This window comes from Grampus griseus (assembly GCF_964374135.1).
Source record: "Grampus griseus genome assembly, chromosome: 21".
Classification (NCBI taxonomy): Eukaryota; Metazoa; Chordata; class Mammalia; order Artiodactyla; family Delphinidae; genus Grampus; species Grampus griseus.
In genome coordinates this window covers 15384177-16537609 of record NC_139015.1, presented here as the reverse complement: position 1 = coordinate 16537609, position 1153433 = coordinate 15384177, and the positions used below count along the sequence as shown (strand labels likewise).

General features: G+C 36.5%; 1 protein-coding gene, 2 long non-coding RNA genes and 1 pseudogene across 4 annotated transcripts; 2 read left to right on the top strand and 2 right to left on the bottom strand.

Moving 5' to 3' along the window:
- Nucleotides 1-10741: 10741 nt before the first annotated feature.
- LOC309838868 (SNRPN upstream reading frame protein-like) lies at nt 10742-10950 on the bottom strand (annotated as a pseudogene). Its single transcript has one exon. The product of its transcript is annotated as an SNRPN upstream reading frame protein-like (transcript).
- A 495991-nt stretch (nt 10951-506941) lies between these two features.
- On the top strand, nt 506942-1037584 carry LOC309838843. The gene is made up of 3 exons (XR_014298402.1): nt 506942-506991; nt 612720-612771; nt 1037424-1037584. It is a non-coding gene; the product is annotated as an uncharacterized lncRNA (long non-coding RNA).
- LOC309838842 lies at nt 787793-913136 on the top strand. The gene is made up of 4 exons (XR_014298401.1): nt 787793-787853; nt 877700-877876; nt 912390-912611; nt 912731-913136. It is a non-coding gene; the product is annotated as an uncharacterized lncRNA (long non-coding RNA).
- A 97010-nt stretch (nt 1037585-1134594) lies between the features above and the next one.
- TRIML1 (tripartite motif family like 1) lies at nt 1134595-1140300 on the bottom strand (the record flags this gene model as incomplete). The annotated part of the gene is made up of 6 exons (XM_082680565.1): nt 1134595-1135145; nt 1136474-1136571; nt 1136743-1136765; nt 1137798-1138028; nt 1139557-1139652; nt 1139893-1140300. The coding sequence occupies 6 exons, from the start codon at nt 1140298-1140300 to the stop codon at nt 1134595-1134597; spliced, it is 1407 nt and encodes a 468-aa protein (XP_082536691.1).
- Nucleotides 1140301-1153433: the final 13133 nt, after the last annotated feature.

Below are 1153433 nucleotides of genomic sequence, written 5' to 3'. Positions count from 1 at the left end.
ATTTTGTTCAAAGATATGAACTGAGAGGTGTTTGAACTCAGACATTGGAGAATAAAGGACATACATTTGTAAATAAGAAATATCCCCACTTTCATCCCTTATATACCATAACACACCCAGCCCCATCCACCTATGATCCTTACATAACAATGTCATTCCTGACAAAGCAGGCCTGGCCAACCTTTGCATCTCAGGAAAAATGAGGGGATTCCCAAGATTCATGGCAAAGGCTGCTACTGCTTTTGTAGTGGTATGTGGGTGAAGTTTTCTCTGTGCATATAGATGCCGTGTTGAAGCTAATGGATTTTTCAAGAATCGGTTTAAAGTCAAATGATTCAAATACTTATCCCTGATCTCCAGGCCTTTCAGGGCTTTGGTTATTTCTTTGTGTTAGGGGATGTTAGAAGCAGTGTTTCAAGTCAGAGCAAGTGATGCTTAGACAGGAGCAAAAGTAAAAGAAAAGGAGAAACTGAGAAAGGCCCCAAATGGAAAAGCACTTAGGTCTGACGTTATGCAAGATGGATCAAAAGGTCTTCTTGGGCCCCATTTTCTAGATCTTACCAGTCCTCTGTGATTTTCCACCACTTCTTATCCCTTTGGGTCTGAATGAAGAGAGGAAAGCAATAAGTAGATAAGAGAAATGAGGAGCAAAGAGCAGGGAGGTAGAAATGGTAGTAGTGGAAGATGGAAACCTTGAAGTATGAAATAGAATAGTTTGAACTGCAGCTATTACTACTGTAGTTCTTCTCCTCAAACTTGCTCTATTTTTATTAAAATGTACATTGAATGCTTCTTGTGTAAATGATATTTTGATAAGATTTAATAGACTTTTGAGGATGTGAATCATCAGAAGGAAGGATTAAAGGACTGATTATTTTAATGGTCTGGATCTTTTACCAGTAGGAAACACACAACAATGCTTGTGCTCTATGCTGAGTTTACTCCCTACTCCCATCACTCACCAGAATGGTACATTTATTTTTTTTTTACCAAGGATGAACCTACATGGACACATCCTAATCACCCAAAGTCCATAGTTTACCTTAGGGTTCACTCTTAGTGTTGTACATTTTATGGGTTTGGACAAAAGTATAATGATGAATATCCATTATTATAATATCACACAGAGTATTTTCACTGCCCTAAAAATCCTCTGTCCTCTGCCTATTCATTCCCTCCACCTCCCTCTCTCCCCACAAACCACTGTTTTTTAAATTGTCTTCATAGTTTTGCCTTTTTCAGAATGTCATAAAGTGGGAATTACACAGTATGTAGTCTTTTTTAGATTGGCTTCTTTCACTTAGTAATATACATTTAAGTTTCCTCCATTTCTTTTCTTGACTTGATAGCTCATTTCCTTTTTTGAACTGAATAATATTCCATCGTAGGGACACCTGTTTATCCATTTACCTAGTGAAGAGCATTTTGGTTGCTTCCAAACTTCGGCAATTGTAAATAAAACTGCTATAAACATCCATGTGCAGATTTTTGTGTGGACATAAGTTTTCAAAGCCTTGGCTAAATACCAAGGATCACAATTGCTGGATCGCATGGTAAGAGTATATTTAGTTTTGTAAGAAACCACCATACTGTCTTCCAAAGTGGCTGTGCCATTTTGCATTCCCGCCAGCAGTGAGTGAGAGTTCCTGTTGCTCCACATCCTTGTCAGCATTTGGTTTTGTCAGTGTTCTGGGTTTTGGCCATTCTAATAGTGTATAGTGGTATCTCTCACTTGTTTTAAAGTGCATGTCCCTGATGACTCATGTTGTGGAACATCTTTTCATATGTTTATTTGCCATATGAATATCTTCTTTGGTGAGGAGTCTGTTAAGGTCTTTGGTGCATTTTTTAATTGGGTTGTTTGTTTTCTTATTGTTGAGTCTTAAGAGTTCTTTGTATATATCCTCATGTTTTAGATGGGCTCTTTTATTGTCTTTTTTTCTTGTTGTTGTTGCGGTATGCGGGCCTCTCATTGTTGTGGCCTCTCCCATTGCGGAGCACAGGCTCCGGACGCGCAGGCTCAGCGGCCATGGCTCACGGGCCCAGCCGCTCCGCGGCATGTGAGATCTTCCCGGCCTGGGGCACGAACCTGGTGTCCCCTGCATCGGCAGGCGGACTCTCAACCACTGTGCCACCAGGGAAGCCCTAGGTGGGCTCTTTTAAACTGCACAGGTGGATTAAGTTTTTGTGTCTAGTTTCATTATTTGTGTTTAAGTGACTGGTTTAAGCCATTTAGATTTATGGTGATTACTGACATTCAGATTTATTATACTGTCTTATTTAGGTGGTTTTTTTTTTTTTTTGCCTCAATTATTTATGTTTCTTTCCTGACTCCTATTGAATTGATGGAGTTTTAAAAATTCTTGACCCCCTTCTACTTCTACATAAGGAAATAAGCTAATATGGGCCAGAATCAGCAGAATCAACACATAATTTATGTGTTTTGCAGTTTTGATTTGTGGGTGCTTGTTCAGCTATTCTTAACTGGTGGGAAGTTTGTGGGCCCCAGTTGTGAGTATGTCACTCAAGGAAGTTTTATGTTTGTTTCAGCCTCGGGTTCCAAAACATTCCCTACCTGGGATTTCTTCACATTTGTTTCTTGGCTTAGGTTTTCTCAGACCCTGCTGAAGTGTATAAACTCAAAATCCTAACCTGTTTCAGGGTAGGACTGTGGTTTTTCATTCTCAAGGGGGAATTTTTTTCCTTTCCCAGGACTCAGACCAGATGGATAAGTCCCTTTTTCACTTCTTTACTTTTCTTAGAAGCTTTTATTTCCTGATTCATGAGTTCTGAATTTATGCAAGGATCTCACTTCCAACTCTTTACCTTGCGGAGGCCCAAAGCCTTGTCTTCTGTCCCTTGCACAGCTTTGAAATCGAAGTTTCTAGATTCTTGGGATCAGCAAACGTTCCCAGAGCAGTCATAGTTTTTGTTCCCTTTGACCATTCAGGTTTTCTGCTTTGTGGTATTGTTTCTTTCCCCTCCCCGCGCCACCCCTCCCCCCCCAAGAGATTTCTCTCACTCTCTTGAAAACACAACTTAAATGGATGTAATTTAAATGGATGTATTTAAATGGATGTTTGCTGTATTTTATCTACTATTCTGTATATGTTTTACAGTAAGGGCTTTTCAGAATATCCAGTTCAACTTATTGCTGGAAGAGGTTTGTTTTAACTACCTTAGAAACACCCAATTCCATGGAGATAATATCTTATATAAAAGCCATTCTTGCCTCTTAACACATGAGGCTCTCAAGTATTTCTGTTGAGCCACATGGTGATCTACTGCCATGCCCTCTTAATACAACTGTACTTCTTTGAATGAGTTTTATAATTTTGATTGTTCCTTATGGATAGAATACTGGCTTCTATTACCAGCAGTACACATTGGTGTCACTCTTGCTGTCAATTATGGGACATTGAAATCAGCCTTTATTCATGCTGGTCTAGCACAGGGTATAAAGAAAGATTACTGAGACCTTAATGACCTTAATGAGATCATGTGTCTAGTGTTCTGAAGCAATTCTCTATCCTGTAAGCAACTTCTGCATGGCCTGAAGTGTCCAAAATGCTCGGTAGAGCAAAATAAGCTACGTTTCCGACGAGTAGTTTATTTGACTTATTCCTTCTCTCTCTCTATAGTTCAGTACTTTCTTCTTTCTTTTGCAGGAACTACTTCTCTTGCCTAATTTCAATCACAAATCTCTGCCCCTAACTTTAAGAGTAGGCACATAACCCAAGCTGGGCCAGTGACAGAAACCACACCGTGGCTACAGGATTGGCCAGAGAGTAGGCAGGTGATTCAGTTGGACCAATCACAGAAGGAAGTAAACAAAGAGAAACTTTTTATCTCAGCTTAGAAAGATGCTAGCAGAGAGCCACTGGATTTATGTTTCCTACTGTGGAGAAGAAGTGGGCCTCAGGTTGGAGGGGAAAAAGCTAACACACTAAGAAAGTGGCAATGAAAGACCTAGGGATAGGGAGTCTTGGCGCCTTTTTGTGTCCTGGTCCCAGCTTGAGGCCCAGCTTTGCCCATGATCTTCCCGAAGTTTGGTTAGGGCAGCTGCCAGTTCCTTTTCTGAGATAGCTGGTTTGAGAGGGGTATCTGTCTCTTCCAATCGAGAGTTCTGATTCCTTAGCATCCTCTTTAAAAAAAGTATTTGTTAAGTACTTTTAGTATTCATTGACATGGTTTTGGTGCTGAGCAAAGTGATTTATACAGAAATAGTCTCTGTATTTTAGGGTTTACATTCTAAGAACTGTACTTCTGGCACTCTTTCTTTAGAACTGCAAAGCTCAATGAATCTTTAATGTCCACTCTTTGAGTATATAGTTAAAAATTAATTTAATAGCTGACGGTCATCCATCTTTCCAAGAGGTTCCTTACCTACTTCAATTGAGTGCTAAGTTACCTTTAGGCATTGGTGTGTGCAGAGCTCTTGGTGTCAAGGTTAAACTGTTCCCTTCTCTAACATGTAAGAAAATTGATGCGTAAAATCTTTCAGTGTAATAGCTATCCTTCTAGGCCCCTGGGCATTGGAGATTTGGTTATCTTTTCACTCAATTGATCCATTGTTTGCACTAGATAATTTGACTTTGTTCAAGTACACTGCTGTTTGTGTTTTTAATTCCAAATCTTACCTCATTATGAACAATTTTCTACCCTTTGCTCTGGGGAAATGCTAATGCTGCTTGTTTATATAGAAAGTAAAGTTAAGAAGTCAGTGTTAACATTTTGGCTTGCTTTCACAGGCAAAAAAAGAGTAGTACTGTATTCATATGTTGAAATTTCTTTCACTTTTCCCCTCTTTATGTTGGATGTGCCTTTAGCCATAAGCTAGTACTTCATCCAGGTTGCTTCATGCATTGACTATTAACCACTGACAGTAATGTCTCCAATGAGTGTTTTGTTTCCTTTGATTAATTTGTCTCTACTTTCCTTGTTCTAAAGCCCATAGTGAGCAACCATATTTTATGTGGATATTTGGAATAACAGTGAAGTTCACCACTGTGTTTCCTTGGCTTAAATCAAGATTTATCTGATGTGCTGAGGAACTGGGGCAGACTGGTGGGACTTGGAGGGCCTCCTTCAGTGATTGGAGGAGTTAAGTAGATCCACACTGTCATCTGACCAAGTGTGTACCTGACACTGTCAAAAACACTACCATTGGGCCACCGGGAGCAACCATAGTCAACTGTTGTTTTGTTTTGGAATAAGTCATTTTATGTGTTTTCAGTGAGCTGCAACATTTTCTTTCCCCCATAGAATTTTTTCCATTGAGTTGTGCTGTTGACTTATGTTGTAGAATTTTATAAAAACAGTCCGGTGATATTTATCCTTGCATCTCTTATAAAGTGGTTGAGGGTGTTATTTTTATGTTTCACAATGACTTCTTGATGAGAAACCAAGGAAAAATTGCTTTCTGGACTCCCTATCCACAAAATCTGTGCTTTGTTGAAACAACTTGTTTTATTTACACTAAGTGGACAACATGGATTTTGTTACCTTCTTTGGATTGACTACAAAGCATGAAAGCAAATCTGTTACTCATCTAGAGGACTGGTTGGCATTGTGATGAGTCTTTCCCCTGGCTCTCTTTTCTTTCCCTTTGCCTTACATTTCACCTCATTTTTTCTTTACTTTAAATTATTTTATCTTATGATTTTATATGCATTTTAATACAATTCTTTTTATAAAAAATCAAGGAATAAAAAAATGGGGTAGCCTAATTTTGCTCAAACTTTTACAGTGTCACACTCTTCTAATAGAGGTAGCCCAAAGCAATAAGCAACAAAGCTCTCTACCCAGCCAGAGTAGATGTCTCTAAGTACCTGCATTAAAATCCCATGCCCATGGCTTCAAGTGATTCCCTTAGCCCTTATTTCAAAGCCTAATCTTACATTACATTTTATTTAAAGAAACTTCAACATGATTCCTCAGCTCATAGTAGATGGAAAATGAGAAAATTAGGAATAGGGAGAAAAAGTGCTATACGGGGTCACTGATAATAATGGCAGGGAGAAAAAAACAAGAAATAGGTGAAAAAGCTAAGCTATGCAAATAAATCCACATATTTTAATAGGCCTTTTTATATCTATTATGCATATGTATATATAATGTCTATTATGGATCCATATAATAGATTACATATTAGATTATATAGAATAAATTATATATTAGATTATATACAATATTTTATATGATAGATTCTATATATCTATTGTATTATATAGGTATATAATATCTATATATGTTATATAGATATGATCTAATATTCATAATGATGACTGACTCAATTATCTAGAATTTTTGGCTGTCCAGAATCCTCATATTCTAAATACTAGGTTATTAAGTTTTATATTATTAAATTATTATACTACATTTAAACTTCTAATTCACGTGAATTATGAAAAAAATTGAAGAGCCACACATGGAAATATTTAACCTCTGAACCTCTCATGGCAACATTGATAAAATAGATTAGAAAATACATTGATAGAGGCTTAATACCTTCTAGTTTCACTAGAAAAGTGTCATTTAATAGTATGCAAATGATTGAATAGATCTGTCTCTGGGGCCTCCATAGAACAGCTTCTGTGTCTATGTTAGCATGCAGAAATGCTCCATTGAAAATTTAAGCTGAAACTGTGTGCATTGTATTACCTATAATTACATTTCCACTTGGGTAAATGTGAGATTTTTTTCTATTTATAAAAAGTGTATGCCCTTGTAGATTCAATTCATGTAGGTTATGTACGTGTAAATATTTATTGACAGGAAAGAATAAACCCGTGTCTTTTTTTTTTTTTTTTTTTTTTTTTTGCGGTACGCGGACCTCTCCCTGTTGTGGCCTCCCGCTATTGTGGCCTCTCGCGTTGCGGAGCACAGGCTCCGGACGCGCAGGCTCAGCGGCCATGGCCCACGGGCCCACGGGCCCAGCCGCTCCGCGGCATGTGGGATCTTCCCAGACCGGGGCACGAACCCGTGTCCCCTGCATCGGCAGGCGGACTCTCAATCACTGCACCACCAGGGAAGCCCCAACCCGTGTCTTTTATAACTGATAAACTCCTGAATTTATTCTTGGAAACATCTAGTTAGCCTCTGTGGGGAGCACAGGGCTCTCCCTTAACCGCTTGTCTCTGAGTGTTGATCAAGGTCAATAAAATCCATTTCCCCCAAACAAGGAATAGTGCTCCAGTTCCATGATATGGATTGATTTACATTTTCTAGAAGTGGGACCTTGAAGGAGTGAAAATCAGAATATGTGTGGTTTCTCTTCTCATTCTAACCATAAGATACTGAGGGACATTTATCTCCCTTCCAACGTTTCTACGAGGCAGAGGAAAGAGGGTTTCAGGCACCAATCTGATTGTGTGGCAGCCTAGCCCTCAGCTACAGCTCTGACTGGAGAAGGCCTAGGTTGCCCCTGGGCTTTGGAGAAAATGTTCCTATTCTCTCTCTGCTTTCTCTTTCTCTGACCCTGGGTGTATGTAACTCCGAGATTCCAATTTGCTTTCAAGAGGATGGAGTCCATTTATGTCTCCACACAAGGCTGAAAGAGTTCTCCAGGGGGTTCATCTGTGGAGTTTGGGGCCAAAACCTCACTCACCTAGTAATATATGTTGCATTTTATTTTACTTTTTTGCATTTGTTTTCGGTAGGCATATTTTTCTGGAGGGTTTCACAAAAAGGAGTGGTGACTGGGCCAGGGAGAATGAATTGTCTCACCTATATCATCTTAAGTTTTCATTTAAAAAATCGATTTGTTTTGAGTGGGAAATTAGTGCACGTGGTTAAATATATTAAAAAAGTATACATTGAAAAGTCTTCCTCCTGATCTCACACTTGTCTCCATCCAGTTCCCATGGCCCACATCATTAGAATACTATTATTATTAGTTCCTTGCACATCCTTTCAGCGTTTCTATTTGTATATGCAAACAAAACCAAATATATACCTTAGTTTCTCACTTTTTACAAAAATGATGGTATATTAAACACACTGTTCTAAGCTTTGCTTTTTTTGTAAACAATATTCCATTTCAGTCAGTATGTAGAGTTTATGCAATTTTTAAATCCCATTGAATATACTATAATTTACTTGACCAGTCCCCTATTGAAAAATGGTAAGGTAATTTTCCAATCCTTTGTTGATAATGCTTCAATGAATACAGTTATACATACATTATTATGCACATATTCAAGTACTTATATCTGTTGTATAAACCCCAAAGTAGAATTGCTCTGTCAAAAATTATATGTATTTGTAACTTTGATAGATCCTATTTGCCTTGCATAGGGATAGTAAAATTTTACACTCCACAGCTCCATAAAACTTTGAGTTTTTGCCAATCTGAAAGGTTAAAAATGGTATTTCAGGGTAATGTAATTTGCCTTTCTCATTTTATAGCTGAGGTTGACATCTGTCAAAGAGTCATTTGAATTTTTCTGAGAATTATCTGTTTATACCTTTGGATCCTTTTGTTTACTGTTGCTAATCCTTCCCTTATTGATTTCTAAAACTTCCTATATATTAGAAAGACTAACCATTTATCTGTGATATGGTTATAGATGTTTCCCCATCAATCTGTCATATACCCTTTTTTTATGAATGGACCATCATTTATTCATTACAAATGATAGTTGGGAGGACTATGTAATAAAATGAAGGAACATTAATTATATACATATAAGTGGAATAGTTTAAAAGCATGATTACAATTAACTACATTTTCAAAAGAAAAGCAAATGGGCAGAATGAAAGAAAATTCAACCTCGTGCTGCCGCGGTTGAAACATGGGTATTTAAAGTCTGTGGTTTACCTTCCCATTTTTCTTGGCTATCACTGACATGATTTAGATTTTTATAATGAAAAAGAAAACATATCAGTTGTTAAAATGTCTTTACCCATTTACATGTATAGCAGACTTTAGCACGAGTCTTAGACCTGACCCTTATCCCAGAAATTCATCTGGTTCTCTACCCTGGAATATTTACTTCATATACTCTCCTTCTACAGCCCCTTTCCTTTCACCACATTGTATAGTATCACCACTCCCCTATTGCCTCCACCTTAGTGTCTTCATCTTTGAAAGTGGTTCTCTAAGAGAGAGGTTACCCAACTTTTTCTTTTAAAGGGAAAGGTAATAAATATTGTAGACTTTGCCTGCCATTCAACCTATCACAAATACTCCCATCTGCCACTGTACTGCCCATAACAGCCATAGGCCATACTTAAATAAATAAGACATGGCTGTGTGCCAATAAAATTTTATTTACAGAAACAGGCAATAAATGGGCCAGATACTTTACCAACTCCTGCTCTAGAACAATCCTAGTAACTAGTACTGTTTAGATGAAACCAGCACTTGAAACTCAGCAAATTGGATGGCCCTACTTATAGATCATAATGTATAATTTAAATAATACTTTACTCAGGAACTTACAAGAGTATGTAAACTGCACTGAGGACCCAAAAAATTCTTGGTTAAAAAAAGTCATATGAGCACTTATTTAAAAAATGCCTTTACTCTGGGGAACAGCTGAGGACAATGATCAGATTCTGTTGTTTGCAATCAAATCCACGCAATTACTGGAGAATGTTGGGTAAAGGATTCAGCTGGGGAGGGTTTTCCCTTTGCTTTAAAATTCGAAATGATGGCCATAAACAGGCCTAATTAATTTGAGTTGAGGGGTTATATTTCAAAACAGAAATAAAGAAAATCTAGAAGAAAACTCATCTTTAAACCCCTTTCCTCTCTTAGTTTCTAAAAAGTATATTTTAAGCCCTTTGGATTGAGATCTTAAAATTTTAAAAAGTCAGAAAGGAAAAATAAAGTATTAAATCAAAACTAATAGCATTTTCCTAAAAATCTAAGCAACCAACACAAGAAGACACACTGTAAATAAATCTACATAACATTGAAAAATCATAGGTTAATAGCTTTATTACATTGTCAGCTGATTCAAACACATTGGTAAAAACAAGGTAAGAAAAAGGTAAAACAAAAAAATAATTAGTAAATAAGCATGGGAAACACTTAGCTTCTCATTTGCTAATGGATGTGATGTGTATTTATAATTCAATAGAAACAAATTGTATGTAATTAACATAACCAGTGCAGATGAAAGTGTAACTGGCACTATATTTTTTCACAACAATACAGACTAATATAATTCATAATACAATTCAGAAAATGTACCTTAATTTCAAATTCCTTGACTCTATTTATTTTTACCTCTGCATATCCAAGGAAATGATCCTATCTAAAGTTTTATGCAAAGCAATTCACTGAAGCTTTATTTCAAATTACCAGCAGAAAAAATGAAGTTTCTCACAAAAAGGAATTATAAAACATATTAGCAGGATATTCATCAGCTATTTATAATGAAATATTTTTCATATGATAAGTTGAAAATCAGTACAAGTTAAATATGAATAAAACTACCTAAAAAGCAAGGACTATACAATGTCTGGAAAGTAACACATGACAAAAGTGTCAGGGTAAAAGCATTAAGATCCTGCTTTTACTTTTTTAAACTTTCTGCTATGTGTTTATTTGTATGAAGCCTTTAAGAAAAAAGAATTTTTTTGAACATATCCCAAATAATTAAATGACCTCCAAACACGCTACCCTTTAATTAGTTCTTTATTCTTGATCATGACTGCATCAACTCTAACCTGTTTTGTTTTGTTTTGTTTTCTCTCTTGGAATCAGCTACCTGGGTGTTCCAACACTGCTTTAATCACCTCTTGGTGTCTCAGCTAAGAATGCCTGTCTCAGTTCCACCTGGAAATCCACCACAGGTACTGCTGAGATCGTCTTGGGTACAGGTGACACTCCTGGTTGCTCAGTGAGGCTCTTCTTCTCCGTTTGGCTTGGACTTCTACCTGTGGTACGTGCTGTTCTGTGGTCCGTCTCCGGTGTAAACGGTCCCTGGCCCGCTCCATTTTGACGCTGGCCGCTCCTCAGAACACAAAGTTAGGCATCTCTGGCAGCCGCTCCACTCTGCGCTGTCATATACCCTTTAATTTTGCTTATTATTTCTGGCCAAATGGAAATTTTTTTCTTTACGTAGTAAGTTGTTAGTATTTTAAGGATTCTGGGTTTTCAGAAATAGTTAGGCTGTATTCACTTTCGGTTTTAAAGGAATTCTTCCATATTATTTTATGTTACTTTAATGGTTTTATTTATATTTAAATTTTTGTTTTATTTAGAGCTTTTTCTGGTATGTAAAATGAGAAATGGATTCAATTTCATTTTTTTATATGTCTATCTGGTTCGAACACCGTTTACTGAAATATTCCATCTTTGCCTCAAGATTTGACTAATCCTCTTCACTAGGAGGGCCGGTGACTGAGGTGAGAGATGCTGGCAACCTGCCTCTCCTGGGGTGAAATCTTAGCCTTTTGACTGGGAGTGGTGTTAAAGGAGCTCGCATCTTGTTGGCCTCAAGAAATAGAGTAGACATTCTGTATTATGAAGTTGCGGAAGGAATGGGAGCAGGTTCTGGCTGAAATGTCACCGATTCCCACTGTTCTTATCGACGTCTAGGAGTTTTTCTTGAATAAATGCTTACTGATTTGAGGTATGCCCTTAGGTCAATTTCCAGAGGTTTTAAACATTTGTGTTTTATAATATTTACCAGTTAAATGGTTGTTTTGCTGAGGAGAGGTGTATATGCCAAGTTTCCTGGAAGTCTGATCAAATTCTTTTTTCTGTCTTTCAGCAATGTTTTAATGATTTGTTTGTATTTGTGTAACATTTGTTTATATATATCACATGTGATATGTATTATATTTACACTGATATAATCATGATTGTCTTTTCATCTGCCTTATGTCAGATTTTATGTGTTTGTAAATTTTCAGAAGTTTTTCACCATGTAGTCTAATTTATTTGTTTGTGAAAAGTTTTTCTGGTAGCTAGGTTTGGATAATTGCTCAGTGGTTACCTTTCAAATGATAGCTTTATATAGTGTTTTTCGTCATCCATTAATTTACATGGTATTTGTTGCTTCTCTATTTGCTTGGTGTTAAAATTAGTTGTTTCCACTTTCTGCTTCTTCCTCCCTTCCTCTTACCACTGGAATTTAATCAATAGCATTATCAACGTTTATTTAGTATTTGCTATTTTACTGTTAAATATGCTTATATTTCTAAAATTTGATTTTTATCGCCTTAAATGATACACTTTGGCTCCCAGCTAATATTACCAAGAAGGTGAATGAGGTAAATCTTCTCAGGACTGCTACCTATTTTGTGCACATTGTGGCTACACAACTCCAGGGGTTGCTGTTCATGTCTAAGTGAATGATACCCCTCAGAACTGTGAATTGTAAAGAAAAAGTAAAAAATGGTAGGTGTCATAAGGAGGAGAAGATTCATTCTGGAGGATATCAGGAAAGGTTCCCCAGAAGAGGTATTATTTGAAGGTTGCATAATGTGTGCTGATTTCAAGGGAATAAGTGAGTTTTTCGTAAGAAAGTTTAAAGAGAGAACAGGGTCCTTCAACAATATGCAGGACAGATAAAATGCCGTCAATTTTCCTATGGAAAATCACCTTCCATACAGTGTGAAGATGTTATTAAGTCATAGTCAAACTCTCATTTTCCTGTTTAATAGAAAATTATCAGTGTAGTATTTTCACTAGTTTTCAGCATCATGAAGGAAATATTCATGGGTAGTGCACCTTTTTAAAAACTGCAATCAAAGAATGCTCTCAATTATTACGTTAAAATTGATTTAATGATCACCATTCAACTGGAATGCTAATGTCAGGAAAAAGCTAGAAATGTAACAAGAGTTTACATTACCGACAAAAAGGCTTCAGGGTCAAACCTGGTCATACTTTTTATTTTTTATTTTTTTAAGGTTTAAAAGATTGTATTTAATTTATTTATTTATTTGCGGGTACGCGGGCCTCTCACTGTTGTGGCCTCTCCTGTTGCGGAGCACAGGCCCGGACGCGCAGGCTCAGTGGCCATGGCTCACGGGCCCAGCCTCTCCGCGGCATGTGGGATCTTCCCGGCCCGGGGCATGAACCCGTGTCCCCTGCATCAGCAGGCAGACTCTCAACCACTGCGCCACCAGGGAAGCCCTAAAAGATTTTATTTTAATGTTGTGATACCATATCACAAAGGAGGATTGTTTTAAGAACAGGAGGAATATATATATATATATTTTTTAATTTTATTTTATTTATTTTTTTATACAGCAGGTTCTTATTAGTTATCCATTTTATACATATTAGTGTATATATGTCAATCCCAATCTCCCAGATGAACTGGTCATACTTTTAAATAACAGACACACATATGCAAAGGAACATTCAAATAAAAGACATTTGTTAATGCTCCTTTATTTAGAGTAAATGAAATGAGTCTTTATTAATGATTTGCGTGGTGATCACTCCATTTGTGTTGGGAGCCAATTAGGAGGATTCTATTGGCATTTTCCTTGTACCAATCAGCATTGCACAATATAGGAAGCACAAGGTCACATCTTTATATTCTGAAAGCTTGAGTGATTACAAATTGCAGAGGTCCCATGCAGAAAGATCATTACCTGCTATGTCCCTTGTTTTCAAAAGTAATAATCAGGTTATCAGCTATAAGAATGCTTTTCCCTTTGGTTACCAAACAGTGAGGCTTTTATAATAGCAGGTCAGCCGAGAACAGCATAAGCCAACATTAATAAGTTAAAAGTACCACTGGGACAAGACAAGAATTGGCAGCACTGTTGATCTTGTTTATTCTGTGTGTTACTTTTTTTTCGTTCGTCTAGGTTCATTTCCAGACAGTCTCTTTTCATTGCTTGTGTGTTCATCTATGCAGAGTTAAAATGCCTTAGTGGTGGCAGAGAGTAATTAGCATATAGAGCCTGGAAACTCAACTTCTAAATTTTATTAATGAGCTCAGTTCCCCTTTATCTTTTAACTGACCCCCAAGAGCATTAATGAAAAGTATCTAAATATGAATACAGGTGTAGTAATAAAGGAGAATTATCAGTCACCCTTAATTAAGTTGGTGTCACCTTAGCTTTTAGTAGGGTAATAGGGTAGTATTGCCACCTGCAATCACTCAAGATTATTTTGCTCACTAATTAACTCACTTAAAAAAATTAAATGGGCTTCCTCGCTGTGCCCTGGGGCATGTTTGGGTGATGCAGAAGGGTAACCAGCAAGGTGATTCTGGCAGCAGAGCAGGAGGTGAATTGAAAGGACAGGCTGTGAGTCAAGAATGCCGCCACAACCCAGGAGATTGGTTCAAGATGGCAGAGTAGAAGGATGTGCTCTCATGCCCTCTTGCAAGAACACCAGAATCACAACTAACTGCTGAACAATCATTGACAGGAAGACACTGGAATTCACCAAAAAAGATACCCCACATCCAAAGACAAAGAAGCCACAATGAGACAGTAGGAGGGGCGTAATCACAATAAAATCAAATCCCATAACTGCTGGGTGGGTGACTCACAAACTGGAGGACACTTATACCACAGAAGCCCACCCACTGGAGTGAAGGTTCTGAGCCCCACGTCAGGCTTCCCAACCTGGGGGTCAAGCAACGGGAGGAGGAATTCCTAGAGAATCAGACTTTGAAGGCTAGCAGGATTTGATTGCAGGACTTCGACAGAACTGGGAGAAAAAAAGACTCCACTCTTGGAGGGCACACACAAAGTAGTGTGCTCATTGGGGCCCAGGGGAAGGAGCAGTGACCCCAGGGGAGACAGAACCAGACCTACCTGCTAGTGTTGGAGGGTCTCCTGCAGAGGCGGGGGTGGCTGTGGCTCACCGTGGGGACAAGGACACTGGCAGCAGGAGTTCTGGGAAGAACTCCTTGGCGTGAGCCCTCGCAGAGTCTGTCATTAGCCCCACCAAAGAGCCCAGGTAGACTCCACTGTTGGGTCACCTCAGGACAAACAACCAACAGGGAGGGAGCCCAGCCCCACCTATCAGCAGTCAAGCAGATTAAAGTTTTACTGAGCTCTGCCCACCGAAGCAACAGCCAGCTCTACCCACCACCAGTCCCTCCCATCAGGAAACTTGCACAAGCCTCTTAGATAGCCTCATCCACCAGAAGGCAGACAGTGGAAGCAAAAAGAACTACAGTCCTGCAGCCTGTGGAACAAAAACCACATTCACAGAAAGATAGACAAGATGAAAAGGCAGAGGGCTATGTACCAGATGAAGGAACAAGGTAAAACCCCAGGAAAACAACTAAATGAAGTGAAGATAGGCAACCTTTCAGAAAGAGAATTCAGAATAATGATAGTGAAGATGATCCAGGACCTCGGAAAAAGAATGGAGGCAAAGATCGAGAAGATACAAGAAATGTTAATAAAGATCTAGAAGAATTAAAAACAAAGAAACACAGATGAACAACACAATAACTGAAATGAAAAATACACTAGAAGGAATCAATAGCAGAATAACTGAGGCAGAAGAATGGATAAGTGACCTGGAAGACAGAATGGTGGAATTCATTGATGTGGAACAGAATAAAGAAAAAAGAAGGAAAAGAAATGAAGGCAGCCTAAGAGACCTCTGTGACAACATTAAACACAACAACATTGCATTATAGGGGTCCCAGAAGGAGAATAAAGAGAGAAAGGACCCAAGAAAATACTTGAAGAGATTATAGTTGAAAACGTCCCTAACATGGGAAAGGAAATAGCCACCCAAGTCCAGGAAGTGCAGAGAGTCCCATACAGGATAAACTGAAAGAGAAACACTCTGAGACACATAGTAATCAAATTGCCAAAAAATAAAGACAAAGAAAAATTATTGAAAGCTGCAAGTGAAAAATGATTAACACAAAAGGTTAACAGCTGATTTCTCAGCAGAAACTCTACAAGCCAGAAGGGAGTGGCATGATATACTTAAAATGATGAGAGGAAAGAACCTGCAACTAAGATTACACTACCCGGCAAGGATCTCATTCAGATTCGATAGAGAAATCAAAAGCTATACAGACAAGTAAAAGCTAAGAGAATTCAGCACCGCCAAACCAGCTCTACACCAAATGCTAAAGGAACTTCTCTGAGTGGGAAACCCAAGAGAAGAAAAGGACCTACAAAAACGAACCCAAAACAATTAAGAAAATGGTCATAGGAACGTACATATCGATAATTACCTTAAACGTGAATGGATTAAATGCTCCAACCAAAAGACACAGGCTTGCTGAATGGATTCAAAAAGAGGACCCATATATATGCTGTCTACAAGAGACCCACTTCAGACCTAGGGACACATTCAAACCGAAAGTGAGGGGATGGAAGAAGATATTCCATGCAAATGGAAATCGAAAGATGGAGTAGCAATACTCATATCAGATAAAATAGATTTTAAAATAAACAATGTTACAAGAGACAAGGAAGGACATGACATAATGATCAAAGGATCAATCCAAGAAGAAGATATAACAATTATAAATATATATGCACCCAACATAGGAGCACCTCAATACATAAGGCAACTGCTAGCAACTATAAAAGAGGAAATCGACAGTAGCACAGTAATTGTGGGGGACTTTAACACCTCATTTACACCAATAGACAGATCATCCAAACAGAAAATTATCAAGGAAACACAAGCTTTAAGTGACACAAGAGACCAGATATATAACTGATATTTATAGGACATTCCAACCAAAAACAGCAGATTACACTTTCTTCTCAAGTGAGCATGGAACATTCTCCGGGACAGATCACAACTCGGGTCACAATCAAGCCTCAGTAAATTCAAGAAAATTGAAATCATATCAAGCATCTTTTCTGACCACAGCTCTATGAGATTAAAAATCAGTTAACAGGGAAAAAAACGTAAAAAACACAAACACATGGAGGCAAAACAATATGTTACTAATTAACCAATTGATCAGTGAAGAAATCAAAGAGGAAATCAAAAAATACCTAGAGACAAATGACAATGAAAACACGACGATCCAAAACCTATGGGATGCAGCAAAAGCAGTTCTAAGAGGGAAGTTTATAGCTATACAAGCCTACCTCAAGAAACAAGAAAAATCTCAAATAAACAGTCTAACCTTACACCTAAAGGAACTAGAGAAAGAAGAACAAACAAAACCCAAAGTTAGCAGAAGGAAAGAAATCATAAAGATCAGAGCAGAATGAATGAAATAGAAACAAAGAAAACAATAGCAAGGATCAATAAAACTAAAAGCTGGTTCTTTGAGAAGATAAACAAAATTGATAAACCATTATTAGCCAGACTCATCAAGTAAAAGAGGAAGAGGATTCAAATCAATAAAATTAGAAATGAAAAAGGAGAAGTTACAACAGACACCACAGAAATACAAAACATCCTAAGAGACTACTACAAGCAACTCTATGCCAATAAAATGGACAACCTGGAAGAAATGGACAAATTCTCAGAAACGTATAACCTTCCAAGACTGAACCAGGAAGAAATAGAAAATATGAACAGACCAGTCACAAGTAATGAAATTGAAACTGTGATTAAAAATCTTCCAACAAACAAAAGTCCAGGACCAGATGGCTCACAAGTGAATTCTATCAAACATTTAAAGATCAGCTAACACCCATCCTTCTCAAACTCTTCCAAGAAATTGCAGAGGAAGGAACACTCCCAAACTCATTCTATGAGGCCACCATCACGCTGATACCAAAAGGAAACAAAGATACTACAAAAAAAGAAAATTACAGACAAATATCACTGATGACTATAGATGAAAAAATCCTGAACAAAATACTAGCAAACAGAATCCAACAACATACTAAAAGGATTATACACCATGATTAAGTGGGATTTATCCCAGGGATGCAACGACTCTTCAATACACGCAAATCAATCAATGTGATACACCATAATAACAAATTGAAGAAGAAAAACCATGTGACCATCTCAATAGATGCAGAAAAAGCTTTTGACAAAATTCAACACCCATGTATGATAAAAACTCTCCAGAAAGTGGGCATAGAGGGAACCTACCTCAACATAATAAATGCCATATATGACAAACCCACAATAAACATCATTCTCAATGGTGAAAAACTGAAAGCATTTCCTCTAAGATCAGGAATGAGACAAGGATGTCCACTCTCACCACTATTATTCAACATAGTTTTGGAAGTCCTAGCCATGGCAATCAGAGAAGAAAAAGAAATAAAAGGAATACAAATTGGAAAAGAAGAAGTAAAACTGTCACTGTTTGTAGATGACATGATACTCTGCATAGAGATTCCTAAAGATGCCACCAGAAAACTAGTAGAGCTAATCAATGCATTTGGTAAAGTTGCAGGATACAAAATTAATGTACAGAAATCCCTTGCATTCTTATATGCTAAATATGAAAAATCTGAAAGAGAAATTAAGGAAACACTCTCATTTACCATTGCAACAAAAAGAATAAAATGCCTATGGATAAACCTACCTAGGGAGACAAAAGACCTGTATGCAGAAAACTATAAGACACGGATGAAAGAAATTAATGATGATACCAACAGATGGAGAGATATACCATGTTCTTGGATTGGAAGAATCAATATTGTGAAAATGACTATACTACCCAAAGCAATCTATAGATTCAGTGCAATCCCTATCAAATCACCAATGACATTCTTTACAGAACTAGAACAAAAAATCTTAAAATTTGTATGGAGTCACAAAAGACCCCGAATAGCCAAAGCAGTCTTGAGGGAAAAAAACAGCGCTGGAGCAATCAGACTCCCTGACTTCAGACTATACTACAAAGCTACAGTAATCAAGACAATATGGTACTGGCACAAAAACAGAAATATAGATCAATGGAACAGGATAGAAAGCCCAGAAATAAACCCATGCACCTATGGTCAACTAATCTATGACAAAGGAGGCAAGGATATACAATGGAGAAAAAACAGCCTCTTCAATAAGTGGTGCTAGGAAAACTGGACAGCTACATATAAAAGAATGAAATTAGAACTCTCCCTAACACCATACAGAAAAATAAACTCAAAATGGATTAGAGACCTAAATGTAAGACCAGACACTATAAAACTCTTAGAGGAAAACTTAGGAAGAACACTCTTTGACATAAATCACAAGATCTTTTTTGATCCACCTCCTACTTCTAGAGTAATGGAAATAAAAACAATAATAAAAAAATCTGACCTAATGAACCTTACAAGCTTTTGCAAAGCAAAGGAAACTACAAACAAGACCAAAAGATAACCCTCAGAATGGAAAAAAATATTTGCAAACGAATCAACGGACGAAGTGTTAATCTCCAAGATATATAAACAGTTCATGCAGCTCAATACTAAAAAAACAAACAACCCAATCCAAAAATGGGCAGAAGACCTAAATAGACCTTTCTCCAAAGAGGACATACAGATGGCCAAGAAGCACATGAAAAGCTGCTCAATATCACTAATTATTAGAGAAATGCAAATCAAAACTCCAATGAGGTATCACCTCACACCAGTTAGAATGGTCATCCTCAGAAAATCTGCAAACAACAAATTCTGGAGAGGGTGTGGAGAAAAGGGAACCCTCTTGCACTGTTGGTGGGAATGTAAATTGATACTGCCACTATGGAGATCAGTATGGATGTTCCTTCAAAAACTAAAAACAGAATTTCCGTATGACCCAGCAATCCCACTACTGGGCATATACCCTGAGAACACCATAATTCAAAAAGACACATGCACCCCAATGTTCATTGCAGCACTATTTATAATAGCCAGGTCATGGAAGCAACCTAAATGCCCATCGCCAGGTGAATGGATGAAGATGATGTGGTACATATATACAATGGAATATTACTCAGCCATAAAAAGGAACGTAATTTGGTCATTTGTAGAGATGTGGATGAATCTAGAGAGTGTCATACAGAATGAATTAAGTCAGAAAGAAAAAAACAAACATCTCATATTAACGCATGTATATGGAACCTAGAAAAATGGTACAGATGAACCGGTTTGCAGGGCAGAAAGTGAGACACAGATGTAGAGAACAAACGTGTGGACACCAAAGGGGAAAAGCAGAGGCGTGTGGGGATGGTGGTGTGATCAATTGGGTGATTGGGATTGACATGTATACACTGATGTGTATAAAGTGAATGACTAATAAGAACCTGCTGTATAAAAAAATAAATAAAATAAAATTCAAAAAGAAATTAACAGCAACAAAAAAATTAAATGACCTTTCAAAAATGAGTAAAATAAGATCTCTTAAGGACCATTAAAAGGTATATTTGTGAAATAGCATTGGTAGAGTATTTAATCATAGAATTTCAGAGTTTTGAGGGACCTTAGTGGTTAATTTTATACAACCTCTACCCATGAATCTCTTGAAACACTCTCTTGGTGCAGACTTTCTAAGACTCTAGTAACTGGAGGTAATTTCACTGTGTCTGATACTCCAAGGTCTTTTATCTAATTTCATTAATTCTTAGATTCTTTATATGCAAAACACCCTGTAGAGATAGTATAATGACTGGGAAGGATATTTCACTCTTTTGGATAAAGGTGCAATTTATTCAAGTAACATTTGTTGCATGTGCATATGAACTCTATTATGACTACTTTTGGCACGTAGAGAAACACAAAACATTGTTGTGCTGCCTCTGAAGAGTTTGTAATCTGGGATCTAGGAAGAGATGTACAAAGAACAACTTCATAAAAAAATTGAGTATGACATCATCTGAATTAAACACATTTGCTAAGAATTATCAGTAACCATGCACAGTGAATAAAAAGAGACATAACTGCAAGTCAAGCCAGTGGGCATCTCTTGTTCCTTAGGAGAATTTTCCACATTAAAGAAAAATGACATTTTTACATAGGAAACACACAGGTCATTTTTATTTAGGAGACATTCAAAGCAGTTTACTGCCTTTGTTGTATATGTTAGTTGAAATGCTTTAACAATGCTTGTGATTTTGCTAGTTATCTGCTGTATCAGAAATGGATCCAAGCTAGCATTGTTGGCTTTTCACTTTAATGAGCATGAAGCAAAATTTACTAGCGTTCAGTGACTCTACCAGGTGCTAATCCAAAGCATGTTTTCCCATAATGGAAGTGTCTCCTTCCCTCTCACAGATAGTACATTCCACATCAGGAGAGAGCATGTTTAAGGGCCCATGATAATGAGTTAATAATGGGCACAAGTGATTTTTCTTGGAACGGTTTGACTTCTGAGCATTTTTCTAACATATACTTGAGATTTCAGTAACCATTTCAGCAACCATTTCAGTAGATTTGATAGTATACCTTGTAACTGATAGTTTCACCATTGGACCCAACCACTTACTAGCTCACATCCTCCTATTTCTCTATATAACTGTGTACTGTAACAACTCATAATAATCAGTATAATTGCGTATGTTTGTTTAACTCATTATTTGCTAGGACAACGTGCCAAGAACTTCATATTCATTTATCCGTATTTCATCTTTGCCACAACACTATAAGAATTCTTACTCCCACTGTACAAAACAGACACTAAATCAAAGAGGGGTAAATTTCCTGATACAAGGCAGAGAGGGCCAGTCCAGACTCAGATCTGTTGGACTCCACACCCAAAACTGGCAGTGGAATTTGCTCACCTGGAACGTATTTCCAGGAACAATTTCTTGGAACATAGCTAGTAATTTTCCATTTCCATACGTTTGCTTTATGTTGATTCCTCCGTGATGAATGCTCTGTACTGCCCATTTAACTTTGTATCTTCAAATGCTTATTTGTGTGCCTCTCCTACTTTGGTGAGCACAATAAGAGCTATTCCAGAATTACAAAAATGGAACTGTGCTGTGAAGTGTTAATAAGTGTAAAAGTCCAGATTCCGCTTTCTCATTTTTAGCATAGTCTCAAAACTTGAAGTTTTCTATTGAAAGAGTAAAGGATTATGCCAGAAATATATTTTTAAAGAATCTCTGAAATAGGCCTCCATGTTTCTCTGACAGCTGTAAGAGAATCTACAACCTACAAATGCTCTTTCCTTTCTGTTTTATAAGCTTCTTTCCATCCAGATAGCACTTTGGGACACCGCATATGAAAGGAACAATAGTATCAAAAGTTACATGGATTGGGATTTGGAGTGTACATATTTAAGTTGTTATGGAAAATAATCCATGGACATTGGTTAGGGAATAGGAACACTTTTTTCCTACATTGGATAGTTTTTTAAGGTATAACTTGCTTCTATAGAATTGATGGAAAAGGTACACTGAAATCTGTTTTTCTTTAACCTAGAGTATTTTTGGTCTAACATTTATTGAGTGTATATATTAAATTATATCTGATATGAGAACAATCTTTCATATGCCACTTAGTATCAGAGATACAGGTGCTTTTAAGAAAGTCCTGCAATTATTCTGTTTGTATTGATGTAGACTGTATTCAAGGATGGAGACCATGTCTCCCATGTGACATTGTAGGGCACATCTGCCAGCAAATCCCTGATTGATTAATTAATTGACTTTATTGAAGTATTGAGTTGGACTGGAGGTCAGTAGACCTGCTTAAGCTGTTTCTCTGTTATCCACTAGCTAAAGACCTTGGGGGAGGCTACAGCAGACTTACTTTCCTCACCTGTAAAAACAGTGAGCTGTACATGATGGTCTTTAAGCCATCTTCCAGCAATTAAATTCTAGAATTGCACGAGATCTCTTGTTCTTCTACCTGCCAGATTCTTTCTCTGTATAAGATGGTTCTGGATGGCCTTTCCCATTTCCTATTGAATTGAAGGGGATCAGAATATGCCACCTTCTAATATGCCATTTTGGCATGTGGATTATTTTGAGCTGAAGGCAATTGAGAATCAACAGATTCAGAAAGAAGCCTTCTCAGAGCTTCCCTTATGTGACTAAATGCAGGAACTTCTGAGAAATGAGAACTGCCATGAATCTCCTCTCTGGGGGAATTTTATGGTCATGAAGAAGATGGGAAGTTGGCACCAACAGCGTGCACAAACAAACCTTATTAAAATAGCCCTTGTCTTCCATTAGCTTTCACACATATTTTTCTTTCCACAATTTGCTCTTCCTAGAAGCCCACACCCCCCCTTTCCTTTGTCTAGGCACTTCATAATTTATCATCCTTTGTTAAAATGGTATATAAACTTCTGAGTCTAATCATTTCTTTGAGTTTTTACTTCTTTTCCATGTAGTCCCTATGAATGTAAAAACATCAATTAAATTTGTATTCTTTTTTCTTCTGTTTATCTGTTTTGTGTCAGTTTAATTCACAGGCCCCAGATACAGAATAGAAGAAGGTAGAGAAAAAAGTTATTTTCTTACCATACATAATGCTGAGGATGAAAATATTTCTATTTGGTTTACAGTAATGATGGATTTGATTCTTTTCTTGCTCTCTGCTTCTCTCCTACGATTTGAGGGTCCTGTAGTTTAAAGAGCTCCCAAGCTTATTAGCACCTTGACACAGGTAACCCTGGATGGCAGCCAGCTCTTTAGGATTTGAATACTTACAAGCTGCTCATACTGTCATAAAGTAGGTAAGGTAGAATTATATTGTCTCCTAGTTTGGGTATACATAGCATGACATGGCTTGTTGCCAGCTTCACATCACATCTGTTTCCTGGTTTAATATTTTATACATAGGGTCACACAGTCAATTCTAGACTCATTAAAAAGCAGCTTGTTTCTGTATTACTAAATGGTTCATAAGGAGCCAAATTCTTCTAAGTCACTGTGGGACAATATCGTAAGCTTCCTGAAGACACAAAATTACCACTCTTACACTGGAAAAACATTTGCCTGGGAACCACAAAACCTACATTTTAACTCAAGCTCTGGTACTAATTTGCGGTGTGACCTTAGGCGGACCATTTAATGTTGCTGAGCCACAATGTCCTGAGCTCCAAAACCACAGCTTTGAACTAGATGGCTTCTTAGGCCTCTCCTGAATATAAAATTTGCTCTGTGCTCTAAGGCCATGATTGAGTTTATTACTCCAGTAATAACATAATTTCAAGCGGTAACTTGGAATAAAATTCAGTTTTTATAAAATCTCCAGATAATTGGAGGAGAGAATTTTATTTCAGTATTGTTGTCCCACAGATTGCAATATGTCCCAGGTCACATCCTAATTTTTGAAACACTATAAAATATAATAAAAGCCTAAAGTGATATGATTAGCCAATAACAAAGACAGTGGTTCTGTCTCAGAATAGACTAGATATCAATTTTTCGAACCAAGCGGAGATTTTCAAGCATTCCTGCATATGAGCCAAGATACCTGTGAAGGTAGAAATATAGTTTATGTAAAAAACTACGCACTTTCATCTGCCTACAAAAGTAGAAACATCTGAATGCTCAATTTCAGCCCATTCTTTAGTATGCAAAGTGTTCTGGGTTTACTTGTCCCTCCCTCTTGATTTAGAAAGAAGACCAGCCTTATTTTTACTCAGTAGGAAAGAGGCTCAGAAAAGTCACATCTCATGGATCAGATTCCTGAGAGCTTTGTAATGCAAATCATACTGCTCCTTTCTTCTTACCAACAACTTAATTTGGGACAGGATTGATTAACCAGAATGTTTGCTAATCAGTTTGAAACAAGACTAGGCTGGGGGCCAGTGGAAGTTTGCCAGATCCAAAGACAAGGTTGACAGCCGGTCTCATTTTGGAAATGCTTTTGCCCATTATCTTATCATTTGGTCCATTTTATATGGTCCACGTCTCAAGTTACAATAGTAATTTTGAAGGCACTCCAGAGAAAAGGAAAAAAATAGGACATCACACAAAATTTAGAGATACTGATTTAACAATACTTTGAAAATTAGGCTACCTTGCTGTAAATTAAATCACCTGCCCTGCCCCCAATTTTTTTTTAAGAGTTGCTAGGTATACTGACAGTTATAAATTACTGCTGAGCTCTAGGCTTTGGATGTAGCTAATGTGACAACATTTGCAGATGAAGTAGGGAAAACAACTTTCTGGCGTCAGAACATATGGATTATTTGTCTCACTCTCCAAAATTTTGAAATAGAACTAGATAATTGTGCTCAAACCAAGATGTTATGAAGTCACTGAGGTTGTAGAATCATAGGATACATTCATTGCAGAGGCAGAAATTTCAAACCTTGTAGGGACTAGGAGGGTGATGTGAATGTGTGAATCAGACAAGATGTAGGATAACAGGAAATGTTGGAGTCTATATGCTTCTAAAGATTTTTAAGTTTGAAGGAAAAATACCATGCTCATAAAACAACAATAACAAGAGCCCTGGCATAAATTATCAGCTTTGAATAAAATAGAGTTAGAAGGACTATATTAATTCTTGTTTCAGAGGTGTACATGCAATGCACTGTCTTCCTCAAGATAGGCAATAAGAGCTTGGAGGAGAGAGGACTAAAATTTATTGGGTGTCATAAACATCAGGCATCCTATTGGACATTTGAACATACTTGATTGCATAAATTCTCGCAATGACCATTTATGGTAGGCAGTATTATCCCCATTTCATAGATGACAAATTTCAATTTCAGAGAGTTTAGGTAACTTACAAAAGGTGAGTGGAAAGTAAGGTTTTAATTACAAAGCCCATGTTCTTTCTTCTATTCTAACTGTATGAATTTGATCAAGCTATTCAATCTCCCTGTGCCAGTTGTTTAAACTGGGCATAGTAATACTTTCTTCACAAAAATATTTTAAGAATTTTAAAAGTTAATAGTTGTGAAGATGTCTCACAGTTACATTTTCTTAACGTATGTTGAATATGAGAGTATGACAATGACTCTATTAAGCGACCATCAGCGTAGCAGATGTTTGAATTGTTTCTGCGGGGCATGGGGGTGGGAGGTGGGATGTGATGGACAAGGCACATGAGTTCTTTCACCTGGTTTGTATTGTGAGTTATATCCAAGTAAGCTGGCTAGAATTTGGGGTGCAGCTGTGGCTGTGCAGTGGCTGAGGGATGCTGACACATTATGGCTACTACAATGAGAATAATAACTGTGAACTGAGGAATAACAGTATATTAGAGTTCTCCAGAGAAACAGAACAAACAGGGTGTGCGTGTGTGTGTGTGTGTGTGTGTGTGTGTGTGTGTGTGTGTGTTTATTATAAGGAATTGGCTCATGCAATCATGCAAGCTGACAAGTCCTGAGACCTGCAGTCAGCAAGTTGGAGACCCAAGAGAACCAATGATGTAGTTTCGGTCTGCGTCTGAGGGCCTGAGACAGGAGAGCCGATGGGGTAAGTTCCTGTCTAAAGTTGGCAGGTTTGAGACCCAAGAAGAGTGCATGTTTTAGTTTAAGTTCTAAGTCAGGAAAAGACTGATGTTCTAGCTCAAGTAGTCAGGCAGGGGGAGTTCTCTCTCACAGGATGGTCAGCCTTTTTGTTCTATTCAGGCCTTCAGATGATGGGATAAGGCCCACCCACATTAGGAAGTGCTTTACTCAGTCTACTGATTTGAATGTTAATCTTATCCAAAAACACCCTCACAGAAACACCTGGAATAATTTTTGAGCAAATATCTGGGCACCTCGTGGCCCAGTCAAGTTGACAAATAAAATTAATTATCACAAATAGTAATTAGGATAACTATTACCGACTCAGGAAATGATCAAATGTTAACAGAGTAATAAAGAAAGCAAACATGTTGAAGGAATATGTGACATTTTAAACAAGTAAACTGCACACAGTGAAGAATTTTGTTAGCTGAAAAGTTTCAATATACTTGCTCATCTAAGGTAACTTTCCCGCAGAAAACCGTGGGAGCTACTCAGGTGTTGCACCCTCTGAGAGCAGTCCACTGACTGGTAGAAGGACTGAGTGTAACCAGCATTAGTTGATAAAATTTCAGGTACTTCTAGCATAAGAACTAGTGAGCTAACTCAGACAGTATTGGATCCATGCAAAGAGACTCTGAGAATAGTCATTCTGTGAGGTCTTACATGACACTTACAAAAGGCAGGAAAAAATATCATTAAATGCACTAAAATAGAAAAGCTTTTTCATTTTGAAAATATTTTATAACTTATAAACCACAGTACGTGGTAGGTGATACATGATTAATAACATATATTTTAAAAGTATAAAAATGTATTATGTGGCTTGCAATATCCTGAACTGTCAACATACTTCTTATCTACTATCAGAAGTAAACAATAAGCCATCTTTGGTTGCACATAGGTCAGATATAAGGGAAGAAGCAGAGCAACCAATAATTTCTAGAAAAGATTCCTAAAGCTATTGACCGTTTATCACTGTCTCAGTGTCATTTGTGGTAGGCATCTTCTGACGTGACCCCAATGATCCTTGCTTCCTTGCACTCATCCCTTGTATGATGAGTATATTACATTTCTGATTAATTATTTTGATGATAAATTTTAGTACTTCTAGAGCTGATGATTCTTGCAGGACAAGTTTTCTAAAAAGATTTAACTCTTCATAAAATCATTTTCAAGCAAGTCTGAATTTAATTTTGGATGTAAATTTATACAATGGCTTTTTAATATTTCCTCTGATATTTCCTGTAACTTGTGGAGGTTGTACCAGTAAGTGAAAGTGGTGTCATGATTTGTATGTATTTCAAAATGCTTATTTATGCATTCTTTTGCTATATTTTCGATTACAAGAAGAAATTGGCCTCTTTATTAATAATCGGTTCATCTGAAGCTTCATATGATAATAGTATTCCTTTCTGCTGAATGTGATGATTTTTAATTAAATTTCTATTTCTAAGCCTGTGGCTATTTTCTTTGCAGTGTTGCAGCAGATTTTGAAACTGGAGATTCTAAACTTTTTAAAGAATTCTACTAACTCCCTGATGTGCTTTACTGTGATATCCACGTACTTGCTTTTATTTGATAACAGTTTACTGGCAAAATTTGCTGCCTGAGAGATAACAGTTCCTGTCCTAGTGCTCAGACCAGAGAGTTAATACTTGTACGGACGCTGGAGGGGCAGGCTCTGGGGACGGGGCAAGTGACTTCCCATAGCAGTTCCAGGAGCTGCCCCCATGCGGAGCCCTCCTTTCTCCTGGAACCCCTGCCACTTTTGCTGCTGCCTCTGTGGTTGCAACTGCCAATCTGGGCTGTCTGCCTAGGACTGTGGCGCCCAGGACTGCCCTAAGGCCAGCTGTGAGTGTGCTACCTCGTCTGCTCCCAGCCTTGATCCTGTGCATGTGGACAGGCTGCCGCTGGACCACAGCCACCTGCGTTGCCTGCTGCCTGATGTATCTTCTCTGCCCACACACGTGCTCCCTTGTTCCACTGGACTTCATTTAGAGAACACAGTTTCAAAGATAAAATTTTAAAGAATTTCAGATAGAGATAGCAATACATTAAACCAATCGTTGGACCCTTCTGAGTACAGGGCCCTGGGTGACTGTACAGGTCATATATCAGGGAAGCTGTCACTAACGCCTAGTGGGCTCCTAGTGTGCCCTGACATCCTGCTACCTTCCCTCACTCATTCAAGGAGAATTATTCTCCTTCCTTGGAAGCCTCCAACATTTCCTCTCCCATTCTCACTCTTATTTGATGACCTTGGGCCATATTTCATTGAAAAAATACCCCCAGAATAGAAGTAATAAGATGAGAGCGTCTATAAACTGACTCCCCATCAACCCACTTGTCTATATCTACATCCAAATACTCTGCCTTCTCCCCTGTTTCTCTCTGTGTTACCCTTGAACACCAACCCCAACATCTCTCTCCGACTCCAGCACCTCTCCCCTCAGCCTCCTGCAATATCCTTTTTACCTTTACCACAGCGTTCCTAACAACACGCGCAGTGGAATGTCTCCCATCTAACCATAATCTTTCCTGATCTTGTATTTCCCTCCAGCTACTACCTCATTTATGTTTTCTTTGGAGTGAAATTCTTTGAAAGAGTTTTCATATTTACTGTCTCCAAATTCTCTTTTCACCTTCCCTCTCAGACCCTCTTCAATCAGATTTTTGCTTCAGTCCCTTCAAAGAAACGGCTCATTTCAAGGGTGCTAATAACTTCCATGTTGTTATATCCAGTGGTCAGTTCTCAGTCCATTGATAGCATTTTTGCTCCTGGTCGTTTCCTCCTCTTTACTTGGTTTACCATGCCAGCCGCACTCCTTTCTTACCGGCCACTCGTGCTCGCTCTGCTTTGCTTGTTTCTTCTCGTCCTGACCTCTACACACTGCGGCGCCTTAGAGCTCACTCCTCTGTCAACTTCTTTTCCTTCACTTAACCCCTTAGGGCTCTCACACAGTCTTATATCTTTTTGTTAAAATTAATTAATTTATTTGTTTGGCTGTGTCGGGCCTTAGTTGCCGCACGCAGGATCTTCGTTGAGGCATGAGGGATCTTTTGTTGTGTGAGGGCTTTTCGTCGCGGCGCGCGGGCTTCTCTCTAGTTGTGGCGTGCACGATCCAGAGCACGTGAACTCTGTAGTTTGAGGCCTGCGGGCTGTCTAGTTGAGGCCGTAGTTGTGACGCGTGGGCTTAGTTGCCTGGCAGCATGTGAGATCTTAGTTCCCCCACCAGGGATCGAACCCCTGTCTCCTGCATTGGAGGGTGGATTCTTTACCACTGGACCACCGGGGAACTCCTAACACGGTCTTAAATCATTAAGCACCATTCATACACAGATGACTCCCATATCCAAATTTTTAGTCCAGATCCCATCCCTGAACTCCAAACCTATACAGTTTCCCTCCCGCTATCCAAAAGTAGAGTGTTCCTATGAAACCTTTCATAAGCCAAAATGGTGTAAAGCAAAGAAGCAGTTACCTTAGGACACATCTTGCTAAGGAATATACAAAATAAGTCTAGGTAAAGCACAGATGCTCACAGACACAGTTCAAAGCTATGGGGCTTGATGCTGAGTGTAGTTCTTGGGGAAGGAGCTTGGTGGTGCCACTCGCGCGGCTGGGGGTGCACACTGCCTCTGTAACGGCTCGCTGCAAAACAAACACTCAATGCCATTTTCACTTTTTGCCTTTTTCTGTAAAAGCAAATATCCTCTTCAGGTTTCTTTCCATTAGTGAAAACAGGTGCTAATATAGGTCTTTCGTAAAAGCAAAGTGTAAAGCAAACTTTTGAAAAGGGAGTACCTGTGTATCTAACGAGGTTGGAGACCATCCTTGTCCTCCTTTCTTTCCACGTGCACTGCATTCAATCTGTCAGCAAGTTCTGGGGCGCCATCTTCCAAACTGACCCATATTCTGACCACTTCTCATTACCTACCCTGCTATACCCTGGTCCAAGTCGCCATGATCTTGCACTTGGATTATTGCGGTAGTCTTTTAACTGGTCTCCCTCTTCTGTTTGTACTTCTTGGCAGTCTATTCTCTATATAGGGGTCCTATTAAAAGTCAGGTCTGGTAAGATCAGTCCTTTGTACAAAACCCCCAATGGCTTCCCACCTCACTCAGTAAAAACCAAATGCCCTGCAACAGCATTTAAGACCCTCACCATCTGCTGCCCCCACTGCCCTTCTTCCTGCTTGCCTTCTGGTATTTGTCCCTTGTTCACCTGCTCTATACTCCTTGCTACTCTTCAAACTTGTTACGTGATGCTCCTTCCTCTGGGCCTCTGCTTGGAACATTATTTCTCAGATATCCTTGTGGATTGCTTCTCACTACGTTTTGTTCAAATGGCTTCCTCTAAGTGAGGCCTTCCCTGACCACCATATTTAAAATGTCAAATTGGCACTCCCTGTCTCTGGACCACTTTTTTTTTCTTCATGAGGTCAGGCATTTTTGTTTGTTTTATTTACTGCTTTATGCTTACAGCCTAGAAGTGCTTGGCACATACTAGGCATTCGGTATAGGTTTGTTAATTGAGTGAGTAAATAGCACTTGTGAATCAAAACAGGATGGAACAGATATCTCCAGGACTTTATGAGGAATAAATCCTGTTAAAAACATCAGAATTTTGGGGTTGTTGGTAACTTATTAAGATATTTCCAAGGAGATTTTTTTTTTTTTTTTTTTTTTTCCAAGGAGATTTTATAATGTAAAAGGTATCAGGTCCACCTGACAAGGCGCTGACCTAATGGTCTTGCATTAATTAGCATGTTGTGATATAACCAAAAGGTACAAAAGAATCAAGACTGCTGTCATTGTTACTCCACTAGTCAGTGTCCGTATTGGATGTGATTGCATGAGCCAACAGGCCCTGGAGTGTATGAAATGAACAGTGGGCATAAGCAGAATTTCTGCAGGAAGCTGGATCAGCTCTTTTAGATCACTGAGATTCTATCTGTGGTAAAGAAGTAGCAAATATGCTGCATGCATTGCTTGAAAGAGCACCAAGGGCTTTAGGGTAGAAAGACATCCCACTTCCTTTCAGCAGAGCATGAAATCACCCTATTACCTTTTATCAGGTTACTTACATAAAGAGATTGTACCTATTAAAAAAACGTCATGCATCCTTGTTTCTCCAAGGAAAATGATGACAAAATGGTGTCATTTCCCCTGCCTACTTCTTTGGGGTCACTTTTTGCTGTACTGCACTATGATCAGCATGGGTTGGCCATGAGGTTAGATTGTTTGTCTGGATGACTGTGAAGTGGGTTTCCTTATACTAAGGATTTCTATTACAGAATCTTTGTTTTCTGGTTAATCCATGTCTAATCGGGAGAGAAAGTAGTGCAAATACGGTCATATACATCACATTTATCACACGTTCACGTTGCTGAGCGTTGCCATACATAGTTTCCTTCCCTTTCCTGGGATAGATTTGTTTTATAATTGATGCCTTATTTTTCAGTTAGGTTGTGCTTGTCTTCTGGCTGAGTCACACCCACTCAGTGTTTTTATTCTAATTTTTCTGCCCTTCTGCTCAGTTGGTGAAAGCTTTTCCACACTTGTTTTATTATCAGCCAAACTGAATGTCCCTTTAGTGTCTGACATTCCATTTTTAAACTGAGAATTATGTCCAGAACTTTTACAACACTTCTCATGTAGACATTAATTGCAATAAAAAAATAGCTGCCTGTTAGGAAGGTTGATTTGACATAATAATCCAAAATGGACTAATGGATATACAAAACATCCTGAGAATACCATGAGAGTTTAAAAATGAGAACAACATCCCATAAAGAATGGTGTTACCTAAACATTTGGGCCAAAATCTATATTTTTGATGTTCCTGTGTAGTGTAACATAGACAACCTCAATATATTTGTGTCCCAATTAAAATACATTTTAGGGATTCAAATTTCAGTTAAATAAATATTATTTTAGTTTCTAACTTGGGATATAAGATGTTCATCACCGTTATTTCTAACAGGGAATGATAAACTTACATATTTAACAAAAGAAATAGTACAGTACAGCATGTTCATACAATGGAATATTATACAGCATTTACAACATTTAAAAGTGTTTTTTAAATGATATGTCAAGTACTTATTCCAAAATAGTATGGGAAAATAACAGGGTTATTGTTATATTCCATATATGATCACAACTATGTAATAATAAGCATTAGAAAAAACTGCTGGCACAAAATACATCACAATACATCAAAAAATAAAAAAAATTTTGTTTTTAAAATTTTAAGATTTTAAATTTAAATGTATTAAAATTTATTTGCTTTTAAATTTTATTTGTTAAAATTATTTTATTAAACATTTTAAAAATTCTAAGCCTAAAAAAAATTTTATTGGGAAAAGAAGAATTGTTTTACACTTTTGCAAATCTCCTTAGCATGTGACTTACTAGACATCTGAATTCTCCAGTTTCTGCATTTAATATGTTGTGATACTCCCCATCATGAAGCCTCTGGAAAACTCCACTGTATTTACGAGAAAACAAGAGTAAAATGGCAAATGACATCTTAGTATTATCGCAAAAGTAGTTTTGACCTCATGTAACCACTGGCAGGCTTTCAGGGCCTCCCAGGTGTCCCTGGCCTGCCCTTTGAGAATCCATGGTCTAGGTCCTCTCTGAGCTAATTCTATAAGCTCTCCCAGTGAGCAACATGGGATTGTGCACCTGCCCCTCCTGAACCCTGATCTCTTCCAGTCACCTGCCCCAAACAATTCATTCTTCTAAGCTAAGGCATTATTTTCTATCAAAGTGCAAATACCAGTGGGAGAGAGAACATACTAAGCTGTTAACAGCTATCAGTTCCTTAGTGTAAACAAATCTAATTCATTTCAACTTGTGAGTCCAGGAGAACAGAAAGGAGGTGACAGAGAGAGAAGAAGGGCCAGAAATAGGGTATGGAGAGACCCACCTCCCCAGCTGAGCATTAACATTTTCAGCAGGGCATGGGAGCAACCTGGTTTCGGGATACTTAGCCCACAGCTATGAAAAGAAGCCATTTCCTAATCTGTTTTAATTGCTTATCCTCAAGGGTTACCTGAGTTGCAGTACCCCTGTGGCTTCTAATATCCAATTTTGGATTCACTGATCCAGGAAATAGAAAGAGTTACAACCACTAATAAAAAGCCAACCAAAGGGCTTTGCTGGTGGCGCAGTGGTTGAGAGTCCGCCTGCCGATGCAGGGGACACAGGTTCGTGCCCAGGTCTAGGAAGATCCCACGTACCGCGGAGCAGCTGGGCCCGTGAGCCATGGCCGCTGACCCTGTGCGTCCAGAGCCTGTGCTCCGGAACGGGAAAGGCCACAACAGTGACAGGCCCGCGTACCGCAAAAAAAAAAAAAAAAAAAAAAAAGCCAACCAAAATAAAACCCACTAATTTCTATGAAAAAGTATTTTTATTGATAACCATGCAGGAAGCTCTTTATTAATCTGTCTTCATCCTATTTTGTCTTTCAACTTCCTTTAAACCTAGAGATAGATGCCTTATGCTGCCTTAGTTCCTTATATTTTTCTTAAATAATTTTTTCTTCTAATTATGACTTATCCTTAGACATGAGTTGCTATTTCTTCATTCCTATGAAAGTAGCAGTTTCATTTGAGCATCTGCGCTGAGACCTTGGAAATTAAATTCTAGTCTTTGTTAACAGGGCAAAATGGAAATAGTGACAGGTAATACATGACAATTCAGTATACTGGTAGTTTCTGCCAATGGAATTACTACAAACACACTTAATTGGGGGGAAAGCCCAATAAACTTTAGCTACTGACTCTGCAGGTCTTTGCATTATTAAGTGTTGATTTCTTCCCAAACTGGCTGCAGCAAGCACCTTCAGAGAGTAGAGCTGACTTCTTTGTGGGATGCATCTGATGGGATTGCTGGCCCAGTTACCTGGTGCTGGGTCCCTGAATGGTGAGTGATCTGCTGAGATTAGGTCATGTGTTCAGGCTGAGATTGGGTCACTCTGGGGCTGAGCTCAAATTATAGTTTTGGTGAAATGCTTGAGTTTAGTTGGGAGAAGTAAGTCACGCCAGGAGGGGAAGTGCAAGAGGTCAAGGTTAGGTGCAGGGAAGGTGGAGGCAAAATTACTTAGGACACACGTTGAGTAAAGGTGAGAATGATAATAGCGTGCTGCCTAGGGTGGCCTTCTAGTGGTAAAGAACTGGCCTGAGAGGGAAGAAGTTGTTTTGCAAACAAACTGGGCAGTCTTGTGCTGAGGGAGAATCAGCCGTGTGGGCTGTGAATAAGTGTTCTGAGTCAACTGTACAAAATATTTTCTAAGTTACCATGTTCAAACAGTTGTCTATTTGCTGATGACATATCAGCAACATCACTAGAATATTCATCATTTTTATTTTCCAGTTACGAAGCAAAATTTTTGGAAAAATGCCTCTTAATAAAGAACATAAGCCGAGGATACGTGGCATGTCAGGAAAAATAATACTGATGAAGTTATTTGACTGGGGTTTAGCTATGATTTTCAAGAAAAATCTTCCAGTTCTTTGCTAATTACTATATTTATCTTTTGGTTAGTCAATTGGCTGTATAGTTCCCACCCCACCCCCCACAAGTATTGTAGGCAAGGAGTTTCCTCTCAGCCTCATTTACAGGAAACTGGCTTTACCAGCCTCCTGCTTTCACGTGCTGCTGCTTCAGAGGAGCCCCTGATCCACCAGTGGTCAGAGAAGCTGCTGCTGACAGAGTCCGTGGTCTGGTCAGCCCAGTGCTAAGGACATATTAGGACGAGTGGAGACTTTCTCTCTTATATAATCAGTTGAACAATCTTTTTTTAAAAACAGATTTTGAGAGGAAGGTGGACAGCTGCTCCAGGCATTTTGGGAGTAGAGCAAGCAATCATGGATTTTCTCTTTGCAGAAATCTCTATAGATGGCTTCCTGTTAATGGGAAGAGTGTGCTTTTCTCTGATGCAGTGCTGCCTCTTCACGCTTACATATTTCCCTCTCCATCTTTGCCCTCCAGCCACACTGGTCCTCTTACAGCTCTGCTCACGACATGTCATCTCCTGCCGGAGGAGATGCTGGGAATTTCTACCCATTTACTCATTCTTGATCTCTCACTCACAAATCCTTTTCTTTAGAATCCTACCCGGATTCTCCAAACTGTCCTGTACTCTTAAAGTTCTCTGTTCCTTTGTGACATAGCACACACCTCATGGGCTATGCAATGTGTTTTAGCTTATGTGATTATTGGCGTGATGTTTTCTTCCCAGCAGATTGAGAGCAGGGTCTTCTGTCTGTTTTTGTTCACTGCTTCATCCCCAGTGCTTGCCACAGTGCCTGAAATATACTGGGAGCTCAATAAGTGCTAATGTATGAATGATGGAACAAGCAAACAAGCATTTATTGAGTACCTACTGTATTCCAGATACTGCTAAGTGATGGGAAAACACCAATAAAATGTGTCCTGTCTTCAAGGAACTTGAGCTCCCATGAGAGACAGTCATGTTAGGAGATAAACTGCCACACAGCATGGTAAGAACTGCTATAGAGATGTGAAAACCAAAAATGAAGAAACCAATAGACACCACCACCAAAAAAAGAGAAACTGTGGGAACATAGAGTATGGAGCAACTAATTTTGCCAGTGGGTGTTGGGGAATGTGGGCAGAGATAGGGTGGAAAGAACCAGGCTTTGGGTCAGGCAGATCAGAGCTTGAATTCTAGTTCTGGTACTTAATTATCAGCCTCTCTGATTCTGTTCCTCTTCTGTAAAATGGGAGTAATAACACTTACTGATACTTACTCGGCAGGGAATTGTGAGACTTACCTAAAAATAATGCTGCTGCTAGCTGTGGGTCATTGCCCTTAAAATTTGGCTAAGATTTTTGTATATCTCTATTCTCTGCCAGTGCAAAGCCCAAAGTCCTTCTCCAATTGTCTGCACAATTTCATGGGGTTTATGTCTCATGGACATCCCCAACTTTGCTTTCCTCCTTTACTGAATTCTTGCTATCTGCTTGTTCTTTGTAGTTGTTTAAACTGAGAAAGTTTATGCCATCGAATTTCTGGAAGCTTTCTGAAATTTCGATTGGACATAAAATGACTTCAGAATTTTACATTTTTTGCAGTTCCTCATTAGCTACCATTACTCTCCAAACTCAACTAAAATTTACCTTGTCTTAAATGACAAGCTATGGTCTAACTGAAGAGTAATTTTAATTTGATAGTTGAAAAAACACTGTATTCCTCATGAGTACTCACATGCAGTTTTAACATGATTTTTTTGGGGGGTGGGGTGAGAGCAGAATTGAGAATGAGAAGTGTTCTTATCAGAGTATCCTGGATACTAGTACATTTTGTATATAATTTTCCACAGAAGTATTGATTTTAATCAACTTTCAAGATGTAGCACCACATTTGTCAAAGCAGAACAATCAAACGTGCAGTGTTTTTCTTAGTGGAAGACTGGCTGTCATGAATGTGCTAACATATATTAGTTATCTATTAACCTCAACATGTAAGAAAGCACCAGATCATTAGCTTGTGTCTTGAAAAAACAGCAGCTAGCGGCAGCCTGACCCACGACGGTAGTGAGCTGAATCAGCAGAATGAGTGGCCTGTGAAGATGGCAGTGCGGCAGCCTGACCCACGACGGTAGTGAGCTGAATCAGCAGAATGAGTGGCCTGTGAAGATGGCAGTGCGGCAGCCTGACCCACGACGGTAGTGAGCTGAATCAGCAGAATGAGTGGCCTGTGAAGATGGCAGTGCGGCAGCCTGACCCACGACGGTAGTGAGCTGAATCAGCAGAATGAGTGGCCTGTGAAGATGGCAGTTTGTGAGAAATGCCTGGCTGGGTGTGAAGCAGGGATCTTATTAAATGAATGCATATGATGCATAGTGTAATTATACCACTTATGGCAGGAAAATATCACCATTTTATCAAACAGTGTGCTGTATACATCACAATTCATGGGATCGTCTATCTCTGGGATACTCTGTGAGTTTTGCAATTCTGGAAGGGTTTCAAGATAAGTTTTGATTAAGTTTTGGTGGTTATCTGGTTATTGAAGTGTAGCTTGATTGTGTGTATTTTTCCCCTTTTCTTTTAAGCTCTGACAGTCTTGATTATTATTTCCCCTTGAGGAGTGGGAACAAAACAGCAAAGTAACTGTCACAACTTATTTCAGATGAATGGTTTTAAGTAGTTTGAACATGTTATCCCAGAGTTACCTCTCTGTAAGATTAGTGGAAGGCAGCAACACTATGAAGATCATGGTACCTGCTAGTGTTGATGTTTCTTTTTCTTTTCTTTTTTTTTTTTTTTTTGCGGCCTCTCACTGTTGTGGCCTCTCCCGTTGCGGAGCACAGGCTCCGGACGCGCAGGCTCAGCGGCCATGGCTCACGGGCCCAGCCGCTCCGCGGCATGCGGTATCCTCCTGGACCGGGGCACGAACCCACGTCCCCTGATTCGGCAGGCAGACTCCCAACCACTGCGCTACCAGGGAAGCCCTGATGTTTCTTTTAATTGATTGCAACATTTTCTTCCTAAGGCTCAGATGCAGGATTTATTTCTTTTTCTCTCACAGTGCTTCTCATCTCATAATAAAACAACCATCATACTATCGATGTGGCTGGCCTCAGTGTTCAGTATTTAAGTGGCATGGGTGAAGGATCCATTTTGTGTTGCTGACCCACATTTTTACTGTGAGAAACATAAACCAAGGTCTGGAGTAGATAAGGCTTTGTGCTAAGCAAGAATGAAAAAGAATGCTGCTTATGGCTTATACCCACGTTGTAGACTATGATGAATAGTTTCACTCGCAATTACCAAAGAGTAGTCTATTATACATGTTTTTTTTGTTTTTGTTTTTTTTTTTTGCGGTACGCGGGCCTCTCACTGTTGTGGCTTCTCCCGTTGCGGAGCACAGGCTCTGGACGCGCAGGCTCCGCGGCCATGGCTCACGGGCCCAGACGCTCCGCGGCACGTGGGATCCTCCCGGATCGGGGCACGAACCCGTGTCCCCTGCATTGGCAGGTGGACTCTCAACCACTGCGCCACCAGGGAAGCCCCTATACATAGTTTTTGAATGTGCGATTTACCTACAAATATTTTGCAAATTACCTTCAACTTGTATATTTACATTTGTGATCTTCCTAACTATGACGCACAATCTGGATCTAGCCCTTATGGGATGTTTTAATGGGTAAGCAGTTGATTTATTTCACAGTTTTCAGGATTAATTTAAAAAGCATTTGTTGAGCACCAATTAAGTCTTGGGACCAATGCCGCACACTGGACTCAAGGAAACATAAGGAAACAAGGAAACATAAGACTCTCTCAAGGGTCTCACAGTTTAGTGCTGTAGAAATATATGAAAATATGGGACCCAGAGCAGGGAACCAACAATGTGTAGGACCCAGGAATGACATTGTATGAAAGGCTGATATCTGACAGCCTGCTTACTTGTATTTATATATGAAAATTCTTAACGGAAGCATAAAATCTTCAGGATTGAAAGACATTTTAATTTTATCTAACTGGCCATTTCTTTTCTTTGCGCTCATAAACATGATTGACTGTGGAATGTTAGTGACAAGAAAAAAAAGCAACACAGGACAGACACATTGCTTTATTATGTCAAAAATAACCAACTAACCCATAGGAAAGACACATTGTGAAGTTTAGTTTTTAGATTGTATTAGAAAAATTAAGGAGAGTAAGATGTATAAAACCAAGAGCTAGAAGGATATTTTCCAGGAGACTAATTTTTAACTTTAGTCAGAGAGGAAGTCCGTGAAGCAGTGAAGTTAAATTACATTGCATTGCACTAATGTGTGTTACTCTGTGTTACACACACACAAATAAACACATATGTATATATGTTCACATGTATATACATGAACACACGCACATAGTTTCCTATGGTGGCAGTAACAAATTGCCAAACACTTGCTGGCTTAAAACGAAAGAAATTTGTTCTCTCACAGCTCTGGGAGCTAACATTTTAAAATCAAGGTGTTGGTGGGGCCCTACTTTTACTGAAGGCTCTAGGGGAGAACACTTCCTTGTCTTTTCCAGCTTCCAGTGCCTCTCAACACTGTGGTTTGTGGCCACATGACTCCGGTTTCTGCCTCCATCTTCACATGGCCTTCTCTGTGTGCTTCATCCTCCCCCTGCCTTTCTCTTATAAGGACCCTTGTCATTGGGTTTAGTGCCCACATGGATTATTCAGGATGATCTTATCTTGAGATCCTTAACTTAGTTATATCTGCAAAGATATATATATATATATATATATATATTTTTTTCCCAAATAAGGTCACATTCACAGGTTCTGGGTAGACATATCATTTGGGAGGGGCAATATTTAACCTATATGCACACACACACGTGTGTATATATAATATATATTACTAATATTAGTAATATGTATAATATATATTCGTGATATAAAATTGTTAATAGAAAAACACTGACCTTTCTATAGAAAAATTGGCCAAGTAGAAGACTAGATATTTCACTAAAAAGAAACACAAAATGGTTAATAGAAAATGAAAACTAGATTCAAAAGCATGAATAATGAGGTATATAAATTCACAAGATACAAATATTTTACCCTATTGGGTTGATAGATATTTAAAAAATCAGTGTTATTGAGGGTGCAAGACAGGCATTTAAAAATATCAACGATGAAAATTATAGAATGCTGTATATCTTAATAAAATTGGAAGAAAAGAAAGAAAACAAAATGGGAATAGCCAAGAAAATGTAAAAAAATAAATTTTTCTCCCTCCCTCCCTCCCCCATTCCTCCCTTCCTTCCTTCCTTCCTTCTTTCCTTCTTTCTCATCACAGGGATCAGATCTGCATTGTGGTTTGGCAGCTCTCCCAGCCTCCTCCAGCCCCCCTCCCCATTTTCCCTCGTGGACATTTTTCCCAGTATATCTCTTGCATGTCTAATACCACTTTGGTGTCTGCTGCTCTGAGGACACAGACTTACAGTGTTCCAGGCAGAGGTTACACAGTGTAAAGGTCCTGAGGAGGTTGGCATTTTTGAGGATCATCAAGGAGGTTAGTGTGGCTTTCTTGAAGTAAAGAGGGGGAAGAGTAGTAGGAGATGAGGTCTAAGGTGCATCTGAAGTCCTTGCAGAAGAAAAATAATTGGCTTGGTTAATATAAAATCCTTTTTAAAGAGAGGGATCAAAAATGCTAAACAATGACATGTGTGTTAATTACAGAATTTAAGGGAAGGGCATTACAAACCCAGTACCTGACAGTCTTCTCATTAGCGGCATTCAACATCTGTCTAGGTAGTAATGTAAGTGGCCAAGTTCTGGGCCATTAAAATTTTGATGTAATCCATTAAGGCGACTTATGGACCGTAGTTCAAAGGGTGTTGCCATTGTACCTGTGAGAGTGGCAGCAGTAGAGTGTATTTTATGCAAATCTAATAGATTGGTAATGAATGATCCTGCTTAATAAGCTAGTTAAACCATTTGAGCCTTTACTCGAGAGTGATCATAAATGTCTTTTTCTAAAACTATTTTACAGTGCTAATCATTTAAGTGTAATAGCACTTAAAATAATGCCAAGCACACAGCAAGCATTAAGTTTATTTTGTTATTGATGGTAAGGATGAAGATGGTGATTCTTACAAGGTGTTAGTCACTCAAAGGAGCCGCCAGATGCTACTGAATGATCCCGAAGTAAAGAGACTAGAAACTTTCTTTCTGGAGGTTTGTGACTTAAATCCCTGTTTCACTGCAGACTGTAAACTTGACCTAGCCTGGACTGGATGGCACTTTCCACAGGGCCCTTAAATATTTTTACCTCCTCTCTTTTACCTCCATAACCCATAACAGGTGCTCTGCTTAACTCCTCAGAAGCAAAAGATTGGAAAATCCTTCTAAACTTTAGAGACAGAGCAACGCTCAGTCAAGTGATAAAAGCTTCGGAAATTAGTCTTGAACATTATCAGTGTATCAATTGAAGTCATCCAAAGTTCTTTTTCATACTAATTAGATACTCTTCAAAGGTGTAATTACCATTTAAAAATTACTTTGGAGTACAGGATAGACAATAGGTTTTTAATGTCTTTCTGTGTTTCTTGTATTTCATTGGCATTTTCTTATTTCACCAGTGAATCACAGGAGTTTCAAGGACTTCCACCCCCCCCACCCCTATAAGTTAAAATTCTAAACAGAGACTCAGCTCACATGAAGAACTAGATGTAATTACCAGGGAAAGTGTATAATAATTAAAAATGAGATGGCGTGGATTGTCAATCTGCCCCATGCTTCTCCTTCTACCACTACTTTGAGCAGAGAACTATTTCTGGCCCCAGAGGGGAGCTGCCTTGCAAGGAAGAGGAGGTAAAATACGAAGCTTGGCAATGTGCTCATTGTCACCATCTGTGGCACAGCTGAGACTATGTCTGAGAAGCCCAGCCTCTCTGCTCTGCTCCACGTCATGTTTCTTGCTATCTTGTACCATCTCAGAAGGATGAGAATGGCATGGAAAAGAGTTCAAGTTTGTGAGCATGGCGTGGGGACATTTTAGGGAAGAGTGTAAGTTTTGTGACCAAAGTAAAAAAACCTGTCTGCTCTTCCAGGGTTATAATGAGCTGCCCAGAAGGCAATGAACTTCTTTTCTGGATGGGCAATTGACACAGGCCTAACGACATGGAGGGTAGCCCCTGGCTCACAACCCTTCAGTGTCTTGCCGTTTCTCTTTGGATAAAGTACAATTCCTTAAAATGGCCTCTAGACCCATTAAGATCTGCCCCTGCCTATTTAATCCAGTCTTGCCTTTCACAAGCTCCTCTGTTCCATTTACTTCCTTCATCCCTTATATTCTCTTTGCTTCTTCCCAGTGTAAGGGCTTTGCATGTTCTAGACCCTCTGCCTGGAACACTATTCCATTCTCTCTTTGTCTCAACAACTCCAATTCCTTCTTTAGATCATATCTGCATCACTGCTTCCCAAGAAAACCCTCCCTGCCCTCTGCCTGGCCCAGGGCCTCCCAGGGGCCTCTTCCTTGCTGTGTGTATCCATCTGTCCATGTGAATATTTGATTAAAGTCTCCCCCTGCCCCCACCTCCCACTAGAGCATGCACCCCTCAGGACAGGCATTGGGTCTGGTTTTACTAACCAGTGGATCTCCAGAACATAGCACAGAGAAGGCAAAAAGTGCTCAATGAACATTTGTTGACCCAATGCCTGAGCAACTGTTTTAGAAGGATTGCTCTGTCCCTCACTGCGCAGGAGGCCAGGCTTGGGTGCACTCTGTTGTTCTAAATGATTCAGTGAGTGGCACGTGGTGCTTTGGAGAGCATCCTGTCCAGAGAGTCAGGTACCTGCAATCCTTTCTCAGTTCTACTATTAATGAGCTTTCAGATTTTGGGCAGGTTGTTTAATGTCTTTATGTCTCCTCATATGTAAAATAAGATTGTCAGTATATGCTTTATTTACCTTACCAAGTTATCCTTTTATACCAAGAATATTAAAGGTCTAGATAATATTTGTGTGATCCAGACATTATCAGGTAAAAAGGAATTGGTTATAGGCAGTTGCTTGCTCCCATAGACAGAGATTCCTAAAAATGTATTTGAAAGTTGGAAAACAGTTATAAGGGTTACATTTCCAGAGAACTAAAATGCTTTAAAATTCTGAATAATGGGTTGTTATGTGCTGCCTCTCTCAGATTCAGATATTCTATGAGGTGGGTAAGACCTTTGCACGTGTCCAGTACAGAAGGTCACCAGCTATCCCTGGGGATGGGAAGGGTGATCCAAGTATCTCCCCTTCTCTTGGGCTGACTGTGTCTCCTGCCCTTTGCCATAGCAGCCAAAGCATTTACTCATCTTTAGGTAGTTGGAGACAGGTGTAGGAAAAGGGGTTCTATCTCTGTCACCCATGGTAGTTGCAAAAATGACCTTAATGTTTATATTTACAGCCTTTTCTGTGTAATATTATAGAGCCCTCCCAGTCTGATTTTAAGCTTAGTCGTGTACATTAGTGTCAAGGTTCTCCAGAGAAACAGAACCAATAGGCTCTATCTGTCTGTCTGTCTATCTGTGTATCTATCTGTCTATCTCTCCAGGTTGGAATCATCATTGTTATCTTCATGGACTCTGGACTAGTCTTACCTGCCAGAGTGCTTTAGATAGCTAGCTGTGCATTGTCAATCTCTCACATTACACCAACTTATATATACCTGTCTTGTGTTAACAACCAGTAGGGACCATAAAGGGGAAGGATGTCAAACTCGTATCGGACTCATATCCATCTCTATGTCTGTGAAGGAGGCTGATCTTGAGTATTTCAGCAGTGTTCCATAGCAAAGTGAGAAGTGGCCCATGGGAGGGCAGGGGGTATGGAATGGGAGGAGAGGCCTGAAGTTTTAATTCAAAAGCATTTGAACACTCAGCCCCTGGTTCAAGTCATCCTAGTCAGGTTAGGCTAGGTTTTGGTTAGAATAAATAACCATATATCTTGATGCCCTAACCGCAAAGCTGTTTCTTGGTCACGCTACATATCTGACATTGGTCCAGATAGGTCTGTTCCACATGGTCACTCAGGAATACAGGCTGACAGAGGCACCATCTCAATACATGCTTTCATGACCACTGTGGTCGGGGAAGAGAATGTGCTGATTCCTGCACTGGCCCTTTGCCTGGAAGTGACACATGTCACTTCTACTCATGGTTCATGCCTAACTTGCTGCATGGATAAACTGTCTTCACAGGAGTGGGGTGTTCTAACCAACTTTTATGATTCTCTAATTGATAATTTGGCATTCATTAATCATAGGTCCAAACCAATGACCAAAGTTGTTTACATCTATCCATCTTTTGAGGGAGTGCAGGAATTGAATGACAAACTCTCCAATCACGAACGCCAACATCTGTGTTTCAGTTTTTGCACAGTAGGGGACAGCCCCACTTAACAACTTCTAACCACTGCGGTAGCAAAGGCCTTTGCCTGCAGTCCTCTCATTCCTCCTGCCTCCTGACTGGCCCTGGTGCTTACCCATGTGGCCCTACATGGTGTGGCATGCCTCCTTTTCTTGGGAACTGTAAGTAATAAATTCTTCTTTCAAAGACAGTTGTCTCTGTGTCTGTCACCTTATCATATCTTATTAAAACAAATCCTCGGTACCAATCTTGAAACATGGGAAATGCAATCCTATTACATGACTGGAAAGAGAAATGGAATATTTGTGGATGATCCTAACGGCTAACACATTGGGTTACTGCTGTGTTCCAGGTATAAACGTGATCTTGCCTGACACTCGCCTCAGTTCATAACCTTTGCCACCTGGCATGCTAAAGCTTATGTTTATGTTGGAAGCAATGGCTCCTTTAACCACTCTGCTATCTTGCCTTTTACTTGTAAACTGAAAACACTATGATATTTACTAGCTTTTGGTGTTTTGTGAAATGGGTAGGGGGGATGATATTATTTCTCATCCTTTGAAAAGGCAAAAACTGAGGCACAGAGATGACCTTGTTCTAATATCCCGTGGTTATCCAATGCTAGGTCAATCTGAAGACCCAGGTCTCATACTGGCATCTTCACAAAACCATGGTCCCAGGAAGTTGTTTCATTTTAATCCAAACAGAAGACACATTTAGACTCCCAATAGCTAATGGCCTGAAGTCCAAGGTTTTTTCTAAATTGGTCGAGATAGCACTGATAAATACTGAAAAATTTTTGAAACAAAAATTCATGATGCAAGAGCAAAACATTTCTCTTAAGCTTTCAGCCAGACTGAAAAATCTGCACACTTGATTTTGAGTCTGGGGGAAATTGAGACAAAAAACTTCACAGGCTTAATCCAGAGCCCCCATCTCAGTAGAGACCTCAAAACCCTTCAGGACACAACATTCCAAAGACAGCATGTTGCCAGTAACAGAAAAAGCAGAACAATGAGCAAACCAGCTGTCTGTCCACAGAAGAGAACACTCTCAAATGCTTGGCAATACTCCCTGTCTGTGCAGCTCCCTCTTTCAGCCCGGATGGTTTTCTCTGTTGCACGGTGTGCATGCTTCTTGACATTAAAGACATCACTAGGGGAGGGTTGGGTTGTGCAACTCTTCCTCTTTCCAACTCCTGAAGCTTGGCTTATGCAGCTCAAGAGTCCCCCACAGCCCTGGCATCTGGTTTCCTTCTGGGAGGCATCTGCCTGTTGAAAGAACAGGAGGCTGGAAGAAGAGTAGATAGAATAGGATCTGCAGGGCTCAGATTCTTAGGGGAAAAGCACATGACCTTGGCCCTGTGGTTCTGTTCATGAGAGGCTTTAAGTAGAGATCCTGTTGATTCCTATAAGAAGTTTGGACAAACTGTAATGATGCTGTTGGAAGAAAAGCTTCTGAACACTGGGAAAATCCATATCATAAACGAAAGAAGCCTTTTGTATGCGCCCTAAAAAGTATACTCAACAAATAACTGCATGCTGTTCTGCCCTCTGAAAAGTGAAATGACTAGAATTTTTTTTAATACCATTTCTGAGATTTCCTGAGAGAGTTGATATACATGTTCTACTAAATTCAAAGCACCATCTTCCTCTAATTGTTTTCAATATTTCTTCATATTGTTAGCATATTTCAGAAAAGCACTGGCAGATTGCTTTCCTAGAGGGAATAGAAGAGAAAAAAATTCCATGATTTAATCTTTTAAAAGATGAGAAAAAAAAATCAAAACATCTAAATTCAGTGGTGGCTTCTTCTAGTTCATACATTAACATCTAAATAACATCCAGAAGTATGCTGTCTTAATGTTTACAAAACTAGATCACAAATTTAAAAAAATTGTTTTTGTTATTAATGTTCTAAGAAATACTTGATGTGAAATTTCTGATCTTCTTTAGAGCAGGGTTCCCAAATTATTAGAGAAATAAGTTCCTAAAATAAGGCTACTAAGTTCTGGTAAAGTCAGAATATTCAGAGGAAGGATATAGCATGACTGATGAAGAATATACAAAGGTTTGGTGCGTCAGAAACATTTTCTATATTGAATGCCTTTAGATTGGATCCTGTTATTGACTGAATGTTTGGATCCCTCCCAAAATTCATATGTTGAAGCCCTAACCCCCATTGTGATGGTATTTGGATTGTGGGGCCTGTGGGAGGTAACTAGATTTTTTTTTACATTTTTTTTTTTTATAGATCGTTACTGGAGTATAATTGCTTCACAATACTGTGTTAGTTTCTATTGTACACCAAAGTGAATCAGCCATATGCATACACATGTCCCCATCTTCCCTCCCTCTTGCGTCTCCCTCCCATCCTCCCTATCCCACCCCTCTAGGTGGTCACAAAGCACCGAGCTGATCTCCCTGTGCTATGTGGCTGCTTCCCACTTGCTATCGGTTTTACATTTGGTAGTGTATATATGTCCATGCCACTCTCTCACTTCTTCCCAACTTACCCTTCCCCCTCCCCATGTCCTCAAGTCCATTCTCTACATCTGCGTCTTTGTTCCCGTCCTGCCCCTAGGTTCTTCATGACCTTTTTTTTGTTTTAAGATTCCATATATATGTATTAGTGTACGGTATTTGTTTTTCTCTTTCTGACTTACTTCACTCTGGATGACAGACTCTAGGTCCATCCACCTCACTACAAATAACTCAATTTCATTTATTTTTATAGCTGAGTAATATTCCATTGTATATATGTGACACATCTTCTTTATCCATTCATCTGTCAGTGGACACTTAGGTTGCTTCCATGTCCTGGCTATTGTAAATAGAGCTGCAATGAACATTGTGGTACATGACACTTTTTGAATTATGGTTTTCTCAGGGTGTATGCCCAGTAGTGGGATTGCTGGGTCATATGGTAGTTATATTTTTAGTTTTTAAAGGAACCTCCGTACTGTTCTCCATAGTGGCTGTATCAATTTACATTCCCACCAACAGTGCCGGAGGCTTCCGTTTTCACCACACCCTTTCCAGCATTTATGGTTTGTAGATTTTTTGATAATGGCCATTCTGACCAGCATGAGGTGATACCTCATTATAGTTTTGATTTGCATTTCTCTAATAATTAGTGATGTTGAGCAGCTTTTCTTGTGCCTCTTGGCCATCTGTATGTCTTTCTTGGTGAATTGTCTATTTAGGTCTTCTGCTCATTTTTTAATTGGATTATTTGCTTTTTTGATATTGAGCTCCATGAGCTGTTTGTATATTTTGGAGATTAATCCTTTGTCCATTGATTTGTTTGCAAATATTTTCTCCCATTCTGAGGGTTGTCTTTTTGTGTTGTTTATGGTTTCCTTTGCTGTGCAAAAGCTTTTGAGGTTAATTAAGGCCTATTTGTTTATTTTTGTTTTTATTTCCGTTACTCAAGGAGGTGGGTCAAAAAAGATCTTGCTGTGGTTTATGTCAAAGAGTGTTTTTCCTATATTTTCCTCTAAGAGTTTTATAGTGTCTGGTCTTACATTTACGTCTTTAATCCATTTGGAGTTTATTTTTGTGTGTGGTCTTAGGGAGTGTTCTAATTTCATTCTTTTACATGTAGCTTTCCAGTTTTCCCAGCACCACTTATTGAAGAGGCTGTCCTTTCTCCATTGTATGTTCTTGCTTCCCATGTCATAAATTAGGTGCCCATATGTGTGGGGGTTTATCTCTGGGCATTCTATCCTGTACCATTGATCTATATTTCTGTTTTTGTGCCAGTACCATACTGTCTTGATTACTGTAGCTTTGTAGTGTAGTTTGAAGTTGGGGAGCCTGATTCCTCCAACTCTGTTTTTCTTTCTCAAGCTTGCTTTGGCTATTCGGGCTCTTTTGTGTTTCCATACGAATTATAAAATATTTTGTTCTAATTCTGTGAAGAATGCCATTGGTAGTTTGATAGGGATTGCATTGAATCTGTAGATTGCTTTGGGTAGTATTGTCATATTCACAATATTGATTCTTCCAATACAAGAACATGGTATGTTTCTCCATCTGTTTATGTCATCTTTGGTTTCTTCCATCAGTGTTTTATAGTTTTCTGAGTATAAGCCTTTCACCTCCTTAGGCAGGTTTATTCCTAGGTATTTTATTCTTTTTGTTGTGAAGGTAAATGGGATTGTTTCCTTAATTTCTCTTTATGATTTTTTGTTGTTGGTGTACAGCAATGCCAGAGATTTCTGTGCATTAATTTTGTGTCCTGCAACCTTACCAAATTCATTGATTAGTTCTAGTAGTTTTCTGGTGGCAGCTTTAGGATTTTCTATGTATAGTACATGTCATCCGCAAACAGTGACAGTTTTACTTCTTCTTTTCCAATTTGTATTCCTTTTATTTCTTTTTCTTCTCTGATTGCCGTGGCTAGGCCTTGCAAAACTATGTTGAATAAGAGTGGCCAGAGTGGACATCCTTGTCTTATTCCTGATCTTACTGGAAATGCTTTCAGTTTTTCACCATTGAGTATGATGCTTGCTATGGGTTTGTCATATATGGCCTTTATTATGTTGAGGTAGGTTCCCTCTGTGCCCACTTTCTGGAGAGCTTTTATCATAAATGGGTGTTGAATTTTGTCAAAAGCTTTTTCTGCATCTGTTGAGATGATCATATGGTTTTTATTCCTTAATTTGTTAATGTGTTGTATCACATTGATTAATTTGCATATATTGAAGAATCCTTGCATCCCTGGGATAAATCCTACTTGATCATGGTGAATGATCCTTTTAATGTGTTGTTGGATTCTGTTTGCTAGTATTTTGTTCAGGATTTTTGCATCTATATTCATAAGTGACATTGGTCTATAATTTTCTTTTTTTGTGATGTCTTTTTCTGGTTTTGGTATCAGCGTGATGGTGGCTTCATAGAATGAATTTGGGAGTGTTTCTCCCTCTGCAATTTTTTGGAAGAGTTTGAGAAAGATTGGTATTAGCTCTTCTCTAAATGTTTGATAGAACTCACCTGTGAAGCCACCTGGTCCTGGACTTTGGTTTATTGCAAGATTTTTAATTATGGTTTCAATTTCATTGCTTGTGATAGATCTGTTTATATTTTCTAATTCTTCCTTGTTCAGTCTTGGAAAATTGTATCTTTCCAAGCATTTGTCCATTTCTTTGTATAGTTGTTTGTAGTAGTCTCTTATAATCCTTTATATTTCTGTGGTGTCCGTTGTGATTTCTCCTTTTTTATTTCTATTTTTATTGATTTGCATCCTTTCCCTTTTTTTCTTGATGAGTCTGGCTAAGGGTTTATCAATTTTGTTTATCTTCTCAAAGAACCAGCTTTTAGTTTTATTGACCTTTGCTATTATTTTCTTCATTTCTATTTCATTTGTTTCTGCTCTGATTTTTATGATTTCCTTCCTTTTACTGACTTTGGGTTTTCTTTGTTCTTCTTTCTCTAGTTGTTTTAAGTGTAGGGTTAGATTGTTTATTTGAGATTTTTCTTGTTTCTGAGGTGAGATTGAATTGCTATAAACTTCCCTCTTAGAAATTCTTTTGCTGCATCCCATATGTTTTGGGTCGTCGTGTCTTCATTGTCATTTGTTTCTATGCATTTTCTAATTTCTTCTCTGATTTCTTCAGTCATCTCTTGGTTATTTAGTAGTGGACTGTTTAGCTTCCTTGTATTTGTGTTTTTTACAGTTTTTTTTTCCTGTAATTGATTTCAAATCTCATAGCATTGTGGTCAGAAAGGATTCTTGATATGATTTCAATTTTCTTAAATTTTCCAAGGCTTGATTTGTGACCCAAGATATGATCTATCCTGGAGAATGTTCCATGTGTACTGGAGAACAAAGTGTATTCTGCCACTTTTAGGTGGAATGTTCTATAAATAGCAATTAAATCTGTCTGGTCTATTGTGTCATTTAAAGTTGTGTTTCTTTAATTATTTTCTGTCTAGATGATCTGTCCACTGGCGTAAGTGATGTGTTAAAGTCCCCTACTATTATTGTGTCATTGTCAATTTCTCCTTTTATGGTTGTTAACATTTGCCTTATGCATTGAGGTGCTCCTATGTTGGGTGCACAAACATTTATAATTGTTATATCTTCTTCTTGGATTGATCCTTTGATCATTATGTAGTGTTCTTCTTTGACTCTTTAATAGTCTTTAAATAAGTCTATTTTATTGGATATGAGTATTGCCACCCAAGCTTTCTTTTGATTTCCATTTGCATGGAATATCTTTTTCCATCCCTTCACCTTCAGTCTGTATGTGTCCCTAGGTCTGAAGTGGGTCTCTTCTAGGCAGCATATATATGGGTCTTGTTTTTGTATCCATTCAGCCAGTCTGTGTCTTTTGGTTGGGACATTTAATCCATTTACATTCAAGGTTATTATTGGTATATATGTTACTATTTCCATTTTCGTAATTGTTTTGGGTTTGTTTTTGTGGGTCTTTTTCTTTTCTTGTGTTTCTCACCTAGAGAAGTTTCTTTAGCATTTGTTGTAAAGCTGGTTTGGTGGTGCTGAATTCTCTTAGCTTTTGCTTGTCTAAAAAACTTTTGACTTCTCCATCAAATCTGAATGAGATCCTTGCTGGGTAGAGTATTCTTTGTTGTCAGTTTTTCTCTTTCATCACTTTAAGTATGTCCTTCCACTCCCTTCTGGCTTGCAGAGTTTCTGCTGAAAAATCTGCTGATAACCTTATGGGGATTCCTTCATATGTTATTTTTTGTTTTTCCCTTGTAGCCTTTTTTTTTTTGCGATACGCGGGCCACTCACTGTTGTGGCCTCTCCTGTTGTGGAGCACAGGCTCTGGATGCGCAGGCTCAGTGGCCATGGCTCACGGGCCCAGCTGCTCCACGGCATGTGGGATCCTCCTGGACCGGGGCACGAACCCGTGTCCCCTGCATTGGCAGGTGGACTCTCAACCACTGCGCCACCAGGGAAGCCCTCCCTTGTAGCTTTTAATATTTTTTTTCTTTGGATTTAATTTTTGTTAGTTTGATTAATGTGTGTCTTGGTGTGTTTTTCTTAGGGTTTATCCTGTATGGGACTCTCTATGCTTCCTGGACTTGGGTGACTATTTCCTTTCCCATGTTAGGGAATTTTTCGACTATCATCTTTTCAAATATTGTCTCAGACCCTTTCTTTTTCTCTTTTTCTTCTGGGAGCCCTGTAAGTTGAATGTTGGTGTGTTTAGTGTTATCCCCGATTTCTCTGAGATTGTCTTCAATTCTTTTCATTCTTTTTTCTTTATTCTGCTCTTTGGCAGTTATTTCCACCATTTCGTCTTCCAGCTCACTTATTCTTTCTTCTGCCTCAGTTATTCTGTTATTGATTCCTTCTAGTATATTTTTCATTTCAGTTATTGTGTTGTTCATCTCTCTTTGTTTGTTCTTAATTCTTCTAGATATTTGTCAAGCATTTCTTTTATTTTCTCAATGCGTGTCCATTCTATTTCTGAGATTCTGGATCACCTTTACTATTATTACTCTGAATTCTTTTTCAGGTAGAGTGCTTATTTCCTCTTCATTTACTTGGTCTTGTAGGTTTTTACCTTGCTCCTTCATCTGTGACATATTTTTTTTGCTGTCTCATTTTTTTTTTTTTTTTAATGAGTGTGATTTTTTCCTGTCTTACTGGTTGTTTGTCCTGAGGCTTCCAGCACTGGAGTTTGTAGGCTGTTGGGTAGAGCTGGGTCTTGTTGCTGAGATGAGGACCTCTGTGAGACCTCACTCTGATAAATATTCCCTGGGGTCTGAGGTTCTCTGTTAATCAAGTGGTTCCCACACGGAACTCCCACCGCAGGAGCTTTGGCCCAACCCCCGACTCATGAGCCAAGATCCCGCAAGCCACGTGGGGTGGCAAAAAGAAAAAAAAAAGAGAGAGAACAATAACAAGGTAAAAAATAAAATTAGACTAGGACACTAACAGATATGTTAGAAATAATATAAAAATAAAAATATAGGTGAATCAACAACCAGAAGGTACAACAGTACCATAATAGTAAAAAAGAGGAGGATGGAAAAGAGAAAAAAAAAAAAAAGAAAAGGAAAAAAAAGCAGGGAAAAGGAGTTGGCTGTGGAGGGCAGGGCCTAAGCAAGGTTTGGGTGGTGGGTGGGGCCTATGCTCAGGACCCACAGGGCTGGAAAAGGCCCTGGGGGCTGTGGGGGATGGGGTTTAGGCTCAAGGAACAGAAGGGGCCCAGGTGTGGCCCCACCCCACGTCTTAGAGGGCCTCACCTGGGAGTCCAGCAGGCTTCCTGGGCTTGAGTGGGCAGGGCAAATGTCCTCCACTCCTCTCCTGCTCCTCCTGTCCTGGAGGGCCCCTCCCACCTGCCTCTCCTGTTCTCCCCTCTGCCTCCTTCCTATGCCCCCAGGACCAATGCGGCTGGGGGTGGGGGGGCCCTGGAGACCAGGGGACTGGCCTGGGAGCTCAGCAGCCTCCCCAGCCTGAGTGGGTGGGGCAGTCACCCTCCAGCTCCTCTCTCGCTCCTCCTGGAGGGCCCCTCCCTCCTGCCTCTCTTGATCTCCCCGGCCTCAGGGGCTCCGATCCTGTCTGGTCTCCACTTCTCCTCCCGCCGCTGTCCCCCCACGTCCTACCGGTTCACTTTGCGGTTCTTCCCGTCTCCTTGGGCATCAGGGTCGCCCACCAGTGGCTGCCAGGCACCCTAGTAGTTGTGGGGAGATGCTAACTTGGTGTCTTCCCACACCACCATCTTCGGTAATTAGATTTAAATGAGGTTATGAGGATGGTGCCCTCATGATGGGATTAATGCCTTTATAAGAAGAGGTGGAGACTTGGGAGCTTTCTCTTGCCCCACAGCACACAAAAAAGAGGTCATGAGAGGATACAGGGATATGGCTCTGTCCTCAAGCCAGGAAGAGGTACGTCACCAAGAACCAAATCTGCTGGCATCTTGGTCTTGGACTTTCCAGCCTCCAGAACTGTGAGAAGTAAAAGTCTGTTGTTTAAGCCATGTGGTCTACAGTATTTTGTTATAGTAGTCTGAGCTAAGACAGACTCTAACCTGGATTATGCAAATGAGGGGTGAGATTAGCCTCATCCCTACAGAAAAAACGTAGTGGCATTTGAAAACCTGGGACATCTCTCTCAAAGTACTAAACATTCCAGAAGAGGTCATCTGTTCTCATGGCCCTTATTGGATCTTTGTTCTTTCTAGCACAGATTAAAAATGCTTTTATAGATCACTCTTGATTTCATGATTTTAAAAGATGATTGAGAGGAACAAAATAAAAGGAAATTTTCTTTAGATTGATGCTTTTCTCTGATGCCTCAAAAATATCAAGATAATTAGATAATCGCTTGATCTGCTTTTGTTACAGGTATTCTCAGGTTTGAAAGTAAGTTGGTTTCAAGAAAGACCTCATTTAACTCTAATTATAAGAACTGAAGGTATACATGGCACCTGAAAAGGCTGAGGGGAACCCCTAATTAAAGTGGTCATATCAGAGGTAGTGTAGGACTCAGCCCTCAGTACTCAGCTGTGCTGTTAGTCACATTTTCTTCTGAGTCTGTATGAAAACTGTTCCCCTTCACAAGTAATGTCAGCCTTCTTGAGTTAGGTTCAAACAGGCACTTGCCAAGTCTCGTGGTTTGTTGCTGTCACTGAGTAGCTGGGGTCCTCCCATTTGTTTTTGCCATCACTCACAGCTTTCTTCATTTCCAGCTTCCTTCTAATCAGCCTACTCACTTCCAGGGTAGCTTCTCTTCAGTTGGTTCTTTTTTTTTTTTTTTTTTTAAAGATTTTTTGATGTGGACCATTTTTTAAAGTGTTTACTGAATTTGTTACAATATTGCTTCTGTTCTATGTTTTGGGTTTTTGGCTGTGAGGCATGTAGGATCTTAGCTCCCCAACCAGAGATTGAACCCACACCCCTTGCTTTGGAAGGTGAAGTCTTAACCACTGGACCACCAGGGAAGTCCCTCAGTTGGTTCTTAAGCGGTTGTTGCTGTTAGGTCTTTCTTGCTTCATCAGGGGATTCTGGCAGTCTCTTGATGCCTCCTGAATCAAGACCCCAGTTCTGGTTTGTTGTAAAGCTCTTCCCTTGACCTTGACACATAGCCTTGCTTCCTTTCATACTCCTCATCCTCAAATCATGCCTTGTTCTGATGGTGTAACATGCATTGGTGTGAGAGTTAGGACAACTGGTTTCTAGTCTCAGCTCGGAAAACACCAGACTGTATAGCTTTGGGAAAGTGACTTAGAGCTTCAGGCTAGTGGCTATTTCTAGCAATTATCATGAGATTTCAGATGAGTCAACAAAAACTGTTGGTTCTGAGCATAAACGCTAAGTGAGAACTTATATCATAGAACCTCAAATCTTATCTCCTCCAGGGAACTTTTAATGCTCCCTAGGAAGGAGGTATTGTAGTCTGGTCTGGCTGTTGGTGACAGTGGTTGTGGTGGTGTTTGCCAAATGAATTCTCTACGTGTAATCCAGATATCACCTGGGATTTCCCTGCTCCTATGATCTAGATAAGAGAAGCCTAACAAGCATGCCTCTTCCTATAGCTGCTTAGTTTATGGTTTGTATCACTTTCTTATGTGTGATAACCCTGTCCCACATGGCATCCATTCAGCTATAAAATTGCACCTCTTCTTTGATTTCCATATAAAACCACACTCATCCAAGGCAAGATGCATGGAGATTTGAAGGAGATGTAAATACAAAGGACTTCTAGGTGAATATTAGATTACATTAGTCTTAAATATTCCCCCCAACCCTGCCCTCCCCAGTCCATATGCTCTATATCCCTGAGATGGAACTTGATAAAAGGGGCTATTTTTCTCCATAAATGTAGCTCATAAAAGGGATTTTGAGAGCTTTTAAAATATGATCTAAGAACTATTTATTTTAGAAAACTCATTTTTAGGCCATTTTAGAAAATTCATTCACTCATTCATTCTAGGTTTCAGAAGGAATTATGAAAACCATTCAGTATTGCCACCCTCTCTGCCCCCTACTCCCCACCACCAACACACAAATGAAGGAATTCTCCAAATAATGGAAGCCAAATGTTTTTGCGTGTGAATCATGTAGTTTTCAGTCAGGCGTTTGACCATCTGTGTCTGTTTGGACGTCTCTTCTTTGTGCGTCGTGTACCACTAATACTAGTGTGATCCTTCTAGAGAGGGCAAGTAGCTGATCGATGAAGATGAAGAGCCAAAGCACACAAAACAAATCCTACAGCTTACGAAAATATTCCCAAGCTCTGCAAGATTGGCTTTCATTTTTCCAGTAGACATCACTGAAACTTACAAACAGAAGAAATGAGCACAGGAAGGAGCCTCCAGAACCTGGGGAGGAGGCTGCTTTCTGCCATTGAAACATTTCTGAGTAGGATATCAGCACCTCGAATATTGCTTGCAAATGTATGGCTTAGGTGAATTTTTAGGACAGCCTAGACCAGTTAGTGACTGGGATATAAACTAGGATTGGCGCACAAAAAACTTACTGCTTTTATCTGTTTACTTGTTTGTTTATTTAATAAACGAACCCTTTACAACTCTGGTCACCAATTTTGATGTGTGGGTTATTTTCCCCACACTTCCAAGCAGTGATCAGACACCAGCTGGGTGTCCTACAATTTGACTCAATTCTGACCCTCTCTACCCAAAGATAGCATCAGATCCTACAGGTTTAGGGCTCAGTCCCACAAGACTGCCCCTACTTTCGAAGCCAACTGAGGATCAAGGTTGTTACCTGTGCTTCAGTCTGAATGGCTATAAATTAAAGGTTTCCATGACCCCTTCCTTGGGTTTGATTAATTTGCTTAGAGCAGATCATAGAATTTAGGAAACCAGTTTACCCACTAAATTACTGGTTTATTTCAAAGGATAGCCAGGTTCCAGGATTAGGAATAACCAGATGAAAAAGATGCATAGGGCAAGGTATGGGGAAAGAACATAGAGCTTCCATGCTCGCTGGATGTGCCACTCTCCTTGCATTTCCATGAGTTCTCCAACCTAGAGACTCTTGAAATCTCCTCCTTCTGCATTTTTGTGGAGGCTTCATTACATAGGTATGGCTGATTAAATCATTGGTCTTTAGTGATTTATTCAACCTCTATTCCCTTTCCCCTCCTGCGGTCAGTGGGAGTGGGACTGAAACTTCTAACACTCCAATCACCTGGTTGGTTCCCCTGGCAACCAGCCCCCATCCTTAGGGGAGGTCCAAAAGTCCCATTATTAACGTAACAAGAGACACCTTTGTAGCGCTCATTACTTAAGAAATTCCAAGGGTTTTGGGAGCTCTGTGCCAGAAACGGGGATGAAGACCAAATATATATTTCTTACTATAAATCATGATATACACCCCTAACAAATAACCCTTAATAACATCCTACAGAATTTGTGGAACACTTGCTATATGCCAGGCACTGGTGCTGATTACAAAAAGTTGACTTTGTCACTATTCCCTTAAAACTTACGATTTACTCTGATCTTGATCCCTGCTGTTGAAGTCTAGCTGACATTTTGATAAATATTTATCTCTATTGATTCACCGTGTAGATAGTTATGTAGAGAGGCCTGAATATAATGATTGTGAAGACCCTGCTTGCAGTTGGTTTTAAATGTGAGGGATGCTTTTCTCTATGAACCTGTCCACTTCAGGTCAATTTGAATAGGACATTTATCTTCCAATTTATTATTAGGAAGAATCTGACATTGGTGAGTGGAGAGAAAGAAACAAGTGTTGGGGGATGGAATGCCATTTTTACCTACCCCGCCACCACCTTTGGAGCCAAATTCCTGTTCTCTGCTTAGCATTTTATCTTGTACTGTCCTTCTGACATTCACTGATCTTCCAGGTCTGTGAAGAGTCCAAACTCTCTTCTGTTTCCTGGCTGTTTTGTCCATGCTGTTTCCTTAGCTTCAACTTGCCCCCTCCTGGAATTTCAATGAACTCCTTACTCCTTAGCACTGTGTTTTTGAGGGGCCTTTCCTGGTCCTCCTATGATTCTCTGTCAATCCTCTCTTTGTTTTCTACATAGCGATTTTGTGGGGGTTTTTTTGCTAACTTTTATTTATTATTGGTCTATTCAGTGCTTACTTTGTCTTTTTGCTTTGTTTTTCCCATTAGAAAATAAGCAGTGAGAGGTCAGGGCTGGGTCTGGCATATTCACTATTTTATCTCCAACAGCCTGGTAGACAGTAAATATGAATTAAAAATTAAATATTATGTATTATAATATATTTAGTTCTTCCTTCATGTAGTTTTTGTCACAGAATCAGCATGAGTTTGTGTGTGTGTGTGTGTGTGTGTGTGTGTGTGTGTGTGTATTTACATGGAGAGAGATCTTTTAAGGAATTGAGGAATTGGCTCATGAATTATGGAGGCTGGCAAGTTGAAAATCTCTAGGGTAGCCTAGGAGGCTAGAGACCCAGGAAAGAGCTGATATTGCAGTTCAAGTCCAAAGGCTGTTTGCTGGCCAAATTCCTTCTTGCTTGGGGGAGATCAGTCTTTGTTCTATTCAGGCCTTCAGCTGATTGGATGAGGCCCATCCATATTACAGAGGGCAGTTTGCTTTGCTCCATCTATTGATTTAAATGTTAATCTAGTTCAAAAACACCCTCAGAGAAACATTCAGAATAATGTTGGATCACAGATCTGGGCACCATGGATCAGCTAAGTTGACATAGAAAATTAAACATCACAGTTGATCTGAAATTTTAATGTTGACAGAATTGTCCTAGAGTCAGGACACATACTTGGTGGGGTGAGATTAGATGCTTGTCCTGTTTCTGCAGGATCTGTGACTTGGAGCAATTCCCAAATCTCTGAGATTCAGATTTTTTACATACAAAATGGGCCGATTGGTCTAAATCAGAAGTTGGCAAACTCTGGCCTGTGAGCCAAATCCAGCCACTACCTATTTGTGTGGTGGCACAACCTTAGAATGGTTTTTACAGATGAACATTTGAGATTGATTTGATTATAGGTGTTGAAATAATTTTCTAGGCCCAAGATGGAGCCACTCCTGCCCAGGGTACCATGTCAGCAAATGGAAACTCAGATAATTTTCACATCCCTGTATATGTTCCACTTGACTAGAAAAGCAGTATATCCAGTGAGCTAATCCCCAAATGCCAAGCCAACTCTGGGCTTTATACCTATTTCCTTGTTTTTTCTTACCCCTAACAGTGTTGACTACGTGGCCCCAGCCAATCAGCTATTTTCTTTTTCTCTTCCTTGTTCTTTATTCTTTATCCTATAAAAGCTTCCTGCCTTCTACACCATTTTGCAGTTCTCCGAATGGAGAATGTCCACTTAATGAAGTGTTAAATAAAGTTTATATGTATCACCTAAATTGTCTTCTATAATCATTTTTAACATAGAGGACTAACTTTGAACCTCAGTTAAGCTAAATGTTATCTCCCACCCAAAGAATTCCACTTATCTCATTTGTAGTCCTGTATTATAAAAAATTATGCTAAATAATTATGCTGTATTTTGAATTTTGTTAATAAAAGCTTGGTGGAAATTTCTTTTATCTCTTCCTATATTAGTATCTATGTAATATCTTTGATTTTTTCCTCTTGACTCAGAAAGCTTAAAATATTTACAGTGTGGTCTTTGATAGAAAAGTTTGGTGATCCCTGATCCAAATGCCTTAAGTGTCCTTGAGTCATGACGTTCTGTGTTAAGTTCCCTTGGGAACGTAACACATTGTAGAGACTGTCCGTCGCTACACTGACACTGCTAAGCAGTGTCATAGATTACATGAGTTTCGAGGGATTCTAGTAGGTAAAGTGACAGGGGAGTGAGGACAGGCTGGGTGTGATGCTGCAGACAAATGTTCACCATATGTCTGCCCCGATCCCATATCTTTGTGCCCTTTGAAAAATGAAGGCAAGTGGAAGAAGTGACGGCGATGTCCTCAGCCACTGCTCAGGACCCTCTTCATTTTGTTTCCAACCTGCCCTGGTTGTGCTCCTGTTTCTATTGGTGCTCAGTCTTGAAGTCACCTGCCATTTGCCAGCAACATCCCTGCGTTTGGACTTGGTGCTGATCTTCCGTTTATTTCTTTGACTTTGATGCCACCTAACCTAACCTGACATGGCTTGGATGCAGCTGCTCTGTTTTTGTCTGCTCCAGACCACCACGAACAATACTCCTTGCCCCGGTTGCAGCTCTTGTCTGGGCCTGCTCAGCATCCTCCAGTATCCAGCCTGTGATGGCTTCTTTTTGGGTATGTGCCAGGGCATGTGTAGCTACCAAATACTTTACAAAGAGGAAGCCGAAAGGAAGGCTGAGTGAGCGTCTCATTTGAATATATGTTTTTGTTAGGGCAAGCTGTTTGGTACTTACAGTGGAGAGGAGGGAAGTGCCAGGCACTGTGTCAAGTGCTTTATATAGAACAGTTAAGTTTCTTTCACTCTTCTGAAATTAATGGTTGATTTTCATTTCTACAAAGCCATTTCACAGTTTAATACTAAACACCCATCGAGATGGTATTTGGAGTCAGTGAAAAGAGAATTTTTGCAAATGTCTTAGGAGATAAATTAGCTACAGAGTAAGATATCCATTTGCATTGTACTTCACTTTTCCACTGTAGGCTTTCACTAACTTGATCCCATTACAGTGTTGAATTAGGAAATAAGCCAGAGGCACAAGTAGCTATGAAAAAATTTTGTTTTGCTGAGTGTTTCTGAACGTAGAGGCTTAACAAGAGTTTACAAAATTATGTGAAATTTCCCCCTTTTTTTCCCCACATTTCACTTACCTTGCTTTCTTTTTCGTTTTTGTTTCATTTGGTTTTATTTTCAACCCTGGACAGATCAGACCGCCCAGCTCTGTTGTCAACTGGAATTTCCAGAAACCAATGATGCCAGATAGAGGTTTGTCTCTCTTGCCCTGAGGATGCTGCTGTGTCCTAGAGAACCCCACTTTTCATAATGAGGCTCCCTTCATGCCCACAACTCCCCCCAGCCTCCTCCCAGCCCTGGACATGTTAGGAATAAAGGGAATAAAGCAGACAGCCAGAGAAAGTGCAGACCTGGGCCTACACAAATTGGAAAACCTCCAAGGAAGGTGGGTGGCATTAGGAGATGATGGAAAAGGAGGAATCTGAAAGAGTCTCCTGGGGTTCGACAAAGCTCTACAAAAACTGGAACATGGACTAAGCTATGCACATTTGAGCTAATTATGTAAACAGAAATGTTTTGCTGGAGGAAAGGCTTGAGGACTAGTTTGGTTTTCTGTTACTCAAGTAGATTTCAACCATGGCTGTTCCTTTCAATTGTAATTCATTTGTTCTTTGAGTGCTGATACTCACTTAGATTTTAAATTCTTGTGTGTATTTAGAAAAAAGGGGATAAATAAATCCCTATACTAAACATGTTACCTGTAATTAACTTAAATCTAGATTAGAGTAATTCAAGATTCTGAAAGGGATTGTAGTGTTTACTTCACGTTATGTTTTAACTCTTTCTATGTGAATTGATTCTAAATTGCTTTTAAGTGACAGTGACTTCTTGAACTGTCTCTTGTTTTCTGGAAGACACTTGGTTTCTTGCCTTCAATTCAGATTGATTTGCTCCAAATTTAACTCCTGGTCCTCCCATTAAATGAGCTGTCACTCAACTACCTTACTTCTTTTGGTGACACTATTATTCTCTCAGTTACCTAGATTCAAAAACATAAGCTACTTTCGATTCCTTTCTTCTCTACATCTGCCATGTCTTTGTGTTTACAAATCTTGTTAATTTATCCTTTGTGCCCTGCCTGTGGTTTCCATTTCCACAGCGCTGCTCCATTTCCACAGCGCTGCTCCATTTCCACAACGCATTTTTTTTTTTTTTGCGGTACGCGGAGCACAGGCTCCAGATGTGCAGGCTCAGCGGCCATGGCTCACGGGCCTAGCCGCTCCACGGCATGTGGGGTCCTCCGGGACTGGGGCACGAACCCACATCCCCTGCATCGGCAGGCGGACTCTCAACCACTGCACCATCAAGGAAGCCCGATACCGCGGTTTTGATCGACTGCTGCTCCACCATAACTGCACATGTTTTGATGTTGCTTTACTCTTCTCTCACATATTTTAGAAATTTATCCACACAGCTTTCTGATACAATAAGCAATATTTTCCTCATTTGACAGATGAATAAAATGAGAAGCAAAGGATTTAATGGACTTGCCCGAATTCATACAGATGGTTAAGTATTAGAACCAGGTCTAGTACCCAGTGCTAAAAGATAAACTGAAGCATATGAACAATTTAAGAGTTTATTTGAGCAAAAATCTATTCAAATCAGGCAGCATCCCATCTAGCAGATAGAAGGAAATACTGAGGAGCTGTACAAAATGAAAGACTTTTATAGGCAGAAGGGAGTGGGAAAAAGAAAGTTTGACTAGGCAAAACGTGGGTTGGTTATTGTAAAGTTACTTTCCTTTAGGGAATGGCTGGGGGTCTATCAGGCAGATGACCTGACTAGTGCTGATCAGGTGACTCCTGAGTGTCTGGTTGAAGATTCCATTTCTGGGAGAGCTGAAACTATAATTAAGTCTCAGTTTGGTGATGTGGGACTTAGCATAGACGACACTATTTTCAGCCTGTGTCCTTTTTAAATTTTGCGGTACGCGGGCCTCTCACTGTTGTGGCCTCTCCCGTTGCGGAGCACAGGCTCCAGACGCGCAGGCTCAGCGGCCATGGCTCACGGGCCCAGCCGCTCCGCGGCATGTGGGCTCTTCCCGGACCGGGGCACGAACCCGTGTCCCCTGCATCGGCAGGCGGACCCTCAACCACTGCGCCACCAGGGAAGCCCAGCCTGTGTCTTTTAATACCAGTTCTTGTTGAAAGTGGCCTACTGGTTGCCCTGTTGTAGTAGTTTCTTCTCTGCAATCAGCCATGCATACCCTTCACACTCTGCACTGTTCATAGCCAGGAGCTACATACAGAGATTCTTATAACCTAAAGGGAAAAGTCAAAGTTCCTTAGTTGGCATTAAATATCCTCTTCAATCTTTCTAATCTACTTATTTGATCTTCTCTTACTCTTTTCAGTTACTCGAAAACTGCTCCAGCCAGACCAGTCCAATAATCCTTTTTTCTTAAGCACCCTCTGCATACTTCTCCTGTAAGCTCTTGATCTGTTTCCCTCTGCCTGAAATGCCTCTCTTCCTCATGTTCAATACCACATTTTTCAGGCAACCTTCCCTGTCTGCTCATTTGGATCATATGCTGCTTTGTAACATGTACGGCAGAGACTACGTAGCTCTCTCTAATTTGTTTCTTCTTGGAATCCTACAAAGACTACATTTCTTAGCCTCTCATGGTTGTGTTAGGAGACTGTGTTCTGGCCAATGCTGTGTAGGTAGAATTGACATATGCCACTTCCAGCATTGACCATAAAATACCACTCTCTTTTCCTTATGTGGTTACCAAGGGAGACGTGTGTTCCAGTAGTGTGTAACATGAAAGCAGATCAGATCTCTGAGTCACACCTTGGAAGAGAGCCATGAATTTGCATGAATAAGATATGAAATTTTATTGTGTTAAGTCACTGAGATTTTGGGGTTGTTTGTTATAGCAGCTAGTGAGCATTGCCCTGGCTAGTTCATCATGCCTGTTTTGATTCACACACACACACACACACACACACACACACACACACACACACACACACATATATATATATATATCTTAATATTCCCATCCAGATTTTAGAGTTGAGGGTAGGGCCACTTACTTCTTCCCTTTTCTCCACTCTTCCTTCCTTTCCTCCTTATCTTTCCTTCCCTCCCTACTTTTCCTCATTCCCCATTTAATCTTAGTTGAGATTCCATCAGGGGATAGATTCTGGTGATTACAGAGATTTAATAAAATCTTATCCAGGTTTTCAGGAAAGTAACTGTTTAGTAAGTAACTATATAGTCTACCAGTTGTGTACAATTTAAGCTTTTTATTTCTCCATAACATTTAACTCAATTGTTTAGGCATAACAGATGCTCAGGGACCAGTCATTGAATGCGTGTTGGGACTTCATGGGTTCTCAAGACTTCACTGGTCTTGAATGATGTAGAAATGATGAGTCAGGGCCAAAATTACTTTATGCTCAAACAGCCCCAAGTGGTCGTTGGTTGGGTAATATGGTTAAACTGCTACAGCCCTACATGCTGCAACATGGGGAAATGACAGAGCATCCTGATTTAGAAAGTGAACTTGGATGAGTATTGTATATTACTTGCATAGCAAAGGACCATTCTGGGGCTCCTGACTTTGTGCTCTGTGAACTCCTAATTCTCTGGCTCTCAGATGATATATATCATCCTGTTTTCATCAATTGCCGGTTGTATTCTTCCAAAGCACCACGTGATTCTGCGTTTGCCTATTATTTTAGTTTGCATACATTTGCCCTGGCCTGATTTTTTTTATCATTATGATGTCAGCCTCCATTTTTATGCTGATGATACACTTATATCTGTCTTTGATTTCTGACATCTTTTCTCTTTCTCTGTCTGGCAGGCATTAAATCATTAATGTTTCAAAATCACATACAGCTGAAACTTTGTAAAACAGAATTTCTAGTGATGAGCTCCTTAAAATCAGAGATAATACAGTTCTCTCTCTTTATTTGGCCTTTGCTGACCTCCAATTCACTTCAAACAGGTATCCAGGGGGTTATCTTTGATTGATAATTGTTTTTCCTGATCTCATATGAATGGAAACCTGTTTTTTATCATGGAAACCTTGCTAAAATGTAGGTGTTTCTCTTCATTACTGATGCAGGAAGCTTTTCAGTCATGACTTATATCTTTCAGATTAAATTGCTGGGAAACATGGCCCTTCCTGAAGGCTGGCTATCTCCACAGCAAAAATAGTCCTGACTTTTCTACTTCATTTTTTAACACTCACAATACATCATTGCACTGCTGGCTTGCTAATTAGCAGCTGCTTCCCTGGTCTTGCTTTTTCACTATGGGGATTTTTGCACAACTTTCTTTCAAGTCAAGCTTCCATCTTACCTTACCAAGCATCCTCACTGCTAAAAACAGTTTATCTTTCACTGGGGAGTCACTGCTTAAAATCCCAGAAGAATATCAGAGTGGCTCTTTTACTGCACAATTTAGGAGATTGCATCCAAAAAAAAAAAAAAATGAAATAGAAAAGAAGTTAACCATTATGAAACTCATATATACTAGGTAAGAACCATAATGTTGTCCTTCAATTATCTTATTTAATTCTTATTACAACTGCATGAGCTAAAATCAGATGAGAAAAGTTAAGAAGTTAAGAGACTAAATAACTTGCTTTAGTCCACATAGTGGACTATATCCAAAGCAGCAGATCTGGATATAGACACAGGAATGTCTGACTCTGAAACTCTGGCTTTGGTCACTATAAGAGAATTCCAGTGGGAATACTAACACCAATTCTAATACTAACACAAATATTCATTGAAATATTGGAAGGAACATCGAAAACAATGTAAACAAGTAAAATGTAAATAAGTAAGCAAGTAAAATGCAGAGGTAACTTATGATGTGTTATCACAGATTTGGAACGCTATAATATCTTATCTACCCTGAGTATAAGATTTGTATAAATATAAGCATATTTTTACAGTATTTATTGTTGTACAGAGCATAATGCAGCATTTCGTGGGGTTGGCTGTAATCAATCTCTGAGGCTGTGCCAATCCTGTGATTGGTGGTGGGTCGTCAAGAGTCTGAATGCTTTGCTGTAAAGGGAAAGAGAGAGAGAGAAAGAAAGAGAGACACTGCTTGTTTTGCCTTCCTGCCCTACTAGTCCTTTGGGGCCAGGGAGAATAGGAGAGTGGAAATGTTTTAAGAGAACAACACATGAAAACACACAACCCCCACTGATGGTGGGTCTAAAAGTATCACAGTCCTGCCTGGGATGTAGCACTTTGTTATGAGGGTGGCTCCTCTTTTATGGATATTTGCATCCTTTTTCTATTCAAGATCATAAATATAGCTTATTAATAACTTTCCTTTAATATTACTTATCATTTTAACATATTTCTTGTGTCAAAATACATATCACTTCCCTTCCTAATATCTACCCTCCCCAGCCCCCCCCCACCAATTGCCAGTTGGGAGCCCTTGTTAATTTAAAGTCATTGTGTTTATGCCTTTCTTCTATATTATAGATATATAACATAAAATATGATATATATAAGGTAATTACACTCACACACATAGAGTATTAAATAAAAGAAGCACCTTTACTCCTATAAATGAAAACACTTTACTAGAATACAAAAGTTTCTCAGTTATAGAGTTTGAGTGCCTGTAACATGTATGGGTAACCTATTTTTCTAATTGCATCTTAACTCTAAGTACTGATGCTTTTTTTTCAACTACTGGCATTTAAAAACTATAGTATACACTTTTCTGCTTTGGCAAACAGAGAATAATCCAAACTTTTCTTGATGCTTCGGGTCCACCATTATCAGTATTTTCCTGTACAGTACAGTACTGTACTGTACAGTACAGTACAGTATTTTCCTGTACAGTATTTTCCTGTACTTCAGATATAGATTTTTGGCTGCATCTGCTGTAACATATTCTCTTAAATAACTTCTGGCTTAATTTCTTTTCATTTATCTCTTTTCCATAAAAGTAGAATTTAGAATGAGCAGATGCATGGGCATTTTAATAGGACTTTTAAAGACAACCAACATAACTATGGACTCAAAGGGTGAAGTAGTCTTCTAAATTGTCTCCTTGTACTTAATTATATTATGTTCTTATCTTTATTAGCATCCATTGTATTTGGACAGCCTTTACAACCTCCTCTAATTTCAGTGTTATTATTTTCACAGTATTGTGTTACTCACCTTATTTCCCTCTTTTACTTTTCCCTTGGCTAATTTTTCTTCTCTTTGTATTATTTAAGTACATTTTTGTTCTACCTCTTTTATCCTATTCTCTTTCTTTCTCTGTGTTTATATTCATAAATCTAGTTGATAGGAAATTCTTCCTAAAATTGGTCCTCAGGACTTCTCTCTTGAGCCCATGTTGTCTTTTTTATTTTTGTGCTTTTGAGTATGCACATTTTGGATACAGAATTTCCTCTGGAGTCTTAATATCATTGTCTTATGCAGTGTAATCTTGTTCTTCATTTTTGGATGAACTGCTAACCTACTGTAATTTCTTTCAGAGCACAGTTTTCCTACAGGATCCACAGCCAACTTCAAACATGGGAGTCAAAGGGTCTTTCTGGTCTTCCCATTATCTCATTATCGTTACAGAACAGAGAGGAAGTTTTCTTGGTCCAAGAGTCTGAGACGAGTATTCTGTTTTATTACCTCCAATCCTTTTACTCTTTCTCCAGTTTCAGTTTGGCTAGAACCCTCTTTCCTAATTGATATGAATTGATATAGGCTGTGTTTGTGGCTATCTGAGCATGTGGTCTTAGAAATTTCTGTTCTAGGAGTTTATGAAACAGCCATTTTTCAGAGGCAAAGACAAAGGTGTATCCAAAATACAGACCATTTGCTATTAGGGGAGATTTGCAGCTTAATTCTTAGAATGCTGTGGTCCATTGGGGAGTAGTTAATTTAACCACTGCTGGAGGCATATCATCTCACACTACAGCTTATATATTACATCTTGTAGAATCAGGACTAGACTCTGAAGCTTTCAACAACTCCGTTGTGTCACTTGTTTTGATGCTCAAAAACATTTTTGAGGCTGTGATATCTTTTGTGTTGTATAATCTACTCACACTCCTCCTGTGATTTCCCTTGAGTAAACCTTTCTGTGACTTTGTTCCCAGAAATGCTGAGCCACAGAGTGTACCTTTTTTGTAGAGTAATTGATCACAATAGTCACTGCCAGCCCTTCTGAGAGCCTGGAGAGAAATCTGTCTCTTACCCTGATTTTTCATACTGATATTTGCAAAAGAAGCAAGTAGAGTTTCCCATCCCATTTTTGAACTGCAAAAAGAAGAGCCAGATGACAGAATGGACCATCAAACCCTGGTATCATTCCCTTTCATTCTTGTTCTTTACTAAATGTTTCTGTGCCCAGAGATTGAAGGGCTTTGAGACAGATTAATGCAGGAAGAAGCTCACTATGCTCCCTGGAGACTCTCATTGTTTCCTGGTGTTCTCTTTGGCTGTGGGAAGCATCTTCTTTTAGATTCACCCATGATGATGGAGTCTCACATTTGAAAGGTAGCAGTGCTGTGTCTGCCTCCACCATCTGGCTTTCTCTGGAGTAACACGTATTGTTAGTGTTGAGATGACCTATTTCAACCTTCATTTTTATTTTCTGCCTCCTTTTATTGTCAAGTAATTAAAAGTGTTTGTGTATGTGTTGGAGGCTGGGGGGTAGGGTAGGGTGTGGGGGAGGATGGGAGCAGAAGGGAGTTAAGACACCAAAGACACATAGCTGGCTTTGAATTTAGGACTCAGAATGTTTTGGGTAAAAAGTTCTTTTTTTGCCAAAGCAAATATTTGATTGTTTCCAGTTCTTGTAAAATACCCTATTTTATTCTTGTTTAAGCATCTAGTAAATTTTTGGCAGCTCTGTTCAGCAAAAGAACATGAATACAATCAGCATGGCTTACAGTTATAGCTGTTGCTTGGAAGATCAGATAAGGTATGAAAGAAGTTAACTGTAGCGTGCTTCTAATTTATCAGTAATGTTTAATCAAATTAAATATTTGATTAACAATTTAACCATGTTGAAGATATTTTGATGTCACAAGAGTGACTGTGGCCTATAGTATAGGTGATGTCTTGTATGTGCCAATCAGCTCCTTATGTTATTGGTCAGTCAGAGAATGGGTTTTCATTGGTTATGTAGCTTTATGGAACTGAAACCATTCCTCTGAGGTATGAAGGCATGATAAAGAGAACATTCTTATGAAGTACTGGGCCTAATCTTTTGGTTTGTCCGTTAATGATATTTTCAAAACTTTAGATTTGTAAGGCCAGTCAGTGAAGCTGATTATTTCCTTTAATTTCCTTTGTCTGTAGTTTGACTAAGTTGCCATGGGTAAGCAGTGGGTCTTTGGTTCTTTTTTGATTTATATACTAAGGCGTATCCTTTTAAGGTCTAAGTTTTCATCTTTTTACCAATAGAAACACAGATATCCTCACTTTTAAAATTAAAAATGAAAGTGTAATTCCTTATTAAATGATACAAACATGATAACCTCAATCAGTAATTGAAATCCTTCAAATTTGGAAATTTTAGAACTGAAAAAGAACTTGTAGATCTTGCCCAAGTTCTCATTTTAAAGGTGAAAATAATATAATGCATATAGCACTAGATATTCTGCTGTCAGTGTTTTATGTATATTAACTCATTTATTTCTTTTAACTTGATAAAGTAGTTATTATTATCCCCATTTTACAGTTAGAAACTTAGACCTGGAGAGAGTTATATATCTTCCATGGTCAAAGAACTAGAGGGCAGCAGAACCTGAATGCAAACTCAGACAGTCTGGCCCTGGAGGTTCACGTTCTTAACTAGCACTGTTCTCTGCTGCCTTGGAGGAAATCAGAACACAGGGAAATGAAAGGACTTGCCAAGGTCACACAACTAGTCAGTGGTAGCAATTGCATCATATATTAAAAATATATAAAGAGCAAATGTAAACAAATAAACACACAGGTTCATACTGGTTCTTTTTCTCTTAGGTAAAATTCTTAACATATTTGATCTTACTCTAACACTAATCTTGTGCACACACTTCATTGGAAAATATCCTTATATATAAACCAGATTCTTCAAACTTACATTACAAATCTTTCATATTTCTGCTGTTAGTAAAAACTCTCACCAGGTTGTTCTGCCAGTCTTTCTGGCTTTTGCTAGCAACACTCTTACTTCTGTTTTGTAAAGGGCGGGATGGGAAGAATGAAGAGGTCAAATTAATGTGGGCTTTTTGAAGTCAGAAGGGGGCTTCCTTTTACTGGATTTCCTAAATCAGAGAGAAAGTGGTCCCATTCTTAACAGGAGCTGCCCTTGACATGACCTATAAGCAAATTACATAACATGACCTCTTTAATAACCAGTTATTTTGCAACTTCTGTTACAAACTATTTTTTTTTCAGAGATGTAGTATTCCTTTGGAACTGTTAGTTTAAAGAAGACCTTCACCTTTATTTGAATTATTAAATTAATACATGCTTAATTGTAAAAGAGTTGGAAAATATAAAACACAAAGGAAAAACTGTATTACTGTCTTTAACATTTTGGTCTATTTCCTCTACAGTGTTTTATTTGCATATTTTCAAACAGAATGAGAATCACAATATAGATACACTTGCATTTTCTACCTTAACATGGTATTGTGAAAAGTTCCATGTTATAAATATTCCTCAAAACTAACATTTTAAATTGCCACATAGTCATTCACCACTAGGTGGGCCATAATTGATATACTCATTTTCTATTTTTAGACATTTAGGTTGTTTTCAAACTTTGCTATTACAAAAAATGTTGAGACACCATTTACGTAAGTCTTGGTCTGAGTTTATTTAGACTAGATTTCTAAAAGGAAGAATACTGAGTCCAAAGTTATACAGATTTTCAGTCTTGAAATTTATTACCAAGGTTTCTCATGAAATGGTTTTACCAAGATACACTGCTACCAGAGAATGTGTATTTTACTACACTGTGATCAATATTCACCACTATCATTGAAAGATATATAAACCACTCAATACTTTGATAAACTCAAATGTGCTTTAATCTGAATTTCTTTAATGGGTTATGAAATTAATTCTTTTTTATCTGAGAGATTTTAGTTCAGCCCCTTTGTTAATTTTTCTCGTGTCTCAAGTGTTTTTTTTTTTAAACAGCTTATGTATGAACAATATTCACACTTTGACAGTCACATTCTACTTCAATTTGCACTCTTTCAAAATGCTCCTCTCGTATTTTCCATTCCTTGATTAGTGATAGAGACGTCACTTGAATCCTACTTCCACTCTGCTTTCTTTTCTAACATCTTGCGCTTTAGGAAGCGTGGCGTGGGGCGGGGGGGGGGGGGGCGGTCGGCGTGGGAACATCCCCAGGACCATCTGACAGCATCCTGGGAATCCTGGATCAGTAGAATGATGGGCCAAGCAGGTGGGAGGTGGGAAATTGTTTAAATACTGTCATGCAGCTGCCAATTGTTCCAAGTTTGGTTTCCTTGTTCCCTCCTGGTTTTTGTTTTTGTTTTTTGTTTTTTTTACGGTACGCTGGTCTCTCACTGCTGTGGCCTCTCCCGTTGCGGAGCACAGGCTCCGGACGCGCAGGCTCAGCGGCCATGGCTCACGGGCCCAGCCGCTCCGTGGCATGTGGGATCCTCCCAGACCGGGGCACGAACCCGTGTCCCCTGCATCGGCAGGCAGACTCTCAACCACTGCGCCACCAGGGAAGCCCTCCTTGTTCCCTCCTTTTATTCCTTATGCTGTTATTAACCATCTTCTATGAAAAATGTACTTGATGTACAAAAGAAGTATTAGGACATGAAGTATATGACCTAGCAGGAGAGAAAAGATTATATACCTGTTATATGTGACTATATACTCTTGTATATATTCTTGTATACAAAGAATATAATATTGTATACAATATCTTGAGTGTGTAATACCTTGAATATATACATTTTGAATATGTATTCTTGTATATTTGTATGTATCTATACAATGGTATATATCTATTATACACATATATAACTATATAAAAATATAAATATATATCTATCATATAAATATACTCATCAATCTCAATATATTAATATTTAATTATAATGATATTGTATATTATATAACATGCATTATGTATTATATTAATTATAAACAATGTGTGATGAAATTATATAAAATATTAATAAATTTAACAATGTATTAATACACCATAATAATTGTAAGTATACACATATAAAATATACCTGTAAATACATATATAGTATATATAATATAATATGTATTTAATAATCTCCACATTCCTGCATATGTTGTTATACATATGCATGCGTGCATACACACACACACACACAGATGACAGGCCATGACATACATTATGTTCCAAAGGAATGGGGCACACAAGTGCCACATTACTGAGGAGACAGAACAGTGAGGACAGTGGAGGCTGGACAGGCTTGACCAAGTATGTAGGGCTTAAACCTGACATTGAGGGATGAGACATCCTCAGTAGTGAAAAGAGTCCAGGAGGACGAGAAGTTCAGCCAAGTTGTATCTGAGTAGTATATATATATTTTTTCTATGCAGAAATCTCCTCCCAAAGGGTCATGTGGAGAAATGAACACAGCATGTACTAGAGAGAATAATAGGCTATTTGGGCATAGAGTGTTAGTTTAGGTGAATAGTGGCACAATTTTGGGGATAGTGGGTTGTATTTTGAAGTGTTGTAAGTTTTGACCTTTGGCAGTAGGGAGCCATTGGAGGTTTGATCCAAGGTTTATGGGCATTTGACCAGAGCCCATTTCACCATGGGATGGTATGTGTCTACTGTAAATGATTGGGCTTCTAATTTGATCACCAGTTCTCTAACTTATGCATAACACTGGTAAAATTTGTGAAGGACTAGCAGTATTCTCTCATCTGACTGTGGCACAGACCAGCCTCTCTAGGCTTCTGTGTGCCCACCGATCTTTGTTAGTATTAGAATAGTTATAAAACTGTAGTTCTATAGTATTAGTATAGCTACAGAACATGCTACTATTTATATGCTTTTATACTAAACTCTGTATGTTTGAGCTTCTTTCAGGTGGGAACTGAATCACACTTACATTTTTATCTTCCACGTTTAGTAAAGTCTATACCTTAAAAAGTGTGTGCTAAATGAAAGAGCAAATGCACCAATTTTGTAATTTCTAAAAGAGAACTGATCATTTATATTACAAGGGATTAAAATCATCGAAATGATTCAAAAGGCTTTAGAACATAGAGACCAAGTCTCCATGACCATGGCAAAACAAAAGTTTAAGATGTTTTTTCAGATAATTTAAGCAAAATATCTGTTTCCATCTGAACCACTGCAATTTCGCACTTTGCCTGGTTGAGAAAACTCATTTTAAAGAGAGACAATGCTCATTAGGGACAATATTAAAAAAAGAAAATTAGGGAAGGTCATGGGACATTTTGTTGTACTTTACAAAACAGTTTGTAATTTGAGGGCAAATCTCTTGGATCTATGGATAGTCTTGAAACTGTCTCTAGCATAACTATTTTAATACTTATGTTTATGTAATAAGTATTTTAATACTTATGTCTATGTATTTTCTATAATACCCAGAAAATAATATTCATCAGAGTTATTGGCCAATGGATTTTACTCTGTGATAATATAACAGTTCCATTTCATTTGATTTGGCGTAATTTATAGAGTTCCTCTAATGTACTATGTGTGTTTATTACAAGACCAAGTTCCTACCCTGTCCATTTAGTAGTTTGGGTAAAATGCAGCATAAACACTTACTGTGTCATTTCACATCCCCTCCCTTTATTTTCAGGTAACATGTGATTTTAAATTTTGCCAGAAGTGTATCAAGTATTGTTTTCAGATTTTTTAAACTCAAGAGCCTTCATTTAGATGATTTATTTGCTTACCTGTGCTTTGTTTGATTATGGTTCCTAAATATTAAGAACTTGAATGGATTTTCAGGAATTTGTTTTGGGATTTATTCCTCAAGCCCCTGATAATTAATTACCCTTGGTGTATTTCCCCCTCTCTTCCTTAAATTTAGATGAAATCTCCCCTTAGTGTTGGTTTATTTTGTATTCAATCACCTGATAGAGAAAACACTCAGAGTTTTTCAAGTTAAGTGTTCTATTTTTTTCATTGGTATGATGCTTTGATTGCACTGCTTAAATTGAGGGTTGAAATTCTGTAAAGAAATTGTAAATTATTCCAGTTCAACAGGAAGGAGGATGGTTTTCAACTACACATATGAGGCTACAGTTGAGAGACCATGGGAAACATTTGAGGCATTAAGAATTAGACAACTGTAATGTTTTATCACTTACGATATTTCATTTGGTATTTACAAGATATACCCAAAGGGACTCTCATCTGTTTTGCCATATGGAAAGTTTATAAATGTTAGAGTACAGAGTAAGAACAAAATGGGAACAAGAAAGAATTTTAAGGTGGTTTAGGTACTCAAGAGCAGCGGCCTTTTGTTGAGAGAAACAGCTGTTGCTTTAGCGGAAGGTAAGCACAAATTATTTTCCTCCTTGTTCCTTTGGGGTCCGGTAAAATATCAGAGAATAAACATCCCCACCATCTATTTTATTTTCTGTCATTTTCTAAAGGTGACTTTATTCCATGAAAAAAGAGTTAACTGACGGACTCAGTCATGTCAAATCATTTAAGTGGAGGATTTTTATTTATTTCTTAGTTAAAATAAAGGAAGAAGAAACTCAGGTATTTAAAGCCAATTTCCGAATTACATTTCCTGTCTGTACATTGAAGCTGGCATCATCTAGAAAAATATTTTAAAAGAAAAGAAATTGAAGGTGGGACTAAATTTCTGAACATAAAACAAAAAAACTATCTAAAAACTAAGAAAACTGAGTATCCAACACAAGCCTATCCAAAAAGAACCAAAATATCAGTTTAAATGCGGGAAAAATGTTTCATTTACAATTTAGAGGTGTTGAGATCAAATCAATAAACAGAAACACTAATACATGTTTCATAAAAAGGGCAAATGCCAAAACATGATATAATATGTTTCACAGGAAAATACTTGCCTCTATTAAGAGATGTGACTTCCAAAACTTCTGAGAATTTGTAAAACTTCGAAGTCATATAAAGTGTTGACGATTGCTGAAGTAAAGTGAAAAATTCTACCTAGGATTTAGAAGGATTGGCTTTTTTTTCTATCAGCAGCAATTCTAGTTTCTTTTAATAGTTTTGTTTTCAAACAATTCCACCAGTTTTCATGTATTTATAATTTCAGAGACTGACCTGAGACATTTTTCATTTCTGTTCTGTTGAATATTCATTCAACACATATATTTTTTTACTTTCTTTACTTAAAAAAATTTTTTTAGACATCTTTATTGGAGTATAATTACTTTACAATGTTGTGTTAGTTTCTGTTGTATAACAACATGAACGAGCTATACGTATACATATGTCCTCATATCCCCTCCCTCTTGCGTCTCCCTCCCATCCTCCCTATCCTATCCCTCTAGGTGATCACAAAGCACCAAGCTGATCTCCCTGTCCTGTGCTATGCTGCTTCTTCCCACTAGCTAACTATTTTACATTTAGTAGTGTATATATGTCAACCACTCTCTCACTTCATCCCAGCTTACCCTTCCCCCTCCCCGTGTCCTCAAGTCCATTCTCTATGTCTGCGTCTTTATTCCTGTCCTGCCCCTAGGTTCTTCAGAACCATTATTTTTTTAGATTCCATATATATGTGGAGTTAAGTGTTTTTCCGCTACAGGATCTTCCTGTTATCTTTATGTGAATAGCACCCCCCACCCCTCCAACACACACATGCATGTGCACGTTTCTGCAATTGACTTGGAGTCAGATCAAATTTTTATTGTTATTCTTTTGGCTATGGCTCTATTGCTTAGTATATTACTTCAGCATATCTATATCTATGTTAATAGATAATGCAACCGACTGCCTTTGATATTTTGTACAAATTAATACAGTATTATTTTTTCTCAGTACATGCTGGTAGAATGTTCAGAAGGTAATTGGTATATGAGAGACTGTCTTTAAGAACCTATCTACCATCTAAGTCTTGTCAGCGTTTTTCTTTACTCATGTGGGGGGGAAATCCCTCAGAAGGGGCACAGCAAACATAAAAGGTTTTATTACAAAGCTGCCAGCATTTGACCTTAAGAGCAGGTCCAATTGACAAAGGAGCTGCAGGATATGAAACATTCTCATTACGATGTCATGGCAACATTACTGAAATTATTAACTATCCAAGTGGTATGATGGATGTTATAAGGTGGCAATGTCCTTTGCAGAACATATTGCTTAATTATCCTCTTTTAGTACCAGCACACACTCACGTTCCTATGATCAAGTACTATTACAAACAAATATGGAACGAATTCATAAGGAGAGAATATTTAAAGATCTTACCCAATAAAAGAGCAGATTAAATGTCAGATCTTCATTAAAGTTTCTTTAATCAAAGTTCTTTCTGTGGTTTTATGACAAATTCTTCCATTTTGACACTTGAACCAAACACCCCTACATCTGAAAGGAACTGTTCTGTCACTTGAGCTAAAGGGTAATTTAATGATTTTTAAAAGTGGAATTTACAGTCTGGCAGGTAGGACTCATGAGTAGAATCTGGAAAGCCTTTAATTTTAATGCTGGAATTAACGTCTCCTATCTCTGATCTTTTATACAGCTATGAATCCCTGTGTCTTAGTTTCCCCATATGTTAAAATCAGAATACAATAAAATCGTCTGAATACTTATAACGTTATATATAGTAACATTTGTCAAGTACCGTCAAGATTCTTAACAGTCTGTGGTTGACTTACGTAATTCGGAAAAAATACTGTGCGTTTAAACAAGTTACTTAATGTAATTGTCTATTTTAATTAGCGACTCAGCTAGTTAATATTAGTTGAGTAATGTTTAAAATGGAATGGCCAGTGGGATATGATTTTATTCAGACTGCAACAAAACAGAATTCAGTAGAATTGTGTTTTTTAAACGAGAAATATGTTACATAGTAAGGAAAGCCCCAACAACAGGGAGCTTCAAGAATACGCACCCTAGGGAGCCTCCACGTAGTCTTGAGGTATCAGATCCAAATATAGCACAGCTTTACCAAAGAGTGAGCTCATTAGTGGAAGAATGCTTTTGTGACACTGAAATTGGAAATAATTTATTATCTATTTGCCTTTGTGCAGCTGGTTGTAGGAATGTAGAAATAAACCTGGGAAGTCAAATAAGTTGGTTGTCTGAAGCCAAATCTACGTGTCAGTCAGTTCCATACCTTGGGAAATTGTATGCTTTCAAAGCTAAAGTTAAGTATTTGACTTAACTGAAAAGTTTTGTGAGAGAGATTACAACATAAAAACCACTATTTTGGGTTTAAATATGGGAGAAGTAGTCTTATTGAAAACTCTCTTTTGTCTATTAACTTGTATTGTTAAAAAATGATTAAAGAAGACAATTTAGGTGATTAATACAAACTTTATTTAATACCACATGAAGTGGAGAACTGCAAACTGGAGTGGGAGGTAAGAAGCTTTTATAGGATAAAGAATAAAGAACCAGGAAGAGAAAAATAGAAAATATCTGATTGGCTGGGGCCAGAGTCAACCTTGGTTGGGGTGAGAAGACCCAGAGTTGGCTTGGCATTTGGGGATTGGCTGACTGGATATAATTCATTTCTGGTCAAGCAATGTTGCTATTAATTATGGCTTAGGACAAAACAATATTCAGGCAATTATTTTAGGCAAAGTAATCAAATTCTAAATCATCGAGGCTAATGATTTATTCTCAATTGAGTATGTTACTTAAATTTTAGTTTTTCTGAAACCAGGAATCTATATCTGATAAATATTTATTAAATAATATATTTTGATTAATGAAAACATCCCAGTCCTAGATTCTTGGTACACAGGTTTTGGTGCTTTTGAAGATCAAATGAAATCAAATAGATGTTAATTTTGAAGAGATTATAAAATATAAAAGTTTTATAAAACAATATTATATAAGGACCTAAAATAGAAAATAGTGAGCAGCTAGAACCCATTTGAGTTTGCGTTGTCATTAAATCAAAACATTTTTTTAATGGTATACTGCTCCCATAGATCAAATATGGAAAATATGGCATCTGAGAAAGTCTCATATGCTTTCCTTGTGAACTAATTGTAGAAATATGGGCTGGCATATTATACATTTACAGAGGTTTCATCCCATTTGAACAGCTGTATTCAGGATGTGTTCATGAATCAATATTAGTTTTAGGGGAGTGTCCAGTTCTTTGATCATGTTCCATTCAATGTGTATTTTTTTTAGTATACTTTGATTATTGAAGGTACTCAATTAATATGTGTTCAATCAACAGCAGATGATTTATATAAAGTATAGAAGGTATGCTTATTAGATGATGAGAGTCAAAGAAGTAGATAATAGAATTCAGAATGCTATTTTCAGGTTGGAATAAGAGAGTGAGATGAACCAGGTAAAATTTTATAGGGATAGAAACAAAGATGTGACTATAGTTTAAAAAAAATAATGTAAATATCAGGTAGTAACTTGACAGCAGTTCCTTTGAATAAGACCCAGAAGATGGAGGCAGTTTGTGACTCAGCTGCTAAAATTGTTAACTTACAGGGTCCAAGACTTAATTGTATTTTAATCATTAGAAACTAGACCAGTGCCTAGGACATAAAGGACACTCATCAAAGGATTGCTGAGTGCAGCAGACTGAAGTTTCCGAAGGTGATCACAACAATATCTTCTATCCCACCTGCTCTTCTGTAGTGTGACCCCATCAAGAAATAAAGACCCACCCCTTTCTCCACCCACTTCAGTGTGGACAGGTGTGGTTACTGCTTTGACCAGTAAAATAAACATGGTCAAAATGACATTGTACCAGCTCTGGACATAGCCCTTAAATGCTCTCACAACTCTGCTTCTTGCTTCTTAGAGGTCAGGTGCCATGTTAGAAGTACAACTACCTTGGGACCATCAAGCAATGAAGAGTTCATGCCAAATGATAATTCCCTTAGAGACAGAGAAGGCAGGTGGGGAGAGGGAGAGAGAGGGGGCAAAGATCAGTGAGGTGAGCAAAGAAGCCACATTGAACATACATCCCACTTGAGCCTTCAGATGATTACAGCCCCAGCTGCATTCTGACTTGCAACAACTTGGCAGACCTTAATCAAGAACTGCAGATAAGGCTGGTCAAATTACAGAACTGTAAAATGAGATAACATATGGTTGTTTTAACTTACTAATGTTTGGGCTTGGTTTTTATGTAGAAGTAGATAACTGGAACACTGAATGATTGAAACAATGTATAATTAGATTCTAGATGGGCATTGATGCTGATGGCATCCATCTTCAATCTCTTTTTTCTAGGGAAAGAGAAGAAAAATGGGAAAGACAGTATGCTAATTGTATTAAATTGTAAAGGGCCCTTAGTGAGAGACTGGGTGGATTTGGTTGGCTTTACTCCATAGGGCAGAACTGAGAGCATGAATAAAATATGCTGGGAGGCATCTGCCCTTAAGAAGAAGATGGAGCGTTGTGATGACTAGACTTATTGCTAATGAAACCAGCTGCTTTGCCAGTCTGTGAGTTACTTGTCAGGAGATTTTTATCTACCTAAGACTTAAAGGGTCACCAACCTTTAAGATGCAGAAGAAGGGAGTGCTTTATAGGGTGGAGAGTTGACAGGTGGGGGTGTGGGGAGGGTGAGCCAAGGCATAAAGCCATGATAATGCTAATTAATTCTAGAAAAGGTGTGTTCACATTTAAGTTGCAAAGTACATTGTTGATCTCACCTCAGAATGTTGAAGATTTCCCATTTAGACATAATCTATTACATATATAGTTCATCTGTAAAGAAATGATAACTTACAGAAACCATACTTCCTGTCTGTTAATTTGTTTATGTGAAGCCCAAATATTATATTACTTTGTGAAATAAAAAATTAAGGCAATTATCTTAAAAACTTAGACTTAAGTACACTTTCATTTTTCTATGGAAAATGTAGTATAGCTCAATTGTTTTCAAACTTTGGTGCACATGGAATTAGTAGAGGAGATTTTTAAAAAGATCCCAATCCCAGGTAGTACCCACACTAATTAAATCAGAACCTCTCAAAATATATACAGTTGATCCTTGAATAACGTGGGAGTTAGGGGTGCCGAGCCTCCAAGCAGTCGGAAATCGGAGTATAATCTATAGTCAGTCCTCTGTGTTTATGCAGTTTCTCCATACCCCAGGTTCCACATCCATGGATTCAACCAACTGTGGATCATGTATTGAAAAAAAATGCATATATGTGGACCCATACAGTCTAACCCATGTTGTTCAAAGGTCAATTGTAGTAAGAAAGAAAGAAATAGTATTGTTAAAAATAATATCCACAAAGCTTGTAAAGAAGGTCTTCAAGGAGACAATTATGACCACATTGGAGGAATGCACTCCTGAAAACAAAGACCCACAACCATTTAAATTTTTTGGAAATTTCTCTCTTCTAAGAGATTCCTTTGTAGCAAGAAACAAGCTGAAGCCCAGGGCTGCAATGAAAAGCATTAGACAAAATGCTTGGGTTTTTATTCATTTTACCTCTGTCTTCTATTTTTCATATCTGCAAATGTAGATTATTGGTGTTACCACTTGGGATACGATGAAAGTCAGTGTTTTAACGTTTTTGAGATTCTTCGAACCACCTTATTATGAGGAACATGTAGGAACACACACGCCCCATTAAGCAAGGTGGTGGACTCAGCCCACTAAATTTTTTTTAAGAGTTGATGTTCATGGTATTTTAAAACATAATGACTTCTAATAATTTTAGCATGAACTATGTTGTTCAATGCTTTATGTTTTTCCCCTAACACTAAATGGCCTTCAAAGACTGCTTTATTTTGCATTTAAGAGCTCGCCTGTGTAAGTTGTTAACCAAACATTTCTGTAAGTGAATATTGTATTTTTGTTGAAATAATCATTCCCACACATGCATAAACTGTGGCTTTTTTAGCTGATAGCAATTCCTTTAACTCGTGCATTACTTTAAGAACTACACATATTTTCTTAGTTATGTATTAACATGCTAGAAGAGTTATTTATTTGAGACAAGTTTAAAAGCTAAAGATTGAAAAACAGGCAGTGTTTGTTTTAAGTGTAATTTTGCCTTGGCATCAACTCTCTTTTCAATATTTTGAAGATTAAAATAAGATAATTTATGTTGCAAAGAAAAACTAAACCAAATTTACATGACAATGTAATTTAAAAATGACTTATTTCAGTAATAAGACAAGTTTAATTTAGACTCTGTCTCCTATAATCTAGTCTTATCTGAGAACTCATCTTTCCTGCTTTACTAATGCTGACTAGATGGGCTGCTGATGAAGGAATTGGGAAATGTGTTTTGAAATCTACTAGTAATTTTTTTTTTTTTTAGTTTTATGTCAAGGGTCAGCTTCCATTCCCTCCCAACAACTATAGTATACTTCACAGGTCAGAACTACCTAGATCCTTTTGTGAAAGGAGGAACTATCCCAAGATTGGCATTTGACTTTGATGTGTAAATGCTTTTTAATTCCAATGAATGCCATTGTTAACTTAAACAGTATTTGTTGGAGCCATGGATAGACTCAAATAGCTCTAATATCAATAGTACATAGGAAGTAATAATAGGTATTAGCCAAAATAGCTTCAGAAGAATGAATCATTTGCCTAGAGGTGAAAGATTAAGAAGTCTGCAGTGCTTCTTTAATGGACTCAGTGTACTATCAATGTTTTCCCAAAATTTGATTTGAAAACTAGATCTTTAGTAGGTTGTCATGTTAATACACAAAGAATAGTTGGTGTTGTATCAGCATCCACTTTATTGGTATAACCTGACTCATGATTTCTTCAGTGTTTTTAACAGACATAGAACTAACATTAAACATAATTCCTAAAAATATTATTAAAATCGAATGGTTAACATTTTGTAAACTTTAAAATTTTTAGAAGAGGGTAGATTTCACTGAAATGGACTCAGAACTCTTCATGTAGTGCCAAATACTTAACACATACTCCTATTCTTTGATTTTCTTTAGATGTCTTGTTGCATTTAACTTCTAGCATATGGTGTCCCTATCACCTAGAATAGTGCTTGTCTATCTACCATGTAGATAGATAAGAGTTGTTTGTGGAATGAATGAGAAAAATAATTCACTGGCTATGCAATCCTATTAACAGATCTAACATACATTTGAATTGAAGCAAGTTCAGAAACTACACGGCCAAACTTTAGAATGACAAATAGAAAACTAGTGAATTTTTTTTATACAAACTCCCAGTCATCACAAACACTCTGCTTTATAAAGGTGAAAAAGAAAAAAAAAACACACAATGGTAAGAAGATGGCAAACTAACTTTCAGGAGTAAGAAAGTCTCCTGTGATATAGTTCGAACACCATATTTTGTTGACACTTTTCTGAGTGATATTAGAAGCACAGATATAGAGCATTTCTGGCCAAACAACCATGACATACACTGTAGATTTGGAATGAATGCTCTTAAGATAACATGTTTCTCTCTCTCAAGGGGCAGCTGACCATGTGTATCACCTCTTTTACTTTATCATCAAGAATGACTGGGAGTGTTGGGGCCAACAATTTTGATGGGCATTGATCTGTTTCAGAAATGAATTAACTCAGAGTTTTAAGGACTGAGAAATGACTTTAGGCTTTCCCTTTCAAAATGATGAAATCTCATTTTCTGAGTTCAGAGATGAGAAAAGAGAAGTGGACATTGAGAGAAGCAAGGTTAAAACTCACTTTGAATTAAGTCTGAAGGAGAATTTTTGTTTCCTCCTATATTGTATTTACCAGCTGATAATCCTACAGTGGAAGTTCACGTTTTTCACCTAGTGAGAGTTAGGACAGGAATATGGATTGTTAATTTGAAAATTATCCCGTCATAATATTTTTTTCATTTTGCTCCCTTCCCCCTCAATATAACCAAAAAATATATAGCTTTCATAAAATACTATAGTGAACATAACCCTGGAATTCTAGTCTTATAACTACTTTCAGATGGAGTTATAAAAATGATATTTCAAAATGTTAAAAATAATCAGTGTGAGTAAAAATTAGACATTGAATATTTGACTGCAGTGTTATTACTTCCTCTTGGTGGTGTGTTTCCAATTTTAGGGGCTGTGGGGGAAAGACGAACTGCACGTGAACGTGATCTCCCAATATTGGCTCCAATCCTTCAGAAGAGCTAATGGTTTTATTTTCAGGCTTAATGCCCTTGAGATTCCTTAATAATTTCACATTCCATCAGAAATGCCCTTACCTTCAAAACCATGTATAATGGATTCATTTCTTTTGATTTGTAGAGTGGCAGAGGATATAAAATTAATACTTATCACAAACATTGCAAAACACCTTCATTAAGCCAATTACTAAGAATGGCTTTAATGGATAGTGTTTGGGCACCCATGGTCTCCATCTGTTTCTCCTACTCTCGCTGTTGGAACTAGAGTGTGGCTCACTGAACAAAAGGATTAGTATGTTCAAACTTTCTAGCTGACCTATTCAAGGAGAATGGGCTGTGAGACGAGGGAAGACGATGAATGATCAAAGTAGATTATAAAGGGAATGTTTAAACCTTAAAAATATGGCACAATTATTACAAACACTGAAAGCTACTAAAAGTGATATATAATAAAAATGTTCTGGAGACATAGAAAAGCACATTTTAGAGGCAAATGAAGAGAACCAAAATAGAGAGCAAAATAACAAAACTTAAAATTTAGGTGTGTCTGTATGTCAATAAATCTCCTCTCCAGTTTGAAAACCAACTAAGTGTCTATGTGTATTACATTATATTATGTTAAAAAGTTTTTAGAGTTCAGGGACTCTTTTTTCAAGTCATATACACTTCCTTGCCTAATATTTTATCATTTACTTACTTTGTAAATCTATTGTATTGATTATACTGTGTTAAGCACTTGAATCTCACACACATTATCATAATTCTGATTGAACTCTCCTATAAAATATTGCTGAAATACAAATGTTGCCTTTGTACCTTTTGAATTTTATTCAGGAATAAAATTTCAACAAGCCTGCTGAATAGATCAGTTTTTTAGAAGACTGAGGCTTTCCTTGAAACAGAAAGTTGCAGAGTTTTCCTTTTAAAAGTTTCTTGCATGTATACATCACTGGGTGTTTCCTTTCCTTCATTATCAGAGATAGCTGTGACTCTAGCCTAATGTCAGAGGCATCTGTTTGAACTAGGCACTCTTTATCAAAGTCAGGAGAGTGGAATAAGGCTGATTTTCACCGAGTGTATTTGTTAGGTTCTTGAATATTAAATCACAAGCTGAATCATTGTCTAATTTCTTTCTTTCTTTCCTTCCTTTTTTTTGGCAAGTCAGGAAATGGCTCTGCAGAGATAAATTCTGAATTATCCATTAATGGGTCACAATTTGTACTGAAACCTGTCTCTTTTCACCTTTCAAAAGGAAGCTCATCTCATTAATGTGATTTTTCTATGAGGTACATGAAATCATCAAAATGCTACAAGAAGATGCATGCCTTGGGTGACCCGTGAAGCATCATCAGTATGTAGCAGCATTACCTCAAACACGGAATATAATAGCTACATTGTAACACCAGGGAAAGAGAACATCTAATTTGTGCACTCCTGGGCTGTTAGGAGACTTTTGTTCCATATACCACGTTGTTGAAATAGACAGTAAACATATATTCGGTTTTCCACAGACACTTCGGCAACTCTTTTCCCAGGTACGGTTGAAAAGGTTAGGCCCTGTTTTGCTGTCACTGCACTCTAAACTTTATACCCTTCCTTTAGCATACTGACTATCCATCTGGATGTTGGCCGACTGATTTCTCAATAAATTTCCTGTTCAAACTGTGGGTTGCCAAATTGAATGCACTGTATGGGGTGTGCAGTATTATCTGCAGGAATCCAACATTGACACTTAGAAGTGTCATCTGAGCAGGGCGAAGGTAACATATTGGCATTTGCTCTCCTTAGAAATATCTTAGGAAAGAAGTTGTTAGTGTTTTTGAAATATTGTTTGCATCTTAGTACATGCCTTTTAACATATCCCTCTCACCAAATAATGATAATAGTAATAACAACAATAATATAAAACTTTAAAAAAAAGAGATCTAGAGCTTCCATCGTGAAACTACAATTAATTGCAGTTAACAATTTGTTCCTATAATGAGAAACAATTGAGTGATAGTAGTGGTCACAGTTCACACACTGCGGTGAGCTGGGGATAAAAGTTGAAGGTACTTCGAGCAAGGCAGTACTCTTCTTGAGTACTATTTTGAGCAGGGTATTTTTCTTAATTATATTTTGTTCTAAGTGGGTATGGGAGAAGTAAGGCTGCATACTTCCTTCTGAGCTGCAGTGTCTTGAGGGGACAGATCCTCACTCTTTTCGAGTCCCTGTTGGTGCTGGCTGTTCGTTCTCAATATCATTCCCCAGAAGCCCTAACCCCGTTCCCCAGGAGCCATTTATAAAGTCTTGGTAACTCAATTTTTCCCAAAGACAGAATCAATTGTCGCTTCCCAGAGCAAACAAACTTGCTTCCCAAATATCCCCAGAAATAAACAGTATTTATCTGAATCCTGGAACACACTGGGATGATGCTGAGAGTTGGGAACTGCAGAGGCAAGCCTAGGAGTTTATTATGTGCTCAGTTGCAGATCCAATCAGTGAGATCCCCACAGTTGTCCTTGGTGTACGTGCAGGGACTTACATCATTTGAATTTCCTTCGAGTCCAGAGTCTAAAGGAGGCTGGGTTCCTCAGAGGCAGGTAATAAACATCAAAAAGCAATTTTTTTGAGCTAGTCATTAAACACTCTCACAGAAATACTGAACTTCTGGAGTGAGGGAGGAGAATGGATGAATGAAATCACACACATGGTTAACTCTGATCACTGAAGATGGGTGTTCTAAAGTATAAGAACGACCCTCTGACAAGGAAAGATCAGCATCTTTCAGAGAGGGAGGAGGTGAGATGTCCCAATCTAGCAAAGCCCATTTCTTGTGTCCTTAGCTTTAATTCTCTGAGTCTTCATTTTGTTCAGTCCCAGCACTGGCCTAAGTCATCAGCTTCCCATTGAATGACTTCCTTTTTTAATAGGTTATGCTGGGGAACAGCAGTAACCTCCCAGGTCTCAACAGCTTCACTCATTCTTTCCCACCACCTTTTCATTCCTTAGCCTGGAAGTTCACTCATAATTTGGCCTTAAACTCCAGGTAGGAGTGGCTCACCTAGAGTCCATGGACCACTGATGGGTTCATAGTTAAAACTGTACTTTCAGGTAATTGGTTCTCATCTTGGTCCGATGTATTTTATTTTACACATTTATAAACATTGTTCTAGGAAAGGTTATACTCACTTCACCAGACTACCAAAAGATGCTCATGGCCCCCCTAAAGTTGTATCTCCCTCTCCTCACTGTGAGACTGCTTTAGTAACTGGTATCCTTCCATCTTACAATCAGCCTTCATTCCTCAGAGTCTTTTTTTAAAATTGAGGTATTTACAATATTATATTAGTTTCAGGTGTACAACATAATGATTCAATGTTTTTATAGATTATATTACATTTAAAGTTATTAAGAAAAAATGGCTATCTTTCCCTCTGCTATACCATATATCCTTGTAGCTTACTTATTTTATACATAGTAATTTGTACCTATTAATCCTCTACCCTCTCCCTGCTGGTAACCACTAGTTTGTTCTCTACCTCTGTGAGTCTGTTTCTGTTTTGTTACATCCATTTGTTTTATTTTTTAGATTCCACATATAAGTGATATCATACAGTAATTGTTTTTCTCTAACTTATTTCACTAAGCATATACCCTCTAGGTCCATCCATGTTGTTGCAAATGGCAAAATTTCATTCTTTTTTATGGCTGAGTTGTAGTCCATTGCATATATAAGTATGTGTGTGTGTGTGTGTGTGTGTGTGTGCGTGTGTGTGTATAAACACACACACACACCACGTCTTTATCCATTCATCTGTTGGTGGACACTTAGATTGCTTCCATATCTTGTCTATTGTAAATACTGCTGCTGTGAACATTGGGTGCATGTATCTTTTTCTTTTAAGGATATTTTAATTAATTTATTTACTTTGGCTGCAACACATGTCACGTGGGATCTTAGTTCCTCAGCTGGGGACTGAACCCGTGCCCCCTGCATTGGAAGCTTGGAGTCTTAACCACTGGACTGCCAGGGAAGTCCCGGGTGCATGTATCTTTTTGAATTAGTGTTTTCATTTTTTCAGATATATATACCCAGGAGTGGAATTGCTGGATTATATGGTAGTTCTACTTTTAGCTTTTTGAGGAACTTCCATACTGTTTTCCATAGTGGCTGCACCGATTTATATTCAGAGTCTTTATTAACAGAGGTCTGTGGCCTAAAAGATATCCTTCCATCCTCCAAGGTAGAGCTCAAATGCCACCAAAACTTACCTGTTGCTTGATTTTGTCTTTATCTCATTTTTACGAGTTGTTTTTATATTCCTCTTTTCAGCAATAGTATAAAGTTTTATGTCTGGGGTCACATCTAATTCATCTTCATTTTCTGGTCATTGCTTGGTACAAACTAAGAGCTCAATCAAAATTTGATGAATATTTTAATGATAAATCATCTTGTAGTAATGTAAGAACCTGATTTTCCTTTCCTCCTAGTGGACGATTATCAGTCCTGTAGCTGCCAGCTCCAACTTGAGCCAAGCTGTGCTTCTGGATCCTCCTGAGCGTTCCTGGAGAGCCTAAGCTGGATAAACAAGATAGAGTAGGGAAATGGCATAGGAGAAGAAAAAGACAATGACAAGATAGAGAAATAGGAAACAGAGAAAAAAAGAAAGAAATTGTGGAGTAGAGGAATACCCTGCTCTCTGTCTCAGGGACAGAATTAAGTTTCTTCTACCAGTTCACACACAGACGTTTCTGATTTCAGAGACCTTTCCCCATCGTTCATAATTATGTTTCATGTATTCTTTAAGAAACTTAAAAAAAACCCTGTGGACCTCTAACAATCTGTACAGAATGCCAGATAAAAAGATGAGATTTACTTTCCTGTATTTAAAAAGCCTCCAACGTAAATGTTGTCAGCAGTGTGGTGTGGTTCATACATCCTTTGCCTCTCTTCAAGGCCCCTACATGCCACTGTGGAGGGAATGTGAAATCTGTTGTCAGTTTTATCTGAGACTGGTCTTACCTAGAGGCTGGATGACTATTTTGGCATAATCTGGACATTGACAGAAAGCTGGTTTTCCCCCCTAAATATCTGTAGTTTTCACTCCAGTCTGAAATTGTGTCCATCATGGTATACTATGATTGATGCTTCCTACAGATCTCCCAGTCACCTGCTAATACATAAATACACTTGCAAGAACTAACATAATAGCCTCCATGGCTCCTTTCTAACACCCGGGGCCACTCAGGCATGTCCATGGAATCCTTGTCTTTTGTTAGAGGCCTTGGGACAGGAGAGTGAGAGCAGAGGAGTGACACTGGTGAGGACAGCTCGATGCCTTACTTTAAGAAAGTCTAGAAAACCAGATGATACTATATGTTATCCCAAGTAATAAGGGATAAGACACTGTAGAAGGTGGGAAAGCACTGGAGAAACATTAACTTCAATTTTATCCTGATTTTCTGCACAAAGTTTGGGTAATGTTGAGATCTAAGACTTTGAAAACCATACCTGTCTTTTTTTTAAGTTAAAAAAGAGAAGTGGGATGATAAATTAAAAGAGAAAATAAGACATTTCTTCTCTTTCCTTTATGTGGCAGGTAGGGGTAGTAGAGAGTTAAACATGTATAATTCAAAAGGCCTCTGAATTTTAAAAGGAAATGGTTGCAATTGTTAATCTGGGCAAGTTCTTTCTGTAATTTCTGGACATGTAAAACAGTTGAGGTTTGAATTTCAGCTTCAGCCCCGTGTTTCCATGTTAGAGTTGTATGCCTGTTAGTGTGGGTGTTAAAGAAGGAGGTGGTATTTTCACAATACATTCTCTCAACATTCCAGTTTGCTCAAGTCCCATTATAACTAGGAATACTTCTCCACATGCTCAGTCAGGTCTTCCTGCCCCTTCATTCTCATCAGAAGATAGTGAGTTGTCCCTAAAGACTGTTCTATTTTATCAATTTATCAGTTTCCCAAACCTGAGTTAGTATTTTCCTTCTATTTCTCTATCCTAGGGTTTCTCAACCTTGGCATTATTGACATTTTGGACTGGATAATTGTTGGTTGTGGGGAACTTTCCTGTGTATTTTAAGATGTTTTAGGAATATCCCTGGCCTCTACCCACTAGATGCCTATAGCATCCTCCCCAATTGTGACAACCAAATTGTTTCCAGATCTTAACACATATTCCATGGCAGAAGGGCAGAATCATTATCAGGTGAGAACCACTGCTCTGTTCCTTTCACAACAAATTAATTTAGGAAAGTCTTCCCTCTGCTGTGTTTACTGATAAGGTACTTGCTAGCTATTCATTTATACATTTAAAATATACTTATTGTGTAGCTACCTATGCAGGTAAAAAAAATACTAGTCTGTGTGCTAGACTCTACAAGTACTCCACTATCTATTCCTCTTCAGTTTTATTGGGCAAGTTCCTAGGTAATGAAATTCTGATATAGTTCATGTTCCTTAGTTGCTCTGGAATTTGATTGGTTAAAATAGCCATTCAAATAAGTGCATTTTTGATTAGGACTGGGCTGACAAAGGGCCTGGAGTTATGAAAGGTTGGAGAAAGCATACTCAAAACCCAGTGCAGAGTCAATGAGGCTTAATCCCTCATTGAGTCTATGTGTCCAACACGACGAGAGACTGTAAAGAAGATTTGAACACTACAGGATATCTGCCATGACACTCCCTCTGAGTTACTTAGAGATCAGCTAAATAATATTGCTTTCTGCTGGGACCTCAGATGCTGACACACTCTGATCCCATATGTGGAATGATTATAAATTTTTGTAATGGGCTAAGCCAGCTGAGACTTGGTGGGTAGACTGTTTGGAAGTGTGGTCGGATCCATTATCAGAGCGTTTCAATAGACTAAGCCCTAGGATATGACACTTAAAATCAGCAGGCCCAGCAAGCACACCACACCTGTTTAAACTGAAGCCTGCAGTGTGTAAATAAAAAATGGGAATGGATTAGTCTTTTGGGGCCGAATCTCCAAGTTGAAATTCAATAGAAATTACAGCAAGTAGCAGCTTTCTAGATTATTCTTTTATGTATCATGCTGTTCTTTAGTCTGTATTTTTAGTGCTTCCACTTACTGACTTCATCCTCTTTCCTGCTATTTCTAATACATCTCCAATGACGTATTTTCAACAAGAATTCAATTATCTGGAGAGACAGATTGCTAAATGGCAATTTGAGGACTATTTTTTTTTTTAATTTCAAAGCTGACTCATGATTCTAGCTCTGGTGCTGTCAGAAGAGAATCACTGTCAACAAACTGTTAAAAATGAAACTTAATAATCAGGGAGAAAAATGAAACATCAAGTAAATCTCCTTGTTCTTACTGATTGCCTCATTTAATTGTCATCATTTTATTGAATTTTTAATAGAATAAAATGAGATTTTAATGTAATCTCATTGAGTTTAGACCTAATTCAATATATTAATTTATTATGAATCTTTCCTCATTAATTTATTTTGTATGAAGCTGTGCAATAAAAAGTTTCCCAAATTGTCAGTTTTTTGTCAACTTTTATAATTTTCTCCTAAGGAGTTATTTGTAAAAAAAACAAAGTGAAATCATTCAATTGTATTTTGTTTATTCTTGTCCTAGTTAAGGTACTATGAGTGGTTAAGATGGTACATGCTTATATTTGCTAAGTTTTCATAAGCTTGGAGATTGAAATTCAATTATATTAACCCTTTAAACATATAGAACAATGGCAATAACTACATAATCCTCTGATGTACCTGACAATGGAAAAGTGAGTGATAGGTTCCATTTAATGGTGTGATCTGAAGTGAGTCTTATTGAAAATCGTATACTTAATTTGAGTCACACCATATAACTCTTTTTTTAGGGGAAGTTTTTGATTTCTCTGAAAAAATGCTGAGCATGCTTTTGTCTATTGACTATTTTCTGATTATTTTATTCCAATGTGTTTACCAAATTGGCATCAGACTTCTCAACCAGAGCACTTAATGAACTGCAAATGTGTGGAGTCCCCACTATTTTAATAAGGAGATGATAAAACCAGAAAGATATTTCGAGTTGCCCAGAGGAAAAGTTACAGAAAAATCAACTAATTTATTGGCATCTATGAATAGAAGAGCTTTTGGTAAAATTCACAGTCGTTCATGTGTCTGTATTTTTCTATGGCGTTTATCTTTAAATAATTTTAAAATTATATAAGTAATATATTTTTATTATTAAAATGTTTTATGCATAAAGATATAAATAAAAACCACTTATAATTTTAAACCCAGAACATCACTGTTGGTACTTTAGGTAACCATATAGACATTTCTATCAGTGTGTTTCAAAGAAGATGAGGAAAAAACTGTTCATAATATTTTGTAATGATTTTCCACTCAATAATATATTACTTGTCAGCAAATGTATCACTAGGAACATCATTTTTTAGTGACTACATAGAATCTTCTTGTGTGGTTCTGCTAAAATGTATTTAATCAATCCTCAGTGTTGCTTATTTAGTATATTTTACATATCTTTGCTATATAAATAAAGCTGTGACAAACACTTTGCACATAAAGTGCTGTATACTTCTTTACTCTGACCTTTGGATAAATTCCTAGCATGAAAGTGAATTCATATCGCTGAAAAATGACTTTGAGAGAACTTCAGAATCTCACGACAACCTATTTCAATTCTTCCTACTTTGATTTAATCAATGAGATACTATTTCAATAGCTATTTAAAAGAACAGGTTATTTTTTGCGGGGGTGGATGGACATAAAGGAAAAAAGAAGAGAATGAATTATTCTTCTACTCCTGCATCCAGAGCAGAAGACATTTCCCATAACATGGATATTACTTATGGAGGATCTGGTGTCAGTTGTTGTCTTGATCCTTGGCTAAGCTACATTGTCTTCATTATCCCTGTTCACGGAAGAGAAAGAAAAATACTATTGGGTCTTAGCGCATCACCTTGGCACTGTGACTTTCACTCTCAGATTATTTATAGAGCTTACCCTACTGTGTTAGTTTCTTGTGGTGGCGCTTAAAACAAGAGCAATTTATTCTCTCATAGTTCTGGAGGCCAGAGGTCTGAAATCAAGGTGTTGGCAGGGCTGCACTCCCTCTAAAGGCTCTAGAGGTTAATTCTTATTTGCCTCTTCCAGCTTCTGGTGACTCCAGACATTCCTTGGCTTCCTGGCTTTGTGGCTGCATCACTCTAATCTCTACCTGTAATCATGTTGCCTCCTCTTTTCTGTGCATCTCTTATAAGCATATTGTCACTGGATTTAGGGCCACTTGGATAGTTCAGGGTGCTCTCATCTCAAGGTCCTTACTTAGTTACATCTGCAAAGACTCTTTTTTCCAAATAAGGTAAGTCATGGGCTTTGGGGATTAGGGCATGGACATTCCTTTTGGGGGACGTCATGCTATACTCAACATCAGAGAAAGGTTAGGTTCTCATTAGTCCCTCTCTTCTAAATCTGTTACAGCAGAAAGGAAGAATGGGACCTATTCCAAAAGTCACATTTTCTCTTGAGATCAAGGCTGAAAGAGGAAGTTCTAACTATAATTGACATAACAACTTCATTATGCTCATGGAGATATATTTAATAAAACAGCATATCTTTTCCGGATGGATTTTATTGACTGGTCCTAAATTATCTTGATTCATTTTCTACTTTGAACCTCCAAATATCCACTGTCTGAATATTGACTGTCTGGGGTTTAAAATTTGAAATTCTAAATAAGGTTCCTTAGCTTTCCTTTATAACCTAACAATTTTTTTTCCCAAGATACTTAGGGATGGACTTAGACAAGTCTGTAGCTTTTTCAAAAGGACTCTTTGCTTTATTTTCTCCCTCTTCTAGTTATAGGAAGAAGAAAAAGGAGCTAGAAAGAGAGGGTAAGAACACAGCATCTCTTTGCTCTCTCTTGGCTCCCTTTCTGTTGACAAAAGTCTGGATCCTCTAAGACACAGCACAGGTGCAAGAGCTTTGCAGGCTGGCTGTACAGATGAGCATGAAGTGCTCCCTCCAGAATTCTGAGGTGGAAGAGGTCCATGAAGCTGCCCCACTTTAGGGTGTCTTTTTGAAGTGGGGGTGATAATAATGCATGATAAAATGACTGGAGCTCAAGCTAGTGGACCCAATCTTGTGTCATCTCCCAGGTGAGGCATCCTATGCTCTCCATTTGTTGGTGGGACTCTCCCTGAAATATTTCCTAAAGTATGATTCCCCTTTATTGACAGATAAGTCTTAATTATACTGAATTGTTCTCTCAGGCTCCAGCTTATCCTGGTATTATAATTATGTAACTCAGCTTTGGAGACAGGTCCATAATTGTCTCAGGGGAGTTATAAGAAGTTCAAGCATTCTTACAGATTTAAGTTCTTTACTTTTGTATCAAATATATATGAATATTAAAAAGCTAGTTCTCCCAGAGATTTACATTAAAATGGCTTTTGTCTAATTGCTTTTTCATCTTGACACCCAATGTCAAGAAAACAACAGTTCTTTCAAACTCTAGGTTTGAAAATTCAAATAAATAGCAATATTGACAAATATTGAGAACTTTATATATCTGTAATATTTCTTTCAGGGAACACTTATGTGCAATTCAAAAATACTATTGAAGCTTTTTTCCAATCAGTGATTACTCTATTAGTAAGTATAATAAGTTTGGCTTTTTTCCTTTCAGTTATATTGAGATATAGTTCACATACAGCTCTTTATAATTTTAAGGTATACAGCCTAATGAGTTGACTTACACATATTGTGAAATGATTACCACATAAATTTAGTTAATATCCATCATCTCATGTAGATTAAAAAAAAGAAAAACATGCTTTTTTCCCTTGTGATGAGAACTTTTAGGATTTACTTGCTCAGCAACTTTCAAATATATCATACAGCAGTGTTAACTATAGTCATCATATTGTACATTATATCCCCGGTACTTATCTATCTTACAGCTGGAAGTTTGCACCTTTCCACCCCCTCCTCCAATTCCCCCACCCCACCCCTTGCCTCTGGTAACCACAAATCCGATCTCGTTTTCTATGAGTTTTTTTTTTTTTTTTTTAAAACTAGATTTCACATATAAGTGAGTATTTCTCCTTTTCTGTCTGACTTCACTTAGCATAATGCCTTCAAGGTCCCTACGTGTTGTCTCAAAGTTTGATTTCTTTTGAGAATATTTTAAAATAACAATGGATTAAATAAGTAGCTCTTTCTCTCTTGTATAAATCTGAGTTGGTGCGGCAGCGCTGCCTCACAAGGTCGTGAGGGGCTCAGGCACCTTCTTTCTTGCTGCCCCGCTGTCCCCAGGTGTGGCAGGCACTCTTACCTGGGGAAGGCAAAACCTTCCCTTCTGTGTAAGGCCTGCTGGTTACGTACTGCAGCAGTAAGAAATGTGCACGCGTACACTCACATGACATGTGTGTCTGTGTATATTTATGTGATGTGGGCGCTTTAGGCAGTCCGTGCTGCTCTGTAGAAAGATTGCCTTGCACTTTGACTAGATCAGCTGACCAACTATCGCTGGATACCACACTGTTGGTCATCCTGTGTCATCAGTAGCACGTTGCTAGTGAGCTACTTCTTTAGCCCAAGAAGTAAGAGACCACAGTGGAGCAGAAATTAGAGCACACTAGACTATGTTACTCCAGTTGGGAAGGGCTGCACCTGGTGAGGTACTGATAAATATTGAACAATTAGCTCTCTGAAGAAAGACCCTCATTTGTAGCGTTTGTCAGTTTTCTTCATGTAAATACTCCCATCACGGACCATTTCAAGTTACCAGCATCATGTCCCTAAAAATGGAGACAGGAAGGTACATGCACGATTGGCTCTCATGAGCTGGTACAAGCCAGCTCCTGTATACCACTGCTGCACCTCGACACAGTGAACAGATCCGGTTTTTCTTGAGGACGTGGCTAGGACAAGATTTCTCCATCTCAGCATTGTTGACATTTTGCGCTGACAAATTCTCTGTTATGGGGGCTGTTCTGTGCATTGTAGGATATTCAGCAGATCCCTGGCCCCCACCCACTAGATGCCCGTAGTATTTCCCTTGCTGTGACACCTAAAATATCTTCCGACATTACTAAATGTCCCCTGTGGGAAAAACTGCCTCCAGCTGAGAGCCACTGGCATGGAGGACAGGAGAGTTGGCTCAGTGTGAAAGCTGTGCAATTGTTTTGATGGTCTTGCTTGCATTTGAGGCCAGAGAAAAGGCCTGATGTTTATTGTGAGTTGGATAAATGGCTGTCAAATAATGGTCTATGCAAAGCCAGTGCTTTCACATGTTTCTGAACGTGGATTTGTGCCTCTTCTCTGGCTGACGTGTGAAAGGTGGAGTGCCTGCATTCTGTTTACTATACAAGGTTGTATTTTAAATGGTAGTTGAGACATTTTATTTTTTAACATCTTTATTGGAGTATAATTGCTTTACAATGGTGTGTTAGTTTCTGCGTTATAACAAAGTGAATCAGCTATACATATACATACATCCCCATATCTCCTCCCTCTTGCGTCTCCCTCCCACCCTCCTTATCCCACCCCTCTAGGTGGTCACAAAGCACTGAGCTGATCTCCCCGTGCTATGTGGCTGCTTCCCACTAGCTATCTATTTTACATTTGGTAGTGTATATATGTCCATGCCATTCTCTCACTTTGTCACAGCTTACCCTTCCCCCTCCCCATATCCTCAAGTCCATTCTCTAGTAGGTCTGCATCTTTATTCCCATCTTACCCCTAGGATCTTCATGACCTTTTTTTTTTTTTTTTTTTAGATTCCATAGATATGTGTTAACATAGGATATTTGTTTTCCTCTTTCTGACTTACTTCACTCTGTATGACAGTCTCTAGGTCCATCCACCCCACTACAAATAACTCAGTTTCATTCCTTTTTATGGCTGAGTAATATTCCATTATATATATATGTGCCACTTCTTCTTTATCCATTCATCTGTTGATGGACACTTAGGTTGCTTCCATGTCCTGGCTATTGTAAATAGAACTGCAATGAACATTTTGGTACATGACTCTTTTTGAATTATGGTTTTCTAAGGGTATATGCCCAGTAGTGGGATTGCTGGGTTGTATGGCAGTTCTATTTTTTGTTTTTTAAGGAACCTCCATACAGTTCTGCATAGTGGCTGTATCAATTTACATTCCCACCAACAGTGCAAGAGGATTCTCTTTTCTCCACACCCTCTCCAGCATTTACTGTTTGTAGATTTTTTTTTTAAAAGCATTGACTAATTTAATCCTCACATCCATGGTGGCATTGGTACTTTTGTTTTTAATTAATTTATTTTTTTTGCTGTGTTGGGTCTTCGTTTCTGTGCGAGGGTTTTCTCTAGTTGTGGCAAGCGGGGGCCACTCTTTATTGCAGTGCGTGGGCGTCTCACTGTCGTGGCCTCTCTTGTTGCGGGACACAGGCTCCAGACACACAGGCTCAGTAGTTGTGGCTCACGGGCCACAACTAGTTGCTCCGTGGCATGTGGGATCCTCCCAGACCAGGGCTCGAACCCGTGTTCCCTGCATTACCAGGCAGATTCTCAACCACTGCGCCACCAGGGAAGCTCCTGTTTGTAGATTTTATTTTTTTTTTTGCGGTACATGGGCCTCTCACTGTTGTGGCCTCTCCCGTTGTGGAGCAAAGGCTCCGGATGTGCAAGCTCAGTGGCCATGGCTCGCGGGCCTAGCCGCTCTGCGGCATGTGGGATCTTCCTGGACCGGGGCACGAACCCGTGTCCCCTGCATCGGCAGGTGGACTCTCAACCACTGAGCCACCAGGGAAGCCCCTGTAGATTTTTTGATATTATCCATTCTGACTGGTGTGAGATGATATCTCATTGTAGTTTTGATTTGCATTTCTCTAATGATTAATGACGTTGAACATTCTTTCATGTGTCTGTTGGCAATCTGTATATCTTCTATGGAGAAATGTCTATTTAGATCTTCTGCCCATTTTTGGATTGGGTTGTTTGTTTTTTTAATATTGAGCTGCATGAGCCGCTTGTAAATTTTTGAGATTAATCCTTTGTCAGTTGCTTCATTTGCAAATATTTTCTCCCATTCTGAGGGTTGTCTTTTCGTCTTGTTTATGGTTTCTTTTGCTGTGCAAAAGCTTTTAAGTTTCATTAGGTCTCATTTGTTTATTTTTGTTTTTATTTCCATTTCTCTAGGAGGTGGGTCAAAAAGGATCTTGCTGTGATTTATGTCATAGAGTGTTCTGCCTATGTTTTCCTCCAAGAGTTTGATGGTGTCTGACTTTACATTTAGGTCTTTAATCCATTTTGAGTTTATTTTTGTGTATGGTGTTAGGGAGTGTTCTAATTTCATTCTTTTACATGTAGCTGTTCAGCTTTCCCAGCACCACTTATTGAAGAGGCTGTCTTTTCTCCACTGTATATTCTTGCCTCCTTTATCAAAGATAAGGTGACCATATGTGCATGGGTTAATCTCTGGGCTTTCTATCCTGTTCCATTGATCTATCTTTCTGTTTCTGTGCCAGTACCATACTCTCTTGATGACTGTAGCTTTGTAGTATAGTCTGAAGTCAGGGAGCCTGATATCTCCAGCTCCGTTTTTCTTTCTCAAGTTTGCTTTGGCTATTCGGGGTCTTTTGTGTTTCCATACAAATTGTGAAATTTTTTGTTCTAGTTCTGTGAAAAATGCCAGTGGTAGTTTGATAGGGATTGCATTGAATCTGTAGATTGCTTTGGGTAGTATAGTCATTTTCACAGTGTTGATTCTTCCAATCCAAGAATATGGTATATCTCTCCATCTATTTGTATCATCTTTAATTTCTTTCAACAGTGTCTTATAATTTTCTGCATACAGGTCTTTTGTCTCCTTAGGTAGGTTTATTCCTAGATATTTTATTCTTTTTGTTGCAGTGGTAAATGGAAGTGTTTTCTTAATTTCACTTTCAGATTTTTCATCATTAGTGTATAGGAATGCAAGAGATTTCTGTGCATGAATTTTGTATCCTGCTACTTTACCAAATTCATTGTTTAGCTCTAGTAGTTTTCTGGTAGCATCTTTAGGATTCTCTATGTATAGTATCCTGTCACCTGCAAACAGTGAGAGCTTTACTTCTTTTCTGATGTGGATTCATTTTATTTCTTTTTCTTCTCTGATTGCCATGGCTAGGACTTCCAAAACTATGTTGAATAACAGTGGTGAGAGTGGGCAACCTTGTCCTGTTCCTGATATTAGTGGAAATGGTTTCAGTTTTTCACCATTGAGGACGATGTTGGCTGTGGGTTTGTCATATATAGCCATTAGTATGTTGAGGAAGGTTCCCTCTATGCCTACTTTCTGGAGGGTTTTTATGACAAATGGGTGTTGAATTTTGTCAAAAGCTTTCTCTGCATCTATTGAGATGATCATATGGTTTTTCTTCTTCAATTTGTTAATATGGTGTATCACGTTGATTGATTTGCGTGTATTGAAGAAGCCTTGCATTCCTGGTATAAATCCCACTTGATCATAGTGTATGATCCTTTTAATGTGCTGTTGGATTCTGTTTGCTAGTATTTTGTTGAGGATTTTTGCATCTGTGTTCATCAGTGATATTGGCCTGTAGTTTTCTTTCTTTGTGACATCTTTTTCTGGTTTTGGTATCAGGGTGATGGGGCCTCATAGGAGGAATTTGGGAGTGTTCCTCCCTCTTCTAAATTTTGGAAGAGTTTGAGAAGGATAGGTGTTAGCTCTTCTCTAAATGTTTGGTAGAATTCGCCTGTGAAGCCATCTGGTCTTCGGGTTTTGTTTGTTGGAAGATTTTTAATCACAGTCTCAATTTCAGTGCTTGTGTTTGGTCTGTTCATATTTTCTATTTCTTCCTGGTTCAGTCTCGGAAGTTTGTGCATTTTTTAAGTATTTGTCAGTTTCTTCCAGGTTGTCCATTTTATTGACATAGAGTTGCTTGTAGTAATCTCTCATGATCCTTTGTATTTCTGCAGTGTCAGTTGTTACTTCTTTTTCATTTCTACTTCTATTGATTTGAGTCTTCTCCCTTTTTTCTTGATAAGTCTGGCTAATGGTTTATCAATTTTGTTTACCTTCTCAAAGAACCAGCTTTTAGTTTTATTCATCTTTGCTATCATTTCCTTAATTTCTTTTTCATTTATTTCTGATCTGATCTTTATGATTTCTTTCCTTCTGCTAACTTTTGGGTTTTTTGTTCTTCTTTCTCTAATTGCTTTAGGTGTAAGGTTAGGTTGTTTATTTGAGATGTTTCTTGTTTCTTAAGGTAGGATTGTATTCCTATAAACTTCCCTTAGAACTGTTTTTGCTGCATCCCATAGGTTTTGGGTCATCGTGTTTTCATTATCATTTGCTTCTAGGTAGTTTTTGATTTCCTCTTTGATTTCTTCAGTGATCTCATGGTTTTTACGTATTGTGTTGTTTAGCCTCCATGTGTTTGTATTTCTTACAGAGTTTTTCCTGTAATTGATGTCTAGCCTCATAGCGTTGTGGTCAGAAAAGATACTTGATACAATTTCAATTTTCTTAAATTTACCAAGGCTTGATTTGTGACCCAAGATAATGATCTATCCTGGAGAATGTTCCATGAACACTTGAGAAGAAAGTGTATTCTGTTGTTTTTGGATGGAATGTCCTATAAATATAAATTAAGTCCATCTTGTTAAATGTATCACTTAAAGCTTGCGTTTCCTTATTTATTTTCATTTTGGATGATCTGTCCATTGGTGAAAGTGGGGTGTTAAAGTCCCCTACTATGATAATGTTACTGTTGATTTCCCCTTTTATGGCTGTTAGCAGTTGCCTTATGTATTGAGGTGCTCCAATGTTGGGTGCATAAATATTTACAATTGTTATATCTTCTTCTTGGATTGATCCCTTGATCATTATGTAGTGTCCTTCTTTGTCTCTTGTAATAGTCTTTGTTTTAAAGTCTATTTTGTCTGATACGAGAATTGCTACTTCAGCTTTCTTTTGGTTTCCATTTGCATGGAATATCTTTTTCCATCGCCTCACTTTCAGTCTGTATGTGTCCCTAGGTCTGAAGTGGATCTCTTGTAGACAGCATATATACGGGTCTTGTTTTTGTATCCATTCAGCCAATCTGTGTCTTTTGATTGGAGCATTTAATCCATTTACATTTAAGGTAATTATTGATATGTATGTTTCTATTACCATTTTCTTAATTGTTTTGGATTTATTATTGTAGGTCTTTTTCTTCTCTTGTGTTTCCTGCCTAGAGAAGTTCCTTTAGCATTTGTTGTAAAGCTGGTTTGGTTGTTCTGAATTCTCTTACCTTTTGCTTGTCTGTAAAGGTCTTAATTTCTCTGTCAAATCTGAATGAGATCCTTGCTGGGTAGAGTAATCTTGGTTTTAGGTTTTTCCCTTTCATCACTTATTTAAATATGTCCTTCCACTCCCTTCTGGCTTGCAGAGTTTCTGCTGAAAGATCAGCTGTTAACCTTATGGGGATTCCCTTGTATGTTATTTGTTGCTTTTCTCTTGCTGCTTTTAATATTTTTTCTTTGTATTTAATGTTTGATAGTTTGATTAATATGTGTCTTGGCATCTTTCTCCTTGGATTTATCCTGTATGGGACTCTCTACGCTTCCTGGACTTGACTGACTATTTCCTTTCCCATATTAGGGAAGTTTTCAACTATGATCTCTTCAAAAATTTTCTCAGTCCGTTTCTTTCTCTTCTGGGACCCCTATAATTCGAATGTTGGTGCATTTAATGTTGTACCAGGTGACTCTGAGACTGTCCTCAATTCTTTTCATTCTGTTTTCTTTATTCTGCTCTGCAGTAGTTATTTCCACTATTTTATCTTCCAGGTCACTTATCCATTCTTCTGCCTCAGTTATTCTGCTGTTGATTCCTTCTAGAGAATTTTAAATTTCATTTATTGTGTTGTTCATCACTGTTTCTTTGCTCTTTAGTTCTTCTAGGTCCTTGTTAATCGTTTCTTGTATTTTCTCCATTCTATTTCCAAGATTTTGGATCATCTTTACTATCATTATTCTGAATTCTTTTTCAGGTAGACTGCCTATTTCCTCTTCATTTGTTAGGTCTGGTGGGTTTTTATCTTGCTCCTTCATCTGCTGTGTGTTTTTCTGTCTTCTCATTTTGCTTATCTTACTGTGTTTGGGGTCTCCTTTTTGCAGGCTGCAGGTTCGTAGTTCCCGTTGTTTTTGGTGTCTGCCCCCAGTGGCTAAGGTTGGTTCAGTGGTTGTATAGGCTTCCTGGTGGAGGAGACTAGTGCCTGTGTTATGGTGGATGAGGCTGGATCTTGTCTTTCTGGTGGGAAGGTCCACGTCTGGTGGTGTGTTTTGGGGTGTCTGTGGCCTTATTATGATTTTAGGCAGCCTCTGTGCTAATGGATGGGGTTGTGTTTCTGTCTTGCTAGTTGTTTGGCATAGGATGTCCAGCACTGTAGCTTGCTGGTCGTTGAGTGAAGTTGGGTCTTGGCATTGAGATGGAGATCTCTGGGAGATTTTCGCCATTTGATATTACGTGGAGCTGGAGGTCTCTTGTGGACCAGTGTCCTCAAGTTGGCTCTCCCACCTCAGAGGCACAGCACTGATGCCTGGCTGGAGCACCAAGAGCCTCTCCTCCACATGGCTCAGAATAAAAGGGAGAAAAAGTAGAAAGAAAGAAAGAGAGAGAGAGAGAGAGAGAGAGAGAGAGAGAGAGAGAGAGAGAGGGAGGGAGGGAGGGAGGAAGAAAGAAAGAAAGAAAGAAAGAAAGAAAGAAAGAAAGAAAGAAAGAAAGAAAGAAAGAAAGAATGGGGATAAAAGAAAATAAAATAAAGTAAGATAAAATAAAATAATTAAAATAAATAATAATAATTAAGAAAAAAATTTTTTAAGTAATAATAAAAAAAAAAATAACGGACAGACAGAACCCTAGGACAAATGGTAAAAGCAAAGCTATATGGACAAAAATCACACACAGAAGGATACACATACGCACTCACAGAAGGAGAAAAAGGGGGGAAATATATATATATATATATATCATTGCTCCCAAAGTCCACCTCCTCAATTTGGGATGATTCGTTGTTGTCTATTCAGGTATTCCACAGATGCAGGGTACATCAAGTTGATTGTGGAGATTTAATCCACTGCTTCTAAGGCTTCTGGGAGAGAGTTTCCTTTCTCTTCTTTGTTCGCACAGCTCCCGGGGGTTCAGCTTTGGATTTGGCCCTGCCTCTGTGTATAGGTCGCCTGAGGGCATCTGTTCTTTGCTCAGACAGGACGGGGTTAAAGGAGCAGCTGATTCGGGGGCTCTGGCTCACTCAGCCTGGGGGGAGGGAAGGGCACGGAGTGCGGGGGGGGCCTGTGGCGGCAGAGGCCGCCTTGATGTTGCACCAGCCTGAGGCACGCAGTGCGTTCTCCCGGGGAAGTTGTCCCTGGATCACGGGACCCTGGCAGTGGCGGGCTGCACAGGCTCCCAGGAGGGCAGGTGTGGAGAGTGACCTGTGCTTGCACACGGGCTTCTTGGTGGTGGTAGCAGCAGCCTTAGCGTCTCATGCCCGTCTCTGAGGCACACTAGCCCCTTTAGGCTGTGTTGACACCGCCAACCCCAGTCCTCTCCCTGGGATCCGACCTCAGAAGCCCAAGCTTCAGCTCCCAGCCCCGGCGGGTGAGCAGACAAGCCTCTCGGGCTGGTGAGTGCCGGTCGGCACCGATCCTCTGTGCGGGAATCTCTCTGCTTTGTCCTCCGCACCCCTGTGATTGCGCTCTCCTCCGTGGCTCCGAAGCTTCCCCCCTCCGCCACCCACAGTCTCCGCCCGCGAAGGGCCTTCCTAGTGTGTGGAAACCTTTCCTCCTTCATGGCTCCCTCCCACTGGGGCGGGTCCCGTCCCTATTCTTTTGTCTCTATTTTTTCTTTTTACTTTTGCCCTACCCAGGTACGTGGGGAGTTGCTTGCCTTTTCGGAGGTCTGAGGTCTTCTGCCAGCGTTCAGTAGGTGTTCTATAGGAGTTGTTCCACATGTAGATGTATTTCTGATGTATTTGTGGGGAGGAAGGTGATCTCCGCGTCTTACTCTTCCGCCATCTTGAAGCTCCTCCCACCATTGACTCTGTTTACCATAGCCTTTCCAACTTCCTTTTCCTCTCTATCATGGCATTCTCTTCCCCGTGCCACGTGGGGAATTGTGCATGGCTCACCATGGTTGCAGACCCTGAATTGCAATTCTCTGCTGATCCTGAATAAACCCATCTCTACTGCAGGAATATCTGGCAGTATCTTTGTTTCAGCTCAACACCATGGAGACATCAGAATAAGTGTTAGGTTGATTAATGGCCAATTGCCACATTTAACTTTTTCTTAATATCATTTCAGACTTTTTGAATACATAGGGAATGATAACATTTTTGATTAGTTCTATTTCAGTGGTTTCCTTTTCTGTTAATTTAATATAAATATTTATAATTTTGATCTCCAAATACAGGTCTGATTGGCAGTTTTAGGAACTAATTGTTGAGAGGTGGAAGATTATTAAAAATAAAACCAGAAATTTGTGTTCTTCTGAATGATGGTGTTTTTAGATATTCATTTAAACTATGAAATATGTTTCTGCAATCTTGTTTCACCTATGACACAACAGATTCCTCGAACTACTTTTTTTTTAGTTTGGCATCTTACTTATTTTACTTCAAACTCTTCATTTCTCAAGGGTATCTTCACTTAATTGTCACCAAAAGCAGAACTTTGTTCCCACATTGTCGCTTTTGCCAACGTTTTTTGTGGTTACTGGTAGTGACATATAATGCAAACTTTTGCAATTTTTATCTTATTTCACTACTTTGTCACTTATGTGCAGTTTCTCATCAAGTTCTGTTGTTTCTTCCTTCTTAGTTTCAGATATATTTCTTTTACCAATTCCCTATCCAAGTGTGCTGGAAATGGGGCAATTACTAGATTTCTGGCTCCTCTCACCCAGTCTATCCTTCACAAAGCAGCGAGGATCATCTGCTTTACTTCTTCCCTTTGCTTTTCTCCATCACAGAACATTAATTCCCATTTGGATCAAATTGTCCTTGACTTTCGAACTTCAGAGCCCACTATGATTACCTCTTATCTCTAGACAACACTATCTAAACCAAGTATTTATGAAGGAGTAAACAAAAACATCAAAAACTTGAAACTATCTTTTTGTTAGAATTACTATTTTGATTTATATTCTGCTAGTTATATTCATGCAGATATCTTCCAATGAGGTTGGTTTTCTTGGGTGCAATCACAGATTGCTCATTTATGGAATGACTAGGCTGTGTGTGTGTGTGTCTGTGTGTGTGTGTGTGTGTGTGTGTGTTCTCTGCAGCTGTGCAATGGGCCCTGAGAGAGTGTTGATAATCTGACCTCACAAACATGTGAGGTCTGACCAGCCATCCATGGCAAGTGGCTGACTCTGAGCCCTGAGCCAGGTGGAGGATCTGGGGACTGAGGTCAAGTGCAGGGGTAGAGTGGGGTGACCAACATCTTGAGGGCAGAAATGAAGGATAGACAACAAGATGTGGTTAAAAGTGGACAAGTCAGGAATCAAAGAAAAAGATAAAATCAAGCCTCATATCTCAAGAGGCTGGGTGCTGAAGAGAAAACCAGTTTGAAGCAGTGAGACTGTAAGTACTGAGTAGGGAGAGCGGGGTTGCCAGAGAAATAGAAACTGAAAACTGGAGATTTCCTGTTAGGTTAGAGCAGATGCTAGGGGTCTTTTGACAATTAACTGGGGCCTTGACAATGGACAGGGAGAGAAAGGGCACCAAACTGGTTTAGACAACTGACTACTAGAAATTTTAGTTCAGGTTTTGTGGTAATATTTGTAGCTGACTTTTAATGAATATATATGTGCCAGGCACTTGGCAGATATTTCTTTAAAGGCCTTACTGATGCTAGGAAATATAAGTAAGAAACATGTAAATGTAATGGTTTTTAGTGGTAATTATAATAATAAAAATATCAATATTTATTTAGTTCTTATTTTGTGCTAGCACATTCAGACTCTCATCCACTGTGGTAGACTGAAAAATATGGCCACACGATTTTACAGCCTTATCAAGAGATGTAATCTACTTCCCCATCCCTTGACTCTGGGCTGACCCTATGACTTGCTTTGACTAACAGAACGTGGTAGAAGAATCTAAACCTTACGACACCTTGTAGCTTTTGCCCTCTCTTTCTTGGAATATTGCTGCCACCATGTGAGGACGCCTATTTATCCTCCTTGGGGATGAAAGACTACATGGAGAGGGGGGCTGAGCTGTTCCAGCTGAGTCCAGCCCCAGCCAACCCTCCAGCTCCATCACAACACAACATGAGCCCATGAAAGACCAACAAAAGAACCACTCAGCCAACCCAGAGACTTGTGACTTGTGAGAAATGTAGATCAGTAAGATTTGGGGTGCTTTGTAAGGTAGTATTAGATAACTGAGAGTTGTGCAGTTGTGATAAGCCTGCCCTTTGACATATGTACTCACCCCAGCGTACTGATACAAATGATTAACGATGTGAAGTCCAGGACAGAATCAAGTGACATGTCACTAAACACCTGTCTCTAGGTCACTTAAGAGTTTTTCAATAATATAACTAGACAAAAATAGTGCTATTGCAAAATAAATATTGACTACCACTTCTTATTTTTCAAAGAAAATGTAACATCCTGTAAATAGATAGTTTTTACCCAGAGATTAGGTCTCACATTCAAGATGCAGTTGCTTTAGAAAGAATTAGGACAGTGTTTCTCCAATTCTTGTGCCCTGATAATCTGCATCAAAAGCAACTGGAGTTCATGTTTAAAATGCCACTTTCTAGACTCACCATTAAAAAAATGTAATTATTATTTTTAATTTTTAGGGTATATTTTCTTGACAATATTCTTTCTAAATGTAATGTATACGGTACCCACTAGAATAGTTGAAATGGAAAATACACTCTATTAAGTGTTGGCAAGAATGGAGTACAGTTAGGACTCTCATACACAGCTACTGACAGTGTACATTGCTAAAACTCTCTGTCAGTATTTACTAAAGCTTAACATATCTATGACCCAGGAATTCTAATTTTAGACATATTCCCAATAGAAATATATTTATGTGTTCACTAAAAGACATTATTAAAATGTTCATAACAGCCCTATTTGTGATATTCCCAAACTAGAAACTACTCAATGCCCATCAGCAGTAGAAAGGATGAAAAAGTTGGACTACGGTACATCAATAAGAGTAAACTAACTATAACTATAAGCTACAACATGAATGAGTCTTGCAAACATACTGCTAAACACAAGAAGCAAGTGTAAGGATAAATACAGTATGATGTATGCATTTTTAAGTTAAGAAAAAAGCAAAACTAATCTATGGTGTTTGAGATTCAGGATAGTAATTACCGTTAGTTGGAATAATGACTGGGACGTGACCAAGGGAGGCTTCTGGGGTTCTCTGTTTTTTGATCAGGGTGCTGGTTAGATGGATGCATTTGCTTTGTGCAAATTCATTAAGCTGTAGTACTTACAATTTGTACATTTCTCTAGATGAATATTCTACTCAATAAGAAGTTTACATTTACTAAACAGATGCCGGGGCATAAAGGATAAGTTGCTGTAAACTTTCTTTGTATCTTTTAATAAGCTCTACCTATATTACTCTTTAAGTGCTTCAACTTGAATGTTTGAAGATCAAAGACAGATACATACTTTTAATGAAAAATATATGTGCCGGAATAGCCAACACAATATTGAAGGAGAACAAAGTTGGACGACTAACACTACCCAACTTCAGGACTTACTGTGAGGTTTCAGTAATCAAGACAGTGCACTATTAGTGAAAGAATAGATAGATAGATCAATGGAAAAGAGTAGAGCGCCTAGAAATAGACCCACATAAATATAGTCAACTCATCTTTGACAAAGGAGAAAAGGCAATGTAATGGAGCAGAGATAGTCTTTTAAATACGTGGTGCTGGTACAACTGGACATCCACATGCAAAAAAAAAAAAAAAGAGTCTAGATACTGACTTTACACCTCTCACAAAAATTAACTTAAAATGGATCACAGACCTAAATGTAAAATGCAAAAAATAAAACTCCTAGAGGATAATGCAGGAGAAAACCTAGATGGTGTTGGGTATGGGCTTTTAGATATAACACCAAAGGCATGATCCATTAAAAAGGTAATTGATAAGCTGGATTTTATTAAAATTGAAAACTTCTGCTCTGTGAAAGATAAGAATCTTAAGAGAATGAGAAGACAAGCCACAGACTGGAAGAAAATATTTGCAAAAGACATATCTGATAAAGCACTGTTCTCCAATATAGACAAAGAAGTCTTAAAACTCAACAATAAAAAAACCAAATAGCCCAATTAAAAAAATAGGCTAATAACGACCTTAACAGACACTTTACCAGAGGAGATGTTCAGATGGTAAATCAATATACGAAAAGATTCTTCATATCATGTCATCAGGGAAATGCAAATTAAAACAACAATGGAATACCACTACACACCTGTTGGAATGGCCAAAATCCAAAATACTGACAATGCCCAGTGCTGGGAGGATGTGGAGCAACAGAAACTCTTACACATTGCTGATGGGAATGCAAATTGGTAAAGCATTTTGGAAGAGAGTTTGGCAATTTCTTACAAAACTAAGCATATTCTTACAATGTGAACCAGGAATCATGCTCCTTGGTATTTACCCAAAGGCACTGAAAACATATGTTCACACAAAAATCTGCACACGGATGTTTATAGCAGCTTTATTCATAATTGCCCAAACTTGGAAGCAACCAAGATATTTTTCAGTAGGTGAATGGATAATTAAACTGTAGTATGTTCAGACAATGGAACATTATTCAGTTCTAAAAAGAAATAAGCTATCAAGCCATGAAAAGACATGGAGGAACCATAGATGCATATTACTAAGTAAAAGAAGTCAATCTAAGATGGCTACATACTGATTCCAACTATAAGACATTCTGGAAAAGGCAACACTATGAAGAGAGTAAAAAGATCAATATTTGCCAGGGGTTGTAGGGAGGGAGGGATGAAAAAACAGAGCACAGAGGATTTTTAGGGAAGTGAAAATATTCTGATATCATACTGATAGATACATACCATTACAGAATTGTCCAAATCCACAGACTGCACAACACTAAGAGTAAACTCTAATGTAAACTATGGAATTTGAGTTATAAGGATGTGTCAGGGTAGGTTCATCAGTTGTAACAAATGTATCACTCTGGTACAGGGTGTTAATAATAAGGGAGGCTATACGTGCATGGGGGTGGAGCTGTATGAGAAATGTTTGCACCTTCCTTTAGATTTTGCTGTGGACCTATAACGGGTCAAAAAACATGATCTTTAATAAAAAGTATATGCAAATGCATTTGCACATATATATTCCTTTTATACCTCTCCACCCCACCATCTACAAAGCAGCTCACAATTATTTTTGTAAACAAGGGAGAAATAATGTGAAATCCAGAACATATTATTTGTGAGAATTACAATGATGAATTGATTGTTTTTCTATGGAGTCTTTTGACTCCCTGATACTGGCAGACCTTAGCCTTTACAGACTCAGGCCCTGGGTAAATGGCACTGCCAACTGGCCTGCCCCTTCTCCATCATTCGAAGAAGATCTATTGCTGGTCCAGGGATTCCTTCTGTGGCCTTAGAGGTTGTCTTTCTGTATTAGTTTTAAATTTTATCACATTTCTCTTATAAGGGAGGTTGAAAAAATCTTTCCATCTCCATATGTTTTCAGACTATTTTTATATATCTTTGAAAATTATCTTTTCTTGTCTTTTGCCCATTTTCTATAGAATTTCTGGTCATTTTCTCTTAATTTTAAAAGTTCTTTGTATATTAGGAGGATTAACACTTTATCTGTGATTATGTTAACATATTTTATCCTCATTTATTTATCTTTTGATTTTGTCATGCAAATTTTTTATTGTTAAGTAATTGAAAGTATTTCATTGCATCTGGATTTCAGTAAGAGTTAGAAATCTTTCCCTAGTCCCAGGTAATGGGTCCAGAGTTTCTGTGGAAGGTAATGAAAACGTTCTGGAAATATATTGTGGTGATGGTTGCACAACATTATGAATGTACTTAATGCCACTGAATTGTGCACTTAATGATTAATTTTATGTTATGTGTATTTACCACAATAAGAAAAACGTTAAAAAAGAAATTTAACTGTGTTTTTTAGTACTTATATAATTTCATTTGTTACATTTAGATCTCTGATACATTTGGATTTTATTCTTATATATAGTATGAGGAATTGATCTAATTATATCATTTTCTAAATGACTATTCAGTTGCCCCAACACCATTTAGTAAAAAGACCGTCTTTGCTCCAGTGATTTGAGTACCACCATTATAGTGTATTAGATTTCCATAATAGTTGGGTCTATTTCTTGCCTCTCTATTTATCCCATGGAGCTTTTCATACGCCAGTTCCACACTATTTTAATTTTAGATGCTTTACAGTATATTTTAATATTTGATAGATCAGTTTTTCATCCTGATGCCTCCTTTTCTTCTATTTTTTATACTGAATTTAATCAACAAAACTATATACAAAATCTATTCCTTTTTTAGCCCTTTTCTGGTTTTGGTTTTGTATTGAAACTGTTTTTTCTTATTCTAAAATACTTGTTTGAGGGTATTTAATTCACTTCAGAGTCTTGTATTAGTTCTATTTAGTTTTGTGTATGTGTGTTTTTAATGGGAGGGCAGTTATCAGTGGAGATGGTTTGACTTACCTTTTCTATTTTTTTTACAGTAGTTTTAAATGGATGTGGTTTGTTTTTTCTAATCCTACTTATTTTGCTTATAGGATTTATAGTTCAATACGCTCTTTTCTGTCAGTTTTGCCCTCTTCTGTGCAGTTTTAATGGACAATTGTGGAGGAATAGGTGAGGGTTAGGTGTTTCTTCTCTCTGTTTTGTTTCTTCAAGGTACTCAATTTTCCTTTATTTTCTTCTTTCCTTCACTGCCTCATTTCCGAAGGGGTGCCACCCCTTCCTTGTATCTAATTATCCCCCTAGATGCAAAGCTAGACTGCCACCTTTGGTCCTGCAAATTTTTAATCTCCTTCCTTGTCTCCAGTGCTGTGAAGTATCTGTATTTTGACACTTGATGCTGGACTTTCTCCTTCTGAGGGTGACATCGTCTGTGCTTTGTCTAAGTTCATCACTTTACTCGATTCTTTTTTCATGAAGGATTGCGGCATTGGGTGAGATTCTGATGGAATTATAGGTAATTTAAAGATCAAAGTGATTAGCTTAGTTATGTCAAAGGCATGGGTTATGTATGGTTGTATTTTCTGTCTTTGTGGATTTAATGATTTTCTTAATTGGGGGTGGAGAGAGGAAGGTTGTGTAGGAGATTGGTAATCGGTAAGCTGCCATTAAAAAAAATAAATCCAGAAGTTCAATTTCCATTTTTTTTTTAATCTTGAGGTGACTTTATAATAATGACAAGGCATTGTTGAATGGGTACTGAAGGAGGAGGAAGGGATATTTGTGGACTATTACTGGGAAAATAATTCTTTTATAACGTTTTCTTCCTTCAGCCTATGAATCTCTACTCTCCTAGGTTTGTTTGAATCCAGTACTAACTTCCAAGCACAGGTATTTTAGCACTCACAATCCACTGAATCTATTTACATAGCACTGCAAGAAGATCTCATTCTCCTGAATGTGCTTTCTAAGTTCTTTTCAAGAAAGAAAGATGGTAAAGATGGTAACATATTGATATCTTTCTGTATCTTTACAACGCTGTAGCAAATCAGTCAAGTCTCATGGGAAGGTCTATTGCATATGCACATATTCAAAGCAGTGTTTTAAAGTCGTGAGTCTTTTTAATCAGTTATTTCCATAGGAGCTTTTCTCCAGTATGCTTCCTAAGTGTCATACTGTCTGAGTTTTTGTTGCTACCGTTTTCCATATCTCTTACTTCAAGGTTTTAGTCTTGTATTCTCCTTGGTATTTGCATTTTCTTGGTCACCATGTGCATATTCTATTCAGTGGTGATTGGATTGACATCTTAAATCCTGTTTGGCAGGAAGATGGTTTCATGTTTAGATCCAAGATGAAAAGGGATCTATCGAGCAGCATGACATTTTCCGTGTTAAACAACACCCAGAATTCACTTCCTGGTTAAGATTTTGGGGGCCATATAGGCAGTACATGAAAACACACATACAACAAAAAAAGGAAAAGATGACAGATTTTAATGACTGACTCTGGAGCTAGACTAATTGGCCTCCAGTTACAGCTTTACCAGTAACTTTCCCTGTGACTTTGGGCAAGTTATTTATAACCTCTCTGTGTCTCTGTAGCTTCATCTGTAAAGGTAATAATTTCAATGATCTGATCAAGTTGTTAGAAGGAATTAGGTGAATTAGTATTGGTAAAGTGCTTGAAACAGTTCCTGGCACATGCTAAGCCCTGTGTAAGTGCTAAAGATAAACATATAATAAAATGCAATGAAGTGAAATGAAATAAAATTAAAGATGATGTATAACTAAATAGGTGAATGGTAATAGAGAGAGTGAAGGCAAAGATGGGTGACCAGAGCTCTCTTCCCTCTGGAAAGCTATTCAGTGATAGGACATGGTGGAATTTGGAGCAACTCACAATTATCTAAAATTCTTACACTTGAGGAAAAGATATAAAATAAATCTGTTCCTACTCAAATTTTGCATAAAGTGAACCAGGATGAGAAGGATTTACTGTATCTTGGTATGCTCATGTAATCATCATATTTTTATAATGGTTTTCAAAAATGTGGGCAGTAGATGATTCTTTAATGTTCTGCTTGTGTAGAGACATTATGAAAACATAAATTAAACCTTTACTGATAAACACCTGAATAAATATGGAATTTACTGATAAGACAACTGGCATCCAGAGGTGGACAGTGAGTCTAGAATATTTGCATTTGAAAATGGTGCTGAACTTTTCATCATTGGGATACCAGAGGGATCTTAATCAGGGTCACAGATGATTTCTGGGGTCATAGAACATAGGAAGTGTTTGTGTACAAGTGCTTTTGTGCATTTATACATTTTTCTTGGGTCATTCAGATGACCTTTGTCCCAGCAAAGGTTAGGAATCACTGGTGCAGAAACTGTGATCATCTGATTCTCTGGTTATGATTCTCTGGTTATGATTATGTGAAAGTATTTCTTTTAAAAGAGGTAATCTATTCACCATTTTAGGATGAGTTATCTAAAAATTACCTATTTTATATGACAAAGGAAAAGAATGAAGAAAATGAAATGCATACTAGTTATCCCTAAAGTGCTTTTTATTTTTTACTTGCTTTTATTTCTTTTCTATATTACTATTATGGCATTATATTAATTTTTTAAGTTTGGAAAGCACCTACGTTTACTACCATACTACCAATGCTTGACTTTTTAAATTTTTAATATATTTAAAAGAAAATAAATTTAAAGATTTTTAATAAATTAGGTGTCAGGTAGATTATATTATCAAAGAATTTCATTTCAGGGTAATAAGTAGGGTATTACGTTTTTTAAAGGGGGCCTTGGCCTAATAGGATTGGGAACCGTTATGCTATGCTGTATGCAAATAATTGGGTAAAATCTAATACTTCACAAGCTGTCCCCAGAGACCTTACTGATTTAAAGGGCAGGGAAAAAATGATTCTAGATAAGCTCTGTGTTTGAGGGGAGAGGTTATAACTCAGTTTAAAGAAAAAAATACATAGTTCTATACCAAAGGAAGAAAAATGTAGACTCTAGATCTCTCTCAGTCTCTGTCTCTGTCTCATCTTTCTTTCTATCTATGTCTCTATGTGTGTGTTCTGTTCTATCATACCTTATCTTTCTCTATATCTTATACAGAGCAAAACTTACACAGAGCAGGCATATAATATATTTGTTAATTGATTCATATTCTGCACAATCACCAACTCTCTTGTCCTTATCCTCCCACAACAGGGTTCCATAGTACTAACAGTGGAAAGGATAATAAATGAATCTAAATTTAATCCCCTTTTGTTTAAACTAATCTCCCTCTAATTAATGGCTGCTTATTCCATTATTGCTAATGAATCAGGAGACTGCTCTCTACTTCCTCGCAGGAAGCACTCTATTAAATCATCAGTTTGAAAATCAAACGGGAGACCATAGTCCAGGTTCCCATTGTTCGCTTGGTGACTTTTCGTCTAATGAAAAGGGTGTCTGAAAAACAGAGCCTTCTCCCTCTAATGCATGCCTCTTAATTCTGGGTTGCGTCCTAGCTTTTTTCACACATTTTAAAATCCAAATGTTGTAAGGGTTACTACCCTAGAAGAGTCAGTGGATTACACAGAGGGACGGAAGGGGTAGGGCAGGGTAAAGGAGGGGGTGGGGAGGGTGAAGTAACAGGAAAGCTTTAAAAAATTATCTATGACCCAGCCCTCCCTGAGCATCCATCCCCACCACCCCCAGCATCCATCCCCATCCCCGTCCCCTCCACACACCTGAGATCTGGTTCAGGAAGACTGAGACTGGGTCTGAGTGTGTGCACTTTAGAAGCCCCCTCTGGGTGACTTCTGTGCCACAGACGACCTCAGCCCCCAACACACATACACAACGTGAGAACCTCTGTAAGAGGCCCCTGCCACAGCCATACAAGGATGCTCTCTTGATGGGACATTGCTTTAAAAAAAGAGGTGAACTTTTACTCTTTTAATTGTTTGGAACTTCACTCTTTCAAACTACTTTAAGTAAGCTGACAGCTGTGGAGTCATAATACAAAATATTAAGTTTTAATAGCTTCATGTGTTGAAAATCTCCTATGTACTGGGAGCTGTGCAGGGTGATGGAGTGTACAGAGGTAAGGGACATGGGACTGCCTTGCAGAGACTCCCAGGCCAGGTACTCAGAGACACTTGTATGTAGCAAACTTCAACAACTGTCAAATTAAAGAGAAGTCTTAACGTATATTTGTCATGTGTTGCTTAATTGAGATTTCCAAATGGCATTTTTAGTTACCTCCAGAAGAATCGTTAAGAGGTACAAACTACTATATATAAAATAAATAATATACAGGGATATATTGTACAGCACAGGGAATATAGCCAATATTTTATGATAACTATAAATGGAGTATAACCTGTAAAAACATTGAATCACTATGTTGAACACCTGAAACTAATATATTAATAATACTGTAAATCAAATACACTTTAATAAAAAACCCCAGAAGAATCTAATTATGTATACTTCATGAAAACACTATTGGTTGGGACTTCCCTGGCGGTCCAGTGGTTAAGACTTCGCCTTCCAATGCAGGGGGTGTGGGTTCGATCCCTGGTTGGGGAGCTAAGATCCCACATGCTTCATGGCCAAAAAAAACAAAACATAAAACAGAAGCAATATTGTAATAAATTCACTAAAGACTAAAATGGTCCACATCAAAAAAAATCTTAAAAAAGAACACTGTTGGTCAAGTCATACACCCTAAAACATAGCATCAGTGCAGAGGGTAACAAGCTGACATATGAGGCTAAGCTATTGAGATGTTAGCTCTGTCCTTAGAAAAGTACCAGGACATAGGAGTCACTTCATAAATATTTTTTGAATGAACAAATAAATGAACCTAATTGACATTTTTCTTACTAACCTCTTTGAAATTTTTTACATATTTCAAATTATAGTATTATTATTTTCTTTTTCTCCACTTTCAGGAAAACCTCAGCAGCTAATATGCACAATTTAGAATGCTTTGTGCAAGGATAATAAACATGCCCCATCTCTATCTATGGGTGTTCTCTTGGTTTAGACTGAAAAGATACAGCCAAGAAGATAACAAGGAAGAGTGAAAAGAAAAGTCCATGTGTACTTAATATTTACCAGTGTAGTAAATTTTTCCAATATAGAACGAAGACAAAAAGTTGGTTTAATTGGTTCCAGTCTCTTTGCATTCTCTTTCCCTGTTTTTCCCTGAAGAAAAGACAGTGGGAGCAGGGACCTAGCCAAATAATGATTTAAATTTCTTGGGATGCCAAGTCAAGAGGTTGCTGAAGTTTATTTCTCTTTCTTTCACGGAGGTGAATCTCCAGCTCAGGCACATGAACTGGACTGGAAGAGCAATCAGTTATAAAGAAAAGAATACATGGGTGTCTGCCTCTGTTAGCTGGAGAAATAATCGAAAGCATGAGTGTTGTGGGGTTTCTCTAAAACTTCAAAAGTGTACATAATCACAGAAAGGAGGATGCCATCTGTTTGTTGTTAAGGTCATGTTTTATTTTCCTGCTTATTCTCTCAATATATTCGGTGAACTTAGGTTTTTATAAAGAAAATTAATTATTATTTATGCTAGGTTTAGATCAGCAAGGAATTTACTCATTTCCCCCTTTCCATTAGTAGTAGAGTGGTGTTAGATAATAGATTAGAACCATTTGTCAATTAATCACCGTCACCCACTCTTAGAAATTACTCATTGGCCAAAATAATCAGAAGAAACACTACTCAGAAAAGAAAGAATCCATCTTTTGTATACCTAATAACATGTTGGCAGCTTTGCAAAGTTTGGTAACAATACATTTTGTTCTGCCACGTGTAAGGGGTGCATTGTCAAATAGAATTTATAGATCATTTGCTCTCGGCACCCATCCGTCTGAGCATCTGTGGAATCTCTAATGTTCCGCATTAAAGGCATAGAATGGACAATACTGAACTTCAGAACTTGAACCCTAGATGCAGGCAAGTGCAGAGATCTGCCCACAGTAATCCAGTTACGGAGCGGCAGAATTGGGCCTGGAATGCATCTCTCCTGATTCCTGGCCCAGTGACTGTTTGGCTGCACGGTGAGTATTCTGTGTAGTCAGTATCAGTCTTTGCTAGAATAGATGCAGTTCATATTATTCCATGAGTGGCTTCACGTGCAAATTTCACAAGTATGTATTTAGGACAGATTACGTTCTAGGCTACTTCAGTTAACTATCCCATAGTTTCCTCATAGTGTTTATTCCATAGGTTAGTTGATTAGTTGCTTTACTATTTTGAAGTAACAGCAAGCTCAGCCTACTAATTCCTCATTATTTGTGAACTTAGTTCAAGATACTGTGTATTAATTGTTTGCCATATGAGAATCAATTATTAGGTACCAGGATTACAAAAGAAGTATAGGCCCTTGCCTTTAAAGAACCTGCAGGTGTGTTATACAGAAAGAACAGGCAGAATGATACTGATTAGAAAACACCTTTTCTCCTCTCAGATGCTGCATTTAAAAAAAATTTTCCTCCCATTTCTTAGGCTATCTTTTTTAATATGCTTCTTCTCTTCCCTCTACTGGAAGCGCCTCTTAAGTGTTGGGGTTCCTTAGGGCTCTGCCTTAAATTATGGGCTCTATTCTCTTCCTGGATTGTCTCATCCAATCCTGCAGCTTCTATTATCAAACATCATAGCACTTATTAGGGTCCATGCATAGACTTCAGGGGCCTGGGACTCCCCTAAAATCAATGTGTATGTCCACAGCTTTCATCAGGTTCACAAAAGTGACCGAGACTTCAAAGCTCTCTGATGTGCATAATTCCCAGGTCTGTATCTTTCCTGAGCCTTAGATGGCAAGTCCAGTTGCACCCATGACACCATCATCACATGGGGAGCTCACAGCTGCTTGAAGCCTAAAAGGCACAATGCTTTTCACAGTTTCTCATACCCTCCCAACACCTCCCTCCAACCCTCCCACCCAGCTTTTGTTCCTCCTTTTATGTTCCCTGTCATAGTAAATGACATAATCACCCACCAGGTTGTCCCAGCCAGAGTCCAGGGACTTTCTGGGATCCTTCCCTCTCCCTCACTCCACACATACAACCTTGTGGCTTCTTTCTAAATACCTCTCAAATCCTGCTCCCCCCACCCATTTCCAATGCCACTTCCTCTCCCAGATGTCATCATCCTTTGTTTGATGCAGCAGGCTCCTGGCTGGTCTGCCTCCTGTCTTTCTTCAATCCTTTCTATGTACCGAGGTTAGAGTGTATTTTCTTTCTTTTTAAAAAAAAATATTTATTAATTTATTTATATATATTTTGGCTGAGTTGGGTCTTCGTGTTGCTGCACGCGGGCTTTCTCTAGTTGCGGTCAGCAGGGGCTACTCTTTGTTGCGGTGCACGGGCTTCTCATTGCGGTGGCTTCTCTTGCTGTGGAGCACGGGCTCTAGGCGCGCGGGCTTCAGCAGTTATGGCTCGCGGGCTCTAGAGTGCAGGCTCAGTAGTTGTGGCGCATGGCTTATTTGCTCCGCGGCATGTGGGATCTTCCCGGACCAGGGCTCGAACCCGTGTCCCCTGCTTTGGCAGGCGGGTTCTTAACCACTGCATCACCAGGGAAGTCCCTAGAGTGCATTTTTTAAAATAAAACACGCCCACACCACTGCCTGGCTTAGATCTATTAGTGCATTTCCATGAACTCCAGAGTTCAGCACCACAGCGAGTATGGACCTTGCAGAAATTGTTTCACTCTCTTCAGTATCATTACATGCTGTATAACCTCTTACCCTCTTTGCCATGTCCTTTCTACAGCTCCTCCCCTGCTCTCTCCCATCTCCTGTCCTTGAAATTTGCTTTCACCTCTTCTGCCATTCTCCCCTCAACCCCTCTCACGCCCTTTACCTCAACCCCCTGTCCTTTCCTCCACTCTTCTCATTTACCAGGCTGACTGCTGTTCATCCTTCAGTTCTCACTTCCTTGAGGAGCCTGATCTAGTTTTCTCACGTAGGTAAGACCTCCTGGCTATAGGCTTCCACTCCCCCCACACCCCCTTTCAGGATACCCAGCTTTTAATCACTGTGGTGCTTTGTTTGTCCCTCCTCCTCCAATGACTATAAGCCTAGTGAGGGCAGGGGTCACATCTGTCTTGTGTACTATTGGATTCCTAGCATCTAGGATAAGGTTCATACTCAGTAGGTGCTTTGTAAATATCTAGTGAATGAATCAAAAGCCAGTTTGGGGCTTCCCTGGTGGCGCAGTGGTTGAGAGTCCACCTGCCGATGCAGGGGACGCGGGTTCGTGCTCCAGTCCGGGAGGATCCCACATGCCACGGAGCGGCTGGGCCCATGAGCCATGGCCGCTGAGCCTACGCATCCAGAGCCTGTGCTCCGCAACGGGAGAGGCCACAGCAGTGAGAGGCCCACATACCAAAAAAAAAAAAAAGCCAGTTTGTATTGAAGAGACAGTGAAGTGCAATTAGAAGTCTGTGAGGAAGTCACACCATTGGTTACATTGTCACCCAGCAAGTAGGAAATGGATAGGATGTGGCATAGGCAAGACACGAAAGAGCAGAACACAAGAGATGGGAAAAATAGTATTAAATTCTGGGAAAAGTGTTTGAGTTGACTCAGAGATGAAAAGGCAAAGATGTGATCAGTGGCTTAGAAGGGAGACCAGAGAGCCTGGCTCATGGGTGGTTTATGTCCAGTGCAGGCAGTGGTTGGCTAAAATTGTAGACATCGGGTGGGAACAGATTGCAAACGGCCTTGAATACTGGAGTGAAGAGGAAACCCACTGAAGGAGTTAGAGCAGGGTATTGACATCATGCAGGTGATATGACATTAGACAGCAGCAGTATTTCTAAAACTGTAGCCATTAGTGAATACCTTTGGGATTTTTTTTTCTACATTTGAGTACCACTTTTACTATATATTACTTCATCTTTTTCCTTAAATGATTTTTCTACTTAAATGGTCTATTTTAAAAGGAAATTACATCACTACTATACTTGAAAAATAAATAGCACTTGTCATTAGTTGAAATAAACATAATAAAATAAATCCAAGAAAAAATGTTGAATTCTAGGTCAGTACTGTTTTCTTCCCAAGTTTCTAAGTCTGAAGTCTGTTCTCTTTTGGTTATAAAGATAAATAAGTATTAAAAAGGTAATAAAGATCTATAAAAAAACAAATATTCTCCTTCATGTAACCGTAATAGAAAGAAAATTTAAAAGGGAATACATGTCTCACTATATGATTAGATATTATTTGGTTCCATATACGGGTGCCACATAAAATCATCTCCACTTCCATCAGTGTTACTTGCCCTCACTTTGGGCAGCAGTGGTGTAGAGCCGGAGCCTGCAGCCTTTTTCTGTAACTATTTTAGGCTGCGCAGGCCATGCAGCCTCAGTTGCAAATAGTAACTCTGCTGTTATAGCATGAGAGCAGCCACAGATAAAACACAATCAAATACGTGCAGCTGTGTCCCCATACAACTTTATTTCTAAAAACAGGCAGGACGTTTGGCTTGTGGGATGTCCAGTCGGGGCTCTGTATCTGCAGGTTCTGCATCCATGGGTTCAACCAACTGAGGATCAAAACTATTTGATAAAAAATTCCAAAACGCAAATACATGGTATTTGCATTGTATTAAGTTTTATAAATAATCTAGAGGTGATTTCAAGTATACAGGAGGACGTGTCATAGTTTATGTACAAATATTATGACATTTTATATAACGGACTTGAGCATCCACAGATTTTGGTGTCTGGGGGGGTCCTGGAACCGATCCCCTGTGAATACTGAGGGATGACTATAATGTCCCGATTATATAAATGGTTTACAAATCTATGCTGTGGTAAGGATTACTTATGTTATGTGTTGAATTGCGTCCCCCCCGCAAAAGAAAGATATCTCCAGTACTTCAGAATGTGACCTTATTTGGAAATAGGTTCTTTACAGAAGTAATCATGTTAAAACGAGGCCATTAGAGTGGGCCTTAGTTCACTGTGACTGATGTCCTTATAAGAAAAGGAAATCTGGACACAGAGACAGACACACATAGAGGGAAGATGATGGGAAGACACAGGGAGAAGATGATCATCTCAAGCAAGGAATGCCTGAGGCTTCCAGAAGCCGCGAGAGAGATTTGGAACAGATCTCTCCCTAGTGCCCCTAGAGGGAGCATGGCTCTGGCAACAGACTTCCAGCCTCCAGAACCGTGAAACAATAACACATTACTGTTGTTCTAAGCCACCCAGTTTGTGATACTTCATTACCACAGCCCTGGGAAACTAATACAACCTGTTTTTTTTTTAAATAAAAAATTTGGTGCCCCGCCAAAGACCTACTAGATTAGAATATTTATGTGTAGGGACCAGGCATATGCTTTAAAATAAAAAATAAAGCACCATAGGCACCAGAGTTGATTCTAAGCCTGCAGTTGGTTTGCAGCCTCTGGTCTTCATGGTAGAGCAGAGGAGGAAGAGACGGAACTCAGGCTACCTAAGGGGAAGCGACTATAATAGTCCACATGTGTGGCGATAGGGGGCTGGATTAAGATTTGGGCAGTTGGAATAGAAAGGAAAATGCTTTGATCGGTCTGACAAGAGGCACACAGTAAATGTTTGGGGAATAGCAACTATAGGTTAAACAGATGCACTTGTCCATCCCAGAGGAAATTTACTACAGACAATGAAATATAGGCATGAGGTCTGTGTTAGAGACTGATGTTTTAAGATCATCCCCATATTTAACATGAAAACCAGTGAGTGCTCACAGGGAAAGAGGAGTAGAGAGATGGCGCACAACTGTGACTCCATGCCTTAGTTAGATGGTGAAGGGAGGAGAGAGAGCCAGCGGAGGAGACTGAGCAGGGATGGCCTTACAGGCAGGATGAGAAATAGTTATTAGAGCAAAGGTTTTTAAGAATAAAGGAGTAATTAGAGTCAAATTTTATAGAGAGATCAAAGGAAGGGAGCATAAGGAAGCACTAGATTTGGGATTCATGATGCCTTGCCAGCTTTGACAAACCATTTTCAGCAGAGTGTAAACTCAGATTTGCAAACATTAAAAGTTTTGTTGTAAAAGAAACAGGCAAATGTAAGGAAGAAAGATTGTCAAATACACATTTTTTCCCCCCAACATGGGAGATCTGTGCCTGTTTGAAGGCACAGAGGAAGAAACAAGTGAAGACACACCGAAAAATACTAAGTGCCTTCAGACGGAGCATGGCCCTGCCAGCACCTTGATCAGGAGTGGGTTCCTGTTCCCACTGGAAATGGAACAGGGAGGGATTCTATGGTTGTCAGTGTTGCCCCTCTGTTCCCAGTTTCTGTTTCTCAGAGAGATTAACAGTGCTCCTTTCTGCCCTCCCTCCCTCTTTCCTTCCCTCCCACCCTCCCTTCCTTCCTTCCTTTTTTCCTTCTTTCCTTTCTCTCAGTAAGATCTGTTTATCAAATACTGTTCTAGCAGCTTGGAGTCTGCCATTTCTTTAAAAATTTTCCTAATCCTTGCTTTTATAGTCTAGGCAATATTAAGACAGGGTTGTCTGGAAACATCTTCTAAAGGCTCTGAAATATTTATGCATTATAATTTAGTGAAAATGTTATTCATATTAGTTGATATATGTCTCTATCAGTTTATCTTTCTATTTATCTAATACATATTCCATCTATTTCTAAGGAATGATTTGAGGTGGCTGTTATATAATGATTACAAATTATAAATGGATAGTTATGAATAATTATATATTACTCAGAACAGTCTAAAAATGAAAGCTAGAAAATGACAAATTAATCACTTTAGTCATGAAAATGCACAGCAAGAGATTCCAGGATAAAACCCACCTTTGACAAGGGAGAGAATGACTCAAACAGGCTTTGCTCCTGGCTGACTGGATGGGAGCATCTAATTTTACCAGCTGACAATAAGACAGAGCCAGCTGAAGCTTAGGCCAGAAGAGATGAGGTACACCATGTAAGCCCATGTGCTTGATTATGACATCAGTGACTTGCTCCAGATTTCAAATACATGGCTATGGAACAAAAGGGTTTGAGCTCATTTTCTCAGCATCTATTCCAGTATTGACATGAAGCAAAAAGCAAAAAAAAAAAAAAAATTGTTTTTTGAAGTCTAAAATATTATTACAAAATAGATAGCATCAAAGAGGACAGAGGATGCAAAGCGTTTGCACACTAAGCACTCACCAGCGGCCTGCCAGGGAGCATGTGGATTTTAAAATGCCACTTCAGAGCAATAAAAATGAAATGTCCCACCATCTTAAAGGTTTGGGACTTCTAATAGAATAAGCATTTGATTAATGAAAGAACATGTACTGTAAAGAACAAGGGATCATAAAAAGCTGGGTTTTAACAGCCTGAGTACCTTTTGCAGCTTTAAGTTCTTTATCACCTTGTAAATCACCCCTGGAGAGAAATAACCAAAGTGAGACAAGGCAGACTTCCATTACCAGCCTGTCCACCTTGGGACTTTGGCTCTAGTTTCTCAACCATATTCTCTTTGCTAACACTCTGTGGTACCTTGCCTTTATTATGAGGAAAGGAGGGCTGTGTCATTGTGGTGGCTCTTCTTTTGGTAAATGTCTCAGAACAAGTATGCCCCCTCAGGATGTACCTTTCTCCCCATCAATGTCTCTGTTCTGCAGGCAAGCATGCCTCCACAGATAGAAATGAACAACCACGGGTATTAACTAGCCCGGACCCCCAAATCTTGTAACTTACAACAGCAAAGATTAATTTCTGCCAGGTTGGTCTGTGGGTTGGCTGCAGTGGAATTCAGGTCTGATCCACGTGCGTTTCATTTCCAGGGCCCAGGTGGAAGAGCATCGGCACAGGGCCACGCTTTTTTCCTGGTGCAGGAAGGAGCACAAGAAGGTGAGTGAAACCTCACGAGCTCATCTGGAGCCTCTGCGTGGGCGTGGTATACTTTAAATCAGCTCACGTCCCATTGGCCAAAGCAAGTCACGTGGCTAAGCTCAAAGTCAGTGGAGGGAAGAAGTATATTTTACCCACAGCAAATCCTGGCCAGGATGAGGAGGTAAGGATCAATTAGGACCAACTCATCTCATTGAATATACTGTGGATTATGCAGGTAGGTTGGTCATGTGGGTACCTAATTAGAGAGCCTGGATCTTCATTGATGATCTCTGACAGCAAAGTGGGTGTTCTAGAGAGAAGATAGATGCTTTGCATGTGGTATATCTTATTAAAAGGTCAGGAAAGAGCCCTGACTTTCAGAACTTTGACTTGCTTAGTTTGCAGACTTGGCCTCAAGCAAATTCTTGGCAAATTAGCTACTGATACTAGGAGCTGTGCTAAGTGGGTTATACACGTGATTTCATTCAGTTCTCACAATAATCATCTGAGGTGTCTGCAATTATCCCCATTTTTCGTGTGAAGGAACTGAAGTTTAGAAGCCAAGTTGCACAAAAGGTCAGCATGCTAGGAAGTCCAGAGCTGGCGTTTGAATCCATGTCTGTCTGACTGCAAATGACTGTGCCATGTTGGAAGAATGTTTCAGGCTTAAATTTAGTGAGAAACTGACACCCAAAATATACTTGTAAAGTTTTGTCTCATGTTCATATCCTTTGAATCTCAGCAATTCCACTTCAAGGGATTTAACTTAAGGATGATATATTAGATATAAAAAAAGCTATTTCAAGAATGAACATTGATATAAAACTATGGACTTTGAGTGATAGTGATGGATCAGTGTAGGTTCATGGATTGTTAACAAATAAACCACTGCGGTATGGAATGTTGACAGTAGGCGATGCTGTGCATATGTGGGGACAGGGGCTAAATGGGAACTCTCTGTACTTTCCACTCAATTTTGCTGTGAGCCCAAAAGTGCTGTAAAACATAAAGTTTATTAATAATAAAAAAAAAAGTAGGAGAATGCCATTGTCCACAAAGTGGAAAAAAAAGATACTTGTGTAAGGATGCTCATGGCAGTGCTATTTATAATGGAGAAAAATTGGAAATAATCTTAAAGGATTAGACATAAGGGATTTGTTAAGTAATTTGATACATCTGTAGGTGGCTATAAAATTACTATTTAGAAGAATATTTAATGGAATTGAAAGTGTGCATGGTGAGAAGACCTTAACAATATGCACAGTGCAACCACCGATTTGTAGAAAGAATACTCAGATATGAGCTGTGAATAATTCTGGGTAATATATATGCCTTTAGGTGACCCACCTCCACACTTCCACCAATTTTGTCACATGAACATACTTTGGCTTTGTAGCTAGAGGCTGTACTCTCTCAGCAACACACACTCTCCCCAAATGGCCTTGTAGCCAGACTCAAGCTGGGAAAATCTTACTTTCATCCATGCCCTGTGAGTACCTTAGAGACCTTCCAGGATAATGCCCTCTCTAGGCCCCAATTTGGGGTCCAGGGGTAATCGGTATACGAGGGGCAGATGGTCTTGTGGGAATTGTACTTGCCCTCAAATGGTGATTATTACTTGTTCTTTCTTCGTAGATTAGACATACTTTATTATTATTATCATTTTTATTGCAATAAAACACACATAAAACTTATTATCTTAACAATTTTTAAGTGTACAATTCAGAGGTATGGTATTTAGTACATTCATATTGTACAACCATCAGCAGACATACTTTATTTTAAAGCTCATTGTTTATACTGCTTATAGAAGTAATACATCTTCCTTGCAGCAAATGTTTAATGTTAAAAATAATCTATATTCCCATCTCTCAGACATATAATTTTTAAAAATTGAAGTCATATCTTGTGTGTATGAGTATGTACACATACATAGATACACACACATATAGCTATATACACACACGATGTTTTGCATAGATTAATAACAGTAAATGCATAGTTTTATGGAGGCTTCTACTTCCTTTGCCTCCTGTTTTGGATGACAACTTAGATGAGACAACAGGAACGTAATTCCACATGAGGATACTATGGTACTTAGTGTTAACACTTAAAATTGGTTTGGGTTTTAAATAGGAAGAGGGTCTTTTAAAGACAGACACCAATGGCTCTAAATAAAACACTGGTTTGGGGACTAAGTAGCTAGTGTGTTTATCAAAAAATAACAAAAAATTAAAAAAACAAACTAAAACAACCACCAGAACCACAAAATCCAGAACACTACACCTCATTTATGTTTGTGAGGAAGGGGAATATCTTTCTCACTAGTAAATTCTTCTCAAGGCAGAACAGACAAGAAGTAAGAACTATGATTATTGACTATTTGTCAGTGGTAAAACCTTCTGCAGAAGGAAGGTGCCTCAGGCTCTGTAATAATAACTGTACTGCTGAGAGCTGACACTTACTGAGTGTGTGCTCTGTACACCGAGCATTTTCCTACCCGAAGCATGCTTTGGGGCATTTTTGCAACAACTGCCTTCTGCGTTTTGTTGATTTAATTTATTCATTAAGTTGCTTGAAAACATTGAATTGTTCTAGATCAGGTGTTTCTTTTTCTAATGAAGGAGTATTTTATAGCTTAATTTAATCTACTGGGCTCTTGTTTAAAAAATTTAGCCCATGACCTATTGGGTGCTCCTAGAGTCATCTAGTCTTTATTATAACTTTTTCTTATATAAGATGGTAATATCAAGTTTATTTTTACCTCAGGATTCAAATTGCTTTTAATGAGCAATTTAGGGTACCATTAGAGTGAAACAAGTATCTAACTCAGGGTGAGTAGATAATAACTGATCTCTAGAATGCTTCCAAACAGCTATTAACTTTTTAATACAATGTTAAAAGCTTTGCCAAACTAATACAAAGTCACTGCATTTATATAAATATTCTAGAGGCTGACCCATTCACAGTTCTTGAGGATATGAAACTGTCATCTCATTTAAACCTCTGAAGTTTTGCAAAAATGTTGTCCTATTGTCCAAATACTATAGATCTATACTTGTAAAGTACAGACAAAAGAAGACCAAATGAATTTGACAAAGATTTTGAAATGAGGGTTCTGACAGTCACATTTTATTTTAATCAAAATAAGAGCTATCAAATCCAAACAAATAATGCAATTTTGTTGCTCTTTGCAACAAAGTTGAACAAAGTTCAGCAAATTGTTAGGCAAGGAATCATACAATTTGAGAATAAGAATTGTCCTCAAGCTACAGATGAGGCACCAGAGGCCCAGAGAGATGAAGTGCTTTGTTGAAAGTCACACAATAGGTGTTGTTCCATTGACTTGTGACTCTTAGCACATTGCCTTCTGGTATTCACTAGAAAGTCATTTGAAGGAGATATTTTGAACTTTTTTGGAAAGATCACTGCTCTCTAATATTCACCCTTATTGAAAATGCCTTATTTGGAAAATCTACATTAAGTTTCATAGAAATGAAACTGGGAGTCTTCAAAGTTAATGTCCCATACAGAAGTTAACTACAGCCTGTGCTCACCTCGCACAGGTAAATCCTCTACAAGTAAACGAAGGTGTGGGAGGAGAAAAGTATTAAGAAAGAACAAGCATTATTCTGCAGGAAAAGTGAGAGTATCTGTTGCTCTTGTGTAAAGTAAAATAGATTTTCTTAGTAACTATATTCACAGAATGAGGAATAGCATAAAAAAAGAGCTTCGTTTGCTGATGGATAATGGCCCTTCACTAATCCATATGGTCCCAATTCTAACTGATTGTGTACCATATAATCAATGTACAATATCACTAGCCACCTCACTTTTTAAACTTAGAAAAAGTGAAAGTCATGACTTCAGCCCTCATCACTTTTCTCCTCATTTTTCTTGTCTTTGATAAAGTGCACAACTTCAAAAAAAAGAAAAAGTCCAAAGTGAGTCGCTGAAATCACTGAGTATTTTTCAGCTATCTGGTTTCATCCTCTCAGTAGAGAACACAATAGTGATATGGATGCGAATCGTGTAATGCCCTCTTTTCTCCTGTTATGTAAACATTCCAAAAAGGGAAACAACATTAAAAATTGAACCCTGGAAAGACGCATCGCTATAAATTATGATTTAGCAGCAAAGTCACTGCAGGAGAAAGAGAACCTGTCTTTCTTACCCTGATGGTATTTGCAATAAAATACAGGAGGATGTGGCACTGCTCTCCTTGATAAATTGAGCACTAGAAAAGCCATGAATGTGAAATTATCTAGCACATGATAAATCTTCGGTAATAAGTAAAAATCCAGTAGTCAGAAGAAGTAGGAACTGCATGAACGGAACTTTGCTTCCAACTCTGTCTCTAACTTTGGGCAGGATTCCTGGCTCTCTGAGGACTGTATAATTAGGTTCTTTAGTTCATGATTAGTACCATAAAAACCCTCGCTGGGAACAAAAAGTCATGGAGTGTGCAAGTTTCACCTTTAAAAATATGCCCAAAGGATTTGTCAAGATAAATGCGGAGTTAGTTGAAAATTTGTTCCTTCCAAATTAACAACGTGGCACAGTCTTCCAGTTGACATTCTGAGAGGTGGTTATGTGTAGGCACAAGGTGAATCTTTAAAGCATGCTTTCAATTTGCCTCTGCAAAACCTGCTTTGGCCTCCAGGCAACAGTGAAGATCATATTTTAAGATAATTTGCAAAATTCTAGAAAGCATCATCAGAAAACTCCAGTTCTCCCCTTCATAAATAAACTTACCAACAAAGATATATTAAACACCCCCAAGACTAGCAGGTCATTAATGTTTCTGTGACAACAAAAGGAGAATTTAAATTCAGTTCAATTTTTTATAATACTTTTTGAACAAACTCAAAGATTTAGAATTTTGTTCATAATATTTTCTTATTGTTGAAAGTGTAACTCTCTTGTGATTGAGATGAGTACGAGTTAAATTAAGCGATATTCTATTTTGTTATAAGAGGATTTCCAATGCCCAAGTAGGTTGCTAAATGGACAGATCAATAGCAAGTGCTTCACCTTTGGCCTCCTGAAGTTTGAGTCAGTAACAGTGGCTGGGTCTGCAGGTAAGGCACACCGGATATGAGAAAAGGGTTGTAAAAGTTCAGCGAATAAGTGGGAGAAATAAAGCACTGGTATGATATTAAAGATAAACTGTTTATATTTGCTTAAAATCTTATTCTGCATCATGTTATTCAGTATAGCTACAGAAAAAAGAAAGTGCTATTTTTCATAGCTTGATGAATTCCAAATGCCCCTCCTATGGGTCTCTTTTACTCCCTCATTTTCCATTGACTTCAATCTTTGGTGATAAACAGCAGCAGAAATGAACACACTTAGCCATTTATTTCCATACGTTTTCCTCCTCACCCTTGCTGATTCTGAGCCTATGGACTGTGCTCCTTGCCTCAGCTGCAGGATATGACAGGGTGAAAAAATGTAAGGAAGTTGGTCTCCTTCAATTTAGTTTCTAAATATCTGTGATGTTAGGGAAACAGGGAGGACTCCAGTAAGCAAAGAGAAGAAAGGGATTACTTTTCTTTTATCCCCAAGACTAGAAGTTCCTCTGGATGGGGTAGAGTGGGCTGCTGTTAGAATGGTAGCTCTAGAGAGAGAGAGAGCTTTACTTTCTATATCCCAGGGATAGCTCTGCAAATCCTCAGGAAGCTTTGTGAAATCTAAGAGCAGAGAGGACATCCACGTGGAGAGAGCTATGAAGCGGTGATGGAGAGGAGATGGCTGCAGAGTGAGTCTGGGCAGACAGTGTCATAGGCAGAGTCATGAAGTTTCCCATGATATTGGTGGCACAGAAAAATACGATCAGATCCTGTGTCTCCATCTATGGCACAGAGGTAGCCAAGAGATCCACAAACCAGGTGAAACATGGACAGAAAAGTGTGACCAGTGGTGACAAGCATATATGGATGGGGATGAAGTTCCCCTACGTGATGACAAACATCTCATCTGTTGCTGGACTGGATAAATGATATCTAGGACCATCTGCATCCCCTGTACCATGGTTTCCCGGAACCTGGATATAATTTTAGAAAAGAGGGGGAAGCAAATTGACTGCTACTAATTTTCCTCAATTCCAATGAAATTAGAAACTCAAAAAAGAATTTTTAAATAAAAATAACTCTTCTCCACATTAGTTTGCAGAGTGAGGTTTCTGTCCTCTGTGTTTTCTGACTTTCAATAAACAGCTTAATTCCTTAGGGAATACACATATCTGATTGTTTATGTGGGAGGCTTCATGGGACCTTGGAAAGGGGTTAGATAAGGGAAGCAGAAAAGGATATCTAGTCTGTTCTGTTCCTTCTCCTCTCTTGGCCTCAGTTTTCCCACATGCAAAATGAGGGACCTGGACAGAAGGATCCCTGAGAACCCTTCCAGCTCTGACGATGTGGCTCCGTGAGTCTATACTCTATCTTACTGGACAAATTGTTGGTTAGTGCTTCTGGAGTCAATGTTGCCCCTAAAACACTTACTAGGGGCTTGGCACTCAGGCGGTCAACGAATATTAATTTCTGTCACCCTCCCCCTCAGTAGCATTATCTGATGACTGCTTTCCTAAGATCTAATTCACATGAAGGGCCATTATCTTCTCCTTTCTCTAAGTTTCAAGGGCAGGTCTTATCCTGGAGAAGCCATGCAATGGGCCGATTTGTATTTGTCCGAAGGATCCTCTTCTGCAGTTCTTTCATCTGTGATTGAAAGGCTTCTCTCTGTGCTCTGAACAGGAGTGGTGGTTAAAGGGCTTGGATAGTGGCTAGGAAGGTCTGCTGTCTCACTGGTGACACATGAAGAGAAAATTAATCGGGGACTCAGAGTGGCCCTTTGTTGACCTGAGTCCGTGACCAGGATGAGACAGGGCTTCCTGTAATCCCGTAGAGGTCAGCCAGCCTGCTCTTCATGGTGCTCCTTACTGGGCACTCAGGCCACTGGCCCAGTGTACCATTCCAACAGGGACTACGAAATAGTTGAAACTGTCCTGTGTGAGCTCACAGAGGTACAGGGAAATGCCAGATCATCCGGAGACTGAAGAGCTCTCTAAATCCATGTTTGTAAGTGCTCTTGCATGAATGGTGCATCCACAAGGGATGTGGGGTTTTCACTTCTGCTTTGAGTCCCGCTATTTTACTTCAGAGCTGCCTCTGTCTGTATGTCTGAGCCTTTCCTTGTTAGAAGGCTTCAGTCAACTATTCCTCAGGGAGACCCCATTTTTAAGAGGGTGTTCCTGGGACTTCCCTGGTGGTCCAGTGGTTAAGACTCCGCACTTCCAATGCAGGGGGTGTGGGTTTGATCCCTGGTCGGGAAACTAAGATCCCACATACTGTGCGGCGTAGCCAAAAATTTTTTTAAAAAATAGGGTGTTCTTTATATGGATCTGGCTGGGGGGGCACTATTTTTTTATGGCTGTCCCAATATCCAATCTCCTCTTGTCTCACCATTCTACTTACCCCTGGATTTTCCACCTGGTTCTAAAGGCAAAGGCTTTCTCATTGGCCTTTTCAACACCGTATTCTTAGCCCACTTTGTTTAACCCACTGGTCTTTTACCGATGTACAGGGTCTTGCCCATGTGCCTAGGCTGGGGTAGATATGGACTCACAAAGATGGTGTTTTGGTTTGACTCTTTACTTCTTTGACTCAAAATTCCCCAACTAGGAGCCTCAGTTGGTTTTCTCAAAGTGTGTTCTGCAGATCACCTGCATCATAATAAATATAAGGTGTTTATTAAATACAAATTTGGAGGATCCCGCTTCATGATTCAGAATCTCTGAATTGTGCAGTCCCTAGGATCTGCACTTTAAACAGACACTCTGATGCTTCTTTTTCATATTAAAGTTTAAGAGACACCACTTACTGATCCTCTTCTACTTTTAAATTTCACTGCTAAAAGCTGCCTTAGCTTATTCATACCTCTCTTTCTAGGAGAGCCCTGTATTTTTCATTGCTAGGGGGCAGCTAGGGTCGGTTTACAGAGTAGCTCACATGCCTCACTCACTCCAGTAGGCCCATGCCAGTTAGTAAGCGGGCTAACCGCACACTTGTACCTTTCTGAGAGGGTGGGCTGTTCCGCAGTGCACGTAGGTCTGGCTGCCCAAGTATTTCTTAGTGATGACCTGAGTTGCTCCATCTTATTCTGTTCTCTCTTGGCATTTCCTAGTCACACCTCATGACCTGAAGTTGCACTCAGTGAATTCCGATGAGATTATTGTTTGAAGTTGCCACGTCAACTCCCTGTGTGGCAGCTACTTCAGTCTCCTGCTATTGCTTGTCCTTGGTACATGTCCCAGCCAGTGAGGCATCTCTGGTTCTGAGCTGGCAGATTTAGAATTCTACAATGTTATTGGGATTAGCCCTTAGCACTGTCAAGCTCAGGGGACCCTGTTGGTAGTCTGGTAAAGCCCTGTCTCAGAAAAACATTTTAAAAAGCATAAGCTGGGCTTCCCTGGTGGTGCAGTCGTTAAGAATCCGCCTGCCAATGCAGGGGACAAGGGTTCGAGCCCTGGTCTGGGAAGATCCCACATGCCATGGAGCAACTAAGCCTGTGCACCACAACTACTGAAGTCTGTGTGCCACAACTACTGAGGCCCACGTGCCTAGAGCCCACGCTCCACAATAAGAGAAGCCACTGTAATGAGAAGCCTGTGCACCGCAACGAAGAGTAGCCGCCGTTCACCGCATCTAGAGAAAGCCCGAGTGCAGCAACGAAGATCCAACACAGGCATAAATAAATAAATAAATTTATATAAAAAACATAAGCTAACATGCATATGATTATAAAATAATGAATTATGTTCAATATGCTTATCAAAACATTTTTAAGAATGTTGTAACACAATATTATATGTGCCTCTTTACTAATGTATTACATAATAAGAAATAGCTGTGAGTTTGATGATTACTATAAATTTGAAGAGCTGGTGATGATAAATATTTTGAGATATCTTTAAAAACTGTACTGTAATGTGAAAATATCCATAATTTATATTGGAACCAAATCACAAGTATTGCTAATACTACTGTGATAGACTGCTTATATTCATAATTCGAGGAAGTACTATAAATTTCAGTTAGATTAAAAAAAAAAGATGCATTTTCCCATTTGTGCTTGTGGTCCCCTTAAGTGAATTTTCAGAAACCCCTATCTAATTTGATTTCCCAATTTTAACAGGAAACAAAGGGCCTGACACGTAAAACAAATTACCAAGATCACAATTCATAGTTGGCCAAATGGGATTCAATCTTGATCCCCTTAATCCATTTCTCTTTTTTCTATGCTCCACTGCTTCTTTTTCCAGAATTGCAGGATGGACTTTATTTGTGATTCTGCTTTATGATTCTCCCACAGTTCTGTTTTCTTTGTGTTACATTTGATTTTAGCAATTCCATACAATTCTCCTTCTCAGAAGTGCTTTAATTTTATTGAATATTAGTGCATTTGGATTTCTCCCAGTTACTTTATTGTTTTTGAAACATTTTCTAGACTGGAGTCCAGTTCATATTGTATTAATCTTTAGATTTTGTTTTACTTAATTTTTTGTACATATAATTTTAACTCTGTAACTAGGCTACATGCTTTTTGAGCTTAAGGAACTGATACTATGTATTTTATTTTTTTGCATCTTTCACAGCCCTTAAAAAGGTGTTTGGCTGCAACTATATGTATACAGTATAGTGGACATCACATCAGTTTTCCACCCAGACAGACCAGAGTATGAATATAGCTTCACTTTTATTTTGGCCCAGTATTAACCCAGCCATACCTTCGTTTCCTTACCTAGTAATATCTACCTACACAGACAGTTGTTTCGTGGGAGACACTGTGCAGCAGGTGGTAGGACAGCATCTGGCACACAGTAGAGGTTTGAAAAGACACATTATTATTATTATTTCTCAGTAACTCTTTGTTTGATTTGGTGCTTCTTACCTGCTAGTATTCAGGGTGTCTCTCTTGTACTTTTTCTTATGGTAGTCGTAGAAAATTGGAGCTAAATAAGGTGAAACTTGTGGAGTAGAGCAGCATTGTGCTCACCCATACATTTTAGTAACTTTATTGCGGATGTGTCATGTCTGTTTGTCTTCTTACTCCTTCAAAAATTGATCCCATCAAACACAGGTCATGTTTTCTCCTCAGTTTTTACAGCCCTGTTTACTAGTCAGTGAAATTGTTTATAATGCTTTCAAAGGGTCAAGAAGAGGAACCATTGCAAAAGGGGGAGAATTATGCTGGTATTTTAGAAGGCTAATATACAGCACTCATTTTTTTTCCCTTCTGGAGTTCAGAATATATTGAGACAATATATTGAGAATGGAGACGAAAATTTTAAAATATGTTATATATTTAAAAAATTCTAATCATGCTGGGAAACGACTTTAGCTCTGCTAATACTTCCCCTAATCTGAACTTTGCTTCCCCAAGCAAAACAAAAAAAAAATACAAAGCTGGAATGTATCCTCCTGCACGTGCAAACAGAACCTGCCCTGATATATCATCTCTCTCTTGGCTCCGCGTCGGAAAAAAAGGAGAGGAAGTTTCTTTGCTGAGCACACTGTTTCTTCTCCCAAACTCAGTAGTGAGACCAGCCACTCCTTGTCACAGAGAAAGGACTAAATGAAAGAGGCAGAGAAAGGCTATGCATTCCTCTAGGTGAGTTGTCCTCAAAATGTGGACCATGGGCCACAAGCATTAGCATCTCCTGGGCATAGTGACAGTGCAGATTCTGGTGCCACATCCCAGACCTTCTGCAGTGTTGGCTTAGCAATCTGTGTTTTAACAAACCCTCCGGGTAACTCTGATGCAGGCTTTAGTTTGAGGACTACTGTCCTAACTACGTGGTCCTCAACCCTGGTTACATATTAGCATCTCTTGAGAAGATTTAAAAATTATGCATGTTTGGGCCCCACAGGCAGAAAAAGTTTATAAATCAGGATCCCTTAGGGCAGGGCAGTGAGGACTGGTATGTTTTGAAAGCTCCTCAGATGATTCTGACATGCGGTCAGGGCCCAGGGCTACTGCACAGTCTAGCTCATGCCTGTACACATGGAAACAGGAGTCCTGGGAAGGGCACAAGGAACAAACGCTGGTTGTGACTTTGAACTCTCAGTCCTGCCACTTGGGAGTTTTTTCTTTCCATCTCATAATTGGCATTGTGAACATTAGGAGGTCACCTACCATGTAGCTCTTGACCACCTTGTGGGGTCTGGTGACGAAGAGCCTTGTGGGGTGGTGGGTTCCTGAGGCACAGGATACTCAGTGAGTCACAGTGGTACCTGTCCAAATACCACTGACACCTCTAAACTTGTCACTTAAAATGTAGATGACTTTGTTTCACGATTTAGCAAAATCCCAAGTTGGCAGAAACTAGCTAATGTGTTTTAAAATGAATGTTTCTTACATCTTTGAAAGGAATCCCAACTCAAGACTTTTTTGACACCGAGATTATGCTTCAGAAGGCCAGTAAAAAACTAGAAGAGAAACCAAAAACTCTAAGTTTGTAGGATGACTGTATATTTGGAAGAACAAAAGTTCTCGTTGGAGATGGTTTCTGTTGACAGTGCACGGAGAGGTCTCCTGAGATCTTTTTAAATGCGTTGTTATATGCACGTTAAATTCCGAGACAGTTTTTTTTGCCCACAAAAACGTTTTGCAAATCCATTCAGTACTTTGCTTCACATAGAATGGTTAGGGAGTGAGGTCACGTGAGCTAAATAAACATCTCTGTACCTCCCACCATTGCTCTGGAGAACCCTCAGGCAGCTTGTCTGTGCCTTCTGCATGGGGTCGCCTCTAGAAGAGCCCTTTCCAATAGAAATATGTGAGCTACAAATGTGAAACTCTATGTAATTTAAGATTTTTCCAGTAGCTACATTAAAACAAGTGAAAAGAACATGTGCAATTAATTTTAATAATATATTTTATTTAACCTAATGCATTGAAAATATTTTTTATTTGAACATGCAGGAGTAATAATTTTATGCTGAAATCTGTATAAAAATATTCTTTTTTTGTACCAAATCTTTGAAACCCACTGTGTATTTTATACCGAAAGCACATGTTAATTTGAACTGGCCATAGTTCAAGAATTCCAGAGCCTCAGTAGATTACTGGTTGTTATATTGGGTAAAGAGTTCTAGAATCTGGTTCAGTCATCAAGTTTGCCTCACATCTTTCTTACAATTTGCTCTCTAGCAATTAACTTAATTCTGAGAAGTAGCTTAGTGTTTCCCCTTGATATTCTTTATATATAATTAAGAGAATATCACCAATAGTTGTTTTCATTAGAGTTAAGGAAATCTTTAAAAAATCCTAGTTCCCTTTTGTGCTTCTCATTTATTTTGAAAAATAGCATTTCTGTCGTAGTAACTTTGGCAGTGCCTTTTTTCAAAAGGCCTTTGAGCCTGTAGCCAGACAAGGTTGAGATTGCCTGGAAATGCTAACTTTAGAGGAATGTGGGCTGATATTTAAATATACCTAAAACATCAGTAAGCAGTAGTCCAGCAATTCTACAAACAGGGGCTGGAATGACGTCTAATTGTGCAAATAGAGATGAATTGTGAGTGGACAATTTTTACTGTATTTCTTAGGCTACGGTTCCTTCTCTTTGGTCCATTGGACTTAAAATACTGACCAACCGACCACTGCTTGTATGAAAGATAGCCTAGTATCAACCGGGATGGCTGCAGAAAGGAGTGCAACTGCTAACATATTATGTAATGTATTACAGCAACAAAGATTCAATAATTGTTGATTAATAGGATATTGACTTTTAAAAAAATTTAGACTTGCACCCCATTTAATGTGTTTGCAGTTAGTATCTGCTGACCAGAATTACAAACTTCCTTTCACTAATGGTTTTCCATTATTTTGGAAAATAAGTGGTCAGAATCTTATTTTATTAAATTTGTAGCACACAATTACATATGAAAACAGGTATTTTTAACTTGATGTAAGAACTAGTGGATTATGTGATCCAAGCTGAAAATATCATAAAAGAATAGTGTAGTATGTCTAGATGACTTTAAACTTTTTAATTATATAAATTTCAGGTGTACAGCATTCTAATTTGACATCTGTATACACTACAAAGTGACCTCCACCATAAGTCTAGTTACCATCAGTAACCATACAGTTGACTCCCCTTCACCCATTTGCCCACCCCTCAACCCCCTTCCCCTCTGGTAACCACTAATCTGTCCTCTGTATCTGTGAGTTTGTATTTGCTTTATTTTGTTTGTTTGTTTTGGTTTATTGGACTCCACATATGAGTGAAATCATATGGTACTTGTCTTTCTCCATCTGACTTATTTCACTTAGCATAATACTTTCAAGGTCCATCCACGTTGTCACAAATTGCAGAATTCCATTCTTTTTTATGGCTGAGTAGTATTCCATTGTGTATATATACCACATCTTTTTTATCCATTTACCTATCCACGGACACTTTGGTTGTTTCCATATCTTGGCTATTGTAAATAATAGTGCAATGATGGAGGTATATATCTTTTTGAATTAGTGTTTTTGTGTTCTTTGGATAGATAGCCAGAATGAGGCTGACTCTTAAGAAGAAATAAGCAAATGCATTGATATCATGAAGAGCTAACTACAAAACCAGGTGTGCCCTCCTGGTATGCTTTGTTTAAATCTTCACATCCATTTGGGCAGTTGATAACGGTGTTACCTTGGACTTCTTCAGTTTCAGTGTACTGAATGGAGTCGGGGAATAAACTAACTGTATTTCATGCATTCTAAGCTACACATTTTTTCCCCCTTACATCTTAGTTATTTTGAAATTAGGATGTATCTTACAATTGATTATAGCTCAATATTAATTGCAGCTAATATTTCTTTGAATTGCATAAAATAATGATGAATCTTACTATTTTTGGTGTACTAGATTAGATGAAATACAATTACATAGAACACATTGTGTGGTGTACTTTGTACTAGACTCTATGCTAAGAATATTCTAGAACTCTTATTTTATCTTCACTATAAGTCTCTTAAACAGATTGGAAAATGGAAGTGGAGAAAACTGACATAACTCACCTATTTTCATACATTTAAAAAATTGTGGAATCCAGATCTCTGATGGCAGATGCTTCATGTTGAGTGTCTTCAGATATCTGTGCTCTCCTGCCTCCCTGTGTTTGAACCAAATTCTCTTTATGCTTGAAACATCTTTTCATCCTCCTTCTCCACCTCCTAATTCCCCTTGAAATTTGGATAGATTGCACCTTCTTCAGGAAGCCATCACTACATATCTGAATTAGAAGCCATGTTTCCACCACACCCTGTTCTTATCTCTAAATCAGCGGTCCCTAATATTTTTGCCACCAGGGACTGTTTTCGTGGAAGACAATTTTTCCATGGACCGGAGAGGGGGGGTGGCGAATGGTTTCGGGATGATTCAAGGACATTACATTTATTGTGCACTTTATTTCTATTATTATTACATTGTAACATATAATGAAATAATTATACAACTCACCATAATGCTGACAGGAGGCGGAGCTCAGGCAGTAATACGAGCGATGGGAAGCAGCTGTAAATACAGATGAAGCTTCGCTTTCTCACGCGCCACTCACCTCCTGCTGTGCAGCCCGGTTGCTAACAGGCTGCGGACTCCTACACAATCCTGTATGCTTTAACACCTGGCAGAGGGTTTGGTATGGAGTAGACCTTAGGTATGTATTTGTTGACTGATTTAAGGTTATTACAGCAGTAGCTGGCTGTTATGGTTCCTCCATGCTCTTTTTTTTTTTTTCAGTTTCTGCCCTTTTTCTTGAATTTCTAAGTATTTCACTCCCTGTTCCTATTAGGCCACTCTTTGAAGTTCTTGAAATCCTCATCAAACATCATGGTCCGAATTGAATTGTGCTCCTCTGTCCTCTGGCAATTTCCATGTAAGAAATACATAGAAACATACATAACCTTGGATATTTCCATACTTCCACAGAACACACTTTTATGGCTAAATAATACACAACTTCATTTTCAAAGTCTTTATTGGAAATTTTTACATGATCAAAGACTACTTGATATGATCAAGTTGTATTTAACTACTTGGCTTCATATTTGATTTTCTTCTTTTGTATTTATTACCAGCTTCTCACAAGAAAAGCAAAACATTCTTTTAGGCTATTACCAAAACATAGATAATTTAAAAGTGAACTTCAGGTTTGTGAGTCCTAATATAAGGCTTGTTGGCTCAGGGCAAAAATCAGGGAAAAACTGCTTAATTCTTGAGATGTGTAAAAGTTTTCATTTGTTCCAATTTTTAAAAGAGTAGGACTATAAAACATAATTCAACAAATAGACTTGAATTTTTTATTATATAAAGCATGGTGAAAAGAATGGAGGAAAGGAAAAGAGAAGAGAAAATGGCAAAGGAAATGGAGAAAAAGAGAAAAGAAGAGAAGAAAAAGAAAGAAGAGGAATAAGTGAGGACAGATGAATAGAGAGACAAAAAGTCAGAGAAAGATGCAGGAAAATAAAGTGCAAGATGATTGATTGGTCAGTATATCAAGTGTGAGGAAATGGCCTCTGGTGTTGACTTGGCCCCTGGCCTTCAGTCTATTACATATATTCCCACTATGCTTTGAAATGATTAACTCTTTGGCCCATATTCACCGATAATTCACTGCTTTAACTTTCAGAGATGCTGCACTAAATGGGATGTCATAATAATCCCACAGAGTATAAATTAGTCCTAAGCAGCAGTGTCAGTGATGAGAGAAACATTAATTTAAGGTCCAAATGAAATCAAAGAAAGGGTTAGGTCTACCTATGTACATAAGGTTTCCTATTCTGACTCAAAGACTCCTAGGGTTGGAGTACATTGATCATTTGGAAAAGAAGCCATCTATAAATTCAATACATATCTGAAAAGCATAAATGAAATGACATTTCTACAGATCAATGCCAGTAAAATGCTGAATGAACAATGAGAGAATTAATGTGCCTTCAAAAGTGAGAAGTGCAACCTTCACTGTCTTTAGGATCAGAACTAAATAGGGGTTATTTCAGCTGTGTGACTGCTGGTTGTGTTTCTTGAGTTACAGTTCACTGTTAAGTCACTGTCCCTGCAAACTATTATGGCAGCATACTGTGGAGTGACAGGCTGAATCTATCATGCTACTGGGCCCAATTTTCCTTTTTGATTTTCTTGACAGACTTTGGGTTCCCTTAAGGAAACTGTGTGGTACTTGCTATTCTTGAGAGATTATTAGAGGTGGGTAATCAATCCAGTTACCCCTGAGATATCGGAGAGTATGCCATTTATGTGTTTGAAATTTTTTATTTCCTTCATTTGGTAGAGTAAGATCAAAGTAACAAGAGTTAGGAGATGCATAGTGATGACTTTTAGTGTTGCTATTTATTTTATGAACATTAGACAGATATATTATAAACACATACTTAAATATATTCTAAACATATATATTTACATATATTCTAAATATATATACTTCTCATATATATATTTTCATATACATTTGAATGCCTTATTGTATACTGTGCTTCCAGTAACTACAGGGACAGGTAATTTGACCAGCCTATGGGTTGCCTAGACATTTGGCTACACATTATTCTGGGTGTACCTGTAAGGGTTTCTGTATGAGATTAACACGAGTCTGAATAAAGCAGATTGCCACAGATTGTGGGCGGGCCTCATTCAATCATTTGAGGGCCTGAATAGAACAAAAAGGCTAACCCTCCCTTGAGTAAGAGAGAATTCTTAACCACCTGTCTTTGAATCGGAACATCAGCTCTTCCTGTGTTTTGAGCCTGCCAGCCTTCGGACTGGAACTCTGCTCTTGCCTCTTCTGGTTCTCAGGCCTTTGGACTTACACTGGAACTACACCATGGGCTCTCCTGGGTCTCTAGCTTGCTGACTACAGATCTTGTGACTTGTCAGCCTCCATAATCACATCCGCCAATTCCTTATAATAAATCTACATATGTATGTATGCACGTATGTATGTAGGTATGTATTTATCTCCCATTGGTTCTGTTTCTCTGGAGAACCCTGACTAATATGGGTTAGTTCTCTCTCTGTTATTCTCTCTCTTCCAGCCCTTTAGACACCATGGTTTCCCCACACTCTCAGCTCTGTTGTCTCAACTCAGGGAATCTGTTGAGCTCCACCTGAGTTCAAGCTCCCTTCATCACACCCTGGAAATTCTCTCACATCAGTAAACTGGGCAAGTATAGGCCTTACCTCATCTGTTTCTTATCTCTCAGGGATTACTATACGTTTTTAGCTAATTCAGTGCCCCCCAAATTATCGTTTCATATATTTTTTCTGTTCTGATTATTTCAGGTGGAAATCTATTTCATCTTATCTAGAAGTAGAAATATTTGATCAATGATCTAAATTATATTTAGGGATCATCAGGAAAAATCTAAAGTACTTTCTATCAAATAAAATGTAAAGATAGAACTACGTAGTGCGATTTACAAAAGATTTTCATCCTGTTCAAAATAAAACTCAAAGTATTAGCACATAAAATGGTAAAACCTCAAATGTCTGGAAGGATTTTGTCTATAGAATGATGTACTCTGAAAAAGTTTTGGAGGCTGACTGTCAAAACCCACAATTTCCAATTATTTTATTTGTAGGCACAAAAATTAATATGTAGGTGTATTTTGAAGAAATGTTTCCTGCTGAACAAACAGAATTCAGTGGGATGGCTGAGAGCAAGGAAGTATGGCCAGAAAATGCATTACGTGGATGAGCCTAGCCTTTGTGAATATGTGTATACTGTCCTTCAACTCTTAACTCCTAGGGCAAAAAATTCCTGTGAGACCCATTAATAGGCATTGATGTTTTGAAGCACATACATAGCCACCACATAGCTCAATATGTTTTAATTTTTTAATCTTTGAAAATGAAGCTTTTAATTTTTGAAAATGAAGCTTCAAGAATAACTGCTGCTGACCTGCACTCTGTGGCCTCCACAGATTCCAAACAGGTTTCATCTGTGCTTTTTCTTCCAAAATTTATTAGCACATGTGCATTTGAAACTGGTTCTTTCTTTCCTTTTTTTTTTTTTTTTTAACATCTTTATTGGAGTATAATTGCTTTACAATGGTGTGTTAGTTTCTGCTGTATAACAAAGTGAATCAGCTATACATATACATATGTCCCCATATCTCTTCCCTCTTGCATCTCCCTCCCTCCCACCCTCCCTATCCCACCCCTCTAGGTGGCCACAAAGCACTGAGCTGATCTCCCTGTGCTATGCAGCTGCTTCCCACTAGCTAGCTATTTTACATTTGGTAGTGTATGTATGTCCATGCCACTTTCTGACTTCATCTCAGCTTACCGTTCCCCATTCCCGTGTCCTCAAGTCATTCTCTACGTCTGTGTCTGTGTCTTTATTCCTGTCCTGCCCCTATGTTCTTCAGAACCATTTTTTTTTAGATTCCACATATATATGTTAGCATACGGTATTTGTAAACTGGTTATTTCTTGAATCCAGTTAACAGAGAAACCAGTATCCATGATCAATGGAAGAAGAGAAAATTATTTATCTCATCAGCAGTTATCTTTGAGTGTTGTTGAAGAATACTTTCATGACGTATTTTGGGCATTGTGGGCCACTGTAGCTGTCTACCTGACTGCCTCACCATCAGCTAAATAGTGAACAATTCTGTTGTTTTTCATGATGTATATTACCTGATATTACTTGAGTTTTAGACGTGCTCCCAATCTCCTTGTATCTAGAATAATAGGTGCAATGTTTCTGTTAGTTTATAAATAAATTCATATGAAATTGTGACTATATATTCATGAAGACTATTCATGGGGAATAGTTACTGCATGCTATCTAACAGAGAGATAATTAGTTCCTCCATTGGATTTGGAATGCTGTGAGGACAGGGACTGAATCTTTCTTCCTTTCTGTAGTCCAGTTATTGATAATAACTATATTACAGTGAACACAGACATTCATGGATTGTGGGCACACCAAAGCAAGATATTAATGCTGGTAATGTTTGTGGAAAGAAATATTAAATGTCACACCTAAATATTATTAAGGAGCAGGACGAGGTACGTAATTCACGAGGCCCAATGACAAATGAAAAAGTGAAGCAGCTTGTTAAAAAAATATTAAGAATTTCAAGACAGTGACAGTGAAGCATTAAGCCAAGTGTTGGGCTCTGTGTGACTGTACATGTCACACACACGTGAAGCCAGCCCTGTTAAGGACTATAGGAAATAAAATCCAATTTCAAGTGCAAAGAACAAAAAGCAAAACAAAACAAACAGTACCACTCAGGTTTTTCAGTTGTCCAGGATTAGAGAAACTAGTATTTCTTCCAAAGAATAATACGTTTGTTTGAAAAGAGCGATTACTATATGTTATATACCATTGGTCTAATTAGATTTGATATACTTAATTCTATCAATTATGAAAAGTTAGTGGTTGAAGTCTTAGACTTTAAAAAAGAAGTGGGTATTGTAATGACAAGTATTGAGCTTTGTATTTGGAGAAATGTTGAAGTAATATTTCACTGCTGATTGAATATGCTCTGGCTTTTTGAGCATCTTGAATTGGTTGCATTACTTTTATACTTCTGTTTTTGTATACTACCAAAGTGAATACAAAAACTTAAAACCTTAAGCTTAAATTAAATACTGTAGCTAAGACAATTAACTTGAACATATAAAACTAAGCTTCTTGAAATATCTCAGATGAAAAATATTTGCTTTGGGGGAGCTGAATAATTTTCTGGGAACACATCTTTTCTTTGTTTGATTTTAAAAAGAGATTCATATATGGATTAATATGCCATAAAATTTTGATTTAAAATCTCTAAAAGCCAGGGTAAGACTGTCTACAAAACTGTCAAGATGCATTTTGGGCTGTCTGCGTCCTTCCATTTTTTTTTCTTTTCTTTCAAAGAATTTAAATGCAATTAGGATTATAAAAATCACATTAAGATTGAAAGACTGTAGGATGAGTTTCACCTGGGGTGCTTGTTAAAAAATTCAATTTCTGGGGTTTCATTCCAGATCTGCTCAATGAGATTCTGCAGGCGGATGCCTAGAATCTGCATTTTTTATGCTTTCCAGATGTTTCTTATGCACACTAAAGTTTGAAAAACACTGCCCTCGAGTTTTAACTGCCATTAAAAAGAACTTTTAATGGATACAGCCATAATTTCATATTATTGATTAATAGAATCTGCTTTTAATATATAGTCACTAAAATACATAGCTGTATGCACTGAAATATACAGATGTGTTGCCTTGCTGAAGAGAAGGGAGGTCAACCTCTGACTGCATCATGTTTGAAGTTCAGCTGTGAAATTTGATGACTTTTGGGTAAATCTAAAAGCCAGGCGAAATGTGTGTCTGTATTGCCCATCCCTACTTTCCGACACTATTTCACTGTCTTGAGGTTAATCTTTATGCAGGAATGGTTTATCCCTGCTCCCTGAATTTCTATAGAAAGACATGGGTTACAAAGTCAAGAGGTGCAGACTTTTCTAGGCTTCTCATCCAAACAGTCAGTGACATAGAGCTGGATCCGGCGGAGCTCACCACTGATTTAATTTGATCTTTGCAGGGAGGATTAAAAGTATTGTTCTCACCCCAGTTAGAATGCTGCTGCTAAGTTTCAGTATGTCAGAAGCTTTTTCATTTTCCCAGCGCCAGTGCTGGCTAGGATGATAAGTGACAATGCTGCAGTATTTGCATTATCTTCCTTAGCTTGCACATTTTTCAACATGTCAGAGAAGAAGAGGTGATATGAGGGAAAACCCATAGAGAACATGAGAAGGGCTCCTGGCCCATGCTCTGAAGGATTGGGAACAGAGCTGAACCTGCCTGCAGGAATGAGTAAAGCCTTTTATTGTATACTACCTGCACCTCACCTCCATGTGATTTTTATATACTACCAGTGATGCCACCGGTCTGCCTTGGAATTGGAGGCCTCAGTTATGAATTTTATAATAGTATCCAGAAAAAATGGGGCTTCACTTAGTGTGTGCCTAAATTAAAGATAATTAATATTGAACATGTCAGGTTTGTAAAAACACTATACTCGTCAAAGTGTTTGCAGACACATCTTTTCCTTTAATTCTTGCCAAAATCCTGTTAGGTTTGCAAATCAGCTACTATTATCCGTCTCATGGAAGAGGAGATAGAGGCTTAGAAGCTAATAATTAGTGGAGTCAGCATTGGGCCCCCAAATTTTGAACTTTAAGATAAAAATAAATCATATCTCTGGAAAGAAAATAGTTGTACATTGTACATCTGGTTTCTTAAAAAAAAGTGTGGTCTTTTATTGTTTCCTTAGATCACACTATCAGTGTGCTGTTCTGAGGATTAAGACAGTGTCACTTCTTCCCACTCTAGGGGCTATGAGTGATACTCTTCCAGAATTTAAAATGTGTTTTGGTTATGAGTGTGTCCTGAGGGTGCAACACTCATTGTTCTCCTTTGTGACAGAATACATGTTCAGAATTTTAATAGCCATTATGCTCCACGATGCAAAATGATATGCTCTTTGATTTTTAAAAGTCCTATCTGCTGATCTGATTGGCTAGTATTCCAATCCTCGTCTGTTTATAGCTCGGTAACCAGTGGCATTTTCCAACAGACCTGAGTACTTTTCCTGTCCGGAGCATAAAATAATGACAATGTAGGATGCTGTTGTCAGAACTTATTAGGCATTAAAATTTGAATACCTCATGCTTGTGACAAAGATGATAATAGGAGTTGAAAATGCCACAATATGAATCTATTCTCACGACAAAGATTGTAATGAGAATGGGAAACGCTGCAGAGTGAACCCATTCTCATTATGTTCTGAAACCAAATTTCCTGCCTTCAGCATGAATTGTAAGGTCAGGGCTCCTTAGTCAATAATGTTCCATTTGAGGGATTATCGCATCTAGCAAAAATGTAAATTCTACTTCTGAGCACCTATCCTGTAGGAGGATCTGTTTCCTTATTCAATTAACCAAATTGGAATTAAAAAACCCTGATTTTAGAAGCCTCATTATAGAAGATAAATGTGTGTCTGTGTGTTTGTGTCTGTATTGTGATTGTCACTAATTAAAAATTAACTGATTTAGTACATTTGAAGCAAAGAAGTGTTCACATTGCCTTCCTTTTATTGCAGTATTTACAAAAGACCTGGACTATATGCTCTCTGACCAAATTATTTTACTGTATGATCATAATGCTTCCAGCTGTGATTAGAGGGAAAGAGTTTATAAGTATTAAAACAAAAAATATTTTGTTAGCTTTGTTGTTATTGTTAAGACTGCCTCAGGTATTTTATATTTTTCTTTTCCTTCTTGAAAAGGATTTACTACTATTAATAATGGCTTACATTGCTCCAAGCAATAGTAAGGCATATTACCTTATTTATTTTACTTTCATTGTGATTTGAGAAGTAGACCAACCAAATGTGCTACTAAGTTATTTGGTGTCCTTTTGAAGCTACCAGTATGGCTATGTTTTCCAATTACAAATGTGATAAAATTTAAAAAAGCAACCAATGACACCCAACAGGCAATGCCAAACCAAAGACAATTCTGTCTGTACCACAACTTCAGAAGCTGGCACCTTGCCACACCTTCTGGGAAGATAATGCAATTCAGAGCAGAGCCCTCTTTGAAGTTCCTTGGACATGATAACAATGAAGGGCTGCAAGGTGAGATCACTGGTATCTCAGATACTGCACATCCTGATGTTATGAGAGGAATATTTAATCCAAGCATGGCTAAGAAAGCTACATCTTAATTGGCAGTTTTAGAAATCTCATCTCATGCATGATGCCTTTTCTGACATGTTTTTCCAAACTGGAATATCTCTACTGACCAATTTCCATGGCTTCCTCTTTTCAGACTACTCTTAAATGAATGCACACTCCCAGTGTATCCTTACTAAAAGTCAGTTAATGTATGTATGTATTAATAGTACATGCAGCTGTCTGTGTAACTTCTGTGTAAGTATTTATTGAGGATAAAAGTCATGGGGGGCAGATAATTGGAGCATGGGAGAGATAACTGGTGCTGGTTTGTTAAGTTAGAGAGTGTGAGGAAGAGGAATAGGGCTTTGAGCACAGGATGAGTAAGACAGCACACGTGTGCTGAAGAGAGAAGTGTGGACCGGGTGGGAAGAGAGGGTTGGTTTAGGGTGCTGACATTTACATAAATTGCACAGACATGGGGAAGGTGATGACAGAAGGTGGGAGGACTGTGATATTTGGGTGGAAAATAACACTTAGAAGTTGGCTCATCTCCTAGCTATAGAGGAAGGTACTCCCTTTGCCACATTATTAGGAAGTCACGGGGTACATGGATCTTGAGCAACCCTGTTCAAATGGTGTGATTTTGTGGTTTTTCCTGAGTGTTGATCTCCAGAGTTCTAAAAGCCAAGAGAGACAGAGGTCACAGTGGAATCAATATTTCTATTACAGATAAGAAAATCTCATAAGGAGGGCCTACATAGATTAATTTGTGTACAACCAAACCTAGACTTGAGAATCTTTTGAAGATAATACTAGGATTATGTCCCCAATTTAATTTTAAGCTTCTTTCTTTATTTCATTTTTGCTTTATATTTGCTCTCTCCTATTTTATCCCTCCTTGAAATAAAATTAGACAATAGTATGTTATAAATGTAGAATCAGGGGATATTAAGAAATCGTCTTTTCAACTGCTATCATTTAGAGTGAAATTAAATGATTAGATAGTTACTTTGTTAGTTACTGGCAAAATTGTTTTAGAACCCTCAAATCATGATGATTAATCCATAGAATGTTGAATCCTATAAATAGCTTGATTTTATTCAATGGGAGGAAGACAAAGAGAAAAAAAAGTGCTAGGCAGAAAATTGTCTCCTACATTGATAAATTTATATTCAATTCATACTGATTGATATTCAGTTAACATAAAAGCAATAACTTGATCAACTTATCTTGGTAGTATTAAAAAATCTTGTTATTCTATTCATTCAATTTCCAGTCCTAGTTTGAAGGTAGACAAAGAGCATTTTCTTCCTTTTTAATAAATATTTGGGTATAATAACTTTCAAGGTCCTAAGTTTATTGGCATAATTTAGTGGAAATATTTATGCTCCAAAGCATTCATTTTTCTTCCTAAACTTTGTGGTTTCCAGTTTCTCAGCTACTGGGTGGCTTTTAGTTTACATGGCAGAACAGAATCTTCTCAACTTTTAAATTCTCTTAATAAACTATTCAGTGGAGAACTGAGCCAAAGCCAAAGTTTGAGTAAACCAAGGACATAATCTCATCCTTATTCATGTCTTTGTGGGTGTTGAAATGTAGTTACTCCTATGTGTATTTATCTAAGTAGTATGGTCAAGCATAACTTTTCTTCTTTTTTTTTGACTAATTTGTTTCAAAAGTGCAAATAACAGTTAAAACAATAGCTTCCTGTACACAATACTAATACCACTGGAATATCTCAAGATTGTATTACATGCTCCTTCCCCCTCCTCCTCCTATCCCTCCACCCCCGACCCACTGAACATTATCTGAAAAAGAAGTTTGGGAAGAGAGATATTAGATTAAATGTTGTTAACTTTTCACCAAAATATATCACCAAATTGGTATTTCTGAATTCTGACTTGAAAAGATGTTAATAGATTTAAATGCAAAATTCTGTATTCCATTGGTGTGAAACTGTTGGACAGAGTATGGAATTGTGAAGCGATTTCAGAGTTAACCTCCAGGGGCTGTTCCAGGCCACAGTTTAGTTTCTGGAGGCTTCACCCCCTGGACATCTGTTCTCAGGGCACTGAAAAGCTGCGAAGCCTTGGATCACCATTGTAAGTCTCTCTTTCTTCTGTGGACATTCAAAGCTGAACTGTTTAGATCTAGGTGTATTAGAGCTACCTACCCTTCAATCAAATGCTAATTCTTAAGAGCCCTAGAATCTCCTTATTACTTAGATAGTCGCTGAGGAAGACAACTGTCCCCAGGTTTGGTGGTAGCCGACTGAGGGTCACTAAGCTTATCTCAGCCCAGGGCACCTCAGTCCAGAGGATGGATGATGTGAATTCCACCATCCTCTTTCTTCCTCTCTAATACCAGTCAAACTTCATGGCATTGGGCTGGGTAGTCTCTAATTTACCACGTAGTATTTCCAGAGATTAACCTGAAATTATTTTGTAGTCAATGACACGAAGGTCGTGTAAGTTAGTATTTACAGTTTTACAGACTGATAAGAAAGTGCATGATAGAATATGATTTGGGGCAGGAGTCTGGTTGATGTTCTGCCTGTCTGTTGCATGGCGTGATATACTTTCAAGCTGGAATGATCCTTGAATTTCAAGACTTCATCTTAAAGATGAGAAAATAAGAATTAGAAGATTAGGAAGAGTAGGTGGCTTGCATGACTATTTCATGGCAGAAACGGTATTCAACCCCAAGCTGATTTATCGGAGGTCCTACGTCAGATGAAAGTGTTTTTGATAACTCAAACAATATTAAGACTCCAATTGCAATGAAGATTTGATTTCTACTTTGAAATGTACACCACGTTAGCAGGGATACTCTAAAGGAGCTCTATATGCCGTCCCACTGCCTTAGACGCAAGTGGATTGTGTTCAAAATAGCTACCTTTCTTCCAGAAGCCAGTTTTGTTTGGAGCATAATACTGGCCATGGTTCCATCCAGTTTTGAAGCATGCTGATTGTAGGCAGCTATATTTATGATAACAGTTGAAAGGAGAACACCATAAAAATAAAAGTCTCCCATAAGTAGGACACTATTTCATCTGATGTAGAATTGTGGAAGTTGAAAGCAAAAATAACGGAAAGCTTCCTCTAACCTTCCTTTAAAAAGTCCTAGGAAAGAATGAGTTCTTTTTTCAAGGATTTCTAAGTAATGACTCTAAATATGCATGTAATTTTGGAACATATATGAATATTCCAAGTATGATATCCCTCTTTTTGGCCAGCATCACATTTTATTCCTTTGGCTTTCTTTCCTTTTCCCATTAAGGTAAGTGAAAAGAAGACCTGTACATTATTTCATGCTTGTACCAAAATACATGCACTTTTTTTTCTTTTTCCAAGAGAGTATATTGTTGTATAGGAGTGAGACTGGTGCAGAAAGTGGGAAGAAAAAAACCCAATCCTTGTTTATTTGTCTGCTGCTTTTGACTTTAGTGAGATGTGAAATCACTCTCAAATTTTAGTGTTCAGAAGCATCATCTGGGCCTTGTTAAAAGCATGCTCCTAGATCTGGCTTTCAAAGATCTGTTCTTCCTGGAAATGCCCTGCATGATAATGGTGGCTCCTGGACATTTTAAAGAACACTGTCTAAGAGTTGGAGTGCCCTTAGAAAGGAGGAATGTTGCTGGACTTTCCCAGCCATAGTGCTCTCAGTGACTTGGAATTTCATATTTTTCCTTTTTTTTTTTTTCTGACATTAAATCTTTGTGGTTGAATCTTTAAAAGCTGACTGGAAAAAATGCAAATATATTGAGCATTCACATGTTAAAGGAGAAGATTCCTTGGCAACACAAGAGGAGATCCAGAATTCAAGGTTTTTTCTTTCTATTCTGTTAACTGTTGAGGATAGTGGTTGTTGCTGGCAGTGCTGAACAAAGAGAAATACCCTAGTCCTCCTTCCTTTCTGCTCCCAAGTCTCTTGCCTGGGTTTCCCATTTGCTGAATGCAGTCAGAAGCCAGAAGCTTCTGAGCCAGCTGAGCCCCGGAAAGACAGGTGGCAGGAGTCACATGCTGGCATACAGAGCAGAGCAAGGAAAGAGAGAGGCACAAATTGAATCCTAGGGCAAACAGGCCAGGACTTGGGGAATAATCTTGGCCTGATAGAGAATCAGGGCCAGCACATTATCTAGGGTAAGTGCATGAGCAGGAAAAACAAACCCCCAGGGATCTAAAAGTTCATGTCCATCCAAAGTAGTAGAGTCTGGGCATTGTTCTGCGAGAGCTGAGGACCACCCACCGGGACTCTTTCCATTGTGGGAATGTAAGATTCTCAGAAAAAAAGGAACTTTGTCACTGGGTGGCCTCATTTCACCTGAGCAGCTAAATAGGCATTTTTGAGTAGAAATACCTCAGCTCACATATCAAGCAGAGATGATGCTTCAGCAGTGCTGTGCCTGGCATGCCCTACCCACTCCTCTGTCTCCAGTTCTTGTCTGGGGTCTATTTGGAATGTCTGATATCTCTCACTGCCAACATGATTGGAATGTAGCAGAAAGCTGTGATTGGATCCTGTGGAAAAGTTTAAAAAAAAAAAAAAAGACAACCAACAATTACGTTGACTGTGTAAGAATAAAAAATTAGGGCAGATGTGCCTTGGTGACTATTTATTTTCTATGGAATAATAAACTCAGTTCGTGTTTTCAGGCTGCCCTCTGGACAATAAGGTAGTAAATTTGTACTCAGGTGATGACTAAAGAACTTGGGCTATTTCTTTCAAAGTGCAAAGCTCTGTAAGGGCCAGCATGAAATGAAATTTGTGATGTACGCATGAAACGAGCTAAGTGACTATTATAAAAGTCATAGTCTGCATGAGGCTCCATAAATTCACACCGTGGAGAGTTGTCTAAAGGGATTTGCATTTCTCCCTCACATGGACTTGAAAGGCTTCTTACTTGGCAGCAGCAAGTCCAGCGGCTGGAGCAAACAAGCTGCATGCTACAAACACCTGGCCACCCACTTTTCCAGAAACCCTGAGGACTTTTGATGTGGCAATTCGGAACTGGCCCACATAACATTTTCTTAGAGTGAACTTGGTTTTGACTTCATTTCTTGCTTAACAAGTTCTTGTGTTTTGGAAAGGTGTACCCTTTTCCTTTTGCTTCCTGACTGAGGATACCTGCAGGGTATTCCAGCTAACTTTTGTACATCCATCATTGTTTTTTTGTCAGCCTTGTTTTAAAAAATCTACATATTGCTTCCCCTGTTCAATCCATCAGTTTACACTTGAAAAGGTCATGTTTCTGTCATCAGGAAACTTTGGAGGAATCCTTTGCTATGATTTATCTTATGTTACATGCCCTGATAGAGATCCTTAGGAGGCAAGGCCCATTAGGTCCTTGTAAGGTCGTTCCCCGGATGTCCAGTGCAAAATGAGTACCGATGGTGTGTGCTTGAGTTTGAAGTACTCTCTTGGATGATTTAAAGGGGGTCAAGGGAATGATAGTTTTTTATGCAGTGACTTGTATGGATCAGACAGGTGATATACAGGAGAAATTCTCCTCTTGTAGGTGCTAGAATGTCAATGATAGCTCTTATGTTCAAATCTCCCCCTGCAATATTTGGTATAAAGATAAGCATGCCTCCGAATATTTAATATTTTATTATCTTCATAGTCTATGGTTGTATTAAAAACCTATTTTTATGTTACAAGCAAATATTTGCCCTTTCTCCACTAAACTTCTTCAGGATGTAAATCATTACTGACATGACAAAGCAAGTCTAAATATTTTTTAAAATCACAGTATTTGAAAATAATAGTCAGTGAATTTCAGGGCAATTATATATGTACAGTATTCAACACTGGACTATTTTTAGTGGAAAGGCCAGGCAGTTTGGGGCAAAAAGCCAAATATGAAGTCAAATAGTTTGTTTTCACGTCTGGGAAGACATTATGAGGGAGACCTGTTTTGGTTATATGATTTGTCTGTGGTAAGGACAAAACCTGATATTATATACAAAACATTTATGGCACCCATTCAGTTGTAAAATCTCATTATTTTCCCCATTCTATAACCTCAACCATCTAAAATATGTCAAGTGTATATTTTTGGTTCCCTCTAAATATATTTTACCTCAAATGTTAATTTCAGCCAATAACACTTACTCAGGAAATACTTATTGTATATCGCTGATGTATAATATAAAATCCTAGGTTGATTGCTGAGAATGTAGCAGTGAACAACATAGAAAGTCCTCCTCTCAGAGTCCCCAAGTGTAGTGGCTCTCCTGGCATTAAATTCTGCTCATAGGACAGAGACACTTAGCTGACTGTAGAGAAGCTTATTAAGGAGTAGAAGATAATTGTATAAAATCAAGTTCAGGTGTATGTGGTACACCTGAGCACATTCCTGCTCTGGCTTTGGTCTTGAGTGGTTTCTCCAGTTGCATAGGTAGATTTGTCCTGCTCCCCCAACACTCTCTCCCCAAAGCTGTCTTTAAACGAGGTGTGAAGTTGTGAAGCTGTTTAGCACTTGGCTTGATCTCAAGTCTATAGTAAGGGCTCCAACATAAGGACTGCAATTAGAACCTGGGTCTTACTATTGGGGCTAAAACCAACAGTGTTAATAAGCCACATAAATTACACTGAAGGACTGGGGAGAGAAATGTAAGGAAATTGGATTACCAGATCACTAGACCTGATAAGGGCTTTTTGGCTACATGTGGTCAGTGTCTTTGGGATGCTTATGTGGTCCTCCTTCATGCTTGGAAACATGGTTGCCCCTCTTTACTATGCAGACCAGCATCTATACATCTTTAGTTATTATCTTTTATATTTGTAGTTTCTGGGTTAGTATTGCTCTTTAGCCATGACAGTAACTGAAGGGAATATCAGAATCTGTTAAAAAGTGATGCTTAGAGTTTGTTATTTTCAAAATATATTTAAAAAATTATTTAATTATAAGGATATTTTGCTGGAAAGTTTTCAGAAATATGATTTGGTCCTATGACTGATGGGAGGGAAATTTGTTCTTAGCTGTTCTCAGACGATTACAATGTATGTTGTTTATTTGTGCTTGGTGAACTAAATATAAGGGGAAGAAGCGTTTTATTATCTAATAATTTAAATAATTTGACTTAGGTTTTGAAATAGACTTAGCAGTATCACCTTGGTTTATTTGATGATTCTGATTACCCTTCTCTGAAGGAAATAGTCTGACTTTCTGTCTTCATTTCCAGCCCACCTCTCTCTTCCTTGAAAGTCACATAGTGTCGTAGAATGAGGATAGGAATAGTGTTTGGAACCTTGTATTTTAGTCTGACCTCTAAATTTACTCACTGAAAATCTATAAATCTCTTTGATTTAAATCTCACCATTGGTACAATGGAGGTTAGAGTACAAACTCATGCAACTCACAAAGTCTCAAATGGGAGAATTTATATAAAAAGATTTATACACCAGTCCTTCCCATCAGGAAACTTCCACAAGCCTCTTAGATAACCTCATCCACCAGAGGGCAGGCAGCAGAAGCAAGAAAAACTACAGTCCTGCAGCTTGTGGAACAAAAACCATATTCACAGAAACATAGACAAGATGATAAGGCAGAGGGCTATGTACCAGATAAAGGAATAAGATAAAACCCCAGAAAAACAACTAAATGAAGTGGAGATAGGCAACCTTCCAGAGAAAGAATTCAGAATAATGATAGTAAAGATGATCCAGGACCTCAGAAAAAGAATGGAGGCAAATATCGAGAAGATGCAAGAAATGTTTAATAAAGATCTAGAAGAATTAAAGAACAAACAAACAGAGATGAATAATACAATAACTGAAATGAAAACTACACTAGAAGGAATCAACAGCAGAATAACTGAGGCAGAAGAACTAATAAGTGACCTGGAAGACAGAATGGTGGAATTCACTGATGTGGAACAGAATAAAGAAAAAAAGAATGAAAAGAAATGAAGACAGCCTAAGAGACCTCTGTGACAACATTAAACGCAGCAACATTCACATTATAGGGGTCCCAGAAGGAGAAGAGAGAGAGAAAGGACCTGAGAAAATATTTGAAGAGATTATAGTCGAAAAGTTCACTAACATCGGAAATGAAATAGCCACCCAAGTGCAGGAAGTGCAGAGAGTCCCATACAGGATAAACCCAAAGAGAAACATGCCGAGACACATAGTAATCAAACTGACAAAAATTAAAGACAAAGAAAAAGTATTGAGCGCAGCAAGGAGAAAACGACAAATAACGTACAAGGGACCTCCCATAACGTTAACAGCGGATTTCTCAGCAGAAACTCTACAATCCAGAAGGGAGTGGCATGATATACTTAAAGTGATGAAAGGGAAGAACATACAACCAAGATTACTCTACCCAGCAAGGATCTCATTCAGATTTGATGGAGAAATCAAAAGCTTTACAGACAGGCAAAAGCTAAGAGAATTCAGCACTACCAAACCAGGTCTACAACAAATTCTAAAGGAACTTCTCTAAGTGCGAAATATAAGAGAAGAAAAGGACCTACAAAAACAAACCCAAAACAATTAAGAAAATGGTCATAGGAACATACATATTTATAATAACCTTAAACGTGAACAGATTAAATGCTCTAACCAAAAGACACAGGCTGCTGAATGGATACAAAAGCAAGACCCATATATATGCTGTCTACAAGAGACCCACTTCAGACCTAGGGACACATACAGACTGAAAGTGAGGGGATGGAAAAAGATATTCCATGCAAATGGAGATCAAAAGAAAGCTGGAGTAGCAATACTCATATCAGATAAAATAGACTTTAAAATAAAGAATGTTATAAGAGACAAGGAAGGACACTACATAATGATCAAGGGATCAATCCAAGAAGAAGATATAACAATTATAAATATATATGCACCCAACATAGGAGCACATCAATACATAAGGCAACTGTTAACAGCTATAAAAGAAGAAATCGACAGTAAAACAATAATAGTGGGTGAATTTCACCCTACTTAACCCAATGGACAGATCATCCAAACAGAAAATTAACAAGGAAACACAAGCTTTAAATGACACAAGAGACCAGATACATTTAATTGATATTTATTGGACATCCCATCCAAAAACAGCAGATTACACTTTCTTCTCAAGTGCGCACAGAACATTCTCCAGGACAGATCACATCTTGGCTCACAAATCAAGCCTCAGTAAATTTAAGAAAATTGAAATCATATCAAGCATCTTTTCTGACCACAAAGCTATGAGGTTAGAAATGAATTACAGGGAAAAATAGGTAAAAAACACAAACACATGGAGGCTAAACAATACGTTACTAAATAACCAAGAGATCACTGAAGAAATCAAAGAGGAAATCAAAAAATACCTAGAGACAAATGACAATGAAAACATGACGATCCATAACCTATGGGATGCAGCAAAAGCATTCTAAGAGGGAAGCTTCTAGCTATACAAGCCTACCTCAAGAAACAAGAAAAATCTCAAATAAACAATCTAACCTTGCACCTATAGGAACTAGAGAAAGAAGAACAAACAAAACCCAAAGTTAGCAGAAGGAAAGAAATCATAAAGATCAGAGCAGAAATAAATGAAATAGAAACCAAGAAAAAAATAACAAAGATCAATGAAACTAAAAGCTGGTTCATTGAGAAGATAAACAAAATTGATAAACCATTAGCCAGACTCATCAAGAAAAAGAGGGACAGGACTCAAATCAATAAAATTAGAAATGATAAAGGAGAAGTTACAACAGACACTGCAGAAATACAAAACATCCTAAGAGACTACTACAAGCAACTCTATGCCAATAAAATGGACAACCTGGAAGAAATGCACAAATTCTTATAAAGGTATTACGTTCCAAGACTGAATCAGGAAGAAATGGAAAATATGAACAGACCAATCACAAGTAATGAAATTGACACTGTGATTAAAAGTCTTCCAACAAACAAAAGTCCAGGACCAGAAGGCTTGACAGGTAAATTCTATCAAACATTTAAAGACCAGCTAACACCCATCCTTCTCAAACTCTTCCAAAAAATTGCAGAGGAAGGAACACTACCAAACTCATTCTATGAGGCCACTATCACCCTGATACCAAAATCAGACAAAAATACTACATAAAGGAAAATTACAGACCAATATCACTGATGAATATAGATGCAAAAATCCTCAACAAAATACTAGCAAACAGAATCCAACAACACATTAAAAGGATCATACACCATGATCAAGTGGGATTTATCCCAGAGATGCAAGGATTCTTAAATATATGCAAATCAATCAATGTGATACACCACATTAACAAACTGAAGAAGAAAAAACATATGATCCTTTCAATAGATGCAGCAAAAGCTTTTGACAAAATTCAACACCCATTTATGATAAAAAGTGTCCAGAAAGTGGGCATAGAGGAAACCTACTTCAACATAATAAAGGCCATATATGACAAACCCACAGCAAACATTCTTAATGGTGAAAAACTGAAAGCATTTCCTCTAAGATCAGAAACAAGACAAGGATGTCCACTGTCACCACTAGTATTCAACATAGTTTTGAAAGTCCTACCATGACAATCAGAAAAGAAAAAGAAATAAAAGGAATACAAATTGGATAAGAAGACGTAAAACTGTCACTGCTTGCAGATGACATGGTACTATACATAGAGAATCCTAAAGATGCCACCAGAAACCTACTAGAACTAAACAATGAATTTGGTAAAGTTGCAGGATACAAAATTAATGCACAGAAATCTCTTGCATTCCTATACATTAATGATGAAAAATCTGAAAGAGAAATTAAGGAAACACTCCCATTTACCATTGCAACAAAAAGAATAAAATACCTAGGAATAAACCTACCCCGGGAGACAAAAGACCTGTATGCAGAAAACTATTAAGACACTGATGAAAGAAATTAAAGATGATACCAACAGAAGGAGAGATATACCATGTTTTTGGATTGGAAGAATAAATATTGTTAAAATGACTATACTACCCAAAACGATCTATAGATTGAATGCAATCCCTATCAAATTACCAATGGGATTTTTACAGAACTAGAACAAAAAGTCTTAAAATTTGTATGGAGACACATAAGACCCCAAATAGCCAAAATAGTCTTGAGGCAAAAAAATGGAGCTGGAGGAATCAGACTCCTGACTTCAGAGTATACTGCAAAGCTACCATAATCAAGACAAGATGGTACTGGCACAAAAACAGAAATATAGATCAATGGAACAAGATAGAAAACCCAGAGATAAACCCACGCATCTATGGTCAACTAATCTATGACAAAGGAGGCAAGGATATACAATGGAGAAAAGACAGTGTCTTCTATAAGTGGTGCTGGGAAAACTGGACAGCTACATGTAAAAGAATGAAATTAGAACACTCCCTAACACCATACACAAAAATAACCTCAAAATGGATTAGAGACCTACATGTAAGACTGGACACTATAAAACTCTTAGATGAAAATATAAGAAGAACACTCTTTGACATAAATCACAGCAAGATCTTTTTTGATCCACCTCCTAGAGTAATGGAAATAAAAACAAAAATATACAAATGGGACCTAATGAAACTTAAAAGCTTTTGCACAGCAAAGGAAACCATAAACAAGATGAAAAGACAACCCTCAGAATGGGAGAAAATATATCCAAATGAATCAACGGACAAAGGATTAATCTCCAAAATATATAAACAGCTCATGAAGCTCAATATTAAAAAAACAAACAACCCAATCCAAAAATGGGCAGAAGACCTAAACAGACCTTTCTCCAAAGAGGACATACACATGGCCAAGAAGCACATGAAAGGTTGCTCAACTTCACTAATTATTAGAGAAATGCAAGTCAAAACTACAATGAGGTATCACCTCACACCAGTTAGAATGGGCATCATCAGAAAATCTGCAAACAACAAATTCTGGAGAGGGTGTGGAGAAAAGGGAACCCTCTTGCACTGTCGGTGGAAATGTAAATTGATACAGCCACTATGGAGAAAAATATGGAGGTTTCTTAAAAAACTAAAAATAGAATTACTGTATGGCCCAGCAATCCCACTACTGGGCATATACCCAGAGAAAACCATAATTCAAAAAGACACATGCACCCCAATGTTCATTGCAGCACTATTTACAATAGCCAGGTTATGGAAGCAAGCTAAATGCCCATCGACAGACAAATGGATAAAGAAGATGTGGTACATATATACAATGGAATATTACTAAGCCATAAAAAGCAACAAAATTGGGTCATTTGTAGAGACGTGGATGGATCTAGAGACTGTCATACAGAGTGAAGTAAGTCAGCAAGAGAAAAACAAATATCGCATATTAATGCATATATGTGGAACCTAGAAAAATGGTACAGATGAACCAGTTTTCAGGGCAGAAATTGAGACACAGATGTAGAGAACAAACGTATAGACACCAAGGGGGGAAAGCTGTGGGGAGTTGGTGGTGGTGTTGTGATGAATTGGGCGATTGGGATTGACATGTGTACACTGATGTGTATAAAATGGATGACTAATAAGAACGTGTATAAAAAGATAAATAAAATAAAAATTTAAAAATAACAGACAAGAAAATAATTAACCTATAATGAATAAAGGGCATATAGAAATAACCACTAGATTATACTGCTTCTGACACTTACCTTTTCACGCTCTCTTACCCCTACCCTCCTTCAGTCTTTCACCCTGTCATGTTGATTCTGACTTAAGCATTTCATTGAATGCAAACTCCTTCTTTCCACCCTATTTATTGCTCATCTGCACTACTGCAAGCTACACCTCTTAAAATCAGCGCCTCCAAGTTACACTCAAGTCAGGGTTCACTTCTTGCTATTCCTTCTCCCTTCCAGGCACCCTTAAGCACACATGCTTTTCCTTAGATACATTATTGCTTCTGCTCAAAAGCCTTCTCTCCTTTAAAAAAAAAAAAAAAAAGATTTATAGAACTGCAGAGTATTATATATTTGTAAGATATTATAATTACTAGACTCTGGCCTAATACGAGGTAATTCATACATGTGGAAAAATATCCATATGGTGCCAGAAAGTGCATAACACAAGTCTTCTCTGCCTGCTGTTTCACAGTTTTTCAGTTTCCCAATTTCACTTCCCAGAGGCGCCTGCCTTTCCTGGTGAGTTCTAGAGAACTTTTGGGGACCCTGACATAGCAAGAGATTTTTTAAAGCACTTTTAATAGACTAGGGCCTACTGCGTAGGAAAATACACTTTTGTATTTAGTAGGTCCTAGTTCCCAGTGTGTGATATTGCTCAGGATTTAAGGAATACAGCTGAAGCATTTTTCCTGTTTCAAATAGAATAGTATAAAGCCGCATGCTGTTAGCTTGCTGAACCAGTGTGTTTCGCAGATATGTGTTGAAGTTCATGGAGCACCACCTAAAGGGATGGAAATAATGCTACACAGGAATATGGCCTTTCAGCAACACACACAGTTTCACACCACACGTTATTACTTGTAAAAGCCGTTGCTCCCCTTTCTCATCTCTAGATCACTGGATGGCAGCTGTGGCAGAAACAAATAGCAGGTGGGGTGACATGTATTTGTGGATTTTAGGTTATAGCTTGGCTTTAACATATTGCCATGTCTCTTTTTCCAGACTTGCTTTCCTTTCAGGGGCTCAACACCTCTTTTTAACATAATAATTAGATTCAAGACCCGCAATTTAGTCAAGATGTAGTCACGGGTCAGTGTACTCCTATTATCACAGCTGGGGCTGCAATCCCACGTTGCCTGTCCCAGAACAGCAAGTGTATTCATCTCAGCTGTGCCATCCTGGGCAATGTCAAACACCCCTCACATTCTTTCCCAAGGAGCCGGTCTCTTAGGTTTCTTTGTTTTTTATTATTTCAGGCCCATGAGGGATGTGTCAAATGTCTCCCAGATCTTTTACCCTTTAATTTGTCCGTATTTGCCTTAGAGACCAGTTCCAATTGAATATGATCCTAACTGCTGAAAAATAGTTGGAATATGACTAGGGACCAGGATTAGGGGCACGAAGAGGGGAAATTTGAAAGGGCAACATAATCAGCCAGTTTTCACTGCCCATAGGTAACAGTCAATCATATTCATCATTACTACTCATAAAATTCTACCTCAAACAACGAAGAAAGCATCTCTCTGAAACATTTATGTCTCCTAAGACTGACAGAGACACTTGCTAGGGATTTTGACTGTTGAAAACTAGCTCATCTTAGGAAAAAAATTGTCTTGCTGATGAGTAGTCAAAGAAAAGGAAAATCAGGTATACTTTCAACACAAATAACAGGGAATTAAAAAATCTATAGACCCTCAGATAAACTTAGAAATCTTAGGGTTGCAGGTGTTGGCTCAAGATGATGTTTTGCTGAAGTATTATGTCCCCTTTCTTGAGAATCAACATTCTGAAATAATCATATGGTAAGAGAATTCCCAGTAGAGAAACTTGCAGCAGTATGAGCACAAAATAGGGTTGAGAGCCTAAGGTCTTGAGTGAAACTATGAATAATTTTTATGTTTATGAAAACCAATAAAATAGCACAGTGACTGCAAAAATATTTCACACATATTAAATTAATGGGTACAGTATGATTCACTTCCATTTATTATCCAATAATCACTAGAGAATTTTCAGACTCTCCTGTAGTTTCAAAAACTTGACTGGAATTAATTTTGCTTTGATACAGACACGATGTACATTGAGTTAAATTTTTTCTCTCTAGTTGGTTATTCATTGCCATAGTGATTTCATAACTCTGAGATGATGACTTCTCCCCTATCTACTTGTCTGGCACCATCTTGGCTTCAGAGACTTAAAATAACTTGGACTTTTGAGGTGAATAATGTTGGTCCAACTGAGTAGCTATTTCTCAAGCATCTCCTCTAATAGATAGGGTTTCGTTGCTTTGGTTCCACTGTAATGACTCTGGCTCTCCTGCTCACAGCTACTGGTGTGCTGTTTTAAGGAATAGGATTATCATGCTTCAGCATTATTTTGCCTTCTTCAAAGCTGCATTCCTGATACCTTTAATCTTTCTTTCTCGCCCTCATCCATTCAATGCTAACTCCCCTTTTTTCTTCCCAACTTCGTCTGGTTTCTTAGCTTTAACATTATCTCAATCAGAGTAACCAACATTGTGATACTGCTACACTGCATAAATGGATAAAAAGTCTATTCAAGCTTACTAAGGATTTGTGGAAAAGAAGTGAAAATAATGATAAAATTTATCTTTTATTTAGTGCTTACCCTCTGAAAGAGATACATTATCCCCGTTAATTTTTTCAACAATCCAATATGGTAGATGACATTTTCATCTTGGTTTTAAAGAGAAGCTAGGTAACTTATCAGGGTAACACAGACAATAAGTGGGCAACTAGAACCCAAGAACCCATACTTTGGTCACAATGCTATAATGTTCTTATTGGCTGCCGTATGGAGGAATATCACATAGTGGGGGATATATATATCGATTTTTTGTCTGTAAATAACTGCTATGAACTGCGCTATGTTGAATGATCTTGCACATCATATTTCAGCCAGATTATATAATACTCTAATAATTTGTTTAGAATTGTCTTATTTTGCTATTTAAAACTCTGTTTTGATTATTTTCATATTGGGGTATAATATACATACAGAAAAGTACATAAAATGGCAGCTTCATAGATTTTCACATGTGTACAAAACGAGTAGCCACCACCTAGATCAAGATGTAGAACAATTCCAGTACCACTATTAGGTCTTTTCCCAGCCAATAGCTCTCTCTCCAAGGTAGTTACCATTCTGAATTCAATAACCATCAGTTAGTTTTGCCAGATCTTGAACATGATATAAATGGAATCATAGACTATGTGTTCTATAGTGCCTGGCTTCTTTCCTGCAACATAGAGTTTGTGAACCATCGGGGTTGTGTGAAATAGTAATTAGTTCTATTACATTCTATGGTTTAAGGAACCATCACTTATTTATCTATTCTCCTGTCAACAGACATTTGTGTTGATTTGGTTTTTGGCTATTATGAATGAAACTGCTATAAACATTTTCATAGATGTTTTTCTTTTGGTGGACATATGCATTCATTCTTCTTGGGTGTATCGCCAGGAATGAGATTCCTGTGGGTCATAGTGTAGGTGTGTGTTTAGCTTTAGCTTTAGATATATAGCCAACAATTTTCCAAAGTGGTCAAACCAAGTATGGTCCCATCAAGAGTACATTAGAGTTTCTGTTGTTTTATATTTGCAATCACACTTGGCATCAACAGACCTTTTCATTTTAGGTATTCTGGTGGGTGTGTAGTGGCCCATTGAGGCTTTAATTTGCATTTCCCTTATGAGTAATGAAATGACTTATTTTTGTATACTTATTGACCATTTAATTTTTTTTTTTGCTTAAGCAGATATTAAATGCTCAAGTTCTTTGCACATTTAAAAATTTGAGTTGTCTTTCTTATTGATTTGTAGTAGTTCTTTATATATTCTAGGTATGAATTCTTTTTTAGGTATATGTATTGTATATATCTTCTCCAAGTCTGTGGCTAACCTTTTCTCTCTTTTAATGCCTTGTGTGAATAGAAGTTCTTAATTTTAATGCAGTCCATTTTATTAATTTTTGTGTGTTTTTTTTAGGAACAAATTTAAGAAATTTTGGCCTACCCCTAGGTCATGAATATCTTTTCCCTATGTTTTCTTCTACAACAGATTTTCCCAAACTTCCTTGGTTTATGGAGCCTTTAATATGTTAGTAATTTTTTAAGAGAGCCACGAGGTTAAAAGAAATACCTAACGATTCTGCTTATTCAGTAGGTAGGTCCAAATAACTTAATAAGGATTTATGTCCCTTTATGTGTGAAAAATAATATAACTAAAAGAAAAAGAATATTTCTATTTTATTCTGAAACAACCACAATTACTTACTAATGGGATGTATGCCTGTTGCCCTGCATGGTGCCTCAAATCTTGGAAACTTATTAGACACCAACACCTTCACACTCTGTCCATGTTAATTTCCCCACAGTACTTGCTTTTTATAACAGCTACCATTGAGCACTTTGCAGAGATATGCATGGAATGAAATGTAGCACAATGTAACACTGAGCTGGTAGCTCGTGAAGGGTCTGATAGGAGTTTGTATTGCTATGTTCCTCTCAACAATGTAAACTATCCTATGGTACCCTTTGCATTTGCTGCAGCACCCCCAAGGCACCTTGACAAACAGCTTAATTCTAGAATATTGTTTATTGTTTAGGGTTTCACATTTAGGTTTATAATCCATCTCAAATTAATGTTTGTGCACAATGTGAGATGGGTACCACGGTTCTTTTTTATCCCTGTTCTTCTTTAAGATTGCCCTATTCTTGGTCCTTTGCATTTACATATACATTTTAGGATTCGTTTGTGATATTCCACTGAAGAAACTCCTCTTCTTTCCAGTGCAGTTAGACCTGTCTGTTACTATTGTGGTTCAGAGTATATGTCTGGGGAAAGGAAGGGGAATTTCAGTTGTTCTTTCATACATTCCCTTTCTCTCCTTTTTGGTGATAGCTCCCCTCCTTCACTGTGTTTGAGGGCAATGTAGGGAGGAGGAAAATGTAAAATATTTTAATTAACCAAGAAGGATGCAGACTTTTTGTGGGTTGGTTATTGCTGTTCATCATTTCTCAGTGAGTGTTGGTTGGCCTTTGGGGCATCTGGGTAGAAGGTACCTAAATGCTGGTTCTCTCACTGAGACATGTGTATGGACTCTTCAGAGGCCACTTTGGGAGGAGGACCTCCTCACTGAGTAGCTCAAGACTGACCTTTTCTATGTTCCCCTCCCCCTTTACATACTCTGCCTCTGTGTCTTCTTCACCTCTTCCCCACGCACCACTATCATCTTCTTGGTGCTAGAATTCTTTATCTAAAGGGACATCTTGAGTGGAATGTTGGCAAGAATCTTCAAATGCAGATACTTTGCGTGGCTCTATTTTACTCATAGAGTACTCACATTGTCCTTTCATCTCCATCTACTCTCAGGTTCTCTTTTCCCAAGTGTGGTAACACAGAGGATGACTGGCAAATACACTGACTAAATGACCTGTAGCCAGAGAATGAAATGCCAATTTCCTCTTCTCACACACATCACTATCTTTACAGTTGATTCTTGGAGTCTCCATCTTTGTGGTTGAAGAAAGTGAAGAGTTTCTCCACAAGCAGTTTATTCTAATGATTCTTCTAGCTGCAAGTTCATGTCTTCATCTTTATTGATTATGCAGTGGTGGTGGTTGTTGGGGCCATTCTGAATTGGCACTTCTCAGTGATTTGGGCAAATTGTTGGCAGAATTTGAACTCTGAATGTATAGTGATTAGTGACTTTGATTTTCAGTTTTAGGTCTTAGCTATAATTTCCCCCCTAAAGAAAAACAGCAACAACAACAAATAATAATAATTTCATGACCTCTTTTTAGGTTAGTTTTTGTTCTAAAATCTAAAAGAACTAAAGACTTTTCTTAAACTTGTCTCTAAGACCTGCTAATCTATTTTTAATAAGAATGAATTCTTTCTTTCCAGCTTTGGCACATGATTAGTTACTAATGAGACCAAAATATTCAAATTCAACAAATATTTATAAACATTTACTGTGAGTTCAGCACCATTCCATCTTTCAAGTCTGTACATTAATGCATCTGATTTAATCCAGATAAAATTTAGAAATTAGGCATTATTTGAGCTTTAACTGAAGAAAAACTGAAATGCTGAGAATATTGTTGTTCGAGAGGCCCAGTTAGTTTGCTACTGAAATAGCCATCCCCCAAAAGTAAGTAATTTTTCATGTAAACAACTACATGAGGATGTTAGGTGTACATCCATCTGGAAAAGCAACTCACAAACAGATGAACTATTGATGCATCAGTTGTCATCTTCTTATACAAAAGAAAGCATATTACATCTTGCAAGTCTGAGGTGATTGAACTTCAACCAAAAGTGATTTTTTTAATTGGATGAGCTAGAAACTACCTGGACACTACCATTATGAGGTCAGCAGTAGATCAGTAATTCACTTTCAAGTTCCTGGAATTACTCAATTGTTTCTTTGATCTGGAGAAACAAAGAGAGGTAGTATTTGAGATGGAGAAAAAAGACAGGACAAAAGCACTAAATTTACTTCATTTAACTTATTGACTTCCAAACATTAGGAGAAGTTTCCAAACATGTGTATTTCTTGTGACTTGATTGTATTAAAACTTGCAGGTGTGTGGAGAATCTGACAATATGAAAAATTTCAAAGTTAAAGAAACAAAACCATAGTTTCCTTGGATGTTCAGAAAAGTGCAAAGCAACCTTTCCTTTCAACTAAAGTTCTTCTTCTTTCTCTCTTTCTTTCTTTCTTTCCTTTTTTTTAGAGTAACACCCAACATTTTTATTAGAGGTTCCAGTGCTTCCTCCCAGATTGTTTGGTGCTTTCTAAATGATTTGGTTTTTATTTGACTATTTCATCCAATTTTAACTTAGTGATTGTGGCACAGATTGCCATATACTTTATTCTGTTGGAGAATCTCATTAGAATTTTTACCTTTTTGTTTTAATTTCATATAAGTTATAAAAACCCTACTCAACCTTATTTGAATCTGATTTGAAATGTAATCAGTTGAGTCCTACCACTTCTTCATTAAGATGTTGGAACATTTGTGTTTATATTCATTTCCCTGTATAATTAATTTGGTTTTGCTCTTTGATGCAAATCTGAGTTGTGGTTTATTCAGATGATAAAGGCACTGGAATAAATCACCACCTTCATATTATCACATAGAGCCGATGGTCCATATCATTGAAATTTACAAGATAAGTCAAAGCCATTTTTCAGATACTAAACCAAAGTTGATGAAGGGTCTTTCCCCTGGAATTGGAGAGAAAAGTACAAATTACCCCAATGAAGTTTTCTTTAACTTTTGTTGTTTCTTAATTTGATGACTTGAAGATAATGCTAACCTATCCTGACTCTAGACTTCCTTTTTTTTTTTTTTTTTTGTGGTACGCGGGCCTCTCACTGTCGTGGCCTCTCCCGTCGCGGAGCAACAAGCTCCGGACGCGCAGGCCCAGCGGCCATGGCTCACGGGCACAGCCGCTCCGCGGCATGCGGGGTCCTCCCAGACCGGGGCACGAACCCGTTCCCCTGCATCGGCAGGTGGACTCCCAACCACTGCACCACCAGGGAAGCCCTAGACTTCCTTTTTTAAAAATAGATTACCTTAAACTATGTTTTAAATTAAATATAATGTTTAGTAGCCATGATAATTAGAACACTTGTATAAGGAGGTTTCAAATGTGTGTTCTTGCTTCACCCTTTTGGTTAGAAAGTCCTTTAGAGTTTCATGTATGGGAGACTCTTACCACTTTTATGGAATGTTTTTTCTCCAAAGGACTAATTTAAATGATTTAGAAATTATGTGTGGAGACTAGTAGCATTTGTTATCTCATGTCTTTTTGATAACAACTTTTCTAACAGGTGTGATTTGCATTTCCCTTTGTATTGAGCACCTTTTCAAAGTACCTGTTAGCCATTTGTATATCTTCTTTAGAGAGACAGAGAAAAAGTAAACAATAAAGAAATGATGGGGTAAAATGTTAATAATATGTAAATCTTGTTACAGGTGCTTGTGTGTTCTTTGTACTATTTTTATTCTTACGGTATTTCTTTTTTTTAATTAAAAAAGAATTTATTGACTCATGTAATTGATAAGTCCCGGGGTAAACTTTAAATATGACTATGTAAAATATCACTAGTAATTTTTGTCTCTCTTCTGATTCTGCTTTTCTCTGAGTTGACTTCACTCTGAGTTAGTTTTACCAGAGAGGGAGTGACAATAAGGTCTTGCAGCATTTCTTTAAGTTTGAAATGATTTCCAAGTAAAAAAGAAATAAGTTTCTGAACTAGAATTTTAAGGTTTTATTAAAAACCTGGGACCAAATTTGAAACCTTTTAGGATACCTAAAAATTAGTTTCCATTTAAGAAACATACATGTCTTGAATTATTTGTACCATTCAGCTGTATTTTTACAGTATAAAGTAAATAGTTGGTAACTATTTAGGCAGATTACTTTCATCAGGGAAGAAAAGCTGTGATGGAAGGGACAGACAGAGGGCATGGAGTTCATGGGAGAAAGCTCAGGTTACTGAGCAGGAACTGGGCTTTGATTTTACCCTGACCCAATTCTGAACTCTGGCAAACAAAGACTCAACCACAGGTCTGAACCTTCATGAACCTTCATGTTCTGAAGCTCTTCAATTGTTATGTGAGCTTTCAGCAAATCAAAGATTAATCTGCAATCTTTGAGGACGTGAGTTATTCTCAATTTCAAGAAAATAAAACTTTTCTCTTCCATGGAAGTTTGTGGGATTTGCCTGACAATTTGTGTGGCATCTAAGTTCTTCCATAAGCATAACAAAACACACAACAAAACAAATTAAAAACCTCTAATATTTACTCATCATTTCAAATAGTTTATTCATACCTTTATACATATAAAACCCCCCAACACTTCACTTGTATTTCTTCTTCCTTGGTGAGCTGCCATTTTCTTCTAAGTTGCTTAGGAGTGGAAAGGAGATCAGAATGCTATACAGTAATCTTCTGAAAGTTTAGAACTGAGTTGGCCCCAGTCCCCGCTCTTCATCCCTGCATTTGTAATCTCACATTTATACAAGCTTTCAAGTGGATTTCAAAGATAATTCAAAAATTCTACTTGAGCAGTAAAATTTGCCAAATTGTATATTCCTTTCTATAATTTTCCTTTATGTTAGGCTTTGAGAACAAAGATGTCTGTATGTGGTTTATAGATTCCCTTGGAAGGCAAAGCAAGGAGGAAGGAACTAGAAAGGAGAGGCAGAGTAAAATGAATGTTTTTTTCCTGGTCTGAGTCTGATTTTGATTATTGGATACTTCATGGCATCATAATTTTGGTTTTCCTGGAGATAAAATATTAGGATACATAGGTACTCTAGAGATCAGCTAGACCTACACCTTCAGAAAATGAAGAAGTTAGGAACTATTTGGGAAATTAAGAATAAGCTAGTTGACTGAAGTCACACAGCAACTGATATTGTAGCCAGCACTGAACACTGACTCTGTCCCAGATGCTATAGTGCCAGAAGTTGTAGTTTGAAGAAACTTCCCTTATATCACAACTGCTCTATTTTCCTTTCTTTTTGCTTGCCCAGTGATAGAGACTGGAGGAATGGGACAGCAGAACTAGTTTGCTAGAACTCAAATGGCAGAGAGACAACACATCTTGTAGGGCTGAGAGAACCTGTCAAATCAAATAATGGTAGAGATAGAAAGTACCTTAGAGATCACCTATTCCAACTCTGCATTTTTCAGGATAAAAACAAACAAAAAACCTTACAACAACAAATAATTAAGGTCCAGAAAAGTTTAATTGGTTGATCAAAATCCCCTAGTTAGCAAAATGACTGTGGGCAAATCACTTACCCTTTCTGAGTCTCAGATTGCTCATTTGTTAAAAAGATACATAGGGGCTATTGGAAAGATTTAAGATCATGTTTATAAAATACCTAATATAGTTAGTGCTTGACATATATAAAGCACCCAGTGAATGTGGTCTTATATTGTTAAAATTATGCCTTAAGTTTTAAACTCATTAATAATCATTATATTTATCATTGGCCCAGTTGAAAGCAGAAAGGGGAAGGCTTCTTAGCGCCTGAACTCTTCTCAGAGCTGTGGAAATCCTGGATTCAGAGGCTCGTCATACATGGTGAGCTCTAGTCTCATTTGAAGTAATGATCAAAGTTCTGCATGGTTCATGCTGAGAGGTAGTTTTTTTCCTTCCATGTGCCCCTTACTTTCATTTTGCTCAGCTTTAAAACATTTGCTCTATTTATATGAATGTATTCAACAGGCAGATTGTTCCTTGCCTGAGAATTCTTCCCTTGAATGCAAATAACAGTTCTTAATCTCTCGCAGCTGGTTCAAGAAGTATGCCTGATGAATCACCTAGAGGAGATAGAAAAAAGGATAAAGAGAAGAAAAACAAATGCAGAACATTATACAACTCTTGAGCAGCCCATTAGCTATTTAACTTATGCAAAATGCATTGCATGAAGAACTGTGTTAGATGGAAGCCACAAGACTTTCTCTTGGGCTATGGAAAGACAAGGTCAGACCTTTGATGCTTTAAAAATGCAGAAAGGCTATGATCAGTTGAGATTACTATGCCAATTTTGGGAAACAAACTTGGGTCAAAAAAAATCTTCTTGAAACCATAAATGCTCTGGATAGATCTAAACCCTTAGATAGATAAGTGTTCCCATGCCTAGGGAGGAGACCAGCTGCTGAGGGTGAGAAAATCGTGAAATAGCCTTTTTTATCAAATGCAAGAAATTCTGTGTGTCTGCATATATTTCAAAGGGTAACTCTATGTTGGCACATGTCTCTCCTCTCCCAGTGAGGTCTGAATGTGGAAAGAAGTAAGTTATAAGGGAGAGAAAAAGGTTGGCTTTCATACTGTATGAAGTGTTTTGAAAAGACAGTAATACCAAGAAGAGGAAGTTGGGGAGGGACAGGACTCAGGCGGCACAGACTATTTAAAGCTGTGGGGTTGAGAGGAGATGATTCCATTCACTCCTCCCTTCCTTCCTTCCTTCGCTTCTTCCTTCAGCAAATATTTATCTTAATCCTGTTCTTCTCCCGATTAAAATCCTTCAATGGTTTCCTTTTTTACCTAGAGTGTAAAACAGATTTCTCCCCCCGACCGTCATGGATACAATGATATGATCCCTGCCTACTTTGCCAACTCCACCTTATGCCATCTCTCTAGTGCTGCTGTTCAGGCACAGTTTTCCTTTCTGAACTGAACCCTTTTCCCTGTGAGAAACACTGCACCCCACCACACCTCCATCACACCCCATCCCGTCCCTATCACACACACACACACACACACAGACACACACACACACACACACACACACACACACACACACACACACACTTTTCCAGTGGCCGGTGGCTTCTCATCTTTCTGGTCTCAGCTTAAATCTCAACTAGTCGGAAAGACCTCCTCCGACCACCCTATCCAAGGCAGTTACCCTCTGCCCCAATATTTGTCTCTATCTCAGAGCTTTATTTGTTCCTTCATAGCTCTCATTACCACGTGCAGCTCTTTTATTTATTGGTGTGTTTGTTGTGTGCTTCTACCTCTAGAAATACACCCCAAGAGAGCGACATGTCCGCTTTGTTCTTTGTTGTGGTTGTGTTAGCTGCTCCCCTCACAGTGCCTGGCACTGAATAGGTGCTCAGTAATGAATGGACAATGAAGGTTGCAGAGGCTGGGATGATGGATGATGGTGGAAGAGGCTACTCAGTGAAATCTCCTTAGTCTAAAAAGCAACCTGTGGCTTTCATTTCTAAGCTTCTTCAGGACAGAGGCTCTCTGGTGGAGCAGCATCCAGCAGCATGGCAGAGTGGGGACTGGAGTCAGGCAAACCATAGTGTATCAGGGTCCCTAAGCCTTCGGAAGAGGTTGCCACTGGATTCTGATTTGAACGTCTGAGTATTCGTGAGGACGTGCTTTGCTAACGTGGGTTCTATTGTCATAAGTTGCCTATTGGCCAAAGGCCCTTGCAGATTATTCTCTTTGTACTGGAAGGAAGCATCAGAAAACACTGGTGCTCTTAGACAGGGCAGTATGTTGAAGTGTGGATATTCCGGCCCTGGTCCCTGGCATCTCACTGAGCCAAGGCTAGTGCCTGGGTCACCATCAACACCCCTCCGGAGAGAAGTCACAGCAATGTGCCAGCAGAGGTGCGGAGTTCCCTGACTTCCGGTGACTGGGTCTTCCAAGAATCCTATTTACAGCCCTCTGGGGTGCATTAGGGAAGTGTGCTGAATACCAGCTTGTCCCTTCGCTCTCCTCCCTCCACAGATCCTTTCATCCTGCCCTGATGGAACCATACTTCCCTCAGCAGGGGTTCCTCTCCTGCTCCTCAGGCGGCTACATCCCTAGGTTATGACATGGTTGAGCCGATGACGTTCAGCTAATAGTTTGCAAACTCAGGGGTCTAAAGAACTTGGCAGTACTCTGCAGTTCTTCCAGAGCTCAAGAACAGATATGCAGATACGTTCCTAAGAATCTCATGGTTCCCAAGGCAGTTATGCAAAGTAAACTCTGATAATGATTGCTTTGGCTTTGGCTCTTTCTTTTTTTTTTTTCTGCCCTGCAAACTGGTTCATCTGTACAATTTTTCTAGGTTCCACATGTATGAGTTAATATACGATATTTGTTTATCTCTTTCTGACTTAATTCACTCTGTATGACAGTCTCTAGATCCATCTATATCTCAACAAATGGCCCAATTTCATTCCTTTTTATGGCTTAGTAATATTCCATTGTATATATGTATCACATCTTCTTTATCCATTTGTCTGTCGATGGGCATTTAGCTTGCTTCCATAACCTGGCTATTGTAAATAGTGCTGCAATGAACATTGGGGTGCATGTGTCTTTTTGAATTATGGTTTCCTCTGGCTATATGCCCAGTAGTGGGATTGCTGGGCCATACAGTAATTCTATTTTTAGTTTTTTAAGAAACCTCCATACCTTTCTCCATAGTGGCTGTTTCAATTTACATTCCCACCGACAGTGCAAGAGGGTTCCCTTTTCTCCACACCCTCTCCAGCATTTGTTGTTTGCAGATTTTCTGATGATGCCCATTCTAACTGGTGTGAGGTGATACCTCATTGTAGTTTTGACTTGCATTTCTCTAATAATTAGTGAGGTTGAGCAGCCTTTCATGTGCTTCTTGGCCATCTGTATGTCCTCTTTGGAGAAAGGTCTATTTAGGTCTTCTGCCCATTTTTGGATTGGGTTGTTTGTTTTTTTAATATTGAGGTGAATGAGCTGTTTATATATTGTGGAGATTAATCCTTTGTCCGTTGATTCATTTGGATATATTTTCTCCCATTCTGAGGGTTGTCTTTTTGTCTTGTTTATGGTTTCCTTTGCTGTGCAAAAGCTTTTAAGTTTCATTAGGTCCCATTTGTTTATTTTTGTTTTTATTTCCATTACTCTAGGAGGTGGATCAAAAAAGATCTTGCTGTGATTTATGTCAAAGAGTGTTCTTCCTATGGTTTCCTCTAAGAGTTTTATAGTGTCCAGTCTTACATATAGGTCTCTAATCCATTTTGAGGTTATTTTTGTGTATGGTGTTAGGGAGTGTTCTAATTTCATTCTTTTACATGTAGCTGTCCAGTTTTCCCAGCACCACTTATAGAAGACACTGTCTTTTCTCCATTGTATATCCTTGCCTCCTTTGTCATAGATGAGTTGGCCATAGGTGCGTGCGTTTATCTCTGGGGTTTCTATCTTGTTCCACTGATCTGTGTTTCTGTTTTTGTGCCAGTACCATATTGTCTTGATTACGGTAGCTTTGTAGTATAGTCTGAAGTCAGGGAGTCTGATTCCTCCAGCTCCGTTTTTTTCCCTCAAGACTGCTTTGGCTATTCGGGGTCTTTTGTGTCTTGAAACAAATTTTAAGATTTTTTTTGTTCTAGTTCCTTAAAAAATGCCATTGGTAATTTAATAGGGATTGCATTGAATCTGTAGATTACTATGGGTAGTATAGTCATTTTCACAATATTGATTCCTCCAATCCAAGAACTTGGTATATCTCTCCTTCTGTTGGTATCATCTTTAATTTCTTTCATCAGGGTCTTATAGTTTTCTGCATACAGGTCTTTTGTCTCCCGAGGTAGGTTTATTCCTAGGTATTTTATTCTTTTTGTTGCAATGGTAAATGGGAGTGTTTCCTTAATTTCTCTTTCAGATTTTTCATCATTAGTGTATAGGAACGCAAGAGATTTCTGTGTATTAATTTTGTATCCTGCAACTTTACCAAATTCATTGATTACCTCTAGTAGTTTTCTGGTGGCATTCTTAGGATTCTCTATGTACAGTATCATGTCATCTGCAAACAGTGACAGTTTTACTTCTTGTTTTCCAATTTGTATTCCTTTTATTTCTTTTTCTTTTCTGATTGTCGTGGCTAGGACTTCCAAAATTATGTTGAGTAATAGTGGTGAGAGTGGACATCCTTGTCTTGTTCCTGATCTTAGAGGAAGTGCTTTCAGTTTTTCACCATTGAGAATGATGTTTGCTGTGGGTTTGTCGTATATGGCCTTTATTAAGTTGAGGTAGGTTCCCTCTATGCCCACTTTCTGGAGAGCTATTATCATAAATAGTTGTTGAATTTTGTCAGAAGCTTTTTCTGCACCTATTGAGATGATCATATGGTTTTTCTTCTTCAGTTTGTTAATGTGGTGTATCACACTGACTGATTTGTGTATACTGAAGAATCCTTGCATCTCTGGGATAAATCCCACGTGATCATGGTGTATGATCCTTTTAATGTGTTGTTGGATTCTGTTTGCTAGTATTTTGTTGAGGATTGTTGTATCTATATTCATCAGTGATATTGGTCTGTAATTTTCCTTTATGTAGTATCTTTGTCTGATTTTGGTATCAGGGTGATAGTGGCCTCACAGAATGAATTTGGTAGTGTTCCTTCCTCTGCAATTTTTTGGAAGAGTTTGAGAAGGATGGGTGTTAGCTGGTCTTTAAATGTTTGATAGAATTTACCTGTCAAGCCTTCTGGTCCTGGACTTTTGTTTGTTGGAAGATTTTTAATCACAGTTTCCATTTCATTACTTGTGATTGGTCTGTTCATATTTTCTATTTCTTCCTGATTCAGTCTTGGAATGTAATACCTTTATAAGAAATTTTCCATTTCTTCCAGGTTGTCCATTTTATTGGCGCAGAGTTGCTTGTAGTTATCTCTTAGGACACTTTGTATTTCTGCCTTGTCTGTTGTAACTTCTCCTTTTTCATTTCTAATTTTATTGATTTGAGTCCTGTCCCTCTTTTTCTTGATGAGTCTGGCTAATGGTTTATCAATTTTGTTTATCTTCTCAAAGAACCAGCTTTTAGTTTTATTGGCCTTTGCTATTGTTTTCTTTGTTTCTATTTCATTTATTTCTGCTCTGATCTTTATGATTTCTTTCCTTCTGCTAACTTTGGGTTGTTTGTTCTTCTATCTCTAGTTCCTGTAGGTGTAAGGTTAGATTATTTACCTGAGATGTTTCTTGTTTCTTGAGGTAGGCTTGTATTGCTATAGACTTCCCTCTTAGAACTGCTTTTGCTGCATCCCATAGGTTTTGGATCGTCGTGTTTTCATTGTCATTTGTCTCTTGGTATTTTTTATTTCCTCTTTGATTTCTTCAGTGATCTCTTGGTTATTTAGGAATGTATTTTTTAGCCTCCATGTGTTTGTGTTTTTTATGTTTTTTTCCCCGTAATTCATTTCTAATCTCATAGCATTGTGGTCAGAAAAGATGCTTGATATGATTTCAATTTTCTTAAATTTACTGAGGCTTGATTTGTGAGCCAAGATGTGATGTATCCTGGAGAATGTTCCGTGCGCACTTGAGAAGAAAGTGTAATCTGCTGTTTTTGGATGGAATGTCCTATAAATATCAATTAAATCTACCTGGTCTATTGTGTCATTTAAAGCTTCTGTTTCCTTATTTATTTTCATTTTGGATGATCTGTCCATTGGTGTAACTGAGGTGTTAAAGTCCCCCACTATTATTGTGTTACTGTTGATTTCCTCTTTTATAGCTGTTAGCAGTTGCCTTATGTATTGAGGTGCTCCTGTGTTAGGTGTATATATATTTATAATTGTTATATCTTCTTCTTGGATTGATCCCTTGATCATTATGTAGTGTCCTTCCTTGTCTCTTGTAACATTCTTTATTTTAACATCTAATTTATCTGATATGAGTATTGCTACTCCAGCTTTCTTTTGATCTCCATTTGCATGGAATATCTTTTTCCATCCCCTCACTTTCAGTCTGTATGTGTCCCTAGATCTGAAGTGGGTCTCTTGTAGACAGCATATATATGGGTCTTGCTTTTGTATCCATTCAGCAGCCTGTGTCTTTTGGTTAGAGCATTTAATCTGTTCACGTTTAAGGTTATTATCAATATGTATGTTCCTATGACCATTTTCTTAATTGTTTTGGGTTTGTTTTTGTAGGTCCTTTTCTTCTCTTATATTTCGCACTTAGAGAAGTTCCTTTAGAATTTGTTGTAGACCTGGTTTGGTGGTGCTGAATTCTCTTAGCTTTTGCCTGTCTGTAAAGCTTTTGATTTCTCCATCAAATCTGAATGAGATCCTTGCTGGGTAGAGTAATCTTGGTTGTATGTTCTTCCCTTTCATCACTTTAAGTATATCATGCCACTCCCTTCTGGATTGTAGAGTTTCTGCTGAGAAATCCACTGTTAACGTTATGGGAGGTCCCTTGTACGTTATTTGTCGTTTTCTCCTTGCTGCGCTCAATACTTTTTCTTTGTCTTTAATTTTTGTCAATTTGATTACTATGTGTCTCGGCATGTTTCTCTTTGGGTTTATCCTGTATGGGACTCTCTGCACTTCCTGCACTTGGGTGGCTATTTCATTTCCCATGTTAGTGAACTTTTCGACTATAATCTCTTCAAATATTTTCTCAGGTCCTTTCTCTCTCTCTTCTCCTTCTGGGACCCCTATAATGTGAATGTTGTTGTGTTTAATGTTGTCACAGAGGTCTCTTAGGCTGTCTTCATTTCTTTTCATTCTTTTTTCTTTATTCTGTTCCACATCAGTGAATTCCACCATTCTGTCTTCCAGGTCACTTATGCGTTCTTCTGCCTTGCCTCAGTTATTCTGCTGTTGATTCCTTCTAGTGTAGTTTTCATTTCAGTTATTGTATTATTCATCTCTGTTTGTTCTTTAATTTTTCTAGATCTTTGTTAAACATTTCTTGCATCTTCTCGATCTTTACCTCCATTCTTTTTCTGAGGTCCTGGATCATCTTTACTATCATTATTCTAAATTCTTTTTCTTGAAGATTGCCTATCTCCACTTCATTTAGTTGTTTTTCTGGGGTTTTATCTTGTTACTTCATCTGCTACGTAGCCCTCTGCCTTTTCATCTTGTCTGTGTTTCTGTGAATATGGTTTTTGTTCCACAGGCTGTAGGACTGTAGTTCTTCTCGCTTCTGCTGTCTGCCCTCTGCTCTAGCTCTTTCAAATATCAGTGTGGATTTAGAAGAGGACTGGGGGTAGCCTCCTACAGTGATTGTCATCTCAGCTCCCTTTTCTCGTTGCTAATTTCTTCCATTTCTTCCATATATACTAACTAAGAGATAGGACCAGAGTTGAGATTTACAAATTACAAGGTAACACACTGAATTCAGAAGGTAGGTGCTTGTTGAATTTAATAGAATGTAGTGTCATTGCAGTAAATCTCCCTTGGGACAAAGAAAGAAAGTGGTTGCCTTGAGAAGAGAGAGGTGTCTGCTCTTTGAGGCATGTCCTATGGGTTTGTGATTCCACTGTTTATAAAGAAGCCAAGATGTTGGCAAAATGAACTGATGGTATCTCTGCTTGGCTGCATTCAGTGAAAATGAATCTGCATGAAGAGGCTCCAAGTATATGACTCTTCTTGAATCTGCATTAGGAGGCTCCAAGTATATGACTCTTCTCTGGGGATGCCTGAAAACTTGTGCAGCATGCAGAGGAATATAAAGCACTGACTTTTAAAAGCTAAACCTTTTTAAAAAAAATTCCCATTCTTTCATGCAAAATTAATAGTTTTTCTCACCTGATCATTTCATCCACAACAGGGAAAATTTGTTTTCTGTTTGAACATGAAAGCTAGTGAGAGCAGAGCACATTACAGAAATAAAGACACTGCACAGAGCCTGAGTAACAGTGAAAGGAACTCCCAGGCTGTTTATAAAACATCTTAAACTAGTTTTACCTCAGAGTCATAATTTCTGCAAAATGCATCCCTACTGGGTAGGGACTAATAAGCCTAAGAACATTTAATCATGTACACCGTTTAAAGAGCTGTATAAACAGGTGTTCTATGGTGTTCTCTCTAACTTATTTCCATCAGCTTATTAAAATAGCTGTTGATCAAGGTAGTCTCCAGGTACTGAACTGATAAAGCAGAATTTCAGACAATATTTAGGTATGGTGAAAAAAAACTCTGAAGATTTGGTATTGCTCGATAGGTACTAAGTGCGTAATAAATGTTAAACTTTGTTATTAAAGATGTTGTTGTTGTTTTTTAATTAGAGGGGCCATTGGCACCACAACTGAGGCTATCACTTCTCTCTTGGAGTTGGCTTTCTTCTGACTGTTCTCTTTAAATCGGTGAAGTCTCCCTCCTTGGGCTGTCATTGGCTGGATGCTCCCTTACTGTGTCCTTTTCACAGAAACACTCTGGTGGGTGCCTCATATGAAGCTTTTCCTTCCTTTTTCTTCCTGAATCCTCTGGGATGGGTGTCTTGGGAAGAGGAAGCTATACAGGCATGATCCATGTGATTTAAACACATGTTAAAAAAATGTTTTAAGTAACAATGCCTAATGTCTCAAGACTAATTAAGGAGACATCTATCAGTGTTTTGTAAACTGAAACAGACCAAATAGATTGGATTAGTTTTGATTAATTGAATTAACCTTTAAGACTTTGTAAATTTATGTTAACATTTGGCTAATTCACCTTTGGTCATGAGACGAACTTTGAAGAACTTCTCTGGGCTGCTAAATTTTATGAGATAAGAATAAAAGTAGCACAACTTTCCCACTAGTTTATATATATATAAAAAAACCCACCAACTATGTCCAAATTAATATATAAATTGCTTATATATTTAATTTATCTTATCTACTTAAAAGACAATGGTGGGCTTCCCTGGTGGCGCAGTGGTTGGGAATCTGCCTGCCAATGCAGGGTACACGGGTTCAAGCCCTGGTCTGGGAAGATCCCATATGCTGTGGAGCAGCTGGGCCCATGCCCACAGCTACTGAGCCTGCACTGTAGAGCCTGCAGGCCACAACTACTGAAGCCCATGCACCTAGAGCCCATGCTCTGCAACAAGAGAAGCCACCACAATGAGAAGCCCACACACTGCAATGAAGCGTAGCCCCTGCTACTAGAGAAAGCCCATGCACAGCAATGAAGACCCAATTCAGCCAAAAAATAAGTTAATTAATTAATTTTTTTAAAAAAGAGAGTGGCTTACCATGATGAGCCAAACAGGAAACGTATATGGCTGAGAAATAGCTATTTTTGAAATCAGGTTTGCATTTCTTTAAGTTTTTAAAATTATAGCTGCTTTCCCCTTTCCTTGGTAATTAAATCTGGGTCCAAAGTAGAGTTATAATTTGGTGAGTAATTTTCTAATTTATAGAAGTTCAATATTATTCCTAAAATTTTATATGAATATTGTCTTATAATGTGACTGTGAGGCTTGGCTTGCTTGTAACAGTACCAGTTTGCTTGAAGCATTCTGGTTTATGCCTCTTGTCTAGTGTATCATTAATAGCACTCTCTTCACTTTCAAAAGTGTCCTGGTTTGGACAATAAATTTTATAGTCACCATATTTATCCATCACTGGTAGGTAAAACTCTAAACCAGTATCCACACCAACAGTCACATCAACAACAGTATTTATAGAGTAACAAAGAGGGAACTATTTTAAGCTGGACCATAAATGAAGAATAGCTTTGAGGTCAGTCAGAGGAGGATAATGAAAGATCAGTTTATCTGCTTTGGGTGATGTGAGTTATGGGGAGTAAGCAATAGGTTGGATTACTGGGGTCCAACCATGAATCTGAACTCTTTGAAAGCCATGGAGGGTCTGGGTTGGTACAGTAAAAAATCGGGAGTTATTGAAACTTTATGAGCAGATATGTGATAGATTAAAAACCACTATAAGAAAGTTAGTATAGCAACAGCGTATGAAAAAGGTTGAAATGGTAAATGATATCATTCCTAGACCATAACTACTGAAAATGTAGCATAGTAGGTACTCTAAAAGGCAGACTTAAAGCAATAAGCAAGCAAAATAGCTGGTATACCACTCAAAGGAGTCATCATTCTATAAAGAAATGGTAAGAGGTATATAATAGTTACAAAAACAGTAATATGGAACCTGAGTAGAAATGAGATTGGAATGGGGAGCTTGGATAACCTGGTAATTCCCTAAGCCTACTAGTATATAGCTTCAGTGGTCTTTTTCATGGTTCTTATGGTTAAAGATAAGGTTGTGTCTTGAGGATTTAGCTCAGGATCTAAATAAGTAATCCCTCCCCTTATCACTAGTTATTATATAAGGCCATATTTGAGACATATTGGTGTTTAAGCATTAAAAGAGTTGTGAATACTTTAAGGTTGAAATCAAATGGAATTTTACTTCATAAGGGGGTTAAAAGAGCTATAGAATTAAGAAAGATGTAAATAAAATCATGGATATCTCGATGGAATTTTTGAAGGTTCATTTAGTATGCTCAGGAGACAACTTAATCCTTTGAGTTCAACATCATGGAAAACCATAATGACACGCTCTCACAAATAATACTATGATGTTTGACAGAGACAGTATACACAGATCAATATTACTTTGTCCTCACTCTGGATTTATTTCTTATATTAAGAAATTGTCTGCTACTTGCGTAAGATGTCAAAAGCCAGGGAAGACAAGGATGATCTAACTGTACATATCAAATATAAGTTTCCCAGATAATCCTTCATCTATTTTAAATTGGTAAGTGCTTCAATTTTCATAATCCACCAATATCTCTATCACTTATTTTCTTTCTTCTTTAAGTATCTCATCTTTTATCTTTACTAGCTTAGAGCTAAGCAGTCATAAACCTTTTGGAAGGGGGACTCAAAGAATATACTGGAGGGCAAAGAAGGAATTACCTACTTCCATGTGGTTTATATAAACCTCTTAAAAATCTCAGCTGACATTTCAGGAACTTGTTATGTATGTAGGCAGAAACGGTGAGGGACAAATACATCAGAGTTACTGAAGGATTATGTCTCTAATGTGGACAGCAGATCTTACTTAATATATGGCTTTGCAGTTGTAAATCATGAATGAGTTCACTATTTTTTATAATAGTAATAATAGTCTTGGTTAAGAACTGAACGAATACTTATTAATAATCAGTGATCAGACTTCATATAGCTTTTATAATATGTTTAAAGAATCAAAAGAAATCATGTCTGTAGGATTAAAGGTAAATATTATAACAATGTCTCAACTAGAAAAGAATATCAATAAAGCGACAGAAATTATTAAAAAATAGAGATTTTGGATTTGAAAAGTGCAATCATTGAAATGGAAAATTCACTAGAGGAGCTCAGCAGCTTATGTGAAATGCCAAAAGAAACAGTCAGAGAACTTGAAGATAGTTCAGTTGAAATTATCTAGTCTGAGGAACAGAAAGAAAGAAGAATGAAGAAAAATAAACATCTTCAGACACCTGTGGGACTCCATCAAGCATACCAAAATAGGCATAATGGATGTTCCAGAAGAAGAGGAGACAGAAAAAATGTCAAGAAAAAAGTGATTCATCATGTATAAGGGCTCTTCAGTAAGATTAAATGCTGACTTCTCATCAGAAACCATGGGGAATAGAAAACAATAGGATGGCATATTTAAAATGCTGAAAGGAAAAAAAAGTCAACCAAGACTTCTATATTCAGCAAAATAATCTTTAAAAAATGGAGAATTAAAGAGATTCCCAGATCAATAAAAACTGAGAGAATTCATTGATAGCAAACTTGTCTGACAAAAAATTAAATAGGCAGTACTTCAGTTTGAAATGAAAGGACACTATATAGGAACCTGATTTCACACAAAGAAATATTGATCAATAAAAACTGAGAGAAAATTCAACTTAATAAAATCAGGAATGAAGGAGGGAACATCATTACCAACCTTACAGGAATAAAAATGATTATAAGAGAATACTGTAAACAACTCTATGCCAACATATTATGTAACTTGGAGAAAATGAACAAATTCCTATGACTACTGAAACTAACTCAAGAAGAAATGAAAAATCTAAATAGATACACAACAAGTAAAATGATTTAGTTTATAATTTTAAAACTTGTCATGAAGAAGAGCTCAGCCCCAGGTGGCTTCAATGAAGTCTACAAAATATTTTTAAAAGAATTAATACCCAGACCAAACTCTTCTTAAAAAAAAAAAAGAGAGAGAGGAGGGAACCTTTCCTAACTAATTCTCTGAGACCAGGTTTATTGTGATACGCTAAAACTAGATAAAAGCTATGAGTAAAGAAAACTACAGACCTTTTGAATATAGATGAAAAAACGAATACAAAATACTAGCAAACCAAATCTGGCACCATAAAGTGGATTTTACACCATGATCAAAGGGACTTTAATCCCAGGAATGCTCAGCTGGTTTAACTTTCAAAAATCAGTAGGAATACATCATATTAATAGAATAAATGACAAAAGCTGCAGAAAAAAATTTTTGACAAAAGCCAAAACCCTTTAATGATAAAAACCACTCAACAAACTAGGAATAAACGGGAGCTTTCTTAATTTGATAAAGGGCATCTATGAAAAACACACAGCTACCACCATACCTAATAGTGAAAGATTGGATGCTTTCCCACTCCAAGATCAGGAGAAGACAAGGATATCTACTCTTACTCTTGCCACCTCTATGCAACATTGTATTGGAAGTTTTACCCAGGGCAATAGGCAAGGGGTTGGGTCGGGGGTGGGGGGAGGGGAAGAAAAAGAAAGGAAAGGTATCAGATTTTAAGAAGTAAAACTATCTGTATTTGTAGATGACCTCTTGTATATAGAAAACCCTAAGGAATTCACTAAACAGGTATTAGAACTAATATATGAATATAGCAATGTTGCAAGATACAGCATTGAAATAATAAATAAATTGTATTTCTATACACTAGCAATGAACAATCTGAAAATGAAACAATGAAAACAATTCTATTTATATTAGCATCAAAAAGGAAAAATACTTAGGAATAAATTTAACAAAGGGGTATAAGGCTTGCACACTGAAAACTACAGAACATTGTTGAAAAAATTAAAGAAAACCTAAATAAATAGAAGGACATTCCAAGTTTATGGATTAAAGATGTAATATTATTTTAGATGAACATACACCCCAAATTAATCTACAGATTCAATGCAAGTGCTGTCAAAAATCCCATCTGGCTTTTTTGCAGAAATTGAGAAACAATCTTCAAATTCATATGGAAATGCAAGGGACTCAGATGGCCTAAACAATATTTTAAAAAGAAGAAAAAGATTTGATTACCTACATTTTCTGATTTTGAAACTTACTACCAACTACATTATCTAAGATAGTATGGTGCTGGCATAAAGGAATAGTTGAATAGAATAGAATTGAGAGTGCAGAAATAATTTACATTTGTGGTGCATTGATTTTTGACAAGGGTTCTAAGATGCTTCAATTGGGGAAGAGTAATCTTTTCAACAAATGGTGCTGGAGCAACTAGATATCAACATGCAAATGAATAAAATTGTACCACTAACTCACACCATACAAAAAAGAAAAAAAAAAATCAGAGACCTAAATGTAAGAGCTAAATCCATGAAACTCTTAGAAAAAAGCAGAAAAGTATATATATTTTTTTGACTTTGAGTTACAACTGTTTCCTAGATACAACACCAAAAGCACAGGCAAGAAAAGAAAGATTACATAATTGGACATTACTTTGGCACTTGGTAATTTGGTAAGTAGGTAAACTGGACAAATAATTCAATTTAAAAATGAGCAAAAGATTTAGTAGATATTTTTTCATAAAAGGAATACAAATCACAAATAAGCACATGAAAAGATGCTTGATCATTAGTCATTTAGGGAAATGCAAATTAAAATTATAATGAGATATTTCATATGTAGTAGGATAGCTCTAGCTAAAAAGTTATACAGTAAAAAATGTTGATGAGGCTATGGAGAAATTGAAATCTTCATATATTGCAGATGGGAGTGCAAAATGGTGCATCTACTTTGAAAAGCAGTTTAACAGTTTTTTCAAAATATTAAGCACAGAGTTATCGTATGATCTAGCAATTCTACTCCTAGGTATCTACACAAGAGAAATAAAAACATATATCTACATAAAGACTCGTACATGAATATTGATAGCATCATTATTCATAATAGTCAGAAAGTGGAAATAAATTGTCTATTAACTGATGAATGGTTAAGTAAAATGTGATATATCCATGCAGTGAAATATTATTTGTCAATATAAAAAGAATAAAATATTTATATATCCTATAATAAGTATGAATCTTGAAAACAACATACTAAGGGAAAGAAACCAGAAATGAAAGACTGCATGTTGTGTGTGTGATTTCATTTATATGAAATCTTCAGAATGGGCAAATTTATAGAGACAGAAAGTAGATTAGTGGTTGCCTAGGTGGAGAGTAGAGAATTGGGGAAAGTAGAGATGACTGGTAATATGCATGGGTTTCTATGGAGTGATAAAAATGTTCTAAAATGATTGTGGTGATGGTTGTACAACTTTTTGAATATATTAAAAGCCATTGAATTGTTTGTCTCTCTAGAGCTGCCAAGTAATGAGGTTCCGAACCCAGGGACAGGGACTTGGGGACACGAACCACTGGTGGTACTAAAGAAAATCTAGGCTACCATGTCCTCTGAGAGATATGGCCAAGTTGAAGTTGAACACTGGCCAGAGAAAAACATGAATCCTACCTGTGTAGACATCTCAATATGAACAAAGGCCATCAGCGTCAGAATCAGACAAAACCAGAGAACTTTAAATGGGTGAATTATATGTTGTGTGAAGTATATCAAGTATTCACTTTTGTTTAAAAAAGTATTCTGACCTTTGGTATTCAAAGCTTTTTCTTGGTTTTTAAGCCTGAGGCATTGCTGCTCTTCTTGAATATAGGGCATTTGAAAGGTAGTGATGAAGTTGGTTTAGAAAAGATTAGAAGGTATAAAATTAGAATATCCAGTATTCTTGATTCTCGTATTATTGGGGTATAAAACAAAATTGATTTTTCCGTGTTTTCCAATGTTCCATATTAAATATCTTCTTCCCTTCATACTCGTACACAAGTTAAAATTCACCTCTTGCAACTAGAGCTTTGATCTTTTCTCTCTGTGAATGTGTGTGTGTGTGTTTGTGTGTGTGTGTTTGCGTGTGTGTGTGTGTGTGTGTGTGTGTGTGTGTGTGTGTGTGTAGCTGGAGGCTGCTTATGGTCTGGCTTTGAGATACCTCCAACCCTGCTCCTTTCTTTTCAGGGCTAGCTCCTTTGATGTCGGAGCAGGGACAGGAAAGAGAATAGATACTGGAATCAAAAGATATTCTTACATAATGGGTGCACGGCAGTGCAGAGTAGCTAACCTTTAAGCTCTGGTTTAGTGTAGGCTTTTTTTCTGATGCTGATGGCTTTTGTTGATATTGAGATGTCTACACAGGTGGCATTCATGTTTTTCCCTGGCCATTGCTCAACTTTAACTTGGCCCCTATTCTCACTAAGGAAAGGGTAGCCTAGTTTTCTTTGGCCACCATCAGTGATTCATGTTCCCAAGTCCCTGTCCCTGGGTTTGGGTCCTCTTTACCAGGCAGCACTAGAGTAACTTATCCTTTAGCATCCTTTTGCTTTCATATGGTGCCATGGAACTGTTAATTATCTTTTCCACGTACTCACAGTGCCATGGGGAACTGTGACGGAAAATGACCCCATCTTTTTCTTTCATGTATGCTCTAACACGTCCCCTTCAAATCCTGTTGGCTTATTCTCTGGCTGAGAGATGAACACTCATCTTAATGTTCACATATGCTCCCAACTTCATAGTGCAGATGCCAAGCTCTTATGTAGGCTCTCTCATCCAGCTCTACCTTTGGGTGGCAATAGTTGGACCTGCAGCTTCTCCAGCTGTGTAAGTATAAAGCCAAAGAATGATATCCCAAATTTCTACTCTTGCACACTCCGTCAATCTCAAGCCTCTCCTCCCTTACTAAGAATTAGAATGCTACTCCCCCAAGGAGAATAATACATATAGTCACCCCTGTTAAGGCCTGAAACCATAAAATTCCTAGGAGAAATATAAGCAGTAACATCAGTCTTAGCAATGTTTTTGTGATTCTGACTCCAAAGCTAAGGGAAACAAAAATAAACAATGAGAGTACATCTAACTAAAAAGCTTCTGCACAGTGAAGGAAGCTATCTCAAAATGAAAAGGCAGCCTACTGAATGGAAGAAGATATTTGCAAATCATATATCTGATAAGCAGTTAATATCCAAAATATATAAAGAACTCGTACAAACAACTCAACAACAAGAAAACAATGTGTGTAAAAACTGGGCAGAGGAGCTGAATAGACATTTTTCCAAAGAAGACATACAGATGGCCAACAGGTACATGAAAAGATGCTCCACATCACTAATCCTCAGGGAAATGCAAATGAAAACCACAAGATCACCTCACACCTGTTAGAATGGTTATTATCGAAAAGACAAGAAATAGAAAATGTTGTAGAGAATGTGGAGAAAAGGGAAGCCTTGGGCACTGTTGGTGGGAATGTAAATTGGTGCAGCCACTATGGAAAACATTATGGAGTTTCCTCAAGAAATTAAGAATGGAACTATCATACGATCCAGTTATTCCACTTTTGGGTATTTATCCGAAGAACATGAAAACATTAATTAAAAAACATATGTGCCCCTCTATTTTCATTGCTGCATTATTTACAATAGCCAAGATACAGAAACAACCTCAGTGTCTATCAATGGATAAGTAGATAAAGAAGATGTGGTATATATGCACAATGAAATACTACTCAGTCATAAAAAATAAAATGAAATCTTGCCACTTGCAACATGGTTGGACCTAGAGGATATTATGCTTAGTGAAATAAGTCAGAGTGAGAAAAACAAATACCTTATTATTTTACTTATGTGTGGAATCCAAAAAATAAAACAAAGGAACAGACACAAAACAGAACAGACTCATAGATACAGAGAACAAACTGGTAGTTGCCAGAGAGGAGGGGATGGGGGAATGAGTGGGATAGGTAAGGGAGATCAAGAGGTACAAATTTCCAGTTACAAAATAAATGAGTCGTGGGGATTAAATGTACAGCATGAGGAATAATAGTCAATTATATTGTAATATACTGATATGGTGACATAATGACTAGACACATTATGTTGATCATTTTGTAATGTATAGAAATATCTAATCACTGGAGCTGATTCAGTGTTGTAGGTCAATTATACTTCAATCAAAACACCAACAAATGGGCTTCCCTGGTGGCGCAGTGGTTGACAGTCCGCCTGCCGGTGCAGGGGACACGGGTTCATGCCCCGGTCTGGGAAGATCCCACATGCAGCGGAGCGGCTGGGCCCGTGAGCCATGGCCACTGAGCCTGCGCGTCTGGAGCCTGTGCTCTGCAACGGGAGAGGCCACAGCAGTGAGAGGCCCGCGTAACGCAAAAAAACAAAAAACAAAAAAAAAACCAACAAATAGTTATGAGGGTTATTTCTTATTTCTTTTATCTATCGTATTCTTATATTATATTGTAAATCTTTTCATGTCTTACTTTCCCAACTATTTATGAGCTTTTTGAGGGCCCATGTATTATGCTTCCTTGGAGCTCCTGCAGTGCTATGCACATAGTAGGTGCTCAGTATACATTTTTTTTCTTAATGTCCTGTTTTTCTTATGTGTGAATTCGAAGTATGGTACCAATTCCTACTGTGTGATTCTCAAAATATTTTGGACTATTAGAAAAGAAATAATAATTCTTCAGACTATTAAAATACTGATATTAGAATATGGCATCTGCCATATTGGCTTCAGTCTGTTATGTGAACTTTCCCATGCTCATTAGACACTTGAATTTAGTTTATGTGGATGAGATTAAACAGATTAACCACTTGTATGGGAATGTACCTACTGAAAAATCCCCTTTGGCCCAAACTCAATGTACAAGACTTTATGAGTAATAGAGATGGACAGGAAGATGATGAAACATCACTGAGTCACTGCAAGTAATTTAATTATAAATGGAGTTTTTATTAGTAGTGTTAATGTGTGCTACCTCAGCTAACCTGACAATAAAGGTTTCACAAGCTACAATGACATCTGGAACCAAATCACATGTAGGAATTATGCAGCAGCAATAAAATCACTTAATTAGCATTGCAAATAGTGTTCTAGCATTTATGAGATGTCTGAAAATTTGCATACAGATACATAATTACATAATTTGCAGCTGTTGTGTTTGTTTCATAAGACGTTGCCACTTTATTAGCAGAATATGTAAATCAGGAATTAATTCTCTTTATCTTTTTCATTCTCAGCCTTCTAAAGATGTGAGGTAAATCATGGTGATTCGGTGCAACTCTTTTACATGGACTTCATTACCTTGTCTTGGTTTTAGAACAAAAACATATCCCGTGACTTATTTATCAAGAGAGTATTTTGAATGATTTGTAAATACCATTTGTTAATGAATGAATATCGTTTATTAGCTAACTCTACCTTTCCATATTTGTCTTTGAAGTCCTTTACTTGCTCTGTCACTCTAGAAATATGGCCTATTGATGTCATGCTAGTTTAAAGAGGTTAATTATATATTTGCTCTTATCTGTATCTTTCAGATAGTAGTAACTCTCTCATATTTTAAATTAATGCAGTCCACTGAAATGGAAGAATCTAATAAAAATGGAATAGCATCTAGTAAGTGTTTTAGATACAGAAAGCTGAGCAGATCTCGCAGTTAAACACAGAATAGAAAAGAGGTGCACTCAATTTATTGTCAATCTTTCTGAAGGAAAGCCTAGTTGAACTAATTTAATAAATTGTGTTAGTACATTTTCATGTAGTAGAATCATAAATTTTTATACTTCAGATCTAGAAGTTTTAAGAAAAAGAAGTCCCACCATGGCTTTGCGATTTATTATAAACTAATCAGATTAAAAAATATGCAGTTGAGTGTGCTGTGCTGGCTTGAGATGGTCTAAGCTTAGGTGTAGTAAGTACAAGATACCTCAGAGAAGTCGAAGGTATCCTTTGATAAGCAGGGGACTTCTGTCTTACATCCTGGGTATTGCAGCAAAAATTATTTCAGGACATCAGATTAGATGTAGAAATAAATAGTAGTCTTTGAGGAAAACTGCTTGGATAGGATGAGATTTCAAGATGTAGACTCCATTATTCATTCATCCATTTATCTGTTTATTTAACATTTATTGAAATAGGTGTTAAGGAAGAGAAGTCTTAAGCTAGGTTATAAAACTGGGGGCTAAGGATAAGGAAGACTAATGTGTTAAGTCTGACCATAAATGTCACAAGTGATTCTTGGTCACTGTCAAATATATTTTCTAAATGCCCATCTTTATGGAGTGCTGGGCTGGCTATAGTTCAATTTAAATAAAATAAAATTCCTAACTTTATAGGAATTTTAATCAAAGGTAAAACCCATGTGCAAAAAATAGATTGTTAAATTAAATATAAATATATGAAACTCTGATTATATATATATTTTGTGGCTTATGGAGGGTGTTCGTATTTAAACAGAGTTAAGGGAAGAAAAATCCCCATATCCTTGGATATTAGGTTTCTTAAAGTTCCTTGTACACTTAACCTTGTAGTAAAGGTAATTATATGGTAAGTTCCAAGAACTCCCTGTGTTCTAGATAGAGTCTCTATGCTCGTGATGGTACTACTCAGGCCAGCTTCTACCCATCAGCTCTACATGGGATGGAGATTGGTACCATAGTGCTCGAGTCTTGTTAACTGTGGGATAGAAATTACATAGTAACATGAAAAGATGAAATATTGTCTACAAATAAATTTTGTATAAACAGGGATCTCATAAATGGAAAGTGTTTTTTTGGGTTTTTTTTTTTTTTTTGGTGGTTCCTTTTATTCTCTCTGTACAGGATATTTTTATTCTTTTACAGATTCTTTAGCCACGATAGTGAACACCTGGTTGTTTAAAACTACCTGTGTGAGAAATATATAATTTGGTTGATAACGGAGTAAATAAAATAGAAAGGGTTCTGCCTTAGGCTTGCCTTAAGTTTTTGATCACTAGAATCTTTAGTAACCCTCAAACTCAGTAACATCTATCGGAAGAAAGATCTAATTTCGGTCACTTGATCTGGTAGCACAGTCTACATTCTGAAGATGGTTCACTGGTTCTAGCAGCATTGTTATGAAAGTACTTTCATAGTGACTCTTCTTTGAAGAGGAAAAGGTGACCACACATAATAATGATGAAACTTCTCCATAAGTGTATGTGCTTGTGTGATTAGCTCTTCTCCTTTCTTTCTGAATTTAGCTTGAGATAATTTTTAGACTTTCACAAATGTTGTAGAATTGCACACAAAACTAGTCACAAAAAATCATCAGTTCTTTTTCTCAAGTGTTGAACCTTGAAATTTTTCATAGAACTGGCTGTGACAGTTTCAAGGCTGTTGCATCCAAGGCAGGTCAGCATGCTTTTCTCATCTGCCCTCTTTCTAGATTCTCATGGGAAATGAAATATGGGTTATCTCAGTTTCTCCCCCATTCCCATTGTGCCAACTTTGTTCTTTAAGTTTTTCTTACTATGTTCATAGAAAAGCTGAATGATTATGACAAGTAGGTCTGATACACAGGCAAGAGGCTGAAATAAGGAGGCAGCTCAGAATCTTTCTTGGCCAGAGGCTCCTGGGTCTGCCTTGGCACCATCTATTCCAGAGGCTGAAGACTTGCCCTCTAGTGCCTTTATGTGTGCATGGGTCACATCTTTCTCTGCACTTGTTTGAACTAGGTTAAATGATTTATCTGATCTGTAGCTTTAAAGATGTTTATGAACTTACAAACTACTGTTCTTTCTTCTTAAATATCAGAAATGGTAATAAAGATAATAAACGTTTTTCTAATAGGAAGGTGAAAAAAATAACTGTTTAAAGGATAATTTGGCAATTTTCAGCTTAAGCAATAAAAATGAATTAAAATTATGCATTAAATTATAAAAATTATTATAATGTTAATTAACAATTTCCACTTTAGCCTTAATCAAATGACTAAGTGGTTATTTCCTGAATACAACAATGTTCCCTAGAAAGAGGTGGAAAGTATTTATTTTATGCCAGTGCAGTTACTAAATTCTTTCTTTTCACCTATTACAGAGGAAACTGTTCTTGAATTTTATGGCTTCTATTAAGTTACTCACTGAAAAAATCAGGTCCAAAACTTATAAAGTTGGGTTTACCCCAAGGAAACAAATATATTATTAATTCATTTGATTTTGTAATAGCAAAATAGCATATCAATAAGCTCTCATAGTATGATCTTCATAATATTTCAGAGATATCTTATTTTTATGTTTACTCTCTGACACTTTCATTGGAAGTAGTAAAAAGAACCTATAGCTTATGAAAAAATAAAGTTTTTAAAACTTATCATGGCACTAAGAAATAACCAGTTTCCATGTTAAGATGGGTATTATAGAGAAGAAAAAAGTGTATCAGAGTTCTATCCAAAAACCAGAAGTCACTTCAGGTTTTTTAAACAGGATGGTATTTAATTCAGGGAATTAAATGCTTTCAGACTTTATGAAGTGCTGGCAAAGTGAAGGTGAGGGCAATCTATATGAACTCTTAGATGCACTGTAAGCTTTTAGAGAATCAAGGGGTCACAGACGCAGGAAAGAAATGCCAACAATCATATTTTTCTCCAACATTTAGGAAGGTGATTTTCAGGAGCACACTTGGAAGCCACCAGAAAAACCTCATATTTGCCACATGCCTACATATTTGCCTGCCATGTCCAAAGACAAGTTCAAATGGCCTCTCCCTCTCTTCTCCATTCCAAATCCTCACAAGGGCTTCTCATAGGCAACTCTGCTAGCTGGGGATGCAGGGGATGCTGGGAGGCTGCCGAGGGGTAGGACAGGGCTGTGTGGCCACAAGATAAGTACTCTAGAATCTTCTAATAAAGTTGAGTATCTCTCAGTTTGAGGGATTTGGCATTGCTTACAGAAGGAAATGGCATAATTAAAGAAAGCAGTAACATTAACCCTGCATGGTACTACATTCCTGGTGTAATTTAGTCAGAGAATGGGAAAGCCCACCCACCATTTTTGTAATGATAGTTCTCATTATCTGCATTTCTCATTATCCATGGAACACAGTGTTCTGTACAACTGCTTTTCCCTGCATCTTCCCCACTCTGATTCACCTCCCCACCACATTTATTGCACTTATTACACAGGGGTGAACTTTCTGTTCTGTTTCCTAATCATTTCTTCCTTCCTTTCTCTCACTTCTACCTGCTGTTTTTCCTGTTTATATCACTTCTCACCATGGGAATTGGCTTAACAGCATAGCTGTGGTTAAGATATTTATATCCAGAAAAGACCGGTGAAATCTTATTTCATCCATTACTGGACTGATGGTTATTTTAATTGAGCAATTGATGAGTTTAGCATCTTCCCCTCTTAATTGCAGCTTGCTCCTATCTTAGCCAAATTTGGGGAAGAGCAAAGGCTAAGGGGGGATATGACATCTTCTTGTTTATCCTATATGTTTTCAATTTACACTGTTGAAGCACCCACCACATCTGTCTTATAGTTCTTTGTCTTTTAGCTCCTCTACTTTTACAGTCTTCACCCATGCTCTGTAAGCACCACTCACTCTTAGGCTTATACTCTGGACTTTGCTGTCACCCAGAATGGCTTAATATCTGAAATGTGTCCTGACATTTTTTTCCCACTGCCTATATTCCCCCTTCTTACTGACTTGTTCTCTGATCTCATCTGTACCTTCAGTTTCCTCACCCCTCCTTGTCTTCTAATGTATTATTTACTTCCCTCTTGACTCTTCACAAATACTGTTTCACCTGTGTCTTGGATTATCTCAACTTAAATTTCACCATATAAAATTAATTCCTAAAGAAGAAACAACTAGAACCCCATGGATTATAATTTTTTATATCTTGGAATCCCTAATGACTAGTCTAGTACTCATACTTAGGAAAAACTCAATTTGTTAAATGAATAAATGAACCTAACTCCTTGTTTTCTCTACTTTTATTCCTGGAATGCTGGGAAAAACATCATATGTCTCTACTTACTGACTGAATATAAATTTATAATTTCTGTCTTCAACTGGGCCCTTAATTTGTAATTAGGCTTTTTTTCTTGTTCCTAGTTGGATAGTGTCTCTGCCTAGTTTTCCTAGAAACTAGCGATTGAGGCACGTATTAGGGGCTATGCTTCAGTATGAGTGCAGCTCAAGGAATGCAAAAGTGAGGGGAAAGGTGAGTCAGGCTGGGAAGGATGGACTAAAAATACAAGGGACTTGTTACGGAGCTGGTCGCAGCCATCTCACACAGAATATCATCCGAGAATCCACGAGAGGGTACTGCCCCTGCAAACAGTCCATCCAAAGAGTAGAAAGCACCAGAACTTACCTGCTAGTAACTGTCTTCCGTTGGTCAAATTTCACCCCATGGAGCATCCTCTCCCTCACGATGCTGGGTTCCAGGTAGACGGATGTTGAGAGCGTCCTGTGGCATCTCGCACTTTAGCGTCAACCAAACACCCTGACAAGGGAGAGAAGAGGTGCATGGCATAGGTATCAGGTGGGTGCCATCAGGTGTAGTTCATGGTTGATGTGAGGCGTGTGGTGCAGCCACCACAGGGGGCGCCTGCATCTTGTGTTGGCAGCAGCAACAGGCTCTAGAATCAAGGCACCAGCACAATCTCTTGCCAGGGATTCTCTGGACAGAATACAAGCCAAATGCATATGCCTGGGCTCGCACATAAATTAGTCACTTTTCTTCTCCGTGGACGTTTTCACAAGTTATTACTTTTATCAGGTAAGAGAGAAGTATAGTGCATGGTATGAGTGGCACATTCATAATGGTTTGATATTGAGATTTTTTATTATTTTCAAGGACAGAATATCTTATATTTATATTTTACATTGTACTTTTATGTGAATGTGAGCAAAACTCAATGAGTAGGTTTGGGTAGTGTTATAACATTAATTTTAATAATGACAAAGAGACTCAGAAAAGCTGAAAGTCTTGTCCAAGGTCACAGAGCTACAGTATTTTGGTAAAAAGCACTTTGAACTGGGAATCAAAAGACTTGAATTTTAATTCTAGCTCCATATCTTACTTTTATCTTATCATCATTTTTTAACCATGGATCACCAATATCCAGACCAACCTGGAGAAATGGTCTCAGCAATCCTCTGATCTTGCAGTGGGCTCATATTAAACATCTCACTAACATTTTATGGAAGTCTGTATTTCTGCACAGATAAGATTAGGAGAGAAAGGGAATGAGAACTATGTGGATTCCTTGGTTTATGACCTCTGTGCATTAGAATTAAGGGCAAGCCAGTTTTCTCTATTTATTTTGAAAATGTCTTTTGGTTGGAATTAAAGAGAAATCTGGTTCCCACTAAAACAAAACATAAAGAGAAAAGTTCATTTTCTCTCTCATTTTCTTTCTTTTGACAGTGAATAATATTGGTTTTTATGTTGTAATATTTCATAGTATTAAAGTTATTATTTTATAAACATAAATCATAGTGATCGCTTTGAGGTTGAAATGTGTAAATTAAGGTTAAGGATCAGGGTTTTTTCCTGCCAACAATATGGTCTTACATCAAATTTCACAACTAAATAGGCTTTCAGAAAATAACAAAGAACTGTAATCAAAGGTAACAGAATCCACTAAACCTAGTCCGCCATCACAAACAATTCTGGTCTTAATGCTGTACAAGTAAAAAGAAATAAATGAATGGAACATCATGAAAATGTTGGCGTCTTTCTGCCACCAGGAAATGATGTAGTTTTTATGTCTTAAAAAGGTATAGCTTACTTCTTCCTGGTGCAAATAGTCATTTAATAGCAGAGTTATCTCTGCATGTCCAAAGTGGATTGAATTAGTCCTCATTGCTCAAGTTGGATATTGTAAACCATCCATCCTGTTTGTCCTTTGGCTTCCTCACCATTTCTCTGCATTTACATCAGTATTATAGCGTAACTGGTGGTGACCTTCCACACTCAATTATATATATTAGTTATTTTACACATTTCTTAATAATAATTTTCCAGAATACTTTTATTTCCTAGTCAAAAAATGAAGTAGCACAAAATAGCTCAGGCTACTTGCCAGCATCAAATATTGGTGTAAATTAAACTGTGTCGTTGGAAGCTAATCCAATATTTTTTTCTTGATCAAGAAAAGATAATTAGCACATCTACAAAAAGCAAGTCATTTTTATTATCTGTGAAGACTTTGCCACAATGAATACATCATTACCTGTACAAATAAGAAAGTAGAATGCTACAGTTCATATTCTGAGCTGCTATGAGTGGGGAAGAAAAACAATTCAACCTTATCTTTTTCTTTATAATTAGTGTTGCTGAAACAACTCTAAAGGCAGAACCAAAGCTGATAAAAATGTAGACTGGTAACAAGTCAGGAAGAGTTTATTATAAAACAGAACTGTAATTATTTAAGGAATATACTAACTAGGAAGACCAGTGCTTTGAAAGTGTAGAATGTTGAGCAACAGAAACCTACTGATTCTTTAATAAGAAGAAAGAGAAGGGATATAAAGCAAGGAATTGGGCTCTTTTAGAAAAACTGAGCTGCCAGGGAAGGAATATATTAGCGGCTTGACAATGAAATATGCAAAACGTACCTTTAAATTGCTGATAAAGTTCATAAGGCCAAGCTCCATAAAGAGGAGGAATCAGGACCTTTGGGATATAATCTTTGATCTTGTGCTGTTGTTTATATTCATAAAGAATCTTGGTTTTGTCATATGTAAAATTATTATAAAGTCCATGGCATTCTCTAATTTGCCAGTGGGCTATGCTCCAGGACTGTTTGGATCCTAAAGCCTAATTAGAAGGAATTGTATAGAATTTCTCTGGTTGTGTTCTGACTTGGGGGGCCAGGAACACAGAAGCACCCCTTCCTAGGTATCCAATGACCCCCATGGCCAGGAACAGGAGCAGCTCAAGTGTTCCCCAGGTGAGTAGAGATGGAGACCCCTACCAGGTAGGGATTGAAGATCATGGGCAGATAGGATTTTCCTCTAATTAAAAACTCTCAGGGCTATTTCTCAGTCTTGTGTCAGCTCCCTGTTTTCATCCCACGCCTCCATTTTTTCTAATAAAATAGACATGGAACTAGTTTGCCTGCTCTTCTTTCTACCACTGCTACTGCAGCTTCCAGCAATTCACTCTTTACTCCTTGACCCACTGGAGGAAAGGATGCAGTGAGTCACCTGTCCTTCTGTTTCTGAAGAAGCCTAAGGCTCTTTTGAGATTTTATAGCATTTATTCTTTGAATGGACTTTTTTTTTTTTTTTTTTTTTTTTTTTTGGCGGTACGCGGGCCTCTCACTGTTGCGGCCGCTCCCGTTGTGGAGCACAGGCTCCGGACGCGCAGGCTCTGTGGCCATGGCTCACGGGCCCAGCCGCTCCGCGGCATGTGGGATCTTCCTGGACCGGGGCACAAACCCGTGTCCCCTGCATCAGCAGACGGACTCTCAACCACTGCGCCACCAGGGAAGCCCTCATATTATCTTTTAAGACCTCATTCACAGGTCACCTTGTCAAGTCCTTGAGACACCCAAGTATTTTGTTTGGTGATAGGGATTTCTTCTACATTTTAAAAGAATAATCACTAGGTATCGCTCATATTTGTTGCAAGATAATTTATTTTAAAATATCTTAGGATTTTATATCTCTCCCGTGTGTGTGTGTGTGTGTGTGTGTGTGTGTGTGTGTGTGTTAAATTCATTCCATATTCTAGTGATTGTTAGTTTGTATTTGAAGGACTTTAGTAAGAATTTCACACTCTAGAGGTGTCGATGGCAAGTAGTTCAAGTATTGTCTAACTCCACAGCAGAGAGTTTGTTAATTAGCATAGAGAGTACTAGAAATAGGGTTTTTTTTCCTTGTTGAAATTAACAGTTCCCAAGATAAATAGTTAGCTAGAAAAAAATGTATGGACTTTGCTGCCACTGTGTAAATGAAGTACTGGAATCTGGCAAATACACCAGGATCATACCTTTAGTGTTGAGTCCGAGTTTTCAGTGCCCATTTGGTCTTTTCACCCCAGTCCTGCCAGGACTGTTCTGTCTAATCTAACTCAAAGGTTAGCGGATCTTGCCATTAGAATGTAACTGTGTTCCTCTTAGAGAAACCTTTCACATCAAGTGCTTGTCAGAGTGGTTAGGACAGATTGCAGGGCATCACTGAGTATTTTTTTTAAGTGCATGACTATTTTGAAGCACCTTTGCTTTTATTATTTATTTGTTTATTTATTTATTTTTTGCAGAATGCTTAGAAATGATTTATCAGTGAAAGACTTTTTCTAAATACTTATTCCATCATTCTTTTTATTTCACATCTTTATTGGAATATAATTGCTTTACAATGTTGTGTTAGTTTCTGTTGCATAACAAAGTGAATCAGCTATATGTGTACATATATCCTCACATCCCCTCCCTCTTGCGTCTCCTTCCCACCCTCCCTATCCCACCCCTCTAGGTGGTCACAAAGCACCGAGCTGATCTCCCTGTGCTATGTGGCTGCTTCCCACTAGCTAGCTATTTTACATTTGGTAGTGTATATATGTCAATGCCACTCTCTCGCTTTGTCCCAGCTTACCCTTCCCCCTCCCCGTGTCCTCAAGTCCATTCTCTATGTCTACATCTTTATTCCTGCCCTGCAACTAGTTTCATCAGTACCATTTTTTTTTTTTTAGATTTCATATATATATGTTAGCATACGGTATTTGTTTTTCTCTTTCTGACTTAATTCACTCTGTATGACAGACTCTAAGCACCTTTGCTTTTAAATGTTTGAATTTGCATCAGGATTGGTCTGCAACTTGCCTTTAATGTAATTTTTTACCTGGTTAAAAAAATAGTTCCTACCTGCCTCCTATTGCTGGAGAAAACAGATATTTTCAAAAGATAGGGCTTCCCTGGTGACGCAATGGTTGAGAGTCCGCCTGCCGATGCAGGGGACACAGGTTCGTGCCCCAGTCCGGGAAGATCCCACATGCCGCGGAGCGGCTGGGCCCGTGAGCCATGGCTGCTGAGCCTGCACGTCCGGAGCCTGTGCTCTGCAACGGGAGAGGCCACAATAGTGAGAAGCCCGCGTACGGCCAAAAAAAAAAAGATGTATAACCCCATAGATGTTAGTGAACAAATTTGCTAGGGTCAGTCTGAAGCGGTATTATAGTGAGTCAATTAAGTGTTGAGGTCAGGTCTTACCACTACGCTTGTGAGCAGTTTGGATGTACCCATGGCGCCTGCCATATTTGTGAGCTGGCTCAGCAAATGCTTGTTGAGTGAATTAATACAGACATACCACAGAGGTATTTTGGGTTCAGTTCCAGACCACCACAATAAAGCAAATATCTCACAATGAAGCAAGTCACAGGAATTTTTTGGTTTCCCAGTGCATTTAAAAGTTATGTTTACACTATACTGTAGTCTATTAAGTGTGCAATAGCATTATGTCTAAAAAATAATGTACATACCTTAATTTAAAACTACTTTATTGCTAAAAATGTGCATCACCTGAACCTTTAGTGAGTTGTGATTTTTTGATGGTGAAGGATTTGAAATATTTCAAGAATTACCAAAATGTGACACAGAGAGACTAAGCAAATGCTCTTGGAAAAATGGCACCAATAGACTTGCTCAACGCAGAGTTGCCACAAACCTTCAATTTGTAAAAAACACAGTGTCTGCAAAGAGCAATAAAATGAAGTGCAATAAAAGGAGGTATGCCTGTAGATGAATTATTGGACCTTTAACATTAGAAACAGTGAAAGTCAACATAACTTAAAAGATTGAAAGATAACAGAATTGGTAGGGTCACAGGGAGAGCAACCAGCAGGGCTGCCTGGGAATCAGGGGTTTCCAGGATATGAGATATTTGTTGCTAAAACTGGGACAGTCCTGGGAAATACAGTGGGTTGTTCACCCTGATATGCCTTTTTTGTTTTTATTTAAATACTTATTCATATTAAAACATTAAAAAATATGCAAGGTAAAATTAAAGTGGCTAATGATTTCTTAGTGTATATAAATTCTATGTAAAAATCTTGGAATTAAATTAAAACAGCAATTTCTGGATGTTACAAAACATTGTTTAATTCAGGTAGCCACAAATGATTTCTCACATTCTCTTATATCCTCTTGAATTGGAAAGATGTTACAGATGGTTCTCATAATAAGACTGCTTTTCTTTTGTAAAGATTTTTATAGTTTTAAGGCATTAAAAAAATGCAATTTCACCTTTACAATAAGCCTTTAAGGCAGGTAATGCAGTTAGTACATGGGAGTTACAGTGAGAATTCATCTAAGAATTTGGAAATACATGAAATGCAATTTCTCTGAAAGAGTTAAACTAATTAAGTCTCTAAGGTATAAAGAGACACAGTTTCTCCTAGGCCCAAGGCATCAGCTTCCTGTTAGATTAGCTATTGATAGAAATATATATTAGGAATGCTTTTACTAAAAACAAACAAAAACCAGAACTTCACCTAAAAGTGGCCTAAAATGGCAATAAAGCCATTTAACAATCTGTCACAACAAGATGTTTAGACTGGGGAATTCCCTGGTGGTCCAGTGGTTAAGACTGCATGCTTCCACTGCAGGGGGCATGGGTTCCATCCCTGGTTCAGGAAGATTCCGCAAGCCATGTGTCGTGGCCTAAAAAAAAAAGATGTTTAGACTGACATTTCAGGGTTAGGAGTGCCTTGGTGATGCTATTAAAACCCAGCTTTCTTCTAGATTTCTATTCTGCTATCTTAAGTGTTGATTTGACTCCTTGTTTCATAACTGAGTTTGTGATGCTGCAGCCCCAGGTCTCATGTCTTCAGTAAAGACAGGAAGAAAGGGAAAGGATGTCCCCTACTTTGCTTGCCCCTGGTATCAAGAATGCAAACATTGCCCTAGAAGAGCCCAGCAGTCTTCACCTTATCTGTATTGACCAGAAGTGCCAAAAAGCCATCCCTAGTTCCAAGAGAGGACTTGGAAGCAGGTATTTAGCTTCTTTACTAGAAGTAGGCTAGAGAGAATGGGTTGGGAATTAGGTATTGTCTTAGCCAGTCAGAAACCTAGGTTTTCTGTGTAATATTGAGCAAGCCTCAGCTTCGTGTGTGAAAAAGATCATTATAATTTTATAGGGGACATCTGGTCTATTGCCTGCCCAGCATCTCTTCTTTTCTTTTTACGGATTAAGCCTTTCTCATTTTCAGTCCCTGTGGGTTGGGAGGAGCTGACCTCCACTCTTGACCAAGAGGAATTCTACATGCCCCTGGCCACAGAGATGGGTTGAGGATGGATACATGTCCCTGGCCTGACCACACCTTGAACTCTTGCTGCAGCTCTCAAGGAAGAGGTGTTTTCTTCCACTTCCAAGATAGGTTTATTAAATGGAGTGCTTGGTAGCCCGCAGTATTGGTGACCATGCTTGCTACCACACAGGGAGAACCTAACTGAGAATAAACACAGTGGAGAGAAAACAGAGTCAAGAGAGAGAGACAGAGAGATAGAGCAACTATATCCTGGTGCTATTATTTAGCCTCTGAAGGCCACCTCTGCCTGAAATTAGAAACTCCCTTTTTTTTAGCATAATTACATAAATTTCCATTTATTTGAGCTGGATTTTCTTTCATTTGCAATCCAGTCATCTTAGGGCTATTGTTAAAACTGCTATCTACCACAGCATATAATCATGAATGTAAACTATCTTTATAAGCTCTAAAGTGCCATATAAAAGTGAGGGATCATTTCTCTAAAATAGAACATTCCTCCTGCATGAAACTGTAAATCCTACCCCAGATGCATGTGACCCAGTAGAATCACAGAGTGGTAAATCCTAGCCTCGCATACAAATGAGTAATTTCTTCTCTCAGTTTTCCTGAAACACCACATAAGAAAACTCCTACTACAATGGCAAATGACAGGTTTCCGCAGTTGTAAAGTTACAATGACTATTTCCTACTTCACCTGCCCTTTGGCCCTAAGAACTGGCTTCACTCTATGGAGCAGCATAGTTTTCCTTGGCCTTAGTGGGCCACTGGGCAAATATCTTGTATTCTGAGATTGGCAGAAATGCCCAGATCTAATATTTTCAGGCTCCTCATATACAGGATTTTATTCCTTGCCTTGTTTCTCATGGCCAGCTTCTATTCTCAGATCATTCACTGGCCTGTGCTCTTTTGCTTGGGGTACCTGGATTCAGACTCCAGTTATTACCAATGTTTTTCCAGGTTTAATGCTAACCTGGGTTCTGAGTACAAACTAGTCTGTATTACCTATTTCTGTCCCTTATCACTCACTGTTCGCCATAATTACCATATAGAAATATGAACTAACATGAATGGGAAAACCCAGAGCCAGTTTGTATTATCTCAGTGTTTGTAACCCTCCTAGAAACCCAGGGATCTATGGGGAAGCCTTCTATGTTGTATGTTGAGCATACAAGGATGACCTGGAAAGCTCCAATAGGTTGAAGAAGGTCTGTCTTACAAACAGTTCCTCAGAATCTGTTCTCTGGTGCAACTTCTTGTCAGTAAATCTAGTTACCCACCACTTTATCTATCCGTCTATCTATCTATCTATCCATCTATCTATCCGTCTATCTATCTGTCTATCTATCTATCTATCTATCTATCTATCTATCTATCTATCTATCTATCTATTCTCTCTATCTGTCTATCATCTATCTGAACTATCTATAACTATTGTCATATCTGGATTTGGGAGAGTTATGATTTTAAAATCTTAACCTATAACTCAGAGTTCTTGTTGATGCTTTTGGACATGATGACACTTGATTATATTTTAGGGCAGCATATGGGACGTCATTACGGTTTCTTACCTTCTTAGGCTGAGATGTGTTTATTTAGTATCTTCCATCATTATTCACCATTTTAAAAAATTGTTAGAAAACTCCACTTCAAAATTGAAGCTTTCAAGCACCTACTTAACTTAGTATGCTTGAAGAGAACTTTTTAGATCAAAATTCAATCAGGAAATTTATCAAGTGTTTAAAAAATAAGGTACCTAAATTATTTTTGAAAGGAATGAAATACATTGAGATATTTAGCTGTTGGACTATGTTCTTCTTGGTGATTACATATTAGGCTTAAGATTTTTATTTTATTATAATAATTTATATTGTAAAGTAAAACATAAAAGCCCTAGGTCTGGGCACCAAATATTATGCATTTAGCAATTGCTAAAGTAAAGCAATTACGTGATAGGCTCTGGCTCACCTATAAAAAGAGGAACACATGTTTAAAAGTGTCCACAAGTATAATTTACACTCCAGGTAGTAACAATGCTCCAGGAATTTAGAGTAAGTATGTCTATTCTAGGTTCTCGTTACCAGAAATAACTGTTTCTGAAACTGCTTAGATTTCCCAAAATAACAATTCAGGCAAAAAGTTAAAAAGCCAAAGGAAGATTAAACATTTTACTCACAGAAAGCAATAGAAGAAACCCATCCATTTTCAGATTTGAGTGCATAGAATCCTCAGATTGAATTCAGCAAAGGGAGTCCAGGCATGGTGGTTGGCTTCCAGCATTCCATCTCACTGGAATGAGTGTTTTGACTTGACTTCCAGCATTCTGGTGTTTACCTACTTATTCTTTACTGTCTGGTTCCGAGTTGTGTCCTAAAGACTGGAGCCATGGCTTTCACTGATGTCAAAAAAGGCCTTCTAGAATGTCACAGGGTTAATAAAATCTGATGGGGTATTTCTTATTCGAATGGCTATTTACTCTGGGCATATGGTATTTCTCACAACCTGGAAGAAAATCTTCCTTGAGGAAATGTGTTTGTAGTTAGCAGAGACAATCAGTTAATCTGGTTTTCTAATCCCAACACTTGCACTGGATTTCCATACAACTGCAGAAGTGGATTAAATTGTGAGTGCTCAGACTTTAAACATGGGCTAAGTTTAAGGAAATCATTTTTTTCCCCATGCACTTAATTAATGCCTGTCAAGAGGCTGGGGAAGGGTTTGCTACTGAGCATAAGGAATTATTTAGACATAAATCCATATTTTAATTTCTAACTCATTTACCCATGGATAAAAATATGGAAGCTAAGCCCCTGCCTCAAAGAAATGACAAGCCAAATGATCAACTTTATTACTGTAATTATCATTAATAAACCAATTTATTTTTTAAGTTTGTGGGAGGGGTTTGATTTATATGTAATTATGATTTTAATAATATTTTTACTGATAAAATTATGTCTTTATTTTCAGAATAATAGCTAACATTTGTGTAATACCTCTTATTGCCAGGAGTTGTTCAAGATATATAGATATAGATACAGATATATGACATACATGAAATATACATACATATCTTAAAAACATATATATGTATATACTTATAGTTATACGTATATGTATATGTATATCCCAAACCCTCTGAGGTTTATTATTATATTCATTTTACACATAAGAAAATTGAGCCACAGAAATATATTGCCCAAGGTTACCCACTAAGTAAGTGGAAAGAAGAGTTGGGATTCAAGCCCAGTCAGTCTATTAACAATCTATAAAATCATAATTAAAATAGCCTTAGTTACTTAATAATAATAGAAAACATTAGAGAACAAATGTATGGACACCAAGGGGGGAAAGCAGTGGGGTGGGGCGGTGGTGGTGGGATGAACTGGGAGATGGGGATTGACATATATACACTAATATGTATAACATAGATAACTAATAAGAACCTGCTGTACAAAAAAATAAATAAAGTTCAAAATTTGGAATAAAAATAATAGAAAACACTTATTAAGAGTCACTGTAATAAACACTACACATCATACTTTTCTTTTATTAATTCATTTAGTCCTCAAAGCAAATCTATAAGATAGGCTTTATTATTATTCCCATTTTATAGGTAAGGAAACTATGGCATGGAGAAAGTAATTTTCCCAAGGTTGCATAGTTAGTAAGTAGTAATCCAGGATTTGAACCCAGGCAGTCTGGGTGCAGAATCTATGATCTTAACTGACATTATACTGCCTTATTGTTAGTATCAATACTAAAGTAGAATTAGTACCATATTTATCAGAATGGTAGCAATTAAATATATTCATCAACTTTTATGTGCTAGGGTCCCAGTTCAGATTTTAGCAAACTTTAGTCCACTTAGTTATTTTTAGAACTTCCAAAGTAGGTGTTTGGAGCCCATTTTAGAGATGAAGAAGAAGAGATTAGAGAGATTAAATATTCCCAAGGTCTCACAGCTAGTAAAGGCAAAACTGGAACTCAATTCTGTTCTTTCGGATTCTAAGGCCTATATTATTTCTCTCCCACCCCACATTGTCTTTCAAGTTTCTGCTTGTAACATGCTCTATTACAGTGATAGCTGTTGTGGGCTTTGTACAAAAATAATGGATTGGGAATATGAAACACTCAGAAAAATTTAGGTCTACAAAGGAGCAAAACTAAATTAGCATTGCTTTTAAGAAGGGAAATTATAGAGCAGTAAAATTTGACACTAGTGAATGACATCAAGGAAAATTAAAATCAACTAGATAACCAAGTTATAAAAAAAGAAACTAAATAATTAACAATTATAAGTGGAACCACTGATTTTATTTTCATTAAGCTATTTTCAAAGTAGGCATGCATGTATGGTTTTGTATCTCATACAAATTTACATACATTTTTGATACACATTCAAAATTTGTCTTTGATAAATGGCTTCTCCAATTAATTTTCACATTAAATAATATTAACCAGAATCATATCTTGCCAGTTTGAAAGCTAACTAGTAAATTACAGGATTAATTATTTTCTGCTTTTTGATTTAATGGATTTTCTTTACTTAATAACACCCAAAGGACATTCTTTTTTTTTTTTTTACATACGTTGTTAGTTGCTCACATGTGTACTTGTGACTCTGCATACATATGAGAAAGGTGGTAATGCCATTTATCTCAAGGGATAACATGATATTTACCAGTGACTTAAATGGACCTCACCACTTCATCAATCATCTTTTATTTTTCCAGCTGCCCCATCATGAAAGGTGCTGAATCATATATTCTCAAATGTTATTGTTTTGAACTTGGAGGTCTTTAAAAAAATAACTAAAGCAATTTGTGATATATAATGAATTGAAAACATATAATTTATGAGAACTTGTAGAAAATGAGATCCAAGTTGGGCATCATTTTTTAAAAATATGCATAGTCTCTAGATAAGGATTCAAAAAATAATGTAGATGGGACCATAGTAACTTTCACTATTTTATTTATTAATTCCCAGAGAGCTTGTATATTGTTTTTTTATTAGAACTTGCTGGTCTTTAGACTCCCAGGGTCAGAAGTGGTTAAATCCTCAGGGGGTTTTGTATATATTCTCAGAAATAAAGTATAATTGGCTTATGGGGATTCATAAATATAATCACTTTCAATATGTGGCCTTATATTTATTAATTATTGCCTTTATTTGAAAACATTCAATAAGCTTATATGAGTTACTTTAAATTTAATATGTTTACCTTTTTTTTTTTTTAAGATTTTTTTTTTTTGATGTGGACCATTTTTAAAGTCTTTATTGAATTTGTTACAATATTGCTTCTGTTTTATGTTTTTGGTTTTTGGCCACAAGGCATGTTGGGATCCTAGCTCCCCGACCAGGGATAGAACACACACCCCGTGCATTGGAAGGTGAAGTCTTAACCACTGGACTGCCAGGGGAGTCCCTGTTTACCTTTTAAATATTTACTTGTTATGTCTATGAATAAATCATTAACTTTTTATTATTACTACTACTTTTGTTGCTGTCATTACTAACCCTTATCCACCTAGTGTCTTTTATTTTTTTTACAATGACTTTTTTTCTTACTCCTCTTTTTCTTTTTTTCCAATTGAAATATAGTTGATTAACAATGTTGTATTAGTTTTAGGTGTACAGCAAAGTGATTCAGTTATAATACATTTTTTTTCAGATTCTTTCCCTTTATAGGTTATTACAAAATATTGAGTATAGTTCCCTGTGCTATACAGTAGGTCCTTGTTGTTTATCTATTTTATATATAGTAGTGTGTATATGTTAATCCCAAACTGCTAATTAATCCCTCCCCCCCTTTTCCCTTTGGTAAGTATAATTTTGTTTTCCCCACCCACTGTCTTGAAGGAAATAATAGACCATCCTGAGTACCTTATTTTGCAGTTTGAGCGCTTCTTAGGATGACATTTTCTAAAAGGAATTTCTCCTTTGAAGTCATTTAGTAACGTGATCATTACCATTTAAAAAATAATGATCAGGGCTTCCCTGGTGGCGCAGTGGTTGCGAGTCCGCCTGCCGATGCAGGGGACGCGGGTTCGTGCCCCAGTCTGGGAAGATCCCATATGCCGCGGAGCGGCTGGGCCCGTGAGCCATGGCCGCTGAGCCTGCGCGTCCAGAGCCTGTGCTCCGTAGCGGTAGAGGCCACAACGGTGAGAGGCCCGCGTACCGCCCAAAAAATAATAATAATAATGATCAAATGTACCTGGATAACAGAATGATTGTCATAGTCAAGTAACTGTCAAAACAAAACTTTATTTCCAAATTGCAAAGCATAGTAATCTTGGTTTGGAAAATATTTATGCTGTCCTTATATTTTCATGTTTATGCAAGAAAAAATGCAAGACAGAAAGGAGAACATTTCTCCCTGCAAGCAAAGATTTTATGAGATGACACAACACCCTAAGAAAATTAGATAACAAAGATGCATGGGGAAGCATGCAACTTGATGGCTGGCATGCACCATGGTTTAGTATATTTTACATGAATCAAAACTTTAGCTCTGTGATCTGGTAGTAGTTAAGATTTTAGCCTGTTAATAGCTTGAGTTTCAATGACCACCATCCATTGTACTGCTTCTAAGAAGTAGTTTGACAACTCGAAGAGCACAACTTTGATTCTAAGACTTACCAGAAAATGTATGCTCTCTGAAGCATGTGCAGTGCTATAATGTCTGCTGTTATTTCTTCACACGCTGACTTTCAGGATAATTATATTTATATCTCAATGACACAGTATTGATTATCCAGTCTGTGGATTATCTAGGCATTGCATCAGACTTGGTGCCCTTATTTTGTCTCTTTCACTTTATAGATCCTACGTTGGAAAGCACTGAGGTAGAGAGGCTCAGCAGAGATTGAAAAAGTTACTTTTGCAATAATTTGCAGTATTTTAAGATTATATATCAAAGGTTTAATTAGGTAGGAATAAAACATTATAATATGTTCTAGTTCTCAATTGCAAACCACCCCAAAACTTTGTGTACCAAAACTACAACAGTCATTTATAGTATTCATGGATTTGCAGTATGGGCAGGGCTGGTAGAGACAGTTTGTCTTTGTTCCAAGTATCATCTGTTGGAACATATTGACTGGGCACTGGGGTATTCATTTCCAGTATGGCACTCACATAGCTGGCAACTTTAGGCTGGCTGGTAGCTGGAAAGTCAGTTAGGGGTATGGGCTGGGGTCTCTATTTCTCTTCACATGTTTTGCCACAGGCCACTTGGACTTTCTCTTATTGCATGGTGGTTCTGAGAGTGAGTTTTCCCAGAAGTAGAAAATGGAAGCTGTCTGGGTCATCATCAATTGTACACTATTCTGTTAATCAAGCATCGACCCACTTCTTGATAAGAGGTAGATAGGAGGTGTGTCAGAGAACTTAGAACTATGTTTCAATACTGCTATATAAACCAAACTAAAAAAAAAAAAAAAAACAACTAGCTTTCAGATATCCAATTTATTCATATATCTGATGTCCCTAATTAATTATTAATTATTTCAAGATAACCATACCTGGTATTTTTAAAGTGTAATAAATAATTAGAAACAAAGCAGATATCTTAGAGTACTGTTGAGCACCTGGCATATCATATATATTTTAGTTGCCATATATCAAAAAAGCCCTATGGAAACTACAATAGGTTAGGAAAGGCCAACAAAAATAATATAAGAAACAGAGTCATACTGTATAATGTAAACTTTAAGGAAAAAAACCTTCGAAATTGTTTTCAGTTTTGACATAATAATAATAATATCCAAAACTAATTGTTTGGTCCGTCTCACTTCTAAGAGCTTGTATGTGTGAACTTGTTTAATCCTTTTGACCACCTTGTGGAGCAGGTACTACTATAATTTCCATTTTACAGAATTAGTCACAAAGCCCCAGTGGGTAAATGACTGTCCATCCTGGTAAATGGCAGAACTGCAATTTGACCTTATCTCTTGGTTCCAGAGACTCCCTCTTAACCAGTGTACCACACGGTTCCCCTGGGCTGAGCTCTCCAATTCTTCCTTCTCCTTTTTCAGTTTTTTGTTGGCATGACTAGTGGGCTAGACAGGGAGAAAAAAGGGGTGAACACTTTCTGAATTGCTGGTTCCTAGTAAAGGTCATTGTACACATGGTAGAAACTTAATAATTTCTGCTAAATATGTGGCAGATAGAGCAGGATAGCACAAAGCATTTTGAGGAATCCAAAAGTGGGAAAATTAGTGGAGGAAGCCTAAACGGGCTTCTGGAAATACGCTTAACCTCTGAGCAGTGACGTACTTGATGAGACTGGACCAGAGAGAGGGGTTGTGCTGTTGCTATTATGAGCACATCAGGGACCCTGGCAGGGGACAACATTATACAGGTTTTCCCCCGCTATCCGAAAGTAGAGCATTCCTATGAAAACTTTCTTAAGCAGAAATGTGGTAAAGCAAAGAAGCAACTGCCTTAGGACACATCTTGCTAAGGAATGCGCAGAATAAATCGAGATAAAGCACCAATGCTCACAGACACTTCAAATGGCAGCTTGATGCTAAGATGCTGAGTGTAGTTTCTGGGGAAGGAGCTTGGCAGTGCCACTTTAGATACTGGAGTGCCCACTGCCTCTGAAACAACTTGCTGAAAAGCAAATGCTAAACAGTCTTTCCCTTTTCACAATTTTTTTTTGTAAAAGTGAAAATTCTCTTCAGATTTCTTTCGGTTAGTGAAAATAGGTACTAATGTAGGTCTTTCATAAAAGCAAAGTGGCATAGAGCAAACTTTTGAAAAGCAGGAGATAACTGCATACACCAGGAATTGAAAATTGTACTGAGAAAAGAGTGGGGCACTGATGGAACTAACTTCTCATTGCTGCACCAAACCTAGATGAGAGCTTTCAGTACAGACACTAAAATTCTTGCTATGATTTTTTTCCTGTTTTGGTTTCCTCACTATTCCCTGAAGGCTACCAAATATTCAAACGATAATGAAAATGCAAAGTAGATTTAAACTTCCCCTTCTTCTGGAAGCTGCATCCGAATGAAATAAACAGGGGTCCATACTGATCTCTGACTAATGAGCCCTCAATTCCTCTTTGACATAAGCTAAGTCCAGAGAAGCAAAGAGCGCTTACCTACATGTACATTGGCAGTTGTCCATCTAGCATCCCTTACTACGTTCTCCTCCCTAAAATAGCTCTAATTTTGTTAAGTAATCCTCCTCTCTCCCACCACATACCTCAAGTCTTTTCTCTGGAAGGTCACCCCATCCTCGATTCCAAACATGGATCCTAAAAAACTATTTAAAAAGATCATAAAGATGTTGGATCCCAGCTTTTCTTGTACAAAGGTGAATGTCACATACACATATATAGTTCCTTAAAAGAAATCACAGGGATGGTGGTGAGAGAACTCAAAGAATCCGTGAACAAGGATGCCTCTGGATAAAAGGCCTGTGATAAGCAATAAAGCCATGTAAATCTACATAAGTATAGCAAATACAACTAGTGTGATTTCCTCCATAAATTCCACATTTGGCCTTCAGAGGCAGGATAATGAACTTTGTTTTTTTGTTTTTTTGTTTTTGCGGTACGCGGGCCTCTCACTGTTGTGGCTTCTCCCGTTGTGGAGCACAGGCTCCGGACGCGCAGGCTCAGCGGCCGTGGCGGCTCAGCGGCCATGGCTCACGGGCGTAGCCGCTCCGCGGCATGTGGGATCTTCCCAGACCGGGGCACGAACCCACGTCCCCTGCATCGGCAGGCGGACTCTCAACCACTGTGCCACCAGGGAAGCCCAGGATAATGAACTTTGGAATCAGACTATTTGAATTTGGATCCTAGTTCTGTAGCTCTTTACTATTAGGAGACCTTAAGACAATTATAATTTCTCTGAGAATTGATTTCCTAACTTTTAAAATAGGGCTAATATTACCTAACTCATAGGCTTGTAATGAAAATTAAATAATACATAAAAACATTTAGTATAATGACTAGTATATAAAGAGTGCTCAATAAATACCATCTCTAATAATAGTTATGTTTAAGTTAATAGACATTAAATGAAAATACTTGTTTAATTTATATCAGAGACAAGAACATGTATGTTGCCCAGATTACTACTGAAGAAGAGGAGTAGACATATACTCTACTTGGGTCTAATTTTGTAAAAGAGAAATTACATCTATGTTATATATTCATTCATTCAATAACTAATTATTGAGCACCAAATTTGCGCCTGGTACAGACTTAGCACTAAGGATATAGAAATGAATGAAAGAGTAAAAAGAAAGAAAGAAAGAAAGAAAAAGTTTTGCCCCTTATAATATGTCATAAAGTAATAAATGCTATGGTGAAAAATACAGCAAGGAAGGGCAATAGGGAATGTTGGTGGGATGGATGTTGCAGTTTAAATACAGCAGGCAGGGAAGGCTTGATTTGAGAAGGTGGTATTTGTTGAAAGGTCTGAAGGAAGTGAGAGAGTGATGCGTGTGTAATACCTGAAAGAAAAGCATTCCAAACTGAGGTAACAGTAAGTGCTAGGTACCTGAGACGGGAGTGCCCAGAGGCCAAGAGGGCTGAACAGACTGAGCAAGGGGAAAATTAATTTAGAGAAGTAAGGGCATCCAAAATTATAGGCCCTTTTTAGTTATTGTAATGACTTTGTGTTTTATCTAGCACAAAATAGAACCCACTGGACGGTTTTAGGCAGGGTAGAAGCATGCTTTAATATAAATTTTAACCAAGAAAGAAATGACATAATTTAGGTTCTAAATTAGAACTGCCAATTAAAATATGACCTGCCATTTGTTTTATGTCATGTGCAAATTTCAGAGAATTTTAAAATGTGAAAAATGGTATATCTTAGAGATGGAACGCAGTATTCAGGAGGTAGACTTGTTGATGAATGGGATGAGCAGGAAAACAAAATAGAGAAGTCAATGACAGCTACAAGATGACTTGGATTTTGCTTGAGCAACAGAAAAGATGGAATCACTTTTAATTTAGATGGAAACATTTGAGAAGGATCTTTGGGAGGTTATTACGATTAGACCTGGATCCAAGGGCTAAGCCCCAAGGACCTCCAAAGTTTGGAGATAACAACTGGGGCAGATCAGCGAAGGAGGCTGAGAAGTGGCCATTGAATTAGAGGGAAAACCAGGAGCATGTTGTGAACTGGAAGTCAAGGGAATACCTACCCTCCTTCAGAATAAGGGGAGGTGACTCAAGTTTTAGAGGTGTACTGGCTTGTTTAGTCCAATCACATGAGATTCAAATATCAGTGTTTACAGGGAGAAGGGAAGGAGAAAGATTCAGAAGCAACAATGAGGTTAAGGAAGACACATTTTTCAGTTCCAAGAAGGTTGCCTAGGAAGCAGTGTCTTCAGAGCAAAAAGTAAAGGAAGTTACTTCTATAACATATTAAGGATATAGAGAATGAATGAGAGACTGAATGAGTTTCTAGAGTCACAAATTTAAAGAGATGGGAAAGTATAAGTTAAGAATAAGTTAAGGGTATAAATTCCAGGCAGAGAGAGAAGATGTCCAGAAACAGATTAGCGGCTGGGGTACTAGAAGAAAAATAGGAAGGGCTGGGTTTCTTGTGTGTCTGAAATAAATAGGGGTACAGGGCACAATGAGAATTAGTCATGATGGAGCCGAGGCATGCAGTGGTGATGAGATCTTGCCAGGAGTTTGCACAGCTCTGAGTGTCCCATTTCACTTCTACTAATAAAGACCTGGAGGTCAGTGGAAGGATGGTCAATTTACTTTTGACTTGGTTACTCTTCGGCCCCTCTCCGTGGAAGTTGGCAGAAGGATGGTCTTATTGTAAGCATGTTCATATCTTCTTGACCCTGTGACTAGATAACTTATAAACATCATGGTGATGGTGGGGAGGGAACACTGGAGAGAATACACAAAGCATTCACAGAGATTCTCTGAGTAGTAAAATCATAGATGGTGTTTTCTTCTTAGACTTGTCTCTGTGAAAAGGAATCATGTTTATAAATCAACATGAAATGATTATGGTTGACATAAGTAAAATAAACATATTATAGAAGGTATGGATGGAGGGTTGAAAATTCTCCCCCCCCCCATTTTTTAAACCTAATTCTGGATTTCTTAATTGTTAGCTTCTGAAGGGCAAAGTAATTTTCTTTTCAGTTTTGTGTCTCAACCCCTAGCATAAAATAAACACCCAATAAACACTTTGTCAGTGAATGAGGTGGGATGGATACCTTGAAGTGTGAGAAACCTTCAAACAGAAAAAGCAGTTTAGGGCTAAGTTAAAAAGATGTATTATTTTTGCATAGTCTAGTTCAGTTATGGAGCTCATTACTCAGGATAAAATATTAATTTATGTAGGAAGGCTATGATAACAGATATCATACCCATATGGAAGGTTGGGAGTGATTGAGGGTGTATCTCCAAACTTTTAAGAAATATATAATGTATGAGACAATTCCACTTATTAAATCACATCCCTTAGTGAAGTTTCTCAGACAGGATGCAGAATTTGAGTGACCACATCCCTGAAGGCATTGCTCTTCACTGAGACTAATCATGTTCTTCAGTTTGGAGGACACTTTATTGTTCATAGAGTATTATATATTATTTATTGTCATCATGGTTTTTACTCATGCATCTTTTCTCTAAGTATTCAGGCTTTGAAATTCATAATCAGGTCCTCAATTGTCAAATTTGTTTAATATAATGAATTGCTTCTACTACACATTTACATGCTGGATATACGATTTAATTACTAAATTAGAATATTCTGGGACATCTCAAGAAAAAGGCACTAAATGTTAAAGTTTTCTGGACTTCTGAAATCTTTTATGAACTTTATTTCAGTGAAAATGACCATTTAAGCCTTGGACCCAGCACATTTGTATTCTTTGAAAATGTTCCCAAAGTCTATATCGATATATTATGTGTACATTTGAAATGAGGTTCCACACTTCATAAAGCTGTGTTCTGTATTAAACTTCATCTGGGGAAGTCTGTATCAGTTTTCTAGGGTGTAAAGTGATGGAAAAAACGAATCTCATTTGAATTGATGTTAGCTTGCTTATGAAATGGCCTCTTGGGGCATGAAGGAGAGTGGCTGGAAATTTGTGTCCGCAAAGTAGGCTGGAATCTGTAAAAAATTACCTCCAGATAAGAGGAATGAGCTGGGTAATGAAATGATTTCAATAGTATGAAACATTTGTTTTTAATGTAGAAGTCATTGGACATGAGAATTGTCTGCCTGTAGTTTTTTTCTCCCTGACAAGGGATTTCCTGCTCTTAAAATATCCTTTCTAAATTTCTATTGAATTGTTTGCCAATGCAATCCAGAAATCTTGTTAGTCTAAGGTGAGAAAATCAGTATTAACGTTTCTTGTGCTAACATTTCCACTGTTGACCTAGGATTAAAAAGCCAAAGGGGTCAATCCTGGAAAAACTTGAAAATGAGTGACACCTGCATCTAGATGAAGAGATATTTTAGTAAATTTCGAAAGATAAAAATCCAGCTAAATTATGAATATGTGATTTGATTTTTATTGTGAACGTCATAGTTTTGTTTCATATTCTGAATTTAAAACATGTAATATTGTCATTCTACACAAAATACTGGTAACAGTGGTAGCTCACTGTAAATATACTTTTCTTTCCAACTTACGAATTAAGGAAATCACTGATCCCTGAAAGAAACAGATTGATTTTAAGACCCTTAACTTTACCTTCTATGTCTTTCCTATATACTATTTCCTAATGCTTCTCTATAAGTTGGCCTCTATCATGTTTAGAATCTGGTTAAATAGAAAAAAACAATGCTTCTGTCACCAAGAGAATATTTAAAAAATATTTTCTAAGTTTAATTGGCAGCTTCATTTGCAATCAATTTGCATTTTTCTTTAATGAATTCAGAAGTTACATAATAAAAACAATGTTTCATCTTGAATGCTATTTGCATAAAATATTTCCTAACTGTTCATGGTGATTTTACATTGGAAATAAAGCCACTAGCAAAGGAAAAATAGGCAAACTTCCAATACTAGTGTTTGTAAATCCTCCTGTTCATCACGTCTGTTCCTTTCCAGAAGAATCTGAATGGCATGATCTGGAACTGTAGATGCACTGCTCTCACCTATAATCTCACCCAGAAAGAAACCCTTTTATTTGTGCTTTCTTAAGTTGGAGTGCTACAGTCACAAACCCAATTTCAAGCCCACCCTAAAGGATCTTGTCAGAATTGACAACTATCAGCCAATATCTTACCATTAACATGACCTTTCCACAACAATATGGACAATTCCAGTATGATTTTGTTTTCAAGCAAAGAAAGAAAGGGAGAAATAGAAGGAGGAGGAAGTGGAGAAGGAGAAGTAGAAAAGAGAAAGAGGAAGAGGAAGAAGGAGAAGGAGATGAGAAGAGGAAGGGCTGGGGGAAGAAGGAGAAGAAGACCACCACAGGAGAGAAGAAAAAAAGAAGAGAAGAGATGTGGGAAGAAGGGAGAAGGAAGGAAGGAAGAAAATCATATATCTGATTTGCAAAGGATGTAAGAACAACCAGTAATTTGATATAAAAAAAAGTCCCAGGAGTAAAAGAAATTCTAGAAAAGCCCAAACAAAGGAACACATATTGCAGTTGTTCTTTAGATATCAAATTCTCCAAATCTGGCCTTGGAAATCTTTCCTTTGCCAGTGTGGATCTCTGGAACAGGGCAGATTTTTAAGCTGTTTCTTGCAAACTTTCTTGGCATTCTGAACCCTCAAAGCAAAATATGAAATAGGGTGTCACATTGGTCACTCAGCTTGTATTGCTCCTTAGTGTTCATTTAGGTATCAGGCCTCTAATTTTTAAACGATAGTTTTTTTTTAAGGATCTATGCTTTTAAAATTTCCAAATGAGATGGAGTATTTGAGTGACTTTGAAGGTCTCGTGACCTTTTTTCTTCTTTGACTTCCAGTGTTCATAAAATGACATTGATGCCAAAGATGCATCAATATTTGATTAGTTGTGCCTTTTATTTCATAACCTGTTCAAACTCTTGTACTCTCAACTCCACCTTCTTCAATTAGTTCTAGTTTCTTTTCTCCATGTCTAGGGTGTGTACTGGGGTCAAAAATGGAAACTTGAGAGATGTTTTAACCATAAGGACCTAAAATGAATTGCAGTTTCTGTCTAATCCTTTCATAAAGCTACCATTCATTATACTTGAATTTTCTCCCCTCCCCTTTATTTTTGTTAGCACAGTACTATCATCTGCCAAATATATCTTTATATATTTTTTAAAATGGTCTCACTGATTTGGGTCCTATTGTTTCCCTCTCCCATGATAAAAATAATGAAATCCTCTTGATTATCCTCTTGTTTTTTGTGGGGTTTTTTTGCTTAAGAAAGAGACTAATTTACGTTAAGGCACTCAAGGCCAGTGAAATTGTTTGCTGTACATTTCAAAATCACAAGGATGTTTTTGATGACTGTAAATGTTTGGACAATATACTATCATGTACCATTTAAAGCCCCAGCGTTTAGCTTGATTACTCTTTGGATGTCAGACATGCCAAACCTGTATAGCACTTTTTACAAGTAATTTTTTGAGTGGCTTTTACAACCTATCATCTCAGTGTGTGGTTATTTTGTTTAGCTAACTCACGTGAAAGTGTATAAAAGGAAATCCAAAGAAAACAATGAAAGGCATTACAAAAGAAATGATAACAACACATTCTGAGCTGGAAAAACTTGTCTGGTTGTATCTGAGATTAAAAAGTATATAAGCGCGGGGGGACCTTCAAGATGATGGAGGAGTAAGACGTGGAGATCACCTTCCTCCCCACAGATACATCAGAAATACATCTACACGTGGAACAACTCCTACAGAACACCTACTGAACCCTGGCAGAAGACCTCAGACTTCCCAAAAGGCAAGAAACTCCCCACATACCCGGGTAGGGGAAAAGAAAAATGAAAAAACAGAGACAAAAGAATAGGGACGGGGCTTCCTTGGTGGCGCAGTGGTTGAGAGTCCACCTGCCGATGCAGGGGACACGGGTTCGTGCCCTGGTCTGGGAAGATCCCACATGCCGCGGAGTGGTTGGGCCCATGAGCCATGGCCGCTGAGCCTGCACATCCGGAGCCTGTGCTCCGCAACGGGAGAGGCCACAACAGTGAGAGGCCCGGGTACCGCAAAAAAAAAAAAAAAAAAAAAAAGAATAGGGACAGGACCTGCACCAGTGGGAGGGAGCCGTGAAGGAGGAAGAGTTTCCACACACTAGGAAGCCCTTTCGTGGGCAGAGATGAGGGGTGGAAGGGGGAAGCTTCAGATCCATGGAGGAAATCGCAGCGACAGGGGTGCAGAGGGCAAAGCGGAGAGATTCCCACACAGAGGATCGGTGCCGACCAGCACTCGCCAGCCCGAGAGGCTTGTCTGCTTACCCGCTGGGGTGGGCAGGGGCTGGGAGCTGAGGCTCAGGCTTTGGAGGTCAGAGCCCAGGGAGAGGACTGGGGTTGGCTGCGTGAACACAGCCTGAAGGGGCTAGTGCACCACGGCTAGCCAGGAGGGAGTCCAGAAAAAGTCTGGAACTGCCTAAGAGGCAAGAGACCATTGTTTTGGGTTGCACCAGGAGAGGGGATTCAGAGCACCACCTAAACGAGCTCCAGAGATGGGCGCGAGCCACAGCTATCAGCACGGACCCCAGAGACGGGCATGAAACACTAAGGCTGCTGCTGCTGCCACCAAGAAGCCTGCGTGCAAGCACAGATCACTATCCACATACACCCCCTGCCTCCCAGGAGCCTGTGCAGCCCGCCAATGCCAGGGTCCCGTGATCCAGGGACAACTCCCCCGGGAGAACGCACGGTGCCCCTCAGGCTGGTGCAATGCCACACCAGCCTCTTCCACCGCAGGCTCACCCCGCATTCTGTACCTCTCGCTCCCCCTGGCCTGAGTGAGCCAGAACCCCCTAAGCAGCTGCTACTTTAACCCCAACCTGTCTGGGCGGGGGAACAGACACCCTCAGGCGACCTACACACAGAGGCAGGGCCAGATCCAAAGCTGAATACTAGGAGCTGTGCGAACAAAGAAGAGAAAGAGAAATCTCTCCCAGCAGCCTCGGGAGCAGTGGATTAACTCTCCACAATTAACGTGATGTACCTTGAATCTGTGGAATACCTGAATAGACAACGAATCATCCCAAAATTGAGGCGGTGGACTTTGGGAGCAACTGTAGACTTGGGGTTTGCTTTCTGCATCTTATTTGTTTCTGGTTGTATGTTTATCTCTGTTCAGTATTTAGAGCTTATTATCATTGGTAGATTTGTTTATTGATTTGGTTTCTCTCTTCCTTTACTTATTTATTTATATATATATATATTATTTTCCTTTTTCTCTTTGTGTGAGTGCATATACGTATGCTTCTTTGTGTAATTTTTTCTGTGTAGGTTTGCTTTTACCATTTGTCCTAGGGTTCTGTCTGTCCTTTTTTTTTTTTTTTTTTAGTATAGCTTTTAGCAGTTGTTATCATTGGTGGATTTGTTTATTGGTTTGGTTGCTCTCTGCTTTCCTTTATTTTTTTTATTACCTTTTTATTTTTTTAATTTAACAATATATTTTCTTTAATTTTATTTATTTATTTATTATTATTTTTGGCTGTGTTGGGTCTTCATTGCTGCATGTGGGCTTTCTCTACTTGCAGAGAGCAGGGGCTACTCTGCAGTGCGCTGGCTTCTCGTTGTGGTGGCTTCTCTTGTTCTGGAGCACAGACTCTAGTCACACAGGCTTCAGTAGTTGTAGCTCGCAGGCTCTAGAGCGCAGGCACAGTAGTTGTGGCACATGGGTTTAGCTGCTCTGTGGCATCTGGGATCATCCCAGACCAGGGTTTGAACCCGTGTCCCCTGCATTGGCAGGTGGATCCTTAACCACTGCGCCACCAGGGAAGCCCTTCTTTTCCTTTCTTTCTTTTTTTTTTTCACCTTTTCTTCTGAGCCATGTGACTGACTGGTTCTTGGTGTTCCGGCCAGCTGTCAGGCCTCAGACTCTGAGGTGGAAGAGGCAAGTTCAGGACATTTGTCCACCAGAGACCTCCTGGCCCCACATAATATCAATTGGCGAGAGCACTCCCAGAGACCTCCATCTCAATGCTAAGACCCAGCTCCACTCTACGACCAGCAAGCTACAGTGCTGGACACCCTATGCCAAACAGCTAGCAAGACAGGAACACAACCCCACCCATTAGCAGAGAGGCTGCCTAAAATCATAATAAGGTCACAGACACTCCAAAACACACCACCGGATGTGGTCCTGCCCACCAGAACACAAGATCCAGCCTCATCCACCAGAACACAGGCACCAGTCCCCTACACCAGGAAGCCTACACAACCCACTGAACCAACCTTACCCACTTGGGGCAGACACTGAAAACAATGGGAACTATGAACATGCAGCCTGTGAAAAGGAGACTCCAAACATAGTACGTTAAGCAAAATGAGAAGACAGAGAAATACACATCAGATGAAGGAGCAACGTAAAAACCTACCAGACAAAACAAATGAAGAGAAAATAGGCAGTTTACCTGAAAAAGAATTCAGAGTAAAGATAGTAAAGGTGATCCAGAATCTTGGAAATAGAATGGACAAAATACAACAAAGGTTTAACAAGGACCTAGAAGAACTAAAGAGCAAACAAACAATGATGAACAACAAAATAAATGAAACTAAAAATTCTCTAGAAGGAATCAATAGCAGAATAACTGAGGCAGAAGAATAGATAAGTGACCAGGAATATAAAATAGTGGAAATAACTATCACAGAGCAGAATAAAGAAAAAAGAATGAAGAGAATTGAGGACAGTCTCAGAGACCTCTGGGACAACATTAAACACACCAACATTTGAATTATAGGGGTCCCAGAAGAAGAAGAGAAAAAGAAAGGGGCTGAGAAAATATTTGAAGAGATTATAGTTGAAAACGTCACTAATATGGGAAAGGAAATAGTCAGTCAAGTCCAGGAAGCACAGAGAGTACCATATAGGATAAATCCAAGGAGAACCACACCAAGACACATATTAATCAAACTATCAAAAATTAAATACAAAGAATATTAGAAGAAGAAAGGGAAAAGTAACAAATAACATACAAGGGAATCCCCATAAGGTAAACAGCTGATCTTTCAGCAGAAACTCTGCAAGCCAGAAGGGTGTGGCAGGACATATTTAAAGTGATGAAAGGGGAAAACCTACAACCAAGATTACTCTAACCAGCAAGGATCTCATTCAGATTTGACAGAGAAATTAAAACTTTTACACACAAGCAAAAGCTAAGAGAATTCAGCACCAGCAAACCAGCTTTACAGCAAATGCTAATGGAAGTTCTCTAGGTGGGAAACACAGGAGAAGGAAGAGACCTACAATAACAAATCCAAAACAATTAAGAAAATGGTAATAGGAACATACATATTGATAACTACCTTAAATGTAAATGAATTAAATGCTCCAACCAAAAGACATAGACTGGTTGAATGGATACAAAAACAAGACCTGTATATATGCTGTCTACAAGAGACCCACCTCAGACCCAGGGACACATACAGACTGAAAGTGAGGGGATGGAAAAAGATATTCCATGCAAATGGAAATCAAAAGAAAGCTGGAGTAGCAATTCTCATATCAGACAAAATAGACTTTAAAATAAAGACTATTACAAGAGACAAAGAAGGACACTACATAATGATCAAGGGATCAATCCAAGAAGATATAACAATTGTAAATATTTATGCACCCAACATAGGAGCACCTCAACACATAAGGCAACTGCTAACAGCCATAAAAGGGGAAATTGACAGTAACACAATCATAGTAGGGGACTTTAACAACCACTTTCACCAATGGACAGATCATCCAAAATGAAAATAAAAAAGGAAACACAAGCTTTAAATGATACATTTAACAAGATGGACTTAATTGATATCTATAGGACATTCCATCCAAAAACAACAGAATACACTTTCAAGTGCTCATGGAACATTCTCCAGGATAGATCATATCTTGGGTCACAAATCAAGCCTTGGTAAATTTAAGAAAATTGAAATCGTGTCAAGTATCTTTGCTGATCACAACGCTATAAGACTGGATATCAATTAAAGGAAAAAAATCTGTGAAAAATAAAAACACATGGAGGCTAAACAATACACTACTAAATAACCAAGAGATCACTGAAGAAATCAAGGAGGAAATCAAAAAATACCTAGAAACAAATGACAATGAAAACACCACCACCCAAAACCTATGGGATGCAGCAAAAGCAGTTCTAAGAGGGAAGTTTATAGCAATAGAATCCTACCTCAAGAAACAAGAAACATCTCAAATAAACAACCTAACCTTATACCTAAAGCAATTAGAGAAAGAAAAACAAAAAAACCAAAAGTTAGCAGAAGGAAAGAAATCATAAAGATCAGATCAGAAATAAATGAAAAAGAAATGAAGGAAATGATAGCAAAGATCAATAAAACTAAAAGCTGGGTCTTTGAGAAGAGAAACAAAATTGATAAACCATTAGCCAGACTCATCAAGAAAAAAAGGGAGAGGACTCAAATCAATAGAATTAGAAATGAAAAAGGAGAAGTAACAACCGACACTGCAGAAATACAAAGGATCATGAGAGATTACTACAAGCAACTCTATGCCCATAAAATGGACAACCTGGAAGAAAGGGACAAATTCTTAGAACTAGCACAACCTTCCAAGACTGAACCAGGAAGAAATACAAAATGTAAACAGAGCAATCACAAGCACTGAAATTGAGACTGTGACTAAAAATCTTCCAACAAACAAAAGCCCAGGACCAAATGGCTTCACAGGTGAATTCTATCAAACATTTAGAGAAGAGCTAACACCTATACTTCTCAAACACTTCCAAAATATAGCAGAGGGAGGAACACTACCCAACTCATTCTATGAGGCGACCAACACCATGATACCAAAACTAGACAAGGATGTCACAAAGAAAGAAAACTACAGGCCAATATCACTGATGAACATAGATGCAAAAATCCTCAACAAAACACTAGCAAAGAGAATCCAACAGCACATTAAAAGGATCATACATCATAATCAAGTGGAGTTTATTCCAGGAATGCAAGGATTCTTCAGTATACGCAAATCAATCATCGTGAGAAACCATATTAACAAATTGAAGGAGAAAAACCATATGATCATCTCAATAGATGCAGAAAAGCTTTCAACAAAATTCAACATCCATTTATGATAAAAACATTCCAGAAAGTAGACATAGAGGGAACTTACCTCAACATAATAAAGGCCATATATGACAAACCCACAGCCAACATCGTTCTCAATGTTGAAAAACTAAAACCATTTCCTCTAAGATCTGGAACAAGACAAGGTTGTCTATTCTCACCACCATTATTCAAAATAGTTTTGGAAGTCCTAGCTGTGGTAATCAGAGAAGAAAGAAATATAAGAAACACAAATTGGAAAAGAAGAAGTAATGCTGTCACTGTTTGCAGATTACATGATACTATACATAGAGAATCCTAAAGATGCTACCAGAAAACTACTAGAGCTAATCAAGGAATTTGGTAAAGTAGCAGGATACAAAATTAACACACAGAAATCTCTTGCATTCTTATACACTAATGTTGAAAAATCTGAAAGAGAAATTAAGGAAACACTCTCATTTACCACTGCAACACAAAAAATAAAATACCCAGGATTAAACCTACCTAAAGAGACAAAAGACCTGTATGCAGAGAACTATAAGACACTGATGAAAGAAATTACAGATGATACAAACAGATGGAAAGATATTCCATGTTCTTGGATTGGAGGAATCAACATTGTGAAAATGACTCTACTACCCAAAGCAATCTACAGATTCAGTGCAATCCCTATCAAACTACCAATGACATTTTTCACAGAACTAGAACAAAAAATTGCACATTTTGTATGGAAACACAAAAGACCTTGAATAGCCAAAGCAATCTTGACAAAGAAAAATGGAGCTGGAGGAATCAGGCTCCCGGACTTCAGACTATACTGCAGTAATCAAGATAGTATATGGTACTGGCACAAAAACAGCAATATAGATCAATTGAACAGGATAGAAAGCCTAGAGATAAACCCACGCACATATGGTCAACTAATCTATGACAAAAGAAGCAAGGATATACAATGGAGAAAAGATAGTCTCTTCAATAAGTGGTGCTGGGAAATCTGGACAGCTACATGTAAAAGAATAAAATTAGATCACTCCGTTAACACCATACAGAAAAATAAACTCAAAATGGGTTAAAGACCTAAATGTAAGGCCAGACACTATAAAACTCTTAGAGGAGAACATAGGCAGAGCACTCTATGACATAAATCACAGCAAGATCCTTCCTGACCCACCTCCTAGAGAAATGGAAATAAACACAAAAATAAACAAATGGGACCCAATGAAACTTAAAAGCTTTTGCACAGCAAAGGAAACCATAAACAGGACAAAAAGTCAACCCTCAGAATGGGAGAAAATATTTGCAAATGAAGCAACTGACAAAGGATTAATCTCCAAAATATACAAGCAGCTCATGCAGCTCAATATCAAAAAAACAAACAACCCAATCCCCAAATGGGCAGAAGACCTAAATCAACATTTCTCCAGAGAAGATATACAGATTGCCAACAAACACACGAAAGGATGCTCAACATCACTAATCATTAGAGAAATGCAAATCAAAATTACAATGAGGTATCACTTCACACCAGTCAGAATGGCCATCATAAAAAAATCTACAAACAATAAATGCTGGAGAGGGTGTGGAGAAAAGGGAACCCTCTTGCACTGTTGGTGGGAATGTAAATGGATACAGCCACTATGGAGAACAGTGTGAAGGTTCCTTAAAAAACTAAAAATAGAACTACCATACTACCCAGCAATCCCACTACTGAACATATACCCTGAGAAAACCATCATTCAAAAAGAGTCATGTACCATAATGTTCATTGCAGCTCTATTTACAATAGCCAGGACATGGAAGCAACTTAAGTGTCCATCGACAGATGAATGGATAAAGAAGTTGTGGCACATATATACAATGGAATATTACTCAGCCATAAAAATAAAGGAAATTGAGTTATTTGTAGTGAGCTGGATGAACCTAGAGTCTGTCATACAGAGTGAAGTGAGTCAGAAAGAGAAAAACAAATACTGTATGCTAACACATATATATGGAATGTAAGGAAAAAAAAAAAAGTCATGAAGAACCTAGGGGTAAGATGGGAATAAAGACACAGACCTACTAGAGAATGGACTTGAGAATATGGGCAGGGGGAAGGGTAAACTGTGACAAAGTGAGAGAGTGGCATGGACATATATACACTACCAAACGTAAAATAGATAGCTAGTGGGAAGTAGCCACATAGCACAGGGAGATCAGCTGGGTGGTTTGTGACCACCTAGAGGTGTGGGATAGGGAGGGTGGGAGGGAGGGAGATGCAAGAGGGAAGAGATATGGGAACATACGTATATGTATAACTGATTCAGTTTGTTATAAAGCAGAAACTAACACACCATTGTAAAGCAATTATACTCCAATAAAGATGTTAAAATATATATATATATATGTGTGTGTGTGTGTGTGCCTTTTCATCAAACTCACAACTAATGAGTTGTGAGAAATAACAAACATTTTCCACCTTTTCTTTAAATTTTTTGCAAGAGAATTTTCTTCAAAAATATTGACATTTTCATGGATTAAATAGCACAGTTGCTGACTTCTAGGTGAGGAAATAACTTTGAAAAATGAAGGCAAGAGAAGTAATGTAAATGCAGTTTGAAACAAAGTAAAGGCCGAAAAAAAGGGAAATGGTTAAAGAAATGGTAGTATAACAAAAAAGTAGAAGTAAGGCCTCCATTAGAAATCCTGTTTTTAAAAACTATAATCGCAAAGGAAAATGTAAGTAAAAGGTCACAACATTTAACACATATAAACAAACAAATATATAACATATAACATATATAACATATATATAACATATATAACATATATAACAAATATACATACACATATACATATACATAAAAAGAGGAGAACAGGTACTGAAATGTTCATATTGATTATATCTGCATAGTGGCATTCCCAGTCATTTTTCTTTCTGTTGCACTATTTTCCTTATTTTTCTAGTATAGGTTTTTAATAACCAGAAAAATTATATTATTTAAAATAGCAAAAATAGCAAGAGAAGAAGCTTACTGTGTTCTTGGTGTTTCTGTTAATCCCCAAACTAAGATAAGACAAAGCAAAACAAAGCCAAATCCCTCAATTCTCATCAAGGATGAGAGAAAGAGGGTGGCTTGACTGAATGACTTTGGGCTTTGTCTTACGAAAACCTAGTTCTTCCAATCTTTAGTTGAATGGACTTGCATAAAAGGTGCTTAACATTTCTGGGCCTTGGTTTTTGTGAATATTAATGAGACCTCATAGAAAGAACCTAGGAAGGTAATTCTTTTTTTTTTTTTTTTTTTTTTTGCGGTACGCGGGCCTCTCACTGTTTTGGCCTCTCCCGTTGCGGAGCACAGGCTTCGGATGCAAAGGCTCAGCGGCCATGGCTCACGGGCCCAGCCGCTCCGCGGCGTGTGGGATCTTCCCGGACCGGGGCACGAACCCGTGTTCCCTGCATCGGCACGCGGACTCTCAACCACTGCGCCACCAGGGAAGCCCCATTTTGGGAATTCTTGATGCGACAACTTGTCTCCTCCTCGTCGTCACTATTGCCTTTGTGGGCCCCTTCCTAATATTTGCTGAATACATCTCTGAAAGCTGCATTTGCTTAATAAAATTATGTGCTCATTTCTTGTTTTTCTCTACTGGTAAAATATTTTCCAGCATATTTTGCTATTTGCAACTTGAGAAGTAAAAAGCATACTCTTTTTATATATGCCTTATGGCTTTGAAAATCTCTATTAATAGAAATTTATTTGCTAATTTTCTAATCTGAGGCAGAATTTATTTCCCATATTATAATTTAATAAATACCCTTGTTTTAGTAACTTGTGACTTATAGAATTAATTCGATGGTACTTCTATTAGTAATATCTTAAACTATTTTTTTGACTGTAGAATCAAAGGCTTCGCCTTTACTACAAGTAATTGAAATATTTAACTTGCAGGTTGCAGAGATACAGGGGACAGGAAAAGAAAATGATTCAGAGTTCTTCAATCCCTGATATTACACCACTGTGGAGGCTATATATTGAACCTTATGTAAGGTGAGCGTATGACTATTTCTACAATTGACTCCAGGGAATATTTTAAAGGTGTCAGAGATTTTTCCTGTGGCTATAAGTATAGGTAATAGTGTCTGTGGACTCATTGTTGAAAAGCATTTGCCACAATATGAACTAACCTGTTGTATCATAAAAACATTGATGAGTGCCATTCTTAATTACTATTGAAATATTTTGACCAGGCATTATTTTCTAGTTAATAAATACATTAATTGATTTTACAAATATTTATCCAGTATCTATTCTGTTGTAGACACTATACTAGTTCTTTATATTTTAGTTAGGCCAAAGTAGAAAAAAAACCTGTTCCTTTCATTAATATTTTAATAGCTGGTAAACTTTCCCCATCCCTACCCTTAATATTTACTACTTATATTTGGTGACAATTGACAGTTAAGAATATATACCAACATATATATTTGACTCTAACAAACCCTAAATAGATAGAGGGATACCAGATAAGATAAGGCATATGGAGTGCTATACACATGGAAGAGATTTCAGAAACTTTTACTGAGAGGGCAACCAAGGCCCAAAGATACTAAGCAGCTTCTCTTATATAACATGTTGCTTAACTATGATTAACAATCTATGATCTGATGTTAATGACATCAGCAGCCCTAGGCAAGGTCAAGTAGATCAGGCTTTGATACAATCCTTTTTTTTTTTTTTATGGCAATTCCAACTTGTAGCAATACTTTATTCTTAGACACTCTTCGACTTTCACATTTTCTCACGCACTGGAGGGGTTTGATGTGTGGTGTAAATGAACTTACTCTCCACAGATGTTTTAACCAATCAGTGGTTGGTATACTGCAATCTGTTGCCTGTCACTGCCATAGAGGAAATCGCTTGTGCAACCTCAGATTCCTGTAGCAGATAGCACTTGGCCTTCTGGGAGTCAAGTGTGACTTTATAGATAAAGTCAGATAATGAATGGTTGAGTAAAGTAGCTTTAAGAAAGAGAACTGTTAAGGGAAGGAAGGAAGGGAGGGAGGAAGGGACGGAGGGAGGGAGGAAAGAAGGGGGAAGAAAGAAAAGAAAGAAAGGAAGGAAGGAAGGAAAAAAGAAAGAAAGAAAGAGAAAGAAAGCGTGAGAGGGAGGGAGGAAGGAAGGAAGGAAGAAAGAAAGAATTAGAAAATATCGTTTTTTGGTTTGCGAGAAGAAAGCATTCAGCCTTTAGATGCCAGTCTTTAACAATACAGGTGATTTACTATTCGTTTTTGATCCCAGAGTTTATTTTGTGAGTACAAGATACCTTAATCACTTTTAGAGGCATGGTTTGGGTCATAGAACCTAATTTATTCAATTCTCACTTTCTAGTGCATTTTTACCATGTTGACTTCCTTTGAACACAGCTTTGAATACAGATGAGAAATCAGTGTAAGAGTAATGGTGAGATTAATGCAGTTTTGTTTCCTTAATGAACACGTACCTATTTTCAAAGTGGCTATTTCCTGGAATACAGTTAACCACAATTTAAATACAGCAGGATTTAAATTAGGTTCATAAATAGAAATATACCTTCTATAAATCTTATAGGAATTGAATTATTTTGTGGCAGTGAGCTATTTCACATAGCATATTTCTTGAAAGAACTGGGTAACTGGTTGTAGCATAGACAGTAATACTATATAACTCTTTGAGATAACTAGCTGTACTTTTTTATTAACCTTGCAGACATAATAAGAATAATAGTAACATAAATACCATTCTTCACTTTTTACATTATTTAGAGCTTATAAGTAGATCCACATAGAATTTTAAAATAATTCTCAAAAACTATATAACATATATTAATGCTTATTTTGGTAGTAAGGAAACTGAGGTCTAGGTGATTAAGAATTATGCCTATGACCACACAGTTTGTAAGACACAGCTAAGAATTAGATCTGGCTTGTCAGCCTTTCCATCCTTCATTAGTCCCATTACACTATGCATTCTTGAATTAATGCTGACCAAGTTGGGTGGGTTGTCTAGAGAAAGGCAGCCCAGTGGGATCACTTGTGTATAGTGATCAAGCCTAGTGCTTTGCTTGCTGAAGCATTGGGGAAGTCTTGATGTTCTTCAGTTTGGTACCCTGTGCACTGCCTGGAAGGATGGCAGATTGGTTAATATAAATACAGAGAGGTCAAGGGTTGCTATTCATATTGCAAGTTACAGTGATAACTTATCTGCTAGGATAAGTTATCGGGCAAGGTGTAATCTAGTGAGAAAGACTTGCAAAAAAAAAATGTTCCCACGGAGAGTTATCAATCAGCCTCGGTTTAATATATTAACAAGGAATTGATACTTTCAAACCCTTTGATTAAATCCTAATAGATAGGGAAAGAAGGAGTAAAGGAAAGCCCAGAACGCACTAACATGACTAATATCTGCTATACTACTGGCCATCTGTATGTCTGAAAACTAATTTGAAAGCCTCTTTCATTTAGAAAATGATTTAACTCATGGTTCATTTAAACAGAATTCTCATTGGGATAATTGGAAATATGTTTTGATTTTCACAAAACTATTCAGTAACAGATCAGGTGGGGATAAACAATGTATGTATGTAAACATAGGTAAGAATAGGTTAGTTGCCCAGAAACAATCATCTGGCATTCTCAGGAGAACATAGTGGAAATACAGATGTGTTCTTTTTATTTCTGTATTCAAGGTTAGAAATTCTTGCGCCTAGGCCTTATTTCACTCTAGTTCTGGAAGATATTTATTTGTACTTCAAGTGCTCTCATCGGTCTGAGAATGAACTAGGCAGATTGACTACTTGTAAGTGAAACATGGATGATTCCTGCACATTTTTCTTGGTATGAGGACCATTAACTAACAAGTATACTTAGATTTGCTGGAAACAAAGAATAGGTAAAGGCACTCTGATAACAAAACATATTATCCTGGATATCAGTATTTAATTCCAATCATAAAAGTTCTTACAACCATAAAATAATAAAAAGTAAATCGAAATTTGCTTTAATGAAGTTTAGTGTATACATATCATGGGGGGATGATGGTACATGTCTGGAGCTTTTCTGGGTTGGAGAGGGATGCAGGAGGTTTGCTCTTGTCTCTGATTCCATTGAGGTTCACATTTCAAAAGAACAAGATTATATGCAAGTTTTCTCAAATAAGATAGCATGTAAGGATTTTTTTTAACTTATATAGTGTTAATATTGTATCTTTTTACTATCTCTTTTCAAAAAGAATGGTAAGAAAGAGATAAAAGAGAACATCTGTCAACCTAGAATTCTATACCTGGCAAAATATTTTTCAAAAGTGGGAACAAAATAAATATAGTTCTAGAGAAGCAAAAACAAAGGGACTTTGTCATTAGTAGACTGGCATTACAAGGAAGTTCTTCAGACAAAGAAGAAATTTCCCCAACAGAAAAACAAAAATGAAGGGAGGGAAGGGAGCAAGAAAAATTGTAAATATGTGTTTACATATAAGTGAATGCATATTGACTGTATTAAACGATGCTAATTATGCCTTGTGAAAATATATTCCAATATTGTAAAGTATTTGTAGTATCAAATTGAATGACAAAATCACCCAAAGTGGGAGAATGCAGTGAACTGCATTAAAGAACCTAAACTTGTCTGAAAAGTGGTAGAAGCACTAATTAATAGTTGATTCTAACAAGGTAAGGATGTCTGTTGTAAACTCTACAGTAACCACTGAAAGAATAGTAAAAGAATTTATAATTCACAGCCTAATATATTTGGAAATGAGATAATAAAGGAATAAAACTAATTAAGAAAACCAAAGGAGGTCATCTAGGTAGGCTAAAACAAAGGATAACAACAGAAACCAAGTTGTATGATTGTAGATACAAGTTCAAATAGAGCCATAATAACATGAGTATTAATGGATTAAATATCAAAATTAAAAAATAAAATTGTCCGTCTGAATAAAAAGTAATGTACACCTTACAAGAGACATCTGAAATGTAAGGATCACGTTTAGGTGTAACAACAGATAACTATGAATAACAGATAATATGAATATTTAGTGCCTTATAAAAGTTAGAGGTTTTATTTTTTTCAAGTACCAGATATCTTGGGAGGATGGTTGCTAGTATTATTTCAGAGGATAGAGGATGTCAGTGGGGTAGTGTCTGTGATTTTTTGGCTTTTCCCTTATGGTTAGAAGATGGCAATTGCAGCTCCAGCTCCAGCCAAATGTCAGATTGCAGGCAGTGAGGAGGAAAGAGTGATACCTGTGTCAGGAGCAGAGACATGCCAAGGTAGGGGGGTAAAGGAAGTGGTCTGCCCAGGTGCAGTGTGGGGTATATTGTCTGCATAATTTTAAAAATAGTAAATATAACTAAGAGTCCATGGGCTTTTCATTATCACCACAAGCTGGCAATTTTAAAAAACGTTGGTGATAAAATATTCCTAGTGGCGTGGACCTCTCCCCACACACCCTGTTCCCCACTTTCACCCCCCTGCCATTTATCAGAAAAGCAAATTCTTTCACAGAAATATCTGGGTGTTTGCATAGATCTCATTGGTAAGAAATGTGTCACATAGTCAATAAAGAAAGTCTGGGGAGGGTGCATTTTCAGCTTTCCAGTCTTGATAGTTGAAAAAGACAAGGGTACAATGGATTTAGATGGGTGCCGCATTAACTCTCCTACAATATTTACCATAAATAGAGGGACAAGACAGGAATTCAGTCCCAGTGATACCAAGGTGACTGGGTCACCTGACCAAATAGAGACGGGAGCTAGGGTTGAGTAGGGACAAATAAGGAAGACTCTGAATGTCCATAATAGATTATTTTGTTTTTCTGCCTCGTTTAGTCATCTAGGAAACTAGAAGAAATACCTTTTTAAGGATTTGATGAGATGATACATATATAAAAGTTTTAAAAAATATCCCAAATCTCAGACTTCTGAATTCTCTGCTAGCAGGAGGAGGTATTCCGAGATGTTAGGTATAGAAGAGCTATCACAGGGCAAATTTATGAGACAAAAATGAAAATGCTTGTTGTTCACGTTCAGTATTAGCCTAGACTAATATTTTGAAGAAACAAAACCAAAATGGAACAAACAGAACAATTCTTTTCCTAATCAGAGTAGGGTTGAAACAATCTACGAAGATCCTTTCCAATGCAGTTTGTTACTCAATCTTATTCCTTTTGCTTGGTGACAAATGAATGACTAGTCTCATCTCCTTTTCCTTTTCACCTCTTGTATGTGTATATATGCACCTTTTCGCTGTGGTTTCTTCTCTGGGAACCTGTCCTCTACCCCATTTATTCTCCGTTGACCATTGTGTTTCCCATCTTTGGGTCCCTTTATAGGTAGTGAGCGCCAATGCTCAGCTAGCACCTGCAGGGATTGGTTTGGAGCTGAGTGTGGACAGAATGAGCCTCTTCAACAAATATGTGCTCTGTATTCTGTCAGTGTGGTTGTAGGCTGTATGTATAAATCATCTGCCTCTGTAGTCCCTGCTTCCATTTCAAGAGGCTCATTAAGACTAAAAATGTTACATTTTTACGAGGATCTGGAACCTGATCTGAATGTGTCACAGAGACAAGACAAACAGCAAAGTGCCTGAGAGATAGTCCTCTGTATTTGAAAGTTTCTTTACACAGTGACAACCCAGGAGCTACAATTAAACAAACAAATAGAAAACAATGTCTCCTCGCAGCCCTGTAAGAGAAAAATGCTCATATTTCAAGGTCAATCAGAACTTGCTTGAAATTATTTAATAGGTTTAATAGAAGCAATGGGATATTCTCTCCACTGAAGTAGCCTATTTCTTCTCTACTAGAGAATCACTACTTCTGGTTAGAAACAGTGTTATGCTGTAAGTAATAAACATGGATGGACCTGGGCTGTACATCTTGAGTTTGCACACAAACAGATCTGAGCTTCCTCAGTGGTGTGCCACTGATTCCTTAGCTCTTGAAGGCTCCTAATCCAGGGTTTTCATGTGATGCTTCTCAGAGGAAAGTCTGTTTTCTTCCATATCAAATACACAAATCCATTTATTGAGGATTTCATATTAGTTATGGTATTTTTCAATTCTAGAATTTATATTGTGTTCTTTATTAGTGACTCCCACAATCTGAAGAAATTCATCTTTTAATTTACTTCCATCATCTTTTCCTCTATTTTCTACACATAATAATTACAGTTATTTTAGATTTTTCATTGTCTAAGCCCAATATCTCATTTAGATGTAGGTCTATTTCTTTGTTTTTGTTTTAATGACATCTTTATTTACATCCACTCTAACTGCAAAGCTAGCCTTTCCTTCCATTATGAATGTAGACAGCAAACTACAGTGGTTTTTAGCAGAATCTGTGACTGTCATCAATCAAATCATGGATCTTTTCATATCACATTACAGTTGTTGCTGATATCCCCGAATATTATTTATGCCCATCACCCACTACTTGGAAATTATGGTAGTTTTATGGATTTTAGCTATAAAATCCTGTTTCTTGTCTTTCCTAGTATTTTTTTAATTGATGCCACTTATTGTGCATAAAATAATTGTAGCATCTCCATATGATGATACTCTTGTAACGTACATCTATGTTACTCTTTCTTCCTTTAGGTGAAATATGCTAATGTAGTGGCAAGAAAAACAGATGGATTCAAGATACTTTCTTTCTTGTTATAGAATCAGCAGAATTTGCTATTGGGTGAATGATGGGTTAGGTGTCCAGGTGCAAAAGAATGTGAGGAAGTGAAGTTGATTGCCAGAATGGTAGCTCAGGCAGCTTGGTAGTTTGTGGTGCTCCTGCTTGGGCTGGGGAACACTGAGGAAGGAACTTGTGTGAAAGGTGGTGTGAACAAGAGTTCACTTTTGTACATGTGAATTTATGGTGTCTCTGCTATTCCAAGTCTTATGGAATTTTCTGTATGAGTGTGTTTCAGCTTTGCATTGAGTTGTGTTTGGCTTTCCAGAGTCACTCGCTCTTTCAATCTTGCTTCTTAGAAAGGGTAGATAGAGTAACAATTAAAAGTTACTATGTTTTGGCAAGTATGTTCTTCTTCAATTAGTGCAATCTGGCTCCATGCTTTCATTTTAACGATTATGGAAGAAATCTGTTAACTACTACCATCTGTGCCTTCACAGAAAGGCATGATAACTGTTGTTTGATTAAAAATGGGGGACTTATTGTCCACATCTATTTTCGTAGTTTGCAATTCTTAAATTTACTTTACCTGATGTTGAAAACAGTGCCTGTGAGCAGCAAGCCTGGTATAGCTCTCCAGAGCTCTCACTCTGGGCCACAGGCTGTCTTTGATGGACAAGCTTGGGTTCTAATCATGTATTACAGCCCTCCCACAGCCTCTGAGTAACTTGAGGATTTTCTCTTTGACATTTTTCTCTGCAGGAATGACAGTTAAAACACTCCCTGGATTTCAGCTAACTTAACATTTTAAAGTATAAATAACAACCGTACCTCATGCTGACTCCTGTCTGTTGATAGACTATTACTTATTGTTTTAGAAATTTTGATTGAAGAAAAATAGCTCTCAACTCATGAAAATCAGTATTCTTAATCCTGAATATGTTTCAAATACTAAATTTCTCAGTGTTCTGCCTGATCCTGAATTATTCTCTTTATGGGTAGTGTTTTGATTAAGGTTCTTTATTTCTTATAAAATATAGAATAGGCATTTTTGTTTATCTGAAAGGGCTACCATTTCTATTTCTTTTTTCTTTTTCTGCACTTTCCCTTTTTTAGCTATTTTTTTTTAAGGAAAAGAGCATGAGGGAAGAAATCCTGCATGCTTCCCATTTGCAAGCTAACTTCCTTCTTCTTCCTCTCCTTCTTTCTTCTTCTTCCTTTTCTCCTTCCTCTTCCTCTTCTTCCTCTTCCTCTTCCTCTTCTCCTTCTCCTTCTCCTTCTCCTTCTTCTCCTTCTTCTTTATCTGTAAGCCCAGACTTTGTCAGAATGTTTTAAAAGCTTAACTATCAGGTCCATAAAACCCACCTCTTCAAGGCAAAATGCATTAGAAAGCTAAGCCTCCTTTCTATTTACTACTGTATTCTCAGCCCCAGTAGCAGTGCCTAGCACATAGTAGGCATTCGATTTTTGAATAAATGAGTAAAGGATAAATGGATCTAGTGGCCTCTGATTGCTCATTAATGAGGGAAAACTGTGTACTCAGACACACCTCCGAGATCTGGACCAACAGGCTCCACAACTCAAGCTCAGTCTATTTTTTCTAGAATCATTTGCAAAAGATAGGAGATGAGTCTTTCTTCAAGTTTAGAGTGAAGAGGTCATATAGCATAAAGATAGTGACCTAAGCTACAGGCTAATTCAGGATAGCATTACTCTGTTTATTTTTTGTTGCCCATATAACCTACTCAAGGAAAAGAAACATGTTTGAGCCACTTTCTGTATGGAAACTATGTTTTTGAGTTGCATTCTTGGCAGGCTACAGGCTTTCCTGGGATCAACCGTAATCTCAGGGGTAGGGAATCCTTTTTGGGCAGCTGGGGTGGACATTTCTCTGTCAAGATCATTTAATATGTATTAAATGCTCAGTGAACTGTCAGCTGGGAAGTATTGCTTGGGATCAAAGGTGTGTGATTAAAAAAATCTCTAAAATGTGGCCCAGTGCCCTTGACTGGGTTAATGACCCAGACTCTCTATTCCTTGTCAGGGAATGTGCTCACAGGGATTAGTGGAAACTGCAATAGCAAACCTGACAAGGAATGAAGGCCATGAAGTATACACAGAAATGCTCAGGAGAGAAATTACATTGCTGTCGAGCCAAGAACGCCATGATCTGGGAAAGGCCAGAAAACATGTACGTTGAAAAACAGGGTCTTTTGATTTATGCATCTCGTTGTGGTTTGTAAATGATGCCTCCTATATCACAGTATTAAAGGAAATAATGGTAAAAAACAAAAGAGTGTTCTCAGATGATCAAGATCCCACTGGACATGTTGACTGACACTCTTAAACACCAAAGTGTCAGCAAGTTAGTGTACTTACTATTTCATATTATATGCAACTGGATGGAGTCTGTGCCATATCAACCAAAGCTGAATATAAACAGAATGACTTTTTTTCTCTTTTGTTCCTTCTCTAGCTGAGCAAGAGGTATGGTAAATCAGATACTAATATCAACAATATTATTAATGCTATATTTACTGAGGACTTAATATGTGCCAGGCACTGTTCTTAGGTCATTACCTTCATGAACTGACCCTCACAGTAAGCCATGAAATAGGTACCATTATTTTGACCATTTTACGGGTGAAAACACTGAGACAGAGAGTCAGTAATTTGTCTAAGGACCTAGAGCTGTGCAAGTTAGACATTCCCATCCAACCTGTCTGATTGTGGAGCCCAAACCCTCAATGAGCAAGTTATGCGTCTTATCCTACTTGTTACCTTTCTTCGGGGTGTTATTTAGCCTAAAACAACTATTGTGAGTCATCAGTATATACAAATAAATTTGAAAAACTTCAAATCATCAATCAAAAGGCATGCAGCTACCTTCATTGTAAATGGCCCCATAGCTGACATAATATCAGCGAACGGGGATAGAGAGCCTTACAATACTCAAATTTCTGCTTGTTTCTGGAATACACACCTGTCACATCTAAAGTCCATTATTAACTAAAGTGTATAAAATATTCATTAACTTTGCCTGTGTTGATACTTTACGGCTCAGCCTAAGGGATTTTATTCAACTGCTGGCTATTTATTATGGGGTCATTAATTGACAATTTTATGTTTTATTCTGTATTTATTTGTTTGTTCCTGAAGCTAATTATAATTGTTAGCTATCTTAAATTCTTTTCTGAGGGATACAAATTTACATTTTAAATAAATAGTTTCTTTAAAAATATGTATCCTTATATAACACTAGAGCATCCTAGACTGTTAACAACTCTTCTTGCAAGATAAATTTGTAAGCTTAACTCCTGTAGAGGCTTTTCTTCCCATCCAGCAAATTATACAAAGCTTTGCAGTCACCCTTTTTATGGGACTGAAAATTGGAAAATTCTGGATTGTGAATGATTGAGGCTTTTCCCCCCACAGTGGTCACATCCCCTAGTTTATGATTTCAGGGTTTGGTCCTGACCCAATTCTACCTTTTCTCCAGAGTCCAAGGACCACCTGTGCTTCATTACTTGCTTTTTGCATGACAATTCCATCTCTGCAATAAGATACTTTGTTCCCAGTAGACTGGGATGGCATCAGTGAAGCTTGATGAGCAGTGTTGTGTCAGCTCAGAAGGAATGATGCAATGGTGCTCAAAGTTTTAGTCATGCATGATGGTGCTAGGAGAAAGATAATTCTAGAAACCATGTGACTTCAGTAGTAGAAGGTTCTACTATTACAGTAATACATTGTAACAAAATTCAAATATAATCTTTCCTCAGACAATAAATATTTATTACTAATTAGATACTTCTTTCGCTAATAGATAAGTAAACATATATGACTGGTAGATATTTTCCAAACTACTGTATTTTCCAGGCTCCCTTTGCCCCTACATTTGAACATTTTTAGATTGAAATATGTCTTAAACTAAAGTGGGTCTTTAATTTGGTACTTTATTTTTCCTTGTAAAGTTGTTATTAAATTCACTGTATTATAATCCGTATATCTCCAAATTCTAAACCATTTAAAATGTGAGGGAGAAGGAAAAGAATGAGAAATTATATAGATGGAGATCAAAATATCTCTATATGCTGATTAATCTGGACTGGTAACTACATTTAAGAAGACATATCTGGCCTGGGGGCCATGCCTACTTTTACTATACAGCAGCAGGGCCAGAGAAATCTACCACTGCTTGGTAGTTTGTGGTGCTATTGCCTGAGCTGGGGAACACAGAGGAAGGAGCTTGTCTGAAAGGTGGTGTGAACAAGAGTTCACTTTTACACCTGTGAATTTAAGGTGTCTCTGCTATCCGAGCAGAGGCAATGCCATATGCAGTTTTCTGTATGAGTCTGTGTCAGCTTTGCATTGAGTTGTGTTTAGCTTTACAAAATCACTCAGCTCTTTCAATCTTACTTCTGAGAAAGGGTAGATAGAATAACAAAAGTTACTATGTTTTAGCAAGTATGTTTTTCTTCAATTAGTGAGACTTCCTCCTTTGAGCAAGATGATTTGAGAAAAAAAAAAAAAAAAGAGCAAACTCAAGAGTTTCTTTTCCAGGGCCCTAGTTATTAGTCATTCCTGCTTCCTTGGGGTAAAGTAGTAAGTTTGAGAAAGACAAGCAATGTTCCTCCTACACTTTTCTCAGCTGGGAGTGGGGTAGAAGTTTTTTCACCCTTCTTGGGAAACCTCTGGAAGTGGGACATCATCTCTATCATTAGAATTGAGGAAAAGTCATGGAATATACAAAATATTGCCTCTGAATAGTTAAATCAAGATAAATAGAAAGAAAGAAAGAAAAAAAACCCCACGATATTGTTATTCTAAAACATCTTCAAACCAAAATGTAGAATTTAGAAACATTGAAGGAGCAAAAGAGGTTTTCTCCTACAGGTTAGAGAAAATCATCTAAACATTTTCTTTCTTTGCCAAATCAGGATGGCAGCCAGTTAAATGCATTCATGCATCAAATAATTAACATTTAAAGACTTTTACTAAAGCTTGATTAGAGTTCACTTTGGAAGTAGGATAAAACCAAGACAGATATTTAAAGCACATTGTATACTTAATTAATGAAACTTTCTATTTAAGTTTTATCTAAAAGTCACATTCCAAGGTGTCTGTCATGGTTTACAGAGATTATTCTTGAAGAGGTGTGGCTATTCAGCAGAAGGTATAATCTGGCAATTAGAAGCTGCAGTCTTGGTAACTTTTAGGTATGCAGATCTCCCAGAGGCTCTTCAAAGTTGGCTGAAGATTTCATTGTTATATTTTTATTCTAAGAATTGACTTCTTAAAGTTAAGTACTAGTAATACAGAGGTTTCAGAAGGAAAGGAGGGCTGAAATCTTATACCCAGGGTAGAAATGGTAGTTCATCACTAATGCAAGTATTGCAAATAGAACCAAATATCTTAGATTTAATATGCTAGCTCCATAGCTGCTGTTCACGAATTTATTTTTTCTATTCAATATTTTCTATATTTGTGTGAAATATTCTCTTGATGTTGCAAATCTTTGTGACTGGAAGAAGGTTGACTTTTTTGTTATTACATGACTATGAAAATCTAGTTAGGCTGTTTAGGAAGTGTCTATAAACATTTTCACAGAGAAAACACAAGAATTTAGAATTTTCTGTAGGGATTAGTTTTGAGAATGAACTGGAATCCTGTTATACTGAATCTTTTTTATTTTTTTTTTGACTTTTTTTTAACTAGATGTCCTTCACCAAAATTCAATATGGGCAACACATATTCCCATGAAGACTGGTCACTTTCAAAGTACTGGATTAAGTTGTGTTTAAAAAAGTTGAATAACCACATATTAGAACCCCTAGGTATAGTATGTGTCTTCAAGGAACTAAACTAATTAGAGAAGTAAATTATGCATATGAAGTTGTATGACCTTGTTAAAAATGCCTTCAACTTTCTCATCTTCAGATCCCTCCTATGAGAAATGAGAGGGTTGGACCAAATAATTGCCAAGGTTTGCTTCAGCTCTATAATTCAGGGTTGAGAGTAATTTCAGATCGATATGGTTACGAAAATCATAAGGCAAATTGTATATTTATATGCTAACGACTATGAAGAAGTGTGTTGCTCTGAGTCTTGCAGAATGCAGGAGATGTGGGTTGGCAGATAAGGAAGAAAGGCTGTGATACCTTCTGTTGAGACAGCTAGGGTAACCTTCCAAATTGTGCTATTACCTGTTGAATCCATTTTATCTGTTGTTTCTCTGAGTGTATACTTTCTCCAACCCAAAGAGGTCAGTGGCTCTCCATTACCTACAGACTGGGTTTCAACTTTACAGAATGGTTATCCCTCCACCCCACCAGGATCCCTGTGCTTCTTCAGCTCTGGCACCTACTTACACATTATTTCCCATCTACCCTTTCTCAACTGTTTTCTGTTTTTCTGTCCCTGTTCCTCTTCCATGCTATACCCTCTGCCTCTTGCATATCAACATTTATAAAAACAATTGGTGCTTCTAGGTACTTAACGTTTTCCTGGGGAGACTTCTGTGATCCCAGCTGAAAGCCACCTTTGTTGTGTGTGTGTGTTAGAGGTGGCATGGAGGATGCTTCTCCTCCTCTCCCTACTTTCCTCCTAAGGTCACAGAGAAAGGACTTTCTGCCATTACCTTTAGTCCATAGTGGAAGTGTTGAGAAGCTGTTTCTATTACCTTTCTACCATTTCTTATTGGAGGAGCATTGAGCTTGACAATTCTTCATTGTATAGAACTGTGACTCTCATTTCAGGACAGTGTAGCTTCCCTGCGATTGTTGATTGTGTGAACCCAAAACACTCCCTTTATTTAAACCCTTTCTTTCCCCCAATGGTGCTATCTGACCCCCTTGAGAACCACTGAGTCTCCTTACTTGCTCCTCTTCTTGGGAGATGGACTGATCACCTGGTGAGGCTGATGACAGCCCAGCATTCATTAGCCACGGTTCTCTAATGGGCAGCGTTGAGATGGTAAAATTCACTTTTTCCCCCCACCCCATCTTAATGAGGTATAATTGACAAATAAAAACTATATATATATATATATTTAGAGTATACAATGTGATGATTTAATATACATGTACATTACAAAATAATTACCACAATTATGTTAATTAACATCCATCACCTCACGTAGTTACCATTGTGTGTGGGTAATGAGAACACTTAAGATTTACTCTTAGCAAATTTCAAGTATACAATATTATTAACTATAGTTATTATACTGTACATTACACTTTTTAACCAACTTCTGTCTACTGCCAACCCCCCCACCCCCCCCAACCCCAGTCCCTGGCAACCACTGTTCTACTTACTCTCTGGTCCTATGAGCTTGACTTTTTTAGATTAGACATATAAGTGAGATCATACAGTGTTTGTCTTTCTCTGTCTGATTTATTTTACTATTTCACTTAGCATAATGTTCTCCAGGTTCATTCATGTTGTTGCAAGTGGCAAGATTTCCTTTTTTTTTAAAAGGCTGAATAATATTCCATTGTATATATAAAAATACTTTTTCTTAAATCATTCATCCTTTTTTTTCATTTTTTAAAAAATTAAGACTTTATTGTTGAGTGTGATTGATGAAATGTATGGTAAGAGTACATTCAGTTTTGTAAGAAAGCACCAAACTGTCTTCCAAAGAGACTGCACCACTTTGCATTCTCACCAGCTAAAACACACTTTTCAGGCAGGACCTATTTGTTTGTTCTTTTTTCTTGCTCTATGCTTTGGTACAGTGGGCCAGCAACGTCTCTGCCTGGGCTTATACAGGTCCTGTTGATAGGCTTGTGCAGGGAGGGCAGAGGGCTCCCATTCTATGTTCTAGAGTATCAGAGAGTCCACAGCCTAGGAGAAATTGAGCTCTTACGTGTCATTGTTAATGAAATGGACCCTGGAATTACATTTAGCATCTTGCATCTGTTCTCTTTTAGCTTGGTCCAAGTAAATTGGTGAATGTTTTGGGTATCTTGAGCCTCATAAGACTTAGAAACTCTTCTTTAGCTATATAAGTGCTTATAAGTTAAGCACTCACATGGATCCTTATCTAGGGATGTTGGAAATTTAGTGTGGGTTAGGAGTTTGTATTACCAATTCTCATTACTGCCTAAAACTCTTAGTGCCTTGTTCATTGTCTTAAAACTCTTAGTGCCTTGTTCATTGTAGGTACTTGGTTTATTGAACTGAATAATAGTAGGCTATACTTAGTGCTGACTATGTGCCAGGCTCTTTTGTAAAGGCTCCATATGGATTAACTCATTAAAAAAAAAGAAAAAACTCTAAGAAGATAATTACACTTATACCACTTTATCCATGAGGACATACAGGCTCAGAGAAGTTAAATAACTTCTCCAAGGTCATCCAGTTAGTAAATGTCACAGTTAAGTTTTGGAATCAGACAGTCTGACTCCAGAGTATGGACCATGGGATTGTATCTTTAGAGAGAAAATTAAAATTGGCAATAACAAATGACACTTGAAAAGTACTGTCCATTTAATCTTAAAATTGGCAATAACAAATGACACTTAAAAGTACTGTCCATCCACATGATTTTTTTTAGCCCTAGCAGCACTTTAGGAAAAAACCATTTAACCAATGGCTGGAAGACATCTTGAGAGACCATTTAGTAGGGTTATTTTCTAAATAACCACCCTAAATTGGGTGGGCCCCTTGTATCTCCTCAGGGACCACACTCACTCTGTGTGTGTGTGTGTGTGTGTGTGTGTGTGTGGTCCATTACAAGTCCTGGAGAAGAGTGGGGTAGGCCTTGACCTTATTTTAATCAGTTCTACAAACTAAAGCCCTGTGTGTGATTTCAGTTGAAGAAGAGGCTCAGCTGCTAAAAGACTTGTTTAAAAACTAGACAGAACACAACCCAAATTGCCTAGGGTGATTGGAGTTCTATTGGTTTACATACTTTTTTAAGATGAATATTTTAATCATTCACTCTTAAGTAAACCAGAGAAATAAAAACACTTTGTTACTTCTTTAATGGTTATTTTACTAAAAAAAACCAACTGGGTTAGATCCTTTTCCTATGAGGTTAATAGATACTCCACTCAATTGTCAATTAGCATAGAAATACAAAAAATCTGAAGTACAGAAAGTGCTTTCCAAGTAAGGTAGTTAAGATGCCAGATATTAGCAGCAAAGGTATGTTTTGTGGTAGCTACAAATCACAGTTCTGCTTTATCTTCCATACCTTAAATGCTCAAGCTATAAAATCAGGTTTATGTCCTTGCTAGTTCCTTCAGCTTCCATAGATCAGAACTTACATTCACATATTTTCTTTGCACCTATGACCACTTTAAAGTTCTTTTCCCTTCCTGTGCTTTACCTGATGTTGTCTGGGCCCGTTCAGTAGAAAGCTGTATTATATTTACCACTGTTTTATATTTTGCTGTATTATATTTACCACTTCTGTTTCTGTAATTTGGTTCAATGTAATGTAGGGGTAATGACCATCTTTCTAGATCTTGAATTCATAGGCTCATAACAAATAAAAGTTGTCAAAACTTCAAGGTCAGATGAATAATTACCTAGATGCCTTGAGAGAATTAAAAGGCAAAGTGTACACAAGAGGCACTGTTTAATAGCTGGGTAGCTTTAATTTTAGAACAAATAAGTTTTTGAAACAGATTTTCTGTTTTATTTCAACAGGCGGAAAAAAAGATGAAAAAGATAGAGAGTAAAGTATTTAAAGATTAGAAACGAGGAAAATCAGCAAACATACGAATAACACAAGTCTCAGTCATAGCTGAACCTCAAAGTTCTGTAGTATTCATTTAATTTGTTAATTGCAAATCATCATAAAATAGGTTTGACAGCTTTATTTCACCTTTAAATTTTCAGTTCAAGTCCACTTGCATTTGGGAAAACAGATTAAACATAGATTGTTGCTTCTGCCCTGAGATTTAAAGAAATGACTTAAGTAAGCACCTGACCAATTAATTAAAGAGAATTATTCTTGGAAGAATGAACTCTGAGAGATACTTGAAGTATGTTTTTGCATTTCATATTCCAACTCTACAGTAATTTTATAGCTGTTTAATTTGACACGCATATATATGTGTTCATACTAAATTCTAGCAAATTATAATAAGCAGTGCATTCATAGTTTCAGGCTGTAAGGACCATTCTTTCTCCATCCCAGTAGTTGACTGCTTAATAAATAAATAACTGAGCCTCATTGGGAGTAGAGGTTAGGGTTGACACATTAAAACCAGGAAGAATAAAATAATAATTATGAACACAATTTTTCAATGCTCTGGAAGATTGAATCCAAATTAACCTTTTGGTTGGAAGCAAAAGGTAAACGCAGGTAGAATTAGTTAAAATGATACTTTAAAAAACTGGCCATTTCTTTTCTTTCTAGAAAACCTTTGTCTCATATACAGGAGTATCAGTGTAGGTTTTACTTTTCTGGCAATATGTAATTTGTCTGGAAATTGAGTTATGACTAAAGGTAGATGCAACCATTTCGCTACATTCAAACTAGCCAGAATCAAATGATGATTAGTAATTGAGCAAGAAAGGTCATTCCTATTTCTATCTCACTTTGTGATGCAATAATTTCCAAGCCATCTGTTCTTTGGAATATTTATGCGGAGGAAATGAAGAATTCTGAGATTTATGCAGAAACTTTAGAATCCATCCAGAGCTCACCCATAAGCCTTCAGAGCTCGTCAGACAGACATTAGATACCCCAGGACAAAGGCAAACCAGAAACACCCCAGAAGGAAGTGCTCCAGACGGTATATCTCCCCTGAATACCTGGCTGTGTTCCTATGTATCTAATCTTTGACTATTTTCTTCAGTAGGGAGTTCTTAACCATCATAAATTAACTTGCAGAATCACACTATTAATGATAATGCAACTAGAATTCTAATCCTACCTGAAAACCAAACCAATTTAGAGACTATAGACCCCCCTAAAATACTAAAACATGATGAAAGATGAAGAATTCCTATTTTTCCCAGGGGACAAAAAACAGGAAAAGACAAATTCAGACAATTGGAGCTTCTCTTCTGGAGCTAATTCTTGTTTATTATCTCATGTTTTATGGTCAGCAATTCAGACTGGGGGTTAACAAACACCACTTACCCAAAAGCAGTCGGCTGTGTCAGCTGAAGCAGAGGTTGCTTGAGAGATTTCTGATTCGGTTATGCTTTGAATCAACATTGGGCCAATGTTGAAATGCAAAGAGGGAGTGCAGCTGTGAGTGAGACCAGTTTTGCTGGTGCGTCCGGCAGATTCATAAGCTGTGTTTTTATGGCAGGGCCTGGATTTAATTTTCTTAGTTTGACAAAATCTGACTGTCTCTGGCAGAGCAATCTGTCCATTTGACACATTTTGGCCTCAGTAGAATATGAAGAGCAGGTCATACAGCGAGGGACTCGACAGTTTTAGCAAGCTTCAGTAAGAAGAGGTCTTACATCAAAATGTGCAGCATTCTGGGGAAAAGGATTTGAAGGTCTTTTTATGCTTCTCAGAGAACAAACTTGGTGTTCAAGGTGAGTTCTCAGTTCCCACTGCATCACATGTTGGTGGGAAAGGGGCTCATTGGTTCTATGGAAATATGAATTGGGGTTCTTCACAAACACAGTGCCCCAAATCTGGAAATTCTCTGTTAATATCCATCATTTCTTCCCTCTGCAAATCTGAGAAATCAAATGGCCTCAGGAAAGAGTTTTGCCAGCCTTTGCACAGGGATCATTACTTATGAATTTATTTTACAGTAGTCCCTCCTTATCCACAGTTTCAGCTACCCATAGTCAACCACAGTACAAAAATTTTTAAATAGAATATTCCATTAATGAGTAATTCATACCTTTTAAACTGCACCACCTGGGTAGCATGATAAAATCTCGTGTGATGAAATCTCGCGTGATCCCGCCCGGACTTGCGTGAATCATCCCTTTGTCCGGGGAATCCGGCCCTTTAGTCATTTAGCAGCCATCTTGGTTAGCAGGTCGGCCGTCACGGTATCGCAGCGCTTGTGTTAAGTGACCCTTATTTACTTAATAACAGCGCCAAAACGCTAGAATAGTGATTCTGGTAATTCGGATATGCCAAAGAGAAGTCGTAAAGTGCTTCCTTTAAGTGAAAAGGTGGCTTGGTAAGGAAAAAGAAATCGTCTGACGAGGCTGCTAAGACCTACGGTAAGAACAAATCTATTCTTGAAATTGTGAAGTAAAAGAAATTTGTGCTAGTTTTGTTGTCACACCTCAGACTGCAAAAGTTATGTGACAAGTGCTTAAGTGCTTAGTTAAGATGAAAAAGGCATTAAATTTGTACCATAAGATATTTTGAGAGAGATCAAATGTTGTGGAAACTCGGCCTCTGTTCACTGGTGCCAAATAGAAACGCAGAGACAGAGTTTTGGGTGAAGTGTTAGAAAAGAATAGCTTGATTGCTTTGCCAGGCAAAGGGGGCCACAGCGGGCTTTATGCCCTCAAGACTGTGTGTCCTGCCCTGGAGGGGGTAGTGAGGAATCTTACGGTGTTCAAGGAGCAGGGCGTGATCAGCTCGTGGACGTTCTTCTGATTAGTTGGTGGTGAGGTAATCAGGAGTCAACACCATCAACCTGGTGCCAATCAGTCTGGCGTCTGCGTGCTTGTGGGCGGCAGTTTATTTCTCCCACCTGGCGGGGGTTTTAGTATCTACCAAACAGCTCACAGGACGCGGCTCAGAACAGTATCTATAGTCCTTGAGGAGGAACTAAAGGTCCTTGACTTTGTTTAATGGCTAAAGTATTATTATTTTGTCTTGCTTAACTGTTTTCTTTCTGTATTTTCTCATTTCCCTGATTGCATTTATTCTTTGACTAAAGTGTTTCTACAGACAAAAGGCAGGCTGAGGACAGGGGTGGGGATCTATTCTGGGAAGGCCTCCCAGCGTCCTGCTAGGTTACACACATTCAAATAACTTTTATTACAGGATATTGTTGTAATCTATATTATTATTACTTATTCTTGTTAATCTCTTATGGTACCTGATTTATAAATTAAACTTTATCATAGATGTGTATGTGTAGGAGAAAACAGTGTATATATGGTTTGATACTGTTCAGTTTCAGGCGTCCGCTGGAGGTCTTGAAATGTATCGCGCAAGGATAAGGGGGGACTACGGTACAAAGTAGTTTGCCAGAAAGTATACAGATGTATAGAATATAAATTGTGGGTAGATGATTTTTAATTTGGGAAATGAATTTGATAATTTGGCATTTCTACTTGTTCTGATTAATTTTCTCATAGTGCCTAGACTCTTGGGTTATGAAACGAGGCTTATCAACATCTCACAATGAGCCTGAGAATAAATGCATCATTTAAACAAGTTACGTAGACTGTAGGTGTTTATTAGCTTTGAACTAGCATGACTGTGCTCATGCAGAGATGACTAAAGGGAATAGTGTTTATTGGAACCTCAAGATTTGGAATCTGTGAAAGAAATGAAACTGAAACTAAAACAAAAGAACTCTGTTCTCACTTTCTATCACCCCTAATACAATTTTCTAATTATTGTTGTATACCTGATATCAAGATGTAAATTACTCATGGCTAATGCCCCTTCCCATATGATCTACTGCTTTACTTCTTTCAAAACTCCACATGTCTCAGGTGAGTTGGTTTTTCTGAAAGCCATAAAATGAAGTAATAAAAATAGCCAGTTGGTCCAACTGCAGAGAGCCCAGTATGTCAGTGTAGTATATGCACTTCGGTGAAATATCAAGGCAGAACTTACTGTGATGAGGATTGTAGTGAGAAAGAAAGGAAAATTGCATGGTGACACTTTCTCATACCAGCCATGGACACAGTCTGAGAGGTTACCAGAATTTCTTCCCCTCTCATTAGATTCATTTCAGCTTAAGCTTCTGGTATTTCAGTCAGGGGGATTTGAACACACAATATAATTTAAAGATCATTCTTGTTGTTAAAAAGTTCCAGGAGTAGGCTAATCACTAGAAGATTTCAAACACAATTTATAATCTCCCTCATTCTTTCTCCTTCCTCCAGTTTTTTGTTTGTTTGATTTTGTTTGTTTTTAAATCATTCCCTGGGTATACTAAGAGGCCCAGTGCCGTGAGCTGGGGTCTTGAACAAAGATGTTTCAGAAAAGATATTTTATCCTTTATTTGTCCTTTGTAACCAACAATTTCCAAGTACTCAGTAACATATCAATAGGATAGCCTCATGAAACTCATAGGTAAGAGCAGATTAAAAACTGTTTTCTCAGAAAAGAACAAAAGTGCTGCCAAACACAAGAGGTTTCATAAGAATCGTGGGGATTGAGAGCTGCAGTGGTCCTTGGCAATGATCCTTGTGTTAGAATGATAAACCAGAAGTCTGTAGAGATGAAATGAATTGGTTAAGATCAAACAGATACATTGTGGGAGTGATCTTTTCATCCAAGCCCAGCACTCTTAACAAGTTTCAAGGTGGGAGGTGTGGGGAGTAGTGGAGCAAGAGTGAAGTCCACCAGCAAAAGCAGCAGGAAAAAAATTAAATGTAATGTCAGAGGCTCTCTCTTTAACCTGTGGCTCTGTACTGTGTCATTTGCAAATTCGACAAGCTGTTTGTGTGTGTGTGTGTTCGTGTTCATATTAAAAAATGTTTCTCCTGGAAGGTACTTAGAAATTTCCTTTTAGGATGCTATCAATCAATTAACTACTTTTCCGTTTTGAACTTGTTTCACATTTCTTAATCCTGTGCAAGTTATAGTATGGGAAACTCTCGAATGTCATTCTGAGATCAGTCATACCATTCTGAGAAACCTAGTGCGTAATAAAACTGTATAGTCTTCAGTGATTATTACTGTTTTCCATTAAAGACTCAAAAATCATCCTTTTATCAGTCTTCTTTGAAATTTGGCAAAGGAACATTAGACTCACAGGTCTGGTCTGGGATTCTTTGGTCCCTTTTTCAGCTATAGAATATTTTCAGGTTTTCTTCAATTTTTCCTTGAAGAACTGCTTGAAGTGCCCTGACAGCAGCTCAGAGGTCTTACCAACAGGGACCTGGGCACATGGGTGGGGTGGATTCTGTGGATTTGCCCACCTGGGCTCTGCCAGGCAGCTACCCCCATGGGAGACTTGGAAGAATGAAAGGAGGTAACCGAGGCAGTGACCACGTGGAGGGAAGGCTGGCTCTGGAAAACGTGCTGGAGATACTTGGTTTCTCTGGGATGTTCTGAAGGAGGTTTAAGTGGCAGATCCTTGAGTGGCAACCACAGTTGGTTTCCTTGCCCTGTCAGAGATTCTGTAAGGAATCTGGTACGCTTTAATAAAGCAGTTTCGTTTTGTATTAATCTGCTCAGGTTGCCATAACAAAACGCTACAAACTAGGTGGCTTAAACAGCAGAAATTTATTTTCTGGAGGCTGGGAAGTTCCAGAGCAGGAACAAATCGTTTTGTAGACATAAGTTTTCGTTTCTCTTATATAAATACTCAGCTGTGGAGTGGGTCGTAAGGTAAGTTTATGTTTAATTTTATTAGAAACTGACAAATGTTTTTCCGAAGTGGTTGTACCATTTTACATTCCCACCAACAATGTATAAGAGGTCCAGTTGCTCCATAGTTTACCAGTGCTTGCTGACAACAGTCTTATTCTTTTAGCCATTCTAGTGGGCATGTAGTAATATCTTATTGTGCTTTTAATTTGCATTTCCTTAGTGGCTACTGGTATTGAATATCTTAAGCTCTGTATGCTAATGCATGATCTTAAACTCTGTTTATTTCATATGTTTCTGATTGCTTCAGATATGTATAATCTAAAATCCTTCTCTCTTTACTTTTTAGTTTTTATATTTTTCCTTTTCTCTGGCTTTAGCATATCTTAAGTGATACTCATACCTTTTCTTCCATATGTGTCCTTAGTCATGTGCAAATCTTTCATTTATTGTTCATAACTTTTTTTGTTGTTTTTTCATAAGTTTTTGAATTAGAACTTATTAGAAAGATTCTTGTTATGCCACCTTGATTTCTAAAAGTACCGATTCATTTTCTTCCTCATACTTCGTGTTACAGTAAGAACCAGAATTTCCTTTGGATGATCTCCTTGCCTTTTTTTTTTTTTTTTTTTTGCGGTACACGGGCCTCTCACTGTTGCGGCCTCTCCCGTTGCGGAGCACAGGCTCCGGACGCGCAGGCTCAGCGGCCATGGCTCACGGGCCCAGCCGCTCTGTGGCATGTGGGATCTTCCCGGACCAGGGCACGAACCCATGTCCCCTGCATCAGCAGGCGGACTCTCAACCACTGCGCCACCAGGGAAGCCCCTTATTCTTAATTGATCTAAAAGATAACATTTTTAAAAGTAATAATAATAACACTATGATTATAGCATATATATAGTTAAGTGAAATAGATGATAGTGTATTAGTCTGCTCAGACTGGGTGACTTAAACAACAGACATTTATTTCTCATGTTCTAGAGGCTGGTAAGTTTAAGACAAATGTGCAGTTCAGTTTAGTTTCTAGTTGAGGACCCTTTTCCTGGCTTGCAGACAGTTCCCTTCTTGCTGTGTCCTCACATGGTTGAGAAAGAGAGAGAGCTCTGGTCTTTTACCAGCTTCCTTCTTTTCCCCATCATGAGGGCCATACCCTCATGACTTCTAAATCTATCACCCAAAGGCCCTGTCTCCAAATACTATCACATTGATGGTTAGGGCTTCAATATACGAATTTTAAGGAGATACAACTCAGTGCTTTGCAATAGCAATGTCATAAGGGATAAAAGGGAACGATTGGGAATACTCTGTTATAAGGTACTTGAATGGTATTTATTTATTTTTATTTATTTATTTTTTTGCGGTACGCGGGCCTCTCACTATTGCGGCCCCTTCTGCTGCGGAGCACAGGCTCCGGACGCGCAGGCTCAGTAGCCATGGCCCACGGGCCCAGCCACTCCGTGGCATGTGGGATCCTCCCGGACCGGGGCACGAACCTGCGTCCCCCGCATCGGCAGGCGGACGCCCAACCACTGAGCCACAAGGGAAGCCCTTGAATGGTATTTAAAATGTGAACTTAGCTTAATTAAAAAATATATTGCTCTAAGGAAACCACTAAAATTTTTAAAAAGAGGTATAATTGATATGCTAGTGGAGGAGGTAAGTTTGAATCCTATAAAATGCCCAATGAAAATGAGAGAAGGCAGAAAAAGAGGGGAAACAAAAATAGACAAAGAACAAATGCAAGGAGTAGGACAGTTTCAAACATGGTAGATACTTATCCAATTAATACTCACTTTAAATTTGAATGGCCTAAATACACTAATGAAAAGACATTATCAGAATGGATAAAAACATAAGACCCAACTATGTTGTCTACTTGAATCCTGTTTTAAATATAAAGGCTCAAATAGGTGAGAAGTAAAAAGAAGCAGGAAGATGTACCATGACAACCCTTATGCTTCATCTATGGCAGAAGTGAAAGAAGTGAAGTCAGATTTATATGCTGTTGCTTTTACCCTCTGAAACTCCAAAGAGAATCAAGCATTCACCCACACTTCGATGAGAAAAGGAAATGGAATAATTGTCAGTTTTAGCGTTAATTAACAGTTTTGGGGATGGTAATTTCCTAACTGCACTTAAAAACCAAACATCAAAATATGTTTGATTAATTCTTCCGAGAGTTACCTACAGTTGATATTCAGTGATATTTTAGATCACAGTTGTCTTGAAGAGAAGATAAAAGACCAGTGACAAGCAGAGGAAAAAAATCCTAAGTAAGCGGACTGCTTAATTTCCTCCTTCCTTTACTCTTTTAAAGCTGACTCCATTCGTGAAGCCCTACCGTTTAGAATTAACAACTTCATTTGTTTATCAAAAGTAAAATCACTCTATAGCATAAATAATCATGAAGACATTTCTTCTGATTCTCAAAGAAGTATAGTTGGCGAACATTCTGACAGCTGACATGATGTTCTTTCTTATGACAATCCTCTGATTATTATTTCAGAGTGCCACCCACAGACTCCAGTTCTCTTTGTCTTGTCAAGAAATGATGTTGAAAGTATGAAAGGTTGCTAAGTGCTTTTGTAGAAATAACAAGGCAAAATACACTATTTTTAAAATGTTCCATGCCAAAAAACAAAAGAGCACATGTCATAATCTCTTCATTTAAAATCTTACAGTGCACATTTTCTAAAATATGTATTATTGAAATAACTTCTTGTTTTAAAGGAAGAAACAGTATATTTTCCCACCTTGACACTAATACACACATAATTTCCTTGAAATGATGTTTTAAGGATTTATGCCAGACTAAACTTTAGAAAACTGTCTGGTTAATTAGGCTGTAAGTACATTGGGTCACATAAATGCAACTTGTGTTTAGAGGAAATGTTGACTGCTTAGTAACTGTTTTTATATTTCTCATTGGGATTAACTTCATATGTTCCATAAGGACATTAAAGAGCATTTTAGATACATAGCACATTTTGTGATTTTCTGTGCATATATCGTTAATACAAAATGATTCAGAAGACATTCCTGAATCCTCATGTTCTGAAGTAAATAACTATGATTGCACCAAGAAATTCAGCCTGTCTTCCTGCAGGCTTTATCATTCCCAGAGTGGAGATAATATATTGGATAGTTTCCTTGCCCATCTGGCAGAGCTATTTGCTGATGAAATATATGTGTGTGTGTGTGTGTGTGTGTTTTGAAAATAGTAAAATATCATATGTTATTGAAGTTATCCTTATTGCTATATAGTACCTTAATTGTGGCCTGTTTTATTGTGCAGTTGACCAAGCAGTGTTAGGTAAGTATAGCCTGCCTCCCAGAAAGTCCAACAATAATCAGGGAGATATTTCTTCCCTTTCCTCTTCTAGGGAGAGTATAAACAAATACACAGTTGAAATCCTGTCTAGTGCTGTTTATTCCAAGTGTGTACTCATAAGCTTCCACAGGCAGTGCTGTTTTACTTCATTTCTGGGGTACATGACCTACACCTACTTTGTAAAATTTTCTGGGTTCTCCAGGGCCAAAACTCTTATATGAAAACAATGTATTACTCAGTTGGTGATTTCATGAGAGAACACCATTGCTCCATTTACAAACACTGAGGAAAGTTGAAAGTAAGGAGGGAGTGCCAAGTCTCCAGCCAAGTGAGGTTTGCACCACGAGGGAATTGACAGTCTCAGCTGAGGTTGTGCTGGAGTCATAGTTCCTCACTCTGTTATTAGAAGTCAGTGTTTCATCCCTGTCTTCTGCTTGAGGCATGAACATTTAGTTGTAAGAAAAGCAGTTACTTATCTCACATAACTCTTTAACTTGGCTGTTTGTTTAATCATCACTTTATGAAACTGTGCCACTGTTTTTACTTACTCAATTCCAAGAGGTATTAAAAGGCGAGTGCCCTTCCTCATTCCAGATAAGCAACTAAACTCTTGAGTATTTAATATTTTATTTGACTTTAAAAAGTAAACCACAAATACAGGATAAGCCTGGGATAACTTGTAGTACCAGAAAGTAAAGAAGTGTTCAATAAAACCTAAAGGATTGGGGCCTGTCAAAGGGACACAGGAGCCAACCTGAAAGAACTTCCAATGGCCATAGCTGGAACAATTTAAGTGACAAAATAGGTAACATAATATTGGATTATAACCCAAAGTATAAAATAAATGTATATACATCTATACTAATATGAATAAGTGACTAAAAATAAATAAATGGGGGAGAAGTTACAGAAGAATTCCAAATAATATATGTAGTTATTTCACTTTATAAAGGTGAGGCTTAATCCCTGTCCCCCTAACCACCATGGGCTAGACTTAGTGACTTGATTCCATAGAATAGAATAGGGGAAGAAAAAAAACATAGTAATGCTAGAGTGAGAAAACCTGCAAAAACTACCTTAAACAAGTGATGAAAGTTAACATCTTCAATGATGTCTTGTAGATATTATGTACCTCTGATATTATGTGACAAGAAAAGCATTTCATCTCTGTGGTATTCTTCCCCCCAAGCCTATAAACCCAGTCTACTCATGAGAAAGACATCAGATAAACCGTGATTGGTGAGGGGGGCAGTTTATTGGATAGCTGGTCAGTACACCTCCAGACTCCCCAGGTCATGAAAAACAAGGAAAGTCCAGGGAGCTGTCACAGACAAGAGGAGATGAGGGAGATACGACAACTAAATGCATTGTGGTGCTCTGGATTGGATCCTGGAACAGGAAGATGACATTGTTGGAACAATTTTTTTGGAGTTTAGTTAATAATATATAATGTAGTGGGTTGAATGTTGGCCCCTTCAAAAGATATGTCCCTGTCCTAATCCCCAGAGCCTGTGAATGTGACCTCATTTGGAAGAAGTATCTTTGCACATGTAATTAATCTTGAGATAAGATCACTCCGAATTATCTGGGAAGTTCTAAATCCATTGACAAGTGACCTTATAAGAGAAACACAGAGAGACAGAAGAAGAGGAGGCAGTGTGATCATGGAACAGGGATTGATGATTGGAGCCATAAATCCAAGAAATCTCAGCAACTACCAGAAACCAGAAGAAGCAAAGAGCAAAATTTCCCTTAAAGCCTTTAGAGGAAGAATGGCCCTGGGGATGTCTTGATTTTGGACTTCTGGCCTCCAGAACTGTGAGAGAATAAACGTGTTTTAAGCTACCAAGGTTGTAGCAACTTGCTACAGCAACCTTAGGAAACTGATAAATATACCAATGTCAGCCTCTTGTTTTGAATAAAGTGCCACGACAACGTAAAATGTTAATTATTGGGGCACTAGATGCAGGGTATACAGGAACTCTCCGTACTATATTTGCAAACTTTCTGTAAGTCTAAAAATTATTCCAAAATAAAAAGTTTATTAAAGTAACACAGTTCAACTCAAAGAAAGGTATAGATTTTACTTCTACTTTGTTATGAGTCAGACTTAATATTTCTTTGAATAATACGACTACTATGCCATTAAATATCTCACAAATGGAAACAAGCATTTCTGGAAAAGAAATCTTTCAAATGGGGAACATTGATATGGCAAATGTCACATTTGAAACAATAAGTTCACATACTTGCGTTTTCATTGTGTTTCAGAGCTCCAGTAGTTTCCCTCTGGTTTGTAGTTGATTAAGGTGGGTGGTCTTAACCAGTGCTGTCAGTGACACTTAGAGTATTCCTTGACCTTCAATTGAATATAAATTTACACTGTTTTGCTTCCCTATCTCTTAAGGTTACATCAATGATAACCAGGCAAGATTGTTAAAAAAAAAAAAAAAAAGATCCAAATAAAATAGTTTTTTCTTATGTTTTCTTTAACTAAAAGTACGTGACTCAAAGTTTATAAGGAAAGCAGTGCACTTTATGCAACTTTATTTTAATTTAAAAAATATGGAAATGCTAACCACGATCATCTCACACTGCTCAGCCCAAAGAAGAACCACTTAGGCATGACTAACCAGCCTGAGTAATGTTCTATGAAATTAGGATTTGTCTTTAAGTATACGAATGACTCAGGGAAGAATGTGAGGATTATTGCAGTAAATATTTAGTAGGAAGTGATAGCTTAAGGTATGGCCAGCAGTCGGTCCTTAAAGAAAGTGAACAATTTCTCTGTGAGTGAAACTTACGGAATGCAGAACTAAGGGGTCAAATATCTAGAAACAAGTGCTTAATACTCAGGGAAAAAAAGAATCTATTTTTTGACAGCATATTTGTAACTATAAAGCACCACAGATAGCCTTGCAGCTATTTTTGATATATCACTGGTACTTCATTGATTACTTTGTGAAGCCTCAGCATCCTCTCAGCTCTGCTTACTACATCGATCAGGATGAATTATGAAAGACTATATAGAGAATGCAGCACAACATATTTTTTTTTCCTAGTGGAAGGACTTTGATTACATAAAGTAATCAATTTGTATCTACTAAAAATGACCAGAAAGAGCTATTCAATTTTTGTATAGGGGAAATTAAGATATTCAAGCTATAAATTTTTAGAATAATAGATACACTTCTTTTTTAATTTAAGTCATTATAAAGCAGTGCTGTTATGGGAGAAAACCAAATAAATAGCACCAACTCATGCTTTGTACTAATTTTTTTTTAAGTTTTTTTTTTAGTTCAGAAAACTAAATCCCAAGTCCTTTTAAAGAGGAATCTTCTTGGTTTGTAAGACTAGTAATTCTTAAATTTATGAAATGTCTGGTTTTTATATAGGTATTGTTATTGTTGTTTTATATATATTTGGCCAAAGTATTCTTTTTCCAAATATAAACCCCCTAATTTAGCTTTAAGGCAATAGTAGATTCTAAGACTGATTAAAACAATGACGAAAAACCACACTATAAAGTGGCATAGGCTAAAAGGTTGAAAATAAGCTAAGTCTGTTATTTGAACAGTCAGCTTTTAAAATGAATATGTTAAACCCATGGCCAAGAAAAAAATTTTCCCATGGAATATTATGAAACCAAATAAAATTTATACTGGCGTTAGTTCTTCTCTTATTTTCCCAGTCATGGAGTCCACTTATTGTCAATCAGTGACATTTCTTGATTACCCACTATTCTGTGAGCACTTCTGTTGAGACCTTTGTGGCAGTAACTTGAAAAGGGAATGTACCAACAGTTTTGTCTTCAAGGTGTCTAAATTCTATTTTTTCTGTTACGGGCTTTGCTGTTTATGTCATGACCATTCTAATATTCTCTTCACCTTTCCAGACCAGACTTTCTCAGTGTCAGTACTATTGACATTCTGGGCCAGTTAAGTCTTTGTTGCAGGTAACTGTCTTGTGCATTGTTGGATGAGGCCATATGATGGCTAATTTTATGTGTCACCTTGGCTGGGCCATGGAGCCCAGATATTTGGTCAAATATTATTTGGATGTTTCTGTAAATGTATTTTTTGGATGAGATTAACATTTAACTCAGTGGACTTTGAGTAAAGCACATTGTCCTTCATAATGTGGGTGGGCCTTATCCAGCCAGCTGAAGGTCTTAACAGAACAAAGACCAACCTCATGAGTACAAGAAGGATTTTGCCAGCAGATAGCCTTCGGACTTGAACCGCAACCGAGTCTCCAGTCTGAAAAGAATTGTCTTATGGACCTGAAATATTTTGGACTTGCCAAGCTTCCACAATTCTGTGAGCCATTCCCTAAATCTCTCTTTCTCTATGTATGTATACACATCCTGTTGGTTCTGTTTCTCTGGAGAATGCTGACATATATAAAATTTGGTACCAAGAAGTGGAGTGCTGTTGTAACATATACCTAAAAGTGGAAGTTGCTTTGGAGCTGGGTGATGGGTAGAGGTTGGAAGAGTTTTGAGGTACATGTTAGAAAAAGTATAGATTGTATTCAAGAGATTGTTATTAGAAATATTAATGGTAAGGGTGTTTCTGGCGAGGCCTCGGATGGAAATGAGGAACATGTTATTAGACGTTGGAGGAAAAGTGATCCTTGTTATAAAGTGGCAGAGAACGTTGTTTAATTGTGCTCTAATGTTTTGTAGAAGGTAAAATTTGTGAATGTGGAACTTGGATATTTAGTTGAGGAGATACAGAAGTAAAGCACTGAAATGTCAATCTGGTTTCCCGTTGCTGCTTACAGTAAAATTTGAGAGGAGAGAGTTAAATTGAAGGAATTGTTCAGCCAAAGGGAACCAGAACTTAAGTATTCGGAAAATTCTTAGCCTATCCATATTGCAAAAAATGAAAAAGCATATTCCGGAAAGAACTTCATAAGGAGACTACAAATGTGACCCATGGATCCAATCAGCCATCTCTGCAGGAGCCAGAAATACAGATGGGACTATGCCCGCAGAGACACTGCCAGCTTGGACTAAAGGGAATAGAGGTGGGACAAAATGAAAGGCTGTTGAACTCCAGGGTGGACCAATAGAGCTATCTGACTGAAAACAGGAGTTATTTTTCAAGAAAAAGGAATAATGACCCCGAAGGCAATTGCGAGGTTGGCCGGACTGTCACTCCCAACACAGACCTCCTCCATTTTAGCAGGCCATGCTACTGCCCTGGGCTTCAGGGGTCAGCACTGCCCTCCAGTGGGCCTGGAAGGTGGGGCTGTCACCTTGGTGCATCCAGAGGACAGAGCATCAAGCCAAAGAAAATAATTCTTGAGCCTTAAAATTGAATGGAATTCTCCCTGCTAGGTTTTACACTTGATTGGGACCTCTGACTTCTTTCTTCTTTCAGATGTCTCCCTTTTGGACTGGGAAAGCCTATCCTATGCCTGCCACTTCATTACATTTTGGAAGCATATTACGTCTCTGGTTTCACAGAATCAGAGCTGGAGAGGAATTTCTGCCTCAGGATACATCATATCTTGAGTCTCATCCAGACTTTATTTAGATGATATTTAGTTGAAATTTGGGATTTAGAGTTGATGCTGGGATGGATTAAGACCTGGGCTTTTGGTATAGGAGTGAATATATTTAGCTTGTAAGAAGGTCATGGATTTGAGGGGACCAAAGAGTGTTATGAACTAAATTGTGTCCCTTCCAAATTCATATGTTTAACCCTAACCCCCAGTACCGCAGATTGTGACTAGATTTGCAGATGGTCTTTAAAAATAATTATGTTAGGGCTTCCCTGGTGGCGCAGTGGTTGGGAGTCCGCCTGCCGATGCAGGGGACACGGGTTCGTGCCCCGGTCCGGGAAGAGCCCACATGCCGCGGAGCGGCTGGGCCTGTGAGTCATGGCTGCTGAGCCTGTGCGTCCGGAGCCTGTGCTCCGCAACGGGAGAGGCCACAACGGTGAGAGGCCCGCGTACCGCAAAAAAAAAAAAAATTATGTTAAACTGAGGTCATTCGGGTGGTCCCTAATCCAATTTGACTAGTATTCTTATAAAAAGAGATTAAGACACACAGAAAGATGCTGGGGCGGTGCATACACAGAGAAAAGGCCATGTGAGAACACAGCAAGAGGGTAGCCATCTGTAGGCCAAGGAGAGAGGCCGTAGGGAAAACTACACTCTCGCAGCACCTCGATCTTGGACTTCCAGCCTCCAGAACTGTGAGAAAATAAATTTCTGTTCTTCAGGCCACCCAGACTGTGCTATTTGGTTATGGCAGTCATAGCAAAGTGATAGAAAGAGCAGCTCTTGCATTTACCCACTAGATTCCAGTAGCATCCCCTGCCCTCCATCCCCACTTTCCCAGTTGTGACAAACAAAAAATGTCTTCAGACATTGCCAAATGTTTTCCTGGGGACAGAATCATCCCAGGCTGAGAAGCACTGCTCTAACCATAGACAACAACAACAAAATGACAAATGGATTACTTTTCTTTGAGACTCTCTGTTATTTGGCCTTGGTGACACTGTCCTTTCCAAGTCTCTTTCTAATCCTCTGGCTGCTCCTTCAACTGGTTAAGTGCCGGCATTCATAAAGTTTCTGCTGCCTTCTTGATTCTTTATAGATAGATAGATAGATAGATAGGTAGGTAGGTAGATAGATAGATATTCTCATCCATATTTAAAGTGTTACCTGTAAATAAATAACTGGAGTTCATGTATAATATGTCTTGTCCTGGCCTCTTTCCTGATCCTCAGATGTGAATTGCCACCTGCCAGTTTTCCGAAGTTCTTGAAATCTCCATTTGAATATTCTACCATTGCTGCAAACTCAGTATATCTAAAAGTGAACACATGACTTCCTCCAGACTGTCCCTTCTGTATTCCCTATTCTGTTATATAATTCACTTCAGTTCAATTCAAAAACTGTTTTTGAGTACTTCAGGATTTTGTGGCTTGGTATAGAAGAAAGTCACTCAGACAGATTTAATGTAATGTGATAAGCACAGTGATGAAAAAATATGCAGAGACCTCTATAGGAGTTCAAAGGAGGAACCTCTTATCCAGCCTGGGATGTCAGGAAAAGGTTCTAGAGTAGGTGAAGCATGAGCTGACTCAGAAAGGAGAAGCCCAAGTTAGGAGAGGAGAAGATGTTTTGGCAGGTAAAGTAGTACATAGAGTGGCAATATGTGGACGGGACTAACAGATAATATTCAGTTTGTTTTTTGCCACTTTAAGTCAGGCAAATACGAACACGACCTGGATATAAATTCTTGTGTGCATCCATATCTTTTTCCTTTGAGAAATTTCTAACTTTCAATTTATTGAAATTTTATGGAGTTTTTAGGCTAAATTGCCTTCCACAAAAATTTTCCTTCTTTATATTTGATGAACAAGACTGCCAACATGGGATATTATTAAGTTCTTCAATATGGTCTTAAAATTATTTTTTTTAAGTTTAAAAAGATACTGATATTATTTTTAATGAAATTGCTCTGATCAGGTTCTCAAAAAACTCCCATGTTGGTAAATCCAGAGATAAATTCTCTAAGCTGGGCACAAGTTGTGGCTATGCCCTGAAAAACTGTTGTCTGTACTATGTCCTATGTTGTCTACACCATGGAGAGGCCCCAGTGGTCTAAATTCCTGCTGGCTGTGCTGTTGTGGATACCCGACCCACTGAGTACATCTGCTTGCAATTTTGGCTGCTCTTCATAATTAGCAAGGTTTCTGAGTGGTGTGATTTCTGAATGCACTAGGGGTAACAGGACTTCTAACTCCTCTCACTGCCGGTGGTAGGTGTGGTTTCAGGTGTTCAGGAGGTTCAATATGGAGTTCCCAGAATGCTGTGCTTTCTCATGAGGGCAGGAAGAATATCTTTTTCTAACTTGTTCTATTTTTAATGTTTGCACTATATCTAGCAGGAATTTTTTTATATTTCTGGTACATAGCTGGCATTTCTTCTGGTTTCCCAGCACAGATTCCCATTTTATCCAGTTTTTATATTTACTTTGTCATTTCATTGGGCTCCTAGGAGCCACATTGAATGCTTTTTCTTATGTTTCCATCTAACCAAAAAATCATTTGGTACTTTTTAATGCTGACCTTCTGTAGTGTTTAAATATCCAAACATGTCTCTTATCTGCCTTAAATCTGGTTCTGGCTCCAGGTCTTCCATTCTTCTCAGATTCCAGAAAGGTACAATATCTAACTTCAATCTATCCTAAGCCTTGCACTGATCTTCTCTCTACAAATTTTGCAAATACATTCTTAAAAATGAAAACTATGTTTCCATTTAGTGTCTAGAAGTTTGCTAAGACCTTATGTTCATTCTCTCTAATTCTCACAGAAAGTCTACTGAGTAGGTATTATTTCTATACTTTGCCAATGAAGAAATATACTTGAATATTTTAAGATACTTGAATATACTCAAGATACTTGAATAACTTATGCAAATTACAGTAAATACATACTAAACCTGAATTTTAGGTCAGTCAAACCAGTGTTTCCTCTTCCTGATAGTTCAAGCCTCCTTTAGGTAATGTGCCTTCAAGTCACTTAAGGCTTGGAAAATAAAATTTAAAAAATACTTCATTACTGTGTACACTTGTACTCTTACTTAGTGGAATACTATGCTTTTGACAGTTGATTTGTCTGCATGAGGCAATTTAGAAAAATATTAAGATCTCTGTGGCTTTGCCTAGGTTTTTATTGCTCTCATGTTCATGCCAAGAAAGAAAGAGAGAAATAAATTTGTTCAATTATTTAATAATTGAAGACAGTAGATGCCAGGAACTGGAATGTCTACCTCAGAAAAACCTCAGAACTCCCATACCAGAAAAAGTAATCTGATAAATTAGAAAGAGAAGACGATGATCACAGCTAAAGCCGTGAATCTCGGTGTAGCTTTCCTTGTTCCCTAAAGTCTGTGATGGGGCACACGGCCAGTGTCAGTATTTGCACATGATAGAGGCTTGCCCAACTCAGAAGGCTTGGTTCATGCTCTGGCTCTGCCCTTACATTCCCAGGTCTTACATCATTAGTTTGGAACAATATTCACTAATAATATTTGGACATAAGGAAATTTTATAAGCATCAAACTTTACTTGGACCTGAGTTTATTTCAACCATACTCAGGTCCAAGAAGACTCAATCTTCATGTTAGGGTAGAAAACAGGGTCCTTCCAGTGTGCCAGCATTTTAGAAGGGTCATTTTCCTACAGCTCTTAAGGGAGCTTTAAGGTTTTGTTTTTGTTTTTTAATTTAATAACTTAGGTATCACCTTAGAAACCGGGAGGCAAAGAGCCCATTTCTTTCCTCTGTAGGAAAAAAGAGAGCTAAAGATTAAATTTGCTGCTGGGGTGTGTATAAGATGGGGCTAGAGTTGGACACCTCATGAATTTTTGTTTCACTATTTAAGTGCTGGTGTTAATTTGATATTTCTTCATAGGTGTAGGAAGTACAGCAATTCATGTTAGTAAGAAAAAATAATCCAATGCAAGCATTTTCATAAATGCCATCTTCAATAATTTTTATTAATGTGCATTTCAATTGTTTAAGAGAAAAAAATATGGCTCATAAAGGAAAGTACAAAGAGAAGAGGGTCAATTCTCAAGTCATGAATATGACAAGTGTAATTATATGGAGAAAGGAAATCAATCTCGCCAAATGAAAAAGGGCAAAGGAGGAGGTGAAGTAAATGAATCAATACCCACAAGAATCCAGTTTCTCCACATTTGTGAGGTAATGAAAGATTATCAACAGATTTCTAACCAACTTCAGAGACAATGTCTGATGCTGCTCAGGGTATGTGCCTTGCTTTGCTGACAGGGAGGATTTGAAAGGTTCCAAGGGAGAATTTCTCTTTGTAATTTTATTTTTTTCTCTCATTTATGGTCATGGAACTCTGAAATGGGGTAGAGTTCAGATGGGTTTGTAAATTTTATTTGGATGTATCAAACATCAAACTGTGCATAGTAGCAGCACAATTCCGATTTGAATTAACATAGTGCATTTGAGTCTGAGGATCACCTCTGATGAGCTGTATTGCCTAGAAGACATATTCACCTTTTTGGTGCCCCTTTTCTTTTCCAAACACAGAAGCTGTGGATGAGCTTCTCTTTTAAGTTCATTCCAACTAAAATTCTATGAGTCAGGAAATGATACTGTTAATACTCTATTGACCAGGAGGATATTCACTTTTCCTTAAAAAATGTAATATCTAAATATTAAACTATTACCTATTAGAAATTGAAGGGGGTATTACAGAAAGAGGAGGATCCAGAAACTTCAGCAAAACTGACTACCAAGTAAAATTTACCCCATCTTTTGAAAATCTAAATAGAAGTAAAAGATTTGTGTTTTGTAATATAACTTACTCTATCCCTCTGTATTGATAAGGGTTCTCCAGAGAAACAGAACCAATAGGATGTGTGTGTATTTTATATATATATATATTATATATATATATATATAATATATATATATGACAAATCCCACAATCTCCTGGGTGAGTCAGTGAGCTGGAGACCCAGGAGAGCCAATGGTGTAGCTGCAGTCTGAAGGTTGACAGGTGGGAGATCCAGGAAGACCTGATGTCTTAGTTACAGCCAGGAATCAGGAAAAGATGGTGTCCTAGTTTGAAGGCCATTAGGCAGGAGAATTCTGTCTTACTCAGGTGAGGGTCAACCTTTTGATCTATTCAGGCCTTCAACTGATTGGGTGAGGCCCACCCCCATTATGGAGGGCAATCTTCTGTACTCAGTCTACCTATTCAAGTATTAATCTCATCCAAAAAGTCCCCACAGAAACAAACAGAATAATGTTTGGCCAAATATAAATATCTGGACACTCCATGGCCCAGTTAAATTGATACAAAATTAGCCATCATACTAACTAAAATGTCATAGCCGTTGTATTCTGTGTTCTTATTTTATAGTGTATGTGGTTTAAATTTGGCAGAGAGGCTAATGTGCTATTTCTTAGATTCTTCTGGGATCCAGAATTGGCACCTTGCCATTTGAAATGCCTAATGCCATTATGCATATGTGTTCTCAGTTAAGTTAGTTAATGAGATCCCATTTGCTTGGAAGAGTTTATTCCTTGGAGGAATAAAGTATGCTCTCTGACAAATTATTTGCTTGCCCTGGAATGGAACTCATTATTATAATCTTGATAAAAAAGAATCTGTAAAAATTGAATAGTAGGGTCATATCTGAACAACATCAAATATTTCAGCTAGGCATAAGATGGCACATTGCCCCAGGGATGGGCAGCCCTTCATTACAGATCTTTAAGTGACTATTTAAATTCAGAATGAAAGTAAGGGGGGGATCAGTCTAGTGAAAATGAAGAAGATATGAAAGAAAGGAGATAGGGAAGAAGAGACCAAAAAAATAGCGTCTATTTGTGTAAAACGTTTGTGACATTTCTCTTTAGAGCAGGATTTTATTGCTCTGCCCTGAGGAGCTGTTTCACACATGGCACTCTGATCACCTGCAGCCTGACTCCTAAGTGTTAAAGGTGATTTTTCTGAATGACCTTTTGTCGTCTTTATTCTGCCCCCTTTAAGACTCTCATCTTCCTATGCACTCTATCTTTGCATATTCCATTCAAGGGTTAGGCCAGCTTTTAAAAACTAGATTATACTGCTCAGAGGGGAGAGTAAGACTGTTTCTAAATGAAGAAATTGAATGTTCCCTTACCCCAATAAGGATAAAGGGTTATATTCTGGTGAAAAGGGTACTTTTTAAAAAACCTAATGTTATTTTTACTGGAAAATACAGGAAAGCATCATTTCTGAATCTCAATAAATTCCACAATCTGCATTGGGATTCTTCAACTGCCTGGTTAACAGACATTCCTTGCTAATATAAGAAAATATACCTTATGTTTAAGGGATTTATGTACAAATAAAGCAGTGTTTATTTATACATAAATTTATACTTTCTCATGAAACACAAAGAGTCATATTTTCATGAGAGCTTTTTTTCCCTTGTTTGTGCTCCCACTTCTTCTGGTTCTGACACAAGACCCAGATTCACTGTCAATACAACTGGGAGAGTACTGGGAAAGGAGGAGAGGGAAAGTGAGAGATTTAGTACTTGTTAGTTAGTGATACTCTGTAGGTAATGGTGATTCTGCCTGGCTGTCCCCAGCCAGCCCCTCCCGAGCTCTGGTTGCAAGGCCTTTCAGAGGTAACCTCCTCCTAAAATTCTAATACACTTAGGAGCAGACACCTTAAAATAATCCTGATTATCTCTTAGTGAGGATTAGGATGATCCAGAACAAGGACTCGAGGATCTGAAGAAAGATTGGATGGGCACTGAAGTAAATTCCACTGCCTTCTTGATTTTGTCTATATGTATTCAAGTATTTATTGATAGTCTATTATGTTTCAGGCACAGTTCTACCTAGTGAATAAGAAATTAGGTTCTGCTTTCAAAGACCTAAAATTTGTTACTGGTGGTAGTGTGGTAGTTAAAATTTTTAAAAAAAGAAGAAGAGAGAGAGATTATCAAGTAGTGATATAAACAGAGTGGTAAGCACGAGTATAGATTGGATAGTCAGGGAGGAGCTCACTAAGTGCACTTGGGCCTGATGCCTGGATGATCAAAACCGGCAGGCTGAGCTAAGAGACCAGAACTGTGCCTCACTTCATCCAGTCTGCATTTATCTGTTTTATATAGTGGAGTTTAAGTCTTAGAAACTATTAGATTAGATAAAATGGAAAGATCCTTAAGGCTTGTAAAACTCTTAAGATGCAGGCAGCCTTTGCTCTTTTATGGGTGGTAGGGGTGGAAATACTAAAAACGCTTTTATTTTTACTGAAGGCTAATCATAAGCTTATTGAACACTCACTATATCACAGTTACTGTCCACTCTTTCATTTAATGCTTGAAACAATCCAGTGGGTTAATGCCTATTGGTGATATTATTATTCTACCACCTAAGTTTTGACACACAGTGTTTCTAAAGTAGAAAATGCCTTTACATGTCCTCCATTCTGTCAGTGTGCATCTATCTGTGTATATCTATGTATCTATCTACCTACGTACCTCTTATCTACCTGTCTGCCTATCTGTCTACCTAACCTGTCATCTGTCTTCTGAAATAAAAGTTTTTTGAAACTGTTTACCCTTCTGCAGTGCATTCTGATAGTTTCTATTTGATTCTACTCTATTTCATGTTTTTAAATAAATGCTGGTCTTTAGTAACTAAATTGATTTACAACTCATTTCCCCACCAGCTTTATTAAGGTATAATTGACAAATAAAGTTGTAAGATATTTAAAGTGTACAACATGATGATTTGATATGTGTGTATACATTGTTAGAGGATTCCCCTCATGTAGTTAATTAATGCACCCATGACCTCACATGTTTACTTTTTTTTCTTTTTTGGTGAGATCCTTTAAGTTCTACTCTCATAGCAAATTTCAGTTATACACTACAGTGTTATCAACTATAGTCATCATGTTATTCATTAGATCCTTAGACCTTGTTCATCATCTTAAAACTGAAAGTTTGTACCCTTTAACCAACCTCTCTTTATTTCCCCCACGCTACGGCACCTAGCAACCACTTTTCTACTCTCTGTTTCTGTGAGTTTGATGTGTTTTATTTATTTATTTATTTATTTTTACGATTCCACATATAAGCAATACCATGTAGTATTTTTCTTTGGCTGTCTTATTTCACTTAGCATAATGCCATCCACCTTCATCTTTGTTGTCACAAATAACACGTTTTTCTTCTTAGTTAAGGCTGAATAATATTCCATTATATGTGACTTTTCTTTATCCATTCATCTGTTGATGGACATTAACTTGTTTCCATAACTTGGCTATTGTGAATAATGCTCTTATGAACTTAGAAGAACAGATATCTCTTCAGGATAATGATTTCATTTCCGTGGGATATATACCCGGAAGTGGAATTGCTGGATCATTTGGTAGTTCTATTATTAATATCCTGAGGAACCTCCATACTTCTTCCATAGTGGATATACCAGTTTACATTTTCACCAACAGTGTACAAGGGTTCTCTTTTCTCCACATCATCACCACTGTTTGCTACCTCTTTTGTTTTTGGTAATAGACATCCTAACAGGTATGAGGTGATATCTGCTTATTGTTTTGATTTGCTTTTCCTGATGATGTTGAGCTATTTTTCATGTACTTGTTGGCCATTTGTATGTCTTCTTTGGAAAAATGTCTACTTAAGTCCTGTACCCCATTTTTAATTGGGCTATTTGTGTTTTTTTGCTATTGAGTTGTATGAGTTCCTTGTGTATTTTGGATATTAACCCCCTTGTCAGGTGATTTGCAAATCTTTTCTCCCATTCCATATGTTGCCTTTTCAATTTGTTGATGGTTTCCTTTGCCATGCAGTTTTTAGTTTGATACACTTCCACTTGTTTATTTTTGCTTTTGTTGCCTTTGCTTTTGGTGTTACAACTCAATTTTGAAAATCACTGGTATGTATAATAACAGTTGTGGGTCTGCATTTTGCTTCAGGACAGGTCTGGATTTGAATCCTGACTCAGCTATTTACTCACTATTTGAATTTGAAAAAAATCACTTTACCTTTTTAATGCTCTGTTTTGTTGTCTGTAACAAGGAGTCAATAAAAGTAACTATTTTAAATAGTTTTGGGGGGAAATTAAATGAGATAATACATATAAAGTGTACAAATTTGATGCAATTTATGTAATAGAGTAAGTGTAAGCTCAATAAATGTTATCTATTTTTTATTTTTGTTATTTAAAATTTTCTTTTAAAAAAGTGTACGTGCTTTCAAGTATCATTTTCCAGTTATTTTCTTACTTTTCTGCCTGCCAAAAAGAATCAACTGTTATACATAATAATAAATATAGCTCATAAATTTAGTCACACGATACATCTTTGTTTAATTTAGGACGAAGCTCTATTTTACAATATATGTCTTACTTTATTCCAATGTAATGTAGTAAAGGACTTCCAAAGCAACATATCTTAATCTAATACAACGAAGCCACCTCCAGGTGGGTCTATTTTGTAGGCCCTTTGTCTTTAATCACTTCTAGACAATGCAATCAAAAAAGGTATAATACAACTAATATAAACAATAGTGTCCAAATTATAATTTTGTTTTTTAATATTCTCCTAATTGTTCCTAAGTTTGTATGCTTTTAGATTTCTGAACATTCAAAAAATGACATAATGATTGCCAGTGATCCAAACATTGACCTATTGTTCATATCAGTGAGCTAAAACACGCTAAATGATACCAGGGGGTATTAAGTTAGTCACTAAACACTTCTGATTTCATTTGATTAGTCAGAAACTTTTGTAGTATAAACTCCATAAGAAGAAAGTTGATTGTATGTGTTTTTGTGTTTGATAGCCTTGTTTTTTTTAGTATGCTTTATTGCAGATTTGGAAACACATATTTAAGCCTCAAAGAAGTGAATACTGATACTCTTACAAAGTATTAATAAAGTCTTAAGTTAAATGTAAAACTACATAGTATAATTCTTGTTTAAGAATGGTTTACACTTTTATGACTAGAAAGTACAAGGGATTTCATTTTGTATGTCGAGTTATTCCATAAAGCACTGTATTTCCCTTTCATTTATTCATTTCTTTCCTTCTTCCTAATAAACACTTGTAGCTTCTATGAATTTCCCAGGTGATTCATGGGATACTGTATTTCTTGTAGCACATTAATTCATTAATACTAATTAAAAAGCTGAATTGTGTTTTGATAAAATGTGTTATGGTGAAATTCTACTCACCTGCTCTTTCTTTAAGCTGACTCTCAGTTGTGGGGTATGAGTTGCATAATGATACAATTTACTGGCCTCTGGGTTATTCCAGTGTCGATGGACTGTGGCTAGCCTATTCATCTTCAAGGCAAGAGACACAAAATGGCATGCTTGATGTTGAAAATCATAAAGTTCATGAGTAGACACTCAAAATAATAACATTCATTCCTCAAAATAATAGCATTCTTTTTTGTTCTGCAGTCGTGTTATTGAATAGTCAAGAATTGTTTATCTTGAATGTTTAATTCTGCCTGGCTCAGCTTCATCATAGTTTATATAGAGAATTAATAGATGTTAAGGATAAAAATCTTTTTCAAAGGTTATTTTAGAATTAATGCCTGGTTATAAATCACCACAATGCATCTGTAAAATTAGAAAATGCAGCATATCTAAGTAGTTTGTTATGCTTAGTTCATGAGTGAAACAAGCTTAATATTGTCTTACCTTAGGTTGACCATTATAATTGAAGGATCAAACATAGTTAGAAATAACAATTACTGTCGAATAATGCTTTAGAATTGGCAAAATGTTTTCTGTGGGTTGTATCAGTTCATTCTCATAATACCCTGTGAAATATTAATCTTATAAAAATAATAAATGACTCAAATACCTCAGTTATTTATCAGTGCCTTATATGTGTGTTATCTCACAACTAACTTACATGTCATTTACTACTATTATTTGTATACATTATGGGCTTAAAAGGGTTAATCACCTGTCCCAAACGTTATACTTTGTAATTGGCAGATATAGAACTTGAACTCTTGTCCATTTGATTTCAAAATTATGCCCTGAACCAAAATTATAAAATCAGTTTATTTAACTGCATTGAATGAAGCCTACAATATGGTATGGCTAAATTTGAATGTTTGAAGTGTGATGTGCAAGCAAAAATAGAGTTATTCTATGTTGCTTTAATGGTCAGATCTCACCAGGACTAATGGGGTAAAACTGAAGCAAGTTTCAACTTAATATAAGATAGAATGTTTTAATAACTAGTGCTTGTTAACCATGAATCAGGCCGGTTTTATAATTTTTATTGTGATAAAATACAGCATAAAATTTACCATCTCGACCAATTTTAGGTGTACAGTTCAGTGGTATTAAATACATTCATAATGTGCAACCATCGCCACCATCCATCTCCATAGCTATTTTCACCTAGTAAAACTGAAACTCTGTACCCGTTAAACAGTACTTCCCATTTCTTCCCCTCTCCCCCCAGCCCCTGGCAACCACCATTCCTTCTGTCTCTATGATTTTGACTACCCTAAGTTTCTCATATAAGTGGAATCACACAGTATTTGTCTTTTTGTGACTGGCTTATTTCACTTAGCATAATGTCCTCAGGGTTCATCCATGTTGTAGCATATGTCAGAATTTCTTTCCTTTTTAAGGCTGAATAATATTCCATTGTATGTATATACCACATTTTGCTTATTCATTCATCTGTCAATGTACTCTTGGGTTGCTTTCACATTTTAGCTATTGTGAATAATGCTGCTGTGAACATGAGTGTACAAAGGTCTCTTCAAGACCTTACTTTCAGTTCTTTGGGGTATATATCCAAGGTAATATGGTGATTCTATTTTTAACTTTCTGAGTAACCATCATTGGGGCTATACCACTTTACATTCCCACCAACAGTGCCCAAGTGTTCCAGCCTCTCCACGTCCTCACTATTACTTGTTATTTTCTGCCTTTTTTGATAGTAGTAAATCTGCCTGTGTTTTGAAGTGATCTTCCAATCACTGGAACTGTGCAAGCAATCTCTCAGGGTTAAGAGAGAAGCAATTTGTGTACCTGGTGTGATTTAGACTGTGTTCTTTGGGTGGCCTTTTGAATATTAGATTCTGTGGTTGTGTAGATATGAAAAGGGATTCATCACTACTGGGCATGTTGAAATGAGATAACTGCAAAAAGAAAATGACTATGGAGGATATCTTCAGTTTTGCATTAAATATCCCTCAAATTCCATAGTAGATACTTGTGATTTTAAAAAGCTATTCTAATAATTAAATATAATTATTATGCTTTTATCTCTCCTTAGCTGTAAAACGGTATAAGATATTCATGAGAACATAAGATGGAAAAGAATGCGTGCTTAAAATCTTGTGGGAAGAATGCAGGCACCTGCTGGAATCTATGGAGTGCCTTGCCATTGCTAAATATTATAGATATGCATTGCACATTGTGCTGCCAGGCTGTGTTTTACAGACAGAGGGAGCATTTTCACACTGAACTCTGTAATACATGGAGATTACATAACAGCAGAAACTAACACAACGTTGTAAAGCAACTTTACTCCAATAAAGATGGGAAAAAACAAAGAATATATAATCCTTAAATATTTTTGCCTCATATTATTACAGTTAGAAGTCCGCTGAAGATAGTTTTACTTGAACTACTTGAACTTGTTGTTGCTTGATGTGAAGTAACAAGTATCATTGTAATTCTGTATATTTCCAACTCCAGTGTATGTGTGACTTGAGTTTAATAGCCTTCTCTTATTATTTCTTTTATGAGAGATATATTAAGGATCATATTTGTTTGGCAGTAAGATCAAGATGTTTTATATACAAGAATATAAATATCTCTCTAAGTTATTTTTAGTTTCTCTATTTTTGTGAGGCTTCTGTTCTTACTTCTCAGGACTTTTAGTTTTGTCCCTTCTAAAGTTTAATATTTGAATGGTTTCAAACTCCAGTTTACTTTTTAAAATTATCTTCTTTTATTACACAAGTAATATACTCACTTAGTAAATAAATAATTCAAGGAGCTCAGATACAAAAAGAGCAAAGTTCCTCCATCTAGCTCCCATCCCATTCCACAGAGCTCACCTATTTTATTTTCTCCTGGGAGTCACATTTATATCCCATATGATGTTTCTACCTTAACTTGTTACTACATCAACTAAAAGCTATATGTAATAGGAAATCACTGTTACAACAGATGACAAGCTTAGCTCACTTACTCTGACCCCCACTCACTTCCTCATCTCTTCCTTCTCCTGCCATTACTTGACAGAATTTTAGTCAGTTCTCTCCATTTGATATCTTTATAATATCAATATATTTAAATTAAATATATTCAAATTTCTATTTCTTTATCCAGCAGCTTTAAGCAGTATACCCACTTTGTAAATTTAGAATTTAGCATCCCTCAATGTCTTGCCACTATCCTCCACCTCTTAAAACTTATCATTTTTTACACTTAGCTAATTTCTAAAGATCACATCACATTTTATTTTCTTTCTTGAGGACCATGTCTTTTTAGTACTGTTTTATTGTGGCGTTCCCTGGAGCTTTTCATCACATCTTTTCTTTCTTGTTTTGCAGAATAATAATATACCTTCACACTATCACTATCATCATCTTGTTACTTCAGCACAGAATTGATTTTTAAAAACCCTACTGTCTTTTTGAAGTGATCTTTCCAGGTATTGTGACTGTTCACATGTGGGCATCCTGGATGGTATTCTGCATCTGAATCAGGTCCACTGTTTCTGATATACTGTGTACCCTTCTTTCTTGGAATTTTTTTCTATATTCTTGGAATAAACTATTAAGTAATCATTTTTTTCCACCAAAATATTTGAAGATAAATATCATAAGTTTAGAATATCTAAAAATGTCTTTTTTCTCTCCCATCGAACAATAGTGATATTTTGGCTACATATAGTTTGCTAGATTGAAAACTTATTTTCCTCGTTGCTGATTGCAGATGCCAACTTTATTTTTATCTTGTCAATATTCTATTTTTTTTTCTTTCCCTCTGGAAACTTTTGTCCTGGTACCAAGTCAAAGATCGCTTTGGCTGCAGTGTAGAGAGTAGGCTGAAGGAGCCAGAGTGAGACCTGAGAGCAGTGAGGGGTACACCGAGGCAGGTTAGGTAAAAGGTTATGCTGATTTGAATTTAGGGACTAGTGAGAAATGGGGAGAAGGAGATGGATTCCAGAAGGATTTAGGATCTGCTAATGGACTGGATATGGGAAGCTGGAGAGAGGTGGTGTCAAATGGTGACAAGTACTAAGGTTTCTAGTCTTAAGGAGCTGTGTGAGTGATGGTGCCAGTGTCTGAAATTAGAGGGTGGGATGGAAAAAGAATGGGTATGTGCAGAAGGATTATCATTTGGTTCTGTATATGTCAAGGCTCATTTAAGACACTAAGGGGTGATATCAAATTGGATTTATGACTCTGGAGCAAAAAAAGTGATGTCTGAACTGGAGATACAAATTTGTGAGTTGTTTGCTTCTAGGTAAGAATTGAAGCTGTGAATGTATAAGAATCATGTAGAGGGTGCAGAGTTTGAAAAAAAGAGAAGACTCAAGAGCCTGAATCTTCAGGCTCAGTAATTACACTACTAAATTCTGGTAAGAGGAACAATAGACAGATAAAGAGTGACTAGAGAAGTTGGAGGAAAAGCAGGCACATTTTTTTGCACATAGAAGCAAAAAAAGGAACTTGCTTCAGAATGGTCAATAGTATAGAATCTTTAAAAACAGACAAGTCAGATGAGACCTAGTATATTTATAATCTGTGGTGATGTTATTGAAAGCTTACTTGTTAAAGTGATAGTCCCTAAAGACAATTTGGTGTGCGTTGATGAGTGAGTGAGAGACTAATAATGGAAACCCTCCAGACTAAGTTGGCCGTGGAGAGTAAGGCTGGTGGTCAGAACAAATGGTAGAGTAAGGCCCTTTTTATTGCTTTCTTTTTATAAAAAATGGAAATGACCTGTATATAATTAAGAACAGTGGGTAAATATCTAGTTAGAAGGATAAGTTGAATATAAAAGAAAGAGAAGTCGTAATGTATGCTAGTAGTTGGCAAACTTTTTCTATAAAGGGCCAGATAGTAAATATTTTAGGGTTGCAGATTATATGGTCTCTGCCCCAACTATGAACTCTGGCATTATAGAACTAAAGCAACACAGGCAATACAAAAATGAATGAGTATTGCTAGTTTCCAATAAAACTTTATTTATAGATGCCGAAATTTGAATTTTATATCATTTTCACATGTCACGAATTTTGAATGTTTTCCAGTCATTTGAAAATATAAAGCCAGTTCTTAGCTCTGGGCCGTACAAAAACAGGTGAGGACCAGATTTAGTTTATCTCCTGGTTTATAAAGTATAAGACTCCTGAGGAAGTGGGTGGGGATTTTCAAAGAAGAGATAGAGTAGATTTGTCTTAAATTTAGGAGAGAGATACAAATTCTGGCTTCACTGCATAGTAGCTCTGTGACCTTGGGAAAGTCAGTTAGCTGTTCTGGGCCCAGTTTTCTCATGTGGATTATAAGTAGCTACCTCATAGCATGTTAGTGAGAAATAGCATTGAGATAATGCATGTATATGCTTTGTGCAAAGCCCAGCACATTTGTCAGTATCATATAATAGGTTGATCTTTCCTTCAATACAAATACAGTTACAAGTATGTGTGAGCTTTGGCATGTTGATAAACTATAAAACTTTCATAGTAAAACCAAAGGCTATCCCAGCCTGATTACTAGCTGTTAAGTTAAAGTAGGGAATGGGAGTCTTGTTAAAAGGATAGTAAATAAATTTCTAGCAATGAACATGAGGATTTTACCATAAAAAATATATAAGTATGTTTATAGGAAATTACATGTTCATAGAAGAGATATAAACAGCATTATTCTCATTACATGGTTAATCATTTAGAGCAGGGATCAGCAAGCAAGACCCTTGGCCTTTTTTTATGCCTACAAGCTAATAATGGTTTTTACATTTTTAAAGAGTTATAAAAAGAAAAAAAATATAACAATACAGGACAGAGAAGGTATGTGATCCACATGGCTTAAAATATTTACTATCTGACTTTTTACAGCAAAAGAGTACTGATCCCTGTTTTGAGTTTGGATACTTTAGCTTTGTCTAATCTCCTGAGTCTAAGTTTATCTCACTTTGGGTCAATTTGTACGTGTGGTCAGTGGAAGTTCTTCTCAGTTTACTATAAAACAAAGCAACACAGCACATATTTATTTACTAATTTATAATATTTCCAAATAAGATCATCATAGAGATGCAGAAAAACCTTAGGCAGTGTTCTTTAGTTTTAAAAGTCTTTTTTTCTAATCAATTTTAATGATTGGATAATTTTTCGTAGTTAATACTTTCTTACATAGACTATCAACATATGACTATAGAAAAAAATTATATCCCTAAAAGATCTTAGCCCTATTTAATGAATGATGGCAATATAAATTTATTGGCAACAATTTATATAAATTCATTTAGTTATTGTCGTTTTTTGCAACATTTTCCCTCCTTTTGTTTTCTCATAATTCCCAGGGCCAAGGGAAATAGAATATTACATGGTGTCTTGATTTTTTTTTTAATAATTTCTTCTAGAACAAATCTAATGACAGTTAATAAACAGTATTTTGGTCTTTATATACAAAAATAGTTTTTCTTTTATGTGGAATTATGTGTATCATTGTGAAAACAAAATGAAAATGTAAACTAGTTCAACAAATGCAAAGGTGTATCTGAGAGACTGATTTTACAGCTTTAATTATTAGTTTTTATTATTCATTTATTACATATTTTGCATCATACTATACTTGTCATTCTCTTTGGTTCTTTCATTTTCATTTTCTCCTTGAACATTCTGTTAGATAGGTATAATCTCTCCTTAGATTCTTTTATAAAGATGAAATTTTGTAGGTAGTAGTGATGTTGTTCCACAGTCATCTCTGGATATCTTCTTAAATGGAAAATGTTTCAGTTTTTATTCTTGGTGCTCAATTCAAGAACATTAAAATGTGGCTATTATATATAATCACTTAATATTCTCAGGCTCTGCAGTTCCTCAATGGGAGTTCAAAATAAGATCATTCTCTGGTGAGAGAATTTGTTCATCTCTGTTCTCCACTTGGCTTTTTTTTTTTTTGGTTTATTTTTTGGCTTTTTTCCCTTTTTATATTGCAGATATAAAAATGAATAATTGCTTTTGTCCTGATTATCTCTTTTGTTATCAAGAGACACTAGAGAAAGTAATGACCACCTTCCCTCTTGTATTCACTGTGTGTGTGTGTGTGTGTGTGTGTGTGTGTGTGTATGACTTGTGTTATCTTCCACATTTTGAGAGGGAAAAAATGTTATTTTTTCTTGTGTAATTTCCCTTCTATATATTTTTCTGTTCTGAAACAATAATTAAACCAATATTAAATTCTTCAACTCCTAAGAACACTGTCTCATCCAGATTAAGGGAAGCTAATCTGTTAATTTTGGGGTTGGAAGAACTAGTCAACTATGTCTGCAGTCTTCACTCTCCCCTCTTCCTTTTAATACTGTCATCCTCTGAGTTGCTGTGGGGCTCGAGGTCATTCAACTAGAGACTACATTTTGAACTGTATGTGTAAACATTGGAGACAGGCATGTAAGTGGAAGTAATATGTGCAAATTCTAGATTGAGTATATGAAAATAAGCTGTTTACCCTCCACACATCCTTTCTCCCCTTCCGGGACAAGAATACAGAAGTGTGACAGTGATCCAAGATTGAATGTGCAGGTGAGGGTGACACACTCAAGAATAGTGAGTGAAGCAACAATATAGAAGTAACCTAGATACCTAGATAGCATCATGGAGAAAGTACACTGAATGGCCTTAGGCTGCCTGCCAACTTTTGGACTTTTACAAGAGAGAAACAAACTCCTGTCTTGTTCGAGTCATTTTATCTTTGAGTTCTCTTTATTATACGAGGTGACCTGTACTCTAACACTCACTATTCTAACCATGCTTGCTATCCCATAATCTTTCTCTTTTCTTGGAAAATATAGGCTAGGCCCCCCAAGATACTCCTGACCCATTTGAAAGATCGCAGCAACATGGCCAGGGTTATAATAGTTGTTTGGGTAATTTCTGTCTCAGCAACAGTGACTTAAGGTCTAAGGTAGACAGTGGAACAAAATTGAATCCTGAAGAAAAACATCACTTTTTTATTATACACCTATATGTCATCTTATTCTAACTTTCCAAAACACATATACACAGTGAACACGTCTCTTACTCTGAATGTCAAGAAATTCCTGAATTGAGAGATGAATGATTGGATATCTAGGTTTCACTAATAATTTTGCTAACTATTGCTATTGTTTTGTATTGCTCTGTATGAGCTTCCCTACTTAATAAATAGAATTATTCCAAATATTAATGCTAATAATCAACATATTAGTGTGGTCTAATACATTTCCTCAGACTCAGTACTCTCTCCCTGACATCTTTTAGGATATAGATATCAGAGCAAATGGTAAAACATGCAAGTAGATTAAAAAATAGATCATACTTTGTATTTTGAAGATATTTATAAGCCATTTTTCATCAGTATTTTATTCTTTAATTCCAGTATTTAAGTAAAAACCATCTGGTAAATACCCCCTTCAACACCCCTGGCAGAAAATAGTTATCGGTCTTGACACTCTTCCCTGTAGAGCTTTGAAATGGCTTCAGAAGTCCTCTCACTGCAGGTGCCTGGAAACCCCTACCACTGGCCGAGGAGAGGAGAGCAGTGTATTCTCACTTGTTTAAATATTTAGTATTCCCTTTTCATTTTTGAGCGCTGTAAATTTTGCTTGTAAATTACACAATTTTGTGATTCTCTCACATTTTTGGAGTTAAAGAGAAATCAATTCTAGATTAACAGGCTCTCAGTTTCAGGCTATGAGTTTTTCAGAGCAGAAACGTTATCTGTTGAATTGTTTTATCTTTAATGGCTGGCACAGTGCATTGTACAGAGTTGGCACTCTTCCATTCATTCATTCATTCACAAAATAGTGAATGCCCTCTCTATGTCAGGGATTATTTTAGGAAACAGTGAGAGAATAGTGAACAACCAACACACATCTGTCTAGTGGTAGGGAAAAAGAAGATAAGAAAATTAACACATAAAGATATACAATGAACAATTGCAATATGAAAAAAGTAAAATTGTGTTAATAGAAAGTGTTTTGGATGCAGGGCCAGAACTGACCTCCCTGAAGAGGTAACATTCGAATAAAGACCTAAAATAAAGTACAGGCAAAGGAGGGCATTGTAATAGAATGAGGATGCCTGCAAATTCTGTGATACTGCTCCCACTGAAAGATGGAGTCTGTTTTTCCTCTCCTGTATTTGGGTTTGCCCCATGACTTGCTTTGACCACTAGCCTATAAATAAAGTGATGCTGTGTAAGTTCCACAGGTGGAATTTAGGCGATCTAGAGCTTCTACTTTTGTATTCCTGGGACATTCCCCCTTGTAACCAAGCCACTGTATTGTAAGAAGCTCAAGTCCCATGGAGGAACCTTGTGGAGGAGAACTAGCTCTAGCAGAGTGCCCAGGTACCAGCCAGCATCAGCTGCTAGCAGGTGAATAAACCTTCTTAGATGTTCCCACTCAATTGAGCTTCTGGGTCATTGCATCTCTAGCTGACATCATGTGTAGAAGAAGAAATGCCCAGCTGAGAACAGGCTACACATAGAATCATGAAAGAAAATAAATGTCTTTGTCGTTTTAAGCCACTAAGTCTTAGTATCATTTGTTATGCAACAATATGTATCTCAATTAAACATTTTAAGAAAATACAGCAAGTGCAAAGAACCTGAGATGGGGCTGTGTTTGGCACATTTCTGGACCAGTAAGGAGACCACCGTGATTAAAGTGGAGTTATTAAGAAGGAGATTGTTAGCACAGGGAACTTGAAGCCGACTGTGTATGGTCTTATATACCAGGGGTCAGCAAACAAGGCCAGATGTTGTCTTCTGCTGTTTTTAAATAAAGTTTTTATTAAACACAGCCACACCCATTCAGTTATGCATTATCTATGGCTGCTTTCCTGCTACATTGGCAGATTTGAATAGTTGTGAGATCAATCATATGGCCCACAAAATCTAAGTTATTTATTACCTGTCCCTTTTCAGGAAAAAACCTGCCAACCTCTGTAATAGACAGGGTAACCCATTGTAGTGCTTGAGCAGAGAACTTACATGATATGGCTTATGTTTTACCAACATCTGTACGTTGTGGAGAATGAACTAAAGAAGGGAAGACAGAAGCAGGGAGACTACTAAAAATGATATAGTCAAAAGATGGCTAAGTAGAATTGGTAGAATTGTGAAAACTGGTCAAATGCAAGGTGTATTTTGAATGTGGAGTTGACTGGGTTTTAGACTGATTAGATGTGAGAAAGTTCAAGTATGACTCCAAATATTTTTTGGCTTCAGCAACTGAAAAAATCAGTTTAAAAATATTTGTTGATTAAATTATTTTGATGTGGTGATGGAGAAAAATGAATGGTTTTGGTATAACATATAACTAAATTTTACATATCTTCTAATGAGATGAATATTTTGGTAATGAGTGTATAAACCAGTGTTTACATGGAAAGTCTGGGCAAAGTAACATCACTTTTTCTATCAGAGAAACACATTTTTGTTGTTGTTAGTGTTGTTGAGTATTCATTTGTTGAACCATTCACTGAAAATGGTCTAATGATAAATTAGGATAAGCAGCCATTAGGGTATCCTGCTTTGTCAGCAGTCAGTCTCTGTGAGGAGTCACTCTGGGTCTGGGGGAATCTTGTTTTCATGTCACTAGATGGGAAGCCATGGACCATTTCGTTCCATGTCTTTCTTGGGAGGATTTATCTGTTCTTAACCCTAGAAAGCCATTTTGGACATGGCTGCTTGACCACACTAAAGAATCTCCACCTTTGCATGTAATAGTCTGCTGTCTTCAGAGGGGCTCAGGAGAGATGGGTTTTCTAAAAATAACTACAAATGGACACTCGATAAGGACAATGCTCCCTAGCAACACTGGAGATGACCCACAGTAGCATCACAGAGAAGGGAAGCCAGCAGGAGGCTTTCTGTACCTCTGTACCCCCATGCAGTCCAGGTAAGGAAAAGTTTAACACAGAAGAAGAAAACTCATTTAACAAAACCCCTCTTTCTACACCTTGCTGAGGGATGTGAGCTTGTAGCTGTCGCTTCCAGATCTAGTAACTTATTAGCTTCAACACCAAAAAATGTGTGACCTGGCTCCTCTTAGGAAATGCGAGCCTTCTGAATACCTAGGAACTCTACCTTGATTAGAGACAGCACTTTTCTTAGTGGAAGCAACTTGTTCCTGTTCACAGTGAACCCACCAGAGTATCCAGCAGGCAGCTTCCTGGTCCTCCTTTGAAGAATCTGGCCACAAAGTTTGTTCCAGCCATATCCCTCTAAAGTGACAAGATACTCTTGAAAAATGTCCACTTAGCACTCTGCTCTCTAATAGAGACTTCCTTTCTCTCAAGTCAGGGTTTGTATGAGAATTTAATTTTTTTTGTCAAGTTCTGGTTTGATCACTTCTTTAAAGAGGAGGATATAAATGGACAGACACAGGGACAAAGTCTTTAGGGGATAATGTATAACAAGAACTACTTTGGGAGGACAAACGAGGAAGCACAGGCAGGCCACCTGGAGGGCCACAGGGCTGAGTGCTGAACAGAGCCCGGAGGCCTATGGTTTTCATTAAATGGGTTGCTATTGCCTTTGAAATTTTGTCACCAAAAATGCACGATAAGCACAATTCAGTATGGTTTTCTGAATTAAACGAAAAGATGAACTTATTGGTATGTAACTGTAGCACAGTTGGGAAAATAAATAGAGCTCAAAGAACTGCTGGGCCACCATCCCATAGCTGTGCGTCCATTCTGAACTACTGACCAGTGGGGACAGGAAGCTCCTGCCTTGAGAGTGTGGAAGATCCTCACCCCAAAAAGCAGCCCTAAATGAGAATAATATCAGATGCAGTTATTAAGCACCGACAATTTTTTAAGCTTGGGAATGGCTTCCCTTTACAGCTAGCTGCATAGCAGAGACTTGTATTTAAGAGCACTTGGTGATTGCTGTGACAGGTTTATTATTTGTTGGCTTTCTCCAGCATTGCACAGTAAAAATTGTTTTCAAAGAGTATTCAAAAGTGGAGCCGACTGTCATTGTAACAAACCAAACCCATCCACCGATATATTTCACCCTCTTGATTGATAACTGGCTACACGGTTTGACATTTCAGGAAAAGAGTAGAAAAAGAACAGGTCTCAGAGGTCATTAATCCTTTTTCTCCCTCAGACTCCCTTGGGTGGCTACTTGTGCCATTATCCACATTTCTTGCTGCTGATCTCAACAGCTCCATGCTGGCCCCAGACACCAGGTGCCCCTTCCACTAATGGCAGCTGCCTCCATTGAGGCAGTGAAGAGGCCACTTCCCGAGGCAGGTCCTCGAAGACCAGGGTGGGTATGGTCCCTTAGATCACAGCTTTTCAAAAGGAAACTTCCTGGCAGCTTGCCACACTCAAATGAGGAGCAGAGGAAGGTTTGAGAAGCCCTTCGCTGATGGAAGCAGCGCAAGACACAAGAGTGTGTCAAGTTTGAAACAGCATTCGCCTGCACATCCTGTGAATCAGGCTCCATGGCCATTTGATATAATTATTCTTGATGTTCCCTCTATTGTGCTGTGAGTTAGTACGGAGGCGAGCCATAACTGTTCATCTATTTGACAGCAGTGAATAAACCTTCTTTGCTGTCAGAGAGAGAGGCTGTTATTTTTTATTGCTGTAAAAAAGCTCAGAGTATAGTGGATGAAATGTCAGGCATCGTTAAACCAAATCAGCCCCCAAAGAAAGAGCAGTCAGTGATTATGAAAACCTGGTAACTCTAATTAATCAGAACATGAAACTTTGGGGGATTAGGGTTGCACATGTGTTTGGAGTGGAGGTGTGGAAGTCTCCACAGAGTCCTTTCCTGGTTTGCATCATTTCAAAGAGAGAACTCTGGCTCCGGATGGATTCAAAATCCCTAGGTCTCAGATCCTGCTGAGGATTCAGGATAAAGTGTTCCTGTCATTTGCCTGGAACCTGGGGGTGTTTCTTTGCTGCAGCAAGTGTTAACTTTTGGCAGAACATTTAAATTAAACACCAATATCCTCTCCGTCTGTCCTCTATGGAATAGTCCTTCTAGACAATTCCCCCCCCCAAATTCTTCCTTTTTTCCAGTTGGAGCTTAAGTATTCTAAACCCCTCAAATTGCTTTAATTTCCATTGAGTGCTACTTTATCTACAGCATCAATATTTTTTTGTTTGGGAGAAGCACTTCAGTAGGAAAATTTAAATGATATGGAATAGAAAAATGTATAAAAATCTTCAAGTCTGTTCCAGTCAGTGAAGACGAGTAATGATAGCTTGGAGGTGTCCTTCCAACATCCTCACTGACTGCTCAGGGAAGGTTTTGGAATTTGGGGATTCAAACAAGAGGAAATGCGTGAGGCACTATCTCAGCAGCTGTCAGGGAAAATTCCAGGTTCACACTGACAGTGCTCTATGCTCCTCTAGCTTTCTCTAGAACTTTACAAATGGAATCCACATTTCTGTTTGCCTAGTTTTACTATAAACATGTGTGTGTATGTGTGCATATTTGTTTTCTTCCCAAAATATATGTGAAAAAGATATTTGCAAAAATCCTATGGTAATCTATTTGATGAAAACATGGATTTCCAAGTATTCTTGATATGCTCCAGTTTTTGAGAAATCAGTGCATTGAGGTATGGTTTACATATAATAAAATTTACTCATTTTGAGCATTATAGTTGATGAGCTGTGACAAATATATATAATCATGTAACCACAAGCACGGTCAAGATTTAGAATTTTCTCATCACTCTATAAAGTTCGCTTGAACTCTTTTGAAGTTAATTTTCTTCCCTACCCCCAGTCCCTGGCAACCACTGATCTGCTTTTTGTCCCTCAAGTTTTGCTTTTTCTAGAATGTTATGTGTATGGTTCTATACAGTACAGACTCTGTCTGGCTTCTGTCACTTAACATCTTGCTTTCTAGTTTCATCCATGTTTGTTTCATATATCAGTCATTCCTTTTTATTGCTGAGTGTTATTCCATTGTATAGATATATCACAATTTATTAATCCCTTTACTGGTAGGTGGACATTTGGGTCGTGTCCAGTTTCTGGCTATTATGAAAAATGCTGGCATTAACATTTTTATAGGACTTTATGTAGGTATACTATGCTCTGTTTTTAGCCTATACTTTGGAGGCTGTACTTCGCTTACTAGGTTTTTGCCAGACATCACCTAACTATTACTTGGTGAGTAGAGGTTCCTGAAATTAGTCGTCAGGACTAATGGTTTGTCTGCTTTAGATTAGAATCTGAAACTCAGAGTATTCACTCGCTGTTATGGGCTGTATTGTATCCCTCCCAAATCCATATGTTGAAGTCCTAGCCCCCAGTATCTCAGAATGTGACTGTAGTTGGAGATGGGGTCTTTAGATAGGTAATTAAGGTAAAATGAGGTCAGATGAGTGGGCCTTACTCCAATATGAATGGTATCCATATAAGAGAAGATTAGGACAGAACAATGCAGACCAAGGGACAACCACATGAGGACACAAAGAGAAGGTGGCCATCTGCAATTCAGGGAGAGAGGCTTCAGAAGTAACCAAACCTGCTGACGCCTTGATCTTGGACGTCTAGCCTCCAAAATTATGAGAAAATAAATTTCTTGTTCTCTAAGCCACACAGTCTGTGGTACTTTATTATGGCAGACTCATTTATTCATTAAACAATCATTTAAAGCAAACAAGGTTTGTGCCAGACACTGCTTAAGGCACTGGAGGTGTAGATAACATCCCGCTCTCTCAGAGCTTAAATTCCAGTGCATAAAAACAAACAATAAAAGCAAACAAACAAGACAATATCAGGTAGCATTAAGAGCTATGATGGAAGGAAAACAGAAATGGGATAGCAAGTGATTAGAGGATTACTTTAGACTGGGTTTTCAGGAAAGTCAGAGGAAGATATTAAAGCTTATAATGGAGTGATAATAAGGAGCCAGGCTTGAGATGATTCAAGGGAAAAGGACTCTAGATAGTGAGAGTCACAAATGCAAAATGCTGTAGGAAAATTGATCAACAGCATTTATGGAATGTCTGGTTTCTATCAGGCAGGGTGCCAGGCTCTTGGCACACATTATATCTGATTCTCATTAGAACTCTAAAAAAGCTATTTCCAGTTTTACAGAAGATGAAACTGAGGCTGGTTGGTGAAGTAACTTGCCCCACACACTCCCAAACCTACAGACATACACACACTCATAAATGTACACATTAATGTATTTCTATCTAAATATTCCTTTGCATATTAGACCAGTGGTCTCTCTTCTGGAGCATGTGTATCCTGAGGGCAAACAAAGACTTCCCAAGAGGTACTAGACTTTGGTGGTATTAAAGGAAACAATTTCCAGATTCTAACTTTATTTTGTAGTTTTTCCTAAAATTGATCTTCCTTGAGAACATCCCAGAGATGAAAGAGCTAGTCTTTTTTTTTTTTCCGATTTCCTCTTTCACAGTAGGAAAGTACATCTCTCCTCACATGTGAATCTTCCCATGCATGTGACCCAAGGATATAAAACACTGGGGCAGCCATAAAGGGGGGATTTGAACTATTGTTGTTAGTGGTGAGAGCGTGCATGGCTCTGATGACTTGGTAAAAATACTTTTTTTCAAGTCAGGTCGTTTCCTTTTCTTTGCTCTGCAGGAGAACCTGGTAGATTACTAACAATGACTTTTTTTTTTTTTTTAATGATGAATGACTATGGAATTTTAAATCTTCAATTCAGAAGGATTTTAAAAAATTGAGTGGCATTACTATAACCAAACTCCCTCAATTTCCATCTACTTATTTATGTGAACAAGGTTTTCAGAGATTACATCTATAAAAATGAAAAGTGAGAGTAAAATTGATGCTGAATTCTGTTTCATTCTAGCAGTAATATCCACAGATATATGACCCAATTGAAAAAATAAATAAACCCAGCTCTACCTATCTCATTAAGAGATACATTTGCAATGAAAATTGATTTTAGGTTTATTAATTACTTAAAAAATTTAAATACACATATATATTTTTCAACTGTGTTCTAATAATTATTGTAATGAAAATTCAATCTTGAAACTTTAGACACTTGGAAACTTACCGTCACATAAAATAAGTATAGTAAATTTCAATGTATCTTTACAACATTGTTTGAAAAATATAATTGGGTGATCAATAAAAGTCTCTTAAGCATAAGTACATTACATAAAAATAATATTCTGTGAGAATGAAAATAAATTTAAAGAGAAAAGAGAGCAAGGCAAAATTTCTGGCTGTTAAACTTATTTATAAGTATAAATTTTATATGGTACTTTAATTTCTTTTATATTTAAATGTGTAAATTAACCATTTATTTAAAATTTTCAGTGTTAAAATATGCTGGAAATTTAATCTTTTGCAACTACTTGAATTTCAGATAAATTTTTAAAAATGTCAACCCAAGTCTTCTGTTCAGTATGTCAATACTTGGATCCTAATCTCAGCCTAATCTTGTTGCATGCATATTAGTCTCACTAATAACCTTATTTATATCTGGTACAGCCATACTTGGTCTGTTTAGTTCACAGGGAGTCACTCTTTGATCATCTGTTCTTCTTAGAGTCTTAACCCTTCCTATCTCAGTAAACATTCTTCCTGGTGCCCTATAGTGTGAATTGTATATGTGAATAGGGATGCAGGTTTTTATGATGCATGAGGCAAAATATCTTGCAGTAGTTAATAGCTCAGTTTATAGTTGGAATTCAGACTTTACATCTTCACAGCTGCTTTCTATATCCTTCAATTTTTTCATTTTTGAAATGAAGATAATCATAGCAACTACTTTCTAGGGTTCTTGTGAGGAATAAATAAGTAAATATATGTAAACTGCTTAGAGGAGTGCTTAATACTTGGAATAATATTACATGAATTTTTACATATGGTTGGCAGAGTTGCTCATTACTTTATTAGTCACCTCTGTAAATCGGCATCTTTGTATACTGCAAAACTTACCAAAGTTTAGTGAATATATATTATCACTTTCTTTAGAATTACTAACTAGAACTTTAACATTCTTCCATACAAAATAAGTTTAATTCCATACAAAACAGGCCTCCTGTGTGCTGTTTCAATTCCACTTGAGTAAAAAGTTCATCTACCTTACTTTTCAAACTTAGTTATTTTATAACTAAAGGTGTATTTTCTACAAGAAATGTGAAGACTTACGAGTGTGAAAGAATAACTAGGGTTTGTATGTTTACAGTGGGATTAAAGAAATTACCTACTGATCTAACTGCATTCCTTTTCTTTTAATTAGCTCTTAGATTTTCTAATCTTTTGCTAAGAAAAAGAGATTAATTTCCCTGCTTAGTGTATAGAGAGTAAATGAAGGATTAGTAGTCAGAAACTTAGATTTAAACCTTCTATTGGATTTGATTGGTAGCCTTACTCTTCCCTGAGCCTCCCTCAGCTTCTCTGTGGCCCAGGCACACTGAATCCATTGCTCTTGGTTAAATTCCCCTCTCCCACTTCATTCATTCTTTCTTTTTAATCTTGTAGGTTAACCTGAGTGATTAGGAATTGATCCATACTTACATGCTGGATATGCACATGCACTATGGTAGCTCACCCTAATGTTTAGGTTAAAGGCAAGGAGGTCTCATAATGCATGTGACTTTACATGGCAGCGATATAATATTTGGAGAGTCAGTACTTGTTACCTTGACTACTCACTGCTGATGGAGGAAAGTCATCTAAAGATTTCTGTTTTGTTGTTGAAATACTTAAAAGGAGAGGATTACATGACAATTCTGGTATTGTTCTGGAATGATTCATATTTTTTTTTACTTAAAATGCTAACATGCACTTCATCTGAATAGCTAATTTGAACTGGGTACGGGAAGCAAGACAATTATTAGTGCAATAAAATAAGGGAATTAATTATGTACTGAGGATCTGATAGCTGGTCTGTGGTGGAGATGACCTTGAAAGCAAAATACCGTGTACTTTTATTAAACATTTTTCCTCATTCCCTGTGAATAAACATATAACAACCCAGTCTTGGTATATTAGGAGTTTATTAGAACTAGTTCATCCATTCCAAAAATACTATTGAGTACCTGCGTCTAGGTACTATAACTAACAGAGGCTAATGGTTTGGGTCTTCCTTTCTACTTTTAATTCCTGAATTTTAAGGGGAGGGAATATGCTCCTGTCTCTCACTGAAAGTTGATCTAGTGCTAGCAAGTGAAATAGTCAAATAATATACAAACAGCCTGGATGGTCTTTTATGTCTTCTATCCCTAAACGATATCCAAACCCTCTGTTACTTCCTCCTGAGCAAACCAGGCCTACCTGTTATTAAGCTATTTTTGTTGGAGAAATTGATACCAGTTATTTATTTTTATCTTGAGGGATCCTTTCTTTTGCGTTAAGTCATTCCCTTTCCTACGTGGAGGCGCCATCTTCAACATACCTCTGAAAGACTGTGGTAGTTGCATTTCCTATTCCTAACTTGTAAATGTGAGTTTCTGAAAACCCATTTTTTCTGCATATCATTATAAGCATGTACTATGTAGCAAGACCAAGTGTCTCTGACTTCCTCTAATTTTGAAAGTCCTTTTAGTTATAGGACTTTATATATATAAAATGAATTTAAATTGTTGACTATTTCATATTGTTTTCTTATACTTAAATTACTATTTTATTTTAATATAAGGTGAAATACTTTAACTTTAAATATTATTAATTTAAACTTTCTATTATGTTAACATTGAAAATATTATTAGTCAATTAAAAATAGTATTAATTCATTTTCTTAAATTATGTTTCCAATTAAGCCAAGTAATACATGTGGAAATTTTAATTATAAAAGATTCAAGCAATACATATAAAGTAATTTGAAGACCCTCTTCATACTTTCTATTTTTTTCTAATTCTGCTTATTTTCCTGGAGGTACCATTATTAGTAGGTGCTTTTTTATCCTTTCAGATATTCTCCTGATACAGTGTATGGGTCTTTACTATATATCTGTCATGCATACACACATATCCTTTTTTCATTCATCATTCTGAGTTATCTTCAGTTCTTAGGAATTGTTTTCTATCATCCTTCTAATTACTTATGCTTCCTATTTACACTCCTCCTCCAGCCATTTCCGATTTTTAAAAAATTTTCTTCATGTTTCTGATGCTCTAATACATTATATACTCAGCCTTTTTGGATAGTTTACTAGAAAAATCTTTTTCTTAATATATCAACTAACTAATGAGCTTTTCAGTTGACTACATTTAACTATTTTAGCTCATCTATTCATTATTTTGACAGTTGTATTTTTAACATTTCTGATAGCTACAGGTTTTTTTTTTTCATATATGTACAATCTTCTCTAAGATCCTTGTCATTATTACACTTATTAATTAGATTGCCATGCGTGTTAGTTCCTTGAGTTTGGTATGTTTTGAGTTGGCTTTATTTTATTTTTGGCACACTGCTTACTAAAATGCTTTTTGGATTTTTGATGGTCAATTCATCTCTTCCTTTGAAAAATCCCTGTCCATTAGGCCATTCAATTTATGGGAATGAGTGACTGTGAGTGAGGTGTCATAATGTTTGAGGGTAATTGGGGTGTGGTAGTTCCCTGATGTAGCTAACTGGCACATTCGTTCTCTTGCTCAGAGAACCTCTCTTCCTGATTTCTCAGGGGCATATGTTCTCCTTGACCTTTGCTCAGTAAAGGGGAAGACGGTGTAGGAACCAGTGGGGTGGAGGAGCTTCTGTTGGTTACCGTATTAATTATTCCTAAAAACTATCTCAGAGCAGTTTTTAATCTGCGCAGTCTTAGCTCTGAATTTCTTGCAAACCTCTCCCACGTCAATAACATTTTTTCTTGATTGTTGTTGTTTGTGATTTCTTTCTGGCTATTATTTCCCCCCATAGTTGGCTCAGTATATTTTCTTTCTTTAGGAATTGTTCAGATCTTCTTACACTTTTTCTTATTTCTTGATTTTTTCTTTTTTGAAAACTATATTATTTCTGTCATAATATGGGAAGTAAGATAGAAGTGATTCCTTCAATCTTATTTCTTTTTTTTTTTAGCTCTACTGAGATATAATTGACAAATAAAAATTGTATATATTGAAGGAATACAGTTTGACTTCTTGATTCCATTGTTTCTCTCTTGAATATTCAACAACAATAAATACATGGTATACCTTTGGGTTATGCATTGTTTCTAACTGGAACTGGCTCACAGCAAAATTAGGAACTAGACAAAGTTTAACTCTGTACATTTCCTCCCCCTCTGGAAAATTCAAGAATTTCAAAAATCATTTATACTCAATTTTAAATGATTACTTGAAAATTAAATATTTGTTTTCCAGAGGATCCTGCACTTTTAAATGAATCCAGGTCATGTCGTAAAGCATATGCTTGCAAGCCATATGGGAAAGTTAGAGGCTAAGATAAAGGGCTGGGAGTTCATGCATAAAAGTGTTGTTTTATGTACCTGTGCTAAAGGTAATGAAGATGGTTCTTGTTTCCAAACAAACCCAGTTATTCTCAACAGATCCTTTTGCCATATCTGAAAGGTTTTGAGTTTTGCTTGCTCAATTTAAGGGGGAAAATATATAATTATCATATTATCTCATATCATATCATTCATTAATTATAGCCTGGTGCTGTTCTGGAAGGCCATGAAAATCCCAGATAGTCAATATTAGTTGAAAATTGATCATTGTTCCAAAATCTGGATAAGAAACATTTGGTTTAACTGATGACACATTGCTGAAAGTGAGTTAACTAGGTTATTAAGTGGTTTTGTTATCATAGCTTTTTCATATTAGAGTTTCTGAAAATACATACTGTTTTTATTTCTTAAAATTATAGATAGTGCTCAAGGAAATTTAGAAATCAGCTGGTCAGAGCCCCTAATTTAACAAAGGGAAGAATGAGGTCAAAGAAATAAGCAGAATTAAGGATGCTCACTCACTGGCTCTCAGCTAAAAATGGAAAACAAATTCTTATACAGGCTCCCATTTTCTCATTCTTTTCATCCTGCTATGCTACCCACAAGGAAAGTTTTCAGTGGAATATTTGTCTCCAATCAGGAATTATTGTAAAGGACAAACATGGAAGTAAGGAAATAAATAATTTTCCTTTCTGTCTCATCCCTCTTCTAACAAGCTGTAAAAAGAGTGCTTCCCAGTAACTAGTGTCAGATTTCTCTGGAAAAGAAGAATGCAGAAAGTGAAATAGAAAATACACAGTGTAGTCTTTGAACTGATGGAATGGTTTCAATAAATATTAAATAGTGAATAATATATACTTTTACAGGGTATAATTTATGTCATATACATTTCTCTTAATGGCCTCTGAATTTCTTGGTACTTTTAAAAAATAGAAGCAAAATAATGGAGCACTTTTCCATGGAACCAGAAGTCACCTCTCCACTCAGAATTACTACCATAAACTACATATATATGCTCAAGCATAACAATTGCTTTTCAGTCAGACGCTGGAATAATATGCCATATGGGGACTCTTTCCTCGCAAATGGTAATAAATCCCCTAGAAAAAATGTTCATAGGGAAGAAGGTTTATGGTGACTCATTGGAATTCAGATGATTCTTAGATATGATATGGAATTAATGTGATGAACCCAAGTGTGTGTGTGTGTGTGTGTGTGTGTGTGTTTGAGAACACAATTTATGTAATTGGAAAATGTATATATTTCAAAATAATATTTTTTGAGTTGTTTTTCAAAAATCTTCCTAATTTGATGTAAAGTTAAGCAATTAAAATAGTGGCAGTAGTAACAGTAATTTAATCAAGTGCTTACCATGTGTCAGACACTTTTCTAAACTCTTTATTTGAATTAATCCACATAATCCTTATAACACTGTACGGATAGATATTATTACTACTCACATATTAGAAAGGCATGGAAACTTGCTCAAGGTCACAGGTTAGGGAGGTCACAGAGTTGGAATTCCAACCAAGACTACCTAAACTTGAAATTCAAACCCTCAACTATCTCTGGGATAATGAACCTAAATAGCCTTTTTCTCTTTAATCACCCTGTATAGTAGCATATTGTTAATAGAAACCTAGGAGTACTCAGGAGTTCAAATACTTTAAATTGTGTGTGTTTGTGTGTGTACATGCACACATGTGTGTTTAGGGAGGTAGTGGAGGTGGATTTTTAAACTATAATTTCTTTTCTAGTGAATTCACTTATACTCTACTTTTTGATAATTTAAACAATCTTCCTTGTTAACTTTTTTGACTCACCTTCATGATTTCATCTCTTTTACTTTATCTTTTTATATGTCTACTCAAAATGGAAAAAATTCTAGGAAAAATAGCAAAATGGTAAATACTACATTCTTTTTTTTGATAACAACAAATGCTTAATATGGGTTTGTTCATTTTCTAGAGTCTGTATTATAACTTGATTATGACCTTAGATTGTAAGGTATGAGTGCTTTGTATTGTTTGATTTTAATTTGTGTAACATTATATGCATATTCTTGGTAAATTCTTTAAAAATTTTTAAGTATTTTAAACCAGCTTTGGAGAGAACATTGTCTACTCTGTTATCAGTATCTATCACAGTTCTACTCAATCAGTAATGAAGTTTTTTATACCATTTCTCCAAGTATATGAAATCTTATTAAAATGTTGGTCAGGGAGCAAGAGATTTTATTTTTTTTAACTGTTCAGTCAATTCTTAGCACCTTGGACACACTCTGGAATAATAGCATTTCAGTAATATCATGATGAATGAACCAACTGCAGGCATTTGCCTGAAATGGTTATCTGTACACTTTATGACTTGATTTGGTATTTTAATATGTTGGGGTCTTTTTTGATACTTTGTGTACAGAGACTAAAAATATAGAAGAAACATTACTTTTGGCTTGGATCACATACTCTTTTTTTTTTTTTAACATAAAATGATGTGAGGATTCAAAGTAATATATGTAAAGTACCAATTATAGTACCTGGGACACAGTAGGGTTTAAATAAATGTTACTTATTAGTATTAAGAGGTTGAGAGAGTTGTCACCAAGATGATGACATAGGTTGTTCCTGACTTCACTCTCCCTCACAAGAAGAGCAACTAACAACCATTCAAGAGCAAGATACCACTAAGAGAATCCTAGAACTTGAGAATGAGGCTGAAACACCTCCCTTCACCACAGAGACCAAGAAAGACTGCATAAGAACATTAAGAGAAGCAGCTTCATGCTGACCACAATGCCTCTCCCACAGGCCAGCACTGCACCATGTGGAGAGGCCTCCCCTGAGCCTCCAGTTCCTCCAGTGGGAAAACAGAACCTGGGGGCTGTTACTAGTTACACAATATTAAAAAAATCTAAATTGTAACAGCAATAACCTAAAATGTTAGGGGGAACAGAAGTAAAAGTGTAAAGTTTAGGAATTCTATTGAAGTTAGGTTGTTATCAGTTTAAAGTAGGGTGGTATAAGTTTAAGATATTTTATGTAAACCTCATTGTAACCACAAGGGAAAATCCTATCATATTACACAAAAGAGCATGATAAAGAAGTCAAAGCATACTTATACCAAAAGACATCAAAACATAAAAAAAGACAGGATAAGACACAAGGAGTAAAACAACCAGAAAACAGTTAACAAAATGACAATAGTAAGTCCTTTCTTATCAATAATTACTTCAATTGTAAATGGATTAAATTCTCCAATTAAAAGTCATAGAATGGCTGAATGGATTAAAACAGATCCACCAATATGTTGCCTACAAGAGACTCAATTCAGCCTTAAAGACAAACATAGACTGATAATGAAGAGATAGAAAAAGACATTTCAAGAAAACGATTACCAAAATATAAAAAATAAATAAAAAGCAGAAGTAGTTATATTTATGTCAGACAAAATAGATTCTTAAACTGAAAATGGTATAAAGAGACAAAGAAGGTCATTATATAATTACAAAGGGGTAACGACATCAGGAAGTTATAACAGTTGTAAATATTTATGTGCCCAGCGTTAAGCGCCAAAATATATAAAGCAAAAATTAACAGCTAAAAGGAGAAATAAACAGTAATACAATAATAGTTGGGGACTTTAATACCCCACTCTCAAAATGGATAGGTCATCTAGACAGAGAACCAATAAGGAAAGAGTGGATTTGAACAACACTATAAACCAAATAGACCTAACAGACATATACAGAATATTCTATCCAACAACAGCAGAATGATACATTTCTTAAGCACCCACAGAACACTTTCTAGGATAGATCACATGTTAGGCCACAAAACAAGTCTTAGCAAAATCAAGAAGATTGAAATCATATAAATAATCTTCTTTGACCACAATGTCATAAAACTAGAAATCAGTAATAAGTGGAAAACTGGAAAATTAACAAACACATGGAAATTAAACAACACATTAATGAACAACTGATTGATCAAATTGGGAATTAAAGGGGAAATAAAAATATTTCTTGAGACAAATGATAGTGGAAACACAACATACAGAACCTGTGGGTGGCAGCAAAAGCAGTTCTAAGAAGGAAGTTCATAGGACTAAACACATTAAGAATCAAGAAAGATCCCAAATGAACAACCTAACTCTAAGCCTTAAGGAACTAGAAAAAGAAGGACAAACTGAGCCCAAATTAGCTGAAGAAGGAAGTAATAAAGATTAGAGTAGAAATAAACAAAATAGAAGCAGAAAAGCAGTAGAAGAGATTAACCAAATTAAGAGTTGGTTCTTTGAAAGGGTAAACAAAAGTAACAAAAGTTTTGGCTGGATTAACTAAGGAAAAAAAAGAAAGGACCTTCATATCAACAAAGTTATATATATAAAAGAGACATTATAATGGATGCCACAGAAATTCAAAGTGTTATAAGAGGCCAGTATGAACAGCTATATGGCAATGAACTGGACAACCTAGAAGAAATGGAAAAATTCTTAGAAACACACAAGTTACCAAGACTGAATCGAAAGAATAGAAAATCTAAATAGACTAATTACTAGTAAGGACATTGAATCAGTAATCAAAAATCTCCCAACAAAGAAAGCCCAGCACCAGATGGCTTCAATGGTGAATTTTACCAAACATTTAAAGAAGAATTAACACCAGTCCTTCTCAAACTGTTCAGAAAGTTGAAGAGGCAGAAATACTCCCAAACTCATTTTATGAGGCCAGAATTATTCTCATACCAAAACCAGAAAATGACACTAGTAGAAAAGAAAACTGTAGGCCAATATCCCTGATGACTATAGATGCACAAATTCTCAATAAAATATTAGCACACTAAATTCAACAGCACAGTAAAAGGATCGTTCACCATGATCAAGTGGGACTTATTCCTTTGGTTCAAGGATGTTTCAACATATGCAAATCAATCAGTGTGATACATCACATTAATAGAATGAAAGAAAAGAATGTTATGTCTACATTTTTAGACCTACGTGTTCCTTCTCTTGTACTTACACATTTGATTTTTTGTGATCCCAAATGTGGGACATCATCTTTATTCATGTGACATTCTGTCATAGTACTTACAGTTCAGCTTTCTGATGTATGATTATGTTGAATCTTGAGTTTCTCATTCAACATATTCCTCTCTATGCTTAGTGATGTGTAGATTTCAAAAGCATGACTTAGGCTTTGTTGGAATTAAGGGGAAAGTGATAATGGGAGACAGCGAGGAAAGAGCACTGTGGTACTTCCAAAGGCCCCATATTAGTTGATAGGAGACACTAAATCTGCTCCAGAGAAAGTTATTCAGGATGGTAACTTAAAAGAGGACTGACTGACTTTACTTCCATGATTATATACTATAGCTAACAAATAATAATAAATACCAATGAGTAGTTATTATGCGCCCGGCACTTTCCTAAATGCTATTACATGTACTAACTCACTTAATCCTCACAGTATACCTATGAGTAGGTGTTATAATTAATGATTATACCCATTTTACAGATAAAGAACCTGGAGTATAAAGATGTTAAGCAATTGGCAGAGTTGGGATTTGACCCCAAGCAGTTTGATTTTAGACCTTGTATTCCTTTTTGTTTGAGGGTGTTTTAAATTTTTTATCTATTTATTTTATTTTATTTTTTAACTGAAGTGTAGTTGAGTTACAATATTACATTAGTTTTAGGTGTACAACATAGTGATCTGATATTTGTACAGATTATATACCATACAAATTATAAAATATTCTTAACTAATATGTTCCATTGCATATTTACCATAGAACATTTGGGAGGTTCCTTTTTCCTTTTGAAAAATACAGCCTAGATATTATTCTTCGGGAATGAATCACATTATGTATTCAATTGGGGTGATTTCATTAAATCTCTAGATAATTTAAACTAAAAAACTATTGTGAAAAAAATGGAAGAAGACATACCTTCAAAGGCCACAAAGCTCATTTATGTGCCTATACACATGTTGAGAGTGAAACTGTTTTTTGAATGAATAATGTGAAGACTTTTTAAAATTTTCACTTAACTTTGATTTAATTTTTCTTTCATTTTTTTTTTCTGGCACATTATTTACCTTGGATCTCAATTTTCATGTCTTAAATTTTGCTTGGTACCTAGTCAGGTGTTCTCAGAGCAGTGGTGTCTTGGGATGGAAATCTCCTCAGCCATGGGCATCTGCAACAGTTTTTTTAAAGGTAATATATTATTTGAGCCATGCTATTCCCAGTGCAGTTGTTTAGGAATTATGTTTTATAATCCAGCCGTTTTCTGTTGACACTGTTTAATATGCTGGACTGTTCTGGAAACTACATTAACTCTTTCAGGAGACTAGATATTGTGTAACGTTCTGAAACAGGAGATTCCTAAGTAGTCCTCTTGAACCCTGAAGAAGTAACTTTTACTTCCAGATGTGCCCTATTTCTGAGAAATAGGTTTATATCCCTAGAGAATTGATTCAATGAATGTTAATTGATGATGATGATGATGATGATGATGATGATGATAATAATAATGGTACCAGAGCTATAAACCTGTCTGTTGTCTTTGGAAGCAGTATAAACACTCTTTTCATTTCTGACCCCACTAAAATATGTCTTGAATATTTGACTGAATCTGAACAAATGTAAATTGTATATTTTTAGTAATTTTAATATATTTTATCTTTCTTTATTTCTCTTACTTTTGAATGCTTATTAGTATGCAATGACGTTAGTAAACTAAGTTTTAATGTTGTAACTATGTTGTTATATTTTAGCCCGAAAAAGAATCTGCTATTTTTTCTAAGTGAAACCAAGAATAATACATTTATAAAAAATTAGAAAATGCACATAGAGAAAAAGAAAAAAATGGAAATTACCTCTAACACTACCATTTAGACATAGTAGTATTAGAATTTTAGTATATATCCTTGCAGTATTTTTCTGTCAAAGACTGTCTCTTTTTATATTTTACAAAACATGGCATCACATTAGTTTTTGGTAATAGCAGTTAAAGTTTTTAATAGATTAAGAATCTCTTTCTGCATCAATATAGTTTTATGCAACATTATTTTTAATTGATGCACATTTATTATTGCCATAATTTATTTAACTATTGCTTTATCACGGGGCAGTTCAGTTCTTCTATTTTTTCTTGCTGTTGTCACAATAAATATCTTTACAGGTCAGTATGTTTGAATATACATGGTTCCAGGAAGGAAAGTTATTAGTTCAAACAGTTTGCAAAATTTCAAAGTTTTGCAAAATTGCCTTATAGAACATTTATTCAGTTTATACTTTCTAGAGTTCTAAAATTTCTAGTACTCACCTAAAATAATAGAAATGTATCTAACAGGAAGAACAGGATATGGGGTTAACTGAATTTCCTGACATTTGTTATACTTACGATGACCAGGCTTGTCATCATGGGTTTGCAGTAATGCTCTAATCACAGACTTCAGAAGGCAATAGGAAACAAACCCAAGAAAGGAATGATTATTGCTTTCTCTTCAATTCAACAATAAAAATACTTCCATGATGACGAATAGACTTTACATAGCATTATCTTCAATTTTCTTATATTTGGCAAGCATTGTTGACAACATAATAATAACATTTATTGGTCATTTACTATATGTCAGGTACTATTCTAAATGTATTACATATTTCATCTCATACTCTGAATGATAATTTGATATGAATTAATTGAAACATCCAGCTGATGTTTTTAATTAACTAGACTATAAGAATAAAATGTAGTTAGTCTGGTTTGCAAGGATTTGCCAAACCGTTGACTCTTACTTCCCGGAAATGTTGGCTCTCCCTTTTGGATAGCATGAACATCCCTTGACAATGAACCAGCATTTTTACTCTTGTGTCCAGTTTTCCAGTTCCTTGACTTACTTGGTACTAAATATTTTCAAATTATTATCACATAGACATGAACTTGTGCCTCTTATTTAGTAATATAAAATCTAAGCACACATTTTATATTTTAGGTACAGCACTGCAGTTTAGTGATTTAGAAAACTTCAACACGTTACATTCAGATTCAGAATTGCATTCTTTTTTTATTGTTGTATAATTGACATACAGCATTATATTAGTTTCAGCTGTACAACATAATGGTTCAGTATTTTTATATATTGTGAAAACATCACCACAATAAATCTAGTTAACATCCATAACCATATATAGTTACAGAATATTTTTTCTTGTTATGGGAACTTTTAAAAGTTACTCTCCTAGCAACTTTCAAATATGAAATACAGTATTATTATCTATAGTTGCCAGGCTGTATATTATATCCCCATGACTTTTTTGTTTTATTACTAGAAGTTTGTGTCCTTTGACCTACTTTACCCATTTCATCCACCCCCAACCCTGCCTCTGGCAACAACCAATCTGTTCTCTGAATCTATGAGCTTGGTAAGTTTTTGTTTGTTTGCTTGTTTGGTTTGTTTTTTTTTTTCATTCCACATATAAGTGAGATTACTTATTTTACTTTCTCTGTTTTACTTATTTCATATAGCATCATACCTTGAAGGTCCATCTATGTTATCACAAATGACAAAATGTCATTCTTTTTTTTGCTGAATAAAATAATAAAATTCCATTCTGTGTCGTGTATGTGGTGTGTGTGTATATATATGTGTGTATGTATATGTGTGTGTGTGTGTGTGTGTGTATGTATGTGTGTATGCATCTTCTTTACCCGTTCATCCATCAGTGAACACTCAGGTTGTTTCCATATCTTGGTTATTGTAAATAATGCTGCAGTGAACATAGAGGTGCAGATATCTTTTTGAGTTGATGTTTTCATTTTTTATAGTGGCTGCACCAAATTGCATTCCCACCAATAATGCACAAGGGTTCCTTTTTTCCTACATCCTCGCCAACACTTGTTATTTCTTGTCTTTTTGATAATAGGCATTCTAAAAGGTGTGAGGTGATAGCTAATTGTGGTTTTGATTTTCACTTCCCTGATGATTAGTGATGTTGAACATCTTTTTATGTACCTGTTGGCCATCTGCATACCTTCTTTGGAAAACTGTCTATACAGATCATCTGCTTAATTTTTAATCAGATTTTTTTTCTGCTTTTGAGTTACATGAGTTTTTACATATTTTGTATATTACACCTTTATGAGATATATGATCTGCAAATATTTTTTCCCATTCAGTAGTTTGCTTTTTCTGTTTTGTTGATGATTTCCTTTGCTGTGCAGAAGCTCTTTAGTTTGACGTAGTCCCACTTGTCTTTAAAAAATCTTTTTTCTTTTGTTGCCTTGCTTTTGATGTCAAAATGAGAAAGTCTTTGCCAAGATTCAGGGAGTTTACTATGTTTTCTTCTAGGAGTTTTATGGCTTCAGATCTTACTCTCAAGTCTTTAATCCATTTTGAGTTAATTTTTGTGTATGGTATAAGATTGTAGTCTAGTTTCATTCTTTTGCATGTGGCTGTCCAGTTTACCCAACTCCACTTATTGAAGAGACTGTTCTTTCCCCATTGTATATTCTTGGCTTCTTTGTTGTGAATTAATTGACCGTATAAGCATGGGTTTCTTTACGGGTTCTGTATTCTGTTCTATTGATCTATGTGTCTGTTTATATGCTGATACCATGCTGTTTTGATTACTATAGCTTTGTAATGTATTTGGAAATCAGGGAGTGTAATGCCTCTAGCTTTGTTCTCCTTTATCAACTTTGCTTTGGCTGTTTGGGGTCTTTTGTGGTTCCTGCATTCAGTTCTTTAAACTAGTTTCTCAAATTTTAAAATAAGTGAAGAAAACCATAATGCTATGTAACTTCAAAGATTAATTTGAAGAAGAAAAACAATATCATATAAAAGCCATGTGGACTACCAGCATAGCATCCTAACTGCTCTATTTTCTACTTTTATTCAACCAAATTCATTTTTACTTAGATTGTCTTTTAAAAAGATAAAATAATTCATACTACCTACTTCTTAAAACCTTTTGGCAGCTTCTCCTAGCTCTTGGAATAAATGTAAACTGTCTGAGAAAGCAGTCACTTAAGACATGGGTCCTGTTTACACTCTGATTTCATCTGGCAGCATTTTCCCCTTCTCTTACTGTCTGCTCCAATGATAATAAACCTCTCTGTTTCTCACAATGGCAAGCTTGTTTCTCTCTTAGAGTCTTTTCACTAGACATTGTCATTGCCTGGAGTGTTCATGTCTCTGGTCTCTTCTGGATCTCTGCTTAAACCTCACCTAAACAGAGAAGCGTTTTCTGACCACCAGTCTATAAAACCTACCCAGCAAATTTAAGTCAGCATTCTATTTTAATTATCTGAATAACTCTTTCCACATGATATTTTTCATGTTTGTTAAATCTATATGTTCTATTTCATCAATTATTTTTACTGATTCTAAACCAAAAGTCTTAAAATATTTTTACATTTTTGAGATCAGAATATCTCTTACAACAACTTGTATGCAATAATATTGGTGCCTTATTTTTTAAGCATAGTATAATAAATAATGGTAGGTCTTAAAATAGTTGCATATTTGATTCAGTGATTGTAATACTTATCTAATTATTCACTTATTTTATGACTACAATTAAGTAACCCATTACATTAGACTGTGGATTTTACAAAAGCAGGATCTTGTCTGGCTGGTTGTATCAGCAGAACCTAAAGCAATGCCTATACTGAAGATTTTTTTGGTTAACTATATGAAAGAAACCAATAGCATGCCAATATTTAACAGAAAACCATTGAAGTAGTCTGTTTAAATTTAGTTATTAGATAAGAAGACCTATAAGCTCCCTTACATATAACAGTTCCATTATGTATAACAGTTTCCTTATACATATAACAAATCCTAGGAAATGTGAATTTTTTTGAAAGTAAGTTTAAATACAGTACTGGAAAGGAAAAGCAAATTGACATTATTTGCAGAATATATGACTACCTTTCTAGAAAAGAGAAAAAATAATATTAGTATTATCTCTAATTAGAAGATTAAATAACTTCTTGGATACATGAAAAATACACTCAAATAAAAAAGTTAGAAACTGATCCACATGAATTGTTTAAAAACATAATGTTAACGTAATTGGTTAAAAAGTATAAATGGTTAAGAAAAACTATTTTACAACATGACTAAAAATAGAAATCCAAAGAAAGTAATTGAATAAAAAATGAAATATGACCACTAAATGAAGCAAAAGAAAATTCAGCATGGCCAAGATATCATTTTTCTCTGGATGATTCAATAAGATGAATGCAAGTGTAATAAAAACCTGTATTTTTTTTAGTGAAACTGATTCATGTAGAAACAGAAAAACAGAATGGAAAGTTCAGAGACAAGCCCAAGTATATTGAAAACATTTTTAAACATTAATTTTCTCCCTCTTTTTCTGCTTTTTATAGTTTTAATTGAGCATTTAATTTGATTATATCTTAGCTGCTTTCTTAACATATCACTTATACTTCTTTAAAAATATTTAGTGGTTTCCTTAGAGTTTACAATATATATTTTTATCTAATCCAAACTTACCTTAAACAACTACCACTTCACATGTAGTGGTTTTATCTTACAACAATATCCTCGTTCTTCATCCATCCCCATCTCTTGTGGCATTGCTGTCATTTATTTCACTGCTATGTATGTTATAATCATCCAATAAACTTCTATCATTATTGTTTTAAAGAAATTATGTCTTATATTAATTAAGAATATGAAAACTAAAATATTATACTTTACTTTCATCTATTCCTTATTTGTTACTTTTCTTTCTTTATGTAGATCCAAAACTCTGGACTATATTATTTTCCTTCTGACTGGAAAACTTCTTTTAACATTTCTTGCTGGGCAGGATTGCTGGCAATGAATTTCCTCAGTTTTTGTTTGTCTGAGAAAGTCTTTGTTTTTCCTTCACTTTTGAAGAATAATTACACTAGATGTAGAATTCTAGGTTGTGGCATTTTTCTTTCAATATTTTAAATATTTCATTCCATTCTCTTTTTGCTTGCTTGTTTTCTTGTGGGAAGTCTGCTGTAATTCTTTTCCTTGTTCCTCTGTAGGTAAGTTTTTTGTTTCGTTTTGTTTTACCCCTTCTATCTTTTTTCAAGATTTTCTCTTTGTTTTTAGTTTTTGAAGTTTGAATATGATCTGCCTTGATATAGATATTTTGGAATTTATCATGCTTGGTATTCTCTGTGCTACTTGTATGTATTTGTGGTTCTTTATCATAAATTTTGGAATATTCTTGGCTAATACTTCTTTTGCGCCATTGTCTGTTTTCCTTCTAACATTCCAACTACATATATACACTTTTTGATATTGTCCCACATTTGTTGGATATTCTATTATGGCTTTATCATCCTTTATGCTCTTTGTGCTTCAGTTAGAGAAGTTTCAATTTACTTGTCTTGAAGTCCACAGATTCTTTCTGTGGCCATGTTGAATCTACTAATAAACCTAAGGCATTCTTCACTTCTGTTACTGTGTCTGTGATTTCTAGACTTCCATTTTATTCTTTCTTAGAGTTTCCATCTCTCTGCTAACATTACCCAATATTTGTGGATGCAATCTGTTTTTTAAATACTTTAGAACCCTTAACATATTAATCTCAGTTATGCTAAATTCTGTGTCTCATCATCCCCAAATTTGTATCATATCTGAGTCTGGTTCTGATTATTGCTTAGTCTGTTCAGATTGTGTTTATTCCTGGCATGCCTTGTAATTTTTGTTGTTGTTGTCGTTGAAAGGCAGACATGTTGTGTCTGGAACTAAGATAAATGGGCTTTTAGTTTAAGGGTTTATGTTAATCTGGCTAGGAGTTGGGCTGTGTTTCTAATTATTGTAGTTATAGGTACAAAAGGCTTCACACTCCTCCAGTATCCTTGGTTTTGTCTCCCTTCTTGATTTTGGGTTTCAGTATATACTTCTCCTCAGAGAAATTCTGGGTCACAAGTCTTTCAGCTGTAATCCACCTTTACTGTACTGGAGACCTTTTGAGGATACAGAAGAAGAGGAGTGTTCTACAATCTTCCAAATAAATCTCCATCTTTAGGTTGGCCTGAGTCCCTGGATTGTGACCTTCACAAGTGATATATTTTTATTCCCTTGATTCCTACTCCCTTCCCTGACTGCAGGTTTCCCAGTCTATGGTTTGAAGCTTTGAGCCTTGTTAACCATAGTTATAATTTTGTTTCTGTTTATTTGTTTCCCCTTAGATGGGAGAAACACTAGAGAAGGCTGGAGTGAGGAGTAATTTTCTTCTTGGAATAAAGTTTCAGTTGGAATAAAGTTTCAGAATTGAAATCCGGCAAACTTCTTTCACCAGGAAAATAGGTTTATGGATGAGGCTGTGGCATATTTCACGATTGTTACTTTCCCGTCTCTCCTGCCAAAGCTATGAGGAGATCTTTTGAAAGTCCTCATTGTGAGAATCTGATGAGGTTCCTAGAAAGACACCCTATGAATGTGGGGTGGAGGAGCTAAGATCATGGCCCCATGAGTTTCTCCCTCTCATGCTGGTCCACACCTAGCCTCCAACAATTTATCAAAATTACCATTTAAGTGTTCCTACCAGTTTTTGGCTCAAGCAGTTTCTGCTCTAGGCAAGTAGATCTTGGTTGTTATAAATCTCTGAAATAGGTCTATCTCTCCAGCTTTTGGGTGGTGGTTTGTCCTACAAATTCAGACTGTTTGATGGGTCCAAGAAAGTCACTGATTTGCAATTTGTCCAGCTTCTTCTAGTTATAGAGGTGGGAATGTCAACATACTAACTTTATACACACTGGAACTGAAACTCTATACGTTAATTTTTGAATTTTAAATTAGTGAGAAAAGAGATAGTTTGTTAAAATCATTGATTTAAGATATTTATCTGAAATAAAAACTTTATATCTCTTCCTCACATATAACACCCAAATTACAAATAAACTAAATATTTCAGTATGCAAAATGTGATCATTAAATACAGGAAATAAATTTAACATGATAAAAAAATTTTAGTTATAGTATACTTGGGGTAGGCTTTTCTAAATGCATCACCAAATCCTGACAAAGGCTAAAACCATACATGATTAGATTCACAGATTTGATTACATATACATAAAAATCTTTCCCACTCCACAACAAACTGAAGACAAACAAGAAAACAATTCTACCTGAAACAGATACTGAAGAAAAAAAATTAATACATAATTGGAAATTTTACTGTCTTTATCTGATAAAGCAAACCATTGTACAGATAAATTATAAAGGGATAACTAGTTATTAGTGCAAAAACAGACTGTGGGTAAAAGGAGAAATACAAATGACCCACAAGCATTTGAACAGTTTTTTGAAAAGGAATAAAAATGTTATCATTTCTCAACTATCAAGATGACAATGGTAAAAATGTAATACTAACATCATCCATGCTGGGGTATAATGCCTCTAAATTGGTAAGAATTTGTAGGTCACAACTTGTCAGTGAGTATCAAAATCCTTGAAAGTTTTGAATCTTTGAATGACCAGTTTCCTTCCTAGGATTTTCTAAATAAATAACCTGGAAAATGCTCTAAAATATTAATCACCACACAGTTTTTAATAGTTAAACACTAAAATCAATCTTAATGTTTTACAAAGGAGGAATGGCTTGATAATTGTGTATACATAGTGAATAGAATATTAAGCAGTCATTAAAAATTATCATGTCGGGGGACTTCCCTGGCGGTCCAGTGGTTAAGACTCCTCACTTCCACTGCAGGGGGTGCAGGTTCGATCCCTGGTCGGAGAACTAAGATTCTGCATGCCGCATGGCGTGGCCAAAAAATTAAAAAAAAAAAAAATTGTCATGTAGGGCTTTAATTCTTGACCTGGAAAAATGCTAATGATTCTTTTTGTAAGTGTTAAAAAATATATCCAGGAGTTAATAAACAAAAATGGAACCTGATTATTTCTGATAAAATTACACGTCACATTAACTTATTATTTCTACTTTTAATAATACGTATTGAGTGCTTTCTATGATAGAGATGCCTATAGTTACATCCCTAACTATGAGAGCTGTCCAATTCAAAGATCTTGAAGAAGGGATGGGAGGTTTTTACAAGTGGTTATGAACCCATTGCCAGAGCTGATTAGAAGAGGGCTGGACAAATGATCTCAGTGGAGTCAAATAAGTTTTTTTTGGTCTTTTGATAAATTTATTTTAGAAATTCTGAAATTGGAATCAAGTAGAGCTTTAAGATTATTTAGATTTAAAGACTGAAGCTATTATATTGAGCAACTATAATGTGCCACATGTAGTCAAATGGGTGATCCAAGGAAGGTTAGTGATTAAAATCATGGTGTAGTAGCTCAGAGAGTATAAAAGAAAGATAACACCACCCCAGAAGGAAAAAAACAGGGGCAAGAGAAGGAACAAGATATATTTTATGCTTGACTTGCAAGTTCCCAGTGCATTTCTCAGGAGGCACAGCTATATTTCTGCAATTAGAATCTAAGGGTCTTTTTGTTAATAAATTCTGTTTCGTCTGGCATGGTTTTGTCAGAAGAAAGAGAATTGGATTTCTACAACCTGCAAATAAATGATTACAAGACACTTGTAAAAAAAAAAAAAAAAACACTTAAAAAATGTGTGTTCTCTTTGACCTAGCAATTCTATATATAGTAGTTTATCCTAAGGAAAGAATTATATACATGATAGAAATTTTATCCAACAATGTAATCAGAGTGCTGTCTGCAAAAACAAAATCTGAAAATATCCTATCTATCCTTTTTGGACTTTATGAAATAGCATAAGAATATGGTTCAGTTTTGGTAAAAAATTGTAGAGCATGTATGATCATGGGAACAGGAGACACAAACTATTAAGAGTGTTACAATTGTGTCATTAAGGTTACCTTTTATAGTTTTGTTTTCTGTCTTTGTTTTACAATTTTATTCAACAAACATGTTCTGTGTCACTGTTTGTAACAAGAACAAGAAAGTATGTTGTTTTTAAAAAGATGAAAGTGGTTTGCTCTGACTCAAGCGAGATGTCAGACTTCACCTCTGGATCCTCTCCTGTTATCTGAGCGTTCTCTTACCCAAATCTGCCTTTTTCTCCTGTTCCCCTTCCCCTATCTCAGGTGGTAGAAAAATCTTTGACTCTTGACTTTATTCTCACACCTAAAACTTTGTAGGGCCCTAACTATTGTATCTTTCAAACATGAATTGGTTTCAATTCCTATTATCTGCCTTCATTGCGATAGTCACCGCCTGAGTTTAGATTCTCATGATTTTTCCTTCTTCAGTGATCTTCCTGCCTCTATGTCCTCAACATCTGGCTTACCTCCCATCTGCTGATTAAAAGACTAATTCACGAATCTGTTCTCATTAATACCTGCTTGAAATATTTCATTGAATCCCCGTTACCTAAATCAGGGGTTGGCAAACTTTTTCTGTAAAGGGTCAGATAGTAAATATTTTAGGCTTTGCAGGTCAGAGGGTGAATGTCAAAACTACTTGAAAGCAGCTAAAGACAACAGGTAAATGAACAAGTGTGTCTGTGTTCCAATAAAACTTTATTTTAAAAAGCAGGTGGTGGGCCAGATTTAGCCACTGACCCCAGCTCAAAAGAGTAAAGGTCAATTTTAATTGTGTTTACTTTTTCATATCACATTCTAGTCTCCAGTCCCCAGTTTCTCCACTTTAGACTCTTAGGTCCTCAGTTCATTTGCATTGATTTACACTCCTATGCAATGGAAAATAAAAATAGTATTATTTTCTCTTCTTGAAAGAACTTTTCCTTCCTGACCCCTTGACAAATGCTTATTCATCCTTCAGTACTAAGATTTGATGGCAATTCCTCTGAGAAAAATTTCCCGGTCACTCACATTCTTCTTGACTTTCTACCATATACAAACTTCTAGTTACTGTACTTATCACACTGCACTACAGTTACCTGTAGTTACAGATCTATCATCTCTTTCTAGACTATCAGCTACTTAAATATAGGGCTCTGATAGCAAGCCCTTAAGAAATCCTTGGAGAGTTTAATAGAATTGCACGTGAGAGGGAGCCTTCAGAAAACGTTCTTAGTGAGCATTGGTGGCTGAGTGGTGCAGACTGAATACTTCAGCAGATTAGAGGGCTTGTTAAGCAAACAGCTTTCAGAAGAGCCTATGGGATTAGATCTACAGACAGAAGAGAGCTTTAGTACAGAGTCACAGGGATGGCACATTGATATTCAGGGAAGATGGTCATAGAAGGGAGGCCCTGCACTCTCCAGGTATTCCAACTATGAGGACTAAGAAAATGTACTTATTTTTATGTTAAAGTGCTTTGATTTACATGGGGAGGGGGTTCTGAGGAAATTAGAAATATGAAGAAAGGAAGGATAAACTTTTTTCCCCCTTTATTCTTGCTTTCTATCTTATGTTTGATATTTTGTGACAGTGCATACTTGAGGTTATTTTGCTGATAGGTTAATAAAGCAAAATAGTCTATGCTGAATAGATGTTAGTGATCCTGAGTCATCAATAGAGAGTCCTGCCAACTGTTATTTTTAGCAAAGATTGTCTCAAATTGCTAACGCAATTTAATGTCTTCAAAATTGAAGAAAATGAGAGAATTTCTGCAGACACGTTCATGTAAGAAATGAGGTCATCATAGCACACGTGAAATGGTTCTTTTATAAGAGATGGAAGATGAACATACATTGCCATGAAAATGTCTACTCATTTTCTACATCTTTTCATTTTTCCCACACTTCCTGGATATAGGATCCTTTTGTTCCTCTCCTTGGAGGTTTTTTTTGTTATTATCCACTTTTAGATAGTCTCAGCTTTAAGGAACCCTGGTGATATGGCGATAATAAAGGTTGAAAGCCTGCTTTAACTACCTGTGTAACCATTTTCAATCCCCACTAGTGTTTAATTCCATTTGGAGCATCTAAATTGAACAATGACAAGGTTTGTGAAATAGACACTTGAGTGGAAGACTGTAAGAGGAAGAACCAAAGATATGGTAGAATACAATGTATGGAACCATCAGTTTCTTTAGCACCAGGGGAAAGATTAACACATTCTATTTAATCGGGGTCTGTAGATAAAATACTACCCTGAATTGATCTTTCTCTTTCCCTCTCTTACACACAGACATACTCAACATTTTTGAACAACATCTTGAAACTGTAGTATGCACTGGGAAAATGGTGTATGCCTTATTAAAAGATAAAGTATAAACCTGATGTTTATTAGGTTTTCATTTTTTTAAGTCTAGCATAGCACCTGGGACATGGTAGGAGAATAAAATATTTTTAAGTGAGTAAATCTGTTTTACATTTCTGTCATTTTCAACATCAGATCCTGTTTCTGAGCCATATGAATGAATTTAAGACCTAGATTGCTGTAGATTGCTGACTTCATGATGTTCAGTTTGCTCTGACCATTCAGTAGCATTTAGACTTCTTTGAAAAATGGAGGCTAGCACTGATTCTGTCTTTTATGCTGATAATGATGCAATTCCTTTCACAGACAGAGATTTTACAAGAGAATTTCAGTCAGGTGTTCTGCTGATTTAAGTGGGTTGAATTATGGAAAAGACTCACCTTTGGTGACTTAATCAGGACAAGAGGTGCAAAGAAGTATGACTTGATACGGGATGCAGATTAGGGCCCAGCATTCAGGTAAAGAAAAGGGGCAAAGGAAGTGGGGAAGCTGGAAAGTAGGTGACACATCTCAACATGATTTGAGATAGAAATTAAATATCTTATATCTGATTATGCAATAAGAGATTTTGGATTAGAGGAAATATCATTTTTAATTGTACTGATCTCTGCGTATTAGTTCATAATAGTTACCTGTTTTTTGTTTTGTTTTTTTAAAATTTCCCAATCATTCATCTCCTAAACTGACACTATTCTTATGCTAATTTGCTTCAATATTTTTGAATTAACTGATGTTTATTTTACTTTACATCTTCTGTAAGTGCTTACATTAAAATATCACATGATTATTGTTAAAAAAAAGACCATATATAATGAAGCATAAGTAATTTTCTGCCACTTCCACTCCATTTCTGAAAGTTTGAGTTTGATAAATATCATTCCACTTTGTTCCTTGTTCACATAAACTTATATAGAATTCATATGCACATAGAGGGCTATTTTTTAATATTCTGGTACCATAATTGTTCATGGTTGTTCCCCCCTCCAAGGATATTCTTTTTAAATATTTATATAAGTTTAAGAGTTAAGCATTTAAAAATCCATAAAATTCAAAAGAAGTAATTCAGTGAATACCTGTCATACAATATTAACACACGTTAATATTTTGCACATTTTCTTTTGTATTACAGAAGTCAGGTTCGTTATCCCTCATCCATTCCTCTTCCTCATCAGAGGCAACCATTTTCATGTATTTTGGGTGTAGTCACCCACTATAATTTTTATATTTTTATGTTCAGAAATGAAATTTACATAAAGGGTAATATACTGTACATATTCTTTGATTTGTTTTTCATTTTAAGTCTGTCTTGTTAGGGATAGTACTACTATAGTATTCTCTCTTTTGAATATTCTGTAATGTATTATCCATTCTCATTTTAATAGACTGTAAGATTGTTGTCAGGTTGTTTCACTGCTCCTATGAAAATCACTGTATGTGTCAGCTGGTACATGTGCAAGAGCTTCTAAAGAGCCTTCTTACACAATGTATATCCACTGTCAAGCAGTATCAGCATCACTTGGAAGCTTGTCAGAAATTCAGAATCTTAGGTCTCATCCAAGACTGCCTGAATCAGAATCTGCATTTAACAAGGCTTCCAGTGATTTCTGTGCATATTAAAATTGGAAAAGTGCTGCCTTAGAAGAGGTACCAGAAGGTGAAATCACTAGGTCACTGGAACTAAATGCTTTCAACTTCATTGCATATCATCAAACATTTTTCCTAAGTGGTTGCTACCATACATAGTCCTGTCGTCACTGTCTGAGAGTTGGTGATTCCCTACATTCTAGTCAACATTTGGTGCCATCAGAATTTTTTAATTTTGTCAATTTGGTTGATACGAAATAGTATTTCACTGCAATTTTAATTTTCACTTTCCTGATTACTAATACAATCACTTAGCAACTAACAATTATTCCTTATTTCTCCTGTATCTTCACATTTTCCCCTCTCTACATCAAATATAAACACATTTTAATTATTCCTACCTACACCAAGAAAGGGAAAAACAAACGAACAAACAGAACACCTTTTCACTTTATTCTCCCAGCTATGGACCTATTTCTCTCATCCTCTTTATAGCAGACCTCTTTGGAAAAGTTATCCATATCTACGGTTCCAGATTCCTCTGCGGTATTTGCTTCCATTTACTTCAAAAAAACTTCTTTCAAGACTACACATTATTTACACATTGCTAAGTCCAATGATTGATTTCCAGTCCTTAATTTACTCGACATTTCAGCAACATTTTTCACAGATGATTGCTTTCCCCTTCCTGAAATACTTCTTCACTTAGCTTCCATGGCACTAATCACTCTTGGTTCTTCTCCTGCCTCGTTGGCTACTATTCCTTGAGCTGTTTGCTGATTTCTCCTTGGTTTTCTGCCATTTGGAATGTCATAGATTTTACTCCTTAGATCTTTTCTCTCTCCACATCTACTTTTTAAGTGACCTGATTAAATTTCATGATTTCGAAAGCACCTCTGTGCTCATTGTTTCTTAAGTTATACCTGCAGTGTGGTTCTCTCCTTTGAACTCTAAATTTCGATATCCAATTGCCTACTTAAACTCTGCACTGGTATTACCTATAAGCATCTTAAATTTAACATATCCCAAATCAAATTTCTCATTTCCTCCACCACAGCTCACAAATCTCTTCTGCTGTCTTTTCCATTTCAGTGAATGACCAATCCTTCCTTCCAGTTGTTTACACTCAAAACTTATTTGATTCCCATTTTTATCTGATACTCTACATCTAACCCATCAGTAAATGCTTCTGGTTATAACTTCATCATACATGCAGATTCCAGCTGCTTCTCACCATCACCATGACCACGCTGATACATGTCATCTTAGTCCTGGGCTACTATTACTATGGCTCCTAACTGTCTCCCTGCTTCTGTACTTGCCTTCTATCCCAGTAAACTATAGTCAGCACATCAGAGTGCTCCTTTTAAACATAAAAGATACTGCCTAAAACACTCTAACGGCTTCCATCTCACAGCCTGTGACCAGTGATGGGCTGATAGGGGTCTAGCGTCGTTGCCACGTTCTGGGATGACTGTTAAGAGCGATTTCAATCCAGGGGGGATTTCAGTTCAGCGGGGATCAACTGAGGCTGAGTTGTCACAACACTGTGGGTCAGCTCCTCCCTCTGCCTAGTCCTACCTTCCTTGCTGTCTCATAGAAATATTGCCCAAGCACACACCCCAGGAAACTTTCTTTGTGCAATTTTGTGTGCCAGTCTATTTCTAAGAAACACAATCTAAGACAAGTACTGAAGTAATTTTTTTTAAATATCACATAAATACCCTTAGTGCATTTGGCCCAATAGTATGCCTGCCAGTTAGTTCTGTCATTTCATATTTCTACATCCAAGAACTGTACCACATTATTATAGTGTGTACAAAGAGCAGTCTAACAAGTGCGCCTGAGAGTATAAACCATACACCTGTCAGTCACCATTTATTTGGCACATGTATTGTGAAGTGCATTTTAACAGATGCTGTAGGTTACAGAATACATAAGAACGAGATTCATATCTTCATTAGCTCATACATTTGAGAGAAATGAGACAAATAGTAAGTCATTGAAGGATAAGCATTACAAGGAAACTGTCCAGCATATGTTACTCCGTGCAGCACTAGTGGCACCTAAAACGGTGTGTGTGTACTAAGATACAGGTACTCAAAGAGAAATCCATGATTGGTGCCTGTCTGCAAACTGTTATCCTTTTTAATGTGATAAGTATTAAAATTAACAATGAGCATTAGAAACATTTAAAACAATTTCATAGGATAATTTTATATCTGTGGTGTCCAGTATTTTTAAAAATGGGGCTCTATTTTATAATTTTTTTGAAATTTCACTTTCCTAATAATTTATTTTTATATTTTACACAATTATTAGTCTGTAATAGGTTATAAATAAAACTGGTACTTCTCAGTTTGAAAAGCATTGTACTGAGATGAAAAATGAATATATATTTGACTCTGCTTGGAGAGGCTGAGATATTTGGCTTTGAATAAGATTTAAAAATTGGTAAGGAAATTGACTAATGAAGAGAAATAGATAGGAATGTGCGTGGCTATGACACGTATGCCCCATACAGGGGATTTTTCTAACCATGGGGTGCTAGTTCCAACGGGAGAATTTGGAAGGCAGTTGGGAAGTTAGGTCAAGTGCGTAAAATCACAGAGCAGAGGGATGGAGGGATGTGCTTACACCTTGATTTCAGCTAGTCACACGTTTGCCAAAGGAATTATTCCTGGTAATACTCCGTGGTTGGTAGGGCAGATGGAGTGCACTCATAGCATCAGGATTAAGTTTGGGCTAAATGGACAATCTTGAGGAAGTCCTGCAATCAGGTGAATATTCCTGATTCTCTGGAGTCAGCTGTAGTCTGTGTTGACTGTGTGGGCTCCAAGGGAAAGGTCTAGGCTTCCAGAGAGAAATTTTTGTGTGCTAAAGCTAGCAAATAAGGGCCTTTGGGCTTCAGAGGCTGCTGCAAATATTCAATCCAATTAGGTCTCAGATTTACCATCCTGTCATTTTAAAAACTCACATTCTGTAAATCCACTTTAGCAGCTAACCACAAATATCTCTTAGTGGGTGGGCAAAGCTTGTAACACATGATAAGATCTAAAATCTAGAATATGCACTGTGGCCACAGAACTATGGAAGGACTCTTCATGACGCTCATACATCAAAAATACTTAAAGAACATACGCCAAAATCTTAGTTGATAATATTATAGTTTCGAGAATATGAGTGATTTTTATCCTCTTCCTGCTTTTCTATTTTTTTCTAAAGTTTAAATAATAAGCATATGTTTCTTTAAATATAAATAAATATGTATACATATATGTAATATATTTAATAGTAAGCTTCTATTTCTGTAAACACACATATTATGATTCCGAATAAGAGATCAAGAAAATGGGGATGTTTTTGATAGGCATAAGAAAGGTAAAGGAGGAAATTGGGGGTTTTCCTATCTTGATCAGAACACACTTAAGAAAATGATTTTAGGGGATAGATATAAAAAAGAAAAAAATTCAGGAGACGTTAAGAAGGAGTCAAGAATGAATTCATAATTGATCAGTTGAAAAGATAAAAATAATAACAGCTAACAAATTGAATAATTGCTAACATTAATGCTAACATTGAGAATTACCTTATACTGAATAGTATTTCAAACATTTAACGTGAATTAGTTCATTTATTGATGAGTAATGATAATGGAATGAGAAAATTAAGATAGTAAGGACCATGTTTTGGGAGACCAGCTGGGAGGGTCTTCCAAAAAGTCACCATTATTTCAAATGTATTATGTTTAAAACTCACTGTCCTCTCAAACGTGCTTTCTTTTATATTCACTCACTTTCTGTAGTGATTATTTTCTCCCTTCATTAGGCTTGTCTTGGAGTTATTTTTGACTTCTCTCTTTTGTTCCCCTTTTAGCATCTAATTCTTTTAATCAGTCTATGCGTTTCACCTTTGCAGATTACAGTTGAAATTTAAAAAGCAATACAGGTGCTATTTCCAGAAAGTGTTTTACATTTGAGGAGGGAAGGAGAAAAAATTCACAATGTTGAATTTCTGCCATGGGACAGCCATTGCACTAGGCATTTTGTGTGTTTTCCTCCTCTTAATAATCCTACATAAGGGATATTGTAGATTTTACTTAGCTTCATTTAAAAAATGAATAACCCTGTGCTTATGTAGATTATTATTTAAGTTGGCCAACATCACGCAGCTCTTAAGTGACAGATCTAGGATTCACTCTAGGGTATATGTAATTCCTACTGAATAACATAGCCTTGTCAATAGTCTAGACCAGCGGTCACCAACCTTTTTTGGCACCAGGGACCAGTTTTGTAGAAGACAGTTACTCCATGGACGGTGGGTGGGGGGTTGGGGGAGGTGGGGATGGTTTTGGGATGATTCAAGCACATTACATTTATTGTGCGCTTTATTTCTATTATTATTACATTGTAATATATAATGAAATCATATACAACTCACCGTAATGCAGAATCAGTGGGAGCCCTGAGCTTGTTTTCCTGAAACTAGATGCTCCCATCTGGGGGGCGATGGGAGACAGTGACACCCGAGGTGTGTTGCTTATGTCCAGTTTACTCTGTAATCTTGTTCTGGTTGCTGTCACTGCAGAAAACCCTGCTTCACAAAGATAGGACGTTGGAAATTGAAACAGGCTTTTCAGTGCTTTTGTGGCCATCTCAAGATATTCCGCCTTGATTTTAATCCAGAACGTATGGAGATTTCAAGTTGTCTGAAACATTCTTTTAAGGCCACCATCATTTGCAGTCTCAAGCAGCTGATTCTCTTCTAGCACGGACAACTCGATTCACCTGGCTTATTCACAAGTGGGTCATGGACCCATTCCTTCGCAGTTTGTGGGGGTCTTTCGTGGATGGGAAGTAATACTCAAACTCTTTTGAAAGCAACGATAGTGATCATACACCAGCTGGGAGAAAGAAGTCCCAGGCCTAGTCTTTTTCAAAAATCTCTGCTAATGTTTGAAGCATGTTAAAAATTCCAGTGTTCACTCATTGCCCCCATAATTCCAGTTTGGCTTTGAATGCAGCCGCTTTATCTGCCGACTTGAAGACAATTGTCGTTCTCCCCTGAAGTGACAGATTGAGTTTGTTGAGCAGGTTGAATATGTCGCACAAGTAAGCAGGTTTTGCAACCCATTCTGTGTCACTGAAATGTGCTGCCAGTGGTGACTGTTTTTCCAAAAGAAATCTCTGGAGCAGCTCTCATAACTCAAAAACTCTGGCCAGTGATCTCCCTTTAGAAAGCCGTCTCCCTTCTGTGTATAAGAGAAGACATGTGTGCCCTATGTCTGTCTCCTCACAGAGCTACGTGAACAGACGTGAGTTAAGGGCATGTACTTTAATGTGGTTGATCATTTTAATCACATCCTGCAAAACGTTGTGAAGTTCAGGTGACATTTTTTGGCTAGCCAGCAATTCTCTATGGATGACACAGTGTGTAGACTCACTTTCAAAAGCCACCTCTTTGACCCAAGTAGTGAAACCGGAAAGCCATCCAGTCATGGCAGCCACTCTGTGCATATACCAACACAAAATGACCAATTCAGTTTTCCTGATATGTAATCATTCAAAGACTTGAATAGTTCTGCAGCTGTGGTGTTGGTTGGCAACAAAATGCACATAACGTATCCTCACGTACATCCTCCTGAAAAATATATTGCACAAAAACAAGCATTGTTGCCTTGTTGTCAACATTGATAGACTCATTAACCTGGATTGTGTACCACGATGACTCATTAATCCTCTCTAATAATTGTGCCTCAGTATCCTCTGCTGTTTCATCAGTTCGTCTAGTTATGGTGCTAGCTGAAAGAGGAACATGTGCCACCTTTTGAGCTGCAGCCTCTCCTAAAAGTTCATGACAAATGTCCTTAGCAGCAGGCAGGGTCAACTCTTCACCAACAGTAAAGGGCTTCTTAACTTTAGCAATGCAGTTAGCCACTAAAAATGATGCTGTCAGTGCAGACACATTTGATGAAGTGGTGGCTTTCAGTAATTGCTTCTGTTCTTCATGTTCATATTTTTTCTTTGGAGTTTGAAAAACTCCAAAGGCTTGTCTTTTAATGCAGGGTGCTTGGTCTCCATGTGGTGAAGCAGTTCTGAATGTTTCATGACTTCGTTGGATAGCTGGTCACCGCATATTATACGAAGCAGGCTTGGAGAATGTGAATCACCTGTTGCAGTAAATCTGTAATTTAAGTATGACTCTTGGTATTTTCTTTTAAATGAAGCTTTCTTTTCTTTGGCAATCTTAGAGTCTTTTGTGTGTTTATTTTAAACATCCTTATTGGAGTATAATTGCTTTACAATGGTGTGTTAGTTTCTCCTTTATAACAAAGTGAATCAGTTATACATATACATATATCCCCACATCTCTTCCCTCTTGCGTCTCCCTCCCTCCCACCCTCCCTATCCCACCCTTCTAGGTGGTCACAAAACACCGAGCTGATCTCCCTGTGCTATGCGGCTGCTTCCTGCTAGCTATCTATTTTACATTTGGTAGTGTATATATGTCCATGCCACTCTCTCACTTCGTCCCAGCTTACCCTTCCCCCTCCCCATGTCCTCAAGTTCATTCTCTAGTAGATCTGTGTCTTTATTCCTGTCTTGCCCCTAGGTTCTTCATGACCATTTTTTTGCTTTAATTAATTTATTTTTTTTTCATCTTTATTGGAGTATAATTGCTTTACAGTGGTGTGTTAGTTTCTGCTTTATAACAAAGTGAATCAGTTATACATACACATATGTTCCCATATCTCTTCCCTCTTGCATCTCCCTCCTGCTTTCTTTTTTAGATTCCATATATATGTGTTAGCAAACGGTATTTGTTTTTCTCTTTCTGACTTACTTCACTCTGTATGACAGACTCTATGTCCATCCACCTCACTACAAATAACTCAAATTTCATTTCTTTTTATGGCTGAGTAATATTCCATTGTATATATGTGCCACATCTTCTTTATCCATTCATTCATCTGTCGATGGACACTTAGGTTGCTTCCATGTCCTGGCTATTGTAAATAGAGCTGCAGTGAACATTTTGGTACATGACTCTTTTTGAATTATGGTTTTCTCAGTGTATATGCCCAGTAGTGGGATTGCTGGGTTGTATGGTAATTCTATTTTTTACTTTTTTAAGGAACCTCCATACTGTTCTCCGTAGTGGCTGTATCCATTTACATTCCCACCAACAGTGCAAGAGGGTTCCCTTTTCTCTACACCCTCCCAGCATTTATTGTTTGTAGATTTTTTGATGATGGCCATTCTGACTGGTGTGAGATGATATCTCATTGTAGTTTTGATTTGCATTTCTCTAATGATTAATGATGTTGAGCATTCTTTCATGTGTTTGTTGGCCATCTGTATATCTTCTTTGGAGAAATGTCTGTTTAGGTCTTCTGCCCATTTTTGGATTGGGTTGTTTGTTTTTTTGATATTGAGCTGCATGAGCTGCTTGTATATTTTGGAGATTAATCCTTTGTCAGTTGCTTCATTTGAAAATATTTTCTCCCGTTCTTAGGGTTGTCTTTTCATCTTGTTTATGGTTTCCTTTGCTGTGCAAAAGCTTTGAAGTTTCATTAGGTGCCATTTGTTTATTTTTGTTTTTTGCTGTTTCATCATTGGGTCTTTCCCCCTTTGCAAAGAAGCACTCCACTGACGTTTGTTTTTTACTCATTTTGGCTAAGGTTAGCTTGTGGGGTTACCAAAACGGTGACTGAGACAAGTGCACAGTGCGGGAAAGAGGCGCGGACGGAAGTGGTAAATAAAATAATGGGTGGGCCACGCGCGGACTAAAATAAGTGTTGGATTCTGACGTAAAGCCTGCCACCAGATGCAGCTTGTCACTTGCCACTCACTGATAGGGTTTTGATATAAGTCAGCAATCAATTGATTTATTATGGTCTCTGTGCAGTCAAACCTCTCTGCTAGTTATAATCTGTATTTGCAGTCACCTCCTCAGCTCCATCTCAGATCATAAGGCATTAGATTTTCATAAGGAGCACGCAACCTAGATCCCTCGCATGCGTAGTTCACAGTAAGGTTCGAGCTCCTATGAGAATCTAATGCCACCACTGATCTGACAGGAGGCGGAGCTCAGGTGGTAATGTGAACGATGCGGAGCGGCTGTAAATACAGATGGAGCTTCGCTCACTTGCCTGCAGCTCACCTCCTGCTGTGCGGCCCGGTTCCTACCAGGTCACAGACTGGTACCAGTCCACAGTGTGGGGGTTGGGGACCCCTGGTCTAGACTGTCAGATGATTGATTGTATAGTGATGCAATTAGGTTCATTGATATGCCTTAAATCGGGGGTCCCAACCCCTGGGCCATGGACCGGTACCAGTCGACAGCCTGTTAGGAACCAGGCCACAGAGCGAGAGGTGCGTGGCAGGCAAGCGAGCGGAGCTTCATCTGCTGCTCCCCATAGCTCCCCATCGCTTGCATTACCGCCGGGACCATTCCCTTCCCCACCACCGTCTGTGGAAAAATTGTCTTCCACGAAACTGGTCCCTGGTGCCAAAAAGGTTGGGGACCGCTGTATTAAATTACTAATTCAGTAGTGCCACAAATCCATTTTCAAAACAAAATTGTTATTGGTTTTGAAATTTATTGATCTATGTTGCCAGATAAAATACAGGATGCCCAGTTAAATTTGGATTTCACTTAAGCAATGGATAATTTTTTAGTAATCATTATTGTCTCATTGTCATCATCATTATCATCATCATGATATCTGATACCCATGGAGTGCTATTCTAAGCATTTTAATTAATTTTTACCATAGCCCTATGAGACAGTTACCATTAGTATGTCCCGTGCAATATTTGGGACATACTTGTACTAAAAAACTTAGTTTTTCTGGAATTCAGTTAAAGTATGTCCCACATATTGCATACTTTTACTAAAAATTTACTAGTTTTTTATCTGAAATACAAATTTAATTGGGTGTCCTGTATTTTTATTTGCTAAATTGAGTAACCTTGTTCTAGGCTCTCACATCTAATCTTGTAGATATGGCTCCAAGCAGGAGGCGGAATTTAGTAATTATCATTGTCTCACTGTTACCACCATCATTATAGAATACAGCCATGGAGTGCTATTCAAAGTGTTTTATTTAATCCTTACCATATGAAGTAGTTACCATTAATAGCCCTGTCTGATGAGTAAAGTGAGGCAAAATTATAATCATTTTAAGAAAAAAATGAAAACCAATGATTTAGAAATACAGTGGATCTTAAATCATATTTGGATATTCAGGAGCCAGAAACATGATTCCCACACCTGGGATAGAGCCATTAAAAGTACATGTTTGAAATATAATTCATATATTTCTAAATGTGTTCATAATGTATAAAGCAGTATGCATTATGCTATGAATTTAGCATGCATGAAGCTATGAGAAATTTTGATAGCTGAAAATTTAGGAAAGGGCTTAGGTGGAAACCATTAGTAGGTATTTATATCCAGCAGCATTTTGTTTGTTTCCTTTCTTCTTTAAAATGAAGAAGTCAGCACTTCTCATTATATATAAGCTACCTCTGAAGGCTGTTTTTGGAATGGTTAAGACATTTAAACTTAGGGGGTTGTAATTTACCATTTTGGGTGAAGTCTCTTGCACTTTTAAAGAATCCTCTCCTTTGACTTTATAAACCCGTAAACTTTAATCTTGAAAGTTTTGATGATGTTTTAGGATTCAGAAGTATTCCAAATTTTTATCTTATATTCATGTATATCTATCTGTGGTTCCAAACTCTTAAAATTTTCTTGTTAACTGTATCTTACAACATTAACTATTTTACTTTCCATTTTATTTTTCAAGTTTTGGTTTCTCCTTCTTTCCTGAAGTATAATACATTAGTTTATTAATTGTGGTGTTTTTATCTTAAGTTGCTTCAGTTTCTCTAGCAATAAAACTGTGTTTGTTAGACACTTTAAAGGCTAAAATTCTATTATGCTATCGTATTTTATTTATGTAACTAAGAGTTTCTTGCAAAAAGTGTTGATCCTCTTTACTAAAAGTTATTTTGTTATCACATTCCCTTAATTTTGTCCCATGGACATTCTTTTTCCTGTGGATATGCATCATTGATTTTTTTATGCAAATAAATGGGATAATAGGCTTAATAGACAGAAATTTACAAGCAACATTTTAAGAGATGTATTTATTTGCATAATAAACATGGCTGAATAAATAGTTGGCTTTTTTCATGACAGTTGACTTTCAAGGCCTCTTTAAAAAGGGCACTCTTCAAGTCCCTTCTTAGTTCCATGACTCTGTGATAGATTACAGTGCAAGCTGTTAAGTGTTTTAGTGTATCTAGTAATACAAACATTGACTAAAGAGCTTTATACCCTGACAGCTGCTTGACAAGGTGTTCTGCTTTAGTTGCATGCATAAGGCCCCAATACTCATTTCATTCCAAGCCAACCCATTCTCCTAGTTTATCTAGGTTTAGGAAACCAAGAGTGTCATTTTCCTTTCTGCTTTATTATCTCAGTATTCAGTAACTCTCCAATGGAGTAAATAGAATTCTTGTTAGTGAAAATTGGAGGAGTCCTCCTTTTTCCAGTGATCCCATCTGCTAAATCTGAACTTAGAATGTTTTTTTTTTTTGTAAGAGAGGAAGGTGGTTTCTCCTGATATTCTGGGATGGGAGGAAACTGTTACTTTGTGACTATCACATTCAAATGTCTAACAGAAAAATCACAGAGACGAATAACTTTTCAAATGGAAAATTGCCATGATTATTTGAGGAGAAGGGTGAAACTGACATTTAGGAAAAATTTATGAGAAATAGATGAGTTTGTAGTTAGAAATGAATTTAGTGCCTACTCCAATTAACTAGGTAGAATACTAGTTACGGCAGTCTCAAATCATAACAATGCTCACAATTTCAATGAATCGGTATCTTTAGAATGCTGAATAGAGATGGTAAGGAAAATAATGATTTGTTAAGAGCAACATGGTATTATATAATGGAATATATCTTTCACAGTAGTTAAAATCTTGGACTCTGGGGTTAAACAGAATTGAGTTAAAATCTTGACTTCATTTCTTACCAGCAAACTGCTTCAGTTTTCTAAACCTCAGTTTTCTTTTATTTAAAGTGTGAATAATAATACGTGACTTGTAGAGCTAATGCAAGAAAGGGTGCCTTCAGTGGAAATGTTGTACAAAATTTCTGGAAGATAGAAAACACTGGCAATCAAATTGATAAGAGAAAATGAAAAAGCTCTGCAAAAAAAGAGAGAAAAGAAGTACATGAGAACACTATGTTTACATGAGTAAAAGGGCATATTCATAAAATTATTAAACCTGAAGGGGAAACTGGGCAATCAGGCCACTGGGTTAAAGAAGGGCAGTCAGATCACCAGGACGAGTGAGGACATCGCATCCCTCCACTCCAGCCCTTTGCACTAACCGGCAGGGACGGCTGGGCTGGACCACAGATTTAAAACCCAGAGCTGCCCTGGAAAACAAGAAAACTGCTTGTCTAGAAAGAGCTCCTATAGCAAGTTTGGGGAACAGGGAGAGAAGCAGAGCACAGTGAGTGAATGACAAAAGGGGTGAGGAATTTAACAAGAGAAAAACAACAAAAAGTGTCTCTGTTCTGGAGAACAGCATACTCCGTCCTCCACATTCTTAATAATGGAAACTGGTCAGAAGCCTGCCTACCCCTTCACATTCACCTTTTCTAAAGACACTGTATAAACATGATACATCAAGGAGTAGAAGCAGAAGCAGACTATTTAGTTATTTAGATTAGAGCAACATGTCATATGTGTACCTTTCCACCTTTTGAATTGCTTTTTTATATTCGGAGCGTTCTCACTTTTTCATGCCTCATGGTCACCCAGTAGAACCAAAGGACCCTATTCCCCAGCCTTCCTTGCAGCCAGGATGCTAAAATATGACTTACTTTCCACCTGGTACTTAAACTAACATGAGACATGGATTCAGAAGAAGGAAAAGACCAGGAAACACTCTACTTGGCAGAGAACAAGGAAGAGATAAAGAGTTTTTAGAGACAATGGAGGCAGATGTCCCAGCAGCAGCAGTGCCAGTGACCCAAGGACTGGGGATTAATCTGCAGCTAAGCCAGTGGGACAGCTTGGAAATTGTTCCTCCTTGGATAGCTTTCAACTGATTCTTGGGCCCTCCTGGGGATTATGTGTACTAATTCAAAATTTTTTAATAAATTTTTTTTCTAAATAAAGCCAAGGATGTGTTCTGTTGCTTTCATCAATGAACCCTACATGGTATAGTAATAGACTTCAAAGGAACTGGGAAGTGGATCTTGGTTATCTTGCCGTAGAAGTGGGACTCTGGTAGTCTGTAACACACAGTGGCAAATTGGAATCCCTGAAGTCCTGTATGAAGGGCATGAAGAATGCCAGGAATTTGGCGTGCACTGGGTGTGTCTACCTGGAAATAAATTAGCAACGTTAAAACTTTAAAATCTCGGTGTAAGGTATAGTTAAAATCACAGTGTTTCAGTGACCCTTCCATAATATTGTTTGCACAGAAGGATGTATATAACAACAACAAAAAAAAAATCAAAGCCAGATTATTAGTTGGGAAAGTTTGAGGAGCTGTTGACTGGAATGGGAACATTAGGGAAGATTCAAATGAATCAGAATAACCACAGTTCCTGAGCCCAACCTTGCCTCCCTTTTCAGCAGAAGGAGTCTCTCTTCCGCTGTTTGATGAAAGTGTTCTTTAGGAAAAATCCTATGGTAACCTGGCAGGGGGAAGCAAATCTACAAGAACAAGCAATTTCTCCTAATGTGCTATCCAACCTCACCTCATTGCCTCCAAATTCTAGCACGTCCCAGGGAGTCAATTACTGAGTCAAACCTGGGTAATGGCTGGGACGACAGCAGAAAGGCAAATATTTTGCTAAGCTTTACTATCAAAAAATCTGTCTAATATATGTGAGAATGCTTCTTAGGCTGCTCATTCTCCCTAGGTGAGGGAAAGAGAAACATAGCTTCTGACGGGGCTGGACTTAGCAGCATGGGAACCCTCAGCGGAGAATTTGTACTCCATGTAGCCACTCAGGCAGCTGGGAGTGCTTCGGCTTTCTCAGTTTGTGCTGCATCCTAGACCCAATAGGGGCTGTAGAAATGAGCCTGAGGTGCCATTTATGCCTTGGTATAGTATACAGGATGGATTTTGACAGTGGAAACATAAAGGAATATTGGCGTGAACTAATCCTGTGTGACCCACTCATCAATTCCTTCTCTGTGTCCCTAAGAGCATCCTTTACTAAAGCAGTGAATAGAACATTGGTGTTGGGATGAGTGTCAGACAGTGATAGGAATTCTCTGTAGGTCAGGGATGATAGTGAGAATGAAGACCTAGAAATGGATCAGTCCAGGAGAATTTGAACAATTTTTAAACACAGATTTTGAAGTTCATCCCTTCTATAACTCCTTTCGTTCCCCTCTAATATTCCAGTTTTTTTTGTCAACTTGAAACTCCATCCTCTGAAGCTTGAAGTCAGTAAAAATGCAGCTTTCTGCCACCCTGAGCTGTCTGGTTTGGAGAGTGCCATAGGGAAAAAGCTACAAACATGCAAATCTCACCCAGTGCAATTGTCTGCTAAGGGTGGCCTTATTTCCAACTTTAGTCTCAATTTTGGTTGCCTACCAGTGCCCTTAAATAACTATTTTTTTAAAAAACATATTATACAGATTTTATGATTGTTATCTACAGGAAACTTAGTGTGAGTGTTCCAGCTACTACTGTTGTATAAAAAATTAATCTAAAATTTAGCAGCAACAATTTTATTGTGCAACAATTTTATTGTGCTCATAGATTCTTTTTTTTTTTTTGCGGTAGGCGGGCCCCTCACTGCTGTGGCCCCTCCCATTGCGGAGCGCAGGCTCAGCGGCCATGGCTCACAGGCCCAGCCGCTCCGTGGCACGTGGGATCCTCCCGGACTGGGGCACAAACCCGTGTCCCCTGCATCGGCAGGCGGACTCCCAACCACTGCGCCACCAGGGAAGCCCAGATTCTTTTTTTTTTAATTTTTATTGGAGTATAGTTGATTTACAATGTTGTGTTAGTTTCTGCTGCACAACAAAGTGAATCAGTTATACATATACGTATATCCATTCTTTTTTGGATTCTTTTCCTATATAGGTCATTATAGAGTACTGAGTAGAGTTCCCTGTGCTGCACAGTAGGTCCTTGTTAGTTATCTATTTTATATTTAATAGTGTGTATATGTCAATCTCAATCTCCCATTTTATCCCTCCTCCCTTCCCCCCTTCCCCCCAGGTAACCATAGTTTTTTTTTTACATCTGTGACTCTATTTCTGTTTTGTAAATAAGTTCAATCCCTCCTTGGCGTATATCCAGAGAAAAACATAATTTAAAAAGATACATGCACCCCAGTGTTCATTGCAGCACTATTTACAATAGCCAGGACATGGAAGCAACCTAAATGTCCATTGACAGAGGAATGGATAAAGAAGATGTTGTACGTATATACGATGGAATATTACTCAGCCATAAAAGTGAAAAAAATACTGCCATTTGCAGCAACATGGATGGACCTAGAGATGGTCATACTGAGTGAAGTATGTCAGAGAAAGACAAATATCATATGATATCCCTTATACGTGGAATCCAAAAAAAGCGTACAAATGAACTTATCTACAAAACAGAAATAGAGTTATAGATGTAGAAAACAAACTTATGGTTACCAGAGGGTAAAGGGGAGGAAGGGATAAGTTGGGAGATTAGGATTGACATATACACACTATTATAGATAGATAAGTTAATTAGATATATATCTATATATCTATATATCTATATATATATAAATAATTTATATCTATAGATAGATATAAATAGATAAGTATTAAGGACCTACTGTATAGCACAGGTAACTCTATTCAGTACTCTGTAATGGCCTATATGGGAAAAGAACCTAAAAAAGAGTGGATATATATATGTGTATAACTGATTCACTCTGCTGTACAGCAGAAACTAACACAACACTGGAAATCAACTATACTCCAATAAAAATTTTTAAAAATATATTGCAAAATGATTACCAAAATCAAGTTAATTAACACATCCTTTACCTCACATAATTACCATTTTTTGTTGCTGTTATTGTCGTGAGAACATTTAAGATTTATTCCCTAGCAACTTACAAGTATACAATACAGTATTATTAACGATAGTTACTTGCTGTACAGTAGATCTCCAGAACCTATTCATCTTATAACTGGAAATTTGTGCCATTTGCCAGCATCTCCTCATTTCCCTCACCCCCCAGCTTCTGGCCACCATTCTTCTACTTTGTTTCTGTTTAAGCGGTGCTTTCTTAGATTTCACATATAAGTGAGATCCATACAGTTTTTATCTTTCTCTGTTTGACTTATATGAGTTAGTATAATGCCCTCAGGATTCATTCATGTTGTTACAAATGGCAGGATTTCCTTCCTTTTTATGGTTAAGTAGTAGTTCATGCATATGTACTTTTTCTTTAACCCATTTTCATTATCCATTCATGTTTCTTAGGTTGTTTCCATGTCTTGGTTATTATGATTAATGCTGCAACAAATATGGGTGTGCAGGTATCTCTTTGAGATCCTGTTTTCATTTTCTTCAGATATATACTCAGAAGTGGGATTGCTGGATCACACTGTAGCTCTATTTTTAATTTTTTCAGGAACCTCCATACTGTTTTCCATAGTGACTGTACCAGTTTACATCTCTACCAATAGTACACAAGGATTCTCTTGTTTATTGCACCCTTGCTGAACTCGTTTATTAGTTCTAATAGTGTTTTAATGGATTTCTTAGGATTTTCTAAACATGAGATCATGTCATCTAAGAGTAGATATATTTTATTTTTTCCTCTCCAGTCTAGACACCCTTTCCTTCTTTATCTTGCCTAATTACACTGGCAAGAACCTCCAGGGTAGTATATAGACTAGAATAGAAATGGTCGGAGTGGACATCCTTGTTTTATTCCTGACCTTTGGGGGAACACATTGGTGTTTCACCATTAAGTATGATGTTAGATGTGTGTATCTATTTTTGCCAATTCTCTCATTTGTTCCAGTTGAGTCCATTTTGAATGACTTATTTTTTCCTCACTATGTGTAGTATATTTTTGTTTCTTTAACGCCTCATGATTTTTGTTTGGATGCCAGACATTGTGAATTTTACTTTTTTGAGTGCTGGGTAATTTTCTAAAAATTCTCTTTAGCTTTGTTCTGAGATAGTTCATTTACACGGAAAGAATAGGATCCTATGAGGTCTTGCTTTTCAGCTTTGTTAGCATTTAGTCTAGGGCTATTTTTTCCCCATTACCAATACAAAACCCTTCTGAGTATCTTACTCAGTGCCCAGTAAATTGCAAAGTTTTCCAGCCTGGTTGGTGGGAATAGGCACTCTTTCCACTCCTCTGTCTGCTTCAGCTGTTATTTCTGGTGGTTCTTTTCTTGGCCTTGAATAGTTTTCACATATGCATTCATTAATCAGTAAGAAGCTATGTATATAAGGTACACTTTATGAAGGTGTCTAGAGTTCTGTCTCTGCAGCTCTCTCCTTTCCAATATCCTGTCCTGCAAACTCTAGCTGCCTTGGCCTTTCCAGTCTTCCAGTTATGTCTCCTCAACTGTGTGACACTGCTGGTCTTCACTAATAACTCCCTTCCCTGCATTTCAGCCTAGAAACCCTCTCCAGGCAGCAAGCTAGGACAAGTACAGGGCTCCTCTTATTTGTTTCTCATCTCTCAGGGATCACTGTCTTCATTGCTTAATGTCCAATGTCTTAAAAAATGTTGTTTTTTATATTTTGTCCATCTTTTTAATTGATTCAGGAAGGAGAATAAATCTGGAACCTTTTACTCCATCTTGGCCAGAAGCAGGTGTCTCTTATGCACGTTAAAATTTGACAATCATAATTATGTGGATTTTGGGGCCTCGGAGCTCTGGTTTGAGTTCTGAGTCTGCTGCTCAATCAGTGATACTGTTAGGCAAGTTATTGAACCAGTTTGTGCCTCAGTTTCCTCATCTGTAAAATGTAAAGACAATACCTACTTTGTGAGTTTGTTGACTTTTAGGTGAGAGGAAGTCAGGGAAGAGGGGCTTTTATTTTACTCGATACTATTTTCTACTGCTTAAATTTTTAATGTCAAAAGTTAATGCATATATTAATATACAATTTTAGAATAAAAACCTTTAAAATCTAGTTCTGTACTTAGTTGCTAGCAGTACATAAGTCAACAGGCAACATCACCCATCTTCCCTAATTCTACACAATATGCAATATAAAACAACCTTTATTGAATTATGTAGCATAAAAGTTCTCAGATGGGCACTGCATGAATGTGGACCCTAAGAACTACTTTAAATTTATTTAACTTCTTCAAAACAAAAAAAAGACATGAATAATTAAATGAAAATATGAAGTTTATTTTGAATTATACAAAGGTGTAAAGTGTATAATAAATCCTGTAAATTACACAAATTTAAAAATTATTTTTCTTTGAAATTTTAAGGCAAATTTTACTCTACCATAAACTTGTAATAACATTATATTGGGGACAAAAAAAGAGCAATCTGAGCATGTACTAATTTACCATTTCTTGTTTAATTTGGTAAAACTTTTGAATTAAAAATAGTGAATTAATTCAATCCAAGAGTACTCTTGTGTTACACCAGATTTAGTCAGTAGCATTGTATACTTCTTTTGCTTTCTGCTTTCTCAGCTGTAAGATTGGAAAGTTAATAGTGACAAATACTAGGAGGATGTGATAATGACTTGTAAACTATCTTACAAACATCTGACAAATGTTATAAAAATAAGAATGTCATTTTTATATTTTGAGAAACACAAATTGTCCCACTCCTATTATCAGGAGTCAGCCAAATAGACGTGTTAGCAAACAAATGCTTGTTCAATCTTGAGAGCAAGTCTGCCTTTTGAAGAAAGATTCTTCAGAAATGTTATGACACATCATGAGCTCATGTTATATATATACTAGGAAAATCTTTCTGAATTCCATACCCACTGTTATGGTATTAATTTTTTAAAAAGCAATACCGTTTTTATGTTTTTTTTGTAAGTGAGAGATTGCCTATTTCCCACAAAAGAAATATGCTTCTATTCTTTGAATCTATGGGATATAAGATTCAGAAATACTTTAGTGTTATTTGGTCAAATGCAAAAAGTCAGGAACGTTTTATTTTTCACCACTTATTCTAAATATATGTCTGATGAGATCCTTCTGTTTCTTATAACCTGGGAAATAGCACTACAGGGCTTGCTGTGAAAGGATGATAAGTGAGTTACCACAAAACCCATTTGTGCAAAACCATGGCTGTGGTTCCCCGTAGGAGTTGCTTAGCTGAAAAGACGAAAATATGGTCCAACAGAGAAAGTTGCTGGATCCTGGAGATCAAAATGCAATCTTCTGTGTGACTTGCATGCCTGCATTAAAGTATCTGTAATTTATCTTCTATTCTGGACCTCTGGATATTTGTAGTAGGAGTTTGGGAGAGCGCCTGAGCAAGAAAATGGTACTGGGCTGTGTGTGTGTGATCTTTGTAATAGTTTACATTAAACTTGATCCATTTGTCTTCTAAAAATACATCATTTGTAGTTTATTTGTATTAATAATAGCAAGAGATGTCTGTGTAAATGAATGGACTTGGTGATGTGGATTTTTTGATAATATATAACTGAACAATATAATGACTATCTGAGCACCCAAAGCAGCACTGCCTTACACACAGTCTAAGCAATCAGTTGTCCTTATAACAATCTCAGTGATTTCTCTGGCTCTTTTTTCTCAGGTTAAATCAGAAAACTTGGTTCCATAAAAGAAAAAATAAATAAATGTACCGTAGACATACAATTTAAAACAAAACCAAAGAGCAGATCTATGTATTTGTGACTAGTAAAACTTTTTCCAACCCTCTAGCATAGGCAGACAGATCAACGTGTTGCAGGAACACAACCTAAGTTGCCTTCTAAATTTGTCCAATTAACCTATGTTATGCTCTAACCCTGCTGCTAAAACTTCTTCTAACTCCTTTTTAAAAATATTACTACATGAAGAATACTCCACATGCTCCAGATTTAGCATTATAAACTTAATGGTAAGTTTGTAGCCACAATGAAAAAGGGCAAGAAAAATTATCTGTACATTAGATCCTGAAGGGATCCACGTTTAATCCCAGGCTCATAATAAAAAGTGTAATAGAAAAACTGAGCTATACCATAAATGTCTTGTAGAATTCATCATCCAAATAAGATTTCTTTCTGCTTTTGCTTCATTCCTGTGTTGAATGTCTTGGTTCAGAGCGAGATTGTGTCTACTGTAATAGATTTATAGCACATTAATATGAATTGATGCTCTAATGATGTCTGTTATCTTTGATTTTAGATTGATGCATTAGCTCCACTTTTTTTAAGCAATTTTTTCTTTCCCTCCTATAAGACATATGATCAGTGCTAAACCATCATAGACAGCTAGAGACACCGATGATCTCCCTAATGAACATAGCGGTCCCAGATGACTGATGAAACACTCATTCTTTCTGAGAGGTAATAGCCACAGGCTAGAGACAAATCTTTAGTTTTTCAGCCTAGATCTCTGCTACTGAGATAAAGTAGAAGGCATAATGAATCTGTTTCTAATAACCAAAGAGGTAATGAGCCTGTTTCTAATATAAGCATAGTTCTAGAATAAAGCAAAGCCAAATAAAATGCCAACTGAAATTATAATTATGATGAAACCCGTCCTAAGAGAAGATGGATCATTTAGAAGCAAGCTTTGGACACATTAAAATTTTTAAACTGTTCAAATTCTACTAGAGATTTGAACTCTTCAAACACTTAGGATTGACTTGCCACCTGGCAGCTTTGAACTCCAAGGTGTGCTACCTTTCAGGTGCAAGTTGCAAATTAAAATTGTGGTTTGCGAAATAAGAGGTGGGTTTATAGTAAACAGGTGGCTTCTGTTCAACAGAGAATTGCTGGGGACTCTTTTATGACCATGCTGATGCTGTGACATATTAAGTGGAGCTTGTCACTTTTCCATCTGCAGTAGAAAACTGCTGGAGGTGGAACCTGTTTAGGAGGTGGTACACGCCATGCAGCTGCTCCGCCATGCCTCATAAATAAAGAACCCAGTTATGCCTTCATTCTGCTTTATTAAACCCAATTTATGAGGATTGGGTCATTGTTCTTTTAGGCAGTTGTCCATAGAGTATGGCTTTTAAAGAATTTGTTTTTGGATGTGATTCTTTAAAGATTAACTTGGTGTTAACAGAAAAATTGTGAACTGCATTCTGGGTTTATATTTGTTTGATTATACTTTATCCAAATGGCTAGGCTTGATGAAAAGCCCTTCCTTGGGAAGTGAAATGCCTATTTGTCTCACAGGAACTCTGCTGACTTGATTTAATCTCCCCTTGGACACACTTATCTCTAAAATAAGCAGTTTGGTAGAATGCTCTGTTCTCTGCATACATCATTCAACTCATTTACTTATTGCCCTATTACTTTTGTGATTCACAGACAAAACGAACATTAAAAGAAAGGTACTATTTACTAGCTTTTGTCTGTTTTTCCCAGTAGGGAGTTTGATGCTTCATGAAATGAGATAGTACTGAAAAGCCAAAAGAACATATCCCATTTGGAGATATCAAACTATTTTGTTTAACTTTTAATAGTTTGCAAATCCTGACTTAGTGTTTTGCTTAGAATCAAATGTCTTGCTATAATAAGCTTGGTAGTTGAGGAATTTTTTTTCCTGCCTTAGGTCTGGATTACGTTCAAATCATTGTATAGATTAAATGACATTTAGTACATGTGATTTGTCTGCGAAATCCTTAATGTTAGGAAATTTTGACTTTTCTTGGCAGAATATTCTCACATGTCATGATGTCACTGGCTGATAAAACACATAAAACCACCAAGTCTAATCATGTCTGTGGGTTTCCAATATGTTTGGTAGCAAAAGAATTCCAGTCCCTGTGTACTTTCAAAGTTCACAGTGTACAGCAGGCAAAGAGAGGTATGTCCATCACCCAGAAAACATTGAGGAACTCATGAAGCATGTGATGTCTAACTTGCTCAGAAATTAAATAGTGTAAGTGATTTTGAGTAACTTTTAAGGTCACCCATGAGTATTTTCTCCTCATTCCCACCATATATAAGTGTCAAGATGCAGTATGTGTTCAGGAAAGATACACATTTTGGTACAGTAGACAAACGTCCTTGATCCTTTCCAGAAATTATGAGTCTGTAAAATGTATTATCAAACTAATTAAGCGAATATATTCAGTTCAATAAAGCAGAACAAAATGTTTAACATTGTGATAGCTTGCTGAATTCTGAATAAAATAAAATAAGCTATGTGTTTGAGAGACTAGCATTGAAAATTGAAAGACCTTTGGTAGTTGAGGTGGACACAGAACATTAAACCTCTGCCACTTCCTCATTTACTCTTTAACAATTGAGAGATCTAAGCATGTATTTAATAGACTGCTTTTATAAAAGATGATCTTCACCTCATTATTCTTTGAAGCAAATTGCTGAACTACTGGCATTACTTCCTATGTCCCAGAATTAGTTTCTTCCTATGTTTGATATAGTTTCATCATGATTTAGTTTAAGTAGCATGCACATCTCTAGAAGGTTTTTAAGACTGTAAATAGTTACATCAGCACAACTGCATTTATATTTCATAATAGTATTGTAGTTTTTGAGCAATAGCTAAAAATGTTATTATTTTTCCCCATTTTTTAACGTGTTTATGTCATGTTGGCTTTTCTCCTTTGATTATTTTCCTCCATGTTTTTGATGTTTTGAAATGAGAACTTAAAGAATTTGGAAAAGCAAGTGGTATTTTAATCTCTTTTCAAGTTTAAGTTTATGATAGTGAAATGGCAAAGAATAGATTGGGGTTAAGCAGCTGTCTATGTAGAAGATGTCACATAACAAAATTTGGCTATCTGGACATGAATTTTGATTTTTTATAAAATGAAAAACTTATGGCTTGATTTAGAGATACATTCTATTATGAAGAATTCACTCTGTAAAATCTTACACCTGCTTTACAGAAGGGAGAACAATTGGTAGGGCAGTGCCTAGTGATTTTCAGGAGGACATTATAAAGAATTTATTCTCAGAACATTTGAGAAAGCATTAAATTTTAACAAAAGGAAATGAACATGATATGTTAGGTAACAGTAATACATGTTGAGATGAAAGTCATGATTATGATAATGTCAACAAAAGGAGATAATCGTTTTTCAAAAGAATCTGATCTAAAAGAAGCAGGGGTAGCAGATACAAATACATGTAGAACTGTGATGGACAGGTTCTGATTGAGGGACTGTGATGAGAGAAACTGAATGGCAGTGTTCCGAAATAATACTGGAGATTGCCTAACTAGATGGAGGAGAAACTTAATACTTTTCTAATATAGTTCACAAAGCAGAGAAAATATCATGCTGATGGCTGACCTCAGACATTCAGAATACTCCTAAAACTGAACTCATGAGGGATGTCTTTCCTGACTTTGTGCCGATTTCATTCCTTGGTTAGTGGAAACATGAAGGGAGCTTCTCTTCCATACTTAGTTCCAGAGTTCTAATAAGAAGAACTTTTTGTTAAAATATAAATGATAAGTATGTTGGAAGTCCTTGGAATTTGCCTAAATGAGGAAGGATATGTTTAGATGCATAACTTAGACCAGAAAGTTGCCTTCAAAAGAAAAGATGCCCACAGTTAGTCAGCTAAAGGGAAAAGAGAAGCTATTCAAAAGCATAATATTGACAGTACAATTTAAGATAATTCCAGTGAGGCAAAAAAAGAGAAAGGTATATAAAGAAACCAAAGTGACTGCATCGAGATCTTCCTTTTAAATTAGACTTTAATTATTATATATAGGTGTATGTAAAACAAAAAAATAAAGACATAAAATAATGGTTAGAATTTTGCAAAAGTGTCTGGAAATCAAAAGCTCTAAGAAGAACTGAGCTTTGTGAAATATGTTAAGAATTATAAAAGGGCTTATTCAGTTCTTAACCAACAAAAATCCCTGGCCTAATGCAATTTATAATCTTGTTTGTGGGAGAGAGATGATATGTAATTGTTTTAGTCAGCTCAGGCTTCTTATAACAAGATACCATAAAGTGGGTGGCTTACCAATAACAGAAATTTCTCACGGTCAGAGATCAGGAGTCAGAGATAAGGGTGCCAGCATGGTCCAGTTCTAGCAGGAACCCACTTCCTGGTTGGCAGATGGTCCTCTTTTCTTTATGTTCTCATGTGATGGAGAGCAGAGACAGGAAATAAGCTTTCTCCTGTCTCTTCTTATAAGAGTACCAATCTCATTCATGAAAGCTCTACACTCATGACTTAATTACCTAAATACCTTGATATTGGGGATTAGGGTTTCAAATGAATTTGAGGGAGACACAAACATTCAGTCCATAAAAGCAAGAGGTGCTATGGAAAAGCCAGAGGGGGGTCAGAAGTAGAGATGGGCAGGTGCAATATTAAATAGGGTGGTCAAGGTAGGTCTCATGAGTCGGTGGTGTTTAAGCAAAGACCGACAGTTAATGGAGATATTTGTCATGCATGTAAACAAGGGGAAGAGCATTCTAGGCAGAGGAAACTCTAGCCTGAAGACCTGAAAATGGGAGCTCACTCTGGGGTTTTGAAGTGTAGTTAGTGTGTGGAGTGGAGGAGCGATGGAGAGAGTGCTTGGCTGGGCACTGGGATGAGGTAGGGTGCTGACGGTGTGGAGGGGAGAAGGAGAGACAACCCTAGGGCTTTGACCGTTATACTCACTGAAGTGGGGAGCTCTGACCACAGGAGTGATGTAATTTTACATAGGTTTCAAAATAATCACTCTGGATGCTGTATTGAAAGTAGAGGTTAGGGCAGTTAGGGTGAAAGCAGGGAAACGATTAAAAGGACTCAGAAAGCCAAATGAGGGTGATAGTTCCTCAGACCAAGAGATGTGGCAGTGGAGATGGTCACAAATGTTAGACTGGTGGTTTGTATTTTGAAGAGAGAATTTAATAGACCATATGCCAAATAACAAAGCCTGGACTTTAGAAGCTCATGTTATTAACTGCCAGTGTCTCTTGAGAAACTCACCACCTCAACAAATTTTTTTGTTTTGTGTTGTTTGTTTGTTTTTTGTTTTTGGCCATGCTGCGTGTCTTGTGGGGTCTTAGTTCCCCAACCAGGGGTTGAACCCGGGCCCTTGGCAGTGAAGGCACTGAGTCCTAACCACTGGACCGCCAGGGAATTCTCTGTTTTTAAATGAATCTTAGCTTTAGACTTTTGGCTGTGTGAATCCAATAAATTGCTACTGCAGGGCCTGTGCCTTTGTGAAGTACATTCTCTAATCTGTACCTCACATGCCCTGTTTCAAATTTTGTCTCCTTGGAGTCCAAGACTCGCACTCAGAGGCTATATATCACTTCCTTACAGTGATTCTTTTTCTCTTGGCTGGGGACATTAAGAGTGAGGATAGACGTTGAATTAGCTAAGATAGAAAACACTAAGATTGCTAGAGAGGATTTTAAGTTTCTGAAGTTCGAGAAAAACAGGTGCCAGGAGGAGGTTAAAGGAGGAACCACAAGAAGGGACTTTATGTGATAAGTGCCCGTAAAAGTTTAGAACACAGCTGACTGCAGCTGTAGAGATTCCAGCTACATACATTTACCTTGTTCTGTATTAAAAATTTATAAATTAGTCTACTTTTTGTATTTGCTTACAATGGAATAAGCCAATAGTTTAATCTTTTCTCCCTTTTCAGTAAAAAACGGCCCTATGATTTATGGTTTTTATAATCACACAACTGTTTTACTTTCTTAGTTGTTTACCTGGCTTCAAATACTATTTTCAGTGTGAGAGGACATAGTAATCTGAGCTGCCAGTGTTGTCAGCAGTAAAGAACTTAAACTGTCAAGCACTCATGTTTTCCAAAATATCTCATTAGACTACCACAGTACTTCTGCCATCAGTTCCTTCATACTAAATATCCATTATTTTATGTAACTATCAAAATGACAGAATGACTTCAAGAATTCAGCCATAAACAAATGGAAATAGAGCCACTTTTGAAACTCTTTGTAGACACACTGGTTCTTGATTTAGTATGAACATATATAATCACAAATAAACTTAAAAGCATATGTGTATTAAGAGAGTCAGGAGATTCAACATTTAATTCATAGGAATTTCAGGAAAAAAATGACAGAAAATGAAGGGAAGGAAATAATAAAAGATAAAAAGAAGAGAAATAAAAAGAAGAAAACAAAATTTCCCAGAGTTCGAAGAGGTAACTGAGGCTTAGGAAGAAGAACAAGTGAACAAGATTGAACCCATGCACCAATTTTAAGTAGAAGATTCTGAATGTTTCCAGAGAGGAGAGGAAAGCAAAACAAAGTAAAACAAAAATGACAAACAGTCCACTTACAAAGAAATGAGAATTCAGCTGCCATCAGGCTTCTCATCGGCAAAAATACATGCTATTTGACAGCAGAGCAAATCCAAAGTTTGAGTGAAAATTCATTAGAGCCTAGAATTTTGAAGCTAGAAAACTGTTAATCCTGTTTAACAGGATAAAGATATTTTCAGATATTCAAGAACAAATCGTATAGTATACTTGTTGTGAATCCATTCTTAAGAACGACTAGCAGGCAATTGGCCATAAAAGCCAAAGAAGACAGAGATGAGAGATAAAAGAAAAGGCCAACCAAAATTTTTGTACTATTAAGTATATTTAAGCTCCTACCACTTGATTTGTCAGCTGCAAGAGATAATCCTTTCCCAGCTAACCATCCATAAGATGATCATGAACTTATTCTAGTTCTATTTCTTCTCCCCATTCTATATTTTGATAATTTATTCTTTCTATATTAATGGAGTTTATAATAGTTATCCCCTATTTAAAAACTTTTATTGTGGTAAAATATATTTATTTTTATTTTATTTTTTGGTCACACTGCATGGGATGAATGATCTTAGTTCCCTGACCAGGGATTGAACCCATGCCCCATGCAGTGGAAGCACGGGGTACTAACCACTGGACTGCCAGGGAATTGCCATAAAATACATATTTTTAAATGTGTCATTTTAACCATTTTTAAGCATACAATTCAGTGACATTAGTACATGGACATGTGTAATCATCACAGCTATTCCCGAAATTTTTTCATCATCCCAAACAGAAACTCTATAATCATTAAACAATAACTTCTCATTTCTTTCACTCCCCCCAGTCCCTGGTAAACTCTAATCTACTTTCTGTTTCTATGAATTTGCTTATTCTAGATATTTCATATTAAGTGAAATCATACCATATTTTTCCTTTGTGCCTGGTTTAATTCACTTAGCATAATGCTTTCAAGGTTCATCCCTGTTGTATCATGGGTCAGAACTTTATTGCTTTTTATGGCTTAATAATATTCCATTATATGTATATATCACATTTTAAAAACCCATTTATCCATTGATGGACCCTTCCATTTTTTTCCCACCTTTTGGCTATTGTGAATAATGCTGCAATGAACAATGACATACACGTGTTTGAGTCTCTTTTTAATTATTTTGGGGTATATACCTAGGAGTAGAATTGCTGGGTCATATGGTAATTCTAAGTTTAACTTTTTGAGGAATCATCAAACTGTTTGCTACAGTGGCTGTACCATTTTACATTCCCACCAAAAATGTAAAAGGTATGAGAGTTCCAATTTTTCTACATCATCACCAATACTTGTTATTTTGTGTTTTCTCTTGTTGCTGTTTGTTTGCTTTATTATAGAGTCATCCTATCAGGTGTGAAGTTGTGAAAGGGTATCTTATTGTATTCTCGATTTGCATTTCCCTAATGATTGATAATATTGAGCATTGTTTAATGTTCTTATTGGCCATTTATGTAACTCCTTTAAGGAAAATCTAAGTCCTTTGCTCATTTTTCAGTTGGGTTGTTTGTCTTTTTATTGTTTTATAGGAATCCACTATTTTTCACTTTTATGTACCTTTTAAAACTGTGAGTTCTATAAATATATTTGATGCTTATCACAGTTATTTATACTTGAAACATCTCTAATCATTTAATTGTTTATGAAGCACATTGATAAATAAATGCAATGTTCCCATAGTTCTTACATGTTCTTCTTCTCAGTGGCAAAAGCTCAATGATAATTTGGCTAAGTACAAAAATCCTAGGTTCATATTTTCTTTCCTTGAGAATATAAAAAAATGTTGCTCCATTCATTTTATAGCATGTAATGTTGTTGTCAAAAATCCAATACCAATTTGATTTTCTCACTTTTATAAATCATGTGGATTTGGTTTTTGCAGGCGGGCCTGAATGATCAGAACACTCTTAACTTTAAAATCCAATTGTTATATTAATATCCTGGGTCAACTTTTCCAGCTACTTGGTGTCTCTATATGTAGATTTGACTTTTAATTTCAGGGCAGTTTTTCATACATTTTTTCTGTTCCTTTTCTTTGGCTTTCCATTTAGCACTCCAGATATACTTACCTTTATTTTTTCCATTTTTATCCTTTCCTCCTATTTTTCTTACTGAATTTTCCATAATGTTATTCACTCTTGTGCTTTCTAAAATTTAGTCTTTATAAATTTGATTCTGTCTTATTTCCTACGATCTGTCAGTTCACATTTTGTATCTTCCTTTGTCTAATCATTTTCCTTCTGAGCTTATCTATTTCTGATCATCTTGTTATCTCCAAGCTTCTGTTATTTCTTAATTTATTTTAGCTCATTTTGCTAACTGTAACTTAACAGTCAGCCCTCTGTATTGGCTCATCCTCTGTATGCACTGTTCTGCATCCACAGATTCAACCAAGCGCAGAACTGATAGTACTGTAGTGTTTACTACTGACAAAAAAATCCTCGTATAAGTGGACCCATGCAGTTCAAAGCCATGTTGTTCAAGGGTCAAATATATTATTAAAATTAACTTCACGGATTGCTTTTTGTTTAATATAGCTATTAGACAATTTAAATTTACACACGACCTGCATTATATTTTTATTGCACAGTGCTGACTGGGAGAGGCAAGAAAAGGCTATCTAGAGTTGCACCTAAACAAAAGATTCCCTACTGTTCCAGTTCCCTCAACATGGTTCATTGTGAGATCCTAAAGGGTATATGCCAAGTAAATTACCCCAGGATGCCCCCTCTCTGTATTTACATTGAAAATCGGTGGCACTTTTAGGGGTTGATAAAAGATTGCAAGATCCATAATCCCAGCCATATATAGTTGCATCATGTTATAAAAGCACAAAAGGTTTGTGACAATGTTATAAGTTTTCTACTTAAGGGACGGAAGTTCAAACGAATACTCAGCGCATAACATGTGCAGTTAAATATCAATTTTTAAACATTTATTCAGTGTCAGTAACTCTTTGACTTTATTAAAAGCTCATTATTAAGAACAGAGTCCCTTTTTGTAATCATCCAAGTCTCAATGTTGTCTCACAATTTGAATAACAGAGCTTTCCCAGTCTAATAAATGGTGGTAGTATAGAAAATGGACATTAATGACATTGCAAACCCATGAGTCTGTTTATACTTAATTTGTGAAGTAACAACAACCTCAGGGGTGTGAGGAAACGTAACAAACAACAAAAATGTAATCTTCTTCCTTTTTAAATCAGCAAAATGGAATGTCCAGAGGTGAGGGAGTCTTTGTTGAATGAAAAGACAAGTGCAATGTGGTAATGAAAGTATACCGTTTAACTTGTCATTTATTCGGAGCCTAGATTCACATGCCAAGCCTCAGGATTCAGCTTGTCTTAAGAACTTTTTAACAGTCACTTTAGATGCTTCCATAGAAAATAAAGAATGATAGGGCCATTAATAAGACATTTTTCAATTCTGAAAAGAATCTGATTTAGAGGAGGTTAAATATTACTTACAAAAGGTCTAAATCTTCTACACTGGAAGTTAAGCATATCACTTGAAGATGCTGTACTTTTTTATAATGAACTAATAAATCTTGCCCCCAAGGTGAGAAATATTGTTAATTGACCTGAGGTGCTGTTCGGGTGGGGCCTTTGGGACTCCCACCACCAAGTCTGAGGCAGGGGGCTGGACAGGCCCACACTGGGGGTGATGTGAGTCTAATCTGTCAATAGGGCCTGGGGCAGTGAAGACTTAGTGTCTGACCCGGTGGGCTCTTGGGTCCTGCTTGCATGTGGTCAGACTAGAGCTCTCAAGGGTAAAGATTCCAGTATATTGCGTCTATAGCTGGTGATTGGAGATTGTCATGTGGGGCAGTCATCTAGCCATCATTCAGGAAGGTGGCCCACTGACCTCCTAAAGTCTTGCAGAAGGCACAGTTCCAGGCCACCAAGATAAGTGTTAATAATGGCTCCCCACTGCCTCATAAGAATAAGGGAAAGAGTAGTGACAAGGATAGTGACCTAGCCCTTCTCCTGTGTCTCTGCATGCCTTGCTGTTGTTGTGTGCTCTCCTGACACCCAAGGGTATGGAGCTGCACATCCATAGTGGCCGGTGGCCCCAGCACTGATGAGAAAATAAAGGGGGTGGGAGGAGCATTTGAGACTCATCTGCTCTCCCTAGGCAAGATCCCTAGCCAGTGTTCCTGTGCTTTGTTTAGCACTGCTGCTCATCACTGTGCCTCAGGATTCATTACCATCAAGGAACTTGAATGCCCCCACCTGTGCTATAGACAAAATGACCTAATCAGATGTGGTACCCTGATCCCAGGAAAATTGACTGGCATGCCCCAGAGGAAGTGGGAGGCCCTGGAGTCCCCCTTTCCCCATAACCACCAAGAAGGTCTGGCACTATGAATGACCAGATAAAGACAAAAACAGAAAACCATGAATATGTGGCTAGGTACCTAAAACAGAAACAAGAAAAGAAAGAAGCCCTCCTGGCAGGAAAAATGGGACCTTAGCAGAGGACAGTTTCAATCTGAGACCTCTGGGTTGTGTACCCATTCTGCTGTGCTACTCAGCTACTTATGATGCTGTTGCAACAAAGACACTAACTCTGAGGATTTTAGGGAAAAACACCCATTGACCCATCATACCTGTGTGACACAGTGAAGGGTTTAATTCAAACCAACGTAAGTCCAGGGTCCTTAAACCAAACAATCATTACCATGAGGGAGGCACTTAACCCCAAGGATACTGATTTTGGGATGTTTAGAGGAAGAAATTGAATAAATATGACAGAGTAAAGAGAACATATCCCTACACCCTTTCCACAAGTTTATTAAGTGACCAAAAAAGGGGGGGATGAAAGAGAAGAAAGAGATAGGAAGAGAGAAAGAAGAAGAAACAGCTACAGCTCCTATCTCCCCTACAATCAATAATATACTTACACACATGTAGTTCTTGTATGTCATGTTAATTGACAGCTTAGAGGTAAAAGAGTTCCTTGATTTTAAATTGAGATTGTGGAACATTGTATAATCACAGAAAAATCATTGTATATATATATATATTATATCTTATTAGCATTAAGTTACAATAACAAATATTTATTAGTAATAGTAGTTGAAAAACTGCAATAGCACAGTTGTATGTGGGTATCTATGGGGAATGGTTCCAGGATCCCCTGAAGATACTAAAATCAAAGGATGTTTAAGTCCCTTATATAAAATGGCGTAGTATTTGCATATAACCTATGAACATCCTCCCATATACTTTAAATCATCCCTAGATTACTTATAATACCTAATACAATGTAAATGCCATGTAAATAGTTGTAAATAATATGTAAATGCTACGCGAATAGTTGCTGGCTTGCAGAAAATCCAATTTTGCTTTTTGGAACTGTCTGGATTTTTTTAAACAATATTTTCCATCCATGGTTGGTTGAATCCACAAATGAGGAACCCACATACAGAGGGCCAACTGTGTGTGGCAGAAGTGTCACATGTAATACTTCATTTTACATTTAACACAAAACAATATTGTATAGACAATGCTATTATTACTCCCCCCTCCAGTTTAGATGTGACAAATCCCAACAAAGTTAAGTAAATTACCCCAAAGTTATATACTTAGTAAGAAGTAAAGATAAGTGCAAACCTACATCATCTGATTTCAGAGACCGTTTACTTAAATGCTCTAAGTACAGCCTTCCTTTGTGAGCGTAACTAGTAGAGAGCCTGTCACATGTGATGTAAGGCAGTGTGTCCGTGAATCACCTGGGGATCTTGTTAAAATGCAAACCCATAGACCACACTTTGATCAGCAAGGATGGGGGTCAGAGCATTGTGATGAGTGTTTAGAAAATAGTGTTGAGGTTCTACTGATGATTTGGGCACTGGCTCACCCTTATAATAACCAGGCTCTAGGACTTCTATTCCTTGCTGGAAAGAAACATGCATTATATGTGGCATCCGTATAGAATATCTGTTGTGTTCTGGATATTGTCCTAGGTACTAGAGATAAAAGTCAAATAATCCATTGTCTCTATCTTCCAGGAGCTTCCTACGCAAAGGACTCTGAATGAAGCTTATAGTTTCCCTTCTGATCAGGGTGGGTGAGTACTATCTCAATGTTGGTGAACTGAAAATTGTCCACTGAATTCGAGGGGGAAGACCACAGCTAATCATGCTCCCACATAGCTATGACAATAGCATATCTAGGTGATGCAGGTACTCCCTCTATTCTCCAGCATGACATATACCCTCCATGATTATAAACATTTCCTTCTTCCACCCAAATGTCCCTAAATTTTGCAAAGATACAACCATAAACAGCATTCTTGACATATTGTATATTCCTGATAAATGAAAGTGTTATTATTTTTCACACATTTAAATTTTTTCCCAACTTATGGAATATATTGATTGAATAAATAAGAATGAAGTTTAACTATGCATATCTGTTACAAACTTCAGATATACTCTGTGAGCTGTTTTAAAACTTATTATGCTGTTACATATTTGTATTCTGGACTCATGCTGGCTACCACTTCTTCCCTCTAGCTTACGTTAATTAGTCTACCAACAGAGATGAATAAGGCAGCTAGTGAATCAAGACTACTAGCATCAGGTGTAGTAGAATTGTAAATCAGTAACTATCAGAGTGAATACAAATTTATAAATTCAAACTGGATTGTAAAACAGCTCAAAAAGACCAATGACAAACAAAAATCTAAATTAAGGTGGTTAAAGTAGTTCAAGTGATTCCTATCTGGTTTTTGTACAAATGAGAATGAAATATTTACATGTCACAGGTAGCTTCATAATGCTAACAGCAAAATCAGTTGTTCTAGCAGGTGCTGGAAAAATCTATGGCATCATAGGGTGCAAAGCTGATACCAAATTATAAATACAATAATCAAATCTGAAAGTGATCACAGCTTAGAGAAATGTATAGCACATGTGAACTGAAGTTCATTATTAATCTTATAGAGGTATTTACTTACTGATTTATTCTTATTTATTTTTTATTCATTCATTCATTCATTTTTGTTCATAGGAAGGTTCAAATCAACATATACAATCACCCTGTAAGGATTTCAAGTAGGGAAACAAAGGTATAGATATTTAGATATATTTAATGAATGACCACACAACTCTTCCTATTCTAATGTCTAGCAGTACATTCTTCACAGACATAGACTGGACTTCCTATCTTATGGGCTCTCTGTCAGTATTTTCAAAATTAGATAATAAGTAATGACTAAATTAGAGTATCTGTTACTGGCATCTCACTAAACCACTGTTATACTTTCTAATAGATCTCATAAAAAAATCATTGTTCTAGAGAAGCCTAACACATTTACCTACCTCTCCAGGTTCTTATACACATTTTGTGTATGTGTGCTTACTTTGTGGCCTCTTGGGCCACAAAGGTCACAGAGTATACACACATACACAAAATTTCCATGACATCTGAAGCTGGCACAAGTTCAAGATAAATAACATCTAACAATGTTAGAAAGCTTGACTTTCATGTGCCCATCAGGTAATGGAAGGTAGATGTCACTGCAGAGAAAATTTTCATTACAGGAAAAATGCATACTGTTTGACAGACAATTCATTTTATGCTTTTCACACAAAGATTATATCTCAAGAATTATGTTTCAAAGTCATGAAAAATGGGGAATACATTTTATATTTCTGACTGAAAATAAAAATAGTAATTAGCTCACCTTTGAGGAAATGTGATAAAAATATTAATGACTATTAAAACTCTTTAAAAGTACAGGATTTATAATGACTTAAAATAAATATTGTTTATATGAATTAGTACAGAAATATAGATTAATTTGATGAGTGCAGTTTAAAATTAGAGTGCTTTGGTAAATCATTCAGACATCTGTATGTCAAAAGGATTACTTTATGTGTCTTTATGGTAATTAAATTTCAGTTCTTTACAAAGCAAATGATGTAGATCTTATGGAATAAACATCTTCAATCACTATTACCAATGACGGTATATATGCTTCAGAAGAGAGATCTTGTCAGTACAAAGTAAAGTATTTGATTTATACAGTCTAATCACAGGTTATGAGGATTAACTACCCCTCCCCTTTCAAGATTTTAGAAATAATAGATGGAAAATAACTCGAAGTTCCATTTAAAGATAACACAGCTCTACATAACAATACAGAGATCGAATTTTACAATGGAAGAGAAGTTTCTTAAGTGCAATTTCATGAAGGGGACATATTCCAATATTCCAAAAATATCTTTTTGACCTGATTAAGAATCTCCTTCATTTACTCTGGTGAATACTTTTCAGTAAAATGAGAAAGATTTGATTTTTTAAAAAAATATTAAATAATTTACATGATTAATTGATTTTCACAGTGCTACTTATGGATTTGTGGTTATATACGTAATGTTTATACATATTTTCTTGACTCATTCCAACACCAGTAGAATATTTTACCATCCAGGGTCATTAAAAACTGGGTTAATTTCTAAAAATTAGGATTGCAGGTGTGTTCAGGGGTGTGTGTGTGTGTGTGCGCGCGCACGTGCATGCATGTGTAGCTGCTCCTCCTGGCCTATCAGCGTCATTCTTCCAGATCAGCTTTCTCTGTGTCTGGTAACATAGAAGATGACAGTTCTTGTAACAAGTGTTTCATAATTTTTCCAGAGAGGGACTAAATCTGTGTCGCAGTTAGTGTTTGAGACATTTTGAGAGGACTTCGTTGTCATGACTTGGTTAACAGCCTTTCTGACTGCTGGTCAGTGTTTTGGGATAAGGGCTTATCTTGGCTCAGATCTTCCATCCCTTCCTAAATCAATCAATGTTACTAGCAAGGCAGAGCTATGTTTTAACAGAGTGCCAATAAAGGAATGGTATGCTGGAAGATTGAAATTAAAATAATAATACAAATATATTTTATATAACTTATACATATTATGAGATGAACCTTTATGTAGCATATTTGTTATAAATTTTTCCATAGTCGTCGTCTTTTTATATGGTGATGTTATTATTTTACATTTTATATAGTCTCTATGGTGGTTTTTCTTTGACACTATAATTTTAAAAGACAGCTTTTCCAAGTACAGGGAAAAAAACATCTAATTTTTTCTCTTCTTTCACTTTTTATATTTAACATTGGGATTAATTTCAAACAAGGTGTGAGATCATGGTCTAACTTTATCATTTTATATTCTCTAATCAATATCTGAACACCATGAATGGACAGTTGTTCTTGTTTTGCTGTTACCTTGTTATTCCAGTAAATTGTTTTACCTAGGTCTATTTCTGTGTTTTCTAGTCTCTTCCATTTATATGTTTATTCTTGTGTCATTTCAAATTTGTTTAATTTGTAAAAGTTATAGTGATTTTAGATATCTTATAGTTTTATTTTGTAACATTTATTCTTATTATGTGTTCATTTACCAGATAAATTTAGAAACATTTTGTCATGTTCCAAAAATTCTTGTTGAAATTTTATTTGAATTTAAGCATACATATTTGCAAGTTGACTTACAACAAATTAGAGTTAATATAATTGAGTTTCCTATCCGTAATGTGATGTGCAAATCCTTTCATTCAAATTTCCTTTTATGATGTTTAGTCACATTTCATGTTTGGCTCCACTTTTATATCTTATGCCTTTTATTTTCTTGTCTATTTTATTTTCTATATTTCATTTATGTTTTCATTGTTTTTTACATTTTGATTATGTTTTTGTCTTTTTTCTGTCTAGTGATTTGAAAAATAGATAGCCCATTGCAATTTAAAAATTTTAAAACTACTTAAAAAAATGTACTTTTTTTAGAGCAGTTTTAGGTTCACAGCTAAATTGAGTGGAAAGTACAGAGTTCTCATATATCCTGTCTCCACACACATATAACCTCCTGCACCACAATGGGACATTTGTTACAATGGATGGACCTACATTAACACATTATTATCACCTGAAGTCACAAGGTTCATTCTTGGTGTTGTACATTCTATGGGTTTTGACAAATGTTTAATGACAGAGGAATATTATTCAGATAGAAATGATCTATCAAGCCATGAAAAGACACAGAAGAAACTTAAATGGATATTACTAAGTGAAAAAAGATAATCTTACAAGGCTACATATTGTATGATTCCAACTATATGACATTTTGGAAGAAGGAATACAATGGAGACAGTAAAAAGTTCAGTGGTTGCCGGGGGTTGGCATGATAAGGAAAGATGAATAGGCAGAATACAGAGGATTTTTAGAGCAGTGAATCTCTGTATTATACACTGGTGGATACATCGCATTACACATTTGTCAAAACCCATTTTAATTTTTAATTGTATTTTTGTTTTAAAAACCACTTGAAATTTTTCTACAATTATTGCCCTCATGAATGTAACTAGTTGGCTGCCAACAGATGTAATTGGACTCAGCTTTTGTGTAGCTCCAAGGTGGACTCAATAGCTATTCTCTCAATAGCAGACAAATCTGATCTCTAACAATAGAATTGCTTCTCAACAGTGAATCAGGGCACAAGGGCCTAATCAGCTCAAACAGGTCTCTCTTCTTTCTCTACAAATGGCTCAGTTTTTAAACACTTTGTGAGGCAGTTGAGACTGTATTAACACTAGCATCCAAAATATTCTCTTGCTGCTTATTTCATGAAGAATTTCCAAAGACTTAATTGTTCTAATAAAATCATATAATGGTCTGTATGACTGACTTATATAAAACATCAGTTTTCAGCTCAGTCCTTCCTCCCCTGTTCTGTCAAATCTGCAGTACTCATCCCAGAATATTTTAAAGACTATAATTTTTCATGCCAGCTTACCAGCACTCCTCTGTACTAAGCATCTAATAGTTAGGCAGGCATGGAGGAAATTCACTGGGCACTGAGTGTTAAGGTGAAAATTCATCCTAAGGTGTAACATGGAATTATAACTCGGGTCAGAGATCCCTTAAGAGGATCCCAAAGTATTATCCACATTTCAATTAGAAGACCCTCTGCCCCTTAACTATTTAGATATACACAATTCACAGTCCAAACCTCTGATTTCAGAGTTTACTTTATCAGGTTTTCCTCTTCTGTTTGATTGTGCAACCACACAGACCATCTGTTTCTGCTGCAAGGCCAACATGGATACAAAATGCTCCTCCTCCATCAGTGGCTGCTTTATCAGGCATAACAATAATTTTGTTATTGTTTCCTGAAAATTTAGGGGTTTCTGGGAAGAGTCAGGTCTACTCCACATGGCCTTTGGGACAACTTATAAAATTTCTCCTGCTTCTACCCTTGGTCTGGGAGCCTGATTGCACTTTCCCATCATCCTCCCCAGCAACTCATGCTCCTTACATGGTACCTGCCTCCCAATACACAGCTCAGGGGGTGGGTGCTTTCAGGCCTTCCTCCAGCTGCTGCTTTTGTGGGGCAGTAACCCTACCAAAGTCCTTCAAGGAATTATAGTGAATTCTTGGGTAAATGTTTTCCATTTCATGTAAGGGCAATCAACTTTTAAAAACTTTTAATTCTTCTCACTTGTGAAACCAAATATTTCAGTATAGATCCATTTCATAGTCACAAAATCTGCTACAGTGATATTTCTAATTTGGAAGTGCATGTATAATACTAAAACTTTTGCTTCCAGCAACTTAACATATGGTTTTGGTCCCTAAAATCAAGATTGAAGAGCTAATACTTTATTTCTTGGGGTGGAAATCTGTTTATATTAGCCATTGAATTATATGTCACCTAAGGCATACAAGCTTTCATTTGTCACAGTTTTAAAGCACTCATGTCATGAATCATTTTTGTGTTTTTTTAAGCTTTTATTTAATTATACATTAAAATAATAGTTGATTTAACAAGTAGTTGTCCATCTATCTAAGATTTAAAAATATATTATAAAAGTCAGAATAAAATATATTTCATAGTACATTTTAAGGAAACATCATTTTGAATCAGATTTCATGGTGTCTGTACAATGTATCCTTTGCCCCATTTCTAGAACAGATTTATATATAGATGGCAGTGTCAGAAGACAAGAGTTATGATTGTACTCTAAAATTTATTTTACTACAAACATAAACCCTAGAAAACTTTTACAATATATTTTCCCAATTGGTTTTCAGTATGAACTGTGCATTTTGAAAAATACCATGACTATTTTAAAGTCTGTAAAGGAGTGAAAATAAAGATTTACATCTCCCAAATGTAGCTTGTCATATAGATCCTCCACGTTTGTAAATGGACCCTGGTATTTAAGAAAATGAATTTTGTCTAAATTATCTTTGTTATCAACACTTTGCATTATATTTTGTCTTTCATTTAGAGATTCTGCTTAGTGAGCACCCATTATATGTCAGGCTTTATTCCAGGTGCTGGGACATAGCAAGACCAAAACAAAGTCCCTGTCCTCATGGAGTTCACTTTCTAGTGGGAAAGGCAGATAATAAACATGAAACAGAGTAAAATAGGGTATATTAGATTGTGTTAGGTATATGGGGAAAAATAAAGCAAGCAAAGAGAAATAGAGGGGTGCTTGGCCTGGATGATGGAGAATTATGCTATTTTATACTGAGTTGTCAAGATTTTATATACAGTTGTCACCCTGATAGGATGATATTGAGCATAAAATAAATAAGGAAATAAACCAAGTAAATTATCTGGGAAAAGAATATCCCCAAAAGGCCCTGGGGAAGGACCTTGCTTGCCATTTTTAGGACCAGTAAAAGGGGGTCAGTGTGGCTGGAGCAGAGTGAGTAGGAGCGGGGGAGAGCACCTAAGATTAGAACCGAGGAGGGGGTGCGTGTGATCAGTAAAGCCTTGGAGTCCATGGTAAGGACACTGGCTTACTCTGAGTGATAGGGAAAGCCAATGGAAAGCTTCTGACCATAGGAGTAATGTCTTTTCTATTATTTAAAATTATCATTCTGACCGTTGTGCAGGGCACAGAGCTAAAGCAGGGAAAACAGAATGGATGTTGCAGTAATCCAAGATGGAAGTGTTAGCACACATACACCTGGGTAGTAACGATGGAAGTGAGGAAGTGGTCAGATTCCGGATTTATTGAAGTACGACTGATATAGTTAGCTGATGGTTTGGGTGTGGCTATGAGAGTGAAAAATAGCCCATTTTTGTTTAGACAACTGAAAGAATGAGGTTGCTGTTAACTGATGTGGGGAAGACTGTAAGCAGAGCAAATCTGAAGATGTAAAATCAAAAGCTGGGTTTCAGACATGAAAGATTTGAGATGTCTCTTAGATTCCAAATGGAGTTGTTCAGACAAATTTAGAATCCAGGAGTGAAGTCTGAGGCACAGGTACAATTTTTGAAATCATCAGTATGCGGTTGTTATTTAATGTCATGAATCGGGTTGAGTTCATCTAGACCCTAGAGTGAGTACAGATAGAGAAGATTACTAAGAACTAACTTCTAGGAAACTCCAACATTTAGAAGTGGATTAACCAGGTAAGGATACTGAGTATACACAACCAGTTAGGTAGATAGAGAATCAAGACAGGGCACTTTCTCAGAAGCCTCATGAGTGAGTATTTTGAGGAGGTGAAAGTGATCAACTCTAACAAATACTGCTAATGGGTCAAGGAAGATGATGACTGAGAACTGGTCACTAGATTTTGCAAACCAGAGGTCAACAATGACTGCAAAATGAAGTTATTCAGTGCAGTGATTGGAGGAAAATATTATTAGATATTGATGAAGGGAAAATAGAGAGGAATTGGAGATAGTGAGTATAGGCAGTAATTTTGCTATAGAAGGGGACGAAAAAAAACAAGAATTGAGAGTGCACAAGTAGAGATAGTTTTAGTTCAGAAATTTGGATTTGAATGATTAAGAGCAAATATTATTATTATTTTATTATTATTATTATTTTTTTGCGGTACTTGGGCCTCTCACTGTTGTGGCCTCTCCCGTTGCAAAGCACAGGCTCCGGACACGCAGGCTCAGCGGCCATGGCTCACGGGCCCAGCCGCTCCGCGGCATGTGGGATCTTCCCAGACAGGGGTACAAACCCGTGTTCCCTGCATCGGCAGGTGGACTCTCAACCACTGTGCCACCAGAGAAGCCCCAAACATTATTTTTAAGTGAGATTTTAAAGTTTCAAAGTAAAGGAACATAAGTTAATATAAAATGTCAGCTCAAGGGAAAATTATAGCCAAAGAGTCTTTAGGTCACACTAACGCTTTGTGTATTTTCAAAGAAGAATTGAAGAGAGATTATTTCAGATAAAGACGAGTATATACAAGGTAGAAGAAGTATATTCAAGTTCAAGTTATATCATTCCTTTCAGGGGGGCCACGCTGTAGAAGTGGTTTATTGTGTCCAGGGCACCGTTTGCTTCAAATGTAAATAAGAGCAGTGTCAGCTGAGTCAGCTCTAAGTCTCTATCTGTTAACTTCTTAACTGATCAATGTCATAGAAGAATAAAAGAGGCTAGACCAGGATTCAAGTGACTTCTCCTTTTACTGAGAAGGATAGAGAATTGAGGGCAAGGGAATTAGGTGGTGAAAGATTCAAACTGATGCTCCTTGGCAATCTGTGTGTGGAAGGAGGGTAGGCTCTAGCTATTTTGTGGTTTAAATTTGTGTCTATCAATGACAGAGTCAAAGGGGGAAACGTCTAATATGATTTTTCTCTCCTCACTGCAAACAAAAACAACAAAATCACTTGGTGACGTCGACAGCTCTTCTCTCTCGCTTCAGGCAATTGATCACAAATTGCCTATGCCTTCAAAATATAACCAATACTTGTTCCATTTTCATCCATTCCACCAATACAAATATGATCTAAGTCACCATTCCTCTTTACATGAATAATTGCAGTCGTTTCCTGTTTCTACAGGTCCATCAGGATTACTGTCTCAGAATAAGTCCCCAAATCTACCCAAGTCCTACCTAGACCTTCATTTGCCGCCACCTGTCTGGTCTGATTCCCCATCGCTCCCTCCTCATTTCCTCTCATCTCCTCCATTCTTAAATAACAAGCATTATTGTCCCTAGGGCTCCTATAGTTGCTATTCTGTCTGCCCAAAATGCTCTTCCCATAGATGTCCATTGACTTCCTCACTTCCTGTATGTCTCTCAAATGTTACCTTATCAGAGGCTTTGCCTGACTGTCCTATGTTACATAGCACTGCTTATCTCCTTTGCTCTTCTTATTTTCCATGGTAATTATCACCACACTACCCATTATATGTTTACTTTTTGTTTAGATATTGTGTGCTAGCTAGTATTTACCCAAATGAGTTGAAAACTTATGTTCACACAAAATCCCACACATGAATACTTATAGCAGATTTATTTATAATTGGCAAAAATGGGAAGCAACTAAGATGCCCTTCAGTAGATGAATGGGTAAGCAAACTGTGGCACGTCCATATAATGGAATACTGTTCAGTGATAAGAAGAAATGAGCTATCAAGGCACAAAAAAGATGTGGAAGAACCTTAGCTGCATATTGTTAAGTGAGAGAAGCCAGTGTTATGAGGCCACACACTAGATGAAATTCTGGAAAAGGCAAAGCTAGAAACAGTGAATGGATTGGTGGTTGCTCTGAGTTCAGAAAAAGGAAAACAGGAATGAATAGGTGGAACACAGGATTTTTAGGGCAGTGAAACTATTCTATATGATACTGTAATAGTGGATACGTAACAATTTACATTTGTCAAAATCCATAAAACTGTACAACACAAATAATGAATCCATGTAAATTATAGACCTTAGTTAATAATAATGTATCAATATTTATTCATCAGTTATAACAAATATTCCACACTAATGAAAGATGTTAATAATAGAGTGGGGGTGGGAGCGATGAGGAGTACTGGAACTTTATAATTTTTGCACAGTTTTTTTGGTAAACCTAAAACTTTTAAATATAAACTAATTAATAAAAATGCATTCATATTTTCATCAATCTAATCATATTATATTTATCACTAGCATATATAAAGTTACAATCTAGAACGAAAAGGAACAATACTATAACAAACAAACATGAGAGGTAGTGGAGGGCAATGGAATTTGAGTGGATATCTGTGTGTTCAGATTTCCTCATGTTTCATTGTGGGAACTCAGTAGATACAGTATCAAGTTGATAGATCAAGATATATAAAGATTTTGGAGATTAATCCTTTGTCAGTTGCTTCATTTGCAAATATTTCTCCAATTCTGAGGGTTGTCTTTTCATCTTGTTTATGGTTTCCTTTGCTGTGCAAAAGCTTTTAAGTTTCATTAGGTCCCATTTGTTTATTTTTATTTCCATTACTCTAGGAGATGGGTCAAAAAGGATCTTGCTGTGATTTATGTCATAGAGTGTTCTGCCTATGTTTTCCTCTAAGAGTTCGATAGTTTCTGGCCTTACATTTAGGTCTTTAATCCATTTTGAGTTTATTTTTGTGTATGGTGTTAGGGATATAGATTGCCAACAAACACATGAAAGGATGCTCAACATCACTAATCATTAGTGAAATGCAGATCAAAACTACGAGGTATCACCTCACACCAGTCAGAATGGTCATCATCAAAAAATCTAGAAACAATAAATACTGGAGAGGGTGTGGAGAAAAGGGAACACTCTTGCACTGTTGATGGGAAAGTAAATTGATACAGCCACTATGGAGAACAGTATGGAGGTTCCTTAAAAAACTACAAATAGAACTACCATATAACCCAGCAATCCCACTACTGGGCATATACCCTGAGAAAACCATAAGTCAAAAAAGAGTCATGTACCACAATATTCATTGCAGCTCTATTTACAGTAGCCAGGACATGGAAGCAACCTAAGTGTCCATCGACAGATGAATGGATAAAGAAGATGTGGCACATATATACAATGGAATATTACTCAGCCATAGAAAGAAACGAAACTGAGTTATTTGTAGTGAGGTGGATGGACCTAGAGTCTGTCATACAGAATGAAGTAAGTCAGAAAGAGAAAAACAAATACCGTATGCTAACATATATATATGGAATCTAAAAAAAAAAAGGTTCTCATGAACCTAGGGGCAGGACAGGAATAAAGACACAGACGTAGAGAATGGTCTTGAGGACACGGGGAGGGGGAAGGGTAAGCTGGGACCAAGTGAGAGAGAGTGGCATTGACATATATACGCTATCAAATGTAAAATAGATGGTGGGAAGCAGCCGCATAGCAGAGGGAGATCAGCTGGGTGCTTTGTGACCACCTAGAGGGGTGGGATAGGGAGGGTGGGAGGGAGACGCAAGAGGGAGGGCATATGGAGATATATGTATATGTATAGCTGATTCACTTTGTTATCCAGCAGAAACTAACACAACATTGTAAAGCAATTATACTCCAATAAATATGTTAAAAAAAAGGATATATAAAGATTTAATTTCATTATATAGTCATTAGGATAAAAATTAAATAATACAAGCTGCGCTTATCAAAAAGAAAACACAAGCAATGAAGTTACAAACAACATAGTGAAATACTTTTAATCAAAGAAAACATTGATAATAAGAACAATGTAAAGTAAGATGGTGGGACTATGAATAAATATGTCATATCAATATCAATACCTCTAATCAGTGTTAAAGCCACTATCATGTTTAATATTACATAAGCATTTCTGTTAAATCAGTAACAAGAGAAAGAACTATTTTGATGAATATTATAAATTCTCTAAATTCTAGAAAAATAAATGACATTTACAGCTTAAAAATGCAAAGGATTAAAAAATCCTTTCTTCTTTTCTGTTACATCCAAGTGGTATTCTCCTCTGTTGGCCCAATTCTACCTCCTCTTAAATCTATCTTCTTAAATTATTTTCTCACTTGTTTCTTCATCTTTTCTATGGATTTTCTGTAGCAGCATTTAAACATGCTCAAGGCCTTCGCATTCCCCCACACAAAAAACAAACAAAAATCAAAACCTTTACTGACGGCAGATGTCCTGTCACATACTGTACTATCTCTGTTAGGCTGCTAGGAAGAATTATTTTTTCACTCTTCACATCTCTGCTGTTTTTTGTTTTGTTTTATTTTTTTAATTCGCTCCTCAGCTCAGGACAGTCTGACTTCCATTCATTATTCCAGTGAAAATCTGCTCGTCACACTAGCAACATCTTACATAATACCTTAATCCAATAGATACTTTGCATCCCTCTTTTGGTCACTCAGCGACAGTGGGCTGGCTTTACTCCTTGAAGCTTTCTCTTTTGTAGTTCCCTAGGAAGCTCTCCCAGTTTTCTTTTCCCAAACACTTTCTGTTAAGTTTCTCTTCAGGCTCCTGTTCTTCTGCATAGCTAAGAACAGTGGACTGGAAATGGAAGAAAATGAATGGGGACCAATCAGGAGATAGGAGGAGGCTTGAATACTTAGGGAGAGGAAGGTGGCAAGGCTTACTTTCTGGTTTCTGGCTTATCCAACTGAGTGGTTGGTAGTAGCATTTACAGACATCACTTGAGGATGAGTAGGATTGAGAATGAGAATTATGACTTTCTTTGGGGCATGTTGAACTTTAAGGCGTCAGTCGTTCTCATGATCTCACTCATAACTCCTCCACCTTCAAAAGCTACATTCAGCAAATTCACTGTTTCCTTCGAATTTCACTTCATTCACATGGTAAATTCTTTAGTTCATGTCACCATTGTCTTTTCTGTGTTATACAACAACGTCATAATTAATTTTCTACTTTTATCTTGTCCAATTCTTGTTTCCCATTGTAGCCAGAACCGTCGTTGATAAACATAAATTTGTTGTTACTCCTTTGTAATCTTTCAAAAACTTCTTACTCTCACAGTGTTAAAATTCTTTCATGATTTGGGTTCTTCTTGCTCTTCAGCCTCATTTCTAATCAAGTTGCATCTCTGTCCTTTCTGCTCAGTTCTGTAGCACATTGTGTTTCTATCAGTTCCTCAAATGTGCCAAATTCTGGGCCTTTTCACCTTCCTTCTTTCTGCTTAGAACATACTTTTTTCGTATATTTTACTTGACTACCATCTTATTACTTTTCATGTTTTTGCTTAACAATTTCTTCTAAAGAGAGAATTTTCAGATTCCATGAGGCTCAATTAAATGCTTTTCCTATGTGATTCCTTTATTTAACTTATTGTATAACTTATTTTAATATTGTGATTAAATATTTAATTGCTTATACAACATATTTTTCCTTGACTACATGTTTTTTAAAAGAGATGACTATTTCTTGGTCATATCTGTATTCCCTTTGAATAGCATCGTGATCAGGTCATAGTATTGTAACTGGATGAAAAAATATTTATTGAGTAAATAAATAAAAGTCCCCATAATAAAACATAGATCATGAAAGTATGATTTGCCATTATACCAATGTACCATTTTATTAGTAGTATAAATGATTGTAATAAATCTTGTTATCACTGATAGAATTGTATAATATTTACTCCAAGAAATTTGTATTATATCAAAACTATTTGAATATTATTCAGTGAAGTTTTGAAAGCCATCCAATGCAGTGCTCTCCCTTACATTCATATCATTTGGCCTTATTGATATGGAGAATCTAATATGAATCAAATACATATTTATAAAACTATTTTAGCTATATAATTTTATTCTTAAAATATTTAACTTAGTATGTATAATTTCGTGATTTGTTAAGAGAAAGTTTACTCAGTTTTTATAAGATAAAGTCAAGCATTGAAGGCACCTTCATTTCAATATTAATTTAAAAAATAGGCTCGGTTTTATTTTTAAATAGTTGATATATAGCCAGCAGCATTTGGGGAGTTTTGGTGACATTTATCTGAATGTCTTTAAGTGACCTGGGGGTCATTTGGACAGACTTTGGATAGACAGAACATTCCAGGTAACTAATTTCCTCACCTTATACAAGAAAGTAAGAGTTGAAGAATGAAAATGTGCTCTATCACCACGTGGGAAAGTACATGACTTTTCCCGGAGGCAAAAGCCTGCATAAGGTTCTTTTCAGCAAAGGGCAAGGATGGCTTCAGTGGAGTCATCTTCTAAAAGGCCAGGAAATAGCTACTCGTTTTCCCCTACTGCCTTGATATAGTTACTCTGTATTTGAAAAGGTGAAACAGAAGTTGACATATTTACGTGAGGGCCATGCCAAAGTGCTTCTGGCCTTTTTTGCGCTCCTGCTTTACTGCCTTACTGAGCCATTTTCTCTAGTGCTTGGTCAACACCTCTGTTACTCACTCTGTCTCAGAGACATCTAAATGAACTAGGACTCTTTTTTTGTTTAATTTTTATATTTTATTTTATTTTTTCCAGCTTATTGAGGTATAATTAACAAAAATTGTTTATATTTAAGGTGGACAATTTTCTGATATACATATACATGGTGAAATAAGTGTCACAATCAAGCTACTCAAAGTATTCATCACTTTACATTGTGATGACTGTGTGTGGATATGTGTGTGTCGTAAGAATGCATAAGATGAGAACTGGGCCTCTTTACCATTCTAAGTCTCCGAGTGCTTTTGGTTGTTCCTTAGCCCTCCAGATAGGAAGGGTGAGGATTACATGCATTTGATCAGTGCTTCAAACTTGGTTTATGAAAGAAAACATTGGTTTATTGGTTGTCATCACCAGAGGATCTATTGTGCCTCTCACTAAGAAGAGAAGAATCTGAGAGCTCCTTTTTAAAGGCCCATCATACTTAGTCTTCTGTACTTCAAGAACTTGTTTTATAATGTGATTTTTTTCTGCTTTGGAGAAGTCTTGAAAACAAAAACTGGATGTTTGGGAAAAGCATAGGCTGAAGAATGAGGTAGTAAGCATAGGTAAATCTGCTAGCTCCTTTAGTAAAGAAATCTATAATGTAAGCTCAGGATGGGCAGGATTTTCTCTTTTAACTGCTATAGCTGCAGCACCTAGAGCATGGTTCAGCATATGGTAGCTACTCGATAAATACTTTTGGAATGAATGAATAAAACCAAACCCAGATCCTCTTCGGCTGACTGACAATGGGGAAAACATTTCTACTCAGAGATATGAAGGGGGGCCAACCCGACTCTCCTCCTCTGACACTCCTCCTTTCATTTGATGAAGAAACAAGTGTGTGGCTGTACTGGCGGAGGGTGACAGTGTGACAGTGCACAGCTGTCTGCATAGAGGCTGCACCATCCAGACCTCATGTGCCCAGCTGCTTTGGGGTTTTCACCTTGCTTCTGGCAGTGAGTGTGACTTTGCATGGATAACTGAGAGATATATGTAATTATTTTAAGACCCATTATTCAGTTTGTATTTTGTTTTTCTCTTATTCCCTCTAGGCAAGAGAAATCATAGTCCTCCCCCCAAAATTGCATGTAAGGATTGCTGTTTAGGATCTGGCCTTTCCGTATGGAATAGCATATAGTATTTGACACTGTTTGTACCCAGAGCAGTTCTACTCCTTCTGGAAGAAAATTATTGCTAGGTTTCAGACATGCATCATTCTGATCTAATGTAAAATCATTTGAGACACTGTGACAGGTCTAGCACCAAGAGATGGTAATGTAGAAAGTTTCTAAATTGTCACTTAAAACAGTAACAGATGCTGAGCAAGGAATAAAGTCAGAGTCTTGCTTTCGAGACTATTCTAATTGCTCTCTTATCTTTTGAACATATAGGAGTGTGCATCTTATGTTTAGGGAGTTACGAGTTTCAGAAATAAGTTATTAACTTAAGGAACTCACAAAAGATTACAAATGTGAAAGTGGATGTTTCCTGAATTCCATATATAATTGCTAATAAAATTCATGATGGTAATACTGAGTTAAACACAACTTACTTCCAAATGGTTATAAGCTTATGGTGGATGATGCTGTAGTCCAGCCAAAGAAACACAGAATTCATAATTGTAGATCAAGGACTTACATTAATACTTTTATGTGTGTACACACATATAAATTTTACAAAGTACAAATAATAAAAAATAGTGCTTTAGAATGTATCCATTTAATTTCTACATTTATAAAATTTTTATTTCTGTGACCTGAAAATGGAAAGTTTCCAACTTAACATGATCCCAAATGTGAGAAACAGAGCAGATGCATATAATTCATGCTGGAATGATGAAACTGGCTGCACCTTGAGTGTGCAGCGGTTTAATTTACAGTCTGTCCAACCACCCTAGTAGTGCAAGCAAATAGTGAATTTTTTTTAACCACTGAACTGACAATTTAAGTAACGTAAATATTTATAGCTCTCTTCTAACCCCAAACCTGGCAAAGTTTGTGCAAATCTGATTGCGCATTGTTAAAAAAAAATGGGAGAGAGAAAGAGAGAGAGAATTTAAAATAACAGCATATTCAGAATAGGAAACTGGATTCTTGTCTTTGAAAATTTTCAAATAATGCTTAGCTGAATGTTATAAGTGATTTGTCTGCTTTATAATTTTTAAATGTTAATTTATATATACAATATGTATTAATTATGTGCCAATTTTAGTATGAAAGTCATTATTTTAGAAATTGATTTTCCTTGTTAAGAACTTAGTATTTAGTAAGAAATTTAGGCTTCTAGTAAATTGAGATTGTAATAACTGTGATGTAGTAATAAAGGTTGTATTTTATTTGTATAGTATAATTTTTAATATCTGAAGAGCCATCACATATAAACCTCATTTATCCAGCACTATAACATTTTAATGTAGGAAGAGCAAGTATTCATATTTTTAACAAAATAAAGTTTGACATATATCCAGTCTTACTATTAACAAAGAAGTGCTATCTGATCAGATTAAGGAAAAAAAATAGTATCTATGGAGCAGGTACTATGTGCTCTACCTTTCACAATAGTGCTCTGATAATGGGATAATTATCCCCATTAAGATTTTACCTGGTTGAGTGATAGAACTAGAAGTTAAATAAAGATGTTTATATCTGACTTTTGCTGATTTTCATTCTACCAAACATTTTTGCTTCTTCCTGTTAAAGTTGTCATGTATGTATGAACTTGAGTTATAACTTAGATACACTTGCCATGCAGAGGAGTGGACAATTGAGCTGTTTTTAGAGTCCTAAGAATTGGGCTGGAGTATGTGAACTGTTGTCCTGAACACCCTGAAAAAGCTTATCTTAAGATAGGAGAAAAAATTTGGAGGTGGTCTTTTTGACCCTTTTGGAAATTTTGATTCTCACATTTCAAACCACTAACATTTCAACATTCTTAATTTCTAAATAAGTTTTTTTTTTTTTAATTCCTGACTTATCCTATTTCTAATTCTCACTCCTTCATCGATCTTAGAATTCTGAATCTTACCACATCCTTCACTCAGGGATGGAAGTGGTGCATGGATTCTGGCATGAATCAGCATGGTTTTAGTCTCTGTGTGATGCATATAGTTGCAGTGGGTGCACATTTCATAGCTCACAAACTTTTGTGTAGGACAAAAAATGCAAGTTTGTTTTTCTATAACAATTTGATTTATAATATGAACTGCTATTCCATTCCGGTGGCTAAAATGTTAATCTCGTGTACTTCTGGGTAAACCCAGTCAATTCTACTTTCTCCCTGGGATTCCATTTAAGCTTTGGAGAGCTTTATTAGAAATGTCAATGTTTGGAGAAGTGAAGGCTGCTTGATTCAGCTGTCAGCTCCTCATACTGGGATAGGATAAGGTACACATTCTTCTTGTCTGATCCTTGGCTTCTTTTCAGTAGCCAGTCTGGCATATTCCACCAGATACTGAGTTCAGTAACTCTCACAATACAACCCACATGAGGGATGCAAGAACTTTGTCTAACCCTATCAATTTATAACTTTTCCTCTATCCTCAGTACAGAGGATCTTTATTTCCTTTGGGGCAGAAAAGTGACTTTCACTTTGTCAGACGTTCTTCCTAATCTATTATTTATAAATGAACTTTGATCCTTGGGTCCTTCCTTGTTCTAGTATTTGGTTTTCAAAGAGGCTGCAAAAACCTTGTCTCCCTTATAAAATGTCTTTTTTTTTAAATCTTTTTTAAATTTCATTTTATTTTTTATTATTTTTTTGAATTTTTTTTATACAGCACGTTCTTATTAGCTATCTATTTTATACATATTAATGTATACATGTCAATCCCAATCTCCCAATTCATTCCCCACCCCCACTTTCCCCCCTTGGTGTCCATACATTTGTTCTCTACATCTGTGTCTCTATTTCTGCGTTGCACACCTGTTCATCTGTACCATTTTTCTAGATTCCACATACATGTGTTAATACATGATATTTGTTTTTCTCTTTCTCACTTCACTCTGTATGACAATCTCTAGGTCCATCCACATCTCTAAAATGACCCAATTTCGTTCCTTTTTATGGCTGAGTATAAAATGTTTTTACAATGAGTTTTGAAAGCTTATTTGGAGAAAAAGTCAAGAATAGCCTTGCTATAATCCTCCTTCTCTGAGGTAAGTAATAACTGTTACATACAGGTAACAGGTGTAAAGGGTAAAAAAAATGAATTGTTTAGAGGAAAATAGATGGGTTAAAACATTGCATTGCTCTGTTTATTAAATAAAGGACATTCTAAAAGAGAAATGGTTTAAGTTATAACATTTATCCTCATGGGATGAATCAAAGTGACTGTGTTAGAGCATGTTTTTAAAAGGATTATAATTGGAGAAATCAACACTTCTCTCACAACAATTGATAGAATACCTAGACAATAAATCAGCAGGAGTATAGAAGACCTTCTTCAACCAACAGGACATAGTCAACATTTAGAACACATTACTCCACAATGACACAATGGACTTCCTTTCAAGTGCCCAAATGTGGTAAACCAAAATAGACCATCTTCTTGGCCATAAAACAAACATCAACATGTTTTTTAAAAATTGAAATCATGCATAGTATGTTCTCTGACCACAGGTGAATAAAACTAGAAATCAATAAAAGAAAGATAACAGGAAACTTTTCAAACACTTGAAATCTAAACAAATATGTGAATAATTCATAAATCAAAGAGAATATCACTAGGGAAGAAAAAACTATTGAACTAATTAATAAAAGTAAAACGTTCTAAAATTTGGGGGCACAGCTAAAGCAGTGCTGAGGGGAAAATTTATAGCATTAAGTGAACACATTAGAAAAGGGAAAAGTCTCAAATCAATAATCTAAGCCTCCAACTCAAAAACTAAGAAACAAAGAGCAAAATACACCCAAAACAAGCAGAAGGAAGGAAATAATAAGAACTGAAATCTATGAAATTGTAAACAACAAAATTACACAGAATCAATAAAACCAAAGGTTGATTCTTTTTTTTTAAATTAATTAATTTATTTTTGGCTGTGCTGGGTCTTCGTTGCTGCACGTGGGCTTTCTCTAGTTGTGGTGAGTTGGGGCTACTCTTTGTTGTGGTGCGTGGTGGCTTCTCTTGTTGCGGAGCATGGGCTCTAGGTGTGCAGGCTCAGTAGTTGTGGCTGATGGGCTTAGTTGCTCCGTGGCATGTGGGATCTTCCCAGACCAGGGCTCAAACCCGTTTCCTCTGCCTTGGCAGGTGGATTCTTAATGACTGCACCACCAGGGAAGTCCCCAAAAGTTGATTCTTTGAAGAGATAATAAAACTGTCAAACTTCTGGCGGAACTGAAGAAAGTATTAAGCAATAAATAAATTAAGGAATATTCCATGTTAATGGATTGAAAGTCTCAACAATGAAAGATGTGACATTCCTATCAAATCCTTGAAAAATTTTTTTGTAAATATAAACAATATTATTCTAAAATTTATATGGGAAAACAAAGAACTAGAGTAGCAATTCTGCAAAAACAAAGGGTAAAGCAATAGGAATCAGTCTATCCAGTTTAATGACTTATAGTAATCAAGATTGGATGATTCTGGTGGGAGGATAGACACATAGATCAACAGAATAGAGAACCCTTTAATAGACTCATAAAAATAAGCCTTACTGATTTTGACAAAGGCACAAAAGCAATTCAATTGAGGAAATATAGTCTTTTCAAGATAGATGGACCCCGATGTTCATAGCAGCACTACTTACAATAGCCAAGACATGAAAACAGCCTAAATGGCCATCTACAGATGAATGGATAAAGAAGATGTGGTATCCGTATACAATGGAATATTACTCGGTTATGAAAACAATGAAATAATGCCACTTGCAGCAACATGGAGGGACCTAGAGATTATCATGCTAAGTGAAGTGTCAGACAAAGGCAAATATCATATGATATCACTTATATGTGGAATTAAAAAAAATGATATGAACTTATTTACAAAACAGAAATAGACTCACAAACAGAAAACAAATATGTAGTTACCAATGAGGAAAATGAGGGGGGGAGGGATACATTGGGAATTTGGAATTAACAGATACGCACTACTATATATAAAATAAACAACAAGGACCTACTGTATAGCACAGGGAACTATATTAAATATCTTTTAATAACCTGTAATGGAAAAGAATCTGAAGAAGAAATACATATATGTATATATATGACTGAATCACTTTGCTGTAGACCTGAAACACTGTAAATCAACTGTACTTCAATTAAAAAGAAAAGAAAATTAAAAAATTTTCTTGGAAATCATGAAGAAATACTTCATATGTTAAACTTCAAATAAAAAGAGAAAAAGAAATATAGTCTTAACAATAAAAGGTGCTAGGACAATTGGATATCCATAGGCAAAAAAAAAAAAAAAATAGAAAAAAACAAAACTTCACTCATACATAAATTAACTCAAAGTTGATTATAGATTGCAATGTAAAGTATAAAACTATGAAATTTTTAAAAGATAACGTAAAAGAAAACCTTTGGAACTTAAGGTTTGGTGAAGAATTCATAGACATGATAAGAAAAAAATTGCTTAATTAAAGTCAAAATTAAAAACTTGTTTTTTGAAAGACCTTGTTAGTGGGATGAAAAGACAAGCTATAGACTGTGATAAAATGTTTATGAGCCATTTATATTACAAAGTACTCATATTTAGAATTACCTAGGACTCACAAAATTCAACACTAAGTTAAACAATCCACTTAGACGTAAAAGAACATGTTGTTAACATATATGGGTGACATACATGCACTTGAAAATGTATTCAACATCGCTAGCCATTAGGGACATGCAAATTAAAACCACTATGAAATATTTGTATATATCTGTTAGAACAGAGAAAATTAAAAATAGTGATAAAAAATGCTAAGGAGACTGCAGAGACACTGGATATGTCATACATTGCTGGTGAGAATGTAAAATAATATATCTGCTCTGGAAATTAGCTTGGGAGTTTCTTTTTAAAACTATGGTAAGTTTCTTACCATATGACCCAGCAGTTGTACTCCTGGGCATTTATCCCAGAGGAAAGAAAGTTTATGCCCACTCAAAATCTGTATACGATGGTTCATAGTGTCTTTATTTGTAACAGTCAAAAATTGGAAAAAAGGAAAATGTTCCTCAGTGGGGGAAAGGTTAAACAAACTGGAGAGCCCTGTAGCCATGGAACGCTACTCAGCAATACAAAGAACAAATTACTGATAACTATGACAATTTTGATGGATGTCAAGGCATCAGGCTGAGTGTAAAGAAACATTCTTAGAACATCACATACTGTAGGATTCTATTTGTACAACATTCTTGAAATGGCAAAATTATAGAGAAAAACATATTCGTGATTGCTAGGAGTTAGGGATATTTATGAAAATGGAGGTGGGTGTGACTATAACAGCATGAAGGATACTTTATGGTGGCGGAATAATTCTGCATTTGATGTAGTGGTGGTCACATAAGGATACACATCAGACTTTTCAATGAATGTATCATGTGTGAGAAGAGGGATATGCACAAATATTTGCTGCACAAAGGAGCTAACTATGGAAAGCACTGTTTGTCGACTGCCAGATATATTTTCTCCCTCTTACTTAGGCACATGCTAAGACTACACTGACCATGCTTCCTGGAGTTAGGTGTGGCCATGTCAGTAAATCCTAGTCAGTGAAATATGAGCAAAAGTGAGGCATGCCACTGTTTTTTTTAATTAATTAATTTTAAAATTTTTATTGGAGTATAGTTGCTTTACAATGTTGTGTAAGTTTCTGCCGTACAGCAAAGTGAATCAGCTGTACATATACATACATCCCCTCTTTCTTGGATTTCCTTCCCATTTAGGTCACCACAGAGCATTGAGTAGAGTTCCCTGTGCTGTACAGTAGGTTCTCATTAGTAATCTGTTTTATACATAGTAGTGTATATATGTCAATCCCAATCTCCCAATCTACCCCACCCCACCTTTGTCCCTTGGTATGCATACGTTTGTCCTCTACGTCTGTGTGTCTATTTCTGCTTTGCAAGTGAGTTCATCTGTATCATTTTTCTAGATTCCACATATAAACGATATTATACAATATTTGTTTTTCTCTTTCTGACTTACTTCACTCTGTATGATGGTTTCTAGGTCCATCCATGTCTCTGCAAATGGCATGCCACTGTTTTGTAAGGCTCATTTACCATAAAGGTGTAAGACCAAGCCACAGTATAGAGAACTTATAATTGAGAAGATATTCTGAGTATACAGAAATATAACCAGTATTATTATATCTGAATTCCTTTATTGTAACTTCATAGAGAAAGAACAATGTGCTGCTGAATCAAACGAATATCCTTTAATGCAAATTTTAGTATAATAAATACCAAATGATTATACATATTTGTATACATGAATCAGCTCAATAGACAGTTGATTCATTGATAGAGTGCCTATTTTTTCCTAGGGTTACTTCCTGAAATATCTTTTCACTAGGTAAAGGTACTACTTTGGTTATAGCCTTGGTTTTTCTTGAAAGTCAAAAGAAAGACTAATACGTATTCACCAGAAAAAAAGTTTTAATTAATAAGGTTATTTAAAGGATTATTTTAAACAATGTTTTTCATAATAAATATTAGATTTTGGATCAATTAAAGCAAAATTTTAAAAATATTATTATTTAGGAAAGTAATGGAGTTTTTAATTCTTGAGTGTTTTCATTAATATTTTTTCTAATCATAAGTTCTTGACCAGTTATGTTTTGCCATAAATGCTAAACTTGATGTCTTTATTTTTATACGGTTTCAAAACAGAAAATGTGAGAGTGAATAATTTTGTCGAGTTATCCTTTTTGTATTTACATGTGTGTATATGTTTTTTTGCTTGTTTAGAAAAAGCTATTTATGTATATATCTTTATTTTTTATACAATTTTAAAGGTTACACTCCACTTATAGTTATTACAACATATTGACTGTATTCCCCAACATATCTTTGTAGCTGATCGCCCCACCCGTGTATTGCCCCTCACCCATCTCTCCCCACTGATAACCACTGGTTTGTTCTCTATATGTGTGAGTCTGCTTCTTTTTTTGTTATATGCACTAGTTTGTTGTAGTTTTTATATTCCACATATAAGTGATATCATACAGTATTTGTCTTTCTCTGACTTATTTCACTTAGCATAATACCCTCCAAGTCCATCCATGTTGCTGCAAATGGCAAAATTTCATTCTTCTTTATGGCTGAGTAGTATTCCATTGTAAATATATACCACATCTTCTTTATCCATTCCTCTGCTTTTAGGTTGCTTCCATATCTTGGCAATTGTAAATAATGCTGCTATGAACATTGGGTGCATGTATCTTTTTGACTTAGTGGGAATTTTTTTTTCCAGATATATGCCCAGGAGTAGAATTGCTGGGTCATATGGAGTTCTATTATTAGTTTTTAGAGAAACCTCCATACTGTTTTTCACAGTGGCTGCATCAATTTATATTCCCACCAATAGTGCTGAAGGGTTCCCTTTTCTCCACATCCTCACCAACATTTGCTATTTGTGTTCTTTCTGATGATAGCCATTCTGACAGGTGTAAGGTGACATCTTATGGTGGTTTTGATTTGCATTTCCCTGATGATTAGTGACGCTGACCATCTTTTCATGTGCTTGTTGGCCATCTGCATTTTGTCTTTGGAAGAAAGACAAAAAAAATGTTCTTAGATTGGAAGAATTAATATTGTTAAAGTGACCATAATGCCACAGGCAATCTAGAGATTCAGTGCAATCCCTATCAAAATGCCAGTGGCATTTTTGACAGAACTAGGACAAATAATTTTAAAGTTTGTATGGAAATATGAAAGACTCCAAGTATTCAAAACAATCTTGAGAAAGAAGAAACAATCTTGAGAAAGAGAACAGAGCTGGAGGAATCACGCTCCCTGACTTCAGACTATACTACAAAGCTGCTATAATCTACGGTAATCAAAACAGTATAGTACTGGCATTAAAAAAAAGACCCTTAGATCATTGGAACAGGATAGAGAGCCCAGAAATAAACGCATGTACTTACGGTTAGTTAATCTATGATGAAGGAGGCAAAGAATATACAGTAGAGAAAAGACAGTCTCCTCAATAAGTGGTGCTGGGAAAACTGGACAGCTACATGTAAAAGAATGAACTTAGAACTTCTCTAACACAATATACAAAAATAAACTCAAAATGGGTTAAAGACCTAAATTTAAGACCAGTTACTATAAAACTCCTAGAAGAAAACATAGGCAGAAAACTCTGATATAAATAGCAGCAAAATTTTTGGGGTTCGTCTCCTAAAGTAAAGGAAATAAAAGCAAAAATAAACTAATGGGACCTAATTAAACTCAAAAACTTCTGCACGACAAAGGAAACCATCAACAAAATGAAAAGACAACCTACTGAATGGAAGAAAATGTTTACAAAATGATATGACTGATAAGGGATTAATATCCAACATATACAAACAGCTCATACAACAACATCAAAAAATCAAGCAAGCTAATTAAAAGATGGGCAGAAGAACTGAATAGACATTTATCCAAAGAGGAAATGCAGATGACCTACACATGTATATATATTTTTTAAAGTTTATGGGTCAGTAATAGCAATTCAGTATAAATACAGGAGAGAATTAAAGCCAGTAGTTAAAAGTACTTTGCATAAACAAAACCAGAAAAAGAACATACACATGATAATAGTAACCCATTAACAAAGAAAAATGGGATATTTTTCGTTGATAAACTTTATATGGATATAATATGGTGTGTCATTTAGTAACGTAAGTTTTCATGCTGATGAGAGGGCATTATCTATTTGCCTGTGGCATTGAAAATACAGAGAGATTGAGCTGGGAATTAGAAATGATATATTCGAATATGACAAGGTTTATCTACAACCAAAATGCAAATACATTATTAGATTAAGAGACATCACTGTTTCAGACAATTTTAGATTTTCATTTAACAACTCAAATTTGAGCTAAGTTATTTTTGAATATCATTTAGATAAAGAATAAATCTTAAAGAAAGAATAAATCTTAATTCAAGAGCAAATGGAAGATTGAACATTCATTGAGGAAGTACCATTACGGATGAAATGTCTGTTCCACTGTAATGCATTATAAAAATATTTTCCCTCAGTGTATGTTTTCCTTAAGTCTTCAAGTTAAACAGTGTGTGTTAAGTATGTGACTTAAGGTGAAAAAATATAGTGGAAAAATTTTGAGTTGTAATTAAATTATTGTTGCTCTGCATTGCAGTATGTGATTCTTTACTGGATTTGCACATGTGCTTATTCTTAGGCAGATTTGAGTGCTTTAATTAACTGGAGCTGGGTTTCTGTGTAAAGGTACAGAGTTCCTAAGTGAAAACAAGAGGTTCTTGCCATTACATAACGTTATTTAAATGATTCGTTTCACAGAATGACTAAAAATCAGGAAGGACCCTGCTGTCTTATAACAGCATGTGACGATACACCCCTGGGCCAATCTGGTGATTGTCTCTTAGGTATCTCCTTTATTTAAAGCAGTTTTATTCTAACTATATTACATTTAGATAATAATATGGTACAGAGCCAGGACTGAGGAAAGCTGTTGGCCCAAAACAGCATAAATAATTAAAATTTCAAGTAGAGTCTTGTGAATTTTATATTGATGCCATATTACTCCAGGAGAACACTGGCTCTGAGAATGTTTGTTTTTTGTAAATTGAATTTTTTTATTTTTAGATCCTATTTTTGCCTCTTAACAGAATTATTTCAGTTGCTAAGAAACTTTGTTTTCCTTACTAAAAAAAAAAAGAAATTTAGTTAAGGTCTTGTTACAGAGTTTCAATTTTCTTTTTTCTTTTGCTATCTAATTGATTCTCTGTTAGATTAAAAACATTTGATATTGGGAAAATATTTTCTTTTTTATATAACCAAGACTTCAAACTGGGAGATGATGATCTACCTTCTCAGTTTGTCATTATATTTTATTACTTTTTTTTTTTTTTTCGGTATGTGGGCCTCTCACTGTTGTGGCCTCTCCCGTTGCGGAGCACAGGCTCCAGACACACAGGCTTAGCGGCCATGGCTCACGGGACCAGCTGCTCCGTGGCATGTGGGATCTTCCCGGCCCGGGGCATGAACCCGCGTCCCCTGCATCGGCAGGCGGACTCTCAACTACTGCGCCACCAGGGAAGCCCCTGTCGTTGTATTTTCTAAACTCATTTAATGCAAGGACTGTGTCATTTCTGAAGTTTCTTTGGTGATTTGCACAGTACGTTACACATAGTAGAGTCTATTTAATAATTTTAATAATTTTTCTTGAATTAATAGAAGCAGAATATTAGAGATACATTGCCCAGTTTAAATTGTAGAATGATTCTTTTCTCTTAGAATCTCTAGTATTTAGGGTTTTAAAATGGTTATAACAAATCAACTACAAAATGTCAATGATTTACTAATAGACGTTTTTTTATTGCACACAGAACAATGTGGGTGTTCATATCATTGAGCAGTTATCCTATTAGCTGTGATTCTGGAACCTGGGTTCCTTCCTTTTTGTAGTTTTGCTGTTTCCTAGGACCTCCACAATCTCTGAATTTACCTAGCAGAAGATTAGAAAGTATGGGGAAGGTACAACCACTTCTTAAATGCCTAGGTACAGAAAGGATGCTCCTAATTCCTAGTTACATTGACTGGAACTAATCTTGTGGCCATGCCCAGATGCAAGGGGAGAGACAGAGAAGTGGAAGGGAGAATTTTAAACAGAAGGAATTAAAATCAAAAAAAGAAGGCACAAGAGTGCCTGTTACATTCCGAGAACGGAGAGTTGCCTGCTTTGTCTTCAGTATTATGAGATAGAAAATGTGTGATAAGGACTGGAGCTGAAAGATGAGGTAAAACTAAAATGTGAAGCGTCTTGAAAAGGAGGTGGCGAGATAATTTTTTTTGGTGGTGGTGGGGAGGATCTGAATTTTAGAAGACAATATTTATTTGTAGCCCTGTGGAGGACTGGAGTCATGAGTGAGTAGATCAGAAGATAACCTTCCGCACAAGGCCCACCATTTCCTCAGATATTTTTAAGTGGTGGAAGGAGGAGGAAGGCACTTCAGTTTCTCCTTGTGTCTGAGAGCTAGGCTGGGTGCAGCACAAAAACACCCAGCTGGGAGAATAGAGATATCTAAAAAGACAAGCCTGTGACAAGCTAAACCTGAATGTTTTATTATTATCAGTGTCTTCTTCAGATCTTTGGAAAATACACACATAACATAATATTTAGAAATAACATTTTTGCCTCACACAAATTTTTTCCTCCATTTTTACTTATTACAAATAATTAACCTACACCTATATACTTAGGTAATATATATAGGTAACTCATACCTATTACAAATAATGTATAAAGCAACAGCATGCCTGTTTTTTGGTTTTTGGTTTTTGGTTTTTTTTGCGGTACGCGGGCCTCTCACTGCTGTGGCCTCTCCCGCCGCGGAGCACAGGCTCAGCGGCCATGGATCACGGGCCCAGCCGCTCCGCGGCATATGGGATCCTCCCGGACCCGGGCACGAACCTGCGTCCCCTGCATCGGCAGGCGGACTCCCAACCACTGCACCACCAAGAAAGCCCCAGCATGCCTGTTTTAACACCGCCCCCCAAACCAGGATATCTTTTGTTTCTAGACTGAAACACAAATTTTAGTAACATTATCTAAATAGGTTGGGTTTATCTAGGAGCTAAAACATCTCACTGGAGTGTAACTTATTTAGAAGTTAGAGGGGATTTATGGCAAGTAAATGCAGTTATTACTGTTAGTATGAAGCATATATTACTATTAGCTTGATTTCTCCATTAAAAAATTAATGATGGGGCTTCCCTGGTGGTGCAGTGGTTGAGAGTCCGCCTACCGATGCAGCAGACACGGGTTCGTGCCCCGGTCCGGGAAGATCCCACACGCCGCGGAGCGGCTGGGCCCGTGAGCCATGGCCGCTGAGCCTGCACGTCGGAGCCTGTGCTCCACAACAGGAGAGGCCACAACAGTGAGAGGCCCGCGTACCGCAAAAAAAAAGAAAAAAAAAATTAATGATGGTTGTGAAGGTAACATTTTTATTTAGTCCTGGTTCTCTTTAGGAAAAAAGGTATAAAAATAGTGAGAATGAGGCTGAAGAACTACAGATAAAATAATTTGACACCAAAGTACTATAGCTTTAAATATGATCTGAATATGAGTCCCTTATTCACAAGAATATTATTAATGATAATTTATTTTCTAGCATGATATAACAGAATTGCCTTTATTTTGTTGTTTGGATAATTGGATAATGAATATTAGTGACAGTAATAAATAATTTGAGTTAATTTTCATTTATTTTGTGAGAAGTAAAAAACAGTGGTAAGAAAAAATATAAACTTGCTTTTTGGCAGTTCAGCAGCATTGAAAATGCCAGTTCTAAATAGTTATTTGCAGTGGAGTAGCACAAGTATCCCTGTGGGGAAAAATGAATATTGAAAAATGTTTTCTTTTGATTTTGGATTTTCATGGATGAGAAAAGTGCCTTCAAGGAATGGACAAAAAAGCTACATAAATTGAATTATAAGGACAAAGTAAAATACCAAATTAATCAGGAAATCTAGATGAAATCCCATTGTTCCATAAAAAGAAAAAATCATTATCTTTTTACTTCTTGGTTAATTGCAATGGATGGTATACTCAATGTCAAATCTTAGGAGACTGACAGTTAATTTAGAAGAGAATCATTTTATTTAGAAAAGCAAAAGAGGCATTTATACACTTAAGTTGGAACAATATGACTATTATGCAGCCTATGCAACCATATTATGTGCAGTGTTAGGGTAGAAACAACTTAGTGCTCTTCAATTCCAAATGACTTACATGGTTTGCTTTATAAATTTTCTCTTTGGAAAGCACAGAGAACTCTTCAGCTCCTCCGTGGCTGGCAAATGAACCAACACTGCAATGCCTGTTACTGGTATTTTAAAAGTTGGTCTGCAAATTGAGGACACTAAAGAGCATTTCTAAATAAATAATAGAGCATTTCTAAATAATAGAGCATTTCCAAAACAATAAAATTGAGAGCAAGTTATTATTCCTTCTGTAATGCTTGTTAATTTTATATAGTTAGAAAACTTTTAGAACTGAGTATCATTTCTCACATATCAGATTGGCAACAATTGAAAACTTTGAAAACATACTCTGTTGAGCAGGGTGTGGAAAATCAGGCACTCTGATGTATTGTAAGGGGGGTTCAAATTCATAAAACCCCTGTGCAGGGTAATATCTAAGAAACTTGTCACTCTGTTTACTCCTTGCCTTAGCATTCTCATTTCTATAAATATAGCTGGAAGATTCACCTCCACAAATAGGGAAAAAACATGCACAACATCCTTTTGTGTGGCATTATCTGTAAAAACAAAAGATGGGGAAATAAAATTAACGTCCATCAATCTAGGATGCATAGCCAAATGTAATATTATCAACTGTATACACACACACACACACACACACACACACACACACACGAGGAATGAAAAAGGTTTCTGCTGTAGCAGTTTGATCACCAGGATATATTTGTAAGTGATCAAAGCAGAGAATACAGGATATTGTATGTATTGTGTAAAAATAAGGATAAATAAGAATACATACAGCTTTAAAAAATATGTTTAAGTGGAGTTGAGTACAATAGGAAATTTCCTCCTTGTTTCTACCACTGCATTGTGTGTGTGTGTGTGTTTTAAACTTCTGTAACCCTATACTATGTATATATTTTTTTCATTACAGTAATTAATTCTCAAATTGGTTCTCCTCTCACCCTGTTAACTTGCCATTTTCCTCTGGAACTTTTGTTTCATTAAAATGAATTTGTGGGCTTCCCTGGTGGCGCAGTGGTTGAGAATCTGCCTGCCAATGCAGGGGACACGGGTTCCAGCCTTGGTCTGGGAAGATCCCACATGCCCTGAATCGGGCAGGTCATCACCGTATCCCTGACCCATGGATGCTTTCATCACACCTTTTCTAGGCCCTGAGACCTACACTTCTGTAATATCAAATTCAAAAATATCTGGCCTGGCATGCCAGGCTCTTGATATGCTTATTCCATTTACCTCTCCAACTCACTGAAATGAGTCTATTTGCAGTTCTGTTATATTCTCCGCCCTACATGTCAAACTCAGGTTTTCTCCTACTGTAGATTTCTACACCTTATTATATGCTGTATTTTGTTCTTTTTTTCCATGATGATATGAATAAGCCACTTAACTTTTTTGAACATAACTTTTTTGTTTTGCAAATTGAGGAGTTAGATTAGACGGTCTTTAAAATCGCTTTAAATTCTAATCCAAAGTATGATTTATGATTTTTTTTAAATCTGAAATTCTTCTATCATGTTTTGATGAAATTAAGGCAAAATAGTAGAAAATGACCTATTTATTTCTTTTATACAAGTGAATAAAAAATAACATCAATTACTGAGACTTTATACTTTTATGTTTTAGTTACTTGTGTTGTATTAATAACAAAAAGAAAATACTGCTTAGTCTAGACATAAATACTTTGTTCTTTTCTTCTGCTAACCATAACTTTCAGATATGGGCTTATAAAACAATATTTGCTATGAAGCACCAGTTGAAAAATTTTGGCAATTATAAATATCTTATGTAGGTTTTTGTGGGCATATGTTTTTCTTTCTCCTAGTGAAGTAACTAGAATTGGAATTACAAGATCTTGGGATATGTTAATTTTATAATAAAACTTTTTTTTCAAAGTTAATGCTACTATTTTACATTCTCATTAACAATATATGAGACTTCCAGTTGTTATAAATCCTTGCATATGTTAGGTGTCACTAATTTTTTTTCTGTGTCTTACATATCTCCTTGTAGTTTTAATTCATCTTTTCCTCATGGCTAATGGTATTGAGCACTTTTCCATGTAAATATTGGCCATTTGTAATCCTCTTCTGAATCACTGCTAAGATATTTCATATGAGGTTGATTGTCCTTTTATAAAATTAAAAAAAAACTTTATTTCTAGAGCAATTTTAGGTTTACAACAAAATTAAGAAGAAGGTACAGAGATTTTCCATATACTCCTTGCCCCCAGAAATATATAGCCTCCCCCATTATCAACATCACCCACCAAAATGGTACTTTTTTTTTTTTTTTTTTTTTTTTTTTTTTTACTAAGAATAAGTCTACTTTGATACAACATAATTAGCCAAAGTCCATAGTTTACCTTAGGGTTCACTCTTGGTGTTGTACATTCAGTGGTTTTGGACAAATGTCCACCATTATAATATCATACAGAGTATTTTTACAGCCCTAAAAATCCCCTGTGCTCTGCCTATTCATCTCTTCTGCCCGCTATCCCTGGCAATTACTGTTCTTTTTATTGTCTCCGTATGTTTGCTTTTTCTAAAATGTCATCCAGTTGGAATCAAACAGTTACTAGCCTAGGCTTCTTTCACTTAATAGTATGTATCAATATTTAAGGTTCCTCCATGTCTTTTCATGGCTTGATAGCTCATTTCTTTCTAGTGTTAAATAATATTCTTTTGTCTGGTTGTATCACTATTTATCCATTCACCTATTGAAGGACGTCTTGGTTGCTTCCAAGTTTTGACAGTTATATATAAAGCTGCTATAAATATTCATGAGCAGATTTCTGTGTGGGCATAAATTATGAACTTCTTTGGGTAAATCCAAAGGAGAGAAATTCTTGGATCACATGGTAAGAGTATACTTAGTTTTGTAAGAAACCACCACACTGTCTTCCAAAGTGGTTGCACCATTGTGCATTCACCAGCAATGAGTGAGAGTTCCTTATGCTCACATCCTTGCCAGAATCTGGTGTTGTCAGTGTTCTGAATTTTGGTCATTCCAACAGTTTGTGGTATAGTAGTATCTCATTTTTTTAATTTCCATTTCCATGATGACATATAATTTGGAACATCTTTTCATATTCTTACTTGGTATCTATATATGTTCTTTGATGAGGTGTCTGTTAAGGTATTTGTTTCAATTTTAAATCAAGTTGTTTATTTTCTTATTGTTGAGATTTAAAAGTTCTTTGTATATTTTAAATAGTAGTCCTTTATCAGATGTGTCTTCTGCAAATACTTTCTCCCAGTCTATGGCTTGTCTTTTTATTCTCTTGACATTGTCTTTGGCAGAGCAGAAATGTTTAATTTTAATGACGTCCAGCTTATCAATGATATTTTTCTGGGATTCTGCTTTTGTTATTTTAACTAAAAAGGCATCACCATACTCAAGGTCATCTAGGTTTTCTCCTGTGCTATCTTCTTGGAATTTTATAGTTTTGTGTTTTACATTTAGGTGTCTGATCCATTTTGAATTAATTTTTGTAAAAGGTGTAAGGTCTGTTCTGTTTTTTTCTTCCCCCAATCTTTGTTCTCTTAGTTTTCTTGGTTTTCATGGATTCTATTGATATATTCTCTAGCTCAGAGATTCTTTCCTCAGCCATGTCCAGTCTACTAATAAGCCTATCAAAGGAGTTCTTCATTTCTGTGACAGTGTTTTTTTATCTCTAGCATCTCTTTTTGAATCTTTCTTGGATTTCCCTCTCTCTATTTACATTGCCATCTGTTCTTGGGTTCTGTCTGCTTATCCATTAGATTCCTTAGCCTATTGATCATAGTTGTTTTAAATTCCTGTTCTGACCTTTCCAACACTCCTGCCAAGTCTGATTATGATCCTTGCTCTGATCTCTTCAAATTGTGTCTTTTACCTTTTGATATGCTTGGTAATTTTTTTTTTAAAGCTGGGCATGATGCACCTGATAAAAGGAACTGCTTAAATAGGTCTTTAGTGATGTGGTTGTGAAGTGTTGGAGGAGGAAGTGTTTTATAGCCCTGTGATTAGGTTTCAGTCTTTTCGTGAGCCTATGCCTCTGGACTGTGAATTTCACAAATGTTTCTCGGTTTTTCTCTTTCCCCCTCATGTGGGACAGGGTGGCTAGACTGTGCTGGAGTTCAGTATTTCCCTTTCCCAGCTTAGTTAGGCTCTGATAATAATCCAGCAAGTTAAGGTCTGGTTAACTAGTTCCCCCTGAGGGCAAGACTTGTAAACAACAGAGAGGTCTTCTATATTTCAAAATGATTCCTTTCCCCCTCCCCCTTGCCAGAAGTTTGTGGGGATTTTTCTGTCAGATATTTACTGTTTGAACCTCAAGTTCCTTGCGGTAAATCTCACAATACTGTAGGCCCTCCCTTTGCCTGGGTCCCCCCGTAATTTTTAATGCTCAGACTTGTCTGCACTCAGCCTCTGGCAATTCATCCATTACAGTTCAGGTTTTCCTACTCTGGCACTGTTGCCTCTGGCAGTTTCTACTCATGAGTCTGATCAGTTAAGCTGCAACTCCCTGTATTTGCCTGTGCGATTCGCCAACCTTAAGGGCAGTGATTTGCCCTGTGTTCTCTCCTGTCTTATGGATCCAAAAAGAATCGTTGATTTTTCAGTCTGTTCAGCTTTTGATTTGTTAGGATGGAATGGCAACTTTTGTAAGGATCTGGCATGTATCTTTTCCAATTATAGTTTTCTCCAGATAAATACCCAGGAGTGGGATTGCAGGATCATATGGTAACTTTATTTTTGATTTTTTAAGGAACCTCCATACTGTTCTCCATAGTGGCTACACCAATTTACATTCCCACCAGCAGTGCAAGAGGTTTCCCTTTTCTCCACACCCTCTCCAGCATTTATTATTTGTAGACTTTTTGATGATTGCCATTCTGACTGGAGTGAGGTGATACCTTATTGTAGTTTTGATTTGCATTTCTCTAATGATTAGCGATGTTGAACATTTTTTCATGTGCCTTTTGGCCATCTGTATGTCTTCTTTGGAGAAACGTCTATTTAGATCTTCTGCCCATTTTTTCTTGGGTTGTTTGTTTTTTTGACATTGAGCTGTATGAGCTGTTTGTATATTTTGGAAATGAATCCCTTGTTGGTTGCATCGATTGCAAATATTTTCTCTCATTCGGTAGGTTGTCTTTTCGCTTTGTTTATGGTTTCCTTGAAGTCTTTTGCACCCACATCTTACCTCTTGGAGTCCTTACTGAATTTCTCCAGTCCATGATGGTATCCCCTTTTGCTAAAATCTTTCCCAGTGATTGTTTGCACTAGTATCAGAAGTATACAACTCATAAGAAAGCTCCATGGGTAACACTGTTTAAGCCTTATTCACTAATCTGTCCTTGTGACTAGCTCCATTCCTGACTTAGAGTATGTGCTCATTATATTTGGATAAATGAATGAAGAAAAGCAAGGGCGCTATTTTCTGGGGGCAGGAGGAATGGAAGGAACCATGCGAAAATAGTAAGTCAGTAAGGACACTGGAGAAATGTGAAATAACCAAGATTTGCTGTAGAGTATCTGCTGAGGAAGGAATGAAGGAGGAGTTTGAAAGGGGATGCATTTTAACTGTTGCTGAGAATAGGCATGAAGACTGGAGAAAATGATAGGGAGGGAGCAGGAGGCATCATTTTATGTCCTTTTCAGAGGAAGACTTAGAACCAAAAGTGCAGTATTCTGGATTCCTGAGTCAAAAGATGGATATAATTATACCAATATGTTTATTTAGATTTATGATGGAAGGAGGCAACTGATCTTTAAACCTTTATATTTCTGCTGCATTTAGAATGTAGCCTGAAGGCCAGCCACATTAACCAGGTAAACTTTGTTTGTCTAACAAATTTGGGTCATGTCTGAGTGAACAGCTATGAGATACTACATTGTATTATGTATATTTTTTAATATTATTTTTAAGTGTTTGGCAGTATATATCGTGATTTGGGCTGAGTCAGGAGTGTTGGGTGAATATAAAACACATTATGGGGGATCCTTGCAGCCTTGATAACTATTTTGACAAAGGCCTGCAGATGCCTCTCACCAAGAGCAGGAACTGAGTTTCACATACCTCTCCTAAGTACCTCTCAGTTTCAGATATGGTCAAGTGTTTCTGTTGGTAAGAAAAATACAAAAACAGATTGATGGAAATATAGAACATAGAAACATTAGGAGAAATGAAATCACCAAGTTTTTTATATTAAATAACCACAAAAGTCCAGAAAAAGAAAATAATGTCTAGATATTTGCAGTACTAGGTTTGAATTATATGAGAGTAAGTAATAGTGATAAATCACTCTTCAAATTGCAATCTTCATATGTCTTCATATACAATAATTTATTTTTATGAACTTGTTAGAGTATTTATCAAATCTTCATGAATCTTTTTAGAGAAATAGGGGAAGGGAAGAGATATATGGTAGTAGAAAGATACAGAAATGTAGGTACTAAATTTTTTCCAGGCCAAAATATAGACCAGCTTTTGTTCTTCAGCTCCAAGGGCCAAATGCCCTGGTGGAAATAATGGCTAACACATGAATGCCGTCAAAATATGGTCTGCCCACCTATTATGAGGTTTGCTTCTGTATACTACTCACTGATGCATCCCTAGAGTCTGCATCAGCACCTGGTGCATATAATGGTCAAATGCTCAATAAAATGTTTATTGATCTGAAACCAACTTTTATAAGAGAGGCATGAACATTTTGAGTCTGGGTTTGTTTAGAGGATATTTTTAAAAAGTGTTTATTCTTTTCATATAAAAATAGGAGAGGGATTCTTCAGTTCTGATACTACACGTAACTTGGACTTAATGCTGTGTTTTCTACCTCTTATAATCCAGGAAACCTCCAACTTACAAATGAATTTTACTAAAAAAGTTTGACTGCACTTTTTTTGCCATTGCATTTTCACTAGTGCATTTTATCAGTTCAATTTGGTAAATATGTGTTGCTTGTATACATATACAATTGTTATGTAAATTCCAAAGAGGAAACACATCGTTCTAGACACAGAGTTTAGCAACTAGTGGAGGGAACACAGGTATAGAGAAATAATTTCAATATAAGGCTGATGGCCAAATATGCTAGAGTGGAAAATATAAACAATGTGGTATTTGAAGATGAGATAAGATATAAATTCTAATTAGCAGAAAAAAAATTATTTTAATAAAATTATAAGGCAGAAAACAAAACTCTGTATATTTTAAAATCTATAATAGCACTTGAAAACTAAGAAAACATTTGTATAAATAAACTCAATTTCTAAGACAACAAACATTATTATTATTATTATAGATGAACCTATAGTCATAGAGAAACATTTATTAAAGGCCTACCCAAGGACCAAACAGTTTAATAAATTGAGAGCATTTTGAAATATGCTAATTACAAATTATTTTGAAAATCATCAAACAAAAAGTGATTGTTGCTTTTCATGGGTTTACTTTTTAGGGCATTTCCTACCACTGGGATCCAGGTGGTTCATAAAAATGCCAAATTGTATTTGCCTTCCTTCCTGCTTTATTGTTAGTCATTTCTTATTTATGTTGGGAACAATGAACTATTTCATATGAACAGAAATCCCAAATCAGAATGTTTTTATTGGCATTAGTAGATGTTTTTTAGAAGGATTTAGCCACTGTCCATCCTCCATGATTTTAATAACCATTATATACAAGAATCCAACCACCTTCTTAACTTTCACCTTTAACCATTTGAAACGTTCTTTAATGTATTTCATTTAACAATTATTTCATTAACTTACTCATTTTTCTGATATCGATTAAATTCTTCATGCATGCTAAGCATAGAGCAGTGAATAGATTGACACAATCCCTGCACAGTAAGTAACATTGGAGGGGACAGTCCAGCAATGGATGACCAAGTAAACATAATAATGTGGGCACTCTAGGAACACAGAAGGAAAACATTTTCAAGAATAGAGCTCAGAGAAGGCCTTTTGGAAGAGGTCACACTTACACTCAATCTCGCCAAGATGAGAATCCCTTCTCCAGGTGAAGAGAGAAGGAATGAATGACAGGGTGCAGGTAGTGGTGAAATGGCCTGGAGGCAAGAAAGAGACGAGAAGAAGGTAAAGAAACTCAATATTGTTGAAGGATAGAGTACAAGGAGGACATTGACGAAGGATGAGTGAAGAGTTAAGCAGAAGGCAGGTGGCAGAGGACTTTGGAAACTGTTTAAGGGCATTTAGCTATAATACAACAGTCAAAAGCCATGAAGGTCATTAAAGTTTTAGACAGGGCAATGCTACGTTAAGGAAGGTCACTTTGGCTGCAATATGAGAAATCTATTGCAAGGGTACAGAATGTGAGATAGGAAGGAGACATTTTGGTTATACTTCAGAAGAGAAACAATGGAGGTCTGAATTAATATAGGACCCAGGGACAGAAAAGAGTTGAGTAGCAATTGAAACTGTCAAGACTGGACAGTTGACTTGGTGTCAGGAGGTGTTGATGATGTTTTCCAGGATTTGCGATTAGGTGATGGGAGAGATGGTAATGCCTTTTACTGAGGCAGGAACACTGAAGAAAAAAGTGATTTGTTGGGGGTTGATCTGATGGAAGAGAATGAGCAGTTCAATTTGCAGTCTCAGTGCTATGAGACCTCCCTCCAGGTGAGGATGTATAGAAACTTACTGGATGTACAGATTTAAAACTTAGGAAGGACATATGGTGAGTGTGTATGTGTGTTAAGAGAGATGATGGCCTAGGTGAAAAATAATATTTAATGGATTGATGGATAATAAGTGAACTTCCAAAGATATTGAGAAGGATTGACAGGAGGTAGAGGAAGAAAAAAATCACACAAGTGGTATCATGAGAGGAGAGCATTTTCAGAAGGGTAAGACAGTGAACAACATAAAATGGCCCTGAGAAAACAAGCACTGTATGATATCAAATGTGTTGCAACATGAAGGTCATTTGTCCTTTGCAAGGTCGTTTGTGGAGGACGATTGGGGTGAAAGCTCAGTTGCAGTAAAGTAAGGATTTCTTAGTTCAAGGTGGAACATGTAGCTGGAACTTGTAGACAATTTGGTTTAAGAAGTTTGTTCTTGAAGGTGAGGAGAGAGCCAGAGTAATAACTAGAAGGAAAGAGCCAGTCAAAAGAGATTTTATTTTATGTTTGTTTGTTATATTGGGGGAGACCTGAAAAAATTTCACTGATGATGGGAAGGAGCCTATAGAGAGAGTGTGAGAATATAGTAGCGGCCAGAGATGGAATACAAACTGAAATAACTGAGAAGGTAGGAGAAGGCAGGATCCAGAGTCAAGGAAGAGAAAGTAACTGTGCATAGAAGAAACATATCTTCTAACAGACTATGGCAGAAGGAGGAAAAGGAAGGTGTGGATTCCACCAAGGCTTTATATTTTGTGATGGAATATCTGAAGGGGTTCGTTTTTGGTGATGGTTGTTTTCTCTAAGAAGTAGGAGGCAAGGAACCACAAAACTACTTGATTTGGCAAACTATCATTTTAATATCCACTTCGTCTAAAAAATAGGGGTATTAATATTTGACCGGTTTCCTCTGGATATCAAATTGAATGTGCATATCTTTATACATTTATCACTTGATGTTGGAGGTTACATAATGATATCAGAAAGAGGATATCAAGGTGAGTATTGAAAGTTTGAAATATATATGTGTGTATCATGATACAAATAAATGTATATGTATCATTGGAGATATATGTATATCCAATGATTGTGTGTGTGTGTATACAAATATATATATTCATACAATTGACCCTTGAACAACAAGGGTGTTAGGGGTGCTGACCCCTCTACGGTTGAAAATCTACATATAACAGTGTGGTTGATCCTCCAAATAGGGGTTCTGCATTCAGGGATTCAACCAGCTACTGGCAGATCGTATAGTACTGTGTTATTTCTTGAAAAAAAATCCACATATAAGTAGACCCCTGCAGCTCAAACCTATGTTGTTCAAGGATCAACAGTATCTATATGTATGCAGGACTGACTGACAATAATTGTATCTAACCTGTATATCCATTGTATGTGTATCTACTGATTGACTGTAAATTCTTCCCTCATTTCCACCATTACTACCACCACCATTACCACCAGCATCACTAAACAATTTTGTGTATCTTACATGTCTTTTAATCATCATATCTATCCTCAAAGGTAATATTAACATTTCCATTTTAATGTTGAGGAAACCAAAACAAAGTTCAAATAACTTGTCAAAAGTCAAATAACTTGTCTCCTACACAGTGTGTAGGAGATAGATCCAGGATTTTATTCAGACTATCTGACTGCAGAGCCCTGATCCTGACTGCTAAGCTGTACTGGTGGTTAGCAACATCAAGTTCACTCATCGTTTGAATGAGTTACTTGGAACCCAAAGTTCATAAATGTTTAGAAAGAAGCATCTGGAGAGGAGTTACTCCACTATATCCTGTATTGATAGTTATTCCAGAATGTAAGAGAGCCAGAATGAAAATTTGGTTATCATTCTTATACATACATGCATACTTTAAAATGTTTTCAAACACCTAGTGCTATAGGAACAACTGATTATGGATATTTTTCCTATACATTTTAAGAAAATAGAGAAAAATAAACCTTGTCTTTTGTTTTAAAACTACCTTATTCAAGTTTTCATGAGTGCCTTGAAATTGCATTCATTTTATAAATTAGTAAATAATATTTCTCTCATTGTATTAACATTTTTGTGCATACATACTTTAACCAGATTCCATTTCAACCTTTTTCTTTCATGGTAAATTAATAATTTTATGTACTCTAATATGGAAAACCACTTCATTATGGATTTTTAAATTCGTATCTTGTTTAAATATTTCATAGAGGGAAAACAAAAAGCTATTTCTACCTGGGTATTATATAGAACAAGCAGTTTCTATACCTTTCCAAAGCTATATCTTCTTTGGTTTTGAGTAACAACAAAGACATATCCAACTTTGACATACCTGGAAGAATGTAAACTTTTGGATCTGATACACCTAGGTTATAGACTATTTGTCACCATAAAGTTTGACTCCTTTTCAAGATGAGAAACAGGACCTAATTTTGGCTTCATAAAGACATGCCACCTTTCATGGACATATATACAGTACCAAATGTAAAATAGATAGCTAGTGGGAAGATAGCAAGGGAGATCAGCTCGGTGCTTTGTGTCCACCTAGAGGGGTGGGATAGGGAGTATGGGAGGGAGATGCAAGAGGGAGGGGATATGGGGATATATGTATACATACAGCTGATTCACTTTCTTATACAGCAGAAACTAACACACCATTGTAAAGCAATTATACTCCAATAAAGATGTTTAAAAAAAAAAGACATGCCACCTTTTTGATCTACATACTCAACCAGCAAACAAAAACACAAGAGGTACATTTATCTAGCTGATAGGCTTCTGCAGTATCTCTTCAAGCCAACAGGGTCTGTGCCCCTGCAGAACAATGTAGTCAGTATGTCTATGGCCCTGATAACCCTGAAAAATTATCCATACATTTTCTACATACCAGACTAACCAGAGCCAAGGGGAATATCGTGTCCCTACTTTGGCATTATCTGTCTGATAAGTTTAAATGGGGAAAATGCTTTTCAGTTTTTTCCATAGTCATTGAAACTATTTTAATCTAAATAGTAACCTTAACATCAGTGTGACATTCCAGAGCTACTGTCTCATACAGTTTTAGTTTTCCCCCCACTTTGGAGAAATGACCTTGCACCACTGTGTTAAAAAGCAAATAGCCGCTTCAATATTGACATCAAAGGGTTTGTTCAGTACATTTCAGTATAATAATTACAAACAAGAAGAGAATGCATTTTTGCATATCATAAGTGTCTTCTGAAAGTCACTAAAAATCCTATATCAATCTAGACACTGATTATGGCCATTGTCTCTTTTATGTAATATTTAATTTATTTTCACAGAAATGCCTCAGGTGAATACAACTCTTTCCAGCTTGAGGTTTATATTTTGGGAAATAATTCACAGAGTTCAGTGCTTCCAACTTTGATAGAGTTATTGTCATGGCAGCGCCAAACATCTTTTTCTGATACTTGCTTACACATAGAGACTCTATGGGCCAAGTGATGAGAAGCAGAAGTTTAGTGCAGGTGCTTGTCCTAGTATACACATATTTGGTATTCAGCTCTTGGTAATAATGTTTACTTGCATGATGCATTATTGTTTTCAGAGAGCTGCCATATCCATTTCTCTTTGCTACAGACCTGTGGCTGTAATTTCTAAATCACTTCAAAAGGTGTCCTGCTTGAGAACATGTGCACTATCACTCCTGCTAGAACTGCATATCTTTGGACATTGTTATTGCTTCTAGATAAAATAATAGTGAGAGGAGATATGTTCAGGTGTAAGAATTGAGGAAATATGTTTCATTTAACAAAGATCTCATCAGGAGTCCAGTGGAAATCAGTGATTACTTTTAGTGAAAAGTTCTTCCCCAAGTAGAGCTTCTTGACCTATTGAAGGTGGAGGTATTTTTCACTGCTTGCTTTTTCTCAGAGAAAGCAGAACCATTACTCCTTGCAGTGCTGTGGGGCAAGAATAGTGGGAGCTCTGCTGTCCTACAGTGATTCCGCCATGTAGAACCTGGGTAGGTTCAAAATGTTAATCTGTTGTGTCATTCCTTTGTTGAGGACAGGTCAAGGATTTCCCTTTGCCTACAGAGTAAGTAATATTTATGGTCCTTCGCGTGGCCCATAAAGCTCTGAATATTTCCACCCTCGCCTTCTTCCCCAACATCATCGTTACCATTCTTCTATTGCCCATTTTACCCAGACAGACAATTTTTATTGCTTAAAGCTATCTCAAAGCTTTCAGCTGGTTTTTCTGAGTACAAAATTGTCCTCCCAGATACTTAGAGAGCTCGTTTATTTCCATTGTTTACATTTTATTTCAGATGCTAGTTCCTTAAACAGGTCTTTACTCACCAAAATAACCTGCCCTGAACCACCCCTTGAGTCATTTAGTGTATCTTATCCTGTTCTGTTGTCTTCATATCATTTATATGTATAAATACTACATAACACTATGTATAATGATCTGTAGGTATTTGTCTGAGATCTGATTTCTCTCTTCCTTAAGCTTCAGAATGTAAGGTCTGTTAAGTAGGGACTGTGTCATATGCATTGCTGATTCTCCAGTGTCTAAAACAGGGTCTGCCCCTGAAGTAGATACACAGAAATTTTTGTTAAAAATTAAAAATAAAAAATAAAAAACAACCCCAACAACCCACTTATTCCTTGTAAATGCTTTACTTCAGGAGAAAAAAAAACCATTTAAATGACTCAGGCTAACTTTTGAAAATTAGTACTGTAAAGATTCATTTATCTTCTGAAAACTTTTTAGAGTTCCTTTTATTTTTATTTATTTATTTTTTACATCTTTATTGGAGTATAATTGCTTTACAATGGTATGTTAGTTTCTGCTTTATAACAAAGTGAACCAGTTATACATATACATATGTTCCCATATCTCTTCCCTCTTGTGTCTCCCTCCCTCCCACCCTCCGTATCCCACCCCTCTAGGTGGTCACAATGCACCAAACTGATCTCCCTGTGCTGTGCGGCTGCTTCCCACTAGCTATTTTATGTTTGGTACTGTATATATGTCCATGCCACTCTCTCACTTTGTCACAGCTTACCCTTCCCCCTCCCCATATCCTCAAGTCCATTCTCTAGTAGGCCTGTGTCTTTATTCCTGTCTTACCCCTAGGTTCTTCATGACATTTTTTTTCCTTAAATTCCATATATATGTGTTAGCATACGGTATTTGTCTTTCTCTTTCTGACTTACTTCACTCTGTATGACAGACTCTAGGTCCATCCGCCTCATTACAAATAGGTCAATTTCGTTTATTTTTATGGCTGAGTAATATTCCATTGTATATATGTGCCATATCTTCTTTATCCATTCATCCGATGATGGACACTTAGGTTGTTTCCATCTCTGGGCTATTTAAATAGAGCTGCAATGAACATTTCGTTGCATGACTCTTTTTGAATTATGGTTTTCTCAGAGTATATGCCCAGTAGTGGGATTGCTGGGTCATATGGTAGTTCTGTTTGTAGTTTTTTAAGGAACCTCCATACTGTTCTCCGTCGTGGCTGTACCAGTTCACATTCCCACCAGCAGTGCAAGAGCGTTCTCTTTTCTCCACACCCTCTCCAGCATTTATTGTTTCTAGATTTTTTGATGATAGCCATTCTGACTGGTGTGAGATGGTATCTCATTGTAGTTTTGATTTGCATTTCTCTAATGATTAATGATGTTGAGCATTCTTTCATGTGTTTGTTGGCAGTCTGTATATCTTCTTTGAGAAATGTCTGTTTAGGTCTTCTGCCCATTTTTGGATTGGGTTGTTTGTTTTTTCAATATTGAGCTGCATGAGCTGCTTGTAAATTTTGGAGATTAATCTTTCGTCACTTGATTCATTTGCAAATATTTTCTCCCATTCTGAGGGTTGTCTTTTTGTCTTGTTTATGGTTGCCTTTGCTGTGCAAAAGCTTTTAAGTTTCATTAGGTCCCATTTGTTTATTTTTGTTTTTATTTCCATTTCTCTAGGAGGTGGGTCAAAAAGGATCTTGCTGTGATTTATGTCATAGAGTGTTCTGCCTGTGTTTTCCTCTAAGAGTTTGATAGTTTCTGGCCTTACATTTACGTCTTTAATCCATTTTGAGCTTATTTTTGTGTATGGTGTTAGGGAGTGATCTAATCTCATACTTTTACATGTGGCTGTCCAGTTTTCCCAGCACCACTTATTGAAGAGGCTGTCCTTTCTCCACTGTACATTCCTGCCTCCTTTATCAAAGATAAGGTGACCATATGTCCGTGGGTTTATCTCTGGGCTTTCTATCCTGTTCCGTTGATCTATATTTCTGTTTTTGTGCCAGTACCATGCCGTCTTGATTACTGTAGCTTTGTAGTATAGTCTGAAGTTAGGGAACCTGATTCCTCCAGCTCCGTTTTTCATTCTCAAGGTTGCTTTGGCTATTCGGGGTCTTTTGTGTTTCCATACAAATTGTGAATTTTTTTGTTCTAGTTCTGTGAAAAATGCCAGTGGTAGTTTGATAGGGATTGCATTGAATCTGTAGATTGCTTTGGGTAGTAGAGTCATTTTCACAATGTTGATTCTTCCAATCCGAACATGGTATATCTTTCCATCTATTTGTATCATCTTTAATTTCTTTCATCAGTGTCTTATAATTTTTCAGCATACAGGTCTTTTGTCTCCTTAGGTAGGTTTATTCCTAGATATTTTATTCTTTTTGTTGCAATGGTAAATGAGAGTGTTTTCTTGATTTCACTTTCAGATTTTTCATCATTAGTGTGTAGGAATGCCAGAGATTTCTTTGCATTAATTTTGTATCCTGTTACTTTACCAAATTCATTGATTAGCTCTGGTAGTGTTCTGGTGGCATCTTTAGGATTCTCTATGTATAGTATCATGTCATCTGCAAACAGTGATAGCTTTACTTCTTCTTTTCCGATTTGGATTCCTTTTATTTCCTTTTCTTCTCTGATTGCTGTGGCGAAAACGTCCAAAACTATGTTGAATAAGAGTGGTGAGAGTTGGCAACTTTGTCTTGTTCCTGATCTTAGTGGAAATGCTTTCAGTTTTTCACCATTGAGGACGATGTTGGCTGTGGGTTTCTCATATATGGCCTTTATTATGTTGAGGAAAGTTCCCTCTATGCCTACTTTCTGGAGGGTTTTTACCATAAATGGATGTTGAATTTTGTCGAAAGCTTTCTCTGCATCTATTGAGATGACCATATGGTTTTTCTCCAATTTGTTAATATGGTGTATCACATGGATTGATTTGCATATATTGAAGAATCCTTGCATTCCTGGAATAAACCCCACTTGATCATGGTGTATGATCCTTTTAATGTACAGTTGGATTCCGTTTGCTAGTATTTTGTTGAGGATTTTTGCATGTGTGTTCTTCAGTGATATTGGCCTGTAGTTTTCTTTCTTTGTGACATCCTTGTCTGGTTTTGGTATCAGGGTGATGGTGGCCTCGTAGAATGAGTTTGGGAGTGTTTCTCCCTCTGCTATATTTTGGAAGAGTTTGAGAAGGATAGGTGTTAGCTCTTCTCTGAATGTTTGATAGAATTCCCCTGTGAAGCCATCTGGTCCTGGGCTTTTTGTTGGAAGATTGTTAATCACAGTTTCAATTTCAGTGCTTGTGATTGGTCTGTTCATATTTTCTATTTCTTCCTGATTCAGTCTTGGCAGGTTGTGCCTTTCTAAGAATTTGTCCATTTCTTCCAGGTTGTCCATTTTATTGGCATAGAGTTGCTTGTAGTAATCTCTCATGATCTTTTGTATTTCTGCAGTGTCAGTTGTTACTTCTCCTTTTTCATTTCTAATTCTATTGATTTGAGTCTTCTCCCTTTTTTTCTTGATGAGTCTGGCTAATGGTTTATCAATTTTGTTTATCTTCTCAAAGAACCAGCTTTTAGTTTTATTGATCTTTGCTATTGTTTCCTTCATTTCTTTTTCATTTATTTCTGATCTGATTTTTATGATTTCTTTCCTTCTGCTAACATTGGGGTTTTTTTGTTCTTCTTTCTCTAATTGCTTTAGGTGCAAGGTTAGGTTGTTTATTCGAGATGTTTCCTGTTCCTTAATGTAGGATTGTATTGCTATAAACTTCCCTCTTAGAACTGCTTTTGCTGCATCCCGTAGGTTTTGGGTTGTCGTGTCTCCGTTGTCATTTGTTTCTAGGTATTTTTTTTAATTTCCTCTTTGATTTCTTCAGTGATCACTTCGTTATTAAGTAGTGTATTGTTTAGCCTCCATGTGTTTGTATTTTTTACACATCTTTTCCTGTAATTGATATGTAGTCTCATAGCGTTGTGTTGGAAAAGATACTTGATACAATTTCAATTTTCTTAAATTTACCAAGGCTTGATTTGTGACCCAAGATACGATCTATCCTGGAGAATGTTCCATGAGCACTTGAGAAAAATGTGTATTCTGTTGTTTTTGGATGGAGTGTCCTATAAATATCAATTACATCCATCTTGTTTAATGTATCATTTAAAGCTTGTGTTTCCTTATTTATTTTCATTTTGGATGATCTGTTCATTGGTGAAAGTGGGGTGTAAAGGTCCCCTACTATGAATGTGTTACTGTCGATTTCCCCTTTATGGCTGTTAGTATTTGCCTTATGTATTGCAGTGCTCCTATGTTAGGTGCATAAATATTTACAATTGTTATATCTTCTTCTTGGATCGATCCCTTGATCATTGTGTAGTGTCGTCCTTTGTCTCTTCTAATAGTCTTTATTTTAAAATCTGTTTTGTCTGATATGAGAATTGCTACTCCAGCTTTCTTTTGCTTTCCATGTGCATGGAATATCTTTTTCCATCCCCTCACTTTCATTCTGTATGTGTCTCTAGGTCTGAAGTGGGTCTCTTGTAGACAGCATATATATGGGTTTTGTTTTTGTATCCATTCAGCCAGTCTGTGTCTTTTGGTGGGAGCATTTAATCCATTTACATTTAAGGTAATTATTGATATGTATGTTCCTGTTCCCATTTTCTTAATTGTTTTGGGTTTGTTATTATAGGTCTTTTCCTTCTCTTGTGTTTCTTGCCTAGAGAAGATCCTTTAGCATTTGTTGTAAAGCTGGTTTGGTGGTGCTGAACTCTCTCAGCTTTTGCTTGTCTTTAAAGGTTTTAATTGCTCCATCAAATCTGAATGAGATCCTTGCTGGGTAGAGTAATCTTGGTTGTAGGTTTTTCTCCTTCATCATTTTAAATATGTCCTGCCACTCCCTCTGGCTTGCAGAGTTTCTGCTGAAAGATCAGCTGTTAACCTTATGGGGATTCCCTTGTGTGTTATTTGTTGTTTTTCCCTTGCCACTTTTAATATGTTTTCTTTGTATTTAATTTTTGACAGTTTGATTAATATGTGTCTTGGCATGTTTCTCCTTGGATTTATCCTGTATGGGACTCTCTGTGCTTCCTGGACTTGATTAACTATTTCCTTTCCCATATTAGGGAAGTTTTCAACTATAATCTCTTCAAATATTTTCTCAGTCCCTTTCTTTTTCTCTTCTTCTTCTGGAACCCCTGTAATTCGAATGTTGGTGCGTTTAATGTTGTCCCAGAGGTCTCTGAGACTGTCCTCTGTTCTTTTCATTCTTTTTTCTTTATTCTTCTCTGCAGTAGTTATTTCCACTGTTTTATCTTCCAGGTCACTTATCCGTTCTTGTGCCTCAGTTATTCTGCTATTGATCTCTTCTAGGGTATTTTTAATTTCATTTATTGTGTTGTTCATTGTTGCTTGTTTCATCTTTAGTTCTTCTAGGTCCTTGTTAAATGTTTCTTGCATTTTGTCTATTCTGTTTCCAAGATTTTGGATCATCTTTACTCTCATTATTCTGAATTCTTTTTCAGGTAGACTGCCTATTTCCTCTTCATTTGTTAGGTCTGGTGGGTTTTTATCTTGCTCCTTCATCTGCTGTGTGTTTTTGTGTCTTCTCATTTTGCTTATCTTACTGTGTTTGGGGTCTCCTTTTTGCAGGCTGCAGGTTCGTAGTTCCCGTTGTTTTTGGTGTCTGTCCCCAGTGGGTAAGGTTGGTTCAGTGGGTTGTGTTGGCTTCCTGGTGCAGGGGACTAGTGCCTGTGTTCTGGTGGATGAGGCTGGATCTTATCTTTCTGGTGGGCAGGTCCACGTCTGGTGGTGTGTTTTGGGGTGTCTGTGGACTTATTATGATTTAAGGCAGCCTCTCTGCTAATGGGTGGGGTTGTGTTCCTATCTTGCTACTTGTTTGGCATAGGGTGTCCAGCACTGTAGCTTGCTGGTCGTTGAGTGAAGCTGGGTGCTGGTGTTGAGATGGAGATCTCTGGGAGATTTTCACCATTTGATATTATGTGGAGCTGGGAGGTCTCTTGTAGACCAGTGTCCTGAAGTTGACTCTCCCACCTCAGAGGCACAGCACTGACTCCTGGCTGCAGCACCAAGAGCTTTTCATCCACCCGGCTCAGAATAAAGGGAGAAAAAGTAGAAAGAAAGAAAGAAAGAGAATAAAAGAAAATAAAATAAACTAAGGTAAAGTAAAATAAAGTTATTAAAATAAAAAAATAATTAAGAAAAAAATTTTTTTTTAAAGTTAAAAAAAAACGGACAGAAAGATCCCTAAGACAAATGGTGACAGCAAAGCTATACAGATAAAATCTCACACAGAAGCATACATATACACACTCACAAAAAGAAGAAAAGGGGAAAAAATAATAAATCTTGCTCGCAAAGTCCACCTCCTCAATTTGGGATGATTCGTTGTCTATTCATGTATTCCACAGATGCAGGGTACATCAAATTGATTGTGGAGATTTTTTTTGCTGTACGCGGGCTTCTCACTGTTTCGGTCTCTCCCGTTGCGGAGCACAGGCTCTGGACGCGCACTGTTTTGGTCTCTCCTGTTGCGGAGCACAGGCTCTGGACGCGCAGGCTCAGCGGCCATGGCGCACGGGCCTAGCCGCTCTGCGGCATGTGGGATTTTCGCGGACCGGGCCTCGAACCCGTGTCCCCTGCATCGGCAGGCAGACTCTCAACCACTGCGCCACCAGGGAAGCCCGATTGTGGAGCTTGAATCCGCTGCTTCTGAGGCTGCTGGGAGAGATTTCCCTTTCTCCTCTTTGTTAGCACAATTCCCAGGGCTCGGCTTTGGATTTGGCCCCGCCTCTGTGTGTAGGTCGCCTGAGGGCGTCTGTTCTTCGCTCAGACAGGACGGGGTTAAAGGAGCAGTTGATTCGGGGGCTCTGGCTCACTCAGGCCGTGGGAGGGAGGGGTACGGAATGCGGGGTGAGCCTGCTGCGGCAGAGGCCGGCGTGACGTTGCACCAGCCTGAGGCGCGCCGTGCGTTCTCCCGGGGGAGTTGTCCCTGGATCACAGGACCCTGGCGGTGGCGGTGGCGGGCTGCACAGGCTCCCGGGAGGGGAGGTGTGGAGAGTGACCTGTGCTCGCACACAGGTTTTTGGCGGTGGCAGCAGCAGCCTTAGCGTCTCATGCCCGTCTCTGGGGTCCGGGCTGTTAGCCACAGCTCACACCCGTCTCTGGAGCTCCTTTAAGCAGCGCTCTGAATCCCCTCTCCTCGCGCACCAGGAAACAAAGAGGGAAGAAAATGTCTCTTGCTTCTTCGGCAGGTCCAGACTTTTCACCGGACTCCCTCCCGGCTAGCCGTGGCGCACTAACCCGTGCAGACTGTGTTCACACCACCAGTCCTCTCCCTGCGGTCTCACCGAAGCCCGAGCCTCAGTTCCCAGCCCTGCCCGCACCGGCGGGTGAGCAGACAAGCCTCTCGGGCTGGTGAGTGCCGGTCGGCACCGATCCTCTGTGCGGGAATCTCTCCGCTTTGCCCTCCGCACCCCTGTGGCTGCGCTCTCCTCCGCGGCTCCGAAGCTTCCCCCCTCGGCCACCCGCAGTCTCCACCCGCGAAGCGGCTTCCTAGTGTGTGGAAACGTTTACTCCTTCACAGCTCCCTCCCAACTGGTGCAGATCCTGTCCCTATTCTTTTATCTCTGTTTTTTTTTTTTTTTCTTTTGCCCTACGCAGGTATGTGGGGGTTTTCTTGCCTTTTGAGAGGTCTGAGGTTTTCTGCCAGCATTCAGTAGGTGTTCTGTAGGAGTTGTTCCAAGTGTAGATGTATTTCTGATGTATCTGTGGGGAGGAAGGTGATCTCTGTGTCTTACTCTTCCGCCATCTTCCCCTCTCCTCCCTAGAGTTCCTTTTAGATGTAAGTTTGTTGGCATCCCTGAATCTTTTTTGTTTTTTTTTAAACTTTATGCATTGCTTTTAATAATGTGATGTGTTTCTGTGGGAAAACTGGTTTGTACCATATTTGCAAGTGTTGACTGATAACCACCTGCAGTGAATGACAGTTTGGCTTCCGTTCAAGGAGCAGACAATAAAAGGAACCAAATAAACGTTCTGAATTCTGCTCATGGAGAAAAGAGGTTAGGTGGAGAGCTGCCCTTAGAGCTCTCTGTGCCAAGACAGTTGGTGGGAGAAGGTAATAGACTGTGGGGCACCAAGTGAAGAAAGCTCTCTACAGAGGCTCAGAGCACTGTCCAATTCTGCTGGCTTATCAGATTTTCTCATGTGTTTCCAGTGATTGTTACCCTCCCTTGGGTCTACACACTTTGACTACTGTCTGTGTTCTTCTAGGTGTGCTGTGCTGATCTATACAGCTATTTAGAAAGAAGCTAGAAAGCAAGTCATAATTTCTTATTTAATGCAGCACTTTAAATTGCAAAGGACTCATCTTTCCTTGGAGGACTCAGATCATCCCAATGCCTAGCATAATCAAAGATCTTCATAAAAAACTGGAGAATACATCAATGATCACCCATTTCATTTTGATTACTGGTCATACTGTCTAGTTAAAGACAATATTTAAATTAGCAGTAAGACTAAAGGATAGAACTGAGCTGGGCTGTATATATTTTCTACTAGCCAAAGGCAATTCATTATGCTTACAGGATAGTCTTGGCTTCTGTGAAGTTTTACTCTATTAATTTTCTTGCCTCGCTATCCAGTTTCATCTCTTCTTTTTGCCACCTAAACACGTAAACTCCTTGGGAGTCAGTTGTTGCCCTATTCTTCCTCTTATATACTCCTCTCAGCACCTTGTCCACTTCCATAGCTTCAAATCACCTCTTTGTGTGTAACTCAGAACTATGACTTCTGTGATCTCTCTTCTGAATTCCATTCTTGTCTTCAACATATTTTCTCACATTTTTATATTTATCATTTATTCTGAAAATCGGCTGCCTGTTCTCATTATTTTTATAACCTCGAGTACAATAATCTCATTTTTTATATGTCATTGACTCTCTAAATTTGAGGTCATGTTTGTATAAGGAGACTAGCATAATGGTACCTGGGCCATCACCTCCTATCCCCACTGTGAGGGGACTGATTATGCCTGGTTTGCAAATTTATTATTAATCTACCCATTTATATATATCTCTTCTTAGCTCAGGAATTAGCAATGGCTCCATAACTGCCAGGATCAAACAGAAAGACAACATGATTTCTATTAGTGTGTGAACTTGCAGAAATGGTTTTACAATAAAATACTGTTTCATTTTTAATGAAATTTAAATTCACTATTTAAATGAAAATGAGAAATGTTCATTTTCAAGCATGATGTCAAACATTTTTCAAGTTTTATTAAGCACATATTATTCACACAAATGGATGGAGACACGCACTTACACCCATTTGAACAAATACTTCTTTTTCCCCAAAATTCATTTAGTGTGGCTCCAGAGTGTCATTATTAAGTTCTTTCCTTCATCCCTCTGTCTCTCCCTCCATTTCTGGTTTCCTTCCTTTCTGCATTTCTTTCCCTTTCTTCTTTCCTTTATTTATATGCCTAAGAAATTCACTCAGCTCTGTTTACTTAACTATGCATTTTTAATTATTGATTTCTTTAAGTGACATTTTTGTTAAATCATCTGAATATTTCTGATTTGGGGATTCAGATTTTAAATATTCTAATTTCCAGATAATTTTTAATTTTGTTCTTCAATAAAATGTGTCCTTTAAGAATATGAAAATTCAAGCTTTCAAGAACACATTATAAATCTAATTTTCTACTTTCTCCTTTGATCTATGGATATGACTTAGCAAAATTATAAATAATATTTAATGAATTATAAAAGCCTTACATCCAAAAGTCTTGTAGAAATGTTTAAGTAATTTTGAAGCATCACTTTTCAAGCAGTGTTATATTTATGTTATATCAATTTTATCTGAAGTCTTTTAGCTGTTAGTTTATAAAGTATTTCTAGTTTGGAATATTTCCTTTCCAGAAATTCCTGGAATATATGAAAAGCAGTACTTTTATGTTTGCTGGAGTAATATTAATCTGGTTAACTCCAGTAGTCCAACATTAATTTAATGGTTGGCAAACAAATTTGGTTGAAATGCCTCTCCTAAGCTATCAGACTCCACCTTAGTAGTCTGTCACAGAATTTGTGGGTGATTTAAATCGTTGGGCAATCTCCTGACTCTGTGTTATCTAATAACATCTTCTCATGATACAACTCCCAAATACTTCTGCTTCAGTTATCATTTATGTATTATCTCTATCTATTTTAACATCATTTTGTTCCTATATTTTTGGATTTCACAGGTAAAATTTCAAAACAAAAATTGGGATACCAACACCAGGTTATCTGATTTTAATTTTTAATGTTAGAATACTAAAATTTAAATTAAACAAATTCCTCTCACCTAATGTCACAATCAGTCATCTATTTTTAATCTATCTATCTATCTAATTTTTCTAATTTTACTATAAACTGGAACACCATTTACCTTCCAGGGAAGATGAAACTCTCCTTGCTTTCTTTTAGATTTGTAATTTTTTTTTCACTAGCTGTCTCTTGTTTACTCTTTTTCCAACAAACAATGTCTCACTTTCATACTTCGATGGTAACCGTTTTCTATCCTGCCAATTTACAGAGTTCCTCTCCATTTGTACCTCTCATAGTTACAATTAAAGAGCTTTCATAAATAAACAATCTTAATTAGAACTAATTTATCACTGAGAAAATCTTGTTACTTCTGCAACATGCAGAGCAGCTAAAAATGACATAAAATGGGTAACAAAGAAGTCTGATGGAATGCAATATTCCAGAAATATTTATTTCTTTGAGTTACATTGTAACTGTCTCTATATTCAAAATATATATGCAGAGGAATCGGTATGAACGCTTCAGTCATTACAGTTTTCTTCAGTCCATGTTTAAAAAGACCAGTGTATCAAGATCCTGTGGGATTTTTATATATACAGACTAGCAAATTCAGCTAGCCAAATTTTGAGTTAACTTCAGACTTTTTCCAGTTGCGCTGGGAAAACCTACATGCTGGAAAAACATTGGTATTTATTCTTCAATGATGAAGAAATCCAGAACAGCTTTTAGCATTTTTCTATATTATTCACCAAACTAATAATATAAACTCAGGAGTTACCTCTTCTCTGTCTTTACAGCCCATTATTGTCTCTTAATAGTATGGTGTAGAATGGTATCATCAAGTTACTTATACATGCTTAGGCCTATTAAAAGAGCCTCAAACACTTTGTTCAGTTTGATTCATGTAGGAACATTGACCTAACCATTCCAAAAAATATTTTTTTGTGCACCCTTCTCCTCCAAATATGGTACCATGTGATGGAAATAAAATGGTAAATGAGATAGTTAAGATAACTACATGGATATTGGTCAAGCTTATATTTTAGAGAGGGAAGTATGCAATAAATAGGAAAGCAGGTAGAAGGAAAAAAATAGAATAGTTTCCTCTTGTGAGTTCTTTGAAGCTTAAGGAGGCCTAATTTCTGTTGAGTGATCAAGGACAGCCTCTTTACTGTACTGATGTGAAGCTGAGGTCTAATAGATGAGAAAAAGTGAGACATGCTGCCTTCAGGAAGAAGGAACAGGGGGTGAAGAGGTGTTGGGTGAGAGAAAGGGGTGGGAACTGACTGAAGGCCAGTATGGCTTGGGATGCTAAGTGCAGGGGAGGGTGGATAGAAATGAGGCCAGGGTGGGGAGTGGTAGGGCTCTCTAAGCAGGCCTCTTAGGCCAGGAGAGAGTTTCCATTGAAGAGTTTGCTCATTTCACTGGGTTTGTGACTGCAACAACTTCCAGAGAATTATGTATATTGAATGCCTTTGTGTTCATATACGCGGAATGAATGTGTGACAGGAACTATTAAAGGAGTAAGAAGAATGTTTTCATGCAGCAGCAAAGCCAACTCAGTACATTCTGTCCCCAAGAATCACAAATGAGCTTTAAACATGGGCTGTTTTCATGAAGATTAGTTTACAAGAGCCCACAAACCACAGCTGAAATTCTGTTTAATGATCAAGTACAACTTGGTCATTTGAATCCTGGTTATGAAGCCCCTCATGGATTATTTAAAGAATTCACACTGGTTTGTTTAACCACAAAAATGCAAATTATTCTACAGTTTTAGAATTGTACCTTCTTAAGGGTGTTATCTAAAGAAAAAAAATCATATTGAACAGTGTTTGAACACAAGAATTTCTATGTGGGTAAGACAGGTTTCCCTTTCTCTCTTTTTCTCTCTCTCTCCCCTTCCTTCCCTCCCTCCCTTCCTTCCTTCCTTCCCTCCCTCACTGCCTTTTTGTAAAATATATTTATTGGAGATTTATACTCAGTGAAAAAACTTTAATATATTAGATATATTCCAGTAGAAATGTGTGAAATAGTTCTAGAAGAAAAATTTCTCTGTTTGAAAATACAGTGTCATCAAAACATAATAAATGTAGAATGGGAGCCTCTCTGCTCTGGTTTTCTGTTTCCCCACCACTGGTGCCTTACTTGGACTACAGTAGGATACACACATTGCCATGACTCCACTCCCCTGGGGCAATTTTGCAAGTGTGCACATAATCCTGGTTTACATTTTGCATTCTCAGAGAATAGCTGAGACTGGATTTAACCAACTGGTGTTTATGTCATACTTTCCAGGGGAGTGAGAATTGTGTGGTTGATAGAAGGTGTGTTTACTGATTTTGTCAAGAATCTGGCTCAAAGCCCTATCACCAGACAATGAACACTTTCATAGCATTTGGTTCTAAAATCACAATCATAAAGGAAAAGAATCCCTTTTGGAGTTTTGAATTATAGGTTTGGTATGTTATTAGAAACTCCTTTTCACTCTCAAATCAATATCCTTGTTAAGAAGCTGGAAGTACCAGACACTAGTTTTCAAATCATTTTTTTCCTGACCATATTTGTTAAAACAATACTTTGAAAATATTCACATATTATTTTCCCCAATTTTCTCTTTTTTCTCCTATTACATAATTCGAGAACATACACTTGATTCAAAATATTTTTGCATCTTATAAGTACAGTGTGACTAAACAAGAGATTAGCTCTTTCATTTAGAATCCCCTGTGTTCAGATGTAATTGTCCCAGGTAAAGCCTGTGCCATAAAGAGGGGCATTAGCATTTTAATTTAACAAGGTAAAGAGTGTAGAGATACTCTGTGATCCGGCTAACAAATCACTAAGGACGGCTTGCTGATGAACTAAAATGGCAGTAAAATTAAACCGAAGAATTGGGACAAGGAACATTGTGTTTCACTGAGATAGCCATTAGGAAGTGAGGAAATTCAGCTGAGTATGGAAAAGCTACGGTGTCTGGGTTCTTAGGCAATCAGGTATTTATTCTCTCTCTCTTTCTCTCTCCCTCCCTCTCCCCTATTCTTGCCATCAATACAACTCTCACACAGTCTTTGTAATGCAGTTTTCTCTCAAAATTTTATGTTCCCCTTCAGTAATATCCTACTTCCCTATTTCTAAAGTTGGACTTCATCTCTTAATACAGCAATTTAGGAAATCTATATTTGCTTTCTTTGTTACTTAAATTCCCACTTCAGCCTTTATCATAAATTATTTCTTTACATAAACTATTCTCTGCTGAATTGTGTTCTGCTAGCCAACTCCTAAGGGAGTTGTTTTGTATTTTCACTTATTTTACAATTATCTATAATCATAACACGTTATCACACTGTATTATGCTTTTGTAATTCTTGATAATCTCTTTCTACTGAGTTAGTGTCTGAAGAGCAGGGAACATATTTAGGGTGCTTACTATTGTACCCATAATGTCTATCTAGTATAGTGCCTGGTCTATAGAAGGGTCAAATAAATATTTGTTTAATTAAAATCTTAATAAATTAGTTGTATAAAGTTCAGAAGGTGCAAAGTAATGCAAAAGAAAACGAAATTTTAGAAGTTTGTATTCTCATCATCCAGAAAATATTAGTTAATCCTATGTACAGCTCCATATTTTCCATGTGTGTACAGATTGATGTGGTTCATTGTGTTAAGAGTGCAAAAGATTTTTCTTACTTAGAATCACCACTGTTTCTTGAGGTGTTTTACTTTTTTTCCCCAAAGTGAAATTTTCTTCATATCTTTTTTACCTTTACATACATTTGTTCCTTTCTTGCCCTCATACACACTCACACACACACCCTAAAACATACACAGAAATCTGGGGGTTCAGTTTTGTTTTAGATATTTTGCATTGATCAGTGTTTTCTCTCTTGGTTTTCTTTTCAATCCCCAAATTATCAATAAGAGTCTTCTAGCACCTTCCCTGTCTTTGTGTCCTGTTTAGCCAACCAGTTCTTGACTCTAGTACGGAGAATGAGATAGCAGCTTGGATGCCATTGATGTTTTTATGTTTTGTGCAGCTCTTTAGCTGTCTGGGTGTTCTGGGAAGAGTAGGTTTCTAGAATTTGGAGTGTCTGGAGTTTTGGAACTTTATTTTTGCTTCCTTCTTCTGTAATTTAAAAAAATAATATACAAGTTTTGGGATAGCAGGTCTTCTGTGTACATACAAAGGAATTCCCTTTTGCATCTTTTTATTTCTTTTCCTGAAGGTGAGCTGCCAGTTGCCTTAATAGCTTCAGGCTTTTGTTTGATGTGTCTTTTTAAAAAAATTACATTTATTTTATGTTTGTTGATGTTATTGTTGTTATTCTTTTCCTTTTCTTTTTTTTTTTTTTTCCCCCAAGACTGTATCCCTACATTATTACATTTCCCACATACTCTCATTACTTGCTTTGGCCCGAGATGTGGGTGCCATTTTTCTTTCCTTTTCCTTTCCTGGCTGGTATAAAAGCAATATTTGTCATCTGTGAAGAAGACTTCTAAGTGAAGGCTTATAGCTTCAGGTACCATGACAACACATGTGGGAATATCCTAAATGTACCTACCAGTTTACTTCAGTGCACAATTCTCCAGAATCGGGTTGTTGTAGAATTTTCTAACACTGGGGAAAAAAATCTTCAGTTTTGATGAACTTTGGAATCCTTTAGTTGTTATGCCAATGGTATATCCCTAACTCTTTTACAGGTTTTCTTTGCTTATTTTTTTTTGATTATTTGAACAATATTTTCTCCTTAAATATTAAGGATTTTGGCACTTTTTTCAGGTAATAGCAAATCTCTTTAGATGTTTGTGATATTTTTAACATAGAGGTTTTAACATTTGTGTAGTCAGATCTAGTATCTAAATAAAAATATTTGCTTCTGTATTTATAATCTAGACTGACTTGTGATTTTTCTTTTATTTTGCTATATTTCTAAGATTTTAGTACCAGCACTGTGCTAGCTTCATAAAGTCAGTTGGTAAAATTCCATCTTTTGGTAAGCCTTATAATAATTTTGTGTCAAGGAAATTATTTCTTACATGTTTAAAAGAATATAAATGCATTCATAGGACAACCAAATTGTTATCTCAACCCAAATCTCTTAATTAACTACTGACCCACCCCGCTGTGAAGTTTCAAAAGCTTCTAAAATCTAGCATAATCAAAACTGAATCCAACACATCCCCAACCCATGCTCTGTTCTAATCCCAACACATTTTTTCTCTTTTTCATGCCAGTGAATAACTTCATCAGGTTCTTATCAGGTTCATCGTAGAAACCTGGGTGTCATGCTGACATCTCCGTTTTCCTGAAATGGATCCATCTCCATGCCCTGCCTGTTCCGTATCTCTTGGATCTACCAAGTCCATTTCATTTTTTTGCTATCATCTTACTTTTAGGCCATCAACATCTCATTCAGCTTTCCAGCTGGATTTCTTTCCTCTGTTCTTGCCACCTTTAATCACATTTCTGTAGTGTAGCATAATCTTTTAAACAAAAGTGGGGTTTTGCCTCTAACCTATATAAAACTTTTCCATGTTTCCCCATTGCCCTTGAGATAAAGTTCACATTCTTTGTATATCTTGCATAGATTTGCATGATATTACAACTTCTTACCTTTCCATCAGTCTCTCTTACGGTTCCCCACCTCACACTCTAAACTTCGACCACACTAAAATGCTCTCAGGTTTTGAACAAATTTCATCCTTTTATGGTTATGGATGATGGTCATAACTTCCTGCAGTCTGGAATGCAAAATACAATCATCCACGGATGGCCAGCCACTCTTCCCTATTTTCACCTTGCAGATGTCTCTGAATTGACAATCATGTTTTAGCTCAGAGTCCTCCTCTTCCAAAAAATCTTTTTATAAAGTTGGGTTAGATATCCTCCTATGGATACAATTATCTTCACCTACCTTACCATTGATAATATTCACTCTAATTGTTCATTTGATGTCTCATACAGATTGTGTGTATGTTATATATATCATGTGTTCCTACGAAATGGAAATATATGTGAACATTTATTGTATAATCAATTTTGTAGTTTGATTTTATAATTTTATAATGGTTGTTGCACATATTTCCATATTGATGAAGGTATTTCTAAGGAGCATTTCTCAAAGTCTCTCTGAGAATACCAATTCCATGAGAAATTCTCAGCAAATATTCATCAATTATAGATACACAATGAATAATAGCATATTCCAAAAGATCCTGAAATACAGAAATCATTTTAACATTTAAGTCAGAATTTAAATATCTATTTTGTGATAGGGCCTTTGTCTCTCTCATTACATTTTAGTAACTTCAGAATAAATTCTGAGGCATAGACTTTGAGAAATATTATTCAACAAGATGACTCTTATTTAGGCCTTATGTTGGTATTTATTTGTGTGTGATTATTTTCCCTTGAACAAGGAAAGGTCTGTAGACACCAAATATTTGCTGAATGATACGGTGGAGAGTCTCCTTGTTTTCCAATACCTATGCCTAATTAGTTTCAACATCCTTTTGTCAGATATTCTGCAGGAGGTTGGAAGATTTGTATAGTTCCTGTGATGCTTTCTGTTGTCCAGCAGCCATTTTTCTAAAATGAGTCTTCTGAACTGAGGAGGAAGTTCCAGTTTCTGCTACTTCTTAGACTTGTTATGTATCATTTTATTTTTATATTGTTTTCAGTTATTTTAAGAGTCTCCCCTTTTATAAACTGTAAATTGCAAGCTGCAACACCAAGGTATATATATATATCTCGTATTGGTTCTGTTTCTCTGGAGAAGCCAGATTAATACAATGATTATTGGGAAGCTTTGGTTTATTTTTGTGTTACTTAACCCTGCTTTTCTTTGCTTCTTCATTCCCTGTTTCGTGCCTTATGTTGCAATTATCTGATGTTCATTATTCATTTTCTTCTCTACTATGATAAAATTGTGCATTCTATTTATATTATTTATATTATTGCCCTTATATTTTAAAAATGCAAATTAAACATTAAATTTTTTAACAGTGTGACTATCTACTATGAATTTTCCACATACTTTAGAAGATTCATAATGCTATAATTATTTTCTTCCATTTCTATGTTATTATAGTCAAATATTTTACTTTGGCTTTGATTTTATCTCACCAATTTAGTTTTCTAAATATTCTTTATGCTCAAAGCTGACTTAAGTTTATCAACTTGTTTTTTCCTATTTTTCAAAATTTCTTTTTCTATTCTACCTCATCCATTTCAATCAGTCTCTTTATTATTTTTAACAAGGATCTATAGATAATAAAGATTTTTACCTTTGAATGTCTCAGTTTTGAATTAGATTCGGGCTCTTTTACTCATGCATGATCTTGGAATATATTGGTTTGTTGAATTATGCATATATCCCAAATAACAATATATAATATCAAAGATCACATTTGTTAATATCACCACTGATCTCATCAGGAAAGTCTTTAACTACTCTGAAGCCATAAAGCTCATTGTAGTGGGAGTGTTTTCTAAAATTCTGATTTTCAATTGAAAGCTTAAATTTTATCATTTGTAACAAATATGTCCATTGTTTCCCTTGAAGTGACAGCTTCACTGTGTTCATTTCTGAAAAAAATCTTTCCCAAATACTCAAGTCTGAATAAATACAGTTTTCTGTCAGTCATGACGCTCCATGATGAAGGTAGTTAGTTCTGCTCACAGCTCAAGTAATGGCCCAGGTGCTTTTCTTCAAGACAGCTATCTTACTTTGCTGTGGCGAAGAGTGCTTTCTGCATATTTCTCATTTCACCACACTGAATATTTTTTAAAATGTGCTTACAGGTTGAGATTTAATTAAATAAATAAAAATCACTGCTTCATCAAGGCATGGAGTAAAAAATCACTTGTTTCCTCTGAGGGTGTGATTGCGAAGGATGCAGTGACTGCTGGTATAAGGAGACAGCAGTTTTGCCCATCCTTGTTACTGCACCATATTTGCAAATGTGAACATGCTGAAAAATAAACATAAAATCCTAATATTATTATAAACATATTTGACCTCATGGACCCCCTGAGTCTTGAAGACCTCCTTTGGTCTTCTCATGGATCACACTTTCATGGTAATGCTTAGAAAATGGCAAAGAAATAATATTTTTATTTTATTTTTTAGTTCTTTCTTTTTTTTTTTTTTTGCGGTAGATTGCTTTTTTTCTTAAGAAATAATATTTTTAAATAGTATTTTTCTCTTGGTGGTAAAAATATGGAAGATATTTTATCCTTTAGAATATTTTTATTATGTTCTACTATGAGTTCATATTATTTTCATGAAGAAGAAAAGAATATTGTGATTCAGATTCTTGCTTGTAAACTGATAGGCTTCTACATAGGAGAATAAAGTTTAATAAAGGATACATGTTTTTTTCTAAGTGTGCAAGATATTTGGGCATGTTTTGGCTGAAAGTGAGTGATGTGGAGGAAGCTAAGTCTAAAGATAAAGAAGAGGGTATCACTGACAAAAAAGGTCACAGGTGACAAGAGGGCAGGTGAGGCCAAAGTATATGGCCCATTTACATAGACAAACAATCATTTAGGGACATGGGAAGACAGGTGCTTCTACTTACGTTCTTTTCAGATGGTCTTAGGGTAAATAAATGGAATGAATGTCCATTGAACATGTATGTGAAAGAGAGAACTGAGGTGTTGAGAGTCCTCTAATCAGGACAGACAATATAAAGCATGGGATCTAGTACAAAAAGAAAACGGGGACTCCTTGTTCCAAAACTATTAAGAATTTCAAGATGGCTAGTACGTGTGAGGCCCTCCTAAAGACAGGAGGCTGCCGGGTTGCTACAGAGGCTGCATATTCATGAACCCATACTAGTCTAACAGTCTAAACGTGTTTTAGAGCCAAAATTCTGTCACAGTGTATTTCATTCCCTGAAAAAATTCAAATATTTTCCTCCAATAACATAATAAAAAACATAATAAAACAACAGGATATCTGCCAAATATGGGCTGCTTCTTGAAAAAATTTTTTTTTGCTTTTGGGGCTTTCAGTAAAGTCAAAAAATATCAGAGCTTCATTTGTGGAAATGAACATTCAAAGGATCATCCTCTGTAACGAGTATTTCTAAACTTGACATGTTGTGTTTTGAAGTTTGTTCATTAAATATTTTCTCAGTTTCACACCTTTGTAGTTTAGAATAATCAGTCATTTTGGCATGTGTTTCCAAATGTAACATTGGCTGTTGTATCTTCAGATTTAAGTGTTTAGTAATGTAATGTCACTGAATATGTAGAAACATAATTTATCAGGGAATAAGTGTAAAGATTTTCAGAAAAGTAAAGCAATCATATAATAGGTATTCAATAATAAAAAAGGAAAATAAAATTTATATGTATTTGTACTTTAATCTATACATTGTTCTTTCAATGTGGAAAAATTATTTTCTGCTTTCTTTTTTCTTTTCTTTAAAAAAAGTGGTTGGAGTCAAATCGTGTTGTCTTCTGGTAGATCAGTTACAAAATGTCCTTATTTCTAAGGACAGAAAATCAATTCCATGAAAGGGTGATGAATGAGACAGGATTCTTAAAGTTGATCTCCTGCCCTTTTTTGTATGTAGTGAACCACTTTAACTGATGGCAGGTGTTTCTTTTTTAGGTACATTTCCTTTAATAAGGGTATATTTTTTTATTTAAAATTTTTATTTTAATGAAATTTATTTTCTTTCTAATGTTACAAGCAATACATGTTCATTGCAGATAACTAGAAATACATACAAGCATAAAGTAAAAAATAATAATCACCCATAATCCCCACCCCCCAGAGACAATCATCATTAGCATTTTGATGCATTTCTTCCCCGAGTCTACCTGTTTATTTCCAATTTAGTTATAATTAACCTGCATCTCTCTGTTAGTTCCAGGTATATATAGCATAGTGATTAGATATTTTTACACCTTACAAAATGATCACCATGATATGTCTAGTTACCACCTGTCACCATGCAAAGATATTACAATATAATTGACTACATTTCCCATGCTGTACATTTCATCCCTGTGACTCTTTTTTTTTTTTTTTTTTGAACTGGAAATTTGTACCTCTTTAACTCCCTCACCTGTTTCACTCATACCCTAATCCCACCTCCTCTCTGGTAACCAGTTGTTTGTTCTCTGTATCTATGAGTCTGTTATGTTTTGTTATGTTTCTTTAATTGTTTTGTTTTTTAGATTCCACATATAAGTGAAATCATATGGCATTTGTCTTTCTCTTTCTGACTTCTTTCACTTAGCATAATACCCTCTCAAATGTCTCAAATGGCAAGATTTTATTATTTTTTATGGCTGAGTGATATTCCACTTTTGTGTGTATGTGTGTGTGTGTGTGTGTGTGTGTGTGTCTCAGTATATCAATATCTTCTTTACCCATTCATCTGTCGATAGACTCTTAGGTTGCTTCCATGTCTTGGCTCCTGTAGATAACGCTGCAGTGAACATAAAGTTGCATTTATCTTTTGGAATCTATGTTTTTGTTTTCTTCAGAAAAATACCCAGAGGTGGAATTGCTGGATAGTATGGTAGTTCTATTTTTAATTTTTTGAGGAAACTTGGTACTGTTTCCCATAGTGGCTGCACCAATTTACATTCCCATAAATAGAGTACAAGGGTTCCCTTTTTTCCACATCCTTGCAACACTTGTTATTTGTTGTCTTTTTGATAATAGTCATTCTGACAGATGTGAAGTAATTTCTCATTTGGTTTTGATGTACATTTCCCCAAATATAAGTGATGCTGAGCATCTTTTCAAGTGTCTGTTGGCTATCTGTATATCTTCTTTGGAAAAATGTCTATTTAGTTCCTCTGCCCATTTTTTAATTGGGTTGTTTGATATTTTGATGTTGAGTTGTATGAGTTCTTTGTATATTTTGGATATTATCCTGCTATCAGATATACCGTTTGCAAATATCTTCTCTCATTCAGTAGGTGACCTTTCATTTTGTTGATAGTTTTCTTCACTGTGATAAGCTTTTTAATTTGATGTAGTCCTGTTTGTTTATTTTTGCTTTTGTTTCCCTTGCCTAAGGATACATTACATATCCAAAAAATATTGCTAAGGTCAATGTCAAAGAGCGTACTACCTGTGTTTTCCTTCTAGAAGTTTTGTGATTTCAGGTCTTTCATTTAAGTCTTTAATCCATTTTGAGTTTATTTTTGCATATGGTATGAAAACATTTGATTCTTTTATTGAGGGGGCTGTCTTTTCCCCACTGTATATTCTTGCCTCCTTTGTACAGGTTAATTGACCATGTAAGTGTGAGTTTATTTCCAGGCTTTCTATTCTTTCCATTGATCTTTGTGTCTGTTTTTGTACCAATACCATACTGTTTTGATTACTGTAGCTTTGTAGTATAGTTTGAAATCAGGGCAAGCGATACATTCAGCTTTGTTCTTCTTTCTCAAGATTGCTCTGGCTATTTGAGGTCTTTTGTGTTTACATACAAATTTTAGAATTATTTGTTCTAGTTCTGTGAAAGATGTCATTGGTATTTTGTTAGGAATTGCATTGCATCTGTAGATTTTCTTGGATAGTATGTTCATTTTAACAATGTTGATTCTTCCAATCCATGAGCACAGTATATTTTTCCATTTGTTTGTATCATCTTCAATTTCTTTCATCAGTGCCTTATAGTTTTCCAAGTACAAGTCTTTTACCTCCTTGGTTAGATTTATTCCTAGGTATTATATTCTTTTTGATGCAATTGTAAATGGGACTGTTTTCTTAACTTCTCTTTCTGATACTTTGTTGTTAGTATATAGAAACCCATCAAACTTCCATATATTAATTTTGTATCCTGCAACTTTACTGAATTCATTGATGAGTTCTAATAGTTTTTTGGTGGGGTCTTTAGGATTTTCTGTATGTAGTATCATGTCCTCTGCAGACAGTGACAGTTTTTACTTCTTCCTTTACAATTTGGATTTCTTTTTCTTGTCTCATTGCTGTGGCTAGAACTTCCAATACTATGATAAAGAAAAGTGATGAGAGTAAGCATCCATCTCTCATTCCTGATCTTAGAGGAAATACTTTCAGCCCTTTGCCATTGAGTATCATGTTAGCTGTGGGCTTATCATAAGGAGCCTTTATATCAAGGGTGTATTTTAAAAATTCAGTAGGTGCGTTTATTCAGTCTGAGGATTTGCAATCCTATTAAGCCTACTTTTTAATTGAAGTATAGTTGATTTACAATACTGTGTTTCAGGTGTACAGCAAAGTGATTTAGTTATACATATATGTGTATATATATTCTTTTTTAAAAATTATTTTCCATTACAGGTTATTAAAAATTATTGAATATAGTTCCCCTATTTTTAAGTTAGTAATGTTTGTATAAGAACAACATACACATTTTTAATACAATAAAAAATTGAACAATACCTAAAGGTTCTTTGAAATGACATGTATTAGATATGTAACTATATCACAATAGGAAAAATGTTGGGTTCAGAAAGAAACTATGTTCCATCACTATTGAGATATATTTCTGAGAAATCTATTTAATATTTTCCTGAGGACTCTGTGTAAAAGTGAGCAATACATTTGTGAAACTGAGTTTTGGTTTAACTAGAGAGGGGCTTTATTTACTTCCTCATGAATGAATTTAACTATTTTTAGTTAACGTTTCATAGGTTTCAGATCATACAATTTATACTAAGCCAATAATCAAGCATGGATTAATTTTTTTAAGCATTTATTTGTAATTAACAAACACATAGTACTTATTATGTAGTATGCTCTTCTAAGCCTTTCATAAATATTCACTCATTTAATTCTCATAACAACCCTGGATGAAGGTACTGTTATAATCTCCATTTCACAAGTGAAGCAAAAAGAGGATAAATGGCAGTGTCCCTCGAAGTCAACAATAACCATTCTGTGTTATTAGAACTCAGGACAGTGTTTACCTTAACAAGTGATAAAAAGGGTTATAAGAGGGGTTTCTTGGGCTCATGCCATTGTTTCTGGATATGGTTACTGTTCCTAGGTTTGTTCACCTTGGGAAAATATGTATAGGTATACACTTAAGATAAATATACTTTTATTTCTCTATATTAGTCTATATATTATTATACATTATTGGTCAGTAAACTGTTGGGGAAAAAAGAGTTCAAAAGTCTTGCTCAAAATTACACAATTTACAAACGGCAGAGCCAAGATGTGAACCCAGGCTTGTCTAGGCTGTTAATCACCATAGTGGTAGGATATATTTTAGAGATACTGATTTTTGTTTTTCTCTTTGAATTTTCTACACCTGGGCCTTTCCCATTGCTCCATCTAGATAACAAGACCCCTAGTATTTCCCTGCCTCAGGTATCTTCGCACGTTTGAATCAAAATTTCAAGAAGACAACAATTTTTTCTGACTTTTTTCCTGTATGTAAAAACATAAGGACATTGAAGAAATAAATTGTATAGAGGGGAGATAGAAGAGATTGTCTCTTCTGTCTATAAAGTCGGTAGTTCCCATACATTTTAAGGACCTCTTCCCTCTTCTAAAGCAGTGTTCAGAGATGGTGGCAAGACTTCAATGGGAATGGCTATTGGTGAAACTAAGGTTGCTGAACCCAGTGCCCCAATATTCACAGCTTTTACAGCCAAGGGGCTTCCAGGGACCACTATGGCTTTAATCAATGAGGATGTCATCAGTGACCATAACTGGGTAGATATTAAATGCATTTCTTTCACTTCCTAGGCATTATTTGAACCTGTAGATTATTTGAATCAGTTGTACATTTTTTGTGTGTGCATTTAGTTTACTGAAAATCATTGCTTTGGGAAAAAATAGGGAGTAGAAAAAGAAAATTTAAGCATAGATATTCCTGTATTTTATATATGTATAAAATACAGGAATATCTATGCTTAAATTATATATATGTGTGTATGTATATATAAAGCACGTGTGCGAGAGATCATCTTAATCAAGAGATTTTTTTGGTTATTTTCCTAATACACATTTTCATGTTTAGCGTAAAAGAGGAAATGAATAATTGTAAATGAATGACCAAGGTACTGGTTTTGAGGTTTTAAAAAACAAATTCTCATTTGTATATTTGGAATAGGCCTTTTTCATTGACCTGCATTTTTATCAGTTTTGTGAATGTAATGAAATTTCTGAGGCTAAGTACAAATATCTGCAGTTTAAATTGACTTTAAAGAAAGGAGTTCTAAATTTCTGCCAGTTTTGAACATTTAATATGTGTAAGACAGATCTCCCGATTTCAGGAATAGTAAAGAATACATAGCATCAACAGGCTGAATCGTGCTGTTGTATACTAAAGAAAAGAAAGAGAATGGTAGATTCTCTCAGGCTGCTCCTGATTATTAGGATATCACTGGGGAAAATAGGAGGTAGGAAACTCTATTAAAAGCAGATCATTCACACATATTGCAAATATCATGACACTCCAGGGTTTTTTCCAAGTCTGTGCACTCAGCATTGGAGTCAGGGTAATAGTTGCTTTTTGTCAACTGAAGCCAGCACTAGTGGCTTCTGGCAGAGTTTAGAATTAATTATTTAGCTAGTCCAGATCCAGAGTCGCTTGGTATGGTATATTCTCATTTTGGCCCAGAGGCACAAAATCACAAAAGCAATAAGTGCAGTGTAGAAATTGGTAGAAAGCCTCAAGGTGGCTCTTGGGAGAATCACTGCAAACTATACACAGTTGCCTGGTCTTGAATTTTAATCTCACTGGGTGCCAGAGAACTGTTAACGCTTCGTAATTTTGGCCACTAGAGGCAATTTTGTTGTTTGTTTGTTTGTCTGCTTCAAGGAACCAAAGTTCATCAGTGAGTCAGACAGTTACTGTCTATAATGCACAACAAGTATGATTGGATTGTTTTCCATGTTTCCTTCTCTGTGCCCAGCTTGCTCTCAGAGCCGTCACTGTCTCCTCCTGCTGAGCCTCTGACTCCGTAGACTTTCTGTCTATCCCTGAGGTTTTGAAGCCTGCAATACAAGACTTTAAAATACCTTCTTCTCTTTCACAAGAAGCACTGGGATTTATGTTCACTCTCAGAGTATTGGGCCTGATAGCCTCCTTTTCTCTCTTTGTAAATACAAAGTACATGAACAACACTATATTGGATATGGAACTTTAATTTTTTTCCCTAGAAAGTAAACTTGATGGGTTTTATATATAGGAAAATACTTTTTAGAGATAAATTTTCCATTTGGGTTTTTGCCCAGGTTTACTTTTTTCAATATCATATACAAGATCAAAAGAATTCAGGAAATGTTTTATGAGGTGTAGCCCTAGGTGGTAGAATGAAAACTAAGGTAAATTACTATGACATAATAGTAGGGGGATTAAAAAAGAGCAAAATGACTTGATACTACTACTTAAAGGGAGAACAGGGCAACTTTGAGTGAGGAATTTTATCTATATTCTGCCCCAGAACTTCACTGAACCTATTTACACTGTGGTAACTTACCTCTGAGTTTCTAGAAATCTTATCCAATGGATTCTTTTTTCTTCTTTGTCATTTTTACTTACTTCTTTTGAGTAATTTGACAATGTGGACACTCTTCATCTTGAAATTCTTTTTCCTCTTGCAACTTATTCCCTCAGTTTCTTTTGGTTCCCTTCTTATTCTCTGACCACCCCCTCCTATGTCTCTTCAGTAGATTTATTTTTCTCCACCCATGTCTTAAAAAATTCTATTTCCAAGGATTGAAGCCTAGGCCTTCTTTTCCTTCTATTTTATTGCTTTACTCAGGCACTCTTGTTCATGTCTGTTCTTTCATCTACTAATTTATAATGATGAACCCAAATTTATATTTTGATCCAGGATTTTTTCATGTGCTTTAGAATTATATATAAAACTACCTTTTATATATTTCATGTACTCTTCAGACTCAGCATTTCAAAAATAGGAATCAGTGGCTTCCTCTATCTCACCTGAGATGCTTCTACTGCATTTCTTCTCTCATCTTGTGGCACAGACGCTGATATGATGGGCCTGACAGTCATCTTACCTGCCAACTCTTTCTTCATTCTTACACTTTGCTGTAAGTCATACTACTAATGCTTGTTAATTCAGTATCATATTTGGTCCCATGTTCACCCTCTCTATCCCCATTGACAATGACTTATTTCAAGCCTCCTTCATTACTCATTTGACCCTTTAGCAATTCTGATTCACTCTCTCCAGTCCTGCCCTCTCCAATCTATCTTCCATATGGCAATAAGAGCAATCTTTCTAAAATGGTAATTTGAAATCATTCCCCAGATTTCCTATCTCAGTGGCTTCCGAAGTCTATAAAATATGATTCATATTTCTTATGTGTGCATGCATGTGTGTATGTGTGTTGGAATTAAGTCTGGGACTTGAATTCATATCACCAGATTCTGGTGATGGGGGGAGGGAACCTATAGTCATCAACCATATCTATCTATTGGGGACTGATTATCTTCTCCCCAAATTAATAAATGTAAAAATCCAAAATGGTTAGATCAGCCCACAACACAGGTTAAGGAGTTTGTATTTAATTTTTAAGAAAAAGGGAAATCACTAAAGTTTTTGAGCTGGGTGATTACTTTGTTGGTTAGTACATGATGCTTTTGAGTCACAGAAAAGGATTACTCACTGGTAGAAAATTAGCTTCAACTCTTGCTAAACTTGGTGAAGTTTTCTGTATATAAATGTGTATCTGAGCTCTATGAGTTCATGTTGATGTATTATCCCAAATTCATAACTATTTCTACTATGCTTACTTCTAATAATAATCATAAGAGCAAACAGATCTCAGAACAAATATTACTGGTTTTCAAACTTGGGAGTTTCCTGGGTGAAATCTGAAACTGGCCTCCATACATGGAGGGCAAGGAAAGACCAAAGAAAGAGGCAGAGCACTCTAGATTGGTAGACAGCAGGCTTAATAAAAAAGGGAACTTACTTACGAGGCTTATCTTGGGCAGCCACAAGAGGAGTGTATCTCCAAACCTACCACTAGAATCTTAAGTTTATAAAGGGGCCTTTACAGGGTTCAGTCACACAATCCAGATGGTCGGAACAACACACTGGTCTCTCAGGTCCATGTCTTTGAAAACAGCTCCCACTGTGGGAATGAAGGGCAGAGTGCACATTCCAAGGACAGGGAAGGGGGTAAGAAGCCCAGATTGCCCTGGTCTTGCTCTCAGGTCAACTGGTAGTCATGTCCTCTCAGTGATCTCCTCCAACTCTTTATCCTTTGTGACTAGCTCTAGCAATCTTATATGTCCTCCTCTTTTGTAATGTGCCCTGAACAATTCATCAAGGGGTTTTACAAGCATGGAGGTGGCTCCTTTCATGACGATCTGGTTGCTTTGGAGGCAGATACCACAGCAGCAATAGAGGCACATGCAGTACAAAGCACAGATCAAGATGATACCCAAAATAAGTAACAATTGTTTTCATCAAGAGCCCCATGATCCAAATTGCTAATTTATCAAGTTCCCTAGGCTGGGGGTGAGATCACTCAGGGTGATTTTATGTTTTTATATAATTTAATAATGATGATACGTTACTAGACTCATCAAGTATGAATATGTAACATTTTGCTTGGATAATGGCACAGGTGCCTCCTTGAGAGACAGTAATAATGTTCAAGTTCATCTTATTTTGGACGATGGCTTTTTTTCATTAGAGACATTTTAGCGTTCAGTAAAGCCAGGCTTTGTTATCATTTAAACCTTGTTAGATGAATTTAGTAAGGGCTTCTATGTGTGTTATATTGTCTTTGAGGTCAATGGAGGGAACAAAACTTGCAGCCAAATGATCATAACAGTGGAAAACAGGATATGTTCATCTTGCTTTAGGAGAGGGAGACGGGCAATTTTTGTTATCCTGGGGCAGATTCTTCCCTGTGCCCAGGGAAAACTCAGGATGTATTGGTGCAACTACCCAGGTGGAAGTCATGGCCAAAGATTTGTGCCATATAATCATTGAGCTCTATTTGGGATGAGCTATTGAGCCTCTACCACGTGAAGGTAAATTGATCTTATGATTCAGTGGCCAGGAGTCTTTATGACTTTAATGCATTTGTGGTCATATCATGAACACTATGCAACTAATTGATGAATAATTTTGTTTGTTTGTTTTGGACTTTAACATTTAGATTACCTTAAGGCATTATTCTTCAAACTATTGTAATGCCAAAAATTTGGGTGTTCTTGTATTATTTCTCATTCATCTCTGTACTTATTATTGATGTCTTTGTTTTCTTCATGCATACTTAATTGTGGAGTGAGGGCATTGGATACATCAAACTTGGTAGTTCTTTTCCCCCAATATTCAGAAGACGTTCCCAAAAGCTCCAATCCAGGAGAGATTTTGCAATAGTTACTCTGAAACCAGTTCTCCCCTTCTGCTACCATCCTACAACAGATCAGGAGGATTGGGCAGCCAAATAAATGAAAAATAACAGTGAGTGAGACTAGCTCTCCCAGCTATATTTCTTTATTCTTGTGGTTTTGGCAACTTTGATCAATGCTAAATTTCTCTGTTGTGGAGTAACGAACATACAAGCATGAATATAACTTATGAAATGATTAAAATTCAATTAAAGTTAAAACACCAAGTTACTTTGTGTCAAAGCCTTAACAAAATTTAAAATTTACTTTACTACTTTCTGTTAAGCTCCAGATGTGGGAGCCATAGTTATACTTTAATAACACTAGGCTATGTTATGTATTTGTCTTAAATGTGTCAACCTGTTGGGAAGAAAAAGTGTCAGAAAAAGATGTTAATATTTCAGTCTCTGACAAGCTGTCTACCAAATGACTTTCCTATGACAATAAGTAGGCTTTGCCTGACATGTTTATTTACATGCTATTTAATATACCTTGCATTGAAAGGAGAAAAATAACTTGAATCAGTGCCAGATTACTTTGCTCTACGCATATAAGAAGATAAATTCAAGATCTCTGATACAAAATAACACTAATCTCTCACTAGTGAATGAGAACCACAAATTCTTCATGCCTTACTTTCCTTTGTTTTTCACTTTAGGGGAATCCTGTTCTTGTTTTCTCTTTTTGAAGTGAATGAAGTAACTGAATAAATAGAGAAAAACAAATATGATAAAATTCTGGAATTCACTTACAATGGTTTTTCCCCTTTCACAAGTTTGCAAATAGTAAATTTATCAGAATATAATTACGGATGATATTTTTCTCTTTTTTTATATTTCACCATTCATTATTTTGGAAAAGTTGTTTTAGGTTTTTGATATTTTAGAACTCATACAGCTTCTAAGGTTAAAGACCAGCATCAGAATCTTAAAATGTACATTATTAATTTTTTTCATAAAAATTTCTTCTTAGATGCAACAAGATTGCTTTTATAGTTCAAAACAAAATGATCTGAGCAGGTGCTTAAATTTAACATAATTTGGGGCTTTGTGGAGGTAAATTATATATTTAAAACAATTCTTGTTTGATAGCAATTTCAGAATTCACTGAAATATCTATTAACAAAAATATAGCACTTTGATATGTTTTATAAATGACCAATATTAAATAACTATAAGAAGCCTTTTCAATGAATATAGTAAAGAAAAGGGGTTCTGGATTGCTGTTGCTGGAAAAAATATGGAGGTGGACAATGTAAACACTGCCCAAAACAGCCCTGAGATCCACCATCTTGATCTCATTATATTCAGACTTTGGATATAAGGTAAAAGTTTAAACAGGTGACACAAATTGGCTAACTGGAGACCAGTAAGGTCAGTATAGGTAATAAAACCTCTACCACCACAGTAAGTCTCTTATATCAGCAAAAAGGTATTTTTGCAAATAAATAAATTCATTAGTACTTTATAGTATATTACACTTTTATATTTCTTAAGGTATAAATAACCATGGAAAGATATATTGTAAAATTAAAGGAAAGGAAAAGTGAAACTAGTTACACTCCTTCCTGAGAACCTTAAATTTTGCTGGAATATCAACATTCTTCTTGTGTCTGAAAGTTTGGTGTGAATATTTGTAAGGCAGAATGTATTTCCCAGTTAGTCCACACATATCTGTGGTCTTCTTTATATCATACCTGAGACATTTCTCCAAAATTTTGTCCAAATCATCAACAATGAGATCATTTTCATCACTATGTCAGATTGACATAGACAAATCATATCATCACTACCTTTGTAACTGTTTGTGTCAGCACACAGATTTTATTTCAATGACTTTTTTCTTCACCAGAAAGTTAGGCAACCTATAAGAAATTTGGGTGAACACTTAAGACACCTTTCTTGAAATTAAAATTAACTCAGGAAAATATAGCATTAGCAATCCTGAAAAATAATATTATTATGAGTTTATTTGAAGAGTCTCAACTTTATTATTTTAATCTCAATTCAAATTAATGGAAAATAAAATTCGTAGACAAACCAGGCAGAATGAAAACCATTGAAATACATTTTAATCCCAAAACTGAGGCTTATTTTCTGTTGGTGGCCTCATTTGAACTCTGCAATTTTCTCTTGCCATGTAATGGCAGTGCAGAATACTGGCAGCTGCCTTGCATCAGAATTGTAAGCTGTCAATGTAAGTAGGTATGAAACCTGATAACTTTGGTCAATTACAGGAACTGTTCTCTAACTGCAATTATGTACTGAGCAAAGAGTTCACAGCATTAATTCAAAAGGTCCAATCCAGATTATTGAGGCTTGCAGTCCTTTGGGGGAATTCTTATGTTACTGAGCAGGCTTTTGAGCCCATATTTATCCAAAGTGACAATGCTTTCATCTTGAAGTTTCACAGTGCATCTCCATTTCAGCTGACACACACACACACACACACACACACACACAAAAGAAGATCCATCTTTATAGCCATCGAAGTAATCATGCTTGGCTTTTTCTGCTTTGCAGTGCCAGAGATCAACATTTTGCTACATGCGTTACTGACAAGTGTTGACACTAAACTGTGCAAATTAAAACTGTGTAATAGACCCAAAAGAAATTCAGAAAAAGCTACCTTCCTAATGGCGTTGTCTGGCATATCCAACACTGAATGTAAAAATCCTTAAGAGTATAAACACAGAATGAATATACACAGTTAGCATTTGGCTGCCTGATAAAATCTTTTGTTACTTTCTAAACTTAATAGTAGGACAGATTTTTTTCAAATATCTCTATGTATTTATGTGTACATTTAAAGCACATCTACCGCCGTATATCTCTCTTAACATACAGTTATATGTACATTTTAAACCTCTGCTGATACTTTGATCCAATAATTAACTACAGGGTTCAGCTGACCACGTGAAATTAGTTTGAAGCTTTGTGGGGGTATTTGAAATCGGTTAAGCTCTCAGATTTGCTTGTCTTTAGTGACATAGGACTGCTGTCTACAAATTATCACCATCCACATGTATCCCACTCCTACTGTATAACAACATTGACAGCTACTCAAGTTATTTGTTTGTTTCTTTATTTGTTTTGTAGGGGAATTTGCACTTTTACAGACGTTTGCTTCAAACTATTTAATAGAAAATAGGAAAACGTATAAGAAGGTAGAGTGATGTGAGTTCTTCTGTATTTTAAGAGAGACTGTTACTTTCTCTTGTGGCTCATACGAGGTTATGATAGCAGATAGAGCCCAAATGTAGGTTCATTTCACCTAGTACTTTTTTAGAAAATATTATTTAACGAACTTTTTCCATTTTTGTATTTGTATATAAAATCTATTTTATTTCTCCAATGATTCCAGACAGTAACACAATGTGTTTTTCAAATCTTTCTCTTTGTGTTGAGAAATTCATGTATATTCCTCCAGTTCATGAAGGACCCTAAACAAACAAGTTTCAAGTTTCTAAAGAGTAGTTATAAATAATGAAAGAAAAATATTTTTTTCACGCTATGGGAAAATTTGTTGAAAGTAACCTTTTAGCTTTGTAGAACATAGCGATCAATACTTGATTATATTTTTGCCAGCAAAATATTCTTGCAACCTGTTCACTACACAAAATTATTACTATATATTTTTTTATTTTTTGCAAATAGTTCTTTTGGCAGTGTTCAAAACAGTGAAAAGAGTGTGCTACTTGATAGCAACTTTTCTTGTTGAGACAGCTCTTGTTGAGAGTTCAAAATTATAATTAATTTTCACACATAGTAGGACTGAGATTATGCTTAGGAAAAACATGTTGCTTCATTTTAAAACAATGCAAAATACAAACAAAGCAAGCATTGCAAGCCAGAAAGGAAAATACCCAAATAACTGTTGCTGGGAGGGATCTAAAAGCCCAGTGCAGTGGTTCACGTGAATATTACAACCAGTTATAGGCTTAACATCTAGGGTTTTTAATTGCCAGCATGGGGACAGGAGGTGAGTTTCCAAATCTGTTTGAGTAGAAACCAAAACTGAGCCCCATACATAAAGCCAAAAATCCTGAAGTACTGCTTCCTCCGTGAAATGGAGACTAGAAAAAATGTCATTAGCCCAGAGAACCGATGTCACCAACACAAAACTGGAATACCAAGCAGGTGCCAAGTGATGATGTGGAGTCTAATTTCACACGACATAGATGGTAAGGGAATTCTCGTGAGAAAAGTGAAATCAGTCTAGATTCTTTGAAAAGCTTATAACCCTAACAGGAACAAGTGTTACGAACTGGGACACTTTTGATAAAAAGGGAGAACCACACACATCATTAGATAACCATAAATAGTTACACCTATACCAGGAAGCAAACTGCTATGAGTGAGACCTAGCTGATATAAAAACAGAAGGTTTATACACTAAGAAGTTTCTGAGAGTGTAAATCAAGTGTATTTGTTTTTTTCTAAATTTTAGTTTAGTTTAGTTGCGGGCCTCTCACTGTTGTGGCCTCTCCCGTTGAGGAGCACAGGCTCCGGACGCGCAGGCTCAGTGGCCATGGCTCACGAGCGCAGCCGCTCCGCGGCATGTGGGATCCTCCCGGACTGGGGCACAAACCTGTGTCCCCTGCATCGGCAGGCGGACTCTCAACCACTGCACCACCAGGCAAGCCCAGTTTTCTTTTTACTGGAGTATAATTACTTTACAATGTTGTGTTAGTTTCTGTAGAACAAAGCTGTATGTATACATATATCCCTTCCCTCTGGAGCCTCCCTCCCACCCTCCCTATCCCACCCATCTAGGTCATCACAGAGCACTAAACTGAGCTCCCTGTGCTGTACAGCAGCTTCCCACTAGCTGTCTATTTTACACATGGTAGTGTATATATGTCTATATTACTCTCTCAATTCGTCCCACCCTCCCGTTCCCCCCATGTCCACAGTCCATTCTCTACATCTTTGTCTCTCTTCCTGCTCTGCAAATAATCAAGTGCATTTGAAATGATCTAAGAGAAAGGAAAGAAATCATTAAATAAGAATGAGATTTATTAAAAATATATTTTTTAATTAAAAAAAACACCAGATATTTTAAACATTAGATTATAATCTAATAATGCTGAGTAAAGCATTAGTGGGCTTAATTAAGTGGAATATAGATATGCAATCACTGAATATAGATCAGTGAGGGAAAGAAATAGAAGATGTGAAAATAAATTTGAAAAATGCAGGAGTGCAGGCAAAGCTCCAGCCTTTATCTGTTAAAATTTGCAGAAGCAGGGAATTGAGAAAATGGTGAATGTGCAATATTCTAAGATAGTTTGTTAAAGCTTTTCCAGAATTGAAGAAAGACAGGAGTGTTCAGATTGAAGGTTTATACTAAGTTCCAAGCAGCACAAATAAAAACAAATGCCCACACAGGCACACTGTGGTACAGAGGCTGAGCATCAAAGACAAAGGGGCACTGCAGGTCACTTATAAACAATCAGATAGTAGCATCAGTAAAAGTCAGGTGACAGTGCAATAATTGTGAGGAAAAACAAAGACAATTTCAGACTTAAAATACTGAGTTGCTGCTCACAGAGGCTCACTGAAAATTCTTACATAATGTTTACTTCAGCAATAAAACAAACAAACAAAAAAGCACCCAGATGAAGTAGATGCAAAGTAATTGTACACAGAGGAACTAGTAAAAGTTGTTACATCTAGATAGGTATTGATTGGAATTAAGAAGAAATTCGGGGCTTCCCTGGTGGCGCAGTGGTTGGGAGTCCGCCTGCCGATGCAGGGGACACGGGTTCGTGCCCCGGTCTGGGAGGATCCCACATGCCGCGGAGCGGCTGGGCCCGTGAGCCATTGCCGCTGAGCCTGTGCGTCCGGAGCCTGTGCTCCGCAACGGGAAACGCCACAGCAGTGAGAGGCCCGTGTACCACCAAAAAAAAAAAAAAAAAACACACAAAGCAAAATATGGTTAATTAGAAACCACGAAACTAAGTCATAGAAACTATTTCACAATGCCAGTCATAATAAATAAACCAAAAAGTCTTCTTAATTTAAAGCAGAAACTTTCTGAATGAATAATTACAACCCAACAATGTGAAAATTATAAGGCACCTAAATGTCTATCAATAAGAGGTTGGCATAGAAAATTGTAGTACACTTGTAAGATGGCACAGTATTTACATAGTATTTACAGTGAATGAATTGGATCTACGTGTACTGACATAAGATAAACCTTGGAAACAATTGAGAGAGAAGGAGGTAAGATGAGGATGATATATATGGAATAATTCCTCAGTGAATAAAAATTAAAGTCCATACAGTGGCTTGCACAGCTTACATCATATGACTCCTGAGTATCCTTAGCTCTGCAAACTTCTCTTACCACTCTTCCCTTCAATTATTCTGACCTATTCACAACTGACCTTTTGTAGTAACTGAGCCAGTGTGTCTTCATTGATTGGATACTCAATTTTTAAATTTATATATTTTAAAACCATTTTATTGAAGTATGATTGACGTACAAAAAGTAAATTTTTAATGTATACAACTTGATGAGTTTGGGAATAAGTATAAACCCATGAAAGCATTACCACAATTTATGACATAAACATATCCATTACCACCAAAAGTTTCCTCCTATCTTATTTATTTATATTATTATTTTTTAAAATTGTGTGATAAGAACACAAGATCTACTCTCTTAGCAAAAATTTAAGTTTACAATACAGTATTGTTAACTAGAGGCAGTATGCTGTGCAGGAGATCTCTAGAACTTATTCATAGTGCACAGTTGAAACTTTGTACTCTTTGCTGAATATCTCCCAGTTTTTCCTTACCCTCAGCCCCTGGAAACCACCATTCTACTTTCTGCTTCTATGAGTTTCACAATTCTAAATTCCTTGTACAAGTGGTGTCATGTAGTATTTGTTCTGTTTCTGGCTTATTTCACTTAGCATCATGTCATTCAAGTTCATCCATGTTGTCCCAGAAGGTAGAGTTTCCCTCTTTTTTTAAGGCTGAATTACATTCCATTGTGTGTGTGTGTGTGTGTGTGTGTCATATCCTTTATCCACTCATGAATTGATGAATGCTTCGGTTGCTTCCATGCTTCCATGTCGTGGCTGTTGTGATTACTGCTGCACTAAATATGGGCGTACCAATGCCTTTGAGATACTGATCTCAATTCCTTTGGATATATACCCAGACGTGGCATTTCTGGGTCACATGGTGGTTCTATTTGCTAATTTGTTGAAGAATGTCCATACTGGTTTCCATGGTCGCCACACCAATTTACATTCCCATCAACAGTACAGGGGTTCCCTTTTCTGTACATCATTGCCAACACTTATCATTTTTTAAAATAATAGGCCACCTAATTGATATGAGGTGATATCTCATTGTAATTTTGATTTGCATTTCCATGATTATTAGTGATGTTGCACACCTTTTATATACCTGTTGGCCATTTGGATGTCTTCTTCAAAGAAACTTTTATTCAGCTCCTCTGCCCATTTAAAAATAAGGTTTTTTTTTATTGCTATTGAGTTGTAGGAGTTTCTTGTGTATTTTGAAAATGAACACTTTATCAGATACGTAGTTTGCATATATTTTCTCCCATTACTTAAGTTGCCTTTCCATTCTGTGATTGTTTACATTGCTGTGCTTTTTAGTTTGATGTAGTTCTGTCTACTTTTGGCTTTTGTTGTCTGAGCTTTTGGTGCCATATCCAAAAAATCATTGCCAAGCCTGATGTCAAAAACTCTTTCTCTGTGTTTTCCTCTTGGAATTTTATGGTTTCACATATAATTTTGAAGTGTTTAATACATGTTGAATTGATTTTTGTGTATGGTGTAAGATGAGGGTCCAATTTCATTCTTCTGCTTGGATATATCCAGTTTCACAACATCGTTTATTAAAGACACTATCATTCCCCCATTGTGTATTTTTGTCACGCTTGTGGAAGATTAGTTTATCATATATATGTGGCTTAATTTCTGGGCTCTTCTGTTCCATTGGTCTCTATATCTTTTTGTATGCCAGTACCGTACTGTTTTGATTACTATAGCTTTTATTTTTAGATTATCACTACATATTTTATTCTTTAAATGCTATTCTAAATGGGATTATTTTCTTAATTTCATTTTCAGATAGTTTGTTGCTAGCATATATAAACAAAACTCAGTTTTGTATGTTGATTTGTACCCTGAAACTTTGCTGAATTTTATTAAACTTTGCTAAGTGTATTAGTTCTAAATTTTTTGTGCAGTCTTTAAGGTTTTCTGCATATAAAACCAGGTCAACTGCAAACAGAGCCAATTATATTTCTTTCTTTCTGATTGGGATGCATTTTATTTCTTTTTCTTACCTAATTACTCTGGCTAGAACTTTCTGTACTATGTTGAATAAAAATGGCAAAAGTGGACATCCTTACCATATTCCAGAGCTTAGAGGAGAGGCTTTCAGTTTTTTACCATTGAATATGTTGCTAGCTGTGAGATTGTCATATATGGGCCTTATTATGTGGAGGTACATTCCCCCTATTTCTCCCTGTTGAATGTTTTTTATCATGCATGGCTGTTGTATTTGGTTTTTTTTGTTTTTTTTTGGTTTTTTTGTTGTTTTTTTTTTTGCAGTACGCGGGCCTCACTGTTGTGGCCTCTCCCGTTGTGGAGCACAGGCTCCAGACGCGCAGGCTCAGCGGCCATGGCTCACAGGCCCAGCCGCTCCGTGGCATGTGGGATCCTCCCAGACCGGGGCACGAACCCATGTCCCCTGCATCGGCAGGCAGACTCACAACCACTGTGCCACCAGGGAAGCCCCGGCTATTGTATTTTATCAAATGCTTTTTCTTCATCTATTGAGATGATCATTTGATTTTTGTCCTTCATTTTGTTAGTGCAGTGTATCACATTGATTGATTTGTGGATATTGAACCATCCTTGTATCCCTGGAATAAATACCACTTAATCACGGTGTATGATTCTTTTAATGTATTGTTGAATTCAGTTTGCTAATGCTTTGTTGAGGATTTTTACATTTTTTTTCATCAGGGATATTGGCGTATAATTTTCTTTTCTTGCAGTATCATTACTGGCTTTAGTATTAGGATAACAATAGTAATGACAATAGAACCTGACACATAGTAAATATTAAATTAAAAGGTAAATATAATTATTATACCATTATAATTACTTTTCTTAATAGCTGGTTAGTCTCTTCCTGATGATAGTCACAAAACATGGACAAATGAAAATATTGGTCTGGAATCCACATACAACAAAAATCAAAAACTCTATAGAATACTGTGTCTATTTGGGTGCTTAGGAAAGTTAATGTTCATTTTAAAAAGAAATACGTAGTGAAATCCTCAAAATTCTAAATAAATAAATTCACAGGGTAATTTGTTATTACAGGAAAGTGCCAATATGGGGAGACTCATGCATTGTGATGATACAAGTACATACTGATTGATAAGGTACACTTAATCTCGTATTTCGGTAGCATTTCAGCGCTGTCAGTGGACTGCAAAATGCTTCTTCACCAGAATTAAATTGATTGTAATAATAGCATCTTTAACACCTTTTTGCCCACTGAGCTGTATGAGATATTGAATTATATGACTTTATGCAAATATCATCAAAGATACTTTTATTAACCTTTCAGAATACCGATCCCTGTGTTTGTTTGGCAATGCCTAATGGTGGCTGAGTTAATTAATTATCTGGGAAAAGTTCTTACTGCAATGCCTTGTCACAGCATATTTTACCTTTATTAGTGACATGATTTAACACTAAATGATCTATCACTGAGGATGCCTTTTAATAGGATAAAGATATGTTTTTAAATTTTACACCAAAATATTTAAATTGTCAATTTATGACTTCATAATATAAATAGATATAATATTGTTATCACATGTATATACATTTTCTTTAAACTCTGTGTTTTCTTCAGTGGAGTTTTGAAGGGTTCTATGGGAAGGGAGCTGAAGGTAAAGAAAAGATTTTATCTATTTAGAGTCATATGGCTTTCGATGGTCACCTTTTCTTCCAGTATACACTGGTTTTAATGTACATTAAAAATCTATTGAATATTTATCACTATGTGTAAAATTCTGTCCTAAAAGGAATATATGTATGTATCAGGAGTGAGGGTGACAGAGAAACCCAAAGGGTGATTAAAAAGTGATGGAGACTCATGGAGAAGAGAATGTGAGTGGAGATATGTCAATCATTGGCAGAATATGGGATTAACATTCCATGTTCCACTGGTGTTAAAGCACAGAATGAGTTTAAATACTTAGAATTCTTGTGGAACTACCTGTGTCTGGGGACAGGAGAGAGAGATGGATGAAGAGAATATTTTTAAATTCTGTGCTAGTAACTTGATTAATGGTAGATATTCAAGACAGAAAGGAATATCTTTTTGAAAATAAGAAAACATAAATGGACACATTTATGAACAACAGTACCCACAAAATGTAACCAATAGCTATACCTTTCTTCATTGTGACTTAATTGTATGGACCAAGAGGCCCTGGTCAATAGCTGAGTTTGCACATAGCTTAATGACTCACAGATCCTGAAAGCCAAGCATTCTACTGAAGTGCTCTTCTACTAAGTCTATCACAAGCCATTTATTGATCAGTTGAATGCCTTCATTCATTAATTCATTCATTTATCATTTATTTAGCTACTGACTCATTCAGTAAGTAAATGGAGTAAAGCAGTAATAAGATAGAGTGGAATCAGCAAAAGCTGATTAAATCATTTATTCTTCACATTTAGAGTGTGTTTCATATGCCAGGCACTGGGCCTGTGATTAATAAGTAATGCTCCCTTTCCTTCAAGCAAGTCACAGTATAAAAGAGGGCTGTACATAAACACATATTTGAAAATTGGAATGAGAGATACAGTATACATACTTTTGCATAATGCAGTGAGGTCCAGTGGAAGGAGGGACCTACATTTTTGTGGGGCTCAGAAAGGACTTCAAAAAGGTGACATAACTATGGTATGTTTAGAGTGAAGAAACAGTATGGCAAAAGCACAGAGATAAAGATAACATTGTCACAACTGAGCAATCCAGTAACAAAATGAATTTCAGGGAAGTGAATATAAAGTCATCAAAATAACCAAATGAATATGGTTACTTTAAAATGTCATTTTTTAGTGAAGCTATTTTGGTCATAAATAAAATATCCTATTTATTGTCTGCAATCTTACCTTTTATAAGAATGTGAAGGCGTCCATTTAAACTACTACCATTCTTACACAGAACTGTTATGGGGTGTTTCCACATATGTTAAGTAAAATTTTATTCAGATAATTTTAGTGCTTTTCATGAATTTTCTCCTCTCCTGAACTGTGATTTCTTCAAAAGCAGAAATGTAGGATTACTGTACTGATTAATGATTTCCCTCTTGTCACAACAGTTTTTCCCCACTGCCTGTCAGAAAAAAAAGATAACTTTTGTGAAAATATTTAGTTAATGGCTAAGAACTTAAACAGAAGTTTATCAATATTATCATGAATTTAGTGTATAACTTAGCCCAATTATATGTCTCTTGTCATAGGTGAGAGTGTGTCAGTTATACTCAATAAGACACAGTCTCACCTATGATAAGAGAACTAAAAACCTGAATTAAAGAGACATTTTCATTGCCCATAAAGCAAAGAAGGGAAAACAAATAAAAAGAACTCTTGTAATCACCAATCCACAGAATGACCTTCAGTTTATGGCCTCACCATGCCAGACATCCCATTAACCACAGGTAGAGCAAGGAAAAATAGCGGTTACAACTCTCACTGCATATTTCGTGGAGATGAACGTAGAGTAAATGAGAAAATATTAGTAAAACATTTTAAGCTGCTTTGTAATTTAAGCTGCTTTGTAAGGCTTAAAATACAGAGCAATATTATTAGTCATTTTAATGAGTTGGGAATTTTTACTGCTTGAGAAAGTTTGAATTATGCTGGTCCTGCTTTGCTGTATGTTCTTTGCAGCACCACAAAGATATTTTAAACTACTAACTTTCTATTATCTCTGAATATTGGGATGTGGCTCTGTACTTAAGAATTCCAAAGGGAGAGTTTGATATTGAATAGCTTTTGAATTCCATGGCTACGGGTGGCTGTGGTGAGGTGGATTATTTATTATTGCCATGTACAAACAAAAGTCACAATGAAAAAGGCAAATGCTGAACTAGAAAATAGAACCTTATGGTTGGGTTGGTGGCTGCAGAAATCCCAGGACAAACCTTTTTATTATAATAACTCAGCAGTTCTTCTTCCCTTACTCTCTCAAGCAATAAAAGGCAAAGCAAATCATTACAGGTTCAACCAAAGAGCAAAGTTTTGGAGGATGACAATCCACTCTTCATTTCACATAACTGCAAAGAGTTATCTTGGAGCCCTGAATAGTAAGTTAGTGTTAAGCTTTTCTTAGGGAACTAGATTTTACCAATCTATTTCAGAAAGTGAAACTTCAGGTCTAAGTTTGTGTGAATATATTCAGCGGGGCACACTCTACATTTTCCTCTGGCAGATATACCAAAGTTGGTAGGGCTGCTAGAAGAAAAGAGGCTTTGTAGTAAGAATATTTCTTATTATTTTAAGGGCTGTAACACACAGTACTAAAAGGGTTTCTCCTTTGTGAATCTTCCTGCTTGAATCACATTGAAAATATAACAACTAGCATAAGAACTTCCCCCATTTTTCCTTGCCTTTAAGTTTCTAAAGATTTTGGCGCTCACCCTTTTTATATGGTCATTGGTCACATTTCTGTATCAATTGGATCATGTCTTTTTTCCCATTATGTACCCTTCCATCTTCCATGCTAACTTACAACATCCACATTGATACCATTAACTTGGCTTCACATAGCTTTGACCTTCCCGAATCAGGAGAACTTTCTTTTGCTTCCCTTAACCGTCTCCCATGACTGATCACCAGACCACATCATCTCTCAGACTGTTCTGTTTCTGAAACTGTAAACCCTATATCTACACCTGTTCCTTAAATGTGAGTCTTCCTTAGAGGTATGTTCTCAGCCCTATTCTTTCTGTTCTTGACTCACTTCCTGGCTTACGTTATTCAGGACTACAGTTTGGGGTACTAACCCACCTCATATTCTAACATAAATAAGCACACTCTTGCTGCACACACACACACACACACACACACACACACACACACACACACACACCTATACACCTTGTGGCTTATAGTAGTTTGTATGTCTAGTCATGATATTCTTTGCTTTAATCTTACTTGGGGTTTATTGAGTTTAGGGGGCTTACAAATTTTAACTTTTCATAAAATTTGGGAAGTGTTTGGTCATAATTTAAATTTTGCTCTCTGCCCCATGTCTGTCTCCTATCTTTTGGGAATTTCAGTTACTGCTCTATTGGAAGGTTAAAAATTATTCCATGTATTACTGATGGTCTTGTTTTTCTTCATTTTTAAAAATTTGTTCTTCATATCAGATAATTTCTACTTGTCTAACTTTGTGGTCACTGATTATTCTGCCATCTCAAATCTGCTGTTGTGTCCTCTAGTGATTTTCTTTTTTTCATTTCAGGTATTGTGCTTTTCAATCTCTAGAATTTTCACTATCTCTTTCATAGTTTCCATTCTCATTGATATTTCCTATTTACTCACACTTAGCAATTTTTATTTATTACTTAAACATACCTTCCTTTGATTATTTGAACCTATTTATTATACATGTTTTAAAGTCCTTTTTGCTAAATTCAAAATCTGTGCCTACTCAAAGTTTCTATCGATGTTTTTTTTTTGGTGGGGGGGGCTGGTCTTTTGTATATTATATTTTTTGTTTGAATATTAAACATTGTAGACAATACCGGGTAGCAACTCTGGATTCTGTTTTGTCCTTCAGAGGGTTGTTAGTTTTGTTTCGTTTGCTTTGCTTTAATAATCAGTTAACTTGCCTGGACTCAACTGCAAAATAGTGTGCAGCCACTAACATCTCATATCAGACTTTTTCTTGTGCTTTTTTTTTTTCTGTCTACCTTCCTGAGGTCTTTCATTCAGCTCTATTGTTTAGTGATTATGCAATTATTTATGCAGAGGTTATGTTGAGACACCTCAAGCCAGAAAGGTTTCCACTCTTTGCCACCTGAGCATTGCTCAGGTTGAAGAATGCACTCAAAGATGCAGCATATTCACAAGTCTTTCCAGGGGTTCTGTTTTCACAGTGCTCTCTAACATCTCCTCACACATGTACAGTTTAGAACTTGTTCAGTCTTGTGTTTATTGTCTCAGCACTTTGATATATGTTTTCTCTGTGAGTGAGCCTTTCTCACTTTAACAATATCATTCTTTAACACTTAGCTGCTTTGTTGGTTACCCCTAAACTATTCAGTAAGTCTACTACCTCCATTCCTCCAGCTGGCAACTCTATGAGTTGGGGAGAATGGGAGTATCCTTGGTTAAAAAAAAAAAAATGGTCTTTTTACTTAATGCAGTAGGTAGTTTTCATGAATAAACATTTCTCACGTTGTTGCTGGTATTTGGCCACTTTTCAATGCCCTGAATTGATTGTTTTTACTATTTTTGTCTATATTTTTAGATTCTACAGATTAGAGTTGCCTGATTTCTTCATGCTGCCCTTAAAAATGTACAGCCCAGATTACTATTTTAAAATAAAAATATTTAATCTTCAATTTTATTGAAAATTTGCTTTCAGGTGCAAAAGAGAATCACTTCATCCCCAAATTCCTTAATGGCTAAATAATTATTATGATTATTAATTATATTAATTATATTAGTTATTATTATGATTAGCAAAAATAGTGACCTGGTTATATTACAGGTAGGAAAATATAAACAAGATATAACCATTAATTTTTATAAATTTAAAATTTTATGCTTTACTCATCTATTTGAAAAGCACTTTTACAGTGCTGATTTTTCTCCAAAGAGCTACTTTTGGAATCCATGACCACACAAACTCACTTAGCATTGCAAAACAACCACCTCTAGGAGCCTTCCCTTCCTTCCTCTGGACATCTCTGCAACTCACACCTGCTGCAAACATGTCTGCCTCTGGGTTGTCAAAATAAGCTCCTTAAAGCAAAGGACATGAAATCTTTGTTTCTGAATTGTAGCATAGTTTCCCAAATAGAGAAGATACTAAATAGACCACTACAAGGGGTCAGTTTTCACTTCATCGATGTATAAGACTTTATTTTTAGTCATTTTACTCATGTTGCTCATGCTCTGCATTTACCAGCACAAGTTTCTAAAAAGTATGTCCTAGTTCTGGGGCAGGATGATGAGAGATCTTAGGACATGGGTCCCAATTTTTGGTTCAAAATATGTGGTCAAGCAAATTATTACTATGTATTGAAAAGAGAGTTCAGAAACTATCAAGCTATTTAAGATTTTGTAAACTTGAAACTTTCTAGTAGATAACAGTAAAGATCTACCACCTCTTTTATTGTTATTTTTTATGTCTCATTTTACTTATACCTAAAAGAAGGACCTTTTATCTAATTAAGTTGAGGCAATATGTTGCCATATCTGAGTGAAACTCACAGAAAAATATTCATACATATTTTGGGAAGCAGAAATAGCATAACGGTTATCAGCATCACATGTAATGTTTTTGACATAATTCAGTTGTTTTTTTCATTCCCCCAACCTGTCACTAACTTGACATCACATATCTCTTTTGTAGTGTTTTTCTTAGTAAAACAAAAAAGGGAAGCTTTAGCAAGGCAGCAGTAAATTGCTTTTTAAAAATTGCGTTTTGGCAATTAACTTTTCCTTGTATTACGAAAAGCATGTATTGATACACAAGCAAATTCCTGTGTGTTCCCTCTTTCAGTATTAAAGCAATCTAAGAAGTTTTAGTTGTACTCTTTAGGCTAAATTCTCTGTAAACATGTCCCTATTAAGATCAATTGCAGTGCCTTTCTCTTGAAAGGATTCCAAATAGACAACAGTAAATCATGCACCTAGCTTTCCAATATTGCAAATCTGCATAGGAATAACAGTAAACAGTAGATTGAAAACAGTTCTCTGAAACTCTAGAGAATAGAATCAATTCAGAGGACATGCAATAATGAGCTACACTGCAAAGCTGGGATTAAGGAAGATAACGATGGCTGGGGAACAATATTTGACAGTTTTTTAGATTTATTTTTTATTGCAACATGGTTAATAATTTTCTTTGAAAATACTGATCAAAATACAATTGAACATGTTTCACATCAAAATGTAGCAGAGACAAATCAATGCAAATACCCATTGTCACATTTGTAACCCCTGCCTCACACAGTGTCCTTTCAATAGCAATAATATTCAAGTCCTGTTATTTTTTTAAATTTGACATTAATAAACTACTAGAAATTGGCATGTATGAGATAGGGAACTTTTTTTGTTGTTTTTTACACATTAATTAAAGACATTTCATCAGCTTAATTTTTGGCCACTACCTTAGCTGAATGTTACTCTTTTATATTTTTCTTTTAGTTTTGTTTGACCCCCCCAAAAAAAATCACCAAAATTTAAAAACTGAAGGTTGATAATATTTCAAAACTATGCATGTTAACATCTTTTCCAACAAAAATTATTTCAAGTGGTGCCAAAGAGAACATTCCAATTTTTAAGAAAGCTGCAAAAAATTAAATTTTTAATGTTAAAACAGATAGTACCTCAGGCTGAGTGCTAAACTCTTTTCAATCAAGATCAAATCGAAAACAATTCCAAAGAATAGTGAATCCAAAAGTAATGCTTTTGCTTTCTAACGCTATTAACATCATTAAGTAAGTTTAAATCAGTTTCCAAAATGTAATTCTGAGTTTAGTTCAAAGAATTCTTGATAATGTAAAAAACAGACTAGTTGGTCAAGTGTGTATATAAGCTATCATTAATTTAGTGATCCAGCTAGAAATTTTATTTATTGTTAGCAGCTTCCTACAATCTTTAGAGGTTGAAATGAGAAAATTCTTATTTATCTTTATTAAATAATCTCACAACTCACAATTACTCCATAATGCAGGATTATAGATTATCACATATGCTTAGTTAATGAATGAAAATTTCTGAAACTGTGAGATTTCACAGTGTTAACAATATTGAGTTATGTCCCTGATTTGTAGTCTACTACACAAAACTGTTATTTGAAAATTTCACTATGTTAGACAGAGGCTGGTGAGAAAACTCAGGCAAGATAAAAAAAATTCCAACTGAGCAAAGCCAATATACCCTGAATAATCCACATTTGTTTGTTTTGTTTCATTTTCCTATTAATATATTCTCATACTTCTTAAAGGAATAGATCTAAGAATTTTGAATTAGCCATTCTTCTTTTCCTTCTACTTTCTAAAAGTAAATAGGTAGATGAATAAATAGATTCTAAAATAAAATTTAACAAATGTAAATATGCAAGGATTCCAGAAAAACTTTTGCTCTCTTGAAGTTTGTATCATAAACAAAATCACCACAAAGCATCATTACCATTCCCCTAACCGCAAGAGAATCTGTATATGTGTTTGTACTGTTTTAGTGTGTATTTAGTTTCATTTTTGTTTTTCTGCTGGTCTTACATCTGTGACCACATCGTTGTCTCCAACTAATGTTTTACTTGTTAGAGCATCATTTCTGCAAATAGCACAGCATGGTTTTTCAGTCCATGAGTACAGTGTTTACCGAAAAGGGGTATTTTCTGCTCTGATAATTTTCCTGGCCAGACAGAGTCTAACAATAAACATTTGTTTTACTCCTGATCTCCACAACAGAAGATGTCTGCCAAAATTGTGGTTGTGAAAAGCCGTTCCTCAGAAAGGGATAAGGATATAACCATGGATTTGATTGTGTGCTCTAGTCTATAAAATGACTCAGAATCACGAACCATCAGCTAAACTTTCCCTTCCATTTTTTTCTTGCCTTCCATCTAATAAACAAAGCATGAACTTTTTTTGGGAAAAAGCAATAGAGGACTTTATTAAACAACTCTTAGTTATAAAATTGTCACTCAATGTTAATACATTTTGTTGTAATGAAGATGAGAAATAAAGGAAATTGCTGACTAATTGAGAGAGATGTGTTATTCTCTAAGTCCTTTTCTGCTTAAGACATTGCATGAATGACACCGCCTCTAAAAATTTTGGACTCTTTGAGATATATGTAAAAGAATAAAAAGAATTATTTTTCCCTCCACCTGATACTTTTAAATAAATAATTATAGTACACCTGACTAGGTCCTTATAATTAGAGAGTTAGAACCTTTGAGGCCCACTACTTCTAATCTTAGTGGTTAGATGGTAGGAAGCCAGAGTACATGGAAGGTCAAACACTCATATTGGCAATGATATAAAAGAATCAAATGATAGATTATAGAATAATAGAATACAAATCTCAAGGTTAGAAAAGACTTCTAGATCAAAATCCCATCTGTTTCTTAAATCTCTACTTGTACCTTTCTGCCCTATCTTTGCTGCTATAAAAGATTGAATATTAGTCATCTCCTTCATCATCTTATTCCATCTTTGAATATCTCATCTTTTAATATTATTCTATAAACTGAGTTGTATCTGTTAATGATGAAACAAACATCTTATTGGTCCCAATTCTACTTCATGTGATAATACAGTATGAGCACACTATTTTTTCCATACGATAGTCTTTTTTTTTTGTGTGTGTGTGTGGTACGAGGGCCTCTCCCGTTGCGGAGCACAGGCTCTGGATGTGCAGGCCCAGTGGCCATGGCTCACGGGCCCAGCCACTCTGCAGCATGTGGGATCTTCCCGGACCGGGGTACGAACCCATGTCCCCTGCATCAGCAGGCGGACTCTCAACCACTGCGCCACCAGGGAAGCCCATATACGATAGTCTTTTAAACATTAGAAGAAAACTGTCAGATTTCTGGTTATGTCCTCTCATCTAAATGCTCTAAATTAGCCATCATTTCAACTCTGTCTCACTTCATAAAGCATCTCATTCCTGGTTGTTCTCTTTGGCACTTGGTCCAGTGTACCACTTCACATGTGCCTGAAATTGAACACAGTTCTCCAGATTTATCAAGGAATAAAATTAGAAACAATGCTTTCCTATAATTAGGATTCAGATACACTATTGTATCTGCTGGTTTATACTGTTATTCAAGTCTTCTATTTTTATGTTGATTTTCTCTTTAGTTGCTCCATTCATTATTGAAAGGGGAGTATTGAAGTCTCCAAACATTTTTAGTTGAACTGCATATTTCTTCCTTCAATTCTGACCACTTAATACTACCACATCAGTGGTTAGGGTTTCAATGTATGAATTTTGGGAAGACACAAACATTCAGTCCCTAACAAAAATCTATGAGAAACCCCACTAACATCATACTTCATGGTGCAACTGTGAATGTTTTCCACCTAAGATTAGGAAAAAGAAAGAAATTCACTCCCACCTTTTCTATTCAATACTGTACTACAGATTTTATGCAGGAAAACTAAACCAAAAAAAAAAGGAAAACATCCAAATTGAATGGAAAATTTAAATCTTTGTCTATCTGCAGATGACATGATACTGTATATAAAAAATTCTAAGGACAACAGTTCAAAACACTTAGAGATGATAAACAGATTCAAGATTAAATGATAACAACTGATATATAAAATTCAATTGTATTTCTATATATTATCAGTGAACAATCAAAAAATAAAATTAGGAAAACAGTAACAAAAAATACGTAAGAATAAATTTAATGAAAGAAGCTCAAGACTTGTACACTTACAACTACAAAACATTGTTGAAAGAAATTAAAGATGATCAAAATGAAAAAATATATATCTGTGTTCAAGGATTGAAAGACAATCTTGTTAGTATGGCAAATTTATCTACAGAATCAAACAATTTGTCTCAAATGCTTTTTGCCCCCTGACATTGACAAACTGATCCTGAAATTTCTGTGGAAATACCAGGACCCATAATAACCAATACAATCTTGAAAAAAATTAGAGGACTCACTTCCCAATTCAAAATTTAAGACGGAACTATCAGGAGTTTTAAAAATAATCAAGACTATGTGTACAACCATACAGATAGATATATAGATCAATGGAATAAAATTGAAAGTCCAGAAATAAACCCACACAGTAATGGTTCATTGATTTTCAACAGATGCCAAAACATTTCAATAGTGAGAGAATAGCCTTTTCTACAAAAGTTGCTAAGAGAACTGGATTTCTACATGTAGAAAATGCAGCTCGACCCCTACCTCATTTCATATAAAAAATTAACTTAGAGTGGACCAAAGAGTTAAATTTAAGTGCCAAAGCTATAAAATTCTTAGAAAAAAACAGGTAAAAAAACATAAATCTTCATTATTAGTTATTGATTTCTCAGATAATTATGAAGCGCCAACAACCAAAGCAAAAGTAGGTAAATTGGACTTTATCAAAATTGAAACTTTTTGCATATTTACTGCTACTACTACTACTACTACTACTAATAATAATAATAAAGGTAAGCGGAAACTTTGGGAAGTGATGGGTATGTTTATGATGTTGATGGTAGTGATGTCTTCATGGGTGTATATTATGTCCAAACTCGAGTTGTATACATTAAATATGTACAGCTTTTTAAATGTCAACCATACTTCAATAAAATACCTTAAAAAAGAAAAAAAAATTGAAACTTTTGTGCTTCAAAGGATATTATCAAGAAAGTGAAAAGACAACCAACATAACAGGAGAAAATATTTGAAAATCATATATCTGATAAAGGGTAGTATCCAGAATATATGAAGAGCAGTTAAAAATCAAAGACAAACAACCCAATTTAAAAACGGGCAAAGGATTTAAATAGACATCTATTTAAAGCAGATATACAAATGAAAACGCATGAAAAGGTGCTTAACATCACTATTTATTGGGGAAAAGCAAATCAAAACCACATGGAGGTACTACTTCACTCCCACTAGGATAGCTACAATTAAAAAGACAGGTACTGGGCTTCCCTGGTGGCGCAGTGGTTGAGAGTCCGCCTGCTGATGCAGGGTACACGGGTTCGTGCCCCGGTCCGGGAGGATCCCAAATGCTGCGGAGCAGCTGGGCCTGTGAGCCATGGCCGCTGAGCCTGCGTGTCCGGAGCCTGTGCTCCGCAACGGGAGAGGCCACAACAGTGAGAGGCCGCATACCGCAAAAAAAAAAAAAAAAGACAGGTACTGTCATGAGTTGGAGAAGATGTACAAAAATCGGAACCCTCACACATTGCTAGTATGAATTTAAAATAATGCAGTTCCTTTGGAAAACCACCTGGCAGTTCCTCATATGATTAAGCATAGAGTTATCATATGACCCAGAAATTCCGCACTTAGGTGTATAATCCAAGAGAATTGAAAACATATGTTAACACAAAAAAGTGTAATTGCACATTCAAGGCAGCTTTATTTATAATAGTTAAAAAATGAAAACAACTCATATTCATCAACAGGTGAATGGATAAACTAATGTGGTATATCCGTACTATTTGATATTATTCATTCATAAAAAGGAATGAGGTATTGATTCAAATTAAAACATGAATGAGCCTTGAAAATAGTATTCTAAATGAATGAGGCCCAAGACCAAAGGCCACATATTGTATGAGTCTGCTTATATGAAATATCGAGAAGAGGCAAATCGAGAGACAGAAGTAAGCAAGATTAGGGGAGGGGCAGATGGGGAGTGACTGCTAATAGATAGGTATGAATTTTCCTTTTGGGGTGATGAAAATGTTCTGGAATTAGATAATAATGATGGCTGCATGAATACATGAAAAAGCACTGAATTATATACTTTAAAAAGTTGAATTTTATGGTATATGAATCATATCTCCAAGCTGTTCTTGCTGATAAAATATTTTTGGTGTGTATTTAAATATTCCTTCATGCCTTTACTAAAACATAAACCTGTCGACAGTTATGGAGTTCTTTATTTCAGATATACTTGCATTATACATAGATGCTGAAAGAGATACTCTACATAAGGAAAGCCTTTTTTTGAGGGAGGGGAGTGTTCCTTGGCCTTTCTTCAAAGTAGTTCTTTTAGGTTCCACATTAGGGAAATGTTTCTGGTCTCTAGTATGCTCTAAAAATTGCTCTTCTAAAAAGATTTATAATGTCAAGAATTACATAACTCTCTTACGGAGTACTTTATACTTTTTATGGTCTTTCTCAAGTACAAAGATAAAGAGAAAGCTTTTATTATGGCCTTTTGAAAGAACGATTTAGTTAGTTCCTGACAAGGGCCAAACTGAACAAATGATCCTACATGCAGAGTACAGGTTTATCTTCAGTGACATTATTTAAACACCATGTAAATTTTACCATTCTAACATTTTATATGCAAAGTAATATAGGATACATTTTCCCTCATTTCTTCTCCCCATACTAATAAGCTCAGTATAATGGAATCGAGAATGTGTACTTTTGTTACTTACTTAATGCTTGTAATACGAATAAAAAACATAGTAAGGTAGGGGAAAACAAGTTTTATCTGTCCAATGCATTTGTGTGAATATTAGTCCTGAATAATCTAATGTAAGGAACAGTAAATTGGTAAGAAAGAGCTAGACAGGTTATAATCATTGTTATAATTTAATTTTTTTCTACACCTATGTTTAATTTTGATGATGATGCATCTCAAATGTTCATATCTGAATATTTCCCCCGTACTCTGCTAATATAAAATTGTCCAGGGTACTGAGGACTGCTCTTTTAAATATCCTTGGTACTTGAATTTATTTCCTAATCAAATAATAATATATTTAACATGAAACTAGATTATATAAATACAGTGCATCAGGCAGTTTGATTAATCATATATTCCTGTGGAATATGGGATTTTTCTAGGAGGACAAAAGAGCAGCTCCTACCCCTTGTGATATTCTATACACGGATATAAAGTATATATTTATTAATGAGTTAACATATGAAAAATCCTAAAATTTCCTGTTAAAAAGCCTTTTAAATTTCCAGAAATTTACTTAACATGGAATTTTTTGTAAGCCAGAGTTCTTGATTGTGGTAGGATAATCTCTAGAAAATATATTAGGATCTCTGCAAGGCTGGGTGTATAGCATTTTCAATATATCTCTTCCTTACTTTCATAAAACCTACAGAAGGTGATGTGCAACAAAAATCATGTCATCAAATAAAGTTATGTTGAAAATAGTGCAAGGAAGTCTTATAAAGGGTGTGAGTTAAATAGTTCTGAAGCCGTTAAAGACCCTTCATCACCTAATGACTAGACTGCTGAAACTGTCTCCAAATATGATTCTTACCCTCTAACCTAGTCCACCTCACTCATTCTTTATACGTCCGATAAATTAATCTTCCTGAAATACTAGTTTTTTACAAGACCTGTAAAATCGTAAAATAATGATCACAGTGCTTACATAACAATTTTCATATACATTATCTCATCTAACCTTTACAATAGCCCTAAGAGGCAGGCAGGACAGATATTATCATATCTTTAACGAAGAAGAAAACCAAGGTACAGAGATATAAAGTTACTTATCAAATACAAATAGGTTTAAGGGGAAAAGAGTGGAAAAAGACATATCAGGCAGACAGTAATCAGAAGCAAGTAGACTCCAGAGCAATAATCATCATATATTTTATGATGTTAAAGGGTCAATTCACAAAGAAGCCATCATAATCTAAATGTGTACACAGCTAACAACATAGCTTCAAAATATATAAAGTGTAACCTATTAGAAATAAAAGAAAAAATAGTCAATTACAGATAATTTGCAGACAGTTAGTAGTCACAGTTATAGTAAGGGCCTTCAATAATGCTCTTTCAGTAATAATGCTCTCTCAGCAAGTAGAAAATTAGTAAGGGTGTAGAAAACCTGAAAAACACTAATTGCATTTATAGAGCACACGATAGCAGAATAATTCACCTTTACAAGATCACATGAATCATTCACCAAGACAGACCATATTTTGGGCCATAAAATACATTAAATTTTAGAAATTGAAGCAAACTGTGCTTCCTGGACCTTGTAGAATTAAAATATAAGTGGGTAGTAGAAATATATGTGAAAAATCTGAAAATATGTAAAAATTAAACCTCACACTTGTAAATAACCCATTGCTGAAAGAGAAAAACACAAGAAAATTAGAAATATTGAGTTGAATGAAAATAACACACAGTATTTCAAAATGTGTGAGATGCTGTTTAAAGCAGTGCTTAGAAGGAAATGTGTAGCATCAAATACTCGATTAGAAAAGAAGAAAAGTCAGATATCAGTAATCTAAGCTTCCACCTTAAACAATTACTAAAAGGAAGTAAAGTAAAGCCAAAACAAGCAAGAAGGAAGGAAATAGTAAAGATGCAAGCATAAATTAATGAAATTGAAAACAGAAAATCAACAGAAAAAAATCAATAAAACAAAAGTTTTTTAAAATAAAGTTAATTAATAAACAGCCAGACCAATTTAAAAAGAGAGAGAGAAGATACAGATTATCAGTATCAAGAATTTTAAAAAAGGGGAAAACTCAAAAGACTCTGAGGTTATTAAAATATGAGAAATACTAGGAAATATTTCATGTCCTTACATCCTATAACTTAAAGTGGGCAAATGCCTTGAAATCTATGAAGTACCAAAGTTCACGAGGCAGAAATAAATAATCCAAATAGTCTATGTGTATTAAAGAACTTGATCTATAGTTTAAAACTTTCCAAAAATGAAAACTCCATGCATAAATGACTTCACTGGTGAATTCTTAGAAATAATATAAGTTCTATACAAACTTTCCCTAGAAATAGAAAAGGAAGGGATATTTCCCAATGGATTTTATGACGGAATAATTACCCTGCTACCAAAACCAGAGAAAGACATTTCAAGATAAGCCAACTGTAGGCTATTATATGATCTCTTGAGCATAAACACAAAATTTATCAAGACGATTTTATTAAGTAGAACTCAGTGACACATAATATGGATAATAGATCATAACAAAGTATGTTTCATTCTGGACATGCAAGGTTCATTTAACAGTTGAAAATCAAACAGTGTAATTTGCCATATCAATGTACAAAGGAAGTAAAAACATAGAATCGTTTCAATAGATGCAGAAAAAGTTTAACCCCCATTCATTACAAAAACTCAACAAGTGAGGAATATAAGGGAACATCTTCAGCTTTATAAAGGGCATCCACAAACAAGCTGTGATTAACAATAAAGTATGTTTATTTACCAATTAAAAGACGTTAAGTTGGTTTCTGTTTTTGCCTATTATGCATAAAGTTTCTATAAATATTCACACGTGAATTTTTGTATGTACCTATGTGTTAATTTCTCATGGGTAGATATCTAGGAGTGAATTTTCTGGCACATATGATAAATGCATGTTTAACTTTTTAGAAACTTCCAAATTTTCCAGTTTTGCATTCCCACCAGCAATTTCTGAGCATCTGAGCTCCACATCCTTGCTGGTACTTGGTACATTGTGGAGAACAATCCTACAATATCCCACTGTCTTTCAGTATCTCGTAGAGATCATTGCTTCAAGGAGTTTTTAATCCCTCCAGGAGGGATATTTATACTGAGCGCTGTGTGGCACTCTGCTTGCTGGGGTCTTTGATTGCTCGCAGGCTAGATCTCTCAATTTCAGGAGACGCTACGTTCCTGTTCCTTTAGATAATTCTCTGCTGTTGTCTGCTCTTTAATCACTGATATCTTTTCCTGAATGGTGGCCTTCAACAGAACTTCCTGGATGTTATTAAATGTAGTGAGGAGACTTAGAAACAACTGACAACTGGCCAGTGATTACAGTTCTAATAGCAGCACAGCCTCCTCTTGTATTCCTATATCACTTGAAATAGTTGGATGAAACTTCTACCAGGTATCACCTGTGAAAGGTACATGGTCATTCTAAAAGTAACAAACCCCTTTCTTTAGATGTATTTTATGTTCTTCTACAGGTTACCAGGTAGTTATTAAATAATAAGAAGAAAGAACTTATACCAATCCTTTCAACTCTCTCCAGAAGATGGAGTATCTTTCCTCAAAGGTTATTTCAGACTCCAAGGGGGTAAAGTATTCAGATACTTGTTATTGCAAGTTCATAAGACACTGTAGCTTATTATGCATATTCAGAACATTTACAGATAAAACGAACAATGGCATAGAGCATTGCTCTTTTTCTTTGTGAAGAAATGTCACTGTCCAACTTTGAGAATACTTTAGAGAATTATGTGTAAGTAATATAAAAATTATTGACTGAATTTGTTTTTTTGGGGGAAAACTATATGTAGTTAGAAGTTTTATTACATCTTTTTTATGAAAATATAAGTATTCTCTTTCTATTGAATTGTTAATCATGGTTATAATGCTGCTACTAACATTTGTATGATAGATATTTTCTAATATTGCTGGAGATTTTTCAATGTAAAACTTCAAACAGACGTTTAAAAAATACACTCACTAGCAAAAATATATATATATTCTTCTAAGGATTTTTCAATACTGCCTGAAACTTTTGAATTAAAAACTTCTACTCTTACATGTACAAAATAGATATATGCAGTAGCAGAAATCTTGATTTTTGGATCAAACCATACTGTTATCTCAAAAAATTGGCCATTAATTTTTTCTTATTTTATGGAGTAACAAAGACTTGTGAAATGCGCGGAGATGAAGGAATATCAATGGTAGCTATTTTCTTTTTTTTCCTTAAATTCTTAATCAAAGGAACTGATGATACTGATGAAAATGTTGACATTTCAGGTACTGTGGCAGCTGAATGCTTTTCTGACAAGGGTCACTTAAGCCTGAGATCGGTGCAGCAGATTAATTCTGTTGGACAAAGGCAGATGTGGAAGGGGAAGAAGTCAGTGCCTTAGTTAGTTCCCCTTCAGTCCGTGTGTTCTCTAGTTGTCTTCATGTCTAAAAACTAGTGTCCCAAATTAAGTTGTGAGCTGCTTGAGAACAAGGGTTTTGGCTTCCCTGATCAGCCATATTCAGTGACCTTCAAATATTGGTTGAATTGAATTGTAGGAGTTTTTCCATCAGTACCATTGCAGGGTGTGAGAGGTTAAGGTTTTGCTTCAAGCAGGCACCTTCATTTTTACAGGCAAAGACCCCTCCAACTGTCCACAGTTACTGGCAACCACTTTTTCACCAAATCTGGTGGCCTTTTATCACTTCTCATTCTCCTTACTCTCTGCAATATCTAGCACTGTTTTCCAGTTCCACCATCTTGTAACTCTGTCTTCTCTTGGTCTCCATAACATCACACCCACTGAACATTCTTCTATTCAATGAGCTATTTCCTTTTGTCTCTTAAACATAGCTCTCCCCTAAGACTCCATCCTCTGATCGAGTGGAAAAAATGCAATTTTTGGAGCTAGAGCAACTGTGTTTGATTCTAGACTGAGTGATCTCTCTGAGCCTCTATTTTCTCACCTTCACTTAGTCCTTCTCTGGCACTCTTCCTTTTTTAGGAAAGGATCTGAGTTTCTGACATATGTCGTTTTCCTTCTCTCCAAAGAACTTCTTTTAACATTTCTTGCCAGGCAGGTCTACTGACAACAGATTTTCTCAAAATTTGTTTTCTGTGGAAGGTCTTTATTTCTCCTTCACTTTTGAAAGATACTTTTGTAGGATGCAAAATGCTGTCCTGCATTGGTGTTGGTGTTAGTTTGTTTGCTTTTTTCTCTTGGCACGTTAAATATTTCACTTCATTTTCTTCTTGTTTTCATGTCCTAAGATTGTATATTCACCATATCTAGGAAGGGTAAATATCAGATATAAAAAATAACTAAATCTTATAGACAATATTATGGGCATAAAATGATGAAAATAAAAGTCAATAAATGAAATATCATTGTGAAAAACATTAACAAAACTAATTTTAAAGTGACTAAACCAGAATATTTTATTCCTTTATCCACCTACAAATGTCCACTTAAACAAACTTTATGCAGTTTTGGCTACCAACCAATTTATTTATATCAGTGAAGTGAGGTTCTTTTTGCCCTGCTTTTCAATACACATGTATTCTCATAAAAGATACATGACTTGAAGCTCTTGTACCCTGAAAGTATTATGATTACTGGAAATGATAGTATATACATAAGAAATATTTAAATTGATCACTGAGTCAGTGCAATACTTTTGTGCCCAACATTGAATTAAAGGACTTATTAAAAAAGCATCCCTTGGGAAAAATTACCCATTCTCCCCTTGTACTCAATCTCTATAAACTCTTCGAAGAAAGGGATCATATATTTAATTATTTGCATGTAGTGAGAATTTTAGAAGGTGCAATAGAAGTTATTCTCTGTTAGGATAGGTTATTAGCGATTCTATTTTTATGAAATTTTGATGCACCTTATGTGAAACACAAAGATGAGATATATTGAAGATGGTAACCAATGTTTAGAATTAAACTCTTAGTCAAGTCTGAGGGATAAATGCTGGCCCTTAATCTCCAGAGAATGTTTCAGGGAGGGAAAAAGCTCTGAGGGGAAAATAAATCAGGATATACCACCTGTACTGGTAATATTGGTTAAGTATCAACAAATTTTATTTATATCAGTGGAGTGAGGTTGTGTGTGTGTAGCAAGAGCTAGAACAATGCTTGCAGGTATAGTGTCACCTTCAAATGGAGATGATCCTGATGATAAGTGAAAGAATGTAACTAAGCCACAACAGTAATCACAACTATCACCTAAAGTCACCATGTTAGCCTGATGGATGGGAATCCCATTAGGTCCTGGGAATATCTCAGGAAGAACAACATGTATTCAAAGAGGAGAGCCATAATGATCCTTCAGAGAACACATGCAACAACTCAGGGCTCTTCAGAGAAGGATGAGACTTAGGAGGTGGGTGTGGGTTTCCTACCTTTAAGCCAGTAAAGATTCAGCCAGAGAACACTATTATGTGCCCCTAAAAATATCATACATTTTAGTACCAGAAGTGCTACCAAGACTTAGCACTGTGTAGCTTTTTGCACACAGTATATGCTTAAAAATACTTGCTGATAATGAGGATATTGGGGTTAGACTAGCTCGATTAGAAGAAAGGAACAAATAATATTACTTTCCAGGATATCTGCCAGGAACAGAAATACTGCCTAGGATACTGTTTACCTGGATTGTGCCAAAGTGGTACAGAAACAACTTAAAATGATTAAAGAAGGAAAGAATAAACACCCTTGGGAGCAGATGGAGAGAGATTTAAGCATGGTGGCAGGAATAAGAAACTGGAAATGTCCACTGTAAACACATTAAAAATGCATTTCAAGGTACAGTTACCATGATACTTATATTTCTATGCATGCTAAAGAAATGTTACAAAATTACGAAGTCATTAATCTGAATTTCATCAATGAAGGAAATAGTGGGCCCTGTCACTACCATTAGACTAAGATAATAGTACTTCTCATTCATAATCTTCCAAGGGAACTCTAGAAATTTAAGTTATATTTGTAGCAGGAGCTGGAAGTAGACAAACAACAGATTGCCAAGTATAGTAATTGGAATTTTCTTAATGACAGAATTATAGATGCCCAGAACATAGTTGATTGCCTGGCTCACAACTGCCCACTGGCCAAATACCAACTCAGGGCTTGTTGCCAAATTAGTAGCACAAGACTCTGCTGATTCATTCCCTTACCCCAACCTGTAGTCTTTTCATTCTCCATTTTTGACAGATATTTAATGAGGACTTGTGCTTACAAATACATACTTGTAAACCATTGTAAAAATACACAATTCTGGGATTTTTGTATAGGACCAAACTAAGCATATCAGATTCAACAAGAATGCATGCTGAAAATATCAAACTGTTTGGACATGGCTTAAAATACAATTACATGTTATCTGTTCTGTTTTTTATCTTAAAAATTTATATTAATATATCTAAGTCCCTAATGTAGAGTTTTCTTCCTTCCGTAATTATTTCTAATTATTCCTACAGACATTCCATGTATAATAAATGCTTAGTCCCATTTTAGTTTCTGGATTACAAATGATCATGATTGGCAGAAAAGTTTTCTGAAAATTTTATAAACCATTTTATTTTTGACTCGTTTACAAAGCAAAGAATTCTCAAAATATTCCAGTTTAAAACAAATAAACTACTGTGAGCAGGCTGACCTGTTTCGATATGGGCTTCTCTATATTTTAAGGTATGTTTACCTTGGAATGAGCCTAACTTCTCATAATTCTTGCTGGCCTATTTCCCTCCTGCCACCTCCAGCTCCAGGTGTTTATGGAAAAGTTTAGCACTTTAAAATGTTGACTTGTCTGATAACGTCTTCGTTCAGTTATTTTAAGCCAAGCAGAAAAGGGACTGAAGCTGAACACCTGGCAGCTTTACTCTTCTTATTTACTACCATGACTAGAACACACATATATACAGAAATAATCAGCTACCATGTTTCAGACCTTCCCAAGGGTATACTACTGGAAATGGCCTATGGTGTAAAGAGCATGGATTCAGAGTCAGACTGCCAGAGCTGGAATCCTGACTCTGCTATTTGCTAGCTGACTGGCCTTGGGAAATGTTTTCAGTCTCTCTAAAACACAGGTCCTCAAACTATAAAATGGAGATGCGGACTTCCCTGGTGGTCCAGTGGTTAACACTCCACTCCCAATGTAGGGGGCACGGGTTTGATCCCTGGTTGGGGAACTGAGATACCACATGCTGCACAGTGCTGCCAAAGGAAAAAAAAAAAAAAAAGATGAAAGAAAATGGAGATGAAAACAGTACAGATCTCATGAGGCCATTTGCAAATTAAATGAGGCAATCAATGTAAAAAAGGTATAGTGTTAGCATAGTGACTGGCACATAGAATACGCTCAATAAATCTTAGCTATTATTACTTTATCCCCACCATTAAAAAAGTTAAGCATTATTCTATAGCTATAATCCACATACTATAAAATTTACCCTTTAAAAGTATACAATTTAGTGGGTTTTGTATCTTAACAAAGTTGTTCAACCATCACCACTCAATCCAGAATATTTTTATCATCCCGAAGAGAAACCTATATGCATTAGCTGTCATTTTCCATTGTCTCCCCCTATCCAGATTCCTAGTAACGCTAATCTGTCTCTGTGGATTTGCCTGTTCTGGACATTTAATGTAAATAGAATCATACAGTTTGTGGCCTTTGCCTGGCTTCTTTCACTTAGATTATTGTTCTCAAGTTTCATCCATGTTGTGGTATAAATTAGTATTGCATTTTTTTCTTGGACAAATAATATTCCAGTGTATGGATATGCAGTGCCCTGGCTGTGGAACATTCCCCCATATGGAAGCTGGATGCTGAGCTGCTGCTTGGTCACATATTCTTCTTCCTTACTAGGAATAACTTTTGTCCCCTTCTGGGCACACAGTGAACTTTCTTATATTGCTCAGTGTGTGCTCATATGGCACCTGGCCGGCCCACCAGTGTATCTGCTTCCCAACCTCCACCCATACCTGGGAAAGGAATGGGTCTGGCCTGTAGCAGAAGTGGGATGTGTTTAGTACAGCTCCCATGATGGTTGTCAGGAGGGACTGTGGCCATGGGAGACGGGAACATACTACATACACTGATTTTTTTTTTAATTGAAGTATAGTTGATTTACAATATTAATTTCTGCTGTACGGCAAAGTGATTCAGTTCTCTCTATATATACATTCTTTTTTTTAAATATTCTTTTCCATTATGGTTTATCATTAGGATATTGAATATAGTTCTCTGTGCTACACAGTAGGACCTTGTTGTTTATTCATTCCACATATAATAGCTTACATCTGCTAACTCCCACCTCCCACTCCATCCCTCCCCTACCCTCTCCCCTTTGGCAACCACAAGTCTGTTCTCTATGTCTGTGAGTCTGATTCTGTTTCATAGATAGGTTCATTTGTGGCATATTTTAGATTCCACATATAAGTGACATCATACAGTATTTGTCTTTCTCTTTTTGACTTACTTCACTTAGTATGTTAATCTCTAGTCACATCCATGTTCCTGCAAAATGGCATTATTTCATTCTTCTTTTATGGCTGAGTGGTGTTCCATTGTATATATGTATCACATCCTTATTTTCCATTCATCTGTTGATGAAGGTTGCTTCCATGTCTTGGTTATTGTGCATAATGCTGCTGTGAACATAGGGGTGCATGAATTATAGTTTTGTCTGAATATATGCCCAGGAGTGGGATTGCTGGATCATATGGTACTTCTATTTTTAGTTTTCTGAGGAACCTCCATACTGTTTTCCATAGTGGCTGCACCAACTTACACTCCCACCAACAGTATAAGAGGGTTTCCTTTTCTCCACACCTTCTCCAGCATCTGTTATTTGTAGACTTTTTAATGATGGCCATTTTGACCATTGTGAGGTGGTACCTCATTGTAGTTTTGATTTGTATTTCTCTAATAATTAGCGATGTATTGAGCATCTTTTCATGTGCCTATTGGCCATACAGATGCTGACCTTGTTGCATCTCTTCTCTTTTCTGTCAGTAACGCATCGTTCTGACCAGTGCCTTGCATGTTGAGTTTGCCTTGGTCACTCCGAGCCCGTAGAAGCTGCAGTGGGCCAGTCTGTGGGCTTCTGCTCCTGGTGATTGGTAGTGTTATGGCCTTTGCCATCTCTCACGCAGTGGCAGGTCCTCACTTGCAATTGGTAGCTGGATCTTCCTGCTCCACAGTTTGCATATGTGCAGACAGAAACAAAATAGATGTAATATTCTTTATATTTAATACTTTCATTATATAGCATAATAGTAATGTTAACTGTCTAGAAAATGTTCTGGCATACAGCTAGAAGCAGTAGCTGAGACTTTCATTAAAAATTCAGACTCCACCATTGGTCTGGGGTGATGAGGTGATTACTAATAGTATTTAAAGTCATTCCTATGTAAAGATTTCTCCCAGTCATTAGGGCCCTGAAATCAAAACTGTTTATGTCATGTTCACTGGCCTCTAAAATGAGCAGCTTGGTTACCTGTCTGGGTTTACTAATCCAAAGCATAAATAACGTCAAAGTTGAAACCATGACTGTAATATTAGTGGTCTTGTCAGAAAGGACCTGAGTTCGTCATGCATCGAAATGAATCCACCTTGCTTCAGTCAGGCGGAGTTGAGACGCTGATCCAGCGACATGGCCCAAGCGATGTCCTAAAGACTGGAGCTGTCCTCATTCCAATTTTCATTCTTTAAGGGTGCCCATATAATGCCTTTAAATTCAGTTTTTTTTTAAAAGGATCTCAACAGTTTTCTTTTGGGGCTTGTTTTCGTCTCAGAAAAGCCTTTAACAAATGGAATTATGTTCAGTGCATGTTGGGGGTTTGTCCAGTTGCATCAAGGGTAATCTGATTTTAGGCCCTGAGTGAGCTAAGGCCTGTAGGAGGAAGATACTGCAAGTCTCATTTTTTCACAATGGTCTCCAGCTTTGTGCTGTGTCAGACAGACGGGAGGAGCTGAGAGTGCTTCATCACCCCTCCTAATGTCAGCAGCCACGAAGTTACATCAGGATTATCTTCTACCATTGTGAGCTAAGCTCAGTAATTCAAGTTTGAGACTCAACCACTAACATAAACCTCTATAGCATTTCAATCAAAGTGGAACATTTGACATTTTAAGAGTGGTTATTCAATAAGGAGTTTAAAGACATTTCCACAATTACATACACAACCCTGTAATGGTCTTGTTTTCAACTTTCTTTTTCAAATCTACCATTGAAATAAATGGCATCGTGTGTGTATATAATTTTAACCTTGTGATATTATGGTTTTATTTCTCTCAACAGAGTCAAAAGAGAAGTGAGTTTTTTATATAAATTGAAGAAAATTCTTGTAACATAATCCTACATCCTCATAAAGCCAAAAGTAGTACTGGGGGAAGAGTTAGTTCCAATGATGGAAGATAAGGCATGGATTTACATCTCAGACATTTAACTACTTTCAAAAAAAATCTTTAGACTTTGCTTAAATCATGCCTTGAGACGCTTTATTTCATTGATAAGATCTAATGTCTGAAAACACCCTTTAAAAAAACAATTTGACTAGATTCTAGTGTAGGAATATAACTATAAAAGATGAAGTGATCACTCAATGAACAAAATTTAAATAAATGATTTCTTTGGCATGATATTTCTTGTTCTTAAAGGAATATTTTCATTTTCTTTACATTTGTAGTTCTTTTACATTATTACTATAATAGATGGGTATGAAGATCTTGATTTTCTGAAAGGTCAGAATTTTTTCTAGTTAAACTGTGTTAATAGAAAATTAGCTTTAATTCTGTACATGAGAAGTAAGGACTGAGAAGTGGTCACCCTAAAATAGGCTATGGGTTAGGCTATAGCAGACAGTTATCCTGGAAATATCTTAATTTCCAAGACATGATCAGGACCCAGAAACGTCTTTTTTTCTTATAAAAAGTCTAATCTGTTGGGGCCAGAGAGGTCAGACCCCATAGAACCATATTTACCCTCAGCATCCTGGATAGTGGGCAGATTCCTCCCATCTACTTAGTCTGTACCATTGGCCCTTCATCAAACTGAGATTGTCTTCTGTCATGATCAAATCATAGAGGCTTTAGGTCAAGGAGGTGAAATTTAACATTTCAACCCACCTCTGTCTATGCCGAACTATCTGTGTCATGAAAGAAGCAATGGATTGGAGTAAGGTTAGGGCTGAAAACTTTGGGTAGCCACACCCTTTTGAAAACTTTACCTGGTGCAGACCATAATGATTTATACAAAATTTATCCCTTACTATTCTATCAAATGTGAAATTCACCACTGTTTGTTTCTTTTAGGCTTATAAACTAATCAGTCATTCTTTGGTTTTGAGCTATTCCCTGTGCACTCAAACAGAGCAAGAGTTTTGAGAACGTCTCCTTCTTGTCTTATCAACTTATATTGGAATGCAGATGTATAAAGTGGAGAAAAGAAGTAAAATAATGTCTGTTGAGCATCTACCATGTGCTGGGCACTCAGCTTTATATTTTACATAAACAATTTTATTTAATCTTACAATGAAATTGGATTCAATTATGCCCATTTTGTAGATAAACTGATAATACAAAAGGTGAGGTAACCAGTTCGAGATTATATCATCAGTTTTTGGTGAACTTGAGATATAAACCCTGTCCTCTGTGTTCTGAATGCTAGGCCTTTTGAGATTTCCATTTCCCTCTTAATAGTGCATTCTAAATAATAGAATAGAGACTATAATTTATCCTTAGAATACTTAGCAGAACCAAAAAGCATAGCTTATTAAGAGACCTTGTTCCCTCAAAGAATGTTTATTAATTCAGTGGTGGTATGACATTATTTTCTCGATAAATCCTCAAGTTAAGAAAGCTAAGAAAAACAAGTGGGTGGTGATGCCAGGAAAGATATATATATATATATATAAATCTGTGGCATTTTAGTGCCTCTGAGCTCAATGACTTGAAAACAACTTAGTGCTACTTACAAAAATATTAGACAGCAATCATTTACCAAGGAAATAAAATAATAACTTTGCAGCAACGGCTTTGTATTTGTATGAGACCATTTGGAAGCTGGAGAATCATTTTCCACATATGAAACATTTTGCTCATTAATGGAAAACATTTGATTCATTGCACATCATAGACCTTTTGGCATTTTGTGTTAGACAAATAAACTTAGGCTCAATTTGATGGAGGGAAAGTTACGTGTAGAGATGCTACTTATGATCAAGTGTGACTGGTACCATAAGGAACAATAATTTGTCAACCTCAGTAAGAATTAAAAACTCTAGGCTCTTAATTCTGAAACGTGACAGGACTTGTATTACACGTTGCTTAGAAATATGGTTGATCAAGTTGATAGGAAGATAGGATTTAAACATCAATGGCTCCTCTGTAGCTTTCATTTTGATATTTTATGAACAATGTTTTTTCTTTGGAACTTTCAACCCTGCTCTTGAAAGCTACAGCACCTATTTTCCTATCTGTATATTGCTAACATATTTATTAATTCAACAAATGTGTATTAACTTCCTACTATGGATCTGGCTTTATGCCGATGATAAAAGCATTGCATATGCTGCAGTTACTCTGGAAGTTTGATGTTCTCATTACAGTTTACAGTTCAGGGCAGATATTTGGGTTGCCACGGACGTATTTTCATTTCTAAAAATGGCAGTTGCTTCATTTCTGTACCATAATTTATGCTCAAGGTAGTTTTGTTGCCAGATGATCTGAAATTTAATTATCCATGAGTTGTGCATGTAAATATTGAATAACTTGTCCAGTACTATCACATTTGTATTATTATAAAATTATATGTTTGATAATTAATGATATAATTTCTAAATTTGGGGGCTTTCTTTTCCTTTTCTAATGTGGGAAAATGAATTTAAATATACTGCTCTTTCAAAAATCTATAAAAATGCTTTGATATAGAAAAAAAGTCTTACTAAAGTCACTTTCTCTCTCCCACCTACAAGTGTGTAGCCAATGTTGGGTCTAGCTTGCTCATAAGTGGGGTTCTATTTCCCTTTTATACACTCTTGCATTCTGAAATCTGCTTTATTTACACTAGTTCTTCTAAAGCTGGCATTCTATTCAAGCATAGTTTGAAGTCACTCACACACGGTCTGGGCATGATGCTCAAATTTGATTTTTTTATTATATATTAATAAAAACCAGAATGTGGGTATGCTTCATTACTCTAGGAAAAAAGGGACTTGTTCAGCAAAGCTTGATGATATTGCTATTTCAAATCATTTTGGTTCGCTTATTAAATATAAGGCAACTTGTAAACTTGTTTAACTATGTGAGAGGAATAGGTACTAATATTTGATTTAAAATATTTCAGAATGCAAGTTTACCCTCTGTATTTTTTTTAATATTCATACATCAACATTTCTTTTTTTAAAAAATATTTATTTATTTATTTATTTATTTATTTATGGCTGTGTTGGGTCTTCGTTTCTGTGCAAGGGCTTTCTCCAGTTGCGGCAAGCAGGGGCCACTCTTCATCACGGTGCACGGGCCCCTCACTGTCGCGGCCTCTCTTGTTGCAGAGCACAAGCTCCAAATGCGCAGGCTCAGTAGTTGTGGCTCATGGGCCTAGTTGCTCTGCGGCATGTGGGATCCTCCCAGACCAGGGCTCGAACCCGTGTCCCCTGCATTGGCAGGCAGATTCTCAACCACTGCGCCACCAGGGGAGCCCTACCCTCTGTATTTTAAATTTTCACATTGTAGACTGCATACTGATTTGAACTATCAGGGTACAAAACATAGTTCTTATCTGTGATGCTTTGACCTGTTTTTCAAGTCTTGAAGATTTCTTTCTATAATTTTAGGCAACAGGTTTACCCTGCTTATTCTCCCTAAGAATAGATAAAATGTCCTCTTATTAATTTTCTGTATCTGAGGGCAAGTCTGATTTTAGATAGTCCAAAGAAGCATAAAACGGCTAGCAATTGATAAAACCAGTGAATTTTGTAGGTTTATAGGTGTAGTCCAACTCTGTCCTCTACTTGTGAGTAAAATATAATAAATGAGCATAGCCAAACCTGGGTTCAAATCCCTGCTTTTCACATATCAGTTGTCTGATTTTGATCAAGTTACTGAGTCTGCATGATAGTCTGTTTCCTAATTCATTAAATGGGATTGATAGTTCCTATAAAATCTCTGCACATAAGTGACTAAAAATTTCTCTATTCTGATAGTGTCTCTGTGCAATACCCTATCTATAGATTGGCACACATTTTCTCTGTCTGTTTTGAGTAATCTTGTGCCACTTGGAATCAAATTTTGACTCAAGAAGGACATTTAGAATAGGGAGTAAAGGATAATTCTTTTCCCATTTGTGTCAAGAAGTTCCTATTTCTTGTGTCCTAATGTAGGCAGAAAAGAGAGGCCTAAGACCACCATTTTGAAATAATGTGGTAGAATACTTTAGAATCTGGGGATTCCAGGATAAAATATGGATTGAAGACATTAGTGCCTTAAAGAAGTGAAGGAACTCATGGCTATGAGTATAAGCTCATGGTTGTCCCCCAACCCCAGATCTTCTCTCCTTCCAGGGGCTCATTGAAGGTGAACAACATCCATGAGCTCCTCAGTACCTACGTGGAGTCGGATGCCACTACTGGCCTTGATCATACAACCTTGATTCTGTCTTTTAAAAATATAACTGGTAATCCATATTTTTACCACATGTTTACAGAGCCACTGATTACCTTTGTATAAGCATGCTCATAAGTAAAATGTTTTGGTTGAAATTTAATTCATTCAAACTATTTATTGAGACTACCTTTATGCTTACTGCACTGATGCATAGCTTATAATTTGGGAGTTCTGAGTTCACTCTATTTAACTCTGAGACATGAACATCTTTTAGTTCTGTTGAATGATGCTGAGAAAGGAAAAGACATGGTGTGTATCAAGGGCAGGGTATGTATCATGAAGACTAATTCTGATCAGTGTAAAATAGACAATCATGGAAAGCTTCATGGAGATGAATGCAAGGACATATCACCCTGTTATCAAAACAGTTCTTGGAGAAATAGCTTCTGTTGTTTGAGAGGTAATGAATGCCTCAGCAGTTTCACCCATTCAGTTTTTACCAAAATTGTTCTTTGCTTCTAGGCCAAACTTCTTCCCATATCAAAAAGGTCTTAGAGCAGGAAAGTGGTATTAAATATCCAGGTTAAGACCAAAGAATGTTGGCATTAACAAAGTGTGAATTGGTGTGGATAAATTCCTGGCATTTGTGCTCAATCTTAAATGTAACTGGATCACTCTAGAAATATGACTGGAGAGCATAAGAAAGAGGAATCTGGCCAGAGCCACATTTTAGCATGAGTATGTCAGAAATAACATAAGCACAGGCTTTTGTACAAGATGGTATTTCATTGTTTGGACATCTGGCTGATTTGCTGGAAACATGCATTTGTGGGAAATATATGGGAACATTTCATTTTGATAAGTAAGGAAATACTTCAGTGGAGATTTAGTATTCTTATTTATTTGTCTGTGCTATTTTCTTTCAGCAGTAACAATGTTTTGCTTTTTCTTTGCTTATGTTAGGGGAGAAAAGACTCAAGCTTTATACAATCTCACTTGCTTTTACATTTTAACAAGCTAGAAAACAAACTAGGAAGCCACATACATTATTTCTGCATGTTTCCAACTGTGTGGAAAACTAGTATTTTGAAAGTTCAGGATATTACATATAAATAAACATACCTCATTCATCTCACAGGTAATGCTGATGTCTCTTTGGGTAAATGATTTGATCAGGCAGTAAAGCAATAGATAAAACATTTGCTTTTGAAAGATTGTTCTAAGCTGCTATTTCTCTTTGCTAAGGTACTGTTTTAACAAAATATTTCTAATTTAAATTCTGAACACTCATTTTTCTAAAGTATTGAAATGTTTCTCTAGTCCATTCTGTGTCTATAGGTGGCAGTGATCCTTCATTGTTGCAGTGATGTGGATTTAAATGTACTGAATTGTAAATGGAAGGCAAATTTATGAGATGCAGGCAAATCTCAGGAGTCCATTTTCAAGTAGATTCATCTAGTTTTATGAAAGTATGAGCTTATGCTGATCAAAATGTTGTTATGAATAAGGGTAAACTTCAGTTGCCAGCTTTCAGTGTAATGTAAGTCAGCCCTTCTTTCTGATCTTGAGCCATGGTAGACTTCTGATGGGGGATGTGGGATGGGGGATCATCAGCTCTTCTTAGTATACCGAAAGCAAAATAACTGCACATTGAGCAACACGTTTCCCATACCCCTGCTCCAGGAGGTCATAGATGGCTAAGCATTAGTGTAGAGTAAAACCTTTCTTGTTGTTGTTGATATGTAGAATATACTAGGAGAAAACATGATATTTGTCTTTTATAAAATTTGAAGTTTCATGAGTGCCATGATTCTACAGATACTTCAAGTAGGACTTGTTACAATACTGGTGTTTTGTTTGTTTTTTCTTTCTTTTGGCTATACCATGCAGCATGTGGGATCTTAGTTCCTTGACCAGGGATGGAAGCTGCACCCCCTGCAGTGAAAGCATGGAGTCCTAACCACTGGACCACCAGGGAATTCCGACAACACTGGTGTTGATGTTCCATATATTTCTGTTTTCAAGGAAACCCTAGTTTAATATTCAGCATAATAGAAACCATTGATTAGAGAGATTGGTTTAACATTTAATTTTCTAAAGAATTTTCCTTGTTGTTAGGGAACCAAAAATATCCAGGACTTGTGGAGTAGCATTTTCTTTAATTAACCAACTGGAGCTCATGACTGTGTTGGATTAGCTAGGAGTCATAGTAACTGACCACATTTGGTGCGTTCTTACTAAGTATCAGCCAGTCTTCTAAGGTCTTCAGATTATTTGATTCATTTAAATCCATATAATAACTCTGCTATTTTCCACCGATTCTATGCTGCATACTTTAAAACTTTTGTACAGTTTTAAAGTCAGGGTACGTCTTAAGATTGATGATTTCTTACAATTGCTATCCATGGGACAGCAGTTAAGATGGTATTTGTTATTACCTGCACATGTGAAAACATCAAAATCACCAGTCTTAAAACATGCAGAAGAGATGTCAGGAGCTAGGAAGGAAATCCCAGGGACAGTAAATAAAGCACTATTTAAATCCTAAGAGCCACATGGTTGTTGGTGGGTAACGGGGGAATGGCGAGCCACACAGGTTGAGCAGCATTCTTAAAGCCGAGCCAGCGTAGGCTGGTTCTGTAACTGTAAAGCCAGATGAGGGGCCCAGCACCAGTGGTGTTTAGTTGGGTTTATGTGAAGAAGTGCTGTACCGTTAACACTTCTGATAGCACAGTGGACAATGCTATAAGGAAAAACTCAGACATTGACAAATCTGATGCAAGAACTGGTTTGGAAAAGTTTGAATCTGAATATGAAAAAGTCTTAGCAATTTCTAATTCCAATTTATGATGCTTATATTTTCCTCTTTATATACGCATGAAACTGGTATATAATTTAAAATGCATAATTAATTCTAAAAGAGTGTTTTCAATAAGTGTACAAAATAAAATTCATAGCATTAATAGCTTTCTGTCATATTTTAATTGTCTCTGGTTTTCCTTGCCAGTGGTGTTTAAACTTTTGTCTAACTACTGGGAGCTTTTTAGATTTGATATCAACAGTATTATTATCTCTTTTATATAGATGAGGAAATTGTGACACAGTAAGTGACAGAACTAGAATTTAGATTAAGCCTGTTTCTGCATATGATACCTTTATACCATACTGTTTCTGGTGAAGTGATTACAGAAAAATTATAACATGTTTTATTAAAGCATTTTAGTGAAGTTATTAAAAGACATTTTCAAAATTCTGTTCTTCCCTTTTCTGAATTCCTGTCTCAGACCATGTTACTAGGCACTTCTCTCCCTCTAAAGAGAAGCTAAAAAATAAGTTTTCATCCTTTTCTCTACACCTCTGTGGTTCCTTCCTTTTCAAGTTCACTGAAGCAAGTTTAGTCAGAGAATCCATCTCAGAATAGAAATTGGAGGGAGCCCATTTTTGCTGCCAGACCAAGTTGCCCTCTAATCCAGAAACTATATTACTAAGGCAGACAATGTATTTTAACTCCCCTCTGGCTCCTGTACAGAAACTCCACGTATGGTTGCACAGTTTGTGTCTATTCTTAATTGGTTCTGCTCCTCTATCTATTTTTAATCAGTTGGAAATCTACAGGGGAATGTGGCTGAAGGATTAATTACTTCCAATCTCCCGACATATTTGCCTTTCTAAATCTATGTCAGAAAAACAAAGATATTTCATTCTATATTCATTAAAAAACTGTATGAAGAGAAGGTAAACCATCTTTCATTTTATATTATTCTTATGAAATATGACTTACAGATAACAGGTTAAAATGAAAATTGTTCCTTGGGATCTTTATATCATGTGAATGTGAAATATTAGAAATCAATTCACTTTTTGTGATCTTCAAAGCCAGACATAAAACCAAGTTTTTATCTCTACAGTATTTTTCATTTCAGTGTAATATGAAGACTTGATTTCACCCAGGTATATGGCCTGAAAAAGGAAGTATAGAAGCTATCAAATATATTGCATCGGGTTAATCTAAAATCCAACCATTTTTTTTTTCCAGGATAGCTTTACTCCAAAATTTTTAAAACAGAATCTTATAATCAGTGATCATTACTTTTGAGTATCACCTTTCTCTTTCATCTTTTACAAACGAATTGGGAACCATGATATTCTGCTTTTCATTAAAACATACACACGCACGCACGCACGCACGCACGCGCGCACACACACACACACACACACACACAACCTTTATTTTAGCCCTAGAGCTATGAGGCAACACGTTTGGTAGAAGTATTTAGTATGCAATAAACAATATTATCACAGTTATATGTTGAAATTAAAGGAAAGAGTACATGGAAACTCAAATTGATGACTTACATCAATTGCAACTGAAAGTTGGCAAATGGGGCCCTTGTATTCGTGGCTGACAGTCCTGTGGTTTTATAGCAAGTGTCCTTTCACATGATTTTCCATTATTCTCAGGCATGGCTCACAATTTATTAATGGAGAAAAATAGTTGTTTCTTACTATGAATTCAGTATCTGCCATTTATTAAATTCCATTTATTAATGGCAGATTCATAATTCATTATATTTTTCTTCCATTTTTTAAAAACTAAATTTCAGGAGAAAATAATGCCAATGCAGTCTTTTATTTTGTTTTATTCTCAGAAATCATTTAACATACGTTTATAAAATTTATATTAAACACAGAATATTACTATGGAAATACTACTATAGAAAAAAAAAACTGAATGAGTAAGTAAATGGAAAACTTCTATTAGGCAATCTGTACATTTGATGAAATCTACAAAACATTAAATAAAGTGACTTATTATTTTGTGAATCATTAACAGTAAAGTCAAGACCTTTCTTAAAGGGACATGAAGATAGGAACATTTGATGAAAATTAAAGTGGAGAGTTATTTGATCAGTGTTGCTATTTATGGGAGGAAAACAGGTTCCTCAATTGCTTTCTGTACAACTATGTCTTTCTTTAATATTATAGAAATTTTATAGTTTAATTGAAACGGCATGTAAGGAAGACTTGATACTCTTCCCTCCTAAAAAAGTCCTACCCTATTCATCAAAGACACAAAGCAAGTTTATCATGTAAGGATGCAATTTTTCATGAGTACAAAATCCTATGATTTTTAAAAGAAAATTGACATAATCATGTGCTTTTAATTGTTGGCCCATCATACAGACAATGTAGTTTGGGATTTGAGTTGAATTCTACCTTCAGCAGCCCTTCCTTTTATCTGGGAGTGTGATGAAAGATAATAACTCTTAAAATCACACATTTACATTGCAGCCTTGTTACTTTTTAATTTGAGATGCATGTTGTATATTGGTTATCAAGTGGTTTGTGAAATATCTGGCTCAGATTAACAGTGAGGTTGGATGTTCGAGTTTTGCTACTCGGTAGGGACTTCACATATCTCTTTGCTTTTGAGTACATTTTCTGTGATTTTCAGCATGTACTCCATCTCTGTTCTCTCAATCTTATCCCTTTTCTCTAACAAATTTGGATCCAAATTTGGTAGATTGACATGTTTTACCGTCTAGCAGTGGTTCCACAGCCTTAGAAGAGGTGTATGTGCACGTTGGATGAAGAATTTGCATTTTTATTAAATAATGGGGAGGACATGTGTGGGTGGTGTGCTACTTTGCAGATAAGAAAAAAAAAGGCATTAATTATCTAGTGGCCCAAGGGCCAGAGTTTTATCACTCATCATTATTTAGGATCTTGTATTGTGCTTCCAGGAATATCTGGAGAATTGAGCGGATCTAACTGAGAGAAAAGTATCATATGGGAATATTGATAAGCAGCACTTTCACAATACCATCCATTCATGAGTGTTTCTGAGAGACTGAAGATTTGATACTTTCCAGGAGCTTCATCCATCCTAGGAAGTTTATCTTAGGAGAATGTGCTCTGAACAAGGGGTATAATTGGTATTAGCCTTGGATAGAAAGCACTTTAGCCAAAGTCACGCTAACACTCAGTTTGAAAGTAGATAAGATTCAAGTTAAATATGAACCAAATGCCTCTGTCAACAATCGTAATACTGTTTTTGAATATTCTGATTTGTTAGTGTCCCATGTTGAAATTAGGGCTTGCTTGCACATGGTTTATGGTAGACGAACCACAAAGATTTCATTTAAGTAAACACATCTTTTTATTGTCTCAATTCCCAACTCTCTTCTATCAACAGCTGACAACAGACATCATGTATTTTGGCTAACACTCATCGTTATTATCGATGCATTCTTTGGGAGTGTAAAAGAAGATAATGCCGAAAGCAGTTTGAATTTTCTCATACAGTCCTTGTTTCACATCAACTGCCTCTAATTGTCATTTTATTCGAATTATTGGTCCCTTTAGGAATAGCTACAAAGGGTCAGTGAAATTGATTCAGAAATATCTTGGATCTGGAAGCTTCTTTGAGCTCAACATGACTAAGTCCCCTCACCCCTAATTTGTCTGGTTAATATAATTATTTTCCAAGAGTCTGATAGTGGACTTTTCCAAAAATATACACTCTACAATTTTTGCAAAAAAATGAAACATATAATATTTGTCATCAGCTGCAGAGTTTGTTTCTTCAACAATTAAAAACTATATTCAAAATATAGTATATTTTATGATCTGGTGAAGTGATATGTTTTTCATTACTGAGGAGAATCCCTGGATTTTCAGAAACTCAGTCTAAACATATAAAACTTGTCTTTGAAAATCCATTACAGACTCTAAAATGAAGTTTCTCCCCTGGAGAAGAGCCTAATACGTAGATCATACGAGCCATCATGTGGAGATTTTCATCAAGGCAATAAAAAACTTGAAGTTTACATTTTTGGGTTCTAGAAACAATTGCAGTCTACCTATTTATAGACTGTGTGACCATAAGTGACCTATTTAATTATTGGTGAGGATAACTTATCCATTTAGGATCCTTACTGAGGGTCCCTTTTCTTTTCACAGACACTGCCTTTGATTTATTAGGTGGTATTTTATTACCATTGAATGTACTTATGTATTCTTTTCATTAGAACTAAAATATACTGATTTCTTCTGAAAATGTCCTGCTCATTATTAGCCACAATTTGTAGCTAATGCATTTCCCCTCCACCACCAATAGGGGAAAAAGTTGGAATAGAAACAGCATCAATGCTTATTGTGGTTTAGAAGCAAAAAGTTGAATACGGTTTTACATTTGTTCATGAAGAAATACTTTGGGGAAATCATTGCACCAGTCTATATCTGACGCTCTTTCTGGGGAAAATTCTATTGGGCAAAGACAGAAGGGAAGTAGTAATCAATATGTATATATTGATATATCAGATTTGACTATAAAATATTTGTTTTATAGGCATTGAGACTTTTTTCTCACCTTAAGAATGTTACTTCTTTTAAACTTGTTTTGTTTCTTTTATCATTCTTCATTCACATCTATGATTGGGCCTCTACCTGACCTCTAGTTTTTCAGTGACTCTTCTTTCATTTCCTTAGGGTGTGCTTAGTTGTTTTTTACAGAATCTAAATTCTAATATAACGTTTCTCCTTAACACCCTTGGTGACTCCTCATAGCCTTTAGGCTCAGTTCTATTTCCCTCTCTCAGGTCTTCCACAAGAACTTGGGGGTTTTGATGAGTTTCTCCCTATGGTGTTTACTCACCATTCTCTAGACCTGCACAAGTAGAGAGTCTGTTATGTTAGCAAGAACATGAACTTGTGATAATGTCACCTGCATTTTAATATGAATCTCAGACTTCCTGAGAGCATTTCTCTTCTTATCATAACTATGTTTAAAAGTAATCTACTCAAATGCAATCTCTTTCCAAGGATTTCCTAATCTCCGCAACAGGAAATTATTTCTCCTTCATGGTTTCATATGGTTCCTAGTTTCTGGCACTTCATTCATTCATTCATTTGTTCATCCATTCATTCATTTATTCAACAAGTACTCTAAGTGGCAGACCTGTTCTAGGCCTCAGAGATATAGTGAAAAATAAAAATAACAAAAAGGTTCTTCCATTCTCGGAGGGGGAGACATAAAACAAACAAATAAGTTAGTAAAATACAGGTGTACAATTTACTGGAAGATGATAAGTACGATGGAGAAAAATACAGCAGAAAGGAGTGCTGGAGTAAGAGACTAGGGAGTGGGCTGCCAGGACTTGGTCACAAAAGGTCTCACTGAAAATGTGACAGTGGAGCAAGGGTATGAAGGAGGTGACAGAATGATCCATGTGACTGTCTGGGAGAAAAGCTTCATAGGCAGCAGGTGAAGGTATGACTAGCATGCTGGAGTTGCTCAGAGGAGCCCATAGAGGACCGAGCAGGTGTGACTTTGTGTTGTGGTTCTGTTCATGCCTTAATGACCCTCATCACTCAAGGAGAAAGAACATATCATAACATGTTTATATCCCCACAGTTCCAGGATAAAAAGTTGGTATTTAATGTATGTTTGCTTGAAGTCTAACTATAGGGGCTTGGGGAACTTTGAGAATCAGTATTCCACGCATACACCTAAAATACAGAAAAATTAGAAGGAAAGAAGGAAGCTTCTGTGTAATAGATCTTTTTGCACAGATTCTTTCTTTTTTCTAAAGACATTTGCTTCCCATTCTTTGTTTTTTTGATACATGGAGTCTGAGTACCAGCTATCTCCCAAGCCTGCATTAATTTACAGATTATCTCATTTAATTTTTGCATGAACCTTGAACATTTGACTGTAAAGGTCAAGCCACGCAACAAATGTTCTGGTGTTGACAACATGTTAACATGTACTATCAGGTACAGTTGAAACAGAGTAATCTTTCTGTAGAAGGACAGGCAAATTGGGGGATGTTTAATCAATGCTCAAATTGAGGTTAATTTCCAGAATCTGTTAAACAGAAGCAACTGGATAAAATGATCATCAAGATTCCAGGTGCAAGAAATCAGTATAAAGATTTTTTAAGACTATATAAGGGTCTTAGATATCAGCATGTTTTGCTTTGAAGCAAATAGTGCTGTGGATAGGAAATCTGGGACCATAAAATGAACATCAGGGATTCTAGTAAATGGGAAGCTGAAGTACCCAATGCAGAGAAGAATGTGTATTGGTATAAAATAGAATTGATCCTTAAGCTATTGTAGATGTTATAATCTGAGCCAAAATGTGTCTCAGAGTTTGGAATGGAGCAGACAATACAGGTGATTTATATGAGTCCAGAGACAAAGAGCCAAGTAACCCATTACTGTAAAAATGGATTACTAAGGGTTATTAATACTGAGGAAGAGCCACAGCAGTACTTATCCTTGGGAAATAGAGGAGACAAACCATCACTTCTGATTATTTAAAGTGAGTGGAACATATGAGAAGCAGAGCATCGACTCATAAATGGTTTAACATACTTGAGCTGTATCCATTTGAAATAAACTTAATCTGTTTAGATTGGAGCCCCCTTTTTTTTAAGAACTGGCTTCACATAGTTAAGGAGAATGACTGCATATATGTATTTTGTATAGTCATTAAAATGACAGTGGTGGGATAGATGTGGCACAGCCTTCAATAAATGGATTTAACTGTTGGAAAAGGCCAAATGTGGTGATCTTATTCAGTTTCAAGGTAAATGAAATCCTCAAAATTTAGTTGCTGTAAGTCCAATGTGTAGGGTGAATTGATTCATATATATATATGTTCATATATATATCAATATGAATTGATTCATATATATATTCATATATATTATATATATATATAAAATTTCCTAAGCATATTTTATATTTTCTAGTCTATTTTATCGTCACAACTATTTAGTGATGCCGTGTTATTCTTTTTTTCCCTCTTTCTAGATGAGAAAATAGAATCAGTGTCATCAACTTCTTGCATTCGCTCAGTTATACTTACTGCACACCACTGTATGCAAAGTACCTTGCCATATATTGGGAATAAAATGATGAACAAATTAATCTTTGCCTTTTGAAAATCACAATCTAGTTAGGAATTGGCTTAATTGGCTTGGGATGCTATAACAAAAATGCCATAGACTAGATATCTTACAGTATAGTTGATTTCTCACACTTCTGGGGGCTGGAAAATCCAAGATTAAGGTGCTGGCAGATTAGAGGGCATGCTTCCTGGTCATAGACGACCCATCTTCTCTCTATGTGCTCACATGGTGGAAGGGGTGAGGGATTTCTCTGGGGTCTCTTTTTTAAGGATACGAATCCCATTTATGAGGACTCCATCCTCATGACTTAATCAGCTCCCAAAGGCCCCATCTCCAAATATCATCACAATGGGATTAGGTTTCAACATGTGATTTTTGAAGGAACATACATTGTCTACAGCAGGGAGGTGGACATGAAATTCATGTATTTGATAGTGATTTCTACAATAATAGAGGCAAATTCCAAATGTCTTAGGAATATAGGGGACTAAACCCTGATATACACAAGCATATAGTTCATGTTAAAAATACCTTACAAAATGCATGCATGAATTCCAGACGTGACCATAGTCTGGGAACTTGAATATCAGCCCTGCAAATAGATGAGGTGAGACACTCTACATGAATACAGGAGGAAACTAATTTATCAATAAAATGAAAAATAAATTTTGGAGAATAAAGAGATAATTTTCTGTTATTTAATCTTTCTGTGCTCTCTTTCTCATCTGTAAAATAGGAATAACATAGCAACTCCCTCATAAGACTATTGGTAGGATTAATTCATAAATGCAAGTAATTTAAAAATTAATTGTAAATTTATTTTTACAGATAAAGTGTTTAAAACATAGTACGTACTCACATGTTAGCTCATGTTATTACTATTACCATAGTTGTTATGCATTTTGGAGGTTTATACATCTTAAAAATTATACATCAATGTAAATATAAATGTAGAAACTATTCACCCTGACATTGATGTTGAGGCATTTGGTATGGGTGACTACTTTGAGACTCATTTCCAAAACTAAAGTACATGAAAATCTCTACTGTTAATTAGAGTAATTCTTTTAGTTAATAAATTATTTTCTCTAAGATGTGTCAAATATCAATTGTCTGCTGTCCTCCTCTGACTGAGATGTGATGTAATATATGGGAAGACAGTCTAGGGTCCTCAGGGTGACCAGTGCTCCAGCATGTGCCACCTGTGATTACACCAGGGAGTGGCCATGAGTGAGATCATGAGCACCCTGTGCAATTCAGAGGAATCCACTTAATGATAGCACTGGGCCACACTCAGAATGAGAAATACCACTGGCTCCCCTTTGTAACTGCCACCCATTTATTGTGCCCTAATAATAGCTAATGACATTTTCAGCCCCCCTCCCAAACCACAGAAAGAAGTTCTGTGTAATAGATTTTTATTGCTTTCATTCCAACAAAGAAATGTGTGTTGTATTGACAGATCTGGGATATAGGGTGTGTTTCTCTTTCTCTCTCAAGAAAGCATCACAGAATTTGTGACTTAGTATTCTCATGTTCAAAATAGTAACAATTGTATTTTTCTGTTGCGTTTCAGAGCATCTAAATACTTAGATATGTGTTTTCAAAAATCCATGGAACTCAAAGACTTCCTGAGGTTGGGCTGCTAAATAAAGTAGTAACACTTTGAGTTTCTGGGTTTTGTCCAGTTGATGAAAGTTGGTTGGTTTTTTTTCATGATTGCAAACTCCAAGCCTGTTTGTAGAGACAGCCCCAGTTGATGGTAATAATAAATACACTCCATTGTGAAATATGCCAGGAATATCTTTGAGGCAATGCATGGAATACTCTGACATCATGATTTTCAAACATCTAAAACAAGTTTTTATGAAAACTGAATGTCTTTTGGATGTTGATACGATTGAATATGAGTATTACATCATTCATTTTCTTTCATGGAACTTTATGGACATGAAGCAGGAGCCATTATTTCAAAAATAAATATTATAACCTAAAGCACAAGGCCACATTGAAAATCGGTGTTTTTGTTGGCTGTATCTTTGACATTTTTGCATTTACACCAGAAACCTAGCTTCAGTTTGAACACCTTTAGAAGATTTTGCAGGATCTAATTATGTGGCAAATAATCTAGCGCCCTGAACCCACACTTAATAATGTGTCTTGCATTATTTCTGAAGAGCAGCCAGTGCATTTGAAATATTTAAACTTGATTAGAGGGGACTGACTATAGGTTTATAAAATAACAGAATAACAGGTATAAAACTCTCTAATGGGTTTACTAATTTAAATAAAGCAATTAAGCATTTTGGCTATACACAGTCTTTTTAAATTAAATGATGTCAGATTAGTTATGATGCATGTGAAGTAAAAAAACAGACATGAAACAGTGGAGAGAAGGGAAACAAGTGTAGAGGAACGAGAGGAGATGTGTGATGTATTGCATGTCTACCTTTGCACCTAAGATTTGCTAAGACATTGATGGCTGCTAAAAGGTGTGCTTGACTGACGTTTGAAGGTTCCCCTTAATTATAGCTCACTGCTTGCATTCTTATTACTTCTAATGAGCCTGTTGCTCCACAGTATACTCATCATTTCCTATTAGCCAAGTTTTCAATGATCAGGTTTCTCCAGTTCCCTTTGACCTTGGATAATTGAGAATGCTGCATTGTGACTAGATTTAAATGGATATAAGAACAATATAGGCAGTGTTCCTGACTCAGACCTGTGGCATTCTCAATAATAAGTTAGGAGAAATAATGATCAAGAACCTGGAAATTCTTGTTGACCTGTGACTGTAGGAAAGCCGAGACTACAGTGATGATTCCTCCATGCTCCACTATTATAAAATATATTTAAATAATTAAGGAATAAGAATAACAAAATATGGAGTAAGAATCTTGGTCTTTTTTTTTTTTTTTTTTTTTTTTTGCGGTACACGGGCCTCTCACTGTTGTGGCCTCTCCCATTGCGGAGCACAGGCTCCGGACGCGCAGGCTCAGCGGCCATGGCTCATGGGCCTAGCCGCTCCGTGGCATGTGGGATCTTCCCGGACCAGGGCACGAACCCATGTCCCCTGCATGGGCAGGCGGACTCTCAACCATTGTGCCACCAGGGAAGCCCGATACTTTTACATTTTTATTGTTGCATGTATTTTCTAAACTGAAAATACTATCATCTAAAAAATGATCAACATTTTTCCTTAAATACACATATGCTAATTCCCTCCTTTTTTGTCTTATTCAGTTGGAGAGAATTCAAGCAACAGTGTTAAATGATTATGGAGAATACAAGTGTGACAGGATGGATTTTGATGCCAAGTGATACACTGGCAGCTAATGCCTGCAGCTTAGAACAGAATGCACCCTGATTCAGAGAACTGCCGTTTGGTGAGGTCAGTCTCCTTCTCTTAGAGCTTGTTGAGATGTGTGAGCCAGCAAAGTCAGAATTACCCACCCCACACAGTCCTGACTCCCTAATCAATAAAAGTATGACTAAGGGAGTATTTACGTTTTAGAAATGTAGTGGCCATGAAGAGATGCTATTTTCTCTCTTCAGCTCGCCTTGGAGTTGAGCAAAAAAAAAAAAAAAAAAGGAAGGAAAAACTTAGGGTATCTGAACTTTTCACTCTTCCTCTTAGTTGGAGGACAGTGATTATCTCATTTGAATGTTGCTCTGCCATTAAACTGCTTAAGTGTACAGCGTTATACAAATGTAGAGAAAGGAGTAGAAGAGAGAGAAGGCAGATCTGAGAGAAGACTTGCTCTTGGACAACCTGCATTCTCACCGTGTGTTCAGTGGAAACCACGAAAGGTTGCTGGAGCTTGAGGCACCCTGCTGATCACATAGCAATTATGGTACAGAAAGAGAGAGATGAAGTGGTGACTCTCAGACTAGATGTGCCATGTCAAGAGCTAGATCCTCATAACATCCTCTAAAATAACAAATATGCCAAATAAAAGAACTGGGCAATGTTAGCAGAACAGCAATGGTGACTGCCAGAGAGAATTCCCACCCTCTTCAGTGGTGATCCCAACGAGACCCATCCTTACTCCTTTATTCCTCTTCCCCATCTGAATACTGGAGTGAGTCATAAATGCTAGAAAGTACTCCTCTCCCCCAAACACATACATGCAAAACAAAAGACATTCCATATTTTGGGTGGGTGGGAAGAGGAAAGAAGAATTTTTAATTAAATGAGTTTGCAATTTTAAAATGAATAGGACTGAGGCTTAAAGAACCTGTACCACCTGTATAATTATGAAATCTGACAACAAGTAAAGTGCTTTGTAAGACAGAGTATTTATGGGAATAAAAAGTTTCATTTTTATACACAAGGAATCAGTTATATATGTTATATGGGTTCTTCATTAGAGTGAGCATACTTTTTTTTTTTTTGGCTGTGTTGAGCGGCATGCGGGATCCTACCTCCCCTACCATGCCCCCTTCAGTGGAAGTGTGGAGTTTTAACCACTAGACTGCTGGGGAAGTCCCTAGAGTGAGCATACTTTCTAAGTGTTTCACTTTAAGAATAACCTAGGCTGTGGGTTTGAGAAATAAAGTACATTTATTTTTACAATGTTAAAGACGTATTCTGCCTCTCTCTTCCTCCTGGTGCTGCCTCTTCTTACTACTTCTATTTACTCATTCCCTTCCCCCTAAAATCTAACTTCTAAACTCAACACATTACCAGAATAGCTTTTGCGAAATTCAGCATTACCTCTACCCACGTTATTTGTGTTCAGTTCTCATCTTACTTGATCTCTCTTCAATATTTTCTACTGTTGACCATTTTTTTTCTTTGATTGAGAGGCTTCTCAGTCTCCCAATTTCCCCCTGACCTTTCCAGCTGCTCCTTTTCTGTCTACTTTGTAGGTTCATCATCTTCTAGGCCACTTACTTTTTAGTTATAGAGGGTTTAGTTGTGGACCCTCTTCTCAAATAATTTTCTCTAGTCAATCTCACCCATGGCCATGGCCAATTACCACCCATAGGCAGATGATTCAGAAATGCCTTTCTCCTGCCCAAATCTCTTAAAACTCAAGATTGGAATTATTTTTAAAATATTTTCCACTTATGTCTTTTTCTTCTAATTTCTGACATAATTCCTGGACTTCACCTTCCAATTCTTCCATTGAATTTTTATTTGGGTAATCCTAACAGCTTATTTTTTATTTTCTGATTATTTTTACATTGTACCATTCTGTTCTCATTGTATGAATGAAATATCTATTTGATCTTATTCTCAGGATAGCATTTCAAGTTTTGTGATGTCCTCTTATATTCTCAGAATTACCTTTTCCTCATCTATTTTCCTGTATTTTGTTTTGATTTTTACTTTTAGTTTTTGGGTTTGTTTGGTTTTTGTTTGGTTTATTTTTTTCTTGTATTTTTTGCTAACTCTGTGTTAGAAACATAAATTAGTTTTCTGTGTTTTGGTTTATTGTTAGGTAGAAGGCAAAAATGCTGGGAAATCCTGTTTCTTGAAGGGTCCATCTTTTTATTTTGCAACTACATAGCAGTTGTATATTAACACATTTTTCTCTCTTTTTATTTTTTTTGCGGTACGCAGGCCTCTCACTGTTGTGGCCTCTCCCGTTGTGGAGCACGGGCTCCAGACGCGCAGGCTCAGCGGCCATGGCTCACGGGCCCAGCCGCTCCGCGGCATGCGGGATCTTCCCGGACCGGGGCATGAACCCGTGTCCCCTGCATCGGCAGGCGAACTCTCAACCACTGCGCCACCAAGGAAGCCCACATTTTTCTCTTTTGTTCACTAAGTGTCTTGCAGTTAAACACATTTCTGCAGTATATATGAAGTACTGTTTTCTCCTCATATTTAAGGATTAGCTTTATAGCCCTGTGCTGCACTATTACTTTATACTCATATTTAGGCCTGATGTTGGCTAAGAGCAGGGTGTTCCATTCCCTTTCAGTCCATGCTACTGTTGATTAGGTAGTAATGGTTTTCTCAGAATTCAGATAGGGGAAGGTTGATGTGAATATTTTCAACTCAAGATTCTGATATTATGCAGTGTTTGTGGGTAATTTTGAAAGCTTGCAGAAGGATTTCCTCCAGATCATGCTATCTAGTATTTCTGATATGAGGAACACAAATTATCCCTAGATTAAATATTCCCATAGTACATTTCTCCCTGATGGTGTCCTCATATCCAAGGTATAATTTCCACTGTCTTTCACCTTCCACTCTTGGATATGTTTTACTTATCAGTTTATATAAAATATTTACTGATTTTTAAAGCAATTAATGCATGCTTATGGTACAAACATTTAGAAGTATACACAGAATAAGTCAAAATACATGAAGCAGAGAAATATGCTTAATGTATTTTTTTTTTTTTTTTTTTTTTTTTGCGGTACGCGGGCCTCTCACTGTTGTGGCCTCTCCCGTTGCGGAGCACAGGCTCCGGATGCGCAGGCTCAGCAGCCATGGCTCACGGGCCCAGCCGCTCCGCGGCATGTGGGATCTTCCCAGACTGGGGCACGAACCCGCGTCCCCTGCATCGGCAGGCGGACTTTCAACCACTGAGCCACCAGGGAAGCCCTGCTTAATGTATTTTTAAATTTATATATTATGTAGTTCAGCCTCTGTAGAAGTTTGTGAGAAATTGAGTATTCTGTTTTTTTAAATCATCATTAGAGAATCATCAACTGTGTAATTTACAATACGCCAATCAGTTCTCTCTTAACAATTATGTCACTAAAGCATTACTCTGTATGTTTTAGATTCCCCATCTCAAAAACAATTTCTCCTTTTCAGAAACCTAAGATTTATAACCTGATACGCTATACACTTAGAAAAATATATTTAAAAAAATCAAACAATAGGAGTTTTGGTCATAGGATAATATAAAGATAATAAAAGCTTTTCTGCATATATATATATATTTCATAGAATACAGAACTGACCATATACTTAATACTGTGTGTCACCTAAATGTGTGGACCTAGAGATAGGAAATCATAAAAGCCCACATTTGTGAAACCTTTAGAGAATGTTTGGGAACCACTAGGGTACTATGGTGGTGGAAATCCTCCCATCTGCTCTCTTATCCGTTGCCTTGAGGCCACTGAGATATGTTTTCTCTATTATCGATTCTTCTCTCAGTGAGGTGTATATGAGAGTACAGAGGGCATCTCTAGGGGAATCAATAACTCTAATATTCCATATGTAGATAATTTCATATGGACACAAACACATACAAATACATAAAAAATACATATGGAACAATATTTTTTATATAAGCATGTATGTATATAAATGCATATGTATGCATTTAGTATATAATTGGAAAGTTTTTGGTTGGTGGATCAGTCTATACATAGATCGAAAATATGATAACTTCCAGTGACCTTCCATTAGAAGCACATTTTTCAAGCCACTCAGTGATAACCTGGATTTATATTATATTTCAAGTAAAACTGCTATCCTCCTTATATGGTAGAAATTCTACCCTCAACTTTCATTAATTTTTGCTTTTTTTTTGTTATAATAATCATCTTCAGCAGTTTGTTATAAATTGTAAATATTATAATTGGTATTTTTCCATTGTAGAAAGTACACTATGGTGTATTCACTTAGCCTGTGCCTCTTTTATAAAAAATATTCCCAGTCCACCATCTCGTCTGAAAGGGTGAACCTAGTCAGAGAGGAATGCACTATTTAACCTCACCTCCCCGGCTTCAGCTGCTTAGGCCTGTAATGAATTCTTGTCTCAAAGTAAACTAATCCATGGGCTAGGCTAATCAGATTTTCTCTCTGGAGATTTTGAGCAAAAATACTCAGAGAAAGTCATCAAAGTCATCATATAATGGTGAGTGTGAGACTAACAGAGAGTTGGCACCAAAACAGGTCGAAGCTACATGCAAATAAAAATTATAGAGCAGAGAAGGAAGCTGTTCTTAAATAGAAGAAGCCACTGAGCAGAAGAAAGCAGGGAGCGAAGAGCGCAGGTGCAAAGCACTCATCACTTAGCTCAGGGTGGGTGATGCGCTTGCAGCCTTGCACTCTGTCCTAGGATCTCTGGGGGGGGCCTCCTTTCTCTTGATCCACGTTGACTGCTTTGCTCTTCTTTGTTTCTAAATGTTCCGGTTGGGAGTTTCTATCTTGTTCTTTAGGGCTGGGATTTCTTTCATTACATATATTTTCCCAAATTTCCTCCTTTTCTACCTGTGCTAACATATTTTAAAGTGTTAAGTAAAAAAGATTAAACAAATTACAAGGTAAATGAGGAAGCATACAAAGTACATACTTGGAAAAACAAAATGTATTTCTGTGTAGAGTATGTTTATACAGCAAAAAATTGCTATGTGTTAATGTACTGTGGAGTTTTACTATTGGGAGATACTACAAAAATTGCTGGCTTATTAGATCATATAATTTTGTGAAATTTAATATTTAAAAGCTTAGAAACTTTGAATAAATTTTTTTTTATTCGGAAGTTCTTTAACAAAGATGGATGTTATCACTGTAGCAAGCATAAAAAGTCCTAGGTATAACAAAATTGTAGTGAACTGACATAATTAGTCTCAACATTATTGGACTCTTAATGACACTTTTGTAGTTTTGAGGCCAAGGCCAGCTTCTTTAATATAATTATTCATTGGCTTTGAACATACCTGATGGAAAATTCTAATTAATTTACATTTGTCTCATGAACTGAGTTTAATCCTATTATTTCTCTACATTAAGGGATAACTAACACCATATTTTCAATAGTAGCCAAATCTTACAATGTAACTTTATCTATGTGGACATGATTTGATCTCTAATAGTTCTTTTTCTCCTCCTTCTTCAAAATGACTCTGAATGTTCATTTATGCTGTCATTATAATATTGCTAAAGTACTAGAAACTTGTGTATTGTTAGATCATACAATAAAAAACATAGTTTCAACAATCTTTTGGAGAAAATATAAACTGTATTCAGTTTATGACTGAAGGCAATTTGTGGGATGATACACGTAGAGGAAATACCATGTAAAATCTTCTTCTTGCTGTTAATGTTAGTATATGTTAGCTGTGAGTGCTCCCCCAGCTGTGTTTGCAGCTGTACATGACAAATCTGATAGCCCAGAAACCATCACAAATGAACATCCCTTGTCAGAAAGAAAAACCATGATCCTGTTGAGGCCTAAAAAAGGAGGATAAGGAAGCCAAAGAGAACTGGTAGAATCAGGACAAGTAAGTAATAAAAACTGGGGATTATTTAAAATGTTTATTTGGAAATACGGAAATATGGTCATATTTCCCACTGTTATTATTTTAAAGAAAAGATGTTGAGAATCAAAGTTCTTTGTCCTCACTATTAAAATTATTTGACATACGCCACAGCTGATTTCAGAAACAGTGACACTCTGGGAAATGAAAAGTAAATCCTTTACATATTTTTATGCCCTAGTTTTTAGCTACAGAATTGTGACGTTAATCAGAGGATCCCAGAAATTAATCTTGTCCTTGCAATTTTTCACAATTAGTTCCTCTCAAAAACCAAAGTAACTCCAATGTAAAAATCTTTAATATCAAATTTTTCTAGTTATGCTACTGTATTAGTACTTATATTTTCCTAAAAATGAATATTTCAGGTGTTGGAATAGTTAAGAGTAGGAAACGTAGTGCCATTTGTGCTTGAGTCACTGTAACAACATTATTAATAATTAATTTAAATTTTCCAATAAATTTTCAACTATGGCTCACTTTTTGTGGTTTATGAGGCACAGTGAAGTTTTTAAGAATATTCAGGCCTGCAATATTAAAACCCATGAAAGAAGCAAATATTGTGATTACTGTTGCACATAAACATAATATTGGGTTTTTCAGGGTTTTGTGGTCCTGCAATTAATATCTATTGATACAATGGAGTACAAATACAAATTGTCAGAAGGCAATAGATAGGCTTATTTCTCTTATTCAACACTGTATTTATAAACATTAAAATGTTAAAGCAGTCTTTAACAGCAGCATGAAGAGTAAATATGTATGTTTACATAATAGAATTTGTTTATTCTCCAAACTGGGGCTCCGAGTAGACTAATTAAAGTATAATTGCTAAACTTCTCAATAACTTTTCTTTCTCTTTTTCTCTCTGGTGATTTGTTTTACTTTTTCAGTGTGGAAATCTCATTTTAACATGATGTACTTTAGGAATATCAAAGGTATTCCTGTGATCATAAATACAAAGAGACTGGTAGTGTAAAATCACACTATTATTGTAACTACATTTTAGGATGTTGCAGGTTTAAGAACACTTGATGGATTTGCCGTCTGTGCCCTGATAAATGGTGTTTAGGGTGTCCAGGTTTTAATGTTCTATTAAAGGCAGTAATTGGTGCCCTGTCACTTTAACTCATCCCCAGCATCATATTAGAATCATATCTTACTTAGTATTTCTCTTACAGTGATACCTTTCCTACATCTATTAACAAAGTAAAGAATTAGGCTGTGATGAACTGTGTTCACCCTTTGTGGAACCCAAAGGCTTTCATGAAAAAGTTTTATGTTTGTGCTGAGAATTTGCCCTTTTTCCAAACATGATATGCTGATTAGACTCTAAAGGGAAGCATAGCCAGAAGTTAAACAGAAAATATTTCGACAGGTATCAGATAGATGTGATCACCTTTTAAACTCTAGGACTAGGAACAATAAAAGTACCTTCTCCAGTATTGAATAGATTTATTTTGGATAAATTTTTTTTTCTGGGTTAAGGGATGAGTTTACCTAAACATACAAGTAAAAAAGTGATTATGAACTAATATATAAGGAAATTAAGAAAGAATGTGTTGAATTAAAGAGAACTATATAAAGATTTTTATGTTAAAAATGGAAAATTGGCGTAGTAAAGAAAAATACGAGGGAGTGGATTGAAACTTGCTCTTCAAAAGAATAGGCAGTAGATTCTTAAGATTTAAAAGAGAAGAAAAGGACTGAGTGTTGAATTTAAAGTTCTGAACAGCATGGTCTGTTTATTTTTTAGTACAAATCATTTGTAATGGAGATTCCAAAAAACAATCCTAAAAAATCATTAAAAATCCCTTTTCTTATTTCTTAAAACGTGATGAAGAGAATGAGTAAAATCAATGTTTCTTATTACTGAAGGGCTGACAATACATATGAGGCTATGCAGACTATTTTTCTTACAGACTTATGTTTTCTATTTTTTTTAATCAAACTTCATTCACAGGGATTGCTGGCACAAGTTAAAGAACTGTGAGATGATTTGTCTTCATGAAAATTTCTTTGTTTTGCCTTTTTTTTTTACATCTTTAAATTAAAAAAACTGTGGTAGTGGTTGTATCTCACACTAGTCAAAAAGGAGAGAAAGCGATAAAAGTTTCATGAGTTCATTAAAGTTTTACAGGCACTGCAATGCCTGGAAAAATAGTTGTTGCTATAATCCCCTGCAGTAGTTCTGGTTGGGCAGCATCTTATTCATTACTGGATGAGGGATTGGGGATGAGGATTGAAAAGGGACAAAGAACATGCCAAAGCCAAACACTGATATGTTATTTGGACTGTATTCAAGGTTCTCATAGCTTTCTGTGCTGCCATGTGTAACTTGACAAACACTATCTGGGAGAAAATAGGGTTTTAAGAACTTAAGCCACAGCTTAATGATCATAGGAGATCATTCAGTGGAAACTATATAGAGGATGCAGTATTTTGCTGATTTCAAGATCAAAGTTAAAACTTATGGAGACTGTCCTTCTTAATTTGATGTTTCAGAATAATTTTGCTTGTGTTAAATTTATTTAATCCTGTGTGATTTATGAATTTCCCTGAGTATATACTGTATCTGGTAACTTCCACTAAGATACTGGTGTCACTTATTTTTTATTTATTTATTTTTTTTGTCGGTACGCGGGCCTCTCACTGCTGTGGCCTCTCCCGTTGCGGAGCACAGGCTCCGGACGCGCAGGCCCAGCGGCCATGGCCCACGGGCCCAGCCGCTTTGCGGCACGTGGGATCCTCCCGGACCGGGGCACGAACCCGCGTCCCCTGCATTGGCAGGGGACTCTCAACCACTGCGCCACCAGGGAAGCCCTGGTGTCACTTATTTTTAATAATGTAGACATAAGCATAAGTTGTATAGGAAAATGTTTGTATTTAACTAGTTGTAAAGGCTTACCACTGAATACATATTTTTGAATGGCAATAATAAATCATTAAGGAAAGAAAGGAATGAATGACTAGTGAAATCATACATCACTATAGAAGGCTGAGAGAGGTGCTGTAACACTAATATTTGAGAAACCATTTTCTATTTGAGAATAGTGAAGGACCAACAATAAATAAAATACCTTAACAGTATAAGAGGTTGGGAGAATAATGTGGCCAGTTGATAAATATTTTGCATTCTCTTTCACACCTAAATAGAGCCTGCCTTAGGCTATTTAGCTGTTTTGAATATTCTTTCTATTATTGCTTACTCTCAGCTTTTAAGGAGAAGTGGTAAAAGGTATGTTATATTGCATAGCTGCTTACCAGGTCTACTAATATCCTAATTGGCTATGTTAAATTTCCCCGGTCTAATTTATTTCTCCCGTCTTGTGGAATAACTAACTACTGCACAGTTATCAACTCTACCCTATGAGGATTCTTTTGAATGACTTTGAGCTGTTTTTTATACTAAAATTTTTTTCTCCTGGGCACTACCCAGGCTTATGAAGTTTCCATGCAGGTGGCAAAAACAGTGCTGAAGGCACTTCGTGGTTCTTGTAGGTCTTTCAGGAATCAGTTTACATCCTCAAATATGTTCCTCTAACCACTTTGTGATCACGCCTTTTCATCGTCTTTATTGAACATGACTTCTGAAGTTCTCTTAGTCATTTTTCTACATGGTTAATGCCTTTCTTCACCACTTCTCCACAGCTCTGCCTGGTCCCTGGATGAGAACAGGGGCTTATCTATACTCTGCTGTATCCAAACCTGTTTTAAAACATAGCTGGCCACATACTGCAATTTAGAAAATATGTTTTTAATGAATGAATGGGTTCATTAAATAATGAAGTTAGTGTTTCTGAGGAGCATTTGTATAATCAATAATAGGTTTTAAAGATGATTCTTTTAAGACCGCACATTAGAAAGAGCAATAATGTTTCTCTCTTACCACTAAAATTTAATATAATGCTCTATAAAATGAAAAGTTGTTCATAGTATTCTTAAATATGGCATAGAATTTATAAATAAAATGTCAGTTATTCCAGTTTTCCCAGATGAGTTGGATTATATATGGAACGATATGTGCTCTAAACATAGGTACTTTATATGGGACGATTGCTTCTCCTTCTTTTCCCTCGTGTTGACTGAAATGATTATTAGTATGTATGCTTAAGAATTTGTAAAGCCTGAAAGTAGAGATCTACTCAAAACTGTTGATGAGAAACACATCTGCACTTTAACTGCCACACATTCTATAATAGATTTTATTTACTAAAGATAATGGAGAATATGCTATGGAGGAAAAAAAAATGAATACCTTAGTGGGACACTCTTTCAGCTAACAAAGAGTTCACTGTGCTGTAATTTCATTTATTCAGAGGTACAACTTATTTTAAAGCAAGAAATCTTTCAGACTATCTGGATGTACAATGCAAATTGAGAAATAGACCTCTACACTGTTCCATTCCTCTTATTACAGTGAGGTGGTTAGCAGTTATGAATTATTTTTATCCATACATCTTTGTATTTTTTCCATTCAAAGCCATTTATTGAGCAGTTATTATATTCCAAGTACTATATTCATTTATTGGGCTAGAAAAGCTAGTAACACATGGTCTCTACCTTCCAGAGGATTACAATGTAATATGGAGGATAAATAGGAAAAAATACAGTAAATCTACCAGATGGAAATATAGCAAGCCTAATATTGACAGGCCTCAAAGCTAGGATGTGTACTTGTCTATGTATTTATCTTGTAGAACTTAATGTAGTCTCTATTTTGAGTATCCCTTTCCACCTAATGATAGGAAACACAGTCTTCATCAATGTCAACATTTTGAGTCATTTTAGATGTAATACTTTCTCAAGTCCCACTGCATGTTTTGGTGATGTTACATAGGTACGAACTTATTTTTATATTTCAAATACATGTCAGCAATACTATATAGCAAGAACTTTTCCTACACAAATGTATTGCTTTTATTTTACTCTTTTTCTAATTTATCATGTCAGAATTTCTGTGGTTAGCACTATTAAAATTATATACCTATAACATGTTTACTCATTATTCTGATGTATCTTAATGTAGAAAATATCTGATTGATTTATATTGATTTCTGAAAATAAATCTGAATATACTGGAACATAACTTTTGACCCTATTTTACAGTTGGCTTCAGATCAAAATAATATTGCAAAAAAACCCTGGCATTTCAGTAATAAGCCATTTTAAACAAAACAAAGATTCTAACTGGAAATGTTCGAAAGGAACATGGAATAACTATCCCCTACTAGGATATAAGCTGCACAAATTCATGAATTTTTTGTTTACTTTATTCCTAATGTTTTGCAGACCCTACTACAATTTTGCCTGATGCATAGTAAGGGATGGAAATATATATATGTATATTGTTGACTAAATAAGTGAAACATTAAGGGTGTTTTGTAAACTCAAATTTACACAATATAAAAGACATAGTGCTTATGGTAATTTTGACTGTGTGAAACTTACTTCACAGTTTATATACTTTAATTATCTTCTATATAAAGTATCACCCTATATTTAAAGTTATTATATTAGCAATTAAACACTCAGAAGGAATTAAAGACCCAAGGGAAATAATGTCAAAGCCACACAATAAATTTAAATATTTGGAAAAGCTTATTTTAAACAAAATGTGATGAAACAACTTTTCTTCTAATAAATAGAGAAAAGTGGTTTTCCATTTTAATAACAGCATTATAATTAGTCAAACAGCTTTCCTGGGGGATGTTTCAAAGTAATTTCTATACTGCAGACAATTAAAGTAAGTCGTATATCTCACAGAAGTTCCATGTTTTGTTTTGGTTTTTTTTTGCGGTACGCGGGCCTCTCACTGTCGTGGCCTCTCCTGTTGCGGAGCACAGGCTCCGGACGCGCAAGCTCAGCGGCCATGGCTCACGGGCCTAGCCGCTCCGCGGCATGTGGGATCTTCCCGGACAGGGGCACGAACCCGTGTCCCCTGCATCGGCAGGCGTACTCTCAACCACTGTGCCACCAGGGAAGCCCAGAAGTTTCATGTTTTCCTTAACATTTTCTCTTAGTATAACTTCTCAGTGGACACAATATAGTATCATTCTTTCTTTCTTTTTAGTACTTAAAGTGTACTTAACTTACTGTAATAAAATTATTTAAAGGATTTTTTAAGTATTTTATTGAGGTATAATATACATAGTATAAAGTTTAGTATTTTAAGTGTACAATTCAGTGATTTTTAGTAAATTTAAAGACTTGTGCAACCATTACCACAATCCTATGTTAGAACATTTTGACTACCCCCAAAAGATTTTTCTTGACCATGTACAAAATCCCTATTCTCACCCACAAACCCAGGTAACCTCCAGTCTACTTTTGGACTCCATAGATAGGCCTCTTCGGGATTTTTCATATAAATGGAATCATATGTTGTCTTTTGCATATGACTCATTCAGCATAACGTTTTTGAGATTCCTCTATATTATAGCATGCATCAGTACTTAATTCCTTTTAATAGCCAAACAGTACTTAATTGTATGAAAGCACGTTTTGCTCATTTATTCTTTAGTCAGTGGACCTGTGAATAGTTCCCAATTTGGGGCTATAAAGAATAATAATAGTATGAACATTTAAATACATGTCCTTGTGTGGACATGTTTTCATTTCTCTTGGGTAAATTCCTAAGAGTTGAATTGCTGGGTCATATGGTAAATTTATGTTTAACAATTTTATGAAACTGTCAACCTGTTTAATAAAAGTGGCTGCACCATTTTACACTCCTGCTTGCAATGTATGAGAATTCCTGTGTCTCTGTATCCTCACTAACACTTGCTATTGTATATCATTTTTATTATAGCCATTATAGTGCATGTGAAACAGTATGTCATTTTGGTTTTAATTTTCTTTTCCCTTATAAATAATGATATGGAACATCTTTTCATTTACCTACTAGCCGTTTTTTCACTTATCAGTCATGGTTTTGGTGTCATATCTAAGAATTCTTGCCCTTACCTAAGATTTAAATATTTATACCTATGTGTTCTTCAAAAAGTCTTATAGTACTTAAGTGTAGGTCTATGATCCATTTTTAGTTAAAGTTATAAATTCATATTTTTGCATATGAATACCCAATTTTCTCAGCATCATTTGTTAAAAAGACTTGTCTTTTTCCCATTGAGTTTCTTTGGCTCTACTGTCACAAATTAACTATAAAGATTTATTTCTAGACTTTGAATTATGTTCCATTTATCTATAATTCTATACCTAAGCCAATATCTTATTTCTTGTCTGCATTTCCATACAGATTTTAGAATCTGCAAAAAATTTATCAATTTCTTCAAAAATCAACCAACCAACCTAACAAACAAACAAACAGAAAAGCAATGACAAGCTCAAACCAATGACAAGCTCAAAGCCTCTAAAGAGACTTTAATAAGGGATTGTGTTGAATCTTAGACCAATTTGGGAAGAAATGCCATGTTAACAATATTGAGTTTCCATGAGTGGTCTGTCTCTGTTTTTTAAGATGTTCTTTAATTTCTCCCCACAGTGATTTATAGTTTTCAGTATATGTCTTACTTTAAAAAAAAAAATTATTCTGAAGTATTTTATTTTTTGATGCCATTAGGAATGGATTTATTTCTTAGTCTTGTTTTTGGATTATTCATTGATAGTATTTAAATACTTGTTGACATTGGTATATAGATCTTGTCTCTAACTTGCTGAACTTGTTTGTTACTTCTAGAAGTGTTACTTCTAGAAGTGCATTTCTCAGAATTTTTTAAGCCTAGAGGATCATTTTGCATACAAAGACAATTTTATGTCTTTCTTTACAGTTTTGATGACTTTTATTTCTTTCTGTTGCCTTATTACATGTGTTGAACTTTCAGTATAGTGTTCAGTAGAAGTCATTATCCTTGTATTATTCCCAATTTTAGTGAGAACGCATTCATTTTTCTTTTTCACTATGAAGTGTGATGTTAACTGTAGGTTTTTTATGAATGCCCTTTATCATGTTGCAGAGTTTTCCTCTACCTCTAGTTTTCTGAGTTTTTATAATAATGGAGTGTTAATTTATGTTGAATGTATTTTGAATTTTGTCAAACATTTCCTTTCTTTGTGCTGTAATTGGCTTTGGTATTAAATACTGGACTCATAGAATGAGTTGGGAAGTGTTCCCTCCATTTCTGCTTTCTCGGGGAGTTTATGAAGGATTAGTATTTCTTTCTTAAATGTTTGAATGAATGCATCCATGAAGTCACCAGGGTCATCAGACTTTACTTTGTGGGAAAAGTTTTAATTACTAACTTAATTACTTTAGTTTTTATTGTTTTATTCAGATTTTCTATTTATTCTTCAGTTGGTCAGGGAAATTTGTAGTTTTTAGGAATTTTTTTTCATTTTATCTATGTTGTCCAGTTTGTTAACATAAAGTTCTTCATATTATTCTCTTGTAATAATTTTAATTTCTGTTATATCAATAGTGATGTCCATTCTTTTGTGCTTGATTTTGTCAATTTAGATCATCTCTTTTTTTATCAGTCTACCAAAATATTTGTCAGTTTTATTGATTTTTTTTTAAACAACCAACTTTTGGTTTCATTGATTTTTCTATTATTTTTCTGTTTTCCTTTCAAATCTTTACTTTCTCTCTCCTTACTTTATGTTTGGTTTACTCTTCTTTCTTTAGTTCTTAAGGTAAAAAGTTAGGCTGTTAATTTAGAATCTTTATTTCTTCATATGGATTCAGGTTACTGTCTGTTGTCTTTTCCTTTCATCTTGAATATTTCACTTAGTGCTTTTTTTAAAGGCTGGTTTGCTAACAATGAATTATCTCAATCTTGATTTAGTGTAAATGCTGCATTTTTTTTGTTTTTTTTTTTTTTTGCGGTACGCAGGCCTCTGACTGTTGTGGCCCCTCCCGTTGCGGAGCACGTGCTCCGGACACGCAGGCTCAGCGGCCATGGCTCACGGGCCCAGCCGCTCCGCGGCATGTGGGATCCTCCCGAACCGGGGCACGAACCTGTGTCCCCTGCATCAGCAGGCGGACTCTCAACCACTGCACTACCAGGGAAGCTCAATGCTGCATTTTTGAAGAGTTGTTTTAAGCCATTGTATTTTGGATACTTTGTTAACCAGCCATATTAATTCCAATTAAAGGATGTGTGTGTGTGTGTGTGTGTGTGTGTGTGTGTGTGTGTGTGTGTGTGTGTGTGTGTGTGTGTGTGTGTGTGTGTGTGTGTGTGTGTGTGTGTTTAAATGCCTGTTACTCTTCTGTAACTAAATAGCTCTGCCGAAGAATAAATCATATGAAAAGTTAACCTCTAGATGACTTTCAATGTGAAGAGTTAGGGTAACACAGCTTATAGCTAAAAGGCTATTGGCAACTAATTCTTAAAAGGAGAGAATATGATGATTCGACGTATAGTTTGGTTTATCTGTTTTAACATGATCTCAAGGTGCGCTCTACAAATGTTTTACACATATTTATCAGGAAGAGTGGAAATCAATGTGAATTGTTAAAGGTCTCAAAGGGATGGCTGTGTCTGAAGCAATCAAAGCCAAAATATATGTTTCTACTAGGTAATCTCTGACAGGTTAATGTCTCTAAAAATATACTACTCATTTCTTTTTTGGCATTTGCTACTAATCTTCATTAAAGCAATTACTTAAACTTCAGCTGTCCTCATTTTGGGTGGAGTAGTTTAGCAATGCATTTAAAATCAGTTATTTTAAATTTAAAAAAATCATTTGTGCTGCATCCATTACCTACCCCTCTAAAAATTATCTATAGATTCATTACTTTGAGAAGACATCTTTTTTTTTTTTTTTTAGATAAAAGTCTTTTATGCTGTGTAATTGTCCTGGTATATTCTAAACAAAGAAAGCTAGTAACAAGAGGAATAGAGAACATTTGTCTCTTCTAAACCTTTGTCTCCAGAATTCAAAGGTAGGGTTTTCCTGAAGTGATTTGGCTGGAATGTGACGCGTTGCGCTGGGCACTTATGTTTATTGTGGTCCTGATATTTTGAATGGATTGATCAGCATTACACACTCATAAACCAAGTGGCTATCCATGGGCTATTCAGACACCACTGTTCATCCATAGAGTACCACCTCCCTGAACACACATACATGCATACACACACACACACACACACACACACACACGTACATGCAATATCCAACTTTGTGGATACTGCTGCTCCCTAAACTGGAGGAGGGGATGGGATGAGATGGTGAAGGAATCCAAATCCTGAATCCGACTTCATATGGAGATCATTAGTTTGAATATCTGGAGCTCTCCAGTGCTCTAGCCGTTCCTGTCTCAGCATTTCTGTGACCTCATAAAATCATACTCACAACTCTGGATTGGTTTTTTCCAGCTTTGTGGTTAGAGGTGAAATCAATAGCTTGTACACGTATGTACCTGTACCACTTTGGAAGTCTCAAGAGTAACTGTGGACTCAACTTCTTTCTTTTCCTGTCTTGAAAACCATCAACTTCATCTCTGTAGTTGACTGAGGGAACTTATCACAGGGAGTTTCTCTGGCCGGCTGAGAGAGGATTGCCAAGTGTCTGGCTCTGGTGTGAATCCACTGCTGCCCAAAGTCTGTTTCTTTTGCTAAACTTCTAGGCTCACCCCTTCCCACACAGCACTTTCATCAACCTTCAGCTACCAGAAGTTCCACTTTTATTTTACTATACTTTTCAACATTCTGTGGTTCTCTTAGTTTCTATATCATATACTATTTGGTGGTATATATCTGATTACTTCAACATCTACTAAGACGTTTTACATAATAGCCCTCCCTGAATTTTTTTATCTTAGCTTTTAAATCATGCCTAACATGTCAAGTATTTTCTCACTTCAACACAAAGTTTCTATGTAACCAAATGTAATCATTTGCTGGCTTAACAGTTATGCCCCCGTAAAGCCCAAATCTCCTATTGCTACTTCGCCTTTGTGAAGATTTAAAGGCTTCAAATCTGTAGGCCTTTTTGTTTGTTTATTTGATAATTCCTGCAAATTCTATATACATCATTAAAATCTTTGAAAACATTCAAATAAGCAGAAAGATAAATAGTTGGGTAGGCTCACCATTAAGCCATGGCAGCATTGGGGGAAAGTATTTATGCTGGTGTGTTTATGAATGGGTGTGTGTATGTGTGCATTTCTTGAAGGGAGTTTGTTCAGGGAAGAGGATGCAGGTCTGTGTTTCGTGTCTAGGATTGATATGTTTATCCTCACCTTTGCCAGCTATGTTGTGCTCACTATCAGTTCTCCAGGTAACTTTGTATTCTTCACACAAATTTTCAAGGTTCAAGGTTATGGAGTTGTGTATTATGTCATCCAGTCACTCATTTTCACATATTTGGGGAACACAGACAACAGTCTTGGCTTACTGTGAGAATGGACTGCTGTAGGATGCTCGATCTCTCTGGAAAGAGTATCACCAGATGTTGGGTGGCCCACTTAGTTGAAGGGGAGATGGGCTATTGCGTAACTACAGCTACAATGTAAACTAGGTTTTCAAAAGTAAAGAAATAAACCAAAACTAAATTCAAGTCCAAATGCATTCTCTCAGTGAGCTAAGCAATTTAGCACAGATACTGGGGCTGCCAAAGTCCAACAAAAATCTAATTGCTCTAAGACAAAGACAAAGCGTGTATAGTTAGGTGCAGCACTGTGACACTGAAATTAAGCTTGCCCTGGTTTAAAGTTTAACATGAGACAGTAGAATGGCAGGGAGTTTGAATTAAGTTGAGAATGACCCATGCATGCTGTGGGGAGCTCCCTGTGAGATTAGGATACTTACCTCTGTATCCCCCAAATGTGGTCTCTTCGTAGAGGCTGAATCACAAAGCAGAGAAGAAAAATCAGCTATAACAAGATAAAGAAGAGACTTTTGTAATGTTGGTATCTGCTCTACATTAGATTCCTTAAATTCATACCTGAATTTGGGAGAAACCATCTCGCAACAAATACGCTTTCTACAAATGTTGACCAGGTGTATGTGCCCCAAGAGCGACAGTGAAAAGGGAAGGTCTGCTGCATCATGACTAACAGTTCCCTTAAACAAAGCACATTCAGATTATAGGATAATAGGAATTCTAATCTTTAGCTATGATCCACTTATTGGTTAAAATGTTTTTTTAAACATTTCCAGTACAAGTATTTTTAATATTCCATTGTGCTGGTTTGTAAGAGGAATTTTTTTCACTTGGGCATTTTGTAAACCAACAACAAAATAGACATTTTTAAAATTTTGTACTTGAAGTTTTCTTTATTGTTACCTTTTGTCCTTGAAAGTGGATTCTTCATTTCTCAGCTTCTTATTCAAATAAGCAGAAAGATGTTTCATATTGATTTCTTCTTTTGCTCGTGATGAAGCTTCTTTTTTGTAAGTATTCCTGGAGCCCTATGGCATGTTTTCTCTGAGTTTTATCTTGGTATAGAGAGTATAAATTACCTTCTTTTCTTCAGTCTAGGCATCGCCTGGCTGTGCTCTCCAGCATCAATGCTTGGTATTGCAGTCACACTGCACTGCCTTAGTTGATAATTTCACGGCACTTCTGTCACACCTGGGTGCTGATGAGATTCAACTGCATCTCCCCTTTATCCTGTATCTGTGTCTTCTATGTGATCATTAAATGCTGCTCTTTTCCTACTGGGTAACTATTTAAAGTTATCCTGACTGTGTCTTCTGGAGAAACTTCTGAAGTATTTAGCTTTTTTCAAAAGGTACCATTGACTTGCAGTGATTGTTTTAACTTGGAAAATTCAAACTTTGAAATTCACAGTTCATACTTGTTTTGGGGGTCAAACAATCTTTTACAGTCTTTTACTTTACCACACCTCCTAAAAGAAATGCAGTCTTCTTTTCTCAAAGAGAATCTGTGGCTTAGCACCAGACATATAACACAAAATAGAAATATGGAGGAGGAACTTGGTAACTGAAGATTTTAGTATAAGTTGAAAATGTGGTTGAAATAGGAATTGTCTCCCTCCTTTAGCTGTTTTTTGTTGTGCACCTTTTATTAATGTAACCAAATCAGAACAACCGTGATGTAAGGTTGTATATTAGAAGACTTTTCCAGATTTCTAATTCTGATGGAGTAGGTAGTTATCTTACCGTACAGGTGCTGATTATTTGATTCTTGTAATTCAAAAGTAATAAAGTGGAACTTTTCAAAGTCCCTGTGATCTTTAAATGAAAATAGCAGCACTGAATGTCTTTAAGGGTTTTTTTTTAAAATAATTTTTGAGCATTTTTTGGCCTTAGTTTTGTGTAAAGTTTTTCTATGTTGTGAACCCAGCAATAGTTTGGCACAGATGATTTGCTACAGAAACACTTGGATTCAAGTCTATTTCTATGACTCAGTAACTGAGTAGTTTAAAGCAAGTCATTTGGGCTCCAAAAACCTGTTTTCTTTTTCTAAAAAAAGGGGATATAACACCTCCTCCTCTTTATTTCAAAGACTCAAAATGAACTATGTACTGAACTCGTACACACACACACAAAAGTATATGTAACTTATTACTAAGTCCAAACTATAAGCCAACTACAACATAAGATAATCAACTGAAGAAACTATTTTTTCCCCAGCAGTGAAGGAAAATCTGCTATATTAAATAATTGAGGGTTAGTGTGTCAATCTTCAATGAGAAAATTTCCTAATGGATTCCCATTGTTAGTTCTGTGTTTTTATTATTTTCACTTTATGCTCTCATTTTGTGCATTTTACTTTGGAACCTAACCACTGAATAAGATAAGAGTGTAGGATGCTGGAAGTTAAACTACACTGAATAATAGGAAGTTATGTGATGATAAGAAACTGGCATGAGAGAATACAGGGATGCAGAGGGAGTAATTAACATGGCCAGATCTAGCGGAGAGAGGCATCACAAGGCCAGTAGTGTGGGAAAGGGGCCTTGAAAGATACCTGTGGCTTATAGGCTTATAGTAGAGGTGGAAGAAAGAAAGCATTGTGGGCAGAAAGACTAGCTCATGGAATTGTGTATGGTCTAAAAGGGTAGGTTCTATTTGTTGACTGGTGAATGATTCGTTTTGGCTGAAGTCTACCCACATGAAAGACTGGAAAAAAATGAAACGGAATTTGGGGCAAGATGGTGACGACAACTTTTTTATGCTTGACTAAGGAATTTCAAGTTTATACTGTGGGAAAAAATTGGCTACTTTGAAGAAGTATTAGGAAACATATATGTGGTGAATTTTTTTATGAAAAGAGACTACAAAATGGTAAAAATAAGGAGTCATAGAAATTGTATATGCTAAAGTAAGAAATAAATAAGAATTGAACTAAAGCAATAGCAATGAAATGAGAGAAGGAGGTGGATGTGATAAAAATGCATTTTTTCAAAAGAAAATATATGTATGTCATGGGTGGGGAGTTCAGAGACACTTGGTGTAATGAAAGATACTATTAATAGGAATGCTTTGGGTGTGCGAAAAAATGTGGGTTCAAAAAAAAAGAGACAGAGACACTGAAAAAGAGAGTGGTGAGGCTTGTGTGGAGTGTGGGAGAAATTAAGTCAAGAATGTTTTTGATGGCAGTATGGGGATTACAAAAACCAACCAACCAAACAACAAAAACAAACAACAGCAACACAGGAAGATTTGAGAGAAAAAAAGAGCCCCAGCTAGGAGTGTTCCAATAAAAATTTTACTTCTGCCTTAATTCTCCCCAAACCTATATGTGGGAAATTTAAATAAGAAAGCAAGAGTACTGACTAATCTGAAGGCTGAGTAAGAAATATATGGTTGGAAGCAGCTCTAGTACCTGGCTTCCCAATGCCTTTCGCTCATTAAAATCTCTGTATAAAATGTGCATTATGGAGATAAAATTGCATATAATTAATTAGTAACAATATTTATGAATTAAGTGAAATTAAATCTAATTGTAGAAGGGCACAAAGAGCTTACCTAACTTTTAATTTTTTAACTCAGTACAGTTATTTAGTTTGAACTTGGTGAAGAAAAGATCAGTAAGTTCAATATCAGAAAATACAAGCTATCCAGGATCTTAGATATGAGCTATAGAGTAGATTCTTCCGTCTCTGTATAAAATTCTGCCATGCATCCTTAAAAATATTATGTATTGGCCTAAAGAACTTTCTACACAAGTAATGCCAGAGAGAAGAGAGGAAGAGTAGATACTGCTTTACCTTGTATCCATGCATTCTGGAGGTGTTAAAATATTTCTAATTTAGGGTGTAAGAGCTAATTTCAACATTTCTTCTACTGCCTGTCTCTCTCATTAGTATTTATGAGTGTGTTAAACTGTGAATATTGGGTTTTAATAGAGTGAACTAGAGTTCCATGCAGAACGAACTATGCATACCCATGATCTAAAGAGTAGTACTAATAGATGGTACGACAACCAGAATAGGTAAAAGTCAGGTGATGGACAACACCAAATTTTAGCAAAAAAGTATAGCACTAAAACTCTCCTGTGTTGCTGGTGGGAGTGTGATATGGTATACTTTGGAAAACTATTCAGCAGTGTCTTATAAAGTTAAACATACATCTGTCTTATTACACAGCAGTTTCACTACTATGTAATGAAAAGATATGTCCACAAAAAATTTGCACAAAAATTTTCATAGAATTTTTATTTATCTTATCCATAAACTGAAATAAACCAAATTTGCGTCGAGAGTGGATAAGTGAATATTATTCAACAATGAAAAGGAAAGAGCCACTGATATGTACAAGTCAGTTTCAAAACTGCTAAGCAGATGAAGCTAGACTAAAATTGATACATTGCATTTCATGCTTCTTATATAGGGTTAAAAATAAAGACAAAACCAATCTATAAGAACAGAAATTAGAACAGTGATTGCTTATGAAGGAACGGGAATGGGGGACAAAGGAAATTTCTGGGAAAATGGAAATGTCCATGTCTTGTTTAGGGCATTAGTTATTTGTTGTTTAAATTGTCAACATTTATTGAATCATATGCTTAAGTTCTTTGCATTTTACCATATAGGAATATTACCTAAATAAAAGTGATATGGTCATTGCCTCCAAGGCAAGAGTCAAATAAACTCAAAACCATAAAAACACAAATAGACAACACTTACAGGTATTTCATCATATTGTGTATTCCTGGAGTTAACCCTCTTTAAAATTTTATGCAGGTGTAATTGGTTAATAGGAAGCTAATTAACATTTATAGGGTAATAAATAGCTTTTCATGTCTCGGAATAGTGAAATAAAATACACATCAATATCTATGTATTAAAATCATACCTTGAATATTACCCAAGATGGAGTATGATCAAGGATATCTCTAAAAAAGAGAGAACTGTTCCAGGTAAAGGGATAGCCTGAAAACAGGCTTATTGATGGGTAGAAGAGTCAAATTCAGAAGGATATCAAGAAGGAAAGCAGGCTTGAAATGAAATAGATAATAGAAGAAACATCTGGTATCCTTATGGAGCATGCACAAGTACTTCTGTCAGCTCATTTGTCAAGCTAGACTTCTATGTAAAAATTAGGATATATGGTTAGAGTTTGGAGAGCAGACATTTCAGAGTACAGGATGGAGCAGTATGGACATGATGATGCAGTTTTTTGTAGCACAGTATAACCGCTACCCTGAGTCCTCACCAGCTAGGGGAGCCCTTGGATTGTTCCTAGTCACCTAGATCTTCTCCTTGCCATCCCTCTTCTCTCACCTCTGAAGTTCCTCAGCTATCTAGAAGTATCAGATTGGAAGATGACTCAAAACTGACGTAAAAAAAGGAGTAGAGATCGGATGGCAAATAGGTGTTACTTCTCCCATCAGTTACAATAAGCTAGTAGTCATTGCCTGGAATTCAGTTCTGAGAAGGGATTTGAAGTCTTGTCTAAGCTCAGGAGAAAAAAAAAAAATCATTGATTAGCAATGATTGACTAGCAGTATCTACAAAAGGGACTTAGATGGCGCACACAGTTGGGGATCCTAGACTAGAGGACATCTCAGCTTAAAGGTATGCATTTTTAACCGTAGTTTTCCGGAGCAATACCTTTTGCTAATAGCCCTTTCACTGCCTCCAATAATGACATATACTATTCACAAGAGGGATTTTCCAGCATCTAGTGGCACTCTGCAAATCACTCTCCTGTCTATAAGAGTTTTAATCAAACTGTTGTTTTGAAGCTATGAGTGGATCATGAAATCAGTTTAGTAGGGTATAACTACAATGCTTTAAGGAATAGAAAAGAATAGAAAATGAATAGAAACTAAATTTCCAGCTTTATATACATATGTGTGTATAAATATGATTTTAAATAAAATTATAAAATATTTATTACTAAGGGGAAGTGTCTAGAATGTAATCTGCTTATTTGTGGGACCATTCCTGGTGAAGTGGGCTTTTTCACTACTTGCAGTGTCAGTGACATGAAATTTTTCACTGTAGATGTTCAGAGGGCTGAAGTACAGGATAAGCATGTGTGTAACAATTAATACACATGTGATACTAGTATTCAGACTTCTTGATTTTAGAAGAAATAGATGACAAATGTCACATCATCTTTTTAATGTTAAATAATTATCAAAGGTTCTGCTACTCTTGCTGTGCTCTGAGTTTGAGGTTACTGATAGAGGTGGATCTGGAGTGTAATTAACACTCTCAGATGATCAAGGGCAGAAGGGAGGCATAGGCCACACTTGGCAAATGGGAGTGCTGGGGTGTGCTCCTAAGAGGGCTGAGAGCTGTGAATGAGAAATAGTTCACTTGCGTTAAAGCCTGAGCAACACTTTAATGTAGGGTCAGTGACTACGCTTCAAAGTGATACATCGATTCTTGGAAGACTACCTGAATTGAATGTCTCACACCAAAGCACATAGCTTTGGGTTCTTTCTAGTAAATATCCAGCCCATAAGTTAGATGCTGACCCCTGCATGTTCCCAGACCTCTAACAGGTCTCTGGAGACAGCTGCACACCTAGATCATCATCAAGTAAAGGAAGCCCCTGGGAGTCATAACAGGCTCATGTCAAGAGCTAATGCCTTGTGGGGACATCTTGATATTGCTATTTCTTGGCTGAAGAGCAAACCACAGCTCTTTCCCTAGAGATGCCACTCAGCAATCATTTCCATCTATAAAGAACATTTTATAGCTGTGCCAGGGACATAGAGGGAAGATGTGAGACTGCTTTAGAAATTCCACCTTAGGAAAGTAGAATTTCCAACCTGTGAAACACTCTTATTCCAGCTCAGTCTGCTCCACACCAAACATCATTTCCTAATTTCCCAAACAGAGCATTTAAGGACCCAGAGGTTAAATGCCTACCTTGAGTGAATGTTGGTGATTATATTTTAAAACTCCTTGAAGAGTGATTCTGGTTCCTGTATGGCACTTTACAAGTGAGTGATTTCAGCTGGTAGGAAACAAAGCTTTCTGCTAGTGGATTGCTTCTTCTGTGAAGGAGCAACCTGAGAAACCTAATGTAATGACATTGTCACTCATGGAAACTGGTTCTGATTAGAAGGTTAAATGTTATAGTCTCAGTAGGTACAGAGATCATGCTTAGTACAGAGTACAGGTTCAAATATTTTTGCCGAATGAAATTTTTTAAATGAAAGGTACTGTCCCTTTTATACTAGCATACTTACCTGCTAGTCATGCATGCTGAAATTGTTACAGCAGGGCCAGTGGTGTGCTCACTTTGATATATACTCTGTCTTACCTGGTTTCCTGCATTTGGGAATGGGGACAGTAGGATTTGGTTATTGGCCATGATATTCAGCAAAGCAAAGTGGCAGTTGTATGAACCCGTAATTGTGGCCTTTTAGCACCATACCATACAGGTAAGAAAGAAATATTGGATATAAAATACCAGATTACTTTTTATAGCTCTTTTATATGAGAAAGTAAATTATGACATGCATATCCAAAAATGAAGGAAAAAGGAAAACTTGTAGGCAGCTTGCAAGGCTTGAACATGGAATTGTTAGCTGGTTCACAGATTTGCAAAAGTACTTACAATCAAACTGTATAGTGACAAATCAGAGCTGATCCCATTTTCATGCATTTTTCTTTACTCTCTTTCACACAAAGTCTGTGGAGCTCCGAGATGCAGTTTATAGCCATAATGGTGCATGGACTTGGTCTGAGTTGCCCAGTTCAAGTAATTCTGAGGCAACCCTAGAGAGGGAGGGCTTTCAGTACCTTTCTCAGATGCCAAGCCCTCTTAAACTATTCCTCAGCTAGATCTCTAGTCTCTCCCACACACAGGCTCTGTCTTGTCCCAGATCTCAGACCAATCCTGAGTGGTGGCAGGAAGCACATAAGAAGTTTAACATTGAGGACGTCCTTTATTATGCTGCCTTGAGACATCATGGTGCCCCTACTCCTGCTGTTTGGGTGTTTTTATGGTACTTTAAATCACATATTTCAAACCTCACTTGGACCTTATGGCCCTGTGAAGTTTTCTGGAATTCTATACCATTTCCCAAGTGGAATCTCACGTTCTCATATTCCTGAACCAGTGATTCTGTTCTGATTGTCAACCTCCAATTCTTAAGCTCTCCAGCATGCTGACTCCAGATTTATAAAACCAAGACTGCTAACTCATAGGGTATTTTCTACAAATCATAATAAAGAGCATCTTCTGAGTGGGCTGTGTTCTGTGCACATGGTGAGTGACTTGGTGTGTAGACCATATATTATGCAGCTTACTAAAGGAGGCTATGCTCTGTGAAGATGCAGCTCCCTGCCAGGCTAGATGGCTTGGAAAGCAGAGTAGGTGCTGAATTTTGGACCCATTCATCCCTCAGCTGGGTGTCCATGTGCACTGGACAACCTGTATAACTATACAAATGGCTTAGGTCAATTTTATGAATTATTTTTCTGGTAGGATGTCTAGTCCAGAAATTGCTTTAGTACCCCATCTTAATCTTACCTGGATCTTGACTTAGCATAGCGGGAGGTAGGATCATTAGGTATAAATTCTGGTTGTCAACCACGGCTAAAATATGGAATTCTGACATCATCTAGATTTAGCAAATATTCTATTCCTAATAGCCTAAAAGTCATTTGTACCACCGTAGTCACATAGGCATCCTTATTAACCTAATGCCTAGAACAGTACCTAGCATATTATAGGAGAAGTATAATAAAAGAGACATGGGTGAAACTAATGGGCCGCAGCTTTTCCCCACCATTGGCACCTTTCTGCTGACCAAGAACCAGATGTGAACTTCTCCCCACATTGGCCATATCTTGCTGCCAGAAAAAACACCGTACTTGGTCAACAAATCCCAAGATATAAGAGTAAGGGTTAAAAATTGCATTCAAGAGGGGTACTAAAATGAAGATACCAATTGAAGACCTAAATACATGAAAGTAAGTAAGATACTGTGTATTGAAGGGAAAGTTCTGTTGAATTGTTTTGGGTGCAGTTGTTAAATTATTTTACCAGAAAGAGTAAGGATGTCATAGACATCTGTAGATACCACAGTATGTTATGTTTCTTCCTTAGGTGGTTAATAAAATTGAAGTTGATCCTGGGAAAATTTGCACTGGTTGTGTGGATCTTGACTTCCACATTTTCCCTTGTACTTTCCTACTTGTGACTTGTTTAGCATCTTAAAATCCCTAGTAACGAAGTTGTTACATCGCTTTTCCCCCATGTTTCTCTTGTGGACATTTTTTTTTGCTTTTGCTTTTTATACACACAGTGTGTGCATTTTGTGGGGACAGCATAGTGAGAGATATTTTCTTTTCAAGCCTAAGGGGTGGTGCACCAAGGGCAACCACTGAAGAGCATTAGTGGCCTTTTTATGTAATAGAAAGTTTCAACTGCTCAGACAACTTGGAAATGTACCAGGAAGGAAATGAATATTTTCTTCTCAAATGTGTCATTCTGTATTAGCAGAACTTAGGCAGTTTGAGAAGTATTGCTTGTACATCTGGAATTAAAATTTCGAACGCTTTGAATGCTCATCCTTTACAGGGGTGCCACATCCTCAGAGGTTTAGCTAGTAATAGTGTTTTCTGCCACAATAAATACATGTTGGGGGAGTTCATCACAGCCAGTTTTCTTCCTTATTGAACAGATTGAATGAGCATCATTGCACAGATAACAAAGCAATCAAGAAATAATCTTTTTTCTTTTTTAGCTCAACTGGAAAGTGATAAGCATGCTTGCTGAAAAAACTGTGAGGCCAAAGAAAACACTAAAATAAACTCAAGGATTTGTTCTTGTTTAAGAAACAATAGACTTAAATGCTGTGATGCCTTTCTGAAATGAATCATGTGGGAGTTGGATATATAAAATGATTACTAAAGGGGGCAGTACAATTATCTTCCATGAGAACACACATGCTTATTTCCTCAATCACTTGTCTTCAGTCATTCCATTTAGGTGAAAATCAGTCACATATTTCTAAAGGAGGAGGGAGGATCTCATAAAAACAATCAAAAGTGCTATCAGAATGCAAAAAAAAATTAAAGCAGAAGGTGAACTGACTCTTGTAACAGTGTAAAATACATGAAATGATGCTATAAATCTACAATTGCAGTAAGATGACGAATACAGTGACATTTGAGTTGAGCCTTAAAGAGCATATGGGATTTTGACAAGTAGAAATGAAGAGAGCAGATCAGGCAGCTGAAATAGTATGCAGATAGGTGCAGAGGGGAGAAAAGGGCTTTGAGGGCATGGAGTTCAGGCATGTAGACATGGCTTGCGAATTCCATTGCCTACAGGGAGCAGACCGGCAAGATGACCGGGTGAAGAGGGCAGTGCAGGCGGAACCAGCCGAAGAGCACAGGCCCCATCTAAATGGCAGCAGATATGAAACTCCTGCTTTTTGCCATTTCAGAAGACAGGTCCAATTTATCAAAAAAAGTGTCAGGTTTTTAGGTGATATTTCCTGTTTTTGCTTGTTTTATTGGAAGAGTCTTCTGCCAACTGCTATTCAACATACATCTCCACAATGTCCAGGACATGCCTGGCGCCACATGCACTGTGTGTGATTGTACTGCACACACGGCACACCTGCACTTCACCACCCTGCTCCTGACTCAGCCCTCCCAGCAGAGGGCGCTGCAGACAACACTTCCTTCTGCCTCCTCCAAGAGTCTGACCTCTAACCATTTCCAGCTGCTTGCACCAATGTGGATCCCCTGTTTGGGAAAATGTTGATATCATTTAGGCCCAAAGTTCTTTTTTATTTTTTGAAATCGGCTTTGTTGACATATAATTTGCATACCATAAATATCAACAGTTGTAATTTTGTGATATGATTAGTTGTTTTTTATTGAAGAATAATTAATTGATTTACAATACTGTATGTTTCAGGTGTATAACGTAGTGGTTCACAAATTTTATACTCCATTTATAGTTATTATAGAATATCAGCTATATTCCCTGTGCTGCACAGTATATCTTTGTAGCTTATTTATTTCATACATAGTAGCTTGTACCTCTTAATTCCCTACCCCTATCTTGCCACTCCCTCTTCCCTCTCCCCACTGGTAACCACTAGTTTGTTCTATGAGTTTTACATTTTTGTTATATTCACTAGTTTGTTTTTTTAGATTCCATATGTAAGTGATATACAGGATTTGTCATTCTCTGTCTGACTTATTTTGCTAAGCATAATACCCTCCAAGTCCATCCATGCTGTTGCAAATGGCAAAATTTCATTCTTTTTTATGGCTGAGTAGTATTCCATTGTGTATATGTATACCACATCTTTTTTTTTTTTTTTTTTTTTTTAATTTATTTTTTTTAACATCTTTATTGGGGTACAATTGCTTTACAATGGTGTGCTAGCTTCTGCCTTACAACAAAGTGAATCAGTCATACACAAACATATGTTCCCATATGTCTTCCCTGTTGCGTCTCCCTCCCTCCCACCCTCCCCATCCCACCCCTCCAGGCTGTCACAAAGCCACATCTTCTTTATCCATTCATTTGGTGATGGACACTTAGGTTGCTTCTGTATCTTGGCTTTTTGTAAATAATGCTGCAGTGGACATTGAGGTACATGCATCTTTTTTTTTTTCTTTTTTTTTTTTGTGGTACGCAGGCCTCTCACGGCTGCAGCCCCTCCCACCATGGAGCACAGGCTCCGGATGTGCAGGCCCAGCGGCCACGGTCCACGGGCCCAGCCGCTCTGTGGCACACGGGATCCTCCCAGACTGGGGCACAAACCCATGCCCCCTGCATCAGCAGGCAGACTCCTAACCACTGCGCCACCAGGGAAGCCCGTACATGCATCTTTTTGAATTAATGTTTTCATTTTCTTTGGATATATACCCAGGAGTGGAATTGCTGGATCACATGGTAGTTTTATTTCTAGTTTTTTGAGAAACCTCCATGCTGTTTTCCACAGTGGCTGCCCAATTTACATTCCCACCAACGTTGTACGAGACTTCCCTTTTCTCTGCATCCTCACTAGCATTTGTTATTTGAGGTCTTTTTGATGATAGCCATTTTGACAGGTGTGAGGTGATACCTTATTGTGGTTTTGAGATAATGATTAACAATGTTGAGTATCTTTTCATGTGCCTGTTGGCCATCTGCATTTCTTCCTTGGAAAAATGTCTATTCAGTTCTTCTGCCCATTTTTTAATCAGGTTGTTTTTTTGATGTTGAGTTGTATGAGCTATTTGTATATTTGGGGCCTTGAGATCAGTCATATCATTTGCACATATTTTCTCCCATTCAGTAGGTTGTCTCTTCTTTTTGTTGATGGTTTCCTTTGCTGTGAAAAGCTTTTAAGTTTAATTAGGTTCCATTTGTGTATTTTTGCTTTTGTTTCCTCTGCCTTGGGAGACAGATCAAAAAAATACTGCTATGACTTATGTGAAAGAGTGTTCTGCCTAAGTTTTTCTCCAGGAGTTTTATGGTTTCCAGTCTTAAGCATTTAGGTCTTTAATCCATTTTGAGTTTATTTTTGTATATGGTGTTAGTATATGGTCATTCTTCTTTTTTTTTTTTTTCTCGGTATGCGGGCCTCTCACTGTTGTGGCCTCTCCCGTTGTGGAGCACAGGCTCCGGATGCGCAGGCTCAGTGGCCATGGCTCACAGGCCTAGCCGCTCCGCAGCATGTGGGATCTTCCCGGACCGGGGCACGAACCCGTGTCCCCTGCATCGGCAGGCGGACTCTCAACCACTGCGCCACCAGGGAAGCCCTAAGAGAGAATCTTTTTATAGGAGACTCTAAAATGAACCCGATATTAAAATTAGAAGAAATGCTATTGATGCTGTCTTTTGTAATGAAAAGTATATGGACCAGTAAGGTCAATACATTCTACTGAAAGGATGAGGGCTAAAACAAACAAAAACAACTAGCAAATATAGGAAAGATAAACTCAGTTCTTCTTTTTCTTTTTGGCCACACCCGAACAGAGATCGAACCCGTGACCCCTGCAGTTGAAGCACAGATTCTTAACCACTGGACTGCCAGGGAAATCCCTCAGTTGTTCTTTTTTGTCATTGCTTTAGGATACTACTAAAATTTAAGAAGTGACTAAAAGTATAAAAGTATTAGCTTATAGAGGAAGAAAATAACATTTTGTCTTTGCTAGGTTCTGTTGTGTTGCAGAGCTATTGATACTTAACTAGATACAGTAGATAAAATACTAAAAATTGGGAGGAAAACAATAAAACCAATAGACAACAACAGAAACTCTCTGGAAATTTGCAGTTCATTAAATGGCACATTTTGAAGAGCATGATTTAAAGAAAGCCAAAATTGATAGAAATTGACCTTTTCTTTGTGGCAGTACATAGCTGGTAATGTTGAAGCACTATATATGGTTTGGGATACCTGTGTTTATTCATTTTTAAATGTGTTGAGCATTTCCTAGAAAGTAAGAAGTGGTGCTAAATTCTTTAAAAAACACTACCTCATTTAATCTTCTCAAGAGTTCTGTGGAATAGATATTGTTGTTAACCTCATTTAACACGAAAAACCTGGAACTTGGAGAAATTATTTAAATTCATGGATTATAAGTAATATCTCATTATTTGAGCATTAATATACTACATTTGCCTATAATTTAAATATAACTTTTATATTTAAAACTTTGTTGACTATGAGATCATTGTAAAAATCAAATTCAGTCATTCCCTAGTGTAGAATGTTTTAGGCATAGACAGAAATACATCTGTTACTAGAAGAAGTTAAGATCAGCATGATGAAAATGTTTTATAACCTTTTTTTGGATTGTTTAATTTCCTTTAATTTATCTTGTGTTTAATGACAAACTGGAGTGCATCCTTAAAAATGTCAGATTGCTGAATAATGGACAGGCAATCTCCCTAAAATGCCCAAAGGAGATTGTTAGAAAAAGCTGAGGCTAGTGAAGTTATAGTTTATATTTTTAAAAAATCATAAGGTGACGAGAGTTGTTCCAGAAGCTAGGATTTTGTACACAAGTTTGCAAAAGTTTATCTCTCTCAAAGATGAAACTGAGTGTCATGAAATATAGCAGCAGATTGGCAAAGATGTGAAGCAAGTGGAACTCCCATACACTACTGTGGGAGAGTACGAAGTACAACCACTCAGAAAAACTGGCAGTTACTTATAAGTTAAATATACATGTACCTACAGTTTGACACAGCAATTCCTCTTGTAGGCATTTACCCAAGAGATGTGAAAACATATACACAAAAAGATGTGTATTCACAGGTTGACAGAGCTTTATTCGTAATATCCAAGAGCTGCAAACAGCCCAAATGTCTATTAATAAATAAGTGGATTTAAAAAAAGACAGAAGTATATTCACACAGTTGAAAACAGCTCTCCAAAAAATAGAAGCAGACAGCTGATACACACAACCACAGGGATGAATCTCAAAAATACTTACCTAAATTGAAGAAAGCAAGACACACACAAAAAAGTAATATTATATGATTGCATTTATATCAAATTCTAGAATAGACAAGGTGATAGTGATGGAGAGCAGCAGACAGGTGGTTCTCCAGGGGCTGAGGGAGGGAGTGGTTTAGTACAAAGTGATGAGAAACTTTTGGGGGTGATGAGAATGTTCTTTATCTTGATTGGGGGGATTATGTAAGTATATATTTTGTCAACACTTATTGAGCTATAGACTTAAAAGGAGTATATTTTTGTGTATAAAGTATATCTTTATAAGAAAAAAGTGCTCATGTTGCATTTTATATTTTAACCACTTAGCAGTAAAGAATAAGATGTGGAAAAAACTACAGTGAGGAAAGAACCCGAGTAAACAAAAGCTGAATCATGAGTTCAGACTTTAACTTTATCATAATTCAGAACTAATATAGTACCATTTTTCTAAAATGTTCTGAACTCTATGCTATGTCTGTAGGTTTTATTGCATAGTCAAATATTTAAAAGATTAAGGTAATTATTTTTTATTTTTTCAAATGCAAATGGTGAATGTGAAAATATTGAGTTTCTTGTAATTTCCACATAAAATCAAAGGCGAAGGCACTCTATTTGGAAGGCCACACCAAAGCTGCATCAATAATTACTAAGTGAGAATGACAAAGGGTAAAATAAAGTATTTTGAACACTTTAAGACTATTCATATGCTCAGACTTAAAAACTCAAATTCTTAACAAGGGAAATTTCACAATCTCCATTTGTTGAAAGGACATATGGGCACTTAACCTCCTTAGACAGAGAAGGCAATGAAACAGAGAAATGGGAAAAGTCAATACTCTAGTACGCAGTTTGTGACAATACTAATGATGTTAATATGCCACTGTTCCTTCATGTTTATTCTACCAAAAAGTCTTTATCATACCTCTCCAATGAAGAGGAAGTTTTAGTAAAAGCAAATAGGCCTTAAAATAGCTGAAAACACACTAAATATTTTTATATACTAAAGAACTCTAGTTCTTTTATAAAATGTATTTGCTTTACTCCCTATGTACTGTTGACTGAGATTTGACTTCTAGAGGGAAAATATGATGTAATAAAAATGTTAAGCATTAGGCATCTGAGCCAACATCACTGATGTTGGTGAGGGAAATTTGCTAGATACGTCATAGTGCTAGGTTCACAGTACAGATGTGAAGCTATAAAAACATGTGCATGCACAAAATAACTAGAGGGATATTTAAATTGCTGCTATACATAAGCTCATGGTGGTTTTCTTCCCCTAATGGAGCACTGTTTAGTTGGTCAATCAATCCTCACTTGTTACAATGTATGCAGGCATTTTACTAGAAATAAAATAGAAATTGTCACTGCCTACAGGAAGTTGGAAATTGAATGGAGGAATTGGATAAGAATAAACAGAATCATTAAAAGAAACATATAGAAAGTTGTCTTCCTCCCACAGTGAATTCTCTTTTGTACACGTGTATAATCCACTTAATAGATTTTTGCTACTATTGATACTCTGTACAGTTTATCACAGTCATGACCGGTTTCCACTGACTTGAGCTGGTATTTGTTTAATGAGTGTAAACTATTTTAAAATTAGTTTAAATAATTAGAAGATAAGTTATGATGTTAAAAATAAGCAAAGTCCAAAATGAAATACACTTGATGTAAAGATTATGTTGTAGTTATTCTTTATTAATATGGGAACTGAGCTACTTATAGCCAAATGTGAAGAATACGAATATAGTGATGTGTGGCCCAGTAATAAATATTAGAAAAATGCATCAGAATTGAGATTTCCAAGGTTTCTTCTCCCGCCTTTTCATTATTGCTCTCTGGACTTGCTTTCCATTTATAATCATTGACCATAAGTGTTCTCTGACATTTCTGATTTCTCTGCATTTGAGTTGACCATATATATTATCATGCAAGCTGTGACACTTTTGAGAGAGAAAGGGCATGCTAGGACAAAAGATTAAAAAACTGTAGTGTTCTGAGCAAATCAGGCTATAAAATTATCCAATCTAAAATCCTTGTTTTGGGCATTATAAACGTTCTCATTGCTTTTTTGAAAATGACTCCTAAATATATATCTTATATCAAGCTCAACTCTTTCTAATCGGCTAGCCTACTCAAAAACTTACAAAAGTAATCCACTACCATGTTTTGGCATTCAAGATTCCATTATATAACCCAGATTATATTTCCAAATAATATATTTCTCTTCTACTCTCTGCTGTATACCATATAATCCATTCAGTCAAACTGGGTTTACTAATTATTTCATAATTAATCTTTCTAATGTCTATGATTATAATTGTGTCCTCCACCTGGAATTCACTCTTTAACTCCTCATTTCTATTTTTATTCACATAAAAATATTTTTGATTCTTTAACCATCTTCTTGAGTTCTGTCTACTTAATTCTTTCTTGAAGTGACTTCTCCTACATAAATAAACAGGAATGGGTTCTCTACCTCTCTTGAGCTTTGTTTATAATTTTTACACTACTACCTCATCTTTGTTTTATTTTACTAATGCTTTATTATACAAATGTATGAAATTTACTTTTAAGCAGCAGTACAACCTCTCTGAGGACTATGGATTTCATCTTTTTTTATTATTGTATCCTATATACTATCTTGTTTTGGGTATAGTTGATATTCAGTGTAAATATATTGATCTATTAAAAAACAGCCATAATATTAAATTATGAGTATATTATGAGTACATAATTTTATTATTAATAATAATTATTTATAACACTGTTTATTTCTTATGATTCTTTTTTCTATTCTTTTCTAAAAGAACTGAATACTGTTTTATGGAGATGATTTTGGTTGTTTGAAATGTATTAAAAATGATTGGTGTACAGATCTAGAAACAAACCCTCCTACTGTTTTTTAATAGTAGGCATTCAGTAATTCTAAGACTTTGAGCAAAAATATATTCATGCATGCAGAAAATAGTTTTGTGAACATGATTGAAGCTCAAGTTTTATATTTCTTTAGAGTTAGACAAATATTTCATACAGTTCAATAAATGGTTTAAATTAGAAAAGTAAATTATATTAAGTCCTAATTAAATTATATAGGTTTTACAACTTATAAAAATAACTTTTATTCACCAAAATACAGGGAAAAAAAATAACTGGTACAAAATTGTATTTCTAAAATTTTCTCATTTTTATCTAAGAATGATGTTTTCTAAATTTGTAAGGATTTAGACTTCATTTTGTAAGGTTATCTCATGTTTTATTTCATCTTTTAGAGGTGAAAAGTCTTCATTTGAGCCATATTAAACTATGAAGTTTTCCAGCTTCATTTTATATGCCACCACGTATAGAACTGCTTACAAAGTTGTACTCAGTAAATACCTGTTGCAAAATTTAAATTTTGCTTTTTCTTTAAAATTCTTACCTAGAGAATAAAATGTTACTGTTTTCTGCTAGAATTAGAAATTTGTACAGACGTAATATTGAATTTTCTGCCTATAGTAACCTATTCGGCAGAGTATTTATTAAAAATTACACAGTCATCTCCCAAAACTACTATATTCTTTCTAGAGAGTAACTTTATTTTCCCAAAATCATTTGAAAGAACTTCTGATGGAATTCTTACAGATAAATGATCTGAACTGTCCATGCCATGAAAACAGGATTTCAAACTTTGAGTAGATTACTGTTTATTTGAATAAATGTTCTCTGGTGTGTGGAGTTTATCACACAGGCAAGAATCAGGTTACATTTCCACCTTTCCCATTAACTGGCTGTATGGCATCTGTAATGGGTTTATTTGGGTCCCTCCCAGAATTCACATGTTAAAGCTCTAACCCTCAGTACCTCAGATGTGACTGTATTTGGAGATAAGGTATTTAAAGAGGTAATAAAGTGAAAATGAGACCTTTAGCATGGTCCTAATCTAACCTGACTGGTGTCCTTATAAGTGGAGGAAATTTAGCAGGTGTGCATGTGTACAGATGAAAGACAGAGGGAGAAGATAGCCATGCTCAAACCAAAGTGAGAGGCTCAAGCAAACTAATACAGCATCTGAATCTCCATTGCTGCTACTCCCTGGCTAGACTGCTTGGGCCTACCTGCAGAGCCAGCTTGACTAGACTGCTCCATGAATTCCCTTAGACCCAGTTTAGAAAGACCATTAACTCTCTGCCATAGATATTGCCTGGATGCACAGCCCCCAGATCTTCCTTCTTTCTCAAGAGCCAGTAGACCCAGATGAGTCTGCCTTGATGCATAGCCTTGTTTTTCTTATCAATGACGATATGGAAGAGTAGCTTTCTATTGTAACATATTACATGGGAGAGGTCTAAAACAGAGAAAATGTGACATTTGATTCTGCTTTTATCATCACACAGAGTGGAAGAAGGGATCCTTTCAGTGACTGTGTTTGAGAGCTAATTAGCATGTCTAGGGAGTGCTGCCCTCCATGTGCTAGCATGTAATTTCCCAGCAAGTATAGCAGGATTCTTAATATCCTGCTATTAAGAATCCAGCCCAGGGCTTCCCTGGTGGTGCAGTGGTTGAGAGTCCACCTGTCGATGCAGGGGACACAGGTTCGTGCCCCGGTCTGGGAAGATCGCACATGCCGCGGAGCGGCTGGGCCCGTGAGCCATGGCTGCTGAGCCTGCGCGTCCGGAGCCTGTGCTCCGCAGCAGGAGAGGCCACAACAGTGAGAGGCCCGCGTACCGCAAAAAAAAAAAAAGAATCCAGCCAAAAGTATCATCCTAATCTCTACCTCAGTGTCTTCATTGTTAAGCTGCTGTGCTATCACTGTAATGAGGACAACTGGCCTAATTCAGTGAGAGGCCTCTACTATTTCCTCTCGGTCGGTTTTTGTGAGATAAATTATCCACTAATGTGGAAATCCCAACTGTGATGTTTTCCACTATCATCTCCATGTAATATGGCTTATGAGGGAAGCAACCATGCTTGCCTTTTTCTTTAAAATCCCACCATGACACCCATTAGGATGTTCTGCACAAAGAATGCACTTCAAAACCCAGCTATCTATTCACCTTATAGAGTATACACAGTAAGTATCGAGTCAGCCACTATCCACATTCTCTAATTTTGTTGTTCAAATCTTTTTTTATTATTTTAGTTTATCAAGGTATAAGTACATAACTATATTAGTATAAATTTTCCATTTTCAATGTGTTCTATAACCTCTACTGACATTCATTCAGAATGTATTTATGAAGGCCCAAAATATTTACATGATACTGTTAATTTTTAGGCATATTTGCTTATTTTTGATATACTGTGGTCTACTCAGCTATTAGTCAAAACTGAATGCTGAACTCAGGGATCTTACAGTCTAGTACAAGGATAATTCATGTACAAAATTTACAGTAACTTAAGACTTTAGACTTCTGAGGGTTTACTCTGTAAATAAGGGGAAAATACATTTTCATTATTGCCTTTCTATATTCAGAAGTTGGTAGGAGAGTCTAAAAATTTGATAATCATTAACAGGAAAGTGTTATTTTCCATTTTTTATTTTCTTCCAGTGTATTTACTGCAAAGGTGTTAGATTCAGGGGTAGATAGCTATTTATGTAATGGAGGACCTGATGAGTTTTCTCCTATTCAGATGCTGTGATAGAACCTATTTGGGGTGAGTAATAGAAAGCCAATTACTTGACATAAAAAAGTTAAAACAGGAGAACAAAAAAGCGTGGAGGTTGAGGATTGACACATAGAAAGAGAGAAGGCTCTTGACTTCTTAGGATGACAATATTCCAATTTCAGTTGTTGGTAGTCAGTCAACATTCTAAAATCCCTCTTATTAAATCAAAATTTCAGAAAAATCTCTTCTGAGTAATCCATCCTTATGATAGTGTTGGTGTAGTAGGACATAGTACAGAAAAAGGGCATAGCAGTCATTAGAAATTGGTCAGAGTGTAATCAATAATTTAGTGAACAGAAAGCTATAATAGAAAGAAATAATTTACCAGGAAAAAATGCAATTTATACCAAGCCCCCAGCCCAGAGTTAGTGGAAGAAAAGATAGATTTCTCACTAACTGTAGAACAAGGGTCTCTCAAGACATCCTACCTGATTGTGAAAGTAAAGGACAACCAAGAAGTGTTAAGGGAAATGTGAAACATGAAAACAAATATTTGGATTATAGTATTAAATGACCTCAAAGAGATTCAGACAGAGCTCAAAGCATATTCAGGTGAGGAGAGAACAGTCTGCAGTAAGCCCTTAATAGAATGTGATTAACTATGGCTGCTGCTGCCAGGACATTCCCTGGAAATCTTCCTTTTCAGGAGTATTATCTTCTGCCCTGTTTTTCAGGCATCATTTTACCAGTTACAAAACTTAATTCTCCTCTTATTTTGTTGCAGATCATTATAATTTAACCAATCTCCAATCTATGCAAAATCTGTTCCTCCTTATAGACAAATGGATACCAAATTATTTTATCACTAATGAACAAATCTAAATATCAAAATTCTAAAATATCATATAATTTAAATAATATAGGCAACAAATTGTGGGCACAGTTTGTTACATATACTACTAGGTTCTCCATTCTAGATTTTTACCTAGTCTGTATACTTACATAAATCATGGTTGCTGCAAAGGACTGAAACTACTGATTGCAACATTTAGCAAAGTGGAATATATATGGCCAAATATTATTAATATAAATATATAAAAAATTAAAACATCATATGGGTTCTTTAGAGAAAGAGGGCTCTGTAAAGCCATAGTAGCATCAAATATTATTCTCTTACCATCTACTTAGGTCCTTATAAATACTTTTCCATATGATAAAGAACCTTAAGGAAAACACAGTCTCTGTTAAGTGTGTGTATAGTTCAGAAGTTATTTTATAATTTCATAAAAATATTTTGATAAAATGTGATAAAATGTGATAAAATAAAATTTTCATAAAATGACCATTGCCAGTCATGATGTCATGCCTGCATTACCTCAGTAGTCTATACCGCAACCTCTGAGGTAGATACTGTCACATCTAAATTTTACACAAGAAGGAACCAAAGCACAGAGGGGCTAAGTACCTCACCCAAGTCATCATCTAGCACATAGTGGGCTTGTACTTGACCACAGGGGTCTAACTCCCAAGTTAATACTTTTTTCCACCATCGTTGGTAGCCACACACTTAGCAATATTACAGATCTATTTTCAGAAGCAATGCTGTGTGTCAGTTCAGTTCAGCAAACATTTAATGAGTACCTGGCACTCTTCTCTGGACTGTGATACCAAGATGGGTAGCAATAGCCCTTGCCACAGTCAGGCCCTCTCTGTACTCTTTTTCTAACCAGCACTTCTTATGAAAACAATCAAGTGTATTCCTGCTACAGGGTGAGCTATCAGAAGTCTCAGTGGCTGTCCTGTAAGATGGCATGTGACTGACTGAAAAACGCAGTTGTTCAAGAATGTGTCCACTTTTTTTATATCATAATTCATTGCAGCATTAATAAATCATGGCTCTTAAAAGTGGATAGCATTTTGCCCCACTCCTGAAATCCACTCCTTTACTAAAGTCGTTCCTGGGAAGATGGAGTGATTGATCTGACTGAAAAATTTGGGAAAATGCTGCATGCTTTGTTCAGCCCTTCCATCTACCGGGGAATGAATTGCTGTCAGGGCTGGGTTCCTCTGCTTCCCCAGAAGCTGTGCTCCTGGGGATGTGGAGGGCCGCAGGGGCTGGATGGGGAGTCTGTCTAGTTCCGAGATTCTATATGATAGCTCAGTTCAGCCAACAGGCTTCAGCCATGTCCTCCTGCATGATTTCTCTCAGTCTGTGGGGTAGAAAAGGGAGCATTTTTGTTGGGAAATCCACAGCCATTTATTAGATATAATTCTATTCTCCCATAAGGAACAGACAACTGATGAGTGCGTATACAAGCCATTATTACCCAGGAAAACTTAAAATTTGCTGAGAGTTGTCACCCTTCACACACACACACACACACACACATATATGTAAACATACATACATTTACATGTGTGTATATACACAATATATATAAATGTACATATATATACACATATGTGTATGTACAGATAGATACATAATCCTAAAGAACAGTAGCCAAACTCTTATTTGCTTCTTTCCTTTCTAATAACTTGCAGTGTCTTAAAATTGCACTTCCTTGCCCAGAATTACCTGCTGTACTCTAATCACATGGTATCTGAGATCATTTGGAAATTGAGATTAAATCATTGGGAACATCAGTTACAGGAAATAGGTTTCTTAGATAAAAGTAATGCTTCTATTTTTGTCCCATACATTTGACATTTTGACTCTCATAGTATAGCTTTCGCCAAGAGATAGACCTATCTCTAGCAATCAGCTTCTAGCCTTAGTGCATTCATTTAAATTTTAGTGTCAATATTATAACTATGTTATAAAGTTTATAACTCATAGCTTTTTAGTATAGTCATAGAGAACAAGGAATTGTATCATAATTGCATAAAGGGGCCATTTAGTCGCTGGCTAGAGTGAAAACACTTATGAATGAGCCCACATTAAACTCCGTGCCTCAGGTGAAGGATTCTGTGCTGCAAGGTCAAGGGATGTGGCACTTTATCCTGCTTGCCTAAGGCTCATGCAACTCAGCTTTTAGGAGGCACTTATGAAATTCAAGTTTCTCTACATAGCATCCACGTGGCTACATTGCAGATACACTGAATTCTGACCCCTTTTACAATGCTGAAAAGGTAGAGGAACAACAGTCATTTCACCACTGATTTACATGGGAGTTATTACCTGCAACATCTGTATGCCCAACACAAGTTGATTTAATTTGCTCAAATTTCCTGGTAATCATATACATCAACCTAGAAAGGACATTCTTTCCTTTCTTACTTTCTTGAAAAAAAGAACAACCACCCAGTTCCTCCATTTGAATTTAATGCATTTTCACCAATGGCAGCCTTTGAGAGTAGCTTAAGAGTTGGAAGGGTTAAGGAAACTTTACTTGGTATCATTCTGGGAAAATAGAATTCTAGCATTTTGGCCTTTAGGGTTTGCTTACTAGACAGTGAAATGCAAAAACCGAAGGAAGATAAACTCTCTATTTGTAGTGAGGCTATGTGAAAATGGAAGGTGTTTAATCACTGAAAAGATGAACTATGTCATCTCCTTTTTTCCTCTGGAAATACAGGGTTATTCCCTCTGGTGTAATCTTTTTCTTTTTCTCTGTCCAGTCCAGACTTAAATGATACCAGATGTTGGCGATCCAGCAATATTTTGCTCATTTTTCAGTTGGAAAATTGGTTTTCTTCTTTTCCTCATTTCTTTCAAAAACAAAAGGTAAAAGAAAATTTAACAAATTATTATTGACTGCAGCAAACCATGAGTTAATGTCAATTATGTTCTGCACCAGTTATTAAAGAAACATTTATTAGGTGGACACTCTGAACAGAACACTACACCAGACTCAAATTGACCCCAACCTAGTAATATAAAAGTCTCAAGGATTTCTAGAATTAACAACTTTATATAAACAAAAAGCATTTATGTAAAGTTGACCTATAGCAATGGCTGTATCAGTCTGTTTGAGCTGCCATAACAAAGCACCATAGACTAGGTGGCTTAAACAATGGAAACGTATATCCTCACAGTTCTGGAGGCTGGAGATCAAGGTGTTGGCAGGTTAAGTTTCTCCTAAGACTTCTCTCCATACCTCTCAGATGACTGCCTTTTATTGTGTCTTTACATGATCTTTTTTCTGTGCACACACATTCCTGGCGTTTCTTTTGTGTCTAAATTTCCTCTTCTTATAAGGACACCAGCCAGATTGTATTAGGGCTCATGTAAATGGCCTTATTTTAACTTAATCATCTCTTTAGAGGCTCTTTCTCTAAATTACAGTCACATTTATAGGTACTGAGATTTAGAGCTTCAACCTGGGACTTTGTAGAGGGGTGGACATATTGCAGCCCATAATGATGGCCCGGATGAATCTGGCCATGGATGAATCTGGACAGGAAATGAGGTATTGGGTTGGATGCCAGCATGGATAGGTGACAAGTACAGAGAGACAGCAGCTTCTCACTGACCAGCCTGTGTCTTATAAGCCCCATGAACTAGAAGCAACCCTGAGAATGCAGGCAGGGTGAGATCTTAAATTGAATGAAGAAACACTGAAATGGCTAAGATTGCCCTGAGTTAACTAAGACTGGTTTCTACCATCTGAAAAACATAGCCATTAAGTGCAGTTATAGGAAAATTTTAAAAGTAGCTTTCCTCTGGCCTGTATCTGTGACTCGGGATTATACCTGCTGCATCCATACTTTCTACATTGTGTAGCTATACCATGAGACTGGGCTGCAGATAGCTGAAAGAAATTCAGGCTCATTGAAGAAAAGCAATGTATTGAACAGTTTCAGGGAACTCGCAGAATTAATGGAAGGCTGTCCAGAGCAGGTAAAGGAATGACAAGCACCAAGAATCTCCAGGAAACAAGAAGCAGGAAGCAGAAGCCAAACAGCTGAATAGACCTAGACAGGATGCTGGGACACTATACTGGTGACTGCGACCACTGGGGTGAATGACTTGTGGCCATTCTACTAGTCCTTGCATCACTAGCTCCAGTAAGAAGTGTATGCTTATTTCCTGTGAGGCACTAGAATAAGGAGAGAAAGGTCTGGCCCCTGGGCTTTGTATCAGAAGACAGTCTCTTGGAATTTCCCTCAATTCTAGACTGTACACAGTAGGCAAGATCAGTGTTCAGTTGAAGATAGGGATGACGAAGAGCAGATGCTGGAAAACCACACTATGACATCACCCACCTTCCTAGCACAGAAAGAGCACCCAGTACAGCAGCTGTTGCTGTTTCTCTAATAATGATTATTGCATGTGATCAATTCCAAAAGTTCTCTAGGGAAAAGGAGAAGGGAAGATTGATGTAGCCTAGAATAGTTGGATAGAGTTTAATAGAAGATGTTCCGGTGAGCAGATCTTGAATGCATAGCATATGGATAACTAGATTGGGCATTGGACATAACCCAGGGAGGAGTAGTGTGAGCTCAGGTACGTAGATGGAAGGGAACTTGATGGATGCTGAGTGTGAAGATGGTTGCCTGAACTGACTGGGGGCTCCTTCTGGCAAGTTGTGACAGACCAGTTTGGATACTTCCAGGGGGGAGATGTATATAGAGGCTCTTATGTTTCCACAAGGAGGGGTTTGATTTATTGGTTCAAAGGAAGCCATGGTAGGTTCTTGAGCAACAGTTTCCCAGGGGTACAACATCTCCTTTGTTTGAAGTTTAAGGACAGAACAGCAGAAGTTGTTCAGGGGCCTAGGAAGCTCAGTTGTCATCAATTTTCCTTTTAGCTACTGTTAAGTGGTTCCCTGATCCCTAATATTTCTTTTTCTTTGGAAATTTTGTTAGTGCGCTTCTTTCTTCGTATTTTTTCTTTCAGTTTCAACAACAACAAAAAACTATCATATCTGCTACTTATTTGTTTATAAAACAATTTGAAAAAATTTTGTCTCATCATAATAACATGGAAAATAAACTTTTTTGAAATTTTTTCCTGTTGCAAACCAGTTTTTATTTAGAGCTGGGAAATGTTTTTGTTACCAAACAGAAACAATAAAAGCATGAACAAGGTAGCTGGGACAATTTTTGGTATTCTGAGGTTTGCACAAAACACTGATTTGGAAATCCATGTTAGATGTAAGTGTATTTCAGTTCAAACTTTGTATTTTAGCTTTACAATAAGCATTTATTTCCCCACATGCCTTACTTTATGGAATATTTTTTAGAGTTTATTTTTCTCTAAAGTCTTTGATACATTTGATTGAGTTCGTTCTATGCAGAGGTCAACACAGATCTATGATTTTTAAAAAGAGGTTTGGATTTAAAACAACAACAAACAACTCTTCAATTACTGCCATAACTCCTGCCCTCTGCTTCTCATTTTCCCCACCTTTGATCTTACACGAATCCTTAGTAAAGTACTGAGCTGAGATGCTGGGCAGGCAGTGAAGGGCACAACGGGAATTACTAGAACAAAATGCCATGGAAATGGTTGCGCATGAATTATGCCTCCAGTGAAGAAAACATTGCTGTATCCATTCCCCCTTTGCAATGCCCCATGGTTGCTTCTACCATCAGGAGGTGGGGCCTGTTTCTCCAACTCCTTGATTCTAGGCTGGCTGGCCTCTTGATTGATTTCGATCAGTAGAATGTGGTGGAAGGGCCGTGTGGAAGAGACTGAGGTGCCCCAAACGACAGGCACCACAGATCCTGGAACTCTCCAGCCCCTTTGAGTCACCCAATCACTGCAGCTAAATGAGTGAGCCCCAGTTAGACCAGCAGAAGAACTGTCCAAATTGCCAGTGCACAGAATTATAGGGAATTCTAAATCATTGCTGTTTTTATATATATATATATATATTTTTAATAAATTTATTTATTTTATTTTTGGCTGTGTTGGGTCTTCGTTGCTGTGCGCGGGCTTTCTCTAGTTGCGTCAGGTGGGGTTACTCTTTGTTACGGTGCGTGGGCTTCTCATTGCAGTGGCTTCTCTTGTTGTGGAACACGGGCTCTAGGCACGCAGGCTTCAGTAGTTGTGGCATGTGGGCTCAGTAGTTGTGGCTTGCAGGCTCTAGAGCGTAGGCTCGGTAGTTGTGGCGCATGGACTTTGTTGCTCCGTGGCGTGTGGGATCTTCCCAGACCAGGGCTCGAACCTGTGTCCCCTGCATTGTCAGGCGGATTCACTGCACCACCAGGGAAGCCCCAGTCATTGCTGTTTTATGCCACTATTTGGAAGGAATTTTGTAGCAGGAGCAATAGATAACATACACATGCTTTTTTTTTTTTTTTTGGCTTAATACTCAGTTCAGGCTCCTTATGTATATAATACCAAATATGAATCACTTTAATTATCTACTACGTGTCATAGTTAAGAACTCATCAAATATAAAGCAGCTGTCTCTACAGGTGGAAGTGTTTGCTCACGTCATTGTACCTATACAGGGCGATCAAAATTCAGTGTCTTGTCCTCAGTTTTGTACATAGGGCCTACACGACTGATTCACACTAATCAATCTATCTGACAACATAGTATTTATTCAGAATTCCAATTTCTTAAAATAAGATTTTTACTGCAAGGTGGTTAGAATTGTTCGTCTCTGTAGAGGATAAAATTCTGATCTCTGCATGGCAATCTAAATGAAAAACCAAAATAATCCAAGATGTAAAGAGGATCATTTGGGATGGTATTATAGTGTCACATGGTCCTAGTGCCCCTTTCGATGATAAACAAAGGAATCCAGTAGTTCATCCCAGCAAATAGGACCACTCCCACTCTGAATAGTGCTGGAAACAATAATAGCCCCTGTTTCCTGTATTCTACTTTTTAAGACTCCACATGAGCATGGTTTCTAGAGAAACCAGCATGTATCACCTGACATCATTGCATTGTGATCTCATTTTCCTGGCTGTGAACTCTTAATGGAGACAAAAAAAAACAACTCAGTAGTAGCACATTTACCACCATTTACATATTTATTTTATTTTATTTTATTATTCAGTGAAAGATTCTTTAAATTCTGTAGAGCTTTACAGTTTTCAAAACTTTCACACACATAATTTTATATAATCCCATAATAACCTTTTTTTAAAATCCCCCTCTCCTATATTGCTCCTCTCCCCTTCCCTCTCCCAATGGTAAGCACTAGTTTGTGCTCTGTATCTGTGAGTCTGCTTCTTTTTTTGCTTTATTCACTAGTTTGTTTTTTGTTTTTTGGTTTTTTTTTGTGGTACGCGGGCCTCTCACTGTTGTGGCCTCTCCCATTGCGGAGCACAGGCTCCGGACGCGCAGGCTCAGCGGCCATGGCTCAGGGGCCCAGCCGCTCCGCGGCATGTGGGATCTTCCCACACTGGGGCACGAACCCGCGTGCCCTGTGTCGGCAGGTGGACTCTCAACCATTGCGCCACCAGGGAAGCCCTGTTGTATTTTTTTTAGATTCCACATATCAGTTGTATCATACAGTATTTATCTTTCTCTGTGTGACGTATTTCACTTAGTATAATGCCCTCCGAGTCCATCCATGCTGCTGTGAATGGCAAAATTTCATTGTTTTTTTTATGGCTATGTGGTATTCCATTGTGTGTATATATACCACAGCTTCTTTATCCATTCATCTGTTGATGGACACTTAGGTTGATTTTATAATTTGGCAATTGTAAATAACACTACTATGAACATTGGGGTGCATGTATCTTTTCTAATCAGTTTTTTCTGGTTTTTTTTCAGGTATATACCCAGGAGTGGCATTGCTGGGTCATACGGTAGTTTTATTTTTAGTTTTTTTCACCACTCACGTATTTTTGCTAAAGATACTTTGTCAATCTTGTCCCCACATTTTTCAGCATGTCGCTTTATTTCTCGTATGTCCCAATTAAATTAACCACAAATCTCTGAGCCACTTTTACATCTTTGGCACATTCTTAAAGTTGATATAATCATTTACATTCTTCTGAATACTTGCAAACCAAGGCTGTATTTATTATATTAGGAGCTCCAGTCTCTCAAAAGCAATACTTTAAGACATTATTTTGATACAATAATGGTGCTAAAATGTCATATTTAAAGAGGTATGGCTTAAAAAGTTTCAGGTCTATACTGTTTATAGCTCTCTTGTGCAGTACATAATTACTGGATATCTTTACCCCAGTGGAGAAAAGATATTTAAGATACTGAATTAAGCATTATTTTCCTCAAAATTAACGTCTGTGCTTATATTTGCACATTCTTAATTTTTTATACTTCTTCGTCTTCTGGTCGTATCAATAAAACTATCTAACCAACCCTCCTCTCATCCGCCATCAAAATAAAAATAAATGAAGTAATCAGTCAAAATGAACAAGACACAAATGTAGCTTATCAAAATTTTTATCACTCGGTATATTAGTAAACATCCTCAGTAGCATGCCACATTTCTTAAAAACCTCAATGCAGTTTATATAAGCAGTATAAAAAATAAAGGTTCCTAATTACTCTTTCACCTTTGTATTTTTAAAAGGAACGTATGTAACTTATCACGAAAATGAGAAAGTTAGGGAACAAAGTAAAGTTTTATGCCCCTATATTTTCATCATTCTAGTAGTAATATTTAATTTTCTATTCTCTATATGTTATAAATAAGGGAAACGCCCCAATTAAAAGGTTGAAAATATTATTTTCTATCATTTGAGGGGAATTTTCAGCCAAAATATCTGAGTGGCACTTGTGAGGACAGGTGGACCCTTAGTATCCCTAGTCATTTTCTTCATTTACTTGTTTGGGTCAGAATGAGCTCAAGTGTGTAAGAGCCTCCAAGCCTTCGAAGCCCTTTCTGCCTCAAACCCAATGATGACTTGTCAATAAGATGTTGTGTTGCTGGTGACCACTGTTATTAACACCATGAAGTTAGGGACAAAAGTTACAATGATGGCAGCTTCTAATTCTTTGTGTTAACAAAGAGACAAAGGGCAGCCAACCAGACACATTCAATAACTGTATTTTAAAAGTTGTAAAGAAAGCCACACTTGATAAGTTTACCAGTATTTCTGATATGTTATTCAGGCACTTTGGTACTTGTGTATCTTTGATTATTAACTCTTGATTGATTATGGCTTTTGAAAATCGTCATTTATATTTAGACATTTCTACATTGGACATACAGTTGTTAGAATCTTTTATAACCTTTGTATTGGGAAATGGGTCTAATACCCAATATGGAAGGTGAAATAGGACACACCATATTTTTCTTTCTCTTTGGTCTTTTTGTGAACAGGAATATCATGCTAACTCTATTTTTTGAGAGAAATAGATATATAAAAATAATATCTTTAAGATATTATCTGGCATTCATTTATAATTATCATGTATAATGTATGGTACAATTACTTTTTTTAACATGTCTGCATATTTTAATGCACCAACTAGTCTATGAGTAAAATGGGGATAAAGACTTTTTGAATGTATCATTATACCTCCAATAATAAAACTAACATGAGTAACAAGAGCAATACATAAATAGCATCTGTTCATTGAGTTCTTTGTTCCAGGCACAATGCTAAATACTTCTTATATATATCTCCTTAACCCTCAAAACCATTCCATGAAGCAGCTATTATCCATATTTTACATATAATGGAACAGAGGTTCATATAAGTAACTTGCTCAAAGTCATGTTTTGCTAAAGGGAAGGTTCTGTTGTTTTTATTAGTGGTAGTAGCTGCGGCAGTGGCAGCAGTGAGCTGTTTACTTTCCCTTCCCTCCATTAGATCGTTTGCACCTTGAGGTCCTCTTGCTCACATTTTCATCCCACATGAAACTCTCACGCATCATTAATATAATGCTGAGGATTGAATGCCGAGGGTTAGTATGGGTCTGGCTTAAGCCCCACTCCTAGAGGATCACATCTGTGTAAGTCAGGGGCTTCTACATGTGGGGAATCGTTAAGTGGGGGAAGATTATGAAGAGGTTTTCCTGTATATACTTTGTAATAATTTACAGTGTTTGCTCAAATGCATATCCTACATGGCAGAGCAATTACACAGGTAATAAACCATGTATCTGAGAACACAGAATACATAACATCTAACCTTTCCCCGCATACTTGATTTCTCCTGATTTATTAATAACTTTCTTATGTTTAAGTGATTTTTCTTATTATGTATTGCTTTGTATCTCACTGTGGCGTGACCTTAGCCAAGCAGTTGCTATATTAAAATTCTCTCATGATACTTCTTAATCCTACATTTGCTGGCTTATAAAATGTTTTGTTTTATAGCCGACAATATGGTTAAGCAATAGGGAAGAAAGATGAAAGCAGGAACATACAAAAAAACCATTAAGAAACTTATTAACAAGTAAAAATATACAGAAACTAGAACCAATTCATTCTCTTCTGCTGCAACCAGTTATAAGCACATCATGGCATTTTCTGAAGCAGAAAACATTTCTACAAAGCTGTTTTCAATGCTGTATCAAACACTATACTAATTTGAACACAAAAGTTCTTCAAGTGACAGGTGATACGTTATAACACAATATTTTTAAATGTTTCATGTTATTTAAAATACAAATGACAAAGGGAGCAAAACTACTGGCATTCTCAGTTTATAAGCTAGGTTGTTTATCTTTGTAGTTTAATGACATAATATTTTCATCAGTGAATTCAAATAAGCTCGCATCTTGATTTGACAATAGATCTATTTTTGTTGTGTTTGTTCTTAGAAGCTTTTTCACTGAGAGACAGGAATAAGTGATGGAGGCTCTAAGTAACTGAGACCATGCTAACATATGACACTGAATAAATCATAAGTGCTGATTCATTTTCACTGCTAAATGATTTGATTTGTTACAGTTAACGCTATTTGTTTACTGAAAAAGGTGAGATAGTCAGACATGTTTTTAAAATGAATGTAATGGCAAAAGTGAAAGTGAATCTGTTTTTAAATAAGTGCCTAAAGAAAACAGATATGACCTTTAAAGATTTGAGTAGTCTGACTTCCTATGACTCATGAAGCTATTGTTGTGAATGGAAAGCTAGTATTTCTAATAACAACTTTGTCGACTCTCTTTAACTTACATATATTACTTCTGATTCTCGAAAGGACATCTGAGAAGTAAATACTATTCTTCTTCTTTTACAGATGAGGAAGCACAAGGCCAGAATAGTTCAGCGAATTGCCCCCAAAGGCAGTAAGTAAACACTATAACTAAGATTTCAGCCCAAGTCTGTCTGGGGCTAAAGTCCATTCCCTTTCCAACGTAACATTCTACTTCCTGAATTTCAGTAAATTGGAGCAACCAAGCCTGTTTATTTCAAATTTTGTCTTTTGTCTAACATATGATCATAGTCCTCAGTAAATTCGAAAATAATTAGCCACTATCCATTAATAATGACAGTCTGAAAAGAGAGTTAAACCAACAAAAAAACTTTTCTATCATTGCAAGTGCCTAAACGGATATAATCGGTCAATCAAAAGGTAACTAATTTCTCAAAACTCTACAGATATTTTAGAATGTCTTATGAATTGTATACTGTTACACATTTCTATCTCAGAGCTTAAGATACCTAGTACTTATTTCTGGTAACAAGGAAAGGATTGTTTGGTGATCTGAAATCTCAAACTAGACAATTTAAATCTTTCTTATACTGGGATATAATATGTGATTAAAACTCTCCACCAAAACAAAATAAGTATGACAGGCTGCTATATGACAAGGGAGTTTCCTCCTGGAATTCTTTAGAGGAAATTTAAAGTTAGGAAAAACTAACAATAGACAAGAGAACTATTATTTCATATATAATCATATTTCAATGTGCAGTTATATACAATCTCTCTTTGTGTAATTCAAAAAAGGTATTTTATATGTAGTCAGTAAACGTTTCAGGAACATAGTGTCAAAATGGTGTGCTGTTCTTTAAAGATTTATCTTTGGTTTTAATACATACAAGTTTTACAGTAAAAACAAGAGAATAATTGCCAAGAATTAGCATTTCTTTAGCACTTAAATTTTCATGACACTACCCAGCCCTACAAAAATGAGAAGGCATTTATTATGTAGAATCAAGACCACCTTCTTCAAGGAAAAAAAAAAAAGGTCTAGCAAGTAGAGTTCGGAAACATAATTCATTGGGTGGGGAAGGTTTTCAATGAAATGATCTTTAAGGCTCTTTCCAAGCTCCAATTCTATATTTTCTATTATTCTATAATTCTATATTTTCATTATTCTAATTGTGAAAGCTGATTTGTTCACTGAGAGGCAGCAAGGAAACATCTGTATAAGTTGTGTTGTTCACTCAGTAGGGATAATGCAATGGAGGGGAGGGATGAGCACTTGGCTAGAGTCTGGTGATATCTGTGTAGTCCTGTGTCAGCCACTCACGGAACAATAACCTTGTTTGAGTAATTTGAATTCTTTGATTCTCAGTGTTTCTTTATAATCTATGAAATGGAAGTTAGAAAACTGACACGGGGGAATTTTTTAAAAAGGGAAAGAGTTTGTTGGCACAGGTTTGTGTATATCTGGATGGCAGCGTCAAGTGTTAACAAATAACTGCACCTAAATCAGAGTATTCTGCAGCTGTAATGAAGCAGAGGCTGTCTGTCGAGGGGGCGGGGGGGGGGATGTGTATACACCTGAGATCCTCTTTCCACTCTGACACTGACCATGCCAAGCGAGGCCAGTACCCTCTTTGGGATTGAGGTGCCTTTGTAGAAGAAAGGTGTGGAGTCAATGACTATAAAAATTATTCCTTATTCTTTTTGATTCTTGAAAACCCTCACATTCCCTAACAAAAGAATTGGAGTTCAAGATTTAAAAAGATGGAAACAAGGATGATACCAAAAATATCTTGGACTAAAATTACTCAAGAATGATTGAAAGCCTCCAGAGAAAAGGCATTTTTTTTCATCCTTTTAAAATCTTTTCTCTGCTGAAATCTCTTAGTATAAGAGTAATAGTGCTTGTAAATTTTGGAGATTAACCCTTTGTCAGTTGCTTCATTTGCAAATATTTTCTCCCATTCTGAGAGTTGTCTTTTGGTCTTGTTTATGGTTTCCTTTGCTGTACAAAAGCTTTTAAGTTTCATTAGGTCCCATTTGTTTATTTTTGTGTTTATTTCCATTTCTCTAAGGAGGTGGGTCAAAAAGAATCTTGCTGTGATTTATGTCATAGAGTGTTCTGCCTATGTTTTCCTCTAAGAGTTTGATAGTGTCTGGCCTTACATTTAGGTCTTTAATCCATTTTGAGTTTATTTTTGTGTATGGTGTTAAGGAGTGTTCTAATTTCATACTTTTACATGTGGCTGTCCAGTTTTCCCAGCACCACTTATTGAAGAGGCTGTCTTTTCTCCACTGTATATTCTTGCCTCCTTTATCAAAGATAAGGTGACCATATGTGCGTGGGTTTATCTCTGGGCTTTCTATCCTGTTCCATTGATCTATATTTCTGTTTTTGTGCCAGTTTCGTATTGTCTTGATTACGGTAGCTTTGTAGTATAGTCTGAAGTCAGGGAGCCTGATTCCTCCAGCTCCATTTTTCTTTCTCAAGACTGCTTTGCCTATTCGGGGTCTTTTGTGTTTCCATACAAATCATGCAGCTAAATATCAAAAAAACAAATAACCCAATCCAAAAATGGGCAGAAGACCTAAATAGACATTTCTCCAAAGAAGATATACAGATTGCCAACAAACACATGAAAGAATGCTCAGCATCACTAATCATTAGAGAAATGCAAATCAAAACTACAATGAGTTATCATCTCACACCTGTCAGAATGGCCATCATCAAAAAATCTAGAGAGAATAAATGCTGGAGAGGGTGTGGAGAAAAGGGAACACTCTTGCACCGTTGGTGGGAATGTAAATTGATACAGCCACTATGGAGAACAGTATGGAGGTTCCTTAAAAAACTAAAAATAGAACTACCATACAATCCAGCAGTTCCACTACTGGGCATATACCCTAAGAAAACCATGATTCAAAAAGAGTCATGTACCAAAATGTTCATTGCAGCTCTATTTACAATAGCCAGGACATGGAAGCAACCTAAGTGTCCATCAACAGATGAATGGATAAAGAAGCTGTGGCACATCTATACAATGGAATATTACTCAGCCATAAAAAGAAATGAAATTGAATTATTTGTAGTGAGATGGATGGACCTAGAGTCTGTCATACAGAGTGAAGTAAGTCAGAAAGAGAAAAACAAATATGGTATGCTAACACATATATATGGAATCTAAGAAAAAAAAAAAGTTCATGAAGAACCTAGGGGCAAGACGGGAATAAAGACACAGACCTACTAGAGAATGGACTTGAGGATATGGGGAGGGGGAAGGGTAAGCTGGGACAAAGTGAGAGAATGGCATGCACATATATACACTACCAAACGTAAAATAGATAGCTAGTGGGAAGCAGCTGCATAGCACAGGGAGATCATCTCGGTGCTTTGTGACCACCTGGAGGGGTGTGATAGGGAGGTTGAGAGGGAGGGAGATGCAAGAGGGAAGAGATATGGGAATATATGTATATGTATAACTGATTCACTTTGTTATAAGCAGAAACTAACACACCATTGTAAAGCAATTATACTCCAATAAAGATGTAAAAAAAAAAAAAAAAAAAAGTGCTTTCTAATCCAGACAGAGAAAGTCATAGGTTTTTTGTTGGGAATATTGTAAGGTAAGTTTTTTTAAACTCTCTAAGTTGATAATATGAATGTTTTATGTGTATGAATTTATGGCTTAGTATTTAACTTGGTTAATAAAATTGGTTTAGAAAAAAACACTTTACAAAAAAAAAGTTTTGAAAAAGTGGTTTAGCGGTTCAGAACAGTGGTTGTTAGATACAGAAAACCAAACTCTTGTGCTTTAAAAAGTGAAGGAAGTTTATTGGCTTACAAATACAAAAGCCCGAGGATAGATGGACTTTAGTCAAACTGTGAGCAGAATTCTGTCTCCACGTTTCTTGATTTACTAGCATTTCCATCTTTTGTCGGTCATCGTTACCCTTAAAATGTTATCCTGTGTTCATATGCTGTCTGTCAGCATTTTTTACACATCCAATGTGAGAAAATGACCCCTGTCCTTAACTACGGAATGAATGCCCTACATTTGCTATCACTGGCCCATCTTAAAGATGGGCTGAACTTTGGACTAATTTGTTTGGGCACAGTGAGTGGGGCCTGGTCTTGGTTTAGGATAGAGTTAGATAATGAAACACTGATAAAACAATCTTAATAGTAAAAAGCAGTGGGAAAGCAGCAGCTATCCTTGTATCTGTGGATGAAGTAAATCCCATCCAAACTCCCTGGCTGCCATACAAAATGAGTGGAGAAGTGGTAGGTAGGATGGAGGTCGGTAAGATAACCACAGTACCTACTGCAGAATTCCACCACTTTAGTAAATATTATCAAGAGTAGTAAGTTTCCCCACAGGAAACTTGGGGACAAAACATGAACTCCATGCCTTCCCAGAGTTATAGTGGCAGAAAGAAATTAAAAGACAACCTAATCTAGTCGTCATACTTTGAAGATGGGGAAATTGAGGCTCAAAGAGGTCAGATAATTTGTCCAAAAAATATAGCAGAACTTGGAGGTAGTCTCCATATCACTGCCACTAGTCCAATGCCCTTCCAATTACACATAAGCCATTTATTCATTCAAGATGTAGTGACCATTGCTGTCTCCAGTGTTGCCTATTGAAAAGTGTCTGGCTTCACAGCCCACTTCAAATGCCACCTCGTCCATTAGAATTTTTTTCAGTCTTTGAGTCAGAAATTTCTTCTCCATATTATACACACTCATGGCATGCTTTACTTCTCTCAGTCACCTTCTACTTCATATTATATTTTTTGCCTTTATCTCTCTTACTGGAGTGTGAGTTCCTTAAACAAAAAGGCTGTGTTCTGTGCATTTCTGTATCTTTCAGAGTACTGCCCACATATTAACATTTGAATATGTGGATGAATGAGTAAATGTTTTGGCTCAGGAAATAGTGATTTGAGAATTTCTTAGGAGTAGACCATCGGCACCCTTCATAATTGACCAGAATCACATCTATCATCCCTTAGTTGTAGCTGGGATTGAACCAGGCTTGCTTTTGTTGACCCAACATTTGGACTCAGGCCAAATGTTAAAGTGAGTGCAGTCTGCTTTCTTCCCTTCTGCACAGTTCTTTTCTCCTGAAGAAGCTGGTGTGGTGTGTACACAGATAGCTGCACCACAGGTAGCTTTCCCCAGCCCTATCAAGATGTAAACTGTTCTATTCCATTCCAGCTGACTCTTCTAGGAATCATCTGAGATACATTTATTCTAACATTATGCTCCTAATGCTCTCAGTGGCATTTGATTTTTACAGGCACTCTTGAGGTAGAAGTTCTAAGAAATCTAAATTAAATGTTGAGTTTGCAAGAGCATGATAAGGTAACATTGTGACCTTTAAACACAAGATGGTCTTCCATTTCTTTTTTCTACTTAATTTCCATTTCTACTTGCCCATTCATAAGGCCAGGCCAACCTTTACTATGTTATGGTTCATTTTACAATAGCCCTTGAAATTATGTCATGATGGAGAGAGGAGCAGGGATTGAGGGAACATGGCAAACTTCTCTACAATAAAATATACTTCATTGGACCCACTGGGACTCCAGTCTTTTTTGACAAGTACAAACTTGATGATATGTTTGTTATGGGAGAATCTGAAATAACTCTAACATAAGTGTCACTGCCTCAAAGTCATAACAGAAGTATTGCAGACACTGTTATGTGAGAAAGAATCTGTTTATTAAGAGACCACACATTAAAATTTTTAGGGAACTGAATCTGCCCAGAGGGAGATATACTGAGACATATTGAGATGGGCCCCTTCTTTCTGTCAATATTACATTATGATTAATTTGAACAGGATAGTAAATCTTGAATTGCAAATGAGATAGCTAAAACTTAGCAGTTTATCTTTGCTGTCACAGTACCACATATCAAAAAGAGAACCCTTCATATTAAATGAAAATGGTCTCTAAAAGCAACTTTACTGTATCATTAGAAATTTGGGGTGTGAAATAAGTAAATTATTTCATAAATAGTCTCTAGGGGAAAAATTAGTGATTTTTTTACACTCCACCTCTCTCTTAGGTTATATTTTTACTTTATTTTTCATACATTTTGCCAGAAAAATATGGATTGACTTCTTAATATATGTCTAAACAGCATAGGTCTGTATATAACAATAAGATCAGAAAATGAAAATGGGGTGTTAAAAGTAGTGTTTATAGTGGCAAACACAATATAAAAATGTGGATTCAAATTGCCTTTTATAATCCTATGTTTTCAGTCCCTTGGATATTTATAACATTTTTTGGCTTTAGAATTCAACTTTTCCACACTTCATCTAAGTGATAAGGTGTTTCTTTTGGAAAGCTCTAAGAAAAATAATCCTTTCAGTTATTTTTGAATTGTGAAGGAATAATTGCACTGATAACGAAAATGGCTGAACACAACCATTTAAATCCGGCATGTGGTTAAGCCTCCAAAGAAATAGCTGCATTTAAAGGAAAGAATACAAAGAAGCACACAAAATGGTATAGCCTCTTCTGAGTGCCTAGCTGGCATTTACTGAAGTTTGATTCCAGGTTAAAGGAGACATTTGTCCTTGCTTGTGTTAGATGTGATTTATTTCTGAACAAAATTTTTAAAGATATATGATTCTTATGGAATGGCAATTTGGGTTTTGAAGAAATGTGGTATTATTGATTCATTTTGCACATCATCCAAATTTGTACTTCAGATGACAAGGGATGCTTGAAACAGGATGGAATTCTATCTTACTGTACTCAGGAATCCCCATTCTATTTTACTCCTTCCTCCCCCTACACTTTGAATATGGGAAGAACCCACATTATCATTTTTCTGATGGAAATAAAGATAAGCCAACTCACGTCATTTTTATTCTGCCCATTCAAGCTTCATGGGGAGCAAACCTAACCAACACATAGTGATATATTAACCCCTCATTTATCTTTTGCTGTCAGAGGTATTTTTTCCACAAAAGCAGACTTTTAAGAAAACTAAAATCTATATACTTAAGTGTTGAACGTTTTTCTATTAAATAGTTTTTTTTAATCCTAGAATGCCTTACAAATTTATTTCTTATCCTTCTTAAAAAAGGGTCAGATAGCTATAACCTCTTACAGTTTTATAATATCTCAAAATTATTTATTGTAATGCTTAATGTAATTACTAAAATATAGAACACTATGGAATCATATGAGTATATAAAATTATTTGACCCTATAATAAAAGACTGTATATTTATGGTTTTATTTTAGTAGTTCTTGAATAGTTAAAAATTATTTGCCCCTGCAATTAGTGGTCCAGGTATTTGTGTGGTTTTGTTTGTTTTTACCATTTTATATGACGTTCTCTCATCTCTCACTTTTAAACGGCCAGTTTTTGCTTCTTTAAATATGATTCTTCTAGTAGTCATTCACTCCATCTAAAGTATTGCTTATAGTTTTCTTTGATCTGGAAAATGGAATAACTCACTGTTTTAACAAGCTAAGTCCTTTTAAAATATGAATCTGATCATGTCACTTTTCTGCTCAAAACCTGCAGTAATTTCCCATCTCATGCAGTGTAAAAGCCATTCTTTATAATGGTCTCCCAGCGCCTCCGTGGCCTGTCCCCACTGTTTCCACATTCCCATCGCCTTCCACTCTTGCCCTTGTTCACTGTGCTCAGACCTGCTAGGTGATTTGCTGTCCTGGAACCCACCATGCATGCTACCACTTTAGGGCATTTTCACCCGTTCCCTCTTCCTGAAATACTTTTCCCCCAGATATCCATCTGGTTAACTTGCTTACATCCTTTAAACCTTTACTCGAGTTTTGCCTTCACGATGATGTCTAACCTGATCCCCCACCCTATTTAAAATTACAACCTGTGCATTCTCTGCAGCGTCATGTCCCATTACACCACTATATCTTTTCCAAAGTATTTATCACCTTAGAACCTATAATATACTTTAATAATTTATTATCCCTTTTTTTCTTCTTCCTCTTACTAGAAGATTAGTTCCAGGAGGCAAGGATATTGGTCTTTCTTATTTATTTTTCCCCTGGCAGATAAAATAATAGAACATCATGAAGCACATAGAAAGCATCAAGCAATGTGTTTTGAATTAAATGAATACATTTTCAAATAGTGTCCAACATTTTAAAATCAGTAAGAGCTGAAAGTGTTACTGCTGATCATGAAAGTTTCAAAATTTTTGTCAAAATTGTTTTATCATTTATTATGACTGCTCAGATTCATTCTATGTTAATTTAAAGATTCTTTAATTTGAATCAGTGAGATTTGTGGACGTCTGATCTTTAGATAAAAAATCTGTTACTGTTAATAGAAACTGAAGCTATTTAATCCAAAATGTGACTTTAATCCTATATGTTAACTCTAAACTTTAAGTAAAGAACAATAGAAAAGTGCTTGATATTCATTTATTCTTTGCTATCTATGACTTTTCCTAATTATTAAGGAAAAACAGTCAAGAAATTTTAGAAATAAACAAAGTGTATAATTCTCCAAGGTCACTGCTGAAATAACCTCCTTGCTGAAATAACTGCCTTATAATACCTCAGTAAGTATAGACTCCCCACATTTATTCTGATATTCTCATCAATCTGTTCTAAATTAGTTTTAAAACACTAGAAAGACAGAAGTTTCATTTATGAAATGCAAACATATATTGTCTTTATCAAACTCCTGAAAAATAGAAGCAATACAAGAGAGTTTGTCATTTCTGATATGCGGACAGAGGGATATCACTACCACGTTAAAAAAAAAAATCTTACAGTATTAGTCCAGGGCAATGTCTGAGCCTAATAGCTAAGTTTAATGAACACAAACAGAAAACTAAAATAATAAAAGATGTGTGCCCTCCTCTGTTTGTTCACAGTGTGAATTACTGAGCTGCAATATAAACTAAGTTTATCATGCAAGGAGTTGAATCCTAATCAGTTAAAGACTTAAGTAAATGGGAAAAGCAAAGACTAATAGAATAAAGAGAAAATTTTTCTTGTTTGGATTCAGCACATAACAACATTTGATACAATAGAGCCAAAAAATATTTTGCAATGCCTAGGACTAAACTTCGTGAGATGGAATGCAGATAAAGTATCTATTAAATTAGGTATAACTCAAGTTATTAATATTTAGGGGAAATCACATTTGATAGTAATTGTTAGTGGACTAATAGTTTTTGTAACAGTGATTTATTATCTTCATAATAAGTGGACATACTAGTACATATCAATAGACCAATTAGAAATTACAATATCTAATTGTCAAGGGAATATCAGTATCATGAGAAATCAGTTCATATAAATAGGTGTCAAAACATGATTAGATATTACTTATCTTGACCATGGAACCTAATCATAAAACGATTTTATAAAATTAGACTTGCAGAGCAAGCACTGTCTCTTGAGACTGAGTATAAAAGCCAGTCAACAAGAACACCCCGAATCGTGGAACAAAATGAAGGAATCACAACTGACTGGAACTCTAATGACTAGAACTAGAAAGCATTAATATGTAAAGTGTATTAAGCAATGAAACTTGCAATCTGTGGAAGTGTCAACTGCCATGCAAGTGAAAGGTCTCCATCATCTTGCCATCAAGAGCACATTGCTGTATACCTGTATTGTAGTCAACAGTTCCAAACGATAACAGAGAATAGATGAAGATGATAGGAGGGTGTGTGCACTCTGATGGAGCTTCATGAGGAAAACTAGTAGAGGTGCTACATGGCTTTGGTGTTTCTAATTAAACATGCCTCCAATTTTCAACTAAAAATCTATGAGTAGTTTTAGCAACTACCCCATGTTTCAACATGTTTCAACAACTCCATATCATAGACAAAAAAATTCTCATATTTGGAAATACCTATGTCAAATTTAAAGCACCTCTTCCAACAAGGTTATACCATCAGTTGAAGTGCTTTGTAATGATTTGCCTTACATGTCCTTTTATCTTTTCTTCTAGACTTTCTATTAACCAGAACGTTGATGTAACAAGTAAGCTTCTTTTTTTCCCAGTGTATTAATTAGGAGAAAGACTACACTGTTGTAAATAACAGGCTTTCGAATCCAGTGAATTAAATATGACATGTTTTATTTATCCCTCATGTAACTGGCTATCCTAGGCCACGATGGCAGTATACATCCTTATGATCATTAAAGGCCCAGGTTCCTTCTATTTTGTCGCTGGCCATCCCCTAAAAAGATACTGTACTCATCTGAAAAATTGAAACTTGATAACTGCCCCATGGTCACTTCAGCAGGGAGGAAGGGTAGGAGTGGGTGAAGTCAACGTCCAAGAGAAGCAGTTTGACTTAACTTGGAAATAGATTAGACTTTTTACAAATCACTTCCCCTTACATCTAGTTAGCTTGGAGTGTAGATTCCTGAGCTTAAGAGTCCACTTCACTTTGCTCAACCACTCTTTTGGAAAAGAACACTTGAGCTATATGTTTAGTTGAGTTCATTAAACTGCATGAAATCCCCAAGTGCCAGGGAGCAAGCCTGGCCCTATCAAGTAGTATTAGCACTTCTTAATATAGTTACTGTGAAAATGCAAAGTATTTTTCAAGTCTCATGTAAAGGATTTCTACAGACATAGGTATTATTATGCTGGTACTAAGAACATGAAAATATTACACAGAAAAATCTTGGCTGGCATCATATTTGAAAATTCAAATCAATTCACATTTTTCAATATGGGTGTTCTAGGAGTTCAGTTTGCTTTCTCCTACCTGAAATTGAACAATGAACCAGAACAGGAAAGATGGAGTGATTTTGGTGGTACTTGAGTGACTTTTAAGGGTTCAGGTTCACTTGGATTTGAATAATTGCTCAACTAGCACACTAATCTCTATTTAACTGGCTGCTTGTCATATATGTATGCCCCGAACTACTCTGAGTACAATAAATGGTATGAAAGTAGGATTGCCTGATAAGTGTGCCCAGATTTCCTCACCTAGACCAAATATTCAATCAAACGTATATTTATTTTGTACTCTAGAGTATGTACAAGGCCTCTATGATTATTCAAGCAAATATTTCCTGCTTGAGAAAGTATAATTTCTGTTGGAAAATATGGTTTCTATCCATGCGGAAATAAATGCTAAGCCTTGTTTTACACTGATATCACAGAGTACTTACTGAAGACCTTAATATTAATTGGAAATGGTTTGGATTCATGTGGGATTTGGGTTTGTGCATACAGGTAATCTCTTTCTCCTCCAGGTAATGATCCCCCTCTATTCCATTAAGAGAGTGTTTTAGGTGTTTTATCCTGGTCACAGTCTGTGACTTCAAGGCAGGGATTATCTGAGAGGCAACCAGCATTTAACTTGCTTTTTATTTCTATTCTTCCTCAGGTAAAAAAATAAAACACATATCTGCAACAGACCAATATTTGGGGCCTGAAACGGTCTCCTTCCTTTACAAAGGGAATTTTTATGAGTTAACCAATTGGGCAGTAACCGCTTTTTAGAGTGACAATTAGTGTAATGAAATAAATTCAGGGTTCTCATCTTGCCGTCATGATTCATTCATTAACAGCATTCCAGGCATCCCTTTGACACTGTAGAAGACCAGATATTTTCAGCATATGGCCATCTTTCAGAAAAAGGGAAAGTCTCCTCCAAGATGCTTTCAGATGTTTTATTTACTTGGTCTCCACTGAAACATTTTTTTTTAAATTGTCAACCACACAATTTCAGTTGGTTTCAGCCTTTGTAATATGGATTACTTTGAAAAAAGTTAAATATAAATCTTGGCTGGAAAGCTGCTCTTTTAATAATCTTGACAGATCTTTAGAGTGTGGAAGTTTTATTCACATGAGGTCTCTGTCCTTCTCATCAAATATTCTTTATAGGCTTTACCTTTTTTGTCTTCTCAGTACTGAGTCTCTTGGAAATTGACAAAATCCCATAGTAGATTGAGGAACAATAGAGGTAGGAGATATGGGTGACAATTAAAGCCACTAGAGGAATATATTACCTAAGGAGGAAGAAAAAAATAGACAGTGAATAGCTAAGTGAGTGATGAATAATGAGATCCCATTGTATGCAGATATTGTGCTTTCTCAGAATTTTTGTACTCCATGGTCCCTTGCTTGCCCTGTAATTTTATTTGACAATGAACATGAAACTGACACATTAGGTGGCATCCTTTCTTCCCTCTTATTCTCTCCAGTTTTCACTATAGATATTTGAGTCATTTATTTATAATCTGGAACTTCAGTTGAATATTAAGAAATATGATTGCAGTGGATAATTTGGGGGAAAATAAATTATTAATTATTTGATTGATTCCAAGCATATATGATCTTATATTATGCCAACAAAATATATACAAATAGTAATTTAGTGAAGCCTCATGATATCAAACTTTATGTGCCAGAGCACCTTCACAATTATCAATAAATTAAGACATGTAACTAAACTAAATTTCTTCCTTTATCTCTTCCTTTCTCCCTCCCACTCTGCCTTCTTCCATCCATTCTCCCTTCTCTCCTTTTTTCGTTTCTTCCTCTTTTCTATGTCTAGTTGTCCATCTTAACCAAGTTTTCTTGTAATTCCTCAAATCATATTTTATTACTGAAAGTTGTTGATTTTGTTCAGTTTAATATTATTTAGTCTGAATTGAGCTACTTTATACAAGTCATATTCAGATATTACTGTGTTATTTTAATAGATCAAACTATCTTTATTTTGTTGTTGACTTATTCTATCATAAAAAACCTGAAATGTCAAATAAACCACTTACACATGTCACAGTGCTTTTAGAGCCTATTCAAGAGGAATACAGATTTTGAAACTGCCAAAAATCACATTATAAATCTTAATGTGTATTACCAATGTTCTTAAGTTCTATGTACAATCACTGGTAATTTTAATAAATCTGCTTAATTTCAAGCTCATTCACTGTTTTCCATTTGAGAGGACATGTTTAGAATTTATGTCACAGAGAGTGGTGGGTTGAGAGTAAAGATGATTAATGAGAAAAAGTGAAAGAAGAACAAATTTCAGTTAGCCACTTGAAAAAACACTAGACTTTATGTCAACTTCAGTTTCAGATGGAACTCAGTTAAATATCCAGCATTTGCACACAGCTGAGATCTTATATGTTACACTGCCTTAAGTTTCTATTACATTTCTCATTATATCACACATAAAATATTGGGGCAGGCACTGACATTCCAATTGTTTATCTTATAATGGCTATATTTGACTGAATTTTCCATGCACTATCAACATTGCTGCTTTAGAAGGAAAAAAATATCCAAGGAAGAACTGACATTTTTAAAAGGTAGGAGGAGCAAAAGGTTGCTCCCTAAATACTCTGAGTGAGATATATCTGAAAGTAAAGATTTGATGGGAAATACGGTCTTAGACCATTAATAATAGAGTTCTGGGAACTGTCAGAAGCCAGTAGAAGGGGAAGGTCTGCTTTCCAGATGAAGCGCCATCTTCAAATATTGATATGTATTAGTTGACCTTTTTATGACAGTAGATAGCAAACATTGTTGGTTTACTACTCAACATCTCTTTCTTCTTTGCATGCTAACCAGAATTCCATTTTTCCAGTTATGCCACCTCAAGGAGTGGTACCCTAGCCACAGTTTGTTTTTGGTCAAAGTCAATTATAGTAACTCCATTCCTTTTGTCAGCGACTTGTACAGGGGTGGACATATAACTCACTAACTCACTTTTGGTCAATGAAACTTGACAAATTTAAGAAAGACAGGAGTGGGGGCTTCTAGAAAAGTTTTTCTCAGTCATAAGAAGATACTAAAAAAAAGATGGTCCCTTTATACCTCTGCTATGTCTGAATATGATTCCTGGAGTTCCTTCAGCCATCTTGCTATCTAAATGAAAATGGGACAAATAGAAGGAAGAAAACAGAGCCAAGAGAATTACAGAGAAGTGAAAACATTCTGGCAATACAATGCCAGGAGTGACCCTGTCTCTGGACCTATTGTTTTGTGAGCTAATACACTATAACTACACTATTCAAGTTAATTTGAGTTGGTTTTTCTATTACTTTTAGCCAAATAGTTTCTACCTGATAAAACTTATTTCTTTTTAATTAAATTACCAGGCTTGTCCTGGACCTTCTGTTTAGCAAGCTTTAGTTTTATATAAAGATTGTTAGTTTTCATTACGTTAAACCAACTAAGTAAAGCCAAGAAAACATTTCTAATTTAGGTTGGCATGCCTCTAATCTTTCTCTTTAATCTAACCCCCTTACCCTACCAGAGTGATTCTCACAAATCTGATCATAACACTTCAGTTTAAAAACTATCTAATTGTGTTCTACCATGTAAATAGTTGCATAAAACTCCTTAGTACATTTTTTAAAACATGGTTTTTCAAGCATTACTTCTTCTGTGATTCCAGTTGCTTTACTGGAAGCATTTGAAGCCTTGTTATGCCAAAGAGTATCAGATTATATAATCCACCATACATCAGAGTTCCTGTTTCCCAAACTTCTGTCACATGGGCCACTGGGAGTTAGTCCATGGAAATACTTAGAATAACAATGAAGCAACCTATTAATCTAAAGATATAGTTGTCAATAACATCAGATGCTACCGAGACCAATCTATGAGTCTGATACTCAAATATGCCTTACAGCATTTAAACTCAACTTCTTATACAAGACTGTATTGTCTTAGTTCCTTATAACTTTAAAAATGGCTGTCTTGACAACATTCCATAATAAATTAGACAAGGACGAAGCTTCATATCTTTTCAAAGTGGTCTCCACACTATTACTATGTGATTCTAAGATTTTTAGCAGTTTTCATAATTACAAGTACTACTTATTTATTGCTTATTATGGACTTGGCACGTACACAGGTTCACAGAGGCACACACCTGAAATAACATATGCAGATGTGTTGAAAATTCACTAGGAAATGGAAACACAAGGCTATTTTTGTTGACCGTTATCTTGTACCATCATTTGAAGTTGTAGTAACTGTCAGAGCAGCACCAGATTACTTTGTTTTTCCAAAGGTAATGCAAACTTTTATGCCACTCTAAAACTTTATTATATTTTTATGAAACAATTTGGCTAATGTAGCGCTTGTGTAATTCTAGGGTATGTAACCCAGAGAGTTTTGAAGGTGGTTGTTACTTTGAGCAACATGAAGTACCTTTCAGCTCCATTGTCTATTTTTTTTTTCTTATATATTTTCTCCCTACATCAGCTCAGTCACAGTTGGGTGAGTAGTGTAATACTCTTTCATTCTGAAATATTCTCCATGCATTGCTGTTATTCTTATCCTTGGTTCCAAGGGAAATCTATTCTGCAAAGCAACAGGGAATTCTGGTTAAAGCTAGCTTTCTTGTAATACCTTGAATGTGTCAGAGAAAAGTTTTAGAACAGGAAGGGTGCAGTGGTTACTTCCCAGAGAGAATAATCACTTGCAAATACAGTTATCCTTGTACCACAACAAAGGCTAAGTGGGACTGATCCTGTGCAGATTGTGGTAGTTCTTGCTGTGTGTTGCAACTTTCATCCCTAGGTCAGAGATTTAAACTTGCTGAAATATGCACGTACCTTAAAATTTTGCCATTTGTCTCAGTTGTTTTTGCTTTCTGTTTTGTATCAGTGCATACAAAGCAGCTGCAAAACAAATGTGGGGGAGGGGTCAGTTTGTCTGATTTCATCAGGGATAAGGGATAAGACAAAGCTCCACCATGTAGACCTGAAGAGACGTGTTCAAGGCCATAAGTCACAGGTAGCCAGAAAGACGAGAAACAAGAATTAACAGATTTATCCTGGGATCAATGGTAGCTATGTGATCCTTGAGTCAGTGAAATTTGAGAGTTTCTGAGGCATTTGTCTACTTCTTGTAGAGTATAAAACAAGGTGATATCTGCCGGCATGTTTTGGCCATCTGAGTTCAAAAGGATTCAGACCAATAAATATAGAAACTCTGTCCCTTGGAATACAACTTCCTCAGAATGCTAATAGATAGTAGAAGGAAGAGGGAAGGATTTATTTGCATAACTCTGGGGAATTCCAGTTCAAATAAGATAAACAAGATTCCTGCAAGACTTTTCAGATCTTTTAATGGATTTCTAAAACATATCAGCTCATAAAAACTTTCTAAATTAAATATATGGTAGAACTAGTGCACTACAGAAAATTCTTTAGGAAACCTTAAGGTAGTATAGTTGACCCTTGAACAACACAGATTTCAACCATGTGGGTCCACTTATATGTGGATATTTTTCAGTAAATATGTACTACAGTACTACACATCCATGGTTGATTGAACCTGTGGATGCTGAACTGTGGACACCTAGGGCCAGTTGTAAAGTTACATGGGGATTTTCGACTGGTCAGTGCCTGTAATTCCTGAATTGTTCAAGGTAAACTTCAAGAAACAGAATCTGCTACACTGGTACATGCATTTCTATATTCCATAACTAAGAGTTGGGTTTCTAAATTCCTGGTGTGTAATTGTGGTTTAACCAGTTCTGTTGAGAAAACAAACTAGAAAGTTGACTTCTTCTGTTTTCATTTTACCTCATCCTAGTAAAAGCTAATCAGTCCCATAATGTGAATTTTTACCCCATTCTATTCTTGTCAGTTCCATATTGCAAGCTGTGAATCATCCCTAAACTACAATCATATATCTCCAGCAGCCTATACAACTATTCAATAGGATATCTTAAACCATACTCAAACTTCCCCCTTAAATGGATTGTCTAGCGGGTCTTCTAAAACATAAAAATATAATCATCACCACCACAACAGCAATAACAACAGTTACTAACATTTATTGAGACATCATATGTCAAGCACTTACATGAACTACCTTTCTTAATAAACAATAATCCTCACAATAAACCTAACAGGTAGGCACTGTTATTATTCCATTTTATAGTTAAGAAAGAGAACCTCATAAATACTATGTAATTCGCTCTGTGTTCCTCAATAGTAAACTGTTGAAACAAGATTTGAACCAGTTTTTGCTTTAGACCACACATTTAATTGCTATTATTTCATCTCTTAATGTTTACTCTTTCTGTCTACAACAGTATAGTTTCCTGATAATAGAGGCTTAATAAACATTTTGGAGTTCTCAACCCTAAACTTAAATTCCATTTAGTCATTTAGTGTTGTAAATTTCTTTAATTATACTTCTCACATTTAGCCTGTTCTTTTCATTCCTATGACCAATATCATATGCTTCCTTCACTTGATTTGTTTTTATTGAAGTATAGTTGATTTACAGTGTTGTGTTAGTTTCAGGTGTACAGCAAAGTGATTCAGATATATATCCTTTCCATTATAGGTTATTAAAAGATATTGAGTATAATTCCCTCTTCACTCGATTTTTTTGTTTGTTTATTTTTGTTTTTATTTCCATTACTCTAGGAGGTGGATCAAAAAAGTCTTGCTGTGACTTATGTCAGAGAGTGTTCTTCCTATGTTTTCCTCTAAGAGTTTTATAGCGTCCAGTCTTATATTTAGGTCTCTAATCCATTTTGAGTTTATTTTTGTGTATGGTGTTAGGGAATGTTCTAATTTCATTCTTTTACATCTAGCTGTCCAGTTTTCCCAGCACCACTTATTGAAGAGACTGTCTTTTCCCCATTGTATATCCTTGCCTCCTTTGTTGTAGATTAGTTGACCATAGGTGCATGGGTTTATCTCTGGGCTTTCGATCCTGTTCCATTGATCTATATTTCTGTTTTTGTGCCAGTACCATATTGTCTTGATCACTGTAGCATTGTAGTATAGTCTGAAGTCAGAGACTCTGATTCCTCCACCTCTGCTTTATTCCCTCAAGACTGCTTTGGCTATTCGGGGTCTTTTGTGTCTCCATACAAATTTTAAGATTTTTTTGTTGTAGTTCTGTAAAATAAATGCCATTTGTAATTTGATACGGATTGGATTGAATCTGTAGATTGCTTTGGGTATTATAGTCATTTTCACAAAATTGATTCTTCCAATCCAAGAACATGGTATATCTCTCCATCTGTTGGTAGCATCTTTAATTTCTTTCATCAGTGTCCTATATAGTTTTCTGCACACAGGTCTTTTGTCTCCGTAGCTAGGTTTATTCCTAGGTATTTTATTCTTTTTGTTGCAAGGGTAAATTGGAGTGTTTCCTTAATTTCTCTTTCAGATATTTCATCATTAGTGTATAGGAATGCAAGAGATTTCTGTGCATTAATTTTGTATCCTGCAACTTTACCAAATTCATTGATTAGCTCTAGTAGTTTTCTGGTGGCATCTTTAGGATTTTCTATGTATAGTATCATGTCATCTGCAAACAGTGACAGCATTACTTCTTCTTTTCCGATCTGGATTCCTTTTATTTCTTTTTCTTCTCTGATTGCCATGGCTAGGACTTGCAAAACTATGTTGAATAATAGTGGTGAGAGTGGACATCCTTGCCTTGTTCCTGATCTTAGAGGAAATGCTTTCAGTTTTTCACCATTGAGAATGATGTTTGCTGTGGGTTTCTCGTATATGACCTTTATTATGTTGAGGTAGGTTCCCTCTATGCCCCTTTCTGGAGAGTTTTTATCATAAATGGGTGTTGCATTTTGACAAAAGCTTTTTCTGCATCTATTGAGATGATCATATGGTTATTATTTTTCAGTTTGTTAATATGGTGTGTCACATTGATTGATTTGCATTTATTGAAGAATCCTTGCATCCCTGGGATAAATCCCACTTGATCATGGTGTATGATCCTTTTAATGTGTTGTTGGATTCTGTTTCCTAGTATTTTCTTGAGGATTTTTGCATCTATATTCATCAGTGATATTGGCCTGTAATTTTCTTTTTTTGTAGTATCTTTGTCTGGTTTTGGTATCAGGGTGATGGTGGCCTCATAGAATGAGTTTGGGAGTGTTCTTTCTTCTGAAATATTTTGGAAGAGTTTGAGAAGGATGAGTGTTAGCTCTTCTCTAAATGTTTGATAGAATTCACCTGTGAAGCCATCGGGTCTTGGATCTCTGTTTGTTGGAAGATTTTTAATCACAGTTTCTATTTCATTACTTGTGATTGGTCTGTTCATATTTTCTGTTTCTTCCTGGTTCAGTCTTGTTAGCTTATACCTTTCTAAGAATTTGTCCATTTCTTCCAGGTTGTCCATTTTATTGGCATAGAGTTGCTTGTAGTAGTCTCTTAGGATGCTTTGTATTTCTGTGGTGTCTTTTGTAACTTCTGCTTTTTCATTTCTAATTTTATTGATTTGAGTCCTCTCCCTCTTTTCCTTGATGAGTCTGGCTAATGGTTTATCAATTTTGTTTTTCTTCTCAAAGAGCCAGTTTTTAGTTATATTGATCTTTGTTATTGTTTTCTTTGCTTCTGTTTCATTTATTTCTGCTCTGATCTTTATGCTTTCTTTCCTTCAACTAACTTTGGGTTTTGTTTGTTCTTCTTTCTCTAGTTCCTTTAGTTGTAAGGTTAGATTATTTATTTGTGATATTTCTTGTTTCTTGAGGTAGGCTTGTATTGCTGTAAACTTCCCGCTTAGAACTACTTTTGCTGCATCCCATAGCTTTTGGATCATCGTGTTTTCATTGTCGTTTGTCTCTAGGTATTTTTTGATATCCTCTTTGATTTCTTCAGTGATCTCTTGATTATTTAATCATGTATTCTTTAGCCTCCATGTGTTTGTGATTTTTATGGTTTTTTTCCCTGTAATTGATTTCTGATCTCTTAGTGTTGTGGTCAGAAAAGATGCTTGATATGATTTCAATTTTCTTAAGTTTACTGAGGCTTGATTTGTGACCCAAGATGTTATCTATGCTGGAGAACGTTCCATGTGCACTTGAGAAGAAAGTGTAATCTGCTGTTTGTGGATGGAATGTCCTATAAATATCAATTAAATCTATCTGGTCTATTGTGTCACTTAAAGCTTGTGTTTCCTTATTAATTTTCTGTCTGGATGATCTGTCCATTGCTGTAAGTGAGGTGTTAAAAGTCCCCCACTATTATTGTGTTACTGTTGATTTCCTCTTTCATAGCTGTTAGCAATTGCCTTATGTATTGAGGTGCTCCTATGTTGGGTACATATATATTTATAATTGTTACATCTTCTTCTTGGATTGATCCCTTGATCATTATATAGTGTCCTTCCTTGTCTCTTGTAACATTCTTTATTTTAAAGTCTATTTTATCTGATATGAGTATTGGTACTCCAGCTTTCTTTTGATTTCCATTTGCATGGAATATCTTTTTCCATCCCCTCACTTTCAGTCTGTATATGTCCCTAGGTCTGAAGTGAGTATCTTTTAAACAGCATATATATGGGTCTTGTTTTTGTATCCATTCAGCGAGCCTGTGTCTTTTAGTTGGAGCATTTAATCCATTCACGTTTAAGGTAATTATCAACATGTATGTTCCTATGACCATTTTCTTAATTGTTTTGGGTTTGTTTTTGTAGGTCCTTTTCTTCTCTTTTGTTTCCCACTTAGAGAACTTCCTTTAGCATTTGTTGTAGAGCTGGTTTGGTGGTGCTGAATTCTCTTAGCTTTTGCCTGTCTGTAAAGCTTTTGATTTCTCTGTCGAATCTGAATGAGATCCTTGCTGGGTAGAGTAATCTTGGTTGTAGGTTCTTCCCTTTCATCACTTTAAATATATCATGCCACTTCCTTCTGGCTTGTAGAGTTTCTGCTGAGAAATCAGCTGTTAACCTTATGGGAGTTCCCTTGTATGTTATTTGTCATTTTTCCCTGCTGCTTTCAGTAATTTTTCTTTGTCTTTAATTTTGGTCAATTTGATTACTATGTGTCTCGGCATGTTTCTCCTTGGATTTATCCTGCCTGGGACTCTCTATCCTTCCTGGACTTGGGTGGCTCTTTCCTTTCTCATGTTAGGGAAGTTTTCAACTATAATCTCTTCAAATATTTTCTCGGGCCCTTTCTCTCTCTCTTCTCCTTCTGGGACCCCTATAATGTGAATGTTGTTGCATTTAATATTGTCCCAGAGGTCTCTTAGGCTGTCTTCATTTCTTTTCATTATTTTTTCTTTATTCTGTTCCACAGCAGTGAATTCCACCATTCTGTCTTCCAAGTCACTTATCCATTCTTCTGCCTCAGTTATTCTGCTTTTGATTCCTTCTAGAGTATTTTTCATTTCAGTTATTGTATTGTTCATCTCTGTTTGTTTGTTCTTTAATTCTTCTAGGTGTTTATTCTTTAATTCTTCTAGGTCTTTGTTAAACGTTTCTTGCATCTTCTGGATCTTTGCCTCCATTCTTTTTCCGAGGTCCTGGATCATCTTCACTATCATTATTCTGAATTCTTTTTCTGGAAGGTTGCCTGTCTCCACTTCCTTTAGTTGTTTTTCTGGGATTTTCTCTTGTTCCTTCATCTGGGACATAGCCCTCTGCCTTTTCATCTTGTCTGTCTTTCTGTGAATGTGGTTCTTGTTCCACAGGCTGCAGGATTCTAGTTCTTCTTGCTTCTGCTGTCTGCCCTGTGGTGGATGCTCAAACAGTATATATATATTCTTTTTCAGATTCCTCCCCATTATATGTTGTTACAAGATATTGAGTATAATTCCCTCTTCACTCGATTTTAGTAAAAAGTATTACTAATCTCTAAGAAGTAATAGCCTCTTCTATTCCAACATAGTTTGCATATAGCTGCCAGATTAATCTTCTGCAAACATTGCTCTCACCATGTCACCTGTCATTCAACCATCTGTATTTGTCCTTTTTCTTAAAGTCCATAACCTGCAAGTGGTATTACATAACTTTTAACATGTACTTTTCATTCTTCTTATGAACTGAGCCTCCATTCCAACAAAGAGAACTACCAGTCATGGCTTCAAAGCACCCTACAAATTCCTGGTTTGGGTTTTGGCATACAATTCCTCGATTACAGAATGGACTGTCCCTTTCTTTTCACTATTCAAATTCTGCCAGTGCATTATAAATGCATGAGAATTCTTTTATAAGTCACCACATTAAAGAATGTCAAGATATTTTGTAAGATACAATTATGAGAAGTCATTCAAATTAACTATATGGTTCTGCTTCATCCTTCAGTACACTTTGCCAGCACTGCAGTTTAGCTATTGTCCTGTAAGGAAATTGGTCCTGTGATACAAGACTCTTTATCCACTTAATAAACAATTTTCGGCCGATAATATATTTTTCTTGCTATATTTCAGGGTTAAGACTTTGTGATAAGCCATTTAGTTGATTGTGGAGGAAGAAGAGAGCTATAATAAACTCATTGGAAGCTTCTGTCCATTTATTATTTGTGTGTTGCATAGAAATCCTATAGATAAACTGATCTCTCTCACTCTTCCTCTAAAATTAAAAACTATCTAGTTAAATAATTTGGGAAAATTACTCAGTCATCCATAGTTTCAATTAAAACTCCCACGAAAAGAATGAGGAAGGCAAATAATTTTGAGAGTATTTTAAATATCCTCTATCCTAGATATCCACTATCTTAGAAACAGTTTCACTCTTGGCTCCAGGATAATTTGGGGCTTACCCACAATATTGGGTTCAGTAATTCAAAAATATCAGTATTTTCTGGCACTTCTTAATATAATCTTAATCTATGTCCACAATTTATCTAGCAGTGTTAGAGTTGATTTTTCAAAATTTTAAGCAGTGTATATAATGTTTTAACCTTTGTAAATACAGTGATAACATTTTTCTGTAGTTCTTTCAAAGTTATCTATGTCTATGAGCATAGAGGGATGTGGGGAATTGAAAGTATTATGATATTTAATTTGATTAATTACCTCATTATAGCTTTAGTTTTCCATCTCCCTCTGTGAGTGAAACAAGCCAAAATATAAGTTTTGTGAAATATTCCAGGTATCAAATTTCAGGGAGATTATTTTTAAGGAAATACTTAAAATCTCGTGAATTATATCACCTAACCAAGTTGTGTTTATCAGTGGTAGGAAATGATGAATATTCACGTAAAATTAGTTTGCATCTTTAAATCAATCCTATAATTTTGTATTTCCTATTCAATTAAATGGATGGGTTGAATCAAAAAGCTGAGTTTTATTTTCTCCTATGTGAAGAAATATATACTGGGAATCTCAGTGCTGGCTGCATTCACAGTAAGTTTACAGTTCAGTGTAACATACAGCTTAAAATGATCTGCAATTTGATTCTTAAATTTTTAAATGCCAGGCTTGTGAATTGGAGATGTTAAGGAGGGGTTTCAACGTCTGTATGTAAAACACAGCACAATTTGTATGTGGACAGAGTTACCTGCTTCTATTACACTGCATATGCTCCAGAGAGAGTTTTGTCTAAAATTAAAGAAAATACTCCAGTCATTTTTTAGCTATTAACTTGTGGAACTTCTGATCTAGCGTGATTTATTGCTATCACCACGTGCAGTTACATATCAATCTACTTTGAGCTGAGAAATATTCCCAGGTCTACAATAATTTCCATTTTCAAATTGGAGCATAGCAGCTGATGTACTCTCATCATCGTGAGAGTGGACCATAGGTTTTTGGGAGTGAGACCTAACTTACTTAGCAGTCAACACCCTTTCCTTCTTTCCCTTGTCTCTTCTCTGACACTGAGTCATGTCCAATCTAAAATACCCATTTCCTGATAAAACATTACAAGAAAGCAAAATCATGTTGATAGAACACACTTGTAATAACTACCCTACACAGCTCCAGTTTCAAATGCAATGAATGATTCACACAGCTAGTTCAGCTGAACTGAGAGGCTCCCATCTCCTTTCATGGAATTTATTCGAAGACCTAGCAGTTAAAACTACTCTGACTAAACTTAAGTCATGTTAAGTATTTTGCAATATAGAGATGGGAATTTTAAACCAGTAAGTGTATATCTATGTTTGTGAAAGAAAATTACCTCTGATTTAAACACAAAAACCAGATAAACAAAAAAAGAAATTTCCTGTCAACAAAGTGAAAGAAAATTGGGGGATTGCAAGCTAACAAAAATATTTTTGCTTCATTTTAAACTTTTCCTAATGATCAAATTAATTACTTCAGTTTTTAATTGGAATTTATGTATGGACCTGACAGATTATCAAATTCATATTCCTGATTGCCATAATAGCCCTAGACTTTTTAAAGATGAGGCTATGTAATTAAGCTTTAGAAAGAAACTGTGTATCAGTGAGTTCTGCCTGAAATAAACTGAAATTAATATTATCATGAACTTGCATGTATACATGCATATGGATGTCTTATAGTAAATTCTACATTCAAAACTTATTTTCTTTCTCCACAAAAACAGCATGTTGTGCAATTTGCCTAATTATTCATTATCCCTATTACAACTTCCTTCTCAGCAAATAGCCAGATTAGTTCCCAGTCTCCCTTTGGTTGAGAAAGGAAAGCATATGACTGAATTCTGACAAATAGAGCAATTTAAAACACTTTCAAATCTCAGTGTGTTTTCTTGGCTTCTGAACCTCTGAGTGTTCTTCTGAATTGGTATTTTTGTCAGAAATCTCTGTAAGGGCATGGAACAATAAAATAGCCATGCTTGAATATTTTTTTATGTCCAGAATATATGTGCTCTGTAATGAAAAAATAAAGTGTGTTTTTAAATAAATTAACAATGAATTATATGTACAGTAAACATATGTTCTAGCTTGCCCAGAACTTACCAAGTTGACACATTTTTCTCTGGCATAAGTTATTTTTTAAATTTTTATTGAGGTATAGTTGATTTACCATATTGTGTTTCAGGTATACAGCTAAGTGAATCATTTATATATATATACATATATCCACTCTTTTTTTAGATTCTTTCCCCATATAGGCCATTACAGAGTATTAAGTAGAGTTCCCTGTGCTATACAGTAGGTTCTTATTAGTTATCTATTTTATATATAGTAGTGTGTATATGTCAATCCCAATCTCCCAATTTATCCCTCCCCTGCTTATCTCTAGTAATCATAAATTTGGTTTCTATATATGTGACTCTACTTCTGTTTTGTAACTAAGTTCATTTGTACCCTTTTTTAGATTCCACATGTAAGCAATATCATATGATATTTGTCTTTCTGCATTTGACTTCACTCAGTATGACAATCTCTGTGTCCATCCAGGTTATGGCATAATTATTAATATGGCTCCCTTTCACTCTCAACCTATTGTCCTAGGCTGCAATGATCTAGTTCTTGTCCTGTCTTTCCTGTGCAAACCACTCCTCAGGATAAGCTCATAGATGATGAGTGTTGGTTCTCTTCATGGACGTATTCTCACTAGTAAGTGAAGAATAATTGACAAAATGAGATGATTACCACTTTCAACACCCCCTAATGCAGTAATGGATTTAGGCGGGTGGTCATCAGTGGCTGCTGACACACATCAGAGAGCCACCAGATGAGCTTCCAACACTTAGAAATCTTTCTTGCAAAAACAGCAAACCCAAATCTGATTAAGCCTCCAGATTTAAATAACAATGTTCAGGAAACACAGGGACAAAGGACACAGTAAGTGACATTGCTGGAAGAAATTCTGCAAAATCCAGTGGGTAGAAAATTCTACAAGACAAAAAAATTAGTCTTTTGGAAAAAAAAAAGTCACCAAGAGAAAGAAAAAATGAGCAGGGAAACCTAAAGGTCAAAAGTTTTAGACTTCGGAAAAAATATCGACCAGTTGCAACATATGGATTTGATCTAGATCCTGATTCAAATAAATAAACTTAAATAAATATGACGTACACAAAAAAGCTCTGGATATTTAATTATATTAAAGAAGACTCTTAATTTTAGTTACATGCTGAAATATTTACAGATGGAATGATACAAAGTTGGGAATATGTTTCATAGTAATCCAGGGGGAAGGAGAAATGAGAGGTGGTATGGATGAAATAAGATTGGCTATAGTTTGATAATTGCTGAAACTGGATGGTAGATATGGCCGTTTTATTATATTATTCTATTTTGCCTATGTTTCAGTTTCTAGAAATAGAAATTTTTTTTATAAGGACTGGAGAGCATGGATTTCATTTACTTGATTTATTCTTGAGACCACATTGTGAAATGATCAAATGTCATAATGCTTCGTTATCTTAGTATTTATGAGAAAACACATCATGTTGCTCTTTTACTTTGCGTCATAGATTGAGCACTCAACTTTGACAGATTGTCAGTTTGTGCCTTTATTATTCTTAAAAATTTTTTTTGTGGACGACTTTGATACATATTCATACTTATGTTTTGAATAAAGATAATCTAGTTCTTTTTGTTTTTCAGCTGGAAAAAAAAAAATGGGTGTGTGTGTGTTTCTTCCCCTACTGGGTCTCCACTATCCTGCCTTTCAGGAGACACTTCCTTGTTATCAATTGTCACATGTCATGAGGGATCAGAGGGACCACTTCTTTGGGCCTTCAGCCCCGCTGCTTTGGTTTCAGTTTCAGACACCAGCCAGGCCTTCAAATCCTTTTGGTGAAGATTCTAGAAAGAGGAACATGAACTTCTTATCCCCTGTGAAAGTAAGAGGATATAAATTATAAATGAGCAAATAACTGGTAAGGAATAGAAAAAAAAAATAGAACAGCTCAACTCAAAGTGGATAAACGTAGCTGTAGGTGCACACCTTTAGTTGAAGAAATGAACAAAGTGCCATGGACTCAAAATAGGAGCCAGAATATGTGACATCTAAATAATAAAAACACCGTCTAGTGGCTCAAGACTAAAATCTAGCACTTACTAGATGACCTTTGACAAGTCTTTGAACAACTTTTGAGTCTCACTCTGTTTATTTGTAAAATAAGAAATTAGAAATCCTGTGTGATAAACTTGTATGAGCAATAAATAATGTATGTGAAAATACCTGGCATATGGTAGGAGGGATCATTTTGAATTTTATGGGCTACTGAGTACAAGTACAAAAAGGTATTTATTAATGTAGTACATACACTCAGTTATTCTACCAAATATTTATCAAGTACCTACCACAAGCTAGGCATTCTTCTTAGTGCTGAGGATACAGCAGTGAACAAAACAGAAAAACGCCTGCCTTCATAAAGCTTAAATTCTAGCAATAATAACTCATATATAATACATGGTTAATATAGTTTTCAGTATATATTTATTAAATTAAGTTGCTTTAAAACTTAAGCTATTGTCTGAGCAGTTGCACACTCACACATTCTAAGAATGAACCTTCACTCACATCTTTCTGTCATGAGTAGAGATTAATAGTGAAATTCAGGTTAATTTAAGAACCACTTCACTCATCAGTATTCTCTGAGGGTGAGAGTAGTGGTCGATGTGTTTCCTAAGAACTTGGCAATGTACTTCCAGCACTTCCTGAGCCAAACTGAGGCAGGTGGTTACAATCTGCAGCAGTTTTACTTAACTACTTTCCTCCATTTTGCAAACTTTGCTTTCTCAAGTTCAATGACACTGCACCTGAGAACTCATCAGTATGCAAAGACACGTGCAACTCTGACTCCTACAGTAAACATAAATCCCTCTTAAAAAAAAAAAAAAAGAACGCCACAAGACAGCACTTTCCTTTGTAGAATTTGTCATTCATCATTTCAAGGGTTGTGTTTTTCTGGGGGTAAAGCTTGTTTTGTTTCATTTTTAAATTTTTCATGGATCCAAATGGTGAAGACGCACAGGTGTGAGGATTTCAATGGCAGTGATTGGCCTGCCCACCCACAATGAATTCTAACTAGAAAATTAAGGCTGTTGCCAGCGTTTGCCAGCTTGATTGCTCCATCCAACATTAATTCATGAGGTCTGAGGTGCTTAGCGTGCCACAAGGAGATCCTCCCCATTTTTCTCTAAAACCTACTGGGAAATCTTATTATACCCATGACTAAAAATAACATACCCAGACCAGGCAATGTAATTGAAGTGATTTATTTTAATTGTTTGAAAAATAGTTTGCTAGATAGTTTCAGTACATCCCAGTCATCGTGATCCACTTGGCATTAACATTCTGTAGTACCTCGGCCCCTCTTTTTGACCAGTTAGGAAACAATGTTCAATTAGGGTAGTGTTTCCACAATTGCTGGATTGCAATAATTTCCTAAAATAATTTTGACTTGCCTCAAATCCACACAATCTTAATTTCCATAATAGGGATTTGGGAATTCATAATTTCACAATTACTGAGGAGGCAGGTAAAACACCAACTTAGAGGATATAGGGCTGAAGATCACAAATAAACTACAGACATATGAACATACCATGCAAGGAATCCAAACTGGCCACACCATGAGACACTGGATTATGATGGTGAAAGCAAATCAGCATTTCCGATTTCAAAGTGCTTACAATCAAGTACGGTGGATAGAGTGGGGCATAGTAAGTATAGTCTTTAGAAAGAAAATTACAGTTGCCATTTGGGAAATGGCTGGTGAAGGAGTGAGATAAACTGTAGATGACAAGTCAATAGTTGAGATTATGTGTTGAATCCCAATCTTGATGACTTGATATTTAAGATATGATAAACCATAAAGGCTGTTCTCCCATTTCCAAGAAAAAAAAAAAAAGAATGTGAAAAATGAAAACTTAGTTAAGGCAGGATTTTACAACTTATACACAGAATAGTTGTATCTGAGGTAATAGCTGAGTAACCTTTCCAAACATAATTCTGCTATCCTCAAAAGCATTGACTTACAGTTTGGAACCCCAAGAGGAATTACATAAATAGAATTATTTGAGATTCCAAGAGAGAATATATACATAAAATTGTTCATCCTCACATAGTCCTTTCATATTTTTCATTTCTAATTTTCTCCTTGTGTTTTTGTATTAGTGGTTTCTTTATCTACCTAACAAGTGGATATTCATGTAAAGCTGAATTTACTTAATATTAGAAAAATATTTTTAAAAATTCCACCTTTGTTCTCCAGATATTTTATTTGCACAGATGAAAGATCTTTCTCAAAATTTAACATACATAAATCAGTGATTTATGAATTAATTAAAAAAAACTTTTTAGTGAATGACACATGGGCAAAGAGTAACAGGCAGTTGCATATCCTTTAAATGACAACTAAATGTGAAAAACTACTAGTTTCTTTAAAGAAGAAAAGCTTAATACCCACAGTACGTATCCGTCTCGTCCCCTATGGCCCTGCATTTCACAAGAACTGCTCTTGAACTTCTACATGTGGTTCATCTCTAAAAGGGAAGGCTTTGGGGAATCAATATTCATGGATTTTTCTACAGTGTTTACTAGCATTAATAAATGCAATATAAAATAATCATTTTCATAGAATTTTCTTTAGTTTCTTTAGAAACAAAAACATTTCACATAAAACTGGTCAGTGGTATGTTATCTGAATTCAGAAGCACAAGGAAAGAAAAATCCATAAATAAAGATTTCAGAAGTAGGGATGATTAAGTTTTTCCAGTTTTATTGAGATATAATTGACATGTAACTTTGTGTAAGTTTAAGGTGTACAACTGGTTCATTTGAAATATTTACATAATGCAAGGTGATTATCATAATTGTATTAGCTAACACCTCCATCCCATCATGTATTTACCATCTTTTTATGAGTGATGAGAACATTTAAGATTTACTCTCTTACTTGGCAACTTTCAGCATATAATACAGTATTATTAGCTATAATTATCATGTCATATATTAGATACTCAGAACATGTTAATCTTATAACTGGATGTTTGTACTCTTTGACCAATATCTCCCCATTTCCCCCACTACTCAGTCCATAGTAACCACACCATTGTACTCTTTATCTGAGTCAAACTTCTCTAGTTTTCGCATATAAGTGATATCATACAGTATTTTTTATTCTGTCTGCCTTATTTCACTTAGAATGATGTCCTCAAGTTTCATTCACAAGACAGAATTTCCTTCTTTCTCATGGAAGAATAATAATTATATCTATCTATACTTTTTTTTTATCCATTCATCCATTGATGGACACTTAGGTTGCTTCCATAACTTGACTATTGTGAATAATGCTGCAGTGAACATGGGGGTGCAGATCTTGTTTTCATTTCCTTTGGATATATGCCCAGAAGTGACTGGGTCATATGGTAGTTTTATTTTTAATTTTTCGGACCCTCTATGCTGTTTTCCAAAGTGGCTGCATCAATTTTCATTCTCATCAACAGTGTGCAATGGTTCCCTTTTCTCCAGACCCTCACCAAATACTTGTTATATCTTGTCTTTTGATGATAGACATTCTAACAGGTGTAAGCTGATACTTCATAGTGGTTTGATTTGCATTTCTGATGGTTAGTGATGGCAAGCACCTTTTTCATGTATCTGTTGGCTGTTTGTATGTTTTCTTTATGAAAATGTCTATTCAGTTCCTCTGCTTATTTTTAACATCGGGTTGCTTGTTTTTTGTTTTTGTTTTTGCTATTGAGTTGTGTGAGTTCTTTATACATTTTAGATATTAACCCCTAATCTGATACATGGTTTACAAATATTTCCCCCATTCCATAGATTGCCTTTTCATTTTGTTGATTGTTTCTTTTGCTGTGCAGAAGCTTCTAAGTTTGACATAATCCCACATTTTTATTTTTGCTTTTGTTGCTTGTACTTTTGTCATATCCAGGAAATTGCTTCCAAGACAAATGTCAAGGAACTTTTTCTTTATATTTTATTCTAGGAGTTTTATGGTTCAGGTCTTTAATCCATTTTGAGTTTATTTTTTAGAGTGGTGTAAGATAGGGGTCCAATTTCATTCTTCTACATGTGATTATGCAGTTTTCCCAGTACCATATACTAAAGAGACTGTCCTTTCCCCAATGAGTATTCTTGACTCCCTTGTCAAATATTAGTTGACTGTATATTCCAGAATTTATTTCTGGGCTCTTGAGTCTATTCCCCTGGTCTATGTCTATTTTTATGACAACTATTTTGTTTTGATTACTATAGCTTTGTAGTATAGCTTTGAAATCAGAAAGTGTGATACCTCTGGCTTTGTTCTTCTTTCTCAGAATTACTTTGCCTATTCAGGGTCTTTTGTGGCTCCAAATAAATTTTAAGGATTGTTCGTTCTATTTCTGTAAAGAATGGCATTTAATTTTCATAGGGATTGCAGTGAATTTATAGGTAGTTTGGTGTAATATGGATATTTTAACAATATTAACTCTTCTGATCATGAGCACAGAATACCTTTTCATATGTTTCTTCAATTACTTTCATCAAAGTCTGTACTTTTCAGCATATGCATCCTTTGCCTTCTTGGTTAAATTTATTCCTAAGTATTTTATTTTCTTTGATGCTATTGTGAATAAGATTTTTTTCTTTATTTTTAAAAATGTTTGTTGTTAATATATAGAAACACAAGTGTTTTCTGTATGTTGATTTTGTAGCCTGCAACTTTACTAAATTTGTTGATTAGTTCTAGCAGTTTTTTGGTGGAGTCTTTAGGATTATATATTTAATATATATTATAGTATATATTATATGTATAATATACATATATAATATATATATATTTGGCAAACAAAGATAATTTTACTTCTTTCTTTCTTATTTGGATGATTTTATTTCCTTTTCTTGCTTAATTGCTCTGGCTAGGACTACCAGTACTACTATGTTGAATAGGAGTAGTGAAAATAGGCAGCCTTGTCTTGTTCCTGATCTTAGAGAAAAAGCACTCAACCTTTCACCATTGAGTATGATGGTAGCTGTGAACTTGTTATGTATGGCCTTATTATGCTGAGATATGTTCCTTCTATATACAATTTGTTGAGTGTTGTGTCATGAAAAATGTATTGTGGCAAATGCTTTTTCTGCATCTGCAGAGATGGTCATATAGTTTTTATCTTTCATTTTGTTAATGTGGTGTATCACAATTATAAATTTGCGTATGTTGAACCATCCTTCATCCCAGGGATAAATTTCACTTGACCATAGTGTATGATTTTTTTTAAATAACATGTAACTAATTTTGTAATATTTGTTGAGAATTTTTGCATGTATAGTTATCAGGAATATTCCAATCTTATTTTTCACATTATTCTTAGTAATGTTTTAGTGAGTGATTAGCTACTAATAGGACATCTACTTATTTATACGAATGTTATATTTTAAGAAATTTAACATCTCTACTTGCAAAAAATAACTTTTTTAAAGAAACAAGATTCAAATTGAAAATTTGGGACTATTAGTTTATGTCATCAGTAAATATAATAATGTACTTCCTTTGTATATTATACAAAGGACATTGTACAAAAACAATAACTGATTTTGGATGATAAGTTGATTTAATAGACTTTCAATATTTGATTTCATCTGATATACGTTATAATGTATGAATTCCATTCTTCTGTTTGATGTCTTTCAGATAGCTATATGATAGATTCTACACACCATTCCCAGTTGGAGTGGCCTCTGTAGTAGGCAATGCCCAATTAACATTTGTCTAATGAGATTTGTCCATAATAGGAATAGAAAGCTATCTATGATCTGGGAGCCGTTACGTATCTAGGAAACTGTTCTACAACAAAAAGAGCAAAGCTTGTGTTTGTCAAGATCTTTTATTTTCTTTACAAAGTTGTTTTTCTAAATAAGATAAAAATGTTCCATCAAGATTTTCTTTAGGTTGACCCACAGGATTTGTTTTTCCTTAAGGATTTCAACCACACTGATTTTCTAAGATTATTCTCTCTAAATCCTACCTGTGTCAGATAATGTGGCTGGACAACAGATGAGACAACTGTAAGATTAAATTTTTAAAAAACAATAATTTAAAAGATACTCTTCTTTTATGATCTTAAAAACTAAATTTATAATTCAGTGCGTCCATTTCTAAATTCTTTAACGTTTAGGGTATACAAAGAGGCTTCAAATTCCAAATGAAAACCTAAATTAAGTGTTTAAATCTGTATTTTAATAATCAAAATTCTACCAACTTACAACTTATAAGTTTTTTTTTTTGAGAGAGAGACTATGGGAAAGTTATTTATTTAATTTATCTATCTATTCATTTATCTAGTTATTTATTTATACATTTCTCTTAGGACCCATATCTTATTAATATCAGTTCTCCATTGACTAAGTTTGTTTTAATGTAAGCATGAATGGTATAGAACATTGTTCTAAAAATGTAAATGCTCTTATGATTTTATGAAACCTCACTCTGTCAGAATTGAAAATAAGGTGAATCACAAATTCTTGTTTTTGTCATTTGACATTTGCTGTGGTTGGACTTCACATTTTTAAGTCTCATAAGTAATTTTGATTTTAATAGCACTTTAAAAATTTATGATTTTTTACAGTGTATAGGAGACAAAAAGAGATTTTGACAATTATTTGATCTTTCTGGTTTCTAGTTCTGATTCTACTGCTAACTAGATGTCTAATCTTAAACGTATTTCTTAAACTTTCTTGGCACCTGTTTTACTCATCTGATAAACGCAGGCGTGGACCAAGTCCATAATTTTGTATACTTTTTATTCTACCTTGAAATGCATGATGGAAGCTATTCTCCTCTCATTCATACTTCCAAGTTGTTCCTAAGAATGTCCTAGATTCCTAGGGTAATTATTACCACTGTGAACAATTGCAAGTTAATTAGTGTCTCTGAACTTCAATTTACTCATTGGTAGATGAAGATATTATTAACTATACAAAGAAAGGTATGAAAAGAGTACAGGGTCTGGCATAGAAGAAATACTTATCAAAAGTTAGTTATTATAATATTAGGACCAAATCTTATATAATTATAGTGTGTTATTAAATACTTATATATTGTTACAACTATTGGCATTATTATTTAACTCCAGTAACATTTTACCCCATTAAAAAATGTATTTAAGTACAGTATTTTATAGGAGCGATTTTGTATCTATTAACATTTTATAATGAAGTAAATTATCTGAACTTCTATGCTGCTCATGCAACACAGTTTAGGAGCCCTGAAGTACATGATTGGAAAATATCCTTTGTGTGCCATAATCCTGTGTTCTCTAGCATCCCTGTATTAATTGACTAGGGCTGCCATAACAAAATACCATAGCCTGGTGGCTTTAAAAACAGAAATTTATTCTCACATTTCTGTAGGCTGGAAGTCCACAATCAAGGTGCTTGCAGATTTGGCTTCTCCTAAGGCTTCTCTCTCTCCTTGGCTTATAGACAGCTACCTTCTCTCTGTGTTTTCACATGTCCTTTTCTCTATGCGCATGTGCTTTCCTGGTGTTGTTCCCTTTTGTAAAAAGGTCCCTTGTCCTATTGGATTAGGGACCTACCCATATGACCTTATTTAACTGTAATTATCTACTTAAAGGCCCTATCTCCAAATACAGTTACAATGGGAGTTAGGACTTCAACATATAAATGTTGTGGGAAATAAATCAGTCCATTACAATCCCATATGCCCATGCCTTCCTTAATCAGTAGTGGAGAATTTTCAAAGCATTTTCTGGGGTATATTAGCTCTATATAATGTCTTGTTGGATCATGCAAAAAACAAAGATTAAGTCCTGAGAGCAGATACCATGTTTTGCTTCAAAGTTGTATGTGTGCCCTTAAGTTACATTTAACTTGCTACTCATACAGAACACTTCTGTGACCAAATGTGTAGGTCACATTTCAGACTGATTCTCTGAAAACAGCTTGATATTCTACAATTCAGTTCATTTCTGCTGCTAACTGGAGTTAGGTCAGATCCCCCAGGTTAAGGGCTCAGTCCAAAAAGACTGCCCCCTATTTCAGATGCCAATCTGAAGTAGTAGGTCCCCAGGTTACCCACAACTTCTACAATTTAGATGTTCCCATGACCCCTTCCTTGGGCTGTATAATTTGCTGAAGCAGTTCACAATCCCAAGAAAACAGTTTAACTATTGCCAATTTATTACAAAGGATACTTTAAAGGATATAATTGAACAGACAGATGAAGAGGTACATATGGTGAGTTCTGGAAGAGTCCAGACCCCAGGAACTTCTTTCTCTGTGGAACCAGAATATGCTACACTCCCAGTGTGTAGATGTGTTCACCAACCCAGAAGCTCTTGAAACCTTATATGGGGGAATTTTTATGGAGGCTGCATCACAATAGGCATGATCAATTATTATCTCAATTTCCAGCTCCTTTTATTTCTCAAACAAATAGGGGGTGGGGTGTAAGTTCCAAGCTTCTAATTGTGACTTGGCCTTTCTGAGACCAGCCTCTATCCAGGAGCCCACCAATAGTTGTCTCATTAGAACCAAAGACAGTCTTATCACCCAGGAAATTTCAAGGGATTTAAGGACTCTGTGTCAAGAACCAGGGTCAAAGATCAAATATTAAAACACATTATTCTCATAGCACTTCTGTTTACAAGGGGTTTAGGATCTCTGTCGGGAACCAGGTATATATTTCTTATTATTTCATAGAAATTATTTCAAAAAAATGCTTACTCATGGTGTGGTCCAGACTACATTTCCATCAGAATGGCAGAACACATATTCTGAAATGTACTTATGCTATAAAACACACATATGCTGGCTGAATTATAACCATAAACATTTAAATGCATTGCTGAGTCTGTAAGAAAGTACCAGAGAGCCCCAAAGGCCTCTATACCCAAGGCTACCTTAGGATCCTAAGAAGGATGGGGGCTCTTGTCAAGAAGTGGGAGAAGCAGCTTCCTCAGTGATTTATCCTAGTGAACAAGAACTCTTCTGTCATACGCAGACATAAAAATACGACATTCAGCAGAGCCAGGCTCCCATTCAAACTATCATAAAATATGATATATTATGTCCTATTATGAAAAACATCTTTGAGCTATCTATATACTAGATTAAATATGAAAACTAAACTTAAACTAATAGACTGAATCTTTCCTTTTTATTTTATTGGCCCAAACTATTCCATGTATTCTGTTCATTCTATTCTTTGTGTAATCAAAAAGCTCTATTTTTCAGGCTTACCACATTTCATTGGAAATAGAACATTGAAAGGGACCCCCAAACTTTCAGGGTTTGTTTATGCTAGTAATATTTTAAAAGGGATAATCCGACTTCGAATTACTCCTTCACCAAAAATCATGTAATCAGTGCATGCACCAGATGGGCTATGCTCATTGACTGAAAGCCAGATAAACTCCCTAGCTGTGCAATGCAAAAAAAAAGAAAAGAAAAAAAAAAAGAAAAAAGTTGCATTCAAGAAAGTTAATTGTTTTCAGAAAACCATACTTTGAATGGAATTGGAGCAGTGCTATGATAGTGGAGAATACAAAATACAGACACCATAACCATTAAAGTCAAAGTAAGCCAGGATTTATTTGCATTTTTTAATGGGCATGCAGAAGGAGGCAGGTGATATTACAGTGTTTACACCAAACCGTGTGAGTTAAATGGGCTAAAAGAAACAGTTGGATTATCCATGTGTCAGCATTCTAATCCTGTCATGCTTGTCAGCACTGTAATTTCCAACATATCACTTAGTTTAAAATACAGTAGGGGAGAGCGGGAATGTTTGTTTTCTTCTGATGACCCATATGACTCAGAGAGCAAAGTAAAGACTTAGAATACTTCAGAAAGTGAGGGAGCATTGCAAATTATAGTGGTTTTGTTCACAGCTGTATAAATTTATTTTTTCTGTAAAGCAGGTACACATTGAGCCATATTTCCTAGGGCCCAAATTCCTGAAACAGTAATTTTCCAATCTTCTCTGGTTGCAAGAAACCAAACAGCTTCCAAGTTTGCCTAACTACAGTGAAACAATTTTGGAAATGAAAGAATCTTGCTTAAGATTTACTTTTGGATGAAAGTTTTCAAATACAACAAAACTAGGCTCCACAACATAGACGTATGCCTACTTTTATCCCTGTATGAGCGCCCTTATATAATATTTAAGAAATTATTTAAGAAAATAACAAAGGCCATGGGAGTCCAGACTTATATTTCCATCAGAATGGCAGAGTAGATATTCTGAAATGCCCTTCTGCCATAAAATATGCAGATGTTGGATAAATTACAACCATAAATTTAAAAAAAAAAATTTTAATTTATTTTTTTATACAGCAGGTTCTTATTAATTATCCATTTTATACATATTAGTGTATATATGTCAATACCAATCTCCCAGTTCATCACACACACACACACTGCCGCTTTCCCCCCTTGGTGTCCATATGTTTGTTCTCTACATCTGTGTCTCTATTTCTGCCCTGCAAACCGGTTCATCTGTACCATTTTTCTAGGTTCCACATATATGAGTTAACATACGATATTTGTTTTTCTCTTTCTGACTTCACTCTGTATGACAGTCTCTAGATTAATCCACGTCTCTACAAATGACCCAGTTTCGTTCCTTTTTATGGCTGAGTAATATTCCATTGTATATACGTACCACTTATTCTTTATCCATTCGTCTGTTGATGGGCATTTAGGTTGCTTCCATGACCTGGCTATTGTAAATAGTGCTGCAATGAACACTGGGGTGTATGTGTCTTTTTGAATTATGGTTTTCTCTGGGTATATGCCCAGTAGTGGGGTTGCTGGGTCATACAGCATAAACTTTTAAATGCATTGCTGAGTTTACAAGATGATGAAGATTCCCCAAGGACCTCCAACCCTGCTTCTCCCCCCAAAAGTGTAAGCTGATACCAGAGTGGTAAATAAATATGAGGACTGGGCTACCCTGAATGCAAGGGACTTTGGCAGGCATAGAGAGCTTTGATGGAAATCAGACACTAGATCTTAGGTCTGGCAGAGGAGAATCTAAATCTGAGGGTGCTGTACAAATAGTGGACAACTGAAGTATAAGTTTTAAGCTGGGAACTGTCCTTTTGGGATAAATAGAATCAATCCAGAAAACAGGTTATTTTTGTAGGCCCCAGGTGAGGGAAAAAATGATGCTAATTTTTCTCTGAGAATTGCTGAACTTTTCTCACGTGGGTCTGCGATTTGAATTTACTTTCCCTGCACAATCAGGGAAATCTCAACTATAAAAATTAACTTAAAGTTCTGGCAAGTAGGTAGCACCTCCTGTCAGGAGTAAAGGAATATCCTTTTAATGAATATCATCCTTAATCCAGGCCCTCAGTGTTCTTAAGAATTAGGTTTGGACAAATAAAATTTAACAATGAAAAATATAACAAATATATGAGTAATCAGGACCTATCAGACTTATATCTAGGACTTTGTAGAGTGGAAATATCAGACACAGAATATAAGATGTCAATAAAAGTCATTGACATTTATAACTCAATGGAAAAATTAAAGAGTAATTTAGATATACCTGAAAAGAGAAGTAGTGAGACAGAAAACATTTTTGAGAAAATTATATATGTATTTACTTCCACCAAACAATTGATAAATATACCTTAAAGCACACATAAAACATTAAAACATTTGACCAGATATTTTTTTAGAGTTTAAGTATGATAAGTAGCATAGATTTTAAGGGTACAGATTTTACCATCTGTTAGGATGGTAGGATCTGTAGGTTGTTAACTGTAGAGTTTTTAAAGATGCTTTTCATCTAACCAATGATTTTCCTTTTGTTCCTAATTTTCTGCATGATATTTAGAAATTAAATATCTAATAATTTTATAAAATGATTTATCTGCATCTTTGAAAAGGATGATATGAGTATTTTTCTATATTCTTTTAATATGGTGAATACATTGGTTGATTTTTAAATATTTTAAACAATCTTGCTTAAGATCCTAGAATAAACCTCATTTGCCTATTGTGCTTTTTGTCATTTGCTGGATTCTAGGTTTTTATATGTTTTTAATAATTTGAGTCTATATTCATGATAGATACCTGTTTGTAATTTTCTTCTAATATCTTTATCAGGTTTTTATACCAGTTGTGTGGTGGCTTTATTAGATAAGTCATAAATTTTTCCTTCTTTCACTATTTTCTGAAAGAAATCATAAGATTGGTATTATGTCTTCATAAAACATACTATAGAATTTACCAATTAAGCCATTCATAACTATATTTTATTAGTGGAAAAGTTTTAAATTATAAATTTAAGATACACATATTTTTTCTATATCTTGATATGTCCATTTGTGTTTTAAAAGGAATTTTTCCATTTAATCTAATTTGAATTTACTGACATGAAGATTTTAGTGTTTGTATGATAGAAAGTGATGTCCTTCTTTCATTCCTCATATTAGTAAATTATTTCATTTCTTTTTGTTTGATCAGTCTTCCTAAGTGTTAATTAATTTTATTAATCCTTTCAAAGCATTAGATTTTGATTTTGTTGATTTTCTCCATTGTCAGGTTTTCTGTTTTACCTATTTCCATTTTCATTTTTAATGAATCCTTTTTCCTACCTCCTTCTTGTTTAATTTGCTCTTCTTTTTGTCACCTTTTAAGATATAAACTTAGATAATTTATGTTAGGCTTCTCTTCAAGTATATATTTCAAAAAATTAAATGTAAAATAACTTTTAATTTCCCTTGTGTTTTTTTCCTTTGATCTTGGAAGTTTAAAGTTCACTTTTTAATTTTCAAATATTTGGGTATTTTCTAGCCATTTTATTATTTGTGATGTCTATTTTAATACTGCTATATTAAAAGAGTAAGAATGAACATACACTCCTTAATAATTTTGATCCTTCAAAGCTTATTAAGGCTTGAATTATTAATCAACTTCCACGTTCATTTAAAAAAATGTATATTCTGAAGTTGTGGTGTAATTTTCTGTAAATGTCAATTAGGCAATTTGGTTGATAGTGTTGTTCACATCCTCTATATCATCATTTTTTTCTGTTTTTTTTTTTAATCAATGATTGAATGATAGGTGTTAAAATCTCTGTCTATTGACCTATTCTCCTTAGTTCTGTCAGTTTTTGCCTCTTTTTTTTTGAAACATTGTTATTAGTTGTATTTAAACTTGTTTATGGCTTCCTGTTTCATTGAACTTTTATGATTATGAAATTTTTATCTTTATTTTTGGTTATATTGAATGTCTTGAAGTCTACTTTTTTTCAGTAGTGTATAGCCATACCAGTTTTCTTATGCCTAATGATATCTTTGTCTGTATTTTCCTTCCCATGTATATATGTTCCACCTGTTTCTTTATATTTAAATGTATTTCTTTAAACTGCATATTGCAAGTTTGAACTATTAAAAAATAATTAATTTTATTATTTATTATGGCTATTTCTACTTTTTATATGGTATACTCAGTGTATTTTAGTTAATGTTAGTAATTGATAATGTACTGGTTTAAGTCTACCATCTTGGTATTTGTTTTCTATTTGTCTCACTTCTATTCTTTGTTTTGTTCTTGCCTTTATGCTTTAACTTGGATGAATGAAATATTTTTTAGTGCTCAATTTTACCTCTTCTGTTATCTTTTAGCTATAACTCTTTGTGTGTTGAGTATTATTTTAAAGACTATGTGTATTACAATAATATTTCAACAATATCTCATAGTAATAATGGAAAAGACACAAAGTAAGTAAAGAAAGTAGGCAAGTTATGAAATAATATATACAGTTTTATCACTATTTCTCATCACACACACACAGAACCCACTTATTAACACATTTTTAGTATGTATTGTATTTTCCTCTGTATGGTAGATATGACATACGTATGATAGGATAAACAGTTTTGAAATTTTAAAAAACAAGAAATACTTGTATTTTTAAAGGGCCTATTCCAATCCCCTATTGTATCTTCATATTCACCTATTTCCAAGTTCTTAAAATATGAATTTAAGAAGGCAAGGCTTATACTTTCCATTATTTCTCTAAATCTTGTTTATTGTACCTAGTAACTAAAAGTTAGGTACAACTGCTTGAAAAAGTATAAATATGTTAAACACTGACCCTGTGCAAGCTATTAATGAATAATATACCTCTTTGGGGTAATACAGAACTTGAGCAATTGTGATAATCATAGGTTTTAAGTGATGAGTACTCTGTGTATCATTTTACTGTGGTTTTTCACTAACACAGACTATCAGCCTTATACATAAACAAATGTTTGTGCCAAATTCAAATTAACTTTAAAATTAACTTTATAAGCAAAAACCCACTTTTAACAAGCAGACTTTAGTTAAGTTTTATATGAAGAAAATGATTCATTATTGGATTCCTTTAATTAGCAATCTTCCCTCAGGTATTTAACTTATGAATAACTTACTAGAAAAAAAAAGAAATAGCTATATAGAAATTCATCTATTGCACCAAATGAAGCATGCCTGTTGTTGAAAGTATCATACGAAAATACTCTTTCAATCCTTTAAGTTCCCCTTTAAAGAAATCATGTTGATTATAATTTTGATTTATAAGAATTGTTACTCTAAGATCTTTATTTGAGCAATCTTTTTCAATTTTATTATCCTTTAAAGGTTGATGTATTTTAACATTCACTGTTATAGTATTAGTGATGCCATACATTATCTTATGCAAAGTGAAATGTTTATCTTTTACCTGAATTTTTTGCTCACTTACCACATCCCATTTGTTAAATTATCTCTCAGCCTGAAAACCCAGGCAGACTGTAACTTATCAACTAAAAATTAGAAATTACATTTGCCAGTTACAAGAAAATGGGAGCAAACTGATGACACACTATGATATAAAATGAAACTAATGGTATCTATACTAATGAAATGAATGTCATCTTTCAATGTTGTGCAACATTTATAAGTATACTTTCAATACATCTGTACCATTGTATTAGATGGCATGTATAACCAGCCACGTGTATTATAAAAACATTCCCATATATTCATAACTTTGTTTGGCAGATACCATATCATGAAAGGTAATTTTTATATGGGAAAGCACCATGATGTATATTTTATTTTACATGTATATGTAAAATAAAAATTGACCAGTATGTGAGGTAATGTATAAATGATAAGAAGAACAAAAGTAGATAAACCTTTCTAGGTTTATCTAGGCTGTTTTCAATTTCAAATAATATTTTACGCACGTAAATATAATTTTCACCAAATTAACTGTAAAACATGAAGTACAAAGAGAGGTGCTGATCACACCCTAATATTCCATAAAGACAGTGAGGCAGCCTTCCCAGTGAGGAGCCTAGTTATCAAAATCAAATATATTATTATCATTCTTTATCATATTTATCATATTTTATAATTTATAAAGAAAACTCAGGGTGTTGATGAGGAACCTTGTCTAGGTTTGGTTCTGTTGAGTGGAGATGGTCCAATTTTCCATCTTCCCTAAAAGATCCATTTTAGTTATATAACTAATGATTTTTTAAGTTTTTATTTTCATTTTAGTTTTCTTTTTAGCTAACCTATTTCCAATTTTTCCATTGCTTATACTTAATTATCAGTATGACAAATCACAAGCATGGTCTCAGATTTTGTTCTCTAATCTATGGAAAGAAGATTTGGGAAGGTTTGGAATGGATCCCCTCTATCCCATTTCCAATATTTGGGGTCTTTGAGCTTTACATTTTATCATATGTATCATTAACCTGCACTAAAGCAAATAATTAATATGGTGAGAAGTTTCTCAATAATAATGTCTTCTTTAGTGCTGAGGTATTTTTTCAGAGAAAACTCTCTCTCTGTATGAGTAGTTCTTCTGTGCAACCAAGGTTTTCAGCTCTCAAGTAGACAAGTGGGTCCAGATTAGCTGTACAAGAGAACAGCTTTTTATTTTATGGATTCATCACCCGCAACTGAAAAAGGAGAAGGAGGTACTTCGGATGGAAAAAGTTTTCTTTTGTATGCCAGTAGCACTGCTTTTAGCAATGCAGCTGAATTGCGAAGTTTTCTAAAGGCAGAGTGACAAGCAGATGCTTGTTATAGCAATCAATGAGCCTGGCTCACCAAAGAAAGGTATTACATTGCTAAGAAGAGAACTTGCAAAATGGCAAAAGCACTCTGCCACTAAATGCCCAACAGATAGTCCTCCTTCACTGATTCTTTACAATTTCTATCAGCACATCAACAGAAATTAGCGGCTGTGTTAGCAGTCTGAGACATTCTGTTCAATTTAGTAAGCATTCAGATACAGCATGCGATCATGTTCTTTGCATTGATCTGTTACTCTGCAAATATAGTTAGCTCAAAGTTGTAAAATAGCTTTGGACATAAAGGGGTTCGTAACATTTGTAATATATTCTTCATATAACATATTCCTTTATTCCTCGTGTGAATTTTTCATGCATCCAGAATCTTTTATTTTAATCAGACTTATAGATGGAGCTTTAGGCATCTGTCTTCCTGATAGGAATGCCAGCTCCTTATGTAAAAGTTGGGGGAAAATAAAACCCATCTCTAGACTTTACACGAAATACATAAACCTAAATATTCAGAAAAGTTCAGTCAGCACTTAGGTTTCCTGAACTGCTTTGTAAAACCCAAAGGAATTGCTGAGAAGATGGTGAATTTGAGGGGCCATTGAACACAGGCCATTTTCCAATTACAGGTACACCTGTGCTGTATGGCTTTATGCTGATTTGTTGTGAGCATTTTACAGAGTGTTATTTTAATAGTCCTTCAGATTCCTCATTCTTCAGTCCAGAATGGCCTGGGGATGTTGCTGGGAGGTTAAAACTTACCAGAGACTTCTCACTGGGTTAATTTGATATCCTACCCACTGTGTAGAATGTGTGGCCTGGTTGAGTCTCAAATGCCACCCATACACACTCTAATTAACAGCTTCAGTGTATTGGCTTCTGGGGGGGGAAAAAAGAGTGTTTTCTTTCAGTTAGTGAGAAATGAGTGTTGGAAAAACCAATGACTCAGCTCTTCAGCAGTGAAACTATTTACATGGGCAAGAACGGCTGCTGCAGCCTTTTAAAAATCTTGCTGCAGATATTTTTTTTCCTCTTTCCTTATGAAACTGTGGTTCAGGTAGAGCCATGCATTTTCAAGCATTTTTTGAACATCTATTGCTTAAAATGAACGTGCTTTGCTGCCAGAGGTTCCAAACAATAATTACCTTAATTATTTCTGTTTACACTTAGAGAAATGTACTATCCAAAACTGTAATATGAGAGTTGTTGGGCTTTTAAACACTCCCTTTCTGTATAGTTAGTAAACAGTAAAAGATGGATATAAAGTTTTTCTGTATTTATGTGGAGGTTTCAAGAAACCACATTTTTAAAGTGCAGCTCCAGCATTTTCTAAATCCTTCCAACTATATTTTGGAAATCTCCTTTGGAGGAAATTGTTAATGAAGTAGCATAGCTTGCTTTTCTAAAGACAAAACTACATTCGGAATCTTTTCTAGCATTACTGTTGCTGTTACTCAAAATTTCAAAGTCAGAATGTCCTGGTAGTAGTGAGACACAATGCAAAAATAATATGTCTGAGACTTTCTTTATATGTGGCATCAAGAAAAGACATACACACTAACCCTTATATATTGTTGGGCAAGTGGAGTACCAAGCTTCATGCCTTTATGTTCTTGACTGTCTGTCACATTACAGAAAATATTCCAGCACTGAAGTTGGTGCCTTCTTCTTTTAATTTTGACCCTGTAAATTCAGTTAGAGTATATACTTTTTTTCTTCAGCAGTACTTAAATTTACTGAAAAAAATAGCTAAATTTATTAGCTTACCTTCAAGGATTTTGTTTTAAAAAATCACATAGCAGAAATGAATAAAGATATCTGACATAACACCAATAAACCACCAGTGGTAAAGCCAGGAAATTCAAAGTGTACTAGTAATGAAAACAATTGTCCAGGAACTTCAATGTACAGTTACCCTTGTGAAAGGAAAACCAAAATGGAGTTGGGATTGCTAAGAGAGCTCTCTAAAATGGTGCCAAGAGGCCATTACGGATATGTGACTCACGTACATCTTAGCCTGAATAGAACCTGACTTTTGACCTGATGAAGTCATCCAGAACATCTGGCAGATACTCCCGACAGTCTAACTTAACAGACCCCTATCCTAAAACAACTCTTGACCCCTTAAGGGCAGATATTTTCTGTCTCACATCAGAGTCAATCAGAATTCTCACCAGGCAACTCTTGACAACCTCATGGCTTTTTTTATCTATATAAGCCCCTGACTCTTTCTTTTCCTCGGAATACTCTTTTGAGGTTACCAGCATCTTTGTGTCCCGAACTGCAATTCTTAAGACCCCATATAAACTCTTTTCTTATTGGCAGCCTTCTGCATTATTTGGGGAAGAGGAATTGACACCCTAAGGGTTAATTAAATACTACTTTTAGAGTCAGATTAATAACAAGCCTCATATTAACATTGGCTATACCATTAAAGTTGCTATGAATCTGAGAATAAAATTCCTTTTTGTGTCTCAGTTCCTCACCTACAATATGGAAATAAAAATATGTGCCCACCTCTGGTAAGCCTAACTCTTTTCATATTGAATCAGATTCCATTTATGTGTGAAGCTGTACTGAAGGTAAAATAAGCTCTTGGGTACCACTATTAACTCTTACAGGCCATTTCAGTGACTATATTAAGGTAGTAATTTCTTTATTGGCCTTTCAGCTGAGGATGGTAGGGAAGTCTAAAGTCTTCTCAGGTTATAGTAACAACTTCAGAGCTTAACTGGTGCCTAATACATTAATAGCTCTAAATAGTGTTCAACTCATTACTAGTCAATGCCACATCTGTAAAAGTTGGAGTGACTCTTCGTATAAACTTTCAAGTGTGTATTCTATAAAATGTTTTGAAATTATCAATACTTTCTTCCTCTCTCTTATTTATCCTTTTCCCAGCAACATAGAAGGAGGTTGAACAAAAATTAAGTTATACATAAAACCAATGGGAATAGGCTTGCTAATAAAATCTAGCGGCACATTTGTGATCGTAGTAGAATTCTTTGGATTGTATTCATTGTTAAATCTGAAGCAGCATTCTCTCTCTTGGTTTCTTATGTATTTTTTCTAAGCAGTTGAAACTGCATGTGTTCTTAATTTAGCTCATTCTACAATTGATTATATTAAGGTTAAATCTAGGAGGAGCTTCAAGATGGCGGATGAGTAAGACACGGAGATCACCTTTCTCCCCACAAATACATCAGAAATACATCTACATGTGGAACAACTCCTACAGAACACCTACTGAACGCTGGCAGAAGACCTCAGACCTCCCAAAAGGCAAGAAACTCCCCATGTACCTGGGTAGGGCAAAAGAAAAAAACAAAGGCAAAAGAATAGGGACGGGACCCGCACCAGTAGGAGGGAGCTGTGAAGGAGGAAAGGTTTCCAGACGCTAGGAAGCCCCTTCGCGGGTGGAGACTGCGGGTGGCGGAGGGTGGGGAGCTTCGGAACGGCGGAGGAGAGCACAGCAACAGGGGTGCGGAGGGGGCAAGCTTCGTAGCCGCGGAGGAGAGCACAGCAACAGGGGTGCGGAGGGGGGAAGCTTCGTAGCGGCGGAGGAGAGCACAGTCACAGCGGTGCGGAGGGCAAAGCGGGCGGATTCCCGCACAGAGGATCGGTGCCGACCGGCACTCACCAGCCCGAGGGGCTTGTCTGCTCACCCGCCGGGGCGGGCGGGGCTGGGAGCTGAGGCTCGGGCTTCAGAGGTCGGATTCCAGGGAGAGGACTGGGGTTGGCGGCGTGAACACAGCCTGAAGGGGTTAGTGCGCCACGGCTAGCTGGGGGGAAGTCCGGGAAAAGTTCTGGAGCTGCCAAAGAGGCAAGAGACTTTTTCTTGCCTCTTTGTTTACTGGTGCGCAAGGAGAGGGGTTTAACAGCGCTGCTTAAAGGAGCTCCAGAGACGGGCGCGAGCCGCGGCTAGAAACGCGGACCCCAGAGACGGGCGCGAGCCGTGGCTAAAAGCGCGGACGCCAGAGACGGGCGCGAGCCGCGGCTGAAAGCAGGGACCCCAGAGACAGGCATGAGATACTAAGGCTGCTGCTGCCGCCACCAAGAAGCCTGTGTGCGAGCACAGGTCACGCTCTACACCTCCCCTCCCGGGAGCCTGTGCAGCCCGCCACTGCCAGGGTCCCGTGATGCAGGGACAACTTCCCCGGTAGAACACACGGCGCACGTCAGGCTGCTGCAGCGTCTTGCCAGCCTCTGCCGCCGAAGCCTCGCCCCGCATCCGTACCTCTCCCTCCCCCCGGCCTGAGTGAGCCAGAGCCCCCGAATCAGTGGCTCCTTTAACCCCGTCCTGTCTGAGCGAAGCGCAGACGCCCTCAGGCGACCTACACGCAGAGACAGGCCCAAATCCACAGCTAAACCCCGGGAGCTGTGTGAACAAGGAAGAAGAAGGGAAATCTCTCCCAGCAGCCTCAGGAGCAGCGGATTAAATCTCCACAATCAACTTGAAGTACCTGCATCTGTGGAATACCTGAATAGACAACGAATCATCCCAAATTGAGGAGGTGGACTTTGGGAGCAACGATATATATATATTTTTTCCCTTTATCTTTTTTTGTGAGTGTGTATGTGTATGCTTCTGTGTGCGATTTTGTCTGTATAGCTTTGCTTTTACCATTTGTCCTAAGGTTCTGTCTGAACGCGGTTTTTTTTTCTTTTTTTTAGTATACTTTTTAGCACTTGTGGATTGGTGGATTTGTTTTTTTGGTTTGGTTGCTGTCTTCTTCCTTTTTTTATTTTTAAATTTTTTTAATAATTACTTTTTATTTTAAATAACTTTATTTTATTGTATTTTATTGTATCTTTGTCTTTCTTTCTTTCTTCCTTTTTTTCTCTCTTTTATTCTGAGCCGTGTGGATGACAGGCTCTTGGTGCTCTGGCCAGGAGTCAGGGCTGTGCCACTGAGGTAGGAGAGCCAAGTTCAGGATATTGGTCCACCAGAGACCTCCCAGCTCCACATAATATCAAACATCAAAAATCTCCCAGAGATCTCCATCTCAACGCCAAGTCCCAGCTCCACTCAATGACCAGTAAGCTACGGTGCTGGACACCCTATGCCAAACAATTAGCAAGACAGGAACACAACCGCACCCATTAGCAGAGAGGCTGCCTAAAATCATAATAAGGTCACAGACACCCCGTAACACACCATCGGACGTGGACCTGCCCACCAGTAAGACAAGATCCAGCCTCATCCACCAGAACACAGGCACTAGTCCCCTCCACCAGGAAGCCTACACAATGCACTGAACCAACCTTAGCCACTGGGGACAGACACCAAAAACAACGAGAAATGCGAACCTGAAGCCTGTGAAAAGGAGACCCCAAACACAGTAAGTTAAGCAAAATGAGAAGACAGAGAAATACACAGCAGATGAAGGAGCAAGGTAAACACCCACCAGATCTAATAAATGAAGAGGAAATAGGCAGTCTACCTAAAAAGAATTCAGAATAATGATAGTAAAGATGATCAAAAATCTTGGAAATAAAATGGAGAAAATACAAGAAACATTTAACAAGGACCTAGAAAAACTAAAGATTAAACAGACAATGATGAACAACACAATAAATGAAATTAAAAATTCCATCGAAGGAATCAATAGCAGAATAACTGAGGCAGAAGAAAGGATAAGTGACCTGGAACATAAAATAGTGGAAATAACTACCACAGAGCAGAATACAGAAAAAAATGAAAAGAATTGAGGACAGTCTCAGAGACTTCTGGGACAGCATTAAATGCACCAACATTCAAATTATAGAGGTCCCAGAAGAAGAAGAGAAAAAGAAAGGGATTGAGAAAATATTTGAAGAGATTATAGTTGAAAACGTTCCTAGTATGGGAAGGGAAAGAGTCAAGTCCAGGAAGCGCAGAGAATCCCATACAGGATAAATCCAAGGAGAAACACGCCAAGACACATATTAATCAAACTATCAAAAATTAAATACAAAGAAGAAATATTAAATGCTGCAAGGGAGAAACAACAAATAGCATACAAGGGAATCCCCATAAGGTTAACAGCTGATCTTTCAGCAGAAACTGCATATAAGAAGGGAGTGGTGGGACATATTTAAAGTGATGTAAGGGAAAAACCTACAATTGCGATTACTCTACCCAGCAAGGATCTCATTCAGATTCGACGGAAAAATTAAAACCTTTACAGACAAGGAAAAGGTAAGGGAATTCAGCACCACCAAACCAGCTTTACAACAAATGCTAAAGGAACTTCTCTAGGCAGCAAACACAAAAGAAGGAAAGGCCTACAATAACAAACCCAAAACAATTACAAAAATGGTAATAGGAACATATTGATAATTACCTTAAACGTGAATGGATTAAATGCTCCAACCAAAAGACATAGACTGGCTGAATGGATACAAAAACAAGACCCGTATATATGCTGTCTACAAGAGACCCACTTCAGACCTAGGGACACATACAGACTGAAAGTGAGGGAATGTAAAAAGATACTCCATGCAAATGGAAATCTAAAGAAAGCTGGAGTAGCAATTCTCATATCAGACAAAATAGACTTTAAAACAAAGACTATTACAAGAGACAAAGAAGGACACTGCATAATGATCAAGGGATCAATCCAAGAAGAAGATATAACAATTGTAAACAGTTATGCACCCAGCATAGGAGCACCTCAATACATAAGGCAAATGCTAACAGCCATAAAAGGGGAAATCGACAGTAACACAATCATAGTAGGGGACTTTAACACCCCACTTTCACCAATGGACAGATCATCCAAAATGAAAATAAATAAGGAAACACAAGCTTTAAATGACACATTAAACTGGATGGACTTAATTGATATTTATAGGACATTCCATCCAAAAATAACAGCACACTTTCTTCTCAAGTGCTCATGGAACATTCTCCAGGATAGATCATTACTTGGGTCACAAATAAAGCCTTGGTAAATTTAAGAAAATTGAAATCATATCTAGTATCTTTTCCAGCCACAACGCTATGAGGCTAGATATCATTTACAGGAGAAAATCTGTAAAAAATACAAACACATGGAGGCTAAACAGTACATTCCCAAATAACCAAGAGATCACTGAAGAACTCAAAGCAGAAATCAAAAAATACTTAGAAACAAATGAAAATGAAAACACGATGACCCAAAACCTATGGGATGCAGCAAAAGCAGTTCTTAGACGGAAGTGTATAGCAATACAATCCTACCTTAAGAAGCAAGAAACATCTCAAATAAGCAACCTAACCTTACACCTAGGGCAATCAGAGAAAGAAGAACAAAAAAACCCCAAAGTTAGCAGAAGGAAAGAAATCATAAAGATCAGATCAGAAATAAATGAAAAAGAAATGAAGGAAACAATAGCGAAGATCAATAAAACTAAAAGCTGGTTCTTTGAGAAGATAAACAAAACTGATAAACCTTTAGACAGACTCATCAAGAAAAAAAGGGAGAAGACTCAATACAATTAGAAATAAAAAAGGAGAAGTAACAACTGACACTGAGAAATGCAAAGCATCCTGAGAGCCTACTACAAGCAACTCTATGCCAATAAAATGGACAACCTGGAAGAAATGCACAAATTCTTAGAACTAGCACAACCTTCCGAGACTGAACGAGGAAGAAAAAGAAAATATAAACAGACCAATCACAAGCACTGAAACTGAAACTGTGATATAAAATCTTACAACAAACAAAAGCCCAGGACCAGATGGCTTCACAGGTGAATTCTATCAAACATTTAGAGAAGAGCTAACATCTATACCTCTCAGACTCTTCCAAAATATAGCAGAGGGAGGAACATTCCCAAACTCATTTTACAAGGCGACCATCACCCTGATACCAAAACCAGACAAAGATGTCACAAAGAAAGAAAACTACAGGCCAATATCACTGATGAACAGAGATGCAAAAATCCTCAACAGAATACTAGCAAACAGAATCCAACAGCACATTAAAAGGATCATACATCATGATCAAGTGGGGTTTATCCCAGGAATGCAAGGATTCTTCAATGTATGCAAATCAATCAATGTGATACACCATATTAACACATTGAAGAATAAAAACCATATGATCATCTCAGTAGATGCAGAAAAAGCTTTTTTAAGTGTCCATCGACAGATGAATGGATAAAAAAGATGTGGCACATATATACAATGGAATATTACTCAGCCATAAAAAGAAACAAAATTGAGTTATTTGTAGTGAGGTGGATGGACCTAGAGTCTGTCATACAGAGTGAAGTAAGTCAGAAAGAGAAAAACAAATACCGTATGCTAAAACATATATATGGAATCTAAGGGGGAAAAAAAAGGTCATGAAGAACCTAGGGGCAAGAGGGGAATAAAGACACAGACCTAGTAGAGAATGGACTTGAGGACACGGGAAGGGGGAAGGGTAAGCTGGGACAAAGTGAGAAAGTGGCATGTACACGTATACACTGCCAAATGTAAAACCGATAGCTAGTGGGAAGCAGCTGCATAGCACAGGGAGATCAGCTCGGTGCTTTGTGACCACCTAGAGGGGTGGGATAGGAAGGGTGGGAGAGAGGGAGACGCAAGAGGGAAGAGATATGGGGACATATGTATAGGTATAGCTGATTCACTTTGTTATAAAGCAGGAACTAACACACCATTGTAAAGCAATTATACTCCAGTAAAGGTGTTTAAAAAAAGGGTAAATTTGTGTTCTTTACAGTGATTGTAACCTTGTAGAAAGTGTCTTGTATAAAAAATTATTTTAAATAACATTTGCTAATGACCTTTCCTTCATTTTTGTTCATATATAGGCAAAATTAAATCTTTACTCAGAAGGGGTAGCAAAACATGCTTCTCATTGTCATATAGCAAAACGAGGACACTCAGATCTAACGCAGGAATGTTGTATCTACCTGTCATGAAAACAGCAGCTAAAGTGTTTGTTCCTTCCTGAGGGATCATCAGTCAATGAGGTTTTGTTTTAGAAATGGTTGTAGGTGGAAACAGCTAATGGCAAACCCTGAATAGTATTGTGTACAAACTCAGAATTCAGGAAATTATGTTGATAACAATGGCTAATATGAGGCACTGTCACTCAAAGTACATTTAAAGTGATTTCTGATGATCCATTGGCCAAATCACTCCCCAGGCAGTATGTGATAGCAATACTCCGTCCTGTAGGCAGGCCTTAAAATCAGCACACCCGTTAGCCCCTAGGCCAATCACAGAGATTATCTAGTTTTCTTTTACAGTGGCCTAAAAATACAGATGGTTTGTTAAAGCATTGCAGCTATTTGAATGCCACTTTTATAAAAGACTTACTTGGTCTCTCTTCCTGATGCAGGTCTATAGTAGACTGAAACTTCCTTTAGTTCAGTTAAGTACTGAATTATCCCAGGACCACCTTGTTAGGACTCCATTTTAAATGCACCACAGGAAGCTAGACTGACTTCAGAAAAATCTTTGATTCTTAGTAGCCTGTGAAGATAGAATCAGGTTAAGGCAGGTTTTCTCACTATTACATCCAAAAGTCAAATGCAGATTTATTAAACTTGGAAACTTTTCCATTCAGACATTTCATAATCAAGTTGGTATCTATAGAGCCTGTGCACATATTTGGTGGTGAAATAACACTCTGTTGACCGGGACCTTTCTAAGGAGATCCTGGTTTGGGCAGGAAGCACACAGGGATTCTCTCTGCCATATTGGTCACCGATCATGGTTTTTACAGTGTTTTACCCTATTATATTGCAGATGCTGGATCATCATACAAGTGGTTTGAGGGAATACTGACTTCCAATAAAAGTAATGCTACAATTTCAGACTTTGCAATGGCTGACCAAGGAGAAGTCAATGTCAAAAAGGATTCTTTATTGATGACACATGATGAAAATCATCCAGGAAAATGGCATGAGTATAGGCGGTGAGTACCAAGAAATGTATTTTAAATTGCTTTCCTTTTGTAAGTGTGATTTTAAGGGACAGCCACAAAAATCCAAGGAGGAAAATGAGTCATTCCAAAGAGAAGAAGCAGCACAAAGAAAAGTCAGACTTTTTGAGATTAAATTTATGGTTTGAGAAATGAAATTTTCATTCTGTAGTACTAAAATATCACATGATAACATTTACATTTAAACAGTGCATTCAGTGATACGAATGGAGTTTAAAACACAAATGCAGTCACTAAATACAAATTATTTGCTAGAGATTTACAAGAAGCATAGAAGCCCTTCAATTCACTGGAAATGTGGGGTCAGCTACACTTACTTGTTTGCTTCCAAGACAATTTGACTTTCTTTCAGATTTGATCTAACTGGGTTAACCAAGCAGACTAGAAATATTGCTGACATGCACACAACACATGCGGATCTGACCTGTTCTTATGAACTTGGTATAAACCAGACTAAAGAGGTAGGGATTTTAGAAGAAGCATTTTGCAAGTTTCCAATTTTGAAAATAGTATCTCTCTATTGCAAAGAGTAACACAAATGAAAATCTGAAACTGGATGGCATAAGAAAGTAGAATGTGTTTTTTGGAAATACTGTACATATTTTTGACTATGTTCTAGGAGGACAAAGCTAGAAAAAGAAATTACTTTTTATATGCAATATACTTAGCTGGAGCCCTGGGATCAAATGATAGGCTCATGATGAATAGATACTTTGGGACAACTCAGAAGTCCCTTGGCTTTAAAATTCCTTGATACTGTACTTAACCTTTAGAACTTTCCAAAAGCATACTGCACACAAGTTCCTCCCTTGAAAATTCCCATTTTGAAAATAAAGTCTAGAATTACAGAGAAAATTATGACCAAGTGCCTGTGTCCAAAACATATATAAGTGGCCTTTGAAGAGGGGTGCCCTGGGAAAGGAGTGCTGACTAAAAGTAGAGGTGGTGAGCTAGGGGGCTGGACTTGAAAATATACTTTTCTTTCAAGTTAGAGGACATGCCTTTTTACATTGAGGAGTATCAGTATCTTTTCATTTTGTAATCAGTGCCTCGTATTTCCTGTTTGCATATATTTATTTTCTAAATGCAAATTTATATTGCAGAAATTCTCCTTGATTTAGAATTTTGTTTTGCCAAATCAGACTTTGTTCTCCAAGAGAATAGATATTAGGTGAGTTTCACCACTCTTGAGAAACACTGTATATCTCAGTTTATGGGTACTTTGAGCAAGGGACTGACCAAAGGCAATTCATGAAGTAAGAGAGCAAAAGGAGCCTTTAGTCCAAACTCCTTTTTTTACAAGCAAGAAAGTAGAGGTTTAGATATTTATTCTAACTCATTTAGCTTGAGAATTTATAGAACTGGAACTTAAGCTCCTCCTACACCCTATTTAGTTCCATCACTAGGAGTTTATTTATGGTTTATGTGGATTTCTTTGTTATTGTTTAACTTTACAGAAAAATACGTAATCAAACCATTATTGATGAACTATCCTAAAGGTGGTGTAAGTTTCTTTTTTCAAATCTTAAATTAAAGCATACATTTGACTTTTACAACCATTACTAAAGGTCTGTAAATTATAGAAATCTCAATTCGCATTCACTGCAGACTCTCCACTGTATTGTGACTCCAAATTGGGGACATATAATTAAAGGTAAAATTTTGTGTTCCAAGAGATTTTTATGTATCAGCTGAGGCACAAGGAATGTAAAAGTTCTTTAAAAAACAAATAACAGGAAGCAACCCACGTGTCTATCAAGATGAATGGATAAACAAAAGACAATATATACATACAATGGAATATTTTTCAGCCTTAAAAAGGGAGGAAATTCTGATATTATGCTGCAGCATGGATGAACCTTGAGGACATTGTGCTAGGTGAAATAAGCCAGTCACAAAAAGAAAATACTGTATGATTTCACTCATATAAGGTTAACTGGGTAGTGAAATTCAGAGACCAAAAGTAGAATGGTGGTTCCTAGGGACTGAAGGAAAGGAGAAATGGAGACTCAGTTTTGCGAGATGATAAGAGTTCTAGAGATTGACTGGCAATGTGAATGTACTTAACCACTACTAAACTGTACATGTAAAAATGGTTAAGGTGGTAAATTTTATATTATGTGCACTTTACCACATTAAAAATTTCAAAAAACTAAATGTAAAAAACAAACAAGAAACAAATAGATAAAAATAAACAAAATAATCCCAGAGGAAAAATCAAGTCTGATGGTGAGAAAGAAAGAAAGCACAAGTTTTTTTTTTTTTTTTTTTTTTTGCTTTATGTGGTTGTCAAAGAAAAGATAATTAGCAAGATTGCCATTTGGAAAGTAGAGAAACCAGAGCTAATGACACAGTGATATTTATTTATTTGTTTTATTGACTTATTTTTGTATTTATGATTAAGAAATTATTATAATTTGAATGGGTGAAGAGTCAGCACAATCCACAGGTTAAAGCCCAAAGTCTACTCAGACTGTTTGAATCCTAGCTCAGCTATTTAGTGATCATTGCCGTTGAACATGTTACCTAATCTCACAGTGCTTAGATTTCTCATATTAATATGGGGGTAATCATACTGCTTATCCCACAGAGTTGTTTCTAGGACTTAAAAAAATTAAAATATCTACTACACATAGAAGCATTTAAAATCTAACACTCGATAAACATCATACAGTATGTGTTAAAGTAAAAATTTTAAAATAAAAAAATTAAATAATTACCAATTTCTTTATAGTACCCAATCTTTTGTGAATTATTAGTAGAAATAATAATCACAATAACGCTTTCTTTCATTTTGTCATCTAAAATCTCTCTCCTAGCATAAAACTTTAACAGATTATTAGAATGTTCTTGCATTTTCTTCTGTTTTTTAAATGACAATACTGAACAGTGTTTAACGTTGAAAGAAAGAGATTAAACATATCGGGAATTCATATTTATTATCAGGAATTCTGGGCTGAGGAAGAACAATTACATTTCTCTTGTTAGGTATCAAATGCTGGAATCACAATGATTCTTTGCTTAGTTGTGCTCACATTTTTTTTTTATGCCTTAGAATCAAATATCAGCAAGTGGTTTAGATTCGATACTGATGATACTGTGCATATAAGAATCTATTAAAATGATTCAAGTCATGTGAATAGGAATATTGCATGTCACATTTAAGATGAGTTTATTGTTTAGCAATGTATTTTGAATAATGTATTGCAGATGTGTCTTCAGCGATATGTAAGAAATTAGAACACAATTATTAGTTAAATTTAATTGGGTCACATATAATCAATATTAGTGCAAAGAAGATACAATAGCAAGAAAAAGAAAAATTCCCTAAGAAATGCATATGAAACATCTCTCACATAAGATGAGATAAATGTTGGAGAAGCTATAGTAAAATCCTTGAGATAAAGGCTAATCCAAATCAACCAATGAATCAGTCTTCAGGGGAGTTTATCATTAAAATCTTGGAGTCAAATGTATGTTGCTACTATTATTACATTCATAATGTTAAAATTTTAATTGGCTACTATTTCAAAATTTAATTTTGCACATTAGACTCGTGCCTCAAAGTAAGGATCATAAAATATTGCAGAATTCATTGTGATCTCTAATTTTCAACCAGAACAAAACAAAAACCCATGAGCAACAACAAAGAGCCAACTTAAGTGAGGCTAGATCTAAATTATTTTTAGCAATATAAAATGCTTTAGAAAAGATATTACTAGATTCCAGTTGTTTAAGTGCGTATAAAAAAACCTGATATCTCTCCGGAAAAAAGGTCCACTTTATGTCTCCAGATTTTGAATAATAGTTAACAGCTCTATCCACTACACCATGTAACCATATTCAGTGAGTCCATGAACGCTTAAAAGGCTATGATCTTCTTTAAATTATAGATAACCTAATTGATAGAAGAATAGTGGCTTTAATTGTTCCTTATTCATTACAGATACATATAACTGATTGTTATTTAAAAGCAAAGTGAAATGAGTTTGAAAAACACGTAAAGTGACTAGCTCCTATGACTCCAGAAAGGAACCAATCATAGTATGAAAATGTCTTATAAATCTTCATATAACTTCTTCATATAACTCAATGGTTAAATTCAAAAGGAAAATAGCTTTGAATTGCCAAACTCTATTCTTGGATAAACACGTCTTGTCTAGTTTTCTGGGCGTGGCTGGGTCATTCAGAGATGGGTAAGTTATGAACATGTGGAATAGCTTTGGGCAAACCTTCCTGGTCTGACATCTGCTGTCAAGAGGAGTTCATGTTGTTAAATATAATGTCATGCTGGATGAGATAGGGAGCTCTCACGCTATCAAGTGGTACCTAAAGGGAGCTTTTGACTTGTTCCCAAGCTTTATAATATAGAGCATGATAAATAATGAGGATGGTACAATAGCCCAATCTCCCGACTCCAATATGCACTGCAGATTGCTGCCAAGCCATGTGGAAACACTGCATCGATCATGTCATTCTCTTGCTAAAAGACTTCAGTGGTTCCTCATTTATACCAAATTCCTTGGCAGTGTAGTTGAGGCCCTTTATAATATAAACTAACCTATTTAATATACTTATCTCTCACTATCAACCTATTAAAAGCCTTCATTTCAGCTTATCATTTACAAGCCTTCAGATATGATCATATATTCTCTTTGCCCATACTTTTTAGATACCATGAATATTTGGCCCATTTTTCTTTAACTACAGAATACCTTAATTATCTTTCAATATGAATCAAGTCTGTATTTCTCCTTGAGAAACAATCTAGAGTGATTTTTATTCCCTTTTAAAATCCTGGAGCCCTTATCACTCATTTTCACCTGGCTTATTTCACCTGGCACTATGTTTAATTTTCACACACTCCTTCATCATTTAATTAGAAAAAAAACAATTTAATTAGAAAAAAAACAACTAGGGAAAAAGGGGTGTGTGTGTCTACACACACACACACACACACACACACACAGACACACACACACACAGACACACACACACACAGACACCATGCAGGACTATATATACACAGTCCTGCATGTAGTATCTGGTATCACAGTGTGTTTCCCTTGTTGGATGCTTAATAAATATGTGCTGATTGGTCTACAAATATGTCATAAACCCACAAAAGATGATTCTGAGCAATTAAGAATTGGTTTATCTGGAGGAGGCAAAGAATCATAAGTCTGAACCACCTCTTTCCCCTAGCAGCCAGTGATGCTGAAAGAATGGTAACCAAGCTAGATAACCCAGTGGATAGACTCAACACATGCTTAGGGTACCATTATACCATTACAAAAAGCTAGATACTTCTTGAAAGAACATCTGTATCCAAAACACAAAGCACATCAAATTAGTCATCATTAGGAAAATCAGAACTTGCATGACTTCCTTCCTCTTATTTTACAGTTTAACATTATTTTTACTTTGGAATCACCATGGCGGCAGGAAAGTGAAGGAGTGATGATCATTACTTAGAGTATCTAAAATACATAACCCAATCCTGAATCCTAGGTGAGACAGAGTAGACTTTAATGGCCATTTTGTACATTCTTTTTTTTATGATATGAACATTTATAAAACTTGTATATGCATTCCTTTTCAGCAAATTTCCAAGTAGAGAGAATGGGAATAGCCTACTAAATTGTGAACTAGGTGGTTGGCGGGGGTTTCTCAGTATAATGTGTGTTTTGTAGGAATATATTGTATCTGAAAAATTACTTGATCTTGTCAGTAGCTCTGACAGAAATGAAGAAAGGAAGGGAGGGAGGAAAAGTGAAAAGAAAGAGACAACAAGGAAGGAAGGAAGGAAGGAAGGAAGGGAAGGAGGGAAGGAGGAAACAAATGAAAGAAATCATGAAACAGATGTATTTTTCTCTGTTTTAATATGAAACAAACTCATCATGTTAAAATCAATATTCAAGATTTATTTATAGAAGTTGGGAACTACATTATGAGAAAATATTATAATAAAGAGAAAGATATGACAAATGAAATTTTAAAATAAGTGTTATTTTCAATATCTCCTGTGTACCCCCTTGAATTTTTATAGTTAAATGGTAATATTTGGATGAAGATGTTCCACTGAGGTTTTTTAATCACTTTGTCAAGTTTGGGGGTCAAGTGTAGAGATATATGACCTGGTGTTCTGTGGTCATCTTCTTCCTCTGAGCAGAGGATTCAGTGGAAAGAATAAAGCTGCAGATTTTCTTCAGATTCTCATAACATTCAATAGGGTAATTTCTAAAAATTATAACACCTATTTATGCTTTTCTTAATAAGAATTACTGGGATGTAGCTGCAAATGTTTAATTTGTAGGGAGAATGGATAAATTAGTGTACCAAGGTTGGTGTATCAAATCCTGGGTAGAATTTCTGAGTTGGAAAACAACAAATTTGTAGAAGTCAGTCTGAGGAACTCAATGGTCACACAGGGTAATTCCCATCACCCCCACCCCTTCACCCTTGCAAATCACCATGCGTATGCAGAGACCACAGAGTCCTCTGCCTTTTCCTTTACTTGGGTACACACTTTGATGTGTTATATATCTGTGGAGAATTATACTTTCAGATGGCCCCCAGGTGTGTGGGATATACTTACTCGGATTGTCATAGATAGACCGTTGAAAATAATTGGTATGAAACAAATATTTTGTGAGACTGCCTCCACTTCCTACCCAGGACTGTTTTTCCCTTTCATCTGTTATTCTGAGATTCTGGACTCTGAGAGAGCTAATTTGGCTTCCCAAGACTGCCTGAGGCATTCTTCTTATTTATTACATTAGCAGTCAGTTCTAGTCTTGAAAATAGAGAAGGCACATTCTCAGCCTGGGTGGTGCTAACTGGTGTTCAGGTACCCACACTTTTTCATGTGCTGTCAAACTGGACGAAGTGTGACTGAGGGCAATGGGAAAATACATAGAGCAGCTATGCAATCCAAATTTTAACTTCCAGAATATGTTCTGGAACATGATATCTACAAGCCTAAGGGCGTGTCTGTATTGATAGTTTATGAAATGAAACACTACTCTTGCATTATATCTTTATCATGAGTCATTTCAAGCTTCCCAGGAAGAGTTCACTGCCCCTGCTTTACACATAAGCTTAAATGCATCAGTGGAATACATCAAGTGATCTGGGAGTGAGGTCCAAGAGGGAGGGGATATATGTATATGTATAGCAGATTAACTTCGTTGTAGAGCAGAAACTAGCACAACATTGTAAAGCGGTTATACTCCAATTTAAAAAAATATTGCTGAAACAGTTTTTTAGGTAACAGGGAAAAACTTGACTGGCTTGTCTCATCACAAACCCCAACAAAAATGTAGACAGAAAAAAAATCAAACCTAAAATTACAAAGCAATAAATATTTACTCTAAATGAATATTTGTGTGGGAGTAGGAGGAAGAGGATATAATGGCTTTTTAAAATATAAAACTAAAAGCAGGGCTTCCCTGGTGGCGCAGTGTTTGAGAGTCCGCCTGCTGATGCAGGGGACACGGGTTTGTGCCCCGGTCCGGGAAGATCCCACATGCCACGGAGCGGCTGGGCCCGTGAGCCTTGGCCACTGAGCCTGAGCGTCCAGAGCCTGTGCTCTGCAACAGGAGAGGCCACAACAGTGAGAGGCCCACGTATCGGAAAAAAAAAAAACCTAAAAACTAAAAGCAGTAGTCATAATGAAAGTGATGAAAATATATGACTATCGAAAAAGTTCTAATAGTCAAAACAGCATTAACCAAATGAAGCACCCAAGAAACCCAAGAGAGTCAGTTTTAACATTTTCTAGGCCCAGAGAGCCCAAAACCAACTTACGATGCTGCCATATGAAGGAAGATTTTATTTCTTCTTACTTATATCATGTTTTATTTTATTTTACCAAATTCGTGTAGAGTAATACTATCAGGCACTGTTCAAAACAATTTATAAATCTGCTCCTGTTTGAAGATTAAAAAATATTGAGAAACATAATAACATATCTAATCTTGTTTAAATAGTCGTGGTATTCTAAATTTAGGAAAATATAAGGTATTAAGGATTATCAATTTTAGGGAAGGTGGAAAAGAACTAAAAACAGCTCAATTTTCTTTGTCCCTCAAGAGTAACGATTACTCATTATGACCAGGGAAAACTCTATGTTTTTAAGTTTATTTGAACAAAATATAAGCAGTATGTTTATAGACCAGGCATTGGGTCAAGGAAATAGTGCACGTAGATATTTGATATAAAGTTTATTACAAAATAATTTTTAAAATACTAGAGGTCCTTAATTTTGATATAGTCCACTTTTTGAAAAATCACACTTTAATAAGTTACAATGTCATTATAATTACTTTTACATGCACAATTTTATGTATCAGCTAAGATAAATAATATATTATCATATGTTGGTGCAGCTTATCAATGACCAATACAGTCAGTGGCATTATCTATAGCTGGGTTTGTAGATATAGTAAAATATTATATTGTGCTTTTATAATTATGTAGAAATTTAAAAAATACATTGTTGCTGGGAAAAAGCAGAGGTGTCACAAACTTCATAAAATTGAGAGGAGTTGTCAATCAGCAGGTATGCTGAGTACAGAGAATCTTTAGCCTTAATGAGTTGCTTATTGGACTGAAGCCAGCTGAGTCTACATTCAATCAGGAGAGAAAAGAACAAAATTAAAACTACTGATGAAAGTTAAGCAATAAACCATCCAATCTATGTTTAAAGGAAGTGGGTAATTAGGGATTAGGTAATATGAAGCTCTCCAGAAATTAAACCCTGACTTTCACATGTTTTAATTGTTTATAATTCTGAAATGCATATTTTGAGTTGAATTTCTACTGAAAGATAACATCAGGAAAAGTTTCCAAATCGTAAGTGTATAGATGGATGGATTATCATATAATGAACCTATAGATCACTTTAGGTAGTATGGACATTTTAATAGTATGATTCTTCCAATCCATGAAATTTTTTTGTCCTATACGGTTTTAATCTAAAATCAATAAGAATTTGAGTTTTCTACATGTTTTAAAGTAGAAGGTATTTCCTGTTTGTTTTTTCAATAAGGGTATCCAATTGATATAGAACCATTTATTAAAATGGTCTTCCTATTTCTACTGCTCTGCAATCCCACTTTTATTATGTATCAAAGGTCGACTTATATATAGGTTTATTTCTAGATTTGCTATTCTAATCCATTAGTCCACTCACCTCTCTACCCTATTTTAATATGATAACTATAACAAATCTTGCTGTTGGGTAGGGTAAGTTATCTCTCTTTTACTCTTCAAAATTACCTTAGCTAGTCTTGATTTTCTAAAAACTTTAAAATTATCTTGTCTTATTTTCACAAGAAATTCTTTGGATTTTTTTTTTTTTTTTAATTCCCTGCGGTACGTGGGCCTCTCACTGTTGAGACCTCTCCCGTTGCGGAGCACAGGGTCTGGACGTGCAGGCTCAGCAGCCATGGCTCACGGGCCCAGCTGCTCCGCGGCATGTGGGATCTTCCCGGACCGGGGCACAAACCCGTGTCCCCTGCATCAGCAGGTGGACTCTCAACCACTGCGCCACCAGGGAAGCCCAGTTCTTTGGATTTTGATTGAGATTTTAGTCTGGGAGAATTGACACCTGGTCCCCAAGATTCTTAATGGCAGTGGAACTATCTCTGTGAAGTCAAATCTTACCAGATCTCAGCAGCTCATTCGTTGCTGTGCTATATCCTTATTACAGGTAAGGCTAGCACACCATTCAGAAAGATATGTCACTAATTTGTGGCTTAATGTTGAGTATTTACAGATACATGAACATTCCATGTTCTTGAGCCATACTCATTATCATCAAGGTACATTATCATGTGGTGGGAGTGATGTGAGCAGGTATGCTCAGGTGTCTACAAATTTTCCAGTATCTCAGAAATTCAATCTTATTACGTGTATATTGACTAGAGTTTGGTATATATAAGAGAGTTAAGACTTGATTGAAATAAACTCCAGAGATATAATGAACTATATGCATTGGAGACGTTTCCAGATAATAATTTTTTAAAAAGTTATGTTTGAAAATTACCTGGAATGATGATTCGAGTGAAATAAAGAAAATATGTGATCTGAAAATTTTAAATAAAAAATAAATTATACAGTCTTCTAATAGTTAACATTAGTATCAAAATACTCTAAAATTAAAATGAAATATAGAAAGTCATCTTAAAGATAGGAGAATGGCTCCAAAACCAGGAAAACTTTACTTTTCTCTATAGCCCGAAGACTGTTTGAAAATTCACCATCTCCTCCTTCAAGTGAAGGAAAAATTTCCCCCAAACACAAGATGCTGGTGCTGCTTTCAGTATGTGACTATACCTGATTACCGGGTATAATCAGTGTTGCTGCTTTACGTGGATAATGACTCCATTTGTAGCAAACACCATTCAGAACAAATGAGACGTATGAACAGGTTGCATACGCCTCTCATATACAAGTATGCAGCGGCAAACTTATTGGGAAAACTACTTAGGACTTGCCAAACTCCTCAGACCTCACATCATGGTGGTCTTTGGTTGTAACAAATACGGCTCTTTCAGTCATTTTTATGCTATTCCTGTTTAGGGAAGGTGACTGACTTTCTTTCTGACTCAAATATTGATTACTGTTCTTTCTGACTCAAATATTGATTACTGTTCTCCCTCCCCAAACTTTGTGCTAATCACTCTGGAATCCTCAATCTCTTTACTGAATGTTTCCTTCACCTCTTTGCACTGAGGGCAAAATGTGTACGGCTAATTCTGCCACTCCTCACATTACTCATTATTAGGATGTGCACGTGAGTCTGTCATGCTCCCCAAGACACTTCCAGACCACTACTTTTCCATATTTCTCAAAATACTTTTTGAATATACCTCCTTGACTCTTGTTCTCATTCACTGAACATTTTATCTCTTGTATCACATTCTTTCTCTGTGTTCCATGTTTTGCCATCAAGCTGGTAGACATAGCTACATGGATAACTCATCTAATGTCTCTGAGTTATTTTACCTCCTAAACTCTACTGATCTTTTTGTTTTTTGTTGTTGTTTTTTAAATTAATTTTTATTGGAGTATAGTTGCTTTACAATATTGTGTTAGTTTGTGCTGTACAGTAAAGTGAAACAGCTATACATATACATATATCCCCTCTTTTTTGGATTTCCTAAAGCTCTAATGATCTTGTAAACATTTTATTTCTGCCATTGATTTGACTGCTATATTTTCTCCCAAGTAATCAGGTATTTACTGTCTTCAGTTCTTTCTTTAGCAAGCGTATACTTTGTTAAATTACTTCAATCAGTATCCTTGAACTTTCTTACCTGATTATTCTATAAACTGGACTAAAATGCATTTTATATCATAATATTGCATGAGGGAGTTTCATGCTTACTGAGTATTAGGAAGACAGACAGTAACAATATTACTTTTCCATAGATGAGCCCAAAATGGAGATAACAGGTTAATGGCCAGAGTATGATTTGGAACTTCAATAAATGCTTTTCAGTACAATTCCTTCTACTGAATGTAGGAAGCAATAAATATCTACTGAGAAAACAAACAATTTATTACATTAAGTGAATTGTAACATGTAAGTGAGAGAAACAAACATTTTCTGAGCCGTGCTACATGCTCTAAGGTAACAGCCCAAACTCCCACCTGGGGTTTCCAAATCCATGAGCTACCCCCTACTATGCTGATGAATTCCCTCCCATCTTTCGGTATAAACTTCCAGAGGTCAAGTAGATGTAAATGATCCCATGTTCCTGGTTTCTATGACCAAGCTGAACCAATTATACTTTCCTCCTAGGAATATGGAATTGGGTCTCAGAGAGGCTCAATCAGTAGGATAAGTGCACGACATGGAAATAAGCCGAGTTACACACAAAGTAGAGTACTTAGAATCAAGATCCATTAACTCTTAATGTAGATGTCCCAGGAGGCACCTGGTTTCCTACCACCCTCGGTTCTTCCTTTCTTTCTTCCTTTCTTCCTTTCTTCCTTTCTTCCTTTCTTTCCTTCCTTCCTTCCTTCCTTCCTTCCTTCCTTCCTTCCTTCCTTCCTTCCTTCTTTCCTTCTTTCTTTCCTTCTTTCCTTCCTTCTTTCCTTCTTTCTTTCTTATTAATTTATTTAAATAATTGTGATATAATTGACAAACTTATAAGATAAAGTATACAATGTGATGATTTGATATATATACATATATTTATATATATATATATACACACACACACATTGTGAAAGAATTCCCCCCCACTGAGTTAATTAATACATCCATCACCTACCTTTCTTTTGTGAGAATATTTTTCTACTCTCTTAGCAAATTTTAATTATATAATACAGTGTTATCAACTATAGTCACTATGTTATATATAAGATCCTCAGATCTTATTCATCTTATAATGGGACATTTGAACCTTTTTACCAGCCTCGCCCTATTTCTCCCACCCCCGCAGTCCCTGGCAACCACTTTTCTACTCTCTGTTTATGTGAGTTCAAGTTTTTTTTTTTTAAGATTCCTCATATAAGTGAAACCATACAGTATTTGTCTTTCTCTGCCTTACTTATTTCACTTAGCATAATGTCTTCAAGGTCCATCCATATTGTTGCAAATGCCAGGATTTCCTTATTCTCCAAGGCTGAATAGTATTCCACTGTGTATATATGTGTGTGTGTGTGTGTGTGTGTGTGTGTGTGTGTGTGTGTATATATATATATATACACCACATTTTATTCATTCATTCATCTGTCTACAGGCACTTAGGTGGTCTGACTACTTTTAAATATTCATTGAATCACATGTGATGTGTAGTTTTATGATAATGCCTCACTTCTCAATCCTCTCAGTCTGTCCACATATTATTTGAGAAAGATTGAATGGTTTCCTGTTCCTTGCCACCATAAAATTCTTGTAAATTGGACGTTATTATTTGTCAGATAAAGAAACTGAAGCTCAGAGAGGTTAAAAGTTGTCAGACGTACCGTAACTAGGAAGAGGCACAGTCTAGACACAAAATAAAAGAATGGTGATAATGGGAGTCATTATTAAAAAAAGAAAAGAAAAAGAAGCATTGATTAGAATGATATTCATTGATAATAACAGATTCTTGAAAATTGAACTTCCGTAAAAGTGGGGAGGGGGACAATAATCAGTTTTAACACAGGAAATGTATATCAGTTGAAGTTTAATAGCCAAGATAAGTGAACACAGTTTCCTTCCTCAAGACATGGCAGCTGTAGGTGCCACCTTTGGTTTTCTCTTTATATTCCCAAGTCTCCCATCCCCGGGGGTAGGCATTAACTAGGTGAGCACTTTCTCACCTTGAGGCGAAGCAAATTGCTATCTTTGATGGCAGAGATGAGAAACCTATGCTAGTGATATTTTGAAGTAGGAGAACATTCTTTTCCATAGGATTTCATTTAATCAGCCTTTGGAAGCCACTTCTAGTACAGATTTATATAGCTGTGGTTTATCACTAATTTAATTATGCTTCCAGAATGAATTATGTTTTAATTTTAGAATTCCTGAGGCTTGGTTACAATTTTATGACTACCATAAGCCTTTCTCAAGGGCGTAATTTTTATAAAGCAATCAAGTGCAAACATTAGGGAAGACCAGGGGTATTCCTCCTCTCCTCTCCTTTCTGCAAGCAGTACTTTTATAGAGCTTTCAGAAGCTGTAAGGGAGTACATGAAACCATTTCCTTTTACTGCTGGAACTGCTTCTCCTATCAGACTGTTCATTAGTTATGCCAGTTACATTTTGGATGGAACTAGAAGGTGCAAAGGGTAAAATATGAATCAGTGTATGATTTTAGTACTTGATTTTGTCCAGAATTTGATATCCCTTTAGGGTTATTTCTGCTCAAAAACAAGGTATCTATAAAAATTACTTATATTATTGTTTTTATTTCTAAACTACATGTATTGAATACCTCAAAAGCTCTACCACACAGAGCTTAATAGAATCGTTTATGTTCAAAACATGCATATGCTTTATAATAAGATAAACCATATGTAAACTAAGAGAATTTCCTCTGTAAACGTTGAGCTTGGTAAGGAATAAAATGGACAGCCATGCGCCCATCACCCAGCTTAAAAAATAGAACATTTTTAATAATAATCTGAAGCCATCTTTGTGTCTTTACCAGAGTATATCCTCTGTAGTGACCTAATGGTAATCACTATCCTCATGCTGAATTGTGTACCCATTGTTCCTTTTCTTTTCCTTATAATTTATCCATTTTTATGTATATTTTCACAAAATATTGGTTTTACGTGTATTTGAATTGTATATCTACAGAATCACTATATATATTTTTAAACCTTTTTTGCTCAAAAAGACCTAAGATTTATCCATTTTGATTCATGTAGCATGCTATAGGTCCATTCTATATATCATTCATTATTACTGTTATAAAGCATTAGATTATATTGTTATGAGATTCTTCATTGACTCTATTCATAGATATTCAGGTTATTTGAAATTTGTTGCCCTTACAAACAATGTGGCTGAGAACATTCTCATATCAATCGCTGTGGCCACATGCAAGAGTTTCTCTAGGGAAATGATCTCCCACATTCTCCATGTAATAAAACACAAATATTCATCTATCATACTGTAATAAACAGTTGGATCTGCTCACAGGAAAAGGTGACTAGCTTATGGGCTCTGGCTGCTCTTGGCCCTGTTCCCTCCACCCTCCCAGGACTGCAGTGGAGATCTCAGACACACCCACAACCCATTCATGGTGTCAGTATGCCCAGATGATGTCCAGGAATGAATTGTGAAGTCTTCAGGAATAACCATCTTAATTTTTCTGAATAATACCAAATAGTTTTTGAAGAAAAAAAAAAGTATCAAAGTAGTAGCAGGAAAAGGCTGTTACAATTAAATAGGGATAATTGAAAATAAATGAATAAATATTAATATAATTAACTTAATAAATGAATATTTTAAAATTTTGCTGGCAGACAAATGAGGAGGGCAGAGCACCCAGGGGCTTGGAGCCTCTGGGAGCTATTATTCAGCCTTGGCCAAAAGGGAAGGGACAGGGGAGTGAGCCGCTACAAAAACCTAGAGACAGTAGCTGTTGGAGAGTACCACCTGACAGCATCAGTGGCCTTAAACAGACACAGCCTAACATTGAGACCTCTCAGGAAGGGAGCCAGGGAAATAAAAACCCTTGATTCTAGTTCCCTCACATCTTCTGATCTGCTGGTCTCTCCTCAGCCAAACCCCTAGAAGCAAAAAGCAAGAAACACACTCAGTGTAGATATTAAAGACACCCTTTTGGCCTTCAGAGAAGGATGGAGGAAAAGTGGAGAATGGACACAGAGTGGCAAATGAAAAATCACAGTAATAGCAATTTACACTCCTGCTAGAAGTGTATTAATGTCCAATGATTCCTATTCTTGCCAGCAATTTATATTATGCAACAATTATGCATGATAGCTATTACATAAATATTATTCCTCCATTTATTTATTTATTTAAAAGTCTTTCAGTAAATCCTTATATTTTCTCCATAAAAATCTCCAGTCCACCTTTTGTTAACTTAATCTTTGGGACAGCAATGAATCAAGAACTCAAATTATCAGTATAAAATTGTTGTTTTAACTAGTATTGTTATGATTTTAATAATGACATTATACATGTTTTCTTTTTATTAGATATTATCTTCAAAGATTGTTCTCTTCATTTTTTTGCACTTTTCTGTTGGGTTTATTATCTTTTTGTATTTCAGTGCATTCATTAAATATATCACATACTAATCATTTTTCTACAAATGCAACAAATATTTTCTCTGAGTTTGTGGAGCTTATGAACAGAAATTCTTAATTGTATAATAATTTAGTGATTAATTCTTCCTTTCTTCCATTTATATTTCAGTGTGTTTTAAGAAATCCTTTTCTTGAAATCATATATTCTCTAATATTCTTTCCTAAGTTATCAAAATTTAAGTTTTTAATCCATCTGGATTTTATTTTTGTATATGGTGTGAGGAAGGGATCTGATTTTACTTTTTACTATATGATTAATTTGTTTTCCAAATGCATTTATTGAACCATTAATCTATATGACAAATGCTAACAATTTCAAATACCAAATTTCCAAAAAATGTGTTAGGCTGTTTCAGGGTTCTGTAGCACATTTTATTCCATTAATTTATTGTGCTAATGCTGAACAAGTGGAAAACTATCTTAATAAAGATTTAAAACAAATATTGGACTTTGGTAAGGTAATCCATCTTCTTTAATCTTTTCTAAAGTATTGTCTAGACTGATACTATCAAATAGATCTTTCCATGTTGATGGAACTGTTCTTTATCTTCACTGTACGTACAGTGGCCACTAGCTACATGTGACTACTGAGCGCTTGAAATGTGGCTCATGTGACTGAGAAATCGAACTTTTAACTTTACATAGCTGTCAGCTACTTTATTGGACAGCCCATATCCATTTATTCCTAGCACATTTTGTCTTCCATATAAATTTCACTATCACCTTATAAATTTCCATGAAATACCCTCTTGCAGTGGTGCTTTGGATAGCATTGAATCAATAGTTCACAGTAATTATAACTAAGATCTTTAATATGAAAACTTCCTATTCATAAATTTGGCATATCCCTCAATTTATGTAGATATTAAAAATTCTTTCAGCAAAACATTATAATTTTCTCCATGAAAGTGTTATTCATTTATCCCTGTCATTTTTTTGTTGTTGCTAATGGAAATAGCATATTTTACATTACATTTTTGATTGATTTAGTGCCAGTTTATAAAAATTGATTTTATGTCTTGGAAAACTAGTAAACTATTATTTCTCATATTTCATGGGATTCTATTTGTATAATTTGAAGATGTGCAAATAATATTTTTTTCTTTTCTAATCCTTAAAAAAAATTTTTTTTCCTTTATCTCACTGTACCGACCAACATGTTGAAAGTGTTAAAAAGAAATATTCTTGTAATGATCTTATTTTAAAGAGAATTGATTTTATTTCACCACTTGGCTTAGAGTTTTTATAAGCATCCTTTATTAAGTAAAATAAGTTAATTTCTATTCCTGGTTTATCACAAGTCTGTATTATGAATGGGGTTAGATTTTATTATTGCTTTCTCTATGTTTATTGAGATAACCATATAATTTACTTCCATTAAAGTACTGTGGTGAATTATATTAATAGTTTTTCTGGGACTGAACTACCTTTGCATTTCTGGATAAACACAATTTGTATTTTGATGAATTCAATTTTTTAATGTTGTTTAGGACTTTGTGTTTATGTTGAGGCGGGGGTATAAACCTGTAATTTTCTTTCTTAGGTTACAATTTTCTGGGTTTGGTATCATAGTATACTAGAGACACAAAATATTTCTCATCTTTTTCTATTTTCTGGAGAAGTTTGTGTATAATTGCAATCACCTTCTCCATAAGTATTACACAGAACATTTGCCTTGGCCTGATACTTTCCTTTGTTAGGTATCAAACTTGTTACTAAATATTTTAATAGATATAGGATTGTTCAAATTATCCTTTTATTAAGTTACTTTTAAAATGTTGTTTTTAAATTTGTTCTATAATTTATCCATTTCATATAATTTTAACATTTATTGCCATGATGTTGTCCAAATATGCAGTTATTCTTTAGTCTACTCTTGCTGCATGTGTAGTTATATCTCTTTCCATTTTTGATATTGTTTTTCTGTTCCATTTCTCTCTCTCTCTCTTTCTCAGTTGGTATCAGTCTTGCCAAAGGAATTTGTCAGTGTTATTATTCTCTTCAGTAAGCTAATTTTGGGCTTGGTTGATTGTCTAGATATGGTTTAATCTCAATTTTTGGTTTTATTTTTAAAAATGTTATTATTAGTTTTATTTTTATTTCCTCTGCTTTCATGTGGAATGTTTTTTTCTGTTTTGGATTACTTTTTGATTTAGACATTTAACTCCTCCATGTTCAATCTGCCTTCTTTTCTAAAATAATACTTTAAATTACAAATTTCCCTCTAAATACCATATTCTGTATATCCCATGTATTAAGTTTATAGAAGCATTGCAATTATTATTCAGTTCAAATAATAATTTGGTATTTTTGAATTTCAAGCATTCTTTTACCAATGAGATTAATGTTGCTTTTTTGTGTAATTTCCCAGTGTCTGGTTTTGGGGGTTTTGTTATATTTTTGGTATTTAATTATGTTTATATCTAATTTCATTATAATCAGAAAATATTTTCTTATGAAACTGATTATTTGATATTTACCAATGTGTGAATTATGACCTCCTTCTTGATTTTGCTCTTTACTATGTAGATGAAAGGAATGTGTATTCTCCAATTTGGGGATGTAGTATTTCATATACTCCCATAGATGTTCCTCAAAAAATCAATTTCTTTACTGACACTTTTTTTTTTGGTACTTGGTCTTCAATTAATGTAAGTTATGCATTAAAATCTCCCCCCTTTGGTGGTGTTTCTTTTCCATTTTGAAATTATGCCATTAGATGCATGCAAGTTTAGAATTGCTACATATTTCTGATGATTTGAACTTTTATTAATAGTTAAAGACCTTCCTTATCTCTAGTAATACTGAAAGTCTATACTGTATAGGATGAATATAGCTACTCCATTATTAACATGATTGTGTCACATGATACAATCAGTGTTTATCACACGTTTATCACTTTATAGATTGGCCGTTCCTATTTTCTTTGCCATCTTTACCAACTCATTTTTTCTTCTTCCTGAAACCTATTCTTTGTAAGTTCCTCTTGTAAATATTTTGGCCTTTTCTTAGTATGTTTTACATTTTTCCCTGATACTGAAAGATAGTTCAACCAATGTATAATATTAACTTGATAATGATTTTAATCTAAGCAGCTGAAGATATCATGCTGCTATTTTAATGGTTTAACTCTTATTGTTGAGAAATCAGCTACCTGCCTAAATGCCATTCTGTTTGGTAAACTGCTTTCTCTTTGATTTATTATAGCAACTTTCCCCTGGTGTTTTGTGTTCGACACACTCACTACAATGCATCCAAATACTGATTTCTTTCTATTTATCTCTTTTGGGATTTTTAGTTTTTCTGGGTCCAACAATTAGTGTGTTTTGTTTTTCCATTTTCAAACATTCTAAGCCAGTATCTGTTCAAATGCATCCTCTCATATTTATTAGACTTTATTCCTCTGTTTCCTGTGGCTATTTGTGCCTCATCCATATTTTCACATAATTATCTTTCTATGCTTCATTCTGTTATTTCTTCAGGTAATATATATTCTACCTCACTCATTTGTTTTTTAACTGTGTTTAATCTACTACTTAATTAGCCCATAGAATTTCTTTAGAAAATAATTATATTTTTCAATTTTAGAAGTTTTAAAAATTATTTCTTATTAGTTTCTAATATACACAGGCAGTTTTGTAGTTTCTGGTCTCATTATTGTGCTTTGAATATCCACTTATATTCTTTAAACATTCTAAAATACTTATTTTATAATTTCAGTCGTCTCTTTCCAATATCTATCTTACAGTATCTGTTGTGGTTTTTTTTTTCGGTTCTCTCTCATTTTGATTTGTTTCTATATGTGTTTCATAATCTTTATTTCAAACTCATGTTTTATGAAACATAGTTTAAAATGGATTTCTCTAGTCTAGAGAGTATTTGTTTTTTTGTGTACAGGTGCAATACTTTGCATTACCAACCCAGGGCAGATTTAAATTTAATTCTCAACTTAAATTGCTTTTTTGATAGGGTGAATTATGAATTCTAGTATAAACCCACCTGAGAGCCAGAATTTCTTATAAGTTATAAAAGAGACTTTTTTCAACTGTACCCAAAGGAATTGCTTTATTTCTTTACCACTTTCCTTTGAGGGGTCAGTTCCCCCGACCCTCCTCTCAGCCACTCTAGTGAGAGTTGTTTTTGGTCTTTCATAACTTGGTATAGGAATTTTGAACTTGGTGTGTTTTGTAAGCCTCAGCCTTTGTCTCCTGCTAAGACTTAAAATTTTAAAAGGATCACTTATGTGGAAACTACTGAAAGAGATAATTTGTATCTTTATTTCCTCTGAATTATATGTGATATTGAAATGATTTACAGTTAAGAAAGATGATTTCTCTTTTAATATATTATTCAGAATATAGCACCTCTGGAGCCCTCATAACATCTGCAGGGATGGTATTTCAGAATCAGGAGAAAATATTTACTTGATTGATTCTGGTAGTTCTAGGGTGTAGAATTTTGTAAATTACTGAAAAGATAACAAGTTACAGGAAATTAAGAGATATGAACCCCGCCATCTTAGATTCCTAAAAATCATCAACTAACACAAGACAGAAGGCATTTTGAATGTATTAAGCTTAGTAGTTAATATTTGAAAGTGTGCGTTCACTTTATTATAATTCTTTTTCATGAACATATATTGCCTTCTTTTTAAAACTAAACTTACAAATTTTGAAGAATAAAAGAGGAAAATTTTTATTAAGTTTGGGGCACCAATAAATTCAGCAGTTAGCAAAGCATTCTGTCTGGGTCTGGGAATATAAAATTTTGTTCTTCTGATTGTCTCTGATTTGAATTGTACTCATTTCTTCTTTCAACCTGGTCAGTCTTCAGCAATTGCCTGTCTTGCCAGTGGGTATTACAGAATATGAGGAGGGTGAGAGTCCCCATTAGTCACTGATGGCTGTCATGTCAACATCAGACCTTATTTTGGAGTTAAACTTTGCCTTTATCTTAATTCTATTATGAGATATGAACTCCTAAGAGGAAGTCACTAACAACATCTATATATGAATTTATAAATTCTCTTTGTCTCTTTATAGAGAAAATCAGAATAATAGGCAAGCAAAGTCCATCAAAAGAAAATAGTGACCAACAATACTGAAAAAAACTATAGACAGCTTAAAGTTATAAATAACTGTACATTTACTGAGGTGAATTCCTACTTTCTTTGGTTGACGTCCTTTACTTGATAAAAAATTGTTCTTGTAAATCAGTCTTGTTGAAAATTTTCAAATAAATCTAAGATTCATATGAATTATTAAGGAAAGAAATAAAAGTAACCATACCAGTTTTTAAATAATTACTGAGAAGTTTTGGATTCTTACTAGAATTTCCACATTGTATAGGGGTTTATGAGGAAAATATATGAGTTGAAGGAAGGAAAAAACCTTCACTGTCAGGGACAGTGTCCATGAAGTATGGTTTACCTTATAAAATGACATGCAAGTGGATATTTAATGATTAATTTATTTAGATAACAATGAACAGGTTGGAAAAACTTTGAAGAGAGAACATAGTGAGTTTCTAGGACTTAGAACCTAGTGTGTTTAAAATTTTAAAATGAGTTTTCACTCTCAGTCTTTGATGCTTAGATTTTTTAAGTGGACTTTCCCTCCAAGCCATTGTGTTTTTTTTGTTTTTGTTTTTTTTTAAATGTCCTATCTGTGCTATGGGCTTCCCAGCCTGAAGTCAACTGTATGTGAACAACTGTCCCCTTTATTCTTACAGCAAAGATACTATAAGTATGACTTGTCTATTTTTTCTTAATTTTTATTCTTATATAGCAGTTACATTTTATATTGTCATGGATGGTTGTGTTTTATAAGAATACTATAATTGAGATTTCATATAATAGTGATTTGTATAGAATTGGAATACAGTGCTTTTACTGCCATATTTATGTTTATTTGTAGGAAAAAAACAGTTTACATGTTTATTAATAACTTAACTTTGCATAATATTTATTATTTATAACTCACTTTAAATTCATTATTTATCTAATCTTTAAACCAAGCCTATAAGTTAGGAAAGACAAGTGTTGTATTTCTAAAACATTGGACTAAAAGACTAGTTAGTCAGTTTTTTGATTTTATAGATAAGGAAACTTTCAAAGATTTGTTCATGGGCAGAGAGCTAGTTTGTGGACATATTTTAGGTTTTAATGTGGGAGACTTGAAGAAGTTAAAGATTTACTAAGAGCAAAGCTAGCAGGGCACAAAGCAGACAGACATTTGAAATCAATCTTCTATCTTTAATAGCCTATATTATTTTTCATGTTATCATGTTGTCCTATGTTTGATCTATTTTTATTTGGTTTTACATTTTTGACAAAAAAAATCTTGATTATTGAAAAATCAATCTGGCTTCTCCATAATAGTCTATGATTTGTTTCCTCAATTGAATATATATTTTTAGTTTAAGCTATCAAGTAGAAAATTGAATATCTCTTGCTATTTTTGCAAACTACATGCTGACTTCAACCTCGGTTTTAGCATATAATAGGAAGTGGGGTTAAGAATGTTTGGACCAAAAATCCCAAATCCCGACCCTTAACTTGAACTGACCTTAAGTGCACAGGAAATTTCTTAGAAGATTTATTTCCAGATGAACAAAATTGCTTTCACAGAGAGGGTGCAATCAGAACTGCATATGGGGAATTTAAAATGTAACATAGCCTTTGTTTTTTGTTTTTCTGTTTCTAATTTTTAAATAAAATATTTTCCATTACACCACTCACAAAAATTAACTCAAAATAGATTTTAAAATGTGAATGCAAGACCTGAAACTATGAAATTCCTAGAAGAAAACATAGGAGAAAAACTCCTTGATATAGATCTTGGTAATGATTTTTTTGAAATCACACCTAAAGCACAAGCAACAAAATCTAAACAAGTGGGACTATATCAAACTAAAAAACTTCTGCATATGGGCTTCCCTGGTGGCGCAGTGGTTGAGAGTCCACCTGCTGATGCAGGGGACACGGGTTCGTGCCCCGGTCCGGGAAGATCCCACATGCCACGGAGGGGCTGGGCCTGTGAGCGATGGCTGCTGAGCCTGCACGTCTGGAGCCTGTGCTCCGCAACGGGAGAGGCCACTGCAGTGAGAGGCCTGCGTACCGCAAAAAAAAAAAAAAAAAAAAAGCATCTGCACAGCAAAAAGAAACTATGAACGAAGTGAAAACAGTAGGAAAAAATATTTGCAAACCATATATCTGATAAGGGGTTATCCAAAATATAGAAAGAACTCATACAACTCCATAGCAAAAAACAAACAAAAAAACTCCATAGCAAAAAAACAAACAAAATCCAATTTAAAAATGGTCCAAGAACCTGAATAGACATTTTTCCAAAGAAGATATGCATATGGCCAACACATACATGAAAAGATCTTCAACATCGCTAGTTATTATGGAAATGCACATTAAAACCACAAGATATCACCTCATGCCTGTTAGAAAGGTCATCATTAAAAAGACAAGAGATAGCAAATGCTGGTGTGGATATAGAGAAAAGGAAACCCTGGTTCACTGTTGATGGGATTGTAAATTGGTGTAGCCATTATGGAAAACAGTGTAGAGGATCCTCAAAAAATTAAGAATAGGACTACCATATGACCCAGTAATTCCACTTCTGGGAATATACTTAAAGGAAACGAAAACACTAACTTCAAGATACCTGTACCCCACCATGTTCGTAGCAGCATTATTTACAACAGCCAAGACATGAAAACAACCTAAGTGTCTGTCAAAGGATGAATGGGTAAAGAAATTTGTGTGTGTGTGTGTGTATATGTATAATATTATATATAATATATATTATATATATATATTATATATATACATATTTTTTTACAATGGAATATTATTCAGCTATAAAAACAAGGAAATCCTACCATTTTCAACAACTTGGATAAATGAGGGCATAATGCTAAGTAAAATAAGTCAGACATAGACAAATACTGTATGATCTTACTTACATGTGGAATCTAAAAAAGTGAACAAACAAAAAATACCAAACCCAAGTGTTGGTAGAGAAGGAAAAGGAAAAGAGATCAGCCACCTCTGTGGCTGCCAGAGGTGGGCAGAAGGGAAAATTGGAGGAAGGTGATTAAAAAGGTAACAAACTACCATTTATAAGGTAAATAGGTCCTAGGGATATAATGTACATGATGATTATAGTTAACACTGCTGTCTCACATATAGGAAAGTAATTGAGTAGATCCTAAGAGGTCTCATTACAAGAAGAAAATTTTTTCTTTACTTTTTAGTGTATCTGTATGAGATTATGAATGTTAACTAAACCTTTTACAGTAAACATTACATGCTGTATGTAAGTCAAACCATCATGCTGTACATCTTAAACTTAAAGAGTGATGTATGTCAATTATCTCTCAACAAAACTGGGGGGAAAAGTTTGCCATTAAATATCTTCAGAAGCATTTATTTATTTTATGAAAGTAATATAATAAACCAAAGTATATTGCCGTAACTTATAGTTTCAAATATCAATACCTCAATTCCAGTCAAACAGAAAACCTCATTTGTGTTTATATCCTTACTTCATGAGTTGCTTTGTGAAAAAAAAAAGTTGTTTAGGTTTTTAAAGACTATATTACTTTATATACATGGAGAAAAACATCAAGCAATTGAGGATACAAACATAAATAAAAGGTAATAAAGTTGTAGTAAGAATGAACAGGGTAAGAAAGGAGGGTAAATTTTAAAAAGAACTGGACTAAATAGTTTTAGTTGGCTGAGTAAAGTCAAGTGAGTCTGTTAAAAGGTAACTTCACACATGAGGTCTCGAGGGAGCCTGTGGCTGAGATTTCTCATTGCCAAGGTATTTTTGCTCTTCTACTTTTGGAAAAGGTATGGCTAGCATAGAAAAATGCTGACATGACTTCTGTGCTAGTTTAGTTGTATTCAGTGGCAAAACAAAGCAGGGAGGGAGAATTTTTACTAACGGCTAGTTATGCTGCTTTATAACCATGAATGTTCTAATTACAACCCGAATATGGATATGGTTATCCACATTCATAGACTAGCAGAGTATCACCGGTTGTCAGGAAGCCAACTCTGCAGCATGGATTAGCGTAAGGAATTGTATTAAGGAATGCTCTTGTTATCGGTATTATTAATAATTAATTATGATAATTACTATTAATGCTATCATTATAACTAACTGTGTTGAAGAGATGGAAGTAGACAGACCAGGCAGAGGAACTGGTGGTAATGCAGTCCTCAGTTGCTACCAGGAGGCTCTCAAAGCTGGAATGGCCATTCAAAATTGTCCTGAGTTGAGGCAAAGGGTTTGGTTTTTTTTTAATATCATTTTTATTATGTTAATATAAATTAACGCAAACATAATTACAATACCACATGAAAAACTATGTAGGATACTGTAATAAATACTTTATGTATCCGCACCTTGCTTAAGAAATCATCCCTCACCGCCACCCAGTTTGGTCTTTATGTAATTGCATCAACCAGTCATTTGGTGTTGGCTGCCCTTAGAAGAAGTGGTATGACCTTGAGAACGTGAAGAGGCTATGCAGAGCTAAGTGTTTTTCTTGGATAAAGCTGACAGTTGAAATCTCTCAGTTGGCACCCTTCTCAAAAACTAGGGAATTCATTTTTCAGCCTTTAAAGGGATCTGAATGTCACAGAACAGTATCCCATGCATGGCTAGGATTTACTTTATTTAAGTACTATAATTTACTCCTTCAGATTTCTGCTGGATTTTTCTTGGGAGAAACTGAGGAGAGGAAGATTAATGAAACAAACCACAGCCTCTGTTGCTTAGCTGTTTATAAGGCTGTAACTTATACTCATTGTCTCCCTCCTTTACTCTTCATTCTAGCTTCCTCTCACCCTTGGCTACAACCTCCATTGTGTAGTCATCCTACTTTGTAAGATTACCCAGATCTTCAATACTGAGAATCTAAAGTTTTGGTTATCATGGCTTTCTCAGGCTACAGATTCTACTTTATCCATATGCCATCAAAATTGGACAACTGAGTCTTCAGGATGCCCAGGTGGATCACATGGATGCTAATGGTGCCCACCCTACCCACATTGTTCATAGCAGCCATACCTCCTCATGATGTTCAGGGCCAATTACCCTCCCCAACCTCACCCCAGAAAGATGATTCTTCTTCTTTGTTTTTCTTTTAGCAAGCAGAGCCTAAACTCCCTGGCTTCCAACAGCAGTCTTATGTTTGATACCATTGCTGTGACTTATTCTGTGGCAGTGTCCCCGTTTTGAGAGCCAGGACTTCAAAATCCACAGAGTCTAGGGTTGTAGAGAAAGAAAGCATAAGATCTCCAAGTGGGTTACTGGAAGTGTTGGTATGTGAGGCCACTTCTTGCACCCGTAGATTCCCCAACTTTAGTGTTTTACCTGTTGGAGGACATAGCACCACACGATGGTCACTAATTTAATGAGTAGTATTTGCCTGGAGGATGATGCTCCTTGTGCATTAGCTGCACTTTCAAAAGGCTCTTGTCACTCTGTTAGGTCAGCAACTTCTAGATGGTGCAATATGTGTTAAGAACCACACATCCCATCCTTTGATCACTGCCATGTTTCCTTTGTTACAAAGTGAGTCTTTTGGTCTGATGTCATATGGGTTCATGATTGGTGCATCAAAAACTGTTTAAGGCCTTATAAAATGATGCCAACTGAAGTCCTTCTGGTAGGGAAGGTGAACGCATGTTTAGGATATAACAATTCCTATGAGAATAAATTGCTGTCTTGGGGTGGAAAAGGTGCAGTGTAATCAACTTCAAGTATCTGGTTTTTCTCCTTGAGGGATGATGCTCTATTCGAGGCTCAGAGTTAACCTTTTGCTGACACACTGGACATTCATCATTGGCAGGATCCCATTCTGTTAGGCCCATGCATAGCCTCCATCATTGCCACCTAGGCTTCTTCATGATGGGAATCGTGTGCCCATATGCCAGCACTAGGGTGACTAATGACAGAGCCTGGCACACATCATCTGTCCAAGTCATTCTGTCTAGGTTGTTTAGTAATGCCTTCTTACTGAATGTTCTCTGATGGGCATTACCACAGAGTAACATAATATTCACACCTTGTTGCCCACTTTTCCTGAGTATTCCATCCTGTTCCTGATCAAATATCCTAGCTTCTCATCACAGCATGAGTCAATATATATTCTAGCCTAAGGACACTTCTCTTTTTACACAAAGCCAATAACTGATACACCACCCAAAATTCTACTAAGAGGATTTCTCCTCCCCATTGTCTTTCAAGATTGTCCACAACCAGGGCTACACTGAACTAACACATCTGTGAACCAAGCTTTGGCTTCTTCCTTTGTTAGTTTGTGTATAATATTCTCTGGAAGATGGCATGGCCTTGCTCTGGAATCTCAGGACTCTGCATTGTGATTGTCCCATTAGGGCTTGCCAGAAATACCACACAACATCCTTTCCTCTACTGATGGATCTAATAGCATAGTTCATCTGAACCAAGAGATGGGGCCACTTGGACCTTAGCTTGGACCTTCTAGGCTCTGGACTCTATCCAGTGTTGACAGCATTTATATCATCCTGTGTTTGGGTCAAACTCATATTCCCTGGTATAAAAAGTGTCAGTTTCAGAACCCGAAGGGACCTACCAGACATTTTGCTTCCTTGCTCTGTGGTGGTCTGCTTCTGGGAAAGAGTGTGGTCTTGGACAAGGCAGCTATCTTCAGGTGAGAGTAAATCCAAGAAAGAACTAGCAGCTAAGATTAATTGCTGAGCAATTTTCTTAGATGCTGGGGGGGGGAATTAATTACAAAACAGAGATCTGGATAGTAGAGCACAGAATTCATGATACTGAGGGTAAGAGTGTGAGTAACTTGCCCATGGTCACAGTGTCAAACACAAGGTTGAGATTGATTTTGCTTTGCTCCAAAGTCTATTAGGTCATGATAAATTATGTCTCATGTTCAGACAGACCTTGTGTTAACTTACCATCATTGCATATATATTTCTGCTGTTGTTTGTATATTTATTTAGTGTGTATCACAGATAAGCATAACATTTTAGCCTTTCAAAGCCAAACAAATAAATACTCTTAATTGTACACATAAAACTCTAGATGGTACTTACTAATTTTGTTATTTTTCTGAATGAGCACTTTCCTTTGCACATATTCAATGGATTCATTTTAACCAATAAAATGAACAAGGTTAAACCTGGTAAACATTACTCTAGCTCATTTTTGGCATTTCAAAAGTGAATTATAGCAAAGGATAATAGTGCTTGTGAAAGCACAGACAAGCAAATACAGTGATCTCCCAGGTCAGACATTTTAAATCATTTAACTTTTTGAAATATAGGTAATGAAATAGTGACTTGCCTCATTTTTTCCCTCAGAAGAAAGATAATGATTTCCCTGTAGGAGCTTGTAATGTGGCAAATGTCTAAAGAAAATGGCATAATGGAAAGTGAATGCATTATAGTTCTCTTTGTCTCATTTCTGGAAAAAAAAGCATTCTTATAAATTATGTTCAATTCACAATTTATCCAGACATTCTGGCAAGGAATAGAGAAATTTGTGACAAATATTAATGACAAATGTCTTCTGGAGACAGATATAATTCAATTTGGCTTAATTTTATATTTTATTACAAAATCTTTACAAAAAGGGAAAGATTAAATTAATATACATATATCCTCATACTTTGGTCTTTACGAGTAAGTAAAAATAAGAAATGAGATTTTGAGTAAGACTTTTGATACTTCTGTCAGCCAGTGTGTTCCTGTCAAGCAACAAGGGACCAAATATGACAGGCACATAATTTTATTGTCAATTTAGTTTGCCATTTACAATGCAGTATAGGAGAATAGATTTTTTTAAAACATCTTCTACTAAGAAAAATTAGCTTGCATAATGGAATAGTCTTTTACATATGTCAATCAAATGACCACTAAACCTATGAATCATCCTAAATAGGAAACTACGGTGAATAAAATAAAATAACTTGAAGCAGAATAAAAAAGAACTTTAGAATCCTTTCACATTAATACATATTCTTATTTCTTTCTGATGGAGTTGACCTTTTTTTTTCACCAACAGTAAGAATACTTAGCACATTGTCTTTATTTTTGTTTGTTTGTTATATTGAAAATGGGGGTAGTGCTTCACTGTGCTTTCCAGATTTCAGGAAATAGTTTTAGTGGTCACTTAAGGTGCTTTTTCTCAGGTCAAAGAAATAATCCAGCATTTGGCAGCAGTAATTGAACAGACTGATAACTTCACAGAAGTGTAGATAGGATCGCCAGAGCTGCCATAGATGAGAGTTTGAAAAGTACTTCCTAAAACCAAAAGTGAGTGCAAATTAATACCAAGCAGCAGTAGTTTTGTTAAGATGGAATTAAAAATCAGGTATTAAATATATTTTAATTAATCCTACTATGTCCAAAATGTCATTACTCATAGTCTTTAGCCTAGTCAGAAGCTTTTCTACTATCATCATGACAAAAAAATCTTTCCAACCTTAAAATTCTATGAAGCACTATTTTAATAACATATTAGGATGTCTGAAAAAAACTTTATGTAATTTAAAATTACTAGGTTGTCATTTTAAAATAAAATAATCACCTGTTATATTTAGTAGAAAGAATACAGGTGTAAGCACAAGACCCACCTTATTGGAATACCATTTCTCTGTATACTCTCCATTAGTTGATTCCTTGGGTATCCCAAAATAATCTTGAATTTTAAATAATTAGGATCATTTATTGAATGTTGCTATATTATTACTGAGTATTTTCCATAAACTACGATTGACAATCTATTTGAAAACAAACAAAAAATATTAAAAAGCTTTTAATTTTAACAAGTACATAATTCAGTTAAACATATATCTTCTATTTCTCATTTTGTTCAAAGATATTGCTGTAAGTGCAGCTTTCTCACATTGTGATAAAATAGCTATTTGAATTATTTAATTTTTTTTTTCTCATTTACAATCATGCCACATTAAAAGAACTTCTGATAGGGTAGTGTAGGCTATTCAGGTAGGCACTTTTCAATGAATAATAAACTTTTTGTGCAGTTAAAAGAAGATTTTCCCATTTTTCCTTCCCACTGCAAAATGGATACCAAATGTGTTTTGGAGAGTCTACAGAGGAAAAAGTTAATTTCCATAGTTTCTGGACAAGAAGAGAGAAGCCAGCCCAACCACTGATAAGTATTCTCTAGGTTGCCCATTGCCACCTGCCCAAGTGTTTTATGATTGTTTGTTTTTGCTAATCCAATCCAAGTATAAATAAAGTAGCACTAACACCTTCCTAGGAAGACAGAGACTTCCTTCTTCTGGGTATTACTAAGTAACAAATCATCCCAAAATATGTTACCTTAAACCAATTTATTATTATTTCTCATAGTTTTCTGTTTTGATTTGGGCAGTTCTATGTAGTTTTCATTTGAGGTCTCTTAGACAGATGGTGGCTGGGTCTGTCATCATATCAAGGCTGGACCATCTCCAAGAAGGCTTACCACTTTGCTAGGAGGTGGGACTAGCTATCAGCTCGGAATTCACTTGGGGCTGTCAATGACTGTGACTGTAGGTGGCCTTTCCATAATGCTTGGGCTTCTCATTGCATGGAGGCTAAGTTCCAAGAGGGAATTTCCCAAGAGTGAGCATTTCAGGCTGCCCAGAGAGAAGACAGAAGGATTTGGCTTCTTATGACCTATCTTCAGAAGTCACACAATATCACTTTTACCTCATTCTGTTGGTCAGAGCAATCACAGAGCCTGCACAGATTCAAAAGGGTAAAGAAATAGACTTCACCTTTTGGTGGGTTAGTGGCAAAGTCACACTACAAAGAATATGTTAAAAGTCAGATACTTTTGCAGCAGTCATTTGAAAATAAAATCTGACATAGAATTTTAAAGTTATGCTTCATGCTAATTACAAATCAGCTGCAATATATTGAGAAAGAGAATATAAATACAATTTGGGTAGGAAATTGTAGCATGACAAAATAAGTATACTCTTGTTGAGTAAAATTGTCAATTATAATTATCATTATTACTAATTATAATGATCAAAAATGGAGGTTTCTGTGAAGCATACAGTTCTCATGTATGTCTTATATATTGGTTGCTACTGCATTCTAACAACATGGAAGATCAAAACTACCTGGAATTCCATCCAAAGTGACATTATATATTACCATTACATTTCTCTTGCTAATAAAGTTGAGAAAATTCTGCTTCTTGTAATGAAATTATAACTTCCTCTCAAGGAACAACCTTTTTACACACTTCAGAAACTCACATTTTCATCCCTATACCTTACTACTCTCCATATGGTTAAAGTCAGCTCAGTTTATTCTGTAGTGTTGGTGAATCCAGATAGAAACTTTCTCTTCTACTTTTGGGGGAGGTAGGCAAAGAAGCAGTAGACACATACGTAATGGCTTCTGTAGCTCCCAGTTTAATGTTACATTCCTTAAACTTTCTCTGTACCTCAAGATGAGCCCTATGCCAGCAATAACTTTGTTGCTATGTTTTGAAATACTAACTGCCCCCATCGTGTGGAAGCATCACAATAAAATGGTTAAGGCTATAGTAAAGTATAGTCATGCTGAAAACTGGTTGCTTTTCTACTTCAGACTTTGTGCATATTATCCTGTCCTAAGGAGATGAGTAGTAATCAAAGTATCAAAAATTCCCTGTTATATATATTTTAATTTATTTTTATTGAGGTAACGTTGGTTTATAACATTATGTAAGTTTCATGTGTACACCTTTATATTTCTATGTCTGTCTGTATACTTACCACCAAAAATTTAGTTTCCATCTATCTCTATACAGTTGATCAACTTTGCCCATTTCTCCCTCTCCTCATGCCCCTTCCCCTCTGGGAACCATTATTCTTTTCCCTGTATCTGTGTGTTTTTCTTAATTTAGTTTGGTTTGTTCATTTATTTTGGTTTTTGCCTGTTTGTTTTTTGTATTCCACACGTGAGTGGAATCATATGATATTTGTCTTTCCCCGTCTGACTTATTTCACTTAGCGTAATACTTTCAAGGTCCAACCATGTTGTTGGAAATATTTTATGGTTTTTTTGGCTGGGTAGTATTATGTTATATAAAATCACATATATATGATATATATGGGTATATATATCATGTGTATAATCACATCTTTATACACTCATTCATTCATGGGCATGTGGGCTGATTGCATTTCTTGGCTATTGTAAAATTTATGACGGTGGAGCAAAGAACATACAATGGAGAAAGGATTGTCTCTTCAATAAATGGTGTTGGGAAAACTGGAGAGCCATAAGCAAAAAAATGAAACGACCACTATTTCACACCATACACAAAAATCAACACAAAATAGACTAAAGACTTGAATGTAAGACGTGAAATCACAAAACTCCTAGAAGAAATCATAGGCAGTACACTCTTTGACATCGGTTTTAGCAATATCTTTCTAGATACATCTTTTCAGGCAAGGGAACCAAAAACAGAATTTTAAAAATGGTACTACATAAAAGTGAAAATCTTCTGCACAGCAAAGGAGACCACCAACAAAACAAACAGAACTAAAGAAGACCTATTGAATGGAAGAAGATATTTGCAAATCATATATCCAATAAGGAGTTAATATCCAAAATGTATAAAGAACCTGTACAATTTAACAGCAACAACAAAAACAACCCAGTTAAGAAATGGGCAGAGAAGCTGAATAGACATTTTTCCAAAGAAGACATACAAATGGTCATTAGGCATATGAAAAGGTGTTCAGCATCACTAATTATTAGGGAAATGCAAATCAAAACCACAATGAGATATCACCTCATGCCTGTAGAATGGCTGTTGTCGAGAAGGCAAGAAATAAGAAGTATTGGTGAGGATGTGGATAAACAGGAACACTTGTACGCTGTTGGTGGGGATGTAAATTGGTGCAGCCACTCTGGAAAACAGTATGGAGATTCCTCAAAATGTTAAGAATAGAACCACCATATGATCCAACTATCCCACTACTAGATATTTATCCAGAAAATATGAAAACACTAATTTAAAAAATTATATGTACCCTATATTCATCTCAGCATTATTTACAAGTTTACTGTTATATTAAAGATTCCACTATATTGTTTTCTCTGATACCAGACTTCACACTGGAAATCTGTGCTTAATTTAAATCCAAAATATATTCAAATTTTGATTTATGTCAAAGGGATATTAAAGTGATTGTTTTATAAAATAATTCAACCATATATTCCCAAAGAAGCTAAAATGCACATTAATTTCAGTTACAAGAAAACTATTATATGTCAATTAAAATGTTTTTAGTTCCAAATATTGAAAAACTATCTTAGATTTTTAAAAATAATAGGAGTATATGGCTCATGTGACTCAGTCCAGGTGAGACTGAAATGATATGTCTAAGATTTAGGTCCTCTTATCCCTAATGCCTTCTACTGTATTTCCTCCATTATCAGAAGTCTTTCTCCTTGTGACTCAAGACTCATTGGAATGCATAGATATTACAGAAAAAATTGGATAATGTCTAAAGTTTGGGTTGCCAGATAAAATATAGAATGTCCAACTAAATATCAATTTCAAGAAAACAAATAATGTTTGGTATACGTATGACCCAAATATTGGAAGGGATATATTTGTTCAAAACATACTCATTTTTGTATAAAATTCAAATTTAATAGGGCATTCTATATTTTGACTTGCTAAATTTGATAACCCTAGCTAAAGCAAATGTTTCAAATCAGTAAGTTTGTTTTAAAAAAATGGTGCTGAAACAATTGATAAACTATGGAAAGTATAACTTTATATCTCATACTGTCTACCACAATAAATTCCACATGAATTATGAAATTAGAGGCGACAAAACTACAGTTAGAAAAATGTATATGGGGAAATAGATATGATTTTGTATGGGGAAGAGCTTTACAGAGAGAAATCCATAAGAAATAGTAGAAGCTTTATTATAATGTATAGAATGTATATATTCTATAGAGTGATTTAAGGGAATTGACTTACGCAGTTGTTGGAGCTGGCAAGAATGAAATCTACAGAGAAGGCATGCAGGATGGAAATTCAGGGAAGAGTTGGTGTTGCATCTCAAGTCTGAAATGTGCAGGCTGGAAACTCAGGCAGGGTTTCTGTGTTGCACTTTTGAGGTTTAATTGTTCTTTAGGAGACCTCAGTCTTTTCTTGAAGAGAGCTGATTGAATGAAGCCCACCCACATTATAGAACATAATCTTCTCTACTCAAAATCTTCTTTAAAGTTAACTACATCTAAAAAATAACTTCACAGCAACGTCTTGTTTGATGTTTGCTCAAACAAGAGAGCACCATTGCCTAGCTAAATTGACTCAAAATCCAGCATCACAGATTTTTTAAAATATATAGTTTATAAAAATTATATAATTTAAAATATATAATTTTTAAAGAGAAATATTAACAAGCCAGAAATTACTCAACCTTGCTAATGATAAAATAGAGAAATTAAAACAAAAGCTCAATATAACAACCTAGCTACTTCTTACATTAATATAGGTCTATAGTGTCTTAATCTGTTTTCTTTGGACCCAAGAACACCTTTGAAATGTACATCTCATCTTCAAAACAGAAAAATATCAATTTTAAGTTTCTTTATGCCAAACTTGTTAAATTTCTACAATGCATAATTGAGTAAATATGTCATCCGTATTTATATTATTATAGTTTCTTCCCAAGAATTAAATACACTTTGTTTAGTAGAATTTAATAGTTACTGAGTCAGAATGTACATTTTCCTTCCTTTAAGCAGATCTCACTTATAAATATATAATCATACAGCTATAAGGAGATAAATCGAGTAAGAAATAGAAGCAACAGTTCCCTTTAAGTAGCAAACTTCCCTGGTTCTTAAAAGTAATTTATTTTGGAATTTGTTTTGGAATTAGTAAGCTAGATTTTCATAAATAGTAAATTCAAAAGAATAATTATTAAGGAGTTCTCTTAGGGAAAGCTGGGGAGAGGGACAAAAATCCCTTTTGGATAAATATGCACAGGAGTGGAGAGTAAGAACGTTTCAGGAGGTGTTGCAAAATTATTTTGTCTAAGAAAACTTAAAAATAAGTTATATTTATTATGTATTCGCCAGGCTCTATTTTTTTTTTTTTATAAATGCTATGAATTTATGAATGCCCCTCAAGGCTTCTCAAAGTCATTTTGACAGTAGCTTGAATTATATAGTGTAAAAGGCAGGCACCAGTTGGGACAATATTATACCAAAAATTAAATATCAGTGAACACTAGCATTACAACATCAAAGCTGTAAGCCACATAAAATCAATGTTTTGCATACTAAGAATATGTATTTGCATCTTATTTGTGTTGTTAATATTTATCTTCAGTGTAACCAAGGATAAAGTATTCTCCATGGAAAATCCAATATATTTGTTTCTAATGTTCAGTAAGCCTTACTTATTTAAAATACTGGGCTTTACACGTCTTGGTTCCCCTAAGGCTTTATTATTTAGCCTCCATGTTGTTTCTTAATAATCCAAGGATAGGTGTTTATAAAGTAGGGAATTTCCATCAAAATGATAGATACTTGAGTATATAGTGCACATGCAGTTACCTCAAGGCAAGTTAGTTACATAAACCCCATGGCCAAATATCCTCAGTTGGTCTAAGGGATAATTTAAAAGAAAGAAGGAAGAAAGGAAGGAAGCAAAGAAGAGGGAGTAGGGGAGGGAGGAGAGAAGGAAGGAAAAAAGGAAATACATTGAGTGCTTGTCATGTAACAATTGCTGTCTACACATTTGCGCTTTTCATACTTTTCCTCTATTCTCTATATTATCTTGCAAATTGTATACTAATTTATTAAAAAAGGAAACATAGTTTTGAGTAGTCAAGTAATTTCCCAAGGTCAAATAAAGTGAGTTGGAAGAATTGATCAACATAAAAGCAAGGATGTGGTCTCAACTCATAACTAATTCCAACTTGAAACCCCTAGGAAACTGTGGCACAGATTGAAGCAAGAGGTCTGGCCCATTATACTTAATGGTTATCAGTTATTGGACAAGGTTGACCCTAAGAGGTGGGAGTGCCTGGATGTATGGGTGAGACAGTTAGCAGGTGAGATAAATCTTTGAGATAATGGCAACTTTCTAGAGAACAGGACAGCTGTAAATTATCAGCCAATACTACAGCAGATGGAAATAAAGAGCTCTGCCTGTCCCTAATACATCCACTCTCCAACCCTATTCACATAAAATTAGATTACAATGACTCCCAAATCTCAAATTGCCATATTAGTAGGAAGTAGAGTCTTTGAGACTCTCTCTGCCTCCTCACCTATATTAAAAAATCCCAAAGGCACTTATCCAGTCCAGAGTTCTATGAATGTCAGAAACTTTAACTGATATGCCTTTCCAGATGCAGTGCTCAATTACAAAATTCTCATCAGTCATCTAAATTAAACCTTTTAGGGAGTAGCTTTTCCAACTCATATTAAAGTCTCCTGCAAATCCCCCTCCCCCAGGTGGCAGGTGTCTGAATCTGTCACCTTCAGTATTTGTATCTTAGAGTCTTCATGACTCTTTCCAATGGCAGAGGCTTTCTGAGACCCTTCTGACATGTTTTTAAAGTAATTGTGTCTGCACAGTCCTGTGAACATTTGATAATGCCTGTAAATAACTGCCTTCACTCACAGATAACACCTCTCACTAGCAGCTCTCTCTCATTCTCTCTCTCTCCCTTTTACTCTTTCTCTCTTCTCTACACCTTTATTTCACTCTCTCCACATATACTTTTACGCTCTTCCTCTGAAAAACTAGGTGGGTGTTCAACTTATATTTAAATGATCAACAGGAAGCAGTCAGTTTCTTTCCTGAAAACTCAGGGATGCTGAAAAATGTTTATTGCCAGTCCACATCTGGAGACCAAAAATTACTGGTTCACTTTTAAATGATAGTTCCTCAGCTTTAAAATAGATCTAGATAGATGATAGATAAATAGATAGTCTCTCAAATGGGCATTGTATTATATCTGAGTCTATTCATGCTATATAATGATAAAATAATGAGACTGAATGTTTTCCTTCACAGTGATGATGGTGAACAATTATTTATAACAGTAATGCCACCATTATCAAAAACATTCCTATAAATCATCTTTTAGAAATTCTATTAGACGTAATTTATAAGCCATGCAAAAAAATTTATCCAATTAATATATAAATATTACTTCTTTCAATTATAAAGTAGGGCGTAAACTATAAATAAATAGACATTATCTCCTCCATTATTAAATCTCCCAGGTATACATAGTATATGTCATCACTGTATGATGTTAAGGATGAATATACACTTAATAAAATCTTAAATTACCTAAAGCAAAATCTAACAAAAGTTGCCATTATAATGGTGAACTTGTTGAACTCTCCTTGTAATATTGACATATGTATATCATGAAGAAATACATCAAGTAAAGAAATATTAATAAAGACAGATAACTTGAAATTAAAATTTACAAGCATGATCTACTTGGTAGCTATCAACTCTTATGCCAAAAGATCATTTTTTTCCCTGAAAACATGGAACATTTACAAAAATTTAAGCAGAGATTTGTTCATAACAGAAGTGTCAACACATTTAATAGAACTGCTATGACACAGATCCCATTCTCTGATCTAAATACAATTGCTATATTAAAAATCAAATTATATTAAGAATCAATAATTTAAAAGATTACACATATACATTTTAGAAGCTAAAAAATGCACGGCATAAAGAAAATGCAGAACTGAAATTACAAGACATAGTTACTGAAGTGCAATGTAAATCCTACATAACAAAGTGTGTGGGTGCAGTCAGAGCTGCACTTGGAGGTAAATTTATATTTTTAAATTAAGGAGTCAAATACTCAATTCAAGATACTAGAAAAATCAGAGCAGAGTAAAACCAAGAAAATTGAAAGAAGGATATCATAGAAATAAGACAATTTTAAAAGGAAAAAGAAATAAATTTTATATCTTTTTAAAAAATATTTTATTTATTTATTTTTTTGGTTGCATTGGGTCTTACTTGCAGCACCTGGGATCTTCATTACGTAATGTGGAATCTTTTGTTGTGGTGTGTGACTTTTCTCTCTCTGGTTGTGGCGCACAGGCTCCAGAGCCCGTGAGCTCTGTAGTTTGCAGCATGTGGACTCTCTAGTGGAGGAGCACGGGCTTAGTAGTTGCGGTTCGTGGGCTTAGTTGCCCCACAGCATAAGGGATCTTAGCTCCCCAGCCAGGGATCGAATCTGTGTCCCCAGCATTCGAATGCGGATTCTTTACCACTGGACCACCAGGGAAGTACCAAAAGAAGTAAATTTTATATCTTTAGAATTGCTTGTAAAATAAACAAAGTTGTAGAAAGACTGATCAAGAAAAAATGAGAAAAAACAGTAGTTTATGTAGGCTGTAATGCCATAAACAGTATTTCTAAACTGTAAGAAATTATGAATATCAGTGCTAATAAACTTGAAAACTTCTCTTAAGAACATTTTCTAGAAAACATCAGTTTCTCTAATTGATTAAGATGAATAGAAAGCCTAAAAAAGGAAAAAAATTCCTAAGATTAAAGACTAAAACCCTACCCAATCAAAAACTTTATAATAGAATTTTACCTCAATTAAAAAAAAAAACAACAACTCCGTGTATCTGAAAAGTAGTTAAGGATAAAAAGCAATAACGATACAGAAGGTATGAGGCTAAAACAACCTCTATTAAAACTGGGGGAAAAAAAACAAACAGTTTAAAAAAACAATTTTAAAAAGTCTTATTTTAGAGCTAAAATAATAAAATCACAGGTAAACTACTTGGAAATATAATTCAGGAATGTTTTAAAAGTATACTCTTATCAAGTAGATTATATCTCAGGAATATAAGAATGATTTAATATCAGAAAGAAATACATCAAATAAGTACTCCACATTAAAAAATTTAAATGTGGGAAAAATAAACATCTGATCATTTCAAAAGATGAAAATATACTTAGCTAACCAGGAGACAAAGACAATTTATTGAGAAGCTTTCCTACTTAATACATAAAAGGACTATCTCTTTTATTCAGCATTCAAAAGTACAAGAGGTACTAGCCAGTGTAATATAATAAGGGGGAAAAAGCATAATTATTGGAAAGGGAGAGACATATATAATTTGATTTTCTATACACATAATCAAACAAAATTTTCTATGTAGAAAAGTCAAATAATTCTATTCAAAGTAATAAAATACAGAATAATCAAATCAAATAGACAAAATTAGAAATCATACAAATGTACTAATAGATACAAGGTCAATATGTGAGAATTAGTAATAGTTCTATATACCACTAGAATCTAATTAGAAAGTATATTGAAAAAACACCCTATTCATCATAAAACCAAATGTTATAATATACCTAAGAATAAATCTAACACAAATGGGCTAGATCTTTATGGAAATATTCCCAAGCATATTTGAAGGCAATAAGTAAGACCTGAATAAGGGTACAGATACACTACATTAAAGAACATAAGGACTAAGATTGTGAATGTATCAGTCCTACCAATATGATATGAAATTCTACACACACACACACACACACACACACACCCCAAGTTGATTTTAAAATGAAATATATTGAGGTTATAAAATAAAACATAATTAAGGAAATTTTGAATTAATAGTTTTATTTTACTCCTTTGATGCTTAGACTTTAAATGTGGTTATAATTATTTCAGGGACGTATTAGCACAAAGATAAGCAACTGACCAATGGAACAAAAAGAGCGTTTATGGAAACAACACAATAGAGATGGCATTTGAAAATTAAGGAAGTAATTACTTGAGCATATTTAGTTATGCAAGAAAAATGAAGTAAAACCAGATTCTCAAAGTCCAGGTAAGGATTGAAGACCCAAATATGATATGTGACTTTACAAAAATTCTAGAAGAAAATATGGGATAGTATCTTTGTGATCTTGGTAGAAATGTATATTTTTAAAAAGATACAGAAACTGAAAATTATAAGTAAAATTTAAAAGTTAATGTTTTTACTGTTAAAAGAAAAGAGGCTACCGTACTAAGCAAGGACATCCTCATTCGAAGATATTTGCAGCTTTTACAAATAGCAACTAATAATATCCAGATAGAAAATCTACAGAAGCAAAAACCTGAAATGACATTTTACTTCATACCCAACATCATTTGCCAACAAATGATGGCAAGAATATGGAGAAATAGAAAATCCCAAACTGTTGGTGAGAGTATAAGTGAGCTCAAAACGTTTGGTGAGCAATATTGTCATTCCTAGTAAAGTGAAATGTTCATAATATATATAGTAGTTATTCAACAATTATATTTCCAGATTTATTCTTTAGAGGAACTCTAAATATTCCCAGAATAACATTTATTGTAACATTCTTCATATTGGTGAAAATTAAAAGCATCTTAACATATGTAACAAGAGAACAAATAAATTATGGATCAAAAATATCAAGTTGAATATTGCCACATATAGTATGATATTTATATAAAAGTTGACCAGGGGAAAACCTTTCTACTTTGTTTATGGATACAAACATACAAATTTTAAAAAATAATATTCATGGGGAAGATCAAACAACATCAAGTTACTGGTTACATATGAGGAAGGAGGAAACGTCATGTCACTGTTTTTCGTATATAGCAATTATATAAAATTATACAGAAATAAAATAGATGCAATCTTATTAATTCAGTTATAAAAATAATAAAATCATATCTATTTTAATATAAAACAAGTGAAACCCTTTGATCACTAATGAGGATGGTTTAGACATCTGATGGGCTGTGAAAATTTTGGAGAGAAAAGCATCTTAGCCTACAGAGAAAATATGTCTCCTTGAGGAAGGCAGAGTAAAGTTTTCTTTCTCTCCATGGTTCTGTATACATTTAAAAAGAAAAACTTATCTGGGTACCACTTATTGGAGGACTCAAAATACATTTACTTAGAACCTAATATAGCAAGATAAAAATTATTGTAAAAGTTACATAAACCTTTTTAAAGAAATTCATAAGTTATATATTATTTACTCAGTCTTCTAAAAATCCACGGGATTTTTATCTTTTAGATCTCCAAAATGAATAGTAATACTGCCTTCCCATATTTTCTTAATTCCTTTCCTAAGCCAGTCCTTTATCTACTTGGTCAAACATCTAGGAAATGGAGGCAATGAATGAATTTGCCCTGAATCGTCACCAATTCAATGTTTATCTTGTCATCAGGAACAAGCACCAACAATTATCAACATTTTACGAAGTCCAAGGAAGGGCATATAGGCTTCTATAAAGATTCACAGAATGATCATTTTGTAAACCACCAGAGTGTAAAAGTATCCTTTATTTTATTTATTTATTTATTTATTTATTTAAGATGTTGGGGGTAGGAGTTTAGTAATTTATTTATTTATTTTTGCTGTGTTGGGTCTTTGTTTCTGTGTGAGGGCTTTCTCTAGCTGTGACAAGCAGGGGCCACTCTTCATCACGGTGCGTGGGCCTCTCACTATCGCGGCCTCTCTTGTTGCGGAGCACAGGCTCCAGACGCGCAGGCTCAGTAGTTGTGGCTCACGGGCCTACTTGCTCCGCGGCATGTGGGATCCTCCCAGACCAGGGCTTGAACCCGTGTCCCCTGCATTAGCAGGCAGATTCTCACCCACTGCACCACCAGGGAAGCCCCCAGTGTCCTTTATTTTGGAAGAAAAAATTTAAATTGTCCTTACTAGAGGGTTTTAAAATTACCTATAGTAGAGCAAATGTCAGTAGGATTGAAAGCACAAAATTTAGCTGCCAGGTTGATTTTTTTAGAGAAAAAAGAGAAGCATTGACTGCCTTTTGAATGTAGATATTCAACAGAAATGTGTTGAAGAAATACACAGCATTTCAAGAGAACTATTTTATATCTTAGTTAACTGCATCTAATTCTCAAACTACAGGGAATAACCCACCGATATCCAGTACAGGACTAAAAAACAGACAAAGTCGTTTGTAATGTACTGTTTTAAAGAATGGGAGAATCAGAGTAATTTGTTATATCAAATTTCACCTCAAATACCAATTCTTCAAGGAAGCCTTTCCTATGATGATTGCTAGTATCACGCTATACTTCTCCACTGTTACATTTTTCACAATTGAATTTTTCATTGTAGCATTTTTCACACTAGCCTCCGTGCTCCATGTTGGCAGGGGCAGTGTCTGCATTTGCTCGCCATTGAAGCTTCAGTTATCATCTTCCACAGAAATTGCAATATGCCAGATATCGTCTAAGAAATTTGCAAGGATTAACTCATTTAATCATTACACCAATCCTGTAAAATAAGTACTATTATTTGTCCCTGCTTTACAGATGAAGAAACAGATGCAAGAAGTTAAATAGTTTATCCCAGGTTATACATCTGTTAAGTGGCAAAATCAGAATTTAAATCTAGGCAGTAGAGCTTGCCCATGAAGGAAGCAGTGATCAGTGCTTGGGAGTTGAATATGGCTAAAAAGTATGGGACTACTACTAGAAAAAAAAAAAGGAAGCAAAAGAGAGAAAGAGCTTCAGTTCTTTCCATTAAGGTTTTCTTAAGTCTTTGGTTGAATACTGGAATACCAATCTGTACAAACATAGGATAAAACTTTTGGAAGTTTGAAAAGGAGGTGCTGCAAGAGAAAGTATAACTCCCAGGAAATCAAAATTGAACCATTGCAAAAACTCACATATGGCTGGGAATCAATCTTTTTTTTTTTTTTACCTGCTAGAATAGTGATAACTTGATGAATACCTCAGGCATTAAATGGAAATAGCAGATTGATCATGTTTTAGCTGTGGGGCTAAACTAGCCTTAGAGTAAAGACTACTCCAAACTCATCCTCAAATTAAAACACACACACACACACACACCTAGAAAGCATCTTTAAGTAGTTTTTGTCTTCATAACTCATTCAAAACCCTTTAAAGAAACACAATACTATTCATCATTCAACAATGAAATTTCAGTGTCCAGAATCCAGGCAATGATTTTTGGTTATCTGAAGAAACAGGAAATTACTACTAATTTTTTTCAAAAGTAGTCAATAAAAACAAATCTTGAGATGACAAAATGAAGAATTATCAGACAAGAATTTTAAAAGAACCATTTTCAAGGATTTAAAGAAAAACATGAATATAATATATACAGAAGATGTGAAAAAAATCATATGAGACCACCAGGGATAAAAAGTAAAGCATAGGAAATAAAAATTTTACTTTATTAAATTCATACCAAATTAGATATTTCAGAAGGAACACAAAATAGTGAACTCAAACATATAGTAATAGAGGCTATGCAAAATGAGACACAAAGAAAAAAAAAGAACTGAATAAAATAAGAACCTAAGTGATCTGTGGAATAGTATTAGCAATCTATGATAAATGAATTTCTGGAAGGAGAAAAGAAATAAGGAGTAAGAAAAGTAAAATTTTTGAGAAATAATATAGAAAAATTTACAAACTAGAAAAAAAATTAGGAAACGTGTGTGTGTGTGTGTTAATTCAGTTTTATTTCAGGGAAACTTGAACAGTTGTTTTGGCAGATCAGGACACCTATTTGCTAGTTTTTTGTTTGTTTTTTTTTTGCGGTACGCGGGCCTCTCACTGTTGTGGCCTCTCCCGTTGCAGAGCACAGGCCCCCGGACGCACAGGCTCAGTGGCCATGGCTCACGGGCCCAGCCGCTCCATGGCATGTGGGATCTTCACGGACCGGGGCACAAACCCGTGTCCCCTGCATCGGCAGGCGGACTCTTAACCACTGCGCCACCAGGAAAGCCCCATGCTAGTCTTTTTATTTTTTATGAGGTGTAATTGACATATAACATTATATTAGTTTTAGGTGTAAAACAAAATGATTCAAACTTGTATATATTACAAAATGATCACACAGTAAGTCTAACAACTATTTGTCATCGTTCATAGTTACAAAACTTTATTTTCTTGTGATTATAACTTTTGAGATTTACTCTTTCAGCAATTTTCTTTTTTTTAACATCTTTATTGGAGTATAATTGTTTTACAATGGCATGTTAGTTTCTACTTTATAACAAAGTAAATCAGCTATACATATGCATATATCCCCATGTCGACTCCCTGTTGCGTCTCCTTCCCACCCTCCCTATCCCATTCCTCTAGGTGGTCACAAAGCACTGAGCTGGTCTCCCTGTGCTATGTGGCTCCTTCCCACTAGCTATATATTTTACATTTGGCATTATATATGAGTCCATGCCACTTTCTCACTTCGTCCCATCTTACCCTTCCCCCTCCCCGTGTCCTCAAGTCCATTCTCTATGTCTGTGTCTTTATTCCTGTCCTGCCCCTAGGTTCTTCAGAGCCTTTTTTTTTTTTTTAGATTCCATATATATGTATTAGCATACAGTATTTGTTTTTCTCTTTGTGACTTACTTCACTCTGTATGACAGACTCTAGGTCCATCCACCTCACTACAAATAACTCAATTTTGTTTCTTTTTATGGCTGAGTAATATTCCATTGTATATTTGTGCCACATCTTCTTTATCCATTCATCTGTCGATGGACACTTAGGTTGCTTCTGTGTCCTGGCTATTGTAAATAGAGCTGCAGTGAACATTGTGGTACATGACTCTTTTTGAATTATGGTTTTCTCAGGGTATATGCCCAGTAGTGGGATTGCTGGGTCATATGGTAGTTCTGTTTTTAGTTTTTTAAGGAACCTCCATACTGTTCTCCATAATGGCTGTATCATCAACTTTCAAATACACAGTACAGTGTTATTAACTGTGATCACCATGCTGTACCTCACATCCCCATTATTTACTGATTTTATAACTTGAAGTTATACAGGCAAGAGGCTGCTTTCCTCATTTACACCTAAGGAATCTGAAACCTGAAAGAATCTCAAACCCTGATGTATGTCCTAGATAGTAGAACTAACACAGCTGAGTATTCTGATTCCATGTCTATTTCTCCTTGTACTATGCTGGGTCCTTTTATAACAGATCTATAGATTCAAAGACATAACCAATATGTAAATATTATACACAGATATTAAAGATATAAGCTTATATATGCAAAGAATATCTCTGGAAAAATACACAAGTAACGGGTGAGGAGGAAGAGTTTTCCCTTCCAATGCAAAGGGAAACTAGGTGGCTGGAAGGCTGTATGTGAGGGAGTCTTCTTTACACTCTATATCACTTCATATCTCTTAAATTATGCATCATGTCATATGTGCCTATATTTAAAAAATAAAATTTAACTAAATGATAAGGATAAAACAAAAATAATTTTATTTCTTGAATTTTATTCAAATTTTATTGTGAAAAAAAGAGTCCTGTGCACTGCAAATACACAAAAATGGAGATATATCATCATATACATATATACATACCTACCATACATACAACCACAAAGTAAATCATTATTATTTCTATTATGTATATGAAAGAACTGTGATGTAAGGAAGATTGAACAACCACACAAGGTCACATAGCTAACAAGTAATGGTGCAGTTCAAACTCAGCCTTATTCCAATGCTCTTTACAACTTTACTATATAACATCAAAAAATACATGCATGCATACATACATATACACATACCTACCAAAATAAAAAAGTAAATAGATACATTAGAAAAAAGCAAAATAGAAGAATTGATAAATTAAAGAATTGGTTGCTTGTGGAAAAAATAATAAAACTAATAAAAATATCTAATCCAGAAAATATAGAAAAGCACAACCATCTAACATTAAATTAAAAAAAAAAAAGATAAACCTAAATCACTACTTTAAATTTTGAGAGAATACTATGTACAACAAAACTATTTGAAAATGTTGATAAAATGGATGAGTTTATGGGTGAAATAAAGTTAAAAATAATTCAAGAAGATTTAGAACACCTGAATAGATCAGTAACAAGGGAATATACTGAAAGATGCACCAGTGTATTATTTGAGAAATTTTCTGGGCTGAGCATTCTTTTAGAGATAATGAATTTTGTACTATTGAAAAAATAAAATTTCTATTTTATAAACAATTCCAAACTAGAAAAAGAAGAAAAGATTCCTACTTTATTGGATTAGAAATTCTGATAATGAAGCATTAACAAGAAAGCACACATGGTTTATATGATGAAGTGGGACTTACCTCAGATCTTTTAGAATGGTTCCAAATTAAGATGTCTATTAACACAAACCATCTCAAGCGTAGGTCAAATGAGAGAAACTATGATTATGTAGACAGATACCAAACAAACTTTTGTTGAAGAGAAAAATAAACAATGTTCACTATGATTAAAATTTTTCATAAACAAGTTATCAAAAGCATTTTTTAAATGATAAAGAGAATCTCAAGACAAAATTAAACATGAAAATTACTAGTGAACTAAAAAGGCATTTTCTCTGAAGTATGGAACAAGATCAGGTTCTCTGCTATTATCATTACAATTTGAGATAATTCTAGATGTTCCAGAAGGATTTTTTAAAGTTAGAATAAAATTGTAAGTATTGGCCAATGTTATCATGACATAGTTGGAAAAACTAAGAGACCAACAATGAGAAAACTATAAAACTCATATGAAAGTGAAAAAAGGGAAACATTTAAAAAATAAATATTAAATACTTAATTCTTTTTGAAACGTGGATATTTGTAAAAGAAACATAATGAAAAGAGATAGTGTACAAATAATCACAAATAAATATAAAATATATTTTCCTTTAAAAAATATTTATAGTAGTAACTATGTTCGAAGTACTGTTATTAGAGCTATAGATACAAAGGGCAAAGTTCTTACTCTCAAGTAGTATATATTCTAGGATGTGTTTGGGGGAGATGGTTAATACGTGTGTAAATATACAATCTAATTTTAGGTAATAAATATTATTCAGAAGATATTCAAAGAGAATAATAGGGTACAAGATAATAACAGAAGGTCCTATAGCATTGGAGGGATATTTATCTGTGTTGGTCGGGGAAGGCCTTCTAAGGAGATGACATTATCCTGCAGAAAAGAAAAAATCAGAATTTGCTCTTGGTTTAAATTTAGATGAACATTTGATATCCAATAATGTTAGATAAACTAATGAATATGAATGAGCAATTCAGTGGACAGGCTGAGTCTTAAGATATAAATTTGAACATTTTCAATATATAAATATTATTTAAAACCAGAGACTGAATGAACTTACTTAACCTGTACTTAACTATAATCTTAATAAGGAACATGAAAAAATTACAGAATTGATACTTAAATACAATGGGATTTTGAATAATAAGATTTGAATAATTGGTGATTAAGGTGAATTCCTAAATTTAAAAGTTCCAACAATGTACACATCTTAATTAAAAATAATGCTGTTGGATAAATGGCACCAACAGACTTGTTTGATGAAAGGTTGTCACAAACTTTCAATACGCAAAAAAACACAATATCTAAAAAGCACAATAAAGGGAAGAGCAATAAAATGAGGTGTGCCTGTATTAGTAAAAGCTTAACTTAAGAAAGGTTCTGGTCCCTTATTAAACTCAAGAGATACAAAAACACTGGTGTGTGTAATCATGGTCTACTAAGCAACAGAGTGTTTACAGGCCTTCAGAGGCAATGGAAGATCCAGCGAGGGGCTCACCCCCAGGGAAGGTAGTACCAGGGGATGAGTAGTTGGAGTAGTTTAACAATGAGACTGGTTTACTGAGGTGAGTCACAGTAAAACTCTTTGGACCTGCTGTTGGTGGGTAGACAAATTGTAGAACAGAGAATCTAGGCCACTTTTTGTTATAAAACAATTGCAAAGTGTCGCTTCTAGTGTCTGACTACTTTCCAACAGGGACGCATGACATTTCTTGTTACCCTAGAGTTCTGGGTTATTTAATGTTGTAGGTCCCGTCCTTAATTATGCTGTAATGTTCATATGAAGTGTACAAGAGCTGATATATTTGCTTCACAAACAGAATAATTGTAGAACCATCATGAATGTTTCATTATGTTCAGTTTACAAATTAACTGGAGTTAGCCTGAAGGTTTCAGCAGAAAACAGAACTAGGAATTATGATATATCCCTTTTATTGTAGTGAGGAATATATTTTCTTTTTTGATTCGTCACTCTGGCCTAGTTTATTTTCTAGTAAAACATGCATAACAAAATACTATTGCATGATAAAGGGAAATGAAGTACAGGAGTTCACTATAAGAAAAACCAATATGAAAAATTAATTAGGAAATTATTATATTTCATTTACAAAATATTCAGAGTTCTTTTTAAAAAATAAATGTACTGTGTAACTCACCATGCAGTTTTTCAGAACTCCTGCTCATTCATTCATTCATTCATTCAACTGATTTATACATCTCCCTATTATGTCCGTATTTTCCAGACATCATTCAGGGAAAGAGATATAAAAATTAATGGTATACAATCTCCAACCGCAAAGAGATAAATGGAACAAATATATAAACAGGTGATCTCACAATGAAATAAGCACTAATAAAAATATGTTGAAAATGCTAAATTTATTTTAAGATATAATGAAATATACAAATGTGTTGGTGTGCTATTTTACTTTTTAAAAAGTGCTACAGTATATTTAAAAACGTGTCATTTCAGGTAGTAAATTGTTGCTTCACTGTCGTACTGAAGGGAGAATCTGGCATGGGGTAATGAACATGAGTTTTTAAGGATTTAATTCAAATAGTCCCTAAATGAACTTTAAGTTTAATTCCTCTGAGTCCTAGGTTTTGTGTTTTTTAAATCGGCATAATTTTACTTAACAAGTTTTTTTCTTGGAATCTTAAAACAAAGGAAGAAAATAAAGAACTCTGTATACCTTAAGAATCTACATACTTTTTATCATTACTTTAATTGTATCAGTCTCCTAAGATTCCAAAAGAATTAATACAGTTTTCAAATTATTGGATGTATTATATATAGAGAATCTGAAAACATATATCAAATCAATAATATTTTTTTCTTTTTGAAAAACTGTGTGGCCTGTATGAATCTCATAATACTAATTTAATAGGAATGCATGTGAAGCACTTGCTATTGCCAGTATGGTTTCTACTTCTGCGGTGCTTCTACTATATCTACTATTACTACCACAACCAACCATTATTACAAATAGAAGTTTACATATTTCCAGATGCTCTATTTTCATTTGCTGACTATCAGCTCTACAAAAAACTACCAGAAAATTTTGTTACAAAAGGGTTAAGTTCATTACACTTATTGCAGTAAAATAGAATATCACCTTGACATTGTCTTAGTAGTGTCTCAAAAGGGGAAAATCAGGAGAAGATATTTACACTGTTTTTAGCTATGGGATATGTGATTTTTAAGGCAATTCTTCAAAGCCTTGAAACTCGTTGGAACTGGACAGAAATTATGATATAAAAGCTTTAGATTGATGGGCACAGTAGAGGGAGGATCTTGAGTAAGTCTTGAAGAGCAGCCATTAGTCTTGATAAACAAGCTATTTTGCTTCCTTTAATCTTATCTACAAGAACAAGTTTTTCTTGGAGCAGGCAGTTAAGTTAGTTTTGCTTGTTTTCAGTAAATTTTAACATAGGACCAGGGAAGTATGTTGGTTTAATATTCATAGCCATGAGCTTGAGGGAACATTCCAGAATTTGACTACCAATTTGGATTTTTGAGAACTAAAAGATGAGAAAAAAATTATAGGGAAAGTAAATATAAATCACAATCAAAATGTTGCTAGCAACCCTCCCCCCAATCAAATTTATATATGCACACATACATAATGTGATCATATCAAGCAAAGTTATATATACTTTAAAGATATGAATACTTCATATTTATAATAGAAGTTAATGGCTTGAAAAGACTTTATAATGAGATATACTGGATATTTTTCCATATCATAAATTTGATTCCAAAGGAAATATGTTATTTGTTCCAAAATTTGAAAGATGAAGTCAGAGAAGAGATGCCTGGATTAGAGGTGAGGTTTCATAAGACATTTGTAAGCTTGTATCTTTGTTTCACTAGTGTCTTTTGAGTTATGACTTAGGAAGACCAAGTTTGGATATTACTTTCTATTTACTGCTTATCCATATGTAGTAGAGAAGCCATCAAAAATGAAAAAAAAAATCTTTGAGTTATACGTAACAATATTTCTTTGTAAATACTACATGCAATTTCTCTACCCCTGTCATTTTTTTTTTCTTGTAACTCATTGCTGTTTATTTTTACCTGTTGCACTACTTCTTTTTTATTGGGATATGGTTGACATACAAAAAAGTTGTTCATGTATAATGTATATACATCTTGATGAGTTTGAAGATAATATACACCTCTGAGACTGTCACCATAAATAATGCTATAAATATAACCGTCCTTTTAAATAATTACTTTTGAGAATACATATTGCTACTTTCAGACATATGTCAGCAATGAAACTGGTTTGAAAGTTGTATTTTGTTTAGAAGTTTCAAAATGTCGCAGGAGGGAAGAGAAATGGGATATAGGTATATGTATAGCTGATTCACTTTGTTATAAAGCAGAAACTAACACACCATTGTAAAGCGATTATACTCCAATGAAGATGTTAAAGGAAAAGAAATGTCATTCTAAAGACTTGGGGCTTGGGTTTTTAAGTCTGGTTTTAACTCCTGGATCTGGCATTTGCCACTTGTGTGACTGGAAAATTTAATTTAATTAACCTACTGAAGTCTATTTTCTCTACCCTAAATTGGAAATAATGACACCTCTTATGGGACTAGTGTGGGGATTAAATGAAGAAATGATAGGCAAATACTTAACATATAGTAAGAGTTATGGGTTGAATTATGTCCCCACAAAAATTCACATGTTGGAATATCTAATCCCCAATACCTCAAAAGGTCACCTTATTTGGCAATATGGTCATTGCAGATGTAACAGTTAATATGAGGTCATCAAGGTGGACCCTAATCCAATATGACTGCTCTCCTTATAAAACGGGGGAAAACTGCATAGAGACTTGTATGCAGGGAAAACATCACATGAAAATGAAGGCAAGTGAAGATCGAAGTGATGCTTCTTATAAGCCAAGAAATGCCAAAGTTTGCCAACAAACCACCCGAAGCCAGTCAAGAGGCCTGGAACAGATTTTCTCTCACAGCCCTCAGAAGGAACCAGCTCTGCTGACACCTTGATCTTGCACTTCCAGCCTCCTGTGAGGCAATAAATTTCTGTTGTTTAAGCCACGCAGTTGGTGGTACTTTGTTAGAATAACTATAGAGTGAAGGATCAGCAAATCTTTACCTCTTGTAGTTGTTTTACTATTGCTCACAGATGATTCAGACCTTTGAGTTCCATAAAATATGATATAAAATCGTTTAAATATTCTTTCATAAAATCACCAAGATAAGTAATTTATTATTAATGAACAATAAAATTTCTAGTTGCTTTATGTTTCAACACTCTTATATTATTATGTCATTTATGTTTTATTCCTAGATAGGAAAAGGTGTCCCCAGCATCAGATTTATGTAAAACAGCAAACTTTATTATGTTCTAATGGAAGCAAAATGATATTCTGTATTTTAACAACTCATTTATTTAAATGTGTATTTATAACCAAAGTTAATTGAATTATTTTATAAATATCTTCCAAAACATAGATTTATGTATAAGCATTTTTAAAGTGATTGCTGAATAATTTCAAGACATATTCTTTTCTTTTTTGCTACACACTATTTTTGGAAAAGTGTAATCTAAAAAAAAATGTGCAGTTTATTTCTTTTGCTAAGGCTATGAAAAGAAACTCACATTCAAATGGCAATACTGTGAAAACTGGAGGTCTTGGGGCTAAAGAAAGATCCCAAAAAACATTTAGAAAAATTCAAGTATTTATTGGTTATGCCAGCTAGGAAGGTTTCTTAATTGAATGGTGTTTGGAAAGCAACAGGAATGTACTGTCAAATGTATAAAAGTCAACATCTCTCCAAGAAGGAAGACAAGGAAGGGATTGGTATTTTATTACATATTTTCCTACGAGGTATTTTATAGTAGATATAACATAGCATTTATTATGACCTGAAAGCAGGGTAAATTGATAATTTTCTGGAGGATTCCTCAGTGGAAATGACTTCTAAGAGAGAAATTAAGATAGCATCAAAGCATTTTCTGTCATTATTACTACCTACTAGCATGGAGAGAAACACATAGCCCAATTCCCTCAGGAACTGCTAGCTTAACACCTAGCAAGAAATCCACTTTGCCATCATTTGAGTAAATTATATAATGGGAGCAGGCATTTGTCAGGATTTTCATTTCTTACAGCAATGAAAAGTAGCAGTAAGATAAGAAGCCCTCTGTGATATTTTGATTTATAATAAATATGTGTTTGGTCTTCATCCCCATTTCTGGCACAGAGATCCCAAAACCTTTGGAATTTCTTAAGTGATGAGAGACATAATGATGTTTTTTGTTACTTTAATAAGGTGACTTTTGGAAAGCCCCTAGATTACCTAAGGATGGGGGCTGGTAGCCAGGAGAACCAACCAGGTGATTAGAGGGTTGGAATTTTCAGTCTCAATCCCACCCTCAATCTCTAGGTATGGAGAGGGGCTGGAACTTGAATGGATTGCCAATGGCCAGTGATTTAATTGTTCATGACTACGTAATGAAGCCTCCATAAAAACCCAAAAGGAGAGGGTTCAGAGAGCTTCCAGGTTGGTGAATGCATGGCAGTTCTGGGAGAGTGGCACATCCAGAGAACATGGAACCTCTGCATCCTGATGATGGTGTCTGAGAATTGCTTATGGTGTGAGGAAGACTGCCTCTCCGCCCCACTCACACCCATTGGAAGTGGGTCCAGGAACCTTAAAATACCCTCTTTCCTTTGAAAAATAAATATGAGGACAACAGTGACCCAATAGTCATTTACTAATTCATTTAACAAATATGTACTGAGACCTGCTAGATGAAAGGCAAGTAACTAGACACAGAGTGCACAGTTATGAATAAAGAAAATAAAGAGTCTGTTTCCATAAGATGCATCTACTATGGGAGACAAGTAATAAAAAATTATGTAATCTACATTCTGAAATTCTATGAAGGAAACAAAGTAGGTGTGTTAATAGTGAATTTTGAGGGCCTGAAAGAAGGGAAAGTCATTTTGATTCTCAGTCAGAACTCTCAAAGGAAGAGTAATGTTGAGACTGGGACCTGATCAACGAAGCGAGCAAGGCTTGCACCCAGCAGGTGAAGAGCATTCTAAATCCCTAATGAACATGTGCAGAAGTCCTAGGTAGGAAAGAACTTGCTGTCTATTCTGGGAAGAGGGCAATAGGTTAAGCCCAAAGATATAATAAAGAACAAAGCACAGAACGTGGCATTATAGATCATAATAGGAAGCCCTTATTTTAACTTTAAAAAATATTGAAATGGGATTGAAAGTTTTACAGCAGGAAGATTTTTAAGCCTATTATTTGCTTTTATGATTTAGATCATGTGTGGAGATTCCTCTAAAAGAAGACTTGAGATTCAGTGGGAAACTGGTGAGTAAACCACCACAGAGGTGGAGGACAGATGATAATTATTTGAACCAGGCTGCTAAGGTTCCTAACTATTTTTTTAAATTATAACCTGTTCAAATGTCACCCATTCAGTCTATAAATTAGAAAGGTTATCTCTACTTCTAAAAATGTGTTTTGAGCATATTTCTTGTTTTATTATTATTATTATGGAAAGTCTGTCTGAAATATGTTTACCTTGGGTAGATTAGTACTCTATTACTCTTTCAAACTAGAAAATAGAGGGAATTGCATAAATTTAACGTGTTATTGGAGGTGGAATAAACAGAAAGTGATTTAGAACTGGTTCGGGGAGATGAGCATGCCCCCAAAGGGTAGTTACTCGATTGAGCAACTCAGAGGCTGGTGGTAACCTTTCCACGGATGGGAAAAATCAGGGAGAAACATGAGCCAATAGGAATACATTTTCACCTTACTAGTGTTTGTCTGTTGCTTTTAATATATGTTTAAAATGCAAGGGTGTTTCAGGTGGAATCTGAGTTCTGGTAGTCTTTCTGATAATTAAAGAATTTAAACCATTCCATTTGTTAGGCAGCCACTGTGCTTAAAGCATATACCTACAGTTTCCATCTCTTCTCATTGTCACTCCGGTTTCTCACAGTTAAAAAAGTTAATTAATACAAAAATGAAGGTGTGATGATTACCAACTTCAGTCCTGATAATTTACTTCTTGTTAAAATTGTTAGTTGTGTTTCTGCATCTCTCTGTTTTTTAGCTTTATTTAGATGCATTTGAAATGTGTAAGAATAGGTCTTTTAAGCAAATTTAGTTATAAAACAAATTAACAAAAATATGCTTTGTAGAGCTTTGGTTCTCTGAAATGAACTGCAAATAAAGGTTCTGTGATCAAGTACCTACTGTTTTTGATCACGTATAGAAAATTCATATATGTTTCTTGTATGATTTACAATACAGATTAAAAATTTGGAAAATTAAGTAAAGCAATTGAACTTGATCAAATCAAAATAAAACAAAACCACTACTAACAGCCCAAAGTCCTATTTTCCTTTGTTTAACCCGAGTAGTGCCAATCTGGCTGCTTATGACCACCGGGACTGTATGCCTTTAAATGGAACTCCAGTATCTTTGACAATGTGTGTTTTCACCCATTATATGCATGTTTGTTTGTATTATCAACAATAAGTTTCCGTTTTTTGATCTGTTTATCAAGAGGTGATGTTTGCTTCTTGAAACAAAAAACCTATGCTTGCAGCCTTTTTCACATTCTGGCACTCTTGCCACTTTGTTGAAAATACAGGGAAATATAAAGATAGTGTTTTATGGTTTGTGTTCTCACATTGATTTCCTGATGGTCTGGCTTTTAAACCCGTTGCCTTCAACCAGTGTTTAGAATATCTTTGCTTTTTTGTTTCTTTCTACTTTTTTAAAAAATCTAGTTTATCAGCCACAAAATTGCTCCTGTGATTCCTTATAGATGGTTTAGGTGAAAAGGGAAATTGTGTTGATTATTACTTGGCAAATGCCTTCCTTTCTCCTTATTTCATTAATCAGGAGTTGTGAGGGTGCTGGTGAGTTCATGGTAAAGACATTTGAGCGTCATCAAATATTTACCAAGAGCCTACTTGATTTCAAAGTGGCACAGGATTTTTTTGGGATTCTGGCTCTCGCATTTACTGCAAGTGTGGTAAATAAGGGTATCCAACTTAGAATTATTGTGACAATTGCATGGAGTAATGTGTGTTGGGGGACTTATTTAGCACAGAGTTTTGCTATTTTTAATCATTCAATAAATCATAACATAGAAAAATTAAAAGCTACTTTGGATGTTACAGTATTACAAAGATTAAAAATCACAATGCTTTTGGTGACAAGGTAGAAAATAAAGGATAGGAAAAGAGTCTGAAAGAGTCTTGTCCAAGAGATGATCAAGTTCTAACTAGAAAAATGTTTGTGAAATTGGGCAGTAGAATTACCAGATGATGTGAATGTCTGGAGGATATGAGTTTAAGAAATGGGATACAAAACAGGGGATCCCAGAGTCTGTCTGTATTACTTTGTACTGTAATGGTGCTGCCCCTTCTGTGTTGGGTTGGAAACACAAGCTTTAACAAATTATACTTTCAGTGAAACTGCAGGTAAGTTTTCATGGCAGCATCTGTAAAGACTTCATTCCTCACACCTTTTCCTCTGAAGACCCAAGGTGAGTACAAACAGTCGTCTTTGACTATCTGTCATTTATTGGCCTTTATGAAATTCCATGTTCTATAACCTATAATATCTTTTAGGTACCTGTTTTCTGTTTGCTTGTTTTGTTCATGTTTACATATTAACCTGCTTGTAACAACTGATAATATTAAGTGATCATATGAAGCTTGTGATTAAGGTCAGTGTTTGGAGGATTAGAAAAATAATCTGTGATTTTATTAGGGGAGAAGAGAAAGCAAGTAAAGAGAAGAGAGGCATTTATTGACTGGCCTATAAACTTGAAACAACTGTCTACTCTTCATGTAAAAAAACTAAATCATACAATTTTTCACATACATAATTCCATTTCTCTGTCACAGGGCCCAGTGGCAAGGCCAGGTAGAAAAATCACAGGATTGGAGATAAAACATGACCACTAATCACTGTGGTTTTTGCACACAATTAGCACGCAGCACGGGTTAGTCAAAATGGAGAAAATAGGAAAGGGGGTAACAAACGACTCCAAGTAGAAGACCTGGAAGGAGGCATATCAGTATGTCCTGTGGTCTCTGGTCCAGCAAGGGACAAGAGAAGCATGAGTGGGAGGTCACCCTCTGCTCCTACGGGACCTTGGGCAGGGTCTATCTGAACCAGCTCTCAGCAGATGGAGTTGGCAACTCAGCAAAGAGCCTTTAAGTTGTTTGGTTCTGTGGTCTCTTTTTAAGGAGTCTGTCAGTAGAGTGGAATGGTTATGCCTCAGGGGGTCTTGTCTATCAGTTTCTCCTTCTGTTCCAGCGACACACGTTGCAAAACAAATTTCTTATCTAAAGTAACGCTCTTAGTTTATCACTCTAAGACACTCGCAGTCCTACAGCTCATGTATAAATCTATTTAGTGCTGGTTCTCTTTTGGCTATAACATGAGTTAGATTAAATAAAATGTCTTAGCCTTGCTTTCTTCTTTAGGATAGATCAGTATATTGCAAAGGGTTTTCTGTGAAGTACTATTTCTGAAGATGCTCCTCAAAAAAGTGTTCTAGGATCACATGTGAGTGCAAAATGCTACACAAAATACTATGGTCTTAGAGATTCACGATGCACATGGCATTTTAAAGGCTCCGCGAGGATAGTCAAAAGTGGAAAGAAAGAAAGAAAAAAGCTTAGCTTTGTTCAACTTGGTTTTTTCAAACCTGTTTAATGATGTACCATCTTCTTTATCTACTATCTCAGAAATACTGAGATAGAAGACCATTGAAAATACCTTTCAGAGGTAAATGTTCATGGTAGTTTTTCCAAGTCCTCAACAGAAACAAGGCATGCTTTACTGAAGACTCTTGATTGTAAGAAACATGAATCTAGCCCAATGAGATTAAATAGAAAAGAAAATTCAGTAGATTACACAAATTTGGGATGAAAATAAAGAGGAGGGATGCAGCAGAACCTTAGGAATAAAATAAACCCAGGCAATTGAATAAGATTCTATCTTCACCTTATATCTCTCATTTCTTCTGCATGCCTAGGCCTGGCATTATCTTCTTTCTTAGTCTACATGGTTGAAAGCTTGGTTATAACAAATTCCAAGTTTAGATGTTCCTGTTCAGTCTCCTGGAGAAACCCTCCATAAAATTTTTCTTGGCTTCAATATAGCATTTTTGTGGAAAGCTGATTTGCCCAGCTTGAGTCAAGGACCCATACCTGGGCATATTGCCTGTTACCAGATAAATAAGGTCCTGTTGTAAAACCATGATGCCTCCCATTGTAGCATGTAAATGGAGCAAGGAAAAGCAAGGTGATTCCTCTAGATATGGGGGAGTGAACTGGGCACAGAAAACAATAGCTATAAGTATGTGGTCAGTACAAGATTTTATTAACTGAATAGCCACATTTTAGGAATTGGAAAAAAACTGCGAAGCCAACCCTGATCCAAATTCAAATTTGGGGCCAAGGATTTTTATAATTACAGTAATGTTTGAATATGTAGTCTGGAAACATTTACTGTTAACAAGAGAAATAATGACTGGTCCAGTGTTGTTGTATATCTTCCCCTATTGACCTGAATCTATAATAGAATATTTGAGAAGTACTTAACTCTAAAGATAATTATCTCCTCATGTCCTTACTTAAGTCTTTGGAACTATTGCTCTAAAATTTTCCAGGCAATAGGCAAAAACTAATGAGTGTTCTGTGAGTCTTTCGGGGACCAGTCAACCATTGTTGACTATCAGCAGCTTAGCCATCACTGAGAAAAGCAAGATTCAACTTAGCTCCTTCTTGAGGGCAAGAATTCAAAATGTTAGGCCGGTGTATGTACTGAAGTTAATTTTGTATCAGGAATACATTTTTTCCACATCCATATTATTTGTACTTCTTTTAGGAAGGGAAAATTTTTCTCTAAAGCTCAACTTGATGCAATTAATTTCATTAGGTCCACTTAATTAATTTTAGATAATTGATAAATTTGTCACATTACTGAAATAGCTGAAGTTGTCACATTCCATACATATTATGCTTCTGGGAAAGAAATAAGAACCATTCTAGAATATTCAACAATGTCAATTCTCAGCTCTCAGGTTTCCTGCAAATCCAATCGTTTAGTGTAACATCAATGTACTGTGAATATATGGGTTTTCCTAGAAGCACTGTCAAGTGCTATCAAGCACATGATTCATAGAGATTATCGAGGATTGTTTATTTCCTAGCTTCTATATGTCTTCTTAACCAATACTTGAAGCATCTGTCCCCTTTCACAAAAGCTTTATCCCACCTTGCATGCCTGAAATTAACATGGCGATTTACAAGGCTCTAGATCAGGTGATTCAGGACTAGGTAAAACTATTGACAATCTGGTTCTGATTTTAGTCCAAGTGGGAGAAGCTGGACTTTGATCCTGAAATAAAAACTCCATTTCAAATTATACTTTTCATAATCACCATAGTAATAATAACACTGATGTGTTCTTTTTTTAAAATGAAGGTTTTTATTCAGTACCCTTGCCAAAAGACCATTGACAAAGTCTACTAAGAATCAAGTAAACATAGTTTCAAATCCTTGCTATTAGCTTAAAATAATTCTGACTGATGTGTTATTCTTGTTTGCTAGGTTCCATGTGTGTTTGTGCATATATTCTCTCTCTTTCTCTCCCTATGTATGTAGGTATGTATGTAGGTATGTATGTATTTATTCATCATAATAAACCAGTGAGGTATATATCGTTATTTGTACTTTAACATCAAGATACTGAATTATAATAAAATTAAATAACTTAGACAAGGTGATATGGATGTAAGTGACAGACACAGGACTTGAAATTGACACTGACACCAAATTCCATATCAGGAAATTGAAAGAGGTAATACACGTAAACAATTTTCAATAATATTAATTGTTTTTGTTATTTTTACTATGCATGCAGTCTTCCCCTCCGGGTATTCTGTGCTTCATTTCTGACCTCAACAATTCCTAGAAATCTCTCTTAGAAATCTCTGACGATTCCTAGAAATCTCTCACACTCTTGTGAGATTTGTTTCTGACTTGCTTTTGCTGGCTGACCTTATTCTAACTACGGCTTTGTCTCAGACCACCATCACAGTTTCTGAGGCCAACTACCTAAGTACGTTCTAACAGGCTATTGTGGAAGGTGCTGACCCATGAATTGATTTCAGGCTTCTTCCTATCTCAGTTTACTCATAAAAACATCACCATTTATTCCTGCTTGGATTTCCATGAGACTAAATATCTATTTTCTTTCTTGTCATATTCCCTGGATACCTTCTGTGGCGCCCACTCAATGATTCTGTCCCTAGGAGTTAGAGCAAACTTTAAATATCATCTAAGCTCTGACATAGAGTAAAAGGGTGTGTTATTAACTAATAATTATGCTGGACTACAGATATATATTGACTATGTCCTGAGAAAAAGAGGTTGCATGGTTACTCTACTTTTGTGGACTTTAACCCTACAGACTATCGCTACATATTGATATAAGTCCTATCTCCTGAATCTTTGACTAGAATTTCTGTTGTTAACAAATCATTTAAAATTTTATAACACTAATTATAAAAACTGCATTTATTGACCTATATAAGACATATAAATCATTATGCTAATCCTGTATATGGAACTGATTTATCCTTGTGTAAAATACTGGTAAGTACTATATTGTAATTGTGACCAATTTTTTATATATGAAAGAGTATTGCTTAGAGGTTACTTCTTTTGTGCCAAGCTTATTCCTATGGTTTGTGGCATCTATATTTTAACAGATTTTGACAAAATTGAGACTATTTTAGTTGTTGATTATCTTTCTGAGACATATTCTCTTCATCTAATGAGATTAATAAGATGGTTTCTGTCTTAGAAGACAGTTGTACAATTTGCTTGTGTAGATAAGAGAGTAGTCAAGAGTCCCCAGGTGTGTGGTAAAATTCAAGTGACAGACATTGTAGCAAGAAAAGATAATTCAATAGACAGTTTTATCAAGGATACAAGGAATGGTGTGGACCATATGACCAGAGCCAGAAAAAAAATTATGCTGGCTGCACCACACGTGAAAGTCCATAGGGCATACTTGGAACTGACAGAAGAAGAAACAGGGATTGCAAAGACCAAAAAAAAAAAAGAAAACAAAAAACACAAACAAACAGGGACTTCCCTGGTGGTCCAGTGGTTAAGTCTCCATGCTTCCGATGCAGGGGTTCTGAGTTTGATCTCTGGTTGAGGAATTAGGATCCCACATGCCACATGGCCCTGCCAGTAAATAAATAAGTAAATAAACAGTAACATTCCACAACTAAAACAAATAAATGAAAACAACAACAAAAAAAAAACCTGCCTCAGTTGAGGAGTATAAAAATATTACCCTTCAGACAATACTACAGAGCTACAGTAATCAAGACAGTATGGTACTGGCACAAAAATAGAAATATAAATCAATGGAATAGGATAGAAAGCACAGAGATAAACCCACGCACATATGGTCACCTTGTTTTTTATAAAGGAGGCAAGAATGTACATGGAGAAAAGACAGCCTCTTCAATAAGTGGTGCTGGGAAAACTGGACAGCTACATGTAAAAGAATGAAATTAGAACACTCCCTAACACCATACACAAAAATAAACTAAAAATGGATTCGAGGAGGGGATTTGGTTCAAGATGGCGGAGTACAAGGATATGCTCTCACTCCCTCTTGCGAGAGCACTGAAATCACAACTAACTGCTGAACAATCATGGACAGGAAGACACTGGAACTCACCAGAAAAGATACCCCACATCCACAGACAAAGGAGAAGCCACAATGAGACGGTAGGAGGGACACAATCACAATAAAATCAAATCCCATAACCGCTGGTTGGGTGACTCACAAACTGGAGAACACTTATACTACAGAAGTCCACCCACTGGAGTGAAGGTTCTGAGCGCCACATCAGACTTTCCAACCTGGGGGGTCCGGCAACAGGAGGAGGAATTCCTAGAGAATCAGACTTTGAAGGCTAGCAGGATTTGATTGCAGGACTTCAACAGGACTGGGGGAAACAGAGACTCCACTCTTGGAGGGCACACACAAAGTAGTGAGCGCATCAGGACCCAGGGGAAGGAGCACTGACCCCATAGGAAACTGAACCAGACCTACCTGCTAGTGTTGGAGGGTCTCCTGCACAGGTGGGGGATGGCTGTGTCTCACCTTGAGGACAGGGACACTGGCAGCAGAAGTTCTGGGAGGTACTCCTTGGTGTGAGCCCTCTCAGATTCTGTCATTAGCCCCACCAAAGAGCCCAGATAGGCTCCAGTGTTGGGTTGCCTCAGGCCAAACAACCAATGGAGAGGGAACCCAGCCTCACCCATCAGCAGTCAAGCGGATTAAAGTTTTACTGAGCTCTGCCCACCAGAGCAACAGCCAGCTCTACCCAACACCAGTCCCTCCCATCAGGAATCTTCCACAAGCCTCTTATATAGCCTCATCCACCAGAGGGCAGACAGCAGAAGCAAGAAGAACTACAGTCCTGCAGCCTGTGGAACAAAACCACATTCACAGAAAGATAGATGTGATGAAAAGGCAGAGGGCTATGTACCAGATGAAGGAACAAGATAAAACCCCAGAAAAACAGCTAAATGAAGTGGAGATAGACAACCTTCCAGAGAAAGAATTCAGAATAATGATAGTGAAGATGATCCAGGACCTCAGAAAAAGAATGGAGGCAAAGATCGAGAAGATGCAAGAAATGTTTAACAAAGACCTAGAAGAATTAAAGAACAAACAAACAGAGATGAACAATACAATAACTGAAATGAAGAATACAGTAGAAGGAATCAATAGCAGAATAACTGAGGCAGAAGAACGGATAAGTGACCTGGAAGACAGAATGGTGGAATTCATTGCTGAGGAACAGAATAAAGAAAAACGAATGAAAAGAAATGAAGACAGCCTAAGAGACCTCTGGGACAACATTAAATGCAACAACATTCGCATTATAGGGGTCCCAGAAGGAGAATAGAGACAGAAAGGACCCGAGAAAATATTTGAAGAGATTATAGTTGAAAACTTCCCTAACATGGGAAAGGAAATAGCCACCCAAGTCCTGGAAGCCCTGAGAGTCCCATACAGGATAAACCCAAGAAGAAACATGCTGAGACACATAGTAATCAAATTGGCAGAAATTAAAGACAAAGAAAAGTTATTGAAAGCAGCAAGGGAAAAATGACAAATAACATACAAGGGAACTCCCATAAGGTTAACAGCTGATTTCTCAGCAAAAACTCTACACGCCAGAAGGGAGTGGCATGACATATTTAAAGGGATGAAAGGGAAGAACCTACAACGAAGATTACGCGGCAAGGACCTCATTCAGATTCGATGGAGAAATCAAAAGCTTTACAGACAAGCAAATGCTAAGATAATTAGCATCACCAAAGCAGCTCTACAACAAATGCTAAAGGAAGTTCTCTAAGTGGGAAACATAAGAGAACAAAAGGACCTACAAAAACAAACCCATAACAATTAAGAATATGGTAATAGGAACATACATATCGATAATTACTTTAAACATGAATGATTAAATGCTCCAACCAAAAGACATAGACTGGCTGAATGGATACAAAAACAAGACCCATATATATGCTGTCTACAAGAGACCCACTTCAGACCTACAGACACATACAGACTGAAAGTAAGGGGATGGAAAAAAATATTCCATGCAGGGGCTTCCCTGGTGGCGCAGTGGTTGAGAGTCTGCCTGCCAGTGCAGGGGACATGGGTTTGAGCCCTGGTCTGGGAAGATCCCACATGCCACGGAGCAACGAGGCCCGTGAGCCACAACTACTGAGCCTGCATGTCTGGAGGCTGTGCTCCACAACAAGAGAGGCTGCGATAGTGAGAGGCCTACGCACTGCGACAAAGAGTGGCCCCCGCTTGCCACAACTAGAGAAAGCCCTCGCACAGAAACGAAGACCCAACACAGCCATAAATAAATAAATTTAAAAAGAATAACAACCCAAGCCAAGCTGTAGGATGTTATTTGAAATTCAAAATAGATTCTCAGGAAGATAAATAAACCAAGTGCCCACAGTTTTTTTTTAAAAAAAAAAGATATTCCATGCAAATGGAAATCAAAAGAAAGCTGGAGTACAGTACTCATATCAGATATAATAGACTTTAACATAAGAATGCTACGAGAGACAAGGAAGGACAATACATAATAATCAACGGATCAATCCAAGAAGAAGATGTAACAATTATAAATATGCACCCAACATAGGAGCACCTCAATACATAAGGCAACTGCTAACAGCTATAAAAGAGGAAATCAACAGCAACACAATAATAGTGGGGGACTTTAACACCTCACTTACACCAATGGACAGATCATCCAGACAGAAAATTAAGAAGGAAACACGAGCTTTAAATGATACAATAGACCAGACAGATTTAATTGATATTTATAGGACATTCCATCCAAAAACAGCAGATTACACTTCTCAAGTGTGCTCGGAACATTCTCCAGGATAGATCACATCGTGGGTCACAAATCAAGCCTCAGTCAACTTAAGAAAATTGAAATCATATCAAGCATCTTTTCTGACCACAACGCTATGAGATTACAAATCAATTATAGGGGAAAAAAACCGTGAAAACCACAAACACATGGAGGCTTAACAATACATTACTAAATAACCAAGAAATTACTGAAGAAATCAAAGAGGAAATCAAAAAAATATGTAGAGACAAATGACAATGAAAACATGACGATCCAAAACCTATGGGATGCAGCAAAAGCAGTTCTAAGAGGGAAGTTTATAGCAATACAATCCTACCTCAAGAAACAACAAACATCTCAAATAAAAAATCTAACCTTACACCTAAAGGAACTAGAGAAAGAAGAGCAAACAAAACCCAAAGTTGGTAGAAGGAAAGAAATCATAAAGATCAAAGCAGAAATAAATGAAATAGAAACAAAGAAAACAATAACAAAGATCAATAAAACTAAAAGCTGGTTCTTTGAGAAGATAAACAAAATTGATAAACCATTAGCCACTCATCAAGGAAAAGAGGGAGAGGACCCAAATCAATAAAATTAGAAATGAAAAAGCAGAAGTTACAACAGACATCACAGAAATACAAAGCATCCTAAGAGACTAGTACAAGCAACTCTAAGCCAATGAAACAGACAACCTGGAAGAAATGGACAAATTCTTAGAAAGATATAACCTTCCAAGACTGAACCAGGAAGAAATAGAAAATATGAACAGACCAATCACTAGTAATGAAATTGAAACTGTGATTAAAAATCTTCCAACAAACAGAAGTCCAGGACCAGATGGCTTCACAGGTGAAGTCTATTAAACATTGAGAGAAGAGCTAACACCATCCTTCTCAAACTCTTCCAAAAAATTGCAGAGGAAGGAACACTCCCAAACTCATTCTATGAGGCCACCATCACCCTGATACCAAAACTAGACAAAGATACTACAAAAAAAGAAAATTAAGACCAATATCACTGATGAATATAGATGCAAAAATCCTCAGCAAAATACTAGCAAACAGAATCCAGCAACACATTAAAATGATCATACACCATGATCAAGTGGGATTTATCCCAGGGATGCTAGGATTCTTCAAAATATGCAAATCAATCAATGTGTTACACCATATTAACAAACTGAAGAAGAAAAACCATATGATCATCTCAGTAGATGCAGAAAAAGCTTTTGACAAAATGCAACACCCATTTATGATAAAAACTCTCCAGAAAGTGGGGATAGAGGGAACCTACCTCAACATAATAAAGGCCATATACCACAAAAACCACAGCAAATGGTGAAAAACTGAAAGCATTTCCTCTAAGATCAGGAACAAGACAAGGATGTCCACTCTCACCACTGTTATTCAACATAGTTTTGGAAGTCCTAGCCACAGCAGAGTAGAAAAAAGAAATAAAAGGAATACAAATTGGAAAAGAAGAAGTAAAACCGTCACTGTTTGCAGATGATATGATACTCTACCTAGAGAATCCAAAAGATTCCACCAGAAAACTACTAGAGCTAATCAATGAATTTGGTAAAGTTGCAGTATACAAAATTAATGCACAGAAATCTCTTTCATTCCTATACATTAATGATGAGAAATCTGAAAGAGAAATTAAGGAAACACTCCCATTTACCATTGCAACAAAAAGAATAAAATACCTAGGAATAAACCTACCTAGGGAGACAAAAGACCTGTATGCAGAAAACTATAAGACACTGATGAAAGAAATTAAAGATGATACAAACAGATGGAGAGATATACCATGTTTTCGGATTGGAAGAATCAATTTTGTGAAAATGACTATACTACCCAAAGCAATCTACAGATTCATTGCAATGCCTATCATGTTACCAATGGCATTTTTTATAGAACTAGAACAAAAAATCTTAAAAGTTGTGTGGAGACACAAAAGACCCTGAATAGCCAAAGCGATCTTGAGGGAAAGAAATAGAGCTGGAGAATTCAGACTCCCTGACTTCAGACTATACTACAAAGCTACAGTGATCAATACAATATGGTACTGGCACAAAAGCAGAAATATAGATCGATAGAACAAGATAGAAAGCCCAGAGATAAACCCACGCATCTATGGTCAACTAATCTATGACAAAGGATGCAAGAATATACAATGGAGAAAAGACAGTCTCTTCAATAAGTGGTGCTGGGAGAACTGGATAGCTACATGTAAAAAAATGAAATTAGAACACTCCCTAACACCATACACAAAAATAAACTCAAAATGGGTTAGAGACCTAATGTAAGGCCAGACACTATAAAACTCTTAGAGGAGAACATAGGAAGAGCACCCTATGACATAAATCACAGCAAGATCCTTTTTGACCCACCTCCTAGAGAAATGGAAATAAAAATAAACAAATGGGACCTAATGAAACTTCAAAGCTTTTGCACAGCAAAGGAAACCATAAACAAGACCAAAAGACAACCCTCAGAATGGGAGAAAACATTTGCAAATGAAGCAACGGACAAAGGATTAACTTACAAAATTTACAAGCAGCTCATGCAACTCAACATTAAAAAAACAACCCAATCCAAAAATGGGCAGAAGACCTAAATAGACATTTCTCCAAACAAGATATACACTTCGCCAACAAACACATGAAAGAATTCTCAACATCACTACTCATTAAAGAAATGCAAATCAAAACTATAATGAGGTATCACCTCACACTGGTCAGAATGGCCATCATCAAAAAATCTAGAAACAATAAATGCTGGAGAGGGTGTGGAGAAAAGGGAACCCTCTTGCACTGTTGGTGGGAATGGAAACTGATACAGCCGCTATGGAGAACAGTATGGAGATTCCTTAAAAAACTACAAATAGAACTACCATACGACCCAGCAATCCCACTACTGGGCATATACCCTGAGAACACCATAATTCAAAAAGAGTCATGTACCACAATGTTCATTGCAACTCTGTTTACAATACCCAGGACATGGAAGCAGCCTAAGTGTCCATAGACAGATGAATGGATAAAGAAGATATGGTACATATAAACAATGGAATATTACTCAGCCATAAAAAGGAACAAAATTGAGTTATTTGTAGTGAGGTGGATGGACCTAGTGTCTGTCATACAGAGTGAAGTAAGTCACAAAGAGAAAAATACCGTATGTTAACACATATATATGGAATCTAAAGAAAAGAAAAAATTGGGTCTGAAGAACCTAGGGGCAGGACAGGAATAAAGACACAGACATAGAGAATGGACTTGAGGACACGCAGAGAGTGAAGGGTAAGCTGGGACGAAGTGAGAGAGTGGCATGGACTTATATATACACTACCAAAGGTAAAATAGATAGCTAGTGGGAAGCAGCCACATAGCACAGGGAGATCAGCTCGGTGCTTTGCAACCACCTAGAGGGGTGGGAAGGAGACACAAGAGGGAGGGGATATGGGGATGTATGTATATGTATAGCTTTTTCACTTTGTTATAGAGCAGAAAGTAACACACCATTGTAAAGCAATTATACTGCACTAAAGATATTACCCAGAGCAAGAGCCTGTTCCTTGATGATCCTGCTAAATCAGACTTCTTGCTGCTCATCCCTAAGACCCATGTCCCAGAGCTTATTCCCTGAAACATACCACATTGCTTACTTGTCTTCATTGCACAAAACTTTCCATTTCCCTACTCATGGATCAGTGCCTACCAATATATGAAGTACAGATATTTACTCATAATTTCCTTTTCCTATTGAACATATATGTTAATTTTTAAACAGACTTACAAAAGAGAAATCATTTAAAATTCTCTGACGATTGTTTTGCCAATCAACATTTATGTAATTCATCTCAGTGCCAGTTCATTATTCACATTTGATGAGTACCGTTATGTTATGAGAATGGGATATACTTTTGCCATCACAATATATCCAGAGGGGTTTTCCACAGATAGTTTACATAACTAAATTTGTCTTCTACTTAAAACATACCATAGTAAAGTACATGCTTAAATCAGAACATCAATACCCCATGTTTCCATTTTCAAATTAGTATATGGTGATAAATTAAAACAAGTGAAAAATAAAGAGCTACGAATAACATATATTGTCTTTCAGGACTATTTTCAAATGGCAGGGAACACATAAATACTCCCATCTCTTTGAAAGACATTAGACTCAATTCAATACTTTAAAGCTATTTTTCAACAATTGTGTTTTTTTTTTTGTTTTTTTTTTTTTTTTTTTTTTGCTGTACGTGGGCCTCTCACTGTTGTGGCCTCTCCCACTGCGGAGCACAGGCTCCAGACGCGCAGGCTCAGCGGCCATGGCTCACGGGACCAGCCGCTCCGCGGCATGCGGGACCCTCCCATACCGGGGCACGAACTCGTGCCCCCTGCATCCGCAGGCGGACTCCCAACCACTGCGCCACCAGGGAAGCCCAACAATTGTGTTTTTATCTATATATGTTGTTCAGCAACTTTTTATCCATATATGTCATTTTTCACTTCGGGAGTCCCTGTAAACATTGTTTAAGCATTAAGTTTAAACAGTAATTCATATTTTTGTAAGGAACTGTATGAATGTAGCAGCTTTATATAATTTATGAAGGAAGTTTTACTGGATAAATGCCAAGTAAGAAATAGAGAATGTTTCAATTATTACCCAGAGCAAACATGCTCACTGCAGAGGAGGGACTGTGTCTTGACTTAGCATTAGACTTTATATAGACAGCATCAGGAATAAATGGCACTAAAATAAGTATTTGGATTCTGAAGAAAATGTTGGATACTTTATTATGGCCACTTGAGACTAGACAATCATACCAAAGTATCTAAAAACATTTCTCAGCACATCTTCCCCCAAAACCCAAAATGTCTTATGGTCCTCAGATACACTGGCTGACTCTATAGATGAGCAATGTCAAGGAATTTGCCCATAATTATACAATAACTAAATCCAGTTTTGCTTCAACGCATGAAAAGTGTTGTTTCCAGTATCTTGTATTAAGTCAGTAAATGTTATATGTTCTCTATAGGCAACTTACGCTGTTGGTTTGCCATTTGTAAAATATGTTAAAGTATTTTATTTCCAATAAGATCCGAAGTTCCTGGAGAGAAAACACTTCCTTCTACTCATTTCAGTGTATCCCCCTAGTACCTGGCAGAACCTTGAAAAAAATAGAAGAATATAGATATTGATCATTGTAACATTTTATTCATCTACCTGACAAATATTCACGGAGCACTAACCATATACCTGAGCACTGTTTCAGGCATTGGGGATGCAACAGTGAATAAAAAATGCTCTTGTGGAATTTATGAGTAATCAGTTCATTCATTTATTCAAAGATATTATTGAACACTGACTAGATAGCACATACTGTGCTCTTAGTAAAAATATAAAGGTGAAAATTTAGTCCATTTCTTACCTTAAGAGACTTTTAGTGCAGTTGGAGAAATAAATAAATAGATCATTATGCTTCAGTGCTGTGATAGAAATAAACACAAGTGATGGGCCCCTAGTTCACATTTGCACGGAGAGAGCAATAAAGAAATGCTTCTTGGAGGGTATGATACTTAAGCTGACATAGAAAGTACTAGATTGCTTTGCAGGTGGGGTGACATTGGAGAGGGCAGAGGTGGGAACTGGGAGTGGAGAGTGAGCCCAAGCAGACCCAAGCGCATGTGCAAAGCAGAATACTGAGCCAGGGCATACCCCATGACCGGAAGTGAAAACAGTTCAATATTGCTGCATAATAGAAAAACAAAAGCCCAGTGCAAATAAGAGAAGCTTCAAAGGGCAAGCTAGACACCGATCACAAAGAGCTTTGTATACGTGTGGAACAGTGTGGTCTTTTTCTAGAAGTCATTTGGGAGCTATTATGATCAATGCAGACTAAACTTCAGTAAATTGTATTCTGAGGCTTAAATAAAATATCCTTTCTCAAATTCTATAAACATTTTTGAACAACTTTCGTGTTCAAGGCATTACACTACACTAGATTTGTAGAGAACATAAAAATAATGTAGTATTATAAATCTTGTCCTCAATAAATCTGCAGCTTATTAGAGGGCATGAGCTAAGTACATAAATGAGTACATAAATCGAAGCCCCCAAGAGACAAGTTCTAAAGGACAGAAAGAAATCATATTATTTTGATGAAAAGACGAAGCTTCAGGGTTGCATCTGTATCAGGATTTGAAGGATGGGTTTTACTTCAACAAAGAGAATTAGAGTAGAGGAACAATCGTGAACAATGCAGCACTCTGGAAAATTAGAATGTAAACAAAGTAAAGGTCTTGAATCAGCCAGAAGCCAGGTTTTGCCTTGAGTGTATAAAGTGTGTTGACGTGGTTAACTTTGCAGTTTGTCTATTCTTGTTGTCATTCAGATCTTAGGGCAAATGTCTGCTCCAGAGAGAGGCTCTCCCTGCTTATGTAGCTAAAATGAAACTTCTCATTTATCCTCCACCACGTCACCCTGTTTTATTTGTTTATTTTTTCTAATTTTTTTATTATAGTCCTCCCTTGTTTATAATGTAAGTGGAATAAGAGTATTGTATTGTGTGTATTTCACTACTATAACCTGCACACGTGTAATAGGCCCTCAATACCTGTTTATTGAATGCATGAAATAAAAGACCAAGTCAATAAGATCAGAAAATAGTTGGGGGCTATAACATAGAAAGCTTGCATACCAGGCAGAGATGTTCGCTAGGGCAGTGCCCATGGAGGGATCTTTGCTGAGCGAATGGCCTGACTGGAATTCTGTTTCTGAACACCTGGAGGCCATGAAGAGGTTGGATTCAAGACTGAAAGATCAGAGGGAAAGGAAATATCCAGAAGCTACCATGAGAGCTCTGGCAAAAGAAATCAAGCACCAGAGCAAGGACTTAGCAGTAGAATTAGGAAGAAGGAGACATGGGGCAGCTAGAATGGCAAGATTTGGTTGCCAGTGACTTAGTGTGCAAGAAGAAAGTTAAAGAGGACTGTCAAATTTCTGGAGTCAATAAGCAAGAAAACAGTGAGTCCAGGGATATTTTGAGTTTACAGTGCTGGCAAAACATTCAGATGATATCCACTTGGAAAATCAGCTGCTGAGTCCAGGAGAGAATTAGGGCTGCAGACCCACATCTGACAACTTATTTATGTAGGTGTGTCCAGGCTTCCTACCCATAACCATCCTCCCAGTAGGAAAGCCTTTCAAGTGGCAAAGGCGTCAGCAAAACTCATGAGTTTATTGTGCTCTTTACTGCCACCCCTGTATCTTTTTTTTTTTTTTTTTTTTTGCAACTGACAGAAGCATTTAAGCTACTTGAGCTCAAGATACACAGCCTGATATCACACTCTATAGCTCCCTTCTCTAGCAGGTCAGTTTTTCCTGATGCACAGTCATGTTCAGCCTTGTACATCCCTGTACAGTTTCTCTCAGATCTCTCCTTGGCAGAGGTATTTTAGTTCAGTTGTATGTACCTGAGACTTTAATATGATTTCTCCTTGTTGGAGACAGTCTGCTCCCATGATTGATATTTCTAAGTTTTGCATTCCTTTCTACACAACTCCACTTCCTTTATCCAGAAATGTGTTGTGATTTATTCCCCTGTTTAAACCAGATAAATTGGATTTATATTATAAAAAAGAAGCCTTTGTGCAATTTTGAAGAAAAAGATTGATGAGGGAAATGGGTGTACCTTAATGATATTGGTGGTCTGCAGTACCAGGAACTGAAAAGTGATTGGGTGGAACTATCTTAAAATAGCAGGTAGAGCTCAGTCTCGTTGTTGAAGAGGAGTTAAAATAATATCTGCAGATTTTTAATGATTTAATTTAATTCTTTCATATGGATGATATTTCTGTGAGACTGAAGTGAAAAAAATATCAAGGCAATGATCAAAAATGGATGTGTTTATAAATTAGGATATGGAAACAGAAAAGGAACCAGGACAGAGATAGAAGAACCAGAATAGAATAGTGTTGGTAAATAATGATAATGATGATGACTAATATTTGTTGTCCTTTTACCAGGGACCTGGTAGAGATCTAACCACTTTATTGATATTATCCTTTTAAGATTTAGTAATGTCCCATTATTTTACTGTCCATTGGATAGTGGAGGATTTAATATTAGAGAAGTTAAGGAACTTTTCAAGGTCACAGAGCTAGTGTGTAGATATGACTACTGGTCAGTTGGACTTCAAATTTCCAAGCCATCCGTGAGTAGACTAAAGCAAAGGTAAAAAAAAAAAAAGAAAAGTTTTTAAAAAAAGAAAAAATACTGTTTTAAGAAAGAATGACACAACAAATACACCATTGTAAAGCAATTATATGCCAGTAAAGATGTTAAAAAAGAAAAGAAAAGAAAGAATGGCAGGCAAGTGTCTTAAAGGCAGCAAATAATCAATGAAAATAACAAGGGAAAAGGCCACTAGGTTTGGTAATTAAAATGTCATTATTAATGTTTGAGAGAGCAATTTTTTTTTAGAAAGAAGGAATGGTAGAAATCAGATTGTATCCTATAAAAAGAAAATGATGTTTTCTGTAAATGGGAGATTTGGGGAAAGCTGAAAACAAAGTAATAGTGAACCAAGCATTCAATTCAAATTCTCATTTGATTTTTTAATTCCAAATTTTCATTCATACATGCAATATGCAAATAAATACATATTAATAAAGTTGTAGTTCATTTAAATCTTTCAGAATACTTTGTTCTAATCTTAATGTAAGAAAGAGAGAGAATGATTATCATGTACTAGCTAATTTAAGCTGCATGCTAAGGGCCAGTGTTCTGTGTAGAGCAATGTTTAAAAATAATAACAAGGATTTCTTTAAAAATATAAGTTAATGCTGTGCAGAAGGTCCTCCATTTATCTTCATTTCTGAGGTCAGAAGCTAAATTCAGTTGTAATTCAAAATCTGGCAATAGAGCGACCTTTAAGGTGAGCTGTTCCAGTCTCTGACATGTCCTTGTATGTTCTTAGTCTAAATGTTAATATTTAAATAATAAGACTGTGTCTTTTTTGTTAAAACTTTGTTATAATTGTTATTTCTTTAAAAAAAAATCTGTCTGTCTATAGTTCATTTGGACATAGATAACTTTTAAATAGCGGTATTTGTTTTTGCCTCTAGTTTCTATTTTTATGACACATAGAGTAAGCTTAAATGTCATTGGACATATATTTACATAAAATTCAATCATTTCTTTGGGGAAATGTGAAAGATCAGTTGGGTCTTAAATTTGCAAAAGATGCTGGTTCCCCAAGACAACAGTAATGACAGATAAATTGGGTTTTCCACTGTGGAACTCCCCATTGTCTTGTGCTATAATACACAGAGTGGAAGGGCAGCCTTGGAGGATTTTGTTGCTAAAATGCCTATTTTCTACATTTACTTACTTGTAGGAAAATCTGCCATGAATTATGGAATATAGAAATTTAAAAGAATATCCTAAACTGTAAGTTTATATTTTGAAGATTTTGCAATATATAAATGAATATAGAAAGAGAGAAGTGTTTTATCTGAGAATTATAGTCATTGAAAAATACAAAAATGTACAATGGTTTGAATATGGATATGAACTTAGAATATTTCCGAGAAAATTCTCTTTTTGGTAACAAATAGGTTATTTTTTATCTTATGTGAAATCGCCAAGACTGTGTACCTTTAAAACTATCCAGGTGTCAATGCAATCAGAAGTAGAAGAATAAATAATGAGTGTTTATTCCTTTGTTATTGATTGGCAGGTCTGGAGAAAGACAATACAATTGATTTTAAATGTATATTGGCTTATATTACATTCTAATCAATTGTGCTAATACACAGCAAACTGAACTTTACATTTTATTCGGTTGTGGCTCAATGCCAAATTCTTGAAATTAATTAGTTCCTTGAATAGGGAGGAAGTGTGGATAATTGAAAGTATTATTTTAATGATTATTGTAGAATAATCAGTTTTTACATTCTACTTAGGCAAAAGATATCATTAGGCTTCAAGAACATAGCCATGTTCAGTTTCTATTTATTGTCACCCATAGGTTGCTTAGCTTAATGCTACATGATCAGCCTCAAAATAAGAGGTGCTACTTTAAATTATTTTCGTTAAAAAAAGGAAAATGCATTCATAACAGTGGTATCATAATTGGATTCTCACCTGAGTGTAGTTTTAAAAAATTTTTGTTCTATTTACTTCTCGAAGCATTTAACTCTTTTGTGCTGTTCCGTCCTCTCCCTTTCTCCACAATGTATATTACTTTGCATTAATACAGTCTGCATCTGGTCTACTAAAAGTGAATAGTTCCCTCTTTTTTTTTTTTAGAAGTTGTTGGGGGTAGGAGTTTATTAATTAATTAATTTATTTTTGTTGTGTTGGGTCTTCGTTTCTGTGCGAGGGCTTTCTCTAGTTGTGGCAAGCAGGGGCCACTCGTCATCGCTGTGCTCTGGCCTCTCACTATCGCAGCCTCTCTTGTTGCGGAGCACAGTAGTTGTGGCTCAGTAGTTGTGGCTCAGTAGTTGTGGCTCAGGCTCAGTAGTTGTGGCTCACGGGCCCAGTTGCTCCACGGCATGTGGGATCCTCCCAGACCAGGGCTCGAACCCGTGTCCCCTGCATTAGCAGGCAGATTATCAACCACTGCGCCACTAGGGAAGCCCAATAATTCCCTCTTTATACCAAATAACCACAGATTAACAATGTTTGTTGTTTAATAAGTTTATGCTGAAAAGTCATTTTATCATTAACATGCATCCAGTTCTGTATTTGATTTATGTTCCATAAAATGTTTTTAAGTCCAAATTTCTAGTAATGTCAGAAGGTTTTATAATGATATTTCAGTGGTCTCAGATGAGTCTGAATCTTACCATTATCTCCTATAAGTACCGAAAGCTTATCTTTAACAGTCAGTCCAGCCATTGTGATCTCAGTTTGTACCCAAAGTATCAGACTTCATTCCATCTCTTCTACCTCTTCTATATTTTAGGCATAATGTTGGTGTGCAGAGCAACTGTGTTTTTTCTTAAGTTTTTGCATGCTAAACAGACACATTCTTTAGAAACCCATGGGGTATTTACTAACTGTTCTCTCTGTGCTTTGGATACCCTGGTTCTGCTTAAATTACTTTCTTCTCAAAACTTCTGCTACGTAGTGTGATGGTTATAGATTTCCTTTCCAGCAGTGCTATTGTAGTTTATGTTTGTTGTGCCTTACCTAAAATTAATTTTGAAAGACTCATCCCATAAATGTTCTTTTCTAAATACTCTGGTCTTTATCACAGACATTGGAAAAGACAGGTAGTCAGGCCAAAGGGAATTGTCACTTGGATAAACAGGTGAGCTTTGGTCTAAAACATTTCTTTGTTTAGAGACATTTGTGTTTTGTTCAGCATATAAAAATGGCATAACTATGAGCTCAGAATATACATCACATTTGAAAATTTGAAAGTAGTTATCAGCCCTTAATTATCAGCTTCATCTGACACCCGTGTAATAGCCAAGGAAGCTTGGTATAATATCTGAAGTTTCCTCTTACCTACTTCAGATCAAGTGACTGGGTGAAAGTAGGATTTTAATTCTGAATATCAGATCTATAAGCTTGAATGGAATTCTAGAGTACTTGAACAATGTTGACAGTTTATATGGCCTTATGACATTGCTAAATAGTCTGACTTTTTTAAAAAGGCAGAAGTTATCCTTTGGTGTTTCCAGAGTCTGAAAGTCCCTCTCAGACACTTCTTTGTGTGTGTTAAGAACATGACTTTAGGAGATTATCATTAAATATGTTCTTATATGAGTAGAAGGAGAAATAAAAGAATAAAGGCATAGTTTTTTATGAGGAAGTCAGTGGCAGAAGACCTGAAATATGAGCTATTACACAAACGAAAATTATAGTGGAGTAATAAAGGGTGGGAGGAGAGAAAAAGGAGCCTGGGCATCAGGTCTGGGGTGAAGAGGAGGTGTAGTTGCAATAAAAAGGAGAAAGATCTTCCCAAAGGATGAACGGCACCCAACACCGCATCCGTAATTATCCAAATCCCTGATCCAAAGCTTATAATTCTTCTCAACCCTGAAAGAATTCAATTCTTTCAAAATATTTTCCTTTTAAGTAGAGGAAAACCTGTTTAGGAGGTTCTTTTCTGAGATCAGCGTATTTTCTTGACATCAGTGTGATTTTTGATAATGTACTGTCGATTATCTCATCATTTCTATTACTATTTCTTCTAAGATATAATATTATAAATACTTGAATTAATATGATTAAAAAATAAGCATAGGGCAAAGACTGAAATAATCTGGGGGAATTATAACATAAAGAATTAGTATTTGCAATACATGTTTTTAAATGTTCCAATGAAATTCAGTGTTCCACAGGCAAAATTACTATGTCATTTTTGTTTATATAAAATAATCTGAAACATGACAAAGATATCCACTACAAGTGAACTGAATGAATTAGTCAAAAGTAAATTTCTCAAAATAAACTCCAATATCAAATGTCTGAAAGAAGTATTAGACCTAATTACCAACTTTTAGAGAATGCTGAGGACAGAGGAGCATGTTAACAAAGTACTACATAGATAAACTCAGCCAATCCAGACAGAAATTACAAAACAAAAGATTCAATGTCTTCAACAAACACATTGCAGAGGGGTGTGGAGAGAGATAGAGAGAAAGATGAAAAGAGACCTATAGATTAAAGAGATAAGACTATATCTCTTTAATGTGTGGACTGTAATTTGACTCTGATTTAAAGGGATAAATTGAACATTGTATATGTATGAAGGGATGTGTATAAAATATATTTATAAAATAATTATTAAATTTGAGCACTGATGATTAGAGAATAATTTTAATGCTTTTTTAAAAAGTGTGAAAGCAATATTGTGTTTATGTTTTTTAAAAGTTATCTTTTTAGAGGTATGCAATGAAATACCTCCTGAAGAAATAGTATAATGTCTGGGAGTAGAAAAAGTTAGGAGAATCAAATAAACCAGATTTTCCATGAACTGTAACTATTAAGGTTGAGTAAAAAGTAGATGGGAGTTCATTGTACTATTCTGCTTACTTTTCTAAGTGTTTGAAATTTTCCAAAATAAAAAAGTCAAATATATATGCTAGTTGTAGGGTATGAAACACTTAATATGTAAATGCAACCTATTTTTGAATCACCATTTTTCCATGGAAATCTCTTTACAAAAGAAGAAAATGACTTGAGAATTCACAAATCCTATCCCTTCAACCTTTCTTCATTTTTGACGAATAATCTTTACTATAAGGTATTCATTGACCAAAGATATATATATATATATACACATATATATGACAGGGAGATGTATACACTGTAGTCTCTAACCATTAAAAATTACCTTGGAGAAAAAAAATAAAAAATATAAAATGAACTTGAATTTCCACTCAGGAATATAGAGTATTTCATGACTGTGTCAACGGAATAATCACATTGTACAATCTTTGTAATATCAAATATGATCATTGTAAGAATCTTTAAAATATTTTTAAAAGAACATATTAATTACATCGAATGTTTTCTAACTTAATTTCTGGGTTCTCAATTTTGCATTTTCTGTTCTTTGTTTAAACTGCTGCGTGCCCAAATTCCCAGAACACTTGCAGTATAGTGCTCATGAACTTCACAAGACCTCATTCTTGATGAAGCAGGATATAAAATAATAAAAATCATGTCCCATTTGTTTCTTTCTGTACTAAACCATGTTTCATTGTTCATTTTCCCAACCTTTCTAAAGCTTAGGTAGTTACAAACATTCCCGTATTTTATGTATGGAGAAACGAAACAGGGAGAAAATTGTATCCAAGAAAATGAGTGTGCAGGTTTATATTCTCACCTGGGAACATCTTGAGGATCAATACAGGACTTTAAATGTATTTGAGAAATGTGCTTCAAGTATAAAATGATAATAGCGATCTTCGTACATGTAAACAGGCTTCATTTATTTTGGCTGTTAGTCATGAGATATCCCTTTATGTATAATTATGTGTTTGGTTCCAGGTTGATTGTAGACAGAGATTAGTAGAGGATTGCAGGTTCTTATAAAACATTAATAGAACTATTTTTGTATTATCTTTTCAGAATAACTCCTGGGTAATATTCTTAGAACTTTGATTAATCTTCTTATCAGAGTTTGGCATTTATAATTTTCAATGAAATGGCATACTCTTTATACATTAAATATAATCTTTCATGGACCATAACAGTTTGAAGGTACCATGAGAGAAGAATTAACTTGGAACAGTGCAGAATGCCTATCCCCAGAGGCTTGGAAAAGAGAACCAGATTGCCTTCAGACTAGAGAGAAATGAGGTAACATTCAAATAACAACATTGTTATTTGATGCATTGTTATTTGGTGCAGAGATATACAATATCAGCACTAATTCTAGAACGTTCTTAGTTATATACTTAGAAAACAATTTCTCCTACCTCCTTATTTTCTAATAATGCTTATGCTAGCTTCTACCAGTGAGAAAAACCTATTTGCAATTCTCTTAATGTTACGCCTTTACAGCTTTTGCATGTTTCAAAGTAGCACAAGTATTTTCCTGTTTTTTCTCATAATACTTTAAAATTTTGGTTTTTAAAATACTTGGCTCAAGTTTTTTGAAGTGTCATTTTCAAAATAGCAGAATAAGATCATTTGAAGAGATAAGACAGAATACAGGAGCCACCATTTTGTAAAATTCTATCTGGAGCCCAGTAGTTTGAGATTTGTCTGTCTATGAAAACACCTTTATTGATGGTTGGACATTATTAGGACAGTACCATGATCTGGAGAAGAAAACTACAAATTGCTAGGGAGGTAAACTTTGGGTGAACAGACAGCACAATATGTTACAGTAGTAGCTGATCTCTCCACAAGATGGCGGTCATGGTTTAATAGTTGGTTTTAATTAGTATATTCTAAATATATTAGTATATTCAGAATTTACAATGTTGACATTACCAACATTCAGTGATACTGAGATATTAAGTTACAATATTTAGGGAGTATATTATGCAGGTAGTATTTATATTCCTGCAGATTCTTTCTCTTGGCTCCATTCTACGTTTGGTAGGTACCACCAGCCCAGCCGGAGAAATAGAATGAATAGAAAGTGGGTCACCAGTTCTAATCTTGAATGTGGAAAGGAAGAGCGGAAGAGACACAGAATCACCTAGCAATTACAGTATGTATCAAAGCAAACTAAGGCAGGAGCCAGGCCATTAGAATAGTGGGTGGTGTTTCTTGGTGGGTAACGGGTGCTAATGCTCACTCCTGGGCTCTGATTATTAGTGAATAAGACCTGGAGGACAGAACAGTCAGCGGGGCCCTGCCCTTGGATTCTTGGATTCTGTGTCTGGAATCATCATTGGTTTACTCCAAGTTGTCCCATATTTTACCTCTGACTGACACACTGACTCAGATATAGAGTAACTTGTGCCTACAAGTTGACACAATCATCAGATTGGGTTGACAGCTAAAGAAATAAATCAGGAGCTAATATTAAATCTGAGTATAATTGATTGGAATCCTCAACAAGAGGTAAATATGGATGTAAATTATGTTCTATTATATACACTAAGATAAAAACCATGAGATTTTGTCTCTGAATTTGACAAAATTTGGATATTTTTAAATGTATTTTCTTGAACTGTTATAATTTTTCTTTTAAATAAAGTAATGGGACTATGAAATGGCAGTTATTCTTATAGCTTGAAATTCTCTAATCTCTATGTAGAAAAATGTTTCAAAATTTTTGTTAGAGAATAATATCCCAATGAATGTTTCAGAAATTGTTGACAGTTAATGTTAATATTAATAATCTACATCAGGTTTGCTCATAGTTCCAATCTCTAAAAAAGATTCGTTTTAGCTAAATGTTTAGAATGTATGTGTATATGAAATTGCGATCTATATAACACCTTAAAACTGTAAAAATGCATTATTCTATTTGGAAATTTCCTCAAGAGATCAAGAAACTCCAAATGCTTTAGTATGAAATACAAGGCAATTCAGTCATTTTAGAGCTTAATTCATCAACATTCATGCATCCTGTGACAGAAATATGTCTGCAGTGCTTTGACTGTCCTGCACCTCCAAGATTTTACACATACTGTTGCCCTAGTTTTTCACTGCTTTATCCTCTGTCGAACTAATGAAACCAATAAACTAAATTAGTGTTCACTAAACATCATTTATACCCATACTACCCTACCATTTTTATTTTCTACGAGTAACATCTACATTCTTATTTACTTAATACTTTTTTATGAATATATTGATTCTTTTAAATTTAGTCTTACTCTAAACAAAATACACTGAAACTATGGATTAAAATAAAATAGAAACTTCTTCCGGTCAGGTTGGAGAGACTGGTACTATACTAGACTTATCTATCTACCTTAAACAACTGAAAAAAACTATACACACTGTGTGAACAATTTGATTCCAAAATCAGACTTGCAAGACTGACCCCAGAGAAAAAAATCAAACAAGGTGAGTCATACAATGCCTTCAGGTTTCTGCCTAAAGATACTTGTTAGACCATGAAACAGAAGACAGAAATGTCAGAGAATTGAAAAGACAGAGATATGATTTCAGGTAGGCTGCGTCAGCTGGAATTTATAGTAAAGAGTTCGTGGAAAGGAAAAACCTAAGCAGCACAATTCCCAGAGTTCACACTGTGCTGGAGACTTGATTTCTGACAAGCCATTTGGAGAAAACACAGTCAAACACCCAATGCATTCATTAGGGACCAAGAAGTGTTACACCATAGTAATATGTTTAAACTACCTAGCAAAAGGCTACTCTCAGTGGGCTCTAGTATAATTTAAAAATTATCCTCAGAAGGACCAAACGTGTCTTCAAGTTGCTTAACTAAGGGCCTAAACAGAGTTCAAAACTATTTAAAGAATAAAAGACCCAGGTACTCAATGATGTAGCATTTATAATATCCAGCCATTTTTAAAGTAAATAACGGAAGAAGCAGGAAAATGTGACCCATACCTAGGTTAAAAAAAAAAATAGTCAATAGAAACACATCATGTAGCTATAGAGATGATGTAATTACTAGCAAAGATTTTGAAATAGCTATTATAAATATACTCAAAGACTTTAAAAATGTAAATATGGAGGGGAGAAAAGGAAGATAATAAAAAAGAACCAATGAAACTTCTAGAGTTTAAAAATATAATACCTGAAATAAAAACACTCACTGAGTAGATCTAGCGACAAATTAGACCCTGCAAGAGGAAATGGTCAATTAATTTAAAGATATAGGAACAGAAACTATCCAAGTTGAAGCACACAGAGGAAAAAAAAAAATTAGATAAACATATACAGAATCTCAGGGAACTGTGGGAAAGTACCAAGAGGTTCCACATTATATGTAGTTGAAGTCCCAGAAAGAGAGAACAGAGTAGGGGTAGGGGCAGCAAGAAATACTTTAAGAAATAATGTCAAAATTGTTTCCAAATTTGATAAAACCTATAAAATCAAAGACCCAGCGATATTACTGAACCCAAGGCAAAAAAGCATGAAGCAGAATACATCTAGGGACACCATAATCAAACTGGTGAAAAGGAAATGATAGTGAAAAAAACGATAAAAGCGAGAAAAGAGAAAAAAGACACCTGTCATGTAGGGAAACAAATAAATTGCAGATTCTTGGTCAGAAATAATGAAATTCTGAAGTCAATAGAATGACATTTTTAAAGTACTCGAAGGAAAATCAAAACTGTTAATCTAAAATTATCCAGTAAACACTACTTCAAAAATGAAGGAATGTATAAACTTCTTTGAGGCATGTACAGACTAAGAGAATTTGTCTCTAATAGACCAGTACAATCTGAAATGTTAATGACATTTCTTCATGTCAAAAGGAAATGATATAGGATGAAGAGTTGAAACTACATTTTCTATAGCATAGAAAATGTTAAATATTTTAATAAATATAAATACAATTTTAAAATTTCTTATTTTAAAAATTTCTTTAAAAGATAAGTGACTGTTGAAAGTAAATATAATAACAATATATTTTAAAGTTGCTAACCGAAAGTTCAAATATATAACAATAAAGTCAAAGCACAGTATATAATAAGGGAAATATACTATTTGTAGATCTCATGTTATATTCAAAATAGCACAGCTAACATGCAAATAATATTATTTGAAGGTATACCATAATAATTTATAAATGCATACAGTAAACTCTAGAGCAACCTCTAAAAAAATGAAACATAGAATAAACTGATAATAAAGATAAAATCAAGTCATAAAATATTCTCAATTATTACCAAAAAAGAAGGAAAGAGGGTTAAAAAAAAGAGCAAAGAGTAGATGGCAATGATAGAAAATAAAAGGCAAGATGATAGGTCAAAATGCAACATATTAATAGTTAATGAAGTAAAAATGATCTAAATAATCCAGTTAAGTTTTTTTAAAATGTCAGAGTGAATACAGAAAAGACCAGTTATGGGCTATCTAAAAGAAACAGCATTTCAATATAAAGAAAGTGATAGTTAAAGAGTAAAATAATTAAAAAGTATACCATGCAAACATTAATCAAATACATTTGTGCTAGCTATATTAATATCAGGCAAAGTAGACTTCGTAAAAAGCAATATTACCAGTGATAAACAGAGCCATATCAAACGATAAGATGACTAATACATCAAGTCATACTGTTCTTAATATGTATGCATCAAATTCCAGAGTTTCATATATGAAACAAAATGGAGAAGCAGTTAAATCAACAGTGATATCTGAAGATTTCTGTATTCTTTTCTTTTCAACTGGTAACTAATAGTGTGAAAATCAGTAAGTGTATAGAATATTTGAATATTTCAACCAGTTTGACATAATTGCCATTTATAAAAGAATCCACTCAACAATGGCAGAATACACATTTTTTCCAAGTAAACCAAACAGTGTACTCTGATATCAATACAAAAAAACAAGTCCAGTGGTCCTTTTAAACACTAACACAAAAATCATTAATATTAGCCAATTAAAAGTAACAATATGCAAAAAAATTATGATACAAAGAACATAAAGACAAAAAAAGAGGTAAATTACACTTCATAACAATTAAAACTCATCTTCAAAAGACCTCTGTAAGAAAATAAAAAGCCAAGCTACATACCAGTATTATCAACTTTTACTTCTTCAGCCATCTGAGTAGAGTGAATTGATAGCTATATTATTTGCCAAAGGTTTGGTCAGATAAGTTGCTCATAGTTTTGAAAATTTAGTTGTTTGTCATTTTATTATTAAGTTTTAGGATTCCTTCTATATCCTAGATACCAGTTCATATATATATATATATATATATATATATATATATATATATATATATATATATATATGAGAGGGAGGGTATTTTTTTCCCTAGAGTGCATACCTTGCTTATTTTCTAAATATGGACAAAGTTTTAGTTTTGATTAAGTCTGGCACACACACACACTACACATACATAATTATTTCTATGAAATGTTTATAAAAGCTTTGCCTACTCTCAAGGCATGAGGTTATTCTTCTGTGCTTTCTTTTTCTCTAAAATCTTTACGGTTTTCAATTTTATGTTTGGGTCAATGATCCATCTTGAATTAATTTTTTCATATGGTGAAAGGAAGGAGCTGAATTTCATTTTCCTTCATATACATGTTGAGTTATTCCAACATCATTTGTTGAAAAAACTTTTCTCTTTATCTCTAGATTGCATTGCCATTTTTGTCAAAAATCAAATGATTTTAAAAGTATGAGTGTATTGGGGACTAAATTTTCTGTTCCATTTATTTCATTTGTCAATCACTATAAAACATCAAACTGTCATGGCTACTAAAGCCTTAAAGTGACTATTGAAATAGGGAGTAAAAATTCTCCAGTTTTATTATTTTTCAGTATTGTTTTGGATACTCTTGATCTTATCATTTGTACATAAATCTTATAATCAGCTTTTAATTTCTTCAAAAAATGTGTGCAGTATTTTATTTGGAACTGATTTGCATCCATGGATCAATTTGAAAAGATTTTTGTCAGTGTTAATATGTCATGAACATATTTGTCTCTTTAATTTATAAGTTATAAGATGTATTATAGTTTTCAGAGTGCAGGTATTGCACACATTTTATCCTACTGTCTTGTGGCTTCCTAGTGACAAGTCAAAAGCATGTTTAATGACTTTCTCTCTGTATCTAATACGTTTTATTTACACATTAAAACATTTCATTTACATATATTTTAAGATTTCCTATTTAAGTTTGGTTTTGATAAGCTTGACTATTATATGCCTGTGCATAGATTTCTTCATATTTATACTGTTTGGAGTTTGCTAAGATTTTTGAAACATAAATACACAACTTTCAGAAATTTGAGGGACTGTGTGACTATCATGTTTTCACGTTATGTCTGTCTCTTTCTCCCTCCATTTGGGAATTCAATTATACATATGTTAGACTTTTCTGATATTGTCCCATGGGTTTCTGAGCCTCTGTCCATTACTTTTTAAAGTTTTTCTCTTTTTTCTCCACATCAGATAATCTCTATTGAACCATCTTAATATGTACTGATACATTCCTCTGTCATCTCCATTTCTTTCTTTACTTCATCTAGTGAAAATTTAATTTCAGTTGTCGTATTTTTCAGTGCTAAAATTTTCCATATGGTTCTTTTAAAATTTTTCTATTTCTCTCCTGAGATTTTCTATGATCTCCTTTATTGTGATCATATTTTCCTTTATATCACAAAGTATAGCAATAATAGTTGCTATAATAGCAGACAACTCCTTTGTCTGCTAATTCCAACATTTGGATTATCTTGCGATATGCTTCTATTAATTTTCTATTATCTTAGAGTAGCATATTCAAGGTTCCTTATATGTCAAATATTTTTTTATTTTATCCTGGATGTCACAAATATTATATTGTGGAGAATCTAGATTCTGTTTTATCCACCAAAATGTCTTGATGTTTTGTTTTAGGAAGCAATCAACTTGCTTGGAGTCAAACTGCAAATTTTATTGCTCAGACAGGACCTTAAATCTCTGTTCATTTATTTTTACTGCTGCTAGTCTGGCCTGCAGTTGCAGAGTAATAAACTGAAGCATGTAGTAATTAAGTGATTTGCCTGTGGTAACACAAGTGAAAGAACAGTTTTTAAATTCATGTTTGTGTGATTTAACAATACCCCCAAACTTCTAACCACTATATTGTACTTTAATTTATCTGATTACTAGATAAATGATTTAAATTCTAGTATTAGAAATTTCCCAAAAATATTTTGAGAAAATATACTTTATTATTGTGGGAAATTCTAAATTCCAGAAAAAAATCAGCAATTTCAATTAACTTCTACTTGAGGATAGACTTACCTTGTATATTTTTATAAGATTATTACCATCTAAAATAGTAAAATGAACATGATAAAGGCCTAGAAAAGCAATATATTAATTATAAAAATTTTTAAATTATTTAATCTTCTGTAAGAAGCAGAATGTTTTATGAAAAGATTTTGGGTTTTGACAGCTATCATTTACTAATTGTGTGTGGCCTTGAATAACACATAAGATCCTCAATATTTTGAGGTAGATCTATGGATTGAATAAAACATCATAAGAAGGACCAAATGTAGATCTATGGATTGAATAAAACAACATAAGAAGGACCAAATGTCAAGGAAAGAGGTCTCAATAAATATACTTTCCAAATCTACCATAGATGAAATTTTGCACCAAACTGTGTCCCTCCTGCAACTGATATAGGAGAGAGACATCCTGAATTAATCACTAACTGGCTTATTCCTCAATATCACTTCTGGGGCAATTTTGAGCCACTCCTCTTGTATCTGTCTCTGGAGACTAAGTGATAGACAGTAGTTACCTGGAAAATTGCCAGATTACGCAGCAGAGGCAGGGGTAAAAGGAAGGTCAGCGAAGAGGAAAATGAGTTTGAAACTCAATCGATGCATTGTGGGGAATACTGCCATGATTAGAACTCATTGAGTATAAAAACAGCTTTAAGAATAAAAACGAGAGGACTAAAAGCACACAGAAACTTAAATGAGAGAGAAAAGCAGGAAGCAAATGAGCACAGTGTTTTCAAGGGAAAAAGTGTGTGTTTGGGGAAGGAAGAGGATTTAAATTATATTATTCTAGTAATGAATATATGGTGTAATTGAAATACAGTTTCCGCCTTCCACATGTTGTTTTCTTATTTTGATATAAATTTAGGTATCTATTCATCTATAATTAATATATTTGAACAATTACAGCAAATCATTACTGTTCTCTTTATCCTTCTGCTAATACAACTTTCCTTCTCTTAGAAATGGTCATTATATATTTAAAAACATAAATTGAAAAATATATGTAATTATTTAAAATAGCCTTAGGGTGAACTAGTGTAAAATATTTCTTTCCTTTTAATTTTTCACACATTTAAAAGCTTTTAAACTCATTAAAAAATACATTTAAAATGTATTAAGGAACTTCCCTGGCGGTCCAGTGGTTAAGACTTCGCCTTCCAATGCAGGGGGTACGGGTTCAAAACCTGGTTAGAGAGCTAAGATCCCACGTACCTGGTGGCCAAAAAACCAAAACATAAAAAAGAGAAGCAATATTGTAACAAATTAAATAACGACTTTAAAAATGGTACACATCAAAAAAATAAAAATTTAATTTAATTTAAAAAATAAAATAAAATAAAATGTATTAAGTGTATGCTATGGCCTAACACTGTTATAGTTATTTCGAATAGATTAGCAAACTAATTACATCTTATCGTCAAATAAAATTTGCTCGTATTGCCCTCTTCTAGTTTTTTAACATTCTTGAACAATTTTACATTATTAATTATAGTAAGTATTTATTATACTCTAGATATAACTATATTTTTTCAAAAAAATCTGAAAGGATATGATATTCTTTTTATATAAAATCCTTGTATGAATAACTTTCAAAGTCATGGGCTAGGCAAATAGTCATATTTCCTTCCATGGTTTGCTTAATATCAACATAGAAATTTATTACATGAATACAGTATTTTAAAAAGAAAACAATATGCATTGATACTAATGAATCTTAATCTACAAAGAGAATGATTGAACTCTGAGTTATTTTAATTGCTTTCATTTTTCATTGAAAGCCCTATTCTTACAGGCTGTATTCCAATTTCTCTAACTTTTTCTTAATATGGAAAATTAAGTTTAAGCACTCAATAAATTAGTATTATATTATAAGGAGCATTTTTTCCTTATTAGAAATTCTTTTTTGCCCAGACTTCTATTTACAGAACTACCAGGGACGTTTATGTTCTAATCTAGCACTTTGGATATATTTTTATATCAAAATTATCCCCCAAATATAAATGATTATAAATTAGAAGACATAAGAGGGAAAACCTTGGGGCACAGAACAGAGTAGATGAGAATTCTGAGAAGCAAAATACTTCTGATTTTAAGTAAGCACCAAGAAATGTCAGTGGAGATCATTACAGCAATAAGATTGTATTAAATTTCAAAAACCATTCTGTAGTAACCAATATTGTAAAGATACCCATGTTTTGTTTCAGTAAGCAGAGTATCTATTTTAAAAGGCCTGCTGGGTTTTTTGTTGTGTTGCTGCTGTAATGGTGGTGGTAAATTGCCTTAGTAAATCTGTATACACTATCATTTTTGAAAAATTACCTAATTTCAAACTGAAAGGAACTGTAAAACTCAAACATTTAAGAAAAAAATGAATTTTTAGAAAGCATAGCTATAATTTTCTTTGAAAGCAAATACATAAAATAAATAGTTATAAGTTCACTATCTTGATTGTGGTGGTTGTTTCACTGGTATATAAATATATTCAAACTTATCAAATTATACAATTTAAATATGTGTGGCTTATTGTTTCCTAATTATAACTCAATATAAGACCATTTAAAAAAATAGGGACACTGGAATTTCACTTTAATGTAGAATTGTCTTGAGGCCTTGCCCTTTGAAAGGCCCTTTGGTGCACAGAAATCTTACCAGTCACTCAGTTATAAAGATCCCTTGACCAGCTTCATTCAGAACTGTACATCATAATAAATATTTTTGTAATGATGCTGTAATGAATAAATGAATATTAATGATAATTTCAGTATGTATTCTTTTACAATGTAGTTGTCTCTTGGGGTAAAACAGAATATCATTAATCCTTAAAAAAGAAGGAAATATAGACATCTGTGACAACACCGGTGAACCTGGAATACATCATGCCAAGTGAAATAAGCCAGACACAGAAGGACAAATAGTACATGATACCACTTAGATGAGAAATCTAAAATAGTTTCACTCAGAAACAGAAAATAGGATGGTGGTTGACAAGGTCGGGGAGGAGAAGGAAACAGGGAGTCATTACTCAAAGGGTACTAAGTTTCAGCTCTGCAATATGAAGAAGTCCTAGAGATCTCCCGTACAGCATAGTGTCTCTAGTTAACAATACCGTATTATATTGCAATACTGTATTGCTAAGAGACTTGTACTTATGTTGTGTTCTTATTAAAAAAAGAAAACCCCAGAAAGAATAAATAAAGAGGGCAGGAGAAAACTTTTGAAGGTGATGGAAATGTTTATGGCATACATTAAATATGTACAGCTTTTTGTATGTCAATCATACCTTGATAAAGTGGCTTAAAAATAACATTTTCCTGAAGTGAATAATGAAAATTGTGAAACCTTCCATCTGTCTCAAATTAACATATTAATAATATACAACCCCCCAAACATACCTTATGGGTACTTATAAAAAATACAAGAAAATGGTTCTAAAGTTGATCCACAGGAACAAACATGCAAGAATAACTAGACATATATTTGAAAAACAAAAAGTAATGAGGGAGACATGATACCACATGATAAAATATGTCATAAAGCCCTCATAAAAAGACAGTGTAAGGCTATGCCAAATGAGACAAATAATGAGCAAAACAGAACATATAGCCCTGAAATAGACCTACTATGTAAAAATTATGCATTCTGAAATTAAGAAGCATTAAATGTATTATTCATCCATTATATTTGGGGAATGACTAATTAATTTGAAAATGTTCTAAGGGATCCTTTACCTATTCCATAAAATAGCATTATTGACCATTATTTATGTAGAAAAGACCATTACTGAACATGAAAAACAGCTTATGTTTTACCTTATTGACTCTAGTAAAACATGATGAAAAATTTTAAACTTGTCTAGTGGTAGATTACTACAACCACATTCTTAAATAACCATCAGAAATATAGAAGCAGAAGTATAGTAAATAGATATTTACTAGAATAGGTAAGGGGGTGATTATGCTATGAAAACAATTAAAAAGTAATTTCCATTAATGATCATGAAAAGTAGTCATTAATACTTCCAGAACATAATTATCCTGATAGCGAACCTATGCACTCCTAGTTAGATTTGTTAGATAATAATTTATCTCAGTAAACACACATTAGTGTCAACCCCACTCTTACCAGTGGACCTCATAAAGCAAGATGCTTTCTATTGGAGCATTTTAATTAGAAATATGATGGACTGCTTCTCCTGTCCCTTGATAGATATAACAGAACTACTACAGGTTAGGGTTTTTTTAAACCTCTACAGATTTTTAATATGCGTTTTTGAAAAAAAAAACTCGCAGTTACTAAATTTAAAGCATGAGAACTGAAAGAAATGAATTTAAGTCAGTGGTATTAGATTATCATCTCAATGAGAAGTGAAATCAGCACTTTCAAAATGTTAGGGAATCTAAACATTTCCCCCCCCAGTATGAGAAACAATGGGCACCTTAAAATAGCAGCTTCTGTTGTTACTTAAGATTATTAGTTTAGAGAAGCAGTAGACATTATCATACTGCTAAAATAATTATAGGTTTTATTCAGTTTTAACTTGTCACTATTAACAGCCTTTCATTGCATGGGTCAGTATTGAAATGTATAAAAGATGTTTCTTTCTGCTTTCAAAATTGCCAAATATATATAGACAGACAAAAATGGCCCAAAAATGTGTATTTCTTCTTTCTTTCTTTATATTTTCTTGCTTTTTTTTCTCCCTAGTACATATTGCAAGCACAAAGTGTGTTGCAGCTCTAAAGAACTTCTCAGGAAACTGGGACAGAATTTCCTAGAATTAACCCTCCATTAACACTGAAGGAGTGTAGGTTCATTTGTTTCAGAAAGATTTTTTGAATTGAGAGTTTAGATTATAATTCTGATGGTTTCTTGCTTGGAAAATTAATGAGTTTGACTGGGAATAATAGTGATTTTGTCCTGAAAGTAAAATAATAGATTTTTCAAGTTTAAGTTGAACTTGCTTTTGGTGGAGGAGTTTAGGGAGTATAGACCTGATCTAGGAGAAGGAAACATATGCATTAGCCTTGTGTATTTTCCCCAAGCCTTTATTCCCCATTACTGAAATGAAATGGAGTAACACAAGCACATAACCTGTGAGTTTGGATGAACTTGCTTTATCATCCCAAAGTTCTCTTTATTTCCTTTGGTTTCATATTTTAGCTTAGCTGTAAGGGCCACTGAAAACTCCTGTCATCTTGTTTTAATGAATTCTTCTCAAGCAATTGAATAAGCTTGGCTCATTCAAGGGATCTCATATTAGGGACCTTTGAAAACTAGCAAAGCAAATTGTAAATAGCAAAAGATTCCCTTGATCTTAGAGAATTAGGGAACTTCCTCAAAACTGACTTTAAGTTTTGGCTTGCTCTGATCCAGACCCACCCTGAGGTGCTATAAAGATGGTAGGTTTGTCATTCTGTATCTTTCCTACACATACTAAAGTGTTAAAATTAGCTTTTAAGTTTTATTCAATAAAAACCTTATAGTGCTTTCTGATTAAATAAAACCCATAGTCATGACTGATAAGAATATCTCATGTGTATGTGAGTGTAATTCACTAGATTAATTAATTAGTAACAGAAACTAGCCTTACCATTACCTGAATCTCAAAAAAATTCAAATATTTTATCTCAATTTGCTACAAGTTAACTATCTTCTAATACTGTATTGGAAATGTCAGTTCTCTGCATCTCTCTTTCCATTCAAACACCAAGTCCCGTATATTCTTTCTTGGTAACATCATGTTCTAGCTAAAGTATTTAAGGATATAACAATTCCCATTAATATGGAAAAGTCTACATAAATGAAAAAGGAAAAGGGGATGTTTGGGGTTATACAGAGTATAGCATAAAATAGGATTTGGTCAATTTGTTAAGGTTTATATTTTTCTCAGGGTGTGAAACCATTATAAGCCAAGATGATATCCAAAATTTTACCAAACAACTGGTGCAACAAGGGTGCTGAGACTGCACTGAGATGGTCCATAGACTGGTATGGTTAGACGTCTCTGTTAGCTGAGCATCATTCCAACTTATGAATTACATAATAACTCTCAAATGAGGTGTTTATTGTCTTGTTTTGTTTTTGTTTGATTTTTTTTAAGTGGGCTACTAAACATCAACATCTTTCCAACTCCTGTAAATTGCAGTTGATTAAATCATTTATTCTCCCACAGTCCTAGATTCAGTATACTCAATATGATTAAAGGAAATAGAAGTGACTTTCCTGAAGTTTTACCAAAATATGTATGTACAGATGCATGTAGCAAAAATGTTGAGACTGTGTTTAACAGAGGTGTGTTAATCAGAATTCAGCATGGTGACAGATCAGTGGAGGAGATATTCTGAAGTAAAGACTTGTCATACTTGCCACTACCTAATTCTGTAGTACACAAGTATAGGTAAAGCATTTGAGGTTGAGTGATCCTGAGAGTAAAAAAATAACAACAATAATATCAGTGACTGTGAACATTTTTTTTATTCCACTCTTGGTGGCATGAGAAGAAACACAAAATATAACACAAGGCAGCCACATCAGAGCCTTTCAAACAAGGTGGAATATTAATAAATATATCAATAACATAAATGAAGAACTTGTTTATAAATACTTTTTATTACTATACTTTTCTCTTTCCCTTCATTCATAAAGTCCACATTTCTCTTTTATAGCATTTGCTGGATTGAGAGTGAACAGCATGCTAAAAGAAAACAGACCTATCTGTGTAACTATAAGATGAAACAATCAAGTGAATTATTTAAAAAAAAAATGAGTCACTTTTCAAGTGGCTAAGAGAACACGGGAGCAGATGCTGAAATAATAAACATCTTGCATTATTTCATTTAGAGTAAGCTGTATAAATTCCATCATAAAATAAAGTACTTTGTACACTCTGAGAAATATGTCATCATCAACAAATACTTTTTTTATTACCTGCAGGAAGAACACAGATGGCTTGATCTGCTCATTTTGGTCTTTATTAAAATAAATTTGCTAAAGAGCATGTAGATGCCTTATTATTTTCAAGACATATTCAATGCTGTAGAAATATATTGAGATCTCATTCAGAAAGGCTGTTCAGGACCCATATGACGTCGTCATCCACTATGAAGACATTTGATGGAAAATTATTTTTTCTCCATGCAATCATAGTAATCAGTACGGTTAAAATATTTTGACATTTTCAAATGGCACCAAGGTGACAAATACCAGGAAGGGTTTGAGGAATAAGTCATCTTATCCATTCCTTTCTCATTACAAAAAAAGACAGTAATATGTACCTTACAATGTTCATAGTCACACTTCACTACTTCACTTTTAAACTGAGTCACAAGCTGAAAGAGAACTTCTTTCAGTTTTTACAAGGAATTCAATCCTATGGAGAAAAGATACTTCCCACACCTTCCTGGCTTGCCATTGTTTCAGGATTTCTCTAATTTCCTTGGTTAAAAAAAAAACAAAAAACAACTCTCCTTTATTTCTCTTATATTTTACCCATATCTTTCAGTATTGTGTTATATGATCTTATCTTTTATTTTAATGTTGTTATAATACATCTAAACCCTTTTATCTTTTTTTTTTTTTTTTTTTGGCGGTACGCGGGCTTCTCCCTGTTGTGGCCTCTCCCGTTGCGGAGCACAGGTTCCAGACGCGCAGGCTCAGCGGCCGTGGCTCACGGGCACAGCCGCTCCGCGGCATGAACCCGCGTCCCCTGCATCGGCAGGCAGACTCTCAACCACTGCGCCATCAGGAAAGCCCCTTTTATCATTTTTTATTTTTAAAAAGTAAAACACAATTCCTCTTTTGAAAAGAAATGTACAAAAACTGTGTTGGAATACATACAGAGTTTTAATCCATAAAGTTATTCATTTCTGTTCTGGGAGAAATACAGCAATAGTTCATAAAATGTGTTTTGAATATAAGAATAGTTAAATAATTAAATGACAAATGTATTTTGGCTTGAAGTTTTTAGGAATAGAATTGCTTCTATTTCCTATTTCCCTGCAGTGAATGTACATAGTCAAAAAACAGATGCTACATTTTATGCTTATTGGATGTGAAGTACAGTAGTCACTAAGAAAAAAACAAATATTTCAAGTGCGTGTTAGTGAACATTTGTAATACAAATAATTTTGTATAATTAACTGTCATTGGTTTAGTGGTTATTTTTTCGAGCCAGGGATTATATTCAGTCATTTGTATATTAATATCTAAATCTGCTGTGGTATAACTTCAGTTTCTTCTGGTCTATTTATGAAATGGAAAAATAATTCTTAACACTCAGAATGTAGTCAGTTATTCCATTCAATTAATATATTTATTGAGCGAGAATACAATTTTGGAAGAATTATACTGTGGTAGAAAGTGACACATAATTATTTTCTAAAAATCATAAAAAACTACCTCACTTTCCTAAAGGTTTTCACTGCTGAGATCAGAGCTCTTCCCTGTTGGTAACACTACCTGATATATATTTGATGAAGGATCCCATAATATCTTACCAATGGTGGTAACACAGCTTTTGATGATGGAGTGTATATTTAAAAACATCTGTTCTGAGGTGGAAATTATACTTTACTGAGCAGAGTTTTAATGCATTGTTAATTCAGAAACTCCCTATATAGCCTCTAGGTTTAGAAGTGCACAGCTGTGAAAGAAGATTTAATATGGCTTTTGTGTTTGTCTGCCTTGTTGTTTATGTAGTTGCAGCTCCAATTGTATAATATATACATAATATAGCACTGTTAAAAATATTTCTTTTATAAAATGCTAAATGTTATCCATTAGAGTTGAAAGTTTAGGTTTACTGAATTTAGCATTTCTAATTTTAAGTTTAAAAAAATGTAAGGCCCTTTTCTGGAGTACAAATGTATAATAAGGGGGTTTCCTTTTGAGGTCCAAAAGTTTTCTCTCCAAGGAAAACATCTTAATTGAATAAACAGTCAAATGATATTTCCTTATTCATTTGCATTTTCATAAGTGTTAGCATAATTATTTATAGAAGAAGATACTTTACTAGATGTATTTAACCAAGAAAAGCAGATAACCAAGAATATACCATGACCAAGTTGATGTATTACAGAAAAGCAATGTTGGTACAACATACAGAAATCAATTAATGTAATATGCCACATTAACAGAATGAAGGTGAAAAAAACTTACATGATAATCTCAATTGCAGGAAAATAAATTGGGCAAAATACACCTTTCATGATAAAAATACTCAGAAACATAGAAATAGAAAGAGACTTCCTTAACATAATAAAGAATATTTATGAAATATCTACAGCTAGATTATACTCGATGGAGAAAGACAGGATGCTTTCCCCCTAACATCAGGAAAAAAGCAAGGATGCCCTCTTTCATCACTTCTGTTCAACATTGTCCAGGACATTTTAGCCAGATCAATTAGACAAGAAAAAGAAATGAAAGGCACCTAAGTTGGAAATAAGTAAGTAACACTATCTGTATTCTTACATGATATGATCTTATATAAAGGAAATCCTAAATAATCCACATAAAGTATTCGCACTTATAAATAAATTTTAAAAATTTAGGATTAATAATGAACATGTAAAATTTATTTGTATTTCTATAAACTATCAGTTAACAATCTAAAAAGGAAATTAAGAACACAATTCTATTTACAGTAACATTAAAAATAATAAAAATCTGTGAAACTTAGAAAACATGAAGATAGATCTTCCTGACATTGTATATGACAATAGTTTCTTAGCTATGACACTGAAAGTACAAGAAACAAAAGGAAAAATAGATAACTTGGATTTTAAAACTTTTGTGCATCAAAGGAAACTATAAAGAAAGTGAAAAGACACTCCACAGAATAGGAGAGAAATATTTGCAAATCATATATCTGATAAGAGTCTAGTACCCAGAATTTATAAAGAACTCTTACAATTATCAACAACAAAAAAATCTAGTTTCAAAATAGGAATAGGATTTGAATAGACATTTCTCCAAAGGAAATATACAAATGGTCAACAAGCATGTGAAAGATGTTAAATGGTACTCATTAGGGAAATGCAATTCAAAAGCACAAGGAGATACCACCTCACACTCACTAAGATGGCTAAAATAAAAAATTTTAAAATGTAAAATAACAAGTATTGGTAAGAATGTGGAAAAATAGGTGTTTTCTGGTGGGAATATAAAATGGTGCATGTGGTGTGGAAAACAGTTTGATGTTTCTTCATTAAGTTCAACATACAATACCATGTGACCCAACACTTCCACTCCTCAGCATATAAATTTTTGTGTTGACAAAAAAATTCGTACATGAATGTTCTTTGCAGTATAAGTCAAAATAGCCAAAAAGTGGGAACCTCCTAAATGTCCCTCCATGTATGAATTAATAAATAACATGTAATCACATTTACACAATGGAGTATTATTCAGCAATTACAAGGAGTGAAGTTCTGATAAATGCTACAACACGGATGAACCTTGAAAACATGCTAAATGAAAGAAAGAAGCCAGACACCTAAAGTCTGGTGTTAGGACCCATTTCTGTGAAGTATCCAGAATAGGGAAATTCAAAGAGAAAGCAAACAGATTAGTGTTGCTAGAGGCTGGGTGTAATGAAGAATGGGGAGTAACTTCTTAACAAGTGTGGAGTTTCCCTTTGGAGTGATAAAAACATTCTGGAACTACATAGTGGTGATGGTTGCACAGCATTGTGAATGTGCCAAATTCCACAGAAGTGTACACTTTCAAATGATTAAAATAGTGAATTTTATGTTGTATGTATTTTACCACAATTTAAAAAAATCATCTGCATGCTTATATCTGGGTTCTTAAACCTCTCCATTGATCTATATACCTATTCCTTTACAAATACCAAACAGTCTTGATTACTATGGCTATATAAAAAGCCCTGATACAGGGTATACTGATTTTTCCCACTTTTTCTTCTTCAAAATGCTTTAGCTATTCTGGTTCCTTTGTCTGTCTCTCCATGTACATGGCAGAATAATCTTGTCTATACGTACAAAGAGTCTTATTGGGACGTTGATCATCTCAACAGATACAGAAAAAGCATTTGACAAAATTCAAAATCTTTTTATGATAAAAATTCTCTACAAGCTGGGTGAAGAAGGAATATGCCTTAGCATAATAAAGGCCATATATGACACATATCCCACAGCTAACATCATACTCAGCAGTGAAAGGTTGGAGACTTTTTCTCTAAGATTGGGAAAAAGACAAGTGTTCCTCCTCTCACCACTCCTTTTAAAAATAGCACTGGAAGTCCTAGACAGAGCATTCAGGCAAGAAAAAGAAATAAAAGGCATCCAGATTGTAAAAGAAAAAGTAAAATTGTCTATTTGAAGATGACATGACCTTATATATAGAAAACCCTGAAAACTCCACCAAAATACACTTAGAACTAAATCAACATATTCAGCAACATTGCAGAACATGAAGTCAACATACAAAAGTCAATTGCATTTCTATACACGAACAATGAAGCATCTGAAAAAGAAATTTTTTTAAAAAAATCCCATTTACAGTAGCATCAAAAACAATAAAACACATAAATAAATTTAACCAAGGAGGTGAAAGATCTGTATACTGAAAACTATAAGACATTGATTAAAGAAATTGAAGAAGACATAAACAAGTGGAAAGATATTACATGTTCATGGGTCAGAAGAATCAATATTATTAAAATGTACATACTGCCCAAAACCATTTATAAAATCAATGCAATCCCTATCAAGATTCCAATGGCATTTTTTACAGAAATAGAAAAAAATTCTAAAATTCATATAGAACCACAAGAGACCCCAGATAGCCAAAGGAATCTTGAGAAAGAACAAAGCTGGAGGTATCACACTTTCTGATTTCAAACTATATTACAAAGGTAATCAAAACAGTATGGTACAGGCATAAAATCAGACACATAGACCAAAGGAACAGAATAGAGAGCCCAGAAATAAACTCATTCCTATATGGTCAACTAATATTTGACAAGGGAGCCAAGACTACTCGATAGGGAAAGGGCAGTCCCTTCAATGAATGGTGTTGGGAAAACTGGATAGTCACATGTAAAAGAATGAAACTGGACCCCTATCTTACACTACTAGCAAAAATTAACTTGCAATAGATTAAAGACTTAAATAAAAGACTCTAAGCCATAAAACTGCTAGAAGAAAATATAGGGAAAATCTTCTTGATATTGGTTTTGGCAATGATTTTTTGGACATGACACCATAAGTACAAGCAACAAAAGCAAAAATCTGGTAGAGAGGAAAAAATACAGTTTGAGAAGAAAGTTTCTGAGTTGTGTATATTTATCTTGTAATCTCTTTTTTTAATCATTAATTCTGTGTATTGTTTAATTGATAGTTTAAGTTCTATAGCTATATATGTATATATTGCTGAAAAATAATAACACACTTATTTTTAAAACTCGTTTCTTCTTTAACTCGTTTTATTAAAACATCAATTCCATCATGACAGTTATGAAGGTTTGCATTCTTTTTGTATGGCTGAGTTTGTAAAGAAAGGTATCTAGAAATTATCCTTGAATATAATGCTGGCTATTGTTTTCAGGTCACCACTCTATTAAATTAAGGAAGATCCCTTCTAGTCCGTTGTACAATATTTATTACATGGAAAGGAGTAAAATAGATATACATAGTTTAGCTGAGACTTAAACTATTTAACTTTACAATATGGTCACTTCTAACAGTCTTTCAATATATTTATGTATATCCTTGTGTTAAAACATAATTACATCTTTGATATAAACTTTAATTGATCGTGATGCATTATTTTAATATTTACTGATAGATCTATCTATGAAATTTACAGAGTGAATTATTTATAGTTGGGGGCAAGAGATAGAGTAGCAAACAAAACGTTAAAAATAATTTGGACAATGTGTGTATGTTTTTAATGGGGAAAACATCTTAGATTTAGTGTTACTTTTGTATTTTCCTAATAAAATGAGTTAACAGCTTTCATTATGCTCCCAGGCTTTGGAAAATATTCATAAAAGTCTATTACACTAGTGACTAACAAAACCTCATGTTGGCTTTCTCGTGTGTGGCCCACATCTAGTCCTATGAAAATCATTTTTGCAGCCTTTGTGGAGGAATGGTGCCCCCAGAGTGATTTTCTCTTCGCGGGTGAGCCATATTCCCCAAGGGTATCACTGATCCAGGGACATTTGTCTGTTATTTTCTCAGCATAAGAATTTCCTTACCATGGAGGTAGTATAAATTCACATTTCATAACCACCATATTATCTTCCCAGTCGCAAACACAGACTGGAGTTTTGAATTATCATAAAACTATAATATTCCCTGTATTCAGAGCCTAAAGAAAAGACAAAAGCGTTTTGTCATCTTACTGGCATTTGTCAGTATTTTCTGATATCCCTTTCATGGTGGAAGGAACCCCTTGAGTGCTCTCTTTTAGGTGGGAGACTAGCTTATCAGTCTCTTCTTTAAATGGTCCCAATATCTTGTTTCTTGTGCACCTATGGGCACAAAAAACAAAGCTTATGACTGTTAAGGAATATGTTCAGGTCAGATTTCCATCAAAGTGCCTCCAACTGCCATAGTGTTTAAGCATATTCCTTGCAATTCATGCCCTCTTTGTATCTGTTCCATAGGGATTTCACTTTTCTTTCTCTTTTTTTTTTGCCAGTATAACTATGCTTTTAAATGTGGTGTTGTTGTTGAGGAGTTTGTAGCAACAGAATTTACTCTTTAGTCTCTGATTCCATTTAGCTAGAACAAACAAAATATTTCACCCCATTGTGGTATTTATTGTAGTGGGTGACAAATTTGAAGGTATAACAGACTTGAAAAATTAATATTATATTGTATTACATTGGTATAGTTTAAAAATTACTATGATATTAGTATAGAAATTAGAAAAAATAGTTTAGCAGAAGAGAATAGAGACAACACAGTACATAAGAATTTTTGGCATAAAGAGATAATAGTTCATAGATAAATTTGAGAAGAAAAGATGTATTTAATAAGTGGTGATAGATGACCTGCAATACTTAATTTGTTTAGTAAAGCACGATTCCTAAGTCTCTAATTGAAAGCAATTTTCTGAACAAATTAAAGAAAATAAAAATGATACTTATGTTAACGCTACATAGAAAAATAATTCAGATGTATAAAATATTTAAATGTGAAAAAATAAAGGAGTGAATCATTACAAGACAATCTCGGAGATCACATGAACATTTTAGAGGTGGCCCACTTGAATAATTCTAGAAACTCAGAAAGCATAAAAGAAATGTTAGGCATTTCACAAAATATTTCTTAACAATTAAATGGTTAAAATATATCATGTGTAGTAAATAGACAAACATGATTTATCTGGGAAAAAATGTAACACAAAGACAGAAGATATGAATATGTATATATATGTATATAGATATATATATATAAAATGACCTCAGACAATATTCTTTAAAAATATCTATAAATGGGCGTGGGAATCATTGAAGTAGTATATAAACGTTGTTCAAATTAAAAACAGTCTATATTTTTGTAAATTCTTATTCTGAAGCCATTAAGGTTTTTTCAAAAAATTAGAGTTAAAATGAAAGGGAATTACTTAAAATCTTAATGTCATATGTTATCAAAGATAGTAAATTTTCATCATGAAGTTTACGTTATGACAAAGCTTGGTCTTTGTTAATGAAATCCCTAAATGACACATTCTTCTTTAAAAAAAAAGAAAATAGTTAACACATTTTTGCACACATATAGCATTAAACTGCATTAACAGATTGCTTTCTATTATAGATTTAGGAATCATGCTTTACTAAACAAATTAAAGTGTTTTTAACTAGTATATTGTTGATTTTGTTACATGTGAGAAACAAACTACCTAAGGATAAAGACAGATGATGATTCTAAAATCTTTTTACTGTGAATTTATGATCTAGAGGGAAAATTTAATGGGAAAATTGAACATCAACTGTAACACCTGCTCAAATATTTGTAATGAAGAAATAATGGCCTCAGAAATCAAGGGGGTTTGTTATGAGATTAATATGAATTTAGTGAACTGAAAAAATTTAAATGTTTTTGCCAATTTTCCTTAAACTATATTTTATATAAGCCAGAAAACATCATGGAAACTAAGGAGTATTTCAAACAATTTTGCTCCTGATGAGCTAAATATTTAGCCTGCTATTTGCATTCTCATTCCTTTCACTAGAAAATAGCTGCACGGTTAAGTTAATTTCCATGCTAACCCAAAGTTGGCAGGGCCCCTACTGTTAAATCAGAGTTGACAAGGAAGAGAAATCAGAGCTTTAATTATAACACATTTTGCTGTATTTAAAGTCTGACACACATGAATTGAAGTACAGCTCATATATTTTGGATGCCAAAGTGCTGTAATATAAACCATTCTTAATAGTCACAAGTATTTTTTGCTCTTGTTAACAAAAATAGAAATTGAGATAATATATTAAAAACTGAAATAGGAAGTTATCTATTTATGGAAAGAGTATATTTGTTTCTTGGATTTGTTGTGAGGCATTCAGAATAGCTTTCCAAATTCTCAGCCTCTACAAATTCAGTTTCTTCTGATGTATAGTTATCTGCTGTGCAGTTGGAGCGCAGAGCAATAGAGGAGGGAAGACCTCTGTTGAAGCCAAAACTTCCTACGCTGAGGATAAGGAACTAGGAAGAAATTCCTTCAACCAATTATAGCAAAGTGTCTTAGCTGAGTTCTATATTAGCATGTAGAGTCTGGCTGTTTGCTGTGCTGGCGGCCAGCCACCCATGTGATGTGTACTTATTGTGTTGATGCCCATTGGGGTGGTGTGGAATTGGAAAACAGGTATAATTCTGTTCAGGCACTCTTGAGAACATGAATAAAGTAAATATCAGGATAGTGATAGATCTATTGCCCTGCCTATACTAATACACTAATTTTGAGCTCCAGTAAAGAGAGGATTGGGACTGTATCTTACTGAACAGTTTTCATAAGAGCCATTGTGAGAATCTGACACATATATAATGCTGCGTTGCTGTCTCATGATGCCCTGGGCATTGAGTGTCACTGGCTTGGAACAGTCAGATAGCATTTTTACTTGATAGGAGTAACATACCATCTTTATAGAGAAGGATGAGCAGCCAAAAGTAATTGGGAAGTACTTCAAGGGGTGAGACATTTCTCTGTCATAAGAGTAGGGGCCAAGAAAAATTATGGGTTATTATAGTCTCATTTGTACCCAAACTGGTGAAGATTAAGAACATTCAAGGTGCCTTTCTCTAATTGGCAACTTCTAAAGGAATTAGAGGTGAGCATGAAAAACTTTATTGTCTTTTCAGATTTTCTATTCATGTTTTGGGCTTCACATATCCAATACTTAATTTATGACCTTTCTCTTCAAACCTGCTCCTTCTATTTTTCTCATCTTGATTTTTAAAATGTCAACTCCAGCCTCCAAATTGCTCAGACAAAGAAACCTGTAGTCTTCCTTTGACTCCATACTTTCAAACTCCATATCTGATCCATTCTGTTGGCTGTGCATTCTAAATGTATCTAGGAGTCTGATAACTTCTGAATAAACCAGAGTTGTCCACTGGAAATATAATGCAAGCCATATATGTAATTTAAAATTTTCTAGTAGCCACATTGAAAAGAGGTGAAATTAACTTTAACGATATATTTTATTTAAGTCAAATGAAAAAGTATCTAAAATATTATCTCAACATGTAATCAATTTTAATAGATATTAATGAGGTATTTACTTTTTTTATATTAAGTCTTTGAAATCTGGTGTGTATTTTACAGTTAGAGCCCATCTCATTGCAGACCTGCCACATTTCACATGTTGAGTAGCAGCATGAGGCTAGGAGATCTCAAATTGGACACAAGAGCTCCAAATAATAGTTTTCTGAGGTCTCCTTCTACCCTCCCTCTTAAAATTTATTCTCAGTGTACTAGCCAGGGTCCTAATAAAATCTATAAAACCTATAAAAACAGATCCTTATAAAATATATAAACACAAAATGGCTCACATTCTACATATGCGATGCTTGTTTCTTTAAATATGCAATTTCACATTTTATAAGTGATGGGGCTCAGAACACGCCACGCCAAAATATGGCACCTTGGCATATTGCAAATCTTAAACTGAAGGAGTTTGAGAAAATGGCCGAAGCAAGAAGGTCACTTTGACCTCCCTTCACCTCACTCTTTTTCCCTGAAAGCAGAGGATAAATCTCCCATGTGAAAAGCATCCTCAATGTACTAGGAGGAAGGAATACATTTTTATCACCAGAGGTGGGGAATATGGGGGTCACGAAATCTGTACAAACCTTATTAAACCAATCCTTATCTTCCACGTTACTTCTTCACATTTACTCCCCCAGCCCAGAATTCTGTCAATTCTTCACAAATGTATTGTTTCTTTGTTTAAAAAGTATAAAAGCTTCCTGCTCTGGTCACTTCTTTGGGTCTTCATTCTCTTGTGAAGGCTCCCATACACATATAAAAACTTAATAAGATTTGTGTGTTTTTCCCCTGTTAATCTGTCTTTATCAATTTAATTTTCAGACCTAGCCAGGAGCCCCAAGAGGGTCTCAGAAAAGGTTTTTCTCCTCTACATAATTCACTAGTGCTCACTAATAAATAAAGCTGTATTACTATTTCTCAAATATGTCTGATTTTAACAATTTATTTTCACTGACAGTGTAAGTCATCACTTTCAAGGGGAAAAACTCTAAACAATGCATAAAACAAGGTAAAACCATTTCATTGTTACAAAACAATGTAAATGAAGAATACATTAACTGGCAATTCTTTTGTCTTTCCAGCTACTTGCCCTGCAACAATGCACCTAAAACTTACAAAAGTTTTAAAGTAATTGAAATAGTTTTGAATTAAAGGCATGGCAACTACATATGTCTAAATCAGATTCTTATAATACTAATTATCAACTTAAACATCATCTATTAACTTTGTTTTGAGAATTTGTCCTTTTTTTAAAAAAAAGATTTAATTTTATTTATTTTTGGCTGCATTAGGTCTTCGTTGCTGCGCGGGCTTTCTCTAGTTCTGGCAAGTGGGAGCTACTCTTCGTTGCAGTGCACAGGCTTCTCATTGCGGTGGCTTCTCTCGTTGTGGAGCTTGGGCTCTAGGTGCGCGGGCTTCAGTAGTCGTGGTGCGGGGGCTCAGTAGTTGTGGCTCACAGGCTCTAGGGCACAGGCTCAGTAGTTGCGACGCACGGGCTTAGTTGCTCCGTGGCATGTGGGATCTTCCCGGACCAGGGCTCGAACCTGTGTCCCCTGCAGTGGCAGGCGGATTCTTAACCACTGTGCCACCAGGGAAGTCCTGAGAATTTGTCCCTTCTTAATGCTGTCTTACAACCTCTTCCCACACCTCAATATTGTTAAATCATATTTTTGGTTAACTCAAGAGTCAGTGCTTACATTAATTTGACCTGTAAATATTCATTATTTTTATGGACCACATTTTACTTTTTATTTTTTCCTTGGAAGCTATTAAATGTTTAATATTATTTTATTGGCTTGGTTTTCTATGCACTTCTCACTATTCATCTTAGAACCACTCTCACATCAAACTACTCTAAAAGTTTTTTTCTTTTTTTTTTTTTTTTCATATCACAAACCTATCCATCCATTTTTTTTATTTCCTGGAGACCTACCTCCTCCACCCTCTGACCAATATAAGACAAATCTACTACTCAAGTCTTTAGGTATATTTCTCTGTTATATTCATTCATTCTGAATATTTGCCTCAAATAACATAGAAGTTATATGTATTTTAGCCCTAGGATTTTTGAAAATGTTTCTACTCTGTTATCACATTTAAATGATAGTATGGATGGTATGGGATTCTAGATTAAAGATACATTCATTGCTCTAGGGATTTAAACCTTGATGCCACCATTTTCTAGAATCTAATGCTGGTGAGAATTCTTTTTTTTAAATTGAAGTATAGTTGATTTACAATGTTGTGTTAATTACTGCGGTACAGAAAAGTGCTTTAGTTATACATACATATGCATTCCTCTTTTTTTAAATATTTGTTTCCATTATGGTTTATCATAGGGTATTGAATATAGTTCCCTGTGCTATACAGTAGGACCTTATTGTTTGTCCATTCTATATATAAAAGCTTACATCTGCTAACCCCAAACTCCCACTCCATCCCTTCCCCAACCTCCTCCCCCTTGGCAACCACTAGTCTGTTCCCTATGTCTGTGATTCTGTTTCTGTTTCATAGATAGGTTCATTTGTGTCACATTTTAGATTCCACATATAAGTGATAACATATGGTATTTGTCTTTCTCTTTCTGACTTCACTTAGTATGATAATCTCTAGTTGCAACCATGTTGCTACAAATGGCATTCTTTCATGTGTTTTTTTTATGGCTGAGTAGTATTCTGTTGTATATATGTACCATATCTTCTTTTTTTTTAATTTTTTGCCTGTGCCACCCAGCATGTGGGATCTTAGTTTCCCGACTGGGGAACAAACCCATGCACCCTGCAGTGGAAGTGTGGAGTGTTAACCACTGGACCTCCAGGGAAGTCCCTGTACCATATCTTCTTTATCCATTCATCTGTTGATGACATTTAGGTTGTTTCCATGTCTTGGCTATTGTGAATAGTGCTGCTGTGAACATAGGGGTACATGAATCTTTTTGAATTATAGATTTGGCTGGATATAAGCCCAGGAGTGGGATTGTTGTATTATATGGTAAGTTTATTTTTTGTTTTCTGAGGAACCTCCATACTGTTTTCCACAGTGGCTGCACCAACTTACATTCTGAGGCCATTTTGCACCCCATGTTTTGCATACGCTCCTCACCCACCCGCCCTCTGCAAGCCAGTAGAATCTTAAATGTATCTTAAAGGTTTGGAAACTTCATGATTTATTCGTGAGACAGTCTTTTTCTTGTATTGTCATGGACACTCTATTGACCCTTTCCACCTGGAGACTTAATTAATGGGAAATTTCGCTGTGTGATTTCTCTCATAATTTCTATACGCCATTTCTCCTCTTCTCTTTCTCTGTAACACATAACATACAGCTATTGCACCTCTTGGATATTGATTTTGTTTAAATTAAAATTGGTCATATTTTTATTTTAAAGCGTCTTCTTTTTCTCTGTCCCTTTTTTGTCCTTCTATTGTTTTTTGTTTTGATGTTTTCTTCATCTCTCTAGTTTCTTTTGTCTCTGTGTTTACTAATTTGCACTGTGCCTGGTACCTCCATGCCTGAACAACCAGGGGTTCTGCAGAGGGGACAGATTCAGTCATTGTCAATACCCTCCTTCCAACAAAAAGCTGTAGCTTCCTCTCCTCTGCCAAGCAAGGCACTGTTTTCCTTTCTGCTTTCCACATTCTACAGTTTTACTGAAATAACTTCTTTGCTATCGTCTCCTCTCACAGTCACATTGTGTGGGTTAATAACTTATTTCTTCTTTTTCCTCCCTTTACTACAGATAAAGACTATGAAGCCATTGTTTATCTGGAAGCTCCTTTTCAATATTTTAATTTTATAACAAAGCACTAAGAAAACATAAACCTAATTTAATTTTTCAGAAGATAAAAATAAGGCAAGAGTTAAATTTTTCGTAAAAAGACCAATAGGCTAAGGATACAAAAACAAGTCAGCAATTTTAATTTATTTCTCAGGGCAATTTTCAATTTATTGTGTTGTTATTTCATGATCTGTTTTTTTCTGTGTTAAATCCCTGTTTCACAGGCCAGTGGATAGCCTTTTAATTTTTTTTCTAATTTTATTTTAATTTTTATTTATTTTTAAATTGAAGTATAGTTGATTTACAAGGTTGTGTTAGTTTCAGTTGTACAGCAAAGATATATATATTCTTTTTCAGATTCTTTTTCATTATAGGTTATTATAAGATATTGAATGTAATTCCCTGTGATATACTGTAGGTCCTTGTTGTTTATTTTATATATAGTAGTGTGTCTTGATACCACTTTTATCCAGCAGTCACCCTCATAATTTTGCAGCACTTTCGTACACGTGTGAATTCACATCAGAAGTCAGGACCTCCTTCATCATGAGAGGCAGCAATATCTGCCTCTTTTTACACACTCCCGTTACACTTCCTCGTCCCACTTTATCTAAGTGCTCTCAAAGATGGCTTGAATGACAAACATCATATCAAACACCCACTATATGTAAGTTAAAATACAAAAAGCTAGTCGACGTTTTTGGTACTGGCTGTGTCCTTAGAAGGCATCCTAATACAAGACAGCAGAGATTAGTGCAGAGAATACATTATTGGAGCCAGACACACTTAAGTTCAAAACTCAGCTCTTTCACTTACTGAGAAAGAAAAAACTGAAATCTCAGTTTTCTAATTTGTAAAATAAGCATAATAATTTCTACCTCACAGGACATATATGAATTAAATGAAATAGCATAAATAAAATGCAGGGCATAATATATTCATGAAGTTTGACTACATTTACAAAAAACACAAACTATCAGTGGCATAGCTGTGATAAGTTCATTTCTCTCTTACACAAAGTACAGGTATAAGCACCCAGGGCATGGTGATTTAAGAAGTTCCTAGGTACTCACACCCCTTCCTCAGGAACATTACAGTACTATATATGAAATTTTAAAAGCTGTTAACAATTTTTTTAATTTTTCAAATCAATAAATATAATTTTTCTCCTTTCCCATAGTTCTTGAAACAGACAAACTTCTAGTATCATTCTCCTTAAAGCTACTAAACTATTTCTGCAATTAAGTGAAAAATTAAGACTTGCTTCTGTAATGAATAATTTGTAAAACAATATCTTCCCTTGGGTTTTTTTTTTTTCAGCCCAGTGTACTGTTTTCCTGTATGTTCAGTCATGATAATAGCTGAAGAGAGGCTAGAAAACAAATTTAAATAGTTACCCCAGTTCTGTCTTAAAAACAAAAGGAAACATGAGATTATGGTGAGAAATGTATTCATAAATGACATATTTATATCTGTATCTTATCAATAGAGATGGACAGAAAGATATATAGAAAGGGATTATAGTTTGCTTGAAACAATTCTTGTGGTCTTTATCCTGAGGGCCACCAGCAACACTAGAGCATTGATGTGCTGTGTATATCCTTAGGCACATTCCGTCTCTAGATTTACTTAAAAAAAATATAATTTATTGCTGAGCACAGTGGTACTCTCATTTGAAATTTCTCTACAAATTCACCAGTCTATTAAGAGTGTTTCTGTCTACCTGGACGACTCCAACTGCATATCAAAATCATTGATTAGTTTCCATAGATTTGGCACCTCACTGTAATAAATTTCAAAGTTTATTTTTTAATCCAAACTTTAAAAATATAACTCAAAGACTAGTTGAAAAAAATGTATTCATAGTTAGAGAATACGTAGAGTCATACTTACATATGTACTTATAATAGGTCATAAGTAAAGTTACATACATATTACTAATTATATATAAGAGCAATACAACTAACATATTCTAGAAACCTGTCTCTCTAGGATGATGGTGAAATATTATTTAGTAGTAACCTGAGAAGAACTCTCCTGGTCATGATTGGGATAGTCTTTCTACATCATTCTGCTTTTTATGGTACAACCTCTAAACTCAACTCTGATTTTGAATATTTGGGTTAAATTTATTTCCTTGAATCAGAATGAATTACTAATTGCTAACAGTTCTGTCCTCTGTCTAGAGTTCTTCAAAGCTCATCATTTAAATTATTGAGATCATCTGTCTCAGATAATCTTTTTTATTTTTTAACATCTTTATTAGAGTATCATTGTTTTACAGTGGTGTGTTAGTTTCTGCTGTGTAACCAAGTGGATCAGCTATACATATACATACATCCCCATATCTCCTCCCTCTTGTGTCTCCCTCCCACCCTTCCTATCTCACCCCTTTAGGTGGTCACAAAGTACCGAGCTGATCTCCCTGTGCTATGTGGCTGCTTCCCACTATCTAGTTTATATTTGGTAGAATATATATGTCCATGACACTCTTTCACTTCATCCCAGCTTACCCTTCCCCCTCCCCATGTCCTCAAGTCCATTCTCTATATCTGTGTCTTTATTCCTGTCCTGCCCATAGGTTTTTCAGAACCATTTCTTTTTTTTTTTAGATTTTATATATATATATATATATATATATATATATGTGTTAGCTTATGGTATTTGTTTTTCTCTTTCTGACTTACTTCACTCTGTATCACAGTCTCTAGGTCCATCCACCTCACTACAAAAAAACTCAACTTCATTTCTTTTTATGGCTGAGTAATGTTCCATTGTATATATGGGCCACATCTTCTTTATCCATTCATCTGTCGATAGACATTTCGGTTGCTTCCATGTCCTGGCTCTTGTAAATAGTGCTGCAATGAACATTGTGGTACATGACTCTTTTTGAGTTATGGTTTTCTCAGGGTATATGCCAAGTAGTGGGATTGCTGTGTCATATGGTAGTTCTATTTTTAGTTTTTTAAGGAACTTGCATACTGTTCTCCATAGTGGCTGTATCAATTTACATTCCCACCAACAGTGCAAGAGGGTTCCCTTTTCTCCACACCCTCTCCAGCATTTATTGTCTGTAGATTTTTTTGATGTTGGCCATTCTGACTGATGTGAGGTGATACCTCATTGTAGTTTTGATTCGTATTTCTCTAATGATTAGTGATGTTGAGCTTCCTTTCATGTGTTTGTTGGCAATCTGTGTGTCTTCTTTGGAGAAATGTTGATTTAGGTCTTCTGCCCATTTTTGGATTGGGTTGTTTGTTTTCTTGATACTGAGCTGCATGAGCTGCTTGTATATTTTGGAGATTAATCTTTTGTCAGTTGCTTCATTTACAAATATTTTCTCCCATTGTGAGGGTTGTCTTTTCATCTTGTTTATGGTTTCCTTTGCTGTGCAAAAGCTTTGAAGTTTTATTAGGTCCCATTTGTTCACTTTTGTTTTTATTTTCATTTCTCTAGGAAGTGGGTCAAAAAGGATCTTGCTGTGATTTATGTCATAGAGTGTTCTGCCTATGTTTTCCTCTAAGAGTTTTATAGTGTCTGGCCTTAAGTTTAGGTCTTTAATCCATTTTGAGTTTATTTTTGTGTATGGTGTTAGGGAGTGTTCTAATTTCATTCTTTTACATGTAGCTGTTCAGTTTTCCCAGCATCACTTATTGAAGAGGCTCTTTTCTCCATTGTATATTCTTGCCTCCTTTATCAAAGATAAGGTGACCATATGTGCGTGGGTTTATCTCTGGGCTTTCTATCCTGTTCCATTGATCTATCTTTCTGTTTTTGTGCCAGTACCATACTGTCTTGATTACTGTAGCTTTGTAGTATAGTCTTGCCTCAGATAATCTTAATCAGCCTTATAAAACTTCCCTATCTGTATGCATTCCTGTAATCACAGAACTCTCTGTAGTACAGTGGATTTTAGTGAGAATGAGCATACAAAGAAGATATAAAAATGTGCTTTCTCTTGCAAATGTCTGTGAAGGATGTATAAGCTTTAGAGAGAAATTTTATAAAATTTTATGATTCAAAAAAGGAGCACAGAATGTCTTCTAGAGATCAGTAAAAGTGTTATTGGGTAGGATCATATCGCAAAGAGAGTGGTAACTTGGGATATGGGTGTGGACAGACTGATACTCATAATTATGTATTGTAGACCCCACTGAGCAAATTCTGAAGGCTACATGTGATCCTGATGGGTTTGTGGTATGAGTCATGGAACTACTAGCCAAGAAAAACCCCATTTTAGTCCAAATTTTTCAATCGAAAGAGGTGGGTGTTGTTGGGTTGGTTAGATCTGTTGGGAAAGCATGACCCTGGTATAATGAAGCCAAAAAAATAGATGGTCAGATTTCCAAGGGCTGATGAGATTGTGTGCATTGGACTGTGTGGGAGGGAGAGGAAAGGAGTGTACAGTGGACATGAGACCTGGAGTAAAGTACTTAATTCTGTCACTCTTTTTATACATTACCTACCACTTCAGGTAGAAACATACTCTGAATATTTGAGAACAGGCAGTCCCCCAAACTGAAACAATTATGCTTTCTCCAAAAACTTCTGATTCTTTTTTCCTGGGTGTTTCCTCATGTCCTGCTCTAATAGACCTTAGCATAAATGCAGTGCAATAGGGTGTAATGCACTTGTAAGAAAATAGGCTTGAACCACTGGTTCAAGTGTTGGCTCCATTATATGTTTGCGTGATCTGAGGTACATTATTTAAACCCTCCAAGCTTTAGTTTTACCATCTTGAAAATACTGATAATAATAGTATCTCTGACATAGGGTCGTTAAAGAAAAATAAATTCCAAAGAATTGCTAAGCAAAATGCTCAATAAATTATAGATACACAAAATATTTTAGCTACACATTTTTCATGGTGGGAAGAAAGTTCCAGTCCTGGCTATTTGGGAGACAGACATATCAACTTCACCATTTTTATCTCAAAAGGGAGAATTGAATCATATGATATCATGATAGTTCTTTGTGTTTTAAATGTAATTAAACTATGATACTTAAATTTTTTATTTGATCAAGAGATGAGTGCAGTATTTTATAGTCTAAGACATACAGTGTAAAAACTGCGACAAAGCTATAGTTTGTTACTGTGATATCCAGAAATCTCACATACATTAAATAATATTCTGATTCCATATTTTGGGTCATTGATAAATACCCATTTTGATGTATAATCAAAATGTAGGAAAATTATTTTATACTATTTTTACCATTAAGAGAATCTGCTATAGAAAAAAATTCAGAGGCTCACTATTGTTTATATTATCTTTCCATTTTATTACACTTTATTGTATAATATTTAGCATACTAAAGAATTATAACGCTCTAAAATAGATGTTTGTCTTTACATTTTACTTTCTTGGGTTGTTTTGTAATTTTGCATATGCCTGCATGTATACAAATATAATATCACAAATTAAGACACTTTTATAATCTACAATCTGGTTTAGTAATGCCTTCCCAAATGCTCTCGTTACAAATACTTGTCTTGTTCATTCTTGTTATAGCTCTTGAGGAGTTATCCATTCCTACAAATCTTGGTATCACAAGAAAAATGAATAATAGTAGTAATAACAGTAAATGTTGAAAGTTGGATAAGTAATAATACGCCGTGTGCTGTATGAAACAACAATGAACTTCGAAAGTGAGATCAAATTTGTATTGGTTTTCTTCACTACTTTACACATGTGATAAGTTGTGGATTTGTGAACAAACCTTAAAGAAACCAAGCCTGTGTAAAATATTAAGTAATATGAAATTATTTTTGTTGAAGTTCGTAAACTCTGCAGACTGAGGCAACTATCCTTAAACAATTTATTTTAACAAGCATTGAGTGTAGCAGGTTTGCACCATAACATGATACTCCAAATTAAACTTTTGCGTCTCAAGTGACCTTTATAGCAGTTTTACAGTTCATAAATTCTCTACAATCTTGCTCTGTGGAGTAGTTCTAATAAATCTTAATTCTGCTGTAAACATTAGTGCACCTACTAAAATGGCATTTTCAGTCCTAACAAACACAAATGCAGGAATGGGTCTCCTCTGCCATATGGAGAATTTACCATAGAGTTCATGAAATATTAGACATAATTTTGGTAAAGAGGAAAAGCACCTCAGATTATTATCATTGCCATAGAGAAAACAAATCAGATGCTCATTATTTATGTATATTTAAAACAGGTTTAAGAGTCATAAAGTCTACCATGGGGGAAAAAAAAACAATTTGTTAATGTTATGAAGATTGCAGATTACATGATGGAGAAAGACGAATTTAAGATATGAAAGTCTTAACCCCTTATATCTTGTAAACTTTCTGTATTCAGCACATGAGAGGGTTCAGCACATTGGTTATGTTTGATTAGTGGAATCTCATTCTATTCCTTCCATCAAAATTTGATTCATCTGGAATTTTAAGTTTGAGATTATATTTGGAGAAAATTTGTGGAAATCTCTATGTTGACTAAGTAGAGCATACTCTTTTATATCTGAGCTCCTTGAGACCAGGAGAACAGTGTTGGGTGAAGGCAAATATAAATGCTGAAATTTAATTAACTATCAGCTTTACCACTGTGTTCCTTATTACCTTGTTTTACAAGACTATTAAAAAAGTCAGGAATATAAATAAATATTATTTGATCTTTTCAGACTGTGCTGACAATGTTAATACAGAGAAAATAATTTTTCAAATAGACTAACAGGGAAAAGCAAATGACTTTGTGTATTTCCTTCTCATTTCTTGTAGGCAGCCCCTCCTTCCTACTTCCTCTTCCCAAACTTCAACTAGAGAGATTGTTGGACTTCTGGATATAACTTCCATGTCCCTTAACTTATCACCTTTTTCCTTTACCTTTTGCCTGATATTCTAAGAAAATGCCTAAATATAATCATCTACTTGATTATAATTTTCTCTTTGGAATTGTCCATTCGGCTATTTACTCCATCTGTTGAGCTTTAAAAATGAAAATTTCAATTCCCAAAACTTATCTGTGTAGATCCTTTATTATGGGGGAAAATATCCTGTTGCATATCTCCGAAGATATACAACCCATTTATGTTTTTTCTCAAGTCTCTGTTAGCTCTATTTATTCCATTCTCTATTAGTTTTTCTGTTAAGATTTTATCTTCTTTTTGTGTTGCTGGTTTTCTTCCTCTGTTGAGGATTTGGGGTTTCTGCTCATACTTATAATTGAGAATTCCTATTTATCTTTCTATTATGTTTACTTAAGTCTGAATCAGTAACTGAAAGGTAGGACTTGACTCCTGTGTGTGAGAGATCCCTGCCCTTTATAGGACCAGCAGTTACCTGGAGAATTGTCCTGAATCTTTGGTCCAGTTCCTGTATTTGTGTTATAACTTGGAGATAATTTCATCACTATTTGCTGTTAGCATGGATGTTCCATAGGTGTCCACTTGTGTAATTTCTCATGTTTGTCAAACGTCCTAGCTTGTCTTAATTTACCCTCCACATAATCATGACAAATTTCCCAGGGCATGAACCACTCTCTCATCCACTGACTCTGGGCCTTAAGCTTCCACACATCATTCCTATCTATAAAAACACCCTCACCAGCACTTGTTTTAAACATTTATTTCCTTTGACTTTATTTCTCCGTAGATTAGATATTGTGGTTTTTCTGCCTTTCAAGGATCCTATACATTTATTTGCTTTAATGACACTATGTCTTTTTCTTCCCCACTCTGTATTGCATTTATCATACTAAAAATTATATTTTCTGTCACACCATGGTATTTGAGGCCTAGGGATGTATGCCCTGTCTTAATGCAACATATTGATTATTTTATAAGCTAGCTAATCAGGATGGTAATCTTGATATCAGAAATTAGTATAGCAACCTTCTAACCTAAAGTTTTATAATCAGACAATGTGTCTTACTCGGTACCATAGAAACAATGAAAGAGAAAACCAAAGCTCTTTACACATTGTGAGGACTATTTAATATGGGATATTTGAAGACCAGATCACAGAATAGGCCCTGTAGAAAAGGATTTAGATATTCAATACTATTCATAAAACCTTGTTTTATCTTAGGTTTATTTTAATTATTATTCAAGCACAATCTTTTGTCTTTATACTAGTCTTTAGGAAATGGGCTTTTCTAAAGGAGGACATTACAAATAGTTTCATTAGATAATAAATTTTTTTATTAATGCCATTTAAAATTTTCTCCTACTTAAAAGGGTATTTGACTCATGAAAATGTCATATTGATTAAAATTCATAAGATTTACAATGTCAAAATTAAGGGGACCCATTAGTCTGCATTGTTAAATCATTTCAAGCACTTTTCAGTAATTTTACTGTTAATCCAAGAAGTAAATTAATTCAGTATGAGTTATATCTGAAGACTGACTTTTCTTATGTAGAAATAAAAAGTTCAGTGAGATGTGTGATGGTTTTAAGGATGATTTTTTTCACTATGAGAAAAATGTAGCCTGTTGATATATTATCATCAAAAGATGTCAAATGGAAAAGTGGAATCAAATTATACTGAAATTGCTTCTAGTGAACTGATTATTTATACTGGTACAATGTCTCACCTTCCTTACCAGACCAGTAGAGGTCTAAGAAGATGCTTGAGAGAATCACGCATAGTGTGGATTCATAACTTCTGTGTTTATTACTTGAGACCCTGAGTAATAATAGACAATCAATAACAGTATTAAAGTTTCTTGCCTTCTCATTTCTGGACCCATGTTCTCCCAGGAGATGAGGCACTAGAGCATAGATCTTCTTAGCCAGTCTGTCTTGTTCCAGATTAAGGGAGCATGGCGTGTCCACATTCCTGAGATCCAGGTGGAAAATTTCTTACGTGTGGATATTTGTATGGTGGTGATAATCGTGTCTGTTTCTTGAACATGATGTGTGGGTTATATGGTTCCCAAATACTCTTCATGATCCAAGAATGAGAGGGAGACACATGGACTGAGGTTTCTCAGAGAACTGCTTATAAGCAATAAGAGGTGGGTCCTGGGAGATACATCATTATCCCCCATCATAAAAGTGGAAAGTTTACATCATACAAGCAGAAAGTACCTTGGTCTCCTGAACTCATCCAAGACTGTTGGTATGTGAAGCTTGTAGATAAAGCAAGTTTCATTATAATAATGATTCACAACTTTTCTGTTTCCGTCTTCAATGTACAGAAGGCATTCAAACTTTCTTCATTTCATTTAAAATCCAAATTAAAAAGAGAGAAATTTCTGTTTATCATTATAACAAGAATAAACTCATAGACCACAGACAAGGTGAGCTAAAAATAGAATCAAGGTTATTAAAGGTCAGTGCCTCAGATGGTCATTTCAATAATTCACCTACAACTTGATGTAGGGTCAAAAATGTTGTGGTGACTACATATTATACAAAAGAATATTTCTAATCACACATGGAATGGAAAATCAAAGTGAAGGGCAAATGGTTTCTTAGCACTGCTGGTAGGTGATGTCCCAGGGAAGGGTAGCAAGATTATCTGTGAGTGCACCTTCATACTGTAGGGGAAGAAACACTAGAGTAGGAGCTCCAAATAACCGTGGTGCAGCCACTGCTTACACTAGTGGCTTCTAAACTTGACTGCACAGTGGAATCACCTGGGATCTTCAAAACTCACTGATAACCCACTCCCAGACATTCTGATTTTTTGGTATAGGATGTGACCTGGGATTTGAGAATTTTAGAAGGTCCCCAGATGATTCTAATGTGCAGCAAAGATTGAGGACCACTGGCTTAAGCCACTATTAACATGTGAATTTTCAGCAGTTTCATTTTCTCACTGGTAAATGGATTATTAACAAATTCCTGCCTTGTAACATTGTTGGGATGATTAAACAAAGATACTGTGTGAAAATATTTTGGAAAGGGGTAAAGTGATACTTTAAGGTAAAGAATCAATTAGTAGCTTATGAGAGTCTAAGAGGATTATTAAGGTTTTCTAGATGAGTTTGCAACTCTGGTGATAGTTAAATATTGATAGGTTTAGATTCTTTAAAAATTTAGAGATCTAACTGTGCTTCAGAATGTGTTTCTCTTTATCTTATACTCATATTCTGATATTGAGCTATCAAATTACAACACGCAGTGTGGCACACCAGGACGCACACAGGTTGCAATCAGAGATTGGTTCAGCTCTCTTGGAATCACTTTGATATCTTGAGCATGTTATTTAACATTTCTGTGCTTCACTTGTCTATAAAATTCAGAAAAATATGTGTCCTAACTATTTATCAAGTGTAGGGAGAGAATCAAATGTGCTAATAGATGAAGGTCCTTTGAGAAGTAAACTTACTATTAACCTTCTACAAAAATAAAAATCAGCAATAATTCCAAACTGAGAAACAAGCAGCAGGGTATTGTGAATAGAATATTGACCTGGAAAATTGGTATTTTTTCTCTTTTTCTTTCATTTTCTTCTTAAATAAAAGGGTCTGAAACAAGTACAACAAAAATCGTATCACCTGTTAAATGCTCCAGTGATTGGCATAGAGCTGTTTTTTATATTAGTACCTATACTATTATATGTTTAAAATAGTTTATAATTAAAATTTTAAAAATAAATTAAAAATTAAAATATGACTTTCAATATTATAATTGAGCTTTGACAAGTCACATAACCTTTCTGGTCCTTACTTGTCATTTTATGAACAGTCTTTACTGTCTTCCAAACTATAACATTCAGACTCAAGTGACTAGTTGATCATCTGATGTAGAATTTTTAAAAGATTAAATATTTATGCTGATTATAATAGATACATTTACATGTTTCGAAAAAAGAAAAACAGATTTATCATGTGAGGCAATTGAGAAATGATTTCAGATGTGGTCATCCAAGAAAAAATGGCCACATGCAGTAGTGACTCCTTCACAATAAAGACGTAAGATTATAAAGGTAATGACAAGAGACATTGAATTTGGGCAAATGTAATATATGTAAGATAAAGGTAATGTCTTTGGAAAACCCAAAGGTTTAGTCAGCAACCTCAGTCCAGAAAAGATCCCAAGAACAAACTGGAGGCCATCAGTTACAAACTAGATTTGGTGGGCCTCTAGTTCTGTGTTTGTGTTTGTTTATGTGTGTGTGTGTGTGTGTGTGTGTGTGTGTGTGTAATTGGAGGTAAAATATGCGTATCGAAATAAGCATTCATATGTGTATGGGTGTATAATATGGATATAAAAAATCATTGATATATTTAGTCTCATTCTGTTTAGCAACATTGCACGTTTATGGCCTCAGTCTAAAGCCAAGTCCCCACACAGGATATCTAATTGTTAGCATTTATAAACCTTAGCTTGGTTTTCATGATTTTTTTCTAGGTTCAGTCCATGGACTTTATCTTTAGTAACTGTTTCACTATCATGGCCTCTGTTTGATATACTGAAATTCAAATTTTTCAACTAAGGATTTCTGGTCTTGTGTGCTATTTGATTTAACAATTTAATTAATTATTTTTTCAAGCACTAATCAGGCCAGACCCTGATTAGCTTCTGAGATCAGACTATATATCCTGTGCATTCAGGGTGGTATGGCTATAGACTTTTTTTGGCGAGGCAGAGGGCATAGGGCTGAAAGACAACTAATTTATTATATTTTCCCCTTTTCTAGTACTTGCACAGAACACCTGACAGCTAAGTGTTCATGTACATGTACACACACACACACACACACACACACACACACACACACACACACACACACACACACACACACACACACACACAGTCCTATTTCCAATGACAGCCAAACTCTGCAGAGGAAGCTGATAGGAAGACAGATCAAATGCTGTTCCCCTGCTCACCAATCTACTTCTCCAGACACACACTTACACCCACACACAAACACACACACACACACACACACACTCATTCATATCCCAATCTTTACCGTAACGTAGCAATAGTCATAAAAGTTTTAAAAATGCTTTGTGGTTAATGTAAGGACGGCATTGCTATCTCATGCTAAATTGGACATCCACTATTCCTGCATGTTTCAGTGGCTTAAGATAAGAAGCATTTAATTCTCACAATTTTGTGGGCAGGAAGTAGAGCAGGGCTTAGCAAGCAATTCTTTGTCACATGGTTGGCAGAGGTCACTTGCGGATACTCAGCTGGTGCATAGGCCATTCTGGAGGGTCCAGCATATATTTGTTCACTCATCAAGTCTTGGCAGAGGAGCTGGAGGGCTGGGCTCAGCTGGCCTGTGAATCAAAGCACTTACATGGGACCCCTCCAAGTGGCATTCCAGTCATCAGACTTCTTACATGGCAGGTCAGGGTTCCTAGGAAAAGCATTCCAAGAGTTTTGTTTGTTTGCTTGTTTTGGTGTCTTACCAGTAAATTTTTGTACTTTCCATATTATTTTTGTGATACATACATTTTTTTTAATCTTACTTTTCTTTATATCTTGGTCTTAAGCCTTAAGTTCAGTTCTTCCATGTCACTTCAATTGTCATTTTTCTTGAATTTATACCTCTTTTCTTTTATTCTCAAATATATGCCAAAGAGAAATATTTTCTAAATAAAAAGTGGATTGTTACTGAAACTTCAACATATATATGTGTTTCTTGAAATGTTTTTCAGTAGGTATGTCCTTTTATAATTGCCCTGTTTGCATTCAGTATCCAAGATAGGCTTTCATTCAACAAGTACTTTTAGACTTCACCATATATGATTGTGCACTTAGGTGTATTCAAAAGTGATGGAAGAAATGGTCCCTATATTTTTACAGTTTGTAATCTATTGCAAGAAGTCAGATAAATATGAAAAAAATAATAGCGGAAATTTCCAGTGACAAAGAAAAATGTGCAGTTTATGCAAGAGTGCTATAAAATACAAGACCAAATGATTGGTTTGTCAGCAAGAGAGCAGGCAGGAATTTGTCTTGAGGCAGAGGACCCTTAGCCAGTTATTGAAGGAATGCTGTCTGTGAGTCATCAGAGACCAGTATGTGGACACTCACCAAGGAGTTGAAAAGGAAGGGATGTTTCCTTGGGTTATGGCCAGAAATAGCGTGAATAATCATGATAAGAGTAATGTGTCTAGAGGTGATGAGTATAATAAATAGCAGAAAGTTAAGGGGCTTATATGGCAAAATAAAGATCAGATTGTCTCATTTTCGTGTAAACTGAAGTCATTTATTACTCATTCTTCCATCTTTACTTGAGGAAATGAAACTACATCTATCTATCTATCTAACCTATCTTATCTATCTATTATATATCTCTCTCTCTTTCTCTACCTCTCTAACTTTCTATTACTTAAAAGTTTTCCTTTGCCTGTACCTGAGTTAATACTGTTAACACCCATGTTAATTTCCTGGTTTTGACAATATCATTTGGTATGGAAGGTATTGTAATTGGGGCAAGTTGGATGAAAGGTACATGGGAACTGTCTATTTCAGTAGACAGAAACTGCTATTTCTGCTACTTATTGTGAGTCTTAAACTACTTTAAAAAGAAAAATTATGCTTAAAATTCTTAAATGCTTTTCCTTGAGTATGGCTGATGGTAACCAAGATACAATGGGAAGAAAATAAGAATAAAGGTTATTAGATCATCTATTATTTAGTAAAAAGTTATCCTCTTTTGAGGAAATGGTTACAGTTTGTAAGTATATCTTCATTCAAGCTAGATAACTAAGTTCCTAAAACATTCTCTAAAAATCTGTTAGTCTTAAAAAGCGATCCACTTTGGGGCCCAGTCACTCTCTAGCTGACCCAAAATTGGAATTCTAAAGATGCTGTTTGGTATTTCACAAAGGACATCCTAAGTGAAGTTCCTGCTAGGAGCTTCATGGTCAATTGCACCATCTTATTCCTCTAGAACACTGTTTATAAAAAGGTCACAGAGAATTTTATCTTCTGTAGGCTGCTAGCCTCTAGTTCAGGGTCTCTCTACCTCAGGACTATTGACATTTTGGACCAGATAATTCTATGCTTTGGGGGGCTGTCCTGTGCATTGTAGGAAGTTTAACATCATCCCTATCCTCTACCCACTAGATTCCAGGGACATCCCAGGCTGTGACATGTGGCAACCCAAAATGTCTTTGGACATTGAGAAATATACCCAGGTGGGGAGGGGGTGGAAATTAGCTCCAGTTAAGAATCACTTCTGATATACAGTTTTATGCATATTCTCTTGAATATTTACATTAGGATATTTCAGCTACCTCTTTAATGTTGAGTAGATATAACTGTCTATATTCTCCTCCCCTTGCCCATTTTAACTGTGTCAATTCTAGACTCAAGATAAGTTTACAGTCATCAAGGAAGTCTGTAGAATTTCAAGGTGTTCTGCTGAATTCATACAATGTGTCTTCACAAATTATAGCCTTAACCACAAACATTTTTCTATTTCTATTTATTTATTTATTTGCTGGCATAAACAAATTTTTGAGTATTATATAAAGTAATAAAATTAGTATTTTATGGCTTACAAAACTCACCAATTTCTAGTTACATAGCTAAGCTATTTTTCTGATTTTAGAACTGCTATTTGTGGTGATATTCATTCAGGAAACTGGTATCAAACACCTACTTTATGTCAAATAGATGATTTGTCAGGAAATGGGTGAAAAAGACATAACCTCTGTCCTCATGGAACTCACTAATCATGGTAGATACAAATGTAATAATATCTTTATAGTTTGGTAATAAATTCCATTAACAAGATATGTGCTGGATGTTAATGTTTAACATACTGGGTAAAGAAAACACCCCACAAATTTTTAATAAGAGAGAAAATATTTTTAGGATCAATAATAATTTTGAAATTCTTAAACTGAAAAATTCAAGCATACTTTTGTTTCTTTATCGCAAGCTATCTTATTTATACTGCCTACTAATCCTCTAAAAAGCTGGCTGAAAGTATAGAAAAAAAAATTCCATTATGGACCTATTGAAAATATATTCCTGATTACATCAATGATAGTTCTGGGAGACATGTCTCATTAAATCACAGCAGGTTAAGTAACAGTTGGTCCAGAAAATGTTTCAATTATACTTTCTAAATAAGGATTTAAAAGATGCCTATCTGTTTCCAGAGGCCCCCTCTCATGACTTTATTGCCCACTTGAATTATATTGGAAAGGAATTGTTTAAAGTATAGCATAAAGGAACACAATTGTTGAATGATAGTGAACACCTACACTTAAATGCCAGACCCATTATTCCTTATGATATTTTAATGAACAATTTATATTACCTGGATGATCTGAATTATTACTTCATTATCACATATCAAATCATAAAAGAATGACACTAAGAAGCAGCCTGGGATTTAAAGTCCTCCTCCCCTCTCCCCCGACCCATCCATCCTCATGTTATTCGTGACCTGAGGCTGAGTGTTCATGTAGGTTGAAATACCACCCACACACAAAACAAGCTAATTAAGTCTCCTCTTTTTTTTTTGTCATCACCATTCATGTTATACCAACTCTAACAAATACAGTAAGATTTATAGTAAATTTATATCATTTGCAATAATACATATTTTATTTTTAAATGAAATGTCCTGAACTTGAAATACATTCCATCTTATTATTTAATAATGTGCAACTGTAATTCTACTTGAAGTCTGAATTGGGATGAACATCATCAGTTTTATAAAACATTGAAGGAGTATGCTTTTGGATTTCAAAAACTTAACACAATCTTATACAGTCACCAGTAAACCTTTTCAACTGGAAGAACAGTGAATATCACATTTAATCCTAAATCTGCAATATCACATTGATAAAAGTAAGTTCAAAAATAATCTCCATACCTTAAGTGAGAAGTAGGAGGGAGGTTATGTACAGGAAGACAAATGGAGAATGTTTAGACTAAACGTGATAACAGCTCAGGCTGACTTAAACTGCCGAAATGTTCTGAAAGCAGAATGGGAGGCCCTAAGTTTTCTATGGTTACCAGGATAAGGAACTATTTTTTATCTCACAGATAAAAGATTATTTAAATATTATTCTTGTATCCTAGGCGTTCAAAAGGAGAGACGTAATACATGTATCTAAAACTGTTTTAGATTATACAGTCTATTCTCAAAGGAACTTCAGGAATTAGGACAGAAATAGAAAAATAAGGGCATATGACTGCATTTAAAGAAAAACTGCATAGCAAAATAATTTTTTTCTCATTTTCCCCTGGAGATGGTGGCTTATAAAATTTCCATTTGTGCTTACTTTGGACTGTGTGTGTGTGTAAATAAAATTCATTCATAGTAGATAAATCTTAAAAAGTAGCAAAAGAATTATATCAGCAGATTCTAACTGCAAAGCAATGAGAACCCTCATCGTTTGAGTTTGATGCCTCTTCTTGAATATCCTTTCAGGAAGAGAAACTTGTTTGGACATGAGAAGGAGTCAGAAATACACTCATTCAGCTGATACTTGAGTGACTCCTGGGTGCCAACTGTGACTGCTCAAGGAATTGACAGCCGTACATATAATCACCATCAGGGGCCTAGGAAACTCATACAGTTCTAGTGAATTCCAGTCATTAACAAAAACTGTACAGCTTCTATAATATCGCAGGAAATAACCCGTGGATGCACAGTCAGTACCATTGTGTCCCATGTAGGTCTCTTAAGTGCTAGATACAGATTAATTAAGCCATATGAATTAAAATGTTGAAAGAAATTATACAGTTCATATCCAGGGAAGATGAAAATGCTGCTCTATATTCAAGGTGCTTTTTAAAGATTTTTTAACAGAATAAATAGTAGCTTAAAAGCATTCTAACTTTTGCTCTGAAAAATCTTTCCTAACTGGGCACTGAGGTCTAGGCAATTGTGGCAGGCAAAATAATAATCCCCCAAAGATGTCCATGTCCTATTCCCCAGAACTCTTAAACATGTTACCTTAACTGACCAAAAGGACTTTGCAGATGTGATTAAGTTAAGGATTTTGAGATGGGAGATTATCCTGGATCATCAGCATGGGTCAGTGTAGTCCAAGGGTCCTTATAAGGGAAGAGAGAGGCAGGGGAGGCAGAGAAGCGGATGTTATGAACTGAAGCAGAGATTGTGGGCAGCCTCTAGAAGCTGGAAAAGGCAAGGAAATGCACTCTCCCAGAGCTTCCAGAAAGAATGCAGCCCTGATGACCCACTTAGATTTCTGACCTCCACAATGGTAAGATAATAAACGTGGATTCTTTTAAGCCATTACATGTGTGGTAATTGGTTACAGAAGCAATAGGAAACTCATACAACAAGGTAGAGGCATTTTTAGTTCTTTTAAATTTCCATCTATCTATAAAGTAGGGAGGATGCATAGTGTTTGGAGAGAATTTATAGGTGTTTGTACAGTATAAATAATAAAATTTCAAGCATAGTTGAAAAAATGCTAACAATCCATTTAAAAGTAAACTACTTCATTGTATGAATATAGTCAGTTATGAAAATAACATGAGAATTTTTTGTTTTAGTCTAGAGGGAAAACCCCTAAAATCTTAGTTCAAAGGAACTGAAATATTGTGAGCTATATCTGAAGAAAGATATAAATTGTTATCCCTTTCAGCTTGATTTTTTGATAATTTATAGCAATGTAAAGGTAATATGGACATCAAATGTTGATAAGCACATACAAAAATTAGAGTTTTAACAGAAGATTTTGAAAACGGCAAAAAGGAAATATTAGAGATTTATCATTGTATCAATATATAAAGCATATCATTATGTCATTTTAAAACTGAGATCAGTTTTTAAATGAATCAAAAAAAAAGCAACAAGAACCCCCAAAATCTGTAAAGTACTGTCAAGTATTCTATGTCTAAAGAGAATGTAATATAAATTACTTTTTGCTAATTATGCATTGTATTTTCCTCAGAGCAACAAAATCTTTATCTCTGAAGGCTTTTGCTTCCTCACTTTAATACTATTTTTTTTTCTTTTCACACTCTTGACTGTTTCATGTGGCTATGAACTAAAAATCCTTCCTTTGTTTCTGTAAGTCTGAGGATATATTATTGCTTCTCTATAATGTCATGACAAATATCTTCATTTACTTTTTTGTGAGAAAAAGATGGCTAATTTTTTTCCTTTATGTGATAAGGATAAAAAGCTAAGAGTTATATTTAAAACCTCTCCGTATTTCATAAATATCTATACCATATGGATCCTAATCAAAATAGTTGCTCAAACATGACATAATTGTAAATTGCTAAAGAATCATTAAGTTTCTCTCTTATTTTCTCCTTTGCTCCCTCTCCTATCCCACATTTAAAATATTTTGGCATCTGGAAATTCTGGGTTTCCAAGCAAAACAAAAAACAAACAAGAAGCTTTCCTCAGCATAGCCTAGAATGTCAGTGAGGAGTGAGAAAGTCAGAAATTCCCAGGCCTGAGACAGTGACAGAAATGAACAAGGAAGAGGGAGCCAGGAAAATATTGGAAATGTGTACATGGGCTGGAAGAAGTTAAGTGGTTTAAGTGTTAATTTTCTACTTTACCAGAAATATTCTGCAATTCTTTCCATCCTAATAATTTTTGATGGGGATATTGTAGGAAACCTCCGACTCTAAAGCTTACCCTAGTTTGCTTCCATCTGCCTATAGACTATTGATTTTTTTCTGTGGATGCGGGTCATGTTTATCTGACACTTCCCAGCTTCTTTCTTCCACAACATCCCTGTCCTGAATAGTGAGTGAATAACAAAATATAATCTTAAGTGGAAGAAAGTGTGTGGTTGTATATCTTTTGAGTTTAACATACACAAACTTGGGCAATAATTATCCAAGTACTGGTCCGACAGTGGATGTTTTAACCACTGAATTTCAACTATTTTGGTTGCTAACAACAAGGTTGAGGGTAAGATGGTTGTAGATACCTGTTAAAAGCATTTTGTCTGTATGAGAATCATAGCTCTCACTGGGCATTAATCAGTTGATCTTAGTTCTCATGGTGCATTAATCAAGGGTCTACTTTGGTTTCTTGAATTAGAGTTGGTCTCTCTGAGGCTGACCATGCCAGATACTAGGAGAAATGGCTCTGTGGACCTTCAAGGGAGAGACAGAGAAAAACAGCTTTCTCACTTTTACCTCTTGTAGTCCACACATTCTTAACAACTATTGCTGGAAAAATCACTTCCGTTCATATTAAATAACTATATATTGATATATAAATACACACATATCTATCTATCTATCTATATATATCAAAAGCATATCTTCAAGTATGAAGAAGAGAATGAGTTATTTTTCACAGAAATAATATACTATTACTTTTGCAAAGGGACAACATGAATAAAAACAGAGCCATGTTTCCATAAGTTGCCTGATTGCAGTGGCATTCTCTAAGGCCCATAATAATTAGCTCTGCAGTTCTTACAGAGATGATTGTCTTATTGCTTTATTAACAAGCCCTAATGTTAATACTGTGTTTTCAAAAACATTTTCATAATACTTGAAAATTTCCTCAAAAAGGAAATTTTTATGAATCTGTCATTTGGTTGAGTTTTATGTCTTTATAGCTTCATAGCTTCCAGAGTCAACAACTAGCAATTTTCTTTACTTATGCTTAGACTATTTTCAATACTTACATTTTAAGATATCCTGCTGTAGAGCAACTCTGAATATAAAAAACCGTAGTAAACAATTAAGGTTGTATTCTTAAAACATTCACTCAACAGGAAATTATTTAATCCAATTTTGCATGTACAAAATACTAACATTAAAATGTACTTCTGGTGAAAATAATGAGAGTTCTCCTATAAAGAAAAGAATGTATTCATAAAGGCAACAACTCCAGTTCTAAAGGACAAAATTTTCCTATAATTACCATTTAACTAAATGCTGTGATAATTTAATTGTAAATTGGAAGAAATCAATAGTGTGTATAGTATAATACTGCTCACAAGGTCATCTTGAAGTCTGTTACTAGTTACAAGGTACTGTTACTTGTATGATTAGACGTTAAATACTCAAGCTTTTGCTCTAACTGGGGAGATCCGAAAAGTCTCTTTCCTGAATGCAGTATGTGCCTGAAGCCTCCATATGGAAGCCAGTCATGCAGGCGTGTGCCTTAGGAGTGTGTGAAGGAACCGCAGAACTCTGGCAAAGACCTGGGAGATACAAGTTAAAAGCATGGAAGTATGTTAGGGAATTGAAACGATGTACAGGAGGCAGAGGTTAGGCAAACACTCACTGGCAAAGTTACAGTAAGAGTTAAACACAAAAACATATTCTACAAATCTTGGTAATCAAAACCAGATCTGTACCTCTGCCATTTGTGTGACCCCAAGTCCACCACACCTATAATTGAGCCCATGTAAACTAGACATGAAAACTGCTAATTTATCCAAGGAATTTGATCTAAATTATGTTAACTTTGTTGACAGAACTGTGTGGCTTCTAACCATATATTTGTTGCCATTTTATTTCTGCAACGTTAAGTAGAAAAATTTTTACTTCACCCTTTTTTATAGAAATATATAAGGAAATGATGATTTTTCGGCCCCCATTACTGGGATTCGAAGGAGAGAAGTTTCCAGTCAGTTACATGAGTTTGAATCTTTCCTATATATACCTGACTGTTTGCCCCATCCAGCTCAGGGGAAGAACTCTAATGTGAAAGACAGGGATCTTTGATGCTGTAACTGAGATGCAGCTTCTGATTTTGACTAAACTTTCATAGAGCTGCACTTCCTGAAGAGATTTACCCTTTGAGGTTGTCAGAAAAATATCACTTTAATACCACAAGGTATCCTGGAGTCCAGGGCATCAGCTGGACCCTAACTCAGGCTCTTTAAATCTATATTTTGAGTCTTCCTTAACTCTGATAATGATAGAAAGTTGTCAGTTAATGGAAGAGTTATCTACTTTTACTTTGGATGGTCCTCAGAGGCCTTCCTTGGATTCATAAGTAGAATTAACACAATGAATCTAGACAGAAGGCACCATCTGTGGAGAAAGTCTGGCTATTCAAGCCTTGAAGACATAGCTCCTGAGAATGCAGTGTGTTATGAAGCTGAAACTCAATCTACATACAGGAACTCAGCTTCAAATTTACTTCAGGAGTGATTTGCAATTATATTGCTTCCTCATATTCTAAACTCAGAGCCGGGAAGTTATGTTAGTCAAGTTGGGCTGCTGTAACAGCATACCGTACACTGGGTGGCTTGAACAACAGACATTTATTTCTCACAACTCTGGAGGCTGGAAAGTCCAAGGTCAGGGTGCTGCATATTTGGTTCCTAGTGAGAGCTCTCTTCCTGGCTTACAGACAGTCACCTTCTCACTGTGTCCTCACATAGCAGAGAAAGAGATGAAGTAAAATCTCTGGTGTCTCTTCTTATAAGGCACTGATTCCACCATGAAGGCCCCACCTTCTGATCTCCTCTAAACTTAATTATCCCCCAAAGATCTCATCTCTGATAACATCACATTCGGGGTTGGGGCTTCAACAGATGAATTTTGGAGGAACACAATTCACTCCATAGCAGGAAGACATCCCAAATTCTAATTCATATGATATTTTACTTTTGAAACAATCCAAAACCAAGCTGAAGAAGAGATTATGAACAGTTATATCAGGGAGAGTCCCAAATGTAGCTTATGATCAGGCATAATTTTAGTTAAAAGTCATGTGATGTTTAATATAACAAAAACTACTTTCAGGAAAGCACAAAAGGAAATCAATACTAGGATTACTATATTCATTTTGACCTAGCCTATGAATAGAAAAACCCAGTACATTTTCCATCAAGACAGCACTTTAAAAGAAAGTACTTTGTACTTATCACTAACTAATTTGCCTTAAGAGACAAAAAGTGAAGCTGCCTTGTATCAGAGTCATTCTCCACCTATCTTCAGAACAAAGGGATTTTAAAATTTAGAAGATTTGCTTTTTTTTTTTTTTTTTTTTTGCGGTACGTGGGCCTCTCACTGTTGTGGCCTCTCCCGTTGCGGAGCACAGGCTCCGGACATGCAGGCTCAGCGGCCATGGCTCACGGGCCCAGCCACTCCGCGGCATGTGGGATCTTCCCGGACCGGGGCACAAACCCGTGTCCCCTGCATGGGCAGGCGGACTCTCAACCACTGCGCCACCAGGGAAGCCCAGATTTGCTTTTTTTTAAGAAAAAGAGAGTCAGAAATTTATCTTGAGGTTCCATTCTAATTCTTTAGCTCTCTGTGAAATGGGGGAATCTGCAACATGTGTAACCAAACTAAACAACCAAGAAAAGTTTTAGCCCAGATACTGTGCAGGATAGATGTTGTGCGAGCTGCAAAGTTAAGGAAGATGCAAACCCTGTCTTGGGCTTCCTTTCCTAAGTGAAACGTAGAGGAGGGCCCTCCCCTCTAGGAAGACACCACAGCAGTTGGAATAGGACATGACATGTGTCGATGCACCATATTTGAAAATGGTGAGCAGGCGCTGTAATTATAGCATCTTCCTTTCCTAGACTAATGGGGAAAAAGAGAAAAAGATGAGATCAATGATATGTTTGATATAAGTCCAAATATGCCTTAATAAGAAATTACCCATCATGGATTGTATTTAATTAAAAGAAGAAATTTAAAATACAGATATTTTGGGCTTCCCTGAGATGAAGGTGCATGTGTATTTGAATGATGTGCTTTTACAAGGTACCAAAGAAACTATGGAATTTATTCACTACTGCAGAGATAAAAGCATCCTAGATTTAGAGTCTTACCCTTATCCTGAAAAAAGTAAAACTTTTGAAATAAAAATATGCACCCAGTAGACCTTAAATGTGAAATTTGCTTTTAAAAATATATTCAGTGTCTTTATTATTAAAGTTTGATATAACTTGAGTTAACTCCTGAAGGACAATTTTCCCAAAATATTTTGGTACCAGTGTTGCCTTGTAACTAAAAGAGCCCACCTAATTAACAGAAGGACTAGACAATTTCTGAAACAAGTGTATGCATCCCTTAAACGGAACATGTACCATTGAAACAAACGTCTCTGTTTATCAGATATTATAGGATGTGATTTGCTTCAAGCTGTGAGGCAAATCTGGCAATCCATTCAAAATCAACATGAATGCTTGTAAAGCAATTTGTGGTCTGCAGTAAAAAGTGCTGGGTTGATCTCTAAATAAGGAAAAATGATGCTCCTGAAGGCAATAGCACAGATAATGTTCTGTTTTTCTTTACATTTCCCAGTAGGTATACATTTTAATAAATTAATCTAGCACTGGCATGAATGTCACAGGTATTGCAGAACTTCTATGTGTAATTTTCATTCACTAACTCATCTCTCCTAGCTTTGCTTTTCTAACACATATATGGTCGGGCAAAAATATTTGTTTTAGTTTTCCAAAATGTGTATATTTTTAGTCCATTCTCAAAAGATGGAGGAATAGTTTTCGCTGAATTAGTCTCCTGATTTGGCAGACACACTCCCCATTGGCACGTGCAAGCCTGGGAGGGAACAATGAAGAGGCCACTGCTGCTCATTATTGAGCTGTCATATTCACTCCTTCTTTAAACTGCTCTTGACTTTCCAAATAACATCCCTTTTAAAAATAGCTCTTTACGTTCTGGAGTGCTGGCTTGTGCTACTATATATTTTAGCTTACATCTTTTCATCATTTATTCATAAGGCTACCGATCATCTAAAATAACATTAATCAGACAAAAACTTGACTAAAGAGTGAATATCTCTGTATATGAACACTGGCAAGCTAGCTGACTGGATTTCCTCAGAGGCATGTGCAGCTCACTCTAATTCTAAAACTTTGTTTTAGCTTAAATACATAATGTCAAGTTTAAATTTAAGAAAATGACTTACGCTTGATCCTTCAACTTTACATTTCCTTAGGTGGATTACACATGTTAAGACAAATAAGATGCTATTTGCTATTTTTTGAAGAAAATAGGGGATAACATAACTGAAGTTGTTCTTTTTAAATATGTAAATGTTGTGAATCTTTAATCTGTTGCTAAAAAGTAATGCTAAAAGTTCAGGCTCATGAGGGATTTAGTCGTAACATGGGGATTTTTACTGTGTTCTGATTAGTTTCACCAGTAGAATTTGAGGAACCCAGATTAAATAATTTTTGACCATAATTCTCTACTGAATGAACCTGGTGGAGCTGTTTCTGCTTCTCCAACGCTTAGCTTAACGTCCTTTGGCAAATAGCCCACTCTTGTCAATATGCCAGTTGGAACATGAAAGTGGGGCCCATTATCCTTTTTTCTAACATGTTATTATAGCATTTGACATAATTCCCAGCTACTACACCCACTGCAGTTCACCCACTGAGGAGCAGCGAGCCTGTCTTCTACAAAAATAACTTATGGATGATGTATGTACATGGATAATATACTGTGCTGTTTGCTGAAGACTTGTACCCCGGAGTATCTTAGCTACTGACATATGCCAAATACAAGTTAAAGACACCACTCCAGTTCATAGCACATGCTACTTACATGTCTTTATTTTCCAGTTGGAAGTAGTCACTACTAGTGGCTTCAAAGAATGCTTATTTGTCAGCCCTACAACAGCATTCAGATCCCTTGAGGGATCTGTCGTTTATTTTTTAATGAAGGTGCAAGGAAATAACATTCAACGAATCCCATCAAGTCTGACATTAACCTAGCTGCCTAGAAAGGATGCTGGTTCCTTAGGAAATATTACAGTATATAATGGTAGGTAAGAATATGGTTGAGAAGGTTATGGAACTAGATTCCCAGGTTTGAATTCTGGCCCCAATACTTGACTGATGCTTAATTATGGATCCATTACCTAAATTCTCTGTGCCTTAGTTTCCTTGACTGTGAAATGGAATTAGTACTGTTGCCAACATCAAACGATTATTAAAGGGATTAAATAAATTGATATATATAAAATGCTCAAAGCAGTGCTTACCACAGAGGAAATAATAAATGTTAGATGCTATTGTTGCTATTTACATTATTATTATTATTTAAAGTAAAGTGACTTTTGTTTCACAAATCCATGCAGTTTCATTTAAGCATCTTCGAGTGCATGCTCACTCCCAAACCATGCATTCTTAAAAGAAATTGAAATTCTGATTTTAGCTTTGATTTTGTGGTTATGTTCTCAGACCTACAATGGCCCCTATCTGTTCGAATTTTATTACTTGTAGCATATTCCGAAGAATCAGATGATCATGGTTGAAGTGTGTTCTTCGCTCATATATAAAGACAAAGCTTTTACTTTGAGGTGAAGCTGAATGAATGATGCAGCTTAAGTCTCAAATCTCAGATACTTGCCCCACCTAATGGAATCTTAATAAAACGAGCATCTTACGTGGACCAAACTTTGCAAAGAGTTCATAAAGCAACAAAGTCCAGTCAGCAAAAATTTGTTCTAAAACGTATTCCAATACTTAAATTGTGCTTCTAGGAAAAGGTCAGTAAAACTCTAAATCAAAACCCACAGCAACATTTCTCAAAAGTACTTTTTTTTCTTCCAACTATTCTTTCCAATTCTTACCCTCTTACCCTTCACTTTCCCCTTCCTTTATAATGTAGATTGACTTAAATTCTCAGGTTAAGGAACCAGATTGATAAAATGTAATCCTTTCAGTCAGTGCTCGTGTGTGTGCGCGCGCGTGCATGCATACGTGTGTGTGTGTGTGTGTTTGTGTCTGTGTGTGTGTCTTGGGAGTAGAGGAGATGGGTAGTTATACATGTTAATAAATTTGATCTTGAAATAAACTTGGCAAATCATCAAAGGTAACATAAAACCAGGGAATTTATTGTAAATACCCATAAAACTGCTATTTTAAAACATAAGACTCAGTTATTCAAAATGTTTTGAGCAGTTATTATGTGTTAGAAATCAGAAATATTTTATTCCATTTTTTTGAATTAGATTATAATACAGTGGGAGAAACACACAAGTAAAGCAACATTAATTTGATGATAGAATTATGTATAGGGTGATATAAAGTGTGAGCCCAATGCCATATAGAGGGAGGAGTCTGTTTTCTTTAAGCAGAATGGCAGACAAGGGAGGACAATCTTTCAGTGATGCTGAAAGTAACCATCTTGGTTATTTATTTCTGACTGTTATTATCCTATCTCATGTTCTTTGAGATACTGCTATTTCTATTTGTTTTTTTGATTTGCTTTGGGTTGTTGTGTTCTGTTTCACTTTTTTGTTTTGCTTTGTTTTTGGCCTTTTAATAACTCTGTCCCAGTATATTGTTTGCTCACATTATTATTTTAATTTTTAATGAATTTATCTAAAAGGAGCATCTTTTTCATAAACATTATTTGTATTATGGTTGTCCAAATATATGATGCTCTAGTACAGTATTATCCCAAAAGTCACATTGTAGATTAAATTGGCTTCCTTGGGTTGACATATACATTAAGCCATCACATATGGCATTGTTTCTAAAGGAAAATCTGCTATCAATTCAAGAAGATTTAAGCCTAAGTCTAGAATGTCATCTTTTTTTTTTAAACATCTTTATTGGAGTATAATTGCTTTACAATTGTATGTTAGTTTCTGCTTTATAACAAAGTGAATCAGTTATACATACACATATGTTCCCATATCTCTTCCCTCTTGCGTCTCCCTCCCTCCCACCCTCCCTATCCCACCCCTCTAGGTGGTCACAAAGCACCAAGCTGATCTCCCTGTGCTATGTGTAGAATGTCATCTTAATGTCATGTTCTCTCTTTGCATAAATGCTAATTACCCTGTACAAGAAGCCTGTGTTTGCTTTACTTTCTGTGATGTTGTCAACCTGCTGGTTCTATTCAAAAATACATAAATGCATATTTTCTTATATTTTCCATTTGATGTGCTGAAATTAAAATAGTATTTTATTTGCTGCTGGTTATTACTGCTTAGATGTATTTATTTTGTCCTGTATGCCCTCAGTCATCTCTTAGGCTGGTTTTAAGTTTATTTACTTACTGTGAACTGTGAATGGTGAGGGAAATGAATTGGTGCAGGTGTAATCTAATCACAGATCATACACAATGGCTGCTAATAAAAATAGCCAAGTAAGCCTCAAGCAAAATGAGACTCTACTTCCAGCAAAAATGGAACTTTAGAACATGCTGACATTCATAGGAAAAAAGGGTATAAATTCATTCAAAAAGTACAGAAAAGAAAACCCTAAATGTTTACTAGAGAACTCAAAAGAGATAGAAGCAAACCCTTCAGTCAAGACTTGTGGAGCAGAAGCAAGAAGAACTACAGTCCTGCAGCCTGTGGAACAAAAACCACATTCACAGAAAGACAAAATGAAAAGGCAGAGGCCTATGTACCCGATGAAGGAACAAGATAAAACCCCAGAAAAACTAAATTAAGTGGAGATAGGCAACCTTCCAGAAAAAGAATTCAGAATGATGATAGTGAAGATGATCCAGGACCTCAGGAAAAGAATGGAGACAAAGATTGAGAAGATGCAAGAAATGTATAACAAAGAGCTAGAAGACTTAACGAAAAAACACCTAGAAGAATTAAAGAATAAACAGAGATGTACAATACAATAACTGAAATGAAAAATACACTACAAGGAATCAATAGCAGAATAACTGACGCAGAAGAACAGATAAGTCACCTGGAAGACAAAATGGAAGAATTCACTGCTGTGGAATAGAATAAAGAAAAAAGGATGAAAAGAAATGAAGACAACCTAAGAGCCCTCTGGGAGGGACAACATTAAATGCAACAACATTCATGTTATACGGGTCCCAAAAGGAGAAGAGAGAAAGGACCAGAGAAAGTATTTGAAGAGATTATAGTCGAAAACTTCCCTAACGTGGGAAAGGAAATAGCCACCCAAGTCCAGGAAGCACAGAGAGTCCCATATAGGATAAACCCAAGGAGAAACAGGTCAAGACACATAGTAATCAAATTGGCAAAAATTAAAGACAAAGAAAAATTATTGAAAGCAGCAAGGGAAAAGCGACAAATAATATACAAGGGAACTCCCATAAGGTTAACTGCTGATTTCTCAGCAGAAACTTACAAGCCAGAAGGGAGAGGTATGATATACTTAAAATGTTGAAAGGGAAAAACCTACAACCAAGATCACTCTACCCGGCAAGGATCTCATTCAGATTCGATCGAGAAATCAAAAGCTTTACAAACAAGCAAAAGCTAAGCGAATTCAGCACCACCAAACCAGCTCTACAACAAATGCTAAAGGAACTTCTCTAAGTGGGAAACACAAGAGAAGAAAAGGACCTACAAAAACAAACCCAAAACAATTAAGAAAATGGTAATAGGAGCATACATATTAATAATTACTTTAAATGTGAATGGATTATATGCTCCAACCAAAAGACACAGGCTTGCTGAATGGCTACAAAAACACAACCCATATATATGCTATCTACAGGAGACCCACTTCAGACCTAGGGACACATACAAACTGAAAGTGAGGGGATGGAAAAAGATATTCCACACAAATGGAAATCAAAAGAAAGCTGGAGTAGCAATACTCATATCAGATAAAATAGACTTTAAAATAAAGAATGTTATAAGAGACAAGGAAGAACACAACATAATGATCAAGGGATCAATCCAAGAAGATATAACAATTATAAATATATATGCACCCAACATACGAACATCTCAATACATAAGGCAACTACTAACAGCTATAATAGAAGAAAATGACAGTAACACAATAATAGTGTGGGACTTTAACACCTCACTTACACCAATGGACAGATCATCCAGACAGAAAATTAATAAGGAAACACAAGCTTTAAACGACACTATAGGCCAGATAGATTTAACTGATATTTGTAGGACATTCCATCCAAAAACAGCAGATTACACTTTCTTCTCAAGTGCACACAGAACATTCTCCAGGATAAATCACATCCTAGGTCACAAATCAAGCCTCGGTAAATTTAAGAAAATTGACATCATATCAAGCATCTTTTCTGAACACAATGCAATGAGATTAGAAAGAAATTACAGGGAAAAACACATAAAAAACACAAACATATGGAGGCTAAACCATATGTTACTAAATAACCAAGACATCACTGAAGAAATCAAAGAGGAAATCAAAAAATACCTAGAGACAAATTACAATGAAAACACAATGATCCAAAACCTATGGGATGCAGCAAAAGCAGGTCTAAGCAGGAAGTTTTTAGCAATACAAGCCTACCTCAAGAAACAAGACAAATCTCAAACAATCTAACCTTTCACCTAAAGGAACTAGAGAAAGAACAAACAAAATCAAAGTTAGTAGAAGGAAAGAAATCATAAAATCAGAGCAGAAATAAATGAAATAGAAACAAAGAAAACAATAGCAGAGATCAATAAAACTAAAAGCTGGTTCTTTAGGAACATCAACAAAATTGATAACGTTTAGCCAGACACATCAAGAAAAAGGGAGAGGACTCAAATCAATAAAATTAGAGATGAAAAAGGAGAAGTTACAACGGACACTGGAGAAATACAAACATCCTAAAAGACTACTGCAGGCAACTCTATGCCAATAAAATGGACAACCTGGAAGAAATGGACAAATTCTTAGAGAGGTCTAACCTTCCAAGACTGAACCAGGAAGAAATACAAAATATGAACAGAGCACTCACAAGTAATAAAATTGAAACTATAATTTAAAATCTTCCAACAAACAGAAGTCCAGGACCAGATGGCTTCACAGGTAAATTCTATCAAACATTTAGAGGAGAGTTAACATCCATCCTTCTCAAACTCTTCCAAAAAATTGCAGAGGAAGGAACACTTCCAAACTCATTTTACAAGGCTACCATCACCCTGATACCAAAACCAGACAGAGATACTACAAAAAAAGAAAATTACAGACCAATATCACTGATGAATATAGATGCAAAAATCCTTAAGAAAATACTAGCAAACAGAATCCAACAAGACTTTAAAAGGATCATACACCATGATCAAGTGGGATTTATCCCAGGAATGAAAGGATTCTTCAATATGCGCAAATCAATCAACGTGATACACCATATTAACAAATTGAAAAATAAAAACCATATGATTATCTCAATAGGTACAGAAAAAGCTTTTGACAAAATTCAACACCATTTATGATAAAAACTCTCCAGAAAATGGGCATACAAGGAACTTACCTCAACATCATAAAGGCCATATATGACAGACCCACAGCAAACATCATTCTCAATGGTGAAAAACTGAAAGCATTTCCTCTAAGATCAGGAAAAAGAGAAGGATGTCCATTCTTGCCACTATTATTCCACACAGTTTTGGAAGTCCTAGCCACGGCAATCAGAGAAGAAAAAAGAAATAAAAGGAATACAAATTGGAAAAGAAGAAGTAAAACTGCCACTGTTTGCAGATGACCTGATGCTATACATAGAGAATCCTAAAGATGCCAGCAGAAACTACTAGAGCTAATCAATGAATTTGGTAGAGTTGCAGGATACATAATTAATACAAAGAAATCTCACATTGTTCACAAAATCACAAAATTCTTTGCATGAGGGCCTCTAAATCTGGTTGGAGCGTTTATAGACTTTTTTATTTAACATCTTTATTAGAGTATAATTGCTTTATAATGGTGTGTTAGTTTCTGCTTTATAACAAAGTGAATCAGATATATATATACATATATCTCCATATCTCTTCCTTCTTGCGTCTAACTCCTATCCCACCCCTCTAGGTGGTCATAAAGCACCAAGCTGATCTCCCTGTGCTTTGCGGCTGCTTCCCAGTAGCTATATATTTTACATTTGGTAGTGTATATATGTCCATGCCTCTCTCTCACTTCGTCCTAGCTTACCCTTCCCCCTCCCCATGTCCGCAAGTCCATTCTCAACATCAGCGTCTTGATACCTGTCCTGCCCCAAGTTTCTTCAGAACCTTTTAAAAATTTTTTTAGATTCCATATATGTGTGTTAGCATACGGTATTTGTTTTTCTCTTTCTGGCTTACTTCACTCTGTATGACAGTCTCTTTGTCCCTCCACCTCACTACAAATAACTCAATTTCGTTTCTTTTTATGGCTGAGTAATATTCCATTGTATACATGTGCCACATCTTCTTTATCCATTCGTCTGTCGATAGACACATAGGTTGCTTCCATGTTCTGGCTATTGTAAAAAGCGCTGCAATGAACGTTGTGGTACATGCCTCTTTGAATTATGATTTTTTCAGGATGTAGGTCCAGTAATGGGATTGCTGGGTCGTATGGTAGTTCTATTTTTAGTTTTTTAAGGAAACTCCGTACTGTTCTCCATAGTGGCTGTATCAATTTACATTCCTACCAACAGTGCAAGAGGGTTCCCTTTTCTCCACACCCTCTTCAGCATTTATTGTTTGTAGATTTTTTGATAATGGCCATTCTGACTGGTGTGAGGTGATACCTCATTGTAGTTTTGATTTGCATTTCTCTATTAGTGATGTTGAGCATCCTTTCATGTGTTTGTTGGCAATCTGTATGTCTTGTTTGGAGAAATGTCTGTTTAGGTCTTCTGCCCATTTTTGGATTGGGTTGTTTGAATTTTTGATATTGAGCTGCTTATACATTTTGGAAATTAATCCTTTGTGAGTTGCTTCATTTGCAAATATTTTCTCCCATTCTGAGGGTTGTCTTTTCATCTTGTTTATGCTTTCCTTTGCTATGCAAAAGCTTTTAAATTTCATTCGGTCCCATTTGCTTATTTTTGTTTTTATTTCCATTTCTTTAGGAGGGGGGTCAAAAAGGATCTTGCTGTGATTTATGTCATGGAGTGTTCTGCCTATGTTTTCCTCTAAGAGTTTTATAGTGTCTGGCCTTACGTTTCGGTCTTTAATCCATTTTGAGTTTATTTTTGTGTATGGTTTTAGAGAGTGTAGTAATTTCATTCTTTTACATTTTTATTCTTTAGCTGTCCAGTTTTCTCAGCACCACTTATTGAAGAGGCTGTCTTTTCTCCATTTTATATTCTTGCCTCCTTTATCAAAAATAAGGTGACCATATGTGCGGGGGTTAATCTCTGGGCTTTATATCCTGTTCCTTTGACCTATATTTCTCCTTTTGTGCCATACTGTCTTGATTACTGTAGCTTTGTGACATAGTCTGAAATTTAGGAGCCTGATTCCTCCAGCTCCATTTCTCTTTGTCAATATTATTTGCTATTCAGGATCTTTTGTGTTTCCATACAAATTGGGAAGTTTTTTGTTCCAGTTCTGTGAAAAATGCCATAGATAGTTTGATAGGGATTGCATTGAATCTGTAGATTGCTTTCGGTAGTATAGTCATTTTCACAGTGTTGATTCTTCCAGTCCAAGAACATGGTATATCTCTCCATCTGTTTATATCATCTTTAATTTGTTTCATCAGTGTCTTATAGTTTTCTGCATACAGGTCTTTTGTCTCCTTAGGTAGGTATATTCCTAGGTATTTTATTCTTTTTGTTGCAGTGGTAAATGGGAGTGTTTCCTTAATTTCTCTTTCAGTTTTTTCATCATTAGTGTATAGGTATGCAAGAGATTTCTGTGCATTAATTTTGTATACTGCTGCTTTACCAAATTCATTGATTAGCTCTAGTAGTTTTCTGGTAGCATCTTTAGGATTCTCTATGTATAGTGTCATGTCATCCACAAACAGTGACAGCTTTACTTCTTCTTTTCTGATTTGTATTCCTTTTATTTCTTTTTTTCTCTGATTTTGGGGCTAAAACTTCCAAAAGTATGTTGAATAATAGTGGTGAGAGTTGTCACCGCTTGTCTTTTTCCTGATCTTAGAGGAAATCGTTTCAGTGTTTCACCATTGAGAATGATGTTGGCTGTGGGTTTGTTATATATGGCCTTTATTATATTGAGGTAAGTTCCCTCTATGCATACTTTCTGGAGGCATTTATCATAAATGGGTGTCGAGTTTTGTCAGAAGCTTTTTCTGCATCTATTGAGATGATCATATGGTTTTTCTCCTTCAATTTGGTAATATGTTTTATCACACTGATTGATTTGCATGTATTGAAGAATCCTTGCATTCCTGGGATAAACCCCCCTTGATCCTGGTGTATGATGCTTTTAATGTGCTGTTGGATTCTCTTTGGTAGTATTTTGTTGAGGATTTTTGCATCTCTGTTCATCAGTGATATTGGCCTGTAGTTTGTTTTTCTTGTGACATCTTTGTCTGGTTTCGGTATCAGGGTGATGGTGGCCTTGTAGAATGAGTTGGGGAGTGTTCCTCCCTCTGCTATATTTTGGAAGAGTTTGAGAAGGATAGGTGTTAACTCTTCTCTGAATGTTTGATAGAATTCACCTGTGAAGCCATCTGGTCCTTGGCTTTTGTCTGTTGGAAAATTTTTAATCACAGTCTCAATTTCAGTGCTTGTGATTGCTCTGTTTATATGTTCTGTTTCTTCCTGTTTCAGCCTTGGAAGGTTGTACTTTTCTAAGAATTTGTCTATTTCTTCGTGGTTGTCCATTTTATTGGCATATAGTTGCTTGTAGTAATCTCTCATGATCCTTTGTATTTCTGCAGTGCTAGTTGTTACTTCTCCTTTTTCATTTCTAATTCTGTTGATTTGAGTCTTCTCCCTTTTTCCCTGGATGAGTCTGGCTAATAGTTTATCAATTTTGTTTATCTTCTCAAAGACCAGCATTTAGTTTTATTTATCTTTGCTATTGATTCCTTCATTTCTTTTCATTTATTTCTGATCTGATCTTTATGATTTCTTTCCTTCTGCTGACTTTGGGGTTTTTTTTTTCTTCTTTCTCTAATTGCTTAGGTGTAAGTTTAGGTTGTTTGAGTTGTTTCTTGAGGTTGGATTGTATTACTATAAACTTCCCTGTTAGAACTGCTTCTGCTGCATCCCATAAGTTTTTGGTCATCATGTTTTCATTGTCATTTATTTCTAGGTATTTTTTGATTTCCTCTTTGATTTCTTCAGTGATCTCTTGGTTATTTACTAGTGTATTGTTTAGCCTCCATGTGTTTGTGTTTCTTACACATTTTTTCCTGTAATTGATATCTAGTCTCATAGTGTTGTCATCGGAAAAGATACTTGATATGATTTCAATTTTCTTAAATTTACCAAGGCTTGATTTGTGACCGAAGATGTGATGTATCCTGGAGAATGTTCCATGAACACTTGAGAAGAAAGTGTATTCTGTTGTTTTTGGATGGAATGTCCTATAAATATCAATGAAGTCCATCTTCTTTAATGTCTCATTTAAGCCTAGGTTTCCTTATTTATTTTCATTTTGGATGATCTGTCCATTGGTCAAAGTGGGGTATTAATGGCCCCTACTATGATTGTTTTACTGGCGATTTCCCATTTTATGGCTGTTAGCATTTGCCTTACGTATTGAGATGTTCCTGTGTTGGGTGCATAAATATTTACAGTTGTTATGTCTTCTTCTTGGATTGATCCCTTGATCATTATGTAGTGTCCTTCTTTGTCTCTTGTAATAGTCTTTATTTTAAAGCCTATTTTGTCTTATATGAGCATTGCTTCTCCAACTTTCTTTTGATTTCCATTTGTATGGAATATCTTTTTCCATCTCCTCACTTTCAGTCTGTATGTGTTCCTAGGTCTGAAGTGGGTCTCTTGTAGACAGCATATATATGGGTCTTGTTTTTGTATCCATACAGCCAGCCTATGTCTTTTGCTTGGAGCATTTAATCCATTTACATTTAAGGTAGTTATCGATATGTATGTTTCTGTTACCATTTTCTTAATTGTTTTGGGTTTGTTATTGTAGGGCCTTTTCTTGTCTTGTGTTTCCTGCCTAGAGAAGTTCCTTTAACATTTGTTGTAAAGTTGGTTTGGTTGTGCTCAGTTCTCTTAGCTTTTGCTTGTTTGCAAAGGTTTTAATTTCTCCATCAAATCTGAATGAGATTCAGATATCTTGGTTGTAGGTTTTTCCCTTTCATTGCTTTAAATATGTCCTCCCACTCCCTTCTGTTTTGCGGAGTTTCTGCTGAAAGATCAGCTGTTAACCTTACGGAGATTCCCTTGTATGTTTTTGTTGTTTTTACCTTGCTGCTTTCAATATATTTTCTTTGTATTTAATATTTGATAGTTTGATTAACATGTGTCTTGGCATGTTTCTCCTTGGATTTATTCTGCATGGGACTCTCTGTGCTTCCTGGACTTGACTATTTCCTTTCCCATATTAGGGAAGTTTTCAACTATAATCTCTTCAAATATTTTCTCAGTCCTGTTCTTTTTCTCTTCTTCTTCTGCGACCCCTATGATTTGAATGTTGGTGCATTTAATGTTTCCCAGAGGTCTCTGAGACTGTCCTCAATTCTTTTCATTCTTTTTCCTTTATTCTGCTCTGTGGTAGTTATTTCCACTATTTTATCTTCCAGGTCACTTATCCGTTCTCCTACCTCAGTTATTCTGCTTTTGATTCCTTCTAGAGAGTTTTAAATTTCATTTATTGTATTGTTCATCATTGTTTGTTTGCTCTTTAGTTCTTCTAGGTCCTTGTTAAAAGGTTCTTGTATTTTCTCCATTCTATTTCCAAGATTTTGGATCATCTTTACTATCATTACTCTGAATTCTTTTTCATGTAGACTGCCTATTTCCTCTTCCTTTGTTTGGTCTGGTGGGGTTTTACCTTGTTCCTTCATCTTTTGTGTGTTTCTCTGTCTTCTCATTTTGCTTAACTTACTGTGTTTGGGGTCCCCTTTTCGCAGGCTGCAGGTTTGTAGTTCGCATTGTTTTTGGTGGCTGCCCCCAGTGGGTAAGGTTGGTTCAGTGGGTTGTATAGGCTTCCTGATGGAGGGGACTGCTGCCTGGTTCTGGTGGATGAGGCTGGATCTTGTCTTTCTGGTGGGCAGGACTGCGTCTGATGGTATGTTTTGGGGTGTCTGTGACCTTATGATTTCAGGCAGCCTCTCTGCTAATGGTTGGGGTTGTGTTCCTGTCTTGCTAGTTGTTTGGCATAGGGTGTCCAGCACTGGAGCTTGCTAGTCATTGAGTGGAGCTGGGTCTTCATGTTGAGACGGAGATCTCTTGGAGAGCTCTTGACAATTGATATTCGTGGGGCTGGGAGGTCTCTTGTGGACCGATGTTCTGAACTCGGCTCTCCTACCTCAGAGGCAGTGGCCTGACACCTGGCTGGAGCATGAAGATGCTGTCAGCCACATGGCTTTGCAGAAAAGGGAGAAAGAAAAAAAGAGAGAGAGAGAAAGGGGGAGAGAGTGAGAGAGACAGAGAGAGACAGAGAGAGAGGGAGGGAGGGAGGGGGGAGGGAGGGAGGAAGGAAGAAAGGAAATAAAGTTATTAAAATAATTTTTTTAATTGTTAAAAATTAAAAATAATTAAAAGGAAGAGAGCAACCAAATCAATAAACAAATCTGCCAATGACAATAAACTCTAAATACCAAACTGAGATAAACATAAGATCAGAAACAAATTAGATGCAAAAAGCAAACCCCAAGTCTACAGTTGCTCCCAAAGTCCACTGCGTCAATTTTGGGATGATTCGTTGTCTATTCAGGTGTTCCAGAGGTGCTGGGTACATCAAGTTGATTGTGGAGATTTAATCCACTGCTCCTGAGGCTTCTGGGAGAGATTTCCCTTTCTCTTCTTTGTTTGCAGAGCTCCTGGGGTTCAGCTTTGGATTTGGCCCCGCCTTGGTGTGTCGATCTCCTGAGGGCATCTTTTGGGAAGTCTCGGGTCTTTTTCCAGCATTCAGTATGTGTTCTGTAGGAGTTGTTCCACATGTAGATGTATTTCTGATGTTTTTGTGGGGAGGAAGGTGATCTCCATGTCTTACTCCTCCGCCATCTTGAAAGTCTCCTTATACACTTTTAGATTGATGGATGTGTGCTTAAGGTATGAGATTAAGATTAAAAAAAAAAACCTAAAAGATCCCCAAACTTCTTTAAGGGAAAAAATTTTTTTTGGATAATTGTGGTTGGTTTTTTGTTGGTTAAAGGGAGGAACAGTTTTTACTGTGACACTGAGAGTGGAGTCAAATGATATAAAAGAGAATTGAATTGGCCACACATTCTTAAGAAAGGTGGTTTAAATACTGGAAGGGCCGTGATACTCTTCGAGATCTGAATAAAGAGTTATACTCAATGCTGAGGAGACCCTATCCCCTTGCATTAATGAGAAAATGGAATACGGTTACAGGGAGAGGTATAACAGTAGCTGTCTTAGTCTCTTTGTGCTACTATAATAAATAGCTCAGACTGAGTAGCTTATAAACAATAGAAATGTATTTTTCACATTTCTGGAGGCTGCAAGTCCAAGACCAGGGTGCCAGTGTGGCTGGTGAAGGCCCTCATTTGGGTCAAAAACGTCTGGTTGTATCCTCACATAGTGGAGGGGGCTGGGGAGCTCTCTGGAGCCTCTTTTATAAGGACACTAATCCCATTTGTGAGGGTGGACCCCTCCTCTTAATACCTGTACCTCCTAACACCATCACCTTAGGGGGTTAAGATTTCAACATATGAATATTGAGGGGACACAAACCCTCAGACAATAGTAGCAGCTCATTAAGTGTACCACAGCTGGAGACTGGCTATGTTGCCCCCTGCACCAACCAGGTAACTCTTACAGATTGTAAAAGCCTCAGTCACTTTCATAACCCTTGAGACTTTTCCTCAATCTGGATTCCCAAGGTCAGTCTAATTTCTCATTGAAAAAGAGATTTTTCACTTTTCAAAAGTTTTTAATATCTGACATAGCTAAGTATGTAGCATTTAGGGATAAGGAGAGCTCCTTGAGTTGTCAAAATTCATTACATACAATGTATATTGTTATTCAGATCCATCATATTAACATTTTTATATAGTGCTGATTTATTATTGCTATTATTGAATTGACACTAAATGATCCAAGCATCTTGGATTTTTCCAATATTTGTAATTTTTCAGATTGCGTGACTGCTTTTCATGAATTTTTGTTCTCTTACTGCTTTCAGACCACTGTCATTATTTTTGTCATTACATATGTATAGTCATTTGTATATAAAATGTTATATATGTTTGTATCTATATAGATATAGATATATACATATATATATGTATGTGTATTCATTTCCTCTGAAAGGGGCTTTAACTTCATTGCAGCTTGGGCAACATTTTTACTGTGCCTATTTGAAATGATTTTAAAATAAAAATTAACATGATCTAAATGGGAACAAAATGTACTTTTTTTATAAGTAAAAAGCTTATGTTTCAATGCAAGCAATTTGTGAAGTGAATTTTGCCTAAAAGTTCTCTCTCTCTCTCTCCCACACACACACACACACACACACACACACACATATTGATATATTTATATAGTTCTGCCCCACCACATATAGGGCAAAAGTTTGTGCAGTAGTTACCCCCTTATCCATGGGGGGAAATGTTCCAAAACTCCCAGTGAATGCCTGAAACTGTGGATAGTACTGAATCCTATTTATACTATGATTTTTCCTATACATACCTATGGTAAAGTTTAATTCATTTATTAAGCACAGTGAGAGATTAACAATAGTAGTAAAATAGAACAATTATAACAATGTACTTTAATAAAAGTTATGTGAATGTGGTCTCTCTCACTCACTCCCTCTCAAAATATCTTATTGTACTGCATCACCCTTCTTCTTGTGATGATGTGAGATGATAAAATGCCTACATGATGAGATGAAGTAAGGTGAATAACGTAGGCGTTGTGTAACATTAGGCTACTATTGACCATCTGATGATACCTCAGAAGGACTTGGATCATCTGTCTTGGGTGATCCAAAGAGCTTGAGGAGCAGTAGTTAATAGTCAAGGCATTCTTGAGTATAACATTTGAATTCATTATTTTCTCAAAAGACAAATTACATATAAGCATTAACTTTTATTTTGCTGTATTTAAATCATATCAATTTTTTTTGATTAGCATTTTTCCAGAAGAATTATTCTCCTGTATTTGAGTACCTTAAAAATTTAATAAATTTTAATTTGACTTTCATTAAGACATCAGGTACTTATTTTATTTATTAATAGTACTTGAGAGTAATATATCTATAAATACAAAACCATATATATTGTCATATATGTACATATATCTATATGTGTATATACATATATATGTAATGCTATCATTCTAGAGGGTCATTCAATAAAATAAACGTCATAAATGAACTTTTCTCCATGTGCTGTGTGATTTAAAAAACTACCTAGCTAAATGCATACAATTTGTATACAGCTTATAGAGTTTGTTAAGATATTACTTTTTCAATAAACTTAGCAAACTAGGGTTTAGGATACATTTATTTCAGAGTTGTTTTTTATTTAGTTAAAATACCATTGATCTGTTTATTTCAGTTTAGTCCAAGGTAAAAATTCATGAGAGTTGCTCATTTTTGTTCTTTAGAAGTCAAATTATTCACTATTAATTGAAGTCAGTTTACTTTGTATAATTATACTTTTGGCAGTGAATGAACAAGAAATTATAAAGTTTGAAGCTGCTGCATAGTTAGAAGTTCTTTTAAACATCTGTGCTTTTAGAAAGAAATTATATGTAACCTTATTAGCTCATTTATTTGGACTTTTACCATTACTCTGGAGAGAGAGAAATAGCTTTTTATGAAATTCATTTTGTCCTTTGCAATTTGAGGAATTTAGCAGTTAATGGAGTTTAAAAATAATGTAGGGCCTGAGGGAAAACAAAGATTTTTTTAGATTAACCTTATTAATAAAATTTTGATATAAGATATTTTCCAAATTATTCTTTCTTGTCATCATTATAGATGACTTTGCTTATTGAACCATAGTCTTAGCGTATGATAATTTAGCATATGATAATTCTGAGTTTATATTAATTACATAGGTATATATAAAATCATTTGTACATAGAGATTTAAATCTTATTTTTCAGCTATAAAATGGTTAGGCTGTATTTAAAGACTGAGAAAATTACTTGCATAAATAATTCATTTTTTAATATTTCTTAAGCTAAAATTTCTTTACAAAGTAGTTCATTTTTCACACATATTTACATTTCAGGAAAAACAAGCAATTAAATTTTTATCTATTATAATAATGAATATTTCAGTAAGCAAAAATGTTTTTCCTATTTGTTATTGTCATTCTTTTATCGATACTAGTCTTAATGATATTAAAATGAATGCCCCCTGTGAGATTAAGATATCAACGCTAGCTTCTCCCTAGTTCTCTTTCCATAATATAATATTTTGATTTGTTTTTCAAAATTTACTGCTACAGACTTTAAAATTTAACTTTTGTGCTTTCATAATTATAGTGATATATCAAAGCAACTAGATGTCTGTCATCCAAAATGAGTTTGTACTTACAGGGTAAACTTAGAAAGCTGCATGAAATCTTTTGGAGTATATTTAATTTAGATGACAAATATGCAACTTGCTATTTTTTTTTAATCTAATTTCCTTTTGTACTTCAGTTGCTAAGATATTTGGAGAAGTAGATAGTGCATTCTAAACTGCAGGGCACATTTCTCACGTTTTTATTTTACATCCTGAATTGTCGACCTATTCAACCAGCGTGGTTAAATTGATTCTACACAAGGTTGCCATTTAAAAAGAGCAACAAGCTAATCCTGTTTAGTGTCTAAGCAGTAGTAATTTAGATGTATAGGGAAGTACATAGTGTATTTCAAGAAATAACTTACCACAAGGAATTACTTAAAAACAAATAATGGCAATATAAAGTGACATTATATAACAAAAAATGTACCCTATTTTGCATACACAAATTTATATGGTTAGAAAAAGGAATAGTTCGCTAAATGGCAAAATTAATTTTCTACAGTTTTGGAATAAATCTTGGTGATTCTTTTTCTTCTTTTTAATGCTTTTAGCTAAATTTCATTTATCATTGTATATTATAGGTCTACTTGGCATCATATGAGTCAGAGTACTCACATGATATGAGGATACACAAGTTCAATATCCGAGCACAGCATATTGATTTCTAATATCTGCAGATGCTAAGGCAGTGATGATGGCTTCTGAATTGCTGCCCTCAGTAAATCTACAAATCCATGGCTAATATCGTTAAAAGCACAGAGGGACATTATTGCCGAGACAGCACTCTTCTGAGTGCATTCACCTTATCTCAGCCTCATGTTATTTCATTTGCTCCCCATGCATCCGTGAGGTAGAGAGGAGCAATCTGCTTTTTAGAAGATACATTTTTGACATAATGAAATATTCAAGTTTTTCTTCACTGAGCAACATTAAAAGGTACTTTACTTTAAAGGCTAATGTTTTCTTCACCAAGCCTCAGTGAAAGGTAATTTACCTTAAAGGGTAAAAATTTTAAGTTACGTATACCTAACCAGCTTTTTTTTTTTTTTTTTGAACCAATAACCATATAGGCACACCTCAGGATTTGGTTCCAGATCACTTCAATAAAAGGAATATAATAATAAAGCAAGTCAAACACATTTTTTGGTTTCCCAGTGCATATAAAACTTATATTTACACTATACTGTGGTCTATTAAGACTGCAAAGCATTATGTCTAAAAAAACAATGTACATACCTTAATTTAAAAATACTTTATAGCTAGAAATGCTAACCATCATCTGACAATGCAGCGTTGCCACAAAGCTTCAATTTGTAAAAAAAATACTCATTATCTGTGCAATAAAACAAGGTATGTCTATATTTGCTTGAAAATAAGCATATTGATTTCTCAGATATCTGGGACATTTTGCAATTTGCCAAGCAAAGTATTTAAAAACTGTTTACTAGCTATATTAATATTATAAGACTTAAATGTAAGAGTTGGCTATTATTCTATTAATAATCCTTTATCCAACAGATATTTTGATAAAGACTATGGCGTTTTTTCCCCCCTTATTCTTAACCATGTTGTAGGGACACAAAAACCTTGTATATTAGTTCAGTCTCCTCAGAAGCAAATACCAAGCAGGATGAGACTTGTAACTTATGGGAGGCGGAGGGGACTGTGAATGATAAAGGAGGAGGGAACCAGCAGAGAGCCTCAGGACCAAGAAGCAGGTCTGGCACTTATGAAAGGGGAGAGAGAAGCAATGATTAGAGAGGAATAGCCTCAGACTGCAGAGCATTTCTAAAACAGTATCAGCCAGAACAGTAAGGGTCCCCCCGACGCAAAAACAAGAAAAAGTTCCATTGTAGAGCAGTTCCAGACCAGCCTGCAGTAGTACCCTTGCTGTTTCAGTTGCTGATGGGAGTAACCTGGGGAGAACATGGCCTCTGCATGAATGCAGTGAGAGACCCAGAGAGGAAGCACAGGGGCCATCAGTCAGCTGTGCCCCCTCCCACAGGTTCTTTTGAAGATTTGAGAGGCGTACTTCCATGACTGCCATTCTGGAAACATTATCAATAAGATGTTGCTATGTTAAGCAATAACTGTGAGGATGGGCCAATTTTTTTATTCGGGGTAAAAGAACATATGTCAAAGTATTATAAAAATCTCCTTTTTATTCTTTTTCCATTAAATATTCCTATAAATGCTAAGCAGTACATACACACATACACACAGAGGCAAGTTCTAAAGAACCAGAGTCATCCCTAGATGCCAGAAAATAAAAAACTCAGTCAAGTTGTAAGGGGAAAGGTGTACTGATAACCGCAATGCTACATTGTGCCGTGGGGTACCAGATCAGATATAGACCAGAGTAAAGGAGACTGAACTTTTAACAACACAAGGATTAGGTATGTTCTAGTGCTGCACAAAGCTAGAAATTTCCCCATAAAAATGATTTGTTCTTTGAATATATCATTCCTTTTATGCCCTCCATTGTTTGTGATGAGAAGTCAGATGTTAGTCTTATTGGGGTTTCTTTTTATCTGACAGGTCACATTTCTTTGCAAGGTTTTGTCTTTGTCTTTCAACATTTTTACATGATTTGTCAGGGTGTAGATATATTTTTATCCTACTTGGAGTTCACTGAGCCCTGTTGATGTGTAGACGAATGTTTTCTATCAACCTTGGGAATTTCCAGCCATTATTTCCTTGAAGAATTTTTTCAGTCCTTTCTCCTGTCCTGCTACTCATATGATACATACATTGGTGAGTTTGTGTCCCACATTTTTCTGAGTGTCTATTTTTCTTCACTTTTCTTTTCTCTCTATTCTTCAGATTTCACAGTCTCTATCAATCAGCTGTTCAACTGATTCTTTCTTCTGCCAGTTCAAGTTTACTGTTGAATCCCTCTAGTAAATTTTCATTTCAGTTATTGTACTTTTCAACTTCAGAATTTCCATGTGGTTCTCTTTTATTTTTTAATAATTTCTATCTCTTTATATTCACTACATAATGAAACACTGTTATACATTCCTTTACTTCTTAAGAGTCGTTTGCTTTAGTTTTTAAATGTATCTATAAAGGCTGCTTTGAAGTCTTTGTCTATTAAATCTAACATCTGGGCTCCCTCACAGGCAGTTCCTGTCACTTGCTTTATGTCTCCCTGTGTATGTGTCAGTTCCAGTGTCTTTGTATGTCACCTGTTTTCTGTTGTCATTGTTGAAAACTGGAGATTTATATTGTAGTAGCTCTTGATACTGATCCCCATCACCGAGGCTTTTTGATACTGATACTTGCTTGTTTATTTGTTTAACAACTTGGCTAGACAATTTTAGTGAAGTCTGTTTCACCAGGGTAAGAAGCCTCTGATGTACATTCTCAGAGCGCACAATCACCTAAGATTACAGTAGTTTTAGCAGGGCTCTTTGTGACCGTTTCCTTCCCGGTTCTCTCTGTTTTGCTCTCTGCCTTCATGGATGTAACACCCAGCTCTGAGGCTCCACTAATTTCTGGTTGATTGCTCTGTTGTTTTCAGCAATGCCTTGGAGCATAAATCGTTTCACAGTCTAATTCAAATAAATATGGGCCTCATTGTTGGGATACTTTTTGAGGTCAACTTTTGTGGTTTGTTTTGACCCCAGGAGAGCTCTTTTTAGCAGTCTCTTTCCATGGTGCTCTCCAGCAAACTAGCTGTCCTGTGGTTTAGCTTGCTGCTCTCATGGGATTTACCACCTTCTATTAACTGTTTACTGCTAAAATCTCCATTATTTTCTCCAGCCTCCTTAGCCTTGAATTCACCACACTCTGTTGCAAATAAAGTCAGTTTCTTCAAGGAGAGCACCAAAGCTCTCTGTTCTTATAGGCTGCCTCTCTCCTTGGGTAAAATCCCCAACTCACTGTTCTGGAGCTGGGATCAGGATAGTCGATCTGCTTCTCTTGAAGTGACATGCCTGCTTTTCCAGTGGAGACAATAGCCTCTGATCTCTTAAGCTTGCCTCTCCCCACATTAAAATTACATTCCTATAAAGGATCTGGGGGTAGAGCAATTCGGGCCCTAGAATTCTTGATCTGCCAATCCTGGGGCAGACTCTCAATCCTGTGAGTGTAAGCTAGGAGGAAGAGGGTTGCTGACATCTTGGCTGCACTCACCTGGTATTTAGCCTTTGCCACATAGAGCTGGGTTGGGGTGGGTGGTGAGAAATGCTGGTGGCCTGCCCCTCCTAAGGAGATACCAAAACCATAGGCTCAGAGCTAAAGGGAGAAGAAGCACCACCTTTTTGGCCACATCTTTCCAGAGTGGAAAGGGGAGAAATGTGATCAAGAAGAAAGGAAAAGAGGGTTTGAACTGTTTCTGAGTTGTTTATTTAAAAATAACTGAAGCAAATATGTAAATGTTCACATTTGTTAAAATTTACTAGTGCATATGTCCTATTCTCTCTACTTTTCTATTTTAAATAATTCATTAAAAAAACTCACGAAAATACAAATTTATCCTGATCCTCAACATTATTATTTCTCAGTGTTTTTTGTTTTTTTTTTTCCTTTGTGGTACGTGGGCCTCTCACTGTTGTGGCCTCTCCCGATGCGGAGCACAGGCTCCGGACGCGCAGGCTCAACGGCCATGGCTCACGGGCCCAGCCGCTCCGTGGCATGTGAGATCTTCCCAGACCGCGGCACGAACCCGTGTCCGCTGCATCGGCAGGCAGACTCTCAACCGCTGCGCCACCAGGGAAGCCCAATACTGTAGCTTTTTAAATTGGTACAGTAATATAACTTTTTCTAAATTTTTACCTTTTTAAAGTGTTTTTTAGCTCTTACTGACTCCTTACTTCATATAATGCTTACAACAACTTGTTCATTTCCAAGAAGTTTTCATTTTGATTTGAAATTAATTGAATATATATAATAGTTAGGAGATAATTGACATTTTTATACTATTGAGCCTTCCAATCTATTTAAGAATTTTTAGAAGTTTCTCAATAGTGTACAGGGATATTGGACTTTTAAAATATTTATTTTATTTATGTTATTCCCAGTTATTTGGTTAATTTTAGAGTATTTAAAATTATACCTTTTATGGACATTGTTATTTTTATATAATTTCAAACTTACAGAAAAGTTGCTTTAATAGTCGAGGAACTCCCATATACCCTTCATTCAGATTTGCCAACTTTTTTATATTTGCGTAATTCTCTCTTTCCCTTTTTCTTTCATATTATTTTTTTCTGAATCTTCTGCAGTCTACATTCAAATTTCACCAGTTGGTCCAATAACATCTTTTACGGTACTTTTTCCTAGTTCAACATCTACTTGAGGATAATGCATTGCATTTACTGTAATGTCTCTTTTTTCTCCTTCAATTTGAAGCAGTTCTCCTGCTTTTTTTCTTAACCTTGGCATTTTTGAAAAATGAAGGCCAGGAATTTCAGTTATTCTGTAGAATTTTCTTCAATTTTGATTTATCTACTGTTTCCCCATTATTTGTTTTAGTTTGCAGGAGTTTTGAGGAGGGGTAGTGGAGTTAAGGTGGCAGGTTAGGGAATGCCAAGCAGTGTGTTCTTCTCAGTGAATCATAAAGAAAGCACATGATGTTGGTTTATCCCAATTTGAGTAACATTAACTTTGGTCGCTAGATTCAGGTGATGTCTGTCAGCTTTTCCACCAGAACATCTATTTTTTTGCTTTCTAATTAATACAAAATTTATGGGACGATGCCATGTAAATGTTCAGTCCTTCATCAAACTTTCTATTTTTACTATTTTCACATACATTGATAATTTTGTAAATCCATTTCTTCTTCTATATTTGTTAGTTGGTATTCTTCTGTAAGAAAGACTTTTCCCTTCTTTGCCATTTACCTATTTATTTATTCATTCATTTATTTATATCAGCATGGACTTGTGGATTCACATTTTATTTAATTGGTTATATTCCATTACTATTATTATTTATTTTCATATTCAGATTGTCTCAGATTCAGCCAGTGGAAGTCTTTAATCTGTGTATTTTCACAGGCCTCTGTCATTTTTTGAGAACTTCCTTACATTCAAGAATCATAGAATGTCCCTGACTCTTCTTGTACTCTTCATGCCTCAGTTCTGGAATCAGCCCTTTCTTCAGGGAGCCCAGATTTCTCTTCATGAAGGATATTATTTATAAATAAAGATTTGGGCAATAGGAAGGTTCATGTGTCTAAGCCCCCTAAGGGGAGAGGACCAGGAAATATATTTGTATATACAACCTCTACATTTATTATTGTGTCTATCAATTATCTATTTCTCTTTATCTACCTATATATAAATATATATGTATGTGTTGCCTGTACACAAAATTCATACATTCATATGTATGCTATGTGTTTATATACAAACATTGTGTAAATTTGAGTCCCTTCTTTATAAGTCCCCTTCCTTGACAGTGAGTATTCTGATTCCCATTATACTCAGTGAATTTATTCATTTCACAAGCCTGAATATAGAAAGTAGTTTCAGAATTGTTAATAAAGACCATCACCAAAAGCAAACCTACTAACTAGAATCAATATTTGTTTAGAGTTCTTTCTTTTCTTCTTCTTTTTTTTTTTAGGTAAAATGTACCTATAAAATTCATAAATTTTAAGTACACAATCCGATGAGTTTTGGCAAATAGATATCCTATCCCTAAGATATAAAACATTCTATCTCGCAAAAAATTCCCTCGTGCCCTATCCCAGGCAATTTCTCCATACCCTGACCCTCATACACACACACACACGTGCAAATGTGTGTGCATCTATGTATAACTACATTTTAAGAGGTGACATTTCCAGGGTTGTTGTTGAATATCCTGACTGACGAGGTCTCTGCACCCTGTGTGATAAAAAACTGAATGTCTAAAGCCAAAATTGCACAATAAATTCAATATTATATTGTTTCAACTGTCTTTTATTGGACTTCTGTGATTGAATATATATGATGTTAAATTTTTTATTCAGTTATTCGGGAGAAGATCAAGTTTTAGCGTTTTAGAGTGTTCAAATGAGCTAATAAGATTATTTCTTAGTTTGGTGTGCAATGGTATTTAAACATACCTGGTTAATGAAGCTAACTCACCTTTGAAAAAATTTCAGTGGACATAATTCTGTCATTTATTACATAGTGAAAGAAGAGTAACTCTATTAAGTCAGGTTATACATCATGCCCTATATTCTGCTTGTTATGCCAGGATGGAAACTGTTATATGTATATAATGCCAATCACTAATTGGCTCTTCTGCCATTGACTATTGTAGGTGGTGTTCAAGCAAAAGATCTTAGAGTACACCTGTCATTTTTTTTTTCATCAGACCCAAACCTGGAGTGTTGGTATGCAAGCATCATCTTTAGTGTCTCTCTCACCTTTTGTGAATGCTTACATACTTCTCCTTGACCCTCTCTTTTTTTCTTGCCTAGTGTGTTTATTCTGTAGCTGCTGTTACACCTTGACTCCTGCCTTTTCCAAATGTCCCCACCCACACAAAACAGATCCATTCTTTGGGAGCACACTTAAAGTCACTAGTCAAGTTATACAACAGGTTACTCAAGATGATATTCTAGTTAAGTATGTCAGCTAGTGTTCTGTAAAAAGAAAAAAATGTTAAAAATTGAATACAAGGCAATAGAAATTTACAAAACTGTTTGAGATGCAAAGGGCAAAAGTTACAAAGGCTGTTTTAGAAAATTCCAAACTGCTAGAACTGCAGCACTGAAGTGGTTAATTCAGTGGAGGGTGCTTGAAAGTTGTGGACAAGTTCCCATATCTGCCATCTGCTGATGTTCACTCATGTCCCTGCAGATACTACCAAAAGTAGTGGGTTTTTCTTCTCTTTTATCTTTCAGATATCATATGCTAACTCACATTGCTGAAATCTAATGACAGCACTGCTGGCAACAGAGTTAGAAAAGCGTTACTCTCTGTTGGGTATCAGGGGAGAGACTAAAGGGTGGAGATGTTACTTAGCATCAGCAAGTATATCTCACATAGTAGACTTTTATATACCTCGCCTCAAATTATATTTTCATTTTGAAAGCAGTCTATTATTTTAATCCATGGAGATTTGGTCATGTAGTCATATAAGCTGAGATGAACCAGTTGCCATATATGGTTTCCTTAGTGAATCAAATTAACTATTAACTAGGTTTTAAGCTCCCGATCAATATTTTTATTTCTATAGGACTTGTCTATAGGACTTGATACCACCAGATGTCATTTTAGTTTTTTGTATCAAGTTTAATGGGAAAGTCTTGTTATTTAACTTTAGAATAATGAAAAATAATATTCAGGACCCTAAATGCCATCTTTTCTGAGGAATATTTATTAGCAAATGGATTAGATTAGAAAACACAAAATGATGTTTTAAGAAGAACGTCAGACTCAGGTGATTACAGTGGTTTAGTTAAAGGTGTGGCACATGAGGATAAACTTATAAAATTGTGCTAAATGAAGAGATTAATTTATGACTGGTAAAGACAACTATAAGCTTAGAATCATTAGCACAAATTGTCTAATTCCAAGATGCAGTGTCTGCTCACGTGGAGGCACAATTAGTGGACAGCAACTGGCCACAGTACCCTGGTCAGCAATTCAGATCCTGCACGGTCTGTCAGTAAGGACATTTTCATTAAAACTATAGATCAAGGGTTCAGGGGCAGAAGTAATAAGTCTCTGCGTGCACAGGTAAAGAGGGCAGAATATAAGACCCTGATATAATATATAAAGTAAGAGTATGGTGTTGGTGAATTAAATGCACAGAACCTTATTCTGAAAGAAAATAACTTATCAGAAGTACCTTCAAAATAAAAAAGGAGGAAAGAGTGTGATCACAATTGCTGGGAAATTGCTCTTCCAATGTCAGAGCAGGTGAGAAGGGAAGTCACCTTGATGCTGAATCACAGAGAAGCTAACTTCAGCTTCTTAACAAAAAAGTTGGATTGTCTCAAATTCCTTGCAGGATATATAAAACTCTTGTTAGAAGACTGATGATGGTGGACATGAGAGGCAAATGAGATTGTTATACGTAATCCACACAAAGGAAGAAAACTAAGATGTTGATTATATAATGACAGAGGGTATGAATTTGGGTGGCACATAGACCTGAATTTTCAACTGGGGTGTCTTACGCATATTACTTAAACTTTTTGAGCTTCATTGTTATAACATCACTTCACAGAGTCTTTCTAAATTTAAAATGATATGACATATGTAAATCATTTACCATGGTGCCTGGCACATAGACAAAATTTAATAATTGTTATTCATAATAATAACAACATAATGATTTTGCTAAGATAATTATTGAAATTATCAGTTAGGATGAAAAATAGTTTATTTTTTAAAATAAGTGAAACAATGCACTGGTGAAGTTAATTATAGAAGCTGTTATTATTCATTATAGTTTCTTTAAACAGAGGAATATTTATTAAAATAATATAGGTGAAAGACCAGTGAACTGAAAACTACAAAACATTAAAGAAATAAATTGAAGAAGACACAAAATGTGAAAAGATATTCAGTGCTCAGGGATTGGGAGAATTAACATTGTTAAAATGACAATATTACCCAATCAGTCTAGATTTTAAATCCTATTACAAAGCTATAGTAATTAAAACTGTATGGTATTTGCATAGAAACAGACATATATCAATGGAACAGAAGAGAGAGCCCATAAATAAACTCACTCCTAGATGGTCAATTTATGATAAAGGATCCAAGAACATACAATGGGAAAAGGAGAGTCTCTTCAATAAATGGCATTGGGAAAACTGGACAGCCACATGCAAAAGAATGAAACTGGACCACTGTCTTACACCATGGATTAACTCAAAATGGATTAAAGACTTGAACGTAAATCCTGAAACCATAAAACTTCTAGAAGAAAGCACAGACAGTAAGGTCCTTGACACTGGTCTTGGCAATGATTTTTTGAATCTGACACAAAATAAAAGCAACAGAAGCAAAAATAAACAAGTGGGACTACATCAAACTAAAAAATTTCTGCATGGTAAAGGAACTGTCAACAGAATAAAAAAGCAGCCTACCAAACTGGAGAAAATATTTGCAAATCATATATCTGAAAATGGGTTAATACCCGAAGTATGTAAAAACTCATATAACTCAATAGCAAAAAAAAGCAAAAAACAAAACAAAAGTTTGATTCAAAACGGGGCAGAAGGTCTGAATAGACATTTTTTTCAAAGAAGACATACATATGGCCAACAGGCACATGAAAAGATGCTCAGCATCACTAATCATCAGGGAAATGCAAGTCAAAACCACAATGAGGGGCTTCCCTGGTGGAGCAGTGGTTGAGAGTCCGCCTGCCGTTGCAGGGGACGCGGGTTTGTGCCCCAGTCTGGGAAGATCCCACATGCCGTGGAGCGGCTGGGCCCGTGAGCCATGGCCGCTGAGCCTGCGCGTTCGGGGCCTGTGCTCCGCAACGGGAGAGGCCACAGCAGTGAGAGGCCTGCGTACCGCAAAAAAAAAAAAAACACAATGAGACAGCACCTCACACTTGTCAGAATGGCAGTCATCAAAAAGACGAGATAACAAGTGTTGGTGAGGATGTGGAGAAAAGAGAACCCTCAGGCACTGTTGACAGGAATGTAAATGGGTGCAGTCACAATGGAAAACAGTATGAACATTCCTCAAAAAAATTAAAAAATAGAACTGTTACATGATCCAGAAATTCCACTTCTAGGTATTTATCCAAAGAAAATGAAAACACTAACTTGAATAGATATCTGCACCCCCATGTTCGTTTCAGCACTATTTATAATAGCCAAGATATGGAAACAACCTAAGTGTCCATTAATGGATGGATAGATACATACACACACACACAAAAGAATATTATTCAACCATAAAAAAGAATGAAATCTTGCTATGGATGGACATTGAAGGCATTATGCTGAGTGAAACAGGTCAGACAGAGAAAGACAAATACCGTAAGATCTCTTTTAAATGTGAAATCTAAAAAAAAAACAAGCTCATAGACACCAAGAATTGATTAATTGTTGCCACAGGCAGAGGGTGGGTGTGGGAGAAATAGTCAAGGGGATCAAAAGATAAAATTATATAATTTATTATAATAATAAATTAAATAATATTAAAATAATTTTTAAGTGTTAAGCTGCTATATCAAAAAGCAATATAAAGTTTTTGTTCGCATGAGTCTAATAGGGACCATGTGACTACTTACACCTTGCAGGCATCACAAGAAAGATAAAGAGAGCAGTAGGACCATTATGGGCGCTCTGAAGAGTCAGGCTTATGAGGGGACCACATCAATTCTACCCACATTCCATGAGTCAGAATTCAATCACTTATCCACAACATAACCACAACAGAGGCTGGGAAATCTAGTCTTCCGTGCCTAGGATGAGGCAATGTTTTATTTATTTTACCTTATTTTATATTTAGTTCAATTTTGAGTTTATACCTCAGACTTTAGTAGTCACCCACGATGGGCTTCTCAGCAGCATTGATTTCAACAAACCTCATTTTTTTTTTCTGTTTGAATTCTATGACCATATTAAATGGTCATTTTTTAAAAATTGAAGTATGGTTAATTTACAATGTTGTGTTGAAGTATACAGCAAAGTGCTTCAGTTATACATATATATGTGCATATATATATTTTTTTCAGATTATTTTCCATTACACATTATTACAAGATATTGAGTATAGTTCCCTGTGCTATACAGTAGGTCCTTGTTGTTTATTCTATATATAGCAGTGTGTATATGTTAATCCCAAACTCCTAATTTATCTCCCCTCACCCCGACTCCTGCTATCCCCTTTGGTAACCATAAGTTTCAACAAACCTCATTTTTATCTTGGATGCATGTTCTTTTAATAGGTTGATAGAAATAAACTCTCCTCCCTGAATTCCTGTTCTTTCTAATCTTGTCCTTTTATCAGAAATAATCACTCAGTTATTCACCTCTTATCAAACTGTCATTTTATTCTAGATTCTAGAACCTTGTTACATTACATACCTCACATTGAAAGGGACTTAGAGATATTGCCTCAGGAAATCTCTATACAATTAAATATCTTCATGGCTCTTTATGTTTTATAGATGTAGTGGTTGTGACCTAGAGAAATTAAGCAACCCAGGGAAATCTGACTAGGGAACCCCACCCTCTTATCCTCTATTTCTTTTTGGAGGCCCCCTAACTCAGCATTTTGAAACTATTTCTCATTGAAATTGGCCTTCAGTGCTTGCTTAGTGGGCAGTAATTTAAAGCCTTTTTTTTTTTTTCTTTTTTTTACAAAGCATCTCAGGGAATGTCATTTGCATTATGGCCAAACTAGCATTCTTACAGCAGCAAGCCTTAAAGGAAAAAGCACTTAGACTTTATTATATTTATTGTTCTGAACCTCATAACCAAGGATTATTCTGTAGTAGTCTTCTCTGCTGTTATTTCTCATACTCAACTTCATTTGCAATGAAGACTACGTATGTAACTAGTATTTGTTCCTTCTATGATCTCTTATGAATAAACAATGAAGGATTTACTCAGTTTTCAAATTTACACTTCAACTATTTTCTTCCCAATGTTATTCAGGGCAACCAAAATATAGGCTAATTTTTTTTAAATGTCCACAACATATTTCTTCGACCTACTATGATCACTGCAACTATGTTAAATGAGGGCAAGATACCTTAAAGAGAAGCTATTTTCTACTTAACTCTGTATGGCTAAACTAATCAATGGGAGTAGTGTTAACATGAGCTTTTCTTACTTAATGAATATGAATTTATGTGTCATAATTAAGTGATTTCAATATCCTTTGAAGCTTTTTGCAGACCATTCTACCATCTCCATCCTATGGCTCCTGAAATACTTGAGTAAGATAAGATGTTCACTGATTATGAGCAAATACTCTGAAGATTTTATGCTAATTTGACAGTGTCATTTAATCCTATTGATTAGGGTTTCCTGAATTAATGTTTCCTCAAATCCATGTCACTGAAAAATGAAATCTGGTTTCAGCAATACCGAAAAGCATCCCCTATATAATTGTTATTCCATAGGTGGGTTCAATTCTTACATATAGTTATCATGAATGTTTAATTGATTGCTGTAACGAGCAATATTTACAGGATTACCTTATGGGATTAAATTTGCATTTTTATATCTGTTTCAAGCTGAGAAGATGATGTGATATTTCTTTTCACAATTACTCATTTGTTTTAAAATTGCTTTAAATATTCTCTTATGAGCTAAGAACTGATTCCAATTGTGTAAATTAATGAGTCTCAACACAATTGATTCAGTGTGTCTGAGCAGCCCAGAAGTATACTGAGTGTCTACTGCATGTTGACTTTATTTGTAAATGGCAAAACTATCTCGATTTTATAATAAAATTTATTTGAGCTTAGGTCTCTTAAAAGTGTTAAAGGCAAAGTTTTGGATATGCAAGAAAAAAGAGTAGCTCTGAACCAAGTTATTTATTTTAAGTAACAAAATAGATCACTTCACTAATTATAAATTCTAAGTCATTTAAAGCTCTTTAGTTTATTTAGATATTTACTTATTTCTTAATGCTATAAAAATGATTTCATGAAGCATAAAGCTGGCAATTAGTTAACTAGCATAGTTTCCTTTAGGATTTTAATCCTCTCATAAAACAAAAGAAATAAAAAGCGAAGCCTGAAACACCAGTAAAATCGTTTCAATAGTAACAGCAAGCATTCATTGCTATGTTACAAATAATAAGCCATCAGGGGACAAGGAATTATGTAGATTCATAAAAATCAAGTCCAGACTGTATAGGTAAGCATCCAACTTGTGTGTGCGTGCGTGTGTGTGTGTGTGTGTGTGTATGTGTATTTTCTTATTAGTTGTTCAGTTCCTTTATTTTTTTTAAAAGACTATTAGTTTACACTTAGGAAAAAGTCATAGAACATATGCAGTATAAAAACTTCTCTTTTTAGAGCATAATCATAAAGCACAGCTTTATTATTCATGCTTTAATTTCAGATATGCACCTATATTTCAGATTTAAAGGAAACCCTCTAAAGCATGAAAACCTAAAAACACCTTTATTGGAGGGCTTTTATAAACTTTTCAGGACTGTCTACATGAATTTTTATCAGTATTGATAAACCACTTGAGAGTCTTTGGTTATTTAGGATTATTTTATTTAGGTAGAGCACATTGCTGATCTCTGTAGGACATCTTGATGACTGTGTTTCAGAGGCCCTTGAATAAAAGCCAAAGTAAAATGGGATTGAGGGTGGTAGTGGTGTCAGGGAAAAAGAAAAGTATCACCCTGAGAATTGCTAAGTGCTAAGTGTCAGGGCAGCATAAAGTGTATGTTGGGTAACATGGGCCAGGATCTATATCGGTATCTGTAGTGAGTGAAATGCAGCAACTGTGAAGACAGATCTGTTGATGCCTAAAAGACCACACACTCAGAGAGGTGGTGAATTTTTCAGAGGGCTTTGTTATTCCAGCTGGGCACCAAGAATAGTTTATAAGCCCTCACATATATCAATTTACCTTATTGAGCCTGAAATTTCTAAGCTATGAAATAGTTGATCTTTGTAATCCAGCAGCTATGAGAGATGATTGTCCAAAAATCACTTGGATTATGCAGTGCTGGTTTTAAACTGTATTAAGACCTATGAGATTTTTGAAGACTAAGGGAGTGAATGTGGCATTAATTGTCTGAGTCACAATTGATGGCCAAGACAAACTGGAAGAGAGTTAGACCTTGTAAGGCACTAAAGTCAGCCCAGCTGTATAAAACAGATACCTTGAAACTGTGTGTGTTAAACTTAGTCTCTAAAAGTAAAATGGCTTTTAATCACTTTCTTTCAGTGAATCTCATGTTAAAGCAAAAGGAGATCTACTTTCTTCTTGTAGAAATAAATCATGCAAACCTGAAGTTTGATAGACTCTGGTTTGCTTAATTAAGGTTAGTACAAGCTCAGAATTCCTTATCCAGTAGCCTTGATACCAATGTCTTATAGATTTTAGAAAGGCAGTAAGGGGTATATATCGTATATTAAGTAATACCTCAGGGTCCTGGGCAACACGCTACTTCTAACATTAATATTTATGCAATGAAATATATTAGTATTTATAGTAGTTGGGACAAAGACCAAGAATAGCTTAATGCCAGATTGGAATAGGTTTTGTTGCCCTAATTTGCCACAAATTTATTAAGATATGTATGACTTACAGAGCTTTTAGATATTGGAATTACAGACCTGCAATTATTCAAGTTAGTCATTTATGAGTCCAAAGTTTCTCCACTTTCTGTTTCTAAAGCAACATGGAGGGAATGTAATGTAATTTCATCAACACTGAAAGGACTCTGCAAAAGAAAATTCTGACCCTCAAGTGACAGTAGAGATGGCTTAAAAACAATCACCTTTGGAAAGATATAAGATTGATTTAAATTCCCTCCAAAGTATAATTAGCTAATATAAGTTCATTTCCTGAGAATGTTTTGATAATGAGGTCAGGTGCTTTAAGGGTATTGGAATGAGGACAAGTAAAGAGAAATTTTCTTTAAAATTTGGATTACACTAAGTTAACCATCTCCTTGTCTGAACCCATTCTAATATTTCCCCCTACAATTTTTGCCTTGTAAGTCATGTCAAGGAATTTAAATTGTATTCTACTTGTAATGGGAATTCATGGAAACCTTAAGCAGGAAAGTGATCAAATAAATCAGATCCACATTTTCCAAAAAGCACTGCCATCACTGTAGAGAAAGGAGGAAAGAAAAATTGGAGGGAAGGAGGCTAATTAAGAGGCCACTGCAAAAATGTAAGTAAGGTTTGATGGTTTAGAACTGCCAAATATCAACATTTTAAAACTATGTTTGAGGCAGAACTGACACAACTTAATGCTTGTTTTGATATGAGGAATGACATAGGAGTTGAAAATGGCTCCAAGATTTCTAATTGAATGGTGGTAACTTTCACTGAAATAGAACATAAAAGGTGGAACAATTGTGTGTGTTTTGGAGGGAGTAGGAGTGGAAGTGAGATAATGGGCTCAGTATTGGGCACATTGGGTTGGAGGTTTCTGTGTAGTACCCAAATGGAAATATCCATCAGACAGTTAGCTATAAGACTTGAACATTCAAGGGAGATACATAGACTAGTCATGTAAATATTTTCTCAGGAATATATCAGTGTTAAATGTAGCTCAGGGAGAATGTAAAGTGTGAGGTGAACACTAAGACCACCATTAATTACAGTTTGGTTTCAGAAAGAGGCACCCACAAAGCAGACTGGAAAGAAGGGGTCAGATTTTTAGGAGGAAAACCAAGAATGCACAGTGGCTTGTATAATAAAGTAAAAGAATGTTTCAAAAAGATCATATTGTTAGGTGAAGAAATTAGCTACTTGTAGAAAAGAGGGTGAAACACTTACTGGATATAATAGCAAGGAGCTCATTAACAGCCATTGTGTAGCAGCTTCACGGAGTCATGGGCAGAAGACAGACTGAGAAGCGTTGAAGAAGAGTTAGTAAAAAAGTTTGGTGTGAGGGTGAAAAGAGAGATAGCACAGTAGCTGTTCAAAAGAGAAAAAAATCACATAGAGAGACTTGAGCTTGTTTAAGAAAGAAATTAATATAGAGAGGAATATTGAAAATATATGAAAGACAAAGAGTAAAGTAGGACAGAGTCCCCTGCGAGGGAAGACATTCAGGAAATTGTATAGGTTTGGTTACAAAGAGTTCACGGTTTATGGCTTCTATTTTCTCCAAGAAATAGGAGCTGAGAGAGAAAGGAGGCTGTAGATGTATGAGGTTTGAAGTGACAAGAGGATATTTGAAATAGCAATGGTGAGAAATGAGTGAACTGACTAGGAAAACATAAGAATTAATTCCAATATTGAGTTTTTCAATGGAAGTTGCAGACTGAAATGTGGTGGCCTAGGACTATCAATCTGTACAATTAATTAATTTTTATTTAGCAGGACCACCAAGGAAGAATAATGGTGATTGCTATATGTGGGAGATGACAAGATATTCAAATCAAGAATGTGTAGACTGGTGAAATTTGTATTGATTTTTTTAAGTCCAGAAAATGCAATTGAACAGAGCATTTTATGGAAGTTAAGAAATAATTGAGTAAGAATGCATCATATTAAACTAATCTTTCTCCTTTAATAGGATTAGCAAACTGGTAGACAAGTGTTATAACATATGTTACAGTTGATAGGGCATTTATTTGTTAACCTTATATAAACTCCACAAGTGATTAGTCTATTTTTTCATATTGCTGCAAAAAACAAGTATGACTGTTGTTGGCAGAGAGCAGGTCCACAATAAATATTTGTTGAGTGAATTAATGAATAACTTTGTGATCAGAGATGTGGTTTAGACAATCACACAGGTTAATTAAGACTGAGAGTGTTGACTGTAGGATTGATGTGAATCTGGAGCAAAATCTCCAGTTGTGTGTCCTTTTTGATCTTGTCTGATACAGTCTGGATGAGAAAAAGACAGTGTGGATGGTTATAAAATTTTTATTTGATATACGAACAAAATGACCTTGAATCAGAATAAATAGAAAAGCCTGCATTTCCATTTAAATTTAACTATACAAATATAGAGTCCAGGAGGTTAACAAAAGATAAACTCATTGTGATGCCAAAGGCATACCTGTAAAAAATTAATCCAGTTATAATTCCATGTCAAAAATGCTCTAGTTTAGGGTGGTATTACTGTCCTGTGCACTGATGTGAACACATTTGGAATATTTTGTTCAGTTTTGTGCACCTTTTGGGAAATTAGATGATGATTATCTGGAAAATGGTAACTAAGAGCTCCAGACTGCTGAGGGAAATGAGCATGGTGAGCATGAAGAATGAGAGGCATCTGAAGAAAATTACAGCATTGTCAAATATAACAAACAAAAAGATCACTGTCTGGTATATTACAGAACTCCCTGCCTTACTGAAGAGGTTGGACTCACTGACCTTTAAGGTATTGTCATACTCTTAAGATTTCTCTGCATTTCTTGTTCTGAAGGAAACCTAGACAGTTTTATATAAAGGATACAAAGGATAAAATTAACATTTTATTCTTCCTCACTAGTAGCAGTACCACAAAAGCAATCAGTTCCTCTTCAATTGAATCTTTTCAGTAAGATATTTTCGTTTCAGAATCTTGTTGAGCCAAACATATTGTTTTCCTTATAAATAGTTGTCTACCTTGAAACTGAAGGAGAGTTTATAGTTAATGGATTCAGATTCACTGTGTGTAATTTTATCTTGCCTACATTTATGAAATATGAATATTTTCCCAGAAGATAAATTTACATTCAACCAAAATAGTCGATGAGGCATTGTACTCTAGATTTTTTAGATTTGGTTTCTCAAATTTCCTAAATGAAAATGTAAGCTATAATTTTATCTGAATCAATTTGAAACAGTCACTAGTTAATATATATACCAGTTCAACACACAAAAATAGTTCAGATATTCAATTAGAATAACTACTACTAAAACAGTGAAGCCAAATTATTATCTTTATTTAAAATACTTTTTAATGGTCTTCTTTCCTATAAGTATGTAATATAAAAATGGAATTAAGCCAGAGTTTATGTTTATGTCTAGCAAGTATTTCTTTTTGATACCTAAAGTTTCACTAATAATATTTATTTCAGATGAAATCCTTGTAAATACATTGTTTCTGATGTTTTGCCAAAATAGTTACATGGTTTATATCTTTAATGAGAAGATTCAGTTAACTAGAATTAATATTAGAAAAAAAAAGATTTACATATGTAATTACATTTAAAATTTTGGAGGTTTTTAAAAGATTCATAGTGATATTCTGTTAAATAGATTATAAACATGTTTTGTGTCTTAGAAGGCTTAATCTGTTTGTCAGCTTAGCTGTAAATATGATGTGCATCTAACCACCACCATCCACATACCTAAACTCTGATATCTTAGAAATAATATGAAGCAAAAATCTAGACTTAGGGACTTCTCTGGCAGTCCAGTGGTTAAGACTCCAAGCTCCCAATGCAGGCGGCACAGGTTCGATCCCTGGTTGGGGTACTAAGATCCCACATGCCGCACGGTGCGGCCTTAAAAAAAAACAAAAAATCCGGACTTAAATCTACTTTCAACATATACTGACTATAGAAATGCCTTAGTGTTTGCACAAAACTATAAATAATGTGGGCCTAAACTAGAAGCAACTAATTGGATGACTAAGTATCTATAAAATGAACCTTTTGAACTATAATTCTGTTTATTATTTTCCAAACTTAATTTCCTCACTTCTAAATTTTTGCTGTTTTAAATTTAAAACAATAATTTTAAATAGTAGGAGTAACTGATAGGCAGTCTCTTTCCTTCCCTTGGAAGTAGGCATTTAACCCCAGGCCAAACACTAGATTTTTAGGAAACTAAAAGATGTTTTGTGAAACTACTTTGTAACTTAAGGGTGACAGAGGTGGCTTTGGAGAAGGAAAAAAAGGAAGAGAAGAAGAGATACCTTCCAAGTGTGGTTAACTGCTGCTGTAGTTTTCTACCAAAGATTAGTATGTTATCCATACTATTCAGCAGTGATAAGAACAAAGGGAAAAACTAAAAGAGGGAAGGGGCTTTAAAGTGGTGGTGTGAGTGTGGGTTGTGTAAGATTTTTGGAAGCGATGACTAAGAAATAACCTTATTACTGAAAGTTTCTGAGTAAAGGTTGGAAAGACTGAGGAAACCAGCAGTGGGAATGGCAGGCAAAAGAGCATTTGAGGCAGAGCAAACAGCATGTGCAAAGGCCCCAAGGCAAAATCGTGCTTAACAAATAAGGGAGAAAATGTAGATGTGTAGAAGCTGAGGTCAAAGAGGTAATGGGGACCAAATCTTATAGTTAAGGACAGTTATGAACTTTGGTTCTTACTCCAAGTGAATTGGGAAGCCATTGGATTTCTGCATAATCAGTTCTTCTTTTTACTATGTAAAATAATCTTTTTTATTGCCTTTATCTTCTCTTTTTTCTTCCTTGATTTCCCTTTAGTACCTTTTACTTTTAACTGTTAACTCAGACTGTTAACATTTGTATCTCATGCAGTTCTTACATTTCTGTTGACCTTACCTAGAAAGGTTTTTGCAGCTTTTGAAATTGACAGCAGCTGGTTTCTAAATCCTTCTCCTCCTTCTTCCTCCCACCCCCTCACCCTGCTCTCTCCCCCTCCCTCCTTTCCCTCCTCCTCCCCCTCCTCTTCCTTCTCCTTCTTCTCCTTTTGTAGTAAATATATTTTAAATATATTCATTTAGCTGAGCCTTGAAAGAAATACAACTTTCTGTACTTATCCATGGTGGTTCTCCTGGACCAAGGATATTCTTCTGCTGTGAATGCTGAATTCTCTGATACTGGATTGTTTTGCGTGTTCCATTTCAAAAGGCACATTGTGTATAATTCAGAATTATTCCATAGTTCAAAGCCACACTTCATGGAAATTTCCTCAAAATCAAGATATAATTCTTTCTGTTACTCTTCTTAGAACTATTCTATTTTTTTGTTGGTGAGTATCTTTCTCAAAATTTCCTTATTTGCATATTCATGAAGTGTTTTTAACATATATAAGGCATATTTTAAAACATATGCATATACATTTAAAACACATTTAACATATTTACAACAGTAACTTTATAGTTTGTAAACTGTGTATATAATATAGGTGCATAAAACACTACCAATTGACCATGTTAACCCAGGAGCTGCTCTACTAATTTCCAATCAAAAAACTAACCTGTAGATGTATCATTTCACGTGCACTAGTATGACTAAAATTTAAAAGTCCAAAACCTAAAAGTTTGTGAGGATACAGAGCCACAGGGACTCCCATGCCCTCCTGCTGGAAGTTTCACATGGTACAATGACTCCAGAAAACTGGCTGCTTCTTATACAGTTAAATCTGTATCTACTCTATGATCCTGTAGTTCTATTTCTAGGTACTGATCCTCAAAAAGCTAAAACATAGGGCCACAAAAAGACATATTCAAGATGGTTTACAGCACTTATATTCATAATTTTTTTAAAAAAATGGAACTGACCTAAAACCCCAAAACAGGAGAATAACTAAAAAATAATGGTATTTTCATACAATGAGATACTATTTAGGAATACTGAAAAATGGTACAACAAGAATAACTTTTAAAATTACTGTGTTAAATTTATGAAGCTAATTGAATCAAGGTAGAAATAAGCAAAAGGAACGTGTGATGATAGAAATCAAAACAGCGGTTGCCGGTCTGGAAGGCAGAAATAGACACAGATGTAGAGTACACATAATCATATTACATAACAGACCATTGATCATGAATATATACAACTGTTTTCAGATATATTATGATCCAAAGGGAGACAATGGAGAAATCAGTTAAGAACATAAACTTTGGAATAAAACTGCCTGATTTTATGTTCTAAAAGAAATACTTCTTAGCTATGTAACTTTGATCAAGCACCCTAACCTCTCCATGTCTCATTGTGTTCATCTATAAAATAAATAATTGTAGCCAATGCTGAAGGTCGTTATGAAGACTAAATTAAGTGTTAAAGGGAATTATGATATAAAGCATAGTATCTAATGGCCATAAATAATTATTAAATAAATGGCTTGTATTCTTGTATTCCTTAATACTTTAAAAGAGTAAGCTTCATATCCATTTATCTTGATAGGTTTTAGACAGATATTAAATAAATAGTATACATACTTTTATTCCTTAATACTTAAAAAAGAATAAACTTGATACCCATTGATCATTATAGTTTTTAGATGGATATATAGCTTGGATTAACTCTAATAACTTAGTCTAAATAATTTATGCTCTAAAAAATTAGGGCTTCCCTGGTGGCGCAGTGGTTGAGAGTCCGCCTGCCGATGCAGGGGACATGGGTTCGTGCCCCGGTCTGGGAGGATTCCACATGCCGCGGAGCGGCTGGGCCCGTGGGCCATGGCCGCTGAGCCTGCGTGTCCGGAGCCTGTGCTCCGCAACGGGAGAGGCCACGGCAGTGAGACGCCCGTGTACCGCAAAAAAATATATATATATATGTTTTAGGAGTGCCTTTAAGGAGCATATATCCTTCCAAGATTCCTGGAAATATCTGTTGAATTATTTTATCTGTTTAATTATTTAAATTATTATTTAAGGCATGAAATGAATTGTCTACATGTTAACACAAACACTGATAAAGTACAATGGTATTAACTTTCTCCATGTGTACAGTCAAGTGCTGAGAAGGCCCAGTAACTGTAATACATGGTTTATGTATTAAATATGATTTAACTTCCATGAATGAATTTGCTAAAATTTGGTTTTTCAAGAGATTTTGACTAAGTGGAAAATTAGTCATTATCATTTGTGGGTCCAGAAGAGGTACCTTTAGAAGGAATTCTGTCCCCCAGGAAGCTGATAGACATCCTTCCTAGCATATCCACTAAAGTTGAAACTGCTTGATAATGAAGGGTTTGCAGACCTTTATTTAGCAGGTTATCCTTCTGATGTTCAAATTCATGTTTCCCTGAAGTCTGATTTTTGTCATTAATCTTTCCTTGAGGTTTCTCATCTTTTCCTGTGGCCTTGATATTGGATGTTTAAGATTCAATTTAAGTCTCTGAAGGCATCTTGTCTCTGTGCTTCTCAACTTCAGTGGCTGTAATTCTCAATCTCCACGACTATCTGCTCAATATTGTCCTTGCTCAAGCAGCTTTTGTCATTGGTGGTTATAATTCCTTCTTCAGTTCCTATCCTCTGATCCACCACAGATACTTTAAGGATACCATGGGCATTAGCATCAAAGGTGATTTCAATCTGAACAATGCCATGTGGCTCATAATGAATGCGAATGCCTGGGATGTCAAACCTTCCAAGTACGTTTTTCTCTTCATCATTGCCTCACCTTTATAAATCCAAATAGTTGTCAGAATGCAAAGTGAAAGCCTATATTTCCTTTGTGGAAATGGCGTTACACTTGATAAGAACAATTATGCCTTCATTATCAATTTCAACGCCAAGGAAAAGATGAGTGACACCCAGAGACAAAAATTCCTAACGTTTTCTCATTTGTCTCCAGACAACTTGGCTTCCCGGGCAGCTGCTCCATCAACAGTATTCTTATTGAAGTTTATGTTTTTGCTTAATTATTTACCATTTAAGAAGTCCTGCAGAAGTTTCTGAGAGTTGGGGATACATATAATGTCATAACTATGACTTGTCAAGCATAAAGCTTTCTTTATGGGCAGGCTTCATGTCCACTTTCAATTCTTCAAAATGTTCATGAGTTATGTACTTATTTATGTACAGGAATCTATCTCAGTACTGGTCTGAGTTTTAGTTGAGTACTTCAGCATGCTCACAAACTGTACAGAGGCAAGAAACAACATTTTTATCTCAGTGTCCTTTTACACTTGCACTTGAATTTGGTGATGAAATGGTTAACTATTTGGTTGTCCACTCAAGAGTGCACATAGTCGTAGACTTGATTTAAAATATTTCAACCTTAATAGTAAGGTTGAATAGTAAGGTCATCAAGATGACCACTTTCCAGGTCAAAGATTAGCACACTTACTTTGGCCTCAATATCTTGTCCAAACCATAAGTGATAGATAGCAGTGACAGTTGGCTCATTGATGATTTCAGTCACAAAGAAACCAGCAAACATGCAAGCATCTTCATAACAGTGAGAATCACTAAAGGAAGTGATTCTATGACAACGTTGATGATAGACTTCTGAAATTTTCTTCATCTTTGTCAAAACTATAAGCATTATCTTCAGAGGATCTCCAGTGGAAATTCCACTTGAAATTGGTCAAATTGCACAGCATTCACCACCATGAATGTCCAGTGCTTCTTATCTGAAAGGGAAATTGCCTAACCAAATCCATACCCAATCATATGCTTGCCATCAGAAATTCTGTTGGTGTGGTCATAGTAACATGGGTCTTTACAGCAACACCAATCAATCAGGCTGTGTCAGGGAGTCAATATGACTTAGAATTGTCTTATTTCCCTGCTTATTGGCAATGGTCCTCATTTTTCCATGTTGGAAAACACCTATCCTGGAATAGATGGTTTCAAAGTTGTTGTCAACTGCTGGCATCTTTGACATATTTTCTAGGGAGGATAGATCTGGCTTATAGGAGAAAGATGTAGAGAAGACATTAGAGCTAGTGTCAAGTTCAGTCCACTGAAGATATTTTAAAATACAAAATGGAAAAGACATTCAAGAACAATCTTTTCAAACTGTTATCAGATTTGAGAATTTTACTAAACCCTACTTCAATGAAGATCCTAAGTGGAAAGTACTATTATTTCTACAATGCTGGGGAAGGAGGTGGAGGTGAGAGTGCCCCCCACTCACAGCAGTGGTGCAAAGGACCTAGGGGCAAGTCAAAAAAGTCATGCCCCAACAGCACTGTGGGTGAAAACAAGAGAAAAAAGAATGCAAAGATGTCTTAAGTGAAATGAAGCAAGCCAAGGGACAATGTTTGGTTACATTGGAAATAGGGAATCAGACAATAAAGAAGCACGGGTCAAGAGAGATAAAGTGAGAAACAGTGTGGGCAAGTTTTGTAAATGTTGAGCTGACATCTCTATGCGATTTTATATATACCTCTAGTATTTTAATCCATGTATTGGGCCCAATGACAGAGCTGTCATCCAAGTGATAGAAGCTTCCTGTGAGTGGGAATCGGTTCCCTTTGAGGCATTCTATTTCATCACTAAAACATTTCTCAAGTGACGTGGATTAAATACCCTCATCAGCGAGTCTGTTCTTCTATAAATTTGAGCCTCTTTCTTAATATCCTTCTTATAATGGAGAACCCAGAATTAAGCTGCTCTAGGAATTCTCTATCCAATATATTATAGATCAGTGACCTTAACTCATCTCTAATGGATTTATATTTCTAATAAATTGCAAGAAATGTCAGGTATTCTGGCACTCACAACCTAGTACTCATGTTGAATTTCCTATCAGTTCTGTTCCTTACCTTTTTCACTTCTGCTAAGCTATATACATGTCCTTAGCTTGTGGTTATAATTGTGATATTATTTTTAAGTTCTATTTTTCTGTTTTAATTTTACAAAACATTTTGCATGCTCATTTCCCAGTGAGTGAATAATTTTACGAAAGAGGGGCAAAAGTGTGGCTTCATGGTCAGAATAACATAAAGGAAAAATATTTTTGTACTTCAGATTTAACAGTTTCTTTAATTCTTACTCTCCAAAAGCTGAGAGTGATATTTCCAAAGGCATTGAATATGGAAACCTATTATTAACAGAGCATCCAGCTGGACAAACATTTTCAGGATGCATTCTGAGAAATTCTGTTCTAGCCTATCAAGTATAGCTTGAGTTTGGATTATGTCTTTACAGTCCACTCCAAGTTTGTGGCAGCAACAAATAAGTTTTCTATGCCTCCAAGGCCGCCTCTGAATTCACAACAAATCTTGGGGAACTTACTACTAACCTACCTAATTGTAATATTGATAGTATCCATCTTATGTCTTCTCCACAGGGTTATCATAGAGACTCTATCAAGTATCTTAAGTCCTGTGGATCATTCTAGTATTCCTACCATTTTGTGTGTAATCCCTGTCAAAGGAAGAGGTATCACTGGTTTGATAAAATTAATTTCAGAATTATTCCAGGAGGTTGAAGCTAACTTTATAATTTTTATTCATTGAACTGACTTACATCCCATCTTTCTTCTGAAAATTCTCTGAAGTTGTAGCTGATTTTTAACTCAGAGTATTTAATTAATTAATTTGATTATCTCTAAGGATGGTTTGTGGTGGTTTTGTTTTTTTAAAGGGCCACAAACTCACTGACATTCTTCCCATTGAGAGCTGGGGAGTCTGCATTCCCTGCCTTTGAATCTGAGTGGGCCAGCAACTGCTTCAACCAATATAATACAGCAGAAGTCACGTTAGGTCACTTCTGAGGGCGCTTATAAAAGCCATGCAATTTCCTCCTGCTTCCCTTGGAATGCTCACTGTGAGGGAAATCAGTTGCTATGTAGCAAGTCCAACTGCCCTGAGATCAGTAGGCTGGAGAGAGCACATGTAGGTGGTCTGATTGAAAATCTCCCTCTGGGCTCAATATTCCAACTATCCCTACCAATGTTCCAGACTTCTGAGCGAAGCTGTCTTGGACCCTCTAGACCAGCAGTCCCCTACCTCTTTGGCACCAGGGACTGGTTTCGTGGAAGACAATTTTCCCATGGCCGGGGGGGGATGGTGCAGGTGGTCATGAGAGTGATGGGGAGAGATGGGGAGTGGCAGCTGAAGCCTCACCTGCTCAGCGCCCCCCCACCTCCTGCTTTGTGGCCAGGTTCCTAACAGGCCGCGGACTGCTACCGGTCTGCAGCCTGGGGGTTGGGGACCCCTGCTCTAGACCACCGCATCCACCAGCTAGGTTCCACTGAGCGGCCTCAGCTGAGGCCGTAAGCAAAAGAACCACCCCAATCCCAACCTGCGTAATGCATGTGATACTATAAAAATGCTTGTTGTGTTAAGCTACTAAATCTTGGAGTAATTTGGTATGCAGTAGTAGTGACTGGAAGATAAACCATGTCGTTTTTCCCTTGTTTTAAAGTAATGAATGTAGCACTGGTCAGTTTTGAGGCAAAATACAAGTACTATTACCTGGTAAATGCCTTCCTTCCATCTACATTCTTATCTTTTTATGTGATGTCACTGTAGCAATTCTTTTTTATTTTGGTATATATTTTAAGAAGTTAAAAATATAATCAAACTGTATTTTGCACAAATTACAAAGCACTATCTCAAGAAACATACTCTCAATTTTACAGATTTAAGGGATCAAATACTAATAACTTTCTAGCATGGATATCCTGTGTGAAATGAGTTAAGTATTAACTGTGATGTTACAGTTATAAATATTTTAACTGATAGTATTTATCAGTCTTATAGAGTTCATAAAATTGAGATTTCAGAGGTTTTTCTTTTCTTTCTTTCTTTTTGTCAAGAAACTGGAACTTTGAAGTATTCCTAGATTAGGTGAGTCACCTTGAAATGTAATTGGGTCACCTAGTCAAATACACTGAGCTACTTGCCTAGCAACTGAGATACTTGTAACAGCTTGCTCTTCTTGTAGGCCTACTGATAAACCTCACAGATCATTGGGATATCAGAGCTGTATGTGTACCAGCTAGAAATTTAATTTAAAGCAAATACATTTAGATAAATAGTAATTTTTAATTTGTGAAAAGTCTATTTTTCCCTCCTCCATAGCTCACTTACTGGCCAGAAGGAAACAGGATAGCTCTACATATTAGAATTTGGAACTCAGAATAGCCAATATGAACTCATCTAAGCCGACTCTTTCAATTATTTATTAGACTCGTAAATTTCCACCTACTCAAAAGACTTGCTCCAGTAATTGTTCCTCCTCCTGAAATTTAATCTTTTTCCTCTCTCCTGTATCATTCTATATCAGCACCTAAGAAAAATTCTTCCATTATAAAAACAAGAACTCTCCCTTTTATTCCACATCTTCATTTGGCTACTTTACATTCTTCTACTCCCCTTTAAAGCACAGCTCTCGGTCTGAAATTCCTCTCCTTTTGTTCTGTTTGAAGCCCGCAATCAGCTGAATATGCTCTCCATTCCACCAAGACTGTTATCAAGATCACCGATGACCTTCACATTGCTAACGTCAATGATCAGTTTTCAATATTCATCTTACTCTTCCTATCGGCAGCATTTCATGCAGTTGATTGCTTTCTTGTATTGAATCTTTTTGTTTGTTTGTTTTAACTTGCCTTCATAAAATCCACAACCTCTTGGTTTTCCTCCCTCCTCTTTGGCTATGTATTTTCAGTCTTCTTTTCTGGTTCATCCATTTTCCCTAACTTCTAATCGTTCTACCTCTGTCCTCCAGCATGTTCCCTTTTCTTTTGGCACTCACTTACTATGTGATGATCTCATGGCTTCTAATATGACTTTTGTACTGATGAATTCCAAATTTTATACCTTCAAACTGGGTCTCTCTTACAAACTCTGTAGTTGTATATTTAGTTATTTACTCAACATTTTAACTGGCTGTCCCAACGCCAATTAACTCTAAAACTTAGCTCTTGACTTTCTTCTCTCTCCTCTCTCAAATTTGCATACAACAGTAACTTGGATTTTATTGGAAAAAGTTTATCTTAGAATACTGTTCATGGATTTGGAAATTTGCAAAGATCTAATGACTTTTACCTTGTAAATGCCAATGTTCTATTCTACCAATAGTTACCATTTTGTGTGTAATCCCTAGTTTTCCTCTGCCTACATAAGAAAGAGAAAAAAAACTCTGGTCCAAAAAGTATTGCACCCATATATTATTTTATAAATTGTGGAAGATTTTTATATAACTGATTTCATTTGATTCTCCCCAAAACATTAAAGATTGGGAAAACAAGACTTTTAAATTATTCTCAATTTTCAGTAACACTGGTAGACTAAGAAGTTACATGACTCATCCAGGGTCATTAGCATTGTATCAACGGAAAGACTAGAACTCATTTTCTTTTAATTTTAGTTCCATGCTTTTCCAATAATAAATGCTTTCATCTATTTGAGTTTTGAGTTACCAATACAGAGGAATTTCAGGGACTTCACAAAATTCTCAAAAACTTTTAAATATAAAATTTTCATGTATGTTGTAACTGTTTCTCTAGTTTTAAATTTTATCTTGATCTATTTGCATATTCCTGTATCTATGTTGATTGCTTTAATTATTGGAGTATGATCTACTAACATGTAGGGTCATTACTCACTCACTGAACTGTTTTAAAAATTATTAAGTTCTTTTTGAACATTTTCTTCTCTGAATTATGTTAGAATCAGCTTGTCAAGTTCCATAAAAAATCCTGTTGGGACTGCAATGGGGTTTTGCACTAAATTTACATTTTAATTTGTAGAGATTTGACAGCTTCTTCTCAACCAAAACATGGTCTGTTTCTCCATTTATCCAAGCATTTGGGCATGTCTTTTGGTAGGTTTTTATAATTTTTATAGTTTTTATTGTGTTTTTAGTTTTCTTCTTATTGTCTGGCATATTTTATGTTAGGCTTAGTGTCCCCCCTTCTTTTTTCTTTTTTTTTTTAAAGAATCTTGATTGCTATAGTGAATGGGAATATGTTTCATCACATTATCCAATTAGTCTGCTCTACCAGAGGAAATTATTAATTGGTACATGTTGATCTAATATCTGACCACTTTCCTAAACTGAAGTCCTACAAGTTTTTCAGTTAACTAACTTAAAATTTCTAGGCAGACACTTTAACACAAACAGTTAAGGTTTTGCCTCCTCCCTTATTTTACTTTTTATTAATCTTGCATGGTCTTAAATGTCTGGTTCTGTGATAGAGTGCTAATAGCATCTTTGTCTATTCCTGACTTTAATGGAAAAGTTTACACAGTATATATGATAGTTTATGGGTTTCTGGAAGATAACTTTTATCAAGTTAAATATAATTCCTCTGTCTTTTAACCTTCTCCTTGTAATTTTCATATTATTTTCATTATTACTGCATTCTGAGAGAATGCTTCAGCTCAATTTCATAGCTTATTAATTTGATTTTCAACTGTGTTCAGTCTCCTCTTTGACCCTGTTAGTTTTGATTTTCATTTAATAAATAATGATTTTATTATCCAAGAAATGTCTGTTCTTTTTTATAGCAATCTGAATCTATTTTAAAAACTAGGTTCACTGGAATCTCAGAAAGAATTCTAATTATAGTTTCATTGACTTTTTTCTAACATCTTTTGCTTTGGATTTTTATTTTTTATTGAATTTGGTGCCTTTTTCCACAATGTTATCTTTCCCCCAGTGTTGATGATTTTCGGTTGTTGTTATCTTTACCATTAAGTGCCTAAATGAGGAAAAATATTTCCTCCAGACTAAGTAAAATGTCATTATGAGAGTGAATGCAGGTTTTTACTGGGAGAGCATCTTTGGTTGATTCTCTCAGTATCAACAGTGCATATCCTCTCTGCTGTTTGTGATATTGATTTGGCAGCATAACTTCTCTGAGCTTCAGTTTCTCATTTGCCAAAATGAAAACAATACCTTTCTGTTAATATATAAGCAAAATACTGAATATACTTAAGTAAACATGGAAGTAAGCACCCAACAAATGGAAACAGTAAGGAAAATTGAATTCTTTTCATAGTCTTTTAAAACACAGGATCAACTGCATTATTGGGATTAATACTGAAAAGTGTTTCCTCCATCTAGGAAAAAAGCATGAGCTCTATGACCCTTTATGATACTGTGTAACAGCTCTCTAAACAGTCTCATTATTTCACGCTTACTATTATAAGGCTTACCATACAACAGCACTTAAAAAACTGTACAATTTTCTTGTTTATTTGCTTTGCTTTATTTCGGTGAACCTGTATTATGTACTTAAACTGTATCAAGCATCATTTTAAATGCCTTAAATCTATTAACTTTTGTAATCTTTATAATAACCATATAACATAAGAACTATTATTGACTGAAACTTGAGGCAGAGAAGATTTAAGTAAATCGACCACAGTCTCGTTTTCTTTCGTGACAATATGATGTTACCCACTATACTATCTGGCCAGATTATAAAATGAGATATTTATAAAACACATTAGGCCCAGTCTAGCTCATATACGATAATAGTATTATTACTGATAGCAAAAATAATAGCTATACTAATTATTTATCTATTAGTTCCATGTATGTCTTTCTCCTAGACTCTCCTGATGGTAGGTATGCCATATTCATCATTGTATCCCAAGCTCAAGGAATAGTAGTAAATATTCTTTGGTTTTTTTTCTTCACTCTTCATACCTTTTATTATTATTATTTTAACACCTTTATTGGAGTATAATTGTGTACCTTCTTGTGTTAGTTGCTGCTGTATAACAAAGTGAATCAGCTATACATATACATATACATATATCCCCATATCCCCTCCCTCTTGCATCTCCTTCCCACCCTCTGAATCCCACCCCTCTAGGTGGTCACAAAGCACCGAGCTGATCTCCTTGTGCTATGCAGCTGCTTCCCACTAGCTATCTGTTTTACATTTGATAGTGTATATATGTCCATGCCACTCTCTCACGTTGTCCCAGTTTACCATTCCCACTCCCTGTGTCCTCAAGCCCATTCTCTACATCTGTGTCTTTATTCCTCTCCTGCCCCTAGATTCTTCAGAACCTTTTTTTTTTTTTAGACTCCATATATACGTGTTAGCATACGGTATTTTTTTTCTCTTTCTGACTTACTTCACAGACTCTAGGTCCATCCACCTCACTACAAATAACTCAATTTCGTTTCTTTTTATGGCTGAGTAATATTCCATTGTATATATGTGCCACATGTTCTTTATCCATTGATCTGTTGATGGACACTTAGGTTGCTTCCATGTCTAGGCTATTTTAAATAGAGCTGCAGTGAACATTTTGGTACATGACTGTTTTTGAATTATGGTTTTCTCAGGGTATATGCCCAGTAGTGGGATTGCTGGGTCATATGGTAGTTCTATTTTTAGTTTCTTAAGGAACCTCCATACTGTTCTCCATAGTGGCTGTATCAATTTACATTCCCACCAACAGTGCAAGAGGGTTCCCTTTTCTCCACACCCTCTCCAGCATTTATTGTTTGCAGATTTTTTGATGATGGCCATTCTGACTGGTGTGAGGTGATACCTCATTGTAGTTTTGATTTGCATTTCTCTAATGATTAGTGATGTTGAGCATCCTTTCATGTGTTTGTTGGCAATCTGTATGTCTTGTTTGGAGAAATGTCTGTTTAGGTCTTCTGCCCATTTTTGGATTGGGTTGTTTGCTTTTTTGATACTGAGCTGCATGAGATGCTTGTATATGTTGAAGATTAATCCTTTGTCAGTTGCTTCATTTGCAAATATTTTCTCCCATTCTGAGGGTTGTCTTTTCGTCGTTTATGGTTTCCTTTGCTGTGCAAAAGCTTTTAAGTTTCATTAAGTCCCATTTGTTTATTTTTGTTTTTATTTCCATTTCTCTAGGAGGTGGGTCTAAAAGGATCTTGCTGTGATTTATGTCACAGAGTGTTCTTCATATGTTTTCCTCTAAGAGTTTGATAGTGTCTGGCCTTAAGTTTAGGTCTTTAATCCATTTTGAGTTTATTTTTGTGTATGGTGTTAGGGAGTGTTCTAATTTCATACTTTTACATGTACCTGTCCAGTTTTCCCAGCACCACTTATTGAAGAGGCTGTCTTTCTCCATTGCATATTCTTGCTTCCTTTATCAAAGATAAGGTGACCATATGTACATGGGTTTACCTCTGGGCTTTCTATCCTGTTCTACTGATCTGTATTTCTGTTTTTGTGCCAGTACCGTACTGTCTTGATTACTGTAGCTTTGTAGTATAGTCTGAAGTCAGGATTCCTGCATCTCTGCTTTTCTTTCTCAATATTGCTTTGGCTATTCGGGGTCTTCTGTGTTTCCATACAAATTGTGAAGTTTTTTGTTCTAGTTCTGTTAAAAATGCCATTGGTAGTTTGATAGATATTGCACTGAATATGAAGATTGCTTTGGACAGTATAGTCGTTTTCACAATGTTGATTCCTCCAATCCAAAAACCTGGTATATCTCTCCATCTGTTTGTATCATCTGTAATTTTTTTCATCAATGTCTTAATAGTTTTCTGCATACAGGTCTTTTGTCTCCTTAGGTAGGTTTATTCCTAGGTATTTTATTGTTTTTGTTGCAGTGGTAAATGGGAGTGTTTCTTTAATTTCTCTTTCACATTTTTCATCATTAGTGTATAGGAATGCACAAGATTTCTGTGCATTAATTTTGTATCCTGCTAATTTACCAAATTCATTGATTAGCTCTAGTGGTTTTCTAGTAGCATCTTTAGGATTCTCTATGTATAGTATCAAGTCATCTGCAAACTGTGACAGTTTTACTTCTTTTCTGATTTGGTTTCCTTTTATTTCTTTTTGTTCTCTGATTGCTGTGGATAAAACTTCCAAAGTTATGTTGAATAATAGTGGTGAAAGTAGGCAACCTTGTCTTGTTCCTGATCTTAGTGGAAATGGTTTCAGTTTTTCACCATTGAGAAAAATGCTGGCTGTGGGTGTGTCTTATATGGCCTTTATTATTTTGAGGTAAGTTCCCTCTATGCCTACTTTCTGGAGAGTTCTTATAAATGGGTGTTGAAAGCTTTTTCTGCATCTATTGAGATGATCATGAGGTTTTTCTCCTTCAATTTGTTAATATGGTGTATCCGTTGATTGATTTGTGTATATTGAAGAATTCCTGGGATAAACCCCACTTGATCATGCTGTATAATCCTTTTAATGTGCTGTTGGATTCTGTTTGCTAGTATTTTGTAGAGGATTTTTGCATCTATGTTCATCAGTAATATTGGCCTGTAGTTTTCTCTTTTTTGTGACATCTTTGTCTGGTTTTGGTATCAGGGTGATGGTGGCCTTGTAGAATGAGTTGGGGAGTGTTCCTCCCTCTGCTACATTTTGGAAGAGTTTGAGAAGGATAGGTGTTAGCTCTTCTCTAAATATTTGATAGAATTCGTCTGTGAAGCCATCTGTTCCTGGGCTTTTGTTTGTTGGAAGATTTTTAATCACCGTCTCAATTCCAGTGCTTGTGATTGGTCTGTTTATATGTTCTATTTCTTCCTGGTTCAGTCTCGGAAGGTTGTGCTTTTCTAAGAATTTGTCCATTTCTTCCGGGTTGTCCATTTTACTGGCATATAGTTGCTTGTAGTAATCTCTCATGATCCTTTGTATTTCTGCAGTGTCAGTTGTTACTTCTCCTTTTTCGTTTCTAATTCTATTGATTTGAGTCTTCTCCCTCTTTTTCTGGATGAGTCTGGCTAATGGTTTATCAATTTTGTGTATCTTTTCAAACAACCAGCTTTTATTTTTATTGATCTTTGCTATTGTTTCCTTCATTTCTTTTTCATTTATTTCTGATCTGATCTTTATGATTTCTTTCCTTCTGCTAACTTTGGGTGATTTTTGTTCTTCTCTCTCTAATTGCTTTAGGTGTAAGGTTAGGTTGATTATTTGAGATGTTTCTTATTTCTTGAGGTAGGATTTTTTTGCTATAAACTTCTCTCTTAGAAATGCTTTTGCTGCATCCCATAGGTTTGGGGACATCGTGTTTTTGTTGTGATTTGTTTCTAGGTACTTTTTTATTTCCTCTTTGATTTCTTCAGTGATCTCTTGGTTATTTAGTAGCATATTGTTCAGGCTACATGTGTTTGTAATTTTTACAGATTTTTTTCCTGTAATTCATATCTAGTCTCATAGCGTTGTGGTCAGAAAAGATACCTGATATGACTTCAGTTTCTTAACTTTACCAAGACTTGATTTGTGACCCAAGATGTGATCTATCCTGGAGAATGTTCTGTGAGCACTTGAGAAGAATGTGTATTCTGTTGTTTTCGGGTGGAATGTCCTATAAATATCAATTAAATCCATCTTGTTTAATGTGTCATTTAAAGCTTGTGTTTCCTTATTTATTTTCAGCTTGGTTGATCTGTCCATTGGTGAAAGTGGGGTGTTCAAGTCCCTTACTATTATTGTATTACTGTCAATTTCCCCTTTTATTGCTGTTAGCATTAGCCTTATGTATTGAGGAGCTCCTGTGTTTGGTGCATAAATATTTACAACTTTTATATCTTCTTCTTGCACTGTTCCCTTGATCATTATGTAGTGTCCTTCTTTGTCTCTTGTAATACTCTTTATTTTAAAGTCTTTTGTCTGATATGAGAATTGCTACTCCACCTTTCTTTTGATTTCCATTTGCATGGAATATCTTTTTCCATCCCCTCACAGTCTGTATGTGTGCCTAGGTCTGAAGTGGTTCTCTTGTAGTCAGCATATATATGGGTCTTGTTTCTGTATCCATTCAGCCAGTCTATGTCTTTTGGTGGGAGCATTTAATCCATTTACATTTAAGGTAGTTGTCGATATGTATGTTCCTATTACCATTTTCTTAATTGTTTTTTGTTTATTATTATAGGTCTTTTCCTTCTCTTGTGTATCCTATCTAGAGAAGTTCCTTTAGCATTTGTTGTAAAGCTGGTTTGGTGGTGCTCAATTCTCTTAGCTTTTGCTTGTCTGTAAAGGTTTTAATTTCTCTGTCAAATCTGAATGAGATCCTTTCTGGGTAGAGTAATCTCAGTTGTAGGTTTTTTCCTTTCATCACATTAAATATGTCTTCCCACTCCCTCTGGCTTGCAAAGTTTTTGCTGAAAGATCAGCTGTTAGCCTGATGGGGATTCCTTTGTATGTTATTTGTTGCTTTTCCCTTGCTGCTTTCAATATTTTTTCTTTGTATGTAATTTTTGATAGTTTGATTAATATGTGTCTTGTGAATTTCTCCTTGGATTTATCCTGTATGGGACTCTCTGTGCTTCCTGGACTTGATTGACTATTTTTTACCCATATTAGGGAAGTTTTCAACTATAATCTATTCAAATATTTTCACAGTCCCTTTCTTTTTCTCTTCTTCTTCTGGGACCCCTGTAATTTGAAAGATGATTCGTTTAATGTTGTCCCAGAGGTCTGTGAGACTGTCCTCAATTCTTTTCATTCTTTTTTCTTTATTCTGCTCTGCTGTAGTTATTTTCACTATTTTATATTCCAGATCACTTATCTGGTTTTCTACCTCAGTTATTCGCTATTGATTCCTTCTAGAGAATTTTTAATTTCATTTATTGTGTTGTTCATCATTGTTTGTTTGCTCTTTAGTTCTTCTAGGTCCTTGTTAAACATTTCTTGTATTTTCTCCATTCTATTTCCAAGATTTTGGATCATCTTTACTATCATTACTCTGAATCTTTTTCAGGTAGACTGCCTATTTCCTCTTCATTTGTTTGGTCTGGTGGGTTTTAACCTTGCTCCTTCATCTGCTGTGTGTTTCTCTGTCTTCTCATTTTGCTTAACTTACTGTGTTTGAGGTCTCCTTTCGCAGGCGGCAGGTTTGTAGTTCCCGTTGTTTTTGGTGTCTTCTCCCAGTGGGTAAGGCTGGTTCAATGGGTTGTGTAGGCTTCCTGGTGGAGGGGACTGGTGCCTGTGTTCTGGTGGATGAGGCTGGATCTTGTCTTTCTGGTGGGCAGGACCGTGTCCGGTGGTGTGTTTTGGGGGTGTCTGTGAACTTATTATAATTTTAGGCAGCCTCTCTGCTAATGGGTGGGTTTATGTTCCTGTCTTGCTAGTTGTTTGGCATGGGGTGTCCAGCACTGGAGCTTGCTGGTCGTTGAGCAGAGCTGGGTCTTAGCGTTGAGACAGAGATTTCTGGGACAGCTCTCGCTGATTGACATTACGTGGGGCCGCGAAGTCTCTGGTGGTCCAATGTCCTGACCTCTGCTCTCCTACCTCAGAGGCTCAGTCTTGACAGCTGGCCAGAGCACAAAGACCCTGTCAGCCACATGGCTTTTGGGAAATCTGAGGTCTTCTGCCAGTGTTCCGTAGGTGTTCTATAGGAGTTGTTCGACATGTAGATGTATTTTTGATGTAATTGTGGGGAGGAAGGTGATCTCCACGTCTTACTCCTCTGCCATCTTGAAGGTCCTCTCTCTTCACACCCTCTGTTGCTAGAGAATCCACATTTCATCTGGAAAGGACATAAATCTGGCAATCTCACTTTAGGACTAGCCCATCCACCGTTTTTCCCTTTGTGCTTAGTCTCTTTCACTTGCTCATAGCGGGCCCCATGCAGAGGCCTTGCCCCCGGCCCTTCAGACCAGAGTTCCTCGTGAAACGGCTGAGCCAACACCTCAGCTCGGAACATGCTCTGAAGCTCCTCACAGGACACTCAACTCAAGATGGTGGCGGGCCGTGCCAGTAAATATTCTTTGAATGAGTGGCTACTCAGATGAGGAGTCAGCAGTAAAGACAGTAGAATGATCTTGCGCATTACCATTGAACTCTCAAAGAAACCATGCTAAAATTATAGTAAAGGTGTGAAAAAATTGCAAAGGCAGAGAGATGGAGTAAATAGAAAACAGGATGCAAAATATAAAAGTAACAGTTGTAAACAGTAATTTATTTGGTATGCCAGAAGAAAAACAGTACTTTATTTGGTATTCAACAATAATAGAGGCTTCAATACTGTATTTTCAATGATGAATAGAACAGCTAGACAGGACTGCAATGAGGAAATGAAGTCTTAAAAATAGTATAAACCAAGTAGGCCTAACAGATATCTATAGAAGACTCCACCCCCAAAACAGCAGAACATACGTTTTTCTAAAGTGTACAGGAAACATTGTTCAGGATAGGCCATATGTTAAGCCATAAAGCCTGAATTAATTTTAAAAATTGAAGTCATACAAAGGTTTTTTTTTACCATAGTGTAATTTAATTAGAAATAAAAGAGGGAAATTTAGGAAACTTAGAAATATGTGGAAATTAAATAAGACACTTGGAATTAACCAATGGAAATGGATCAAAGAAGAAATCACAGGGAAATTATGAAATACTTTGAGATGACTAAAAATGAAAACATATACTCCAAAATTTATAAGTTGCAGCAAAAATCAGTGCTTAGAGGGAAAGTAATAGTTGTTAACACCTATACTAAAAAGAAAAAAGATCTCAAATCAATAATCTAACACCCTACCCTAAGAAACTTGATTTTTATAAAAGAGTAAGCTAAACACAAAGCAAGCAAAAGAGAAAGGAAATAAGTATTTGAGTTGAAATAAATGAAATAGAGAAGAGAAAAACTAGAAAAATCAACAAAATCTACGTTAAGTCTTTGAAAAGATAAATGTTGATGAAATTTGGAGTAGGCTAATTAAGAAAATAAGAGAGAAGACTCAAATTACTATATTCAGGAATGAAAGAGGAAACATTACTATTAACTTTACAGAAATAAAAAGGATCCATGGGCTTCCCTGGTGGCACAGTGGTTGAGAGTCCACCTGCTGATGCAGGGGACACAGGTTCGTGCCCCGGTCCGGGAAGATCCCACATGCCGTGGAGCGGCTGGGCCCGTGAGCCATGGCCGCTGAGCCTGCGCGTCTGGAGCCTGTGCTCTGTGATGGGAGAGGCCACAAGAGTGAGAGGCCCGCGCACCGCCAAAAAAAAAGAATAAAGGATCCTAAGAGTGTATAATGAACAACTGTATATCAACAAAATAGACAACCTATATGAAACAGACAAATTCCTGGGAAGACACAACCTACTGAAACTGAGTCAAGAAAAAATAGATAATCTGAGCAAACTTACAAACAAGTAAAGTGATTGAATTCATAATTTAGGAACTTCCCAGAAAAATAAATGCAGAACTGGATGGTTTCTGTGGTGAATTCTACTGAATATTTTAAAAAGTATTATGAATACTTCACAGACTTTACCAAAATATAGAAGAGGAGGGAACACTTCCAAATTATAAGGCCAGCATCACCCTAATGTGAAAATCAGATAAAGACATCACAAGAAAACAGAACTATAGGAAAATACCCTTTTATCAATTCAGATATAAAACTCCTCAACAAAATGCTGATTAACAACACATTAAAAAGGATGATATACTGGATTGGCCAAAAAGTTCGTTCGGGTTTTCCATAGCATCTTATGGAAAACACCTGAAGGAACATTTGGCCAACCTACCACCTGGGACTATCCCAATAATGAGGCATTGCTTAAGGTCTACATTTCTATCAGTTCAATGCAACATGCTAATAGAATAAAGCACAAAAATGACATGATTGTCCCACTAGATGCAGTGCAGGGTTTACAGAGCAACTGCTAATGGGTAAAGAATTTCTTTCTGGGATGACAAAAATGTTCTCAAATCAGATTATGGTGATAGTTGCACAATTCTTTAGTCTGCTGAATTGTATACTTTAGGTAAATTTTATATCTGTAAATTGCATCTCCATAAAGCTTTTTTTAAAGTTTCTGGGAAAAACAAAACCCAAGCTCTTATTCCGTAGCTCATAAGTGATTTCCATAACGTGGCATAGCTAGATGGATATGGCCACCAAATTACTATCAGCATTGACAACAGTTACATAAAGAGTTACTCCTCATAATATGATTTTAACATCTTTTTTAAACATGTAATACAAAGAATACCTCATTCTCACATTAGCATTCTACGTTAGTCAGAGCAGAGTCTTCCCCAACAATCATTTTTCAGCTTAGAATGGCTCACTGAGTGGTTACTGATTCAAGTGACTATCTTTGATTTAACATACAGGCTTCCCTGTAAAATCCACTTTCAAATGTTTACAAAGCATGAAATGTCTTTCACGTTATCATATTTTCCTTCACTAGGTGCACTTGAGAAAATGCAACAAAGCATGTTAGCTTATCAGGTTGTGCTGCATTTTCCTGTGTGGTAATCCATGCTCTTTCCTTTCTTATTGAAAGCCATTGAATGGGATGAAGAAAATCCTGTTTCTTTCCCACATGAAGCACAGTTTGAAGAAGGCTAAAATGTTGATACCGAATTATAATGCTGATTTGAGAAACTCTGTTCTCACTATTTATTTGAGAACTCTTTGACCATCTAATAAATAATAAATATAATAGCAAATCTTTAATGAGAGCTTACTAAATGCCTGGCACTACTCTAAAACTTTTAGATGCCTTACCTAAATTAATATGAGTATTATTATCATTTTATTAGTGAGATATCAGTGACACAGACAGGTTATTAGTTAAAAAATTGTAAGTTGGATAGATATAGATTATATCCATTATACAAATATAGACATATTTTTAAACACTATGTAACTTCTGATACGGCTGAAAATAATGTCTGTTCTAAAACCCTGTGATGTGTTGTTACTTTTTGTATATTTATTCTTCCATTGAACTTCAGGTTTTCCTATGTATGTTTCAGTTAATAGCTTTAAATAAGTGTTAAAATTTTCAAGTGAAAAAGTATATTTTAAATTAATACTTATTTTAGCATGTAAGTGTGTCCTTGGGGTCTTGCAAACTATTACACTGCCTGAATTAATTTTCAATATGATTCTACAAGCTAAAATACTATCTAAAAATGGAGATAAGACTTCATCTGAGCTATACGTATGAACAAGTAATTTTTTTAAAAAGCTAGTAGTTATTTATGCTAATATTAATAAGGGACTAATGTGATACCATCATCCCTCAGAACTAAAAGGGAAATTTTTCAAAAGCACATGGAATTCCAATGTGATTTTCGTTATGTTAACAACATTTTCAATTTGGTGTTTTTAAAAATAACAATACATTTTTCTTTTTAAGTCTAAAGGAATTCTTTTCATCATAAAAAGTATTACTTCATAAAGGAAAACTCAGTAAAATTATTTATTTAACTGGCATTTTACCATAGTATACTTATTATTACAAATAGTCATATTTGTAATTTGAACAATACAATAATTTTTAAACTGCATATAAGTTTTAATATTTTTCATGTTTATCTTTTCTTAATTAATCTTTACATTTTTTTCACATATAAATAAATTGTTGTTAGTTTTTATCCATTTCAGTAAAATCTAGCACTTGTATATTCTTAGTACCAAAGCATTGCTCTATTCTAAAACCAGCTATTGAAAAGAGAATAGAAAAAGTTAATAACTTGTGGAGGACCACACTTTTGAGAATTTACAGAGGAAGGATTAGGGGCAATATTCTAAGAAGTTTGCTGTTATATATTAGTACTGAAGTTGCTGGATTTTTAAGATATCAAGTGAGACTAATTCATGAAGAGGTAAATATTGATTACGGTTGTAGAAATGGACAAAAATAAGACTCTGAAACACTGTGCCTAGGGGTTCATTAATCTTAATGCATATAGAAAGAACAAAGAGTTCCCACAACTGAAATATCAACATCCATATTATTCCACAGTTTACAACTAAGGAAATATTGCTACATTTTCTGAAACATGAGTGTCTTAAAAAAACTCCTTTGTGTAATACCTCCAAAAGCAGTTTTTAACAACATGAACAGCAACAACAAATGAATCATTCATTTCACAGAAATCTCTACATCAGATAAGAGTAAGACAGATGATTTGGTACCTGTTCTCAGTTTATCACTTTATTGGAACACTTTTTATGTTAAAGAGTAGTGCACTTCTTTGGAGGGGACGGGTGAATATGTCATTTGCTGACCAATGAGTTTTTCTTTCTGTTTTCTTCCTTTTGACTTTTCTTTCCACCCTCAAGGATATAAGCATCTGTAAAATGTCATGTCTTCACAGAGATGGATAGCTCTTTTAGAAGTATCAGTAGACTTGTTAATAAATGAATTAATCTGTGGACCCAGACAAGGGAGTAGTCAGTAAGAAACCAAATTAATAAAATAATGTAAAGTGGAAAGATAATTAACTACACCAAACCGTAATGATAAATGTATTTACATTATTTAGAGAACAAAAAGAAAGGAAAAAAAGGCTTATTTAGTTGGACTGCCATCCAACTTTTCTTTGGGGATTAATGAGAAATAGGTGTGCTCTGTAACTCTGGATAAAAAATATTAGAAAATGTTTTATTCATAGGATATTGTCATCTGGCAAATCACATAAGTGACAAATATCATTACATACAAAATGTTGGTACAATCCTCTTATGTTAAAAGCTGAAAATCATTATAAAATATAGTATTAGTATATGTATTCTCATTCAAAAAGAAATCACTTAAATCATTCTCCATTAAGGTTTTTCAAAATTTTATGCTTCAAGATTATAGAAAAACAATTTAGAAAAAATGTTTTTTGACTGGTCATACACTATGAAACTGTAGTTTTATTGACTGTTAGAAGGGAGAAAGTGTGTCATTAACTTATTAATGTACTTTATTAATGTAAAGAGTGGTGCCTCTTTACCTGGGCTGTAGTAAACAATGGAAATACTATGAACAACAAGAGTAAGAAAACTTAGGTCTTCCATTCATGAGAGAGAAAGACATTAAACAAACAAATCCCCAAAATATATATAATTACTAATTGTGGGATGCACTTTGGAGAAAAAATATAGGACTCCTAATGTCAAATGGAGACAGGGAGTCAGGGAATGCTTCTCAGAAGAAATTATGCTACTTCTGAGTATATTATAGCATTATACTACACTATACTGAGACCTGACAAAGACAGTAGGATCTTGAGGGTTTTAGGCTGAAGGCAGAATAAGTGAAAATCTTTCAAGATAAAGAGATTTATATGCATGAGAGGAGAAAAATTCCAGTGTGATTAGAGTGTACAGTGAGCAAGGCAGGGTGGGGAAAGGGATACATTAGAGTTGGAAAGTTAGGTAGGACCCTTAAAGCTTAAGCTAAAAATTTAAAAACTTAGCCTAAGTTCAACAGAAAGCATTCGAATGTGAACTAATATGTGTTCTGAAAAGATTACCCTGACTGACCTGTAGAGGGAGAATAGAGAATCAGGAATGGCAGTGGCGAAGCCAGTTAGAAGCCTGCGCACAATACTGCGATGGTGAGAGAGGACATCACCGTGAACAATGGAGTAGCATGAAGATGGAGAGAGTTTAAATGGATTTGAGATATTCCTGCTGTCAATGGAATCAAAGAAGCTCAGACAAGATGTTGGGGTGGATGAGGAGGAAGAATTAAAGAAAACTGTCAGTTTTCTGGTTTAAACCATTGAGAAAAATCAGAATGACACATAGGTTATCTTACACATCATTACAGTAGTTCACTCCACATAGGGTTAAGATTAAGATTATTCATTAATTGCAATAATGATATAACCAAGTTTTAAAAAGACTTCGAGAGTAAAAATGTATGCAATTATTTAAGTGAAGGAATATTTAGAAAGTTAACTGCATTGTTTGATCTTCAGTGAATCACTGCTGAAAAGAGTGGTAATGGGCCTTGAATTATTTTAAACAACCTAAATAATTTAGTCTATGAACATAACTATATTCGGTGAACATCAACCAGTACACTCTGGCAGGGAATCCCAATATCCATATAAGGACGAAACTCAAGTGAGATGTAGTGTTAGGTTGCCAAAGCATTATGGACATTTGCAATTGCCCAACAGAAAGTAACGGGCAAATAGAACAAGAAGATATAAAAAGTTACCCAATCTCACTGTTATAATGTGAAAATAAAGTAAAAATATAACGAAAGAGAACTGTTCACTTTATTAAATTAGCAAATACCAAAAGTTTTGTTAATACTCTGCCTTGAAAAATGTGGGGAAAAGCACTTTCATACCTTGTTGGCAGAAGTATAAAGTAGTAAGAACTCTATAGAGGCAATATGGCAACACCTATAACAGTTAGAATGCACATGAATTTGAACCAGAAATTCCACATCTTGAAATGCATTTGCTGATGTATTTATACATGTACATGAAAATTACTCTGTCTTGATATATGCCCCCGCAAATAAAGCTTTATTCATTATAGTATACTATATGGCATATATAATATACTATATGACATATATACTTATGAATCAATACATGTATAACATTTAAAAAGATGGCATCTTCCCCCAAAATACATTTTAGTAAAAGCAAATAAATAAAAGTACACAACCATATGCAGAATAAGGTAGAATTAGGGTTTAAATAAAATAGGAAGTGTATGTATAGATACCCATCTCAGTACAAGATAGGTGTGAAAGGATAAAAGAGAACTGGTAAGAATTTTTATCTCTAGGAAATGGGAGTGAGGAATAAGATCTTGTTTTCTCTTGTGAAACCTTTGCACTTATCTTACCATGAGAATGTATAATCTATTTAAAGAAAATGACAGAGAGAAGGAAGAGGAAAAAGAAGAAGAGAGAGAGGGAAGAGGCAAAGCCTCAGTAGATCACTAGCCATCAAAGGTACTTTTGTAGCCAAAGAGTTATTGGTGATAACGGCCAGTCACCCTTTGAGGTATTGCCAGCTCTCACTAGGATGAGCAAACCTGTCCTGACTGAAGATGCTGCATTATTGTGGCCTTGCGGATATGGTCAGAGCTTACAGACTTACTTCCTAAAATATTTGATGTTTACTATGGAAAGAGTCCAGGACAAAGGCTGAGTTACTTTTCTTAGAGTATCTTGGCACTAATTTTCATTATTGTTAAAAATGTCGAGAGCAATTTAAGGACCAGCTTGATTAAGTTCTCTCCATATTATATGATTTTTAAAATTTCTTAGAAATCATTACTTTTGTCTATTATATAGCAAGAAACACTATCTCCTATTCTCTCTGTTTGTTTCTTTTTCTTTAATATCATTATTGGATTTGAACTCAGACATGCTAATAATTTGAGTTTATTTTTTTAAATGCTATTTTTAGTGCCTTAGGAACATTCTCCTCTTTGATTCTTAGAAATCAGACTTTATGTTGCTATTTAAAACAAAAATTCCTTAGCCACACACATTTTTAAAAAATATATGTTAAATTTAGAATATCTTTTTGAATTTTAATATAATTTAAATTCCATAGCATGTTTTATGACTTCAGATAAAAATATATAGTTTAAAATAATAGACTACACTGCACAAAGTATGTTTTGGAAATAATGAGAGTTTTCTTATTAAAGCATTATCATGCCAATTAATAAGACAAAAGACTGTTTAAACTATTTGCCTTTACATGTCCATTCATTGTTAGCTCTCTGTGGAAACATTTTCTAATTTAATGCATTTTGAGTATATTTTAACAAATTTCTCAAGGTTTGTATATTTTAAGGTGACGTTTACTAACTCTCTTTAGCATTTCATAGAGCATATAATTCCTCTCTATCTGGTTTTGTTTATACATTTCAAAATTATTTGCTCAAGAAAATGCTAAAGAGAGTTGATAAACTCCACTTTAAAATACACGAACTTTGAGAAGATAGGTAGATATAGATAAGTAGATAGACATATATATATATAAAAATAGATAACTGCAGCTTTCAAATTAAAATAATTGTATCTGATTGAAATATAGTATAAGCCGCCATGTTGTCTTATAAGGAAACAATTTTTCTTCTTTGCCAAGATAATTTCATTTTTTTTATTATAAAGTGGTCTGAGGTAAGTTTATGCTATACACTATTCAAAAGGTGAAATTTTTAAAACATAAGCTTTTATATCTTAAAAATTATTTAAAAATTACTTTAAATCTTCAGATTTTAAATCCATATAAAAATATAAATTAAGAAAAATGAACAAAGACGTTCATATTTTTATCACGCAACGTGACAATTACCATACAAAAGTGAGCATAGTTCAATGTATAACCCTACCTGATTTAATTGTGGTTGTCTAGATCACAAAGTTCACTTTATGAATTGGGCTCAATAAATACCCTCCTTAAGGAATGCAAAGTTAAGTGGAGGAGCTCAAATAACCTTCTGACTTGGCTCCTTGGAACTTCCTTTAGTTGTTTCTATGCCTATGGGAAACACACTGAGCTAGAAGTTGTCAAACCCAGTGCAATAAGATCTAGCTATAAATTGTTTGAAACTGACTACTTTTTAGTCCTCAAGAATTAGGTGGATAAGAAGATTAAGACGTAGGAATTATAATCAATAGATATATATTTTTTACAGGTACTTTTTAGCTTTCCAAAAATGGTTAAGATAACTAAACTTAGAAAAAACTAAGCCTAGCCATTCCCAAAAAACTACATTCCATGACATATTTCAAATACTGCATTATTAAATATGATTAATTTGGAAACTACTAGCATCACAAATATACCATTTATTTTACTTTATTTACTTAGTATTAACCTGTTCTTGATTAGCTTTAAAAAAATGCTATCATTTTTACAAAAGGCTTGGTAAGCTATGCTGTGATCTATGGTGTTTTTAATAAGTTTTATTTAAAATTTTGTAAAGTGTTTAATACAAAAAAATTTTAATGCACAATATACAAAGTGAGAATTTAAGGTCAGACTGATAATATAAATAAAACTCGTTTTATCTTACTAGATATTTCCATGTCCTCACCTAACTCATTATATGCAATAAAGAATATTAGTTGAATAAATATTTTTAAAATAAAGAAAATTTTGCAGCTTTATAAGAATGTAGCATCTGGGATATCTAACTGCAAAAACTGGCATGCATTATAAGGGAAAGTTGAATAAATGAAGAGGATCCCCTTAAAATAGCTGATGAAATAGCTAAAATTGAAGAGTTAAGAAAAATATCTAGAAATATAAAGGATCATCCATTTTCAGAGAAGTGAAGACAGGGAGTATGAACTATGAAAGTCCAAAATAGCAAACCTGTGCTGGAATGCAGGAGCAATTTCTCAGATGATTTCAATGAGATTATAACATTTGGGTACAACTCTTATCTCCCAGCCTTCCTTCTATGTAATTTGGTCTGTGATGCCCAGTATCTAAGAAATTAACGTGGCTTATGCTTCTTAGCTCCTTTAATGAAATGATGAGTCTGTTCATTTATTCATTCAGTAAATATCTACTGAGAAACTATGAAGTTCTACACATTTTTAGTAGCATTAAATAAGACAGAGTTCCTGCAGGAAAATAGAACATTTGTCAAAAGCAGAAACAGGTGCTTGATCCTAGGAGCTTTGAAATAGTAGAGAGGTGCTAGAAAAAAAAATTCATGCAATCTTCACATATGAAGTGACTTCCTTTTCCCCAAACTGATTCAAAGAGGATCTCTTTTCATAAATAGATGCTCCCCTAACCAGTCACAAATCAGGGATTATGAATTGGAAAATTGGGCTGAATAAATGTTATATTTTGGGGGGAGTATATTTCTTCAGAAGTGCATAGGTGTCATGGAATTATTCTAGATGTCAGGGGTCTTTTTATCAGCCTCATACCACTGAACTTTAATCTCTTTAAGACACTAGCTGTAAAGATTGTTGAGGCACAGTTTGTTGCCTGGAATCAAAAATGGTTTCTGACTTGTATGATTCTCTCACATGTCCACTATCAAATGGTCTCAAAAACTATATAAGTCAGCGGTTCTACAAGTACAACATGGACAGTGTTTAAAGGGTCCAATTCTCCCAACTACATATGGTCTTTTCACTGGCATTTGGCAGTAAGGTCAGCGGCAACTGACCTTATTTTCCTCTTCAGTGTACTAGGATACACTTTATCTCCAAGAATTTAGTCAAGCAACAAGCTTTAGTTCTAGGCTTTGGAGAGAAAGGGACAAAAAATTGTAAGAGAACAGCAGACAAAATCTAGATTTCCCTGTTAAATAATATCAAGAAAGATGTTTACATATTTGCGATTTGAGAAAAAAATTTAACTCTTATTATATCCATGAATACAGGACAAACTATTTAGAAAATTTCTAATTCCTTACTCCAGTTCTAGGGTCTTATTTTGGATAATCTCAATTAACTTCCATAAATATTCAATGTCTGGGCCATGATTATTGTATGATATCTTTTGAAAAAGCCAGAAAGCATTTGTTAAAAGGAAAACCTTCTAGAGCTGAGAAAGATGACTGTTCCTCTAATCTAACCCATTAATTTCATCTCCTATCTCACATAATAGTTCCCTAACAGGAAAAATTGGATGGAGAAGAAATTTGGAATGGTTGGAATTTTTATTCCCTTTATTTCTCAGAGAATATTTTCTATGAAGAGATGGGGTTGAGGGGGTGTTGGGTGAACAAGAAGGTTTGGAAAATGGGGATTATAAAGACTATTACATAATTATATAAAAGGAAGAGAATCTAAAGAGGAGAATGAATGATACAAATGATAGAGCAACCTTATAAATTAGCGCATTTAGAAAAAAAATTATCTCACATCTCGCCAGTATGTTTTCTTCATGTATTCTGTTTATCTGCTTTTGGGTAGTTTACCTAGAGGACGTGGTTGTTGAGTTTCTAATAGAGACTGCTTTTGTTAGGTTCATTTGTAACCCAAGGAAATCGTGGACTGTTGCAGACTTTAATTCTACTGAAGAGAGTAGATTATAATTCTTTTGTGTGTTTTCCTCTAGTATAATTTTCCTTCAGTATGAAGAATTTCTTTTAACTTTTTTGGAGTACAGGTTCACTCTAGATGAATAGGTCCAGTGTTTATCTGTTTAAGAATATCTTTATTTCACTTGCTGTTTTCCTTATAAAATTGTACAACATATCTTTATTTGAAAAAATAAATGTGATCAAGAATAAAAATATATTTAGCAAAAACAACAAAAAATAAATAAAATAAAATACCTTAGAATTTCCTGGGTGTTAGGAATGTCTTTTGATCTAATGAGGCAACTCTGAGTAGGTAGGTTCCTGGATGGTTCCTGGATGGGAACTGGTCACCAGAAGGTAAAGCCATGACTAAAGGCTTGGAATTTTCAGCCCACTCCCCCATTATCTGGAGGGGAGAGAGGGGCTGGAAATAGAGTTCGTACCTGATCATGTCTGTGTAATCAAGCCTTCATGAAAATTCCAATAGTATGGGGTTCGAAGAGCTGCTGGGTAGGTGTACACATCCATGTACCAGGAGGGTGACATACCCCAACTCCATGGGAACAGACGCTCTCCTGACCCTTTCAGACCTCGCCTTACGTATCTCTTCCTCTGGCTATTCATCTGTATCCTTTATCATAGCCTTTATTATATTATATACTGATATATACTGTTTCCCTGAGTTCTATGAGCCATTCTAGCAAACTGTCGAACCGAAGGAGCTGATCTTGGGAACCAGGATTTATAGTCAGTGGGTCAGAAATATGGTGACAACATGGGACTTGCAACTGGCATCTGAAGTGGGGGCAGTCTTCTGCAACTGTACCCTTAACCTGTGGGATCTGACACTAACTACAGGTTGATAGCATCAGGTCTGAATTGAATTGTAGGACACACAGCTGGTGTCACAGAATTGCTTGACATTGTAGAAAACCCATGCATCTGGTATCAGAAGAGTTGTGAGTCTGGTAGTAGCATGACAGTAAAATAAACACACAGGAGTGTTTCTTTGTTGTCCTTACTCAGTGTCCCTACCTCAGTAAAGGGCAAAAAGTGACTATTTGTCACATTCATCACTAATCATGGGTCTTACTGCCACGGTATGCTTGAGAGACTTGCTTTTTTTTTTTTTTTCTTGAAGTATAGTTGATTTACAATATTATATTAATTTCGGGTGGACAGCATAGTAATTCAGTATTTTTACAGATTATACCCCATTAAAATTTACTACAAGATAATGGCTATAATTTCCTGTGCTATACAATATAAAAACACCCAATGGGGAAAGGATAGTCTCTTCAACAAATGGTGTTGGGAAACTGGATAACTACTTGGAGGAAAAGGAGCTACTTGAACCTCTATCTTGTCTCACTCACAAAAGTTAACTTGAAATGGATTAAAGACTTAAACATAAGATCTGATACCATAAAACTCCTAGAAGAAAAAATAGGCAAAATGCTTCTGATATCAGTCTTAGCAATGATTTTTTGGATATGGCACTAAAAGCACAAACAACAAATGCAAAATCTAACAAGAGGGACTATATGAAAGTAAAATTTTTCTGCACAGCAAAAGAAACAAGAAACAAAATGAGAAGGCAAGCTACAGAATTGGAAGAAATATTTGCAAATCATATATCTGATAAAGATTTTACACCTTAAACTTACACAATGTTATATGTCAGTTATATCTCAATTTTGAAAAAGGTGATTGCTCTGCTACCTGTGTCATTATTAAGAAAGGAGTCTATAGGAATAAGAAAGGAAAAGAAAAGAGATGCAAGGAGAGGCAGCAGTGGGAGAAAAAAGAAGAGAAGTCAGGATGTTGGAAAACTGAATTAGATTCCTTCTACAACCACCAAATATTACTTTTGGTAAAGTACGCTAATTTCACTGAATGCTTGTTGAAAGTGGATTTTTTAAAATCAGTTAACAAAGAAAGTTCTCATTAGAGTTGAATGAGATATAACAGAAGCAGCACTCACAGACACAGGAGTCCAGGGAAATGGACCATGAGAGCATAAATTCACAGTAATTCACATAAATCACGAGGAGAGCTTTGGATTACACAGGCTGTGGAACTGGGTGTTTCAAGCTAAATTTACCTCTTCTCCAAAGGGCAGGGATTTAGTAGCTGACTGCTAGATTACATCCAAACAAATCAGAGAAAGATTTACTTGATTTCTTTGTGATCAAATTTCAAATGATTGATTCAGTTAAACAAGAGGCTATAACTTCAATTTCCTTTTTGAGTTAAATGTATGATTGTTCTCATTAGAAAACAAATGTTATAAGCTTTGTGGACCATAGTATTTTGCCCTTCTCAGTTAGGCAGAACTGAGAATAAAGGTGCAGCTTAGAAAACAACTCAACTTGATTAACCTTCAGAAGACCAGATGCATGTGTGCAGCTTTGTGCTCTGAGATTGGTGGTTGTCACTGTTACTAAGACAGGTCTCACTCACTGGCTGATCTTGAGTTACAGAGAGATGAGGCTTGCAGAGAAAGGCACATACAAGTTTTATTGGTACAGAGAGAGTAACACTGCAAACTAATGACTTCTGTCCCTTTAAATTATGGCTGGCAGGGGTTTGATATAGCAAGCCAATCTCTTTCGAATAGCCCATCAACATCACCTCAGCTTCCATGAGCATCAGTTTGTACCCTGAAGTTTAGCTGGACCATCTCTCTGGAGGCCTTTGACTTGGGGCTAAGTTTTAACTTTGAAATATTACAAGGTTTACAATGGATTGGAGACTTCTTGTCTTTTTATTTGATTTTTGCTTTTAGGTAAAATTTGTGAGCTTTTCTCGAAAATTAATGGTGAGTGTAAATTCCAGACTGGCCAGAGACCAAATGTTATAATGAAATTTATACTTAGTGCAGTTGTCCCCATTTTCTGGCCTTCCCTTCCAGACATGTCATTTCTTACAGTGACTCTCAGTGGTGACACTGGTGCCCACTGGAATACTCTAATTTCCATTCTCTTACATCTTCCTGCTTCTTCCCTCAAGTTCCGTAACTCCCAATATAATTTGTTATTTATCTCCTTCATTGGGAGTTCTTACAGGTTATAGCTCAGCTAAACTGTCAAATTATTTTAAAACAATAGATGCGGGCTTCCCTGGTGGCGCAGTGGTTGAGAGTCCGCCTGCCGATGCAGGGAATGCGGGTTCGTGCCCCGGTCCAGGAAGATCCCACATGCCGTGGAGCAGCTAGGCCCGTGAGCCCTGGCCGCTGAGCCTGCGCGTCCGGAGACTGTGCTCCGCAACGGAAGAGGCCACAACAGTGAGAGGCCCACGTACCGCAAAAAAAAAAAAAAAAAAAACAATAGATGCATGGTGAATGTTGACATGATGCCATGTTTTAAAATAAACTGTTTAACGTTGGGCCTAACCCTGACATGACATTCATATTTAAAGGACCTTTCCAAGCATTTACCCAAATGAACAAAGAAGTGGGAGCCCTGCCTTCATCCACATGACCAAAAAAAAAAGTCACATTCATATTAGTGCCTGTATTATGATACCCACCAGCAAGCCTTCAGCTGCCCTCACTGGAATTTCTGCAAGTTTTAGGTTTGTGTGTTATGTGTTCTGGGCAGAAGTCCCCTTATGTGTCCCCTGCTCTGGCTTTCTGTTTGCTATCTGCTCATCCAGCTATTCAACAGACACAGCCTCTGGCATGTTCCTCTGCAGGGAGTGGCCCTTCTGAGAATGCCTCTGTGGGTCTAAGGGGACTTGCTTCTGTGCCCATGATGCTGCCCTTTATCACCAGGGCCTGGCTTAGCACCACTTATAACAGACTCACAATCGCCCATGAAAAAAGAGCTTTCATCTTTTCAGGTCCTCAGCTGCCGGTCTCTTATATGCAACTGAAATAAAAGAAAAAAGCACATCTCAAAAAAGCAAGGAACACTTTTCAAACACAGAACAATTCCAATCCTTATGAGAAAGTAAAAGCATTCTCAAGGGAACAAAATAAAAAGTAGCTCGACATGATACAGAGACACCATTTTCCATTATTATACAGAGTAATTTCTTCCTTCGAATAGAGCATTTCAGACAAATTCCTTTCTCGCTGCGATCTCTAAGCTGCATTTGCATAATTGAAGATCTGCTCAGGGTGGCACTTCCCTCCACAGCCTCCAAGATAGCCTTCAAAGCTATATTCAAGCCTCTGCTTCCTGTAAGACAGGGCTCTGCATTTTTCTTTATCTTTCATATCAATGTTTCAAAAATCTCAAGACTGTTAAAAGACATATTAAGTATTTTAAGAGTTTAATTGAGCAAAACTTGATTGGGTTTGGGCAGTGCTGAACGAGAAATGGTTAGTAGTGCTCCAGCCACAGAAACTGGAGAGAGACGTACAGAGAAGAAGCAGAAGCAAAGTATAGACATTGTTGATTGGCTATAGATTAAAACTTAGTTGGCTGTTCGTGCTTGGTTTTCCTTAGCATTTTGATTTCACAACCTGAGGCATTTGCAGGCTTAGGTTTGGGTTTGCTTACCTGGGCTGCCAACATTAGAGCCACCTCAGTCTAATAGCCTCCTTGTTTTATCATTTGACAAGGTCAAGTTTCAGTCAGGACTCAAACTCAGTGAACTAGGAATGAATTTCTTTTGCTTATGGCAACATCGGCAAGGAGGAAGAAAGTTGCCTAGAATGGAGATTGACTCTTGGTGGACAGTCCAATGAGTTACATTAAGAGGACTCACTTCATGCTTCTGAGTCTTCCTAACAACTATGAAAGGCAAACCTGGACCACAGTTTGCTGATGAGTACTAAGGACAGAGAGAGGCAGCCTTACTAATGTGAAAGTGGAGATTTTAGAGAATGTGCCATCCTCTCCCCAGTTCACATCCAGAACAACCTTCAGCACCCCTCACTTCTTCTGTCAGCTTCTCACTGGCTGTTGCCAGAGCTTGACAGCTCTCATGCCTCCTTAGTGCTCTCTGGAGCCAGGAAAGTAAGTGCAGCAATTAGTTCTTGGTAGCCGGCTCTAGTCACTACTCTGTTTGGCCTAAGTGTGCTCCCATTCCCATAGCACCATACTTGATTTCGGTAATGAACTCAACTCTATGTCCTTGCTCAAGGGGAAATTATCTTTTGTTTAAAAGACAGGCGTGTGTGGAGTACGAACTTCTGTGCATTTGTATGGTGACTCTCAACAATGCAAATAACATGTTTAGCTAAATAGTCACAAAAATAATTTTATTAACTTTTTGCTCTGTACTTTGGCCTTAAAATAGTTGTGTTATGGAGCAATTTCAAATTAATACATTAAAGTATTCTGTTCAGAGAAAAAGTTTTACTTTCTTTTGGCTTCTCCTTGGTAGTTCTTTTCATGCTGCCCAGATGCACAGGCAGGAGACTGTAAGGTGTTTTAGAGTTAAGGGAGGAGCAGCTAAGAAACTAATGCTTTATAGCCTGTGGGACATTTAGCTGTCCGACGACAGAGCATTCAACAGAATTAAGTAGAACAAAGTGCCTTCTTTTTTATTTTACTTTAATGACTAAAGGAACAAAAAGAACAGAAGGGCAAATCTACATGTCATCAACCAAAAGCAGAGGAGTTAGTATTTTTCCAAGTTCTTGAAATGCTTCTTTTAACTTAATGCCTTTATTTTTCCCTCTCCTGGTCCATATCTAATGCTAAAATCAGTTTTTAAATCGGTTCACATATACCCAATGTAAATTAGATAATAACTGATGAAAAAGGAGTATCAGCTTTTTCTCACAAATTCAAGAGCTGTATTTTTGTACATGGTCCAAATATTAGTCATGTTTATTTCTTTTATGAACATAGAGCTAAGATAAAATCTGTTTTGCCTTTTTTCTTTAATTCTGGTGGCAAATGAGTTTCAGTGCTAATTTCTCTACTAATATCTCATAGCCACAACTAAATGTTTTCAAATGAATTTTTAAAAATGAATTATATTTTAAGAATATGAACTTTACTAGAGCTTTCAGTATTGGATCTTTGCTGAAATTAGGGCCAAGCTGCTAGGAAGAACATTCTGAGATTTTTCAATTCAGTAACATGAGAACAAAAAGGTCTTACAAATAGTATAAAACAAAAGGGCATGTCATTATATATACATATATATAATATAGATTTATATATATATTTATTATATAGTTAATAATATTTATTATTTATTATATAGTTCTGTTTGTGTGCATGTATACACACAAACTCAGGTCCAATAACACAAATTGACTTAAGACCCTTGCTTACAGTGGGATGTTGAAATGTCAACTAGTAGATGTGTAAGGAGTTGAGGGAACTGGGAAATCATTTTTCAACCATCACAGAAATGATTTGTTCAGGCAATAATTATCAATGCATTTTAAGTCCAGGGCAATATTTTGATGAGAGGTAGAATATTTGCATGGTCTTACAGTGTCTCCACAGGAATTAATTACATTAAAACATATTCTAACTATATAGTGGAGAAATTGGATAACATCTTGACAGAGTGATCAAAATTGATATCATCAATGAAGGACAGGTGAGCATCATGTGACCCCACCTGTGCTATGGCCAGGAATTCATAACCTGAATCTAATTGTCAGAAAATTATTAAAACCAATGTTATAAAAGACAAAGAGTCTTGTGGAAGTATTCTAGACTATTCCAAATTAAAGGAGAATAAAGAGACATGAAAACTAAAAACCATATCTGATCTTGGACTAGATCTTGTGCTGAACCGGAAAAAATGTTACAGAGAACAGTATCAGGTCATTTGAAAAATTAGAATACAGATGGTAGATTGATAAAAAGATTGTGTTGATGCCAGATTTCCTACAGTTGATAACTGTTCTGTGGTTCTGTTAGAGAACGTCCTGATTCTTACGAAATACACACAGATGTACTTAGAGAAAAGAAAACACAAATGGATATAAAATGTTAAAAATAGGTGGGCATAAGACATATAGGTATTCTTTTTCTTATTTTTCAACTTTTCTATAAATTTAAGATCATTTTCAAATAAAAGCTACCATCGTCTAAAAAGCAACATATACTGGGGCATACACACACACACACAACACATATAGTATGTGTAGGTATATATACACACATTTAGATCCTTATTTTTATATTCCCATAGTACAGAATCAGCATCGTACAAATTACAATGAATACAGAGATGCCTGTTTTGACTTGGGTTAGACAGATCTCGCTAGGAGGTAACACACCCTAAGGGCATGAAAACAGTGAAGGGATCAAAGTCTTAGCAAGTGAAAATGTGCAGAGATTCTGAGTATAACGTGGCCTCTGATACTAGAAGCCTATCGGGGTAGGGAGGTGCTGTTAACAAAAACCTAAAGCAGCTGTTCCCTGAAAAGTCTCTGGGCTGCCATCCCATGTCCATGTCGGCTCTGCCAGTGGGGCACAGGGGACAACTGCAGTGCCCTTCTTCATCCTCCCCAAACAAGAAAACCTCGCAGCTTAAGCAGCTTGAGTCATGGCTGATTCAGGCAACAATAGTGCCTAGTGAGAAAATGGTAGTGTCTGGTTCCCAATGGCTAGAAGGTGAGAAAAAAATACTGGACATCCCCAAGAATGTCACCCATATGACAGCTGACCACACTTGCTTCAAACACTCACCAAGACTCCCAAAACTGTCATCTCAGGGGGGAAACAAATCCAGTAATTGCCACAATTGCAACCCATTTAATACCCACAAGCTAATGACTTCTTGGAAAGCTCACTGTTTACAATTATATGTGAAGCCTACATTCACACATTTTCCTGTGAAAAAAACAAACTGCCACCCCAATCAAGAGACCAACCCCCAAATATCCATATACAATAAAGGCAGATATTCTTAAAACATATTTTACATTCATAAATACAAAGGCCTCAAGCAGAACAGAAAATCAATGCAACACTAGGAGAAGAATGCAGATCTCCTGTTTCTGCAATCAAATATTCTGCCTGGAGAACACTGCTTTAGAGAACATAAATAAAAAAAAAATAACAATGAAAACTATTCATCACACAGACACTGTTTTCTCTACCCTCCTTTATCAACAAAACTATGCTCACTAAACATTGAATGGACACTGTTTTCTCTGTCGGTGGTCATACCAGTACCTACTGAGAAGAAAGGGGAAAAACTCACTAGATTTTAATCACGTAGCTGTGGCAGAGGTTTTAGAAAGATCTACCCTTAGACTAGGACTGTTTGGGAAGTGAAAAAGTGAAAAGTGGAAAAAGGGAGATGATGTCAGCGTAGGTAGGTTAAAAAAATATTGAGAGGAGAAGAGTTCATCTGAAGGGAAAAAAGAAAAAAGGAAAGATAGAAAAGAAGGTCATAGGAAAGTAATTTACCATGCCCCTGCTTCCTTCGAATTGATTTTTAAGTTATATTCTATTTAGACTGTCTATTGCAAACAAACCAAAAAGAGGGGGAAAAAAACCCTAAAGTTTTGGCAAATACATGCTTCTCAGTATGGTAAAATGTAATTTTTAATTATCTCATTAAAAAATAATGAACCAGTGAGGCAAGAATTTGGGCTGCCTCCTGCTCTCTGTGACTGCCAAAGAGATATTGGATTTATGAAAGAACAAAAGGTGTTTACCTAAGTTTCTCCAGTGATGAAATAAGCACCCATATACGTATTTAGAAATGAAACACCATTTTTTTGTGTGTGAGTTCAGGTTATAAAAATGGTAACTCAAACCCCATTTACCCAGAAGCCCTGACTTATGAAAAAATAACGTCGTTTTTCCTTAGAAGCTAAGAGTTAAAGATATCTACAAAGAAATGCAAAAAAAAATTATTTGACTAAAATTTTATATAGTCAAAATTTTGTGACGGACCATTTTACTATGAAGATAACTGTAAAACAGTCAGGTTTAAATGAATAAGACCATGCAAATATAAATGAACTGAAATGTCTCTTTGTGTTGTTTATGCAGGGATGATGGGTTCATCTAGTAGTAGTCTTATATACTCACCTAGTAATACACTGGAGTTCTTGACCATTACTGATGGAAACATACAGGAGAAGACTGGTCCACTAACATGGTGGTGTCCAGTTAGCCTGGGCACCAACACACCCTTGATCCTATGGTTCTTCATCACTGACTCTCATTCCTCTGAACAACTTTCACAAAACTTTAATATCAACTGCTTTTTTTTTTAATACCATCAAAATCTCTTCTCTCTCAGAAAATAAGTCAACTGCCTTCTCCACTGAGAAAAATAAGGTCAATAGGCAAGATTCTCCCCCTAAGCTTCCTTGGGTTTCCCTACTTCCCAATCCACACCCTGTCTACAGAGGGGTTCATATTAGTATCTTTCTGTCTGACATTTCTCTTCAGCCTGGGAAGTGTTGGTAACCATTTTCTGTTACACAGAATAGAAAAAAGTGAGGGTTAGTTATAACTAGAGAGAAGGATGGAGCAGAGGTATATGAATAAGCAGAGACAAGAAGAGAGGAGTTTCACATTACCCTCTAATATCACTGTTCTCAATTTCCTTCTGCTCGTAATGTCCAGCCCAGTTGAGGGATGTTTCAGAATCCTTCCTACAACATTTCGTCTTTTGCTTACTTGGGTTTCTGATGCACAACACAAAACATCTTAACTAACATAACCACTAAAAAATTTCTAAGTTTAGGAGATGGTATGGATTGCATTTTGTTCCCCCAAAAGATATATTCAAGCCCTAATCCCCAGTGCCTGTGAATGTGATTTTGTTGGGAAATACAGTCTTTGCTGATACAGTCAAGTTATGATGAGATCATACTGAATCAGGATGTGCCCTAATCCAATGTCTGGTGTCACTATAAGATGAGGAAAATTAGGACACAGACACACAGAGAAGAGAATGCCATGTGAAGACGTAGGAAAAGAGTCTCAGAGGGAAGACAGCAATGTGAAGACAGCAGCAGAGATTAGAGAGATGCACCTGTAAGTCCAGGGATGTCAAGCATTGCTAGCCATTACCAGAATCTAGGAGAGAGTCATGGAACAGATATTCCCTCAGCCTCTGGAAGGAACCAAGAGTACTGACACTGATTTTGGACATCTAGACTCAGAACTGAGAGAATAAATTTCTGCTGTCTAAGCCACTCAGTTTGTGAAAGGTTACAGCAGCTCAAGGAAACTAATACAAGAGAAAATACTATTCTGTGTTTGGAGCTGAGGACACTGAGGCTAAATGTTGAAGTGACTGTGGCTTAAAGCGAAGTCAAATATCTGGCAAGAACACGGCTGACCATGTCCTGTGATATTTCTTTCATGCCATCCAAGTAGCACAACTGAGAAACTTTCATTGAATCTAATACATCTTGTCTTATTCTGTGATTGACCTCCTGCTTCCAGGTAATAACTAGTTTATCTTTATTTTAATCAATCAATTTTATAAAGAATAAGACAAAACATTATTAAAAGCCAAGGTGTTAAGCAAGAAAGCTGTAATGTAAAATGCTGTGACCATTACAGGTGACCATTACATTTTACATTTTGTGAAATCTCAAGGTAGCACTCAGCAGTGCTGAGCACCTTTGCCTAAGCTGTCACATTGTTAAGCCACGTTAAAAATACACCAGGCCTCACTGAATCTTTAAGGTTTTTTGCACTCTGGTTTTCTGATAGATTTTGGATCATATTAAAGTATCAAAGCTTTACTTTTCCATAAGAACATAAGATACATTGACAGTCACTATGAGGGATATAAAGGGAGTGAAAGAACAGTCATTTCTTGCATGCAGGTTATGTGCCAAGCATTGTGCTAAACATTTTTGTATCTTTACCTCTACTCCAAGTAGTACATATTATTATTCCCACTTTAAAAATAAACTGAATCTCAGAGATACTATATTATTGGTCTTAAGTCATGTAGGTCATAAGTAGTAGAGCTGGGTGAGATATCTGTCTGTGACCATAACCAATATCCATTCCATTCTACTGAGATGAGAACTCAGTACACAGGCTTCCTGCTCATGAATGAAAAGGATGAAAATGCAGGCTTAAGAAATAAAAAGACATAGCTGTGCAGAAACATGAGAAATTGTGCTAGGACTAGATTAGATATTTCTAAAGTTTCAGGAAAATAGCAGAGGAAATGGGATTAATGTTTAAAGAAAGATGAAGCCATCACCCGAGACTTCAGAGAAAAATATGGGTGTTCCCCCACTCTGGAGTAAATCAACAAAAGGAACAGTAAAGCAACATGGGGGTGATCGTAGGATAATGTAATAAAGAGGTTTCTGAGACAATTGTCTCCCTTCTCCATGAAAGCAGAATGGGTGGTAGACATTGTTTTTGACCTCAAAAAGAAGACTGTGACCTTCTCCCTAAAGATGGCTGCCTGTCGAGGGAGATCCCTAGTGAAGATGGTGGGACTCAAGAAAGAAGCAGAGCCTGATGGAACACTGGTTCTCCCTAATAGAAAGAGAGCAAAAGTTCCACCCCAGACCAAGGCTCTCCTTACTGTGCAATATGGATGTCCCCAAATTGTCTGCATGCTCCTGTAATGGATACCGTGTTGTGACACAATCCTTTTGGGATTGAAAAACTCATTCCCCCAGTGCTGGGAGTGTCACTCAAGAATGGACTTCAGTTGTCTACACTTTTGGGGAAGCACCTTAGGCTGAAGAAAGCTGCTCACCAGAATCATGTCCCCTTTCTTCCAGCAGACTGTCCCTTCCAATGACTGGTACATACAAGACTATAAAGACCCAACCTCTTTGGCCAACTTGAGGCAACCATGAACGGCTTCTCTAGGTTTAGAACCCCCTGTGGAGTTGACTGAAGTTTTCAGCATTATGGCCCAAATTCTCCCTTTACCCCGCACCTCCTTATTTTGTTTCCTTTCCCAACAGGAGTTAATCTTGAGAGCAAATCCCAATTTCTCATGCTTATTTATGTCACAGAGACGACTTTCTGAGAAACGTAATCTGCACCACTCTCTAACACACACCCTACAAAAAATCTTCTGTTAGTGTGCTCAATTTACCTGGATTTACTGGTCATTCCCCCATTCAAGGGAGAGGCTTATTGGGCAACTAAGACTTCTCAACAGCAGAGGAAAGCAGCATAATCACACTCATCAAACATTTTCACTTATAAATGTGCATGTTCAACTATGAAAATCAACAGATGTTTGAGAAAAAGCAACCCTATGAATGACAGTCACAAGAAACTACAGAACAATTGAGTATAGAAGAAACAGGTAGAGATTCAGAAGCAATTTTTCAAAGTATATGATTCAGAAACTGAAAAAGCTACTTCATACATCAACGGAGATATAAACCAAGATCAAGAAAAATGATTTCTTAAAATTTGAAATATTATGAAATTATAAAAGAAATTCTGAATTTAAAGACAATTTTAAAAAGGAAACTTGAGAAGATCAAGCGTAGAAAAAAGACCACAAAAATTGGAAAAGTGTAGACATATTGAGTTGTAGAAATACAGGAAGTTGTCAAAGAGAAAATTAAAACAGTGGGAGGAACAGATTATTAAAAATTATATACAAAATCAAAATTATATACAAAATTATATAATTATATACAAATTTATATACAAAATCAAAATTATATACAAAATCAGCGGGGGTGATTTTCATAGGAAAAAAGTCTCTGAAGAGACAAAAATAATTCCTGGAGAAAATATCATGAACTTTCAATACTCTAATATGAAACAGAAAAGCATAAAAGCTTTAAGGAGAAAAAAGCTTTCTACAAGAGATATCCAGTAGAAGGACTGGACGATGATGTGAATGAGGAATGAACTTTCATTGTGCTAAGCCACTGAGATTTGGCGTTTGTTTCTAATAACAGCTAGTATTGTGTTAACATAAAAATGAACTCCACAAATTTGATAAGTCAAGCAGTAGCAATTAAGTGGTTTGTTTAAAATGATAAAAACAAGCAAGAAAAGCACCAAGTTTATAAATATTACAACTAGTAATAATGATGATCATGATAAGGATGAAGACGATGATGATGATAATGGTGGCAAAATCCAAAGGCAGAGAAGGAAGGGGAGTATAAATGCGTTAAATTCCTCATCATAGTGAGGGGTTAAAGGTGAAGAGATACTATATAAATTTGACAAATTGGGAAACAGATGAAAAGATATAATAATTTCCATTACAGTAGTAACTGCCATAAAACTTAAAGCCCGTTAACCCTGTTGTCTCTGAAGAGTACAACTATCAGTGAAAGGAGATGATTGCTTTCTATTTTACTCTCTTTTGTACAGCTCAGTATCCTTTCTCCCATGTGCATGCATTACTTTTAAAATGTAAACATGTTTATTCTATTTTGCAAAAATAAATAATGTACATCCATTCAATGGAACACTATCCTGCAGATAAACTGAATGAAATCACACAGCATTTACAGAAGTGGAGAGAAAACTTAATATATTGTTAGGAGTGAGCGAAATAAGCTACCCAATGGTGGATATAAAATGAACTTAAGTGTGTAAATAAAACTGTACAAATAAGCAAACATATATATAATAGGAGGAGTAGAAAGGGAGAGAAGAAAGAGAAAGAGAGCGATAGAGACAGAGACAGAGGATACAGAAGAGAACTCCTCATGAGGTAATCAGAGAAGGTCCAAGCCTCCCACAGGAGTGAATGTGCCCGGAAAGGAAGGGCAAGGTCTCCTGGCACCTGGACATCCACTAACGATAGAAATGACTGCAGTAGAGCAGGGCTGTCTATAACCCAGGATTTCCAGAATAATGATCGTTTATTCCCTGGGTTTGAAATTTCCTGGATTTGGATATTAGTGTCCAATAAGTAAATTTCAAGTTTCTTTAATGAAAATCATAAATTACTTTTACATGCTGACTAATATAGCTACTCAAAATACCATATGTTGTGAATTTTTAAGGAATTGGCTTGCTGACATTTTCTTCAGGGGAAAACTTACATTTAAATGTGTACCTTATTTTTTATTTATTTATTTATTTTAAGGTATTTAGTTTTTTTGTTTTTCTTTTTTTTAATTTTATTATTTTTTAACATCTTTATTGAAGTATAATTGCTTTACAGTGGTGTGTGTGTATATATATATATATAGATATAGATATAGATAGATAGATAGATGTCCATCCCCATATCTCCTCCCTCTTTCGTCTCCCTCCCACCCTCCCTATCCTACCCCTCTAGGTTGTCACAAAGTAGTGAGCTGATCTCCCTGTGCTATATGCGGCTGCTTGCCACTAGCTATCTCTTTTACATTTGGTAGTATATATAAGTCAATGCCACTCTGTTTTATCTGAAATAGCATAAAAAAAGAATGTTTTTTTAAAACTTAAGTGGCCATACTGTAATTGTGATTCAATGTTAAATTAATCATATCCAGACTTCTTACCAGAATTATTCATTTTACTCTTTTCAACTCATATGAATGTAATCTAGTTTCATTTAGCCAAATTTCTCATTTTTTGATATAAATCAGCAGACCTAGAATCTGGCAGCTGTAAGTAGGTTGTTTTGTGGTTGGTTTCCCCCCCACCCCCGGAGAAATTCTGAAAAGATGTGATGATATTGTTGGTCAAAACATAACTGATAATGTTCTGACCAGTAAATCGAAGCTGGATATACAGTAGATCCAGCTTTATTTCTTTTTACAAGCAACTAAAGTCCACCAACGAAAAAGAAAAAGTGAGTGTTGAAGAATGCTTTTTACTCAAGTGATTCAATGTTTTAGGCTGTGAAATAAACTAGTATTTCAGCAGTAGTCCAACAAGGCATGCTAGACAAGAACTGTGTCTTCAGCAACCTCAGCAAGCAATTCTGAATGACTTTGCAGTGAATATCATACTAGGAACAATCATAAATGTGAGGTCTTGTAGCAATTTATAATACGTAAATCCTCCATTACACCAACATATGTTCAGTGGCAGAGGGTAGCAAAAGCTGTCATTGGCTTCTGTTATCATAGAGACATGCTGTCTACTAGTTCCCTGATTGAGATGTGGAGCAGTAAACCAGATGAAGGCAGTGCGCTGTTCAAGAGATGAGGATAATAGGGTGCCAGTGTGGATACAGCAGCAGCCTGGACGGAGATGACACTGACAGCTCTGTGGTGGGCTCTGCTGCAGATGCCACATTTGTCACTTTGAGCAGTTCCATCATGTCATTTCTGAGTCACCCTTAGCATCAAACAGCAGAACATAATCACCAACACAATGGTTCTGGAAGCCTGCTAGTTCCCTGGCGATGGGATGAAGCTTAGCTGAACTGATCCTGCCCGACTCTGCGTGCCTTGTGAAGGGAGACACCTCATCACGGGAAATTGAGAAAAGATCTGAAACTGAAGAGAACCTGCAGCGGTGTCTGTGAGAGTGCGGAGTATCTTCAGTGACAGAAAGGAGAAGAAATGAGGAAGAGACAGAAAGCAGAGCCTCAGGAATGTGCAGTGCCAACCTTGGCTTCCAGGAGACAGAAGAACAGACAAGTAACCCTGGAGTGCGGAAATCGGCGGGGGTGATTTTTATAGGAATTTCAGCCTATTTACTCCAGTTCTGGAGAATGATGATGGTCGGCACATTCTTTTCCCTATTATGCTTAATGTAATTGATATCAATCACCAAAGCTCCTCTCCCACTCTTTCTTTCACTCTCTTCAGTAAGGAAATTTCAACTTATTTCAACCCAGTATTTGTCACATGCTTGCGATATGCCTGACAACGTGCAAGGGAGCATGAGAATGCAAAACAAGACTGACATGCTTCCTGCCTTAGGGACTCCAGTAATTTTGGAACGACATGATCCACGAAATGTTTGGAGAAGAACAGAAGACAGGATATAATCAAGTGTCACAGAATGTATTAGAGGAAATAAGTGCCATGGCAGGTCACGAAAGGTGGAGATCAGATCTTGGACCAGGTACAAAAGAGGTACAAAATGCACCATGAAGGACTCAGGTAGAAAGGAAACAGCACATGACACATTTAGTAGGTGAACCTTTTCATAGAGGAGATAGTGAGGACCCTGGAATGCCCTGTATACTCTTTTTTTAAAAAAAAATTTTATTGGAGTATAGTTGATTTACAATGTGTTAGTTTCAGGTGTACAGCAAAGTCAATCAGTTATACATATACATATATCTACTCTTTTTTAGATTCTTTTCCCATATAGGCCATTACAGAGTATTGAGGAGAGTCCCCTGTGCTATACAGTAGGACCTTCTTAGTTATCTATTTTATATAGTGGAATTGACATACACGCCCTGTATAGTCTAGTGGGATAGGAAAGTAGACGCTGCCCTATAAATATGGTCACTGTGGATGATAGTTGCAATGCTTAAGGCTTGATGCCTGTGGATCTGCCCACTGAAAAGTATGCTGATCACAAAGAATACCATTAATGAATGGTATTGAATGGTCCATCTTAAACATGAAAAAGCTGAGACAAGGAGATTTTATAAATGGGTTGATGCTGCTTATCTTTCTTCTAATTTTAAGTACCAAGACTATTAGTGAGGAATCAGGAGTCTTCCCTTAAATCTTGAAGGACATATTTTGTGGAACATTGGAGACCCAAAGAAAAGGCCGATTATGGGATGAACTCAAACCTTGTAATAAAATAAGAGCAATTTAATAAAAAGAAGTCACCTTAATTATAATTATAAGCTCAGGCTTAAGTAGATGCTAGGAGGGTATAAGAGCACCTGCCCCCCTGCATTAATTACAAGTAAGTGTGCACATCCATAGTCCACAGCTGGCACAAGGGAGACTTACTGTGCACCCTAAGATAAGCAAACAGGCAAAAATAATCACTCTGTCTAGCTCTAGTCCACAAAATCAGTGAGGCCTTGGGTCACCAATCCTGTAAATTGCTGACTGTATAAAGAAAATGGTTTTATCCCTGACTGTTGTAATATTGTTGTAATATTATATTATGACACTTGCAGATATGATAGATATGATACATATGATATAAGAAAACTATTGTTTTTCCATGATGAATAAACTAGGGGTAGCCTCAGTATCCTTGGCAATTTTTCTTTCTCACCTTTTGACTGGTTTCCACATTAGCATGCAGAGAGCTGAAAAATGAGTGTAGCTTCAACCTTACAACAATAATCATAAAGTTTCAAAAGTAGATAAACAGCAACCCTTCTGGAATGCACCAGAGAGCTGGCTCAAAATCTAAAGAGAGAGAGGCACCAGCAGGGAGAAGATGGAATGCCAGCACTGCCCTACCAGGGCAAGATGCAGCCAGTAAGAAGAGCTCAGCTAAGGTGACTGGCAAATTGGTGGAGACCCTGCCAAGATAGAGTGAAGACCCTGGGGCCCCAGATACAGAGGGAGTCCACAACTTCTTGCGAAACTTTTCTACATGAATCCTACTAGGCACTCAGAGAAATGAGAGAATCCTAAGAGTCTCCTTTGTGTAGAACTGGGGGAGGAAAACAGTAGCCACTGAAGGAGAAGTGAAGAATTTCACCAGGATCCTTCTCCACTAACTCCCTTGTGGAACAAATTCCTTTATCTGTGTGTGGGGTGAGGGAGGGGAGTGGAGGAAGGGATAGATACATGAGGATCCAGGCCTAAAGCTGCAGTTGCAGGAGGGGCAGTGCACTGAGAAGTCTGAATAGCCTAGGATTTAAGAGAATGGTGTCTGCCCAAAACTAAGGCTTTTTCAGAACATCAGAGGTTGCACCCCCTACAATCCCCACAGCACACATACACTCATTGCCAGGTCAGCAGGTAACATGTAACTTATAGGCAAGAGATAGACCCTCTCTTAGGCAGAGCTCACCAGGAAGAACTGAAAGCTAGAGGGTGGGGAGGACATTGTAACAAAGCCCACTGGCAAACCAGCTCACACCCTAAACACAACTTATTTCTAGAGGAAGTTTAAAACTGTGGTGCCCCGAGGGTGGCCATAGCATAACAAACTTCAAACCAGCTCAATGCCTAATTAGATTAGCTCAACTCTACCAGAAATAAATGCATGCCCATTTGCAAGTGTGAAAAATGTTTACCTCAGTCTCTACAGTTCTAAAAGAGGTGTCTGGCTTTCAACAACAAAAACTGGAAAGCATACAAAAAGGCAAAACAAAACAACACTCTCAAGGAAGTAAGCAATCATCCAAACCAGACAGATACACCACAAGTCTTGGAACATCTGAAAAGGAATTTAATAACCATGATTAGTATGTTAAAGGCTCTAATGGGAAAAGTAGACAGCATGCAAGACCAGATGGTAATTTTAGCATAGAGAGGAAAACTTTTAATAAAAATCAAATGGAAATAATAGAAATGAAAACTACAACTTCATCAGAGATGAAGATTGCCTTTGAGGGGATTGTTAGTAGACTTCAGAAAGGTGAAGAAAATGTTAGTGAACTTGAGAAACCTATAGAAATTACCTAAACTGAAAGAACATCCAAGAGCTGTGGTCCAATACCATACAGTCTAAATTTTGTGTAATTGAAAACACAGGAGAAGGAAGAACATGGCAGAAGAAACATTTGAAGAACTAAATAACTGTTGAATTGTTTTACTTGGGAAGCCAGCCCTTCTAAAGGCTGAATGTCCTTAAAAAACTTCTCTGCAGATACTCTAATTCATTTCCTAAATGCTATTGTCTCTGTATATTCCTTTGACAAGTGATGAATAACAGAAAGACTAAACTGCAGATCTGCAGATATAGTTTTTGTGTCAGCTACTTATCTTTTTTTTTTTTTTTTTAGCTACTTATCTTTCTTGATGCAGATCTTTTTATGGTGTTTGGGCCAAGGACAATAAATGTGAAAAATCTGTCTTAGATATAAAACAAATCAGATTATAAAATGTCTTAAAAAGTTGTACAGCAAAGAAACATGCTTAATATTTTTCAACCCAGTATTTCCTAAATCTATTTGACCTTGTACCTCTTCTTTATACATAATATTCATTAAAATTGTATAAAATTAATGTTAAGATGAATCAACTTGGAGTAATTATACATGGGAGCTTGGTTGCTCTCTATTTTCCTTCTTTTTTCAGGTGTATTTTGGTTTTCTAAGGCCTTGTATGAACTGGCCCTTAGCTGTTTCTCAAATTGCATCTTCCTTTGGTCTGCATCTCACTCACTATATTTTAGTCACGGGCTTCTGTTGTCCCTTAAACATTCTAAGCTCATTTCCTCCTTAAGACCTTTACACTTTTTGTTATTTCTGTCCCCAAATGTTTTTCTGTCAGATATTTGTGTGACTTTCTCATTTTATTCGGGACTCTGGCAAACATCACCCATTCTGACAAATCCTCACTAGTAACCCTTTCTAAATTACCATCTCCCTGCATCATTCTTTATCCATTTATTGTGTTTCGTAGCATATTATTACCTACTGTTATACTTTGCATACATTTTTTTCTTACCTGACTGCTATAGAAGAATGTAGATTCTATAATGTCTGGAACTTTATTTTCTATCTTAATCACTACATCCCCAATGCCTAGAATGGTACCTGGTATCAATCTAGAATGACAAGCACCTATAAAAATGTTTGAAAGAGTGCAAGATTAATGAATCAGTCTGAACTGCCTCTATGGGGTCTGCATTCTTCTTTGATCCATCCCTAATTGGCCCAGCTAGCCTATGCCGTATCAGAGGTGATACACTAATTAGGAAACATTCTCTGTCTCTTAGTCTTAATTGTTAAAAGATTAGTCATTACGGTGTAAAGAATCTTTGACTTCAACAACTATAATTTTATTGCTCTAATTCTTTTCTTTTTAATTGATCTTGCACTAATTTAGGCAATGTAGGGGCCTCTGAAAATGTGCTCCACTGATATCTTTCATAAAAGATCATATGAGCCTGATTTGAATGGTGTTGTGTAGCTTTCCCTAATTTAAGGAAAGAAAACGTTATCTTACTTTGGGAGATTATATACTCCTTTTCAAAAAATGCATTGTGGTTATTCATTCTCAAATCCCCCTGGACTGAGCAGTGGGGTTAAATTTAGCCTGATATCTTGCAACAAAATGAAACTAACCGTAATGTTGCTATTAACTTGTGTTGCTTTTATAACTGCTACGTGTAAAGGCTGACCCTGTCAGTTCAGTGCACCAGCCAGCTTTTATAATAGTGTTTATTTATTTTTACTTGTTGACAGTTTGCTTTATTTATTTATTTATGGCTGTGTTGGGTCTTCGTTTCCATGAGAGGGTTTTCTCTAGTTGTGGCAAGCGGGGGCCACTCTTCATCGCGGTGCGCGGGCCTCTCACTATCGCGGCCTCTCTTGTTGCGGAGCACAGTCTCCAGATGCGCAGGCTCAGTAATTGTGGCTCACAGGCCCAGTTGCTCCGCAGCATGTGGGATCTTCCCAGACCAGGGCTTGAACTCGTGTCCCCTGCATTGGCAGGCAGATTCTCAACCACTGCACCACCAGGGAAGCCCACCAGACAGCTTTTTAAAAAACACACACACAAGTACCCAAACCTCATTTCCAGGGACTCTGATTTAAGTAGTGTGGGGATGAACTCAGGCATGGGCGTTTTTAGAGCTCTACCCATTGATTCTAATATGTAGCCAAGATGGTAGGCCAATGGTCTAGCTCATGGATAAATTACAGCATATATAAGGCAGTTGAAATCAGGGAAGATGCAATCAGGGCAGGCTGTAACTATGAGGACAAGCGGGAATAAGGAGAGGAAAGTTTCAGACAAGACCAGACAATAAAACAGCTGCTTATGTAGAGAGCACTGACACACTAGTCAATCACAGAATGCTTGGGGTTCTAGTTGTCCAGGACTGTGTGAGAAAACGAGTTCTCCTCAGGCCAGGAGAAAACCATAGGCTTCTATTCTTCATATTCTCAACACTCTCAGTTTTCACCTCTAATGGTTAAATGGCCCATATTCCAATGCCAGTCTTGGTTTCTGTGAGGGTGCTGGCATCTCCTCCTGCTTTGAAAAGCTCTCCAAGGCTGTTTTGACATGGAGTCTCATAGTATGTTCATGACTTCAGGGGCCCAACAGGCACACCCAAGGATGCTTCATCTTGTATATCTGCTGGTCCTCCAGGTTCCTCTATCTCTAGAGTTGGAGCAGAAGAGTAATTCAGGCTCAAGTTCCTGGCATCTTGGTCTGTTCTGATCTCTTAGTTGTCTCACCCTAAATCATCCTGACTGTAATTAAATAATTTTAAGCTACCAGTAGAAAAGCATTTTTGTACATTTAGAAGCTATGAAACTTTTTTTTCTTTCTTTTCCTTTTCATCTAAGTCTAGTCTATCTATCTACCTACCCATCCATCCATCTCTCTATCTAATCTATATTTCTATATATAGATGTATACAGACATCCTGATCTATGAAACATATAAGGAATCTATTGCCTTGTAAAGTATTCTTCCAAAAATGGAAGAATATTAAAGTACATATGGCAGAACAAAATATTAAAAGTTCTATATCAATTATGAGACTAGATAAAATGAACACATAATGAGCATCTGTGGCATAATAAAATTGTCTCTAATCTTTGTCCCTAGTTCCTGGTACAGAGCTTCAAAAATTCTTGGAATTGCCTGAGTGATGAGTGTCTTTGTTATGCTGATGAAGTGACTTGTCGGGGATGAGGGTGGGGGGTATACCTATCTGGCTTCTAGATGGGGGCTAGTCACCAGAAAGACCAACCATATGATTAAGGGTTTGAACTTTGGGCCAGCCTGACCTCTGAGGAGGGAGTGGAGATTGGTGATTGAATTCAAGTACCTGGCCAATGATTTACTTGATCTTGCCTAGGTAATGAACTCCCAATAAAACCTCTGAACTCAAGACTCAGAGAAGCTTGCTGGTTCATGGACATACCATGAACCAGGACAGTAATAGACAATGACCCTACAGGTACAGAAGCTCCTGTGCACAGACCTTACCATTTGCATTTCTTTATCTGGCTGTTTATTCTTATATTTTATAGTAAAATGGTAATTATAAGTATATTGCTTTTTTGAGTACAGAGTCTTTTTAGCAAAATATCAAATGTGAGAGGGTTGTGGGAAGCCCCTTTTTGTAGCTGGCTGGGTTGAAGTGCGGGGAGCTTGGAGACATCCAAGACTTGCAGCTGGCATCTAAAATAGGGGCATTCTTGTGAAGGATTTTGCTCTTAACCTGTGGGTCTGTCCAGTTAGTTACTGTCAGAATTGAATTGTTCATGTAAATACATACAAGTATTTACAAGAACACTTTGTCTTTCATTCATAGCCAATAACTTTAGATTCAACCATTATTATAATATATTAAAATATTTCTTTCCAAAACTAAGGACCATATTTAAATATTATAATAGTGACTGACACTAAAGTTACTGGCCATGAATGAAAGATTAAATGTTTGTGTAAATTCTTGTGTTTTATAGACAAATTTTCTATTAGGAATTTACATTCTGACACCAAATTCTCTGACACCAACTGGGTGTCCTGCAATTCATTTGTTTATTCCTTCCTGATTCAAAAGTAAAGTAATGTCTTGCATACGTTTAAGAAAGAGGAAGAAGTAAATCTCTTGAGCTTTTATGAATTATTTATCTTTTCTAAAACTTATGACCATTGAAAAACTAACTTATTTTAATGTTTTAAATATTTTCTTTTTACATTTTCTCTTATTTAAGCAGTTGAAAATTGTTGATTTTGCATTTAGATTTTTCACTTCTTATTGTCAAATTTCAGGGTAACATTTTATAATAAATAGCTCTATACTACTCTTTAAAGTAAAATATGTATAATAATATTAAAAAATTCGGAGAATTAAATTCAGTAAACATGAACTCTCATTCTCCTATTCATTATCTTCCTCTTAAATGTTCTTCTCTTTACTCTGGCTCCTGCACAAGAGAGATGTGGTACAGATGGAAAAATAATGCAAAGCCAGAGACAAAGAGAAAAGTTGTGACTCCAGGAGTGAACAAGCAAAGCTAACAATTACTGTTTTAAGTGAAATGATTATAAACTGGATATATTTTTAAAAAAGAAAAAAGGGAGCTAACAGCCCATTAAAAAAAAAATCACACATAAAAATGAGACAATAAAGGAGAAACATTATATTTATATTCATATATGTTTATCTATAGCTATAGATACACATATCTGTACTCCACAGTCGGTGTGTGTGTGTGTGTATAGATAGAGAGAAGGAAATGAAAATATTTGTCAATGAATTTGAGGACTAGAAACATTTTGAAATAGGCTCTTTCCCAAATTACAAAATTGGGCTTTTAGAATGATGAGTCAGCATAGTGTGGTTTTTAAGCGTGAGTTTTGAAATTACACATTTTGAACATTGGGGCTGTGTGAATCTGTGCAAGTTACATTTCTCTGCTGTAGTTAACTCATCTTTAAAAACTGGGGATATCGTGATCACTGGGGTGAGGATTACTGATACGTAAAACATCCAGCTCATCACCGGCACTTGTGAATGACAGTGAATTTGGCCCGGCTGATTCCAGACCTCACAGTCTATGGATACAAATGAGGATGTAAGAAGCCAGACTTTTGCAAAGATTGCCATGGACTATGTGTTACATCCTTTCATTTTTGTAAGCATGAAAACAAAGGATGGAGTTTGTTTAAAATGATTTTTTTAAGCTGTTAACCTTTTTATCCCAAGCTCCATGCTTCTCCCTGAGGCTGAAACACATAGGTCCATGCTTTTCCAGGGCTGCACACCTGATGTTAATAATGTACTCTGTTGCATGATCACCATGAATAAAGGGAGCTCCTTTCTACTTCTGATTTTTCTCGGGGAATCGTGTCAAAATGGTGTAGGAGAGGCAGGAGGAAAACTCCCATTTCAATCCATGCAATGAAAAAACATTTAAAACTATTTAATTGGGTCTGGATTAAAGACATGACATTGTCTCCACCTATTTCTGTGGTTCAACCGTTCATCACCTATTTGTCTTTGAACCGAGCCTCTAGGAATTGGGGGCCCCTGAAGTAGGGATACAATGCTAAGCTGAATTTGAATGAGTAGTTGAAGCAGTATCTTCTGATGTTTCTTAAACTGTCAGGTAATATAACAAAGTCAATGAAAATATCCTCACAAATTGTCACTACCCATTCATTTCAGGAGAGATGCTTAGAGGAGTAATTATGTCTACTGATTTTATTTATTAAAATAATCAATTACTTCTTCAAATTATCATATTTCAAGAAAAACAAAATGTATGGCTCATGCTTTTAAAGTCAACTTTTTTCATAGTCTGACTTTGTGAAACATCTCAAAATTAAACAAAATGTTTCTTAGACTTGAGTCATTTTCCCCAATCCTGGAGTGAGTGTAAGTCTAGAATAGCTTATGCAGTTTAGTTTTCATGCATTTGCCAAGTTAAGTGAATCTTACTGTAACGGTCAGTTAATGTTAACTATTCTAAGAAGCAAGCTGAACAAATCTGGGTTCAGACCTCCTCTTAATTACTTTGCAGTTTATCCTCTTGACTGTGTTTAACTAAAAGCACCATGAGCGCTTGATGAGCAAAAAAATAAAACTCCCTTCCCTTGACTTAATCTTTCTGAAACTACTCTAACACCATGGTGTCACAGTTGGGCTTTTTTGGATAATCTTGCTGGTTATACAAAGTATATCTTCTAGGCTGGGATCAACAGCTGCACACCTGCACATAACCTTCTAAAGCTTCATAGTCCCTTTCTGTCTGTAGTGAATGGAAGGCACCATCAGCTCTGGAAAGAAACAGCATGAAAAATATTGGCAATCCAAGCTCACCATGCAATTTAAATTTCAAAGTGCCCAAGAGCTTTGGACGAGAATTTTATTTAATTATATTTTCCCCAAGAAGTATGCTTTGTAAAAAAAATCTGTACCATGTCTTCTGTTTTATTTATTTATGTAACAACAGTCTATGTTTACCTGAGTAAAAATCCTCTATTTGAAAATCAAAATGAATTGGAAGTCCCTCGGATGTCTCTCTTTATCTACAAGAGATTTCACTCTGGTTAGGTGGCAGAATATACTAGAAGTGTTGAGCTAAACTGACATAAAAATCTTGCTGTAAGTCTTGCACACCGACCACCTCACTTCTGGTTTCCGTTTCTTCAGTGTTATAATTTTTCTGACTTTTTGTAAACGTATTACTCACAATAAAAAACAAAGACATAAATCAGGGCTACAAAATGAGGCAGGAGAGGCCAGGGGCACATTAATCACAAGTGGGGCAGGGTGATCTAGCAGAAAGTGTTTGAGAATCGATTAGATCTTGCCTCTGTCATATACCAGTGAAAAGCTTTAGGCAAGCGACATACATGCTTTTGTGGTCTCCTCTTCTGCTGATATGTAGATAAGAATACAGAAATAGAATACCTCTTTAGAATGCATAACTGAAACCTGCCTACCTCGCAGGGTGATTATGAGGATCAAAATATGTGAAAGGTTCTTGTATTGTAGTAAAGATACATAAGGACATTGAGAAAAAAAAGGTAGTCTGACTCAGAACCCCACTTCTAGCCACTGCTGAGACGGCCTCTCAAAAATGTATATAAATGCACCTGGACCAAAATCAATGTGGAACGCTTACTTTCTTTATTCTTTCCCTCCAGAGTGTTTGTATTTGTGGCCATAATTAGTCCTGGGAGCTCTAAGAATTAATAGAAGATTACTGTGGTCCCCATTGACCCAGACCCAGCTCAATTCTGACTCTATTTTCCATCTAAGGTGCTTTCATGTTGCCCTAGTGTAGAAAGTCATGCAAGAAAAAGATTTCATCTACTAATTCCCATTAAATTGTCAAGAGATCACTTTCCAAAAAAATTTACATTTTAAGTAAGAGGATATAGGGTGAGGGAAACGGTAAGCCCAAGGAAAATAATTACAAATGCAATTTCAATGTCTCCTTGAATTCTTTGGGAGGAGATGAAGAGCTTCTAAACATCCTTGAAACCAGAGCATTTTAAGCGATCATCCACGCTTCTCTAGGAGAGCCACCGGGTAGCTGGTAATGTCTGTGAGTGGAATGGCCTCTTGCATTATGGTCGCTGGATCATTCAGGCCATCGTGTATTTACTTTTTAGGGTGAAGTAAAAAACAGAGGCACAAACCCGCATAATTTTTTAAATGGTGTTTGTTCCCCCTCTCTGTGTTACAAGTATCTCAAGTTACAAGTAATATAAAAAACTTCTTTCTGTAAAAGCCTGAGAGTTCTGAAGGCTGCAGTCCTCTTTATATAGACCAGAAACCTGAGAATTTAGGTAATGGGTCAGAATCACACCATTACTAGTATTGCTTGTCTCTGAGTTGGGTATAGAGGGATATACGGTAGTAAAGACACTATTTTCCACTTTGATGACAATCCTAAAGACTAAGCTATAGACCCTTATTAAACTTTATTTTTGTTTTAGTTTATTATTTTTCCCTTCCCAGCCAAACTTTTTTTTCAGCTTTATTACTTTGTTTTTAAAAAACTTTAACAGCTTTATTGCAGTATAATTGGTATACAAAGACTTGCACATATTTAATGTGTACAATTTGATGAGTTCAGACTTATGCAAATGCCTGTGATACTGTGTTTGTTTGTTTTTAATCCATTCTGTCAATGTCTACTTTTGGATTGCAGTTTTTAATCCCTTTACATTAATGTAATTACCAATAAGGCAGGATTAATGTCTGCCACTTTGCTGTGTGTTTTCTATATTTCTTATGTCTTTCCTGAGCTTTAAATCCTGTATTTTGTGATGTATGGGTCAAATTCATTTATATATCCCATAGAAAATATAAACATGTCCAAAACCGAATCTATATCGACCTCTATTACATTATTTCTTTTGTGTTTTCTATCTCAAGGAAGACTAACATCCATTCAAGTATATGAAAAATAAAATTGTCACTGGTTACGTTTCCATTTTCACTCACCCCATCCAGTGACTTGCAAATACCTACAGATACTACCTCCCCAAGTGAGTCCAGACCACCAGAGCAGGCATACTCATAGGTGTCTCTGCTCCATTCTTCTCTCTCTACGTCCTAGTATCCATTCTGTAGCTAGATAGGTATTTCTAAATAAAGTAAATATGGTCATGTTAACTTAAAAATGTGAGTGGTTCCCACTGCTCTCAGTTTTGTAGTCCTTACTGTGCTTTACAAGACGCTGCCTGACTTAGGTCCTTCTTGCATCTCTACTGCCATCTCTCACACCTTAAACACCTGGCCCCTGTCAAACCAAACTTCCTTCCACCATCTGACCTTAATCTGCTCTCACCTATGGCTTTCTGTTAGTAACACATTTCTTTCCATCCTCTTTTTCTGTAGTTAGCTCTTATCAATGCTTAAGATTTCTATCTGATAATTACTCTGTACCAAAAAAAAAAAAAAAAGAAAGAAAAACGTCCTTTGTACCTCTATTTGAGTTATCTTCTTCTAATGTTTACTTCCACAAATCCTGTACTCATCTTACATAACTAACATCACTATTTTTGAAATCTATTTCTTTTCTCTAGTCCTCAAATAATCTCAAATTCCATGAAAACAGGGACTTCAAAATTTTTGTTTTTTAATATATCCTATAGTACCTTCCCCAAGACCTACTGGTTACCAAATAAATATTTATTGAATAAATGAATGGATAGCTCAGTTTTCCTTAGTATGCCATTTTGAACCAATCATCCATAAATTGTTGAACTTTAAAAAAATTATTTTTAGGTGATGTCTCATTCAGACAACATAGGTGGGATTAAATGCATAAACCAGAGATAATCTAAAAGTAATTTTTCTATTTTTATAAAAACCTATTACATCTCTTATCTCCCAAACTTTGAAACTCGAGTCTTATCTCAAAATTTAAAAGCCATTTCAACATGAAATAAGAATTGCCAATTGCACTACTATTCTAGGAGTTTCCTTCCTCTAATTCTATTATAACTTTATTAAAATGTGGGTTCCCAGTAAGCCATATGAGAAGACATCATTTTTACAGGTACATAAGCAACTGTATTTTCCTTGCAATTATTGTTGCAATTATTGTTCCAATGACAAAAAATTAGACCAAAGTCTTCAATGTTCATTGTAATATAAAGCTTATCAAGCCCCTTTCCTGGGAGGCTGGAGACCATTATTCATATATTGTGTGGATCATTCTCCTTAAATGCATTAGACTACACTTTTCCAGAGTGAAACACATGTAACCTTCAGAAGCAAAATCTTGAAAGACTTGGCCTTCAATAACCTGTCAACTCACTTTTGAGACGTATATTTTTGATTATTTGTAATTAGAAAAAATCTTTCTGAAAGTGTTATCTGAGAACTACCTGAAAAATCACTTGGCAGGTTTGTTTAAAATTCTATAACTTTAAGTTTAAAAGTTTTTTTGCCTTGTTTTCTAGGAAAATACAACTTCCTACTAATTTGGTTTTATAAAAATAAACAGCATATTTAATATACTTTATTTTTCTATATGACTTTATTTGTGGTATATATGAATACGAGCAGATATAGGCATGTTATAATAACATGAAATGATACAGAACAATTTTAAATGATGTAATAATGTGTATTTATAGTTGTTTGTATAGTGCTCAAGCTTTTAGACCTTTTTTTAGTTCATTGAGTTTGAAATTTTACTATTTCTGCTATGCACTAGAAGGACATAAAGTACCTTTGGGAGAAACTGCAAAAGAAAATATTACTCCCTATAAAAGTGTGAATACCTGTGTGGCCTCTCAGGTGTAGGAAATACATTTATTATGGATTAGTCTTTCCCCAAAGGGATGTGGGCTATGGAAATAACAGAGAAGAATCGAAAATAACTGGCAGTAACAATGGATGGCTATTTGTTTTATGGTAGTTCTGAAAACTGACTGCCTTCTCAGTTTATAATAAGAGGACACATTCTGAAAAAAGGCTAGATGCCCTGGCATTTACTCCTTTCCTCTGATCAAAACGTAAAATAAATAGAATACCAAGGATGGGTATTTTTTTCTCTGTCTCCTTCTGTTGGAACAATGCAGAGACTAAATTTTCTATAATACAGGAGTTAGGTCTTCCGAGTCTGTTATAAAGACTAAGACTTTCTTATTGCTGCCAAAATTAAAATAATAAAGTGATTTATCAAATACAATGTGTCAGGTCTTGTTACCTGCACATTATACATAAAATGCTGCTTAATCTTCACAATAAACCTGCAAGATAAGTTCATATTACTATCTTCAAATGAAGAAAATAAGACTCAGGTTGTATCACTGGCTTCAAGCCTTTAACCAAATAAATTACAGTTCAAGTGCTCAACTTTGACCTGTCTGACTCTAATATCCGTGTTACTTAAAATTATTACCAAAAATATTTTCTCAAAAATTTTCAACACTAAATTCTGTGCCAATGAAGAATGTCTGTATATGTCTGTCAAGGTAAAAAGAGTGGCTCAAAGATAATTCCCAATGTTTTGAAGTTTACAGTGTGTTATAAATAAGCCAGACTGAAAACAGAAGATTAACCAGCTATTGTATAAAAAGTAGTAGCCTGTGGAACTGAATAACTTAGATTTTAATCCAGTCACAACACTTTGTTTGCTTTGAAAGTGCAAAGGATGAGTTTATGAACCCTAGCATTCTCTTTAGGACTATCACATTACAATTCTAGATTATACAAATATACAGCAGAATCTTGCTAAAACTATCCCCTCCATTTTATGTTGCTTTTTATTTTGTCATTGTCTTAACTGAATTTTAACTGTTTCACATTTATATTAATTTATTCTGTTTACACTATTCTTTGGAACATCAGGTAGGAGCAAGCTTAGCCATCAATCTCTATGCAAATAAAACTATCACACTGACAGAAATTCTCTCCTTTGATCAAACTTTGGTTCGGTTCCTCTGAGCTCTCTGCTCCACTAGGCCCAACCTCAGGTTTCAGTCTCTGTCCCTGTAGAGTCCAGTTTTAGCAAAAATCCTGTCAAGTCACTTTAGAGAGAATCCCTACTCTTGATGTCTGATCATCCCGGATTCTTGACCAAATTCCTCATTCCCCACCATCCCCCAGGTGATGTCTGATCAGTCTAGCCTGCCTGCAGTAAGAATCCTGTTAGGACAGTTTAGCAAGAATTAGCCTACCCTTTTGGTAATTTTCCATCCCCCCAAATATACCCTCTGCTATAAGTCCCCACTTTTCCTTGCTGTATTTGGAGTTGAGCCCCATCTCTCTCCCCTAGTGCAAACCCCCATTGTAGTAGTCCCTTTGAATGAAGTCTTCTTTACTATGTTTCCCAACTGTCAGAATAAATTTTTTTTTCTTCAAAACATCTCATTAGCTTTATCACAAACTTACTAAAGAGAAATCAACATAGTTCATAAAAATCTCTTTAGGATTCAGACAGGTGCTAATTAATCCTTTATCATTCTGAATTTTATTAGCAACCTGGTTTTTAAGATGAACGGCACAAAACGATTTTATTATGAGACTAAGTGAGAATTTGACAGGAAAACCATGTTTCCCACTGAAGTAACAGCAACAACAACAACAAAAAAGAACTTACTTTTGGATAGCAAGCCAATTAATGTTCGCTTTTGAAAATCTACATCAGACAAAGAATGACAGTAATAACTTGAAGAGTCCTCTTTAAGTTATTCAAATGTAATGTAATCATTGCTAGTGAGGGAAGGTGTAAAAACACCTTTTGCTATTTGAACAAGGTGGCCTCTTACACAGGTGTGCAAAGTTAGTCTCTAAGGGAAAAGAGGGTGTTTGTTTGGGAAAAGGACTTCAAACTAAGAAAGAGATTGTGACCTCTACCTTTTTTCCTTTGATGAGTTTCTCATTGAAGTCATGCATAGGGTTTACCAAAACCTCTGGTTCCACTTTACATCTTTATCCAGACATTGCCCAGGCAGAAAGCAAGTACTGTAATAGGGAGAACTAGTCTTCTTTAGTGACTCTGTAGCCGTTTTAGAAACATCAATAGTAGAGTGACAAGGCACTAAAATTTAGAGACATACAGGCGGGACTTCTTTTGGCTAAGGCTGTGGTAGCACATTTTCAAGGGATGAGGTTAGTGGTCTATATCTCTATCTCCATCTCTATCTCTGTGTGTATCTGAAATCTGTGTATAATATAGTACATTTCAGAAGGGGTTTAAGTGATTAATTAAAAAATAAAATTAAAATGTTATCACCGGATAGTGAGTTACAAGTAATATTTTTGCTGCATTTTATTTATTACATTTCCCAAATTGTCTTCAGTGAAGGTATATGGCCTTTTAAGTATATGATTGGTCAAGCAAAAGAAAAAGAGATTATACAATATTTAAACAACAGAATTAGCTAACTTGATCAAAAAGCTATCACACCCAATGGTTGAATCATACATGTTCTTTTTAATCACTCATGAAACCTGACAAAAGATATTCTATAAACAAATTTTGCCAAATGTCAATTGATTTCTCTCAGTAACAACCAGTAAAATTAGGCTAAATTCTATAACAGAAAGATAATACCATACCTCTGGATGATTCATAAATTCAAAAAATCATGAAATTAGAACAAATCTAGAGCTAGGTTTTATATATATATATATATATATATATATTTAAATAGACAATACAAAACATAAAAACTCATGGTATGCAGCTAAAACAGTACTCAGAGAGAAATTTATGGTATCAACTGCATATTATCAAAGGAGAAATATTGATAATCAATGAACTAAGCATGCAATTTAAGAAATGTGAAAAAGAAAGTTATAGGTTAGAAACAATACAACAAAAATCAGTAAGGACATAAAAATTGGTTAGGAATAAACTAACATATTAACAAATGTTTGTTGAGAGCCCAATATTAGAATGAAAAAAGAACATATATAATAAACTGACCCCATCAATTTTAACTGATAAATATGAAATTTTGATGAAATAGATAAGTTTCTAGAGCAGATGATTTTTAAGAAGAATAAGATCTCTTGCCACTGATGGTTGTACTAGTGAGGTATATCAAATATTTGAGGAATAATATAGAATCAAATCATTAAATAAAGTATGAAAGATTAGAAAGAAGAAACAGTCTTTCTTTAAATATGACATAATTGTCAGTATAGAAAATCCAAAGGAATCTTAGACAGTTTATTAAAATAATAATAATTTTTAGAAAGACTAGTGAAAATAAATCAATATAAGTATGTATTTTTATAAAGCAACAAAAATATTTTTATAAGATTCCATTTATGAGAGTATTAAAAATATAGTGTGTATTTTAAAATTACAAAAACTAAACTTTATTAAAAGATGCTAAGAAGACCTATGCTAAATAAATAAGAGGATATACTAGGTTCATGGTTTGAAAGGTTATATAAATGAGTTTCAAATTTCCCCAAATGTTTCTATATGCAATGCAATCAAAATCCAATAGGATTTCAGTGTAATTTGAAAGCTAAATATGTAAAGATATATTAAGTATAAACATTCATGAATAATCAAGGTCCTCTTGAGGAATGATAACAAGGTGAGAGGGGTTGCTTTATCACATATTTATATAATATAAAGCAATGACAATTATGATAATATGGTAATGAAAAGTTAATAGTAAAACAATGAAAGAGAATAAAAAGCCAATAAATTAATTAATATGAACACTTAATTTAGGACTAAGAAGTTCTGTTTATCAAAGACTGTGATAAAGAGAATGAAAGAACAACATGAAATTGGAAATATTATATTTTCATTTGATATCTCTTACAAAGGACTGATATTCAAAATATATAGAGATTCTCAATCTATAAGGAAAAGACAAGAAACATAATTTTAAATGTGCAAAATAAAATAAGGATATCACAGTTGAGAGAACAATAAAATGATGATACATTTTGTAAAGAGATGCCAACTCTTTCGTAAACTGAAAAATGTGAAATAAAACCACAATTACATAATCAATAAACTCTCACCAGATGGGCCATAGCTGGTCTGACATAATTAGAACAGGCCCTTCCTCAAACACATAGCCAGTTCTCTCCTCATAATAACCTGTAAGATTTTAAAGCTGTGAGGGTGCAAACCTCAAGAGTTAAGTGAAAACCCCCAAACAAAGGCAGTAAAGAATGTCCTGCAATCTTTGGGGCTTAGGGGACAGACACCTGCCAGGCTCTCAATAAAAAATTCATGAGGGCCACATACGAAGACTAGAAACAAACTAGAAATAGACTGAGTAGTAGTGATAATTGTAACCCAGCCCAGATCCAGCTTGGTTTCTAATTGTGTCCTGGTGATCAGCTTCTTATCCTCTCTGCTTAACAAAGGAAAGGGGACCATTCGGGAGAAAATAAAATAATCTACAGTCTTTTATATACACTGTAGGTTTAAAATAAAAAGTATCAATGACCATACATGTGAAGAGGCAAGAGAATGTGACCAATAATCAAAAGAGGAAAGAAAGAGACAAAAGTAGTAAGCCTACAGATGATTCTAATATTGGAGTTATGGCAAGATATCTAAAATAATTAAAATCATGATTTTAAATACTTTAAAAAACAGAGGAAATGAAATAAATAAATAAGGAATAACTGTGATATGGAAGTGGGCTTTTAAGGAAGAAACAAACAGATATTCTAGAACCAAAAAGATACAAACAACTAAAAGTGAGACCTCACTGGATGCATTAAACAGCAGACTGAACACAGCAGTTACCTTTCAGGGACAGGGCTTGTTTGTGAGTGAGCTGAACCTGGGACATGGAGATCTGGCTCTCAACATGAAGTTCTTCTCAGACCATCAAGTTAGTGTAACAGCAAATGTTCTGGAATTTTCTCCTTGATGAAAATGTCCAGTTAGACCTGCCAGATTTGAAACCGTATTTGCTGTATCTTAGGGCAAAAAGGAAATACAGTGAACAAGAAGAGATGTATGTTGTATTATCAGATAAACCATTGTTGAAATCCTGTTTTTGCCATTGACCACCTCTGTGACCTTGGTTAAATTCCTTAATCTCCCTGAGCCTGTTATTTAACCTGTGAAAATAAGATAATAATAGATTCCCCTCAAAATCTGAGGGAGAAATAAAATTATCAACAAGAAGTTTATGCTGACCAGGTGTCTAGAAGATGATCAATCATTGCTAATTCCATTAATTTTCATTATGGATAAATTTAAAACAACTAAGCATTTCTCCAAGTCACACAGCCTAATGTTGTTTAATAAATGTTATTTATTGAGGGCTTCCCTGGTGGCGCAGTGGTTGAGAGTCCGCCTGCCGATGCAGGGGACACGGGTTCGTGCCCCGGTCCGGGAGGATCCCACATGCCACGGAGCGGCTGGGCCCGTGAGCCATGGCTGCTGAGCCTGCGCGTCTGGAGCCTGTGCTCCACAACAGGAGAGGCCACAACAGTGAGAGGCCCGCGTACCAAAAAAAAAAAAAAAAAAGGTTATTTATTGAGAGGTTCATCTAAGGTAATAATTGCTTCGTAATAGTTGCTTAATAATAGTCCTGGAACCTTGCCTATTCTGTTCAATTTTGGGCTTTCTTAGGAGAGAATAGGACAAAAACTTCTTGAGTACAAATTCATTTTTAGTTTTTTCAGTATATGTCTATTAAGAAGATATTACAGAGTTTGATATATTGTTTGCAAAGCTTTTTATGGTTTTTAGGATAAAAATTTATTGCTAATTTTCGGGGGATAATCATTTTTCTTTCAAAATGTGGTTACCAATCACAAATCATAAAGTTGTTTCTGGTAACAAATGTATCAGGATAGTATGTGCTCGAAGGGAATTATATACACAATATGGATTTTTTTCCCTCTTCTCCAGGATATGGTTTTGCAAGTTGCAACAAACCTCTATAGAACTGAGTTTAGGCAAAGTCTATCTCTATTAAATTGAAATGATATAGAATTATTTTCAGCTGGTCAAGCTATTTCAGTACACAAAACAGCATTTCCAAGTGAAAAGAAGTAGTAAATGAGCACCTTGGAAATGTTCGTAAACACAATCAACAATTCATTATGATATCAAGTATCTCAAAGTAGGCAGGATCAAAAATAGACACAGTAGGTAATTATAGCAGTGAGCATCAGCTTGTTAAGTCCAAACTTATCTTCCCTGATGCCAATCTCCTTCCTGCTGTTTTTATCAAGAGTAAGTAAAAAACTTCATCCTTTCCTTTCTTCCTTTTCCTTCTAATTGGATTATCAGTCAGAGGATGCTGCCAAGGAAAAGAGAAAATGTTTGTTTATTTCCACATTCACATTCTTTACAGTCCTTTTGTATCTTGACAAGAATCATGAAGGGGAAGAAAACAATTCTAATTCATCATGAGAATATAATTCTATGTCACATTTTACATATTTTTATAAATTGAGCTTTGTCTGGAATTGATTTTGAAATGTTTGTGTCTACACTGAGTTTCTCAACTGGTTTTGGTGTTTTCTGTTTGCTTTTTTGTTTGCTTTTTATGAGGGTTGAAAGGGAGCAGGGCTTATGTGTGTTCAGATATTTAAAGAGAATATTCTTTCTAAAATTCCACCCTGGATTATTATGAAGTGAGTCAAATCCTTGTTCTTATCTTAGCTAGGTCTATTTTTCCTATCATCCCATGCGTTCACATACTGGTTATCTTGGTTCCTTTTGTTGGACCAAGAACTTTCCATTGCTGGTTTCTCTACTCTGGAGATAAATAAGATATATCTATGTATGCCTCTGCCTAGGCTGAAAATGAGCAATTTAGTGAGAAATTTTACCCATTTGCTTAGAAATCTACAAAGTTAAAAAAAAAAAACTTTTTTTCCTTTTGTAAGACAGGGTTTATTTCTCTTTCTTTTTTGTTTACAGGCATTTCATTTTTTCTTGCTTTTATACAATGGTCATAACTTTCAATATAATGTTGAATAGAAATGGAGAGGGAAAACATACTCGCCTCGTTTCTGAACCACAGGATTTTTGTAAATTCCCTTTACACACTGAGAAAATTCCCTTCTATTGCTAGCTTGTAGAGAGTTTTTAACAGAAAGTAGTTTTTAATTTTGTTGTTCCTTTTACTATAACTATTAAGATAGTCATATGTTTGTGTTTTAATTTGTTAATAATTTATCTGTTGCTGCAAAACAATATTACCACACATTTAGCAACTTAAAACAACACACATAACTTTAAGTTTCTGGTTTGGCATGTAGGGAGCTCAGAAGTCATCACTCCAGCCTAACAAGTAAAAAACTGAATGAACTGAAAAATCAGCAGCTCTTCTAAGATCTGTCAGAAACTTGAGGCCAGAGGGCAAATCATTGCCCCCAAAATTGGAGAGACAGACAGGCAGACACAGAGAACCCCAACATGAGCAGAAACTGCTGAACAGAAACTTGTGTGAGAACCCCTCCCCAGGTAGGAAGACTACATTGTAATTAAAGTATGGCTGGGGGCTCAGTGTGGACAAGTCTGAAAATGAAAACCTCCAGGGGAGCCAGTCACAGGAGGAGCCCTGCATTTTTGTGAGCTTTATCTCTGGGAACTGTACCAGAAGCCAGAGGACAAAAACACCTTACTTATAAGGAGCAAATAAAACAGTTACTTCTGATTTCTCAGAAACCATGCAAGCAAGAAGAAAGTGGAATGAAATGTTTAAAGTGCTGAGAGAAGAAAATCACCAACTTAGAATTCTGTACCCTGTGAAATTACCTTTCAAAAGTGAAGGAGAAATAAAAGCTTTCTCAGATAAACAAAAACTGAGAAAATTTGTTGCCAGTGATCTGCTCTGTAAGAAATGTAAAACAAGTTCTTGAGAGAGAAGAAAAATGACATAGGTCAGAAACTCAGGTCTACATAAAGAAAGAAAGAGCACTGGAGAAAGAATAAGTAAAGGTAAAATAAAAACTTTTGCTTGTCTTATTCTTAATTGATCTAAGATAACAGTTTCTTAAGAAGAATAATTGCAACAATCTATGCAGTTATATATATATAATACATATATATATACTTAAGTATAAATAAAATGAATGACATCGATAAAAGGACAAGAGAGAGGAATTAGGAACACTTTGTTACTATAAGGCATTTGTACAATTTATGAAGTGTTAATAGGGTTATTTGAAAGTAGACTTGAGTTAGTTGTAAAATACACTGCAAACTCTAGGGCAACCACTCAAAAATGTAAAAATAAGAAGTAAAATTTGTATGGAATTACGAAAGGAAAGGAAATAGAATCATAGAAAATACCCAGTTAAAACCATAAAAGGCAGAAAAAGAGTGGAAGACAAAAATAGGAAGAAAGAACAAGGGCAACAGATAAAAAAGAGTAACAAATATGATGGATATCAATCCAACTATATCAACAGTCACTTTAAATGTCAAATCTAAAGACACCAATTAAAAAACAGAGATTAATCAACTGGATTAAAAAAAAAAAGACCAGAGCCAACTATTTGTTATCTACAAAATACCACATTAAATATAAAGACACATATAGATTAAAAGTAAATGGATGGGGAAAGAGATACCATGCTAACACTAATCGAAAGAAAGCAACAGTAGCTGTATTAATTTCTTCAGAGCAAGGAAAGTTATTAGGGATAAAGAGGGAGGTTATGTAATGGTAAAGGGGTCAGTTCTCCAAGAAGACTAGCAATTGTTATTGTGTGTGCACCTAACAGGAAAGTGTCCAAATATGTGAGACCAATAGATAGATAGATAAAGGAAAACTAGATGAATCCAGTATTACAGTTGGAGACTACGACAGCCCTCTGAGAAACGGACAGTCCAGTACACAGAAAATCAGAACATTCTTCTCACTCTCACAGGGAACATTCACCAAAATAGGCCACATCCTGGGCCAAAAAATACACCTTAACAACTTTGCAAGAATAGAAATCATACATTGTCTGCTCTCAGACTATAATAGGATTAAACTAGAAATCAATAGCAGAAAGATAGCTAGAAAACTCTCAAATACTTGGAGACAAAACAGTATATTTCTAAGTAACACAAAGGTTACAGAAAAAGTCTCAATGAAATTAAAAAAAATTTTTTTTGAACTAAAAGAAAAGGAAAACACAACTTCTCAAAGTTTGAAGAATGCAATGAAAGCACTTTCATATCTTTTTTTCCAGGTGTCTAGTCATTTACTCTCAGCAATTCCTATAGTTGTTAATTTTTCATGGGGAGAAGCAGAAGTCTCCACAATGTGTTCAGTTATTTCCAATATAATCTCATTTAATTTGTTTGCCTTGATATTTTCTGATTTGTTTGATTTGTTTTCCTCTAAATTTCTGCTTAAAAGTCTTTTCAAAAGGCGGTCATGTTTAGCAGAAAATATAGAACACAGAATTTAGATTCAAAACAGCATTTGCAAACAGCTACCTATGTGATCCACTTAAATTATTTAACTAAATTGTTTCCCACTTTTTTCACCTACAAAATAAGAGTACTTACATCCCTCCTGCAGATTTGCTGGATAGATTAGAAATAATATTTTTAAATATCTGGGGCTCAATAATAAATGATAGCTATTATCATTTACAAATTTTAACCAGTATTATGTATTTCTTCATTCAGTGTTGAATTTTGTGATGATGAAATAATGCAGCTTCTATATATATATGTGAAATTTCAATTAAAGCAAATTTTATAAGCTTAATATAGAGGGAAAAAGTGCTTGTTACCATAAGATCTTAGAGAAAACATGGTAAGCCACTAATTATTTTCAACATTATAATAACAAAAAACTTAAAATAACCAAAATACTTATATCTAAGTATAAATTATTAGGGACAAAGCACATACTCGAGAATAGGACAATGTAATTGACCGGGCATTATGGTCTTCTTTCAGTTTTATCAATGAAGAAAGCTGTTTTAACGATCATCATGATGAGACAGTTGGTTTTGCTTATTAAAAAATAGTATTTTCTCTTTCTCCTTCCCCTACTGAAGTTGAGATGACAAAGTTAATGAACAGCATATTGTGTCGGTGCACTGTTAGTGTAAATTGGTTATGTTCCCAAGCCTGTTTATGCTCTGTATTTATTATTATATATAATTGTACACTTAGTGTATAAATTAATGAGATATGAATGTGAAGAGGGATATTTGTATTTAAAACTACATTGAGTGCTTTGTAAACACTATCAAGGTGAAACAAACATATTTTTAAGAACATATTTTACTTTAGAATTATTTTTTATTGGAGTATAGTTGATTTACAATGTTATTGTTAGCTTCAGGTATACAGCAAAATGAATTAGTTATACATATACATATATCCACTCTTTTTTAGGTTATTTTCCCGTATAGGCCATTACAGAGTACTGAGTAGAGTTCCCTGTGCTATCCAGTAGGTGCTTATTAGTTGCCTATTTTATATGTATAGTAGTGTGTATATGTCAATCCCAATCTCCCAGTTTATCCTCCCCCACCCATAACCCCCTAAGAACCATAAGTTTGAAACAGACATATTTTTGATGGAATTCCAGGCCAGAATGAGGAATTAGTATGGAGGGAAATCATTAAAAATAAAGGAATTTTTTCTTTACCTAAATTGCTATAAGTACTTTTAAATTCTCATTCTTCTTTTAAAAATCAGAAATATTTTGGTTGATACACTGTGGCTGTGTTTTATTTAGTAAAATCACACAGCACTTTTTTCAACAAACCCGTACTCAGAAGAAAATTCTTGGCCCTAAAGCAAAAATAAAGAATAAATATACAATCTTATGTCCTAAATTCAAATCAGATTTCTTAGCTCTAAATTTTTTAATTCTCACTTTAACTGAGCTTTTTAAAAAAGCAATCACCTACTCATTCTCACTACATCAGATAGATGTTTTATACTGCAATGCTAATGAAACATGCAGCATAATTCTCTGCCCTCTTTCATGTCTTACCCATGGTTAGAGAGGTAAGGTTAGGGAGGTCTACCTCCCTAACCTTCAACCCCCTCTTTTATTGATGATGTTCAATAAATAATAAGTAAAATGATAACTGCTTGTAAGGTGTCAGTCTCTTGAGTTGAGGTGAAAATAATTGTGAACATCCATTGTCCAATCCAAGTAAGGCTCTTGGAGTGATAGGTGTCATGACCAGTGAGCACCCAGGGCTCTCAAATGCTATTCTAAGCATTAGAATAAATGCTAAAAGACAAAGCAAGTGATTCACACTCCAGAAAGGATTTGGACAAAACAGATCAATGATTATAATTGTATAAACTTGGAGATTGAAAAATACATAGGCAGGACCCTCTCATTCTAGTTAGGATTCAAGGGAGATTTCAAATCAGAATTGACATTTAATATTATTTTAGGACAAATGATTTAAATACATGGAATATTAGGTATAAAGGCACAGAAACAAGAGAGAAACAAGACAAAGAAGAAAGAGCTAGACAGAGAGATAGAGAGAAAAAGCACATATTCAAGGAATGAAAAGTAGTTTAGAAAAGTTTATCATAGACTATTTATCAAAGTGGCATGAGAAGCTAGATCATGAATCACATGACCTAGATTTTTTAAATTATCCTAAAGATAAACATCCCTCTAAAAGTTTCAGTAAAGCAATGAGATGATAAATTTTTGTTTGACAAAGATCACTTTATTCAGTAATTACAGGCTATAAGATTATGGTGTTACAATGATATGTTAGATACTCATTCCAGCTTTGATTGTTCTGGTTAAACACCCTTCATTATGTTTTTTGTGTGTACATGTGTGTATGTGTTTATAATGAAGTCGTGAAAGACACCCTGAGCCTTGGGTCATTGGAAAAGCTTTTTTTTCCCTCCAAACTTACAAGTAATTCAAAGAAAATCCTTTGTTTTTTTCTGAAAACAAACATTTTAAAGGTAAAAAGGGAGGAATCAGGAAGATAAAAACAATGAATAGCTTGTTTGATTCATGTGTTTATGCAACAGATATATTTGAGTGCTTACTATATGTCAGGCACTTTAATAGATAGTAGGGATTTAGAAGTAAACGAAAGACAAATATTCCTGCTTTACCAAGATTCCTCAGTTCCTCGCTTCATCTGGTTAATATACACCTGCCTGCACAATCCACTTCTACTCAGAAAAAAAAATCTTTTCACACATGGAAAATACACACTAAAAGTTTTAGTATATCATGATTCTGTGGCATGCATTAGAAAATTTTACTTAAACTCACATTTCTGAACATCGTACAAGATACTACCTTGCACTTCATTCTGGAAAATCTCTTCAAGGATATTTGTCTAGCCTGTATAGCCTTGAAAGACAGAGGTAACAACTCCCTCCAAGCAAAGGAGAGGTTTGTTTACAGTCTTGAAAGGAGAATGCCTCCTTCCAAAGCAAACAACAGAAATGCTTAATGCCCTGCAATAAGAAGTAGGGGTTTCCAAATCTCATTTTTTTGCTGAAATGCAATCGCGTACACAGGTGTCACCTGGCCCTCTTCACAGCACCCTGTGGAAATTGGATTTCAGGGAACTAGAGTGAAGTGTTGAGGCTCTGGCTCTTGCTGCGAGTAATAAACTGTTCTTGGTCTCTGACCAAGAGCCTCATGTCCAGCAGCGTTCAAGAAACTGAAGCAGCCTAAATGATTACCTTGTAAGCAGGGTAAACTCTCAGACTCATCACAGTTCTTGATAATAAGTATCTTTTTTTCTATAGTTCACAATGAAATCTCATCAAGGTCACAAGTAGAAAATATCTAGAGATGATAATGCAATGATTTTAAGTTCTTGAAATTTATATCAAAAAATTATAAAACTGTACTGACAGACATAAAATGAGACTCAAATAAATGGAAAGCTATACCTTGTCCATAGAGGGAGAAAGATTCAACATTGTAAAGATGTCATTTGTGCCCAAATTAACCTTTTAATTAATTGCATACCAATTAAAATTTCTAATAAGCCACATTATGGAAATCCTGTTGGGAAGCTGGTGGGATTGGGGTGGAGCAGAAGTAGAGCCGGATGGAAGTGACACACCAGTTTGTACACCCGCTATATTTAATACTGCATGGAAAATGTTTTCATAAGTAACATGTATTGCTTTCTCTAACGTTAAAGATAAATCTAATGCCTAGAAATGGTTTAACACAACTACATATAGTAATAGTAAGGAAGAAATTATGATGTACTTCGGGGTACAAAATTAGAATCTGGAGTGAATTATACAGTTAGGATTTTCTCTTCATTTGAAAATGTTAGTGAAAATACTTGGCTTTATTTTTTGTAGCCATGCACTTTGATAGAATACATATAGGATTCGTATTTAAATGATTTTAACTGGATAAAACATCATTTGAAACTCAGTGACTAAATCATATCTTTTCCAGTGCCACTAGAAAGATATTTAATATATTAAGTAACAAGAGAAAAGATGATAGCTTATTCTGCTTTTTTACAGAAAAAAGTAAGATGCTTCTTGTAGCCTTTGTTCATTTCTTTGAAAATGAGACAAAATGTGTGTCAAGCTCATCAATGAACTTTTGGAAGCTCTGCTTTCCATTTATGAAACAGTTAGTGACCTTCTGACAAATGTAGTCACTATGGAAAAAAATCCAGCATAAAATAGTGACAGAAGCATTTAAATATATTAAAGTTCTTGCTAAACATGCTGTATTTGAAGGCTTCAAAATTCTAAGTGGAGAACAACTGAACATCTACATACAAAAATAAATACATAAATAAATCTAGAAAAAGACCTTACACAGTTTACGAAAATTAACTCGAAGTGCATCGTAGACATAAATGTAAAATGCAAAACCATAAAACTCCTAGAAAATGACATAGGATAAACCTACATGACTTAAGTATGGCGATGACTTTTCATATACAACTCCAAAGTCATAATCATAATAAGGAAATAATTGATAAACTACCTCATGAAAATTTAAAACTTCTGCACTGAAAAAGACAATGTCAGGAGAATTAGAAGACAAACCACAGACTGGGAGAAAATATTTGCAAGACACATCTGATAAAGGACTGTTATCCAAAATATGCAAAGAACTCTTAAAACTCAACAAGAAGAAAACGAACAACCCAATGAAAAAGTGAACCAAAGACCTTAACAGACACCTCACCAAAGAAGATATATAGATGGTGACAAATAAGCATAAGAAATGATGCTCCACATCATGTGTCATCCGGGAAATGCAAATTAAAGTAACAGTGATATACCACTACAAACCTATGAAACGACCCAAAGTCCAGAACACTGACAACACCGATGCTGATGAGGATGTGCAGCAACAGGAACTCTCATTCTTTGCTGGGGGGAGTGTGAAATGGTACAGCCACTTTGGAAGACAGTTTGGCGATTTCTTAAGAAACTAATTATGCTCTTATTATATGGACCAGTAATCATGCTTCTTGGTATTTATCCAAAGGAGTTGAAAACTTGTTTCCACTAAACACTTGCACATGGATGTTTAAAACAGCTTTATTCATAATTGCCAAAACTGGGAAGCAACCAAGATGCCCTTCAGTAGGAGAATGGATAAATAAACTGTGATACATCCAGACAAGTGGATATTATTTAGTGCTAAAAAGACATGAGCTATTAACCCATGAAAAGACATGAGGAAACTTAAGTGCATATTACCAAGTGAAAGAAGCCAATTTGAAAAGGCTATATACTGTACAATTCCAGGTATAGGACACTATGGAAAAGACAAAACTAAGGAGACAATAAAAAGATCAGTAGCTACCAGCCATTATAGTGGGAAAGGATGAATAGGTGGAGCACAGAGGATTCTTTTAGAGCAGTGAAAATACTTTGTATGACACTATAATGATGAATACATGTCATGCATTTGCACAAACCCATGGAACATAAAACACCAAGAGTGAACCCTAATGTAAACTATAGACTTTGGGTGATAATGATGTGCCAATGTAGTTTCATCAATTATAGCAAATGTACTGCTCTAATGGGGGATGTTGGTAATGGGGGAAGCTACTTTAACTTCATTTTTATATGCAGCCTGAGAAATATGTAGTCATATAGCTCTGTTCATCATTCATCCAGCTAATGCACTTCTTTCTAATTCTCTTGTTAATTGTCTCTTTCTTTTGAAGACAAAACTTTATATACTATTTAAATTTTTTGAATTTTTCTAAAGTTCACTGAAAATGTCAAGGTACAAATTTCTCTTTGATTTTATTTACCTTTGGCTGTTTTCTATTTCATAAACTTTAATTTGCCATTGGCAATGTATGTACAAATATATCCAAAATTAAATGCTTAATTTGATTTGATGTAGGTCAAACATTTGACTTCAGCCTTAAGCCAAAAGCTTGAGGAACATGATCCGAGCAAAGGCAGTTATTTTTAGAGATGCTGATTCTTGCCCCATCTTCTCTTTTTTGAGTTGGATATCATTTTAAGTGCAAAGAAAACAGAGACAACCAGTGACTTGAGAAACGTAATTAAATCATAGATAGCTCAAAAATGAGATATTCATCAGCTAATACACAATGCATTTGGAGAAAAACTTTGAAATAGTCTCAAGAATAACATGCAAATTCCATAGAATTATCCTTCTTTAATTGTAAAATTAGACCAGAACACACAGTAGAATTATTTCATCCAAGGCTTACTTTCTAGCTATATTCTGAGGTTAGGTATTCTCTGATTTTCCTTTCTTCCATTCCATCCCATTCCATCCTAATCTCCTGTCCTTGTTTTCTCTAATAACCAGTTTTATCCAAAATTGGTTGCTTTCTTTTAATAATTTATTCTTTTTCCAAACTCTGGTTCACTTTAATCATGCTTAACTGTTTATCAATGAAATAATTTAATCAAAACTTTCATTTAGAACATTATTACTGAGCCATAAAAAGAAACAAAATTGAGTTATTTGTAGTGAGGTGGATGGACCTAGAGACTGTCATACAGAGTGAAGTAAGTCAGAAAGAGAAAACCAAATACTGTATGCTAACACATATATATGGAATATCTGGATTCATTCTTAATCAGTTTTAGAAAGAAATGATAAATACTCTTGGATTCTTTAGTAAATTGCTCCATGTCCATATCCTTATTAGCCTGTAATTTCTATTTCTTCTAAGCCATAATGGTTGTTTTGCATGTGAGAGGGAATTGTAAATCTGGTTATACTTAGGGAATTCCCCACTCTATGGAATTTGAACTAAGCTTTGTTTTGACCCCCAACTGTTATTTCAGCATAAATCAAATTCAAGCAACTGGACCAAACCATTAAGACTATTTATACCCAGGGAAAAGGAAAAGAAAAACTTATGAAAAACTTAACCCCATCACAATTTTTTCTTCAGTTGCCATCACTAACTAAATGTATTTTCTAGATTTATGCAAATAACTGCTTTGATTTCATCCTCAGGATGTTTTACACACTTGGAAAAAATATATCTAATATAATAAAAATTGAAACATAAAAAATTATCTGGAAATATTTTCCTATGTCTCAGATATAGGCATGCTAAAAAAAGTGGCTTCAGAGATTAGAGATAAAGCTGTAGTAACTTCCAGAATTAACTCTTATTTCTAAGTAAACCTCTGGTTATATTAATGTACTCAGAAGTGAAGTGGTTTGCAAATATAACTTGCCTTCTCAAGTAAAATTGGGATAAATAAGGAAAATTGTAATTGAAATTTTAATATTATATATTAATACATAAACAAGGAGTAAAAACAGACCAAAATAATACAATATAATAGATCTTCATTTGGACTGACACTTCCTCTTAATCTAGACGTACAGTGTCATCCGTCAGGTGGTTGATAAATCCACTTGTTCATGAGTCCAATGGGACCCACCTAAGTGATCCATGGTACAAGTGATCAAAGGTACATCTTAATCTTTAATTAAGGTTCATCAGAAAGATATCGCTGTTTTATATGCTTCTTATTTTTTAATGTCTCTAAAATATATTTGCATTGTATTGTTTTATTTGTAAGAAATAAGATTATAAGCCAAACCTGCTTCAATTAAAAAGAAAAAACCAGTGTGTTTCACACTGCAGATCACATACAGCCTATAACTTGTCCATGAGTAAACATCAGTGAATTATAATCAGAAATAAAATTAAATAAAATAGAACAGCAAAAAAGGAAATATCAAAGTACCTCCCATGTGGTATTATCTAGTGATTCTTTCACTTGAATTATATATTTCTGTATTTATGTGTCAAGATGTAAAATATATCTCTTACTGTAGGTCGTGGTAAAAGAATTTGAAAGCCATGGCCTGAGACAGCAAAATGGCTGAGACTAAAATAACAGTGCGATCATGAAAGCATTTGCTGATGGTAGGCAGAGTTGACAAGCTTATACTCTGGTGAGTGACTGTTATTATCTATAAACATTCTTAAAAGTTCCTAAGCAGAAGAATTTGTGCAACCCCAATAAGCCAAACCTCAACCACTCAAATATGTCTCAGCAGAATTCTGACCTCTCTTTGGTATTTCAGCTTCTTCTCAGGTTAAAAAGCACAACAATCTAGGTGGGTATTTGAGAAATATTTTTATGAGATTCTTTTTCAGTCTTTTCTGTAACATGGATTTCCCTTTTTCTTTTCACTGACTCAGCAAGAAAAGAGTAACTGCTTCACTTTCTTCTTTCTTTGTTCAAGCAGATCTTAGGCTTCCATTAAACTACCTGCCCATCACTGCCTTTTCTAACTTTTAATCTCTACTTTTAGAGACCATCCATTTTCCTATAACATGGTCTCAGAAAATACATATCAGAAAGAGGCTGATGGAAATTTGCTATTTTCCCCCTTCCAACCTATTCATTCCTTACATCTAGTAGTGTAGCATATTGCTTATTTAACTGCGACTAAAGCAGTACCCAGCTATAACTTTATATGTACAACTTTCAGCAGTTTAATCATCTTACTTGTGATGAGTGGTATTTACTACCAGTAATAATGGACTGATGGGAAGTGTACATGGGCCTTCATATGTATGACAAAAGGTCCCCCAAGGCTCTTGGGAAGTGGAGTACTAAGAAGTTTCCCCAGCCTCCTAGCTGCCTCAACAGGAGATTCTTGTCAGAGAAAGTGACAACATAGTCTTTACGATGCCATGGTTCCAGCTGCCCTGTGAAGCTGCAGTATTGAGCTCATGCCTCATTTTGACTCTTAGATGAGACAGTAACTCATGGTGAGTGGTTGGTCTGGGTGCCCAACGAGTCTGTCCTACCCTCTCATTCCCTTCCCCTTGCATTGTGTTCTACTTTACCTTTCCCAACACTCTTTTCCAGGTGTGGTCATTCCTGGACTAAATAGAGAATTTTATTTATATAGATCATAACTTTCACTTTTAGCCAAGTGGCTTTTCAACCTCTTATAGCATTCATATACACGTGTCCCCAACACTGTAATGTTTTCTGCTTCTCGAGATCCACAGAGTCTCAAACTCAGTTTCCCTGTTTGGGGATAATAAAATTTCTCAGGATGGCACTGTACCATGTGACCCTTTTACTATTAAACATCCAGTGTTGTCTACTCTTAAAAACAGGCTCTCAAGGATATTAGTAGTTATTAAATCTAAAAGTTGCTCTGAGTAATTCAAATCTTCCTTTGCATATCCCTTAATACACAAATAGGTCTAGCTTTAAATTCTCTCTGTATGTTTCCATTTTTTAAATAAGAAAATATTGAGTATCAGACCTACCTTTTTCAGAATTTCTCACCTCCATGAAAAGATCGAAGAACGAGCCAGAGACTCTGCTACACACTGTGTCAGATTAAATTGAAAAATAATTTAATTAAAATACACCTGTTCTCTCCAGTCTGCTAGAATTTAATCATTCGAAATGGCACTCTTCCAGATGATAGTGGTCACTGTCCTTATTTTAGAAGTAAGACAAATCTAATATTTCACACATAGCTATTTTTTTGGGAATCCAGTAACTCACCCCGTCAAAACCATATCTAGTGGAATGTCATAATAATCCTTTGAAAATGGAGAAGAATGCAGAAGAAAACAAAAAGAATCAAATGATTTCATAATGCTTCTTGATTTTCAGGAAATATTCATGGTACATACAAACATATATATGCATATATAAATCACAAGATAATACTAGGTCTAAAGTATAAATTATTTTTTAAATCTTTTGTAAAACTAAAAAATACACTTTCCTTTTTTATCTTAAACGCTAGGTAACCTTTTCAGCCTCATAAAATTAATCCAGCCATTTCTAAAGACAACGGAGCTTTGGATATAATGTTCCAGAACACTGCTACATGGTCCCAGAGTGCCAGTAGCTTTAGGGATATACACCAATTGAATATCAATTAGCTGAGAATCAAAATAATTTAGTGATAAATGCAGCCTAGGAATTTGGTTCTCATTCTTTCTGACAAATATAAAGAATCTCAGGGTTTGCAAGTTTGCTTTGGAAAAACATGGGGGAAACTACCAAGCTCATTCTAAGCACAGCCCAATGTGGGTAGGGTTGGGGAAATCTTTTTTGATTCATCAGGATAATTGGTTATGCACTAATTTAAGCTCTAGGGCATTCTGTGATACTGTAATAATGAATCAACTGCCTCCCCTCTTGGGATTGTCCCACATCGTCTCACCACCTCCAGTTACTCCTTAAATCTTCTCATAGAAAGATAATACTTCCCCATCTACTACTTATGACACTATAAATCTTTTATTATTTGTGATATTTATTAAAGTTTGGTCCTTGGTCCACAGCTCCCCTTGTGCACCATCCTCCAAGGGCAATCTCATCCATGCTACTGTCTTCCCGATCACTTACGTGCAGAAGATTCCTAACCTTCCTTTACTAGCCCAGGCTGCTCCTCTGAGCTTCCAGATGGACATCTCACCAGCACATCCCACAGGCATCTCAAATTCAACATATCCAAACCAGAACTCACCATCTTCTTTCTAAATCTGTTCCTTTTCCAAGTCTCTTTCTTTATTAGTAAAATTACAATCTACCTGGTCACCTATGTTAGAAAATGAAGGGGTTCTGGGCTCATCCTTCCATTACCAATAATTCATCAGTTCTCAGTATTTCCTAACTCCAGCCTGTCATCTTTATCTCTTTTATTTATTCAGCAAATATTTAATGAGTGTTTACCATATGCTAGTCATTCTTCTAAAGTTGAGTTTATTTTGAATAACAAAACATAAAAAAAAATCCCTACCTTTCTGGTGCTTACATTCTAGTTGGAGGAGACAGAAAATAAACAAGTATAATCAATCAGTTACCAGAAGCTGGTATGTGCTACAGACTAACATAAATAGAATAGGATAATGAGGATCAGAAAGGTAGAGGTGAGGACTATCAGGGTAAGCCTCACTGATAAAGTAATATTTGAGCAAAGACTTAAAGAATGTATAAGAGTTAGCCAAGAAAATATGGGAGAAGAGTGTACCGGGAAAAGACAGCAGTCAAGTCAGGGTGTGTGTGGTGGCTGTACAGAGATCATGGCCTTAGTGGAGACGGTACTTATTCCTGCTACGTGTTCCCTTTCCAGTCGTGTCCCTCCCTCTTTTACTACCCTTGAGAGTTATTTCTCTACCACTCAAATTGCCATGATTCTCCCCTCTTGAAACCTCTCGGTGACTGTCCACAGACCACAAGAAGAAGTTCATCTATTAACTGGTGTATAAAGGCTTCCATGATCTGGGTTGTGTTTACTTCTATAGCCGAATCTCATTCCTCTTCCTATCTACTTTATGTCCAACATAAAGATACCGAACTCCTTCTAGTTTCATAGACACCAAGTCTTGCCTCTGTAACTTCTGTGCCTTCTGTTTCTTTCATCTGGCTAACTAATACTCCTCACACTTCATCCCTTACCACCCCCAATACCGATTAAATTCAGTGCAGCACCATTTTTCTACCTATGGATATCTTTAGCATTACTCTTATTGTCCATGTTATATATTTCTATATGTATTTCTTTTTATTAGGCTCTAAGCTCCTTAATTATATTGGTTAAATAGATGAATGATTATGATCATGTTTAAATTGATGCAAAATAAAGTAGGGAGATTTCAGTTGGACTTCAAGATAAACTTTCAATTATTTTCTGTGGTTTTAAGATAAAATTTCAGGTTTTTTGCCTGCCATGGGCCTCAACATATTAGTCTTATCTGGCTTTTCAAACTGTGTGTGGATGTGTAATCATTCATCTATCCAACATCTATTAGACACAAGACATACACTTGTTATACTTAAGGAGCTCGAAGCTTATTTAAAAGATTATATGTGTATATATATATAATACATATTTTATATAAAATATATTATATATAATATATAAAATATACCTAAATATATATTAAATGTGTATATTACATATATAGTGTGTACACTTTCCATTTCTGAATGGAATGGAATGAAGCCTCTCTCAGCATAACTACAATATGCCGATTGATTGATACGGTCCTACTTGTTCCCACAAACACATAGTGCACATTCCAGCCTCCACAAGTCTGCTTTAGTGTTCTTCTATTCTCTTAATTGGAATATCTGTGTTTTTTTCCCTCTATCTAAATTTTATCTGTCTTATAAATACAGGCAAGCTCTACCTCTTGGCTGAACTCTCTTGACTACTCACACCCTAATGAAGTTTGCTATTTATCTTGTGTATTGGCTTCAGTTCTCCTGATTTTAACAAATGAGAAGGCAAGAATTATGTGTTAAACTTATTTCATACTCCATACTGTCATCAGAGTGAATATTTGCTGAAGTACTTGGGATATGAAATACTAGAATGAGCTAAAAAGAGGTCTATGGGTTATCTGCATTTGGAGAAGAGCATAAACAAGTATTTCACCAAGCCAGTCTGGAATTCACCTCAGTATAAGAATAATAATGAGCAAAATACTGCATGGAAGACAATTCTAGTTTCAAGATTCTAACCAGAATCTTCAAAATAAAAGAAAGTAAATGAACACATCTTAATGAAGAAGAAAATCAATGAGAAGAAAACGGTCATGTGGTTTTGTTTGTCTGATCATGGAAGGTGGCTTCATTTTTTTTTTCCCCGTCTGTTCAGCAGCTGTAAGGTTTAGTTCTCTTCTGACTAATTGCGATTGATTAGTATTGACTGATGGCTATACAAACCAAGAAATAACTTTGGGATTTAGTCTTGATTTCAAGAAATAACTTTGGGATTTAGTCTTGACTTAAAGGTTTTATATTTCTATTCTCTCTTTTCTTTTTCTCCTGACCTTTCTCTGGAAAGTAGAATATTCTGTGTACCCTGATGCACCATAATTTCCTCACTGAATGCCAAAGACCTTGAATTAACAATATGTAGAAAGACAATAAATCAGTGAGGTATTGCAATGCATTTTCCTCAAGAGAAACACTATTATATACAGCAAACATGTAGAAAAAGACCCACTGACCCAGAACCCAATTAGCTAGTTTGCAGCCGCCTGTGTCTGAGAAGCTAGTTCCTTCTTTAACTATTATTAAGGGTCTAATTGTATTAGAATAAGCTATGAGGCTAACAATAAGAAAACTCTTTCCTAACTAGTGGACTTTGCTAATATCTACATCATTTTGTAGGAGGAAAACTTTATAATCTGATGCTGCTTTCAGATATCAAGTCTGTATTTTATTCCCTTTACCAGTTTCTAATCTTTGTTGAAATAATGGATCTTAATGACTACACGTTTTTATTAGCTTGTTAATTTACCTTGAAGTGACTGTAAGACATTATGTTCTCTGTCTCTGGTTGGTTTTAGGTAGATTACAATGAACACCTCTCAATAAGTCAGCCCTATTCCCTTACTCTATTATAGAGATGAATGTCACCCATAGGATTAGTGTTAGAATTAAGCAGTCATCCACATGGTGTGTTTTGGGGCCTGATCATTCCTCTGCACAATACCATTGCCCTCACACAAATACTAGATGCCTGAAAATTTACCTAGAGAGGCAGTGTAGTCCAGAGATGAGTATACAGGCCCTGGCATTAATGCTTGGGCTCTGCTCCTACACTCACAGTTTACTCTCTGTTTGCCTCATTTTCCCATCTGTAAAAGAGAATGATGATAGTTACTCCTTAGTGTTAAAGATTACATGAAACAATACATGTAACCTACTTACGACTCTACCTGGTCAATAGGAAATGCTTTTAAAAATTAACTATTGTTACTGTCATAAAATATTCGTCATTTTGACTTATCTGCACCCTGCACCTAGTGAGGATAAAGCCTTAAACTAATTCACACCAAAGTGTTAGTTTCTTACTCAGGAAAGAACATACGGATTAGCTTCATAAACTGCAAAGTGCTCTATAAAAATAAAGAAATGGTGTAACTAGCATTTTAAAGGGCAGTGTGAGAACAGAAATGGTTTCGGTACAAAGGGATGGCAGAAAAAGACTGAAGGGAAATTCATCTATTTTATACTTCTTCCCATTGCCTTTCTTTATCATGTATTAGAGAGTATACTCCAAATGCATCTCTATGGGGTTATTTAATGAAAGAATGCCCATGAAAGATTAGTCACCACACAGGGTGAATTGAAAAAATCCGGGCCCCTGAGCCAGCCCTGCACCTGGGGCAGAGGGACTCGCTGGACTGGACACAGCCCGTGACAAGCATGTACACATGCTCGTGAAGTGTGCCCAAGGGAACCTGCGTGTCTGTGAACCAAGTAAGCAGGACCTGGGAAGTTTTAACACTCTGGTAGCAAACTGTTTTCTAGGAACAGAATAAAAGTAAGGTTGACACCATTCACCTCCCTTTGATATGCTCCCCAACCTCCAACCCTACATAATAGAGGCCTGGCCTGACAGCTATGACATTTGAAGGTGCCCAGCTCCACTGTAAAAATCTCTAGATTGCTTTAGAGCTATTTACAGAGGGCAAAACCCAAAGCAGGAAAAGGATTGAGGGGCTTGGATCTATTGTAATTTTAAGTTTTAATGGAAATATTACCTCATTTGTATCTCTAGTATGAAAAATGGAGTTACTTCTTTTTAGGATTTTTTTTTTTTTTTAATGTATGTCTTTCTGCAGGACACTCTAAGCTCCTGAAGGACAGTAATCATGTCATATCATTTTTTTATTCCTAGTATTTTGCACACACAAAAAAAAGGAAAAAAACACTATATAATAGCTGCTCAATTATTTTTTTAGTATGTAAATGAAAGAAAGAAACCATGCAAAATGTTGTCTTTGGCATTTCCTCCAAAGATATATATGGGTTGAGATACATCAGTGTCTTAGAAATGCGGTCAAAGCTCAGATTTCACCAAGAGAAATCTCTAGAAACTCTTTGCTTTACCATGGTAAGACTGAATCTGAGGACTTAACAAAAAAGGAGTTCATTGTGAATTCTGTAGCATTTCTACTTGAATCTGAGAAGATTCCAGATACTGTCTTAAGCCAACATTATTATCTACCTTTCCAGGAGATTCGGAAGACTTTGAAACTTCACAAATACTAGAAACCCAGAATAAGAATTTTCCTGTGGAAAACTATTCAAGTATTTTATAAGTGATAAAACATTAAATAAGATGCTTTGTTTTAGGGAATTTATTTTGTTATTTGCCTATGAGTACTATATATTAAATATCCTAAGGATATACACTGTCAAACTATAATAAAATATGTATAATAAAATTATATTAATCTAAAAAGTCTCATACAAAGCCTGAAAACTAAGTCTTATAATTATGCTTAATAATATATTTAGCTGCATTTTGAGTTCATTAAACAAAATGAATCATTATAATACTTTCTTATTTATGCACAGCAAATTGCATCATGTAGAAAATACATGTATATGGGTAACCGATCTCTCCCTGAAATTGAATCATCTCAGGAGAGAAATTCACTATAAAGTTGGTATTGGTGACACTATACAAATTGTATTGTGATGTATTATTCGTAAACAATGAAGTTGAATAAAAAAACTTCAACTTTTTGTCTTGCAGAAACGTTATCTAAGTATATTTTACTGTATATTAAGAGACAAGTGTCTTGTTGATTGTTTTATATGGCTGACATTCTAAGAGCTACTCAGAAAAGCTATTTATACTCTTGAATTGAGAATCATGTCAGTCTTGGAACATATGGTCATCTTTAAAGTCTGTTTAGCCTCTCTGAAAATAGAAATTATTATTTGATAATTTAAATTATTTGAATTATAAGTTTACCGAAACAATGTTATGACAAAATAAAGTATATGTGTATCTCAGCAGGTCTTTAACTTAAAAAAAAAAAAACAGCAAGATATTGTAAAGATTTGGGTATTTCATAATTGGTTTCCTGTTCACCTCCTATCAAGCCTTTCTTGAATTTTCTAGATTTGTAGAAATCAAATATTCTGTCTTCTTTTCCCACTACACAAACACCTTCTGACGTCAGAGGACAAGAAAAATATTGTTCAGGGATCCAATTTGTTTACTCTGGATTTGAATCATATTTAATTTGTTTTTCACTCTGCCTTCAATACCTCTGAAATTTAGTACATACATTCAATAAGTATTAAATATCCCTCTTCCATTTAAGTCCAGCTTTTCCTTCCTCCCTTCCTCTCTTCTTCCCTCCATCCCTCACTGACCCCTTCTTTTTCTTTCTTTCTCTCCTCTTTTCCTTCCTTTCTTGTTTTCACACTGTAGATCCTATGCATTCCATTAACCATTTTCAACCCTCAAGCTCAGATCCACCACGGCTTAAGCACAACTTAAAGCCCTCACTAGACACATTCCTAGCCCTAAAGCAACCACTTTCTCTGAACTAAAAATTTTGTTAGTGACTCTCTAGGGCAGTGTTTCCAAAAATGCCAGATTATAAAAATCACCTAAGGATCTAGCTGATACACAGATAGCCAGGAGCAAAGAAAAAAAAAAAACACCTTTTAATAAATTCACTAGATGAATCTTTGGATAAGAAAATCTTGAGAAGCACTAATCTAGACCCACCTCTCAACTGCTGCACGTTTCTTCTCATTACTATTACACATGGTCGTAACAGCACCAGCTTCAGCACAGTGATATATATTTCTCTAAGAGAAAACCTATTCCACTGTTTGACTGTTCTAATTATAGGGGGAAAAAATAGTCTTCTTGTGTTGTTCTTAAATCTCTTTCCTATTCTGAAGGTTACAGTTTTAACATGGGCACATACTGCTATCATTAAAAAAAATAGATGAATTATAGAGAAAATCAAAAGTGCTCTAATATATATGATTTGACATGAGCAGGTTTTTGCCAGCAGGAAAGCAATGAAAATGGGATCAAGTCTTCCCAGCAAAGGAAATTAACCAACAGGAGCCTGACAACTGCAGGCTTATTTCAAGGAGTAGTGATATGTTTTGAAGGTTATTAAGATGTAACTTCTTATTCATCCAGAAACTTAAATGTTTCTCCTTGAGAAGAATCTTTAGGAAAGTTGCAAATTGTAATTACCTGCAACAGGTGACTTGGCAGAAAGTACTGCTAACTATCCAATGGTTTTATACAGAAAACTTGAGTTTAAATTCCAACTAAGATGCATACCAATTTTGCCACTTGGAGTTGATGATTTAACTCCTCTGAGAATTAGTTTTCCATGTGTGATATATAATAAGGCAATTCTGATATAAGTATAATAAGGATTAAAGGTGAACATGACCATAAACTAAGTTCTATAAATATTTCAAATATTAAGAAATTTTACTAAACTAGCTTGTGAGCTGTGTCTCTGTTAGAGTTTTATTACTGATCAATTGAAAAGAAAGAAAAGCTCAACAGTTAATTGGCATGCTTGAATCTAAAATTATGTTTACTATGGATTTGATTTATTTGATTTATTCCTGTCCTGCCCCTAGGTTCATCAGAACCAATTTTTTTTTTTAGATTCTATATATATTGTTAGCAAAAGGTATTTGTTTTTCTCTTTCTGACTTCACTCTGTATGACAGACTCTAGGAATAAGACGCAGACGTAGAGAATGGACTTGAGGACACAGGGAAGGGGGAAGGGTAAGCTGGGACAAAGTGAGAAAGTAGCATGGACATATATACACTACCAAATGTAAAATAGCTAGCTAGTGGGAAGCAGCTGCATAGCACAGGGAGATCAGCTCGGTGCTTTGTGACCACCTAGAGGGGTGGGATAGGGAGGGCGGGAGGGAGGGAGACGCAAGAGGGAGGGGATATGGGGATATGTATAGCTGATTCACTTTGTTATACAGCAGAAACTAACACAACATCATAAAACAATTATACTCCAATAAAGATGTTAAAAAAAATAATAAAATTATATGTCTCTGGAATTCACGCTTAGGGCTCTGAAATATTATTCCACCATCAGCATTTTCTCTTTTGGTCCTTATTAGGTTTCATATATTTATTGGAGTGGGAAAATAGAAATGAGGAAACCAGAATGAGAAAAGACTGTATCTTAAAACCAAAAGGCAGACATCACTTCTTTATGAACTTAAAAGACAATGTAGGAAACTGAATGAATTAATGAAGCACCTGAAGTCATTTTAAATATATCCTTCTATAGGGAATGCACTCAGGGCAACTGACTTTTGTGTGTTTTTATTGTATTGAACAAATCTTTTTTTAGAAGACAAATTAAAAGTTCAGTTATCTCTTTATACACAATACATCAATAAATATATTCAGGACCATAATTCAGTGCTTAAGTTTTTAATGGGTAGAAAAGGGGGACTGGAAATAATTAAGCACTGGTTTTGACATTAACCAACTGATAAATATTCTTGATAAAGACACAGTATTCAAATATCCTTTAGCTTATTTTAAAATGAGGGAGTAGTGTCAATGACCACTGGAAGCTACATCTAGTTTCAACCTTAAAATGATTTGCATACACATTTTTATTTAAGGAAAATATTTTAAATTATAAACAAAGAACTTGAATACTAAAGTAAAACCAAAGGACATGAAAATAAACATGGATTTGTATTTTGAGTTCATTATGTCAAATATTCATCCAAGAAAATAATAAAAGAAAAAATAGCTTCAATGAATTTTTAAATTTAACATTAGGAAAAACATGACTTTAAACTTTTTAAAATGTCATTTAATTACTATTATTCTAGATAAAATATTTTTATTTTAGACTTAATGTCTATATTTTATGTTTAGTAAACTAAGACAATTTGATGATGGTTCAAATCTATTTTGGCATTTAAAATATTTTAATATGTTTAAAAAGAAATTTAAAATCTAAATTATGTATCTAATTATAGGCATGTTATTTAATATTGGTGAGAGCACTGCCAAAATATGAAGAGACTCAAATTTATTTGCTGAGCACTTTCTATATTCAGGGTGCCAGGAAAAGAGGAAAGAGGATTCAAAATTTAATATATTTATTCAACAAGGACTGAATGAGTTTCTCATAAATTCCAGGAAAGACTAATTCATAGCAGAATGTCTACGTAAGTCTTCTAAAAGAGATATGAACAAAACACTTTTGTAAGAATATGAAGTCAGATTAATTCCAACTATAAATTTCATTGGAACGTTTTAGAAGGGGGTAACTTATTGCATTCATCAACAAATACCAGGGTGACTCAATAAAATCATACTGAACAGAACATGTAAATGAAGAAAATTAATGAGTTCATAGGTATATACATACTTTGGAGATATTTTTCTATAGCTCATTTCAGAATACATATGAATAATATAATTGACATTTTCTAAGTCATCTAGCTTACTAGAGATGCATTTCACAGCAATTTTGTATGTTTCAAAATTATTTCAACATTTTAATTGAATGTATAATATAAATGAAATATTTTGCTAAGAAATTTTGTGGAGATTGTGGCAATATTCTTACTTATGAAATTAATATATTTGTATATTATTGATTGGTTCGGCTTCTCTTATTTTTCTGTAGTTGTCCATAAATACCTTTATAAACTTACAAATATCAAATTTTACTGAGATATATATTGTCCTGAATAAGCAAAATGGTATATTTAACATTCAAGCAATGATTTTATTATTTCACACCTCATTATGCTAATTGAAGCCATTTTCCAACAAACTTGCCTATATATTTTGTGGAAATAGTCTGGATTTAAACATATTGGAATTTTGTATTTATAATTAATTTCTTTGTCATTCAAAGTTTTAATCCCATGAAATGACCTAACGGTGTCTTTCTTCTCACTTACCTTTTGTTCATAATAACAATTCAGCTACTATCATATATAGAACATTTATAAAGATAATATTTCATTTCTATTTTCTTGTCACTAAACAGATATTGTTTCATTTGAGATATGGTTTCTTTTCTAAATGAACTCTAGTACTATCAGTATATACGTAGATAATTTTGTCAATCCAGTATTTCACCTCTGTTATAAAAATTAGATGGGGTACTTCTCATTTATATTTCAGTATATGACTTTTCAAGCTGATTGTGTCAATTTCTTTTCTTACATTTGTGAAGCAGTTTCTGGTGACATTTCACTGCTTAAAACACTTTAAAATCTTCATTTTTTTCTTGTTCTAGACTTCATGCTTCACTTAGCTCAAGTGTGACAACGCTAGATCAAAAAGCGAGTTCCTGAGAGGTTTACTTTATATATTTGGTAATTTTAAAATTTAATTTCTTCATGAACATTTATTGAGCACTTACTACATGCAGTGTACTTTTAACATCTTTCATTTCATTGTACTTTTCAGAAAATGATAGTCACATTTCTTCCTAAGTTTAAATTATTCTTGTTGCTTAAATGGCAGGTCATAAAGAATTAATGGAAAGTACAATGAGATGAAAAGTATAATGACTACAAAGAGAAAAGTAATTTTTGACACTCTTCATTTTGAAAGTCCCTAGAGGCAGTCTGTCACTGCGTTCAGCCATTTTTTTATTCAAAATGTCTCTCGGATTTACCCTTTCTTCTCAATTCTGGCTACTAAGACTGAAACCGAGACTTTCACTTGGTAAACCTGCCCATACTCACTCCTTCTCTTATCCATCCTTCCACTATAATAATCTTCCTAAAATACCGCTATTGTTATGTCACTCACCTGCTCAGGAAACTCCTACACCCTCTTGCCATCTGCATGAAGAGCAAACTCTCCTACCTGGCATTAAAGGTCACTTATAATTTTGTGCCATTCTCTGAGTGAAGCTTTACTTCTTCCTTTTTTCCCAGTTCACATGCTCTGCCTCTGTCAGTCTGGTAACTCCTTTCCATCCCCAAACGCTCTGCTTCTTGCCAAGTTCGTGCTTTACAAATATAATCACCTTCTTCAGAATGGTCCCCCTTCTTCCCTGTACCTAGCCAGCCATTAACCTAGTCTCTAAAGCCAAAATGGAACCCCACTTACTCTGAGTTCTAGCATACGCTGGTGTTCTTTCCTTTCCTGAATTCCAATAGCATTTCTAACCAGAATCTCATTTTCTCATGAAAGCAGCCCTGGAATCAAATGCAGATAACCTGGGTGCTTGTTCACCGTTAAGTACTGAAACCATTTCTACCTTCCATTACTCACTGTATCTTCTACTGGTATCATAGTTACCATAGTATCACAGCGATGAATTATGTTTCTTTTTTCTGTGTTACTTTGGAAGCCCCTGGTAGGCAAATAACTTGTTTTAGCTTCCCATCCCCATGCCCCTGGAATCACAGCTGACACAGTGGCCTTTCAACGCATGTTTGAAAACTGAAAATGAAAAATTTCTGATCCAGGGATGATCTGAAAAAATAGAAATAATAACACCTGCCCTGCTTTGCTCACAAGGTATTCTTGAGTAGAGAAAAAGATGGGGAAATGTCTTGTAATTGTAAACAGTATAGAAATATTATATGGCTCTATGATTCTCTCTGTATAGTCATGCCTAAGTAGACTAAGACAGGTATAACAACTTCAACAGAAATAAATGAGTCAAAAGCACGTCTGGCTACAAAGAATAAAGATGAGAAAGTGGGAAAAACACTAAAAAACAAAAACAGAGAACATCCAAGATGTATCTATAAAGTGGAGCTGCTGAAATTAGCACACATATCTGCCCACTGAGAGAAGTGGTAGAGAAAACAACTGTCCCCACCATCCACCCTCTCTGTCTTCATTTTGTCCATGGATACTTTATTAAAGACTGTATTACACATGCTTTCTTCCTTCCTTAGTTGTGGCCAGGGACTAATTTTAAGCTAGTGAGATATTAATGAAAGTGATATTTGCTACTTCCAAGTCATTTTGTTGTCTCTTTAAAGATATTTGCCCAGGGCTCTCTCCTCTGCTTCGTCTTCTGGTTTGAACTTGGTGCTGACTGAGGATGGCAGAGCCACCTACCAGCCCTGAACTTGCCCCTCTTTGAACTGTTCCAGGAGAGGGAAACATTTCTCTTATATTTTTGGCTCTCGTGCTTACTGGAATTTAGTTTCCCTTAACCAAATGGACTCCTAAAAAACAAACCCTACTGCTACCTTTCCTTAACACAAAAGACTTTAGTTTGGGGGGGTCTTTAAGTAATTTACCCAAGTTGTCCAGTTAGAACAACTAACGTCAAGCCTTTTGGCACCTCATCCAGTGCAAACCACTGAAATATAGATGACAAAATAGTTTATGCCACTTCCTTCCTTGTCTGACACAGGTAACAATTATGCCTCTATTTTTTTTTCTTATAAATGCCTGGTGCTAAGTGGCAAATTGAATTCCACAATATAGATTGGTCGGCATGAATTAAGATAGACTAGCTTTAATTTCTCTGAGAAGCAATCTATCTTCAACCCTCATCACGGAAGTTCTTCTGACTCATTAAAGATTGAACTTATTTATTCAGTAAAGTTTGAATTATATGTATTATTTACTTTGTGAAAATTGACTACCCATGCTCTATATCCCTTTGCGTATCAAAAATATAATGTAGAAAATACCACAGTAAATAGTTGAAAAATGAGGAAAGAGAGGGGTCCTGAGCTTTGCATTTAACTGACTTTATCCATGTCTAGTTCAGCCTTCCCCAGGGAAAGAAAACCTACTATGGCCCTTGATTATCCTATTGTCTTTTTTTTTTCCTATGTTTTTCTCCCAGTTAATGTTGTCCTCCAAGACCTTTCTGCCTCTTGGTTTTCCAATGACCAACTAAAGTACATTTTGCTTTGCATTAAATTTATATGATACATACTACTGAGTGAATATAGAATCAACTAACCATCCTTCTTTTCAGTCTCCTAGCAAAGTCTAATATACCTGTTAAGGAAGATGGCAAGAAGAGCTCTTCTAACTTGTAAGAAGAGCTTTTACACACCTAGGTCTATGCAATCTACCCAGAATATTTTAAAGATATAGACACAGATTTTTTTAAAGTATATATATATATAGGTAGATAATTAGATAAGGAAAGACAGGCATATAAATAGATGTACATTACTTCATATTACTTAAACTTATCACTAATACTGACTTGGAACTCAGATGTCTAACATTTCAGATATTTCCATGACTGTTGGGAATAAAATAATAGTTCATCTGGCAAAATCCCATGTATTTAATTATTTGTAGGAATATGTTACATAGATATTTTTACATCTGTAATGCTAATTCTAAGTCAGTATATTTCCTTAATCAGATATCTCATGCCTCAAACATTCTGGATGAATAAGAGCTTACTCTTTTGCTCACTCTGAGTCTTGATCAATATTATGGATTTTGAACTTTGAAATTTCCTCATCTGACAGAACTATCTTACTTTCCACTCCTTCTTTGCCTTCATTAGCAACTAACTTGAACTTTGTTCTCACTGTGAGGTCTAATTCCTTGAATCATCTTTATACTTCTGGTTTGTCAACCTCTTTTTGACTTCATTTTTCTCCTTAACTTAGACTGTGAGATCCATAATGGAGCCTCTTTAATGGTCTCATTAATACTCTAAAAGATCTCACTTGTTTGACTTCTGCTACCTGTTTTCTAATAAACCCCAAATCTGTGTAGTCCTTATGGTCTACCTCCACTGCTTTCTGACTATGTCAGCATTTCTGGAGAAAGTAGGTAAACAGTGCTAATTACACTATAAATCCCTTTTGTTCAGTCCCACTTCCCTCTCACTACTGCTCACATCTATAACTAGCACCTTACTCTTCATTCCTGTCTCAAAGAAAAGAAGAAAACATCCATAATTCCTTCAACTTTCAGTGCTAAATTGTCTAGCTGGACTTTGACATTAACCTTTTCTTCCTTTCTTGAAAACTCATTCTATTAAGTCACCATTTTCTGTTTTTCCCTTTCTTCTTAACGTTTGCTCTCCCTACTAATGGGCTTAAAATTTTCCTTCTGGAAAAGCCTTTCCTCGCACTGACAGTCTTTCAAAGTATCACTGTGCCTTGTCCTCCTGAGACCAAACCTCTTGAAAGAGTAGCCCTAGTGCTTTCCCCACGATCCCATCGTCCTCTCACTTCTTGTCAGTTAACTTTCACTATAAATGCTTAATAATAAATCTGTGAACCTTTCCCGATCTTCACTTTCATTGACTTCTCTTTACTCTTTGACAATGGTAACCATCTCTTTTTTCTGAAGTTCACTCACCCTTGCTTCCACATCATATTTTTAGCTCTCTGACCATCCACTAACCTGCTTCTATAGAGAAAATAAAAACTATTATTTATTGAGTAAATGATATTCAACTTACTAAATTTCCAAGCTACCATGATGTAAATATTTTAATATGTGCTCTAACAGCCATTATCCCCACTTAGTGCCCAAGAGCACCCATCTCCAAGAGTCTGTCTTATCTCCTTGCTGCATACTACTGGTGTCTGCCACTAGGTGAATAGGTCTTATTTCTTCAGGATTCCAGAGACCTGTCTCATGCTTCAAAATAATATATCCACATACTTGTTTATTATTTTTACTTAAATATTCTGAAATGATCAGCATAACCAAAACAGATTTTATCATTTTTATGGTCCTTTACTCCAAGTTAGTTTCTTCTTCTTTCTTTTCAGTTTTTATTCATAGTACAATCATTCTCTAAGTAATCACTACCTGAAACCTAAGAGTAATCCTTGATGCTGCTCTTTTCCTTTTCGTCTTTCTAACTCTGGTTTTCACATTCTTTGATTTCTCAAACAAACAAACTCATAGAAAAAAAAAAAAAAAAGATCAGATCTGTGGTTACCAGAGGGGACGGGGTTGGAAGGAGAGGAAATGGTGAGGAAGGCAGTCAAAAGGTACAAATTTCCAGTTATAAGATTAGTACTAGCGAAGTGATGTCCCACATGATAAATATAATTAACACTATTGTACATTATATATGGAAGTTGTTAATAGAGGAAATTCTAAGAGTTCTTATCACAAAAAATTTTTTTTCTATTTCTTTAATTTTGTATCTCTATGAGATGATGGATGTTCACTAAACTTATTGTGGTCACCACTTCACGATGTATGTAAGTCAAATCTTTATGCTGTGCACCTCAAACTTATACTTGCTATATGTCAATTATAAACTGGAAGGAAAAAATTCTTTGTGGTTTTTTTTTGTTTTTTGTTTTTTGTTTTTCTGTTGACTTCCTTTTAACCTTTCCTCTCTTCCGTTCTCAGTGTGTTTTGTTAGATTTAGTTCTCATTTTCCTTTACTTGGACTGTGGCCAAATTTCCTAACTCATGTCCCTGCATTTAGCCATTCTCTTCTTTAAGTATAACTTAAAATTTCTGTGGATTTCCTGTAGAGAACAAGATATTTTTAAGCTATCTTTAATCTTCTTAAAATCTGACTGAAATTCACCTTTCTACCTCATTTTGTATTATTTATCTGAATGTACTTTAAATCTACAGCCTGTTACTCATTTTCTTTGAACATATCCTGTATGTTTTTGTGTCCCTGGTTTTGTTTGTGCTATTTTTACTTCTGCCTGGAGTACTCTCCTTCAAAACATCTACCTTTCAAAGTCCTATGCTTCCTTCAAAGCACTTTTCATAGGGTAACTTTTCAGTGATGCTTGCCCTTGAAGTTTCTCTTTTCTTTTTTTTAAAAACTTGAGATGCACTGACTTAAACATTGGGTAAGTTTAACGTGTACAACATGTCGATTTGATACATTTCAGCATCACAGTGTGATTACCACTTTAGCGTTAGCTAACACCTCTTTCATGTCACATCATTTCTTTGCTGTGGTAAGAAGAGTTAAGACCTAGTCTCTTATCAACTTTGAAATTTATAATACAGTACCGTTGACTATAATCACTATTCTGTGCCTTAGATCTCCAGGACCTATATTATCTATTACTTTGAAATTTATAATACAGTACCATTGACTATAATCACTATTCTGTGCCTTATATCTCCAGGACTTATATTATCGTATTATCTATTAGTCGTCAGTTTGTAGCCTTAGACAACATTTCCTCAACCCACCCCCCAACCCCACCAAACCCCTGGTAACCAGCATTCTACTTTCTGTTTCTAAGAGATCCACTTTTTTAGATTCCAAATATAAGTGAGATCAAACAGTATATTTCTTTCTCTTTCTGACTTATGTCACTTAGCATAATGCCCTCAGGGTCGATTTCCTTTCCCATGGCTGAATGGTATTCCATTGTGTGTGTGTGTGTGTTGTGTGTGTAACTCCTATCTTCTTTATCCATTCATCCATCGATGAACACTTTCGCTGTTTCCATTTCTCGGCTATTGTGAATAATGCTGTAATAAACATGGGAGTTCAGACATCTCTTCAATATCTTGTTTTTATTTCCTTTGGATATAAACCCAGATGTGGAATTGCTGGACCATATGGTAGTTCTATTTTTAATTTTTCGTGGAACTTCCATATTATTTTTCATATTGGCTGAACATTCCTACCAACAGTGCACAAGGATTCTCTCTTCTTCACATTCTCACCAACACTGGTCATTGCTTCTCTTTTTGATAATAGCCATTCTAACAGGTGTAAGGTGATATCTCATTATGGTTTGGTTTTCATTTCCCTCATGATCAGTGATGCTGAGCATCTTTTCATGTACCTTTTGGCCATCTGAATGTCTTCTTTGGAAAAAAAATGTCTGTTTAAGATCCTCTGTCCATGTTTTAATAGATTTTGTTTGTTTGTTTTTATCGAAAAGTTTTCTCTTCCTTCCATAAACATCTATGTTAGATTCTTGTTAATATTCTGCCTTATAAAGATGCTTGTTTTATACAGGTCTTGACTGCTATATCTTAATCTCTTTGAGTGTAGAAACCTTACTTCTTTATCATTGTATCCTCTGTCTCCTATGTGTATATGTGTATATGTAATCAGTGTTTTCACTCTATACATATATCTAGGTTGAATGAATAAATGAATAATAAAGAAAATACTTCAAGTTTTTTGCAAATTGTTTTGAATGACCTTCTCATAGTATATTCATATGCTTCTCTGTTTCACCTTACTTGGTGGTGAGGAAAACACCTAAGTGTCCACTGACAGATTCTTTGATCAAGAATAATCATTTCACCAAAAAAGTGATAAATATGTGAGGTGACAGATGTGTTAATTAGCTTGATAAGGGGAATCCTTTCATAGTGTATATCTATATCAAATCACCACAATGTACATTTTAAGTATCTTATAATTTTATTTGTCAATTTTAGCTCAATAAAGCTAAAATTAAAAAAAAATAATCATAGATGTTCCATGCTTCCATCCCATTATATTTTTCAATTTAGCCAAATTTTATTATTTTATTTACTTCAATAAATCTTTTCCAAAAGGTGAAATATTTTAAGGCTCTAAGACTTCTGAAATTTCTTCAATTCAGTTACATTGTTTATGTGTCCTGAGGCATCCATGCCAGCTGATTCCAAAATACGTAGTGCCTTCTGGGTGAGTTTTCATGAAACATTCAAGATACTCATTTTCATCTTTGTAATGTAACTGTTTTTCAGATATTTTCCTTTTATTCATGAGAAACTCTGTAGCATAACTTTTTTTTTTTTTTTTTTTTTGCGGCACACAGGCCTCTCACTGTTGCGGCCTCTCCCGTTACGGAGCACAGGCTCCGGACGCACAGGCTCGGCGGCCATGGCTCACGGGCCCAGCCGCTCCGTGGCATGTGGGATCTTCCTGGACTGGGGCACAAACCCGTGTCCCCTGCATCGGCAGGCAGACTCTCAACCACTGCGCCACCAGGGAAACCCAAACTCTTAATTTAAATAAAAATAATAAATATATACAGAAATAGGTAGATAACATTATCATTTTCTTCCTCAGGAAAAATACAACTGCAAATACTTAAAGATGAACCTCTGTTAGTAGAACAATAGACCTCCTTATTCAGCTTGTGGATGAAGTGAATCCACATACTCTTACTATACGAGATCTCCCAAGATCAGTGTAAATTACATCTCGTCAAGGGCTACCTCCTATCTCCTGTTAACAACATTTTCCCGAGCCTCAAGCCCTGGTGTGGACCTACTTCAGTCTCTTTTGTCTTCTTTCTTATTTAAAGGAAGTCTATTCACAAGGAAGTTGGAAGCCAAAGGATCTGGTTTCTACCCGCTCAGCTCCTGCAGATACATGAAGCTGAACTTCAAGTACAGCATACTCTTAATGAAACTACCTACTTTTTACTCAGTGTCAAGGATTGGCTTAAAAGGTTTTCTGAGCTAAGAAGATTAAATTACTCTTTAAGGCCAAAGGGCTGTGGTATGAGATTATACCTGATGAAAGGAAGAAATAAATTATTAAGAGGATATGAAGGTAATAAATCTTCCTTTATAAGTAACACATGAAGTGCTGTTTTATTGCTGAGACTGAAACATTAATATCAAGCTTTCTTGAAGGGGCACCTGCACCTAACCCAAAACTCTCCATAATGCTAGAAATATGACAGTCCATGTTCATTGGTCTAATATTGCATATTTAGGTGAAATATTCCTTATAGTGCAACCTCTTGGTGTTTTTCATCAGGTACTTAATAACTTCAATGAGTACAAGAAAAGTAATCGGGTGGACTCAAGAGTTTTAAAGGCTGTCCTTTAAAGTGAGTGTCTAGGGACTTACCTGGTGGCACAGTGGTTAACAATCCGCCTGCCAATTCACGGGACACAGGTTTGAGCCCTGGTCAGGGAAGATCCCACATGCTGTGGAGCAACTAAGCCCGTGTGCCACAACTACTGAGCCTGTGCTCCAGAGCCCACGAGCCACACCTGCTAGGCCCATGCACCACAACTACTGAAGCCAGTGTGCCTAGAGCCCATGCTCCGAACAAGAGAAGCCACTGCAGTGAGAAGCCCACGCACCGCAACCAAGAGTAGCTCCCACTCGGTGCAACTAGAGAAAACCCTCATGCAGCAACGAAGACTGAATGCAGCCAAAAATAAATAAATTTATTAAAAAAAAAAAAAAACTTCACACACAAAATAAAGTGAGTGCCTACCTTCACAAAATCTGCAGTATATATTTTTTTGAATTTTATTTTTCTTATAGGCAGGTCCTTATTAGTCATCAATTTTATACACATCAGTGTATACATGTCAATCCCAGTCGCCCAATTCATCACACCAACACCCCCATCACCCTGCCGCATTCCCCCCCTTGGTGTCCATACGTTTGTTCTCTACATCTGTGTCTCAATTTCTGCCCTGCAAACCAGTTCATCTGTACCATTTTTCTAGGTTACACATATATGCGTTAATATACGATATTTGTTTTTCTCTTTCTGACTTACTTCACTCTGTATGACAGTCTCTAGGTCCATCTACATGTCTACAAATGACCCAATTTCATTCCCTTTTTTGGCTGAGTAATGTTCCACTGTATATATGTACCACACCTTTATCCATTCGTATGTTGACAGGCATTTACGTTGCTTCCATGACCTGGCTATTGTAAATAGTGCTGAAGTGAACACTGGGGTGCATGTGTCTTTTTGAATTATAGTTTTCTCTAGGTATATATGCCCAGTAGTGGGATTGCTGGATCATATGGTAATTCTATTTTTAATTTTTTAAGGAACCTCCATACTGTTCTCCATAGTGGCTGTATCCATTTACATTCCCACCAACGGTGCAAGAGGGTTCCCTTTTCTCCACACCATCTCCAGCATTTGTTGGTTGTAGATTTTCTGATGATGCCCATTCTAACTGGTGTGATGTGATAACCTCATTGTAGTTTTGATTTGCATTTCTCTAATAATTAGTGATGTTGAGCAGCTTTTCATGGGCCTCTTGGCCTTCTGTATGTCTTCTTTGGAGAAATGTCTATTTAGGTCTTCTGCCCATTTTTGGATTGGGTTGTTTGTTTTTTTAATATTGAGCTGCATGAGCTGTTTATATATTTTGGAGATAATCCTTTGTTGATTCGTTTGCAAATATTTTCTCCCATTCTGAGGGTTGTCTTTTTGTCTTGTTTATGGTTTCCTTTGCTGTGCAAAAGCTTTGAAGTTTCATTAGGTCCCATTTGTATATTTTTGTTTTAATTTCCATTACTCTGGGAGGTGGATCAAAAAAGATCTTGCTGTGATTTCTGTCAAAGACTGTTCTTTCTAAGTTTTCCTCTAAGAGTTTTAGTGTCCAATCTTACATTGAGGTCTCTAATCCATTTTGAGTTTAATATTGTGTATGGTGTTAGGGAGTGTTCTAATTTCATTCATTTACATGTAGCTGTCCAGTATTCCCAGCACCACTTATTGAAGTGACTGTCTTTTCTCCATTGTGTATCCTGGCCTCCTTTGTCATAGATTAGTTGACCATAGGTATGTGGGTTTATCTCTGAGCTTTCTATCTTGTTCCATTGATCTATGTTTCTGTTTTTGTGCCAGTACCATATTGTCTTGATTAATGTAGCTTTGTAGTATAGTCTGAAGTCAGGAAGTCTGATTTCTCCAGATCTGTTTCTTTCCCTCAGCACTGCTTTGGCTATTCGGGGTCTTTTGTGCCTCCATACAAATTTTAAGATTTTTTTGTTCTAGTTCCATAAAAATTACCATTGGTAATTTGATAGGGATTGCATTGAATCTGTAGATTGCTTTGGGTAGTTTAGTCATTTCACAATGTTGATTCTTCCAATCCAAGAACATGGTATATCTCTCCATCTGTTGGTACCATCTTTAATTTCTTTCATCAGTGTCTTATAGTTTTCTGTATACAGGTCTTTTGTCTCCCTAGGTAGGTTTATTCCTAGGTTTATTATTCTTTGTGTTGCAATGGTAAATGGGAGTGTTTCCTTAATTTCTCTTTCAGATTTTTCATCATTAGTGTATAGGAGTGCAAAAAATTTCTGTGCATTGATTTTTTATCCTGCTACTTTACCAAATTCATTGATTAGCTCTAGTAGTTTTCTGGTGGCATCATTAGATTTCTCTATGTATAGTATCATGTCATCTTCAAAAAGTGACAGTTTTACTTCTTCTTTTCCAATTCGTATTCCTTTTATTTCTTTTTCTCCTCTGACTGCCATGGCTAGGACTTCCAAAACTATGTTAAATAATAGTGGTGAGAGTGGACATCCTTCTCTTGTTCCTGATCTTAGAGGAAATACTTTCAGTTTTTCACCATTGAGAATGATGTTTGCTGTTGGTTTGTCATATATGGCCCTTATTATGTTGAGGTAGGTTCCCTTTATGGCCACTTCCTGCAGACTTTTGTCATAAATGGGTGTTGAATTTTGTCAAAAGCTTTTGCTGCATCTATTGAGATGATCATATGGTTTTTATTCTTCAGTTTGTTAACATGGATTATCATATTGATTGATTTACATATATTGAAGAATCCTTGCATCCCTGGAGTAAATCCCACTTGATCATGGTGTATGATCCTTTTAATGTGTTGTTGGATTCTGTTTGCTAGTATTTTGTTGAGGATTTTTGCATCTATATTCATCAGTGATATTGGTCTGTAATTTCTTTTTGTAGTATCTTTGTCTGGTTTTGGTATCAGGGTGATGGTGGCCTCATAGAATGAGTTTCAGAGTGTTCCTTCCTCTGCAATTTTTTGGAAGAGTTTGAGAAGGATGGGTGTTAGCTCTCCTCTAAATGTTTGATAGAATTCACCTGTGAATCCATCTGGTCCTGGACTTCTGTTTGTTGGAAGATTTTTAATCAGTTTCAATTTCATTACTTGTGATTGGTCTATTCATATTTTCTATTTCTTCCTGGTTCAGTCTTGGAAGGTTAGACCTTTCTAAGAATTTGTGCATTTCTTCCAGGTTGTCCATTTTATTGGCATAGAGTTGCTTGTAGTAGTCTCTTAGGATGCTTTGTATTTCTGCGGTGTCTGTTGTAACTTTTGATTTTTCATTTCTAATTTTATTGATTTGAGTCCTCTCCCTCTTTTTCTTGATGAGTGTGGCTAATGCTGTATCAATTTTGTTTATCTTCTCAAAGAACCAGCTTTTAGCTTTATTGATCTTTGCTATTGTTTTCTTTGTTTCTATTTCATTTATTTCTGCTCTGATCTTTATGATTTCTTTCCTTCTGCTAACTTTGCGTTTTGTTTGTTTCTCTTTCTCTGATTCCTTTAGGTGTAAGGTTAGATTGTTGATTTGAGATTTTTCTTAAGGTAGGCTTGTATAGCTATAAACTTCCCTCTTACAACTGCTTTTCCTGCATCCCATAGATTTTGGATCATCGTGTTTTCATTGTCATTTGTCTCTAGGTATTTTTTGATTTCCTCTTTGATTTCTTCACTGATCTCTTGGTTATTTAATAACGTATTGTTTAGCCTCCATGTGTTTGTGTTTTTTATGTTTTTCCCCCCATAATTCATTTCTAATCATCTCATAGCATTGTGGTCAGAAAAAATGCTTGATACGATTTCAGCTTTCTTAAATTTACTGTGGCTTGATTTGCGAACCAAGATGTGATCTATCCTGGAGAATGTTCTATGCGCACTTGAGAAGAAAGTGTAATCTGCTGTTTTTGGATGGAATGTCCTACAAATACCAATTAAATCTATCTGGTCTATTGTGTCATTTAATGCTTGTCTTTCCTTATTTATTTTCATTTTGGATGATCTGTCCATTGGTGTAAGTGAGGTGTTAAAGTCCCCCACTATTACTGTGTTACTGTCGATTTCCTCTTTTATAGCTGTTAGCAGTTGCCTTATGTATTGAGGTGCTCCTATGTTGGGTGCATATATATTTATAATTATCATATCTTCTTCTTGGATTGATCCCTTGATCATTATGTAGTGTCTTTCCTTGTCTCTTGTAACATTCTTTAAAGTCTATTTGATATGAGTATTGCTACTCCAGCTTTCCTTTGTATTCTATTTGCATGGAATATCTTTTTCCATCCCCTCACTTTCAGTCTGTATGTGTCCCTAGGTCTGAAGTGGGTGTCTCGTAGACAGCATATATATGGGTCTTGTTTTTGTATCCATTCAGAAGCCTGTGTCTTTTGGTTGGATCATTTAATCCGTTCACGTTTAAGGTAATTATCGATATGTATGTTCCTATGACCATTTTCTTAATTGTTTTGGGTTTGTTTTTGTAGGTTCTTTGCTTCTCTTGTGTTTCCCACTTGGAGACGTTCCTTTAGCATTTGGTGTAGAGCTGGTTTGGTGGTGCTGAATTCTCTTAGCTTTTGCTTGTCTGTAAAGCTTTTGATTTCTCCATCGAATCTGAATGAGATCCTTGCCAGGTAGAGTCATCTTGGTTGTAGGTTCTTCCCTTTCATCACTTTAAGTATATCATGCTACTCCCTTCTGGCTTGTAGAGTTTCTGCTGAGAAATCAGCTGTTAACCTTATGGGAGTCCCCTTGTATGTTATTTGTCATTTTTCCCTTGCTGCTTTCAATAATTTTTCTTTGTCTTTAATTTTTGCCAGTTTGATTACTATGTGTCTCAGCGTGTTTCTCTTTGGGTTTATCCTGTATGGGACTCTCTGTGTTTCCTGGACTTGGGTGGCTATTTCCTTTCCCACATTAGGGAAGTTTTAAACTATAATCTCTTCAAATATTTTCTCGGGTCCTTTCTCTCTCTCTTCTTCTTCTGGGACCCCTATAATGTGAATGTTGTTGCATTTATTGTTGTCCCAGTGGTCTCTTAGGCTGTCTTCATTTCTTTTCATTCTTTTTTCTTTACTCTGTTCCACAGCAGTGAAGTCTTCCATTTTGTCTTCCAGGTCACTTACCCGTTCTTCTACCTCATCCGTTCTTCTGCCTCAGTTATTCTGATGTTGATTCCTTCTAGTGTAGTTTTCATTTCAATTATTGTATTGTTCATCTGTTTGTTCTTTAATTCTTCTTCTTTAATTCTTTTGTTAAACATTTCTTGCATCTTCTTGATCTTCGCCTCCATTCCTTTTCTGAGGTCCTGGATCATCTTCACTATCATTCTGAATTCCTTTTCTGGTAGGTTGCCTATCTCCACTTCATTTAGTTGTTTTTCTGGGGTTTTATCTTGTTCCTTCATCTGGTACATAGCCCTCTGCCTTTTCATCTTGTCTATCTTTCTGTGAATGTGGTTTTTGTTCCACAGGCTGCAGAATTGTAGTTTTCTTGCTTCTGCTGTCTTGCCTCTGGTGGATGAGGCTATCGAAGAGGCTTGTGCAAGTTTCCTGATGGAAGGGACTGGTGGTGGGCAGAGCTGAGTGTTGCTCTGGTGGGCAGAGCTCAGTAAAACTTTAATCTGCTTGACTGCTGATGGGTGGGGCTGAGTTCCCTCCCTGTTGGTTGTTTGGCCTGAGGCAACCTAACAGTGGAACCTACCTGGGCTCTTTGGTGGGGCTAATGGTGGACTATGGGAGGGCTCACACTAGGGAGTACTTCCCAGAACTTCTGCTGCTAGTGTCCTTGTCACCACAGTGAGCCACAGCCACCGCCAGCCTCTGCAGGAGACCCTCCAACACTAGCAGGCAGGTCTAGTTCAGTTTTCCCTGAGGTCACTGCTCCTTCCCCTGGGTCCCGATACCCACACTACTTTGTGTGTGCCCTCCAAGTGTGGAGTCTCTGTTTCCTCCAGTCCTGTCGAAGTCCTGCAAATCAAATCCCACTAGCCTTCAAAGTCTGATTCTCTAGGAATTCCTCCTCCTGTTGCCAGACCGCCCAGGTTGGGAACCTGACATGGGGCTCAGAAGCTTCACTCCAGTGGGTGGACTTCTGTGGTATAAGTGTTCTCCAGTCTGTGAGTCACCCACCCAGCAGTTAACGGGATTTGCTTTTACTGTGATTACACCCCTCCTCCCGTCTCATTTTGGCTTTTCCTTTGTCTTTGGATGTGGGGTATCTTTTTTGGTGAGTTCCAGTGTCTTCCTGTCAATGACTGTCCAGCAGCTAGTTGTGATTCTGGTGTTCTCACAAGAGAGAGTGACAGCACGTCCTTCTACTCCGCCATCTTTGTTCCTAATCTGCAGTATCTTAAACTAGCTCTTTTTATAGAGCTTGGCTTTATTGGAGAAGAAACTCAAGTCTGTGAGATTCCCAAGAGCAAGAACGTGGCCTTGTTGATCATGATATCTCTAGCCCCTTGCCTGGAATATAGTACGTATGATGAGAAATTTATTAGCTAAATCAAGGTAGAAACATCAATTCATAGTCAACTTTCAAGTATCAAAACTTGGATACACTAGATATTACATAATGTCTCCTAAACTGATTTACCTGTCTAAACTCAAGTTAAGCTTTCCTTTAAATACATTGATTTGTGTTCCTCTGATAAAGTTACAGAAATACTTCTTCAGGTTTCTATTTTTCCAATGAAATCACAAGAGTTGCAACTTGCTTAAGGAATAAAGAATGTTTTAGGCATCACAGTTTCAACTCTCCACTTTATTTTATAGATAAACATACGGATACCATGGAATCTAAGATAGAAACAGTTGACCAAGAGCCCAATTATGCTTATAGAGACTCTTAAGAACAGAAAGATGATATTGCTCCAGACCCAAATTTTGAATCAAGATAAACCACTCTGTAAAACAAGTGAAATATTTTTAATTAGTTCTGTATTTGATTTTTCTCATAATGAATACTTAAATGATATTAAACATCTAATCATTTCTCTTTATCCATTTATATCACTGTAAGTATAGCTATATTGATATTGTTTTGATGGTGCCCTTAGCTTATGCTTAGTTGAATAATCCAGCACTGACATAACCTCAAAAAGAGAGAAAATACTAATTCTGATTTAGATGTGTACATTATGTTCTTCCAAAAACATCATTCTGTATTACCAAGAAGAAAATTGAGTATGAAATCTTTTAGTCAAAAGTTAAACTTTAAACACATCATAATTCAACTATACTTAAATAAAAAAAAAAATTTTAAGTCACATTTTAAAAAGTCAAATAATTTTTTAACAACAAAAGTTAAATATAAAAGCAATCTTATAGGTTCCTAAACAATAAATATTGATTACTTAAAATTCTAAATCATGACTGGCAGAAGGTCTTACAATATCTTTGAAGAAAAATATTTCTACTCATATAAGAACTGTCAATAACTTAGGATCTCTCAATTAAAAAATGTTTTAAAATATTCTGTATTTATTTACAATTTGGAAATGTGTGCTATAAAAATATTTTGACTAATCAAAAAGGGGCACATATTCTTCCTCTAACTCATTATAGAATAAACTCACACATGAAATCAATTAAATAATCATTAAAGATCTATGTTAAGTAAATAAAATCTAGACTAAATAATATAGGGATGAAAATTAAGTCTAAATTTAACCTATTCCAAGTAGGTACTGATTTTTATTTCCTTTCTGATTAAATACGGTCATTTAAAGATAAGGTAGAAATTAGTCTAAAAAGTTCATTAAATTTTACTCTCACAGATAGGTAAGAATTTCATGTATTCTAGGGAAAAATAGACTTATAAAGTCTAAGTGCCCTTCAAATATAATGTCTGCATGTTTTAATTTATGAATTTCATCCTTTTCTTTATTTGGGGGTTTCTGTTTTTGTAAATTGTTCTGTCTTTGAAGCAATGGACACTATAAAGAAAGGCAAGTTAGAAACTGCATTATTAGTTCATCATTTAAAAATCAACAGAACAACATTAAATTGTTAGTACTTTCCGGGGTGATAAAAATTTAAAGAATTCCATTTTCTAAAAAAAGTATTTAATTATTACAAAGTATGATGAATATGTTTGTATTCTAATTGTGATATTTTGAAACTTTGGGATTAATTCATACATATATATGTGTACTAATTAAGGGCATGAATAATTTTTAAGGTTCTTCAGGTTAGATTCAAAAAACCAACTGAATCAAAGTCCATTTCAGAAAATCTACAAATCTATACTTTATGCTCTGATACTATCATAGAATGAAATCTAAAAGCCTTTCTGCATGAGGATTTCATCCTCAAGAAATTTTAGAAAGACATTCTAAAGTCTGGACAATAAAGGCATATCTCAGAGATATTGAAAGCTCAGTTGCAGACCACCGCAATAAAGCGAGTATCCCAATAGAGTGAGCCACTTTTTTTTTTTTTGGCTTCCCAGTGCATATAAAGTTATGTTTACACTATACTGTCATCTATTAAGTGTGTAATAGCATTATGTCTAAAAAAGTACATATCTTAATTAAAAAATACTTCACTGCTAAATAATGCTAACCATCACCTGAACCTTTAGTAAGTCGTAATCTTTTTGCCATAGTAACATCAAAGATCTCTGGCCACAAATCACATTAACAAATAATAATAATGAAAAACTTTGAAATATTTTGAGAATTACCAAAATGTGGCACAGAGACCCGAAGTGAGCAAATGCTGTTGGAAAAATAGAGCCTATAGACTTGCTTGATGCCAAGTTGCCATAAACCTTCAATTGCCATAAACCTTCATAAACCATAAACCTTCAACTTGATGCCAAGCTGCCACAAACCTTAAAAAAAATGCAATATCTTCAAAGCACAATAAAGTGAAGCACAATAAAACGAGCTCCGCTTGTATTCTGGTAAATCAGAAAACATGTCATTAAGTATATGCCAAAGATTTATTAGGTCCCAGCCGATCTAAGGACGGGTTACTTCCAAAGTATCTGAGAAGCTTTAAAAACAGTACATGGGCCTCAGCCCTGGACATTCTGAAAATAATCACTGTAGGAATTGAGAATATGCATTTTTAAAAGTTATACGGGATGATTCTTGTGCCTTGCTAAGGCTTGAAATCCATGTCATATTTTTTAACTGGACAGGAATTAGTCACAAAAAATGTAGGAATGTTTAAAAAAAATGCCAAATTTCTGTTCAGCCATCCCCTCCCCCCAGTCATTCTCACTTTTTTCTTGGTAATCACTTCCCAGGCTAACTTCTCAGAAATATTCACCGTTATCATCTCTTATTGTACAACACAAGCAGAGGCCTGGTCTTCAGATGAGCTGGATGAAAATGCCCCTAGGAAGTATATTCAAAGGAATCTAATTTTCATAAATCAGTACCCTAGAGTATCTCAATGTTGTACAGTTTCCAGAAAAGAGACATATTACCCCCCTATATTCCATCTGTACAGTTTTGTCTCAGATTGAGAGTTGTTCCTGAATGGGATAATAAAAAGTGCATTTCAGTAGATGCAGACTGGCAGTGACCAGCCTGGTTGACAGAATTAGAGCTTTCTCAGTGATTAGGATCCTATGGGAGAGGGCTTCGAGTGGATTGAAAATGCATAAAGGGTAAAAGAAAAGAAAGCAGGAGCCTAAAGATGCATGCTTGTGACATGAGGCCGAAGGTCCATATTGGCTCTGACGGAATTTTGTTCTGCATCATTTCTACAGGAATCGATCTTCTCTATTTTTACAAATAAAGAGGTTTATGATTAGTATTTATTTGAAAATTCAACTTAATAATTTATTGAATAGATAGGTACAGTAGAAAAGCAGGCACATATACAACTAATTAAAATACAAGGAAGCATGTAATTTTTTAGGCTGCAATTCTGATGTGTGTGATTGAAGATTTTATGTAGCAGGAAGCATTTGAGCTGAATGGGTGAAATTTTGACAGCATTTAGGAGAAGGGCAAAAAGCAGAGAAGCGGAAAAATGGAGTATGTTATGTTTTAAGAAAAAGGCTAGCAGCTTTTTATGCCAAAAATGAGTCGTGGTTCGGTATTTTTCATGATGTGAAAAATAAGACCAGGAAGAGAGCATCATAGATGAAGCTGAAAGTCTGCACTGCATTCTATAGCAATGTTGAGTCCTGTGAAATGTTCCCTAAGAATATAACATGATCAGACCTGTGCTTTAGGAAAACCTGAGAGAGAAGAGGGGTAAGAAAAACATTTCAAAATCGAAATCAACAGTCTGATTAAGAGGGCTTACAACAAATCAGCTGGAAGTCAACCAAGAAACACATGCTATTATGTATGTGTAAGTACTGGACAGAGACCTGAATGAGGGTTTAAACTAAGACAGAGACATAATGAATTGAAAGAACAGATTCAAGAGGCCTTGCAGAGACAGAGAACAGGTTCCTAACTCCCTTAATCTACCTTGCGTTAGCAAAAAAAAAAACCCTTCATCTTTTCTTTGCTTTTTTTAATCTTTTTTTTTTTTTGGTTGGGGCGGGATGCGTGCTGTGCTACGTGGCTTGTGCGATCTTATTTTCCCAACCAGGGATTGAACCTAGGCCACTGCTGTGAAAGCACAGAGTCCTAACCACAGGAACACCAGGGAATTCCCTTTTTTAATCTTTTGACCACCCTCACCCATTTACTTTCTTTTTTTAAACAATTTTACTGAGATACAATTTACATACCATAACGCTCACCTGCCAAGATGTGCAATTCACTAATTTTTAGTATGTATATAGAGTTGTGCATCCATCACCATAATCTAACTTTAGAACATTTGCATTATCCCTAAAAGAAACCTTTAGCCATGATAAGTCACTCCCATCCCTCCTTCCCTTCTCTCTGCCATGGGCACATAGGCAACCGCTAACCTATACATCAACTTTCTCGCTTATATCTTCTATTGAACACTAAGCTGCTGGGGGAAAGACTCAGTCCTTTAATTAGTACATAATACCTAGTGCAAACATGGCTTTGTGTAAAACATTATTTTTTAATTCAATACCTTTCTCTCAACTTCCATCTCCTCCTCCTACCTCCCCCAACCCCCTGCCCAACACACACACACACACACACACACACACACACTACACACTGTGTGTGTATAGAGCTCTGTGGGTACAGAGCGTAGGTATTTCCAGGGCATAATATTCTTACCTTCTATTTCTCTTGTCTTGTGCAGACCAGAAAGCCCTGGATGCTTCTTCAGAAGCCAGTAGAAGCAAACAATCCATGCATATAGGAACAAAGTGATGCAAGAAGCATAAAGTTGTCTGACTTTTTCCATTTCTTTCCTTGGGGTTTGCAGCCTTGAACTCTGTGAGAAAACAATGCAGTACTGCCTGATGATGGCCAGTGCTGGTTCTGGAGGCCCTAGATCCATACCAGACTGTGAGACACACTAGAATGGGGTCCAGATGATTCAGTCCAGACTAAACCATGCCTGGAATAAAGCAAAAGTCTGCTCTCAAGAATGTGACAGACTTTTCATAAGACTGCCAAAATTCCCAGCTGAAATTGAGCATCCAAAGCGTTCATGTCAGTCTTCCTCTCTCCCCAAGAAGGTGCAAGCTCTCAGGGGCCTTCTGACCTTTCCCAGCTATTGCTTGATCCTAGGAGTTTATAGAGCTCAATAAATCTGGAAACATCTATACATATTTTATGATCATAATGAGTGGGAGATAGAAAGGACAGGTATTATAGACACTATTTGTACAACTGAGGAAACTCTTTAAGCATGTCACACAGTGGGTTAGCAATAATCCTCTACCATCTTCTATACGAATTTATCAAGTCAGTTAAACTTCTCTCAATCCCCAAGATTGTCTTTCCAAGATTGTTTTGAGGATTAAAAAAGACAATGAATAGGAACATAATCTGTAAATGATGAAGTATGCATTGTGGACACGTAGTATTTCTGCATGAACTAGTCTAGAGTGCCTTGGACTGGCAGGAGGGTCCGTGTTTAGTTCTTTGAATTTACCTGGAGTCTATGAAGCTTTCCAACATACAGGGCATTAAACATCTGACTGGGTTGTTGGGTAGCTGTTAGCCCTGGATGGTTCCTCCTGAGTCACACCACCAGTTCACTATAGCATACAATTTATACCCCACTTCAAGGACAGTCATTTGACACTTGGTTCCAGACTCCAGCTGAAGGAGGCAATAGGACCCCAATCCTACTCACCTTCCTGGTTCTTTGTGTATGCAGTGAGCTGTCATTCTGTAAGTCCCTACATGTGAATAGTCCTCTTATCTATGATTCAGAGTTGAAGGATTTTGAAGAAGAGAATTTCATATTACCTTGATTTAGTATCTGGTTTCTTACAGACATCAGATATAAACGGCTCAGTATTCACACATCATTTATAATTATTAGCTGGTTAAAACATCTCTTGATGTTTAGCTTGCTTGTAAGGGGGCATAAAATGATGGCAACACCTGGACTTTGAAATATCATGCCCCTCCAAAAATTTTATCCAATAATTTAATTGTTTTCTCTTCTTCCCAGTGTTTTCAAAGTGTGCTGCCCAGAAAATTCAGTCGTATACTCAAATAAACTATCTGCAGAACTCCAGATTTTTAAATAGTATATTTCATTTTATAAAATAACTTACTGTTTTTGTTTTCTAAAAAAAAACAAGCTGGAAACTGTGCAAACTCTGTGACTCTTCTTTCCGAAGTGGTAAAGTTATTACTTTTATGATAATAGAATCCATTATAAACAGAGCAAGCCATGATTAAGAGCTTTTATAGTTTTTATATATAAAGAAATTTTTAAAGTGTCAATTGTACTGTAAACACATATACTTGATTTTAAGCCTACTAAAAGTTTTCAATAATATTAGAAGCTTACATTAATTAGTGTTTCCATAAAAGTTTGTGAGGGAAATAAACACAAGTAAATATAACACCATAGGATTGAATTAGCAGAGAAAAAAGAAATAATTTTTATGTTTATATTTGAATACACAACCAATTTTTGGTCATTATAAAATAATCATTATCAAGGGAACCTTTTACAAACCCTGTCTACCAGTTATACTCAATATAGAATTCAGCTGTTCAGAGTTAGCACCTAGAGCTCATAAATATTAAGGTTATGGACTGATCTACTGCAGTTTCTATTTTTCCCAATAGATCTATGGTCTCCCCAATACAGAAACTACAAAAGTTGTGGGGTTTGGCTGCCATTTCCACTGAGTTTCATTAAGCCTAAAGAAGCATTTTCTTTTTAAGAATCACAGATAGGCAAAGGTAATCACGTAAGTACAGAGTGAATGTGGCTTTGGATGACTTGATTGCCTCTGTGAAAGTCAGACTGTCTGATGGAACCCTTTAATCAAAGGTACTCACTTCAAATGGAGATATCTTCCAACAGTGATTCGCCATAACTTTCTCTAATATCTTTAGGTGAAAGGTGGGGAGGCAGGTAAACTTGAAGTTTACTGATAGTGCAGGAGGCATCTACCAGTTCTAGAGTATTACGGACTCTGTGTCTTAGTTTGAGATCACCACTTCTTAGGGAATAAGAAGTTTTCTATTTTCTCTCAGTCTGCAATGCCATGTTGCCAAATGTCTGTATTTTGTAAAACAATTTATGTTTCTTTGCAACCAGGTCTAATGATAATATTTCTTATTGGTTCCACATTTGGGGAGTATACTGTCATATAATAGTGTCTTGGGTTTTGCGTAGTTTGGTTAAACTTTTTTATTCTTTTGTTAATCTTGTTCACTTAGTTTGTCTTCGAAACATTTCTATGATTCTTTCCTATCTGATTTCTTTTCTTGCTTGCCTCCTCAATATGGTTTCTTTGCAAGACAATATATGCCCTTATATTTTTCCTATGTATTTATTCACCTATTTCTTTGATACATGAAAATCCCCTTCCATTTATTTTTGCCAATACAAATCCTCCACTCCCTTCCAGGTCTACATAAACATGCATAAGAGAAGTTCCCTCCTGATTAACCGTATTATACCACACTCAAAATGTTGTTTTGCTTTGGAGCTCTCTCTAAGCAATCAGAATATTAGAGATCAAGACATTTGAGGGACTTCCTTGGTGGTGCAGTGCTTAAGAATCCACCTGCCAATGCAGGGGACACAGGTTTGATCCCTGGTCCAGGAAGATCCCACATGCTGTGGAGCAACTAAGCCCATGTGCCACAACTAGTGAGACTGTTCTCTAGAGCCCAAGAGCCACAACTACTGAGCCCATGCAGCACAACTACTGAAGCCCACACACCTAGAGGCTGTGCTCTGCAACAAGAGAATGAGAGGCATGTGCAGTGCAACAAAGAGTAGCCCCCACTAGCCGCAACCAGAGAAAGCCTGTGTGCAACAACAAAGACCCAATGCAGCCAAAAATAAATAAGTAATTAATTTAAAAAAATAGTGAATGATGTGGTAAAAAATTCTTTAAAAAAAAGACATTTGAATGTTTCTTTCTATCATAAACCAGAGCAGTGCTGATGTAATCACATGTCTCAAAATTTAAGTGACATAAAATATAGCACAGTTTTTAATTTCCTAAAGTTGAATAAAGAGACCTAGAGACTGTCATACAGAGTGAAGTAAGTCAGAAAGAGAAAAACAAATGTCATATAATATCCCTTATATGTGGAATCTAGAAAAATGGTACAAATGAACTTACTTGCAAAGTAGAAATAGAGACACAGATGTAGAGAACAAACGTATGGATACCAAGGGGGGAAGGGTGGGGTGGGATGAACTGGGAAATTGAGATTGACATAAATACACTACCATGAATAAAATAGATAACTAATGAGAACCTACCGTATAGCACAGGGAACTCTATTCCGTGCTCTGTGGTGACCTAAATGGGAAGGAAATCTAAAAAAGAGGGAATATATGTATATGTATAACTGATTCACTTTGCTGTACAGCAGAACCTAACACAACATTGTAAAGAAGCTATACTCCAATAAAAATTAAAACAAAACAAAACAAAATAAAATCGGTTAAAGAGAAATAATAAAATAAATGGTAGTTCCCAACATAATCTACAGATTCAGTGCAATCCCTATCGAATTACCAATGGCAGTTTTTGCAGATATAGAACAAAAAATCTTAAAATTTGTATGGAAACACAAAAGCCAAAGCAATCTTGAGAAAGAAAAAGAGAGCTGGCGGATTCAGGTTCCCTGACTTCAGACTATATTATTATAAAGCTACAGTAATCCAAACAGCATGGTACTGGCACAAAGACAGACTTATAGATCAATGGAACAGGATAGAAAACTCAGAAATAAACCCATGTACCTATGGTCAATTAATATACAACAAAAGAGGAAAGACTACAATGCAGAAAAGACAGTCTCTTCAATATGTGGTGCTGGGAAAACTAGACAGCTACATGTAAAAGAATGAAATTAGAACTTTAACACCATACACAAAAATAAACGCAAAATGGATTAAAGACCTAAATGTAAGACTGGATACTATAAAACTCTTAGAGCAAACACAGGCAGAACACTCTTAGACATAAATCACAGCAATATCTTTTTGGATCCACCTCCTACAGTAATGAAAATCAAAACAAAAATAATCAAATGGGACTGAATTAAAAGCTTAAAAGCTTTTGCACAGCAAAGGAAACCATAAACAAAACAAAAAGACAACCGACAGAATGGGAGAAAATATTTGCACATGATTCGACCGACAAGGGATTAATCTCCAAACAGCTCATGCAGCTCATATCAAAAAAAAAAAAAAAATCAAAAAATGGGCAGAGGCGTAAACAGACATTTCTCCAAAGAAGACATACAGATGGACAAAAAGCACAAGAAAAGGTGCTCAACATTGCTACTTATTAGAGAAATGCAAACCAAAACTACAATGAGGTATCACCTCACACCAGTCAGAATGGCCATCATCAAAATATCTACAAACAATAAATGCTGGAGAGGGTGTGGAGAAAAGGGAGCCCTTCTGCACTGTTGGTGGGAATGTAAATTGGTACAGCCACTATGGAGATTCCTTAAAAAACTAAAAATAGAGCTACCATATGATCCAGCAATCCCACTCCTGGGCATGTATCCAGAGAAAACCATACTTTCAAAAGATACATGCACCCCAGTGTTCATTGCGGCACTATTTACAACAGCCTAGACATGGAAGCAACCTGTCCATCAACAGGTGAATTAACGAAGACGTACACATAAATGGAATATTGCTCAGCCATAGAAAATAATGAAATAATGCCATTTGCAGCAACATGGATGGACCTAGAGATTATCATACTAAGTGAAGTAAGTCAGACAGAGAAAGACAAATATCATATGATATCACTTATATGTGGAATCTAAAAAATGTTACATATGAACTTATTTACAAAACAGAAACTGACTCACAGACTTAGAAAACAATCTTAGCGTTACCAAAGGGGAAAGGTAGAGGGAGAGACAAATTAGCAGGTTGGGATTAACATATACATGCTACTATATAAAACAGATAATCAACAAGGACCTACTATATAGCACAAGGAACTCTACTCAATACTCTATAATAACCTATATGGGGAAAGAATCTGAAAGAATATGTATATGTATAACTGAATCACTGCTGTACACCTGAAACTAACACAACATTGTAACTCAAATATACTCCAATATAAAAAAAAAATAAAAATGAAAAAAACAAAAAAATAAATGGTAGTTTACATTTTAAAATATTCACCAATATTTACATTTTCGGTAATTTCCCTTTAAGAACTAACCAACAAAATTTACTCATTAGCAGGTATAATAATATAAGCTCTTCATTTTGATAACAAGCAAGTAAGCACACATTTATTCCAAATCTTATCTTCAGTTCCAGTTTACTCACAAGATGGAAACAAGGTCAGTAGCATGCATTTAGGAATAAACCAATACCAGGAAAATGCTCAAAGGAAAAGAAACATTTCCTGTAGTGTCCCCAGCTTAAAGAGAATATTTTGCTCTCTTTATAATCCCAGATGGTCTGTCCAACCTTTATTTCCAGGAAGAGATAGACATAGTACCTTAAACAGAAGGAAATAAGAAATACCTTCATGCATATATGGACACATTGTGAAATTGTCATAATGATGACTTCACAGGGAGAATCTCTTTTCCAATAAAAGCAGATATTACCTAGATTACAAGTTTCCTGAAAGTCGTATTTTACACTCATTTAACAATAATTCCCAAACAGCAGAGCATCTTCTCACATACTTCAAAATTCAATTATTTGTTGGTTGTTTATTTATCATGCATCTGTAACTCGTGTTGTAATAAAAAACAAAGAACAAACACCTTGGGTACTTTCTAGCCTTCAATGCATAAGTCCCTGTCACCACACCACACCACACACACACACACACACACACACACACACACACACACACACACACACACACACACACACACACACACACACACACACACACACACACACACACACACACACAGCAAGGTAAGGTCGTTATCCTCCAAATGTTTCTAGCTCAGTTATAATGTCTCTACGAATGTGAGTATTTGTTCTGCTTTGACTCGCATTTCCCAAAGCCTATAGATAATTTTTAGTAGTGTAATGAAATCACAACAATTATTTAAAAATTGTTTAAAAAATACATTAACAAAGCTTCTCTAAGATACTGTTTCTTTCTTATGTTAACATATTATAAAATCATTAATATTTTTTGTTTGTTGGTTTCTTGGACTTTCTTAGTCTCAAAAGTCTTAAACATATTGTAAGTGGTTAGACAATCCAACTTTCAGAAATATTTATCAAATAGTCACTGTCAACCTGGCAGGGAGAGACCTAAAGAGTCTGTCCTTGACTCCTAGCTGAATGTCTTTATTAATGACTCAGGTAAGTGTAGCAATGGAAGGCTTGGGACATTTGCAGTTGACACAAACATGGAAGTGTTGAGAAACATACCAAATGATAGAATCAGTATTCAAAAGAGTCTCAGACTTCACAACATGTCAGATCTAAGTAGAAAGACAGAGTAACATGGATAAAATATTTGGCACTGTACTTGGGTCCAAAACATCAATTTCAAGAGTTCAGTATAAAGGAATCTAGACTCAGCAAAAAGCACTCTATGAAATGTTTTGGTTGCGTATAAGCTCAAGATGAGTGAACATTGTCATGTGGCTTTCCTAAAACACTGTGAGTGAGGAAGGAGAGGTGAAACATCTACTGGTATAACACTTTTAGTGCGCACTCTGAGAATCACACTTAAAAGGGTGAGATCAAGAAACTAAACATTTAGGGATAGCACTAACGGTGGAAAGAGGACTTGAAATACATTTGTATAAGAAATGTATAATATTTAACATTAAATTAAAAAAGAATATTGTCTTAAAAATATTTATATATCTGTCAGACAGAATAGTAGTAATTCCATTTGGAATTCTAGATCAAGAGGGGTAAGTAAAAAAAAAAAAAAGAGGGGTAAGTTCCAGGAATATAAATTTTAATATGAAAGCAAAGAGTGAAAGAGAGAATTTATAGCTGTAGAATTATGAAACAGACAACCTTGAGAGTTATAATTTTACAGAAACTGGAGGAAATCATGCAGAATCTGATGTCCTCTGAGAAGGAGTGGTTAGAAAAAAATTCAAGTGTTAGTGCTAAACTAGATAAAATATAAAAACCAGTCTAACACTGACATTTTATGGTGCAACAAATCTACTTCATGACTAAGAGATTTGTCTTTTTCTATTTGAACTTCCAATAAAAAGAGTTGAGTCCTTATCCATTATAATAGAATATGAAAATGGGTATAATGGATAAATGTCTAAATTGCTAAATCAGAAAACACCAGTATACCTATGTTATTAATAAATATGTTGGTAAATACCAGAAAAATAAATAAAAGTGGCTGTTTTTGAGCTATAGGACTTGACATAAGATGGTAGTGCTGGTGGTATTAAATAATGTGCATTTAGCACTATTTAACTTCATTCTCACATTACCATGATCATTTTTTCATAAAAGCAAAAATTGATGAAAATGTCAATTGAGAAAAATAAATGTACTTTTAGATTTTACCCAAGGCTTTCACTTATTTCAGATATGCTATGTGATACTTCTCAGATTTTGTTGGGTTTTTTTCACTTGTTCAGACTGTAACTTCAAACAAATCTATAGTGCTTCATATAGATTCAGAACTAGGCCACATAAAATGCACTATCTTTATCTATTTTCAGAACTTGCAATACAGGACCAGAAAAAGTAGTAAATACAAAGAACTAAACAGTTCACCTTCACATTGTTTTTTAAAATCTCACTTGCTATATCTTATTCTGATTTCCAGCAAAGACAGGACAAGTTCTACAAAGTAAAAAAAAATTTACCAAAAAAATTTACTTCCCTCTTAGAACTGCTTTTGCTGCATCCCATAGGTTTTGGGCCATCGTGTTTTCATTGTCATTTGTTTCAGTATTTTTTGATTTCCCCTTTGATTTCTTCAATGATCTCTTGGTTATTTAGTAGTGTATTGTTTAGCCTCCATGTGTTTGTATTTTTTTACAGATTTTTGTCCTGTAATTGATATCTAGACTCATAGCATTGTGGTCGGAAAAGATACTTGATACAACTTCAATTTTCTTAAATTTACCAAGGTTGATTTACCAAGGTTTGATCTATCCTGGAGAATGTTCCATGAGCACTTGAAAAGAAAGTATAATCTGCTGTTTTTGGATGGAATGTTCTATAAATATCAATTAAGTCCATCTTGTTTAATGTAGCATTTAAAGCTTGCATTTCCTTATTTATTTTCATTTTGGATGATCTGTCCATTGGTGAAAGTGGTGTGTTAAAGTCCCCCACTATGTGTTACTGTCGATTTCCCCTTTTATGGCTGTTAGCATCTGCCTTATGTATTGAGGTGCTCCTATGTTGGATGCATAAATATTTACAATTGTTATACCTTCTTCTTGGATTGATCCCTTGATCATTATGTAGTGTCCTTCTTTGTCTCTTGTAATGGTCTTTATTTTAAAGTCTATTTTGTCTGACATAAGAATTGCTACTCCAGCTTTCTTTTGGTTTCCATTTGTATGGAATATCTTTTTCCATCCCCTCACTTTCAGTCTGTATGTGTCCCTAGGTCTGAAGTGGGTCTCTTGTAGACAACATATATACGGGTCTTGTTTTTGTATCCATTCAGCCAGTCTATGTCTTTTGGTTGGAGCATTTAATCCGTTTACATTTAAGGTAGTTATCGATATGTATGTTCCTATTACCATTTTCTTAATTGTTTTGGATTTGTTATCGTATGTCTTTTCCTTCTCTTGTGTTTCCTGCCTAGAGAAGTTACTTTAGCATTTGTTGTAAAGCTGGTTTGGTGGTGAATTCTCTTCGCTTTTGCTTGTCTATAAAGGTTTTAATTTCTCCGTCGAATATGAATGAGATCCTTGCTGGGTAGAGCAATCTTAGATGTGGGTTTTTCCTTTTCATCACTTTAAATATGTCCTGCCACTCCCTTCTGGCTTGCAGAGTTTCTGCTGAAAGATCAGCTGTTAACCTGATGGGGATTCCCTTATATGTTATTTGCTGTTTTCCCCTTGCTGGTTTTAATGTTTTTTCTTTGTATTTAATTTTTGATAGTTTGATTAATATGTGTCTTGGCGTGTTTCTCCTTAGATTTATCCTGTATGGGACTCTCCACACTTCCTTGTCTTGATTGACTATTTCCTTTCCCATATTAGGGAAGTTTTCAACTATAATCTCTTCAAATATTTTCTCAGTCCCTTTCTTTTTTTCTTCTTCTGGGACCCCTATAATTCGAATGTTGGTGCATTTAATGTTGTCCCAGGGGTCTGTGAGACTGTCCTCAATTCTTTTCATTCTTTTTTCGTTATTCTGCTCTGCAATAGTTATTTCCACTATTTTATCTTCCATCACTTATCCATTCTTCTGCCTCAGTTCTTCTGCTATTGATTCCTTCTAGAGAATCTTTAGTTTCATTTATTGTGTTGTTCATCAGTTGTTTGTTTGCTCTTTAGTTCTTCTAGGTCCTTGTTAAACGTTTCTTGTATTTTCTCCCTTCTATTTCCAAGATTTTGGATCATGTTTACTATCATTACTCTGAATTCTTTTTCAGGTATAGTGCTTATTTCCTCTTCATTTGTTTGGTCTGGTGGGTTTTTACCTTGCTCCTTCATCTGGTGTGTATTTCTGTGTCTTCTCATTTTGCTTAACTTACTGTGTTGGGGTCTCCTTTTCGCAGGCTGCAGGTTTGTAGTTACTGTTGTTTTTGGTGTCTGCTCCCAATGGGTAAGGTGGGTTGGATAGGCTCTCTGATGGAGGGGACTGGTGCCTATGTTCTGGTGGATGAGGCTGGATCTTGTCTTTCTGGTGGGCAGGACCATGTCCGATGATGTGTTTTGGGGTGTCTGTGAACTTATTATGATTTTAGGCAGCCTCTCTGCTAATGGGTGGGTTTGTATTCCTGTCTTGCTAGTTGTTTGGCATACGGTGTCCAGCACTGTAGCTTGCTGGTTGTTGAGTGGAACTGTGTCTTAGCATTGAGATGGAGATCTCTGGGATAGCTTTCACCGTTTTATATAACGTGGAGCCGGGAGGTCTCTTGTGGACCAGTTTCCTAAACTCAGCTCTCCCACCTCAGAGGCACAGGCCTGACACCCAGCCGGAGCACCAAGACCCTGTCAGCCACACGGCTCATAAAAAAAGGGAGAAAAAAATCAATAAAAAAATAAAATAAGGTTATTAAAATAAAAAATAAAAAAATATTAAAAATTAATTTAAAAAGAGAAAGAAGAGAGCAACCAAAGCAAAAAACAAATCCATCAATGATAACAAGCACTAAAAACTATACTAAAAAAAAAACCAAAACAGACAGACAGAACCCTAGGTCAAATGGTAAAAGCAAAGCTATACAGAGAAAATCACACAAAGAAGCATACACATATCCACTCACAAAAAGAGAAAAAGGAAAAAAAAAAAAATATATATATATATATATATATCTCTCTTTTGGGAAGTCTGAGGTCTGCCAGCGTTCAATAGGTGTTCTGTAGGAGTTGTTCCACACGTAGATGTATTTCTGATGTATTTGTGGGGAGGAAGGTGATCTCCATGTCTTACTCCTCTGCCATCTTGAAGGTCTCCCCTGGGCATCTTAATGATAGAAGATGCAATATCCAATTTCTACTTCATGGCATGCCCCAGTTCACTGGACCTCTAAACGTCACCAGTTTGGCAAGGCTGATTCTCCATGAGAGAATGGGAAAATTCTCATGAAAGAATTCATGAGATTTACCTGCCACCGTCTATGATACATATATCTTACCAAGGCATTCTGGTTATTTGCAATTCATTTTATCAAGCCTAATTGAGGTGATGTCATCATTTAGTGAACCAGAATGATGTTCTGCATAACATCCAGATAACCAAGATCTTTACATTTTATATTTTGATAGAGGATACAGTCCAGGAGTAAGACAGTGAATTTGTACTTCTGTTCTAACCCAATAAAGATTATTTGATCTTAAACTTCCTTATCATTCTGACTTGCTCCTGCACTGGAACTGCTCTTAAGACTCTGACCAAACAGTAGAACTTATCCCTTGGAAAACTTCCCCATCATCAGTTCCCAGGTCTCTACTTTCCACCTGATAAACTTCCTTTGCTTCTTTCTGTCAGTTTCATGAGGTTCTACATTTAACTCATCCTCACTCCAAAATACATTATCCTCCTCTTCTTCTAATTTCATAGTGCATGCTTAAAACTTATTAAATTCAGATTTCAAGTCATTAAAAACAAAATTTGTTTTGCTCTATTCTTTCCTTGAGGGAAGGGAAACATTAATCTTAAAATACTACAAGGAGTTTTTCTAATATAGTGAAGAAAAATTTTTTTTAAAATAAGAAAAATTTCCATATTATACATTCATGTTCTGTCACTGTTGTTTAGATATTTTCTCTGAGGAAATATCTTTTCTTTGAGTTTCATAGACTAGAAATACTCTAGGCTTTGGACTCAGACAGCCTGAATGTGGTTTGGAGCTACTTTACAAACTTTATAATGATGAGTTAAGTTACTTAATATCCCTTTTGGGTTATTACCAGAATAAATGAAATATATATGGAAATCATATATCACATGGTAGTTTCCATGAATTAAGCTTTCAATCCACTTATATATGTGTTCTCAATATATATTAGAACTAATTATCAACATTATGCTGCTGCATATTTTTATAATAGAAATATGATTTTCTTAGGAAAAAAAGACTCATTGAATTCTCAATTTACCATGTAAGCTGTACAATTTAGTACTTTCAGTCTAAAAAAAGAACCATAATCCACAATGCTTAAAAATGACACCAAAGAAATATATCCAGTGAAATGTGACTCGTAGGGTATCATCATACAGAGTATATCTGTCACAATCCAGTCAAAAACCAAAAACACAGAAACCCTTTACTGTTTTTAAAACAAGGAAAATTTAATTCTGGGAATTGGCTGCAAGGGTGATGGAGGGGTGAGAAGCCAATCATGGGAGCATAAGGAGACCCAGAGATCAGGAACACCTGCAAGGCATTCTGTTCCCTAAGCTGGAGTCTCAGAAAGAAAAGACATTTTCTAGACCTTGGGGAAAGGGATCATCTGGTGGAAACTGAAACCACAGTGGATCTTTCTGGAGGGACCCACAGAAAAATGCAGCCACTGTCTGAGTATCAACTTGAGGAAGGAGGTGCGGGGATACCTTAGTTTCTTCCTTCCTTCCTACTTCACAGTGGTTGAACCCAGAGTGAAGTCAACGCACATGATAGCCTGGGCAGTGCAATCTGCAGGGGCCAGTGTGAGAGTAAACACACTCCAAACCACAGCCAAGGAATTCACAGTAAGTGGCAATGATACAGAGAGTAGGCAAACAGTTTCCCCTCCACAGGGTAGATCTGGGAATGTGTCAGTGCGGCCACAGGGAATATGTGACCCTAAATCCAATGACTACATACTTGAGATGAAAGCTTGGTTTGCTTATGTTTATGTTATGATTTGTTTTCCCAGAAATAAATACTTTTGACACTTTACCGTGTCTTAAATCACAAGGGACATTAATTAACTCATTTTTATGTTTGGAAGTAGGATCCAGGGCACTAAAACACAAACCAAAAACTATCTGTTTTAGCTGCTTCTCATGAAAAGTGGTTGGAACCATTGTGCTGTCATGAACAATAATTGGATGAGATAGTATGTATACATTTACATATATCACTATATATATATATATATATATATATAATGTTTGAGAGCATTGCTGATGGTTTATATTCAAGGTGAAAGCCAATTCCAAGGGTACATATAGGGTATTTTTTATACCACAGTATCCTTTTCAGGACTTCTTCTATGGCATGGAAAGATCAGTGCTTTCCCTTTTGCACACAGTGAAAGATTACAGCAATGCCCTTACCGTGTATAGACACTGACTGGCTCCTATTAAAATAATTGACTCCCAACAGGCTTTGGTGCAGCCAGAACCACTCTAAAGTATGTAGCAAGTGTTTACTGTGATACATGCCATTATACATTTGTCCAAATCCAAAGGATTTACACCAAAAGGGAACTCTAATGTAAACTAAGGACTTTGTGCAATAATGGTTTGTCAATGTAGGTTCATCAGTTGTTACAAATGTACTACTCTGGTGGGGGATGGTGACAATGGGAAGGCTGTGTGTGTGTCGGGGGAGGGGTATATGGAAAATCTCTGTACCTTGCTCTCAGTTTTGCTGTGAACCTGAAACTTTTCTGTAAAATAAAGTCTAAAAAAAAAGATGCACACAAGAAAGTGGTAGGTTTCACAAACCACAGTTTCCTACTCCTATAACAATTCATTTTGCGGAGTTTCATACCACACTCTGTGAAGCATCAACAGCTGTACCCCAGGACTTTGGTGAGTATGTGGCAGAGAGGATCTTCTGGAGTCAGATTCTCACCAGTTTGCAGATATGAGTTTGCACATCACTGATATTTTCTCTATTTCTACAAAAATGGATTTACTGAAACTGTTTTGATTAACTTAGTAAAGGTCACTAAAAATTAGTAGCCCAATGTATTATCTGAAAGTTAATGTTACACCTGGTGCTAGTTTTTGGTTGTCGTGTTTTGTGTTCCCTGCTTTCTTAGAAATATCAGTACTTTTCAACAGTCAGGTGAAGATCAGAAATCTCTACCAACTGCTTTTTATGACTGGGTTGAGCAAATGTCAACCCCTATTCTTATAGTTCTGTCTTCTCCAGAACTGCCTCTCTTGTTTGAATGTGTAAATTCTTCTTACCTATCAAAAAACATAAGAGTAATAAGGCAGATTGCATGCTCATTTAACTCATGCTCATTTAACTGTTTTGTTAAATGAGCATGTTAAATGAGTTGTTTTTCCTGGGCTCTAAAGAACAGATGATAATTAACTGTCTTTAAATTTAACACTTGAGAAGTGCTTAGGGAAAAAAAAAGTAGATTTAGATTTTACAAAAAATAATTCTGCTGTATATTCTGGTGTTCTCAGTGAACAGGCCAGGACAATTTACATTTTCAAAAGGTTTGGGACTTTGGTCTAAATAGCAAAGGTTAGACAGAGGGTTGTGACCCTTTCTGCTTGTTTTGGTGCACTCTGCCCCACGATAGAATTATAGCCTTAGAAAAAAATCTGCAGAGCAAACAGCTGCGAGGTAGGGCAAATACACTGAAGGGCAGAGTAAAATTACTTTAATTATGTACCATTCTTAAAATGTCTTTATTAATATCTAGTTGAAAGGATAATAAGCTAATTTAGCCTTTTCTAATTATATAATATATACTGATCTAATTTAAATACTAATATAAATGCTTATACTCTTTTAACCTATAGTAAATGATTATTTCTAGAATTATAAGAGTTATGATTTATATTTGATTATTTTATTCATTGATTTATTTTATACAAAGGTGATTTTTCTTCTGAGTTTTAAGTTTAAAAAAATGTTCTTTGTACACACATTCACACATATGAATATATATACACACATATATATACATATGATTATATATATTAATATATGTACAGATACTGGAATGTATATCTGTTGATGGTTCCTTAAGAACAACCATGTTCCCATAGCATGATAATTTATTGCTATTGGGCCAAGCAATAATTAACACAGGTAGGATTTTCCCCTTTGGACAAAGCAATGCAGAAAACAAAATAGGAGCTGATAAAGATGACTGAGGTAATGAGCAGCTTTGAGATAGTCTTAGAAGGTGATTCTAAGAAGATGATATTCTGAGACATAATAGCTGGGGCTTAATAAACATAAACCAGCTCTATAAATGTTTTGGGGGAAATTGTTCTAAACAGAGTAAACAGTAAGTGTAAAAGCTCAGAAGAATAAAAGTTTTACACGTTCGACTAAAAATAGTGGTGTGTCGCTAGAGCAGGATAAGAAAGGATTGCAGGAAATGAGGGTGAGTAGCAGCATCATGTTAGACTTTCACGGCAAGGCTAGTAAGGTTTATGGATGTTAGTCTAATTGCAATGGGCTGTTCCCTCCTCGGTGTTACAAAGGCACTGCAAATTCAACATATTTAAAACCAAAGTTTTCATCTTTCTTCTGAAAACATGTTTTTGCTTCTGTGTTGCCCACCTCAGTTAATGAAGTCATCTGCTCTCAGTTGTCCAACCTAAAAAAAAACTTCTACTCTGTCCCGTAATTCTTCCCTGATTTCCAAATCTATTACCAAAAGTCACTGATTGATTCTTTCTCGTAAATCTCTCATCATGCCCTCCTTTTCATACCACTGCTATGGCTCCAGTTTACCATCTCTCTCTGAAATTTCACCTCATTTTCCTCTTAAAAGACCCACTGCCTCTGGTTTTATTTCCTTGAGTTAGTCTTTACACAGCAGTCATCATGATCTTTGTAAACAGTGTTCTGTCCTGTCCCTCCTATGTCAAAGCCTTGTAATGGTTCACAGGGCACAAATAAGGAAGTCTACACCCTCAGGCATGGAATTCAAGATTCTTTAGGTATGGTTGTTAAACTACAATTCCAGTCTCCAACCTGTCACACAAATTAATTCTCCAACAAAACCAAACTATTTCCAATTTCCTTTTTGTTCCCACTGCTTCAAACTTCTCTTCTTTGCACATGCTGTTTCTGACATTAGGAATGACTCATCCCATTACATGCCCTGCTGTGTCCCTGCAAAATTCATTCTTAAAAACCTAGTTTTAGTGTCAGTATTTTGGGGAATACCTCTCTTGAACATGCAAACTTTCTCTCCCCCCTCCACACACTACCACCACCACTTGACCTTTCATTGCCTCTGTGTTTCTACTGTATTTTGCACAGAAAATAATTTTAGAACTATGGTTTCCCTCGTTGATATCCTTTATAATGGTTTTATGCCTGTGCCTCAAGCAACATGTGATGAGGACCCTACAGAGCTTGCGCCTGAACAATACAACTATCAATCATAGCAGTAAAATGTCAGACATACAGGGAATTTAAAGATCATTAAGGCAACCTCTTCATATTACAAATAAACTGATAACCAGAAAGGTTAAGCAGCCAAGGTCACATAGGTAGTTTTTTACGGAGCCCATAATGACCTTAAATTTCCTGCCCACATATCTCTAGCCAGGGACATTGTGTACCATTGGGCTCTGCTTCCTTTACCTCATATATTTACTTTCATGGATGAGATCTTAAATTGAGAGCAGATGGGTAGCTATGGATACATTTGTTTTATTTATATTAAGCTCTCTATCTCTATTTGTGAATTAATAAAACGATAAGCTCGAGTGTGTAATTGTCTAATTGATACTGAGGATGAGTGTCACTATGCAATCACTTATTCCTTCACTCATTAATTCTTTTGTCAAATACTTCTTAACCACCTTTAATATGCCAATACCATACCTGTGTTCAGAATAAAAAGACAGAGAGAATTTGGTCTTTGCACTCCAGAAACTCACAGGAAAACCCCCCACATAATCAGAATATTGAAGCAAAGATTAAAAAGCATGAATACACCAAGAAGTGCACAATTTTGCTAGGAAACAGCCACCAATTTTTTTAGAGAAAAGTGCATTTGAGCTATACATTTATTCATTCATTGCCAAGCAGTAAGCTTGTTAACAACAATTAAAGAGGAAGACTAAAGGATAAATCATGAAATGTTCAATCAGTGTTATTTTTAGCTGATTGACAGCTTGAATTAGTCCCACTGATAACACTAGTTGGTTTATCATACTATGAAATTAGAGTCAAGTTAAGTCAATGATATTCCTATACCCATAAAATTTTGAATTATTTTAATTTTTTAAATTTTATGTTATTAGTCTAGTCTTCAGTGTTTCAGCTTTAAAGTTTAATTTTAATTTTCTTTCTGTGATCCCTGAAATTAGAATAAGTGCACAATTCATTTCTGACTCCGCCCCCCCCCCGGTACTGATATGAATGTCCTGATTTTGCTTGCCGCAGAATGTTGCTGTGATGAGGGCCTATAAAGAATGGTTTGGCAAATTTAAATAAAATAAAAATTGTCTTCTGCTTCTATAATGAGACTGTATCCTATTTCACAGTTTAACAAATCTTGACAAACTTTTATTTCATTTGGTTTTTCATATTTGTTCGCTTGGTCTATGTCTAAAGGTAAACAAACCCATTGTTACTGTATATCTTAGTCATCCAAACCAATGAAGTCTAGAAGTCTAAAAAAGACATGATTATTGAACACTGCCAGCTTGATTTCCAACTATAAAAATTAATAGTGTTTTACATAAACATCCCAAAGCTCTGGCCATGCATTTTTAATTTACCTTATTCGTGGTGTTTGTTTTTTAGCATCTTTATTGGAGTATAATTGCTTTACAATGGTGTGTTAGTTTCTGCTTTATAACGAAGTGAATCCGCTATACATATAATCCCCATATCTCTTCCCTCTTGCGTCTCCCTCCCTCCCACCCTCCCTATCCCACCCCTCTAGGTGGTCACAAAGCACCGAGCTGATCTCCCTGTGCTACGCGGCTGCTTCCCACTAGCTATCTATTTCGTAGTGTATATATGTCCATGCCACTCTCTCTCACTTTGTCACAGCTTACCCTTCCCCCTCCCCATATCCTCAAGTCCATTCTCTAGTAGGTCTGTGTCTTTATTCCCGTCTTACCCCTAGGTTCTTCATGACCTTTTTTTTTTTCTTAGATTCCATATATATGTGTTAGCATATGGTATTTGTTTTTCTCTTTCTGACTTACTTCACTCTGTATGACAGACTCTAGGTCCATCCACCTCACTACAAAAGATCCTCATCACTTTTCAACATTTTTCAATAGTCATTTTAAAATTTTGTACAAATCTTTCTCATTAATACTCCACAGAAGGAAAGATTCTGTGGGATTCTTCTTCATTTGATTTGAGGAGTATTTCATAAAAGTATAAGATATTAACAAATCTAGCAACTAAACTTTTCATAAGTACATGTATATATATGTTTAATATGGAAATAAGAAAGTATAACCATCATTAGTTAAGCAAAGAATTCATATCTATACAAATATGCATATATATGATATATAAGTGTACATAACTATTTCTTATCATGTCTAAAATAATGCACTGTGAATCCCACTACTGGGCATATACCCTGACAAAACCATAATTCAGAAAGAGTCATGTACCACAGTGTTCATTGCAGCTCTATTTACAATAGCCGGGACATGGAAGCAACCTAAGTGTCCATCGACTGATGAATGGATAAAGAAGATGTGGCACAAATATACAATGGAATATTAGCCATAAAAAGAAATGAAATTGAGTTATTTGTAGTGAGGTGAATGGACCTAGAGTCTGTCATAAAGAGTGAAGTAAATCAGAAAGAGAAAAACAAATACCGTACGCTAACACGTATATATGGAATCTAACCAAAAAAAAAAAAGTTCTGTAGAACCTAGGGGCAGGAGAGGAATAAAGACGCAGACGTAGAGAATGGACTTGAGGACATGTGGAGGGGGAAGGGTAAGCTGGGACGAAGTGAGAGAGTGGCATGGACATATATACACTACCAAATGTAAAACAGATAGCTAGTGGGAAGCAGCCACATAGCACAAGGAGATCAGCTCAGTGCTTTGCGAAAACCTAGAGGGGTGGGATAGGGAGGGTAGGAGGGAGACGCGAGATGGAGGAGATATGGGGGTACATGTATATGTATAGCTGATTCACTTTGTTATAAAGCAGAAACTAACACACCATTGTAAAGCAATTATACTCCAATAAAGATGTTTAATTAATTAAAAATAATGCATTGTAGATTTGCTTTATTATTTTTGTTATTATCAAATGCATGTCTCAGTATATCCTCATATATCAGTTATTTATATGAGGACACCGAAACTAAATGACTTACCCAAGGTCACACAGCCAGATTGTTTACTAAACTGGGTTGTGATAAAACAACATTTAGTCTGTGTTACAGATGGTTTTTATATATGCAAATTTACTTCTTAGGCATGATCTTTCATCTTGCGATTAAATTTCCAAAGGGCATTTTTGACATTCACATTAGCTTAGTTCAAGGAGAAATTAATTTCCTCTTGACAAGTGTTGTGAGTTTCAAAATATCCCCTGTGTATGTTTGCTGAAAAGGTTATTTGTCTTACAAATGTTCATGGTAAAGATATCTAAGCTTTTATTTTGCGTATGTATCTTTATATACATAGCACTCATTATAAGTTAATGAGATCAGTTTTCTGTAGTGACTTTTGGAAACTAGTCTCTAACTTTATGATTATGCTGTATGTTTCACATCTTATTTAAATATTATTTTGGCCTTTAATTTTTAACCTTAAGTTTCATTACTGTGTTATACAATTTCATCTGAATAACCATACAAAAACAAATTATAACTATTCAACTCTAAATTTATGTAACTAAAAGTAGCTCTTCTAGTCTTTGTTATTATAATCAGTATTTAAAACTCAGGCCAAGGTTTTTGATCAGCAAAGACACTGTGGACATGAGCTGCAAACATTGCCACAGCTGGAGGAAACCATTGGAACGCAGGCAACAGCACTTCTGCAGAATAAGTTTTTTCATTCCCAAACTGTGGAACAGATCAAAAAACAAGCATCTGGAAGGATATGTGGCAGCTGGAAAATCCCCTGACCACACATTTTAAAGCCACATTTTAAGATGCTTGTGGTTTAATGTATACATAATTATTCTAACATTTACTAAAATAAAAATCAGTTATACATTACTAAAATACTATATTATTGATTTTATTTTATATCAGGATAATTTTGATTGTCTTAATTTCATTAAATAATTTCCTAGAACTCACTCACGTGCTAAGTAGAAACCTAGAGAATAATTTACATTTTTCTTTTTGGTGAAGGTTTAAATAAATTAAAACTTAAGCCATGTGATCTAGCAATCCCACTTCTGAGCATATATCTGGAGAAAACCATACTTCAAAAAGATACGTGTACCCTAATGTTCATTGCAGCAAGACATGGAAGCAATTTAAATGTCCAGACAGATGAATGAATAAAGAAGATTGTTTTATATATATATATATATAAACACACACACATATACATGCAATGGAATACTACTCAGCCATAAAAAAGAATGAAATAATGCCATTTGCAGCAGCTTCAGTGGACCTAGAGTTTGTCAAACTAAGTGAAGAAAGTCAGAAAGAGAAAGACAAATATCATAAGATATCACTTATATGTGGAACCTAAAATATGATACAAATGAACTTGTTTACAAAACAAACAGACTCACAGACACAGAAAACAAACTTATGGATACCAAAGGGGAAGGGAGGGGAGGGATAAATTAGGAGTTTGGGATTAATAGATACAAACTACTATATATAAAACAGATAAACAACGAGGTCCTACTGTATAGCATAGGGAACTATATTCAATATTCTATAATAAACCATAATGGAAAAGAAAAAATAAACAAACAAAAATAACCCAAGGTCTTCAAGAACTGATTATTCCCTTTATTTTAACATGAATTCTTCTTTAATTAAAAAGATTTAATATTCAAGGATTATTTCATCTTCCTTCAAAAAATGGAGTCTTCATTTCTAGGGCATGTTTGAATTTAGAAGGAGAAAAAGATTTCAACTAAGTAGATTAAATATGCAAATATATGTATATATATGTAGATGTGTATACATGCAACGCATGTGCTTTTCTTCAATAAGTTAATTTATAGCTAATCTTTTGACAAAGATTCAATGGTTGTGTACATGAGTGTGTTTTAATCATTTCAGCAGTTCCACAAAGTTTCCCACACAGGGAGGGAGGGAGGGAGGGAGGGAGGGAGGAAGGAAGGAAGGAAGGAAGGAAGGAAGGAAGGAAGGAAGGAAGGAAGGAAGGAAGGAAGGAAGGAAGGAACTCAGCAGGTCCAGGGTAACTCCTTATTTTGCCTTGTTTTATACTAGGTGTTATACAAATGTGTACAAATGTGTACAGCTGTTTTCCTTCAGTAAATGGAAATATTTATAAGAGGCCCTCTTGCAATTTCATGGCTGCTGACTACCATAAATCATTCAGAGAGAAGATGAAGATCCAATGAGTGAGCACTGCACACTGAAAATGTCACTGTAAAACTAAGGTGGAAAATGTCACTGTAAAACTAAGGTGGAAAATGTCACTGTAAAACTAAGGTGGCAGAGACAATGGCTCAGGAATTGAACTCAAGACCCAAACCAGCTTTAATGAATCTGACTCTTACATTTTGTTATTCAACTTTGGTGGCATCTTTATCCTAGTTGAGCCATTTAATTTTATTTTAAGTGGAATGCCTTTAGTATAACATGAAATACTAAACTTTATTAATTCTATAAGATATTTTGCTATCCCCTTTCCTTTCTCGTGCCTATATAATGGCTATTATCGTCAGTCTTCTAAGGTGCCTTTTTTCTTTCATTTTTTTTAGAATAACTAGGGTAATAATCTTGAGATTTTCACTGAAAGAAGTTCTAAAACTTTAGTCTTTTAAAGTTCAAAATAAGTTATTAAATAAAGGGTAACATAAGAAAATAGAAAATTAAAGGGATAATCACTGATACATAAATAATATGTGTGCATACACACATATAGATAAATTAAATTAGACAGATATAGCCTAATATTATTAAATCACCATTTTCTAGCTTGGGATATATTTTCAAAGGAAAATAGAAACATATGCACCTAATTTTATTTATATACCAATTTTTCAGTTTTTTTTTTTTAATATTAGCCAAAAGGTAGTATGGTTTTTCTGTAAAGTTTTCTCAAGAGAAATATTTCAAGCCACTGTCAAGACATCACCTTTCTTTATAAGAGGAACTTAAATAATCCTCACACCTGCGTTTTCTGTAGCCAAATCATTCCATGTTTTATTTACGTATTGAATCAATACAACAGTTAGTTCACTTCTATTTTCTTCCACACGAAGCACTGGGAAAAAGGGTTATTTTCCTTAGAGAAAATAAGTCTGGTAATAAGATTTTTGTTTTAGTTTTGTTATTAAGCAATTGAGAGAATCACTTGTATTCTCTGTATCTCAGTCATAAAACAGATCTTCTCAAAAGATGATTATTTCCCAAAGGTGGTGCATGGTTACAAAGTTGTTCAGAAGTGAGGGGACCATACCTTCTTTCTTTATAAGTCCCAGATGGCCCAGGTTCAGATTCTTGTATATAAAGAGACTGCAATTCAAAGCATTCCAAAGATATTACACTAACTGAACTTTTTGTGCTATTTCAACATCAATTCATGCTCTTTAGGTCCTCAGGAGATGCTATAAAAAAATCTATTGCCATTTCAGTATTTCAGTATCAACTTCCCAAGACAGAGCTTCTCATCCACCCCCCCCCCTTGAAAATAATCATGACCATTTCTCTGTTATTGCTGTTGACAATTCCATTTGTCTTTCCTTCTCTGCAGCATCATTTCATTCATCTCATTTACTGATCACCTAACATTTCAGGCTCAATTTGCAGTTCTGAAAATACAAGGATGAATGAGCCATATTCTTTGAGTTTAAGGAGTTCATGGGATCGTCAGACCAAAACACATGACCAAAATCTAATACTTTAAGTATAATGGCATGTGTAAATCAAAGGGTATGATGTGAACAAAATGCAGATTACAATCTAAGATTTGAAGGATCAGGAATTGCTAAATAGGGTTACCAGTTCTGTTTTAAAGGATGAAGAGTAATTATCCAAGTGAGGCAGAAGGAGGAGATAGGGCGTTCTAAACTAAGGAGAAAACATTTTGAAAAAATGAATATAAAGTACAGAGACTATATTGAGTATAGAAAATCACAAATATAACTGGTATATCAAATCAACCCTCCTTGGAATGAAAGTATAACACAGTTCTGCTTTGCCTCTCATTTGAGTAAGGGTGTGTGAAAGTGCAAGGGAGATTGGAATTAATTTCAAAGAAAATGTAGAGTCACTGAAGAGGAGTGATATGGTTATATTTGAGTTTATAACTATGATTTGTTTGGCGAGTGGATTTAAAGAAAATTAAGACCAACGAATGTAGAAAACAAACTTATGGTTACTAGGGGATAAGAAGGGGAGGGATAAATTGGGAGACTGGGATTGACATATACACACTACTATATATAAAATAGATAACTAACAGGGAACTCTATTTAGTACTCTGTAATAGCCTATTTGGGAAAAGAATCTAAAAAAAAAAAAAAGAGTGGACACATGTATATGTATAACTGATTCACTTTGCTGTACACCTGAAACTAACACAATATTTTAAATCAACTATACTCCAATAAAAATTAATTTAAAAATATAAAATAAGACCAAAGACAGTAAACAAAAGATTTTTTTTTTTCCAATTATCCATGCTGGATCTAGTAGTGATGGAGAAGAAAGGAAATAGGTAAGGAAACCTAAGGAAGTAAAATCTGTGTGCACTGAGTGATATTTAGATGTGAGTGGGGAAGAGGAATGTGAGATCAAAGGAAAATCTCAGGTTTCCAGTTTGGTTGGATGAGTGGAATCTGTTATCAGCTTCTGCAGAGGTATGGCAGGAGGTGGAGTTCTAGAGCAGATGTTGAGCTCAATTTTAAATATGTTGAGTTCAGGTGCATACGGGACAAAGGGAAGATGGCCAGAGACACTTGTAACTATTAAAATAAACCTCAAGTGGAAACTCCTGGCTGAAAATTATAATATAGGTAGATATATAGATATAGATATATACATACATATATACATACATAGACATAGATTTAGATGTACATATCTATCTCCACAGATATTTTTTCTATAATTTCCATTTGGTACTTAAATTAATGTTAGTTTTTCTGCAAAGATTTATGTGTTTATTCATTACACATACATTTTTCTTTACATAGCAGAGCCTAGTAACTACAAATCCTTCTAAAATCTTGTCTGCTAATTCCATACAGATCATCTCAAAGTTGAACTCCATTGATTGCCTATTGTTGTTAACAGCCTGATTGAGATATAATTCACATAACTAAAATTTACCCATTTAACGTGTTTTTTTCAGTGGTTTTTAGTATAATACAGAGTCGTGCATTGATTGCCTTTTAAGTATTAGTCACATTTTAATGTTTCTTTGTATATCCAGTAACACAGGATTATATCCAACATTGTGAATGATATTTACAGAGACTCTGGATTTTGATATTTTCTCTCTCTCTCTCTCTCTCTCTCTCTATCTCTCATCTGTCTATTCATATATATGGCTAAAGTGATAGTTAAATCTACAGAATGGGATGAGCAAGTAGTCAAGGGAAGTAGCACACCTGGGCAACATCAATGTGTACACTGAGTAGTCTACAAAGAAGACAGAAAAGAAAATGAGAATAAATAGAAGTTATATTATCACAGAAGCCAGATGATTTTTTTCTAACTTAGAAATGTATGGGATTAACAGACACACACCACTATATATAAAATAGATTCAAGGATTTATTGTACAGTACAGGGAATTCAATATCTTATAATAACCTATAATGGAAAAGTATCTGAAAAAATATATATGTCTAACTGAATCACTTTGCTCTATACCTGAAACTAACACAATATTGTAAATCAACTACACTCCAATAAAAAAAAATCCTTAACTTCTAAATTCTATCAAGATTACTTGTTCCCATTTCACTATAAATATCATATATGTTTGATAAAACATTCTTATACACATATTCATCCTTCCAGAAATTTTTTTTAATTGCAGTTGTAAATAAAGGAAAAAAAAACCTTGCTTTTTAAAAAAATTCCATGACTGTCGAGTAAATATGGATTACTCCTTTTTCTGATGGGGGGTGAAAGAGAGTGCTGGTAACTGTTTTGTGATCAATATCTTTTCATCCTCTGCTCTTCACCATATGTAAATTTAGCCATTTAGGATGCTGTGTTTCTTTGGGGTTACAGGGCAGGAGTTCTTTAGCACATTATCATTCCATGATTATGTATACAGACCTTGGATTTACCTCCCTTTCTAGAAATCTATGTCATCAGGAACATGAATTTATCACTTTGAACTTTATCTGTGATGGAATTTTGTTAAAATCGCTTTGAAATCCTCACCATAAAACTATACTGTTGTTACTTGTTTTCTTTAAACAGTCTTTACAGCTATTTTTTTATAAATGGAAATTGAAAGCCTCTTTGAGTAATTAAATAAAGTACAAGTTGCTGCATATGAGAAGAGATATTTAAACCCAACAAATAAAAAGTCTTTCTGGGATAAGTCAATTGCTTTTCTGGTTAAATAAGTGCTGTTGGCGTTATTGTTATCAATGAGAACGTTATCAGGTTAGAACTTGAATTTTGATTCTAATTGTGTTTTCAGAAGAAATATATGTTTTCTTCTGTAATTTATTTGAATGAATTAATCATTGTGAAAAGAAACTAAAGTGCTTATCTAATGAGCTACAATCATGAGCCTCTACTATATATAGCACTTCTGTGATTTTGTTCAAGTATTTAAGGAATAAAAATACCAAATCTCACAATAAATACAGAAATGCTGAAGTACACATATTTATATCATGGTATAAAAAATCTGAGATAAATGGATAGATGATAAATAGATAGGTATAGATGAAACAGTATCAGTCAGCAGATGAGAGAACTTGTCTATTTCTCAAGCTAGTAATATTTCCAGACCACACTGTTGTAATAGACTGAATACTCGTATTCAAGAGAAGAGTAAAACATTATCATTGTCCTCAATTATATGTTTTCCAACTTTATTGAGATATAATTGACATAATATTGTGTAAGGTTAAGGTGTACAGTGTGATCATTTGATACACATGTACTTGTGTATGAGGTTAGTTAACACATTCGTTTCTATGGGAAGAACATTTAAGCTCTACTCTCTTAGCAACTTTCAAATGTATAATACAGTATTGTTAACTATAGTCACCATTAGGTTGGTGGAAAGGAAAGTTTGCTTTATTTCGGAAGCCAGCAGCGGGCGGACTCCTGTCCAAAGGCTGACTCCCCCGCCACTGACAATCAGTGGGCAAGAGCCTAAGAGCTTTTATAGATGGAGGGAGGGGGCTACATGCCGAAACAGCACAGTCAGCTCTGACAGTCATCTTGAAATTGGTCATGCAGTGGTCTAATCAGTGTCATCTTGATTGTTTTAAGTACAGTTAGTCTTTAGTTCCAGGGTCAGTTTGTTCCCATTTTTTTGAGGCCAGTTCTCAGAATTGTGGCAGTTTATGTCATGACTACAGCCTGGTCATCATGTAGTTAACTTCTTCCACCTGGTGTGGGTTTCAGTATCTACAAGACAGCTCACAGGATATGGCTCAGGATATGATCTATAGCCCTTGAGGAGGAACTAGAGGTCCTTGACTTTGCTTAATGACTAAACTATTATTATTTGTCTCCTTTGACTGTTTTCCTTTGTTTCTGCATTTTCTCACTTCTCTGATTAAACTTATGCTTTGGCTAAAGTTTTTCTACCGACAAAAGGCAGGTGAAGGACCTGGCGGGTAAGGACCATAGGGTCCTACTCTGTTTCAATATCATTCAGCATAATGCCCTCAAGGTCTGTAGAGGTTGTGGTAAATGGCAAGACTTCCTTCCTTTTTATGTATGGGTACAATTCATATATATAATTCCACTACATATACATAACATATATATAATTTCACATTTTCTATATCCATTTGAGGCAGGCTGGGACCCGGGACCTGAGACACTTTGCTGCAGTGCTTGCACCTGGACAAACATCTCCTTGAGCAACAAAATACAAAGAAACTATAAGGGACTAAAAATAACTGCATGCATGCGCAGTTGGGACAAATTATGAACAACAAGATGCAAAAAGACCAAAAACCCAACTGCCACTTCTGAGGAGCCAGGAGCACAAGCAGGCAACTGCGCACCCCCTGCACACGCCACCACCAAGGGGTGGGCAGACCACCCAAGCCCCCCCTCCGACCAGACCCCTGGACACACCCCTCCCCTCACCCCCTCAGGGAGTGAGCATCTGTTACATGTTGTCACTCCCTTGCGCGGCAGCGGGAGTCCCAATAAAGCCTTGCCTGAATTTCTCGTCTATCCTCTTATCAATTTCTGTTGATTAAGGAGGCCAAGGACACTGATTGGTGACACATTCGTCCATAAATGAACACTTAGGTTATTTCCACTCTTGCCTATTATGAATAATGCTGCTATGAACATGGGAGTGCAGATATCTTGAGATATCTTTTCATTTCCTTTGGAGATATATATATATATATATATATATATATATATATATATATACACACACACACACACCCAGAAGTGGAATTCCTGGATCATACTTCCATTTATAATTTTTTGATGAACCTCCATACTGTTTTCCACAGTGGCTTACACAATTCCCACGAATGTTCCCTTTTCTCCACATCCTAGATGACACTTGTTATCTCATCTTTTTAATGACAGCCATTCTAACAGGTGTGAGGTGATATCTCATTGTGGTTTGATTTGCACTTCCCTGATGATTAATGATACTGAACATCTTTTATGTACCTGTTGGCTATTTCCTCAATGATAATTTAAATCAATAGAGAGACAAAGCTAACACATGAAATGAAAAACAATTTTTGTTAAACTCTGTGGAAACAACTACGAGAGCAGTAGAAGTCTAGACTTCACATTTACTGAGGATCTAATTGCTGAGCACTTTCACACGCACACTTACTTAATCTTCACAATACTCTGTGGTGAGGTTATTAAGCCATTTTACAGTTAAGAAATGGAAGCTTGGTATGCTCAAGAAACCTGCCCTAATTCACAAAACATGACTCAAGTCCAGATTCATCTCATTCAAAGGCCCTTGTTCTCGGGACTTCCCTGGTGGCACAGTGGCTGGGACTCTGAGCTCCCAATGGGGGGGGCCTGGGTTTGATCCCTGGTCGGGGAGCTGGATCCCACATGCATGCCACAAATGGGAGTTCGCATGCCAAAGCTGGGGAGCCCGAGAGCCGCATCTAAGGAGCCCACATGCCGCAACTGAGAAGCCAGCGAGCCACAACTAACGAGCCCACATGCCGCAACCAGGGAGCCAGCAAGCCGCAACTGGGGGAGCTCGCCTGCCGCAACTAAGGAGCCCACCTGCTGCAACTAAGACCCGGTTTGACCAAATAAATAAATAAATATTAAAAAAAAAAAAGCCCCTGATCTTTCCATTATTCCACTGAAGTAGCAGTGGCAGAAGAACACTCTAGTACATTTACCCTGTTTTCATGTAAAAGTAGATTCTGCATCTAAACTCCGTTTTGTATAACTGAAACTCCTTTATGTGGCATTAGTTTAGGTTAAAGGCACTTGAGTTTTGGGGGGATGGGGAGTACTTTTCTCTTTCCAACAGTAATATCACTCTCAATTTAACCCAAAAATAGTAGACCAAGAAGACTTTACATAATACAACTACCTAGCTTTGCCAACTAAAGACATCTTTAGAAAAGTGACTCGAGATTTAGACCCTAACCATATAATACTGCTCTGAGGTTTCAGAGTACTAATACGAGTTTTCGTAATTTCTAGTACATTTTTACCAAGTACAGCTATCTCTAATTTTTCCTTGTAATAAACAAAATTGTGATCTTCATAAAAACAGACATTATGCACTTTTTTTAAACCACACATGGAACTAACATTATGCTAAGAGAGTAAAAGTTATGGTACTTGCTAAATATGTCTGAAGGCAAGTGCCTCACCACTGTCTACGCAAATAATTACTCTACATTAAGGAACTTCAAGCTGGGCAGGAATTAGAGACAATCAGGAAATGCTATTGGTGAGAAATATAGAACTGTCTCATATATCTAAACTTAGGATTATCTTTCTCTCCCAAATAAATGTATTTATTTTCCATAGTCTTCAAACTGTTGTCACCTTCAAAACACACTGAAAGTATACAGATCTCGGTAGCCTAGGCAACAGTGTTGTGAGTGATGAAGATGTCAAAGTTATCAATAGGTGGCGTATACCATTGCAACGTATTAATAACTTTTAGAGCACATTAGGTCTGAAGACATCTCAGTCACCTAAAAATACTGACAGGGCCAAGCTCAGCGGACAGTCAAGGTTTACCTCTTTTTTTTTTTAATATTTATTTATTTACTTATTTGGCTGTGCCGGGTCTTAGTTGAGGCATGCAGGATCCTTAGTTGCTGCACGCGGGATCTAGTTCCCTGACCAGGGATCGAACCTGGGCCCCCTGAATTGGGAGCGAGGAGTCTTAACCACTGGACCATCAGGGAAGTACCTACCTCATTCTTAAATACTATTTTGACTATACATTCATAGTAAGTAAAAGAGACCGATGTTTACTGACCTCTATTAGAGGCCTCTCCAACCGGATTTCAGTGCTTACTGTCATCACCCTTATGCTTGAGATATTTTTTAGATCGAAAAAAGAAATATAGAGAAACACTGATTCATTTATTCAACATGTACTTTTGAGCACTAACTGTCAAATAAGCCTTAATCTCCATGAGAGAGATTAACAACAGAGAACAAGACAGACCAAGTCCATACTCTTATAAGCCTTACATTCTTGGGCATTATCCCTCACAGAGCATCATGATTTTATCCGTGAGGTGTCCCAGTACATGTGTGACACGTGACAGGCTTACTGCTTGAGAAATATTCAGCTAAAGTATGCCAAGTTTTGAAGGCACAAAATAACAGTTTATGTGCTCAAAATTTAAAGGGTCATTTCAATGCAGAGAAATGTGTCTGAAATACCTATGTAAAGAAAGGAAATATGAGCACTGGTATATTTAAGTATCTTTAAAGATGAACGTCTTTAAATATTAATTAAAATCAAAATTAATTTAAAATAGAATATTTTTAAATAAAATAAGCTAAAGCTACAGTGGCCATTGAAATAAGTTGTATATAAATTTGTGAACTCATTTTAGAAATTGGTAGAGTGAAGTTTAAAATAATTAAAATAGTTTTTATTTGATCCAAAAATTTTTTTCATTTTATTTCTCTTGGTAGGATACAGACTAAAACGTATCATGGAATGTGACTTAATTAGATACTAGTGGAGTGATTTAGCAAGACTTTCTTACACTAAACAATAGAGAAATCATAATAAAAATAAATTAACTATATGCATTTTATGGTTTAAAGCATGTTCCAAACTTCATCTAGATTCAGTTTCTAGAAATACTTGAAATAGGGAAGATTGATCACTTCTGAAAATTACTAGAGTTTTTCTTCTTGATCATTATTAGCAATATCTGCCCATTTATTAATTCCCAACTCCGTTTTTTTCCCTTCAATACCTCTTCTGTTCTAGTTTTATAATGTTACTCCTAAAATCTTTGTGTATCAACTAACCTAGTTCCTAGACCGGTAGTGAATTTATTTACCTATTACAGCCAGCCTGGTTTGGGTCAGACATTACTGAGTCTTATTTTGAGTTGGGAGTGATGTCCTGTTTATCCTGGCATTGAGTACAATGTGATACCCAGACATATGCTTTTCTTTCTGAGTGAACTGGAGCCAAGGGGATGAGTGTCTGGCTCTCATTTGGTTGGAAGTCTGGTGTAGAGACAGGCTAGGCTGGTCACTGAATGAGTCACTGGTGCTGGAGACCAACACCAATCGTTGGATGGATCTTTGGATGGAACATCGTACCATGTGCCATGCACCACTTTTGCTGGACAAAAGTCCCTTGAGGGCTTTGTAAGAATAAATGGATAAAATTAAATTTCATCTCCATCAGTCTTATGAGACTAAATTTTAGATTCATCATTCTTTTCTGTTCCTAGTCCTTTTTAACTTCAGTGGTCAGGAAAGTCAGTTTGTTCCATTTCTTACACATTCAACAATGGAAAACAATCCTTGGAGCCTCTTTTAAGATTATATTAAATGTAATTATCTGGGGCTTCCCTGGTGGCGCAGTCGTTGAGAGTCCACCGGCCGATGCAGGGGACACGGGTTCGTGTCCCGGTGCAGGAAGATCCCACATGCCGCGGAGTGGCTGGGCCCGTGAGCCATGGCCGCTGAGCCTGCGCATCCGGAGCCTGTGCTCCGCAACAGGAGAGGCCACAACAGTGAGAGGCCCACATACCGCAAAAAAAAAAAAAAAAAGAATTATCTGGTTTCAAGTAGTAAGACCCTAATTACTGTTGAAAGAAGGTACCTGAATGATGTACCTTGAACCTACATCCAATTTGTTTTACTCAGACAACAACCAAGGGAAACATTCACTGACAGAAATACAATCTATAGTCTAATTTGGTATGCAATGATATTTTCAGCAAGGATAATTCCAACCTCCCAGAGAAAAGACTAATCTTCTTTTGTCACTGACACAAAAGAAGCTATACTTCAATAGCTATACTTAATTTCTCATATGGCACTTGCTATGTTCTCCAAAAATAAAATCACCAGTAGACATTAAATATTTATAATGCCTAATATGGTTTTAAAATATAATACTACATTTATCTAATTCTCAAAGCAAGCACATGAGCTAAACTATTACTGTAATTTTTATTAATTAATAAATTTAGGCACAGAGAGCTCAGGAATTTACCTAAACAAAACATAAATCACAACCAGTGCTAAGATTAAGCAAATTTTATTGCAGCAAATACATCTATAAAATCTGCTGTTTAATATGAAACTGTAACTAATACCCACATTTGCTATATGATACGTATGGAAGTTGTTTTATCTTTTGCTTTGTCATTATCACTGGGTTTCTAATCCTTGTCTGATAAGAAATTGAAAGATTGTTATATTTCTCTTATTTTTGTTTGTTCTTTTTATTTACGCTTTCTGATTTAGTTCTACAGGCTGATTTGGTCTTAAAGATAGCAATCCTGTGCATATGTGTCTGCATGATAGCAAACGAGTGATTTTTCCTTCTATGTGTAGTAACCTTAATGTGTTTTCTTATAGGTTTTCTTTCTCCCTTGGGCTGTATTCTCAGTGCACACTTGGACTCAGTCACTTTGAAGTCTATACATTCTTGTACAAAACGCCATGTTTTGTGGCGCCACGGCTCCTTTCACATTGAATCCTCCCTTACCCGGTCTCCCAAAGATAACTTCAAAATTTGATCAGAAGTGTTAAACTGGCAGCCTATGAGCCAAATTCATTCAGCAAATATATTTCTATTGCAATGATTGTTGTGGGTCGTAGTGTTCTGTTTCTATCTCTGCAATATATTTTAACTGAATAATTTCACATGTAAAAATCAGGAAATTTGGGGCTTCCCTGCTGGCGCAGTGGTTGAGAGTCCGCCTGCCTGTGCGGGGGACGCGGGTTCGTGCCCCGGTCCGGAAAGATCCCACATGCCGCAGAGCGGCTGGGCCCGTGAGCCATGGCCACTGAGCCTGTGCTCCGCAACAGGAGAGGCCACAACAGTGAGAGGCCCGTGTACCGCAAAAAAAAAAAAAATCAGGAAATTTCATATAGTAACCTGGCTTCTTTTGAAAAATTATACTATTTGGCAACACGGAATCCACATCTTACAAGACAGAAATCTTCTGGGTGTAATGACCGCTCTTTTAGCCATGACTAGTAGACATCAGTTTACCATAAATGCCAGCAATTGCTATTTTTCTTACCTTGGCTCACTTTATTCATATATTAATTGCCTGGTCCAAGTAGCCATTTGAGAATGTAATGCATGTTTAATATGCATTCAAAGAACATTTGACCGAAATTTGTTGTTTCTTACTGATTTATAAAAATGCTTTTACTTTGAACCATTCCTTGGCTATTAATAGCCATGGGCCAGACTCATCTCTTTTCTATCTAAAAGTTCTTCTGCTGTTGGTCATGTGTCAGAACACATCACTGCCAAGTGCAGCAGTATTGATTTTACCTCTGAATCTCAGAACTCGTGACCAAACCATCACCAAATCTGTAGGCACTGAGTTGTGCTATCCTTTTTCCTGTGTAGTGTCCTTGGAAGTTGCCCTTCAAACTGCTGGACCTGCTGAAGTTGGCATGTCAGGCCAAGCCCTCCATCACCTCGCTAGCTCCCTCTTGTGGTCTCACCTTTTAGCTTATCCCAAAGCTCAGTTCTCTTTACTCTGCTCACATACAAATCTCAACTTTCCCAACCCTGTATCTTCCACTGTTACCAATTCTAAGTAGCAAAGCTTCAAAACTCAGCTACTTCTCAAGAGAAGTTTTTAGTGCTGTCCTCTTTTATGCTTTAAACAAGATTAAACAGTGTAAAACAATGTTCAATGTCAGAACTCCATGAGAATTTCAGGTAGTCAAAGCAACTACTAAGAATTTCTTATCTTCCAATCCCACATCAATTTCCATGATTTATTGTCTCCTGTCAATATTATTTGCTGTAGATTAGCTACATGGGGCTTTATTATGTTGGTAGTAATGTGGACATTCTCCTTTTTCATGCACCAGCAAATGCCCATCATGTTTTGCTTCCTGATGACCCCATGTGTGTCCTCACTAATTCCCTAATATAAAGCTCAGCCATGGAAACAAGGCAGACCATACTGCTGTGTCAGAAGGAATCATAGTATTTCTAATAAAGATTACAAGAAGGTGGTGTAGTTTACTGAAAAGAGCATGGAGTTTGGAATTGTATCCCAATTTGAATGCATAAGCTTCCACTGGGTGACTAGCTGGGCTGCTTTGGCAAATTAATTAACCATATCTATGCCTGACTTTTCTTTTTTGTAAAATAAAGCAAATGTGGACGATTCATAGTGCTGTTGGAAAGATGAAGTTAATATATGAAAAGCACATAGCACGACACTTGGCATATAACATTCACCCGCAAAATGACAGCAAACCTTATCATCAACATTATTTTAGTGATGAAGACCAAAAACAAAGCAACTTGCAATTTTATGCTTTTTAAGGCCTGGCTTTTTGGAGGTCCTATTACCTTGTTTCAAGTCTCTTATTTAAAATATTAGTAAAAACATGTTGTTTTGGGTTTTCTATCTATCAACCAACATAAAAAAGCGGACAGGACGTTGGTAGGACATACGGTGTGAAAGCATGAGGCATGATTCTAAATGGTGAATCTACATGTCATCCAAAGAAACTGGCATGTGGTAAATTTCCTGCTTCAAAGATCAATATAAATATCAAAGCCAATATTTAAGTTCTCAAAACAGAAGCAGACAACTAGCAGTTCCCTGATAAGTAAGGTGGTTTCAAGTTCTAGTTAGCCTGAGATAAGCCCTCATGATGTCTGTGTCCCAGCATACTTACTAGCAGTGATTTCTTCCACTCTCAAAAGAGTCCAGTTTAGAAAATGTTTGTAACATAAAAAGATTGGACTGTTTAGCCTGTGGCTGACTTATGTAGCAAACTGAGAAAAACACTTGACTGTCCACGTATGATTTTTGAAATTCTGGCATCTACCTGTTTAAAGTGAGGACCTCTGTAATTCTTCTGGATCCAACTGAAAACTGTGGTTATTCTGAGACCCTCTAGCATATGAAGAAGAGCTCTAAACTTAAAAGGTGATGTGGTAACTGCCAGCTATTGGCTTCAGTGATTGGCTATGATTTAATGCTACAAAAATATGGACAGTAACGAGACGCTTCATACCAAATGATTGTTGTACATCACAAAAAAGCACTGTTAGATACACACACACACACACACACACACACACACACACACACACACACACACATATCCCACTTAAAGCTAAAATACGGGAAATTCACACAAAAAGTAATGAAAACATAATCATTACTTTTGTAAACTAATCATTAACTATGAAAATATTTCCCACTTATATAGTCCTACTGCCACATTTAATTACCAAAGTACGTGTTCTTAGGGACACATAAAGCAGATTGTGATTTATAAAAAAGATACCCCAAAGTCACACAGAAAGGCATCCCTCTTATTTCAGACAGTTACAGATTTTAAGAAGCAGTTATTTCATGAAGTATAAGTAACTTCTTAGACATACTCACTACCTTTGTATTTTCTTTCTGTTTTTTTTTTACTTAATTAATTTATTTTTGGCTGCACTGGGTCTTCGTTGCTGCGCACGGGCTTTCTCTAGTTGCCGCAAGTGGAGGCTACTCTTCGTTGCGGTGCACAGGCTTCTTATTGTGGTGGCTTCTCTTGTTGCGGAGCACAGGCTCCAGGAGTGCAGGCTTCAGTAGTTGTGGTACACGGGCTCAGTAGTTGTGGCTCATGGATTCTAGAGCACAGGCTCAGTAGTTGTGTTGCACGGGCTTAGTTGCACCGTGGCATGTGGGATCTTCCTGGACTAGGGTCCGTGTCCCCTGCATTGGCAGGCGGATTCTTAACCACTGAGCCACCAGGGAAGTCCCTCTTTCAGTTTTTTTCAGGTAATCTCTTCTCTTCACTGCCTATCCATCGATCCCCTGGTCAGTATTTTTATATTACCAACAGCTCACTTATTTGATCCCAAAGAAAGATCAGATTTAATTGGTAAATTGAGTAGAAGCAATGAACTTGCTTAGAAGCAAGCAGTGACCACCAGCCACACCTTTACAGAGTTGAGAGGCCTTGTGGCCAAAAAATAGGTAAACTACTCCATGGTTATCATCCAAGAACATACTACCCAGTAAGGTTTTTCTGTACTAGTCATTATCTACCTTGACATGGACCTGAGTTAAAGTAACTTTATTTATTTTTTAATATCTTTATTGGAGTATAATTGCTTTACAATGGTGTGTTAGTTTCTGCTTTATAACAAAGTGAATCAGTTATACATATACATATGTTCCTGTATCTCTTCCCTCTTGCATCTCCCTCCCTCATACCCTCCCTATCCCACCCCTCTAGGTGGTCACAAACCACCTAGCTGATCTCCCTGTGCTATGCGGCTACTTCCCAGTAGCTATCTATTTTACGTTTGGTAGTGTATATATGTCCATGCCACTCTCTCACTTTGTCACAGCTTACCCTTCCCCCTCCCCATATCCTCAAGTCCATGCTCTAGTAGGTCTGTGTCTTTATTCCCGTCTTACCCCTAGGTTCTTCATGACCTTTTTTTTTCCCTTAGATTCCATATATATGTGTTAGCATACGGTATTTGTTTTTCTCTTTCTGACTTACTTCACTCTGTATGACCTGTATGCAGAAAATTATAAGACACTGATGAAAGAAATTAAACATGATACAAACAGATGGAGAGATATACCATGTTCTTGGATTGGAAGAATCAACACTGTGAAAATGACTCTACTACCCAAAGCAATCTACAGATTCAATGCAATCCCTATCAAACTACCACTGGCATTTTTCACAGAACTAGAACAAAAAATTTCACAATTTGTATGGAAACACAAAAGACCTCGAATAGCCAAAGCAATATTGAGAACGAAAAACGGAGCTGGAGGAATCAGGCTCCCTGACTTCAGACTATACTACAAAGCTACAGTAATCAAGACAGTATGGTACTGGCACAAAAACAGAAAGATAGATCAATGGAACAGGATAGAAAGCCCAGAGATAAACCCACGCACATATGGTCACCTTATCTTTGATAAAGGAGGCAAGAATATACAATGGAGAAAAGACAGCCTCTTCAATAAGTGGTGCTGGGAAAACTGGACAGGTACATGTAAAAGTATGAAATTAGAACACTCCCTAACACCATACACAAAAATAAACTCAAAATGGATTAAAGACCTAAACTTAAGGCCAGACACTATCAAACTCTTAGAGGAAAACATAGGCAGAATACTCTATGACATAAATCACAGCAAGATCCTTTTTGACCCACTTCCTAGAGAAATGGAAATAAAAACAAAAATAAACAAATGGGAGCTAATGAAACTTCAAAGCTTTTGCACAGCAAAGGAAACCATAAACAAGACGAAAAGACAACCCTCAGAATGGGAGAAAATATTTGCAAATGAAGCAACTGACAAAGGATTAATCTCCAAAATATATAAGCAGCTCATGCAGCTCAATATCAAAAAAACAACCCAATCCAAAAGTGGGCAGAAGACCTAAACAGACATTTCTCCAAAGAAGATATACAGATTGCCAACAGACACATGAAAGAATGCTCAACATCATTAATCATTAGAGAAATGCAAATCAAAACTACAATGAGGTATCATCTCACACTGGTCAGAATGGCCATCATCAAAAAATCTAGAAACAATAAATACTGGAGAGGGTTTGGAGAAAAGGGAACACTCTTGCACTGTTGGTGGGAATGTAAATAGATACAGCCACTATGGAGAACAGTATGGAAGTTCCTTAAAAAACTAAAAATAGAACTAACATATGACCCAGCAATCCCACTACTGGCCATATACCCTGAGAAGACCATAATTCAAAAAGAGTCATGTACCAAAATGTTCATTACAGCTCTATTTACAATAGCCAGGACATGGAAGCAACCTAAGTGTCCATCAACAGATGAATGGATAAAGAAGATGTGGCACATATATACTTGGAATATTACTCAGCCATAAAAAACGAAATTGAGTTATTTGTAGTGAGGTGGATGGACCTAGAGTCTGTCATACAGAGTGAAGTAAGTCAGATAAAGTAACTTTAAATCAATACTACCCTATAGTATGTGCTGGTAAAGTAAAGCTCCATTACATTTCAGTATTAATCCTGCACTGGAATATGCCCTGAATTGTAGATGCCAGTCATCCCACCAGTCACCCCACCCGCCCGTGCCTCATCCTGCCAATCTCTTACTTTCTCACCTCAGATTGAAAGCCCTACCAAATAACTCTCAAGGATAAGCAAAGCCATTTTCAATTACTTCTTAGTATTCTGTATTTTTCTAAAGTATTTTATTCCTTTTTGTTTAAAATCTCTTCTCTGTTTGTCATTATAAACAATAGAAACAAAAACAAACATTTTTCTGCATCTCCATTTATATGTCTCTCACATTTGAAATTTGTTTCATTCAAAGTAATTAGTTATATAAAAGGGCCTTTGAAGTCTTTTATTTAGTGTCCCCTACATTGCTCCATGTGGAATAAGTGTTCTAATTTTCCATTTTACTTTCCACATTATTTCAGGAACATCAAGTGAGAATGAAATCTTGATTAAAAGTACATTGTTTAAGTAAATTATAGGGACTAATTACCTTTGGGGTAGAATTACACATTTTAAGTAGCTGAACACAATCGATACAGGCAGACCATTCAGATAACTAAATTGGAATTTAAAAATCTGATTATTTTCTTTATATATAAATCCCTCTCCTCTCTTTTATTCTATGTTGAAAATTATTGATATGCTTTGATTTGATACAGAAATTCACATTGTCTTTGGACTATAAATAATTATTTCATTTTTACTAACTTGTCTCCCAAGGTATCTGCACTGCAAGAATATGTTGGGGTCTATTCTAAAAGAGTCCTCCAAATCTCGTCAAATGTACTTTCTATGATGTAACTACACAGATAGAATTACCTTAGAGGGGAATATAAGTACAGTTGTTTTTTTTTAAAGGGAAAATGTATTGTCACAAAATTACAAAGCCACAGATAGAAATCATCTACCATAACACTGTACCAGCTCAGTAAATATGCAAGACCACAACTGTTTTAACACCGTCTACTTCCTGGTTGGGCAGCTAGAAGACGCATAAGGAAATGTTTTAACAAATAAAATTCTAATTCCAAACCATGGTGATCAAAGGAATGTAACCTACATCTCCTATATCTTAACTATAGTTGGATCCTTTAAGGTAGCTATTAGATGACGTGGAAGCTGTCTTTTACTGGAAATGAGAACAAAGTATCCTTCTTTGTGTCAAAGACATGAATTTACTGTTTAGAATCAGAAATAGTCTTAGAAACATTTAGACCTGGGACTTCCCTGGTGGTGCAGTGGTTAAGAATCCACCTGCCAATGCAGAGGAAATGGGTTCGAGCCCTGGTCCGGGTAGATCCCACATGCTGCAGAGCAGCTAAGCTCGTGTGCCACAACTACTGAGCCTGTGCTCTAGAGCCCGCGAGCCACAACTACTAAGTCCATGTACCACAACTACCGAAGGCTGTGCACCTAGAGCCCGTGCTCCGCAGCAAGAGAAGCCACTGCAATGAGAACCCTGCGCACCACAACGAAGAGTAACCCCCGCTCACCACAACTAGAGAAAGCCCACGCGCAGCAACAAAGACCCAACGCAGCCAAAAAATAAAAAATATAATTAATTAATTAATAAAAAATCAATTACACCTGTTTTCCAATGCCTGTATAGTTCAATATTAGCCATGAAAAAAAATTAAAAGCTGAATTTCTCAGATAACCTTCAAAATTTAAATAGGAGATACTAAGTTTTCCAACAGCACAATTCATGCATCTGCCTAGTGATACATTTTATACTTAACATTAATAGACTTACAAAGACAAAGCTCAATTCAAAATACAATGCTACACTAGGTATCACCTTATAGGTAGCTAGTAAGACAGCTAATGACAAACTCTCCAGAAAAAAAGTTGTTAGACAAAATTGTTTCTTTTATATTCTGGTAATCAAATTAAATATTTGTGCAAGAAAATTCAGTTAATCTTTGAGAAAGTACCAGAGGCAGGACTATAGCCCACTCTGTAGAAATAAAATTACCCTTGACTGATGAAGAACACCTGATGATTTTACATTTTAAATCATCAACTAACATCACAGACCCTTTGAATGTCATCACAATTTTATATTTAAAGATGATCACATTATTTTCTTTTCAGTAACAAAGTCTAAAGGGGATACTGTCTTTTTATTATCAGTAAGTGACATGGCTAGTAATGCTACCTCCTTGCCTGAAGAAATATGTTCGTTGATGCATTCTTTAATATTCATTGCTCAACTTACGTATAGGAGAAACATAAAAATGATCCATTTGGAAATATTTCTGAACATCTCTTTTTTGGAAAGGTTTGGTTAACTTATTTATACTATTTGGCATCCCTTGTATGAGTCCCGTATTCTACTTAGAATTAATTGCTAGGAAAAAACACTTCCTTCATCATAAAATAATACTTACACATTCAGCATGTTTCCTTTCTTGCTTTGGATCTTAGAAAGTTTGAAGTGAAATGAAGTATTAACCTATAATAACTGAATATAAAATAATAAAGCTGTTTATCATCTGTTTAAAAAGTGATTTTCTTATTTTAATTCATAAGGTATATATTGTTTCATATTTATTTTAAACTATATTAACATTTTGGGGAAGTGGGCAGAGGAACATAATTATATTTTGTTGAATTTAATCCCAAAATAATTTAGTATATTTTGATCCCAAAGCTTTATGTGGTATCAACACTATAAATAAGTATAAACATGCATACCTAAATAAACATAATTATTTTTATGTAAGGAATACCTTTAAAAGAGCAATACAAAATATTAGACTGATAATAGATAGAAAGATGGAAAGGGAGAGAGGAATTGTGATGTAATTTTATTAGTTAGTAAAATGTTGTTAATGTATGGGAATTTATTACACAATGATGGTGGCATTTCAAGTGACAGAAACTGGTTGATTTTATAAGGTGGATTATAATAAATAATAACCACCTGAAAAAAAATGAAGTGAGATACATACCTCACTCTTTACACCAAAATAAATTACAGATATTAAATACAAAATATTAAACTAAAAGAAATTGTGGAAGAAGTTTTACAGTATTGGAGAAGGCTTGTTTTAATGAAAAAAAGTTCAAAAATATATAAGAAATAAAATATAAAAATACAAAAATCAACATATAAAATAATTCTACAAGCAAAACAAAAGATAAATTAGAATTTGGGGGCTTCCCTGGTGGCGCAGTGGTTGAGAGTCCGCCTGCTGATGCAGGGGACATGGATTCGTGCCCCGGTCTGCGAGGATCCCACATGCTGCGGAGTGGCTGGGCCTATGAGCCATGGCCGCTGGGCCTGCGCGTCCGGAGCCTGTGCTCCGCGGCGGAAGAGGCCACAGCGGTGAGAGGCCCGCATACCGCAAAAAAAAAAAAAAAAAAAAATTAGAATTTGGAAAAAATGATAACTCTTTTTAACAGTTAAGGAGTTGATATTCTTAATATGTCCAGCATTCATATGAATCAGCTGGGAAAAGACCAACAGTCCAGTGAACAATTGGGAAAACCAGATGCATGTGGGGAAAATCTCAACCTCAGTTATACAAATTAAACCTCAGTTTTATGACATATTATAAATATATTAGTATAGTTTTTAAAAACTAATGGTACAATATATTCATGGGGGTGTGAGGACAACATGCACTCGCATGCACTGCTAGTGGAAATATAGAATTATACAAACATTTTAGAGGCAATTTGGCAGTATTTCTCAAAATTGAAAATGCATAATTCCTTTGGCCTAATAATTCCTCTTCTAGGAATCTGTCCAATGGACATACTCACACACCATCTAAATGATGTCTGTACAAGAAGATTCATTTGGAAATAACTTAAATGTCCATCTGGTCAACTCAATTATTATACATTCTCACAGCCATTAAAATGAGTAAGGTAGATCTTTCTGTGCTGATATGGAATGAAGAAGTGTGTGTTTGTGTGGGGGGGGGGGTTATGTGATATGAGAAAGGCTGAAACTGACATGTGTAGGATGAAATCATTTGTGGTAAAACATAAAAGACAGGAAAACAAAAAGAAATCATGCTGGGATATCTTCTCTAGGGAGATGGGATTCTTTGGCTGGCAACAAAAGGCAGGTGGAAGATATACTTTTCAATTCTCTACTTGTATATCTTAAAATCTAGGCTGTTTGTGTCTGTACATGTTGATTTGAATAGTATATCTGATTTCTATTAGATATTTACTAAATGTTGCCTTTAGGAATTTAAATTATATTATTCTTACTCTTCTCAATTTAGTTGCTCTACACTGAAAGAAATTTGGTATATGACCATACTAACGAATCTTATGTATCAAAGAGTATCAAAATGTTTTTTATAGGATCATAAAGCAAGTTTTTTTCCTAAGACAATAGTATGATACTTAAACAACTCAGTAAGACATAGGATGCATGACCCTGTTCTTCAACTTAATATGTATGTAACTATGGCAGGTCACTTAAGCTCCATTTCCTCATTGTTAAACAGCTAAAACTTGTTCTAACAAACAATATTGTGAGAGTTCAGTGACATAATATATGTAAAACTGCTTTGTAATATAAAAAATAATATAAATGGAAATTATTATTATAGGAAATGTGAATTTTTCAGGACACTTTAATAAGGCATGTGTTTAGATTAGATCAGCAGCAAAATTATTACAGATCTATTTCCTTACTTCTACCTCTAGGCACAAATGTCCTTGTGCTAGCCTTACATTAAATGAAAGCTTAACTGTAGCTGCTTTTCTCCCTCAATCTGTCCTGAGAACTCTGTTAATAAATTAACTGTGCCTTTGCATTTCTTTCAGATCTCTCCAGACTACCTCCTTCTGTATCAGGAAAAGCATAATAGGTTAATTTCTAAACCCAAGGGAAATGCATATTTACATAGTAATGATGGTGAGGTTAAATCCCTTAATAAGACATTTTATGGATCTTTCTATAACTATGTCAGACTTTCAGGGGAGCTATTTCGGGGCACAGTGGTCTTAAAGAATAAAGGAAGATGTGTGATTACCTTAGCTGGCTTGAGAGAAACTCTACTTGCATGGAAAAGTAGTTCATTTCTGGAATTGAAGCAAATGTAGACATTTTTTATACAAAATGTTCTATATGAATGTCAAAATTTCTAAATGCAAATGACCCAGCCTGATGAAAGATTGAAACAATATCACTATTTAAATGCAACATGATTTTTAATGCCTTTCATGAAAATCTCATTTTACTAGAAATGGCACTGGAGCTGTGGGAAAGCCACACACAGTCCTTAAATTAAAATGGTATCTAAGTGATCTCGCAGTGTCTATTAGGACAAGTTTTAACATGTTATACTATTTTTTACAAAACTTAGAGCACACTATCAAGGCCTCCCTACTTCACCACAAATTCTGCCATTTTCAAGCATTTTCTTGTAATAATAGAACTTTTTGAGTAGAAGCAAGTTCATAATCAAAACAGTTACAATAGAACATTCTTTTTGGTAGAGAGAACAGTAGATCTGAGAACTGATTAAATATGATTGTTCAGACACGTTAATATTGGGGAACACTTATAAGTTTCCAGTTTTCACTTTCCCTTGGCAGCATATATGTGATGAGTGGAGTTTTGGTTTGGGCAGGATGATACTTGGGGAGGAGATGGGTGATGATGTTCAATGTAGGACAACTTCTCCTGCACTGGGATCAGTCCAAACTGGCTTCTAAGAACTGAAAAGCAGAAAGGCTAAGATTTGTACTCCATCTGCTTCATGTACTGTTATGACATAAGTCGTATCCTAGCTATAGCCACTTATTTTCTTCATTCTTATATGGGCAACCCAACTACTTTTTGTAGTATCACATCAGAAAGTTCTAGAGAGCAGATGTATTTAATATGACTTCATTGCAGTAATTTGGAGATATAAGTATTGTTCCTTGAAGGGGATTGGGAATTGATGGCAAAGGAAGCCTAGTCATTACTTTTTTCACTTATATAATGCTACATCAGGAACATGACCCCACCCTGGAGGAGACTGATTGATTCCTGTAATACCAGCTGATCACTGCAGTTTACCTAACTGATTTCTGAGTCACAGAGGGCTTGCTTGCCAAAACCACTGTATCTTATTTTCTGTTATTTTTATCTTATCTAGTGTCTCAAGTCAGTGTTTAACCTGTCTATGACAATCCATTTTCTAGGTGATTCTTAGAACTTACATGTTTCTGTGAAATCAGGTGTGTCAAAACCATCTCCCCGCACCACACATATTATTTGGAGGGATACGAAGTAACCACAAAATTACCTATTAGAAGCCTTCCCCCACATCTACCACCAGGGGGCCTTCTTCTAGAATGATAACCCAGACCTTGTGATACCTGTTCAAGTGAGGGATTTCTGTTGGGAGTAAGTCTGGCCTTGGTTGCAGGGAGTAGATTGTCCTCGTAGAGGCTGGAGAATCTGAGGCAGAAGTTAGAAAAAAGCATTCCCGAAGGCAGAGGATTGAGGATGGGAACTGAGTATATTCTCTGAAAGACTCTCTGGAAAGTATTAATTTACGAACTTTGGCAAAAGTCATATACTGTGTACAGTTGAGTGTTTTGTTTTATATTATAAATTAGCTTTTGGTGTTTTATGTGATTGCTTAATTTTACAGACATGGCACTGCTGCATGCATGTACATTTTAGCTTTCTAAAGATATATTTTGACATGCTTTCTATATCCTTATACAGAGCTGCTTCAATAATGTTTTCATCCCTGTTTGTATTCCAGGGTGTGCTATGAATGCACTATAACTTATGTAACCAATTTTCTCTTGTTTTGTTTTTTTTTTTAACAAGCAATATGGGGATGTAGAAAACAAAAAAAAATAAAACGTCTTTTGTTGGTGTTATGACAGTCTCAGAAAATGAGCATTTTTGCAGAACACCCTAGAGTAAAAGGGGATACTTATGGCCTGTGATGATGACCCAGAGTCTCAGGCTACACTAGCTCCTGCCTGGTTACTCTGCTGCTGAGGTCTCAGCCCATGACTAACTTATCTACGGCACAGAGGTTGGGAATGCTGCACCTATGTATAATTTTAAGTGCTTTTCTCTCTAATAGTGTAATTCTCTTTTCCCATCCTATCCCTTCAATAAATTTGATTTCTCCAACATTCTGCAAGGTTATTACGAGAGACCAAGTGTCAAGCTAGAAAAAGACACATGGTCCACTCTGACAGCCACCTCTGTTTTCGTATCATATTCACCTACGTTTCTGGTGGAGAATTGATGCTGATCTCATTCTCTAAGTCTATCCTGATAGCAGTATTGATAGAACTACATAACTGAACAGATGTGGAAGTGCAGGAGATTTGGACTCAAGTGATGGTATGTCTCTGGCCCTCCTGGCTCCCACTGCTATCAGTGTCTTGACACAGCAGTGAGGAAAGAAAACCAACAGTGATGTTACACATTACACGCTAAGCCAACGAATATGTGTTTAAGGGCACACTTTCCAGCTTCCAAATTATGCTGGCACTTTATCACCCTTAGTTCTCACTGAGTTTTTATTGTTTTGCTTTTAATGAGCATCTTGACAGGAGGATAAACAGAAACTGAAGCACAACACTGTAAACCCTGCTTCTAACAGCAACCTACAGAAACATTCAGTAGCAGGAGGGTAGAGTAAGAAATCTATTTTTGATTATTTGCATATTTAAACTCCAGAAGTTATCTGAGTCTTCCATTTGGACTAGTAATTCAGAATTATTTACATTTGACTCTTGGAATATTAAATCATCTTTTGGGGCCTAAATGGTCTCAAGATGTGTATGAGGTGTTACAGCAATAATATAATAAATGTAGATGATTTGTATATTCAAAAAAGCTAGAATTACTAGTGAGAATTAAAATTTAATTGCACAAATGTGTTATCAATGCATGAGTCCAAATTTTATTGACAGACCTAGAAAATAGTTACAATAACAACGTAAATGTATAATGAAAACACTGCCCTTGTCTGAAAAATAAGGAGCATGTGTGAAGCATATGTATATGGGAAACGCATAAGAAATATTAAGGAAGCTATTTTGATTGCAAAACTTGAAAATATATAACTTTATGGATTCCTGTATTCTATAGAAGTTTCATGGGTTCAGATATAGTTTTCATATAAAATTGGTTATTTTTATAATCTTAAAAACCTACTATTCCAGTAAATTTTTTTTTTGGTTTAGTTGGAATGAATTTTGTTTCCCCTGTATTTCTGTGACTCCTAAAAAAAGTCACTCCCTACAATGAGTCACTATAAAATCTCTTGCACATTTTTTCTCAAAACCATTTTCAAAACTATTATTTCTTTTTTCTTTTTTTTTTTTTTTTGCGGTACGCGGGCCTCTCACTGCTGTGGCCTCTCCCGTTGCGGAGCACAGGCTCCAGACGCGCAGGCCCAGCGGCCATGGCTCACGGGCCCAGCCACTCCGCGGCACGTGGGATCCTCCCGGACCGGGGCATGAACCCGCGTCCCCCGCATCGCCAGGCGGACTCTCAACCACTGTGCCACCAGGGAAGCCCCTATTATTTCATTTTTATACATTTACACATGAGATACGTTTGATCATTTTACAGGTATGGAAATTGATGCCCAAAGTCTTGCCTGAAGCACTGAAATCAGTATTAGAACTTCATTTTCCCTTTTCTAACTTAATAAATTTTCTACTAGGTTATATTGCTTTCTGGAATAACAATCTCATCATTCCTATATATGTGTGTGTATATATATATATATATATATATATACATATATAAAATATGATGTAAATCATGGTATTGTTATGAGTAGGCAGTAGTTAAGAGTCTATATTTTTATTTAATCCCCTTTCTTCTTGCATTTCTCAGGCATGCCTCTTATACCTATATTTCCCTTAAACAATTCATTTTTCAGATACGTCTGTTTTCACAATACACATTTTACATTTTCTTAAACTCTGTTTACTTCTCCTTTTGCTTTATCATTTTTAACATCAGCAAAATCAAATATCTAAGCCTTTATTTTTATTTATCTTTCAGCAGAAAAACGTGTTTGCACAAATATGAAATATCATGTGACTTTGGGGACAGTATTTAGTCACGTTTTGGAAGATAAATGTTTTATCAGATCAAATAACCTGGGAATTTAAGATGACAGCAGAGAATGTGTGCTTCAGAGATAAATATGACATTGTTACAAATAATACAAGAGGATCTGTAAGTAAATGCCTCCTCAGAATCATAGTATATTTTAAAAGTAACATCTGTGTACTCTAATATAAAACAATAGTTGTAACAGAATAAGATGAGATATAAATGTACTTTATGTATTTTTTTTTCTTCTCCATCACTACCATGGTGTAAGACAGTATCATTTTTTACCTGAACTGGTCTAATTCCATTATTCTCTTAGAAAATAATTCCTTATACTTGAGCCACAATGATCTTTCTAAACTGAAATGGGATCATCTCACTCTCCTTCAGTGATATATCTTAATATCAGCATGAAGGCCAAACTCCTTATTAAGTCTGATATGACAGGACTGTAAATCTACATTGAGCCGTCCTCAACCTACAGCTCCTTATGACTGGAGCACCCCATCTCTTACAGGACCTCATGCCTAGTTAGCTCTTACTTGAATATCTCTTGACCTTCAACATCTTCCCTGAAAAATAATGCTGGGTAAGGTGTGCCAGTAGCACCCTGAATAAATTCCTAGCTGATAGTTTATCTCACTAATTGGAATTATTTGCTTATCCTTGTTCCCACTTGGCTCCATTCCTTATGAATACAGACTGACATTCGATCACTAGTATATCCTAGGATGTAAAAAAATAGCTACCCTGTTGAATTGTTTTTGAAGGCAAAGAAAAACAAATTGTTTTTGTCTTTTGTTTAATAAAAATTGGACTAATGGATGTCTATAGTTGCAGCTAATCTCACTCTTCTAGGAACTGTGACTATCTTGGCAAATACTATTGCTGTTCAGCATTGTGAATACTGCATGTCGTGAATATACATGGTCACTCCTGTCTAGTTAAATTTGTATGTATTTACTCAAATTAAGTTGTAGGTTTATTCTGATTCTCAACTTTAGATATATGCTATACACTTTACATTTCCAGAGTTATTTCAGTTTTGATTATGACACAGAAGATACTAAAACCAAAGGAAATATTACATGAATTAATGATATAATACAGTATAGTAACACAGGCAACATATTTTAAAATAGGCATTTATGGCTTAATAATAGTATTCCTGATCAGCTTTCTGTCAGAGCTAAAATGGAACTAGTAGGCCTGCTTTATGGAAAAGCACTGATAAAGAATTTTCATGACTGGTGATAAATCTGAGTTGGCTTCCTACAAAACAAATTCTTCAGGTACACAGTGACTTTCCCAAAGAACACATCTGCATGATCTTCAGGTTCACTGCTGGAGAGAGTCTAAATAATAATCAGGTCACAAAGCTGGAGAAAGGCATTTTAGATTGCCATATAATTTGCACTGAGAACTTTGAGAATTACAAGAGAGGCTGAGCCTTAGAAATCCTTCTTGTACAATAATGGAAATAATTAGGAAGGCTTCAAACAGTCTTTCTCTGTAAAAGTTTAGTGTCCTAAATGTGAAAAAGCAAGAACACCAAAAGTTGTTTAATGGCTTTGCTGAACAGATCTAATGGGGCAAGTTTTACCTTGATACAAATTGGATCTTGGCTGATGGAAATTGAAGCTACTGTTGCAAAGAACATTCAGATTCTTGCATACTTTTTACCGACTTGAAAAACTGTGTGAGAAAGTAATGATACACCTGCCTTAAATCGGCCTCTCAAACTTGGTATTTATTTAGAATTAAACTGGAAGTCTTTGCAAAGTGAGCAAAAAGAAAATATTTCAAATGTTTATATTAATTTTACAACTTTTCTATAGCTCATTTGTATAGTCAAGGCAGAATCTCAATTATATTAGAAAAACTAAGGTAATCAAATAGTCAGAGAGGAACTTTGAACCTAATGTCTGGATTTCTGAACTCTAACTTTACATATTCCATTGAATTATAGTTTATCCTTTGGATATTTTCAACTAAACATATTTATAGAATTTCCATTTTATTATTACATTCCAAGATAATATTTATCAGCATTGGGAAGAACAAAATCAATTTGAGTTAATGTAGGGAAACCACCCATTCCAAAATTTGGTTGTCTGCTTCTGTACACTATTGGCAACATTAAAAGTGTGGTCTCGGTTTGTGAGCAGGACAACAATAAAGTCAATATCAACTAGTCCCCGACATAATTCAGTCCGAATCCAAAAATCTTACAAAGTAAGAGCATAAATAAACTGAAGCAGGTCCAGCTGCTAGGGACGATTTCCTAGCATTGTAGCTATTTTGGAACCTATTCAAATAATATTTGAAAAGTGTTTGTTAACATTTATGCTTTACTTTCCACATTTAGGAGGTCAGATCTATGAGGACAAATTTTAAAGTCTTAAGAGAACTATTCAAATTAACCTATGCTAGAGATTTGACTATTACATGTTAACCTCCCTAATAAATTTGGATGATATTGCTATACGTTCAGATTTATTACAAATATTAAAATGTTGTAGACACCACTCACAAAAATTAACTCAAAATTGATTAAAGACTTAAATGTAAGACCTGAAACCGTAAAACTCCTAGAAGAAAACATAGGTCTTGGCAATGATTTTTTAGATCTGACACCAAAAGCAAAGGCAATAAAGTAAAAGTGAACAAATGGGACTACATCAAACTAAAAAGCTCTGATGCACAGCAAAAGAAATGATCAACAAAGTAAACAGGCAGCCTATGGAATGGGAGAAAATATTTGCAAAGCATATATCTGCAAAGGGGTTAGTATCCAAAATATAGAAATAACTCATCTCAATAGCAAATAATAATAGTAGTAGTAATAATAATCTAATTAAAAATAGGCAAATGACCTGAATAGACATTTTTCCAAAGAAGATATATAATGGCCAAGAGGTATATGAAACGGTGTTCAATATCTGGTATCACTAGGGAAATACAAATCAAAACCCAATATATCCCCTCATGCCTGTTAAATGGCTATCATCAAAAAGACAAGAAATGACAAATGCTGAGGAGACTTCGGAGAAACGGCAACCCTTGTGCACTGTTGATGAAAATGTAAATTGGTGCTGCTACTACGGGAAACAGTATGAAGGTTCCTCAAAAAATTAAAAATAGAACTACCATATGATCCAGCAATCCCACTTCTGCATATAATTCCAAAGGAAACAAAGTCACTATGTCAAAGAGATATCTGTACCCTCATGTTCAATGCAGTGTTATTCACAATAGTCAAGACATGGAAACAACCTAATTGTACATCAACAGATGAATGGATAAAGAAAATGTATATATATATACATATATAAAATTATATTCAGCCACAATACTATTCACCCACAAAAAAGAAGGAAATCCTGCCATCTGAGATAACATGGATGGATCTTGACAGCACTATGCTAAGTGAAATAAGTCAGAGAGGGAAAGACAAATACTGTATGATCCCACTTATGTGTGAATCTAAAACAAACAAACAACAACAAAACTCACAGAAAAAGAGATCATATCTGTGGTTGCCAGAGGTGGAGATGGGGCTGGGGAATTGGATGAAAGTAGTCAAAAGGTACAAAATTCCAGTTATAAGATAAATAAGTACTAGGGATGTAATGTACAACGTTATAGCTATAGTTAACACTGCTGTATGATATGTTTGAAATCTGTTAAGAGTCGATCCTAAAAGTTCTCATTATAAAAAGAAAAAAAAACTTCTTTTTTGTTTTTGTATCTACACAAGATAATGGATGCTAACTAAACTTATTGTAGTAATCATTTCACAAGATATGTAAGTCATTTTGCTGTATACCTTAAACTTATACATTGCTGTATGTCAATTATACCTTGATAAAACTGAAAGAAAAAAATTTAAGTTGTGGCAAAGGCTTTCTATATGTCCTGAAAAATAGGACAAGGCAATTATGTAGAAACATCTCAATAATTTACAGCAAAGTGTTTATTGGAAATATTCAGGTTGAAAATGATCTCTATTCTTTTCTTGATAAAAAATAGTTTCTAGCCCATGAGTACATCCTTTTTTCTTCTTTCTCCTGAAAAATATAGGTAGGAAGATAAATAGCTGATTCTTAAATTCTGTGTGTGTGTGTGTATGTATAAATTTTAGTAACATCTATTAGTTTTAGTTTCTACAAGTCAGCTAACACTAGTACAATCCGTAAGTGATACAATGGTGCTCTTGTTTGACATGGGCTGCCAAGAGCAAGTTTATTGGTTTAAGCAACTCTTCACGGAAATGCAAACACTAATCATTGCAAATCTACTGAGGGAAAGAAGAGTGAAAACAGAAATTGTTTTCTGCCATATTTCCCATATAAATTAATCAGTTCTCACTTTACACCTGTAATGTTGTTAATGGTTCTTGGGAAAATAGGCCTTAAAATTCAAATGAAATAGTTATTCATTTCTCCATTTGTTGTTATTTTAACAAATTTACCAAGATTTTACAGTGGTACTTTATTTTGCTGCCTCTTAATGTGACTTCTTCATGGCCTCTCTATTAAATTTCATCTATTTCAGATACGTGGATAATTAACTTTCAAGTGGTACCTGATCAAAGTCTCTATACTTAACTGTCTCTAGCAAAAAGAATTGTACTTATTCCAGATCAATTATTTTTGAGAATATGTGACTGAGGAAATTTTAGTTATTGCATTTCTCCCCAAATTATGAATAGAATTGTTTGAATCTCCCTTTTAGTCTAATTTTAAGAACTCTCAATATTTTATAAGCTATTATCTACATTTCCAATGCTATTAAGTACCTTCAGAGCACATTCAAAACCGTTATCCTTCTTTTGCTTTTGGGTTAGGATCACTTGAACAAAAAGCCACACAAAAGAATTTCAGAATCAGCAAAATGCACCTTGAAGTCAAAATTATTCCCCCTTCCTGAACTGTTTTGAAGTTATAATAAACTTCCTCAACAGACTTGATATTTCACCACTGAGATAACTCTTTTGAGCAAACAAGAGATCCAGAATGCTATCTTTTAAGTATGACAGATAATATATATGGGGAGAAATCTCAACCAACATAGCCCAGTCCAATTGCAGGCAAGTCTAAGAACCAGACATTTTTTGATGCTTTGAACATAACTGTTAAAATTTTTGTTTCCTTTCAGAACACTCTCTGAATCTTTTTCTTCACTCTTCCTTCCTTTCTGTCTTCTGACATGTTCAATTCTTCATGTGCCCCTACTATTTTGACTGCCATCCAATCTCCTTTATTCTGCTGTCACTATCTTGAAACTTTATTCTTTATGTACTGTTGAAACTTTTCACTCACCAGTTTTCTTCCTCCTGAAACTTGGCCACTTCTCCCACCAAACTCCAAACACCACCCTCCAAAACCAGACCTAAACTTCACATCTTATACAAATTTTAACTAAAAATGGATCATAGATCTATATAAATGGAAAACTAGAAAACTTCTAGAAGAAAATACAAGAAAAGATTTTCCCATGCTAAGAACAAAGAGTTCTTAGACATGACACAAAGTCACGATCTATATATAAAAGACAAAAATTGATAATACGGACCATCAAACTTAAAAACTTTTGCTCTATGTATGAACCTGTTAAGAAGATAAAAAGCTAGCCATCAAGAGGAAAACATAGGCAGAACACTCTATTACATAAATCACAGCAAGATCCTTTTTGACCCACCTCCAAGAAAAATGGAAATAAAAATAAACAAATGGGACCTAATGAAACTTCAAAGCTTTTGCACAGCAAAGGAAACCATAAACAAGACAAAAAGACAACCCCTCAGAATGGGAGAAAATATTTGCAAACGAAGCAACTGACAAAGGATTAATCTCCAAAATATACAAGCAGCTCATGCAGCTCAATATCAAAAAAACAAACAAACCAATCCAAAAATGGGCAGAACACCTAAACAGACATTTCTCCAAAGAAGATATACAGATTGCCAACAAACACATGAAAGGATGCTCAACATCACTAATCATTAGAGAAAGGCAAATCAAAACTACAATGAGGTATCATCTCACACTGGTCAGAATGGCCATCATCAAAGAATCTCCAAACAATAAATGCTGGAGAGGGTGTGGAGCAAAGGGAACCCTCTTGCACTGTTGGTGGGAATGTAATTTGATACAGCCACTATGGAGAACAGTATGGAGGTTCCTTAAAAAACTAAAAATAGAACTACCATATGACCCAGCAATCCCACTACTGGGCATATAACCTGAGAAAACCATAAGTCAAAAAAGAGTCATGTACCAGAATGTTCATTGCAGCTCTATTTACAATAGCCAGGACATGGAAGCAACCTAAGTGTCCATCGACAGATGAATGGATAAAGAAGATGTGGCACATATATACAATGGAATATTATCCATAAAAAGAAACGAAATTGAGTTATTTGTAGTGAGGTGGATGGACTTAGATATTGTCATACCGAGTGAAGTAAATCAGAAAGAGAAAAACAAATACTATATGCTAACACATATATATGGAATCTTAAAAAAAAAAAAAAGGGTTCTGACAAACCTAGGGGCAGGACAGGAATAAAGATGCAGACGTAGAGAATGGACTTGAGGATATGGGGAGGGGGAAGGGTAAGCTGGGACAAAGTGAGAGAGAAGCATTGACATATATACACTACCAAATGTAAAATACATAGCTAGTGGGAAGGAGCTGCATGGCACAGGGAAATCAGCTCGGTGCTTTGTGACCACCTAGAGGGGTGGTATAGGGAGGGTAAGAGGTAGCGGATATGGGGATATATGTATACATATAGCTGATTCACTTTGTTGTACAGCAGAAACTCACACAACATTGTAAAGCAATTACACTCCAATAAAGATGTTAAAAAAAAAAAGCTAGCCATCAACTGGCAGAAATATTTTTAAATCATATATCTGAGACAGAATCTTTGTCCAGAATATATTAAAAAATTCTCTACTCTCAAGAAAACAACTGAATGAGAAAATAGACAAAAGACGGTATAGAGATGGCAAATAAGCATATGAAAAAAAGATGTTCACCATCATCCATTAAAGAAATGAAAATTAAAGCAACATGAGATACTATTGCATACCTATTTAAACGGCTAAAATTTTAAAATACTGAAATTACCATGTGCTAACAAGGTTACAGAGAAACTGGATTTCTCACACATTGTTGAAGGAAATGTAAAGTATCACATAGTCTTGGAAAGCAGTTTGGGGCTTCCTATGAAGCTAACAACACACATGATACAACCCAGCCCTCCTTGGTACTTATCCTAGAGACATGAAAGAATAGTCACATGGGAACATGTACACAGATGTTCATAGCCACTTTATTTGTAGTAGCCAAAAGCTGGAAGCCACCCCAAAGTCCTTCAACTGGTGAACGGATAAACTGTGGTGCAATAAATACAAAGAAACAAACTATTGATACACACGATTTAGAAGGATTTCAACGACTCTATGCCTAATGAAAAAAAGCCAATCTCAAAACGCTGCATGTGACACGATTTTGTTTATATAATGTTCTTGAAATGGCAAAATTATAGCGATAAACAGCTTGTCAGTTGTTGCCAGAGGTTAGGGTCGGGGAGGAGGGTGTGATTGTTAAGGAGTAACACAAAGGAATGTCTTGGTGCTGATAAAAGAGTTGTGTACCCTAATTGTAATAGAGACTGTGTGAAGATGGTCAAGCAAATTTACCCTTGTGATAAGATTTCAAAGAACTATACACAGAAAACAAAAGAAAGAAAGAAAAAGAGTACATTTAACAGCTGTTGAAATCTATATAAAGCCTGAACGTGAGGTAAGAGTAGTTACCAATGTTGGATTCTCGGTTTTGACCAGGTACTATGTTTATATAAAATATGATCATTGGGTGAACCTGAGTTAAGATATGCTGGAACTCTCTCTGCTATTCTGCAACTTCTGGAAGGCAACATATTTCAAAATAAGAAGTTGCAATTAAAAAAATAAATAAGAGGACAAAGGATATTTAGGGACAATTAGGAATCCGCCACACTCAATGAAGGATTTTAAGGGTCTTGAAGGACACAGTCACACTGGTTTTTATTTTCATATTTCCCCAATATTTAGTACAACAGCTTAAGCAAAACTTCATTTAATAATATATGAATCTAGAAGAAACCCAGATGATCTAAAATTAAACTGCCAACTAAATGTCTTAGTAGGATGCTAGTGATTATCATATTATCAATTTTTATTACTTCTTTAATTTAGTTCTTAAAATTATTAACATCAATTAAAGCCAATATACTATTAAACTCTTTAGTTTCTGAAAAAAAGGGAATCCTTCTTAAGAAAAAAACCAGTTAAAAACGTTAATATGTTAATATGAATTACTTCAATAGTAAGTCATCAAATTTGGGGAGGATCTTTTAGTTTCTAATGTATCATATTACTTTGTCTACAAAGATTTTTAAAGGAAAATAGAAAAAAACCTCTGTATTTTATATTCAACTCCATGTAAATTTCTCCACGTAAATGTCTCTGAAATTAAATCTTTTTACTTCCAGACTATCTGAACAATTGGCTGAATTTGGACATTAAATCCTGACCTTTGGTCTTTAGATATACTTCACATGCTTCACATATGATTGATTGCTTGTTGAGTCCAATTATTCCTCCAATGCCTGTGGGATTCTTAAAATCCCTAACATTTGCAGGAAGTGACCTTTTTCCTACTCCATCATGCAACAGCTGTCAGAGATGCTTCTGTTGCCTATTCTCTGTCATGCAGAGATAGGGTTTATCCAGTAAAACTTCTGTTGCTGGGCCAGTAAAACTGCAGACCTTCATTTTTTTAAGACTCTTATTTTGACATTGATGCAGATACCAGGTGACAATAACAAAGATAAATGTCAATGATTATCACGTGAAATTTATAGATGGGCCCATGTCTTGCAGCAATGGAAACAGTTGGAAGCTATGCAAATACTACAAATCCTAAAGTTTTACCATGTTAAGAATAAATACTTGGATTGAAACCAGAAAAAAATTCAGTCGTCAATTACTTGGCATCAGACTGAAAATTCCTCCTGGACATAAACTCTTATAAATCCAATTAATTGCCCCAGGAAGTTGGCACCTAGTTTGGGAGCTTGAATGGAATTAAACTGGTCATCAGAAGAATCAAGGACTCTTGAGAGAAAAGGGTTCACTGAGTAGTAGTAGTTGTTGTTGTTGTTTTTTCCCTTAACATGAAATCTGCTTTTAGATCAAACTATTCAGTTTCAATTCAAGATAATAAAAAATAGCCTAGGTGAATATGTACTGTTTCCTTTGTTTTTCTTTTTTTTTCTCCTTTTTTTTTTTTTTTTTTCCAATTTTGATGCTTCTCTTCCATACTGCTGGTTTTCCTCAAGCACTTGGTGTTTCCTGGCTAGTCAGTCACATTTACTGCTGAGCGATTAAAATGTGTAGTATCTGTAACTGGCATGGTTTCTGTGGCAACCATATAGGTTGGCTCCTCACAGGACTTTCCCCCAGTGCAGGCCTTGGCAGCAGCTCTCTGTGAGTAGAGGTGACCACAGGGGTCTTGCCTGTAAGGCGAATGGTGATGAGAAGGCAGCCAGGATGCTGGGAGTCCTTGTAGTTTCCAATTTAAGGAGGATTTTCCTCTGAGGTAACGGGCTTTCGAGTATTTCATCTTTGAAGTAAGCTGCTCTTCACATTTTCCTTCTTTTTCCCGTACTGCCTATTGAGGAAGCCATTGTTACCTGAAGCTCTGTTCTCACTTTCTCTCAGAGTCTGATATCCACACTAGGAACTTCCCTCATGTACAGGACCTGCTTTACTTAGAAGACAATTCTCCAGGCTTAATTCTGGGGCAAGAGCCAATTGAGCTGGGTGCCATTTTGAATCAGTACAAGTCTTTGCTTTGTAGTTCCTTTTCATAGATTGTAATTATACTCTTTTATAAATTATGAATATATCCCCATGCCATTTACCGTATTTTCTAAAAACAGTTTTTAATAGAATCTATTTAATGTCACTATCAAAATGTATTTGGTCATGTACCTGTTAATGGACATTTAGATTATTTCCAATTTTATCATATGTAACATTGTAGTGAATATTTTTCTATGGACATAACTGTCCACCTATAATTATTTCCTATAAGTGGAACTGTACTTACAAAGTGAGTTAACATTTTAAAATTATTTAACATATATTGACAAATTGTATTCTACATAGTTTACACAAAGTTACCCTCCCACTAGCAGTATATGAGGATCTCTCGTTTCTCATTCTCTTGTGTACATTTTATTTTGGTTTTGATCCTTGCCAACTATATCAGTAAAAAATAATATCACTTTACTTAGACTTTTTTGTTATTTACGCAGTTGAGTTTTTCCACAGTTATAGAGCACTATATAAAATATGTTTAACTGTAGGAATGCTATTCAAAGAATAGGTTTCTTTCTTAAATCACATTAGACTGTGTACACACTTTCTTTTAAAAAAGAAAATAAGGGGGCTTGCCTGGTGGCGCAGTGATTGAGAGTCCGCCTGCCGATGCAGGGGACACAGGTTCGTGCCCTGGTCCGGGAAGATCCCACATGCCACGGAGCGGCTGGACCCGTGAGCCATGGCCACTGAGCCTGTGCATCCGGAGCCTGTGCTCCACAACGGGAGAGGCCACAGCAGTGAGAGGCCCACGTACCGCAAAAAATAATAATAAAATAAAATAAAAAAGAAAATAAGGTCTGGAGTACTAAGTGTCATGACTACCCACGGTCTTCTAATGCTTGGTGAAAATGCCAGCCTGCTATTTAAAGGCAAGTAGAATAAGACATATTACAAATTTATTTTATTTTGAAGTAATGCCGTGTCATCAGCTAGTGGACTTTAAAGCTGTTTCCTTGTTTTTAGTAGATAATTTAGCATTTTTATAATGTCAGTAAATTTGACTTGATTTTCATTGGGAAGGGAGCCATGTTATCGTTCCTCAGGTGCTTGCAAATAAAGTCCTTTCATGCATGTCATAAGTTCTATACATTTGACAGACTCTTCAAATTGTTTGCAAGTCACAATGACCCATCCAAAAATTATTAAAATTTCAGTTATCATTAAAAAGCAAAGTCAGCCTCAGTAAAGAATATACATTGTACTGGCCCTTGTTAAGAAAAGAAGCAGTGTAAGTGGCTGATCCTATCTTATTAGTTAAAACTAAAGCAATATTAAATGACATCAATTATTATGAAAGGGCTGAAAGTATCTCAGAGAAAGCCAAGGAAGGTTTTCCGCTTTTCAGAGGATTCCCCAAGGTATTCTAAATTGGGATTTGCACTCTGAGAGGAGTGTAATTAAAAAGAGTACAGAATGAGTCCTTTGTTTTTCTGCTTGAAAATGTGTTCTTCATCATCACATTGGTTGAATTAACCAGTCATTTACTACTTGGAAACCTATGATTTCTAACAGTTCCTTAAATGTATTGAGAAATGCTTATTTTATTTATCCGTGGCAACCATCAACAGCAGGGAGTTTCTCCCCCCAGTGGCATCAAGGTAACAAGAGAAAATGGAGGATAAATGCACAGTGAGATTGGTGTATCTTAAAGAGCAGTCAACAGAAATATGAAAATACAGGGGTGATGACATGATAGGAAAAAAGAATGTGGACACAGTGAGGAGAACTCAATCATATTTCTCTTGAAAGCTCCTTCCTCTCTGCCCTTCCCTCACCCCATGCCTCTGACGGGATCACAGGAATTAGCTCTACACTCACGACTGCAGCTCCCACAGTGCTGGAGGGGAGCCCGAGGACCTGGGCACTTATTTTGTGAACGTCTTACACCTGTCCTGATTTCCATTCCAAAGAACAATCTTCTTTTCTCTCACCATTTAAAAGCTAAAATAAATTTGGTTTTAACAAGCTGAAGTTCCATTGAAAAGATGACTTGTGGAAGAGAAAAGGGGAGAAAAATCAGAGGGGAAAAGGGGAGATTGGCGAAGCATAAAACAGAGTGATAAGAATATTCAAGTCTTGAAAGAAGAAAAAGTCAAATTATAACAACTTTAGTGTCAGTCTGTTTAACTGTTCTTATGTTTTGTATAATTTATTTATGTTTGTATTGTTGGAATCCATTTGAATTCATTGTTGAGAAGTCTCAGCTTCTAACTTTTCTTAATTACACTCAAAGGGTCTTGTGGTCAGCAAACCACCCATATTTACTCCCAAACATGCATGGAACATATATGTATCTATACACATACTCAGAGGAAGAGAAAGAAGAGCAAGACAAATGATGAAAAAAATGAAATAGAAAAATATAATTAGCAAAGTAGGAGTAAATAAAAAAAAAAAAATCCTGTACGGAAGAAAGACATGGATGGAGAGAACTATGTGGAGGATTTATGGTTCCAATCCATCATCCAAGACTGAATGTGAACTCAGATTTCTGTCGCTGAAGCCTATGGCCTAATGGCTGTACTATTCTTTGCTTTACATTTAATGTTTGTTTATTTGTTTAGTAACTTTTTTTTTTTCTTTTTTGCGGTACGCGGGCCTCTCTCACTGTTGTGGCCTCTCCCGTTGCGGAGCACAGGCTCCGGACGCTCAGGCTCAGCGGCCATGGCTCACGGGCCCAGCGGCCATGGCTCACGGGCCCAGCCGCTCCGCGGCATGCGAGATCTTCCCAGACCAGGGCACGAACCCGTGTCCCCTGCATCGGCAGGCGGACTCTCAACCACTGTGCCACCAGGGAAGCCCTGTTTAGTAACTTCTATGCATAAAGTACTGTAAGTTCTATGAGAAGAGGACAATTAATTTTAGGACCCATCCCTGCCTTCCAAGAGCTCAATGTGTTAATTCCTGCAGACCAAACTTCATATAAAATTTTAAGAATGTTTAATCATCATTTTGCAGATATTTATTGAATGTCCTTTGGGCACCAGGCACTGTGCAGGGAAGTAGAAATACTAGATAGGTAGGTAGGTAGGTAAGCAGATAGATAGATAAAGAATATAATCCCTGTCCTCAAATATAGTGTGGCCAGACAGAAGATCAGACTACACATGAGGGATGAGAACTCATGGGACTAAACTGAAACTGGGGTGAGGGACAGAGGGGAATGGGGTACAGCTGTGGCTTTCTTTACAAAAGCTTTTATGAGTTCATTCTGGCAAGGTCAGTAGGGTGATAATAGTATTGCAGAGAGGGGGGATGGCAGTGACAAAAACAGAAAATGCAGTGCATTAGAAACACCAAAAAGTCATTGGTATTGCTCAAGACAGTTCCATAAATGATTTGAGAAAGAAGAAGCCTGCTGGAAATGAAGTCAAGGGTCACAGCTTAGATCCTGTTGCAAGACACACAAAGGATTTGAGCTGACCATGTACCAGACACCGTCCTATCCACTGGGATATAGCAATTAAAAAGTCACCTTTAAAATCAATGAGGAATTAATAATAAGGAATAAATTTTATATAAGAAACCTATGGTGTGATGAGTGTTACAAAACAGAAGTGTGAGAAATCAGGCTTTATAACATTTTTTTTTTTTTTTTTTACTAATTTGGATGTTACCAGTTTCTCTCATGTTGTTGCCCAAAGGAGAAAAGTTGGAGCTGTATGTTTCTACCTGCCTGGAAGCTCTGTGCAACAAATTCTCAAAATCAAGTACAGTTATATGCAGAGACATCTGAAATCACAGAAATGTCTGAAATAACTGCTGGCCCAAAAGTACTCTGCTGAGGGAACAGATGGACGGCAGCATGGAGTTTCTATAAGCAGTTAGGGGGAAACAGTCAGTGTTAGCAAACAACATCCATGGTAACAAGTTTAAGATCCCCAAGAGGATATTTTCCATTATTGGTGGGTAAACATTTGCCAGAAGTTATGACTCACAGAAGCTTCTTCTAACGTGGAGGTGCCCACTCTCCAGAGTGTCTCCCACAGTTAAACATTTCATCCAGTCAGCCTTACATTATCAAAAAAGTATTTAGCATTTTACCTTATGGGTTGTGCATTTACGATACGTGTCCAAGATCACATACTATTCTTCTTTCAGATTCCTGAGGGAGGTAACAAGAAAAACATCATTAATGAATTATGGGAATCAGTAAAACAGCCCTGAACAACTAAAAAGTCACTTTTGTCTACAAGTAAGATTGAGTACAAGAGAGTTATACCTAATTATTCCTGTATTACATATTCCTGTATGTAATTAGATTTATGTGAATGACCTTTGTATCTATTGCTACCATAACAAATTATCACAAACTTGGTGGCTCAAATCAACAAAAATGTATTATCTTACCATTTTATAAGCTAGAAGTGCAGCAACGATCTCACTGGGCTAAAATCAATGTGTTAGCTGGCGGGGGTGTTGCATTTCCTTACAGATGTTCTAGGGACAAGTCTGTTTCCTTGCATTTTCTGGTTTCTAGAAGCACAGCAACATTCCTTGGCTTCTGGCCCCCTTCCTGCATCTTCAAAACCACCAATGTTGCATCCCTCTGACCATTCTCAGGTAGTCAAATCTCACTCTGCCTCTGTCTTCCACCACCTCCTATACTCTTAAACACTCTTCTGATGTCACAGGGCCCACCCAAATAATCCAGGATAATCTCCCTACTTTGAGGTCTTTAATTACATCTGAAAGTCCCCTCTGCCATGCAGGGTAACACAGTCACAGGTTCCAGAGATTAACATGTGGATGTCTTTGGGGGACCACTATTCTGCCTATCACAGAATAACAATAAAAAGTTGATAGTAGAAACAATGGAAAAGAGATAAACATAATTCATATAATGTTGATTCTTTTACTGCAGTTTTTAAAGTATAGACATATTTCAGTGAGATGAAACTAAGTTTGATATTCCATGTGGCCCAGGCGGTATTTTTCTACTTTTATAACAATGATAGAAGCTAAAAATGTATACATAGACACTCTTGGAAACCGAGAAGCACACTAGACAAGAAATCAAAACACTTGTATGATGGTATTAGCTCATTTATATACTTGGAAACCTAATAAAAGTCATGTTTTTAAAGGTCTTTTTTTAAGTAAAATGGGGATATCAGGAACCATTATTGGCATCTCCATAGATACTTTGTAAATATGATTTCTCACTCTGCTCACCTCAAAACATTGGTGTAAAAATTACATGAGAAATCTGCATGTGAAAGTCCTTTGTAAGTTACTGAATACCATACAATTCTGAGGGATTTTCACAAGATTCTGAAAACACTTCAATTACCTTAGCATCAATTTAAAGAAACTTGTGATATATTTATTTGTTATTATTCTATTATTACAGGACTTTTATTATTCTCTTTTTTTAACATCTTTATTACAGTATAATTGCTTTACAATGCTGTGTCAGTTTCTGCTTTATAACAAAGTGAATCAGTTATACATATACATATGTCCCCATATCTCTTCCCTCTTGCATCTCCCTCCCTCCCACCCTCCCTATCACACCCTTCTAGGTGGTCACAAAACACTAAGCTGATCTCTCTCTGCTATGCGGCTGCTTCCCACTAGCTATCTATTTTACATTTGGTAGTGTATATATGTCCATGCCACTCTCTCACTTTGTCCCAACTTACCCTTCCCCCTCCCCGTATCCTCAAGTCCATTCTCTAGTAGGTCTGCATCTTTATTCGCGTCTTGCCCCTAGGTTCTTCTGACCATTGTCTTTCCTTTTTTTTTTTTTTAGATTCCATATATATGTGTTACCATACGGTATTTGTTTTTCTCTTTCTAACTTACTTCACTCTATATGACAGTCTCTAGGTCCGTCAACTCACTACAAGTAACTCAGTTCCGTTCCTTCTTATGGCTGAGTAATAGTCCATTGTATATATGTGCCACATCTTCTTTATCCATTCATCTGTTGATGGACACTTAGGTTGCTTCCATGTCCTGGCTCTTGTAAATAGAGCTGCAGTGAACATTCTGGTACATGACCTCTTTTTAAATTATGGTTTTCTCAGGGTATATGCCCAGTAGTGGGATTGCTGGGTTGTATGGTAGTTCTATTTTTAGTTTTTTAAGGAACCTCCATACTGTTCTCCATAGTGGCTGTATCAAATTATATTCCCACCAACAGCGCAAGAGGGTTCCCTTTGCTCCACACCCTCTCCAGCATTTATTGTTTGTAGATTTTTGGATGATGGCCATTCTGACTGGTGTGAGGTGATATCTCATTGTAGTTTTGATTTGCATTTCTCTAATGATTAATGATGTTGAGCATTCTTTCATGTGTTTGTTGGCAATCTGTATATCGTCTTTGGAGAAATGTCTGTTTAGGTCTGCCCATTTTTGGATTGGGTTGTTTGTTTTTTTGATATTGAGCTGCGTGAGTTGCTTGTATGTTTTGGATATTAATCCTTTGTCAGTTGCCTCATTTGCAAATACCTTCTCCCATTCTGAGGGTTGTCTTTTTGTCTTGTTCATGGTCTCCTTTGCTGTGCAAAAGCTTTTAAGTCTCATTAGGTCCCATTGTTTATTTTTGTTCTGACTTCCATTCTCTAGGAGGTGGGTCAAAAAGGATCTTGCTGCAATTTATGTCATAGAGTGTTCTGCCTATGTTTTCCTTTAAGAGTTTAATGGTGGCTGGCCTTACATTTAGGTCTTGAATCCATTTTGAGTTTATTTATGTGTATGCTCTTAGAGAGTGTTCTAATTTCATTCTTTTACATGTAGCTGTCCAGTTTTCCCAGCACCACTTATTGAAGAGGCTGTCTTTTCTCCATTGTATATTTTTGCCTCCTTTATCAAAGATAAGGTGACCATATGTGCATGGGTTTATCTCTGGGCTTTCTATCCTGTTCCATTGATCTATATTTCTGTTTTTGTGCCAGTACCATACTGTCTCGATTACTGTAGCTTTGTAGTATAGTCTGAAGTCAGGGAGCCTGATTCCTCCAGCTCCATTTTTCTTTCTCAAGACTGCTTTGGTATTTGGGGTCTTTTGTGTTTCCATACAAATTGTGAAATTTTTTGTTCTACTTCTGTGAAAAATGCCAGTGGTAGTTTGATAGGGATTGCATTGAATCTGTAGATTGCTTTGGGTAGTAGAGTCATTTTCAGTGTTGATTCTTCCAGTCCAAGAACATGGTATATCTCTCCATCTATTTGTATCATCTTTAATTTCTTTCATCAGTGTCTTATAATTTTCTGCATACAGGTCTTCTGTCTCCTTAGGTAGGTTTATTCCTAGATATTTTATTCTTTTTGTTGCAGTGGTAAATGGGAGTCTTTGCTTAATTTCACTTTCAGATTTTTCATCATTAGTGTATAGGAATGCAAGAGGTTTCTGTGCATTAATTTTGTACCCTGCTACTTTACCAAATTCATTGAATAGCTCTAGTAGTTTCTGGTAGCATCTTTAGGATTCTCTATGTATAGTATCCTGTCATCTGCAAACAGTGACAGCTTTACTACTTCTTTTCTGATTTGGATTCCTTTTATTTCTTTCTTTTCTCTGATTGCTGTGGCTAAAACTTCTAAAACTATGTTCAATAACAGTGGTGAGAGTGGACATCCTTGTCTTGTTCCTGATCTTAGTGGAAATGGTTTCAGTTTTTCACCACTGAGGACGATGTTGGCTGTGGGTCTGTCATATATGGCCTTTATTATGTTGAGGAACGTTCCCTCTATGCCTACTTTCTGGAGGGTTTTTATCATAAATGGGTGTTGAATTTTGTCAAAAGCTTTTTCTGCATCCATTGAGATGATCATATGGTTTTTCTCCTTCAACTTGTTAATATGGTGTATCACGTTGATTGATTTGCGTATACTGAAGAATCCTTGCATTCCTGGGATAAACCCCACTTGATCATGGTGTATGATCCTTTTAATATGCTGTTGGATTCTGTTTGCTAGTATTTTGTAGAGGGTTTTTGCATCTATGTTCATCAGTGATATTGGCCTGTAGTTTTCTTTCTTTGTGACACCTTTGTCTGGTTTTGGTATCAGAGTGATGGTGGCCTCGTAGAATGAGTTGGGGAGTGTTCCTCTGTCTGCTATATTCTGGAAGAGTTTCAGAAGGATAGGTGTTAGCTCTTCTCTAAATGTTTGATAGAATTCACCTGTGTAGCCATCTGGTCCTGGGCTTTTGTTTGTTGGAAATTTTTAATCACAGTTTCAATTTCACTGCTTGTGATTGGTCTGTTCATATTTCTTCCTGCACAGTCTCAGAAAGTTGTGCATTTCTAACAATTTGTCCATTTCTTCCAGGTTGTCCTTTTATTGGCACAAAGTTGCTTGTAGTAATCTCTCATGATCCTTTGTATTTCTGCAGTGTCAGTTGTTACTTCTCCTTTTTTATTTCTAATTCTATTGATTTGAGATTCTCCCTTTTTTTCTTGATAAGTCTGGCTAATGGATTATCAATTTTGTTTATCTTCTCAAAGAACCAGCTTTTAGTTTTACTGATCTTTGCTATCGTTTCCTTCATTGCATTTTCATTTATTTCTGATCTGATCTTGTAATATTTCTTTCCTTCTGCTAACTTTGGGGTTTTTTTTGTTCTTCTTTCTCAAATTGCTTTAGGTGTAAGGCTTGGTTGTTTATTTGAGATGTTTCTAGTTTCTTGAGGTAGGCTTGTATAGATATAAACTTCCCTCTTAGAACTGCTTCTGCTGCATCCCATAGGTTTGGGTCATTGTGTTTTCATTGTCATTTGTTTCTAGGTATTTTTTGATTTCCTCTTTGATTTCTTCAGTCATCTCTTCATTATTAAGTAGTGTGTTGTTTAGCCTCCATGTGTTTGTATTTCTTACAGATTTTTTCCTGTAATTGATATCTAGTCTCATAGCGTTGTGGTCAGAAAAGATACTTGATACGATTTCAATTTTCTTAAATTTACCAAGGCTTGATTTGTGACCCAAGATACGATCTATCCTGGGAATGTTCCATGAGCACTTGAGAAGAATGTGTATTCTGTTGTTTTTGGATGGAGTGTCCTATAAATATCAATTAAGTCCATCTTGTTTAATGTATCATTTAAAGCTTCTGTTTCCTTATTTATTTTCATTTTGGATCTGTGCATTGGTGAAAGCGGGGTGTTAAAGTCCCCTACTACGATTTTGTTACTGTCGATTTCCCCTTTTATGGCTGTTAGTATTTGCCTTATGTATTGAGGTGCTCCTATGTTGGGTGCATAAATAATTACAGTTGTTATATCTTCTTCTTGGATTGATCCCTTGATCATTATGTAGTGTCCTTCTTTGTCTCTTGTAATAGTCTTTGTTTTAAAGTCTATTTTGTCTGATATGAGAATTGCTACTCCAGCTTTCTTTTGATTTCCATTTGCATGGAATATCTTTTTCCATCCCCTCACTTTCAGTCTGTATGTGTCCCTAGGTCTGAAGTTGGTCTCTTGCAGACAGCACATATACGGGTGTTGTTTTTGTATCCATTCAACCAGTCTATGTCTTTTGGTTGGAGCATTTAATCCATTTACATTTAAGCTAATTATTAATATATATGTTCCTATTACCATTTTCTTAATTGTTTTGGGTTTATTATTGTAGGTCTTTTCCTTCTCTTGTATTTCCTGCCTAGAGAAGTTCCTTTAGCATTTGTTGTAAAGCTGGTTTGGTGGTGCTGAATTCTCTTAGCTTTTGCTTGTCTGTAAAGCTTTTAATTTCTCCGTCAAATCTGAATGAGATCCTTACTGGGTAGAGTAATCTTGGTTGTAGGTTTTTCTCTTTCATCACTTTAAGTATGTCCTGCCACTCCATTCTGGCTTGCAGTTTCTGCTGAAAGATCAGCTGTTAACCTGATGGGGATTCCCTTATGTGTTATTTGTTGTTTTTCCCTTGCTGCTTTTAATATTTGTTCTTTGTATTTAATTTTTGATAGTTTGATTAATATATGTCTTGGTGTGTTTCTCCTTCGATTTATCCTATATGGGGCTCTCTGTGCTTCCTGGACTTGATTAACTATTTCCTTTATCATATTAGGGAAGTTTTCAACTTTAATCTCTTCAAATATTTTCTCAGTCCCTTTCTTTTTCTCTTCTTCTTCTGGGACCCCTATAATTCGAATGTTGGTGCGTTCAAAGTTGTCCCAGAGGTCTTTAAGACTGTCCTCAATTCTTTTCATTTTTTTTTCTTTTTTCTGCTCTTCAGTAGTTATTTCCACTATTTTGTCTTCTGGTCACTTATCCATTTTTCTGCCTCAGTTATTCTGCTATTGATCCCTTCTAGAGAAATTTTAATTTATTGTGTTGTTCATCATTGTTTGTTTGCTCTTTAGTTCTTCTAGGTCCTTGTTAAACATTTCTTGTATTTTCTCCATTCTATTTCCAAGATTTTGGATCATCTTTACTATTAGTACTCTGAATTCTTTTCCAGGTAGACTGCCTATTTCCTCTTCATTTGTTAGGTCTGGTGGGTTTTTGCCTTGCTCCTTCATCTGCTGTGTGTTGCTCTGTTGTCTCATTTTTCTTAACTTACTGTGTTTGGGGTCTCCTTTTCAGAGGCTGCAGGTTTGTAGATCCCATTGTTTTTGGTGTCTGCCCCCAGTGGGTAAGGTTGGTTCAGTGGGTTGTATCGGCTTCCTGATGTAGGGGACTGGTGCCTGTGTTCTGGTGGATGAGGTTTGATCTTGTCTTTCTGGTGGGCAGGACTGTGTCCGGTGGTGTGTTTTGGGTTGTCTGTGACCTTAGTATAATTTTAGACTGCCTCTCTGCTAATGGGTGGGGTTGTGTTCCTGTCTTGCTAGTTGTTTGGCATAGGGTGTCCAGCACTGGAGCTTGCTGGTCGTTGAGTGGAGCTAGGTCTTAGCGTTGAGATGGAGATCTCTGGGAGATCTTTCACCGTTTGATATTATATGGGGCCCAGAGGTCTCTGGTAGACCAATGTCCTGAACTCAGCTCTCCCACCACAGAGGCTCAGGCCTAACACCCAGCCGGAACACCAAGAGCCTATCAGCCACACAGCTCTGAGGAAAAGGGAGGAAAAAAAAGGCAGAAAGAAAGAAAAAATGAAATAAAATTATTAAAATAGAAAACTTAAAAAAAAATTTAAATAAAAAAATTAAAAAGTAATTTAAAAAAGAGAGAAAGAAAGAAGAGAGCAACCAAACCAAAAAACAAATCCACCAATGATAACAAGCGCTACAAACTATACTAAAAACAAACAAAATAAAAACAGACAGTCAGAAACCTAGGACAAATGGCAAAAGCAAAGCTATACAGACAAAATCCCACAAAGAAGCATACACATACACATTCACAGAATGAGAAAAAGGAAAATATATATATATATATAAAAAGGAAGACAGCAACCAAATCAGTAAACAAATCTACTAGTGATAATAAACTCTAATTACTAAACTAAGATAAACATAAAACCAGAAACAAATTAGATGCAAAAAGCAAACCCCAAGTCTACAGTTGCCCCCAAAGTCCACCGCCTCAATTTTGGGATGATTCGTTGTCTATTCAGGTATTCCACAGATGCAGGTACATCAAGTTGATTGTGGAGATTTAGTCCGCTGCTTCTGAGGCTGCTGGGAGACATTTCCCTTTCTCTTCTTTGTTCGCACAGCTCCCGGGGTTCAGCTTTGGATTTGGAACTGCCCCTGCTTGTAGGTCACCTGAGGGCGTCTGTTCTTCACTCAGACAGGATGGGGTTAAAGGAGCAGCTGATTAGGGGGCTCTGGCTCACTCCGGTCGGGGGGGAGGGAGGGGTACGGATGCAGGGCGACCCTGTGGCGGCAGAGGCTGGCAGGACGTTGCACCAGCCTGAGGTGCGCCATGTGTTCTCCCGGGGAAGTTGTCCCTGGATCACGGTACCCTGGCAGTGGCGGGCTGCACAGGCTCCCAGGAGAGGAGTTGTGGAGTGACCTGTGCTTGCACACAGGCTTCTTGGTGGTGGCAGCAGCAGCCTTAGCATCTCATGCCTGCCTCTGGGGTCCATGCTGATAGCCGCGGCTCATGCCCATCTCTGGAGCTCCTTTAAGCAGCACTCTTAATCCCCTCTCCTCGCAAACCCCGAAACAATGGTCTCTTGCCTCTTAGGTAGTTCCAGACTTTTTCCCAGACTCCTTCCCGGCTAGCTGTGGTGCACTAGCCCCCTTCAGGCTGTGTTCACGCCGCCAACCCCAGTCCTCTCCCTGGCATCCAACCAAAGCCCAAGCCTCAGCTCCCAGCCCCTGCCCACCCCGGCGGGTGAGCATAAAGGACTCTTGGGCTAGTGAGTGCTGGTCAGCACCCACCCTCTGTGCGGGAATCTCTCCGCTTTGCCCTCCGCACCCCTGTTGCTACGCTCTCCTCCATGGCTCCGAAACTCCCCCCCTCCGTCACCTGCAGTCTCCACCCGCGAAGGGGCTTCTAGTGTGTGGAAACCTTTCCTCCTTCACAGCTCCCTCCCAGAGGTGCAGATCCTGTCCCTATTCTTTTGTCTCTGTTTTTTCTTTTTTCTTTTGCCCTACCCAGGTACGTGGGGAGTTTCTTGCCTTTGGAGACATCTGAGGTCTTCTGCCACCGTTCAGTAGGTGTTCTGTAGGAATTGTTCCACATGTAGATAGATGTATTTCTGATATATGTGTGGGAAGGAAGGTGATTTCCACATCTTACTCCTCTGCCACGTTGAAGGTGTCTAGGCCAACTTTAAAATGACTATTCTCAAATTTAAGCCCACAATTAAAATATGACTTGGAAATTCAGGGTCCCTCACCATAAAGGAAAAATTGATTTATTTGATCAGCACACTGACTGGATTTGACTGTTTTACAAAAATTTTAAATCTTAATAAGAAATGAAGTTGTCTTTTTAAAAGTCATTCCTTTGAATGTGTACAGAATTGAAATGTTAGATAACATACAAAGATAGTTCAGGAATTATTCTTCTCTGGGTGCTAGTGCCGCACTAAAAGAGCAGCAATGTGCTGCAGATGGTTTTACAACAACATTCTCTCTGTGGCAGGATGGATTTATGGATTTCTGGAACAGTGATATGAAGAGCCTCCTCCCAGAATTGTGAATGTGCAGGAACCCACTGTCACTGGGATGTGGTCCAGAAAGCTGTCTTAATACTTGAAACAATGATAACAAAGTCTCAGCAAATATTTAGTAAACACTAAGTGTATCAACCATGTTGGTCATTATGACCTCCCAGTCTGACCTGATTGATTTTTCTTAAATGCAATCAAACATCACCATCATCTCCTGTCTCCAAAAATGTGCATACACATTCACGGTATGCAAAAGGAACAAGGTCCCAAGCATGTTTATAGTGAGCATGAGCCCTGGAACGTTAATATACAAAGTGCAAGGCCAGCAGAACATTCTTGAACAGACCAAACTGAAAGATTAATTTAATGGGAAACATTCAACGCTTCTAGCTATACACTGATTATCGAATGCAACTGTATGAAGAGTTTTATTATTTATTATCTAAGAACCAAACTATGCATTACATAGTAAGCTAGCCCTCTAAGACTGAGATCACTATAGAAGGATAGTTGATTTAAGTTTGCTAAACTGAAAGATAATAGGGCATTTCATGAAAGAAAAGGTATACTTTTCTAAGAACCATGAATTAGAAGAGTCCATTTCCTTCAATGTAAGTTACATTGTCCAAGAAAAAACTTAAAACTTGGCAGGATCCATAGTATCACAGACTTATGTCCTTTGGCATAAATAGCCATAGTATTTTGGCCACCTCTGAAAGCAAAAGAACTGTGAAGGCGAGATGGAATAGAGAAGAAGAAAGAGCCAAGGAGAGGCTCTGCCATTATTTTTTTTAATTTTGGTTGATTGTCTTATTTTATCTTGTTTTGTTTTAAGGTAATTTCACAATAAATAATGGAAGAAAAAGTATATAACTTAGGACAAAACAGATGAAAGTTTGATGATAACTAGATTTCCTCATTTAATAGTAATCTATTCTATAAATTTTTCATATTTCATATGTGAAAAACAAGTATACTTGATCCCTTACTGGCAGGAAGAATTAATTTCTCTGATAATTACACCTAAGTATAACTGGCTTTGTATGATATATTAAAAAATGTAAGTAAACGTCACTCTTCAATGTTAACATGAACAGCTAAAGGGAAATATAGTTTAAAGTAAAACTATTTCCTAGTGTCATATTTTTTTTAATTGACAAGATTAACTTGAGCACTAAGAAAATGAAATATAACCTTGAATTATAAGGCAAGTGAGATGCCTCAAGATCTATTTTTGTGAATATTGTCTCCTAAAGCATATTTCCAAAATCTTTTCAATGTGATTGATATTTTATAGAAGAAAAATAAGTTGTATAAATTTATTGAAAATGAAAAAAATAGTTACTCATATAAAATTTATCCCATTCACATAATCCTTGACTCTGCAAACTGAAGTTATCTGTGAGTAAAATATAACCTTTGTACTGGAACTATAGCTTTGCTACATTAAACTTTACATCATTACATTTTTCAAAATATTGAACCAACAAAAATCAAAAATCATCTTTTTACGAACTTGGAAACAAAATCAAGTCATCCTGAATTAGTGGTGAGAATGTAACTTATTGTTATTATTCCACAAGATAATAGATACCAAGGTATGTGCACAATTCTATTTTAATGAACATAACGGATTCTGAGACACTGACCATTTTTATGGCATACAGCACTGAACTATGTAAACGACCCAAATCTTTTTCAGGTTATGTCCCTAATGAGTCACATGGGGTAAGTACTTTACCACCTCTATTTATTTTAAATAATTTACATCTGTTTTTCTTCAGCAACCCAAATCCGATGTCAGACTTTGGATCATTTTATCACTTACGTGGCTTTGCCTCTTGACTATTAGGCCCTCCTTCAACTTCCGTATTTCCATTTGTTCTCCATGAATTCACTTAGTCCTCCAACCTCTTGCCTCCCTCCATTTTATATCAAGCTGTAAATCTGCTATTGGATTCACTAGTTTCTCTACTCTGCCAGCACTGATAGCCTATGTATTATTTCATCCAAACACACACTAGAATCTGCCACGTCCTTGGTCTTTCTCTGCATCTCTCTGGAAAATTCCCAATACTGCAGCCAAAGTGGTTTAAAATGGAGAATTTGGGGGATTATTTAGACCAGGATTATACCTCCCCTATGATTTAGTCAAGTACTGCCATTATCCCCAGTTGATTCCCTCATATAATGGTGACTATAATTTACTGATCACAAGAGATGTTGCAGAGATTAATCATAATGAGTTTGTGTATACCTTCTACAGTGTCTGACATATGGCAGCTGCTCCATAAATGTTAGCACTTTTCTACTCCCTTTTTAATTCTCAGGATGCTGAACACAAGAGAAACAAAGAGACATGCTATGGCTAACACTGCTGCCACAACTGTGTTGCTTTCAGTCAGAGCAGCATTCTTGACATTGTTTAGAACAGGATATTTATTTGATTACTTACCTTCTCTTATTACACTCAGATATTATACCAAAGCTCTTCTTCCTACAGTCTCTTACCCTGTGTCAGCATTCTGTAGCCTCGGCAGGTGATGTCAATCTCTATTTCGTTAAGATTATTCAGACAACCTTCGAAGCGCCAAGGTCTCCCCTTTCCCACCCCCACAGCCTCGGATTAACCATATAGCCTTCTACTGCAGGTGTTTTCTGAAGCTGTAGGAAAGTACCAATGTTAAGGAATCTTGTGTTTATTCAGAAATATATAGTTTTTTCTAATGATTGTCATGGTTCCTTTCTTAAAAGAAATCAGAACAGTTGAGTGCATATGGTATGAGGAATTAGGAATCACATCTGAAGTTTAGATGTTTGGATAGTTTTACAGTATTTACATAATCCATCGTGGGTATGAATACAGATCAGCAGTAAAGTCTTACACTTACATTCACAAGCTTTATTTCTAAATACTGAAAATGTTTAGTCCTTAAAATGCCATTTTCAAAGGTGTAAGTACTTTGAAACTGTAGGTACAATTTTGATTATAGTAAAAAACAAAAGTTATAGCTTTTTGTTCTTTTGAGTTCATGCATGATTGCATACCAACTGGAAACATTATGCAGAACTGGTACTGAAAATATAGCCTGGGGGCTGCTTATGGTCTTTTGACATGCTACCTTCTGTTATTCTGCTTAATTCATGACTATAAAAGGCCAACAGCCCTCTAAATGAACTTCTGAGGAATTAGTGATCATAATGAAAATTGCAGCCCTTATTCTCTACTGTGTGGGTTGGCGTAAGCATGTGTGACCACATGTAACAGGGTTAGAAGGAAAAATAATGCTTTGCCCTCTGGAATTTGACCCTATTTGAACTTTACTCATGTTTCAGGTGTCTACGGACTTCTTTACATTGAAATAGGACAGAATTATAAATAATGGCTTCAGATGGAAAAACAGAAAAGTTAGCTTTGCTTGGGTCAGCGTTTTGAACCAGCACCTGTTTTCTTCTTTGATTACTGAGCAGCTCAGTATGTAACAAGTTCAGAAGCAGAAGCTATGTCATAATAATACATGATGTGAGTATAAGCAATTAACCAGCACATACTATGTATGTCTCGTACCACAGTTTCATGCTTGACTAGTTATGCCTTCCTCTCTCCAGTATCATCTAATCACAAGGAGACCAAAGACTACAATGATTAAATAAGTGAATTTTTAATGGCAATGTTAGAAACTAAGTCAAATATCTATTTAGAACGGAGACCATTTCTCTTCCCTCCTTTAGCTGCTTCACCACCTAGCCCATTATTCCATCACAGTGGGCTTCTGTTGTCCAACTAATATAACTTATCACAGTCTTCATTTGGTTTTGACTTTGTAAACTTCTGCGGAGTGAGTGAAAACCTTTATTTGGGTTTTCCTACTTGAAATTATCAAATAGCTGATTAAAATACTGAAAGTCAAATGTTTTCTATGAATATTCATCAGAATGTTAGAATATACTTGAAAATTTGGACTAATTTTATGGTGTGCAAGATTTTCCTTCCAGCTTAGCTCGATCTTAAAAAAAAAGTAATACCTACCACAAAACAATTTGAGATTCATCAAAATTAATATGAATTGGTCTGAACTCATTAAAGTGAACATTTTACTATAAGTAAATCATACCTCAGTATTAAATAAATAAATAAATCCCAAGCCTTCTTTATTTGAGGCCAATCTTTAGACCCAAGCCACTCAGGAATCCTACCCAATGCTACCTCCATGTACTGGTCACAGTATCTGCTAATGGTGGAAGTCCGTTGTTAGCTATGCAGCTGTGTTCCACTCAAGATAGACCCCTCCTTCCTCTTCTGTGCTATAGTACTTCCCCAGTTCAAGGCAGCCTGTGTCTGGAGTCAGGTTGGGTATGGTTAAAGGAATGGGAAGGTCTTTTATTGGCTGTGGTTTTTATGGATTCTTTCCTCTTTCTTCAACTCTCTGCAGACTCCAATGTGAGAATTCCATGCACCTTTAAATCTTGGACTGAACAACCAACACTCTATAAATCAGCTGGCTTCCATAGTCTGCTTATTGTCTTCTTTCTTTCCTACTTAAAATTTTTCATTTTTTATGGGGAAAAAAGAGTATATCTTTTCTAGCTTCATACTAAATTTCTATATTTATCTCTATCTTATTGGGCAGGGGAGACAGGAGAGTATTTAATGGTCAGAAACACAAATTAAATAAAAGATAATTTAATCCAATTTTTCAAATGAGGAAACTGACTCAAGTACTTGGAATGCATATACTGAACCAGAGCAGCATTTTTGGAGAAAAATACTAGTTGACCTTGATGTTACAAATATATGTTTATATTTTTAAAGTGCACACACACAAACACACACACATGCACATAAAATTTTATTTAGAGAACACTTACAGGGTACTTGCCATATGTCAAGTACTGTTTTACATGCTGTATAAATAGTAACTCATTCACTCCTCATAGTAAACTAGAAGGCAGACACTATTATCTCTGTTTATAGACAGAGATGTAAAGAGGTTTGCCTATGATCACAAAGCTAGTAAGTAGTAAGTGACTTGAACCACTACGTTATACTGCATCTCATGATTTGGAAAAATCATGCTTACAACAGAGGCAGAATAAATATTATCATTTCTACTGGGCAAATGTAGAAACTCAGGCAGGAAGCATTTAAATGTTCTGCTCAAGGATAGCTGGATAGGAACAGAGCTAATCCTGGAACACAGAATGAAAAACCAGTTCTCCTGATTACTATCCAAAATTTCTTTTCATTATACCACATTGTCAAAGCTTCTCCACTTATGGTAATTATACCAGGCAAGTATGTTTGTTCAATTCTAGATACAATTTATCAACGTTAAATTTTAGCACTTTCATGAATTTTTATGAAAACACAGGATAGAAAATAAAAAATTTAAATTGCTACATAAATGATATGAACAGTATGCATAAAGAAACAAGCCTCAAACACAGTATTTCAGATGGATAGTTTTTACCATTTCAATTGAACAAATGTTTATTGAGTGCCTAATGTATCCAAGGATTTAAACTATGGGCTCAGAGTTGAAGGGTAAGCTGTGACAAAGCAAGAGAGTGTCATGGACATATATACACTACCAAACGTAAAATAGATAGCTAGTGGGAAGCAGCCGCATAGCACGGGGAGATCAGCTTGGTGCTTTGTGACCACCTAGAGGGGTGGGATAGGGAGGGTGGGAGGAAGACGCCAAGAGGGAGGAGATATGGGAACATATGTATATGTGTGACTGATTCACTTTGTTGTGGAGCAGAAGCTAACACACCATTGTAAAGCAATTATACTCCAATAAAGATGTAAAAAAAAAAAAGACTAAAAGGTAAGATATAATCCCTGACTTTTAAGTTCCCTAATCAGCCAGACAAGCCTACTTTTCAAAAATTAATTTTCTTCTCAAGGTATGGTTTCACACAAGGCTTGAATTTTTTTTACCTTTCCTAGCTGTAAAATGTAAATGAAATTGAAATCGCAGTAGGAAGATATCTTGTTGAATCATGGCAATGTGTGATCTAAAGTAAATCGTATAACCTCTTTCACTTCCAAACCATCCATTGGTAAAATAAGACAGATGATGCCTACCTCGAGAGTTATAAAAATAACATATAAAAGCCCTGTGTAAACCATAATATGCTGTAAAAAAATGTATTAGCTCACATAAGTTACGTTGATACTTGCATTTAAATCATAGAGACTTATTTGTAGTCAATTACACCATGCTGTTACCTGGGGCAAATACAAAAGGATACTCATTACTGTACATCTATCAAGAGCCAGGTGCTGTATCAGTGACTATAAGTACATAATCCCAATTACTTCCTATCATACTCTTACAAGGTAGTCATAGAATAACATGAGAAATCCAAGCGTCGAAGTGACAAGGCAATATCCCTGAAGTAACAACACTAGAAGGTAGCAGAATCATTTCAGTCATTAGGTCTTTCTAGCTTAAAAGGCTTTGTTCTTTCCATAACACCATGCTGTCTCATTAATTTGTGTTGCTAAGTTTCTTAAAGTTCATAACTTTAAAAAAAATTAATTATGGTAAAATAAACATAACATAAAAATTATGAAAGTTAACATCTTACCATTTGTAAGCCTATAGCTATATTAGGTACATTCACACTGTTGTGCAACCCTTATCAACATCCCATTTCTAGAATTTTTTCATTATCCCGAACAGAAACTGTACTCGTGACTCTCCCCATTCCCCCTCCCACCAGCCCCTGGAAACCATTCTACTTTCTGTTTCTATAAATTTGACTACTCTAAGTACATCATATAAAGGGAATCATACAATATTTGTTCCTTTGTGATTGTTTTATTTCACTTAGTATAATGTCCTTAAGGTTCATCTCTGTTGTAGCATGTGTCAGAATTTCCTTCCTCTTTAAGGATGAATGATATTACATTGTATGTATATATCACATTTTGTTCATTCATTCATCAGTCCATGGATACTTGGGTTTCTTTCCCCGTTTGGTAACTGTGAATAATGCTGCTGCGAACAAGCATCTCTTTGAATCCCTGCTTTCAGTTCTTTTGGGTATATACTCAGAAGTGAAATTGCTGGATCATATGGTAATTCTATTTTTAGTATTTTGAAAAAAACACCATACTGTTTTCTACTGCAGCTAAACTTTACATACCCACCAACAGTACATGAGGGTTCCAGTTTCGCTACAACCTTGTTAACACTTGATATTATCTTTTTTTTTATAGTGGCCACCCTAATGGATATGATGTCACGTCTCATAGTTTTTATTACATTTCCCTAGTGAATAGTAGTGGTAAACTTCTTTTGTTTATTGGACATTTGTATATCTTCTTTGGAAAAATGTCTATTCAAGTCCTTTGCCTATTTTTTAATCATGGTGTTTGATTTTTTGTTATTAAGTTGTAGGAGTTCTTTATTCTGGGTATTAACCCTTTATCAGATATATGACTTGCAAGTATTTTCTCCCATTTTGTGGGTTGCCTTTTCACTCTGTTGATTGTGACTTTTGATGCACAGAAGTTTTAAATTTTGTTGTAATCATTTATGTATTTTTCCTTGCTATCTTGTGCTTTTAGAGTCATATCCAAGAAATTACTGCCAAATCCAATGCCACAACACATTGCGGCATCTAAGAGTTTTATAGTTTTAACTCTTATGCTTAGGTCTTTGATCTGTTTTGAATTACTTTTTGTATACTTTGTAAAGTAAGGGTCCAACTTAATTTTTTTGCACGTGATTATCCAGTTTTCCCAAAACCATTTGTTGAAAAGACTGTCCTTTCCCCATTGAAAAGTCTTGGCACCCTTGTTGAAAACCATTTGACTGTATATGTGAGGATTTACTTCTGGACTCTTTATTCTATTCCATTGGTCTATGTCTGCCATTGTGCCAGTACCATACTGTTTCGATTACAGTAGCTTTGCAGTTAGTTTTGAAATGTGAGACTTCCAGCTTTGTTTTTGTTTTTCAAGATTGTTTTGGTTATTTGGGGTATTTTGAATTTCCATATGAATTTTAGGATGAATTTTTATATTTCCATTTTGTCCATTTCATTTAGGTTATCCAATTTGTTGACATACAATTGTTCACAGTACTCTCTAATAATCCTTTTTATTTCTGTCAAATTATTAGTAATTCTTCTCTTTCATTTCTGATTTTAGTTATTTGAGCTTTCTCTTTTTTATTTTTTAGTCAATCTAACTAAGAAAATTGACAGAATTTTGTCAATTTTGTTGATCTTTCTAAGAACCAACTCTTGGTTTCAAGGGTTCATTAATAAATACATTAACTTTATTATTTTATGCTCTTATTTAAATCTATTAGTTTAAAAATACATCCATATAATAAAATTAAAATAAAAATATAGATTGTTAGAATAGACCTAATCACATCTTTAGTGAGTGACACACACAGGAACAAACACACATTTTCTCAGTTTGTACTCTGGAGCAGTTACTCTCCAGGATTTTACTGAAAACATTTTGCAGGATAAAATGAGCAGTTATAGATTAAGAATTATATGGCCAAGTCTGTAAAATACCTTTTGAAAATCAGGCAAGCCTCCATCTATTTGTACATGTGCCAGATCTGTCATTTACATGGGTATTTGTCAAAGGATTTCCAGACTGTTAGCATAGTTGGCATTAGTTTAATTAACACTGAAGCTTGTAAATCAAAGTGAAGACTTGCATGTATCCTGTGAGACTTATGTTTTTCACTGCTAAGAATAATTGTACTTTCTGGAGAGAACTGAAAATAGGAAACCAAGAGTACAAATTTGAGTAATTTTAAAATAGTTGTTATGTCTAGTAATGATCTTCTTTTAAAAAATACACAAAATATTTTATTATCTTCAATCAGGTGACACAAGTTTTATAGAATTGGGAATACTGATTTTTTTTTTATTTCCAATCCTCCATATTTGGTTTATACTCATACTACCCAGCATCTCTACTTAAAAGCAGAACTTAATCTTCTCTCATAAAACTATATAATCATTTAATTATGAGAGAGACTAGTGGTTCTTTTGTTTGCTTTGGGGAGAGCTACACATTTTAATATTGACTCATTTAAAATGCTCTTCAGTAACAAAAAAAATTGTAGCCTCTTTATTTTTAACCAGTATTAAGTCACTCTAAGATCAGTTTTGTACCTTACCTGTTAGGCAAATATTCTTCCTTCCTGTTATTTAATAACATTTTTCTCTGGTTGAGATTGACATAATATATCAGAGTATGCAGGTCTCATGTCACTGTGCTCCTTTGTACTGACAGAGGGGGCACCAGTGCCCATGATCTAGGGGGGCTCCATCAGCCCCAGAGCATGAAGTTGAACACACTGCTGAGCGTGTGAGGGAAATGTGTCAGTGCAAGTATCTCCCTCCTCTTTGATCTGCTCTTTCTTGGGGTTCAGTGATGCAGTTGATGTTACCACCATTCTCCCATTCTCCAAACTCAAGCATCACTTCTCCTCTCAGGAGGAGTCAGGTCAGTGGCTGTGATTTATCTAATACTGACTCCCTCCTTGGTATTCACATTGCCATTGTCCTCACCAGGCCCTGCTCGGCCTGTTACAGTAACTACTTAACAAGCCTCCTTGCTTAGGCTCATGTCTCTGATCGATCCTTCACACTCCTTAGTGTTAGCCCTACCTGACCCTCAACCGTTTGCCTTTATTAGTCTGTCTTGTTTCTGCTTTTCAGGGAGGTGCAGTACGTGTACATTTTCAAATTAATTGCCAACAGTTAAAAATCAGGAGTTTTACATGAAATTCTCAAGTTTTAACTTCACAAAATACAGAAGACCTGGCCTCTCAGAGTAGACAGCCCTTCCCAGGGTGCAGATCTGAGAGATGGCAATAAAAGTTTCAGCTTTATTTTTGAAAATACAAGCTTGCCTTGAAAATAGGATCAGGCATCCTACCCTTTACTACATAAGAGGAGGCAGGAGAAGAGAGAAGATTTCCTGGATATCAGGCAGGCTGGGCCAAAAAAAAGGAAGTGGTGAAGATAAGATGTTCTTTTCTCTATCTAATCAATAATTTAAGTCACTCTTACTCCATGAGGTGGGATAAAAGGGAAATAAGATAATAATGGCCAGAATTACTTTACTGGACATCTCCTCATGGAGCCATGGATTCACAAACTAAGCCCTTCTAATAATCACCTTCCCCAAAGGCCTTTCTTAACCATTTGTCTAAAGTTGCCTGTAACCCCGCCCCTGTCACTCTCATGTAATCACTATAATTATTGTGCTTATTTTATGGATTTATTGTCTCCTTCCACAGAATATAAGAAGAGACCATACCTATCTTCTTAAAAAAGTGTCGGATCCACAATACTCATTAAAAAAACGGTGGGGGCTTCCCTGGTGGTGCAGCGGTTGGGAGTCTGCCTGCTGATGCAGGGGACACGGGCTTTGTGCCCTGGTCCGGGAAGATCCCACATGACGCGGAGCAGCTGGGCCCGTAAGCCATGGCCACTGAGCCTGTGCATCCGGAGCCTGTGCTCCGCAACGGAAGAGGCCACAACAGTGAGAGGCCCGCGTACCGCAAAAAAACAAAAAACAAAAAACAAAAAACGGTGGTGAAATGGAAGAATTAGATAATCTGGCAGTGGGGGGAGGGAATGAATGGTCTGTCTTCCTAAATACAGACACACACTGTTAGGAATTTGTCATATTAATAATTCTTAAGTGGAACACAGGGTACCAGATAGTAAGTCACTGCTCAAAAACAGAACACAAGGGAAACTGAAATAGATGTATTACTCACGGGTCATGGAGGAGGTACCTGCCATGTCTTGAGGGGCCACACGGGGAGGTCAAGGCAGAGTGAAGACAAAGAGAGAGGCAGAACCTCAGCATATGCCTTTATTAGGGTCTGTGGGTGGGGTGTTTTAGGGTTTCTGGGCTAAAGCCAGATGGGTCAATTCAAACCAGAAAGGGGGAGAGGTGATTAACCAGGCTCTGGGAGGTGGGGAGACTGTTTCCCAAGAGCAGTTGGGGAAGTCATAGCAGCAACTTACATGTGCTTGCGAATCGGAGGGCTGCTGTCTAAGGCATGTGCTTGAGGGGCTAGTATCAGTGTAAGGCCACTTCATGCTGCCTGGCCAAAAAAAGGAAAAAAAAAAATTGTACCCTGAGGCAGTAATACCATGGAGTGGCTTAGCCAAATCTTCAACACTCACATACACACAAAACCTATAGTTGCTTTGCACTGCCTGTGGTATATAACGTTGGAAGTTCTAGTCTTATTTCCAAGGTCTTATAGGTTTGTGTGATCTGGCCCAAATCTACCTCTCTAAGTTCCTTTCCAAATCCTTCTGTCTAGACATTTGTGCTCCAGAGACAAGGAATTTTTGTTCCCTGAACTTATTTCTTGAAAATGTGAAGACAGTTTACAGCTTTCCTTTGCTTGTGCTCTTCCTTGCTCTATCTTTACTCCTCTTCTTCCACATCACCTTGCAAGATCCACTTCATGTTCTCACTGAAGTTTCCACCATTTCCCTTGGTCAGAATTAACCCCCCTCCTCTGATCTCCCTGGAGCGTGGCTCTGTCAGTATCATAGCTCGCATTTTAATCTTCTCTCTTACACTTCCTGCCTTACATTGCTCTCTCCTCAGCTTCATTGGATACTCATTGCAGACAGAGAGATTTCCATATCCATCTTCTTTGTTAGTTTCAGTGTCTATCATGGTGCCTTCCATATGATGGGAGCGAGATAAACATTGGCTGCATGAAGGAATCACCGTCACTCACTGGATGCCCCTCGTGGCGAGCCTCACTGAGGTCTAATGCAGCCTCCTGAACATGCTAAGGCTTTACCTTCTTCCCCAAGACTCTTCCTTCTGCTGTTCAAGTATTCAAGATAAATGAGGTCAGCTGTAGACAATAACGTCAGGTGACTCCTTCTATTGTTTGCTCTTCTTTTGTACCTACTTTCGCCTACTAAGTGGGAGTAGGAAATAGGGGTGCAGGGAGCTCAGGTCCTGATGTTAACAGTTTGCTTTTCCACCTCAGCCTTCACAGACTACAGGTCCCAGCGCCCAAAGTCTCCTCCTTTTACCTGCTAACTATTAACTGAGGATGCACAGCACAATCTTCAGAGGGTGGCGTACGGACAGCTCCAATTTTTCAGAGCTCCACTTCAACAGCAAGCCTCTATCTGAACGTCCAGACTCCCTCCTGATATCTGTCCTATTGTCTGTCCTCCCTCCACCAAGAATAAAGCCATCTACCTTGTGATGCAGTGGCTCCTGGTCCTTTGGCATGAGAGAGGAGAGCAGGGAGCTTCCAGTGTGTGCCTCTCAGTGCCCAGGTGCTGGGGGAGCTCTGGTGAATGAGATCAGAGTGGAGTCTTGGGGCAAGTTGGGAGATGAGGGACCTACAGCTCTGAAATTTTACTTCTGGAAAACTGAAAACAAGACGTGTGTGCTTATATATACTACATAAATTAATGTGTGCATGTGCATGTGTGTGTATACATACACATGTATATGTCTACATGTGTGTATATGTATTTTAAATAAAAGAAAAATAGAGAAAGTAACTAAATTGTACTTAGTATCACCAACTGGTTCTGAGACTGTGTCTAGACCAATGATTATAAATAGAACAGATCTAAAATGCGTCTATTAATGCAACAAACATGTATAGAAAATCTGCCCTCATGCAACTCAGAGGCTTCAAGGTAGGCAAGCCATATACTAAATAAATATAATTTGTGTTACAAAGAAATAAGGACTGCCATGAGAACATACACACGAGGACCTGACTTGGCTGCCCTGGGAGGGGACACCTCCCCCCAAAAAAGGCGATGTTTAAGGTGAAACTTAAGGAATAAGTAGCTGCTAGCTTCATGAAGGGGACTGTCAGAGGAGAGAATTACAGTGTATTCAGAATCCCTGAGACAAGGGACAGTGTGAGCAACCAACAGAATTTCCTTACGGCTGATGCAGAAAATAAAAAGAGTGATAAGACCAAAGCAGTGGACAGGACCTGAATGTGGCGGCTGATGTGGGTTTGGTCTGTGTCCTCAGAGAGATGGGAGGCCATAGAGGGTGCTTAGCAGGAGAATGCCAAGAGCAGATCTGCATTTTTAAAGCTCCATCACTACAGCAAGGCAAGAGGACAAATCTGAAAATCAGGGTTTGGATGTTGAACAGCAAGGTAATGGCAGCATCTTGGTGAACTGCGGTGCCATTCAAGCCTATTTACTCTATAATGTTGTAACAGTTATGTGTGGCCTTACATATATATCAGGTTAACAGTATGTTTATTTGACTGCAATACTAGACTTATTAAATGAGTGTTCAGCCTGCATACATAATACAATACGGTATTAACAGAACTTGATATAGATTATATTTTCCCCAATTTATCCCTTGTTTCCTCTCAAGATTATGATCCTGCTTCCTTTATCTGATTTATTCACTCCATACAAACACATGAGAAATCCCTATTTACTTTATTACTAATTATCTGTAAGCTTAAGGGTCTTGTCCCAAAAGCTTTTCTGCTCAGTTTAATGCTATGAAGGCATTAACTGATTATGGGAGGAAAAAAAAACATATTCTTTTCTATACAAGAGAAAGAAGATGGTGGCCCCAATTCAATCTCATGATATAGCAATTAAGAAAGAGAATAAAGACCTTTCTGCTCAGTAAATTTCCAATTTCTTCTCAATAGCTTACTATCAATAGCTAAGTGTCTCCTTTCTATGGTCAAAGTTAGTTTTGACCAAGTTTTCCTCTTCGGCATAAGAGACTTTAAACCCAAAATAATTTAGTAGAAAATTCACTAATTTTCCCTTTTATGACAGAGGATAGTGAAGATCAATTTATAGAAAGGAACACTATAAACATTATGTGACAGATATCAGAGATTGAGCTATGTGATTTTTTTAAAGAAATCACTCATGCCTTATTTCTACATATAAATGTAAATCCAACCTCATCTCAGACTTTGTAGATTGGATTTTAAGGATTATAAGTTTTATAGTAAATAGAAATTTTAGAATAGGAATCAGAACCTTGAGATTAGAAATAAATACTCACCAGTCTGATACCATCTGATATTTGAATCTTCTCAACAATATAACAATGAATTAATGGTTTATCCTGTGTTTAGAAATTTGAAGTGGTATGAAGGGTCCCAGTAATTTCAGAGAAAGGCTCCTGGAGGTGACTACTATCTCCTCGGCTACCCTTGGGGTCCAGCTGAACAAGCCCACTTTCTCTATCCTGAACAGTCTGGTAACAACATTCCCTGTTTTCCACCTGGTCCACATTTGACATGGTCCCTGTTATTTGTTTCATCCTGGCTGTGCTTCTTTGAATGAAAACTTCATCTTTTCCCTTCAGCTTCCTTGATCTTACCAGCCTTGACTTTTAATGCTTACTGTACAAGCAATTAACAGGACGTGAAAGGTCAGTGGAGAAAAGATATTAAGGAGTACTCTCTAAATACCAGCACCCCATGAAGCCAGGTTTGGAATGTGCAGGGTTCGTCCCTGTAGACACTCTGACCCGAGTAAATTATTAGGTGGTTTACAAGAGTCCAAACAGCATTAATCAAACTGACAGGGGAAAAAAAAATCCTCTCTTTATATATAGCATTTATAAACAGTTATTTCAGTATAAGAAGTTTTGCTTTTGAAAATTCAAAAGCATGAAAGCACAGATTAATTTCTCTGCTTAGTCATGAAATACAGTGGTCTCCGAGGGGACGCTTCTTACAGAAGTTTTTCCAAAGTCCCAATTCCCTGTTCTCCTCTTTTCACTCTTATTCCTAAACCAATTAAAAAGACTGGTGAAGAGCTCTGGACAAATGATCTCTCAGATGAAGGCATAGGTTTCCAGGAAGTAGATAAATGGTTGAATAACACTGTTACAAGAAGATAGAATATATAGTAGATGCTTAAACTGTGAACCTCAAGGGACATTTGATGTGTCCTTTGGGGCTTAAAATTATTAGTATCAATTAAAATTACCATATACCATACCATATACCTATACCATAGTACCTTTAGCCTTGGGTTGTTTCAAATTATACCTAATATTTTCCAAACTTGAAAAAGAGGACACATTGTGTGGATACTTCTTTCCCTTTTTAGCATCATATAATGATTTAATGAGACTCACTGGGTTACAAATGGGATAGAATAGGTTCCTTGTATTCCCTTTTTCTCTTTGATAGAATGATCTCATGAGAATTTTGCTACCACTTTTATTTTCTTTGAGAAAATATAGTGCCTTCCACTGATCAGAATAGTTAATTTCAACTTTACTTTCTTTTTACTACTTTTCAATTTACCTTTTTTAAATGACTTTTGGGGCATCTTCCAATATCCCTGTAAACTAATCTAATCCAGTATGAATCCAGTACCCTCAGTTCACTCATTAACTGTGATAAGTTTAATAGAAACAGTGCCTAATCTCAAAAATTGTTTAGCATTTTACTATTCAGTATATTCTACTACTCATGAGGATCCCAAGAAATAAGATTTTAAAAATCATTATCAGATGAAAACTGCTCATCAATCTGATCATTCTTAAGAAGAAACAGAGGACTGATTTTTTTTTTTTCTCATTTGAAAGCAGTGACTTCAGGCTCATTAGTAACAAAATTATTTTTTCATTGCTGAGCAGGGGAAATTGCTTTTTCTAAAATAATAACACTCCGTTATTTTCTAAAAAATAGATAATTATAGTAGCACATAAGGCATTAAGAATTTCCACGGCCACCCTAATTCTGCCTCTCCATTCTCCAAATCTGCTATTTCCCTGAAAGTTTTAAGATCAGTAAGCTTGAATTGACTTTCCTGATAGTTGTTTTTCCATCTTTTCCATAATTTCCTAAGGTTCCTGTATATACGCGTAAACACCAATACTTGTCTTAAATCAACTGAATGAAAATAAATTAGATGGCTAAAATTCATTTTCATCTCATAAGTGTTACACCTTGTCAATTAAAACAAATACTCCTTTTCTGTGCCAAGAAAACATTTTCTGTTACATTCACAATCTGCTTCAACTGCCATCGGGTACAAGAAAAACCTCTAACAGATGAGAATCAGTAAATGGCAATTGCAAGGAGAACTGACTATCTGAATAACAAATGGAAGGCATATTCTGTGAATTATCTTGCATCAGGCAAATACCATGATGAGGGCTTTAAAAGATGTTGTACTACTAATTCTGAGAATAAGACTGGGACCTGGACATCAAAATAAAATACAATATATGTATATATATATATATATATATATTTTATACAGATCTTTACCCTTTATCTCACATGTCACACACTTTTAATGAGGTACAGACAGAAATATTATTGCAGGGTAAATATGGTGATTACTATCTCTCTATCAGAACACAAACAGCTGTATGATATGGTGCCTAGAGAAAGACTTAGATCACGGCCAGTGGAGATAAGTTGGCATCTCCCTGATGCCTGAAAAGACCCAATCAAGTGAAGTCTTTGACCTCTTCCAAAGCAAAACAAGTAAACCATTCTTCTCTGCTTTCCACCCTCGCTCATACCTGCTTTGTGTGTTGCTCCTTTGAAATTTTTCTTCCAAGTGTGCCCAGCACTTACACAAAAATACAAGAGAAATGCATGCCATCAAGAAAGGTCTTAAATGTGTGCTAGGATGGTCAGAGAAGAAGGAAAAACACAGGTGGATATCTTCTGTGGCCTTTGGTTTTCCCCATTCACGTGCTTATGTAATTAAGGCCTGAAACTTTTAGAAACAAAGCAAGCTAGTTATGCCTGCATGAACTGATAACAACCTGAATTCTTTCCTATCCTGTCAATTAGATAGAATCTGGGAGAAGGGATGGGGCAGGAGAAAGCAGGCTTAGAGGAAAGAAGTATGTGAGGGCAGGTAAGGAAGACTCTCAGCGCTTCTGCAGTGTCCCTTTGTTTCCCACGCCACCCCGCCCCCTTCCACCTTCCCTTCACATTGCATCCTACAAGGTGCTGGAACAATGGAGCAGCTCAAAATGTGGTATCAAGTTTACTTGTCTCTCAGAACCTACTGTTTCTTTTCAGAAAGACTACTTCTGACCCGATGGAGATGGGGGTGGGGGGGCGCCTTCAAGATGGAGGAGTAAGACGTGGAGATCACCTTCCTCCCCACAAATACATCAAAACTACATCTACATGTGGAACAACTTCTACAGAACATCTACTGAACGCTGGCAGAAGACCTCAGACCTCCCAAAAGACTCCCTCAGGTGACCTACACGCAGAGGTGGGGCCAAATCCAAAGCTGAACCCTGGGAGCTGTTCGAACAAAGAAGAGAAAGGGAAATCTCTCCCAGCAGCCTCAGGAGCAGTGGATTAAATCTCCACAATCAACTTGATGTACCTGCATCTGTGGAATACATGAATAGACAACAAATCATCCCAAAATTGAGGCTGTGGAATTTGGATGCAAATGTAGACTTGGGGTTTGCCTTCTGCATCTAATTTGTTTCTAGTTTTATGTTTATCTTAGTTTAGTATTTAGAGATTGTTATCATTGGTAGATTTGTTTATTAATTTGGTTGCTCTCTTCCTTTTTTTATTTTATATATATATATTTTTTTCCTTTTTCTCTTTTTGAGAGTGTGTATGTGTATGCTTCTTTGTGTGACTTTGTCTGTATAGCTTTGCTTTTGCCATTTGTCCTAGGGTCTGACTGTCCATTGTATTTTGTTTTTTTTTTATAATATAGTTTTTAGCATTTGTTATTGGTGGATTTGTTTTTTGATTTGGTTGCTCTCTTTCTCTCTTTTATTATTTTTTAATTTTATATTTTTAATAATATTTTTTATTTTAATAACTTTCTTTTCTTTTACTTTTTTTCTTTTGCTCTGTCCTTTTTTTCCCCTCTCTTTTCTTCTGAGCAGTGTGGCTGACATGGTCCTGGTGTTCTGGCCGGGTGTCAGGCCTGAGCCTCTGAGGTGGGAGAGCCGAGTTCAGGACACTCGTCTACCAGACCTCAGGGCCCCATGTAATATAAAATGGCAAAAGCTCTCCCAGAGATCTCCACCTCAATGCTAAGACCCAGCTCCACTCAACGACCAGCAAGTTCCAGTGCTGGACACCCTATGACAAACAACTAGCAAGACACGAACATAAACTCACCCATTAGCAGAGAGGCTGCCTAAAATCATAATAAGATCACAGACACCCCAAAACACACCACCAGACAAGGTCATGCCACCAGAAAGACAAGATCCAGCCTCATCCACCAGAACACAGGCACCAGTCCCCTACACCAGGAAGCCTACACAACCCAGTGAACCAACCTTACCCACTGGAAGAAGACACCAAAAACAATGGGAACTACGAAGCTGCAGCCTGCAAAAAGGAGACCCCAAACACAGTAAGTTAAGCAAAATGAGAAGACACAGAAATACACACCAGATGAAGGAGCAAGGTAAAAACCTACGAGACCAAACAAATGAAGAGGAAATAGGCAGTCTACCTGAAAAAGAATTCAGAGTAATGATAGTAGGGATGATCCAACATCTTGGAAATAGAATGGAGAAAATACAAGAAACGTTTAACAAGGACCTAGAAGAACTAAAGAGCAAACAAACAATGATGAGCAACACAATAAATGAAATTAAAAATTCTCTAGAAGGGATCAATAGCAGAATAACTGAGGCAGAAGAACAGATAAGTGACCTGGAAGATGAAATAGTGGAAATAACTACTGCAGAGCAGAATAAAGAAAAAAGAATGAAAAGAATTGAGGACAGTCTCACAGACCTCTGGGACAGCATTAAATGCACCAACATTCGAATTACAGAGGTCCCAGAAGAAGAAGAGAAAAAAAAAGGGACTGAGAAAATATTTGAAGAGATTATAGTTGAAAACTTCCCTAACATGGGTAAGGAGATAGTCAATCAAGTCCAGGAAGCACAGAGAGTCCCACACAGGATAAATCCAAGAAGAAACACACCAAGAAACATATTAATCAAACTATCAAAAATTAAATACAAAGAAAAAATATTAAGAGCAGCAAGGGAAAAGCAACATTTAACATACCAGAGAAGCCCCATAAGGTAAACCTGATCTTTCAGCAGAAACTCTGCAAGCCAGAAGGGAGTGACAGGACATATTTAAAGTGATGAAAGGGAAAAACCTACAACTGAGATTACTCTACCCAGAAAGGATCTCATTCAGATTCGACAAAGAAATTAAAACCTTTACAGACAAGCAAAAGCTAAGGGAATTCAGCACCACCAAACCAGCTTTACAACAAATGCTAAAGGAACTTCTCTAGGCGGGAAACACAAGAAAGGAAAAGACTTACAATAACAAACCCCAAAAAATTAAGAAAATGGTAATAGGAACATGCATGTCAATAATTACCTTAAATGTAAATGGATTAAATGCTCCAACCAAAAAACATAGACTGGCTGAATGGATACAAAAACAAGACCCATACATATGCTGTCTAGAAGAGACGCACTCAGACCTAGGGACGCATACAGACTGAAAGTGAGGAGATGGAAAAAGATATTCCATGCAAATGGAAATTAAAAGAAAGTTGGAGTAGCAATTCTTATATCAGATAAAATAGTCTTTAAAATAAAGACTATTACAAGAGACAAAGAAGGACACTACTCATTACATAAGGCAAATGCTGAGAGCCATAAAAGGGGAAATCGACAGTAACATAATCATAGTAGGGGACTTTAACACTGCACTTTCACCAATGGACAAATCATCAAAATGAATAAGGAAACACAAGCATTAAATGATACATTAAACAAGATGGACTTAACTGATATTTATAGGACACTCCATCCAAAAACAGCAGATTACACTTTCTTCTCAAGTGCTCATGGAACATTCTCCAGGATAGATCATATCTTGGTTCACAAATCAAGCCTTGGTAAATTTAAGAAAATTGAAATCGTATGAAGTATCTTTTCCAACCACAATGCTATGAGTCTAGATATCAATTACAGGAAAAAATCTGTAAAAAATACAAACACATGGAGGCTAAACAATACGTTACTAAATAACCAAGAGATCACTGAAGAAATCAAAGAGGAAATAAAAGAATACCTAGAAACAGATGAGAATGAAAACATGACAACCCAAAACCTACGGGATGTAGCAAAAGGAGTTCTGAGACGGAAGTTTATAGCAATACAATACTACCTCAAGAAACATAAAATATCTCAAATAAACAACCTAACCTTACACCTAAAGCAATTTGAGAAAGAAGAACAAAAAAACCCCAAAGTTAGCAGAAGGAAAGAAATCATAAGGATCAGATCAGAAATAAATGAAAACGCAATGAAGGAAACAATAGCAAAGATCAATAAAACTAAAAGCTGTTTCTTTGAGGAGATAAACAAAATTGACAAACCATTAGCCAGACTCATCCAGAAAAAAAGGGAGAAGACTCAAATCAACAGAATTAGAAATGAAAAGGGAGAAGTAACAACTGACACTGCAGAAATACAAAGGATCATTAGAGATTACTACAAGCAACTCTATGGCAATAAGATGGACAACTTGGAGGAAATGGACAAATTCATAGAAAAGCACAACTTTCTGAGACTAAACCAGGAAGAAATAGAAAATATAAACAGACCAGTCACAAGCACTGAAATTGAGACTGGGAGTAAAAATCTTCCAGCAAACAGAAGCCCAGGACCAGATGGCTTCACAGGCGAATTCTATCAAACATTTAGAGAAGAGCTAACACCTGTCCTTCTCAAGCTCTTCCAAAATATAGCAGAGGGAGGAACACTCCCCAAGTCATTCTACAAGGCCACCATCACCCTGATACCAAAACCAGACAAACATGTCACAAAGGAAGAAAACTACAGGCCAATATCACTGATGAACATAGATGCAAAAATCCTCAACAAAATACTAGAATACAGAATCCAACAGCACATTAAAAGGATCATACACCATGATCAAGTGGGTTTTATCCCAAGAATGCAAGGAATCTGCAAATACGCAAATCTATCAATGTGAAAAAACATATTACCAAATTGAAGGAGAAAAACCATATGATCATCTCAATAGATGCAGAAAAAGCTTTTGACAAAATTCAACACCTATTTATGATATAAACCCTCCAGAAAGTAGGCATAGAGGGAACTTAGCTCAACATAATAAAGGCCATATATGACAAACCCACAGCCAAAATCATTCTCAATGGTGAAAAACTGAAACCATTTCCACTAAGATCAGGAAAAAAGACAAGGTTGCCCACTCTCACCACTGTTATTCAACATAGTTTTGGAAGTTTTAGCCACAGCAATTAGAGAAGAAAAAGAAATAAAAGAAATCCAAATCAGTAAAGAATAAGTAAAACTGTCACTGTTTGCAGATGACATTATACTATACATAGAGAATCCTAAAGATGCTACCAGAAAACTACTAGATTTATTCAATGAATTTGGTAAAGTAGCAGGATACAAAATTAATGCACAGAAATCTCTTGCATTCCTATACACTAATGATGAAAAATCTGAAAGAGAAATTAAGGAAACACTCCCATTTCCCATTGCAACAAAAAGAATAATAAACCTAGGAATAAACCTACCTAAGGAGAGAAAAGACCTGTATTCAGAAAATTATAAGACACCGATGAAAGAAATTAAAGATGATACAAACAGATGGAGAGATATACCATGTTCTTGGATTGGAAGAATCAACACTGTGAAAATGTCTATACTAGCCAAAGCAATCTAAAGATTCAATACAATCCCTATCAAACTACTAACGGCATTTTTCACAGACCTAGAACAAAAAATTTCAGAATTTGTATGGAAACACAGAAGACCCCGAATAGCTAAAGCAATCTTGAGAAAGAAAAACGGAGATGGAGGAATCAGGCTCCCGTACTTCAGACTATACTACAAAGCTACAATAATCAAGACAGTATGGTACTGGCACAAAAACAGAAATATAGATCAATGGAAGAGGGTAGAAAGCCCAGAGATAAACCCACAGACATATGGTCACCTTATCTTTGACAAAGGAGTCTAGAATATACAATAGAGAAAAGACAACCTCTTCAATAAGTGGTGCTGGGAAAACTGGACAGCTACATGTAAAAGAATGAAATTAGAACACTCTGTAACACCATGCACAAAAATAAACTCAAAATGGATTAAAGACCTAAATGTAAGGTTAGACACTATAAAACAGAGTGTCCTGCCTATGTTTTCCTCTATGACATAAATCACAGCAAGATCATTTTGAACCACCTCCTAGAAAAATGGAAATAAAAACAAAAATAAACAAATGGGACCTAATGAAACTTCAAAACTTTTGCACAGCAAAGGAAACCATAAACAAGACGAAAAGACAACCCTCAGAATGGGAGAATATTTGCAAACGAAGCAACTGACAAAGGACTAATCTCCAAAATATACAAGTAGCTCATGCAGCTCAATATCAAAAAAACAAACAACCCAATCCAAAAGTGGGCAGAAGACCTAAACAGACATTTCTCCAAAGACGATATAGAGATTGCCAAGAAACACATGAAAGCATGCTTAACATCACTAAATCTTTAGAGAAATGCAAATCAAAACTACAATGAGGTATCACCTCACACTGGTAAGAATGACCGTCATCAAAAAATCTACAAACAATAAATGCTGGAGAGGGTGTGGAGCAAAGGGAACCCTCTTGCGCTGTTGGTGGGAATGTAAATGGATACAGCCACTATGGAGAACAGTATGGAGGTTCCTCAAAAAACTAAAAATAGAACTACCATAGGATCCAGCAATCCCCCTACTGGGCACATATCCTGAGAAAACCATAATTCAAAAAGAGTCATGTACCACAATGTTTATTGCAGCTCTGTTTACAATAGCCAGGACATGGAAGCAACTTAAGTGTCCATCGACAGATGAACGGATAAAGAAGATGTGGCACATATATACAATGGAATATTACTCAGCCATATAAAGAAATGAAATTGAGTTATTTGTAGTGAGGTGGATGGACCTAGAGTCTGTAATAAGGAGTGAAGTAAGTCAGAAAGAGAAAAACAAATACCGTATGCTAACACATATATATGGAATCTAAAAATAATAATAATAATGGTTCTGAAGAACCTAGAGGCAGGATGGGAATAAAGACGCAGACACAGAGAATGGACCTGAGGACACAGGGAGGGGGAAGGGTAAGCTGGGACGAAGTGAGAGAGTGGCATGGACATATATACACTACCAAATGTAAAATAGATAGCTAGTGGGAAGCAGCCGCATAGCACAGGGAGATCATCTCGGTGCTTTGTGTCCACCTAGAGGGGTGGGATAGGGAGGGTAGGAGGGAGACACAAGAGGGAGGATATATGGGGATGTATGTATATGTATAGCTGATTCACTTTGTTATACCTTTGTAACTAACAGAAACTAACACACCATTATAAACTAACACACCATTGTAAAGCAATTACACTCCAATAAAGATGTTAAATAAATTAATTAAATAAAATTTGCAGATAGAGGCAAAGTTTAACTTAAAAGAAAAGAAAGAAGACTACTAACCACAGTAATACAAGACGTATGTATTCAACTTATGCATCTTTCACTATTTTCATTAATCTTTGAAATGCATTTAATACATTCCTATGAAGCAGTGGAATACAATTTGGGAAAAAAATTTCTCCAATTGAGATTTAAAACATCATTGTGGCTGTGAGGGATTTAGAAATTAGTTTTTATACTGAGTACTCTTCAATCGTTCGCTCAACAAAAAGGTAAACTAGAGAATAGGCTGAGTTTTCTTAACCTCAATTTGATGAAGAACATCAGAGATTTTTTTCCTCACAACATAACCTTTGAATAGATAATCATAATCATGCTATGTTTGTATTCAAAGTAATCATCGTCAACACTAAAAAATAACTTTTCATGCTTTCCACGAATAGTCTATACTCAGTCACACATGAACTGAACAGGGCCCCGGATCCTCCCCATCAGCGTCTTTGTTTTTCTCAATGCCCACTCTTTCCCAAGTCTCTTTTCATCCTTTCCAGGGACCCATTTTCCTCAATGCTGTTTCCTAGCCCCCCAGATGCTCTCTGTGTCCCTCACTGTGCCTGGCTCAAGGGCTCAACACATAAAGCTAAACCACTCTGTTTTCCATAGAACTAAAAAAAACATACAATCTTGTTCAACTTGCAGTGTACATATATGGCCCAAGTAAACAAGTTTAGGAACCTCCTTACATTCATATGGTACACTGCTGTCAGCCCACCTGGAAATGATCTGCTATATGACATGGTATGTATTGAAAGACAGATCGATAGACAGATAGATAGATAGATAGATAGATATCTAGCATCCTGCCCCACATATAGTACATGTATACATGCTCACATACTTTGCAAGCACACTTAATTCTAGGCTATAGGGAAAATTTTAATTAGTGGAAATACAGACACATATTATGATGATTACGTGTCAGTTACATACATATGTAGATGTACATTCCCATAAAGCAAATCTCAGTTTTTAAGTGATCAGGCAGCATTGTTTATGGTCAGTCAAGTGACAGTCCCTTCCCTGTCCTCCCCCGAATCTTGCCCTCCCCTCCCTTCCCTTCCCATCCCTTCCCTTTTCTGAGTCTGCGTTCAAGACCTACCTGGCCCTGCCCCTAACTGCAATCTGCCCAACAGCATTTTACCAGAAAAATCCCTTATGTGTAAAATGATAAAGACAATGTGTTGCTCCCCCATATAAAATCCTGTTATCACGGCCTTTCGTAAAACAAAAAACTTTAAATGCAAAGCAGTGTCCTCACTGCTGGGGATCTTAGATATCATCTCAACCCGCGTAACTCCCCTCTCCAGTGAGACCATGCTTCTGATCTTCCTCTGCCCTGTGTCTGGCCATTACTCCCACTGAATCTTTGCCTACAGAGTTCTCCTTCACTGGAATTTTCTTAAGCTTTTTTCTTCTCTGACAGAACTTGTTCACTCTCCTTCTTTCATCACCATAATATTCATTAAAGATAGTACCTACCTATTGCTATGTAATTCCATACAATTATTTTGGTTGTTATGGTTTAATAATTTTTACAATTCTTTAAACTAATATATAAATATATAGCATGTAATTAATATAATAATAGTTTATATATTTCTTTCACTAGAGAATACACACCTATTAAATCTAATTAATATTTTGGAGCAGATAGAGACTTTCATACCTTCAATCACACTGCATAGGTGTCCATCTACCTTATCTATAAGTTCCACGCAGAAAGAACATGCACTAAAAAAGCAACACAATGAGCTCTAATATAAAAATGCATAGTACTTAATCATAATAATTATATTTATATTCACTATTTATATACTCTAATGAAACTGGCATAATAGGAATGTAAGCTGACTGAGTCCAGGGCCCCACATATACGAGTCTTTGTGTACTGGTATTCTCCTAGGAACAGCAGGACTCTCAATGAATAATGTAAAACTTTAGTATATTAGTTTTATGAGCAGGACATAGGAGTATCACATATTGCTTGTGTCTCCTCACCTCCACCTAGAAAAACAAAGACATCTCTATGTATTTCAAACAAATTGGATTGGAAAATTGGTTATAAAAGTAACAAAAAGGTAACAGAAAAGAACAAAAATGAGCAATTCTTTTTAAAAAGGAGAGACGAGGTCCCCCAGAAATTGGTAATTGCAGAACTTCCTGCTACTAGCAACTGCAAGATGTTGTACCACTCCTGGGGATGAAGATAAATACAGAAAGGAAATGGTATGACCCCAAGTCCCAGTGGGTGTGCTGCTATGGGTGCTGGAGTTCCTCCTTCAGCCATCGCTGCTGGAAGCCGGGAGCCTGCCCTCCTTCTGACACTGCAGGACTCAGTCCTGGGCTGCTGGAGCTGCTGGAGCATCCACTGCTACAGGTGCTGTTGGAACAGTGCTGTCCCAGCGGCAGCCCAGCCCAGCATTCGCCTGACACTTGCCAAAGACACTTCCAGGAGCAAAACAGTGGCTGAAAATATTGGTTTGCCCTTCTTCCCCCCTTCCAATCTCTGCCAGTGCCTTCCACTGTCAACAACTTACTAGAAATCCTCCCCAAGGGAGTCTGGAAAATATAGTTTGCAGATATCCTAACCCCTGTGATACAGAGAGGAGCACGGAAGGGAAGGACTGGGGTAGAGCATTAGCAGACAAATGACCGTCCCAGTGCTTTGTGCAGAAAGTTCTGTTAAGTAGAAAGCTCCAAAAGAAGCCAGACTGGACATGTATCCCTCTCCCCAAATTTTCCTACACATATTACCTGCTAGAGGCTTTCCTAACTTTTGTGGTTTTTCTCTCTCTCTCTTTCCCTCCCTCTCTCTTTCTCTGTGTGTGAGTCATCATTCTCTACCCTTGAATTCTCACATGCCACCTGAATTTCCACTCCTGTTCACCAACGTGTCAACCACTCTAAGGTAGCTGGAGGGTCCAATAGTTCCTTGCCACATTTTTCCTTACTCCACTGTCCAGGAAGTATGTGAATCGCCACAGGAACTGTAGGGTTTTTTACTTTACCTGGTTAGTTTCATCACCAGAAAAGAAAAAAAATCTTATGCCACAGACTGAATGTTTGTATCCCCTAATACATTAAAATCCTAATCCCAATGTGATGGTATTAGGAGGTGAGGCCTTTGGAAGGTGATTAGGCCATAAGTGTGGAACCTTCTTGAATGAGATTAGTGCCCTTGTAAAAGGGACCCCAGAGAGCGCCCTCACCCCTTCCACTACGTGATGACACAGCGAGAAGAGGCCATCTATGAACCAGGGAGAGGACTCTCAGCAGATACTGAATCTGCTGGCACCAGGATCTTGGACTTCCCAGCCTCCAGAGCTGTAAGAAATACATTTATGTTGTTTATAAGCCACCCCAGCTATGGTATTTTGTTAGAGCAGCCCAAAATGACTAAGACCCCTTATTGTAGTAAGAAAACTAGGAATCGGAGACTGGCTCTAGTACTGGATCTACTCATCATTACTACCATGAGCTTGGGAAAAATCTTCACTTATTTGAATATAAGTTTTTTCATGTGTAAAATCAAGGAGTTGGGTGTTACAACTAAATTCCTCTGCTACTTAATTTTATAAGGTTTCATAAAATTCAGTTATGCTTTAAATACCTAATTATTGTTTCATTAATTCTGAAAGGCTTTCATAGGTGTGTTTATATCTCAAAAGAAGGAAGATAGAATCCCATACCAGGAAGGAAAACACATACCTATTACAAGATCAAATACACACAGAGAGTTCAGGAAATAGTGCAAAGTGTCCTTTACTGATTTTCCTCAAGTTATCTATCATTCCATAGCAAGTCTAAGGGACTGGCTCCCATGTTCTTCTCTCATGTTTCACAGTTCTTCAGTCTCTTTGCCCCTCGCCCCTCCTCTCTCATCATACGGCTTCACTTTTTTTCTCTTTTCCTTCATCTCAGAAAGCCTGTCATTCAGTTTCATTTGGGAATTCCTTTGCTAGGCTTAGAAGAATTTGGTTTCAGACCTCATGTCATGAGAATAAGGAGAGAATATGGCAGCCATCTACCACCTTCCTTTTAAAACTTATAGGAACACATCTACCAAGCAAAGGAACTTCCTCTTGCTAATATTGGCCATAATTTTTAGCACAATCTCAGGACATTACCATTTCTCTAGCTCTTTCCTGTTGTTTTCAAACACCTTAGATATCTGTGACTGAGGATACAATAGGGATTGGTTATTGTAGAAGGGGTGGGATGAGAAAATTCAGACCCTCCTCACTATAAAATATACATACAGTTAACTATATCATAAATTGTAAAAGTAAGAACAGTAGAGTTTTAAATTAAAGAAGGCCATAGCACAAGGAAGGAGAGAAAAAAAAAAACAAATCTAGTTTACTTAACATCTTGGCCTATGGCTATATATTTCTGTACACATGCTTAATTGCATTCTTTTTTCTCCTGATAGCAGTGAATACTTCAATAAAAGGTATCAGTCAAAAAAAAAAAAAGGTATCAGTCAAGGGAGTTGAGTAAAGGAAATTACAACTGTTAGAAAACAGTATTAATATATATTGGTAATACTTAAACCAGGAGTATATATTAAAGTTTTAAGCTAACTTTCATACTTGATTCAAACAAAAACAGCTTGCTAGACAGTACAACACATTTCCAGATCTTGTCCAGGATTTGTAACATCTGCTTATATTGTTCAGAATCATTGTTTTGGACACCACATAAATCAACACTTTAAAAAAATTATTTACATTAAAGAACATAATCAAACAAATGTTCTTTTTTTTTTTAAGTATCCAAAGGCCTTGGGGATTTTCATCAAAAATAGAAAGAAGGAAAACTATAATAAACAACAGCAATATGCTCATTTCACATATTTTGAGGCCCACCTGTTTAAAAGTTTGCAAAGTCATTAAATACATCTGTTACTTTTTGTCTGTGATAAACAAATTATATGAAAATATAAGTATATAGTAGGTATCTAAAGCCAATTTAGATGGGCTTTCAGATAGAAAATTAGAAAGCTCTAAAAGGTACCTAAGATTCAATAGCCAGTCCCTGTTTTAGAGTTTGGAAGAAGTGGGCCTATCTATATAATCTTGAGTACTTCACCTCTCTATGAGCTTCATTTTCGTCATCTGTAAAAATAGAATTTCATTGTTTCCCTCTTGTGCGTCTTATGAGGAATTGCTAGTTCAGGTGAAATAAGAGCAACTACATAGTCATCCCTCAATTAGTAACAGATATCTTTAACGAAGGAAAAATAAATGAATGCAGTTGTATAGCCCTGTACCCACACATATTTCTTCTTTTCATACATTTGATCTTGTGAAGTCTTAACAGGCTGCCGTTTCTCTCACTAATATGTTCAAAAGAGCACTAGACATCAGATGTCTGTCAGACAGGGGCTCAGCACTGGCTACTACTTATGGCTCAATAACTATAGGCTGCATCACCTTGAACAAGCCATATACCCTTAGTCCATTCATAATTAGGAGATGGTAGTCAGTGGTAATTAAAGTGTCCTGGAGATCTCATATTCATCTTTGAAGCTGTATCCTACACTCTGTTATTTTGCTTTATTTCTAAAGATTTATTATTTGCCTTTTATCTTTCAGGATATTCCACAATCTGGAACCATATAAATTCTGTGATGTATTAAGTAAGATTCCTGAATGACCTAACTGCATCTTCAGCATTAATAAGCATCACCTTGTGCACCTGAACCTAACACAATATTGTAAATCAACTATATACTTCAATAAAAAAAAAATAAGCATCACCTTGATACAGTTTTACTTAACGCAAGGAATTTAATGTCACTGGGCAGCTTCTGTCCTTAACCTGTGACATTCCTGAACAGTACTCATCATTTCACTTTACCCCTTCTCCTCGAAGACCTACTGCAGTGAGCATTAGTGAGAAATGGATATTTTACTGAATATCTATTGAGGAAACATGAGTGGGGGAGACGTCTGTCACAAACAACAGCAACTCACCTCCCTTCAAAAGTGAAAATATTCATTGGCTATTATGTTATTCTGGAGCCTCTGAGAAGCACAGGACTAAACATGTAAGGATTTTGTTAGGAAAAAATGCTGTGAGAGAAAAATGGTAAAGGAGCGGGAGAAGGCTAGGAGGAAGCATCTTACTGCTGTCAAGTCTAAAGAAGGTTCAGCAAGACCGCAGGGGTGTCCCTGAGCCAAAGTCGGCCACAAGCAGCCCATGTCTCCTTAGTATTCCTGCAGCCCTCAGTCACTGACTGGTGAGCAGCCCATGGGAAGTGTGGTCACAGCACAAATCCAAGATGGATTTCAGAGCTCTGCAGCCAGGCTCTAGGTCAGTAACACTCTCTGTAGCTGGAGGTCTGTGTGGCATAGTCTCATGGCCAACACAGACATCTCTGCCCAATCTTTCCACTCTGGTATCTGCTGCAAAGTCCCACCCACTGCCCCAGTGAACCTCCTTTTTATCCAGTCTTTCAAACTTCCCTCAGTTGAGAATTCTCCACCTCAGAGACTTTCCACATCTCTTCCCTTTTTTTTTCTTCTCTACAGGCTCATCCACACTTGCAGTTTGTCTCTTCTACAAGCTTGTCCAAATTTGCATCACCCATTGTTATTTTCAGGTCTATTAAAAGCCATGACTTTTTTGCACTCAGGAAATTAAGCATCTGCTAGTCACAGGATTCACCATCCATAGAAAGCAGTGAGTAGGAGGATGACACAGAACACAGTGTTTCCCGCTGTGTTATGGCAGTGCTGTGCTGTCATCGACTTCTTCTGTTCCATTTATTACACAGAGCTCCATCGTCTGGCTTCTGTACCAACCAGTATACTGAAACTGCTCTCATAAAGTTATTAATGTCTTCTTAATTGCCAAATCTATTATATATTTCACAGACGTTACTCTTGACTTTTACGTGCATTTGACATTATTGATCACTCATTTCTCAAAATTCTATTTTTTTCCTGGACCACTGTGATACAAACTCTGCACATTCTCCTTGTATCTTTACGGGAGTTCCTTTTGTTTTTTTCCCCTCATGTTTTATGATCCTCCCCATTCCTTAAATATTAGTGTTCCCCAGGCCTTGTGCTCTTTTCATTCTACATATTTTCTTTATGTATAATAATTTTATTCTCTGCCGTATAATAATTTTCATTTATTTGTGTAACGTATTTATCAAGCTCCTAGTATGGCACCATGGGCCTGAGGATAAAACTACAGGGAAAGAAATCTCTGGCTTTAAGGGACGTATTGTCCAATGGGGAAAATATAAAAGTAAATAGGCAATTATAGGACGATGAGATACCACCATGATAGGGGACGGCCCATGGTTTAGGGCACACATAGACAGGCATCTAACTTAGATGTGGGAAACTAGAAAAGAAAAATCACCAATGTGTGATAACAGTAAGAGGGGAAGTAGAGTATTCCAAGCTAAGGAGTTCCACATTTGAGGAACTATAATTAGCTCAGTATATCTACAATATTGAATGAAGGAAAAAGGGACAGGTTGGATTAGGAAGTTGTTGTAAAACAAAGCTACTTAGATGAAGGACTTTGTGTGCTATGTTGTGGTCTTTTGGTCTTATGCTGAGCGCAGTGAAGATCCACTGACAGGTTTCAAATAAGAGCATCACAATTTCTTTAAAAGTTTCGGAAACTCACTCTATACAAACGGTGGATTAGAAATAGGACATCCTTGAAATAAGAATAAACTCTAGGAAGTGTTCCAGCTCAGTTCACTAAAATATTATTTAAGCCCACTATGCATCAAGCACTTTAAAATGTTAAGTGATAAAGCAAGTCATGCTTAGAGTAATGCATATAGTACAGTCCCACTAAATCAAAGCAAAACAGAGTATTAAAAGTACATACATGTATATATTAGTTTATATATATATAGTTATAGTTTTATAATTTACCGAACTACTATAGCCCAGTTACCAAAACCAGAAATCCTTCCCTCTCCATTTTCCTCTCCCTTCATATCCAATTATCCTGTCTGGTCTAACTCCACAGTACACTTTGTATAGATTCACTTTTTCTATCTCCACTGTCTCCATCCCATTCCTCACTGCAATCATCTCTTGTCTAGCGTCTGGCAATAGCTGCCTACATTGGTCCCAAGTTTCCACTCTCCCCTGTTCCCTACCATGATCTATTCTCCACATGCCAGACAGAATAACCTTAATGTAACGTGAGTCAGATTACACAGTGAGATTGTGCACTTAAAATCTTCCAGTGACTTTTCATTGTATTTAAAAATGAAACAAAACTCTGTCCCAGGTACTAAAAAATCCTCCTGCAATCTGACTCTGCATACATATTTAGTGTGCTCTCATGAGATTCTATAACCACACTTTGCACCTCCTCCACGGTTGCCACCCTGGCCCGTAACCCACCATTTCTTGCCAGCCTTCTCTAATATCTTAGCTGGGTATCTTGCTTCCACTCTGCCTCCTAAAACTGCCAAGTGATCCTTTCAACATGTAAAGCTGATTATGTTGCTCCCCTGCTGAAAATCCTTCAATATTTGTTGAATAAAATAAATGAATTAGAAACTGAGGAGCCCTGAGACTTCCCTGGTGGCTCAGTGGACAAGACTCCATGCTCCCAATGCAGGGGGCCCGGGTTCTATCCCTGGTCAGGGAACTAGATCCCGCATACATACCACAACTAAGAGTTCACATGCCGCAACTAAAGTGGCGGCAAGCTGCAACTAAGGAGCCCGCCTGCCGCAACAAAGGAGCTGGCAAGCCACAACTAAGGAGCCCTGGAGCTACAACTAAGGAGCCCACCTGGCACAACTAAGACCTAGCACAATCAAATAAATAAATAAATAATTTAAAAAAGAAAGAAACTAGGGAGCCATATTAACACATTTAGAGTATAGGCATTTATTAATTAGAATGAATCAAATAGCTACTGAGAATTGTCATGCCCACGCAACATCTAAATAATAATCTTAACTATGCTCAAATGAGAGGAATCCAATGCAATAATGAATTTTTGGGAGAAGTATTAGCAGGTTTACTCTTAAACTAATAATAACAAATTGGACATACAGTATAATAAACTACTTAGCATTGTTATATGCTAATAATTTTTTAAATTTACCAATGATTTTATGAGTGATTTCTTTTGGATACTCTTCATATATTCCGTTCTTTTTTCTAACCTCATAAATTAACTTCATAACAGGAAGTCTGTGTGGGCTGGAGCTAGGCAAGAGCACAAGCACAAGGAGGAAAGTGAGCACTGAGGCCACTAGATCCCTTGGGGCCACAGGGCATCCTGGACCAGATCCCTGTGGCCCAGAGTTTCCAATCTGAGACCACTTGCATGAAGCCAGAACCCTGGGAAAACTGAAAAACAACGCACCTAACTGCTGACTCCACTTGAATGAGGATGGAGGAAAACTTAAAAACATTTCCCCTGTTAATTTGAAGTCCACTGACCTGCCTTTGGTTTGGAACCTGGATCTGCAGTGTTGGTGTGGGCCTCAGTACACAAGCTGAAAATCGGAATATAAAGTAGACCTGGGTCTGTAGTGCTCACAGATACCTGAAAGAAGTACAAATCCCACAAAAGTACAATTTAGACTGACAGCTAGGTTATCAACAGAATACAGTGAAATGCCCTCAATATGTTCAGGGAAAATAGTGGTCCATCTAGAATTGTTTACACAGGTAAAATATTTTTCAAGAACGAGAAAAAAATACAAATGAAGAGAAACTGAAAGAGTTTACTTTTAAATGACCCTCACTAAAATAACTTCTGCTTCAAAAAGAAGGAAACTGGTCCCATAAAGAAGGTCTAAAATCCATCAAGGAAGAGAAAGTAAGGAATATAAGGATAATCTAAATATACTCTGTGTAAAATACTAAATAAGGTTTAATTTGTAGGTTATAAAAGCTAGAAGTTTTAAAAATTGGACAATTGCAAATGTACTCTGAGAGGGTTTATGGGAAATAAAGTATTCTAAGGCCTTTGGATTTGAGGGGAAGAAAGTAAAGATTTTATTAACCTTAGGACTTATATATGAATGCTCAAACTGTATGAGTAGCTATTAAAATAATATAATGTAAGACATAGTTTCCTAATCATAAAGGAGAAGAAAATTAAAAACTTTAATCATTTCATAAGGACTCAGAAGGGAGGGGAATAGGGAAAGAAGAAACACAGGAAAAGCAAGACATACAGAAGGTTCAATAATACTAATAACCAAGCCTTATACAGTATTTTTTATTTGCCAGTGTTTGAAACATGTTTAAATATACCAATTCATTTAATAATCACAAACTTTTGAGCACCTACTATTATTATTATTATTTGTATTTTACAGATACAAACCTTAAAAGAAGAGAAATTAAATAACTGTCCAAGAGAGGAGGCAAGATTCAATCCCAGGCAGTCTGTCTCAAGAGGCAGTGCTTTTAAATACCACCAAAACACAGAATTTAGAAATAAGTATCATTATATCAAAACTGCAAATAAACCTACCAACTGAAGTTGTCAGTAGTCTAGCAAAGACTGTCGTACTGAATTGGAAAAAAAATCCATCTATTTGGAAGAGACATCTAAAATAACATAAGATTCATATGTTTTACAACCACCAATAGTTTGTTCCTTTTTACTGGTGAATATTTAATTGTATGCTTATACCACAATTTGTTTTTCCATATTATTTGATGGACATTGAGTTGTCTCCCATTTGGGGCTATCATGAGTAAAACTTCTGTGAACATGTCTCTATAAATATTTTTGTGGACATATGTTTTAATGTCTTTGGGGTAAACACCTAAGAGTAAGAAACTGGTAAACAATTCTGCAGAGTAGTTGTACTATTTTGCAAATCCATCAGCAATATATAAGAATTTTGTTTGCTCCACATCCTTGCCAAATCTTGTTATTTTAGGATTTTTAATTTTACTTACTTTGGTGTGTGTAAAGTCTCATTGTGATTTTAATTTGCATTTCTCTGAAAACTAATAATGTCAAGCAGCTTTCCATCTGCTTGTGGCTCATGTATCTAACATTGTGAAGTGTCTGCTTCAATCTTTTGCCTATATTCAATTGTCCTATCATCATCATCATCATTATCATTATCAATATTATTATTTTCATGTAGCTGTAAAAATGCTTTATACCTTTTGGATACAAGTCTGTGTAAGATATATGTAGTATTACAAATACTATATCTCACTTGTATTTTACTTTTCATATTCAGTTAAGAATACTGAATTTCTGAAGAGCAGATATTTAAATTTTTTCCTCTGCACATAAAAATTTTAAGGAATCTAGAAAAACCCTATTACAATTAATGAGTGCATTTAGCAAGATGGCAGGCTACGATGCAATGCCAATATACAAAAATCAACTGCAGTTACATATACTGGCAACAAATAATCAGAAAATTAAAACTTTAAATATACCTTGTATAAGAGCACCAAAATATATAATATTTACCGATAAATTCAACAAAAGATGTGGGAAATGTTCACACTGGAAACTATAAACCTTGCTGTGAGAATATATTACAGTTCTAAATAAATGGTGATGTATACCCTTGTTCATGGATTGGAAAATCAATTATTTTTAAGATGTAAACTTTTCTCAAATTGATCTATAGAATCAATGCAATACCAATCAAAACACCAGCAGGATTTTTGTGGAGGCTAGCAAATTGATTCTAATATTTCAATGGAAATCAAACAAACATGGACTAGCTAAAATCACATTTTTAATAATATAAAAAGTAACTAGGATTTCCATCTTAATTTTATTTATGAAAACTTCATTTAGTATATCTACTATGGAACAACATTCTTTGATTAAAACTAATTAAAAACTGTTTTATGGAAACTCTATAGAGCTATGTTCTTAGATGAAACACTAACTTGCATAGAAGTTCAAGCAGCTGATAACTGAAAACTGCATAACTTACAGATGATTTTGCTGAAGCCAAATCACAACAAGAAATTATACTTTTGTGTAAATTAAAAATTTTTTGATTAACAATTTTGTATTATTTTATGGTCAGTTTTGACATTAGGTTCTGCTTCATAATAACTTCAACAATGTAATTTCATTATCAAAAATTATATACAGGGGACTTCCCTGGTGGTCCAGTGGTTAAGAATCTGCCTTCCAATGCAGGAGACTTGGGTTCAATCCCTGGTCCGAGAACTAAGATCCCACATGCACGGGGCAACTAAGCCTGCGCGCCGCAACTACTGAGCACACGGGTCACAACTACTGAGGACACAGGCCACAACTAGAGAGCCCACGTGTCACAAGTAGAGAGAAGCCCATGTGCCGCAGAGTGCTCGCGCCACAACAGAGGATGCTGCATGCCACGACAAAGATCCCACATACCACAACTAAGACCCGACACAGCCAAAAATATAAATATAAATAAACAACACCAAGAAAGGTTTAAAGAAAAAAAATTATATACAGCTTGTGAAGCCAAAAAAGAACTTTCTGTTGTACACAGAGGAGTCCAAGTTAGGCTTACACGGGGTCCAAATTTACATGCCATGCTGCTGCTGGGACTGATGGTACAATTCAGAAGGATATGAAAAGAGATTAGAGGCAATGAGTACTTTTCCTTTGCTCAGTGTCATTGATCAAATAATGTGTCTGTGCCCATATAACAGGCCTGAGAAAATACTGTAGCTTTATTAGTGGTAACTTTCCAGAATCAATAACTTTTCTAATGAATATAAAAGCCTGGATGCCTTGCAGTCCACATTCATGCAACTGGATTGCTTGTTGTAATCAAGCACTGGAATTAATGTTCTGATGTGATAAAATAAGTGTTTAGTAATTTAGTCCTCAACTGCTTCTGGCATTTCAACTCTTTGTTGGCATATAAAGCAGAAATTTCTCCTGTAGTAAAAAGTAATTTATTGCATTTTTTTTAATCACCTGCGATAAATAGGCTACTGGCCTTGCAAGCTTTTCTATTCAAACGTTGCTGGACAGAGGTTGGCTCACATCAACCTTAGCAAATTGAAATGCAATCCAGATCAACAGGCGTTTTATTCAGTTTGGTGCTGGAATGGAAATAATCATCACATTTTATAATAAGCATGTCTAATTTCAATTTTCATACTATGTATTTATTCTGTATAATCAAGCATAACTGCTGGTCTTGTTTCTCTGAATTGACGAATGCATTCCGTAGATGTGCAATAAGCAGGTAACTGTTTTGGAAGCAGTGGGGGAAGAGTGTGCCTAGACCTAACAATGAAAAGTTGATAAATGTCTACCTAGAACTTGTAAATGTTCCTAGGAGTCCAAACAATTATATTTGCTCACTGTCTACATAAATAACAAAAAAGTACGCATAACGATGTATCATTTTTTTTTACATAGCAACGAGTCTGTCTTTATGAAATATTTCCAACTGAGAAAAACATAAAAGCCTATGAATAAGATTAACTAGCTCTTGGCTAAAATATCCTATGATGAGCTGTCAGTACTGAAGTGGTTAAATAGACTGTGTCAGTTACCTTTTGCTGTGTAACAAACCATCCTAACTTTACTGGTTTAACACAACAGCTATTTATTTAGCTCATTATTCTGTGAGTAGACAATTTGGGCTGGACTCTGCTGGGAAGTTCAGTTCTCAGGTAGACTTATCTAAGCATCTGTGATAACCTTGGTCAGCTTGTGGGTCAGCTGAGATAGCCTGGCCTCTCAGATATCTGATGGATAATCAACTGTTATTTGGGTGTCTTTCATCCTCCAGAGGGCTGATCTGGGCTTATCTCCTTAGTGATCTAGGGCTCCAAGAGCAGCAATAAACAAGCCTTAATGCACAAGCATTTTTCAAGTCTCTGCATGCATCATATTTACTAATGACTCATTTGTCAAAGCCATCAGATATCCAAACCTAGAGTCTGCGTGAGAGGCCACTGCCAAAGTGCATGGATATAGGGGTGTGAACAAATTGAGCCGTTGCTGCAGTCAATCTACCAAGTGCCTTGATTGAAGCACTGGCTCAGATACCTGGTCTTTTAGCACTCGGCCTGCTTATCAATAATTGGATGCACCACTTTCTCATTTCTACAGAGCTGAGCTTCACTTCTGAAGATTTAAATATCTTTTCACCTAATCTTTGAGAACAAAATAAAGTAGGAGCCTTTACGAAAGTAAGCTATTTCAGTGACTTTGCTATAATTTAAAAGTTTCAAAATATTTCCAATACATTAATTTTAGATTTTCAGTTTATTCCTTTACAACTATTTATTCTAGTTCTGGATTTACATTACTGTCCAAGATTTTCTAAAATGTCACTGAATACATTTGCAACACTCGAAAACATTTTTAAAGTGCCCATTCTATTTGAAATGGCAATCCCAAATTCTGTAATTCCTATCCTCTGTACCTTTTGCTGTATTCTTCCAGTAACACTGAACCCCCTCTAAAATTCTCTTTATTTTATATTGTGTTTATCGTCTGTTTTCCCCACCTTATAATGTATGTTACTCACATATCCCAAAGTCTGAAATGAGCCATCCCATGATTAGGCGCGCAATAAATGTTTTCAAAATTAATTGCACTGCTGAACTCTGCCAGAACACCACACACAAAGCAGGTGGACTCAACATTCACTCTGAAGTTTAACTGGGGTTGGATAGAGTCAGGCTTGGTGACTCAGGAGCCCATGCAGACAGCTGTCATCCTCTCGGGGAGTCTTGCTCACTATCCTCTTCCAAAGAAATATAAAAACAGATATAGCTATAAAAGTTCTAAGGTAAAGGAAATTCAGAGTATGTGTGTGTGTCTGTGTATGAATATAAATATGTGTGTGTATATATATATATTTATATATTTGTTTATATATGCAGAAAACACATTTGTAGAGGAAATTCCTCTATTACTGTTTTATAATTCACTTCATCCTCTCAATTATACCCCATCCATGAAACAGCATAAAAAATTAAATGTCTAACCTGGTTGAAACTGACATTAGATCCAATAATTTAAAGAGTCTTCGTGTTAATATTTTGAGATAACAGCTTCATATCCAGCCATATAGCACAGTGATTAAACACACTACATCCAAATAGCCTAGTGTATAAGCTCTGTTTCTCTGTTTAGTAGTGTAATTTGGGGTAAGTCTCACCATTTTAAAAAATGCATTCCCCAAGTTCTTCATATTGTTGTGAAGATTAAATAAGTATTTAAATATAAAGCACATAAAGCAATGTCTACATATATCTGTGACAAAGGCTTAAAGGGCAAAGTAGACCCTCGTTGCCCACCCACACAGCCCCTCCCTCCTTTTTTAAAAAATTTATTTTATTTATTTATCTATCTATCTATTTATTTATCTATGGCTGTGTTGGGTCTTCATTGCTGTGGTAAGTCTTCATTGTGGGCTTTCTCTGGTTGCGGCGAGCGGGGGCTACTTTTTGTTGCGGTGCGCAGGCTTCTCATTGTGGTGGCTTCTCTCGTTGTGGAGCACGGGCTCTAGGCTCTCGGGCTTCAGTAGTTGTGGCTCGTGGGCTCTAGAGCACAGGCTCAGTAGTTGTGGCACATGGGCTTAGTTGCTCCACAGCATGTGGGATCTTCCCAGACCAGGGCTCGAACCCGTGACCCCTGCACTGGCAGGTGGATTGTTAACCACTGCACTACCAGGGAAGCCCCTCTTTTTTTTTTTAATTAATTTTTTTCGGAGTATAGTTTACAATGTTGTGTTAGTTTCTACTGTACAGGAAAGTGAATCAGCTATACATATACATATATCCCCTCTTTTTTGGATTTCCTTGCCATTTAGGTCACCACACAGCACCGAGTAGAGTTCCCTGTGCTATACAGTAGGTTCTCATTAGTTGTCAATTTTATACATAGTATCAATAGTGTATACATGTCCCACTTAACTATGGGGTCTACCTCACATGGTGCTAGAACCCTAAAGAGCAGATCCTCAAAAGTGTCACATCTCCTGAGTCTCCTCTGTGCTTTGCATTCCCTCAACTTAGCAGACCCTCCTCTTGCTTCTCATCACGTGGGCGGGAGTCCAGGGAAGGGACAGGAGGACACGTGCTTGACTGACTGCCTCTCCGGCCTGTCTCATTTTCCTGGCTTTCCTCTCCTTGTCTCCATCCTCCAGGATTAGAAAGGAGTTGCCTTTCCCCCATTCTCATTGATCATATCCTCCTTCTACACAGAACAACAAACCTAAAACTTAACCATCATGGTGGAAAAAGCTTTTCCACATTGAGCAGTAAATTCTATCATTTCCATGACTGCAATCATCCATACTAAGGAAGTGTAGGAAATTCTTTCTCACAGAGTCTGGCTTTCAAATCTGTTGTTTGAATGCAAAATTTTATTTTGAATGTGAGAAGTTAAATTTTATCTAACTTTTTTAACTTAGCATGCCTTCTGTAATAAATAATAATCTCTCCTTATGCCGTCAGATCCCTTGGGTATTTAAGCAGGAAGTAATATATTTGAGACACTCAAAGAAAAATTGATATTTTTCAAACTATCCCAAATTTTTCACACTTATTAATATTGCATAGACTTTTCCTTTGTATGATGCTTTCTGTAAACAAAAATAACTGTTTCAAAGAATCAAAAACTTCTGACTAAGAGTTAAAATGATAATAAAATTCTATGCTGTACTGAGGGCAATAAATAACTTTATTAGAACCTTGTTCTACATTACTGAATAATCAGTAGGCTGGAAGATAAGTTAGACACGAGATCATCCATGAGAGTTTAATTAAAGGTCCCTATTATTAGGTGGTCTTGCCTATAAAACAATTTCAAGGCATGTGTAGCGGACTGAAATTGAATCCCCCCAAAATATGTCCATGTGCAAATCCCTAGAAAATGTGAAAGCCACCTTATTTGGAAAAAGGGTCTTTGCGGATGTAATTAAGTTAAGGATCTTGAGATGAGACCATTCTGGATGACCTCCTGTCTAAATCCAATGACAAGTGTCCTTGTAAGAGACAGAGAGGAGACACACAAAGGAGGAGGCCATGTGACGACAAAGGCATAGATGAGAGGGAGCAACCACGAGCCAGGGAACGTCAACAACCACCCGAAGCTGGAAGAGGCAAAGGACAAAATCGCCCCTAGAGCCTCGGGAGGGGCCACAGCCTGGCCAACATGCTGAATTCACATTTCTGGCCTTCAGAACTGTGAGAGAATACATTTCTGTTGTTTCAAACCACTTAGTCTGTAGTAATTTGATACAGCAGCCACAGGAAGCGAAAATGAGCATGAAAATGAGATTAACTGATAACGAGACCATACTGTAACTCTTCATCTAGATTGGAAAGTATTTGGTGGAAAGATTCAGTCTTGTGTTCAAATCCAAGCCCTGCCATTCACTAGATGTGTGCCCTTGACCAAATTTCTTAAACTTTCGAGGTTAAATTTTTAATACGTAAAATAGGAATAATGATAATATCTATGCTAGTTGATTGTCATAAATATCATAAATATAAAGATTATAAATCACTTAGCACAGGCCTCATAATAAGAATGTAATAAGTGAAAGTTGTTATTACACAACTTCTACTAGCAATAAATTCTTGACAACTTTGTCTCCTTACCTGTTAAAACAAGGATAATAAACAACTTGTATGATTTGGGTGAGGATGAAATTATATGAGGGGCTAATTAAGCATTTTCTCATTTTATATGAAGTATTACATTCATTGTAGACATTAAATTTCCTTTTTCACCTTCAGGACAATGTTTTTTCTTTGTCCTACTGAATTGTTAGTGAAATATTTATTGTTATCTGCTGTAGTAAAATTATTTTTTTACACTGTATTCACTGGTCTTCTCATTATAATTACAAAATTATGAAATAAGCTTCCTCCTCTTCATATAATTTTATGTTAATGCAAACTGTACTTACACATAATAAACTGAATAAGAAAACATGATATATTTGGTCCGCATCAATATCTATTTGTAAAGTCATCATCAATACAGCCTAGTTTTAACAGGTTTCTTTTACACCACCTCCACAATTCTTTAGCTGCCTATATGTTTAGCTGACTATATATTCAGTAAACAAAATAGAAGTTGTCCCTGATATCTAAGACCTGTATACCACCATTCTCTGAAGCCGGTCTCTTAATGTCATTAGATCAAATGTATAACTTTTCTTGGGACTTGCTTTGATTCTTTGATTCTGATTTTTGCTCTATGCAATACGTATTTTTCAAAACTTATATCACGTCTCAAGCAAGCACTGTGCTAGGCACGAGAATACAACAGTGGACAAAACAGACATGAAACCTGCCCTCAGAGCTTAGTCTATTGGAGAATCTGGGCAATTATATACAATGTTATAAATTTATGATAATAGCATACAAAATGCTATGGGATACTATGGCCACACATATAAGGGTTTCTGGGCTTGAACTTAAGGATTTAGGGAAGATTTTCCTAAGCCTATTACCCAAAATGAAGATCTAAAGGATGGATAGAAGTTATCCATGTGAAGCATGGGTTGTGGGCAGAAAGAAAGAATGTTCTAGACAAAAGTCCTTGATACAGGAGATAACACAGTGTGGTGTAGGAACTGAGAGTAGTCAGGGTGACTGGGACCCACGTATATATGTGTGTGAGTTTGAAACTAGAGTGAGGATAGACAAGAGGGCTTGAAGGAGTCAAGACTGATGAGTCTACATAAATAATATATGATATATAAAGTTTCATTTGAATTTTATAAATTTTGACTTGTTTTTACACATGTATGTGTGTGTACAAACATACACATACTCAGTTACTTCAGCTCCACAGGCTGGTTTTGGAAGGATATAATCCTTTAAAAGGAACAACAACAACAAAAAATTCATTAAGGCCAATCACAAAGAAACCTTGAGTCGAGAGGGTGTTCCGAAGCAGGACCTTACTTTTCCTCTTCTGCCTATACAGATCCACCATGAATAAGCATGAGGACTCATGTCCCACAGGACGCTGCCACTGTTCCCTGCCTCACCCACTCCATCTTCCCCTTAATTGTTTCCACTCCACTAACTGCCATGAAGGACCCCAGACACCTCCTGGTAGGGCACTAGGACCCCCAGACAGTTTTAGTGAACATGAGAGATCAGGGGTACCCTAATCCTGACTAGAGTCCAGGGGAACAGCAGGCCCTCTGGGACACCATGTGACTCAGGAATAACAGAGTAAACTGTGTGGTGTATCTAAGCTCTTGGGCCAAAGGTTCATGGAGACCTGTACCTGGGGGCCTAAGGCCCTAGAGAGCCAGGGAAAGAGCCAAATACTTCTGTTTGCCAAAAAGGGATGAAGAAGCAGCTAAAGAAAAGATATGGATATAAAAGGGGCTTGTGGTGAGAGAAGAGGGGGCTCAGCGGGGAACTGGCAGCTGGGGAGACCAAACGAGAAAATGTCCATCTCTGCAGATGCCGATGTACAGAGATAGGACCATGACCAAGAAAACAGGCCCCTCCATCCTGCATACCTGGCATAAGAAATGCTTCCAAGAAGTTAGATTTGGTCCTGGAGAAAGAGGGTACTGAAATCGCCAAAGGAAACTCTTAATTAATGGACACCAAGTGTCTACTATCTGATGAAATGGGATTCTCAAAATAAAAATGACACTCAGCTGTAGAAGAAATAAACTGGCGTTTTCTTCATTCATGAAATTTGTCCAGAGAATTATATCTACTATACCAACCAATTATATCTACTATACCAACAAAGCCTTGGCTGGCCCCTTCACTCTGTTTTAACAAAGACCCCTCCCAGTGGAAGGAAGAAGGGAATAAGGACTGTAGGAGAGATGCATAAATACTGACCTGCCACATAAGGGCGTTTTGGTTAATGGGGGTGACTACTTTTGTGGCAATTATTGCAGATACTTTTTTGCATCATGTTCAAAAGCGTGTCTTGACTAGTCTGACGTGATGTGTTAGAAAAAAATAAAAACTAAACATGTCCCCTTCACACACACTTTTTCTTAAATCAACGAACGATAGAATAAAAATTACCTGTGATTAAACTCACTGTTTCACCAATGATAAGAAAGCATTTTCTTGAGAAAAATTAAAATCCTCCATTTTTTCTTTCTGCTAATTATTTGAATTAAACAGTTGGATCTGCTTTCTAAATTAAAGTCAACTAGAGTCATCAGTAGCTTTATTGATTACTTTTTCTTGAGTTTCATTATTGTTTTGAAGAACTTCTTTTTTAAAATATGTTATCAGAATTTGAGAGAAAATATTGATTTATTGCCTTGAAATATTCAAGCTAAAAATCCATTATTGAAACTATTTTAATCAAATGTTTGCAAGTTATATGTTGCTTGAATTTTCAAATGATATTTGCTTTAACAAAGGTTGATGTTAACAAAAGCATTAAAAGTTGACAGGCACTTTTAGTTTTTTTTTAAGACAATTAAATTGAATAACAAGTTTTGTTGAAAGAAAACATGCAAAATTGAATTAACTAAAAATGACAAGCATCCTGAAATTTATATTATAGAGACTCACAAAGTAAGAAAAAAGCAAATGCACAGTGGTTATTATACATGTACATATTATGATATAAAACTGTGGTCTGTTTCCTAGTTTAAGTTCTGTTCAATTTCCCATTCCTTATTTATTCACACTTCTGAATAGAAGCAATAAAGTAAATCACAAGTATAAACTAAGTTTATTTTGCAAATAGTGTTTGGCAAGCAGTTGCTTTAGTGATGGCTGTGGCTGATCAATTTAATCAGATGTCAGAATCAATGAACCACAGGCAAATGAGGTGAACTGCAACCATGCAAAGCTGACCTGTAATCCAAGGCAAAGGTATGCTAAATGTGGGTGTTCGTTGCTTTAGCCTTCCATGACTTAACACTACCATCAGAGGGCCTATCCTTCTCTATTTGAAATCTACAGTTCTGAAACACCTCCAGAATACAAATGGCATGTGAAACTTTTACAGATTTGGCTCTGAATTATAGGGTATATAATCCAAACCCATTGGAACTTTCCCTTATAGAACCCCTCAAGGCTAAATGCTACCCAGATACTTGCCAGTATGGTTACAGTGAGATTGTACAGAGAAGTTAGAGCCAAGAAATATAAAGGATAAAGACTAGCCACAACCGATCTGACGTAAGCACACAGTTCCAGATCGCACCAAGGTCAGCAAGTCAGACTGATTAATGGGTGTGAGCAGCTCAGAAGCAGTGGCAGTTCAAAGACAATAAATCTTACACTACAGCAGAGATCTAGCCAGCTCTTTTGAAGAAGACAGGGAGTCAAATATGTGGCACAACGACAACAGTGAAAAATATCACTATTTGGACTTGCCTGGACAGGTAAGTCAGACAAGTCTGTGTACACCAGGTACAAGTATAGAAAATATCCAAGATTCCTAAAAAAAAATCGGCAAAAACAAAGAACCAGAACCTGGAACACAACAGCTATTCATTTCAGTAAAGACAATTTGGTTATCTTAAGTAAATATATTTTCAAACTTTAAATATGTTTTTTAAAAACATGGATGTACCAAAGACAATTATAAGGATTTAACCAAAACTTGTACCTGTTAATTTGTTTCCAAAGAGCAGAATTTCCTTTGAGAAACTAAAAATCAAAAAGAGTATTACAAAAAAAAAAGGTATTTCTATTTTTAAAATGCCAAAGACAGATTATGTAGTAAAAGAAAATGAGCTATATACCTCTCTAAATCCTAAGGAAAGAAAAGTTTTCCAGAGATGATAATCTTTTTGAAAAATGACTTTAATGTTCAATTAAACATACACACACAAACCCTCTCACACACACACACACACACACACACCCCCTACTAATTGCTTTGACGTTGATCTTTGAGTTCCCCAAATGTTAAGATGATCATGCTGATCCATCTGGGAAAAGATCTTCTTCGATTTTATTACTTTCTGAAGAGGGATTTAGAGATTTCACTTAACAGCCTAAATACTGAAATCAGAAAATGCAACGTTTTAGTGGAGTACGATCTGCTTATCAGGCCACAACCCAATATTTAGCACTAAGCTGAAACAGTTCAGGATTGTTACAAAGATTGGTGCCTGGGAATACTGGAAAACAGGAGAACAGTTAGCCCTGGTTTCCGCCAAGTCTTTAGCCCCTTCTCCCCTTATGAGACACAATGATGCATCATGTGGTTATTTGGAGCTGTAGATGAGAGAAGATTTGTGGGGCGTCCCCTCAGAAATGGAGAGTACACAGGAAAAATAAATGTGCTAATTCTTTTCAAAAACCTGAAATTTTTTTCTTTTTCTTTCTTTTTTAAGAGCCAGAACAGCTGAAAAATATCTAAGCAGGGCTCAGGCAGTCCTGAAGTCTTTTCTCAGTGCCCTAGGGAAGTGTTATCAGAGTAAATGCATGAATGCAGTACTGAATTACAGAGTATGTAATCCGAAAGTATCCTGGCAAACGTTAACCTCTGCACAGATGATAAAACGGTCACTATTTATGCAGTGCCTCCTATCTACCAGGAACTTTACATTTAATCCTTCCAACAACCCTTGGAGATAGGAGCCCTGTCCTATAGATAAAGAAGTAAAGAGAGTTTCCTACCTCCCCAAGATTATACAGCTGGTGAGAGGTGGAGCCTACATTTAAGCCTGGAGCATTGTGATTAAAAAAAAAATGTGTGTGTGTGTGTGTGTGTATGTGTGTGTCTACATATATATATATATATACATACACACTCTGTACAACATACCATCTCCCAAGACGTTCTCTAGAAAGGGATGCTTATAGTGGGGAAATACATTGTTGGAAGCAACATTTCCAACTAAATGTCCCTAAAGCACTTGGAACTAATATTTTAAAATCAAGCCAAAGAAAAATTATACTTGTACTTTAAGATCCATCATTCCCTTTCACCTTTGAAAAAATTAGGAGACACAGGGGCAGTCAAACAAAGAGAAAAAAAGCTCTATTGCTGGCTTCACTGAAGTTCAGATCCAAGGGCAACAGGGAGTGTGCTAATATGGCAGAGGTAGGTGCCATCGGACTCAGAAAGATGTCAAAGTGCCTTCCAGGATGGACTCTGATTGCTGAAAGGCTATTCAGTGCTCGAGGAGGTGGGTTTTGTGAGCAAAACAATTTGCATTTGAATTACCCACACAGGACAAAACGGAGGGAAAGGGGAAGCATGAAGTAAGGTTAATAACCTTAACTTGGAATGTCTCCAGAAAGAGAAGTTGAACAGATAGAAAGAAGATGACGGTCGGGAGGACAGCCCTGGTGGCTCACACCTGAGGAAACTGTGGTTGTAGGACTGAATTTCATTAATTGAAGGCAACAAAATGAGGCAGTGAAACAAATGCTTTAGGAAGAAAGGAAGAACCAGTAATGGGTAAATCTCAAAATCCTAGTGATGGCAATTACTTAGTTTATTAGGTTAGGAGAAAAGTGTACAAGGTAACAGAACTCTACAAGTTTACAACACTTTTTTCCCTTTGAAGGTGTCTGTTCTACAATACATCACCTACAAAATCTCATATCTAGCAATGGAACTATAAATGTTCATTTTATATTGATTCAGGGGGACAAAAAGCATGAATTAAATCTTCCAAACTTATAGTTTAATGTTAACATTTGATTTGACTACTAAAATAAACTTGATCAATATTACTACTCTGAATATCCTATCTTGGTGCGCACACAAACACACACACACACACACGAGTTACAAGTAATAAAAATATTAAAGAGCTTCTAGAAAGAGAATGGAAGAAAAAGGGAAAATCTTATATGAAATTTCCTTTGAACTATCCCTGCTCAAAGTTCTGGTTAAATGTAGTAGTTTGAGTACATGCGTTATCTGCTCTCCCTTAAGAAAACAACTAAAAGGAGAGCAAAGAAATTAAAAATGTATAAGCCCCCAAGCACAGAAAGAATGGGAGAAGTGATCATAGCAGACAGGAAGTTGAACATTTTTTTGTGAATTTAACAGACTAGTTGATAACTGATTTAGTGGAATAAAGAACATTGCACTTTAAGTACCAGAAGAGAAGAAATATGATTCACCCAAAGAATCTCAGAAAGTGTCACAACCTGGAGTCACGTGGTAGATCAGAGGATAGGAGACTAAAAATCGAGGGATTGGTTGAAATACAGAGGAGCCATACACTGAGGTTTCCAGGTAGCACTACTGGGCTTCCATTTCTGAAGGAACTGAATAGAAGAAGCCCTATCAGAACACTGGGGAACTATGGAATCCACTTGACAACAAGTTCACTCACATACTAAACTTTCAATCAGTTGAAACATGATTACACTAAAGGCAGAAAAGTGGTTGCCTATTGAGAGTTATTGAGGAGCTGGGTGGGTGGAGGAGAGTGCTGTGACCCTGGGGACCGCTGAAGCGTTGGCAGTGCTTAGTTTCTTCACCTGGGTGGTTGTTAGATAGTACTGGCTTTACTGCTAATTGTTAAACCGTACCTTTAAATTTTGCACACCTTTCTATACGTAATGTGACACACACACACACACACACACACACACACACACACACACACACACACACACACACACACACACACACACACACACACACACACACACACACACACACACACACACACTGTAAACAGTCAAAAGGAGCAATCAGAGAACCAGAAAGGGCTCTTGGAAAATACAATTCTGACAACCTTCCTGGCCACCTCTGAAAAAAAGAAAGGCCTGGAAGAGGAAGCTGGGAAATCTCCTGGAAACAGTAGGGCGGGGGTCAGTGTGGGGTTGGGGGAGAGGGGGGTGTGTGCGGTTTGAAGTGGGTACAGAGACAGCATTTTCTGAAAATAACCCACAGAATTAGAAACAGAAAGGAAATGTCCATTTTAATTAAAAACAGCACTGAGGTAAAAAGCCGAAATAGAAGGGAGGCTGCAAGCACATGCAAATCGAGCAGGGCTGCTGGCAGCAGAAGCAGAGAGCTGACACTGGGGCCACAGATACCAGAAAGCCCAGCGAAGAACAGTTTTCCTATGTGAGCGGCCCATCCTAAATTAGGACAAGATGGGAATTCCTCACTCACAACAGTGGAATGGCAGGCATGGACCGTCTACCAATCTTCCCTGCTCCAGGGTGAGATTTAGAAACCGAGGGTTAAACGTGGAATATTTGGAATACATTCGCATGCACGATATTTGGAAGAGCAGACTGTCCCTGAGGCAGCAGAGGAACTGAGGGAAGGCCCTGCCTTGTGACCAAAGGTGTCACAGCCAGGCCCCAGGCCTGGAGGAAAGGAACAGCTGCCTGACAGGAGACCTCACTTTGCGGGTCCTTCCACATCTGAATCTCAGCTCTAACCTACTCAAACTTACACAATGTTACATGTTAATTATATCTCAATTAAAATAATTAATTTTTAAAAATAAAATTTAAATTAAAAACATCATGGCTGTAACTTCTCTGTGAAATGCCTTCCTCCACCTACGGTGATGAGCTGCCCCGGGAAAAAGGAAACACATTTCAAAATGAGTAATCAGAATTAATTATAAAGGATGTATATATTTGTATATAAATATAAAAGAAACAGAGTACAGGAGCAGAAAACAAATAGCAGGTAAAGAGAGTTCACCAGGGAAAAAATATATATATGGCCATTGAGCAGGTAAAAATTGCAACCAAATATTTTACCATTAATGAACAACAACAAAAATACAACATAATGAAACAGTCACCTCACTGAGTCAAAAAAGTCAAAAAGGATAGAATATGTAAGCACAAGAAAAAGATGGTGAGGAAGCAGACAGTGATAAAATCTGACAGGAGAACTCAGGACACTGTTAAAAATATGGTAAGAGGCATTAAAAATAGAAATAAGTAGAATAGAAAGAAATAAGAGGATTAGAGAGAAAACAAGTATGAAAATCAAGGGAAAAGGGGATTCAGCTTAAATAAATTTCATCTTAAAGAATAAAGAGAAATTAGGGAACAAAACACATTTTTTTTTTTTTTTTTGCGGTACACGGGCCTCTCACTGCTGTGGCCTCTCCCATTGCGAAGCACAGGCTCCGGACGCGCAGGCTCAGTGGCCATGGCTCACGGGCACCGGACCAGGGCACGAACCCATGTCCCCTGCATCAGCAGGCGGACTCTCAACCACTGCGCCACCAGGGAAGCCCTAAGCTACTATTTTTAGGGATCGTTTCTTAAACATCCAAAGCTAACAGGCACACTTGGAAATTATAGATTTAAATAAAGGTGAAACGTCTTTTTCATCTCTTGTGTTCCTTTGTTCCAGGTAGCCCACTGGAACCAAGCAGTCCACTCTTTCTGTGCCTTTGCGTCTAGAACAACTTAAACGACAGTGGGAAATCAAGGCAGTGGCTTCTCAGTATCGAGGTGACCTCCAAGCATTTTGACTTTTGTTTGTGACAACCGCACATGCCCCATAAAGGTGAGCGGGCAAAAGGCACTGCTGAGCCTCCCCCTGAGATTAAGCTGCTGTGCCACTTGTATCCCATGTTCTGTATCTTTCTATAAAGACAGGTACATGAAGTATCAGGTTAAAACTTGTTTGTGTCTAGTAAGCCTGACGTCAACTTGAATCTGTTGTCACAGAAGCAGTGGTGTCACAGGATTCAACACTAGGAGAAGTGAGACCCATGGAATTCTTATAGCAAGAAAGTGCAACCCAGGAATTTTATATCAAATGGTAGTTTTATTCAAGTATAAAGGCAACAACTGGTTTTGAATGTTCAAAGATAAAGGAATGTTGTTTCCGTGGGAACTGCTTGAAAAATCTACTATGGGACAAACATCAGTGAACCACGTGTTGCTGTAACATGAAAAATTGTAGCCAAGGGCCTGGTAATGAGCATTGAATCTCTTTAACTGTGGAAGAAGCTGAATATGGGCAATGTGACAGGAACAGAACGTAAGCACTGTGTTATAAATAGAGCTCTGATATGACTATTAAGGAAGGTGAGCAATTTGTACGAGATCACTGATTCTCTTAGCTTTATTAAGTGAGGAAGAAAAAGTAGCATAGAGGTAAGGAAAAGAAGAGGAAAAGGAAAAAGAAGTGTGCGATTCACAATGAAAATCTACCAGCTATGATTCTAGAGATTAAATAACAAAGTGTCAACACTGGCATTTTGTACTAGATGATTCTTTGTTGAAGGGACTGTCCTGTGCATTGTAGGATGTGTAGCAGCATCCCTGGCCTCCACCCACTGAATGCCATTAACACCCTCTTCCCCAAGTTGTGACAACTAAAAATGTGTCCAGACATTGTTAAATGTCTCCTGGGTGGCAAAATCACCCCTGATTGAGAATCACTGTGCCAGTCTAATGGTGAATAAATTTTTAGACAATGGACTAATTCTAGAAAAAAAATTCAAATGTTTATGGCTGGCATTTTTTTATTAAAAATGCAAATTACTTTACTAAACCCTATTTTAAAAGTTTGGGCTTCCCTGGTTGCGCAGTGGTTGAGAGTCCGCCTACCAATGCAGGGGACACAGGTTCGTGCCCCGGTCCGGGAAGATCCCACATGCCGCGGAGCAACTGGGCCCGTGAGCCATGGCCACTGAGCCTGCGCGTCCGGAGCCTGTGCTCCACAACGGGAGAGGCCACAGCAGTGAGAGGCCCGTGTACCGCAAAAAAAAAAAATAAAGTGTATAACATTACACATATGTGTTCTTAAAGTTTAGAATACTCAATTATGAGTGAGTTCAAGAACATCAATGAGAAAATCAGCTTAAATTAATTAGAAAATCAGCTAGTCATTAATATATGGGCATATTTGAAGAGCAGCAATATGCAGGTAGCTTTCATTTGTTTATTTACCATTTCAACGAATATTTATTCTGAGTCACATAAATGTCAGTGTCCTTAAACATCTGTCAAACAGACAAGGTCCTTTCACCCAAGAAGCTGATATAATTATTAACTTCTACTTCCCAAATAAACCGCAGGCTGTATTGTGCCCCAGGCAGCCCTCGAGCTCTGGACACTACACAGTGCTTTAAGTCTCAGTTTCTTAACTGAGGGATAATCACTGACTATATTTCTAAATTTTAAAATGCTGTTAGTCAATTCCAACTACTGGCCTGGCACTAAAATGTTTAAACTTACATATTTTTGACCCCTCAAAAACAGTAATAGTTTTCTGATATGGAACCCAGAGGTAGTATGTACCCTTTTCTACTTATTGTTATAAAGATCTATCAAGTGCTGGTAATAGATTAAAACTATTTTCAGGATATTATGGAAAAAATACTAGATAAATTTAAGATGCTATTGCTGTTATTATGTAGCTTCATGAAACTAGCAGGAAACTCTCAAGGTCTGTAAATGATAAGCAGCTCCTGTCCTAAATGGAGATTTACCCTTACAGACACACTCCTATCCTGTTCTTGGCTTACAGTTCTCTGTTAACTGCCAGTCTTTTCTCTGTTGAGGGGAAGGGTGTGATTAGAGAGCTCTTCTCTCCATATTAGAAACTGGCCCTGACCACTGCAGCAGCACATGAAGTATTCTACAAATAATTTATGAACCTCAGAGGTCTGGCTTTGGGAGATAATCACCTTTCCTCTGTCTGCACCACACCTCATTCATCAAACCTGAGAGCATCACATGCAGTTCTGCTTCAAGATGGGTAAAGCTATACATAAAATAAATAAATATATACATGCCCCAGCATAGCTCTGCTGCTGCCCAAGACCACTTGCAGTAATTCTGGGACCAATCTATTCTGACCATGAACCTTCTATAGTATAGAAAAGACAGGTTGAAACTCCTTTTTATAAATGATAAATACTACTATGAAAGAAAACATTGAAGGTGGTTTGAGATGGTGGCAAAACTGCCTAAGAACTTTAATTATGACAATGTAGCCCCAATGACTGCTTTAAAAAACTCTTGACTCTTCAGGACGCTCTGTGTAACATATGTGTTGCGTGAGATTTGTCAGTGTAATTTCTCTTATAACAAATTGTTGCAAAGAAAATGCTGATGCACAAACACTGACCTTGCTTTTTAAATTAGATAGAATTTAAAAGAATTTTACCACCAGATTTACTGAGCAGAGCCAAAAATTTTGACAGAACAGATACCAAATGGGAAATGTTTCTCTATACTTTCTTCACAAATATTCCAAGTTTCTCATTTCTATCATTTTGCTATTCATATAAAAAGTTAAAATGATAGCATAGTTAACTCTTTTCTACAATTTGAAGTGGATGCTCTTAAATTGTGACTACTGCTTACATCTCTTTATTAAATCTTGTTCTTTAAAGTAAGAAATAACAACTTTAAGCTTAATTTCATGAATGCTTTCTTCCTAAGGATCCTGTAACATTTATTAGAGGTTGAAAATTTAATTTTCTCTTAACAGTATGGAAGTTGCTTAAAAAACTAAAAAAAGAGCTACGATATGATCCTGTAATCCCACTCCTGGGCATATATCCAGAGAAAAACATGGTCCAAAAGGATACATGCACCCCAATGTTCATTGCAGCAGTTTACAAATATCCAAGACATGGAAGCAACCTAAATGTCCATTGACAGAGGAATGGATAAAGAAGATGTGGTACATAGATACAATGGAATATTACTCAGCCATTAAGAAGAATGAAATAGTGCCATTTGCAGCAACGTGGATGGACCTAGAGATTATCATACTGAATGAAGTAAGTCAGACAGAGAAAGTGAAATACCATATGATATCGCTTTATGTGGAATCTAAAAAAAAATGATACAAATGAACTTATTTACAAAACAGACTCACAGACTTAGAGAATAAACTTATGGTTACTGTGGGGGAAGGAATAGTTAGGGAGTTTGGGATTGACATGTAGACACTGCTATATTTAAAATGGATAATCAACAAGGACCTATGTTATAACACAGGAAACTGCTCATATTATGTAACAACCTAAATGAGAAAAGAATTTGAAAAAGAATAGATACATGTATAACTGAATCACTTTGCTGTATACCTAAAACTAACACATTTTTAATCAACTATACTCCAATATAAAGTAAGTTAAAAAAAATTAATTTTCTCTTAAATAACTCTGAAAATCATGCTCATTTGATAAAATAAGCGATTTTATATGTTAACTATATAATGATAAATTCCTTAAGATATATAATAATAATGCTCTATATTTACAAAAAATATTTATTAAGATATTTCCAAAAGTACATTGAAGAATGTGAAGATTAGCTTTCTTAACTGCAAGGGAATAAGTGTTGTGACTATTTATGTATTTGCTTATTATGTGTGCAAACCTTCTTTGAGTGACAATTGCAGGATAAGTAAAAATGAGTAAGAAATGATACATATCTTGAGGATGTTCACAATTTTTTAAGAAGCAGATTGTAAATTATAATATAATGTGATAAGATGACAAAATGAAAGTATGGGTAAAATTCTGTAAGAGCACCCAGTACAGAGTGATTGATTTTGACTAAAGTTTAGGGAAATCTCATTTAAGGTAGGTCTTGACAAATGAGTCATTTCATACACAGAGAAACTGGGGATAAATGGGGAAATAACACAGAGGTATAAAAAGTAAGATGTGTTCTGGTAACTACAAATGTGTGATTCAAGTTAATGCATGCTGTAAAATTTCCACATTAGCTATCACAAGTAGATGACAGAAGGAGGCGTTAGCCAAATTTTGGAGGAAATAGTGGTAAAATAAAATTATTAAATTATCTCAACAGTGTTTTTTCCTATTTCTTTGTTCATTTCTTGCTTACTCCTTGATGGATTTAGTGGGTTTATCTCCATATCCCTTTACCCTCACCACATCAACGTAGTCCTCTCCGACTTACAAATGCCAGCACATGAATTTTTTTTTCCGTGCAGGCTTTTCTCTGACTCTGAAGCTATTCTGGCCACTTTCCCTCTAGACCTAAAATACTGGAGAATATGTGCAACCGTGCAGCCTCAACCAATGGCTGTTGGAAATTGATTTATGATTATCACAACTCCCTCGAGACTTGGGTGGGAGTACTCGGGTGCATATTTCACTCTGGCATCTAGAGTTCCACAGGAAGATTAAACTCCAGTTGTCCATAGTGATAACTCGCTTGAAAATGGAGGCTCTGTGGCTTTTTTATTCTTCCCTGTCTCACTTTCTTATTCTCTTGGGATCACCTATAAAATAAATCACTTGCACTTGAATGGTCATTTTGGCCTGGGACCCACTTTGAAATGTACATTGGGATAAAAGCACATGAAATAAAGTGAAATTACATGAGCAAAAAGTAAATTTATTTTTAGTAAGCCACGAAAACTATGAGGTCATTTATTTCTAAACAGTAAGAGAGCCTGTGCTGACTTAAAATAATATATTAGGGAAAATAATTCATCTATAATACTAGAATAAAAGACGTATTATAAATAACAAGAAGGCATTTGGAAAAGAGGCTCTTGGATTGCAAGAGAAAGACAATGTATTCACATTGAAAGAAAGGAGAATGATACAGGTTGTTTAGTAGAAAAACAACAAATTTTGGAAGATTGTGGATAGAGAAAATTGAAAGGAAACAAATCTCTATGAAAATAAGTTCAATTTCTTACCCCTGAATCTGCTTATCCACGGAATTCTCTGTCTCATTCAACATCACCAATATTCTTCTGGTCACACAAACAAAATTTACTCATTTCCTTCTCCCATCCCTCTACCCTTACCTCTCAGACCCACTCCTCACCCCCATTCAATGGGCAGGACTTGTCAATTCCAACACCAAAATATTTCTCACATCTACCTTCTTTTCATCTCCACAACTGCTCTGAGTCAGAGCCTCACTTTCTCTTGCTTGCTCTATTGTAATACCTTGGCTATTAGCCTTCCTTTCGTCAACCCTGTTTACCACAACTCCATCCTCCACACATGGACAGAATGAATGACAGAAAAGGCAAATCGGACCACCTCACTCCCTCCCCGCCCCCTCCCCCAAAAAACCTGTAAACAACCTAGATGACCGTCCTCAAGGGGACTGAAAAGACAATTGGGACGTAGAAGAAAATATTAGAAACTTCACATATTTTTATTTTATCCTACAAAATGAAATAAATTACTAATATCTAATACACAGACAACAGAACATGTATGAAATTTATAAATACATGTAGATATACTAGAGGTGACTGTTCAGAAAAGTTTTACTAAAATGGATGTGTAATCAAAAATGTCTGGAGGCAAGGAGCATCAAGGAGGATAAAATCTGAGTTCCTTAGCATGGCATACAAAGCAAGCTCCAGCTGCAGTTTCCTACCACTCCCCCAATGAGCTTCACAAACTAGTAACAGTGGCTTGTTTTTAATCCTTGATTATATATTGTGCTATTTCATCTTTCTTTATATTTGCTTACATTGCCGTATGTCAGAAACACTCTTTTCACTTGTCTTCATGTATCAGACTCAGTCTCCTTCAAAACCACATTCAACGACCATCTCCTTTAGGAACGCTCCTCTGAACGCTCATGACAGGCTGAAATAAGTGCACCTCTCTGCTCATAGAGCCACCTATGAATATCGCTGTCACAACACATATCCCATGCTATGAAAAATACTGTTTAAACATCACATATGTGTTTATTTGTCTGTCATTCTATTCATTGGAACCATTTCAGAGTCAAGTACCATATTTTTATTTATCTTTGGATTTCCAGGACCTAGAAGAGTATCAGTTAGGAGACTGGAATGCAGTAAATGTCTGTGGAGCTTTTACACTACAGGGAGAGTAGCTGAATAGTTTCATTCTGCCTATTCAAACTTCAAATTTGTAGTCTCTAAAACCTTGTTATGAAGCTATTTTTGAAATCAAGTTTAGTTCCTTTCTAGGTTAAAAGGCACCTAATAACTAATGACAACAATATAAGCGTTCATCCTTTTTGGTACAATCAGTTGTTTTGTTTTGTTTTGTCCTGCTACCACATAGTTTGGGGCCCTGAAAATGTTCATCCATCTTAGGTAATGGATTTTTAAACCAAACTTCCACTGGTACGATTCAATCATAATTTTTCCCCTCAAAATATACAGTTGAATCAAGTAACATTTTATTTCCTTAATTTTTCCTTCATGCTACCTTTCTCCTTATTCCATAAAAGTACTATTCTGAAGTGCTTTGAACTCCAGCAAATGAAAGCCTCACACAGCTCCAAGGGATAAACGCTCCTGGGTGCTTGTGTGTCTACTCCTTTTCCACGGGCACATCATTCATCACCATCGTAAGGCTTCCTCTCTTTTTTCTCTTTCTGGAAAGCTATTCTTTTCTACTTGGTTCACTCTGTACTAAAAATGATGCTATAGAAAGTTTCCCTACTTGAAGCAAGACACTGAAAATAAAATGGCCTTTGCATTCCTGGTTCGCCCTCTTGTGTGAAATGATGGTTACAGAAGTGTTGAGGGAAAAGACTATGCCCAGTACCACAATGAATGCAAAATGATTCCCTTTCTGAAAGAAAGACTTACTGTGTAATTTTCCTTGTTTTGGTGGTCACTGGCGCCATTAAATTGATAGTTAGATCTAAAAGACCAGGGTTGTTTGAAAATAGAATAGCTGAAATCCTTGTACATAACCAGTGGCCAAAGTACCACAGAAGACCAAGCAAAACAAGACATTTTAAATTGGGAAATGGCCATTCATAGTGACTTTGCTTTACTACACAGTAATAAAAGAGTAGATATTTGTAAGTATTGTCTACAAAGGATTACATTGCGGGGGCTATTACCTTCTCAGATACTGTGATTGGATCAACACTGTTCCTTCTCTGAAAGGGCCTGTGTGGCATCGTTTCCCTCATGACTGCTACTCTTCAATCTGCAGTTGCAGAGAAACACTGTCCCTGTTTCACCCCAGGGATTCACAATGCCAAACATATAAAGGGATCAGGATGTAAGACTCAGCGCTGGGGCTCAGACAACCCCATGCTGTCACAAATAGGAAGCCCAGAGCAGGACAAAATGAAAAGGGAAAACCAATAATGCAAACCAGGAAGATACAGAATCATGTGGAACTAAGAGAGGGCAGAACAGGACTAAAGAAAACTGAAACCTTGAAGGCTCTGAAAGATTCTCTGAGCCCGTGAGCAAGCCCTAGAGCAGATTTCTCTCTAGAAACTCTGGCCAAGGTCTGGGGCCTGCCCTGGAGGCTAAGTCACTCACCTGAGGAAGATACTGACACACTGACAGGAGGACAAAAACCGAAACTATCACCGTGTATCATGCCAAGCAATAGAACTGAAGCCTCTATACAAGTCTCTCAGACTTCCTCCTTTCATCAGATTTAAAGGAGTCAAATAATGGATCATGATGTGCAGGACAGAAGAACAAGACAGAGGTAATGGACACCTTCTCATTGGCAACGCACCCACCCTGTATGATGAAATGAACTGCTTATATCCCTGAATGCGTGGGGAAGGACAGCTGAGATGACATGTTTGTTCCCTAGCCTACTTTTTTGTTTAGCAGCCACTGAACAAGAAGAATTCAAGATGGGCTATCTCACAAGGCATAGGAATGGCTAAAAAGACTGGCTAAGGGCAATTGAGCCATCATTTCTTGGATGTTTCTGAAGAGGAAAGAAATAGAGGGGAACACCTTGGAAATGAGTCATTTGGCAAATGGCTGCCCACTGTGAGAAAACATGAAGACACAGGGGCTATATTTTGTTGTAATTAATCTCTAGAGGATAAAAAGAGAATGTGCAAGAAACATCTTTGGTTTTACTTTATTGTTATGATTAATTATCTTTCTCTTCCCCTAACCTTTCAGGGGTCCAATACCTTCTAGCTAGAGCCCCTGTGATATTATATCTCTGGGGGGGGGGGGGGGGTGTGTGTGTGTGTGTGTGTGTGTGTGTGTGTGTGTGTGTGTGTGTGTGTGTGTGTGTGTGTGTGTGTGTGTGTGTGTGTGTGTGTGTGTGTGTGTCTTTCTTTCACGTAATGTCTTAATTGCTTTTTAAAATCAGCTTTCCTTTCCACACTACAGCTGGGGAGACTTTTGTGTGTGATACTTATCTATTAAATGTTCAGTGGTTAGGAAGCCAGAGCAGCAATCTACAACACAGTAGTTGGCCAGAAGACCATCTGTGTGGAGACTTGAGGACAGAAAATGGTAAGATAAACAAAACACAGCTATGTCAGGTAGAAGCAGGGTGTTCTGCCTCAGAATTCTCGATCTGGTCATCAGAGTTCATTCCTTGGGTCAGTATATGGGTGAGAATATAACCCAATTCCACAAAGTAATACGCCAGCTCCAAACTTTCTTCCTTCCACTATACAACATTTAAAAAATAATAATGTGTATGTACTTTGTGAAAATGCCTAAACTTTAAGTCCAACCTTCTGCTGTTATTTTCTAACGATTTCTGTTTATCAGAAATGATGTCCATTTTTCATCCATTCATTCATTCAGAAAATATGTATTGAATGCCAACTATATTCCAGGAACTGTTGTCGAAGTTGGGAACAAAGCAATGAACAAAACCGACAGAATAGGCAAATTGATTTCGGCTCATTAAAAACCTCCTATAGGATTAACTTCTGTAACATTTCCTTCAATTTCTGATTATACCTGAATCTAGATCGTCACTAGAGTACAATGTTTATGTAGCATAACCCATGCTCCTCCCCCGACCCCTACACCACATCTACACTCTAATCTCTGGAACCTGGGAATGCTACCTGGCATGGTAACAAGAAGTCTGACCTCATTTCTGGATGCTTGACTGCTGACAGTTATCAAGCATCACCCCTCAATTCTTCACTTGTACCCACACCTGGAAAATCTGATAAGGCAGAATGAACGCTCCCTCTGTTGGCGTTGGTGGGAAAGTCACATCACATGATCTCCTTCTTGCACACAGAAATTTTCACTCAACCCTGGCCCCACCCCCTAACCACAAGAGAAACTCAGGCCTGTCTCCTTCCCTTGCTTTACAGGCCATTTCAGACCTACTTGAGAGTCCTACCTGCCCTTCTCAGAAACTTCAACTGTATAAATAGTGGATCTTTTCATATCCTCTTGGTTTGCGTGTGGCGTCATCAGTCTTGGACACTGGAGACACATTTTAGGTGACTGTTCATCTTCCTTTACAGGTGAACATAACCTACAGAGGGAAAAAGAGGGAAAAAAAAGTCTTTGCAGATGTTGTTAAGTTAAAAATTTTGAGATGGGGCAATTATACTGAATTCTCCAGATGGGCCCTAAGTGCAATCACGTATGTCTTTTTAAGAGGGAGACAGAGGGAAATTTTACCACACACAGAGAAGACAGTATGAAGATGGGGCATACAGAGATCAGAATGATGACCTCAAGGATTCGAGGGATGTGGCCACAAGCCAAGGAATGCTGGAAGTCACCAGAAGCTGGAAGAGGCAAGAAACAGATTCTCCCCTGAGCCACTGGAGGGAGTATGGCCGTACTCACACCTTGATTTTGTCCTTGATACTGATTTCAGACCTCACGCCTCAAGAATTGTGCGAGAATAAACCTCTGTTGTTTTAAGCCACTTAGTTGGTGGTAATGTGCTACAGTAGTTCTAGGAAACCAATACACCCTCAAGAGATGAGTGCTTTTCCCTCTGACATCCTATGCACTGTTGGGCACCTCAAGACCATTTTCCCTGGTCCCTGTTTAAAAGCTCTGATTCCTTCAAGCTCATGACCTGAGACTAGACCTTCTGTCACACTCCTCAGTCTTTTATAATCCTCTTAATCATAGATAATTTTAGCCACTGGCCTGCTATTTTTCTCACTAGCACTCTTCTTGGTGATTTCTCTATCCATGTAGACAATCTTATCAATATCCAGGACACTCGGTTTTTGTCCTCCTTTATTCCACTACTCTAGCCTTCCACGTTATCTTCCACGATCATTTCCTAGACGTTTTGCATACCCCAAACTCACTCCATCTCCTCCATGATCTTAATAGGAAGAATCCCACTCCCTGAACAATTTCTTGCGGTCTGTCTCACTTTCCATCCCCACCCCCATTTTAATATTTTGAATCTGCAAACCCACATTTCATTTATCCTATCCTCATGCTCTCAATTCTTTCACAACCCAGCTTAAATCTCATACCCATCATAATTACTCCCTTACTTTACTCTCAATTTCCTTGCCCCTTTTCCTATGTCATATATGCTTAGCAAAACCACAACAATAATTAAATACAACCTATGCCAATTACTTGTCAACATCCAAGTAACTGGAAATGAATGGAGAAAAACAATAGTATTAAATTTATTTATCAAAATTACTGTCCTTCCCTCCTAAATGACTTTCATACCTTTCTTCCTCAAACCTCCAACATGCCTACTTTACAGCTCTTTCTCTAATAATGACTTTGATCCTTATGTCACTGAGAAATTTAAAAGCACTCAGAAGAGAACTTCTACAAACTTCTAACACCAAATAAATCAGTTTAACTGCATCTGACCTGTACACTTTGCTTAAAATAGATGAATGACCTTTGTTGTTTCCAAGGCCAAACCGGTCTCACTTATGTTCTGGATCCCTCTCAAATATTCAAGAATCCTGCTCAGGTAGTTTTCCCCTTTTTTCTTCTGGACCATAAAATATGCTCTAATAGATCATTCCTAAAAGCATCTAAACAGGCCATAATATCACCCATCTTAAAACAAAAACCTCTCCCTTGGCAGGACAATCCCATTTCTGATTCCCTGTTATAGCAGATTTCCTCAAAACAGTTTCTATGCTCACTGTCTCCACTTCCTTCTTCTCATTCTCTCTTATATTCTTGTCAATAAGGCTTTCATCCAACGTTCCACTGAACCACTTTTGTCAGTGTCATCACTGACCTCCATAGAGCTAAACCCACTGATTCATTAGAGGTCATCATCCTTTCAGCCTCTCCTCAGTATTTAAAACAACTGACCATTCCCTCCTTCTTGAAGTCTTTCCTTTACTTGACTATCCTGGATGGATATTTCTCAAATCTGTCCTTTCCTCTTCATCTGCATGGCTCGATCTCTGAGTCAGAGCCTCACTTCTTATATATACTACTTATTACTCCAACCTGGCTCTTTCTGCTATCTTGCTAGATCCTTTTCCTTATTCCAGTTTCTAGATCTTGTAAAGCACCCAGGACTCATGAATTACCATTTTCTCTTCTCCAGCTGTGCTCACCGTTTAGAAAACCTTTGTAACTCTATAAGCCATTTACCCACCTATGGCTCCTAAATTAATACCCACAGCCCTGTGAAGTTTATCCAGCTACCTATTTTAACAAATCTACTTGAATGCTTATTAATCATCTCAGGTTTAACACGTACAAAACTGTTTTCTTGGGCTTCCCTGGTGGCGCAGTGGTTGAGAGTCCGCCTGCCGATGTAGGGGGCACGGGTTCGTGACCCGGTCCGGGAAGATCCCACATGCCACGGAGCGGCTGGGCCCGTGAGCCATGGCCGCTGAGCCTGCGCGTCCGAAGCCTGTGCTCCGCAACGGAAGAGGCCACGACAGTGAGAGGCCCGCGTACCGCAAAAAACAAACAAACAAAAAACTGTTTTCTTTCCCCACCATCCTGCTAGTTCCCTGACTTTGCAACCCATTTCTTCCAAATATTTTCTATTTCAGGAACTGTCATAATTTGTCCAATACCTCAAGTCAAAAATTTCTCACACCTTGCATCCTATCCTTTAGTAAATTTTATTGTTGCTTTCCTCAAAATATGTTAGAACTCTAACCAAATCTCACCACCTCCACAACTACCACTAATCCAAACCACCCACACTGTGGTGGCCATGAAGGTGCCCTGATCAGATATCCCTTCAAGGAGCACAGTGATTGACAGCTACCAGCTGCCATGCTTTTCTGTCTCCAAGGCCACTCTTCCCTGGGCTCTTCCAACGACTGGCTCAGTAGCAGGGCAAGGGGAACTAGAACAGGTTCACTCTTGCTCGAAATAGGATTCCTCTAAAGAGCAACTTTTACTAAGGGACCCCCACTGGGCTGGCCAATACTTCCTCAGACCCATGCTGCAGTCTGATCTTCCCTCTCCTTTCATAGGTCTCCATTTGCATTGCTGTCTGAAGGCTCTCCCTGCCTACCTTGCTCCCTGTCCTTTAATCCTTCACAGTTATTTAGCTAGGTCTTGCAACACCTAATCCTGCTTGGCATTTGTGTCTCAGAAGCCCCCAGCTGACACAAATGCTTCATGGGTACTCGACCCTAATATCTCTCCCTGCTCTTACCCTTCATTCCCTATAGCAGCAAAAGGGGCCTTGTCACTCCTTTCCTTAAAGTTCTCCAGTGGCCTCTCATTGTTCATCCAAATCTAACCATGCCCTCAAAACTTTAAAAATGTGGCCTCTGGCTATCTCTTCAAATTTCTCCTCTGCTCCTCTGCCCCTGTGACACTGGTCTCCTTGCTGTTACTTGAGTTCACGTGACACAGACCCACTTCAGAGTCTCCCCACACCTTTTTCTCATGCAGAGGTCAAGAATGCTTTTCTCCTGAATGTCCACATGAAAACTCCTTTACTTCTTTTGAGTTTCTGTTCTCATGTCTTCCCCTCAGGAAAACCTTCCCTGATCCCAACTGGATCTAAAACACGAACCATTTCCTACAACGATCACTTCAAACATTACTTAAATGTATTTAAAGGTCCAAATATGCCAGCAGTTTTTCAAAGGATTCTTGAATAAACCCCAAATAAATGTCAAATAAGAATGTAAAATAAGTCCTCGCTTCAGCAGCACATATACTAAAACTGGAACGATACAGAGAAGATTAGCATGGCCCCTGCACAAGGATGACACGCAAATTCGTGAAGCGTTCCATATTTTTTGGTTATAAAGCAGAAACTAACACACCATTGTAAAGCAATTATACTCCAATAAAGATGTTTAAAAAAAAGAATGTAAAATAAAATCATTTCTTTTGATAGCACAATATGTTAGATACTCACAATCTCCGGGAAATATTTTCCTCTGAGATTATTAAAGGTACACTTCCCTTTTCTTCAGAATCATGACAGGTTAAGTATTCTTTCCACTAATCTATCAGTTATTTATAAAATAAAATAAATGCATTGTGCAAATGGATGTAAACAAACAGTGACAATTTGTTTTATATTCTGAGCACATTTGCCATAGTTTGCATTTTAATAGCCTGCCTGGTAGCTCTTTGAGAATGTTGTTAGAGGCCAATAATTCTTAGAAGAGTGCAAATTATGAAGAGAGAGGTTTGATAAAGTGCTTATTATTTTGGTGGCTAAGCTATAAGAACTCATGTCTGAAGTTGATTTAAGAGTATTTCTTAAAAGTGGTCCAGTTTGATTTATTTCTAAGAGCTTTTTGCTGTATTCATCTAATATTAATTATTTGGAATTTAAAAATCATATTATGAAAGTATTTACTTGACACATGTTACTAAGAGTCAAATTTCAATAGCCCGATTATCAAGACCACACCTTAAGACACTGAATTGTCCCAGGGATGAATCATCTCACAATCTAACCTGTACACAGTAAATTCAAACATATGGAAAACACACTCAAATATAAAAAAGGAAATAAATTTATTAGAGGTTTTTATGAATAAGACTTGAAATGATGCTTTAACTTATTCCCTTTTTTATTTGAGCAAATTTGGATTTTGAGATATTCTTTTTTTTTCTGAAACAGACTTTATTTTTCAAAAGTAACATAATTTTAAAAGTGAGGAAACTTTAGAGATAATCTGAGCAAATCGCCTCATTTAAAAATGAGATTAAAGTCTAGAGAAGAAGGTGACTTGCCAAAACCCACAGACCTAATTGATGTTAATCGAACAGCACTATTTGGAGGTCAAACTCCAGCGTAGTAACTCCAAGTGAATGTTGTTTTCATTAAGCTACAATATTTTTATTCCATAATAGTTTTATGAAAGAATGATTCACTCAATTTATTTTTCCTCCAAATTTTTATAGCACAAGTGTCACACAAGACAAGGTTTCTGCTTCAAAGAGCTTGGGGTTTAATTAAAGAGATTTAAGATACATTTATTCAAACAACTAACAAAGTAATGGCATGTAATTATGTACAGAAATGGTAACACATAGGTTATGTGATTACCATTTTGCTGATATTTGAAATAGAAAATACAAGTATATATATTACATATTTTATATATATATATATATATAAAATCATGAGCAAAGTTAGACTCTCTTAGAAATTAACAGATGGAGTAGGAAAAAGTAAATAAGACAGAAAAGGAAGTGAATGACACCATTGTAACAGAATATTTAAATGAAATTTTCTGTCTCGTTTTCCACTGAAGCCCCAAAACAACAGCAGCGAATTACTCCCCACAACCCAAAGGAAGGTGCTAGCTGCCCACAGAGTGCTTGAGAGTGCTTGAGGAAGACCTTGTTGGCAACTGGTTTTATAACCCTTTCTCGAATTTGAAAATACATTAAAGTTGAAGAGGCTATGAGTTGAAAATTAGAGTATTTCTTTGGAAAGTTGTCAGGGTTGCTTTCCTCTCCTCTTAGCTTAATAAAGGGATCTCAATAAATAAGCCCTGTTGGAGAGCACACAATATGTGTTTCCTAAAGCTGATGTGACACTAAGAGCTGGTGACTTATACTTAAGGAACAGTCTAAAAGCATGAGACTAACTATAGTAGCCTCTGGAAGACAAGCTTGAGGAGGAATGGTACTACTCATGAGTGCAGTTAAAGTTGTCTATCTATCCCCCAGCACCTAGATGTGGAACCTGTGTAGCTACACTAGCTTGTCCAGTTTCCTGCCCAAAAGAGATTCTGCAAAAATGAGCCGTTCTCAGCAGAAAGAAACTGGAAATGAACTTTCTGATGCAGAAACTGCAGTGCAGCCAACAGAACGAGAGGCAAGGTTCTGAGTTGAAGGACCTGTGTTCAGAGGGTCAAGAGGGGACTATGCATGAAACCCATGAAAGTAACCATGGGAGAGAGCTTTAAATCTGCACAGCCAGAATAAACTCACACCAGGTCCCATAAAAGCCAAGCAGTAAGACCTTCCCTGCTTCTCACCCTCCTTTCTCCTCTCCATTCCTTCTAATTCTGCTCTGTGAGTGGGTAAGAGGGTAAAAGGGCCCATTGGGAAAATTAAGGAATGGATATGCCTTTCTCATCCTACCATCAGCTTCAGGTCTGAAGCAAAACAAGCTGGTAGAGATGAGAAGCTTTCATTTGGTATGAATTTGCAGCACTGATTTCTACACTGGACTAGATTCCACAGTTACTGAAATGAGACTTTCTATCTAAAAGTGATTGGGGTACATCTTTGGTATATGTGAATAATCAGAAAAGTGATGTGACTGAATATTCAAGGGACAGAAGAAAAATGGTTGATTGAAGAGATTTACAGAAATAGTGTAGTGGGAGGAAGGAATAAGTTCACTTTCTGACTGCACCCTAAAGTCCTGCTTATTCTTCATAATGATTATACAAGCTGTGTGTGTGTGTGTGTGTGTGTGTGTGTGTGTGTGTGTGTGCGCGTGTGTGTGTGTGCATGTACACACTATCTCTGTGTGAAACTAATTTTTTCTCTTTTCTGGGATAATATTATACACACACACACACAAAACCATGTATTAGTGCCACAAGAAAAATCAAAATTAATGCACAAAAGCTAGAGTCATACAGATCATACTGAAGGACCTCAAAATAATAAAATTAGAAAAATATATATATTTTAAAACTATGCAGTTCCCCTGCCAAAAGCCATAAAAGGGAAAGAAAACAAATAATTCTACTTGGAAATTCTCAAACATTCTTTTAAAAAGCCTCACTCTGGAAAATTTTTGTAACCAATGGTTGTGCTGGTTCTAAATATGAAATCCATCCTAATATCCACTGACAGATTCAAACCAAATTTCATGAGGGACTGGGTACTGAAGTTCACAAAACATTGCCACTAAGACTTATGCTGCTGAAAGTCTGAAACTGTTTGCATAGAGGCTAACAGGAGAACAGGGGGGACGTGGGAGTTGGCCCCAACACAGTAGTATGATCCCAAGGGAAAGGGTGGGTGCTTTTGTCATAGAGCAGAGAATCGGAAGTTGAGCTGTGTTTTTAGAAACAAGACGGAATGGCTAGTTTAAGTTTCAGCCCTTTTGATCTCACTAAAGCTGGTAGCAGTCACTGGTAGTCTAAAAGGCAAGAGCTTGTCCTGGGAGGAATGTCTAGTGGGACTGAAGAGATGTGTTGGTTAATTGAGAATTTTTGCTTGTGCTAACGTGTGAATACATTTGTATAGCCAGTCAGTGTTTTGGTTTTTTTTTTCTCATTTGTAAAATACTTTCCCCTTAATCAAATACATTCTACAAGAGATGCTGATTCACTTTTTCCATGAAAAGTGAAAATTGTTTTATAATGAGTCACAATTTGTATTCTAACCTATCCCAGAACTCATAGATTATAGAAATGGATACTGCGTCATCTGATCCAAAATTTTCATTTATGTTCACAGGTACAGTGATAAACAGAGTATCATCAACATACACAAAAATTTAAAACTAGTTTTTCTGATGATTCAGATTTTCTGTAGGTTTCATGAATATTTCTTACTGCTCTGAAATACAAATACGCTGAATCGATTCCTTCAATTAATACTATAATTATTTTTTATGTTTTCAACTAGGACATATATGATAACATCTATTAGAAAATTTTAAAAATAGATGTTGTATTACACAAGAGCAAGTAACCCTCAGTCTATAATTAAACTTTCAATAAAAATGCTATTGGTGGGAGAGGGGTTTATGGAAACTCTGTACATTCTACTCAATTTTTCTGTGAACCTAAAACTGTTCATAAAAATAAAGTCTATTAAAAATACACTAAAAATGCTATCTGGCATTGAAAGTCAAACCTCATGTCAGGTAATTAACCATATTCTCTAATTGTTGCATGACCATTACTGTTCACTGATTACCTGGGACAAGAAGCACTAGTTGTATATTTAAACGGTGCTGCTCTCAGATGAATAAGGTAAAAATAGGTTATATATTTTGATTCAAAAAGATGCATTAAATCAGCAGTTGTATATAAAAGTCACAAAGAATGCTGAAAGATATCATCATTCCTTCAATATAGCTAATGCCTCCTTAATAAATGATATGAGCTAAAATTTATAGAGTACTTACTCTGAGATAAGTAAAATTACTATCCCTATTTTACTCTGGAGAGAGGGAAGACTTAGAAAAAGGATAAGTGAATGAACCATCTAAGGCTACACAAGGAGGAAATCTTAGAGACTGGACTCAAATCCACTACCTGCCTTCAGGGAATGCACACTTAAGTACTATAGATATACCTCTACCCTGGACAAATCACACATGCTGAAAAAGGAATCAGTGATCAATTTTAAATTACAATTGGCCATTATAATTGGCTCATCTTACTATTGATAACTTTTGTTAACAAGAAAATATTATTGGACTAGCTTGTTCCAATGAATTATCTATACATAATTTCAAATATAACAATATTTACAGGCAGAATTTTCCAACAGCAATACCTATGGCTTCTTTGCTTTGCTTTTAAGTCGCTGTGGACAGTAAATGAAGATGAGGCAGGGCTTCTCGCCTCCTTGCCAGGTTATATATAAACTTAATCAGAAGGAGGTGCTCTACATTCACCAAGAAACGGCTATTAAAGTTCTCTGAACTGTACACTCAGCCCCACTGAGTTTAATCATTGAAAAGGATTTTAGTTTTATTTTAGGACATACACAACCCTGACCTGAGGAAACCTGTTTTCTGCAAATCAGGATTCTTCTGAAACTACTTCTTCAGCAAATTGGTGACTATGTGGTAATATGATATGAGAGCGAATAAAGAAAAAGTATATTTGTGCTGCTGAAATTATAAAAAGGATGAGCGGTTAAGACAGGGTTGCAACTAAGCTGTGTCTGCACATATTCCATGAAGTGGACAGTGAGATCTATCACACAGATAAGCCAAGCTAAAATACCACTTTTCCTTCAATTATATGGATATTTCAAACAATATACTTTCCTTGGCTTAAAAATTTGGGCAACTGCTGATCTTCACCTCTTTACAGCCCTTTTGCAGTCTTCTATTTGAAGAGATTTAAGTGAGGAAAAACTTCAGAATTCATAGAAAACATATAATTGTATAGAGTGTCCACTTATACCAGCTTGTGTCTGTGGTTGTCAGCAGCTCTACACTTAATCTTACAACGATAAGTTTCTGCAACAGTAGACTCAGTAGTAGCTGGTTCCACATACAAGTTGTAAAGTTGTGAAAGGTGCATGTGGTTAAAGAGAGTAGCCCCCAGATTTAGAAAGACTATTCAAGCTTCAACATTGCTTGTCCTAGGGCTCAGGGAATCTTCATGCACTGAATGGAAGGCAGACCAAGAGTGAAAATGCTGTGTGATGAAAAAGATATAATATAGTGGACACGAAAAAGAAAAAGGGAGCTTTCAGTCACAATGACCAGAATTCTTTGTAAGAAGGCAAAATATCTATTTCATATCAGATAAATAAGATGTGGATAAATGAGAACAAAAATATCTCAGAGGTGGAAGCAGAGGTGGTGTGAGCAAAGCGATGTGTGTCACAGAGCAGTGATCTTGAGTCTTTTTGACTCACGCTGTGTTAGGACGCTTAGGATGAAACCTGCCCGAAGTCTTTGCTACACACTTGTTGAATGAATGAGCATTAAATACTACTCAGATGAGCTGCACTATAGGAGGAAACGGTAGGTGACAAAGCCAGAAACATGACCCAGAAGCAGAATATTAAGGACACCAATGTCAGGTTAAGGACTGTGAACAATTTTCAGTAGGCAAGGAAATTGCTGAAAGCTTTTGAGAACAGAAGTAACATAAATGGAACTATGCTTTAAAAAATTACCTGGTGACCATACATAAGATGAATTATATGGCAAAGAGAAAACTGAGAGTCTACAGCAGAATCCAAATGAAATGAGTCTTTAAACCAAGATGAATATGGTACACACAGAGAGAAGAAAATGGATGCAAGGATTTGACAGAGATTGGAAAACAATGAATAGCAATTCAATATAGAGAATGAAGAGGAAAAGACTGATAAGTTTTAGGATTAAAGCTACTAATCTACATTTTAAAAAACACAGGAAGGTGAAAAGATTTGATTACGTGCATTTGCTTTGCTCTGAGGCAATCTGATATAACAATAATAATGAGTGATAATAGTGATGATGATAATATACCAATAACAGCCCAAACCTGGACAGTATTTAGCAGGTGCCAAGCCATGAACTAAATGCCTTACATGTGACTGAGTTCAGTAGGTATGGCTTTGGGTGTAATAAACACAAGAGAGATAGCTGAGGCCATAAGATTTGACAAGAGAAAACTTTTTTTTTAGAGTAAAAAAATGCCAATCTTTCTGACAAGAGAAGAAAACAAGAGTTAAAGCAAATTAAAATGTCTAGTCACCTGAAAAAAAGTGCTGCTATTATTAATGGAAAGGGAAGTTTATAAGGGAGTTTTTAAGGAGAGTGGGAGGTCATCTGTTCAGTTTTTCAGTGTCCATCATGGAATGTGAATACAGCATGGAAGTGGTACTCTGCAGTCAGCAGGACTTATAGGCCTGAATCATGGTTTAGAGATCAGGATTGGAATTGTGACTCCTGAACTGTAAACCAGAAGGTGAATACATATTTTGGAGTTTATTTCTAATTTTTCAAGGTATACATCTTTTCTTCCCAACTAGATTATAATCTACATCAAGATGTGGAAACTATTTCTTTACTATATTCTGTAACTTCTCACATAGTGCTGGACACTTGGTAATAGTAATACATTCTTTTTAGATACATTTTTTTTTTTGGCCACACCTCGAGGCATGTGGGATCTTGGTTCCCTGACCAGGGACTGAACCCATGGCCCCCAGTGGAAGCATGGAGTCTTAACCACTGGACCTCCAGGGAAGTCCTAGATACATGTTTTAAGAAAAACTTTAGATGATTTTCCCACCAATTAATTAAAGCAAACATAGTGATTCTAATTCTGGTACGGTAAATATCCTAACAAGGTAAAAATCAACTTTAAAATAAAAAGCACTACATTTAAACCACTACCACTCCTGATAAGCCCATTAAATTAGAATCCAATCCACACCTGATTCTCCACTGGTCCAAGAAGCAAGACCCTGTGGTGCTTTGATTCACAAACTGGATATTGAAGGAACTGTCTGCTATGTTACGTTCAAAAAGCCAAACTCTATGTTGGGCTGTCTTTCAGCAACATAATATTTCTTATAATGACATATCAAGCATATTCATATGTATAATCACCTCAGTTCGACTTCCCTGGTGGCGCAATGGTTAAGAATCCACCTGCCAATGCAGGGGACATGGGTTCGAGCCCTGGCCCAGGAAGATCCCACATGCCGCAGAGCAACTAAGCCTGTGTACCACAACTACTGAGACTGCGTGCCACAACTACTGAAGCCTGTGCGCCTAGAGCCTGTGCTCTGCAACAAGAGAAGCCACCACAATGAGAAGCCCGCGCACCACAACGAAGAGTAGCCCCAGCTCGCCACAACTAGAGAAAGCCCACGCACCGATGAAGACCCAACACGGCCAAAAATAAATAAATAAATTATTAAAAAAACAAAAATCACCTCAATTTCCAGTTGCAAAGAGAGCTTTAGTAACTACATTCCAGTGGTGTATTTGAATGCAATAGTTCTAACATGATATACTATTTACCAAGTGTTTGTTATTTTCAATTTCAAAAATATAAATTGCTAATTTGAAAAATATATGATGAGAATATGGAAAGGGAGAAGGTATTTTTGAGGATGTAAAAGAGAGTACATGAGATGAATAGCAAGAGTGGGACAAACACACAAAAGAGAGTTACAGGGACAGCTAGGATGATCAAAAGGTCTTTCTTAATTATATATGAATGAGGCACTATGTTCCCTGACCAAAAAAATAAAAAAATAAAAAATCTGCATTCTATTCTACAAAGTGCTGTGACTTACCAGCTGTTGTTCTACCATTGACTGAAGTCCATTCTAAAGTGTTTCTAAAATACTTTTTCCTCTCTCTTTGGCTATCTTTAAGGAGCTCAAGAAGACACTCAAAGATAAAGCAGAATGTGAATCACACCCATTGATAAACAATTCGGAGGATTTGGTTGAAAAATGTCCCTCAAGCATGGATTTAATTAATCAATTAGATTAATTAGAAGTATTTCACCAAAGACTGGTCATTTCTGAACTGAAGATAACCTCTTAGCCATCTGAACAAGATATTTTTGTTTGTTTATAAAACAGATGCTTGTTGCAGCATGACCTTAGTTTAAATTACTTTCTGGCAATATACCAGTTGTTTAGTTAGCCTTTGTCAAAATAGGAGAAATTCAACTTAGTTACCCTTAGTCTTTTACCTCCCAAGACAGATCCTAGGGATCCATTCATCCATTTAATTTTTCATTCATACACACATACATTAAAAATAGTTATTGAGCACTTTCTCTCCATTTCAATATGTTATTGAAGAATTTTGGAGAAAACTTCATAAGGACACCAATTTACAAAATAAACTTATGGCTTCTGGCTTTAAATCTATGTAGTGTTACTCAGCAATAATTTACAGTGAAGCATCAAAAATATGAACTCAAATTGTGGAAATAATCACAGTTTAGAATTTTAAAATCTCTGATTTTGAGGTTACTTTATCTTTATATACTAAATTGATTACATGGCTTCCCATTAATATAATAGCAATACTTAGTAAATAGTCATTTCACAAACACATTACATAAAAATGACATATGAGGGGAGAGATGTCAACGAAACAACTGAAAAAGATGTCCCCCTTCAACCAACAAAAATCTGGCATCCATCCATGGACAAAAGAGCCTTTGTGGGAACCACATAGGAAATTGGTGCAGTCCAAGCAGGAGGAGAGCCATTTGGGAAAGGCACCCAGCAGCACCCAGGTGGTGGAGTCAGTGTCCGCGGTCTTGACTACAGATCTGGAAACAGCTCTATACTTCTGAGGACTCACTACAGCACCACACACCAGGGTAACCGGGAGGATTCTCACCCACGTGTGCTGCGGGTGAAGGGCACACAAACCTCAGTTCCAGCGTGGACCTAGATGTGGCCCATGAACGCCCTCCAGCTCCTCAGCTGTGGCCCAAGCACCCTGGGAGAACCCTGAATTAGACAATCACCCACGGACCAAAGAGCCTCTGTGGATGTCCAGGAGTCCAGCTGAGATGTTCCACCACAATGTTAAGGGAAAAAAATTAAAAAATCCAGACAGGCTGCATTGGAGAGGCTAAGAGGCACAGTTAGACTCCACAGCCTCATTCCTACCCGCAGGCGGCAAAGCTCAGTGCCAGGAGGGGACTTCTGGGCCCACGGTTTCTCACGTGGGGAAAAGTGAGAGCCTGTGAGCGCACGCCCATTCTCCCCAGCTGTGCAGGATGCTGCCAAAGAAGCCCATTTCTCTCTCACTTCGTCAGGGTACTGAGTCATGAGCTGCACAACTGGGGAGCCATGGCAGCTGGGAGAAGATTAGCTGCGGCTCAGAGTGGAACGTATTAAGAGGACAGGGATCCTACTAACCGTGTCAGGGACTCCACTGGGAGGCCCGGCCAAGAGCCACTGGGGACACTTCACCTGTGTAGGCCCAGGGGCACCGCCAGCGCTTCACAGGCCTCGCCCACACATTCCTCCACCCGGTGGCCGGCTCCCCGTGTGTGCGCTCCCAAGGGCAGCCCCAGTGGGCTTTGCATCCCGCACCAGCTGAGCATGCGCAGAAAGCTGGCCTGACTCGGTGGTCCCGGGAGAGACCGCCCTTGGGGAACAAAAGGGAGGTTGTCCAGCACAGGACCAGGCTCCACAGGGTGGAGAGAGCGAGCATACAAACTTAAGGATTCTGCCACAAGAGGGAGCAAGAAGTACGAGCAGGTGTGTCCACAGAAGGACTGAGAAGGCCTTGGAATCACTAACGGGGTTGATGAAAGGTATTTCTCTCCTGAAGTCAGGCAGTAAAGACCAGAAGAGACGATTGCTATTTGAAATGTGAAGACAGCAATGCCAGACTTCAAGAAACAAGAAAAGTCAATGAAACGTGACACCAACAAAGGAAAAAAAAAATTTTCCAGTAACTGACCCCAAAGACATGGAGATCTTCAATTTATCTAATAAAGAATTTGAAGTGCTGAAAGAAAAAAAAAAAAAAAGCCAAACAAGAAAATCCTCAGCAGCAAAGCCGTCCTTCAAAACTGAAGGAGAAACAAAGACTGTCCCAAACAAACAAAAGCCGAGGGAAATCATCAGGAAAGGCTGAAAGGAGTTCTTCAAGCTGAAATAAAAGGATTCTAATTAGTAACATGAAAACATATGAAAAAGGACAACACACTGATAAAGGTCAGTATATAGTCAAATTCAGAATACTCTAATGCCACAGTGTGGTGCTGTGCTAACCAGTTATCTCTACTAAATTTTTAAAGGACAAAAGTATTAAAAATAACTATAGCTACAATAATTTGTTACACAGCATAAAAATAGGTAAATTACGACATGAGAAACATAAAAGGGGTCATTATGCTAAGTGAAATAAGTCAGAGAAAGACAAATATCGTTGATGTCATATGTGAAATCTAAAAAAGCTGAACTCATAGAAACAGAGAGTAGAATGGTGGCTGCCAGGGGCTAGGGGTTGGGGGAAATGGGGAGATACTGGTAAAGAGTACAAACTTCCAGTTATAGCATGGTGACTATAGTTAACAGTCCTATATTATACACTTGAAAATTGCTAAGAGAGTAAATCTTAAAACATTCTTAACATATGCACACACACATGCACACACACACAAAACGTGGTAATTATGTGAGATGACCTTATTTTGGTAACCATTTCACAAGAGATACATTTGTCAAGTCATCATGCTGTACACCTTAAACTTACATAATATGTCAATTATATCTCAATGCAGCTGAAGAAAAGATATATGGATTTTTTTAAAACTGACATATTGAACTAATGCTGAAGAAAATAAATTCTCTTGAATTATTTTTATCCATTCAAATACTTTTTATCTTCATTTTCAGTGTTTAAAATATATCTACATGTGACCTATGTGACCTTTTGAAAATGCTGCCTTATAAAGTGTTGGATCTGCAGGGTAGCTAGGGAGCTGAGATGAGGGGAGGGGGGCTGGGGATAAAAGTAGGGATTTTAGAAGTAGCTCTGTAAAAATTATTGAGAACTGGCAAAATTCTTTGCTACTTGACCAATCCACCAACAAATAAATATTTCTTTTTCTTTGGCTATGTACTTGATCAATATCGCAGTGGTGTAATACAGGTTTAAAGTGCCTAGTGAGTGACTGACTAGGGAATAATAAGGAAGAACTTCACAGTGGAGGAAATTAAGCTGAATCTTAAATGATGAACAGAAACTGCCAGGAAAAGAGAGGAATTCCTTTCCAGATGGAAAGGAATAATCTGTGAAAATTTACTAGCTTTTGGGAATGGCATGTTCTGAGTCATCAGTCAATGAGATAAATATTGTGGTAATGAGGCCAGAGGACTAGGTAGGCAACAGATAATTACACACCATGTATAAGATGATAAATAACTGAGATTTTATTGAGTAGGTTATGGGAAGCAAACAGAGACATTAAGCAAGGCATTAACAGTTCCGTCTCCTTCTCTAGGAAAATAACTGGGAGAAAATGGAGGAAAAATTGGAATGGGATGAGACTAGAGGCAGGAAATAGTTTCCTGAAATAGACAAGACCACATTTGATGAAAATCTAAAGTAAGGCAGTGATAGTCAAACAGAGTAGTGGCTCTACTCAGAATCAGAATAAACTGAAATTTTACAACTGGATGAATGTGAAAGTGAAGAAGAGGGAATAGAACAGATGAGAAATGAATGGAATGAAACAGAATGGAGTGGAATGGATTGGGAGAGGATGGAATGGAATGGGATGGAATGTTGGAAAGGTGATAAACTATTAACTGATATCATTAAAACAGGAAGATAAATACATATCAATCATAATAAAGGAATTTGGTTTTAGCCATGTTAAGATGCCTATGGGAAATCCAGTAGATACATCAACAGTCAGAGAGAAATATAAAATTGAATCTCAAAGAGGAGATTAAGATAGAATAATAGATTAATACAAATTTGGAAGTAAACAGTGAAGAGATGATAATGTCATAAAAGTGGATGAGATGATGCTGGAAAGTGAAAAGAGAAGACCTGGAAGGAACATTAAGGAACTTTAACACTTAGGGAGCAGGCAAAGGACTAATAAGAGCTAAATGTCCTATAGTTTAGTGTAAAGTTAATTGGATAACATATGTTTCTCCAGCATATTAGGAAATCAGGGATAAAATGGTCATATTAATAACAAATATTAGTGGTAATTATTACCAGAAATACATAAAGCAACCCACCATGACATGTGTTGGTATTAATGGAAGAATTAAGACTTTATTCAATATAATACTATGGTATTTAGTCAGTAGGGGAGGGTCCAGGAATACCAAAATTGCCTCTCTCTACAGCATCCACAAAGCATATTTATGTGCAAAAAACAATGGAAAATGCCTAATAGACCAAGCGACACAGGCTATTTTTAGCTGGGCTTGGGAGAACTTTAATAACCTGGGGTGGTCACAACTCTTTACCCTCAACTCTAGGTCTAATTTATTTTTAACTAAAACAGAACAGTCCAGTCAGCCTCCATACTTAAAAGGAGGTGTGATCTTCCAACTAAAAGGAGCACATTTGAGCCCACGACAGTAAAAACTGGCCTGAGTCCTAGCAAAGCCAAAAGCTCTATATCCCCTGCTGTCACATAGGATAAAAACATCGGGTGATTGGGCTTTTGTCACTGCATTGCAGAGATGGGAAAGGTCACACCTATGTACAGGCATTTTAACACAGAGTTTCTCACTGGCAGATGTGATCCAGTCTGTGTCCTCAAATTCAATCAATGCTAAGAGGGCTTCTCTTTTCTGGGGTGAAGTAAAGGGGGAAAAAGTCTTGCCTGCCCTACAGTTGTATATACCTCACCTCAGTGCATTCGCAGTACAACCTTTTATGATGTGTATTTTCTTTATGTTGCAGATAAAAAAGAAACCTTCCCATATACTGAATATTGCCCAGTGTTCTTTAAAAATTAAAAATTAGCAAAGCTAGGACTCAGATCTGGATCTGACTCCATGTGTAGTTTGGGTTCTACCGTATTACCCTGCCTTATATGGAAATTACTGACTATATCAGGAATGCATCAATACTATAGGCTGCTTTGGTCTTGCTGCAGTGTGATAGCTGATGTCCATGTATCCTCTAAAAATGTGCTTTCAAAAAGTTAACTTGGTACCTATTGCTATGACCAGGAAAAGTGACCCTATAGTTCTGGCATATAATTTATAGTAGTGGCTTAAAAAAGAATTTCACATCTTTCAGCTTGACATGTATTTTGTAATTGAAATGGAATCTAACTGTGCAATAGGATAAAATGATGAAAAATTTTAGAAATTTTGTTTAAATATTTTGTAAAGAATTGTGCCTACAGATTACCTATATTTAAGGTCCACACATGTAAAGAAGCCTTATGTATGAATTTAAATATAAAATGAGGACAGTTAACAGGCTACTAGAGTCTAGAGTGACCATTTGATGCTCTTCTGCCAGATGCCATGAAATTAAATCTCCTCTATGATTTTGGGCTTCACAGACTCATCATATTATAGGATTGGGTCTTTCTGCTTTTCTCAAGGATGAGTGCTCAAGTATTTCAAGGTTATCATTTCCATTACACAGGAAGAACTTTCTCCTCCTGTACCCTGACTGAATGTGAAATCCCTTCTCTTTTGCATGTGCCTCTGTTATAACTGGAAGCTTATCTAGGAGCATGATTTGAATGAGCTCTAGTCCATGAAGACAGTCCATCAGTTACAGGAATGCATCTCAGGTTTAACTATTCAGAACTTTAAAAGCCATAGATTGATATTCAAGTCAACATACGGTTGATTTCTCTTTTTATTCTGGTTTATAACACACAAGTCTATAAAAATGTGTCTAATAAAGTCATATTTGTACAAAAAAAGTTGTAACCAATATAATTTGGAAGTTTTTTAAAGTCTTTACATTTAGACCAAGAAAAATATTTATAAGTATCTCAATGTTCCAGTTGAGATGATTAGAATACCAGCTCAACTCATTACCTAGGAAAAAACATAGTCCCCTCTTAATAAAGTATTGCTAACAACATTTATAAGTTATTCAAAGGTCTTAAAAATATCTGTATATTTTGATCTTTCCAGCCACCTGTCATTAAAAAAATTGGTAAGTAATTGAAGTGAATCTGAATTTTGTACTTGATTTTACCCTGTATTCAAGCAGTTGTTGGAGGAATAGTTATGGAGAATCACTAAGTTACATCTGGTTAGCATTATTCAATACGCCCCAATGTTAATTGGGGAAAAGGAGGTGGGTTTCTTGTAAAAGGAAAAATGTGGATATATGTACTAAAGTAGCTAACAGAAAGTTCATATGTAGTTGGCAATGTGTCATTCTTTTTGAGCCTTGAGTTTTATTTGTATAAAATCTATTTCATTATATTTGTTTAAATCAAAGTTTAAGACAGAATTTCTTACAAGATAATTTCTTGTAATTTTGGTTAAAAAATGGCTAAATTGTGAGAATCTATCGTTTTTATTTTTTTAAGTTTATTTTTTTATTTATTTTTTCTTCTTAGTCAACAAACTTTATACACATTAGTATATACACGTCAATCCCAATCTCCGAATTCATCACACCAACCCCCACCCCCTGCGGCGTTCCCCCCTTGGTGTCCATACGTTTGTTCTCTACATCTGTGTCTCAATTTCTGCTCGGCAAACTGGTTCATCTGTACCATATCCAAGGTTCCACATATATGCCTTAATATACGATATTTCTTTTTTTCTCTTTCTGACTTACTTCACTCTGCATGACAGTCTCTAGATGCATCCACGTCTCTACAAATGACCCAATTTTGTTCCTTTTATGGCTGAGTAATATGCTATTGTATATGTGTACCGTATCTTCTTTATCCATTCGTCTGTCGATGGGCATTTAGATTGCTTCCATAACCTGGCTATTGTAAATAGTCCTGCAGTGAATATTGCGGTGCATGTGTCTTTTTGAATGATGGTTTTCTCTGGGTATATGCCCAGTAGTGGGATTGCTGGGTCATATGGTAATTCTATTTTTAGTTCTTTAAGGAACCTCCATACTGTTCTCCTCAGTGACTGTATCAATTTACATTCCCACCAACAGTGCAAGAAGGTTCCCTTTTCTCCACACCCTCTCCAGCATTTGTTGTTTGTAGATTTTCTGATGATGCCCGTTCTACCTGGTGTGAGGTGATACCTCACTGTAGTTCTGATTTGCATTTCTCTAATAATTAGTGATGTTGAGCAGCTTTTCATGTGCTTCTTGGTCATCTGTATGTCTTCTTTAGAGAAATGTCTATTTAGGTCTTCTGCCCATTTTTGGATTGGGTTGTTTGTTTTTTCAATATTGAGCTGCATGAGCTGTTTATATATTTTGGAGATTAATCATTTGTCCAATGACTCATTTGCAAATATTTTCTCCCATTCTGGGGTTGTCTTTTCATCTTCTTTATAGTTTCCTTTGCTGTACAAAAGCTTTCAGTTTCATTAGGTCCCATTTGTTTATTTTTGTTTTTATTTCCATTTCTCTAGGAGGTGGGTGAAAAAATATCTTACTGTGATTTATGTCACAGAGTGATCTTCCTATGTTTTCCTCTAAGAGTTTTATAGTGCCTGGTCTTACATTTAGGTCTCTAATCCATTCTGAGTTTACTTTTGTGTATGGTGCTAGGGAGTGTTCTAATTTCATTCTTTTACCTGTAGCTGTCCAGTTTTCCCAGCACCACTTATTGAAGAGACTGTCCTTTCTCCATTGTATATTCTTGCCTCCTCTGTCATAGATCAGTTGACCATAGGTGTGTGGGTTTATCTCTGGGCTTTCTACCCTCTTCCATTGATCTATGTTTCTGTTTTTGTGCCAGAACCATACTGTCTTGATTACTGTAGCTTTGTAGTATAGTCTGAAGTCAGGGAGTCTGATTCCTCCAGCTCCGTTTTCTTCCCTCAAGACTGCTTTGGCTATTCGGGGTCTTTTGTGTCTCCATACAGATTTTACGATTTTTTGTTCTAGTTCTTTAAAAAATGCCATTGGTAATTTGAGAGGGATTGCACTGAATCTGTAGATTGCTTTCGGTAGTATAGTCATTTTCACAATATTAATTCTTCCAATCCAAGAACATGGTATATCTCTCCATCTGTTTGTATCATCTTTAATTTCTTTCATCAGTGTCTTATAATTTTCTGCATACAGGTCTTTTGTCTCCTTAGGTAGGTGTATTCCTAGGTGTTTTATTCTTTGTGTTGCAATGGGGAGTGTTTCCTTAATTTCTCTTTCAAATTCTTCATCATTAGTGTATAGGAATGCAAGAGATTTCTGTGTATTAATTTTGTATCCTGCAACTTTACCAAATTCATTGATTAGCTCTACTAGTTTTCTGGTGGCATCTTTAGGAATCTCTATGCAGAGTATCATGTCATCTACAAACAGTGACAGTTTTACTTCTTCTTTTCCAATTTGTATTCCCTTTAATTCTTTTTCCTCTCTGATTGCCATGGCTAGGACTTCCAAAACCATGTTGAATAATAGTGGTGAGAGTGTACATCCTTGCCTTGCTCCTGTTCTTAGAGGAAATGCTTTCAGTTTTTCACCACTGAGAATGATGTTTGCTGTGGGTTTGTCGTATATGGCCTTTATTATGTTGAAGTAGGTTCCCTCTGTGCCCACATTCTGGAGAGTTTTTATCATAAATGGGTGTTGAATTGTGTCAAAAGCTTTTTCTGCATCTATTGAGATGATCATATGGTTTTTATTCTTCAATTCGTTAATATGGTGTATCACGTTGATTGATTTGCGTATATTGAAGAATCCTTGCATGCCTGGGATAAATCCCACTTGATCATGGTGTATGATCCTTTTAATGTGTTGTTGGATTCCGTTTGCTAGTATTTTGTTGAGGATTTTTGCATCTATCTTCATCAGTGATATTCATCTGCAATTTTCTTTTTTTGTAGTATCTTTGTCTGGTTTTGATATCAGGGCGATGGTGGCCTCATAGAATGAGTTTGGGAGTTTTCCTCCCTCTGAAATATTTTGGAAGAGTTTGAGAAGGATGGGTGTTAGCTCTTCTCTATTAAATGTCTGATAGAATTCACTTGTGAATCCATCTGGTCCTGGACTTTTGTTTCTTGAAAGATTTTTAATCAAAGTCTCAATTTCAGTGCTTATGATTGGTCTGTTCATATTTTCTATTTCTTTCTGGTTCAGTCTTGGAAGGTTATACCTTTCTAAGTTTTGTCCATTTCTTCCAGGTTGTCCATTTTATTGGCATAGACTTGCTTTTAGTAGTTTCTTAGGATGCTTTGTATTTCTGCAGTGTCTCCTGTAACTTCCTTTTCTCATCTCTAATTTTATTGATTTGAATCCTCTCCCTATTTTTCTTGATGAGTCTGGCTAATGGTTTATCAATTTTGTTTATCTTCTCAAAGAATCAGCTTTTAGTTTTAGTGATCTTTGCTATTCTTTTCTTTGTTTCTATTTCATCTATTTCTGCTCTGACCTTTATAATTTCTTTCCTTCTGCTAACTTTGGGTTTTGTTTGTTCTTCTTTCTCTAGTTCTTTAGGTGTAAGGTTAGATTGTTTATTTGAGATTTTTCTTGTTTCTTGAGGTAGGCTTGTATAGCTATAAACCTCCCTCTTAGAACTGCTTTTGCTGCAGCCCATAGGTTTTGGATCATCGTGTTTTCACTGTCATTTGTCTCTAGGTATTTTCTGATTTCTTCTTTGATTTCCTCAGTGATCTCTTGGTTATTTAGTAACGTATTGTTTAGCCTCCATGTGTTTGTGGGTTTTTTCCCTGCAATTGATTTCTAATCTCATAGCACTGTGGTCAGAAAAGATGCTTGATATAATTTCAATTTTCTTAGATTTACTGAGGCTTGATTTGTGACCCAAGATGTGATCTATCCTGGAGAATGTTCCGTTTGCACTTGAGAAGAAAGTGTAATCTGCTGTCTTTGGATGTAATGTCCTATAAATATCAATTAAATCTATCTGGTCTATTGTGTCATTTAAAGCTTGTGCTTCCTTATTAATTTTCTGTTTGGATGATCTGTCCATTGGTGTAAGTGCAGTGTTAAAAGTCCCCCACTATTATTGGGTTACTGTCGATTTCCTCTTTTAGAGCTGTTAGCAGTTGCCTTTTGTATTGAGGTGCTCCTATGTTGGGTGCATATATATTTATAATTGTTATATCTTCTTCTTGGATTGATCCCTTGATCATTACATAGTGTCCTTCCTTGTCTCTTGTAACAGTCTTTATTTTAAAGTCTATTTTATCTGATATGAGTATTGCTACTCCAGCTTTCCTTTGATTTCCATTTGCATGGAATATCTTTTTCCATCCCCTCACTTGCAGTCTGTATGTGTGCCTAGGTCTGAAGTGGGTCTCTTCTAAACAGCATATACATGGGTCTTGTTTTTGTATCCATTCAGCGAGCCTGTGTCTTTTGGTTGGAGCATTTAATCCATTCACGTTTAAGGCAATTATTGATATGTATGTTCCTATTAGCATTTTCTTAATTGTTTTGGGTTTTTTTTTTTTTGTAGTTTCTTTTCTTCTCTTGTGTTTCCCACTTAGAGAAATTCCTTTAGCATTTGTTGTAGACCTGGTTTGGTGGTGCTGAATTCTCTTAGCTTATCTGTAAAAGCTTGTCTGTAAAGCTTTTGATTTCTCCATCGAATCTGAATGAGATGCTTGCCTGGTGGAGTAATCTTGGTTGTAGGTCTTCCGTTTCATCACCTTAAGTATATCATGCCACTGCCTTCTGGCTTGTAGAGTTTCTGCTGAGACATCAGCTGTTAACCTTATGGGAATTCCCTTGTATGTTATTTGGCATTTTTCCCTTGCTGCTTTCAATAATTTTTCTTTGTGTTTAATTTTTGCCAGTTTGATTACTATGTGTCTCAGAGTGTTTCTCCTTGGGTTTATCCTATATGGGACTCTCTGCACTTCCTGGACTTGGGTGGCTATTTCCTTTCCCATGTTAGGGAAGTTTTTGACTATAATCTCTTCCAATATTTTCTCGGGTCCTTTCTCTCTCTCTTCTCCTTCTGGGACCCCTGTAATGCAAATGTTGTTGCATTTAATGTTGTCCCAGAGGCCTCTTAGGCTGTCTTCATTTCTTTTCATTCTTTTTTCTTTATTCTGTTCCACAGCAGTGAATTCCACCATTCTGTCTTCCACGTCACTTATCTGCCTCAGTTATTCTGCTATTGATTCCTTCTAATGTAGTTTTCATTTCAGTTATTGTATTGTTCATCTCTCTTTGTTTGTTCTTTAATTCTTCTAGGTCTTTGTCAAACATTTCTTGCATCTTCTCAGTCTTTGCCTCCATTGTTTTTCTGAGGCTGTGGATCATCTTCACTATCATTATTCTGAATTCTTTTTCTGGAAGGTTGCCTATCTCCACTTCATTTAGTTGTTTTCTGGGGTTTTATCTTGTTCCTTCATCTTAGCCCTCTGCCTTTTCATCTTGTCTATCTTTCTGTGAATGTGGTTTTTGTTCCACAGGCTGCAGGATTGTAGTTCTTGCTTCTGCTGTCTGCCCTATGGTGGATGAGTCTATTTAACAGGCTTGTGCAAGTTCCCTGATGGGAGGGACTGGTGGTGGGTAGAGCTGAGTGTTGCTCTGGTGGGCGGAGCTCAGTAAAACTTTAATCTGCTTGTCTGCTGATTGGTGTGGCTGGGTTCCCTCCCTGTTGGTTGTTTGGCCTGAGGTGACCCAACACTGGCGCCTACCTGGGCTCTTTGGTGGGGCTAATGGCGGACTCTGGTAAGGCTCATGCCAAGGAGTACTTCCCAGAACTTCTGCTGCCAGTGTCCTTGTCCCTTGGTGAGCCACAGCTGCCTCCCGCCTCTGCAGGAGACCCTCCAACACTAGCAGGTAGGTCTGGTTCAGTCTCCTAGGGTGTCACTGCTCCTTCCTCTGGGTCCCAACGTGCACACTACTTTGTGTGTGCCCTCCAGGAGTGGAGTCTCTGTTTCCCCCAGTCCTGCCAAAGTCCTGCAATCAAATCCCACTAGCCTTCAAAGTCTGATTGCCTAGGAATTCTTCCTCCCATTGCCAGACCCCCAGGTTGGGAAGCCTGATGTGTGGCTCAGAACCTTCACTCCAGTGGGTGGACTTCTGTGGTATAAGTGTTCTCCAGTTTGTGAGTTACCCACCCAGCAGTTATGGGATGTGATTTTATTATGATAGCGCCCCTCCTACCGTCTCATTGTGGCTTCTCCTTTGTATTTGCATGTGGGGTATCTTTTTTGGTGAGTTCCAGTGTCTTCCTGTCAATGACTGTTCAGCAGTTACTTGTGATTCTGGTGCTCTCGAAAGAGGGAGTGAGAGCATGTACTTCTACTCCACCATCTTGAACCAAATCGAGAATCTACCGTTCTTGTATCAAAGTAATCCAGTTATTGAGAAGCAGTAACATTATTATTCCACACTCAGTTACACCCACACCGTAAGTCTCAATTAATATAGTTCTTGACATCCCATGATAATAACAGAAGAAAATGCTTGATGCAGAATCTAATGTAATGTATTTGAAATAAGAGAGACCTGGGTTCAAAATACAACATTCTGTTTGATCTCAGTGAAATGAATTAAACAGTGTCAGCCTTAGGGATAAGCAGCTCATAGAGCTTCAAGATGTGGTCTGTGGTCCCTTTTTAGAAACACTTCATCTTTTTTATTTTATAGGTACCAAAATTAAGATGCAGTAGAAATCTAACTCAACCTCATTAATCTCATTCACTATTCAACTGCTGTAAATGAGACAGAGCTTTGCTCATCTGTGAGGTAGAGCTCAAATATAGTAGAAAACCAATTAAGAGTGTTGACCAAGCACTGCTAACTGATATTGATTCAGACTTAGAACAGGAGAAAAGGATGCATAGAACAAATAACCAGATATGAGAACAAAAACCATAGTATGAGAAATAAGAGAAGCACGATTTTATAAATTGTATTCAAATTGTTACTTTGCCTTTGGCTTTGGCTGCTCTCAGGAAAGGGAATATGGTGTTGGTGGGGGGTGAAAAATACTTGTTTTAAAATAAAACTGAGTCTTTGGTGGTATTCACATACACACACACACACACACACACACACACACTTTGGTAAAATAGTAGCAGAGTAAACACATATTCTTAAAAACTGTGGAAACCTATTTAAATGAACAAAAACTAGGGGCTAAACTTCCATCTATAATGAAGTTGAAATATACCAATCCCAACCTTGCACGTTATACAGAATATTTATCAAATACGTACAGTGAAATTTGGTCAAAGGCAAAACTAGAAAGCTGATACAACAATGAATTGCTTGCATACACCATTTTAATTTTCCTGTAGTGAAAATAATTAACTCAAAGAAACTGTCAGGTGAAACAGAGAGAAGAAGAAAAAACATATATAGTCACCAGCTTTGAAACTGCTTACCAGATTCAATTAATCTGCAATAAACACTACTACAGTTACACACGCACAACACATACACACACACAAAACTAAGGGTCACGGTGAACCCAGCTCACCACTTGCCTGAAAGGGACGAACACTGAAAGCCAAGTGAAAACATGTCCTTAGCAAAGCTGAATAGAAAATGTTTTGGGACATCACATTCCATTTGAAAGTGCCAGCTTTCCAGGTCACTGTCCCCAGTCTAGCAGAAATAGCTCGTTTAAAGTATACCACTATTCCAGAAAGAACAATATAGAGAAACTACAAAACTTGCAATTAATTCATATAACATAGTGTATATCAGTTTCAGTCCTGAAACTCACAAGTACAAGGGATACTGCATTTTCTCATATTCTTTAAATTAATTTGATTTGACTCAAAGTCTCCATACTGCAAAGCTGGTATGAAATTCTAGCTCATTCTTGGTACTCCTTGATCAGACCGATGTTCTGAGCATTAGAGAAACCCCTCTCATTTTCAGACAAACATATATATATATATATACATATATATGTTATATATATGTATCACATCTTCTTTATTCATGCACCCCCTATGTATCTCCTAAGCCTTCCTTCTCTGTGAACTTGAAGGGCTACCTTAGCTCTTAGCAAGACTGAAACCATGAAGATCTGAACAGCAGTCAACACTGATGTTGAGACGAGAGACCTTTTCTTTAGAAGAGAGAAAGTGGGTGTTCTCAGAAGCCTTAGATACTAAAGGATAAAAAATGAGAGATACTATTTCACCCAAAAAAATTTATAGCATTATTCAAATCAAAATAGTCTCTTAAAATCATATTCAATTCTGGATTTGTAAATACATTTTTAAACTTGCAAAGTAAAACAGATTTTTAATAATATGTATTTAATAAATATTGACACCCCCATTACCTACTGAATTTGAGTATTGCAGATAAATAGCTTAGGAGAGAATATTTGCTTAGAAAGTAATTAAGGAAATCAGTTTTTTAATGAAAGCAATTAACATATTCACAGTGCTTCCATTTAATGTAATTGCTTAATATTAATGTACAGCATAGACGGTTTAGTTAAATTACTTCTAATTTGTTACAGAGCATCAAAGCTTTCCAGTGAGATTAGGTTTCACCAAATAACCTGTATTTCTAGATACATAAAGTGTTTAAGGATAGTGACTGGTGAAACATTTCAATATAATTGAAAATAATATTAGAAGATCCCCCCATTGTCCTTGGTAGTCAAAGTTAAATTTTTAGTCTTTATGATGCACGTGTGCTTAAATTTATGCAACACAGGGTCCTCTAGAGCATCACTTTGAGATGTCAACCAGTAGTGCTCAAGCTTTTCCACAGATTGAGAAATGCTTTTTGAGAACAGTTTTGGTACGGCTAGCAGGAGCTTCAGCAACCCACTCTTGTGTAGGAAGTGGAATGGACTTCCATTAAGAGAAACATAAGTTTTCAAATTTAACTTTTTTTATATTTGCAGACTATATGGCAGGCACCCAGAGGTCATGGGTCTTCTTTCAATCAAAGAGAACAACCTCACTTCAAGGGGAGATGGCGCATTATCTAACATGCCTATAGAAGGTGCATCAGAGAGAGAGGCTAGAAAGAAAAGACCAAGGCAATGGTTCTCCACCTGGGCCAAACCACACCCTAGATGTTCTTCTGAACTCCCATGTAGGATTCTCTTATAATACCTGTCACTCCTTGCGTTGACGTTAATTGCATATTTGCAATTATATGTGTTGAGCTTCTCTTAGAATTATGTACTTATTAAGAGTACAAGATTTAGAGCCACACAATTTATGTTCATATCCTAGGCCTGCCACTTGCTACTCCAGAGATCTGCATAAGTTACTTAACATCTCTGTTCCTTTGCTTCCTATCTATAAACGGTTTTTAAAGTTGTTATGAGGATTAAAGAAATTAATACAAAGAAGTTTCTAACACAATACCTAGCATATAATAAATATTCAATAAATTTAGATATTAATATTACTAAATTGTAAGCTCCATAAGTGCAGGATTACAGTATTTATAACTATCTACTGTAGTGTTTAATTCAATGTCCTGTACCAAGTTAATTACATTACCTCCCCCTTCCTGCCATACTTAACTCTGATACTTCAGTCTCAGAAAGACCAGTCCTCTTTCCAGACATTAGGAACCCCATTCTATATGTTCTAATAGCATGTGGATGTGTATCACTCTTTGATTTATTTCATCTTATCTGCTAGTGCATAAGCATCAGGAAGACACAGACCTTATCTGTTGATTCACTGCTGTGTCATTAACAAATATCTTAGTGTCCCATATATGAGGAGCATTCAATGAATATTTATCGAATGAATTAATTGGAATAATAATTAAACAGAGCTGACCCAGATGCCTGGAGGCTAGTTGCTCACACTGATAATAAAATTTAAAAAACAAAAACCTGATGTGTTAGCTGAGTAAATTAAGAGTCAAGCAGTGGATGTTTTCATATTTGCACACTTGACAGTATTTTCTACTAACAGGAAAATTAGCCACTTTCATGTCGCTAAGTAACCATGTCATTTGTATTAATCAGGAATGTGTATAAATGAAAGCAGATACTGCTATGAAACAAAAGCTCTAATCTCCATTGATTTTGTCTTAAGGTCTTTTTCTACAACTCTTAAAAAGCTCTTTTACTTTTTCTCTCACCCTGATTACACTTAAACATGACAATCAATCTTGCTCTGTGCTCTGTCCTGTACTCGAAGCAGAAAAACTTCACTGCTCTTTGAAATCAGTCATCCTTTGAGATTACCCTCAACAATGCTGCTTTTGCCTTGGAAATGGCTTTCAGAATCCTTACTCTTTTGCTGGTGCTAATTCCTTATATGATGTGATTTTTCCTAATACTAGCTGGGTCTGGGTATTTTAGTGTTTTGAAATTAAAACTGTGCCTATGGGAGATTTATTTTCTCCACAGACATCTTTCTATACAGTGGAAATACTTTTTTCCTTTGAAAAATGAACATATGACCTTATAAAGGCTCAAAGTCAACATGAAAATACTAATTGCATGGATAGATCTCTGAGGAAATTGACAGTGATTTTCTTTAAAGTAACAGGTGCAAATAAAAGAATATGTTAGTGACTCTAAAATTACAGATTATTGTGAGTACTATTTATTAATGCAACACTAATTTGAAATGTATTATACCAGAATGTTATCTATTATATTTTTGTAAACAACACTGAATTATATATACAAAATGATAATATAATGAGATTCTCTCCATAGCTTTAACTCATTGTTTCTGTTTATTTTGTACTGTTATTAATTTTTGTAAGTGTGCCATTATGCCGTCTAGCTCAGAGAAATGGATTGCTATTCATTCTTCATTATTGGTAACTCCTCACATATGTGGTTTCTATTCCTTATTTCCTTAATTTTGTTCAGATCTATTTTTTTATAGAAATTGTTTATTTTTTTTAGAATTAGTGGGGACTCAGGAAAATACTTGTCTGGGCGATGGGGGCCAGACTGATAGAAGTACTAAAATAATTTTTGTATAGACCCTGACTCAGTTCTTTGTGAATGATCCACTCAGCTTTTGAGATGGATATAATATTTCAAATCTTATACTGTTTTATAAAGGAGACAGTGCCTGCCACCGTGTTTCTGCCATATTCTATCTTTCCTCTTACCCACAGAAAGAATTCATATTCAGTTTGGTTGTTCGTTGAGCCTCTTTTGCAGACAGATGGTGTAACTGGGTGCTAAAGGAGATCCCAGGTCTCGCCTGCCCTCTTCCTAGCTCATGAGTCTGTGTGGTTATCAGACCTGACACTCTGCCACTTACTCTCAGTGGTGAGCTGTCAAGTAGGGGCTGCTCTTTAAAGACCAACCTGGAAATGCTCCTTCTCCTCCATTCTTTCCCATCATCTCTGCCTGAGGCTGGGAGGGCAGAAATTGACCTTCTCAACCCAGCATCTTAGACTTAAGGGGAAGGAAGATTAAGCAAGAGGTCCTCACTTGCGTCTTCTGGCCAAAGCCAGGTTCTCAAAAGCAGCTTTAACCAAAAAGCCTTCCAAAGAGTCTACTGAGTATTTGTTCGGCCAAAAATAAATTGGTGGTTGATATCTCACTGTGTATTACTCTCTGTATGTACAACTCCCTTAACAGGAAACCTCAGAGGAAAGAAGAGGTGAATGGCAGGATTTAGGACACACCCCCTGCCCCTATCTATTCTCCAAAAGGTAAAATCAGAGGTCACGTTAGGGGATGGCTGTGTTTCAACCTGCTCCCTTCAGACGTAACAGAGATTCATCTGGTAACAATTCCACATTCTACACCATTAAGTCAGAAACCATTTTAGGCCAAATTGTCTCAGAAACTGGGGAACAGTGAATATCCAGTTTATGGTTTAGTGCCCACAGCCAAAAGGAGCTGGAGAATAATAATGATGATAATAATACAATATATTGAACAATTTCTAGTGTAAAAAAACTTCTTTTATGAAATTTTTAAAATACGTCTATGAGATGGGGATCATTATTACTTCAACTTTCTGCACAAAAAAACAGCCTCAGGGAAGTCAAGTTGCCCAAAGGCAAATCTGAAACTCATCTCCTTAACTACTACACAACCTTCCCTCTCAATCAGATATTCTCTTAGAAGATAAGAGAGTTACTTTAAACTTACTTTGCCAATAGTTTTGATGTGTGGAATTCTAACATGAGATGTATTCATTTGTCTCCCGGCACTCCCCACCCCAACCTTGGGGAAAAAACAAAAAACCTTAGAAAACAATTACCAATCATCACGCTTATCACAAAGTAAGTGACTATAACAGACCCCTCTTCAGGATAGATTCTATTAAAGAGAGATGTGATAGAGAAAGAGCATGAGGGAATTGAGATGCTTTTGAAGTACGTTAAAAATGCAGAAAAAAAGAGGACCAGTTCCCCAAAATACAAACTAAATACTTCACAGTTTTGCCTATGCAAACCTTCCTTATAGAAGCTCTTCTATAAATTAGAGTCCCATTACTTCCTTTCAGAGAAAACATAATCAGAGATCTGAACCTGATTAGCAGGAGAAGAATAAAATAGTTGGCTTCAGGCACTAATGAGCTCAATTACCAAACAAAATGGTCCATGTTTGGTCCTTATCATTCCGGGCCCTAGTCTTTCTATCTCATCTGCATCCTTTTTCTCTGTCCTCTGTACTTGGTGTCCTCAGAGTCCCTTCTTACTGTCTCTACCCACTCCTCCCTCCATATATTCCCTAGCACATCCCATCAGTGTTTGAGCACACTCAAACTCAACATGTATCTTTTTCCATCTTCCCTCTAACCACTTTGTTGTGCATTTCCTTAAATTCCCTTCTCCTGTCTGGTGTAGACAAAAGAGGAAAGGGAAGGAAACAGCACAACATTCTAATGTTGACAGGAAAACAGGAAAAAAAGAAGTGAGGATATGTATCCCTGGGTATGCAGCTCATATATTCTCTTATGCTACTAGTGAGAAAGATGCCTCATCTTCCTTGGCTTCTTGACTCTACTAAAACACCAGAGTCCCTGATTCCTCACCCGGTTACTGGCAGAAATAATTCTGATAAAAGCTATTTGGATGACTTAACACAATTAGGGTGGCAGCTATCTTTATGGAGGACAACTTCTTCCAGAACCTAAGACAACATCTGTATAACATGGGAAACATCTTGCTTGGAAATAGAAAGTACTTAATTGAAATACTAGAACGTTCATAAACATCCTGTTTACCCACAACGTTCTTTTTTTCCTCTCCCTTCTACACAGTGCCTAAGTCAGTGCAGTTTTTACAAGGACTACTGAATAAATATCGTATCAGAAGGTCTATGTTACCTCTGTTGAATGCACAAAGTATTGATTAAAGCCAATCCATAAAGGATATATGCTTCACTGGCAAAAAATGTCAAAAACATTTTCTGCTAGGGAACTCCGCTCAATATTCTGTAACAGGCTACATGGGAAAATAATTTGAAAAAGAATAAATACATGTATATGTATAACTGAATCACTTTGCTGTACACCTGAAACTAACACAACATTGTTAATCAACTCTACCCCAATATAAAATAAAAAGTTAAAAAAAAATTTTTCTGCCAACTCCCCTGTAGAAAGTTCAGGTAACAATTTTTATTAAAAAGGATCATCAATAATCATTTCTAACATTCAGTGATACAGAAAATAATATCCAAGTGTTCACCAGCATCTTACCCTTCCTTTCCTTTAAATGCTCAAACACTTGTGAATAAATGCCTCAATAAAAAGCAAACCTAAAATAATCCTTTATTATTTCTTCTATATCTGAGGGTAAAGAGGAAAAATGTCTCTTTTAACTATCCATAGGGATCCAGAGAGATGTCGTGGATATTATCTTAAGCACATCTACAATAATGGCTGGTATTTAAATAGTCTCTCATTTTCAAAGCATTTTAACTAACCCCTTTGTGAAACGGAGTAAGAATTATTCATTCCATTTTACAGCTAAGAAAACTAATGCTCAGACAGGTCAAGAGGCTAGCACAAGGCCACACACCTTGCAAGTGGTTGAGTTAGGATTTATCAAAGATATTCTTTATTTCTGATCCTGTGATCCTTCTACTATATTATCTTGTCTATCTCTAAAAAAGGATAATGCTTACCATAAATCCATATCAAGGTTGCACTGAATAATATTAAGAATTAGTGAAGTTTATCTTCAGTTTACTCTTTTTTTTTTTTTTTTTTTTTGTGGTACGCAGGCCTCTCACTGTTGTGGCCTCTCCCGTTGCGGAGCACAGGCTCCGGATGCACAGGCTCAGCGGCCATGGCTCACAGGCCCAGCCGCTCCGCGGCATGTGGGATCTTCCCGGACCGGGGCACGAATCCGAGTCCCCAGCATCGGCAGGCGAACTCTCAACTACTGCACCACCAGGGAAGCCCCTATCTTCAGTTTACTCTTATTCTTTATGTGTAGACCTCTCCTCATCTTCAAATTCTACCTTCCTCCTAGAATTCTGTCCTCATGTTGGCCCTGGCTGAATAGGTTGTCCATTGCAAGGCCATTCCTATGCCTTCTAACCTGGGCCCCAGAAATTGTCCTCTTAATTCTGCTTCCCTTCAGTGCTATTCAGACCGAATTAGTCCTGGTTACAGAACACGAATTCCAGTGCCTTAGACACAGTAGGCACACTTAGGTATAGGTGGAAAGGACTTGGAACATATTACTATCTCATAAGGAAATTATAAAAACAAATATGAGCTGTTTTGATTATGGCTTATTATAATGTTACTCTTTCTTTTTGTCTCACTAACACTACTTATCAATAAGGCACCTTTTTAGCAATGATGGCCCACTCAGACAGTATTTCTCACCAGGATTATATCAGAAATCCAACGTAAGTATGAAGTTTGAAAACATTTTTCCCCCAACTGGACATTTCTCCAAGGAGAAAGGCTATCCCCACCTGTTTAGACTCACTGGTTCCCCCACTCCTGGTATCACCATTACATTTTGGCAAAGGTATTTAATTCCTTCATCCACAGATGACTTCAGGCAATATGGTAAGCTTATTGCAGCATATAAGGGTGGAGTAGAAATATTTCTTCAAAAATGAGTTTTCTACAGACATAACACTTTCATTCCAGCACTTTCAGATTTATGACAACAGAACCACTCAATCAGGTCTAATCTGTGGGCGGTTGTTTTAAATGATATGGAAATTTGCACAGATTAAAAAAGACCACTAGAACGAGAGAACACAAAAATAAAGAGAAAGAGGAGAAAAAGAAATTAACCTTTACTGAGCACTTACTGTATATCAGGCAGTTTACATACATTTATTCTCACAAAATCCTAGAGGTCATTATTAGTACCCTTATTATGTAGGTAAAAGAATTGAGCTTAAGGAGGTTAAATATTTCCTCTCAAGCTCATTAAACAATACAGTTATGTGTATACTTTACACTTTAACAAACTTGGTAAATTTAGGTGCACTATATGTACCTTATAAGTGATGATGGCCAAATGTGGAACCCAAGTCCCTTGTCCTTCCACCACAGCCTCCTAAATATATAAATGGTGCTATGTGTGCTATTAGAAAATAAGAACAAAAATTATGTGCGACTCTTGCAACCCTGCATACCAGGCCAGTGTATACTATACCATTTTATTAAAAAGTATATTTGTTCTTCAATATATAATCGATTAAGATGATGGGGTGAAAGATAAAGATACTCAAATATTATATATTGAGATCTAATCAGATTCCAGTGGATAGCACACACCTGAATGGAAAGTGAATGGAACCTGGAAAAATAGAGTATCTAAAACTTAAACATATTTTTAGATTGTAAAAGACTATATATGAACTAGCTACATGAATTTCTAGTCCAACATCTGAAGTGTCTAATGCAACAACCCTTATTTTCTATAACAGGGATCTGAGGACCTAACAACTAAACTGACTTGCCTTAATATACAATTGTTATCTGACACACACAAGTATTTTTTCAAAGCAGACTTCCCTGGGATGTCAATGCCCTTCAATAACTGTGGGACCACCCCTGCAAGCACTCATTATGAAGATTAACTATTTGTTTTAACACTGATGGATCTGGCACCGTACCAGGCATAAAGAATATGTGCTCAGAGCTGAAGAGACACACTATCTAAATTAGAAAGACAAATAGATGTTTTAAGAGCTCAAAGGGTGATTAGAACCTTGAAGTGTAAGTTATCATATTCACATTTATTAAAAAAATGTTATTCTCCCCTTTTCACTGCCTTTACAGCCCATAAATACCACTGAGACGGGAAGGATGACAATAAGAACATTTGTGAAACTGCATGCAATTGCTTGAGAATATTATTCATTTTAGTGAGTTTATTGCTGGACAGCTGTTTACAAATTTAGGAGCAGATTGGCCCATGGATGAATGAATTTTGGTTGAAGAAAGAGGAACATGAGGGGCCTTTGAGGCCTTTGCTGGTAATATTCATACTAACCAATGTTCCATAGTTTCCCATAGGGAGCAGTTGGATTTTTCCACACCAGTTGATTAGTGGTAAATATTGTCTGAATTATCCTGACAATGTATAGGATATAAAACATATCTTTAGGGACACTGAAAGCCCAGGAGTCCATATGGAGCCAGGAAAAAGAATTTTTTCAGACTTTGGTGTTGAAACGCAGTATGGTTTTAAAATCCTGCAGGCTGTTGTCTACTTGTCATCAACCAGGTTATATTCATCCGGACCATGTCAATGCCAAAAAAGGTCCCAGAAGAAACATTTTCTTAAAAATTTGTTAAAAGTATAGACTTGTAATCATATCTGATTTCAAATCCTAGCTCTTCTTCTTACATATATATAGGACTTGGACAAGTTACTTAAACTTGATGAGACTCAATGTCTTATTATGGGAAATAAGAACGTGAAAACCAGTATCTTATAGAGTTATTTTTAAGCTAAAATAAGTTTACTTTTGTAAAAAAAAAAAGCTAGCATAATGTTTGGCACAGTGTATATGCTCAATGAATAGTAGATACCGTTATTATTATTATTACCATTAAGGTTCTCACTTATGTACCTTCACCAGTTTAGGAGTGCTCTCCATACACAGAGTTAAAATCAGTGGTTCTTCACAATGTACCATAAACAAAAGAGTGTTTGCGTTGAAATCAGAAAGACTTAAACTTGAACAATATTTTAATTTTTCAAGAGGTTTAAATTCACCGAGACTCAGTTTTCTCACAAGGAAAAGGGGGATAATAAAGCATAACTCAGGGGGCAGTAGTGAAAAATCACTTAAGATATTATATGTGAGCAGAAAGCCTGGAACATCACAGGTATTCAAAAAATGTTACCTCACATATACATAACTGTATCTTAACAGATGACATTTTTAATTTTAACATCTTTACTGGAGTATAATTGCTTTACAATGTTGTGTGAGTTTCTGCTGTATAACAAAGTAAATCAGCTCTACATATACATATATCGCCATATCCCCTCCCTCTTGAGCCTCCCTCCCACCCTCCCTGTCCCACCCCTCTAGGTAGTCACAAAGCACTGAGCTGATCTCCCTGTGCTATGCAGCTGCTTCCCACTAGCTATCTATTTTACATTTGGTAGTGTATATGTGTCAATGCTACTCTCTCACTTTGTCACAGCTTACCCTTTCCCCTCCCCATATCCTCAAGTCCATTCTCTAGTAGGTCTGTGTCTTTATTCCTGTCTTACCCCTAGGTTCTTCATGACATTTCTTTCCTTAGATTCCATATATATGTGTTAGCATACGGTATTTGTCTTTCTCTTTCTGACTTACTTCACTCTGTATGACAGACTCTAGGTCCATCCACCTCACTACAAATAACTCAATTTCGTTTCTTTTTATGGCTGAGTAATATACCATTGTATATATATCTTTATCCACTCATCTGTTGATGGACACTTAGGTTGCTTCCATGTCCTGGCTATTGTAAATAGTGCTGCAGTGAACACTGTGATACACGTCTCTTTTTGAATTATGGTTTTAGATGACATTTTATTATAATTGATTGCTTGTCTATTTCATCCATGCCACTGTACATACTTGAAAGCAATCAACTGTTTTATCATCTTCATAATCCCAGTGCTTGAGGACTATTTTGCTGAGCAAATGAATGCATGAATAATTTATATTTTATTTACTCCTCAAAAATGACCACTAAGAAAAGCTTTCAGAATTATAATTAAAATTGACAGGCTATAGGATGTTTGCATGCAAGTTCTTAAAAAGACAACTGTTACTTACATGCAACATACAATAATTTTTTTCAGTGAAAGACAGTGAGTAGAAACAAATGAATACACATAGATTTTTGATTAGTCATTAGTTCATCCAATCATTAATTCAAAAATGCCACATGTGAGACACTGTGTAAGACTTCAGAGATATGATAGTACAGAGGTGTGACAGTAACTGCACTACCCTCATGGAGTTACAGCACAGTGGAGCAGACAGATACTAGTCAAAACAAAGGCCAGTCAACTTGGCTGGGTCATGGGGTGCCCACATATTGAGCTACACGTTATTTCTGGGTGTGTCTGTGAGAGCGTTTCTGGATGAGATCAGCATTTGAATCAGTAGACTGAGTAAAGCAGATGACCCTCTGCAGTGTGGGTGGGTATCATCCAATCCACTGAAGGCCTAGTAGAATGAAAAAACAGAAGAGGGAGAATGTTCTATGTCTGACTGTTGAGCTGGAACATCAGTCTTCTCCTACCCTCAGGCTGGGAATTACGTTATCATCTCCCCTGGTTCTCAAGCCTTCCGACTCTGACTCATATACTGAATTACACCACTGGTGTTCCTGGTCTTCAGTTTGCAGGTGGCAGATCATGAGACTTAGTTTCTATAATCACACGCTGCCGATTTCTTATAATAAACTCTCTCTCTCTCTCTCTCTCCCCCCCCCCCTCTCTCTCTCTCCCCCTCTCTCTCTCTCTCTCTCTCTATATATATATATATATAAAGAGGGGGAGAGAGAGAGAGGGAGGGAGAGATCCTATTGGTTGTTTCTCCGGAGCACACTGACTGATAAAATCCCATTCAAAAGGGTCACCTGTCAGGATGGTGGGGGCAGGGGGGGAGTTGAGAGGAGTCAAGTAATTATATGGAAAGAAAATTGCATTAGTTGAGGTACATAACTTACAAGCTTTTTCATCAACAGTTATTCCTCCTTTCCCGGACACAGTGTTATTTTGCAATATTTGTTCCTTAGAGGAGAGGGCTAATTAACGAGACAAAATGCATATTAAAGAGAGTAGAGCTCCTAGTAAAGTTGAAGTACAGTAACAGTAGAAGTAGCTGGAGAAAACCTGAAAACTGGGTCACAGAGGAAAATGATTCATTAGTGATTTGATGGTGGACAGTGCAGGATGAAAACAAAGTCCAAAGTTGAAAAGAGGGAATATGTAGTTGAGATGAGTTGAGGAGGTCAATTCTAAATGGATGTTTTATAGATAAAGAAAATTATCCCAACTGTCCAAACTTTTTCTCTAGATAAAGAAATTATACCAACTGTCCAAACTTTTTCTCAAGAAAAGATGAAGAGTTGATTATTGATACTCACTGAAAATATTCTAAGTCCCATTAGCCTGAAAGATGATTTTTTAAAACTTGCCTTTTAAAATTTAATTTACAACTTGCAAATTACATTCTCATATATTATCTAATCCACTCTTAAAATAAACATGGAGTGACCAGAAAGAGCCTCTTGGAGAAACCCAAGGGAAATCCTCACTTGCCGAGGATAAAAGCAAGCATCTGGGAATGTGGGTAGGAAGAATTCATCTCCAAAGGGAGGGGCCAAATGGAGTTTCTCTGCATGGTTCTCTCCACTGATGGCCTTGTAGTTCCCACATGAAGAATATTTTTGAGGAGGCTGAATTCTGTACTTGATAACTGTCCTAATTATAAGAATACTCTAAGATCCCAGCCCTCTTCTGGCACAAGAAATAGCCCTCTGATAGCAGTATCACTAGGCATCATGATTTCCAGGTGGTCTATATCCTGTCTATAGTAGCTCCTTTCAGTTCAGCTCAGTTCACTGAAAATCTTGGGTGATTTCTCAAGATATGGTATAAAAAGTGTTAGTTTCTTATACCAATTTACTCTTTGATTAGCTCTCCCACAGGTGAAGAAATGAGAAGCTACTAAAGACATATATAAACCTGACAACTAGCCTACTTAGACAGAATTCTGGACAGCAATCTGCTTTACTTCTAATACTGCGATAGCCGTGCCTTATATTTAAGAACTCTACACTGTTTCCACCATATGTCCAGCCTATCAGAGTGTTCAATTACAACTTCCTTTATCGAAGAAGCTAATTGCATCTATTTAACTTCACATACTGTATTTCTGCACTGTATCTTTAGGATATGAGTATCACTTTCTTCCCTCCATTCTTCAGGTGGGTTGTGGCCTTGAGATGTCTATATTCTAAATTCTGTCCTCTTCCATTCCCCCCGAATACAAGCACTCCCTCCTATTCACAATCTGTTCTCACAGTCTTAGCCATCAGTCGTAACTCCTCCTTCCCTGGATCTATTCTATCCCTAGAAGCTTTCCCTTTAATCACTTTCCCTCATTTTCTGTGTACTTGCGTAGCCCTACAGAGTCCTCAAACTTCTACGCTGCACCTTTTTTTTTTCTACCTAGGAAGAAATTTGAAAACAGAGAGTTACATGTGATTAATCACATGCAAATTCATGTGATTTTTCTTTTTTCCCCCAAAGCATTCCTTCATGGAACAAACAGATTTTTTAAATTTAAGACATGGTAGCACCTTAAGGGTCACTGTTTGATTACTTTAAAAAAAAAATGCACTGACTGATCACAGATTATGCTCAATATAGTAATATGAGGCAAAGAGATTAAAATGAACAGGAAATAATAATTACATACAAGGTACCTACCATATGGGGTGCAGATAAGAAAATATAACAATAGATATAAACAGAATAGGATAAACCTCAGGAGTGGTCTAAAAGGGGTCTGTGGGATATTAAGAAGACATATTCAATAAAGTGAATCAAAATGTTCTTCAGAAAGAGGATGTATTGGAGATTGATGAAATAAATAGTAAAGAAGAGAGAAGGGGAGAAAGAGAGAGAGAGAGAGAGACTGAGAAAGGTTGGGGAAGGCATTCCAGGGAGAAAGTAAGAGCAATGACAACAAATCAGGAATATATAGGGATATTGGGGGACAACAAATAACCAATTCTGAGTAAATATTAAAATAAAATAACAGCAAACAGCAAGAATGGTCATTGGAGCTATGTTATGGAGAGTCAAGTGTGCATGGGCAAGGACTTCATAAAATTGATAGGCAGTGATAGCCAATGAAGGTGTTAGAACAGAAGAGTGGCATGATCAAAATTTATCAATCAGCCTCTTAAAATGAATACCAATATGAAAAAAGATTCATTATAGTACAAAAAGTTTTAACAATGTTCCATTAGAACAGATTCATTATTGTACTTGTTAGAAAATATAATATTACATTTGACCAAATATCTTGCTTAGCAGGATATGCATATCACCAACTTATAATGATTATAATATAGAAATATTCATTTAACATAGCAAACTCGTGGAATACAATGTGACTTTTTTATGATTCGGAAAGAATTTCAGAAACTTGTGGCATTTCTGAGTCACTATTATGAATAGTAGTTGTTTATAAGTTTATCAGGACTGTTTCATAAAGTAGTTTAAATAAATGTCGACAGGAATTTTTTTATTTAATAGATATTAGCCATAACTGCAGCTGGACCAAAGTTATAAATAAAATTTAGTCATGCAGACATAAAATTTTAATTTTTTCATAACTGAACTCAATTTACTCTGGTTCCACATAATTTAGCTTCTGCTAATGTTGAAAAGACCTGAATCTTGCTACTTCAAGGTAATTCAGTCATTTCTGCTTTAAAATTTAGACTCTTAGGTAAATATTTAAACAAATTTAAGATTTCAGTCTCTCACAATTAAAAATTTAAGTTTGTATCTGGATTGTTTCCCACTCTTAAAGACACTCCCCTCCTCCTCCTTCTTAGAATTCATCCAAGGGCAAAAGGATTGTAAGAAGACAGGCATACTGGGGAAGGGGATTCTGGCCTCAGTACCTGTTGACCCCCTGAGATGTCTAAACTCACTTGGTTGGAGGTTTCCTTCTTTAACACATCCACTAAATCCACCCAAAGTTCCCTCTCCCAACCCAGGAAAACCTATTATTTTCTTTGTTCTGTCATGGAAATCTGTCCTTATATCATAACCTGTACCCTTCCATAGTCTCTGACATATAACAAGAAACTGATATTTTTAGACTTCCTGAATATGGCTCTTGTTTAAAGGGAAATTTGGGATTTAGAAAACTCCATTTTCTCTTGCAACTGAAAGTCTTCAAGACTATTATTTCTTCTCTGTTCCTTTTCAAAGTTTATTTTGAAAGTCAAAGCTGGGCAATGATGTATGTGTTCTTATTGAATTTTCTTTTCTTCCAAGGAAAGAATATACAGAAAACTACTGACACGGTGTGACTAATGGGCTTAAGGATAGAGGAAAAGGTACAGAAAATAACGTAGTTTACTAGCAAACTATTATCATAACCACATATTGGTATCATGACCCATATATGGATGGATTAGTCTGCTCAGGCTGCCATAACAAAATACCACAGACTGAGTGGCTTAAACAACAAAAAATTGTTTTCTTATAATTCTTAAAGTTAGAAGTCCAAGATCAAGATATCATCAGTGTTAGTTGTGGTAGGGCCTTTCTTTCTGGCTCATAGCAGGGGCCTTTCTCGCCATGTCCTCACGTGGCCTTTCCTCTGTGCACACACAGAGAAACAGAGAGAGCCCTCTGGGGTCTCTTCCTCACCTTTATGAACTCATTTAACCTTAATTACTTCCTTAGAGGTTTTATCTTCAAGTACAATCATATTGGGGGTTAGAGCTTCAATATATGAATTTTGGGAGGGACACAATTCGGTCTATACAATGGGTCATGACTTACTTAAATTTACTGTCCAAAATCATTTGTGAGGAATTAATCATATTTCTTTAAGGAGGAAGCATTCTGACTCATTGCAGTGATTTAAGGACAGCTGGAGGCATCTCTAGCATGCTCTTAAAGATGTCTTGGCAGGTTCATCCCCTGCCAGTTGTTAAGGAAAGGAGTAGGGAGAGATTAAAGAAGAAGAAATAGGGCAGCTCATCTTCTCTGTGTCCTAGTCCAAATGGAGAGAAGAGAAGATACTTCTGAATGAATGGATAGCAATGTAACACAGTAATAGTTTTAAAGCTAGAGTTTAGGCTAAGCTCTTTTAATAACCAAAAGGCTCAAAACAGAATGACTTTTAAAAAATGAAGTTTATTTCTTTCTCCCAAAAGTGTCTAGTCCAGAATCTGATAAGCTAGAGCCCATGGGCCAAACCTGGCCCACTGCCTGTTTTTGTATGATCTGCAAGCTAAAATGATTTTTATATTTTTAAAATATTGGAAAAAATCAAAAGAATACTGGTACTTTGTGATACCTGAAAATTATATGAACTTCAGATGTCAGTGTTCACAAATAAAGTTTTATTGGAACACAGCCATGTTCCTGCATTTATGTATGTCTATGGAAGTGCTGAGTAGTTGTAACAGAGACTGAATGACCCATGAAGCCTGAAATATCTACTCTCTGACCCTTAACAGGAAAAGTCTACTGACTTTTGGTCTAATGAGTTCAGGATGATAGAGCAGCTCTACCTGTGAAGTCATCCAGGGACTCTAGCTGCCAGGGGCAGCATCGCCAACTTTAACAAGCTTAAACTAAGCTTGCTGGCCATCAGGGTTGCCAGCTGGCAGGAAGAGTGGACATGGCACAGTTACTTATATTTATTCATTGAGTGAACCTTGCTGCAAGGGACAGAGACGAATGTGGTCTCTAGTTGGGAGGCCATGTGCCCAATTTAAACTCTATTTCTGATAGAAGAAAATCGTGAAACTGTAGCTCTTTATATTGACCTTCTAGTGCATCCTTATTCTCAATTCTGACCTTGAACTTCTGTCTCCATACTTTTGAATTTTTATTCTCACAAAACATGGGATGAAAAGAGACATGTAATTTAAAATACAAAAATGTGTTTTGTTTTCAAATATTATTGCATCTTTCTTTAAAACACTCTTGTGAGGCAAACTGAGACCAATGTACCTTATAATCTGCATTCAGAAGCTGAAGAGACTAGTTCTTAAAATGACATTTTCTTTGTTTTGATACTATTTATTGATATGCCAAGGTTTTTCATCAGTCCAGAACTTTCCTCCCTCCCTCAATTGCTTCCATGCAACTCTTCAATATGTGTTCACTCTATAGAAAGACACACAAAGATTATTAAAGCAAAACTATTTTAATGAGTTTCTGCCTCCATAGAATATTAGGATAAGAACTGGGTTCACTGTCTTTATTCCACCTCCAGGGCTGCTTTAGGTTACACTGGACTGGAAATATTAATAATCTTATTTTTTCTTGATAAATCTCATTAGTTATGCACTACTCAAACACCTGTTTAAGTTTGGCTTAATAAAGACACTAAATGGAATAGTACATCAGAGAGTCGCATTCCCTTGCTGCTGATCTATACAAGACCAAAATAACTGAGAACACATTTACCATTAAAATAAACCCTATAGCTATAATCAAGGTTAAATTGTTATTAACTTATATTTTATATTATCTAGATTTTCCCAGAAAAAGATTAGCCGTATTCCTGTAGGGGCAGAAAACTTTTCCCTTTTTCCCTTCCACATTCTTTGACTAACCCAATAATTTACATAATACAGATTAACAGGAGAAAAATTTAATTTCATATGTCTAGGAGCCCCATATAAAATAGGAGACTCAAAGGAGTGACCAAAGCAGGCAGCTTTTGTGCCTTTTAGACAAGGAAACAATAAATTTGTGAAGAACTGACAAGACAACTAGATAGTAAACTAGTGAAGAAATAACATGGTTTGTGTATACAGCCTTCTTGGCACTAAACTCCCTGACTCTAGTGGTAAGGATCTCTACTCTCCTGGTACAGGGAAACTATCTTCCACATGGGATATTTATTTTTAGCTTTGATGGGGACAAAGGAAGGTCAGAGTGACTTTCTTGCACCAGCTATTTCTTAAATAATTTTAACTCAAAATAACCAATATACCAAAGACATATTTGGGGTGGCATATTCTGTTTTACTTTATTCCTCTACGTAAGCAGTGGCTTTAGCTACTTGGTGACTCTTGTTTCTGTCTTCCTGTATAAGAGTTTGGGATTCAGACCTTTCAATGTAGAAAGGTAAGTATTCACATCAATTGTTCGCAGCAACTGAGGAATTATATTCAGTTCCCCCCTTGATCCATAAATATGCTTCTCTGTGATTAAGATTATCTGAAACAACAGAACTTGGAAAATAGAGATAGAACAACAGAACTGTTAAGTGTTAATGCAGGAAGGTGTTTTAGACAGTATCTAATCTGGGGTTGACCAAGTGCAGCCTGAAGGTAAAACTGAGCCTTGTCCATTTGTTTGCAGATGATTGGCTGCTTTTGCACTGTAAAGACTGAGCCGAGTAGCGGCAACAAAAACAAAGCTTGTATGGTGCGCAGAGCTGAAAATATTTACTCCCTGAATCTTTGCATAAAATGTTTGCTAACCACTGATTTAATCCAACTCCTCTCATTTTGTACGTGTAGATACTGAGTTCAGGAGAGGTTAAGAGGGTAAAGCAAGAAATAGATCCCACGTCTCTTATCTCATAGGTTAGAGCCTCAAAAATAAAAGATTAAAGTGAAACCTCTTTTTCCTATTAATTCAGTAGCAGTCTAAGCTCTTGTCTGCTCAGACCAATTATTCGCTGCCCCTGAAAACGTGTCATGCATTTTTATGATTACACCACTGCTCATGCTCTTCCAACTGTCTGGAACGTCATTTCTTCCTGCCTTGTTTGTCTGGAAAACTCCTGCTTATTCTGTAAAGCCCAATTTGATGTCATATCATCTCAGAAGCTTTCCTTGATCTCCTTAAGCAGAAATAATGGCTCTCTCTATACATTCTTATAACAATTTATGTGTGTCTTTTTTAAAAATATATGTCAAACTGACACACTCAAAGAGTGAGTAATGCCACTGAGTTCATACATCCTTGAATGGTTAAAATAATAAGTTTTATGTTATATATATGTTACCACTATCTAAAAAGGAATAAAGAGGGCTTCCCTGGTGGCGCAGTGGTTGAGAGTCCGCCTGCCGATGCAGGGGACACGGGTTCGTGCCCTGGTCCGGGAAGATCCCACATGCCGCAGAGCGGCTGGGCCCATAAGCCATGGCCGCTGAGCCTGTGCGTCTGGGGCCTGTGCTCTGCAGCAGGAGAGGCCACAACAGTGAGAGGCCCGCCTACCGCAAAAAAAAAGGAATAAAGAAAAAACAGAAGAAAGAGTGAGCCTTTTTCGTATACCATTCTGGGATTCTGGTATGCACACTGCGGAACCAGTTTTAAGAGCAAACGTCTTAAAGTGTCTGCCCTGTCCTGGAATTTTTCTGTAACTACGTTAATGCTGAATATGTTCTTTCTAATGAACTTTTCTAATGTTTTCTAAAGTTCTTTTCATATATATGTGCTGAAGAGAAAGAGAGATTATGTAAATTATTGTTTTGGCATTAACCACCATTCATTCCTTAGCTATATAAAGTATCTATTTGTGAGAGTTCACTCTAAATCTTCACTTTCCACCATCATTCTAGTCTCTGTTATCACTGATCTTTATTTGCATCCTGTGCTAGATGGATCCCCACTCTAAAGCGTATCTGTTGAGGTAGGAAGCACTCGCTTCTTAGCTGGAAGGCTCATAGGGCAATCACAGACTCCTCTCTGTCTGCAGTTGGAAATTCAGATCTGGGCAAAAGAAATGATTGTTTTAATTATAAGATAAACAGCCCTGACTATTTCTGTCTTCACTGGTAACTGCACAAGTTTTAACAAGTGCATAAGTATAATTCTTCTGCATTTCTGTAAATGCCACTTGCTGACCTAAATGGAATATTTGTTTGCCTATACTAAACATCATATAAAAAATTTATCACTGACTGAGAAGCCTGAACTCTGTTATTTCCTACGTTTTCTTTCAGTATTCTCTCCTGGCAGCATTAATGGGAGAAAAAGAAAAAGAAAGCAAATAGAAAGTACCTCTATGAGGATTCCCTGAGTAACTGTTTCAAACCTGCCTTCAGGGGATATTTATATAGACATGATGATAGTTGTCTCTTTAAGAATCTGCGTCCTCCTTCTGCTTTAAGATATATGTCATCAGCTGAGACTCAGACTTATTTACCTTTAAACTCTCACACTTAGCGTGGGACCAGACACATAATAGACAAACATTGACAATTTAATTGTATCATATATGGGAAAAAAGAGGACCACTGAGCGCGGCTTAAGAAGTGGTCACACCTAAGAAGTTGGTGAATTCAAATGCACTTGTAGCTTGAATCCCGAGCATCTAACCAACTGGACAACTTGCCAAATTGTGAGTTTAGGGAACATAAACAAAAAAACACATCGATAATTCAAAAGATGAACTGAAACAGACTAACAAACTTGTGAAATATTCAATGTCACTAGTGATCAAAGAAATGCAAATGAAATATTACTTTTAATGTGAATACATCCCCAGGCTAAGGCAATACAGACATTTTAATGTATATCTATTTATCATAGGTTGGCTAAGCTTTTAAAAAAGCAATTTGACTAAATCTATCAAAAAATCTAACAAAAAAAATACTGAGAGGCTTTCTTTGGATTCTTTGAATATTGTGTTTTTCTTCTCTTTTTTTACATTTGCTCTAATTATCTCCTATAACATCTATAATGGGAAAATATAATTTTAAAATTATCAAATTCTTACCCAAATTAATTACTATAGTGTCTTTAAATGATTCATGAAGTTAAATATTTAGCTGTTTAATATTTCACTCAAGATTAATTATTCTAATATCTGAGAGAAAGCTAAAACATTCTTGTAATTGTTTCTGTAGTTTGCCAAGTTTGCCGTTCAAATTATGTTTGCTATTTTTGCCATGTACCAATTATGCCAACTTGGAAATGTTACATACATAGATAGCCTTTCTGAGCCTCAGTTTTCCCATTTGTAAAATGGTAGAAATAATAACAGTGACTTCACAGGGATTTTATGAGTTATTTCAGAAGATAACAAAGATAATACTGAGATTAAAAATGTTAGTTATTTTCTTCCTGCAAGTATATCTCTCCAGCATCTGATAGCACAAACAACCATCATATTCTGCACTTCAGCTGCCTACCATAGCCTTTTCGTTTAAATTGGAAAAAACACCAACAGCACTGCATGGGGCAGTAAATTGCATGTGCTTGAAACTGAGGTAATGAACATCAGTAACAATAAGAAAAGTTTTTTATCTAGTCTTATGGAAATCATATGCTCTTGTGATAAGGCTTTAAGTATCCTTTGGAATGAGATACACCATTTCTAATAGGATTCAAATACTATTAAATGTGTTAGACTGTTCAGAGAATAATGGTACAAGTACATTTTGGGAAAAAGATGAGTCTTGTCAATATGCTAATTTCACAGGCATATTTCTATTTGACAACTGTGGCTACTATTTTAATTAGAGTCATATTTACACTCTAATATAAGAATTACTATTAAAAGCAGTCTTAATTTCCATCAAGAATAATTTATTGTATGCTTTTCTCTTTATTCTTGAATCCACACCCATTGCAAATTATCTTGTCTCTTTAATTAGTAGCCTAAAGCAGTCTTCTTGTTTTCTACTCTTCTCTGCTATTTACGTCAATTATCTTTTGTTTCTTTTTCAATTTTCCCTTCATTTAAATCTTGTTGTGATAGAACTTTAAACTAAAATAATAATAAAAGAATTTTGCTGGCATTTAAATAAAAATCTATTCAGTATTATTTCTACTTATTTCCAAATAGTTGGAAAGGTATATACCTTAGTGGGACACAATGGGAAAGATAGGGAATAAAAAAAACCTTAAATCATCACTGTGTTCTAATTGGAAATGTTTATTTTATCTAACCTCATGGGCCTTTAGAATAATTAAAAAAATAGTCTAAATTGTTTTGTGTTTTGCCATCTTCCTAGTGTAATTCCAATTCAGGCCAGTTATGTTATAGATGTGAAGTTACCCTTTGTGAAAAAAAGAATCCCTCTCTTAAAACCATTAGAGTACCATCATAATAATATATATGCAACCCACATATTCAGCTTGGCATCTACAAATCTGAGTTTCTATTGTAAATTAATGGTTACATGTACAATTAAATGTCTTCTGTGTACATTTTTACTTTTCTTTTTGATTTTTTCTGTAAACAAAATATTTAATTTAATCTGTTGTTTCTGATATTGTTAACTACTTTAATAACTTGAAGCAACATTTAATGACTTAAAATATATAATGCATGTCTTAGAAATAACTTCCACATATACTGGGCCAATTTCCAGTGAAAAACTCTAGTAACATAATTAGGTACAAGGATTAATTATATGTCAAATATGTCAATTTTGCTGAAACCTCAATTTGAATGTATTACTTTGGAGGAAAATTTAGCTGACGTTTTAAGAAAGATGGACATTTTGCAGTGCTGTTAAACGAACTAAATCTGTAAGATAGAAATATTAAATGTCTCCTTATAATGGAAATTTGTAAATTTAACAGTATTCCCTAGTATAACACATTTCGTTCAATCACCTAACAGCAGTTGGTTGCATTGGAGTTTTGCTGCTGCTTTATTTCTAACTAAGTTGACTGAAATACCTTCTTGTATTTTTTAACGTAAGTATTTGTGTAGCACATAATATATTATGGTACCCAGTCTCTCTTCCAACATTTAGATAATTTTCTCTAATTTAACTGCCTTCGATAGAATGCAGAAGCGCTCAGAAATGTAGGTGAACTGTGAGCAAAATATACATTTTCACCACACACAGAAAATCGGTGTCACATTTGTTTCACTGACAGTTAAATGTCTTCAGTTGAGGCTGGTATTGGTCTTCATCAATGTATGATTGTACATCTTCCTTTCTTATACATATTTCTCTCCCAGGTATCCTTGGCTTCTCAGAGATCCTTTAAAACACTGTGGTTTTAGCTGTTTGGGATGTCAGAGACGCCTTTGAAAATCTAATGAAAGTGATATAATTTCTACCCAGAAAAAGAAAAGTTCCCTTCCTCCCAGCCCCCACTCCCGCCCACATACACACAGGCCATTTTGCATGCCTATTTAGTAGGTTCACAAAATCTCTTGAAGCTCACTGATGAACTCCCCAACCAGAAGTACTCAACAAAATTTCGAAAGAACTTTTCAAAATCTCTTTCTTAAATACCTTTCAGTGACTTTGATTTTTCAAACCTGGGCTTTGGTTACCTGTCTCTGCTCTTAAACCTTCAAAAGCCCCTGCTATTGGCCGGGATACCTCTGGCTACCTTGCTGTGTCCTTCCATCCGCTGGTGATGTCCCTCTGTCCCTCCTGCTCTTCAGCTCTCAACTGGCTTCTAAACTAGCTTTCCTAAACACTCTTCCTGAAAGTCCTGACCCTGGATTCCCGTTTACCTCTGAAGCTTCTCTGTAACGAGCTTGTTCCTGCTTTCTAGGAACCACTGATTCTAGAATTCTTGATGAATTCTAATCAATGCCTCAACATGATAACATTTTCTTACAAACCAATATATGCAGAGGTCTCCGTTATACAAATATCTTAACTGAAAGGAGAGACAGAGCTAAGTAATTTTTTAGGAAGTATACTCATTTGTGTGGTTAAAATACAAATGAGTTAGCAATGCATGCAAATAGAAATTAGACAGCAATTCACAATAGAAATCTACATATAATCCCCAAATAATTTGAGACAATTATTCCCCTACCTCCATATTTCCTTTTAGCGAATGCCATACAATAAATGAGACTGCTTTGTGTGTCATTTGCTTCTATTTTTCCCAATCCGATCATTTGACATACTTTCCCGACTAAATGTACAAAAAGTAGCATCAAAGAAAATAGGAGGAAGAATGTTAAAAAGCTGTGATCACCTGTAATGAGAAAATATTTTCTAAAGCAGAGTTCGGAATGGAGAATTGAGTGCAGTTAAAAGCTCAATTACATGAAATACTTTAGTTATGCTTTTATATCTTCTTCTTTTTTGAACAGTCTTTTAACTATGTGTTAACCAGAGACCCCCGCTCTGTTTTATTTATAATTTTATTATATTTTTATATTATTATTTTATATTATAATTAATTTTATTATATAAATTTATTATTAAAAGATATCTCCCATAGTCCTTATTGCTAACGTGCTTTCTAGGAAGTGAAGAACACACTAAATCTAAAACAGTCAATGACTAACTATGCCTTAGGTCATAGTTTGGCCATCAGAAGTCAACATGTCAGGCGGCAAATATGACCCCCATCAAATACCTCAATGGAGGGACTTCACTGGTGGTCCAGTGGGTAAGACTCAGAGCTCCCAATGCAGGGGGGCCTAGGTTTGATCCCTGGTTGGGGAACTAGATCACACATGCATGCCACAACTAAGAGTCCACATGCCACAACTAAAGATCCCACAAACCGCAACTAAGACCCAGCACAGCCAAAATAAATAAAGAGAAAAAAAATAAAAATAAAATTCTAAAATGCCTCAATGGAATTTGTAAATAGTTTCTGTTCGTTAATAAGTCCCCGGTTAGAATTTATTATGACATCATTTTTCCTCTTTTGCATAAATCAAATAAGAGCCCCAATTTTATAATTTCTGATTAATTAGAAATTATTAAACAGAGAAATGGTTATATTCAACTGACTGCAAAAGAAACAGTAAAATGTGTAGGCTTTAAACATTTTAGACAAAGTAACTTTTTGCTCAATTACATAGCTTATTAAGGAAGGAATTCATATGTGACATTTGAATGTACATGAGATGTTTCTTTTTTGAAATAAAACCTTTTTAGTCAGAATTGGGTCACCATCAGCACTTAAGATAAACAACTTTTACAAAGGCCTAAAGAAGAGCAGAGTTTCCAGTTGCAAAGCTTGGGAGCTGGAGTGTGTGTGTGTGTGTGTGTGTGTGTGTGTGTGTGTCTGTGTGTGTGTCTGTGTGTGTATCTGTGTGTGTGTGTCTGTGTGTGTGTCTGTGTGTGTCTGTGTGTGTCTGTGTCTGTATGTCTGTGTGTGTGTGTGAGAGAGAGTGAGTGAGGTGGTGACTGGGGGCCAAAGGGGCTGCCTTGCTCCTTAGGGTGGGTATCAAGTCACCAAATAGCCAACACTGTTAGTAATGATAAAGATAGAAAACGGCAGCAGGTTAATGATATTTTCAGCCAGAACCAAGTTAGAAAGCAGAGAAACTCTAATCAGAAAACAGAAAAAAATTCAAAAGGTAATGAAGAGTTTATGATAACTGAGAGGAAAGTACTAAATGAATTCCAAGGAAAATCAGGAGCTTAAGCATCTAGGAGCACAAGGGAGGGAGAGGATGTAACAGCAGAAACCTAGCTATTCAGAATCTGGAGAAATGTGAAAAACAAGATGGTGAAATGGGAACTCAGAATCATAACAGACACCAACCACAGCAGTTTTGGCAGGCAAAAAACAAAAAGTCAAACCTGACTGAAGCAGAATACTAAGAGATGTATTTCAACTACAAATAAAGAAGTCAAGGGTTGGGAAATATCAATAGAAGCTGAAAGTCTGGAAGCTAGATGATAAATTTCTATTAAAATCACAAGTGAAGTTGATAAATTAAGTGTCAGTAATCTGGGAGTCTCCAATCTACAGTTTTCAAATATCAAGGGCTGTCGATTCTATTTACTATTTACTTTCGTCTTCCTCCTATTGCTTCTCCAAATGTTCACTACAGAGGGGTATTGTAAAATGCAGACAGGTACATCCAGAGCCTGCTGCTAACCAGAATGCATTGCCTTTGTGTGAATCTTTAAAGGGCACTTTTCTCAAGACAGTTTACTTCCATCTGTCAAAACACTGTCATAAGACACTTATTTTGTAAGAACATTTTATCACTGTCTACCACAAAATCACCAAAATAAATAAATATATACATACAGGCTGTCTACAGGGTGACTAGCACTAACTTAAATGTGGTTCTCTTCTAGCATAGGAAATATAGTCAATAATATTGTAACAACTTTGTATGGTGGCAGTTGGTAACTAGACATCATGGTGATGATTTAGAAATGTGTATAGATATCAAACCACTATGATGTACACTTAAAACTAATATAATATTGTATGTCAATTATACTTCAATTAAAAAAGGGGTAATCTTGGGCTTCCCTGGTGGCGCACTACTTGAGAGTCCGCCTGCCGATGCAGGGGACACGAGTTCGTGCCTCGGTCTGGGAAGATCCCACATGCCGCGGAGCGGCTGGGCCCGTGAGCCATGGCCGCTGAGCCTGCGCATCCGGAGCCTGTGCTCCGCAACGGGAGAGGCCACAACAGTGAGAGGCCCGCGTACCGCAAAAAAAAAAGTGGTAATCTTATTCACTGCATCATACGTACAATCACACGTACAATACACAGCAGCCTGGTATGTCACTTACATTATAAAAGGTTTCAATGGCTTCCTTTTTTCCCCAAGCTAAAGGCTGGAAGCCTAACATATCTGCAAGGCTCTAGATCTTTCTTTGCCTATGCTATTCTGTCTGCCTGAAATGCTTTCTTCCAACCCCACCTCAAAACATCTTTTTTTTACTATTTCCCTTTCATCCCTCATTTTCTCAGTATCAGTGTCACTTCTTCCAGGAAGCCTGCCTCCTAGACTGGATGAGGGCCACCAATCATCTTGTACCTTAGAGCACTACAATCTTTTATGTAGTGCCTCACTTGGTAGAATCATATGTCAGACCTGTTCAATGCCTCACAGTTCTTGACACAGTGGTGTGTATATAGTAGGATAGTAGGTTCTGTTGGATGTATAGGTGAAAAATGAGTATACAGAATAGTGTTACATAATAAACAGGCATATATTAAATTGTGAATATAATACCTTGATAGAAATTATTTTAAAGAGAATAAAAATCAGAGGAAAGAGCAACATAAAATTAACATTTGGTAAGTTAGAATTGAGCCGTACAATACATTTTTGTCAGTCTTGTTCCTGACTATGAATCCCAAATTTATTACCTTCCTTAAATTGAATTCTATATCATAAAATAGAAAAATTCTTCCTACTTCTCCATGTAAATATTAAGTGCCTCAAAATCAAATTGCCATTTTATTTTTTGTTGTTCTCAAATATTTCTGCTAAAAAATCTTGCTAGTGTTATAAATAAAATATTACGTATAGGAAGTTTTAAAGAGGTACACATAAACAAAGTTGTACAGTTGTCTCTAGAAGCCTAATATTTAACTTTGCAAAGAAGTATTTGAGTGTTTTTTTCTGTAAAAATTTCAAAGAACCAACCATATAATCAGGTATATATGCCCATTGTATCTTGAGGCATCAATAGGTCAATAAGCTCTACTGACCTACATAAATACAGTATTTCAGCAAAAGTAGTATAAAAAGTAAGTTCAATTTCGTCTCCTTGCAACTTTAGAAAATACATAGCAAACAATGCATAAATAAAATAGACAGTTGCCTACGTGTTGAAACGAAAGGATAACCAGAAAGACCTCACCCTGTGGCCTGAAGAAGAAAATCTTTTTTTTTCCAGGTTGGGAAAAAAACATAAAATGATGCAATTTGATAGGGAGATGTTTAGAGGCATAAATCTGAAGCTCTAGAGAGTTTGTCCAGGCCCTCAGCTTTGCTTACCAAATGCACAGGAGAAGGTATCCGAAAGGGGGAGAAAAGCAGGTATAAGGTCCTCTTCAGTTTTGTCCAAAGTGGGCTTCACTCCATTCTTTGGGTCGAATGAAGTACTGAAGCAAATCTGGTATATTTGGAAGACGTTTTGTTTCTAATCTTTTCTAAGCATTTCTGTAGAGATATGGACTGTTGACAACATTATGCTTTGCAAATCAACAAGTTAAACTATCTCTAGTGCCAAAGGCATCTCTCCTTACAAAATAAAATAACTAAGTGCACCCATGAACTTCCTACAGGCACTTTTGTCTGAAAATATAGACTACTGGAGAGATTAGGAAACACATGGATATTATAATCAATTAAAGACCTTCTTGGCTAAAGGCCATATTTGACAAACCCACAGCCAACATCATCCTCAATGGTGAAAAACTGAAACCATTTCCACTAAGATCAGGAACAAAACAAGGTTTCACACTCTCACCACTATTATTCAACATGGTTTTGGAAGTTTTAGCCACAGCAATCAGAGAAGAAAAAGAAATAAAAGGAATCCAAATTGGAAAAGAAGAAGTAAAGCTGTCACTGTTTGCAGATGACATGATACTCTACATAGAGAATCCTAAAGATGCTACCAGAAAACTACTAGAGCTAATCAATGAATTTGGTAAAGTTGCAGGATACAAAATTAACGCACAGAAATCTCTAGCATTCCTATACACTAATGATGAAAAATCTGAAAGTGAAATTAAGAAAACACTCCCATTTACCACTGCAACAAAAAGAATAAAATATCTAGGAATAAACCTACCTAAGGAGACAAAAGACCTGTATGCAGAAAATTATAAGACACTGATGAAAGAAAGTAATGATGATACAAATAGATGGAGAGATATACCATGTTCTTGGATTGGAAGAATCAACATTGTGAAAATGACTCTACTACCCAAAGCAATCTAAAGATTCAATGCAATCCCTATCAAACTACCACTGGCATTTTTCACAAAACTAGAAAAAAAAATTTCACAATTTGTATGGAAACACAAAAGACCCCAAATAGCCAAAGCTATCTTGAGAACAAAAAACGGAGCTGGAGGAATCAGGCTCCCTGACCTCAGACTATACTACAAAGCTACAGTAATCGAGACAGTATGGTACTGGCACAGAAACAGTAATATAGATCAATGGAAGAGGATAGAAAGCCCAGAGATAAACCCACGCACATACGGTCATCTTATCCTTGATAAAGGAGGCAAGAATATACAAAGGAGAAAAGACAGCCTCTTCAATAAGTGGTGCTGGGAAAACTGGACAGCTACATGTAAAAGTATGAAATTAGAACACTCCCTAACACCATACACAAAAATAAACTCAAAATGGATTAAAGACCTAAATGTAAGGCCAGACACTAGCAAACCCTTAGAGGAAAACATAGGCAGAACACTCTATGACATAAATCACAGCAAGATCCTTTTTGACCCACCTCCTAGAGAAATGGAAATAAAAACAAAAATAAACAAATGGGACCTAATGAAACTTAAAAGCATTTGCACAGCAAAGGAAACCATAAAGAAGACGAAAAGACCACTCTCAGAATGGGAGAAAATATTTGCAAATGAAACAACTGACAAAGGATTAATCTCCAAAATTTACAAGCAGCTCATGCAGCTCAATAACAAAAAAACAAACAACCCAATCCAAAAATGGTCAAAAGACCTAAATAGACATTTCTCCAAAGAAGATACACAGATTGCCAACAAACACTTGAAAGAATGCTCAACATTAATCATTAGAGAAATGCAAATCAAAACTACAATGAGATATCATCTCACACCGGTCAGAATGGCCATCATCAAAAAATCTAGAAACAATAAATGCTGGAGAGGGTGTGGAGAAAAGGGAACCCTCTTGCACTGTTGGTGGGAATGTAAATTGGTACAGCCACTATGGAGAACAGTATGGAGGTTCCTTAAAAAACTACAAATAGAACTACCATACAACCCAGCAATCCCACTACTGGGCATATACCCTGAGAAAACCATAATTCAAAAAGAGTCATGTACCAAAATGTTCATTGCAGCTCTATTTACAATAGCCAGGACATGGAAGCAACCTAAGTGTCCATCAACAGATGAGTGGATAAAGATGTGGCACATATATACAATGGAATATTACTCAGCCATAAAAAGAAACGAAATTGAGTTATTTGTAGTGAGGTGGATGGACCTAGAGTCTGTCATACAGAGTGAAGTAAGTCAGAAAGAGAAAAACAAATACTGTATGCTAACACATATATATGGAATCTAAGAAAAAAAAAAAAGGTCATGAAGAACCTAGGGGTAAGACGGGAATAAAGACACAGACCTACTAGAGCAAGGACTTGAGGATATGGGGAGGGGGAAGGGTAAGCAGTGACAAAGTGAGAGAGTGGCATGGACATATATACACTACCAAACGTAAAATAGATAGCTAGTGGGAAGTAGACGCATAGCACAGAGAGATCAGCTAGGTGGTTTGTGACCACCTACAGGGGTGGGATAGGGAGGGTGGGAGGGAGGGAGATGCAAGAGGGAAGAGATATGGGAACATATGTATATGTATATGTATAACTGATTCACTTTGTTATAAAGCAGAAACTAACACGCCATTGTAAAGCAATTATACTCCAATAAAGTTGTTAAAAAAAAAAAAGACCTTCTTGGCATCCACACCTGTCAACCTATAGATCACTTGGCTTTATTCCAGCTCAGCCACTGTCCACTTTGCAGCTCACTATAAACCTGAATCCCTTCATGGGTTTAAGTGTAGAGTTGACTCTTCCTTGCTCAAAGGTATTTGAGTGACTCTCTTTTATTTTCATTAAGTTCTCAAGTCAACTTGTAGGATAACATAGGGCAGTCAAGTTTTCACAGGCATTTATGAGGGCTTTGGCTTCTGTGCCCTTGCCTTATTTACACTCTCCTCCATAATAGATAATTACTTAGTCTCCTTTAATTAGCTCAGCTTCCCTCAAGACTCTAGGACAATCTTGCCCCTGGTATCAGAGAAATTAAAGCAGTTCAAGTGATACAATTTAGGAAAGATTTATTCTGCTCCTTCAACAGACAACAATAAATTTTCCTAATTTCATGACAAAACTGTACCAAATGGAATCTAGTTTATTTCCTTAAATGACCCTCTGTTATGGACTGCAATTCTGTTCCCTCCTCCCCCTCCCTACCAGATTCATTTATTGAAACTTACTACCCAGTGTAATGTTATTAGGCGGTGGGGCCTGGGATAAGTGCCCTTATGAAAGCAGCCTGAGAAAGCTCCTTTGCCCCTTTCTGCCATGTGAGGTTACAGCAAAAAGAGAGCAGTCTAGGAAGAAGGTTCTCATCAGATACCTAATCTGCCAGCACCACAATCTTGTACTTCCCATCCTCCATAACTGTGAGAAATAAATGCTTGTTGTTTAAGCACCTACTGCTTTTGTTATAGCGGCCTGAATGGACCAAGATACCCTCCTATTTACAAAAACTAGTCCTAGTCCCCTGTCTCAATCTCAATTTGTATAAACTTTATGGTACAAATTCTTACCAGCCTAAGTCTTGCTTTGCTTTCGTCATTTTTACCAGAGACTAAAGACCTGTTCTTTAATTCCTGGCCTCAAAGTAAAGTGCCTCAGGAGTGGGGGTTTGGGGAGATATTGGTCAAAGCGTAAAAATGTGCAGATGAATAAGTCCTGGCGATCTAATGTACAGCATTGTGATTACAGTTAACAATACCATATTATACACCTGAAAGTTGTTAAAAGACTAGATCTGATAAGAAATGATAATTAAGTGACATGATAGAGATGTTAGTCAACACTATGGTGGTCATCATTTTGCAATAAAGAAGTCTATCAAATCAAGTGTGTGGCAGTTTTCAAAAGCTTAAGGGTCCAAAAGATAGCAATATACCATTTTAAATACACTCGGTGGGTGATCCAAAGACATGATTGGTGTGTATTACTTCTTGCACTTGAGAGAGGAAGAAGGGAGAAACAGACAGGCTTAAAAATGTACAGGAAAGCCAGGGAGCCCTAGGGAAGTCAAGACCTACAGGTGCCATTTAATCCCTATTAACAAAGGAGCAGATGTGTTAGCTCTCTTAGGAAACTTTTCCAAATTCCTCTTCTGGTTTCTGACAGATGGCTACCTAACTCTGCTTAAATGCTTCCATTGAAGACGAATTCTGTACTTGTTCTACAATTGAACAGAAAAATGTATTAGAATATTCTTTAAGTTTATCTAACTCTCATCAATTAGCGTTATTTGTTTCTTCTGGAACACATTTTATTGGCGATTATCATTTTTCCTTACTTTAGACACTGTAATTCTTATAATGCAAACTCTATTTGCTTTAATACTTTTTAGTAATCACATCCATCTGTCAGCTTTTTTATTTTTAAAGTTGTGGTTAATTAAACCCCTCAGATCCTTTCCAGATGCATTCTTGCCATTTAAACATTAGTTTGTGGTGGTGCAGTGGTTAAGAATCCACCTGCCAAAGCAAGGGACACGGGTTCAAGCCCTGTTCTGGGAAGATCCCACATGCTGCGGAACAACTAAGCCCGTGCGCCACAGCTACTGAGCCTGCACTCTAGAGCCCGCACGCCATAACTGAAGCCCGCGTGCCTAGAGTCCGTGCTCCACAACAAGAGAAGCCACCGCAACGAGAAGCCCGCGCACTGCAATAAAGAGTAGCCCCTGCTCGCCACAACTAGAGAAAGCCCGCGCACAGCAACAAAAACCCAACGCACCCCCCCCCAAAAAAAAAACACATTAGTCTTTTTCTGAAAGCAACTTTTAACTTAAATAAGCACAAAACTATGATTTTTCCTGTTATGTTAACTTTTTCTTTTTAAAATTTACTTATCATATCCTTCTGTGATGACCGCTATTATGGATTGAACTATGTTCCCCCAATATTTATACGTTGAAGACCTAGCTCCCAGTACCTTAGAATGTGACCTTATGTGGGAAGAGGGTCATTGTAGATATAATTAAAGTTAAAATGAGGTCATACTAGAATAGGGTGGGCCCCTAATTCAATATGAATGGTGTGCTTATAAAAAGGGGAAATTTGGATGCAGAGAATAAACAGAAAAAATGCTGTGTGAAGATAAAGGCAGAGATTGAAGTGATGCTTCTACAAACCAAAAAAATGCCAAAATGGCCAAAAAAACACCAAAATCTAAGGGAGAGGCATGGAACAGATTCTTCCCCACTACCCTGCCAGTGCCTTGACCTCAGATGTCCAGCGTTCAGAATTGTGAGAAAATAAATTCCTGTTGTTTGTCACATATTTGGTGGCACTTTGTCATGTCAGACTTAGCAAACGAATGCTATTGAATGTACTTTCGAATCTATCATTTAATCTGAAACATCTCAAGGATTTCTACTCATAATTCATACTAGACATAGGTTAAAAGTATAAAAGTGGGATTTTTAAATGTTTACCTATGTGCGCATCTTTTCAGCAGCATACTCTGCTATTACTCACTCCATCATTAGCTCACTTATTCTTGCCTGTTCTGAAGTTAGTTTAGTAATATTTAAGAGGCCATGAAATAAAAAATAACTGATAAATGATGCTCTTAGAAAAAGTTTCCAGCCTGGCTCTCAAGATTCCAGGAGTTCTAAGATTATGTTTTGTATGTCAAAAAGCTAAGGTTCACATACACAGACCCATGTTAAAAATGCACAATCCAATTCAAAACATCAGGTACTTTCCCTGAGCTAAATTTCTACTAATTGATACCTGTAATAATATAAACACATTTTGAGAATTTAAAATTTTCCAGGCATGGCACTAAAAAAATCGCATGCATTATCCTATTTAAACCTCATGAATACATCCCAGGGGGTGATACTATTATTATCCCCTTTTAGAAATGAATTCACCAAGGGTTAGAAAAGTAAATTAAGTATCTTGCCCAAGGTTGCATAGCCAGTAAGTGATAGAATGAGAATTCAAATCTAAATGTGTCTTACTCCTGTATGCAAACTGTTAACTATACATATGTTTCGACTAACTGAGAAAGAAAAACTCTCATTGCTTCAGCCACTTAACAGTTGCACAATGTTGGACAAATTAATTAACCTTCATTTTCTGCTTTTTAAAATGAAAACAGTAGTGATATTTACCTTCTGAGATTGTTGTATGGATTAAATAATACAAAAGTAAACATATATGGTAAATAGAAAACTATTATTTACATTACTTAATAAATGCAATTGATTCAGTAGATAAAATCTTTCATAACATCAGGAAAATAATAAAATAGATGAAAATGTTTGGAAAAATTAAGTTCTTGAATGCAGTCTAGAAGAAGTAATAATTTAGGTTCCCAGACGTATTTCCTATACTTACACATATATATACTTCATTGAAAAAAGAAGTACCATAAGTTTCTGTTACCAAATTTAATATTTGGAGGAAAATGTATATACATGTATGTATATGTGTATATAGTAATTAAAAGGACTCACGAGACAGTTCATGATATAGCATGTTTATAGTGGGTTGAGCCAATATAACAAAAAGCGCCTGAGAAGACTCAGTTTGGTCCATGGAGGAGAACTAGTATGAGGACCCATATCGTCTTCACACACTAATCCTCTGGCATGAAAGATACTACAATCATCAACTTTTAAACAAATTCAAATTTCCTTGACAATGTATACTTTCACTTTGTTAAACTAACAACTCTGTCAAATTGACATTTCAGAAATCGGTATTATTTTGTATTTCATAGAGGAACTAAAACTGCCATGTTATGTATTCTACAGTCATTGCCACAGTCCAGGGCTTATCACAAACTCAACCTCATTCAATCATTCTAAGAATCAAAGTGATTAGACTAACCATCTTGTCGTCCAGATAATGGGGATGGTTTGACAATTAGATGGAATTTTTTTGTGTGACCAACTGATTGATCAGTAATTAACCTGGAAATAATCAACCTGGCCAAAATGGTCAAACTTTTAGGGTAATTCGTTTTCTTTTCTACATCCTGACTATTCCTTCAGTTCAACAAATAGCACAAAACAATATACTTCTCTCATGTTTTTTACTTCATTGTTTATAAAAGAGAGAGGATACTTTCTTAAGAGCTATCCTTTTTTTTGAGATATATTTTTAGATCTACTTTTTAACACTATATTCCCTATAAAGGAAAGAATAGTTGAAATTATTGTTTGGAGTGTCTTGGATACTTCTCTCTCCTCCCTCCTCCCCGCCCCCCAGTGGGTGAAAATAAGAGAAGCAAACCTGTGAGGCATGTTAAAATTTAAAGAACAAATTTAAATAATGAATCTATTTCCTCCAGGTTAGTGTTCTCAGTAATTGTACTTAGTAGATGCTGGAATAGCCAAACTGCACTTTCATTTTTAGGCAAAAATTACCTTAACTGAACTCAAATCTGGTATGTTAATAGTCCCAGCATCATCATTAAGCTAAAAATTGAACATTCTATCTTACCCTGAAAAATTCCAATTAAGCCCACTTGGAGCTTTCCACTGAATGCCAGCACTAATTCCTTTCTGTAAAAGATCAAGGATGCCAGGATGTCACACCAGAGAGAGGCCAATAGTCAGCTCATTAACAATACTGATGAAGTATACTAATAGCTCTTACTGATGTGAGCATCTCAACTCGGACTAAAATCGCATCCTATAAGGCTGTATGGGAGATTTGGGAGGTCATCTGTCATTAGAAACAAGTTTATGTGGACAGTTCAAAATGGAATAATCTAAAGAACTGAACTTTGGAGTGGTGTCAAATCTTAACAAATAGACAAATGGAATTAGGCGTTATTTTTGTTTAAATAGCTGATCTGCTGATGTAAGCAACACTACTAAAACTCTTCTAACCTCTTGGTTTCACCTCAGTAGGAAATTCAATATGAAAGTTGACTGTTTTTACTTTCTTCCTAGCTCTCTCTTTATCATTAAGATATGATTCTGTTGTCTCTAAGGCCACAGTCAAATGGAACATAGACCAATTTATCTGCTAAAGTTTTCATCAGTAGTGCCACAAGCACTAATTGGTAGGTTCCTTTTTTATTTTTTAATATTCTTCAGTGAATTTAGAATATGGGTCTTTTAAGAAATAAATTGGCCAGCAGGGTTGTCAATGTTTAAACATGGTTACACAAAAGAGCTACATGGACAAGAAAGCAAAATACCATAAAAGTATATGATTGAGATCACAAAGTTGTCAAGGAGGGAATATCTCCTTGTCAATCCAGCCAGGGCCTTCCACCCTTACAGGCTGGATGTTCCTTTCTCATCACAGACGAGGGGCTGGTCTGAAAACGAAATACTTTTCATGGAGCACAGCACTGAGTGAACTCAGTAAGACAGGCTAACTCTAATGAGCTACTAGAGTTAAACTAGGATGCACATTTATCTATTTTCAGCCACTTCAACATTGATGTCCACTCTCTCTTGTAATCAATGTACCGTGGAAATGGAATTAATCTTCAAAAACTTAATTGGTCAGCTGGGGCCCCAAGCAAATGAAGGAAGATAGTCTTGAGGAATATTTAGTTTATAGCATGGTGAAATTTGCAATTTAAAAATATCTTTCCACACAATTAAGGATACAGCTCTGCTGAAAATAATGCAGTTTTCTAAGAATTCTATGTCTATTCTGAACAGAAATAAATTAATCCTTCCTAAATCTGTACTTCAATCTTTCCTTTTCCACATTGACAGTGTGTCTTTGATTGAATTTTCTTCTTTGGGAAGTTTGCAACGAACTTGGCAGAGTCACAAAATATTTTTTTTAAGTTTGCTCATATTTTCATGAGATACTGCCTTACAAAACTTAATTGGAATTAGGTATTTCCAATTAGTCAAAGATGAATGGATCTTTTAAAATAAGTCACACTTCAGATGCTAATCCCATCCATTTCATATTGTTTCTTCCTGTTTTAACTTCCAAATTCTGGAGACATCTTTTTTTTTATGGCTGCATTGGGTCTTCATTGCTGCGCGTGGGCTTTCTCTAGTTGTGGGGAGCCGGGGCTACTCTTCATTGTGGTGTGTGGGCTTCTCATTGTGGTGGCTTCTCTTGTTGCAGAGCACGGGCTCTAGGCACACGGGCTTCAGTAGCTGTGGCTCGTGAGCTCTAGAGCGCAGGCTCAGTAGTTGTAGCTCGCAGGCTTCAGTAGTTGTGGCTTGTGGGCTCTAGAGCACAGGCTCAGTAGCAGGGGTGCATGGGCTTAGTTGCTTCGTGGCATGTGGGATCTTCCCGGATCAGGGCTTGAACCTGTGTCCCCTGTATTGGCAGGCAGATTCTTTTTTTTTTTTTTTTTTTTTTTGCAGTACGTGGGCCTCTCACTGTTGTGGCCTCTCCCGTTGCAGAGCACAGGCTCCGGACGCGCAGGCCCAACCGCTCCACGGCATGTGGGATCTTCCCAGACCGGGGCACGAACCCGTGTCCCCTGCATCAGCTGGCAGACTCTCAACCACTGCGCCACCAAGGAAGCCCAGCAGGCGGATTCTTAACCACTGCACCACCAGGGAAGCCCCAAATTCTGGAGACACCTTAACTCATCTTTACATAATGGCTAGAAGCAGCATTATATATTAAACCCTTTCCCGGCATAGAAGGGGGATTGGATTCATAATCTTCCGCCACCCCTCCAATTAATGGCAAATTACATGTCTTAAACATTGTTAAAGATAGAGGGGGATATACGGAACAGTTAGCCACAATGTTGATGGAGAGCGTAAGGGGCGAGTAGTGCTGTACTCTTAAATTAAAGAAAATATCCCTTATTCTAAAGATAAAGACGAAGAAAAAAGAAACCTATTAGAAATGGAGATATACACATAAAGCTATTCACTAATGAGCTGGTTTCCTTTGAGAGTTGAAATTACAAGCTGCGCCAGGTAAACCCCAGAATAGCCTGGAATTTAACTTGATGATAGAGTGCCCACATTACTTTTGCAGCTTCATTTTCTACCATTCTTATCCAAGTTTCTTTTACTCAGTCACAATAAAACACTCACCATTCCACAATTTTAATACAAGCTATTATAGTACTGGGGCACAAAGTGTTTTGTGTTTTTTATTTTTATTTATTTATTTTATGATGACAAACCTGATCTTAAATCCACTTTTCTATCACTTACTACTTTGTATGACATCAGTCAAATTTTCATAATTCTCTAAGTCTTATTTTCCTGTAATACTTACCTAAAACTGGATTCAATAATACCTAACTTGGAAGTAACAGAATAGAAATTTCACATCTATTGATAGCTATTTAGAACATGTGAAAAATTAAATTTAAAAAATAATGAACAAAGAAGAATCATTATAAACATTTAGATGGAAAAATTAGGATATGTATTCAAATCATACTCCAAAATCCATTTCCAGTGGGTCTGCCTCATCTTCTCTACCCTGTGGGGGCTGAATGTGGACAGGTAATTGTGGAGCAAAGGAGGGGCGCTCTGCTGCCATAATTACGGTTTTACTGGGAAGGAAAGAACATCCCAGGTCCCTTATACCCCTGTCAATATAAATTAATCCAAAAATAAATTAACCCCGCATCTCTTTTAACATAAACAGATGTCAAAAATTAACCTACTGAAATCACACTTGACCACTAGCATACTATTTTAAAAATAATAATACATATATTGTTAGATGCTGTGTGATTACAATGCTTATGAAAGCACCTACCCAGTAGCCAGAGGGACTCTTCAATAAGACCTGAGTTGAATCCTGAAGGCAGTGCTGTTTAGCTATGTGCCTTGGATGAGTTACATAAACCAGTTAAAATCTCAGTTTCTTCATCTATAAAATTTGATTAATTATGATTAATCAGCCTGAAAGGGTTGCTTTGAGCATTTAATGATGTAATCATTTAAAGAGCTTAGCACAACGCCTGCCTCTGGTTGCATGTAAACTCGAAATGATTATAGTAATTGTTCACTACAGGGTGGTCATTATCATTATTTCATCACCCCATGCCTTCACACGTTCCTTCTTCCTGTAATATCCTCCTCCTTTCCTCTTTCCGTTGTGCTTCTAGTAATTCTCTAATTTTTTTGCCCTTCTAACCCCAGTGCCCAGCACCATGCTTGATACTGAGGAGGAACTCAGTAAATTTTTGATGGTAAAATAAATGAAGAAACAAGTAAACAAATGGAAAAGAGACTGAACAGATTCTTGGTAGAGATGAGTGGCCCTTAAGACCACTTTCATAAAGCTAGGGTCAGCAAATTTTTTCTATTAAAAGAAACAGAAAGTAAATATTCTAAGTCTTGTGAGCCATAAGATCTCTGTAACAACTATTCAGCTCTGGTTTTGTAGCATGAAAGCAACCACAGAGCATACATAAGTGAATAAGCATGGCTGTGTTCCAATAAAGCTATATTTATGGAACTGAAACTTGAATTTCACATAGTTTTCATGTATCATAAAATTTATTCTTCGGAAATTTCTTTTCAAGCATTTAAAATTGTAAAACTCAGTCTTAGTTCATGGACCACAAGAAAATAGGCAGTGGGCTGGATTTGACCTATGGCCATAATTTGCCCATCACTGAGCTAGAGAAACAATGTAATCAAAACTCGGAAAAAAATCTGGCTTATTAGTCATTATGCATTGGGCCCATCCTAATGGTAGGAAAAGGATGCCTTTGGAACTCCTGAATTTTCATGGAAATGTGAGAGGGCTTCTCTCATGATATGTTGCCCATGAACTTAGACTTAATTTTTGTAAAATTCTTCAGTTTCTTTGCTGAGGCAGCAATGTCTAGAAAGGAACCTGAGTTTTAGAGCTTGAAGCTCTATGTCTACTAGCACCTAGCCTTGGGTAACCCTCTCTCTTAATTTTATCATGTGGAAAATTAGCATAATAATTCCTATTTGTCAGTGTTGCTATTATTATTAGAGAGTATATATAAAGCCCTGCCATCTAATAGATGCTCAATAAATTTTAGTGACAATTGCACCCTCATATTTAGTTTTTAGAAGATATTATTTCTCAAACCAGTTCCATTTTCTCCTGCTATTTCTAAGCCATATGGGAATTCTACCACTCTAGCAGGGTCCTTGTGGTCAGAGATAACAGGATTACCTGTGGACTTTTCTTGCTCCTACTGCTAGAGTAGGAACCTGGAAAGAATGAAAAGATAACAGTCACTCAACATCACCATCTTTCCATGGCATCCTAAGTACACTCAAGTTATTGTACTATAATGTCTAAAATACAAACTCGGCAACAGTGGGTACCTCTTTGCCTTGTTCCATGCCATATCCTTAGCCCCTAGAACAGTACCCTGCAAAACACTGGGGTTACACATTTTTTGTTCAATGAGAGGAGGATCTAAGTCAGAGACTGTACATTGCCTACCACCTGAAGATACTCTTTTCTTTACCTCACACGGCGATTCCAAAGTAATAATAATTAGCTGAAAACAAACAAAAAAACCCATTAAATATGTATGTTACTTTTATGTAAAAGGAATTTCGATTTAACTAATTACGATCTGCATATTCATATGACAACATGATTTGAAGCTAACTGTAGCTGTGTCTGATTGGAAGGGTCAGGCTTAAGCCTGTGGTCAAATTACATCAAGCCCTTGTTTGAGGACTACAGGGAGCAGAGAGGCTGGTGCTCTATGAGGAGAAAAGAGTGGCCCAACTCAAGGAGACGGAAAGTGAAAAGACAGACAAGCTACAGTTCTCCTAGGTGTTGAGACCTGTGCATCATGTTCATGCAGCATCATGAAAGGTGGCAGGATCTTGGAAGGGAAAGGAATGGACATGCCTTAAAATCTGGAACGGATCCCACTGCTCAGCTTTGATGGCAGCCATTGAATAAGTGATGGAACTGAGGCCCCTCAGACAGTTCTTAACTCACCTAGAATAGAGGTGCCTGCCAGGTAGCTGACAGATATATTAATAAAAATAATGCTGGCCATTCTAACAAATTCCAGTATGTGTCCAAAATATATGTGTATGTACATGTGTATATTCCTATATTTCAAACAAATTTATTTCCTATATACCCAAACACAAGAGTAGTTTATTTCTTATTCACAACGACTTCAAATAGATGTTTGTGGGACTTCCCTGGCAGCACAGAGGTTAAGACTCTGCGGTTCCACTACAGGAGGCACAGGTTCGATCCCCGGTCAGGGAACTAAGATCCCACATGCCGCCTGGCCAAAAAAAGAAAATTTTAAAAATGAAATAGATGTTTGTAGCTGAGGAACTGGCTCTGCTTCATGCTCCCATGTTCCTTCCTATTTGGCCTCTACCATCTCTTACTCGGTCTTCTAAATTTTCATCGAAAGCAAGCAAGTGGACTTTGCAGAATTATATATAAGTTTTTTAGGGTGGGTTCCCCAATGGACAGACCTACAAGTGAAGATTTGGTCAAGGAGAAAGTGAACTGCAATGCAGTTGCCAAGATACCTCACCTATACCACAGGGAGGCCAGGAGCTAAGATGGTCCATCTGAGCAATCCCAAACGACTTAAGCTTTCAGTCAAAATGAGTAATAGGGACTGAATTTACCTTCCCTCCTTAAATAACTAGAAAATTAGTCAAAATACAGAGAAAATAATTTTAAGGCATTGGACAATAATCATATTCTCAGTCATAATAATTTAAAACACTGGACAACAGCACAAGACAGTGATGCTTTAATTTCAAAAAAGCTGGGAAATGTCATCTAGAAAATGTATTTCCAAGAAGAAGAAACAGATTTGGTAAATAGGTAGCCAGTCTCTCCCAGAAAAACAAACATTTAATTGCCCTAACATATACCAGGACAGGGAGGAGAGCACAGCACACTATGAAAAATTGGTAGAACTTCTATTCTATGAACAGGGATGCTTATTGCTAGGCTTTGAGTTGTTCACACTGCAGTGAAAGAAATCTTCCTATGTCTCACCGGATCTTCCAAAAAAGCTTATAGCTGTATATAAAGAAAGCTCTTTTTGTTTTTGTTTTTATTTTTTGCTTTGTTTTATTTTGTTTTATTGTTTTCGGCTGGAAAACCAAGGTTAGGAATGAGTTTAACATTTGTGTGAATGCTAGGTTGGAGGTAAAAGAACAGCAGCATAGAATCTAACAGAGACAAGAATTAGGATCCAGAAAATTACAGTAATTATAATCACCTCATACATGTGCACGTGCACACACACCCACACACAATTATTACCACAAATTCACAGAATTATTGGAGAGGGCATTGAACTTTTCAGAAGATACAGAAATGGAGTTTTAAATTCATCTTCTCTAGATATTAAGAGCAAAGGGAGACTCCAAGAGACATATAGCTTATAATTCTTTTCTCATTCACTTACATAATACACAGATACACAGACAAACTAACTTTATTTCCCTTGTCTACATGTCCTTTGCCATGGTGCTGACCTTTTGAACTAGGAAAATGAATTGATTCTCAAACAAAAGAACTACAGGCAATATGCTTCAACAATATAGTAAGTACTAAAATATATTATTCCTCTAGCCCTTCTGCTTGTAAGGTAATGAATGTAATTCTAACTATGTGGTATCTTTCTAATTCCCACTAACTGAATATCATCTAATACTGCAATTGTAGCAGTCAATCACAGGCTTTTCTAGCACCTGAAATCTAGCCAACAGAGGACTAGGTTACCTCCCTCTGGAAGGCTAGCAACAAGGGGATTACATGTTTTAATACACCAATCGTTAAGGGGCCAAGTGCCATTTGGCAATTGAGCAGTCATCATTTGGGGGTGCTAGGTCACAATGCATAGTGACCCATCAATAGCAGAGAACCCATCTCTAGTGTACCTGCATTCCAGAAGTCAGGTGCCAGACCCAGAAAGCTTGCTGATCAGTGATTGAAGAGGGAGTCCTTGGGGCAGAATCCATAGTATCCCAATAAATGCCTGGTTCATATGATGATTTTGTTCCCAATATTCCATTCTTTCAATTAACTACAAACCATCGCTGATTAACTATCAAAACTACCTTGAAGTAAAAGGTGATTGTGATAGTTCTTTTTGCTTTCAGCAAACTGATAAAATGGGAACATCAACCTACCAGATCTAAAGAAGAGGGAATGGGTCAAGTTTTAAGATAGGTTCTACTCTCTTCACAGAAAGGCATTAGATAGTAGAGGAGGACCATTGGAAAAAGATTCCTTTCTAAACCTGAAAATGGACACAACAACCTGCTTCAGGAACCTGGGGAAGTGTTAAAGCAGGGTTTTCATATTTTAATCCTGGTTAGTTTCCTCACCCTTTTGCCTCCAAGCTGGATTTCCTAAGACTGCCCGGTCACAGGTTCATAACTCTGCTCTGAGAGATGGGCAGTACTAAAGGCAGTTGCCAACATTTATTGATTGCTTACCTTGGACCAGGCTTTGCTCTAAGTGCTTTATACGCATTTATTCATTTAAGAACAACCCTATGAGAAAAATGAGGCACTGAAATGTTAAGTAAATTGCACAAGGTCTGGCATGTCATGGAGCCAGAAAACCATCCCAAGCAATTTGGGACCAGAGCCAACATTCTTTTCAACCATATTATATCTATGTTTCTTTCTCTACATTGAATTAAACCATTCTTACAGACCCAGGATCTACTGCCTCTGCCATCACTGCAAAGTCCTTGTGCCTACACTATTCACCAGTTATTACTAATTTCTATGCTCCCTTCAAGTCACTCTGCTAAACAGGAACCCTGTTTATAACACCTGACAGGACCCTCTATATGGCCACTGCACTCCACAACTTTGGAGGCACCAGTCACATAAACTACAATGTGAATGGCACCACCAGGGCTGTACAACACAGTAGCCCTGGGACTAGGTTTACCTTACAAGACCCTTTGTTAATCACAGTTGAGTTCCCTTCTTACTGTCCTAGCCCTCCATCCACTCCACCTTAAGGACTGAAATTATTTTCTTGGATGTTGAGCCATCATTTTGGACCCTCACTTGCTCCTAGTTCTTTTTCATGCCCTTTTCCCCTGGAATGAGTTTCTCTTCCCTATGGCTGATCAACCACTCCTGTTAGTAGTGGTTCTTATGAAGAAATGGCCAAGAGCTCCAATCTCTGATCAGCTCCCTATCACCAGCACAACACGGGTTCTCTAAGGATCTGTCCCCAAAGGACATTCCAGGCAAAAGAATACCTGTCATTACTAGTATGTCCTTCTGTTCTAACTTTTTTTTTATGTAGGTGCTTATGTCATGAGTTGGAATGAATAATACAGAAACCATAAGCACCTCACTTACTCTATGCTAAGTTTCTAAACTACTCTGTGCAGGTTTCCTTCCCCCTATTCCCTCTCATATCCTATTTTATCTTTCAAAGACCAGGGCATAAAACAAATCCACAGTTACATCTTACTGCACCAATTATACAAAATAAAAGAGAACCCCAAAAAGAAAACACATAATTATATTATAGATATAAATATATTTTAAATATTCTCTATCAGATTACTAAATTAATGATTGTTCATTGTAGAATATTTGATAAATACAAAAAATAAAAAATAAAAAAGGATAGTCAAATAGTCACATCACCTAATCTCAGTTGCTAGTTAATAAATTCTTCTCCTAACTATCCTATAATTATGTGTTTGTTTTTACATCTGTATTATACATATGCATATAGTTTCACTTGTTTAAAGGTTTTTGAGCAAAACAAGAATGAGATTATAGCTTTGCCCCCAGAAAGTTATATTTGGCGGTTGCATAAAAAACTGGATTGAAGGAGGAGGCTCTAGAATCCAGAAAAGCCACTTGAGAAAGAACACAGGCATGAACAAATATAAATGCTGTAAAAATGAAAAGAAGGTGACAGGTGAGAGGAAAACTTATTCTATTGATATATAAGTGTTTCTCTAAGTCAGTCTCTTCCATAGAGTTCTGAGGGAAATCAGAAAGCAGCTGCCTTCAGATTGGTAATGGTTTCAAAGGTAACCAACTCATTTTTTTGAAATTTGGGAACTGTCATAAATAAACACACTATCATTTATTTGCCTTCAATTTTTTTCATTCTTACTTCTAATTCTAGCAACTAGGATAAAAATCTTAAGGCAGGAAAGAGAGTGAAATTTATGATGCTAGTGTTAAGACTTGTAAGGTTGCCACCTTAACATTTTTACCACTGCATTTAACTTGCACGATTTCCTAGAAATATCCCTTGGGAATTTCAGATTTTTAAGCTCTCAAACATTAGATTGTGTGATCCCTGACTTAGGTGTACTTGATTTGTTATGTAAGTGTGGCACATATACATTCTCTATTACTTGCCAAAAATTAAATATCAAGTTCTTATCCATGGTCAAATGGTGCGTCTGATCACATTTCTAGATTAGGGTTCCAGAAAACACGTCTCTTTTTGGAGGCAAAAAAATTCAGTGTCCACATTAGGAAACAACTAAATGCTTGATGCATGAATGTCTTAGGTACCAGCATGACTAAACATTAGCACTAATTTTCAAATGGTGTGCTTGGAACAAAGAGGCCATTACTATAAAGCATGATAAGTGTTTAAACCATGTTCCATTAAGATAACTCAATAGTTTCATTTGAAGTGTGGTATGAAAGTCTGCAGAGTGGAACCTTTCTAATGACTAATCAGATGACTGTTTAGAATTCCTTGGTGCTTCCTGAGCACTATGGGACAAGGGGGGCCGGGGGTGGGGAATCAATTCATGTCTGTATATCGCACTGTCTTCTTTCAATTGACTTGCCCATGTAACTAAGTTGATTTGATTGGCCCCTGGGGAAGACACACATCCCCCATTAACCACTGCCTTCTGATACAGACTGGCAGAGAATACCTGCTTGCTATAAACTTTCCTGAAAGATGAACACTGAGAAAATCAAGCAATCAATGAACTAAATCTGGGAAGAAGAAAATAGAAAATTGCCAGATATGCGTCTGCTACTTCTTTTGGAAAATGAAAGAGAAAAAGACTCCAACAAACCAATCAACAAATTTCCAGCCTCATTTAGAGATGGTTATTTTCAGCAGCTCCCTTTTATGTAGCACATCATGGGTTCCAACCATTGTTTTCCTAGCTTCAGCAAGTAGATTGCTTTTTATAAAAATTAATTTCATCATTCTAAAGCAATTCTGTGTCTGAGTTAAAGCTATACATAAACACATGGATTAATTTTGTAAAGTTTAATCATAGGAACTAGTAGCCCAATACGGAATCAGTTGTATTTGGCACTTCAGATGAGTGAAGTCATGATTCCTATAAGAGTATGGAAAGAAATGTGTCCTCATGATCACAGCCCCTAGAATTGTTTTCACTCTCTTTTACACTTTAAGGCCTTCTTTCCTATGGCCCAGGAAAAAGAATGTTCCCTGTGCAATTGAGAAGAATGTATATTTTGTTGTTGGGTGAAATGTTTTGTACGGGTCTGTTAGGTTCATTTGGTCTAAAGAGAGATTGTTAGGTCACAAAACAAGTCTTAGGAAATTCTAGAAGATACAGAAACAACTTAAATATCCATCAATGGATGAATGGATAAAGAAAACGTAGTATATACATGGAATATTATTTAGCCTTAAAAAAGAAAATCCTGCAATATTCTACAACATAGATGAATCCTGAGGACATTATGCTAAGTGAAATAAGCCAGACAAGGAAGGACAAATACTGCATGATTTGATTGCTATGAGGTATCTAAAACAGTCAAACTCACAGAAGCAGATAGCAGAAGAATGGTTGCCAGGAGTCAGGGAGAGGGGGACATGGGGAGTTGCTAATCAACTGGTATAAAGTTTCAGTAATGCAAGATGAATAAGTTCTAGAGATCTACTACAAGAGCCTAATGAGACCAGTTCTTTGGGTCTCTCTCAGCAGTTACGACCCTCCCTCCTGCCATGTTGGCTCCAGGCATCCTGGAGAGATCACCTTCACTACAGTTATGTCTGTAGGTGCAAGCTGGTTGGAGAGTAAAGAAATTACAGAGGTGAAACATATAAACATTCAATATTCTTGTTATAAAAGTGATTCTAACTCTGAAACTGTCCATAAACATACAAGGCAAGTATATAAGGCACAGCTCAGAGCAAACAAAGAAGCACATCTCCTGCCAAAGTGTTCATGTACCACTTAGATCACCTACAGCTTCTTCTCACCTTCTGATCTGGGTGACTTATTTCACTGTGTTAATCAAATTTCTTTCTATATAAATCTATTCAACAAAGTTAATTTACAATTCAAATTTTGAATTATTTCTTAAATCCCCAATGTGTTTGTATTTAGCTTGTGTTTTAGTGGTTCAAGAAATTTATACAAATTTATTGAATTATTCAGAAATAGAAAATTAATTCAACATAAAAGGTAAAGTAACATACAAGTTAATCCACATATTTTTTTTAACTATATCCAATTCTAATACAAGTCTTTGGTGTTTTTTTGTTTTTGTTTTTCTTTTCTGTTTTCTAATGGCCTAGTTCAAATTTACTAAAAGGAGGTTAAAGGATGCCATCCACAGGAGTACAGTCAAAAAGATGGCTAAAAATGTGTCAAAGCTGGGTAATAAATTATCCATTGTCAAGAATGTCTTGGAGGGAAGAAAATACACTTATAGATAATATTTATGAGCTTTTATTAGAAATGTGCTTTAAATTCACAAAAGCTAAGCAAGCACACGTGAGATGAGAAAGAAGGTACACCCATAGTGTGTACAGACTTAGATTTCGATTCTACACAATTCTTCATCTAAAATACTGCAGCTGGAATTAGCCCTATTAAAATGCAACTGTCCTTTTCCATCCACATTTAATCAAATTTCCTTGTGTTAATGAAATGTAGCAAGAACAGAAATTTCACTTACAATAAAGGATGTCTGATTTAAGCATTCAACATTTTGTCTTTGATATATATTTCTGAAGGTTTTAAACAATTGTATAATCAAATTCTATTTTAATTTAAGTGCCTCTGTCAGTCTCCATGGCTCTATTCTAGAGCCAGCCCAAGATCTACCAGTTCCTTCAAAAGGAATAACTAATGGTGTAACTTTTCATTTTATATTAAAGTTAACGGACATACAGGCACATTACAGACATTCAATGTTTACTTCATATTCATTTAAATGTAGACTTTGAGACACTCTGTCCATTTCTAACTTCATTCATCAGAAATGTTTGCGAACCTATGCATTACCTTCTACTGCACTATTCAAGAAGCTTTGGGACAGTGACAACTACTTTTTGTCAAATCCACTTACAGCCAGTCCACACGACCAAACTATGTCAATACTAATGGGAGATATTAGCTTTTTGTCTTTAGATTCCACTTTAAATTCTCCAGACATTTCTTTGTTTAACCATGGACTCAGGAAAGAAGAGTCTGCAGACAATGTCAAACCAATTTAATATGGTGGTTCTTTAACTACATTTCACCAAAAGGAGTTTAAAATCTGTTTTAGAATTTTATACACTCTGGTTTTTACACATCATTGCTTTTATAGTTTTCTTAAATATTACTCTTTCTCATTAAATTGTGATAGATATATTTAAGATGTGGTAGTATTTTCTTCCTATAAAATTAACTATGAGCATCCATTAAAAACGGTTCGCTGCATGGGCTTCCCTGGTGGCGCAGTGGCTGAGAGTCCGCCTGCCGATGCAGGGGACACGGGTTCGTGCCCCAGTCCGGGAAGATCCCACGTGCCACGGAGCGGCTGGGCCCGTGAGCCATGGCCGCTGAGCCTGCGCGTCTGGAGCCTGTGCTCCGCAACGGGAGAGGCCACAACAGGGAGAGGCCCACGTACCGCAAAAAAAAAAAAAAAAGGATGTGGTACACAGTGGAATATCACCCAGCCATGAGAAAAGAGGATTTTCTGTCATTTTCAACAACATGGATGGACCCTGAGCACACTAAATGAGATAAGCCAGACAAAGACAAGAACAGTATGATATCACTTATTTGTGGAATCTAAAAAAATCAAACCTGTAAAAAACAGAGTAAAATGGTGGTCATCAAGGGATGGTGGGGTGGTGAGGGGATAAGATTGATAGTGTTTAACTGTACAAACTAGTAATGAGTAGTAAATAAGCCACAGATGTCGAACTAATGCACGTATGATGACTATAGACAATAAGAGTATACTGTAATTACATGGACAGATGAATGGTTAAAGAAGATGTGGTACATATACACAATGGAATATTACTAGGTCATAGAAAGGAATGAAATAACGCCATTTGCAACAACATGGATAGACCTAAAGATTATCATACTAAGTGAAGTAAGTCAGAAAGAGAAACACAAATACCATATGATACCACTTATATGTGGAATCTAAAATATGACACAAATGAACTTATTTACAAAACAGACTCACAGACATAGAGAATAGACTTGTGGTTACCAAGGGGGAAAGGGGATAGGGGAGGGATAAATTAGGAGTTTGGGATTATCAGATACAACTACTATATATAAAATAGGTAAACAACTATTGGTCCTACTGTATAGCACAGGAAACTATATTCAATATCCTGTAATAAACCATAATGGAAAAAATATGAAAAAGAGTATACATATATATATATATATATATATATATATAAACTGAATCACTTTGCTGTACACCAGAAACTAACACAACATTGTAAATCAACTATACTTCAATTTAAGAAAATATACTGTAATAACGTAATGTGACAAATATCACTAAAATGGCAATTATCTTACAATATATAAATGTATCAAAACAACACACTGTATACCTTAAATTTATACAGTAACATACCATTTATTCAATACAAGTCTTTGTCAAATTGTTTATTGAATTTCAGATATACTATGCTTATAGCATTTTACAAATCTTCCTGTTCAAAAGCACTATTAAAAAATAGTATGAATTTGGTATCACTTAATCTTAGTTCATTCATCCTACTTCCTAACGGTTACCATTGGCTTTCTAAAAGCTCATAAGCCATATTATAAAAATCCACTTTAGGATTCTGTCATAACTTCCAACTCCATGAAACATTATGGTATTTTGTAGAATTTATCATTACTTTTTAAAATTACTGCCCTCTCTTACTCTAATTCTTATTTCCCCCAATTCCATGATTTTATGGGGGAAAAAAAAAAAAGGAAAATATACTACAATAGGTAAAGTTCAATGAAATTACTAAGTTTATATCTTGGGACCCAGAAATTCCCAAAATGGGAAGTGGCCTGAACAGACCAGAAACAGAAAGAAGAAATAGAAGGTTGCCAAGTATTGACATTTTTATGGTACATGTAGTCAGCTCTGTAAGCTACTTTTAAGACTTTTATTGAATTCATTTAGAGCAGCGGTCCTCAACCTTTTTGGCACCAGGGCCCAGTTTCGTGGAAGACAATTTTTCCACGGACGGAGTCGGGGGATGGTTCAGGCAGTAATGTGAGCAATGGGGAGCCTCAGATGAAGCTTTGCTTCGCTAGCCCGCCACTCACCTCCTGTTGTGAGGCCCTGTTCCTAACAGGCCACAGACCGGTATCAGTCCACGGCCTGGGGGTTGGGGATCCCTGATTTACAGAGTATCACAATGCCTACATTTCCAAAGATTTACAGCCTGAAAGTTTATATTAGCCTAATCTATCCCATCTACACACCCCCATTTATTTTCCATTATATACACTGGAATAATAAGTTATATAATGGAATTAAAATATCAAGCTATTGTGAAGTGAGTTAAAGACTGAAGAAAGAGTCTTGTTTACAGTTTTTTTTATCACGGTTGTAATTGTAATTGAGAAAAAACCTGTTGAAAGAAAGCAATGTTAGAGTTAGTATACTTATGCTCCACACGTCTTCCTGGATATCACAGTATATAGGAATTAAAAACAAATATAAATATGGCTCATCAATATTTATTCTACATAGGCTATGAAAGCCTTTTTCTAAAAATAAACCCCTCTCCAGGGAACTTACAATATTTTATTTTGGATAGTTGGATTACTTGGCCTTTTTTCAATAAAGGGTTTCCAATGAGATGTGCATTAATACTGTGTACATGTTCTTCCCACATTTTAGCACATTCACCTATTTGAGATTATACTTTAAAAGCCTATTTAACATTGATAGCTTTTAACATACAGACTTTGAAGACAGAATATATATAGTAAATATATATATATTTATAATTCATGTACCAGCTTGTGTGTTTTCTATTTCAAATATATTAGATTATACTAAACTGGGAAAACTGATGATCATATTCAAAGACCTATGCTTTGACCTATGAAGTATATATTTCTGTTACCCTTTTTTTCCCATTGCATTCATTTATCTGTTCATTTATTTTCTTAAAAATTGACTGCCTACTCTGTGAAAAGTCTAAAGAATCTAAGATTGAAAAAAAAAAACACTTTCCAAACTAGCTATATTTGCCAGGATGGGATGATTGGATGGGTGGGAAGAAGAATGACTAACAATTGCTTACGGCCTATCTCTGCTCCTTTATGTTTGTCATTCATGAACAACTGATCTCTCTACTACTACATAATCTATCATTTCATAATTGATGTTGCAGATTTGTGTTTAGTTTCTTAGATCAGTGATAACACATTGCCATGTTACCATTAATGACTGTAAAGAGCGTAGGAAGTGCTGAACTTATGATCAGAGTGTAATTTGAAAACTTGGGAGAGTGTGTATGCCCAATTAATATTAATTAATGATAATAATGCCAGTGCACTTAAGATTGTACTTTCTTCTACAAATTAAAATGATGTGATGAGAATAAAACTGCACTTGAGATTTTTCAAAGAGCAAAGGTACTTTTTCCTTCCATCCCTCTTAACAGATTGCTTATGGTTACTTTTTAAAAAAGTGGATTATCATAACAACATGGACATAATACCTCCTGTCAATATTTTCTCTAATTTTTGGGGGGGTGATGGGGGCAGAGGGGGAACTAGTCCATCTATGGAAGACATTGTGATGAAATCCCTCTCAGTTTTCTTAATGACCATGAAATGAAGAAACTGACTTAATCAGCCTTACTTGTATTCTTACACCTGCAGCATCCTTGTGCATCAGCCGTACGGCATCGTACCAAGAGGAAGTGGCTTTGTACTGGATGAATCTTATAGTTCATGAATATGATGCCATGCTTCTCTGACTTTTTTTTTTGCAGTACATGATCGTAAACACTCATACGTTGTGATGTAGGCATTGCACTCCTCAGCACAGGACAACTCAAGCAAACAAGAGGCATCATAACTCACAGGTGTTATATCTTATCCATAAATTACCAGCAGCAATGGATGACAGTGAAGAACTGACCGCCATCCATCTCCACTCAGCTCTCAGAAAGTCTCTATGAGCAAAGAAGTAAAGCATGACTTATGGTAAGATGCAAGATACCACGCTTGCATATTGCTGTGTGTAAAGCAGAGATCAATTCATCAATTCATGGCTTACAAATTTGTCACAAAACAGTGCATCTTCCAGTCTGCCACCTTCAAATTAAGTGTCATGATGAGAGAAAAATACGGCAATGCCTTGGGGAAAAAATACCACATTTTGATTAGGTTACGGAAATGGTGTGGGACAGTAAAAGACAGGAAACTAGAGTTCTCGTTTGGTCACAACATTCAGTCTAAGATCTAGGAGATAGAAACCGGAGAGCAAATACATAAAACAGAAGAAGGGGAGTCCTTACAACCAAAATGAAGATGGTATCTGAGATTGCAGTATAGGAAAAAAACATTACTGGCTATGAACAAGAGAACTGCCTAGCTCCTAACATTAGCCCTTAAATATTGTAAATGAAACCAGCTTGTAGCTTTACTGTTCAAATAAATTTATGCAGACATCACCATTCTGTGAATATTTATTTGAAAACCTCCTTAATTTACGCACTTTCACTTTTATTTTATGACTTTGAAGATAAGGCAGATTAGGGGCAGATAATCAAATGGTGGATTATTTTCTTTCTTTCTCGATACACAATTGTAAATTATTTTAAGACTTAGACTTAAAATCTATCTTGGGCTAATGAGTAGGGCAATTAAACAATTAAAACTCTGCTGACTAATATAAACATGACTCCGCAAATGCAGATCTTGCCTTATAGGATTTTCCAAATGCTTTGTGGATTTGATTTGCATTTATCCCAGTTGCTTACATTAATACCTCAGGATAGAATCAGCAGATGTGGTCTTCAGATTCCTCCTGCTTTAGACAAAGAGCAAAAGAGCTATAGTATGTATATAAGTTAACTGTGGGTTTTACATGACAAATGAAAAATACCCAGATATTCAGTATGATGAAATGCTTCTTGCATTCCTCACACATTTTTAAACTTAGCATGCCCGCTTCTGAATTCTGTCTCTTTTTCTGAAACCTGTTTCTCTACTACACCTTGTAAAAGCCATCCCCATCATTCCAGGTGTTTATATCACACATCTCGGGATCTCTTTCATACCTTCTTCTCCATCATCTCCTATACCCTACACTTGCTGAGTCCTATCAAGTATACCTCCTAAGTAAATTTCAAGGACATCCAGCTCTTTCCATTACCACCCCCACCCACACTGCTCACAGTGAAGCCACCCGCATCTCCTTCCATCCTTACGGCAACAGCTTCTCAATCAGTCTCACCATTTCTACCCTTTATTCCAATGATCTTTTTAAAAAGTAAATCTAAATGTGTTCTTCCCATTCTGCAAAGTCATCAGTGTTTCCTCATTTCAGATGAGGTTAAGCTGCCAATCTATAATGTGACACAAGAGATTCTTCATTTCTGGCTACTGGCTACCCCTTCTTCTAAAACTCATGCAGCACCTTCCTCCTCCCTTGCTATGGTCAGGCATCCAGGTCACCTTTTGGTCCCCTATTTCCTACTCTTTACTTGTGTTATTCTCTGTGCCCGGAATCTTTTCCTCCCCACCCCATGCTCCCAAGTAACTCATCTTCATTGTCTGGGGGCTAACTCCTCAGGAGGGGCTGTCACTGACCCCTAATTCTGGTGGATCCTCCCTGTTATCCTCTCTCATAGCATCCTAGATATTTATTACACTTCTCAAAATTTGTATTTTTAATTGCATATTTGTTTATTTAATATGTTTTGTCCACTTAACTGTAGACATCATTACTTTTTATTCACCTCTGTGCATCCTACACGTAGCATAGCTTTTGACACAAGATCTGTACTTCATCAAGATCTGTGTGTAGTAGTGATGAATCTCAAACCATAAACTCAGATGTGTAAGATACGGCCATGCCTTTATTTCCTTTAATAAAAGTGAATCTCATTCTGAGCTTCCATTTTATTGGGCTGGTAGGAAATTTAAGTACAAATATTATTAGGAATCTCACTCCCTCAAAGGATCAAACCCAGTGGTGACCCCCAAATTGGGAAGGGGGTCTTTATTCTTAAGCCTCATTGTTCACTGCTGGTAACAGCATGGTTCAAGATCATAAGGACCCTTCTAGTCTGATGCCTGTCTCTGTCTCTGTACCACGTGTGGCAAATGAGAATTTTAGTCAATGCTGAAAAGCTGTCCAGGGTTTGATTTCCTTCGGCATACATTCTTTCTGAGGTCCTGTCAACTTCCCAGGGCACCACCAGAGAGCAAGGGATAGGTCTTCTCTGCTAACAAACTTATCTCCTCTTCCCACTTATCTTCTCTGCTAACAAACTTATCTCCTCTTTATTCTCCACATCTCACCTCTTCTCTTGTTGCCCTTGAAGATATTTACCAAGCAGATCTGGGAAGATACCTGAGAGAAAGTACTGAATCCTGCCCTTCCTACTAGCCACATGGCCTTACACCACTCCGAACCCCAGTTCTCTCATCTTTAAAATGGGATGACAAATAAAAGAAAAAATAATAATAAAAGAGGATAACAACAGTGCCGACCTTATGGGATTATTAGACAACTAAATTAATAAAATGAATATCTTGACATAGAGACTGGTTCATGGTAAACATAAAAGAAATGCTAGTTTGTATTACTATAATAGATACAATCCAGGCAACTTCTGTTTTGGGCTCAGGAATGAAAACTTCACCTGGAGCAATAAGGTACAAAAGGGTTTGACTTTAATCCTCCCGCCAGTATATATTCTAGGGAATAAGACTTGTTTGCCTTTTTCACCACTACGTCTCTGACACAGAGAATGATGTCTGGCCTTAGGCAGGGACTCCATAAATACTCCTTGAAGAGTTAATTAAAAATCACTGCCTAGTTTCAGTAGCACCACAGGGAGACAGGCAACAGCCGGGCCCCTACTTGAAGTGAAGTGCAGCAGGGAGAGTGATGTCTCAGGCCCAAGGCCAGAGTCCTGAGAGCCTGCATTGACTGGGACAGGCGCAGGGTAGCCGGAGCAGAGCAGCAAATTCACAGGCTCACAGTAACAGAAGGGAGAAGCTTGGCAAGAGGCAAAAACAGAAGAATCCAAGGGACCTGGTAATCAGCAAATGTGAGTCAAGTCCCTAGGAGATGGAAGAAGCCAAGCTTCTTAAGGGGCAGGCAGAGCTGTGTCTGCAATGACATCATCTGCATCCTAGGTGGAGGAGAATGGGACCCACCTCGTGGTGGCTGTGAGGATTGAACAGGTGAATTTATGTCAGATCTCCTAGAAGAATGCCTGGAAACAGGTGAGTTAGTTCACAGTGGTGTGGGCCACCGTAGGGATGCCCCGCTAGATCCTGGGTTCCCGAGAGCAATCCCGTCTTATTAGCAATTGGAGCCTCACACCGGGCACACCACCTGGAATCTAGCTGCTACTCAGTATGTAATTATTTGTTTAATTAAAGAGCGGGAGGGGAGTAGGGTTGGGGACAAGAAACAAGTGGAGCTGGCTCTTGAGGGGAAGTTCAATGTGCAAAGGAGGTGGAGGGTAAGTGAGGATCTTCCAGGGACGGGGAACAATTGGAGCAAAGATGGATGGAGGGAAACAGCACGGGCTGTTCCTGGGAGCCTGTGTAGATCAGGGTAGCAACAAAGGGAAAAGCAGTGGGAGGGATGAGGCAAGTGCCAGAGGACAGCCTGCCTTGCAAGCCACACACATTTGTTTGTTGCTAAATCTGTAGTTTTCTCTAATTAGTTAACTCTACTGAGGACAAAAAACCTTGCTAAGCAGTCAACCATGGAGTTTCAGGACACCTAATTATATATCTCCGCTCCTCCTTTGTCTTACTCGGACTGAACATTACCATCTACCAAACTGTTCCTTTCTAAGAATTCCTGTTTGTTTTTACGAGGCAAAGGTGATAAACCTGAATACTGATGCCACAAGCTTAATCAGAGAGGAAGTTAAATGACACTTTGAAGGGACAAGGAAAGTACAGGTTTCAAGTTTTGCCAGTCTAATTGTCATCATCTTGAATACTGAGTTTTTAAGTTTTCAAAATATTTCTGCATATTAAACAATAAGGATGTGATAGTTTACAAAACTATTTTAAGGTCTTCAAGATACAGACATTTCTACACCTATCAACATAATTTTTTCTATCTTTTATTATGCATATTATCTAAATCTTTTTTCTCAAGCAAATAAGAAGGATTTTTAGAAATTAAAAGTTACTAGTGATTGGTTTTACCAAGAAATAGCTTTTTACGCTATTTTCCTATTTCATATATTCTTCCTGTATACTCCCTATTTCAACTAACTTTGTTATTTGAAAATGCACTTGATCGAACTGGACAAGCCTATCTTGTCACCACCAAAGGTTTCAAGTCCCTCTCCCACCACTCCACCCTCCTGCCCGGAACTCCAAAGTGCTCTGTGTGTATCTCTTTCATGATATTTCTCGCTTTGCACATTATACTTGAGTTTATGTGTGTGGCTTATCTTCCCACTAAACTGTAGGTTTGTTGAAAGAAATTCATGCCTCAGGACATTCTGGCATATCACGTACTAAAAAATAAGACAAAACAAAAAACAAAAACCCTCTCAAATGAATTGAAAGAAAACAATGTTTAATAATCTATTCCTACAAATATATGATTTAAATTTAGAATTCATAACAAATTATATTTCAGTTTCTAACCTCAAAACATTAACTAGATGTGGAAAAATATGAATATAAGAAACTTTATTTTTTTACTCTGCCCTCTGAGTATCTTTATTCTCATATTCTAAGTATCTTTTTTCATAGTTTGAGCTTAAAAGTAGGTTTTAGAGTGATGGCCAAGAAGAAAATAAAGTATACTTTTAATCAGACTTAAATATAATATTTAAAATAACTGCTGTAAACCAGAAGGAACTATTTGAAATTTTCAGTAATGTTGAATTATTTAATAATTCTAGGAAAAAGATGTTATATACATATATTACATAAAGCTATATATACATATATATCTTTTACTTCCTTTGGCTATTACAGGGTCATAGACTGGTATACTATGCTATGCGATGCTATGTTATGTTACATTATGTTGTATTATGGGAGAAAGCTTATCCTTAAAATGAACCGAATTCTAGTGGCTATTAGCTTTCAAAGTGTAGTATCAGTACGACTGTCACACTATTATGTTAGCACACTGCTCTAGACTGTTGAAAATTGGTATATCTTCCTTTCTCCCTGGGGGAATTTAACCCATTTGCAAATATGAACATGGATATCTGTCTTCTTTAACTTTGATTTTCCCTGGGAGTCCTACTTTAGGACCTGGAAGGGCATGTCATGAGCTAGAGAAGACGTACCTTTTAAACAGCAATAGATTAAACTGTGAAACTAAAAGGTCATTCCAAACAAACTTTATTTCCCTCGTGTTCCTGTGTTGCAAATAAATCTCAATCAAATGGCTGCAATCCCCCTAGCCTTGAGTGAGAAAGGATGAAAACATAAGAGAAATACAACCCTGTTCTATATTTATTCACCTGTACCTCTAAACACTGTCAGTCCCAGTTCTATGTATGTTTCATTTACCTGTGGAAGGCACACAATAACTTTTTCTTTTTTTTTACTTTACTGTAAAAGCACTATCAATACCTGTATTCAATTATATGGATATTCTCAGATTAATGAACTAGTATAAATTCAAAAGGGTGTTGGTATTATAAATTAACATAATTAAAATCTTTCTGAAGCATTTAATAATACATGAATTTGAAAGGTTTACACTGATGTTATGAGATTTTAAGTAATGCTGTCATATAACTGTTAATTGATAAATTAAATACAGATATAGGTCCTTTTAAAAATATCATGTTTGGACTTCCCTGGTGGTGCAGTGATTAAGAATCTGCCTGCCAATGCAGGGGACAAGCGTTCGAGCCCTGGTCCAGGAAGATCCCACATGCCTCGGAGCAACTAAGCCGTGCGCCACAACTCCTGAGCCTGCGCTCTAGAACCCACGAGCCACAACTACTGAGCCCACATGCCACAACTACTGAAGCCTGCACACATAGAGCCTGTGCTCCGCAACAAGAAGCCGCTGCCATGAGAAGTTCGCACACCACAATGAAGAGTAGCCCCCGCTCGCTGCAACTACAGAAAACCCGCACGCAGCAACGAAGACCGAACGTAGCCAAAAATATAAATAAATAAATAAATATTTTTAAAAATATATCATGTTTGTGTCCATTCATTTATTAAAGAACACATGCTATGTTTCAGTAGTACTGAAACAACTTCTTTAACATATCCTTCTAATAAATAATCAAATATATAGCTAGATTTATCTAAGTTCTAAACAATTTTATAATAAACAGAAATAAAACAATTAAATTAGAAAAAACCTTGAGAAAGGGAACGCTCCTACACTGTTGGTGGGAATGTAAGTTGGTGCAGCGACTATAGAAAACAGTATGGAGGTTCCTCAGAAAACTAAAAATAGAATTGCCATATGATCCAGCAATACCCAGACCAAACTATAATTCAAAACGTTACATGTACCCCTATGTTCACAGCAGCATTATTTGCAATAGCCAAGACATGGAAACAACCTAAATGTCCATCAACAGATGAATGGATAAAGAAGATGTGGTAAATATACACAATGGAAAACTACTCAGCCATAACAAAGAATGAAATAATGCCATTTGTGGCAACATGGGTGCAACTAGAGAGATTATCATACTAACTGAAGGAAGTCAGAAAGAGAAAGACAAATACCATATGATATCACTTACATATGGAAACTAAAGTATGGCACAAATGAACCTATCTACAAAACAAACAGACTCACAGACATAGAGATCAGGCTTGTGGTTACCAAGGGATGGGGGGAGGGAGAGAGACGGACTGGAAGTTTGGGGTTGGTAGGTGCAAACTATTACATTTAGAATGGATAAACAACAACGTCCTACTGTATAGCACAGGGAATTACATCCAACAGGGAATTATATCCAGTCTCCTGGGATAAACCATGATGGAAAAGAATATAAAAAAAGAATGTCTCTATGTGTATAACTGAGTCACTTTGCTGCACAGCAGAGATTGGCACAGCACTGCAAATCAACTCTACTTCAATAAATAAATCTTGAAATCAAAAAAAAAAAAAAGAAAAAACCTTGAGAAAAAAATTGAATATTTTTGTTTTTAAAGAAATATGCTTGGCACCATTCAGATACACAGGAAGATTCAATGAATTTTGTTTCCTTTTGAACTGTGGAGATGATGCTACTTTCCTAATTTAAAGCTGGAAACAATTATTACACATAATCAGTTTAACTCAAAGCTGGAACAAGTTGAAATAATCATTAATAAGATGGCTAACTTTTCATACATTTAAATAGGGTTAGAAATGTAATCGGGGATGCATAGGAGGAAAATAATTATCTTACTTTGCCCTATGGGATTTTAATTTTAATTTCTAGGCTTCCCAGCAAATACTACCCAGAAAGTGTCCATTTTCCCTTTCCAGTGAAAATTTTTTAAATATTCGTAACAGACAATATCCTAATATTGTTGCCCCATCCTGAAGTTCTAGAACTATGGAGCAATCCCCTTGGCACATACAGATATGGTACAAATATCAGGATGATTTGGGAGTCTGGGCCTTTACTTCTGGCATCAATGCCTTTGTCACAAAATCTACAACCAATATGCTTTCATTCTGCCTTAGGAAATTAATTCAGGGTATTCATCCAATTTTGGTTATAAAACAAAGAAAACTACTCCTGATAGCTGATGACCACATACAATATGTTAGCAGGTGTGTGGCTTGTAAAATAACAAATAGGTTGTTTCAATGCAGTCGTTTCGCTTACATATGTGAATGTTTCAGATAGGGCAAGAATTGTAATTTTCAGTAATTAACAAACTCTTAATATCATTTCTGACCCACTGCTTAATCGCATTCTTGGTTCATTTCTGACTGTTATTTCAACCACAAGCACTGACCATAAAACCTCCTTCAAATTCCAAAAAGTTTTTGTTCTCCTCCCTCTTCCCCCCTCCTCTCCCTTCCTTTCCCTTTTTTTTTTGGCTAGAAAGTATCAGTTTAGTGTTACTACTATCAATAAAAATAAATGGATACCAGGAAAATTTCTACTTTGGTTTATGATTATGGTGGAACCTCTTACCCTAATCTCCATATACAATAATGAACTGATGACCAAGTTAATAACTATAATCTCACCTTAGTGGAAAAGAGTATGAAAAAGAATATATATATGTGTATAACTGAGTCACTTTTCTGTAAAGAAATTAACATTATAAATCAACTATACTTCAATAAAATTTAATAATAATAATCTGATTTGCTCAAAAATCACTTCCAATAACAAATAGAGTCACAATCATTATGCCAAAAGCTTCAAATTTTATTCTATTTTTCTTGGGGCTCATAAATTTGCAGTCAAGGATTAGTGGACAATAGAGCAATAACCAGGGAGTTTTATCAAGAAATATAGCCAATATTGATACATTAGAGTTTCTAATAATAATTGAGGGTTTTTGTTGTTGTTACAGCCATCAGTATAACTGTTCCCATTCTAGTTTAGATACATACCCTATGTCATCATATTAATATATTAATTTTCTAATATCATTAGAAAATAAATACATTAAAAAATGACTAAAGTGGTCAATCAAAAAATATTCTGGGGGCTTCCCTGGTGGCGCAATGGTTAAGAATCCGCCTGTCAATGCAGGGGACACGGGTTCAAGCCCTGGTCCGGGAAGATCTCACATGCCGCCGAGCAACTAAGCCTGTGCGCCACAACTACTGAGCCTGTGCTCTAGAGCCCGCAAGCCACAACTACTGAAGCCCACGTGCCTAGAGCCCATGCTCTGCAACAAGAGAAGCCACCGCAATGAGAAGCCCGCGCACCGCAACGAACAGCAGCCCCTGCTTCCCGCAACTAGAGAAAGCCTGCACGCAGCAAGGAAGACCCAACGCAGCCAAAAATAAAATTATTTTTTTTAATTTGCCTTAAAATAAAAATTCTGAATAGGCTAATGCTTTTCACAAATCATTTATAATACTGTATCATGGACTTCTCTGGTGGTTCAGTGGTTAAGAATCCACCTTCCAATGCAGGGGACACTGGTTCGATTCCTGGTCCGGGAACTAAGATCCCACATGCCGCAGGGCAACTAAGCCCATGCACCACAACTACTGAGCTCGTCATATGCCTAAACTAGAGAGCCCGCATGCTGCAAACTACAGAGCCCACTCGCTCTGGAGCCCACATGCCACAACTAGACAGCCCACGCTCCACAACTAGAGAGAAGCCCCCACGCCACAATGAAAGATCCCACATGCCGCAATGAAGATCCAGCGTGCCACAACTAAGACCCAACACAGCCAAAAATAAAATAAAATATATTAAAATTTTTAAATACTGTATCATTATTATAGTCTATCTGATGTCTTAATCTTTCATTGACGATAACAGTGTTTAAAGCAATGAAATGCTAATAAAATTTCATCAGATGATATATTTTTAGTGGGCTGTCAAGATAGAAAAGTAACATGAATTTCTCCCCCAAAATCAGTTCTCTGGGAAAAACTGAGGAAGGTTAGATTATTTTTTTTTTCATCTTTACTGGAGTATAATTGTTTTACAATGTTGTACTAGTTTCTGCTGTACAACAAAGCGAATCAGCTATATGTATGCATATATCCCCATATCCCCTCCCTCTTGAGCCTCCCTCCCGCCCTCCCTATCCCACCCCTCTAGGTAGTCACAAAGCACCGAGCTGATCTCCCTGTGCTATGCAGCAGCTTCCCACTAGCCATTTTACATTTGGTAGTGTATATATGTCAATGCTACTCTCTCACTTCGTCCCAGCTTCCCCATCCCCCCCACGTCCTCAAGTCCATTCTTTACATCTCATCTTTATTCCTGCCCTGCCACTAGGTTCATCAGTACCGTTTTTTTAGATTCCATATATATGCGTTAGCATACAGTATTTGTTTTTCTCTTTCTGACTTACTGCACTCTGTATGACAGTATCTAGGTCCATCCACCTCACTACAAATAACTCAATTTCATTCCTTTTTATGGCTGAGTAATATTCCATTGTATGTATGTGCCACATCTTCTTTATCCATTCATCTGTCGATGGACACTTAGGTTGCTTCCATGTCCTGGCTATTGTAAATAGTGCTGCAATGAACACTGTGGTACATGAATCTTTTTGAATTACGGTTTTCTCAGGGTATGTACCCAGTAGTGGGATTGCTCGGTCGTATGTTAGTTCTATTTTTAGTTTTTTAAGGAACCTCCATACTGTTCTCCATAGTGGCTGTATCAATTTACATTCCCACCAACAGTGCAAGAGGGTTCCCTTTTCTCCACACCCTCTCCAGCATTTATTGTTTGTAGATTTTTTGATGATGGGCATTCTGACTGTTGTGAGGTGATCCCTCATTGTAATATTGATTTGCATTTCTCTAATGATTAGTGATGTTGAGCATCCTTTCATGTGTTTGTTGGCAATCTGTATGTCTTGTTTGGAGAAATGTCTATTTAGGTCTTGGGCCCATTTTTGGATTGGGTTGTTTGTTTTTTTGATACTGAGCTGCATGAGATGCTTGTATGTTTTGGAGATTAATCCTTTTGCAAATATTTTCTCCCATTCTGAGGGTTGTCTTTTCATCTTGTTTATGGTTTCCTTTCCTGTGCAAAAAAACAGCTTTTAAGGTTCATTAGGTCCCATTTGTTTATTTTTGTTTTTATTTCCATTACTCTAGGAGGTGGGTCAAAAAGTATTTTGCTGTGATTTATGTTGGAGATTACATTCTTAAAGTGGGAATGGGTGGGTGGGGGAGAGGGGCAGTGGAGGGGACTTGAAGAGAATCATTTTAAATTTTTCTTGTGTTTCAGAAAATGGCATGGCATTAGGGCTTTGTTATTTAGACAAAAATTTATTAGAATTCTTATAGACACAGATATTTATAGATGAAATGATATTGTTTCACTCAAGGTTCAATCAGAGAAGCAGACCGCTCAGAGATACAGATAGAGGGACCCAGCATGTCCTACTCTCCATTCTTTGCTACCATATTTCTTTTGAAGGTTTACCTCAAATGGTACTTCTAACTGACTTTGTGCAATGATGGGAGCTGGTCACACAGTCTGTGAGGCCATTGTTTGTGTGTCTGGTGCTAGAGAATGAAATCTTCAGAGAAGGCAGCTGGGAAGGAAACATGGATATAAAATGGGTGAAGAGAGGCAAAAGTGGAGCTTGTAAGAATGGGCCAAACCCACACAAGGACTGACTGGAAGCCACACTGGTCTCACTACAGTCAAGCCTTCTCTTTCAATGACAGGGCATCCTACAGGACAAGGCAATGCCTTCGTGTGGGGGTAGACACTCACCTGGCCCAGAAATGGAAGAAGCAGAAGGAGGGTTCCCAGCACAGGGAAGCACTAGCCCAGCTCTGCCCACGACAGAAGGAAAGTGACACCATGTGTGAGCGGCAACAGCACCTCGTGCCCTGAACTGACCCTTCCAGCCTAAGATAAACATGGCAGCTTCTCTTTCACCTTCCAAGTCTCATGCGTGTGTCTGTGGGCCACACTCACCTGGAACTCTGCAGGGCAGGGAATTCTGGAAAGCACAGCAGCAGCTTCGCTAAATTGACACAATACAAATCCTGCTCAGATGAGATGTCTGGGATTTTCCTCAGAATCATCCAGGAAGGAGTGAATTTAGCAGCACTGACCACGAACTAGTATTGTTTAAGCTGGATCAAGGGTCACGAGGGGCATTACACTCTTCTCTGTACATCTATTTGAAACTTTCCAGAGTTAAAATTTTTACTTAGGAAATGAAAGAAAGAAAGAGAAAGAGGGAGAGAGAGGGGGAGAAGGAGGGAAGGAAGAAAGAAGGGGGGAGAGAGGAAAGAGCAGAGAGAGAGAGAGAGAGAGAAGGAGAGAGAGAGAGAAAGAGAGAGAGAAGGAGAGAATACCCTGAAAACTAAAACTGCCTTGAATTAGTTTTTGTGTGAGTGTAGCAGGGAAGAGGCAGGAGTCGACCGTGCACTATGATAGCCGGAGCATAACAGCTGGGGGTAGCGGTAAAGGGATGGAAGAAAATATTTTTAAGCCTCCCCTCCATGACCCTACACTGCACAAATATCAAGGACAAAGCAGACCACCTATGCAGGTATACTTGGAGTAATATGAAGATTGCTGGAAATCCCTTCTGGGATATCAGTGAGAATGGCCACCTGCTCTTAAACCTTCATCCCCCATCCACTGTCTTCAAGCCCCAGAATAGGTGTATTTCAACCTGAGGAAGCTGCCTGCCCCCTGTGCTGCTTCTCTCTAAGGGAGACGTGCTTGGTGCGGTGCCAGCAAACACAAATAGTCCACAGTGGTTCTTAGGTGCCTGGCACTCCAGCCTGGACCTCATCCTCCCTCTTCTAAACTCACCAGCCTGGGATCTGGTCTTCAGTTTGTGATACGACGTGAGAATCTGAGTTTACAGGCTAAAATACAGAGACTAAAACTACCTCAAGAGAACGAAAACAAACCAACCAACCAAATAATTTGTTCATCAAATATTTACTGATGAATATCAATAAATATTATAAATATTTATTTATCTCCAGTGCTACTGGCATTGGAGATAAAGTAGAGAATTATACCAAGAAACAGCCTCACCTTTATGCCCTACCTTATGGCATGGAAAAAGTCAATAAATAAGATAAATAACAATGCAAGGATGCACACTCAAACTTCTCTGAATTAACATCATGACGGAGGTCCCAGCTCGTGTGATATGTGAAGAAAAAGGAACAGAATGCATTTATATTAGAAAGGAAAAAATAAAACTATCACTATTTCTAGACAACAGGATTATCTGTGCAGAAAATTCAAAAGAAACTACAAACACCTACTAGAAGAAAATAAGTGAGGTACTTCCCTGGTGGTCCAGTGGGTAAGACTCCGCACTCCCAATGCAGGGGGCCCAGGTTTGATCCCTGGTTGGGGAACTAGATCCCACATGCATGCCACAACTAAGAAGCCCGCATGCCGCAAAGAAGATCCTGCATGTTGCAACTAAGACCCAGAGCAGCCAAAATAAATAAATAAATGATTTTTTTAAAAAAAGAAAGAAAAAATAAGTGAACTTAGTAAGGTTTCAGAATGCAAGTTCAGTATACAAACATTAATCAGATTTTTATGTATCAATACTAGCAATGAACAATTGGAGAGAAGAAATTCTGCCTATCAAAGACTCCTGTCACCCATGCCCATGGGTTCAAAACTGCTCTGATCATTGTCTTCATAGCTGCCTGCCCTGCATATTTTGAACTAGCTTAGCCAATGCCCACAACTGTGTAAGCCAATTTCTTGTAATAAATCTCTTTTGCTGTTGTTGAGAGAAATGTAGAGATATAGATATATTCCCTACTGTGTGCACTTCTTTGGTTAAACTCTAAATAATTCATAATAGAAAAAAATTGGTAAGTGAACTTTGTCAAAATTAGGAACCTGTGTTCTTTGAAAAATACTAAGAGAACAAAAAATACAAGCTACACACTGGGAAATAATATTTACAAATCATTTCTCTGATGAAGGATTTGTATCCAGAACATATGAAGAACTCTCAAAACATAATTAAAAAAAAGGAAAACCCTAATTAAGAAAATGGACAGACTATCTGAACAGACACTTCACCATGAAAGATACTGAGATGGCAAATAAGTTCCTGAAAAGGTGTTCAACATCAGTGACCAGAGAAATGCAAATTAAAATAATGAGATACCACTAAATTCCAATTAGAATGACTAAAAACAAAAAAACAAACCAAAAAAAATTCCACAGTTCCAACTGGTGCTGCAGATGCAGAACAAATGAAACTCTTAACTCTTATACATTGTTGGTGGAAATGAAAAATGGTACAGCCACTTTGAGACAGTCTTGTAATTTCATATAAAGCTAAACATATATTTAGCACATGATCAAGTGATCCTACTACACCTAGATATATCCCAAAGAGTAATTAAAACTTATGCTCAAATAGAAGCCTGTATGTAAATGTTTAAAGTGGCTTTTTTTAGTATAATCTCCAAACACTGGAAAGAACTCAAAGGTCCTTCAAATGAGGACTAGATAAGCAAACAGTGGTACTTCAACACAATGTAATACCATTCAGTAGTAAAAAGGAATAAACCACTGAAACATTCAATAGTATAATTGGATTTTTAAATGCATTATGCTCAGTGAAGGAAGCTAAAATCAAAAAGTGACATTCACATTCTTTTAAATTAATCCTCAAAATAACTGGAGGCTTGGTGAGGTTCAATATTTTTCCCAAAGCCACATACTTTTAAAAAGTGACAAAGTTGGGAATCAAATTCAGGGCTGCCTGACATCAAATGATAGGATTCCCTCCACTGCAGGTCTGATGTCTGGAATTCCACCAGTTAGCCTTCCCAGGCCCTATGAATAAATGTAAATGGCCCTGGAAAGGTCCTGCCTTAAGCCATCTCCTGCCAGGAGGGGGCGCAGGAGGGAAGGACACCAGAAGAGGGTGTGGCACCTGCCACAAGGAGGTGAAAGGGTGTAAGAGACACTTTCTAGCCTTCCCAGCTTGTCAGCCTCAGAGATGTAAGGTGGAGGTGGAGCCTCCTCAGAATGCCTTCCTGGGAAGAGATCTCTTCTGTGGGAGGAGAGTTTTCCAGCTGTGCTGCTCTGGGGCGGGTGGGGGGGGGGGGCGGGGAGGGAAGTGGGGCTCTAGGCACTGTGACTGAAGTACATACATGAAATCTTCCTGAGGCAGTTTGGTCATTTAGATCAAGAGATTTTCCACTGTGCTTACTTTATGACCCAGTCTTACAGTCCCGACCTCCTTGCTAAGCTTACAGCACTGGGTACACTGAATGCTCAATAAATAAGTCAAAAAGGTATGTAGAGATTGCTCCCAAAAATGTATCTGTCTAGGGGTTATGAGTGACTTTCCTGTTCCCAGTATTTGTCTTCATCTTTTCTTCTTGTGGTTTTTTGTTCTTTAAGTAAACATATATAAAGCCAAAAAAAAAAAAAAAAGTGACATTCAGTATATGTCACTCTGAAAAAGGCAATATTACAGTGAAGAAGAATAGCAGTGTTGCCAGGGGTTGGGGGGTGCTGGAAGGGATAACTACAAAAGGGCATGGAGGAATTTTTCAGTCAATGGAACTGTTTTACATCTTTACTGTGATGGTGGTCCCACTGCTGTATACATCTGTCAAACCTCATAGAACTGTCCTCTGAAAGGGGAGAGTTTTAATATATGTGATACCTTAATTGAAAAATAAGATAAATAAGTATATATAATATTAGATACTGATATCTGCTAAAGAAAAAATTAATTAGGAAGGAGAAATACAAAATGGCTAACAATGTGAAATTCGAGTGGGGGTGGGTAAGTAAATAGAAGACCTCACTGCAAAGATGATTTTTGAAATCATCTCCTAAAGAAGTCTGGCATATTTAAGGAAGAACAGGAAGATCAAGGTGGTTAGAACAGAGTGAATTAGAAAGAGAGGCAGAGGATGAAGTCAGAGAGTTGAGTGCAGAGGATGAAGTCAGAGAGTTGAGTGCAGGGGGTGAAATGAACATCAAGTAGAACTCAATAGGTCACAGTTAGGTCCTTAACTATTATTATGCATGAGATGGGAAGCTATCAGAATATTCTGAGCAGAAGACTGACATGATCTGGCTTACATTTTAATGGGATCACTCCGACTGCTGTGTTGGGTAGAAGGCAGAAGTCCACGTAAGAAGACTGGCAAACAGGCTATGGCAATAATCCAGGCAAAAGATGGTGGCTTAGACCATAAATAAGGCAGTGGAGGTTGTACAACTTGGTCACATCATGGATATACTGTAAATGTAAAGCGAACAGATTTCTACCAACTGGATGTGGGATGAGTAAGTAAGAAAGGAATCAAGAATATATAGGTAAAGACACAGACCTACTAGAAAATGGACTTGAGGATATGGGGAGGGGGAAGGGTAAGCTGTGACAAAGTGAGAGAGAGGCATGGACATATATACACTACCAAACGTAAGGTAGATAGCTAGTGGGAAGCAGCCGCATAGCACAGGGAGATCAGCTCGGTGCTTTGTGACCGCCTGGAGGGGGATAGGGAGGGTGGGAGGGAGGGAGACGCAAGAGGGAAGAGATATGGGAACATATGTATATGTATAACTGATTCACTTTATTATAAAGCAGAAACTAACACACCATTGTAAAGCAATTATACTCCAATAAAGATGTAAAAAAATTATTTCATAAATAATAATAATAAAAAGTTAAAAACAAAAAGAATATATAGGTAGAAAGATTTTTGGTCTAAACAACTGAAAGGAATATCTTAATTGAAATGGAAAAAATTACAGACGGAACTGGTGTATATGGAAAAGGTGTGGATATTAGTCTGGGACACTTGAGTTGAGCTGAAGATGGCTATTATATACCAAAATGGAGACATCAAGGAGGCAGATAGATATCTGAGTCTGGAACTCAGCGGAGAGGTTCCTACTAGATACACACATTTGGAAGTCATTACAATAAAAAATGATATTTAAAGCCATGAAATAGTATGTGATCACCAAAGAATGTAGATAGAAGAGAATAGCTCCAAGGGCTGAGCCTTGAGACAATATATGCATCAGAAAGATAATTATGAGAACAGATGCACCAAGAATCTAAACTAAGCACCATAAATATGTTTTGGAAGATGGAAGAGATAATAGCAATATAAAACAAAAGCAAAGCTCTATGAAACCTAAACTTAGTAAAAATATTAAGAATGAAAAACATAATGGTTGAAATGAAGAACAAAATGTTTCAGATACAAAACAGGATAGACAAAGCTGACGAATAAATTAGTAAGCTAAGTTTAGGAACTTTGCAGACAGCAGCATCAAGGACAAAGAGGAGATATAATAGAAAATCTAAGAGAAATAAAGACCAGAAATAAATATGCCAACATCTAGATTATGAAAGTCTCAAAAGAGAGGAAAATAAAAATGAAGCTGAAAAATGTACACGAAAGAATGGAAATAAATTTCCCAGAATTAAAAAGAAATGGATGAGGTATTTTTTTCATTATTGTCTTTCAAAAAATAAAGTGAGGACAAAATGAAGGAAAATGTATCCAACTTAACCCAGAACAAAAATTAAGTCAGTATCAATAAGATGTGGCCAAGGGTGGGTGTGGGGACTAGTAAACACAGGGACATGAAGGAATCCTAAGGTGCTTTCTTGCTAAAGACAAACAAGAGACTGCTATTAATAATAGGACAATTGAGAATCAAAGGGCGAAAAAAAAAGATAAACTCATATGATCCAAAAGAAAACAAGAGTAGAAATATTAATATCTGACAAAACAACTTTTAAAGCAAAAATATCATACTGGAAAAAAAAGAGTATTAGATATATATGTATACTAATAAAGAGAACAATACAACGGGTTCCCTATAATGCCTACCATAAACACATAGGTACCTAACCATGTAGGCTCAAAATATATCAAGCAATAACTAATCAAACTGTAAAGTTTTTTTTTTCTTTTTTGGTGTTTTTTTGGCCATGCCACATGGCTTGCAGGATCTTTGTTCCCCAACCAGGGATTGAACCTGGGCCCCCAGCAGTGAAAGCGCTGAGTCCTAACCACTGGACCTCCAGGGAATTCCCTGAAGAGAGATCATTAAGTCAACAATTGTAGCTGGAGATTTTACACACTTCTCCCAGAAAATGATATATCAAGCAGACAAAAAAGAAACAAATATATTGAAATCTCATGAATATAATTTAAGACATGTGCTACAGTATGTAGAACATAGCACATGTGAAGTCTCCATAAATACCAAGGAAGCAATATAACATCACGTTATACATCCAGTAACCATAATTAGGATAATTTTATTTTTCTAGTCAGAATCTTGAGCCCATATTTTCTATATTACCCAATTTTAAGGAAATTACCTGGCAACAAAAATTGAATGATTTTCAAAATAGGTGTGGGCTTCCCTGGTGGCGCAGTGGTTAAGGATCCGCCTGCTGATGCAGGGTACACAGGTTTGAGCCCTGGTCCGGGAAGATCCCACATGCTGCAGAGCAACTAAGCCCGTCTGCCACAACTATTGAGCCCGTGTGCTACAACTACTGAAGCCCGTGCGCCTAGAGCCCATGTTCCGCAACAAGAGAAGCCACGCAATGAGAAGCCCGTGCACCACAACAAAGACCCAATGCAGCCAAAAATAAATAAAAAGATAAATTTATCTTTTTTAAAAACAGGTGTAATGTATCAAATCTTGAGAAAGATACAGTTATCTTAAAGTCGTTATAAATAAGAAGATACAAAGAACATACACAATATTAAAATAGGGGCGATCTGATGTCCCCATAAACATCTATCCTTTTTTATGCAAGCTGAAATTACATTTGTCTTATAGAAGAATTTAGAAATTAAAGGAAATGTTAGCACTACATTTTTTTTCTGAGAGCTGAAAGAATTGTGGCAACATTTTAGTTACTGAGAAAAATACTGAGTTCTAACAATGAATTTATATCCCATCCTGTCCTTTACTGAAAATGTAATGAATCTATCAACTTCATTTCATCATGCAGTTATAAATGCCATGACAACATAATGGGGTTAATACAGAGGAATCTTCTAGGGTCAATGGCTATCATATAACCAGCTATGGATTTTAGCAGGTCTTCTCTTTTTAACTAAAACTAAAAGGAAAGACATAGTTTCATAGTAGCCTGCATTTCATCTGAGCTAATGTCATCCTTGATATGCAGTTATTAAGTTCATTGCTTTGAGTGGCACCTTGACATTTACTGCCTTGAATACTGGCTGAGTAAGGTTATAACTTATAGCAAACAGCTTATATCCACCTTATTTGCTGCTTCCTAAAAAAGCAGATTCCAAGTGAACAAACTTCATTAAGTACATTTTCTTCTCATATACCAAACAGATTAAAAAACAAAACTTTTGTCATATATGATCAAGTAAAAAAAAAAATTCAGTGGAATGACAGGAAGCAAGACAAACACACCAGACGTTACCCATCAATTCCAACAGAAGGACAATGAGAACAAAACACTCAATTTTTAAAATAGCCCTCGTGTTAACTAAAGTAATATGCAAATACTCCGACAATTATAGTCTGCTCAATGCAATCAGAGTGCTTCAAAATATTATAAAAGAACTGTTATAATCCATCAAATTATTCATAACTACTTATACATCAGCTCTAATTTGACATTAATATTTCCCATTTGCATAAGTGATTCTAACTAGTAAAGGCCAAACCATTTAACAAGTTATTTATTAATTAAGCAATTGATTAATAAGTAAAGACTGGAAAATTGTGATTTAATGTTTCAAAATTCATATGTCTCTCTGTAAAAATGACAATTTCTCATTCATGGACTCAACTTTCCTAGAGTGATGATCATGAAACTTATTAACTACTCTGATAGTTACTGGGCTTCTGTTATAACGCATCCTGTCAAATTTCATTTACTTAAACATAAATTAATGGAAGAAGTTGTTTAATTTCAAATATTCTTCAGAAATAATATTTTTTCTATAATGATTCAAACCAAGACAATGTAGACCTGTGTGTCATGAGGAAATTTAGTCCTGAGAATTAGCTTGTGCCCTTCATAGTCATTAATCCTGCCACTATATGAGTTACATAGGACTCTGTTCTACCCCATGTACCAAAAACTGTGAATTTCTTGAGTACTGAGACAAATTTCCTGAAATGTGCAAAATGCTGAAACAGGTAGTTAGTCTTACGCCCTTCCACCTTTGTGCCCATCCTGCAGGCTCTCAGTATTGGCACTCTCACCTCTGACTGCCAAGGATCCTCTCCTGGCAGCTCCCACTCAGACTGCCTGCTTTCCTGACCTGCAAGATAACTACATTTCTTGCATCCCCATCAAAATGCATCCACTCAGTCCCATTCCCCCAAAACTTGGCTTTAAACATACTAATGCTAACATGCCACTCTGATACATTTTTTGAGTATCAAATAAGGCTTCTCCCATAGGCTGGGCATATACAGTAAGCCCTCAGATGACCAACATTCCATAGAATAGCTATATTCATTTATAAAGCAAAGTTTTGAACAAATATTTGGTAAGTATCTACTTTGTTGTACATTGTTCCAGGTGTTGGGAATAGTGGGGGAATAGCAGAGAACAAGACAAATATGGTTCCTGCATATACAGAATAATCTAGGGGAGGAGGCAGTTATTAAACAAGTAATTACACAATTAGATGTAAAAGACAACCCTACATTTAGAAAATTATTTTCTAATGAAGTGTTTTTTTCCTGAGAATATGAAAATAAATATAAGTTTAAGGAGGGAAATTAGCATTCCCCAAAGCCCTAAAGCACAACCATATAAACCTCTATTAATATTTATTCGAATATATATGTTATGCATAGTGTATATATAAGATGCATATATATATGTTAGAAGAATAAGTATATTATAAAATTGAGATTATATTGATACCATTTCGTATACTAATTTAGAGTTTGTATTAGATATAACTTTTGCTAATTCAATTAAATATCCACATAAAACATTATTTTAATAATGACACAATTGTCTATCATTTAGATTAACCATCTATTTTTAACCGATCCCTTGTACTGGATTATTAAGTTGGTTCTTTTTTGGCATTAAAATTCTTGCTGTAATAGTCTTTATAGAAATTGCTGTGTGTCTATTATCTTCTGGTGAACACTTCTGCATGGCCTTGATGGGTCAAGGGATGTGAAATTGATATATAGTACCTAGTATATGTAATATATACGGTTAAGAAACCCTTAAATAACAAAGTTGGAGGACTTACACAACTGATCAAACGGGTTTTAAAGATGAATTATTTAAATCAGCAGGTTATTGGTGAAAGAATTACAAATACACTACAGGGACAGGATAGAGAGTCCCAAACATAGATATGGATACTTGATATATAACAATGATGGCATTGCAGACTAGTGGGGAAAAGACAGTGTTTTAATAAATAGACATAAATTGGTGGTCCATGTGGAAAAAAGTAATCTTGACTTTTTCCTCAGTCATAAACCAAAGAATACAGGACCTCAATGTAAAAGGAGAAGAAAACAGGAGAATATCTTTGTGACCATCAATAGGCAAAAACAGGTCACAAAGCCACTATTCCTAACAATTCAAATTGAGTTAGAATTAAGAACTGTTTTTCAAAGGAAACCACTGGGTGAAAGAGCAAACCACAAAGTAGAGAAAGGTACATACAATCAACATAACCAATAAAGGATTCATTTCCAGAATACATAAATAATTCCCATAAATTATAAGAAAAACAGAGACAACCTTCTATAAAACTGAGTAAAAAACATCAACTGGTTAGTCACAAACAAGGACATTCAAATGTCAAATCAGGGACACTTTCTTGGAAGTGAAAGGGGAAGCTATTGATTGTTTCACCAAAGCAACTCATATAAACTGGAACTGCCTTGGTCAAACTGCCAACAAACATATGGAAAGATTCTCTACTTCACTAGGAATCAGTGTGATGGTTAACTGTATGTATCAACTTGACTAGGCTAAAGAATGCCCCGAGAGCTATTAAAACATTATTTCTGGTGTGTCTGTGAGAGTGTTTCCAGAAGAGCTTGGCATTTCAATCAGTAGACTGAGGAAAGATCTGCCCCACCGATGGGGGTGGGAATCATCCACTCCACTGAGGTGAACTCACTCTCTTTCTTGAGGTGGGACATCCATCTCCTCCTACCCTGGGGCATCAGAGCTCCTGGTTCTCAGCTCTTCAGACTCAGACTGAATTATCGCACCGAATTCCCTAGTTCTCCAGCTTGCAGACCGCAGACTATATGACTTTTCACCCTCCATAATCCTGTGAGCCGACTCTCAAAATAAATCTCCCCTTATATATCTATATATTCTACCAGTTCTATTTCTCTGGAAAACCCTAACACAATCAGTGAAATATCAACCAATGCCACAATGAAATGGCATTACCAACTTAGCTAAAACTAAACAAACAAACAAATCATATCAAATGTTGTCTACAGTATGGTGGATCTAGACCTCATATATTGCTGGAGGAGAGCTAATTGTTATAATACTTTGGAAAACTGTCTGGCATTATTTCCCAAAGTAAAATATGCATTTCTTATGGTTCCCTGGTTCTAGTCTTAGGGATATGCTCAACTGAGCTATGTACTAACGTGAACCAAAAGACGTGCAAAAAATTGTTCCTAACAGCATTATTCACAGTAACTAAGATCTAGGAGAAAACCCAATGTCCATCAACAGTAGTATCCATAAATACATTTTTGCATACTCAGTAGACTATTATTCGATAATGAAAATGAATAACTGCCAAAGATGAACCTCAAAAGCAGCCATACTAAAAAGAAATCATATTGTTATATCCCACCGACGTGAAGTTCTGAAACAGCCAAAACTAATCTCTGCTGATAGAAATCAGGATAGTGGTTGCCAGTGGGGAGGAGTGAGGTATAGTGATGGCAAGAAGGGGCTGAGGGAGACTTTAGAGAGTCTGCTGATGTTCTATTTCTTCATCTATAGCCAGCATTTTTTTTAATTTTGACTTTTTATTATTTAAATTTTTGTTTCTACTCTTCTATGACTTAATATTTTGTTGTATGTGTTCTTGTTATAAAATGCTGTGTAGACACAGACAAAAATGAGGCAGGAGCTTGTTAAAAATAACAATAATAAGCCCCCCCAAAAAGTATCATGCTAGGCTTTCATTTTAAATGCATTAGCTTTTTATCTGGCAATGTGACCTAAGGAAATACACTTTATATTACTGTGGTTTAGTTTCTTTCTCTGAAACATGAGGGAGTTTAGCTGGATACCCTGAGGTCCCTTCCACCACTAGGATTCAACCATGAAATTTATGTTCATGTAACTTAGTATAATATCCTGAAAACATTTTCTATGAAATGAAGGATTTCATTCTTGGAAACTTTATAACTATAAAATATTGATTGAAACTCTCTAGGGGCTGTGCTATTCTTTTAAAATAGCTAAATATGAATACTACAAATATTTTTTGAGAGAAACATAAAGAGTTGGAAGTTTGTAGACCTAGAAATAAGAAAGATAAAATGGGTTTCACAGTGTATTTCCCTTAGTTCAGGAATCACATGGATGTTCATATGAATGTAATACAGAAACCCTATGAATAAACAGTATGTGCATGTGAGACAAGGTACATGTAAACAAAAGAACTGCACCTTGAGGTTGAACAGACCACAACAACCTCCTCCTACGTCTTCACACACAGAATAATCAAGTGAAGAAGTAACATAGCTAATATAATCTAAAACGGAGTAACTTTTGCCTTATACTTTATGTATGCATGGGATGTTTTATTGGGACATCTTTGTAATTATTTCTATTCATGCCTTCACTTTGAATTTATGCATTATCTTGTCACTTCATTCAATCAACAGACAGATATTGACCACTAATGTGTGCCTGGAAATCACTGCAAGGAAGCAAACATAAGCAAACTTCTCTTCAATCTAAACATTACAATTTTCTTCAGTGATCCTTTCAGTTAAAGATGATGCTTATATATTGGCTTAATAAGGAGGTAACAACCAACTGAATTAGACTTCCCAATTAAGCAGTGGGACTGGAGCTACAGCATATGAGGCTAATATTGATAATAACCATTACTCTCCTAGACAAGGTAATATTTCAGCCTAGTTGCGGTCTGCATTTCTTATCTATCAAGCAGAGCCTCCAGTAATAATCTTAGAATGCTTTCCAACGTTCCCCAAGTAGAGATGTAAGCCATGTGTAAATCTGACCTTCAGTGTTAAACCAAGAACTTTCAAATCCTCATGGACAGGTGCTAAGTAGTTGCACAAGATGCCAAGTAGTTACGAAAAAAAAAGATAAGAGGAAATCTCTGTAAGATGAATCATCACATTGAGATCACAGTCATTTGCACAGACTACTCATTCTTCCCATTTTTTTCTAATAATACTCCCCCACCGTTCTTGAGAGACTACATAATTATCCAAAGAGAATGCGCTTTTGCCTAAAAAGGGGCAATTTTTGTAAGTGCAAACAAGTTGCACTTTGTGGATTGTAACAAAATTCGTTATACATTTTATATATACTTTTAAATTTTTTTCAGGTAATGGGGCCTGTTAATGGGCTGAACTGTGTCCTCCAAGAAAAATATGCTTAAGTCCTAACCTCCAGTACCTCAGAATATGTTTATTTGGAAATAGGGTTGTTGGAGATGTAATTAGTTAAGAAAAGGTCATATTGGAGTACGGTAGGCCCTTAATCCAAACTGACTGTTGTTCTTATGAGAAGAAGGCAAGGACATACAGTGAGAATGCCATGTGATGACAGGGACAGAGATTAGAGTGATGCAGCTACAAGCCAAGGAACACCATCAGAAGTTGGGAAGAGACAGGGAAGGATTCTACCCAGAGTCGCAGAGGCAGCATGGTCCTGCTGACACCTTGATTTTGGATTTCTAGACTTCCTAACTGTGAGACAAAAAAATTCTGTTGTTTTAAGCCACCGAGTTTGTGATACTTTGTGACAGAAGCCCTAGGAGACCAATACAGGGGCTCATGAGGAAGATCAGATGAGCTATGGAAATATAATTTTATGTATAATTTTATGTATACCCAAGTTAAGCTTGGGTAAAATGAAGATTCTTCTGTCATTGAAGAGAATCTTCAATGAAGATTGAAGAGAATTTTATGTATACCCAAGTTAAGCTTGGGTAAAATGAAGATTCTTCTGTCATTGAAGAGAATCCAAAGATTATCCAGCCCTTACTGTATATCTAGCATTGTTTTAGGCATTTTATAAATATTATTTTATTAAATATCAAGTATCACCTAGTACTCCATCCATATGATGAGTTAGATTCTAATACTACCTCAGTGTAGAGACAAAATCTGCACTAATTCTGTTTAAATAATCTTCCTTTCAAGGGAGTATTATTCTGCTCTACAGATTCTTTCTGGAGAATACAACTTTCATTTTATTAAATACTAGAAATTTAAAATATTTAATTTCAATGGGAAAAATAGTTGACAACTGTCTCTGTCTTCAAAACTTATTATATCAAAGTTAAATCTATAGTAAGAAGAATACATCTTCTGTTATATTAATGTAATTGTGCTAATAATCATTATATATAATAAATTGCAGTGGCTCAAATATTACTCTATGATACATAAAGCCTTTAAAAACCATTATGTTTAAAACAAATATCTGATTTAAGTGGATTGATTACAGGTTAAAAAATACACTAAAATTAAAATTTTAAAAACCTTCATGAAATTATAGACTTTTAGATTACAATTATTTTAGAAAATATTTCAATTTTTTGATTGTCAATAATTATTGAGTGTTCTACTCTTATGTTCTACCTATTTACTTATTTTTTTACTCTCTGTTCATAAAGTATTTCAAAACAACTGCAAAATGCTACTGACTAATAGAAGCCTTCAAAAACTTACAACACCCATATATCAAAACATATATCAAATGGAAAATCAGTGAATCACTAAATTCCTCCAGACATATGGTTTACAATGAAGTAGTTTATTGCTGAATAAACATTAATCTCCGACAAAGGCAGCAAGTGCCGTTTCTCCACCTCTAGATGTTTTCTAATTCATATTCTTCGGCTGAAAGCAAACACATCAGTTTGAATTTGCTTTACTCCTACATACTCTCAGTTCAAAACATCAAGAGCTTCCATCATTTGGCAAGCCATAAAGCCTTGCAATTGATTTTTGTCATTATTATTCTGTATTATCAATTTGGGTACTCTATCAAAATCAGCAGGTTGGGCTTTACAATTTAACTGCTTAATAATAAACATGAAGTAATACAAGCCTATACCCCAGGTTTTACATTTGCAAATTAATAGTGCATTTGTATATTATAATTCTTCTTTTGCTCTAAAGCAAGATAATACACTTAAAGAATAATAAAGCTTTATAATTAATATGCAATTAAGCAGATAAAACACTGATATATACAACCATATAATGCGCTTCTGAAATCTAAAATATAGTCATCTCTAAAAGAAAGCTATATCTATAACAACTAAAAGATACAAAATATCCATGTGGAAAAGTTCTGTAATGGTACAAATATACAGAAAGTCTGTGGGAATCTGGCAGTGGCTGCTGATAGGAATTGGTGCAAAGACACATAAGGTCATATAGCCTTACCCCTTGATCTTTACCAATGTAATGGAAACACCAATATCCTCCCCTGCCAAGCAAAAGAAGACTCCAAGGATTCATTTTTGTTCCAAGCTACACAGCTCAGAGGACTGGTGACTAGAGGTTTCACACATACAAATATATTTGTTTATTCACTTAATAAACCAATATTGACAGTTTGGCATCGATTACACCAAAATCGAAAAGATATAATTCCTACTTTTAGGAGGTCACTTCCAAGTAAGCAGAGTATATAAATGGCACCGTTCGAGGGATGTATTAGTTTTCTATTGCTGAATAACAAATTACCCCAATTTAGCAGCTTAAAACAACACACACTTGTCATCTCTCTGCTGCTGTGTGTCAGGAATATGGGCATGGCTTAGCTGTGTCCTCTGCTTCTTGGTCTCTCACAAGGCTGCAATCAAAATGTTGGGCCAGTTTGTGGTTTCATCTGAAGGTTCAACTAGTGAAGGATTTTCCATACTCCCTCGATGGTTTTTGGCAGCATTCATTTTCTGTGGGCTGTCAGACTGGGGGCTGTAGTTCCTTACTGGCTGTTGGACAGAAGCCATCCTCAGCTCCTTGCCATGTGAGCCTCTCCTACACGGCAGCTTTCTTCATCAAAACATGCAAGCCGGGCTTCTCTGGTGGCACAGTGGTTGAGAGTCCACCTGCCGATGCAGGGGACATGGGTTCGTGCCCCAGTCCGGGAGGATCTCACATGCCATGGAGCGGCTGGGCCCATGAGCTGTGGCCACTGAACCTGTGCGTCCAGAGACTGTGCTCCACAACGGGAGAGGCCACAACAGTGAGAGGCCCGTGTACCGAAAAAAAAAAAAAAAAAAAAGTGCAAGCCAAGAAGTCAACAGAGAAAGCTTTCCAGCAAATTGGAAATCACAGACTTTATAATCTAATCACATAAGTAGCATTCCATCTATTTTGCTATATTCTGTTGGTTAAAATCAAGTTACTAATTTCAAACCACTCTCAGGGGGAGGGGATTACACAAGGGCATAAATACTAGTACATAGGGATCATTGGGGGCCATTTTATTTTTTTATTTATTTTTTTTTGGCCACACCACATGGCATGCAGAACTTACCCAACCAGGGACCGAAACCATGCCCTCTGCAGTGGAAACGTGGAGTCTTAACCACTGGACCACCAGAGAAGTCCATCACTGGAGGCCATTTAAAAAGTCTGCCTATCACAAGACACTAAAATGATCTCCTTCCCAACAGTTATTTTTACCACCAGTGATTCACGCTTTCTAAGTTCTCTACCAGTGGAATCACTTTGGGGCACTAAAAATTTGTGTCTTTATTATACAAATACACTACTGTAGCTAAGTTAGATGATTACTTATCCTGTGAGTGTCACACTGTGGGATATAGAAAAGACAATTTTTTTTTTATAGATTTTTGGCTGCGCTGGATCTTCGTTGCTGTGCACAGGCTTTCTCTAGTTGCAGCGAGCAGGGGCTACTCTTCGTTGTGGTGCGCAGGCTTCTCATTGTGGTGGCTTCTCTTGTTGCGAAGCATGGGCTCTAGGCATGCACGCTTCAGTAGTTGTGGCACACAGGCTCAGTAGTTGTGGCTCACAGGCTCTAGAGTGCAGGCTCAGTAGTTGTGGCACACAGGCTCAGTTGCTCCGCAGCAGGTGGAATCTTCCTGGACCAGAGCTCAAACCCATGTCCCCTGCACTGGCAGGCAGATTCTTAACCACTGCGCCACTAGGGAAGTCCCAAAAAGATATTTTTTTAAATTTATTTTTTATTGAAGGATAGTTTATTTACAATGTTGTATTCATTTCTGCTGTACAGCAAAGTGACTCAGTTATACACATATATACATTCTTTTCTTTATATTCTTTTCCATTATGGTTTATCCCCAGAGATTGGATATAGTTTCCTGTGCTCTACAGTAGGACCTTGTTGTTTATCCATTCTAAATGCAATAGTTTTCACCTACCAACCCCAAACTCCCAGTCTGTCCCTCTCCCTCCCCCCATCCCTTGGCAACCACAAGACTGATCTCTATGTCTATGAGTCTATTTCTGTTTTGTAGATAGGATCATTTGCATCATATTTTAGATTCCATGTGTAAGTGATATCACATGGTATTTGTCTTTCTCTTTCTGACTTACTTCACTTAGTATGATAATCTCTAGTTGCATCCATCTTGCTACAAATGGCATTATTTCATTCTTTTTATGGCTGAGTAGTATTCCATTGCATATATGTACCACATCTTCTTTATCCATTCATCTGTTGATGGACATTTAGGTTGTTTCCATGTCTTGGCTATTGTGAATAGTGCTGCTATGAACACAGGGGTGCATGTATCTTTTTGAATTATAGTTTTGTCCAGGTATATGCCCAGGAGTGGGATTGCTGGATCATATGGTAATTCTATTTTTAGTTTTTTAAGGAACGTCCATACTGTTCTCCTTAGTGGCTGTATCAATTTACATTCCCACCAACAGTGTAAGAGGGTTCCCTTTTCCGCACACCCTCTCCAGCATTTATTGTTTCTAGATTTTTTGATGGCCATTCTGACTGGTGTGAGGTGGTACCTCATTGTAGTTTTGGTTTGCATTTCTCTAATAATTAGCGATGTTGAGCATCTTTTCATGTGCCTATTGGCCATGCCATCTGTATGTCTTCTTTGGAGAAATGTCCATTTAGATCTTCTGCACATTTTTCAACTGGGTTGTTTTTTCGTCGTTGTTGTTGACTTGTATGAACCGTTTGTATACTTTGGAAATTAAGCCCTTGTCAGTCCCATCATTTGCAAATATTTTCTCCCATTCCTTAGGTTTTCTTCATTTTGTTTATGGTTTCCTTTGTTGTGCAAAAGCTTGTAAGTTTGATTAGGTCCCATTTGTTTATTTTTGTTTTTATTTCTATTGCCTTGGGAGACTGATATAAGAAAACATTGTTACAATTTATGTCAGAGAAAGTTTTGCCCTTATTCTCTTTTAGAAGTTTTATGATGTCTTCTCTTATATTTAAGTCTTTAAGCCATTTTGAGTTTATTTTTGTGCATGGTGTGAGGATGTATTCTAACTTCACTGATTTACATGCAGCTGTCCAGCTTTCCTAGTACCACTTGCTGAAAGGACTTTTCCCATTTTACATTCTTGCTTCCTTTGTCAAAGATTAATTGACCATAGGTGTGTGGGTTTACTTCTGGGCTCTCTGTTCTGTTCCATTGATCCATACATCTGTTTTTGTGCCAATACCACACTGTTTTGATAACTGTAGCTTTGAAGTGTTGTCTGAAGTCTGGGAGGGTTATGCCTCCTGCTTTGTTCAGAAAAGATAAATTTTGATATGATGAAATAGCAAAAGAAATTTTGCAATATGAGTTAATGGCTGGGACAATCAACCTAGTGAATGCCATATAGAGAGGAAGGGAGGTGAGGTCATCTTAAGCCTTCATTGATTGTCTATTACCCTAAGATATTAAGGATAAGGTGGATAACAATAAGGCTACTCTTATTACCAGCTTAGTTATAGTCCCTACATATTTCTGCATTCAGACCACTCTTAACCTCTATGGTTACTGCTGGTGATTAGATGTGTAAAATTCAGAATAGTGGAGAACTCTTCTCTGCAGATCCTGCATTGGCAGGTGGATTCTTAACCACTGCGCCACCAGAGAAGTCCCTAATTTCAGTTTTAAAAATCAGTATTCCTAGGTAAAAGAATAATTCTGGATATATTTTCAAATAAATAAATGATATATTTAAGTAATCTTCTTCTGTCATCCAACCTTACCTAAGTTTGGACTAAACATCCATTTGCCCAAAATAGGTAATAATTTACAGAAAATAGATAAGAAACACAGCTACCTTTATTTTACAAGTTTAAATGAAGCCATGTTACTTTGTCCTCAATGCTGTGAATCAATCATACAAGTTGGGGCAGAGCTTAGTAACTGTTCTCCAAAAATCTGTGTTTTCATGTCTCTGTGTTTCTTCTATGCAATAAACTGACTACATTTTCCCAGCTGCCCTTGCTGATAGGAGTTCTGGACAGCGAAATCTGAGTGCAAGTGACATGTTCTTGCAGGCTTGGCCCACAAAACTCTCATGCATACTCTTGCACTTTCTTTTTCTCTTCCAGATACCAGGAATTAAGGCAACTATGGCAATCTTAGAAACCGTGTGTTAAAGACGACAGTCTCTTCCAAACTGGGTCCCTAAACAATTACACAGAAAATAGCCTCCCCGTTGACTGTTCCCTATCCAGGACTGTTCCACGAGCATTAAATAAACTGCTATTGTGTGGGGAGTTTTGTTGTTGTTACAGAAGCTAGCATTACACCTACTATTATATGCACACAACTATGTAGGGATTTGGATCAGAAATATAGAAACTTAAAATAGAATCTCCCAGTTATCCAAAATATGCCCCTTATTGTGAATTATGCCAATAATTTGAATTTGTTTATATGAATACTATTTACTCAGAAAAGTAATTATTATCAAATTGTTACTTCCTTTAAGAAAGCATATCAAGTACTTAAATATGTCCATATGTAGCAAACAATATCACGGTGTATTAAATCTTTTATCAAATTTCTCTGGTCATTTGTCTACCATAATGTTGGAGACGGGGGCATTAGAGTGGAGATGAGAATGCTAGCAGTATTCTCTAGTCATATGAATTTAGGAAGAACAATCTCGTAGTACATTATAGCAACAACAACAACAAAAACTCTTAAACTAGAATTAATTTTTATTACCAAGTAGACTCTCTGAAAATTGGGTTTATAATAGAATTACTGGCAGTCTGTTAACCATAATGGCACAAACGAAAAGATTGTAGTGACTTAAAATGAGTTTTTTTGGTTTGGGAATCTGTCAAAATAATAAATCGGCTGTTTTTTATTTGGCTGGTTGGTTTCTACACTAATGCTTTATTAAATATTCAAAATCTGTGGTTCAAACTAATTTCCTATCACCTCACCTAAGATTTTAAACACTCAACGTTGTAAATCTTTTGAAACGGCATTTGTCACAGTAGATAAGCAAGAGGAAAGAAAAATGCAGAAATGAGCTGCCTACTGAGTTATTTACTTGGAATAAGTGGATCCTACAAAATGCTTGACCTAGAGTATTTAAGTATAACAACCCAGGAGACAATAAAACATGGGTTACACAGAGAGTTCATCAAAATTTTATATGAACTCTACAGAAAGAAAATATTAACTCAGTGATAACCTGAAAGCTGTAAAGTCATACTATTAAAACCAAAACAAGAAACTTGAAAAGAAATTAGACCAAAACTTTGATAATTGTACTCATTATTGGAGAAATAAACAAGGTTAAAATACAATTTAATAGGCTACATTTTAATAGCATTTCCCAGCTTGCAAAATTTATATCATTTTATTTGCACTGTAGGTAAAACCTAAGTTATTACTACTTTACAGATAAATAGAATAAACTAATAGATTCTTTAAAATACTATTTATGTAACAAAACAATAATTTGGGATGCTTCAGGTCACTTATCCTTGATTTATTTGAAGGACAAAAATAAGTGGTGTTTTCCATTCTAAATTACAAAGCATAATTTTATGGTTCATTTAAAGCACATACATGTTTATGAAAGTTGTGAAGAGATTAAGGAATTTTGCCAACTTCTCACAATTTGTTCAACTAGAAGCTGTCTTCTCTGGTTGCTAATCCAGTGCTTTTATTGCTAGTAGCCTGCTATAACACTTTTGTCTTTTCAGTGTACTGCCTCAATCAAATTACTCATTAATATTTATATATCAATTAATCAAATAAGTGCGCTTACCTTCTATATAACAGACTCTGAATTATACTAGGTGTGGGAGTTACAATGGAGTAGATATCACTCCTGCCCTCATAAGGCTTAGAGTCCAGGAGGGAACATGCACACTTTCTAAAGGAGATGTTGGTGGCATCTGTGTGACTAGGCAACAAGACACACTTAATTTCCTCTATAGCATATTCCATTTATTATGTAAGTCCCTGTGACATCCACCATCACTGAGCAATTAAGTAGTTAATACTACAAATCTTGGCTTATGGCTGTGAGGACCAGTGAGTTTAACTCTGGGTGAGCTGAAAAGAAATATGTGGTAAAAACTTCACCCCTTCAAGTGACATATACCTCCCTCTCAATAAAGGAGTGAGTGCCTTTATCTTACTCTCCCCTCCCCCCATCCTCCCAGCTAGATCCATGGTTGTGTCTCCATATGAGAACTCAGTCCTGTCACCATTTACTACTTCATTTAGTCATTCTTTCAACTAATACATACTGAGCACTTACTATGTACCAGAGTCTACTATAGGTGCTAAGGATAAAGTGACAAAACTGAAAGAAAAATCCTGTTATTGTGGCGCCTACATTCAGAGAATAAACATGTCAAATAAGTAAAATATATAGTAGTTGAGTGATTCTATTCAGTCTGAACGTTGGGTGCCAAGAAGAACAAGAAGTAAAGCAGAGACAGGAAGTATGAACTGCAGCAGGTAGGAAGCAGGGCTGGTGGGAGTTTCAGATAGGGAGCAGAGATTATGCCCCCAAGGATAAATTGGGAGATTGGGACTGACATACACACAATACTATACTACACATAAAATAGAGAACTTACAGGAACCTGCCGTATAGCACAGGAAACTCTACCCAAATACTCTGTAATGACCTATATAGGAAAAGAATCTACTAAAAAAAAAAAAAAAAAGAGTGGATTCCAATAAAAATTAATTTAAAAAAAAGAGTGGACATATGTATATGTCTAACTGATTCACTTTGCTGTACCCCTGAAACTAACACAACACTGTAAATCAACTATATTCAAATAAAAATTTTTTAAAAAAAAAGAAAGAACAGCAAAAAAAAAAGAGAGATGATCCCTCCAAGAGGGCCTTGATTCATGTTGGTGAAGACATGAAATAAAGACATGATGATTAACGCTGTGTCAACGTGACTGGGGCAAGGGATGACCAGACATGTGGTGAACCATTTTGGTGTGTGTCCAAAGGGCGCTTCTGGAAGAGCCTGTTATTTGATTTGGTGAGCTGAATAGATCAGCTCCCCATCCCCAGTGTGAATGGGTGTCATTTAATCCACTGAGTGCCCAAATCAAACAGAGTGGGAGGAAGGTGAACTGGCTCTCTCTCTACTTCAGCTGAAACATCATCCACCTTCTCCTGCCCTTGGACTTTGGCGCTCCTGGTTCTTGGGCTTTTGAATTAGGACTTATATCAGTGGCTCTCAATTCTCAGGCCTTCAGGCTCAGACTGAATTACACCACGGGCTTTCTTCGTTCTCCAGCTTATAGCTGGCAGATCATGGTACTTGTTGGCTGGCTTCCAAAACTGCAGGAGCCAATTCCTATAATAAATCTATCTATTATCTAGCTAGCTAGCTAGCTATATATATATATATATCCATCCTCTGGAGAACTCTGGCTAATACATAAGGAATTTCCTCAAGGAAACATGAATACAGCAAGAAATACACCACTAACTAGGTCCCCACTGTGAACTCACCCTCCCCAGCTGCAGAACCGCTGCCACGGTCCACAAGCCCTCGAGCTCCCTTTCCCGTGTAGGGCCTTTTAACCCTATTGCCAGGGCTGGGTAGCTCTCTTGCCATGTGTCTCAGCTCCTCTCAAGACCCCATGATAGTTAACAAGTTGACAAGTGTTAATATCTTACAATGTTCCAAGCACTGTTCTAAATATATTACATAAATAACATACTTAATCCTTATAACAACCCTCTGAAGTAGGACCGTTAATATCCCTTTACAGAGGTAGAAACTGAGATTAGACACCTCTTGTAAGGTCATACATCAAGGAAGAGACAGAGTTGGCCTTGGAACCAGTCAGTTGGACTCTAAATTCTGCGCTGTTGTCTTTCCATCCAGGAATGATCTGGTGCGAGGGACTGACCTCCGCCCTTTACCGTTATTGCTGAATTACGTCACAGTGCTCTTCCTAGGAGTCTTGTGGCTGTCTAAACCTGCAGTCCTGACCCATCTTCCAACCCAGTATCTTAGTTCCATAAACGTAAGGTCTGGAAAGACAGCCTGACCCGGGAGTCTAAACTGCATGCCTGACTGCCTGCAGCTGCAGACACTCCCTACTAACTGGACATCACTTTCCAATAGTTTCTGGCACAAGGCAAAGACCATAGTGACCTTTGGATGCTAGAACTGACTGCTTTGTTGCATCACCAGAGCCAGGCCTTAGATCCAGCTGGATCCCATTTCTCTACTTAACAACTGTTAAGAGAGTAGAATAGCAAGGGTGTGGTAGAGTATGCGGGGCCAGAAGAGCAAGGGAAAAATACGAGCTAAAGGTGGCTGAGCACTACCTGCGACTAGGCACCGCTCTAAGTGCTTTACATGTAACTCATTTAAAGGGAGATATTCTCCCTCCCCAGCCATCTTCACGTGGGCCATGTCAGGTCACAGCCTGAAAGAGCTTTCCTCCTGAGGGAGTTTCTGAGGTGGAGAAAAGAGGAGTCCAAGGCACTCTGAGTTTCTTTGAAACTTGACTGGAGTCAGAAGAAAAAAAAAATCAAAACAGAATAATGCTCTGTTTGCCAAAGATTAAAAAAGAAATCTTGAGACACACTGTTCTTTTGTTCTGGAAACCACCTGAATGAGTTACTTAGTTATGCAAATACAAAGCAGCTGATATCTGTGGCTTCAAGGGGAGAAAGTGCTCAGCACAAGAAAGGAGGAGAAATCATCTGTGTAATAGGCTGAGTTGCATCTATGCAAGTTGCTGCTGTTGTTGTTCTTGTTATTATTAGGGGAAATCTATGTTAAGCATGAATTGAGATTACTTATGTCCCTAAAAACTACTGAGTGTTCAAGTGAAGAGTTTATAATTTTGAGCTGATGCCCATGGGAAATCTGAAGCTAAGGGTCATACAAAAGACACTGCATGTGATCAGAGCCATTCTGAGATTCTGACAGTGCACCCAGGTAGCAGTGCAGCCCCCAACAGGGCATAGAGTGTGTCTGCCTACCACCACAGGAAGGATGCAATCACAGCCCTGCAGTCAAGGAACAGCAGTGGAGACCCTGGGGACGCCTTGACATGGTCCTTGGTCTCCTCATGGGATGTGACAGTGGCAATGATGTTGTTCCTACAGGCAGCTTTGGGGACAAGCGGGCAACATCTACAGGCATCCAGGGCCGGGGAGAAACACTTGTGACTCTATGCATGATGATGATTTCAAAGAGATGGATTTGTGATGCATGTAGTGTGCATCACACATCTAAGAGACATTCCAGAATATTTCACACAGGCAGGGAGACATCCAGAAAATCAAATTGCCCTTGGTCTTGGAATTATTGTAATGTGGGCATTAAATATTAGTGCATTACATTTTCACTGCCTGAGCCCTCTAATTACACAACTTCCTAAGCTTCCTCTTTATTAGGGTCTGAAACCAGCCAGCCTGTTTACTATGATATTAAGTCTTCAAAGAAACTGGGCATCAAATACCTTAATGCCCTTCCCAGACCTTCTCAGACAAGGCTTTAAATAATCAGTCTTAGCATTCCTACTTAGTTACCCTGTGGCTACATTGCTGAGATGGTTTTATTTCCTCAGCAACTTCCTCTTTCCCTTATCTTTATTTTTTAAGCCAGAAAATAAAAGAGATTGTTAATATCTGTGCTTATATAAAGAAAGATAATGGTGAGATAATGATGAGGCTTTTTTTCTTTTTTTTTTCTGTTCAACATTTAAAGAAAATTTTAACAAATTTTGTTTTTAAAAAGTTTTGCACTATGGAATCGATACACTGTCATTCCTTAAGAGCAAAAAATCTCAATTATTAACATATAAGTTGCTACATGGATCCATAGAGTTACAACACTAACAAAAATTTTGATGATAAATAATGTAATGTTAAAATGTATTTGTTAAATGGATGACTAAGATATTGAGCAATACACTGAATGGATGATAATCTGCGAAGCTTGTACTTGAGAGGCTAGAAATGTTTCTTTCTACACCACAACAGATATACATTCCTAAGGTACTATATATACTTTCTAAATTATATAGACAGAAGCAAACACTGAGACCCATGGAGGCCTAACCACATGGGAAGAGCAGGAGAGATGATGGATAATCATGTTCAATAGGTTTTAAAATGCCAGTACAAGACAAGATCCTAACAGAGATACCACAGTGCCCTAAGTAAACTTTTTATAGTAAATTTTGACAGTGGTAAAAATTGGGGATAAAACATGTCCAAGTCATTAAAACTCTTTATTAAATGACACATCTACATGAATGGATAAAGAAAGATGTAGTATGTATACACAATGGAATACTATTCAGCCATAAAAAAGAATGAAATAATGCCATTTGCAGCAACATGGATGGACAGAGAGATTATTATACTAAGTGAAGTAAATCAGAAAGGGAAAGACAAATACCGTATGATGTCATTTATATGGGGACTCTAAGATATGACACTAATGAACTTATTTATGAAACAAACAGACTCACAGATGTAAAAAACAAACTTATGATTACCACAGGGGAAAGGGGGTTACAGGGATAAATGAGGAAATGGGATTAGCAGATACAAACTATTATATATAAAACAGATAAACAACAAGGTCTACTGTATAGCACAGGGAACTATATTCAATATCCTGTAATAAACCATAACGGAAAAGAATATGAAAAAAACATGTATATATACGTATAACTGAATCACCTTGCTGTACACCAGAAACTAACACAACATTGTAAATCAACTATACTTCAATTAAAAAAAAAGAAAAAAAATGGTGCATCTATCAATACAAACAGATTATGCCCTAATGATAAACAGGTAGAAAGTAACCTTGTCCAAACTTTCACTTTCCAAGTATTTGCTATAAAGATTGCAAAGAGTTTTATCTCGGGATTTGCTATAAAAACTCTCTATAGAGGTTGGGGAAGACTTCTGAACTTAGAAATTCCAGTAAATATAGACATATTTAATTGTACTTTCAAAAATTAAATTATAGCAAACGATTCCATAAAATATCAAAATATTTGAAAAATAATTTCAGTACTTTTTTCTGCAGATGACAACTAAATGGCTAATGAGCTATACTATATAAAAATCTCTAAAATTAGTATGAAAAAGACAAGGAAACCAATAGAAAAATGGCAAAGGATAAGAATAGAAAAGTCCTGAAAAGGCAATTCCAAATGGCCAGTAGGTATTTTAAAAGGTGTTTAAACCCACTAGTAATGAGAAAATGCAAATTTAATTTAATTAAAAATGAAATATTAGTTTAGAGACCTCAGTCACACAAAATTTTTAAAAGAGCATTAAACCTACTGTAGAACGGTGAAAGAGAATTCTCATATGATGCTGGTGGAAATGTGCTGTTATCTTCATGTCTGGCAGCATCTATTAAAATGTAAAACATGCCCTTTCTCCTAGCCATGCTATTTCTAGGAATCTCTGCCATAACAGTGACAGCAACAGTTGATAAAGATACATATGTAAGGATGTTTACTGAAGCACTGTTTATACTGACAGAAAAGAGGGAGGGGAGAAGTGAACATGCACCAGTAAGAGGGATAATCAAGTAAATGAGGTCTCACCTTTGCCTTGAATACCATGTAACCAATAACAAGAGCAAATCTGTTTCTATACGCATTTACTTAGAAGAATTTCCATTACAAATTACTGAATCTGAAAAATAGTGCATAATATAATACACATTTTAACAAAAGCCCTCTATAAATACAAATATATGCATATACGTTCATATATACAAATATGCAAATTTTACATGTGATAATATGAGTGTTGAGAAGAGTAAGAATAATACACAGCAAGTTGTTACCAGAATTACCCAAATGCGCAGTTATACCTAGGGGAGGGTGAGACAGGTGGAGGTAGAAGGACTGCGGGGGGCGAGGTGGTGAACAAACAAAAGCTAGAACTGTTATCTCATTTATTAAAATAGTATATTATGCCTGTGTTTATATTCCTAAAAAAATTACCAAAAGGTTAAGCATTTAAGGTCAATGGTTCTCTTTGAGAATTGATAAAAACAAAGTACCCAATTCCCAGAAAACATCCACATCTGCACACAGATATAATCATTTGAAGTAGGTTTAAGCAGGTAAAAGATGCCCTAAAATTCATCCATGGATACGAGATTAAGATTATCTCCCAATGTATGCACTGTGGACTAGGGACCACGGAGAAATCAAGTTTATTCCACCAGTATGACATCTGAAAAGATCAAATGGCATTGCTTTGGCCCAAATTTGACTGCTAGAGTCAAGATCATTTTCCCATTGAAATGTAGCCGGTGTGAACTCCGGGAAAAGCTGGTTCAGTCTGATCCATTTGATCAGAATGAATATATCTCCCTCACAAATCATAGTGCAAAGTCCATGTGGTCTTTCTTTATGGCAAGAGAATCTTTGGGCTTGAATTTTTTTTTTTTTTTTTTTTTTGCGGTACGCAGGCCTCTCACTGTTGTGGCCTTTCCCGTTGCGGAGCACAGGCTCCGGACGCGCAGGCTCAGCGGCCATGGTTCACGGGCCCAGCCGCTCCGCAGCATGTGGGATCTTCCCGGACCGGGGCACGAACCCGTGTTCCCTGCATCGACAGGCAGACTCTCAACCACTGTGCCACGAGGGAAGCCCTGGGCTTGAATTTTTATACAGGAAAAGTTTTTAAATTTCTAGGGAAATGATTTTATTGACCCAAATTAAATTACTCCTTCTTTTTTATTTCCTTTTTTGGCAGTTTAAACGCTGAACAAAACATCCCGGTAGAAAAGAGAATAGAGTTAAGTGGTTTGGAAATACAAAGGCAATCCTAAAGGTCAGAGTGGAACTACATTTTTCAAGTCCAGTTTTGCCTTTTTCTAACTCACAAGTCTTTCAACTATAATATAGATGTGATTTTTTAAAAGCAGAAAGTTTTTAGAAAAGATGTGTTAAGATGGCCATGTGGTCAGGACCTACTTTCAGTCACAGCCTGCCAAGAGCATCAGGTATAACATGAAGTGCCAAGGTAAGTGGTTATATTTCCTTCTTGCTTATTCAGTCCTGGGGCCACCCCTGATGAAAAGTTACCAAGTTACATGGTAGCTTGGTAATGGGACTATTATAGACAAGGCACTAAATGAGTTCAAGAAACTCATTCATCTTCTTGATTGTGCTTGCAATCTGGAGAGACTGCATTCACTTTGAGTACAATACAAATAAACTTCTACAGCACCTCCGATGCAAACACATCCCAAGGCACTTTCCAGCAAAGTACAGCACTAAAATGTGCAAGTGTACTGTCAGAACTGGTTCAAATATATAGAACTAAAGTTTAGGTTTAAATAAAGCTTTAAATTTAACATTTTGTCTTCCAGGATAAATCCGATTCAAGAAGTGGGGAAAATTATAAGTGCATGATCAGGCTCAGGAAGTTTTCAACATTCATCCGCATAAACACTGTACTGCATGATCACAGAAACACCCTCCAGATAGTTTATTATCGAGATTTTAAATCTGCATTTCATAATAAGCATATCTGTTCCAATCAAGCATTGACTAATTTGCTGTACAAATAACTCTGGAACTTATTTATTTTGAGCCTGTTATCTAGTTTGGCTCACTTCCTTGGTCGACTTTGCTAGATGACTACCAAAGACATGCTCCCTTTTCCTTATGTGGACATGGCCCAGCTGACCATCACCCAGATCATGTTCTTCATATTCATAGCTGCTTACCAATTTGTGATGGCAAAAACAGGAGCCACTGTTTTCTTATACTCCCCTGCTACTGAAAACAACTAGGAAACCTTCAGAAAGGCACTATTTCCTGACATGATACTCAGCATATTTTCAACATTCTATGGAGACCCTGGTTAAGTGGCCCGTAGTTCCTCAAAAACAAAAACTGACAAGATACACCTTTCACATGTCAGCACTGATGATGCTCTAAATGTATTTGTTCCATGAAATCTATAGTTTTTCCATCTGAGGCTGGCATCCTCCACTGATCAAATAAACTTTATCTTTGCCAAACTACATTTCATACTGTTCTCTATGTATACATAATAAAAATATGGGGAATTGGTAAAAGTTGTTCTCCTCTACTCAAAAGTATTTAATATTTTTACTTGCTTTAAAAAAATAATGCTGCAGGTTATTAAGAAATCTGTGTTTGTGCTACCCATATTATCTTTTATATGGTGAATGTAAATGTTCTTCTGGTGAAGACCATGAATGTTAATTTGCTCATGTTTAAGGAGAGACTTGAACGTGAGAACACAGAGGTGCGTCCCTAATCATAAATGCATTCCTAATAGTAAGGGCATTTGTTGTGGGAAAAAGCATGAGGAACAAATACAGATACAGTGATATTATTTGAATTGGTAATAAAGGAAGCATAGGAAGATAAAGAATGAGTCTGAAAGGTTACATGCGCTGTTCACTGATCATCACATCACTGACTTTTATCTGTGATTTCAAATAACTACTTGGCCATCTGACAGATTCCTCAATCAGAGACTTGCTGCAGAAACCCCTCTTCAAAACCACAACAGTTTCCTTTGCACCATCTGAGCCCCTAAAATCTGTGAATAGCCTATGTGTGTTAGTTTCCTCTTGCTGTCTAACAATTACCACAAATGGTGTTTAAAACAATACAAATGTTTTCCCTCACATTTTTTATAGGTCAAAGTCTGGGCACAGTGTGGCCAGATTTTCTGCTCCAGATCTCACCTGGCTGAAATCAAGGTTTGGCCAGGTGTACTTGGTTCCTCTTCCAAGTTCACTGTGAATCATAGGATTTATTTCCTTCCAGTTCTAGGATGGCAGTCCCATTTTTCTGCTGGCTGCTCTTAAATCCTAGAGGCTGCCTGCCGTTCCTTGCTTCATGATCGGTTCTCTGGGCAGGTCACAACATGAATACTGGAATCTGTTTTCTTCCAGACCAGCTGGAGCAAGTTTCTCTGTCTTCCCCTCTATGACCAGCCAGAGAAAACTCTCTTCTTTTAAACGGTTCATGTGATTAGGTCAGGCTCACTCAGATCATCTACCTATCTTAAGATCAACTGATTTGGAATTCTAATTGCATCTGCAAACTCCTTTCACAGCATAACCTAGACTATTGTTTGACTAACTGGAAAAAGATGTGTTTACACCAGGAATCAGGAATCTGAGAATTCTGCCCTCTACAATACATAAAAATCTCTTTACAGGCACTTCCTCTGAAATAATAAGCAAATCCAATCAAGGAAAGTCTGTCACTCTGTCCTTTTGAGCATAAGATTAAATTTAAGATATAAAGATAATATCGATCTGACTTAAAAACTGTTGTGAGGATTATAAATGAGAAAATGGAGAAGAAAGGGCATTCTACATATACTTAAGGCATTATAGTAAAGTGATTGGAGTGGGCAAGATGACCAAGATGCCAGTGGTGGGATACACAGGTAAAGGACACCTGCCAACACCCTCAGGTGCTTTGGACTGGAGGCCACACAGAACAAAAACGGGAGCCATTGCAGGACCTGCCCATGTGGCTCAAGACCAAGGGTCCACAGTGGACCATCTGTAGCCCAGAGCCCTGAACTCACCTTCCAACTATTGCTGGGATCAGCCATATGCCTCCCAGGCTCAGGTACTGCTCTGCCTGTACCCCTGACTGAGAATCTTCCTTTGACTTGTCACATGGCTGGCTCCTTCTCTTCCTTCAGGTATGAGCTCAAACTGTCACAGAGGCCTTTCTTCAGCATCACAGCCACATATCATCCCCTTAACTTGATTTATAGATGCCCCACCTTTGTTACAACCTGAAATCCTCTTGTATGTATCCATCTCTCCCAGCAGAGCAATAAGCTCCATGAGAGAGAGGCTTGGTCTTTCCTGCTAATTACTGTGACCAAGTGCTCAATTAATATTACTGAATAACTGAATAAATGAATGAATGAGTAATCTAAAGGTTCACAGCCTCTTGTGGGCAGAAGCCACAGCCGTTTACCCTTCTTCCTTATGTATACAGTTGAAGTGACTTTGCAACCACCTGTATTTACAGATTTCCTGTGAAATCATCAACATCCATGGTCTTATCCTAGAAATGTGGTAGCACCTAAACAAAAACTGGGAAATGTTTATATCTTTACCTGAAACTTTACTTCACAGGAGCTCGGGGTATTTTCTGAGAAGCCAGCAGATACCACAGAAATCTAGGTAAAAAACACATACACAGTGTATAATCACAGGCTTTGATATCAGGTGACTTAGGGTCGAACACCTGTTTCACAGTGTACTCTAGTTGTGTACACTTGAGCAAGATCTCTAAAATCTCTGAGCCTCAATATCCTCTTGTAGAAAAAGATAAGAATGTACTAACATTAAAAGATGTCTACAGTATATGTACATGAGTGTGTATAATAGGTTTTTAAAAGTAAACTCTTTGCTAGGTACCAAGATGCAATTATCCTGAAGTTTCAAAGTGAGATCTCATGTCAACATATGAAGATTTTCAAAGAAAGTTTTTAAGAACCATCTCCACAACCACTGAACTCCTCATTCAGGTCAAGGATATGAGAAGAGGTCTGAGTAGTAAAGGGGGAGAAGACCTGCAACAGCATTTCTTTGGCAGGAGGCACTGCTGAGTTGCCATTCCTCACTCATTCCCTTTGGAGTATAGTTCTATCTCCTCCTGGCTTCAGGCTTAGTGAGAATGGGCTGGCTTCAGAAGGGATAAGAGGAACTTGCTGTGTTCATTTTAGCTCAGGAGCTGATGGCTAAGGGTCTGGCTCCTGCACAAAATGTCTAGAAAGTGAGACAAGGGCTGACAAGTGGTGGTAGAGCAGAAGATGGTATCTGTGCTGCTGACTCAGAGTTTGTCAGCCTAGCATGCCTGATCTGGGGGAAAAAGAAGCCTTCTTATTAACCTAAGTTCAGAGTTTTAAATGTTTTGAGCTGAGTGTTCTATCAAATGAATCGAGACCATATGGTAAGACTAAAAGAAGGGCTAAAGTAAAAAAAAAAAAAAATCTATACACTGCTATATTTTAATATAGCAGTGTGATATTTTAAGCAAAATGGACTCACTATTTTCATTAATAGGAAAAGTTAAATCATTTAAGAAATGACAGTACCAGTCCAGTACATACTCTACAGTAAAAGACAGATTCGCTTCCTCTCCAAAAACTTTTTTGACAGAAATTACAACTGTAATGAAATATATATATATATATATATATATATATATATATATATATAGTGTGTTGTATGGAATAACCACAAGCTCCAAGGGGAGTTACTTATTTGTCAAGAAAGATGATCGTTTCCAATAAGCAAGGTGTTCCCAGTGTCAATTCTGCTGATATTAAAGGGAGAGAGGACAGAGAAAAGGTCATCTAGTTTGGAGATTGTTAGATACCTTTGAAAATACAGTGTCTAAGGTGTTCTGTGGGGAAAAGAAAACATTGTGAGGAATTAAAGGAGAATAGGAAGGAAGAAATGGAGACACTGACTGCTAACATTCTGGGGAAGGAAGACAGCAAAGCAAGATGATGGCTTTTGAGTATATCAGAAAGATCAAATGAGGGGGAAGCTGTTTGAGAGGATGGAAAGAGGTCTGTGTTTAACTGCAAACCAAGAAGAAGAAACCAGGGCAAGAGAAAGATTAAAGATGCAGAAGAAAAAAAAAAGAAGAAAAAATGGAGGGACTTCCCTGGTGGCGCAGTGGTTAAGAATCTGCCTGCCAATGCAGGCGACGTGGGTTTGAGCCCGGTCTGGGAAGATCCCACATGCCGCGGAGCAACGAAGCCCGTGTGCCACAACTACTGAGCCTGCGTGCCACAACTACTGAAGTCCACGTGCCTAGAGCCCGTGTTCCGCAACAAAGAGAAGCCACCACAATGAGAAGCCCACACATCGCAACAAAGACCCAATGCAGCCTAAATAAATAAATAAATAAATAAATTTATTTTTTTTAAAAAATGGAGAGGTTTGCACTTAAATAAAAAGGACTGAACATTATCTTTTAATAAGAGCTACTATGCATTTTGTACCGCCTATAGGCTACACATTTTACTATACATATTTATATAAGTCATCTCACAACAATCTGGTGAAGTAAGTGTCATTATGCTCATTTTAAAGGTGAGAAAACTGAGGCTTCCATGGTTAAATTCTTAACTCAAAGTTACACAAGTTTAGCAGGCTCTACAATGTCTGCTCCTCTCACTATCCCACTCTGATTTTTAGTTCTTTTTTTTAAGAAAGAAGACAAATCAAATAGATGTCAAAGAAAAAAATACACTGAGATTAAGGCGCGGGTAATTTAGTGACCTCCTAACAAAATAACTTCTATGCCTCCTAATAAAGAAGCTAAGGTAATTTTTCAAGAACATGAAAGAAACATGCAATTGAAAGCTAATGAGAAGTGGAGGTTTGGAATAATTAATGTAGGAAATATGGTAGAGAAGTCACAGAATGTTCATAAAAATACTATGATCTCTTATTTCTGCCAAAAACTAAACAGGGGCCCTAAACTGAGTCGTACATGAGCTCCTGGGCAATCTCACTCCAGTAATTACCATATTTTTAGTCACACATATTATTGATTTGATACTCAACACATCTTTTCTTCAGATTATGAATGAAGATTCAGAGATGACAAAAATGAAGTGACGTATGCTATGCAGTGGTACAAACGAAACCAAGGGAATCCAAGTTTTGAAACGTTTATTTTTCACCAACTCATACTACTTTCTTGTCTAGTGAAATTAATTCATTTCTAAAAGTTACTTTGAAATTGTGTTTACAAGGGGCAAGAAGACTGTCAAAACATTGCTTTATGTTTTGAGAGAATAAATGGTAGAACAAAATGAGATTGTTATTAACCTTATAGTCCTTTCATGAGCCTCCTCTTTCTGTGAGAGAAAGGAGATGCTAGTAAAATGCTTTCTTTGCATTTTGCCGACCTAACAGAAGATGACTTTATTTAAATTATAGCTCATTTCATTGCCATGGTGCTACATATTAGAAATTGATTACCCCATTTCTTCTGTAATAGCTTCATTATATTTGGGGGGAGCCTTTCTTTTATTTTTTAAAATAAGAAATAATGAGTGTGAAATAAAAGTGGAATCTTTATTTTTATTGTGTCTATGATTTCAAATAAAGCATATTAAGTATAATTATAGCATGAAATTGAATTTCAGGACAATTATTATTTTCTGAGTAAAATAAGATTGCTTAACAAGGTTTTCTCTTTTTAAATCAAATGTCACTTATTGTCAACTTTTTAAAGCTTGATAATAAGTCTGACAACAGTTTTCAGCAAATAGAGAATTGGTCAAAAGTGCAAACTCTTCCTAGCTCTATATTTTCTCAGTGATTTTAACATGCCCTGTTCAGTGTAGAGCAGTGTCTTTTATGATTTTTTCAAATATTTTCAAAGTTTTAATTAGCTAGATATTCAGTATTTTTTAAATCTCTAAGCTGGTAAAATTTTGACTTAAACTCTTAAATAATAAACATTAACAAATTCCTGAGGTTTGGGGGGAAGGGGGAAGCTAGAAATAAGCAAAGGAGAGCACAAGTTAAATGACAGACAGTTGTCTGAATATTGAATGCCTTGCACTGCTGTTCATGTTCTCTTTAGAACTTATCACGTGGGATATAAACTGAACTGAAGTGGTTTGTCTGTGCCCTTGAAGAATTTTCAGTCAAAGGGAAAGTTCATACATAAGTGAAAATACTGAAAAAGAACACCAGGATGGCATATTGGCACACTCATCATCGAGCGAAAGAGCCCACTGATCTGGGTTATCCCTCTGAGGGTTTGCAAATAGAAATGGCGCCTGGAGATGAGGTTAGTTACCAAAGACTGACTCCCCAAGGTCAGGGCCATGAGAAGCACTATGGGAAATAGAGGATTTAAACCAAGACTAAGTTGCCAAAGCAGGATTTCTTCTTGCAACATATGCTGCATTAATTTCCCTAAGCGACATTTAATATACTTAAAAATTCAGTCCTTACACTGCTTCCTTAAATTGAACAATATGCTTTATTTGTTGAAAAATTTTTTATAGAATCAACCGTGTGTGTTTCTTTATTCAATTATTATTTGAGACAGGAATCTGTGACTTCAATATTAAAAAGAAATGCTCAGTATAGAATAGGCAGCTACAAGCTATAACAGTAATTACAGACACCACTTAAAGAGCAAGAGTGAAAATACTACTAAAAAAAATAGTTTGTTTTTAATCCAAAGATGTCCTGAGAACTCTGAGGACTCCATGTCTTTAATGAATTCCATTCTCAAACAAGCGTCTAACAGGATTTTTCTAATATTGAGAGAAGAAAAGGAAAAAAATTGTGCTGTTATTAGTCTTCATATTCATATTCTAGAAGCATCCTAAAATAATTTTGATGGTAAACAATACTAACCAAATCTTATGGTTTCATTAGGTCAATCTCAGTTCTTACCTCCTTGCCCTGGCTCTCCACAAAACTGTGAATCTGAGATCAGAGACTATGATTCAATAATTCTTGTGCCTGGAAAGAAGTAGGTGTACCGTGAGTAACAGTAAAAGAAATAAAAAATAGAGAAAGAGAGGAAGGAAAGGAGGAAGAGAGAGAATGGAAGGGAGGGAGGAGTGAAGGAAGGAATGAAAAAAGGAAGGAAGGAAGGGAGGGAGGGAGGGAGGGGGGAGGGAGGGGGAGGAAGGGTGGCAATAAGAAAGAGTGTAAGGAAAGAAGAAAGATGAAAGCAATTTTGAGTGGGAAAATTGGGGAACACAGAACAAAAACTCACAGAAAGCCCAGGCACCCAAGCTAGTAAAACAATTTTAAAAGAAAAACAAAACTATTTACCCAAAAACATAGGCAGAAACCTGTATTACAGTCTTTGAAAGGAACCTGTATTACAGTCTTTGAAACTGCTGTTGTTAGGATCCTATTAAATCCTTGGATAAGATCCTATTAAATTCTTGGATAAGCATCCTCTTCCTCTGCAGTTCCCACCTTGTGGAGAGAGAGGAACAGAGATCTATCCTGACAGTTACAGTATCCAGGATGGTAAATCAACATATTAAGATTAAATAAATGTCTTCAGTGTGACTTGATTCCTACCATTTTTACCTCTACCATTTTTAAACAGTAATAGACCTATGCAGTGTTACATATTTGAAGTGGAAGAGGGAAGAATTTATTAACACCTCCCATAGAGCCATTTCCTCCAAATGCCAGACCTTTCCTTCCAGCATCAAGAAATCAATCATGCATGTGCAGAGACAGCTGTGGTTCTCTGGCACTACATCCATGGGATAATGAATTTGTAAATGTAGTCCACTCACTATTTCTGAGACTTAGGGAAACTTAAGAGACTTTAGGACCCCTATGAATGATGTTCTTGGGTACAAAATAAAAATATCTTGAATATTTGGCTCAGAAGAAGCTCTTCATTTTTTCTTCAGTCGCTTCAAAGTTTATTTTGTAAATAAAGATTCATCTTCACATGAAATTCTGAAAGTTTTGCAGTATGCTAATGAAAGGAATTTGGACCTTCAGGATTGTGTTTTAGAACCTGGAGATGTCTTTTGTGTATGTGTCTATTCGCCCCAGGAGGTGTCCAACAAACACTCAATGTATGCACATCTTTTGTTTGTTGGGAAACCAGTCTGTCTGTTTATTACTATGAAGTTTGAATAACAGGACAGCCTTGAGGCTGACAAAGCTCTTGGAGTCCTATTCAAGGAAATAATGAAAACTAGGGATTTTAAAGGATGGGAATTAAAGATACGCAATAATTTCAGAAATCAATTCAGGAAGAGAAATGAGCAGGGAATGCCATTAGTCAGCTAAAAGTCAGGTACACTAGTAGAAATGCCCAAATGTTAAAGCTGCTATACCCATAAATTGTCAGAACTAGGGTAACTACACAGTCTTTGCCCAAGAGAGTCCTGGTTTATGACTATTATACAAGGACCCACATGATTTAGCATTCATCCTAGAAATTTTTATTTTTTAATGAAGAATCATTAATAGTTAAAACAAAATAAGTCAGAACGCCTTTGATAGACTTTCTCTTTGTACTTCCAGCTTTGACACGGCCTCACATAGACCGTATGGGGCACATGCACAGTGAACAGACTTCTCCTTTAGTGGGTGGTTAAATCAGTGAGACTGAAACCCACCTTTCTTTTCCCAATCTTTTCCAAATGCACCGTAACTAATCCGTTCCTCTCAAAAACAGCTTATGGGTTCTCTGATAAATGGAAACTTCTCAGCAATCCCACTTCTGGGTATATACCCAAAGGAAAGGAAAACAGGATACCAAAGAGATACTACATTCCCATGTTCACTGCAGCATTATTCAAAATAGCCAACATATGGAAACGACCTAAGTGTCCATTAATGAATAAATGAATGAATCAAGAAGATGTGGTATATACACAATGGAATATTATTCAGCCATGAGAAAAGAGGAAATCCTGCCATTTGAGACAACATGGATGGACCTTGAGGGCATTATGCTAAGCGAAATAAGCCATACAGAGAAAGACAAACACTGTGTGATCTTATTTACATGTAGAATCTAAAAACAAACAAACAAAAAAGTCAAACTCACAGAAACAGAGCAGAAAAGTGGTTGCCAGGAGCTGGGAGGGTGGGGGAAATAAGGAGAGATTGGTAAAAGGATACAAACTTTCAGCTATAATATGAATATATTATGAGGATTCGATGTAAAACATGGTGACTATAGTTGACAGCACTGTAGTGTATACTTGAAATTTGCTAAGATTGTAGAACTTAAATGTTCTCACCAAAAAAAAAAAAAAAGTAAAGATATGGAGTGATGGATGTGTTAATTAACTAGATGTGGGGATCCTTTCACAATGTATATGTGTATCCAATCACCACAATGTTCACTTTAAATATCTTTGAATTTTATTTGTCAATTTTACCTTAATAAAGCTGACTTTTTAAACGAAACATTCTCCAACATTAGCAGCTGTGATCCGCCAGCTCTTTCTACTCTTAGTATTGATAGATGTATTCTAATTACTGCCCCTGCAGGCCACTTGGTCTAACAGACAAATTGGGAGGTAGCCTGTTCCCCAACTTGTGAAATGCAAGAAGCCACCTGACTGAAAATCAGTAGGGTCAGTGAGAACACAAAAAGGTATAGGCTAAATGTATGCAGCTTAAATGCAGGGATAGTGGCTGAGTAGTTTGGCCACAGAATATAGATAGAGTTTTTTGGGTTTTTTGAACTCACTGATTAATCATTGGGCTCTTCCATCGTTATAAGACTATGGTGCTGCCCATCAGTATAAATTAGTAATAAAAGTCATTTCTGATGTGCACCAATGTTTCACTAGATGTTTTTAGAGAAAACAGAATGTAATGATTAACACTATAGACTCTTAAAGATAGATAGATAGATAACTTGATTTGAATTCCAGATGTGCTATACCAGCTTAAGGACCTTGAACAAATTTCTGTGTCTCAGTTTCTCACCTATAAAATGATGAAAATATTGCTGCCAAGTTTACAGAAATGAGTTAAAAGACCAATGAGTTAATATAGGTAAAACACTTAGAACTGCATGTACTTGGCCCAGGGCTATGGAAGTGTAAGATATTATTGCTTATTAAGCAACTATTATATGCTGGACATTGTACAGGATCTAAAGTTAAAACACTGACTGCCTTCCATTTTAATAGAATTCTAATTCTCGATTATAGTATGTCCAACTATGGATGAAAAATTTTGCTTTTCCCTCTTCTTTTAGTGAAGGAAAAGAAAAAATAATTCAAAAAGTTTCAAAAGAATTTATAGAAAAAATAATTTTTTAAAAAATACTGTAAGCGCTCCCCTGGTGGTGCAATGGTTGAGAGTCCGCCTGCCAATGCAGGGGACACGGGTTCGTGCACCGGTCCGGGAAGATCCCACATGCCGCGGAGCGGCTGGGCCCGTGAGCCACGGCCGCTGAGCCTGCGCGTCCGGAGCCTGTGCTCCGCAACGGGAGAGACCACAACAGTGAGAGGACCGCGTACCCCAAAAAAAAAAAAAAAATGCTGTAAGCATTAAAGACACAGTTCAACTGGGCATACTTTTTATTTCATTGCCACCGTTTCTAACAAGAAATCCTTGGTAATTATGTGAAAACTTTATCCAGGGAGAACATGGGAAACAGAACTAACCTACAGAGAGAAGGTAATAACTTCCATTTATTAAGAGCCGACTTTGTGCCAGCCACTGTTCTTAGCACTTTGTGGACCTAATGCGTTCACACAACTCCAAGGGGTCTCTTACAGGTTGGGCGGGTCTCAAGATGGAAATCCTGGCTTCATGCCCTCCAACAACCCACAGGGCAAACTGGATGTGGGGCAGATAGCCAGGGGAAGATTCTGCCTCCCAAAGCACTGTTGCTTCGGGTTTGTTTTTATGTTCCTCTGAGTAATCAAACAGCCACAGAGGAGGAGTGCTTATGGGGTAGGGGGCAGGCAGGAGAGGGGTAGAACTCTTGGGGTAACAAGAGACCAAATTCCAAAAAAAGAAGAGAAAACCTCCACCCCAGGCTGCACTTACTCTTAGATTTTACTCCCCGCCAAAAAAGCAGGACCTCATCTTGGGTTCAAGGAGACAGCAGAAATACAAAACTGCAGCAGCAGAAACTCAATCAGCTTGGGAGGCCTGCCCAGACACCTTGATGGCTGCAACCGTCACCACTCCAGAGACAGTGCCCAGGCACACCGCCTGAAGGATGTTAACTGACCCACCTGGATTGAGAATCTTCTCGGGTCCTTATCCTGGATCTGCTAACTGTGATGGTCAAAATGACTGTGCCTGACCTCACCCCACGAGCCCTTCTTTACCCCTGGCTCCCCATGCCAGAGGAAGAAGTATGATAGAGATTCCTTGGAGTCAATAATAGGCCATCTTTGGGCTTCCCTGGTGGCGCAGACGTTGAGAATCTGCCTGCTAATGCAGGGGACACGAGTTCGAGCCCTGGTCTGGGAGGATCCCACGTGCCGCGGAGCAACTAGGCCCGTGAGCCACAACTACTGAGCTTATGCGTCTGGAGCCTGTGCTCCACAAGAAGAGAGGCTGCGACAGTGAGAGGCCCGCGCACCACGATGAAGAGTGGCCCCCGCTTGCCACAACTAGAGAAAGCCCTCGCACAGAAACGAAGACCCAACACAGCAAAAATTAATTAATTAATTAATAAACTCCTACCCCCAACATCTTCTTTAAAAAAAAAATAGGCCATCTTCCTTTTGCTATATGTTAATTTTTGTAATTAGTGTATTTTTCCAAGATTCAGATAGGCATGATTTTTATGGAATCTAGCAAACTAAATGATAATCACGTGAAAACCACTGATTAATTCATAACTGTTTACACTGAAAGGTGACAGTTGGATGGTGGCTATTTATGAGACTTTTATGTTCTTCTGGCTCTTTTGGAAACCTAACTTTCACAACGTGTATTCTGAACTTCAATGTAGTGTGTGAATGTATTTATTGGAGTAGTGAGTGAGGCACATTTAATGTATCTTCTGAAGTCTATATTAAGTAACAAGTACCAAATATTGTTCTCACCACTTTGATCAATGAGTTCATTAAGAGTTTTACTAACCCTGAGAAAACCATAATTCAAAAAGAGTCATGAACCACCAAAGTCCACTACAGTTCTATTTACAATAGCCAGGACATGGAAGCAACCTACATGTCCATCGACAGATGAATGGATAAAGAAGATGTGGTACATATATACAATGGAATATTACTCAGCCATAAAAAAAAAACGAAATTGAGTTATTTGTAGTGAGGTGGATGGACACAGAGTCTGTCATACAGAGTGAAGTAAGTCAGAAAGAGAAAAACAAGTATTGTATGCTAACACATATATATGGAATCTAAAAAAAAATGGTTCTGAAGAACCTTGGGGCAGGACAGGTATCAAGATGCAGATGTAGAGAATGGACTTGAGGACATGGGGAGGGGGAAGGGTAAGCTGGGACAAAGTGAGAGAGTGGCATGGACATATATACGCTACCAAATGTAAAATAGATAGCTAGTGGGAAGCAGCCACCTAGAGGGGTGGGATAGGGAGGGTGGGAGGGAGATGCAAGAGGGAGGAGATACGGGGATATATGTATATGTATAGTTGATTCACTTTGTTATAAAGCAGAAACTAACACACCATTGTAAAGCAATTATACGCAAATAAAGATGTTAAAAAAAAAGTTGTATCTAAGGAGAATAAAACACAGTATATGAATAAACATAATGCACTGATGCTTTTTTAACAACTATTAAGGTCAGCTAGAATGACATGTTATATACCAGGTGAACATGAAAAATGATCAAGTGACATGAACAGATAGTTCAAAAACTAGGAAATGCAACATATAAACACATTTATGAAAAATTAAAGCGAAATTCAAATAAAAACAATTTCCCTTTTAAATCTCTTCAATTAGGAAAAAATGGTTTTAAACGATAATATCTCATGCTGTCAAGGGAACAAAGAAATGGGTACACTCACGCATATCTGATTGTGTTTTTAAATGCTCCAACACTTTCAGAGAGCAATTCGGCATTATATTAGAACCATAAAAATTATTCATACTTTCTGTGCCAGAACCCCCATTTATGTAAATCTGTCTTAAAGAAATAACCTGAAACACTGAAAAAGTTATAAATTTAATTCAGCATTATTTATTATAGCACCAAATAGAAATAAATGTCCAGTGATAAAGAAATAATCAAATTATAACACAATCAGTAGAATATTATGCATCCTAATATATTTAATAATTATAAACACTTATGCAGCAATACGGAAAATGCTTATGACATAATGGTAAATAACAACCTCCTATGATTTTGGAGCAATTGGTAGAAATAAATTAAGACAAATAATATACTTCAAAAAAAAAAAGGGGGGGGACTTCCCTGGTGGCGTAGTGGTTAAGAATCCGCCTGCCAATACAGGGTACATGGGTTCAAGCCCTGGTCCGGGAAGATGCCGCGGAGCAACTAAGCCCCTGCACCACAACTACTAAGCCTGTGCTCTAGAGCCTGTAAACCACAACTACTGAAGCCCACACGCCTAGAGACTGTGCTCCACAACAAGAGAAGCCACCGCAATGAGAAGCCCACGCACTGCAACCAAGAGTAGCCCCTGCTCGCCGCAACTAGAGAAAGCCCACACGCAGCAACAAACATCCAATGCAGCCAAAAATAAATTTATTTAAAAAAAAACACTAATTATTTGTACAATTCCACAAAAACAAGTATGCATATTGGAAAAGATGACAGAAATTTACCAAATGGACCTAAGTAATTATTTTAGCATGATGGTTTGCTTTTTTTATCTTTCTTCACAATTTTTGATGTAATTTTACTCCTTTTTAAACATTAAATATAATTTGTAGAATTCCTAAGTTAATTATATGAATTTAAATAAACACCAAACACCATACACTGGGAAATTTAAAAGTACTTTTTCCTAAATAACAACTTGGTCAAGAGAAAACTGAGTGCATAAGGACATACTGTTTAGAAAACTGACAATCAATACATTTCATATTCGTTCCCATGGGATCTAATCAAAACAGTGCTTAAAGTTAGAGCCCTAAATTTAAATACTTTTTCTAAGAAAAAAGTAAAATTAAACTTTATCATGTAAAGAATGTTTTAAACACACACCCAAAGTGGAAGGAAGGAAGGAAGGAAGGAAGGGAAGGAGGGAGGGAAGAAGGAAGGAAGAAGTACAGAGGGAGGGAGAAAGAAAAGCAAGAGATGCATTTAATGCATTTATACTCTATTTTGGGTAAAATTTATAGAAATTGCTACCTAAATTTAGGACCAGATAGAAAGGAAAATATAATTTTAAAATTTAATACTGAAAATGTTTAGCCTCCTTAGAGATTATCCAACATTACAAATTAGCGTACAATGCAGAGTAGCAAATTTCAACTGCATCTCATATCCAAAGAAGTATGATCTGGTGACTAAGATGTGGAATAAAAAAGTAGTCCATTCATTTTGGAGCAAGATTTCAGCAAACAGTATACACCTTTGCAGAGTTTTTTTTGGTAGGGGGGAGGGAGGTAGAGAAGAGTAAAAATTGAAAAAGTGGTCAATACAAAAGAATGAAAGAGTATTCAAACTACAGCCAAATGAGTGTGATTGCACACAGAACTTTGTACTTGTCAGACGAATCAATAAGTGATGAGGAAAGCAAAACAGTAGCTTGGAGTCTTAAGTTTGTGTTCCCTCAATTGGAAACTCTGAGACAAGAAATTGATTCAAATAGTTTTCTTTGGGAGCTTTTCAAATAAACTGAGACGGAGATTTCAGGAAGTCCCACATCCTCATTCTTAGAGACGCAGGTGGATGAAGCAGGAAGAACTGTCCAGCAAGCTGAAGACCTCCACGGTGGGCCAAAAGGATGGGGACAAGTCACAGCGTCCACTACACCCAGTTACACAGAGTCAGCAAGAAGCGCAAGGACCAGGGAACGGATGTACGTGTTGAAATCTCAGTGCAGGCATGATGAATCCTAGGCTTGGGAGAATAACACTCATTTCTGACACCAGAGGTGGTCCAAATCTACTCATATACTGCTGAAAGGATAGGGCCAAGTACAGTCTTAACTATCTGCAGCTGAATGGGACTAGCATAGGCTAAAGTTGAACACCATTATCACAGGTTAAAGGAGATTTATATAGAGAGATGTTGTACGTACGTGTATGTATATATACATATGTGTGTGTGGGCATATATATAATTTCAAGTAATGTCAGAAAAATACTTAGTAAAAGTTCAACCTTTATTCCCAGTTAAACATTTGGAAACAGGAAGAAATAGTTTCTTCCTAAATAAAACAAAATTCTTTTAACCTGAAGGTTAATATTAAACTCAATCCAAAATTCCAGTCATTCTCTTTCAAATTAGGACAAAAATCAGAACGGCAACTATTGCCACAAGTCTTAGTATTTTTGAAATTTGGATGATACATTAAGATATAACCAGAAGTACTGGGAATAAATATTGGAAAAGAAATGAACAAAACATTATTGTTTGCTTTTAATAAAATAAATAAATTATTAAACTGTCACTTGGATTTTTTTAATGACCTTAGGAAAAAGGAAATGGTACAAAAGAAAATCTCAATAGTGTGCATTACAATCAACAACACACAGCTAAAAATAATGAAAATTAAATATCATATTTTTATTAGGAATGTTGAGAATGAAAGTAAAAGTAAAATATGTGACCTATATAAAGAAAAACTCAAAAGCTTTTTGATAAACACTTCCTAAAAATCAACAAAGTTTTCTGACTTACTTCTAGATAGATCTCCACTTGTATCACTACACTAAAATAAAAATACGTTGAGATTGCTAGTTTACTCTTTTCCAAACCCAAGGTTTCACGTCAGTTGTCATCCTAGTGGACCTCTTCTCGAGATGTGTATGTGTTAGCCATGCCCTGCTTTGAAAATCTTTTCCTCTCCTGAACTATTCACGTCTTTCTCTCCTAGTTTCCTCCAATCTCTAATTTCTGCTTCCCATTTGCTTTCCTTGACTTCCCCTTTCTAGCTATCTTAAATATTGAGATCCCTCAGTGTTTTTTCCTTCCTTATTCTCAGCTGACATCAAAACCAAAATATCTAATCATGTACTATAACTTAACCTTTACCATGTCTAACATATCTGCTCTACCCTCCCAACTGCAAACATCCAATTTAGTACTTTTGTATAACCAGTAGCTTCCTAGCACAGAGCTCAGCATATGATAGACACTTAATAAATGTTGTTAAACAAATGAACAAATTAAAAATTATTTTATGCTAACTTATAAACTAAATTAATTCTAAATAAAATTTTGGAAAGGATTTCTAAAGGTTTTTTTTTTTCAAAATGTTCTGAAGCATTATGGTTAAACAAAATATTCTTGAATATAAGAATAGCTTTTAAAAAAGGAAACCGAGTTGTCCTACATTATATTACTCATCACCAGTGAAAGCCATTTAGTAAAACCACAATGAGATAAGACTACAGATACACTAGAATGTCTGAAATTAAAACAACTGACTTATCAAGGGTTGCCAAGTATGTGGAGGGACTGGAACTCAGAATTGGGAAACACATATAGGTCTTATCCAGGGTGGGTGACTGACTAGGTGTAGTGAATAGAACTACACACATGCCTTGAAACTCTGCCCTAAGTTTGGCTTTGTGCTCCTGGAATGGGTTTTGCTTAGGAGATAAGTTGTAAGCAAGGATGATTGTTTGTTTGGGGTGATGTCAGTGAGACTGCCTGAAAGGATGGAAGAATGGACTACCTGAGTAGAAAACATCAATCTGAAATTAAATCTTCCCTGAAGCTGCCCAGAGTAACTTATGCTGTCCTTTCAAGGGTGAGATGACTGATAGCAAAGCTGCAAGTACATGGATTCTTAAATAAATCTGTGTGTATGGTTCAGATTTATGCTATTCCATGAATCCTTTTTGATACACAGAGACAAAAGCCTGTAGCTGAGGCCTCTGCAGTCCACCAAAAACATGTTTCTGTGTGTTTGGTTTTCCTCTATACTTTTGCATGGCATATGAAATTATTTAGTCCCTACATTAGTCTAGAATTACACATGGGCAGTACAGAATGTGCCACAGAGCAAGACAATTGAAATGTAAAATAAGTGACAAAAATGAGGCCCATGCAAAACAATCATAACGTGGGCTGGGGTTGTGAGTCATAGGCAAAGACAATAAACATATAATTCATCAGCTAAACAGGAGACAGTTTTTAAAGCACAAGGTGTGAGTCTACACCAATATAAATAGATGACTGAATAAATAAATAAACGGGAGAGAAGAGACAAATCTCTCTTGCAGAAGAATTCCAAGTAATTTAAGGAGATACTTCACCCTTGATGTGGGGGCATAAATCACAACTCTGTAAGTGTGAGTTGCATGGAGTGACTTCCTTCCAAAGAGTACAGTGTGGAAAAGAGTGGGGAAAAAGTAACTTTCAGTGGAGAAACCTAGTCAACACTTCCTCAGTCAAGTGATTACAGTTAAGATCTACAATGATAAATCATATTGATAGCATGTACCCTTGATATGATATGATGAAAACGGCTCATCACCTCTGTTCTCTTCCTCCCCAAAACCCATCATCCCAGTCTCATTATGAGGAAAACACTAGATAAATTCCAATACTGGGACATACTGCAGAATAATTGAGTATACTCCTCAAAACTGTCAAGGTCATAAAAACCAAGGAAAGTCTGACAAACTCTCCCAGCCAAGAAGACCCTAAGGAGACAGGACAACTAAATTTAATGTGCGTTCTTGGATGAGATCTTGAAACAGAAAAAGGGCAATAGATAAAAGTAGGGAAATCTGAATCAAATCTGGACTTTAGTTAATGTATCAAAATTGGCTCATTAATTGCACAAAGGTACCATATTCATATAAGATATTAATAATAAGGGAAACTGGATGTGGAGAATATGAGAACTCTCTGTACTGTCTTCTCAATTTTTCTGTAAATCTAAAACTGTTCTGAAAATAAAATTTATTATTAAAAGGTGCAAGGATGCAATCATCTAGGCAAAGGATGAAAACATTCAAAATCAAATTCCTGAAGGATCAGAAAGCCTTCAAGAGCATGACTTTCTCAGCGAATATTTATAATCTTTCACAAATATGCATCACTGGACTTTTATCATTTATAATTTCTATAGAATTCCATTTGGGTTCAATTCACCAACCATTACTTTTGTTTCTTTTAAATTGAAATTATATTTATTTTTTGCATAGGTAATACCATCACACAATCCACAAGTATAAAAAGTATGCACATCAAAAAGTCTACCTTGGGATTCCCTGGTGGCGCAGTGGCTGGGAGTCCGCCTGCTGATGCAGGTGACACGGGTTCATGCCCCGGTCCAGGAGGATCCCACGTGCCGCGGAGCGGCTGGGCCCATGAGCCATGGCCACTGAGCCTGCGCGTCCGGAGCCTGTGCTCTGCAACGGGAGAGGCCACAACAGTGAGAGGCCCACGTACCGCAAAAAAAAAAAAAAAAAAGTCTACCTCCCAGACTCAACAACCAGTTGTTATCACTTCTTTGTGTGTCCTGCCAGAGATAGTTTACAGGTTTATCAAGAAAATATACCTATGTGTGTATTTTTCCTTTCTTCCACTTTTAGACAAATGTCTGCATACCACATATGTTGTTCTGTACTTTGCTTTTTCTAAGTAACCGTACACCTTTGACATTTTTTAAAGTAATTAAGAAGCTTTCTTACTTTAAAAAAAGTGCAAAAATTACCAATGATTATGCTCAAACAAGAGGTGAAATTAGAACTGTAGTTGGCAAACCAGGATGTACGGATGCTAGAATGGAGGAATGAGGTTATACATGCTTGCTAGGGGGAGATTAAAGTTGATTGTATACATTCTAGAAGCTACTATATAAGCAAAGATAACTATTATTAATTATTATTATTGCATCATAAATGTCCATAGGAAAAATGTGCTTTAATATCATCTAATATCATCTATATCATCTGAATTTATATTCTCTTGTGAAAAATAAGGAGAAACAAACCCCTGAGTAGGAGAAGGAAGCCCCACTTCCAACAAGAAGGTATCCTAAAAATAACTCTACGAAGGCAGATTCTCCTTAACATTAGCATTGGGAATTCCCTGGTGGTCCAGTGGTTACGAATCCACACTTCCACTGTAGCGAGCACAGGTTCCATCCCTGGTCAGGAAACTAACATCCCGCATGCTGCACGGTCAAACAAAACCAAAAAGTTAGCATTGCCTTTCACCATTTTACTCCCTTGCTCCAGCATAATGAGCACACTCAGTATGAACATTTTATGGATACATATATACGTATGGCTGAGTCCCTCTGCTGTGCACCTGAAACTATCACAACATAACGGATGAACATTTTAGTTACGATTCATGAGGGTAGACATTTTTGTCCATTTTGTTCACTGCCTGTCCCCAGAGCACACAATACTATAGTTAGTTGCTTAAGATATATTTGTTGAATGAATGAATCAATCAATCAATACAGGATAGAGGTAGAACAGACAACAAATCAAGAAAGAAAAATCAGAGTAGCACAAGAGTGCTAAGAGACTACAAAAGTAGCACTGTGCAATGAGTTACAACTCCAGGACTACCAATTTGCCAATTCACTTGGGGAGGTTGTTTAATCTTGCTGAAACTTAGATTTCTCATCTCTAAAACTGTATCAATACTGTGCCATAGTAAAAAATATATATGCCATATTGGGTTACTATAAAGATAAAATACGTGTACACACTGACACACACATGCACACACAAACACACAAAACATATATACATGCACATGTATATATAGTGTATTCAAGTATATCAATAAGTATTTTGTATATATGAATACATACATACACAGAAAGAGAAAGATTACCACGTTGTTTAGTCTTTAAAACAGTGGTTATGATTATAATCAATGATGGTGGGGAGGATTAAAGGACAACTTCAGTGATGCCATGGAAATCAGGGAACTGGACATTTCAAGAAGGAAGTTGGTAAAAGTCGAAAACTAATAGAGCAAACTTAAACTCAAACATAACTATAACGGCAAATGGATAAATTCACCCATTAAAAGAAAAGAAAAAACTCGGGACTTCCCTGCTGGTCCAGTGGTTAGGACTCGGTGCTCTCACTTCCAGGGCCCGAGGTTGGATCCCTGGTCAGGGAACTAATAAGATCCCACATGCCCCTAGGCTCCGCCAAAAAAAAAAGAAAAGAAAAAACTGGTTCATATTCTTAAAAAAAACACTGTATCCAAAGATAAGCTATCTAGAGGAGATGACAGAGTATGATTGCATGTAAATTACTAGACGATGACATAGAGCAGACTGTTAAGCACAAAAACAAACATGTACTCAGCTATTAATATCAGGCTACACTGGATTCAAGGCAAGCAAAAAAGGAACAGAAGAGCACTTTGTAATTATACAGATAAAATTCACAGTGGAGAATATAACTCTCATAAATGTTTATATTTTAATTTCACAAATTAAACTAAAACTGCAAGAACCAATGGAAATGTCATCATAATGAGAGATTTTTCACCCACTCATCCAGCTCCATAACAGATCAAGGAAATCAAATAATGGATACAACTGACTAAATATTATGATGAAAAAAAATTTTGCTTATATTTGTAATATGCCAAACTCTGTAAGCTGAAAACAAGTGTCTGTAGAACATTTGAAAATGTATTTTATATCACACCAACATCATGACTTCAGTGATTTCCAAGAAAACCAGAAATAATGCCACATTATTTAACCATAATAAAAATAATATTAGAAATACAAATACTTTAATATTTTTAATACTTACTCTTAAAGATCTTCTGGGTCAAAGAGAAAATCAAAACCAAAATAGAAGAATATCTTTAAAGTAGCAATAACTAAAATACTAAAACTATGAGATAATAAAGCTTTATACATGGACATATGTTCACCTTAAACACTTGGACTGATAGTCTGGAAAAGTGAATATACAATAGTTCTGCATTCAAAGAAAAAGTTATAAAAAGAGAAACAAAATAAAGTAGCCTATAAGAAGAATGCTCAACATCACTAATCATTAGAGAAATTCAAATCAAAACTACAATGAGGTATCACCTCACAACAGTCAGAATGGCCATCATCAAAAAATCTACAAACAATAAATGCTGAAGAGGGTGTGGAGAAAAGGGACCCTCTTGCACTGTTGGTGGGAATGTAAATTGATTACAGCCACTATGGAGAACAGTATGGAGGTTCCTTAATAAACTACAAATAGGGCTTCCCTGGTGGTGCAGTGGTTGAGAATCCGCCTGCCAATGCAGGGGACACGGGTTCAATCCCTGGCCCGGGAAGATCCCACATGCCACAGTGCAACTAAGCCCGTGCGCCACAACTTCTGAGTCTGTGTGCCACAACTACTGAAGCCCGTGCTCCTAGAGCCCATGCTCCACAACAAGACAAGCCACCGCAATGAGAAGCCCACGGGCACCGCAACAAAGTGTAGCCCCTGCTCGCCGAAACTAGAGAAAGCCCACGTGCAGTCACAAAGACCCAATGCAGCCAAAAATAAAATAAATTTAAAAAAAAAAAAAAAACTACAAATAGAACTACCATATGACCCAGCAAACCCACTACTGGGCATATAGCCTGGGAAAACCATAATTCAAAAAGAGTCATGTACCACAATGTTCACTGCAGCTCTATTTACGACAGCCAGGACATGGAAGCAACCTAAGTGTCCATCGACTGATGAATGGATAAAGAAGATGTGGCACATATATACGATGGAATATTAGCCATAAAAAGAAATGAAATTGAGTTATTTGTAGTGAGGTGGATGGACCTAGAGTCTGTCATAAAGAGTGAAGTAAGTCAGAAAGAGAAAAACAAATACTGTATGCTAACACATATAAATGGAATCTAAAAAAATAAGGTTCTGATGAACCTAGAGGCAGGACAGGAATAAAGACGCAGACGTAGAGAATGGACTTGAGGACATGAGGAGGGGGAAGGGTAAGCTGGGACGAAGTGAGAGAGTGGCATGGACATATATACACTACCAGATGTAAAATAGATAGCTAGTGGGAAGCAGTCACATCGCACAGGGAGATCAGCTCAGTGCTTTATGACCACCTAGAGGGGTGGGATAGGGAGGGAGGGAGGGAGGGAGACGCAAAAGGGAGGAGATATGGGGATATATGTATATGTATAGCTGATTCACTTTGTTATAAAGCAGAAACTAACACACCATTGTAAAGCAATTATACTCCCATAAAGATGTTATAAAAAAATAATTTAATCAAAATTGGTGAACAATTAAAAACATAAAATTGATAGAGCAACAGCTCTTTAAAATTTATTCATATGTTTTTTCATTTATCCCCTCAATTAATAAAACCAATAAAATAGTTAAATTGCCTAATATTAACAATAACTTTCAGTTTGAAATACTCATTTCTCTGTTTCACACAATTCCTTGGCTTTTGAAACATCTTGAATGATACTCTTAAATGTTTTTCTATCTCATTTGGAATTTCTTCTCATTACCCTAAATAAAAATGCACATCCCATGAATGTTCTTTTCCTTAGTGTAACTGAGTTCTTGGATGGCAAGAAGAAAAAGAAAAGAAAAGAAAAAAAAAAAAACTGGCTCTGGCCACGTTAAACAGGAACAGAATTTGTTCAAAGCATATCTATAACTTCCTGGCTCAAAGTGAAGGCTTAATAGCCAGATTTATTTATAAAAAGGATGGGATGCCAAGGCAGTCTTAGGGATCTAAGCTACAAGGAGTAAATGAGAGTCTCACCAAACTGCATGATCTAAAATAAATACTCTCCAACTATTTTTTTTTTATTTTCCTGTCCTTGTGCCATTCTACTCAAGATGTAATGATCTAGAAGATTTTGATCTCATCTTGTAACTAGAGCAGAGCAGAGCAACTGATTTTCAACATACCAAGAATGAACACAATGGAGAAAGAGGTAATTCTCCAAAAGGAAATTAAGATGCTGATTATTAAAAGAATCAGGACTAACCAACCAACTTTCATCACACTCAGTGTTCTGTCCCAGTCACTGCTCTCTCCTCCTCTCCTCTCCTCTCTTCTCTTCTCTTACCTTCTCACAGTACACATACTCACTGGAAATCTCACCCCCCGCCATGGCCTCAGTTATCATCTATATTCTGAAAATTCTCAAATCTGTATCTCAATCTTGGACCTCTTCCTCAAGCTTCAGACATTTATCCCCAACTATCTACTATAAATTTCTTCATTTAAAAAACGGCATCTCAAACACCTCACATCCCAAATTAAACTCATTTCTCATTCCACCACTCTACCCCAGAGTATTTCTTGGAATGACCACAGTGATTGCATGAGTTGAGATTATGAGAAAGGATGGATTCTATCTGAAGTTGAATCACTGGTACAGATTCTGGAAGGGTTTCAGGCAAAGAAGTGCCTGAGGTGAGATTAATGGACGAACAGGAGGTGACAACAGTCAGTTCAAAACAGTGTATGGGAGGCAAGAGAAGAGGCACTGAGATAAATGAGGAAGTTTTCTTAAAAAAAAAAAAAGGTACCTGAGCAAAATCTCTGATATCAAAGGAGAACACAAAACAGTGGGTAGTTCAATACGGACGAAGCATGAAATGAGTATGAGACTGTGTGTGTGTGTGTGTGTGTGTGTGTGTGTGTGTGCGCGCGTGCGTGCGTGCGCGTGCAATAAGGAAATGAGGTCTACTCTAAAGATTAGGGTTGATAGAGCATAAAGGATATGTGACCTATTTGGGGAGCAATGGAAAAGTATTAGTAAAGAAATTCATCTATAAAATTTAATTTTTGAAAAATCTAAAGAATGAATTGTTGAGGTTAGAAAACAGAATACCAATTACGAAACGTGTAATGTTCCAGTTGAGAAATGACTGTGGCCAGATCAGAGAAGTGGCCATGCAGATAAACAGGAAGTGAATTATTTAAAGAGCAACTTCAGAGACTGAACTTCCTAAACTTGGGAATGAACTGAATATAATGCAAGAGAGAAACGATTCCTGGCTTTGGAAACTTGATTGCTGGTGATGTCATTTGTTAATACTGGAAATAGAAAAGGAAAAAGAAGTTTAAAGGGGGTAGCAGTAAAGACTAAAAGTTTACGTTTTGAAACATTTAGTTGGAGGATACTGTAAGGGAAGTCCAGTGGACTGTTAGATGTACATACGTTTGTATTTCAAGACAGAGGGCTAAGTTGGAGATAATAAATTTGGGAGTCATGAACATGATATCATAGCATTAAATCAGTAAATGGGAAAGATGAGTGACTAAAACAAAAACCTAGAATAGCTTTTACAGAAGAGTCAGAGGAAGACTCCTAGAACGAAGATTGGAAAGAATGACCTGGGAGTGTGGAAAAAAGACACCAAGTGTGCTCCAGGAATTGGAAAAAAATATCAGCTTTTAAAGTAAAAGCAGTCTACAAGAGACCCACTTCAGACCTAGGGACACATACAGACTGAAAGTGAGAGGATGGAAAAAGATATTCCATGCAAATGGTAATCAAAAGAAAGCTGGAGTAGCAATTCTCATATCAGACAAAATAGACGTTAAAATACAGACTGTTACAAGAGACAAAGAATGACACTACATAATGATCAAGGGATCTATCCAAGAAGATATGACAACTGTAAATATTTATGCACCCAACATAGGAGCACCATAATACATAAGGCAAATGCTAACAGCCATAAAAGGGGAAATCAATAGTAACACAATCATAGTAGGGGACTTTAACACCCCAATTTCAACAATGGACAAATCATCCAAAATGAAAATAAATAAGGAAACACAAGCTTTAAATGATACATTAAACAAGATACACTTAATTGATATTTATAGGACATTCCATCCAAAAACAACAGAATACACTTTCTTCTCAAGTGCTCTGGGAACATTCTCCAAGATAGATCATATCTTGGGTCACAAATCAAGCCTCGGTAAATTTAAGAAAACTGAAATCATATCAAGTATCTTTTCCAACGACAACGCTATGAGACTAGAATCAGTAACAGGAAAATATCTGTAAAAAAATACAAACACGTGGAGGCTAAACAACACACTACTTAATAACCAAGAGATCACTGAAGAAATCAAAGAGGAAATCAAAAAATACCTAGAAACAAATGACAATGAAAACACGACGACCTAAAACCTATGGGATGCAGCAAAAGCAGTTCTAAGAGGGAAGTTAATAGCAATACAGTCCTACCTCAAGAAACAAGAAACATCTCAAATAAACAACAAAACCTCACACCTAAAGCAATTAGAGAAAGAAGAACAAAAAAACCCCAAAGTTAGCAGAAGGAAAGAAATCATAAAGATCAAATCAGAAATAAATGAAAAAGAAATGAAGAAAACGATAGTAAAGATCAATAAAAATAAAAGCTGGTTCTTTGAGAAGATAAAATTGATAAACCATTAGCCAGACCCATCAAAAAAAAAGGGAGAAGACTCAAATCAATAGAATTAGAAATGAAAAAGGAGAAGTAGCAATTGACACTGAAGAAATATAAAGGATCACAAGAGATTACTAAAATCAACTATATGACAATAAAAAGGACAACCTGGAAGAAATGGACAAATTCATAGAAAAGCACAACCTTCCGAGACTGAACCAGGAAGAAATAGAAAATATACACAGACCAATCACAAGCACTGAAATTGAGACTGTGATTAAAAATCTTCCAACAAACAAATGCCCAGGACCAGATGGCTTCACAGGTGAATTCTATCAAACACTTAGAGAAGAGCTAACACCTATCCTTCTCAAACTATTCTAAAATATAGCCTAGGGAGGAATACTCAAAACTCATTCTATGAGGCCACCATCACCCTGATACCAAAACCAGGCAAAGATGTCACAAAAAAAGAAAACTACAGGCCAATATCACTAAGGAACATAGACGCAAAACTCCTCAACAAAATACTAACAAAAAGAATCCAACAGCACATTAAAAGGATCATACACCATGATCAACTGGGGTTTATCCCAAGAATGCAAGGGTTCTTCAATATATGCAAATCAATAAATGTGATAAACCATATTAACAAATTGAAGGAGGAAAACCATATCATCATGTCAATAGATGCAGAAAAAGCTTTTGACAAAATTCAACACCGATTTATGATAAAAACCCTCCAGAAAGTAGGCATAGAGGAAACTTATCACAATGTAATAAAGGCCATATGACAAACATACAGCCAACATCGTTCTCAACGGTGAAAAACTGAAACCATCTCCTCTAAGATCAGGAACAAGACAAGGATGTCCACTCTCACCACTATTATTCAACATAGTTTTGGAAGTTTTAGCCACAGCAATCAAAGAAAAAGAAATAAAAGGAATCCAAATCGGAAAAGAAGAAGTAAAGCTGTCACTGTTTGCAGATGACATGATACTCTACATAGAGAATCCTAAAGATGCTACCAGAAAACTACTAGAGCTAATCAATGAATTTGGTAAAGTAGCAGTATACAAAATTGATGCACAGAAATCTCTTGCATTCCTATACACTAATGATGAAAAATCTGAAAGAGAAATTAAAGAAACACTCCCATTTACCATTGCAACAAAAAGAATAATTAACCTAGGAATAAACCTACCTAAGGAGACAAATGACCAGTATGCAGAAAATTATAAGACACTTATGAAAGAAATTAAAGACGATACCAACAGATGGAGAGATATACCATGTTCTTGGATTGGAAGAATCAACATTGTGAAAATGACTATACTACCCAAAGCAATCTACAGAATCAATGCAATCCCTATCAAACTACCAATGTCATTATTCACAGAACTAGAACAAAAAATTTCACAATTTGTATGGAAACACAAAAGACCCTGAATAGCCAAAGCAATCTTGGGAAAGAAAAAAAAGGAGCTTGAGGAATCAGGCTCCTGGACTTCAGACTATACTACAAAGCTACAGTAATCAAGACAGTATGGTACTGGCACAGAAACAGAAAGATAGATCAATGGAACAGGATAGAAAGTCCAGAGATAAACCCACGCATATATTGTCACCTCATCTTTGATAAAGGATGCAGGAACATACAAGGGAGAAAGGACAACCTCTTCAATAAGTGGTGCTGGGAAAACTGGACAGCCACATGTAAAAGAATGAAATTAGAACACTCCCTAACACCATACACAAAAATAAACTCAAGATGGATTAAAGACCTAAATGTAAGGCCAGACACTACGAAACTCTTAGAGGAAAACATAGGTAGAACACTCTATGACATAAATCACAGCAAGATCCTTTTTGACTCACCTCCTAGAGTAATGGAAAAAAAACAAAACAAAAAACAAATGGGACCTAATGAAACTCAAAAGCTTTTGCACAGCAAAGGAAACCATAAACAAGACGAAAAGACAACCCTCAGAATGGGAGAAAATATTTGCAAATGAAGCAACTGACAAAGGATTAATCTCCAAAACATACAAACAAGTCATGCAGCTCAATATCAAAAAAACAAACAACCCAATCCAAAAATGGGCAGAAGACCTAAATAGACATTTCTCCAAAGAAGATATACAGATTGCCAACAAACACATGAAAGAATGCTCAGCATCACTAATCATTAGAGAAATGCAAATCAAAACTACAATGAGGTATCACCTCACACCAGTCAGAATGGCCATCATCAAGAAATCTACAAACAATAAATGCTGGAAAGGGTGTGGAGAAAAGGGAACCCTCTTGCACTGTTGGTGGGAATGTAAATGGATACAGCCACTATGGAGAACAGTATGGAGGTTCCTTAAAAAACTACAAATAGAACTACCATAAGACCCAGCAATCCCACTACTCGGCATATACCCTGAGAAAACCATAATTCAAAAAGAGTCATGTACCACAATGTTCATTGCAGCTCTATTTACAACAGCCAGGACATGGAAGCAACCTATGTGTCCATCGACTGATGAATGGATAAAGAAGATGTGGCACATATATACAATGGAATATTACTCAGCCATAAAAAGAAACGAAATTGAGTTATTTGTAGTGAGGTGGGTGGACCTAGAGTCTGTCATACAGAGTGAAGTAAGTCCGAAAGAGAAAAACAAATACCGTATGCTAACACACACAAATGGAATCTAAAAAAATTTAAAAAAAAAAAAGTTTCTCATGAACCTAGGGGCAGGACAAGAATAAAGACACAGACACAGAGAATGGACTAGAGGACATGGGGAGGGGGAAGGGTAAGCTAGGATGAAGTGAGACAGTGGCATGGACTTATATATACTACCAAATGTAAACTAGATAGCTAGTGGGAAGCAGCCACATAGCACAAGGAGATCAACTCGGTGCTTTGTGACCACCTAGAGGGGTGGGTTTGGGAGGGTGGGAGGGAGACGCAAGAGGGAGGACATATGGGGATATATGTATATGTATAGCTGATTCATTTTGTTATAAAGCAAAAACTAACACACCACTGTAAAGCAATTATACTCCAGTAAATATGTTAAAAATAAATAACATTTTTATGTTGCTTCTATGTCAATAATAAAGTAAAAGCAAAGTTTTGGGGGTTGCACTTAGGAACATGTATGTTTTTGTTCTTGGGGAAAGCAGTTTTAATTGTGCAATGGTGACAATGTTCATTTTGAAATAGATTAGATAGCACATTAAGGAGGTACAAAAATCAAAGAAGAGAAGTTTTGTTTTTGGTTTGGTTTAGTTTTAGTTAAAGTTGGAAAAGAAACACATGTTAAATTGCTAATGAGAAGTAGATTATAAAGGCTGAAAATGTAACAGGGAAGGGTAATAGGACCATGGTTCCTAAGTTAGTGGAAGGAGATGGGATCCAGAATATAGATTAGAAAAATAGAATTAGATTGAAAATATAGCCTTATACACTACTTCAGAGAAGAAGGAGAGGCTGGACCTGGATACAGACAGTTAGAACATTATGGGAAATCCTCCGTTTCTGCACGGTTTGCTACAGAAGTGAAATGGGGCAGGAACTGGGAGTCAGGGTTTGAGGAAAGTGGAAAATGTCTGAAATATCTCATGAAGAGAATAAGGTAAAGGTGACTGACAAAAACAAGCAGAAAGTCCTGATTATTGAGGTTGGATACCATGAATTTAGAGTGGCTCCAATCTCTAAAGTTGTGGAATTATTCACAGTAGCTCTGATTCTCTCATTTGAACATGTGGAAAAGGCAAACATCTAAATTGGGATTTGGGGATGCTGGGATTTGGGATGATGGAGTGAGAGATATAAAACAAATCTTTGAAGTGATATGTCATGAAGAGGATTGTTTAAATATAAAATTTCATGATATAAAAATTCTTTATGACAAAGCCCAGTGGGAAATAACGGCTAAAATGAAAGGAAAATCATGGTCTCTCATGATAAGGAGGTTAGGGAACTTAGCAATTAGGGTGATGAATGTGTCACCCACATGAACACTGAAGTCATTCTGGATGACGCAGCAGGATTCAAGGAGGAGAAAAAAGTGACCCTGGTTTTTAAATCTCCAATGAATAATAGAGGATGACAAGAAGCACAGTGATGACAGCAACAAGTTGAGTTAGAGAATGTCTACCTGGAGGTCGTGAGCCTCAAAAAGCACATTTCATACAAAGGTGTTGGAACAATTATATGGGAGTGGCCATTCTGAAGTTTTTAGTTTGTAGGAGAATGAGCTACCTCTATCTGAAGTACTGTAGGCAAAATGCTGTACTCAGTGGAAAGCCAAGGTTTAGTTAAAATAAAGAGGTAGAAAAAATATTCTGTGAAAATTTCCAAAGATCTAAGGACCAAGGAATGAATGGTCTGAGGTCATAAAGACAATTTTTGGAAACAGTAGAAAAGCTGTGATAGGAGAGATGAGCAGAGCTTATCGGGATAAGAAAACAGAGGAGGATTGAGGACCAGAAGCGCTGACATCTTGAGAGGTTACCAAGAAGAACAGGGATTTTAGAGATAGTGAGTATATGTAGCCCCAATTTTTCAAACTGACTAATCCTAGTATTTTCCTAGGTGTGAATGCAGGGGCTGGGCGGCGGGGTGGTAACTCAGACCTCTTAACCTATGATCACTTGCTTCTCTACAAAATAAATTTCCTCATCTCTCAGCTAGCAGATCACTGTAAGGCAAAGCCATGGATACACAAACAGAGGTATTCTGCAGAAGTAAACACAGATCTGGAGTCTAGTACACTTATGAAATGAAATTCAAGACTTCAGCCTTTGGCAGAGAGCGTCCCCAAGGATGAGGTGCACAGCCAGAAAGTTTCCTGGCTACGTGGCCCTGACCCTCCAAATTCACCCCCAGCAGCCTCCCAGAGCCTTAGATTTATTTTGAGCCCACAGTGTTCTGAGACTTAAAGGCAGAGGAGCAGAGTAATTAAGATGTGGATCTACTGCTCTCCTGGTTTTGGGCAGTTATCTTACTTTTCTCACTTTAGATGCTTATCTATGAAACAGATGTAGCTTCCTCCTTGAATTGTTGTGAGGATTAAAGTAAATAGATCTAAAACACCTAGCACAGAGGTGGAATAAAATATGTGTTCAATAAATGGTAGCTTTTATTCATTTTTTTCCCGAATAATGTTCTGGCAAGAAGCACATAGAGCTTTTCTGAGACTGCTCATTGTACCTCGCTGAAAGATGGTGGGGAAAAAAGGATCCAGTTTTAGAAAAGGTGTCTCACTTCCTTCACTGAATTTTCCTGGTTCCAAGCCAGTCTTCTCTCCCTGCATACTCCTCCTTTAAAAACTGCAATCCAGTAGTTTCTTGGACCTCAGCATTGGAAATTCTGATTCTTAATTCCAGGGAGGGACCACACAGTTCTGTATTTTTAATACCTCATGGGAGAATCTGGTGCACAGCCCGGGTTTCAGACCACTGTAAACTGTACACTATTCTAGAAAGTCACAAGAGTCTTCATCAATGTAGGCATTAGGTGAAAATGAGATTCATAGATAACAAGTAATATCTCACACATTTCACCTCTAAACAGAGAAAATTTTGAATAACCTCTGAATTATTTGGCTCAGTTATCAGTCTTTACTTTCAGCTTAGCGTCCATACAGGACTAGTTTATTCTTTAGTCACAGATCATTTCAGATAATGAAGGTCTACTCCCTGACTTCTCAACCCCACCCTTCCCTAACTACTTCACATTCTTGCCTCAATGTCTCTGCTTCTTCTTCTTTGCTTTTTTTACCCCAAAGCTAAAAATAGAAGTCTTTATTTCCTTTTTAGTAGATATTACATCTACACACGGTACATAATTCAAAAAATCCAAATTGCATATAGTGGAAAGTTGATTTCCATCTCTTTTCTGTTTCCTAGCCACCTACTCCCACGACTTGGAGACAAGCACTGTAACAGTTTCTAGAATATCCTTTGCATGATAAACATATTTTTCCATACAAATGGGAGTGGATTATACCTCTGCTTTGCATATTTCTCACATTACAATGGACACTAGAGAATTTTCTATATCAGTATATATAGATATTTATCATTCTTTATAATAGGTGCATATTCTCCAGTGTTTGAATGCAACAGCATTTTATTTAGTTAGCTTCCTTGTTTAAAAAAATTACCATTTTCAGGCAGCTCTATACATACTATGAAGGAACAATATTCACACATTATGTTTAAAAGGCAAGAAGGTGAAATTACGGGACAGCAAGACTAGAGCGAGTAGGAGATTATATTTTGTTTTTTTATGAAATATTTGTGACACAGAAAAGAATATTTGTCACAGATACAGATTACTATATATACACATTTTATGAAACAAAACAGAGAAACAAACACTTCTGACCCAATCAACCAACTTAAGAAATAAAACATCACCCATAACTTTGAGGCACCTGTCTCCTTCTGTCCATTCTATCCCCCTGCCCCCTGCTTTTCTTTATACTTCCATTAACATATTTATTGAATTTTATATTATAGAATCACACTGCATAATTTTTTTTATGACTTGCTTCTTTTATTTATGTATTAGCTTTCTAGAATTCAACCCTTCTAACGTATGTAGTTTGAATTTACTCATTTTCACTGCAATGTAACGTCCAATTCATGGACATTGGACAATTTCATTATCCATTTTTTCACCAACGAATGTTTGGGTCGCTTGCAGGTTTTTGTTTTTGTTTTTACTATTATTAACAATGCTACTTACACATGATTCCTTGTACAAATGGGCAAACATTTCTCTAGTGCATATGCTAGGATTGAATGTGCTCATATTCAACTCATAAGATAAACCAAATTGTTGTACAAATTTAAACTCTATAGTTTCATAGTGTCCCCATTGTCCTATATCTTGTCAAAATTTGCTATTGTCATACTTTGAATATTTATCAATGTATTGAGCATATCATGGTATTTCATTGAATATCAATATGCTTTTCACTGGTTATTATAAATTTGAACATTTTTTATATATTAAAACATACAACTAACATACTAAGTATACCGTTATATATTTATTGAATGTTTATATTTCTTCTGTGAAACACTAGTTTGTACCTTTTGTCCACTTTTCTGTTATTTCCTCTACTGTGAAATTTTTTTCACATTTTGCCTATTTTTATTGGTTTACTGATTTATAATAATATTTCATTTATTTTCAATAGTACTCCTTTTTCAATTTTATGTATGACAAAAAAATCTTCTCTCAGTATGTGAACTGCATTTTTTTCTTCATTATACCTTTTGATGAAAAGAAGTTCATAACTTTAATAGAGTCAAATTTATCAAACTTTTATTTTATGCTTTGTACTATGTATATATTATTTAAGAAATCTTTTCCTGCCTGAAGGCCATAATGGAATTATTTTATATTTTCTTCCAAGTTTTTAAGTTTTCCTTTCACATTTAAATTATTAGTGTATACAAAGTTCATACACCCAGAGATAGGTACATACATAGACAGATGGACAGAGAGTTTTTTGTGGACTAGTACACATTTTCTCCACTGATGCTCAGTGCCCCCTCCTCATTCATCAAATATCCATACCTTCATTGTGCTGCTTCTAGACTATCAAATTTCTGTTTTCTATTGGTCTATTCCTGTACCAAGACCATTGTCTTATTTTCTATAGATTATAATGAATCTTGATTCCTGACAAAGCATATCTTCCCACTTCATTCCACTTCAAGAATTTTTCTGCACTCTTGGCTCTTTGAATGTCCATGTAAATTTTTTAATTAAGTTTTCCCATTTCCTTACAAATTCTGTTGGATTTGGATTTTGAGTTGAAATTGTTTTGGTAGTATAATTTTGATGAGAATCACACACACACATATACATTCGTTGGTCTTATAAATATTTAAAATTATATTGTCTAAATCTTTATTGCTAATGCATAGAAAGGCAATTGATTTTAATATCAACATCCATATCTATCTTGAACTATCCTATTCTGTGAATTCACAGGTACTTCTGTGTGTGTGTGTGTGGAGAGGAGTTTCTATTTGGACAATTGCATCATTTGTGAATACTGACAAGTTTTATTTCTTCTATTACAGTCATTATTCCTATGATGGCTTGGACTTCTATTACAGTGTGAATTAGAAACAATACTAGCAGGAAATTGTGCCTTGTCATGATTTACAAATACTCATTCTATAGCATTTCCCCATGGAGAATGATGCTTGCTTTAAGTCTTAAATATATAGATTTTTACCAGATTAAAGAAGTTCTCTTCTACTTCTAATATGATAAGAGTTTTAGCATGAATAATTATGAATTTTACCAAATGCTTTTTTTTCTATTTCTACTGAAATGCTCTTGTGTTTTTTCTTCTTTAATTTCTTAATGTAAGGAATTGCAGGGGGCTTTCCTGGTGGCTCAGTGGTTAGGAGTCTGCCTGCCAATGCAAGGGACACAGGTTCAAGCCCTGGTCCAGGAGGATTCCACATGCCGCGGAACAACTAAGCCCGTGTGCCACAACTACTGAGCCTGCACTCTAGAGCCCGTGAGGCACAACTACTGAAGCCCCCGCACCTAGAGCCAGTGCTCTACAACAAGAGAAGCAACCGCAATGAGAGGCCCGTGCACCGCAACGAAGAGTAGCCCCCGCTCGCTGTAACTAGAGAAAGCCCGCGTCCAGCAACAAAGACCCAATGCAGCCAAAAATAAATAAAATAAATATTTTTAAAAAGGAATTGCATTAATAAATTTCCTAGTATTAAAGTAACACTGCATTGGGACTTCCCTAATGGTGCAGTGGTTAAGAATGTGTCTGCCAATGCAGGGGACATGGGTTCAAGCCCTGGTCCGGGAAGATCCCACATGCCGCAGAGCAACTAAGCCCGTGCGCCACAACTCCTGAGCCTGCGGGCTCTAGAGCCCGCAAGCCACAACTACTGAAGCCCACGTGCCTAGAGCCCATGGTGTGCAACAAGAGAAGCCCACGCACCACAATGAAAGAGTAGCCACCACTCGCCACAACTAGAGAAAGCCCGCGCACAACAATGAAGACCCAACAGAGCCAAAACTAAATAAATTTATAAAATAAATAAAGTACCACTGCATTATTGGAATAAACGCCAAATGGTCATGATGAATGAACTTTTTTTATACTCTGCTGGGTTTTCTGATAACATTGTGTTTAGAATATTTACATAAATGGTCACGAACACGATTGGCTTTTTTAGATTTTGGTACTTAGAATTTATAGGGGAGCATTCCTTCTTTCTGTTCACTGAATGATTTTATATGAGACAGAAATTAGGATTCTGGTCTTTATGTTTTTTTGTGTGGGAAATTTTTTTTTGCTAATTAAATGTCATTAATGATAATAACTCAAATTTCTTATTTCCTCTTAAGTCAGCTTTATAAGTTATATATTTTTAGTTCATTTAGTCTGTCTTAAAATTTATTTGCATTAGGCTATTTATTTTATCCTTTTCCCTTTTTAAAATCTCTGTTCTATCTTTATCTATGACATTTCTTTCTAATCAATTTTGTCACAGGTTTGTTAATTTTTTTGTTATTTCAAATATTTCTCAGGAATATGAAGAATGCATTCCAGCATGTGACTCTTACTTTGGTATAAGAAGCTGCAAGTGTCCAGAGGAAAATTTATTGATTTTTCTTCTCTAAGCTTTCTTTAGAGGCATTCAGATTTGTCTTAATTGGGTGGGAATCTGGTATTCGGTTTGGGAAAGGTTGTTCTATGAGTCTCCCTGTACTGGAAGAACTCTATGAAGTGGAATGTCTCATCTACACTTCAGTCCACTGGGAGATCACCCATAGTCAATGCCTGATGACTCCATTCCAGTCAATCTGAAGAGCCTCTTAATCCAAGACTAGGCCCTCCTAAAGGCACGACTAGAGTCTTGGAATACTTTAGTTAAATCTCGCAAGAATGCAATGTTCCCATTACCCAAGTAATTTGTTTACTGGTGATTTTATTCAGGCAAAGAATCCACTGAAGTGACAGTAACATCACAGTTACATCATGAAATTCATTTCCTTCAATATAATTAAATACAACAATCTCTGTAGGATATACAAATGCAAAATCTAAAGGATAGAAGGGAAGCAAAAAGAGAACCAACAAAACTATTCCCATGAAGTTATGAAGGCTTACCTAATTTTTTTCAACTTTCCATTGAAAACAACTGAATGCATAAGATGGGGAGGGAGGGATCTGGGTGGTGGCAGGAACATAAATTCTCACATGTGAGAAAACAAGAACTAAAGGAGAGTTAGGAGTGACCAGAAGGAGAGGGCATCCTTGCTAAACACTTCCTGGCTGCTTCTGAATAGAGAAACTCCCGAAGGGCAGGCCAGGAAGTCTAGGCAGACATCTGCATCAAATGCACGGTAATCCTGGGGCAAGTTTAAAGTTGGATTCTGATCCCGTTGATTGTCAAATCTCCTTCTTTTCTAACATGTGGATTTAAAATTATAAATTTTCCTCTAAGCACCACTTTGGCTCAAGCCTTCAGATTTCAAGGCATGCTATTTTTTTTCTTATGGTTCTAAGTATTTTCTAACTTGCAATATGATTGTACGTAGATGCATTAATTACTTAGAAGTATGCTTTGCAAAAAATAATCCAAATGCATGGAATTTTTTCTTAATGTTTTGTTACTAACTTCTAACTTAACTTCTCCCTAGTCAAAAATGTGGTCTCTGTGATACTATTTTTTTTAAGTGTTGATATTTGCTTTATGGCCAAATATGTGCCAATATATACAAATAATCTAGTGTATTTGGGAGAAAAAAAGTCAGTATACTTCACTGTTATTATAGAAGTTGATGCATATCCATTACATAAATATAGGAATTTTTTTCTTCAGTTTCTATGCTTTTACTGATACTTCTTTTCCTGCTTAATCTCTCAGTTACTGAGTAAAAGTGCTAAAGTTTCTCACTGTGAAGATGGATTTGTCAATATCTCCTTGTAGTTACATCAATTTTTGTTTTATATACTTTCAAGCTATTCCATTAGTTATGTACATATTTAGAATTATTATATCCTCCTGGTAAATCGAATCTATGAGTGACTCTTTTTTCTCTTCTAATGCTTTTTCCATAAAATACATGTAGTTGCTATTATTATAACCATACAAATTTCTCTTGGTTAGTATTTACACAATATATCTTTTTTGTTTCTGTTTTCATCCTTTTATTATCCTTATGTTTAAGTCTGTCTTGTACGGAGCTGGATTTGTTTTACTATCAAGTGTGACAACTTGATTCTTTTTTGTAAGAGTTCAATTAATTTAAATTAATTATTAGCATTACTATATTTTTACTCATTTATGCCATCATATTTTTATTTTCTGTTTATTTTTTGTCTTCTTTCTCCCTTCTTACCTTCTTTTGAAGTAACTGAGTCTTTTCTCATTCTACATTTTTTCCCTCTACTGATTTAGAAGATATGCATTTTATCCTTTTCATGGTTACTACTGAAATTTTTAATATAAAACCTCTATGCCTCACTCTACCTTAGGGCCACCCTGTTGCACAACTCCACAAGTTAAGCAAAGCAGTAGCCCAGCCCCATGCTCTAAAATCTTTAACAATAAAAGAATCTTAAAAATCTTTAACCCCATCAGCTTCCTCCTGGTTGAAAAGCCATTTTTGCCCTATATTTTAGCTTTCTCTATCTTTTTAACCTTACATGTTAGACATTTTTATTAGTTTTATTCAATCAATATCTGTTGCAATTTATCCACATTTTAAATTTCTTTTACTTTTCACTCTTTCTTGAATCTCAGATATTCATTCCAGGATTCTTTCTTTTTTCCTTGTGTCCTTCAGGCAACACTTTAGCGAGATTTTTCTTTTTTGTAGTAAGCACTCAATTTTTTATGTTTGAAAAACTGTTTTGAAGCTTGTTTTTTAGAGTTTTACAATATACACAATTTTATATTTAGTTATATTCCCTAAACACTTTGAAAATATAATTTTACTGTTGACCATCCCCAATGTCACTGTTGAAGCTAAGAGTCTAACTGTTCCTTTGTAGGTAATCTGTCTTTTTAACTGGTTGCTTTCACGATTACTACTATTGTTGTTGTTGACTTTATTTTTAGAGCTGTTTTAGGTTTACAGAAAAATTGGGCAGAAAGTACAGAGAATTCCCATATACCCCTCACCATCTCCACCATCAACCACAGTTTCCCCTAATATTAACATCTAGGCTAGCACTAGTGTGGTATGCATGTTACAATCAATGAGCCAATATGATACATTAATATGAACTGAAGTACATAGTTTACGTTAGGGCTCATTGTTCAAGTTGTACATTGTATAGGGTTTGGCAAATGTATGATGACACGTATCCATCATTACAGTATCATACAGAATAGCTTCACTGCCCTAAACACTGCCTGTGCTCCCTTCCTTCCTTCCTCCTAACCCTGGGCAACGCTGATCTTTTTACTATCTTTTTACTATCTTCATAGTTTTGACTTTTCCAGAATGTCATATAGTCATATACAGTATGTAGTCTTTTCAGATTGGATTCTTTCACTTAGTAATCAGCTTTTAAGATTCCTCCATGTCTTTTCATGGCTGAGGGTTGTGAGGGCCTCCTTACAAATTTATCTAAGATGCAAGTACACCTCTAAACTAAGCTTCTATTTTATTTTTTTTGAATTTTTTAAATTTTCAATTGAAGTACAGTTGATTTACAACATTGTGTTAGCTTCAGCTGTATAGCACAGTTACTCATATATACATATATTCTTTTTCAGATTATTTTCCTTATAGGTTGTAGGTTATTACAAAATATTGAGTATAGTTCCTTGTGCTATACAGTAGGTCCTTGTTGGTTATCTATTGTATATGTAGTATCAATAGTATGTATATACTAACCCATCAGCCAGACAGAGAAAGACAAATATCATATGATATCGCTTAAATGTGGAATCTTAAAAAAAAAAAGGGAATTCCCTGGCAGTCCAGTGGTTGAGACTACACACTTCCACTGCAGGGGGTGCAGGTTTGATCCCGCATGCTGTGCAGTGGCGTGGCCAAAAAAATTTTTTAATAAATTTTTTTTAATAATAAAAAAATAAAAAGATACAAATGAACTTATTTACAAAACAGAAATAGACCCACAGACATAGAAAACAAATTTATGGTTACCAAAAGGGAAAGGTGGGGGGAGGGATAAATTAGGAGGATGGGATTAATATATACACACTTCTATTTTCTTGGAGGAACAGTCTAGTTTCATATAAGACTATTCTTCCTGTTAGTAGAACACTGACTGTGCCCTTTGTGAATCAACAATCACAATATTACTGTACTAAGGAATAGTTAACTCTTTTTTTGGCATGCCTTACATTACAGTAGATACTACTTTGGTCGTAACAGACTCTCTTAGAAATCTAACAGCACTACTGTCTACTTCTGTTAATTCAATTTTAAAATCTTACCTATTTCCCATCCATCCCTGTCAATGGACAAACGGTTCTCTTCCAGTACATCTGACCACATAATAAAATCATATATAGTAGAGTCATTCTTATAATAAGATTGTTTTCAAATGGTGGAGACAGACCAAAATCTCACTGTAATTTTCACCAATCTATGGAGTTACATTCATTCTAATATTGTTTCCATAGCTGTTATTCAAAGCCAGTCACCCCCAAGGCAACATTAGTATTATTTGAGAAGCACAAATAAAGATTTCCCAGGTGAAAAATTTCCCTCCCACTAAGCTGCCACTAGGGAAAGAAAGAAATTAACATTTATTGAGTTTCTTCTAAATGTGAAGCACTCTCATAAAAATTCATCTCATTTAATCCTCACAACATGCTACAAGATGGGTACTATTATCCAAATTTTGACACTTGGGGAAACTAAAGGCTGCTGGTTTTCTCTGCAGGTAGGGACTCTGCCCTTTATCTGTTATTCCTTCAGGACAGCTCAGTGGTGGACTCAAAAGAGGTACTCAATAAAAGGTCAGCTGAATAAACAAAACTTGAAAAGACTAAAAATATTTTTCTGAGGTCAAAAACTTTCTAAGAAGCCAAGAAAAGATTCAAACCCTATTCTGACTCCAAATTTCTAACCTTTATTAAGAGCCTAAATTACACCAGGTGCTAAGATTGTGCTGACAATTAAGTTTACATAACAGTATAACTTAAACATCGTAAGTTGGACTTCAACTACGTGAGCCACAACTACTGAAACCTGCGTGCCTAGAGCCCATGCTCCACAACGAGAAGCCCGCACACCGCAATGAAGAGCAGCCCCCGCTTGCCGCAACTAGAGAAAGGCCGTGCACAGCAACAAAGACCCAATGCAGCCAAAAAAAAAAAAAAAAAAAAAATCGTTAAGGAAGTGAAATATCTGTAAGTACTCTGCACTTTAATCAGTACCTAGGACATAGCTGAGATACAGTAATATTATTTCCCTTTCCCTACTTGAATAGAGATACATTAGATTTTTCTGGAGCCAATTCTCTTTTGGATCATCCAGACCACAGACATCAATGATACCTCACATGTGGGACTAATTGATATCCATGTATCTTCTTGGCTTGAACCAACAGCAGGATTTTCTGAGACTGTATTCTGTTCTTCTAATGTGTGCCCATCACTATGATATGTATTATGAAAGAAGAACCAGACAAAAAGCAACATTTGTTTTATAGTCAGTATGTGCCACCCCGGACCTAGTCACACAGCTAAAAAGTGAAGGACTTGGAATCCAGTCTAACTTTCCCAGGTTTCCATACTGTGTCTCATAAAAAGTTAAAAAGTAAAGAAAGGTGAAGAGGTCGGGAGTAAAACTGATCAGCGTGCAAAAAAAGATAAACCGTATTTGTTAAATCAATGAAATCTAAATGCAGAGTCAGCTGGGGAAAAGAAGGAAATAGAGAAGAAAAAGGAGGAGACAGAGGAGAAGACAATCTTTTCTAACTTTTCACTTACTGACTCAGAGCACAAAGATGCAGGAGCCCACTGAGCTCTCCAAGCCTGCCCTTCCACTCAGCTTGGACAATTCTAACATCTTTTTACACGCAAATACTCCCAGCAACTCTCCCTATTCCTGGCACAATGGGCTGCTTGGAATTCACCTTCGAATCATAGAAGGATCTACCCAATCTGTAAAATTGATCCCAATTCTAATGAGCCCTAAGGAGTTTATTGAAAATCTTTTATTCTTTCAACTTTGCTTGTAAACACATCATCTTATTCACAGAAGAAAGATATTTTGTCAATAGCAACCAGAAGATGTCAACAACAGAGTCAGTATAGTGTGCCTGTCTGGACTGAGTCCCCTGGCCACTGGCTGTGGCTCTACCAGACGGTCTCAGCACTTCAAGGTGCCTCTGCCCTGGTCCTGAGCGAGGTCTGCCTCAGCCCCTGGAGCTAACTTGGTACTCAGTGGAAAAACATGATTGTAATCCTTATTTTCAGTTAAGAAGTGAATGTCTTTCCTTCACCTCCTCCTTCCCCGCCTCCTATACCCTTAATGTGTATTTGTTTTCTATCCCTGCTGTAACCAATAACCACAAATTCAGTGGCTTAAATTAACACAAGTTTACTATCTCACAGTTGCGGAGAAACAAAAGTCTGAAATCATTTTTCCTAGGTTAAAATCAAGGTGTAGGCGAGCCTGCATTCCTTCTGGAAGATCTAGGGGAAAATCTGTTTCTTTGTCTTTTCTAGAAGCCACATACAGTCCTTGGCTTGTAGCCCTTTCTTTCATCTTGGCCAAGAGAGTAGTATCAAGGCCAAGAGAGTAGTATCATTTCTCCCATCTGACCTCTACTTAATCCTTACATCTTGCCCACAATTCCCCTATCATCTCCATTTCTTCTCATGGCCAGTGACACCCCACTAAATGGTTATTTCAAGCAGTTGTTGCAGGGTATGCAAAAGTGAGTGGGGATCAGTGTAGTTCAGGCCACTTCAGCCAGGCCGTAGGCTTTTTTCAGGCATGAGGCTGGCACCACCCCATGTGCAATCACAAGCTTTGTAGATGCAGTCATCTGTCTCAGTGCCTGAAATCCCTCTTACCAGGCATGAGATGAGGGGAAAGTAAGCTCTAATCTTCTCCCATGAAAGTGGGATCCAGGGTCCCAAGTGTACAAGTTACTCTCTCCAAAGAAAGCCTCCCATTTCCCAATAAACATCCAGCTGCATCAACTTTAACACTGGCCCACTTAAAGCAAAAGTAAATGAAAAAGCTATTTTTTTCCAACTCCTTTTTTTAACATAGGAAAAAATGAGGAGATTGTCACATAGATGATCTTGATCCTCTGTGGAAGCCTAAAGGAGTTCCATTTTAACATCCTGTCATATATGGTCAGTTCTGCTAGAATACTACATACATGTTCTTAAAAATCACCACATTATTGTGGTGATAAAAACCACAGGGCTTATGGGTTTATGGGCATAACACTTTAAAACTTTTTCAGTGACACATTAAAAAAATAGGACCCTAATAAATACAGAAGCACAGTTCTACACTTGTTAAATGGTTAGGAAATACATAAATGGGTTGCAATAAATATGACACTTTACCTTGAAAAGACTTGGAGTGTTCTTGTGGACACAGGCATCAGAAAGACGGCAACTTGTGGGTTATTGTGAGGTGGTGAAAAGAGGGTCATCAGAAGCGAGAGGAAAGGAGGGAAATCAGATGGATTTAACGCCAAAGGTTAATGGCGCAGCTTGTAACACATGCAGTGAATCAAGGTAGCTGGCAGATGCTTAAGGTGTGTGTGTGTGTGTGTGTGTGTGTGTGTGTGTGTGTGTGTGTGTGTGTGTGTGTGTGTGTGTGTGTGTGTGTGTGCGTGCAGAAGCGCACACGCTTTGTGCTTTCCTGGGTGGCTAGGTTCAGCTGAATGCAGTTTTCTATGTTCGCCTTAGTGTTTCTTGTGGATGCAATCATGCATAAGCAAACATGAGATTCCTGTTATGCCTGAATTATTCTCTGATACACTCATTGTGTTGGAACAAATTTGCATTTTCAAAACAAGCATTATAGCAAATCTGAATGTATTTGTGTATGAGTGTTCTGATCAGATCCTCCTGAGGAAGAGATACCAAAGGACAGTAGCTTATCAAACTATTAAACATAAGTTGTTTCCACTTGTCAGGCATCTTTGGATATTACTGGACAGATGGTGAGAACTAAGAATCATTCCCCTACATTAAAGGCAAAATGGAGAAGAGAGTGTAAAGATGTCTCACAGGGACACAAGAGAAAACGTAGGTAAGGTGGCAGTCTATCATAGCAGGAAGGAAACTTACACCGAATTCTTGGTCCAAAACATTCTAGCTACATACTGTAGCTAGATGACATTCCAAAAAAGGCAAAACTATGGAGACAGTAAAAAGATCAGTGGTTGCCAGGGTTTAGGAAAAGAGAGATGAGTAATCAGAGCACAGAGAATTTTTAGGGCAGTGAAACTATTCTGTATGACACTACAATGGTAGATACTTGTCATCACACATTTGTCAAAACCCACAGAATGTACAACAAGAGTGAGCCCTAACGTAAACTATGAGCTTTGGGTAACAATAGTGTGTCAATGTAGGCTCATCAGTCATAGGAAATGTACCACTCTGGTGGAGGATGGGAAATCTTATTTGGAGGCAAACCTGCCCTGTACTACCAGGAGAATAGTTTTAGCCTTTACTTATCTCACTAAGTATGAATAATCTTACATTTCACTACTACATTAATAATACTATAATCAAATATTAATTTATCTGCTTAAAAGGTACTGCCTCAAATCCCACTGGGATGTTATACAACACGGAGTACGTGTAACTACTTTTCTACAAACCAAAAATCTTGACTTCCAAAACATATTTAGCCTAAGGGTGATAAGGAATTGAAAACCTGTATGATTTTCAAAGTATTCCTGTCAACCAGGAAACATAAAGCTAGGTTTTAGTACAGCTGCTGAAGAAACTGCTAGGTGACCCCAGATGTGTTCTTTCTGGACATGTGGCTACATATAATTCTCAACATCCCTTGCAGATACGTGTGAGCAGATGACTAGAGGAATCTGAGATGAAGAGATATGTGATGCTGCTATATCACGTAGTTAAAGGCCACATCTCTTGCTCTGGACTTCCAACTTTTCCTAACCCCCTTGCTCCTACTAGCTTGAAATGTTCATGACTGAAACTGACTTGGAAGCCATATGCTGGGGGTGGCAGAGACACTTTGCTAGCCTCCGTTCCTTCATGACTGTGGAGCAGAGACCACTTAATCACCAAGCACTGTTACATGAAAAAAACATATTCTCTGCTATTTAAACCATGGTATTTGGTGGGTATCTTTGTTATAGCACTTTAACTGCTACAACAGCCTAAGCCCATGAGATCACCAACTTGAAATTAGCATGTTGGTTTTATTGTTTCTATTAAAAATGTGTCCACAAATTTTTGAGTAAGTTTCTTAGTTTAAATAAGATGCCTTTTCAGCTCACTGATTTTTTCCCCTTATTGAATCTTAATTAGCATGCAAAACAATCAGCTGGTCAGCATTGGCCCAAATTGACTAAATTGTTTTCCTTTCCTTTCTTTCTAGTCATTTAATAGTAAGTTTCTTAACTACCAACTTTCTCAAGCACTATTTGTTTGTTTTTCTCTCAGATAAAGTACAGAAGTAGCAGCCCTCAAGGCTGTCCCTGTGTAGAGCTGAGTAGAAAGCTCAGTAGAAATGAGTCTCTTTCTAAAAAGACTTTTTTTTTTTTTTACGGTAGGTGGGCCTCTCACTGTTGTGGCCTCGCCCGCTGCGGAGCACAGGCTCCGGACGCGCAGGCTCAGCGGCCATGGCTCACGGGCCCAGCCGCTCCGCGGCATGTGGGATCTTCCCGGACCAGGGCACGAACCCGTGTCCCCTGCATCGGCAGGCGGACTCCCAACCACTGCACCACCAGGGAAGCCCCTAAAAAGACCTTTTTAAAGGGCACTAAAAGGATAAGCATAAACAAAATGTATTCTCATAAACTCTGGGGATTACTCTTTTTGATTGATTTTTTATGACGCCTGAATTCCTAATCAGTTTGTCCTTGATCCACCACCTTTTTATTAATAGTCTAAAGATAAAGATTCTAACCAAGATGTTGACACTATCCAATCATACCAGATTGTCAGGAACATACTGACGGACCTCTGTATCTGCCAGTCAGCAAACCCTCAGCCACACTGAGAAAACTATTGGTTGTTTGAGGATCCAAAGTATTACTACTTGGTTTGAAATACTGGTGGTATCCTCTAGTTACTTAACAACCAAGAACATGAGATTTTATTATACTGATCCTCTGTTTTATGACTACATTTTGCTATCATTTTAAGATCTTACATTTTGTGCCCCCAAAAAGTAAAGTTTTTTTCTACTTACTTGGTCAACTAAATGCAGAATGGAGAAAGAGAAGGAGGAAACTCAAACATGGGACGGAAAAAAAAATTGAGTCTATTATAGTATCTTATTCCTTCCCACCTGTAATTTCTTTTTCTCTTAGAAATTCTTTATGAACGAATTTGGTGCATTAAAATAGTACAGCAGTTCCCAGTATTTCAACGACCTCTCTCTTAATTCAAATATTGTTTCAACAGAACTTTGATATTCTTCTACCCTCCTGGTCTGCTGCTTCTTTAAGCTAAACTGAGGATTTCTTCTAAAGCTCAATACTTGGTCCTATGTTCTTCTTGATCTCCAGTCTTTACTAGAGTAAAGCGATGTCATCTTACAACTTCAGTTATTATGTATATGACAATCACTGTAAAAATCCTTCCTGCAGCCCAAACCTGTCAAAAGAACTGATTTTCTATCTGTAAAAGCCAAGGGATTCACTGTTCTTTCCCCATTATGTGCCACAATCTCCCTCAAACTCAAATGCTTTATCAAACAAACTGGATCCTTCACCTAATTTCTATTAAAGAATAATACAGCCCAGTGGTTAAAAAATAGGCCCTGGAGTCAGTAGACCTGGGTGGATATCTAGTTCTTCCACTTGACAAATGTGTGGCACTGGGCAATTTCTTTAACCTGTTCATAGTAGTGTAAATATTACACACAATACTTAACCTACAATAGATATTTAATAAATATGAGAAATTATTTTCCACCTGGGATACATCATCCAACAGAATATAATCTTATTAGAGAGAAAAATACATATGCACAGAAAATACTTTAAGTCACAAGTGTTCTCTTTGCCTTGATTTCATAAACACACTGAAGAAGTTTTCAAAGCAGCTCGATAACCTAAGCAACTAAAGTGCGATGATCAGCCATCGGGGTGGAAAGCCAAGGTACAGTCCCCAGAGGGCCAAGTTTCCAGGGGAAGAATCTGAACCCAAACACAGAGCCAAGATATTGTCCATAACGAAAGATAAAGGTGGTAGAACTGAGAAGAGGTGCATAAAATGGAATCTGATTTCTAGCAGAGATTACTGAGTAGATCATGTGTCTTCCACAGCTTGCTCTTTTTAAAGACTTATTCTTAGCCTCTTCCCTATCAGAGCTAATAAGAAAAAAATATCAAATTATTTGCTCATCTCCTGAAGAGTTAATAAGAACGCTGTTGTACATTTAGTATGTGAAGGATATATTTTATTCTGCAACTATAACAGTAAAAAATTACAGATTTCGAGCCAGACCACTGGGGTTCAAATTCTACTTCTACTCCTTGTTGGCTCTGTGAACATGGTCAAAGTTAATCAACCTCTCTGTGCTTCATTTTCCCACCTGGAAACTGAACATAATAATGGTAACTATATCTCTGGATTGCTGTGAGAATAAAATGAGTAAATGTATTTAAGTACTTAGAATAGTCCCGTGCAAAGAATAAGTGCTATAAGCCTTTGCTTTCATCATTATTATTACTTTTATCATTATATTCCAACACATTTCTTTTCTCAAAGGAATTGTCCTGCTGATCACAGCAGAAAACAATTTAAATATCAATGATGGTGTCAAAGGCAATCCCCTGCTTGTTGGGATTCTTTATCAGAGGTGGAAGCTTGCTCTTTTCAGCTATATGTATATCAGCTGTACATACGCGTGTGTGTACAGAAGATGCAGCTGATGGGCAGCCAAATTTAGGCCATAAAAGGTGGCATTCATAACCAAAGTCCACTGCATCTATCTTTGCTCTAAATTAACTTACGAAGCATGTGCTATACAGCATTTTAAACCACATTAACTAATAATGTGCAGCACCTGAGTCACGGCACTCTTCTCACTACTGAGGTATAGGCAGAAATCCTGTCGCAAAGAGTAGGATGGAATAACCTGAGTTCACCATTGTTCCAACAATGCAAAAGTACAAAAATTTCATCGGCTTCGTGTTCTATCATCCTTTCCTTTGTATGTATAATGCGCGTACTGTTCTACAGACAAAGCCACACAATACCAAAGGAGGCTGTTAATCAGGCCTTAAACAGAACTCTTAATGGCATTCTTAGCTTGGAACATGGCATAGAGAGGGTATATATGCATCTGTATCTGTCGTTACTCTTTGACAGAAAATAAATTTATTTTTTGTTTGTTGGTCAATAAACTTTTTTTTTTTTTTAATTGAAGGTATAACATGGATACAACGACCAGGGCTGCTTTCGCTACATCCTCAGTGCCTACCCCAATGCATGATGGGTAAAAGCTCAATAAATATTCCTTGAACAAATAAACGAATGTAGAAATATCCCTCACGTGGGGAGGGGCGCCATAAAATTCATTTCAGGGAGGCAAAGTCTGGACTTTGGGGTCCACATCCCCAAAATAGCCCAACATATTGGGCTACTACGTATTGGGCAGACTTCGGTGCTAGATCTTATGCCACATCCTTTACGCGAATTATTGGCTCACTAACTCTTCACCGAAACCGAAAAGGTCGATTAATTTTCCTGCCAGGTGAGGAACCCGAGGCTCAGTTAGAAACTGGGATTCCAGAGGTCGGACAGCGAGACCAGCGTCACCACCACTCCGGAGCCCAGACGGCGCTGGACCCTCGAAGCTCGGGGGCATCCGGGAAGGAGCTTACAGAGGCGCCAGGCCTCCAGGGATGGAGACCCGCCCGGGCCGCCCCGGGAGGAGGGGGCTCGGCGGGGGATGCGGGGGCGGTTGGGGGAGCAGTACCCTGAGGCCCCGCAGCTGTCGCGGGCTCCTCGCCTCAATTCCTACCTCATCTGGTGGTGCCTGGCGACGCGCTCCCGGTGCTGAAAGTCGTGCCATCTGTGAGGCCGCTCGCGGGCCTGCGCGAGACGCCCGCCATCGTTGCCGCCGAGAGCCCCAGAGGCCCCTCAGAGCGACCGGCTGCCGCGCCTTCCGCGACCCCGCGCGGAACCGTCTTTCCGCAGCCCGCGCAATTCCCGCCGCCTTTGCTCCGCCCCGCCAACCCAGCAGCCCCGCGATTCGGAGAGGACGACTTCCGGCCTCTTTCAGAACCGGAATTTGAAAGAGCAGGTAGCCCATGTGTGAACATATTCAGAGGGGCTTATTAAGTGTCATAAGAAAAACAGTGCAGGGAATTCCCTGGCGGTCCAGTGGTTAGGACTCTGCGGTGTCACTGCGGAGGGCCGGAGTTCAGTCCCTAGTTGGGGAACCAAGATCCCGCAAGCCCTGGAGTGGGGCCAAAAGAAAAAAAAAAGAATGCAGGCCCTTTTAATTTATTTTCCAAAAGCTAGAAGGACTTTTTATTCGCTTTTAATTCCCGCGGACGGTGATTTAAGAGTCCGTACCATACGCCCCAAGAAACACAAGTCTGAGAAGGAAGCCACTCCAGCCTTCGGTTAACAATGTCGTACTGAACACTAAATATCTGTTAAGACAGTAGATCTCGTGTGTTCTTACCACAATAAAATAAATAGGGAAAGAAAAAAGGGATCGTTTTTACAAGGGATCTTTTTATAAGATAATGCATGGAAACTTTTAATTTAACCGCTTAGAAAATATAAAGCATGGTTTTACTACAAAAAAAAAGAGGGAAATATAAAAAGAAAGAAGAGAGAGAGAAAGAAAGGAGGGAGTGAAGGAAGGCAGGCAAGAAGGAAGACAGGAAGGGAGGGAGGCAGGCCTTTGTCCCAGGGCATTCCCTAAAACACAGAGGACCTACCTGTTGTCCCAGGGCGTTCCCTAAAACACAGAGGACCAACCTGTTGTCCCAGGGCATTCCCTACAACACAGAGGACCTACCTGTTGTCCCAGGGCATTCCCTACAACACAGAGGACCTACCTGTTGTCTCCAGGACATTGCCTACAACACAGAGGACCTACCTGTTGTCCCAGGGCATTCCCAACAGCACAGAGGACCTACCTATTGTCTCCAGGGCGTTCCCTAAAACACAGAGGACCTACCTGTTGTCCCAGGGCATTCCCTAAAACACAGAGGACCTACCTGTTGTCTCCAGGGCGTTCCCTAAAACACAGATGACCTACCTGTTGTCCCAGGGCATTCCCTAAAACACAAAGGACCTACCTGTTGTCTCCAGGGCATTCCCTACAACAGAGAGGACCTACCTGCCAAACTCCACTCAGCATCTTCTCGTGCTCGTGGGAACCCAGCCTGCAATAAGAGGCAGCCACTTTTTCGAAAGTTTTTATTGAAGTACAATTTACACACAGAAATTGAATATATAAATTTCCAGCTCGATGTATTTTCACAAACTGAATATGAGGTGTAATCAGATAAGCACAGAACATTTCCAGCACCACCAAAGAGACAATACTTCTAACACTTCTAGACAATACTTCTAATAAATACTTTTTTAAATGTCTAATAAAATGTTCACTGAGTGTAACAGTCCTTTAGATGTATGACAAGGGAAGAAAGAAAGGAGCAATCTGACATTATTTCCTAAGATGGTGTGCAGAGCTCAAACAAACAACAAAAGATTTAGACTTTAAATACAAAATCTAGAATATTGTATAGCATGGTTTTCAATATGTATATTGCTTAAAACTGATTTTGAAAGATGCTCATTAATACAAAAAGACTAGTTGTGGGCTTTCCTGGTGGCGCAGTGGTTGAGAATCTGCCTGCCAATGCAGGGGACACGGGTTCGAGCCCTGGTCTGGGAAGATCCCACATGCCGCGGAGCAACTGGGCCTATGAGCCACAACTACCGATCCTGCATGTCTGGAGCCTGTGCTCCGCAACGAGAGAGGCCGCGACAGTGAGAGGCCTGCGCACCGCAATGAAGAGGGGCCCCCGCTCGCCGCAACTAGAGAAAGCCCTCGCACAGAAACGAAGACCCAACACAGCCAAAAATAAATACATAAATTAAATTAAATTTAAAAAAAAAAGACTAGTTGTAAAATAGCTACAATGTATATAAAAGTGGCATGACTCCTTGCAGATTAGCCTTGAGAGGGTCTCCTGGATTCTTCTGTAGGAAAATGATGTGTGTTGGGACAGTATCACTGCACATCAGTCTGGTCCTCCTTTATGTGTTTTCCAAGCTCTTCTCTCTCATCCTTTACCTCAGGGCCATTTCCCTCCCTGGCAGAACAGAGTCCAATAGACCCCCTGGTGAGATTCTCTTCTCAAAACAGGTTTACAGAGCCCGCTTTTCATTTCTGAGAAACTAGATAATTGGAAGACAAGGAGAATTGAGAGAAGGTAGAGTTACTTGAAAGGGAGGGCACGATGTGAAGGGTCAAGGAGAGACTCTGAAGACAAACTAAGCTCCTTCCAGGGCTCTTCCTACGCCACACCCTCCTCACCACACATCACGCACATATACACACACACACATTCCACCACACATGCCACACACACATCACACAAAACACATACCATGTATCACATATCACACACACTACCACAACACACCGCATACACACACACCCCACACACATTCATACTCCTCACCTAGTGGATAATGTGCCTTGGCCCGACACCCTGGACATTTGTTTCCCATCTGGATGGAGGGCAGGAGACTCAGATGCTGTGTGAAGCGAGGCTGTCTCCCACCAAAATGAAATCTGATTAAATTGGTGGAGGAAAAATTCCCTTTTGAACCAAGAAGTTGTGGATCCACCATCACTGTTAAAAACACAGCCCAGAAAAAAAATATCAGTTTTGAATGTTGCTACTTATAATTTATAAGAGTTTACTATTTGAATCATGAACTGGAAGAAAAAGGATCAAGGAGGCTAATAAAAGGCAATATTTAAAATACTCAAGACTTAAAAAAAATCTTCCTAACAGATAAAGAATGAGGATTAGAATTAGGAACTCAAAAGGATGAACATTAATGCTTTGAGGCCATCACAAAACTAGATGTAGGGGTTCCATCAAGGACGGAAACCAGGACCATGAAGGCAGGAATGAGAGTAGGAGAAGGCATATTCTGAACTCAGATATAAGTTCATGGTCAGAACTGTGAGAAACAGAACCAAAGATCGCAGTATTCAAACATGCAAAGAGTCCGGCTAACACAGATGCCAAAGCTTAGTAAGGAACTGTTGGTAATTCACATGGATTGAGTAGTTATACCTTAAAGTAGGTAGTGCTCTAAGTAGGTAATAAGGCACCAGAATATTGATTATCTTGCCATGAGCAGTGCAGTTAGTAAGTAGTAGAGCCAGGATTTGAACCCAGGAGATCTGGCTTTACTGCCTTTGCACTTCATCTTGCATCTGGCTAACCCAGAGGCAGATATGCTATGAAACTAGTCAAACTTAAGTTTCAAGATCCTTATTCGTTTGAGACCCTCTAAGATCCTGGACCTAATGTTTTACTTTGTAATTTTTTATTCTTTTTCTTGACAAGGACTCTCCTCATTTGTATAAGCTTCAGGCCTCACAAAACCTGGTTCCTTCCTGCTGTCTGTCAGTAAGAAAGCTATCACAGGACATCCAGATAAGTAATACGTCTCCTTATATGTATGATCTCCTATGGTGGGGGGAGGGGGCAGTGCTTTCCTACCTTTCTCACGCTGGGGCACACATCTAACATGTTTTTATAAGGCAGTAGAAGGAGGAAGAGGTTAACGAAAATTTCAGAAGTGGAGACCAATTAAAATAAAGAGGTTTATTTGGGGTATGTTCAAGAAGCACTTGAATTGTGTTCCACCTGACTACAAAATGAGGGGAGCTTATAAAGGCAAAAAACTGCAAGGTTACATATTGTTTGTCAAGAATTAAGATTGGGGACTTCCCTGGTGGCACAGTGGTTGAGAATCCGCCTGCCAATGCAGGGGACGTGGGTTCGAACCCTGGTCCAGGAAGATCCCACATGCTGCGGAGCAACTAAGCCCATGAGCCACAACTACTGAGCCTGCGCTCTAGAGCCCGTGAGCCACAACTACTGAAGCCCACGCGCCTAGAGCCCGTGCTCCGCAACAAGAGAAGCCACCGCAATGAGAAGCCCGCTCACCGCAACGAAGAGCAGCCCCCGCTCACCACAACTAGAGAAAAGCCCGTGCGCAACAACGAAGACCCAACGCAGCCAAAAATAAATAAATAAATTTATTTTAAAAAAAATAGAATTAAGATTGGAGCTGGCAAGAAGTAAGGGTGCTTGTTTAGCAGGATTGGTTGAGGTTCCAAATGATTAGTTGGGAGCGGAGAACTTTGAAACTACAAGGTTGCAGCTGGCAGCTGCTAGCAGATTTTGTTTTAAAAATGGCTGGTGGTGTTCTTTGATACAGTTGAGAAAATTCAAGTTCTCAGCGATGCAGGAAAGTGTGTGAACCACATCCACATGGCCACCTGGCTCCATTTTGGATGCCTAAACCGAGGTTGCTACAATTTGATTTTTAAATGATCTTAAATATGTCATCAGGTTCACAGCTGGTGGTAACCACCCTAAGTCCCAGCCAGAGGCTAATAGGATCAAGATTTTAGGGGACCTCTAAGCCCTTGAGTACCACTGAACGAGGCGCCGTGGTTGAATAAGGCTACATAGCTCATTCCTCTAGGTTCAGTACTTCAAGTGCTAGCAGAGCTAATAATAGGAATGTTCATACCATGTCCTAGGAGCCCAGAGCAGAGGTGTGAGATTGTCAGGTTTGGAGGAATGAGAGTGAGATTACCACTTTATAATAGTTTTTATTTTTATTTATCTCCTATTTATTATAGTAATTTTTAATTGGGTAATGAGATGCTCACAAGTGTGAAGAGCAAAAGGACTTCCATGAATGATAACAAAATGATCCATAGGTTTTTTTTTTTTTTTCTCCAACTGAATTTTGTGTTAATACTTTTCCCCCTTAAATAGTAACACCTACCTTGGAAGTATTTCAGAGATTTTGGTGCCAGTGTTTTCCATATTCCACACAAGCATGCTATGGCTTTTCTGTCCCCTTTCTGACAAATTGCAAAATGGAGTCTCTAAAGGGACAGGGGTGAGGCTGACAACAATTCATCATGCACCATGGATTATTTGTTTCTCGGTGTTCTCACCTAATTGTCACAATGAGTGGTATTTCCCAAATTTTTGAGAAGAGGAAAAGTAAGGCTATGAGACTTACAACAACTTGCAGAAGTTGAAACATTACTTTGTGGTGAAGTTCAGTCCTCCAGCCAAGGGCTGCCTGATTTCAAAGCCCAAGCACTGTTCCCCAATTCGCCCCAGGACTGGGTTTTTTTGGCATACATACAGTGCTTCTGGCAAGACCATAGGGCAGAGGAAAACATGTTCACTTGTCTTAAAGCTGTGTGTCTTCAACTTCAGTGTGGAAATGCCAGTGAGTAAGACATCCTGGACTCCCTGTAGTACACATTAAACTTTTGTAGTGGGATGTATGACCTTCAGACATGTGCCCGCAGGATCCACAGGCAGCTTTCCAACCTGCAGAGAGATACTTGCGGAATAATTAGAAATGTACCCAGAGGTTTATGTACATGTACATTCATCACAGTGTCGTTTATAATAACTACAAATGGAAAACAATTTAAAATGTCCCACAGTAGGGGAATTATTAAGTAAATTAGGGACATTCATATGATAAAATATTACTCCCATTAGAAATTATATTTTCCAAAACAATTACTTTTAATACACGATCCTATATTATTTCTGGATGCTGGAAGATGGAAAAACAGCTGTAAAGAACATTACAAGACTAATTGGGAATTCTTTAATTAGACTATTAGATATCATTAAATAATATTTATTGAATGTATATTTATTTATTTATTTTTGCGATATGCGGGCCTCTCACTGTTGTGGCCTCTCCCGTTGCGGAGCACAGGGTCTGGACGCGCAGGCTCAGCAGCCATGGCTCACGGGCCCAGCCGCTCTGCGGCATGTGGGATCTCCCCAGACCGGGGCACGAACCCGCGTCCCCTGCATCGGCAGGCGGACTCTCAACCACTGTGCCACCAGGGAAGCCCTGAATATATTTTTTTATATAATAAATGTAATTTAACAAAATGTACTAATTCTTAGAAGATACGTATGTATTTAAAGATAAAAAAGCTGTATTTTCAAGAAATATCTAATGATGAGAAGGAAGTTCACAATATATATAATTTAAGGTAATTAATTTTCATTTTGCTTAAAATATACATAGAAAAAAAATTAGAAAGATACACACCAAAACATAACATTGGTTATATGTGTAGTGAGATTACATCCAACTTTTATTTTATTTTTTGTACATTTCCACATTTTTCTTTTTTCCTACTGTGACCTATTATATTTTGTTCCCACTCCTCCAAGGTATAAGCACAGGGAGAAATCTAAGACTAGGGAGAGGCTGATTGGCACATCATTGAGTTAAATTAGTGCAGGAGGGCCTTGTAAAGTAATCCAAAGTAAGATAAGGTACCAATAAGCTCAAAGAATAACAGGTCAAAATTATGTCATGGGAGGGGGAGGGATAACTAGAGCAGGAGGGTCGATAAAGACCTGATTTGAAGAATGGAGTTTTATTGGTAAATCAGATTTCAGGGCAAGATATGTATAATATTTTATTTTTAAGGTACTCTAAGGAAAACAAAGAAAAAATTTTTAAAGGTAATCAAACTGCAGTCCTGCATGGAATCCTATGTGATGTCCTCCAACCTCAAGACCAGACTGTCCCCTCTCCTCCAGCCAGCTGTGGAGAGGTTGGGAAGGAAATGGCAATGATTCTGGATTCCATTTGGTAATGTTCACTACAAGAGGCTACCAGTGACTTGCCATCTCCTGGGGAAATTGTCCATTCAGGAAAGGGTGGAAGAGAGAGATTTGGGAAGGAGAGGGGGAGTTAATGGGGGGGTAAAAGGGATGGCTTGAGTGATGGTTAGCAGGTTCCTTGTGGGACACCATTCATGTTGAAGGGAATGTCTTTGTCAAATGTTCTGTCTGAGGCAGTGAGACCCACACCCTTGAACAGTGCAAGGGGATGCATTTGCCAAGCAAGGGAGCACTTCTTTTAATGTTTCATTCTGGCCACTCTTGCTCCCATCCTTACCACCACGTCTGCTTGGCTTGGAATTTGTATCTAGGAACCCTGGGTGAAAATTTTCTTGCACCTTTTACATAGTTATTTATGCAAACCCAGAAGAGTAAGAATAATATAGATTTAATCTTCCCCCCACACTCAATCAGTGGCAGTCCCAGTGTAGATAATCATGCAGCCAAGATCCACTCAGGATGACTTTCCCAGAGGGAAAAAATATGCTGGTTTCCTCGGCAATACCGACCCCTCTGGGACAAAGAGAATAAATAAATAAATAAATATAAGGGCTATCACCAGGATTATACTACAGTTAAATGTAATGTACACTACATTAAAATGTATTACTTTTATATACATTTATCAAAATTTTAAAAAATTCAATTTTTTTTGTAATTGATGACAATATAGTCAAATATGCTTGGTGTTTGCTATTTATAATTTACTTCTCAGCTTTTTGAGATGATAAATCAAGAAATAAGGGCTTCCCTGGTGGCGCAGTGGTTGAGAGTCCGCCTGCCGATGCAGGGGACATGGGTTCGTGCCCCGGTCCGGGAAGATCCCACATGCAGCAGAGCGGCTGGGCCTGTGAGCCATGGCCGCTGAGCCTGCGCATCCGGAGCCCATGCTCCGCAACGGGAGAGGCCACAACAGTGAGAGGCCCGCGTACCGCAAAAAAAAAAAAAAAAAAGAAATAAAATTCAGTAAAATGAAAAATGGGAAGCAGCCACAAATTATCTGAAAAGGATGTGACTGGCTCACCTCCTCCACAATTCTCTGAGTATATGTGATGTCAGGGTGAAAATGCAAGTAGGGAACTCAAAGAACAGAAGAGGGCATTATCTGGAATTTAAAGTCTAGTTCATGTCTGCTCCCTACCTTTGAGGGCACAAGATTAAAATGTATAAGGTTGAAAGACAAAGCAGATCTAGATTAATGAGAAGGGTGAACAGAGACCCTAAAGTAAACCCAGTTACTGACCTCCTTCTATGATTTTCTATTGCTGATTAAGAGGTTCAGTTATCAACTTTTCCTCACTTCTTCTCTAATTTACAAACTAAAACCTGTGATCAATTTTTTCTTAATAATTTTGCAGTCACGCATGGGTTAAATCCATCAGTTTTGTCAGAGACTGAAAATACTGACAGTAACTTATCTGAGTAGGAAGAGGAGGGGAAGGGGTGCCCTCTGTGACTGGTGACATCCTGCAAATGAGAGCAAGAAGGAAGAAATTAAAGAAAAAGAAAAAAAAAAAAACCCTGTAAGGACAGAGCACTAAGAATGGGGAGCCTGAGTAAGACCAGCCGAAAGAAGCATCTTCGCTCAGTCACTACCCCCTTCCTAAACCCTGGCATGTTGGGATAAAGAGTAGGCTTGATCTGGTCTTACAGAGATGAAAAGCCTTCTGCTCATAGCAAATAGCAAAAGCTCAGAAAATAACCTTATATAAAACTCAAAAAGTCACTCGGCATCCACAGCCTTGAAATATTTATTGGCTAGGGACTTTGCTCTGTCATCTTTGAACATATTAACAAACAACAAAAGGTTCCATCCTCTTGTGAATATGGTAACACGAATGCCACAATGATATTCACACATATCTTTGTAGTGTCTGAACACATAAGTCTTCCTGAGTACAAATACTCCAGGCCCCATGGGATGGGAAGAAAATCGACTTTTCAGAGGAGGCTGAGTCATGAGTGAAAAGGAGAACCCATACCTCCAGTCCCCTGGAGGAGCTGGGATTGCCCCGGCACACAGAGCTCTGCACGTAGGACAAAGGCACATGCAAATAATAAAGTTTTTTAGAGTCAAATAAATAAATACACTTGAAGAAAAATGACATATATTTATAAAACTGGCCTATGAAAATGGGATTCTGGTCAATAGGAACTAGTTCTATCTATTTCAGTGATCAGCACATACAGGGGGCAGTCTAGATAATGAATTTGGTTAAAGACACAGGATATGATCAGCTTTCTCCTATTGGTATTAGAAGTTGATTGTCCAATTTGGCTGTTCATTGGGGGCTCAAGTTAATGGAAATTCTTGGGGGTTGGGGGTGGGCTTTCCTTTCAGATCACCTGATGTTAATACTGTCAATGCATTAATCATCCTAATTAATAGTCACCTGTTGGTCTTAGACCTCATTCTCAGAGAAGGCTGAGGGAGCCTCCCTCAGACATGGTTATTCAGTGAGCAGATGGTAAGAGGGCCTGTGTTTGCCCCTTCATTTGGGAAACAAGGGGAGATGATGGGCCTGAGAGTCTCTTGGAAAGAGGCTGGAGGGAAACTGTAGATAAGGGACTCATCTGTCACATTGTAGAATGCTATGTGTCTGGACTCATAGTCTAAGAAAACACCAATCTTATGCACTGGCTCTCTAACATGTTGGCCTTTCAAAGGTGATGAGACCCAAAGACTATAATCATCTCCAATTTTTAAGCCTGTAAGTGAGAAGAGGTCCCCTGGAGGCTTGGGGAGATTCCCCTTTCTGCTCACTGAGTCCTTGCAGATGCCCACCTCCCACTCAGTCTTGTTGCCCACTTCCACCTCCCAGTAGTGTCTCCTGCAGGTGAAGATCTGAGCCCCCAGCACCGTTGCAGATTGGTCAAATATTTCGGGGTTGTCAGGCAACTGCTGTCGGGTTCCTCCATGTTTCACACTTTTCAGATCCTCAGACAAGACAAGATAGGCGTTGGCCGTGGCTGGATCTAGAGTTATATCTGCTGCAAGAGGGAAAAAGAATGAATCCTCATTTGCATTCTAGAAAACCCTCTTATGTATGTGGAATTGAAATTAAGGTCTTAGTATCTAGTCCTATTTTTTTAAATTTAATTTAGGTGAATGTGGTGGGTAGTGTCTCAGAGCCCCTTTTAGTGTTTTACAAAATACAAGAGAGTGAATCTCTCAAAGGAAACCAAAGAGAGTCATGTCAAGAGTGATATTGGATCTCTGATAATGGAATGGAGGTAGTTCTGTTTATAAGACAGTTTTAGAACTAGGAGCTATTTATCCACACAGGTCATATCTTTTGTCATTTGTATTTGCTTTAGCCAAGGTTGGTTATGGTTCTTCAGTTGGGGTGGGAGAGAAATATAGTTATCACTTACTGAACTTCTACTTAGGTGCCAGGCATTTTCTGTACATTATCCCATTTAATTATGGCAAGTATTATTATCCTTTTTCCATTTTCATAAAAGAAAAAACTGAGGCTCATAAAGGTTAGGAAATGGGGCCAAGATGACAAAGTTACTGAGTGTTTGAATAGCAGCTCCTAATCAGCATTTTTCATTACGTCATGCTTAAGTGCAACTTCTTATGAGTTAGTGCAACCACCAGTGACCATTTGATGAAACACATTTTGAACCACTGAGAGAGCTCCTCTCCCAGACTCCTGGGAGGAACTTTCATTGATTATCCAGACAAGATTAGGCACCTCATCATACCATTTCATACTTTTATTTGTAGATCAAATCCCAATCACTAATTCTTTCTTTAATATCATTCTCCTCAATCTCACTGTAAGTTCTACAGAAGCAAAGGCAAGTCTGTCTTATTCATCATTGTAAGTACACTCAGAGACTGATAGCACAGTACCTACTATAGCACATAATAGGCACTTCTCATATATCTGTTGAGTCCAAAGTCTATTAGGCCTTCTTCTGAAGGTCAGATTGTCAACAAGATAAAAGGTGAAAACTAATGCTGACCTCTCTAGATGTTGGCCAGCCTAAATATTTAGAGCATTTTAAAAGAACATTCTTTGAATGTTCCCTCACTGAGATTTAAGAGTTTAAATCAGCTTTTATCCTGACAAGAACAAAGGTAGAAATGCAGAAACCCCTGAGGAGGTATGTGTACGTGTGCATGTGCAAGGCAATGGGATGGACAAAACAACAATGAAAACAAAGGTAAGAGCAGAACTCAGACAGAAAACAAAACCAGATCAAACATCAATCAAGTCCCGGTGCTTCTGTCTGTTCCGGCAGGGATGGTCTGTGGCCCCCATTAACTCTGAAGACCCCTGGAGGTTCAAAACATCAGGCTGACTTACTGCTAAATTTTCTTAGCATCTCTCTCACTCCAGTGATGTGGCACAGAGTCAGTTCCGTGGTGATGGCCTCTGGACACTGAAGCAAGAGTGGCTCACTCCTACAGGAGGGCAGAGAGTCACTCAGTCTCCTCTGAGCAGACCGCATGACCTGCTCCAACTTGAGAATCCAGCTCATTTTGCCCCAACAGCATGGACACTCTCATCCACACTCTGATAACCTATTGCATCAACACCACACCCCAATAACTGAACACAGAATTGAAACCTACCTTTCCAGTATTCCTCTTACATTCTAAGGGTATAAAAGAAAGAAGGTTAGTTTTTGTGCACTTTGATCACTAGCAAAGACTGAATCTGTTTTGGATACTGTCCTTTGCAAATTTTGCAGAATCCCCTTCCCGTGGCTCTAGAACACCTTGAGTGGGAGAGCATATGGTAGAAAAAACCCCAAACTTCTAGGGGTGAGCTCTTTTGAACGCGAGATGGTTCTCCCAATGACTAGAGATCTCTTTTTCTCATACTGTCACTTTGTTTAGAGAATCTATTGCTGAGAAAGGAGCCAAACTATTGGCTTCATTATCCAATGCCTCCAGGAGGTAGAGATAAGAAAGGAAAGTAGCCCAGTGAGAGCTGAAACTACACCTGTGTACAGTTGGACTGGGTTGTTGGGAAGGCACCAAATTAAATAGCATTCTGTGGAGCCAGTCTAGGAAAGAGACATGAAGCTGGAGACTGGAAGCTGGAACATAGCTTAGTTTAAGAAGGTCCCAGAGAATGCAGTAGTAGCCTAGGAAGGCAGTAGAGCAAAGATGGTGAGGATTTGGGGCTCAGTATACACAGAATACCTGGGTTCTATCACCTACTAGCTATTTGACAGGCAAACTATCTAACTGCCATAGGTCTGAATTATTAAGCAATTGCTACTATTAACCCATTTTGTAGATAACAATCACCTGTTGTAAATATCATAATAGTATTTAACTTTATCAGGTCTTTTTGAGGATGTGATTTAATGTGCCCAACACCTAGTAAATGTTCATTAAACTTAAATTTTTTATTTGGCAAAGCTGAGGTTGCAGCAAGGCAGGCACAAAAAAAAAATTGGAGTCATCATTTAACTTGGTTCGGAGGTATATTCCTCTGTGTTTTTCCTCCTCTTCAAGACTTTATTTATACTATATAGAACACTCATTCTTTAGGAAAACTTTTTGGGGGGCCAGAACTTAATTTTTCAGGTAAATAAGGAAAAGTTTATTTGGTATGACTTGAAATATGATAGGGGACTACATGTGTTTTCTTCCATGAATTTCTCCAATGTTCTTACCTCAAATGACTCTGTGATCGAGTTCTGACACATGGACTCTATCTGTCCAATTGTTTTGCTCAGGCTTTGAATTCGCTGGGTCAGCTTGATCTCATGGTCCCTCAGTCTCCTCAGGTTCTCTCTTTCCTCCATTTCCAGTAGCTGGAGCTGCAGCTGCTCCTCCTCCTTCAGGAACTGGTGCATTTTTGCATATTCTGACACAACAACCTGTTTACAGGTCTTTGTCTCTTCCTGCCATCACGCGTGTGTACACACACACACATGAACAATATAATAAAGTTAGAAACACTTATGCAGATTTTTAATCCTTACAAAGTTCAAGAGTTCCACTGTGACAATTCTTGAAACCTGACACATAACACATACAGTCTATTGACTAGCTGGGTGGATAGTTTGATATTTTAGAAGATGTGTGTACTGTAGCTATAGTAGCAAAGAAAACCAAAATTTCTACTCCTAGGAGGCTGTCATTCTACTGGGAACAATGAAAAGTAAACAGTCAAGTAAAAATATAATAGATGGTGATCAGTACCATTATTTTTAAAAAGTAAAGCAAAATAGGGCTTCCCTGGTGGCACAGTGGTTGGGAGTCCGCCTGCCGATGCCGGGGACGCAGGTTCGTGCCCCGGTCCGGAAGATCCCACATGATGCGGAGTGGCTAGGCCCGTGAGCCATGGCCGCTGAGCCTGCGCGTCCGGAGCCTGTGCTCCGAAATGGGAGAGGCCACAACAGTGAGAGGTCCGCGTACCACACACACACAAAAAAAAGTAAAGCAAAATAAAGTAAGGAAAAAAATTAGGGGAGGGACTTCCCTAGTGGCGCAGCAGTTAAGACTTCGCGCTCCCAATGCAGGGGGCCCAGGTTCGATCCCTCATCAGGGAACTAGATCCCACATGCATGCTGCAGCTAAGAGTTTGCATGCCACAACTAAGGAGCCTGAGAGCTGCAACTAAGGAGCCCACTGGCTGCAACTAAGGAGCACACATGCCTCAATTAAGACCCAGTGCAACCAGAGAAATAAAACTTTTTAAAATAAATAAATAAATAATAAATAAATAGATAAATAAATAAATAGGGTAACTGCTTAGTTCTTTAAAAAAAATAAGGGAAAAAACATGCATTCATTTATTCAACAAATATTTATTCAATGAAGTAGGCAATGGATCACATATTAGGACTAGAAATGATCATCACAAATACTCCCATGTAAGAACGCAAAGATTATTGGAATAATCAGATACACGCTTACTTTTTTAATATTTAATAAAACATTTAATTCTGTGCTTTGCTAGACAGCTCAAATTCTGATCCGTGACTAACCTCAAGCTTTTGTTCAGGTGTTCTAATCCACACTACTATTTTGTTTTAATTTCCCTTTCTGTTTATTTCTTTTTTATCTGCCCTTTTTCCCCAAAAGGATTTGAGATGTTCCTTTTTCTGTCAACTTCCATTCTATGTTATATGTCTTTAACTTGTATATTTAATAATTATAATCAAGGCAGAAATAAAGGTAGCCACCATGTGGTACAGGTACACCAAGAAGGGAGAAATAAGCCAGCCTGGGGATGGGAGAATTTGAGATGAGTCTTGAGATTCCCAGATGGACAAGCAGAGGTGGGCAGCCCAAAGCAAGGATACTCCATGTTATAGGACTGGGACTGGAAAATTTTGTCATTTTCCCCTTGGTATTTCACGACATGTCCCTTTAGTCCTCCTCATAGAATCACATACAAGATGCAAAAGTGAATCAGATACTGACCTTACACAATATCACTCTCTCCTTCTCATGGGTTAATATAACCTGAGTTTCATTTTTCTTTTTACGCAAAATATTTAGGATTTCCTGGAGTTTCTCCTGCAATAGAAACAAACTCTGTGGCAAATGAGCAGAGCACCAGGTCATGAAGGGGTCTTGAGGACCAGGTACAAGATGACTGAGACTCTAGATCAAAGGGTGAAGCAGGATCCACACCAAATTTGTGGTCTGGTGCCTGGAGATTAGCACCCATGAATGTCACCCATAGAAAATATTATGGGAATTAAGCAATGGAACCTGATTTGTGTTCTGAAATTTATATCAAGCAGCCAATCTTACTTTATGATGCTCCTCAGCCTCATTCGAGAGATTCATTCTGTTTATTCCATGACCTCGGGTTGAGGAATCCTTTACACCCTGCTCATCATCAGACAACACCTTAGCAGCAGCTAGCATTCTCTCATAGCTGCCTTGGTTGCCCTCACTCTGCAGCACCTGGGATCTGAGCTGCTTGCTGATGCCAACCAGCCTCCCCAGATGCTCATTGGGCTGGAAATGTGGGATCTCCAAGGTCCTCCAGCACTCAGGACAAGATAAAGCAGTGTTATGTTCCTCCCAGCTTCTCAGGAGACACACCAGACAAAAGTTGTGCCAACACTCGGTGGTCACTGGGCCGGTGAAATAGTCCAAGCAGATGAAACAGGTCAGTTCCTTCCTGAGATTCTCCAACAAATCTGCTGTAGACATTTTCTCAAAGGACATCAGAGCAAGGTCACGCCTTTATTCTGGGATTAGAAAATCCTCCCCGAGAGTCTATTGTTTTGAGTAACAAGTAGGTAATCAGTTGCTATGGTGTTATTACATGAAATTCTTATTCTCCTCTGTGACTGATTTCACCAGTTGACACAAAGCCAATTATGACTTAATGTGGAACCTCTACATACTGGGTTCATCATCAACCCCAAACTTTTGAGGAATCTCATCGTACAAGCAAGCCATGTGCTGGATACTGAGGATACTTGCTCCCAACAGTTGTCATTTCAAGAGTCGGTTACTGTATATGAATAACACCATGAAACACATTGGTTTTATGCTGGAGGTTTGGGTAATTTGGTGTAAGCCAGTACAGAGATTTAAATTATGATGATCTCTGATAATATCTGAATTGGAATCTCCTCCAAATCTTTAAGAAAACTCCACTAATGGAATCTAGTTGAGAAACTGAAGGAAGAAAACTATAATATATATTTCTTCACTCATTAGGCCATTTTCTTTCTTTGACCAAAGCCTACAAACTTTGTGCTCCTTTATCAGGTATTGTGTCCTTTTTTTTTTTTTGCGGTACGCGGGCCTCTCACTGCTGTGGCCTCTCCCATTTGCGGAGCACAGGCTCCGGACACGCAGGCTCAGCGGCCATGGTTCACGGGCCTAGCCGCTCCACAGCATGTGGGATCTTCCCGGACCGGGGCACGAACCCCTGTCCCCTGCCTCAGCAGGCGGACTCCCAACCACTGCGCCACCAGGGAAGCCCGGTACTGTGTCCTTTGATTTAATTTTATTCATCCCCCCAAATGAGAATAATTCCAATGAAGTATTCCCTGACTTTCAATGTACAATGGATTACTAGAGTTATATTTATTGCTCTGCCCTGCAGACCGTGATACTCACCTCTCTGCTACCATAGAAAACATCAAAAACATCATTGTTGTTGGAAGTTGCCTCAAGGAGCCATTACATTATGGAGTGGATGGAAAGACATATTTTAGGATAAATATAATTTTGCTCACTTATTTTCATTCTTTGAAAATGTTTAAACTAGGCCTTCTTAAACCTCTTATCACTTCTTACTGGACAGAAATTAAATGTGTAGACATTATTTTTAGACTGACGAAAAAATATATAGTATACAAACTGTGTGCAATGACCTCTGAGATTAGTGCCAAATCCTATAAATTTGCTGTCTTATGCTCATGAGTCCCTTCTTGCCATGGCCCATCCTCCACTCACTGCATGCCAAGAAGTGGAATCTTAAAAGCTTAAAAGCTCAGAGTCTAACCAGTTCTGTCCTCTCATTAAGTTCATACCTTATTTCTATTTTTCTCCTGTCACTCTCCAGCTTGGCAACCTTCTATGGTTCTCCATTACCTGTGTTATTCCATTAATTCCTTTCTGACTTTCATGGTTCCAACTGATTCTTCTTTCCCACTCATCTCCAGCAGGATGTTGAGTGTTTCCTTACCTTGAACTTTTGTTCAAAAAGGAATTTTCTAGCCCGAAATAGTTCTTCCTCCACCTTCCTTCCTCCTAGTCAAAACTCATTTTTCTGAAGTCATTAATGTTTTAATCATACATCCTTTGTGAATGAGTGGGATGAGATTTTTTGCTAGGAAAAGGAAGAACTAGAGCAAAGAGTTATACTCGCTTAAATAGGAGGAGTGGTAGCATCAGTTTGGGGTCATGAAATCTCTACTGTTCAGATTGCTTCTATGCTAGTAACCAGGGGCTTCAAAATATTGTTAGGAGTTAGTCTCAAGCAAGGGTCTTGCAAAACACACACACACACACACACTCACACACACACACACAAAACCAAAAAACTACACTAACATGAACTGCCATCTCTGGAAAAAGGATTTATGAATTACCACCTACATTCAGTGTGTTATTCACACACAAACTCAGGAATCTTTAACATTGACCAGAATCATTAGAATAAGCCCTACCATAGAGTTATGGTACATCACAGAGCCTGTATTCCAATTTGGAATGGAGAGACTGGCATGTTCTAAGTTCAAGTCACACTGATCCGTTCCATCCCACTTCCCTCTTCCAAATAAACTCCTTTCATAAACTCAACACAATAACCATATCTTATTCATTGCTGACTAGAGGGATTCTTTTGCACGTAGCAAGGGCTCAATTTGTCTGTAAATAAGTTTTAAATGAACAACGAGGGGAACCATATTGTTGTAGAAAAACAGTCTTTTATCTAACTGGAAACCAAGAGATCATATAATCCAACTACCTGCTAAAGATGATGAAGAAACTAAGACAAATAAATTGAGTTGGTTCCCTGAATACTTACTCTGAGTCAGGCCAGGGCTAGGAAGCTGGGTCTCCTACCTCCTCTCATTCTCTTCTGTCAACAGTACACTGCATCTCACTTGTTGTCTTGTGAGTGGGTGAAAATTTCCAGTTATGTCAATGAAACGAATATGGCTCAAGTGCTTTCAGAACGAAATTAGAGAGCTATCATTATGGCGTGATCAGGTGACAAGCATCTGAATTCACTGGCTACACTCACTATTGGGAATGCAGACTTTTTCTTTACCTTCTCTCTGAACACATTGATTAGGCTTAATTCACAGATGAGGACGTTTATAGAGTGGGCCAGCCTTCCCAGAATGCATTACACCAACCCTCGGGTACTGTACTGCCAGACGTGATTTCTGAGATCAGCAATTCAAATAGCTTTTTCTCTGGCCTGTCTCCTCCTACGGAGGTGACAGTAAGGATACCCCAAGAGGTCCACAGTCACAACTGTCACCAACATGCAATTAAGGTTGGAACACACAGAAAAGAGGAACCTTAAGGATACAGTGAGGGCTGGGAGTTCCCTGGCGGTCCAATGGTTAGGACTCAGTGCTTTCATTCCAGTGGCCCAGGTTAATCCCTGGTAGGGGAAGATCCCACAAGTCATGTGATGCAGGCAAAAAATATGTATATATATATAAATATATATAGTGAGTGCTTATTCATTGATATACATATATATATATATTTATATAGTGAGGGCTTATTCATTGATGAAGGCAGTGGATTAGATAGGGACATAATTTGAAAAATATCGTTCTTGAAAGCCTGGTTTTAAAAAATATGTCTGTCATTTCATATCAGTGTGGAAAAGATAGCTTATCCAACAAACGGTTTAGGACAAGTAGGGGTAGCCATCTGGGGAAAAAAAAAAAAAAAAAGTTGGATCTCTGCCTAACAGTTTACACCAATGTGTATTCCAGGTGCGTGTGTGTGTGTGTGTGTGTGTATTTTCCCCATTCTAGTCATGAATTTCTACTCATATTACTTCCCTTTGTATTGCTTTTTTCACCTTATTATTTTATTTTTGTATGTGTTTTTGTTCTAGATTACCCCACATCTATTTAACAAGTGAGAAGCATATTTGTTAAACATATGGCCAATTATTGCATCCAAAGGATGAAGCACATTGTAAAAGGAGATAATTGGTAACTTAGTAGAAATTTAAAACGGAAGACTTAGAGAAGGCTTTTTAAAGCATGCTTTGGAGTTTAGCCACTACTAAGGAAAAAATGAAGCTAAAATAACTAAAAATTAAATATTTCTATACAGCAAAATAATAAAATAACCAAATAAATGTTTGAAAATTACAATATAGGAAAGAGACTTTGGAACACATGTGTCAAATACCTTATCTTAAATTATGAAGAGGTCATCAAAAAAAGTATACTTAAAAATAGTAGCTCTTCTTCGGATGAATGGATAAAGAAGATGTGGCACATATATACAATGGAATATTACTCAGCCATAAAAAGAGACGAAATTGAGCTATTTGTAATGAGGTGGATAGACCTAGAGTCTGTCATACAGAGTGAAGTAAGTCAGAAAGAGAGAGACAAATACCGTATGCTAACACATATATATGGAATTTAAAAAAAAAAAAATGTCATGAAAAACCTAGGGTTGAAACAGGAATAAAGACACAGACTTACTAGAGAATGGACTTGAGGCTATGGGGAGGGGGAAGGGTAAACGGTGACAAAGCGATAAAGAGGCATGGACATATATACACTACCAAACGTAAGGTAGATAGCTAGTGGGAAGCAGCCGCATAGCACAGGGAGATCAGCTCGGTGCTTTGTGACCGCCTGGAGGGGTGGGATAGGGAGGGTGGGAGGGAGGGAGACGCAAGCGGGAAGAGATATGGGAATATATGTATATATATAACTGATTCATTTTGTTGTGAAGCTGAAACTAACATACCATTGTAAAGCAATTATACTCCAATAAAGATGTTAAAAAAAAAAATAGTAGCTCTTCGTATTACTATATAGCCATTTAAAAATAACAGATCTATTTATATACACTGACATGACATGGCATCCATTAAATGATATTAACGGGGAAATACATTTTTACTCCCCCAAATAGTTTAAGTATAAACAATAAAAATTAGGTTATATATGTATTTTTTCCTACAAAAATGAGGCCATGCTATAGAGGTTGATAGTGTATCTGTATACACAAAGGCATAGAAAAAATATGGAATTTCATGGATATGACAACAAAAGCACAGACAACAAAAGCAAAAATAGACAAGTGGGACTACATTAAACTAAGAAGCTTCTATACTACAAAGGGAACAATTAACAGAGTAAAAAGGCAACCAACAGAATAGGAGAAAATATTTGCAAACCATGTATCAGATAAGAGGTTAATTTCCAAAATATATAAGGAAATCTTATAACTCAACAGCAGAAAAACAACAACAAAATAACACAAAACTAATAACCCAATTAAAATATGGGCTAAAGGAGCTTCCCTGGTGGCGCAGTGGTTGAGAGTCTGCCTGCCGATTCAGGGGACGCGAGTTTGTGCCCCAGTCTGGGAGGATCCCACATGCCACGGAGCGGCTGGGCCCGTGAGCCATGGCCACTGGGCCTGCGCGTCTGGAGCCTGTGCTCCACAACGCGAGAGGCCCACGTACAGCAAAAAAAAAAAAAAAAAAAAAAAATTGGCTAAAGACTTGAATAGGCATTTCTCTAAAAAAGACACACCAAAGACTAACAGGTATGTGTATAAAAAGATGCTCAATGTCACTAATTACCAGGGAAATACACAAAAAACCACAATGAGATATCACTTCACAGTTGTCAGGAAGACCATTATAAAAAAAAAAAAATGTTGGTGATGATGTGGAAACATTGGAACCCTTGTACACTGTCAGTGGGAACACAAAATTTTCCATACTATGCAGGAAAATAGTATGGAGATTCCTCAAAATACTAAAAATAGAACTACCATATGATCCAGCAAACCCACTTCTGGGTATTTGTCTAAAAGAATTGAACTCAAGATCTTGAAGAGGTATTAGCACTCGTGTTCACTGCAGCACTAATCACAAAAGCTTAGATGTGGAAACAACCTAGATGTCCATTGATGGATGAAAAGAAAAAGAAAATGTGGTATATACACAAAATGGAATTATTCAGCTTTTAAAAAGAAGGAAATCCTGCCATGCATGACAACATGGGCCTTGAGGACATTATACTAAATGAAATAAGCCAGTCACAAAAGGACAAATACTGGATATTCTACTTATATGAAGTATCCAAAAGAGTCAAGTGCACAGAATCTGAAAGAAGGGTGGTTGTTAGGAGCTGGGGCAGGTAGGATGGGAAGTTGCTAATCAAGAGTCATAAAATCTCAGTTATGCAAGATAAATAAAACTGAAAAAGAAAGAATGAAAAAGTATGAAAAGATACACACCAAACTGGTAGACTTTGGTATGGTGAAATTGGAGCATTGGAAGGAATCGCTTTTACTTCTTTGTATATGAAAATAGACTTTATTTTTTTTAACCATTTAATGTATTTTCAGCATTTTTCCAGTAGAGAAATATTGGGGAATGGGGTAGGGTGTGGCTTCGAGTAAGCCAATTAATGAGGCAGTTTCCTTCAGGTTGAAGGATAAAATCATCTCAGAGGATTGGTTTTGTAATAGGGAAGAACCTTTGTATTCTATTACAAGTTAATCACTAAATGGATGTTGCCTGTTAGCTTCAATTAGATGTAATGGCACATCTCGGGGAACCCTGCCTCCCAGGTAAAGAGCATTAAGCTAAAATACCTTTGTTTAGCTCACAGGAAACATCCTGACAGGCCCACCTGTGAATGACTGCAGGGAGGAAGAAATTAACACATCCCCTCAGGAGGCTGACAGGAACCTGGAAATGTTTGACTTTACTCCCTCCTCTTTTAGTATAAAAGAAGCCTGAATTCTAACTCAGGCAGGATGGTTCCTTGGGACAGGAGTCCACCATCTTCTTGGTCTTCCCGCTTTCTGATTAAGGTTGTTATTCCTTGCCCCGACAACTCATCTCTCAATTTATTGGCCTGTTGTGCAGCAAGCAGTATGAACTTGGACTTGGTAATGGTTTCAGCCATGATATAATAGATTTTTTTAATGGTTTGTGATTTCAATGCAACTTTTATTTAACTAACAGGTATTGAACCCCTATTATACTAAGATCCCACAAGCCACGTGCCACTGCCAAAAAAGAGTGGTAGAATTTAAATTCATTGGCTGCTTTGGCATTTTCATAGAGGAAATGTTTCATTCTGGCTGGAAAATCAGGGAAAAATTCATTTGATCCGTACCTTTAAACTAAAGGCCTAAGTACATTTTTAACAAAAGAATAAGCTACTATTTAGAAGTGAGAAAACTCTGAGGATATTTGAAGAATAAAATACAGGATCTGACAGTGGGTCAAAATATTACAATAACAAAAAATCTAGACTGTAACATTCTTTTCATCCAAGAAATATTAAAAGCCCCAATTCAGCTTAGAATAACCTTTGTTATCCTTTCTAGGTAGCACAGTCAACACCTGGAGGGCAGTTCAGAGGGGAGGGTCCTGGTGTTATAAATTCATACTCAGTTAAAAGTTGTAACCCAGGTCGGTGGTTGAGAGTTGCCTTCCAGAGCTTTGACAATTTACACATCTTACATGAGAATTTAAGGTGAGGTGTTTTTGTTTGTTTTTCTGGAGAATAAACACTTTATTTGCTCATCCCTTTGCATTAAGAAAAGTTAATTGTTGAAAATGTATTTGTTCCATGCTTCATGCTGGATGCTTTATGTACTTTATCTTCTAAAGAGATAAAAAGGGAAGCCGAGGAAAAGAAAAAAAATGTATGCGTTGGGTAGCCTGACCAGGAAACTTTTTTAAAGCAGTTCAAACAAATAGTGAAAAATAAGAATAAAAAGACATGGTCTAAATTTAGGATGGACTATTAAGAAAAAGGAGTTATAGTGTTAACTTTCCCCTTTTTAATAGGGAGTATGGGACTTGAGATTATTACAAATAATTTTGAGTTACTACCCATGTAAACAGTATTTAATATCAGTAAAGGATAATACTAGATTAAAAAAAACCTCGAGTGCAAGGATCACTTGTGTTTTGCTTCTATCATATGACACCCTTTATGAGATGCCTATCACTTAATTCTGCAGGAATTATTAAATATCTTCATGTTCCAGGTGGTGTACCATACCCAGTAAATTAGAAAAATAATTATCCCACAGTACACAAATATTTTATAGGTAAGGAAACAGATGCTTATGTGTATACATGTTGCTTCCTCGTCTTTAATGGGAAAGTCTGCTTTTTGCTTTTCTCAAGGAAATCTTAACATTTATTCCTAAGACTCTCTCACCATAAAACAGTATCTTTAGAGAAACAAGAACACAAGACTAGCTAGTACAAAAAGAGAACTCTGGCACTATACCACGCACCATTCTCAACACTTCTATATATGTACTTACTTAATCCTCTCAACGGCCCTAGAAGATAGATATGAGTTCTATCCTCACTTACAGGTGAGAAAACAAACCCTAGTTAGGAACCTAGCCCTAGATTCACAGAGGTGGCCTAACTTCAGTGTCCATGCTATTACCCACAGAGCTATACTGCCATTTCCACAGGACTGAATGAATCACAAACATCAAACTCAAGGGGTTTACAACTGTGACCAAAAACAGGTTTGCTGGTTATGCAAGGATCCAGTCAAATCAAGCCCTGAAGGTCGATGGGGTAAGTGTCTCCCCCTCCAACTATCCACTGGTAATTGGTGCCAGATACTGCAGGTGGCACTCCTCCCGTGTTTATGTATTGTTTGCAGCCAAAGATGTCAAGGTCTTAAGAGAGCACTTCTAGGTAAGTTTGTGACACAGCTTCTTAAGAGAGCCCATGGAATCTCTTGAGAAAAAAAAAATTGTCACTTTCTTCCCCACCCTTGCCCTTTCTTGGACATTGAGGTACAAAAGGTCTAAGAAAATACCTGTTGGGCTAGGGTGCCAATTATAGTTGGAGAGAACCGTAGAGAAGAGCGGGGGTCTTAGGCATAGCTGGGAATTCATGAATTGTAGCAATTCATGCTAATAATTAGGTACTGTATGAGTGTGCTTGGGGAAAATTTCTGCAAGTATAAGAACTAAATGCTAAATGCCTTTAAGGAGCTGTGACATGAGGGACCAGGCAATATTGTTCTGATTATGATTGAAACTAAGGGAAGTTTAAACAAACAAGCAAACAAAAAAGACTTTTAGGAATACTTGGGGAAGAGCACCCCCAAAAGGTTGAACTCTGCTCTCAGAGCAATGGAGATGCAAAGCACGTTTTATGGTCACAAGTTAGGCTAGGACATTGAGGTTTCATATAAGCCACCTTCTAGGGGCCCCAAAATGCCTCTTTTTTAAACCCTTTCAGTCTTTTAGAGTTGTAGTTCTCAAACTTAGTTGTATGTGCTCACCTCATAAGTTAAATAATACGTGAAGCCTATGGCCTACCTCCAGAGGTTCTGATTAGATTGGTTTAGTGCCCTAATTGGAAGAGTATGTCTCAGCATCACCTGGAACTTTTTGGAAGTGTAAACTTTTGAGCCCCGCCCCAGACCTACTGAATCAAAACCTCTGGGTGGGGCCCAGCAATCTGTGCTTTAACCAGATCTCCTGGTGACTCTGATGTACTCTAAAGCTTACAGGCCACTGATTTAGGCATCACGATTGTTAGAGCTCTGCAGAAAACTCTAATATGCAGTGAAATTTGAGGACCAGGAATTCAACGAACAAAACTACTTTGTAAGACTAGGTTCCGCCGCAGTGCAGGCTGGCCCCTTGGTCATGTTTTCATCCTGTCTTTAGTAAAGCCATCTGTCTCCCTCCTCTTAGAAACAAGAGTTTCCAGCAGAAATGTGGATGGAGAATAACATTCTGAGCGAGGTCTAAGGTAGAGGAATTAGAGTCCCACACAACTTCTCAATGGGGTAAGAATGGCAATTAAAGCCAATATTTTATAATAACTATGAATGGAGTATAACCTTTAAAAATTGTGAATCATTATATTGTACACCTATAACTTATATAATATTGTACCTCAACTATATTTCAATTTTTAAAAGTGAAAAAAAGTGGGGAAAAAAGATAGCATTACATGACTGAGAAGATGAAGAATGTGATTGTAAGCTGATTCTGAAGACAAATCTCTGATCTTGCAAAAGACCAGGTTAAAATGAAATTCTTTTTCTTCTTGATCCTTCTCTGCCTCCCTGAAAAGGACAGTGGCTGCCTCAGATGTACCAGATCTCATGGAAGAGCTTACTTGTTCTGTTTGTACTTTTTTTTTTTTTTTTTTTTTGCGGTACGCGGCCCTCTCACTGTTGTGGCCTCTCCCGTTGTGGCGCACAGGCTCCGGACGCGCAGGCTCAGCGGCCATGGCTCACGGGCCCAGCCGCTCTGCGGCATGTGGGATCTTCCCGGACCGGGGCACGAACCCATGTCCCCTGAATCGGCAGGCGGACTCCCAACCACTGCGCCACCAGGGAAGCCCTGTTCATACTATTTGAACAAACCACTTGCAGTTGACGTGGACACAAGTCTTGCTGTGATTGCCTCTTAAGAAATTGGAAGGGAAGCCCTGGTAACGGAGAGATCGAAGGTGTAACCTGCAGCTGGGGATGATGGCTGAGATAGCAAAGTCTTCACATGATGGACTTAAAGACTAGCATATGTGAGATATACCAAGAAAAACTGAAGAGGTTCTGTGAGATAGAGCAGATGCCCTTTTATGAGATTGTAATAAGGAAGAACCTTTGTATTCTATTAGAAGTTAATCACTAAAGGGATGTTGCCTATAAGCTTAAATTATACATAATGGCCCATCTCTGGGAACCCTGCTTCCCAGGTAATAATGAGTATTAAGCTAAGACACCTTTGTTTAGCTCACAGGAAACATCCTGAGCAGGCCCACCTGTGAATGACTTCAGGGAGGAAGAAATTAACACATCCCCTCTGAAGGCTGATGGGAACCAGGAAGTGTTTGACGTTACTCCCCTTTTAGTATAAAAGGAACCTGAATTCTAACTCAGGCAGGATGGTTCTCTGGGGCATGAGCCCACCATCTTCTCGGTCTGCTGGCTTTCCAGATAAGGTTGTTATTCCTTGCCCCAACAACTCATCTCTCAATTATTGGCCTGTCGTGCAGTGAGCAGTACGAGCTTAGGCTCAGTAACAAGATCTGTTTTCTTTCTTGAGAAAACAAGCCTCACAGTGTTTACCATTAAGAAGGCAAAAAATTTCAAGGCAAAATTGTCTTCCAGATTTTAGAGATTCATTCTCAATCATTCTTTCCTCTTTAAATACCTTGGGTCTTCAAAGTGATACATATTGAAATCATTTTTCCATCCCTGACCTGTCAGCTATGGAGATTTGGGAGCCCCAAAGACCCCATTTTGAATGGGAATAATTAATTTTCACTTTATAACTCATGCCTAAGTTTGTGTTATAACTTCTATTTTATAGATCTAGCATAGCAACCTCCAAGAGGAGTTAATAATGATCTTTCCTTTTCAGAATGAGGTCCAAGAAATCCTGGATTTTCTATGCAAGGTGTGAGAGTCTCATGAGAGGGACCTTCCTTAGAAGAGAAAAATGAACATGTACACATACCTGGCAGTCTGCCGAATAAGGATGACCACGAGATCAACAAGTCTTCAGTGAGTCCAGGCGCGTAGGTTGTAGCTCCACGTCTTACCACAGCATACAAGCACCAGTGTGTTCAAATGTGAGGACCTAGAGTGTACCACAAGGCTGAAAAATAAGTTATCCCCGCAAAGAAGCTGGCACATGAAGAAACCAGAAAAGTATCAATAATCGGACAGTCATGATCTAGAACCTATTGTGCAGTGGCTGTAGTGGATGTATAAAGAAAACAAACTCGGACACCGTTTCTAGGAAATATATAAGGATTGTGCCCAAAGGCCCCTTCTTCAACTCTAATAGGACGTGGGGAGCACAGGGAGGTCCAGAAGACACAATTATTATGTACAAAGACCTGGAAATAGGAACAAGTCAAACTCATCAGTAAACTAAAGTTACTTGGGAGAAGATAGGCAGGGTCTTATAAATCTAAAGAAATCTTAGTTGACTCCAAAGAAGTAAATTCATATCAACTAAAGTGTTAGGAGACTGGCATAGTCAGATTTTTTCTTTTTCTATGACTGGCTGTAAGCTGGGTTCAAAATAGCTAAAACTGTCACAGATCTTGATAGTTGGTTGCAGTGCTAAGCTGAACCAGGGGAATGGCAGTGGGGATGGAGAGAAGTCAACCTACTAATGATGTGTAAAGGAGACTAGTGTCTTAGTCTGTTTGGGCTCCTATAACAAAATACCACAGATTGGGTGGCTTATAAACATTTACCGCCCACAGTTCTGGAGGCTGGAAGTCCAAGATCAAGGTGCCAGCCTGGTCACAGTCTAATAAGGACCTTCTTCTGGTTCTCACTGTGTCTTCACACAGAAGGGATTAGGGAGCTCTGTGGGATCTCTTTTAGCACTAATCCCATTCATCAGGGCTTCACCCTCATGACCTCATCACCTCCCAAAGGCCCCCACCTCCTAATACCATCACATTGAGGGGTTAGGATTTTAACATAAATTTGGGGAGGATACAAATATTTAGACCATAGCAATAGCTGAGACAACTATAGAAGTATGGAGAAAATAGACACTGATAATACAGATATCTTTGAACAACTGAGTGGATATTGTTGCCTTTTTCATAGGAAGAGAATGGGGCTAGAAGCGTATGTGCGTATTCTGGATTTGTTGACTCTGAGGTACCTGCATGATCTCTGAACAGAGATTTCCAACAATCAACATACTCAAACCTGAGAGTCTAAAAATCAGTAGAAAGAACTAAACTAGAGATGAATATTTAGCATACAGATGGTAACTGAAGACTAAGGAGCAGATAGCTGCCCAGGAAGAATATGTAAACTGAGTCATATAGGTTGGAATGATCCTAGAAAACAGGGGAAGTTCAAGGTTTTATTAGATATCAGACATCCTTGGGAATTGTCTTATTAGGACTAGAAATTGACTGTAGGACTAGAAATAGCATGTTCTATGATACAAAAAAAAGGAGTTGTGACAAGAAAATCACATTGATTCAAACGTGACTTTTTCCCATCATGTTGAAGTTTTGCGCCAGGTAAGAACAGTTGAAGGTGAAGTACACTAATATAACCAAATGCAGCGAGCCATCAGTGTGGTAACCTCTCCACTACCATGATGACCATTCACCCTAGAGTCTTCTTGGCTCGGTTTAACCAGATACCATCTTTGAGATGCTTATTTTGTTGTTCCTCTGTGCATTTTGCCCTTGCTGCCTTAACTCCACACCCTCAATCCTCCGCTAAACTTCTACCAAATAACTTTGACTCTTTAAAAAAGCTGGTTCAACAGGTAACTGTTTTTGTGTTGTTGTCTTTGACTGTACTACATTTTTTTTAATGGCTGTTAATGTTGTAATAAACATCTGGTTCCAGTTGTATACTGATTGGGGACTTCCCTGGCAGTCCTGTGGCTAAGACTTCATGCTTCCATTGCAGGGGGCACGGGTTCAACCCCTGGTTGGGGAACAAAGATCCTGCATGCCTCTTGGCCCCCCCAAAAAAAATTGCATAGTGATTGAGCATTTTGCTCCAACACTTATACAAACACTATTAGTGCAAGATTTGGCAGAATGTAAGGTGTCTTGAATTTTTAAGAAAACGTACAACATAGCA